The 1,153,433-nt window shown below is 40.9% G+C and overlaps 5 protein-coding genes and 3 pseudogenes across 6 annotated transcripts; 5 read left to right on the top strand and 3 right to left on the bottom strand.

Moving 5' to 3' along the window:
- Nucleotides 1-23,670: 23,670 nt before the first annotated feature.
- Nucleotides 23,671-24,357, bottom strand: LOC127696361 (high mobility group protein B1-like; annotated as a pseudogene).
- Nucleotides 24,358-124,599: 100,242 nt separating this feature from the next.
- Nucleotides 124,600-130,387, top strand: Prdm8 (PR/SET domain 8). The gene is made up of 4 exons (XM_052198992.1): nucleotides 124,600-124,646; nucleotides 126,799-127,019; nucleotides 127,967-128,195; nucleotides 128,576-130,387. Exons 2-4 carry the CDS (start codon nucleotides 126,801-126,803, stop codon nucleotides 130,183-130,185), a joined length of 2,058 nt encoding a protein of 685 aa, XP_052054952.1. The 5' UTR covers nucleotides 124,600-124,646; nucleotides 126,799-126,800; the 3' UTR covers nucleotides 130,186-130,387.
- Nucleotides 130,388-191,486: 61,099 nt separating this feature from the next.
- Nucleotides 191,487-211,915, top strand: Fgf5 (fibroblast growth factor 5). Its single transcript, XM_052199390.1, has 3 exons — nucleotides 191,487-191,835; nucleotides 199,223-199,326; nucleotides 211,568-211,915. The coding sequence occupies exons 1-3, from the start codon at nucleotides 191,487-191,489 to the stop codon at nucleotides 211,913-211,915; spliced, it is 801 nt and encodes a 266-aa protein (XP_052055350.1).
- Nucleotides 211,916-265,183: 53,268 nt separating this feature from the next.
- On the top strand, nucleotides 265,184-796,648 carry Cfap299 (cilia and flagella associated protein 299). Of its 2 annotated transcripts, XM_052198691.1 has the most exons (7): nucleotides 265,184-265,294; nucleotides 273,847-273,977; nucleotides 476,574-476,703; nucleotides 504,745-504,756; nucleotides 722,829-722,971; nucleotides 780,064-780,193; nucleotides 796,553-796,648. In XM_052198691.1, exons 1-7 carry the CDS (start codon nucleotides 265,184-265,186, stop codon nucleotides 796,646-796,648), a joined length of 753 nt encoding a protein of 250 aa, XP_052054651.1. The 2 variants fall into 2 exon arrangements, with proteins under 2 accessions (XP_052054651.1, XP_052054652.1); XM_052198692.1 differs by lacking the exon at nucleotides 504,745-504,756 and having other exon boundaries at nucleotides 476,574-476,664.
- LOC127696924 (uncharacterized) lies at nucleotides 515,075-515,192 on the top strand (annotated as a pseudogene).
- A 56,630-nt stretch (nucleotides 796,649-853,278) lies between the features above and the next one.
- Nucleotides 853,279-875,937, top strand: Bmp3 (bone morphogenetic protein 3). The gene is made up of 3 exons (XM_052199254.1): nucleotides 853,279-854,216; nucleotides 867,581-868,485; nucleotides 875,650-875,937. Exons 1-3 carry the CDS (start codon nucleotides 853,907-853,909, stop codon nucleotides 875,839-875,841), a joined length of 1,407 nt encoding a protein of 468 aa, XP_052055214.1. The 5' UTR covers nucleotides 853,279-853,906; the 3' UTR covers nucleotides 875,842-875,937.
- Nucleotides 875,938-925,302: 49,365 nt separating this feature from the next.
- Prkg2 (protein kinase cGMP-dependent 2) lies at nucleotides 925,303-1,018,973 on the bottom strand. The gene is made up of 18 exons (XM_052198536.1): nucleotides 1,018,510-1,018,973; nucleotides 992,607-992,773; nucleotides 989,417-989,530; nucleotides 986,748-986,853; nucleotides 982,884-982,947; nucleotides 975,469-975,546; nucleotides 974,140-974,234; nucleotides 970,825-970,893; nucleotides 965,851-965,949; nucleotides 964,536-964,689; nucleotides 962,638-962,774; nucleotides 960,271-960,360; nucleotides 958,526-958,667; nucleotides 940,806-940,969; nucleotides 936,673-936,795; nucleotides 935,446-935,508; nucleotides 928,121-928,187; nucleotides 925,303-926,204 (listed from the first exon to the last, which is right to left on the bottom strand). Exons 1-18 carry the CDS (start codon nucleotides 1,018,968-1,018,970, stop codon nucleotides 926,109-926,111), a joined length of 2,289 nt encoding a protein of 762 aa, XP_052054496.1. The 5' UTR covers nucleotides 1,018,971-1,018,973; the 3' UTR covers nucleotides 925,303-926,108.
- Nucleotides 1,018,974-1,115,981: 97,008 nt separating this feature from the next.
- LOC127696274 (PRELI domain-containing protein 1, mitochondrial-like) lies at nucleotides 1,115,982-1,116,663 on the bottom strand (annotated as a pseudogene).
- Between the last annotated feature and the right edge of the window lie 36,770 nt (nucleotides 1,116,664-1,153,433).

The following is a 1,153,433-nucleotide window of genomic DNA, read 5'->3' as shown; positions in this document are numbered from 1 at the left end:
TCACTAATAAGTGGATATTAACCTAGAAAACTGGAATACCCAAAACATAATCCACACATCAAATGAGGTACAAGAAGAAAGGAGGAGTGGCCCCTGGTTCTGGAAAGACTCAGTGAAACAGTATTCTGCAAAACCAGAACGGGAAAGTGGGAAAGAGTGGGTGGGAGGACAGGGGAAGAGAAGGGGGCTTACGGGACTTTCGTGGAGTGGGGGGGCTAGAAAAGGGAAATCATTTGAAATGTAAATAAATTATATCGAATAAAAAAAAGAAACCTTAAAAAAAAAGAAAGAAAATAAAATAAATAAGTTAAAAGATTGGGACTTAATAAAGGATGAATGACTTAAATCACGAAAAAAATAAATAAATAAAATCAACACAAGCAAATCAGGGGCCTTCCTATACTCAAAGAATAAGCAGGCTGAGAAAGAAATTAGGGAAATGACCCCCATCACAATAGCCACAAACAGTATAAAGTATCTTGGGGTGACTCTTACCAAACATGTGAAAGATCTGTATGACAAGAACTTCAAGACTCTGAAGAAGGAAATGGAAGAAGATCTCAAAAAATGGGAAAACCTCCCATGCTCATGGATCGGTAGGATCAATATAGTTAAAATGGCCATTTTGCCAAAAGCAATATACAGATTCAATGCAATACCCATCAAAATCCCAACTCAATTCTTCACAGAGTTAGAAAGAGCAATTATCAAATTCATCTGGAACAACATAAAACCCAGGATAGCTAAAACTATTCTCAGCAACAAAAGAAAATCTGGGGGAATCAGTATCCCTGGCCTCAAACAATACTACAGAGCAATAGTGTTAAAAACTGCATGGTATTGATACAGTGACAGGCAGGAGGATCAATGGAACAGGATTGAAGATCCATAAATGAACCCACACACCTATGGCCACTTGATCCTCGACAAAGTGGCTGAAAACATCCAATGGAAAAAAGATAGCCTTTTCAACAAATGGTGCTGGTTCAACTGGAGGTCAGCATGCAGAAGAATGCGAATTGATCCATCCTTGTCTCCTTGTACTAAGCTCAAATCCAAATGGATCAAGGACATCCACATAAAGCCAGACACTCTGAAGCTAATAGAAAAGAAACTGGGGAAGACCCTTGAGGACATCGGTACAGGGAGAAAGTTTCTGAACAGAACACCAATAGCGTATGCTCTAAGAGCAAGAATTGACAAATGGGACCTCATAAGGTTACAGAGTTTCTGTAAGGCAAAGGCCACCATCAAGAGGACAAATCGGCAACCAACAAATTGGGAAAAGATCTTCACCAATCCTACATCAGATAGAGGGCTAATATCCAATATATATAAAGAACTCAAGAAGTTAGACTCCAGAAAACCAAACAACCCTATTAAAAAATGGGGTACAGAGTTAAACAAAGAATTCTCACCTGAAGAACTTCGGATGGTGGAGAAGCATCTTAAAAAATGCTCAACTTCATTACTCATTAGGGAAATGCAAATCAAAACAACCCTGAGATTTCATCTTACACCAGTCAGAATGGCTAAGATTAAAAATCCAGGAGACACCAGGTGTTGGAGTGGGTGTCGAGAAAGAGGAACACTCCTCCACTGCTGGTGGGGTTGCAAATTGGTACAACCACTCTGGAAATCAGTCTGGCAGTTCCTCCGAAAACTGGGCACCTCACTTCCAGAAGATCCTGCTATACCACTCCTGGGCATATACCCAGAGGATTCCCCACCATGTAATAAGGATACATGCTCTACTATACTCATAGCAGCCCTATTTATAATTGCCAGATGCTGGAAAGAACCCAGGTATCCCTCAACAGAAGAGTGGATGCAAAAAATGTGGTATATCTACACAATGGAGTACTATTCAGCCATTAGAAACAATGAATTCATGAAATTCTTAGGCAAATGGATGGAGCTAGAGAACATCATACTAAGTGAGGTAACCCAGGCTCAAAAGGTGACTCATGGTATGCACTCACTAATAAGTGGATATTAACCTAGAAAACTGGAATACCCAAAACATAATCCACACATCAAATGAGGTACAAGAAGAAAGGAGGAGTGGCCCCTGGTTCTGGAAAGACTCAGTGAAGCAGTATTTGGCAAAACCAGAACAGGAACATGAGAAGGGGTGGGTGGGAGGACAGGGGAAGAGAAGGTGGCTTATGGGACTTTCGGGGAGTGGGGGGCTAGAAAAGGGGAAATCATTTGAAATGTAAATAAATTATATCGAATAAAAAATTGTATTACAATTTGCATGTGTGTGTGCATGCATGTGTGCATGTCTGTCTGTCTATATGTGTCTGTGTATGTGTCTGTTTGTGTCTCTGTGTGTCTGTGTGTGTATATATTTATATGCACATGCCACCACATCTTTGTGGAAGACAGAGGACAGCTTTTGGGAGTCTGTTCTCCTCTTCCACCCTATATAGGTCTAGGATATCACACTGCGATTCTCAGACTTGGGAGGTAGGCAGCACTACCATCTCATTAGCCCCTTAGAAAGTGCAAAGGACAAGGAGGCATTATAACTGATACAACAGAAATTCAAAGGACAACCATTAATTGTTTTTGGATGACTATGTGTTAAGCCATCGGAAAATATTGAAGACGTGAACAAATTTCTGAAAACATGGCCATCCAAAATAGAAGCAAGTTGATATAGAGCATTCTTGGTATTTATTACTGATTACTAACTACATCAATGCTAAATACTGAAATCAAATCAGTAATAAAAAAGTCTCCCAACCAAAAACAACAACAACAACAACAAAAAAAAAAACCAATAAAAAGTTTTTTTAAAAAACTTGAATCAGACCAATGACTCACTGCAATAAACATTTGCAAGTAAAGATGTTTGGGCAAAAGAATGTGCTATATGACACACTTCAGCTATACTGTGTGACACTCTGTGACACACTATAGCTTCCATAGTGAAATATTGTTTGTTTTGCAGGTAGAGGTTGCAAGAGCAGATATTGAGGGACAGGGAGATGAGTCGGGTTGGAGTGCATGATGTGAAATTCATAAAGAATCAATACCAATGTTGATGAGAGTGCAGGGGAGTAAGGAATTATTACACACTTCTGGCAGTCAGTAAAGACAGCATCTATGGAAATCAGAGAGTCCCGCAAAATAAGAAAACTATAGTGTGATCTAGTTATGTCACTTCTGGATGGATATATCTATCACAAGAAAACATTAGTGCAATATTATTATTATTCATAGCTAAGGTAGGAGACCAGCCTGGTTCTCATATAAGCAGACAAGCAATGATCATACACATATAAGATGAAGAAATATGTGGCAGGGCTGGAGAGATGATTCAGCAGTTAAGAGCACTGGCTGCTCTTCAAGGGGTCCTGGGTTCAAATCCCAGCACCCACATGGTGGCTCAGAACCATCTGTAATGGGATCTGATGTTCTGTGAGGTTTTATTCTTATTGGGTCCTCTTTGGTCCTCGCTCCCCATGTTCTTCCGGGTCTTCCCAGACTGGCAGTGATGTGTCATCATCAAAGGCCACAACACCTATTGGAAATCAGCTCTCTGCTTCTAGAATGTGATTTTAAACTCGAAGTGTGTTGTCTTAGAGTTTGTGAGGAGAGCAGCAGTGTGGTCAAGCTGGATGTTGTGTCAGCTTGTGGAAGGGAGAAGATAGAAAAGATAGAGGTAGAGGGAATGGCTGCGCGGCGGCGGCGGCGGTGGCAGCAGTAGCTGGTCCAGCTGAAGGGCCATCAGCGGTGGAACCAAGGCGACACAGGGTCCAGTTAGGCCCTGCGCCCACGACCACTGACCTTCGCTGACCAGCCGGGCGGCAAGCAGCTGCAGTTGTGCGGCGCCTTTCCTGCACGGAAGCCACTTCAGAACTCGGCCTCCCACCAGTCAGGAGAGGTGCATCCATCTTGGTTTCCGTACTCCAGGGATCGGACAGACTGAGGTACACAAACATAATCCTAGGCCCAACACGGCAGGGGTCTGAGCCTGACGGGCGTTGGCCTGCACCCAGGCCCTGGGCTGTTCGAGTGGCCATCGGGGCGCCAACCCAGCCAGGAGTTTTTTTTTTTGCCCTGGCCAGCGCACGCGCCGCCATTTTGCCTACAGGACCCAGAGTGCTCGGGAGGGCAGAGACGGCTAACAAGCGTAGCCTGAGGCTAACAAAACGGGGGGTCTAGGCCCCAAAAGGCACAGGACTGACCCCAAGAACTGGGCGGCTTGGTGGGCCATCTGTGTGTCAACCCGCCCAGGAGGTTATTAGCACAACAGACTCTCCCGGTGCTTTCGGGGAGCGCGGACGCGCACGCCCGCCATCCGGGTCACCTGGCGGACCCAAATAACAGTCATAGCCCTAGGGGAACTTTGCTCGGACCTTGGCCTCCCAGGCTTTTGCCTGGACTCAGGGCCCGGGCGACAAGGCTAACCTAGTGTGCGCCAGCATGGTTGGGGAAATCGGCTGCCCAGCGGAGTGAGCAGAACACAGGGGAGGTCACAGCAGCATACACCTTCGGAGCTCCCTGGGGGTGCACACGGGTTCCATCTGGTCCACAGACACAATCTGGGGCTAGGCCTCAGGCAGAAGCCCTCAGGTCAACTCTCTCCGCTTCAGATCAGCCTGGGTGGCCGCACCACATCTCCAGGTCCCTCAAGAGGCTAGTGGGGGCTTCTGGGCAGCCAGCTGGGAGAAGTTGGTGTGCTCCAATAAATCCTGCGGGCCCCAGCGGGAGCCTTCAGGTGCCTGCTTCGGGATCTGAACAGCCTGGACAACAGCACCCTGTCTACAGGCAGTGCAGGGTGTAAGCTGTGCACCAGAGGCCAACGGGGAAGGGGCAGCATGCACTGGTGAGTCCAGCACTGACAAGACCAAGTAACACCAGTGAGAGCTAGATGGCAAAAGGCAAACGCAGGAACGTCACTAACAGAAATCAGGGCAATATGGCAACATGTGAACCCAATTCTCCTCTACCAGCAAGTCCTGGATACCCCATCACACCAGTAAAACAAGATTTGGATTTAAAATCACTGGTCATGATGCTGGTACAGGAACACATGAAGGACATTCAAGAGAAAATGGATCAAAAGTTAGAAGCCCTTGCAAGGGAAACACAAAAATCATTGAAAGAAATCCAGGAGAATACAAAAGCCAACAAGGAGGAAATGCAAAAAACACTTAAAGAAATACAGGAGAACTTTGGTCAACAGGCTGACGTCATGAAAGACGAAACACAAAAATCTCTTAAAGAAATACAGGAGAACTTTGGTCAACAGGCTGAGGTCATGAAAGAAAAAACACAAAAATCTCTTAAAGAATTACAGGAAAGCACAAACAAGCAAGTGAAGGAGCTAAGCAAAACCATCCAGGATCTAAAATCAGAAGTAGAAACAACTAAGAAAACTCAAAAGGAGACAACTTTGGAGATAGAAAGCCTTGGGAAGAAATCAGGGGACAGAGATGCAAATATCAACAACAGAATACAAGAAATAGAAGAAAGAATCTCAGATGCTGAAGATTCCATAGAAACCATGGACTCAACAGTTAAAGAAAATGCAAAATGCAAAAAGCTTGTAACCCAAAATATCCAGGAAATCCAGGACACAATGAGAAGACCAAACCTAAGGATTATAGGCATAGATGAGAGTGAAGATTTACAACTTAAAGGGCCAGCAAATATCTTCAATAAAATTATGGAAGAAAACTTCCCTAACCTAAAGAGAGAGATGCCCATGAATATACAAGAAGCCTACAGAACTCCAAACAGACTGGACCAGAACAGAAATACTTCCCGTCACATAATAATCAAAACACCAAATGTTCTAAACAAAGAAAGAATACTAAAGGCAGTAAGAGAAAAAGGCCAAGTAACATATAAAGGAAGACCTATCAGAATCACAGCAGACTTTTCACCTGAGACTATGAAGGCTAGAAGGTCCTGGGCAGATCTCATGCAGACTCTAAGAGAACACAAATGCCAACCAAAACTACTATATCCAGCAAAACTCTCAATCACCATAGATGGAGAAACTAAGATATTTCATGACAAAACCAAGTTTACCCAATATCGATCCACAAACCCAGCCCTACAAAGGATAATAGGAGGACAACACCAATACAAGGAGGGAAACTGCACCCTGGAAAAAGCAAGATAGTAACCTTTCATCAAACCCAAAAGAAGTTAAGCATTCAAATTTAAAAAATAACGTCAAAAATGATAGGAAGTAACAATCGCTATTCCTTAATATCTCTTAACATCAATGGACTTAATGCCCCAATAAAAAGACACAGACTAACTGAATGGATACGTAAACAGGACCCTACATTTTGCTGCTTACAGGAAACACACCTCAGGGTCAAAGACAAACACTACCTTAGAGTAAAAGGCTGGAAGAGAATTTTACAAGCAAATGGTCTCAGGAAACAAGCTGGAGTAGCCATTTTAATATCAGATAAAATTGACTTTCAACCCGAAGTCATCAAAAGAGACTCTGAGGGACACTTCTTGCTGGTCAAAGGAAAAATACAACAAGAAGAAATCTCAATCCTGAACATCTATGCTCCAAACGCAAGGGCAACCTCTTTCATAAAAGAAACTTTATTAAAACTCAAAGCACACATTGCACCTAACACAATAATTGTGGGTGACTTCAACACTGCACTTTCCTCAATGGACCGATCAGGAAAACAGAAACTAAACAAGGACACAATGAAACTAATTGAAGCTTTGGACCAATTAGATTTAACTGATATATATAGAACATTCTATCCTAAAACAAAAGAATATACCTTTTTTTCAGCACCTCATGGTACCTTCTCCAAAATCGACCATATAATTGGTCACAAGACAGACCTCAACAAATATAAGAAGATAGAACTAATCCCATGCCTCCTATCTGATCACTATGGAATAAAAGTGGTCTTCAATAGCAACAGAAACAACAGAAAACCCACATACATGTGGAAATTGAACAATACTCTACTCAATGATACCTTGGTCAAGGAAGAAATAAAGAAAGAAATTAAAGACTTTTTAGAACACAATGAAAATGAAAACACAACATACCCAAATCTATGGGACACAATGAAAGCAGTGCTAAGGGGAAAAATCATAGCTCTGAGTGCCTCCAAAAAGAAAATGGAGAGAGCATACATTACCAGCTTAATGACACACCTGAAAGCCCTATAACAAAAAGAAGCTATTTCACCCAGGAGGAGTAGAAGGCAGGAAATCATCAAACTCAGGGCCAAAATCAATCAAGTAGAAACAAAGAGAACCATACAAAAAATCAACAAAACCAGGAGCAGGTTCTTTGAGAAAATCAACAAGATAGATAAACCCTTAGCCAGACTGACCAAAGGGCACAGAGAAAGTATCCAAATTAACAAACTTAGAAATGAAAAGGGAGATATAACAACGGAAACTGAGGAAATCCAAAAAAATCATCAGATCCTACTGTACTCAACACAACTGGAGAATCTGGAGGAAATGGACAATTTCCTTGACAGATACCAAATACCAAAATTAAATCAGGACCAACTAGACGATCTGAACAGTCCCATAAAGCCTAAAGAAATAGAAGGAGTCATAGAAAGTCTTCCAACCAAAAAAAGCACAGGACCAGATGGCTTCAGTGCAGAATTCTACCAGACCTTCAAAGAAGAGTTAACACCAATACTCTTCAAACTATTCCACAAAATAGAAACAGAAGGAACACTACCCAATTCCTTCTACGAAGCCACAATTACGCTGATACCAAAGCCACACAAAGATCCAACAAAGAAAGAGAACTTCAGACCAATTTCCCTTATGAACATCGATGCAAAAATACTCAATAAACTTCTTGCCAACCGAATCCAAGAACACATGAAAACGATCATCCACCATGATCAAGTAGGCTTTATCCCGGGAATGCAGGGTTGGTTCAATATACGGAAATCCATCAATACAATCCACTACATAAACAAACTCAAAGAACAAAACCACATGGTCATTTCATTGGATGCTGAAAAAGCATTTGACAAAATTCAGCATCCTTTCATGCTTAAAGTCTTGGAGAGAACAGGAATTCAAGGCCCATACCTAAACATAGTAAAAGCAATATACAGCAAACCGGTAGCCAGCATCAAACTAAATGGAGAGAAACTTGAAGCAATCCCACTGAAATCAGGGACCAGACAAGGCTGCCCCCTTTCTCCTTATCTTTTCAATATTGTACTTGAGGTACTAGCTCGGGCAATTCGACAACATAAGGAGGTCAAAGGGATACAAATTGGAAAGGAGGAAGTCAAACTATCATTATTTGCAGACGACATGATAGTCTACCTAAGTGACCCAAAAAACTCCACTAGAGAGCTCCTACAGCTGATAAACAACTTCAGCAAAGTGGCAGGTTATAAAATCAACTCAAGCAAATCAGTGGCCTTCCTATACTCAAAGGATAAGCAGGCTGAGAAAGAAATTAGGGAAATGACCCCCTTCACAATAGCCACAAACAGTATAAAGTATCTTGGGGTGACTCTTACCAAACATGCGAAAGATCTGTATGACAAGAACTTCAAGACTCTGAAGAAGGAAATGGAAGAAGACCTCAAAAAATGGGAAAACCTCCCATGCTCATGGATCGGTAGAATCAATATAGTTAAAATGGCCATTTTGCCTAAAGCACTATACAGATTCAATGCAATACCCATCAAAATCCCAACTCAATTCTTCACAGAGTTAGAAAGAGCAATTATCAAATTCATCCGGAACAACAAAAAACCCAGGATAGCTAAAACTATTCTCAGCAACAAAAGAAAATCTTGGGGAATCAATATCCCTGACCTCAAGCAATACTACAGAGCAATAGTGTTAAAAACTGCATGGTATTGGTACAGTGACAGGCAGGAGGATCAATGGAACAGGATTGAAGATCCAGAAATGAACCCACACACCTATGGCCACTTGATCCTCGACAAAGAGGCTGAAAACATCCAATGGAAAAAAGATAGCCTTTTCAACAAAAGGTGCTGGTTCAACTGGAGGTCAGCATGCAGAAGAATGCGAATTGATCCATCCTTGTCTCCTTGTACTAAGCTCAAATCCAAATGGATCAAGGACATCCACATAAAGCCAGACACTCTGAAGCTAATAGAAAAGAATCTGGGGAAGACCCTTGAGGACATCGGTACAGGGAGAAAGTTTCTGAACAGAACACCAATAGCGTATGCTCTAAGAGCAAGAATTGACAAATGGGACCTCATAAGGTTACAGAGTTTCTGTAAGGCAAAGGACACCATCAAGAGGACAAATCGGCAACCAACAAATTGGGAAAAGATCTTCACCAATCCTACATCAGATAGAGGGCTAATATCTAATATATATAAAGAACTCAAGAAGTTAGACTCCAGAAAACCAAACAACCCTATTAAAAAATGGGGTACAGAGTTAAACAAAGAATTCTCACCTGAAGAACTTCGGATGGCGGAGAAGCATCTTAAAAAATGCTCAACTTCATTAGTCATTAGGGAAATGCAAATCAAAACAACCCTAAGATTTCATCTTACAGCAGTCAGAATGGCTAAGATTAAAAATTCAGGAGACAGCAGGTGTTGGAGAGGGTGCGGAGAAAGAGGAACACTCCTCCACTGCTGGTGGGGTTGCAAATTGGTACAACCACTCTGGAAAGCAGTCTGGCGGTTCCTCCGAAAACTGGGCACCTCACTTCCAGAAGATCCTGCTATACCACTCCTGGGCATATACCCAGAGGATTCCCCACCATGTAATAAGGATACATGCTCTACTTTGTTCATAGCAGCCCTATTTATAATTGCCAGATGCTGGAAAGAACCCAGGTATCCCTCAACAGAAGAGTGGATGCAAAAATGTGGTATATCTACACAATGGAGTACTATTCAGCCATTAGAAACGATGAATTCATGAAATTCTTAGGCAAATGGATGGAGCTAGAGAACATCATACTAAGTGAGGTAACCCAGACTCAAAAGGTGAATCATGGTATGCACTCACTAATAAGTGGTTATTAACCTAGAAAACTGGAATACCCAAAACATAATCCACACATCAAATGAGATACAAGAAGAAAGCAGGAGTGGTCCCTGGTTCTGGAAAGACTCAGTGAAACAGTATTTGGCAAAACCAGAACGGGGAACTGGGAAGGAGTGGGAGGGAGGACAGGGGAAGAGAAGGGGGCTTACGGGACTTTCGGGGAGTGGGGGGGGGCTAGAAAAGGGGAAATCATTTGAAATGTAAATAAATTATATCGAATAAAAAAAAAAGATGGAGGTAACAGCCATGTCTTCTTAGAGTGCAGAAACACAGGGAGGTTCATAAATGGATATCGGCAGGGCACTGTACAAAAGCAATAGTGTGAGCCTCAGAGGAAGGAGGAGACCACCCAAAGTGTAGGAGAGCAGCCATTTCTGAAGCAGAATGCATTCCCCAAAACTGGGAGTGACATACTGATCAGAATCATTTTTATGGCATGGTGTTAAGAGATCCTACCCTGTATTTTACAAAAGCCTCTCCATTAACTTATCCAGTTGAGAGGCTAGAGAGATGCCTCTGTGATTAATATCACTCGCTGCATTTCCAGAGTTCAATTCCAAGCCTCCCCATGAGGCTTACAAATTGTCTGTGACTCCAATCTCAGGGGCTCTGACACGCTCTTCTGGCCTGTCTAGGCACCAGGTGTGCAAACGGGATGCAGACACACATGCAGGCAAAACACCACACACATAAACTAAAATATACTTTTTAAATGATTTAATTGCAGTGTTTACAGACTGTATCCGACTGGGAGCCTCCTGGAAACAGTCCAGCTCTGAGCATACCCTGAGCACCACACTCACAGGTCCCATTTCTACATTGCTCCTTCTCTACTCTTCCTTGCTTCCATTAAAGTCATGTTTCTGTATTCCTTGATCTAGACAACCCAGCTCTTGAACATTCTTCATAAGGAGAACACAGCATGATACTGCATACACACATACACACACACACACACCACACATACACACACATATACATACACATATATACACACACATACACACACACATACACACATATACACACACATACAACACACATACACACAAGAGATGTCTCCACAGATCAGGAGAGATAGCTCATCATTTGGTAGAGTTCTGGTTACACATTCATCATGACCAAGTTCCAGGTAACTATATAAAAGCAAGGCATGGCAGCACACATATGTAATCCTAGCACTGAAGAGAGGAGACGGTATGGAAGGCACAGAGACAGGTGCTTCCCTGTAGCTCACTGGTTAGCCAGTCTGTCCAATCAGTGAGATCCAGGTTCTGTGAGAGGCCCTGTGTACTGGCTAGTTTTGTGTGTCAACTTGACACAGGCTCGGGTTATCACAGAGAAAGGAACTTCAGTTGGGGAAGTGCCTCCATGAGATCCAGCTGTGGAGCATTTTCTCAATTAGTGATCAAGTGGTGAGGGCCCCTTGTGGGTGGTGCCATCCCTGGGCTGGTGCTCTTGGGTTCTATAAGAGAGCAGGCTGAGCAAGCCAGGGAAGCAAGCCAGTAAGGAACATCCCTCCATGGCCTCTGCATCAGCTCCTGCTTCCTGACCTGCTTGAGTTCCAGACCCGACTTCCTTTGGTGATGAACAACAATGCGGAAGTGTAAGCTGAATAAAGGCTTTCCTCCCAACTTGCTTCTTGGTCATGATGTTTGTGCAGGAATAGAAACCCTGACTAAGACACCCTGTCTGGCAATTTGAATGAGAAATGTTTCCCACTGACTGCTGTATTTGAATGTTTCTCAGTTGGTGGCTTTGGAAGCGGTGTGGTGTTGCTGGAGGAGGTACACCCTGGGCTTGGGGTCTGAGAGTTAGTAAACTCTGCACCTCCAGCTCAGTCTCCCCGCTTCATCTGTGCTGCTAAAACTGTAACCTTTCTGCTGCCTGCTGTAGGTGGGTTTTGAACTCATAATTCTCCTAACAAGTGCTGGGATGGTGAGTATGCTGTGCAACCACAGCTGATGCCCAGAAATTCCTACACGGAATGCTAGCGTGCAATCTCTTGGGCATGTATTCATGGGAAGGATTCCTTTTAAAGATTCAGTATGGGGGCTGAAGACATGACTCTGCAGTTAAGAGCACTGGCTGCTCTTCCAAAGGTCCTAAGATCATTCCCAGAAACCACATGGTGGCTCACAACCATCTATAGTGGGATCTCATGCCCTCTTCTGGCAAACAGGTGCACATGCAGGCAGAGCACTCATATACATTAAATAAATAAATAAATAAATGCATCTTTTTAAAAATTCAGTATGAAAATAGTCATATTTTTCATTAAATATGTTCTCTGTTGCTTTATGTAGCAAATTATTCTCATCCTACTTAATGTGGATAAGGTCCTATTTCATTAAATAAAATGTGATCTTAAAAGATAAAACAACACAAATTTTTTCCCATGAAACATTTTAAAACTTTTAGAAGAAACAGACACATTAGCGGGTTGAAGATTGGATTGTCTGTACATTATCAAATTATAACCCAAATAAAAATGTGCTTCCAGACATGTACAGATGGCGATTTAAAATCACTGAGACTTAAAAAAATGATGAAATATGGCTGGCCTTTAGGTTTCCTGGATGAAGTTTATTACAGACCGACTTGGCATCTGAGGATCCAGAGGATGGATAACAAGTGTTATCACTACACGGCGTTGGATAAAGTCTTCAGTTGAGCAGAAGTAAAAAGCAGCCTGGGGCCTGGAGAGCCTTCTGTCTGGCCTCTGGTACACTGTCTGCCACCGTATCTAGTCTATACACAAACCTTGTTTCAATTTCACACAGGACCCATATGTTTCTGCTGCCCTTTCCTTGCAAAGATGACTTTCCCCCCCACATTTTGCTATTTTCTACTTCATAAGCATGTGGATTTTTTTTAATTCTTTTGGTTTTGTTGAAGTGACACTTCACTAGCTAAGACAAATAAAGCATCTAACATAAGGGTAGTGATTAAAGGGTTTTGATAGTATCTCAACTGTACACACAACATCATAGAAATCACAGTAGACGACGAACTCCCGTATTCTGACACTGGCTCTAACACAGTGTTTTAATTGAGACTAATTGCCTTTAGCTTCACTTTTTCTCAAAAAAACAGAATAAAGTTCATTTTAATTATTTTGCGGTTCTAAATGTATGTGATGTGGGTCTCCCTCGGGGAGCCATTGGCCACTGCAGTGAACAGGGTTTGGACAGCTGTGAGTGTGACAAAAGGATTTCCAGACACCTCTGCAGTGAGAAAACACTATGTTGTTCCAGGGGTAAGGAATATAACAGCTTTTAGGAGTATGGGTGGAAAGGGCTCATTGGTCATAACATCATGCCTAATTATCAAGCAGGCAATAAGGGTTGGTTACTTGTATTATTGTACTTAATTACCATATGGGACTCATGTGCTGACTTATGTGGTGCTTGTAGAGAGCTCTGCACAAGGTCATTTTCCAGACAAGAACAAGTACTTGTGTTCAGGGAGACTCTCCAGATAAGGTCAGGCAGAGAAAGGGAAGCCCTGTTGAGAAATAGAGTTCTCCATTTTACAGAGAACTCTTAGAACCATCTGAACATGAGGGACTGTGACCTTAACAGCAGGGTTCCCAAACAAATGCACGTCTGAGACTACTAGAAGTCCAGCTACATGAGGTCCTGCACTCCAAAGTTAAGATCACAAGTTTGAGGGCAGTAAGAGCTGTCAGACTTTTAGGGTAGGTTGGCCTGTATAGCAAGATCCAAGATCAGAAATCTAAAAATCAAAGGTTGAAATATTGCATATACCATATGGCTACATTATTTATAGTGATTTTGTGAGTTCCAAAGAGGTTGCTTCTAAAAGTAAAGCAAATGAAAGTAAAGTAAACTTTACTTTAAAATCTATATCAAGAAAATACGATTGGAATATGGTGTAAAACAAAGCTTTTACCTATACATCTGAAATAAGTGTCAACACATCAGTGGTCTTCCTCAGCCTTGAATCCTACATGCTATAATATCAAGATGCCAGGCAACATATGCCCATTAATGCAACAGTAACATAACTGTTATGAGAAATAACTACATTCAGATTGGATGTGAGTCTTGTTCTGTAGGAAGAAATTTATGGCTGGTAGTGTAATCCTGGTCAAAGTCCATAAATCAGGGTGTTATAGGCTTTAGGGATAACCTACTATTGATATTTTACTAAATGTCCATGTTGTCAAACTTTCTAAATATTTATGTTTAGAACCATAGTTCTGTGCTGTTCTCAACCTTTGTCAAAGGAGCTTCTTTTTGCAGTGGGCAGGGGCTATACAGACACTCATAACTTGTCAAAGTGTTGAGCACGACTGTAGGTGTGGAAACCTAAAGGGGACATTTATAGAAATCCCACAACAAAGCCCAGTGACTATGATGAAGGAAGTGGTAGAAAGAACCTAAGAGCCGGAGGATGGGAAGCGTGCATTGGAATGCTGTCTTTCTTACGTGTCAAGACCATTGCACTCAGGGTTACCTGCAACGAGGGCTATAAAAGGTCATGCCAATCAAGATTCCAGCATAGGCGGAGGAGAGATAATTGAGACCCTACCCCTATCTGAGAAGCTACTGGCAAATGATGGCTGCTGAGGAGAGAGAATCATTGTTTCCTAGGGGTGCAGCTACTGGTAGGTTGCCCATGCTTCAGTAAATGGTCCCATACCCAACTGCCATGTGTATAATACTAAATGGACTCAGTGAGATTAAAAAATAAGTTAAAAAAAGAGACGTGAAATTTGGAGAAAGAATGTGTTGGTGGGAGCCAGCTCCAGAGGACTTGGAAGTAGGAAGTGCGGTAGATATGATTCAAAACACACTGTACATGTGTGTGAAACTCTCAGAGAGTAAGCTTGAAATATTACTATATTTTAAAAAGAGTGTCAGCAGATGGTCTGCATCAAGTCAGAGAAAACAATTCTACCAGATTAGTTACAGCAGGACCCAAGAATGAAAGTCCCTGGTCGGCTGTGCTGGTCATCCATCTGCCAAGCAAGGAAGCCTTAGAGGGTATTGAGGGTCAATATGCATAAGCTGATGACATCCACCATTAACATTATCCCATACCTGTGTTCCAATTGTACTTATGCCAACATGTTTCAATTTCCCCAGAAAGTTTTAATTCCTTTATAGAAAAGGTAATGTGTAAACCAAGGAACATCAGAAGCTCAGCTTATTTGTCACATATTTCTTCTTGAAAAGTAAATATCGACTTAAGCCACATCAGAACTCTGCCTCCCACCAGTCAGTGACGAGAGACTCTCCACCATCTTGGCTCTTGGATGCCAGAGAGAACCAGAACATCATATGCACGTGGATGCATATGATGTATATGTATAAATGGGGTTCCAGGGAGGAGCAAACACAATAAGGCTTCTGAGGAACAGTGATCTTTGCCTTTTACATTTAAGCTAAATAAATTGATTAAAATAGTGTCAGCCTTAGTGAGAAAGAAGACAAACATTTACTCAGATATAATTTGTTGAGCTGTTTTAATTCTCTTGAGGAATAGATGTCATATAAGTAAGTCCGAAGGATTTAGTGAGTATCTACAATGGGCCAAACACTGTCTAGGCACTGGGTTCAATTACAAACCTGCATGATTGTCACATTTGATTAAAGGGTTTCACATGTGCTTTTCCATGTGATTTTCATAATTGCCCTGCATAACGAGTTCATTAGCATTTCAGAGTTGCTCTTGTTAGGAGGTAAGAAATGAGGAAAAGTTGCAAAAGAGTAGCAAAGTAAAACTTAAAGTTACAGGTGAATCTACAATAATCTCAAAACTGCAAGGCTTTAGCATAGCTGTGGAAGCAAGGCAGAGGTAATGATTCCATGATGCAGAACTTTTTACAATTTTATCAGTGTAGGGATATTGACATTTACTTTTTTTATTCAATATATTTTTTATTTATATTTCAAATGAGTTCCCCTTTTCTGGCCCCACACTCCCGGAAAGTCACATAAGCCTCCTTCCCTCCCCCCTGTTTTCCCACCCAACCCTTCCCACTTCCCTGTTCTGGTTTTGCCCTATACTGCTACACTGAGTTTTTCCAGAACCAGGGGCCACTCCTCCGTTCTTCTTGTACCTCATTTGATGTGTGGATTATATTTTGGATATTCCGATTTTCTAGGCTAATATCCACTTATTAATGAGTGCATACCATGATTGATCTTTTGAGACTGGGTTAACTCACTTAGTATGATGTTCTCCAGCTCCATCCATTTGTCTAAGAATTTCATGAATTCGTTGTTTCTAATGGCTGAATAGTACTCCATTGTGTAGATATACCACATTTTTTGCATCCATTCTTCCGTTGAAGGATACCTGGGTTCTTTCAAGCTTCTGGTTATTATAAATAGGGCTGCTATGAACATAGTGCAGCACGTATCCTTATTACATGCTGGGGAATCCTCTGGGTATATGCCCAGCAGTGGTATAGGAGGATCCTCCTAAAGTGACGTGCCCAGTTTTCTGAGGAACTGCCAGACTGATTTCCAGAGTGATTGTACCACTTTGCAACCCCACCAGCAGTGGAGGAGTGTTCCTCTTTCTCCACATCCTCGCCAACACCTGCTGTCTCCTGAATTTTTAGTCTTAGCCATTCTGACTGGTATAAGGTGAAATCTCAGGATTGTTTTGATTTGGATTTCCCCAATGACTAATGAAGTTGAGCATTTTTTAAGATGCTTTTCAGCCATCCAAAGTTATTCTGGTGAAAATTCTTTGTTTAGCTCTCTACCCCATTTTTTAATAGGGTTATTTGGTTTTCTGGGGTCTAACTTCTTGAGTTCTTTGTATATATTGGATATTAGCCCTCTATCTGATGTAGGGTTGGTGGAGATCTTTCCCAGTTTGTTGGTTGCCGATTTGTCATCTTGATGGTGTCCTTTGACTTACAGAAACTTTCTAATTTTATGAGGTCCCATTTGTCAATTCTTGATCTTAAAGCATACGCTGTTGGTGTTCTGTTCAAGAACTTTCCCCCTGTACCGATGTCCTCAAGGGTCTTCCCCAGTTTCTTTTCTATTAGCTTCAGAGTGTCTGGCTTTATGTGGAGGTCCTTGATCCATTTGGAGTTGAGCTTAGTACAAAGAGATAAGGATGGATCAATTCAAATTCTTCTGCATGCTGACCTCCAGTTGAACCAGCACCATTTGGTTCAAAAATACTATCTTTTTTCCATTGGATGTTTTCAGCTCCTTTGTCGAGGATCAAGTGACCATAAGTGTGTGGGTTCATTTCTGGATCTTCAACCCTGTTCCATTGATTCGCCTGCTTGTCACTGTGCCAATACCATGCAGTTTTTAACACTATTGCTCTGTAGTATTGCTTGAGGTCCGGGATACTGATTCCCCCAGAATTTCTTTTGTTGTTGAGAATAGTTTTAGCTATCCTGGGTTTTTTGTTATTCCAGATGAATTTGAGAATTGCTCTTTATAACTCTATGAAGAACTGAGTTGGGATTTTGATGGGTATTGCTTTGAATCTGTAAATTGCTTTTGGCAAAATAGCCATTTTAACTCTAGTAATCTTGCCAATCCATGAGCATGGGAGATTTTTCCATTTTTTTTGAGGTCTTTTTCCATTTCCTTCTTCAGTCTTGAAGTTCTTGTCATACAGATCTTTCACATGTTTGGTAAGAGTCACCCCAAGGTACTTTATACTGTTTGTGGCCATTGTGAAGGGTGTCATTTCCCTAATTTCTTTCTCAGCCTACTTATCCTTTGAGTATAGGAAGGCTACTGATTTGCTTGAGTTGATTTTTTTAATATTTATTTATTTATTATATATAACTACACTGTAATTGTCTTCAGACAGCCCAGAAGAGTGTATCAGATCTCATTATGGATGGTTGTGAGCTACCTTGTGGTTGCTGTGATTTGAGCTCAGGACCTTTGGAAGAGCCGCTGAGTCATCTCTCTAGCCCTCAAATACAGTTTTTATTTTTTTTTAATTTTTTTTTAATTTGATGTATTCTTTATTTACATTTCAAATGATTTCCCATTTTCTGGGTCCCCACTCTCCGCAAGTCCCATAAGCCCTCTTCACTCCCCCTTTCCTCCATCAACTTCTTCCCACTTCCCTGTTCTGGTATTCCCCTATACTGTTGCATTGAGTCTTTCCAGAACCAGGGGCCACTCCTCTGTTCTTTTTGGACATCATTTAATATGTGGATTATTTCTTGGGTATTACAAGTTTCTAGGTTATTATCCACTTATCAGTGAGTGCATACCATGACTGATCTTTTGAGACTGGGTTACTTCACTTAGTATGATATTCTCCAGCTCCATCCATTTGTCTACGAATTTCATGAATTCATTGTTTCTAATGGCTGAATAGTACTCCATTGTGTAAATATACCACATTTTTTTTTTTTATCCATTCCTCTGTTGAGGGACACCTGGGTTGTTTCCAGCTTCTGGCAACTACAAATAGGGCTGCTATGAACATAGTGGAACATGTGTTCTTATTACATGCTGGGGAATCCTCTGGGTATATGCCCAGGAGAGGTATTGCAGGGTCCTCTGGAAGTGTCATGCCCAGTTTTCTGAGGAACCGCCAGACTGATTTCCAAAGTGGTTGCACCATCTTACAATCCCACTAGCATTGGAGGAGTGTTCCTCTTTCTCCACATCCTCGCCAGCACCTGCTGTCTCCTGAGTTTTTTACCTTAGCCATTCTGACTGGTATGAGGTGAAATCTCAGGATTGTTTTGATTTGCATTTCCCTAATGATTAATAATGTTTAACATTTCTTAAGGTGTTTCTCAGCCCTCCAAAGTTCTTCATGTGAAAAATCTTTGTTTAGTTCAGTACCCCACTTTTTAATGGGTTATTTGGTTCTCTAGGTTCTACCTTCTTGAGTTCTCTGTATATATTAGATACTAGCCCTCTGTCAGATTTAGGCTTGGTGAAGATCCTTCCCCAATCTGTTGGTTGATTTTTTTGTCCTTTTGACAGTGTCCTTTGCCTTACAGAAACTTTGTAGTTTTATGAGGTCCCATTTGTCAATTCTTGATCTTAGAGCATAAGTTATTGGTGTTCTATTCAGGAACTTTTCCCCTGTGCCCATGTCCTCAAGGGTCTTCCCCAGTTTCTTTTCTATTAGTTTCAGTGTGTCAGGTTTTATGTGGAGGTCCTTGATCCATTTGGAGTTGACCTTAGTACAAGGAGATAAGAATGGATCAATTCACATTCTTCTGCATGCTAAAGAATGTGACCTCCATTTGAGGTCCTCCAATTGAACCAGCACCATTTTTTAAGACTATCTTTTTTCCACTGGATGCTTTCAGCTCCTTTATTGAAGATCAAGTGACCATAGGTGTGTGGGTTCATTTCTGGGTCTTCAATCCTATTCCATTGATCCACTTGCCTGACATTGTACCAATACCATGCAGTTTTTATCACTATTGCTCTGTAGTAAAGTTTGAGGTCTGGGATACTGAATCCCCCTGAAGTTCTCTTACTGTTGAGAATAGTTTTAGCTATCCTGGGTTTTTTGTTATTCCAGATGAATTTGAGCATTGCTCTTTCTAGCTCTATGAAGAACTAAGTTGGGATTTTGATGGGGATTGCATTGAATCTGTAGATTGCCTTTGGCAATATGGCCATTTTAACTATATTAATCCTGCCAATCCATGAGCATGGAAGATTTTTCCATTTTCTGAGCTCTTCTTCGATTTCCTTCTTCAGAGATCTGAAGTTCTTGTCATATACGTCTTTCACTTGTTTGGTTAGAGTCACCCCAAGATACTTTATGCTGTTTGTGGCTATTATGAAGGGGGTCATTTCCCTAATTTCTTTCTCAGTCTGCTTATCCTTTGAGTATATAAAGGCTACTGATTTGCTTGAGTTGATTTTGTAGCCAGCCATTTTGCTGAAGTTGTTTATCAGCTGTAGGAGTTCTCTAGTAGAATTTTTTGGGTCACTTAAGTATACTATCATATCATCTGCAAATAGTAATAGTTTGACTTCTTCCTTTTCAATTTGTATCCCTTTGACCTCCTTATGTTGTCTAATTGCTCTAGCTAGAACTTCAAGTACTATATTGAAAATATATGGAGAGAGAGGACAGCCTTGTCTAGTCCCTGACTTTAGTGGGATTGCTTTAAGTTTCTCTCTGTTTAATTTGATGTTGGCTACCGGTTTGCTGTATATTGCTTTTACTATGTTTAGATATGGGCCTTGAATTCCTGTCCTTTCAAAGACTTTTAGCATGAAAGGATGCTGAATTTTGTCAAATGCCTTTTCAGCATCTAATGAAATGATCATGTGGTTTTTTTCTTTGAGTTTGTTTATGTAGTGGATTGCATTGATGGATTTCCTTATATTGAACCATCCCTGCATCCCTGGGATGAAGCCTACTTGATCATGGTGGATGATCGGTTTTATGTGTTCTTGGATTCGGTGGGCAAGAATTTTATTGAGTAATTTTGCATCAATATTCATAAGGGAAATTGGCCTGAAATTCTCTTTCTTAGTTGGATCTTTGTGTGGTTTTGGTATCAGCGTAATTGTGGCTTCAAAGAAGGAGTTGGATAGTGTCCCTTCTGTTTCTATTTGGTGGAATAGTTTGAAGAGTATTGGTGTTGAGTCTTCTTTGAAGGTCTGATAGAATTCTGCACTGAAACCATCTGGTTCTGTACTTTTTTTTTGGTCGGAAGGCTATCTATGACCCCTTCTATTTCTTTAGGGGTTATGGGTCTGTTTAGATGATCTATTTGATCCTGGTTTAATTTTGGTATTTTGTATCTGTCTAAGAAATTGTCCATTTCCTCCAGATTCTCCACTTGTTTTGAATATAGGCTTTTGTAGTAGGATCTGATGTTTTTTGAATCTCCTCAGTTTCTGTTGTAGTATCTCCCTTTTCATTTCTAATTTTGTTAATTTGGATACTTTCTCTGTGCCCTTTGGTTAGTCTGGCTAAGGGTTTATCTATCTTGTTGATTTTTTCAAAGAACCAGCTCCTGGTTTTGTTGATTCTTTGTATGGTTCTCTTGGTTTCTACTTGATTGATTTCAGCTCTGAGTTTGATAATTTCCTGTCTTCTCCTCCTCCTGGCTGAATTAGCTTCTTTTTGTTCCAGGGCTTTCGTTTGTTCCATTAATCTTCTAGTGTAAGCTCTCTTGAATTTTTTTTTGGAGGCACTCAAAGCTATGAATTTTCCTCTTAGCACTGCTTTCATTGTGTCCCATAGATTTGTGTATGCTGTGCCTTCAATTTCGTTAAATTCTAAAAAATCTTTGATTTCTTTCTTTATTTCTTCCTTTACCAAGGTATCATTGAGTAGAGTATTGTTCAGTTTCCATGTATATGTGGGCTTTCTGTTGTTTTTATTGTTATTAAATACCACTTTTACTCCATAGTGATCTGATAGAATTAATCTGATGGAATTATTTCAATCTTCTTATATTTGTTGAGGTCTGTCTTGTGACCAACTATATGATCAATTTTGGAGAAGGTACCATGAGGTGCTGAGAAAAAGGTATAATCTTTTGCTTTGGGATGAAAAGGTCTATATATATCTGTTAAATCCAATTGGTCCAAAGCTTCAATTAGGTTCACTGTCTCCCTGTTTAGTTTCTGTTTTCCTGATCGGTCTATTGATGAGAGTGGAGTGTTTAAGTCACCCACAATTATTGTGTTAGGTGCAATGTGTGCTTTGAGCTTTAGTAAAGTTTCTTTTATGAATGAGGGTGCCCTTGTATTTGAAGCATAGATGTTCAGGATTGAGAGTTCTTCTTGTTGGATTTTTCCTTTGACCAGCAAGAAGTGACCTTCCATGTCTCTTTTGATGACATTGAAAGTCAATTTTATCTGACATTAGAATGGCAACTCCAGCTTGTTTCCTGAGACCATTTGCTTGTAGAATTGTCTTCCAGCCTTTTACTCTAAGGTAGTTTTTGTCTTTGACACTGAGGTGTGTTTCCTGTATGCAGCAAAATGTAGGGTCCTGTTTACGTAACCAGTTTGTTAGTCTATGTCTTTTTATTGGGGAATTGAGTCCATTGATGTTAAGAGATATTAAGGAGCAGTGGTTATTGCTTCCCATCATTTTTGATGTTAATTTTATACTAGTGTGGTTATCTTCTTTTGGGTTTGATGAAAAAAGCTTAATATCCTGCTTTTTCCAGGATATAGTTTCCCTCGTTGTAATGGTGTTTTCCCCCTATTATCCTTTGTAGTCCCCGCCCTTCTGCTGCCTCCCTCCTCTTCAGAAGCCCCGCCCTTCTGCTTCTGTACCTCCTTTTCATCTTCTGAGAGGGTTGATTTTTCTGTTTCTGAGCAGCTCCAAAGCTCAGCTCAGTTTTAATTTGCTTATTGGTAGCTCCCCAGACCTGTTAAGTCCGTTATCATTTATCCATCTGCTTGACAGCTTCCAAAATTATCAGTGGGTCCCAAAATGTACTGGAATGTTATAATCAGTAGCTGAGAGGTGAGGTCTTCTCCTCTGAATTAACAAGCCAGACCAACCGATAAAAACCTACTTACAGCATTCTACACTTGCTAGCGGCCTAAAGCTATTTAGAGTCTACCGGTTGGGAGAGGAAATTACAGATTATCCAATTCCACTTGAGTCTATAATTAAATAACCTCATGCAAGAATCACTTATAAGCACTACTAGCCCATCAACATTCCTCCTCATAAAATCTTAACTTGTGTCTGACATAGAAAACCTCTTCTTAGACCACACATGTATCTTGGCAATACATCCCCATGGCAGGCATAATTGTTGCATGAATGAGCACAACGATCTGTCCCCCAGAAGTTTAATTCAGTTCAGCATGAGTAACTTGAGACTGTGGCTTTTAATATTAGAAGAATAATTATTGTTAGAAAATCTTTATGAGAAATTTTCTTTGCTCATGAGCATCACAAAACATGAGTCCTTTTACAGATGTTCTACTTAGCTCCTACTTTAGATAGAGAACTCTTTCCTTAGCCCATTGGGATGTAACAACACTGACTGCTACAGACCAAATATCTTATAAGTAACAAATTTGCTGACATTTGGAGATTAGGAAATGCAAAATAAGGCACTGGTAGATTTGATATCTGGTGAGGTCTCATTTCCTATTTCTGCTTTTTCAGGTGACAGCAGAGATGAGAGAGCTTTGTAGAGTCTTTTCCCTTTTTTAATAAAAAAAAATTGTATTTACTTAGAAGCATTCAGAATGCCAACAAAACAGCTGCAAATTTTGTTTTTTGCAATCACAGAGTGGTATTCAGTAAACAGAACAATCATCTTCTCATATAAGATACATCAGAGACAACTGAAGATGAAAAAAATAAAACCAAAAGAAAACAAAAAAACAAACTACTGTCCCTATATATAACTAATCTGTGCTATGCCCCCAAAAAAACCTGCTTTAAATTTCCATGCCAATTTACAACCCCCAGACTGTGCCAGGCTATTGAAAATACCACCAGGACAGGTCTATCTAAAGACACATTTGGAAGTGTGTTAATTGTACAAAAAAAAAAAGACACTACACAGTTTAAAAACAAATCTTACACAGCCTTGCATTTCAATTTTTTTCTTTAAAACGAGTGAGTTGTGTATGGGGGGATTTAAATGCTTTATAGACAAGAAAATAAATGCATTAGAACCAACTTACCAACTTATTCATCATCATCTTCTTCATCTTCATCTTCTTCCTCATCCTCTTCATCCTCCTCCTCATCTTCCTCTTCCTTCTTTGTCTTGCTCTTTAAAGCCCTGACCACCCATGTTTCACTGCATCAGGTTTTCCTTTATCTCTGTAGGCAGCAATCTCCTTCTCATCCTGCCCCTTCAGCTTGGAGGCCTTCTTCTCTCGGGGCTACTTGTCACCCGCGACAGTGTTGTTCCACATCTCTCCTAGCTTCTTGGCAGCATCACCAATGGATAAGCCAGGATGCTCGCCTTTGATTTTGGGGCGGTGCTCAGAACAGAGCAAGAAGAAGGCCGAAGAAGGCCTCTTGAGTGCATTGGGGTCCTGGAATTTCTTCTTGGTTTCCCCTTTGGGGAAGGATGTAGGTTTCCATTTCTCTTTCATAACGAGCCTTGTCAGCCTTTGCCATATCTTCAAATTTCCCCTTTTCTTTAGCAGACAAGATCGCCCACCTCTCTGAGCACTTCTTGGAGAACTCTGAGAAGTTGACAGAAGCATCCGGGTGCTGCGTCTTGTGCTCCTCCCGGCAGGTTTGCACAAAGAATACCTAAGAAGACATTTTGCCTCTCGGCTCATAGCATCTCCTTTGCCCATGTTTAGTTGATTTTCCTACGCGAGGCACAGAGTCGCCCAGTGCCTGTCCGGCTCTCGCTTGCCCCGGGCTGTCTCTCCAGAGTTCAATGCACTGCAGTTGCTGTGAGAGCGGGAGCCAGACACAGCCTCCTCACTCTCCTCCTCACTCTTTCTGCTCTGTAACTGCAGAGTCTTTTCCTTAAAGACAAGAGTCTCCTCACAATGGTTCCTCCTCTTAACGTAAATAACCCCCAAAAGACCCCTTTGGAGATGGGGATTTCAGCATACAAAGTGAAGGAAGACACATTCCTCTATAGAATCTGAAAATTCAAGTCAAAGGGAAACAGCACGTGTGTGTATTCGCTTCCCATTTGACTCTCACGAAACAAAGTGAGGCTCGGGTTTTGCTGTTATGCGTTTGACCCAGAGTGCTAGACTTCTGGTAGAGCTGAGAGTCTGGGTCACAAGGACAATTTCAGTCAAACTTCAGGTCCCTATTCGCTTGCTCCATACAGCTAGAGGGGTTTTACTGTGAGGAGTGGAGAGATGCAGGCTTAGGCCGGCCTTCAGCACCATCTGTTCTCATGGGACATACCAGACAGTCTCAGTCTATGAGAGGGGAAAAGGGGGTCGGGGGGCAAATGCAGAAGGAAGGGCGATGGGAGCTGAAAATCCCAAAGAGGTTTCCTTAATATCTCATCTAAGCTTTGCGAACTGGATTCTGATGTTGAAACTTCAATTGTATCTCATCCCTGTGCAAACTACTTGGTTGTTTGCCTTCCTGCAAGCTTTCTGTATCTTCTCCCATAAGGCCCAGGAGGCTTTGCACCTGGCCCAGGCTGCTTGATTCTGTCAGACAATTTCATAGTTCTCCTGCTGCCAGTGGGTGGGGCAGCCAGACTGTGCCAAGCGATCCAGATAACATCATTCAGATAACATCATTCTTGGCAGTGACACAAATAGTGCCTTCCTCAAATTCCGGACACTCCCAGGAATCATGAGGGGCCCCTGATATAAAATTGGCTCTTTGTATCAGTCATCTGGTATCCAGGACCTGAGACCTAAAGCTGTTTTCCAGAAGCATCAGTGGGAAAATCAAATCCAGACCGGTTGCCACTATTCTGCAAATATTAAAAAAGTAAATGTTTTCATTTGCTTTGACAGGTACTTTTGCAAGCAGTGTCTCTGGGGAACGTTATGACCATTGTTTTTATTGAGGACATTTAACTTTTTACAAGGCATGGCAACAGTAACAACTGGCGTAAAGTGAACATTTTCTGAGCTCCGTCTCTTTAAATCTGCACAGCAATCTCATCGCTGTTTTGCAAATAAAGCAAGGTGACAATGGAAAGTGGTACCATGTGATCCCTAAGGTCAAAGAACTCAAAAATCTAAAGTTGTGATTAAATACAAATTATGCTGGGCCTAGCTACTATTATATTAGCCAACTAAATTGACATAAATATTGATTAAGTTCTGTGATGTAGAAGAGAATACCAGAGAATAAGTATACTAGGAAAAAGGGAAATTTGGTGCCCGTTATTTCTCAATTAAATTAAAATTTAAGTATAGACATATAATCAGTATTTCAGTGTATTCTGAAGTAAGTAAAAAAAATGAATGTATCCATTTTTCCATATTTAAAACATATCCATTATTGGCCCAAAGGTGACGTCACTAACTAGAGGATTTGAAACAGAACAAAGCCAGAAATGCTCAAAATCCACTCTTTGTGTCCACCCGTTTTCCTCTCTGTGGATTTATCTCAGGAGGAGGGGGAGAGTTGTAAAACATCACGGAAATATATCTTTGAATACACTCGTGTGAAACTAGAACCAAAGACATCTGCGCCGCTGAGAAGCCAGGAAGCAGAAACTACATTTTGTGCAGACTCAACCAGGAAGCACTTGTAAGAATTTGGTGGTGGAGCTGCTTAGTAGACAGGCATGCAGGTTATGCTTTCCAGCCTGGAGGTTCTATAACTTCAGCTACGGAATTAAGTTATCAGAATTCCTCTGGGAAAAAACAATGAGGAGGAGGAGGAGAGAGGAAAGGAAGAAGAGGAAGAGGAGGAGATGATGATGGTGGTGATCCTGATGATGATGATGATGATGGTCAAACCCAGTGTTCCACATTTTTGAAAGAAAAATAATCCTATTCTCCTGACTGCTTATACATGCAGTTCAAATGTCCCAGTAAGAGACCTTCGTAGCATTATGAGCTTTTCTCTTGAGTGCCTCTTCACCTCTCTTGTTTTTTTTTTCTTCAGCTGCCGTTTATTTACATACAGGTGGTCTCTATGGCAACAAGCCTGGGATGGTTGCAGTAGCAAGGGACCCGGAAGCAGAGGGTAAAGCATGCAATGACTGCTGATTGGAGAGGATAAACAGAAGAGCATCTTGCACAGGGAGGAGGGGGAGTAGTCAGGCAGCTGGGGAAGCAAGTGTGAGCCTGGATGGAAGGCCATCGACACTAGACGTTCAGGCCCACTCTCTAAGCCCCAACTCTTGCTGCTGTCCTCTGACTTCAGGTTGAGGCTTCTGAGCAACACCTTCGAAAGGAAAAGAGCTGCTGTTGTCCTCTTGTGATAAAATCTGAGGGCCTCCAGGTCTGTGCTCCTGGTTCATCCCTGGTTTGAGAAGATCCCCAATGGGCAGCTGGGCTGTGCACTGTGCTTCTCGGAGGCATTAATCTTCCTGATGCTCCAGCTCACAGCACACAGCATAGAGTGAGCACTAGCCTGGAGTTTCTCTGGCCTGTTGATGAGTTGGAGAAGGCAGGGTAGAAGAAAGTCTCCAGGGGCATCGCAGTACTACTGTCTTGGTTCTGATGAAGGACAGTCTGGACACCAGCTGGCCAGCACAATGACCACCTCTCTCCTTTTAAAAGTCTCAGGACTTGACAATATTCATGGCCCAGTATACTGAAGGTCTATATCTTCCACCCAGACCTTGAATAGGATCATATGCAACTCAGAGACGGTACCATAGCAGTAATGGATGTGGTAAGCTATCTGTGCCCAAGGGATTAGGTATCGCATCAATGATGGAACCATGTAGGTGGTATGTAGACACCTGGGGAGCACTCCTGCCAAACTTGATGAGGATGATAAGGGCTTCACTTGAAGGAGGTTTCCATGGAGCCCACAGTCCTGGCTTCTGTGGGGTCACTGGGAACAGGCATCAGTTGGCAGAGTTCCTCATGACCTGAAAGTGGTATATGCCAGCCTATGTCTCATGGGAACCAGGTCCTACACTGGAACAGCCTCCAGAGAGCGGTCCACTTTGGCTGCTTCTCCAACTTTATGCAGTGAACTTCACCTACAACTATGTTGGTTGTATCACTATCCTTCAGCCGGAGTGGGATGGGGTTTCCGGGTCAAGTTCAGCAGCATGTGTGTGTAGCAGATAACAGGATTCCCAGGTCCGATGCATTACCTAGTCATCCTCCTCTGAGCAAGGAAGACCATCTCCACTGGAAGACTCTCAATGCTGAGGCCACACAGCCACCATAATCCTGTGACTGCCCTGCAGTATCTCATCAAACCTACGACCTCCCATGTATTCTAGATTTTTCTGACAGTCTTGACATTCTTCCATCTCTCTCCTAGGACCTTCTTAACCCTAAGAACAGCAGCTGCCTTGCAGATGAAACATGCACACACCGTGTCTATAACTTGTTAACTCCTAACTTCAGATCCTAGATGACCCTTTCTGGCACAATCCACAGAAGCCCCTGGAAGGTCCACATCCTTTTCAGTGCCCAAGGAGATACTCTTTTCCTCATTTATCACGAGGAAGTCAAGACCTTGCTCCTTCACCTAAAGTGAACTAAGCTCTCTCCCACCACTTTGTAAGAATCCTTGTCATCCAAGGTGACCTTGAGAATGGCTCCCCTAGTCAGCTCCTCTCTGCAGTACTGCTGTCTTTGAGAAGCACAGCTGGATCTTCTCAGGTCCCTTAATATACAGAACTTTAGCAGCAGGCCACACGGAATATAGGAGCTCCAGGAGAGTTCTGACTAACCACAACACTCCAAAGTTGATCACCTCCTTCAAAGTCCTCCCGTACATCAGGAAACTGGACACGGAGTACAGATGATGCTGGTGTTTGGAGGCACTGTCTGCGCAGTGCGATTGCTCCAGGAACATGTGAAGCAAGGCTGTGTGCAGCTGCTGGAACTGAATGAAGGCAATTCATTGTGAACATTGAGGCTTTTGCACAGTTTTTCCAGTCCTCAGTTATGTCACAATTCTACTGAGCCGCAGAAGTAGGGAGGACTATAGGATAGGGGCACTTAGCTTCTTCTATATGGAAAGGAAGGGGGAAGAAATTTCTTTACAGCTACTTCCCTGCTGTCATCCTTAGCATAATGTTTTATATGAAATCTCCCTCCACTTGAAGGAAGACTCCCTGTGCAATCCAGTATGAGCTATTATGGCATGGTGCTCTCTGTATTTTCTAGTAGAGACATTCCACAACTTACTGGAATCACTTATGAATTCACTCTTCTTCCAAAAACCACATTTTGAAACTGAGAATCTGGTTCTTTTCCTCACCAGTACCTTCAACAGTTCAGGGCAGCATGATTGGAAGTGGCCAGAATCAGTCAGAATGCTATTAGAAGTTCTTTGGCTCATTTCTCTTGAAGTAAAGACTAAAGAAAACCAGTGAAGACCAGTGAAGACCAGTGCAGACCAGTGAAGACCACCAAAGCATCTCCTGGTGCAAGAGCATCCTCTCACTGTAGAGTTCCATTTATGTTCTTTCTAAGCATCAGGTGTCCTCTCAAGTATCTGTTTTCAGCCAAACATCACATGCCCTCTCACAATACAGCTTCTGGAAAAGCATCACATGACACAACTGGGTTGATAAACAAACCAGGGATTTCCACTGTAATCAAGCACTGTATCTCCTTTGATTCGGCTGTATTTACCAAAGTTACAATCTCAAACCCAGGATACCCGGACATGCTCATAAACAAAACAAGCTTAGAGAATAGAAAAGATACAAGATTTTGCTTAACTTGATTTTTAACGTGGAGAAATATGTATCATAAGAATATTCTATTGTCCCAGCAATGTAAATTAGACCTGAAAACTTCTCGTTGAACAATTTATTGGACAGGAAACAAGCCCAATTTGTCTGACCTAAAGGGAAAAGGGACCTCCACACCCCGAGGGCATTGGATGGAGTGGGAACCATTTCTTCAAAGCTCCACTTCATCTGCCTTGATTTCCCCTTCTTCATTGCTGTCAGATGCCAGGGCACACTCCCTCTCCCTCTTCTCTGTCTCTACCTTGCCTTCTCCTTAGCTGAGGTGGTTGTAATCCATTGCTGCATTTCTAGGGAAAAAAAAGATACTAACAGCTTTCTGAGGAAGTTCTGTTCCTCTCCTTGCCACTTTAAAACACCCCCAGGTTAAGGTCTTTCCTCTGGAGTTCTCTTTACCAGGGAGGAATCCGGAGAAATGAAAGTGATCCGCTCCTTCACCAGGGAGCAGCGATGGGAAGAAAGAACAACCCAGGGGAGGAAAATGTGATAAAAAACAACTGCTTAGAGTGGTGTTTGGAGAAAATTATGTAAATATTTATGCAAAGACAGCTTTGCAGAGCACACCGAGCTGCATCAGAGCTGTTCCTGCCAGTGCGCGCAGGCAGCCTCGCAGTTGGATCAACAGCCTGAAAAGCAGATGTGCCAATTTCCTGTATTTGATTATGATGATTCCTAATTATGCCAAAGCTGTGGCAGTGTCCTTCCCTAGAATGACTCTTAATTTTGTTGTGCTAAAGCACACGCACAACCTGTTTCGGACGCGCTGTTTATTGTCACGTTAGGTCCATGAAAGACTCATTGGCTTGCTGAGTAGTGCCCAGGACAATGGCTCACTCCCATGGATCCTGTTGCCATCTTTTAATTGGGTATTCTCCTGTGTGCCCAGAGGAAAGAAAGAAAAACAGGTGCATAGTGACAGCCACAGTACCTGACATCAGCTGATCACAGACTCCCCACGGCTTTCTACACAGGTCAAATACAGTCAAATGCTAATTCCTGAAAGGACCACTTTTGTTTTTGTCTTACACACGCTGACATTTACAATGTCACTTGCAATGGGATCTCAGCATTGTTTATGTGACTTGGCTGCTATAGAAAACCTGATGTGGACAACTGGGGAGATATGGCCTTGTTAGAAAAAGACCCACCACAAAAGCAGGCATAAGGCCTGACTTCAGTCTCAGACTGCCAGGTCAGAGCCAGATGCAGTAGTGTGCCACCTGTGATTCCAGTGCTGGAGACCAGAGGATCCCTGGGCCTTGCTGGCCTGCCAGGCTAGCTGAATCAGTTAGCCCTAGGTTTAGTAAGTGGTCCTGCCTCCAAAAACAAACTGTAGAGTGAGAAAGGAAGACACCTGATGTGACAACTGCCCTTTATACACACAGACACACACTTGCATGTACACATACTTGTGTGCACTCGTGTGTATACACACACACACAGGAAAACTGATGTAAACCATAGAAGATATTAAAGTAACAAACCACCTGGTTGTTTGGGTGCTTAGACCTCAATTATATAGTTTGTGGTGGGAGAAAGAACAGACAATGGACTATTCAAGATCACTTTAAATATTCCATGTGTTCGTTTTACTTTTAAAGGAGGTTTTGGTGGTGAGGACTTTAATATACTCTGCTATATCCCAGAACCATAACTGATGTTCGCATTTGCCCCACAATTTAAGATCTTTATTTCACTTAGAATCCTTTATTTATCCTGCATGGTAGTCCCGTGAGATCCGTATCCTTATCATCTTTATTTAGAACTGTAGAAATGAGTACAAATGATTTAATCACATGATCTAAGGAGGCAGAACAATCAAGACTTAGACTCCAACATATCACTCAACAAATATTTATTGCTTATTTATTTGGGGGTTGTCTGAAGCAGGGTCTCACTACATAGCCCAGCCTGGCCTGACATGAGCAGTCTACCTAGGCCCTATGAGTGAGAGGATTTCAAGCAGGTAGCACCACTCCTGGAAAATAGAGATTTATTAACTGAGCTTAATCTTTGTTAAAAAATAGCAAAAAAAAAAAAATAAAAAAAAAATAAAATAAAAATAAAAAAACTCTTGAATTTGGATGCCCTGCACCAAATCTTCCTGTTTTGTAATTGGACAAATGTGCGGTGTGCAGGAACAGATTTAGCATGTGAATGAGTGAAAGCAGGACCCACGGATCAAATCAGAGCAGCCAAATGTTGCCCTCTCTTGACCATTTCAGCGACTTTGTTTGCTTTATTCTTTTAAACATCAAATCATTCAGTCTTCCTCTCTTTACAGATTGGAACTACGTCTCTTTATTTCTGGCATCCTGCTGTTCTTTGTATCAGCAACCAGCTCTGGTCCCTCTGCCTCAGGGACCCATCCTACCTACTGTGTGTCACCACACGGTGCTCCAGAAAGTCTCTGGGGACTTGATTGTGACCTGTGTGGTACCCAGGTTGGACAAGAAGATATTCTTTGTGTTCTTCATTCCTTCATTTCTAGCAGCAGCTCCAATACAGGCCCAAGGACACAGCAATTAGCCCCCATTAGTTACATTAATTTAGCTGTGCATTCTCAGACTCATGCAGAAGAGAGCTAACTGCCTTAACTTGAAAGCATAGTATAAGGCCTTCAGTTCAGGTAGTTTATGTGGAAGGAGATCTCTCAAAGCAGGAATGAGTATGAGATAGAAAGACAAGATAAAGTGTCCTAATCTAGACAGTTATTTGTAGATGATAGGAGCTTGATTCTTCCAGAATCACATAGCAGTGGAGAGAACACATCCCTACATCCTGAACAACCATGTATAGAAGATTTACCTACTCTCAGGGTCCACTGATTGAGGATGTCCATGGTAATGTCTCCACACTTACCAGACTCACAAACAGGTCCCACAGCTTTGTAGACATTTCTGAGGAAGAAAATAGAATGACAGAGGACAGTGGAGGGAAACATGAGAAGATCTTAGTTTATACTCAATATTTATTTATACACAGACAGACAGATAGACACACAGATACACACAGACACACAAACACAGATATACACACAGAGAGACACACAAATACACAGGCACACATACACAGACACACAAACACAGAGACACAGACACATAGACATACATACACATATACACATAAACTTTCTCTTGCTACTCTAAAATTATATGTGATACCATATGCCTCTAGTCAGAAGAATGTATCTTAGAATTTTCTCCAGTGTGGAACCAAATAAATTGTCTGTTTGTCCTCATCTTTAGAGATAATCTTACTGATCCCTAGAGTATGACATCACCAGTCCCTGTCAGATTTCAGGTGGGCCTTCATTCTCCTCCGTCAGTCTGGAGAGGCTCTCTGGCTTTCTTCCATCACTTCCCTTCATCTTGCCCAATTCTCTCTCTTCTTCACTAGTCTCTGATAACACCTACACTAGAATTTCCTCAGTGTCCCCTCTGGGCATTTAGTATCTCTCTATTCTCTGTGCTTTGTTGCCTGTGCATTTTTTTACTTGGTAATTTGATTACATTTCAAATGTTATCCCCTTTGCCCTTCCTGGTTTCCCCTTTGAAAACTCCCTATCCCATTCCCGTCCTCCCTGATTCTATGAGGGTGCTCCCCCACCCACTCACTCCTGCCTCACTGTCCTAGCATTCCCCTACACTGGGGCATCGAGCCTTCACAGAGCCAAGAGCTTCCCCTCCCACTGATGCCAGATAAGGCAATCCTCTGTTACACAGGCAGCTGAAGCCATCAGTCCCTCCATGTGTACTCTTTGGTTGGTGGTTTGGTCCCTGGAAGCTCTGGGTGGTCCAGGTAGTTGATGTTGTTCTTCCTATGGGGTCGCAATCCCCTTCAGCTCCTTCAGTCCTGATCCTAACTTTTCCTTTGTTGTCCTGAGGCTCAGTCCAATGGTTTGCTTTGAGCATCTACATCTGTACTGGTCAGGCTCTGGCAGAACATCTCAGGGGACAGCTATACCAGGCTCCTGTCAGCAAGCGCTTCTTGGCATCAGCAAGTATCTGGGTGTGGTGTCTGCAGATGGGATGGATCCCTAGGAGGGACAGTCTCTAGATGTCCTTTCCTTCAGTCTCTGCTCACACTTTGTCCCTGCACTGCCTGTGCTCTATCTGAATCCCTTTTCTAGTTCTTTTACTTTCTCCAAATACTACACGTCCTGCCCTAGCTTCATTGACTTTTAAACTTCAGATATAGTTTCCTTTTAAAGTTTTCTTATATATGCAAAAATAAGGTTACTGCCTCAAATCCTTTCACTTATGTTAATTGATCAGGAATGGTGGTGAGAAAGGTCCTTTGGTTTTTGGGCCTTTCACAGTTTTAGCTTTGATCTCCTCTTTGCTTTCCCTCACTCCCCTCTAAGTTGTTTTATGTAAACACCATAGAGACCATTGGATTCTTGATGCGCTGTGACTCTTTCTCCAAAAATGAATCGCATTTATTTCTCTGAGTTAGATGCACTCTTCAGTGCTTTAGTTCAGGCGTGACTGGGGAAATTGGTGATGGACTGTTCGAGTTCTTGATCTTTTTAAATTTTTTACTAGATATTTTCTTTATTTACATTTCAAATGTTATCCCCATTCCTGCTTTCTTCTCTGAAAACTCCCTATCTCATCCCCCTCCCCCTGCTCACCAACCCACCAACTCCCACTTCCCTGTCCTGGCATTCCCCTATATTGCGGCATTGAGCCTTCACAGGACCAATGGCTTCTTTTTCCATTGATATCCAACAAGGCCATCCTCTGCGACATATCCAGCTGGAGCCATGGGTCCCTCCGTGTGCACTCTTTGGTTGGTGGTTCTTGATTCGTTCAGCTGTTGTTGATGTTGTTCTAAAAGTGTTAAATAGTACATTCACACATATACATCTTACTGGCTCACCCCAAATCTTCAGTGAATATGTATTGTCTAGAACTTACATTTTACATTTTAGGGTCAGTGTTCAGAACTCTCTTGACTGAAGCCCCTACCTCCCTTCCAAACTTGCATTCCACTGTTCTTCAAAATGTAGTTTCATTTTATGAAAACAGTTTTTTGGCACCCTACGGCTGCCTTTCCTCTCTCATTTCTGTCAGTGTTGCCATGCCCAGAACACTCTGTTCTGCCTTCCAAATCCTCATCTTTTCAACCTTCTCGATCTATCCAAATGTCATCATGTTTAGTGGAGCCATGATTTGCAATCTAGCTTACAACATTATCCACTTCCTCTGGGTAATATATTTCCTCAAATATTACTTAGCAAGAATATTCACTGGCTGTAGTGTTAATATATCAGCAAGCATTGATTTTCTTCTCCAGATAGGTATCTATTCCCTTGTAGCAGGCATTTTTGACACATTCACCTCATATCCAGAAATTTTATACATTAAATCTGTGTGTGTGTGTGTGTGTGTGTGTGTATAAGTTTCTCAAAATCATACAAATCTGTTTAAAGCTTCCATATTATCTGTAAAAGCTTATTAGTTTAGTCCTGGACACATCTAGCGTCCCAAGGCATCCTCTCTCTTAAGTCATGGAGAATTCTTCCGGAGGAAACAGGTTCCTATGAACCCTGAGAGGTAAAAACTAATTATTTTATTGATTCTTGACTAAACCAAAAAACATTTACAATAAATCCCTTGCTTGTGGTTCTTACATTATAAAACAAATTTATCCACCAAATATGAGCAAAATGAGAAAAACAATAGGGTTGACTTCTTTTAACATTGTTCTACTAAAACTCAATTATTCTCACTAGTTTGAGTGGGACCTGTACTTTCATTGCTGGAGGAAATGCAAGATGCTGCAGCTGCTTTGGAAGACAGTCTGTGATGCAATGAAGTGATCGTGGCTTTTGGTATTTTTCCTAATGTACTGAAAACTTATGCTCACACAAAGCTTGCACACAGGTGTTTATAACAGGTGTGCTCATAATTACTAAAAGTTAGAAGCAATCAAGATACCTTTCAGTAGAGAAATGGGTCAATTGTGGTGTAGCCAGATGACAAAATACTATTCCATATCCTTAAAGAATTGGTTTATTGAGCTATGAAATGACTAGGAAGAAACTTACATAAATAATGCTCAGTAAAAGTGGCCTGGTTTACAAAGGACACTTTACATAATATTACTTATTTACATAATTCCAACCCCATGACACGTTGGAAAAGGTGAAACTATAGGTAAAGAAAAACAAACAAACAAGTGCAATGGTTTCTAGGATTAGAAGGGATGTAGATGTGACCAGATTGAACATAGGATGGGGAGCAGGAAAGAGTTCTTCATGCTCTGTAATTGCAGGTCCATGTTATTATACATGTGTCCAAGCTATACAATGTACAAGGCCAAGAGTGAAGTCTGATGTGCCTTTGGCCCAGTGCATCAGTGTAGATTTATCATTACTCTTGGGGGCTGAGATGATAGCTGGGAGGAGAGAGAGAGAGAGAGAGAGAGAGAGAGAGGCATTAATTACCCCAATGACAAACAATAACAATGTCTAGCCTCATAGTGTCTGAGCACAGTGGGGGAGGAAGTATGAAAAGTCTCTGTTGTTTCATCTTGACTTTACAGTGAACCTAAAACTATCTTTAAATTTATTCTTGGGGAAAATCGGTGTATTAAACCTAACATTTAAGTATAAAAATTTTAATGAGTATTTACTGAAGTTGGTTAAAGTAAATTATTTTGGAAAAAACACATCGTCCAAAATATTTTAAACCCCTATAATAAAAATAAGTTCAAATAGTTTAATAGATTTTAGTAGGGTGAAAATACCTTTTTTTCCAACATAATATTTGTATTGAATGATTATTTGCAAATGTCATGTAATTCACCCTGAACCTGCTCACTTCCCAGTCCTTCCAGGACTGCCTTCTATCTTTTGTGACCTCCCCCAACCAGAAAACATAAAAAGAATGAATGGATGGATGAAGAAAGAAAATGAAGAAAAGAAAAAGAAGAAAGAAAAAAGAACACATAAATGGGATGTGTGCCGTGAGCCAGGGACATCCCTATCCCAACTGATCATCAGGAAAATGCCTTAATCCCCCTAGTGTCATGACTTTAGAAGAGGTCCTTGGGTCTGAGTTCAGACCCTTTTTCTATCACAGATGAGTCTGAGGCTGCTTGACAGCTTTGTGTATGTTTCCTTGTACATAGACATTGACAAGATTTCATAAGATAGTTATATAGCCATTGCAAACGTGCAGATCTTTGCCTAACCAGCATTCTGACAGAGAGCAAATGTTGGAGATATGTTATTATTAATTGTTATTTTTAGATCCAACTTTTTGCTTGTGTTCAACCATCATGATCACCTTCTTCTCGAGTCAGTGGCTCCCTGTGCTTTCGCTGGGGTTTACAGTGAGAAGGAAGGAGCACATAGTTCAGTCCTTACCTAATCCATCAGGAAGACCTTAGCATGCTTGCATAATGGGAGACCCTGGTGCAATGTGGTTGGGCTGGTGGACTCTGGTGAGTGTGGGATCTCCCCTGACCTTATTAGGATAAACAACTCAGTTTTATCATCTGAAAAAAATTCAGATATGTGTGTCTGTCTGATGGGGTTATAATGAAGAGAAAACAAAAAAATTGCCTATTACATATTGGTACTTTATGCTTCATTAAAAGTTTTTTCTAAAGAGAAAAGGAAAAGGGATTATTTACAGACTTCTGGTTTGAAAAGAGAGCTATTTGAAAGCAGTAGGACCCTCTTTCCTGCCCAGATCAAGGGTCTGAGACAACCTGCCTACTGAAGGCCTTGTTTTAAAACTTACCCGACTTTCAACTCCTTCCTTCTTTCCTGATAGATTTTTTCCCCTGGGCGGCCTTTTGGTGAGTCACATCTGGTCTCCTTCTTGTTCACATCTGGAGCCTCCTGATGGTTAGTGAATCACTGCTCTGCTCTTGGTTACTTTGTTGTTCCTCTCCTCAACGCCACCTCTAATTCCCCTGGGAAAGCCAAACAAGGAAGAACTGAGACATTTGACTTGAAAATAGTGGACACTTGGGGAAACTCTCCCGTGAATGCTTTCTAATAAGACTCCCATTCACCTGTTGGTAGAAGAATGAGTTTTTCACTCATTACAACCCACCAGTCTGACCCAAGCCTTGGTTCAGACTCTCTAATCAAAACCTGGGACACAAATGCTTCCATTGCTTTAGTCATTCATTCTGCATTGAAAAGACTTTGGGGAATGTGACTATAAATAGATGAGGTGGTATGAAGAACACTGGAGAAGGGGAAAAAGAAAGGAATGCCAATTAAAAAAAAAGAGAGGAGGGGAGAGTCACATGGACAAAGAAGAAGGAAGGAGAGCAAAGGGAAGCCGGGAGGTGAATGTGGAAAGGGGAAGTAGATGGAATTCACCCAGAGACTGTGTGCCCTTACAGAGCTCCATCGACTGCTCAGACCACTCGCTGGTGCTCAGCCCAGAGCAAGCCATCAAGTCTCCCCTCCTGCACTTTGCTCTCCTCCTCTTTAATATGAGGAAGGTTGGATCACCTACCTCTCAGGGGTGTTGTCTTGTGTAAAAAGCTTTGTGGAAATTTTCAGAACTTTGGTGTTTAGTAAGTGTCTTTGTGGTTGTTAGCTGGTATATTTATTTTTTTATAATTAGAATAATAGCAGCAATTGTCACATTTCTCATATCACCAACATTTACAGTTTCTGCTAACTTCTACAGCATGCAGTCATTAGAGACACACGGTGCATTCATTGCTAATACCAAATGGTACCAACTCGCTGAGAATGTGCTAATGAAAATCCAGCCAAACAAATCTTTTCACAACTCACACAGGTGCTGCAAACATGCAGAAAGACAGATCTAACTGCATGTTAGGCTGGGTTTAGTCTGTTTTAGAATTTCCAGTCACCATCCCAACGGTGGGGCATCCTGTTTTGAAATGCTACGGTCTAGGAGAAGACTAAAACGTCTACATGTTTGTGTTCCATATATTTCGCAAGGAGCTCTCCTCACATCCCAGCACTAGCATATACCTGGCTCGGGAACCTCAGAGTAAACAAAGGGGCAACTAGGCCTCACTAATGAACTGACGAGAAAGTTCTCATCAGGAAGATCTCTTCTGATGTTCAGATCCTCAGAACTTGACCCCATCCCCTTATGTGTTGACATGCTTCCCCTGATTTGTTACAAGGAAGTAGAGATGCTTCCCCACTTAGCAGGAGGCATCTACAGCCATGCTCCTTAAGGGCTTCAGCAGTTCAAGCAGGTGACTGACAGACTTGATTAAAACCCACAGGAAGCAGAATCTAGATAATCTGCATAGCCACCTACCTCTAAAATCACCTCCCTCTAAAATGTCTCATATTAAACTGATGAAATAATAAACTTCAGACAATACAGCCAGTTAACAGCCACACATTCTAACTGGTATCAACAACTCTTCAGACACCGGACTGCCTGCCCTCACATGACTTGAAGGTCAATGGACCTGTTCACTTTCCTTCATCATCTGACTGTCATTTTTAATGGTGGGAGTGGTCTCGAGGACTCACCCCAGTGAAGTGAAGGGCTTTGTCCATGACATCATAGAAAAAGAAATGAAATGTAATCTTATATACGCCTTGCTTTTGCCAAAGACCATGCTGTTGCCATTTTAAAAAAATAAATCAAAACAGTAGATTTTACATTTGCGCTATAGGAAATCCTTATAATTTCCCACACATGACCACTTACAGTTTCTCAGTGATCTTAAAGCAAATTCTCATCACAGATTAATCTCTATAAAAGTATCCTACTTGCTCTATGTTCTAGATTCCAAGAACAAAGACTCAAAAAAATCACGAGGGTGGGCTGGTGAAATGGCTCAGTGGTTAAGAGCACTGACTTCTCTTCCTAAGGTCTTGAGTTCAATTCCTAGCAATCACATGGTGGCTTACAACCATCTGTAATGGGATCCAATGCCCTCTTCTGGTGTGTCTGAAGACAGCTACAGTGTACTCATATATATAAAATATATAAATATATCTTAAAAAAATCACGAGGGTAAATAAAGCTAATTAACATATCAATAAAAAATCATGAGGGAAGATATCATGACACAACACATGGTCTTTAGGAAGCCTCATAATTTTGTGAGTTCCCTTCCTCTGCTTTTATTTTCTTTTTCTCTAAAGAGGAACAAACATCAACATTGCTGAGGTGTAGTTACCTTGGTCTTCTATAAATTATCATTATTGAAGTCTCACCTATATTCTAGTAGAAATCTCAGTTCATTAATTCAAGGCATCTCAGTTAGATCTAGATGTGCCTTCGTCTCTTTTGGCTTAGAAACCTGTTATCTCACACCTTTCGCCTCCCCTTCCTAGGAGGATAATTCTGAAATGTTTACTGTCTCCAGGGTCAGACGATGAATATGAAATGTGCCTTCTTTGGTACACATTGGCTGATACTGTTTGGTTCACTTGACCATTGGGTAATATTCTACCTCTTGGTACCTGTCCTGGCATGCAGCCACATCCTATAGCAGTCTGTGGCCCACCAGTTTACAAACCAGCAGCCCTCTGTGAGATTACTTGCCTATGTTTCTCTAGGATGCACAGGACTGTGAAAGGCTGTCCTTGAACCAGTCAGCAGATACTTCTCTTGGCATGGTTCCCCTACCACTGAGTCCTGCTTGAGGGCCTAGTGTAGACACTGCACCTATGGATGTCATCACAATTCCCTTCCCCTGGGACCATGACATACTACACTAGGCTCTCGTGCACTTTCACCCTGAGGACCAGAACTTTCCTGGAACCCACTAAAGCTCCAATAAGAAGTTCTCAATTTTTTTCCTTCCCATCAACTCATTTGAGCTTAATATTTTTCCCTCAAACGTTTGTATAAATCAGAAACACCAGCATTTAAATACTCAGTTTCTGATATGGACTAATCATAATCTATATAGTCTTCTCTTAGAATTATCAGCACACAGTTATTAGATATTTGGTCTTTAGAGCCAGAAAGCCCACACTGAATTCTCAGTGTAAATGCCTACTATCCTCTATCTGATATTACATACATCAACCTCTCTGGAGTTTTGGGTTTTTTATTAGATATATTCTTTATTTACGTTTCAAATGTTGCCCCCTTTCCTGGTTCCCCTCCCAAAACAGAAAACCCTAACCCATCCCCTCTCCCTCTGCTCACCAATCCACCCACTCCCGCTTCCCTGTCCTGGCATTACCCTATACTGGAGCATCTGGCCTTCTCAGGACCAAGGGCCTCTCCTCCCTTTGATGTCCAACAAGGCCAGCCTCTGCTGCATATGCATCTGGAGCCATGGGTCCCTCCATGTGTACTCTTTGGTTTGTGATTTAATCCCTGGGAGTTCTGGGGATACTGGTTGGTTTATATTGTTGTCCCTCCTATGGCGCTGCAAACCCCTTCAACTCCTTGGGTCCTTTCTCTCGCTCCTCCACTGGGGACCCTGGGCTCAGTTCAGTGGTTGACTCTCTGGAGTTTTTTTAAATGCAGAAAAAAAAAATGTTATAACAAAATGATTTTTGCCAAAAAAATAAAGGTCTGTAGTAACTAAATAAACATGTATGCATTATTCAGAAATGTATCAGGCATATAGTAAGCAATTATCTTTATTATTTTATTCATCAAAATTATTGTCGTTTAAAAACCAAAAGTCAAGAATTGGACTTAGGTCCTATTAAGACCCCTCCCCCACACCCTTCATCTTAAGGCAATGACCCACAGCCTACATAAGGAAACTCCACACATATCCTCGCACTATAATAAATACAATTTAACCTTTTTAACAAAACTGTGTGCCAATTAGATCATACTAAACATAAATCAAGTCGTTGAAGTAGCTAAGATGGCCAAAGCAGAATCACCTTTTTCAAGTATATCTACATTTATATTCAGTGAGTCTAAAATAAACATTTATCTCAAAATTCAACGTACCCTATAAGCTCCTTCTTAGTTATCACCACACCTTCACGGGCTCTTCCAGCACCTCACATAAAATTGTATGTGTTCTTTCTCTCTCTTTTTTAATCTCTTAACCACCTCTGTACCCTTCGTGACACTAGCTTTTCACATATTACATTATTCAGACCCTTTTTCTTGGCTAGGCTCACCATCTGCATAAGAAAGATTATAAGTAAATGCTGTTCAGTTTCACTCATAAACCCATGTGTGTGAAATGTAGATAAATTGGATCAAAAAAAAAGAAAAAACCCTGCAAGAGGTCCTAAATTTGTAAATACAAAACAGATTATTGAATAGAATCGTCATTGAAGAAAACCACAAGGAGCTTAAATCGCAAGTTAGCCTGCTAGGACCTGTGCTAAAGTCTGTGTGCTCTTCTCATTTCTACCTTTAGGATACATCGGCTGTAAGGATTTAAAATATGTATGGAAATGCTTAGCTCACTATCTAGTATATAATGCTCATGAATTAATAAGAACCATTATTAACACGCACCTTTGAGTTTGGGCTAAACTTATCATTCTAATTGAAATACTTTGACTAGAGAGTCAGAGACTGTGGTAGCTGAAATGGTCAATATAGAAACTCAGACATGGCTCATCAAAGCAACTGCCTCTTCCTCTCCAATTTGGGAGTTATAGGCGCATGTCCAGGTTCTTCCCTGAAGGGTAAAGATTAGAACCCAGGTCCTTATGCTAGCAGAGCCAGTGCTCTTACCTTACTGTAAAGCTGTAAAATCGGTGACTCTTACCTGACATGTAAAAAAGGAATGTTACTATGATTAAGATAAGGGTATTGAGGTAAGTATGATTGATCATCAAGTTGAGGCTGGAGGACCATGAATGTGCAGCCTACACAGCTAGACCATCACTCAAATGAACAAACAAAAGATTTTGAGAAAAGAGACCAGGCACGTGGTACTCAGGTAATCACAGTGTCTTTAGTAAGAGAATTGGGGAGATACCTGGATGGGCAAGAGTGTTTGCTATGCTAGCCTAAGGACCTGGCTTCCAATCTTTACCATCCAGGTACAAAGATAGACATGCCACACATGCCTATAACTCCCAAACTGGAAAGGAAGAGACAGAGGAATCCTGGGTGCTCACTGGTCAGCCAACCTAGCCAACCTAGCCAACCTAGCCAACCTAGCCAACCTAGCCAACCTAGCCAACCTAGCCAACCTAGCCAACCTAGCCAACCTAGCCAACCTAGCCAACCAGTCCACTTCTGATTCAGTTAGAGACTCCATTCCAAGGGAGTAAAACAGAGATCTATGGAAGATGTCTGCTGCCTTCCTCTAGGCTCTGCATGCACACAGATGGACATATGTACATATCTGCACATCATACACACATGCACTCACATGTACACATTTTAGAGACAGAAACAACAAAACATGACGGTTGTTAACAAACTCATGTTTTAACATGAGTTAACCACAGTAGCTTTAGGAACAGAGAGAAAGAAGAATCTTCCCTCAGAGACTCCAAGAGAGAGAAGCCTGCCAGCATTCCACTGTGCTTCTGACATCCCACATTCACAAGAGACATGTGCTTGAATCAGTAAATATATACTGATTCACTACAACAACAAAGAAATTAATAAAAGACCGTGAAACAAAAATCAAGGTATCATTGCTTCAAAAGGCAATGTGATAACTTATTAAAAGTTGAACGTACAATTGCTATAAGATTAAGTAATTCCACGCCTAGGTACATCCTCAAGAGAAAGGAAACATGAGGTTTATACATAAGAAGTCACAGCATACACAAGTGTACCCATGACAGCTCAAAGCTAGTAGCAGCCTATGTGGACCAACAGATTGATGAAAAAGCTGAAATTATATGTGCACAGAAAGGAGTACTACGAAAGTGTAGTTCCTGTTACATGGCAGGAAATGTAAATTACTGATACATAAACAAGGCTTGTTATATTTCATTCTACTGGTGGAAGTCTAGAAGGAAAGTTTGCCTACTGTATCATTCTATGTACATACATTAATGGGGCAGAGATAATTCATGCTGATAGAAATCAGATCAATTGTTGGGGAGGAATGTGGAGATATGGGTATGAGAAGCAGAAATTCTGATGGGAGAAATATTTATATTTTGATTGTGGTGGTAGATGGTCAGGGATGCAAGCTCATTAAATCGTCTTAGCAAACAGAATGGTCGTAGAGTAATATAGTGCATATAGACCTGGTGCAGACTCTAATTCACACTGGACTGTTAAATCCACATGGACTTCAAATGCTCCCTCATAATTTCTTAAAAACAGTACTAAGAAACTGAATGCATAGAACTTATTTGGACCATTCTGAGCCTTCAAATGTTACTAAAAACAGATAAAACATGTAATTTTGCTTTTTTTTTTTTTTTTAGTGTCTTTATTGGAGGGGGATGGTATCTCTTTAGGAAAGATGAAGGAGGAATTGTCCTCTCTACAGGTTTAAAAAAAAATCAAATGTCAACAATTTCTTCATAGTTTCACTAAAGGCAATCAATTTTTCAACTAGCTCCATTTCATTGCCAAGTATTAAAGGATACATGACCCACTGTTTTCTTGCAAGTCAAAAAAAAATCACATCCTGAGTGAACACACTTTTCCAAGGAACACTGTAAAAAATCAGGGTAGAGTGGTTATTATTTTATTCTGTCAATTAAATTTCAGAGATAGTATATACATTTTTAAGTACTTTTGCATACAAAATGCGGCCGCCGGCTTCTAACTCCCTGCATATATTTACATTCCGAATCAGTGTCACTTTCCTCATATGTTACCACAGTAGAATGTTTCTTCTGTAATGAATTTTTTAAAAAAGAGCAAAAGCAGGGAATTCTTGAGCGAGCAGGCTTTGACCAGCTGCTCAGCACAGTCTAAGCCCATGCTGTTGACGGATTCAGGTACCTATAATTATCTAAGAAGCAGTGGAGGGAGAGCGAATTTCAACCCAATTCATGTCCTTCTCTCAAGGCCTCACACCAGTTGAGACTGGTTAAGGTGAGGGTTCTGTGATGCTCAACCAACCCCCACGTGCACCCACCACACACAGGGTTGGAGTAATGGAGAAAAGCTGAAACATGCTAAACTAAACTCAAACTAAAAGGCCCAAGCGTGGGCCTGTGTTGCCTAGTTCTGTTTCATAACAGAACCACAGGTGACTGGAGGAGAAAAGAGTTCTGGGACCCTGTAACACGTTTCTGTCTCACTTTCCTCCCGCTTGGATTAAAATCAGCGTCCCAGAATGCTTTAGACTTGTGTCTAAAAGGGGAGGGAGTGCTGGAAAGTGGTCCGCATTCAGAAAATGGAGCGAGTTCTATAAAAAGAAGAATGGAGTGATTCGTTCCTGTGGATGATGATGTCGGGTCTTTTGTTTTTCTTAAGATAGGTTTGGTGTCTAATAAATTCTGCTTTTCATTACAGGATAATACCTGAATTGCTAAAGAAAAAGTAATGTCACATGGTACTGCCACCAACCACGTTCCTTCTGCTCTGGGTATTTAGGAAATTTCAAGTAGGCAGTCCCCCTCCTATTGAATGTGTAAATAAATATTGAGAATATCATTGCTATACTGCACTTAATTTTTCTCTAATAAGATGTTCTTGCTTTGGGGGCTATCAGGAATGTCCCAAAGAATTCAGAAAACTAATGTCTTTAAAGCATCCAGTCCCTTTCTCTTTAAGACTCCTCCCCACAACCCCATTCCACTTGGTCTCCAGATCTAACTGTTCCTTTTCTAGCAAGTCCAAAATTTAAAAACCATTAAAATTGCAAATTAACAAAGGATACAATTCATAAGTGTGGCTTTATATTTTTGCTGCCTATAGCCAAGTCCATATATAATCGAGCAACTGAAAATAACCATGCTTGAGGGTAGGGAGACATGTTTTAAATACCTTTTTTGGAAGATTAAAAAAAAAAACCCTCTTATTTGTTTCTCCTTGGACCATCCTATTATAACCTTCTGTCCACTGGTAGAACTGTGCATCCCAACTGGGAACCCAGTGCCTCGGCTGGATAATATGACTCACAGAGCAAGAAGCAGAAGGAGTTTGTGTTGTGCCTCTTGAATTTTCTCTAAGTGTGCCTTTTCCTCTTCTTTTCATTTGTCTGACTCTGCGGCAGTGAATACTGATTATAAAGGATACATTGGCACCCCCAACTTCAGCCCGTTTTATCCATCTGGGTAGAGAAAGTTTGACAGGCGTGTGTGGGTGTGGATGTGTGTTGTGAGAATGGATAAGCAGGAGTGCAGGCTTGGGAGAGCGAGAGCGTGAGAGCGAGAAAATGGACTGTGAAAACTTAAGTCTACCCCAAATCCTTATTAGCGAGTCTGTTATTTATCTCAACTCATTTTGTAATCAAGGCACACAGGAGTCATTTTCTTCAAGCTTTCTCTGAGCAGAAAGGCAGTACCAGGAGAGCTGAGAGCTATGGTCCAAACAGCTTCTCTAGGGAAGTCTCCCAGGAAACTCAGGTTCATAGGGTCTTAGGTCGCTACATAACCAAAGCAAGGTACAGGAGGTTAAAATGTGGCAATAGAGACAGCTACGCCTAGCAGGCAAATTTCCTGTTCCGTGCACTTTCTATGGCCCAGATACCCTTTGGAATTTTAACTTACTGGTTTTCCCCTTCAACTCACTACTGGTTACATTTACAGTTCTCTCCTTGACTTATCTTTCATCTTCTAATTCTTTATTTTCTCTAGTTTCTCACCCCTTTCTTTTCCCATACCTATTACCATTTCTGTCATCTGCAGAAACTTTTCTTATTTTTTTCATTTTGCATATCTTAAATTTTATTTTTCTCAATAAATGTACAGTCCTTCCTTCAATCCTTCTGATTGCTCAGTAGTCTAAGTCTTTACATGAAGTGGCTGATGCAGCCAGAGGTTCCTTAGACTGACTTACAGGGAAAACGCATAGAGTCATCCCATAAGGATGTTCACCAAGCAGGAAGCAGCATGGTCAAACTGACCCAGAGTAGGGATCACCATAACCAGTATCCACAAATGATTTTCATAAGACTGTTTCACTCATAGGATTAGTTGTCACACATCATCACTGCAGTAGATCTGCTCTGAGACTCAGAGAAGGTAAGCTTGAGCTAAGCTCATAGTCACACATTGTCAAACGTAAAAATAGACCATGGACTGAGTCCCCCAAGCTTTTATTGGTATTTTAACGTATGACTTGACAGGTAGTGATGGCGCATGCCTTTAATCCCAGCACTTGGGAGGCAGAGACAGGCAGATGTCTGAGTTCAAGACCAGACTGGTCTACAGAATAAGTTCCAGGGCAGCCAGGACTACACAGAGAAACCCTGTCTCAGAAACAAACAAACAAAAAGAAAACATATGACTCTGAATGTAGAGTGAACCTGAAGTCAAAGTTCATCATGTACATGGCTTGAACTAAAGACAATTTCCAACTAAGCAGACTGCCCTGCTGCCAAAGGAATCACTTTAGATGGCTGTTGAATAACATCAAATGCCAGTCGGTCACTCTTTGGGTGACTAAAGAGTTCTTTATTAGTTACTGAAAGTCAAAGTATTGAAACAGTTAAATTGCAGTCTCGTCATCTCAAGCTCAAACGGTTTCCAGGTTGTTTTCAGCTGAGATTTTCCCTGATATTGGCTAGTCTCCTCTAGACAAGAATTAAGTGATTTGCTTAAAAAAGAAAAATATTGAGAAATGTTTCTATGTTTTACAGAGCTCAAATCTGTCGGATGTTCACTGCCTTGTCTCAATAGTGACTAAACAGCATGATGAGACAGATGTTGGAGAGACTTGTGTGCTAATTATGCATCTCCATTTAGACTTTCTCAACTAATGAAACTGTTGATCCTTAAGAGCCGCTTACAGTCTATGGCCAAACCACCCTGTCCATGCCCGAAGAGTTACTTACACTTTCTTATTTTCCATGGAGCTAAGAGAATAAATAAGAGTGTATAAGCTAGGACAGAAATAATGCATGTCTGTCCCCCAAAGCTCTCATGTTGAAAATTTAATCCTCAATTCCAGTGTGTTGGGAGGAGGTAAATGGTGCAGGGACAAGGATCTAAAAAACTCAGATGAACTGAGGAACTCCAGACCAGGAAGTTAACTTGACTGACAACAGAGCAGGCTGTTAGACTCCAGGAAGCTTCTGATGAGACACTCAACATGCCAACCTTAACTGGTATTGACCGCTCTGAGATTGCAGGGGAACTAACCTACAGATGGAATTTCCCATCCCAAAATGTCACCTTTTCTGCCCTAGATAACCCGGACCCTCCTGTGAGTCACTTCTGGAGAGATCCTCTGTTTTAAAGAACAATTCTGCTCATGTAGAGGTTGCTGGACACTGGTTTTTATTTCCATGTAACCTCCCTCGATGCCAATCTAATGTAGGCACTCTAGTCTCTGCCCCATAAAGAGGAGCAGGCTGTTATCACAAGAATGGACTGATAATCATGGAATTGAGACCAATATGAGAGCAAGTTCATTCCCTATTGCCCCTTTGCTTTCTTCTCATCCTGCCTTCTATCATGCAATGACAATGCAAAAGAGGGTCTTACCTACTGGGAGTACAAAATTCCTTTTACTCCCAGAGAAGCACTAGAAAAACCAGATTAAACACACAAGGTTGCCTTTTCAATGGAAGAGATGTATTGCCTGTTTACTGCCCAGGAAGGCTGTGAATGAATATGATTAACTGCCTTGGTGACCTCTGTGGTATCTATATGCCCAGGCCATATCTGGCTCTCCAAAGTCCTCCCAAGCAGGGCCAGAAGATGCTAATAGTCTAGGTGACATCTGTGCTATCTGTATGTCCAGGGGTACTTCTAGGCTCCCACAAATAGAACTGAAAGTCAATTAATAATCTAAGTGACCTTGGCACCATCTGTATGACTGAGACCACACCAGATCCCTACCCAGGCCCTTAAGATAACACATGTAGCCTATGTTTAGAACCCATCTTCATGGAAAAAGTGATATGTGCTTTGAGAAGGGCTTCAATGTAATTATGCATCATGGTGCACATAGGATTGTATTACACTAGGAAACTTTCTTCTGAGTTGTACTGTACTTAAACATGCCTGAACTAAACTGCCTGTGTCACACTCTCAAAGTTTGAGCCAGCACCTGCTATTAAGTTGGGTTGAGCTGAACATTCTTCTTGCTTCATGCAAACTATGATTCTTCTAGCCACAGTGTTTGCAGAGAAACACCCCCCTACCCCATCACACACACACACACACACACACACCAAACACCAGCACCTTATATTAGACTTCCAGACTCCAGAGCTATGAGAAATAAAATTTTCTTATAAGTTTCTTAGTCAGTAGTACTCTATTATAGCAATATTCATAGGGCTAAGATAACTGATACCCAGCTCAAAAGGTGGAAAATAAGTCTAAAATATTATTTTCCTTTGAATGATCATTTTAATGTATACTGAGCTTCTGTTATCTTGTTTGTTTATAAAATTCTAATTTTATAAAATACCATTTTTTCAGTAAATGACAAATCCAGTCTGTGCCATACCTATTAATATAAAATTGCTTCAGTTTGGTCTTTGTCTTGCCTATTCCTTGATATTGAAGACTTGAGCTCTGTTTGCTTTCCAATTTCCCCACGGCATATCAGAGTTTATATCTTTTTAGTTTCTACTTACAAGGCAGGAGTGCTGTTCTTCTTGTTTCTTCCCATTAGCCCATATTTCTTATTCTTTAAAAACATTCTTTTCTATTATTCTTGTAATTATCATAATCAAACCATAAGTAATAGCCATGTCTGAACCATCCTATATGAGGATTCTGTGATGTACTTGGTTGTGTTCCCTTCCTCCTGGTTACTAGATTTCTAGTCACCTTCTGTGAACTCAGCACTGCCCCCCAGAGTCTATAGTCTCTGAATGGCAGTGAAGAGCTTCAAACCCACATGTTGAAGATATGTTTTGGATTATTTTCTTTCCAAATGGCATTGGCTCATTATTTTGTCTCTAAGGCTCGTTTTCATTCTTTTTCACTAATTCTGGGTCATGAGGCTCACCACGGCTGACGTTTCCTGGCTTGGCACTGCTTTATCCAAAAAGAGCTTAGGGTCCATGTGAAGCTTGGGTATTCTATCATGAACACCTCTTTTCCCGCATAAGATGGTAGTAAGACAAGCCTATAAACTGACCTGACACAGGCTTATTGAGTAATGTGTTTAAATGCAACAATTCATGGAAGGGAATTAAACATTGCCATTGTGCGTTTCACGTTTCTCTTTCAATGAGTACATAACACAGTTCTGACTCAATATGATCTAGAAAATGAGTGAATTAAATCAACTCAGAAACTTATAGGGATGGGGGGGGGGACGGCCCATAAGAAACCTAACAAAAGGCAAAGAATAAATGATCGCCACAGAATGAATCTAACATTTCTTTCAAATCAGCTCTTCCTCAAAAGATACTGAGCTAGACCATCGTTGTGCCATTGGCTCTAACATTTACAACCAATTGCAGACGCAAAGTGTTTCACTTAATATTTATGAGATTCATGGCAGAGAATAGAGAATAGACAAGAATAATTAAAAAGTTTTGCTTGCTATGTTAGGAAAATATTCACAAAAAGAAATGTAGATCTTCAGACTGTGACCAATAAATATTTTAGTTTTTCTTTTGTGAGAGTTTGCATTACCGCTTCCATCCCAATAGGTCCTTGTTGGCTTGTATCAGTTATTAACATAAGTTTTCTCATAAGTTATTAACATAAGAATTAGTGTTCTCCCTGGGACATCCCTTAAGGTCAGTACATTAGAAAGGATACTTTGATTTGATCAGTAGAGGAAGAGTAAACACAAATATAGATGGAGGTAAAGATACAAATATTTCTGGAAGCTCTGGAATCTAAAAAGGACTCCAAGCAATTTAACCTTGCTTTTTTTATAAAGTACATGTTGTTTTTACCCATACCAGGTCAACTTGACACCAAGGAGGCAAGCCCCCAGGTACACCTGTAAGAGCATTGTCTGGATTAAAGTTAGTCTTTGAGAATATCTGTTAGGTGAGTCGATTAAGATAATTAGTGTAGGAAAGCAGATGTTAATTGTGGGTAGAGTCATCTCCTGACCCAGGGATCATGGACTATAAAAAAACAGAGATAGCAACATGAAAAGTATCCTGCATTGATTAATTCACTACTCTCTGCTCTTAAATATGAATAGAATTTGACCAGCTCTCTCAGTCTCCTACTGCTCTGAGTTCTCTGCCAAAATGAACTGTAACCTCAAGTTCTATGCCAAATTAAACCCTTTCTTTCCTAAATTGACTTTGTCAATGCATTTTATCACATCAGCCAGAACAGAAAGTAAGATCCCAGGTCAATAGTTAAGACACTTGTATTGTGGATGTACACAGTCAAAGGATATTATACTGTAGACATTTTCCAGTTCATACGTGAAGTACAGGATTGTTGGATCCTGTGCCACATCCTTTCGCTTCCCCACTGACCTGTGGGCTTTAGGAACAGCTTTTGTGGAACATCTCATGCAAGCTGCAAACTTCCTTATCTACTCAAGCCACAACTCTTAAAGCAAGCACCCCACAATTAAAGAGCATCCGTAGCATGTGGCATTGAGTTCCAGAGTCTTGGTCCTTTGGAAAGGTGTTCCCAAAGTCATCCTGCACTAGACCCTCAGAAGATCCACAATGGGACTGAGTTTCATATACATACATATATACATATATAAATGTATATACACATATAAATATATGTGTATGTATATATGTATACACATATATACATGACATCCCTCCTTGCCCTCATCTTCCTCATTTTCAGCCAAAGAACTATTTCTTAACCACCACTAAATAAACAAATGTAACCCACTGTCTCTGTCTCCAGCTTTATCTTAAAGGAACCCAAGCCAGCATGCCTGCACTTAGGATTCAACAAGACACTTACCCAACAGCCCATTTTATGACCCTTGAAAAAATGGCAAATTATGGCAACAGCACTCAGCAATAACAATATGGCTGCTATTATCAAACAAAAGAAAAGGAACTTTTGTTCTTTGAGAGTATATTGGTGAAGAAGTGAAATAAAAATGTCACCAGTGTGGTGTGACTCCATGTGTGATGTGGGAAAGGGGACAGGTATGAAGAAGAGGAAAGTCATCTAGAGCAAGAAGTTATACAACATGAAAATCATCTTCATTTATAAGTGACTACGTTCAAAAATAAAAAGTTTGTGAGTAAATTTTAAATTCGGCTCCTGTGGCTCAAAAGCATGTCAATGTTGTGGTGGAACTAACACCATCCTGCCTTTATAACTTTATTTTAGATTAATTAAGAAGAGGAGACAGAGACTAAGATATTCCTTTTATGGCTTAGTGTGGCTTACAAGCCAGTGGCGTTCCCTCTGTGGATTCAATGTGTCTGGGATGCTGGTGTCAGGATGAGACAGTGGTGACTGTATATGTGCGCCCAACTGTGTGTGTGTGTGTGTGTGTGTGTGTGTGTGTGTGTGTGTGTGTGTCTGTGTGTGTGTCTATGCACGCACATGCCTGTGTTCTCCATGCAGCTGGAACTGAACACACCAGGAGCTGTCTTGTTTCTTCTTTCAAATTAAACCTTCAAATGCCATTCCTTCCTGTCTAGCACAAGAGTTGGACCATGAATATCCCAGCAGTCAAACTCCCTCAGCGTATAATGAGCCTCAGAACAGGGGTGGGGGTGGAAAGCAAGCTGGATACTGCCACCAGGTTGGGCAGCTATTGCTAAGGTTCTTGTGCTGTCTAAATTAGCAGACTCCCACAACTCCTGCTGTTTCTACTTCTCTTTTCTGTGAGCTTATCAAGCACTCAACATAGATGTTACTATGACTTGAAATCAAACTTATAGCATACTATTGGCTCAAATGACAGCCTCCCCAAAATGTACTCCTTCTCTCTGTGTCCCCCTTCCCCTTCTCCTCTTCCCCACTTTCCCACTCTCCTCCTCTCTCCTTCCCCTCCCTCTCCTTCTCTGTCTGAATAAGCTAAGTGTTATGATGTAATGATTAATTTAGTCACAGGATAATTGTAAACTCTATAATGCCCACATATCATCTGTATGTGTGTTATATCATTATGCTGTAGACATTGACTATATATGTTTTTATTTGTCGGCTGAGCTATAATGCATTATAAAAGATAATATAGGAATTGTTTTAGAATCTAAGGATTAGGAAGTGACAATAAGAGAACATCCAATGTCATCAAAAAGCTGAGCATGGCAGTAGACACTTGTGATCCTAGAGCAGAGGCAGGAAGTAAGTTTCAGGCTAGCCTAGGCTCAACAGGGAGACTGTCTCAAATCAAACTGAAACAAATCCAGACATAGTGTTACCTGTCTGTAGCTTCAGTAACTCTGGAAGCTGAGACAGGCAGATTCCTGGGATGACCAGCAAGACAAACTTGCTTTGTGATCTCCAGGCCAATTAGAGACTAAGTCCCAAAAAACACAAGGTAGACAGTTCCAGGAAAATGATACCAGAAATGCTCTATGGCCTCCACGTACACCCACACATGTATGCAGGATTATACTAGCATGCATGTGTATACATGTGACACACAGATGTCATTGCCTTTTATGAGATAAAAGATACTTGAAGAGATCACTGGCAGTCACAATTATACATCTCTCTCAGAGTAAATACTCAGTGCCCATAGGTATTTACTGTTCAAGGTGTTCTAATACATCAAGAATAAAATGCCTAATGTTCAATCTATTTACCTAATGAAACTACTAAACATGGAAAAGATCCTTAGGTGCTAAAATATAACAACACTGTAATCATATAAATCACAGTGCCCTTGGACACTTGAAAATTGACTACAAATGTATTTAAATTATGTTAAGATTCAATTTAAGCTTATAAATTATTATATTATAATTTTCTAGTGTCTGAGCATCTAAATTTCTTTTTTTTAATTTATTGATATATTTATTTACATTTCAAATGATTTCCCCTTTTCTGGACCCCCACTCCCCGAAAGTCCCATCAGTCCCCTTCCCTTCCCCTGTTTTCCCCCCGACCCTTTCCACTTCCCTGTTCTGATTTTGCTCTATACTGCTTCACTGAGTCTTTCCAGAACAAGGGACCACTCCTCCGTTCTTCTTGTACCTCTAAATTTCTTAAGAAATAGGCAAATTGGGACTGGAGAGGTGGCTCACCACTGAACAACACTTCCTGCTCTTGAAGAGGTCTAAAGTTTGGTTCTTAGAGCAACTCACAACAGCCTATAACTCCAGCTCCAGAGGGGTCCAGTGTTTTCTTCTGGCTTCCTCAGATATCCTCCCATACACACATAAATAAAAAGAAAATAAAGTTAAAAGGAAAATTAGGCAAAGTATATATTAAAATAATAATAATTTACATTTATCATGGCAATTATAGTAAAAAAAATCAATTGAACACTTCTGGAATTTAAGATCCACAGGTCTGTCTTTTTCCTCTCTTGCATATATTTTTCATCCTATTATGTATTTTGTTTATAAATATGAGTTGATATAGGCTTAGCATTCATAGCTTCCCAGCAGCAATCTTTAGAGTTGCAAATAAAATGTTAGTTGAGGATTCTGGGTTGCTGCCTTAGCGTCCTGATCAGGCTGTGCGACAGAGATGCCCTTAGCTTCATTTCCCTGACTGTCTCATCCATGACCTGTGACCACTGCTCCTGCGTACGAAACTGACCTGAAAGTTAGTGGCTTTAAACAAATCTATGTGTTCAGAATCAGGGCAGAGCTTAGCTGCCCGTGAAGCTTCCCTCCATTCTCCATCATGTCATGTTACCATTCACACAGCCAGTCGGAGCAGCACCACCTGTGTGAGCTTGCAGGTTTTGTTTTTATTATAGACAGAACTGAGTACCCGCGGGGATGTGAGGAACAGGTCTCCATTTTTCAGCCAGAAACCACCCTTGTCTCTCCTTGTCTCTCCACCACGGGGCTCCTACAGGCCACTCAGTGCATGAACCCCAAGAAGAAGGAAACCAGCAGTCTCAGGTACAGTAAACATCAAACCCATAACTTCTGCACAGGGAAATCTAGGACATCACCTCACGGCTCCCACATTCCTCAGTGGATGTTAAAGACTGGGTCGAGCCATCACTCAAGGAGAGGGAATACATGAAGGTACGGGTACTAAGAAAGATTAGCCTGCTGCAGTTGGAAATGTTTTGATATCACCTCTAGGTCTCATTATAATTAGTAGGTCTAGAGACTCCTCTCTTTCAAGATGAATAATGAGTTATGTGAAATCCATAAGACTTAAAAGATGGGGCATGAAATTTGAAGGGACACACGGAGCGGTAAAGGTCTGGAGAGTGGAGAAGCTGGAGAGTGGAGAAGAGGGAAATGGAGGATGGTTATGATCAAAATTCATTGTATAAATTTATTCTCAATTCAGTCTCATAAGGTTGTCTCAATTAAAACTTTCAAAGAGCAAATTTTAAAATATTATTTAAAATATATCTAGCTAATCTACCTCATTATCTCAACCAGTCTCTTCATACTTTGCTGTTGTGTATCACTACAGATTCGTCCTGGGGTGATCAGCAGCCCTGACCACTGCTTTCTGTACATGGCTACGTTTTCAGAAACCATTTGATTCATTCACTCTTATTTATAGTATTCATTTGCCTTAACAGAGAGAAACAATATAGCAACAACTTATAAACTATATATATTTAACAGAAACCACAAAAGTTTTTTATTCCTAACTTCTTTAAAAGTATTCCTTTTTTTTTAAATTAGTCATGCCATTGTACGAAGGTTTCTCAAAAAAGTAGAAATAGAACTACCATGTGTGCTTTTACTCTGCCACTGCTGATAGTCACCAAAATGAGTCAAAGTCCGCACACAACAAGGGTGCCTGCAAAAAACTATGTTTATTGCAGCAGCATTCATAATATCCAAACGCTGATATCAGCCTAGGTCCTCATCAACACAAAATGTTGAAATATATATGTGATATATGTGGTATGTGTGTGTGTGTGTGTGTATGTATGTGTGTTGTGTTGTGTTATTCAGCCATAACAGAGAACAAAAATATCACTGAGAAGGAAATGGAGCATCATAATAAGCTTAATAACCAGATTGAGAAAAACAAATATCACACGTTTTCTCAAACATGAATGTAAGATCATTTGAAAATCTGTGACAGCAGTCTGGAGAGATGGCTCAAGGGATAAGAGCACTGGGTGCTCTTCCAGAGGACCCAGTTTTTATTTCTAGAGCCATTCAACAGCTCATAACTGTTTGCAACTTCAGTTCCAAAGAATCTGTTACCCTACGTGAGGAATGCATGCATGAGGGCCACAGACACACATGCAGGCAAAACACTCATGTACATAAACTAGAGAAAGGAAAAATTCATGTTAAAATCAAAACATGACAGTAAAATAGAGATTACTGGGGATAATACAGGCCAAAGAGAGGGAGGAGACAAGGCCATGAAATGTGAATACAATTAGATACATTGTATGCATATAAGAAAACACCAGAATGACACTAATTATTTGGGACAAGTAGTACAAACCAAGAAAGAAGAAAAATGGAATGTCTACTAGAGTCCTCTTATTTTTGTCTTAAGATATATATATGTGTGTGTGTATATGTATATGTTGTATATATATATATTATATATATATGATATATATATATGATGTGTATATATGTGTATATATATATATGTTTCTGGTTGATGTTTCATTATTAATTCATAGACTTTCACACATTCAATTTACACCAATGAGCAATAATTATAATTTTATTTTGCTATTTAAGTTTTCTCAATTAAAAAAATGGATCTTTTGCTAGATAGACTCTTTATCATACTTTTCTTCGTGACATAGTGAAATGCTTGATCTCTGAGGACAAATGATTCTCTTCAGTGGAAAACAGAAAGACAAAAGAGGAGGAGGAGGTTGGAGAAGGAAGAGGAGGAAGAGGAGAAGGAAGAGGAGGAGGAGGAGGAGGAAGAGGGGCCTGGCCTTCTGGGATATACATACTGATCTTGTTGTAGGAGGGAATGCTAGTAACTACTAAATGTTTGAAAATTACATGGAATTACATTTCCTTTTTAGGGTCAAGTTTCAAGTTGACATTTTAACCTAGAATCACGTTTGACATTATGCTGTTTTATCAATTTTTTTAAATGGCATTTTGCAACAAGCAAGTCCTGCCACATGAAATGCAGCCTAGCGAGTGAGTCAAGTGTTTCCGAGTTTCATAATGAGAAAATGAAAAGCTTCCTGACTTAATCCCAATGACCATGCCAACAACATTGTAAAACTTGCTTCAGTTGGGTCAATAAACATTGTTGAGCAATCCTTATAAGAACCCCCTGTTTCTCATAAAATACTGGATTCCTGTTGCCATTTTCTCTGTGATTTGCAGCTTCTTGGTGTCTGTTTATGTAGACACTCGACCTACCTAAGTCCCCACCTATTCAGGAATGTTTTGTTGTGGTTGTTGTTTGATTGGTTTTGATTTTTCTTTTACCTTTTTTTTCCTTCTTTCCTGTATTTTAATCAGATTTTGTTTTAATTACATTCAAAGTAATGTTTTTTTGTTTATACACTTTACACCTGGTTCGCTACCCCTGCCCCCTTCCTAGTTTCCCAACTTACACAGTCCCTCTCTGCACCCCTCCCTCCCCTTCTCCTCTGAGAGGATGTAGCCCTCCACCCTGGTATCCCCTAACCCTGGCACATCAAGTCTCTTCGAGGATAAGTGCTTCCTCTCCTGCTGAGGTCAGATAAGGCATCCCAATTAAAGGAACTGATTCCACTGTCTGGCAACAGCTTTAAGGGCAGCCACTGCTCCAGTTGCTGGGCAACCCACACGAAGACCAAGCTGCACATCTGCTACACAGGTGCTGAGGCCCTAGGTCCAGACCATGTATGGTCTTTGGTTGGTGGTTCAGACTCTGACAGCCCCCAAGGGTTCGGGGTAGTTGATAATGTTGGTCTTCCTGTGGAGTTCCTATCCACTTAAGGGCCATCAACTCATCCCCCAACTCTTCCATAAGAACCATCCAATGTTTGACTGTGGATTTCTGCATCTGTTTCAGGCAACTGATGGGTGGGGCCTCTCAGAAAACAGTTAATGCTAGGCTCCTGTCTGCAAGCATAACAGAGTATCATCAATAGTATCAGGGACTGGTGCTTACCCGTGGTATAGGTCTCAAGTTGGCCCTGTTATTGGTTGGCCAGGTTATTGGTTGGCCAGGTTACTGGTTGGCCATTCCCTCAGTCTCTGCTCTATCTTTGTCTCTGCTTTTCTTGTAAACAGGACAAGTTTGGGGTTGAAAGTTTTGTGGGTGGGTTGGTGTCCTTATCCCTCCACTGGGAGTCCTGCCAGGTTACTGGAGATGGCCACTTCAGGATTCATATCCCCACAGCTAAAAGTCTCAGCTAAAATCATCCCCATAGACTACTGGGATGCACCCCCATGCTAGGTTTCTGGCGTGTACTAAAGATGTCCTCCATCCCCACGTCTTTCTGCTGAAGATTTCCATTCATTCTCACGGTCCTCTGGGCCTCTTCTACGTCTCTCCCCACACTTGATCCTGAGCCCTATTCCATTCCCCTTCCCATCTTCTCACTGACCCTCCATCTGCCTCCTATGACTACTCCAACTTGTAAGTGAGATTCAAATATCCCCTCTTGGGCCTTCCTTCTCATTTAGCTTCTTTGGGCCTGTGGAATATAGTGTAGGTATCTTGTACTTTATGCCTAACATCCACTTATCAGTGAGTACATACTATGCATGTCATTTTGGGTCTGGCTTACCTCACTCAGGATAATATTTTCCAGTTCCATGTTTGCCTGCAATATTCATGATATCCTTGTTTATAAAATCTGAGTAGTATTCCATTATGTAAATGAACTACATTTCCTGTATCCATTCTTCAGTTGAGGGGGAACTGTGTTTTTCCAGTTTCTGAGTATTAAAGCTACTATGGACTTGACACATTGCCTTGTGGTACAGTGGAGTACCTTTCGAGTATATGCGCAGGAGTGCTATAGTTGGGTCTTCAGGTAGGATTATTTCCAGTTTTCTGAGAAACCTCCAAATTGACTTCCAGAGTGGTTGTACAAGTTTGCACTCCCACCAGCAATGAAAGAGTGTTCCTTTTCTCTTCATCTGTGGGAAAAAGGGCGTGTTGGGGGGGAGGAGACAGGTCCCACATAGGAGAACTCGGCAGGTGGAGCTCACCTAGTGGGATAGGGGAATACTGGCAGGCCCTCACACCGCACTTTGAGAAGGCACTTAAAGTACCTGTAACGCATGAGTCTGCCTGGCTGGCGGGGAGGTTTTTGCCCAGAAGTCAGGCCTGTTTGCATAGCCCAGGTACCTGTTGAGGAAGCTTGGCTGAGAGGAGGCTGGATCCTTGCCTGGTGACTGGAAATGCTGAGGCCTGCTCCATGCTTCTACGCGGCAGGTTTTAATAAGAAGAGACAGTTCGTAGTTTTAATATTTTATTATAGAAGAATAGGAAGAGAAAGGGAGGTAGAGAAGTAAAGAGAAAAAGAGACGATAGAGGGATGAGAACTGGCCATGGCCATGTGGAAAGAAGGGAAAGAATGGGGGGTGGGCAAGAGAGGGCAGAGAGAGATAAGAGGACAGAGAGATCGACCGAGGAGGGGCAAGAAGCCTTCTTTTATAGTAGGCTGGGTTACTGAGGGTCAGGAAAAGCCTGGCTGTAGCCAGATGACGATAGAGGTGGATTCCAGCCAGAATGCTAGAGGCCGGGGGCGTGGCCATACGTGACTGATGGCCGCAGGATTATGGAGCTGAGGAGTAAGCAGTCTGGAAGAATAGCTCACAAGTTCCATCCCATGTAGAATGTTCTACTGGGTCTCGGGAGTGGGCCTTGCTCAACCAGGCTACAGACTGCCATACAGGGTCCCAAACACATTCTCACCAGCCTGTGCTGTCACTTGATCAAAATTTGAGGTTTTGCTCTTAGCCATTCTGATTGGCTTAAGGTTGTTTTGATTTGAATTTCCCTTATGTCTAAGGGTTTTGAACATTTCTTTAACTGCTTCACAACCACACGAAATTCCTCTGTTGAGATTTCTCTGTTTAGCTCTGTACCCCATTTTTAATTGGGCTATTTCATTTGTTGGTGTCTGATTCTGTGAATTCTTTATATATTCTGGATATTAGCCCTCTGTCAGATGTAGGGTTTATAAAGATCTTTTCCCAATCTGTAGGCTGCCATTTTGTCCTATTGACAGTGTCCATTGCCTTACAGAAGTTTCTCAGTTTCATGAGGTCCCATTTGTCATGTGTTGGTCTTAGAGCCTGAGCTATTGGTGTTCTGTTCAGGAAATTGTCTCCTGTACCAAAGCATTCCAGGATATTTCCCTTTTATTTTTCTTCTATTAGATTCTGTGTATCTGGTTTTATGTTGACGTCTTTGATCCACTTGCACTTTGATCCACTTTTGTACTGAGTGATAAACATGGTTCTATTTGCATTCTTGTATATTCAGACATCCAGTTGGACCAGCAACATTTGTTGACAATGCTTTCTTCCTTCCATTGTAAGTATGATTCTGGTTGCTTTATCAAAAATCAAATGTCCATACATGTGTGGGTTTATTTCTGGGTAAATTGCTCTTCAATTCAATTCTACGATAAACTTGCCTGTTTCCATATTAATACGATACAGCTTTTATTATAGTTGCTCTGTGGTCAGCTTGAGATCAGGGATGGTGACACCTCTAGATTTTTTTGTTAAGGATGGTTTTAGATATCCTGAGTTTTTCATTTTTCCATATGAAGTTGAGAATTGCTCTTTCAAGGTCTGGAAAAAAATTGTGAGAATTTTGATGAGACTTGCATTGAATATGTAGATTGCTTTTGGTAAGATGACCATTTTCATGAACTATGTTAATCCTACTGATCCATGAGCATGGGAGATCTTTCCATCTTCTGAGATCTCCTTTAGTTTCTTTCTTCAGAGACTTGAAGTTTTTGTCATACAGGTCTTTCACTCACTTGGTTAGAGTTACACCAAGGTATTTTTTTTATTATTTGTGGCTACTGTGTAGACTGTTGTTTCCTTAGTTTCTTTCTTGATCTTTTTATCATTTGTAGAAAGGAGGGTTACTGATAATTTTTTTGAGTTAATTTTATATCCAGACACTTTGCTGAAGGTGTTTACCAGCTAGAGGGGTTCACAAGAAGAATTTCGGGGGTTGCTTATATATACTATCATATTATCCACAAATATCTATGCTTTGACTTCTTCCTTTCCATCTTGTATCCCCTTGATCTCTTTTGGTTGTCTTGTTGCTCTAGCTAGAACTTCAAGTACTATATTGAATAGATAGGGAAAGAGTGGACAGCCTTATCTTGTGCCTGATTTTAGTGGAATTGCTTTGAGCTTCTCTCCATTCAATTTGATGTTGGCTGTGGATGTGCTATAAATTGACTTTATTGTGTTTAGGTATGTACTTTGTGTCCCTAATCTCTCCAAGACTTTTAATATGAAGGAGTGTTGGATTTTGTCAAAGGCTTTTTCAACATCTAAGGGGATGATCATGTAATTTAATTTTTTCTTTCAGTTTGTTTATATGGCAGATTATGTTGATGAATTATCATATATTGAACCATCCTGCATCCCTGGGATGAAGCCCGTCTGATCTTGGTGGATGATGCCTTTGGTGTGTTCCTTGATTCAGTCTGCGAGTATTTTATTGAGTATTTTTTGCACCAATGTTCATAAGAGAAATTGGTCTGAAATTCTCCTTCATTGTTGGTCTTTGTATGGTTTGGGTATCAGGTTACTATGGCCTCATAGAATGAGTTTGTCAATGTTCCTTCTGTTTCTGTTTAGTTCAATAATTTGTGGAATATTGGCATTATCTTTTCTTTGAATGTCTCATAGAATTCTGTGCTAAAACCATCTGGTCCTGAGATTTTTTTTTTTTTTTGCTTGAGAGACTTTCAATTACTGCTTCTATTTCTTTAGGGGTTATACGGCTGTTTAAATAGATCTTGATTTAACTTTGGTAAGTGGTATCTGTCTAGATAGCCATCCATTTTGTTAAGATTTTCCAATTTTGTGTAGTATAAGATTTTGAAGTAGACTTACTGATTTTTTTTAATTTCCTGTTTCTATTGTTATGCCTCCCTCTTCATTTCTGATTTTCTTAATTTGGAAACTGTCTCTTTGAACTTTAATTAGTTTGTCTAAGTGTTTGTCTCCCTTGTTGATTTTTCTAAAAAAAAAAAAAAAAAAAAAAAAAAAAAAAAAAAAAAAAAAAAAAACCAAACAGCTCTTGGTTTTATTGATTCTTTGTGTTATTCTCTTTGTTTCTAATTGTTTGATTTCAGTCCTAAGTTTAATTATTTCGTGCTGTCTACTCCCCTTGGGTGTGTTTGCTTCTTTTTGTTCTAGAGCTTTCAGGTGTGTTGTTAAGTTGCTAGTGTGAGAACTCTCCAATTTCTGTACAAAGGCAATTAGTGTTATGAACTTTCCCCTTAGCACTGCTTTCATTGTGTCCCATAAATTTGGGTATGTTGTGTCTCCATTTTCTTTGAAACTAGAAAGTCTTTGATTTCTTCCACAGCCAAAGAGCAGACAGCCTATGTTAGCCAGTCCGTGGATCCTGTTGTGGATGTAACAGTCAATAAGGTTGAAAGTATAATATTGGTAATTCCCTATGCTAACATCATGACCCTGGTAGGGAAAGGAGTGCACCTAAAATCTAGATTAAGAGAGACTAGGTGAGTCCACATTAAAATTAGGAACTACTAATGACCCCAGACTCCTTACTAACAGAACCAACTCCATCCTCCACAATAGACTATTATAACCTGGGCCATGAGAAAGCATCTTTTGAGACAGTTTCCTTACAAGGCAACACCTGACCACCTCAGCTTCCACATTCCACCCTCCCTGGTTCATGGCTTCTGTGTAGGTGGTTTTCAAACATTAGCATGTATCCATATCACCTGGAGAATTTATCACCTCACAGATGGACAGACAGTTCCACACTTTGAGATTTTTTTTTTTGGTTGTTGTTGTTGTTCCAGGACAAAATGTGGGAACTTGCATTTTTAACAAGTCCCAGATGGTGGTTCTGGTCTGTGGAAGATACTTTCAGAATGGCTAATGCAGAAAAGTGATCAAGACAACTCTCCCAACTCAAACTAAAGCAGATGTCACAGAACTTAAATATTTAACTGCGACCAAGAATGGGTCTGAAGAGTGGGAGATGGCAGATGTTAAGTGGTTAACTACAAAACGTCCAAACGTTCTCCCATGATTAAGAACCCACATATCTGAGCCTGTCTCACCTTACTGATGTGACAGTTCTAGAAGCAGAGAGATTATGATGATCTGTATTAAGCAAAATAGAAATGACTAAAAATGGCCTTGGTTTCCTATTAGTTATGGATTCAGAGGCTTCTATTATAATTAATTTGGAATAAATGACCAGAAAATCCACCAATTATGCCCTCTAAAACAACCCAAACGTACTTCTTTTATTAAGGAGTCAGATCAATATATACAAGTATCTGCCCTTGGCAAGTCATAGACTACACAAGAAAATGCTCCTGTAAAACTCAGGATTCTTGGTTTTAGTAGAAGAGATGGATTCAAAACTAAGAAGTGACAGTGCTGCAGAGATGGCAATGATTAAGAGCATTAGATCCTCTTTCACAGGACCTGGGTTCAGTTCCCAGCACCCACATGGCAACTCACAACCATCTGTAACCCCAGTCCCACTGGATCTTACTTTCACATAGACATGCACACAAAACAGCAATGTACGTAAAAACAAAGATAAAAATAAATGGCTGGTTGTTACCGTTGAAGCACTCAGGCATGGGTAAGCCCTGGGGTGCCAAGCAGTCATCACCCATGGAGGTGCGTACCAAGTGCTGCTCTTGAAGCTCCAGGAAGCAATCTAGGTGAGGGATATGTGTGTGTGTGTGTGTGTGTGTGTGTGTGTGTGTGTGTGTACCATACACACACTTAACCAGAAAAGACCAAAGGTAAGTAGGAAATCGATACCAGGCTGCACAGTGGAAAGTGATGACTCTTTATTCAAGTTCCACCTCTGAGTCAGTTCTCATTGCTCAAGAGTGACTGTGTGCGTGTCTATGGAAAGTGCCGTGAGTTTTCCGATAAAACTTAGCCGCAAGTGCTAGCTGATTGTATTAGCCAAAGGCAATATGGATGCCTGCGGATTGTTCTCTGTTTTACTAGCTGACTAAAGGATTTTTAGAGAAGTACCTGGAGCAGGTGTGACTCAGATAACCACAAATTAAAAAAAAAAAAAGAAAAGAAAAAAGAAAAACTGAAAATTGCAGAGTTGCTGACTATGAGTAAAGTGCAGTTAGGATCCATGACAGTGAGAAAGATGACCTATGTCACTCACAACAGTAGCACTAACCACAGGAATGGGTCCACACTTTGTTCCACAAACTCGTTTGCATTAAATGGTTGGGTTCTTTCTTATTTGGTGGTTTTAGTATTTTGTTTCTCCAGCTCTGTAACCAGAGCTACAAACCTTAAGAACGTGTAACAGTGCAGGGTTAAGGGGTCCTGCGTCTACTCTACCACAGGGTTTGGGCCTCTAGGGGAGGTAGGACATGGGAGTTTGACTGTCCTGACCCCACCCAGGCGCTGGGCTGGTGTCAGCCTATGGGAAGCTGAGGGACACTGATCCAGGCTTTGGGGAGAGTGGTCTGAGGTCCCCAAGGACTGCTGGAACTGGCTTGGGGGGTTCCCAGGACATCTGGTTCTCAGGTTCCTGGGCACCCAGGTGCTGCTGGGAGCTGTGGAAGAGTTGAGAATGGAGCGGAGGGGGGGAGGGGAGGGCCACGAGCAGGGCTGAAGAGGAAAAGGGGGCACTCCAGCTGGATCCCACGGGGATAGAGTCCTTGGTTTGTTGGTGGCTGGCTTGGCTTGGTAGATGCTGTGGCTGGGAGCGCTGAGAGGCCTTCTGCGGGAGAGTAGAAGGCTGGCTGTTTATTTGAAGGCCTGCTCCATTGCTTCCCACAGCGGATCCCGATGAAAAGAGGCAGCCCATGGTTTTATGACATTTATTGTTATGGTAGAAAGTAAATGAGTAAAACTGTACCCCACTTCTCAGGGGCAGGCCTGAGGTTAAATAGCTTTTTCAGAGAAGATTGTCTGGGAAGGGGAGTTTATTGGCTAAGAGTCCAGGCCTTTAGGTACCTTATTAAAATGAGATCTGTCTTGAGATCTGTGGTCATGTCTTCTACCTGTGGAAGGGCTTGGGACTTTGCCCTTACTTGACTGATGGCCACAAATCTATGGAGGGCTAGGGCCTCATGTCATGAGCTTAGTGTCTGGGAACCAGGCAAAATGCCTGCCATCCCTCAGGGTCACCTGGGTTTCCGGCCTTAGCTCAACCAGGAGCCAGGCTGCCTTTCATGGTCCTACAACAGAGCAGAATGAACGCATCTCAGGTCAAGAATGCTGCCAAGAGGTGCCAAGAGGGGACTATGGCAGCTGGAAAAGATCGATTGCTGGAGCAAAAGGATCCAGGTTCTTACCAACCTACTCCCAGGAGGAAGCAATAAATGAATTAAAGCCCAGCTTTGCCACCAGGTGGGTGTAGGTTCAAATCCTGGCTGGACCATCTGCTGCCTGTAAAGTCTTAGGTAACTTTTGTACCCTATTAAGAATTAACTAACTATTGTGCAAAGCAAATGAGGCCATAAAGTTGCAGGTGCATCAAGGAAGCTCGATAATCATTCGTATTTTTATTTGATTCAAGTCACTGCTAGATGTACATGGTCATAAGGAAAAGAGGAATATGCACAAATGCATATATGTGCCTATATAGGTATGAAGAACACACATATGCATACATATATATGCATACATAGGTATGAGGAATACATGCATGTATATATATGCATATGCAGGAGCACACACAAATACATATATATGCATACGTAGGTATGAGGAATACATACATACATATATATGAATATATAGGTATGAGGAACATATACACATACATATACACATACAGAGGTATGAGGAGAATATACACATACATATATGCATGTACGGATCTGAGGAGCACACACACATACGTATACATGCATGTATACATATGAAAGCAGGGGGAAAGCACATAAAGAAAAAAAAGCCAAACATTTCCCAGGAGGCTGTTCTGGGTTCCACCACACATGTTCTAATGAATCCAAAAGAATGTTTAAATTGTGAATCTGGTCTGAGCTCCAACTTCTTCAAGATCCTCTGGAGTTCAGTGTGGATCAGCTCCCACTAGGTCTCCACCCGCTAAATTGTTAATTCTAGGCCCTCAACCAGAGTTTCTAATTTAAAATAGTTCACTTCCTGTTCACAAAAGAGGTCAACCTTGAAGATAACCGAATTTTCTTCTGTTACTCAGAAAAGTAAGGAAATGCAAATGCCAAAGAGAGAAGAAATGTTTTCTGAACATCAGAAAGCTAGGGACGCGTTGCCTTCCCATCCATGCAGGTGGAAGATCTAACACGCATAGCCTTCAGGTGGAAGTCTCACAAATACATCATGAAGGCAACCGGAATAACTTAGTCCTTGACTAATGCATTCCTTATGCCTAAAATAGTAAAGCTGAGTGAATACAACTGATCAAATGTGCTACTTGGGCAAAATTCAAGACTTCGAATAATTTATGAATCATTGATCAACAATCTAAATTCATAATATCTGATCCTGATAAATTATGAAGTAAGCTGGGCTTACTTCAAGTTTTTAATTCCCGCACTTAAGAGGAAGAGGCAGGAGGATCTCTGAGTTAGAGGCCAGCCTGGTTTACATAGCAAGGTCTAGGACAGTCGGGACCACATAGAAAGACCCTGCTCCCCCAAGAAAAGGAAACAAACAAAAATTATGAAGTAAATAAGAAAATATGAATACCACTGCGTTAAAAATCAAACTATGGAAACACACACACACAAAATAGCATCAAGAAGGGGCTTTAGAGGTGACTAGGTTGACAAGAACATGTCTTGCTCTTGTAGAGGACCCGGGTTTGGTCCCTAGCACCCACATGTCGGCTTTTGTAACTGAGTTCCAGGGAACCCAACACCACTTTCCCAGCTCCACAGGCACCAGGCATGCTTATGGTGTATATAAACACAAAGACACGCAGAGATGCACACACAGGCACAACACTCACACTCCAAATAAAATAAAATAAATCAATTTTAGTAGCAAATTGAACATCAATATTAAAATATTTTTGTTTGTTCATTTTTGAGACAGGGTCTCATTATGTAGTCCAGGCCAGCCTCTCAAGTTCTAGGAAGACAATCGCTCCGATGAACTTAGAAACACTTTTGAAGAAATACTCTTTGGTTGTTATTTGCGCTAATGGATTATAAGCTTTGCTCATTACATTCTCTTACTGAGACTATCTAATGAAAAACTGAAAAGAAAAAAAAAAAAAAACACCAAGAAGTGGAACCAGAGACACTGTATCACAGGACTTTTCTGGATGTATTCAATTACATTTGTGGATAGTTTAGCAGAATTTATAACACTTTTCTGTAACTTGACAAGTCTTTCTGTTTGAAACAGTTCTTTTTAATTAGTTAGTTAGTTTCTTTGTTTATTTGCTTTACATCCTGGCCTTAGGTTCCCCTCCTTCCTCTTCTCCAGTTCCTCCCCCCCAGCTTCCCCCTCTGTCCATTCCTCCTGTTTCTCCTTAGAAAAGGCAGACCTCCCATGGATATGCATAGCTAGTTGCAGTAAGACTAAACACCTCCTCTCCTATTAAGTAAGGCTATATAAGGCAGCCCAGTAGGATGAAAGGGTCTCAATGGCAGGTCCCAGAATTATAGACAGCCCCTGCTCCCACTGTTGGGAGTCCAACAGGAAGACCAAGCTACACAGCTATAACACACGCTACACAACTATAACACGCTGAGGGTCTCGGTCAGTCCCATGTAGGCTCCATGGTTGGTGGCGTTTCAGTCTCTGTGAGGCCCTGTGGGCCCAGGTTAGTTGATTCTGTGGGTTTTCTTGAGATGTCCTTGTTCTTTATGGATTATCAGGTAGCCAAAGGTTTCAAATGTTTTGTGTATCTTTGCAAATGCTATGGCTTGTACAGTAATAATCACATGAGGCAAGAAGGAAATCTGGGTCAACACAGTACAATACAACTTGGAGAAAAAAGTTTTCTGGTAACACTGTCGTAGTTAGTAGGGTTTTACTGCTGTGAACAGACACCATGACCAAGGTAGCCCTTATGAAGGACAACATTTATTTTTATTTTTGATTTATTATTTACATTTCAAATGTTGTTCCCTTTCCTAGTTTTCACCCCCGAAATCTCCTAACCCATGCCCTCTCCCCTGTTCCTCAATCCACCCACTCCCGCTTCCCTGTCCTGGCTTTCCCCTATACTGGGGCATCAAGCTTTCTCAGGACCAAGAGCTTCTCCTCCCTTTGATGTCCAACAAGGCCATCCTCTGCTGCATATGCATCTGGAGCCATGAGTTCCTTCATGTGTACTCTTTGATTTGTGGTTTAGTCCCTGAGAGCTCTGGAGGTGCTGGGTGGTTCATATTGTTGTTCCTCCTATGAAAGAACAACATTTAATTGGAGCTGGCTTACAGATTCAGAGGCTCAGTTCATTATCATCAGAGTGGGAACATGGCAGCATCAGGCAGGCATGGTGTAGGAGGAGCTGAGAGTTCTCCATCTTCATCTGAACGCTGCTAATGGAAGACTGGCTTCCAGAGAGCTAGGACAAGGGTACTAAAGCCTACACCCACAAGGCCACACCTACTCCAACAAGGCAACACCTCCCAACAAGGCCACTCCCTGGGCCAAGCACATACAAACCAAACACAATCTCCTCTGCACAAGGAGGCATAATTACATTAAAACTCTTCTCAGAATACATGTCACTTCTTCCATGAAGATGGGCCCTACACATAGGCTACATGTGGCATCTTTAGGACCTGGAGAAGGATCTGGTGTGGTCTGCCATACAGAGAATACAGAGCTCACCTAGGTTTGTAAGCACCTCCTGTCTTATTTGAGTGAGTCTGGGGGAGCCCCTGTCCGTACAGAGAGAATAGACGTCAGCTAGGCTATCAACAACACTCACTCCCAGCCTTCTGGGTGGGAAATGGATTATAATGTTCTTCCTTTGAAGAGTCAGTCCTGCATGTGTAACATTCCTGGTTTCTCTGGTGCTCATCTGTGATGGCAAGGACCGCTGTGCTCTCAGCAATGTTTCTTGTTTGTTTATGTATATTGTCTGCCATGATAACAAAAGGTAAAAGCTGACATTTGCTGGCTTTCACCCCAAGAAGTGAACGTGTTATGTGAGTAGTCTCAGTTTAGCCCTCTAATAAATATGCATCATTGTGTTTAATTTTCTATTCACTTCATATTGTTCCCTCCAAAAAGCTGTCTAAGACTCCAGTTCCCCCTCAATACCTAACTCCTCCCCAAACACAATTCTGAGGTCTACTTAAATAATGTCTTGTGTGTCACTGGATGGTGAAGTGCATTAGTAGATAATTAAATTTATTAATGCTGCAATCCTCTGTATGCTTCCTTTCCACAGCAGCTCTGAATTATCAATGAGACTGTTGATGGGAAATGCCTACAAGGGGAATAAGTACCATATCAAAGCAGACTCCACCTTTATACCCTTTTAAATGCTGGCATTGGGCATTCTGAGTATTTTATAGGGAGCTATCTAACAAATAGTTCACTAAGTGCATGAGGTTCTTGGGACTGTGGGGGGATAAAGATAATTCATATCCAAACATATCTTCCGGGAGCTCACTGTCTACAACATGAGGTACTGTTCTGAACATAGAGCAAGGGATCAATTCTACATTAGCAAGCTTCTATTTTTATCACCATCTATATTTTAAAGCAAAGCACGCAGTCATCACACATGCATCCACATGTACCTACCTACACAAGATGGATTTAATAAAAGATAATAATTACTTTTACCTGACATAGACTCTTATAGATACCTCTTCTAGTCAATTCCAGAAAATACCAGTCATGCATGTCCTCAAACTCAAATTTTTAACTTCTTAATGGATCACACTCTATCATTTGAAAAAAATACTGTTCTTGGTGATTTTTGTCTTACTGGATGTGAGTTTTTTTTAAAAAAAAATCTATGAACATACTAAAAGAAACTCTTTAGTAAATATTTAAAATCTACTGGGTGAAAAAAAATGTCATTGAGAGTCTCTGAGACCTCTGCTCTCAATTCTTCATATGCACGATGACGATGATGACGACGACGCTGTTGGAGAAAAATGCCAACAGCCTTCCTGCACAGGCATGAGAACAGATACTTGCCCTCATGTGCCTGCAGCCTCTGTGTCTATATGTTACATTAGTTTCTGCACACTGACAACTGTAGCGAAAGCTCCCTGCAGGGAATCACGGGAATTTGAGTGAAGGGGTTACTTTGCTTGTTCCTCACCATCTCAAAATTGCACTGAGACACAAGGGCTTTCTGACAAGACTTGGCAAGCTCCCTGCTATTTCCAAGATTGCCTGTTCTTCTGGCAAGTTTTTGAGAAAGAAATGTGTCTCTTTATTCTAAAGTGTTTGTGAGTATGTATCCATATATATATATATATATATATATATATATATATATATATATATATATAATTTTTTATTCTTTAAAATCATAATAAAAATACCTTGTTTCCACTTTCCTTTTCCTCCCTACCGATCCTCCCATAAACTTCACTCTTTGCTCTCTTTCAAAACCGTGGTCTCTTTTACCATGAATTGTTGTTACATGCATATGTACATGCAACTAACATGCACACACAGACACACACACATACACACACACACACACACACATACACAAATACAATTTGCTCAGATAATAATGTTACTTATATGCATATCTTTTCAGCACTGACCATTTGGTATTGGGTAACCAGCTGGTACACTCTTCCCTGGGGAAGGCGGTTTCTCCTGTGCCCAGCATTCTTTAGATGCTGTAGTTGTTTGTAGACATCGGGCCTCATGTGCTTCTTTCTCCCTTCACAGTCTCTTGTGATTGGTGTCATCCTCCATTCAGGTCATTCTTAGGCAGCCATGATGGTAATACTTCATGGCTATAGCTTCTCCAACATTTCTAGGAGACACAATCTAACAAGAACCTTCCTGGTCCTCCAGCACTTAGTCTTTCCACAATGATCCCTGAGCCTTAGGTTTGAAAGATGTAGATGGGTCCAGTAAGACTGAGATCCTCAACTCTATATTTTGATTGGTTGTGGTTTTCTGTAACGGTCTCTGTTGCAAAGAGAAGTTTCCCTGAAGAGGGATGAGAATCACACTTTTGTGTAGCATATACATAAGGACAAATATTTAGAATGTAGTTACAGTTTATGTTGTCTTGGTGAAGTAGTTGGTTGTAAGTTTTCCTCCAAGGTCTGTGGCTTCACTAGCCCTATGTAGTTGGCTAGTTCTCTAGCACTGAGCACTTATATTTAATTCTACAGGAGACATACACATGGATGGGTATAGATACTTTCTTAAATATTCTTGCAGCATTTATGCTTTAATTGCCATATGATAGTAACTAATTTTCTTTAAAAAGTGTCATATTGATGCAATGGTTCTACAAGCCTTCCTCCTTATCACAGAACTCAACTATATTTAAGATGCACATTGGGTCTGTGTGCCTTAGAAGTAGCCCATGAGGTTGCAAATTGATACAACCACTCTGGAAAGCAGTCTGGCAGTTCCTCCGAAAACTGGGCACCTCACTTCCAGAAGATCCTGCTATACCACTCCTGGGCATATACCCAGAGGATTCCCCACCATGTAATAAGGATACATGCTCTACTATGTTCATAGCAGCCCTATTTATAATTGCCAGATGCTGGAAAGAACCCAGGTATCCCTCAACAGAAGAGTGGATGCAAAAAATGTGGTATATCTACACAATGGAGTACTATTCAGCCATTAGAAACAATGAATTCATGAAATTCTTAGGCAAATGGATGGAGCTAGAGAACATCATACTAAGTGAGGTAACCCAGACTCAAAAGGTGAATCATGGTATGCACTCACTAATAAGTGGTTATTAACCTAGAAAACTGGAATACCCAAAACATAATCCACACATCAAATGAGGTACAAGAAGAAAGGAGGAGTGGCCCCTGGTTCTGGAAAGACTCAGTGAAACAGTATTCGGCAAAACCAGAACGGAGAAGTGGGAAGGTGTGGGTGGGAGGACAGGGGAAGAAAAGGGGGCTTATGGGACTTTCGGGGAGTGGGGGGGCTAGAAAAGGGGAAATCATTTGAAATGTAAATAAATTATATCGAATAAAAAAATTTAAAAAAAAGAAGTAGCCCATGAGAATAGCAACAGTTGCAGCAGAAAAGAATACATTTTAATGCAAAAGTATTAATAACTTTCTATTCTAGAAGATGACCAAAAAGTTTATTAAATCTCTTTCTCGGAATAAGGAATACCAACGTCCATCTTCATATTTTGCTCTGATCAGATTTGATCAGCAGATTCACTTCCTTTGACTGGTTCAAGAATCAGAAAAATCATGTAGTCTTGAGAACATGAACCTGCAACTCTGGGGCCCAAGAAATGGCCCTAGTGTCAACTCTGCAGTCATTCATGGGCCATTGTGATGGCATTACTGCTCTGAAAGCTCTGGCCTGTTAGTGCGAACAGAGAGACTATGATGACATTTGGTGAGGTGAGTGTTGCGGGATGAAGAACATGAATGCATAAGACAATGAGGCAAAGTCAGATTTTAGACATCCGTGAATTAGATATCAGTGGCACTGGAAAGTGACCAATGTTTTCTTTTAAGTTAAAATATACTCTTCATACACTCTGTGCATACATATTACATACATAAATGATACTTTACATACATATTGGCTCAGCACAAGAATTCAAACATCCATGACTTTCTTGTTCTTCCATTTTCGATATAAAATTCAGTAATTTCGATTCTCAGTTCCAAAATCTTTCTTTTTAAATCATTTCTGAACTTCATTTTTGCTGTGACCCAGTCTCTCTCTTTGTGTAATCACATACATGCCTGTGCATGCTTTCATGCCATTCACATGCCTAATACTGTTTCCCCTAATTATGTTTTTCCTTCTTCTCCACAGTAGCCACTCTGAAGTTCAAACTTAGATAAATCCCCTGTGAAATCATCTGGAAACCCATGAAATGTGAACCCTTTCCCTCACACCGTGAAGGAGCCTTGTGTGATCTTTTAAATATGTTTTTTCCTCTTTTGTTAGACTGGAAGTTCCTGAAAATTGAAACTGTAGGATATTTCTATTTTGTCCTTAATGCCTCATAGAAATTGGTTCTGGGTTTTAATAGATTAATCGATCCATTGATCCATTTAATCAATGTGATTGCCTTGATGTCTCCATTTTTCTTGGAGTCCTATTTAATCCTGAAGTACTTTTCTGTGCCCTGTCTGAATCAAACCGTGTTCAGTCATCATTCATGGGAATACTTTGTACTTCTCCGGAAGTCTGTATTCTTTACCTAAAAGATAGGTCCAGTGACCCATCTGTCTCTACCTTACAAAGTGTCACTGATGGTGGATGAGGTCATTCACCCTGAATGGGCACACGTGAATTACATTGGCTATGCATGGCCGCACCACCTGAACAGGTCTCCTGTCCCCTGAACGGCAATGGCTTCTTCTGATATTAGAGGCAAACTATTTCAAAAGCTCTTGTCACTGTTGTTAATTTTCTTCCTTGTGATTGACGGACTTCTCCGGTAGATCAGATCCAGGGCGTCCAGGTCAGTGGTAAAGTCAGGATAGCAACTTTCTGCCCTGTTAGTCTGATGGCCCATCAGTGAGATGTCTGTTTAAAATATTTAAAGATGTCCTGGACTTAGCATCATTTCTCAGTTACTGGAGTCCACAGTCAGAGATTTATCCTTCGTAACCATCTCTGCAGGTTTTGCTGCTCTGCTTTATCTGGAAGCTAAGCAAGTATTCTTACAGACTTTATTTTCCCAGGAAGTCTTCGCCTCTATTTTCCCCATTGTGAAATTTGTCCAAAGATTCCCTTTGTCTTGCTTGACATCCATAGACAAATTTTACCCTATTTAAAATGTAGCTCGAAACATATCAAGATATTAGTAGCATATAATTCCTGAACAAAATGAGTTGTTTTGGGTTTTTTTGTTTGTTTTGGTTTTTTTTTTTTTTTTTTTTTTTTTGGTTTTCTTTTGGTTTTGTTTTTGTTTTTTTTGTTTTTTTGTTTTTTTGTTTTTTTGTTTTTTTATTTTTTTCCGAGACAGGGTTTCTCTGTGTAGCCCTGGCTGTCCTGGAACTCACTCTGTAGACCTGACTGGCCTTGATCTCAGAAATCCTCCTGCCTCTGCCTCCCAAGTGCTGGGATTAAAGGCGTGTGCCACAACTACCTAGCTCAAAATGAGATTTCATGAGAAGTTTTTATTCACTTTATCAATTTAGTGACAGAATACTAATGAATAAATAAATAAATAAATCTCAACAACCCTGGGCCACCTTGTTCAAGAAAAACAGAATTTTTCAGTATTGTCTGTAGCCACGGGAAAAAAAATTACTATTATTTAATAAAGTTCTAAAGACCACAGACCCCAGGGTAGAACTTCCCCATGGGGCCAGCCATAACAATTCCAACTGTGCTTGCTATAGTCTAACCCCTCACTGGGCACAGTGGTACATATCTGTCAGTAATCATGTCACAGAAGCAGACATTGAGAGCTACTGGCCAGCCTAGACCTTGTTGTGAGCTTGATACAAAAATTAAAACGTAGTCAAATCCAAGCACTAAACTGTCTCAAAGAATCAACCCTTCCAGAATCAACCCTTTCAGACATTTTTTTCCTTGTCTTTAAGAAATGACACTGTGGCACTGGGGGTGGGGGTGGGGTGGGGTAAGCACATGTCTTTCATCCCAGAACTCAGGGGGTAGAGGCAGGCAGATCTCTGAGATCTGAGGCTAAGGTCCAGGACAGACAGAGCTATACAGAGAAACACTGTCTCACAAAACAAAACCAAAAAAGAAAGAAAGAAAGAAAGAAAGAAAGAAAGAAAGAGAGAGAGAGAGAGAGAGAGAGAGAGAGAGAGAGAGAGAGAGAGGTAGAGGGAGAGGGAGAGGGAGAGGGAGAGAGAGAGAGAGAGAGAGAGAGAGAGAGAGAGAGAGAGAGAGAGAAGCAAACCAAGAAAAGACTTATCCTTTAGCCATAGAAACTGGCCCTTGGAAGCTTTAACGGCAGTTCTAATGAAAGTCTTATTACCTTATACCAGAGCGCTTTAATTTTTTATCTTCCTCTTTGGAATAACTCTCAGCAACTTTTAAGTGTGATGGCTCTTCATGACTGCCAGCCCTAGGAGATTTATAATCACCTAGGAGGCAAATATCAGGGTGTGCTATAAGTGCATTTCCAGAAAGATTTAACTGAGATGAAAAGATTCACCCTGAATGTGAGTGACAACGTTTCAATGTCTGGAACCCAGAGCTGATAAAAAGGAAGACAGGTGGAGTTTACCTCTCTCTGCTTTCTGACCAGCTGCGTTACAACTCCAGCCGCCATAACTGAGGATGCCCAGAGTATCATTCCTTCCCCACAGAGATGGACTGCACCTTACAGCTGTAAAACAAACCATTTCTTGTGTTTTTTAAACAACAAGAACAATAATTAGTATGCTATATATTGTTTGTCCTAGATGTTCTTATTGTCTGTCCGAGACCACACCTTGGATCTCAGACCAACTCTGGAAATATCTCCCTGGCCAGATTCTCTCTCCTTTCTCAGCTGTTCTTAAATAACCACGGCAATGACCACAGAAAACGATTAGAGGTAAGATGACATGGTAAGTAGTCTGATAGGACTAGCACAAAATGAATACCTAAGGAGTTCATATTGGACAAATATTTCAAGATCACAATCAAAATTAAATTTAATTCCCTGTGATTAATTTTTAAAATGAAAGACGATGAACAAAAATGGAATTGGATTGGCGTTCTAGCTCTTCATTAACTGCAGTAAATTGAAAGGAGGAAAGGAGGGAGGGAAGTTGGGAAGGAGGAAGGAAAAGGAGAAAGGGAGGAAGAAAAGAAGGGAGAGATGGAGGGAAGGGAAGGAGGGAGGGAGGGAGAAAGGGAGGGAGAGAAGAAAGGGAAAGAGGGAAGGAGGGAGGGAGGGAGAACAGGAGGGAGAGAAGAAAGGGAGAGAGGGAAGGAGGGAAGGAGAAAGGGAGGGAGGGAGGAAGGGAGAGAGGGAGGGATGAAAACTATCAAAACAGCTAGGGAAAGTTAAATGGGCTTCCCTATATTAGATAATTTTAGAGTTATGAAAATGGCAGTTTCCTCTAAGTCCATTTTATCTCTCTCTGGGTCACTAGCATCTTACACTTACCTAATATTCCTCAGAAGTTTTTATGTTTAGAGAAAACACTCAGGGATAAAGAAGATAAGCCTCCTTAGGTCTTCAGACCGTGAGGACATCGTCTACAGATGCTTTCTTTTTAATAACAATAATGCCAGATAAGTGCACTTTCACGATGATTATAGCATATTATCCCCACAGTAATATCCCCAGGGAAGATAATATCCTCATCATACATATGAAAACGAGCTCAAAGAGGTTAAACAGCTTGTGTCACGACAAGTGGCAAATAATGACCTCTGAGGACTCCCGCTGTCCTCTCCAGTTTGTGCGGATTGTCTGTCTGCAAAACACAAGCAGAGAGCTGAGAACTACTCACTGTCAGCGATGTCCAAAGAAGCAGAAAAAATGAAGCCAGCCAAAGTTAGCTTTTACTCCCCAAACTGTGATTCCCTCAGCATTGTGATTTTTATACATTGGCTTGAATTGGCCAGAAAGCGATTAAAATGGCAGCTATTTCTGAGTTCGCAGTAAGTGTAGCCACAGACCTCTTCTCAGACACTGTATCCTGCAGAACGTCAGTACTAGGCAGACCCCAGCCTCACAGGAAAGAAAACCTGTCTTCTTCAGTACATCCTAGTGGGATCTCCTTATGCCTCTAGACTGTGTTGTCTATAGAGAATGTGCCCAGTGCATTTTCTTTGTTTCACAGAAGAGGACTCCAGAAGAGCATGGATTTTAATTTCAAAAAATAAATAAGCACCCTTGAGAAAATATAGCGGATGTACACCCCACCCCCACCCCGTCCTAGAATCCGACCTCCTCATCCATTAGTAAGAACTTCCTGGAACACAGAGAACAAGGGCAGGGCTCAAGGTGAGAGGCGGGGCAGTGTGCACAAACTTGGATAGGCCTTTGAGAAAGTGCGGAAGGAAAGTGTGGTTTCTAAGTTACAGTCGTTGCAGAATGAACAGCATATTGTATGTGCTATGCTAGAGGTATGTTATGAATAACAAAAGCCCTGCAGCATTTACATATTTGTTTTCAGCAATCCTGGCAGTTGGATCTCACCAGTCTACGCCTCTTTGCCAAAATCACTAAACACTGGTACATATGGCATCTGAAGGACCATATGCCATAGAAAATGCTAGCTGATGCCTATACTTCTATATTATATTTTTATTTCAGATTTTTGCAGTTTGAACAAAGAATAGTCAGAAAAAAAAACAAAATATTGGACAAGCAGTAAACACGAACGTGGAAAAAATTGCCTTCAGAGAAAGCAAATAAAGGAAATGAATCTATCATGAGCTAACATGACTATATGGTAATGAGTCAGATATGGGAAGTAATTGTTTTGCATGAACAAATTTACATAGCTTTTCATTCCATTGTGTTTGAAGCTAAGAGCTACAGCGGGAAGATTGAGGGCTAACATATTTTTCCCACCTTATTCTGTCTAACGTTTCTTGCTAAAATCAAATCTCCATTTGATTGAAGTTAATTAGCAAGGGGATTACAGTTGGCACATCTAAATTCAGGTTAAAGCAGAACAATTTAAATATCAGGAGTTACTTTTCCAATATTTATTCAGGTTTTTAACAGGGACTTTTTAGTACAATGTAGGTGTTTTGGTTATTGTTGTTGTTGTTGTTGTTGTTGTTGTTGTTATTTGTTGTTTGTACTGGGAGGTTTTAAAACAAAATCAATGTGACTGAATATTTTGCTTTATCAAAACAAGAAAACAAAAATTCCAAGCCAGTCTTTTTACCAATATGAAAACTACCAAAATATCTGGATAGGTCTAGTATGTAAGGAAGGAAGGTTTTAATTGCTGGAGGAGGAGGGGGAAGTGTATATTCACAACATTCCAAATGTAGTTTAGTCCCTTTAATAACTCCAAAATTCTGACATGAACTGTCCAGCTAAGTGTGAATGAGAATGAAATGACCATGTAGTTCAAAAGTGCCATCACAGGGCATTAGATTCATTGACTCTGTGGTCGAATGCACAAATCAGAAGGAGCATGGAATAATGGAATATAGAAAATACATTTATGTAAAGCATATATGTTGGAATAGTTTGACTTTAGATCTTAACACAGTCATTAGTTTCAAGTATTATCCCCCGGTATAATACTTTAGATCTTTAAAAAGCCATTCATGTTCTGTCTCATAGAAACAATTACACAAACAAGACATAAGCGCTTTTCCCATTTCACAAATAAGAAAGCCAGCCAGAAAGGTTGCTCTCTTCTCCCTGTGTCCTCTGTACACTGTCACTGTGTTACAGTGCAGAAGTTAGCTCACAACAGACTGGAAAGAGGTTCATAGCAAGACATGTTTGCCGAGGAACTGTCCAGAATGGTGCAAAATTGTGTTTGACATACAACCTTAAGTTTTTCCTGAAAGCTTACTCATGGAAGTTACGGAGTTTTGATGAACTTGGAGCTGTGTTTGCTACACTTCAGTCATTTCAAAATCAGGAGTCTCAAGCTGTCATGTCTACACAAGACACCAACTGTAGCACGTGCTACTGTTAGCCTCCCTCTTGGAATGCGACATCTACAGCAAGAAAGGCATGCTTGCTTCTGAGAGTCACCCCAGCAAATGATCCTACAAGTTAGAGCTTAAAGCAACAGCATCTAGGATGCTGAACCCCAACACAAAGATCTCCCTAAAAGCCCCAGAAGAGCATTCTGTCTTGCTGTGGGCATCCAGTTTCCACCTTCATCTTTCAGTGAAGTCAATCTCTTCTTTGGATGTGCCATTCTCCTGTGTCTTTTTTAGGACACGTCTTGTTGGCTTTGGTAATTTATGCATTTTACGTCAAGACCATCAGAGATGCTTAATTGCATCAGCCAAGACAATTTTTAAAAAAAAGCCGTTATATGGCTTCCATTTCTGGGAACAGAAATGTAGCACACCTTTTGACCCTGTTCAGCACACTTCAGTCCACCCTCTGCTGTCCACCCTCATCTGCCACACTCATAAAATTATATTTCTAACACCCTAGCAGCTTCTAAGTCTCAGGCTATTACAATAGCAATTTCTAGGTACAAAGTTTGAAACAAATATCGTCAGTTGAAAAATACTTAGGTTTATTGTGTGGGCTAGGTATGTGTTAGACTCTAGGTGTGATCCATTCTAAGATAAAACTGTTCCCCTTATGTAGAAACAATAACTAAGTAGATAAATATATTTTTCTAATTTCAATAGTGAAGACATGCAGACATTGGCTATAGACAAAGGAGATAATCCCATTCCAAAAGAGAAATAGAAGGGAATGAAGGGATCTAAGTGAGTTTCTAAGTAAGTTTGAAAGGTGTCAGCAGGAATCCCATGAGTTTGTTTGTGAATTAGATTCTGAGCTTTATCTCAGGCCAGCTGGGAATGTGACAACACATAGGCTGTCCAACCTGCACGGCTTCACATTGGAGTTTCTATTCCTCTCCTCTCTCGGAAACTGCACATACAGTCTCTTGCCTGTGTGATTCCGAAGGCGCAATCTCACTCTCTCATTTCGGTCCTTATCTTTTGGAGTTCAAACCATCAGTATCCATGATGACAAAATAGTATCTTGGCTCTCGACTCTCCCACATATGAAGGTGTGAAGCCTTCGACAACAGAGTTATTCACAGAGCTTTCTGGATCACCACATCTCTGTTCCAGGTCTCTATCCAGACCTGGATAAAGTGGTTCTTTAACCCACAATCCTAATTGCTTGAGTAATAGATCTTTTTCAGCTGTACCTCAGACTTCTCTCCAAAGAACACTTACCTGATCATGAATTTGTTCATCTTCAGACACTTTGCAGCCTGGATAGGCAAGAGTCTCTCAAACCACCATTTCTTTCTGGCTGACAGTTTGTTCGTTGGATTCTGTCTTTCCTATGGTACAGGAATGAGATAAGGAAAGGAGGAAACGAACCACGCCTTCCATGCCTCCCTGGGGACAATGACATCACTTCCTGTTCTCCCCATTAGCTTAGAACATAAATCAGCCAAGTTTTCTGCTGCCCATAACAATTCCCAAATATATAAATTCAACATTCTCCTCATTCCAATCTAAGTTCTTATTGGACTGACCCTTAGCACCTTTGTTTCTATGTGGTCCCTTTAAAGCAACAGGCTTTTCTGCTAAGTATTTAAATTTCTTGCAGCCTCTACTAATTGCCTAATTTGTCATATAAATAAGCCAGAAACAACCTCACTGTATTAGCTCCCAGGTTGTTTACTTTCCCATTAACTAAAAAACCTGGCAGCAGCAAATTCAGACATTCACATACTCAGTTGTTTTTAAAAGAACCCAAAGAGGCAGACCATTAGCTACTTCGAAACTGTCTCCTTTGCCTAATCCCATGAAATTATGTGCAGCCCCGATAAACTCATTGCTAACTGCGGATAAAAGAAGGTCTGAAACCAAGAAGACTGTAAGCTGCTGGTGGCTTCTAGAGCTGTCTGCTGGAGCATCTCTGCTACACTGGTAAAAAACATCTCAACTCCTGCTCCCCTTCTGAGGGGGCCTCTAGACAGGGTCACAGAGTGAGGGACTTCCTGTAATATGCGTCTCTGTCCTGAGCCTGGTTGTGTCTGTGTGTGCTCCTGCTATTTCTTGGTCATATCTTTTCCTTGTTCAGCTCTTAAATACTTTGTACCTCTCTACAGACAGGAGGATGGAATGGGTTTCCAGGGTTTTTAGGTGCATCCCTCCACTTTCCAAGGTATGGTCTCTTTAGCGACATCATGCAAATGAAAGCAGCCCTGTGCAACTTCTTCAGGATATTCTACTCACCTTGATACTTTTAAGATCCACCTATACCACTCTAATAAATCTGTCTTTCTTGGTAAATGGTATTCTACTCTATGAGTCAAATGTCTCACCCACTGAGGATATATCAGTTTGGATAATTATGAATAGAGTTGTGATGATCAGAGGATAAGATACTGTGAATATGTTTCAATTCTCCAAAGTAAATGCCCAGCACATAGGACTTCTGGGGTAAAGGGCATATGCTTTCTTAAAAGTGTGCCAAACTATCTCAAAATAGTTAAGGTTCCTCACAAGCCATGCTCAGTGAAGGTGAGTCCCGGATCCCAGGCGGCCTCATCAGCTCTGAGAGCCTCCACTGCTTTCTAGCAAGTCTAAGAATTTCATTAATGAAACCGCAATAAAGCCTCCAATCCTTGTTCGCCATCCCCATCCTCACTGAGAAGTCTCTGTTGGAATTATCCACTTGTGCATTAACTGGGCTATTTACATTGCAGTAATCTTGTCCTTCACAAAGAGAAACTGTACTAACTTGTTATTAAATTCAAGTTACTACTTTTGTGATTCGTTATTTTGATATTATGTCTAACAGCATTTCGATATCGTATCTAATTCCAGGTCATACACCTATGGATTCTTCTAAAGGCTATAGGTTTAGGCTTTCCATTTAGATCTATGGTGGGTTTTTCTTTTTTAGTTAATATTGATTTAAGATATAAAATTTCCTACCTTGTTTTATTCTCTTTGGATATATATATACGTGTCTAATTGTTCCAACTACAGTTATCTAGAAGAACTCTTGGGATGGAGAGATGGCTCCACAATTACGAGCTCTTCCTGATTTTGAAGACTCAGGTTCAACTCCCAGCACCCACATCAGGCAGCTCACAACAGTTCCAGGGGATCCAAGATCTTCTTTTGGCCTCTGTGGGCACCTGTATATTCTTGGTGCACATATATTCTTAAAAGAACATATGCAGAAATAATAAATATATTTTTAAACTCCCACTTATGTATTTATGCTTGTATAAAATTACAAATGTGTATATGCATGTGAATCTATTTTTAATTAATTATTCTGTTCCAAAAATCTTTCTGGACTGAACTACTAATGAATACCTTTGCCAATGTCACTGCTTAAATACTGTAGCCAAAAGTCAGAGGCTGCTTACAGCTAACTTAATTTTTTTCAAGTTTTTTGTAACTATTCAAGATCTTTTGCTTTTTGATAAAAAATTTACAACTCTATTTTTAGTTGCATGGACTGAATAAGCAAACACCCAGCAAATATATTCCCAGTCCAAGAATTAGCTTTTTTGTGTTTACAACAAAATTTCTCTGAAATTTTTTTTGAGATTGTTCAGACATATAAATACAATGCATTTTAATGATATATACCCCTTCCACCCTTTAACTCCTGTGTCTCCTCAACTTCCTCTATTAAAATGAATGTTTTTATTATTATTAATCTTAATATTATTGTATGCATAAAATCTATTGAGCCCAATAGTTAGCACATAGGTGTGGGGCTAACCACTGGAGCATCTAAGTTCAACCCTAAAGACACTCCCTCTTTCTGTAGCCATACAGTTTACCTCAAACAAGGATGGGGCCCAGTGAGCCCTTCTAATCCATGCTGCAACACTAACTGGAGTGATCTTGTGCAGGTCTTGTGCAAGCAACCATGTTGAAAGACCATAGGTCCAACATCCCCATCATGTCCAGAAGACACTGTACTGCAATGGTCTGCCTGATCTGGTCTGTAAGTTCTTATAATCTTTTTCCATGGAGACCCCTGAGCCTTAGGTATCATAATTGTATTATGATGTCCCATTTGGGATTGGACACCACACAGTCACTTATTCTCTGTACCTTGTCCTGGTGTGGTTATCTATAATAGCCTCCATTCCCTGCAAAAAGAGACTTATGGACAAGATGTGAGGGTTCCCTTTAATCTATGCATATTAGGCTGAGCACTTAGAAGGCAGGTGGACACCATATTGCCTCATAAGAGTGACAGTTTCAGATTCTCCTATAGTAGCTATGACTTTTCTATTCACTAGTTCTTGGCTAGGTTTACAGTACCAGTCATGAGTTCTCTCCTATTGAGTAATCACTAAGTACAATCAAGCAATCTGTTTGTTACTCCTGGGATATTAGAGCAGCATTGCAGCATTGGGCATATCTTACTGCACCAGACATCCCTCCTATAGTCAGATACATACAGCCTACATAGCATTTTCCAATATTATGAGAGCTAGGTACAAGAGGAGTCTTCCAGACCTACTGACCTCTCCAAGTCCTGTAGGTAACACATGTGAGGACTTCAGCAATACTCTTACTATTGAGTTCTTGCAATCAGCCAAGAGCAATGGGAACAGTCTATATTGTTTGGGATATCTTAGACCACCTGACTTACTTGGTAAGAAAAGGACATTCTGTATCTGGCAATGGGCTTTTGTTTGATGGTGTATTTTAAGTACCCATACTTACTAGACCAAGGTTATCTGGTATGGCCAGTTGAGGAATTAAACCAGGCTCAGTTTGGAGGGGCCACAGCAAGACTCAGGCCTTGACAATTTTTATTAAGAGTAATCCAACTTGTTATACCCTTATCAGAAACAGAATATAATGGCAATTGCCCTGATCATTCAGTTGTGATTGCCTGGATACAGTGAAGTTTATAAGTTATACAGGGCACACGGATTAATATCTAAGATCAATTGTCCTGTCAAACATCCCTGCCTCCTTGACATCTAAGGTAACATACAGAGAAACACAAATCAGCCTGGATGCTTCACTGCCTGAGGGAGGGCATTGGTCTCTAAGGAACACAGTGTCCCAAGCGCCATGGCCGGGCCAACTCCATGGTCCCCAGCAGTGTGTAGCTTCTTGAGGGAGCGTTTTCCCCCATATAAGGTAATTCTAAGTAGCTATAGTTTTCATAAATGTTTCTAAGAAAGCTTATGAAGTAAGTTAATGGCTGTCTTGTTCAAACATCCTTAGTGTTATCTACACGGCACCCCCACTCGCGTTTACTCTATGCTCTCGTGACCCTCTCCACTTCTCCTTCATCACTCTGTTTCCTCCTTAGAGTACCTCTACTCTATACGCACTCTCTGCAATGTCTCCCCTTCCCACCCGACCGCTAGGTTCATATTTCCTGACTTCTACAGTTACTAGAAATAAAGCACTCAAAGCTAAAGAATAGGAGACAGGGTCTCCATGTGAGAAAACACAGAGCATGTGTCTTTCTGGGTACATGTTACCTCGCTCGGTGTAACGTTTTCCAGTTCCATTCTTCCACATTCAGTTATCATTATTTCATTTTTTTTCTTGACAGCCTAATAGAATTCCACTGTGTATATTTACACCATTGTCATTGTCCACTCATCCCCTGATGGACATCTAGGCTGTTTGTATTCCCTGGCCACTGTACGTGAAGCAGCAATAAATGTCTTATTGCTGCGTATTGAGCAGTGTCTGCAGTAGGCTGTGAAGTCCTTTGGGTGCATAACCAAGAGAAGAACAGCCAAGTGATATAGTAAGTCTACTTTAGCTTTAGCTTTTTGAGGCCTCTCCACACTGATTTCTATTGTACCTGTACCAATTTTCACTCCTGCCAACAGGGAATAAAGATTCCTCTTCCGCATATTCTTGCCAGCATCTGTTGTCATTTGTTTTCTCGATCTTAGCTATTCTGACTGGAGTGAGATAAAAATCTCAAAGGAGTTTTAATTTGCACTTCCCTGCTTGGGAGGATGTTGAACCTCTTTTTTACATCTTAGCTATTTTCATTTCTTCTTTTGGAAGCACTGTGCAGATGTTTAATACATACACTAATTAGGGGTCCACTGGCAAGTTTGCTGTGTTGACTCTTCTGATACATTTATTTAGCCAAATCTTTTCATTATTTGTACTTCCTTAGAGATCTCAGCATATTATTGACTGGTCAAATTCAATGATAGATATTCATCATTTTATATTTTTTGCAATTTTATCAAAATAATTAATATCAATTGGCACATTGTCGCTATATAGAATACTTACTCTTTTGTGTACTACTGTATAGTATTGCAATATTGTGATATTTATATATGTATGTATGTATATATGTATATATGTATGTATATATGTATGTATGTATACATCACTAGAGCCTCCTTCATAAAAGACAAGTACTATATAAACCATGCGCCCATCCTCTGATGTCTTGTCTAGGGTCACTATTGCTGTGATAGAACATCATGGCCAAAGCAGTTTATAGAAGGAAAGGTTTATCTGGAGCTTATGGTTCCAGAGAGATAAAATTTCATCCCCACCACATCAGGCAGACTTGGCGTCTGAATCTGGAAGCTGAGAGCTGAGGGTTCTCATCTCAAACCTCAAGCAGGAAGCAGAGAGCAAACTGGAGGTGGTGAGAGAGAGGCGTCTGCAGCCCCAAAGCCTGCACCCACTGGCGTGCTTCCTGCAGCAAGGCCAGACCTACTCACCCTCCCTAAACAGAATCACCAGTTAGGGACCAAATATTCAGATGCCTAGTCTAGCTGGCTAGCATGTTTAACCAAGAATGCATGTTGATAAGATGAAAAAGAATGAAACTGAACTTTTATTTCACCCCACTTATAAAAATCAGCTCAAATTTGGCTAAAGACTCGAATGTAAGATTTTAGAATAGAAATTTGCTATTTTAGAAAAAAAAAAAGAGAAAATTTTCTTAGCAGTGATTTCAACAAGGGCAACAACAAAATAGTTGGACATATCCCCAAGAACACAGGAAGAAGATCAAAAATAGACAAAGAATTATATCCAACTAAAAAGCTTAAACATAACAAAAAATGTCAAAAGGAAGAGATAACCTATGAAATGGGGGTAGGAATATTTACAAATCATACATCTGATATAGGATTAATGTCTAAAATACATAAGGCACTCAGAAAACTCAAGAGTATAAAAAGTTACATTAAAAAGATATGAAAGACCTGAATGGAGACACACAAAAGACATTCACATGTTCAAAAGATATATAAAAATGCCATTATCCAGGAAGTGGGCTTAAAGTTACAATGAGATGCCATCTCAAATTTCCTAGGATGGATTTTATCACGAAGGTAGCAGAAGGTAGGTGTTGGGAAGCATGTGGAGCAAAGGGAATCCTGGTGTACGCTTAGTTAGAGCTTTAACAAGCAGGGATCATATGGAAAGCAGAATGGAAGGTTTTCTTTAAAAAAAAATGTAAGCTAGTTTTATCATAGGATCCAGCAATTCCTCTTCTGAATATAAATTCAAACAGAATTAAATCAGTATGAAAAATCTCTGTTTGTGTTCATATCAGCATTATTCATAACAGCAAGGTATGTAAGCAACTAGGGGCACATCGATAGATAAATGGATAAAATCTATGTTGAAGGTGGAAGAGGGCGGGGACACTCAGTGGAACAGTACTTGTGTAGTATGCTCAAGGCTCTGGGTTCAATCCTCAGCCTCAAAATCAAGTAAAGAAAAAAACCGAATAAAAGAAAGGAGAAGGGAGAGAGAATGTATATACAATGCGGTAATATTCAGAGAAAATTAAGGAGAAAATTCATCTCTTGGAACCATGTAGACAAACCTAAAGAACATTCTGTTAAGTGAGGTAAACCAAGTGGATCAAAGCAGTCCTGCTTGATGTCACTCAGACAAGGAATGTAGAGATGGGCTCTAAGAAGTGAAGAATAGAGCAGTGGTTAGCCCTGCTAGATGAGGATGGAAGGGTTTAAGGTTCAGTGACAGAGTTCTGAAACAGATCCAGCATGCTCACCATGGTCAGCATTAAGGTACTGTAAGGTTGAACTTTTTATAGTTGCAAGTGTTGGGTTGGAGGATGTGGGATGGAGAAAGAAGTAGGTAGTGGGTAGGTTAACTAAAACTAGGGATGTATGGAAAGGCTCTTGGGAAACCCATTGGATAGTGAAATACAACCTTAGAAGAAAGAGTTTGGGCATGATTGGACTACATGGATTGACTCCCAGAAAACAAGTGTTATTAGCAGTGCAAGTCTGTGAGACTTCCCTATGGATTGTTGGTCAGAGAGACCCAATGGGTCTCTCAAACAGCAACAGGCTATTACTAGAGCTCTTGGTTACTACCCATAACTACATTGTAAGACCCTATTGCTAAAGAAATCACATACTTTGGCTATGGGGAGTAAAGAAGTCAATCCTAACCCGACTAAGCAGCTTTCTTTCTGCTGACTGGCTTTCGTGGTGCCGGAAAGTGCAATGCAGGTTGCTGGGGGAAGAAGGCATCAGTCATCTTTGCCCAGCACTGTTCCCTGCATGCTGCAATACTGACGGACCAGACAACCGCGTGCCCAGCTGTGTGATTGTGGCACAATTGCTGGAGGGTAGCTAGCTGCCTTCTGATTAGATCTGACACAAGCTCCACAGGAGGACCGTTCATGCCTGACACTGTAACCTAGACAAAAGCCACGGCTAGGGAGGTTATAGACCCATCAAGCCTGCCAGTGTCATTTGCTGAATGGCCACGCTGTCTAGGTGCTTCTAAGTATTTATGCTCAGACCCACTGAGCTGCGCTGATCTCAGCCTCCGTCAGAGACTCTCCTTTCTGCAACAAGCAGCAGTCCGTGGAGAGATGCATAAATGGTGAGCGTTCTGAGACTAAGAGACTGGGGGCTCAGCACTAAATGTAGCATTTATATGGACCCCTTCCTCCCTAGCAGAAGCGAAGCAGAAGGAAGCTTGGAGAAGCGCTGACAAGCGGCTTCTTCAGGCTGCGGCATGGTTACTGAACTCACAAATCCACAGAGGCTGCTGCGATCCGTACAAGATCAAGCCAATCAAACTTACGGCTTAGATGCCGTAGGTGAAGCCAGGCTCAAGGGTTCGCTGAGGAGCTATTGATAATTGATTGCTAATAAAAAGGCAAGATCATTCTTGTGAGGAAGTGACCACTGATAGATTCCCCATGCTCCTAGAGATGGCCCTCACCCGTGCAATATTGGCACCACAAACTGGACTCAATAGCTTATTCTTAAACAACATAAATTTGAAAGAGGAGCATCCCTCTGGGGATGTGGGAAGAACTGGAAAGAGAAGATGGAAATAAATGTGATCATATTTCATTGTATATACATGTATAAAATTCCCCAAAATAAAGAAAAGCATTTTAACTTGATTTCACATATATTCCTCACACACAAGCCTGAGTATGGTGATATACACCTCTAACACCAGCACATAGGACACAGAAGCAGGTAGATCTCTGTACACAGTCTGCATAGCAAGTCCCAGGCTAGCCTGGGCTACATAATGAGAACAAGTTTAAAACAATAAAGCAAAACAAAACTATGGTCTGGATCTGAAGTATGTACCCCCGTAGGATTGTTTTTCTGAATACTTAATCCCCAGATGGTGCCACTATTTGGAGGGGGTGGGTTCTGGAAATTTAAGAACCTGGGGCTTCAGTGGAGGAAATAGGTAAATATATGGGTCAATGGATATTTATATCCCTGGGAAATTCCTGGCTCACACCCTCCACTTCCTGACGGTCAAGAACAACTGTTCTCTGGTGCATGCTCCCATCACCGTGGTAATTTGCTCAAGGGACACCTACTAAAAACCCTCTGAAACCATGAACCAAAGCCCATCAGTCCTCCTTTATGGAGTCGTTTCTGCCAGATATTATTTTTGACAAAGATGCGAAAGTAAGAACAATAGAAAATTGGCAGCGGAGGAGTGAGGTGCTCCCCAGCCTTGACCATGTGGCTCTTAGGCCTTTGGAACTTAGAAGAATTGCAGATGTGGACTAGAGAAGCCCTCCAGTGTCATCAGCAGCCGACCTGATGGGAACTCGGGTGACCAAAAATGTTAATAGTGTAACAGTGACCAAAAATGTTAATAGATGAGCAGACAGTAAAAACCTACATGCTTGTGAAGTTGTAGATGAGAACCTAGGTTCTACAATAATTGGTTATCCACAGCTAATAATTTTATGGTTTTTTTTCTGTGTCTTGAAACTTTATGGGAGATTGGTTTTAAATGAGAAAGATGGATGAAATTCATGGAGACTATTTCAGGATAACAGCAGAGAGGCTGAGTCCACTGGTCTTGCTCATTGGTTTGTGACTAAATTTACAGAGACAGACAGCAACAAAGAGAAGAGTCAATGGATTTCAACAACAAAGCCCTTTGGCTGGAAAAGGGCAAGGTGAAAATTGTGAACAGGGAGATTTCAGTTATGAATGACATTAGAACTATTAGTGAGACTCTAAGAACTTTGCACTAGGACAAATAGGAAACTGGCCAGATCCCGCCAGTCACAAGCTTCAAGTTGTAAAGATTTAAACATACTGAAAGACTTCCTCTGAGAGCACGGAATACAGCTAGAGTGCCCTGTTGGCACAGGGCCACCCAGAGGCTACTGCAGCCCAAGGAACCAGCTAATGCTTAGCAGACAACAGACATCAAGATGATAGTAAGTCTGAGTTTACAGAGGCTTGTACCTAGATGCTTAATGAACTTTTTAGAGACCAATCAGTACATCAGTATATCTCGTTCCTTATAGAGAGCCACAGAAAGGGATGTGAAACGTTGAGGGGAGAACTGAACTGCCGTGGATCCCCTAGGAATCTAGAAATACAGGCATGCGGGCCATCTGCTGAGTCAGGAGGAGCAACAATATGAGCAAACCAGTTTCCCCAGAGCTCCCAGGGACTAAACCACCAACCAAAGAGCACACATGGAGGGACCCATGGCTCCAGCTGCATATGTAGCAGAGGATTTCCTTGTTGAACATCAAAGGGTAGAGAGGCCCTTGGTCCTGTGGAGGCTCGATGCCCCAGTGCAGGGGAATGCCAAGACAGGGAAGTGGGAGTGGGTGGGTTGGTGAGTAGGGGGAGGGGGATGGGATAGAGGGTTTTTGGAGGGGAAACCAGAAAAGGAGATAACATTTGAAATGTAAATAAGGAAAATATCTAATAAAAAATGAAAAAAGAATCACAAGATCCATTAAAAGTGCTCAGTGGTTTTCCCCAAAACAAACAAACAAACAAATAAATAAATAAATAGTCAGAGGAGATGGAAGACACCAGGAGAACATGCCTCACTGAATCAACTAAGCAGGGCTCATATGAGCAAGCATGGAGCCTGCATGGGTCTGCACCAGGTCCTCTGCATATACATTTTGGCTACGGGATTGCTGTTTTTGCGGGGCTCCTAACTGTGGGAGCAGTCACGACTCTGCCCTTAAGACTCTTTTCCACATGTCGGGTTGCCTTGTATAGCTTTGATATGAAGGACTTTGCCTTGTCTTACTGTGTTTTGTTTTGCCATGTTTGGTGTTGTCTCTTGGAGCACGGGTCTTTTCTCATGTAAGATGGGTCAAGAGTAGATCTCCAAGGGGTGGGGTGTGGGAGAGATCGATGTGGCCCCCGGAGGAATGGATGAAAAAAGAACTGTAGGAGAGAAGAACCTATTTTCAATAAAAAGAAAGAGTTTCTCTTAAGTCTCAGAAGATTCTTAAAATTCAAACTTTTGAGCAATATATTGAACCTGTTATTACATAGACAAGGATTGGCTGATTTTCATTATGAAACTATAGCTTTTGGTGGGCTGTGGGTGGGATTTTATTATTTAAAGTGAAGTATTTGATGTCCATTTGGCAAGACGTAGACTTGAGACAGTTAATCTTCATCGTCAGCTTGACCATATTTGATATCATCTAGATTAGTGCGCACACCTCATAGTATTTAGGAGAGGGAGTTTCCAGAAAAGATTAACCGATGGGTGAATACCACCAGTGGGCTGAATGCCTGGGCGGAATAAAAATGGAAGATAGAGAAGCCAGTTGAGTTCCAGTGCTCCTGGTCTTTCTGCTCCCGGGTGCATCATGATGAGAACTGAGCTACCCTGTGCTGTGGTCTCATAATGATGAACTGGACCTCCCTCTGGAAGAGGGAGCTGAGGTTAACTCCTTTTCCCTTGAGTCATCTTTGTCCACTCTCCTGCTCACTATCACAATAAAATTAGCTAACCACAAGCTAACCTAAAATTAGCTTGCTTTCCTCCCATTACAAAGAAAGGACTAGTTCAGGCTCCACCCATATTTTTACATATTTTTACATTACTATTTCTACCCACACATCTGGAGGTTTTCAGAGTTCAGACTCAAAAAAGTGTGGTTGCTACTAATTCTTTTACCCCTGGTATTTTCTTTAACTGTGAAATCTGCATCTGCCAGTGATATAGCCATCGTATGCATCTATGATTATGTTTTCATGTAACTATTTTTACGTCTCTATATTAACCTACCCTAATCACTGCATTTGAAGTAATAGTTTTTATAGATGGCGTCGATTTGATTTGTGGTGACATTTTCCCTGATCCCGTTCTTCGGTATGTTTAGAACAAAACGCTTAATGCAATTATCACGTTTTCACTCCCGCTTCGAGCTGTCATGTTTACTTCTCTTTGTTCCACATATGTGATTTTCACACTTCTGTTTCTCCATCTTATTTGGGATTGTTTTACCATTTTTATGTGCTAACTCTTATAGTAAATGCTGTTCAGCTTCTGAGGCCCCGTCATGACCCTGCTATTGTTAGTTAGTGTCTGTCTTTTTATCATAGCCATTCTGCAAATGTTACCTCATGATTTTGACTTATCTTTATCATGTTTCTGTATAGTTTGGAGGGTTTTGTTTTGTTTTGTTTGTAAATGTTCCACACAGCATAGCAAAATTTGTAGGTAAATTGATGGACTGATTGTCTTATTAATTTTATCAGATTGATTATTGAGAGCACATATAAATACATTATCTTCTTAGATATTTATTGTTATTGTGCCATTTTTATTATACTTATCCATTCTAATAATGATTTAATGGCTTTCCTGGATCTTTCTATATCAGTATCATGCCTCCCGCAGATACTGCTTAGCTTCTTTATTTTTAAAGGTCAGTGTCTTTTCTTTCTATATCTGGCCTCAGTTCTATGGGTAGGATTCCCAGCCCAGTGCTGAGTATACTCTGCACAGCAGACACACTTGTGTTGTTGCTGATCTCTGCAGAAAGGCGGCCAGCTCCTCTCATTAAATATGATGTGGCTTCTTGCGAGCATCCTTTATCAGACAGAGGAAGTCTTCTATCCCTGGTTTGTGGACATTTTAAAAATTTTTAAAAAATGTATTGGCTCAATGAGAGGAGAGACCATTGGTCCTGTGAAGGCTCAACGCCCCAGTGTACGGGAATGCCAGGTCAGGAAGTGGAAGGGGTGGGCTTGTAAACAGGGGGAGGGGTGGGATAGGGGTTTTTAGGAGGGGTAAGGAGGAAAAGGGATAACATTTGAAATGTAAATACAGCAACTATCTAATAAAATTTTTAAGAATATGTGTTGTCAAGTGCTTCTTATTCATCTGTTAAAATGATTCTCACACTTTGATTTTCACCCTGTTGATATTTAATTGATTTTCAAATATTAAGCTAAAGCTGAGTTTCTGAGGTAAACTTTGCATTAATAATATGTTTCCCCTTCCCAACGTGTGTTCCTTCTTAAATGCTGGATACCATTCATAATTATTTTCTTAAAGACTTCAATGTTAATGAACATTGTTAATTCAGAGTTTCCTCTTTATTTTTGATTTTTGATATCTCTTTCTGACTATGGAATCAGGCTAAAGGTGACCTTAAAAAATTAGTGGGGATTTGTTCTCTTGTTTTGTGAGAAATTATGAATATTAAATTCTGAATGCTTAGTATATATATATACATATATATGTATATATATATATTAGTAGTTAAGACATTTCTTCTGGGCTTTTCACTGTGGATAATTTCCCCTGTTAAACCTTTTTATGTTTTAATAAGATATTTATAAAGTGAATAGATATTGCTAGCTATAAGAGGTGAAGAGCATGTTAAAAGAAAAGTGGGTAGTGCTGGGCTTCGATAATTTTGGTTTCTTAGTGAATACACCACTGAACTGGGGATGTAGCTCAGAGATGAAGCATTGGCTTGGTATGCCAAAGGTCCTGGGTCTGGTCGCCAGCACCATAAACATAAATAGTAAATAAATGAGTAAGTAAACAGACCAAAATGGAAAGGGGTGGGATCGCCTGTGTACACCAGCCATGGGACAACTCTTCAGTCAGCCTAATGCTACAAAGTTGACTGAGAACAAGGCACCCTCACGCAAAGCCCATGTAAACGTTTATTTTTTAAATCCATATTTTTCTGTAATTTAATGCAAATTATTTTAATAGTTCTTGTTAATTACCTGTATATGTGTGTTGTGAGGGGAAGATATGTGTGCCTGGGCCTGCAGAGATCAGACAAGGGTATTGGATCCACTTCGGCTGGAGTTACAGGTCCTGGTGAGCAGTACAACACAAATGATAAAAAGTTGCAGGCACTTGTGATATCCCACATTATATTTTGATGTGAATATTCATTGTGGAATGGTTAAGTCAACCTAGTTAGCTTGACTATTATCTTCCATCTTTATCATTTAGTATGATGTTATGTTATTGACTGTTACTATTGACTTATCTTCTCCCATGTTTTATCCCACCCACAATGGGCTGGGATCTCCCACGTCAATGATGAATGAGCAAAAACCCAACAGGTTCATTCAGATTATGTATCTGGACTAGAGCCATGACTCAGTGGCTAAGAGCACTAGCTGTACAACACAGGTACTGGGGTTTGGAATCTCAGCACCCACACAACAAGCCAGGTGTCCAGTTCTCTTTCTTTAATACTGCCATGCTAAAATACATAACCAAAAGTGCCTGGCAGAGGAAAGGGTTTATTTGGCTTACATGTCCCAGTCACAGTCCATCACTGAGGGAAATCAGGGCAGAAACACAAAGTAAGAACCTACAGTCAGGGACCGAAGCAGAGGCCATGAAGGAGTGCTGCTTACTGACTTGTTCATCACGGCTTGCTCAGCCAGCCCAATTCTATAGATGGCCCAGGACAACCTGCCTAGGGGATGACACCACTCACAGTGGGCTGAGAGCTCTTAGATATATCATCAGTCAAAAAATGCCCCCTACACTTGCCTGTAGGCAGTCTCATGGGAGCAGAGGTTCTTTCTTCCCAGATGAGTCTACCTTGCATCAAATTGACCAAAAACACAAAAACAAAGAGCAAAACCACAACAACCCAAAACTATGTAGCACATCCAAAGAATCCTTGGGGAATCCAACAGTCTTTTGACCTCTTTGTGTGTACAGGGGTACACAGTAGCACACGGAGGTGTTTATACATTCGTGAAGATATATACACACAAATAAAAAAAATCTTTTCAAAATCCTTTAAATGAAAAGAAAGGAAAGCTCAAGGAGTCGCAGACATGTTGAGTTCTGTCAGCCTGCTCGGTGTTCTGGTCTCCCACAATTTTATCGACCTGCAGCTTTGGGCCAACCTTTTGACATTGTAATGTAAGGTGTGGTCTACAAAGTTAACACTGGAGAATCACGCAATGGAGTTACCAAAAATATCATATAATATTTTCAATAAGTTTATAATTTTCTGTGGACTGAATTCATAGATGTCCTGGAGTATATGCAGCCTAGGGCCACACACCTACAAGCAACTGGAATATCAAAATCTTTTTTTTTAATATTTTTATTTTCTATATTATTTGTTTACATTTCAAATGATTTCCCCTTTCCCGGATCCCGGATCCCACCTCCACTTATGTCCCATAAACCTTCTTCTCTCCATCCCTTCTCCAATCACCTCCCTCCTTTTTCTCTGTCCTTATATTCCCTCCAATGCTAGATCAATCCTTTCCAGGATCAGGACCTTCTCCATACTTTTTCATGGGAGTCATTTGTTATGCGATTTGTGCCTTGGGTATTCAGGGCTTCTGGGCTAATTAATATCCACTTATCAGAGATTGCATTCCATGTGTATTCTTTTGTGACTGGGTTACCTCACTTAGGATGATATTTTCCAGATCAAACCATTTGCCTAAAAATTTTGTGAATTCATTGTTTCTAATTGCTGAATAGTATTCCATTGTGTAAATATACCACATTTTCTGTATCCATTCCTCCTTTGAGGGGCATCTGGGTTCTTTCCAGCTTCTGGCTATTATAAATAAGGCTGCTATGAACATTATGGAGCATGTGTCTTTATTGCATGCCAGGGAATCCTTTGGGTATATGCCCAGGAGAGGTATAGCAGGGTCCTCCGGAAGTGTCATGTCCAGATTTCTGAGGAACCACCAGACTGATTTCCAAAGTGGTTGTACCATCTTACAGCCCCAACAGCAGTGGAGGAGTGTTCCTCTTTCTCCACATCCTCGCCAATACCTGCTGTCTCCTGAGTTTTTGACCTTAGCCATTCTGACTGGTGTAAGGTGAAATCTCAGGGTTGTTTTGATCTGCATTTCCCTAATGACTAATGATGTTGAGCACTTCTTAAGGTGCCTCTCGGCCATCCGAATTTCTTCAGGTGAAAATTCTTTGTTTAGATCTGTACCCCATTTTTAATAGGGTTATATGGTTCCCTGGGGTCTAACTTCTTGAGTTCTTTGTATATATTGGATATTAGCCCTCTATCAGATATAGGGTTGGTGAATATCCTTTCCCAATTTGATGGTTGCCGTTTTGTCCTTTTAACAGTGTCCTTTGCCTTACAGAAACTTTGTAATTTTATGAGGTCCCATTTGTCAATTCTTGATCTTAGAGCATAAGCTATTGGTGATCTGTTCAGGAACTTTCCCCCCCAACACACCCCCACCCCACCCCACCCCCGTGCCCATGTCCTCTAGGGTCTTCCCTAGTTTCTTTTCTATTAGTTTCAGTGTGTCTGGTTTTACATGGAGGTCCTTGATCCACTTGGAGTGAAGTTTAGTACATGGAGATAAGAACAAATCAATTCGCATTCTTCTGCATGCTGACCTCCAATTGAAGCACCACCATTTGTTGAAAAGGCTATATTTTTTCCACCATAAGTTTTTGGCTCCTTTGTCAAAGATCAAGTGGCCGTAGGTGTGTGGGTTCATTTCTGGATCTTCAATTCTATTCCATTGGTCCACTTGTCTGTCACTGTTCCAATACCATGAAGTTGTTAACACTATTGCTCTGTAGTATTGCTTGAAGTCAGGAATACTGATTCCCCCAGAATTTCTTTTGTTGTTGAGAATAGTTTTAGTTATCCTGGGTTTTTTGTTATTCCAGATGAATCTGAGAATTGCTTTTTCTAACTCTGTGAAGAACTGAGTTGGGATTTTGATGGGGATTGCATTGAATCTGTAGATTGCTTTTGGCAAGATGGCCATTTTAACTATATTAATCCTGCCGATCCACGAGCATGGCAGATTTTTCTATTTTCTGAGGTCTTCTTTGATTTCCTTCTTCAGAGACCTGAAGTTCTTATCATATAGATCTTTCACTTGTTTGGTTAGAGTCACACCAAGATACTTTATATTGTTTGTGGATATTGTGAAGGGTGTCATTTCCCTAACTTCTTTATCAGCTTGCTTATCCTTTGAGTATAGGAAGGCAACTGATTTGCTTGAGTTGATTTTATAAACAGCCACTTTGCTGAAGTTGTTTATTAGCTGTAGGAGTTCTCTGGTGGAGGTTTTCGGGTCACTTAAGTAGACTATTATGTCATCTGCAAATAGTGATAATTTGACTTCTTCCTTTCCAATTTGTATCCCCTTGACCTTCTTATGTTGTCTAATTGCTCTAGCTAGAATTTCAAGTACTATATTGAAAAGATATGGAGAGAGAGGACAGCCTTGTCTAGTCCCTGATTTTAGTGGGATTGCTTCAAGTTTCTCTCCATTTAGTTTGATGTTGGCTACCGGTTTGCTGTATATTGCTTTAACGATGTTTAGGTATGGGCCTTGAATTCCTGTTCTTTCCAATACTTTTAGCATGAAAGGATGCTGGATTTTGTCAAATGCTTTTTCTGCATCAAATGAGATGATCATATGGTTTTTTTCTTTGAGTTTGTTTATGTAGTGGATAGCATTGATGGATTTCCTTATATTGAACCATCCCTGCATCCCTGGGATGAAGCCTACTTGATCATGGTGGATGATTGTTTTGATGTGTTCTTGGATTCGGTTGGCAAGAATTTTATTAAGTATTTTCATCAATATTCATAAGAGAAATTGGCCTACAGTTCTCTTTCTTTGTGTGGTTTTGGTATCAGCATAATTGTGGCTTCATAGAACGAGTTGGGTAGAGTTCCTTCTGTTTCTATTTTGTGGAATAGTTTGAAGAGTATTGGTGTTAGGTCTTCTATGAAGGTCTGATAGAATTCTGCACTGAAGTCATCTGGTCCCGTGCTTTTTTTGGTTGGGAAACTTTCTACGACCCTTTTTATTTCTTCAGGTGTTATGGGACTGTTTAGTTGATCTATTTGATCCTGATTTAGTTTTAGTGTCGGATATCTGTCTAGGAAACTGTCCATTTCCTCCAGATTCTCCAGTTGTGTTGAGTATAGGCTTTTGTAGTCGGATCTAATGATTTTTTGAATTTCCTCAGTTTCTGTTGTTATATCTCCCTTTTCATTTTTAAGTTTGTTAATCTGGATACTGTCTCTGTGTCCTTTGGTTAGTCTGGCTATCTTGTTGATTTTCTCAAAGAACCAGCTCCCGGTTTTGTTGATTCTTTGTATGGGTCTCTTTGTTTCTACTTGATTGATTTCAGCCCTGAGTTTGATGATTTCCTGCCTTCTACTCCTCCTGGGTGTAATAGCTTCTTTTTGTTCCAGGGCTTTTAGGTGTGTCATTAAGCTGTTGGTGTATGCTCTCTCCATTTTCTTCTTGGAGGCACTCAGGGCTATGATTTTTCCTCTTAGCACTGCTTTCATTGTGTCCCATAGATTTGGGTATGTTGTGTCTTCATTTTCATTATGTTCCAAAAAGTCTTTAATTTCTTTCTTTATTTCTTCCTTGACCAAGGTATCATTGAGTAGAATATTGTTCAGTTTCCACATGTATGTGGGTTTTCTGTTGTTTTTGTTGCTATTGAAGACCACTTTTACTCCATAGTGATCTGATAGGAGGCATGGGATTAGTTCCATCTTCTTATATTTGCTGAGGTCTGTCTTGTGACCAATTATATGGTCGATTTTGGAGAAGGTACCATGAGGTGCTGAGAAAAAGGTATATTCTTTTGCCTTAGGATAGAATGTTCTATATATATCTGTTAAATCTAATTGGTCCAAAGCTTCAATTAGTTTCATTGTGTCCCTGTTTAGTTTCTGTTTTCCTGATCGGTCCATTGAGGAAAGTGCAGTGTTGAAGTCACCCACAATTATTGTGTTAGGTGCAATGTGTGCTTTGAGCTTTAATAAAGTTTCTTTTATGAATGAGGGTGCCCTTGCACTTGGAGCATAGATGTTCAGGATTGAGAGTTCTTCATGTTGTATTTTCCCTTTGACCAGCAAGAAGTGTCCCTCAGAGTCTCTTTTGATGACTTTGGGTTGAAAGTCAATTTTATCTGATATTAGAATGGCTACTCCAGCTTGTTTCCTGAGACCATTTGCTTGTAAAATTGTCTTCCAGCCTTTTAATCTAAGGTAGTGCTTGTCTTTGACCCTGAGGTGTGTTTCCTGTATGCAGCAAAATATAGGGTCCTGTTTACGTATCTAGTCGGTTAGTCTATGTCTTTTTATTGGGGCATTGAGTCGATTGATGTTAAGAGATATTAAGGAATAGTGATTGCTGCTTCCTGTCATTTTTGACGTTATTTTTTAAATTTGACTGCTTAACTTCTTTTGGGTTTGATGAAAGGTTACTCTCTTGCTTTTTCCAGGGTGAAGTTTCCCTCCTTGTATTGGTGTTTTCCTCCTATTATCCTTTGTAGGGCTGGGTTTGTGGATAGATATTGGGTACACTTGGTTTTGTCATGGAATATCTTAGTTTCTCCATCTATGGTGATTGAGAGTTTTGCTGGGTATAGTAGTTTTGGCTGGCATTTGTGTTCTCTTAGAGTCTGCATGAGATCTGCCCAGGACCTTCTAGCCTTCATAGTCTCAGGTGAAAAGTCTGCTGTGATTCTGATAGGTCTTCCTTTATATATTAATTGGCCTTTTTTTCTTACTGCCTTTAATATTATTTCTTTGTTTAGTACATTTGGTGTTTTGATTATTATGTGATGGGAGGTATTTCTGTTCTGGTCCAGTCTGTTTGGAGTTCTGTAGGCTTCTTGTATATTCATGGGCATCTCTCTCTTTAAGTTAGGGAAGTTTTCTTCCATAATTTTATTGAAGATATTTGCTGGCCCTTTAAGTTGTAAATCTTCACTCTCATCAATGCCTATAATCGTTAGATTTGGCTTTCTCATTGTGTCCTGGATTTCCTGTATATTTTGGGTTACAAGCTTTTTGCATTTTGCATTTTCTTTAACTGTTGAGTCCATGGTTTCTATGGTATCTTCAGCATCTGAGATTCTTTCTTCTATCTCTTGTATTCTGTTGTTGATATTTGCATCTATGTACCCTGATTTCTTCCCAAGGATTTCTATCTCCAAAGTTGTCTCCCTTTGAGTTTTCTTAGTTGTTTCTACTTCTGATTTTAGATCCTGGATGGTTTTGCTTAGCTCCTTCACTTGCTTGTTTGTGCTTTCCTGTAATTCTTTAAGAGATTTTTGTGTTTCCTCTTTCATGACCTCAGCCTGTTGACCAAAACTCTCCTGTATTTCTTTAAGTGATTTTTGCGTTTTCTCCTTATTGGCTTTTGTATTCTCCTGAATTTCTTTCAATGATTTTTGTGTTTCCCTTGCAAGGACTTCTAACTTTTGATCCATTTTCTCCTGAATTTCTTTAAGTATGTCCTTCATGTGTTCCTGTACCAGCATCATGACCAGTGATTTTAAATCCAAATCTTGCTTTACTGGTGTCATGGGGTATCCAGGACATGCTGGTAAAGGAGAATTGGGTTCAGATGTTGCCATATTGCCTTGATTTCTGTTAGTGACGTTCCTGAGTTTGCCTTTTGCCATCTAGTTCTCACTGGTGTTAGTTGGTCTTGTCAATGCTGGACTCACCAGTGCAAGCTGCCTCTTCCCAGGTGACCTCTGGTGCACAGCTTACCTCCTGCACTGCCTGGAGACAGGGTGCTGTTGCCCAGGCTGTTCAGATCCTGAAGCAGACACCTGAAGGCTCCTGCCGGGGCCTGCTGGACTCACCAGAGCACACTGACTCCTCCAAGCCGGCCTCCTGGGAGCCCCTCTTGCCTCTTGCTGGACCTGGAGATGTGGTGTTGCCGCCCAGGCTGTTCTGGATCCGGAAGCAGTGAGATCTGAGGGCTTCAGCCAGAGGCCTCGGAAAGCTGTTCACTCCCAGTCTGCCTGCGGATGCACACCAGGTCTCCCGCACATCCTGGAGACCGAGTACTGTGGCTCAGGCTGTTCAGATCCCAAAGCAGACACCTGAAGGCTCCAGCTGGGCCTGCTGGATTCACCAGAGCACACTGACTCCTCCCAGCCGGCCACCTGGAAGCCCCTCTTGCCTATCAAAATCTTTATGATTATTATTATCATTATTATTGTTGTTGTTGTTTTCTAGTTCTTCTTTCATTTACCTACTTTTCAGCATCGTGTATTTTTGTTACTCTCATATTAGGGATATATATGTGTGTGTGTGTGTGTGTGTGTGTGTGTGTGTGTGTGTGTGTGTGTTACATATATGTATCTGTATGTATATTCATATATTTGTGTATATATGTGCACACATATAAATACATCTTTGTTTATAAGGGAGTATTTCTTTCTTGAAGGATTGACCCATTCATAATTGGAAAGCCTCCTCTTTATGACTAGTAACTTTTTGTTCTCAGAACTGCTTTGCCCAATTCTCAGCTGTGCCTGTTTTTCTAGATGGTGACTGGTGCTTTTACATTCTTTGACTTTGAATCTATCTGCATCTTTGTATCTGAAGTGTCTTTCTTTTGTACAAGGAACGGTTGGGTCATGTTTTCTTTAAAACTCCAGCCTAAGCATCTCAGCTTTGATGTAATTTCTGAGCTCACTCTCCCCGGAAGTTTCTACTGTGTATATTTTAACCAGTGTGTGGGTCATACTTCCTATTTCCTTTGTATGCTTCATGATTTTTTTGCCAGAAAATGGATACTTTTGATAATAACTACTTAAGTAATTCTGGGAACGTGTCCTGATTTAAGGCTTGTTACTACAGTTTTCTCATTTACATATTTAGCAAATGGTGGGTCATTTCCATTAAATCTCTTTGCATCCCTTTCTCTCTCCATCCTCTCTCCATCGTCAGCCTCTATTGCTGCCTTATCCAGGATCCACAGCTCTGACTCTATTGCCTAAGCCCTGAGATGTCCCTAATGCTGAAGGTTGCTCTTCAGCCTTTGCCTGTTTACTGCCAGATGTTAGACTCATGCTAAGTTCTGGGCAACAATGTTTCTTGGAAGAGCCATGATGTATATGCTCCTCCCAGACAGTTCTCATCTCTTCCTTTATGTAATGAACAACCCTGAATTTAAAGATCACACTTAGGTGTATATTTTATAGTACATTTTTGCTTATGGCCTTTTGAAGATCACTTTGCAACTATGCACTTATTTTATAAATTAGTTTTAGTCATTTTCTTGGGCTGTATATTTATCAAAACTGAAGATAACAGGCAAACATTGTGACTTCACCTGTGATGTACCAATGGGAATGTTTGGGAACATCATTCCATTCCTGAATATTCTGAGTTTAAAAATTTGTTTTAAATGTGATACCCTTGAATCTCCACAGTATGGTCCCCTTCCCAGCTACCCCTTTATAGTATGCCGCGTTAACATGTTGGTGGCCTGCACAAAGCGAGACACAGCTGTTTAATGTCTTGCCCTCCTGGTGCGATGCTCTACAGGTCTCTGTAAAAAGCCCTTGCTGTCAGCAGCCAATCAACTTACAGTTTTGGTTTTTTTTTCCTGGTTTTTGTTTTGTTTTGTTTCCTTTCTAATCGAGGTGTGAAAAAGTTCTAGGTTCAGTTGAAGTTCCTGAAGAAACACAATTGAGATTTTTTTCAATGATAAAATGTGCATATTTGTATTTCAACAATGTAGCTAAAACTTGATGTAAATTCCTCTTTTTTTCTTTTTTGGCTTAATGAATATCATTTATTCAGTATGAAATCTTTATAAAACATGTTCCACATGTTAAGAATAAATGTGTATTAAATCTTTTAAAAAATGTGAAATTTTTATTACAAGTATGTGGTTTATATTAAAACCTGTTAAAACTACCTAAACTTTAGGCGTTAATGGTATTTCAGTGAGTGTTATTTTTGCATTTTATATCCTGAAATACAGTTGAGGTACATATACAGATATTCAGAAATTAAAATCTTAAAACTTAAAATATAAATAAGTAAATTCCTCAAAGATTGATCTGTTCCTACCATGACTCCTAGGATGGAATATTTTCTGGAGTCAGTCTTGATTAAGTATTGGCTTCCTCTTTTTGTTTGTATCTTTGTTAACTCCTTTAAGCTGGATTATTTCCCAATTCTTTTCTGCAAACTAGATGATGTACTGCCTGGTCTGTATCTTTATTCGAGTCTCTAATATTATAGCAGTTACTTCTCTGAACAACATTTACTGTCTTCGAGATTGCTCTTAGATTTAAAACTCTACATTTTGTTTCAGATGACAGTATCTTGGGAAGGAAGTGATAATCTGCTTTATGACTGTATAAATTAATGATGTGACAACTCTCTGGTATGGCTAAAGGGGAGGTGTTTATTGTAGATTTGAGAGAGAAAAGCCGGGGCATCGGGAAGAGTGCAGAGAAGAGAGAGAAAGTAGACTGAATACGGCCAGCTGACCTGGTCTGGCCATGAGTGAAGCAGGAGCAGAGAGAGGGGCAAGAGGGGAGAGGAGTGGGAGAGGGGCAGAGGGAGAGGGAGGGGAAGGAGTGGGAGGGAGGGAAGAGAGAGAGGAGAGAGGGAGAGAGGGAGAGAGGGAGAGAGGGGGGAGGAGAGGAAGAGAGAGAGGGGGGAGGAGGAGGGGGAGGAGTGGGAGAGGGGGAGAGGGAGAGAGGAAGAGAGAGGGGGAGAGAGACAGAAAGACAGAGAGAGAAGAGACAGAGAGAGAGAGAGAGCGTGAGAGAGAGAGAGAGAGAGAGAGAGAGAGAGAGAGAGAGAGAGAGATGAAGACAAAGAACGAACCAAGGGATCAAGAAAGTGCATAGCTGAAATAACAGACTTATAAGGAGAAGCTGAGGGGGAGAAGGTCTGAGCTGGAGGAAGTTGAGGGCATGGGGGGGGGTAACAGCTGAGAAGAGCAGAGGAGCCCATGGACTCTGAAATGTGGGACAGGTGCTTTCAATACTGAGAGCCTGGAGACTAGCTTGAGCTCTGGTGTCTAATAGCTCCATAGAGAGTCTTTTGTCCCCTCTGCCAATGATAAGGGAAAGGCTCCTTTGGTCCCACAACAGAAGAATGGATACAGAAAATGCAGTTCATGTGCCCAATAGAGTACTACTCGGCTATCAAAAACAATGACTTCGTGAATTTTGTAGCCGAATGGATGGAACTAGAAAATATCATCCTGAGTGAGACAACCCAGACCCAAAAGGACATGCATACTATGTATTTGCTGATAAGTGGATATTAGCCAAAAAAGTTCAGAATAGCCATGGTACATAGACCCAAAGAAGTTAAACAAGAAGGACAGCCCAAGTGAAGATGCTTGAATCCCACTTAGAAGGGGGAACAACATAATCATGAGAGGAAGAAGGAGGGAGGAATCCGGTGAGAGAAAGGAGGGTAATAAAAAAAGGGGACAAGATCAGATATGGGGGAGGAGACAGGAGAGAAACCCAGAGGACCAGGAGATTGAACAGAAATAGGCGGTAGTTTGGGATGAGGGGCAGGGGAACTTCTAGAAAGTCCTAGACACCAGGACTGTGAGAGACCTCCAGGACCCAATGGGGATGACATTATCTGAAATGCCCAACAGTGGGGAGATGGAACCTAAAGAGACCACCTCCAGTAGATAATATGCCCCCCTCCATTTTACGCATGGGGCCACCCACCTATCTTCAAAATTCTTGACCCAGAATTGTTTCTGTCTATAGGCAATGCAGGGACAATAATGGAACAGAGACTGGAGGAAAGGCCATCCAGAGATGGGTACAACTTGGGACCCATCCCATGCACAGGCACCAAACCCAACATTATTACAGATGCCATGCTGTGCTTGCAGATAGGAACCTAGCATGACTGTCCTCTGAGAGGCTCTACCAGCAGCTCGCTGAGACAGATACAGATACTTAGAGTCAACCATTGGACTGAAGTTGGGGACCCCTATGGGAGAGTTAGAAGAAGGACTGAAGGAGCTGAAGGGGATTGCAACTGGTAAGAAGAAAGACAGTATCAACTAACACAGACTCTTGAGGGCTAAACCACCAACCAAAGAACATGCATGGGCTGTGCACCCCCCAGCCCACCACCCCCTGCTACAAATGTAGCAGAGGGCCCCCTTTCTGGCTTCAGCGGGAAAGGATACACTTAACCCTGTAGAAACTTGATGCCCCAGGGAAGGGGATGCTAGAAGGGTGAGGTGGGAGTGGGCCGGTGGGGCAGCACCCTCTCAGAAGCAAAGGGCAGGAAAGATGTGGTGAGGAATTCATGGAAGCAGGGACTAGAAAGGGAGTCAGCATTTGGAATGTAAATAAGTAAAATAATCTAATAAAAAAGAGAAACTAAACAATCAAACAAAAAACAAAACAAACAAAAATAAAGGTTCCAGAGGAATATAGTCACTTTTATCTAAGAGCAGAAAAAGGGGGAAAGGGAATTTCCTTTGGGTCTGAAAATGACCTGGCTCTCTTCCTAGGCAAAACTCCTGAGCAAAGTTTCTGGGACTGGAGGACAGAAACAGCTGACAAGTTCCTCTGGGTGGCGCCCAGTCTCTAGGCCTTCTGGGCTAGGGTAGGACTGGGCTGGTTAGGGTAGAAGTATTTGAAATGATAAAAGCCAGAATCCTCTCAGCTTGCCTCCCACAGTGTGTAATCCTGCCCTTCAAAGACCAAGGGAAGGCCCCAATAGTCTCAATATACCATATTCACGATAGACTCTTGATTACACAAATAGGATGTAGGCGGAAGGAGGAAGGAGACAGCCATGCCCCCCCCCCACCACTACCACCACCACCACCATCCCCTGAAGCGTATCCTTAACCACAGGCAGGTGGAGATAGCACAAGGAAAGACCACTGTCTGCTCATCCTATAATGAAAGTCCTGTGGCCGAGTCCTGCAGCCAGTCTAAAGGACTCTCTGTCTTGCTATTTCTGCTTCTGCAGACCCGGGAGAGACCAGGAGCAGGATAGTCTTAGAGCAAACACTGCAATCTCAGTTTTCTTGTTGAATTGAGTAGGTCCTTTTGAATGTTCATTTCCTCGTTTGGTCTTTGCTCTTATGGTCATTTCTTGATCATACAGATGGTTGTTGTTTCATGTGGTATGTGGGTTGAGGGCACTGTTATATGTATGTGCTTCTGAGTCCTCTCCTTCCTCCCTCATAGGGTGTACAGACGCCACTGTACACACCGGGCTGGAAGGATGGAACCTTACTAGTAAAGGGAGACCTCTCGTTTGCACCAAGTTCAGAGAGCTTGTCCAGTCCTGGTAGACTGTGGCCTCAATTAGCAGGGTTTCCCTACTGTTTTGTAAGTGACTTACTCTCATCTGGTGTATTTCTCTCCACTTTACTGTTCAGAAATCAACCTATCTCATGTCTGCTTGCTGTTTCCAGTACCTTCAAAAGGTTTTCCTGGGGTAAGGTCTAGAGCACCCAACCCCTGTAATTTTTTGTGCAAGCTTACAGTGTTTCTCCACCACTGCGTTCTTCCTCTCTTGTCTGTGGGTTAGTGTGGATTCAGGAGGAGAGGTTATGAACAGGAAGCTGGGAAGTGGAAGCTTCTGCATCCTGAAATTCAGAGGAAGTCATGGAAGTCTTTCCCTTACCCTGTGACTGATTTGTTAAGACGTGATCATCACTTGCTGAAATCTGGCTGATCTGAAGATAAAGAGTCAGCCAGTGACTAACCAAATACTGCAAGCTTGGTCCTACCACAGGAAGGATGTGAGGCACCACCACCAGGGGTGGGGAGGTGGAAGGGGGTGTGGGGAGGGAGTAGGGAGGGTAGGGGGATGGCAGGTGAAGGGGTGGGGGGTACCCAAAGAAAGGAAAGCAGTAAGGGTGTGCCTTCCAATCTTCCTGATCTTGACTTGCAAGGCCTCCCAAGACTTCTTGAGAGCTGTAAGAGCCTCCAGCCAAATGACTCAGAAATGATCCTTCAAACTTGAATTCAGGGAGGGGGAGAGACAAACAAAAAATCTGGAATAGTTGGGGGCTGGAAAGTTACAATCGTCAAGTGCTTGCCTCCACAAAAGCATGAGAGAGAGACAGAGCTGTAGGATCCCGAACCACTTAGAGACAAGCCACCCAGGCATACTTGTAAGGGATTATCTGGCCTGGGTATTTTTGTGAAGGATTATGTTGACTGAGCTCATTAAAGTGGGAAGACCCACACTAAAAGTGGGAAGCGCCATTCCCTTGGCTTGGGTCCTGGGCTGTCCAAAAAGGAGAAAGCCAGATAAGCACAAGCCTTCACCGACTGCTCTCTGCTTCCTGATTGTGAGTGGTTCAGGAGCAGAAGACTCAACTGGCTTTCCTGACTTCCCTGACTGCTGGTCTTTATCCTTGAACTGTGACCTGAGATAAACCCCTTCTCCCCAGAGGAGTTACTGTCAGGATATCTTATCACAACAACAGGGAAAGAATCCAAACAGAGACCCAGCCCCCAGGTGTGGTGAATTGGAGAGGCAAGGTAGACTTGGCTTGCTTTGAAACAGCTCACTCTCCTAAGTTTAAACTCACTGAAGCGTGGTCAACCCATTCATGCCCCTCAGTGCCCCACTATCTAGTCACCTCTTAAAAGTCCCTGTCACTCGATATCATTATATTGGGAATCTTTGTGAGCTTCAGAAGGGACAAAATTATATTCCAGCCTTAGATATCATGTCCTGTGTGTCCTCTTGCTTTTCTAAAACTTTGTAGATCCCAAATCCTGATGAAATTCACAAAGAAAATTCTAAACACTAGTAAAGAATAAGTGTAGGTGGATAAGTAGATGATAGATAGATGATAGATAGATGATAGATAGATGATAGATAGATAGATGATAGATAGATGATAGATGATAGATAGATAGATGATAGATGATAGATAGATAGATGATGGATAGATAGATGATAGATAGATAGATAGATAGATAGATAGATATAGATGATGGATAGATAGATGATAGATAGATAGATGATAGATAGATAGATGATAGATAGATGATAGATAGATGATAGATAGATAGATAGATAGATGATAGATGATAGATAGATAGATAGATGATAGATAGATAGATAGATAGATAGATGATAGATAGATAGATAGATGATAGATAGATAGATAGATAGATAGATAGATAGATAGATAGATAGATAATTTCTCACTATACAACCTTGGTTGGCCTAGAACTCATGATCCTTCTGCCTCTACCAAGTGCTAAGAAGTATAGAGATTACAGACTGATATTAGAAAGACTACAGTTTATTGTTGGATAGTAGGCTTTTTTTTTTTTTTTTTTTTTTTTTGGTTAGGTTGGTTTTAGTTTTTGTATTTTTGGTGTTTTTTTTCTATTTTTTTATTTTTTATTTATTTGTTTCTTTCTTTATTTTTTTGACTTTTCATCATTTGTTTGGTTGTTGTTTGAGATGGGATTCTCCTATGTAGGCCAGACTGGCTTAGAGTTTGCTGTGTAATATACTATTCCTTCAAGGACTATACTAAAAACAAAAGGATCTTTTTAGAAACTTTTATTTGGACTGGAGAGATGGCTCAGAAGTTCAGAGCACTAATTGTTCTTGCAGAGAGCCCAGGGCCAAGTCCCACTGCCTATGTGGTAGTTCACAACCTGTAATTTCAATCCTAGGGCATCTGACACCCTCTTCTGCCCTCTGAGGTCACCAAGTATGCATGTAGTGCACGTATGTGTATGCAGGCAAATAATCGGATGCAAAATAAAACAAATTAGTAATCTAATGAATCTAAGAATCTAATGTTTAAATCTTTTTAAGATTTTCGCCTATAAATCTTGATAATGTAGTCTTACTTGGTGCTAACATAAACTCTTTTTTATTCTTCCATTTTTAAGAGTTTTCTTTGTAGTCCATCACCCACTGTCAAAACCTTCATCACCCCTTTTTCTTTCACTTTGAAGACTAGTTTCCCCAGATCCCTTTGCTGGTATCTATGGCCATGTGACTCAGAATCAAGTCATAAAACCTTAAAGTAGTTCCTTCACAGATGGAAAGAAACAGCCACATCTCTTTGTTCATCCCTTTCTTTAACATTAAAATAATAATTTGACATCTGGACTTATAGCAGTATTACGGTGACCATGAGCCAACAGACACACAGTTGTTAAATAATGTTTCTATACAGCAAAGAAGTAAATAAGCTGCCTTTCTTAGTCAGGGTTTCTATTCCTGCACAAACATCATGACCAAGAACCAAGTTGAGGAGGAAAATGTTTATTGAGCTTACACTTCCCTGCTGTTCATCACCAAAGGAAGTCAGGACTGGAACTCAAGCAGGTCAGGAAGCAGGAGCTGATGGAGGCCATGGAGGGATGTTCCTTACTGGCTTGCTTCCCCTGGCTTGCTCAGCTTGCTTTCTTATAGAACCCAGGACTACCAGCCCAGGGATGGCCCCACCCACAATGGGCTAAGCTCTCCCCCCTTGATCACTAATTGAGAAAATGCCTTACAGCTGGATCTCATGGAGACACTTCCTCAAGGGAGGCTCCTTTCTCTGTGATAACTTCAGCTTATGTCAAATTGGCGCACAAAACCAGCCAGTATACTGTCCAATTAAATTTGAATTTATTTTTTATTTTTTATTTTTTTATTTTTTGATTTTGGGGTTTTTTCCGAGACAGGGTTTGTCTGTATAGCCCTGCCTGTCCTGGAACTCACTCTGTAGATCAGGCTGGCCTCAAACTCAGAAATCCACCTGCCCTCTGCCTTTGCCTCCCAGAGTGCTGGGATTACAGGAGTGTGCCACCACCGCCCGGCTTAAATTTGAATTTTTTATAAGTCACTAGTAAATTTGAAGCATTAGTATGTTCCAAATGTTTATAGTATATACTTTAAAAGCAAATTTTGTTGGTAATAATACACATGTACACTAGTTATATTGTGAACTAGAGCCAATATATTAAAAACAAAAATAAAATAAGAACGCTGTTCGGCTGAACTTTATCTGGAGGACCACACTCTTTTAACAAACCCCTGTTTGTGTTACTAACTGTATTAAATATCAAACAAATAAAATGTTTATAAAATGTGTACCTCAAAGAAAACCGTAGACTCAGGACCCTAGCAACCACCTAGTTCAAGATGACCTTTGCCCGGGTTGTATTTAGTTTTCCTTTTCCTTTTAAATAGCTTCCTTCTTTTGTTCAACTCTTTGGCTGAAGTCTAGGAACTGAAGCAAGGCCTTTGATTTGCTACAGTAAAGTTATCCCTGATCCCCACCCCCAACTGCCTTCCACATACAAAGCTGTAGGCTGATAATGAAGTAAATTTCATAGCAGGAAGGCACTCTGTCATGATACTCAAAGGCCACCACCCAGGCAGAGAAGTTAAGCTTTTCTTTTTCTATATAATATTATTTATTATTATTTAATACAAGTAAGTACACTGTAGCTGTCTTCAGACACACACACATCAGATCTCATTACAGATGGTTGTGAGCCACCATGTGGTTGCCGAGACTTGAACTCAGGACCTCTGGAAGAGCAGTCAGTGTTCTTTACCACTGAGACATCTCTCCAGCCCCAAGTTGATTTTTTTCAGACCTAATCAGGCTTCTAGATTGACAAGGGTACAAGACAAGCTACAGAGAAGGATGTCTTGCAGTGAAGGTGACTATGGGTCTCTGTGTGTTCAGAGAAGCAACCTCAACCCCCAGGTTTTCTCAGGGGTTCCAATGTCTCTCCCGTGCTCAACCTCAGGCATAGCCCTGCCGGAGCCTCCCTCCTGCGATCCTGCATATGCTTTCGTGCTAAACGACCCTTTCCCTGGTTATCTCCTCCCGGGATACATCTGCTGGGTGCCTAGCATCCCCAGCTCCGCCTTCATCTTTCCGTGTCTCAGCACATTGTTTCCTCCAGTCCTGATGGCGGTGTGGAAAGGAGCCATCCCACCCGGCCGCGCTTTGGGATTGGCAGCGAATGAATGATTGGCAGCGGGCATCTCTGTCAGAGCTTTGGCATGCCGCAGAGTGGGAGCCCCGTGCTAATGAATGCCATCTACACCTACCAGATGTGCCACTGGGTGACATGCCAGGTCTTTTACATAATGTCATTCTGCCGGACACGGGGCAGCTGGGGGTGGGGGTATCTTTTAATGCCTTGGAGTACGAGTGGGTCTGTCTTCCCTTTATTTCGTTTTCTATGCAGGATACCGTCTACTGTCCATAAGCCCAATTAGCTCCCATTATGTTGCCCTAAAGGCTATACAGCTGAGGATGTCAGGTCAAAACCCAAGACACTTGAGCTCAGTAAAGATGTCCCCTCACCTCCCGCACACACAAAAAAAGCCTCTCTTCTACTTCTGCGAGTTTGCTCTCCAGTCTTTCGGCTGTCATCACTAGAGAAACCGCTTCGGTTAGTACCAGTACCTGAGATATCTGAAATTAAGTTAGGGGAGGGGAGACTCCACACTTCTCACCCCACTTCACCCCTTGTTAAACGAACACGAAGGAGCTTCCGCGAAGGAACCACCCTGGTTCTCCCTTCTATCTCCATCCCCAAGAAACTGAAGAGTGTTTTCCCCAAAGGAGATACCTTGTCCAAAGTGTGTATCAAGTTATGGATAAAGTGTAGAGGTAAGAATGTTTCCCGAAGTAAAATGAACTCTGAGAAGCACAGAGAACTAGAGACCACTTTTGAGTAATGGGGGTTGTCTGCACGCGTTGGTGGTGGTGGTGGGGAGGCGGGGTTGAGGGTCTCCACTCCAGAGAGAGAACTGAAGAGCCCAAGATGTGCTAGATTGTCCCCTACGCTTCCGCCACACCTACCCACAGGGGATACCGAATCTGGGCTACCTGGAGAGAGCAGACCTCAGACCCTCCCTTGACTCCTACCTTCCTCACACTTGCCCTCCTATAACCGCTACTCTGAGGCCGCAAGGCTTTGCTGCCACTAGGCGCTGCCCCCACGCGCGGGCCACTGCCCTTGGCCTAGGGTCCCGCAGGCAGGGCCAGTCCCTGTCACCCGCGCCCCGCCCGCCGCCAGGCTCCAGATGGCGGTTCCTTGCGCTCTGCTTGCGGTCCCCCCCAGACGCCGCCCCGCAGCAGCCGGCAGCCGCTCCCTCCTCCCAGCTGCTGCAGAAGAGCCGAGTCCCGGAGCGGAAAGCCTAGGCTGGGACCGCGGTGTCGGAGCGAGGGACTTCAGAGGTCGGCTCGCCCGGACTGAGCGCCCCGCATTCCGCAGGTAGGACGCAGGGGATGCTCCCAGGGATGCGAGCCGGAGCCTGTCCGCAGCCGACCACCCGCACTCTCCCTTGACCTTCCTTCCCCCACCCCTCCTCCTGCGCGTCGAGGGCGGGGCTGGGGCTGGACCACCCGCGGGACAACCAACTGAGGCTACGTCGCCGCCAGGAGAGGGCGCCCAGCGGCTAGAGCCTGCTCTGGAGGCGGGCTGTGTCTGGGCGCCGCACCCCGGCTCAGAGGAAAGCTAAGTCGACCCGAAGGGCGCCCCCTTCCGTCCGAGCGTGGTAATGACCACGACAAGCATGACACCCCCTCAACTTCCCTGCTTTAGTTCTGTTCTCACTCTCTTTCGGTTTTCTCTCCTCTTCCCCCTCCCCTCCTCTCCTCTCCTTTCCCCTCCCCTTTCCATTCCTCTCCTCTCTTCTCTCCTCCGATCTCCCTTCCCCACTCGCCCCTCCCCTCTCCTCCCTTCTCTCTCTCTCTCTCTCTCTCTCTCTCTCCCCTCCTCCCTCCTCCTCCCTCCTCGTCTAGTTGTCTTTCTGCCCTCTCCTCCGCCCTTGCATTTCGGTAATTTCTCCTATTCTTGGAGTCCGTACAGTGACTCAGGAGGAGTTTGTCTGCCCCTAGGAGGTGCTGTGGAGAGCGAGGGGTTTCCTGCCCAGACTTGTTGCCTCCCTGGGCGGTGAGTCGAGCCTTGAGCCCGGAGTATGACAGCTCCAGGGAGTTGGGGTTTTCCTCTGATCGTGATGGGAAAGGATGGGGTGTTTAATCAGGGAGTGAGCGCTATGGTGGGGAGCAGCGCACCCTCAGAATGTGAAGCTCTGGGTTCCCTTTGCTAGTCAGAATAAATGAAGTTCAGTCGCTTGGTACTGAGTTCCTTTCTCCCAAAGCACTCCTCCCTTAAAGAAGACATTCCTAAGACGCAAAGTCAACCCACGAGACCAGTCCTCTCTGTTTCTGCCGAAGCCCGGGCTGAGGTTGGGGATGGAGAAAAGTCACTACAGACCGCGATGGCCTGTCCCCTGCGAGCCCATCTGACGTCCCCTTTAATCCCCAAGTGTCTCAGCGCGTACACACAGTGCCCTCCAGCCAAAGCAGGTCCCATAAGCTCTCAGACTAAATCCCCTCGGAAACATTAATCACAGCGACCAGCAAGTGCAAAACTGTGAGTCCGCCCGGTGTCTGCCCCTTAATCCCTCCCTCCCTCCTCCTTCTGAAAAAGCAGCGGAGGACAGTGACTCAGTTTATCCCTTACAGGAGTGATCTCTTGACCTTCTGGACGGCTTTCCTGAAAATTCACGAAACCTTGGCAAAAGTGAAGGGCTATGAGAATGAAGAAAAAGTGAGGGGAGATAAGCGGGAAACTGAGGAACAGGTTAATTACTGCGGAGTAACACTAACCAGGAGCCCAGAGATTGGCTAGGAACTGCGGCTCTGCGGTGGGGTGGGGAGCGGCTGGCGGAACAGAACGCAGGGCTAGCTAGGTTGGGAGTTGGAGTTGGAACCCTCTTCCTTCCCTTCGGAGCTTCAACCCACGTGACCTCACGTAGGCGTTGTCCCCTTGTTCGAGTCAGCCTGCGAGAATCAGGGTCTGCCCCTCTGGGGCTTGTTGATCGCACTTGAGATTTCACTATCATGTCGTTCAATTAATCATATTCCACTTCTCCTATTTTATTCAAAATCGTCTTCCAGTTCCCTCATAATCGTAATTTGCGCCATTGCCTTTTATCTTTGATTAATTAGGAAGCTGAAAATGATAATGGAGGGTTGGACCAATAAATTAGCTTTAAGAACAGACGGACCAACGTCCAGGGTTGCTGTGTGGGTGGGCGCTACAGAAGGGGGGGGGGGTGGCGGCTTCCTGGGCGCGAAATACACTAGCCAGCCTCAAATACCTCGGCTAGCACTACTCCCTGCTCTGAGGGCTGAAGACCCCTTGTCTAGTTTGGGTCGGCTCTTGGAGGGCAGCTAGTGAGGGTGGGTTTCACCTTTCTTTCTGAAGCCTGGCGAGCGGGCCCGGGTTTAGAGTCGCTGCTGCTGAAAATATTTCTTCAGCGAGGAGCCAGAAAGTTATCACTGGGTTTTGCCCTCCTTCTTTCTCTCTCCCCTTACTAATCGAGAGATGGAGAAAATCTAAAAGTCAGTCCCGTGGCTCCCAGGCACAAGAGGCAAGGCCCTTTTCTCCTTCCGCGGCCTCGCTCACGCCTCCAGACGGCTAAACGAGAGAGCACTTTGCGGCTCTTCACGGCTTCGCTCCAGCCTCTTTAGCTTTCAATTGAAAACCAATTAAAGGTTTCTATAAATCTGTTAGCTCCCCTTTTATCTGGGGACCCCTGATGCATGCGATATTGCCCTTTAGATGGCTCTTCCGTGTTTTGTTTTACAATTGTTGTATCAATATAATGCGGCCTTTCTTCTCCTGTCTCTATAGATACAGATACACAAGGAGAACCCAGCCATTCAGGCTTATTTGTCCCGGAGCCTAGCAGCGGTGCCCTTTCTCTGCGGCTGCTTTCCCTGGTTCGGTAGCAGCAGTTATGGTAGAAGCAGATGGCCGCTGATTGGGAGCGCTTTGTGGCTCTAATGCTGAATACTTTATGGAAAAGGACTTTATCATGCTTGGTTGGCCAGAGGAACAAGGGGGTGAGATTTATGGCCAGGAAAAATAAATCTTTTTCCAAGTTGTGGCTCCTTCTCACCAGTGTCTTCTCTGCCCCTGGGGTCAAACACTAAGGAATTGGTTTGATTTGATTTGATTCGCCTTTCTGCTAACAGCATTTTTTAAGTCAGGATCTGCGTGGAGCCTGCACTGAGAGCCAGAAGTTTATGAAATACCCCAGGTTGCTGGTACTGCTTCGGCACTGTCTCACCCCGGGGTGACTATGCAGAAGGACTTGCTCTTAAATGCTGTCTGAGGCCCGCGGTTTCCTGTCTGTCTTGCTGAGTGGGGCTTCGTTGCTGGTGATCCTATTATTAGAGAGGAACAAAAGGGGAAGGATGCTCCCACTGAGGCCAGGGGAGGACACTGATCTTGAAAGTGAGAGAAAAAATGACAAATATGGAGAGGCAGGTGTGCTTATCACTTTGAAGGGGTTTGAGCTGGAAGGCAGTTTAAGGGATATCTGTGAATGCAAGCCTTTTTAGACTGAAATTTAAATTCAGTGGTTGAGGGATACACCCGGCACCAACTTCTGCTAGAGGCCAAACTCACCTTAACATTACCTCTCCTGAGATTTGCTTTTCTTAAGTCAGGTATATTCTGCCACTGCTGCTAGAGTGTTTACCCCCAACCCCAACCCCAGCCTTTAGAAGTTTTTCTAAAACACTGTCATCCCCACCCAAGGGCACAGGAACTTGTTCCCACCAGGCACAGCCCCTTGAAAGCTCGGCTTTAAGACAAGCTAACCAATCTCAGTGCTGGTTCTTTTTCTACTTCAGGTACAACCCTTGTTTTCCCAACCTCGGAAATGCCCCTTTTTTTTTTCCATTTTAAGACATTGCCGACCCTCCTTCTTGCTCCAAAGTCCCTTTACCCTGCTTCTCATATTTTATCCTGAAATTTATAACTGAAAAGTCCAGGGCAGCTTCCAAAAAGGTCACAGGTTTTCTACCAAAAAAAACTGTCCTCTGCATCTCTGAAGAACTCTGCAACCCCACATTCCAGCCAGCACCTTTACATCTGGTTTCTTTCTAGAGAGGAGAAGACATTTAATGATTGAGCTAAGACTCAAAACTAATATTCAATGAGCACGTCAAACAGAAGCATTTAGATGCTTTGGACATCTAGTTCCTGGCCTTTTCATAAGTGCTATGCCAAATGTTCTGCCACACTTAATTCTTATGCCGACACATTAATCTTTTTTTTATTAGGTTTACTCTTCCTTCACAGAAAACAGCAGGACAGAGAGGCTGCCTAACCCAAGCCTGTGACAGAGCTGGGATCCCAACACAAGCATGCTCTTGCTGTACTGGAAGTTCAGAGAGGTTAAGAGGTTCCCTCAGATACCTAGCTAGTTAACTAAAGACTCAGAGCTCAAACAGACCTGTGTCCAGCATCCCAAATAGAGAGCACTTAACTTCTGTCTCCATTATCCTTTAGAAGGAGGAATTTGGGAATCCGCAAATGTTTCTGGATTCAGAGACTGGGCTGGAGATTTCAGAGAGCTGAAGACCATAGCTTAGGACAAATATAAGTAATTCTGGCTGAGGATTGTGTGTACAATAGGAGGAAGCAGATGCTAGGCTAGTAGTTGGTACCAGCACTGGGGAGGGGAAAAGGGGAGAAAGAGGTTGAGGGCTACAGAGAGCTTAGCCCTGGTGCCCAAGCAGTCTGGGGGCTTAGGGCGTGGCTTTTGAACCATCCCTAGAAAAATTAGCAGTGCTCTGTGCCAGAGGGTCTGTGGCTGCTGCTCTAGACTCAGCTGCTTGCTCTCCATATGTAGGAGGTGGGGATGGGAAGGCTACACACTTCTTTCCAGCCAGGGCCTGCGGACTTATGAGCCGTGGCAACAGGTTACAGGCCTCGGTTTTGACTGTCAAGCTTGAGTTAACCAGTAACACACCTAAGAGCTTCCCATCTTTCTGAGCCATCTTATCTTTGACAATCCCACCCCCATTCCTCTTGAATCTAAGGTGACCTTGCGACCAGTGGCACCCCACAGGCCTGAAGCAAAGGTTCCCAATGGGAATGGAGGAGATCCAGTGGCACCCCACAGGCCTGAAGCAAAGGTTCCCAATGGGAATGGAGGAGGGGCAGAAAATCACACCTATTCCTTTTACCCATCCATCCTGCCCTCCTGCAAACTCTTGAGGGCCACTGGGTGGAGAGGCAGCCAGTATCTTCGATACAAAGAACCTATAACAGGTTTTGCCTACTATATATCTCCCAGTGCCTCCAACCAGAAGTCCTCAGCCTTCACTGAGCCATCTGGAAAATGGGTGAATGATACACTTTCCTATTTAGGAAACAGATAGCATTGGCGACCACAGATATCACTGGCATGAGTATTTATTTGTGTTATACTATCTATTTCTGTGCACTTGCTAAGTACAAACACAGCCCTCACAGTAACTTCATAAAAGGACCCGTGAATTGCCTTGCATTCACAGATGAGGCTGAACACATGACACATGCTCTTAGTGCAGAAGCTAAACCCAGTGTATGGCCTCTGGTTGGGGCAGTACACCTGCCTGTGTGCTTGATGCTGGTTTTACTTGGGTCAGGGCTCCAGGCTTCTAACTACGGAGACTTGTTCATTAATGAAGGTATTGAGACCTCCACAGGATGTCAAAGACTGAAATGAAACTAGCCCTGGCTCTTGGAAATAATCCCTTACCATCTGCCCAGCAACTGGCTTTCCAAAACTTGCTTGCCCTGCTTCCCTCACAGAGTCCTCAGTGCTGTCCCCCTAGGCAGCTCTTGCCAGCTAGTTCAACTGCAGGAAAATGGAGACTGAGCTAGGTCACTGGCTGCCCAGCTACTGAGAGTGCTAACACAGGAGCACTCGCTAAAGCTGGGCGACCTGCCAGGGCTAGGTCGTGGGCAGGAGCAGGTGGGGAGTAACGCTGGAGAAAGGAGTGTTTCTGTCAGAGCAGGTTTCACCCTGGAGAATTCTTTCTACAAGGATCGCCTAGTACCTAGCAAAAGGCTTTAAGAGGAAGCTTTTGGAAGGTTAGGGAGCGTGGGGAAAGTGACAGACCGGTAGAATTTCACCAAGCCTACGCTTTAACAAAAGCACCAAACAAACCGGTTGGCCTGTCCCTGCTCTAAGTTCAAGGTTCCTCTCCTGCTTCTCTAAAGATGCCCCTCCCTCCACTCGCTGTGGGTGGCATGTTTTCAGGTCAACAGTTCTGCTTTCTGGTGAATTAATGCAAATGTTATGGAGCCCTTGCTACTTACAAGCGTGAGAAATACAGTTGGGTGCCCTCCCATTTGGCCTTCTCTGAAAGACTCTTAGCATAGTATGGACGCCTGAAGGGCCCAGAAGGACCATGCTTTGCCTTGCCTCCCAAACTCTGAGCTCAGATTCTGTTCCAAACCCACTGAGTTTAGGGAGGAGCTGGAATCTGCTGTAGTCAGGCTTTCTTCACAGGTTCGGGGAACCGTACCTGTATGCAGACAATATGCTAGGACCACAGATAAACCCAAGGACGTATGGGTGCCAAGGGGCATCTGTTCAGACATGAACAGAGCAAGGTAAAATTATATTGAGAAACTATATCCTTCTAAACTCTACTGCTTTGCCATTCTCTGGGGCCAAAGACTTCATCATATGATTTCCCTTGAAATATGTTCTCAGAACAGAGTAGCATGAAGACATGCAGCAAGGAGCATTGAGTTCAGTATAGACGTGTAGCCAAGGAAAAGACAAAAAGTCATCCTTTTAATTGCTGGTCTCAGCAACTCTCACACCCTGTCGGAAGTGTAGAAGCATACAGAGAGAAGGTTAACAAGTGTTTTGTTTTGTTTTGTTTTGTATTTTATTTTTTAATGGAAGATGGCACTTCAAATGTTAGGGAAACAAAGTCAGCCTGGAATAGAAAGAAAGCCAGCCCAGCACTGAGATCGGCTGGCCTCAGTGCCAGGCTTCTAGGGTCTTCACAGGTAGGTACCTACACATTAGGAGCATCTCTGTGTGTTTAGCTATGGCCCTTGGGAGGGGAAGGCCTTAGGGACAGGGTGACACCCCACTTCACAACAGGTTCCAAAGGCATAAGAGGAATACCCCCCAGCAGCAGACAGCACAGCTGGCTGAAGAGAAGGAAACTCAAAAAGAGGAGGAGACGGTGCAAGATATAGGTAGACTGTGGTTATTTGTTTTCAGTGACAGGGTTTCTCTGAGTAACAGTCTTGACTGTCCTAGAATTTGTAGACCAGGCTGGCCTTGAACCCACAGAGATCCACCTGTCTCTGCCTCCCTCCAGAGTGCTGGGATTAAAGCCATGTACCACTATACCTGGTTGATATGAGCAGATCTTAAGGTGAATTTGGCCTTTAATTGAAGATTTCCCTGTATGTATTCCTTGATATTTGAATTCCAATATAAATTGAATTAAAAATGTCCCAGCTATCCAGAGGGGTTGAGGGGTGGAGACAGGGGTTGGGTGGGGGATGGGGAGGGAAACACCATGAATGACGTCCATAGCTGTTTTGGCCTATGCTGGATTTGAGGCCTAGGATATCACTTCATCATAGTCATTATAGTCAATTATGTTTATTCTTAGGAATATTTCCAAAGATCCATTTGGCAATGCCAGATATCATTCATTCTTTAAAACATGAGTTCTTGTTAAAATGTTATGGAGGTTCATCTAATACGTTCAAAAGAACATACATATCAGCCCCTCCTGTCTAGTATTTCTTCCACCTCATAAAGTTCTTTTTCTATGGTCTGCAGCACCAATGATGTCACGAGGACTTTGACTTTTTAAGGGTATTTATTAAATTGGAATACTCTTCCAAGTATTCACCTTGAAGGCCACATTGGCTGGTGGCTTTAGAACTTTTGAAAATCTGTGGAAAGTTCCAGGCTTTCCACGTAGCATTTGAGAAAACACCCTCCTTTGGTGTTATATGAGTTTATGTACCACCTGTTGTTCATAATGGAGCTTGTGTCCCAACAGTTCAATTGGCAACTGAACTGAGCAAGGAGTGAGGTTACAGGGGGACTTCTAAAACTCTTGGGAGCAATGTGAACCTCACCATTGTCAACTATTGGTATCAATCCCCATCCCCCAATGTCTCAAGAGAGTCTGTCACCATTAGCAGATTCCTAGCCAGAAAGGCCTGAGCACTCCTAGTTGTGAGCAGTCTGGCTAGACTCCTTCTCCAAGAGGAGAAGTGCTTCTGCTGCTTACTCCAAGCACCAGGATTTCTTGCAGGGCACCTGCTCATTTGCTCAGAAGGTTGGGTGGAACTAAGCACCAGGGAAAGAGCCTGCCTGTGTGCCAATTTAAAGCTTTTAAAGCTAGAGTTACAGCTTGAAATGGGTGATGGGCCTCAGATATTGAATGCAGGACAAGGTCTTTCTCCTGGCATTGTGTAGGAGTTGCTTATTGAGCCTCTCAACCTGGTGACATTCTTCAGATTTAAGTCAGCCTCCTCAAAAGTCTCTTTTGAACGCCAAGCATTCCATGATCGCACTCTGCCTGACCTTGATGAGGAGGGCTGAACAGTTCTCCATAATCTGACCTTTTATTCTGCTCACCTCCTATGGGTCTGTTGGGAGCCCGTGGTATCAGAGCCTGGGAGGAGTAGAAGAGTCTAAAGACTTGACAGGAAACTAACTGTTCCTTGTCAGATCTCTAGACATTCATCTAGGGAGTTGAACAAAGTCTGACAACATCCAAGGGTCAATATACTAGGCTTGGTCCACACACCCTCCCCACCCGTGAGTGTGAAGCATTGGTTTTTAGATCGATAGGACATCATTTCAGCCTGCTGGCCCTTCTAGAGCTCACACTCAGAAACCATTGAGCCAGGAAGCTGGCACTCAAACCGAGGAAAGACTGCCAGAGTAGGAGATTCCTCACAGATTTTAAAGGCTAGCTAGCTTTCAGGTGAACCTCAAGGAAGGTGTGACTGGGACTCAGAATCCCTCAGAGGAAGAAACAGACTTTAGAAAGGCAAATTGCAATAACAATGGCACCAGCACTGGTCGTGTCTACAGTTACAGGAACAGGAGAGACAGCTGAGCGGAAAAAAAAAAAAGAAAGGAAAGGCTCTTTCTTTCCTCTTTCTTTTTTTTCTTTTCCCCTTCTTTTTTTCTTCCTTTTTCTTTTTTCTTATAGACATAAATGAGGAAAGAGCCAAGAATATGAATTTCCTCCTGACAGGCTATAAAACTGTACATCCCATGAGTTTCTGGTTTTCCCAAGACCAGGCCAAGAAGCACATACTTTTTAATAATAATAATGATGGTGATGATGATGATGATGATGATGATGATAACCACCCACTGAACTAACAAGAGAAGGATAGACCCAAACTGACCTTACCATATATGCTTGTAAAGCACAAATTGTACCCTCAATCTTGGTGAACCTTTGTCCTCACCAAGTATAAAACAAATACTCAGCTTAATCTCCCATATACTCTTTAAACCCACCAAGTATTGTTCTCAAGATAAAAGAAAAATAATGGCTCCATGGCTAGGGGCACTCATCGGCTGCTCATCAAGAGGTCTTGAGTTCCATTCCCAGCAACCACATGGTACCTCACAACTATCTATACTATGATCTGATGCCTTCTTCTGGTGTACAGGCAGACAGAACACTCATATCCATTAAGTAAATGATACATCTTAAAAAGAAAAATAAAACAAAAACAACTCTCAGGAGGTAAAGGCATGCAGATCTCTGACTTTGAGACCAGCTGTGTCTACAGAATGAGTTCCACGACAGCCAGGGCTACAGGGAAACCCTGTCTCACCTTCTCACTGCCACCATACCCTCAATAAAATAAAAAGAAAAATAAGAAATTAAAAATTCCCCAGCACTACCTTTGGTATCTGACAAGTGTTTTTGCTTCTAAGTACAGATCATGAGTCAATTCTTTCCCATAGAAAGTTCAATATTCCAAGGGACAAGGTGCCATACTCTACCCAGAAGTTTTTCTTGCTCTAACTCGGACACCCTTTCTGTGAGAACTTGGGAAGAGCTGTGGATGGCCTCCCATCTCTGAGAACAATTCTCCCTTATTATCTCAGAATAATTTCTGTTCACTATTAATTGCCAAACTCTTTTGATCTCCATGACTGTGTGAGTAGATTGCTTTGGCAATCAAATAAGAGATATAAACCCAGAACCTAGGCAGACACAGGAAAATAATGTGTTGCTACAGTGATAATTCCTTAAGTGAGTTCTTCACAGGGATGTCATTATTTTCTTCCTTTTACAGTAGTTTAGCTTTGTGAGGCCCAGCTTCTTAAGCCTGAGGAAGAGATTCACTAGGAACTGAATTTCCTTTCTCATTCTTTCTTTATCCCCTCTCTTAGGTCATAAAAAGAACCACATCAGCAATCCTTCATCAACTTCTCCTTAGCCTTCTCTTCCAAAACAACACTGCTACAGTCTACATATGGGCTTGGGGTATTTTGTTTGTTTGTCTGCTTTGGGGGGGGGGCTGGGGTTGCTGCAGCTTCAAGAACCTTCGCTAAACCAGAGCAGAGTGGCTCTTCTTACTTATTACAGTTGTATTTCTAGTCATTTAATTGGAAATAAACCCCAAGGAAAGAGCTCCAAATGCATTCATAAACCCAGTGTTCTATGTCATTGCATAAAAATACTGGGTGAAGTGTATTTTTATAGTGCTGTCTGAGGCTGAATAAGTGTCTCAACTCTTCATTTAGCATCAGCGAAATCCAGCAGTTGATTTCAAAAATAGCTTGTACACTATCTTAACCCATACATTGTTAGAAACATAAAAAAAAATCTATGGATTTAATTAATACTCTATTAATGATTGTCATTTTGAACATTTATATGACCAAATAAAATGTGCAGCACTTAAAATACTAGAGACCTCTGGAAGTAAGAATTTCAGCATACTCTTTGTTTGGTAATGTCAGCCATCTGGTCTTCAAACAAAAGAGCGACTCAGACCCATCAAATATGAGAGATTTAACATTTAGATACTTTAAGATCAGGAAGGGAAATTTACTTATAGGGTGGAAAAAATGTAATAAAACAGCGGTCGATCACAATATATGTCACCTTTGGGCTCGAGGGTTGCTTGCTTGGTGGCAGGGAACTTGAGGAAGGTAAGCCTCCTTCTTCCTGATGTAGTGAATTCCTCATGTAGATCTAGACTTGAAAGTCAAGCTCATGAACTTCCATCTGAAGTGCAAGAAATGGTTTTATTTCACACAAGGTAGAAACAAGAATGCAGTCCTTGAGCAGAGCTACTACATAGAGAAAAAGGAGACAATAGTAGGAGAAGAAAAGTCAGCCGCAAGAAAAGCACCCTCCATTTAGAATTAGCTTTCTAGAAGCCTGCCTTCTGGAATGGAATACGTGTTTTAGTATTTACAGGGTGTACAAAGATTGTTAAAATACAGGAGCTGATGATGTTTTCTGAGGAAAAAAACAAACTTCTAAATGATAACCAAAGCAGACACAGAGCCCTGTTTTTTCAACTCAGGAATGAAACTCAAGTCTCCATCAGGCCTCCTCTTAATCCCTTTGCATCATGGGAATGAGGCCTTGGGTTCTGCACCTCCACAGCTCTCTCAGAACTCATTACCTTATGAGTGAGCCTAGCCTTTGACCGGCTGGGGCCACATCTAGAGCTCTAGAACTGATTTTCTATCATGCCTTTCTATTGTTTACAACTGGGCCTTCTGGTCTCTCTTGTTCTTCCTTCTCTTAATTCACTTAAAATATCTCACCTCCATTCTTCTACCCAGATGCTTATTTTCCAGATTTGGGACAACTCTTTCAACATTTCTAACTCTCCAATTTGTCCTCCAGAGAATCAGACAGGGATGCTGCGTGTGAGAGGGAAGGGGAATGGGAAAGGCAGAAGAGTGAGGAAAAGAGGAAAGAAGGCACGCACAGGGTTCAGGAGGAGGAAGAATCAATAGAGTCATACGAAAATTGGTGGCTAAATACAGCTGCAGACTCTTGCACAGAGGTGTCTGAAGTCTGCCATTTAACTGAACTTGTTTGCCTGGCTATTTTAAGCTGCACAAACTTGCAGGGTAGAAAGGGCACTTTAGGTCGAAGAGGAGCTGCAGACTTATCTTTGAAAGGTCAGCAGTCAACCTGGAAGTCAGGTGAGAACTTTGACCTTTCTCCCAATCTAAAATGCCTCCAGGCCCAGCTTATTTTAGGGAGAGATTCTACCTGATCAGGACTGGCAACTTTCTGGGGAGGTGACCAGAAATAAATAAAATAAAATAAAATAAAATAATGCCAAAGAAATTAACTTCTAGGAAATTTCCTACATTTCTCCAATGCCTATTCTTCCCTGGCAGCAGGTACCTGATGTCTTGCTGGTCTCCAGGCTTCCAGACAGAAGTCTCAGAGCACCATAAGGATAATGCTTTCGGCTGCTCTTTGCCAACCCTCATATGTTCACCCTGAGAGGCAAGGACAGATATTGTCTCCTCCTTAAATTCTGGCCCTGACTCCTGCCCTTTAGCAAGTAAACTATACAATTGGATTTATACTCAACCTGACCTATTGCTCAATTGAATGCAGGGAGAGTGGGGGTCGGAATTGAGAGATTGCCTGTGCCACTCAAAGGCCTTTCTTTCCTTAGGAATAGAAAGCCTACCGGAGAAAAACAGCCCGAGAGCCCCTAGTGTCATTGTTTTGTGGCCCCCGCAGAAGGAGAAAACTCTCTGGCTGTCAAAGACCTCAAGTCATTAGCATCAGCTGCCGCTCCAGAGGACAAGCCAGCGCCTCTAAGTGGCTTAGGCACAAACGAGACTCCCGAGACAGCCTCACTCCTGTGATTCCATCCACTCCTCCATCAGCGGCTGGATGTGAAAGGCTCTGGAGAGTCCTTCTCCGTAATTTTTTTTTAAAACTTTGAATCATCCTTCCTTTACCCGAGGTCTTAGAATCCTGGCCGCCATTATGGGACCCCCTTGGGAACCACATAGTACAGAGAGAGCACAGAGGGTGAGAAGCTTTAACACCTGAGTCCAGTGACCCAGGCTTTTACCAGCAATGCTCTCCTAGCCCATAACCACGCACAAACCCTTGTCCTGGGACTTAAAAACCGCCGAAGTCCCTCCCTGTAAGGGTCTGGCAGCATTACCCTATCCCATTGGGCGGGAGATGGCTAAGCCAAGTTCCAACCAAAGCATACTTCCTGTCGCCCATATTTACACGGGACTCCCTGCTCGGTAGCATGAATGCATTTTTAAGGAAATCTGTTTGTCACCTCCTAGGCCACTAGCCTCACAGATCAGCCGCAGCTCAATGGCCAAAGAATCCCGCGGGGGGTGGGGAGGGAGGGCAATTTCCCCCTTTTGGGGTGGGGGCAAACCACTCAAACTCTGGGGACACATGCAAATAGTTCATGCGCTGGCAGCTTAGTCAACTCAACTCCTCGTCCGAGGTCCTCTGAGTGCCTAGCAAAACGGAAAGGAGCCGCTCTGATCCTCCCTGCACCTTCCTTCTAGAACCTGAAACGGATTTTGCCAACCCAGGAGTCCCAGAGGGACCGAGCCGCAGGAGGAGGCAGGCCAGGATGCTCTGGGGAGGCTCTGCCACTTGGGGAAGGAGCTCAGGATCTGCCTGGCGCGGGCAGGCCAGAAAAACCAGGCTTGGCGCTGGAGGGATCTCCCAGACCAGCAAGAGTTAAAGGGAGGGGACGTGGGCTGTCACGCGTCATTGGGCAGATTATGTGCAGCAAACAAAAAGTGTGTGTCTGCGTGCCAGTCAGTCATTGCATCGGGTCCATCTGTACAACTCTCTCTCTCTCTCTCTCTCTCTCTCTCTCTCTCTCTCTCTCTCTCTCTCTCTCTCCTAATCTATCTGCATCTCTCTTCTCTCTTTGGACAGAACCCACAAGACTGACACCGACACCTCTTAACATGGAGATGCACTAATGTAATAGGCAGAAAGGAACACTGGGTTGCACCCCGTCGGTTCCAGGTGGCCTTATTTTGGGCGACTCGGTCCTGACCTTATTTCGGGTAAGTCTATTTGCATTGACGTGGGAGGGGGATGGGAAGAGAACAGGTTGAGTAGAAGGAGTGAAAAAATTGCCCTCCTTTTCCTCATTATCTAAAAGATAGGAGGGAAACGATGCTAAATGTTATCTCCTCTGCCAATAAGATTATACAAAGGGAGGAGCGGGTAGGAGCACTTTGCCGGAGAGGCTAGGGACTGTGGAGCTCGCGGCTGCCAGACAATGCCAGCCCGGAGTGGAGAGAGAGCAACCAGCAGTAGCGACCGGTTTTCAGAGAGCCCAGCTGGCTCTGGGTCTCCCCGGAGGATCTGCGGAGGAAGAGAACCCGGGCCTAGAAATGGGCGTAGGACGGTGAAAGGCTAGATATTAAAGCCCGGGGTTCCTGCCTATCGCTTATTGTGGCTGGTTTGCGTCGCGGCAGCCACCGTGGCAGCAGGGACCGCTCTTAGCCCGGCTGTGGGACCTTTTCGCTGTATTGTTAGATAGAACTGCATTTTAATGACTGAGTCCCTGCTGTTGCCAAAATGAAGGGCGATCTCCTGTCACAATGAAAAGCTTCCGTGAAGAATACTTTCAAAAGCGAGGCAGAAAGCAAGTGGCAAAATGTTGAAATGTAGGCAACTGGGAAGAGAGAGTGGGCTTATACTGAAAGGGGACTTAGAGAACCTGTATTCTGTACTTGATTTGCGATTGGAAATCAAAAGGGGACAGGACAAGTGCAGAAACAGAAAGTGGTATCGTAAACTTTCTATTTTGTGGCTATTTTTTTCTTATTCCCACTGTCTGGAAAATATACTTGCCATTTGGTGCATATGGGAGAATGAATAGGAAAGAGGCTGGCGAAGTTACATGCATTGCATTTTCCTACATTTGTAAGCTAATTGGCTAGTGGATGTTGATTTAAAAAATACACATCGCCAATACTGTTCTTCAATGAGAAGCTAGCTGAACAAGAAAAGATTAAGATCGGTTCTCCCCCTGCCACTTAAGGTACAGAAACACAGAGACATCACTGTCACTGGTGAAATTGCTAGGGGGAAAAACCGCTTAGAGGAACTGTTAGATTCCCCAAGAAAAGCATGGCATGACTAAGAACTAGTTTAAATATCTTAAATTATTGTTTTCTTTAAGTGCTAAGTATTGTAGGAGGTGTCCAGTGACTGAGGAAGGAAACCATCCCTGTATGACAGCTTAATAGAGAGCCCGCCACTGGGGCATTACTTCTAAATTGCTGCGGATTAAACAGCTGGAGGGCCCACTGAGGACCATTCAAGCAGGGCTGACCCTCCTTGCCCAAACAGGGTGGTATCCAGGGAAGTGAGAATTCACCAGTCATTACACACAGTATTTCAGACAGGGGACACTTCAAGCCTACCCCATACCTGGTCGCTTCATGGGCCACAGGCGACTCAACCCACCCTCTTGTATAACAAGGTAACTGGGATTCAACCTCACCCGTAAATAAGCATGTCGAGAAAAAATAATTACCTCTGCTTGCTGCTTTTAATTAAAGCCTCCAAGGGACAGTGTTGGATTATGCTAATGAGCAGACATGCGTCCCTTCTTGTAGGCTGCAAAGAAAGGTTAGCTGACATAGAATTAGTGGCCCTGACACTCCACTTGAAATCCATTCGCCATGCTCCCTGGTCCTGCCTGCTAGCTAAGGCTGCTCCCCTCGTTAGAAGAAAAGAAGAAGTCGCATCAAGGCACTGGGCTCAGTGCATAGGACAGGGCTGTCCCCGAAAGATTAAAAGTTTTTTGGGGGTTATATACAGTCAGAAAATCTACATGTGCTACTTTAAAAACAAAAGCAAACAAACCTACAAAAGCCCTACCCTCACCCCAGTGCCCCACTCTGTAAACCCCGACATAACATAGACACAGCCTGTTCCAGTCTTCACAAACTCTTTATTTTTTTTCTCAAGCAGGAAGTGTGCTCTCATGGTTCCCGATCAAGTTATTTAAAAGGAAGGAATAATACTTCTAAGTTGGCATCTTTAAAACTTGCCAGATTGATTCGCTTTATTTTTAAAGTAGGAGCTATGTAAAAAAGCCGGCAAGTGCGAAGAAAATATGTCTGGTAGCGGAAACGCTCTGCCGAGGTTCATAGCAGAAAAGGCAATAACAACTCTCTTCTCCTGGGTCTCTGTCTCCAGTGATGGAGGATTCAGGCATCCAGAGAGGCATCTGGGATGGAGATGCCAAGGCTGTCCAACAGTGTCTGACAGACATTTTTACCAGTGTATATACAACCTGCGACATCCCAGAGAACGCCATATTCGGTCCCTGTGTTCTGAGCCATACTTCTCTGTATGACAGCATAGCCTTCGTAGCCCTCAAGTCCACGGACAAGAGAACGGTACCTTACATCTTCCGGGTGAGTGTGACGGAGGTGTCTGAGGGCAATTTCCTGTTGGGAGTGAGGAAGGAGCTATCCTAAGGACAATGTAGTCACCTGAGCAGCCAGAGCAGAGCGAGCACAGCAGAAATTAGAAAAGAAAAACTTGATTCAAATCCCCAAGCGATTTTCTGAGAAAAAGAAAAAGACAATACCAAGGTTGCCTGAATCAGTGCCCTGGTTCTGGGGTCCCTGGGTTAGCATTTCCTACGATGCTAAGAAAACCTTGCTAGTACTGGGCTATTTACATATTAAGTAGTCCTTGGGAATACTTTTATAAGTAGTGAGTATATTTGTTTTGTAATCTGGGAGGTCTCGTCGTTGCCTGATTATTGCTTTCTTTAGTTAACATTAGCTGGTGTTCAGAGTTTGCATTTAAACAAAAATGTTAATTGTTTTGGAAGCAAAGCTCCCTTAAATCCAAGTTTGTGTTTGTAACAGGCCTCTTTCTTCCTACTCTTTTTTTTAAAATTAATTATTGTATTTATTTACGTGCCAAATGTTGCTGCCAGTGCCCCCACCCCAGAGTTCGTAGTCTTTCTTCATCAAGTAAAGCCATTAGTCCTTCACGTCGCAGTTAGGCAGATGGGCGTCAGTGCCATAGAATAATTTCTAAGACCCGAACTTGCCTTTCACATCTGAAACACAGGAAATTCCCTCTGCTTTTGTCCGGTGTGGTAACTGAAAAGGAAATTCTAAAGAGGCTACACTGTGAGACTGAGTCAATATCGCAAAGGATTGGCTATCACACCCGTGGACCACAAACACGGGGATGAAGTCCGACTTTGGTCAACTTTTGCAAACTTGGTTTCAGATAATTGTTTGGAAAGAACAAAAAACCAAACAGAAGAAATATCTCTGGTTTCTCTGGTTTCTGTCTTTCATGTGTCTCCCCCCAACCCCCTTGTCTTTCTTCAATACTGTAGGTAGACACTTCGGCGGCAAATGGTTCCTCAGAAGGTCTCATGTGGCTGCGGCTGGTCCAATCAGCCCGAGACAAGGAAGAACAGAATCTCGAAGCTTATATAAAAAACGGACAGCTGTTCTACCGCTCTCTCCGCAGGATTGCCAAAGATGAAGAGTTACTAGTTTGGTACGGGAAAGAACTGACTGAGTTGCTCTTGCTCTGCCCGTCTAGATCTCACAAAATGAACGGTAGGTTGACTCGCGACCTGCGCGTGGGTCGTTCGGAGAGAAGTGCAAGAACCAGCAGGGACTAACCCCGGTGCCTGGGCGCACCTTGCTTTTCTTGGGCACCTCATAGGCTGGACGAAGTTTCTGAGGCGTTGTCCAAAATGGAACTGGGACAGAAGAGGAAGAAAAAAGTTGGGGAGCTCCTTACTTGATAAATGTACAAATCAAGAAAGAAAGTTGCACCAAATAGTATAGTGTATTCTTTCTAGGGCACTCAGCCCGGAAAGATAAAGTGGATTTGTTATGGGGATGACGGCTAAGTGACCTGAGTGCGATGCTAACTAACCATGTGGTGTGTGTGTGTGTGTGTGTGTGTGTGTGTGTGTTTGCTCACTAAGCAGGGTCGCCTCCTTACACATGCCTGGAATGCAGCCAACGTTTCCAGTTTGAGTTCCCCTACGTGGCACATCTGCGATTCCGCTGCCCCAAGAGACTTCATAGCACTGATGCGAATCCCCAAGACGAGCAAGGGGGCGGCGTGGGCACCAAGGACCACTGCAGCGGTAAAGAGCAGCAGCAGCAACAACAACAACAACAGCAGCAACAGGAGGCGCCGTTGATCCCAGGCCCCAAGTTCTGCAAAGCCGGCCCCATACACCACTACCCCGCGTCGTCCCCGGAGGCGAGCAACCCGCCGGGCTCCGCGGGTGCCGGCAACGCCAAGCCGTCCACAGACTTCCACAACCTGGCTCGGGAACTGGAAAACTCCCGGGGAGGCAGCAGCTGCGCGGCGGCCCCGGGCGTCGGCGGTGGCGGCAGCGGCCACCAGGAGGCGGAGCTGAGTTCCGACGGCGTCGCCGCGGGCGGCTGCAAAGGCAAGAGGCGGTTCCCGGAGGAGGCGGCGGCGGAGGGCGGCGGCGCTGGGCTAGCGGGCGGCCGGGCGCGCTTCTCCGAGCGGCCGCTGGCGACCTCCAAGGAGGAGCTGGTGTGCACGCCGCAGCAGTACCGCGCCGCCGGCAGCTACTTCGGCCTGGAGGAGAACGGCCGGCTCTTCGCGCCGCCCAGCCCCGAGACCGGCGAGGCGAAGCGCAGCGCCTTCGTGGAGGTGAAGAAGGCGGGCCGCGCGGTGGGCTTGCAGGAGGAGGCGGCGGCGACAGACGGCGCAGGGGGCACTGCCGAGGACCCCGACGCGGGAGGCGGTGGCGGCGGCGGCAACGGCTCGTCCACCCCCGCGGCGGGATCGCCTGGGGCCCCCGAGAAGCTGCTGGCCCCGCGTCCCGGAGGCGCTCTGCCGGGCCGGCTGGAGGGCGGGAGCCCCGCCCGGGGCAGCGCATTCACCTCGGTTTCGCAGCTGGGCGGCGGTGGCGGCGCGGGGACCGCGGGGACCGCTGGGGGCTCGGGGGGCGGCCAAGGGGCCGCATCGGACGAGCGTAAGAGCGCCTTCTCGCAGCCCGCGCGCTCCTTCTCGCAGCTGTCCCCGCTGGTCCTCGGCCAGAAGCTGGGCGCGCTCGAGCCGTGTCACCCGGGAGACGGCGTGGGTCCCACCAGACTCTACCCGGCCGCCGCAGATCCGCTGGCTGTGAAGCTGCAGGGGGCCGCGGACCTGAACGGAGCCTGCGGGCCCTTGGCGAGCGGCGGCGGCGGTGGCTTGCCCAAGCAGAGCCCCTTCCTCTACGCCACCGCCTTCTGGCCCAAGAGCTCGGCCGCGGCAGCAGCGGCGGCGGCGGCGGCCGCGGGGCCCCTGCAGCTGCAACTGCCCTCGGCGCTCACCCTGCTGCCGCCCTCCTTCACCTCGCTGTGTCTGCCCGCGCAGAACTGGTGCGCCAAGTGCAACGCCTCCTTCCGCATGACTTCCGACCTGGTGTACCACATGCGGTCTCACCACAAAAAGGAGTACGCCATGGAGCCCCTGGTGAAGCGGCGGCGAGAGGAGAAACTCAAGTGCCCCATTTGCAATGAGTCCTTCAGGGAGCGTCACCACCTGTCCAGGCACATGACCTCGCATAATTGATGCGTAAAAGACTCTTGGCTTTCCACGCGTGTGCACGCACAATTAAGCCACCTGCAGGAGCACACACGCGAGGACATCCACCACCACTTTATGCCCCCAAACACTGCAACCAAACACGTGCACACACAGGTCCCTCCCCTCGCCAGGAACCTCATCATCCAAACGTTTAATTTCACACACACACACACACACACACACACACACACACGAAGCCTGGACGCATGCACGCACGCACGCGCGCGCACACACACAGACAGGATGGTGGATTTTGGATTGGGTGGGTTGTTTGAGGGGGGTTTTCTTTTGAATGCACGAATTTTCACTTTCCCAAAAACAAAGGTACATTTTAAAAAATGTCATATATTGCAACATATTGATGCATTTGTCATACGTTTCTACTTAAATTATTAAGCACTTATGGTTTAGATGTAATAATTATATGTAAGGACAAAGTTTATTTTAGATATAAAGTAATGGAGGAAGAGATGCATTCTGCATTTCCTGATGACAGCTGTGTTCTTACAAAAATAAACAAAATGAATAAAAAGGGGATCACCATTCAGTTTAAGTTTCCAGGGGGAAGTGCATGTATCATGAAATGATTATGGACTTCAGTGAAGAATGTCATTGATGATGTATATACGTATTTCCTTTTAATACAAAGTGTAATTTTGTGCCAGTGAAATGGAGTCTGAATAGTTATGTGTTTCTTTAATCCCTAAAAGATTTATTAAACTTTATAGTTTATCCAGGTATGTTGGGATGCTTTGACAATAAATAACTATTTTCTTCAAAGCAAATATTTGAAAAGTTTACAAAAATATTTTTAGGTCCGTATAATACTTTGGGTAGTTAATGCATTTTCATTGACTCCTTGAAAAGAAGCAGACACCACAGTCTCCTCTGCAGGTGTTTACTACAAGCCAATTCTGAGCCTAAGGGTGTCGATTGTCACTTGAAGATTCTTCAAGTTGAAAGGTGTTGGGTTTAATGATGAAGGACAAATCACTTAGGCACAGTAATCACCATACAGGTAACCTGCCAGGACGGTGACAGTGTGTGTCTCTTCCAGAAGGAAAAGTGGACAGTTTCTGGATAGCATCTGAAAGAACAGATAAAAAACAAACAAACAAACAAACAAACAACAACAAAAAACCAACATGGCCACTTTAGGCTCTAGTAGTGTTGCTTCCTCCAAAGGATGTCCTACATTCTAAACTTTTAGTTTTCTATTATGCATTAAGGACACTGTAGAGAATTTGTCAAGAAATACAATGTGAAAGATTAAGGTTTGGTGATGGTGTATCAGAGGGCTCAGTTTCCACACCTGCATACCTGGGAGTGAACCCAAGACAAAGATACTGAGGAATCAACTGGTTCTTTGTGAAAACTTGCTGTCCTCCTCAGCTACTGCCTTCAGTTCTTAGAGGACAGCATGTATATGTCTGGTGTACACTGAAGCCTCTACACTAAAAACCAAATGACCAATGAGCCTTCTTAGACAGTAACCTCATCCCCACCAACACACACACACACACACACTCACTCACAATCTCTAACAAACTTTCTCTCTCTTTCTCTAGAACAAAATCTCTCTCTCTCTCTCTCTCTCTCTCTCTCTCTCTCTGGAGCAAACTTATTTCTCCAGAGATTGAACTCTACCCCCTCCCTTTCTGTTGATTTCCCCTTTATTTAGGGAGGATGCTTATGGATAGAACTTCACACATGTCTTCATTTCAAAGCTGTCCAAAACCTTTCCCTAAAAGGTTTTGAAGCCTTCGTTGTTTTAAGGCCACCAGACAGCAGGTTGCATTTGGAGTAAGGACCCTGTAAGTAATAGTTGCAGGGGTGATGCATTTATTCAGGGAATATGACCATGTTTGGTGGAAAAGCTGTTTGTCTACCTTGGAGTTATCCAAATTCTCTCTTGTTACCGATAATTCTTTGAGGCCTGCTTTCAGTTTTCCCACAGTCTGATGACTTCACACTCAACCTGCTCAGAGTATAAGTAAAGAGAAAATGGCCCAAGCTCTACCAGTTCCAGCTCTGCTAATGTTGGCTGATGTCATTGTTCACCTCATTCCGTGTACCTGTGTGTGGATTATTTATGTCTTCTATAAAACCAGTGAATTTATGTCTTCTAAATCCCAGTGTCTTCAAATTACTTCTAGCACTGAAGAGAATTTGTTTTGTTTCCCAGTGAAACAAACAATTTAACCTATTCTAGAAAAAGGCCAAGATTAGTTGTGAAGAAAACTGAATAGCAGGAACATGGGAAGATACTTAGGTGTGAAGAGAAAATAGTCCTTAGGCATTGCTTAAATCACAGTGTCCGACGGATTAAACTCTCTAGGCTTGGGACACCACTGTATTACTGGAACAAAAATCTGTTAACAATGAGCAAGCACAGGCCCTCTTGGGAATTAACTTTAAGAAAAAAAAGACTTGAATTTACTTTTCTAATCTGTCTGATCCTTATGGAATTCCAACTTTCACTTAAACAGCTTCATTATCAGTGGGGATTCAGACAGAAGTGAATTGTTTGGGAAAAGTTTACCGAATATTGCTCCTGAAAAGGGGTTTACGAAGGGCACACGCAGACATACTAGTCCCTTCTTTTTTCTCTTTGGTTTGGTTATTATCTTACACCTAACATCAAGCAGAAGGACTCCCAATGACTGAGCTATCTCCTTGGAGATCCAGGTAGGCTGATGCTTTCGTTTCGGGTTTGGCTATGCCGATCATTGTGTGCACAGATCGGTTTTTTGGGTTTTTGTTGTTGTTGTTGTTGTTTTGTTTTTGGCGGGAGTAGTAGGGGAAGGATGCCCAAAGCTAGTTTTACCATTAGCCAAAGCAAACTCGGTAATGTTGTCTTTTATCGGGACACTGCCAGATACCCAGCGATCCTTTCCTTTATCTAAAGCCCAGAAGAAAGCTTCTAGAATTCCAAATCTCTCCTAGCTGAGGTCATTGGCTGAAGCTATGTTAATGCCTGCTCTTCGCAGCTGCAGAGGAAACAAGGTCATGGGGCTCCGTGACAAACTGGTTCCACAAATTTCACGCCAGGTGTCCCAAGCTTCCAGGCATGCAGGTGGCCTGAGCTTGGAGCGTCCTGCCGGAAAAGCAGGTCACAAAGTCAGCCAGTTGCGTCCCAGCATTTGTTGTACCCCTGTCACTGGAATAGTGCCCGGAACTGATCTGGCTTCTGGGGTCTCCTTCTCCAGGCATTTGCGCTCGCTCGGAGGAGCCCATATATTACAGGGTGTCTTTATGGGGTGCACTGTGCACCCACAGGCCTGCAGAACAGGGAGGGGGCGTGAAGGGACACATGGGTGTTTGCTGGAACGTACAGCCCTGGGGAGTTCAGTCCAAAACGAAATCTTATCTGGGAAAGTTACCAAGTCCTAGCAGCCTTGAGCTTGCAGCAAGTGTACTCCCTAGCCTGGGGTGTGGCAGTCTTAGTAGGGCGGGCAGGAACTAGTTGCAAACAAAGGCTGTGGTCTGTTATTCAAATTGAGTGATGGGTCCTGGGTCCGACGTCAGAACTGTGGCTTCCTGTTCCCTGTTAAACTTGTATAGCTTAAGTCATTTAGGCATTTTGCCAGTGAAAGTTACCTCTAATGGGAAATTGTTGAACAAACAAGAATCAGAAAAGTTCAGAAAGAGGCTAAGTGTCCTCCTCTCCTTCACGCATTCTTATTTGAGAATTGGGAGAATCTGAGAATTGAAGGCCCTGAAAACTCACCTGGGGTGGGGGTGGGGGTGGGGAGTCCAGCTCTTCCACTCATTCTGTTTCTCATATGGAGAATGATTCTCCCGCCAGCCCAAGGTGTGCTGCAACTTTCTAGGCTGGGACAGCGGCCCCAGGGATCAGACAGAGCCCTAAGGCCAGCTCCCAGCGGGAAGGCCAGCACCTGCCGCATCCCCCCCCCCCCCCGTGGGGCTTGTCTGGGTAGATTCCCCTTCTTTCTTCCCGGGTGGCTCAACCTCAGGCTCTGGAATTAACAGAGCTGATTCTATAGTACCTCCTGCTTTCTTGAGGGTATCTCCTCATCCCCTCACTCCAATGACCCTTCTGTCTCCTGGTCTCCTAAGTTTCCCAGTTTTATAAGGAAAGATCTCCTTGGAAGCTTTGCCCTTCAGGCAACTGGTGCTAGTAGTTCCATATGAAGATGACACTGCAAATTTGCAAATTTCTCACCCTGGGATTGGAAGAGATGGATTATCCAATACACACACACACACACACACACACCACAATCCTCTTCCAAGTTATATGTATACAGGAACGTTAGTTTGCACACCCGTCCACCTATATACAAACATGTAGATTTAGTGCATATACAAACTGCATATAAATTTTAATACATATTTGAGCACAAAACAGGCAGGGAGTATCTTAAATATTCTTCCTATATTGACTTAGTTTAACCTTCACAACCCACCCAATGAATGGAAACTAAGGAGCTCATTCCCTAGTGTCTCAGCATGGGTAGTGTGGCTGTCCCTCTGGAACCACGAGGAGGGTATTTAATTGGTCGTAAGTCAGTAGACATGCTCCAAAACTTGTGGCCTGGCTATTTATGCTTCCTTTCTAGAATGTGAGTAATACCACCTGTGGAGTTACTTATAATGATATCTCTATTTTTCTAGATTTTATTTATTTATTTCATGTATAAGGTGTAACACCAGAAGAGGGCATCGGATCCTATTACAGATGGCTGTGAGCCACCATGTGGTTGTTGGGAATTGAACTCAAGACCTCTGGAAGTCTTGTCTCAGTGCTCTTAACCACTGAGCCATCTCTCTAGCCCCAATAATGATATCTTGAAATTCAACTAAAGTCATATATGTAGAAGTTTGCTATTCTGCCATATGCAATGGATATCACTATTGGTGAGCAGGATAAATTGTTTTTTTTAAGATTTATTTATTATTAAATGTAAATACACTGTAGCTGTCTTCAGACACACCAGAGGAGGGCATCAGATCTCATTACAGATGGTTGTGAGCCACCATGTGGTTTCTGGGATTTGAACTCAGGACCTACAGAAGAGCAGTCAGTGCATTTACCCGCTGAGCCATCTCTCCAGCCCAAATTGTTTTTTTAAAAAAATATTTATTTTATGTATGTGAGTACACTGTCACTGTCTTCAGACACACCAGAAAAGGGTGTCAGATCCCCATTACAGATGGTTGTGAGCTACCAGGTGGTTGCTGGGAATTGAACTCAGGACCTCTAGAAGAGCAGTCAGTGCTCTTAACTGCTGAGCCATCTCTCCAGCCCCTCCAGGATAGACTTTTTGTTGTTGTTGTTGTTGTTTTTTGAGACAGGGTTTCTCTGTGTAGCCCTGGCTGTCCTGGAACTCACTCTGTAGACCAGGCTGGCCTTGAACTCAGAGATCCACCTGCCTCTGCCTCCCAAGTGCTGGAATTAAAAGCTTGTGCCACCACCGCCCAGGTGTCAGGATAGACTTTTACTCTCTATTTATTATCCCTAGCTGATTAAGATACCCTCACACCTCTCTGAGGAGTTTATCATGGCCTTGACTTTCTCTAATGGCCTTTGCTTATTTATTCCCCCCAACCCCAGACAGGGTTTCTTTGTGTAGCCCTGGCTGTCCTGGAACTCACTCTGTAGACCAGGCTGGCCTCGAACTCATAAATCTGCCTGCCTCTGCCTCCCAGAGTGCTGGGATTACAGGTGTGCACCACCACTGCCCAGCTCCTTTGCTTATTTTTAACCATAGGTGGAAGCGATCACTGGTTGACTTTGGAGGTACACACATAAGCACCTTTAAGACTTCTCCTAGTATCTAAAGCTTGCTTAGGAGAGAGCCACTGGGTTGGGGGGAGAGGGGAGAATGTGAGACAAATCAAGCCAAGTTCAGGTTCATTTGTTTGCATAAAGTTTTAGCTGTCTTAGCTTCAAGAGGCTAAAATCAGGTACTTATAAATGATAAGCCACCATGATTATAAAGATTAAAAGTATCATAAAAAGAATCCAAACTATAACTTGTCCTGTCATAGACAGAGTGATCAGAAGATAGAAGAGTAGATTGTTCCTCTTCCTGGTTGCTATAGGACAAACGGCACCTTGCTTGGGAAGGTCTGCTGGGCTCAGCATTTGAGCTAGTGTTCTCCCTGCAGATCACGATTCCTCCTGAGCTGGCACACCTGCTAATATCATCCAATGGAACCCCTGGCTTCAGCTCACGCTTTTCGGTCTTTAAAGGTGTGCTGTGAATTGATCCATCCTTGTCTCCTTGTACTAAGCTCAAATCCAAATGGATCAAGGACCTCCACATAAAGCCAGACACTCTGAAGCTACTAGAAAAGAAACTGGGGAAGACCCTTGAGGACATCGGTACAGGGAGAAAGTTTCTGAACAGAACACCAATTGTGTATGCTCTAAGAGCAAGAATTGACAAATGGGACCTCATAAAATTACAAAGTTTCTGTAAGGCAAAGGACACCATCAAGAGGACAAATCAGCAACCAACAAATTGGGAAAAGATCTTCACCAATCCTACATCAGATAGAGGGCTAATATCCAATATATATAAAGAACTCAAGAAGTTAGACTCCAGAAAACCAAACAACCCTATTAAAAAATGGGGTACAGAGTTAAACAAAGAATTCTCACCTGAAGAACTTCGGATGGCAGAGAAGCATCTTAAAAAATGTTCAACTTCATTAGTCATTAGAGAAATGCAAATCAAAACAACCCTAAGATTTCATCTTACACCAGTCAGAATGGCTAAGATTAAAAATTCAGGAGACAGCAAGTGTTGGAGAGGGTGTGGAGAAAGAGGAACACTCCTCCACTGCTGGTGGGGTTGCAAATTGGTACAACCACTCTGGAAATCAGTCTGGTGGTTCCTCCGAAAACTGGGCACCTCACTTCCAGAAGATCCTGCTATACCACTCCTGGGCATATACCCAGAAGACTCCCCACCATGTAATAAGGATACATGCTCTACTATGTTCATAGCAGCCCTATTTATAATTGCCAGATGCTGGAAAGAACCCAGGTATCCCTCAACAGAAGAGTGGATGCAAAAAATGTGGTATATCTACACAATGGAGTACTATTCAGCCATTAGAAACAATGAATTCATGAAATTCTTAGGCAAATGGATGGAGCTAGAGAACATCATACTAAGTGAGGTAACCCAGACTCAAAAGGTGAATCATGGTATGCACTCACTAATAAGTGGATATTAACCTAGAAAACTGGAATACCCAAAACATAATCCACACATCAAATGAGGTACAAGAAAAAAGGAGGAGTGGCCCCTGGTTCTGGAAAGACTCAGTGAAACAGTATAACGGGGAAGTGGGAAGGGGTGGGTGGGAGGACAGGGGAAGAGAAGGGGGCTTACGGGACTTTCGGGGAGTGGGGGGGGCTAGAAAAGGGGAAATCATTTGAAATGTAAATAAATTATATGAATAAAAAAAAAAAGGTGTGCCGTGAACTACAGGGCTCGTTATGTGTCATAACTACTTTTAAAAATGGAGACGTCAAAACAACTATTATATGTATCGTCCCTTTTCTGTGTGATCTTTTGGGGAACAGATGCTTGATTAAGATAGTAAGATCTTTTTGTTTTTCTATATTCTTTGTTTACATTCTAAAAGCTTTCCTCTTTCCCAGTTCTCTCCCCCCCCCCCCCATATGTCCCATAAGTCCTCTTCTCTCCATCCATTCTCCTGTTTTTCCCCCTCCCTTTTCTCTGTCCTGGTACTCCCCTACAATGTTGGATCAAGCCTTTCCAGGATTAGGGTCCTCTTCTTCCTTCATGGGAATCATTTGATATGCTAATTGTATCTTCAGTATTCAGAGCTTCAGGGCTAATTAATATCCACTTATCAATGATTGTATTCCATGTGTATTCTTTTGTGATTGCATTACCTCACTTAGGATAGTTTCCAGTTCCATCCATTTGCCTAAAAAATTCATGAATTCATTGTTTTTAATTGCTGAATAGTACTCCATTGTGTATATATACCACATTTTCTGTATCCATTCCTCCATTGAGGGATATCAGGGTTCTTTCCAGCTTCTGGCTATTATAAATAAGGCTGCTATGAACATAGTGGAGCATGTGTCCTTATTGCATGCTGGGGAATCCTCAGGGTATATGCCCAGGAGAGGTATAGCAGGGTCCTCCGGAAGCGTCATGCCCAGTTTTCTTAGGAACTGCTAGACTGATTTCCATAGTGGTTGTACCATTTATAGTAAGATCTCTTGTAAACTAAGAGACACAGTCATATAAAATTTATCAAATAATAATAATATAAAAGTAACTGTCAGTTCTTTGTTTCTCTGCTTTCCCCTCAAATGCTCAACCACCAACTCTAAAAGCCATCCCCTTCCCCAGGTTTCAGAAGAGAAATGCACAAATCACTTCTGTCCTTGGTGGTGGTGGGGGCTCAGTGTGGATTGTTTCCAGGGTTAAAATCTGGACTCTTGCCCCAGAGCTACACCTTTTCTCTGAGCTCATCTCTGGGCAGCTGTGCCAGTATTACAAATTTTGAAATTGCCTGTGCAACTCAAGTCATCTTTTCTATTTTTTCCCTAGTAAAGATTATTATTATTATTATTATTATTATTATTATTATTATTGCAAAAGTACTTGATGACTTCTTTTCTCTCAAATATAGTAAATTGAGATCCGTTTTCCTCTCTGGCAAGATTTTTCTCCTGAATCTTTAAGAAAGACAAATGTGGTCAAACAGCGACACCCAGCCCAGAAATCCCTGGAAGTCACAGACAGAAGGATCTGAGTTTGCATCTCCTCCGGGCTCAAAAGGGGGTGGAGGAAAGAACATCAGGGAGTTGACTTCAGAGTCCACCCTAGGAGGATTAAAGGTAGCATTCCATGAGGGCAATTAATGTTTCCACTCAGTGCTTCCAAGGAGAGTGCAGGTTAACTACTGGCTTTAGAAAGGAGACTACACAGGGATAAATACTGAGTGTGCGAAATCTGATCTCCAGGGAGGTTTAATCTGCTAAATGAATTCCATCTCCAATCCCCCACCATCTTCTTCCATTGCTCATATCAGTAAGCTTTTTAAAAATCCTCCTTCCTCCTTTTCTTCCCTCAAGCAAAGAGGTCGCATCTAAAATCCCCACCCGTGCCATTAACAGCCAAGATAAAAGTTGCAACTTATATTAGACTTTTAAAAAAAAATGACCTTCCCCCCCACACACTTAATTTCTAATTTTGGAACATCTAAATAAAAAGGAAGCATTGGTAGGTGGAGGTACCTGTCCACCCAGGGCGATAATGCTTCCAAGTCAGAGGTATTTGATTTCGAGGCTCTGGCTTATTCAGCCTCCAAACATGCCTAAACCTAAAGGCAGGAGAGACATTTAGAAAACACAGTTTTCAGGACTCGAATTCCATACCTAGGAAAGAACAGCATGGTAAAACAAGTCACATCAGGTCGTGTGATTGCAGTCTGCTCACATACGGACTTCTTAAATCCTTTAAATAATCAGGGTTTTTTTTTTTTTGTTTGTTTGTTTGTTTTGGTTTTTTTTTGATTTGGTGTTTTCAAGACAGGGTTTCTCTGTATAACCCTGGCTGTCCTGGAACTCACTCTGGCTGTCCTGGAACTCACTCTGTAGACCAGGCTGGCCTCGAACTCAGAAATCTGCCTGCCTCTGCCTCCCAGAGTGCTGGGATTACAGGCATGTGCCACCACCGCCCGGCACAGGTATTTTTAATTTTAAATAATAGGTATTGGCAGCTACTCAAACAAAGACACAAAAAACAGAATCCAAAGGACTTTGTAGATGTCCTATAGGAAGAGATTACTCCTCAGTCACTGTTAACTTAAGACGCAGAGCTGACAGGCCAGACCAGAGGCCTGGTCTCTCTCTCACAGGAGTCAGAATGACTTACTTTTCATCAGAAGACCAGGAACCTTCCAGAGTAGCTGTATCTGCCCTTAGATAAACTTGCAGAAGATGTTAAAACCAGCCTTACTGCTGCTAGCAATACTGGAGTTGCCACCTTAGCAAACAGCTCTGCAGTCAACCACTGGACTGAGCTCAGGGCCCCAATGGAGGACCTAGAGAAAGGACCCAAGGAGCTGAAGGGATTTGCAGCCCCATAGGAGGAACAACAATATGAACCAACCAGCAACCTCAGAGTTCCCAGGGACTAAACCACCAATCAAGGAGTGCACACGGAGGGACCCATGGCTCCAGCTACATATATAGCAGAGGATGGCCTTGTCATACACATATGTAGCAGAGGATGGCCTTGTTGGTCATCAATGAGAGGAGAGGCCCTTGGTCCTGTGAAGGCTCGATGCCCCAGTGTAGGAGAATGCCAGGACAGGGAAGAAGGAATGGGTGGGTTAGTGAGCAGGAGGAGGGGGGATGGGAGAGGAAGTTTTTGGAGGGGAAATGAGGAAAGGGAATAACATTTGAAATGTAAATAAGGAAAAACATTTAATAAAAAAGAAAAATAAAGAAGGAAAGCAAACAGCTCTGTCCCTGAGACAGAATGTGCACTGCTTTATATTGTTGTAAGTACAAATTTCTAATTCTTCAGCACTGCTCTATCTGCATTTCAGATGGCCACAGTTGCCTCTTTCCTTTCCACTAAAGCCCAAGGAGAGTCTGTAAACAAAACTTATGAGAATGGGAGAGACGGCTCAGGTGTTGAGAGTACAGGGTGTTCTTCCAGAGTGCCTGGGTTTAATTCCCAGCACCCTCAAGGCTGCTCAAAGCCTTCTTCTGTAACTCTAGTTCCAGGGGATCTGAGTCCCTCTTCTGGATGTCATTTGCTGGCCTATATGGGCACCAAGCATGTACTGGTACTGCACATATATAGAAGCAGGAAAAACAACCGCACAAATAAAAGAAAATAATTTTAAAAATAGGGGAGGAGGGAGGGGATAGGGTGTTTTCGGAGGGGAAACCAGGAAAGGGGATAACATTTGAAATGTAAATAAAGAAACTATCCAATTTTAAAAAATAATTTTAAAAAATTTCTCGAGTGTATGAGGATGTGAGAAAACCGCTGTTAGAGTGCTAAAATAAGAAAAGGAAAAAAGACTTATTTATTATGTATACAATGCTTTGCCTGCACGTATGTCTGCAGGCCAGCAGAGGGCACCAGATCTCATTATAGATGGTTATGAGCCACCATGTGGTTACTGGGAATTGAACTCCAGACATCTGGAAAAGCAGACAGTGCTTTTAACCTCTGAGGCATCTCTCCAGCCCAAGAGCACTTTTAAATTAAGCAGAAGAAATTGTTTAACTGTTCATGTGTCAGCATCCGCTCAGTGGTTCCCTTTTCACTCTTCAGACGTGGGTGCACCGAGCCTTCGGAAATTGCGTCGCAGCTCTTTTGTATGTGTCTCCTTTCAGGACCTGTCACGAAGTTACCAGAAACTCTCTTGAGCCCAGGTGTTTTGAAAAGCTAATGGCAGAAGCTCTGAAAATTACTTGAGCTATCAGTTTGTTTAGGTCGAGCCCGCCAGCCAGCCATGGCTGTCTCTGCCAGCAATTACTTTCTTTTTTTCCCTTTTACTTTTTTATTAGATATTTTCTTTATTTACATTTCAAATGCTATCCCCTTTCCTCATTTCCCCTCCAAAAAAAAACCCCATCCCGTTCCCCCTCCCTCTGCTCACTATTCCACCCATTCCTTCTTCCCTGTCCTGGCATTCCCCTATACTGGGGCTTCGAGCCTTCTCAGGACCAAGGGCCTCTCCTCTCATTGATGTCTGACAGGGCCATCCTCCACTGCATATGCAGCTGGAGCCATGGGTCCCTCCATGTGTACTCTTTGGTTGGTGGTTTAGTGGCTCAGCAGTTAAGAGCACTGGCTGTGATACCAAAGGACCCTGGTTCAAATCCCAGTCATTGCTTGATGGCTTACAGTCGTCTGAACTGCCATAGAATTGACAAATGGGACCTTATAAAAATCACAAGATGTTTGTAAAGCAAAGGACACTGTCAGTAGGACAAAATGGCAACCAACAGATTGGGAAAAGATGTTTAGAAATCTTACATCCGATAGAAGGCTAATATCCAATATATACAAAGAACTTAAGAAGTTAGACTCCAGAGAACCAAATAACCCAAATAAAAATGGGGTACAGAGCTAAACAGAGAATTCTCAGCAATCACTTTCATAGGAGCTGCCGCTTTCTGACAGGGGAGTGGGTCTAAGCTTTTGTGCTTCTGCCGCTGGTGCCGAGGTAGCAGGTCTGTTTCCCAAGTGTCACTGAACTAAGGATTACTGTATTCTCCTGCCTTGTAGAGCTCGGGGCAGGGTCTCAGGACGCAGGGCAGAAGATCTTAGCAATACCAAGTAGAACGCAGTAGAGAATGGACAACCATCAGACCGGATGCTGCCTGCCCACGGCCCTTGAGCTCACTCTGACTTCCTGGAACATATCCTTTGTATAAACATGGCTGGGAGAATTTTGCCTTTCTGAGCATCTAGACGTGTCAGAGGGAAGGTGCACTCTAACAGCAGACCATGAGTATAAGATCATCTCAAAGTTCCTATAGCTTTCCGTCAACACTCAGAATTCTGGTAAAAAAAAAAAAAAAAGAAAAGAAAAGAAAAGAAAATCATCTCATGTGTCAGAAGATCAAACATCTAATTCCGTTTTGGCTGGGCCGTTTCCTAACTGTGAGTCCTTGAGTGAAGTAAGGTCTCTAAGCTCCTGGATTGTCACCTATAAAATAAGAAGGATGAGGTCACAGCTTCCTAGACTTTAGAAACTATTTACAAGTTTCATAACCGGGGTTTGTTGTGCTCCTGGAAATTCAGAATAAGAATGGTAGTGACTAGAGACTGTTGTGACTCATATTTTAATGAAGCTTCAGGATTATTCTCTAATCACCTTTTGGAAATGTTTCTAGATCCGTAGCTCTCCACTGTGATCTCCTATTAGAAGACGCCTTTGAAAAATTTAAAAATTACTTATGACCAGTCCCATTTCAAATTAATTTCTAAGACTATTTGGTGTCTGGAGTTGGGGCCTGTGTTCTGGTGAGCAGAAATGCTCTGTCCTGTGGCAAAGAATCTGTGGGTCAGATCATGTCTAAGAGGTTCTCGTAGGTTGTTATTTAATTCTCATTTAATTACAAAATTTCCCCTTTCCATTCCTCCCTACAGACCCTCTCACATACCTCTCCTAATTCCCTTTCATTCCCTCTCAGAACCATGGCACTTTTTTGTTAACTGTTACTGCACACTCATGTGCGTATACATATAGATCCCTAATTAGGACCTGTTGTGCTCATGCAATGTTATTTGTGCATGTTTTAAGCACTGGCCATTTGGCTGTGCTCTTCCCTGGAGGGGATCTCCTCTTTCTCCCTCCCAGCTTCTCTCAGCTGCCTGTAGCTCTTTGAGGCTGAGGACCTGTGGGCCCCGCCCAGACCCCCCACCTCCAGGCTGTTTTCCTTGTTCATTGTTACTCTTCTCATTCAGCACCTGTTGGGTGCTCCTGTGGTTGGTGAGACTTTGTGAGTGTAGCTTCTGATGTTACCAGAAGACCCTCCCTGTCTCTCAGAAAGCTCCCTGTCGCTCTTTCCTTGATGAGGGGTGAGGACTGCTCTCTCCTGTGAGTGTAAGGACAACCCTTTACAGATTATTGTAAGGGTGCTGCTTTAATAAATCAGTTATTGTAGACTCTCCTCCAATAACCATGACCTCCCTAGTGCTGGGGACTCAGCTAGGTTTCCTGTACCTTGAACACAAATTTCTCCTCCAGATTTCTGTACTCTAGTAGTTCAGCGTGTTACCATGACTGAACTGGATATACAGATTTGCTATTGTTTGCTATCGCTATTATTGCTAATGCTATTTTCTATTGTATGCAGAATTGTTTGTCCCCAAATATATATGCACTGAGGTCCTAACACCCCAAAACTTTGAATATGATTATATTTAGAGAAGGCCATTACTGAGGTCACTAAGGGTAAATGAAGTTCCTGGCTTAGTTCCTACTTCACAGGACAGATGTGGTTTTATTAGGAAAGGGGATGGCAGTACAGAGAGACTCCCTCAAGAAGAGACAATGAGGAGGCCATCTATGCATCAAGGAGAAAGACTGGAAGATACACTGTAACCTCATTGGTCTGTCAGACTGACAGTGAGAAAGCAAACACGTTACTGTTGGTCAGTACACTTCGATTTGTTTTACCACAGCTCTAGCAAGCAGACAGCGAAACAACTTACTAAACCCACCAGACTTCAGTGGAGACGGTAGTTCTCTTATTTGTTTCAAAACAACATACTACTAAATGAGTACAAAATAAGCCTAACTGTTCAAAATAATGAGCTTAATAGGATTTTACCCCAAAGTGATTATTAAAATGTTCCATGAAAATAAGAAATACATTTAATAATACTATAAGCTGTTTCCAGGGCTCTAATGTATTAAGCAATTGGACTAAGAAACAAAATAGAACAAACAAAATATGCAATAATTTTTATCAAATAAGAAAAGCTCTATCTCATTTGATAGCAATTAATACATTGTTCTCAAATATTTAATATGATCCTCTTGGAGTTAATGCAAATCCTGATTACGAACATATGTGGAACACAGTTTATTATTCTAGTTTTTATGATGGAAATATACATCCTCATATATTCCCAGGTTCCTGCGTCTCTATGTGAAGAATTTTTTCAATCTTAATTTTTTAATCTTAATTTTCAATTGCTTCCACCAAAAGGGGGGGGGGGGGCGGACTCAAATGGGTTATTTTCATTTTACCAGAACTGTAAAGAAAAAAGATATATTGCCACCTAGTGGAAAACAGGCTGCATCTCTGCGTAATCCAGGTTTTTAAGCACAAGTGAGTGGTGGGGAAGTGTTTCTGATGAGTATGCATGTGTTGTAAGTCAGAGAATAAGCCTGTCTCTGTGCCTGCCTGTCATGTCGGTTCAGGCCTTTGAGCCTGTGTCATCATCACTGTCTGCATCAGCCACCCCGTGGATCTGCTCCTGCTCTGGGCTGATTGACACATCTGAGCAGCTTTCCTTAAAGGCATTTAGCCAAAATAGTAAGACAAGTCACAGAAAGATATAAAACAATGCTCGCTACAGAAAGCCAGGAAGTAGTATGGTAGCTAGCTAGGGTAATTACGGTCGACTTGGAAAACTCACAGCTCTAGTCATATTTCTTCATTCCCCCTAAATAAATAAATAAGTAGATGAATAAATAAGAGGGACTGCGTGATTTGTAAAATGATTTCAGGTTTAAGATCTGGCCATATACTTAGACTGTGCAAAGTTTTCTTCCTTTCAGTATCAAGTTTTTGTTTGTTTGTTTGTTTTGTTTTTCTTTTTGGCTCTTAAGCAACTGCCCGAGTTCATGAGTTAATAGGTGTCTGTCTTGGAGCAACATGTCAGCACAGAGCTGAGGGAGCTTATGAATGGGAGGAGTCCCTGTCTATTTACTTGGTTGCCAGGTTCCCAGAAGTATTTTTTTTTTCTGTAAGAGTAAGGTGACCTGGCTAATTTTATCTTCAGCAATTACGTCCCAGCCAGCTGAGTTATCCTCACAGCTCCTATCTGGATATAGCATCCTTTATTATTTCCTGTCCCCGGCCTTAAGGAAGTGCTTATTAACTGATTTACTGGCGCTGACCTTTAAGGAATATGGAAGGGGATGTTAATTACTTGGTATTCCTTTAAGAGCCTTTCTTATCATAGACCAGGGAGGGAGGAGGGTTTAAAAATATTTCCTTTTCAGTAGCTTGTGGCATGTCCTGAGAATGTCACAACCCTTAGTTAACCAGAGAAGGTGGGTGGCTTCTGACAGGCTCTATTTCAGCTGACATAAGTGACATTATCGAATAGTTGGATGGATTTTCTTTTGCCCTAGAAAGAGTCACTAACACGGTCCTTTCAAATAGTATGGGCCTCCTATGAAAATGTCAAGTCTGGGAAATAAGGAAGTCATAACATACCTTAGATAGGCAGTTGGTATCATTATTTAGCTTTAAAATAAATAGTTATAAAGGACTTATTTTTAAATATTTTAAAGAAAGGTATTTTTAAACTGCTCTCCCTCCCTGGTGGCTGGCAAGACAAGCTCTTACAGGGGTACCAAGTGCCCATGAATAGCCCATTTCTGACTATATTTACAAGTTTTAAGAATCAGTTACGAAGAACAAGAGGAATGGGATCTCATTTTCTTCCTAGAAACTTTTAAAATATATCCTCTCCAGTAATAGTTGATTTATAAATGTATTTTCATACCATTGCTTGTTTCAGAAACTTCAACTACCTACCTCCTAGAAAGTCTAACCTTCTTGTCTATTGTATTTTTTCTTTTTATATAAAAATTATTAGGTTTAGTTGTTTCTTTCATGTGTATGAGTGTTTCGCCTGCATATATGTCACCATGTGTGTGCCTGGCCTGTGAGAAGGTCAGAAGGATGTTCTAGATTCCCTGGTACTGGAGTTATAGATGGTTTTGAGCCAACATTTGTGCAGTGAGAATCAAACCCCAATCCATCACAAGAGTAGCAGGTGCTCTTAACTGCTAAGCTAACATTCCAGCCTCTATTGTGTTTTCTTTAGAAGTAATCTAGTACACAGATTCACTTCATGTCAGAGACAAGACTGTCCATTTAAACTCTGTCTTAGTCAGGGTTTATATTCGTGCACAAAATATCATGACCAAGAAGCAAGTTGGGGGAGGAAAGGGTGTATTCATCTTACACTTTTACATTGCTGTTCATCATCAAAGGAAATCAGGACTGGAACTCACACAGGGCAGGAACCTGGAGGCAGGAGCTGATGCAGAGGCCATGGGATGTTACTGACTTTCTTCCCCTGGCTTGCTCAGCTTGCTTTCTTATAGAACCCAGAACTACCAGCCCAGGGATGGCACTGCCCACAATGGGCCCTTCCTTCTTGATCACGAATCGAGAAAATGCCTTACATCTGGATCTCATGGAGGCATTTCCTCAAGGGAGGCTTCTTTCTCTGTGATAACTCCAGCTTGTGTCAAGTTGGCACACAAAACCAGCCAGTACAAAATTTAAAGTACCTTTCCTCTATCAGCTTTGGAATTTCCTCCCACCGCTTTCATTATCCAAGTTACAAGCCATCTCTGTCTTTATCTCCATCTCTGCCTCGTCTCTGTGACTGTCTCTATCTCTCTCTATCTCTACATCATCTATAACCATCTTCAGGTTTCCAATCAGGCAGGTAGCTCCAGCGACAAAACAAGGAAAATGAGTACTGTGTGCCTGAAGAAACATTTGGAAGTGACAAAAGCAAATTAAAGGTCTCAACACATGCCATTAGGCAAACTTTCTTTACATTCAAAAAAAAAAAAAAAAAAAAAAAAAACCCAGAAACTTTTAGGTTGATCTGACTCAAATTCCAGTATAATTTAATATCCCTGCTCCAGGAATAGCTACATCTGCCAACTCATTACCATTATTCTCTATTAGATATCATTTCCCCTGCACTGAAGTTAAATAGTACCAAATAACATCAACAACCCCTCATTTTGAGCCATTGTTTTAAGTGCAGACTCCTAGAATGGATACTCAAAAAGATAACGTCTATTGACTGTATTATTTACTCCTAGTATTAGCTGATAATTAATCAAATATTACTCCATAGTAAAGTGTTCTATTATTGGAATGCATGTTGTTTTAATATACATTCCAGAAAAGCTGAGGTTAAAAAGTCTTCTCATAATAAATGAGAAGAGATTTCTAAAGTCACACATGCTAAATTCCTGGCATTTTCTGTAGCTCTTAGTAGAAAAAAAAGTCATAGTAAAATGAAAGACTTTGGCAATGCTGCTATTCTCAGAATTTAGGGAGTATGAAATTAGGAAAAATTCTATGAGGCATATGTAAACTGACAATGATTCTTCCTACTAAAATTTTCTTCTGCTTAGGTATAAAATGTTTTATTAGCCCTCGTTTCTATTGGATGCAATTGTACATATGCATGATAATAAGCTTATTTATATTCAACAAAACATTCATTTGGCAAACAGCCTAGAATATTCTAGTACACTAAGAGTCAAGCAAATGCCTCAGAGATTCAAAGTCTTTGTTTCCTTTTCAATACTGCAAAGCATAACAATTCTTTATCCTCTTGTTGCTGCATTGTTAAGAGTATGTTAATTGACAAGTGATACAGGTTGCCCACAAGTGTTCTATGCCTGCTAACAGTAGAGCATCCAAGTAGGAATTACACCTGGTACCTTCAATACATGTATGTACTTGAGTGGATATATTTGGCTTCCAGACAGAGAAAAAAATCCACTAGTCAAAGTGTGTGTTCTTCGTTTTGTTTTTGCTGTTGATCTTTTTCTCGTGCAGTGGTTACATACAGCTTAGGTTGGGGTTCAGAAGCCCCAGATAGGCAGCTAATGAAATAGAATGTTAATATAGCAGATCTCTGGTGAGAGAAGGAATGAATGGGACCCCTCCTGTATTGGAAAATGGAGCAGTAGTACGATCAGAAACGCCCCAGTGACTCCAACTACTTGGGTCGTGTTCGATGATTATCTGAACTGTAGACAAGTCACCTTCTGAACCTGTTTACTCTTCTGTTGCTTGAAATACTGAAAATTCTCTGGAGTTATAGTAAAGAGTGGAGATGAACCATAGGAATCCAAGTCACTATGCATACATAAATATTATCAGTTCTGTAGATCTCTTGTAGATTTTTGTGATTTCTTTATTATCTATGGCTTTTCAACTTTAATGGACTAAATTCTTTTTGCTCACTTATGAAGAGGCCTTTCTTGTTCTCTTTCTGTAAGCGGAACAGGATGTGGCTGAGAAACCCAGAGAGATGTCTGAGAATACACTGTTCTTTTTCTTTGAGAAAGGCAAATTAAACAGGACTAAGTCTAGTTTGCATTGGAATCACCTCCTGCACTCCACAGAGTAGATTTCTTATCTTCCCTAAACATCTTGGGGAAAAAAATCATTCCCCCAAGACTGTCTTGGAGGTTGAGTTCTCCCCAGCTCCCTTCCCTGGTGGTCTGGTGGAGCCCAGGAATGCTGGCCTTTAGGGCACATGGCCAGACGTGTTTGCTCACTCCTGCTGGAGTGAACAGTGTGGGAGGTCCTGATAAGCTGGCTACTTAAGGGTGCAAGATGCTTTCTGAACATTTGTAGACATTGGTAAGACAATCTGTCAAACGGTCACTAAGAAGTTTCTAATCAAAACGAATACAACTCTATATTGTATTAGCATATTGCTTTATAAAATCACTACAAATCATTGCAATCTCTAAAATTACTTTGTATCATTTATACAAATTTGAAAAGTAACCACCTGGTTCTTTAAAATAGCTCTTAACCTCTTCTGAATTGTCTGGGTGCCAGAAGATCCTAAATCTAATTCTGGTATGAACTGAACAACATTTTTTTTTTCGAGACAAGGTTTCTCTGTGTAGCCCTGGTCGTCCTGGAACTCACTCTGTAGACCAGGCTGGCCTTGAACTCAGAAATCTCTATCACTGAGCAGTATCCCCAGATGTCCCTTTTATTAGGCAGGGCATGGTGGCACACTCCTTCAGCTCCCAACAGGCAGATCTTAGTGAGTTTAAGGGCAGCCTGGCTAACTTTGTGAGTTCCAGGCCAGCAAAGGCAACATACATAATGAGATCCTGTCTCAAAAACCACAACATCTGGCTAAACAGAGCCAAATAAACCAAGTTTCCCTTTTACATCTTCCCCCCCACTTCTGAAAATCAAACTCTATATCTTTAAAATAAAATAGAGTTTGCCGTGTGTCCTGAGAGGTGTGTGCCTGTAATTTGGTGAAGATCTCTTTTGCTGTCATTATACAGCCATAAATCAGTACTGTATATGTTTTCAACGTGTGCTATTAACTCTTGATCCTGAACCAGGAAGCAGCCGATACTGATTTATGGCCCCTGTTCAGCAGAGGATCCAGGTCATGGCAGAGGGTTGACTTTATTTCAGAATCCAAGGGACCACAATAAGCTCTCTGGACAGTTATGGAAATATATGCTGTAGACAAGTTCCATACATGGGTGGCAAATCCAGTGAACTTCAGGCCCAGAAGTGTATGGACGGGGTTGTCCTGGTTTGTTGTTCACAGTTCTAACTGTATAGGTTATGGGATGACCAGACAAGCACATTTGTCTGATAAACCCGATGCCGTGCAAACAAAAACAAAACCAGACAACCCTCAAAAGCAACAACAACAAACCCATCTTTTAAAGTTTACCTTTTTTAAAAAACATGTTAGACCAAAACAGTAGAATTTGTGAGATTCCCTTGAAAGACCGATTTTAGAGCTTAAATGCAATTGAAATAAATGTGCTAAGTTTCTAAGTTTGATTTCAATGCTGTCCCGAGTAACTTGTTTAAGGTTTACTCGAGTGACAGAGTAAATAAATAAAAATCGGGACTGCAGAGACAAACAAAGCTTACTCTTTCAAAACAAAAGGGCCAACTTTCCCAGTGAAGAAACAGCCCACTAGAGGTCACTTTTCAACTCGCGATTCTCCAAATAACTGAAAAGTGAGTCTAGATTCTAGCTACTGCTTCAGATCCCTTCATGTCCTGGCACTTCCGGTTAGACGCTGCTACTGAAGAACCTGTGATTTTTTTTTTTTCCCCTGAAGCTGCACACTGTTATTTCTTAAGTGAGATTTCCTTCGTGACATTCCTGATGATTGTTCTGGGCGCCTCACTAATTCCATACCATTTCTGATTGCTAAATCCCGCTAACAAGCTGTGTTTATCTCCTGGAGTTTTAATGAACGTTGCGAGGTTGAATTCGCATGAACAAGGCACCAAAGGCTGCAGATTGCAATGCACCCGATGCACCCATTCAGTTGCTCTCTCTTGCTACAAACAGCAGCACTTCCAGAAGAGCACCATCGATTGGCTTGAATCTCTCACAAGAATCCTATCACGTTTGATTTCCCCCCAGTATTTACTAAACTAGACTTTGTAAAAAATGTAAAAGCTTGGGACTGGGAGTTTAACTGAGCTTGGTGGTAGAACACTTGCCTAGATGTATTCCTAAGGATTTATTTATGGTAACACACACAAACACACACACACACACACACACACACACATACACAGAGAGACACAAACACACACATACAGACACGCACACAGACACACACACACACACACACCCAGACACCCAGACACCCAGATACACATAGGCACACACACACACACACACACACACACACACACACGGTACAATTCTAAGCTGAAAATTCCCAACATATCTAATTTAACAAAAAGACATCTTCAAACTATTTTTCCTTAAAGTTGAGCACCAAAACATTCACAGGCCTCTATTATGCCAATGCCACTACCTGTATAGGAAGGAAATCACTATAAACAGTCTTGTACATTTACAAAAGGCCTCTGGGCTTCTCAAATGCCCACTGTATCATCCCAGTATTAACATAGTTACTGATCTTCAAATACTTCCCAGTTATGTGATATTTCATTCAAAATGAAGGACATTTAAACTTGATGTTTCCCTATGACAGGTAGGGGTTGGAATATGCTTGGACCAGGAAGGGGCACTCTTTGTTGGTGTGGCCTTGTTGTAGTAGGTGTGTCATTGCAGGTGAGGGTCTTAATCCTAGCTTTTGTCCTAGCTGCCTGGAAGCAGGTCTTCTAGCAGTCTTCAGACGAAGATGTAGCACTCTCAGTTCTCCTTGCCTTGGTGCTGCCGTGCTCCTGCCTTAAATATAATACTGGTCTGAACATCTGATCCTGCAAGCCATCCCCAATTACATGCTGTCCTGATAAGAGTTGCCTTGGTCATGGTGTTTGCTTCACAGTAGTAAAACCCTAACTAAAACAACAGAGAATCATTATCTTAAAAAAAAATCACATGCAGAAATTATTTTGGCTTCTAAAACCCTGCCTATCTTTTAAGGTCATTACTGTCCCTCACCTACTTGTGTGTCATAGAAGAGCAGACATGGGGGTTAACTCCTGATTCCTCCCATAAGTTGGTCCACTCATACTGTTCTTCATCACAGCAGCTCAATATAACTCTAGCCTCACAGTTTCTTATTCAAAATACACCTCAAAGGTACCTGGATTCTTGACTTTTCTGCAGTTTCACAGACAGTCCATTAATTTTCCCTGCATACATCCCATCAGAAGATATAGTGCGCCGGGCGGTGGTGGAGCATACCTGTAATCCCAGCACTCTGGGAGGCAGAGGTGGCACACAGATTTCTGAGTTGTGGGCCAGCCTGGTCTACAGAGTGAGTTCCAGGACAGCCAGGATTATACAGAGAAACCCTGTCAGAAGAAGAAGAAGAAGAAGAAGAAGAAGAAGAAGAAGAAGAAGAAGAAGAAGAAGAAGAAGAGGAGGAGGAGGAGGAGGAGGAGGAGGAGGAGGAGGAGGAGGAGGAGGAGGAGGAGGAGGAGGAGGAGGAGGAGGAGGAGGAGGAGGAGGAGGAAGAAGAAGAAGAAGAAGAAGAAGAAGAAGAAGAAGAAGAAGAAGATATAGTGCTTACCTTGTTATTTCTTTCCTCATTGGTCTAACTAGCCCATGCCATGGTGGTCCTGCATTGATAGGATAAACACTTTTGTCTTTTTTTTTTTTTGACAGTTTCTCTGCATAGCCTTGGAATTCACTGTATAGAGGAGGCTGCCCTGAAACTCAGAGGTCTCTTGTCTCTTCTTCCCATTTACTGGGATTAACGCCATGCGCCACCATGCCAGGATCCCTCTATTATCTGCTGCCTTTAGAGAACTGGCATGATTTAAGTTGTAAAATCAATATTCTTGTAGGCATGCTAAAAATGGAATATAGGTAAGGAAGCAAAGATAAAAACAGTATGATCAAGAAACACTGCAACAATTCAGGCAGGAGATGACTTTAGCTCAGTGCCAGGTGGCAAAGACATTGGAAGAACTATAAACTGCACATGGGCGCCTTCATCTTCCAGTACTTTTTGATGAGAGAGAGAGAGAGAGAGAGAGAGAGAGAGAGAGAGAGAGAGAGAGAGAGAGGGAGTGAGTTAAGAAAATACCTCATTTAATTCCCTCCAACTAACGGAAACCAGAAACTTTATAGAAGCTGCCAATTTTGTCAGTTCCACAAGACTGACTTGCAGTAATGTGATTCTTACATAGTTTATAAATATCATTTTCTCACATAGAATCTTATTCAAGTTTCAGAACAGTACAATGAACTAACCTGGCTGAGTGGTAGGGATCTCTATGATCCTTGAAGAAGCAACCATGTTTTTCTTGCACAGTTCACAAACATTAGCTGCTACAAAGTAGCACTGTGCTGCAGCTGTTTGGCTGCACCTTAAATAACTATTATGTTGCTAGTGTTCCGAGTTCATTGCTGTGGACACTCGGAATGGGTGAGTCAGAGGACCTGCATGCACAACATTGTTTCATTATCACTAATTTGGCACACCTGGATATTATGAATGTCAAGTAGTCAGGATTGGGTCACAGAATACATAGCTGGGCTTGGAACGAGCAAGCAAAAGTAACTACCAGAGTATGTAATACAAGAAACATGACACTGGGAAACCGGTTCCTGGCTTTACTGGAGAATTTAGTGGAGACTAATCTCTGACTGATTTTTCTTCTGTCTGACTCCAAAGAAAATACAGTTGTTTATAAAACAAAAGTTTAGCTTTGTTCAGTTATATCTTGAGTTGAATATAGGTTGGAAAAGCTGCAAGAAAGCCTGATTTCCAGTGTTCTAAAGAAATTAGGATGGGAAATTAGCATAATAAATTAGCATTGCTCAGAAAGGTCAGGCTGGAAAAGATAAATGATGTGCAGGATTGGAGAGAAGTGCAGGAAAACCTGGTGCAGGTGTGTAGTCCTGGCACTCTAGAAGCTGAGGCAGGAGAATCCAGAGTTTGAAGCTAGCCAGAGTTATCCAGAAAGCTTAAAGATAGCTGGTCTCTGTCAGTCAATTGGATAGGACAAGGGCAGCTCAATTGTTAAATACTTACCTGGTATAATCAAGGCCCTGGGGCCTGATCATCAGATTAACAAAATCATGTTTCAGGAAAGACAGATTCATGCTATTTTAATATTGAGAAGGATTTCCTTTTCCATGTGCACAAATTAGAGCTTTTTTTTCCTAGTAATCTCCTTCAGGTTACCCACGATGTATTTTTCTCTATTATAGTTAGAGAAGTACATGTCTTCGTTGGCCCTCATGCCTTGGCTTAAACTATTATCACTTTACTGATAGTATGACTTCAGGAAGTTTCCTTCACCCATAGCCTCTTTTGCTTCCTTTTTAAAAATGGCAGTTGTAAGATGTGGCTCGCGTGCTTGCCATGATAGCATGGAATAATGATGGCGTACGTGCCGGGCACTCAGTAGGTCTATCTCACACCACAGACACTGGCATCTAGCCTCGACTTACTTCTTCCTTAGCCTTCTATTGGAGGGGTTCGTTCACTGGACTGATTCTGTAGAAAATGAGGCACTCCATGCTTGGAAGTTTGCATTCTTTCCTATTTCAGATTTCCATATCCTTTTCTTGCATAATATAAAAAGCTGTCCACAGCTATAGTCATCTAGTCATTCACATGAGCTTAATATGGAGGTTATTTCTTTGAGCCTGAAAGTTACATAGAGATAGCTTAATCATTCATAATTTGAAACGTTTAGCTAGAAAATATAAATAATTTCCCCTCGAGGTACATGGTGACAAAGACTCAGTTCCTGAAAGACTGAAACTCAAGTCCATGCTGGTTCTCCATATAACAGCCTGTCCACCATTGCAGGCTTCTTGGGACTGGGGAATGATAGGCTTTTGTCATCTTGACAGAATCTGGGGCTCTAGTAAATAAGCACAAGACATGATAATTATAGTAGTGTGGGTGCCCAAGACCCTTAATGATTGCATGATCTGGAAAGCCTTGTGAACATGAAGACAGTACTATTGAAGACACTCAACGATACAGGCTTGAGGATTTCAAACCTTGTGATTTTAACACTTAATGTCACATTAAGAGAAACTAAAATTTTCAATTGCAATTCATATTTTTATTGTTTATTTTCATTTATACAACTGAGGATTCTCTCTCTCTCTCTCTCTCTCTCTCTCTCTCTCTCTCTCTCTCTTCTCTCTTGCCTTCTTTGAATTTTATCCTTACAGGGCAGTGAAAACATGCACAAAAACAATCATAATTATAGATAGACATTTTTTTAATACTCCTTTTGGTATTAGGTTCCTAATAAAGAAGGAGTGATCTCTAGCAGATGTGGTTGCCTAACACAGAAAACAGTTGGACACTATCTCCTTCCTTCTGCATTCAAAGTAAGTTTTGAGAACGTAGTTGCTGGGACGTTCAGTAAGACCTGTCTCATCCTGTCTTACTCTTCAGTGCAGCCCACAGGCCTGACTACCACTGTGAGCCTCGCTGACTGCCTATGTACTCGGTGCATGGGAGGGCTGTTTCACAGGTGGGACAGGGAGGAACAGTGGCAGACAGTGACAACGTATCTAGGTCCTCTGCTCACTCCTATTAGATTTCATTTCCAAAGGGAAATTCCATGCCCAGTTAATAAGAATTGCAAGACGGCAGTAGCAAAGCATTAAACAAATCTGCATCTGCACGGGTATGAGGTCGTGGAACTGACTACTGCAGGAGTTCCTGCGGCCATCAGGAAGGGTCTCCCTTCTTCTGCACCATGGGCCCATCTGCTCTAATGGTGCCACCTCCTCCTTTTCCCCCTCATTGTTTTCAAGCATCTTTTGTGCCATATCTTTACCTCCGTGCCTCACAGTCCCCAGTGAGTCCCCAGTGCTTAGTAATCTAGATTGTCTTGCTTTCATTTACCTTTGACCCCATTGTTCTCCAGTCAAGTAACCTTCCTGAAAAGAGTCCTTTTTTTTAAAGGAACATCATCATTATCTTTTCAAAGCTGTTTATTATTCAAATTATTATTCAATTGTTATTTAAAAAATACAGCAACACTACATTTTTTTCTATTGATATGTTTTTCCTGAACGTGTCTCGGTGTCTCAGAAGTGCAATCTCTGTATAAAATTTTTCTCAAAGCTAAACTCATCTGGTTTAGTTATTGATATCCAGGTCATTTTACATTTCAGAAGCCTGAGCTAGCAAATATGCAGTTTCCCCATTCATGCATGATAACAAGATTCAATTCCTGACTTAAAAATCTAATTTTTGGCTGGGCATAATGGAACATGCCTTTAATCCTAGAACTCAGGAGCCAGAGGCAGGCCGATCTCTGTGAGTTCCAGAACAGAATGAGTTCTTGGACAACCAGGGCTACACTAAGAAAGCCTGTCTCAAAAAACAAAACACAAAACAAAACAAAAATCTAGTCCATGGCTGTCTCTATTATACCTTTTTTAATACTTTTTTTCAACTGTGTATCTTGTGCCCCAGTAAGTCACTTGGCTTCCATGGTAGGAGAACAATTTTAGTAAATACTTGCTTCTTGACACTTTGTCAACATTCCTTGGAACTCTCTTTCAAACGTAGCTTCTTCAAAGTGTCACTTTCTTCAAAATGTGCAGAACTGAGCTCTTTCTTTAGATGTGTTTTGTCACATAATGCTAGGGTTTCCTTGAATCATCTGTGAAGTACATTCACAGTGAGTTCTATTTCAGAAGGAATGTGAAGAATAGTTTTTCTTTAGTATTTCATAGATAGCCAATGCATTTTACCCATCTTTCCTTACTTGGTCTTTATAGAAACCATAGCAAATGACTTTCAAATGTATTTTAGCCTTAAAATTAATAATCAGTACACTAAAGAGTAGATATTATTATACTTATTTCCCATCCTAAAGCTTAAATTATTATCAGAAAATTTTATTCCAAATGATACGCAATATATGTGTATAATATATATACATATATAATACATTTCATCCCTCTAAGATCCTCAAATAGGTCTTCATGAGAAATAAATAAATAAAATTACTACTTGGGGCATGGTGTGGTGGCACAAGCCTTTAATTCCAGCACTTGGGAGGCAGAGGCAGGTAGATCTCTGTGAATTCCAGGCTAGCTTAGTCTATAAAGTGAGTCCAAGATAGCTATGACTTTGTCTTAAAAAAAAAGAGCTATTTCGTGGTTGTGGTAGGTGAGGAGGTTAGTGATGTTCTCAGACTATAATCCTAGCTGGAGAACCATGGAAACAGCGATTCTTCATGCCAGTATTTTAAATGGGTCCCAAGTTATTTCATAGGCCTCATAGACCACAGTGAAGGAGAAGGCTCAGTAACTTAGTCCCTGTGCTTCTGTTGAGAGAGTGGAGTTAGCAAAAGCGGTATTTCACTGCCATAAAATAGGTAAAAACAATTTACTGACCCCTTACCACTCATTATCTTGTTTTCTCTTTTTTCCTTCCTTTTTTATCTTTTTTTTAACTCTTTTTTCCCCAAATTTATTTATTTTATGCATGAGTACACTGTAGCTGTCTTCAGACACCCCAGAAGAGGGCATCGAATCCCATTACAGATGGTTGTGAGCCACCATGTGATTGTTGGGAATTGAACTCAGGAACTCAGGAAGAGTAGCCCGTGCTTGTAACCACTGAGTCATCTCTCCAGTGCTTCTTTTCCTTCTCTCTTATTGTATGTATGTATGTATGTATGTATGTATGTATGTATGTATGTATGTATATGTATGTATATGTATGTATGTATATGTATGTATATGTATGTATGTATGTATATGTATGTATATGTATGTATGTATGTATTTACTTATTTATCACTTGCTTATTTGTTTGGGTATGTGTGTGGACATGTGGAGGTCAGAGGACAGCTTGTGGGAATTTGATTCTGTTTTGTTGACTGTATTCTCTGTGCTAGCTCGTCTTATGTCAACTTGACGTACTAGAGATATCTGAAGGAGGGACTCTAAATTGAGAAAGTGCTGCCATTAGATCCAGCTCTAGCGCATTTTCTTTTTTTTTCTTAATTCGATATATTTTTTATTTACATTTCAAATGATTTCCCCTTTTCTAGCCCCCCACTCCCCGAAAGTCCCACAAGCCCCCTTCTCTCCCCCTGTCCTCCCACCCACCCCTTCCCACTTCCCCGTTCTGGTTTTGCCAAATACTGCTTCACTGAGTCTTTCCAGAACAAGGGGCCACTCCTCCGTTCTTCTTGTACCTCATTTGATGTGTGGATTATGTTTTGGGTATTCCAGTTTTCTAGGTTAATATCCACTTATTAGTGAGTGCATACCATGATTCACCTTTTGAGTCTGGGTTACCTCACTTAGTATGATATTCTCTAGCTCCATCCATTTACCTAAGAATTTCATGAATTCATTGTTTCTAATGGCTGAATAGTACTCCATTGTGTAGATATACTACATTTTTTGCATCCACTCTTCTGTTGAGGGATACCTGGGTTCTTTCCAGCATCTGGCAATTATAAATAGGGCTGCTATGAACATAGTAGAGCATGTATCCTTATTACATGGTAGGGAATCCTCTGGGTATATGCCCAGGAGTGGTATAGCAGGATCTTCTGGAAGTGAGGTGCCCAGTTTTCGGAGGAACCGCCAGACTGATTTCCAGAGTGGTTGTACCATTTTCTTAATTAATGATTGATGGGGAGGGCCCAGCCCATGGTGGTGGTGCCATCCCTGGGCTGGTGGCCCTGGGTTCTATAAGAAAGCAGGCTGAGCAAGCCAGGAGGAGCAAGCCAGTAAGCAGCACCCCTCCACGACCTCTGCATCAGCTCCTGCCTCCACTTTCCTGCCCTGCTTGAGTTCCCATCCTGACTTCCTTCAATGATGACTACAATGTGGAAGTGTAAGCTGACTAAAGTGTTTCCTCCACAAGTTGCTTTGGTCATGGTGTTTCATCACAGCCATTGAAACCTCAACTTAGATAGTCATTGACAATTTGAGACATTATAAAGTTCATTATGATTATTGTGACCATCAGTCTCTAATTTTCTAATTTCTCAGATCTCTTTCTCAGGTGTGTTAATCCCTTCCCTAGAATTCTCTTTAAAAACTCTTTCTCCTTCCCATCCCCCACCATCTCCAGCGCTTCTTCTCTTTCTCTCTTTGGTGTCCTCTCCCACCAGGTAGCTCAGGCTAGCCTGGACTTAAGACAGTGGTCTTGTCTTCACCTCCCAGGTACTGAGATTATAGGCGCTACACCCAGTTTTCATTATTATTATTTTTAAACAGGTTCTTGTTAGCCATGCTGGTCCTAAACTAGCTTATAGTTAAGCTTAAGCTTCAGATCCTCCGCTTTTCAAATGCTGGGTTGGCACTCATCACCTGCTATGTTCAGCAAATTTTCATGAAAAAATATTTCTTGTATTACTTCTCTCCAAAAATTTGAATTATGCCCAACAATCCTTGAGATTAGAATTGCTGCAAAATATTCTTGCTATCCAGTCTTAATGAATTGTCATTTCTGATATACATAACAACATAGTTACTTGAACCCTAAAGAATCTTTATCTCATTTTTACTGTATCAGTGGCTTAAATTTCTTAGGAAACATCTTCATATAACACAACATTTATGCTTCCATGGCCTAAAATAGATGACTTCACAAACCTATTGAAATCTTTCTGAGAGTGCTCCTAAGTTTTATCCGAGTTCACATGAGCTGCTTTCTGGTAACTGCATTCTGATGACTAATTTCTATTTTAAATTCAGATTCCTTCTGCTGCTAACTGTCCATGGCTTTAGCTGGACACACTGATACTTGGAATACTTCTTCACACTCACCCTTCCTGTCCCTGGGGTTTTATCTTACTTCCTTTTCCTCTCACAGGTGTTCAGTTTCTCTGCTCCCAGGTCCTCTCATGCCCTGCCCTCTTCCTGCCCTTGGGCTGGTATGCATGCCTGAGAGTCTTGTGGCCCTCATAGGGGGAGAAAACTTATATTTCTGTCCTATATGTCACAGCATTTCCCTGCTACTTGCCACGTCTGCTTGGGCTGCCCAGAGTCCACATTTCCCTATGTGGATGCCAATTTCTTTCTTTCCCAGTATATTTATTCTTTTTTTTTAAAATCATTCCTCCTGCAATAATTTCTTGTATCTGATGTGGGAATTCTTGTTATTAGTATTTCTTGTAAGTCTTTGTAAGGCACTCACCATGTCCAGATTTCAGGAGAAAAAGATACAATTACTGATAAAACGAGGAAACATCTGATGTTGATGTGGCTGGTTGTGGCTCTCTCTGACAGTCACTATTCTGGCAGAGACTGGAGATTAGAAACTTCCCTTTCCTATGGAAGCATAACCAGGACTCACTTCTTGAATAATATGCCCTGTGACAGAGGACCCTGGCTCACAACTGCTAAGATCTTCACTAGAAGGGGATTCCCTGCCTTTGCTGAAAGGTAAATATTTTATAAGTAAGATGCGTGGGAATTCATAGATGAAATTAGTTATTTTCTTTCTTCTATTTCAGATTTGCATTGGCAATGCCTTGAAAAGAGTATCTTGTAAAAATTATTCATGAGGAATATACAAACATGGATTAGAACAAGAACTAGAAGCTCAGAACGTTTGCCTTCAAATAAAGGAGAGACTGTTAAATGGAATAGCAATTAAATGACCAAATTTATTGCCAGAGAATGATAATTGGACAAAAGCATGTTTACTGTAACAAATAAAACACATATGATGTGCTGCTTAACTGTACACTTTTCCCACTATTTAGATTATATGTTTTGCCTGTGGCTTGGATACATCCAGTGACAGGAGTGTTTTCCTCTCTGAGGGAGATTCTATCGTATGCATTCTTCAGAACCTTCCTGATATACATAGGCTATGAAGGAACTTATCAAAGATCTTACCACACTGTTCTCAATTAGGGTGATTTTGTTCCCTAGAAGACATTTGGCAAAGTCTGGAGACAGTTTTATTTGTCACAATATGAATTGGCAGGCTACTTGGCCAGGAGCCACGGAGGCTGCTGGGTGTCCCACAATGCACAGCACAGGCCCCCACAACAAAGCATCCCTCTTTTCAAATGCCCGCAGCGCTCCTGAAGGTGACAAACCTGAGTCTACCCGGACAGCCTTCTGGTTTACAAAGCTAATCCCACTTAGTCCTGCCGCCTAATCCTATTTCGCGTGTAAGAAGTCAAACATTAACTTCATCCCTTCTTGTCATGTCTTCTGTCAAGTTTTCACCATCCTTCCGTTCTTTGTTCGACCTTTAGTGTAAGCTCGGTAATCGTCATATTATAGCAGACATCTATAACCTTAAAATTATGATTCATGTTGGGAGCATGTCACTGTTAGAAATATCTATCCATAAAGAGCTTCACAGCATGGCTGAATAGGGGTTTGGACGATTACGTTCTTTTCAGTCTGTGGTGCCTTCCCTGATTTCCGTCCAGGCAGGTGGCTCATTCTGAGGCAGTGACTGTACAGCGGGTAGGAATAGCATGCAGTACCCCACTGTTCAGTCGGAAGATTCCCAATACTCAACCAGGTGTTAGAGACTCCAACTTGAGGAAGCCCTCTTCTTCTACCTACAGGCTGAAGGGACAACTACCAATTATGTAGGGAAGGGCCAGTGAGGTGCATATGTGTGATTATGAAAGGAACAGCTGGGCTTGTGAGGCTCTGTAGCATTGTGAGGGGGAAGGATTTAGAGACTGCACACACAGAGAACCAAAAACGAGGCTCAGTCCACGGAAGCTTTGTGGGAAGACATGGCCAAGGTCTCCTAAGATAGTCCAACCTTGCTCAATATATGGATAAGAAGATGGAAGGCACAGAATGATTTCTCAATACCTTGTAAATCTTGTATAATGAGAACCACGAGAAACAAACTCAGTCATCAATTATATATTATATATATAATTATCTGTATATAATATATACCAATTATATATAACATATGTGTATATAAATTACATATATTGTGTTTTATATGTGTAAATTATAATACACATAATGCTGTATTATATATGTACATATATAACATATTCTAATATTTAATATGGAATATTTGTGTGTGTTTATAATATCACAGACACATCATACATGAGTTTCTTGCTTGTGTGATTTATAATCAATTTCAAACCCACCAGAAGAAAGTGTTCTTGCCTCTTAACACTGGAGTTTAGAGAAAATCTGCTCTCATGAACCAGTTACAATCTCATTTGCACACAAGCTGTTTAAGCCCCTCGAACTGACTAAGAATGGCCTATTGATGGATTGTGAAGATAATTTTTAAAAAATAGCAGCGCAGAGGAGAAAAAATAGTAATGCCTCCCATGTCCAGCCTAAGTATTGCTTGGTGAAAGTGTGTAATGCAAGCCACATAAAATGTACTTTAAAGATGTATTTCTAAGAGACGGTTGGACTTCAGCATTCCATCCCACACCCTCTGCCTCTCACCCTCCTCATGAGCACAGAGGACGTCACTCCCTTCATGCTCTTCCCTCTCTTTGTTAAACACTGTCCCTATGCCAAGTGGAACTCCTATTGAACCAGCGGATTTATCATATTTCCAACTGTATTCTATAATGTTCCTTTCTTGTGGCTTTAGCTTTATCTTCAGTGCCCCAGTGCCCACGCCCCCATACATCTCAAGTGAGCTCTGTTACCCTCTTTCATGATATTTTCAGTGCTTTGGCTCAGAATCGGGCTAAGTATTCTTCCAGACCACGGCTTCTCGCTTCTTACAGCACCCAGCTTTATGGCGCCTGTGGTCACACCGCACTACTTTGCCACCTGGTTTGTTGGCAACATATGAAGATGTTCAGATGACCTGGCTCCTGACAGGCTCCTGACTTGGTCGTGCCATCACTGCCTCTCATGTTGGTTTTCTTTTAATTGATTTTTAAAATTATCCTTGCTTCTCAGTTCCTTGGTCGTTCCCGTGACCACTTTTTCTTCCACCTGCAATCGTGGACTAACGCCTTAACCATACCGACTGGTTTTACTCTACGTTCATTGGCATTGTCTGCAGTGCTCCCTGGCAATTCACCTGCCTTCGACCACTCGCTCTCCAAGCACAGTCAGGAGAATCACGTTGAGGCAACGGATCCAACTCTAATGCACTAAACCATTCCCATTTGCAAGAGCTTGCCTCTTCTCTATTACATCAAGGTTTGCTTCTTATCTAACCAGTTCAGTCTTCATGCAGACAAACTGCCATGATCTCCTATAAACAAATGAACAAAAACCTTACTTCACCTTTTAAACCTTTATCAGCTCTGTGAAAGTTCATCCAAGCGTAGTTTGAACATTTCACTCCCCCCTGTCCATCCTCTTCCCAGCCTTCTAACCCTCCCATCACTTCTAATCCAACCTGTGACTTCGCCTCCTTCCTTTTTGTTTCCTGCTTCACCTTTCTGCTTTGAGACTAGTTTGTGCTGGTAGTCTGTCTTTGAATTGGAGCCTGCTCTGGAGTGTAGTCACCCTACCAGGGGCCAGTCATGTCATTAAACAAGACTGACTCTTATCTCCAGCATCAGCAAAATGCCAATAGCTCCTCAGACAGAAATGGAATGTCATGCCAACTTCTTTCCCTTCTATATTGGAATTTTTGTCTGGAAGAAACTTGCATGGGTCTTGTGGATGCTTTCATAACTGCTGTGAGTTCATACATAAATATTTCCTGTTGTGTCTGAAAAACATTATTTCCTCTAAGTCACCATGTCTGGCTCTAAAAGTCCTTCTTACTCTTCCACAATGATCTCTAAGCCTTGGAGGGAGGAATTTGATGAGAATATCTCATTAAGTATAAGCACTCCAAAGTTTTATGTTTTCTGTATGTTGGCTAGTTGGGAGTCTCTCTATTAACTGCATCTAATACAAGGAGAAGTTTCTCTTATGAGGGTTGGGAAATGCTCTGATCTATGGGTATAGCAACAAGTCATTAGGAATTATTTTAATAATATGTCCATTTAGCAGGATAATCATGTTGAGCCTTCCCCTAGTGCGTATGACCCATGAAGCCACATATTTCTGTTCCCGTTAATTGTGACAGGTCTGGCTTCCATCTCAAGAAACGGGTAGTGATGTAATCATAGTATTGTTGGTTGCTTGTGAAACATTTGTGCCTCTATTGCATGGGTGGCCTTTCTTATCAGACCAGTTGTTATTGTATTTATCAGGGTTTACAACCAGGTGAATTTCTTTTTCTCCTCTAGAAGCATGCATAGCACCTTCTGTGAAAGCTAGCTTGTAGAGTGAAGCTTGCAGGTGAGTATTAGCTCTGTGTTTTGTGATTCAAGAAGTGCCTTCAGCAAAATATCTTACCATCAAATTCTGGAGGACGTTATTCACATTAGCCTGTAATATTCCAAGTCTCTGTGATCTCATTAGCCAACAATTCAAAAGGAGACAACCCGTTTCTGGTACTTGTATTTTTACTTGCTAAAGTGGGGATATTTTTGTGAGGGTATTTTCCTTTATTGTAGTGTAGCTCAATTAAAACTACTTTTCCACATGCATATGTATATATTTTATGAGCTTTTTATAGTAATAGATTGCCACATGACTTTAATATCAGTTATTCCTCCCCATATTCTCTCCTCTACACTATTCTCCTGTCTTTCATGTTCCTTACTCCAGGTGTATAGTCTACTAACAGTGGTGACTTTTTTGAAACTTTCCAGCCCAGGTAACTTTGCTCAATATCTTTTAACCATTTCCCTTATCTTTTGGAGTAAAATTTACAATTCTCCTCCTCATCAGTGATGTCACCCACATGGCGAGCATCCCTTCCCTTTGATCTCCTCTGCCACTCTCAGGCTCTTGGTCTGTGCTTCAGTCACACCGCTCTCCTTGCCTTCTGCCATCTCCTGATGCTCTGCCATCGCACCATCAGTTCTGTTCTGCTCCAGGATGTCTTTCTTATTTTTTTAAACACATCTTCACAGTTTGTCTCCTCTTTCCTTTTATGTGTCTCTGTCCAAAAGTCCTCTTTTTGGAGGCTGGAGAAATATCTCTCCAACTATTTAAGAGAAGGTACTGCTCTTGAAGAGGATCTTATTTGAGTTTAAAGAACCCGCATTTGACAGTTCACAATCACCCCCAATTTCAGTTCCAGGGGTTCCGATAACCCCTCCTAACCTCTGAAAACACCACTATTCAGGTGTGCATTTGAATTGAACACACACACACACACACACACACACACAGTAGAATATGAAGAAAATAAGTTGATTCTGATCTGCAAGCTTCATACAAACAATCTTGCTTTCATAATGTTGGGAGTTGCTAAGCAAGCCACCAGAGGAGAAAAATAATAACCACTACTCTTACCAACCTGTGAAGCCTACAAGCTGCAATAATGACTGACCCAGCACAGTATGCCCAGTGGTACAAAGGTGCAACAAACATTATGGTATTAGCCAAACATCTTCTGGTTGCAACAGAAGTCCACGCCTTGAGATGGAACTCATCACTGGCATTGTTTTCGGGGCCAACCATGTGTGGCTAATAGCTCAATGAGTCCACTGACTTATCCTGCTAGATGCACATAGTATTAAACAGACTCCTAATAACTTCTATGTGCAGATCAGTACAGCTCTCAAACCCTATCAGAAGAGGTTCCTACAGTAAATGCTGATTGCTTCTATCACACTGAATTAGAAGGCCCAACAACTGCCCATTGATGGGTGACTAAGGGAATGCAGAGTGCTTGTGTTTAAATGCGCCATTTATGTCACATCTCCTAACACCAAGGCTATCATTACAGAAGAGGGGGCAGAGAAATTGTCAGAGCCAGGGGACGTGGATGACTAGGTCAAACAGTATTTTCCAGACACCACAGAGCAGTTGGACGAGTGAACTCACAATGATTGTGATACAGTGCATAAGCCCTGCTCAACAATGAACCAGAGAGAATCCCAACCCTGGAGGGGGAAGTTGGCAAGAAGTCCCACCCCATCCAAAAAGATGCTCACAGGGGTTAGCTGCGGAGACAGGGGAGTCAGTTTCCATTAGGGCTGTGACCCATGGAAGTCTGACCATGCTCTAGGGGATGGCCCCACAGCCAAGAGGATTTGGGCAGCATACATTGGACTGGAAAGTTCATTAAGATTATTAAAAGTGAGGACACAGGTAAGGTAGAGAGGTTGAGAGATCTTGGAGGAACTGAGAAAAGAAGGTAGGTAAGATTAAAACATAGTATATGAAGTTCTCAAAGAATTAAAAAAAAAACATTTTTAAAAGCTTTCTTTTGATCATCCCTGTGAACCAGCAATGTCCCTTCTTGTTATAGACCAATGTATCTGTCCGACTATGCATAATGACTTTATTTATTTTAAAAATATGATTTATTTATTTATTTTTATACGCATGTGCCTATATGGGCTTATGTCCAGATTCTCAAAGAAGGCAGAAGGTGTTATATCCCCCAAAGATGGAATTACAGGGGATTATAAGCCATCTGATGTGGATGCTGGGAACTGAACCCAGATCCTTTGCAAGGGACCATTAATGACTGAGCCATCTCTCCTGACAAAATTTTGTCTTTTAATGGATCATTTATTATCTTCCTTCTTTCACTGGAAGAAAGCTCCACAAATATAACTTTTTGGTTGTTATTTTGTTTATAATCATGCTGTTGTCATATATGTTTATGCTGTATGGCTGTTTATTACATCGGTAGAACCCAGAATGACACCTGGTACAAAGTAAAACTTTTGCTAATACTACGAGTTTACATTTTGAAAATTTGTCCGTGGGTGTTTCATCTGAAATTTCGTATGTGCCTTAATTGCATACCTGGTACCTACGGAGTCTGAGAAACGCCTGATACCTGGAACTAAGGTGAGAGGCGGAGCCTCCATGTGGGCCCTTCCAGAAGAGCAGTCAGCACCCTTAACTGCTGAGCCATCTCATGTAACCACAAGTTCACAATTTTAAACTATCACACTTAACACTCACTAAATATCAGAGACTATTAAATACTGAGCATTATACACTGGAATATACTTCAATTAACTGTGCCTGCAACTCAATTCTCCCTTGAGTGGGACTGTCTACCACCCTCCTAGCGGATTATCTTCTTGGATGAGAAAATTCGTCAAGGCAAACATGATAAAATATTGATGGGCTTCTATCACACTGAATTAGAAGGTCCTGACATGGCGACGCCAAGGCTCCGTTGCAATCTCACACAGCAGCGGCCCCAGTGATCCACTGATGTTTAGAACTTTGAAGCAGCAATCTGGCATCGGTAAACATTGACTCAGTTTAGTCATATGAGGGAAGAATTTTTGCAATCATTTTATAATCATCATCTTGATATTGGTGTTTAGCATGGCTTCATTTCTCTTTGTTGTCTTCTCTACGGAGTCTGTAGTGTGCCAGCTGCCTTCTGGCACACATGCACTGGGCGACGACTCTCAGGTCTGCTGCAGTTCTGCGGACTTCCCTGTCACCGTGGTGTGATCCTCCCAAGCCACTCAGGGCTGTGGCCACCCCTTTCATGCTCATCAAGGTCCGTGTTTGTGTGTTCAGGGGGGGTACCTGTCATCCAGCCATGGCAGTCTGTTCTTCCCTCCGTGTGTGTGATTATAGCTGCAATTTCTCCTCTATCGGTGGTTCCTGAACTCCGGCTCCCGACAGCTTGCCAACCGCGCACTCTGTGCCCTTGACATCTCTACCCATCACACCTGCTGGTGCCACCTGTTCCTGTACCTTGCCAGCACCTCCCCGACTGCCTTCATGACTGGCCACGATCTGTCAGGAGTAGGAAGGACTCCTGCTGATCCATGGATGCTTCTCGACAGCCACACAACTACACAGTGACATCTGGGAAAGACCAAGTCACCTGTCCTTGAGACTGGGAGCATCTTGTATCACAGCCAAGACTAACCTCATGGATCCACAATGTTCACTGTCTTCAAATACTTTCTCCTCTGGCTTTCTAGGAAGTGCACCCCCTACCAGAATAAACTCTGACCCTCAGTTAAAATCACCCCAGTAAGTCTTGATTTTGTAGTTTATCCTTGACTGCCCCATCAAACTTTGTGGGGAGAAAAGAATGAATTTTTTCTTTGATTAAAACTGGTCACAATGTCACCGACATAAACTATAGCCATGTGAGTCTAAAGCAAAGAACTCTAGCATGTTGGTAAATGAGTCTTGAAGGAAAAGATTCTAAAGTGAATTTTGTTAAGTGATGTATACAGATAATTAATTAGAACATTTGTAAGTAAACCACATATTTCTTAATAACTGACCTATACCATAGTTTTTCAACGTGCCAAAGGGAAGATAGAACTGAAAAAAGATGAGGAGGAGGAGTTGGAGGATTATATTTAGGATTAATATAATCTTTTAATTACATTAATACAAATAACAGGAAGATTGTTTTAAAATTACATATTCCTAAAATAAGTTAATCTAGATCAAAGATTAATGAGAATTAAAGCTTATAGATGTGCTATAAATGGTAAAATTATGCAAATATTGGGTTTGTTTTTAGAAAGAGTATTTCCAAAGTACAATTTCCAGGGCAGTAAATTAATCTTATAACAAAGAGGTTTATTCTGTATGTCAGGGCACTCTGATGGGTACCAGGATTGCAGTCTGCGAAGCATACTGTGATTCATTTACATTATCAACATTCCCATGCTTCAAAGGGCAAAATAGCCCAAGCACACTTTGAAATCCCTTAAAATAACTGAATGCACTTTTATAAAAGTGAAAAAGTTCAAAATAACCATATTTTTATACAACTGAACACTTAGGTTTTCAAACACCCGGGAAGCCAAAGCAGGCTGATCTCAAGGTCAAGCACGACTGGTCTGTGTTGTGAGACCCCGTTCTGGAATAGTGGTATTGGTTAAGGAGTTAGAGAGAACCCCCACACACCAACTTCTTTAAAATTAACTTGGCAATATGTAGTAAAAATTTTAAAATACCCTATAACACGGTTACAAGAATAAACTTGTTGGTATGGTTTAAGGTTTATCAACATATTTAAAATGAATGATAAACTGAAATAGAAAATGATTTGAGTAATTATAAGAAAATATTTGTTTATTGTTTATTCTAATGTGTAACATAAAGCAACATTTCACAGAAGAAATTAGTTCCACAAACATGAAATCCTTTTTTATATGAAAAAAACCCCCACAACCATATTGACACAATGCCAGTTCTTAACAAAAATTCACCTGTGTGTATTTAGGCATAGATTTTTCTAATGGAAATATTAGAAGCACATGTAAAACCATTCTACATACTGTTAACAGTAGTTATCTTTTTAAAAATAACCCCTTTGTTTTAAAACCTTTTTTCATTTTTAAATTATATCATCTAACACTTAAAATATGAAGCATTTTTTTTTAAATGTTAAGGTCACTCTATAATGTCTCTGGCTGCGCATCAAGTCATAGTGCTAAGGTTTCTTTTGGTTTGGGAGTTGTGTGCTCACTTCTCCAGTCAACACTGACTATTTATACACAACCAGATCCTAGTTTTGTTGTTTGCTTTGTGTGTGTGTGTTTTCAAGACAGGGTCTTACTGTATAACTCTGGCTGTCCTGGAACTCACTCTGTAGGCCAGGCTGGCCGAGAACTCACAGAGATCTACCTGCCTTAGCCTCCCAAGCGCTGGGAGCAGGGATACACAAATTATTATCATTTTATAAGTAGTCATTCAGCTTAATAAGCTATGGCAGTAAGGCCTTTGCCACTTTTTGTTTGTTTTGGCTTCTTGTTCTTAAATTTGACTTGTTTTCTGTGTAGGAGTATCTGCCCTTCCTGGAGATGTGTAGACCATGACTGTAGCTAGTGCATTTTAGGATCAGAAGAAGACATTGGGTTGTCTGAAGCTGGAGTTTACAATGGTTGTGAGGCATCATGTGGGTGTTAGGAACTGGACCTGGGTCCTCTGCAAGGGCAAGTTGTGCTCTGGAACACTGCACCATCTCCAACTCTTTTGGTTTTGTTTTTGTTTGCTTGTTTGGTTTGGTTTGGTTTGGTTTGGTTTTTTGAAACAAAAAAACAAAGTCTGTAGCACTGACTTGCCTTAGACTCGAGATCTCCCTACCTTGGCTTCCGGAGTGCTGGAATTTTAGGGATGTGTTTCTTTGTCACTTTTGAAGTATACACGTTCTTATGTCTGAGTTGAATTTAAGAATATAAGTGTCAAAAGTTTCAGTTCCAAAATCAGATGTTTTCTCCCCAATATTTCTATGCCCCATGCTCAATGTCCCTAAGTCTTTCAACCATATTAGGACTTGGAGATGCTCTCTCTTTCTTTATTTTTGTGTTAGATGTATCATTCTGCTTTGGAAGCATTTACACAGTATCTCTGATTTCAGAACTTCAAAAGGCTTTTACAAGGTTTGGAGATTTCTGTTACAACTGTGATAGATCGCTGGCAGAATGCATTAATAAATGTGTGTTTGTGTGTGTGTGTGTGTGCGCGCGCGCGCGCACATGTGTTTGCATGTTTGTGTGTGTGCATATGTTCTGCACACATATGTGTATATGCATGCCTGTGTGTATGTGTGTTTGTGTGTGTTTCTGTGTGTTTCTGTGTGTGCATGTGTGTGTGTATGCATGTGCATGTGTGTGGCATAGATGTGCACTCATGTTGGTGTGTACATAAATGCATATGTGCATGTTCATGAGGAGGACAGAGCTTGCCATCTTTAATTATTCTCTACCTTATCTTTAAAATTTTTGTTTTTTTCACATTTGTGCTTTCATTCATCAAGGATAAAACAGATGAGACATCAAGGCTCATGTAAGCACAAGTCATGATATATAAATAGGGTTCCATATCACATTTTTAATGAAACTTTTGTGATTATCTAAAACATATTTAGAATTATTTCATGTGGGGGAGCAACTGTCACAATAAAGAAAATAGCAAGTAAAAAACCTTGAACATTTTGTTTATGATTTTTCAACTCTAAACTACAGTTCTGCTGGCAATATTTCACATTAAGTACAAGTCAGTCAGGCCAGGCGGTGATGGCACATGACTTTAATCCCAGCACTTGAGAGGCAGAGGCAGGTGGATTTCTGAGTTCAAGGACAGCCTGGTCTACAGAATGTGTTCCAGGACAGGCAAGGTTATACAGAGAAATCCTGTCTTAAACAAACAAACAAACAAAAAACAAAAAACAACTAACCAAACAAAAAATACACGTTAGTCTACACTTTAGCTTGTAGGAATCTTTAGCAGCTCAAACTGAAGGAGAAAATTGAACAAATTGAAATATCACATATAAAATTCCAAACTCTAATTTTTTTAATTAGAAATTTACCATTTTGATTAAAACATGATCTATTTAAAAAACATTAATAAATACAAAAATTGGGGTAGGGTACTGAGAGGAGGCAAGGGAGAGGCAACTGTGGTTGGAATGTAAAAATATAAGAAAATCATAGATGAATTTAGTATGAAACAATTTCATTTACATGAATTTTATACACGTGCATATATATATATAGAGAGAGAGAGAGAGATGAGAATACTTCAGTATCTTCAAGCTTTGGATCGGTTAAGTATAGCGTGATATAGTTAATGAAGCGATTGCTGAACTAAAATGAAACATGATAGCCGGACAGTGGTGTCGCAGGCCTTTAATCCCAGCACTTGGGAGGCAGAGGCAGGCAGATTTCTGAGTTGGAGGCTAGCCTGGTCTACAGAGTGAGTTCCAGGGCAACCAGGAGCTACACAGAGAAACCCTGTCTCGAAAACAAACAAACAAACAAAAACAAACAAACAAAAAAACATGATAGAAAGCCAACTGGGGAGACCCATGCTCACATTGTGAATTCAAATGCGTTAATATAGCCTTAATAAATATCTCCTGGTACGCGCTACATGCTTATTGAAGAGTCCCTGGAAGTGCGGTGCCAGGAGCCGCATCAGCATCTCTGGGGTTAACTGAATCACTTTTCAAGGGAGTATAGATGCTCAGAAGGGGGCACATGCCATCACCATGCAGTTACAGTGTGACACTTGTGACAGGTGGTGGAGTGACATGAACCCACGTACTTTGTTGCACGTCACTGCTAAGGCTGTAGTCTATCCGCCGTGTCCAGACAGCTTTCCCAAGCTTTGGACAATATGGAGAAATCCCTTTTATTCAGTGCGGTTTCCTTTTCTCCACTTGATCTGGAGAGCCTGACCCCCAGTATTCTACCTGAGGAATGTCACATAATCCTTTGCGAAATTACAGGTTGAACCTCCTGGAATGCCTTTCCATGAAAACCTTTAAACTTCCCCATGACGTTTAAACTTCAGCCGATGAAACGTCACCCTAAGAAGAACGGCTCCCCACTCTCCAAGGGTCTTGTATACAGCCTTTGATTCACCCCAAATGAAATGTATGAGCACAAGCTAAATGCACCGAAATCCTCAGAGGAGACACCCCCTACCGGCATTCCTTGCTTGACCTGTATCCTGGACCCACCGGTCCAGACTTTGCTTTATCCTCACCTCCTCCCCCCGACACCCCTCCCCCGCGGTGTGCATGGGGTCCGGGCTCTGCTCCATCGTTCTCCACCTGGTGTGCAGCAGCACCTGGACACCTCGAGAAAAGAAGCAAAAAAGAAGCAAAAAACCCCACAGTGTTTCTGAGAGAAACAAAGGGAAAAAAATTGAAAGATGAAAACAAGTAATGGGGCGCGCGGGGGGGGGGGCGGACTGGGGGCGAGAGGGGGTTGTTTGGGAAAGGTATTATAGCCAAAGAGATAGTGTGAAGTCAAGGAGATGAGACAGATTGTGACCTGGGGTGCACGAATCTGTGCGTAATTTATTATGAATGAAGCCGTGAATAAAAGAAATAAGCAAAGGCCAACTTGTGGAAGTATTTTTAGTCTGGATCTCCGATACAAATTTGGGTTTTATGTGCTGAACATCACAGGAAGTCACTGAAGGATCTTAAGTAGGAGAATGACATAATCAGTTTTGCGACGTGATAACTCTAGTGACATTAAGACGAATGTACCGAGGAGGAGCAAAGCTGGGGTGTGGGAGCTGTGACCATCAGTTAGGCTAAGTGGAGACATGGCGTGCGTGCTGTCAGTGATGGGGAAGGGTGGGGCCGTGGCTATTCGAAAAGAGTGAGAAGATTGTAAGGGGTGGGGTTAAGCTTTTGAGGACTCTCTCTTTTTATCTGTGTATAGTATTCATATCTTATAATCCAGCGATCCCAGTTGTGCAATCAAAATAATTGAAAGTATGGCCTTAAAGAGGTACTGCATCCAAGGTCATTTTGGTACTGCTGACAGCAGCCAGGAGATGAGAGGATTCCAAGGATCATCCGCAACTCACTGGACGAACACAGTGTGGTATTAACCAAGAGCAAGAAGGAAGGAGGTCACACCACACACTGAAATAGGAGAGGACTTTGAAGATTTAGGCTAAGTGCAAGCAAGTCACGAAAGATGCAAACACTATACCATTGTATTTAGTACTCCAACAGATGAATGTGCAGAAACAGAAAGTCTGGGTGTTGAGCACAGGCTGTGTGGGGGTGGGAGTGGAAGTCCTTTAGTTGGTATGAAGTTTCAGTTTTCTAAAAAATCTTAGAGAAATGTTTTAAAACAATGTAAATACCCTCATCACAACTGAACTGTATGCACAAAAACAGGAAAGATGGTGTGCTGGTTAGTGTTTGTTTTTTGTCAATTTGACACAGCCTAAAGTTGTCCAAGAAGAGGGAACCTCAGGTGAGAAAATGCCTGCATCAGATTGGCCTGTAGGCAAGTCTGTATGGCTTTCCTTGCTTAGCGATTGGTGCAGGAGAGCCCCGCCCACTATGGGTGGTACCATTCCTAGGCAGGTGGTCCTGGGAGCTCTAGGAAAGGTGGATAAATATGAACCTTGAGGAACAAGTCCTGCTTCAGTTTCTACCTCCATGTTCCTGCCCTGCTTGGGTTTCTGCCTTGGCTTTGCCTAAAAACAGACTGTGATTGAGAAATATAAACAAAGACCATGATGGTCTTTGCCACAGCAATAGAAAGAGAAGGCAGACAGATTATAAATTTTGTGTGACTTGAAGTATTTTTCCCATAATTGAAATAGTATACAAAAAGCAAAAATTGTTCATATTAGATGTAGGAAATAGAAAGTTGGGGAAATACATGTTAATTTAGAGGATCTTGGCTTGGGCAGGAGGTAACTGTATAATATAATGGGTATGAGGAAGAACTTGACATGGAGGTAATTGTAGATGCTAGGGAACTTCTCACAATCTCCTGTTGGCCCAAATGCTTTTTCAGTCCTGCAGGGCAGCATGGCTTCCATGCTGCTGGCAAGGCTCCCAGTTCAGAACGTACACTCACTTTTCTACCCCAAGTGTTTCTCATCAAGTCTGGCGTCATCAAGGAGCACATGGGTGTACCCTGCATGTAGGAGGAAGTGGAGTTGATAGGTCATGCTCTGACCTCTCATTCTCCTATGAGTCAGTTGTTGAGGTAGTTTCTATATAGTGCCTGGAGGTATTCCCAGTGCATTGGAGTCTTAGATGCTGATTCTGGTAGACAGCTCTATGGTCTCTCTCTCCCCCTCTCTCTCTCCCTCTCCCTCCTCCCCCTCCCTCCCCTTCCCTCCTTCCCTCCCCTCTCTCTTCCCTCCTCCCTTCTTCTCCCTCTCTCCTCCCTTCCCTTTTCTCTCCCTCCTCCCCTCCTCCCCTCCCTTTTCCCCTTCCCTCCTCCCCTTCCTCCTCACCTTCCCTCTTCCCCCTCCATCCCTCCTCCTTCTCCTTCCCTCCTCCCTCAGTCCCTCTTTCTTCCCCCTCTTCCTCTCTCTCTCTCTCTCTCTCTCTCTCTCTCTCTCTCTCTTTTACACACACACACACACACACACACACAGAGACAGACAGACATGGACACAGACACTGGGCACTATGCCTCATCCTTTTCTTCTTGCAGTGAATTAGTGGTGACTAGACACAGCTCTGGATTCTTCTCAGAGACTTCTGTCTTTGCAAACTTCTTGTGCGTGAACAGTAGAATCTTCTCTGCCTTCCTTGTACTTTTGTTAAAATGCAAAATAGAGGTCTTTAGATAGAAAGTGAATAAACATAATAAAAAGACGCTTTGACTTTGTTGGATTTTCATCTTTCTATGAGTTTTCTCCTGTAACAGATAGGTCGGTGGGTTTCTGTGCTGGTTCACGACTGTAGGACCCCATCCTGCCCGGGTGTCACATCGTATTTGATGCATGAAGTCAGAAATGGGATTGAAATCTGGAGAAATCCAGGATCTTTGGCACTTTTCCAAACGCTAAAAGAAATGAAAGGTGTTTGCAGGCTGGGAGAGCAGCATTCTTAAAAACATGAAATCAAAATTCTGTTCTCAAAGAATGACAGATTTAGAGGACAACGTGATGACTAATCAAGCCTTGAGCATTCTCCCCTTCATGTGGCAACACCTGTGATCACATATTCTGGTGGTCATCTTCCTGTGAGCACAAGAAACTCTCACAGCAGGCTTCCCATCTCAGATGTATGTCTAATTCCTCTCGCCTTTTCTCAGAAATAACTCCCCCCCTTTTATTAAGTTCTTATTACTTTGACTTCAGTTTAAAGAGGATCATTGGACCCTGAAGGTCATTTAAAGGACATGAATTCAAAGATTTATTCTTAAATCAGAAGTACTTTTAAGCATGAAAGATACTAAAATCCCTCAGAGTTGTTGCTGTAAAAGATGGAGGACATCCCAAGTGCTCTCTTATGTTAATTCACAAGGAAATAGAGTCCCATGCTTCTAGAGATATATAGAACACTGCACACTGATAACCACCCTCTTCAGGACTAGAGCACACCCTTCAGCCTCTTTAAGGCAGTTTGATTGAAGCAGTGTATAATATTGTTGAAGTCTGAGATCAGAAACGATCTCATTTATCCAGTTGTGTCATAAGAATGAAAATTTGGTAGTCCATATTTGAGGTCACAGCCTTGGCCTGTTCCTGGAGGTTAAGTGTGTAAAGGGTTCATGGTCTTTGAGTCCTCTAGAAATCTTGATGAACTCATGCACTTTGCATAAACTCACATATGGAACCGGTAGCCTGGGGCACTGCCTCCTTCTTGAGAATGTCCCCATTGCCCCTCCCTGTTGGCGTACCCCATCGCAAAGCTATGTGAAACCAAACTTTATAAACATCTGAGTGTCCATCTTGCAATGTTTCAAAACCGGACATACTTTTAAAAATTAAATTATTTGTGGATTTTATAGATGGATATGATGTGCTTTGGTCCATCACCCAATCCATGCCCCTTAAATTTCTCCCCATTCCTCCTACTTTCCATCCCGACTTTATATACTCCCATTTTAAACCTCCTGAGTCCACCTAATGCTATGTACCATGTGCACAAGTGTGAAACCATGTTCTGGAACATGGGGTATTCTCTGAGACGCAATATCTCTGGCACTCCCTCCTCTGGTACCACCCACCCATTACCAAAAGCTCCCGAGTTATAGCTATGACTTCATAAACCCCCTGGGATCCATGCTAAAATTTTAGTGAACTTAGTTTAGTGTCGGTCATGCACATGCAGTCACAGCCGTCGACTTCACTGTGCATTGATCCTATCATGTCCCCGCAAAGACTGTTTGCCTGCCGCTATCCTGGTAGAATCTCTGGCAACCCTCCTTTAACAGGACAGTCTAGCTTAGAGTTTAGTGCCCAATTTAGACTACGAAAAGTCATCTGACTCCAGGTGAAGTGTCAGTTACTGATTGAAAGGTAAGCTCACACCAAAAACAATAAAAGATTTCACGTTGGCTTTATTCTATCATGATGATAGGTTTTGCTGCCGAGTTTTTGTTCTCACCCCAACTCCTGACCCCCGACCCCGAACCTGGAGCCCCTGACTTTCAATGCACACAGACTTTGTCTGATCACTGGAAGAAATGTAGTTGAGTTTGATATTGAAAAAAAAATCTGTTTGTTTTAGTCCAGTGCTTGAAGAAGACATCAGAGCAAATATTGTTTTGGGAGGAGACCAGCGGTGCCCACCACACATTTAGCATGTTTCTTCCTAGGTGTGTGGGGAGAGCATTAAAATGATTTAGCTGTGCAGAAAAAGTTCTGTTTGGATACATCAAAGGGAAATTTTTAAAAGGATGGAAACCTTTGAAAATACAGCACGGGAGGACCTAATCTAGATATGGAGTGAGTCTGGAAACGCTTCTTAGAAAGTGGATTTTAGACAGAAATAGTGTAATAAAGAAGCAAAAGGAGGGGCTGGTGAGATGGCTCAGTGGTTAAGAGCACAGACTGCTCTTCCGAAGGCCCTGAGTTCAAATCCCAGCAACCACATGGTGGCTCACAACCATCCGTAAGGAGATCTGACTTTCTCTTCTGGAGTGTCGGAAGACAGCTACAGTGTACTTACATATAATAAATAAATAAACCTTAAAAAAAAACATTAAAAAAAAAAGAAGCAAAAGGAAAAGGTGTCGTTTGTGGAGGATTCATTTCAAACCTTCTTCTAAGCTTTCTTTAGTTTGTGTTTCTCACGATTTCTGTGAAGGATAACATCTCATATGGCTTCTCCTTAAATTGCCATTTTGATTTATCTTTATTTTTTTATGATTAGGATGTGTGAGTGACTAATGGGGTCAGGGAGGCACTGGTGCTGTGGGGTATACGAGGATTTCGCAGGGGTCATGGCGCATGTGTAGAGGTCGGGCTAACAACTTCATTTCCCTTATGTGAGTCCTGATACTTAAACTGAAGCTGCGGTGCTTGAGGCACAGGCCACGTGCCTTTACCCACCGAGACATCTCCCTGGCCTTACATGTCTATAGCAGACTAAAACCAAGTTAAAGTCTCGGTTGTAGTGATTATTATATAACCATGAGTTCATCAGAACTCAGTTAAGTGCACTTCAGAAGATGAGTTTTATCACATGGATGTTAAAAAAAAAATCAAATCAAAATGCAAATTAACTGTGCCGCTGGCTACTGCCATCCGGTTCCTCTCCCAGCTTCACTCTGAAAGGAGCATGGAGGTGTACGCAGAACTGTGTGCTTCTTGTAAACCCTAATCTACACACACACACACACACACACACACACACACACACACACACACCAGACAGAGGAATGGAATAGTCCCTCTTGTTTTGATTCGTGAATTCCTTTATATTTTTAACCCAAGAAGATTTCTTTAATATGCCTTCAATACTTAGGCAGGCTAGGGAAATCCCCGACGAAAGCATGCTAATTTGACATATTAGTAACATACTAACTTGACAAATGGAGTGTCACTTTAAGGCTTTCTTCTGGCACCACATGACAGGTGCCTTTGTTATCTGGAAGAGATGGAGGCTACTCTCACAGAGAACACATGATGGAGGCCACTGACCGTCATCACTCCAGGAACAGGAAGGCTCTGGAGATCAGTCCATAACCTTCAAGACTCTGGGATGATTGTTGTTAAATTGGAGGCTGTCATTTCTCCACACGTCATCTTGCGCTATTATCTCTGATATTTACGTCAAAAGAAATCCCTTGCGATTTTAACAACGCCACTTGAATTGCATTTTCTTTACAGAACTGAAGCCATCTAACTTAGAAAGAAAAAGCCTGTTTAAAATGTGGTCTACCACTGCCTGGAAAGGGTGTCCTGTCCCTTCCTGTGCACAGGGTGGGCAGTACTGATTCACAAGCTACGTCATTTTCACACAGACAGTACAGCGAGACAGGCCTGGGAGCTATTTCTACTTTACAAAGGAGGAAAACAAGGCTTAGAGAGCTTAGGATGCTCGCTCCATGTTGGAGAGCCAGAAATTTGGAGAGGGGGACCTATCTTAGAGCCTGTATGCTTCCTGCTCCCAGGCTGGTAGAGGAAACACCATAGAACAGCTCATCCAGCCACTCTTTAAAATTTATTGTTATTATTATTATTATTATTATTATTATTATTATTATATCCTTTTATAGTCCAGTCCTTATCAACCTCCTGGTCTGCCCTCTAACTGTTCCTCATCCCATTCCCCACCTCCCACAGGGGGATGTTCCCACCCTCACACTCTCACCCCATCAGACTTCCCCACTCTCTGGGGCCTCAAGTCTCTTTCGAGGGTTAGGTGCATCTTCTTTCACTGAGTCCAGACCCAGCACTCCTCTGCTGTATATGTGTTGAGGGCATCATATCAGCTGGTGTGTGCTGCCTGTTTGGTGGCTCAGTGTGTGAGAGTTCTCAGGGGTCCAGGTTATTTAAGATTGCTGGTCTTCCCATAGGGTTGCCCTCCTCCTCAGCTTCTTCCAGCTTTTCCCTAATTCAACTCCAGGGTTCCCTGGTTTCTGTCTGTTGGTTGGTTGTATTTGAATCTGACTCTTTCGGCTGCTTGTTGGGCCTCTCGGAGGGCAGCCATGCTAGGCTCCTGTCTGTAAGCACACATTGCATCAGTAATAGTGTTAGGCCTTGGAACCTCCCCTTGAGCTGGATCCCAATTCAGGTCTATCACTGGACCTCTTTTCCCTCAGTCTTTTCTCCATTTTTGTCCCTGCAGTTCTTTTAGACGGGAATTAATCATGTTTATGTGTGTGCTGATTTCTTCTTGCTGGAGGATTGCATCTTGGGTCAGCTCATGCCAAAGTGCATGCCCCTTCCCAGACCAACTTGGTTGGTTCTCATGGACCAACTTGTTCTGTGATTTCTTTTAAGGAGTTATAGGCAGAGACCCCTTAAGGCTTTTCTTGGTTAACAATCCCTGCAGGAATGGCAGTGCATTAAAATAGAATTACAAAGGAAGGACGTGAATGTTTTCTCCTTCCTGTTAATAATCAGAAAGGTAATAGAAACTCTTTATAATAAATTTTAAAAATGTCAGTGGCAAACCAGTGTTTAAACCAGTCTCTAAGACTGACATAGACCGTTGCTTTACTCCTCTTCTTAGCTATTTTTGCTTGTAGCAGTTTGGTGCCACACCAGCTTCGCCCATCATGATTCTTTTCCTTAAAACACACTGACCTTTCAAATTTCTAACTTGAATATGTTCATTTTTTTTCATTAAAAAATGCCTATTATATTAGACATACACTGGCGTGTAACATCTGCCCAAACAAACCCGAGGCCATATCAAATGGTGTGGTAAAAAGTCCTAAAGTACTTTGCAAATATATCTGAGTAAAATTCTTTAAGCTTCACATTTGTTTCTTGGTTTTTAATCTACAGAGAAACTGATGTGGAAATGAATGAAGATTTGCTCATCTCTAGCAACTTATATGACATGAAGTCATTCAACTCAATCGTGAGGTTTTCTATTTTTGAACTACCTTGGCAGGAGAGTACTTGCTGTGAAATATTCTAACATGGAGACCTAATGCAAAACCCCTCTTTTTAAAGAGTAGACAGATGTCTGTCTGGGGTTCCACACACTGCAAACCTCTGCAGCTGCTGGGGGCTTCTGAGTTAGAGCTGATGACAGTCATTTGTGGCTCTTACATAACTGCAACAGACACCGATGCTGTTGAAGTCATTGGAAAACACGCGTGGGTCTTTATGCCCATCACCTTCCTTTCCTTTGGCGTTTTCTTTCAGGATAGAGGCAGCTACGAGCTTCCCATGTTCACTGGAACTGACTTTAGTTGATCAACTGCCCAGAAGCCTGCGCATGCTTGTTAAAAAGATGCTACCTCATCTCCCTCTACCGTAAATCATGATGTTCAAAATCATTAATCTTATTTCATTGTCTGCACTTCTCCAAGTCAAATGAATTAAGATCTTTTTTATCAGTAGACATGTTTTTTGTATATTAGGAAACTAGGTTATTTAGACATATTTTACACAAAAATTATATTTGTGCAGTGATTTCATTTTCACCATAACATTTAGGCTCTCATTTTCTGCTAAAAGACAAAAGACAGCAAGATAAAAATTCCCCAGTTTGGCAGAGAAGGGGCGTTAGGTGCTGAGGTTCGATAGAGGCTAGTGAGTGACTGTGTGTTCATTTGCTGGAGCGAGCTTTAGCATTGGTTCCTATTATCAACTCTTTAGTTTTGAAGTACTGTGAGCTTCCATTCTCTGCTTGTATTTCTTTGTTTTGCTTTTATGGAGGTAGTGCAAAGAGCCAGGCACATCTGCCACACTGTCCCTGTCCTCTGGTACCGCATCCAACTCTGTGCAATGCTCCAGTAAAATCCCCATAGGGAGTGAGGTCTCATAGGTTATGTGGTGTTACAAGTGTGTGTGTAAGAGCAGGAGTGGATGCTCAAGGTGGCTCTACTTTTTGTGTTCCTATTGCAGACGTCTGCCCCATTTACCTAGTAGGTAGAAGTGAAGAGAACTTTCCCATAGCAGCACCCTTGGGGCCATTTGCCACATTCAAAAACAATACCATGAAATGGAATGCCTGTCTGAGCCTCTTCAAGTCTCCTGGGATGTAAGTTGAAGCACTAGAGAATACGATGTTCTTGCATGGCCCAGTAGAGTTGGGTTTTTTTGTTTTGTTTTGTTTTTGCTTTTGCTTTTTTCTGCATTCCATACACTTATTGGGTATCCTCATTGTGTCAAGTACGATTTGTGTACATTGTCTAACTTTGGACAGAGGAAATATTATGATTTCGACCAAGCTTATACACTAAGCAACAGACTGAAACAGCTCTCACAGTCCTGAAATTCTCCTACAGCAGGTTAGGAGGCGATAAGTTGCCAGAAGATTCAAAAGCCTAGTTTCTGTTACAGACTCCTGAGTTTGAACCTCAGCCTTGCAAATCACATGAAATAAGTGTGTTTCTTAGCTTCTTTGTGTCTCATGTGATTTCAGTGACCTGAAAGAAACAAGAAGATGGTTCCTGTTTCTGAAACTTTTGTGAGCATTCAGTGAATTTGTACCTGACGAGAATACACAGCCTTTGTAACATTTGTGAAAATAAAAATAAAGACAATTGCTGTCGGGGAAAGAACCAGAATGCAGCACAGATGTCACAGAGAGGTTTTACGCAGACTTGCTCAGATGTGAGAAGAAAACATCTGAGGGAAGACTTGGAGAAGTGAAGGAGTTAACCAGACATCTACACTGGAACACTCAGCCTCCGCTGAGGAAGCAGCCCTGGGGGACATCTGGAGATAAGGCGGTGGATGCTGCCTTGGAAGAACTGAGGGGGAAACCAGTGTGGCCTCAGTGGGGAAAACCTCATCAGGTTGGGGCTTGAAGGTCACTGATAACACTTGATCTTTTATTTTGAATGAAATGGGAAATGATGGGGAGGTTTAAGAAGGAGGGTGTTATAAAACTGACGGTAACTTTAAAAAAAAAAAAGATTAATTAGCTATGACGAGGTCAAATTGCAACTGCCCAGAGTCCAAGGCAAAGAGACCTGAGGTTGCAAACACCTGCATTTGGTGTGATGGCTGCTTTATTCTGTCTGGGTAGGGCAAAGAGGATTTACGGTCAAGTTACATTTTGTAGATAAGAGGATTCTTGATAAATTGATATGGAACATTCAAGAAAAGAAAATCCAGCAATGAACCCAAGAGTAAAGTCCTCTGAGCGATTCTTCCATCTTCCCTCCTTCCTGTGTGCAATATTTTAAACCTACCTTAGATTTCCCTTTGGAGTTAAGTGCTTGGAGCTGTCTGAGAGTAGGGAGGACCGTGGTCCCAGGTGAGGATCTTTGGTGTTTTGAGAGACAATGGGGCAGAAACAGGAAGCACATCTCTCTGGAGGAGGAAGGCAGGCTGGCAGCTCCCCCCCCCCTGCCAGCATCGCAGAGAACGTTTCCAACCGGAATAGGTGCAGAAGGATCCTTAGGAGACCCAGCTGTGTGGGCTGTCTTTCGCAGCATGAGGCAGGCTCCAGAAATTTCTGTGTGCCAGTATGAATTTCTATACATACTGAGCCTGGGGAAGAAAAGGTTAGGACATCTGAGAGTGAACAGTGGTGCTGAAATCTCTTTGGAAAAGAAAAACCCACCAACTATTTATTTTTGCTTATTCTCATTCCTTAATGTCTGCTCCACTTCCATGCCTTCCTTCTCCGTCTGAGGATATAAGCTATTGTCAATTCTAACCTGCCCAGGAAATTCTGATTACTTAAGGAATTGATTATGGTTTTTCCAGTGATGTCTAGTACAGCATACGTAACTGTCCCCCGAAGCACATGTCCAGTGCCACCAACGCCCTCAGAATGCTCCTTTTCTGGACTTCTATAGGGAACAAATTTGTTGGGCTTTCCCGTCAATACCGTTGCTTCCTTTGCTTTCACACTCTTCCTTCTACTCATATCAGGTGGATAATTACCCGCAAAATCATTCCCACCTCTGCTAAACTAGAGCCTCCTTTAGAAAGGAATTCTCCTGAACTCTGAGCACGCCTTTGCTCATTAACAGATGTCGCAGCCCCAGGCTGCGTTTCTCTGGGGTAGACAGAGGAGGGCCAACAAACTCTCGGACATCTTCTGTTAGAAATCAGTACGCTGCCATTTGTTCCTCCCGGGGCCCTAGGCAGTTGCTCATCCTTCCTTCTGACAATTGCAAAGGTTTCCAAGACCCCGTGACAGCACTGAGTGGCTCTCCTAACAGGTGCTCCTCTGAATTTCCAGACAACAGGTGTTAGCCTGGAATGGCCTGCCAAAAACCGGGAATCTGGAATAGAAAACATAGTTCATTTTCAAAAATGATTACTGTAATTAAGATCTATGGTAATGCAAATGATGACTACACACACACACACACACACACACACACACATGAATGCACACATACTCATGCCATGTTCACCCAAGACTTTGGGCCACTCGGTAAAAGAGATGATAGAAAATGAATTAGCCAGCATTGCAATATACTTTCAAATGTTAAAACTGCTTATTACTTTTGGGGAGACCTTTGAACAATTATTCAACATCACTGGAAAACATTTCCCCTAAGGACCCTGGCCAGGATTTGCTTTCCATGGTGTATAGCAGGAAAAGTGAGACACTGGGTACCAATGAGAGCACCACAGTTCGTTCGCTCAGGAGTGACTGCTACCACACCAAGTTTTACCGCATATCCTCTGGTCACCTCAGGAACTGCTTCATTCATAAGCAATACAAATTTTGATTCTCGAGAGGCGTGTCTTTTCTGCTCCTTACTTCTTTCCTGCAGAATCATGCAGAAACCTCTAAGACAGGACAGCCAGATGATTTACAAAAGGTAACACCCCTTCCCCCCATTTCTTCTCCTCCCTCCCTCTTCCTTCTCTTCATGAGACAGGATTTTGCCATGTTGCCCAGGCCAGTCTCCAACTCCTGGGTTCCATGTGATCCACCTCCTCACTGAGCAGGAACTGCAGGCAAGCCTTACTCACTACTGTGCCCAGAACTCCTTCTTTTTCTTCCCCTCTCCCTCTCCCTCTTCCTCTCCCTCTCCCTCTCCGTCTCCCTCTCTTTTTCCCTCTCCCTCTCCCTCTCTCTCCCCCTCTCCCCTCCCCCTCCCCCCCTCTCCCTCTCCCTCTCTGTCTCCATACTCTCTCCCCCTGATCTCTCATCCAGGAGCTAGTCTATGAAGGCTGGAAGTCTTTCATTGCTCTAACCCAGTCAACTACAGGAATGAAAAATGAATATATCAGACCCAGGCATGAATTTTAGTAACATGATTTTTCTGGTTGTGTATCTATGGCCATAATAATCAAACCGATTCACATAGGTTAGACCTGTTCTACTTTAGATTTGTTGGTTTACAAGTGGGAAGAATGTGGGTATTGGGTAGAGTTCAATTGGAACTAGTATATACTATGGGTTATCAATAATTTCCACACCACTTTGAATGAACAGGCTGGACTTATAGATTAGCTATTGCTTAGTTAGGAAAGAGTGGCTTGAAGAAAACAAAAGGACTAAGTAATCCTCCTTGTAAAGACTGCAGCAGAAGGATGTTTTCCTTCCTTCCTTCCTTCCTTCCTTCCTTCCTTCTTTCCTTCCTTTTCTTTCTTTTCTTCATTCTTTTATTTTTTCTTAGCATCTTTTGGCTAAACTAAAATCCCCTTTTCAACTTCTAAAACAAAGTATGTAACAACCCTTTTTCTAGAGTGTTTTGCCTAAACCAGGTATGAGGTGCATACCTTTAACCCCATCACTTGAGAGAGAGTGTTACATAGATCTCTGTGAGTTCAAGGTCAGGCCTGTCTACATAGAGAGTTCTAGGTCAGCTAGGGCTACACAGTGAGACCCTGTTTCAACAAACAAACAAAGAAATATGTATTCATTTTTCTTGGAAGGACCAAAAACTACCATCAAACCAAACTTAGACAAATATCCACATGCTATCCTTGACAGCATCTTTCAACGTTTGTATACACTCTCCAGAGGGTTGCACGGCTATGTCTTCCTCCTTCCTGATCACATGGAAAAAGACTTATCTCCTGAGTGTACACACCTAGTTGGAGAAGGCATCTTCAGAGTCCCTCTCTGAATGAAGCCTTTGGGTGGGCAGGCAAATGGATAACATGGTGAGGTCGGCAGTGCCCCTCCAGCTTAGGGCCTGTTGCTGTTGTTCCCATCCCTCCTTTCCCATTTGAGATGAGAAGAATTTCCCTCAACATTTCTCTTCTTCCTATCCCTTCCCCCACCTTCCTTAACGCTTTTCTGTCTGCCATGGCTTGTCTTTCTGGTTACAAATACGCTGTTCAGAGTGCTAGATGGGCCTATCAGAAGAGCACACCCGATTTCCTTCCTTCTCCTTTTTCACAGATGGGAAAAGCCTATGATCTCCCCACCCAGGGTCCCACAGTAACGCGCACTCACCCCATGTGAACACAATATGATTGGAAATAGACAGTGCCTGGAACAACCATCTCTCACACACTGCTATTGTCTGTGGACCTTGCACAAAGTTGCTGAGGGCCATGTATTGAAGGGAGGCTTGAGTAAACTGAGAGTTACAACTTTGGCATCCATATGTAACAAGTCCTCCAGACATCTGTCTTCCACTGCTGACCATCTAATACTTTTAAAGTCATTATTGCCCCACTGTTGGATCTTGTGCTCTGAGATAATTTGGCAGTGTTTTGGGGAATTAGTGCACGAATTTATGCAGAAGCTCCAACGTGAACAGTCACTAGGTTAGTTCAAAAGCCTAGGAACCAAGCTCTACTGAGAAAGGTATAGCTGACTTCATTGAGTTCATTCAGGTTACAGAAGTTCTCTTTACATTGGACGCCACAAACATCGAAGAGGGCAGTGACCAATTCCATCACCCATTTGTAGAGAGACCAATGGACTCTGACTACAAAGGAAGAGATCTAATCCTCTTCTGCTCTCCTTGGCTTTATTCTCCCACAGAAGGCCCTTCCCACCCTTTCTCAACCTGTTCAGCCTGCTCCTGTAGCCATAGGCAATTTTACTGCTGTGTTGGCTGCCAATGTGGCTGGTGGGAAGCCAGGCCTGGAGGTGATTAACTGTCACAGCAACAGCATGGTCTGAGGGCTATACAGGTCAACTCCTAACTCTTCCCACAAGACAACCTTGTTGCTTTTTGTCTTCAGCTGTTTTAACAAGAGTATGGGAGACCACATGGCTTAGAAAACACGTAAGTGAGCTACACAGTCCCAGAGTCTTGGAAGTCTGAGATCAACATACCTTATGGCTAGGCTCCTATCTTCTTACATGGTTGCAGGGGTGGGGAGGGAGTCAGGCCTTTCCTATCTCTTCTTACAAGAACACTGATTCATGAAGAATCCATTCCCACTTACTCCTCAGAGTTCCATTACCAAATATCAAGAGGCTGGAATTTAAGGTTTCAATGTGAACTTTGAATACATGTGAAGTCCACAGAAAACTTCTTGAAAAATTGGATGACATCCCTGAAAACTTGGTTAGCAAACATGATATATGTTGTTATATGGACATAACCTCTATGAGTATGGAAGGGAGACAGGAATGGTGGGAGCCACACAGCCCTTTAAAAACAGAATTAAGCTTTTGTAGGAAAAAAAATTCTGATTGTCTCCTCATATCAAGGAGAGGCCTTACCTTCTAATTTTATGACTCACAGACCCTCAAACATACAAGCCTCACCAAGCATTTGCATCTTCAGGAGCAGAGATTTGGCTCAGGAGAAGCTTTGGAGCAAAGGTTTAGGCAAAGAGCTGGCACTGGAGTCTGCTTCTGGGTGGGAGGGCCTCTAGGATGGCTTGCACTGCCCTGGGTAATACATGCTAAGCCATTATCTGCATCCTTACCTACATCCTGGTTCTACCTAGCATGATGCACATTTAGGAGAGATGCCTCAGCAAAGCTAGGCCTTGGCTTACAACCAGTGCAAGGTCATTGACAGTGAACCTGTTCCTTAGGTAAAAGGAAGCCTTCACCTGAACCTCTGTCTTCTTAGACTTCTGAGGTCTAAGCTGAGGATAGTGTCTTAGTCAGGGTTTCTATTCCTGCACAAACATCATGACCAAGAAGCAAGTTGGAGAGGAAAGGGTTTATTCGGCTTACACTTCCACATTTTAGTTGATCAGTGTAGGAAGTCAGTACTGGGACTCTAGCAGGTCAGAAAGCAGGAGCTGATGCAGAGGCCATGGAGGGATGTCACTTACTGGCTTGCTTCCCCTGGCTTGCTCAGCCTGCTCTCTTATAGAATCCAAGATCACTAGGCCAGTGATGGTGCCACCCACAAGGGGCCCTCCTCCCTTGATCACTAATTGAGAAAATGCCTTAGAGCTGGATCTCATGGAGGCATTTCCTCAAGGGAGGCTCCTTTCTCTGTGATAACCCCAGCCTGTGTCAAGTTGATACACAAAACCAGCCAGTACAGATAGGATACTGTGTCTTCCTCACAGATGATTTGTGGGGCTAGAAACTGGATCAACGATGTAACTGATATTCTTCTCAAATAGGGGAGGCCTGGAAGGGTTCAGATGCTATGGCCAAGGAAAGGGGAGTCTGAGGTGTTGGGGCTTCCAAATGTGAGGTTTAATCAATAAAGTGAACAAAAGAGCCTGAAGAAACAGGACCATAGAAGGCTACGATGATGGGATGGGGCCAGACAGACAGCACACCCCTAGCCTGGGAACTAGGTGATTGGTGGACTCTGTCAGCTTCCTGAGTTTTTATTGTCCTGTCAGGCAGCAGTGAGTACATGCACAGTGCTCTTCTAGAATTATAGCTTCACAGTGCAGACAGCTAAGAGCATGGGTTTTCTTTTCCAGGTCCAGCTTTTCAGCTCTGAGAGACTGGCAAGTGGGGAAGGACACCATGGGCCCAGACTTTTAGGAACTGTGTTCATCTTTCAGTGCCTCATAAATAGCAACTGTGGGACCATCCCCAGTAGGGGACTTAAGGTGATTGCCTTTCAGAAAGCCATTGGCAGAGAATGTGGTATAGAGTAGTCATCACACTCATTTTTGGGAGCAGCCAAGACATTGAAAGGAGAAATTTTTGCCTCCAACAGTGAATTTTCTCTGAGCCCAGCTCTGGCTGAGACCAGCTAGTCATGTGTGAGAAAAGATGTGAGCACTGCAGGCATGCACAACACTGGTGTGTGGAGTACCAGGTCAGCTGCACAGCACTGGCGTGTGGAGCACCAGCTCAGCTGCACAGCACTGGCGTGTGGAGCACCAGCTCAGCTGCACAATACTGGTGTGTGGAGCACCAACTCAGCTGCACAGCACTGGTGTGTGGAACACCAGCTCAGCTGCACAGACTGGTGTGTGGAGCACCAGCTCAGCTGCACAGCACTGGTGTGTGGAGCACCAGCTCAGCTGCACAGCACTGGTGTGTGGAGCACCAGCTCAGCTGCACAGACTGGTGTGTGGAGCACCAGCTCAGCTGCACAGACTGGTGTGTGGAGCACCAGGTCAGCTGCACAGCACTGGCGTGTGGAGCACCAGCTCAGCTGCACAGCACTGGTGTGTGGAGCACCAGCTCAGCTGCACAGCACTGGTGTGTGGAGCACCAGCTCAGCTGCACAGCACTGGCGTGTGGAGCACCAGCTCAGCTGCACAGCACTGGCGTGTGGAGCACCAGCTCAGCTGCACAGGAAAGCGGGCTGGCTTGGTCATCCAGCTCACTGGCAGGTGACAGGCACACTGTTACTGTCTCAGTTCCTCTGGCTCAGGTTTTTGCAGCCCCCACCCCTTAAATAAACACAATCCCAGTCTGACAGTCATTCGTAAATATTAAATTAATGGCGATTTCTCTATTTGCTTAGATGCAGCAACAGGGGCAGGGTTTTATATGTGCACGCACACATTTTTGCCTTCTGAGAAGAGAGCTAAGTTGCTTCGGCAAATTTCATCGCTTCCCCAAGCAGCTGGGGAAGTTTGTCTCTTTTTAGTGAGCCCCACCCAAACTCTCGAACACCAGAAAAAAGTTCGTCTTGCCAGGCCCTGAACTGAGACAGACTAAAGCCTGAGCAGGTGGTAGCCTTTCTAGGTCACCTTTAGATAAGGATTTGGCCTTTAACTTGGTTCTTACGAGGGACAAGAGTAACACAGAGATACTGTCTCAGCTCAAATGGAGCTCAGAGAGTAAGAAGTCAAGAGGCTGAGTTTCAGTTTTAGAAAACTCCCAGAGGCCTTTGCTTTCCCCCACCCTGCAGCAAAGGGGATGATCAGACTCCCAAGGAAGAAGTTACCCAGCTGCTCTTTCCCCAGGCTCCTTAGGCTGGTGACTCAAGTTAGTCATAGGCAATGGATTGACTGACACTCGAGAGTCTTAGGATGTCAAACCAGGTAAGACTAAGGGTTTCCCCTTCAGAAGGCACACACAGTGTCTCAGGAAGCTAAATTCATCCAATATGGAAGAAGTGATTCTTCAAATGGACCTTTTGGAAGGAACCTGGTGTTGTTCTCAAAGTTCAGGGCTATCCCCTGAGAGGTCCCCGCGGAGGAGCACACCAGGGGCACCAAGTCACAATCTTTTGTGTTGGCTGCTCCTTTTATTCCCTTTGGCGACTTCCCTCTGTTGGGGAGGTGAGTGGCTGTCTGTGGTAAAGCTGACTGCTGTTTCCTACTCTGTCCCCATCCACGGAAGATTTGCAATTCTGAAAACTAATCTACATCTGTTTTTATTGGTTTTCACTGTTAAGATAGGAAATCTGAAGCAGATACTCAGTAATGAATAAAGTCATGTCTTAACATCACGCATGATTGATGTGAGTTGACCCCACTGGCTTTTCATTTAAATGACCAACGAGTGATATATCATAGCGTAGTTTAAAGTTTCAAATATATTTTCAGACAGAAATATTCCAAGAATGCAAGTCAGGTATATTTCTCAGATAAATAACAGCCGTAGCATTACGTACAGGGAAAATTTCCCTTCTCAGGTTTCCCTAGGTTGAGATTCAGGGGCCTGTCATTAATCATTCACAGGGATCGGTCCTCCAGTCAATGGAAGTTGCAGAGAGTTGTTGGCTAATTCCTCCAGGCAAGGGATCATGGGGTCAGAGAGGACAACTGGGCAGTCCTGGTGTTCAGACTCAATTCATCCTTGCCTGGAGTTCAAGTGTGGTGTGTGTGTGTGTGTGTGTGTGTGTGTGTGTTCGAGGGCATTCACCTGTTCCAACACAGACACGGGTTTTCCTGAAGAAAAAGCTGGACACGTCATGCATCGACAGAGTTTCTTAGAGGGCCGCCTGAGTCCTGGCATAATGATTCAGGTTGACTTTCTAACGGAGAAAAAAACGCACACCTTAGTTCTTTAATAAATCAATAACAGCAAGAAACCAGTCTTCTCTCCCACCTGGGCCACCCCAAAACCTTCCCAAGTTCTGCTGCCAATCCGATTTTGGTTCCCTTCGGAAGGTGGTTCCCAGGTTCCAGATGGTAGGGGCCAGCAACCAGGAATGCGGCTGCTGGGCGAAGAGTTGAGTTGACTGGGACACATGTGACCACAGAGGACGGGAACCCATGCCCACGTTGCCGTCCGTTCGTGCCCCTTGCGTGGAGAGCGGGGCGCGGAACCGATTCCCGAGCCGCTGGCTCGGGCAGGGGGTGGGGTGACCCGGTGGCTCTTGAGAACCTCTAGGTTGCGTTGCTCGTGCATGGTCCCAGTCAGCGTCCCGGGGGCAGCTTCTGAGGGCAAGTCACCTCCTCCCACTCCCGGATCGCGTCTCCCTCCTCCTTCACACCCCCGCCCCCGGGACCGCGGCGCTCCCTCCCCGTACCGGACAGTGAGTACACAAAGCAGCGGGTGAGGGGAAGCTTCGCAGGCGTGCACCGAGCAGTGAGATCACTGGCGTTATAAATATCCCGGTGCCAGCGCCGAGATCCGCTCGGGTGGCCTCTCTCTCTCTCTTTCTCTCTCTCTCTCTCCCCCTCTCCCTCTCCCTTCCCCGAGGCTATGTCCACCCAGTGCGGCGAGGGAGGCAGCGCCAGAGGCACGCAGCCACGCGGGGGCTACGGAGCCCGGAGCCAGTCCTGCAAGATGCACTTAGGACCCCCGCGGCCGGAAGAATGAGCCTGTCCTTGCCCTTCCTCATCTTCTGCAGCCACCTGATCCTCAGCGCTTGGGCTCACGGGGAGAAGCGTCTCGCTCCCGAAGGGCAACCCGCGCCTCCTAGGAACCCGGGAGACTCCAGCGGCAGCCGGGGCAGAAGTAGCGCGACGTTTTCTTCGTCTTCTGCCTCCTCCCCAGTCGCAGCTTCTCCGGGCAGCCAAGGAAGCGGCTCGGAGCATAGCAGTTTCCAGTGGAGCCCTTCGGGGCGCCGGACCGGCAGCCTGTACTGCAGAGTGGGCATCGGTTTCCATCTGCAGATCTACCCGGATGGCAGAGTCAATGGCTCCCACGAAGCCAGTGTGTTAAGTAAGTTGCTCACTCTCCAACAAAACCTGTTCTGGGAGGGACGGTCAGTATTCCTTTGGGCCACCGGGCACCTCTAGGAGCCCTAGCGTCTGGGACTCAGCTGGTTCTGGAAATAGTCCCGTAGGGTTTCGTGGAGATGCGTCTACCCGGTGCGAGCAGACGCACCCTTCTGTCTTGGGTAAGAGGCATGGCTAACCCCAAGTGAGGTTACCGTGGTGAGACAGGCAGCTCCTTTTCAGAATGCCCTGGCCGAAAAAACCAGCCACCCACTATAGCTGGAAGAAAAAAAAATAATGAAAGAAGTAACAATCTTAATCCTGGTACAATTTCTTTTTACTTATGAACTAGAACCACATTTTTCTTTAAGTGTCAAAGTATATCTTTATTCCCTGTACACAATTGACGTTAGTTTATGAAAAGAACCCATTCTCTAACTATAAATATCCTATATATCCCATATTATGTTTGTATATTAACATCTCTGTGTAACTTTCACACGTATACACACATATGTAGATATACACACACATACATACACACACACCAACTAACACATGTCTACGTAGAATTTACGTGCACATGTATATTGGGAAAGCAAAGTTCTGCTTGCAAGAAAGCAACATGATTCGGTGCTGGGTATAACAACGTTTAGTAGGTTGAGACCCTGACAATACCTTGCTACCCTTCGGTTTCCAGGGACAGATGGAGGAAAGGTCTTAATTTTAAAAGAACTACAGAGGAGGTTGAAAATGGTTGTAAACTGAGCATACCTTTAAAAAAAAATCAACCACCCAACTTGAAAATTTTCTGAGTTCTCTCTCCTTTCCTCCTCATTTCCACCCCGCCTGCGTTCCCTCCACTCCAGCCCACCCGTGTTCCTGCCACTCCATCTGCTCTTCTGGACCACCACATTAAGCCAGTCGCACTCCCCTCGCCGCCCCAGGCTGCTGAGGGAAGCGGTAGTTTGGAGCTGTGTGCTTGGGACTGGAGTCGTCTCTCTGTAGTCCTGTGGGGTGTTTTCTCACTAGGTTCAGGTCGCGTTTCCAGCAGGGCTCGGTCCTCCAGATAAAAGCCACAGCAGGGACCGCTCAGACTCCCATGGAGAGCGGAAATGGGGCCAGGAGATAGTGCTGTGCAGTCACCTGGTCCCTTTTGTCTTCCTGGAGGCACTCAGGTACACTTCAGTAGACCAGTGTCCCCAGAAACTAGAACACTTCTGTTTACTTGGCTCCAAGAACCACGGACTTTATTTGTTGGGCCGACAGACGGCTGGGGCCTGTGGAGAGGGAAATTTAAGCACAGGTGGGGTGGCTGACGGACAAGCCTCTTTCAATAAGTTAAGAGGATCAGGCGCGTGAGATCCGGCAGTAGCATCCCGACAGGTGTTGTTCCAAGCCAGTGTTGTTCCAAGCCAGCCGGCTGCATGCTTTGTCTTTGGAGAGCACCCCTTCAGCCGGCTGAGGTGCTGGTGGAGAGGCAGTTTACAACAGAGAGGGCCCTAGTCTCCCATTCCATTGAGTCTCAGGGCTTCCAATATGGTTCCCATTGGACGCCCTCTCTTTACGTTCGAAGGAAACTTTTTCTTTGTGTATGGAGGGAATAGTCCGTTCTGCTAGGGGTGGATTTTCTGATGCTTCGGGGTGAAGTTACTTCTGTTTCAATATTTCTGCTCACTCTCCTCATTTTGCAGGATTCAGTTCTACCACGAGAAAACAGCCTTTAGTCTCTGCCTCAGCAATTTTCCTGGTTCTTGTACAAAATTTTTCTCTAGTTTGTTGATGTGAATGCACAACCTTTGCTTGCTCAAGAGAGACCCCAATAGCAGGTATCCAGCAGCAGGTTGGGATCCTCTGTGCCTGGGATAGCTTTGGAGTGCTAGGGAGCTCTGGAAGCAGAACAGTTCCTTTTTCATTAAAAAAAAAAAAAAAAGGCCCATTGAAACTAAAGGTGACTGCAGTATAGGCCTTGCTAAAGGGGATTTACAGAAACATAAGGGAAGGAAAGGAAGTGCAGACCAACAGACTTCATTCATCTAAAGAAGAAACTAGCCAGCTATGTATTATTTCCAGAGGCTAATTTATTTAAAATAATCATTGAAAAGTGGTCACAAACCAGTGGAGATGGAGATGTATCCTAGGCAGGGACTAATAAAACTTTATAAGTAGCTTTTTCCTAACTCCCAACCTTGCAATTTTTTGCAACCATTCAGAATTTAATTTGTATCCCTCAAAAGACAGGCATTCATTCATTCATTCATTCATTCATTCATGTACCCAATGTAGGGCACCTGCCTCAGAATGAAGGTTTTGGTTGCTTTTGTGCTACGTTTTCTTTTCCTTTTTGCATTTTCCCTGGCGTCGCCTTCCACAGGTTTTTCCTCAGAGGAAAGCATAAGTTAAATCTCACAGTCATAGTCCTTTTGGTATCAGTAGTTCCCAACACACCTCTATGAATTGATTTTATGCATAGTGGAAAGGCATGGAATTTGGAAACAAAACAGCTCTTTACACTTAGGCAGCCATGGAAGAAAAAGCATCTACTTGCAATTGATTACTATAGAGCACTTTGAAAAAAATATATATATATTGACCTTTGACTATGTATTGCTTAGAATATATGTGTAAACATGTGTTTGTCTCTCACAAGAAAGACTGAAATGCACTGGGGGGAACCCTCAGTATAAAGGGGTTATTTTTTAGATGCCACAATAAGACTTTTTTGTCAGATAAAAATGTCAATTTTTACTTGATAATAAATATATTTGCCCATCAAAACCATGTTCTAGCCACAGATATGAAAATGTCCCTTCAGGTACTTCTACTAGTAAGGCCCGGGTTTGCCTCATTCAGTAATGGTACCCTGCTTTAAAGACAGAATATGTTATCTAGCATCTTGCATATGAACCCTTGTAGGAAGGAAATGTGGGGGAAAAATGAAGAATAGAAAAGACCAGGGGTTATGAGCTCTAAACCTGAAGAGAAGTGAACAGCTGCTTTAACTTACAAACTGTCAAGTTTAACTTCCATACAATGCTTTCCTTGACTTACCTCGGGCCATTAAAACTATGAAATTAGATAGCGGCTCAGAGGAAAAACTTTAGGTGATGGCTATTCAAAGCAGTCACACAGAATATGAACATTTCATTCACATTTTGACTAAGGGAGTCCTCAGTTTTACACTTAGCTCTGAAAATCTGATTTGACTATCCATTTTGGTATCTTATGCTCACCAGGCATCTCCCCGGGCTGGATAAACCAGAATTTACTGTGCAGAGAAATTCAAGGGGAAATTTCGTTACTAATTTAATCAGCAAAGACTGAGCTAAATTGGATCATTCAAGACTAAGATTTGATAACTTGACAGAGCAGTGTGTCTGTTGCCATGGATGAGAGTAGAAAGACTTCAGTGTCGCCATGTTTTTCTTTGGGAAATTGCAAATGCTTCATTGAAAGCTTCTGAACACATGTGATATCTATGTGGTCCTAGCTTTTATTCTCCTAGTCTGTAATAATGTGTCCCCCATCATCAATGGCACCTTCTGATATCAAGAGAGCTAAAGAAAAACAGGAAAGGAAGCTATGTGTGTTTTTTCTTACTGAGGTAAACCTATTTATAAAGTATAATCATCCTTTGAAGTAAGCAGATTAAGGACCAATGGTAGAGACACCAAGAAAGTTTGTCTCTTTCAACCTTGATATCAACCTTGACATTTTACTAAGAAAAGCGTCTTCCTTGCATCTCTGTCTCTCCTCTCTTCTCCTAATCATAAAATCTTGGGACATACCATCTTTAGTACCTGCGAATGAATTAGCTTATCCTGAGTTCGCTACACCCATCCCCAAACAGGAGAGAGACACAATAAATAGTAAGAGTAACTCAAAACACATGAACTGACAAGGGGGTTGTCCCCAAGATAGTGCAACGTCAAAGACAGCCACTGGCCCCTACAAGAACTACTTGGTGTCCCCAAGGCAGCACAGCATCACAGACAGTCACTGGCAGCTCTGTGAGACAGTTGCCTTTCATAATTTTGCTTAAGGACACTGTCTTAGTATCCACAGGGTGAACAACACATGTTCACCACAGGGTGAACAACAGTTTATTATCTATAACTCCTGAAGATTAGAGGATAAATAATACTGATTTCATTAAAGTCAACTTTACAGAAATGCTTCTTGGGATGCATTAGTTCATGATTTAATACACATGGGTTTACAGTATTTTCTATAATTCTTCAATGGGTCACTGAGATCTGTGCTATCTTGGAGAGAGAGAGAGAGAGAGAGAGAGAGAGAGAGAGAGAGAGAGAGAGAGAGAGAGAGAGAAGGAAAGCCCATTGTAAGTCATGCAGAATTGTGCTGGTATTCTAGAAAAACAGACTGTATGAAGTCATTGATATTAGTTTAGAAATTATGATTTTTAACAATGATTCCAATGTTAAGTAAAAATTACATTAAGGTTTAAAAGATTGATTACAAAGTTGCTTGTGTGAAAAACAATTATTGTGTACACACATACATACACATGCTCACATACATGCATGTATGAATGCATATACACATATACATATACTTATTAAGCTTTCAGGAACATTAAATCTTAAAATTACATAGTCTTTCCACTATAGGGCAATATGTGATTTTTGTAATAGTTTATCATAAAAACAATGCAATGTATAATAACATACCACTTTTATAGGCATTATTTCATCATCTCCCCATGAAATGCATAATAATGAAAATGCATATAATCAACACGTATAGGATAAAATACACAGCATATTGAGATACAAGTTAATCAAGCCAAAGCAAGTTCTTAAAAGGAGGTCTTATGGTCAGAAAGCAGTTGTTTAGTTAAACAAAGGCATCTTTTTTTTTAAACCAAGTAAATATTTATAAAACCACTTAATTTCAACATCTCAAAAAGTAGACTGAAAAATATGAGACTTTGATCTTTGATGCTGCTCTGTATTTTCATTAATATAGGACCAATTTACATTTATAACGCTGAGTACATGCATAAGGAGAACAAAAAACTCATTGTCATGGCTTCCTAATAATTGAGGTACAGAAAATATTGAAATAAAAAGGGATCAGAAAAATATTTCTTGGGCTGAATAAACATATAAGTTAATGCATCCTTAGCAATCTAGAGGCATGAACTGAAGACAACCATGAAGAATTCACGGTCCAACCCTAATGTCTTCTTACCTCGATCATTCCACAAAACATGAGCTCTGGAAATGGCCCTTCCATGCTTCTGATCACATATGTAGTATTTACACATTCATTTCCAATCAGCTAAATATTTGAACTCTTTACTGATGCTTTCAATATTATTCTTAAATTCTGACTCAAATATAGCTCTTTATCAAATGTGATAATCACATTTTAATAATAATAATATACTATATCTTTTTATAAAGTTAAATATCACATGTGAGGAGTATATTTTAAATTTTAGAAAGTTAAATACATCATGTATGTATACCCATTATACTCTGTGTAAACTGATGTATGTAACTTTACAAAGTATTCTGTGTATCTAGTAAAGTGATGATGCTTCTAAATCCTTGCAAGTGTATCACAACTAAACAATTTTTATATTAGGCTCTACCTAAATTAAGTTTCAGAAATATTTGAAAGGAAATAATACACAAGACACTAGTGCCTGTTCATACTCTCTTACATGAGCAAACTCAGCTCCGTGTGAGTCCGGTTTTGTTTTGTTTTGTTTTGTTTGTTTTTGGTTTTTTTTATTTTTTGTTTCTTTTAATTCTCAATGAAAAGACACAACACTAAAGTGGTACCTGCAATTTTTCGGAGATAGTTTTCTTATTCTGGGCTAAGACTGTTCAAAACAACAATAACAAAACAGTTTCCTGGGTATTGCCTTTTCTCTGTAAAATTTCTAAGTGTTTAAACACGGAGCTGTGAGAGGGTGTTTATGAGGAACTGGTAGAGGGAAAGGGGCTTATGGGACTTATGGGGAGGGGGGAACCGAGAAAGGGAAAATCATATGGAATGTAAACAAAGAATATAGAAAAACTAAAAAAATGTTAAATAAACACGGAGCTGAGTGAGCACACAGTAATATTTGTGAGACTGGCAGGTGCTCAGTGTGTGCCGTGCAACATAAGTCTTCAGTAAACCGGTTCACCTGTGTGTACTCATCGCCCTGGTTGGTAAATTTAACCATTGTGCACAAGTCCTGCAGAGGAGAATGCAATTTCAAAGACACCTGAGGAAAATGTCACTTCTGCAGAGTTCTCACCACATACCCTAAGCAGGGTACCCGCTTGAAACAGCTGTGTCCAAGTGTTGAGGTCTGCCTTCTCCTCCTCTGTGTCTTCTCCTCCTCTGTCTTCTCCTCCTCTGTGCCTTCTCCTCCTCTGTGTCTTCTCCTCCTCTGTGTCTTCTCCTCCTCTGTGTCTTCTCCTCCTCTGTGTCTTCTCCTCCTCTGTGTCTTCTCCTCCTCTGTGTCTTCTCCTCCTCTGTGTCTGTCTTCTTTGATTTTTTTCTTCTTCTCAGCTCTAATGAACAATATATTTCAGCTCTAATGAAATATACTGTTTATATATTTTAACAGTATCATATGTATAACTAACAAGAATATTGTCCTCACTCATAATTATATAATTATATAAAGTCTTTTGTGACTTTATTACTAATACTAGGCAGGCTTTCTAGCTATGTGCAGAGTATCCATCGAACCTTATTAAAACCCTGAAGGAATTGCAGTGAATGGTTTGTTGACTCAACACACGTGGTTCTTGAAATGACTGTAGGAAAGGAAGGAAGGGACAGTGGCTGGACACACGGACTGTGCATTACACAGTCACAACATCTTACAGATCATTTTTCTAGGAAGTGACTTAAAGTGCAGTACTTCTCAAGACATAATTCATTAAACAATTTACAGAGGAGATGTGATTTATATTTTCAGTATCTTAGGTGTGATTTTTAGGGTTTTAAAAGATTGTTTTAGGTAAGAAATTATAATTTTTCCAGGTTTTTATATTTTTCTTACACTGGTGAAATAGTAACAAGTTAGAACTAATTAAAAAATATTTTGAAAGCCTCTGTCAATACCTTCAGGGCTTGAACAGGATCTGTTGTCAAATTCACTAAAAGCAACCTGCTCTCGGCAAATATGGAGTGACTGAGGAAGCAGAAGAAAGTTTCTGAATCTTGAAATAAACACTCCGAGTGTACCCTCAGCGCTAGCCATCCGTCCACATATTGGATGCCACAAAAGGCCATTGCGTGTTCTTTTCTTTAATCTCAGTAGTAAAGACTGAGACCAGGCGACGTAGACATTGAATTCTTCACAGTTCTGTGTAGAAGAGTCTGTGTTTTATTTTGGGATTTTTTTTTTGTCATCCTAGGTATTTTGGAAATATTTGCTGTGTCTCAGGGGATTGTAGGAATACGAGGAGTTTTCAGCAACAAATTTTTAGCGATGTCAAAAAAAGGAAAACTCCATGCAAGTGTAAGTAGACACCGCCTTGTGTTTGTTAAAGAGCGCTGCTCGGGTTCTGATGTCTGTAACAAAGTGAAGTGATCGTTTTCCAAATGAGCAGATAAGACAGACAATTTGCCTAAGGAACTTAATTTTTTTGTCTGGTAACACTATATGTATGTATAACCAATTGTGTATGTGTCTGTAAGTAATTATTGGAACATTTCAATGTCTTGAAAACAAATTGAACCTTTGGGGCTGTAAAGGGTAAATGTACTTGTAAACAGCCTTTGCACACGATCGTCATTGTTAAGTTTTCTAGAGAGCCCTGGGTGGGCCTCGTCCTAGCCTTCCATGGCATCACACAAACTTCACATTTGGTGGCATGTGTGTTTAATAGATAGAGGAGTTCTTAATTGATTTTACAGGTTACTCATGATACCGATTTGGGTTCTAAGTAATATCATAGACTTCCATGTAAGGAAGTAAAAGACAAAGGCGAGGACTGCAAAGCCTCTCACCTCCCAGAGGGAAGCTGCGCTCGATGAAGCTGGGGGATTTCTGTCTTATATTTTTGTCACTTCAACTATAATTACTTGATACTAATCTCGCATTCCAAAGTTATCTTCAGAGTATTTACAGATTTTGTAATCATTTAAAAAAAATATTTATTTCTTAGCTATTACTACATCTAGATTCTCTTTATTTGTATTAGTGTATATGTATCACACTTAAAAGGAATTCAGGGTTTTTTGTGATAAAAGAGATTTTTTAACACTAAATCAGTTTAAGAGGCAATTGTTGAAGTTCTTTGATTAATAGGAAATGGATAGCTGGACATTTCTTTTGCAATTTTCAAAGTATACAGAAAATCTAACTTAGGAGTGAAATCAGTTGACACCTGCTTTTTACCCTTTCACTCGGTGGACTGTTTTTAAGAATCCAATCAGAATTCCACACATTTCTATACAGAAAACTTTACAATTTCCTTTCCTTTGCATCCAAAAAAAATTTATAACTTCTGAAGAACACGATTACTCTTTGGGATTTTGTGAGAAGGTACATATAAAGTCCTTAGGGCAATACTTGGGACCTTGTGAGTGTTCAGTAAACAGTGTGTATTATTAAATGCAGTAAACTAGACATAACGTAAATGTAGTAAACCACTACAATCTAGGATAATGAAAAGCCTTTGTTAAACTCTTCAGTCATTAATTTCAAGAATTATAGAGGCAATTTATTTATTTCTGTGTTGTTTTACTCTATCAAAGACTAACACAATTTTTAAAAATGAAGGATATGACTAAAAAAGTAAAAGTAACATTTCACTTGTTTCTGTAGGGAAAAAAAAATCATATATCTCTCGTTTTGTTAAAGATAACATTTGTTTGCTAAAGATTCACACCCAGATTGAAAAATAATGAGTTTTCATTGCTCTACTTTAAGGCTACAAAACTTTCAAAACCTCAGTGTCCTAAGATATGAGACAAGTAAAGAGATCACCTCTTATGGGCTTGTCTGAGGGATGAAAAATCGTAACAGTGAAAATGCTCTCATCTGCGTACCAGTGCATACAAAAATAGACAGAGCTTGGGCCAGTGAGGGGATAATTGCCACAGAAAGCAAAGTATTATAAATGGATGCCAATTAGAAGGGTCAAGCGGAGAGGTCAGGGTACATGATTCCTCTGTCAAATGTGGGTAACTAATTTCTAGAAACTTGACCCAAATGTCTAAGGATGACTGGTAGAAATAATGCAGATAATGCAAAAACAGCATCTGTTATTCTTTCTCATCCTGGCAGGCCGAAGTTATTTCATGGGATAATGACTTTTAAAGAGCACACAGCAAGTCTTGCTCTTGTCACTCAATGGGGCTCTCAGATATAAAAGTCATTCTGATGACTTTGAGCTGAACCGTAGATAAAAAATGAAGCCCTGAGATTGCGTCCAAACCTCCATCCTCTTATCTGAGCTTTTATTAGCATGTTCCCCCCCTCTAGATGGAAACCTAATTAAATTATGAAGTGATTTATTTTTAAAGAAGTTGAGTTTGGAAACAGCATTAATCATAGCAATTATCGGCTTTATGCCCAGATGCTTTGTTTTCGCTGTAGTGGAACACGCTAAGAAACGTTCTTCTAACCTTCCATGTGTTTACCTGACTTGGTTTTGATACTTACAGGATTATATTGTCACCCAAGCCACTAACCGACACTCAGCAACACGTAGTTCCTGAGTTGCTTTATATTAAGAACCTTGCAGTGGCCTTAAAGAGCACCTTCCAGATTCTTCATCTGAACTGAAAGTGAGTTAGACGTGTAAAGGAGCCAGGTGACTGGAGAAAATGGTGCCCCTGCAGTGGATTGTCCATCTCAGTTCAGTTCTGATATCGAAACCTAAGATGGTCACCAGGCTACGGTGACATAGTTTCACAGTTTCTGCAAAGGACCTTCCACTCTCATGACCTCATCAGACACCGAGGCAAGGAAAGAGGCTTGGAGAGGGGCAGTTATTTTCCTAAGGTTACATAGTTGTGAGATTGAAGAGAAACCTTGTTCTCTTCAGATTCCCTCTTTAGATATCCAAATGGTCTGCAGGCCTAATTTAGTTTAAGAGATAGCATTGTGTTTGAGAATGAATTACATTGTTTTCGTGTGCTTATAGGAATTATTAAGTGCCTGATTGAGTAATAATAGCCTTACACCATATGTAAAAAATGAAGACCACGGCAGATCATTAAGAGCATTTATAGCACTCTGTTAACTAGCAAAGAAGAGGGGAATCCTAGACCAGATGTACAAAGTTGTAAATTAATTCCTACCTTCTCATCTACCTTTGGATTCACAACATTTATTTTGGCCCTGCCCTGCCTCCCCCTTCCCCCCCCCCAACCCCCCCCCCACCCCCAGCAAACTCTCCAGTACTTGACTTTAGTCTAGAGAGGAGGGAATGTGTCTGCCACAGAGCTCTACACAGACATGTTTGTTCGGTGTGGCATTGTGTCACTTAGGGAACCCCTCTCAAGGCTAACTTTCAAGAGGAAAAGAACTGCTTGTTTCCTAAAAATGTACACATGCTGAATGCTACTTTTTTGTGGGAGTGCACAAAGATGGAGCACTTCAGTGGCCAATCCTGAGCAGCACAAATGAGGTGCACTGGCACTGACAGAATTGTCCTGTTTGTCAGTTTCATAATAGAAGTTTTACTTGAACCTGGAGTGGACAGGTATTGAAGCTCTCACCCCATCCCCTCATATGTGCACACCTCTCTTCAAAACCATTCAGAGATCCAAATGTGTTAGATAGCCATATTCCCAGCTATGTGAAACTCCCAGCACACTTGAAAAGAATTTAATTAAAAATATCTTTTTCATACAATACATTCTGATGTTGATTTATCCCTCCCCCAACTCCTCACAAGATTCTCCCCACTTCCTACTCACCCAAATCCACACTCTCTGTGGGGAGAGAGAGTAAAGGAGTGTTATGGGGTGAAAGTACGTAGTCTTTTTGTCAAAATGTGTGAGGTGTTCTGGACAATAGAAGAGAATGATTGCTTCCTGGAGAGCCAGCAGGGCTAGTCAATCATCACTGTGGCTCTCGTTCTGTCTTAACCTGTGCAGGATGGAGGCACTTTCTGAGACTATGTGTCCTCTCGGGCTTTCGGCTCCTCACCCTCACATTTGGGATTCCTTACGGAAGGCCCACCAGAGGACCTTTCTGGCTTCTCCTACGCAGTTGACATGTAAAGTGTGAATTCCTCGTGACCCTTGTAGCCCAAATGCCACTCCACACTCACGTCATGTTAGAGAATATTCCTCATTTTGTTTTTATAGTTGAAATAAGTAGGAAAATTGTAGCGACTGACAGTGTGTACAGAATTCTTTCTGTAGCTCCTGGAAACTATTATCACTCACTATTTAAACAAATCTTCCAGAATGTGTTCTCTGGCAGCTGGTGGATGATCTCCAATATCTCCTGATTTTAAGGTCAAGTAGCTGTGGTTCCGCACTTATTCAGATTAGCCCGAATCCTACTTGCCCTTAGCCCCTGTTCCTTGGGACGATGCTGTTTGCACACTACACAGCCTCTGATCTGCTAGTGATTCCTTTTGCCCAGGAACCAAATTTGAAGGCAAGGCTCCAAAGCCACACTGGCACAGAGACAGGGGTTCCTGCTCTCATGGTCTTCTAGTCCCTTTGGAGTCCTAGAGTCCATATTAGTAGGGAAAAATTTAAATCTGGGGAAAGTTGGAATTGATCACTTGTGCTTCGATGTTTTCATGAAGTATGCATGATAGTTTGTTACATATTGGGGGAAAAAAACATGTTGGCTTGACTATCCAGAGACAGGCATGTGGTCAAATGGTTATTTTCTTATGTCTCTGGGTTTTAGGGGATCATGTTTGGAAGGAAGTTTAATTGCAGAGTTTACGAAACAGGTTTGGAATGTAGTGCTGATCAGCCCTGAGTGAGGACTAGAATATTCTCCTTTCCTGGGTTCAGAGGGAGCCAGCTGGCTAGTCAAGAGGATAGTCCGGACTGGATGTCCGGTGTGGGGCAGTGAATGAGGAGTCAACAGTCCCCCAAGATCAGCATGTTTACTAAAAGGAGAAATAGACTGGAACAAACTTATACGATTATCACTTAGAAAAATCACCTATTACAAGTCCCACTTCCTGTCATGACCACAGATTCTAGGTATAGAGACCACAGGTTCTCATGTATATGGAAAAAGGAAAGGGCCAGTGATTTGTGATCCAGAATGGGTTTGCAATTAATTCTTGTATCTGACTTTAATTTTGACTTCTGAGGTTGGTGAGGTCTTTGTTGAAGAAATGTGGGGAGAAATGAGTGGACCTGTTGATTCAAAATCCAAGTTGTTTAAAGCAAGTCACAGTGTGCCATTGCTCTGATGGTTTAGGGGATTGTACTTAGCATTTTTCAGTCCTTAAAGATGGAAGAAATTCAGAGTAAGTCAGCTATACAAATGTGAGGAGGCAAGCCCCACTTTTCAGTGTTAGGGAAAGAACTGTAGTCTCAGTCAGGGAATGAGAGCTATGTGCCCAACCTGGTACTTGAAACTGTGGAACTTTAGGGGGACAGTGTCTTTACTCTTCTGACTTAAGGCCAAATAATAGCATCTTGATTATTGGAGGAGGTAAATAATACAGGCTAATCACGCAGGAGATAAATAATGAAGGCTAATCATGGTATATAGAGTAGTGCAGTTTTGCAGGGCTATTAAAGAGACCAGAAATCAAGCACCTATTTCCTACCCCCGATCTCCATATATGATCTTTACCTCACCTCCATCACTACTATCTAGCTACTGGTGATTCAAGTCTAAACTCCCAATCTCACACTTACTAAAATAGAATCTCTAGAGATATGGCCAGGGGAATAGGCATCTTAAATCTGCCCTATGATTAATTTTTTAAAAGTTATAATGATGTCCTTTAAGTTGTTTATTTTGAAGCCATCTAAATATATGTATAAAAAATTTTTAAAATTTTCAGAAAAATTTTAAGCTTTCTGAAGTTATGGACAATGGAAATATAAATCTGCTATCTGATTGATTTTTAAGACAATTCCTGGTTGGCATTTGCCACTGTGTTACTGTAAACCCAGGAATCCATGGGCTGCTCAATAGGAATAATGAATTATAGAATGGGAAGATGTCCAGTGTCGAGCAGGGGCTATGGCCCTGCTGGGGTAGTATAGCAGGGCAACCACTGACCTGCATGTTACTTACATGGTAATCAGTAAAGGGCAGCTCCTTTGGGCTCACATTAACCTACATTAGGACACAGCTATACACAGCTATACACAGCTATACACAGCAATACTGGTAAAGGTAAAGGTAAAGGTAAAGGTAAAGGTAAAGGTAAAGGTAAAGGTAAAGGTAAAGGCTGGAGCCAAGCATTACTGAATGTGGGTAAAGGAGCCAGAAGCTGGGATCCATGCAACTAGGAAACTGCTCAAGGCACACATTGGCTGATACTTGTTTTTTTTTTTTTTTAATTGCAGTATAGAATAACGTTTTAGTTATTTGGATTAAGTCAGTTCTTTCTCAAATTTATAAATTTTAGGAGAAAGAAGGCAACCGATGAAAGCATGGCAAGATAGCTAAATAGATGAAATGCCTTATAAGCTCCATGTATTAGGTGCAATCTATCCGAATTCCAGTTGACCCCTCTTTACATATTGCCTCTTCGTCTGTACATTTTGAGCACTGGTATTTGCATAACCCTGGCCTGGAACTAGACATCCTTGGATTCAGCTTTTCCAATACAGAGATTACAGGTGTGTGGCAAGAACCTTTAAAAAGCACCCATAGTTTAGAATGGATTCTACACTGTGAGAACACACATTAGAATCAAAACACTATTATTTATTTATTTACTTACTTACTTATTTACTTGTTTGTCTACAAATTATCCCACAAAGTATTACAACTTGTTATTCATCTTCCATTTACTTTCCTTCAATCCCTACCCGTCCCTTGTGATCATGTGCTAGTCTCCAACAGTCACCTCATATCTCACATTTGCTACCAGGATCACCTTCTTTAACTCCCTCCCCCTCTTCTGGTCTCCTTTCTAACTTCATGGCCTGTACCCTTTCTTACCTCTCACTGGCATTAATAAAAACACTGAAAGACTCAAGGGAATCCGTGAAGTTTGTCTTTCTGGGTATCACCTACCTAGCTTGATATAATACTCTTCCACCAAATGTCTGAACTGTTTGTGAGTTCACTATTCTTTAAAGCAGAATAAATTCTACTTTGTATAAATACCACATTTCCCTTACCCTCTCTTCTCTGGATATTTGTCTAAAATTGTTGCATTTCTTTGTTTTTGTGAATAATGCAGCAATAAACATGGATGGGTAGGTGTCTCTACAGTGGGATACAGCCTGGTGTCTGGAAATGCCCGGGGTGATATAGCTGGGTCCTAGTAGTTCCATATAGATTTCCATGGTGTTCACACTGATTTACAATCTCAATAGTGCATAAACTTTCCTCCTTCCTCCATCTTCACCATCATCTGCTGACAGTTGTTGTCTTGATCTTGCCATTCTGACCAAGATGAGATGAAACTCAAAGTAGTTTTAATTTGCAGTTTCCCCAATATGCAGTTCCCCAATGGCTAGTGATGTTGAATGCCTAAATGATCACTTGTATTTCCTTTTAGGAGAATTGCCTGCTCATGCCCATGTATTTACTGACAGTTTGATTTTTCTTGGTGTTTAAGTTTTATAGTTGTTTGTGCATTCTAGATACTACCTCTCTGCAGCATTCTGCAGACTCCCTGATAGTTTTCTTTGTGCATAGAAACATTCCAATTTCAAATGATTCCATCTGTTGATTCTTGGGGCATTCCCTGGCCTACTGGACTCCTGGAAGGTCTTGCTAGGAGCTTTAACTTGAAAATTCATTCCCTATCGTTTTCCTCCGGGAGTTTCTGCACTTTGGGGGTTTCAGTTGCAGTCTTTGATCCACTTCATGGGGTATCTTTGTGCAGCTTGAGAGATGTGCTTCTAACTTAATTCCTTTGCAGGCAGAGGTCAGTTTTGCCAGCCCTGTTTAATTGATACCTTTGTCAAAAATTAGGTAGCTATAGCTGAGAGTACAGCATTTGGCAATAAAAGATTCTTGCTTTCATTCCCAGCATACGTATCCCCCCTCCCTCCTTGTAATGATTTGGATATTTAAGCAAACATAATTTAATTGCCTAAGTTTTACTTGTTTTGACAGAAATAGTAAATTACAATAAATTAGTTGGTTTGAATATTTCACTTTAATGTTCAACTCAGGGCCTCTTGATTGTAACTTGTTCAGACGCTTGTAAAATGAAAGAGAAATACACAGATAATTTAATTCATTAAGGAAGACTGGAAGGTCTTAGGTGGTGCCTATGTAGTTTTTCTCTGTAGAGGCTGCAAATGCTATAATATTTGGCTACACAGTCAGCAACAGTTATCAAATCAATTAAAACATCTATGAAACAAAGATGGGGGATAATCCCATATTTTTTTTCTTTTCTTTGCTGAGACAAAGTCTCACCGACCTCCTGGCCATTCTCTTGATTTACTCTCCTGAGTACTAAGATTACAGGTGTGTGCTATCCTGTCCAGCAAAGACAGAGGTCTGAGGCGTTGCTGCCCTACTGACAGACAGTGGGTAAATGCTAAAGTTATGGCTGATTTCAGTGGCTCATTTAGCATTTGATTTACCTGTCTCTATCAGACTTTTGGTAAATAAAAGCATGTATGCCAACGTCACTCTTCCTCCTAGAGAAATAATGCATGTCTATCATTTGAAAACCATACACTTTATTAGAAAATGTCCTATAATTTAAAGGAGAATGTGGCATTAAATGCCTCTAGAAACACTCAATCCTAGTTAGAATGTCATCGTCAACCCCCTCCTCACCGGGACTCAGAGAAAGATGCAGAGGAGAAGGCAGAAAGTGTAAGAGCTGAAGGTATGGAGGAAACAGGGTCTCCAGACACAGCAGGACGGATGCACAGGGGAACCCACAGAGACTGTGGCAGCATGCATAGGGCCTGCACAGGGTAAAGCCAGATGGGGGCCCAGACCTGAGAGAGGAATTGGAAACAGCCTCTCATTCCTAACCCAGAAACTGTCTCCAAATAACAGCTTGCTTTGTGAAGAAGTCAGTTTTCTCCAGTGAAGTCTCACTGGTGTACAAATCATAATTAAGGGCAGGCCTGATGCCCCATAATAGAACTCATGGGTACTTTTGTAGGAATTTTTGTTTGGTTGGGTTTGTTTGTTTGTTTGTTTTGTAATTTTTCTCATTTCTTGTCTGTGCACTTAAAAAAGAAACCTCGTCTTTTGCTTGTGTCTCATTGTTTTTTATTTTGCATTTTTGATGGGTTTTGTTTGCATGTGTTTCTTGTGATTTTTTCTTTTTATAAATCCTACTCTCTTTTATTTGATTGTTTATTTTCTAGAGAGAGAGAGAGAGAGGCATGGAGTTGGATGGGCAGGAGATGGGATTATGGGAGGAAATGAGGGAGGGGAGAATAATCAAAATACATCGTTTGCAAAACTTACCTTCAGTAGAAAAGCTAAAAAAATCACTCTAGAAAGTAATTTTCCAACGTTTTTAAAGTCATTGTATTCGTGTTGGTAAATGTCTATGTTCCCCCGTTGCTCCAGTCTTGAGATGTTCCACGCTGACCACGCATTAGAGATCTTCTGTTTAGTCGACATTATACCTTTGAAAAGGTGAGAACATTGATGGTATCTGCCAGTCCTTCGAGATGAAACCAGATTTCCTAATAAAAAGGGCCAGGGAAAGAAAGGTTTGTTCAAATAGCTCTGGCACATCATAGATGGGAGAATCTTTCAGACAAAACACAAATTAGAAGTCTATTAGGAAAATCTAAACAGACTTATTCTCTTTACTCCGACTTCCAAGTCGAATGTGGAAGGAATGGGGGTGGGGCTGCACACAGCGCACAGGGTGTTGGCACAGTGTTATTTCTACGTGTGACCCTAGGGAGGATGACATCCTCAATAGCTATCACCTTTGAAGAACTTTCTAAGGAACTTCAGAGCATGAAACCTTCAGAGTGGAGAAAGTCTCTGTGTTAGATAATTTTAGGGTGGATAAGTGGGTTTTCACTCTAGGATGATTCTGATACATATTTTAAAATATGCTGTGTATGTGTCATGTATGTGCCAGACACGTCCTTACAAAGATAAGGCTTCTGACAAGCCATGGGAGTAAACAAGACTAAACAGTGGAGCCCACTTAGAAAATGGACAAGCCTGTGTATGCCCTTGCTATCTGGCAACATTGTTAAATTAAAAGAGTTTTATTATTTGAGATGCTAAAGATTAAACCCGGGTCCTCTTAAATGCTAAGAGTCTAACATGGACCCATTTGCAGTTCGGGCCTATTATTCTTTTAATGAAATGCTCCATGTCTTTCTAAAATATTTATCCTCTTATGGAGCCACAAACAGCTGAGATGGTTGAAATTTTAAACTGTAACTGGAAGCCTGGTGTGGCACACACCTTTACACCTTTTTTTTTTTTTTTTGATTTTTTTTTAGAGACAGGGTTTTTCTGTATAGCCCTGGCTGTCCTGGAACTCACTCTGTAGACCAGGCTGGCCTTGAACTCAGAAATCCGCCTGCCTCTGCCTCCCAGAGTGCTGGGATTACAGACGTGCGCCACCAACGCCCGGTTTTTTTTGTTTGTTTGTTTGTTTTTTTTACCTTTACACCTTTAATCCCCAGTATTTGGGAGGCAGAAACAGGTGGATCTCTGTGACTACACACACACACACACACACATACACACACACACACACATATATATATATATATATACTTTATAGCCACTGCAAAGGCGCTTGCTTGAACTTAAGACTAAGGAGACCACCGCTGGCTAGTGGTGACACACGCCTTTAATACCAACACTCCAGACTCAGACACAGAAGTAGGCAGATCTCTGTGAGTTTGAGGCCAGGCTGATCTACAAAACAAGTTACAAGTTTCAGGACAGCTTGGAGCATGACTTTAATCCCAGAACTCCAGAGGTAGAAGCAGAGGTAGACAGATTTGAGTCCAAGGCTTTGGTCTACAGACCAAGTTTCAGGACGGCCAGGGGTTTCCCAGAGATACATGTGTGGAATTCCCTGCCCATCCCCCCAAAACCCAAACTTGGCGCATCTGTTGCACAAAGAAAGGTAAAAAAGTTAAAAACATTATAAATTAGGTTGTGTTTCTAGATTTGCAGAGGTAAAAATTTGTTTCTGGGAGTGTTAATAATGGACTTGTATAATTTTCCTTGAGGGTCCAGACATTCAGATTTCAGTGTGTGATCTTCATTGCAGAGAAAAGTTTGGTATTATTAGAAAACAGGCAAGGAACAGAACATTTTCTACATAGAATCGTACCACAGCAGGGAAAATCACCAGTTATTCTCAAACCCAGGAGCTCTGTGCAAATGGGACTCTCTGAAATTGTGAGTCTTGTGAGTCTGGACTAGTACAGGAACTCCTAAGCCATTTAAGGTTTTGCACTCTTATATTTGAGGGGAACTATTGATCCTTTCCTTGGGAAAATGCGTTGGTTCACATAGAAGCCATGTAGGTAGTGCTTCTGAATAGGAGCTTAGTAGTCCCAAAACATGGTAGGAAAGTCGATATATACCTGCACTGTCCCTCTTTCATATACCTCCAGATCACTCAGCTTGGCACACAAGCTCTTTTGGGGGTGGCACTGGCTTGCTTTGTCAGCCCCACTTCTTGCCCTTTCTACCATACATCCCAAGTGGAAGTCACATTACAGCACACAGTGTGTGCACACACATTCATGTTCCCGGGGGCTCTATCTCACTCATACACCCTTTTACCGCCTCACACGTGACATAGCCATAATGCTGCACACTCTCCTGCACTCCTGCGATCACCCCTGCTGCTGACATCGGACTCCCTGTCCACTGAGATCACATGACTTCTATATGCCACACCTTGATGGACTTTTCCGTCTACCTTTCTGTGCATCCAAGCCAGCCTGGCTGTGTGTGTGTGGATAAGACGCAGGTGAAATGTTGCTATGACTTGCTTCTTCCTGGTATCAGCTGCACTCTCTCGAACCACATATGTGACGATGTATTTTTTTTCCTAAAGAACTTTAACATATGCAATATTAATAGAGCCATATGCCACCCCTCTCTCGGCATCAAGAATCACACTGATAACACTGATAGTGAATGCCTGTTTGAAAAGAATCATGTGACTCTGCAAACTACGCCTCTAGAGAGAGTGTGACCCTCTGCAAACACAAATGCACATTTGATTGGCTAATTGTTTCTTAGGAATATAGCTCTTTCTTTCTTTTAAATTATGATGTCTTGGAGGGAAATTTTTTAAGTTAAATTTTAGGTACAGTTTTCAAAGTATTTTAAAAACAGTAACTATTAATACATATTAAAATGAGAGTTCATAATGCTTAAATTCACTAGTTCCAAGTACTGTGTTAACAATGATACTATGTCATCTAAGCATGAATAAAAATTGTGTGGCAGAGATAGAAATATAGACCCCCCCACCTCCAACACACACACAACACACACTAACTTTAAAAGGAACATACCTTTATAAAAGGGAACAGATTAAGAGGACCCTAGATTCATACAATTTTTGGATTTTTCAGGACTTCATATTTATTATATGCTGAAATATTGCCACAATGTAAATTTTCTCTTCCCCCCACCCCATCTCTAGGCCAAATTTACAGATGACTGTAAGTTCAGGGAGAGATTTCAAGAAAACAGCTATAATACCTACGCATCAGCGATCCACAGAACTGAAAAGACAGGCCGGGAGTGGTACGTGGCCCTGAACAAGAGAGGAAAAGCCAAGAGAGGCTGCAGCCCACGTGTCAAACCCCAGCACGTGTCCACCCACTTCCTACCCAGGTTCAAGCAGTCCGAGCAACCCGAACTTTCCTTCACGGTCACGGTTCCAGAAAAGAAAAAGCCACCCAGCCCTGTGAAACCAAAGGTCCCCCTGTCGCCGCCTCGCAGAAGCCCCAGCCCAGTTAAGTACAGATTGAAGTTTCGCTTTGGATGATACTCATCCGGGTCTGGTGAGAAACTACTCTTTCGCCTCAGGACCTTCGCTACAGGCGTCATCCGAGCCCTGAAGGAAACTTTTGGACATAGTATCCATCCGCCGTGCTTACATGAGTGGAAGTCAGGTCGTTTGTTCCACTTTGATTGGAACTAAACTGCTTTCTAAATTTTAAATAGAAACAGAAGTGGGATTCTCTGTAGCGATCCAGGGAGCGCATCCCTTCAGATCACTAAGGTTATAAAGGCTTCGTGATTTGAGGATGTCTAACATTCTGCATTTTCAAACCAGTTCAATGGCCCGGACTATGTATTTTTCTGACTTTTACAGATCTACCGGAAAGAACATACATGATACATTTTTATTTTTGTTCCCCAAAGAATATTTTGATGCAGATAAAATATTTTATAAACTTTTGTTTTTTTAAGGTACCTCAACATTGAGCATATTTTCCTACTTTTATTATTTTAATTAACATGACGCAAGCAGTCTGTTTATTGCTGTTTATGGATTATAAACGTTTTGGTAGCTTGTGTGATAGGATCTGGATCGCCTTTGCATTTTTTTCTCTTTACTACGGCATCGTTTACTTTATTTTAGCTATACCTCAAGTCGTGTAAGTTTAGTTCTACGTTTAAAAATTTTTTTTAAAACGTGCTTTCAAATCCCCCAAGGCTCAGCTTGGAGTGTGCATCTTGTATAAAGTCATGGCATTATGTGGAATCTGGCCACGTTAGCGGCTGAGCTCCCGATCAGAAGGAGGACGTTTTTGATGGATTTAAAGGTTTCATGTAAAGAAAAGGACGGAGAGACAAGCACACACACACTAAGTGTGCAGCGCGTCCACGGAGATTTAACTTTGTCTTTTGCTTCTTCTCCTTTTATCTGCCCCTTGCCCTCATTCAAAAACAGCTGAAGGAATAAGTTTTATTCTGTCCATCAAGCATTCACTATGAAACTGGAGTGCTTAAAAATACTTCTATGACTCCTTGTTATCCTTACTGTATGGACTCACAGGGAGCAACTAATCAGGGTGTGAGTGTGTGTGTGTGTGTGTGTGTGTGTGTAGCTGAAGGAGATGAATCACTAACCAAGTTTTCATGTCAAGTCTCATGGTCAAAAATACTTGTATTATTCAGCCAAATACCTTTTGAGCTTTCTATCCTAAAGGTAATGACTGGAATGAGTGGGTCTGCTCTGCTCTAAGAAAACCTGGTGTACCCTAAAAGCATCTGCCCTTGTGATGCAGGAGCTTAATTTGGAAATGTGATGAGTGACAGTTCATTCTCAACCCAAATTCCAAACCCTGAATGGAAATCACAGAAAGTTTAACTTACAAAGAGTTACAAAAATTATTTTCTTGGAAAATCATTTTTATGAAGATCTATGAAGTTTAAGTGTTCACCTTATATTCCTAAATGCTGCAATAAAGAGGTGTAGATGACCTTAGATGTGTGTCTTTCGTAGAGCAAAAGCATTCACGAGAAGTCTGGGCTTTACACTCTGGTGTATTTGAGGAATACTGCTCAACACTTTACTTAAAATGAAGTATGGCTTACTTTGGAACACAAACACAGTTAAGACACAACAAAACTGAGTTTAGTGGCACACACGTAAGTTGTATTATTTTAATGGGAACAGACGGTACTTGTATATGTTATACAGAATATGCTAAGAATTAAAGTCAATAAGCTGACAATATCACACAAATTAACACAAAGTAATGAGTGCTACAAATTTTAATTAGCATATACTTGAGAATTCTCCTGATTTAAATGACCCAATGGTGTTCTGCACAAAAATAGGTTATGTCAAACTCCTAGATAACTGACACAGGACCCTGTCTACACAGGACCGTGTTACAAATCCTCTTCTAATTTATTTAAGTGTCTTGTTAAAAACTGTGAAGTATTTTCCAAGTTATTAGACTACAAAAAGAAACAGATTGGTAATCTTGTTAATAAATGGAGAAGGAACAGATGATAGTTAACATATTAGTATATATCAAATCAACTGAATACCACTGTGCACTAAGCACAGCTTATTTTGTACTTTGAGTTTGATTTAATTAACATATGAAGGTTAAGTTAGGAAAGCAACCCAAAATATGTAATATATATACATATATATATGTATATATATATATATTTATAATAGTATATACAAGTCAGGACTCATTCAAAATTTAAAGTCACACTGAAATTGAAAATAAATTAAATTACACTTATCTGAACTTTACTGGCACTATACAGTTACATTTAATTAATGCACATTTAAGCAGTAAGCTCCCTAAGTTAAGGGAATCATATACAAATGATATGCATATGTACAATTCCTTCTTAGAATAACTTCCTATGAGAGATGGTGGCTGTGTGGTTTCTGATTATTTTTAAATAACTTGCCCAAGTCACCAGTCAAACAAAGTTGCTCAATTACGGTCCTGTTCACCCCCAAAGGGCTAATATCTAGGAAGCCAATTCGTGCCAAACAGACAGAAATATCATCAGACAGACACTTCAGTTTTGCAAATTCTTTTATGTTTGATTTTTAGTTCATGATACTCATTGTCTGAAACACACAGAGATAAAGAGAGGATTCTAAATAAGCTGATCAGCAGGAGAGTTCCCCTAATCAACCTCTGCTCCCGTCTAAAGAAACCAATTATGTAGAACTGTGAATATAAAACACCTCTGTCCTTTTAGCTGAATTATAGTGGCCCTGCAGTGTAAAGTTGTATAACAATAATAAAAGAAAGATACCAGCGGGAGTCATTTCCAAAGAACACATAGTCTAGGAACAGAAAAGAAAGCTCAGATCAAATAGGCAAATTTATTATATAAATTACCTATAAAGTGTTTAAAAGAAAGACGTTTTAAGGTATAATGGCTCTCAATTTTCTTTTATTATGTAATTTAATTATACAAAACTGTGATGTAAATAAGACTGTCATCTCGGGAAAGCAGAGACAATATTACCTCCAACCTTGAGCTGCTTGCCCTGGAGAGAGAAGACACACAAGTCAGTAGATGCTGTGTTTAGACCTAATAGTCAAATGCAATGGTTCTCAACCTTCCTAATACTAATAATGTTGAGGTGACCCCAACCATGACATTATTTTGTTGCTGCTTTATAACTGTAATTTTGCTACTGTTATAAATCCCAATTGTAAATATCTGCTATGCAGGATGATCTTAAGGCGACCCTGTGAAAGGGTTGTTCGACGCCCCCAAAGCTTCCTGAGCCACAGGTTGAGAACCACTGGTCTAAGCACTACTAGATCAATCAAGTGTGCCTCAGGTGATCAACCAGCACATAAGCGATTATAAATTAAGAAATATGGTAGTCAATAAATCAAGGACTCCTCGGCACTCTTAACCTTTGACTCTCCTGGCAGACACCAGTTACTCAGTCCCAACATGACCTCTGCCGCTTAACTTTTAACATCGTCTCCAACTTTATTACGATAAATGGTGTGACTTTTAAAATATTAACAATCCTAGTTAGGTTTCAAAGAGGGATATGGCTCTTGTTTAGATCTAACTAATAATCTACATCTGGATGAGATAGGGCAATCACTGGGGGAAAAAATTCAATGACATAAATAAACATTTTTATTTTCTTTTACTTATTCACTTTACATCCTGCTCACTGCTTCCCTCCTGGTCAACCCCTCCCGCAATCTTTCCCCAACTCCTCCTCCCTTTCTCTGAACTGGTGGGATCACCCTAGGTATCCCCGCAACCCTGACACATCTAATCTCTGTGAAGCTGGGTGCATTCTTTCTCACTGAGGCCAGACATGGTAGCCCAGCTAGAAGAACATATCCCACGTTCAGGCAACAGCTTTTGGGATAGCCCCTACTCCAGTTGTTTGGAACCCATATGAAGACCAAGCTGCACATCTGCTACTTATGTATGGAGAGGCCTATGTCCACCCTGTGTACATTCTTTGGTTGGTGGTTCAGTCTCTGAGAGCCCCAAGGGTAGAGGTTAGGTGACTCTGTTGGTCTTCCTATGGAGTTCCTATCCCCTTATGGGCCCTGCAGTCCTCCCTCCTATTTTTCCATAAGAGTCCCCAAGCTCCATCCTCTGTTTGTCTGTGGGTCTCTGCATCTGAGTCAGCTGCTGGGTGGAGCCTCTCAGAGGAAAGCCATGCTAACCTCCTATCTGTAAGCATAACAGAAGATCATTAATAGTGTCAGGGATTGGTGCTTGTCCATGGGATGGGTCTCAAGTTGAGCTGGTTATTGGTTGGTTATTCCCTCAGTCTCTGCTCCATCTCCTGTCCCTGCAAGGAAATACATATATCTTTAAAAGACAAATTCTTAGTGTTTTTTTTTTAATTACTGGGGATAGAAGTCAATGGAAGAATATTTATTAGAATTCAGAGAGCTCTGTGTTTGATCCCTAGACTTAACAACTGGCCAAGAAGGAGACTGGATCAATAGACTCACAATACTGAGGTCATACCAGGAGTCTGGTGTTTTATGGAAGTGTGAATTAATACAGAAAGCAATGGTTGGAGCAGTACCATTGGTCACAGTAAATAGTTCTCAGACCCCACGTCCTCTTTTAATGTTCCTTTTGTGATGATAATTTTATGTTCTGTAAGCCTTCAAGAAATGGATGAAGGGTTGGCAGCCACTTTTCCTTGATATCATTCCTGCCGATAAAAACAGCTCATCACAGACACCCAATCACGTTTTTCCTTCTTCCTGTCATTCAAAAAGTTTTCTCTAAAGTTCTAACTTGCTCAAGGCACTCGGTGAGATATGTTTGATTTACCAAACTCTTTTTTTAAATTAATTAATTCATTTACATTCCACTTGTTGCCCCACTCCCAGATCACGGCCTCCCCGTCCACAGTTCCTCATCCCATTCCTATTCTCCCTTGTCCCCATCAGGCCTCCCTCTTCCCTAGGGCCTCAAGGATTAAGTGCATCTTCTCCCACCGGCCAGACCAGTCAGACCTCTGCTATATATATGTGCCAAGGGCCTTCGACCACCCTTGTATGCTCCTAGTTGGTGGCTCAGTCTCTGGGAGCTCCCTGGGCTCCATAAGGTTAGTTGAGACTGCTGGCCTTCCTATGGGGTTGCTCTCCCCTTCAGCTCCTTCCATTCTTCCCTCAATTCAACCACAGGGGTCCCCAACTTTAGCCCAACGATGATGCAAGTATCTTCACTTGTCTCTGCCAGCTGCTGGTAGGGCCTCTAATAGGACAGCCGTGCCAGGCTCCCTTCTGTAAACACATCATAACAACCGTAATAGTGTCAGGCCTTGGTGCCCCACCATGAGATAGATCCCAAGTTGGGCCAGTCATTGGACCACCTTTCCTTCGGTATCTTCTCCATTTTGGTCTCTGTACTTCTTTTAAACAGGAACAATTTTGGGTCAGAAATTTTGACTGCGAGTTGGTAACCCTGTCCCTCCACTTGAGGCCCTGTCAAACTACTAGAGGTGGACGCTTCAAGTTCTCTCTTTCCAATGTTGGGCATTTTGGCTAAGGTCACCCCCATTGAGTCCTGAGGGTCTCTCTCCTCTCAGGTCTCTGGTACTTTCCAGAGGGTTCACTCATCTCCCACCCCCTGAGGCTGCCTATTTCTAATCATCCTCTGCCCCCCTGATTAGTCCAATGTTTATTCAATATATTCTTTGTGCTCTCTTACCCTTACATTTTGGCAGAATCTAATCTGCACTTATTACACTTTACAATCTGACATTAAGCAAGTCTTTCATCAGAAAGCTCTTGCAAAATTCTCTTACCTGATAGTAATTTTGAATATGTTTCTGTGACATATTTTGTAGAGACCAGCAGATATGTGACTTATCTGCAGAGCTTAATATACATGTATATAGGTCTAGGTTCCTGGCATATGATAGTTGCTCAAAAATTTTAGGATGAAATTGGTTGGTGAGTAGCATGTCTTGGAGGAGGTCTATCCCAGGTAAATGAATTTCATGTTGGGTGTAGGATAGCTCCTTCAATATGTGTAAGACACCCACTCTCCCTGACATTATACTTACACACAAATTGTGAGACCAAATGAAAAACAGTCATTTATGAGCTGGTTTAGGTACCAATACATTAGTTAGCATGTGACTCTTCAGTTTCATTGACCATCATAAAAGTAGGCCACTAGGCAAATCCCGATGTGATTTGCTATTTGTAAACCAAATTTGTAAACCAAAGAAGCTGTCTAGTAAACCGGTCAGTAGGTATCAGTGGGGGAGTGGAAACATTCTCTTTTGGCAATTTATTTCTCGATGTGGTTTTTCCCCTTTCTCAGATAAACTCTCTCAGAGAGGACTGAGTTTTTCTGTCCCCCTACAGTGAGATTAGTGAATGCATAATCACCCGGTGACAGGTCCTGTTCCAATGTGTTTCTCATTAAATTCTCTGTCGTTCCCTCTGTGGGAAACTGGGAAAGTTATCAGATTTTCATATAGGGAGGTGAATTTCTGCTGAGGAGGCGATGGGGCTGCTTTCACTCTCGGGAGAGCAATTACGGCTGTGCATCCGCCCGCAGCCCTGCGCTTTACGGCGGCTTTCTGGAGAATGTGTGCATTCCACACGCTGACACAGGCTATATACTTACATTCTTCTTTCAGACTTTAATTGTTGTCCCACATCTACCTCCGCAAAGGGCCCCTGAGAGCAAGGGCACCTGCATACCTGATTAATGTATAAAAGCATTCTGCTTCTGCAACAGTCCCTATTCGATCGGAGCATGTGAAAAAAAAGAGTTTAAATTTTGGAGAGGAAAACGGCATACAGGCAGCATATCTTCCATTAATGTCAATTCTGATTTTTTATGGGTTTTTTTTTTTTTTTTTTTGCATGAAGGATGCATTACAATGGGGATGAAGATGTGGTTTTGTTTGGTGAACATAATTCAAGTCAGCTACGTGACTTCTACAAATATCCTTTGAGGGCTGGAGTTCCTGCAAAATGACAGTTAGGAAGGGAAGCCATGCTACTTGAATCATTGAGGATTAAGATAGGGTTGCCTCTGAAAGTTCATTCTTACCTTGGAAATGATGTTGTCTAAAACTCAGCTTTCACTATGAAGGGAGAGAGAGTGAGGGGGGAGGGAGAATGTGCATGCTGCAATAAACACACACGTACCTAAGGCAGCTCGTGGTGCAGCCCCCAGACCACAAGACCTCTCTCTCTAGTCCTGAGAAGTTAATGTTCAGTGCTATAAAATCAACTCAGTCAAACAAAACTCCAAGATCCAAAGAAGCCAGTGATGTAAACTAAATGAATAATGGCTTCATGGTTGCTAATAATGTATGCTGGACAGCACTAATAAATTTCAAGCAAACATTCAATGCCCAGTTCACCACATACCTGGCATTACAGTGAGCGTTTAGGGATGAAATTAAACACAATACCTGGTTGAAGGAAGCTTACATTCTTGTTTATATTATCATAAGAGTGAATCCTAGCTTTGGAATGTTATATTCAGTTAGTTCTTAGAATAATAAAAAATAAAACTTTATTTTTGCCTAAGTAATTTAACAATAAGATACTGTTTATGATGAGAGACTCAAAGACTAAGTTGTAGGTTAAGCTACCTACTTTGAGAAGAATACATAAGTGACCTTGGTATTCCCTTTTAAGAATGTATAGCATATTTTCTACATTTATTGATTTACAGGATATTATCAAAGGTATAAGACTGCCCTATGCTCATTTAAAAATAACTAGGCATCAGGAGGACATTGAAAATAGTACCTGGCTTTTAAAAGAGTAACTTCAGAATACATCTGTTTTAGAAAATACTTGACAGCAAGAATTAGAAAGAAAAAAAATAAAACAAAACAAAAACAAATCAAAACAAAACAAAAAACCCCAGAGTTTCTCAGAAAATGAAAAAAAATGACCTGGGCTTTCCAGAGTCTCATTATGTTCAAGATAAAGATGTCTGTAGTGCAGAAACAGGTAGAGAATTAAAACATCAGGAAGTGAATCTGGCCCAGAATGCACTGTAACTTTCCAGCTGCTTTTGTATCTGCTTGCTGCAGGAAAAAAAAATGTTAACAATTTAGCACATTTTAAATAAAACATCACCTCCCACTGTTGGTCTTAGGCAAGGGATTATGTATCAGACTCCCTTTGAGAACAGCTGCTGCAGTTTGGACTGCTGGGGTTAGTGCAGGCGAACCTCCCCCCACACACATGTTGAGGGACGGGGAGATGCTGCTGAGTCTACCTTGAGTGTTAGAAGCACCTTACCCGTGGTTTCCGCCAGCGTTTCCCTCACATTGGCTGGCTGTCAATAAATATTTCATGTCTTTTTTACCCCCGGGGTGTGCTCAGAGGACCACCCTGCAAGTATCTGGCTCTGTGGTCACAGCTTCATGCCGTGGGCGGTGAGTGGGCGTGGAGCCGGAGGCAGGATGTGCAGGCAGGATCCAATGTGGTTAAAGGTTTGGGATCACTAGTCTGGCTTTAGGGAATCTGGAGCCTACTCTGTGTCAACACTTGTTCGAGGGGGGAGAAGCATGTCCACCAGGGGATTAGCATCAAGCATTAGCGTGACTCACGAAAGGGCTAGTGGAAGCAGACATTCATAAGGGGTGAGGTTGCGGGTTAAAAGAGAAATAGAGGCCTCCCTAGGTAACGTAACTTCCGTTTAGGACGGTGACTCTCAGCTTTCAAACGATTTCAAAGGGATCCAAAGGAGGAAAGGGTCTATTTCTCCTTCGTTCCTTAAAATAGGCCACGGGCTCTGCATCAGACAACACAAGAGAGCAAATAACAAGATGGCCAATCCAAGGACTGGCCAAGAGTTTGGCTGCCTAAGGAAAAGACTCAAAGGCAGAAGGGAACAGAGGTGATGTTACACAGCCTACATTGATTTAATTAGCTACCCAGAGCCCTGACAGAGGCAAGTGTGGCACACATTATAATTTGAATACCTAACTTAGTTGTCTCTGCTTGTTTTCCATAGACATCAGCAGAGACTAATGACATGCCCATCGAGGCACTAACTGTTGGGGTGCACAGAGATAAGTAAGACACCATGGTCTCTCCCGTCTCGAAGACCATGTCTTAGTCAGGGTTTCTGTTCCTGTATAAAAACTTCATGACCAAGAAGCAAGTTGGGGAGGAACGGGTTTATTCAGCTTACACGTCCACACTGCTGTTCATCACCAAAGGAAGTCAGGACAGGAACTCACACAGGAAGAACTCATGCAGGAACCTGGAGGCAGGAGCTGATGCAGAGGCCATGGAGGGGTGTTACTTACTGGCTTGCTTACCCTGGCTTGCTCAGCTTGCTTTCTTATAGAACCCAGGACTACCAGACCAAGGATGGCACCACCCACAATGGGCCCTTCCCCACCTTGATCACTAACTGAGAAAGTGCCTTACAGTTGGTTCTGGAGGCATTTTCTCACCTGAAGCTCCTTTCTTTATGATAACTCCAGCTTGTGTCAAGTTGACACACAAAACCAGCCAGTCCAGCCTATAAGGCTGGATGGGAAGACGGGCAGTGATGCAAACAGACTCTGCTATGTGGAAAGGCCAGACTCTGTAGGCAATGACGCTGGTATTAGTCTCTGATCGTTGCTACTACCATCTCACGCTTGGACAGCCTGTTTTAATTACAGTTCAGTGCTCTTAAGTCTCCAAATACATTCAACTACCTTGATTAACTAAGTGGGTAAATCACTCAAGGGAGACAGAAAGTTTCAAGTGTTGGCATTCAAATCTTAGATCCTTTGGGGTGTGGTCTGTAGTCCTATGACAGTGGTTGAAAGTACAACTGCTCTAAGATGTGTCCTTAAACCTTAGGGAAGTGACTTGGCCCAGTAAGGCACCCAAGGGCCCCCTGAGGCCACAGATCCACTGATTCTGAGTTACAGTGGCTCCATCTTGGTTTCAGAATCCTCCATTACCATGAAGCAATAGCAGCTTCAAAGCAGCCATGGCATTAGCTGAGGCTCAGCTGCCACCATGTCCTGGGTCTCACTGTCCTTCCGTTCTTCTCCGTCCACTTCCTTACCGGTTGACAGACCCTCTTGAGATCCTGAGAAAACAACCGATTTTTTTTTTTTAAATGAAAATTTAGTGTAAGCACTGGATGAGTATAATTTATTTTTATTTGTCACATCTAAGAGATGGACTGGACGTACAAGGATTCTTTTCAAGAGGACTCCCCAGCAAACCCTCTGTGCCGCTCTCCGCCTAGCGTTCCCAGAAAACCAATTCTCCAGGGAGGGGGGCACCCAGGATGGAGGAAGAAAACTTGGAGCTGAGTCAGAAGAGGACCCGTGGGGGACCCTGTTTTTATGTTTAGAAGGCAAATTTGACATTCTTACACATATGCTGTAGAGCACTTGTAAGCAACCACACATTCAAAAGCTGCATTGTCTGTACAGTTCTAAAATATTCCTTCCCTGAGGCATGTTTCTGAGGCATGAACTCTGGCTGCACTGGCACAACATGAGACTCTATGTATCCCACATATCATACGAGAGCTTGTAGGTTGTGTTTTCTGAAAATCACAGAAAGCATGTTCGCAGTTTAGGGCTCATCAATATTTCTGAAAAGTAAGCTGATGTCCCCAGTCTTTCTGCTCCTTTTCTCTAGTTAACACCTTCTCCCCCGACTCGATCGGCCGTGGGACCTCAGCCCTCTGCTCAGCTTCTGTCCCCGTTCTTTTGCCCTGCACTTTGTTTGTGATTTCCTCTCTGCCTCGCTCACCAAATGCGTGATGATGGCTCCCACGTTTAAATGCCCGCCCTCAACTCCCCTGGGCATGTCTCAGGCTTAACTCTTGTTCCCAAATGATTTAAAATCTCCAGGCTTCTTCAGTTCAGACAGCAGCATGATGACTTCCTCAAGAACTCGAGCAAGACACCTGGGGTCATGCTCCTGTCTTTTGCTTTTGCTCACAACCCTCGTTCAACCTACTACTGACAACTTTTATCTAAACCCTCGAAACGAATACACCCCGTCCCTTCTGTCAGTCCTTTATACCTGAGTCTAAAATAATCTTATCTTTAGCTTGATATATTGATTCAGCCTTCCACCTGCTTTGCCTTCTTATTACAGTATATTTTCAGCCAAAGTGAAATTTGTAGCATAGAAGTTGTTCTTTAATTTTTCTGCATATAAATCTTCAGTGGCTTCAGTAGGCAGGTTTGGGTCTTTACCTCATTCTACTGTTATATATATATATTTGGTTTTAGGAGCTCTGTTTTTGTTTGTTTGATTTTGTTTTCATTTTGTTTTTGTTTTTGTTTTTTTTTTTTTTGAGACTGGGTTTCTCTGTGTATTTATGGCTGTCCTGGAACTCACTCTGTAGACCAGGCTGGCCTCGAAGTCAGAAATCCGCCTGCCTCTGCCTCCCAAGTCCTGGGATTACAGGCGTGCGCTGCCGCCGCCGCCACCACCACCACCCACCCGGCAGGAGCTCTGTTTTAACTACAGATGTTTAGAATGCCTCTCCTCTGGACTTTCATTCCCTGCACCCTCTCCCCAGAGATGTCTGCACTGATGGTTCTGTTTAAAGTGTCTCCTCCACCTACCCCATCAATTGGAGTGGTCTGACTCCCACTCAACTTCTTTGTGGCAGCAGTGTTTCTGATCCCTAGCAACATACTTAGTACAAAGGAGGTACCCAAACTTTGTTGACAGAAAACACTGAACACACACACAGTCAGTTCTGCTGCAACACTTGTTTTAAACATACTACTTCCTTCCAACTTGATGTTCTAGAGAGAGCAATGGGAGCACAATGGGAGCCTCGAGTTCACTTGTACTGTCTCACTGTGAGAGTCATTAACAGCTTCTGTTGGACCAGGCTGAGCACAGTGTGCCTTGTCTGCTTTCGACCGAACTACCGTTCACCTGCTTCAGCCTCGTGATGGACTGAATGGACTGTGTTCCTCCTAACATTCATATGTCGAAGCGCTGGCCACCAATGTAGATAGAATGACATCACAGAGGCAGCTGAGAATAAGTGAAGTCATAAGGTGGGGTCCTAACGAGAGGACTCACGCCCTAGGCAATGTAGGAGGAGAGGCAGAGCTCCCTTCCTGCTTTGTGTAGAGGAAAGGTGCTTGGGGGCAAAGCTCTAGGCTCACCACTTAGCCGGTCAGTGTGCTTAAGCACCTCCCCAGCCCTCTCTCTTTTTCTTACTGGTACTGTAAGGGGTTTGTCTTTGTCATATTTATTATAGCAATTCATGTTTTTTTTAAATCATTTGACATATCCAGAACATTTATCACTATTTTTATGAGGCCCCTGTCCTCTTAAAGCCTATGCTCTTAATCCTATTTTCTTACAGGTCTTACGATTTTTATGGAGCAATTTTGCATGTTGTAATGGCTCTCAGAAGTTAGTTCGTTGTGCTCTACAGAAAACAAAAGCTATTGTCTTTTTTTCCTTTCTGAGTTAGGAAAACTTACCCTCATTCTATGCATGGCATGGAAAATTGATGCCTAAGGCTCAGTACCAACTTAGTGCATCTGCTCTGTGATACACCTTCTGAAATTAATTTTCATTTAAGATTATAGAACAGCTTTCATCTGATATCTCCTAAGTTACCTTCTTTGTGGTGATGTCTACCAAGCAAAGGAAACAAAAGATATACAGCTTAGATAATTTAAGTCCAAAGACTACAATTGACAATACAGTTTAAAATGGAAATTTGGTAGTACATCCTTGTTCCTGGGTTCAAAAAATTGAGTTAACAATTGCCTGATGCATACTTTATTTTAGGTCACATACACATTAATTATTAAATCATACCAGTTTCAAGTTGTATAGATCAGCAGCAATTAAAAATAAATACATTAATATATAAATAACCAAGCTTTTTTCTTTTTTTGAGACCGCCTCATGCATCTTAAACTGGCCTTGAACTCCTGATTCTCCTGTCTCCATTTCCCAAGGACTGAGATTATGGGTGGGTTTTACCATGCTATATGAAGTCTTGTGAAAGGGACTAGAGGGAACTCCCAGGCCCTCTGCTGTTTTGTGTGTTTGTCTATCCTCTTGCATATCTATGCCTCTCTGTCCTGAATGCATTCACTGTTAACTGAGAGAAGCAGACACTGACTCTGCAGTAGTTCTGCTGTGAATTCACTAGGAAGGTCTAGGCATCTTGTTGGGGTTTAACCTGATAATTTATAAAACTCTGTAGAAGTTTCAGCTGGTATTTTTTTTCCTGTTAGCTATCCCCCAGGCCAGTTTCTAAATTACAAATCATGCTGACCTTTCTGGTTGCATGCTGCATACTGCTGTGGAGATGCCTTTGCCCTCCTTTCCTAACTCTGCAGGCATCTACAGGTTCCTGTTAGAAAGGACCTGCTAAACAGACATGATTAAGAGAAAGTTATGAGTATAGTATACTTAGGTATTATCTATTTAACATAAAATAACAGACTACACTGGGGGAGGGGAGAATGCTAATAAAACTTTGTTAGCTTAATTATTCTAGCTAATTGAATAGATAGAAAGAGTAACAAGTATTTCCTAGTCCCCTCTGCTGGTTGGTGCACATTAATTCGCAGAGGTCTTTCAACATTCTACTCCGGGTACCAAGAATCAACGATTCTAATTTAGAATCGACTAAAATCTTAAACTCTCTAATTAGAGACTCAAGACTTTGCCTTATCTTGTGTCTCTTGAGAGAACTACAGGATACAATCTAATATGCCTTCTGCAACTCTCTTCTACTGGCATTCATTTCAGTTCTAAAATCCTTTCAGTCTTTCTCAGAGTCAATTTCTTTTTTTTCCCCCAAATTAAAAAAAAATGGGAGACAGTGATCACAGAAGAGCTATAAACACGACCATGAACAAGACAGAGTACAAACACATGCACAGATAGGAAGATGGACTAGGCTGCTGCTACCACACTCTCTAACTCTAGGCCTTAGAAAAATATCATGAAAATAAGTGTCAGTGGTGTGTTCAGCCACAAATGAGACATCCATATTACTCTCTCCCTACAAGGCTCAGGGACCATCTCAAAGGAAGGGATGGAAGGGTTGTAAGAGCCAGAGATTGAGATGGAGTGCAGCAGGGCAGGATCTTCTGGACACAATAGGATCCCTGTACTCATGAGCTCTCAATACATGTGGTTGTCTGTCCAAAGCCTGAACAAGACCAAGCCAGCAGACATTCTAACAAGGAGAAGGGGGTCTTGAGCCTCCATTCCTACCGGAGAAGCTATGGGCAGTTGATGGCCTCTGGGCAGGGCAGAGGCCTTAAGGGTGTGGCTCATGGTAAGCTGACCATACTCAAATGGATGCTCCCATACCCTGAAGTAGTTGGTGGGTCAAAATGGGTCTTAAAATGAGGATACAAAGTTGGTGGGGGAAAGGAAATGGGATTGGATTTGGGAGAACTTAGGGAGAGGCATGCAGAGTGAATGCAATCAAAATACATTTGTATGAAGTTCTCAAAAACTTAATATAATAATTTTAAGACCCTCATTAAATGGACTCACTGGTTGTAAACACCTTGACTGATTAGCCGCTACATTAATCATTATTTAAAGCCCTCAATCAAAAGCTCACTACAGAGGAAAACTGTGGCAATAGTGCTCAGAAGGCGTGACCCTATGATGTGACCTTGAGACCTTAAGATTGAATGTTTCAACGACATGACACATATTCAATAAGAAGTTCACTCAGAAAACTTGGTCTTGACTCTGGTAGGTTTGGCCAGACTCATTTCTGACATTTCAAGAGTCACAAAAGAAATCTGAGAGCAGTATTGTCAAAAGCAACAATAAAATAAGCAAGACTGTTGAACTCTACAAAAGATGGCTTGTTTTGTCTTCAAAATCCAGTCGGGGGCGAGCAAAAGGTCACTTGAACAAGGACGTGTGCATTTTTAGCAGAAGTTATGACCACTCATGATTCAGTGTGAAATGGGTCACATTGGCATAAATGGACTCGTATGGCTATTGTGCTAACTGCGCTGTGTGCCTTTGATGCGTTCCTATTCATGCTAAAGTTCAGTAAGGAGTGATGGAACCACAGTCATGGCAATTGGACACACTAGATATCTTTCTTCTAGGACTCTGAGTCAGGCTCCACAGTGGATTACTAAACACATTCCAGAAATCTCATAAGTTACTACGGCTCTAAAAATGGATATAATTAAAGATGAGCAAACCTACCGCAGAGCTTGATGTAATCTTTAGGCTAATTAACACAAACTATTTGCAACAGGCTTTTACTCCACTTTTCTAAAGATTGCATATATGTTACTACAAGTTCATAGACCTTACCATTACAAACATGGCCCCCTCCCCAGCATACTGAGACACAGAAAGAGAGACTAACCTTGAGGGATAGACAGAGGAGACAGTTCCAATCACTGTAGTTGTTTACTTTGACTAGCACCAGGCAGAGGTGTGGGAATCCTTTACAAATCCCATTATTTTAAGGGCTTACCAGTAGATTCCTCCAGCTGTGGGAGTACTGAGATCTGGAGCATGCAACACCTAAGATCCCTGACTGCCCCCAACAACAGTGTTTTTATTGCTATGCGACTGCCTGCTTTCAAAGGTGGTGAAGGCAATGATTCAATCCCTGAAATTCTTCTTTTTGGGACTGACTGAATGTTTCTAAATTCTTGACATTTAGGCTTTTTTTTCTTTCTGTCCAAAGGTGCTCTTAACTCAGGTACTTATGGTCATAGCGAGGCTTTCAGTCCACAAGGATTTCCTGAAAGAGCTATTGTAGAATGTCCTGTCTTTACGTTCATATGACGGTGGTATTTGGTATAAGCCAGAGAGTGTGCCAGGTGCTTTGACTTCAGAAATACGGAAGGCACAGTTTTCCTTCAGGTTGGACATGAGACTGGAATACTGTATCAACCTCCCAAGATCTTGAGGCAAAGTTTGGAAACTGGATTGTTTTTTTCCTGTCTTCTCCTTCAATGTCACACGGAAGCTATTCATTTCTGTTTTAACTTCTATAAAAAGCTTATCCTTGAGACTCTATAGTACATACAATTCAAAACCTTAGTTCCCTCCTTTCTATTGAGATAGCTATGGGAGGGGAGGCTTTTGAACCAGGGTTCAGAAAGGGGGAGAATTAGATGTAAATTCGGTTAGCTGAACTGGAATACAGGAAGTATATGGTTTGCATGCTTGTATGTATAAGACATGCCCAGGCACTGGGGATGAACTTGACCAAATCAAAGCTGCGAATGGATCATGGACACTTGCTTAGCTACTCTTACTTCCTGTGTACCCTGCAAAGAGCCTTTGATTGTACTGAGTTCATTCTAATCTTTATATATTCTTCATATGTATGTGTACATATACATATACATATTGAAAATTAGGATCTTTTCATGAATGAAATATGAATGTTTCTTTCCAAACTTAAAGCTATGTTTACATATGCTTTTATATCAGGGATTCAAATCACATTTACTTTTCACATCAAAGAACCAGAAAACAAATTGCAGGCATCAATTTTCACAAAGCCTAGCACCGGGAGCCTATCTTTGAGATACTTTTGTCTCATTATAATTTGACCTGGTCTTGCTTTAGGAGTAGTTGAGAGGATATTGCTTTTTTTTTTTCCTTCTTAGCTGTCAAGATTCAGTTTGATCCATCACAGATCCCTAAAGCTATGTAGGGAACTCTCTCCTTAATTCCAGCCGCTTCGTTTCTAAGCATCTGTAATCGTCCCTGCTGGGTTCAGGGAGAGTTTTGCTTGCTCTGAGTGTGAGATCACGCCCTCGGTAATTACAGTGAGCGTGCCGTGAAAATATGCGGTGAATATAATGTCAGGGAATCATGCAAATTTTATTATCACCGGTGAAGTGGTGGCTGGCGGAGAACTTGTCAGTATTTGCAACGCGAAGCCTAATTACCTTGATTTACTTGTACTGCCATTCATAACCTTGCTGCGATGTGGTTCCTGACAGCGCTTCTGCGTTTTACAAGGAAGGAATAACGCCATGTAAATAATTTAAAAACAATAAATCATTTAGAGTGGCTTTAAACCAAAACCTAATGCAGTAGCTGGCTGAGGACTTGCTACACTTGACAGGTAGCTGGCATGCAGAATTCATCTATGTCTAGGAGGTATTTACTCCTAAATTCCATAAATGCGGAGAAGGCAGGTCGAAAAGGACGGAGACCCAATGCCTATGAGCGCATCCGCCCTTTTACCTTTTGGACACGGCGTGGAAATGGGGAAATCAAACTCTAATCAGGGTCCTCCTACTTCAAACAGAGATTTGCTGAGTTACGCCAGGCAAATGACTAATTAAGGCTGCCTCTCCGAGCAGAGCTGGCTGAGCTTTGGAGAGGGGGTATCTAACTTGCCCCGGGCTGCAGCTCCACCTCCTCCTCCACCCCCACACCAGAGCTGGAGGCAAAAGGACAGGAAAGGCTGGGAGGAGGGAGAGGAAACAGGGTTGACAGGTAAGCAGCTCCAGGAGGGCAACACTCTTTTCTCTCTGGTCATTTCTCCACACAAAGCAGATAATGAAAAGCAAAAACCCATCGGAAAAAGCTTCTACTTAAGAAGAAAGGTAGGAGGACTCGCTTTCTGCCAGAGGGAGCTTGGGGCTGCCAGCTGCTTCTGGACAATTGCGTTCCTACTGGGTGCCAGGCACGTCATTATCTCTTTTAATCCTCACAACAATTCTCTGAGGTAGGTATGATTATCCCCTTTTATAGATAAGGACAAAACCAGAATTAGATTAAGTAATTTGCCTGAGATCACCAGCGAGGGAGTGACTATCAGGATTAAGTCTGAATTCTTCTGACTCAGGCAACACTCCCTGCACCCCGACTCTGTCCCCTCCCCCACAAGCTGATTTCTTAACTCCGGGAATTCACACATAATTTAGACACGCCTTTGACATTGTCCTGTGAACATTCAGACTAGTGGACCCATTCTGGTGATACCCTTAGGGTCCTGAAGGCCACCAGTCTTCAGGTGGTTGCTCTGCTCTGCTTCACAGAAAGGTGTCTTGGCTGATTCTGCAGTTACTGCCCCAGAAAGGGCACAGTCTATGTGCTTGATACAGGTGATAACACCTTTCTTCTACACTGATTCCATTACCCAGCATTCCCCTTACCCCAAGTTCCCGGACAGCTGTTCCCCCTTACCATTTTTCTTCAGGAAAGGCAGAGTATGTTTGCTATTCCTTCCCAAGCAGGAACATTTCAATACTTTTTACCTTAGCCTAGCGGTTCCCAGTTTCACCGGCTAAGACCCACCCAAGGGCTCGCTCTCTGGTCCATGGAAAACCCCAGTGCCATGTTTGGCTCATCGTAAGCATTAATAAATGTTAGTTCCTTTTATATGGGGAAAAAAAAAACTTCAACATTTTACAGGTCTCCCTCACAGAAGTTGATCCTGGCATCTCAGATTTGAAGATTTAGTCCGTCTCCCTTTACCATTAGTTGTTTCTTTGAGTAGAGAACATTTTGGCTATTTTTCTTAATGTTTATTAATCTGTACTATGCCAAAAATCAGAAGTCTAACGTATATGTGCCTATTCATGTCTACGTGGCAAAAAAAAAGTACTGTGGGTGATCCTGGTTGTGCTACCTTTATAGAAAAGGATGTCTGTATTTTTATTTATATATTTATTTATTTTTCCAAGACAAGGTTTCTCTGTATAGCCCTGGCTGTCCTGGAACTCACTCTGTAGACCAGGCTGGCCTTGAACTAAGAAATCTGCCTGCCTCTGCCTACCAAAGTGCTGGGTTACAGGCGTGCGCCACCACACCCAGCTGAAAATGATGTCTTTAGAAAGCACTTCATTTCATAAACATTTTAAATGTTTTGAGGGAGAAAGTTTTGTTTTTAGATAAAAATCCTCATTATCTGTTTATTGCTACACATTAATTGTTCAAAACAATGTGTTTCATTATGAAGCCTTCATACTTGTATGTAATGTACTTTGACCAGGCTCACCCCATATTGCCTTCTGTTACAGCCCTCTCTCCAGACACATTTCTTTTCCTAAGTCCTCTGTGGTAAAGGCTCAAAGAGGCAACCGCCACTTGTTTCTCCCTCATATGCAGGATGGAGATTTATTTTAAAGAATTTCACTCCTAAAGAATGAAGGTGAACTGACAGGGCCTGTCGGTGCAGACTTGCTGATACTCTCAGAGTCAATGGTTGCCGGTTGTCAGTCACTGCTGAGGAGCCTTGGGAGCTACTTAGAGGGGACTCTGTTCTGTGGTACAAGCCCTTTATGGAAAGAAGCTGGTGAGCTTTTATCAATGGATTGCCCTTCGCAAAGTCCTATCCCAGGCAGGACCAGCTTGTAGAGTACCTGGGATCTCGTTGGAAATGCAAATTCCCAGACTTACTCAATCAGAACCTGTGGGCAGGAGGCCCAGGAATCTGTCTCTGCAAGTCCTGCAGAGGGTTCTGGAGAGCAAGGAGGTTGAAGAATATGGTCTTGTGACAACTTTTTAAAAGAAAGTATCCAAAGGTTAGAATGGAGGACTAGCGAGACGGCCCAGCAAGCGAGGGGGCTTTCTGACGGACCCTAAGATGGGAGGTCAGTTCCTAGAACCCTGATGGTAGGCGAGGACTGACTCTGGAAGTTGTTCTGTGACTTCTATGTGCACAGCATGCTACATATGTGCTTCCAAGCTCATACATGTGTAGGTGGATGTGTGTGGGCACAGACACACACACACACACACATACACTCTACATCACACACATACACACTGGGTATATTGAAGTGGGGCTTGTGTGTGTGTGTATGCATAAGTGTAGTATAGCCTATTTACAATAGACTAATCGACCAATAAGATGATCAACCTTAGGGGAAATGAAACTGAAAAAAAATATGCTCTAAAGCGACCAGGTAAAGACAAGAGGTTTCAAGCTACTTCCTCTATGACATGCTCTTTTATAGTACAATTAAAAGATATAAAATTCTCTTAAAAAGAAAATGACAGTGCAATATATATATATATATATACATATATATATGATATGTATATGTATATACATACATACAGACATACATGTACATAACACAGTTGCTCAGTCTTATTATCAAATACTATCCCCTGTGCGTGAGTGTCCCTGTTACCTTTCGTACAAGTGATAGCACAGTACATTTATTTGTATAAATAATGATAAGTGTTATCATAGCACATGAATGAAGAGTTGCAGGTCAACTTGGTGACTGCTACGATGCCCTCAGGAGGCCCAGTAGTCAGCCCCATTATAAACTATGAGACTGTCATAGATGTAGTCTGTTATTGAACCTAATGCCATCCGATGGCTCATGAACGCCTCATCCCAGGTCACTTCCTAGACACTGTTAGTTCATTGCCCTAAAGTAGCACCCAGACTCCTGCATTTTTCAGAGATTCTCAGCCTATATACAGTTCATACATTCTCAATCATAACATACAGTTATGGTTGAGACTCTATACATTCTCAATCATAACATACAGTTATGGTTGAGACTCTATAATCATGCTGACTCATGTGTCTGGAGTTTGACAGTCACTATAGTAATTGCTTCTGAACTGAGGGCATCACAAAATTTTAAGCACATGAGAAAAAGTTGCAGGTGTTTTCTTTTTTTTTATTTGATTTTATGTATGAGTGCTCTATCTGCATGTACACCTGCATGCCAGGAGAGGATGTCAGATCCCATTACAGATGGTTGTGGGCCACCGTGTGGTTTCTGGGAATTGAACTCAGGACCTCTGGAAGAGCAGTCAGTGCTCTTAACTGCTGAGCCATCTCTCCAGCCCCTACTGGTGTTTTCCTAAGATACACATTTATTAAGAATAGGAAGGTGACTGTGTCCACCCAGCAGAGTCCCTGGGACTCTTACCGGTTCTTGAAGCAATGTCTGAGTTCTCCAGACTGCAAAGCCACTTCATGGTTCCCAGATGACCTGCTACGTAGCCTTCGTGAAATTGATGGGTACAGATGTTCATTCTTAACCCAAGCACTCCACTGGTGCCCCTCCTCTGTGTGCGGGGAGGGAAGTAGAGTGCTCAGAGAGAAGTCTGAGCTTCAGAGTTAGAACACCAACATCGGACGGCGGGTGTGTGCTCTCATTAGCGAGCTTCACGACAGGGTCGAGTAACATAAATGCTTTGCACCTGTTCCCAGAGCTGCGCTGTGCAGCAAATTTCCTCCTAATCTAAAATAAAAATCGTGTTCCTAGTTTCCTTTGTTCCATGTAAAGTGGCCATCATAGGCTTATATACTAAGTGTACATGTGTATCAATATACATAGGAATCCTGTACATTAGATGACCGCATAGTCCACTGCGTGGTAGATTTTGTGTCTTATTCCTTCAGCTTACACGTTTGTTAAAGTTGTCCCTTCGCTTGCCCGTCAGTAATGCTGATGTTCCAGGGCAGGCATAGAAATGGCCAGAATTGTGTTTACACTGTGAAAAGAGAGACCCCACTTCACCTCTTCCAACAGAAAAAAGAACCCACAGAAGCTACCAGGAGCATTAAGTTACTGCTAAAAGCAAGTTTTCATGAACAAATAGCCCTGCCCACAGAAAGTAAGACATGTCTCTAGCTCCTTTTCCCCTATTGTTTGATTTCATGATCTGTTTTCATTATGAAGCCAACTTAGGAGTGAAGGCTAGGGAGGGCTTGGCTGCTGCACATTCCTTCTCTCCCATAGATGATGCTCCAGATAGGATGCGGCTCTGAAAGATACCATATGAAGCGTATCACACAATTGTCACACGCTGTTCATCATGTGGGTTTCAGACGCCGCCGAGTTTGGAAACCATGCAAGGATCAGATTCTAAATGGAGTACTTAGCGAGAAGACAGATAGAGGCTGTATCTTTATCACCCCCTGTACACAATCCCCCTTACGGCTCATGTTGTAAATATTCTCTCTGTTACAGTCCCTTATGTTGCTGTTTCTGACGTAAGCTCCGAGAGCCCATTCCAAAGTTTCTTGAGAACTTTTATTGCCGTCAAAGTGAAAACCAGTCTATAAGCACCAATTTTCATTTATGTGATTTTTTTAAACAAATTTTGATGCACATTTGTATATCTCTGCAGCCTCTGTAGCAGCTAATCCCTTCCTCTTCAGCAGAAGCATGTCAACAGAGAGTTCCTTAGCAAATATGAGGCCAGAGAGAGCAAGGCTTCCATCAGGCAGAGGTGCCCTGAGAGTTTTAATTAGCATGAAAAAGTAAGTGCTGGTTCTCAGGGAAGAGAGAACTTTTACCAAAAAAAAAAAAAAAAAAAAAAAAAAAAAAAAAAAAAAAAAAAAAGATGCTTTATATAGAAAGGTAGAAGGTTGAGTAAAAATGCTTTATATAACAAGAATGTGGACTCAAAATGTCAGTGTAGTAAACAGAGCCCATACCATACCAATATCATTTGGAATAATATACTTTTGTAAAGAATATATATGTCCATATATATATGGACAATTATGTGTATGTATATATATATATATATATATATATATATATATATATATGTATATATACATATGGACAATTAAAATAACCAACCCTGACACATACTAAATTTTAGAAATAATGCTTTCAGTTGTTAAAACATGATGGGTGAACCAACTGAGTTTATGAAATCACATTTCTTTCAGTAGAATGTTAATATACACAAGGGTATAGGGATCTTATTATTGCTAAAAATTATTTAAAAATAGACTATTTTATTTAATAATTTTCAATTTCTATATCATTTGTATTTTAATGCTGGTATTAGTTTTTTTGGTTTTTTTTTGTTTTTTTTTTTTTTGGAGACAGGGTTTCTCTGTGTAACCCAGGCTGTCCTGGAACTCACTCTGTAGACCAGGCTGGCCTCGAACTCAGAAATCCACCTGCCTCTGCCTCCCAAAGTGCTGGAATTACAGGCGTGCGCCACCACCGCTTGGCTGCTGGTATTAGTTATAAATACATGTTACATACATAGGTATTTATTTCATGCTTATAAGGAAAGATACCTTTTCACTGAGTGATTGATAACCCGAAAACCAGGAGGACTCTAGGTAGATAAATTAGGGATCATCAACGTTCAGTCAACTTCACACACACACACACACACACACAAAATAATTTTTTAATTCTTTTAATTTATTTTAATAAAGAAGCCAGGAATGTTGCAGGGGTGGGGTGCCTCTGTGGGCCCATGCTGAGGCATCCCTTCAAACTGAGGTACCAGCCACAGGACAGTATGGTATAGTAGAGTTTATTCAGGGCATGGGGAGGGCAGTTGAGGAGGTAGTAGAGACAGAGAAAGGTGTGGGGGGGGGGGGAGAAGAGGCCAGACATGATCACATGGAGAGAGAGAGGGGTAGGGGACTGTGGAGAGAAGGGACAGAGGGTGAAGAGGATAAGAAAGCAAGAGAAGAGAAAACTCTTCTCAAAATAAATAAATTTAATAAAAAATTGAAAGTATTTCAACCAACACCCTCAATTATTATAAAAATGATGCTTATAAATTACACATGCTACAATGGAAGCATAGTTATCAGCAATACGTATTCAAAGGCAAAATATTTTAGATTCATTTATGCCATGCCTCACAAGACATTTTCCTTATAATAGTCTGATTTGAATTTACTCTACTATCTTCTATTTTTCATTAGAAGGTGCAATGACTCTTGGTCCCTGTATCAGTCAGGGTTCCCTAGAGGAACAGAACCAATAAGCAGAATATATATTAAAAGTAAGTGTTAGATTGGCTTGCATGACCCAGTCTGGGTAGTTCAACAGAAGTTGTTTTTACTCTGGAGAGGCTGAGACCCCATAGCTTCTCAGCTCACATAAGGATGGGTGCCTCAGCAGTCCATACCTGTGTGGAAGGCCTGGAAGATTCCAACAGAGCCATTAGTTCCCAGTTCATCCTAGAAGGCCAAAGAACTGAGATTCCAATATCAAGTCCAAGGATGGAGACAGTGGCAACAGGGACAGCAACAATGTCGATGCACTTGACAGCAAACCTCAAAAGCAAGCAGGGAAAGAGCTCCAGCTTTTCCCTTGGACTGCCCTATTTCTGTACAAGCACTGCTGGAAGGCGCTGCACACGTGGAGGTGGACTTCCTACTTCAGTTAACCTAGTCAGGAAAATCCTCTACTGATGTACCCTGAGAGTTGCATGTCAGTGGACTCCAGATCCAGTGAAGTTGACAACCAAGATTCGTTTCACAGTCACCAGAGCGCCCCTACAACCATATGTGCTAAGCTAAGCTATGTCTATGACAGGGACACAGCAAGCAAAATGGTCACAAGCAATCTTAGTGTTTAGTGCCTCTGCAAAAGACACAGCTGTTGAATGTTAAAATACGATGTAGCTTTATGTTTTTATGCCTTAAGTGGTTGTTCCTGTCTTCCATCCATAGAATACTGCCAACCAGGGAGTAAAGCAGCCAGGAAATCGAATGCTAAGGTAGGAGAGGTAGAAGCTAGCCTTCATATTCCTAAAGATGCACATAGGCATTCATATATATATATGTATATATGCATATGTATATATGCATATGTACATATACATATATATTCATATATGTATTAATATATTACATTTAAAGTGTTTCATTAATATCAATGATGAACATTGTCAACAAGTAGAATTCACAATATATTCCTATTGTATTGCAATTATAACTAAAATCAGTATAATATATGTATAGAGGATTTATATTTTCAGAGAAATGGACTAAGATCAAGAATAGAATTCAAAGTTATTTTGAGAATAATGTACCACGACAATGTGCTATTTTTATATACATTTTTTTATTTGTCATTCTAAAACATTTCATAAAGTAGCCAATTTTACAGCTATCAGTTAAAAAAAATAATAAAACATGCACAAGAGATATTCTATGATTTGTCCAGTATAATAGTCATGGAAGGCAGAGCTACCTTTCAAATGCAGATCATGCTGTTAATAGCTAATGTCTAGCTAGAGTCGATTTGAGATCTGTTTCCTACCTCTGTACTAATGTGGACATGCCAGTGCTTTGCAGAGATTAAGATCAACAGTATTTAAGCACCACTTAAGGGGCATGTTCAGATACGTCACTTGTAATAAGCATTCTTGTGGTTTGCTTTGTTATGAATTAATGATAGCTTGAGATATCAACTTTGCCAAAGTTTAATATACATTCAATAACTATTTTCATAACAGCTGAAAACATGGTATTAAAAAATGTACGGGTAGAGAATTAATAAAAATGTGGATACAATTGTCCAGCCTATAAGAATAATTGCTTAAGCCTTTCCTGTGCTTGTCTATACTCCCTTTAGAGAAACACAAATGTAAAAAACCCCCAACGGGGGATGAAGCTGTACTACAGATCGATCTAATCTTCTATCAGGATTCATGTTATCTAGGAGCAACTCCACTGTCTGTTTTCCAGCCTTTGTCCAGGTATACCTTTCCTTGTTTTTGTCTAAAACTCTTTATACAAAATTATTTTCATGGAGCAATGTCATGTATCTGTCTCCATCCCTGAGGCTGAGAGGTTGTGTCTAAACTCAGTCCTCTCAACTGGGTTCCTTAGTCTCAGAAAGACCTCTCAAGACAACCATTTCTGTGGATGATAGATGGACCTAACGGAAACAGAAAGGCACGTTGAAAGCTTCATAGCACTCCCGGAATGATTTCGTTAGAGTTTATGGCTGGCAGTATCAGACTTGTGCCAGATGCTGGCAGCTTTTAATAACAAAAGAATTCAGTATGCTGCAAAGTGCTTTCAGAAGAAGTTTTCCATGTAGATGAGAAAAGTTGTCATGCATGACAAGTATTTATATTGTAATGTAAAAAAAAATCTGTATGTGAAGACCTGAGAAGTGGGGCATGTTGGTTACAGTGGGACATGTTGATGACAGTGCAAGTGGAAAGGGAACACGGGTGTGAATATGAACATAGTTTATCATAAACATCAAATTCTCAAAGAGTAGAAAAGTGTAGTAATGACAAAGAACTGAATTGACCTTCAATGACAGACGTCCATATACATACATATGTGTATGTGTTCTTATGCACAAGCTTACTGCCACTCGGATGCAATAATGCCTTTCTGTGATTTTCCATGTTAAAAAAAATTTTTTTTACAAAGAAATGTGTCTCATTTGATTGAATCAAAGACAACTGATGTGATTTATTAAAGAATATATACTCATTTTAGAATCATAACATTTGTTTTAGCAGAAAAGTAGAAGTTATTTTGTGAGTAGAGTCAACAAATGAAGGGTAAAAATAAATGATATTTATAACCAATGACAGCACGCAACGGAAAGACAAAAGGAATATTTTATCAGGTACAATAATCTATCGGTAATAAGATTTTCTCTGAGATGGAAATTTTAGATGAGTATCTAAGAAGTAAAAAATGTCTTTCTCTGAGAAGACATTGGAATATGGACACAAAGTTATGAACAACCCATGATAAACTGACTAGAACTAATAAATCCAGCGAAGTTAAAATGTAAAATCGATTGTAGCTCCAGACTCTTGCAGTGAAGGGGTCCAAACGTTGAGAAAACACTCTCACTCAAAATGAGTGCTGAAAAACTTAGCACTCGTAAAATAAAAGTTTGAGCACACAGACACATTCTGCTCCTGTGGTCAACATTCAAGTTGTCAAATGGTTTCCTGGATATATTTATTGGCATGAAATTTTAAAAAGATAAGTTGGATTAATAACAGTACCAAAGGATACTGCCAGAAAGTTGAAAGAAACAGCTTTTAGAATGATGAGATTTATTTGAAAATTAGATGTTTGACAAAGATATTATATGTAGAATGTGGAAAAGTTCTATAATTTAATGATATGGCAAAGTCAACACCTACCAGAGTTTTTGTCAGCTTGTTTATGGATGCTAATCATTGAATGAACATGGAGACTGGATACAGACACAAATCTTTGAATGATGTTGAGACTGGAGGGACCTACCAGCCGAAGCACTTTAAAAAAGAACATATAGAGTTCTCCATTTTCAAACATCTCCTAAAGAAGTAGTAACCGTGATGGTCAATTATTGGTATATGTATTTATATTTATAAAATACCTATCAACATGTGAGTTACTTATGATATATGTTATATATGAACAAGTGAACATATACCACCATAGTATAAGATTTAAAGTTCAGAAATAGTCTCATGCAATGTGGTCATTTGATTGTTTCTACTTTCTCTCCCTCTATGTACATTCTCCCTCCCCTCCTCTGCCTTGCATCTCCTCTCCTCCCTCCCCTTCTTTCCTCTCCTCCCCTTTTCTTTTGACACAAAGTTCAAGATGGCTGTGGCTTGAGAACTTCATTTCTCAGCTCCAGGATGCTGTATCTGCAGATCTGTGCCACAGGATCCAATTCAACCACTGATATTCAATCAAACACCAAGAAAACTATTAAAAGGAAAGATGTTTTAATACACCTGTGATGACTGGAAAGTCATAGGAGAAAAGAATGACATTGGACTGTGTATTTCTCATCTCATTTCCAAATTAGAGAAATGTAAACCACGGCCCGTGTTCATGAATGGCTACATCACATCCAGAGGTGTTTCCTAGTTGACTCTGAACACATGCCCCCAGAAGGGAAGTGATGAAGGCAAACGTAAGAACTGTACTATTATATACTATTTCTTTCTAGAGACCAGCAGTTTTTCTCTCATACTGAATTTGTTGATTGTTTTATTTTTTATAATCAATAGAAGTTGCTTTCTGCCTTTTGTTTAAAAAAATAAAATAAAAAAAAAAAAGAATTACCCTCAGAAGTAAGCAAAACAAGCAAACAAACAAAAGCCAGGTACACATGGGACTTGGCAGCTTCCTGGGTTTGCTCCTAAAGCATTAGCATTGCAATTCAGAAAGATAAGTTGAGCTTTTTTCACAATTTCAGACTTTTACTCCCCAGAAGATACTGGAAGGAAATAAAGTGATGACTCTCAGAATGATTTAATTTATTTGTACATAGATCTGATAAAGAGATTGTATGTAGAATATGGAAAAATCCTATAATTTAATTATCAAGACTTACAAATGCAGTTACAATGAGCACAGAATGTGAAACAATACATATATTACAAATTGAAACTCAAAAAGCTCACTGTTTTTATTCACCCAGGACATGCAGTTCAAAACCACAGAGACATCCCTTCAGTTCACTAGAGATGCCATAGTCAAAATGTCTGTCAATACCCGGACAGAAAGGAGAGAAAATCAAAACTGTACCACTGACCTGGTAAGAGTGTGGATCAGCAGACCGGGTTTAGAAAGCCGTATGGTAGTTCCACATGGATGACCATCTGACAGAGAACTTCTACTCTTGGTAGTCTGTCAAGAAAAGTAGGCCAATATCTACACAAAATGTCACCCAACATCATAGCAATAATAAAATAAAATAAGCCAAGTGCCTACCACCTGGTAAATGAACAGAATGCGGGTTGTTTTTGTAATGGAATACTATGCAACTGGAATAGGTACCAGGTGATGAAGATTTGCTGTGGTGTGGATGGATTTTTTAAAAAATTTTTAAATTTATTTATATCAGTGTTCTGCCTCCACATATGTCTTGGTGAGGGTGACAGATCCCTGGAACTGGAATTGCAGACAAGATGTGAACTGCCATGTCGGGGCTGGGATTTGAACATGGGTCCTCTGGAAGAACAGCCAGTGCTCTGTGCTCTTAACCGACGACTCATCTCTTCAGCCCACATGGATTAATCTTAAAACCATGCTAAGAGAACTGAGGTAAAACCCCATACGATTCTCTTTATCCAAATGTTTGGAATAGGCAAGTGCCCTGGGTAGGGATGGGAACCTGGGAACATTGGGTTGTGGCTGTAGATAAGAACTGAAGGGTGTAGTGTTTCTTCAGGGGCTACTGAGATGTTCTGAAATGGACTGTGTTGGTGGATAACGTGCGAGCGACTATGCCAGTACCCATGATGCAATGCACCTTGAATTTACAAATCATACGATCTTGAGTTTTACCTCAGTAACATTATTGCTGACAAAAATACAATATTTCTGTGTAAATGTTATTAAAAATTGCTGTATATAAAAAATAATACTTGTAAGAATTAGGAGTCCAGCCCTCAGCATGTAGGTTTGAGTTGCTTGTGCAAATAAGGTGAGATCACAGACTAATTTCGGAAGGGAATTTCATTTGGTCTGCATGAAAAATGCCCTGTTCACTTCTAAAATACAGACGCTTGAGTTTCATTTGTCACTTACCAGCTCCATGAGGCTGATGGCTGGGAAGGTCAAAGGGCGTGAAATAGGAGAGCGCATTCTTCAGACTTTTTTTTCATTTTAAAACAGGTGCACTCTATCCTCAGAAACAGTTGGTGTGGCCTGTGGATTTTTTTGTTGTTGTTGTTGCGTTGATTTGTCAGTAGAACAGACTATTTTCAGAATGTTTTTCCCCTCTGATGGATTATACATTCACAACTTATTATTCTTACCCAGCTATGAAAACAATCGTAGTGCATCTCACCGGAATCCTCAAGAGCTGGCGTGAGAGCCGATTCTGTCTGCCTCTTGTCTCCTCTGCCTGAGAGCCTTTCCAGTTAATAAATCTGAAAAATGTATTAGTCACAGCGGTTGGAGTCTGCTTTCCTCAGGCCGTGTTTGCAGTGAGCCCCGTGCACTCCTGAACTGAGCTCTCCTGCTCTTCGCCATCTTTCACCGGAGGCTTGTCCAGACCCAGCGTGCTGGAGTATCAAGCAGATGGAATTACAGCTGGATCACTGGCGTGGTGGAGAACGGCTCCACGCTTTTAGCGAATGTGCACTATTATTATTTTTTTTTTAAACAACCGACTGTTAACAGAAGATTCCTTGGTTTTCTATCCTGATTATTGTATTTAGATAAAATATGTGATGCAGTAAAATAAAATCAAATAAAATCAGCTATCTGCCAAGGCACCCAGGTGGTTTCAGTAGGCTCACATTTATTTATTTATTTATTTATTTATTTATTTATTTATTTATTTATAAGGTTGCATTTAAGAGGAGAAAGGTTCTGAGTCCTTGTACATGTTAGTATAGAATTTTTGTTTTTTTATTTGCTCGTTTAGTTTGGCCAAAGATGTGGAAGCACTTCTCTGATAGCTCAGTGTTTAAGAGCACTGACTGCTCTTCTGAAGGTCCCGAGTTCAAATCCCACCAACCGAATGTGGCTCACAACCATCCATAATGATATCTGACACCCTCCTCTGGAGTGTCAGAAGAAAGTGACAGTGTACTTACAGATAATAATAAATACATCTTTAGCTCAGAACAAATAGGGCCGAGCGGGGCAAACTTCATTCCCAGCAGCCTCATGATGGCTCACAACCACCAGTACAGCGACAGTGTACCCATACATGTTAAACAAATAAATAAATAAATCTCTAAAAAGAAAAGCGAGAATGACTCTTTCCTCTTTGGTCGACTCCCTAGAAAGCATCAGGCTGGGCATTTCCTTACACGGCTTAGAAGGAACTGCTCTGCAATTACTTACAGGCACACAGAGAGGCCCACAGCCAACTGTCCGTTCATCTTTGATTTTTGTCTCTGCACCTGACAGAGCGAGGCCAGGGAGGACAAGCCGGACAAGCACGTGCCCAGGAGTCAGGTCTCCAGGCTCGGCACTGGCTCCACCCCTGACGCTCCTCTTCAGTGCGCATTCTGCATTCACACCGTGTCCGTCGCTGAGCAAATATTTCTCATTGTGTATCATATAAATGATAGTGTTCAGATGTCTGGGCTTCCTCATATACAAAATGAAATACGAGTAAAGCTATGACCATTCTGGTAAGATCCAGAGAGCACATTTTGCTTATATAATGTCCATCTATGCCCAGGTTGGGTACTCATATTTGCAGTCCTCTCTACCATTCCTTCTCTCTGATGTGACTCCTGTTGCTCTGTAGTGTGGATGAAGCACCAGGGCTGGACTTAAACTAAACCAAGCCACTTGGTCCGTTCCCTCCTTTCTTTTTTCTCTGTTGCTCTGCTCTCCTTTTTTTTCTCTTCCTCTTCTGCAATATTGAGAAGCCTCCCACATGATAGAGGGGCACTCTGCTAGTGAGCTTTAACTCCAGCCTTGCCAGGACGCTACCCAAGCTGGTCTTGGATGCACTGCGTAGCCCAGGCTTGGTTGAAATCACATTATAGCCTAGGCTGGCCTTGGACTCACTCTGTAGCCTAGGCTGGCCTTGAACTCACTCTGTAGCCTAGACTGGCCTTGAACTCACTCTGTAGCCTAGGATAGCCTTGGACTCACCCTGTAGCCTAGGCTGGCCTTGGACTCACTCTGTAGCCTAGGCTAAACTTGAATTCATTCTATAGCCTACTCTGGCCTTGAATTTGCCACCCCTTCTGCACCATCTTCCCAAGTATCTGGGATTACAGGCCTAGCACACCTGACACAACTTGAATATGATTTTAAGTAAACTCTGTGTGTATATGTGTGTGTCTCCAGCATGATAGTGAGTCTTTTAAAAAAAAGATTTATGTATATGAGTACACTGTTGCTGTCTTCAGACACAGCAGAAGAGGGAATCGGATCCCATTACAGACGGTTGTGAGCCACCATGTGGTTGTTGGGAATTGAACTCAGGAACTCTGGAAGAACAATCAGTGCTCCTTAACTGCTGAATCTCTCCAGCCCCTGTGATAAGAAGTTAATCAATGGACATAGAGTATTAGGCAGTGTATAATATACTGTTGTAATTCCACAATGCTCGGAAATTCCTTCTGATATGAATAATGGGGGATTATTTTTATACTGAAAACACCATATCTGATTCTATGGGTTATACTATCTATTCCCAGACACACATGGTTTCTGAGGTTGTGCAATAGTCAGTGGCAGCAAATAGCCATTCTCTAAGGTCTTCTGCAACAACAATGCTTGTAACTGCTGCAGCCTTATTCAGGGCCAATGTGCTTCCTTATGGAGGGAGATGGAGTCCAGAAATAGTTCCTACTCTCTTTCCTCATCTATGCCCATTGAGAATGTAGGTGGCCCAGAGGCCGCACCTACCTCAGCCTATATTCTTCTCCTGAACCTAAACCTAGAACCCCAGAAATCCCTGTCAACGCAGGCTCTACCCCATCACACTGCAGGGCTATGAAACCTGGATGAGGGATGCTCAGAAGGGGTCAGGGGAGGACAGGTATCTCATCTGTAGACCAGAGAAAAGGGAGTGTTCTCCACATTATGCCAATACAGAAGCTGGCCTGGGAGTCTGTATTAACTCTTCATTACATCATGTATGTTTCTGTGATTTCTCCGCAACGCATCCTCACATTTTGAAGACACAAAGATATAAGATCAATTTGTAGATCCATCTGACAGCAAATGTTTTAATTAAAAATCAACCTTGGATCCCTCCATCCCACATTTACGCATCCTTTAATCTTATTAGAGTTCCAATAACCCGAAACGTCATGCCATATTCTCATGCTTCGTCCTGGTTGCTTCTAATCACCAGCTCCCATAGGGTGCTTCATCTGGACTGCGATCCTGTTCCCAGAACCTCCACTATTCCTGATCCAAATCAACAAGAATTCCAATTTTTTTCCAGGAAGTTCTGTGTTGGTATAAGTAGCATAGTGAATTAATTAACCATATTTCTCATGATACATTTTCTAATTTAAATATTCTCCCTTATAAGGGTCATAGTCATATTTAAATGCAAACTTGTTCAAAATATAATTAATGGAAAGCCAGCCTCCATAGCTAGACAGAAATTCAGACTCTGCAGGTTTTGGGGAGGTTCATCTCTAGGTGGTCTTTATCTTGCCCACTCTGCTGGAATCTCTCTCCTGATTACAGTTGCAGTGTCTGTCACCTTCCCCACAGAGCACTCCAGGGCCTTTCCCCCTATCAACCAGGCCAACTATTTAAAGTACACCTCTTTTACTTCCTATTTGCTAAAGTCTAACGGAAGGGAGATAAGCAGATTAGAAGCAACACAGAAGGTTCTCTCCGGTATGGCTTCACTATCACGAAGCTGTTGAAATCTTAAGAAACCCAAGTTTTCAGTAATCATGTAAGACAACAATGATTTCAGTAGGAATAGGTGGGAGTAGGGGCTTGAAGAGTTCAGATGCAAAACAACGAAGTTATTTTAAGGAGCAACCCTAATGGTCCTTGGCTCGAACTCCCGGTAAAGCTGCCAGGTGAGATTTTGGCTGGCAGGCTTGGTGCTCTTCAAACCATCCCATAGTATGGCTTGCACCTGTGGGAAAAGCTGATCCTGTGGAGCACCTGGGGCGAAGGAGAAGAGACTGGAGGCTGTGCTCTGGCTGGGGAGACTCAGGCTGTAGCACCACCCACAGGAAGCTGGGATAAATGCATTCCTCAGAGAGGCAAAGCAGCTAGGCTTATGGGCAAAGACATCCATACAAAGGAGAAGCAACAGTAAAGGTTGTAGCAGAGATGGTGATCGAACAAGCCCCCGTGACACAGGCAGACTTCAAAAGTATATAGTACTCAAAGTTCTAGCTAGAGCAATAAGACATCACAGGAGACTGAGGGGATACAAATTGGCAAAAAGTCAAGGTATCACTATTTGCAGATGATATGATAGTATACATAAGTGAACCCCCTTGCCCCCCACCAACTCTACCAGAGAACTTCTACAGCCGATAAATAACTTCAGCAAAGTGGCTGGATACAAAGTTAACTCAAACAAATCAGTAGCCTTTCTTTATACAAGTGCTAAATGGGTTGAGAAAGAATATAGGAAAACAACACCCTTCACAATAGTCACAAATAATATACAATGTCTTGAAGCAACTCCTAACCAAACAAATGAAAGATCTGTGTGACAAGAACTTCAAGTTTCTTAAGAAGGGAATCGAAGAAGACCTCAGAAAATGGAGCAATCTCCCATGCTCATGAATCGGTAGGATTAACGTAGTAAAAATGGCCATCCTACCAAAACCAATCTACAGATTCAATGCAATCCCCATCAAAATTCCAAAATTCTTCAAAGATACAGAAAGAGCAGTTCTCAGTTCCATATGGAAACACAAAAGTAGCAGGTTAGAAGCTCTTTGGTCCTTTGGCTCTGGACTGTCATGCTGGATAGTGTGATGGAAAGCTGACTCTCATTTCCTGTCGTGGGTGCAGACCTTGCAGTCTAAAGAGCAATACAAAGTAAAGGAAACGAAGGGAAAAGAGGAACAGACCCCCTGTTTTGTGCATTTTTGCTCCTTTCTGTTTCCTTCAGTTGTTTAACCATGGCTAGAAGGGACTTATATATAATTTGAGAGATTGTCAACAAAGAAGGTAAAAGGTAAAGAGCTTTACAGTTTGGTCATGGGTCCTGAACAAACAAACAAACACACAAACACACACATACAAATAAACAAATAAATAGACATAAGAACTAGAATTAAGCCTTGATTTTTCTAAAAAAAATCTAAATCCAAACCATGTAGCTACTAAATATTGACCTGGGATTGTTTAAATCACTTAAATACTTAATAATTGTCTTAAATGCTTCTTTCTCTTAGTGACATACATAAAAGTCATATTAGCCTAGGGTCTAGGGAGATGGCTCAGCCAGTAAAGCAGGAGAATCTCAGTCTGATCCCCGAATCTACAAAAAAGCACAGCGTGGTGGTGTTTGTCTGTAATTTCACCATTTGGGAGGCAGAGGCAGGAGGTTCCTTAGGGACGGTTGGGAAGCCAGCCTAGAGGATAGGTAAACTCCAGGAGCAGTAAGACGCCATGCCTTAAAAATGATGTGAAGACTGGTTGGTGAAAATACCAGCCAGACAGTGGTGGCGCACACCTTTAATCCCAGTACTTGGGAGGCAGAGGCAGAGGCAGGCAGATTTCTGAGTTCAAGGCCAGCCTGGTCTACAGAGTATGTTCCAGAATAGCCAGGGCTACACAGAGAAAGTGGGTTAAGAGCTCTGACTGCTCTTCCAGAGGTTCTGTGTTCAATTCCCAGCCACCATCACAACCATCTGTAATGGGGTCTGATGCCCTCTTCTGATGTGTGTTTAAAGACAACTACAGTGTACTCATATAAATAAAATAAATAAATAAAAGAAAACACTTGGCTTTGACTTCTGCACACCACATACATGTGCATATATGTGCAAATACACAAAAGAACATGTATGTATACACACATAAATACACACACATACACATGAAGGAAAAGTTAGTTGTGTAATCATGTTTATTTTCATGGTCAGTGTAGTAGTTTGAATGAGAATGACCCCATCGATGCATCTTTTTGAATACTTGGTCCCCAGTTGGTAGAACTATTTGGGAAGAGCTAGAAGGACGTGTGTCATTGGGTGTGGCCTTTGAAGTTTGAAAACACTTGCTCCATTCCCAGTTAGCTTTTTCTGTATTGTCTGTTGTGTTTGAGCATGTGAGCTCTCAGCTACTTCTCCAACACCAAAGTCTCCTGCTATGCTCTCAGCCATGCTGGTTATAGACTCTAACCCTGTGAATCTATAAACCCCAAATGCATTCTTTCTTCTATAAGTTGTCTTTATCGTGGTGTCTTATCACAGCAATAGAAAAGAAACTAAGATAGTCAACAAATCTTATAAGCCTATAATGGAAAGCATTGGAATATTCGGTAAGATTAATTCTTCACTCTTGAGTAGTTATGCAGGCCAAACTTCCAGAAAACAGTCCAAGCATTAATGTTATCTTTAATTATGTTTTAGGCTGTTCTAAATTAGCAGTTAGATTCTTCCTCATGTATCAGTAATTATTTGGAAACTTTACATGCTGTAGGTTAATTAGAGTGACTGTCAACAGTCATGGTCTTCAGATAAGCTCTGTTTTAAGAATGATTTGAGGGAATTACTGGATCCTTAGTTGAAAGAGAGATAATGTTATTACAATACATTTAAAAAGTTCAAAAACTGACTATGCTGCATGTACTTCTGGAATATATAATGTAATGGGAGACATTATTAAAAATAAGGATAAATCATTGTTTCGCTCTCTAGGGTGGACATTAAGAAAGACTTTTAAAGTATGATGCTGTCAATTTTTATATCATCTCTTTACAAAGTTTCACAAAGTTCAATAATTATTTTATTAAACAATTAAAATAGTAAAAGAGAAGAAAAATGTACTGTACATGATTCATTTCATTGCATCATAGAGTGAGATCTAATCTATCACTACTAATGTATTCAACTACTGATATTCACATAGCTAGTCCTATTCCAAGGTTTGGCCTTCATTTTGTTATAGTTTGCTTTGCAGTGGTTGCAATTGTGTAGCTTCCCCGACTCTATCATACAAATCCATGGATAACTACCACTGATGTGCCTGGGAGAAATCCCTTTCCAAAGAAATTAAAAATCGTGAGGATAGAAGTAATTTAAAAAAATAAGATATCTAATGGTGTCTTAGAGTTTTACTGCTGTGAACAGACACCATGACCAATGAAAGTCTTACAAAGGACAACATTTAATTGGGTCTGGCTAACAGGTTAAGAAATTCAGTCCATTATCATCAAGACAGGAGCATGGTAGTGTCTAGGCAGGCATGGTGCAGGCAGAGCTGAGAGTTCTACATCTTCATCTGAAGGCTGCTAGCAGAATACTGGCTTCCAGGCAGCTAGGATGAGGGTCTTAAAGCCTACACCCACAGTGACACACCTATTCCAACAAGGCTACATCTACTCCAATAGGATCACACCTTCTAATGGTGCCACTCTCTGGGCTGAGTATATACACCCATAACATTCCACTCACTGGTCCCTATAGGCTTGTTCAAACACATGAGTCTATGTGGGCCACACCTAGCCATAGCATTTAGTACATTTAGTCCAACTTCCAAAGCCTGTATAGTCTATAGCAGTCTCAACAATGTTAAAAGTCCAAAGTTCAAAGTTCTCTTCTGAGATTCATCCAATCACTTAACTGTAATCTCCAAAGCAAGACAGGAAACCAGTTGGGCAAACTCCAAATTCTGCATCTCCATGTCTGATGTCAAAGCAGTCTTCAGATTTCCAACTCCTTTTTCATCTTTGTTAACTGCTACAAAGTTCTTTATCCTAAGCTGGTTCCACTCCCTGTTAGCAGCTTTCCTCAGCAGATATCTCACTGCTTTGGCATCTCGAACACCTTGTGTCCTCCAAGGCAACAAGTTGATCCACTCCATTGCCGCTACTGTTGGTGAGCATCCCTCGGTACTGGCATCTCCAATACCCTGGGGTTTTCCACTGCAGCTGGGCTTCACCAATAGCCTCTCCAGGCTCTCTTCATGGTGCCAAGCCTCAACTTCTTTGCATGATCCTTTCAGGCTGTCAACTGCAACTGGGGCTGCACCTTCACCACCGGCCTTCCACGGCCTCTTCTTCATGAGGCCTTCATGCCTTCAAAACCAGTACCACCTGAGTGACTCTTATACATTACCAAGTACAGCTGAAGCACAAGGTACAACCTTGGCTATCTCTGGAACACAACTTCTTTGTGCTATCAGAAAGCATTTCCCAAAAGATTTCACCTCAATAATGCTGGTCTCTTCTTAATCACCATAAATTTGTTAGCTCCAGTTAACCAATTATCAGTTGTCCCAGTATTCCCTTCTATTCTTGACTCTAAAGCCAGAGTCAAATGGCTGAAACTGCTGAGTTCTGCTACTTGCTAGGGATGGAACATGCCCCCCCCCATTATCAATAACATTATCAATACTGGAATTAAACATTATCAATACTGGAATTAAAAGTGTGTACTACAACACCTGGACTTAAGCTTTCTTCACCTAGAACTTGCTCTGCCCTAGGCTGGCCTTCTTAGAGTTCTGTTTGGCTTTATCTCCAGGAATTAAAGATGTGTACCATCATGCCTGGATCTAAATTTAGCTGGTTAGAAACTTGTCCCAAAGTCTTACTCCCTTAATCTGCTACCTCCTAGAACATAGGTCTCAACTCAATTCTACTTCCTGGTTTCTCTTTAGTATTTAAACCATATATTGTATACTTTTCCTTTCTAAACTTTCTACACTTGTTCAAAATGACTTTCATGAGACTTAACCGGAGAACAAAGACTATGCTGGGTGTTTCTGAGATTTCCTTTGTCAATGCAATTAATATAAATCTCTTTACCTTAGCTTTAGATATACTCTTGAGACAAGGGCAAAAAGCAGCCACATTTTCCACCAAACTATCACAAAACAGTCCCGTGGCCACATATTAAAATTCATCTCCTCTGAAACTTCTAGAGCTAGGCTTCCACAATTCAAATCACCCTCAGCAACATAGTCTTCTATATTCCTATTCGGATGACCCACTAAGCCCTACTTAAAGCATTCTACTGCTTTCCAAATGCAAAGTCCCCAAATCCACATTCTGCTAAACAAAAGCATGGTCAGGCCTATCACAGCAACACTCCGGTTTCTGGTACCAGCTTCTGTGAACAGACTCCATGACCAATGCAAGTCTAATAAAGGACAAGATTTAATTGGGCCTGGCTTACCGGTTCAGAGGTTCAGTCCATTATCATCAAGGCAGGAGCAGGGCAGTGTCCAGGCAGGCATGGTCTAGGAGGAACTGAGAATTCTACACCTTTGTCTGATGACTACTAGGAGACTACTGGCTTCCAGGCAGCTAGGATGAGGGTCTTAAAGCCCAGTGTGTCACCCACAGTGACACACTGACTCCAACAAGGCTATACTTTCTAATAGTGCCATTCCCTAGGCCAAGCATATACAAACCTTAACAGTGAGTATCTATGAAATATGAACATGACTGGGTGTTCTGAGTAGCCATGTACTCAATGGAAATGTACCCAATGGAAATGGGTACATTTAAGAAGAAAGACTGAACAATCAGAGGCATGAAGATCTTGGAGATACTGGTTGTGATGGAAAGAAGTGTATATCCTTTAACATGGCCACATAAAGCATATTTGTTTACCTCACCTTAAGTATAGACTTACAGTGTTTACTGATGAAATGCGTAAGAAACACATAGACTTTAAAAAGATTTTAGTTTTTTAAAAAAATATGTATGTATGTATGCCATACGCATCTGGGTGTCCCAAGTAAGCCAGAAGAGGTGTTGGACACTGTAGAACTGGAAGCAGTTGAGAATTCTGGCCCTCCTCTGCCGCCTGTGGGTGCTTGAAGGCCAAACTTCCTCTTGAAGAGCAGTGAGCAAAACTATTTCTTCCAGCCTCACCCTCTTGGGAAAAGCACACTTGTCAGTTTATTTTCTTTTCCTTCATAGGCCAGGCTTTCTTTAGGCCTTAACGACCCCGTTTCATACACCAGCTTTGCACCAGGCTGGGGGTGTTCTGCCTTTCCCCACTCGGAAGAATAACAACCGTACCAACCTTGCTGTGGATGCTGTAGCTTGGGTGGTCAAGTAGCTTCATGCTCAGCTTGGGAAGCCCCTGGGAATCCAAGGCACGTTCTTCAGAGATGGTCCTGGAAGTCGTGGCCACTACTACATTTCAAGTAAGTTTCTGAACTTGTCCCTCGGCATGATCAAAGGCTATTCCTGTGGTGAAAAGGTTGGAGTATTTTTTGACATTGCATTTTTTTTTCTGCCTCGTTCTTATCTCCCTTTTCATTAAGACTCCATTTTTGATTATTGAAATCAATTGATACCGTCTTGTGTTTGGCTTTTGACAACAAGAGTGTTTTGTTTATAAAAGCTCCTCATTTTTACCTACAAATAATATTCTAAGATACCAATATGTTCAGTGCTCAATTTATCTAGTGAGTGCTGTCACTTATTATATTTGAACTATCCTAAAAAAATAGTATCTCTTATTTGTTTTGTCATCTGGGAATTAAACTGCTGATGGTAAACATTTGTTTTCCTATAATGACTCCAGTTGATGTCCTAAGTGCATTTGAAGCACTTTCAGTTTCTTGATAAAGTGATGTCCTTGTTCCAAATTAGCACTTCAGTTTCATTGCCACATTGTTGCTTGCGAATCATACCATACTGCCGGCAAATTTAATTCCACTTCTAATGTGACTGGCCGGCCATCTGGGCATATATTGTAGAAGGATATTTTAATAAAGGCATCTTTGAAAACAAGCATGCAGAAAATAGTCCTATGCTCTAAGTCTCTGGATGAAGGATGAGGCATGTTCTTGCGTTACTTTAGGACTGTCTTAGAGTTTTACTGCTGTGAACAGACGCCATAACCAAGGCAACTCTTATAAGGATAATATTTAATTAGGGCTGGCTTACAGGTTCAGAGGTTCAGTCTATTATCATCAAAGAGGGAATATGGCAGCATCCAGGCAGGCATGGTGCAAGAGAAGCTGAGAGTTCTACATCTTCATCTGAAGGCTGCTAGAAGACTGGCTTCCAGGCAGCTGCGATGAGGGTCTTAAGCCCACACCCACAGTGACACACCTACTCCAACAAGGCCACACCTCCTAATAGTGCCACTCCCTGGGCTAAGCATATACAAACCATCTCACAGAACCTTTGCCTCAGTCGGAGAGTGGGAAGAAGGAAAAGAAAACCAGTCACCTGCAGTTCTGCTAGCTGCACCAAGTGCAGATAAAGATTGTATAGTCATTGTAGAGACACTGAACTGACTGAGCCCGCTCAGTCAACAGGTTCTCCAGCGCAGGAGTGAGGCTTGAAAAGAAAGATAAATTAGACAAAACCGCAGTATGACCCCAGTCAGTTCTGAGACTGAAGGGCAGGTGTAATAATTCTCAATCCATTTTTATACCGATTTAATTACATGCAGGAATTGAGATCAATAGTGGTACAATGAGGAATAAGCAAGACAGTAAACACAAAATTGTCAAGGCAGTAAGCAAAGTCCCACATCACTTCAGAGACAGTTGTTTCCACGGGCTTGTCAGAATGACCAAAATACCTGAGCCTGCTTCCTTGTGCAAGCCCAGAATCTCGCCTGAAGCTTGCTTCTCTCCTTCCACCCTAAGATAAAAATTCCTGCCGTAACCCACTTCCCTGCTATGCCCTAAAGTCAGATTCCTGCCTGAAGCCTTTGTCCTTGGCCAATGTCAGGCTACTGCCAGGCAGCCCGGCACCTCAATAATGCTCTCCACATTGAACTCTATCCTAGCAAATTTTTTTTTCCGAGAAAGGATTTTTCTGTATAGTCCTGGCTGTCCTGAAACTCACTCTGTAGACCAGGCTGACCTTGAACTCAGAAATCCGCCTGCCTCTGCCTCCCAAGTGCTGGGTTTACAGGTATCCTAGCAATTTTATTGGATAGTCTTTGTTATAAAATGAAACCAAAACACCAAAAAAATCCCAACTTCTTATTTATTACTATTCTATATCATTAGCAGTATTTGAATTTCCCATTAATTCCAATTAGCTGCATATAAAAGAATCCTCTCTGAAACTGCCAGTGACAGGCATGGAAGGTAACTCATTCTTTCTCCTGTTATCTGCATCTTCCTTCTTTCTTTGAGAGTGTGTGTCCTGGTACTTGTGAACGATGGTTCTGGAAACTGTAATCTCCCTTTTATTTTTGTATTGGTGCTGTTTATGTGAATGCAGAAACACGTGCATATATAGGTGACTGCATGCATTGGTGCATCCCTGCATGCATGCTCTGCAAGAGAAGAGATTGTCTTTGTGTAGTTCAAATCCTTGAGAAGTCTGAAAATGAAAGAGGCAGATAGAGGAAAAGTTATAGAGAAGAACAAAGGTTGTGCACAGTGACACATGCCTTTCACCTTAGGAAGGCAGAGGCAGGCGTGATTGCTGTGAGTCTAGAGGCCATCGTGGTCTATATAGGGAGTTCCAGGACAGCTAGTGCTATGTAGTGAGATCCTCTCTCAAACAAAACAAAACAAAACAAAACAAAACAAAACAAAACAAAACAAAACAAAGCAAAACAAAACAAAACAACCAAATAAAAGAATGAAGAAGTAAAAATTCACCTAGATTCATGTGAACTTCTTATTCATCACACTGATATAGCCTACGGCATAATGTCTGTTGTGGTGATGGCAGAATGCGTCAAAGCAAAATTAATGGTAACAAGCTAATCAAAAGTCTTCTGTTAGGATAGCCAATCACAGCAGAGAACACATTGAGTGTATAGCTGGCCTGTATTCCCTCTGAGTGTTTAATTCTAATTTTTTAGGTACTGATTTCTTACAAGTTTCTACAGACTCAGTGACACCCATTAGAACTAATGGCTGTGTGAATGGTGTTTTGTTTCACATACAATCTCTGATTTCAAATTCCTTCATGAGAATTTTTTTAGAAAATCTCTAATGGTGAGTGTGCTGTACGGTTTTATGTTAACTTGACCCAAGCTATTGTCATCAGAGAGGAGGGAACTTAAGTTGAGAAAATGCCTCTACAAGATTCAGTTGTACAGAAGGCTGTAGGGCATTTTTTAAGTTAGCGATTGATGGGGAAGGGCTCAGTTCATTGTGGGTGGTGTCATTTCTGGACTGGTGGTTCTGGGTACTGTAAGAAAGCAGGCTGAGCAAGTCATGGAAAGCAAGCTGGTAAGCAGCACTCGTCCAGGGCCTCTGCATCAGCTCCTGCCTCCAGGTCCCTGCCCTGCTTGAGTTTCTGTCCTGACTTCCTTCAATGGTGACTACAAAGTGGAAGTGTAAGCCAAGTAAACTTTTTCCTCCACAGCTTGTTTTTGGTCACAGTGTTTCATCACAGCAATAGCAGCCCTAACTAGGACAATTATGGAACTTGCAGTTTATGGAACTTGCAGGATCTAGTTACTTTATAAGTTGGAGTTTTTCCATCATTAAATCTATTCTTATCACTTAGCAAGTTCTAGACATTGCTACTGGTGTCTCAAATATAGAAATGAATTCCGAGGAGACGATATATTTCTTGTACTGACTCTACATTCCAACAAATAAGTAAGTATAAAAGATACCAGTGATGACTGCCTGGAGAGTCAGAGAATAAATTTGGCTATTTTGGACCAGACATTGAGTATACAGCATCATTTGTATCAGAAACTCTGACATGAGAATGACCTAATGACTGGGGGATGGGGGAGGAGAGATGGACCATTAGAACTTGACCACAGTATATTCTGGGGACCAAAGAAAGCCAGAACTAGGTATTCAATAATGGGGGACTGAAGTAAAAGGTGAGGCCAGGAAATTCATAAGGTGAGGAGGTGGGACTTCATAAAACAGAAAAAGGATTTCAGAACCTTTTCGAACTGCAGTGGAAGTCATTGAGGACTTCAGCAGAACAATGACATGGTCTGATATGGATTTAAAATGAAATGGGAGTTTTTATATGAAGTGAGGCTTAAGGGAGGTACCAACGGGGAAATAAAGAGGACTTTTAGGAAGTTAAGGTAATTAGTTGTTTAAGATGATGATGATGATGATGATGATAATGCTAGAGTGCATTGGGGTGACACAATTGCAGCTGGAAAGAACTGAATGGATTTGAAATACTTTGGGGTGGGGCCAGACAAGCTAAGCCTACCTGAGAGATTAGATGTGGTAGTGGGGGTCATAGGGCAAAAACAGAATCAAGTCAACTTGAGGCTTCTTACTGTGAACAGGGGGAGTGGCCATGCTCCTTTTTGAGATGGGGGTGGGGCAGGAATAGGATGGAATCTGTTTGTTTGTTTATTTGATTATTTATTTGGCTTGGCCAAGTTGGAATTCTGAGATGCCTAATTCTACCCATGTGGAAAAGTCGATTATTTCAGACAGAATTTTGAGGACTGGTTGAAAAACACCCCAGTGTAGAGAAAGGCTTTAAAGTGATGATATGAGATAACCCAGAGAGAAGGTGTAAATTAAAAATGGCTAAGGGATTAAGCTCTGAAGCATCCAAAGGATGCTTCCTAAGCCTGCTTGGAAGGAGGGGGCAGTGTGGTAAGAACGCAGCGGGAGGAGTCAGAGACAAGAAAGCATTTCAATGCTGGGCAGGGGTGGCACATGCCTTTAATCCCAGCACTTGGAAGGCAAAGGCAGGCAGATTTCTGAGGCCAGCCTGGTCTACAGAGTGAGTTCCAGGACAGCCAGGGCTGCACAGAGAAACTCTGTCTCGAAAACCAACCAAACAAAGCCAATCAAACAAAGAAAGCATTTCAAGATGGAGCGACCAACGAACCGCTTAGCGCCGCCAAATGGTCAGGCACATTGAAGCAGATCCACATCCTAGATCAGTCGGCATCAGCGACTTGGAAAAGACCAGTGCTAGTCAGGACCAGTTTGGTTTCAGAGAACTTGGGAGAGGTGAGAGAGGAGAGGTGGTGGCGTCTACCTTCTCCTCCTCTCAGGAGGTTGTTTTTGGAAAGAAGAAGAAAAGAAGTAACAGTAACTGAAAATAAAAGGCCAGAGTCATTTGCATCATTATAAGATGAGAGATCCACGCTGTGTCTGGATATTATTATCAGGAATGAACTGTGAATTGGGAGAGACGACCAAAGCCAGAGACAATGTGTGTGGCTGCAGGAGGAATCCCGTGAACAGCGGGGCTAGGATGGCGTGAAGAGTGTGGACCTGCACGGGCAGCACACCACATGACTATAGAGAAGGCAAAATGCATCATCATCACAGGTGCAGAAGACCGATGGAACCATCGATTGGCTGGAGGATCACCAGAGTGCCTGAATTAAGCATGGGTGAGATTATCACTTGGGAATACATTTACGCAAAGATGTGCAAGTGTGACAGGTGGCCCTGCAGGGTGGAGCAGGAAGGGGAGGCAGCGACTTTAAATAGGAGTGAGCATGGGAATTAGGAATTATGGTTTTTTTTTTTTTTTTTAAGATTTTATTTATTATATGTAAGTACACTGTTACTGTCTTCAGACACTCCAGAAGAGGGCATCAGATCTCATTATGGATGGTTGTGAGCCACCATGTGGTTGCTGGGATTTGAACTCAGGACATTCAGAAGAGTAGTCAGTGCTCTTAACCATTGAGCCACCTCTCCAGCCCCGGAATTATGCTTTTTAAGAAAGAAAACAAATTCACTAAGGCAGAACTGTAGGGCTGCTAAACATTAGTCTCAGGTTCCTGAGATAGGGTCTTTAGTAAAATTTAGTTTTTTAATCCCAGTCAAAGCATGTGCTAGCAAAACAGCTGCCCCTTGTCTCTGTTTCCTTGGCTACTTCATTTAGGCCAAACCCAGAACTTAATGAAAACATATTAAAATACTGTCACATAAGTCTCAACTTAGATATGATCTTGGAAACCACCTAGTGTCTTAACTTACTTTTTTCCAGGTTAAATTTTAATTCCTATTGATTTCTTAGATTTTATTTATAAAAAAGTTAGTGTGTGTGTTTGTGTGTGTGTGTGTGTGTGTTTGGGGATATGTTCCTGTAAATACAATTGCCTGTGGAGGCTAGAAGGATCTCCTGGAACAGGAGTTACAGTTGTGAGCCTCTTGATGTGGGTGCTAAGAACCAAATCAGGTCCTCGGGAAAATTACCTGATGAGCCACTCCAGTTCCCACCACTGACTTCTGTAAATGTATCACCTTTGAACTTTGGGTTAAGCCTGCCATCTACAGATAGGATCACTTTTTATATTATATACACCATCACAACTCCTGTAGATTTTAATCTCAGGCATTTACAAGTTTTTCCCTCTACTCCTACTTACATTATCTTGTTCTTTCCGTTCTTTCAATCAGTTACTAGCTTAAGTTCCCCTTCCTCCATGTCTAAATAGGAAGCCTTAAAGGGAAGGCTCAGACATCATTGCTTTTACATAATGAGAGTCCAGCACCATTCAAGCCTAACTCTTGGGTTACCGTACATGATTGTTGAAGTAAGTCTGTCTGAGCAGATTAGAGATAGTCAGAGAGAAGGCTGGTAAACGTGGAGACAGAATATGTGATATCCTAGAACTGTAGAGCTGAGTCCAGGGGCGAATCAGCCATTAATGGAGTCGGCACCCCTTTAATGCTGCTTCAAAGCGGTCTAGTGATCTTAATATTTCTGCTTTTCCTTTCTGCCTTGGCTTAGTTGTACTGAGGTTATCCTATCACCACGGCTATAGAAGAGCTTAAGGTCCTGGTGACCTCTGACCATGGACTCAGAGGCTAAATTGAAGATGCTGGCTTTAAAGTAAACCAAACCTCTCCTCTTAGAAATCCCATAGAGGCCTCTGTGTCTTTTAGAAGGGCTAAATATATTCCTCAGAGAGGCAGCCTATTTCCGCCTTGTCTCTGGGGTTTGAACGATATCACTTTGTATCCTTTCCTGAAATTTCATCTGTGCTTTCTTTCTTACACATGTCAAGTCCGCGCCTCATTAGTGAGTTAAGTGCTTGAGACTTCTGATTCAAAGACAACTGTATCACTGTGTATCTTATTTTGAGCAGGCAAAAGTTTGATCTGAATGAAAAACAGATTCTTGCTTAAGGGTAGAATGCACAGGGAACTCGAAATCAGTCTTGTGTCTGCACAAGTTCCTTTCCAAAGAGTCTTTGAATCTATTTCCCTCTGGCTACCCTCAAATTCAGAATCCCCTCTGTCCTGTCTTCTGACCTAAGATGTCTTTCTGCCTCCCCTGCAGCCCACTGCTATCAGAAAACTCTTGCTAAGTACAGCAATGGTGATTAGTTCCTTGCACTTACCTTCTTTGGATTTCTCTTGCTTGGAACAGAGAGTGAGCTGTTACGTGGACAGGGCTCAGTGAGGTCTGCTTTCTGAGCTGTTGAGTGGACAGTGGCCTGCGTTCTGATCTGTAGTCCTGTTTTTCTCCTTTGTACTAGTTCCTGCACGACCATCAAACTGACACACTCCCTCTTCCCTAAACATCATCTGTTATCTGTCCTTGCAATTTTAGCTCAAGATTCTTTTGCTTGCCCACTTGTTTAGTGTCCCAGTTCCTCATTTATTATGGTCTCCTTGACCCCCTCCAGTTGTAACCAAATTTCACCTTTCTAAATTTGCCTATCACTTCAAATTACACTGGTATAGCTAAGTACTTTTCTAGAACTTGGGCGCCAACACTGAGCTTCCGCCTATTCCCTTTACACTTACCTAGCAGTTTCTAGATAAAAGAAAATAATTTCACTTAGCCAATAATTTTGAGGAATGACCATGCTTTGGGAACTGCTGCATGAACACAGTAAGGAGGGTTGGCGCAGCCTTTGCCTTGGCGTGTGTAGGTTCTCTCTATGAAATGCAGCACATATCTTATTTATAAGCAAACTCTTCCTAATACATGGTATACATGCAGGCAAACAGAGCTTGCTTACAAAAATGCTAACTTCTAGGTCTCTTCTTTCTCTACCTACTTGGATGTCTAATGGGAAAAGGACATATGGTGAAAGAATGTTCTAGGCAGAGGGGACAGTATGCTTGAGGTCCACCATCCAAATATAGTGTTCCTTTTGAGAACCCAAAGCTTTCCCGTGTGGTTGGCCCTTGAAATAAATGACATGCTCAATGCCAAGCAAAGGTCAAATGCAAGAGATTAGGCAAGCCATGAGCACAAAATCATTACAGACCATCACAGAGAAGCAGCGCAAGTCTTAAAAAAGAGAATCATGAGATTGAATTTGTATTTTTTAAACTTTAAAAAAAAAAGAATGATGGATGTAGAAGTTCCCATTCCTAAAGACACCATTCAGGACTCAGAGGATCTGAGCTGGATCTGACCAAAAAGCTTCATCCATGGGAGCTCTCTTTCTTTATTTTTATTTCATTTCTTTTTTACATGTATGGGTATTTTGTCTGCATGTAGGTCTGTGCAACTTGCATGTCTGGTGACCACAGAGGCCAGAAGAAGGTATCAGAACCCCTGGAACTGGAGTTAACAGGCAGTTGTGAACTTAACATGGAGATGCTGAGAATCAAACCTGAGTCTCCTGGAACAGAATCCAGTACTCTGAACTGTGGAGTGTCTCTTCAGCCTAAAGACAGACTTTCATAGTTCTGAGTGGTGCTATACAAGCTGCCAAGGGAGGACAGCAACCCACAGCTCTACCCATATGAGATACCCATGATCCACAGCAAAGACCAGCATGGCAAGGTACTCCTAAAGGTGTAATAGTTGCCTTGTCATCATCAATAGCTGTCTAATTGGATTTAAGTCCTGTTCAAAAGGAGGTGTCTTAGTAAGGGTTTCTATTCTTGCACAACCATCATGACCAAGAAGCAAGTTGGGGAGGAAAGGGTTTATTCAGCTTACACTTCCACACTGCTGTTCATCACCAAAAGAAGTCAAGACTGGAACTCTAGCAGGTCAGGAAGCAGGAGCTGATGCAGAGGCCATGGAGGGATGTTCCTTAATGGCTTGCTTCCCCTGTCTTGCTCAGTCTGCTCTCGTATAGAACCCAAGACTACCAGCCCAGGGATGGCACCACCCACAATGGGCCCTCCCACCTTTATTCCTAATTGAGAAAATGCCTTACAGCTGGATCTCATGGAGGCATTTCCTCAAGGGAGGCTTGTGTCAAGTTGATACACAAAACTAGCTGGTTCAGGAGGAAAATCATGTTTGGTACTGGGAAAGCTAGCTACCTAACCAGGGAACTAGTGACATCATGGACGTTAGGAAAGAACTTACAAGTGCCACTCTATAAAACCAGAACCATTCCCAACTGCATTCTAAATACTTATCATTATACTTACTGATGAGTGTAGCTCCTAACTCTCTCCAAAGGAACTTCTCTTTGCAAAAGACCATTAGAGGAATCCAGAACTGGTCCAAATGCAGAAAGATCATGTGAGTACCCAGTTCCAGGGGATACATCTATAACACATCTCCTGTACCTAGGGCTCAAGGAACATCTGCAAGAGGTGTCAGGAAGATTCCAATATCCAGAGCACCAGGAAATCCGCTGTGAGATTGTGTCTTCTAAAAGTTACAGGGAAGCTTCACCCAGAATACCTAAAAAATGTGGCTGCATAACAAGCCCTGAACAAAGGCAATAGTAGACCATGCCAATGGGAGAGAGAAATGTTATTGGGCTCCTAGTCAAAGAACCACAGGCACCCAGGGGATCTTAACAGTGGGAGGCTTACCAAGTAGTACACTGCGTTTTTCTTTTTTTATCTGATATTGATCAATCTCAAAGATGGGAACAAATCTATCTTATATTGTCCTTCTTCTGAACTCTATCACACTGTCTGCTTTTAAAGAATGGAAAGTTCATGAATTATGACATATAAACAACTGTTCTCTCTGTGACTGAGAAACAGGGGAATGTGAAATTCAACATGCTAAGCTATGAGACTATGGAAGCCCGGTGACCTCATCCTCAGAAATAACTTAGCCTCATTCAGTGTCATCATTATTACAAAGCACGCACACACAGGAACACACACACACACACACACACACACACAATCACGCACACACACGAAGTTCTCCTTGGCTCATGATTAAGCAATAGCCCTCACCTGCAATCACAGACACTTAATAAGCAGTTGGGTAACATCAGATACAAATCGCTTATCTTATTAGAGAGAGCATATGTTTTTCTTTCCTACAATATGGTAATGTAGTAAGTCCCTCCTAATGGGGCCTCAAGTTCTTACTCAAGAGTGTTTAGCATTTATTAACATAACTAGCACAGCACCCCTTTCCTATCATGTCCACGTACAAAATTATATTTCCTACTTACTTTCCCAGCTAGCATAGAATATTACTAATTATTTGGGAATAGAAAAAGGTAGAGTGTAGTTTGAAATGATTTCATCTCACTCTAGTGGGAATGGAAGAAAACCCATTTGTTTCAAAGAAATACTAGGGTCTGGCTTTTCCTATGACATTTACTTTATAGTATGGCTTTCTTTACTCAGTAAGTAAGCTAAATAGGGTGTGTATTTCCTTACTCTTCCATATGTCTCTTCTCTCTTACATATTGCAGTTTGTTGTGAATATATATATATATACATATGTATATATATATAATCTCCATCTTTTGGCAAAGAATAGAATTTCTGGGATTGGTGCTAAATTTCTGGATTCAGTGTTCAAAAGTCCCAGACTTGAAGAAGGAATTTATGGTTTCTAAAATAAAGTATTTCTTCGTCATAACAAAGGCCTCACCATAGAAAAGAGACTTGCTTAATCTCACGCATTTCATGGTTGCCATTCCTTCACGGCGTTTCTCAGGCTCAGGTCTAAAGAGCTTCTGAACCCACAGTGAAAATCTAGAAGACGGTTGTTGGTCTTACTGTAATTTTAACCCTTCTGTGTAGCATGGGCTAAATTTATAAATTTCTTTCACTACTAACAAAGACACTGTTCTGTTAAAAGTGTTTGGACAGTACTAAAGTCATTGATTGTAAATATCTTTAAATTGTTTAAAATTTTATACTTTCAGGATCATTTCACTGGAGAGCTTCTGGCCGCATGGTCAGTTTAATGAAGCATCCTTAAAAAAAAAAACAAAAAACAAAAAACAAAAAAAAAACCATACAACTGCAAGTGAATCATGCTAGAACAATGAAGGTAAAAATAGTCCTTGATACCAGACTGCCACAGTGTCATGAATTCAAATATTCCCTAGCTCTTTTATTATTTCAAGAGGAAGATGAAATCTCCATGTGGGAGGATGTCAGAAACAATCATAATACACGTAAGCATGGCCCAGCGCTCCCTAGATGAGCAATGTGCAGAAGTGCGAGTTCCATTCCTGAAGCCGCGGTCATCACGGCGTCTCCTGTTCAGGGATGTGGCTAGTCTCTCTTTATTTTATTTTATTTTCTACATTCTTTGTTTATATTCCAAATGCTTTCCCCTTTCCCAATTCCCCCTTCCCCTTATGCCCCATAAGCCCTCTTCCCTCCACCCATTCCCCAATCACCCCCTCCCTTTTCTCTGTCCTGGTACTCCCCTACAATGCTGAATCAAGCCTTTCCAGGCCCAGTGTCCTCTCCTTCCTACTTCTTGGGAATCATTTGATACGCTAAATGTGTCTTGAGTATTCAGAGCTTCTGGGTTAATTAATATCCACTTATCAGTGATTGCATTCCATGTGTATTCTTTCGTGATTGGGTTACCTTACTTAAGATGATGATATTTTCCAGTTCTAACCATTTGCCTAAAAAAAATTCATGAATTCATTGTTTTTAATTGTTGAGTAGTATTCCATTGTGTATATATACCACATTTTCTGTATCCATTCCTCCATTGAGGGAAATCTGGGTTCTTTCCAGCTTCTGGCTATTATAAATAAGGCTGCTATGAACATAGTGGAGCATGTGTCCTTATTGCATGCTGAAGAAACCTCTGGGTATATGCCCAGGAGAGGTATAGCAGGGTCCTCCGGAAGTGTCATGCCCAGTTTTCTGAGGAACTGCCAGACTGATTTCCAAAGTGGTTGTACCAGCTTGCAATCCCACCAGCAGTGGAGGTGTGTTCCTCTTTCTCTGCATCCTCACCAACACCTGCTGTCTCCTGAGTTTTTGACCTTAGCCATTCTGACTGGTGTGAGGTGAAATTTCAGGCTTGTTTTGATTTGCATTTCCCTAATAATTAATGATGTTGAACATTTCTGATGTTGAACAGCCATCCGAATTTCTTCAGGTGAAAATTCTTTGTTTAGCTCTGTACCCCATTTTTAATAGGGTTATTTGGTTCTCACATCCAGTAGAAAAAAGATAGCCTTTTCAACAAATGGTGCTGGTTCAATTGGATGTCAGCATGTAGAAGAATGCAAATTGATCCATTCTTATCTCCTTGTACTAAGCTCAACTCCAAGTGGCTAAAGGACCTCCACATAAAACCAGACACACTGAAACTAATAGAAAAGAAACCGGGGAAGACCCTTGAGGACATGGGCACAGGGGAAAAGTTTCTGAACAGATCATCAATAGCTTATGCTCTAAGATCAAGAATTGACAAATGGGACCTCATAAAATTACAAAGCTTCTGTAAGGCAAAGGACACCGTCACAAGGATAAAACAGCAACCAACAAATTGGGAAAAGATCTTCACCAACCCTACATCTGACAGAGGGCTAATATCCAATATATACAAAGAACTCAAGAGGACAGTCTCTTTTGAAACTTCTTTTTCTGCAGCTTTCAATTTCTATCAGCTTCGTCTCTGCCCAATCAGCTTCCTCCATTCAACAGTCTCCCCTGTGCTCCACCCTATTGGCCACCTCTCCCGCCATCCATATAGAACTTGTTTCTTACCTCCACAGTTTGGAAGAGGCTTCTAGGCTTTCTTTCAGTCCGTGTTCCTGTATCACACGTTTGCTTTTCTTTCTAATAAACAAGCTTTCATATTTGATTTGACACAGCTCTTTACAACCTCTCTTCATGCCCCCACTTCCCCTGGGAGAGAAAAGGACAATAGTTATTTTTGTGTTGTTTGCTTTTGCACCTGATACTTTGGCCAAGTCCTTTAAACTCATCCTGTCTCCATAAGGAGGCTAACACTGATGCTGGTTTTCTAGTGAGTTTGTTACTGTGATTAAATGAAATAATAATTGTATGGTATTTAGAACAGGGCTGGTATATGGTAAATTCAAATTAATTACTTCAGGAAAGCAAATTTCATATTCTGTGGACCCCAGCGGCAGAAACTTTTCTAAGCTTTCTGTTGTGCTCAACACACTCAGAATAATGCATCTGGGACAGAGAGGGCGTGGGTGGTGGGGCAAGAGAGCTCATGGCCGAAATGCCAGGGTTCTAGAGGAATGAGAAGCTGTGGGAAGGGAAGCTCAGGGGTCGGAGAAGTTCAGGGTAAGGGGACCGTGTGGGAGGAGCTAAGAGGAGCCTGGATGTCAGCTTGGACTCTCTAACAGGTACACAAAATTGCCAGTAGCCTAGAGGCCGACAAGCCCTTTCTAATGGTAAAAGACACAAAAGGCATTTGTCCTGAGTTTCTTTTGGACCTGACAGTACAGAGACCTCTCTTGTCCTAATCCTTCATTAGGATTCCCCCCATATTTGAAGAGAAGAACGTTCAGAGAGGCAAACTTTTTCAAGTAATTTTCAACTTTCTGAATTCTAAATAATAAAAAGGGAACTGAAAAGCAGAAGGCAGGAGCGAAGGTGATCATTAAGGTGGCTTCGTTTGGGAAGTTTATACATTGCTGCTGACACTCAAACGTAACCATAACTTGGCCTTTAAGTTGTAATTTATACAATTGACCCAAATCACCAGTTATTTTGAAGTACCCAGCAAAACCATTTCCCCTAGATTTCTGAGATATTCTTCTTTTGGGATTCCAATTGCAAACGCTGAGAAGGAACATTCGGACTGTGTTAAGACTTTTACCCAAAAAACTTTGGATTTGCACTTCAAGGCTTAAGGCTCTCAGGGGTTAGAAGTCACCCAGGGAAACGACTGGGGCGGGGCCAGCGCAGCGCCCTCTGCTCCGCCCCCCGCAACAGGCGCGCGTCCAGCCCCGCCCACACCGGTTACTAGGGACGCGTTGGTGTAGCCGCGATGGATCAGGACGAGGGCCTGACGGCCGTGGACAACATTGTCACACAGTTCAACACCTATGAAGACTTCCTGGACTCGCAGATCACCACGGTTGACCTGTACTACTTGGAGGTAAGCGCGGGTCCGCCTTGCTGGCCGCGGCGGGGCTTGGTCGCCCCCTGGTGGTGAGGGCGCACACCGCATGCCTCTGGCTTCCAGAAGCTTCCTCCGCAGGTGCAGGAGTCCCTAGTCCTCTGAGCGCTGGTGTGCAGCACACAGGGGACTGTCGACTTGGTCTGTAAAATGGTAATAACGTGGAAGGCGTGGAACCTGAGGGCAAGGCAGCGGAACGAGCCGGATGCTCGGGAGAACGCAGTGGGAAGGGTCTGCAAGCCCCGAGCCCCAAACTCCTAACTGCAAATCCCACAGTCTGGGCCCAGGCTTTCCCAGGAGGGCAAGAGGCCATCTCCCTATGGAGGGCAAACAGAGCGAGCACCATTCTGGGGTAATTGACCGTAGAGGAGTCTGGGAAAGGTTTGAATCCGACCAACTCTGGTCATTTCTCCTGTGCACTTGGCAGTTTAGCATATAGATACCCCTCCTTTTTACATTTATTAGATGGGTAACTTCAAGTTCCATTTGTATATACACACATGCATAAAGTCGGGGTGGGGGGAGACTTGGAATCAGTTCTGACCTTGTATTTTGTGGGTTTGGCAACAGGCGCCTTTCCCATTAAAGTCATCTCTCCAGCTGTAGTTTAAACCCACAGAAGTGACTTTAAAGCGTTGTATCTGAAACAAAGCCACTGAAATGAAGGGAAAAAAATAATGCTGCTTGTCCGTGTTTACATACAAGCCTTTGAACATTAAAAAAGAATCCCACGAAAGAGGAAATGTGGGTAATGAATCTCAAAATAGGAAAAGTCATCTTTGTAGCCCAGGTGGGACATTGCTAAATTTAAGGTTAATAGTATTAGGACAGATTGTAATAGTTTTTTAAAGACAGATTTTTTTTTTCAGGTAAGAAACTAAGCATGTTAATGTACACCAGAGGTGAGAAATTGTTATGTTATTACTAGATTAAATTAGAGGCGAATGTTCCATCAGTCAGAACAGAGAATGGTGAGCCACCATGTGGTTGCTGGGAATTGAACTCAGGACCTCTGGAAGAGCAGCCAGTGCTCTTCACCACTGAGCCATCTCTCCAGCCCCGGAACAGAGAATGGCAGCACTGGTGAGGGAATACTTTGTGCTCCTGTATTTGGAATTTAGATTTCTTTAATTTCCATAAAAAAATAAGATGAGGTTGAATAATGATACTAAAGCAAATATGTATGTTTATGTGTGTTTGTGTGCTTAAAGAGTTGTTAATCTTGTTGATTTTCTTCATTTCATTTCATTCTTTGTAACTTTTGTTGTTGTTTCTATTTCATTGATTTCATCCTTAAGTCTTATTATGTCTTCCTGTCTAATCTTTCTTTGGATAACATTTCCTGTTTTTCTAGTGCAGTGGTTCTCAACCTTCCCAATGATGTGAGTCTTTAACACAGTTCCTCATGGTGTGCTGTCCCCCAACCATAGAATTATATTCAATGTTACTTCATAACTTTCATTTTGCTACTGTTATGAATCTTGATGTAAATATTTCTAATGTAATGTCTGTGTTTTCTGATGGTCTTCACAGGCGAACCCTGTGAAGAGCTCTTTGGCCCTCAAGGAGGTTGTGATTCACAGACTGAGAACTGCAGATCTAGAGCTTTCAAGTGTGTTGATATCAACATGGTTTTCTCCAGTGTTTTTGTGAAGGCCTCCTAGAATTGTCTTCATTGTATCCCATAGATTTAGATCTGTTGCGTTTTCATTTTCATCAAACTCTAAAAAGTTTTAAATTTCCTTCTTGTTTTCTGCGTTGGCCCAGTTTTCATTCAATAGTGAGTTGCTTAGTTTCCACAACATTGTAATTTTCCTGTTGTTTCTGTTGTTGCTGATGTCCAGATTTAATCTGTGGTGACCGCGTAGGATGTAAGGGGACACTTTAGCTTTTAAAATCTCTTTTGAGTCTTTCTTTGTGTCCCAATCTGTGGTGAATTTGGGGCACAGTTCCATGGGCTTCTGGGAAGACAGTGTATTCTTTAGTGTTTGGGTGGGATGCTCTGTAGATGTCTGCTAGACCATTTGACTCCTGTAGCTCCAGCATGCCTCTGTTTAGATTTTGTCTTGATGACCTGTACACTGGTGAGAGCAGGGTACTTAAGCCACCCACTATGCCTGTGTGAGGCTCAGGATGTAATTTTTGTCTATAGAACTGTTTCTTTTATGAACTTTGGTGCCCATGTCTTTAGTGCATAGAATTACAACATCCTTTTCGACTTTCCTTTAATGCATGTATTGTATCCCTCCTCTATCTCTTCTGATTAGTTTTGAGTTGAAGTCTGTTTCTCCAGATGTTTAAATCACTACACCTGCCTCTTGGTTCTATTTCCTCGTAATTTTTTTTAAATCCCCTTTATCTCAAGATGATATCTGTCCTTGATGGTGAGATGTTTCTTGGGTGTAACAGAAGATGAATCCTGTTTTTTTTTTCTTCTATGGAGTGCCTTATGAAGAGCTGGTTGGTGCAAATTGCTTAGGATAATCTTTATATTGAATTGGTTTTCTTTCTCCATTGATTGCTACTGTTAGTTTGCTGGATATAATAGTCTGTGGTCTCTTTGAGATTGAGGTCTCTGAGAACATTCGTTCAGCCCTTTATGTCTTTCAGAGTCTCCACTTGAAAAGTTAGCTGCTAAAGGACACATCAATAGATGTGTTTCTAATGGCACATTACTATACCAGTAGATCAGAGCATCAGTCATCACCAGAGAGGCGTCTTCATGCAGTTGATAGTTATTAACATGGAGACACACAACTGGACAGTGTGCACACAGTGAAAGACTTTGGAGCTCTCAGCCCTAGATGGGATGGCTTAATCAGGCTCCTCTCAAGGCCTAAGGGTCTATGTGGAGGAGCAGGAAAGATTCCAAGAGCCAGAGATGGTGGTTGATTCCAAGGCAACAGCATCTTCCAGATTCAATGAACGAATACATGTGTGAACTCACATAGACTGTGACAGCATGCATAAGACCTGAACAGGTTCGAACCAGGCAAAATCCCAGCACTCGAAAAGGGGCAGCAGTCACAAAGTTCCAATTCTACTCAAGAGATTATTTGCAGTTGATACCTGCTAGAAAAGGGAAGAACAGTTCTCTCTGATGAAGTACCATTAGGTACTTTATATAAACCACATTCCAAGGCAGGTATTTAGCCAACCCAAAATGAACTCCATGTTTGTTTTGTTTTTCGTTTTTTTTGTGTTATTTTGTCAGGAGCATTTGGTGCTTCTCTGAAGCAGTGGGAGTTGGTGGGGGGGGGGAGGGAAGGGGGAGTCTGCAAGCTAGGTAGATCTCCTGGAACAATAAGAAGAGGTTCACTTGCAGTGAGAGCAAGAGAGGCGAGAGGCGAGAGGCTTTTGGATGGAAACCGATGTCTTGTGTATATCTCAACAAATTGTTTCTGTTAGCTTGTGGCTTTGCTTACCACAGTACTGTAGTATAAAAAGGCTATGAGAAGTACACTCGGCGCTGGGGTGCTATTGACCTGCATTCCTCCCACATCTGTCTCTTGCGTCTTGTTTCTATTTTTCCTATAATCATTCTCACTACCTCTCAGAGAACTGTTCAATCTCCAACTGGCTGACCCTGGTATATTATTTTTATCTTATTCATTTTTTTCTTAGTTTGTCTGTTTTTATTTCTCTCTTTGTTGAGAGAGAGAGAGAGAGAGAGAGAGAGACAGAGAGAGAGAGAGAGAGGATGCCAGAGCAAGCATGACATTGAAGGAATGGAGATGGGGAGGGCCTGAGAGGAATGTGAGGCAAAGAATATAATCAAAATAATAAAAGCATTCTATTAACATACTGTTTGTATTGGGAGGGGACAACAAGGACAGAATGAAAAGCTGGTTCCCTCACAATAGGGAAACCATCAAATAAACTTGGTTGTATGCAGGTTAAAAAACATAGTGCATGAAAAATCCTAAATGAAATTATATACAAGATAAGTTGCTGTCCTAATGGGCCTGCCTTTATGTGTGACTTGGTTTATTACTCCTGAAGCTTTTGATAATCTTTGTTTTGTACATTCAGTCTTTTGATTATTATGTGTTATGACGAGTGTCTTTTCTGGTCCCGACCATGTTTCGTGTTCTGTATGCTTTTTACCTTGATAGGTGTCTCTTTGTTTACATTGGGGAATATTTTTTTTTATGATTAAGTTTAAATTTTTGTAGCACTGATTTTTTCCTTATACCTATCATTTGTAGGTTTAATATTTCCATAGTGTCACAGATATCCTGGATGTTTTGTGCTGGGAAATTTGAGGTTCAACATTTTCTTTCTCTGAGATACCCGTTTCTTCTAGACCATGTGATCTCGACTTGGAATTCTTTCTTCCATGACTTGTCTTCGGTTAGTGAGACTACTGCTGAGCTTTCGTTTGATATCCTGCGTTCATTTCCAGTTTTTTTTCTTTCAGTTTGAGTTTCCTTTTTAGTGATTCTAGTTCTCTGCTAAATTCTACTATAATTTCTTGAATTGTTTCTATTAATTCATTTATCTGGGTTTTCCTAGTCTTCATTAAGGCCATTCACTCATATTCTTCTTAAGAACACGCTCATAATTATTGTTTTGAAGTGTTTGGTTTGTGCTTCAGCTAAATTGCTTTTCTCAGGGCCTATCACATAGGGTTCTGACTTCTGGAGAACCAGAAGTTTGGTTGTTTGGTTGTTCATGTTTATGATTTTGCTCTGGGACTTGCTCATCCGTAGTTGTGGAGTTTGAAGTATTTCTTGGTGTAGACAGATACTTCCTGTGGTCATCGCAGGGTGGGGTGTCGTCTGGTCTTCGGTTGCTGATGTCCACTCGGTGTGCCAGTCAAGGGCAGCAGCTGGGGGGGGGTGCGGTTCTGAGTCTCAGGCAAGGGCAGCGATTGCAATACTCTTTAAAAGTCACTGATCAGAAAAGCGGTGCTCCCTCAACAGCAGGTATACCTAGATGGCTAGATTCTGTTCTTCCTAAAGGCACTACCTACCTACAATTGCAGAAGGTAAAGAAATGCAGGCTGAATCTTACCTGAAAACTTCTTTCCTGTTGGCTACCTTTGGTAGTTCTAGAAGGTACTGTTTAGGGAATGGGGGCATGGGGGAGTCATCAGTGGTATTTCCTGCAGTGAAACCCCAATGCTGCAATACTGATTTGGCAGAAGAGGGTATGTAGGTAGGAGGGGGATTTATTGTGGGGTGTCCAGGAGAAGGAAGAGGGGTATGAAAGATGGTTATGACCAACATATACAAGATACGAAACTGAAGAATTAAGGACTAAATTAACCAAATGAAAGCATTGACATGCTAAAAGTAAAACAAAAAAACAAAATTATGATTCCTGTAGCTACAGAAAAAGCACTGAAGAAATTCTAAACCCACCTTAATAATTTGATAGACTATTTTAAACACATATAGAATATTTAATTCTCAGAGTTTAATTAACATTCAAGTTAGACACCCAATGACTGTAGCTGCTATTGGTAGTCTAGCCAATACAATGCAAGGCTTCAATGTAAAGAAACTGCCCTAAATATTGAGAAGGAGGCAGAATAGGATTATGGTTAAAATGTGATAAAATTGGCTGAAATTTTATTAGAACAAAAACGAGTTTAACAAGCAAATAAAGGTTGAGCTAAAAATAATTCATTCACTAGCAATAAATAGTGCGATCTCAACAGAAGACATTATAAACAGAAATGATAGTCCAGAACTCCTGGACTAAGCATTGTCAAACATCCTCATTTGTGTGACAGCAGAGTTAACAAGAGCTGAAGGGGAAATATTTGAAAAGATAATAGTTTTTTTTTAAGATTTATTTATTTTTGTATATGAGTAATTTATTTGCATGTACATCTGCATGTCAGAAGAGAGGGCATTAGATCCCATTGTAGGTGGTTGTGAGCTACCATGTGGTTGTTGGGAATTGAACTCAGGACCTCAGAAAGAGGTCCCATGCTCTTAGCTGCTGATCCATCTCTCTAGCCCAAGATAATCATTTAATGAAAATTATTAATGTTCTTAAACATATGAAGTTCTTATACATCAAGAACTTCAACAAACTCCAAGCTTAATAAACACAAAAGAAACCCACAGCAAGGAATAGCTTCATAAAATCACTAGCAAGTAATGAAGCCAAGTCTCAAGTGCAGCCAAGATGACATGATAGAGCACAGAGTCAAACAAAGACAAAAGCAGAGCATTTCAGAGCAGAGCACACAAGCAAGTAATAGAACTGTGTTTTTAAAGTGCTGAGCAGTAAAGAAGCAAAGGGAACCCACACCATGGCCATTGGTACCCTTCATGGATGGCAGCAAACTGAAGACAGTGAGCTATGTATAGTACCTGCACTCACAGAGTTATGCAATGTATGCAATTGCTAATTTTTACTGTGTATCTCATGGAAAGGCATCCAAGATATGGTATTAAATTTAAAGAACTGGGCATGAGAAGCTTCGCTCAACATGATTCTAATTTTGTTCATGGAAACCTAGGATGGTCATATACATGGAAACCAAGAACAGCGATTGGAAGTCCATGCTCCCGCGAGTCAGTGATCATCTCTGGGTGGCAAGGTCATCTGGGATTTACCACTTGGGAGACGTGTTAGTTCAATGTCTTGAAGTTTTCTTCAGCAACCATTTTACATTTGTAAGGAAGAAAGCCATAAAGAATCTAGAAGCAGCTGTTACATTGTGAGGTTTGTAGCGACATCACTTACCTCATGATCTAGATAGCACATTTCGGAATCCTGAGCCAGAGAAAAGAGAAATGATATATAATTTAAAATTACATTTGAATTGTCATTCTGATTTTTTTGGTCTTTTAAAAATTTTTTTGTATATTCATTTTATTGTTGGATGATATTCTTTTATATAGTGATAACAGGAAAACTGTTAAGTCTTAACCTTAGTCATTAATGAAATTGGAGGGTAGGGAAAAGCCATGCCACAATTTTATAGCTAAGACTCCATTTTATCACCCTCCCCCCGTCCCCCAGTTACGGATCTCTGGAATATCTTGGACCTGTGCTTCATTTGGTTGAATAGATCTGCCTTTTAGTGGCATGTTCAGAGATCCTAGAATCATGAGGCAACTATTGTAATATATATGTGTGTATCACCAATTTCAGAACTAACCAAATGGATTTATGTGACCAGGTTAAAACACAAAGTCATGAAAAATTTAGAGAGAAAAGTAAATACAAAAAAAAAAAAAAACCCATCAAAGGTCCTCAGCATGTAATTTATCATAAGAGCCCAAGAAATTTATGATGTCTTGGAGGAGTCTTCCTGTCTTGATGAATAGATTCCTATCTACAAACTCATTTTAGAAGAATACTTAAGGTGATTTATACTCAAATTAGTTTTGAAAGCAAACCTTAAATTCTGCATTGCTCTTTCTATTAAACATTAATTCCACTAGGGGGAGGCATTTGCTCAGTTTTGTGGTTCCCATAAACTAGACATAGCAACAGGGAAATCTGTTAAGTAGAACATATGAAGCAAGCCTGAAGCTTCTATGCCTGGAGCTTTGCACGGTCATGGCCTGCTGAGCCCATGCACATCTTCCTGTGGAGTTTGGAGTTTTAACAGGGCTAATGTGAAAGTTATTTGGTGGGCAGAACAGATTAGTAATCTAGCATTTTTCATATATTTATTTAATCATTAGTCCTCTATTCATTACTGTTCAAAATATAACATGCTGTTTTCATTCTATTTTAAATGTTTTCCATGTCATTAAGGTGATTATTGTTGATAAATAAATATTTCATTTAATAGTTTTGTATTAGTAACATCATGTTAAACAATACCTTTTTAAGCCATGGGAAAATAAACATATATATATAATATATTATATATATTATATATATATTTGAGTATGCTGTACACAAACATTGTATGCATAACAATGTTTATGATATCTCTCCAGCCCCTGATACAATTCTTAAAGTAACTGAAATATGGCAGCCCTAAAATCCTGTGGGGGAATCTGCCTCTGTCAACTTCGGTCACCTTGTGGCTCTCTCCTCGGGCGTCTCCTTCTCTGTTTTTATTGGTGTCGCCATCATTCAGGACCCGTATCTTTCAGTTAAGTAGGACACTCATCTGCTCCGCTTTAGTTGCATTTGAAGTTGTACTGCTCTGGGTCGTACTGCTAATTGACTTAAGTCAGTCTGAAGCACTGGGCAGTCTGAATGCAACCCTTCCCTTTGTGTGCGGTTGATTCTCTTTCTTGTATGCACACTGGTGTCTCTAATTATCTTGCTTTAAAGATACACTGTTAATTGTCTACTGCTGTTTGCATAAATTGTTTAAAAAACAACAGATTGCTGCTCTCTGATCCCTTTCGAGAAAATTTGGTGGCTGGTGTAGTTTCTCTCATCTTATATCTGTGGTTAACAACGGACCAAATGTATCTAATGGTACTGTGAGGAGGCAGCCGTGCATGGTCTTCTTTCAAAGAAGGACGCTTAGTCTAAACAATTGTTTTTGTATTCATTGAAAACAATTCACCCACACATCTGCTGGTTGGTTTCTCCCTCAGGATGAAAGCCTGGCTCGCCAGCTGGTGGAGCTAGGCTACCGAGGAACAGGAGAAATCGTGAAAAGGGAAGACTTCGAAGCAAGGAAGGCAGCTATCGATATTGCGAGACAGGCTGAAAGAACACAGAAAAAGTAAGTGTCCGTGTTCCACATCCAGATGTTATATTCTAGGTGTCTGTGAAAGTCCAGCCTTCCTTGACTAAGACAGCCCGGACGTCCCGCCTGGAGCCATAGGGCTCCACAGGCTCTAACCTTGAACCGTCGTCGGTCAAGAAGCAAAGGCACTGTTGTGTGCTTGCAGTAATGGTATGTGGGAGGAGTTGGACTACTGAGTTAAGAAATGCAAATTCCAAAATATGGTCGTCATGTCAATAAGGCACGTTATAAAGTAACTCACTAGTACCAGTTTTATGCATTTACACGCGAAAAGTATGTGACATTTGCCTTACAACTCTTTGCCCTTTTAAGGCATATAAACCTTAGCATTACTTGTATTCCTGACCTTTCCAAATGCTGATTTATGTCGAGACAAGAACTGTCACTGGCTTTCGTTAACGTGACTACTGGAAGGCAATATAAAGTTCACATTGAATAAAATGTATTAAGATGGGTGATTGGGAGCCAGGGAGATGCTCATTTGGTCAAGTGCTTGCTGTAAAAGTGTGAAGACTTGGGTTAGATCCTCAGAACCCATGCGAGCAACTTGCCCTGTGCTGTGAGCTTGCAAGTACTAGTGTTGGAGACAGGCCCGACCCCGAGACTCACTGGATAGTCAACTTATCCTAATCCTTGAGGTCTAGACCCATGGAGACCCAGTCTCACAGAACTAGGTGTAAGCAACTGAGGAACAACACGTGAGTTTGTCCTCTGGCACCCACATGCATATGTGCCTATGCACATGTGCACCTGTACACATACGAACACACACTTCTACAGGTACACATGTGTATATACACGAAGATAAGTAATGGCAAGACATTCTCCTAGGCTGAACTGCATCAAACTGCCAAGACTGTTTAAAGGGATTGATAAAACAACTGTCTATTTAATTTTTAAAACGTCCTTAAATTTTAAGTGTTGGAGATGGTAACTACTTAGAAAACACTGACTTATTCTTAGATAAAATCTTTAAAAAAAATACCTACTCATTATCATTAGAGACTTCCCAAATGCCTCTAAATAATTGGTTGGACCAAGAAGTGAGTGGGTTCTGGAAAAGTATAGTTTTAGATGACCATTCTAGTGTTTCCGAACCACCTAATACTCTATTCTAACACGTGGGTTTTCAGCAGTGTCACAGGACAGTCTGCTGTGGCTTAGGCGGAAGGCTTGTCTGAGCCAGGGGCAAAGGCTGAAGCCCTGTCAGTCAGCTGTAGCTTGGGATTGTCTGGATTGTGGTCCTCATTTCATTGTCATTTGTCATTTGTCATCAGGAATGGGTTTTTGCTGCAAGAGGTACTCCATATTCGTTTTCTTTTGTTCTCTTCCTCTAGCAATAGGCTCGCCCTATAAGTCTTCCCACTCTCTCCCATGAGGTCTTCTCTGATCTGCCAGGGAAAGTTCTCTCCTTTAGTGACTCCAGTGATGACCGTAGGCCTAGCTAGATGACCTAGGCTTGTCCATAGTAGGCCTGGCTAGGTGATGGAGGATTATCTCAGGTTTCAGAGTCCAACCCGCACCACATATGTAAGGTCCACTTTGGTCTGTGAGGTAACAAAGTCTTAGCAATCGGGAATGGTCATCCTTGAAGGAAACTTCTACCTATTACAGGACATCCATACAACCTTCAGTAACTTACACACAGCTGGCCACGTCAGCTTCTAGTCTTATAATTTGTAACTATGCAAGTTTTATACTTAGGGTTGTGTATGTCTTATAGAAGACTTTGGAGAGACAGAGAATTTATTCACGTTTATATACTGTTTTATAAAATATATAAAGCATTTCATATTAAGAAGTGTTGGTCATGTTTAGAGTTTAAATTCTGTCCATGTTATGTGTCCATTTTGTGTTTGACCATCAAAGTGGATTTTTTTTTTTTTTTTATGTGACGGTCTCTTTAACTGTCCAGAGCTGGAAATGATCAGGGTGCTCACGTGCTAGTCTGGGAAGGGGAAGGCCAGTCCCCACCCAGAGCTTCTAGGAAAGGAAGGTCCTTTCATCTGGGATCTCTTCTGGTTGTCTTTGGTATGGATGTGTACCATATGTTGCCTTCTGTCTCACGTGTTGCTTTTCCCTTGCAAAATCTACTTTACGGTTGTTGACATCATGGCCAGCAGAGGGCGCCCAAGAGCCAAGACTATTTCTTTTTTTTTTTTTTTTTTTTTTTTTTTTTTTTTTTTTTTTTTTTTCTTTTTTTTTTTTTTTTTTTTTTTATTTGATATAATTTATTTACATTTCAAATGATTTCCCCTTTTCTAGCCCCCCCCCACTCCCCGAAAGTCCCGTAAGCCCCCTTCTCTTCCCCTGTCCTCCCTCCCACCCCTTCCCAGTTCCCCGTTCTGGTTTTGCCAAATACTGTTTCACTGAGTCTTTCCAGAACCAGGGACCACTCCTGCTTTCTTCTTGTATCTCATTTGATGTGTGGATTATGTTTTGGGTATTCCAGTTTTCTAGGTTAATAACCACTTATTAGTGAGTGCATACCATGATTCACCTTTTGAGTCTGGGTTACCTCACTTAGTATGATGTTCTCTAGCTCCATCCATTTGCCTAAGAATTTCATGAATTCATTGTTTCTAATGGCTGAATAGTACTCCATTGTGTAGATATACCACATTTTTTGTATCCACTCTTCTGTTGAGGGATACCTGGGTTCTTTCCAGCATCTGGCAATTATAAATAGGGCTGCTATGAACATAGTAGAGCATGTATCCTTATTACATGGTGGGGAATCCTCTGGGTATATGCCCAGGAGTGGTATAGCAGGATCTTCTGGAAGTGAGGTGCCCAGTTTTCGGAGGAACCGCCAGACTGCTTTCCAGAGTGGTTGTACCAATTTGCAACCCCACCAGCAGTGGAGGAGTGTTCCTCTTTCTCCGCACCCTCTCCAACACCTGCTGTCTCCTGAATTTTTAATCTTAGCCATTCTGACTGGTGTAAGATGAAATCTTAGGGTTGTTTTGATTTGCATTTCCCTAATGACTAATGAAGTGGAGCATTTTTTAAGATGCTTCTCCGCCATCCGAAGTTCTTCAGGTGAGAATTCTTTGTTTAACTCTGTACCCCATTTTTTAATAGGGTTGTTCGGTTTTCTGGAGTCTAACTTCTTGAGTTCTTTATATATATTGGATATTAGCCCTCTATCTGATGAAGGATTGGTGAAGATCTTTTCCCAATTTGTTGGTTGCCGATCTGTCCTCTTGATGGTGTCCTTTGCCTTACAGAAACTCTGTAACCTTATGAGGTCCCATTTGTCAATTCTTGCTCTTAGAGCATACGCTATTGGTGTTCTGTTCAGAAACTTTCTCCCTGTACCGATGTCCTCAAGGGTCTTCCCCAGTTTCTTTTCTATTAGCTTCAGAGTGTCTGGCTTTATGTGGAGGTCCTTGATCCATTTGGATTTGAGCTTAGTACAAGGAGACAAGGATGGATCAATTCGCATTCTTCTGCATGCTGACCTCCAGTTGAACCAGCACCATTTGTTGAAAAGGCTATCTTTTTTCCATTGGATGTTTTCAGCCTCTTTGTCGAGGATCAAGTGGCCATAGGTGTGTGGGTTCATTTCTGGATCTTCAATCCTGTTCCATTGATCCTCCTGCCTGTCACTGTACCAATACCATGCAGTTTTTAACACTATTGCTCTGTAGTATTGCTTGAGGTCAGGGATACTGATTCCCCCAGATTTTCTTTTGTTGCTGAGAATAGTTTTAGCTATCCTGGGTTTTTTGTTGTTCCAGATGAATTTGATAATTGCTCTTTCTAACTCTGTGAAGAATTGAGTTGGGATTTTGATGGGTATTGCATTGAATCTGTATAGTGCTTTAGGCAAAATGGCCATTTTAACTATATTGATTCTACCGATCCATGAGCATGGGAGGTTTTCCCATTTTTTGAGGTCTTCTTCCATTTCCTTCTTCAGAGTCTTGAAGTTCTTGCCATACAGATCTTTCGCATGTTTGGTAAGAGTCACCCCAAGATACTTTATACTGTTTGTGGCTATTGTGAAGGGGGTCATTTCCCTAATTTCTTTCTCAGCCTGTTTATCCTTTGAGTATAGGAAGGCCACTGATTTGCTTGAGTTGATTTTGTAACCTGCCACTTTGCTGAAGTTGTTTATCAGCTGTAGGAGCTCTCTAGTGGAGTTCTTTGGGTCACTTAGGTAGACGATCATGTCATCTGCAAATAATGATAGTTTGACTTCCTCCTTTCCAATTTGTATCCCTTTGACCTCCTTATGTTGTCGAATTGCCCGAGCTAGTACCTCAAGTACAATATTGAAAAGATAAGGAGAAAGGGGGCAGCCTTGTCTGGTCCCTGATTTCAGTGGGATTGCTTCAAGTTTCTCTCCGTTTAGTTTGATGCTGGCTACCGGTTTGCTGTATATTGCTTTTACTATGTTTAGGTATGGGCCTTGAATTCCTGTTCTCTCCAAGACTTTAAGCATGAAAGGATGCTGAATTTTGTCAAATGCTTTTTCAGCATCCAATGAAATGACCATGTGGTTTTGTTCTTTGAGTTTGTTTATGTAGTGGATTGTATTGATGGATTTCCGTATATTGAACCAACCCTGCATTCCCGGGATAAAGCCTACTTGATCATGGTGGATGATCGTTTTGATGTGTTCTTGGATTCGGTTGGCAAGAATTTTGTTGAGTATTTTTGCATCGATGTTCATAAGGGAAATTGGTCTGAAGTTCTCTTTCTTTGTTGGATCTTTGTGTGGCTTTGGTATCAGCGTAATTGTGGCTTCGTAGAAGGAATTGGGTAGTGTTCCTTCTGTTTCTATTTTGTGGAATAGTTTGAAGAGTATTGGTGTTAACTCTTCTTTGAAGGTCTGGTAGAATTCTGCACTGAAACCATCTGGTCCTGTGCTTTTTTTGGTTGGAAGACTTTCTATGACTCCTTCTATTTCTTTAGGCTTTATGGGACTGTTTAGATGGTCTAGTTGGTCCTGATTTAATTTTGGTATTTGGTATCTGTCAAGGAAATTGTCCATTTCCTCCAGATTCTCCAGTTGTGTTGAGTACAGGCTCTTGTAGTAGGATCTGATGATTTTTTGGATTTCCTCAGTTTCCGTTGTTATGTCTCCCTTTTCATTTCTAAGTTTGTTAATTTGGATACTTTCTCTGTGCCCTTTGGTCAGTCTGGCTAAGGGTTTATCTATCTTGTTGATTTTCTCAAAGAACCAGCTTCTAGTTTTGTTGATTTTTTGTATGGTTCTCTTTGTTTCTACTTGATTGATTTCGGCCCTGAGTTTGATGATTTCCTGCCTTCTACTCCTCCTGGGTGAAATAGCTTCTTTTTGTTCTAGGGCTTTCAGGTGTGTCATTAAGTTGGTAATGTATGCTCTCTCCATTTTCTTTTTGGAGGCACTCAGGGCTATGAGTTTTCCTCTTAGCACTGCTTTCATTGTGTCCCATAGATTTGGGTATGTTGTGTTTTCATTTTCATTGTGTTCTAAAAAGTCTTTAATTTCTTTCTTTATTTCTTCCTTGACCAAGGTGTCATTGAGTAGAATATTGTTCAATTTCCACGTGTATGTGGGTTTTCTGTTGTTTCTGTTGCTATTGAAGACCACTTTTATTCCATAGTGATCAGATAGGAGGCATGGGATTAGTTCTATCTTTTTATATTTGTTGAGGTCTGTCTTGTGACCAATTATATGGTCGATTTTGGAGAAGGTACCATGAGGTGCTGAAAAAAAGGTATATTCTTTTGTTTTAGGATAGAATGTTCTATATATATCAGTTAAGTCTAATTGGTCCAAAGCTTCAATTAGTTTCATTGTGTCCTTGTTTAGTTTCTGTTTTCCTGATCGGTCCATTGAGGAAAGTGCAGTGTTGAAGTCACCCACAATTATTGTGTTAGGTGTAATGTGTGCTTTGAGTTTTAATAGAGTTTCTTTTATGAAAGAGGGTGCCCTTGCATTTGGAGCATAGATGTTCAGGATTGAGAGTTCTTCTTGTTGTATTTTTCCTTTGACCAGCAAGAAGTGTCCCTCAGAGTCTCTTTTGATGACTTTGGGTTGAAAGTCAATTTTATCTGATATTAAAATGGCTACTCCAGCTTGTTTCCTGAGACCATTTGCTTGTAAAATTGTCTTCCAGCCTTTTACTCTAAGGTAGTGTTTGTCTTTGACCCTGAGGTGTGTTTCCTGTAAGCAGCAAAATGTAGGGTCCTGTTTACGTATCCAGTCAGTTAGTCTGTGTCTTTTTATTGGGGCATTGAGTCCATTGATGTTAAGAGATATTAAGGAATAGTGATTGTTACTTCCTATCATTTTTGACGTTATTTTTTAAATTTGATTGCTTAACTTCTTTTGGGTTTGATGAAAGGTTACTATCTTGCTTTTTTCAGGGTGGAGTTTCCCTCCTTGTATTGGTGTTGTCCTCCTATTATCCTTTTTAGGGCTGGGTTTGTGGATAGATATTGGGTGAACTTGGTTTTGTCGTGAAATATCTTAGTTTCTCCATCTATGGTGATTGAGAGTTTTGCTGGATATAGTAGTTTTGGTTGGCATTTGTGTTCTCTTAGAGTCTGCATGAGATCTGCCCAGGACCTTCTAGCCTTCATAGTCTCAGGTGAAAAGTCTGCTGTGATTCTGATAGGTCTTCCTTTATATGTTACTTGGCCTTTTTCTCTTACTGCCTTTAGTATTCTTTCTTTGTTTAGAACATTTGGTGTTTTGATTATTATGTGACGGGAAGTATTTCTGTTCTGGTCCAGTCTGTTTGGAGTTCTGTAGGCTTCTTGTATATTCATGGGCATCTCTCTCTTTAGGTTAGGGAAGTTTTCTTCCATAATTTTATTGAAGATATTTGCTGGCCCTTTAAGTTGTAAATCTTCACTCTCATCTATGCCTATAATCCTTAGGTTTGGTCTTCTCATTGTGTCCTGGATTTCCTGGATATTTTGGGTTACAAGCTTTTTGCACTTTGCATTTTCTTTAACTGTTGAGTCCATGGTTTCTATGGAATCTTCAGCATCTGAGATTCTTTCTTCTATCTCTTGTATTCTGTTGTTGATATTTGCATCTCTGTCCCCTGATTTCTTCCCAAGGCTTTCTATCTCCAAAGTTGTCTCCCTTTGAGTTTTCTTAGTTGTTTCTACTTCTGATTTTAGATCCTGGATGGTTTTGCTTAGCTCCTTCCCTTGCATGTTTGTGTTTTCCTGTAATTCTTTAAGAGATTTTTGTGTTTCCTCTTTCATGAGCTCAGCCTGTTGACCAAAGTTCTCCTGTATTTCTTTAAGAGATTTTTGTGTTTCGTCTTTCATGACCTCAGCCTGTTGAGCAAAGTTCTCCTGTATTTCTTTAAGTGTTTTTTGCATTTCCTCCTTGTTGGCTTTTGTATTCTCCTGGATTTCTTTCAATGATTTTTGTGTTTCCCTTGCAAGGGCTTCTAACTTTTGATCCATTTTCTCCTCAATGGCCTTCATGTGTTCCTGTACCAGCATCATGACCAGTGATTTTAAATCCAAATCTTGTTTTACTGGTGTGATGGGGTATCCAGGACTTGCTGGTAGAGGAGAATTTGGTTCAGATGTTGCCATATTGCCTTGATTTCTGTTAGTGACGTTTCTGCGTTTGCCTTTTGCCATCTAGCTCTCACTGGTGTTACTTGGTCTTGTCAGTGCTGGACTCACCAGTGCAAGCTGCCCCTTCCCCGTTGGCCTCTGGTGCACAGCTTACACTCTGCACTGCCTATAGACAGGGTGCTGTTGTCCAGGCTGTTCAGATCCCGAAGCAGGCACCTGAAGGCTCCCGCTGGGGCCCGCAGGATTTATTGGAGCCCACCGACTTCTCCCAGCTGGCCGCCCGGAAGCCCCCACTAGCCTCTTGAGGGACCTGGAGATGTGGCGGCCACCCAGGCTGATCTGAAGCGGAGAGAGTTGGGCTGGGGGCTTCTGCCTGAGGCCTTGCCCCAGATTGTGTCTGTGGACCAGGTGGAACCTGTGTGCACCCCCAGGGAGCTCCGAAGGTGAATGTTGCTGTGACCTCCCCTGTGCTCCGCTCACTCCGCTGGGCAGCCGATTTCCCCAACCGGGCTGGCGCACACTAGGTTAGCCTTGTCGCCTGGGCCCTGAGTCCAGGCAAACGCCTGGGAGGCCAAGGTCCGAGCAGAGTTCCCCTAGGGCTATGTCTGTTATTTGGGTCCGCCAGGTGACCCGGATGGCGGGCGTGCACGTCCGCGCTCCGCGAAAGCACCGGGAGAGTCTGTTGTGCTAATAACCTCCTGGGCTGGTTGACACACAGATGGCCCACCAAGCCGCCCAGTTCGCCAAGACTATTTCTTAAGATGCCTTGGCCATACACTCGAGGCTCTGGCCGGTTGTGAACTGTACCAAGTTAGAAACCAAATACAGTGTGCTTATATCTCTACCCTGAGGATGAGACGCTCCAACGCGTCACAGTGCTCCTGGTTTAGCAATTGTGATATGGCCATTTATAGATGTACTGGAGTGTTTCATTTGTAATAATTCTTCATAGGAGTAACGAAGCTGGAGAGATAGAAGTTAAATAAAACGGGAAGGGATATTTTTATAAGAGGAGTCAGAGAAGAAGGAAAAATTTGAAAAAGAATTTTGAGTGCTTAATCATCTGCAAATATTCATAGATAGCCATGTGCATTGGGCACCGCGCCAGGTTCTGGGATGACAGTGGAGTCCAAGACCTGCTTACTGCTCTCAAGGAGTTTGAAGCTAGGTGAATAAAATTAAATCATTGGTTGGAATGGAAAATGGAAAACAGCTTGGCAATTTTTCAGAAAAAATTAAACAGATTCTTACCATATGGCCCAGCCATTTACTCCTAAGATTGTCCCCACGGGATCTGAGAACACAGGCAGGTAAGCACTCACACAGGAATGCTGAGCGCCGCCTTATTTGTGGTCGCTTCAAAGGGGGACGAGCCAGATGCCTACTAACTGATACATGGCTGAAGATGGGGCCGACGAGTACAGTTGGGCATTGCTCGGTTATAAGAATACGAAGTGCTTGTCTGTGCCCCAGCACGGATAAACCATGACATCAAAAGGGCAACGAAAGGAGACGCACACAGCGACGCGGCTGCGCTCTGAGCGACGCGGCCTCGCAGGCTCAGCGTTGGGATGTTGGCTTCCAGGTGGGGGCGCTCCATGTGGAGGTTTAGGGAGTGCGGCCTTGTGGAGGAAATATGGCGCTGGCACTGGGTTCCAACACTGTCATCAAAGCTATAAACATGCCCATAGCCTCTCATAGCTATTATTATTGTTGTTGTTGTTTTTATTGTTGTCATTATTTCTCATGTCTACCCTCGAATACTGTTTCTGTCTTAATACGCACTGAAAAAGTCTAGGTGTGGAGGCATATACTTGTATTCTTGTAGTCCTAGCTGTGCAGAGGCAGAGGCAGAAGGGTATATATCTTGAGCCCACAAACTTGAGGCCAACCTGGGCAGTATAATGTGACCCAGTCTCAAAACCAAAGTACTAGAGCCAGGGACCTAGCTCAGCAAGCAAGGGCACTTTCCACTACATTGTAAATACATGAACTATAATAAGAATTAGCCCCCCCCTCCCCCGGAGCTGGAGAGGCTATCCTCCTGTGACAGACAGAAATAATGGCTACTTTTTCTCTTAGCTTCTGGTTGTTTATAAACTGCAGTGTTTTACAATGTTTTTCAGAACTGAAAATTTGTAACTATTAAATGTTGCTGGGTGTGCTGTACACAACGTTAATTCAGACCTTTGGGAAGTAAGACTTCCACCATTTCTAGTTCACTTTCTGTGTCATGATTGCTGTTCAAAATGTGAGCCCTGAGCTCACAGCTCCTGCCTGTAGACCTTCAGGTCTGCCATCACGGACTCTAACCGTCCGGAAATGTAAGGCCAATTAATCCCTTTCCTAGGCCAGAGTGTTTTATCACAGCAAAAGAAAAGCAACAAGTACAACTAGAAATTGTATAATTTAACTTACAGAAGGTGCCCAGAATAGGTGAATCCAGGAGACAAGGAGATTTTAATAGTCGTCAGAGGACTGTAGGAAGGATTGCAGATGGCTGCTAATGTAGTGAGGTACCATTTGTGGGGGATAAAACATGCAGATGGGAACTACAATGCTTGCATTATTTTGAAATACATTCAAAGCTACTGAGTCCTGTGCCTACAAACCGAACACCTATATAGTATTATTTAATTTTAATTTTAGGCATGGTTTTGTCTACAGGTATATCTGTATACTATGTGCATGCCTGGTCCTCAGGCCAGAAGAAGGTGTTAGGTCCCCTGTAACTGAAGTTACAGATTGTTATCAGCCTTCCTGTGGGTGCTGAGAAGACACCCAGTGCTTTTAACAATCCAATTTATCTCTCTAGGCCATTTATAGTACATATTTATACCAATAAAAAGATAATTATGAAACTACCATAGGACCCAGCTCTATCACTTCTGGGTCCATAACCAAAGACTTTATTATGCCCCAGAGGCACCTGCATATCCATATCACTGTAGGTAAGGCATGGAATCAGCTTGGTTGTCCATGAAATGCAGAATGGGAGATAAAAGTGCAAACATATGTACAATGGCATTCTGTCCATGTGTAAGGAAAAATGAAACTGAAAATTTCGGATGAATGGATGTGACTGGGAACATAATTATACAGAGTGAGGCACCAGGTCCAGAAGGGATCCTAGTTCACGCTTCAGTTCTCCTTTCTCAACTCCAGGGTATTCCTGGAAGCCACACCCCTTGGAGGCAGGGAGCACTGTCTTCAAGAGGGGCAGACAGTGGAGCATAGGTGAAAGAAATGCTGAGAAGGAAGTGTTGTGGTTGAAAGCTTTGAGCAGAGAAGGCATGAGAGGTCGGGGGAGGAGGGGTGAGGGTACTGGGGAGGAGTCACGGACACCAAGAAGGAATGGAACTCTCATATTCCCTACACTGCTCCTCCACGACACATGAGAAAGGCGGTACTGAGTTACCTACATGGCCAGAGAACGCTGATCCTAGAAGCAATGGATTCCTAGCCAACCCTCTGTCCCAGGTGTGAGCTACTTCCACAGGAGTTGGTCAGGAATCCAAAGGTCCCCAAATAAACTCTCATGCCATTGAGACAAAGCCTTACAGCATTGCCCAGACTGATCTCTTGTGTAGTAGAAATTATTTAATCCCAACCTGGGGTTTCTACCCCACCTTTACTTATTCTTAGATTCCAGATTAAACACCAGAGTCAACCTTTGTATTTACAGTAAGACTTGATCAGCACCAGAGCTGGCTGGGTACTACTTTCTATGTCACTGAGATCTGCTTCCTATCGATAACCCTGAGTTTTTGCTTACTATGTTTCATGTGGGCTGCTCTTAACTCCAATTGACCATCCCACAGGGACACCTCTCCACTCCTAACCCATGGTGGCTTCTCCTTCCTCCTCTTGTCTTCCTCTCCCCCCCTTGTGGTTCCTCTTTGACCCCAAGCCCTCGAAACCTAAACCCCACCTATGTCTCTTCTGCCCAGCTATTGGCTGTCAGCACAATTATCTACCAACTAGAAATAACTTGGGGGCAGTGTCACAGGAGCTCTGTGCAGATCCCAGGTCTTGGAGTCCTGTACTTCACATTACAGTAGATAGTAAGGAACAAAGCCTCAGCACACGTGTGTGGTGGAGTAGTAATGGAGACACACCACCATGCCTGCCTGGACTTGCAGGTTTTGTGACATTTATTTATTTATTTATTTATGTGTGTGTGTGTGCATGCACGTGTGCGTGTGCATGTTTATAACCACTGTGCACAAGTGCCATTACACATGTGTGGAGATCAGAGGACCACTTGTAGAAGTTGGTTCTCTTCTTCTACCAGGTGGCCACAGGGATTGAACTCAGATTTCCTGTCTTGCAATAATCATGTGTGTTACAGACTGAGCTGTCTTGCTACTCCTCAAGTAGACTTGTAATTAAATTTGAATCCCTATATTTAGATTAATTTTTCCAAACTTACACTCTAATGGCTTTTTTTCAACTATTTATTTATTGTCTTTTCTTTTACCTGTGAATGCTGAGATCTGCAATGTGCAGACAGATGGTGAATATAGCTGTGATAGTCTTCATTTGTGATAAATGAGACAGTAGACCACTGTGAGTGTATTTTGTGTGATGTAATGTCGAGTACTGGTCATATTATAGATGGGGTTTGCTGATGTGCCAAACTGGAGGATTCTGGACATGTTTTAATTTGTTTTCTGCTCATAGCCATGCTGGTGGTTGAAATACTGTTTTTTCTGTTTTAGAGATGGTAACCTAAACACATGGGGTTTGTGGAGTTTATGGTAAGAGAGGTCAGAAGCAGGACGACAGCTCATGGCAGCTGGCGACAGAGCCTGGATTCTTAACAACTCCACTCTTTTGCTTTGAATGCTAAAATACAATGTTAAATGCTACAGTTTCAGAATGTGGGCCCCTCCCTAGACGTTATTCCTCTAGTCAAAGTTTTAAAGTCACAGGACCAAACCAAAGGTTGTGGGAGTTGTAGGCACTGAGTCCCTCCTGATGACAGTGCCCTTGGAGAGGATGGGATGAGATGCAAGTTTATCTCTGAGAATCTCAGTAATCGGATAATTCCCTCTCCCCAGCAGATGGGACAATGGGGTTTTGATGAATAAGCATCCATGACCTTAGCGTGTTTACCTTCACACAGTTCAGACCAGTTTTGAAAAGGTGCAGGTGTGTTTTGGTAGCTTTCTCTCTAAGTAGTGAATTTGTAACATTAGCAAAACTGTTTTTGCACCTGGAATTGGACAGTGATAACAAACTTTCTCAAGCTAAGAATAAATTAAGACTAACATTTAGTTTTTTTTCCCCTGTAATTTAAAAATATTTGAATTATAAATAGTTTTGGAAAAACCCACAGCAATAAATAAATAACATTTGTTTACATAGGTGCTGTAAAAACCATTTCCCTTAATGGAGATTGCCTCTTGTGAGTTAATAATCTTCCAAAAAAAAAAAAGGCTAGAATATAGGAAATTACTTTTTCATAGATTCCAAGGGTTTAAAGTGATTCTGGCCTTTGAACGGTTCTCTATTCCCACACTAACTGCCAGCTCTGGTTTGTCCCTCTGGACTGTAGGCCTCATCCTGAAGCAGACACCTTACACTGGCTGTTCTTTGTGCCTCATGCAGTCCTGTGTCTGGAGCCTGGTTTTGATCCCTGCCTAGTGGGCTCTTGTAGAGGTCGCCCCAGGCTGTCCCTGTGAAGTTTGTCCTTCCAAACTGAGCAGCCAGGTTCCTGACACCTGCTGTATCTTTCTCTGTGCTTCCCTTGACTATGGGACATCTTGTTCCTCAACTACAGACGGGCTCTGTGTGAGCCGCCATCTCTGGCCTCCATCATTGCCCGATCAGAGGCGGCCATCGCACCTGAGGAACATTAGGTCACCAGTCACAGCTGAATAAATGGCTTCATTCAGGAGCGCGAGAGAGTAGCAGTTGATGCATGCACAAAATGTGTGTTTTTAAAATGTAATTTCTGACCCAGGTGGTGGTGGTGGTGCATGCCTTTAATCCCAACACTTGGGAGGCAGAGGCAGGCAGATCTCCATGAGTTCGAGGCCAGCCTGGTCTACAGAGCAAGTTCCAGGACAGGCAGGCCTGCACAAAAGAGACCTTGTCAGGAAACAACAACAACAATACCAATGGCAACCAAACACAAATGTAATTTCAGTTTCTATATCTGTGTCCTGTGTTAGATTCCTGAGTTAATGTGTTTTTTATTTGTGTTTATTCTAAGCATCTAAATGTTATTTTTAAAGAATTTATGTTTTAAGTATTTTTTTTAGAATTTCATTCATGAGTGATATTTTTACTTCATTTCTACTATTCCATCTCCCCTCCAAATCCTCTTGTATTCTCCTCACAGACTCTTGACTGTGTGACCTCTTCTTTAGTCTTTGTTGATATACAATATATATAAAATTATATTAAATACATATTATTTATATATCATATTAAATATATATAATTTCGTGGTCCCTATTAGTGTATGTTCTTCAGGGCTGACTCTTTCTCTCTGCAGTTAATACCTGCAGACTTGGGTCTAGACTTTCATCTAGACTTGGGGCATTACATCACCTTGTGTCACTTTGAAGGTCTTCTCAGGCAGCCATATTTTTGAGGTTTCATGGAAGCAACACATATTTCTGTGGTGGGATCTTGACTCCATTGGGTGTATGCCAAGAGTGGAATAGTTGGCTCACACGGTTGGTCTACTTCTACCCACTCAGGATCCTCCACACTGATTGCCATGGTGGCTGCGCCAGATAGTAACTTCCCCAGCCGTGAATAAATGTTAATCTTTCCTGACATCCATGCTAGCACAGCATATGTCTTGTTTTCCTTTTTCTTTTTCTTTTTCTTCTTCCTTTTCTTTTTCTTTTTCTTTTTTTGTTTTCTTTTCCCTTTTTTGGTGTTTTGCTACTTTAACTTGGATAAGATGAAATCTCAAAATAGTTTTAATTTTGAATTTTTCTGAAAGCTAATGATGTTGAAAAAATAAAATAAAAATGTATTCCATTATTGGAGAACTCTCTGCTTAGTTACATGTCCATACCCTATTTTATTTTATTTTTTTTAAAGATTTATTTATTGTTACATGTAAGTACAATGTAGCTGTTTTTAGACACACCAGAAAGAGGGCATCTGATCTCATTACAGATGGATGGTTCTGGACCACCATGTGATTGCTGGGATTTGAACTCAGGACCTTCAGAAGAGTAGTCAGTGCTCTTAACCACTGAGCCATCTCACCAGCCCTACCCTATTTTAAAATTCTGTTGTTTTCTTCATTTTTAAAGTTCTTTGTATATTCTAGATTCCCACCCTCTGCCGTATGTATAGGCAGTAAATATTTTTTTCCATTTTGTATGCTTCACTGTGTTTTACTGAATAAAAGTTTTCCAGTTTTGTTTGGTTCCTTTTATCAATGTTGGGTCTTAACACCCGAATTACTAGGGTAATGATTTAAATCTTTTCCCTTGCCTGTACATTCAAGCATCTTGGTCACTTTCTTCTCTTTCAGAGTCAGGGCACCAGGGCTTATGCTGAGGTCCTTGGTCCGTTTGGAGCTGCCTCGTTGTGTAGGGTGAGAGAGAAGCAGTTTTGATTCTTCTACATGCAGTTGATTGGGACTGTTTGTTGATGATGCCAACTTTTCTCCAGTGAATGTTTTGGTCATGTTTGTCAGGAATCAGGTGTCAACCTGGCTGTGGACTTAAATCCTGCTCCTCAATTCTATGTCACTGCCAGGACCATGCTGGTTTATTTCCATAGCTCTGTAATATAACTTAATCTTAGAAATGGTGATGCTTCTAGAAGTTCTCTCTCTGTGTGTGTGAATGCATGTGTGTGTGTGAGTGTATGAATGTGTGTATTTCTATATGAAATTTAAGATTATCTTAAAAATGTATGTAATGAGTTGACTTGGAATCTTGGTGGTGTCTTAGTTAGATTTCCATTGCTGTGAAGAGACACCATGACAAAAGCAACTCTTATAATGGACGTTTCACTGGGGCTGGCCCACAGGTTCAGAGGTTCAGTCCATTGTTATCATGGCAGGAAGCACAGCAACTTGAGGAGCTGACTACATCTTCATCCAAAGGTAACCAAGAAGAGACTGTCTTCAGACAGCTAGGAGGAGGGGCTCAAAGCCCACCCCACAGTCACACATTTCCTCCAACAAGGCCACACCTATTCCGATAAAGTCATACCTCCTAATAGTACCACTTTTGGGGCCAAGCACATTCAAAGCATCACATTCCACTCCCTGTCCCCCATCAGCTTGTTCAAACACAAGAGTCTATGGTGGCCATACCCAGGCCACCATAATGCAAAAATCCATTTAGTCCAACTCCAAAAGTAACATTCTCAACAATGTTAAAAGTCCAAAGTTCAATCTCTTCTGAGATTTATGTAATCTCTTAAGTATAATCCCTTAAGAAATCAAACTCATAAAGCAGATCACATACCTACAACATCACACAGGATATATATTACCATTCCAAAATATCATGGTGAGGAAATATTGGACCAAAGCAAGACAGAAGACCATTTGGGTAAACTCCAAACTCTGATTTGTCCAACGTCAAAGCACTCTTCGGATCTCCAGTTCCTTTCACACTCGTTGACTGCTGTTGGCAGATCTGGCATTTGCCAGCAACAGACTTTGTTCCCTTGCGCTGGTTCCACTCCCTGTTAGCAGCTTTCCTCAGCAGGGCTTAAGTTTCTCTTTATCTGTGACTTGCTCTGTATCAAGCTGGCCTTGAACTCATATGTCTGTTTGCCTCTTTCTCCTGGGATTAAAGGCATGTAGCATCCTGCCTAGACCTAAGCTTTTCATGGACACCGTGCCTCAAGATCCACACCAAAAGCCTGTGTCCTCCATTTCTGGATCGTACTTCATTCCAGATTAAAATTTCACGTGAAAACAACAACCAATAATTAATAATGCTTAGCATGATGTAAGTATTCCTTGTTCAATGGCAAATGCAAACAATAAGCAAACAATAAACGGGATGGGATCTTGCCCTGAGATCACCACTCCCTTAATCGGTGTATCTCCTTGAACACAGGATTCAACTCCATTTTACACCCTGGTGCCCCTTTATTCCTTGAACCATACATTTTTGTATTTTTCCTTTATGAGCTTGCTATGCTTGATCAAAATGCTCTTCATGAGAGTAAACCAGAGGACACTGTTGATGCTGGGCGTTTCTGAGACTTCCTTTGTTAATGCAACTTATCTTATTCTCTTCATCTAAGCCTTAGCATCAGGCAAACACTTCGGATAAGAGCAAAGAGCAGTCACATTCTTCACAAAAATATCACAAAACAGTCCCTAGGCCACATAAAAACATTCCTCTCCTTTGGAACCTCTTGAGCTAGGCCCCAACAGTTCAAATCACCCTCAGTACCAGTGTCTTCCATATTCCTGCTAGGATGGCTCACTAAACCCCACTTAAAGCATTCACTGATTTTGAGCTCCAAAGTCCCCAAATCCACAATCCTCCAAACAAAAATGTGGTCAGGCCTATCATAGCCATACCCAGTTCCCGGTACCAATTTCTGTCTAAGTTAGGGTTTCCATTGCTATGATGAGACACCATGACCAAGGCAACAACAAATTTAATTGGGGCTGGCTTACAGGTTCAAAGGGTCAGTCCATTATCATCATGGCAGGAAGTATGGCAGCATCCAGGCAGGCATGGTGCTGGAGAGCTGGGAGTTCTACATCTTCATTTAATGGTAACTAGGAAAAGACTGTCTTCAGGCAGCTAGGAAGAGATCTCAAAGCTTCCCCTCCAACAAGGCCATGCCTACTCTAACAAGGCTACACCTCCTAATAATCCCACTCTCTGGGCCGAGCATATTCAAACCATCGCAGATGGGAACTATATTGAATCTGCTGATTGTGCTTTGTTGATGGACTTTCTTATAATATTAATCTTTCCATTCCGTGAGTATGGTATCATTTCCATTTATTTTTTCCAGGGTTTTTAAAAGTTTTCATTGTAGAAAGCTTTCACTTATTTGGTTGAATTTATTCCAATATTTTTTTGAGGCTATTGTGAATGAGATTATTTCCTTGACTTCTTTTTAGGTGTTTTTTTTTCCTATATAGGAAGGCTAGCAATTTTTATGCATTAATTTTGTATGGTGTTACTTTGTTGAATGTGCTGATCCCTGGAGTCTTTAAGATTATTTATATATAGAATCATATCATCTTCTACCATGGAGTATTAAATGTTTCTGATGTGTTTGGGAATTTTTCTTCCTCAAAAATTCTACCATGGTAAATGGAGTTGCTCTGGCCATGCCCTCTATTGTAGACGGGGCTGGCTCCTCCTGGACACACACTGGGAGCTGGAAAGGCCACTTGTGGTGTGATATGTGAATATTTTACCATACCTTCAAAGTAACTGAACCATTTTGCCACCCTGCTACTGTTAGACAGCCCTAGGAATTAACATGTGTTTCAAGGCAATTTTTCTAGAATCTTCTTCTTACAGGAAATACCATGCTGTAAGTTAAAATGATATCCCCCATGTGCTAAACCTAATACCAAGAGAAAAGTCTCCTCTCCCATTTCTTGTAATAAGGGTCCACAGTTAATACACGTGTGCATATCTTCTTGGTTTTTCTTCAACCATGTATAGGTCTTTAACGTTGCTATAGAAAAAGATGTATTGAGAACTTCTTTCACCCTAATTCTGCCCTAAATGAAAAAACTATAGTGTGTTGTATAAATGACCATGTATGTATGTATGATAGATTTTTCTTTTAACACGCATGAATATGCAGACCTAGAACCATTCCTTGTAGCCAGAGGCTCCACTCTCCTTACAAGTTAATAGAGTGACTTTGGCTTTGTGTCTCCTCCGACACTCGTCAGAATTTGCTTTAACTTCATTGTTCGGTCATTTTCAAAGCAGCTTTCTACAGAAGTTCTTGATTTCGATTCCTTAATGTAGAGGTATTTTGTTTCTTTGAGTCATAAAGACTTCAGTTAGCTTCTGCTAGCTGGCAGTTGTTCTTCTGGTTTGAGGTTTACTCCACAGTTAGATGACAGTGATAAAGGTGTCCTGAGGTTATTTAGTGTTTTCATGTAAGGTGCATGTTTATATTGCTCCTGTGAAGAACACTCCCTTCCACGTAGAACTGTTTAGTGCCTTTGCGGGAATTGTTAGCCACAGAAGATAGCCAGAAGGGGTTCTTATGAAAAAGGCCAAAAAAATAAAGAGATAGAGATAGATAGATAAAGAGATAGAGATAGATAGATAGAGATAGGTAGATAGATAGATAGATAGATGGATGGATAGATAGATAGATAAGAAAATTCTGTACTTTAGTAGAAAGTAACGACTTTCTAAAATGAAAACATATTGTGGCACAAAATCTTCCTGGTTCAGTTTTTCTAAACAAACAAAAATAATAGTTTAGTACTATCTTGAGAAAGGTAATCAACTGCTAAATGTATATATTAGCAACTGATAGAATTATGGTTTAAAGTATTTATGAAATGAGAACTTGGATGTAAGTAGTTTCATGATTATAAGCAGGAAGAAAAACATGAGAGACATAAGCTGTTAGGTATTGTTACTTTTCACAGTTGAATATAAGGTATTTCAGTATTTTTTGCCAGATCTACAATTCTTAGAACTATGCCACTAAATGAATGCATACAAGCACTAAAAATCAATGCGACTGTGAGAAAGTGTGTTTAAGACATATTATAGACAACATATTCAAATAGCAAAACTCAAATAAAATTTCTTTTTATTATTCGATATATTCTTTATTTATATTTCAAGTGAGTTTCCCTTTCCTGGATCCCCCCTCCAAGAAAGTCCCATAAGCCCTCTTCCCTCCCCCTGTCCCCCAATACACTCCTTCCTGCTTCCCTGTCCTGGTATTCCCCTACACTGCTGCACTGAACTTTTCCAAGACCGGGGGCCACTCCTTCCTTCTTCTTGGACATCATTTGATATGTGCATTGTGTCTTGGGTATTCCAAGCTTCTAGGCTAATATCCATTTGTCAGTGAATGCATACCATGAGTGTTTTTTTGAGCCTGGGTTACCTCACTTAGGATGATGTTCTCCAGTTCCATCCGTCAAATAAAATTTCAATGTGCTGACTCACCATTTTTCATATCGAACTTGTTGATAAAGTTTAAATATAAATTTTTAATTTGCTTTGTTTGTTTTGGAAACTTTTAAAGATGCCCCCAAAGAGTTTCTTGGATTATATAACACTTGAACTAATAGGTGCATTTTTAACATGCACATAAAAGCATGAAGAAAACATGTTTTAAAACATCACTCGGATATAAATATTGATGGTCACTTTATGGATTGTGCGAATTTTATTTTGACATCTTTTCTCTTTTATGTTTTATAGTTAGTAGAAAAATGTTCTGAACTAGTACACTTCTAAATTCTGTCTTAGCTAACAGGAATTATTTGAAGTACCTAAATTCTGATACAAGCTTTAAAGAATGGGACTGTGAAACGATAGCGTTCATGATTACAAAGCAAAGAGGCTTAGAAAGAGCAATATATTTTTTGAAAAAAAATCATGTGCACCACTTGGAATGCTTTATCAAGAGAGCGAGACAGAAGCAGAGAGCAGACCTGCTTTATTTGGCATTAGTGCTATATTCGATTTTGGTCTTTGCATTTGGCAAAGACTACGGAGACTCTGGAGAAAGTCCAGTGAAGATCAGCAAAAGTGATGTCAGGAATAGGGACCAGGTCCTAAGAGAGGGCTCAGCAGGATCAGAACTGTTTAACTTGGAGGAGAGAAGACGAAGGGTGATTTAACTGTCTTCAAGTATTTGAAAGGTTATTGTATGGAAGATGCAGAACAGATGTTCTTTACTCTCACAGGAGACCAAATAAAAGGAAATACTTTAAAATTGTAGCAAGAGAAAAAGTTCAGTCGGCCATAAAGATGGACATAAGTAGAAAGAGGGGATTACACAGTGAGACAGGTAACTCAGGAATATGGGCAAGGTCGGTCCCTGGAGATCCTTAGAACTGGAAGCACATAACCATCTGCCTGGGGTGCTGTGTCCTCCACTCTGTGCAGGGAGCCCTTCTGCCTCTGCCTTCATCTCTGACATTCTAAGCATGTTGTTGTCACCTTCACGGAGCTGTCTGGAAGGCCATCAGGGGCCTTTATGAAAACATAGATGCTGGAACTCAACGCGCCGAGATTCAAGGGGCTAGATGACACTTGACTCTGCTTCTCGCTTAGTTGCAGAGCTCTTAGTTGTTGGCTCTTGGATCGTGCATATTCTCACCTGTGCATTTGTAGAACTGTATGTGGTCCCCACCTCTCCCCTGCACTCTCTGCATCAGCAGCTCTCGGGACCGTAGTAGCAGTTACTTTTATATTTAAGATCAGACATTGCTTTAAATTATTTTATTTGACCATAGGGAGGGAATGTGTTTTCCCCTTTCACAGGTGAAGAAGAAATTGACTTAGAGAACTTTAGTTATTAGCCTGGGACCCTTCAGTAGGTTAATGAAGAGTTCCAAACTTGGTTTACCCTTTTCTCAGAAGTTCTTCCCATTTAGTAGCACTCTCTCTCTCTCTCTCTCTCTCTCTCTCTCTCTCTCACACACACACACACACACACACACACACACACACACTGTTTATAAATACAGTCTTCTGACTTCATTTAGTGTTTGTTATTGATATGTTTGTGGATTTAGGACTGAGCCCTTGGGACTGCATAACCTATCAGGTACTCGGTTCTGAAGAAGAAGACTGACTCCCTCCTCTAAGTTGTCACTAATACCACATTGGCATGCCAGTTGGTGTTACTTTTTCCAACTCTTGTTTAGATAACCATATTGTTAAGATTTTGTGGGTGTGACTTCCCTTACATATGTAGAAGACACTAACAGCAGACATCTGGTTCCTCCAACTCTCATAATCTTCTGTCCCTTCTTCTGTGGTGTTTTCTGAGTCTTCCGTGCAGGGTTATGCTGTAGATATATTGATTGGGATAGGTTCCCACATGACTAGCTATTTTCCACTTTTTGACTAGTTGCAGCTTTATTTGATGGTGAATGACAGCTATACTTACCTATGGTTATATGTATTTAGAATTCAGTTAGAATATGGTCTGCGGTTAGGGAAGTAATGATGGTAGGTTCTCCTCTATAGCCACGACCTTACCAGTCATATAGAACTCACTAGGTGTTTCCGGTACCATAAATGAGTTCCTTTCTATTGACTGGGCCTTGTGTCCAGTTACATAAATGACTGTTGATTACCCACAGGACATAGGTGTTACTGTTGTGTCTTTCAGATATCTTGTCCTTTTGGTGGTTGTTGTGTTTTACTAAGCTTTCCAGCTGGGTGGGATCACTGGTTGCTTTTTAACCTTGGCAGCTTGCATAGCTTCTTCTAGCACTCCAAGAGCTAGTCCCCAGGGAGGAAGATTCCATGACAATCACAGTTTAATTCCTCCAAGTCCTGCATCTGAAGTGCGCCATGCCTTCAGTTAGAGAGTCTTCCCTTCAGGTTCTGGGAGCCACCACAGGTACTGGCAATCACCAGTCTTGCTTTGAGGGTCTCTTTGTAATTTGTACATGTTCTAGAAGTGGAACATCATGACCTCTGAGAGGCATCAGAAAAAATGAGATATTGAAAACATCCACAGCTTAGTGAAATTCTGAATGATGGAAGACTATGGCCATTTTAGAGGCAATTTAGAGAAGTCATAGTCCAATGCATAAACTGGTATTTAATTCAATATGTGATTGTTCTCACCCATTACTTCATTCTATTACTTCTCAAACTTTGGAGTTAATTTGAGTTTCTGCATTTGAAATAATACATCTGGGAAAAATTCAGATGGATTAAACAAATATAAACAACCCAATTTTCAGTGATATTCAACAATTAAATTAGATAGCGCTTATATTACTGCTGAAAAATGGTATCTTATTTACTTGTGCAATAGTATACTCTGCTTTGCTAGGTATTGAACATGTGAATTCTTCACTGTGTTTTACTGTGTGTGGTGACCGATTCTTGGGGTGCTTATTAGAGACAAGCAGATGCTAAGATGTCCTCAGTGGTATTTTCTGGTTTTGGCGTGTATGCATGTGCATGTCTGTGATTTTCCACATATGTAGGAGAGAGTGCACATGCATGTGTTTGTGCATGCAGAAGCCAGAAGACAAACTCAGATGTCCTTCTTAGCTGTACACATCATTTTTTGAGATAGGGCTCTTTGCTGGCCTAAGGTCGTGAAGTACTAGAACGTCATGAACCACTAAAATGGCACTTGCTGGCTAAGGAGGATAAGCTTGTGGTCAGCAAGGGTCAAAGATTTAGTCGCTATCGCCTCCTAGTGCTGGAATCAGGAATGTGCACACGGCACGCCCGTTCTGGGCGATGCTCACAGGTCCTCATGCTGTGCTGCAAGCATTTCCGGGGCTGCTTTCTCGCTCGAGCTCCGTCAGTGTTCTTTCCTTTCCTTTTCTTTTTAAAAAAAAGTTTATTTATTTTATGTATGTGAATACACTCTTGCAGTCTTCAGACACACCAGAAGAGGGTGTGTCAGAGACCCCATTACAGATGGCAGTGATCCACCATGTGATTGCTGGGAATTGAACTCAGGACCTCTGGAAGAGCAGTCAGTGCTCTTAGCCACTGAGCCATCTCTCCAGGCCCCAGCATTATTTTCTAATGTAAGATTTCTCTTTACTTAGTTTTCCTTTGCATTCTGTATTTTTTACTTTATAATAAGGGATATAGTTATTTCTGATATAACAATAATAAATTAGTGTGTCCGTCGAAAGCATCAAGCATCATCTCTTGCATTTTCTCAGCTCTCTGTATGACAAGGGTTATGTAAACACTTTTCACATCTTGCCTCTTTGAACATTCAAAATCACTTAAGGACTGTGGCCTTTCCCGGTCACTTTGTCAGATTCAGTCACTCTAGTGTTAAGGGGCTTATGGAGGTTACTCAGGTAGTTCATGTCAGAGGTGGGATTGGTAGCCAGGCAGTTTGGCAGCTGTGCTTTTAGCTACATCATGTTTGTCTTTCTGGTTGAGATAGCCTCAGGGTAGTTCCAACAGCTCCCGCCTTCTGGACTTTGTTTCTGACCCAACAGTCTGAATCAACCTGTATTTCTTACCATTCAAATAAGTATGTATTCATCATGTGCTACTACTAAATGAGTAGTCCTGATATGTTTTTGGATAACAAATTAAGCAAGAAGTAGTCCTTTTCATTAAGGACCTTACAGCTTTGAGAACTGAGACAGTCAAGTAAATGTGTCTTGAAGAGGAGCGTCCCACCTGGCAGAGGAGCAATGTGGACAACGCAGTGGAGGAGCACGGAGGAGCGAGGCTCAGGACCACCACACAGGCGTGGCCAGCGAGCCTCCCACAGAGAGAAGCTGCAGGCTTTGTCTGCGGCGGGCTAACGATGTGACTGTGGGCGGAGACAGTGTGGACCACTGGGAACATCATCCTTCCTGCAGTTTTTACTCTGCGAAGACAGTGGGAGAATACAGTGCCATGTTAAATGTGCCTCAGCTCCTGGACACTAACACATCTGTCTACCCCTCCATCCACTTAGTCATCCTGCCATCGAATTACTGGTTAAAATGACTTTACCTCATTCTGACAGTGGTGCTTATCTTTGTACTCATGAGCAACCTGTACATCAACAGTGTGGGCATCAGTTTAGTGGGAAGGTGTTTAATCGAGGAGAGGAATGAAACGGCACAACAGATGCAGAGCCACACGTAGCCTCAGACCCTGGAGGATGTTTTATTTGGGTGTCAGTTGTGGTGTTGGCTGTGGTCTTTAGGTGGCGTGGCTGGTAAAGCAACAGGCACCCCTGAGAGGCTCCACAGTGGGTGTGGTCCAGGACTGTGTATGAGCTCACCTGTGACACGCTTGAGGGTGGGGCCTGGGAGCCGGAGCTCTTTACAGTTCTATAGCCAGGGATGGACATTCACAGTTGCATCCTGGCACCTTGACTGAAACCCTACAGTTGGCACTTCAGCCGTTAGAGCTGAAACCTCTCTGTGAGGGAAGGAAGAGGAACCAGGAGCAGTGTGACCAAGAGACTGGAAGGCTGGTAGTGAGTGTCTGTCTTGTATCCATTTTACAGCTGAGACGCATGAGTCACCAGAACCCAGGCTCTCAGCTAGAAGCTCCTTATGTGCTCACATGACCACGTCCATTTATTCCTGCCCATGGCCGGAATCCTGTTTCTCCATCTCTCCGTGTTTATCTTGTGTTTATGTTATTGTCCAAGCACTCAGAACTGATAAAATGTGAATCACACTTTATATTCCCAGGAGAACAAACAATAAACATATGTCTCACCTAGATTCAAAGGCTTCTAATAAGACAGAGCCATCTTAAGTAGTGACTATAATCTTCGACTGGGCGACTGACTCACCTGCATTCTTGGAGGGCAAGGTCATGCAAGAGCTCCTTGGGCAGTTCCTTGGTAGTAGAGCGGGCCTGGAAAACGCAGCTACAGAATAATACTATTCCACATCCAGATTTTAATTAGAGAGCAGCTTAAAAGGTTTTGAGAGTATCGGAATATTTTTTACATGGCTCTAAAGGAGATGTTCATCAATGTTAAGAAATAAAATGAAGCACCGCCATTAGGTCCTGAGTTTTCAAAGCTTTCCTTTTCTTTTTGGCAAACCAACCGTCATGGCCAGTGTCATAAGATGGGACAGACTGGGGTGAGTGTGCAGCAGGAAAATCTTGAGGATGGCTGGGATGCCCACTGTCCACCCTCTGAAAGAGAGTGCTGTTGCTGTGTAGGTGCCACTCCCCTTCTATCCTAACCCCCTGTGCCCACAGCATCCATGCAGAGCCACCTGGCTTGTCCTGGGGCGGACTTCATCTTTCTTGCTCTATTTATCTATTCGTGTTCTTTATTTTGACATATTTAATTTTTGTGAGTTTTATACATATCCATATTAAATATGGTAAAAGCCAGGCAGTGGTGGCGCATGCATTTAATCCCAGCACTTGGGAGGCAGAGGCAGGCGGATTTCTGAGTTGGAGGCCAGCCTGGTCTACAGAGTGAGTTCCAGGACAGTCCAGGGCTATACAAAGACATCCTGTCTTGACCCATCCCCCCCAAAATAAGCAATCTTCTAAATATGGTAAAAAGAGAGCCTTAGCCTTTTTGGTTCACCATTATGACCTTGCCTGTACAAACTGCTCTCTGACACAGAGAAGTGCTGAGTCAGCAGCTATGGTGAAGGAATACAGACAAACTGAGGAGAATATACCCACAGGTCAGTGTGTCCCTCAGCCCTCAGAGAGAAGCTTCTTCCTGCAGTAGATGGCAGTCGACAGTGACCCACACCCGGACAATGTGCAGAGAGTGGGAGACTTTGGAGTACTCATCTCTAATGGGATTACTCTATCTCCCCTCCCCTCTTCCCACCCCATCTCCCCAAGGCTCACGGGTCCATGTGGAAGAGGAAGAGAGAAGATTGTAAGAGCCAGTGATGATGGATACCACCGAGGGATACAGCATCGTCCACATACAGCAGGGCTGGTACACACACTGTCACAGACACTGACAGCACACGCAAGACCTAACAGGGCTGGTACACACACACTGTCACAGACACTGACAGCACACGCAAGACCTAACAGGGCTGGCACACACACACTGTCACAGACACTGACAGCACACGCAAGACCTAACAGGGCTGGTACACACACTGTCACAGACACTGACAGCACACGCAAGACCTACACAGGTTGAAGCCAGAAGAAATCCCAGCAAGGGGAAGGGGAGGTGGACAAAGTGACATTTCCACTTAAGAAGCTATTTATAATGCATATCTGGTGGGAAAGGGAAAGTCAGTTTTCTTTCTCCAATGGAGCATTGCCAGGTTTATAGACCTCACTCAGGAGTAATTGGCAAACACAAAACATACTCTATTTTTTTTTTCTTTTGGCGTGCTCTTTCTGCTGTGTTTGGTACCTTTTGTTTTACTGATTATTTTTCTTCATTTTGATTTTTGTTTTTTGTTGTCACAAGGGAGAAAAAGAGAAATTTGGTAGATAGGGAGGTTAGGATCTGAGATGAGTTGGGGAGGGAAGGAAGATGACTACAACATATCTTAGGAAAAATTGAAATAAAATTTACACGCACACATGCACACTCACATATGTGTGCACACACGCATGCGCGATGTCTGTATAGACAGAGTCGATGTCACACCTTAATAAAGAATCTCCTAACAAGTGTCCAGTGATTCCTGAGGGTGAAAATGTAGCTTCTGTCGTTAATACTGCTTGGTAATATAGCCTTGTCTCTGGCCTTGTGTCTAATGACAATCTGGTGGTTTTTCTGGATTAGCTAATGTGTGATTCAGGCCTAAGAAGTAACTTAAGGGTTCTGAAACTGCTCCTAAGGTTTTATGCTTTTGATCTGTCCCTCAAATTTGATTTGAAAATTGAATCAAATAAAAGTACTCTGTAAACATTTACTACTTGCATAAAAATGATTGTCTCTTGTAGAGTAAATTACTAAATCGTGTATGATTCTGAGCGCATTGAATCTGAAGGAAATAAACGTTTGATTTTTTTCTAGAAGTCTGGCGACTGAAGTGGTAGTTCAGTTATATAAAATTAATAATGAATATTAATAATGTATATATCAAAATACTGTTGTAGTTCGAGATGTACTACTGTAAAAAACTGCTGCGTGTATTTATGCTGTGGACATTAGATCCATGTGCTATGATTTAACCAACAGTTACAAAGTAAAGTGTGGCAACTGGAAAAGTGGGTGTGATTCTTAAAACCTAGAAAAATAGTGGAGAGCCACTTTAGAAAGTTTGAGGAACTACTGGGTAGTTGTATTTTGGAATTTATTTGATATCCACAAAGATAGTTACAAAGCTACACAAAGCAGATGAGTAGAGTGGCCAGAAGAGCGATGGGTGTGTCCTATAGACAGGAGGGAGGTACCGAGAATTTCTGCAATAATCAAAATAGAAAATAGTTGAATTACTGAAAATGGTATTCTGAAAAACATTATTTTATGGATAAGTTAAGTGAACAAGGCAGAACTGTCATTAGCAGAAATGCCAGAAGGGCAGTTGGTACATTTTCTTGTGTAGTCCTGACACCCCGGGGTTCAAAGCAGAGTCAGTGTGAAGGCTAGGGATTGGGGGTGTCTTTTGAAGGTGGGCATGCTTTTACTGTTTAGAATCGTACTTTCTTATAGCAAACAGGAGACTCCGTGTCCCAATCAGGTTTATCCATCGTTTATTCAGTTGTTTTCATTTTTATATAGTTTAATTTTTGTGAGGTTTTGACCAAACCTTATCCCTTTTGCTTTGAAGGCTCAAATTTAGAGCGCAGAACTGAGAATGTGTTCCAAGCCAGTATAGCTAAGAGCCTCGTCACAGGTGTAGGCGGAAGGGCAACTGGGCTGTTATCTTGTATGTCTGTACATGTTTTTGCATCACAAATAATCAAAATCTGGCAGGTTGCTTTGATATTACAAGATCTTCCCGTGAGCTCCACTGTCCTATTAGGCCATTGACTTAAGGACAAAAGGAGGCAGCTCTCAATGTGATGCCAGCCGAAAACAGAGACTTGGCGGGCATTTTACGAATGGCTTCACTGTATCACGACTGTTGGCTTGAAGAATGGCTCAGAGTGATCTCTGTGCCCAAAGCCTGGACATTTGGCACGGCCTATGACACTGTTGTTCTGAACGTGAACACTCGGGCAGGAGGCCTACCACAGCAGGGCAGTTTGCTATGGATAAGCTAGTGTGTGAGAGCAAGCAGGGGCAGGACTGGAGACCCGCTGCAGAGGCTCATCACCAGGGAACCCTGCCGCGCACGTGTTCTCTCGTGACACGCCCCCTTTGCTGGAAATGACTGCTCTTTCTGCTTTCAGCCTCCATTTTGGTGGTAATAGGCTATTTTTTTCTGTGACAAGGATTAGCTTGGAGACAGCTGTTTCACAATTAGGTGTCAATTTGAAATATAGCTATATTTTCCATTCTATTAATTTTGGAGTATTTCCAGAGCTCCTTACTTCAAATTCTGGGTGATGCATTGTCGTTTGGGGAGAGTTGGACAGCTCGTGGTCAGAAGGGCCCCAGTGCTCAGCTCCTCTCTTCAGTTTATTATTTATTAGTTTTTTTTTTTTTTAAATTTACTCTTTGGTTTTGTTGAAATAGGGTCTTGCCTGTGGCCCTGGAAGACTTTACGTTGACAGGAATCTCCGGAGGACTGTGATCACAGGCGGGTACCACTGCCATCCTGGGCAATGTTACCCATCATTCAGAGTTGATGCTGTTCCCACTGGAGCATAGTTTGCTTTTGGGATTTTGCAGCTCCAAATCTTCCCCAGCTCACCTTCCCCGTTTGCTTCCCTGCACAGTTATTTTCATCGTGAGAAACGGCCCCCTCTGCCTCACAGAAGTCTCTGTGAGGATTCTGCTTCTTGTCCTCTGCGTGCTGAGTCATAGAGTTACTCTCTCATGGGGACGGTTTATTATTTTCATGAAAGATGCTCTTTTTCTCTTCTGCACCTCGTTCTATGCATTTTAAATTTAAATGTAGTTTTTAAAATTAAAAAATATATTTCTTATGTCTATGGGTGTTTGTCTGCATGTTTGTATTCCACATATGTGCCTTGTGCCTACAGAGACCAGAAAAGGACATTGTATACCTTCAAACTGGAGGGACAAGTGTTTGCGAGCCACCTCGTGGGTTCTGGGGTCACACCCAGGTCTTTAGGAAGAAGAACAAGTGCTCTAATCTGTTGCACCTTCTCTCCAACCCCATATTCTATTCATTATTCATGGAATAATGTGATACTTTAGGAAGTCTTTTTCAATGTACCATAGTAGTCTGACTTTCCTTCTCTTTTGAGGTTCCACAGTACAGTACAAAGTTTCCTCCATCTTGGATTTTTTTTGCTGGTGGACCTAGACCTGAGTTTATGGTACGTGGAGGATTCATGTGTCACCTCCAACAGTAAGGATGTAACTCTTTTTTTTTTCAGTTTTTAAAATATATTTGGAACATTAAACATGATAGAAGTAGAAAAAAAATCTCTTATGAAGTCCTCTATGAAAGGAAATTTTGACAGGTTCCTGATTAGATAGAAACCATTCCATCTCCAAGGAAGAATACACAGTGTAACTGTGGCTTCATAAATTGGGTAGCGTTCCTTCTGTTTCTATTTTGTGGAATAGTTTGAAGAGTATTGATATTAGGTCTTCTTTGAAAGTCTGATAGAATTCTTCACTAAACCCATCTGATTCTGGGCTTTTTTTTTTTTTGTTAGGAAGACTTTTTTTGTGTGTTTTTTTCGAGACAGGGTTTCTCTCTGTAGCCTGGCTGTCCTGGAACTCACTCTGTAGACCAGGCTGGCCTCAGACTCAGAAATCTGCCTGCCTCTACCTCCCAAGTGCACCACCACTGCCTGGCATTTAGGAGACTTTTAATGACTGCTTCTATTTCTTTAGAGGTTATGGGACTGTTTAGATGGTTTATCTGATCCTGATTTAACTTTGGTTTTTGGTATCTATCTAGAAAATTGTCCATTTCATCTAGATTTTTCAGTTATGTTGAGTATAGGCTTTTGTATTATGAACTGATGAGTTTTTCTAATTTCCTCAGTTTCTGTTGTTAATATATTATATTTATATATAAACATTATATATTATATTTATATATAAATATGTTATATATAAATATTACATATAAATATGTTGTTAATATAAAGTTTCTGTTCCTTAATATAAATAATATAAAATGACTACTCCAACTTGTTGGGACCATTTGCTTGGAAAATTGTTTTCCAGGTTTTACTCTGAGGTAGTATCTTTCTTAGACACTGAGGTGTGTTTCCTGTATGCAGCAAAATGCTGGGTCCTATTTACGTATCCAGTCTGTTACCTTTTGTCTTTTTATTGGGGAATTGAGTTCATTGATGTTAACAGATATTAAGGAATAGTGATTGTTGCTTCCTATTATTGATGTTATTTTTATGTTTGTGTGACTATCTTCTTTTGGGTTTGTTAAAAGATTACTTTCTTGCTTTTTCTAAGGCATAGTTTTCTATCCATTATCCTTTGTAGGGCTGAATCTGTCAAGATATATTGTATAAATTTGGTTTTATTATGGAATATCTTGGTTTTTCTATCTATGTTAATTGAGAGTTTTGCTGGGTATAGTAGCTTGGGCTGGCATTTGTGTTCTAATAGGGTCTGGTGAGATCTGCCCAGGATCTTCTAGCTTTCATAGTCTCTGGTGAGAAGTCCGGTGTAATTCTAATAGGTGTGCCTTTATATGTTACTTGACCTTTTTCCCTTACTGCTTTTAATATTCTTTATTTGTTTTGTGCATTTGGTGTTTTGACTATTATGTGACAGGAGGAATTTCTTTGGGGTATGGAGATCAGTAGTACAGGTTCAGCAGAAGCCAGGCTATTACTCTTATACTGCTTTGAAAGGATAGATTCCCTGCTCCCCCCCTCCCCCCCCCCTACTGTTGGGACTAATGGATGCCACTCACACCTCTGCACATGGTACTTTCATATGGTCATGCCTCGGACCATCCAAGGGTGTTTGGCATTCTGCTTTTACTCATAATACCAGTGTTTCTCCATATTGACACCCTTCTTGTCACAGCTCTGAGCCAAGTGCCATATCCCACTCAATCTTAATCTATGTTGGAAGAGGAAAAGGTTTTCCTTGCCCTACTGGGACTCTTCTCTTTTTGACCATGCCTCTTTTTTATAACCTTCCACTACTGGTCATTTGTGGAGGGTGGAGGGAGAGAAAGAGGGGATGGGATGCATTCAACATACAACATATACTCATGAAAATTAATAACAAAATATCAAATAAAATTAATGTGAACAAGAGCCACTGCATTCTAGATGGGTCCAGCCAGAAACAGTACATAGTCCATCACCTGGATAATGATGTTCATTTTTGTCAGAAGACAGCTCATCACTTGTTTATCTGTGAAGGGACACTATGCCTTCCCATTGCCCAAGAATTCATATGCCCTCTTAGACACAGTTTATAACCCTTGCCAGTTTGCACGTGTCTTCTGATTGAATGCGAGTGTCGAAGTCTCAATTCAAATGAAATGGTGTTGGGAAGTAAGGGCTAATAAAAGACAGCTGGGCCATGTGAGTCAAGAAATCATTGATTAATGTTCCTGCTGTGGGCGGAGCTCCATAAAACAAGAGCCCAACCCCCTTTGCCTTCACCCTTTCCTGCAGACAGTGCTACAGGACGGTCCTCCCCTTCATCAGTCTCTAGATCCTGGACTCCACAGACCTACGAACTGTGGGGCAATAGTTTTGCTCACGGTAACCTGCCCCATCTTTGCCCTTCTTTCAGAGAAACACAATAAACAGTGACTACACGGATACTGAAATGTGATGGAGGTGTGGGAAGGGATGTCCTCTCTCTCTGTGTGTATAAGTAAAAAAGAGCTGAGGGGATCTACCATTGTTTCAGTGGGTATAGGAGTTCTTGTGAAGTTTTTAAAGTAGACTAATTTCTAAAGCAAAGCACCTATAAAAGTGGAACCAAATGAAGAGGCTAGCCCTGTAACAGGGAGGGAGGGTTACCTGGCAGAATTAGGAGATCAGGTAGTGTACCTGGGCAGTAGTATAGTACTCTCCATGCCTGTTGGATTCCTAAATTAAACAAATGCAAATGAATGAGTTGACATGTAGCACTAGGGGAAGGAAAGACACTGTATTGTTCTGTACTGGCTCAGTGCAGCTGCTATGTAATATACACACATTGAAAGCATCGCCATGTAATATACACATGTTGAATGTAAATCTAGAGTCCGTGTGCTTTCCTTTCTCTCTGACTTTTCAGTGCTCTCTAGGTACCTCCCCCTACTCTCCCACCCCCTCACCCCCCCACACCTACCCCCCACTCCCCCACCCCCAACCAGCTGGTGTGTAGTGCCGTTTTTGGCAGTAACTGGATTTTACGTGTTTCCTAATATTTCTAGCTATTAGTCATTTTGTTACACTTTGAATGTATTAACTCAGAGTCTATCTTATGGTCTCTCTTTTCTTTTAATACTGCATTCCAGGGACAATGTCTTACTTACAGTAGGCTGTCAGCAAGTATGTGGAAGGAACAATAGATGCTTACTGTATGATGTTGAATTGTAAGCTATTACTGCGTAACAGACAAAATGGACCACACTCAGTTCTTAGTGCTGCCACTAACCATTTCGTTAATTGGGGATGAGAAGCATACTCTTCTTACCATAGTTTGGTGTAAATGGTTTCTTAGAACACAAGGAGCTTTGGGGATATCTTCATGAAATCAAGCATTATTCTTACTCTGCCTTTTCTTGGAGAAGGCCTGAGTGAGGCTTTTGTGAGGAAATGGTTAGAGTTGTTTTTATGTTCCATTATCTGTCCTTGGTCTTTCACTTGGAGTTATTTGCAAGCACAGGTGTACAAATAGACTTGTTTTCGCTGCGGGAGAACCTTGCCCTTAGCAGGCCTCTGCACCTGCAGCAATAAAAGTCAAGAGAGATAATGGACTGAATTTCACCCGCTTGTTGCCTTGTTACATAGTCACTACTTAAGAACATTTCCTTTATTGTGCAGCAGTGTAAAGGAGGGTGGCGTTGGCAGTTAGGCCAGCCAGTGGCTCAGGGAGCCATCTTACACCCGGAATGACTAGAGTCTCTTGTAAAAGTAGCAAGTCAAGTCAATAAGTCTGGTAAACAAAGTCCACGACAGCTGAGCTACTGAAACAAGTCAGATGCATGGCTCTGTGTTTATCTGTGTGGCGGCCACTGGGGTTTTGTCCAAGTACACAAAAGGACAGGACCATTTAATCATTAGCTTCTTTGTACTTAATTACATCCAACACAGATGACAGCGTAATGAGCGTCCGGTAGCGCCTTCAGCTTGCTCGATTTTAAGTCTATCTGATTTTCATAAATCATGAGTCTGATATTTAACATTTAAATATGTCTAAATCTATTTACCTTTATTCCATGCATGTTCCCTTAGTAATTCCAGTTACTTTTAAGGTAGTGTGAAAAGGCAGAAGACAGAAGGTGTGTCAGCTGTTGACTCTATAGCAGGTGTGAGTGTGGTCCTTAGGCCCTGCTTGTTTACTTTCTAGAATGCTCCATCCGGTAGAGTCTTCATCATAGGATGGAGGATTTCCTAACAAGTTCCAAAAGGAATGGAGACTAAAGAGTGTCCATTCACATCTTCAGGGAATGTTACGGATTTTTCCCCCTCAGGGAAAGAGATGTAAAGGATGAAAGTAAGCTCAAGTTACACATGGGGTGGGGTCCTCAGAGAACAGAAGAGCGTAAGTCGGGCTTTCCAGACTTGCCTGTTCATAGGAATCTCCTGGGTGGGTTTGAGCTGATACTGAGTTTGGATCCCTCAGCCCTGCAGAATCAGTCTGTATTGAATGAGCACTTGAACAGATTCTTATACTGAAAAGAAATTCAACAAGCACCCATTTTAGTGATTAAGACTAGGTGTTTTAGACTAGAGAACTTGTGTGAATTCATGAAGAACGCAGAATGCACTCAGAATTTCATGGAACACAGTAGTACCCATGGCATAGGGTAGCTCTTCAACAAATATTAGATACTATTGGGATTATATAAAAAGCTCAAAATACTATTAAATATATTAACTAGTTTCTGAATATAAGGTTGGATATTATTTAATATCAAATTAAATAGTCCAACATGTTGCTATTTAGCTGTGATATTTGGTCTTTGTCTTTTTTTTATTAAAAAAAGACATATTTCAGTGCTTTCTACAAAATTGACCTCTCTGTCTCTGTCTCTCTGCTTTATTTCTTACCCTTTCTCCCTCCCCCTCCACCCTCTCATGTCCCTCTCTCCCTCCACCCTCTCATGTCCCTCTCCCTCCACCCTCTCATGTCCCTCCCCCTCCACCCTCCTATGTCCCTCTCCCCCCTCCACCCTCTCATGTCCCTCTCTCCCTCCACCCTCCTATGTCCCTCTCCCCCTCAACCCTCTCATGTCCCTCCTCCTCCACCCTCTCATGTCCCTCCTCCTCCACCCTCTCATGTCCCTCTCTCCCTCCACCCTCTCATGTCCCTCTCCCTCCACCCTCTCATGTCCCTCCCCCTCCACCCTCTCATGTCCCTCTCCCTCCACCCTCTCATGTCCCTCCCCCTCCACCCTCTCATGTCCCTCTCTCCCTCCACCCTCTCATGTCCCTCCCCCTCCACCCTCTCATGTCCCTCCCCCTCCACCTCTCATGTCCCTCCCCCTCCACCTTCTCATGTCCCTCCCCCTCCACCCTCTCATGTCCCTCCCCCTCCACCCTCTCATGTCCCTCTCCCTCCACCCTCTCATGTCCCTCTCCCTCCACCCTCTCATGTCCCTCTCTCCCTCCACCCTCTCATGTCCCTCTCTCCCTCCACCCTCTCATGTCCCTCCCCCTCCACCCTCTCATGTCCCTCCCCCTCCACCCTCTCATGTCCCTCTCCCTCCACCCTCTCATGTCCCTCCCCCTCCACCCTCTCATGTCCCTCCCCTCCACCCTCTCATGTCCCTCCCCCTCCACCCTCTCATGTCCCTCTCCCTCCACCCTCTCATGTCCCTCTCTCCCTCCACCCTCTCATGTCCCTCTCTCCCTCCACCCTCTCATGTCCCTCCCCCTCCACCCTCTCATGTCCCTCCCCTCCACCCTCTCATGTCCCTCCCCCTCCACCCTCTCATGTCCCTCTCTCCCTCCACCCTCTCATGTCCCTCCCCCTCCACCCTCTTATGTCCCTCCCCCTCCACCCTCTCATGTCCCTCCCCCTCCACCCTCTCATGTCCCTCCCCCTCCACCCTCTCATGTCCCTCCCCCTCCACCCTCTCATGTCCCTCTCCCTCCACCCTCTCATGTCCCTCTCCCTCCACCCTCTCATGTCCCTCTCTCCCTCCACCCTCTCATGTCCCTCCTCCTCCACCCTCTCATGTCCCTCTCCCTCCACCCTCTCATGTCCCTCTCCCCCTCAAACCTCTCATGTCCCTCCTCCTCCACCCTCTCATGTCCCTCCTCCTCCACCCTCTCATGTCCCTCTCTCCCTCCACCCTCTCATGTCCCTCTCCCTCCACCCTCTCATGTCCCTCCCCCTCCACCCTCTCATGTCCCTCCCCCTCCACCCTCTCATGTCCCTCTCTCCCTCCACCCTCTCATGTCCCTCTCCCTCCACCCTCTCATGTCCCTCTCTCCCTCCACCCTCTCATGTCCCTCCCCCTCCACCCTCTCATGTCCCTCCCCCTCCACCCTCTCATGTCCCTCCTCCTCCACCCTCTCATGTCCCTCCTCCTCCACCCTCTCATGTCCCTCTCTCCCTCCACCCTCTCATGTCCCTCTCCCTCCACCCTCTCATGTCCCTCCCCCTCCACCCTCTCATGTCCCTCCCCCTCCACCCTCTCATGTCCCTCTCTCCCTCCACCCTCTCATGTCCCTCTCCCTCCACCCTCTCATGTCCCTCCCCCTCCACCCTCTCATGTCCCTCCCCCTCCACCCTCTCATGTCCCTCTCTCCCTCCACCCTCTCATGTCCCTCCCCCTCCACCCTCTCATGTCCCTCTCCCTCCACCCTCTCATGTCCCTCTCTCCCTCCACCCTCTCATGTCCCTCCCCCTCCACCCTCTCATGTCCCTCCCCCTCCACCCTCTCATGTCCCTCCCCTTCCACCCTCTCATGTCCCTCCCCCTCCACCCTCTCATGTCCCTCCCCCTCCACCCTCTCATGTCCCTCTCCCTCCACCCTCTCATGTCCCTCTCCCTCCACCCTCTCATGTCCCTCTCTCCCTCCACCCTCTCATGTCCCTCGTCCTCCACCCTGTCATGTCCCTCCTCCTCCACCCTCTCATGTCCCTCTCTCCCTCCACCCTCTCATGTCCCTCTCCCTCCACCCTCTCATGTCCCTCCCCCTCCACCCTCTCATGTCCCTCTCCCTCCACCCTCTCATGTCCCTCCCCCTCCACCCTCTCATGTCCCTCCCCCTCCACCCTCTTATGTCCCTCCCCCTCCACCCTCTCATGTCCCTCCCCCTCCACCCTCTCATGTCTCTCCCCCTCCACCCTCTCATGTCCCTCCCCCTCCACCCTCTCATGTCCCTCTCCCTCCACCCTCTCATGTCCCTCTCTCCCTCCACCCTCTCATGTCCCTCCCCCTCCACCCTCTCATGTCCCTCCCCCTCCACCCTCTCATGTCCCTCCCCCTCCACCCTCTCATGTCCCTCCCCCTCCACCCTCTCATGTCCCTCCCCCTCCACCCTCTCATGTCCCTCTCCCTCCACCCTCTCATGTCCCTCCCCCTCCACCCTCTTATATCCCTCCCCCTCCACCCTCTCATGTCCCTCTCTCCCTCCCTCCCCTCCTACAACTCCCATACCTGAGGCCCAGGGAATGTTGCAGAAGAGTGGACAGAAAGATCATACAAGATAGTGGACTGTGGAGTTTGCTGTGACATTGAATCTCCTAGTGATGTCAGAAGCTCCAGTGTCATCAACATGACTGCCTAATTATGAGCTGAGATTACTGAATACCAAATGGTCAGCCCTGAAAATATAAATCCATGGAACATTAAACCGATGGAGCTGGCTATATTTAGGAATATATTTATATACATACCCATTTCCATGTATGAATTTAAGAATAATTAGTGGGAAAAGAGGCCATGAATTTGAAAGCGAGCAAATGAGAGAGTCTATGGGAATGTTTAAAGAGAGCAAAGAGAAGGGAGAAGTGATGTCCTAGCCAGGGTTACCATGGCTACAGTGAGACCCCATGACTAACAGCAAGGTGGGGAGGAAAGGACTTACTCGGGCTTACACTTCCACATCAGCGTTCATCATGGAAGATGTCAGGACAGGAACTCACACAGCGTTGGAACCCAGAGCCAGGACCTCATGCAGAGGTGAAAAGTGCCGCTTACTAGCTTGCTCCCTGTAGCTTGCTTAACCTGCTTTCTTATAGAACCTAGAACCACGACCCCAGCGTTGGTGCTATCTACAGTGTTCCGGGCCCTCCACCATCAATCGTTAATTGAGAAAATGCCCTACAGGTCTGCCCACAACTAGATCTTCTGGAAGCATTTTCTCAATTAAGGCTCCCTCCTCTCCTATAACTTTAACTTTGTCAAGTTGACATAAAACTAGCCAACATAAATGATGTAATTATATTATAATCTGAAAATGAAATAGAAATAGAAACCCCAAAAAGCATGTATAGAAAGTGTAATGTATATATAATTACTTTTAATCTATCCCTTAGGGTATTCCAGAAATTCACCATCTAAGGAAATTTAGTTCGCTTGCATATCTGAGTCTCTATGAAGTTTATTAAGTAGCTTCAGTGATGTTAGATTTTTCAAGTTGTATGAAATTTCCATCTTTGCATGGATAGAGAAGAAAGATTAGGACTCCTTGGCAGCTAACTCTCTCCAGAGAAGGAAGGTTTGAATTTCGCTCCTTATTCTGTTTGTTTCAGTTTGGAGCTCTGCTTCTGGCATTTCTTGTTTCTGCGGTTTCCTGTCACCTCTGGCTCTTGCACTCTCTCTGCCTCCTCTTCTGCAGGCTTCCCTGAGCCTGGAGGATTTGGTGGAGACATTTCCTTCAGCACTGAGTGTTCCGAGTCTCCTGCTCTCTGCGTGTCATCTAGATTCTGGCCTCAGTATTTGTTCTCTTCTGCTGCAGAAGGAAGCTTCTCTGAAGATAACACCAATTCATGACCCCTGGAGTCATTTTATTGCTACCTTCCTTTAGTACAATAGTAGTAATTGGTTTTATCCTAGGCCCTCGGGCTATCTAGTCTCAAGTTCTTGGCCACCCAAGTATTGTTGGATATAGGTTCCATCTCCTGGAGTGGGCGTTAAGTCAGATGTTTGTTGGTTGCTACCACAGCTTTATGCCACCATTGCATTAGTATGCCTTGCAGGCAGGACACCATTGCAGACTGAGGGCTTATAGCTGGGTTGGTGTTTTCATTTCTCCTTTGGTAGGGTGCAGAGTGCCATCTAGTACTATGAACACTAGCCATTAGTGTGAAGGCTCTAGGCAGGCACCAGATCAACTTCTCTGCGTTCAGTGTGCTGTGTAAATGCTGTGTCCTGCAGTGGGGCCTTGCTCTCAACTTGTGGAGAGCAACCTATAGACTTGACACCAGGTTGGATTGTTTAGGGGTTCCCATGGGAATCTTTAGGTAAACAACTTGTTTATATTAAACTCAGTCCTAGTCCCAGAAGCTGCACTTGGTGACAAGAGATGTCCAGTTGGAGCTCTGTCTCCTTCATTTGACAATTTAATTTAGATTTCTACATATGTGTATATATTTTAGGAAGCTTCTACTGGTTCCATACGACCTTCAAATGGTCCTTAATTTCAGTTTTCTCTATTTGTATTTTCTCTCTCGTTCCTCTCTTCCTTCCCCCTCCCTGTTTGATTTTACTAATCCAATCTTCCCTCCTAAACACTAGTACATCCATAACTATGCTATTTCTCTTTCCTGGGGAGATCTGTTCCCCCGTCTATTACTTTATATTCAACTTCTGTGGTCCTATGAGTTGTAGTTTGCTTATCATTAACTTAATAGCTAGTATCCACGTGTAAGCAAATACTTACCATACTTGTCTTTCTGGGCCTGGACAGTTAGTGAAGAACTGTAGGTCGCCTACTTGCTTCCTTGGCCTAATTGCATTTCTGGCAAGCTTGCACAGTCGAGATTCCCAGGGGATTCCTGGGAGCTGGGGACTGAGTCAAAGGGATAAGTGGGGAAGAATGTTGGAAAAGAGGATCTGTGTGATCAGCTGGAGATGGGGCAGGGGAGGGGAAGGCATGAGCAGGCCTGCGATGGACCTGGGGGTGGGTCTGGAGGAGAGGAGGGAAAGGTGAAAGTCGGCAGTTTGCCTACCTGCTTTCCTCAAATTCTGGTTTGTTTTGTTTTAAATCAAAGTAGTGAGATTGGTTGTGCTATACTCATGTATACTATGCTCTATTGTCATGTTGTTTTTAGTGTGCTACCTTATTTTCTGTATTCTATTTATTCACTTTAGTTTTTACTTTGCTTCTTTATTTTCTTCCTCTTGTCTTACTATGACCTTACAACGTGTCTTTGTTTGCTGGGGTTTCTATTGCTATGATAAAACTCATGACTGAAGCAACTTGGAAAAGAAAGAGTTTATTCAGTGTGCTCTTCCACAATTCATCACCAAAAGGAAGGAAGGAAGGACTGAAACATGGCGGAACCTGGAGGCAGGGGCTGATTCAGAGGCCATGGAGGGTGCTGCTTACTGGCTTGCTCCCATGGCTTTCCTAGCTGCTCTCTTATAGAATCTAGGACCACAGCCCAGCGATGACACATCCCAGATGGGCACACCCTCCCCCATCAGTCACTAATTAAGAAAATATCTAAGGAACCACCAGACTGATTTCCAGAGTGGTTGTACCAGCTTGCAATCCCACGAGCAGTGGAGGAGTGTTCCTCTTTTTACACATCCTCACCAATACCTTCTCTCTTCTGAATTTTTAATTTTAGCCATTCTGAATGGTGTGAGGTGAAATCTCAGGTTCCTCAGAAAACTGGGCATGACACTTCCGGAGGACCCTGCAATACCACTCCTGGGCCCAGAGGATTCCCCAGCATGCAATAAGGACACATACTCCACTATGTTCATAGAAGCCTTATTTATAGTAGCCAGAAGCTGGAAAGAACTCAGATGCCCCTCAATGGAGGAATGGATACAGAAAATGTGGTATATTTACACAATGGAATACTACTCAGCAATTAAAAACAATGAATTCATGAAATTTGTAGGCAAATGGTTGGAACTGGAAAATATCATCCTAAGTGAGGTAACCCAATCACAAAAGAATGCACATGGAATGCAATCACTGATAAGTGGATATTAGCCCAGAAGCTGTGAATACTCAAGACACAATTCACATATCAAATGATTCCCAAGAAGAAGGAAGGAGAGGTCCCTGGTCCTGGAAAGGCTTGATCCAGCATTGTAGGGGAGTACCAGGACAGAGAAAAGGGAGGGGGGTGATTGGAGAATGGGCAGAGGGAAGAGGGCTTATGGGACTTATGGGGGGGGGGGACCGGGAAAGGGAAAAGCATTTGGAATGTAAACAAAGAATGTAGAAAAGAAAAAAGAAAAAAGAAAGAAAATATCTATGGGCTTGCCTTCAGCTCTGTCTTATGGAGGCTTTTTCTCAAGGGAGGTTCTCACATCTCTGGTGACAACAGTTTGTGTCCGGTTGACATAAACTTTCTAGCACACAGATCATTAAAAAAATTTCATTTTAATTTATCTATTAGTGTATCTATTTGCTTAAGTTTTAGTCGATGCTCTAGGAATTAATTATACAAATATCACACACATACCCCCCATACAAAATTCATTAAAAGCTATCTATCTAATTACTTTTCTAATCTGAATGAAGCATAAACATTTTCATTCCACTTTGACTCTTTCCTTTAAAAAATCACCAGTGTTGTTTTGCATATATTCTCAACATGTACTTAGAACCACATCCCACAACACTATAAATTTTGTTTCAAAGGTCAAATGTTTATTTACTGCTGTATTTTTTGCAGTAGTGTTGGTTTAATGCCAACTCAAGCATCATCCTTCATGATGCCTGAGATAACACTCCATGAGGCCTGGCAATTATAAAATAGTTACCAGTCCTCCCAGGGCTCACAGGGCTGGGGTGGAGGGCTAGAGTCAGGTCTATGGGGAACAGAGCAGTTGTTTAAGTTCCTTTGTTCCATTGTTTTTCTCAGACTTTCATAGTTCATCCTGGTTATGACAATCCAGAAGAAAGTTAACATTCTTATTTGATGAAGCACAAAATGGGTTCCAACAGCAAATACATGGCTCTTAGTCAGAATTTTCCCATGTAGCCCAGGCTGATCTCTCAAACTCACTTTGTTTCAAACTCAAACGGCATCTCAGACAATAAGAAGAAAATATCCCCTTGGAGGAACCATTGCAATAACACTTTCTCAGGCCTTTTGTGGCCCTGTGATGTGTAGCTTAGATGGGTTCTGCTTGGTTTCACTGCATAACACTTTCTGCTGGACTGAAATGGCTTTGTTCTCGTCCTTCACCCTTGTACACGGCCTAGTCCTGCCGCCTGTAGTACATGCAGGTAGCCAAGAAGTCATACTACTTGTGTTAGCGTGTGACATGATAATGCATGTTCTGTTCTTACTGTCTAAGAACCTGCTCGGACATTGGTTTTCTTTTATACTGATGTGTCAGTTTCTTACAAGAGAGACAGATGTACAGTGAATACATATTTGCTTTTGTCTAAAACAGAGTATTAATGAAAATGTCAGTAGCTGTTATTTCATAAGTAAGACAGTTTTGAATGTATGACATATTTGGAGGGAAAGGAGACTTCATGCTGAAGACAAACTGAAGAAATGATAAATGTCTGTCCCATGTGTGCGTAGGTATAGCAGCTAGCAGCAGCTCGGGACAGCAGCTGGGGACAGCTGTGTGGAAAAGAGATCCCCCCACCCCATCAGCTTAACTTTGCTTAGCTCCACCCTCTGGAGGATATTTAACCATAAACTTCCATCCTGCTAACATTTTAATTTTGCTTTGTGTATTACTGTAGGCAAGTTTTAGAGTATTAATATCTATGAAGCCATTTTTCCTTGAGAAAGAGACTTTTTTGATGCCTACTGTGCCCAGTATATAATCATTTCTGGCCTGGCCTTCTAAAGGTAATAGCATATCTGTAACTTCACTGCTCATCTGTCTGTAAGCTGTGTTCCTAACAGGCATGGACTGTCAGGGTTTCAACAGTCAGCATGAATGATATCAGACGTGTGTGAGACTAAATGTGCACTCTTTGATGTGCACATTTCTGGAAAAAGCACCATAGTTTCAAAGTTATTGAGATGGTGTGACTATGCTTGGCCCAGAAAGCAGCACTAGTAGGTAGGAGCTGTGGCCTTGTTGGAGTAGGTGTGTCACTGTGGGTGTGGGCTTTAAGATCCCCTCATCCTCCTTGCTGCCTGCAGGTCAGTCTTCTTTTAGAAGCCTTCAGATAAAGATGTAGAACTCTCAGCCCCTCCTGTACCATGCCTGCCTGGATGCTGCCATGTTCCCGCCTTGATGATCGTGGACTGAGCCTCTGAACCTATAAGCCAGCCCCAATTAAATGTTGTCCTTTAAGAGTTACCTTGGTCATGGTGTCTGTTCACAGAAGTAAAACCCCAACTAAGACAGTTAGATTCTAATGTGACTCCTGAAAGATTTAGACATTCCATTTTAGAAGATCCTCAGCCTTGTTGATATTTTTCCAAACCAGAAACACATTAAACAGTATTCAGGTATCTATAGAAGATACTGAGTATATTATACTTCATGATATTTTAGGACATTTTATTTTTATTTAAACATCTTATAATTCTTAGAATTTATGTAAAAGGTAGAACAAGCTAAACACTAATTTTAGATATTTAATAGCAGATTTAATGTTTATTTTTCTTTACACCTTCAGATTCTTGATTCATTTGTTGTTTACTATCTATTAATCTTAAATCATAATGCTGCCTACTCGTCATTTCTCACTTATGTACAGTGGAAAGTAAGAAACAATAACTAGTAAGCAATATTAATTTGAGTTTGCACTATTCTGATATAAAGCAATATTATAGGCATCAGGTTACTTCAGTGACCAACATTTGCCAAATAAAACCCGCTGGAGTTGAGCACATGACTTTTGGTCAGCGATGGCGAAGTGGTCCTGTGCCTTATCTGGTGCTTCCTTCTCGTGGTATCTATCCGGATGCTGCTCCCGGCTCTGTTAGTTTCTCTCATCAATGGCTGTCCTTTGCTTTGTTATGATTTCTAAATTCTATAGAGTGTCTACATTCATCCTGTTACCATGCCTGTCCAATCAGTATCTTAGAATTTTCACTTTAAATTGAAAGTGGAGCAGGACTAGTCTTTTGTCTGTTTCCTATGAAGATGTGAATAGGATTAAGTTCCAGGGCGTTAAGTGGGGGTGGGAAATGGCTGGGGGGTACAGAATCTGAACTCTTACTATTATACACAGCAACTTCATTTTTAACCAACTGAATTAATTATTTTAGGTAAATAATGCATAAATGAAGTAACATAGAAAATATTTCATTGAAAGTAATATTTAAACAAAGCCACATCGCATTCCTTAATGTGAAATCATAAATGGAAATAAACTAACACTTCCAGAATTATTTGTATTCCATATACAGCATGGCTATTTTTCTTGACCTTGAACATTTTCCCTCTAAATTAGGCTCAATTCCATTTCACTATATTTGCAGAAAGAGCATGAGGTTATTTGTGGGATAAATGCTTGAAAAGTTCAAACAGTGTATAGTTCAGAGTTCAAAGTTGAAATCACAGTATCTTTTTCCTGCTGAGCTCATTCTGGGAAATAGCCTAGGAACATTCTGGAATATTTCCATTTATTGCACCCAGTATTCAACTGATGTAAAAATCAGTCATCAGCTAGGACTAACTAATTGCTCTGGAGCTATTTATCTGGATAAGATGAGTCCTATTAACTTTGGTAAAGATAAGGCCATGGTAACTGGGCAATTCAGGTATGAACTCTTTTTGTCTAAGACATTGCCTGCTTGCCTTTAAGTATATGAATCATCTTAGAAAATTATAGTTGATAAAGAAATATATGACTGCATATCTCAGTTTTAAAAGTATAAAGTCATAATAGAGACGTTGTGGGAGTATTTTTGCTTTAAGATCATTAATTGCATGATTCTCTTGAATCCCTTCTATGCCTACATCCTTCTTCACCTATTAATTTATTTTCATGATTATGGTGGTGAAATTCTATGTCACTTCAAATGATAAACCCAGCTTTATTAAACCTTAAATCACATTTAGAGAGCAAAGACTCAATTTGGCTATGATGGCATGAATGTAAAATTGGATCTTAAGAATGTGAGCATGCTATGAAATGTTTATTAGTACTAAGGTTTGGGTTCAGTCTTTTATATCGTTTTCTTAGAATTAAATACTGCTTCTTGAAAGAAGTCAAGTTTTGATTAAAAATTGTAATTAGTAGTATGCCATTATAAAATTATACAAAGGGCCTCATCTGTAAATGTGCAATTTGGGGGATAAAATAAATAATCTGTGAAAGGGAAGACCAGGAATGCACGTTTTAGGGTGTATTTCCATGTTTTCCATACACTGTTGCTCTCTGAATTTATGTCAGTGTCACCCAGAACATGCAACTTTGATAACCTTCACATTTTTAATCTGTCAGAAAGAACTGTGCCATTGTCACATAACTGTCACTTTATTTTAAATTTATATTAATAAATGAGAGTAATTGTTTTTTATGTAACATGAACTGTGTGCTAGGTACTGTTCCAATGCCTGGTAATTCATTAAATACTAAGTAAAAATAATGCCTGTTGTGGTTAAGTCAGAAAACATAAAATCTGGTGGCCGACTGTAGTACAGTGGTGACTTGTCTTGTGTAACTGTCTGCGGTTACATTGGACAGGTTACCTGGAAGGAAAGCTGGAGATGTATGGGAAGGTGGCAAAAAGAGATGGAGACCAAGAGAACACCTGCTGTTCAAGGTCTCTAAGTTTAATGAAGAACTCCAAATATATAGGCAGGGGAAAACCCTTCCCCCAAAGTCTGGAAGCTTCTCAGCAGAACCAGTTCAGTTGCTCCGCAGGTGGCGAGTGTTTCTCAGGAAACTGCAGGTCCTTGAAGAACAATAGGTTTCACCTTGGCCTGAACACTCCACCCACCCAGGTGGAGGGGATTATGGCTGACAGGAGTTCCCGCTCAAAGGCTGGGAGAGGAACTTCACCTTGGTCATGCCAAGTTCCTGCCAGGTGGCATGGCATCCCAATACAGCTCTCTGCAGTCTTGCAGCAGCACTGGATCGTATTTATAGCATGGTTGTGTTCTCTGCTGCTACACTGTAGTCTCAATGAACACAGGGATGTTTCTTGAATACCAAGGCCTAGCATAGTACCTAGTTCATGGGAAAACCATAATAGGTGCGTTTGAAGGAGTAAATGAATGAATGAGTGCTGAATCTCACATACAAATATAGGTAAGACTATGTAAGAGAAGATTCCAGTGGAAGCCATGTTCTGATGATAGAGTTCTGGACGTGACCCCCGTCTTCCTCTCGCTTGTTTTCTCTCTAAGAATGTCTATGTAATAAAGCATTCGTTATTATTGGTACTTGTGTGCTTATTTCTCTTACAATGGGCAATCTACCTTAAGATACATGTGCACATGGTAGTGAGTGTTGGACCTGTGAAGTAGGGAGCGCAAGGTGCTTGGCTTGGTATCTGCCCAGGTTCTTTCTGCCAGTTCTTACTCATGATACAAGATAGCACGAAGGGTTGAAATTACTTGATTGGTAAGTGCTTGCTTTACAAGCTCATGCACCTGAAGTTCTATCTCCACCCCTCTACCCTTCCCCCAAGAACACCCATTCTGGTGCAGTGGTGTGTGTGTGTGTGTGTGTGTGTGTGTGTGTGTGTTATAATCCCAGTGCTGAGGAGCTCAGGGCAGGCAGAGCCTGAGAGTTTGCTGGACAGCTCCAACTTTGTGAGCTCCAGGTCTAGTGAGTGACCGTGTCTCAGAAATAAGGTGGAGAGTGACCGAGGAAGATGTGTAGTAGTGACCTCTGGCATACATAGACATGGCCGTGTGTACACATGTGCAAGCACACACATACATGCACACAGATGATAAATCTTATGCTCTTTTTTCATGTTGCTAATAGAATATTAAATGGCTTTGCTCAATCTCACAGAGGAAACATTATCATCAAATAGACTGTTAAAAAGTTTCCCACGGACTGGAGCGATGGCTCAGCAGTGAAAAGCACTGACTGCTCTCCCAGAGGTCCTGAGTTCAATTCCCAGCAACCGCATGGTGGGTTACAGCCATCTGTAATGGGATCCGATGCCCTCTTCTGGTGTGTCTGAAGACGGATACAGTGTACTCACATACATGAACTAAATAAGTAAATAAATCTTTAAAAAAGAGTTTCCTGTGACACAGCAAGAATTGAGCAGTTGTTTTGTTGCATTCATGGACCTTAGTGTGTTCATCTGTTCTCACATACAAAGATCTCATGAGAGCTGAAGTTGTGTGATCTCCTCTAAGATGCTATTTCCTGGAAACAACAAATGAGCCATGTTCTTTTAAGGAAGGCATGAAGTCAGGGAGCCTGCACCACTGACTGAGTCATTATCACACATGTTTTATGTAGGTACATTGGTGTTATTTCCCTCAATGCGCATGAAGTCTTAGGAATTATGCATCACAACATAATGCGTTTAGACACGCATTAACACCTTCTGTGATGTTGTCCATGTTGTGGTTCTGGGAAAGCCTCAGAACTGGGAGAATTTGCCTTAAAGACTAATATTCAGAGTTCTGTTTCTCTCAGCTCTTGAGGATGATGAATGAATAATTTTTTTATTCAAAAGGAAAGCACAAATAGTGTTGATGGTTTCAACAAATATTTTCTTTACATTAATTTGAATTAATTAAAAAAGTCCCCAACTTTATCAAGTCATTACATGTCTCACTTTCATATGATGTATTCTCTTAAGAAAATCTTAAATATGGAATATTTGATTACTAAGTATAAATAAAATTTATAAAATAATAGACAGCTATTTTCTTTGCTCATGGAATAACTGTTTTATTCAACAAGGTACAAAGAGGATAACTAAATTTACGGCTTCTTTGAAATTATAAAATTCTTTGAAAATACTTTTGATCTGGAAAAACTTTATTTTCTGTATTCACTAGGAATTTAGTTGAAATTTTCTGATATTACAGCCATGACAATCATGACATGAAATGTACCTAGTACTTCTTTTTTACCACCAGTAAGATCCATGGCCCTCTTTTGTTAAGGGGACTTCATGTCACACTTTAAGCTTCTGGATGAAGGCATGGTGGTGCATAACTGTCATCTCAGTACTTGAGAGGCAGAGAAGCAGGAGAATCTCTGCAAGTTTGCAATGTTGACTGCACACCACGTTCTAGGTCAGCCTGGGCAGCAGAGTTCAAGAGCAGTTGCTCAACCAATATTTGTCGAGTGGTTAGCTTGCTCAAGCTTTGATTCACATTTTGTCAGTACCTGCTGTATCTTAAGTGTTGAGTGAGTGGAAAATGTAAAGTGCACATTTATGCATATTCTATTATTTTACATTTATACATTGAGACAATTCTCATTGACAACACTAGAATAGCAACTGCTCTCCAAATGATGATCTATTCGACTTATTACTTGCTGTTGGTTCAATATAAACATGCTAGGCACACATAAGCAAATCACTTGTTCTGAAGCCAGAAAAATCACTTTCTGCCTCTTAGTCTGATAATTGGAGACCCTGCTGAAACAGGATATGTTCTGTTTACAAAATAAAGATGGCTTTTCTAAGCACCTCTGGATGTGACTTGCGTATCTTTCAGAGATGTCCTTAATGGTAAGGAAGGTCTTTCCTTGTGTCACTTGTTCCATTCTTGCTGCTTTGAAAGTGCTCTGGCAATACTTACCAAGAGCTACCTAGAAAAGAGCAAGATCCCAGAAATGACAGAGCTGCTTGGCAAAGAACCCAGCATCCCCACAAATGTCCTGAGAAGATGGAAATGAGAAAAGACATCTTCTTTACTCTGTTGGCACCACAGTTATGCATTCCAAACGTATATCTCAACTAAGATTGTTTTCTCAGAAGTGAGAGGCCCTCAGAGGCCTAACTTGGCCATGTGGCATGTGCTGGTTGCCATTTGGGAGATGGGATGAGGAGTCATGGGGACTTGGATCTGAAAAATAGATTGCTCTTAGGGACACTGAGGAGAGACTTAGTCAAGCTGTAGCTTTAAATATCTTACAGCAGACCACATGCTAAAACCAAGAGAATGACATTCAAGGGCTCAGAGGGGAGGGGCAGGATTTTGATGTGTGTTGACAGCTGCTTGCTCTTCCAGCAAAATCCTATAACAAAACTGGACTCAGATGACAGTCGGCCAGTAGACAACCAGGAGTGGAAAGGAATACGGAACCGCTAAGAAAGTCTCTTTGTGCTGGGTTAGCAAAATAATTTCACTGTGAGTCCTATAATATGAGGTCTTTAAGGGTTGAAAAAGTCAACTCCTGTACTTCAAACCAAAGCAGTTATAATCGGTGGCTTCAAAGCCACTGCCTCAGTAGGAGATAAGCTTGAGGCTCTGCCAAATTTGGGAGCCAGACCAGAGGCAAAATCAAATTAAGGGTATTGCCTTCCCACCCAAACAAAGTGGTTTGCGTAGCCTGCATGTAGCCTCCCCCAAAAGAGATGGAGAGCAAACGCAGGATAATAAGAAAAAGACAGGAACCTTTAGGTTTAAAAACTGCATCTAGATTAGATCTTTGGCTATAGTTTTCTACATATGGATCTAATCCAAAACAAATTGCCTAGAAGCTTACCACGTTTGTGAAGGAGTTGTATGGATAAAGAACAACTATATGCCCTGCAAAAGCCTATAATTGTCCAACCTCTAAGGAAAATTCCTGGGCTGCCAAACCTGGAGCAGCCAGAAGCAGGCTACTAACATTTCAGCCCCCAAAAGGAGTGATCTCTGTAATGATTGCTTGATTAATAACAAAGAAGAAAATACAGGATAGCACCATGCCAAGGTCTTTGGAAGACAAAGGAAATTTCTCCCAAAGAAAATCAGGGGTTTCCAGATAGAAATGAAGGGGCCCACGCTGTGGTTAGAGCAGGTGACAGTAGAAACCCTGCTTAGGGGACGCAGTGCTGCAAGGCCACTAACTACTGTTTCCCAACCCCCTTCACCTTTGAGAGCATTTGGATGGCCATATGTGGCTTCTTTACACATCTTGAGTGTCTTCCGTGCTGACAGACAGATAGGCTTATAATTTAGTTTATAGTTTGTCAGACCAAGAGCATCTGTGTCTGTCCTCACTACAAAGGACTCTGTATCTCCAGAGATGGATATTTGGTTGCAGGTAGTGATTTACAGGACTCTGTGCATTTCTGTTTTGTAGAAGTAATGGACATTTCCCTATCAGGTTGTGCATGGATTTCAAGGACCACAGAAACAGACTGTAGCAAAGGATGAAAGTGGTCTTCAGATTTCCACTTGCTCCTCCTCTGTAGTTCCTGAGCTGTAACTGAACACAGCAAGTTTTCCTGCCTCCTTGAGATTCGTGTGACCTTATACATTACAACTGGCCTCTCCTCTCCTCTCCTCTCCTCTCCTCTCCTCTCCTCTCCTCTCCTCTCCTCTCCTCTCCTCTCCTCTCCTCTCCTCTCCTCTCCTCTCCACTCCTCTCCTCTCCACTCCTCTCCTCTCCTCCCCTCCCCTCCCCTCCCTTCCCCTCCCCTCCCCTCTCCTCCCCTCCCCTCCCCTCCCCTCCTCTCCCCTCTCCTCCCCTCCTCTCCCCTCTCCTCCCCTCCCCTCCCCTCCCCCCTCCCCTCCTCCCCCCTCCTCTCTGTCTCTGTCTCTCTGTCTCTGTCTCTGTCTCTGTCTCTCTCTCTCTCTCTCTCTCTCTCTCTCTGAAACAGCATTTTGCTGTGTAGCCCTGGTTGTCCCAGGAACTCGCTCTGTAGACCAGGCTGGCCTGGAACCCAGAGATTTGCCTGGCTCTGCCTCCCGAGTGCTGGGATTAAAGGTGTATACCACTATGCCTGGCTAAAAGTTCTCTTTTGCTGGGGTGTCTTTGTTGGACAGTGACACCATCTCTGCCCTATAAAGCACAGTGTAAACTTAAAAAAATCTTTTTATTGATTTTTTGGGGGAATTTCATATCATGTACCTCAGTCCCACTCACCTCAGTGTCCCTTCATATCTACCCTCCACAGTTGTAAACCCCCCCCAAAGAAAACAAAAAGTAAAAATAAAACAAAACAAACTAAACCAATTTGCTGGAAGTTGGTAAGTGCCACACAATGTATCCTTTTGCCCAAACGACTTTACTTGCAATTGTTCATTGTATTGAATCCTTGGTCTGGTTCAAGTTCTCCGACTTCTGCTGCTATCAATCCTGGATTCTCACCCGGACACCTTTCAGGTATTCTGTTATTGCCCAGGGTCATGGAGATCCTGCAGCCTTGGATCTGTCGGGCTGGCCCCTTCTCATGCACCAGCAGTTCATTGGTGGTGTAGATGTTTGGGTGTGCTGACTCAAAGCCCTTAATGGGTCTGGGTGGAAGCTGAGTGGTTAGCCTGCCAGCTCTCCTGCACCTGAGTCACTAGGGTCACGTCTACTGTGTTGCCCAGGCAAGGTGCGTGGTCCACTCTCCCAAGTGCTATAGCAGGTGAGGGGTGGGGCCAGCTCTCCTAAAGTTGGTGAGAGGCAGGGGGCAAGGAGGGGCATCTCTCCCTTACTCACACCACCACTCACACCACCACTACCACCACACAAGGGGCAGGGCGAGTTCAGCACAATGTTTGGACATCAATGTGGCCTCAGATGCCAGCCCAGACCATGGACATCCATCATAGCCTTTGGTGGTAACTCAGACCACAGACATCAACAGAGCCCAGCTGCAGCAGGAGCATGGATCCAGACATGGCCCTCAGTGTCAGCCCAGCCCCCAGACATCACGATGTCCTCAGGTGTTTGTAGAGGCTCCTCATATCCCCCGTTCCTCAACGTCATGCCATCATATCTCCATTTCCATGTCTTTCTACAATAAGGAACCATTCATCTTTCTCTCCCATCTCTCTACAGTACAGGATCTCCCATCTCTCCATCACATTCATTCCTAGTAGTGGCTTCTGCATCAGGCCTGGAATGGGCACTTTTGGTATGTTTCTCAGGGCCACTCCGGGACCATTTTTTATCACATGAAGGTGTCAGTGTTTTGGAATTGTATTAATCAGCAGATGCATAGCAAATAATGTTAGACGCTTAGGATCATGAAAGCAATTGCATTTCTTTCTTACACTGATTTATTGGTGTGTACAACTCTTTGTGTCATCTTCATACAGTCTGGTAGCTTTTGTGACCCACCTTTCTCCTTTTCCTAGGGCAGTAGGGCTAGTCAGGAGCTAAACATTGTGATAGATGTCAGATAAATGTGCTGAATCAGCATGCAAAGGTGCCCTGCAAATGGATATCACCTAGGCGAAGGGAAGCGGCAGCGAGTTTTCTAAGGTGTTATTTAATGATGTCCTGGATGGAGGTGGGTGACTCCTACATGGCTAGTACTGATGCCTATGTATGAGAGTCTCTCAAAAATGTAAATGATCTGAGATTGGACTCTACCTGCATATTGGCAGGTTAGTCTGTATTAACGCAGTAGATACTGACAGGAGCCGGCAGAAGCCAGAGTCCCCATGTCCCTGGCATCTGCTTCTTAGTTGAATTCTCACAAGGGAACACGGTGAAGATGAAGTAATGTCTGTGAAGTTGGTGGAGTGCAACTCAGGAGAGAAGATATAAGGCACAGATCCTAATAGTTGTATTTTGTGTGTGTATGTGTAAGTATGTGTGTAAATACTTGTGTTTAGGTGTGTGTGCCTATGTGCATGAGTGTGTGTGTGTGTGTGTGTGTGTGTGTATACACTTGGGTATAAGTACCCATGTGTATATACTTCTATTTAGGTGTGTGTGCCTATGTGAATGAGTGTGTGTGTGTGTGTGTGTGTACACTTGGGTATAAGTACCCATGTGTATATACTTGTGTTTAGGTGTGTGCGCCTGTGTGTGTATATGTGTGTATGTGCACTTATGCATAAGTACACATGTGTATATATCTTGTGTTTAGGTCTGTGTGTGCCTGTGTAAGTGTGTGTGTATACTCGTGCATAAGTACATGAGTGTATACTTGTGTTTAGGCATGTGTGCCTCTGTGCATGTGTGTGAGTGTGTGTTCCTGTGTGTATGTGTGTGTAGGACAGAGGTCAGTGTTTTCCTTAGTTGTTCTCTACCTTATTTTTTAGGCAAAGTTTCTCACTGAACCTGAGTCACAGATTTCACTGGACTGGCTGAACAGTGAGTTAGGCGACCCTGAAGGATAGCACCACACTACTGTTTACATGCTTCTGTCATTCCTACGCCAACAGCTGTTTCCTTTCCTCTCTCTCTCTCTCTCTCTCTCTCTCTCTCTCTCTCTCTCTCTCTCTCTGTGTGTGTGTGTGTGTGTGTGTGTAAAGAATTTTCAACTTCTTTATTTACAACCTTTTTTTCTTTTTTTTTTTAAAAGACAACTTATTAATTACTCCATTTCTTTACAAAACTGGAAAATTCCTTCACCTAGAAATAAATCCCCATCTGGCTCAGGTTGTATTTTATTATTTATTTCACTTACCCTCTGTTGTTTCACTCTTCTGCCTGTCTTTTTCTTTTTTCTTTTAATTAATGAACCAACAAGGTGATTCAATTTTAATAACTCCTCTTTTTAGAAATACTATTAGCCCTTTATCTGTCTGACTGACATAATCCCAAAGTTCACTTCCAACAGAGTTCAGGGAATTTTAATTCTTTTTCTACTAAATATCTAAAAAGGCTGGCAGATACATTACTTCATCTCTCCTAAAACTGTGGCTTGTCAGCTTACTCACTGGAATATTTTTGTAGTGTTTCTCATTACATATTTAAAGTATAGTAACAACATTTTCAACATTTCCTTTGTGCTTTCTTTTTGTTATTTTAAGTGGAGTGGTTTTTCTAATTCCTCAACAGTGTTGAACTATTATGTTTTAATTTACTGCTATTCATTTTAATGACCTCACTCTATAAAATTAATCACCATGTTCTATTAATTTATCTGCTGATACTTTTCTTATAAGTAGCTTCACCCTCTTCTTAACTAGATTTTTGCCCCTTTTTGCTGGTTGCTGATGGCAGTTCTAACAATTCTTACATCATTGGTACCTTCTTCTCTCTTCCTGTCCCTTTTCCATTTTCCTATTCAACCTTCTATATTCTTGTGAGTTTAATTTTTATTTTTGAATACAAATCATACCGAGACCCCCTCCTAGGTCATTCACACTTTTGGCGTCTGGCGAGGCTTTCCCTCTCCTTGGCCGGCCACCCCGGCAGGCTGCTTCTCAGTGCTCCCCCATCTCTGTGGCCTGACCTGTCCCTGCACATCCTGCACAGTCGCATGCTGGCAGTCCTGGGCTCTGGAGACCGTGTCCTGTGTGCCTGCCACACACTTCCAGTGTTGTCTGTAAAAGCCTTTTAGGGGCCGAGAATCGCTGAAGGAAAACCGCAAACTCAAAAAAGTATGGAAAGGCAAAGTGCATTTAATCTGCAGAGAAAATCAGCGTGCAGGGGTCAGCCATTCATCAGAATGGCGACTAGGCATCTGCTGCTTACCTCCCAGAATGGAATCATGATTTAAGATCAACAGAGCAGGACTTTCCTACTCTACTAACTCTGAGTTGTGAGTTTTAACCATATCCAATAGTTTCTGGGTCAGTAACCCTGTTTTTGACCTTAGACCTTAAGAAAATGCCTGAGTCTGAATAGACCGAGCAGTCCCACCCGTTCCTAACTAGCAGTGAGGTCGAACAAGCTACGATGGCCGTAGAACAGCAGGAAACAATGTCAAATGATCCACATTTAAATAACATTCGAGGAGGGTGTACAGCTTTCAGGTTTCAAAGTCTGCCTGCCAGCAAGGAAAGTCCTTGTATACGAACACATGAAGGTACAACAGTAATACCTTGTTAAAGAAACAGTGTTTTAACTCCTATCTTTTATAAGTCAGATTTTGAGCATAGGAATTGCATAAAAATATTATCCCATATCTTTGGGTTGGCTCACACCACATCTTCTTGTCCAGAGTGGCTCCAACCCTGAGCTACCCTTTTAAGCTCACTTTTTGTTACAGATGTTACAGATTTTTTTTAACCATATCCAGTAACTTATTGACCATATCCAGTAACTAATTGACCAATGTAGAACATACTAAACTTATACACTGAACATGATCAGGAATGAACATGTAGTGGCCACAGACATTTTACAATTAAAAAAAACAGACAAAACTTTCCTTACTTCTTTTCGCTGTCATTTCCAGTGAGGAGCACCTTGCTATGGTTGATCGCAGTTCTCAGGGCACTCTGTAGCAGGGCTTAGCCAAGCTGCTGCTGCCCCTTTAAGAACAGACCTAGCAGCCTCTTGCTTGCTGCTAGCTTGATGCTGGCAATAGGCAGGGCTCCTAGGGCAGCACCACTTTATGAGTTTTGCTGTCCCAATTCAACTGCTAAAAAACATACACACACAACAACAACAACAAAAACAACAAAAAACCCCCAAAACAACAGCAAAACCCTCTTGAAATGACTGAAAAATAGGTCAAGAGGTAAAGAGCCAGCAGATGATGTTTTAACTATTTTTCCCCTGGACCCAGATATCCCACGAAAGGGACTCAAGAAGGATCAACACTTGAAACTGATAAAATATTAAGGAATCAGCAGATATGTTTTGGTTTCAGATATATGATAGCATATGTTAAGTTGCAATAAAAATATATGTACATCTCTCTAGTATGTATATGTACATATACATGCATATATATATATATATATATATATATATATGGAGAGAGAGAGAGAGAGAGAGAGAGAGAGAGAGAGAGAGAGAGATTTACTTCAAATCTTCTTAAAGCCTAGAATTCAGAAAGTTCTTTTTAGCATTAGGTGTTCTCATGAGTCAATGTTTGTTCATCGAGGTGTGTGTCTTGTGCCTCATTGAAAAGTTTAGAAACGTCAAAAGGACAAAACGTCAACCAACAGATTGGGAAAGGATCTTCACCAACCCTAAATCCGACAGAGGGCTAATATCTAGTATATACAAAGAACTCAAGAAAGTAGAACCCAGAGAATCAAATAACCCCATTAAAAAGTGGGGTATGGAGCTAAACAAAGAATTTTCACATGAAGAACTTCGGAGAGCTGAGAAACACCTTAAGAAATGTTCAACATCATTAATTATTAGGGAAATGCAAATCAAAACAACCCTGAGATTTCACTTCACACCAGTCAGAATGGCTAAGGTCAAAAACTCAGGAGACAGGTGTTGGCGAGGATGTGGAGAAAGAGGAACACTCCTCCACTGCTGGTGGGATTGCAAGATGGTGCAACCACTTTGGAAATAAGTCTGGCAGTTCCTCAGAAAATTGGGCATGATACTTCCTGAGGACCCTGTTATACCACTCCTGGGAATATATCCAGAGGATTCTTCAGCATGCACTAAGGACACATGCTCCACTATGTTCATAGCAGCCCTATTTGTAGTAGCCAGAAGCTGGAAAGAACCTAGGTGTCCTTCAACAGAGGAATGGATACAAAAAATGTGGTATGTTTACACAATGGAGTACTATTCAGCCATTAGAAACAATGAATTCATGGAATCCTTAGACAAATGGATGGAACTGAAGAACATCATACTAAGAGAGGTAACCCAGTCTCAAAAGATCAATCATGGTATGTACTCACTGATAAGTGGATATTAGCCTAGAAACTTTGAATACCCAAGACATAATCCACAAATTAAATGATGCCCAAAAAGAATGGAGGAGTGGCCCCTGGTTCTGGAAAGACTCAGTGCAAGAGTATAGGCGAATTCCAGAACAGGGAAGTGGGAAGGTGTAGATGGAGGAAAAGGGGGAGGGAAGAGGGCTTATGGGACTCGCGGGGAGTGGGGACCCAGAAAAGGGGAAATCATTTGAAATGTAAATAAAAAAATATATCAATAAAAAAAAGTTTAGAAACATGGTGGCTAGGGCAACTGGCAAGCTGTCACATGGTTTTCTAAGAACCCACCCAGATCAGAACATTTCATACCATAATACATTGATTGTCCAAGATACAATATGAATAGTTTATGAAACAAATAACTGATGAGTGGTCTCTGGTGGGGGGATAAAGAGACAAACAGAAGGACAGAGACAGACAAAGATGAAGACAGAGTCTGATTTCATGCTTTGTATATTTGCATAGTTTAAAGAAAATGCTATTGATTTTCAGAATATAATACTTTAAGAATATCTTTTCAGCTTCTGTTGACTCTGTCCTGATAGAGCAGGAGAGTCAGAGGGAAACCTGCTTGCCCCTGCTTCCTCTCCTTATTCTTCTCACCTTTGTTCAGATGCAGGAAGCAGTGTCTGGATGCATTCGAGGATTAGCTTTAGTAATTTCGTTTTTTTTAAATTGAATATCGTCTTGATTTACATTGCCAATAGTAAAACCTTTCCCGATTCCCCCCTCCCCAAAGACCCAACCCCTCCTCTCGCCCCCTGCCTCCACATATATTCCCCTCCACCCACTCCCACCTTCCTGCCCTCGTTGTCCCTTTGTTGGGGCATTTATTGAGCCTTTACCAAGGACTACTCCTCCCACTGATGCCCAACAAGGCATATTTCTGCCACATTTTTGGCTGGAACCATGTGTTCCCTTTGGTTGATGGCTTAGTTCCTGGGGGTCCTGGGGCATCTGGGTGGTGGAAATCATTGTTCTTCCCATGGGGTTGTAAACCCCTTCAGCTCCTCCATTGGGGATCCCACACCCAGTCCAATGGTTGGCTGCTAGCATCTGCCTCTGTATGTGTAAGGCTCTGGCAGGGCCCCTCCGGAGACAACTATGACATGCTCCTTTTGGTATGCACTTCTTGTAGTCCATAGTAGTGTCAGGGTTTGGTGACTGTTTATAGGATGAATCTTCAGGTAGGGCAGTCTCTGAGTGGCCTTTACTTCAGTCTCTTCCACACATTGTCTCCCTTATTGCTCCTGTGAGTATTTTGTTCCCTTTCTCAGAGGAACCAAAGCACCCTCACTTAAGTCTTCCTTCTTCTTGAGCTTCCTGTGCTGGGTGAATTGTAATTTGTTTATTTTGATCTTTGCTTTAGTAACCATATCATGTTTCTCAGTAAAAGACTGAATAATTGCAAAAGTCTCACTTATGTTAAATGTTACAAGGTCTTTCATGACATTTTGGATTATCTTTATGTTATAAACCTAAAATACAGGAAGAATTGTACATTTTTCATCAAGTACAAAAAGATACCACCAAAGTCCATTTTATGATAACTTCATCACTATGGTGAGAGTTCCTGCACTCTTACAGCAAAGGCTGTGATGAACTCTGTCACTCGTCAGGGGAGACCAATAAGGCAGGAACTCGTGAGGTGACAAGGACAACAAAAGCAGAGTCTTGGGAACAGGCGTTCTTTTTGAGGCCATTTAAATACAATTTACAACCAGAAATGGAAGTCCAAAAGGACAGCATCTGTGGGATTAGTTTCTGTCCTAGGTTTGCAGATGGCCATGCTCTGATGATCTTTCCTCTCTGGACTCGCATTCCATGCATCTCCACGTGTCCATGTTTCCTCCAAGCACATGCGTCATGTTAGTGCCTGTAACTTGTCTCAATGTCTGTTTCTAAGCATACTCAGGTTCTGAGGTTAAGAAGAACTTAGTGTATTTTGACACAAGTCAGTATATAACGGGGCCTATTTGTACAATCAAGTATAAATGCATTAAATATTAGTTAATCTTTTTTCCAACAGAAAAATGATTTTTATATTACCTAGTACTGATAAACTCAGTACTGATAATCCTGATACACAATTTAGATGATATCATGTACTGAAAACATTTTTGTTGAAATTAAAGTTTTGATTTCAAGTTTGCTTTTAATCGTTTAACAATATAGATTAAATTTTCCACATTTTAATGATTTAAATGTTTAGTTTTAGTCACATGTATGTGTATGGGTATGAGTATGGGTATGGTGTGGTATTCATATGTGTATGTGTATGTACCTTTACTTGCCCAAGTGAGTTTATGTGCACCTGGAGCTAGAAGGACATTGGAGCTGGTGTTGACATTAGTTGTGAGCTGCCTGATGTGAGTATGAGGAGCCATATTAGGGTCCTCCTGTGCAGGAGCACTACTTGCTTTTAAGCACTGGAACCGGAACCTCTCAGCTTCTTCTCCAGCCTTTTTTTTTTTTTTAATTGGGGCCACGGAGATGGCTCAGCCGTAAAGGAAGCAGCATGGCAGTTGTCAAATCTTATGACTTGAGTTCAAGCCCCAGAACCCATGTGATAGAAGCAGAGAACCAACACTTAAGTTGTCCTCTGACTTTCATACAGATGCAGGAGTGCACACACACACACACATACACACACACACACACACACACACACACACATGAACACACACACATGAACACACACACACACATGAACACATACACAATAAAGACATCTTTAAAGCTTGTATAAAAGAAGTCTGACACTCACAGACACACACACACACACACATACATGCACACAGACACACAATTTCTGATCTCCATAGCTTTTAAGTTTTTATTTCTTTCTAGCATTCTCACATTTCAAAGAATAATATTCTATTGGGTGTGCTTGCTTTCATCTTGTTATAAATTTCATGATTCCCCTAAAGCTAGAAACTTACTTTTAAAATTCTTTCTTTGAAAAAAATTCCCCACCCCTATTTTCCTTTCTTCCTTTCTTCCTTCCTTCTTTTCTTCTTTCCTTCCTTCCTTCTTCTCTTCTTTCTTTCTTTGTTTCTTTCTTTCTTCTTTTTCTGTTAGTACATCACTTACACACTGGATTTCCTTGATTAATTCTCTAATTTTCTCTCTCCTGTTACTTTGGTTTTTGAGTCTCCTTTCTGGGAGAGTTTCTTGACTGAAATACCACATTTTCCACACCTCCTTCTCATATCTGAAACCCCCCATTTTTAAACTTCTTTGTTCACTTATTTCCTATGTGGGGCTGTGGCCCTCTCTTCTTGTAGGCTGTCTGAGAGGAAAGGAGGACTTTGGCAGCCTCCTTATGGAGATGCTTGTTAGAAGACATTAATCGGTCTCTGGTCTTTGGAAACAGTGAGACTGTACACAGAAATGTCACTCCCCAACTGGAGGCACACAGCAGGTTGAATTTCATGCTGAGGGGTTGTCAGTGCCCTAATTTTTCCTCTCCAGGAACGTGTGCTTTGTGCGGGAACTGAAGAATCTACCAGTCTTTCTTCTGCTGTGTACGCCTGCTGTTAACATTTAGTGTCATTCAATATTTTTTATTAAAAACTTCATTATTACTGTGTGTGTATGTGTGCGTCTCTCTCTCTCTCTCTCTCTCTCTCTCTCTCTCTCTCTGTGTGTGTGTGTGTGTGTGTGTGTGTGTGTGTATACGAGTGTGGAGGCCCATGCTTGCCAGAGGATAATCTCATGTGTCAGTCTTGATCTTGTTTGAGAAGACAGGGTCTGCTGTAGTCCACCACTGTGTGTGAGGCTAGCTGACCACTGAGCATCTGTGTATTTTGTGCAGGCTTACAGATGTGTATGCTACAGCTCCTCGGGTTTACAGGAGCTCTGTGCACCCAACTCCAGCACATCAAACTTGTCCAGCAGACACGTTGCCTACTGGGACATTTTCCTAGATTATCTCCTAGTCCTGTTGTCAGCCTTGTTGAAGGAAAGGGAAAAGAGGACACGGGAGTATCCCAGCTCGCACCCCAGATTCTTAGTCCTTAGTCTGCTCCGATTCTTCCATCCCCATCCTTGCTGTAGCTGAAATCTTTGATTCTAGATTTTCTTCAGTCCAGTTTTCCCAGAGACTGAACTTTGCTCTCTCCCCCGCTTCCTCCCTTTCTCCTTCCCTCCCTCTCTCTCCCTCTCCTCTCTCTCCCTCCCTCTCTCTCTCCCCCTTTCTCGATCCCTCTCTCCCTCTCTCTCCCTCTCTCCCTCTCTCTCCCTCCTTCCCTGTCTCTCCCTCTCTCTTTTCCAGCCTTTTAATAATACTCTATACAATGAATGTTGAAAGAATAGAAGACTCCGTCTTGCGTAATACCATCCTCACTTTTCTCCATTAGCTACAAAACCTATACTACTGGAGCTTAACTAAGAACTGACTACTCCTGCAGGATCATGATCCAGAGAAGGAATAGATTCCAGTAGCTCTAAAGTATTCGTCTCCATCTGGGAAAAGTTTGCCTGGAAAACTGATTTCTTACTAGATCTTGCAGAACACATATAGCTATGTGCCTATGTTCCCTGCCACCTTCTGTCTTCTGATAGGGAGAGACACATTTCCAGCTCATTAGATTGGAAAGCATAAGTCAGAAGCAGAATTAAGCAGCGATTTCCAAAAGCTCTTAGCACATTTTAACCCAAATGAATGCTAGCCTGGTAGTTAATGCCCTTTAGGTCCAGAGACAATGAAAAATGATGCACAGCCTTAAAATGATGGTGCACACATTAGGAAGTGTATAAAACCTGGCTTCTACAGTCCCACTAAAGGAACATGTAACCTCCGCCTGGCTCTCTGGAAATCCTTCAGTCAGTTACATCATCCTGTCGGGACCACCAGAACTTCAGCTATTCATTTTACTCCATACTCGCCTTTCTTCGTACCCACCCACAGAATAAATTATAGGACATGCGGATCCAAATTAGCTTTTCCTGGCTACTGCCATTTCTGGGAAAGAGATGAGGATGGAATTACTTTTAGAATTTCTTCTGAGAAATTTATGGGTCTCTTAGGTTTGTAAAAGCCATGGGTATTCTATATGGGACCAGCTAAGCTCTGTTAACATGCTGCTATTAGGGGAAATTCTATTGTAAAACATATCTGATGGTTGGCTTGCTTTATATGACAGAAATTTAATGCCTTTTGGAGCTAAAGCCACTATTGTTAATATCCTTTACCACTGAAAAGGCTGTCAGACTAAGCTGAATGAGAACAATGTGGCACAACAATACATTTGAAAAATAACGTAATTAAATTATTATATTTTACTTGATTACTTGTTAAGCAGTAGAAATTGTGGGGGTAGATTATGAGATTTGTTTGAAGGGATGTAACACATTTCGCCAAATGAAAACATCTGTTCGTGTTGGTGTTTTCTATTAGTCATCTTCAGAGATGTTAATTCAACTTAAAACAATTCACACTCTTCTGTTGATGATTAATTTCAAAATGATGTTTGCATTATTAGCTGAAGTCAGAGACACCATGAGGAATGGGAGTGAAAACAGATGGCTGCAGGATGCGTGTGGTACTTTGAATGTTTCCATTAAAGCACTGCCTGGCATTTGCATCTAGACTGGGAGAAGATTAAATGCTCAAGTGGGCACAGGTTCTTAGCATGCCCAACCTGGAGAATCCATGGAGGACATTTCAAGGGCACTGCGACCTACCAAGTTTAAGGTGATAGATAGGAGACCCTCCTTTGCTACTCTCTGTAGCACTACAGCGTGGGCAGTAAGTGGCCAACTTTTTCCCATTATTCGTATTTACAAAACAGTTTCAAATAACAAAACTATTGAAGGATATCATGACTTGCGTATGAATCTTGCATATCATAAACACTCTAGGTTCAAGAGTCATCAGAATTTTCTCTCTGTGTTTAGGAAAATGTATCTAACTATATTTGGGAATGCCTAACCTAAGACATTCCTCCTTATAGATACAGAATATGTGGTATATTTACACTGTGGAATACTACTCAGCTATTACAAACAATGAATTCATGAAATTCTTAGGCAAGTGGGTGGAACTGGAGAATGTCATCCTGAGTGAGGTGACTCAATCAGAAAAGAACACTCATGGTATGCACTCACTGATAAGCGAATATTAGCCCAGAAGCTCAGAATACCCAAAAACAATTCACATATCAAATGATGCCCAAGAAGAAGGAAGAAGAGACCTCTGGTCCTGGAAAGGCTCAGTGCAGCAGTGTAGGGGAATACCAGGACAGGGAAGTGGGAAGGGGTCGATTGGGAAACAGGGGGAGGGAAGAGAGCTTATGGGACTTTTGGAGAGGGGGGATCCAGGAAAGGGGAAATCATTTGAAATGTAAATAAAGAATATATCTAATAAAAAGACATTCCTCCTCACTCCCCACTCCTCTGCTTCCTTTCTCCTCAAGTTTTAGAGTGAGCATCCCTTCCTATAAGTCTTAATTCATTCAGTCAGTAGGATGTTCCAGTTATCTAGACTTTTAACATGTTTTGCTTAAACAATAGACAGTATTTTCACCCACCATACCTCAGATTAAGTTTGGTGGAGATGACACACAAAACACATCATGCTGTGCCCTTTACCATTTAAACTCCTCAGTGAACAGGACAAAAAAATATAAACAATGATTTAAATAACAGGCGGTGGCTGTTGGTGCTTGGCAGTTTCCCAAAGTTTTATGCTATGTAGAATGCAGTTTAGAAAGGGAAGTTGGAAGAGGCAGGATAGACGATTCCAGGATCTGGGTGTGGTTGATCTGTTTTCTGAATCCCAGGGAGGCTCAAGACCTAGAGATGCCAGGTGTGATGAAAACCAGAAGAGAAAAGGTTGGAAAGAAGAATTGGAGGATTCTGGATGGAAGGCAAAGGAATACAAAAAGGATATCAGCCAGGGGAAGCAACGCACTGAGACAAAACACTGCCATGTTCAAGTCTTCAACAGAGCGGGTTCAGCTCGACTATGGGGGACAGCTGCTATTGGAGCAGATGACTAGAGCAAATACTTCATGTTTTAGGATCGACTAATGCAGAATAAAGAACAGATCACCACAAAATTATTCCACTGACTCCCAAGCACAGATACTTTTATGACTTTATTCACATGCATAAAAAGTGTCAAGAGTTTAAGCGAGGAACCCTAAAATGTCAGAAAGATGAGGACACACATGTGAGAACTGCTTGTGAGTGTGCACAGAGATGAGCGGAAGAACTGTACACTGGATTTTCAATTACCTTTCTCCTACATTTTGCATTCTGTGCATGCATGCATGTGGAGGTCAGAGATCAACCTCGGGTTTTGCTCTTCAGGATGGCCATCTATTATTTATTTACTTTTAGTCTTGTTGTTGTTATTGTTTTGAAACAGGGTTTCTCAAATTTACTTCCCATGCTTACATGTGTACACTTCCACACCCAATTTTCATGCGGGCTCTGAGCATTGAATCTACACCCTGATGCTTGCAGGACATTGAATCTACATCCCGATGCTTGCAGGACATTGAATCTACACCCCGATGCTTGCAAGACATTGAATCTACACCCCGATGCTTGCAGGACATTGAAGCCTTTATGGGTGGTGCTACCTCCTCTGCCCTCTACTTAATGTTTTTTTAAAATTATTTTGTTTACTTTCTTTTGAAAAATAATATAATTATACGATTACCTCTTCCCTTTCCTTCCTCCAAGCTCCCATGTACCCCAGCTTGCTCTCTTCCTAGTTCCTAGCCTCTATTTTTTTAATTCTTGATTAGTATTCTCAAAGGCAAGAATACAGTCCCATATAAAAGCAAACTTGGAAAAGCCAGGGATGCAGTTTAGTGACAGAATATCTGTCTAGCACGTAGAATGTTCTGGTTTCAATATCTAACACTGCCTAAAACAAACAAAAACAACACTATTAAAAAAACCCCAAGAATGACTAATCACAAATATGCAATAAAATGTATTGGGAACTGGACCACAAAAGTTGAGGGTAAATCTTTTTTTTTTATTCGATATATTTTTTATTTACATTTCAAATGATTTCCTCTTTTCTGGCCCTCCACTCCCCGAAAGTCCCATAGCCCCCTTCCCTCCCCCTTTTCTCCCATCTACTCCTTCCCACTTCCCTGTTCTGTTTTTGCCCTATACTGCTACACTGAGTCTTTCTGGAACAAGGGGCCACTCTTCCGTTCTTCTTGTACCTCATTTGATGTGCGGATTATGTTTGGGGTATTCCAGTTTTCTAGGTTAATATCCACTTATTAGTGAGTGCATACCATGATTCATCTTTTGAGTCTGGGTTACCTCACTTATGTATGATGTTCTCTAGCTCCATCCATTTGCCTAAGAATTTCATGAATTCATTGTTTCAAATGGCTGAATAGTACTTCATTGTGTATAAATACCACATTTTTTGCATCCATTCTTCTGTTGAGGGATACCTGGGTTCTTTCCAGCTTCTGGCTATTATAAATAGGGCTGCTATGAACATAGTGGAGCATGTATCCTTATTACATGCTGGGGAATGCTCTGGTTATATGCCCAGGAGTGGTATAGCAGGATCTTCCGGAAGTGACGTGCCCAGTTTTCTGAGGAACCACCAGACTGATTTCCAGAGTGGTTGTACCAATTTGCAACCCCACCATCAGTGGAGGAGTGTTCCTCTTTCTCCACATCCTCACCAACACCTGCTGTCTCCTGAATTTTCAATCTTAGCCATTCTGACTGGTGTAAGATGAAATCTCAGGGTTGTTTTGATTTGCATTTCCCTAATGACTAATGAAGTTGAGCATTTTTTAACATGCTTCTCTGCCATCTGAAGTTCTTCAGGTGAAAATTCTTTGTTTAACTCTGTACCCCATTTTTAATAGTGTTATTTGGTTTTCTGGAGTCTAACTTCTTGAGTTCTTTGTATATATTGGATATTAGCCCTCTAACTGATGTAGGGTTGGTGAAGATCTTTTCCCAATTTGTTGGTTGCCGATTTGTCCTCTTGATGGTGTCCTTTGCCTTACAGAAACTTTGTAATTTTATGAGGTCCCATTTGTCAATTCTTGATCTTAGAGCATACGCTATTGGTGATCTGTTCAGAAACTTTCCACCTCTACCAATGTCCTCAAGGGTCTTCCCCAGTTTCTTTTCTATTAGCTTCAGAGTGTCTGGATTTATGTGGAGGTCCTTGATCCATTTGGAGTTGAGCTTAGTACAAGGGGACAAGGATCAATTCACATTCTTCTGCATGCTGACCTCCAGTTGAACCAGCACCATTTGTTGAAAAGGCTATCTTTTTACACTTTATGTTTTCGGCTCCTTTGTCGAAGATCAAGTGACCATAGGTGTGTGGATTCATTTCTGGGTCTTCAATTCTATTCCATTGGTCCACTTGTCTGTCCCTGTGCCAATACCATGCAGTTTTTTAACACTATTGCTCTGTAGTATTGCTTGAAGTCAGGGATACTGATTCCCCCTGAAATTTTTTTTGTTGTTGAGAATAGTTTTAGCTATCCTGGGTTTTTTTGTTATTCCAGATGAATTTGAGAATTGCTCTTTCTAGCTCTGTGAAGAATTGAGTTGGGATTTTGATGGGTATTGCGTTGAATCTGTATATTGCTTTTGGCAAAATGGTCATTTTAACTATATTGATTCTACCGATCCATGAGCATGGGAGGTTTTTCCATTTTTTGAGGTCTTCTTCCATTTCCTTCTTCAGAGTCTTGAAGTTCTTGTCATACAGATCTTTCACATGTTTGGTAAGAGTCACCCCAAGGTACTTTATACTGTTTGTGGCTATTGTGAGGGGTGTCATTTCCATAATTTCGTTTTCAGCCTGCTTATCCTTTGAATATAGGAAGGCTACTGATTTGTTTGAGTTGGTTTTATAACCTGCCACTTTGCTAAAGTTGTTTATCAGCTGTAGGAGTTTTCTAGTGGAGTTTTTTTTTTGGGTCACTTAGGTAGACTATCATATCATCTGCAAATAATGATAGTTTGACTTCTTCCTTCCCAATTTGTATCCCTTTGACCTCCTTATGTTGTCTAATTGCCTGAGCTAGTACCTCAAGTACAATATTGAAAAGATAAGGAGAAAGGGGGCAGCCCTGTCTAGTCCCTGATTTTAGTGGGATTTCTTCAAGTTTCTCTCCATTTAGTTTGATGTTGGCTACCGGTTTGCTGTATATTGCTTTTACTATGTTTAGGTATGGGCCTTGAATTCTTGTTCTTTCCAAGACTTTAAGTATGAAAGGATGCTGAATTTTGTCAATTGCTTTTTCAGCATCCAAGAAAATGACCTTGTGGTTTTTTTCTTTGAGTTTGTTTATGTAGTGGATTGTATTGATGGATTTCCTTATATTGAACCAATCCTGCATCCCTGAAATGAAGCCTACTTGATCATGGTGAATGATCGTTTCTTATGTGTTCTTGGATTCAGTGGGAAATAATTTTAATGAGTATTTTTGCATCGATGTTCATAAGGGAAATTGGTATGAAGTTCTCTTTCTTTGTTGGATCTTTGTGTGGTTTTGTTATCAGCATAATTGTGGATTCATAGAAGGAATTGTGTAGGGTTCCTTCTGTTTCTATTTTGTGGAATAGTTTGAAGAATATTGGTGTTAGGTCTTCTTTGAAGGTCTGATAGAATTCTGCATTGAAACCATCTGGTCCTGTGCTTTTTTTTGGTTGGAAGCTTTCTATGACCCCTTCTATTTCTTTAGGGGTTATGGGAATGTTTAGATGATGTATTTGGTCCTGATTTAATTTTGGTATTTGTTATCTGTCTAGGAAATTGTCCATTTCATCTAGATTCTCCCGTTGTGTTGAGTATAGGCTTTTGTAGTATGATCTGATGATTTTTTGAATTTCCTCAGTTTCTGTTGTTATATCCCCCCTTTCATTTCTAATTTTGTTTATTTGGATACTTTCTCTGTGCCCTTTGGTCAGTCTGGCTAAGGGTTTATCTATCTTGTTGATTTTCTCAAAGAACCAGCTCCTGGATTCGTTGATTCTTTGTATGGTTTCTTTGTTTCCACTTGATTGATTTCAGCCCTGAGTTTGATGATTTCCTGTCTTCTACTATTCCTGGGTGAATTGGCTTCTTTTTGTTCCAGGGCTTTCAGGTGTGTAGTTAAGCGCTAGTGTATGCTCTCTCCATTTTCCTTTTGGAGACACTCAGGGCTATGAGTTTTCCTCTTAGCACTGCTTTCATTGTGTCCCAAAGATTTGGGTATGTTGTGCCTTCATTTTCATTAAATTCTACAAAGTCTCTGATTTCTTTCCTTATTTCTTCTTTGGCCAAGGTGTCATTGAGTAGAGTATTGTTCAGCCTCCATGTGTATGTGGGCTCTCTGTTGTTTTTGTTGCTATTGAAAACCACTCTTACTCCATAGTAATCTGATAGGAGGCATGGGATTAGTTCGATCTTCTTATATTTGTTGAGGTCTATCTTGTGACCAATTATATGGTCTATTTTGGAGAAGGAACCATGAGGTGCTGAGAAAAAGTTATATTCTTTTCCTTTAGGGTGAAATGTTCTATAAATATCAGTCAAATCCAATTGGTCCAAAGCTTCAATTAGTTTTACTGTGTCCCTGTTTAGTTTCTGTTTTCCCGATCGGTCCATTGAGGAGAGTGGAGTGTTGAAGTCCCCCACAATTATTGTGTTAGGTGCAATGTGTGTTTTGAGCTTTAGTAAAGTTTCTTTTACGAATGAGGTTGCCCTTGCATTTGGCGCATAGATGTTCAGAATTGAAAGTTCTTCTTGGTGGATTTTTCCTTTGACCAGCAAGAAGTGTCCCTCAGTGTCTCTTTTGATGACTCTAGGTTGAAAGTCAGTTTTATCTGATATTAGAATGGCTACTCCGGCTCGTTTCCTGAGACCATTGGCTTGTAAAATTTCTTCCAGCCTTTTACTGTAAGGTAGTTTTTGTCTTTGACACTGAGGTGTGTCTCCTGTATGCAGCAAAATGTAGGGTCCTGTTTCCTTATCCAGTCTGTTAGTCTATGCCTTTTTATTGATTAATTGAGTCCATTGATGTTAAGAGATATTAAGGAATAGTGATTATTACTTCCTGTCATTTTTGATTTTTTTTTTTTTATTTGAGTGTTTATCTTCTTTTGGGTTTGATGAAAGAAGGTATCTTGCATTTTTCAGGGTGTAGTTTCCCTCCTTGTATTGGAGGTTTCCTCCTATTATTCTTTGTAGAGCTGGGTTTGTGGAAACATATTGTGTAAATTTGGTTTTGTCATGGAATATCTTGGTTTCTCCATCTATGATGATTGAGAGTTTTGCTGGGTATAGTAGTCCTGGCTGACAATTGTGTTCTCTTAGAGTCAGCATGAAATTTGCCCAGGATCTTCTAGCTTTCATGGTCTCTGGTGAGAAATCTGGTGTCATTCTGATAGGGCTTCCTTTATATGTTACTTGGCCTTTTTCTCTTACTGCCTTTAATATTCTCTCTTTGTTTAGTGCATTTGGGGTTTTGATTATTATGTGACGGGAGGTATTTCTGCTCAGGTCCAGTCCATTTGGAGTTCTGTAGGATTCTTGTATATTCATGGGCATCTCTCTCTTTAAGTTGGGAAAGTTTTCTTCCATAATTTTGTTGAAGATATTTGCTGGCCCTTTCAGTTGTAAATCTTCACTCTTATCTATACCTGTAATCCTTAGGTTTGGTCTTCTCATCGTGTGGATTTCCTGGACATTCTGAGATATACCTTTTTGCATTTTGCATTTTCTTTGACTGTTGAATCCATGGTTTCTATGGTATCTTTGGCATCTGAGATTCTTTCTTCCATCTCTTGTATTCTGTTTTTTATATTTGCATCTATGGCTCCTGATTTCTTCTCACGGTTTTCTATCTCCAAAGTTGTCTCCCTTTGTGATTTCTTAGTTGTTTCTACTTCTGTTTTTAGGTCCAGGATGGTTTTGCCCAGTTCCTTCATTTGTTTGTTTGTGTTTTCCTTCAATTCTTTAAGAGATTTTTGTGTTTCCTCTTTCATGACTTCTGCCTGGTGACTCAAGTTCTAGTGCATTTCTTTAAGTTTTTTTTTTGTGTGTGTGTGTGTGTGTGTGTTCCTTCTTTATTGGCTTCTATCTCTTGAGCCTTATTCTCCTGAATTTCTTTAAGTGATTTCTGTGTTTCCATTATACAGGTTTCTAGCTTATTCATGTTCCCCTGTATTTCTTTAAGAGATTCATTTATGTCCTTTTTGTGTTCTTCTAGCAGTATCATGACCAGTGATTTTAAATCCAAATCTTGTTTTTCTGGTGTGTTGGCGTAACCAGGACTTGCTGATGTTGGAGAGTTTGGTTCAGATGCTGCCATATTGCCTAGATTTCTGTTAGTAGCGTTCCTGCGTTTGCCCTTTGCCATATTGTTCTCTGGCGTTAGTTGGTCTTGTCTCTGGCTAGTGTTTGAGCCTCCTGTGAGGCTCTAGGGCTATTTCTACAACACTGTATAGCTGGGTTTCCCCTGTCACAGACTGCTGATGGGCTGTCCTCTTCTTGTGTGCCCTTGCAGCCCTAGTGTGCTTTGCCCCAGATTGTGTCTGTGAACCAGGTGGTGCCCGTTTGCTCCTTCAGGGAATGCTGATGGTGTATGCTGCTGGGACCTTTTCTGTGTGCTGATCACTCTGCTGGGCAGCCTATCTCCAAACTGGGTTGATGCACACAAGGCTAGCCTAGCTGCTCAGGCCCTGAATCTAGGCAAAAGCCTGGGAGGCCAAGGCCCGAGCAAAGTTCCCCTCGGCCTATGAGTGTTAACCGTTTCTGTCAGCTGGCCAGGATGGTGGCTTGTGCATGCTCCCTGACCGTGCTGGGAGAGTCTGCTGGGCTAACAACCTCCTGGCAGGGTTGGCACACAGATGGCCCACCGAGCAGCTCAGGTCCTAGGGGCAGTCCATGGCCTTTCAGGCCTAGACCCTCGCTATGTTGGCCTCGGCTATGACTGTTAGCTGACTTTGCCTGCTAGAACTCTCTGGCGTCCTGTAGCCAAAATGGTGGCGCGTGCGCCAGGCCGGGCAAACAACCTCCTGGCCAGGTTGGCATACTGATAGCTCCCCAACAGCCCAGGGCCTGGGTGCAGGACAATGCCCATTGGGCTTATACCCCTGCGATGTTGGCCTCGGGTTATGTTTGTGTACCTCAGGCTGTCTGTTCTCTCTGGCGCCCGAGAACCAAGATGCAGTGAGTCTCTCATAACTGAATGGTGGGAGGCAGAGTTCTGATGTGGCTTCTGTGCTGTGAAAGGTGCTGTAAATCTGTCGCTTGCAGTTTGGCTGGCCAGCGATGGTCAGTGATAGTGCGCACAGGGCCTGCCTGGACCCTTGTCACTGCTGATGGCCCTTCCTCTGGATGAGCTGCTGCTGCTGTTGCCGCTGCCGCAGCCCAGCATGTAGTTTCGAGGGTAAATCTTAAGAAAATATGAAAAAAATTAGGTACTAACGAATGATGTATTTATTCTTGCAGCATGTGGCTTAAGGCCTCAAGCATCTTCTCTGATGCTTTCCTTCCTGCTACTGGAATGCAAATTTGGTACCCACCAGTACATAATATCAGCAACTTATACCTGGAATTATAGGTTATCCATTTTCTGTCTAATGCATAAAATACAGGATGCTATGTTACACTTTACAGATCCAAGGAGGCTATAAGGAAGCAGGGCACAGGCAAGGGTGCCTGAGCCTCACTCAGAAGGGGGAATGGAATGGTTGTGGAAGGCAGATGGAGGAAGTGAACTGGGTGGGAGAGGGGATCAGGAGGGGAGTGAGGGGTTGCCGGTCAGGTGTGGGGAAGGACAGAGGGCTGCCTGGATGGTCATGAGAATCAATGAAAATCTGTACTTGACATGGGTTGAGGGGTAGGATACATCTCTAGGAAGAGAGAGAAACTGGGACAGGGTCACCCAAGAATCAATGGGTGTACTCTTATTTGTGACACACATCACTGGGATGTGGAGGCTGGGGAGGATGCCTTTTTTTGGCCAATAGAAACCCCAGTGGAGCGATAGGGACACCAACCCACCTATAAAACTTTTGACCCAAAATGTATCCTGTCTACAAGAATTTCAGGGATTAGGGATGGAGTAGAGCCTGAGGGAACTGCCAACCAATAACCTGCCCATCTTGTACCCAAGTTGTACCAGAGAGATATCTATCACTGACACAATCTGAGAACATAGAAATATTAAAACAAGCAAAAATCACTGTACACAGAGCTTATGTTTTAAAACAGGAGTGTAGGAAATAAGTTATGATGTATATAATATGAAAGATTGCGATAGGTTATTTGTGGATGGTTAAACCCATCAAGGAGATAGATTGATGTGAGGGATAGGCTCATTGTTATTAAAAGATGGTCAACAAAGACTTCATTTAGAACGTGATGTCTGAGGAAAATTTTAAAACTGAGGCATCAAGCCCTAGAATAAATGTGGAACAGTGTTTCAAGGTTTGTGTGTGTGTGTGTGTGTGTGTGTGTGTGTGTGTGTGTGTGTGTAAAAGACACCCTCTGGTCGCAGCACAAATGCTGGTGTTCTGTGGTAGAACAGTGGTGAGGGGAGGGGGGAAGTGCACTAAAGGCAGATGTGATCATAGAAATGACGAATGGGGTAGCTTTATGGCAGGTCATTATGGAGACACTATGTTTTTTTTATTGGATATTTTCTTTATTTGCATTTCAAATGTTATCCCCTTTCCTAGCTTCCCCTCCAAAAACACTCTATTCCATCCCCCCTTCCCCTGCTCACCAACCTGCCTACTCCCACTTTCCTGTCCCGGCATTCTCCTACACTGGGGCATCAAGCCTTCTCAGGGCTTGTCTCAGGACAACAAGGCTGTCCTCTGCTACATATGCAACTGGAGCCATGGGTCCCTCCATGTGTACTCTTTGGTTGGTGGTTCAGTCCCTGGGAGCTCTGGGGGTACTGGTTGTTTCATATTGTTGTTCCTTCGATGGGGCTTCAAGCTCCTTCAGCTCCTTAGGTCCTTTGTCTAGCTCCCTGAGACACCATCTTTTTTCTTTTTGTCTTTTCGAGATTTGAGATTATAATTTAATTACAACATGTCTCCTTTCCCAGTCCTCCTTCCAAAACTTCCCACATACTCCGGCCTGCTTTTCTTCATATTCATGGCCTCTTTGTGTCACTAAATGTTATTGAGTGCTTGTATATATTCCTAAATATAACCACCTCATTCCATTTAATGCTACTTAAATTTGTGTTTTGTACTGGCTATCTTTGAGATAAGAAGCATGAGAATATCTGCCCAGAAACATGACAATATCTGGCATAAAAAGACATTTCTGGACATAACCACAATAGTTGTAAATTTGAATAAGAATGAAAGCAAGGATAGCACTTATTGAAATTAGCCAAATAGTGCATGGTGTCTTGTTCACCAAAACAACAGCATTTGATGTTCCGAGGAGTGCTTGGGTATATTTTGAGGATATAACCATAATTACTTTCTGATCATTGGATATAAGATAAAGAATAGAGAAGGAGGTGATGTGGAGACTTAGAACCAGGAGTTCATATTTAGACATGTCAAATTTTTTTGATATTTGAATTATTTTTTTTATTCAATATAATTTATTTACATTTCAAATGATTTCCCCTTTTCTAGCCCCCCACTCCCCGAAAGTCCCGTAAGCCCCCTTCTCTTCCCCTGTCCTCCCACCTACCCCTTCCCACTTCCCCGTTCTGGCTTTGCCGAATACTGCTTCACTGAGTCTTTCCAGAACCAGGGGCCACTCCTCCTTTCTTCTTGTACCTCATTTGATGTGTGGATTATGTTTTGGGTATTCCAGTTTTCTAGGTTAATATCCACTTATTAGTGAGTGCATACCATGATTCACCTTTTGAGTCTGGGTTACCTCACTTAGTATGATGTTCTCTAGCTCCATCCATTTGCCTAAGAATTTCATGAATTCATTGTTTCTAATGGCTGAATAGTACTCCATTGTGTAGATATACCACATTTTTTGCATCCACTCTTCTGTTGAGGGATACCTGGGTTCTTTCCAGCATCTGGCAATTATAAATAGAGCTGCTATGAACATAGTAGAGCATGTATCCTTATTACATGGTGGGGAATCCTCTGGGTATATGCCCAGGAGTGGTATAGCAGGATCTTCTGGAAGTGAGGTACCCAGTTTTCAGAGGAACCGCCAGACTGATTTCCAGAGTGGTTGTACCAATTTGCAACCCCACCAGCAGTGGAGGAGTGTTCCTCTTTCTCCACACCCTCTCCAACACCTGCTGTCTCCTGAATTTTTAATCTTAGCCATTCTGACTGGTGTAAGATGAAATCTCAGGGTTGTTTTGATTTGCATTTCCCTAATGACTAATGAAGTTGAGCATTTTTTAAGATGCTTCTCTGCCATCCGAAGTTCTTCAGGTGAGAATTCTTTGTTTAACTCTGTACCCCATTTTTTAATAGGGTTGTTCGGTTTTCTGGAGTCTAACTTCTTGAGTTCTTTATATATATTGGATATTAGCCCTCTATCTGATGTAGGGTTGGTGAAGATCTTTTCCCAATTTGTTGGTTGCCGATTTGTCCTCTTGATGGTGTCCTTTGCCTTACAGAAACTTTGTAATTTTATGAGGTCCCATTTGTCAATTCTTGCTCTTAGAGCATACACTATTGGTGTTCTAGACATGTCAAATTTGACATTGTGATATATTTTAGATATGGTTTCAGTGTCTCCCCAAAGGTTCATCATGTATTGAAAGTTTTTGTATTATTATTATTTTTTTACTTATTGACTTTCCATTCACTGTCCCCTCCCAGTCACACCTCTCATAATCCTTCCCCTTTTCCTACCATTTTTAGGGAGGAATAATATTCCATTGTGGAGATATACCACATTTTCTTTATCTGTTCTTCTGTTGAGGGACATATGGGTTGTTTCCAGTTTCTACCTATTACGAATAATGCTATTATGATCATTGTTGAACAAGTGTCTGTGGGATGGTGGAGCATCTTTTGGGTACATGTCCAGGAGTGGTTTAGCCGAGTCTTATTATTCCCAGTTTTCTGAAAAACCACCAAATTGATTTCCAAAGTGGTTGTACAAGTTTTCAGTCCCACCAGCAGTGGAGAAGTGATCCTCTTTCTCCACCACATCCTCTCCAGCATCTGCTGTCACCTGAGTTTTTGATTTTAGTCATTCTGACTGGTATGAGGTAGAATCTCAGGGTTGTTTTGATTTGCATTTCCCTGATGACTAAGGCTTTGAACATTTCTTTAAGTGCTTCTCAGTCATTTGAGATTCCTCTGTTGGGATTTCTCTGTTTAGTTCTGTGCTCCATTTTTTAATTGGATTATTTGGGTTTTCGTGTTTAACTCCATATTAGCTTTCTTATAAAGGGTTGGTGAAGATCCTTTCCCAATCTGTAGTCTGCCTTTTTGTCTTATTGACAGTGTCTTTTGGAAAGACATTTTCTTAGTGTTGTGGTGATGCCAGGTAGTAGAAATTTTAAGAGTTGGGGGGCATATTGCCAAGTATTAGGTCCCCAGGAATGCTGTGGTAGTTCTTACTTAACCCCACTAGGTTTATGAGTATGAGTTCTTACTAAAAGAAAACCAAACAAGCTTGACTGCTCATTTTGTCTTGATGCTGTTCTGCCATGTGTTTCCTTGAGGCCCTCACCAGAGCTCACACAATGAAGTCAAGTGTGTGTGGATTTCTAGCCTCGAAGCCCAGAGCTAAGTGAGGCTCTGTATATGTAACTCAAACCCAGGTGTTGTGATCTAGCAACAGAAAACCAACCAATGTAGATGCCATGTGGAAATCCAAGTGAAGACGGATGGTAGCTAGATGTCCAGGTTGGAATTCAGTAGGGCGGTGTACTTGGAGATACTAATTTTTGAGTCATAAAGGTGTAGAAGTATGTAAGATTATGTAGCGGGTGTGAGCCCTGCAATATTTTACATGTTAGGGTGACAGAGCTACAAAAGACCGGTTGTATTGAATAAAAAAAGAAGTATTTAAAGATGTCTTTATAAACAAAAATATACATTTGTTTTTGTTTGTAAAGCAGAATGGTAAAGTTCTCATTATTGTATGAAGCTATTAGAACACATAAAATGGAAGTTATACTGTACAGATAGTTTGCATTATACCAAACTGGAGCCACTTCAAGTACAGCCTTTGAAGTAAACACAATAGAAATAAATTATCCAGTTAAACAGTCAGTTGCAAGTCAAGAGTCATAATATTTGACAATCTACAGACAGTGTTTTCTTCACCACTAGTAATAAATCATGTGCATTGAGTAACTTCCTTGCTACCCAAAATCTTGGTAACATCACCAAATCCTGGAATCCTTGCTGGGGCACTTCGGAAAGCTGGTCATAGTAATTTTCCTGCCTGGAGTTGACAGTCAAACAAGCTGCCTTGTAGGTACTTGGAAATATTTTCTTCTGTGTTTTCACACTTACTAAGTTAAATGAGTGACAGATGTTTTATCCACTAAGTCCCTTTGGCTTGGATAGATAGAAAATATTCTTTTAATATATTCTTTGACTACCTAGAATGCTATTTGAACTTGATTCGTTATAAATGTTAGTATGTGGTAAATTACTTCATTTGATACATATTTGTTGTCTTATATATATGTGTGAGCATGCGTGTGTGTGACACACACACACACACACACACACACACGTTCTACTTGATACCACCATTGGTATCATGCCTTGGTTTTGAAGGTTCTGGTCGTAGTTTTGAGTTTGGTAGACAGTTCTGAGCTAATGTTATTTTGCTGTCTAATTCCTGCCCCCTTGTATAGATCATTCTCCAATGCCCTCCAGGCCTCTATGTCCATATTCCGTCAGAACACTCAGTCTAAATAGAATTCTCCACTTTATTCCTTTGTCCTATATAAAGCTAAGTCTCCTGCTGAAGACACGATTTTATTTTTACTTTTTCCTAGTAGAGCCTATTCATTTCATGTCTCACAGGGCTTCTGGCTACTTATTGATCTTCTGAACCATTTTTCCTGTTTTTCTTTGTTTCGGCACTGTGCCTGGGAAAGTATGAACAGATAGGCAACCAATGGTGGTCAAAGTAGGGAAAATGGCCAGACCAACTCAGCGAACTAAAGAGATTATTAGTGTGACTTACAGGAGTGTGAGGGAAGGGGTTACGTATAGGAGTGGAAATAGCTCACAAACATATATACCCCCAAAGCTTTGCCCTGCGTGGGTGACAGCTCATGAAAATTGTAAGCCTGGAGCTCACCCTTCAACTGGGAGATAGCCTGACAGTTGCTGCTTCGTTAAATACACATATAGTCGATCTTTCTTCTAAATATTCATTTCTACTGACAGATTACTGTGTCCCTGGGCAGAGAATGTTTCTGTTTGCCATGGTTGACAGTTAATGCTTGAACTCATAGCTGGTCAAAATGATGAGAAGAAATGACTGTTCAATGTTTTAGTCCTAAACATGACATTCATCTTACCCCTTGTAAGGATCAGGGAGCAGCACAGATGAGGAGGAGATAATGTAAGGGACAAAGGATGGGAGGGTGAGGTATGCTGTGAACTGTGATCTTATGTATCTGACACGTCTGCTTATCTGTGATTGCACACTATGACCTGCACAAGCGTGGGCCATCAGCATTCCCTTATGATGGGAGCAGAGATTCCATGCCCCTTCCCAGAAGAACTATAACCAGTTAATGGCTGCTGGGAAAGGGACCTGTACCGGATTCCTCAGTGGTCTAGTCGCTTGGAAGTTACCCTTGCTTAAGTAAATAACCCTCTACCCACTGCCCACACTCATGGGAGCAATCCTAATTGAACTTAGCTAGTCTCGAACAAACAACGATATATATATATTTATGTATATATATGGGAATATGAGAGGGATTTGTTGAGAAGAATAGGCTCATTGGGAAAGGAAAGGAGATCAAATAGATAAGAGAGGGATATGATCAGAGTGCCTTGAGTACAAGTACATGACATTTTTAAAGAAGAATTTTAAAAATTTACAAGTGAAATAAAATGGACTTGAAGTAGTGGAATGTAAACATATAATGGAGATAATCCTGACATTCTTATTACGGGTATTCATTTGCCTCACTGACATGACAAAACACAACAGCTCAGGTGTCTTAATGAAACTTACTTTATAGTTCTGTTGGGTCAAAGTACAAAACTAAGGTGTGGTCAGCATTCATTTCTGGATGCAGCTCTCTTTCTGACTCACAGATGGCTTTGAAATTCACTCTCACGTGGTCTGTTCTTTCTCATAATGACATGAGTCCTAACGGATTAGGTCACACCCTCATGATCTCATTCAGCCGTAATCTAAAATGTTTCTATCTCTGAAGAGTCACCCATGGTTAGAGCTTTAGTAGAGGACTTGGTGTGCTATAGGGCAACTTGGCACATCGTTTCAGGCAGAGTAGAGAGTCCCTGAGTTGATGTTTTCTGACTACGTAGTATCAGTATTTGCACAGACTTCTATGCACAAGCATTAAGGTATTGCCAGCTGGGCCTGTTCTAAATCAGCTATAAATGTCTGCAACATCTCACCTTCCAGTTAACGTTTATTAAGTCAGAAAGGCATAATAGTATCTATATTTAGCTAAAAAGATGGTTTTCTTGGCTGACTTCTACTAAATAACAAGACAAATAGTCTTGACTTTCTTTTGTGAAACTCAGACACACACACATAAACACACACACACACACTACAATGTACAGTGTAATTAAGAAATCTTACACAAAGTTGTGGAACAAAAATTAGAGACCAAATTAAAACTTCCTAAATATGTGGGAGGTTCGTAGATCCTTTCTCTTCTCAACCTAGCAAAGAGCATGCTGGGGTTTACTTTCCATACTGATTTTGAAACCAAGTGCAGCCTCACACTGAGGCCATGTTATACAGCGTGCGTGTTTCACTCCATGTTAGCATCCTCTAAGAGAATGAAATATTGTTACAGCTGAAAGAGAAAAGGACGATGTTCACTGGACATTGAAAACACTGCAGTCCTGGTAGAGGCCTTCGTGTAACTTGAAAATAAGTGTCTTTAAATTTTCAGTATTTAAAGCTATACTCCTAACGTTTCCCAGTTTTGCACAAGGAGCAGACCGTCCAGGGCTCCCAGCTTCAAAGGCTTAAAAATGAACTGCAAAACCAACAAGCTTTTAGTTTTTGTTTTCCTTCTGTTATTTTTCTAACCCTTTCTTTTAAACAGTCTTCCTTGCATTTACTATTTGCAGATAAAGTTTGTAGTACTTAAATAGTCCATTTTAAGCAAGTTCTAACTGTGCTAAGCTTTCTGTGAGTTTGAACAAATGGCGTTTAAACTGTTCCCTCTGGAGCTGTCGTGGCTTCTTCTGCCTTGTCATAGAGTATTTTGACATCTTCTCATGAGCTTCTTAATAAAAGTTCTTGGAATATTCAAGATTGGTAGAAAAATAAGGATTCTGCAAACCCCAGAGGGCACTTTTATGTCTTTTGCTTTTTCAGTTTTCAAAAAAATAATTTACTTTGGGGGAAAAATAGCTCTCTTTTACTTCTCCTGTGATGAACATTAACTTTTGCAAAATTAAGAATGGCATCAAAATGATAAATTATAGCACAATCACAGTTATGATTATGTTCCCCTGGTTAACTAATCTCAAGGTATTGACCAAACTTTATTTAGAGAGGAAAGTTTATAAAAATTTGAATTCTGATGGATTCACAGTTTATTTCTTATGAGTGGAACCTAAAAGGACAATATTATTTTGTTAAGTTATTAGTCTTTTTATTATATTTACAAGATCTCTCATACTAGAAGATTAAGGTCAGAAAAGAAAATGGATTTTGTCATTTCTACAATTTTTAATTTAATTTAATTTTAATTATTTTATTTATATTCTAGTTGTTTCTCCAATCCCAGACCCCTCCCACAGTTCTTCATCCCATTCCTCCTCCCCCTTGCCTCAAAAGGGTGCTCCCCCTTAGGTTTCGCCCTTCCCCGGGCCCTAAAGTTTCTTGAGGTTTGAGCACATCTCACACTGAGGTCAGACCAGGACCTATACTAGCTAGACCTATACTACATATGTGCCAGGGGCCTCGGACCAGCCTGTGTATGCTCCTGGCTTGTGGCTCAGTCTCTGGGGGATTCCTGGGGGCTGGATTAGTTGAGATTGCTGGTTTTCCTATGGAGTCAATCTCCCGTTCAGCTTCTTCAGCCCTTCCCCCTATTCAACCATATGGGTCCCTGACTTCAGTACAATGGGTTGTGTATAAGTATTTGCATCTGTCTCAGTCAGCTGCTGGTGGGGCCTCTCAGAGGACAGCCATGCCAGCTGTCTGTAAGCACATCATAATATCAGTAATAGTGTCAGGCCTTGGTGCCTTCCCTCCTACCCCAATGAGATGGATCCCAAATTGGGCTGGTCATTGGGCCACCTTTCCTTCAGTTTCTTCTCAGTTTTTGTCCAGGAACAATTCTGGATCAGAAATTTTGATCATGCATTAGTTAACTCTGTCCCTTTGCTTGAAGAGTCCCTGTCTATCTACTAGAGGTGGACTCTTCAAGTTCCCTCTCCCCACTGTTGGGCATTTTGGCTAAGGTAACCCCATGGAGTCCTGAGAGTCTCTGACATCCCAGGTCTCTGGTACTTTCTAGAAGGTCCCCCATCTCACCCCCAGGCTGCTTTTTCCCATTCATTCTCCTGGACTTCTGAGCTTCTCTCCAGTTCCCCTTCCCCATACGTGATCTTGTTCCCCATTTCCCTTCCCTGTCTCCTCTACCCAGATCTCCCCTCTCTCCATCCCCCTGCCTTTCCTGACTATTTTCTTCCCCCTTCTAAGTGGGATTGAAGCATCCTCACTTGGGCTTTTCTGCTTGTTACACTTCTAAAGGTCTGTGGGTATTCAGGGTATTCTATACATTTTGGCTAACATCTATCCACCTACCAGTGAGTACATACCATGCATGTCCTTTTGGCTCTGGGTTACCTTACTCAGGATGATATTTTCTATATTTTCCATCCATTTCTCTACAAAGTTCATAACGTCCTCGTTTTTAATAGCTTAATAGTATTCCAATGTGTAAATGAACCATATTTTCTGTATTTATTCTTTGTTTGAGGGAAATCTGGGTTGTTCCCAGCTTCTGACTATTATAAATAGGGCTGCTATGAACATAGTTGAACATGTGTCCTTATTGTATAGTGGGACTTTTGGGGGGTATATGCCCAAGAGTGTAACTCTTACCAAGCAAGTAAAAGATCTGAATGACAAGAACTTCATATCCTTAAAAAAAGAGAAATCGAATAAGACCACAAAAGATGGAAGGATATTCCATGCTCATGGTTGATAGGATTAACATAGTGAAAATGGCCATCTAACCAAAAGCAGTCTACAGATTCAATGCAATCCCTGTCAAAATTCCAACACAGTTCTTCACAGACTTGTACAGAACAATTTTCAACTTCATATGGAAAAAGAAAAAACCCAGGATATCTACACAGTTCTCAACAATAAAAGAACTGCTGGTGATATTACATCCCTGATCTCAAGCTATACTACAAAGCAATAGCAATAAAAACAGCATGGTATTGGTACAGAGAGAGACAGGTTCATCAATGGAATAAAAGACCCAGAAATAAACCCATCCACCTATGGACCCTTGATCTTTGACAAAGAAGCTAAAAACATACAGTGGAAAGAACGAAAGGATCTTCAATAAATGTGCTGGTCTAACTGGTGGTCTGTATGTAGAAGAATGAAAATAGATCCATATTTATCACCTTGAACAATGTTCAAGTACACATGGATCAAGGACCTCAATGTAAAACCAGATCCACTGAATCTCATAGAAGAGAAAGTGGGAAAGAGCCTTGAACTCATTGCCACAGGGGGAAATTTCCTGAACAGAACACCAATGGCTCAGGCTCTAAGATCAAGAACTGATAAAGAGGACCTCATGAAACTGAAAGCGTCTGTAAGATACGGTCAATAGGACAAATCAGAAACCTATAGATTGGGAAAAAAAATCTTCACTAACCTTCTATCTGTTAGAGGGCTAATATCCAAAATATATAAAAAACTGAAGAAGTGAACCTCCAAAAACCAAATATCCCAATTTAAAAAATGGGGTACAGAGCTAAACAGGCTAAACCGAGAATTCACAACAGAAAAATCTCGAATAGCTGAGAAGCACTTAAAGAGTTGTTCAAAATCCTTAGTTAGCAGAGAAATGCAAATCAAAATTACCCTGATATTCTACCTCACACCAGTCAGAATGGAGAAGATCAAAAACTCAAGTGACAGCACATTCTGGAGAAGATGTGGAGAAAGACGAACACTCCTCCATTGCTGGTGGATCTGCAAATTGGTACAACCAAGGTGGAAATCAATCGGGCAGTTCCTTAGAAAATTGGAAATAGTTCTACCTGAAGACTCAGTTACAACACTCTGTCTTTCTTGATAGTGTAACTTAGATCAATAAAACCTTGAGCAGAGAAGTAGGCTAGGTTCTTGTAGAGGTTCTGGGAAAGAGCTTTGTCCCTTGCACAAGTTTCCTGAGAATGAAAAGAAAGGAAGGGTGAGTTGTGAGGTCTGAGCCAGACTGTAAAATGGCCTGCAGATCCCAGAGCAACCTGTAGGGGGCTCCACTTTATGCCCTACATTGCCTGTCCGTTCCACATTCTAGAAAGTGTTGCCGTTTTATGAGGGAATTAAAATAAATCTTAGTCCCCCATAACAACATCCACACCCCTCTGGGTCTCGGGAGAGTAAGGAAGGAAAACCAAGGGAAGAAACAGTGATGTAATAAAATTAAACAAACACACACACATGTAGGAATCACAGGCCCAGTCCAGTTCTAGCTTTTCCCCAGTGTCTGAACTTTTCTTTAAGTTGTGTTTTCCTTGAACATAGAGGAGAGCTGTACTTGTGAAGCAGGCAGTCCTAAAGCAAACAAAGCAAGACTTCTGAGGAATAAACTCGTCATTTGATTAACATTCTCGCTCCCAGGATCAGCCCAGCATTCCCAGGCTGTGCTTCACCACAGGGGATGCCTGAGGGTTCTGTCAATTCAGCAACCTGGGAAGAAAGTGTTCCTCTCAGAAGTCCAGCGAGCAGAGAGACTGCCAGGCTTTAGGTTCTTCATGAAATTCTATAAATGAGAGTACCTGAAAAGAATTCAGTGTCCCTTAGAAATCAAAATACCTGGTCATTTAATATGGCATAATTAACAACCAAGGGAAAGGAAGCTTCCCTGTGATATCGCCCTAATAGGAGTGGCCTTATCTTAAATGTAAGAAATGGACTAAAGTGAGTTAGAAGCCTTCCTGAGAGAGTAGGAAGGCAAGGAGTTAGAAGCCTTTCTGAGGGGCTGGAGGCCTGGCTAGTTTTCCTTAGCTTCTGAGTTCTATTTCAAGAACCCACTCGGGCAGCTCAGAATTGCCATAGCTCAGGCTGCAGAGGATCCTCTGTGGGCATCACACATAGGTTGTTCTCTCTCTGTCTCTGTTTCTCTCTCACACACAGGTGTGCATGTGCATGCACACACACACGTGCAAGCAAATACACGTACATACACAAGCATGCACAGTCACACATGCACATACACAGACATAAGCACACACACAAGTGCACACATAGGCACACATACAAGCACACACACATGTGCACACATACAAGCACACACACATGTGCACACACTGACACAGTCTCACATATACAAAATGAAATTAAAAAAATATTTTTTTTTTTAAATTTTTTTTTATTATTTGATATAATTTATTTACATTTCAAATGATTTCCCCTTTTCTAGCCCCCCCACTCCCTGAAAGTCCCGCAAACCCCCTTCTCTTCCCCTGTCCTCCCACCCACCCCTTCCCACTTCCCCGTTCTGGTTTTGCTGAATAAAAAAAAAAATATTTTTAAAGATTTATTTTATGTATGTGTGTACACTGTAGCTGGCTGGCTTCAGATACCCCTGAAGAGGGCATCAGATCTTATTACAGATGGTTCTGAGCCACCATGTGGTTGCTGGGAATTGAACTCAGGGCCTCTGGAAGAGGAGCCAGTGCTCTTAACTCCTGAGGCATCTCTCCAGCCCTAAAATGTGTTTTAACAAAAAAGTACTTACCTATAAAAAAAAAAAGGCGCACCAAGGACTCCCAGTAGTACAATCAATTCTTGTGTGGTTCTTATATGTAAAAGAGTAAAAAATGTAAATCAGAGTAATTCTGTGAATAGCCAATTCTACATTCCATTTCAAGAGTTTATAAGTTCTATGTGTATTGCCCACATAGGTTTGAGTATACGTAGCACACAAAGTACGTAAAGACCCCAGTCCAGTTATAAACATTACTCAAATTAAGTGCCAAGTCTCTGGAGGTGCACTTCAGAATGTATCAGAGGGCCCCAGCTTTGACATCTCTCTGTTGAGGTTTGGTCTTTTGCTCTTATTGTAATGCTGAGTACTGGCTTGCAAGGCCTGGTTGCCCCCAGGGATGAGAAAATCTTCACATACACAAATGAAGCTATGCAACCTTGCTCCCCAAGTTATTCCCTATTAGTTAAATAAAGACGCTGACAGCCAATAGCTGGGCAGAAGAGACATGGGTGAAATTTGGGGTTTCCAGGCTTGGGGTCACAGGGAAACCACAAGGAGGGAGAGAAGAAGGTGGAGAGAAGAGGAAGCTGCCTTGGGGTAGATGAATCATGCAGTAGCCATGAGGGCTATCCAAGTTGGAGTTAAGAGCTGCCCAGATGAGACATGGAAAATAATAACTTGGGGTAACTGATGGGGAAGTACATTCTAATAGAATAGATGGTAAATATCTGCCCAGCTCTAGTCTTGGTTAAGGCTTATTATAAATATAAAGGTTGTGTGTCTTTTATCTGGGCACTGAATGATCAAAAACTGTCACCTGCTGGTACATTGTCACCAGTAGGGCTACGGTAGAGGACCATTATCCCTTTCTTTCCAATGTGAATGACTTCACTCCCATTCCACCTAAAGACAGCCACAAAAGTTGGCTTTTCTCGTCATCTGTCTACTCCATAGCACAGGGAGTCAGCAACTCAGTGCCGCAGCCCTTGAATTCTATGGCTTGTTTTATTTTTCCTTTCTTTTTGCCCAAGTGCCATGCACTTGACTTTCATTCTTTTCTCTGCCGTCCATCTCTCTCCCACCCAGTCTTACTTCACAGGTCCACTCCTTGTCGTATGGAGCCATCAAGGAAGCTTGTGAGGTACTGACACATGGAAGACATGCACACCTACCTTCTGTTTAGACACCTCAAAGAGCATCCCTTAACCCAGCTACTCAAAAGTGATGCTCCTACTTCACACAGAATCCACAGTCAAACATTTAGCTAAAAGCTAAGGAGAGGGCCCTGAGCTATTGTCTTAGAGAGCTATGTTTTAAAGCCCATCTTTTCTTGTAAGATGTGTGTTAATGTAAAGTGGATCTGGAGCTTTGAAGGGCAGAAGCCAACATTCACAGGCTTGAAAGTCAGTCAGGCATTCTTAGACCAGCTTTCAAGATGAAATGGTGTACACTGCTGACCTTGGCAAATGTTACCTATTGGACTGTGCTCCACCCCTGCCAGGCTTTGATGGTGATTGGAGGTGAGTAAGTGTAGCCAGTCTTTTGACTACAGTCTTTGTAAAGGAATTTTAACCCAGCAACATGGCTGCTCTGAGCACATCAAAAGATCTTGTAGGTCTGTGTGATCTGGGTGGAATATAATCATGCCCTTAGTGCACACCTTTCATTTCTCTGGCTAGAATCCTTTAGTAAACACCTTTAAACCCAAACTGAGGGGCAAGTGACAAATGAGAAATATTCAACAGAATGAATCAGAGATAGAATATGCCCAACTCTCAGGAAAACACAGGAAAGAGAGGTTACTTAAGAGCAGTGCAGACAGAGTCACTTAAGTGGAGTTGAATTCCAGTCAGTTCATTCAGACAGCGCAGTGGAATTGAGTTTGTCAGTTCCTGCTGAGACAATGGAAGCCAGAGAATAAGGAGCCACCCAGAGTAGAACAGATTGCCTGAGTTAGTTTGAGATCAAGCAAAGTAATCCAGTGAGAAGCTGAGAGAAACCAGATTGAAACAGTCAGCTGGAAAGGAGTTTGATCTAGAACATCTGAATTGAACCAGCCATCCAGAGTTCAGAAAGAACTAGGAAGAGGGAACTTATTCAGCAGCAAGACTCTGAGACAATGACATCTGGTGAATGAAAGTTACTTTTACAGTCTTAACTCTGTTTTTCTTTTCCTCATTCTCAGTTTGCTCTGACTAATCTATCTTCTATATTTCTAACTTTTATTATTCTATATTTATTGTAATTTAACTTGCTTTTTGAATCTTGTTCTTGAAAATGCCCCCTCCAGTCTGGTTCTACCCTGCCTGCCTCAACCTGTCAAAGTTCAAAGCCAGAGCTTCACCTATAAAACCTGCATTGAATAGTGTACTCCAGAATATCTAATTTAATCTAAGTAATGTAGCTGTTTGTGTTAAGTGAAAATGTAAGAACCCTCAAAACCGAGCGCGCCCCAGCACCCCATGCCTCGGAAGGCGACACCCAAATCACCTTTGAGAAACGGTCTCGATGCAATAACATGATGATTTCTTTATTCCAGAATTCTGGGTTCCATAGCCGTACAACGCACAGGGGTAGAGGACTGTGGGCCCCAGTGCCAAACTGTGAGGGCTTTTTTATAAGCTTACAACAAATCCCGAGAAAGACAAACCAATCATTCCGTAGCATCGAGAGCCCTCGAAGTGCGAGCCAATTATTTGTACCACTCCATAGTTTTTAGGCCAATCAGTTTAAATTATCAGAGCCTGCACTCAGTGGACCAATTAGTTTCCTCCTGGATAGGGGTAATGGTGTAAGCAGTTTACAGAAGCAAGATAATCTTAGCTCATTTCCAGTTACCTTGTGGGGCCAGGATCACCTATTCAAGGCCTTTTTGTCTAGCTCTGAACAAAGGGCGGGCTCTGGAATGTGACCTTTTACCTAGTGTCTAACAAGAGCACAAAGAGCGGGCTCTGGAATATGAAGTGTTTGGGGCTCCTTAGAAGGCTGGAGTTAGGCTGTATTTTCTCTTCTTTCAATATGACAGGGGTGTGGATGAGAGTCACCTAACAGAAGGAAAAAAACAATATCTCATAGGGGTAATGTCACCTGTCTTGTTATATTTTGTTTTAGCCTTTAGACATAGGCCAATAATTTTTCATTTTAAGAGCAAACAGAATATGCTGAAACTCCAATGCCTTTCAGTAAATCAAGACAGTGAGAGCCAAGGTAGGCATCACTCTTTTGTTAGCTTCAAAGAACTCTTGGCAAACGTAGGTTCAGAAGGAAAAATAGTACCGTGTTCCCTGACCCCTGACCCCTGTTCCGTTATTCTTTTCCTCAGTGACAAGTCTTATATTGGGATTTACATTTGCAACCAAATTTGGATCACTAAAAAGAAGCAATCATTAGAAATATCCTATTAAAATTGTGACGTATATATTTACATGTTATAATCCTATAGGAGTGCTTCTTGGTGTCTGATCTGAGACCAGGGACATTGAGTCTGGGAGTCTGGGTTCACAGAAGAGCGCTCTTGCCACTGTCTCTAAAAGGAAGATGCAAGCTTGAGAGTTCACAGAGCTTGCTCTGGAATCATGGCGTCAGACATCATGGTTCAGAAAAAGTATGGTACCTGAGTGTTGGGCCAGGGGCCAACATGATATATTGTTCATGAACTTAATGCAGCTTTGATTACAGAGATGTCAGAAAACTAGATTAACCTATTCAAAATAAATGATAACCAACCCCAAATTACCTCCAAACAATTATCACAAGAAACCAAACCTCAAAATGAAAGCAAAAGACTTTCAAACCCAGAACTTTTTTACTAACATTATTAATGAGCTGCTTGTTAAAAGTGTGGCATGGTCGTTAGATGGTGGAGCTTAAAATAGCACTGCTGTGTCACTAACAGGTTTTGTTAGTGGCATTAATTCCATGCAGACATAAAAAGGATCTCTTGCTAAATGCCAGCAAATGAGGTAATAACTGTTCACTACCTTGCTAAGTGAGGAGAGGAGAAGAGGTTAACAATCTGCTTTCCGATTTTAAACTTCTTGGTGTACAACAGTGATGTGAAATCTCCCTTCCGAGCCAGGCCGATTGAGAGTGCATGAGAAACAGGCTGTGTCAGGTTGACAGAAGTGACACATTCAAAAGTTGCCCTCCAGACTCCACAGTTTACCTGCCAGTCAGTCTGCAAGCCAGGGCATGGGAGGGCCGGCGAGCGCCTCCCCACACATCTGTGTTGACACTGAGGCCTTGGCAGCTCCTGGCCCGCAGCAATCCTTCATTCCCAGCCTTGCCGCACTCTCAGCCACGTCAAGCCAAGCTGCCTCTACACTTTCACCGGCTCGCACACTGTTGACTTAGTAGTTCCAAGCTCAGAGTTCAGTGGAAATCCGTCTTGTTGAATCTTCTATTCCAGAATGTTACACAGATATTTTCTTAAATCCTGAACTGGAAATTATTTTCCTTGTGTATGCTGTCGAACTTTACTAAAGAGAGGAGAGGCACTCTTCACGTAGCCTTCCATTTCATCTATCTTCCCCAATTTGCGATTTGAAATAAGTTAATTATTTTAGGAAGGTAGAGGGAGGAGAATGGTCATTGAGACTTCATAGGTTTCAGGCTCACTGTGTTAAAGGAAAGGGCTTAAAACAATATACCGCTCAGGAGTCTAGAGCACCTCCCAGCCTCCATGGTGAGCACACACAGGCCCTCTCTGAAGGGCTCTGTGTTGCTGGCTTTTATGGGTTTGTTTCCTGCCATTTCCATGTACATGACCAGAAAGTGAAGCAAGGAAAAACAACTCTCCCCTAACAACCAGAGCTCTCTCGTGGGAAGGACCGGGAAGACGCACCGGCACTATGAGCAGGCCACTGTTTTCAAGCTAAAAATACTTAGGATACCTTCTCTAGGAAAGCACATGATGGAAGAAGAAATAGAAAAAAGACACAGGAGGAGGAAGGGAGGTGAGGGAATGCCACCGTGCCAGAGCCAGAGTATTTATGGGACTCATGTTACCTACTCACCCAAACTAGACTGGTGCTGGTTACAGGCCTAGGTTGGCACTATTCAATTTAATTACATAAGTGCGCCTATTTAATTAAATTTAGCCTCATACTAAGAATGGGCAATGACCACTATAAACTGCATTTGCCCCGTTAAGGGATTTGGATGTGGGGCTCAGTGATTATGAGTGCTTGCTGCTCTACCTGAACACCAGAGTTGGATTCTGAGCACTAATACCAAGTGGTTCCCATCTGCCTGTAACCAAAGTGTGAAGGGATCCAATGCCCTCTTTTGGCGGCATTCGTTGACATTCTGGGCACACACACACACACACACACACACACCACAAATAAAAATAATAAAATTAAATCTCCAAAATGACTTTTACTAGAGAAAATATTTTAGATGCTTTTTTTTTTAAAACAAAATATAATTCATAATCACTTTCACAAGATATGTGCCATACCCTGATTGGTGAATAGTGGACGGTATCATCCTCTTGCCTTTTAGAAAGTAGCAAGACAGTGGCCCATATTAAAGTATAGTGACTGTTAATGTTCTAGATGCTGTTAGGAAAATCCATGAGAAAGTATTTGTTCTGTCTTTGAGACAGAAGTCTTGATGATAAAGATAACCAGCTCCTAATCTGGAGGTTCACTAGAACTTAAAGACAAACAAAGCGACAGCATCATCAGTACATGAAGAAGAGATGTGTAAGGCACTCTGTGAGCCTGTGGGAGGGATGCCAGCACAGATGTGGATCAGGAACCTGAATAGAGGGGTGTGGAGTCGCCAAAGAGCTTGTTCACGAGGAGAGACAGCCAGGTGAGCATCAGGGAAAAGAGAGTAAAGTGATCTATAAAGGGCAGGCCACATGTTAAGTCCTGTAGCCAATGGTGTATTTCTCAAGGTAAACTGAGAGAAATGAGCCCATGGCCACTATCACTAACCATTTCCAAGTGATTCTGAAGTGTAATTTTCATAGTTTTTCATGTGTTCGAATATTAAAACCAAAACTCTAAAGTATAAATTTTGAAGAGGTGAAGCATCCCTTATGGAGTGTCTACTTTTAAAGAAAAGAGAATTAGACTACTCAAGATTAGAAATTGTGAGTTAGCAAATAACCCAGATAGATTACATTTTAACATACTAAAACTAAACTTATTATTATCATCATCATTATTATTATTAGTCATGGGGGCAGTCTCAGCATGCAGCAACCTGAGGCAGGAGGATCTGGAATTCCATGTCACCCTGTGGAATACAATGAAACTGTAAAAAATAAAGTATCAAGGATGAAGCTCACACACTAGCACTTGCCTAGTGTGTACGAAGCCCTGGACTGCATCCATAGCTCCCAGAATTATTCTTAATATCACAAATGCTTACTCTAATTCTTTTTGCTTCTAGTCTGTAACATGAAGTTTGTTATTTCTCTTTTCTTCTACTATGTCTTAGTTCTTCTAGTTCCATATTAAATATCATTTTCATTAGGCAGAAGCTATATGGAGTAATAAGATGACAGATGCTTTTATTTGTGTTAAACTTTGAAATGCTCTGTTGGACTGTATGCATTTTTCCTTTTAATTAGCACTTAGAGCGTGGGCTTTAGTTATGGAAAACTGCTTTGCTGACCCTTCCCCCAGCCTACCCTCTTCCCCTCTAGCTCTTCTACTCTGAGGGCTTCTCTTGAATTTATGTGTATGTGCTGGAGCCTGGTTGGGTTTTATTTGCACCACCTGTGTGCAGGAGCCCATGGCAGCCAGAGAAGGACATTAGGCCTCCTAAAACTGGAGTGACAGGGACTTGTGAGCTGCCATGTGTGCTGGTAGTGCTGGAGAGCCCTTTCCTGCTGTCCTTCCTTCCTGTCGTCCAGCCGTCCTTCCTTCCTGCCTTCATGCCATTTGGTGTGAATGGACAGTCTTTGCTTCCTGCTCTCTCTCTTTTTTTATTAGATCTATTCATTTACATTTCAAATGTTGTCCCCTTTCCTGTCCCCACCCCAAATTCCCTAACCCATCCTCCCTCCCCCTGCTCACCAATCCACCTACTCCCACTACGCTGTCCTGGTATTCCCCTATACTGGGGCGTTGAACCTTCTTAGGACCAAGGGCCTCTCCTCCCTTTGATGTTCAACAAGGCCATCCTCTGCTGCAAATGCAGCTGGAGCCATGGACCCCTCCATGAATTCTTTGGTTGGTGGTTTAGTACCTGGGCACTCTGAGGGTACTGGGTGGTTCATATTGTTGTTCCTGGACAAATACCCAGAGGATTCTCCAGCATGTAATAAGGACACATGCTCCACTATGTTCATAGCAGCCTTATTTATAATCGCCAGAAGCTAGAAAGAACCCAGATGTCTCTCAACAGAGGAATGGATACAGAAAATGTGGTACATTTACACAATGGAATACTAATCAGCTATTATAAACAATGAATTCATGAAATTCTTAGGCAAATGGATGGAACTAGAAAATATCATCCTGAGTGAGGTAACCCAATCACAAAAGAACACACATGGTATGCACTCACTGATAAGTGGATATTAGCCCAAAATCTTGGAATACCCAAGATTCAATTCACAGACCAAATGAAGCTCAAGAAGAAGGAAGAACAAAGTATGGATACTCTGGTCCTTCTTAGAAGGGGGAACAAAATACCAGCTTCCTGCTCTCACGCCAGTGCCAGTCATGTATGGACAGCCCAGCCTTCCTGCTCTCCAACCCTTGGCGTGAACTGTCAGCCTATCAATTTGGCAGCTGTTTTCTTGACTCTCCTTTTGTCAAGTGAAGGAAGTTCAAGTAATATTCCTTACAGCATCATCTCAGCTCAAACACTTACATTAAAGCGACCTTTATCCTATTCTGGATGTTTTCACAGTAGTGTAGAATTAACCTCCTTGTGTTCCTTCTCTGTGCGTATACAGAAGCCCAGGGTCTCCATGATGAGCTGCCAGCGTGGTCACGTGGCAGCTTGCCCTCCATTTCTCCCATGAGCTGCTGCAGCAACTTTACTTATTATCAGCTGTGATCAGACCCTAGACCTTGAGTTGGTAATACCATGCAGTCTTTCTCCCCCAAGCCCCCCTTCGATTTTTCGAGACAGGGTTTCTCTGTGTAGCCCTGACTGTCCTGGAAACTTACTCTGTAGATCAGACTGGCCTTGAACTCAGAAATCAGCCTGCCTCTGCCTCCCAAGTACTGGGATTAAAGGCGTGTGCCACCACCGCCCGACCAGTACCGTGCAGTCTTAAGTCTATACAGTTCAACGCTTTTGTTTTATTTTAGGAATCACTGTGGATTAAACCCAGGGCCTTGCTGATCTACTCTGTCACCAGCCCCTTTTTATCTTAGTTTATCACTGAGTACCCAGGCTGTCCTTGAACTTACTCTGTAGGCTGGGCTAATCTTGAACTTGTGCTTGTGACTCTGGCACCGGGTGTTTGAGATGTCTAGTAGAGGCTTTGTCTCCCCCATTATTTGGTTATGCCATTTAGATTTCTTTCATATTTGTGTATATTTTAAGAAGCTTATGTAGTATTAGGTTTCTATATAGCCCCTAAAATGGCCCTTAAGATTGGCTGTCCTTCCCTTCTTCCTTCCATTATGCCCTTTCCCTCCTCTCTTTTTTCATCCTCCCATTCCAGTCCCCCCTCCCACTGAGACCCTCTCCTCTCTCCAGTCTCTTAATTTTTACCTAACCTCTGTGGTTAAACAGATTGTAGCCTGCTCATTGAAGACTCAACATACAAAACCTATTTGCACAACCTATTTGCCTCTTTGGATCTGGGTTGCTTCACTCAAGATAACTTTTCATGATGTCCTTCCTTCCTTTCCCCCTTTCCTTTTTCTTTCTTTTAAAAAAAGATGAGTAATATTCTATTGTATAAATGTAACATATTTCCTTTACCCATTCATCTGTTGATGGACATCTAGGCTTTTTTCCAATTTCTGATTGTATTAGTTACAGTTCTTAGAGTCATAGAACTTACAAAATGAATCTATCTATCTATCTATCTATCTATCTATCTATCTATCTATCTGTCTGTCTGTCTGTCTGTCTGTCTATCTATCTATCTATCTATCTATCTATCTATCTATCTATCTATCTGTCTAACTATCATCTACTTATTTATTTATTTACGATTTGTTGGAATGACTACCAGACTATAGTACAGCTTTTCCACAATGACTAGGCGTAAACAGAAAGTCTAAGAGTCTCTGTCTCACAAGAATGGCCAATCTGTATATGTGAACAAGTGTCTCTGTAGTCGGAAATAGGGTTCTTTGGATATAAGATCAAGAGTAGCATTGCTAGATCTTGAAGTGTATCTGTTCCCAGCTTTCTAAGGCACTGAAACATGGATTTCTGTAGTGGCCGTACAGAGTTTTCCTCCCACTAGTGATGAATGAGTGTTCCCTTTACATCTCTGCCAGCAGGAGCTGTCACTTGTTCTATTGATACTGGTCATTCTGACTGCTGTAAGATGAAATCTCATAATGGTTTTGATTTATATTTCCCTGATGACTGATGATGCTGAACATATCTTTGAGTGCTTCTCAGCCATCTGTGTTTCTTCTTTAGAGAATACTCTGTTTAGATCCATACCCCATTTTTATATTGGGCTATTATATTTTGATGTCTAATTTTTGAGTTTTTAAAATATATTTTAGATATTATCTCTCCATCTGATATACCACATGGAATATGAATGTGTATACATATAAACATATATGTATATATGTTTGTTTTTTGTTTAAGTCTTTTGTTGATGATCCTAACATATGTATCTATAACAAACAGGAAAATAAATTGAATTTTTTCTTTTTGTCATAAGATGTTTCTAGAAGTTAAGGTAGGAAATGAATTATCATCACAATTATTTATTAGGCTACTGATCAAATGGAAAAGTTTTGTATATAGTCTGAAAAACAATAGTAAGACTTTTCTTTTCCACAGAGCAGTTTTATTGATTCTCTGGGAATTACAAGTCATGCACCCTGATCACAGTCCCTTTCCAGTCCTTGCATGCCTGCCTCTCCTTGTGACTATCCCCAAAAGAGTAAGGTTAAAAATAAGAAAAACAAACCAAAGCAAAACAAAATCAAGTTCAATTTGTGTTGTTTACATGTTCACTGGAGCATGGTCAAACTCTCAGTGGCCTGAGCCTTAAAAAGACCGGAGTCCTTCCCTTCCCACACTTCTACCAGATGCCATCAATTGTGGTGTGGAAAGCTACTCTTCACCATCCCAACTACACGTTTTCAGAGATCTCTTCCTCCGTGGCTTTCTTTTTAGTCTGTTAGTATATTTTCGGGTGTAGTAGTAGGGGAGGGTAGGGATAGGGTAGGTGTTGTCAAAGCCTTCCATGTCCCTCCCTGTCTCCTGTGCATCTGTAGTCATCAACATCACAGCGGAAATAGTCTCTTTGCTCTTCCCAGTCAGCCCCAACATGAATCATGGGCCACAAACATGGTTCCTTGCTGTAGTAGGACTACAGACTGAAGAGGTACTCGAAGGCAACCTGGATCACAGACATCACGGCTTCAGGTGGCAATGCAGGCCACTCAGATCAGTATGGTCCCTGGTGGCGGCACACACCCATAGTCCTCTACATGGTCTTCAGTGGTGACTTGGATCACAGACATCGACAAATACCCTGGCTGCAGTAGGGCCTCAAGCCCCAGACATGGCCCTTGAAGGCAGCAAGGACTAGGAAGGACACCATCATGGCCTCAGGTGACAGTTCAGGCCACCCACATCAATATGGCACCTGGCTGCAGCACAGCTTACAGACATTGATGTGGCTTCAGGCTGCCGTACACACCATGCTTGTCCTCATAGCCCTTGATGGTAGGCAACATGTGACACAGACATCATCCAGGCCCCCCAGCAGGGTATGGCTGGGCAGGGAATGGACTGGCTCACCCTGCTATCAGCTCTTCCATTCCAGGGCCGTGACTGCTAGCTCTTCATCCAGTAAGACACACACACACACACACACACACACACACACACGTATTAAATGCAGGAGTTTCAAAGTCAAAAAGTGACTAAGCTAATTCAACTAAAATGCTTTATCCAGTGAAGCCATTGTGATTTTGAGGGCAATAGGTTTTTTTCTATGTTGACTCTACTTTCCTACATGTTTCTTAGATGAAAATTCAACTCACTGTCTTAATGAAGTTGTACTTTGCTTTAAAAGTCATTATTACAGTGGGGTGCCCTGGACAGAAAGGCCACACTGTGAGGCAGAGGCATGTTAATACGATGAAGTCATACAAGGTGCAAGGAATTCCATTTTCACAAGGATGTATAGCAGTCATGTAAAACAAGTCTAGGAGTGTACATTGATTTTTGACTTTGGGAATAGGCTACAAGAATTAGACAAATGTGCCCAGTGTTGAATATCTTAGGTCAAGATGATTATAGACACTTTTGAAAGACAAGAGGTCCAGAAAATGATCAGCTAGATATCAGTTGTGATTTTTAAGATAAAAATAGTAGGATTTGCCTTTAAAAATGAAGAGATGCCACACTTACCAACTTCTAATAATGACCGGCACAGTTCCTTCTGAATATGACTGTGTGCATATGACTACACAAAGGTTGTGGCTAAGTTTTCCAGTTTAATCCTGACCTCTGCTAGAGAGAAGGCATGGGGCGGGGGAGACTTAGAACTGCAAAAAATGAGGATATGCAGATATTGAAAATAAATTATTTAATATTTAGAAATTTAGTATAGAAAGGAAACTCATTATTATTCCTTGTACCCCAGAGCTTTTGAAGAATTTTCTGAATGAGGATGGTAGTTTTATGAGTGAGAGATTTTTACAGTCCATTGACTTTACACAATATCGAGTTAAAAATCAAACTGCTTTATTTATTGCAATATTTCTCAGACCATTTAATGTCAGTTAATATGTAAAAGAGAATTCCAGGTTGGGGAGATGGCTCAGTCGTTAAACTCTGGCTGAGTAAGCCTGACAAGTTGAGTGTGGATCTCATAACCTGTGTAAAAGCAGGATCCATCAGTGAAGGCATGCATGATCCCAGAACACACCTAGATGGGAGGCAGACACAGGAGAGCTACAGAATCTTCAACGCCACTTACCAAGGCTTAAGCAGTGCTGTGGCGATGCTGTCTTTAAATAAAATGGGAAGGGAACAACTAACTCCCAAAGTTTGTCTTCTAACTCCCACAGGGACAGTGCAACAGTACATGTCCATAGTCACCCATGCACCCATGCATGCATAAACCTGCTCACATGCATACATGTACATTCACATACAGAGAGGGAAGAAGAGAGAGAGAAGAAAGAGAAAAAGAGAAATGAAGAGAAGTGAGGAGAAGAGAGATCTCTCATATTCCTTAGTCTAAGTTGGGAGACATATTTGACTCAGACTTTAAATCAATGCTATGTTGACTGATCTTCAGTTGCTAGGTAACATCAAGACCCATTTCTGGTCCAAATCACAGACAGTGATGACTCACTAATAGAGGGATTATTTATTCTTTGTCAAAACTAGTCTTGATAACTCCCTTGAGGAGTGTGCTGGCCGGCCCTTTGTCAGCTTGATAAAGCTAGAATCCTTTGGGAAGAGGGAACCTCAGTGGACAAGGTGCCTGCCCCTCAATGACCTGTGAATAAGCCTCCAGGGCATTTTCTTCATTAATGGTTGATTAATAAAGTCTACATCCCTATGCGGTACCATCCTTGGGCAGGTAGTTCTAAGTTGTATAAGAAAGCAGGCTGAGTAAATCCTGGGAACAAGCCAGTAAACAACACTCCTTCATGGCCTGCGTCAGTTCCTGCCTCCAGGTTTCCTCTTGATTTCCTATACTGACTTCCTTTCGTGATGAACTACAAGTTACAAGAGGAAAGAAAGATTTTTATCCTCAGTTTGCTATTGGTCATGTTTTGTCAGAGCTACAGAGGTCCTAATTAAGACAAGGAACTTGTGCACATTCTTGAATATGTCTTAGTTTCTGCATTTTTTGAGGAAACGGCACCTGCATGTGTGCTCTGCAGTGTTTCAGTGCCTTTTGGGGACCTTCTCTTCTCTTAACCATTGTGCTTGATATCATTTTAAATTGTCTTTTTTACACCCCAAATCTGTACACACTCAATGCAAACAAGAATAAATGGATACTGTTGCTTTTTGAATAATTGTCTACAAAGAATTTTTTAAATGCCCCCTCATTAAATTAATGAAAATTAGGTATTTTAAATTTAAGCACTTACATAAAACCTTTACACCAACATTACAAAGAGCTCTGTCATCACCTTAGTATATAAACTTGTTTAACTCAAGAAAATTGGCCTAAATATTTGAATTTTAGATAGAAAAAAAATCTCTGTATTAGTAGTAAGTGACTTTCATGGTCACCTGGAATGTTTACACATTGTGGGAAGCCTTAAGAGACCAAAAAAATCTCTCAGCCTATTGCCATAAGATTAAAACACATGTTCTGATTTACACAGGCCAAGTATCTGCTAACAGTTTTATCCCATTTTTAAAACAGTTATACCCAGATGTACCATTTTAATGTGTGCAGGGAAATACCTAAGTAACGTATGTTTTTCCTGAAGTATGTACTAGGGCATTTTCCTTTTAAAAAATCACTTAATTGGAAACTTTTGTGTTCTTTCTTCAGTTTTGGGCTCCCTCTTGGTGTTGTATCAGCAATTCTCTACTGAAAGCACCTAAGAGGTAGCTGCGAAGATGCTGCCAGCCATGTGTTTCGTGGGTTAAGGCATAATGAAACGTTACTGGTTTCTTAGAGCAAACGTCCATTTACAAAACAGGCAACTCCAAATTAGAAGCGAGTTAGGGATGTTCAAGGGTAGGTCCTCAGTGGGATGAATGCAGAAGTAAACTGTAGAGGTTGATGGATGGCTGCATATATGTAGGTCCCTTCTGTAGTTTTTTTCCTATGGGGGAAAATTATTGTTGTATTGATATTGATAGGTATCTGCTTTATCATGATTGAACTGAGGATTCATCTCCTTCTAATATAAACATTTACAAGAAATAGCTCAACTTCAGTGTCTCTTACTTTAATGCCCATAACACACTTTAAAAGTCGTTATCTATATATAGGGGTGGACACGGCAGTATGGACCTTTAATCGCTATACCAGGGAGTCAGAGGCAGGAAACTCTCTGAGTTTGGTGCCAACTTAGTTTATATAGTAAGTTCCCACCCAGTCAGGCCTACGTAGGGAGACTTTGTCTCAATAAATAAATAAATAAATAAATAAATAAATAAATAAACCATTGTACATTAAGTCATGGATCCTTTAAATAAGTAGCTGCTATTGTTAAAAACTAGGAGATGTTCAAAGATTGTGCTCTCCATTCCCAGAAAGACATCACCAAGCCCAACAGCTGTAAATATAGACTGTTATTTTGCAAGCTGTGTGAGGACAGATGGTTTTTCTTCATGACCCAGCATCATGTTTGACAGCTGGGGTGGCCCAGTCTTCCCCCTGCTTGAAGGAGCCAGCACTGTGGAATAAGTTATCCTTAAAGGTAGCCGGTTGTGTGGATTTGGGGTTTCACCTGTAAATACAGAGTCCAGGCGATGTGCTTTCATCAAAGAGGCTGGAGTTGTAAGATCCACAGCAGGCTGATTTGGGAATATTCTCCCATGACACAAAGCTAAAATAATATGATAAATTGATTAACCATCATTACGGAACCTCTACCCACCAAATGCATAGAAAATAGTCTGATATTTCCAGGATCTATGTATATTAGAGAAATATTAATTTTCAACTTAACAGATTTGAAAGTGACTGCAGACTTTGTATATAACTTAGCTAATAGCATATTTTAAAATTTACTTGACTGAGTAAACTTTTCTATTGGTTTTCCAAAGCATATGTGAAATGATTTTGTTAATGCAAAACTTTTTCTTGAAAGAATTTAACTGAATGACTACAGCTACTAAATGCTGATAACAAATTTTAAAAGTGGAAAGAAACATTGTGTATGTTCATTTTAACCTACTTTACAGACTGATGAAACCATGCATGATGCAAAGGGCTATAAATAAAATTGTTTAAAAATCACACACTTGATTAATGACAAGGCTGAGGCTAAAGATTTGATGTCCCTACTTATAAACTTGAAACTAGAAAGCATATTTGAATCATTCCATGGTTACATATTCTTAAGTGTTATTTTTTTTCTTGGTTTATCCCGAGAAACAGGTTTTCAGTAGGCGCCTACTTTATATTTAAGACCTAGTTCACAGCTAATATTAAAACTCCCAGGATAGTCATCCTGGGACATGAAGAAACTATTTTTCCCCTGTTTATTGGTAATTTCAAAATATGGTGAGACAGGCTCTGAGTGACCCCGTGAGTGTCACTGCACCTGGAGAGCTAGGCAGCAAGTAGAGGTGTCGGATGTACAATAGCTCTGAAACTGCACAAATATCAGTGGTGTCTGGGATATAGAGCTCAAGGGAAAACTTTATTGTGCTTAAACTCTTTCTTACAAGGGGTTTGTGCAAGACCAATAAGAAAGTTCTCATTCTGGTCACTGTAGCAAAGCTTAACTGCCTCTTTCTGACTTCCTTCCCTTCTGTCCTTGATTAGCGGTAGAGAGGAAAGCCAGAGTGATGTTCCTATCATTTCTCTAATAATGCCACCTATAAAGTATTCTTGGAATAGTTAAAACTATATAATCACCAAACATGATTCTTCAAAGAAATACCTTATGTCATCCAAGAAGTATAAGTTGTAGAAAGTTTACTTAATAAAACTCCTTGACATTTGGCCGATGTGACATATGTACTTTACAAGTGACCCATTGTATAGTCATAAAGAACAGGGCAGTAGACAATGCTTGGCATTCCCTGGTCTGCAGCTAGGTACCACATAGGTTCCTCTGTTTGCTCACCTCCCTAATGGACCTTCTCATGTCTGTGAGGTGTCACTGTCTTCTTTTTTGCAAAGCCAGGCAATTGCCAGTGCCAAAGCCTAAACAATAAACTTACCATGTTACACACTGCTAATTTCAGTTACTGTGTAACCACAATGGCCCAATACATTGAGTTATTGAAGAGGCATATATTAAAAATTGACTTTAACTATAACATCTAAATCATATTTACTGAATTTACTCAGTAAGCTGCTTTGCTATACCTTTTATATTATAGGATGTATCAATATCCCCTATAAGTTAAAAATAGTTTACCTTAAAGGTTATACCTGAACTAAATACTAATTAAAATTGTTTACCTAGTCTCAATGGGACCTTTTCTTGCAATATTTACCACATTCTCTATGAAAAGTTTATGAAACAGTTTTGCTTTTGCTTTCTCCAATGTGAATGGAATTGTATTGTAGAAAAACTAATTACAAATTTCATCTTTAATTAAATTAGCCACATTGTAAACTCCATTGTTCCTGTTTCAGCGTGTGTGCCTTTTCTGTATCTGTGCTGGAAGAAGGGACACATTTAACCATTAAGTATTATACAAACTACATTTCATGAGGTACCAGTCCAGATTTTGTCCAGATTGATGAGAGGGCCTTTTTCACAAAAAATATTCCCAGATAAACTATGTAGAAAGATTGCAATAATTAACAAACCATGCTTTAAAATCCTAGTAAAAATGACACATTGAGTCATTCACACCAGGGAGTGCTGAAGCTAGTGGAAGGACTGATAATGGAATTCACAATGGAAAGAACCAGCTGTCCTCGCTTAACTGCAGTGTCCTTAAATGGAATCAGCTGGTGACATGCATTTCCTGATACAGCGTTCCCTCCTATGCCTTGTTCTTGCTGAGAAGTTAAAGTTGCTTTGACAGCGCCCTGAGTTCCAGCTACATCTTTCATGACCTGTGATAGAGAAAAGAAAAAAAAAATCAACTAGGCATCAATTAGACAATTCATAATATAGCGTGTTCTCTGAGTGCAAACACAATTTCTCTGAGTCAACAGTCTCCAAAAATGGGTGGTTTAGAAGGGGATTGTTTCTGATGAAATCAAATGTTGCACTGTATGAGAAGGAATGTTTTAGGATGATTGTGTAAGATAGTATCTTAGAAAGACACCAAGACCAGGGCAGCTCTTATAAAGGAAAACACTTAATTGGGGCTGGCTTATAGTTCAGAGGTTTAGTCCATTATCATCACAATGGAAAGCATGGTAGCCCACAGGTAGACAAATAGCTGGAGACTTCTGCATCTGGATCAGCAGGCAGTAGGAGGAAAGCTCCTGAAACCTCAAAGCCCACCCCTAGTGACACACTTCCTCCAAGAAGGCCACACCTCCAATAATGACACTCCTTATGAGTCTCTGAGGGCCAATTTTGTTCAGACCACCACAATACCAGTACATTGTTATAGTATTAGATGATGTAACTAAGTTTTTTTTGTCATATCTCTAGAAATATCTCAGGATAAAAAATGGTTTTACTTGAAGAATGCATTTTAAATGGAGAAAAATAAGGTAAAAAGGAAAAAGAAAGCAGAATATACGAGATAAACATAGTGAAGTGTCCAAAAGTTTTAGTCTTTATTGTAATACACTTTAATTCATCAAAATAAAGATATTATAAATGATATAGTCCCATACCCACTTGCTATCATAATATAGCCCGAGCTGGCTCTGAATTCACAATCTTTTTGCATGAGATCTGAGATTACATGCATCCTCATGCCTGGTTGTAAGGACTCACTCATTCCTAGAGTGTATTTTCCCTTACTACTGTAGTACCTTAGATGACAATACTCTAAATTTAATTTTTGTGATGAAGTACTACAGGCCTTGTCATTTGAAACATCCTTGAGTCTGGAGTGCTCACTGGTTTTGTTTTGTTTTGTTTTGTTTTGTTTTGTTTGTTTGTTTTGTTTTGTTTTCCATTTGTTTGTTTCTCAACCAGTGGTGTTAATTTGGAGGCCATGGAACCTTTCAGAGTTGGGCAGGCTACTGGGGGTGAATTCTGGGGGGATACTTTATCCTGCTGTTCTCTTCCTGCCCTTACCATGAACCCAAGCAAACCTTTCTCTTTAGCACAGCTGTGACAAGTGGTGGTCACAAAGCCTGGTGGTTCTTTTGCATGTCTTCACTTAAGTGACTTCGGCTTTCATACCCATGCCTTTTGTTAACCACAGGCCTGAACTTTGAAGAGGCCCAGGCTCCCGAGAGATGTGTATTGAGACCAGTATTCAGATTGGCTGGCTCTAAATCTTTTTTCTACTCATGTTCTACAGCCTTTTTATGAGGCAAATTGATCCATAGACCCGCTGAAGAAAATACCATATTCTGTCCATTGTCCTGTGTTGAGTTTGAGATTTTGCACTAGGCCCAGGTGGTATGATGTAAGATATAAGGCATGTACAGAGGTAGGGCCCAAGGTGGGAGGAAGCCGTGTGTAGGAGCTGGCTAATTTCTCTGGGTGGTGAGCCTGGGCTCACAACTCCCTTACTCATTGACACAAACTTAATTTTGTTGGAATCAAGGACTATATGCTATATTTATGAATAACTTAATAATACAATCAAGATTATTGAAAATTACTCAACCCCATTCTGTTCAGAATTTGTAATAAAATAACTTACCTTCTTAGAAAAGGCATTCCAATTGAAGAATATAACATTCATTTCCTTTTTATTAGATATTTACTTTATTTACTCTCATTGATGTCTGACAAGGCCATCCTCTGCTACATATGTAACTGGAGCCATGGGTCCCTCCATGTGTACTCTTTGGTTGGTTGTTTAGTCCCTGGGTGCTCTGGGGGTGCTGTTTGGTTCATATTGTTGTTCCTCCTATGGGGCTGCAAACCTCTTCAGCTCCTTGGGCCCTTTCTCTATGTCCTCTATTTTGGGGGCCCTATGTTCAGTCCATTGGTTGGCTGTGAGCCATGGGTATTTTGATCACCCTTCTAAGAAGGACCAAAGTATCTACATTTTGTTCTTCCTTCTTCTTGAATTTTATGTGGTCTGAGAATTGTATCTTGGGTATTCTGAGCTTTTGGGCTAATATTCACTTATCAGTGAGTGCATCCTATGCATGTTATTTTGTGATTGGGTTACCTCACTCAGGATGATATTTTCTTTTCTTTTCTTTTTTTTTTTGTCAATCAGTTCTATTTTTTTTATTTTTTTATTCGATATAATTTATTTTTTTAATTTTTTTTATTCGATATAATTTATTTACATTTCAAATGATTTCCCCTTTTCTAGCCCCCCCACTCCCCGAAAGTCCCGTAAGCCCCCTTCTCTTCCCCTGTCCTCCCACCCACCCCTTCCCACTTCCCCGTTCTGGTTTTGCCGAATACTGTTTCACTGAGTCTTTCCAGAACCAGGGGCCACTCCTCCTTTCTTCTTGTGCCTCATTTGATGTGTGGATTATGTTTTGGGTATTTCAGTTTTGTAGGTTAATAACCACTTATTAGTGAGTGCATACCATGATTCACCTTTTGAGTCTGGGTTATCTCACTTAGTATGATGTTCTCTAGCTCCATCCATTTGCCTAAGAATTTCATGAATTCATTGTTTCTAATGGCTGAATAGTACTCCATTGTGTAGATATACCATATTTTTTGCATCCACTCTTCTGTTGAGGGATACCTGGGTTCTTTCCAGCATCTGGCAATTATAAATAGGGCTGCTATGAACATAGTAGAGCATGTATCCTTATTACATGGTGGGGAATCCTCTGGGTATATGCCCAGGAGTGGTATAGCAGAATCTTCTGGAAGTGAGGTGCCCAGTTTTCAGAGGAACCGCCAGACTGATTTCCAGAGTGGTTGTATCAATTTGCAACCCCACCAGCAGTGGAGGAGTGTTCCTCTTTCTCCACACCCTCTCCAACACCTGCTGTCTCCTGAATTTTTAATCTTACCCATTCTGACTGGTGTAAGATGAAATCTTAGGGTTGTTTTGATTTGCATTTCCCTAATGACTAATGAAGTTGAGCATTTTTTAAGATGCTTCTCCGCCATCCGAAGTTCTTCAGGTGAGAATTCTTTGTTTAACTCTGTACCCCATTTTTAATGGGGTTGTTCGGTTTTCTGGAGTCTAACTTCTTGAGTTCTTTATATATATTGGATATTAGCCCTCTATCTGATGTAGGATTGGTGAAGATCTTTTCCCAATTTGTTGGTTGCCGATTTGTCCTCTTGATGGTGTCCTTTGCCTTACAGAAACTTTGTAATTTTATGAGGTCCCATTTGTCAATTCTTGCTCTTAGAGCATACGCTATTGGTGTTCTGTTCAGAAACATTCTCCCTGTACCGATGTCTTCAAGGGTCTTCCCCAGTTTCTTTTCTATTAGCTTCAGAGTGTCTGGCTTTATGTGGAGGTCCTTGATCCATTTGGATTTGAGCTTAGTACAAGGAGACAAGGATGAATCAATTCGCATTCTTCTGCATGCTGACCTCCAGTTGAACCAGCACCATTTGTTGAAAAGGCTATCTTTTTTTCCATTGGATGTTTTCAGTCTCTTTGTAGAGGATCAAGTGGCCATAGGTGTGTGGGTTCATTTCTGGATCTTCAATCCTGTTCCATTGATCCTCCTGCCTGTCACTGTACTAATACCATGCAGTTTTTAACACTATTGCTCTGTAGTATTGCTTGAGGTCAGGGATACTGATTCCCCCAGATTTTCTTTTGTTGCTGAGAATAGTTTTAGCTATCCTGGGTTTTTTGTTGTTCCAGATGAATTTGATAATTGCTCTTTCTAACTCTGTGAAGAATTGAGTTGGGATTTTGATGGGTATTGCATTGAATCTGTATAGTGCTTTAGGCAAAATGGCCATTTTAACTATATTGATTCTACCGATCCATGAGCATGGGAGGTTTTCCCATTTTTTGAGGTCTTCTTCCATTTCCTTCTTCAGAGTCTTGAAGTTCTTGTCATACAGATCTTTCACATGTTTGGTAAGAGTCACCCCAAGATACTTTATACTGTTTGTGGCTATTGTGAAGGGGGTCATTTCCCTAATTTCTTTCTCAGCTTGCTTATCCTTTGAGTATAGGAAGGCCACTGATTTGCTTGAGTTGATTTTATAACCTGCCACTTTGCTGAAGTTGTTTATCAGCTGTAGGAGCTCTCTAGTGGAGTTTTTTGGGTCACTTAGGTAGACTATCATGTCGTCTGCAAATAATGATAGTTTGACTTCTTCCTTTCCAATTTGTATCCCTTTGAGCTCCTTATGTTGTCAAATTGCCCGAGCTAGTACCTCAAGTACAATATTGAAAAGATAAGGAGAAAGGGGGCAGCCTTGTCTGGTCCCTGATTTCAGTGGGATTGCTTCAAATTTCTCTCCATTTAGTTTGATGCTGGCTACCGGTTTGCTGTATATTGCTTTTACTATGTTTAGGTATGGGCCTTGAATTCCTGTTCTCTCCAAGACTTTAAGCATGAAAGGATGCTGAATTTTGTCAAATGCTTTTTCAGCATCCAATGAAATGACCATGTGGTTTTGTTCTTTGAGTTTGTTTATGTAGTGGATTGTATTGATGGATTTCCATATATTGAACCAACCCTGCATTCCCGGGATAAAGCCTACTTGATCATGGTGGATGATCGTTTTGATGTGTTCTTGGATTCGGTTGGCAAAAATTTTATTGAGTATTTTTGCATCGATGTTCATAAGGGAAATTGGTCTGAAGTTCTCTTTCTTTGTTGGATCTTTGTGTGGCTTTGGTATCAGTGTAATTGTGACTTCGTAGAACGAATTGGGTAGTGTTCCTTCTGTTTCTATTTTGTGGAATAGTTTGAAGAGTATTGGTGTTAACTCTTCTTTGAAGGTCTGGTAGAATTCTGCACTGAAACCATCTGGTCCTGTGCTTTTTTTTTGGTTGGAAGACTTTCTATGACTCCTTCTATTTCTTTAGGCATTATGGGACTGTTTAGATGGTCTAGTTGGTCCTGATTTAATTTTGGTATTTGGTATCTGTCAAGGAAATTGTCCATTTCCTCCAGATTCTCCAGTTGTGTTGAGTACAGGCTCTTGTCGTAGGATCTGATGATTTTTTGGATTTCCTCAGTTTCCGTTGTTATATCTCCCTTTTCATTTCTAAGTTTGTTAATTTGGATACTTTCTCTGTGCCCTTTGGTCAGTCTGGCTAAGGGTTTATCTATTTTGTTGATTTTCTCAAAGAACCAGCTCCTGGTTTTGTTGATTTTTTGTATGGTTCTCTTTGTTTCTACTTGATTGATTTTGGCCCTGAGTTTGATGATTTCCTGCCTTCTACTGCTCCTGGGTGAAATAGCTCCTTTTTGTTCTAGGGCTTTCAGGTGTGTCATTAAGCTGGTAATGTATGCTCTCTCCATTTTCTTTTTGGAGGCACTCAGGGCTATGAGTTTTCCTCTTAGCACTGCTTTCATTGTGTCCCATAGATTTGGGTATGTTGTGTTTTCATTTTCATTGTGTTCTAAAAAGTCTTTATTTCTTTCTTTATTTCTTCCTTGACCAAGGTATCATTGAGTAGAATATTGTTCAGTTTCCACGTATATGTGGGTTTTCTGTTGTTTCTGTTGCTATTGAAGACCACTTTTACTCCATAGTGATCAGATAGGAGGCATGGGATTAGTTCGATCTTCTTATATTTGTTGAGGTCTGTCTTGTGACCAATTATATGGTCAGTTTTGGAGAAGGTACCATGAGGTGCTGAGAAAAAGGTATATTCTTTTGTTTTAGGATAGAATGTTCTATATATATCTGTTAAATCTAATTGGTCTAAAGCTTCAATTAGTTTCATTGTGTCCCTGTTTAGTTTCTGTTTTCCTGATCGGTCCATTGAGGAAAGTGCAGTGTTGAAGTCACCCACAATTATTGTGTTAGGTGCAATGTGTGCTTTGAGTTTTAATAAAGTTTCTTTTACGAAAGAGGGTGCCCTTACATTTGGAGCATAGATGTTCAGGATTGAGAGTTGTTCTTGTTGTATTTTTCCTTTGACCAGCAAGAAGTGTCCCTCAGAGTCTCTTTTGATGACTTTGGGTTGAAAGTCAATTTTATCTGATATTAAAATGGCTACTCCAGGTTGTTTCCTGAGACCATTGGCTTGTAAAATTATCTTCCAGCCTTTTACTCTAAGGTAGTGTTTGTCTTTGACCCTGAGGTGTGTTTCCTGTAAGCAGCAAAATGTAGGGTCCTGTTTACGTATCCGGTCAGTTATTCTGTGTCTTTTTATTGGGGCATTAAGTCCATTGATGTTAAGAGATATTAAGGAATAGTGATTGTTACTTCCTATCATTTTTGACGTTATTTTTTAAATTTGGTTGCTTAACTTCTTTTGGGTTTGATGAAAGGTTACTATCTTGCTTTTTCCAGGGTGAACTTTCCCTCCTTGTATTGGTGATGTCCTTCTATTATCCTTTTTAGGGCTGGGTTTGTGGACAGATATTGGGTAAACTTGGTTTTGTCATGAAATATCTTAGTTTCTCCATCTATGGTGATTGAGAGTTTTGCTGGATATAGTAGTTTTGGTTGGCATTTGTGTTCTCTTAGAGTCTGCATGAGATCTGCCCAGGACCTTCTAGCCTTCATAGTCGCAGGTGGAAAGTCTGCTGTGATTCTGATAGGTCTTCCTTTATATGTTACTTGGCCTTTTTCTCTTACTGCCTTTAATATTCTTTCTTTGTTTAGAACATTTGGTGTTTTGATTATTATGTGACGGGAAGTATTTCTGTTCTGGTCCAGTCTATTTGGTGTTCTGTAGGCTTCTTGTATATTCATGGGCATCTCTCTCTTTAGGTTAGGGAAGTTTTCTTCCATAATTTTATTGAAGATATTTGCTGGCCCTTTGAGTTGTAAATCTTCACTCTCATCTATGCCTATAATCCTTAGGTTTGGTCCTCTCATTGTGTCCTGGATTTCCTGGATATTTTGGGTTACAAGCTTTTTGCATTTTGCATTTTCTTTAACTTTGAGTCCATGGTTTCTATGGAATCTTCAGCATCTGAGATTCTTTCTTCTATCTCTTGTATTCTGTTGTTGATATTTGCATCTCTGTCCCCTGATTTCTTCCCAAGGCTTTCTCTCTCCAAAGTTGTCTCCCTTTGAGTTTTCTTAGTTGTTTCTACTTCTGATTTTAGATCCTGGATGGTTTTGCTTAGCTCCTTCACTTGCTTGTTTGTGCTTTCCTGTAATTCTTTAAGAGATTTTTGTGTTTCCTCTTTCATGACCTCAGACCTGCGTTTGCCTTTTGCCATCTAGTTCTCACTGGTGTTACTTGGTCTTGTCATTGCTGGACTCACCAGTGCAAGCTGCCCCTTCCCCGTTGTCCTCTGATGCACAGCTTACCCCCTGCACTGCCTGTAGACAGGGTGTTGCTGCCCAGGCTGTTCAGATCCCGAAGCAGGCACCCGAAGGCTCCCGCTGGGGTCTGCTGGGTTCACTGGAGCACACTGACTTCTCCCAGCTGGCCGCCCTGTTGACCAAAGGTCTCCTGTATTTCTTTAAGTGTTTTTTGTGTTTCCTCCTTGTTGGCTTTTGTATTCTCCTGGATTTCTTTTAATGATTTTTGTGTTTCCCTTGCAAGGGCTTCTAACTTTTGATCCATTTTCTCCTGAATTTCTTTAAGTATCTCCTTCATGTGTTCCTGTACCAGCATCACGACCAGTGATTTTAAATCCAAATCTTGTTTTACTGGTGTGATGGGGTATCCAGGACATGCTGGTAGAGGAGAATTGGGTTCAGATGTTGCCATATTACCTTGATTTCTGTTAGTGACATTCCTGCGTTTGCCTTTTGCCATCTAGTTCTCACTGGTGTTACTTGGTCTTGTCAGTGCTGGACTCACCAGTGCAAGCTGCCCCTTCCCCGTTGGCCTCTGGTGCACAGCTTACCCCCTGCACTGACTGTAGACAGGGTGTTGCTGCCCAGGCTGTTCAGATCCCGAAGCAGGCACCCGAAGGCTCCTGCTGGGGCCCGCTGGATTCACTGGAGCACACTGACTTCTCCTAGCTGGCCGCCCGGAAGCCCCGCTAGCCTCTTGCAGGACCTGGAGATGTGGTGCTGCTGCCCAGGCTGATCTGGATCCGGAATCGGAGAGAGTTGAGCTGAGGGCTTCAGCCTGAGGTCTTGCCCTAGTTTGTGTCTGTGTACCAGATGGAGCCCGTGTGCACCCCCAGGGAGCGCCGATGGTGTATGCTGCTGTGACCTGCCCTGTGTTCCGCTCACTCCACTGGGCAGCCGATCCCCCAACTGGGCTGGCGTACACAAGGTTAGCCTGGCTGCCCAGGCCCTGAGTCCAGGCGAAAGCCTGGGAGGCCAAGGTCCGAGCAAAGTTCCCCTAGGGCTATGACTGTTAATTGGGTCCGCAGGGTGACCCGGAAGGCAGGCGTGCGTGCCCGCACTCCCAGAAAGCGCCGGGAGAGTCTGCTGTGCTAACAACTTCCTGGGCGGGTTGACTCACAGATGGACCACCAAGCCGCCCAGTTCTTGGGGTCAGTCCTGTGCCTTTTGGGGCCTAGACCCCTGCTTTGTTAGCCTCAGGCTATGCCTGTTATGGCTCTGCCCGCCAGAGCTCTCTGTTGTCCTGCAGGCAAAATGGCGGCGCGCGTGCAGGCCCGGGCAAAAAACCTCCTGGCTGGGTTGGCACCCAGATGGCCCCCTGAACAGCCCAGTGCCTGGGTGCAGGCCAATGCCCATCGGGCTCAGACCCCCGCGGTGTTGGCCTTGGATTATGTTTATGTACCTCAGTCTGTCAGATGTCTCTAGAGTCCGAAACCAAGATGGAGATGAGCCTCTCCTGACTGGCGGGAGGCCGAGTTCTGAAGTGGCTTCCGTGCAGCGAAAGGCGCTGCACAACTGCAGCTGCTTGCCGCCCGGCTGGTCAGCGAAGGTCAGTGGTCGTGGGCGCAGGGCCTAACTGGACCCTGTGTTGCCTTGGTTCCACTGCTGATGGCCCTTCAGCTGGACCAGCCACTGCTGCACTGCCGCCGCAGCCGCCCAGGATGATATTTTCTAGTTCCATTTATTTGCCTAAAAATTTCATGAATTCATTGTTTATGATAGCTGAGTAGTACTCCATTGTGTAAATGTACATTTTCTGTATCCATTCCTCTGTTGAGGGATATCTGGGTTCTTCCCAGCTTCTGGTTTTTATAAATGATATTGCTATGAGCATAGTGGAACATGTGACCTTATTACATGTTGGAGCATCTTCTGGATATATGCACAGGAGAGGTATAGCTGGGTCTTCAGGTAGTACTATGTCCAATTTTCTGAGGAACCACCAAACTGATTTCCAGAGTGGTTTTACCAGCTTGCAATCCCACCAGCAATGGGGGAGTGTTCCTCTTTCTCCACATTCTCTCCAGCATCTGTTGTGCCCTGTGTCCATGTGATCCAGGCTCTTCCCTACTTTCTCCTCTATAAATTTTAGTGTATCTCATTTTATGTAGAGGTCCTTGATCCACTTGGACTTGAGCTTTGAACAGGGAGATGAGAATGGATCAATTTGCATTCTTCTACATGTTGACTGCCAGTTGAACCAGCACCATTTGTTGAAAATGCTGTTGTGTTTCCACTGGATGGTTTTAGCTCCTTTGTAAAAGATCTAGTGACCATAGGTGTGTGGGTTCATTTCTGGGTCTTCAATTCTATTCCATTGATCTACCTGCCTGTCATGTAACATTCATTTTTAATGAGAACTCCCTTAAGCCATTGAAATTGTTTTTTTCAGTTATGTTGAGAATGTGAAAATGCATGCCAGGTCTTATATCTGGAGTAAGTAAATGTTTCTACTGCACAGAGATTGTTTCTGAGTTTTAAAAATTATGATATTTCTGATTTTTCTCAAACATGAATGCCACTATGAGTTTGACTTAACCAGAATGACAGTCTATAGTTACTTTGCAGATTCTTTTGTTTGATGGATCACAGAATGTATTTAGGGGAAAATGAGAGAAGCATTCTCACCTGTAGTATTCTCAGACATTTTTTGTCTGCCACAATGCCAGAGAAGAACCCTTGTTGAGGTGTCTTGCAGCTAAGCATCCTGGGTATTAGAACCCTCCAAGATTATAAAGAGCAGAGGCTTAGAGGTTAAGACAATGAAGATGTCTGTATAGCAGGAACAGTAAATGTGAACCATTATGAAAATGAACTAGAATGTGGCAACGTTACTGTTTAGCTTATAATTAGTGCTCATGACTTCTTAGGTTGCAAACCTTGACTGTATATTTTCATTTCCATGAGCATTTATTATGGTTTACCTCTATGCCAGGTAAAGAGATAGTAACAAACCAAAGGTATGCTCTTCATGTTCAATCAGTGGAGTGTGTTCTCTAAAGGTAGACCATGAGTAGAAAGGAGATTCTCAGCATTGAATCTGGCTTTGGGTGCAGATCCTCTGAGCTTTGTCCAAAGTAATGCATGCAGTGACACCAGCTATGTCTGCTGGCCTCAACCTTTATAGACTGGCTGCTTGAAATATGTACATGTATACATATATGTATATACACAAAAATACATATATATATATTTCTTCTTATTGTTACCATATTATATACATACACAAATATTGCAACCATTCAATAAATAAGACATTAACTAATCCTTCTCTGTATATATAATAGCATTGCTGTGTCTACTTGAACACATTATTTTGTAGCATGGTTGTTTGTGAAAATTTTTAAAAAACATTTTTTATTGTGTTTATGTTCCCAAATTTCATGGTGTAAGGTCTTTGACAATTCAGTGTCAAGAACAATCAATGATAGGGATAGAAAATTGTGAATATGGTAGCCCATTGGGATAATGTAGTTCTTTGGGAGTGTGAATAATTTCTCTCTGGGGCTCTTAGGTCAGGACATAGTAGATTTGTGACTTTTCTGGGAGAAAAAGTACTTGTTTAGAGGCTGATAAGGTCTGTGTTGACTACTTAGCCTATGAATAGGTCATTTTCAGATGAAGTTTTTGTTTTTATTTTTTTTAACTTTATTTAGCAATTAGCTACCCATGGTAGGAAAAACCACTGAAGTGTTGGGATTTCAGCATATCAGGAAACATATGCTCTATCAATCTTTAACATGGATATATTTACAGTTATCTTCTGTAGGTCATACCTTACATTGCGATGGCTATAAGAGTAAACTCTGATACCCAGGTCTTGTACATCTGTATCTGTATATATCATATTCTTGAAAGTAGCAGATTACTTTATTCTCTCCTTCTTTGTCATCCAAAGCTTTTCTTTCTGTGATTCCTACCTCAGTATTATCCGCATTCTTGATGAGCTGAATCCTGTCCTAGAAATCTGTCTAGATTCCCCCTTAATTGCAACCTTCACATCGACACATCAGAAAAACCTACAGGATCTACCTCCAAAATGGACCTGGAGCCCTTCAAATTATCCTTGCTCTGCTATCCAGCACTGTGGCCATGCGAGTACACTAGCTGATTTCTTTCTTTGCTCTTCCACAGCTCTTCACATCTCTCCTTCCCGCCCCTGCCTTTCCTCCCCTCCTGGCTCTCTCAATTACACTCCTCTGTTTTAGTGATTACAATATAATAAACATTCAGTATTGGTGGAAATAATTGATTGATAAATGTTAAGAGGACTCCGAAAAGGTAATCATTTACAACAATGAAAAAATATTAATTCCAGTGTATTTAAGACTAAATCCAAAACATTTGTGATTATGAAGAGATATATATCCATTTTACTGTATGTGTTTTATAAGAGAAAGATTCAAATTTATATGATACATAACATTATTTCTTTGTAGTGAGGAATTTGTTGAGTACAACTTTTATACATATCTAATTTCTCCAAGATGAAATAGTCAGCATTATGCTTTATAATGAAGCTTATAAGGAGGGTGGATGACTGTTTAATTTGGCTGATCCTCTCCCTTCTTTCCTAGCAAACAGGCTCTACAGCGAGAACAAATTTTACCTCTACATTTAAAATAAGCTTTTATGAAATCACATAAAGAAATATTACAGACACACAGAGCAGCCAATTCTTGGTCATTGTAAAAGTTTTAATGCTAAAAATTTTAAGCTAAAAAATTATAGGTGCTGATTTTCTCTTTGTTTAGAGACAATTCTTCCATGTTCTACATTGGTAATCTTACAACTCACGTCAAATCTTCCTTTTGTCAAAAGTTCTCAAAGTAGACTGCATGCAATGGGTGGAGTCACTGGGGGTGGAATTTGTGCATCAGGGATCCCAGAACAGTGGAGGTAGAGGCATGAAGAGAAGGAGGTCAGAGCAAACCTTTGTTTTGTAAGGAGTTCAAGGACAGCTGAGCAACATGGTTCCCTGCTTCAAGACAAAGCAGTATTTCCCAAAGGTGGGCGGGTTCCTTAAGTGATGAGTGAAGGAGGTGGCACCCTGAGGGACCCTGCCTCGAGCAGTTGCCTCTTTCTCTGCTCCTCCATACACACACAGAATAGGTTCCTTCCCTTCAATGTTTTATTAATTCCTACTTGAGAGAAGCTAATTAAAAGCTATTGCCTACTTTTTCACATTTAGGAGCCCGATGTCTTTTATTAAAACGTAGTCATTAACTTTAAATGTGTGTAAGCTGTACCGTATTAATAAAATTAGTCTCCCAAGTTAAGGCCTTTAGTCACAGTGCTTCTATTAGCTCCATGTATTTAATCTTCCCATTTGTGGGGCTAACCTGTTGTTTTTGTTGAAATGGCTGTCAAAGCAGTAGTAAATTTACTCTGAGGTGGGTTCATATTTGCGGTATTTGGCAGCACATTCAGTAAGTCTTTAATTGCGTCTGATAGAGATGCCAGCTCATCTGTCTCACACGTGGGTCTCACCCAGTGTGGCACCAGCACACGTCTGTATCCGACACTCATGAATAAGATACCAACATACCCACAATATTGGTCCAGTCTGCTCTGGACCAGGTTCTAAAATGTTAACCACAGGAAGTGATTTTATTACTTTTTTTAAAAAACATCACTCCCCCCGCCCCCAGCCTCCTACATGCTCAATGTGGCACTTTGGATTTACTGGATTCTTAATGTCCTCCAAATTACTGGGTTGACCAAGTGGAAGATGAATGCACTCATTTAGAAAAAATGCAGATAAGTATCTGCTAAATGGATAGTGCTCTAAGATTGTTCTAATTACTTTATTATAACCAGAGTTTTAGTAAAGTCCGATGAAGCTCATAAACTGGCAGTCATAGCATATTCAGCTAAGTGCATTAGTGATCAGTGTGTCTGATAATTTGTAGGATACTGTGGTCCCAGAATCCACTTATTTTTTTTTAAAATGCATTTTGTATTGGAATGGGTACATGCATTCTAAGGAGCAATTGCAGATATCAGAGGACAACTAGCCACTCCCCCAGTGTCATCTCAGGAATCAAGATCAGGCCATCAGTCTTGTAGGCAGGCACCATTTCCCTCTGAAACACCTTGCTAGCCTCCAGAATCTGCTTCTGTGAACTCTCCTGCGCAGCTATTCTACCTCGCTACCTCACATCCTCTCATTTGCCTCTTTGTTTTCCATTGGGCATGTTTTTCCTTGGTGCATTTCATTTGATTTTAGGAGGACTCCAACTAGAAAAAAAATATTTTATTCTTTGAAGTGAAAATATGATTACATCATTTTCATCTTCTATTTTTGTTGTAGTTATACACACACATACACAGACATCACCACAATAACCATATGTGTGTGTGTATGTGTGTATAAATCTGTATATGTATATATAAAGCAGGCTCTCTCTATATGCATATACATATATGTGTATGTATATATAATCTTTATTTATAAAAAGGTTTTATATATATATATATACATATATATATATATATATACACACACACATATGTACACATACACTTGCTCAATCATTATGCATTATGACGTTACTTGTCTGTATGATTTCAGGGTTTACTCTTTGGTACTGGATAACCAGTTCAGGGACTCTTCTCTGGGGAAGCCCTCCTTTCCTGTAATTGTGGTTCCTTGTTTAGGCTACAGGCCCCGTGGCATTCCCTCCCGTGTTTCAGGCCCCGTGGCATTCCCTCCCGTGTTTCAGGCCCCGTGGCATTCCCTCCCGTGTTTCAGGCCCCGTGGCATTCCCTCCCGTGTTTCAGGCCCCGTGGCATTCCCTCCCGTGTTTCAGGCCCCGTGGCATTCCCTCCCGTGTTTCAGGCCCCGTGGCATTCCCTTCCGTGTTTCAGGCCCCGTGGCATTCCCTTCCGTGTTTCAGGCCCCGTGGCATTCCCTCCCGTGTTTGCCCATCTATTGGTGTTATCCGTTGCTCAGGTCTTGTTTAGGCAGCCATGCTGCTCATACTTCATGGTGTAGCTTCTCTTCAGTTTTCTAGGAAGCAATACCTCAAACACCTGGCTCCTACAATCTCTCTGACCCCCTTCTGCTATGATCCTCGAGACTTAGGTATAGGAGTTGTGTTGTAGTTGAATCTGTTGAGGCTAGATACCACAACATCTCTTATTCTCTGCATTTCGATTCGGTGTGGTTGTCTATGGTCTCTGAAGGTTACAAGGAGATATTTCCTTGATGAAGGGGTGAGGACACTTATCTATGAGTGTAAAGATAAATATTTAGAATGTGGTTACCAATTACGCTAGTTTGGTAATGGAGAAGTTGGAGGTTTTCCTTTAAGACTCAACACTTCCATTAGTCCAAGGGAGTTGCCTAGAATTCCCATATCAGGCAAGTCTTCCTTCTTGTTGAGTAGGTCTTAAGTCCTGTTGGTATTCTTAATTCCCAGACTATGTGTGTCACTGTTGCATCCTTAGGGGTATTGCACTGTGCTCACCATTGTTTAGTCTCCAGGCGTCATAGCTGGATAGGACTACTGGTTGCTCCCCAATGGTGAATGCTTTCATGGCACCGTTTACAGGTCAGCGCCAGCCTAGATCCTCAGAGGGCTGTGTGCAAAGTACTCAGTTTCTTTCTCCCTGTTTATGTGACCCAACCTTTTTCCTGGCGCATGATCTTGGATTACTCAACAGAGTTAATCACAAGCTCTTGGGAGTAATGCAATAAAATTCCAGAATAACTATGAAAATTTTACACACACACACACACACACACACACACACACACACCAAGGAAGTTTCTAATTTCCTTGACAAGACATCAAAACATGCATTGGGAAGATTTCCAGTAGGAACTGAGAGCTGAAGTCAGTGGTTGGTATAATTTCACAGAGAAGCAGAATATTAAGTGAGAATCTTACATTCTACCTAAAAGTGAACTAAACTACATTATTCTGATGGTTCTAATATCCTAAAAAAAATCCTTTAGTCTTAGTTAATATTCTACAAAATAAGTGTAAATCCTCTACCATAACACTGATAGGACTTCATATTTTGACCTCAAAGTGACTTCCTCTGCCAGCCCCTCTTTCCTGCTAAGTGTCCCTTAAGTGTAAGTGAACATTTGAGACTGATTTGCTGTCCTCTTCGTCTGCATTGACAGCCTTCTTTCACATTTTTTTTTTTTGGCCTTGTGAGCAGCTCTTACTCATAACCCAACACTTGTGCAAATCCTTCAGTGATTTTACTGGATTATAGAGACCCAATAGACCTGCGTAAAACTCTTTCAGGGTACATTATATTCTTAGGAGTCTCAAGAGACAGATGCTGTGTCACATTGATTCTAATAACACTGCCATCCAGATGGGGACTTCCACTTTTATACACAACTCCACCAGAGGTCCTTGGCTGTGTGCTGTTACCAAATTAACACTGTCTAACAGTGTTGTAAGGGTCAACTGTGTCAGCATAGGCTTACAAGTCAGGTTTATAGTTGTGACTGCCAGTTTAAGTGTTATACACATATACCACCTTCAGGCTATGTGACTGGGACAGTAAGTAGCATATTCATCTTTATGCTTTTAAATATGAACAAGCAAACATCCTGTACATTGAGTTGAGAGGGATGACATGCACTGGGATTGTAAGATGTCGTTAGCTAATGGAGTGCATTTCCCTTCATGTACTAGGCCCACACATCCCCTTCAACAAATCTTTATGATGCACATTCACTATACCAGACATGATGTTAGGAATTACAGACAGATCATTGTATAAAGAAAAAGCATTTCCACCTTTACAAATTTTTAAATCATGTTGGAAATGACAGACATTACTTAAATAATTATGTAATTTAAAGTGTGTCTAGGGCTGCCAAGGATGATAGGTGGCATTCTTACATTGATTGTGAATAATAGCCAAAATAGGCTCAACACTGTCTTCCAGGCAATCTTTTGGATTCTATCAGTGCAATGATGTGCCTACCAAGCATCATGATGTATACTTACATGCAAGCTGAAAATAGGTCTCTTTAACTTAAGATCTAAGGAGATACCTTACTTAAGAGATTAACATACATGTTGTATGCAGAAAGGAATATTTTATTGCCTCCAAAGGAATTTCTTGTGATGTTATTTCTATGATCTTAATAATAAGTCTTTGTTTGGTAATTCCTGTTTGGGGATGAGTTCATGTGTGTTTGTTTTGTACTATCTTCCTTACATTGGTGTGAGAGATGACATTTAGATGTAAGAGACAAGATGACCTCATAATCTATCCCAGATTTAACTACAAAACACTGGCATTCATAAATTCCCAGACTGAGTTTGATAGGTGCCATTTAACATTCGTTTTTATTTTAAAATATTTTAAGAAGTTCTCGTAATACTAAATCCAGATGAGGCTCTCTGAAATCCATTTCTGAGCAAGAGATTCTGGGTGTGGGGACAACATTACATATCATGTGGAAATTGTTTCAGTCAGTGGGATTTGCATACATGCAAAGATAACATTGGAATTAAGATATTGTGTTTGTCAGTGGAGAGGATAGACCAGATAAGGAAGAGCACAGGGCTTGCCATTCCTGAGAAATCCTCCAGTTGAGATTTGTAGAACTCTGGTTGTTTTAATTCCCATTCATGGTTTGGAGAAAGAGAAGCTGGGGAGGAAGCTTTAGTTGTTCCATGGCTGAAATTGATTGACATTGCATTGACTGAAAGAACAGTGTAAAGAGACTAGATGATTTTTATGTTGTTGTGAAGCAGATAAAATTGGTATTTGCTCACAATTTTTTCTTTGCTTCAAAGCTCTTTTAAATAATAATCCCTTGTTTAATTTTGTCTTATAAATGTCTGTCCCTAGTTTTCTGAAAAGCAAAGTCCAGGGGGTGGGAAATATAGTAAACATAGATTAATGTGAGTTATGGTTAGTGCTGTAGTTGTTGAATTCATTGCTGAGTTCATGGAGTTTTAGTAAAATATACAGAAAGAAATGCTAGCTATGCACCTACCCAGAGATGAGTGCCATGAACTAAATTCTGAGGGCGTTTTAATTTTTACATGATAAAATGTTGTTCTCACTGATGCTATTTGTATGTTAGTTGAGAAGTGGATTTATTTTGAGTTAAAAAGAATTCACCCCTTAATCTTTTTAGCTGAATGCCGGGTGGTTTCATCATCTCAGGGTCTCTCCATGTCCACTTTTTCACACCTGCTCAGCCTCTGTCTTGAAGGTTCCCTTCCTCCTTTATAGCAAGCATGTGTGGGTGTTTGAGTTTGGGTTTCTTTCTTCCCTTATAGCAAACACATGTGCCTGTTTGAGTTTGGATGCTCAGGGAGGGAGAAGAGTATGAGCTCAGCTGTTGATGCCTCAAGGTGAGATTTCAGTGACAGAGTTCTAAACAGCTATGGCAGGACTGATGCTCTGTAAGCCATCAGAGAGTCTTTTTACTTTTTATATTCCTAAGTCATATTATTACAAAACACTGTCAGTGCATTTGGGACCTTTGTAAGTTCATCCTATAACAATAATGAAGGCAGCTTTCAGTGCAGCACAAGAACATTGCTGGGATAAACTTAAGACACTCTTGACAATATGCAAATCATTTACAAAGTTAGTATTTAATTGAAGAAACCAACCTGTCACCAAAATCATGTTGCTTACACCTCAAAAAGAGAGAGACTGGGCTGGAGAGATGGCTCAGCAGTTAAGAGCACTGACTGCTCTTTTGGAGGTCCTGAGTTCAAATCCCAGCAACCACATGGTGGCTCACAATTGATAATGAGATCTGAAGCCCTCTTCTGGTGTGTCTGCAGATAGCTACAGTGAACTCACATATAATAAATCTTGAGAGAGAGAGAGAGAGAGAGAGAGAGAGAGAGAGAGAGAGAGAGAGAGAGAGAGAGAGAGAGACCAAGCCCACACACTATTCTGCTTTATCTACATGCTCTGCTCTAATCTAATTTCACTTTGAGTGTCATATGTGCCCCAAGGGCAGTCTGAATGCCCCTCCATGCTTTCTCTGCAGGCTCTCAATGCAGTTTTTTTTTATGATGAAAATAGAATGCAGACACAAAAGCTATGGCTTAGTGCTGGACTCTTAGGTTCTAGAAGTTCTACTCACCAGAGATTTATGTTGGGTTTCTTTCACTTAAAATGATGAATTTTAACGGATTTCCACGCAAAGAGAGATGACACTTAAACTAAGTTGTAAGTTGTGTCCTTATACCATACACTGTAATTATTCAGGTTCAAAATAACTTTAATTATACTATCTAGACACATTCTACAAGTTGGTCTTGGCTGGTATGCGAGAATAATCCATAATTGAAACGTTACAAGTTACGTCATGTCCACTGTATCCAGAGAAAAATTGAAAAAAAACCTTCTATATTTAGAGTATACTGAAGCAGGTGTGTTATTTCTTTATACGGAAGGAGTTAGTATGAATTTGACTTTTTCATACTAATGCATTTATCCTCTGAAATTATTCATACTCCTGTGTGTATGTGCATGCATGTGTGCACATGTGCATGAGTGCATGTGTTTGTGTGTTACATGCCTGAAAGTGTGAGTGGATACACACCTTTGTGACTGCATGTGGAAACCAAGCAGGAAGTTAAGTGTCTCTTACCATACTCTGTGGTACTGGAGCTTGGCATTTCAGTTGGGTTAGACGGCCAGCAAGCCCTTGCAATCTGCCGGTCTCTGCTTCTCAATGCTGGAGGTACACGCATGTGTTATCATGACCAACTTTTTATATGGGTGCTGGGGATTCAACCTCAGGAGTTTATGTTTACAAAGAAGCTACCCACTGAGCCATCTGCCCAGAGTCCACTTTGAGATTTTATAGACTTGGTCTTCCCTTTCCCCAAGTTTCTCATGGTGATGAGGTCAAACCCCTCAAGCATGTTAGGCAAGAACTCAGACTGTGAGTTGCTCCTTAGCCCTACTTCCACTTCTTACATTTTAGTTACTAAATACAATAACTAAATACGCCGACTGTGGCATTTGCTTTACAAGATGGAATGGTAATATTAGGTCTATCGAATATACACATTGTTTATAACATGACTCTTTCACTGATTACAATCAACCACTTTCATGGAATAGCCTGCCTTATTTCCTTCTTTATTTCTATTAGTGTGATAAATACTTTGGCAAAAGGTGTATTTGGCTCTTGCTTCCAGGGTAAGGTCTGCTGGCAGGGATGTCACAGAGTCAGGAACTTGAGGGAACTGGCCACATTGCATCCACAGTCAATAATCAGAGCAATGAAAGACCGCACACCAGGGCTTCACTCCCTCCACTACATGGTTCAGCCAGGGATGTAGATTCACACAGTAAATGACCCTTACAACCTCAATTTATGTAGTCAAGACGGTTCCTCTTAGTGTGTGCAGAAACCCATCTCCTCAGTGATTCTAGATTCTGTTAACCTGAAAATGAAAAGTCGTCATCACAGTCCCTTATAAATAACTTTTTTGCTTGGTGTTTTTCTTTGCAATGTAATAAACACAATAGGAAAGAAACTTGAATGAGAAAGATCTTCATTACATTAGCTGTTTGCCCCACTTTTGTTAGAAGATGCTTTATTGTATTTTGTGTGTGCTTATACTTTCAAGTGTTTTCAATGCATTTGGCCTATTTCAATGCAATAAAACTTATCAGAAAGCCTTAGAGAAGGGTGGGGTCATGAAAACACTGAGGGGGGAAAAAGCAAAAGAACGTCCCTCGATTGATAAGTATTGGGATGGAGATAGCAGAACGGAGGGCCATCAGGACACTCTTTTGTTTTGACTCAGTCTTAGGGAGTCCCTGAAAAAAAGTCACACACACTCTATCTCTTCACTAGTTGAATTTCAGGTGAGAACCTAGAGAAACTTCATAATCTTTAAAATTCCAGCCTGCTAGAGCTTCCTTGCATGTGAGAGTTTGAGACTCACCATAGAAATTGTGGCATGTTTAAGGCAGCTTGGTGGAGGCTGGTCATACACTCTTGCATTGTGTGGCATACTCTGCAGTGACATGCAAACTGAGTCAGGAAAGGAACAGAGAGAGATGGCAGGCATGATGACCTTATAGATGAGAGTTTGGATTGCAGATATATAATCTCCATAGAAGCCAAGAGTCTGATTCAGAGGGTGTAAGAGTGGATGCCAGGCATGTACATGTCCCTGATCATCTAGACTCAGTCCTGAACCAAAGGAGCTAGAGTTCCAGTGAGCTCAGACATTGCACAGTTACTATAAACAGTGTTATTTTTCATACAGATGAAGCATGCGTGACTAGAGCTTTCACACAGTTTTGGGCACATTGAGACTCTTAGCTAATGTGTATTCTTGGCTCAGGGAGCTGCGACAATCACAAGAGAACTGATAGCACTTGCTCAGCTTTGTCCCAGGGACCACTTGGATGACATATGGCAGCACTTTAGGAGGCTCTAGTTGGCCAACATATCTTCTACAGGGACCATGGAAATGAGATTCCTTTGATCTTGTAGTTACTTGAGATCTGTATAAGAATAATTCACACACTCCATCACCATGCAGTAATACCAGGAGTGGTCTATTTTGTCTAGGAATGAGATAAAAGTAACATCCACAGATTTCTAGGGTTTCAGACCCAACACCAAGTAATTCCCAAGTTCATGTTGAATTGCCTCCTCCCAGGTTTATAGGTTTATTCTGGAACACAGATCTCCAGACCCCAGAGCTGGGCAAATGACAAGTTGCCAACAGAACAATCTGGTACGTGCTTAAGAGCCTTTTAGATTCAGAGCCACAGCATCCTAGAGCTGAAAGTCAGCTCTAAATGTTTATCCTTTCCTGCATCTACCCCTGTTGACGATTTCCTGACCTCAGACATGATTTTTGTGACTAAGGAAGAGGATGAGGTTTTTAAACCACAGGATGTAATATAGTTGGACATAGATAGCTATGTATGGGTGGTGTTAATTAAATGCAGGATTTAAACATATATCCTAAATATATGAAATTATTTTAGTTTTAAACACATTATAAAAATGAACAGCAAGCATTCTATATTAGGTTGTAGCATGCTAAAAATATATCATCAATTCTCTATTTTTTCTGGAAGTATCTTAGAATAGGCTTAAAATAGAACATCAAATTACATTTATTTATTGACAGCTGTACCCTGCTTATAGAGGAAATGAAGTTTTATTGTTCTTTAAAGTGAAGTTGGGATAAAGTATAAGTTTAATAAGTATCAGAATCTTTTATTTTCTGTGTGAATGTGGCTTGTGATCAAGAATCTGTTATCATATACATTTAGGGGTTTTCCTTAGCTGAGTCTTCAAATATTGACCACACACACAGCATGTACATTAAAACCCTGTATTGGGCTCTTACAAAGCTACACTCTTCTAAAGCATAGTTATCAGCAGAAGAATTTGTCATAACTTAAAGAACCTTACTAATTTCAGATATGTAATTATTTATTTACATAGTGTTGCCCACTGTGAATGCTGTCATTAAACAGACAAGGAGAGAAGATGCCACGCACTTTTGATTATCTTGTTTTATTAAGATAAGAGCTGAGGCCATGAACTACATAGAAATTGCTGGGGCTTTGTCTAATCTTGTGATCTCTGTGCATTGCCCACAGAGATAATTTTTATTCATATGGATCCCAGTGTATACCTCATCTACTTCAAAAGCTGGTGTCTTCTCATTGGGCACAGATTAATCACCTTCCTGCTGATCTTCAACAGAGCCAAAGGTGAAGCTCCAGTCTGTCCCACAGTTAGCAGGACCCCATGCTCTACCTAATGCTCTCATCATCTTATTCTTGTTTTAAGATTTACTTACTGTATTTTTGTTTTATGTATATGAGTATTTTGCTTGTATGTGCACCATATATATACCTGGTGTCCAAAGATGCTTAAATAGAGGATCAGATACCCTGGAACTGAAATTATAGACAGTTACAAGCCACCATATAAGTGCTAGAAACCAAACCCATGTCCTCTGCAAAGGCATGTATTCTTTAGTACTGCATCATCTCTCTAGCCCGTCATCATCTTAATTGCTGTGAAGGTCTTCTGAATTTTCATTTTGTTCAGGTTCTCATAAATTATGTGGGAAACCTTTTCCAAACAGCCCTAGACAGAATTCCTGGCTTTTTTTCTTCTGCATTTATGCCCCCAGAAACACCTGCTCAGGTTACATCCAGGTTAATCATTACCACCTCCTGAACTGATCTGAGCCCCAGTTAGCCTTGGTGGAAGTGGAAGGTAACCAAGCAGCAGAATCAAACCAGAATCAAAACTAGCAAGTGGGGCCAGTGTATCCGGACAGCCATATCCAAAACCGCAGCTAGCATCTCACCCCATGCCTCCCAGCACATCTCACATAGAGATGAGCTTAATGTGGGCTATGCATTGGCTGTAGGATGCAAAGCTCCCACACCTGTCTAGGAAAACAGGATCAATCATTGATCGCATCTCACACTCATAAATCATGCAGAGATATGAGGACAGTTGTGACTGTGAATGTTGGAATACTGTGTCTGTGTCAATGTTAAGATCCAGTTTGGAGGGGGCTCAGTGGATAAGGGTGCTTGCTCTCAAGGCTCCGAACCTGAACTCAATGTCTGGACACCCACAGTGGAAGGAGAGAACCACATCCTGCTGACCATGCTTTGATGTTCGTCAATGCATGCCTGCCCACAACCCCCACCGCATCACTAAGTTTACATTTTATCAGAAGATTAATAGTCACACTATTCACACTATGTACATCTTATTTTAAGATGTGGAATGTTGATTTTTAAAATAATTATAAAATTCCCCAGTGAAATATGACTTGATTTAGAGTGTACACATGTGTAGTGATGTTCAGTTGTGTTTGACTTGATTCTGTTAACTAGAATGATTTTATTTTTTAAAAGAATTTATATGGGTTTTTAATTAAGTTGCAGAACTGAAATTTTGCTGCATCAGGAACAGAATCCTGGTACAACATTGATCAATCTAGTGGAATCTTTGGCCTTTTCTGGGTTACTTTTGTTCATAAGAATGAGAGCAATTCTTTTAAAAGGGGCTGTATGCCTTTAACCCCTGCTTGTGACCACTCACTGTGCTTACAAAAGCAAGGGAAATGGGTAAGCTGGATTTAGAGAAGAGCAGGGCTTCTTATGGTTGAAATGTGTCTAGGTGATGAACTTTTTTACTTTAAAACTTTTCTGCTTAGTGGTGGGGGGAGGGGAGAGGGAGGGAGAAAGGCAGAGGGGGAAGAGGGAGAGGGGGATGGGGAAGAGGGGGAGAAAGGGAGGGGAAAAATGGAACCGAATCCAAGAACACATCAAAACGATCATCCACCATGATCAAGTAGGCTTTATCTCGGGAATGCAGGGTTGGTTCAATATACGGAAATCCATCAATACAATCCACTACATAAACAAACTCAAAGAACAAAACCACATGGTCATTTCATTGGATGCTGAAAAAGCATTTGACAAAATTCAGCATCCCTTCATGCTTAAAGTCTTGGAGAGAAGAGGAATTCAAGGCCCATACCTAAACATAGTAAAAGCAATATACAGCAAACCGGTAGCCAGCATCAAACTAAATGGAGAGAAACTTGAAGCAATCCCACTGAAATCAGGGACCAGACAAGGCTGCCCCCTTTCTCCTTATCTTTTCAATATTGTACTTGAGGTACTAGCTCGGGCAATTCGACAACATAAGGAGATCAAAGGGATACAAATTGGAAAGGAAGAAGTCAAACTATCATTATTTGCAGACGACATGATCGTCTACCTAAGTGACCCAAAGAACTCCACTAGAGAGCTCCTACAGCTGATAAACAACTTCAGCAAAGTGGCAGGTTATAAAATCAACTCAAGCAAATCAGTGGCCTTCCTATACTCAAAGGATAAGCAGGCTGAGAAAGAAATTAGGGAAATGACCCCCTTCACAATAGCCACAAACAGTATAAAGTATCTTGGGGTGACTCTTACCAAACATGTGAAAGATCTGTATGACAAGAACTTCAAGACTCTGAAGAAGGAAATGGAAGAAGACCTCAGAAAATGGGAAAACCTCCCATGCTCCTGGATCGGTAGAATCAATATAGTTAAAATGGCCATTTTGCCTAAAGCACTATACAGATTCAATGCAATACCCATCAAAATCCCAACTCAATTCTTCACAGAGTTAGAAAGAGCAATTATCAAATTCATCTGGAACAACAAAAAACCCAGGATAGCTAGAACTATTCTCAGCAACAAAAGAAAATCTGGGGGAATCAGTATCCCTGACCTCAAGCAATACTACAGAGCAATAGTGTTAAAAACTGCATGGTATTGGTACAGTGACAGGCAGGAGGATCAATGGAACAGGATTGAAGATCCAGAAATGAACCCACACACCTATGGCCACTTGATCCTCGACAAAGAGGCTGAAAACATCCAATGGAAAAAAGATAGCCTTTTCAACAAATGGTGCTGGTTCAACTGGAGGTCAGCATGCAGAAGAATGCGAATTGATCCATCCTTGTCTCCTTGTACTAAGCTCAAATCCAAATGGATCAAGGACCTCCACATAAAGCCAGACACTCTGAAGCTAATAGAAAAGAAATTGGGGAAGACCCTTGAGGACATCGGTACAGGGAGAAAGTTTCTGAACAGAACACCAATAGCGTATGCTCTAAGAGCAAGAATTGACAAATGGGACCTCATAAAATTACAAAGTTTCTGTAAGGCAAAGGACACCATCAAGAGGACAAATCGGCAACCAACAAATTGGGAAAAGATCTTCACCAATCCTACATCAGATAGAGGGCTAATATCCAATATATATAAAGAACTCAAGAAGTTAGACTCCAGAAAACCAAACAACCCTATTAAAAAATGGGGTACAGAGTTAAACAAAGAATTCTCACCTGAAGAACTTCGGATGGCGGAGAAACATCTTAAAAAATGCTCAACTTCATTAGTCATTAGGGAAATGCAAATCAAAACAACCCTAAGATTTCATCTTACACCAGTCAGAATGGCTAAGATTAAAAATTCAGGAGACAGCAGGTGTTGGAGAGGGTGTGGAGAAAGAGGAACACTCCTCCACTGCTGGTGGGGTTGCAAATTGGTACAACCACTCTGGAAATCAGTCTGGCGGTTCCTCCGAAAACTGGGTACCTTACTTCCAGAAGATCCTGCTATACCACTCCTGGACATATACCCAGAATACTCCCCACCATGTAATAAGGATACATGTTCTACTATGTTCATAGCAGCCCTATTTGTAATTGCCAGATGCTGGAAAGAACCCAGGTATCCCTCAACAGAAGAGTGGATGCAAAAAATGTGGTATATCTATACAATGGAGTACTATTCAGCCATTAGAAACAATGAATTTATGAAATTCTTAGGCAAATGGATGGAGCTAGAGAATATCATACTAAGTGAGATAACCCAGACTCAAAAGGTGAATCATGGTATGCACTCACTAATAAGTGGATATTAACCTTGAAAACTGGAATACCCAAAACATAATCCACACATCAAATGAGGTACAAGAAGAAAGGAGGAGTGGCCCCTGGTTCTGGAAAGACTCAGTGAAACAGTATTCAGCAAAACCAGAACGGGGAAGTGGGAAGGGGTGGGTGGGAGGACAGGGGAAGAGAAGGGGGTTTGCGGGACTTTCGGGGAGTGGGGGGGGGCTAGAAAAGGGGAAATCATTTGAAATGTAAATAAATTATATCGAATAAAAAAAAGGTGGAAAAAAAACTTTTCTGCTTAGTGGTGGGGGGGAGGGGAGAGGGAGGGAGAAAGGGAGAGGGGGAAGAGGGAGAGGGGGATGGGGAAGAGGGGGAGAAAGGGAGGGGAAAAATGGAAAGAGGGGGAGGAGGGGGAGAGGGTGAAAAAGGGGAGAGGGGAAGAAGGGAGAGGAGGAGGGGGAGAGGGTGAAAAAGGGGAGAGGGGAAGAAAGGAGAGGAGGAGGGGGAGAGAGGGAGGGGAAAAGGGGAAGAGAGGGAATGAGGGAGGGAGAGGGGGAAAGGGGAAAAGGGGGGACAGGGGGAGGGAAAAAAGGGGAAGAGGGGGAGGAGGAAGGAAAAGGGGGGAAGGGGGAGGGGAGAGCAGGAAGGGAAAGGAGGAGTGGGAGAGGGGGAAGGGAAAGGGAGGAGGGAGGGGAGAGGGGGAGGGCAGAGGGGGAAGGGAGAGGAGGGGAGGGAGAGGGGGATAGAGGAGGAGAGGTGAATTTGAATCTGCTTTGCTGTTTCATAATCTTTGCTCCCCTAACACCTCCCTATTACCCTTTTGTTTTTCTCATTTCTTTATTTCTTTTATTGACATTTAAAAACTGTCCATATTTCTGGGGCATCATGTGATACTTTGGAACAAGTACACCAGAGTTCATGGGATCTTAAAACAGCATCAATGCTTGTCTTCTGTACACAGGAAGTTATTCTAGGTAGTATGATTTGGTAATCAAAACAAGTGTATTGATCAAACCTCACAAAACAAACCATACTCCAATTATTGTATATTCCCAAAGGTACTGTATTCGATATGAAATTGCACACGCTAGGTCACTGGCTGCTTGTCTCCTGAGTCATTTTGTGTTGTGTTAGAAAAGTGGGTATTCCATATTTCATTCTTACAGAGTCAGTAACTTTATGTCCCTCTGATTTTTCTCTTCCTCTGCTTTTTATTTTTGGTCAGTTTATAATGATGAACTTGGTATTTCTTTGAGAAAAACAGTCCCCAGTTCCAGCAGAGGGGCTGGATTATCAGTGGCATCTGCACTTTGGGTTACTTTCTCCTGTCATTTCTGTTGGAGAAGCAGTTTAAGTGTGGTGAATCTGCATGGGGGTGCTGGGGTTGTTCTGTGGAGGTAATGACCATGGCAGAGGTGCAGCACACAGAATGTGTTTATTTTCCTGAATGTTACTGAAGTCCAGAGTCATCAAACAAATTATAACATGACATTCTCTAAAGTTATTGACCCGAGGCCCATCCTGTGACCTAAAGCTTGACTAAAGGGACTCTATGTCTTTTCAAGGCATGTGCAATTGTCGTTAAACCAAGCATAAAATAACAGGCCCCCTTAATGTTATATTAACTTAATATATTAGAATCATTATAAAAACCATGACTCCAAAGGTAAGGTGTCATATAAAATGCTCACAGTCACACATGTCTAGAAATTGATTTTTAAAAATTAATAAGTTTGAAAATTGTTGACTAGCTTTATAGGACTTTATTAAGACTTATCTTGAGTATTTTCAGGAACTAGAAAACCTTCCAGGGCTTTTGTATGTGTTAAACAGGTTGAAATGAATGTTAAGCATAACCTTGGTAACACATAAATTCCACTTACACTTATTTTACCTTAAAAATATAACTTGGCATATATATCATAAGACTATAGCACGGATCTTACAGACTGCAAATATGCCGTCTACACAAAAACGGATCTTACAGACTGCAAATATGCCGTCTACACAAAAACAGAAACACATTTGTTTCCATTCAACATCTCTCTCCCTTATTGGTTACCTGGATACTGACATGGTTGAAGAAAGTGGTAAGACATGCTGTAACTAAGATAAATGTCTATCAAAAAGAAAAAAATTTAATTATTGAAAACTAGCTCATTGTATATATTGGATATTAGCCCTCTATCTGATGTAGGGTTGGTGAAGATCTTTTCCCAATTTGTTGGTTGCCGATTTGTCCTTTTGACAGTGTCCTTTGCCTTACAGAAACTTTGAAAATGTATGAGATCCCACTTGTCAATTCTTGATCTTAGAACATAAGCTATTAGTGTTCTGTTCAGGAACTTTTCTCCTGTGCCCGTGTCCTCAAGGGTCTTCCCCAGTTTCTTTTCTATTAGTTTCAGTGTGTCAGGTTTTATGTGGAGGTCCTTGATCCACTTGGAGTTGAGCTTAGTACAAGGAGATAAGAATGGATCAATTTGCATTCTTCTGCATGCTGACCTCCAGTTGAACCAGCACCATTTGTTGAAAAGGCTATTTTTTTTTCCACTGGGTGTTTTCCACTCCTTTGTCGAAGATCAAATGACCATAGGTGTGTGGATTCATTTCTGGGTCTTCAATTCTATTCCATTGGTCCACTTGCCTGTCACTGTGCCAATACCATGCAGTTTTTAGCACTATTGCTCTGTAGTATTGCTTGAGGTCTGGGATACTGATTCCCCCAGAAGTTCTTTTGTTGTTGAGAATAGTTTTAGCTATCCTGGGTTTTTTTGTTATTCCAGATGAATTCGAGAATTGCTTTTTCTAACTCTGTGAAGAACTGAGTTGGGATTTTGATGGGGATCGCATTGAATCTGTATTTTGCTTTTGGCAACATGGCCATTTTAACTATATTAATCCTGCCAATCCACAAGAAAGTTAGAACCCAGGTAACCAAATAACCCTATTAAAAATGGGGTACAGATCTAAACAAAGAATTTTCACCTGAAGAAATTCGGATGGCAGAGAAGCACCTTAAGAAATGCTCAACATCATTAGTCATTAGGGAAATGCAAATCAAAACAATCCTGAGAGTTCACCTCACACCAGTCAGAATGGCTAAGGTTAAAAACTCAGGAGACAGCAGGTGTTGCCGAGGATGTGGAGAAAGAGGAACACTCCTCCACTGCTGGTGGGATTGTAAGATGGTACAACCACTATGGAAATCAGTCTGGCGGTTCCTCAGAAAACTGGACATGACACTTTCGGAAGACCCTGCTATACCTCTCCTGGCATATACTTAGAGGATTCCCCAGCATGCAATAAGGACACATGCTACACTATGTTCATAGCAGCCCTATTTATAATAGCCAGAAGCTGGAAAGAACCCAGATGCCCCTCAATGGAGGAATGGATACAGAAAATGAGGTATAAATACACAATGCAATACTACTCAGCAATTAAAAACAATGAATTCATGAAATTTTTAGGCAAATGGTTGGAACTGGAAAATATCATCCTAAGTGAGGTAACCCAATCACAAAAGAATACACATGGAATGCAATCTCTGATAAGTGGATATTAATTAGCACAGAAGCTCTGAATACTGAAGTTACAATTAGAATAACAAATGATTCCCATGAAGAAGGAAGGAGAGGGCCCTGATCCTGGAAAGGCTTGATCCAGCATTGGAGGGGAGTACCAGGACAGAGAAAAGGGAGGAAGAAAGATAGGAGAATGGATGGAGAGAAGAGGACTTATGGGACATATGGAGAGGGGGGAACTGGGAAAGGGGAAAGCATTTGGAATGTAAACAAAGAACATAGAAAAAAATATATATAAAGAAAAGAAAACTAGTTCGTGGGCAAACACAGTTACTGAACACAGGCCATGATTAGCCTTCACTAAAGAGACAGGTGTTTTGGATCCATCTGAGGGCAGTCTTCACTCAATGTGAGCTATGTAACAATATGGCGGGAGCCATGAAGTAATAATGGTGACTGTTTCCACATGAGGAGGAAGAAGGCACACTGTGTGCACTCAAAGCCCCTGTCTAAAATCCACTAGCCCCGGACTTCGTAAAAGTGCCTTAACTTCTCTATCTTTGGGTTCTTGGCTCAAAAAGTGATCATGGTAATACCTTAGAACATTTTTATAAGGCTGTAATTAATACAATAATGTTGAGCACTTAGCAATCAAACTGTGTGTTCACTATATTAATTTCTATTATTTTATAATGATGAGTTCAAGGCACCCCTCTTTTTAAAATTTTTACTTAGCAGTTGTTAATATCATAAAATGTTTCATTGGTTGTTGTTCTTTTGTACCTATTCACACATTGACTTTGTTATTTAAAAATAGGGAATGTGAAATAATTTATAGTATAGATGATGCTTCAACACAGGGATTTTATGTCAGGCAGAATTGCATTAGTAAAAATAACTTTATAAACATCCAATTTACTTCATTATGCTTCTCATAAATATATGTTGGAAGGCTGAAGTTGTAAACAGGACCCAGATGTGATGAGTCTGTAATATATGGCTTCAAAGTCATTGCACAAGCACAGAGTTTCTAAACTAAACACAGTCACAAATATTTAGCTCTCCAGAACTACTGTAATGGCAAGATACATGATGTAGTTAGCCCAGAAGGAAGGCCAAATTCACATTCTAACACAATTCTACTATTTAAATGTGTGCCAAAGCCAGCTTGTGAAAATAAAATGTAATATTGGTTGGTTTGTACTGTATGTTTTTACTTAAAAAGTCAAAAACTTAAAGCAACATCCTCAATGTAATTAAAATGTTTATTAGATTCAGTCAGGGTGCACTTGAAGTTACAGTTTATAAAGTATAAGCCTGAGAATTAAATTGTAGAGAGAGATGGCAACTGGTTATAAACATATCTGTCCTTTCTTCCTCGGGGTACCACCTTCAGTCCCAGTACTCATCCCTACTGCATAGCTGGGCTCAGGCCACGAGGCCACACTCCACATGCTCAGATCCCAGTTCGTTTGCTTGCTGCCAGTGTGGCTTTGTTCTGTGGCGTTTGCTTACCTTCTCTCCACTCCCTTTTCCGTATCTGTGGAAAGATTTATGCAGGTACTAACTTTATGGAGTTAATGGGAAGATTAGTGTTACTGACACGAGCATGTGCAAGCTGCGTGGGACACAGAGAATCGTCACATCCCCATGTATTTTACTTATTATCTGTATTTTCTGTTAAACTGGAACAGATTTGAAGTTATATTGTTTTACTCAGTACATGTCAACAAAGGTATAGCTAATATCTAGGTAACCAACCAGAAACATGTCTAATGGGAACAGACTGTTTTGTGTATGTGTGTGTGTATGAATATATAATTGAAACACATTATTTTCAATAACTTTCACTAGTATATGCTGACACAACCACATATATGTTTGGATTTTTTAAATATATTATTCCATTTCTCTTTTTGTAATGCTCTTCTTTTTCCCAGCAATATTCGGTTTTCAACCAGAAGCTGCTTTAAAATGACCTGTCTGCATTCCCCCCCCAACCCCCCAGTTTTCCTGGCCCCTGCTCTGCCATGAGGCCATCTCACCCCTTTGAGTCACTCTACTCTTCCCATTAGTTTTACACATCTTCTCTATGAAGTTTTGGGCATGTAACACTGCAAGCCTCATACAACCCAGTCCTTCTCTTGGAGTAGCACACACTAGAGTTGTACATTTTCATTGGTATTAATGGATTTAAGTAATTGGAAAAGCGATGAGAACTTTTAGAGCACCAAATGCTAAAGAATAATAGATTGGACTTCCAGGTAAAATGGTTGATATAATGTTCAGCAGTGAGGCTCAGTGAAAGAAGAGGGAATGCTACACAATATTGCTTTTCTGTAAGAGGCGATAGTTGTTAAGGGAGTTTATCGATCTGGGTGAGATCTCTACAGAGAAACCAACAGAGAGGACTCAAAGAGATACCACAAGGACACAGCCCTATCATGTGCTTCCGTGAGCATCACCAAGGAAGAGCTCCGTGCCCTGTGTGGTGCTGCGGGAACAGTTAGGTATTTGGTGACCAAGGGCTGGTTAGTGACACCCCAGGAATAAAGCTCCAAACACAGGCTCCAGCAGAGCTCAGCGGGAGCTGCCCGACGAGGCCTTTGCTCTCCCCATCCTGATACACGTGCCCCTAAAACGGCCAGAAAGAGAGTAGACTGCAGAAGCAGAACCAAAAGCTAGACACAAGCTGAGGTCTGGGTTCCGTATGCTGTGGAACCCAAGGCTGAAGTGTGCTGATAAGGGGCCGAGGCAGAGAGTTTTCTTGTCTCTTCCCTCTATAGTCAGTGCTACATTTAGAAAGAAATGCCTGCCTCTAGGAGCCTCACAGCCAGAGGGGCATGAACTGTCCACACACAACTTAGGGTTGGAAACCGGGCCAGGCTGTAGGCTTGGAAGCAGATGTGTGACCATCAAGGTATTATGGAGTATCCCATCACAGCCTTCTAGACCAAACAACACAGAGCATGGGAACTGAGAACTAATACTGGTTTTTCATAATTCAATTGCTCCCATAAACTCTATCCAAAGGAAATGTGTTTAAAGTCGATTGGGGAACATCATACCCCACATCTGCTTTTATAGGTTTGAACTGGAATGACAAATTTCCATCCTCTCATCAGCTCAGTTCACCACATGAAACATCATACAGAGGGAAAGAATGAAGAACTTGTCCCACTACAGAAGGCATTCTGCCTGATGAATAGTGTTTTTTATTCTATTGTACTTTCCCCTTTGTCTTTCTTAGCTTTTTAAAATAATATTTAACTTTGTAAAAGTCTTATTTATATTAAAAATATTATATTTTTAAATTTAATTATTTATTATATATAATAAATATGATATAAACTATTTAATAAATATATAATTATATATAATAAAATATACAAGTATTACTGGGGATTCATCCTATAAACAGTCACCAGACCCTGACACTACTATGGACGGCAAGAAGTGTATACCAAAAGGAGCATGCTATGGTTGTTTTTGGAGGGGCCCTGCCACAGCCTTAGAAATACAGAGGCAGATGCTACCAACCAACTATTGGTCTGGGTCTGGGGTCTCCAATGGAGGAGCTGGAGAGTGGTCTGGAGGAGCTGAAGGGGTTTGCAGCCCCATGGGAAGAACAGTGATGTCAGCCACCCAAATGCCCCAGGACTCCCAAGGACTAAACCATCAACCAAGGGGTACACATGGTTTCAGCCAAAAATGTAGCAGAGGAATGCTTTGACAAGCTTTAGTGGGAAGAGAGGTCCTTGGCCAGGTGAAGGCTCCATAGATGCCCCGACAAAGGGAAATCAGAGGGAGGGGAGGTGGAAGCAGGTTGGGTGGAGGGGCATATATGTGGAAGCAGGGGGTGGGAGGAGGGATTGGGGGTATTGGGGAAGGGGGAATCGGGAAAGGTTTTACCCTTGGAAATGTAAATGAAGATTATATTCAATAAATAAAATAAAAGAGAAGAAAGAGCTATTAATAAAAATATTATAAATTATATTTAAAATATAATATATATGAAAACACATAAGTCATATTCCTATATATTTTTCCCTCTCCCTCAAGAAGTCACAAAGACACTGTAAATTAGACATCAGAGGGATGGCTGAAAATGTGATGTAAATACACAATGAATTTTTTTTTTAAGAAAGGGATCTTGAAGGACAGGCTTCATCATTGACAGTAATGCATATGAATTTTTTAAAGACTTATTTATTTATTATATGTAAGGACACTGTAGCCGTCTTCAGACATGACAGAAGAGGGAGTCAGATCTCATTACTGATGGATATAGTTGCTGGCATTTGAACTCAGAACCTTTGGAAGAGCAACCAGTGCTCTTTACTGCTGAGCCACCTCTCCAGCTGCACAATGAATTTTTTTTAATTCATGAAGAATAAAGTCATGTTGCTTGCAGAAAAATGGGGCAACTAGAGAAAATCACATTAAGCTAATTAAGCCAGCCTTACAACGTAGCTCTGAATGTTACATGCTTCCCAAATGGCATTAAGAAGTATGTAAGAGCTGACTACAAGAAGAAAATTAGGAGACAAAAATCAGGCTCAGGTAGTTTGTCCATTTTAATTTGTGTGTGAAATTTAATATAAATGTGTATAAAGCATTAATGCTAGTCATATTGTTTCAATGAATAAGTTTCAACAGTTTACCTCTAACCATTATAAATAAACCCATGAATTTTTCTGGACAATATTTAACATTTGGAGTTTTTTTTTTTTTTAAGTGAATTATTATTGAAAGCAACAAAATGGTGTTTTTTAGTATTTTTCTCATATATTCCATCCATACACTGCACATTTCTGAGTTGTTATAGTCAAAACATGCTTTTAATGGTGTTGTCTTCTGTGCTATTTCTCTGTGTTTACTTTCATATTACAAAAAGAATAATAGACAGCTTCTGTCCTAGTTTCATTTCTGTTGCTGAGAAATATCCTGACAAAAAGCAACTTAGTAAAGAGGACTTACTTTTAGCTTACAATTCCAGGTTATACTCCATTACTCCTATTCAGTTACTGCAGCAGGAACTGTAGACATCTGGTCAACCATACTCTCAGTTGGAACAGAGAGAAATGCACAATTGCTTTCTTGCTTGGGTTCAACTCAGTTTTTCCACTCACAGTTTAGGACTTTGCTAGGTAATGATGCTACCTACAGTGGTCTGTGTCTTCCCACATCAATTAACAAGTAAGACAGTACCTACCCTACAGACAGGACAATCCAGTGCTGATAATCATTTACTAAAATCCTCTTCTCAGGTGAATCTTGATTCTTTCTAGTGGACTATTCAAGCCAACCATTATGGCTCCAATGAAAAGAGATACAATTTGAAGATAAAAGTATCTAAATACTAATGTAGAATAATATTTATTTTATTTAGAGGGAAAGATGTTTTTAAGGTTTTTATTGAATATATTCTTCATTTACACTTCATATGTTATATTTTTTCCTGGTTTTCCCCCTCCCAGTAAACCCCCCAACCCATCCTCCCACCCCCTGCCTCTAAGAAGATGTCTCTCCACCCAACCCACTCTCACCTATCCCCCCCTCGATTTCCCCACACTGGGGCATCTATCGAGCCTTCATATGATCAAGGACATCTTCTCCCACCAATGCCTGACAAGGCATCCCTCCACCACAATTTCGGCTGAAGCCATGTGTACCCCTTAGTTGATGGCTTAGTCCCTGGGAGCCCCGGGGTGGGGTGGGGAAGTCTGGTTGGCTGACATCATTGTTCTTTAAGGAGAGACTTAATATCAGTATTTATCTTCTTAATAGCTCCAGTGGTCCTATCCTAAGCCATTACTTTTATTGGGATTTCTTTTAAGAGGCAAAAAATGTTAGAACAAAGCACTTGCAGGTATCCTTTTCCCATGCTCCAGGCAGAAGGAATATAATTGGAGCATGTATTATGGTGGGGAGAAAGTGCTATTCGCATAGCCTTGGTAAAGTGGCATACAGCAAACATAGGTGTGTATATGCATGTGTGGTGTGTGTATATGTATACATATGTATGTGTATGTTTGTGTGTGTGTGTGATAATTCAAACCAAAGAAGAAAAAGCATTGCATAGTAACTGTGAGGCTCTCCTCCAGGATCTAAAGGACTCTACTATTTCCTACTTCTTAAAAGTTCTACCATCTTCCAGTTGTACCACTATTTAGATGAAGTCTTCAATCATACATTGGAAAATAGAAATTATTTCAGTTCACTGTAAAACATAGAGAATATAAGAAGTAGAAACGAACCTATTTCATTGTGATACCTTTTGGAATCATTTGTTGTTATTTTTTAAATAGTTGAATTTGGACAATTTTTAAATAAAAATCCTTAACAAGTGAATCCGTTTTCAAAAACGCAACTCCTAGAGTTTCCACTGTACTAACCAGGCAAGTGAACTGGTTACATCTGCAGCAATACTAGGTCCAGAGGAAACCTGATGCGAGTGTGGAGACCAGACTGACACACCTCTAACAGCTGACCAGAGAAAGGCAAACACACTTCCCTGTTCTCTCCTTGCAGATGTGTTGTCCTTACTCCTCTGAGATCTGCAGGCTTAGGCAATGCCCTGAGCTGCTTCAAAGAGCACGTGAAACCTGTCGACCTATGAGGAGCTATTTTCAGGGTAGAACATTTGTCCTGTGGAATCTAAATAAATTAAATAATTCTAAGTAGATGTTGGAGTGGCAGTACAGTCTTTTTATATGTGCCTTTGGTCAGCTCTCAACCCAGTTGTCCTAAGTGTCCAGCTGTGGAGAAATTGCTCTAGAGTTCTGTGTAAAGTGAACCTCAGGCTGCCAAGACCAAACACTGAAAAGATACACTAGATGCTTAAATGATGCTAATGTTGAAGAGAAGAAAATCTTGCCTTTATCTCTGTGAAATTGACTCAAATTACATAGTCCTACAGCTGAAGTTTTTGAAACTTTATTGTATCTTTTGTTCTGAATTTCAGTCTCCACATTATGTGATTAATGATAGTGATGAAAATAAAATATATAATGGAAAGCAAATTGAAATGTGATTTGTTGAAAGCATAAAGTCTATAAGTAAAGATTATTGTTAATGTAATCTAAATTGAGTTCACATTTTAATTTTGCTCAGTTTCTATTTAAAGAAAGAAATATGGAAGCAGTGTGTCATCTTACATCCCCAGATGTTTAGGATATTGCATGTACACAGATGGCTCAGTCTGCATGGCTTAACAGTTTTTCAATAGAGTGATTCACAGCACTATTTTTTTTAAGTGTTTTACTTTAGTTGGAGAAAAGTAGCCATGTTCTAATATTCTGTATTTATCCAGGGTCCTGATACAACCCCCAGCCCCAAAGCCTAGCATGGCTCCAGCTTCAGCTGCAATGTGCAAGTAATTTAAAAAGGAGTGCTCACTCAGAGCAAGCATCACTTAAGTCTTAGTGGTTTACTGTATGATGTATTTCTCAAGATTTTTTCATTACATATTCTTAGAAGAAAGAAAACTATCTCATTCATTCTAGTAATGTCAATTCAAGTATGTTAAATCCAAGGTACTTTTTCCTATCGTATGTCATTTCTGTTAATCTAATCTATTCACATCTCAAGAGTTTGCCTTGTTTCATTAGAGGAAAGAGGTTTCAGAATTTAAGCCTTTATTAGATAATTCTATCCCAGAGTTAACCCTGGTTTTCAAAAGGGCTCCTTGAAGAAGCAGAATGACTGCTGTTTGGAAAGCACCAAGCTTGCGGTAAATAGATGAAAGCATAACATAACTAAATGTTTTTCCTCAGAAATTAATTTGACAATTATAAGTTAATGATATTTCTTCTGACCATCCCAACTACAATAAAAATAATATAATTCTTACTCAAGAACTATCATTACTATCCAAATCTATTTGATTATATGAAATAGACATATAATAAGAATTAATTAAGCCATCTCATGTAGGGAATTAAGTGCATTAAGTATATAAGTATTAAGGTGATTATATATTTAAGCATGAAGAAATACACAGTATAGTGGCACAGGCCTGTGATCCAAGTAATTGCACAATGAAGTCAGAAGAATCCCAGGTTCAAGGTGTGTAGGGACCAGAGACAGAGCCTGCCTCAAAACCCCAGAATAACAACAACAGCAAATCCAAGATATTACGGAGAAGTGAATTACTTGAGATAATTGAAGGTCTTGCTTCAGTAAACAGTGCTATAATGAATTTATGCTACAGAATTTTAGTTGGAAACCTGTCACTAATTAGCATGGAGTCTCAGGAATATTCCTTCCATGCTATGTTGCAAACCTAATCTCTTTCACTGTCAGAAAGCTGACTTGTGATTTCAGTCAAGTGTCAGAAAAAACAAGACAGTAACAAACAGCAGAGCTTGCCGAGTGGGAGGGCTTGGAAGAGCCTTCGGACCTTCCAAATCGTAAAAGATGAGCTTTTCCTTTGATCATGCAGTTAATCTTTAAGGAATTTAATAACACTGGGGGCACTTTGCTTATTTAACCCAGCGATGGTCAATAATTATACTAAAATTGAAAATGCCTGTAATCGCCTGATGAGAACAAAAAGGCAACAAGAGTGCCTCCCAATCATGAGACTCTAGTGCTTCAGCTCAACAGAAGAGAGATTGCTATAAAATGGGCTAATCCGTCTGCACAACAGGTGCCTGGCAAGCTATTACTTAATGAAAACAATTATCTGAAGTCCACTGTTATTTGATGCTACAGTTCCCACATCAAAGACTTGACCTTACAGCTTGCCATCGGTCCTAAGCACGTTTATTCCTCCTTTCTCAGTCAGTCCTATTGGTTTCAGCACCTAGAAAGAACACCATTTCGTCTTAGAAAGTTACTAAGAAAGAACACCATTTCGTCTCCTTTTGGAAAAGAGAATTGGATAGACAAAAATGCATGGTCACATCCAAGTTTAATAACAATGTCATCAAACTGTTGGAATGAGCAAACGATCATTTTAATATCACAAATGTTTTTTTTTTTTTTAGAAATCAAGATGCCTCATTTCTAAACTTAATTTGATATCATAACTTTTTAATGCAAAATGTAGAAAACACTAAAAAATATACTACTTCACCCAGGGCTGTGGCTATTGCAAAAGAGAAGAACAAATCCTTCCCAAGGTAAAATCTTTTGGTTACATGTAATATTCAATCATTAAAACTAGCATACTGAAATTTACCATGTTTATTTCATGGAGAAATAAATATGACTAATTTTAGGATTCTTTTTTAAAAAAGATTATATATATATACATATATATGTACACATACCAGAAAGGGAATCAGATCTCATTACAGATGGTTGTGAGCTACCATGTGGTTGCTGGGAATTGAACTCCGGACCTCTGGAAGAGTAGTCAGTACTCTAAACTGCTGGATCATCTCTCTAGCACAATTTTATAATTCTTAAGATAATCTGCTTTAATACCCAAAGAAATGTTTTATACCCAGTCAAGAATATGATCCACTGTACAGAATCAACTTTAAAAAGAATATGATTATTTGTTTGTTCGTTTGATGCGAGTTTATGTGGGAGGTGTGAGTGCTTGGGGAGTATTGCACACGTGGGAATCCAAGGGCAGTTGGTAGGAGTTAGTCCTCTTTTCCCAGCGTGTGATCCAGTGGTCATCTTCAGGCTCTCAGGCTTGGCAGCAAGAGCCTTTGTTGGCCATGAACAGTATTTCTTGAGACATGCAATCAATTTCCAAAGGAAACCTCTATTAATATTTTCATGACCATGAAAATATTTAATTGCATTAATTTTGAAATTAGCATACCTCAGAATTATTGTAAAAATCTCAACATTGTTATGCTGCTATCAAGATCTGAGCTCATCCTAATTTTATTGAATTCCTGAGACAGCTGTTTCATTTTCATTTCCTTTAGGCCATATAGGCAGCACAGTGAGGAACTCCATGGCAGCCAGAACATTCTACCTAAATCTGAGAAAGTGTATGCATTTCTAGTTGCTTGCTTTTCCCATGTATATTTGATAGCATGTATATGTGTGGGCCACATGCATGTCAATGGTACCCATGGAGGCCAGAACACAGCATGGAATTCCCTGGAGATGGAATTGCAGAGGATTGTGATCTGCTGTGTGGGTGCTGGGAACAGAACCCAGGTCCTCTGTAAGAGCAGAAACAGCTTAGAGACCTTATGACACCTCTCCAGACAACCCCAACACCCAGAATGCTATGGTTAGTTTCTATGTCAAGAGTCAACAGTAGATATTAAGGTTTTTTTTTTCTGTTAAATTTTCTTTTTAGAGTGAAAAGAGAATTCAATGTCTCAGCAAATAGGAATACAAGTTGTGATACTGTTATTTATATAAATGTCCTAGATAGGACAGAAGTCCATGGAGGTGAGAATGCCCAGCCTCTCTGAGAAGCAGCAGCTAAGAGTAACTGCTCCTGACTCTGGCCCCATATCTCCTCCTTTTTGTCCCCGCCATCTTTAGAGAAACTGAGATGGAGAGAGACTAAGGGGGTGACAGAGGAGGAGCACTGGGCCAGCACTGCCTGTAGAAGGCCCAGGAAAGGTGCAGGACAAACATCTAAGTCTGGGAGTCTTCCTGCCACTCTAGGAGTTAGGCTAGGAGTGTCTTGCCTGACGATTATATGGAAGACCCTACCCACACCACTCCAACATGAGGGAGAATCCGGGGCCAGTGTGTGTTGAATCTGGCAGACACATAGATAGGCACAGGCATTCTCTGGCAAGAACTGAGGGACATTGGTGAGAAACCAAACCAAACCAAAAAACAGCTGGATCTGGGAAAGAGGAAATCATCCAACAGCAAATAAATTCAAATAATGTCCCTTCCACAGCTGCTCACCACTCAGACACTGAACGTCCTCCCTGGAAAGTGCAATGACTGTGAACCAGAGTGAAAAGTCTCTCTGGTGGGCAATGGATTGCAGACTGGAAAACTCCCACAGAGAGCCAAGTCAGACACCAAATCTCTTCTAGAGAGAGCAATGGCCTAACCTTTTGAATTATAAAGTCTATCAACCCTGTCTTCATCTGCAGAAAGGGTATTTATCCCAACTAGAAAGAAATAGTGGCTGATGTTATGTTTTTTTGTTTGCTAGTTTGTTTTGTGTGTGTGTTGGGAGAGCTGGTAACAGGGTCTCATGAAGTCCAAGCTAGTTTTGAACTTGCTAGATAGCTGAGAATGACCTTGAACTATTGATCCCAAGTGCTGTGATTCCCACCATATGCCATCATGCCCAGTGTATATAGTGTTGGAGACTGATCCAACCTTTGCACGTACTAAGCAAGCACTCTACCAATGGAGCTGCACCCTGACCTTGTTTCCCTCGGTGGTAGTGTTTCGCGGAGCCATCCTGGCCTTGAAATCATTAAACATGTCAGGATGATTACAGGTGTGTACCAGCAACCATAGTTCACTTTAGACTCAACCCATCACTTTGTGATTACTTGGCAGTCACTCTGTTGCCTGACCTGTGTCCTAAGACACATTGTTTAGTTGTTGTCCTTGCTAATTTTTAGTCTCTATATATTTCAAATTGTATTTTAAAGTTATACTATGTATTTTAATTGTCTGGTTGCTTTGTTTTAGCCAGTATCTGTCCTGAATAGGCATTTATGACAGCCTTTCCTGGTTCTATTCTACTGTATTTCTTCTTATCATAGCTATGCCTCCTCTCTCACCCACACTAAACTCTCTGACTTCTGCGTTCTCCATGCATTTCTCTTCACTTAACAATAGACACTCCCCTTCTTTATCAAAAGATCTATTTTTTGTATGTGAGTACACTGTTGCCATCTTCAGACATACCAGAAGAGGGCATCAGATCCCATTACAGATGGTTGTGAGCCCATGTGGTTGCTGGGAACTGAACTCAGTCAGGATCTCTGGAAGAACTCAGAGTACTTTTAACTGCTGAGCCATCTCTCCATCCCCAACAATAAACACTGATAACTCTAAAAGACTACTATTCCATCTCCCCAGAGTTACTCTAGCACCCCTGTCTCTGAATCTTATCAGGCTTCTTGGCAACACTGAGTCTTTGTTTCTGCCACTGAGGAATTAACCCTTGTTACTTAGTAGTGGCAGACACAAACCCGAGCAGTGGCAAAGCAACAGAAAGATTCATAAAACAGAAGAAAAACCAAACTGGCACCCAGAGGCAGACTCGGAGCTCACAGCTTGCTCCGGCGGAGCAGAGCTTAGGTTCCAGTCCTGAGGCCTCTGGCGGAAGCCTTCAGATCTCCCCTTCGGGATCCAGAACAGCCTGGACTGCAACACCACATCTCTAGGCCCTGCAAGAAGACAGAGGGGCACCCAAGAGGCCGGTTGGGAGGAGTCAGTGTGCTTTGGTGAGACCAGCAGGCCTCTGCGGGAGCCTTCAGGTGTTTGCTTCGGGATCTGAACAGCCTGGGCCACAGCACTCAGTCTCCAGGAAGTGCAAGAGGCCTGGTGTGCACCCTGAGGCAGACTGGGAGCACACAGCTTGCTCCTGCAGAGTGGAGCTTAGGTTCCAGTCGTGAGGCCTCTGGCAGGAACCTTCAGATCTCTGCTTTGGGATCCAGAACAGCCTGGGATGCATCACCACATCTCCAGGTCCTGCAAGAGGCCAGAGGGGCACCCGGGAGGCCGGCTGGGGGGAGTCAGTGTGTTCTGGTGAGTCTAGCAGGCCCCAGTGGGAGCCTTCAGGTGTCTGCTTCAGGATCTGAACAGCCTGGGCAACAGCACCCTGTGTCCAGGCAGTGCAGGAGGTCAGCTGTGCACCAGAGGCCACCTGGGAAGAGGCAGCTTGCACTGGTGAGTCCAGTATTGACAAGACCAACTAACACCAGTGAGAACTAGATGGCAAAAGGCAAACACAGGAACATCACTAAGAGAAATCAAGGCAATATGGCAGCATCTGAACCCAATTCTCCTTTAACAGCATGTCCTGGATACCAAATCACACCAGAAAAACAAGATTTGGATTTAAAATCACTGGTCATGATGCTGGTACAGGAACACATGAAGGACATACTTAAAGAAATTCAGGTGAAAATGGATCAAAAGTTAGAAGCCCTTGCAAGGGAAACACAAAAATCATTGAAAGAAATCCAGGAGAATACAAAAGCCAATAATGAGGAAACGCAAAAAACACTTAGGAAATACAGGAGAACTTTGGTCAACAGGCTGAGGTCATGAAAGACGAAACACAAAAATCTCTTAAAGAATTACAGGAAAGCACAAACAAGCAAGTGAAGGAGCTAAGCAAAACCATCCAGGATCTAAAATCAGAAGTAGAAACAACTAAGAAAACTCAAAGGGAGACAACTTTGGAGATAGAAAGCCTTGGGAAGAAATCAGGGGACAGAGATGCAAATATCAACAACAGAATACAAGAGAAGAAAGAAGCTCAGATGCTGAAGATTCCATAGAAACCATGGACTCAACAGTTAAAGAAAATGCAAAATGCAAAAAGCTTGTAACCCAAAATATCCAGGAAATCCAGGACACAATGAGAAGACCAAACCTAAGGATTATAGGCATAGATGAGAGTGAAGATCTACAACTTAAAGGGCCAGCAAATATCTTCAATAAAATTATGGAAGAAAGCTTCCCTAACCTAAAGAGAGAGATGCCCATGAATATACAAGAAGCCTACAGAACTCCAAACAGACTGGACCAGAACAGAAATACTTCCCGTCACATAATAAGCAAAACACCAAATGTTCTAAACAAAGAAAGAATATTAAAGGCAGTAAGAGAAATAGGCCAAGTAACATATAAAGGAAGACCTATCAGAATCACAGCAGACTTTTCACCTGAGACTATGAAGGCTAGAAGGTCCTGGGCAGATCTCATACAGACTCTAAGAGAACACAAATGCCAGCCAAAACTACTATATCCAGCAAAACTCTCAATCACAATAGATGGAGAAACTAAGATATTTCATGACAAAATCAAGTTTACCCAATATCTATCCACAAACCCAGCCCTACAAAGGATAATAGGAGGAAAACACCAATACAAGGAGGGAAACTTCACCCTGGAAAAAGCAAGATAGTAACCTTTCATCAAACCCAAAAGAAGTTAAGCAGTCAAATTTAAAAAATAACGTCAAAAATGATAGGTAGTAACAATCACTATTCCTTAATATCTCTTAACATCAATGGACTTAATGCCCCAATAAAAAGACACAGACTAACTGACTGGATACGTAAACAGGACCCTACATTTTGCTGCTTACAGGAAACACACCTCAGGGTCAAAGACAAACACTACCTTAGAGTAAAAGGCTGGAAGACAATTTTACAAGCAAATGGTCTCAGGAAACAAGCTGGAGTAGCCATTTTAATATCAGATAAAATTGACTTTCAACCCATAGTCATCAAAAGAGACTCTGAGGGACACTTCTTGCTGGTCAAAGGAAAAATACAACAAGAAGAACTCTCAATTCTGAACATCTATGCTACAAATGCAAGGGCACCCTCTTTCGTAAAAGAAACTTTATTGAAACTGAAGCACACATTGTACCTAACACAATAATTGTGGGTGACTTCAACACTGCACTTTCCTCAATGGACCGATCAGGAAAACAGAAACTAAACAGGGACACAATGAAACTAATTGAAGCTTTGGACCAATTAGATTTAACAGATATATATAGAACATTCTATCCTAAAGCAAAAGAATATACCTTTTTCTCATCACCTCATGGTACCTTCTCCAAAATCGACCATATAATTGGTCACAAGACAGACCTCAACAAATATAAGAAGATCGAACTAACCCATGCCTCCTATCAGATCACTATGGAGTAAAAGTGGTCTTCAATAGCAACAGAAACAACAGAAAACCCACATACACGTGGAAACTGAACAATATTCTACTCAATGATACCTTGGTCAAGGAAGAAATAAGGAAAGAAATTAAAGACTTTTTAGAACACAATGAAAATGAAGACACAACATACCCAAATCTATGGCACACAATGAAAGCAGTGCTAAGAGGTAAACTCATAGCCCTGAGTGCCTCCAAAAAGAAAATGGAGAGAGCATACATTACCAGCTTAATGACACACCTGAAAGCCCTGGAACAAAAAGAAGCTATTTCACCCAGGAGGAGTAGAAGGCAGGAAATCATCAAACTCAGGGCCGAAATCAATCAAGTAGAAACAAAGAGAACCATACAAAGAATCAACAAAACCAGGAGCTGACTCTTTGAAAAAATCAACAAGATAGAAAAACCCTTAGCCAGACTGACCAAAGGGCACAGAGAAAGTATCCAAATTAACAAACTTAGAAATAAAAAGGGAGATATAACAACGGAAACTGAGGAAATCGAAAAAATCATCAGATCCTACTACAAGAGCCTGTACTCAACACAACTGGAGAATCTGGAGGAAATGGACAGTTTCCTAGACAGATATCTGACACCAAAACTAAATCAGGATCAAATAGATCATCTAAACAGTCTCATAACACCCAAAGAAATAAAAAGGGTCATAGAAAGTCTCCCAACCAAAAAAAGCACGGGACCAGAGGGCTTCAGTGCAGAATTCTATCAGACCTTTATAGAAGACCTAACACCAATACTCTTCAAACTATTCCACAAAATAGAAACAGAAGGAACTCTACCCAACTGGTTCTATGAAGCCACAATTACGCTGATACCAAAACCACACAAAGATCCAACAAAGAAAGAGAACTTCAGGCCAATTTCTCTTATGAATATTGATGCAAAAATACTTAATAAAATTCTTGCCAATAGAATCCAAGAACACATCAAATGTGATCATCCACCATGATCAAGTAGGCTTCATCCCAGGGATGCACAGATGGTTCAATATAAGGAAATCTATCAATGCTATCCACTACATAAACAAACTCAAGGAAAAAAACCACATGATCATCTCATTAGATGCTGAAAAGGCATTTGACAAAATTCAGCATCCTTTCATGCTAAAGGTCTTGGAAAAAACAGGAATTCAAGGCCCATACCTAAACATCATTAAAGCAATATACAGCAAACCAGTAGCCAACATCAAAGTAAATGGAGAGAAACTTGAAGCAATCCCACTAAAATCAGGGACTAGACAAGGCTTTCCTCTCTCTCCATATCTTTTCAATATAGTACTTGAAGTTCTAGATAGAGCAATTAAACAACATAAGGAGGTCAAGGGGATACAAATTGGAAAGGAAGAAGTCACATTATTACTATTTGCAGATGACATGATAGTCTACTTAAGTGACCCGAAAACCTCCACCAGAGAACTCCTACAGCTGATAAACAACTTCAGCAAAGTGGCTGTTTATAAAATCAACTCAAGCAAATCAATTGCCTTCCTATACTCAAAGGATAAGCAGGCTGAGAAAGAAGTTAGGGAAATGACACCCTTCACAATATCCACAAACAATATAAAGTATCTTGGTGTGACTCTAACTAAACAAGTGAAAGATCTATACGACAAGAACTTCAGGTCTCTGAAGGAGGAAATCGAAGAAGACCTCAGAAAATGGAAAAATCTGCCATGCTCATAGATCAGCAGGATTAATATAGTTGAATTGGCTATCTTGCCAAAAGTGATCTACAGATGCAATGCAATCCCCATCAAAATCCCAACTCAGTTCTTCACAGAGTTAGAAAAAGCAATTCTCAAATTCATCTGGAATAACAAAAAACCCAGGATAGCTAAAACTATTCTCAACAACAAAGGAAATTGTGGGGGAATCAGGATCCATGACTTCAAGCAATACTACAGAGCAATTGTATTAAAAACTGCATGGTATTGGCACAGTGACAGACAAGTGGACCAATGGAATAGAATTGAAGATCCAGAAATGAATCCACACACCTATGGTCACTTGATCTTTGACAAAGGAGCCGAAAACATCCACTGGAAAAAAGATAGCCTTTTCAACAAATGGTGCTGGTTCAATTGGAAGTCATCATGCAGAAGAATGCGAATTGATCCATTCTTATCTCCTTGTACTAAACTAGTGTATCAAGGACCTCCATGTAAAACCAGACACACTGAAACTAATAGAAAAGAAACTGGGGAAGACCCTTGAGGACATGGGGACAGGGGAAAAGTTCCTGAACAGATCACCAATAGCTTATGCTCTAAGATCAAGAATTGACAAATGGGACCTCATAAAATTACAAAGTTTCTGTAAGGCAAAGGACACTGTTAAAAGGACAAAACAGCAACCATCAAATTGGGAAAGGATATTCACCAACCCTACATCTGATAGAGGGCTAAGAACTCAAGAAGTTAGACCCCAGGGAACCAAATAACCCTATTAAAAATGGGGTGCAGATCTTAACAAAGAATTTTCACCCAAAGGAATTCGGATGGCTGAGAGGCACCTTAAGAAGTGCTCAACATCATTAGTCATTAGAGAAATGCAAATCACAACAACCCTGAGATTTCACCTTACACCAGTCAGAATGGCTAAGGTCAAAAACTCAGGAGACAGCAGGTGTTGGCAAGGATGTGGAGAAAGAGGAACACTCCTCCACTGCTGGTGGGGGCTGTAAGATGGTACAACCACTTTAGAAATCAGTCTGGCGGTTCCTCAGAAAACTGGGCATGACACTTCTGGAGGATGCTGCTATACCTCTCCTGGGAATATACCCAAAGGATTCCCTGGCATGCAATAAAGACACATGCTCCATTATGTTCATAGCAGCCTTATTTATAATAGCCAGAAGCTGGAAATAACCCAGATGCCCTTCAAAGGAGGAATGTATACAGGAAATTTGGTATATTTACACAATGGAATACTACTCAGCAATTAGAAACAATGAATTCACAAAATTTTTAGGCAAATGCTTTGATTTGGAAAATATCATCCTAAGTGAGGTAACCTAATCACAAAAGAATACACATGGAATGTAATCTTAAATAAGTGGATATCAATTAGCCCAGAAGCCCTGAATACCCAAGGCACAAATCGCATAACAAATGACTCCCATGAAGAAGTATGGAGAGGGTCCTGATCCTGGAAAGGACTGATATAGCATTGGAGGGGAATATAAGGACAGAGAAAAAAAGGAGGGAGGTGATTGGAGAATGGATGGAGAGAAGAAGGTTTAAGGGACATATGGAGAGGGGGGATCCGGGAAAGGGGAAATCATTTGGAATGTAAACAAAGAATATAGAAAATAAAAATATTAAAAAAAAACAAAAAAACAAAAACAACAACAACAAAAAAGGAAAAACCAAACTAAACCAAACCAAAAAGGAATAGGAAGTGGGGAAAACACAAAATCTGGTGTTACATTTATCCCAACAGATGCATAGAACCACAAGAAAATGCACAAAAGCAGAGAAAACAAACCACTTGAATACTTTATAAGCACCCAACTCCCCAATGTCTGCATTCACAGTTAGTAATGCAAGAGTGTTTTAGCATACACAAACCAGTAAAAATGATATATTAGGTTAATAGTCCTAAGGACAGAAATTACATGGTCCCATCTCAGTAGATATAGAGATACCCATTGCCAAAGCTCAACATCCTGAATGATAGAATGTTCTGAAGAGGCTACCAATAGAGGGGCACACCTCTGCAGAACAAAGGACCACATCCTTTTCTGATCAAAGTTTTCCCCCCTATACTAAGTGTGAAAAAACTGGAAACATTTTTTCTTAAACCAAGAATGAGACAAGGGCATAACTTTTATCCAGTATGTTTATCAAGATCTTAAGTCCGAACAAGAGAACGAAATGAGGAAAGAGTACCTTCTGTGCACTCCTGTTGGGAATGTAGACCTGCCTTGCTGGGAATATAAACCTGATGGAGTGACAATAGAACCTTTTATTTTGTTTTAAGTTCATGTGTGCATCTGTTTACCTATTCCTTTGTTAATAAAATATTTATTTTTAGGGGATGGGGAGATGGCTTAGTGTCTTAGTCAGGGTTGTTATTCCTGCACAAACATCATGACCAAGAAGCAAGTTGGAGAGGAAAGGGTTTATTGAGCTTACACTTCCACATTGCAGTTCATCACTAAAGGAAGTCATGACTGGAACTCAAGCATGTCAGGAAGCAGGAGCTGATACAGAGGCTGTGGAGGGATGTTTCTTACTGGCTTCCTTCCCCTGGCTTCCTCAGCTTGCTCTCTTATAGAACCCAAGAGCACCAGCCCAAAGGTAGTACCACCCACAAGGGGCCCTCCCCACTTGATCACTAATTGAGAAAATGCCCCACAGCTGGATCTCATGGAGGCACTTCCCCAACTAAAGCTCCTTTCTCTGTGATAACTCCAGCCTGTGTCAAGTTGACACACAAAACTAGCCAGTTACACTTAGTGATTAAGAACAGCTTCAGCTCTTCCAGAGGACCCAAGTGTGGTTCCAATCATATGTCAGTTCCAGCTCCAGGAGAACTCTTGCTTCACTGGCCACTTGCATTAATGTACACAGACACACACTCTCTCTCTCTCTCTCTCTCTCTCTCTCTCTCTCTCTCTCTCTCTCTCTCTCTCAAGTAAAAGGCCCTTGGTGGCCTCCCTAAACAATGCCTGGAAGTGTAAGCCTTTTCTTCTCTCTGTTCCTTTTCACCAAAGTGTTTTATCACAACAACAGAAAAGCAACAAAGTGCAGGGAAAAGCGTCCTTTCAGCATATGGAGTCCTACATGCTCAAAAACTTATCTCGTAGGGAATAACCTATACTTATAACCTGTATTCACTTTATCTTAGCTCATAGTTCAGTCTTTAATAACAGCTCAATAAGTGTTTGTTGAATGAATAATTGGACTCAGATTAGGATGGAGCAGCTACCACCAAGCTTGACAATAAGTAGATCATTTGTAACTTGAATGAGATTGGAATTTTCAGGAAAATGTCTAGGTTTAGACTGAGAAGGAAGAAATGGGCTACGTTTAGATACAGGTCTGAATGCAGCAACTCTGTCGACATTTTGGCTGGAAGGAAAGAAATAAGAAATTAGAACAACAGACACTAAGTGGAGTAAGGATACTGTTTCATATAAGAAAGATCTGGAAAACCTGAAACTTCAGTCAAAAACTTCCTTAAAAACAGAACATTAATATAGGTAGGCTATGAGAGATTGTAAGAAAGTGTAATACAGATCAGAGAAGGGTGTGTGTCCTTAGTGGATAGACAAACCCATTCTAGTGGTGAAAGTAGAAAATATGCACATGGGTGGAGCTAAGTTTACATGCCAGGCAACAGACAATTTATAGAATTCTGCAGCTGCTTTGTTGTTGTTGTTGTTGTTGTGTAATGTAAAGGTGTCAACTTTAGTTGACATGTGCAGTTCTTGTCTCCTGGACCTGGGATCTGAGGACCTGAAAGAGTGAGGCGGACTACAGCCTAATGCTGGAGACAACCTTACTTCAGTTTCAGTGTACTTATGTACATGAATGTAACAAAGAAAGCCATGATCTAAGGAAGGTTGTTTGAGTTCAGAAAAACATGTAAATGAATGCCAGTAAGCACATACTAAATATTAACAGGGCAGGCCTTTTCCAGAACTTTCTCAGGACAGCACAATTGAAACACAATTGCTTGGTACTACAGATTATATCTGGAAAAACACAAAGTCAAGGTAGAAGGCCAGATTCAGGGTACACTGATCAGATTTTATCACTATGATCTGATGTCCAACAAGAATAAACATGCCTTATAAACTGAATGTAAATGTTTGTCACAGGAGGTTTGCACCTCCTGTGTGACCTCCAAGACATCACATCCAAGAACAGTCCAGGGAACAAAATGCACCTGAGGTAAAAGGCCCTGTCTTTTTCCCTGGTGCCTCTCTCACAGTTCCCCAAGGCATTGTTCACCATGCCCTTGACCATAATTAAGGTTATTGTTTTATTTTGCAAATGGATGCATCTTGAGCTTTGTAATAAGTGAGGCTATTTTAAACAGGTAATATACAGAATGGATGGAGTTCGTTGATCTAAAAGCACTCCGATAGTACAGTATGTTATGTGAACTGCAGAGATTAGTGGTAACAGAGCCATTGTAAAACTCAAGTCTATCGCTCATCCCCTAGTTTGTACAGCTACCTAGGTATACAAAACATCTTCAGTTTAAACTAGTCAGGCATATTATGAGACTTGGGAGACAGTGATAGGTGGAGTGTGTTATAGATTTGAGAGTAAATAGGGACACAATTTACTACTTTACAGGAAGAAAGTAGACATACTAGATGTCTTAGTTAGGGTTTTACTGCTGTGAACAGACACATGACCAAGACAAGTCTTAAAAGAACAACATTTAATTGGGGCTGGCTTACAGGTTCAGAGGTTCAGCCCATTATCATCAAGGTGGTAACATAGTAGCATCCAGGCAGGCATGGTGCAGGTGAAGCTAAGAGTTCTACATCTTCATCTGAAGGCTGCTAATAGAAGACTGGCTCCCAGGCAGCTAGGACAAGGGTATTAAAGCTCACACCCTCAAGGACACACCTACTCTAACAAGGCCACACCTTCTAATAGTGCCACTCCCTGGGCCAAGCATATACAAGCCATCACACTAGGTAACTAATTACCTTGTGATCCAAGATCATATCTGGGGTAAAAAAAAAAAAATCAGTGGCAGAGCCAGGGTAATTAATGAACATCTGTGGCCGTCTGAATTTAACAAACTGGGAGAGGAAAAATATTAAATACTGATGAATGTGGACATGAAGCTGGCCATTAATGTAGAGGACGGAAGCTCTCTGAAGATGAGGAGACAGGAGAACAGAGAAAATGGGGCCTGTCTCTGTGAACTTCAAACACTCCTGGCTGATCTCATTAGCTATACGGGAACCTATGCAGAGAACATGATCCTTCATCACATGTGGGGAAATGACCGAGAGATTGGCAGGCAGCAAGAAGGGTGGAAGAAAAGGCTGCAGTAATTGATAAACATTGGAGATCAATAGTCCATTGAGAATCCTATATTAATCAACTTCTGATATTACTGTGGATTTATAACAGTGGTAGCCTCTCACCTGACTTCCAAAAATAGAATGTAAGAAAATAACTGAGTCCCATTTGCTGGTTTTTTTTGTTTTGTTTTGTTTTGGTTTGGTTTGGTTTTGGTTTTTTGAGACAGGGTTTCTCTCAAAACCTATTAAACAGGTAATATACAGAATGGATGGAGTTCGTTGGCTGTCCTGGAACTCACTCTGTAGACCAGGATGGCCTCCAACTCAGAAATCCACTTGCCCCTGCCTTCCAAGTGCTGGGATTACAGGCGTGCGCCACCACAGCCGGGCCATTTGCTGGTTCTTTATGAGAGAACAAGGTTTCAGGTGAGACAAGGATCTGGAAAAAATAATGAAGCGAGACAGGACATACCAATTTATTTTTCATGAAAAAAAACATGCTCCAATAACCTTGCAGAATTATATGGAACATAAATTCAATGACAATAAAGGGTCTGAACAATGTGCGTCTCTGGTAGTGTGCAGGCAGGGGAAACAGGGCGAGGAGTTCACCAGCTTGCTTAGCCCTCAGGCTCCATTGGCTGGTAAGTGGGTCATGTGATCCACCAAGTGGAGGACCAGCAATGGCCTGGCGTACCTTTAAATCCAGGGTTTGAAGTGAGTGGGAATCTGCCTAGTGCAAACAAGGGAGGCTGAGAAGAGTCTGACAGGCAAAGGGAATGTGCCCATTCAACTGCACAGATACCAAAAGCTCCCAGCACACGAGTATGCAGCGTGAACTGTGAATTAAGAGATAGAATGTTGGGCTGGAACTTTTGGCCATGAGGCTTGAGGATAGAAGAGTTAAAAAAAAGAGATAAAGAGAAAAAGAAACTTCACCAGGTACTGGGAATCTCCTCTGGAAATCACACATGTTTGTCTTCATCTGTGTAACTCCAGTACAGATCAGGCACTCGGTTGATATTTATTGACAGAATGTTGGCACAGTGACTTTAACATTGCAGGATAATTTATGCATTTTAATTGGAGTTAAAAACATGGTGACAACCTGTAATATGCCTAGACAATGAGATATACAACTTAACATACATGAAATATAACATATAGTATCTATGTAGGAGTCTCATCTACATTTGTGATAGCAGATTAATCCTGGTGATGACCAGTATTAAAAGCAAACAGTGCTAGGAAACAAAAAGGGTTTAATTGAGTCTAAATAATTCATAGCACACTGCTGTAGAACTTCCTAAAAATCTTGGACACATAAATGTATCATGCATAAGAACTTGGTACCCATATAAGTCACAATATACCTGGGTCATCATTTTTAGTTTGGAGCATAGATTTTTTGCATCTTATGTTGGAAGCATAGTTAGTGTTGAACAAGACAAAGAAGGCTGTGAAATAATCTTTGCACATCTTCCTTGCCTACTCCATCAGTATTCTAGGCAAATACTATTTAAAAAGTTGCTAGAGTCTGCAATAGATACTTGGAAGTAGCATGGGAAAGCCAACAAAAGCTTTTGAAGGTTTTTATTTCTTTCTTTATTCTTTGTTCTTTGTCTCTCTGTCTCTGTCTCTGTCTCTGTCTCTGTCTCTCTCTCTCTCTCTCTCTCTCTCTCTCTCTCTTTCTCTCTCTCTCTCCTATGCCTGTGAATACACATGTACTGAGATAGGGTTTTGCTATGGCGACAGTCTGGCCTTGTATTAGCAGTCCACTGTGCTCAGCCTCAGAATACTGTGACTTCAGGTGTGCATCGATACTAACCCTGACATAAGTTGTTTCATTGAAGCATGTGTTATGTAAACCAAGCAGAACTAAGTAGTGCTAAAATAGTTTTATTGCTGAACCATCTTGAACTCACTTTATCTTTTGGGTGCCAGAATATTGACTCTACTAACCAGGCATGTATGATGGTGCCACTCGGTCCCAGGTGTGATCTACTTAGTGACAGTATGTTAGTTTCACTCAGGCCCATGTGATAGCTAGTGTTATATCAACTTGACAAGGTATAGTCATCAGAGCTGAGGGATCCTTTGTTGAAAAAAAATATCTCCATTCTCATACATACAGATCAGCCTGTAGGGCCTTATCTTAATTAGTGATTGATGGGGGAAGGCTCAGCTACTGAAGGGGGTGCACATACCAGAGCTAATGGTCCTAGCTTCTGTAGGAAAGTAGGCTTAGCAATCCATCAGGAGCAAGCCAGTAAGCAGCAGTCTTCTGTGGCCTCTGCATCAGCACATCATAGCATCAGTCGTAGTGTCAAGTCTAGGTGCCCATCCCGTATCCTCCATGAGATAGCTCCCAAGTTGAGCTGGTCACTGGACGACTTTTCCTTCAATTTCTTCTCCATTTTTGTTCCTGCAGTTCTTTTAGACAGGAACAATTCTGGGCTAGAAATTTTGACTATGGGTTGGTAATCCAGTCCCTCCACTTGAGGCCCTATCTGTCTACTGAAGATGGGATCTTCCAGTTTCCTCTCCCCAATGTGGAGTGTTTTGGATATGGTCACCTCCCTTGAATCCTGAGAGACTCTTACCTCCCAGGTCTCTGGGACTTTCTGGAGTGTGCTCAATACCTCCGAACCCCAGAAGCTGCCCGTTTCCATTCATTCTCCTGGCCCTCTTGGCTTCTCTACTGATGCACCCACACCTGATCCTAGTCCCATTCCCCTTCCCCTTCCCCTCTCACCCAGCTCCCTGCCTCTGTCTGCCTCCCTTGATTGCTTTTTTACTCCTTCTAAGTGGAATTAAAGGATCTTTTCTGCTTGTTACACTTCTTATGGTCTGTGGGTTGTATCCTAGTTATTCTATATTTTTGAGCTAATATCCATTTATAAGTGTGTACATACCATGCATGTGGTTTTGTGTCCGAGTTACCTCATGCAGGATGATATTTTCTAGTTCCATCCACTTGTTTGAAAAATTCATGATATCCTCATTTTTTAACAGCTGAATAGTATTCCATTGTGTAAATGAACCATATTTTCTATATCCATTCTTTGATTGAGTGACATTTGGGTTGTTTCCAGCTTCTGGCTATTATAAACAAGGCTGCTATGAACATAATGGAGTATATGTCTTGTGGTATGATGGAGTATCTTTTGGGTATATACCCAAGAGTGGTCTAGCTGGGTCTTCAAGTAGAATTAACTTTCCTAGGAACTGCCAGATCAATTTCTACCGTGGTTGCAACCCCATCAGCAATGGAGGAGTGTTCCTCTTCCTGCACATCCTTGCCAGCATCTACTGTGTAGCCTGAGTTTTTGATCTTAGCCATTCTAATTGGTATAAGATGGAATCTCAATATCGTTTTGATTTGCATTTCCCTGATGACTAAGGACTTTGAACATTTCTCTAAGTGCTTCATTCAAGATTCTTCTGTTGTGAATTCTCTGTTTAGCTCTGTACCCTATTTTTTTAATTGGGTTATTTGGTTTTTGTTTGAGGTTCACTTTTTGAGTTCTTCTGTATATTTTGGATATTAGCCCTCCATCAGATGTAAGGTTAGTGATGATTTTTTTCCCAATCCGTAGGTTGCTGATTTGTTCTATTGACAGTGTCTTACAGAAGCTTTTCTGTTTCACGAGGTCCTGTTTTTCAATTCTAGATTTTAGAGCCTGAGCCATTTGTGTTCTGTCCAGGAAATTTCTTCCTGTGCCTATGCGTTCATGGCTCTTTCTTCTTTTTTCTTCTATTAGATTCAGTTTATCTGGTTTTGCATTTAGGTCTTTGGTCCACTTGGACTTGAGCTTTGTGCAAGGAAATAAATATGAATCTATTTTCATTCTTCTACATACAGACTGTCAGACCAGCACCATTTATTGAAATTTCTTTCTTTCTTTCTTTCTTTCTTTCTTTCTTTCTTTCTTTCTTTCTTTCTTTCTTTCTTTCTTTCTTTCTTTCTTTCTTTCTTTCTTCCTTCCTTCCTTCCTTCCTTCCTTCCTTCCTTTCTTTCTTTCTTTCTTTCTTTCTTTCTTTCTTTCTTTCTTTCTTTCTTTCTTTCTATCTATCTTTCTTATATATTTTTATTTTCTATATTCTTTGTTTACATTCTAAATGATTTCCCCTTTCCCGGATCCCCCCTCCCCATATGTCCCATAAACCTTCTTCTCTCCATCCATTCTCCAATCACCTCCCTCCTTTTTTTCTCTGTCCTTATATTCCCCTCCAATGCTAGATCAATCCTTTCCAGGATCAGGACCTTCTCCATACTTCTTCATGGGAGTCATTTGTTATGTGATTTGTGCCTTGGGTATTCAGAGCTTCTGGGCTAATTAATATCCACTTATCAGAGATTGCATTCCCTGTGTATTCTTTTGTGACTGGGTTACCTCACTTAGGATGATATTTTCCAGATCAAAGCATTTGCCTAAAAATTTTGTGAATTCATTGTTTCTAATTGCTGAGTAGTATTCCATTGTGTAAATATACCACATTTTCTGTATCCATTCCTCCTTGGAGGGGCATCTGGGTTCTTTCGAGCTTCTGGCTATTATAAATAAGGCTGCTATGAACATAATGGAGCATGTGTCTTTATTGCATGCCAGGGAATCCTTTGGGTATATGCCCAGGAGAGGTATAGCAGGGTCCTCCGGAAGTGTCATGTCCAGTTTTCTGAGGAACCGCAAGACTGATTTCCAAAGTGGTTGTACCATATTACAGCCTCCCAGCAGTGGAGGAGTGTTCCTCTTTCTCCACATCCTTGCCAACACCTGCTGTCTCCTGAGTTTTTGACCTTAGCCATTCTGACTGGTGTAAGGTGAAATCTCAGGGTTGTTTTGATTTGCATTTCCCTAATGACTAATGATGTTGAACACTTCTTAAGGTGCCTCTCGGCCATCTGAATTTCTTCAGGTGAAAATTCTGTGTTTAGATCTGTACCCCATTTTTTAATAGGGTTATTTGGTTCCCTGGGGTCTAACTTCTTGAGTTCTTAGCCCTCTATCAGATGTAGGGTTGGTGAATATCCTTTCCCAATTTGATGGTTGCTGTTTTGTCCTTTTAACAGTGTCCTTTGCCTTACAGAAACTTTGTAATTTTATGAGGTCCCATTTGTCAATTCTTGATCTTAGAGCATAAGCTATTGGTGATCTGTTCAGGAACTTTTCTCCTGTGCCCGTGTCCTCAAGGGTCTTCCCCAGTTTCTTTTCTATTAGTTTCAGTGTGTCTGGTTTTACATGGAGGTCCTTGATCTACTTGGAGTGAAGTTTAGTACATGGAGATAAGAATGGATCAATTCTCATTCTTCTGCATGCTGACCTCCAATTGATCCAGCACCATTTGTTGAAAAGGCTATCTTTTTTCCACTGGATGTTTTTGGCTCCTTTGTGGAAGATCAAGTGACCATAAGTGTGTGGGTTCATTTCTGGATCTTCAATTCTATTCCATTGGTCCACTTGTCTGTCACTGTGTCAATACCATGCAGTTTTTAACACTATTGCTCTGTAGTATTGCTTGAAGTCAGTATCTCTTGTATTCTGTTTGTGTGTTTGCATCTGTGGCTCCTGATCTCTTTCCTAAATTTTCCATATCCAGAGTTACTTCCATTTGTATTTTCTTTAATGTTTCTATTTTTAATTTTTATGTCTTAGACTATTCAATTCCTTCAGCTGCTTGATTCCATTTTTCTGTATTTCTTTAAGGAATTAATTTGTTTCCTCTTTAAAGGGATTCTACCTGTTTTCCTGTATTTCTTTAAGGGAGTTATTTATATCTCCCACAGATGTCCTTTATCATTTTCAGGAGATGGGATTTTAGGTCAGAATCTTGCTTTTCAGGTGTGTTATGGAAGACCTCCTGTGTCCCTGATTACTGCAGACTTCCTGGGAGACAGACAGGGTGTGGGGTGTGGGAGAGTATCTCCCTGCCATTCTGGCCCAGGTGGAGCAGCAGACTAGAAGGTAGATGGAGCTCAGGAAGGTGGGATAGATGCCCCATCAGCTGGGCTCTGTGGGTATCCCATCTGGCCTGGGGATTTGAGCAGGAGTCTCACCTGTGTCCCTGGTTACTGAAGCTCTCCTGGAGGACAGCAGGCTGCATGATGTGAGAAGATATGGGATCTGCCAATCTGGCCCTGCGGCATGGTGGGGGGTAGAAAATCAGACTAGAAGGCAACTTGGAATATTTTATACTGTAATGTTCTTCTTATGTGTCCTCTTAGGGATGATTATAAACAGAAAGGTTGTGGCTTAACAGTGATGTTTGTTTATGTCAAGTTTACAAGGGTCCCGTTGTGCTGGGTAGTTTTATATTAACTTGACACAAGAAATAGTCAATAGAGAGAAGGTAGTCTCAGTTGAGAAAATACCTCCAAAATATCCAGCTGTAGGACACTTTCATAATTAGTGATTGATGGAGGAGGTCCCAGCCCATTGCAAGTGGTGCTACTCCTTGGCTTGTTGTCCTGGGTCTATAACAAGGTGGGTTGAGCAAGGCATGGGGAGCAAGTCTGAGGCAATACTCCTTCATGGCCTCTGCCTTAGTTTTTGCCTCTGGGTTCCGGCCCTGTTTTGTTCCCTGCCCTGACTTTCTTCAGTGAAGCAGCATGACTTTAAGTCTAAGAAGAAACACCTCTTGCTTCCCCAAGTTGCTTTGGTCACACCCTTTCACCATAGCAATAGTAACCCTAAGTAGGACATATGTTCAGTGCCAGGGCTGGCATTGCTCAGCCCAGATGCCGTGTGCTTGGAGGCAGTAAATCAGTGTCACTCTGAGCTGTTCTCCCTCAGAGTGCTTTCTGTGGACATGCTCTGTGACACAACGCAGTAATGGCTTACCTTCATCCCTGGAATCATCCACCTCTTCTTTAAGGTTATTATTATTATTATTATTATTATTGATTAACTTTATTTACTATGGAGACAGCTATGAATTCCCCTAATGTCATTAATCCACCTCTGTAGTTCAGCTGCACTGCAGCTCCATTAAATCATTCCCCGATGGCACACAGATTACAGTGCACAGCTTTGCATATTGGAAGATAAAGTTTTAAGTCTCTCTAATTAGGCATATGTGGGGGAAGCAATGATAAATTCTGTATATTATATATAAGAAAAACTAGCTTACTGATAGTAAAAATGATTATAAAAATCCTTGGGATTGTGTGTTTATACACATTTTATCAGATTTTTTCCTGCCTTTTTAAAATTATAACTTAATTACATTTAAAGTTATTGTACAAATGGTTAGGGCAATATATAGGAAACAAATGTAAATTAGAACAAGACATATAAGGGATAAGGTAATAGAGAAAACTGGAGCATATACATGAGTCCCCTGAGGCTGTAGGCACAGAGTACTAGATATGTGATCAGGAAGGCACACATCTCTTTCACAGTGAATAAAATCATACAAGCAAAGAACAGAAGCAGAAGGAGCTCTTTATCAGCAAGACAGTTACCAAAATATGCAGATAAAATTTTAGTATCACCTGAAAAACATGCTTATTAATATAATGAAAGGTATGAAACTAAACCGATGGAGATTTTAGGTTTGTTTTCTGAAGAATTAAGCTGCCAGTAGTCATATATATAGTTTTGTAGAACATTTCTCAAATCACACCAGTATAGCTCTGTGTTTTTGTAGGCACAATGGAAGGATGTGTCTACTCAGACATGGTACCCTGATTAGCATCAGTTGTCAAATAACGAAGCCTGGTGTCATCGGAAGAGAGTCCATTTGAGGTCTTGCCTAGGTCAGATTGGCCTGTGGGCACATCTGTGGTAATTGCCTTGACTGTTAAATGATGCAGGAGACCCCACTGTGGGGAGCACCAATCCTGAGCAAGTGCTCCTCACTGCAAAGGAAAGCTAGCTAAGGATGATGAGCTTGTGAGTGATCTTACAGACAGAAGTTCCTCATGGACTCTGCTTTTGTTCCTGCGCTGACTTCCCCTGGTGATAGATAATGACATGGGATTGTAAGCCCAACAACCCCCTTCCTACCACAGGTTACTTTGGGTTAGAGTACTTTATCAGAAGAACAAACAGGAAACTAGAGTAGAAATTATTACAGAGAGGCAGGATGTTACTGTGATAGGGCAGACCTTGAAGCTTTGGTGTGTTGGGTTGTCTTGTCTGAGAAGCATGGACATGTTTTGACATTCAATCTGAAAAAGTTATTGAGTGTTCAGAGCTTAATGGTGTATTCCGTGGGAGTGTGGGAAACATCTGTGCTATGAGAAATGTGGACAGTATAGGCTTGGCTTGTGAAGTTTCAGAAGGGATCCAGGAACTGGCTAGGAATCATTTGTGTGATATTATCACTTAGAATTTCTGTGTGCTGGTCAGCTGAGGTTGAAGGATCAGCTGGGATTAATGTCACATGAATATCACTGACATGAGATCTTTGAAAGTGTAACAAAGAGTTTACTTAAGGTCAGCGTAGAGAATATGTGGTCCAGATTGTCCAAAGCTGCAACTCAGCTGGCGGCCCATCTTTTAAGAGTCCTTATGCGGCACCATTTTAAAAGACATGATAAAGCCAAGATGGATGGAGTGTGGAAAGTGCCTGATCCTGGCACTGTGTGAGGGGATCAACATTCCTAAAGAGATGCCAGGAGAGGACAGTGGTGAATATGCAGCCTCAGCTGCAGTGCAGACCCCAGGATACTGGAGATTTCAGGGTTCTGGGACATCACCAAGGACAATGACAGTCATGAAATGAAGTCAAGCCCAAGCCATGAGATGAGCTGTGATGCTGTATGTGGCAGAGCTGGAGAAGGGGACTACCAAAGACTTTTCAGTGGCAGAAAACTACACAATGAGGGAGTCCTATGTTGGACATTAATATCCAGGACTTAGTTACATTGCAGGGTTTTGCTTTGAGTTAATTGTTCCTGTGTGCCTCAACTTTTTTTTTTTTTTTTTTGTAATAAGAAAGTTTGCAGCTTAGTTTTTATTTTTATTTTACAGTATACAACAGTTAGGTGACTTTGGATTTATAAAGAGACATTGAACTTTTAAATCTTCGGAATTTTTAAAGGCTGCTTTTTTTTTTGTCGTTGTTATACTGTTTTATACTGTGATATTGGGGGGAGGGGATGAAAGGTTTTGATATAAAAGTGATGTGTTTGAGTGTCAAGTGGACCAAGAGTGCTCTGAGTCCTAGTTAACTTTAATTGACAGCTTCACTCCCTTCGCAGTCATAAGAGAAAAGGTGTTAGTCCTCTACTGAAGAACTGTCTTGTTCAGATTAGCCTGTGGGCAGTATGTAGGGGATTGTCTTGATTGTTAATGATACAGGAGGGTCAAGCCCACTGTGGGCAGCCTCACCCTTGGGCAGGGAGTCTTAGGCTGTATAAGAACACTAGTTAAGTATGAGCCTGTCCTCCACCATTTCTGCTTTGAGTTCCTGTTTTTATTTCTACCTTGACTTCCCTAATTGATGGATTGTGACCTAGAAGCACAAACCAATACATAAAATAAAATAGTTTCTTCCTAAGTTGCTTTCAGTCATGATGTTTGTCATAGCAATGAAACTGGAACACATGACTATTATATTTATAGATTTTGATCTTAAGAAGTACAACAACAATTTTATGTTTTAATATTATGCTATCATATCTGGCTATGATAAACATAAGAGAATGGTTTTGATTTGATGTTTTTTATATACTTAAAACTACCCATATGAAATCTCCTTGCTTAACAGATTTCAAGTTTAGAGCACAATATTACTGACCGCATATTTTGAATAGACAATCATTAGAACATTTTAATTTTGCATGATAGAAATTCTCTACTCATTGAAATGAACAGCTTTTTTCTTTTTTTCCTGCCTGCTAGCCTCCTGGCAAACAACATTGTTTATTTTGCTCTAATACTTTTTGCTCTGTTAGTTATCATGTGACATAGACAGAAACAGTTATTTCTTTCTATTTCTGGCTACTTACTTAGTACAGTATCCAGACTTTTTTCTTTTTAATACCGAATAATATTCTATTATATTTGATAGACTACAAATATCATTTGCCGTTCCCCCCCCCCCCCCATTCACCAGTGGACTCTCAGATTGTTTCTGCTTCTTAGCCTATGTGAACATGCTGTTAAGCAAATGGTGGTACAAACATCTTCCCCAGTCCTATTTTCCATGTATGTTTTTTGGGAGACTGGTTACACAGACCATGGAATGAGTAAATTATATGGTAGATCCTTTAATTACTTGAAGAACTTCTGGACTTTCTCTCCACTGATGGGACCACTTTTAGTTCCAACCAACAATGTACAAGTGTTTCAAATTGTCCATATCCTCAACAAAACATTTTTTTTTCTAAATTTAGAGGCTGCTTGTTTGTTTGTGATTGGTGATGGCTATCTTAGTTATCAATATCATGACTACCTCTGGAATTAACTAAACCCCAAGAGGCTGGGAATACCTGTGAGGGACTCTTAGCCATTTGATGTGGGAAGATCCATTTGGAATCCAGAGCTTTCAGGATGGGGTGATTCGTCTTTAAACTGGGCCACACTTTCTCTGGTAGCCTACGGAAAAGCCACAGAAGAGGGAAGCTTGCTCGCCTTGCCTCCCTGTTCTTTCTCTTGCTCTCCTCACTTTCTTCACTAGTGACAGAGCCAATTTCTTCAGGGTTCTGGCATATTGAGAAGACCAGCTGAAACATCTGCCTCGAGGATTAAACATCTAATGGGTTTTTGGATCTTCCCATGGTAGATAGACATTGTTGAACTAGCTAGATCACAAACCATTCTAATAAATCCCTTCTCATGCCCTTTCTCCGAGAATCTCCGTGTGTGTGTGTGTGTGTGTGTGTGTGTGTATCTTGTTCAGTTTTTCATATCTCTGAAGTGTCAAGCAGTAAGGCCTGGCTCCTGTCCTCTAATCAGGTGGTCCCAAAACCTGATCTAGGAAAAGTCTCAGGCTGTTCGCTGTTTGCTTTGTCTTCTCTTCATTTTAACAATTAAGACTATCATCCTTTTTATTATTTTTGGATTAGATGATCTAGTACAGATAATTCACATAAATCCATAAATTCCTGGTACCCATGTCTAGCTCCTGGTAAGAGACAAGTTTCATGAACTGCTATGACTAACACCATTGACTGCTAATCATAGATCTGTGCATAATTAGAATGGCATAGAGAAATGGTAGGAAAATCAAGTTTGATTTCTGCATGTTATTTACAAAGAAAGAAAGAAAACATCAAAGTACCAAAGGCAACCACAGTAAATCTGATAGAGTGGCTCAGATGGCAGCTGCCTAAAGTGCCGAGGACCTCCCACAGGGCGAGAGCTGGGTGGAGGCCTAAGCCCTTTGCCTTGTCTTTTGGATTCCATTACTTAAATGTCATGAGGCCAAGCATCTCAATACTCTAAATGTCTTAATTTATTGTATTTTTTGTTGTGTCTTTTCCAACCTGACAGGGCTGAACCATATATACATTAGGTCCTATTGAATTTCTTGAAATCAATTGTCTTCCTTTGAAAAGCCTTTCTCCTGCTCCACTGTAATCTGAGTGGAACAATCTGGCATGCATGTCTGTAGAATAGGATTTAAGAGCTCATTAGAAATATTAAATCTAGAGGCAAGCCCAGGTGCAGGACTTCTGGCTTCAACTACATTTGCATAATAGCAGCTGGATAATTGCAGCTGTCAGTGGGTGCCCAGCCAAACACAAAAGATAAAACCACCATGTGGAAGCCTGAGTCCCCAGATCTGTCTACCTTTTACTTTTTAAGACGTTGAATGAATGTTGTTAATGTTTATTAGTATACACAGGTGTAGAATTCCAAGATTCTATTTATAAATTCTTTGACTAGAATGTCTAAGTTTCTTCTCTTAATCTTATTTATTCAAGCTAGAAAAGAAGGTTTTGCCATTAAACCCCTTTCTTTTTTTTTTTTTTCAGGGTGGGTACCTTTAAGAGTTTAATTATAGAAGAATTCGAAGGTTGGCAAAGCAAAGCCACTTAGTTTTCTGCCTCAGGGAAAATTTCACAGAGAATTGGAAGATTCTGTGCACTAAACACCAAGGCACAATCATTGCCCAAAGACTTGGAACACTGGAAAGGACCAGAAGAACTTAAAACCTACAATTTAGCAATACATATAAGAAATTTTTTTAATGCAAACCTGTCTTCAGTCTTCTGTATGGGTGCTTCAAGGATGTTCACCACAGAGTTCTTTACAAAACAAAATGCCCAAGAAACTGTATAGTGAAGTGTAAAATCCATGCCCATTAAAGTATCTCTTAAAATGATACTGTGAAAGGCATCCTAAAATCTGTGAGCAGGTTCTAGGTGCCTTTTTTGTGAGAAATTTTTATTAATTATTTTTATACACTCCATATTTTATTCTCTACCCTGCCAACTCCTGTCAACCCTCTGACTGTTCCACATTCCATACCTCCTCCTGTTCCCCTGTCTTCACTTGGATGTCCCTACCCCTCACCCCACCTGACCTCTAAACTCCCTGGGGCCTCCAGTCTCTTGAGGGTATTAAGAAATAAAACCAATATACACATTGCATGGTGTTGTATATAAACAATATATATTATGTGGATATATAATTATGCATCAATAATATATACCATTATGATGGTGATTCAGTGCTATTCTTAGGAAGGAAGTACTATAATCATTAGACTATAATACTATGATTTAATATAGACACATTCCACGAATAATCAAAGGACACCAATCTGCTTAATTTTAGCTTTATAACATTATTCAAACAAAACCACAAAAAAAAAAAAAAACCCAAACAGTAAGTGCAATTTTTTTCTAGTGGATAGGGATCAAATATTTTCTTTTCCTTTCCTTCCCTTTCCTCCCCTCCCCTCCCATGTCCTCTCCCCCCATCATGTCCTCTCCTCCTCCTCCTCCGCCTCCTCCTCCTTCTTCTTCTCTCTCTCTCTCTCTCTCTCTCTCTCTCTCTCTCTCTCTCTCTCTCTCTCGTTATGTAGACATGTGGTACACATGCTGTGCATGTGCATACAGTGCTCAAAGGAGGACACTACCTGTCATATCCTGCTGTTCCCTGCCTCACTCCCTCAAGGCCTCTCTCTCTCTCTTTTTTTTTTAAACAGGGCTGAGGACCGAACCCAGGGCCTTGCGCTTGCTAGGCAAGCGCTCTACCACTGAGCTAAATCCCCAACCCCAAGGCCTCTCTCTTTGGGTCAGTGAACCCCCATGAATCTATCTGTCCCTGTCTCCCAAGGGATTTGAACTGGGGTTAAATCCCTGCTAGCTATGTAAGAATGTTACCTAGACACTGGGGATTTGAACTGGGGTTAAATCCCTGCTAGCTATGTAAGAATGTTACCGAGACACTGGGGATTTGAACCGGGGTCTCCAGGCTTACACTGCAGGTGCTTTGACTCCCTAAGCCATTTCCCGGCTGCACATGTTTTTATTTCTTTCTGTTGGTAAAACTTTCAAGAAATTGAAGGGATTAATCTTATAATACTGGGAATGATGAATGAAATACTTTAAAATATTTTTTAACACAAATGCAATGTTTGTATTATACATTTGTTAAGGCCTAGAAAATTCTGATAAACTTGTGTAACATTTTTTTTACATAGAAGATGATATCTCAAAATCTAGTTTCTGTTGTTTGGTACAAGCTGTGACTCCATGACCCCTAGAGTGTCTTGGGTAAGTACATGGAGAATAGGGATCTTCCCAAGCTGTTCCTCTAGCATGAGTGACCATTTCCCGAAGCTTGACTGTAACTCATTCTCTGGCTTTTTTGCGACTTCTTGGAGCTTCTTAAGATGTTCCCACAATTTCCACTTATGCTTGCCCTACATAGACTCCATTCTGTTGTTGGCAACTAAATGCATTAAGTTAGGAAGTGGAATTTAAAGATTTGAAGTTTTCCTGAAATTTAAACAAACAAACAAACAAAACAAAGCAATAAAGCCAGGACACAACTCCTACTAGTTGAAAACATTCTAAAATTCTCTTAAGTATGTATATTAATTAAATATTTCTGCTTTTAGGCAGAAGTAGCCCCTTCCCAACAAACAAAATGAAGGAATTAAAAATGGGAGCTGACCTGGGCATATACCCAGAGGATTCCCCAGCATTCAATAAGGACAAATGCTCCACTATGTTCATAGCAGTCTTGTTTATAATAGCCAGAAGCTGGAAAGAACCCAGATGTCCCTCAGTGGAGGAATGGATACAGAAAATGTGGTATATTTACACAATGGAATACTACTCAGCAATTAAAAACAATGAATTCATGAAATTCTTAGGCAAATCGTTGGAACTGGAAAATATCATCCTAAGTGAGGTAACTCAGTTACAAAAGAAGACACATGAAATGCAGTCACTGATAAGTGGGTATTAGCCCAGAAGCTCTGAATACCCAAGAAAATTCACATATCAAATCATTCCCAAGAAGAAGGAAGGAGAGGGCCCTGGTCCTGGAAAGGCTTGATGCAGCAATGTAGGGGAGTACCAGGACAGAGAAAAGGGAGGGGGAGCTGATTGGGGAAAGGGCAGAGGAAAGAGGGCTTATGGGACTATGGGGAGGGGGGAACCGGGAAAGGGAAAATCATTTGGAATGTAAACAAAGAATATAGAAAATAATTAAAAATAACTAAATAAATAAATTAATTAATTAATTAAAAATGGGAGCTGGTGAGATTGCCCAGTGGGTGGCGTGCTTGCCATGCAAGGCTGACTTTCTGAATTGGATCGCTGGGACCTGAGTAAAGGTGGAGAGTGTGCACAGCCTCCAAGGAGCTATCCTCGGGCCTCCCCACAGTGTGCCATACAAGTGTGCATACAAGCCCCTACTCCCCACAAGGCATGTGCACGCGCGCATGTGCAAGGCATGTGCACGCGTACATACACACTACTAGGAATAGTTTAAATAATATATTACAGTTGTTTCTTATAGCCCTCTCCCAATAACATGAAACAATGGGGAACATTGCAGGTAACTTATAATGTTTAAATACAAATGTAGATTACTATATTCACAGCACAGTGTCTCAGAGATAAAAGACTCTTTAGAAAGAACAATTTAGCTAGAAACTCAAATGAAGCCTGTGTGTAGAGAGTGGGAAGAGAGTGGCTAAACTCCAGCTTGTGTGGCACAACAAACAACGTAGCTTTCTCTTATTCACACAGAAGGGACAAAGCATCTACTCCGTCTGTCTGCCAGCTCTGTTTCCATGGTTTGAAATAGATGTCCTACGGTAGGTTTAAAGTATGGGGGCAATGAAGCCATGCCCTTCACTGCAGATGGCACCAAGGTGCCTCGCGGCATACAGTAAACCTTTGGGATGAGTAGCAGGAGTGATGGAGCAAGGCCTTTCAGCTTGTGCTCAAGGTCATCTGCCCCTTTGATAATCAGCAGAGCTTCCAACCACACAGAAGGCCCAGGAAGCCAGGGAGTCATTCTTGCTCTGATCTTTCTCGTAGTCAAATTAAAACCTTGCTACCAAAGAGAAATTTGTTTCCACACAGACCTTTTGTAATATATCCTGACTTTTCCAAGAAATATGTTGGACATATGATTTAGACATAATATTAACAGAAAATAAATATTTCACATGATAATACACAACCAAATTGTGAGATGTTATATATGTAGTCCCACTGTCTCCCTCTCTTTCTTTTAGTATTACAACAATGCAGTTTCTCTGTTTATATGTAATTCATATAAACATGGTTAATCTTATTTGAATTCTTTGTTTCCACATTGCTTCATTGTGGTTGGTAATTCTGACCAATATAAGGATGAAACATTTCTTCAAAGAAGCAGATGGGTTACTTCAATCAAGGCTGCAAATGTGTTAGCATTGCTTGTTAGCCAAAGAACCATGAATTAGTTTGCTGTAGTGTTAGACACCATTTTCTGTAGGCTTCCTTGGAACTGAATCTGCCTCACTGCCATTTTGCGAATGTTTCTTAAGAATCCTTCTAGTGTCCATGGTTCCCCAGTGTGCCTGTGACTCTACTAGGACAGGGCCTGCATAGTATCACATTTCGATCTTTAATGCCTATTGTAGTAACTGACACAGTAAGTTCTTCCTATAAAATTCATTAAGTTTCCCAACACATATTGAAATATCTTGCTATTCAACACATATGCAGGTTAGCAAGATAAAATTCTTGCCTTTACTAGATTTAACTTAGGCTAATAGATATTTAATAATAAAAACACAAAAAATAAGTACATAAGGAAAAAATAAAAAGACTCTGCTCGAGTTTATGGGAACAGTACTGTCATGAGATGGGAATTCCAAGTTATTTGGCTGTTATCATGGTGCTCGACCGAGGCTGAGCCACAGCCAAGGACAGATAGGAAATCAAGGACAGATGGAGTATTCACAGGCAGGGTCAGAAAGTGCATAAAGCACAAGCCAGCTTCTAAAATGCCTGTCTTCATGAGTGATCATGGAACTTGCCAGACGGAAAGATCAGGTCCACTCTGCTCTCATCCTAGCGACCCTGTGGTGGTGGTGGGTATTCCATGTCCCCTCTCTCCTCCCTGAGTCTGTGAACCTCAGGCAGGAGTCTGCTACTTTGCCTGGCTCACTTGCTAACTACCATTACTAGCTTCTCTGGCAAACGTGTAGCTCCAGCCTGCTCTTGTCTCTGAAATTCCAAAGGTTGTACCACTCAACCTTCGGTCAAATGGTGGCCACCAAGGGTGCCTGGGACAGGACACGCAATTATAGATAAATGGAGCAGACACACACACACACACACACACACACACACACACAGAGAGAGAGAGAGAGAGAGAGAGAGAGAGAGAGAGAGAGAGAGAGATGGAGAGAGAGAGAGAGAGAGAGAGAGAGAGAGAGAGAGAGAGAGAGAGAGAGAGAGAGAGAGAGAGGAGCACGAGGAGGAGGAGAAGGAAGAATGGGAAGAAGAAGCAGAGGAAAGAGGAGAATAAAGGGAAGGATTGGGAAAGAATTCCAAACATTATTTCTATCAAAAAAACAGCTTATAAGGACAGAGAAAAAGGAGGGAGGTGATTGGAGAATGGATGGAGAGAAGAAGGTTTATGGGACATATGGGGAGGGGGGATCCGGGAAAGGGGAAATAATTTGGAATGTAAACAAAGAATATAGAAAATACATGGTATGCACTCACTGATAAGTGGATATTAGCCTAGAAACTTTGAATACCCAGGACATAATCCACAAATTAAATGATGTCCAAAAAGAATGGAGGAGTGGGCCCTGGTTCTGGAAAGACTCAGTGCAAGAGTATAGGGGAATTCCAGAACAGGGAAGTGGGAAGGGGTAGATGGAAGAATAGGGGGGCAGAAGAGGGTTTATGGGACTTGCGGGGAGTGGGGACCCAGAAAAGGGGAAATCATTTGCAATGTAAATAAAAATAAATAAATATAAAAAAGAAACCGTTAAAAAAAAACAAAAAAAAAAGAAAATAAAAATATTAATAAAAAAATTAAATAAAAAAAAAGAAAACAGCTTATTGGGAGACTTGTGGTAGAAAATTACTTCAGATTTCAGAACTGTTCTTAGTCACAGTCGGGTAGTATAAGTTTATGGTTTTATATTTTATTCTAAGTTAAAAATTCTATGAGGATTAAATAACACAACACTTCCACACATTCATGGTCACATAGGTGCGTGCATGCATACACACATTCTTCGTGGGCTCTGGCGTCAATTGAATTTTTCAAGGAGTAGAACGGGAGACCTGAGCTGAAAAGCTGCTGGAGTCTAACAGAAATGACGCGTGGGCTTTGCACTTACAATAGTAGCAAAGACAGAGGGGACAAACTGTTTCCACACCTATTATTACATATATAGAGACTGCTTCCCCAGGACGTGGTAAAGAGCAAAGAGAAGACCTTATTGATTAAACTGTTATAATCTTTATAATGATGTCTCTAAGAGTAGTCTGGGAAAATATGTGTTAATGGACACATTTTTATAATCAAAATTTTAAAGTACAGCTTAAATAAAATCAAGGCCCAGCTTTTCAGTGCCTTTAACCTGCGGGTGTACACTATGCCCTTCTGGAGCATGAAAATAAAATTATATTATTTTTAGACTTTTAGTGGCCTTTGCACAGTCCCATTTCAAATACTTTATCACATCACTAAATAATTATCAGCTTTTATATTATACTCAATTTCAGTGTGAGTTATGATCATAATTATATATATTCACAGAAATCAATATCTGGTCTTATTTTCACACAGCACTGCTCCAGACAGCCCATTGCTATAGTTCTTTGATCTATTCAAAGATAATTTGGTGAGCTCTTAATCTGTACTAAGAATGTCTGCAGATGAGATAATCAATAAAACACCACACTAAGGTTAGACCTAGCATGCATTCACTCATTTATAATATTTGTTGACTGGAATATGTTCAGAATCCACTCTGTGGTTTGGATGAATTTGCTGAACCCAAATCACCATATTTAACTCTTTAATTCCTCTTTTGTATATTTAATATACTATTGTTTATGTATGCTTGGCTGATTTGACAGGAGTAACTTACACATGTTGAGACTTTGGTCAGATCTCTGTGCTCAGATGTCTCTATTCCTTGGCTAGGCCCTTGCTTCTGAAATGATGTCTCCGTCTGAGCCCAGCTCTGCTTCTTTTTTGTCTCCCCTCTTCTTATCTGAATGTTCACACTTTTCATAACTTCCCATATTACTCAGGGAGACATTAAGTGTATAAGAAGTACCAAATTTTTAAAAGATACAACTAAACCAACACATAAGTGCCCAAATATGATATGTGAAGGACACATCCTGCCTTTCGTTCACCGCAAACTCTGCTATAACCACACAGTAAGCACTCTCAGATACCTTGCATTGCCTTTTTATAGAAGCATCAGCTTTAATAGGAAGCTAATTAGGTAACAAAATCTTAAAAACTATATTGTTAATGCCAGTTATAGGGCATGAGTCTTGCTTCTGGCAGCTCTGTTCACTGTTTGAACGATTCCTGCTAATATTTGATCAGGTGTAGTCTCTGGGGTACATGATCAAAAAAGTATTACTACTGTTCGCACACTTCAGCTGAAGTTCGTGGTTAAAAGGGTTTTGCCTTACACTCAAGAGTCCACACCTGTTAAGTCTTAAACAGTAAGTGCTGTTTTTGCTGTTACCTGTTCATTTTACTAAACAATAAACTATGTGGTATTAAGGTTTGCATTTTGTGTATGAATAATGTAGGTGACCATTAATATTTTCAAATCATTTATTTGACTAAGATAAAAATGATCTTTATCATTCAAGGAAGTATCTAGATACAAATAGCCAAATAGAAACTAGGTTTCTTTCCTGATACAGTGTAAGTGGTAGATTCCATATGGAGTATCATTTAATAAATAGTACTATACATCACTGTTTTAAGTCAGAAATGTTGTTCTACTTAACTAAGTTTACATACATATTTGGAAATTTAATAGACCCTAATTTTACCAAAAGAAGAGAGCTCTAAAATGGAAATGTCCTGTAGAGACTTGATGCCCCAAGGAAGGGGGATGCCCTGGGTGGGGCACCCACTCAGAGATAAAGGGCAGGGGATCGGGGGAAGAACTCTGTGAGAAGGGACAGGGAAGGAGGGAGAACATTTGGGATATAAATAATTAATGAATTAATAATAAATTTTCACCATTCATATTAGTTAATTTCTAGAAAGCAAACATGGAAAAATATTCCTTCCATTTTTCTGATCTTTAAATATTTCATGGTACAAATGTGACTGTGTGTCCCACCCTGACCAAACCAGATGAAATTCTAAACTGAAATAGCAGGAGCTGTAATATTCTTTATTGAAAATCAGTGGTTCATTTTATTATCTACATTTATTCTAAGACATCACCCAAGTCTTTGAATGGCACAGAATATTGTAAAAGCTGTAGGGACTAGAGACATTCATGAAACAGGGAAATACTTTGTTAATATGAAAGGCAACTTTCCAGAGAGTTAAACAAAACTTGAACAACTTTACTATTGAACCCAGTAGTTATAAAGTATATGTGAATGTATAGCTAGCTATGACGGATAGGGCCATGTCTAAAATTAGAAAGTTGATTGAAATAAAGTATAATCTTCCATTTTCTCCTCATTACATGTGAAAGGAATTTATTTGGTCCAACCTTAAAAAATATGTTTATAACTGAAAAGATATTTTATTATATGTAATTAAACATCTGTTGTGTTATATTTCTCTGCAATACATCTCTAAGCTTTAAAAGCCTCATTGTTTTATAGTTGAGGACCTCAGAGTGGGCTACCTAGTGTCATCTTAGGTAGCTATAACTGTGGCTAGAGGTACACTTCAAAGATGGCGCCTTCATTCACATTGTGGGTGACTAACTACTCTGACTAGTAGCCAGTCTGTCTCTCTCTTCATATGACAACTCATTCCCCTGAGCTTTTCTACATGGTATGGGGTTTTCATAGCATGATAAGTTCAATATGGTTGCCTTTGTTATGTGTGTGAGCTGAAAAAAAAACATGACCAGTATTACTTCCTGTATTTCACTGTGGGACATTGTCAGATTCAAGGAGGTGGTGAGGGAGGGCTATGTTTCATAACGCATATACTGGCATTATCATGGTTCATAAATCACAACTCTAAAGTTGTGCTTATTTGCTGAGAAGCAGTGTTTAATCATAGCAAATAACTGGAATCAGCCAAACCACTTATTAGTAATGAAGAAACTAAATGATGGTTCTCTAAGGATGGAGTCTTATGCAGCTGAAGTAGGTGGTGGAGGAATGTCCTAGAAAGAGCAAGTTAGGTCATGAAGTATTCCTTTGAAGCAAATATTGGACCTGTGGTCCTCTCCTGTTTGTTCTGTGCATCCTGGCCACCATGAGGTAAACCGATTTCTTTATCTGCCACATGACTCCAATCTTCATATATGATGTTACCACTGGCCAGTGGTGTCAATCAACATGAGAACCATCAGTGGATCCGTTCAGCTCTGAGAGATATCAGTGAAGCCTTCCAGTGGGAAGACGCATCAATGGATCCTCCCAACTACTAGAGAGACATTATTGGAGTCACTAGATGGATGGAACCAGTACTGTGGAACCATCAGACTGTAAGAGGCATCTTCTGAAACCAGAGGCCAAAAGAAACTCTTCCACCTTTTAAGTTAATTATCTTCAGTGTTTTGTTCCAGTACTGAAAAACTGCCTCGCACAATAACTATAAAGAAAAGAACTTTTCCAGTCAAAAGAGTTTTAAATCAGTCCTCTGACCATTCACTACAGAACATCTAAGACTAAAAGATCTGCAAAATATCTGACACTGTTTTCAATAAGCACATTCCCTTTGGAAACATTAGCAGTTTTGAGGTATTTGTTGTAAATTATTGAATTGCTCTTTTGTTGTCTGTGGACTTCAGGATTTTGAGACTTAGGAAAGGAGTCTGTGGTGGCCATGAGAGGGCATCTCACATAGAGAGTATAGCTGCCTCCTTAGCCCTTCAGATCCTGAAACCCACAGTGTGTTTGCAGGGAGGCCACCTCTTCCACAGGTTTCTGTGTCTAGTAGCTGGGTGAAATGGAATGCTCTATTACCACCTTTTGGGAGCACCTACTCTTTATTGTCTGACAGTCTCCTACGTGACTTTGCTGAAGATTCTGTGTCATATTGCCGCCTCTGTCTGTATCTGTCTCTATCCCTCCATTTTGCTTTGTTGAGACATGGGTTCATGATGAAGCCTTAGAAGGCCCTGAACTCTCCAAGTTCCTGCCTCAGTTTTCCATCTGGGTGATGACAGGCATCTGACACTGTGCCCACTTCTGCTTCTCTCATATCTTATCTCATTCAATGACTTGAAGTAAGATGCCAGATTTACATCCAATGCTGCAATTGTAATTTTTTTTAAGTTTTCTATTTTTACATTTTATTACCATATGTTAATTTTACAAAGTGATGAACTGTGCTGTGACATCTTCATAATGTGTACAAGGTTCTCTGATCACTCTTACCCCAAATTAGTATTCACTTTTCATTCCTTATTGTTCTTGGTGTTCCATCGTCTGAAAATAATTTTTATTAAAGTACCAGATTAAAAGAACAACATAAAGCAAGCTTTGTTTTAAAAGCAGTACTAGAATACATTATACATAAAATGAATGTCATGGCATTTTTTTTATATATGTACATAATGTTCTTTGATCACCGCCTCTCTCCTAGTCATGTTGACCCCCTACCTCTTTCCAACTAACCAGCCTTCTAATTTTATATCTTTTCTCCTTTCCTTTGTGACCTATTAAGCTTAATTAGGGCAGTTTACAGGAGCATGGGAATCTTTCCAGTTGATATACTACTAAGAAAATATCTCTCCCTCCTGCATTAATTGCAGTAGGAGCAATCCTGAAACCCTCCCTTTCCACATCAGAGAGTTGAAGGACCCAGTTTTGTGTAGGTCATCACAGCCGCCGTGAGTTGATGGTGATTCTCCCCCAGATCCTCCCAGATCCTCCCAGAAACTCCGCTTGGGTTTCTTAGTGAAGAGAAGCAGCTGTGTAGCGTGCACAGTAACACACCTCGCCTCTCCGTGTGTCCTGCCATTGACTGATACTCTGAGATGTCAAGAGTTGCCAGGTTCATTTGATCATGCCACTACTGAAAGGCATAGGGAAGAGAGGCATTTTTTTCTACCCAGTGGCAAGTTGATTCTCTTTATTTATTACCAATAATGAATCTAAAAGTTACTAGGGTATAGAATTTATGACTTCTGGAAGTTAGGTAGAGGACTCAGTACATATTATAACAGTTCTGATACAACTCTTAAAGGACATTATTTTAATTATATTATATAAAAAGAAAAGATACCAGCAGTACTTCTATATAAAAAAAAGCATCAAGAACCCAAGAAATCTATCACATTTTGCTTCCTTTACTTCCTTTAGGTCTTCAACAAAAATAATCCTTCAGAGACTAACAGTATATATTTTTTCTTAAATTCATATTCAAAGAGTAATTGAAACCTATTTTTTATATGCAATTTTGGATTAAATGCTATTTCAATATAAATATAATGAATATGTATATAAATGTATTATTTGACATGCATATATTTATGTATTATGTAAAAATCACTTAAGTTCTAGTAAAATAAAGCATTATTTTTCTGTTATGAATATGAAAAATATATCTTACTGTGTTCAAAAAGTTCATGCTGTTTTAATATAATGTAAATCAGAATCTATGAAATGTAATATACATTTTTATTTAGACAGTGAAAGTCTCATCTTTAAAATGTTATTGTCTAAAAATTAAGCTCTTGCTCTCTTGCTCCCACTCTATTCTCTCATTCCTACCCCCTCTCTCTATTCCCCTCCCCCTCTCTATTTCCCTTCCCCTCTCTCTAGTCTCCCCCTCTCCACTTGCTCATTGCCAGCCTCCTCTCTCTCTTTTTCTCTCTCCCTCCCTCCATGCCCCCCTCTACCTTTCTCTGTCTCTACTACTCTCTCAGATCCACTCCCCATGCCCTGAATAAACTCTATTCTATACTTTAAAAAAAAAGAAAAGAAAAAATGATATTGCATTTGTTTTTAAAATAAATTTATTATTTTCTAATGCAACAAATAACTTGGAAACTTTCAAGGAAGTGATGTTGATATAAAAATTATATTTTTAACCCCAAGCTACCTCTCTGTAAGATGAGCTTGTGGGAGTGGCCAACCAATGGCTGGTCTAACTTGAAGCCCAAGGCACAAGAGGGAGCCCATGCCTGACAATGCCTGGATGGCTAGGAACTGCAAGCTGAGTGGCTCAGAGACCCAGAGTAGCACCTAAACAAAACGAAGTCAGTGAGGTGATTCCTAATGGTATTTTGCCACACACAGATTGGTTCCTAGCCCAGTTGTCATCAGAGAGGATTCCTCCAGTGGAAATGGAAGAAATGCAGCTGATTTAAGGAGATACAACAGCCAATGATTAGGTGGAGCTTGGGGAACACTGAGGGAAATGGGGAGGAAGGATTGTAGGAGCCAAAGGGGTTGAGGATACTAGGAACACACGTCCCACAGAACCAACTTAGCAGGGCTCCCAGGGGCTCCCAGGGGCTCCCAGAGACTGAAGCAGCAACCATGGGACCTGCATGGGTCTGCACTGGGTTCTCTGTATATACGCTATTGTTGTTTAGCTGGGAGCGTTGTGGGACTCTGCACAGTGGGAGTGGGGGTGTCTCTGACTATTTTGCCTGCTCTTGGTACCATTTTCCTCCTACTGGGTTACCTTGTCCAGCCTTGCCACGAGGTTCCTGCCTAGTTTTATTAGATCTTGTTATGCCGTGTGGGGTTGATATTCCTGGGGGGTTGGGGAGGTGCTCTTTTCTGAAAGGAAAAAAGGAAAGCAGTGGATCTTGGAGAAAGGCAAGGTGTGGGAAATACTTAGAGGAGCTCAGGGAGGGGGAGCTGTGGTCAGGATGTATTGTTTGGAGAAGAATAAACTAAAGGGTAAAAGAAAAAACAAACAAATTACATTTTTATTTTTTTAAGATTTCTTTTTATTTTCTCACACAATATATTTGGATCATACTCTTCTTCCTGAACTCCTCCAGATACTGCCAACAGCCTTACACAACTTCACAACCTCTCTCTCTCTCTCTCTCTCTCTCTCTCTCTCTCTCTCTCTCTCTGACTCTCAATAATCAAAATAAAGATAAAATCAGTCAGACAAAAAATACCGATGAAAACTAACACAGAGAGTACATAGAACACAGTGCATGCACATGTTCATAGATCCCCTGAAATGGATGGGTGTGGGTCACCATGTGGGTGCTGAGAATCAAACCCACATCCCCTCAGGAACTACCAGTGTCAACTGCTGAGCTATCTTTCAAGACCCTGATGTAAAATTCCAAAATAATAAAAGACTCTCCCAAAAATCTTTTAAAAATTAAATTTTAAGCTTTTTTGTGAATCAATGTTGTCAAACTCAATGGATCATGGTAGAAGGATTTAACTGCTGACAATAATCTTGCATATTAATGGAAATTAAGCATTCCACTCAAGTTATTTTGAAGCATATATAAAATGTTAACTTGGGCTTGAGTAACTTATAACTACAATTTAATGAAGTGGAATAGCAAGCCCCTCTATTATTCCACCTCTCATAGTAACAGTAGAGAAATCACACTGTTTTGCAGATTGAATCAGTTCTGTGTTCCCTTCCATGAAAACAAATAAAAGCCATTGCAACAACTGTAAAATAATTAAAAGTAAATAACTATTTAAATGCAAACATTTCCAGTATTTACTGTTCTGACCGAATTATTATTTCCTCTCTAGTGACTATGGCAGAGTGAATCAATATTGCTAGATTTTTTAATATATATTATTGGGCAGTGGACTGTGCCACCAGACAGAAACCTGGTAAGGTCCAGCGGATTCAGGGACCCCAGCAATTCTCATAATTGAGAACAGTAGGCATTTAAATCTACTTCTGACCTGGAACACGTGACCATGATACCCCACTGAAAGGACTGTGACAATCAGTCATGTAGGGGCAACACCTGAAGTCCTTCCACATGCAGATCAGGCATCCCTAACATCTCAGACCAAGCCAGAAGAAAGCATCTGCCTTTAGATCCCAACCCACCCCAAAATGTTTATAGCATCCTATCCTCAAGGAATAAAGTGCACGAGTTACTTCCTAAAGGTTCAGTCATCTGAGAGTGTTGTCTTGTCCCCACAGATTCCCTGAGGTGAGCACCTAGAACACAGACTGGTAACACATTGTAGTTATAATTCAAGCAAAGTTCATTGCACATTAGGTAAGAGCATAACATACAGTTTTCATGGATTCATGTGTCCTGAAAAAACAAACAAACAGGAAGGGCAGAAAGAAGGGAATTATTTTCCAGGGTCAGGAATTTGGAGTGTAGTATAGAGTTTTATTTTTTAGTGTGATTTTAATTGAAATAGAATTATACCATTTTCTCCCTTCCATCTTTTTCCTCACCCTCTAAAGTCCCTTGGGCTATTCCATATCTCCCTCCCTTTCAGGTTGATAGGCTCTCTTGCCTTCACTACTATTGTCACACAAACACATACATATATAAGTAGATGTGTGCACAAAAATAAATATGCACCACTTGCTGAGTCCATTTTTGCCCGTGCATATATAGATGGTTGCAGGGCTGGCCAAACCTTTTGGGCAACCAATAAAAAGCTCACCCCAGATAAGGCCAAGTCTCCTTCACCCTGCTGTTCTCTTGTTCTCTGACTAGGAGTAAGACCTGACAAAAAATTCCCTTCCATGGTAACAAGTCCATTGGCATTGCTATTTTTCTGTTCATGCAGCCATTTCTAGGAGATACTGCACAGCAGTCTTCCTAATATTCTGCCTGGTATGGTCATTTCACCCCCCTTTCCCACAGTGTTCTCATAGCCATAGATACAGGAGCTACCCTGTAGATTTATCTGTTAGGACTGAGCATCCCCATGATCTGTTCATTTCTGCATTGTGACCATGTGTGATTTCCTGCATGATCTCCATTTGCTGCAAAGAAAGGCTCTTCTGATAAGGGGGGTGGTACCTATACCTCTGATAAAGGGTGGGATATGGGAGGAAAGAGGTAGAGTCTAAAAGAATCAGACTGTGGCTGAGGGCAGGCAAAGATATAAAACTATAACTTGTCAGTGGTGAACAATGCCCAAAGGTTAATTCTGGATCTGGAGGCAACGCCTTGGCTCTGTAGGCAGATGGGCGAGCACTGCCTCTTCCACCAGGGTAGAAGATAGAAGAGGATGGAAAGTTGCTGTTGTTGGCTAGAATGTAACCAGATTAGTTCAAAGGATTAGAATTGATTAATAACTGCTCAGGTACTGTGCTGTAAAGCTTGATTACATAATCTCTTTTCATGTATTTAGGAGCTAGCTAGGATAAAGGAAAACGTCACTCATAAAATTGCAATAAGACCACTGGTATCCTCTTTATTTCCTTGTCTTAAATTGTTTCCATGCTCAGTTTCCTGCTGAGCTTCTGACAGTGACAAAGCAAATGCACATGACTGGCCGCTTTGCACACAACACATACATCTCTAAATTACATGCAGTACTTCATGCATGTGAATATCTATAATTAGTTGTAGTATTATATTTTGATGTCATAATAACAATAAAAAAGTCATTGGGTTTCAGACATGAACGGCCCAGCTTTTGAAATGGGTCCCGAAATCCAAATTCAGCTACTCACACTGTTCAAGCAGCTAGTTTCTCTGCCATTCGCCTCTCTCTAGTCCCAAGTTTTCTAATTAAAAAAAGATGATAGAAATTTGTTACAGTACACTCTCATGCATCTGATCTTCTGAAATTACTGTCTATTAAATTTTAAGAAACTAAAGCATAGACATCTTTGATTATGTTTTTAAGTAAATGCTATCCAGTTAGAAATATTAAATGCAGGCTGTGTTGTATTCCAGTAGCTTAAAACCAATTAAACCCCCTCTGGACACAGTAGTAAACCACAGTCCCAGTTTGACTGGAATGGTTAGTGTGACTAAGCTTCCATGTAGACCTAAGGTTAAATTTGTATATCTCAACCCTTCACCCCAACCATTTAACTGGTTTCTTCCAGTGGACTCGTTTCTATTGTGTAGAGAACGGGGGATTACAGTGTAATGCTTAGTCAACAAGATGCAGGTTTAAAGCTTACTGCCAACTGATGATAACCCAACCTCATTGAGTCTCACGTCATCTGAGAGGGAAAGAAGAATGTCTTCTTTAAGCGTTCAGTTTGTGAATGAGTGATTGTGTTTGGAACAGTACTCAAAAGCTAAAAATAGTCCTAGTCTAATAGATTGGTCACCAGATCTGATTTAATAATTTTTAGGACCTTTGTATGGAAATACATCTTAATGGTTAACCTAAGTTTGCTTATTATAAACACTCCACATTTTACATTAAAAATGTGAACCAGCTAAGAAATCACACTCACTAAAACTATTTAAGCAATTAACTCTCCAGAATAAGTTTCTTCTTTATTTTTCCATACTTGTCCCTTTTGTTACTTATTCTTCTTCAAGTGCTAATTAAGTGTGTATCTATGATATGATGTGTAAACATTTAAACTTTATAACCAGTAGCCTAGTTGTTGAGGATTAAAAATATGTTTACAGTCATCCATGCCAGATTATATAAATGCCTTTAGCTAATGATTAAACACAGTTGGTAAAAATTAACTCATCCGCATATAACTTTCAGCTCAGTTGAGCGTGCAGTGGCCCATAAACAGAGACGAGGTATTTGCCTTTATAAAACTCAACCCTAAGATTTTGTAATGTACCCACTTCTTGAGGAAGTAAATTCTTTTGTAATATTTATTTAAGCAAAATTTCTCAGGTCACTGACTGTTTTTAAGTGTGTTGCGTGCTGAGATCTTAGGAACTCCTCACCCTCTCTTAGTGATACTTCTCTCTTCTTGATGAGGAGTTGCAAGCTCTCAGCCTTCAGGATTGGATCAGAACCATTTGCTATGTGATGTTTTTCTCTTCTGTATACGGCATTGTAACTATAGACCCTTATGCTCCCATACAGTATGCATTAATTCTGCTTGCTAATACTTTATGCCTGTTTTCACAAGTTTTATAGTAGGAAGGGGCCTAGAGAATACTTAGCCTATCATGGACCCAGGTTAGAAACAGGTGGTGACTTGACTTAATGGGAAAAGATCTAAAAATTAAAAATTGCTAGCCTGTGTAAAATTTCAGTTTATTTTCCATGATCTCATGCATCCATTTAAGATGGTTAACTGTAGGCTGTGAAAAATAAGTTAAACTATAAATAATACTTTCCTAGGAATCTTTAAGATATTAATATTAAATATGAGTTTAAAGTTTAGTTTTGTCTCCCAACCAACCACTAAACACCCTTCCTTTCAGATAGGTAAGAAGTTTCAGGCAGCGATTTTTTTTTATTCGATATATTCTTTATTTACATTTCAACTGATTTTCCCTTTCCTGGATCCCCACTCCCTGAAAGTCCCATAACCCTCTTCCTTCCCCCTGTTCCCCAATATACCCCTTCCCACTTCCTTGTCCTGGTATTCCCCGACACTGCTTCACTGAGCTTTTCCAGGACCGGAGCGGGGTGTGGGGCACTCCTTCCTTCTTCTTGTGCATCATTTGATATGTGCATTGTGTCTTGGGTATTCCAAGCTTCTAGGCTAATATCCATTTATCAGTGAGTGCATACCATGAGTGTTCTTTTGAGACTGAGTTACCTCACATAGGATGATGTTCTCCAGCCCCATCCATTTGTCTAAGAATTTCATGAATTCATTGTTTCTTTTTTTTCTTTATCACTGTATCTTTTTTTAATATTTTTATTTTCTATATTCTTTGTTTACATTCCAAATGATTTCCCCTTTCCCAGATCCCCCCTCCCCATATGTCCCATAAACCTTCTTCTCTCCATCCATTCTCCAATCACCTCCCTCCATTTTCTCTGTCCTTATATTCCCTTCCCATGCTAGATCAATCCTTTCCAGGATCAGGACCTTCTCCATACTTCTTCATGGGAGTCATTTGTTATGCGATTTGTGCCTTGGGTATTCAGAGCTTCTGGGCTAATTAATATCCACTTATCAGAGATTGCATTCCATGTGTATTCTTTTGTGATTGGGTTACCTCACTTAGGATGATATTTTCAAAATCAAACCATTTGCCTAAAAATTTTGTGAATTCATTGTTTCTAATTGCTGAGTAGTATTCCATTGTGTAAATATACCACATTTTCTGTATCCATTCCTCATTTGAAGGGCATCTGGGATATTTCCAGCTTCTGGCTATTATAAATAAGGCTGCTATGAACATAATGGAGCATGTGTCTTTATTGCATGCCAGGGAATCCTTTGGGTATATGCCCAGGAGAGGTATAGCAGCATCCTCCAGAAGTGTCATGCCCAGTTTTCTGAGGAACCGCCAGACTGATTTCTAAAGTGGTTGTACCATCTTACAGCCCCACCAGCAGTGGAGGAGTGTTCCTCTTTCTCCACATCCTTGCCAACACCTGCTGTCTCTTGAGTTTTTGACCTTAGCCATTCTGACTGGTATAAGGTGAAATCTCAGAGTTGTTTTGATTTGCATTTCCCTAATGACTAATGATGTTGAGCACTTCTTAAGGTGCCTCTCGGCCATCTGAATTTCTTCAGGTGAAAATTCTTTGTTAAGATCTGTACCCCATTTTTTAATAGGGTTCTTTGGTTCTCTGGGGTCTAACTTCTTGAGTTCTTTGTATATATTGGATATTAGTCCTCTATCAGATGTGGGGTTAGTGAATATCCTTTCCCAATTTGATGGTTGCCGTTTTGTCCTTTTAAGAGTGTCCTTTGCCTTACAAAAACTTTGTAATTTTATGAGGTCCCATTTGTCAATTCTTGATCTTAAAGCATAAGCTATTGGTGATCTGTTCAGGAACTTTTCCCCTGTGCCCATGTACTCAAGGGTCTTCCCCAGTTTCTTTTCTATTAGTTTCAGTGTGTCTGGTTTTACATGGAGGTCCTTGATCCACTTGGAGTGAAGTTTAGTACATGGAGATAAGAATGGATCAATTCGCATTCTTCTGCATGCTGACCTCCAATTGATCCAGCACCATTTGTTGAAAAGGCTATCTTTTTTCCACTGGATGTTTTCGGCTCCTTTGTCAAAGATCAAGTGACCATAGGTGTGTGGATTCATTTCTGTATCTTCAATTCTATTTCATTGGTCCACTTGTCTGTCACTGTGCCAATACCATGCAGTTTTTAACACTATTGCTCTGTAGTATTGCTTGAAGTCAGGGATACTGATTCCCCCCACAATTTCTTTTGTTGTTGAGAATAGTTTTAGCTATCCTGGGTTTCTTGTTATTCCAGATGAATTTGAGAATTGGGATTTTGATGGGGATTGCATTGAATCTGTAGATCGCTTTTGGCAAGATGGCCATTTTAACTATATTAATCCTGCTGATCCTCGAGCATGGCAGATTTTTCCATTTTCTGAGGTCTTCTTCGATTTCCTTCTTCAGAGACCTGAAGTTCTTGTCATATAGATCTTTCACTTGTTTGGTTAGAGTCACACCAAGATACTTTATATTGTTTGTGGCTATTTTGAAGGGTGTCATTTCCCTAACTTCTTTCTCAGCCTGGTTATCCTTTGAATTTAGGAAGGCACCTGATTTGCTTGAGTTGATTTTATAACCAGCCACTTTGCTGAAGTTGTTTATCAGCTGTAGGAGTTCTCTGGTAGAGGTTTTCGGGTCACTTAAGTAGACTATCATGTCATCTGCAAATAGTGATAATTTGACTTCTTCCTTTCCAATTTGTATCCCCTTGACCTCCTTATGTTGTCTAATTGCTCTAGCTAGAACTTCAAGTACTATATTGAAAAGATATGGAGAGAGAGGACAGCCTTGTTTAGTCCCTGATTTTAGTGGGATTGCTTCAAGTTTCTCTCCATTTAGTTTGATGTTGGCTACCAGTTTGCTGTATATTGCTTTAACAATGTTTAGGTATGGGCCTTGAATTCCTGTTCTTTCCAATACGTTTAGCATGAAAGGATGCTGGATTTTCTCAAATGCTTTTTCTGCATCTAATGAGAGGATCATATGGTTTTTTTGTTTGAGTTTGTTTATGTAGTGGATAGCATTGATGGATTTCCTTATATTGAACCATCCCTGCATCCCTGGGATGAAGCCTACTTGATCATGGTGGATGATCGTTTTGATGTGTTCTTGGATTCGATTGGCAAGAATTTTATTAAGTATTTTTGCATCAATATTCATAAGAGAAATTGGCCTGAAGTTCTCTTTCTTTGTTGGATCTTTGTGTGGTTTTGGTATCAGCGTAATTGTGGCTTCATAGAACAAGTTGGGTAGAGTTCCTTCTGTTTCTATTTTGTGGAATAGTTTAAAGAGTATTGGTGTTAGGTCTTCTATGAAGGTCTGATAGAACTCTGCACTGAAGCCATCTCTTCCCGTGCTTTTTTTGGTTGGGAGAATTTCTAAGACCCTTTTTATTTCTTCAGGTGTTATGGGACTGTTTAGTTGATCTATTTGATCCTGATTAAGTTTTGGTGTCAGATATTTGTCTAGGAAACTGTCCATTTCCTCCAGATTCTCCAGTTCTGTTGAGTACAGGCTCTTGTAGTAGGATCTAATGATTTTTTGAATTTCCTCAGTTTCTGTTGTTATATCTCCCTTTTCATTTCTAAGTTTGTTAATCTGGATACTGTCTCTGTGCCCTTTGGTTAGTCTGGCTAAGGGTTTATCTATCTTGTTGATTTTCTCGAAGAACCAGCTCCTGGTTTTGTTGATTCTTTGTATAGTTCTCTTTGTTTCTACTTGATTTATTTCGGTCCTGAGTTTGATGATTTCCTGCCTTCTACTGCTCCTGGGTGAAATAGCTTCTTTTTGTTCCAGGGCTTTCAGGTGTGTCATTAAGCTGGTAAGTGTATGCTCTCTCCATTTTCTTTTTGGAGGCACTCAGGGCTATGAGTTTTCCTCTTAGCACTGCTTTCATTGTGTCCCATAGATTTGGGTATGTTGTGTCTTCATTTTCATTGTGTTCTAAAAAGTCTTTAATTTCTTTCTTTATTTCTTCCGTGACTAAGGTATCATTGAGTAGAATATTGTTCAGTTTCCACGTGTATGTGGGTTTTCTGTTGTTTTTGTTGCTATTGTAGACCACTTTTACTCCATAGTGATCTGATTGGAGGCATGGGATTAGTTCGATCTTCTTATATTTGTTGAGGTCTGTCTTGTGACCAATTATGTGGTCGATTTTGGAGAAGGTACCGTGAGGTGCTGAGAAAAAGGTATATTCTTTTGCTTTAGGATAGAATGTTATATATATCTGTTAAATCTAATTGGTCCAAAGCTTCAATTAGTTTCATTGTGTTCCTGTTTAGTTTCTGTTTTCCTGATCCGTCCATTGAGGAAAGTGCAGTGTTGAAGTCACCCACAATTATTGTGTTAGGTGCAATGTGTGCTTTGAGCTTTAATAAAGTTTCTTTTACGAAAGATGGTACCCTTGCATTTGGAGCGTAGATGTTCAGGATTGAGAGTTCTTTTTGTTGTATTTTTCCTTTGACCAGCAAGAAGTGTGCTTCAGAGTCTCTTTTGATGACTTTGGATTGAAAGTCAATTTTATCTGACATTAAAATGGCTACTCCAGCTTGTTTCCTGAGATCATTTGCTTGTAAAATTATCTTCCAGCCTTTTACTCTAAGGTAGCGTTTGTCTTTGACCCTGAGGTGTGTTTCCTGTAAGCAGCAAAATGTAGGGTCCTGTTTACGTATCCAGTTGGTTAGTCTATGTCTTTTTATTGGGGCATTAAATCCATTGATGTTAAGAGATATTAAGGAATAGTGATTGTTACTTCCTGTCATTTTTGACGTTTTTTTTTTTTTTTTTAAATTTGATTGGTTAACTTGTTTTGGGTTTGATGAAAGGTTACTATCTTGCTTTTTCCAGGGTGAAGTTTCCCTCCTTGTATTGGTGTTTTCCTCCTATTATCCTTTGTAGGGCTGGGTTTGTGGATAGATATTGGGTAAACTTGGTTTTGTCATGGAATATCTTAGTTTCTCTATTTATGGTAATTGACAGTTTTGCTGGATATAGTAGTTTTGGCTGGCATTTGTGTTCTCTTAGAGTCTGCGTGAGATCTGCCCAGGATCTTCTAGCCTTCATAGTCTCAGGTGAAAAGTCTGCTGTGATTCTGATAGGTCTTCCTTTATGTGTTACTTGGCCTATTTCTCTTACTGCCTTTAATATTCTTTCCTTGTTTAGTACATTTGGTGTTTTGATTATTATGTGACGGGAAATATTTCTGTTCTGGTTCAGTCTGTTTGGAGTTCTGTAGGCTTCTTGTATATTCATGGGCATCTCTCTCTTTAGATTAGGGAAGTTTTCTTCCATAATTTTATTGAAGATATTTGCTGGCCCTTTAAGTTGTAAATCTTTACTCTCATCTATGCCTATAATCCTTAGGTTTGGTCTTCTCATTGTGTCCTGGATTTCCTGGATATTTTGGGTTACAAGCTTTTTGAATTTTGCATTTTCTTTAACTGTTGAGTCCATGGTTTCTATGGTATCTTCAGTATCTGAAATTCTTTCTTCTATCTCTTGTCTTCTGATGTTGATATTTGCATCTATGTCCCCTGATTTCTTCCCAAGGTTTTCTATCTCCAAAGTTGTCTCCCTTTGAGTTTTCTTAGTTGTTTCTACTTCTGATTTTAGATCCTGGATGGTTTTGCTTAGCTCCTTCACTTGCTTGTTTTTGCTTTCTTGTAATTTTTTAAGAGATTTTTGTGTTTCCTCTTTCATGACCTCAGCCTGTTGACCAAAGTTCTCCTTTAAGAAGAAGAAATTTCTTTAAGTGTTTTTTTGCCTTTCCTCATTATTGGCTTTTGTATTCTCCTGGAGTTCTTTCCATGATTTTTGTGTTTCCCTTGCAAGGGCTTCTAACTTTTGATCCATTTTCTCCTGAATTTCTTTAAGTATGTCCTTCATGTGTTCCTGTACCAGCATCATGGCCAGTGATTTTAAATCCAAATCTTGTTTTACTGGTGTGATGGGGTATCCAGGACATGCTGGTAAAGGAGAATTGGGTTCAGATGTTGCCATATTGCCTTGATTTCTGTTAGTGACGTTCCTACGTTTGCCTTTTGCCATCTAGTTCTCACTGGTGTTAGTTGGTCTTGTCAATGCTGGACTCACCAGTGCAAGCTGCCCCTTCCCAGGTGGCCTCTGGTGCACAGCTTACCTCCTGCACTGCCTGGAGACAGGGTGCTGTGGCCCAGGCTGTTCAGATTCTGAAGCAGACACCTGAAGGCTCCAGCTGGGGCCTGCTGGATTCACCCAGGCTGCTCTGGATCCGGAAGCGGAGAGATCTGAGGGCTCCCACCAGAGGCCTCAGGACTGGAACCTAAGTTCTGTGCCACAGGAGCAAGCTGTGTGCTCCCAGTCTGCCTCCAGGTGCACACCAGGTCTCCTGCACTTCCTGGAGACCAAGTGCTGTGGCCCAGGCAGTTCAGATCCCAAAGCAGACACCTGGAGGCTCCTGCTGGGGCCGGCTGGATTCACCAGAGCACACTGACTTCTCCCCGCTGGCCGCCCGGAAGCCCCTCTTGCCTCTTGTAGGACATGGAGATGTGGTGTTGCTGCCCAGGCTGATCTGGATCCGGAAGCAGAGAGATCTGAGGGCTCCTGCCAGAGGCCTCAGGACTGGAACCTAAGCTTCGTGCCACTGGAGCAAGCTGTGCCGAATTCATTGTTTCTAATGGCTGAATAGTATTTGGTTGTGTATATAAACCACATTTTCTGTATCCATTCCTCCACTGAGGGACATCTGGGTTCTCTCCAGCTTCTGGCTATTATAAATAGGGCTGTTATGAACATAGTGGAGCATGTATCCATATTACAAGCTCGGGAATCCTCTGAGTATATGGCCAGGAGTGGTATAGCGGGGTCCTCCAGAAGTATCATTCCAAGTTTTCTGAGGAACTGCCAGACTGACTTCCAGAGTGGTAGTACCGACTTGCAACCCCACCAGCAGTGGAGGAGTGTTCCTCTTTCTCCACATCCTCGCCAGCATCTGTTTTCTCCTGACTTTTTGATCTTAGCCATTCTGACAGGTGTGAGGCCAAATCTCAGGGTTGTTTTGATTTGCATTTCCCTGATGACTAAGGATGTTGAACATTTCTTTAGGTGATTGTCAGCCATTTGATATTCTTCAGGTGAAAATTCTTTGTTTAGCTCTGTACCCCATTTTTTAAGAGGGATATTTGGCTCTCTGGAGTCTACCTTCTTGAGTTTTTTTATATCTTGGATATAAGCCCTCTCTGTTGGATTAAGGGTTGGTAAAGATCTTTTCCCAATTTGTTGGTTGCCATTTTGTCCTTTTGACAATGTCCTTTGCCTTACAGAAACTTTGTAGTTTTATGAGGTCTCATTTGTCAATTCTTGATCTTAGAGCATAAGCTATTGGTGTTCTGTTGAGGAAATTTTCCCCTGTGCCCATGTCCTCAAGGGGCTTCCCTTGTTTCTATTCGATTAGTTTCAGTGTGTCTGGTTTTATGTGGAGGTTCTTGATCCACTTGGGCTTGAGCTTAGTACAGGAGATAAGAATGGATTAATTTGCATTCTTTTGCATGCTGACCTCCAGTTGAACCAGGACCATTTGTAGAAAAGGCTATCTTTTTTCCACTGGATGGTTGTAGCTCCTTTATCAAAGATCAAGTGTCCATAATTCTGTGGGTTCATTTACCAGTCTTCAATTCTATTAAATTGATCTACTTGCCTGTCACTGTACCAATGCCATGCAGTTTTTAACACAATTGCTATACATCCAACAGAGGGCTTATATCCAAGTTATACAAAGAACTCAAGAAGGTAGACTCCAGAGAGCCAAATATCCCTCTTAAAAAATGGGGTGCAGGTGTGGCTTGTGTCCTACATAGAAAGCAGCAGAGGGAGTGAATCCCCGTGGCCATCTTTGCTGCCTGCTGGGGCAGAAAAGCATCACTAGGTACTGTAACATCCTGAGCTTAAGATCTCTGGGGGTGCAAACCCCCAGGGGTCTGCCTGCTCCCAGGACCTGAGCACATAGGTGGTTCATCTGCCAGCCAGCCGATCGTGGGGCCTGTGTCCTACTTGAGGATCAATAGAGGGAGTAACTCTCCACTGCCATCTTCACTCCATGACAGAGCAGTCGGTGAATACTTGGTTCACTGAGACAACTCAAGTATAACATTCCTTGAGGCAAGACTCAGCAGAGCTCTAATGGCACAAAAGAGGAAGGCAGCATATCAGCAGTCTGTGCCAAAGGAAACCCAGTCATCCAGTGTCACGGAAGTAACCTTACAGGTCCACAGGAGGTTGAAGCACCAGCCAGTGACAATAAGACCATCTAACACCAGTGAGAACCAGATGGCTAAAGGCAAACGTAGCAATATTACTAACAGAACCCAAGGCATTATGGTAGCATCTGAACCCAGTTCTCCAACAACAGCTAGTCCTGGATAACCCAACACTCCGGAAAAACAAGAGTTGGATTTAAAGTCACTGGTCAGGATGCAGTTAGAGGAACATATGAAGGACATAAATAAATCCCTTAAAGAAATTCAGGAGAAAAATGATCAAAAGCTAGAAGCCCTTACAAGGGAAACACAAAAATCACTTAAAGAAATTCAGGAGAATATGGGTCATAAGTTAGAAGCCAATAAGGAGGATTTGCAAAAATCACTTAAAGAAATACAGGAGAACTTTGATCAACAGGCAGAAGGCATGAAAGAGGAAACACAAAAATCTCTCAAAGAATTAGAGGAAAACACAAACAAGCAAGTGAAGGAACTGAGCAAAAACATCCAGGATCTAAAAACAGAAGTAGAAACAACTAAGAAATGACAAAAGAAGACAACTTTGGAGATAGAAAACCTTGGGAAGAAATCAGGGGCCATAGATGCAAATATCAACAACAGAATACAAGAGATAGAAAAAGGAATCTCAGATACTGAAGATACCATAGAAACCATGGACTCAACAGGCAAATAAAATGCAAAATGCAAAAAGCTTGTAATTCAAAACATCCAGGAAATCCAGGACAGAATGAGAAAGCCAAACCTAAGGATTATAGGCATTGATGAGAGTGAAGATTTACAACTTAAAGGCCCAGCAAATATCTTCAACAAAATTATGGAATAAAACTTCACTAAAGAGAGAGATGCCCATGAATATACAAGAAGCCTACAAAACTCCAAAGAGACTGGATCAGAACAGAAATACTTCCCGTCACATAATAATCAAAACCCCAAATGTACTAAACAAAGAAAGAATACTTAGGGCAGTAAGAGAAAAAAGGGCAAGTAACATATAAAGGAAAACCTATCAGAATTACACCAGACTTCTCACCAGAGAAAATGAAAGCTAGAAGATCCTGGGTGGAGCTCATGCAGACTCTAAGAGAACACAAATGCCAGCCGAGACTACTATACCCAGCAAAACTCTCAATCACTATAGATGGAGAAACCAAGATATTCCATGACAAAACCAAATTTACACAATATCTTTCCACAAACTCAGCCCTACAAAGGATAATAGGGGGAAACACCATTACAATGAGGGAAACTATACCCTGGAAAAAGCAGGATATTAAACTTCTTTGATGAAACCCAAAAGAAGATAACCACACAAGTATAAAATTAACATAAAAAATGATAAGAAGCAATAACCACTACTCCTTAATATCTCTTAACATCAATGGACTCAATTCCCCAATAAAAAGACATAGACTAACAGACTGGATAAGGAAACAGGACCCTACATTTTGCTGCATACAGGAAACACACCTCAGTGTCAAAGACAAAAACTACCTTAGAGTAAAAGGCTGGAAGCCAAGCACATGGACTCAAGAAACAAGCCGGAGTTGCCATTCTAATATCAGATAAAATTGACTTTCAACCTAATGGCATCAAAAGAGACATGGAAGGACACTTCTTGCTGGTCAAAGGAAAAATCCAATAAGAAATCTCAATCCTGAACATCTATGCTCCAAATGCAAGGGCACCCTCATTTATAAAAGAAACTTTACTAAAGCTCAAAGCACACATTGCACCTAACACAATAATCGTTGGTGACTTCAACACTCCACTATCCTCAATGGATCGATCAGGAAAACAGAAACTAAACAGGGAGACAGTGAAACTAATTGAAGCATTGGACCAATTGGATTTAACACACACACACACACACACACACACACACACACACACACACACACACACATATATATATATATATATATATATATATATATATATATATATATATATAAAACTTTTCATCCCAAAGCAATAAAATATACCTCTTTTTCAGCACCTCATGTTACCTTCTCCAAAATTGATCATATAATTGGTCACAAGATAGACCTCAACAAATATAAGAAGATCAAAACAATCCCATGCCTCCTATCAGATCAATTTGGAGTAAAAGTGATCTTTTTTTATTCGATATATTTTTTTATTCACATTTCAAATGATTTCCCTTTTCAGGCCCCCTCACTCCCTGAAAGTCACATAAGCTCCCTTTGCTCCCCCTGTTCTCCCATCCACCCCTTCCTACTTTCCTGTTCTGGTTTTGCGCTATACAGCTACACTGAGTCCTTCCAGAACCAGGGGCCATTACTCCAGTCTTCTTGTACCTCATTTGATGTGTGAATTATGTTTTGGGTATTCCAATTTTCTAGGCTAATATCCACATATTAGTGAGTGCATACCATGATTGATCTTTTGAGACTGGGTTACCTCACTTAGTATAATGTTCTCCAACTCCATCCATTTGTCTAAGAATTTCTTGAATTCATTGTTTCTAATGGCTGAATAGTACTCCATTGTGTATATATACCACGTTTTTTGCATCCATTCTTCTGTTGAGGGATACCTGGGTTCTTTCCAGCTTCTGGCTATTATAAATAGGGCTGATATGAACATAGTGGAACACGTATCCTTATTACATGCTCGGGAATCCTCTGGGTATATGGCCAGGAGTGGTATAACAGGATCCTCCTGAAGTGATGTTTTTATGTGTTCTCGAATTTGGTTGGCAAGAATTTTATTGAGTATTTTTGCATTGATGTTCATAAGGGAAATTGGTCTAAAGTTCTCTTTCTTTGTTGGATCTTTGTGTGGTTTTGGTATCAGCGTAATTGTGGCTTTGTAGAAGGAGTTGGGTAGTGTTCCTTCTGTTTGTATTTTGTGGAATAGTTTGAAGAGTATTGGTGTTAAGTCTTCTTTGAAGGTCTGATAGAATTCTGCACTGAAACCATCTGGTCCTGTGCTTTTTTTGGTTGGAAGACTTTCTATGACCCCTTCTATTTCTTTAGGGGTTATGGGACTGTTTAGATGATCTATTTGGTCCTGATTTAATTTTGGTATTTGGTATCTGTCTAGGAAACTGTCCATTTCCTCCAGATTCTCCAGTTGTGTTAGGTATAGGCTTTTGCAGTAGGATCTGATGATTCTTTGAATTTCCTCAGTTTCTATTGTTATATCCCCCTTTTCATTTCTAATTTTGCTAATTTGAATACTTTCTCTGTGCCCTTTGGTCAGTCTGGCTAAGGGTTTATGTATCTTGTTGATTTTCTCAAAGAACCAGCTCCTGGATTTGTTGATTCTTTGTATGGTTCTCTTTGTTTCCACTTGATTGATTTCAGCCCTGACTTTGATGATTTCCTGTCTTCTTCTCCTCCTGGGTAAAGTAGCTTCTTTTTGTTCCAGAGCTTTCACGTGTGCCATTAAGCTGCTAGTGTATGCTCTCTCCTGTTTCTTTTTGGAGGCATTCAGGGCTATTAGTTTTCTTCTTAGCACTGCTTTCATTGTGTCCCAAAGATTTGGGTATGTTGTGCCTTTATTTTCATTAAATTCTAAAAAGTCTCTGATTTCTTTCTTTATTTCTTCTTTGGCCAAGGTGTCATTGAGTAGAGTGTTGTTCAGCCTCCATGTGTATGTGGGCTTTCTGTTGTTTTTGTTGCTATTGAAGACCACTTTTACTCCATAGTGATCTGATAGGAGGCATGGGTTTAGTTCAATTTTCTTATATTTGTTGAGGTCTGTCTTGTGACCAATTATATGGTCTATATTGGAGAAGGTACCATGAGGTGCTGAGCAAAAGGTATATTCTTTTGCTTTAGGGTGAAATATTCTATAAATATCAGTCAAATCCAATTGGTCCAAAGCTTCAATTAGTTTTACTGTGTCCCTGGTTAGTTTCTGTTTTCCTGATCGGTCCATTGAGGATAGTCGAGTGTTGAAGTCACCCACAATTACTGTGTTAGGTAGAATGTGTGCTTTGAGCTTTAGTAAAGCTTCTTTTACAAATGAGGTTGCCCTTGCATTTGGTGCATAGATGTTCAGAATTGAAAGTTCTTCTTGGTGGATTTTTCCTTTGACCAGGAAGAAGTGTCCTTCCGTGTCTCTTTTGATGACTTTAGGTTGAAAGTCAATTTTATCTGATATTAGAATGGCTACTCTGGCTCGTTTCCCGAGACCATTGACTTGTAAAATTGTCTTCCAGCCTTTTCCTCTAAGGTAGTTTTTGTCTTTGACACTGAGGTGTGTTTCCTGTATGCAGCAAAATGTAGGGTCCTGTTTCCTTATCTAGTCTGTTAGTCTGTGTCTTTTTATTGGGGAATTGAGTCCATTGATGTTAAGAGATATTAAGGAATAGTGATTATTACTTCCTGTCATTTTTGATGTTATTTTTATATTTGAGTGGTTATCTTCTTTTGGGTTTGATGAAAGAAGGTTACTATCTTGCTTTTTCCAGGGTGTAGTTTCCCTCTGTGTATTGGAGTTTTCCTTCTATTATTCTTTGCAGAGCTGGGTTTGTGGAAAGATATTGTGTAAATTTGGTTTTGTCATGGAATATCTTGCTTTCTCCATCTATGGTGATTGAAAGTTTTGTTGGGTATAGTAGTCTCAGCTGACATTTGTGTTCTCTTAGAGTCTGCATGAGATCTGCCCAGGTTCTTCTAGCTTTCATGGTGTCTGGTGAGAAGTCTGGTGTGATTCTGATAGGTCTTCCTTTATATATTACTTGGCCTTTTTCTCTTACTGCCTTTAATATTCTTTCTTTGTTTAGTACATTTGGGGTTTTGATTATTATGTGACAGGAGGTATTTCTGCTCAGGTCCAGTCTGTTTGGAGTTCTGTAGGCTTCTTGTATATTCATGGGCATCTCTCTCTTTAAGTTAGGGAAGTTTTCTTCCATAATTTTGTTCAAGATATTTGCTGGCCCTTTCAGTTGTAAATCTTCACTCTCATCTATACCTATAATCCCTAGGTTTGGTCTTTGTATTGTGTCCTGGATTTCCTGGATGTTCTGGGATACAAGCTTTTTGCATTTTGCATTTTCTTTGACTGTTGAGTCAATGGTTTCTATGGTATCTTCAGCATCTGAGATTCCTTTTTCTATCTCTTGTATTCTGTTGTTGATGTTTGCATCTATGGCCCCTGATTTCTTCCCAAGGTTTTCTATCTCCAAAGTTGTCTCCCTTTGTCATTTCTTACTTGTTTCTACTTCTGTTTTTAGATCCTGGATGTTTTTGCTCAGTTCCTTCACTTGCTTGTTTGTGTTTTCCTCTAATTCTTTGAAAGATTTTTGTGTTTCCTCTTTCATGACTTCTGCTATTTGTCTCACTTTCTCCTCCATTTCTTTAAGTCTTTTTTTGCGTTTATTCTTTATTCGCTTCAATCTCTTGAGTCTTATTCTCCTGAATTTCTTTAAGTGATTTTTGTGTTTCCATTATACGGGTTTCTAGCTTATCCATGTTCCCCTGTATTTTTTTTTAAGAGATTCATTTATGTCCTTTTTGTGTTCTTCTACCAGCATCATGACCAGTGATTTTAAATCCAAATCTTGTTTTTCTGGAGTGTTGGGGTATCCAGGACAGGCTGATGTTGGAGAGTTTGGTTCAGATGTTGCCTTTTTGCCTAGATTTCTGGTACTAGCATTCCTACATTTGCCCTTTGCCATTTTGTTATCTCTGAAGTTAGTTGGTCTTGTCTCTGGCTGATGTTTGAGCCTCCTGTGAGGCTGAAGGGCTATTTCTGCAACACTGGATGGCTGGGTTTCTCCTGTCACAGATTGCTCATGTGCTGCCCTCCTCTTGGGTGCTCTTGGAGCTCTAGTGTGCCTTGCCCCAGATTGTGTCTATGAACCAGGTGGTGCCCATTTGCTCCTTCAGGGAATGCTGATGGTATATGCCCAGGAGACCTTTTCTGCAGGAATCAGCACAGTGCTGATCACTGCAAGGGAGCCGCTCCCCCAACTGGGTTGGTGAACACAAGGCTAGCCTAGCTGCTCAGGTCCTGAGTCTAGGCAAAGGCGTGGCAGGCTTAGGCCTGAGCAATGTTCGCCTCGGGCTATGACTCTTAACTGGTTCTGTCTGGTGGTGTGGGTGCCCAGATGGTGGTGTGGGTTGGTGGTGTGGGTGTGCTTCCTGAAAGTGCCAGGAGATTCTGCCCGGCTAACAACCTCTTGGCCAGGTTGGCACACAGATGGCCCACTGGACAGCCCAGGGACTGAGTGCAATCCAACACCTGTTGGGCTTATACCCCTGCTATGTTAGCCTCAGGCTATGACTGTTAGCCAGCTTTGCCTGCTAGAACGCTCTGGCATCCCTTAGCCAAAATGTCAGCGCATGCACGCTGGGACAGACTGCCGGGCAAATAACTTCCTGGCTGGGTTGGCACACCAATGGCCCCATGAATAGCCCAGGGCCTGGGTGCAGGCACAGCATACCCAAATCTATGGGACACAATGAAAGCAGTGCTAAGAGGAAAACTCATAGCCCAAAGTGCCTCCAAAAAGAAATTGGAGGGAGCATACACTAGAAGCTTAATGGAACAACTGAAAGCCCTAGAACAAAAAGAAGCTAATTCACCCAGGAGGAGAAGAAGACAGGAAATCATCAAAGTCAGGGCTGAAATCAATCAAGGGGAAACAAAGAGAACCATACAAAGAATTAACAAAACCAGGATCTGGTTCTTTGAAAAAATCCACAAGATACATAAACCCTTAGCCAGACTAACCAAAGGGCCCAGAGAAAGTATCCAAATTAACAAAATTAGAAATGAAAAGGGCGATATAACAACAGAAACCGAGGAAATTCAAAAAATCATTAGATCCTACTTCAAAATCCTGTACTCAACACAACTGGAGCATCTGGAGGAAATGGACAATTTGTTAGACAGATACCATATACCAAAATTAAATCAGGATCAAATAAATCATCTAAATAGACCCATAACCCTCAAAGAAATAGAAGGGGTCATAGAAATCCTTCCTACCAAAAAAAATCACAGGACCAGATGGTTTTAGTGCAGAATTCTATCAGACCTTCAAAGAAGACTTAACACCAATACTCTTCAAACTATTCCACCAAATAGAAACAGAAAGAACACTACCCAACTCCTTCTAAGAAGCCACAATTACGCTGATACCAAAACCACACAAAGATCCAACTAGGAAAGGGAATTTTAGGCCAATTTCCATTATGAATATTAATGCAAAAATACTCAATAAAATTCTTCCCCACTGAATCCAAGAACACATCAAAATGATCATCCACCATGATCAAGTAGGCTTCATCCCAGGGATGTAGGGATGGTTCAATATACGGAAATCCATCAATGCTATCCACTATATAAACAAACTCAAAGGAAAAAATAACCACATGATCATTTCATTAGATGCTTAAAAATCATTTGACAAAATTCAGTATCCTTTCATGCTAAAAGTCTTGGAAAGGACAGGAAATCAAGGCCCATCTCTAAACATAGTAAAAGCAATATACAGCAAACCAGTAGCCAACATCAAATTAAATGGAGAGAAATTTGAAGCAATCCCACTAAAATCAGGGACTAGACAAGGCGGCCCCCTCTCTCCATATCTTTTCAATATAGTTCTTGAAATCATAGCTAGAGCAATTAGACAACGTAAGGAGGTCAAAGGGATACAAACTAGAAATGATAAATTCAAACTATCACTATTTGCAGATGATATAATAGTATACTTAAGCGACCCAAAAAAACTGATAAACAACTTCAGCAAAGTGGCTGGTTACAAAATTAACTCAAGCAAATCAGTAGCCTTTCTATACGCAAAGGACAAGTAGACTGAGAAAAAAATTAGGGAAATGACACCCTTCACAATAGCCACAAACAGCATAAAGGTTAACTTGGGGTGACTCTAACCAAACAAGTGAAAGACCTATATGACAAGAACTTCATATCTCTGAAGAAGGAAATTGAAGAAGACCTCAGAAAATGGAAAAATCTTCCATGTTTGTGGATTGGCAGGATTAATATAGTTAAAATGGCCATCTTGCTCAAAGCAATCTACAGATTCAGTGCAATCTCCGTCAAAATCCCAAATCAGTTCTTCATAGAGCTAGAAAGAGCAATTCTCAAATTCATCTGGAATAACAAAAAACACAGGATAGCTAAAACTATTCTCAATAGTAAAAGAACTTCTGGGGGTATCAGTATCCCAGACCTCAAACATTACTACAGAACAATAGTGATAAAATCTGCATGGTATTGGTACAATGTCAGGCAAGTGGATCAGTGGAATAGGATTGAAGACCTAGAAATGAACCCACACACCTATGGTCACTTGGTCTTTGACAAAGGAGCTGAAACTATCCAGTGGAAAAAAGATAGTCTTTTCAACAAATGGTGCTGGTTCAACTGGAGATCAGCATGGAGAAAAATGCAAATCGATCCATTCTTATCTCCTGGTACTAAGCTCAACTCCAAGTGGATCAAGGACCTCCACATAAAACCTGACACAATGAAACTAATAGAAAAGAAACTGGGGAAGACCCTTGAGGACATGGGCACAGGGGAAAAGTTCCTGAACAGAACACCAATAGCTTATGCTTTAAGATCAAAAATTGACAAATGGGACCTCATAAAACTACAAAGTTTCTGTAAGGTAAAGGACACTGTCAAAAGGACAAAACCAAAAGATTGGGAAAGGATCTTCACCAACCCTAAATCCGACAGAGGATTAATATCTAATATATACAAAGAACTCAAGAATGTAGAACCCAGAGAACCAAATAACCCTATTAAAAGTGGGGTACAGAGCTAACCAAAGAATTTTCACATGAAGAACTTCGGATGGCTGAGAAGTACCTTTAGAAATATTCAGCATCATTAATCATTAGGGAAATGCAAATCAAAACAACCCTAAGATTTCACCTCACAGTAGTCAGAATGGCTAAGGTCAAAAACTCAGGAGACAGCAGGTGTTGGCGAGGATGTGGAGAAAGAGGAACACTCCTCCACTGTTGGTGGGATTGCAAGATGGTGCAACCACTTTGGAAATTAGTCTGGCGGTTCCTCAGAAATCTGGTCATGGCACTTCCAGAGGACCCTGCTATACCACTCCTGGGCATATAACCAGAGGATTCCTCGGCATGCAATAAGGACACATGCTCCACTATGTTCATAGCAGCCCTATTTATAATAGCCAGAAGCTGGAAAGAACCCAGGTGTCCCTCAACAGAGGAATGGATACAAAAAATGTGGTATATTTACACAATGGAGTGCTATTCAGCCATAGAAACATCGAATTCATGAAATTCTTAGACAAATGTATGAGCTGGAGAACATCATCCTAAGTGAGGTAACCCAGTCACAAAAGAACACTCATGGTATGCACTCACTGATAATCGGGTATTTGCCTAGAAGCTTGGAATACTGAAGACACAATGCACATATCAAATGATGCCCAAGAAGAAGGAAGGAGTGGTCCCTGGTCCTCAAAAGGCTCAGTGCAGCAGTGTAGGGGAATACCAGGACAGGGAAGTGGGAAGGGGTGAACTGGGGAAGAGGGCTTATAGGACTTTCTGGGAGCAGTCATCCAGGAAAGGGAAAATCTCTTGAAATGTAAATAAAGACTATATCAAATAAAAAAATAGTATTTTTCCATACATTGTGTATCCAGACTTCATTTACTCCCTAGACTGTCCTTCATTCCCACCTCCCTCTTCTACCCTTCTGATAGTTTGATTAAATGTGTAGACAGTTCTAAAAAGATGATGTGTAGATGGAAAATACCCATAGAGAAGCTTTCAAACATCCTGAGCCATCTCATTTCATTTTGGGAAAATTAAACCCACACCAATGTTCCATTTCATCCTTGTCAGAATAGCTCATAAGGAAGACAAATAGCAACACATAAATGCTCATCTGCATCGGAGGGAAATGAGACTTGTAGGCATTGCTGGTGGGATTTATTAGCCCAACCACTTTGAAAATCAGTATGGGGTATCTTAACTGAATAACCATTTTATCAACTATATATATTGTTTATGAGTAATAGTTACAGATTCTAATGAGTTAACTTAAAGCTGCAATTATTAGAGGAGTACTGTTATTACGAATTCAAAGACAAATTGGAGGTAGTTTCAGTGTTCTTAGAAATAATTTCTTATACTTGGGCCCATCAGGGTTAGCTGTTTGGTTTCTGTAATATAACCTGGTTAGTTCTGATTGATGAACTTGCAAGAATAACTATTAAGACTTCTCAGGCAATTCCCAGTGCTCTGTAGTTATTTTTTATCCTGTTACATTTGTCCTTGTTCATATCACGTTTGGGCAGTTGCGTTGGTGAGGGTGTGTGGGTGTAGCTATATGTGTGTGTAACTTCATGACACAATCTCACGGTAAATTCCTTGATCCTCAAGCTCTTGTGATCTTTTTACCCATAATTGTTTTTGTTTCCTTGGTTATTCAGTGTGTGTGTGTGTGTGTATGTGTGTGTGAGGGAGAGAGGGGGAGGGGAGGGAGAGAGAGACAGAGAGACAGAGACAGAGACAGAACCAAAGTATATAGGTAGGAAGGGTATTTTTTTCCCTTCCAGTCTGCCAGTCCTGGGGATTGAACTCTGGTCATCAGGCTTGGCTACCGATGCCTTTACCTGCTCAGTCTCAGAGGTCCCATCACATCTATTAGATTCAGGAATCGGTCCTTTCCTGCTTATCCTTCCCTGCTATACATCCAATGCTTCTTCTCTCCCACTGTGACCATGAAACACGCCTTTTGTGAATTCCTCTAGAGTTCTTTTCTTCCTATATCACCCAAAAACTGCTGAATATTTTGTCTAAAACACAAATTGTCTTATTTCTTTGTGTGAAATAGGTGTGGTTTAACAATTGTATGAAGCAATCTTGAAGCACAGAAGCCTTCTCTGAGTGGAATTATAGCTTTGTGATTGTAATTAGTTTCAGGACAACCTTTCTAATCAGCAAAAACGCTATCATTTATTATTGTTGTGTGGTTTATTCTCCTTTTTTTTTTTTGCACTTACTTTGTGAGCACCTTGGCATTACCCAAAGTTGCCTTTAAACCTTACTCCTATATTCCTTTTCTCTTTCGAAATTACAAGTATTTTTCTCCCTGACCTCCCCCAATGACTAATAAGCTTATCTTTCAGCATCCAGTTTAAGCATCACTACTTTGAGTATAAATTATGTTCCTTGATAGACTAGCATATTTTCTCATGAACTTCCCTGATGCTCTCACCATATTTCTACTGATAGTTGTCGTTACTCTGTTTACATGCCTGCTTACCTCCATGAGACCACAGGCAAGCTGGGAGCAGGAACTGTGCTTTCCTGACCTCTGCGCCCTGATAAAGCTCCTGATTAAAAATAGAAACACAATAAAAATGTTTGTTGAATACATGGAAAATTGCCTTGTGAAAACAGGTTTATTTTTTCATAAAACAGTCTTCAACTTAACTCTTTGGTTCAGTGTTGCTACAATGATCTTTCTTTATCAAACTTTAAAAAATTATTTTATATATATGGGTATTTTGGCTGCTTGTACATCTGTGTACCCTTTGAGTGCCTAGTGCCAGTGGAGGCCAGAAGGCATCCAAGTACACTGGAACTTGATTTACAGAGGGCTGTGAGCCACTATGTATGTGCTGGGAACTGAACCTGGGTCCTCTAGAAGAAAAGCAAATGTTCTCTTAACAGCTGAACTCTCTCCAGTCCTCCGTGATCTCTCCTTTCTTTCATTTTTAATATTTTAGTTATTACTTGATACTTTTATACAATATGCTTTGATCATATTTGCTCCCTCCCCTAACTCACACCTTCTCCCTCATATTCCTACCCATACAACTTCATGTTCTTTCTCGGTCTTAAACAGCCAGAGACTGTTTAATCCATGGACTCAAATATTTGCAGTCTTACAACCTGCCTGCCCTGGCTTGTGGTTATTATGCCAAGTACCAATACATTAAAAAACTAAATTTCCCTGTCTTAGAAACTGTCAGCTGTAAATAGCTTCTTGTCCAGAGGCGGGTCTTTGTGCCACTTCTCCCTTGATGGTGAGATTTTTGTCTGGCTTATTCAGATCTTGTGCACGCTGCCATGGTACCTGTGAATTAGAGTGTGCATCTGCCCATTGTGTCTGGAAAACACTATTGTTTCCTTGAAGTCATCCACCACCTCTTGATTTTTCCATCTTCTTGCCCCGTGCTCTATAGATCACTGGGCTTCGAGTGTAGGGGTGTGATTTGGATATCGATTTTGGGACAGATCATTCCAGTTTCTTATTTTCTACCTGTTTTTCAACGGTGCATCTCCCATCTACAGTATTTCTGAGGAGGGTTGTGTGATGTGCTCAACTGTGGATCCAGCAGTATGTCATTTAGTGTGTTTTCCCCATTCATTCATTCATTCATTCATTTATTCACTTTAATCCTGATTGCAGCCCCTCTCACCTGGCAGTCCCCCTCACAGACCAACCATACCCATTCACCTTTTCCCTTCTCCTTTGAGGGAAGAGAGGCCTCCCTTGGTTACCATCCCACCCGAGAACATCAGGTCACTTCTGTTTCTTGTGGTTCAATTGTGTTAGGATATTCAGGGCTTGGTATAGTAGGATAGTTGAGTTCTGGTGATACCCAACTGTTGCCCTGGCTTTTGTTGATTGTGTTCTTACACTGGTTTTTAGAAATGTGGTTATCCTTCAGACACTTCTGCATTAATATTTAATAAGTAACATGCAAGATACATCTCCCTAAATACATGAAAACAAGAATCATGAATCATTCAGATTACTTTTGTTGTCAGTCTCGAGTTATATTTGAGTAAGTATACATTGTGCAACTCTGAAATGACATAATTAGCTTTTTGTTTCAGGAAGTATTGCCTGTTCTTTTTCTCTTTTCCTTGTGAAGTTTACCAATAATCAATGAACCCTTGGCTTCATTTTTATCTTTAAAAAATCCCAAAAGGAAATTGGGCCTTTTTTATTAACATGCAAATAATGTTTTGGCAATGTAACATTTGTTCAATTGTGTTTGTATATGATTACAGAAACCACATATAAAACCAAAACCAAAAAAAAAAAAAGTTATTTAAGCTGGGCGGTGGTGGCACACGCCTTTAATCCCATCACTTGGGAGGTAGAGGTAGGCGGATTTCTGAGTTCGAGGCCAGCCTGGTCTACAGAGTGAGTTCCAGGACAGCCAGGGCTACACAGAGAAATCCTGTCTCAAAAAAAACAAAACAAAACAAAACAAAAAACCCCAAGAACCACATATGAATCCTAAAAATATAACTTCTTCCAAAATTACAGTTCTGTATTTAAGATTCTTTAATGAAATCCAGAATCCTAAGTTTAAATAAGTAAAATAAATATTGTTTCAAATAGAATTTGACTATAGGTGCATTTATTTGACAGATAATTATGAATTCACTCTATACAAAGAAAGGGCACTGCATTTTGCTTTACTAGGAGTGTTACAATTTAGCTGAATTCTTTTCGGTAACCCTACTTCTTCTAAGAAACTATTTTGGACATTAATGCAGAAGTGTCTGAATGTTAATCACTTATTACATTCAAAATAGTTTAGCTATTTCTTCTTCCTAAATTATTCAAAGCAACATCATTCCTCAAAGTTTTTTTCTTTGAAGGACCTTCAGCCTGGAAACATAACACGTGGCCGACCTATGACAGCAGACACTCAGGCTGCTTCTCCACTGAGGCCAGAGCAGCAGCCCAGGAGGCTCTCAGAGACAAGCAGCCATGCAAGGAGCAAGCACAGCCGCCTGCCGCCCTGGCCACGATCTTGCAGAATGAATGACCGATAAATGAAAGATACAGTCACTATCTTTCCCAACGAAACTTTCCTCACAAAATTTGACATGTGCTGTGACTTAGGAAAATCTGTTAATTTTTATTTTTTTTTAATTTTTTTAAATTATTATTTTTTATTGGATATTTTATTTATTTACATTTCAAATGTTATCTGCTTTCCTGGTTTCCCCTCTGGAAACCCCCTATCCCATCCTCCCTTCCCCTATTGCTATGTAAACATATGAGTTTATTTGATCATAATAGACCATGTAAATTCTGTAGCTGATATCAGACGTCTGAACAAACAACATCATAGTCAGAAAGAGGAAGAAGATGACCTTTTTATTGAAAGAGAAGAGTATAAATACATTAACGTATCATAGATAAAAAGATGGACATGGAAATGAAATAAATTTTGTGTGGCTTGAGGCTTAATATGGGTTTTTATATTATTTATAAACCTGGTTCCAAGTATTTGGAAATAAAAACTATATAACTGTATAAACATTCAAATCTGAATATGATAATTGTGTGCACTGGGCTTCTAAGTTATAACTATATTATCATTCAGGCTAAAGGAGCAAGCACAGTTATCGACTTCAGAATGTGTCAAAAACCTTTTTTTTTTTTTTAAATCTGAGATACCATGGCATTATGGCATGATCGTTCTATGTTTTTATAGGACACTGACGAGCGCTGGTAAGGAGCTGCATGATAATTTCCTGAAAGCCCTGGCAATGAGGGAAGAAGATAATCGTGCTGGGAAACTGAGCGTGAGTACATCACACACCAAATTAAAGCAGATTTTCAAAGTACAACCTGTAATGTCTTCCAAAAGATGTCATCCAGGTGCAGGCAAGACCGCTGGCTCCGAGGCAAAGCCCTTTGCTGTAAAGCTGGCTCACCAGCACCCACATAGTGGGAAGGAGGAGCTGAGCAGTGGGATCTGTCCTCTGATCTCCAAGGCCTGCCACAACGCACACATACATCCCACCCCACCCCTGGGCCTGCCACAGCGCAGGCGTACCCCGTCCCCACAAAATCAGTAAATATAATGTGATGTCCCCTGGATATAAAACATGACTACCTTTATATATTATAGTGCTGTGTGTAGATTTCTGTTTTATGATCATTGACATTCATAATAGTAGCAAAATGGTAGAAAATGATTAAGAGCCTAAACAATTTTAAAGGAGAAAATGACAACACGTTGTTTCTGCATTTTTTCTTCTAGATACTACTATTAATAATCCAACACATTTTCTATTATAATTTGCAGGACCCTTCAGAGCCTAATTTTGATTTATATTTGTACCTCTATTGAAGGCCTAGATTGAATTTAGTTTTCTAGTCAGAATATGACTATTGTTCTTCCTCTCCATCTATCCATGGAGCACTGAGGGCCTTGTCTGCATGTGAAATTACCAGTAGACTTCATAGTAAAGGAAATCTTTTTTATTTCCTTAGAGAATATTGGAAAAGTAATGCACTTTTTATAATTCTTTGGCTCTGAATTTTCCATTATTCCACTTTGGTTTATTTTCTGTAAATCAGTTATCAAGACTGTTCCAGTATGAGTGTTTGTCTTTTTTTTTTTAAAACTTTTTATAAACTTAAAGTTTATAATAGCTGAAGACTTACATCTGGGAGACATTTTTTCCCCAAAAGTAAGGCAGAAATACAGATCGAAACTAGGCTTTGAAGGGTCCTGCAAGTTATAATAGAACATTTATGATTTTGTCTGATTATTAACAGAAGTAGTATCTAGAAGGGAAAAAGAAATGTAGAAAAATGTGCTGTCATGCTGGTCATGTTATAGACTCTTGGGAGGAGACACTGATTCTAAGTGATTATCTATACCATGTGGACTGGAAAGGTACCCATTGAATTTACAATAGATTTTCAAAATCGTTGTGAATGATTTTTACCTATAGTAAAGAAATACAGAGCAGACTCTATAGGGCTCAAAGGTGTGGTTCACAGACAGTAGAACGAGACTAAGTACACACATCTTTGAATACCTTAACCCCACAGTTTTATTTTGTTATTTGTGTGTGTGTGTGTGTGTGTGTGTGTGTGTGTGTGTGTTGGTTTGTGCACATGAGTACATGTATTCTTGGATGCCAAAGACAAGTCAAATCCTCTAGAGCTGGAGTTCCGGGCAGTTGTTAACTCTCAGATGTCAGTGCTGAGAAATAAACTCAAGTTGTCTACAAGAACAGTATTTGCTTTTTACTCCTGAGCCAATCAGACTGGTGTATTGGGATTTGACAGATGAAGCGACAGGGAACTCCCCTGAGAGGTCACTGTGATGGTCAGAGAGTAGATAATGGAAGGGTGGGATAAAGTAATGACAGAAATAATATTGGCAGAAGAAACATTAAACTAGCATTCTAAGAGATCACGTCTGTTAGCCCTCTTACATTTGCTTATTTTGGTGCTGAAAATGAAACCCGTGGTCCCACATCTGCTACACCTGAGCCATATCCCCAGCTCCCACGTGCTTTGCTGAGACTTTGGCTTTAGAGGGTGTGGCAGGATTTGTGAAAGAGAATTCACATGATCTAATTTGGAATATTCAGTAGGGAGAGAGTGGCTTATGGGAAGAGAGGTGTGGTACTGAGTTTAGAGGTCGTAAAGCATTTCAATAGACTCTAGAGGTAGAGTGACTACTATCAAGATCAATGCAACAGATCATAAAAAGGTTCCTAAGTAAAGAAAACGTGTAAATTAGGCAGGTTCTTATGTTTATCTAAGCCATGGTGGCCTGTTGGTTAATGTGGTATTTAAATGAATATTCTCCATTTACTATTGATTGAATTTTGAAACAAAAGATAAGTGTAATGCCTGATACATTAAATATTTAATAAATAACCAATATGCTATCTAAATTATATTTACAACCACTAAAGTTAGAATTACAGAGGAAATATATATATAAAATATTGGAACTTTTTTTTACTAGACTATAAATTTAAATAGCTCCTTAGAAAAGACAGCTAAAAGAGCTCTTTTGATGGTTATGAATTTTATTAGGGATCCGTATATTCCTCATCATTGGCAGGATTTTAAAAAGTGTATTAGTGGTACACTTTATAGATAATACTGCTGCTATAGGAAACATTTGTCCTCTTTACCAGTGTTTCACTCTGTGCAAATCTCTCTATACTTGTCACAAACAAACATGATGAAGATATAGGCTCTCCCTAAACATCTCTGTTGTTACACGTTTATGTAACACTTTTAAGTGGATAACTAGTTAAATAATTTTTCAGTTGGTAATAATCTAAGTATTCTGGATTTCATGAGTTGAAAAAGAAAATATTTCCTATCCAATCAGATTCTTATGAGACCGTGATGACATTTTGCATGGTGCTCCTGGTGGGGCCTCATGAAACTTATTTTCCCACTTGACAGTGAGTATGTATACAGTACATGACTGATTTGTTTGAGCTTTGAAATATGTGTTATCGAAGCTGACATAAAAACAGTCTTTATAACTCTCCATTCATGACCAGTGAAAGAAGCTACTGTAACCTGGACCAGGAAAAGCTATAAATTAGGAACTTCTAATATACCCATTTCCTGTGTTGAAATCTTTATGAAACATAAGATTGCATTGCATATGACCAATTACGTTGTGCTGACATGATCTTTTCCCTCCTTTCTATCTTCCGACTTCTCCAACGTGTCCCCTTTCAGAAAACAAGGGTATCAGAGAGCCGTTTACTTCCTTTTCAATAGAATTCATACTTGTCCACTGTAGCCCATTGTGGAAATTATATGATTCATAAATTTTACTTTCATTATAAACAGGTTTCTTCAACACTTGGAAATGCATATCAACTTCCCCTTAACTAGAAATGTACAGTTGAATATCCCTTCATTATTAATCTATTTGTCTTTGGATAAAAAAGAATACATGCACATTAATACAAACATGAAACATCAGAGTTTTTGTGGCCATAGTATTTGTGTTTAATTTTACGATTGACCACTTATTTCAAGTTAAACACATGCATTTTGACTTTATATAGCCTGACTTTTCCTACCTAAAATGTGAACATTTTACAATGATGAGACATTGCCATATTAAAACAACATAATATATAAAGCATGTATGTATGTATGTATGTATGTATGTTTGTATGTATGTATGCATGAATGTATGTATTTATGTGTGTGTATGTATTTGTGCTTAGATGGTTAGGGTCTCCAGAAGCAAAGCCTAGAGCTCTACTGTGAGACTTGTAAGGGCCGGAGAAAATCTGATGACGTAGATAAAGCAAGTGGGTAGAGATGTGACCTCAGCAGATCTCAATCTTAGTTAATCACATAGGAAACTCAATTGTCTTGCAGAGTTTGCGTTCTGCTTTAAAGGAAGGGAGCTACGACATCATTGTGCTGGCCCTATGCCCTACTTCTTCTCTGTCAGTTTGCCAATAGCTGTCACAGACACGGGAGGTCACAGAAACCAAGCATCCTTTTGAGGAAGGTGCAGGCAGGAAAGATTAGCCATTGGCCCCCGCCAAGTCTGTAGATGTGTGCATGACCCCAGGACAGGGACATAGTAGCGAAGTCATTTGCTCCATGGCTCTAGAGCCACCCACCTGAGTTTATTTCATTCCCATTTATTTTCCTTCCCCACCCACCATTAGAACTAGATTAAAACATGGGATATTTAGTTCTCAAGTATACCTTTCATTTATGAAGCTAGTGTTAACTGGTATGTACACCAGAATCTTTGTTCATAAGAAGCTATGACAATAGAAAATTTTAAAAATCAAAAGAAATAATAAATTCTGTAACTTTCAGTCTCCCATAGGAAAGATAAAAGTTTAAAAATATTTAGAGCAAATCATAGTGAAACTATTTTATCTCACTAATACATTATTTAAAAGGAAAAGTTCTTGCCCCAATTTCATTAATTTAAATAGTAACTAAAGAATGTGCAGATGTTCTTTCATCATTGTGAATAATACAAAAAAGCAACAGTTTCATGGTAGAAACCTTTATTTGCTTCCAAGATCAGAGATTCAGTGTGCTGTCCCTGGCTAGTTGTCTTGTCCATTGTTCCTCAGCCTGTAAAAAGGTAGGAAATCATGGTGGAGTTGCACAGTGGAGCAGAGATGCTCTTCTTAGGCTGGCCAGGAAGTAGAGAGAACACAGGAGCACAGACTGCGAGACTAAGCTTGTTATGACCCTACAAGTAACCAAGCCACATTCTCTTCCACTAGGTCTTACACTGTAACTTCCATCATCTCCAAAAGAATTTGTATTGATTCATAGAGGAAATGAAAACTCGACTGTTTTTTGGAAGCTTGTAAAAATTTAACACCATATGCTCAAATATAGTAGAATCAAATGAAATTGCAAAATGTGTAAGTGAAGGTCATATAGGCAGAATACCAAAGTATTTTACTGTATTCAAATTTAGTATTCTGCATCTATTACCTTAGATCTCAAAATTATGTAAGGAACTTAAGTTGAATAGATATCATTAAAGTGATTTGATATTAAAAACTCTTCAGGGAGAAAGAATGTAAGGTCAAGAAGATATGAGTTGGGCCATTTTCTAAGCATGACACAGTCATGAGGGTCATGAAATCATAGCCCTCTTGTTGACTGGCTTTTTACTATATAGGCAATTATAGACTCAAATATAAAAGCAAACCTTAGAAGAAAGTATATGAACATATGTACTCTAGAAAGAATTAAAACAGTATATAACCCAAATCCCACCAACCATTCAAAATTAGTAACATGAATTCTATTAGCCCTGTAAAGTTTTGTCAAGAGATAATTGAAGTCACTGTTCTATTGCTGTGAAGAGACACCATGACCATGGCAACTTTTATAAATTATTTAATTGGGGACTGGCTTACAGGTCCAGAGGTTTAGTCAGTTATCATCATGGAAGGAAGCATGGAAGCAGGTGGACATGGTACTGAAGAAGTAAAACTTTATATTTTGATTCATATGAAGCAGAGGAGGGTGGGTAGCAAGAGAGAGAAAGAGAGAGAGAGAGAGAGAGAGAGAGAGAGAGAGAGAGAGAGAGAGAGAGAGCTCCCAATACTTCTAATTCTTTCAAGGAGTTCCACTCCCTGGTGATTAAGCACTCAAGTTTAAAGGCATACATAGATAAATTTGAGTAAACATAGAAACATTTGGCCTATAATAAGATACCTGTAACCAGAGAGATGAACTTCATTGCCCTGTCATGACATCCTATGTTGGAATGAAACTTCTGACATATGCCAAAGTCCATCCCTTCTCACATAAGTGGTTCTTATGAACGTATTCTGCCTCAGTGATAGGAAATATGAGTAGCACAGAGAATATGAGGGAACCACTTAGCTGTTGATTGCTTGTACATGTAAGATATACTACCTACATCAACAACTTCCTAACATTCAAACTTTTAAAAATGTTTCATAGGTGCAAGCCTAGAGGCTAATACTATTTAAATTTTAATAATGACCAATTAGTAGTAAATTTTTTATGACTATTGAAGTGTTTATAAAGAAATAAAGAATGTGGACAAGGAATCAACATTTGGAAATTTAGCTGACAGATCTTTATTCTGGAAATGGAACTACTCCTGAAAGGTGTCCTCTGCAAAACAATGGCACCCTTCTAGGACTCTCTGCCTACCTGACCTGTTACTGTAGACTGGGTTGACACTCACAGCCGAAGAGTCATAGAAATTAACTTTTTGGGGGATGTTTGAATCTGGAAGCACCAGAGATATTCCAATAATGTTGGACTAATTCCTCCCTGTAGTTTTAACTAGATTCTAATTCTTGGTTTATTGCTATAAAACCCAATGTAAACCTTAATTAAAATTTGTAATGTTTATTGATGACCAAGGTAGGATGTTAGTTTAGCATAATCCTTTTATGGAAGCAGATCATTAAGAATTCCATCCAGCAGAATCCCTCTGAAACATTAGTATGTTCAAATCAATGGACTCTGGTAAGTCAGCTTTCTATCTCTGTGATAGTAGACCCAAGAAAACAGGCTTAAAAGAGGGAAATCCTGTCTTGTGTCACCAGTGAGGAGGTTTCAGCTCATGGTAATCTTTCTCTTCTGTTCTATACCTTTCACGAGACAAAATGCAGCCAAAGGCCATGATAGAGGCATGGGCAGAAGATGTAAGATTGAGTATGAGAAACAGGAGAAAGCAGGGACCAGACCCACATATGTTTCTAGAAGCTCCTACTCTCTATAGCTAGGTCCTGCCTACTGCATTCCACCACCCACAGCAATACCATCAGATCATGAATCTACTGATGGGCTACCCACTGGCAATGCCAGAGTCCTTAGGATCTATCATCACTCTCCCTGAATTCCCTGGCAACAGTGCTGCTCTGTAGAGGAAGTGTTAGGTAGACATTGCACTTCTATACAATAACGTGTTTTATGTGCATTTGTTTAAAAAAAAAGTGGTTCTGCATCTAAACCTGTTTAATCTCCTATATCACATAAGTGTACACACTAACTTGTAACTTGAAAAATGCTTCAAACCTTGGGAAATGCAGGACAAAATAGAATGTGTCCAGTAACATTTAAAATTAGTAGATATACTTCCATGATATAAAAAGTTACTGCAGGTTAGTGTTTTATTTACTTAGGTTATAAAGCCTGCCATTCTATCTTAAAAGACCTTTGTGAATTATTTGCAGTTGAGATATGTGAAATGAGTTTTTTATGCAATGTGAATATTTCTTTCTTCACATCCACAAATTGTTGGGGGAAAGTGTCTACTTGCCTGATGTTACTTCTAATGACTTTCATATTGTGAATGATAAAAATAAGAAATGAAAATAGAAAAACATGAAATGTGCATCTAGAAATGAATGAAATAAATGTCTACTCAGTCCACAAATAGGTTCAATTCCTAAAAATAAAAATAGTGCTTATAGGAGAATTCTAGTGAATATCACACATCAGGAAGTTTGGTACCAACAATAAGAAAGACAGTTTTCAAAGCAACAAGAAGAATCTAAAAGTTGTTTATCTTTGAAATGTATACCAATTATCCTTTAATCTGATTTTAAAATATAGTGACAGAAAAAGTTAGTTAAATAAGGCACTTCTAATTTGATGTTATGTTAATAGGAAAAAGTATATTACATTATATTCAAAAGATTTTCTTCTGAGTTTCCTATTGGATATAATGTAACACTACAAGAAATTTATGTACCCAGTGGTCAGCAGCATTGGCATATATGTTACAGAGGTTTCTCTCTCAACAGGAAGTACAAGTATCAAAAAAAAGTGATGTATCACCTTGGTCAACACTATAGGGTCTGTGTAGCCCAACATGGGCACCTGGGTTCTGGAGAGGCTGAGAACTTTGTTGCTGTTCTGCCTGTGATGAATGGATACCTTAGCATTCTCAGTCTGGTGCCCAATCTGGGCAATTTCTGGTATTCAGTCCAGGGTTCAAGGCTGAATGAAGAGGGTGATGAAGTTAGGTGCCTCAGCAGACACCAATCACGGCTAAAAGTTCGAAGATTCCTGGGGAGTCTTTGTATTGAGTCACAGTGAAGGGCTGTGAAGATGGAGTACATTTTTATTACATTATATTAAATATACAAATAATTATATATAACTAATATATTATTATATGAATATTATATGATCTAAGATCAGCAGAGGGCGGCAGCAGCTGCAGCAATAGACGATGCATGTTCAGAAAAGGAAGGTAGGTTGGCAACATTGCATGTCCCTCAGACCTCTTCATATTTGGTTCATCCTCTACGAAAGGCAGTCTTCCCTTTCCTTAATCTTCCGTAGGTGCCCTCTGACATCCACCCAGACACAGTACTGCTAGATAAGTCCAGATCCCATCCACAGGCATGGTTAGCCCTCAGTATCAGGAACAAAGGAATACAGCAATCATACCATGATCTCTCTCCCTCATTAACTGTGATAAGTGGAGACTTTAGGAAGTGCTCTTGATAGGGTAGACTCTGAACCAGTATCATGTTAGATCCTCACAGGCATTCTTGGTTGGACCAGTTTTAGACCATAGGTCTCAATATCTGTTCATATGGGTAGAAAAGCTGAGGGGAGTCGGCTCTGAACCAAAGTTTTTACTACAATCAGCACAGGAATGTACTTGTGTGAATTTTCAGGGGAGCCTTTAATTGCTTTAGTTCCTAAAAGATGAAGGAATGTCTTCTAAAGCTCGTTTCTCTATCTTTGTTTTTTCCTCAAAAATGTCTAGTTTTCATTTTATATTAGGCTTTTTTATATTATATTTTCAGTATCAGTAATTACAACTGTAGTTAAAACAGTCATACCAGGCAGAGGGGCAGGGCACTTGCTTTGGATTGGTACTTGTAATTTGACACTTACTTGCACAAAGCCACCATACACTTCTTTAATAGTTTATGTCTCTTAAATCTACAGTGGATTCACACTTTTTATTCTTCACTCTGATTCCTACTAACTTCTTGACCAGCCCTCCTAACGATGATTAATTTTTGAACTTCCCAAAGAATCAGTATTTTCATTGGTCTTTTTTTTTTCTTGTAAATTTCATCGCTTCTAGGTTAGTACTTGCTTGAATTCTCCATATTCTGTAATTTTTCAAGTCTGGAGTGTTATCAGCAAGTCCTGTGGGACAACCAAGAGCAATGATAATATTTCGTTGTCTTTGGGGACTTACTGGCCAACTACTCCAAAATAAGTTCCTCATTTCTGGACTTGGGGTTTTATTTGTTAGCCTCTGTGTTTAGTAGGAATATTATTATCATTATCTGAAAGTTAGTTTCTAAGAACTTGAATGTTTCTAGCATTCAGGTTTCTCTGGTTTCTCTGTGATTACTGAGCTAATGGATAGCGATTAATTATCCATTCCCATTTTTCCGTGAGAGTTGTGATGCTGTTGCTTAGATACACTAGGAGTGCACTGCACATGCTTATCCATGTTCTTCTGCTGTGTGCTCTCTGCAGTGTGTATGTTATGTCCATAGTGTGAGCCATCTTAGCATCTACATTCTTTAAAAATTTTCACTCATTATTTATTTGATGCTCATTCATCTTACTGTTGTATTATTTGACCTCTGAAGAGTTGGTAGTTTTTAATTTCTTTTTTTAGTATTTTTACATTCTTTGGGCCACTTCTGTCTCTAAAATAAAATTTCTTTTTGTATTTATTTCTGTAATGCTACACTGTTCTTCTCAAATATGTAGAGTCCTTTGGGCCTGCATACTTATTTAAAGAGATGGTAATGTAAAGGCTGGCGGGAATGCTGTGAACTTAGGGAAAACTAGTTGATGTAACTGATGGACTTTGCGTAATCATGTTTGCCCAGAGAGCTTGTCATTAGACAGAGGCCCAGTTAAATAGTATTTGCCATTTAGCCCCAAGACCCAAAGTATCTGTCTGTCTTTTTAGAGTTTTCTTTAGTTTTGTTGTGGGCTGAATGTGATGGGACCCGTAGGCCCATGTCTCTGAACACATCCTCTACAACTGGGGATAGACCTAAGGTGGAGTCTGTCTGAAGAGGGGGTCATTGGCTATGACATGTCTCAGCTATGTTCTGTTTCTCTGTGCCCTGACTGTGGATGTAGTATGCCCACCTGGCTTGCTCTGGCTGTATCCCCTCAAACTGTAAACCAGACTAAACTCTGCTTTCTTTGTCTTGGTAACAGCAACAAGAAAAGTGCCTAATAAGCACTTCTTTAAGCATTATGGCTATGCAATTTATTCGCTGGTTCATCCGAGAGGAATGGTTGTCTGTTGATAATTCTGTTATATGGTAGTATATTTTCAATTGATTTCCTTGTCTTAGACCTACTTTAAATTGATTGTCTTCCAAAATTATTGATATCTTGAGTTTGGATTGCCAGAGTTCTGTTTATAAGACAGGTTTCCTTCTTGGACGAAGCCTCTGTTCTCTCCCTTCCCACATCAATCTTTCACTTCCCTCACAAAGTAAACCCAGTGACGACTGCCTTGCTTTTATTAATAATGTCCACTTCTGTGTGGGCCATTTAATATGCAGTGGACTGTTCTTGATATTGGTAAGATGCTTTGTTTCTCTCAGTGGCATCATATCTTGCTAAAATTGTTGAAAATAAATCAGATAAAAAGGCATCTCAACTACTTGAGAGTGCATATGTCAGAGGGAATGGAATAGCTCATGGTTGCCACCTTTATGGTGGTCTCTTTGTACCCAAGAGCTGCAGATGTCATTTAGAGGATGCTGAATACCACCCTGACATCTGTAATCAGGTATTAATTATTTCATAAGTTATCTAGCAAGAAAAATTGTACACATATTTTTTGTGTTTTCTGAAGTGGCAAAAATTTCCAGATTCTTGGAAAACTATTTGGGGAGGAGAAGCATCCAGTTCTAAATACTTTGACTTGGGGTAAGCAGAGTTGGTATGAAACAAAATATCTTACATCTGACCTCCATCAAGGACTTCCATCATAGCCCTAGGTCTCTGGAACTCTCCATAGTGGAGAGGAACAGAGAAACTACAGGATTACATCTTTTGTCCTCAGGTTTAAGGAAGGGAGAATGGAAAGGGGAGGACTGTATAAGGAGGGAGCAGAGGAGGAGGCAGAGGAAGGACTGATGCGGGTTGGATGCCGACTTTATCCTAGAAATGACAGGAGCCGAGTTTATCTTGATTTGCAGCTCTCCCATATGGGAATCTCCTTTGCGCTGACAGATGGCTGCTCAGCCTCTTCCTAAATAGTTTAAATATTTTCAGTGATAGGAAACTCATTCCTTTGTAAATTGTCCTTTCCGATTCAGCAAGTTAGAATTGGGCTGTAAATGGTATTTATTAACTTTGGTTTTTGAAGCCTGACTATTTATGTCATCTTTTTTAAAGTTTTCTTGGCTATTTAAGGCTAAAAAGGAGCAGTTCTTTCTGTCATTATTGAAGCCTTTGTCATTCTATGCAACTTCCTGGTAGTTCCTAAATTTCAATTGCTCCTTAACAAAACGAAACAAAACAAAACAAAACAAAACAGAAAAACCCCATGTCCATTTGAAAAAGTCAAAGCACAGCATCCATATAAACGCATGCAGCTCATAACTGTGTGTGGATTGCTGTATTTCATAAACTGCTAACAAACGCATCTGCACCTGGTCGTGGTCCTGCATAAGAACGAGGATGTCACTGACAGCAAACAACCCCACGTATGTCCCCTCAGTCATAGCTGCCCGTCCCCCGCTTTCCCAGGATTCATAGCTCTCAATCTGCCAAGACTGCCATTCCACGCAGAAACTCTCGGACTACTGTAACTGTAAATACAGCAGCCCTTTCTGAGTCCTCTCACCAATGTTTTGCTTGTAAGAATCACCATGTTACTGAATGCAGCTGTGGTATGTATCGTTTCATTTGCTGAGGCTTTTTTTTTTCGTTATGATACTGAATAGAAAAATGGAACCGTAACATGACTCAGTTTACTTTTTTTCTGTATGGCTAGAACATTTTCTATCCCACTTAAGGTGCATTGGCTGTCTTGGATCACTAATATGTGTTTCTCTCATGCCACACTTGCCATTGGGATGTAGATTTACCTGAGATGGAAACTGCGCATCTCTGCAGGATTTCAGACAGGTAGAGATATGTGAAGTTAGATTCCAAAATAGAAAGTCTAGGTAGAAGTTGAAACTCTAGTTTCTAGTGTACACAGTCTACTTAACCCTGTCTGTTTGGATGCTGAAATGTGGCCATAGACTGAGAAGAAGAATTCTGGTTAAAGCCAGCGGCACTGGGTTATATCATCCAAAACTAGACTTGGTACTTCATGATAGGCTCATGTACTCTACAGTGTAATGTTATTGAATAGAATGTGTTATACTTTCAAATAATCATGATATTATTTTAAATAGTATATCCTATGATTGTAGTCATTGTTTATATTACATTATGCTTCACTATAATTATAGTGTAAGTTTAATTAAGAATTATAGTAAACCAGACTCTGTATGAATGATTAAAAAAAACTATTTCTTTTTTTTTCTGGTCCAATGGAATTATTTTGAAGGCTAGAATTTACATTTGTCTCTATCTGTGCCCTCAGTAACAGTTTCATAAGCAAGTGACTCATGGTCAGGGCTGGGTATCTAGAGTTCTCTCTCCCAGCATTCCTGTTCACAGAGTCTTGAGATGGGGATTATGTTCTTGCCAGAGAAATTTACCTCTAGAGGAGATTTGTTTTACCTCTGTGGAAAAGACTAGCCAAAGGATAACATGGTGTATGTCCAAATGTCATGCTGTGGCTTTGAGCCATGTCTACTGTGAGAGAACAAAAGATTTATAAAGAGTATCATTCATGGACAAATCTAAAAGAAAACACCCAAAATTACACTGCAATTAACGTTTTGTTTCAAGGGGCTATTTTAGGTGTTATGAAGGCATGAGATGAATCATGGGTCTCTGTCCTGTCTTGTTATATCTGTCTCTAGGCCAGCTATTTCCATTGGCTGTTCAGTTCTTTATTTGTTTATTACTTGTTTCCAGTTTAGATCCTGGGATTATGCTCTTCCTTATGATACCTGTGGGCTATCACAGGACGCTTGCTCAATTCCTCCTCACCAGTGGTGCCACCACTTGGATCTTCATTATGTAATTCACTTTCGTCCTATGGACCAACGTTTGTCTGTTTGTTTCTCTGATATACAGTGCGAATAGGAGACCAGAACATAAAGACTTGCTGGAGTTAAGCCATGCCATTTGTCAATCAAACAGACTAGAAAATAATTTCCAATCGCGGTTGGTAATGTGTGTGCATTTTTAAATTATCTATAAAATTTGAATTATTGGAGACAATGAGTTAAAAGACATAAAAACACTGAGTACATATTCAAAACTCTCTTAGTTGTACTTGGTGATTGTGTTATTGTGAATTCCATATAAAATGAGGCCCCAGTAATCTTCATCTTTCAGGCTACTTCTGTTACATCCTCAGGAAATCTCTCAGGACTGAAACTTGTTTTTCAGGTGCAAAGGTTCATTTATTCCTCAGGCACTACCAATAGTGTTTTGATAAGGCATGTGACCAAGTCATAATATGTGCTTTAAGCAATGAAGTAATGAGAGTTGTTGACTATCAGTAGGAAACTTGGATGCTATACAGTTGATTTTGGGAGATGAGAAAAGAAAAAAACCCAAAAAGCTGAAACCCACTAGATCTCAAAGGGAAAACTGAAAAATCCATGAATAATAAACAGAGGAAATATTTTTAAAAGGCAGGGTGTCAAATACCTATGACATCAGTTTAATATATATGATCCGCACTTATATAGCACATTACCAGCTGTTGAAGTGACCTTGGCCACTGAATGAGGGCGAGAGTTTTGAAAGACCGAGTTGTCCTAAAGCAGTTGCTGAAATAGAGTAGGCACAGATATGCTTTCCTTCCACTGAGTACACAGAACTTTCCCCCACCTGTTTATTTTTCCTTAAACAAACATATTATCTGATATAACCAATCCAAAGAAAATGTTCTCTTCCTACACATGAATGAAACCCCGTCTTACCACCCCTTTGCTAAGTCCTGGAGATTCTGATGTAGCTTGGGCTCTTATATCACAGCATGTCACTCTTGGAACCACTTCAATGAGTGCCCAGAATTCTATTCAAACATCTAACCAGCTTCTGTTGAAGGTTGCTTTCTTCATCGACAGTGGAAGGTTATTTCCACATGCAAGTACAGTGTAATACAGATAGGAATCCCTGTACGGTGATGAAGTTTCATATGAGAAATCAGTCATAGTCTTAAAGTCGTTGTTACATACACAAAATGGCAAACTTAAAAAATGTTTCATCAAATCTTGTACCATGGCCCCCATCAAAATTCTTTCATACTATAGTTGTTCTCTGATGATTAGATATAGACTTATGCTATGCTACAGATAATAGACCTTACAGGTATATCTCTGATTCATGGTTGAACTGTGGTCCTGGTGAGAAGACTTTAGGGCAAGCCTATGTTCTGTGTTTCAGTTGTGGGATGACAGTTATGATGACAGCCACTCAGTAACCTGTGGGATGACTTAAACCATTCAAGGTGATGCATAGCGTGGTGTCTGTATTTACTGAATGCTCAACAAATATTAGATAGCAGGACTGTCTAGATTATTATATGAAGTAGTAACTTGCCCAGAAAAAAACTAGATGAACTTTAAAATGTTGTTGCTTTTAGTCTATAGCTGATGAAGTTGAGGCTTAAAATATGATAGAGTCTTCTGTCCACCCTAACTATCTTCTACCTAAAATTGGAGTGGCTAGGTCTTTAATCTTATTGTCTAATTACTTGACATTATTAAAAAATTTGAGCTTCTGTGACGTACTTTTGTCTAAATGTTGAATATAACTTATTTACATATTTAAATTTTTCCTTATATAACAAATTGTCCCTGAACACACATGCCATGTGTTTATGCATGTCTCCTCATGTCTTTCACTTAAATTTACATTCAATTGAAAAAAGTTCCATTGTCAAATTGGATAAGAGCATGATCTGGACTTTGAAATAGATAAAGCTACACTGGAATGGTGAAGGAATGAAAGACATGTTAGAAAACACTCATGGTTTCAAGTTCCCTTATTTGGTAATAACTTATTTTTGCTCATTGCAGTCTAATTATAGATTAAGTAGTCTTTGCATTTTCAAAATTTCATTGTCTGTATATAATTTAAGAACAGGGACATTGTCAATAGGACTAAATGGCAGCCTACAGAGTGGGGAAAGGGTTTCACTAACTTCACATCTAATAAGACACCTAATTTCACCTCATGTCAGAATGGCTACAGTCAAACACTTAAGTGACAGCTCATGCCACCAAGGGTGTGAAAGAAGAGGAACACTTTTCCACTGCTGGTAGGAATGTAAACTTATACAGCCACTTTGGAAATCAATATGGTGGTTTCTCAGAAAATTTAGGAATTGTTCTACATCAAGACCCAGCTCTATCACTCCTGGGCTTCACTAAAGCACAAGGACATGTTGTTAGCATCCATGTTCTTAGCCTCATATGTTCATAGAGGCCGGAAACTGGAACACCGTAGATGTCTGTCAACCAAAGAATAGATCAAGAAAATGTGGGACAGTTACACAATAGAGTATTACCCAGCTGTTAAAAATATAACATCATGAAACTTGCAGCCAAATGAATGGAACTAGAAAAAAATCCTGTTTGAGATAACTCAGCCCCAGAAAGACAAACATAGTATGTACTCACTTATAAGTGGGTATTATCTGTAAAGTATATTCATGCTACAATCCCATAGACACTGAGAGTCTAGTTAACAAATAGGGCTCAAGGGGGAAACACATGAATTTCCCTGGAAAGAGGAACTATAATATCATGGGTGGACGGGGGTCAGGTGGGGACAACAGGAGGGATTAAGTGGAGAGCAGATGGAGGGAGAGAGTACTGGGAGAGACACTAGAATTGGGGGCCATCTCTGGAATGTGTTTTACATATATATTCAATCCCAATCAGTAGCCTCTACCCTGACTTTGATTATTATCACTAATGCTGTGGAGATATTTACCTTCTTTGATATTTTAATATTTCCTATCAATAACCCCAAGTTATTACTTACTATGCTTCATCTGGGCTGCTCTTAATGCCAATTGGCCAGCCCTCATGGCCATGGGTTTACTTCTAACCCATGGCCTCTTTTGGGAGACCAACACCCCACCCATCTCCCTTCTCCCCAGCTGTTGATTGTAGGCATCTTTACGCACCAATGAGGGCTAGCTTGTGGGGCAAGGTTACATAGCATCATTTGGGTATATTATGTCACTTGGGCATATGCAGATTCTCTCATGCCTGGTGACAACCAGGCCTTGGGGGATAATACTTAGCATTACAGTTCAAGCAAAAGACCAAACCTCAACAGGGTTAAGCTTGAGTCTATGGAAACTCCCAGGAATCTAAGAGGATGTCCCTAGCTAAGACCCTTAGTGAGGGAGAATGAACCTGAACCAACTATATCTTGTAAAAAGCAAGACTTTTAATGGAACAACTAGGACACCAACCCTGTAAAATTAATTTTTATATAAGTGTGACCAGATAATTAATCTGCCTTCTGTATTTCTTTACCTTTGCTAGTGTCTAATAACCACACAGAGAAACTAAGATTTATTTCAAGCTTCACCTCAGTAGCCGAGCAGTTAAATAATCTATTTTAATTTCTATGCTAATCTGAGTACTTCCCAGCCCCAACCCATGATATTCAAATATTGTTATCTTTCTGGACCCTCCCCTCTTAATGCCAATCTGAATCTCCCCTCTTTCCTCTTCCTGGCTGACTAAAGCTTCTGCCCTATTTTCTCTTTTGCCCAGCCATTGGGTAATCAAATGGTTACAGAAAAAATGTTCATTTAATAAGGGAACATGAAAAGAAAAATTTCTATTGTCATCAAATTTAGGGATTGTGAAACCTGAATTTTTCTTGTTTAAGTAAGTATCCTCAGCATAATCACAATTATTTCCTTCAGGTATTTGTCTGAGTGGGCCTAAAGTGCTATTTTAGATGTTAAGAGCACTACTCTTCCAGAAGAGCTGGATATAGTTCCCATCATTCACTATGTAGCTCAAAAGTGTAATTCCAGTTTTCAAGGGAATCGAGTGTTTTCATCTGGCCTTTCAAGCAGTAGATGCGCACTGTGCTGCTGAGATATGTATACAGGAAAACATGGACACTCATCAAAGACAAAGAAGCAGGGCAGGAGAAGGAATGATAGACTGCTCTAAGCAAGTAATATAACTATAGAAATGATGGCAGTGGTAAAGGTGAAGGCAAAGGTGGTGGCGGTGGCAATGATGATAAAAGTTCATGTTTGAAAAGCCAGGAATTTATGGGAAGAAAATAACATTCAGTTATCAAAGATGTAAACTCGTGAACCACCATCTGATGCCCCATACCAGCACTATTCTGGCCCAAAGGCTGTAAAAGAATAGGATGTACCCTTAATATATGACCTCAAGGAACCTTGGGAAATAGTTGAGTGTGCCACTGTCTTGTCACATTTTGACTTATGGCACCAAGTCATGCCAGTTGAAACTGAAGATGTCATTTTTGAAATCCTAGAACAGGAATTGATTTACCTACCTTCCAAAGTATAGCCTTGTTATAGACCAATGAAAAGCTTTCTTTTATGCACAGTTTCTAGATGGTGGCATGAATGGATATAGAACCTGGGCAGGAGGCTCACAGTCAGGTTCATGTAGGCATATTAAAGATGCATGACTTAGAGGCTCAATTACTTCATTAGGACCAGAACTAGAGAGCTAAGATGGGACCAGTATGTGTGAAGGCAAGTGCAGGGACAGCTGTTGAACACCGAAATAACAATGATGTGCATGTCACATTGCTCATTACAAAGGTAGGCATTCTTGCTGTTCATAACCTTGGTTTAAATACTTGCCCTATAAGTCAGTTTAACAACAGAAGGAAACGTCTCTCATTACAACCATGAAAGAGAGAATGGAGTAAAGGAGAATTTCGAACTGACTAAATACTGTCAAGTTCAAAAAGAAAATGGCGCTGAGTTCATTTTACATTGGCATGATCACATATTTTGCCACCAGTGGGGGAAAAAAAAACTCACAGTTAAGTTACTTTCTGTTACAGGGAAAAATTTGAAGCTAGTTTTCATACCAGAGTTATATACAATGCCTACCTCAGCTAAAAGAGACATGAGGTTGCACTGGAGTAGTTCTCTCACACTTGGAGAGTGGGGCACAATGCTTTCCAGGGAGGGATGCTTCCATGAAGATACTTTTTTTCCCCAAGCATTTCTTTTTTCAACCAGATGCAAAATATGAATGTCTGCAACTTTATTTTCCAAAAGCAAAAGTAGCCTAATGGGAGGAGAAGGAAAATGCCAAAAATGATTTTCCTAAAGTGTTTTTGCAATAATCATTTTTCCTTAAACATAAAAGAAATTACACTCATACATCTTGCTCAGACTACAGACTGGAAGACTGAAAGCGAGGAGGATACAGCCAAGAGGAAATGATTACGACGTGCTCCCTCCCACTTTACTGCATCTTTTCAAAGAAAAGAAACAGAAACTGATGTTAGGAATGTGTTTTGAAAATGGGTTTTTAGCTTGTGGTATTTTCTATGAGTTTAAGCATACCCTGCAGTTAAAGACACAAGAAGACATGTATTTGAAAATAAAAGTTTGTATGTCATTTCCTTACTCATACCATGGTGTCAGCCTCCTCCTTTTGCTTTACATCTATTTACTAGGAACAAATATGAGCAATAAATAAAATATCATAATTCCTGGCCTAGATTAACCTAGTTTTGCTTATCATTTTAGCAATATTTAAAATTGGCTATTAAATTTATTTATTTATTTATTTATTTATTTATGTGTGTGTGTGTGTGTGTGTGTGTGTGTGTGCATGTTGTGTAATGTGTGCTTACCCATGCATGCACCATGTAGTGGTCAGAAATGTACATCGTGCATTTTTGTCTACCGTTGTCCACTTTGTTTTGTAAGACAGCATTTCTTATTGAACCAGGAACTTATCAATTCTGCTAGGCTGTCTGGTGAGCAAGATATCCAAGACTTCATGTCCCAGATCTGTGCTTATCAATGTATACTTCTATATCCATTCCCATTTTTTACAATGTGTGTCATATCCCAGATCTGAGCTTGTCAATGTATGCCTCTATACCCATTCCCAGTTTTTATAATGTGTGGGATTATTCACAGGCAGCATTTCAGCCTCTGAGCCAGGCTGTGAGGACTCAATGGGGTTCCTAGCTATTGTAGCAAATGTGTCAATGAATGAGTGAGTGAGTGAATGAATGGATGGGCTAGGCAACAATAAATCTTAATAACAGATGTAAATGTTACAAGTGGGAGTCGTATTTTTCAGTCAGATTGCCTCACTCTGTGACTAATGACATCTTATCCATCATTCCAGAAACATTGTCTATCCAAAGACAAGTCGTCACTACTGCAGTGATAAACATCAGTAACTCACACAGATACACAACTCCAATATTTCTGGAAATTGAATTAAAAATACAAATTTAGAAGGCCTTTCTCAAATTTTACCTAATTGATTAGCTTGTTCTATGTCTACTGCTTGGTTTTTCTATGTTACAAAATATCAATTAGCATGTTGTTTGTTCAAATAAATCTGCCTCGATCTTTTTAAAGGCTGCATAATATTTACTCATACAAGAGCAATAACTTTTTAATCATCCCACAAATTACGAATGAAAAATTCCCTTTTATTTTCACTGTTAAAAAAATTTAAAAAGGGTTTGGTATGTGTATTTTCCGCTTGAGTGAGATTTTATGTGACATGCAACTCTAGTGGATTTTACACTTCATTTATGATAATTCTTGAATAATTTTGAAAAGTATTGTTTGGAATTTCGATACTTGGTACATAGAAGGCATGGAGTGTGGAACAGAAGGGAAAAAGTCAGACTAGGTTTTAAAGAAAAGTAAATGGAACATACAAGTCACTTATAATGGAAATCAGTTTAGAATTTACTTTTCTAGCAGTTATGTTAAAATAGTTTATTAATTATTTTTGTGGAGTAGCCCTATGCTATCCTAAATTATCAATCACACTAGAAATGTTTTTACTGTTCATATAGACAATAAAAAAGCATTTATGGGTCTGTCTTGTTATTTAATGTATTATCTTTGTAGGAGCATGTCCAGATACTTAGAATTGTTTAAAGGAAGTAGTGTCAGACACTGGGTTAGGTTTACAGTCCCAGAACTAAGGAAGTTGAGGCAAAGGAACCACAACTTTGAGGTCAGCCATGGCTATATTGTGAAACCCTGTAAAGCAACCTACTGCATTAGAAACTTCCTAAAATATATGCGCATATAAATGGGATTTAAATGAAGTTACCATTTAATGAGGGAGACAGTGCCCGCCCCAACTAGTCATCATTTGTTACCAATTAAGACCATTAATATGGGGACTTGGTTACATGTTTTTGAGTTGCTGAGCAAAGTGGTCCCATAGAACCCCAAAATTACAAACTATGGTCAGTGTTACTGGTTACCTTTTACAACCTGATGGTGAGACTAAGTTTCTGAGGATACTGTATACTTATGACATGGAGAAACAGAAGTGAATCTCAAGAGGAAACCCCACCGGGCCCCCACCAACCAATGTTCGTAGTGCTGGAGGGGCCTCAGCATACCACCAATGAGGACAGCCAATCATCACTTTTTACCCCTAGAAGCTACATAGCAACCTGCCTACAAGATATGCTCCTCTGAGGGAGAAGGGACAAATTAGATCAAGGTTATTTGGTAAAGCCTCAAGAGATCATATTATGTTATTTTTACCTAATATTATTACACATGTTTCCTCTCTCTCTCTCTCTCTCTCTCTCTCTCTCTCTCTCTCTCTGTGTGTGTGTGTGTGTGTGAGTGTGTGTGTGTATGTGTGTGTGTGTGTGTGTGTGTGTGTGTGTTAAGGTTATGCCACTTGGGCTGACATGCTGCTCTGTAAGAACCAAAGACTAACAAAAACCTCTATACAAGTCACAAGAAACCACCTTTTGATGGTTTGCCAGACTAGTCCAAAATAATATAGACTACTGCTTTTGAGCTTGGATGTCTCTCGGAGGTTGAAGATAAGCCCCTACTTCTGGAGACCTGTACACTTAGGCCTATCTATAGCCCCTTGAAGTTGCTAAGGAGATTGGGAGGAAGCACTTCACTTCCTGCCCAGGGGTGGCACCTCACCTATGAATCATGGCAGCATGACATGATACCTGTAAATTTACAGTAGTGACACTCTCCTGGTGGTGGTAGCCAGCATCCTTAGAAGTGGATTTAAGACCCACTAACAGAAGAGAAATCATTTATGGCAATAAAATTCTAGCCAACTACCCAGTGCTAGTGAGGTCTTGTATCTTAGTAGAGTTTCTACAACTGTCACTGACCTAGGCCATCATAACTTCTCAAGTACATCCTAACTCTTATCTGTATTCCAAAAGCAAATAGAGATCATTGCAGAAGGCCAACAAGAGAATTCAAAAGATCAGTGGATTGGTCCATCATGGGGATTGCAGCCCCAGTGTATATATGCAAACAAAGCTCTTGCATCTAAGTCTCAGGGAACATGGCTAAAGAGGGGGAAGAACAACTGTCAGAGACAGAATACCAGGAAGTCTTCTGTGTGAGCACCTCTCTTAGAAATGGCTGCTTAAACAAGATGGGAACAAAGAAAATATCAATAGACATACTAATGCAGATTGGGGATTCATTGGGCCCCTCCCCTAGACAAATAAATACAAGCAACAGGTGACTGCTCAAAGAGAGAGAATTGGTCATTCCGAGGAATGTGTGTCCTGATTAGTTATCCAACAGGAAGTGGTCAGCCATGATGCCATTACACAAGCAACAGAAATACACCTAGCAACTTAGCACAATTTAGGATGGATGTGTGTGTGTGTGTGTGTGTGTTTGTAGATGTGTACAAAATAAATTAATTTTAGAAAGATATGCCCTTTAGTGCAGCAGTGGAACAAACATTCTAAGATTAATCAATGACTTTTGGGTTGGATTTAAGGCCTGCTGCATGAGATGGAACCCGATCTATTGCTGTTGATGAAGTCAAGAACCTGAGGCTAGCACATGAGCCATAGGGGGAACTTACTACTGTTATCCTGCTAAGGAATGTGCAGTCTGGTGTATCACTTGACCCTCATCTGAGAAGCCCCTTCTTATGTCTTAACACAAAGTCACACAACCCGATATTGTGCACAAGTGAGCAACTTGGGAATACCCGTCCTGAAATAGATGTCTTTATCAAACCTTTCCCCAAGACTCAGGGATCAGTGTGGAATTGCAGGAGGCCAAATTGTCAGAGCCAAAGATGCTAGATGACAGTAAGGATGCATCTTCTACACACAACTCAGCAGATGTACAAGGAACTTACAGAGACTACAACATCATGCAAAGACCTGCACAGTCCAAACTAGACAGCACCCCAGCTCAGAGAAAGGGAAATGGGCACAAGTCCTACCTCTAACCAAAAGTTATTTGCAATTGAGAGGAAAAGCCAATGTAACAAAGTCACAGTGAACACATCAGTCATACTTTAGGGCAGGACTTATGTCCAGAAGCCATTGGCCATCACAAAGCAGGCACCATGATTGATTTTCGTTTTTATTTTTTTCTGTCTCCTTTTTTCTTTTTCTCTTCATTCATTTTATTAATTTTCCATCCTGATTGCTACCCCCCTCCAGGTCCCCCCTGCACAGTGTCCCTTCCCCTACTCCCTCTCCTTCTCCTCTGAGAGGGTGGCTGTCCCCTGGGTATCCCCCCACCTGGGTGTATCAAGTCTCTGCAGGGTTAGGGGCATCCTCTCCCACTGTGGCCAGACAAGGCAGCCCAGTTTGGGGAAGGGATACTCCCCATTCCAGTAGTCGGGGGACCCACAGGGATACTGAGACACACATCTGCTACACATGTGCAAGGGACCTTGGTCCAGCCCATATATGCTCTTGGGTTGGTGGTTCAATTTCTGAAAGCCCCCAAGGGTCCCTGTTGGTCTTCCAGTGGAGTTCATAACCTTTTAAGGGCCTTCAATCTTTCTCCCAGGACATGCATGGCATGCTAGGGATATTAGCCATGAAGTACACCATACCCATGAAACACTCCACAGACCGAAAGAAGCTAAATACAAAGGAAGACCCAAGCAAGGATGCTTTAACCTCAATTAGAAGGGGGAATAAAATAGTCACAGGAGGCAGAGGAGAAAGGGAGCTCGGTGAAAGAAGGGAAGAAGCGAATGGGGGCAGAATCGGGTGTACGGAGCGGGGGCCAAAGGCCAGGAGAGTGACTAGAAATCTGTAGCTGGCTGGGGTACAGAGGTGGGGAGCATCTCTAGGACATGCCAGAGACCCGGGATGGGGGAGCCTCCTAGGAGCCTATGGGGTGACTTTAGCTGAGACTCATTGCAGTGGGGATATGGAACCTTAAGAGGCCACCTCCTATAGCCAGACAGGACCCCCAGTAGAGAGATAAGGACACCGCCCACCCACAAAATGTTCAACCCAAAATTTGTGCTGTCTAGAAGAAATTCAGGAATAAAGATGGGGCAGAGACTGAGGGAACGGTCAACCACTAACTGGCCCACCTTGAGACCCCTTCCACAGGCAAGCACCAATCCCTGACACTCTGTTATGCTTGCAGATGGGACCCTAGTATAACTGTCCTCTGAGAGGTTCCACCCAGCAGCTGACTGACACTGATGCAGATATAGCCAACCACTGGATGGAGCTCAGAGACTTATTTTTTTTAAAGATTTACTTATTTATTTTATGTATCTGAGTACATGGTCACTCTCTTCAGACACACCAGAAGAGGGCGTCAGATCCCATTATGGGTGGTTGTGAGCCACCATGTGCTTGCTGGGAATTGAACTCAGGGCCTCTGGATGATCAGTCAATGCTCTTAGCCACTGAGCCATCTTTTCAGCCCTGAGCTCAGGGACTCTTATGGAAAAGTCTTTTTTTTTTTTTTTTAATAGAAAAAGATGGGGAAGTTGTGCTGGTTTGGTGAAGGGAAAGAATATGATCAAAATATACCATATGAAAAGTAAAAAATTAAAAAATTTGTAATAACAAAGGGGAAGTAGGCAAGGGAAGGAAAAGGAATCTTAGCACCCAAACAAGAACAAATCACAAACAGAAAGGGAAAAGAAAACATGTGGGGAGTATGGGAAAGGAGAGAGGAAGACTTAGACATGCCAGGAATTACAGTATGGATATTATAAAAATTTGAAAGAGTAAATTGTAATAGAAAAATCAAGATCAGCTCTGAAAATGTCTGTATTTCCTGACTTCAGAAATGTGTAATTCTTCAGAATTCTAGAGGGGTTGGTCACTTGGTCCTCGGTGCCTTCTGCCTGTGGAGAGGAAGGGTTGCAAGGACAAATGTGTGGAATAAGAATTGCTATTTGATGACTTGTTTTGTAATTTAAACTGAAAGCAAGACTGGGGTAAGGAAGGGAAAACCATGGTTCTGAGTCTGTAAGGGCCGGCTAGCTCAGATGTTACACTGGAGCCATACAAGAAAGCAATGAGCGGTCTGTGAAAAGGCTTGTTTTCATTTTGGATCCAATATAAAGCAGGTCCTAAGCAGAGTTTTAATTGTTTTCATATAAGTTAATATATTAAGATATTTTCATTCAATACATGTTATCTTAACTCTACAATAATTCACAGGTGTCAAACTTAAATAATTTGGAAATATGTTACAACCTTCTGGTTATACACTTATTTTCTCATTTCACTCTCTCGTTTTTTTATACCTGTCTCTTGTTCGCCCAAGTACTGGAAAGCACATCCATGAGAGAACACCTGAAACCCAAAAGAATAGGTTGCATGTGTATGTCCGTGCTATTTATCACAGTGTGACCAGGAGACATGCTTCTAGAGTACCAGAGAGCGGCCTTCACACAGGCTGAAAGCAAGAGGCCTCACCAGCACATGAGTGCACCTCACGTGGATTTCCTCACTTACTGACTCTAAAGCAGCAGGGGTCTGATGTTGCTCATAGCTTGATGAGAACAGAAAGTTCTGCTCATGGAAAACTTTCTCCTACAAGCTAGAAAAACATTTTGGCTTCATTCTGCACATACAGTCCGCTCCAAGGCTTCTTGCTACTGTTTTCCGAATTACTCACTGGTTTGATGAATGACAGTCACAAGTAGTGTTTTTATTGCAATGTACAGATGTTGATATTTTCCATGATTTTCTTGGAGTAAGTAGAGGGCTTTCATGTTGAAAAAAATCATTTTGGACGTAGTAAAAAAAAAAAAAACTTAGATTTCTACTTTTCAAAGTTCTATATGCTACTTATATTTTTATTCTTATTTTTTAGAGTTACTTTGTTTAAGGAACCTGTCTTCCTTAGCACTGATAGAGAGCAGATGTTAACATCTGGATGGGACTGTGAGGTTTAATGAGAAAAAAGGAGAACATGGCAATCTGTGTTGCAGAAGGTGAGAAGCGGGTTAGGATACTTGTGGAGGACAGTGTAGGTCAAGGTGTGTTGTGTGTGCAAAGAGATGAAACAATCAGATGAAATGAAGAAACTGTCCTGTGAAGTATGTCATACAGGCTGAGGATTGCCCACACTTCAATATGACTTAATTATGTATCTACGGATCTCAGTTCCTAAGTTTATTAGACCTGGGCCTAGAACCCAGAATAAAGCATGGAGCATGGGTAAATTCCTTTGAAAAATTTCCAAGGCCTTTAATACACCTGTGCATGATATTTGAACTCTGTGCTGAATTCCCAATTATAAGTTTTTAAAAATAGTTCACATCATGTTAAATAATGTTACTTTTTCAAGTAGGACTTGTGCCTTGTGCATTTTTATACAAGCAAATTAACATACAATCTAAATAATTTTCACAGTATTAAAGGGCCTTATTCTGTGGTGCTATTTAGCTAAGTTAAAGAATCCTGGTAATCATATTATGTTCATGCAAATATATTTAAGACCTGGACACTATGCTAAAAGAAAGAAGCTCTTTAGGAAGCGGTGGGCTGTCCTTTTAAAAATAAAGCGGTGGGCTGTCCTTTTAAAAATATTGAAAGTTTGGTTTCTATGGCTCACTAAAGAGTAAAGGTCTTTAGAGCTTCCTGACTGTTCTAATAAATCAGAAGGATATTAGTTTAGCCTGATGAGATTTAAACAACTGAGTGTAACAAGTGCAAATACTATTTTCCTTAGTTTTCCTATCGTCCAGTGCAAAAATGGAGTACAGATTGATGTTTTACACAGCATATTTAATGTTTGTATCTTTTCCCCATTTTTGACACTTAATAGAGCTACCTTATTTTCTTTCTCCCTTGATTCCTTGATCCTTTCTTCCATTCCTCCTTCCTACCTTCCCTCCTTCTCTCCCTCTTTCCTTCCCTCCCTCTATTCCCCCTCCATCCCTTTCTTCCTCCCTCCCTACTTCCCTCCCTCTTTCCTTCCTTCCTTCCTTCCTTCCTTCCTTCCTTCCTTCCTTCCTTCCTTTCCTTCCTTCCTTCCTTCTTTCCTTCTGCCCCTCCTGTTAGATAATCTAGTCTGGCTTAGATCTCAGAATTCTGCTCCCTCTGCCCAACAAAGGACTAGGATTACAGGTGTAATTATACCGTACCTTTTTACAATTTCCTTTTTTACATGGATATATATATATATATATAATATTTACAACTATTTTACATGTACCTATAATTTCTTTGTTTCCCAGTGATAACTGGCCTACCTGTAGATTTGAACTTTCATATACTACATTCTGTTAGTTTCTGTGCTTATGTTCCTAATAGAATTTGAATGGGGAAGCAATAATTTAAGCAGTTCATGAACAGCTCTCAAAATGATAGAATGAAGTAAAGACTAAATCCTACACTGTTTGTGAAAAGCAATTGTCCTTTAGTAATTCTGTGATTACACACCCAAATCATATGTGGGCACAATTTTACCTATAGGACATTTCTCAAGATAATTTAAATGACTAAATAATGTTTATTAGGGTCCATAGCTTTGAGGTAGTTTTTAATTAATGATGCTATTGCAATTCCTCTTTGTTTCTCCTGTTTTGTTTTTTTATCATATTCACAAGTTTTTAAATATAATGTAGGCCCTAATAGAAATAAATAGCCCCAAGGAAGAGCAGAGGGAATTGTTTTATTAATTACTTTTCCTGATGCTGTTACCACATACCTGTCAGAAACTCTTGGAGGAATGAACACTTTTGCTTATGGTTTCAGAGGGTCAGGGAGGGCTAGCAGAACAGCGCCTTTCACGTGGTGGAAGTTCAGGGGTCAGACATGTGGGTAATGTTTGCTTTCCTGGCTTTCCCCAGGAAAAGTTGCTATCTGCATTCAGATATGTCACCTGCTTTAGTTAATCGTCTTTGCGAACATTCTCAAGGATCCACCAAGCACTGAGGCTCCTCAATCCTAGGCAGTCTTAAACACAGCCAATTTGGCCATGCAGATTAGCTGTTAGCCTGCCTTGTGTTCATGCGACATAGTATAGGAATTCTGGAGTAAATGTCAATGCCTTATGCTCAGAACCTTAAAGATAGACTCCTAAAGCAGTGAAAAGACTCGTAGGAAATGGGAAGGTTGACGCCCAGTGGCTAAGAGCACTGACTGCTTTCGCAGGGGACATGGATTCAAATTCCAGCCCTCATGTGGGAGCTCACAGCTTTCTGTAAATCTAGTCCCATGGGATAAGACACCCTCTTCTTGCCTCCTGAGCTGTGCATGTGTGCACTGCACAGACAGAGAGGCCGGCAAAACACCTCCACACATAATTTCTTTAAAAATAATCTCAAAAGAAAAGAGTTAACTGAAACAAAAATAATATATAAATTACTGTGAAGAAATAGCCACGTTTACCTTCTACTCCCTGTTTTATGTGACTTTCTTATGACACTCATGTGCTAGGAATTTCCCCTTACAACTGGTCTTGTAATTTTCTTAGGTTAAGTACTTAAAAATGCATGTTGGTTAAGAAAGTGGGAGAAAAACTCTTAAAAAGTTTTAGTCAAACTGGACCAATAGTTAAAGAATCTGTTGGGATCTTGCTTTCGGGAAATATCAGGTCTACAGAGGTTCTTTTCTAAATGCAAACCCGTGGTTCCTCTTCTCTGATGATAAGAGAGGCTTTTATACCCAGATCATTATCTCCGAGTCTGTTATTGGCCCAGAAGCGTGCTGTCGGGAGGGTTTCATCAGTCCTGCTCCCAGTGGCCTGTACCCAGGATGCCATTATCAGCTGGGGGTTGGGTGGACCACACTGTTTGCATTCTCACTCAGTTATTCCAGCAGCCGTGCAGAAGCAAATGCCAGTCAATGGGTTCCCAGCTCCTTCGGAGCACACTGGAAATCTTTGTCACTTCGTGGACAAGGCAGAATGGTAAGTTCTTATGGCCATGTGACTCGACTCCCTCCACAGAGTCCTGTGAGTCCCGCCAGGCATCTCTTCCCTCATTCCTCAGCCCGAACGCTCATCTCCTTTTAAAGTCATGGCCTTTCAAGCAGGGGTGAAATGACACCTGTCAGTAATAAATGTTCCCAGTGCTCTCTGTCATTTCAGCAAAATAAATGAAAAGGAACTAGACAGTCTGTTCCATATGCAGTTAGCAAGATTTTTTGACCCTCTTCTATGGAACTTTTCAATACCTTCTGTCTGTATAACTGTGCAGACTTTTAGACTATTCAGTAAATGTGGGGGCATATGGGAATGATGGGAAAATTAGCTTCCATGTGAGGGACCCATTATATTTATAACCCATTATATTTAATAAGACTTACCCAACCTAAAATTTAGGACTATACCCAATCTACTACAGAAATCTACATGTGCCCTTTAGAATATTTGTTCTGTTTATTTTTCTGTGTTACACTCTGATAACTTTGGTGTTGCCCATAACACCACACACCTGTGCAGCCACTATTTTATTTACATAGGGAACAAAGTTAATGTTTTATCGAATCCAGGCCACACCTGGGTCAGGACATTGGTAGGAAGCTGAGTTCAAGTCAAAATTACAACCTTTTTTTTTTGACTGATACTTGAACACCACTGAGCAAATTCTCTTTGAAGGTTTTGATAACTTACTATGTTGAGTCTCCCTTTTATTGACTATGTTGAGTCAATAAAAGGAAGACAGCAGGAAGACTTAACACATCATGTGTTGATATTGCCCCTCAGCTGGGTAGAGCCTGCCCAAGAAACCAGAATAAATTTAATCTTTACTGCCTATACTAGCCATTATCCCAACAGAAGATTCTCTAATTACAAATATATTTAGGTTGACGTACCTAAATTTCTGGCCACATATTTAATGCATGTGAACTAAATAAGCCAATGAGAAACTAAAACTCATTCTTGACAGTTATGTTCCAAAAAGTCTGGACTCCTGTCTTCCGCAGGTGTGCCAAGTGCTCTTAACTACAGAGCCATCCCTTTGGCCTGGTCATCCTGTTTCCCTTCCTATCTTCCCAGTTCACTGAAAGGCAGAGCCTAAATCTTAATCATCTGGATAGACTAGCTCACTTTGTTACTGAAGAAGTCACCTCCAAAGTATAAATTACAAATTTGTAATAAGCTTGTTAGAGAATTAAAATATTTATAACCTAGAAATTATTTTGTGCCCTATAATTAGAGTTGGGTGAGAAAAAAATCTATTATCTTTATTTCAGTTGAATTCATATCTGGGGCTAAAATGGATTACTATTATTTAATATTGTTTTGTAAAATCTTTAATTGCTTCATTCGCATATACTGTTATTATACATTATATGTATTAAATGATAACATCTACCCCTCACGTCACGTCACCCTGTCCTCTGTTGCCCCTCATGCCTCACAAGTCCCTTCCCCTTCATGACAATGTTTTGTTGTCACTGTTTTATTATTTTCTTGAGGTACTTTAAGCCTAACCTGGACCATCCATTGACCATGGGTTTGGAACTGTCATTGGAGACTGGTGGCTCCTCTGGCCGTGTGGGCTTTTAGTTTTGATGGTCTACTGATGTGTCCATATTCCAGAAGAGCAGGGCACTGAGAAACTTAGTCCCATCATCCACATTGAAATCATGTAGGATGCCTCTGGAGACTAAACTCTGAAGGCTAGAGTTGGGGCTCAGGTTTGGTAAAGTGTGGGAGCCACCTTTCCCTCAGACATCACCCTCCCCAACTCAGTAGGAGGCCGTGCTCTGCAGCTGGCTACCTTTCACGGTTCAGCCATCATGGCCAAAGGTAGTGAGTGCCTGGACAAACCATGCAGGACTGGAGAGACAAATATGGGTAAAGCTTACATCTCTCCTCAGTTTGTAATTCCCATGACCACCCTTTTCATCCTTCTTCCTTTGGTGTAGAAATAAAGGCAGGAACACATCTGACCCATTTTCTTTAGTGTGTTTTACAGATCGCTGTTGGTTTGCAATAACTGTGAAATTGGGCTTTGTTATTCAAATCTGTAGTTTGTACACCTCTACCGTTTATATTAAAGAAGATATTTATTTCATTTCCCCTCAGTTTCTATGTGACAAATCACCCCCTTTGTGTTAAGTTTCCTCCCCCAGAAGGTTGACATTGACTCTTATAGAAAATGGGCTATAATTTCAATGCTACTGAGAAGATTGTGATTAAAATTAGCTGTAGCCAACAATGTAAGTTTTTAAGGAGAGATTGAAAACAAAAAGAACTGTTATTCCTGCAAGACAGTGTCCTGGGAGGTGCGCAGCCATGAGTAATAAGGAGCTACCCCCCCCACCCCGCCCAGTACCCTGTATTTACTAGAGATGACAGACAGCCCATGCCTGCTGCAGAGCAGAGACTCAGAAGTACAGAACTGCTGTTGAAAAGGAGCCCTTGATCCAGTGCACATCACAGATTCTGTGATTAAGGAAGAGGGCTCTGATTTGATGTGGTCCGTGGAGAAGAACCTGACCAAGTACAGTGCTGGGGAAGCACGTGTTGTGAATGTTCTGGAAGGCTGGCTGTCTCCTGAAAGCAGGAGGCAATGCTGATGTCATTTAGGTGATGTAGTTTAGTTTTGTTTTGTCCCCATTTTCCTTCATAGCTCCCCTTTATTTCCCTTTGGCCCCTTCACTTTCCTCCTTCCCCTTTATTGAAAGATTAAATACTGACAATGGCTGATAATGCGTCTCCTTCTGAATGTGGTTACCAGTCTTGAGTTTCAAAGAGTTGGTTCAAGTTTTTAAAAGTGTTGTGAAAACATTGCTTACACATGTTGTTAAAACACTGTTTGAAGTTGAAATGTTTTGAAACAGTATCTGATCAGAAGGCCAAAATAGGATCTTAACATCAACATGTGGGAGACACCTTTGGATACATTTGTACCAAAACATTGTAAATCAGCATGGTTAATTATAGCCCCAAGTTTCCCCTTTGCTCATTGTTATATTGAAAGGTTAACTGCTAGTGCTTCGGGCATGGCTCCGCCCATAAAGAGCTGGCACTGCCAGCCTGACAACCTGCTTCTGATCCCCAGCTTCTAGGGCAAGAGCTGAGTGGAGAGGAACTGGTTTGTAATGCCAGTACTGCCAGGGGGGAACAGAGGTAGGGGAATCTTCCAAACAAGTAGGCCAGAAGTTTAGCCAGTCTGTGAGTTCTAGGCTCCAAGAGAAGCACAGTCTCAAAACTCAGCCGGAGAGCCACTGGGCTGACTCAGCAGGTAAAGGTGCTTGTGGCTAACACTTATGATCTGAGTTCAACCCGCAGACCCCAGACTATTGAAGGCCAAAACTGACTCTCACAAGTAGCCCTCTGAAATCCATGTAGGCATGGCATGCTCCGCCTTCCCCATCATATCACAAAATAAATAAAGGCAAGTTAAAAAAAAAACAACAATGTGGAGAGCAGGAGAAGACAGCTGGTACTGACCATTGGCCTCCACAAACACACACCTTTATGCACACACATAAAGACACAAACACACATGTATACTACAAACGATAAATGACTGTCTACCTGCTAATTATATTTTAAATACCACATTATATTACAGGTTTTATCAGTGGTAAAGTGTATTAAGTTTTATGCTTACTTTAACGGCATGCTTTCTTGATAAGCTGTATTTTTATTGCATTAATTCTGTCTTGCTCTTTCTGCAGCCAGCATATTTTTAACTAATACTGGAAAAAGAAAGATGCTGACATTTAGTAACATAGAATTTAGTTACCTGGACTTTGTGAACTCTGCCTTGAGCTTAGAAGAGTCCAAACAATCAGAGAGGAGAATATAGAACTAGTGAGTAGCTATCTAAGGGTATCTTTGACAAACATTTGTGTTCATTGGCTAGGCACACAGACATATGGAAACAGACTGGCATAAATGTAAAGCAAACGCTAATATGTTTATTTTTTATAATACATGTGTTTATTTGTAACAAAAGTATCTTGGTTTATTAGAGCTCAGATTTAAAGAGCAAAGCTCTGAGACTATTATCATGTTTAAGTAGGTGTGTCTGCAAGGCTAGGAGGCTACTAGTTACTCAGCACATTGGAGGCAGGCATTACTTCCAGCAACAGAGTTTTAGAAGTACAAGAATTATACTTGTGCATAAAGTACAAGTATAGTTCTTATACTGTTACAAGAACTGTAGGCATTATTAAGTTACCTTTATTGAATAAAACTACATTACAGTTCTTGATTATAGAAGATAGAGTTTCTGGACCCTCAACGTTCATAGTATACTCTGGTGGTCATTCTTAGCTGCTCCTTCAGCTGTTAGAGGACCGATTACACTTCCAATGGCAGATCACCTCATTCTATCAACCGACAGGGAAAAAGTTGTATTGAATTATTTTAGTCTACATCACTCAAGGTTCTGAGAGAGATAGTCTGCTTCCTGGCATCACTGATGGAGATTTCTCTGAAGGCTCCATGACCAGACACCACAGGGACATAAAGATGTTCACAGAAACAGTTTTGAAATGAATCTAGTAAAGTTTATTTTGGGTTTTCTGTTTGCCCAATGATTGTGTAACTTTAAGCAATGTTATGATTACTTTAGGGTAGTGGTTTAATGTGTGATCCCATGCCGACGAGTGCAGTTGAGTATCTTTATTCCTTCCAGCATGTTCATCAGCTTAGTTAATGCTGTGGGGTCAAGTTAATAGAATTTATGCTGACTGGCAATGTCTCCAGGTTCTTTTTCTCTTTTAATCTGTTCCCTCATGAATACAGCAGAGCACCAACTTGTGAATGAAACACATGTGGTTTCAAACTCAGATATACAGGCTGTATAGATTGTCTGTGGATAGCCATAAGATACTCATCAATTAAACACCTATAGTCAATAATTTTTTATTCCACTTCTAGGGTTGGTTTGTTAAAAAAGCAGTGTGTGGAGACCTTGAGTAGTCCCCTGAAGCCTCTGTTTCTGTGACTGCATATACTGGGTTCTGCCTTTAATGAATAGTTCTCTCATTGATCTTTAAATCACCAGGGTGACCTTTCACAGACCCTCACAGACCTTTCACAGAGGCTGACGGTCTTCTAGTAACTCTCCTCAGTTGAGGACTTCCAGTAGAGTCTTTCGCTTCTTCAAGCATTGTCTAAAATATTTGGTATTCCATGAGAAAAATAAAAGCTTAGAAAATAGACTTTAAATACAAATGGAAGGCCACATTCATTTACTTTAATTTTCCCACTTGAAGATAACTTCTTACCTTTTCCCGATGTATACGTTTGTACTACTAGACACACTCAAATGAGTAGTTATGTGTTTTAATAGAAGAATTCAGTATAAGATTCTTTTAAAACTGCCTTTTGGTCACCAGATAAAATATTTATCAGTTGATAAAATTTCTGTCTTACTCAAGCCATACTCAAAATAAGTATCTCATTGTTAAGGCTCTTTTAGGATAATTTTAAATGTTCCATTCCATTACTTTTTCTAAACCAAAATATCATCTCTTGCTTTAGCATAACTATCTAGTTAGAGGTTCGAAGAGTAATATTTTATTGAGTTGAAAGATGGATCATCGTAAACATGGGTTGAGCATCTGATGCAAGCCCAACACTGTTCACTCATTGAAAATTCTGGGATGGGTAAGACAAGACACTTTTCAGAAAGCTTTAACTGCTTATATAAAACTGTTTATAATTAACAACAACCAAGATAATGCAGCACATTAAATCCTTCAACTTACCCATGAACCAAGTACTGGGCCTTATAGAGAGGAAAATATTTAAATTGATTATTTAAAAAGTTAGACATTTTCATACTCCTGAGTAACTAAGCAGTGCTAAAGAGAATATATATTGAGTATTTTGGGTAGAGGATCAAGCAGAATGAAAGACCTCTTGTCATCAAATGCCGAGCTGTTTCAGCTTTGTTAGTGGACGGACAAGGCAGGGAAATTCCAAGAAAAGAAGCTGAGATGATCACTGCATAGGAACACTGCGGTCTATACAATGTACTCTCAACTCTACAGAGGACGTTTTCCTCCTTTAGATTAACACAAATATTTTTGCTTGCTTGTTTGTCTTGTTTTCTATTTTATAGTCTTATTGTAATCAGTGCCCATCCTCTGGCTAGACCAGATGATATTGGTTAGCATTATGTCTAATTTAACTATGGCAAAATGTCCTTTATTGGATTAAAAAAATGTATACTGACATCTTTTTCAAAATCATTTTAGTCTTAAGTATTTTAATTTCAGTACCCTTTATATATTTTCTTATCAATGTGGATGGAAAGTTTTGTTTGGGATACATGGTAACTTCTGCTCCCAACACTAGAAGCAAATGATAACTGGTAAAGTATTACAGATGTTGGGCTTGAAAACAAAGTCAATAACTGCAAATCTCTAAAACTATAATCTGGTTGCAGTGATGTGGCCTAATAATGTTGAATGGCTGGATAGTAGTGGTGCACGCCTGTAATCCCAGCACTCAGGAGGCAGAGGCAGGCGGATTTCTGAGTTTGAGACCAGCCTGCTCTACAGAGTGAGTTCCAGGACAGCCAAGGCTGCACAGAGAAACCCCGTCTTGAAAAACCAAAATAATAATAATAATAATAATAATAATAAATAAAAAACCTAAAAAATACCTAAAAATGATGAATGGGACACTTGGAGATAGAGTCGGTGGGCTTATTAATATGCAGTGTCTAAGAGTTGAAATTATTCTTAACCAGTATAGTTTGTCATATGCAAGGATTGAAGATTTATATTCCAATTGGGAGTCTGAGACTATGACCTCATACAATAATGTGATACAGGACAATTAGAAAACCAAAAGGTCCTTGTTTATCTGTAGAAACTTGCTTATGTTCTTTATTGGCTTAGTGATGCAATTTGTTGTCAGGGCTTTCTTAGGGAGGAAGGGAATAATTTAATCATTTGATTATAAATTTATTTATCATGCTAAGTGATAACTAAAATTCCAAAGACTTAAGAGGCCTCATGATAGCTGAGAGATAGAGGAAAGATTCCTTTCATGGAAACAGGCTGGTAATTTATGGTTATAAAGCATGCGAGCAAACTTATCTTAAGGGAAAAAAAAAACCCTTAATGTCAAATTACTGCGCCTTTTATGTTCATGTGTGCCAGTTATCCCAGCACTAGGGAGGCAAAGTTAGGAAAACTGTGAATTCAAGGCCAGCTTGGGCTACATAGCTAGCAAGGCACTGTTTACAAACAACAATAGCAGCGGCAACAAAACCAAGCAAAAAAAATGAATTTTTTGGGAGGAAAGCCTAATATTTCTGAATAACATTTAAAAATCATGAAGTTAAAAAGGGTAGCAGAAAAGAGAAATATTCCAGCATGGGAAGCATTGAGTGGAGCATAACTTGGACCAGATGTTAGAGCAGGTATTTCTCGCTATCTGCCCTCATAAGTACCCTCGTGAAGGATCTGCAAAAGGAACGAAGGAAAAACTGCTAATGTCACAACACTTAGTAGCAATGCAGTGGGAAGGAGATCTAGGAAGGAAGTTTCACCTATCCCCAGCCCTAGGCAGTGTGGTGCTGTGGCTATCACCTCCAAAGAAAGGGTGCATAGGACGTTATCACAGTGTATCCTGTACCAGCTGACATCATAACTCTGGGGAAAGGGACTGGTGGTGATGGGAGGGAGGAGATAGGATTTGAATGGAGAAAAGAGAGGGAGAGGGGAGAGAGAGAGATTTGGCATCTGTGTATGAAGCTGCCCAATAGCAAGGTTAATTTAAAAAGAAAAATAAAATAAAGAAAACATTGACACTCACTGAACTAAATACTATGAAGAGAAATACACATTGCATGGCTCCTGACAATGTCTTCCTTACTTTGTAATCATTTACTATCAAGCAAGCATATTTTCTTTTATTCTTCAATTATAATCCTAGTAGTAGCAGAATTCAATATTATGTCTTTTATTCATGACGCATTTATTTTTTCTTGCAGTATTGAAGTATGGCTATTGCCCTGTAAATAAAAATTCCTTGCTGGAACCTGAGCCTGGTTCTGTATTGCCAACCTACAGCCTTAAAGAATATATACTTTTTGTTCTCAAGTCACCAAATTTGTGATACTTTATTCTAACAGTCCAAATATATAGGGTAAATTTTTCATTATGACATAAATATTTTGTCTTGAAAATTACTTTCTAATATTCATATTGTTTAAAAAGTATTTGTTTTCCTCTACACAAAGTCTAACTATTCTTTATCAGGAAAACTCATTCATTTCTTTCAATTGATTCATTCATTAAAGTTATTGTTCTCAGCAACTATTATATGCTAGGCAATTGCTACCTACTGTTTATAAAACTTTGCACGCTATTAGCAAGTAACCAGACACCCTCGAAATTAAAGACCCATGGGAAAGACTTACAATTAGTAAGAAAAAAAAAACAGTGTGAATCTTACCCTGAAGGAAATCAACATCCAAAACATTGGTGTGTGAATTACATAGTAACTGCACACATATGAGCATGAGGAAGACACTGGTGTGTACATGTTACATAATAACCACACACAGGTGAGTATGACAATATTTTTTACTTCCCATATGTGAAAATAATCTTCAGCACTTATTTTCAAGTTTCTGTTGAGTGTGTTCAACATTTAAATACAACAGAAAAAATATATTCTCAAATAGGTACAAGTTTATAGAGTGTTTAAAGAATACCACAAATGGGGGCTTTTCATTTATGAATGAAAGAAACAGTTCAAAATTCATTTTCTTAATGAATAATGCAATGTTATTAAGTATGATCTATATTGTTTTGAAAGACACAATAAAAAGAATACATAATATTACATAAGTGACTTACTTGACATTACAGTGACATAAAATGATATTGAGAAAATTAAACAATCATTTAATTCCCTTTAATATATCTTTTTATTCTCAAAATTGAGAAGTAATTTTTAAAAATGTTTTTCATCTCACACTTCCAGCTAACAGCCCATCACTGAGAGAAGTCAGGCCAGGAACTCCAGCAGGGCAGGGATTCTGAGACAGGCGCTGATGCAGAGGTCATGGAGAAGCACTGCTTTCCGGTTTTCTCTCTATGGCTTTCTTTCCCTGCTTTCTTATAGCACCCAGGACCGCCAGCCCAGGGCGGCACTGCCCACCACGAGCTGGGTCCTCCTACATCAGTCACTAACCATCAGTCACTAACCAATAGAATGTACCTCACGCTTGACAGTGTGCCAGTCTTGAAGGAACCTTTTATCAGCTGAGATTTTCCTCTTTCACAATGACTTATGCTTATGTCAAGTTGACATAAAACGTAGGCACACAACTGACTCCTTGTCATAATGAATTGACACAAATTACTATTAACACAAATTACTATTAACCTACAACCCTTTCTCTTTTGCTTATGCCCAAGATCTCATATTAATACTAATATCACAATATAAGAATATTCCAAACTTTAAAATTCCCAGTTCTTAAAGATATAAACATTTTAAAAGTTTGGTCTCTTTAAAACATCCAAAGTTTCTCTAAAATATTCAAAGCCTCTCTAAAATTTCAAGGTGTAATAAAAAAAATGTGTTGCGTATTTTTTTATTTCAGTGGGGGTAGAATCAGGGCATAGTTAAAAGCCAAGCCAAGCCAAGCCAAGCTGAACTATGTAAAAAGTTCAGTGCTCGCTCTCTCAGACCCACTCAGAGCCCCCTGGGTTCAACGGGACCTCAGCCACTTCCAGCTCTGCCCCCTGCAGCACACACATTGTGTCCCCTGGGCTGCAATCCCATGGGATTGGCATCTCCAAAATGCTGGGGTCTGCCCTGCTTCTGGGCTATAGTATCACCAAGAGCCTCTTCTGGGATCTCTCCAAGGTCTGAACCTGTCACGTGGTACCGTGACCTTTTCTCCCTGACCCCTTCACTCCTGAGGCTTAAACTCTTACTGAAGCTGTGCATTCACCACTGGCCTCTCCTGGCCTCTCACTGTGCAGCCTCTTCACTCGATCCTTAAATATCTGGATGGCTGCCTGGAAATCTTCATGGCAATGCTGACAACCCTTATGGCTCGCTTTAAATTCCCATTCTTCAGAACATTTTTTTCCCCAAAGAAAGTATAATTATGGCATAGTGTTACAATTTTATATTGACAAGGTGCTCTTACCAAAGGTGACAGTTTCCTGGTTTTTTGTTTGTTGTTTTTTGCATATAAATTAAGGCTACAACCTATCTGTGGAGGCATTGCTGTGTCACATGTGTGTCAGTAAGTGGCAAACAAGAGAGAGACTGTCTAAGCTCAAAGTTCTGACCTGTAAACATTTGAATAATTAGTATCCTAGCATTCCCCGAAGATGGGAGCACCATGGGGCCTGGATAGGCAGCCTGAGGCCACAATCATTGGGTATTGCATAGGCCTGCAGGGGATGAAGGGACAGACAGTGCCTGAGATGACCCCTTCGCAGGTGCTGTAATGCAATTGGAGCACTAAGACCACTCCTGAGATGACCCCAGATACACAGAGACCCCAGGCCCTAAGAAGAACAAGTAAGTGGTAGAGAAATGGAAGAGAAAGAGAAGCAGAAGGATGTGGACACAATGATGAGAGGCAGAACTGGCATCCCAAGGGTACTGGGGTTAAGGAGGTTCTGGCCAGTGCTGCCCCTGGGGATCACGTCTGGGTCAGGGCCCTGCAACCACAGGATCTGTCACCACCAAAGGCCAGGTGGATGCCTCTAGGCTGGGCTACCACCCTGGGACTGAGGGCTGTTTAGACTGGCCCCACCCCTCACCTGGGCATCACCAGAGAGCTGGCCCTTGAAGGCCTGAGAGCAGGAGAGCTGACTCTACCCCTGTCCATCTGCAGGTCTCCAGAGAAGAGCCTGGAATGATTTGTAGGCAAGCCAGCCCCTGAAGACATAAGAGTGGGAGACCTGGCACTGTTACTCATTTCTTGTGCAGAAAGAGATGCACTCTTCCCTCTTGCCCCTCACCACCTGCAGCATGTGGGACCCCTGTCATGGGGTCATGAGAGCAGAAGTCCCAGAGCTAAACCTGGGAGCTAAACCCTGATATTTGTTTGCTGAGCAGTGACACGGGCAAGGGTGAGATGGTAACCCTCCCACCCCCTCACTACCCACGGCAGGCAGAAGAGCAGGCCCTGGGGTCATGAGTGGCAGAAATGGCCGTGTCCTTCACTGGCTACAGCTCTTGGGAGAGCAGGCCTTGGACCTTGTCTAGATAGCACAGTAGAGCTGGCTCTGGATGTGAGGGTTGACTGTGAACCAGTCCTGGTGTGTGAGCATGGGAGGGCCAGCCATGTCTCTTGTCTTCTGGGTGATGGCACAGAAGAGCGTTATACAGCCTGCTCCCTTCCCTCATCCCTCATCATCTATGGTAGGCAGGAGAGCTGGCCCTGGGGTCATGAGTGGCAGAAATGGCTGTGTCCCTCACTGGCTGCAGCTCTTGGGAGAGCAGGCCCCGCACCTCACCTTGGCAGCACACTAGAAATGGTGCTGGTTTCAGGGGTTGCTGGTAAGACACCTGAGGGTCTGAGAGCAGGAGACCAGTGGGCTGACCAGCTCAGATACTTCTCACGCCCAGATCCAGGCCTTTGAGCTGGCTCACCCCAACACCTACCCCATCTCTGAACTGCGGGAGTGAATGAAAGGGCTGGTCCTGCAGATCCAAAACTGCAGGGTCTCCATGACACAGGGCAACAACAGGATGTCCAAGAAGTGTCCCAGTGAGGATCCTGTATTGATAGAATAGCAGAAGCCAGAGGCCTCACACTAGACCAATAAGTCATTGCAAACAAATGAACATTTGGGAACAAAGAAATGTGGACAAAACGATACATCGTGGGTCACACTGTGACACACTGTAACAGTTTCCTCAGGGAAACTGTTAGTAGGGAGGTTGCAGGGGTGGAAGGTGGTGGGTACAATGATAAGTGGAGATGAGTGGGATTGGGATTCCTGATGTCAAATTCAGAAAGAATCAATAAAAAGTTGAAAAAAGTACAAATCATCTGAGCATATCCACCAGCAGACCAGAGTTACACAGTGCCGATCATGTTGATGTATAACACCCATGTATATTGAGAATGTTCAGTTTTACCTGCCGAGCTTTATCTCACACATATCCTAGTTGGGTTTTTCTCAGTGTGACAAAAACTAGAGTTATTTGAGAAGAGGAAACCTTAATTGAGAAAATTCTCAACCAAATTGGCTTAAAGGCAGGCCTGTGTGGCATTTTTCTCAATGAATGGTTGCTAGGGGAGGGGCCAGGCCACTGGTGACCTAGACTGGTGGTCATTGGTGGTGTAAGAAAGCGGTTGAGCAAACCATAGGGAGCGAGTCAGTAAGCAGTCTCCTCCATGGCTTCTGCTTCCGGTCCTGACTCCAACTTCCTGTTCCTGACTCCCTTCAGTGATAGGCCATAAGCGGAAATAAACGTGTTTCTCCTAAAAGTTGCTTTGGATCATGATGTTTTATCATAGCAGAAGATGCTCTAGCAAAGACTACATGACTTATTTATATTTACCTTGTTTACACATATATTTTTAGTCATCTAGAGAACAGAATAAACCAAGTCTAGAACTGTAAGTGTGAAACAGGAATATAAACTTCATTCACCAAGTGAGAATCTTTGAAACAGTGGGATGCAGCAGTCAAAGATGCCGACCCCAGGGCCGGGTCAGAGTTAGGTGAAGTGAGCTCTGTTGCAGACTTCTGGTCTGGGTTAATCATTTCACTCGTCAGTTCCACTATGGGTAAATTTAGGACACTATTATGTCACCGTAGATGGCTTGAAGATACAATTAAAACAGTGTATGCTCTACTTCATAAGTGCTTACTAATTTTGTGAATGTTCAGAAAAGTCTGCCTCAGCTTCAGTTAGAGTGAAGGATTCTGGTCTTGAGTCTTGATCTTGATCTTGGAGATACACATGATGAAGCACACGGTTTATGATTTGCAGTGACTGCATCATGGAAATACTTAGAAGTACAGTCACATTGCATTTAGAGATTGGAGTGTGGTTTTGGAAGATAGCATCCTGAACTTACAGTACTCTTTAATCGTTTCATTATATTTCAATTGACAAACAGTTCCATTCAGTGATTGACAGATTAAGTAGAATTTGCTGAAATATAAAACATGTGACCCTTTATCTAATATGAAGTGAATAATTTGGACCTAGTGAAATAAATGTAATATTACATAGTTTATTTAAGTCATTATAAATAATTTTCATCCTGCTTCTTAGAGGAATCCAATAAAAGGAATTAAGTATATGATGCAATGTCTAATCTAAAAGTTGTACTTTTGTTTATATAGGCAGCATATCTTTGTCTAGCTTTAGAATAAGGTCTAATTTATTTAAACCATAAAGTTCTGTGACTTAAAATTTTAAAGTATGAAATTACTTTAGTGCTGCTTATTGATTTTTTTTTTTTAGTTTGTGATGCCTGAGGCCTTTTAGTTCCTGCTTATACTGAATTTAATTTAAGCAGCATCAAGCTGAAGACAGCTCCTGCAGCCTCTGTCAGTGGTCCTCTGAAGGCTGCAGAATGAAATCTCCCTGTGAGTTAAGGGTGTACAGGCTCTTTGCAAGATTTTGCTTTTTCTTCCTGATATCAACAGCTGTTCTATAGTATACAGCTAATTTCAGTCTCTTACTTTGGCTTCTTTATTATTAACTGATGTTAGTAATGAAGAAAATAGTTAAAATCTTAAATTGTGTAAAAATGTGCCATTTTATGAAAACCTCTTGTGAATTCCTCAAAACAAAGGTGTCTGCAGCCCAGGCCCCACAGTGGTGGTGATCTAGTGATGGCCTAGCACTGAGTCACATGTTTGTTTATGAATTCCAAACTGCTGCAGTCTCTTTATCTTCTCTAACTTATTCTTGTACATGAAATTTATGAATGAAAGATAAATACACAGTTAATAAAATATCTTCTTATTTTATAATGTTTAGTTGTCATCTTCTGTTTGTCTCCAGATGTTTTCCAGGTAATGCAACTATAACTTGCTAGAAATGAATGTGCGTGACAAATGTTACTGTTGAGTATAATGACAAGCACTCATTTGTTAGCTATAGAATTGTAAAAGTGACAAGGTCTTATTGAATTTCATTACTTTAGGCCACCATACAACATATGGTCCATTGATAATTTTAAAATTGCATGTTTGATAGTAATAAAAACGGTAGATTGCCTAGAAGAATTGTCACATGTATTCACTAGGAGCTAAGCCATGAGAAGTAAATCTTACCAGCACTCTTCGTTCAATTAACAAAGAATAGATTTGCTATTTTCAAAATGGCAAATCTATCGAGGACAGTAGTCATATATCCATGGTATTAACATTTCTCAAAAGGATTAAGAAATAAAGACACAATAGCAAATGCCTCTAATTTCAGCTACATGGGAGTCTGAGATAGTAAGACCATAAGTTGAAAGAAAGGCAAGTAAGTGACTTAGCAGAATTCTATTTCAAAATAAAAATAAAAAGAGAATGTAGCTCAGCAGTAGAGTACATACATACACATCCTGGAAAGTCTTGGCATTGGTCAGTCCTTACTATAGATGATGGATGGATGGAAGGATGAATGGATAGGTAGATAGACGGATGGATGGATGGATGGATGACTGATGGACAGACAGAGTGGTGGGTTGAATAGGTATGGCCCCTATAGCCTCGTGTATTTGAATGCTTGGTTATAGGGAGTGGCACTATAGGTGGGTGTGAACTTGTGGAAGTAGCTATGGCCTTGGAGGAAGTGTACCACTGTAGGGGCAGACTTTGACATTTTCTATGCTTAGGCTTTGCCCAGTGTGGGACACAGTCTCATTCTGCTGCCTTCGGATCAAAATGTAAAACTTTCAGCTCCTTCTCCAGCATCATGGCTGCCAGAATGCTGCCATGCTTCCCACATGATGACACCTGACTGACCCTCTCTAACTGTAAGTCAGCCCCAACTAAATGCTTTCTTTATATGAGTTGCCCAGGTCATGGTGTCTCTTCACAAGAATAGAACCCTAACTTAGACAGACAGACAGACAGGAAGAAATCAGGCTCATATTCTGAAATTTCATTCCTTCAGAGGTACAGATAGGAATTAGAGAAGAAGAAAAGTCGCATTTGTTGGCAGAGTTGATCAGTTGATGCATCCTTCACGTCTTTGACCTTAAGGAAATTCATCTCTTGTTGGATGCCGTAGCTGGGCTATCCTCAAAATTTCCTGTCTGACATTAAAATTCTATCTGTGAGTGGATAAAGCATTTCAATTATAATGACTTTGAAATTTTTTGATTGGCCTAAGATTTACTCATCAAAGGAAAGCAAGAAAAGAGGTACAAATGGAAAATTTTATACGAAAATCTGTTCCAAAGATTTAGCATTAAGCTTCATATCTGCTCATAAATAGGCCGATGCTACTCACTAGTGGCTGTCGAAATATCAGGGTTTGACTAAATTCACTTAGAACAACCTTGTTTCTATTGTACATCAGGCTGAAGTCAGTTAAGAGAGATGCATGAAATGGTTCAGTAGAAAAGATTGCTCGACACCAGTAGATCCTGGCGTACTGTGCTTGTGATTGCATAATTCCACCCATGGAATGAGATATTCCATAATGCAACAGGCAGGAAGGTGGGGCTGCTACACCATATCACCCTACTCTTCATTTTGCAGAAACTATCTGCTAAACCATTCATTTGCATAAGAAACTTAATATATACTATTTATTTATTAAGAAAATATGTATACTGTCTAGCAGACATAGACAGTTAAGTATAAGCATACATTACAAAAGTAGAAAATTTAAAACACTTACCAAAAAACACTGGCTTGAGTCCCCAAACAATAATGAAGAGTGTGGTCGTCCACTAATAGTGCAGTTGGCTATGTTATAAATTACTTGTTTGTTCTGTAACTATCCGGTATCTGAGACCTGCTCTATTCTGTTCATAAAAAGGTAGAGGGGTCCTATGAAAGGTCTCTGAAACAGATGATACCCCCTAAATGTTCCTCAAATAAATAAAGGAAGAGATGCCATTGTCAGCAAGATGTAGTGGGTGTAATTGAATGTATAGTCAAAAGGAGGAGTGATGGACATGTGATTTTTTCCCCCTGAAAATGTCCTTGCTTTGGAAAGAACTGGCTGTCAGTGACTGTGCATTCCCTTGACAAATTATACTGTGCTCCACAATGGCACCATTTGTCTTTGGTCTGTGGACCTAGGACATTCCCCATTGATGGGACCTTTTCCTATCCAGGTAATAATAAAGTGGTCAGTCATGCAACCAAAAGATCAAGTTTAAAGTCAAAATTAAAGTAGAATTCCCAGCACTATAGCATTTCATGTCATGTGAGGCTCTCACCAGCGAGGCTTGTTTAAATGTCATAAGTATGCAAATGAGACTACCAGGTTGACATGAAAGATATATGCTGGTAAGGTAGTGTGTTACACAGAACAGAGAAGAACAAAAACGCTAGAACAAGACTAATAGTGACTTAAAAATAATGGATGCCATGTAACCTCTACATGTCCTCTAAAAGCACATGTTCCAGCAGTTCAACTCAAGGTCGCAGTGTCGTACTCTGTGGGACCTCCGTGGACAAACCACATTTAAAGTGTAAAATAAGTCCCTTTTATCTCTTTTGAATTACAAAGTTGACTCTCATGTCTAATTTCAAAAAATGTTGTTTATAACAAAAATTAAAAACTAATAAATGTATCCTAAGTATGCATGAGGAAATGGTGGCTGTAGGAAATTTCGATGTACTTAGAGTGCAGGGTGTCTGCCTCAGCAAATCACATTTGTATTGACAGGTTAGGGAGCTGAAGTGAAAGAGGCGATGCGAGTTAGCAAAGTCACGCAGCAAACTGTGGTCAAGGCTGCTGGATCCGAAACAATTGACATCAGTCTCCTGTCATTGGCTACTTGTCTGGGCCAGCGTGATTTACACACACACACACACACACATACACACACACACACACACCACACACACACACACACACACACACACACACACGCACGCACACACCATTTCACGAACTTCTTTTATTCAGTTTAAGTGTTGTTCTGTTGAAGGGAGTTAATTTATCACAAAGAGGTCCAACTGAGGAACTTCCATACATTCTAAGGTTATGGCCTGTCTTATTAATTCAGGTATTTTCAATGCTTTAAGCTTTGAATCCAATTTAGCCATTTTCGGTTTTGTCATAGATCTCTCTATAAAATCAGAAGATAGGTTGATTTGAAATTTGCAAGCAAATGAAGTAGCCTTGTTTCGAAAAGAGATGAGAAGAGAATTTCTGAATCAGAAAAAAATGATGGAATGTTTAAACACTTGTCTAAGACGGGAGGGCATGAAGACAGCATTATAGTTAGCATCATCGCTGGCTGAATGAAGTCTATAGCTTCTGGATTACCAAAATGTTCCCATTTCCAGATGGAAAATTTCATTCTTTCCTTTAGTTTCTATTAAATTTGAGGTCCAATGATATCACTATGAACACATGACTTCAAGTGTGTATACTAATTTATGTGGTGGAAACTTTGTATTCCATGTCAAGTGGCTTTTCAGAAGCAGATTCTAGTGAGGGGACCTCAGTACTGGCATCAATACCTGTAGAGACTGATGGTAGTTCTTGTGGGCCCTAGATAGTTATGCTGCATGTGAGATGGTATAAAAAGGACAATATGTGTTTTGGTTTACTGTCTCACAATGTGGTCTCCCACTATTGTACACTGTGTTCCTAACATCTATTGCAGTAAGTTACAGAAACTAAAAAACCATGTTTCTAGCCTCTTCTATCAAAAGTGGAAAACAGATAAAGTGTGCTTCTACATATATGAGATAGAATTGTCATGAGTGAGGTAAAGGGACGTGGGAAGCTATGGGTTAATGCATAGACTTCCAGTACAGGCTGATCAGAGCATTGTGGAGATGGCTGAAATATGGCGATGGTGCAAACACCATGGAATGTTCTTATTGCCATGCAACTTTACACTGAAACATGCTAAGCTTGCATCATGACTCTTTTATCACACTAAAAACCAAGACAAACAACAAACAAAATAAAAGAAAGAAAAAAGAAAAAACAGTGGGAACAGATGTGAGATCCTTCTGGTTCTGTGTGTTGGGTAACTACATCATAGAAGTGTCCATTAAGCCTGCTTGATTTGTAGTATGCCGTGGGGGTGGTAAGTCCTCAGTGCTGTTGGGAACTCCATGGGTGTGTCAGGACTGGCAGGAAATGCAAACTGGAGCAGGAGCCTGTGACAGGCTGTTCCCATGCTGCCTTGGCTGTCCTAACTGGATATTTCCCCTTCTCCCTTCAGTGCTCCCCCATGTCCAGGTGCACCTCTGCTGGGACCTGACACCAGTTACTCTATGCAAACACACCAGTTCTCAACAGAGTCTCTTTGTTTACTTGACCCAATAGCAGCTCCAACTCCTCTTCATATATTTTCTTCAATGTGTACTGAGGAATTCACACAATCATGTCTCAGGGTTAGTCCTGGGAATTTCATAATTCCTGGAAATTGGACTCCAGTGGTGACATTAGATATCACCTGTAATACTCATTGGAATTCCTTGACTGTAGTCTATTTTTGTTCTGTGTGTATTTTATGGTTATATCTCCCTCTTGTGTGTATACTGCTTATATTCTGTCCCAGAGGGTTACTCAAGATTAATTAGTGTCCCCTGTGACTAGGAAATGGCAACATCTGTACTTTATCATGGGAACACATATCAATTTACTTTTTCTCAATCAAATGCAGATGAAAATATTGCATATTTTAGTGCAAGTGTTAAAGGAATATATTAAGAAAGTGCCATGTCCCTGAATTAGTCTGGATAATAATATCCCTCTTAATATAGATTTTAATATCAGTTATATTACATGAGTTTAAGTAATTTTATTATTTGAATTAGTTATTTTGGATATCCAGCAATTGGAAAGTGGGTGAGCAATTATAATATATCTGTACTTGAAAAAACTATGAGTTAAATAACTATATGTATCATATTCCAGAAGTTACTAATATGAGTGTCCAGTGAAGACAGCTGATTATACAGTAATGCGCCAACTATGGTCCTTAATTTTATACAACCAAGCAAAATCTGTGCACTGTGAATGATCTATTACTATTACTCAATATAACTTAGAAATGTCCATGCCAAGTCAAGAGCGCCTATGGAAGGGTCATTACCTTTATTTTTATAGCAATTTCCACTGTCCCACTGATGATAATGAATAGTTATTTCATATTAAAAACTAAAGAATAAATGACTTTAGAATTGAGACTCAATTATTCTCCTTAGTAATTTTTCCCACTAAAAACGATAATCTTTTTATCTGACTGTGCATATTCTTCAAGGTTCTGAGGAGCTTGTCCTGATTCCTCCCGTAATTTCAGATGTGTTGGTAGCAGCAGTAGGGAAAGCGAGCATGTGTCATAGCATTTCATGAAGACAGGTCAGGTGGGAAGAACGCTGAAAGAATCCCCGTACTTCTTCCTTGAGTGTATTCTGAGTGGCAGTGGAAGATTTTTACGCTAGAAACAGCTGCTTTCTCTGTAATGGTTCAACGTGTGACTCTGGGCTCATTGCCCAGCTTCACAAGGCAATATTTTTCAGGATTCAATATGAAATGAATTAAATTTTAAACTTAATTTATTCAACAAAAATAGGAAGAAATGCTAAATGCAGCTCTTGCCTCTCCCCCTCTTCTCCGCAGCAATGGTGCCTTTGCTTTGCTCCTCCCTCAATCATAATGCCCAGTGTCCTTCAGAAATACTGAGTCTCCTTCCTTAAGTTTCTGAGATCTGATTAATAAGATCCTTTTTTTTCCTGTATCAAAATATGGCAAGCCTTGGTGAAACAAAATTCCTGGTCTTTTCCACCACTCCCTTCCAACATCTGCCACCTCCGCGAACGGTCTAATCACTCCCCCAGCTGTGCAAGGCTTCCTCCGGTTCCTTCAGTGGACTCACGTCCCCACGGTGAGCTGTCTCCTGTGGGGCCTTGTTTTTTACCTCCATCCCTCCTACCACACTCATGACTGACTAGCCTACCTCAGTTTCGACATCTATTTCTTCCCTTCTCCCTGTCTGTTCTTCGGAAAGTCATGAAATCAACCTCCACACTACTTTACTTTAATTTCAATCTTCATTTCTCATTTGCCTTAGCATAATATCTCCAGGAGCACCCTGAGCTGAGCAGCCGCTCCCCTATGCCTGGGCCTTGCACACACAACTTTCACTTTCTCGCTTCATCACCATATCAATTGCTAAACCTTAAGATCTTAGTTCCAGTGTTTTTTTCAGGAAATGCTTTTCAGATTAGACCAATTCGCTTTTAGTTTTTATTGTACAAAATACTTCTCCTTAGTTATTGCAATAAATAAAAACAAAAATTTTTCCTTATAGTGACAATCCTAAAATTTTGTTTTTTTAAAAAACTGCAGAAATAGTGTGTTTTTTGTTTTAATTCTAGGTGTGGGACATGGGACAGCTCTGGACTGTCACAGCAACTGACTGTGATCACACCTCTAGCAGAAGAAGATCACACCTTTGCCAGCTGCAGATAATTTTTGTGATTGTGTGACATTTGGAATTCTGGGAACTTTTCAGAATGTATATAAATGTTAAAGCCCAGAAAGGTGGAGTTGGTGGTTATTGGTTGTTTATGGAGTTTGGTTGTGGTTTTTTTAGTAGTTCTGCTCAAAAAAATGAAGGGAAAGAAATTAGATTCAGGGATCTCTCCCCTACCTCTCTATTCTCTTTTCTCTCCTCTCTGGTGATGGGGGGGGGGTGAAACTTGGGGTGGAGGATAAAGGAAGGGAAAAAGAAGAACCTACAAAGTAATGAAGAGCTGCTACAGTCTCTATGAGTGCATTTTTCTCTGTTGTATAGCAGAAATCTCAAATAGTTCATCCTCATGTTTCTAGTGATGATAGTCAAGAATACTACAAGGGTTCAATGAATATTTATTGAATAAATGAAGAGATTGATGCTCCTGGGAATTCAAAAGTTTATCAATATTCTTTTGATAATTGGCAGCTTGATAACATGCACCTTATCAAATTGAGAGAAGTGGTCATTCAGAAACTTAGAATAATAATTAGAGTAGTAAAGTAAAGATGAAGGATGTTGGCCTTTGTTTGAGATGACATGTTTGACATTCACCGCTCATGCTTGTCAGTTCCCTCTTAGACCCTTGTTCTCTAGTCTTTAATTTTATATATTTTTATGTTTGCTGTCACAGACCATTTTATATTCATCTTCATAATTATCTCTGTGTGCTGATGTATAAATGCTAATTTTTTTTTTTTTACAATTTGTTACTTTAAGAATACTTTTCTGAGCCTCACTGTAGGAAAATGACATAAAATTCAAAATTGAACCCCAAATCAAGTCTCTCATTTCCTGAGAAGCAGACTGCATGTGTTGTGGAAACCATCATTATCAGACACACATGGAACCTTCTGAAATTTATCTATTTATTGACAATAGTTTGTCTTGGCCTTGTTGCTGTGTTAATAGAAAGCCATGATTGGGGAAACTGAACAATTTTTATTTGGCACAGTTCTCAAAGATATGAATGTGACATCAGTGTGCCAGCACAGTGTAGCTCTTCCAGAGAATGTCTCAAATGACTGACTTCAATTGTGCCTCCAAAGGACAGGGGAATTTCTTATAAGGATCCTAATCCTATCCTGAGGCCACACTAACTTTAGCTAATTATCTCCCAAAGACCCTACTATCAAATATCAGCTTAGCCTTTCAATATATATACATTTTTGAGAACACGAACACTTCATCTATAGCATGTACAGAGAACACAGACACACATACATTCCATTTTGGAATTAATACTACTTTTTATGTGACATAAAGCATTCCATGTTTCTACCTATACACTAAGTTAATCATCTTTATGGTTTCATTGCAGTTCTTTATATGGCTGTATGATCATTTGTACAGTCACCTACTGGTGGTGTCATCAAATTGGTTGTAAATATATCACTTTACACTCTGAGTATATAGACATTATATAGATTTATATAGGAGAAACTGAACAAAGAAATTTTCATCTTTTAAATGTTGTGAGCTACGATGAAAACTCTTTTCACCGAAGTTGAATTTTCTTATTCATGAGACTAAGAACCCTGTAAGGGGCACTATTTTCCATGGTAAAGTGGTACTCCAGGTTGGAGTCCCTAGAATTTCTTGTAACAATGTGGAGAAACTGAGAATTTAGGATTTTAATGTGGCTGTCAGATAACTTGGGGGATAAAGAATTAACAGAAGCCCTAGCAACTAACTGGAAGTTCTTGCATCCACATTAGTTGTGAGGTTGGGGAGAGGTGCTTGCTCTGTCACGTGCATTCTTTCTCTTGTACTTTCCTTGGTCTTTGTGACTCAGGTTCAAGGGCCCCTTGTGCAATTTCTCATAAACAGTAACAGGTGAAGCTAGGACAAATGGTTCGTGCAAATATGTGCACAAAATGTTTCCTTAGAACCTGTGTGTGCTCGCTGTGGCTGGAGTGTTACTGTTCTCTCTGTTTAGTGTCCAGAAGTGGCTGGACGCTGACATGCATGCTTCTTTCAACTGTTTAGCTTTCAGGACGTAGCTTTTGAACACACTGTTTACTGAGAAGGCAGCACCCTTCCTAAATGTGGTGGCATCTTTGAACCACAAGTTAATGAAAATGGAGGATTTTAACTGCCAAACCACAACAGTGCCTCCAGTGTCTGTCATCTTGCTTTGAGCTGGTGCAAAGGCATGTGTTTCGCATCTGTATTAGAGAGGTTAGCCTTGACATTCCTTCATCCCATGCAATATTTGTTAAATAAAAGGAAAAGAAAGCGGCAGGCATGCTTCACCCAGATGTGATATTTAGTCAGCTTGGAAATTCTTCTCCTTGCCTTTCTTGTCACTGTGCAGCGCTCACCAGCATTGGCCTCCTGCATCCAATTAAAATCGATGATTGCTGGTGACTTATTATCCAGATTCCTAATCAGTTAATTACACTCGACCTACTGTGCAGAACAAGAGTACTACATTATATTCGGATGGAAGCTTTATTCTTTGTTTCATGTTTACAGAATCGATTTAATAACTGCTCTCCCATGAGCCACTGGCATTTGTAAATATTTTTAAAGGGTAAGAAAATCCCCGAATCTTTGTTTCGACTTTTATGAGAAGACAAGGTCATATGTCAAGACCTGATCATATTTACCTTTGCAAACCCACACACATTTGTTCTTCTTGGTAGAAACCACCGTCTTCTCGCAATCTGGCTTCCTACCTGCAACTTTCTTCCTTCTTGCGAAACTTCTCTTCCTCTTCCTGTCACATGTCCCCTTTTTGCATTTCTCTTCTCTCTTAAAAGTGTAAATCGTATTTACTTCTGTCAGATAGAAATGAAAAACTTGTTGAAATTGATTAGAGTTTATATTTTATTCTCTGATATGATACTACTAAGGTGGTTTTGAAGTATGTGGAATCAAAGGGAAAGGTTTGAACTAATTACCTTACCAATTCTTTCAAAGAAGAATCAGAAGTGTGTGTGTGTGTGTGTGTGTGTGTGTATTTAGTTGAAGAAAAATGATAAGGACAAAGTTTGTTGTCAAGGATTATTTCTTCTTAAGTGATATTAATCATGCAATAAATTACATTGAGTATTTGTATGCAAGATTTTTGTTTCAATGTCCAGTTTAGAAAGGGCCATGAGATAGCCTATAAAATATTACTTTGAAAAATTGAAAAATGTGTTGCAAAACATTTTTGCATTTGTGAAACACAGAAATATTTATTCTTGGAGAAATTAGACCACTAAATAATCTTTCTCTTTCAATTGCTGTACACGTTTGATCTTCTCATGGTTTTTAACCTAATGGATAAACTGTATCTTCGTACTAACATATATGAAAAGGAAAACTCACTTCTGTCCATTTGACTTTATGAATATTCTTAAAAAATAAATTGATTGTATTATAAATCACTGAATCTAATGTTAAAGTTTATATATATTTTAGAATGTATACATTCTAAGATTCTATACATTCTAATGTATACATATGTGTATAAAATTTGTAAATATTCAACTTCCTGTGAGTATGCAGATATATGTGTCTAGCTGAGCAATTTGACATATATCTAAATATATAACTAAAGACACACATATTAATACTTCTCAAGTGGCTCTGCTTGTAGAAATATATAAACAAATGTTTAGAGTCTGCTACTGAGTAATACATATTCTATAAAGAAATGTGTCTTTTCATAGCTCATAAAGGAATATCTTTTCATTATGCTTCTGGACGTTGTACCATTTGCTACAAATTGGGAAAACCAGTAAGTATTTATTAAACAAGTCAGTGGCTGTCTTTACAAACTTTCAAAGAGCTCAAACAGCTACATCTCAGACACATCTGTTTGGTCCATGCTTTTGTAACCATAGTTAAAAACAGAAGCAATATTTTAAAAACAATCTTAAGATGATATCTTAGGAATATAATGATATTTAAGTTTATTCTACATTTTGTATTTATAACAGAAGGCCAAATACTTTGAAATAATGAGTTTGTAAATAATCCTATAAATCTGTGTTATGACTTCCTAAACTCTGAAATGGCTCATCATTTCTGAATCTTTGTTTCTGAAGTCCCTGTCATAGGGACTTGCCCTGAGTGATGCGGGCTTCCTGTCCATGTGCTCTGACTTCCTGTGGTCAGCTTGCATGCTCGTCAAGAGACACTTGTATCTGTATTCAATGTTCTCCTGTAATAGATGTACTTGCTGCTTTTCTACTAAATTTTGTGCTTAATTACTCATATGAATGAATCACATATATATGGGGTTATATAAGTAGATGAAGAGATGCCAATAGACTATTAGAAAATGTTTTGTTAGAACTGTGATCGCATTGGGTAGAGAGACCAAAGTTGTACATATCTAGACAATGGTTAAGTCATTTCGGAAGTATCGCTAATTCCTTATATACCAAAAGGGGAACATAATAGATTTTATTTTTTTTATTTAGAATAGACTGTAGTTTGTGTAAAGCAGTTATTGAATTCTGAAGAATGGCCATCCTCAAATATGCTTAGACAAGGTCATAGCCATCATGTCAAAAATGCAGCTTCAGTTACATTTGCTTGTGTTACAGAAACCACAGTTTACAGCCTCTTCAAGGTCCTCTCTTCGACTGTTCTGGTAAGAACATGACTCAGCAAAGTCTAGTTGTGTCTAGCTTAGCAGTCTTGAATGCTTCAGGAGGATGCAGTTAAAAAAAATTACTAGGCTAGGACTGAAAAACAGGATTTTAAAAACCTTTTAACATTCCTAACTTTCTTGTATGAGTAGTTATTTATTACCTTGCTATTATAAAGTGTAGAAAAACTTCATAACTAAGAAAATACTAAAATAGTACAGTTGATTGCCAAGAAGACAAATATTCTGATATCCTAATTTCAAATGTCTTATATAATATATTAATTTTTTTCTTGATCAAGTACCTTTATAAAAGTTATAAAGATGAACCTACCTAAAAACTTTGAAGATATATTTTATTGTATTGAGGACCTATACAAATGTTCATCTTTAAAGAATTATATCATCAAAAATGCTTCATTTAGTCTAATTGAAAATATATAAAAGTGAAAATGACTTTGCCTTAGGCTTGAAAAAATAGTATTAACGACATCCCCTTTACATGTGGTGAGCTGTTTCCACTATGTGGTTGAAGGGCACCTCACCAAGAAAGGGAGGCTTAATTGTCTGGGACTACAGATCAGCCAAGCATGTGCCCAAACATGAGGACCCGCGTTCAGTCCTCAGTTAATAAGTAAAGGCTGAACACTGTGATATGCCTTGGAAATCCTAACACTAGGGAAATGGACACAGGAGGATTCATGGGCGTTGCTGACCAGGAGAGCCAAAGGCATGAGCTCCAGGTATGGCTAGGGAGCCCACTCCCCTCCTAATAGAGCAGAGAGCAGCCAAGGAAGATGATTGATGTTACCCTTTGACATCTATGCATGTGCACACATGAATACATACATGTACAAAAGGAACTAGCACTTAAACCTCAAGCTATCCCAAAAAAACAAACAGTGATCTGTATTTTAACTGATGGCTGCTGGGCCAGAGAGTTGGTTTTCTTCGGGGATGGGATCACCTAGGGGCTACCCAAGCTCCAGTAACTCACTGGCTCCGCATCCATTTACTTGCAAGTAGTCCCAAGTGGCCTTAGTGGGAATAAGACTTAAAAAAAAAAAAAAAAAAAAAAAAAAAGCTAAGAGCACATGAAGTCAGAAGGGAAAAAGATAAAGAGGTATTGGAGGTGAGGGGGTGGTGGTAGATTTGATCAACACACAGTATATGAACATCTGAGTATTGAATTAAGAATGTAATTTAAAAACTGAGCAATTTTCAAGCAAAAAGCTCCAAGAGTGATAACAATTTTAGAAAGAATATGATGCTAATTGTCTAATAACAAGGAAAATGGAAGCTGTTTTCAAAGGGCCAGAAATTATTGGTCAGTTTGGGGAGGGGCCCATGTAAAGGCCAGAGCATTCCAGGTAAGGTGGTTTTCCTAGACACTGATAGTCTTGGGTTTAGAAATGCCAGAAACCGTTCTCTTGTGCAACATTCATTCAGATTCACACGGTGGGTGATAGACAAGGTAAGCATGTGACATGATTCGCCCTGTTCAACGGAGGATTAATATTTAGGACAGGCTCATAGACTCTGCAATAGAAAGCCAAAGGAGGCAGAAAGACCGAAAATAAGTAGAAAATAACTCACGGATTCCATAATATTAGCTTTCATTTTCAGAAGACTGTTAATGGTTTTAAATTCGTGTACTTATTTATTTTAGTATGCATGTCCAGTGCATCTGTGAGTATGAGCCTGAATGTGCGCGCAGGTCTGAGAGCAGCTTTGGGGTCCACTCTCCCCTGTACGCCATGAATTCCAGGGACCCAAGACACATTGTCAAGTCTTCATGGTAAACACGCTCATCTACTGAGGCATTCTCTTAAGTAAAATTCTTATTGAGTTATTAAGTAAACTGTAAATTGGTGAAATTTGTAACCTAAAATACTCACAACTCACTGCTTCCTTGCTCGGCCTGCCTTAGTTTCAAAAACTCCATTAGTGAGTTGGAATTTAGAAAGTATTTGTCTAAGTTAAAAATTAGCTTTTCAGTTAAAAATCTAGAAACCATTCCTAAGCAAAATATAAGAGTAAGGTAAAAATTCCATCTTACTGTATAGAAAATGCTTGCTCGAATTGTATTGTCATTAATGGGGGACTAAAATTGGATTTTAAAATATGTTTTGAAGACTCTAAATTGTTGTATGTTTCAGTTGTATGTGCCTTTAAGGAAAGAAAAATGTGTTCCTTTGGTATTAAGGAGTTTCCTCCATGAGTCGTTGAAGAGTATGTTTTTTTTTTAAATGCACCTCCAACTTCATACATAATATGTTGGAAAATGAAGCCCAACGGTATCATCTATTCAGGGCTGCACTGGTGTTTAGTTGGGAGATTCGCCTACTTCCACGTAAGCAAAATAACTACAAAATAGTTTCATAGTATAGAAAGGCCCTATGTTATCTATATGGAATATGAAAATATAAACCCTGTTCATAAAAAAATATGTTAAAGGGTATTAAGAAGGCCAGTATTTGCCGAGAATCAAACACTTTAAATAGCTGCAGTTGTCAGTCGTTAAGTCAAGAATTTTAAATTACTCTGTGAAAACATCAACTAGAGCAACTGTGTCCTGTCTGGCCATCCAGAAGAGTGAGGCATTGGGAACATTAGAATGTCCAGAACATTGATCCATCTACTTGAGAACAAAGCCAATTCTCATATTTACAAATGTAACTTTCTCTTTCATTACATAGTAAGGAAGGCTTTGACACAATTTTAAACCAGAGAAATCTCTCCCAAGAGAAAGACACTTCAATTATATTCAGACACGGAGACCACCGATGACTTTAGCAACTTCCAGCTGGGACTGTGCCTTGGGCTGTGTGCTCGCTTCAAGTGTGGCCCTTTGAAGCACAGGTGTTTTAATTTCCTTTTATTGAAAATAGTTTGTTTCTCACATAATATGTCCTGATTTCAGTTTCTCCTCCCTCTATTTCTACCTACCCCTCCCATCCAGATGGTACCCCCTTTCTCTCATTAGAAAATAAACAGGTTTCTATGGAATAACGATAAAACAAAATGTAATAAGATAAAACCCAAACTAACACGTCATAATTGGACAAAACAGACAGAAGCATAATCACCCGAGAAAGGCACAGGAAATGAAGAACCACTCATGTGCACATTTAGAAATCCTATAAAAACACTAACCTGGAAGCAATAATACATATTCAAAGGATCTCTGGGGTAAAAGAAAGAAGAAATTAATATGTGAATGAGGTGAAAAATTTAAAATATGATTCAAAAAAGAAAAGAAATTAAAATGACGACAAGCCCTGGCATGGCCTTGTGAGACAAGGAGCCTCCAAAGATGCCACTGAATTTATTTTCCATCTGCATCCACTGCTGGGCATGCAGCCTACCCTCAACAATAGTTGATATCCCCTGTGAAACTCCATTGGAAGAAACTAAAATTTCATTCACAAGTAGCTATCAACTGGAGATGGCTTCTGGATTAGTCATGGGAGGCATGCGACCACATCTCCCTAAGCTCTAGGGCCCCAACTGGTGCAGATCATGTGAAATACACCTTTCTACTGTTCCCTCTACATCACCAAGATTTGAAAAGTGACTAAAGAGTATGAAAGGAGATTCTTGCAGACCCAAGAAATACAAGTTTTCCTGAAGTGACTATTTTTCCAGCTCAGCCAAAATATCTGCTAAGTGGACATTTTCCTATAATGCTTGTGAGGCTGTGAAAGTACTTTAATGTTATAAACAGCATCTAATGCTGTGATGCACACTGTAAGTGGACTACTTGGCCAAGTGATGGTGGTCCACTGTGATCTTAGTGCTTAGAGTGTGGCTGAAGGATCAAGAACTCCCTATCAACTTTGTCTGCATAACGAATTCAAGGCAAGCCTGAGCCTTAAATATTCAGTCTCAAAACAACTAAAATATGTAAACAAGGAAAAGAGCCAGATATGGTGACTTGTACTTGTAATCCAAGCACTTGCAAGGCTGAGGATTGCTGAGAGATCAACCCATCCCTCCTTGAGTTGTTAGCTAGGGAACTCTCAGAGGCCCCCAAGACAGTGAAAGCTTTTGGAATCACTCGTGAATGCCAGAAGAACTAGACAATGCAGCCATATTGCTGATTGAGATCTAGAGATAGCACACTCTAGATAAAGAACTCGGAGAGCCTATGCTTGAGCTGAACTGGAGTCTTTTGTCATGTTGCCTATGCTGGGTGGCTCTATGCAGGCCATCGACAGAAAAGAGTGATTACTCTCTCCCCTGGAGACCCTGTGTTAAAATAGTGAGCCACCTGGTAAGACCTGCCCTCTGGTGAAAACGTAGCATGAATACTCTGGGGATAGCCAACTGCCCACTGATTGCATTTGCAACCTGCTCCACTGGTGAGAATTGGTGGGAGGGAATTCACTCCTGATACTATAGGAATTTTCCAGAAGCCGATATCTTAGAAAGTCATAGACCTTATGGAGGATTCTAGTGCCGGCCTTTGTTCCAAATTGACATGAAGCTAAATTGCCTTATAAGTACTTATATTTGAGTATGGGCCTTAGTCCAATAAGCATCTTTGTCAGACACAAAATAGGTCAGGGTGCTGGGAATATGTGACTGCTGAGGGCTTGGCCGTTGAAGAGATGTCAGAAGGACTCTGGGAACTGCAGGGTTGGGAGGAGAGCGGTGGGATAGGCCTTCTGCACAGCCATTGCAGTTGTGAACACAGCAGTTGCCACTGCCCACATGAGGCTCAGAATGGTGGGTAGGACATGATGGTAGGGGAGAGATTAGCTGGGAAAGGGGGAGTTGGCGAGAATGGCGGGATGGGAAGGGGAGGTAGAGGTGATCAGGGTCACTGCAACTGTATGCAGGTATGCTACTAGAAAATTTGGTTATACAAATAAAGTTTTATTATTTGATGTTTTTCCAAATTAAACTTAAAAACACATGGAATAAACAGTTACAAGATAAGAGAATTAACATATGGTCGAATTATCTGGAATGGACGGGGCTGGTTCTACCACTAGCTTCCGATTTGAGTCAGCTGCTTCTCCAGCTTGGGATTGTGGGGTCGGTGCAGGCCTGTGATCCTAATACTACAATTGTAAAATATCCACAAATCAATAAACAACACCACCTACCATTAATTAAACCAGTAGGACTAAACTGATCAGGGAAGACTCAGTGAAGAAGTATAGGGCAAAACCAGAACGGGGAAGTGGGAAGGGGTGGGTGGGAGGTCAGGGGGAGAAAAGGGGGCTTATGGGACTTTCGGGGAGTGGGGGGCTAGAAAAGGGGAAATCATTTGAAATGTAAATAAAAATATATCGAATAAAAAAAGACAAAAAAAATAAAATAAATAAATATTTAAACCGTTAAAAAAAAAAATCCGAAGCACTTAAGGTAAAAAAAAAAAAAAAAAAAAAAAAACTTGAAAAGGACAGTGGACAATGAAAAAACTTCTGACGTTCCTAGAACAACCAAATTAATTTTATGTAAATGGATATTTTAATGAAAATAATATTCATATTTAATGCAATATCAATGACATCCTTCACCGATTCAGAATACTACAAGGGTAAAACTCATATGGTAGCATAGAATGCCTCAAACTGAAAAAGCAATCATTAACAGGACATGATGCCTGAACTCCAGCATCCCGTGCAGTCAATGACGCCACAGTAACTAAAACGGTCAGTCTCAAGAAGCTAACGGCTGCCCAGTTTTGACACAGGCATAAAAATGTATATTGGATAAAAGACAGACTCCTTAACAAATGCTGCTGAGAAAACCACAAATGAAATGATTCCACTCATAGACCATACACAAAAATCACCTCAGGACAGGCCATATGTGTAAACCTGAGACTTACATCGATAATACATTTCAAGGTATAGACACAGGAAAAGGTTTTTTGCATAAGGACTTTAAAACCAAGGAAATAGTCTTGAGAATTATTTTACTGGATATTTACATTTCAAATGTTATCCCCTTTCCTGGTTTCTCCTCTGGAAACTCCCTATCCCATCTCCCCAACCCCTGCCCCTATAAGGGTGCCCATCCACCCACCCACTCCCGCTTCCCCACCCTGGCATTCCCCTATCCTGGGGCATCGAGCTTTCACAGGACCAGGGGCCTCCCCTCTCACTGATGCCCAACAAGGCCATCCTCTGCTACATATGCAGCTGAAGCCATGGGTCCCTCCATGTGTACTCTTTGGTTGGTGGTTTAGTCCCTGGGAGCTCTGGGGGGTCTGTTTGGTTGATGTTGTTGTTCTTCCTATGGGGTTGCAAAGCCCTTCAGCTCCTTCAGTCCTTCCCCTAACTCCTCCTTGGGGTTTTAACCTCAGTCCAGTGGTTGGCTGCAAGCATCCACATCTGTATTGGTCAGGCTCAGGTCAGTACCTAAAGTTAGATAGCCTCTGTACAGCGGTAGAGGGAAAAGACAGCCTACAGGATGGGAGAAAATTTGTGTAAACTGAATCCCTGATAGGAGACTAATACCTATAATTTGCACAGAACTAATGATTAAACACCAAAAATTAATAAAACTCAAAAAGTAGGCAAAATGAATTGAAAAGATAGTTCTCAAAAGAAAGAAGACAGACAACAGATGAATACACAAAATGTCACATTCCTTTAATTTGTGGGTTCTAGATGTTACACAAACATATTTACCCAGACACACATAGACCATGAAAGGGGATGGAGATTGAGTAGGAGAGAGGGGGAGAAGGAGAAGGATTGGGGAGGGGGGCAGGAGCGAGTCTGAGCCAAGTGCAACAATACGTGTGCAGGAAAAGCATGATTTAACTCATTACTGCGTGTTAACTTAAAACAAGTGAAAAAAATTAAGGAAAAAAAAAGAGTCACATCTTATCCCCGAAAAATGTATGTAGGTGGTTCTGAAAACATAGAGGAAACAACTCCCAGATGATTTAAAAAAAAAAAAAAAACCTACATTTGCACCAGAAGATCAAAACCATTACTATCATTAAGTCTCTCAAAGCATTCAAGACAGATTAGGCTGTGATTGTCACAGCATTTTTATCTGGTGAGAGCCCGAAGCTGAGTGCACACGGGTGCCAGGAAATGTTCCCCATTAGAAATGACACCGTCCATTTTCAATGATGAAACCGTGTTGGTAATGGATGCGGAACCTCGTGCATGCCAGAAAAGTTTCATCAAGTGGATTCTCTGCATGAGGTAAATTTTCACCACGTTTCAAACTTTTATGAACAATATTTTATAGAACATATATTTTGATATTTGGCAAAACTATAGAGAGAAGTAGTAAATGAAGAACATAAATTTCAAGTCAGTAGTTACCTCTGGGAGAGGAGGAGGTGGGCGTAACCAGGGAGGGCAAACTGGGCAACAGCTGCCCTGGGAATGGTGGGGCTGGTGGGGGTTACATGGGTTTTTTTTAAATACGCTCCCTTGGGCTTCTAATAGACATTATGCATTGGATTCGTTTGAATGTGATCTTACACTATCTTAAAAACGGGTGTTGAAAAGAACAGAAAGTGCCTAAACACTATTGTGGTGGTGTGTACTTTCTATGAGCCTTGGCTCCTGTCCCTGCAGTGATGCCAGACCCTGTGGTTCCCCAGCCCCTCTGGTGCTCACTTCCTCTGCTCTGATGGCGACCATGACTTTGATGGGGTGGTGGTGATGACAACAGCAGCCCTAAGTTTCCACACAGCACACCAATGAGCTGAGCCTCCACCTCTGCCTCCTTTCCAGTGCAGAACTTACCTGTGCCTTGTTTGAACAGTCTGGATTCCTGTTCCACCATTTAAAATGATCTGAAGAGACAACTCCACCCATTTTTTCCTCGCTACTCAAAAGCAACGTGCTGCCTACTCTCTTTTGAGTTCTCAGTTCTCAGCTCTAAGTGTCAGCATTTAGCTGCATCACAGGTGTCTAAACCTCTTCTGCTCTCGGGTGGTGGCTAAGGCCAGGACTGCTGCTCAGTGGTGCAAGAGGGACCAGGACCAGCACACAACCATTCCCCAGCCTCCACACCTCCCTGTTTTCATCCATGTCACCCTTTTTGCTTCCTCTCTCCCTTTTCCACCTCTGGCTCTGCTATCGTTTGAGGCCTCATTTTGACTCCCTAGATTATGCGCATGGGGGAACAAAAACAAACGCCCTCACTGATTTTTGTTTTCTTTTTTGCTGAAGATAAAAATATATTGTATGTTTTTCACACAATGTATTCTGATCACAGTTCCCCTCCCCCAACCGCTCTGAGATGATGCCGCCTGGGCGTTTGATGGAGAGAGCCTATTTCATACAGAGTGTTCCAAGGCCTCTTGGAAAGCCATCAGAATCCACACCCTTTCTGTCTCCCCTTACAAAACAACAGGGATCCGAGGAAGAATAAAACAAAATAAAATAACATAAAATAAAATAAACAAACCTGAAAAGGACCAAACAAGCAAACAGAAGAAAAAGACCCAAAGAAAAATCATGGTATAAAAGGCAAATGTAGAGAGACGCATGTTCATAAAGGATTTATAGGAATCACTTAAAATTATAAAACTGGAAGCTATAGTTCATAAAGACCTGAAGGGAAAACGGCCTAGCAAACTCCTGAGGGAAAGAACCTCCAATGAAGCCATAGATTTCCTTTTGTCATCTACAGGCGCTGGCCTGGCCTCAGTCGTTTGTATCCTCAGTGAGACTACACTGGAGAGAGCTACTGTTTTGTTTCCCAGTGGTTATCAACTGGGCATAACTTTTGGGCTAGCGATGGAGCTTGCTTATGTCTGCCTCTGCTCTTGGTACTGGGACTCAAGTTAACACAGACCCATGCTGGCCGTGTGCACATCTCTGCAGTCTCGGGAAGTTCATATGTGTGCCAGTGAGTCCTGCTGTGTTTAGAGAGCCTGGTTCCCTTAGCATCCCCCATCCCTTTGGCCTCTTATAATCTTTCCACCTTCTCTTCCACAGTGTTCTCTGTGAGGGGACCCTTCAAGGGAAGGGATTTGATGGAGACAACCAACCCATTTAGGATGGAGGGCTCCAAGGTCTTTCATCTTTGCACATTGTCCAGCTGTGGGTCTCTGTGTTTGTTCCCAGCTATTGCAGGAGGAAGCTTCTTTGATGATGGATGAGGGAGAATTGATCTATGAGGATAGCAGAATGCAGTTAGGCGTCTTATAGAGCTGCATTCTTTTAGCACAACTGTTAGTATTTTGTTTTCCCATGGTCCCTTTCTTGGCCACCCACCAGGGTGAGAGATGAGTTCTAGCTCATGGAATGGGTCTTAAATGCAATCGGATATTGATTGGTTGCTCCTACAAGTTTTTGTCACTGTCGGAGTAGTACAGCTTGCAGGCAGGGCACCATTGAGATCAAAGACTTTTCTTTTGCTAGTATGCATTATACCTTCAAGTACCATGAACACTAGTTCATAGGGGTGCAAGGTCTAATAGGCATCAGTTTAACTTCGCTGTGTTCAAGAAGTTGTGTAGATGTCATCTTCAGCAGTAAGACCTTGCTGTCGTGGCAAACAACCAATAGCCTTGGTAATAGTCTGAGCTGTTTGGATGTTCCCATGGGACGCTTTTGCCCCAAAACTCAATTAGGTGTAACTTAGTCCGAGAAGTGGATCCTTTATTTGGGGACAAGAGATGTCCAGGTGAGACTTTGTCTTCTTGGTTATTTAGTGACATCATCCAGATCACTTTCATACACATATATATTTTAGGAAGGTTCTACTGTATTACTTCCTAGATGACCCCAATGGTCCTTAGCTGTCCCTTTTCCTATTCCATTGTCGCCTCCTCTTTCTTCTTCCTCCCAGTTTAATCCTCCTACTGAGGTCCCTTCCCTATCCATCCTTAACGATATATCTTTATGTTACATACTCAGATTTTTTCCTATACAGAGCAGAGAGACCAAGTGTATGATGACACATACCATTCTGTGTAAGATCACTGTGTCCTCATGTTGTCCTCATCAGTATTATCCACAGCACATGGTGCACATAGTAGGCCAGATGAACAGGAGGAGTGCATGAAGAAAATATACTAGCAATTCTGTTTCTAATGGTTGACTGTAAGTCTTCTATTCTACACAGTGCTTTATATTAGACTGGATGTTCAAACAAAAATTAGTAAGAACATTTCTATTTTTTTTTTGTAATGGGCTTGAAGCATACAATGTTTTAAAACATTTTCACTAAAATTATTCAATGTTCACTTGATGTTAAATCTCAATACTGAAAAATTATCTTATAATTAAGTATACTGAACATATCACTATGCAAACCAATGCATGCATACACACCACACACACATGCACACACACACACACACACACACACATATATATATATACACATATATATATAGCATGTTTATTAAATAGAGTTTTAATTTTATGTGCGAACTTAATGGACAAGCATATTGAATTTAGTGGCCGTTAGTTCAGAGGCACACTTTTGAGGTCACTGCATTTGAGTTACATATACAGCTTTCTTCACATTATTATAAGCCTGATTAAAGTGTGGCATGGCATCAGCACCCTGGGAAGCGATGAGCTTCCTCAGAGCTGAGCTGAGGTTAGAAAGACATGGACTTTCCTCCAGTGCAGATGGCAAGGGTTTCCAAGGGACTGTAGCTCACTCCTGGGTTTTAGTAGGCATTGGTTCCCCTCCTAGTTTTCTACAAACCCTCCATAAGATAATGTGTGTCTGATGCTTGGCTCTTGTCCTTATTTTAGCCTTTGTGGAACTGAATATGAGCACAAACTAATCATATACAATTTTTTGATGATTATTGTCAGTAGAAAATTCAAACAGCCACAGAACTTTAAGTATATCTCACAGACATGTCAACTTTTGCAGTTACTGATTTGTGTAATTCTGACATTACTATTCTAAGTTATTCTAAACAAAACCTTCCTAGATTTAGTTAGGATTCCTAGTTAAACCTTCCTAGATTTAACTAAAAAGCATTCTGGGCGTTTCCCCTCTGCCTCTAGTCAGAAACCCAGGCAAGAAAGCTGTTTGTAAAAATATTGAGTTTGACACAATATATTAAGCAAATATCTTGACATATTGTAAATATATCTTAAAAAAAATACACCCTTGCAGTTTGCATGTTACATTAAAGTCTTCAGTGAAGCTGATTTTCTTGAATGGGTATTTTCCACCAAATAAGTGATAATTTATCAGGTATGCCAGTATCATTCCCAGCAACCTAACTTTTTGCAGAGCCATCTCTTTACTGTGAGGGACAAGAAACTTGAAACAATTTGAAGGTAAATCATTTTCCATCAATACCTGATCAGTGTTGGTGAAACAACTCATTTAAGAGTTTTACCAGGAAATATACTTCCTATGTACTAAGCTCGAACCAGTTAGAAGGAGACTCACACAGAACTGGCATGGGTAGGCCCCCGCAGCTGTGTTGGCTTCATAAATATTTTCTTCTTGAAGAGCAAATGGAGACCAATCCTCCTCCTTCCAAGGCTATGGAAACATGCCTCTTTTCTTTTACTAGACATCCATGTTATTTTCTTGAAATGTTTGAAACAGCGAGTAGGCACTCCAGCCTGATGACACAGCTGTTGAGAAGACCAGACACAAAGGAAGCCCAACAATCTTCTCAAAGCAAGCTTGAGACTGTAATTATGTGTTAGCCGCTGGAGTTACAAACACTGGTCCTTGAGAGGAGAGCTGGAAAGCTGCCAGATTCTTTTTAGAAAACCTATTCATAGACATCACAAAGAAACTTGGAATTTGTCATGCCCCTCCCCCACCTTTCTTGCAAGGCAGTCGAGCAGAGCTCTGCTCTGACTGAGTAGGGTTTCCTGGTGTTTCTGCATTTGAGGTAGGAGTGGAGTGGCTGGAACTCGCCTTGAGGATCTCCCAGCTTTCTGAATGAGGAGCTGCACTAAACTGCTCCACATCATGAATATGCAAAGACTGATGTTCAGGTCCAGTGAGAATAAAGTGTAATTTATCTCTTTGGTTATCTCGGTTTTTATATTGAACCCTTTTAAGGCTTTAACAAATTGGGTGCAGCATGATGCTAAATAAGACAGACTATTATTGCCAGGGGACCACTAAGATATATTTCTGGTTACTTTGTAGATGCTTTGGAAATTTCTAGAAACTTCTCATGAAAGCTAGAGGATTTCTTGCCTTTGAAAAATTTCTTAGCAATTACTTTTACTCTCTTACGAGCGAGCAACCATCTCCAAATTGTCAGCTCTGGCTGTGGATATAGGTGATGGTCACTTGCTCTTGTCAAAGTCCGTGAGACACAGTGTCCTCTCCCTTACTTTCCTCTTTACTAGTACAATGCTAAGTTTGCTAAGTTTTTTGTTCATATTCACTTACATGTGTTTTAATCAGCTCCTCTTTTCCACAAATCTGTTTGTCCATCTCCGACAATAATGAACAAATCCTATTTGCTTTCAAATTACTACTTCTCTTCTGCTCCATTTTTGTTGAAGTTGGTGGAAGACTGGTCACTAAGTCACTGTGTAAAACAGTTCCTGGACCCTACCAAAAGCAGCAGTAGGTGGTTCCACATATGCATTCGAAGAGAGACAGGAGCCTCGGATGCCTTAAGAGTCGCTCTTTGCTCTTCCAGTGCAGGTGAGCCAGTGGAGTGAGAATCTGTGCCGTGGTGACTTTGCTCTTCAGAGCAGGGCCTCACAGAGGTGGCCAGCTGAAGAATGCAAGAGAGACTGAAGGTTGCTCAGCTTGGCAGCCAAGTGAGACATCTTCCTCAAGGGGAAGCTTAAGGGATTTTTGGAAAGTCATTTGTGTCAGATGGTGTTTTGTCGGGACAAACACGCGAAGGAATGCTTTCTTGAAGTGGACACAAGCGAAAAGATGGTTTAACACCTGAAGGAACATTTCGCTGAAGCAGACACAGGTGAAAGGATGTTTTGCTAAAGCAAAGGATGTGGGACGAAGGATTCTTCATCAATAACATGCATGTATTGATTTGTCTTATATGTGTCGCTGAGCTCCATTTATCATGACTCCATAGAGAGAAATGCACCAAAAGAAAACTTCTTGGGAGGTTCCTGTGGCTTCTTGCTGCTTCTTTGAACTTGGGCTGGTTGGCAGAGTGATGTCGGCTGACAGACTCATAAGCAGTTTTGCTAAAACAGACTCACTTGCTGAGGCAAGACACCTGGTGAGGCAAGACCTGTGGAGGACACGTGATGTTTAGAGGGGGTATAAATGGGACCCAATGAACTGTGAGAAGGGCTTGTCTTGTTTGCAATTTTGTTTTGTTTTGTTTTTTAATCTCCACTTTGCTGAGAGAGGCGAGCTGAGAGTCCCTGGTGATCCTGTTCTTTACTGCTGACTCATGCCAATGAGTCATGACTCAGCTGAGGCCTGGCATATATCTGTTAGGTCGTGCCACCATTGCTGATTCGCGTTTGCTATCCTGACTCTGCCTAACTGGACTGCTGGTGTATCTGTGAAGTGTTTGTGAGTGGATCCAGCTGCCACTGCTGAATTGCTGATTTCCTGATTATGCAGATGGGATTTGCTAAACAGGTCCACTTCCCCTGTAGTCTAATAATCTTCCTTTTCTACCACTTCTGGTGGGTAGTGGGCTAGAAAGGAGGTTAAAACATTTAAGAACCATTATTAAAAATAGGGATGAGAAAAATTTAAGCTTACATCTCCAGGAAAAGCAGATTTATCCATAGCTTCTATCACGGGATCAAATCTCCCCTGGTAGTCTTTCCCCTGTCTTTGGTGAGCACAATTTTGGGTAGATTTTATTGTATTTCCTTCTGCTCTTTGGCCAATCTCACCCCAACTTTTCTCTCATTTTTCTCCCACACAGAACCTTCAGAAAGCCCTCCTTACTCTCTATCCCCAACTCTTTCATTGTGAATAAATACTTCTCTAAGCCCACATTCCATGCCTCCCTTTCCTCCTCCTTCCTCTCTCCCTTCCTGTTGTTCCTCTGTTAACCTTATACTGTATTTGCTTTTCACATTATGCCCAGTAAGCTCTGTTTTAAAGTGAAGACAAGGTAAGAATCTGTGTGTGTCATATTTCATTCTCGTCTGAACTGGAAGTCAGGCCTCCTTTAAAACAATCACAGTGGTCAGTCACTGAGATTGTATTTTGGTTATTTTTGTCTGGGACTACTCCTGAGAAACATTTACTATCTAGCCCTTTTCTCCCAAATCTCCCAGTTAGATATTCTCTGAAGATCCACTCCAGCGCCCTGCACTCCACTTCATTCTCTGTAGTCTCATGACAGCAAGAGGCAGCCTCTGGACCAAGTCTTTATTTACCTGTAAGTGCTCTTCACACTTTCTTCTTTATGTGCAACTGGACGTCTTCTCCATCTCAGCCCACAATATTTGACTATCATGCCACATTCACAATATCTGGTAAAATAGCATGAAACTTTTATTTTCTACCTTTTTGAGTATACAAGACACCAAATGTCTGTTTAACAAATATGGCTTCTAGCTAGAGGTAGACCTGCAATGGCTGGAACTTAATGCTCTCCTCTTACCCTTATGACTGAGCAGCTGAATGATGCTAATGGGAAGAAGAAATGATGACCAGAGAAATAATAAAATTATGATATTAGGTATGGGGTTTCTACGTAAAAACCTGAAATTTTAAAGAGAAAGGCATTTTCAGCAAGGTAGTGACTCAAAAGAAATATGATCTTGACCCTTCTTAGAAAGTCTCAGGTGATAATTACCTGGCTGTATTCATGTTCTAAGTTGGATGGAGAAGCTACAAGTGTAGCTTGGAACCTAGACTTATGATAGACTGAGGTGCTCAGAAAAGATTGTGGAAGTCTGGATGCCGGGAGTACCGGTTAAGTCATGGGTGAAGGGAGTGTTGGTAAGATGGTAAAACTCAGGAGGTCACAAGACAAAAAAAAAAAAAAGACATGAATGTGGGAAAGGGATTTGGGGGAGGAGGTAGTGGTTGACAGGGGTGAGAAAAAGATTAGAGGACGTGGTGGTGAGATTAAACAGAATGCAATTTATGTGTATGAAATTGCCAGTGAGAACACTTTGTTAAAGAGAAAACAAGGAATCCAGTGTATGCTAGCAAATCTTTGGTGCAAACAAGTAACCATTTTTAATTATTTGTATTGAGTTACACAAAGGCCGGTCTTCTTGAATAACATGGGTTTTAACTCAGGAGTTAGTGTGCCAGATGTGCGTGATCATATAAAATATCACTGATTTGATGGCGTCTGAGTTCTTTTCTCACAAATTAGAAGAAGAAAGTTGACAGTCAACAGAGGGTGAGTTTTAGAAAGAAGTTTATCATGGAGGTGAGAAGAGAAGATAGAGGAGGCAGGGCTCCGGTGTGGTGGGAGTAAGTATCTAGAAACTGCTAAGCTGTGAACTTCCTGCACTGAAAACTTTTATAGGACCTGTGGCAGAAACCAGGGCAAGACATGGAGAAGTCATCCTATTTCACCAGTACTAATTGCAACAATGACTGGCCTTTATCCCCCTGGATAGTCTGGTCATCCTTCTCAAAAGCTGTTTGACCATGTAAGTGAGGCTTTACTTCTTGGTTATCTCTTTCACTGATGTGCTTTCACTTCCATCAGTGTGTGTATAGTTCACTTGTGAAGTGAGGGTGGCCTATAAGACGCACTGAAATCTAGAAGGCTGTGACCTCCGAATTTCTTCTTTTTCCTCATTGTTTCTGGTATTTAAGGTCCACGTGAATTTTGGTTACTAGTTACATATTTCTTTGTTCTCCCCTTGCTCAGCCATTAAAGAGTCCACAAGTATAACCACAATTAGTATTTCAACCCTTTCTCTTGTCAACCGATGCCAGTTTAACATATATTATTAAAGACAATAATAATATCATAAACATATGATAAAGTTGAATTATGCAATGGAAGAGACCTTATACTTAGCCTGCTCTTTTCTAAAGAGAAGGGAGGAGCAGTGGATCGGGAGAAGAGGGGAGGTGGGAGAATGAACTGGGAGGAGTAGAGGGAGAGGAATCAGATCAGGAGGTATTGTATGAAGAAAGAATAAAAAAAGAAGAGAAAGATGTTAGAAATCTGGTTCTGAACTCTAACAAGCGGTACCATCAGAAAGCTGTGCAATTCTTCAAAGCTTACATCCCATCATTTTGGATGAAAATGGGCTGTCTGTATGACATGCCTCAACTCCATCATATTATGAAAGGCATGGCATGATAGGACTTTAGGTTTCTGCTGCCTAGTCTAACTTTAACAATGAAATGTGCCCCCTTTTCTGTGGAAGCACGTTAGATGTATTCTTTCTTGTGGAAAACAAAATCTCACCTCTTGATTCTACACATACACCTTGGTGTTCCATCTACTTGGAAGCTAATGGGGTCACTTGACAAAAGATTAAAAACAACCAGGACATAGGAGTGCTGAGAGGTGCCAATCAATGCGATTGAAAGTGCAGTCCTTTCAATCTCAGATCTCTGTCCTAAGGGGCCACAATGCTGCAAAAGAGACAGTTTGTGGGCATCGGAACCAAAATGAAAGCTACCTACCATCTGAATTGCCCAGAAACCTAGATATATAAAATTAAACAAAAGAAAGAGCTGTTGCTGAAGTATTGAAAGGGAAGGGACAAATGCCAAAGTCCTTTGAATTTGCCAAAGGTAGCTTAGCAGATGACAGATGTGTAAATTCTAAAGTGTGATCTTGGGCAGTGACTTCCCAGTACCCCATGAAGTTCTACAAACCCAGTGCTTTACTTTGGAAGAGCTTAGACATATGGGGATGGACAAGTGGCTACATTTCATTCCCCACTCCAAATACCATAAGGCAAAGCAGCCCTTAAAAGCCAAGAAATTGCTACCATTAGGTGTATGACCTTCTGCTGGAGTGTGGTTGATTTGCCAGGAGTTGTGTTCTTAAAGAAAACTAACTTTCTCTTCCCCAGCAGCTAACAGTTGCCAGGGACATTTTGACTAGGCAGGGGTCATCATACCCAACATTGTTTTTCTTTCTGGGCTGTCATAGGACTGCACGAGCCTCAAACACGCTGTCACAAGCACTGTGGGTTCCTATGTGTACCTGTCCTCCTGAGTCTGGAAAAGGTTGCTTCCTGAACACTGTGCTCTACTGTTCTTGCTTGTCCTAGAATTACAGCCAGGTGCTTAGGAAAGCTTGGATCTCATCTCCATTATATGATAAGAAAAGCAGAAGCTAAAGCTAAGTTGGCGGCTCTGATTAAATGCTAGGCCATGATCACTGCGGATGGATAATGCCTCTAGCATCCTTATCCTACCCGTTGCTAGGAATGCTACACACACTGCTGATCACAGCCCTCTGCGCTGCAGTAGTTGGTCAGCTGACATCAGTGCTGATTTACAGGTTGTGAATTTTCTCGTGTTCATCCTCTCTTCTCCATCTGGTCTACAGATTTTGTCAGTTCTTTCTCCATTTGATAACACTTCCATCTCACTAATTCTATAGAGTGAATTCTCTCCAGTTTAGGTTGATGCCAGGATAAGGGTAGGAAGGGAAGTCTGTAAAGGATATCATATAAGTGTCTCGACTAAAAATGGCTCAAACGTTCTACTAATAAACTCGCTTCTAAGTACACAGATTAAAATTTTTATTCAACTCCCATCTCTCTATCCATCCTCATAGTTTATGAAACCCAACCCAGTGCTCAGCAATTACATTTTTATAAGGCCAGAACTCCTTCATTTAGGTATTTGATATGATATTTTCTTATTTTGTCATTTCCAAGGGATGTGTAGGAGAGAGGACAGATGCTAATTTTATAACATAAAATGGGCAGGCATCCATGGTAGGTCTGTCCCATCTTTGACTCAATTACTGTAGATCTAACAACACATAACTTAATACAAAGTCTCTCGAACATATTTATAATTTATTTACTTGTTATTTAATGAATCCCATGTTTTTATTATTTAATTGCTTACAGGAAATATCTTGGAATCTTTATATATTACCAGTTTTGGAAAATAATATTAGTACCTGTTTTAAAAAACAGTAACATTACATTGTGTTTTAAATGTGTATAATTTTGCATTTTTAATTGTATGGTTAGATTTGAGATGTTTTTGAAATTTTCATTAACTATGTGTTATTTAAATATGTCACAAATGATGTCTCTGTGTATATGTGTGTGTCTGTGTGTGTGTGTGATCATGCCAATCTAGTCCAGTTCCTTTTCTGTATTATTAGACTTCTTTCTCTGAGTTGTAAATAGTGCTCATTCATTAATAGTATTCTAATGTTTGGCCAATAAGTCAATTTTTATATTCTTTTTGGCTATCATTGACTTCAAGCCTCTTTATTCATATTTTGCCTTCTAACTTGTAGCCCTGATATCTTAAAATATTATCTTCACTGAGAGCTCCTTCAACACTCTTGTGAGAAGTAGCTGTGTCTCTCTGAATGTTTGCCAAACCACACTGTCTCTTTACTTTTCTACTGTCCAGCTGCTTTCTCATGATATAAGCTCTCGGGTGTGCGTGGTGTCCTCCTTGTCTAGGGGCACTGCAAAGTTTTCATATGTGCATGCTTATTTTAATTCCTGTTATTTACATTGAAATGGTTATTTCAAAATTTCCCTACCAACTGTACAACTAGTTTAACTCAATAAAAGTGAGATTTTACTATATGACCTAAACACGTGCTATTTATCCCCAATCAATATGTGTTTAAATTGCTTTTGTGTCACCAGAGAAATCTAGTAGTTTTCCTTTTCTGTTTTATAAAGTTTCCTTTTCCACGTTTTAGAGAATATACACTAGTTCTAGTATCTTAGGGTTTTCATAGAACACTATGATATTATTATCCAAATCTTGCCTTTTAACTTAAATCTACATCCTAGCTTTTTACACAATGCATTAGGTATACCCATGATCGGTCATTAGTACTAGTTTTTAACACCATAAAAAACTTCTGCTGGGGCTGGAGAATAGCTCAGTTAGTAAAGCATGTAAGCAAAAGACCAGAACTGACCCTCAGCGCTTTTGTAAAGAAGCCAGATACCCAATGGAGGAGTTAGGGCAAGGACTGAAGGAGCTGAAGGGGTTTGCAACAGCATCAACAAATCAGACCCCCCAGAGCTCCCAAAGATTAAACCACCAACCAAAGAGTACACAGGGAGGGACCAATGGCTCCAGCAGCATATGTGACAGAGGATGGCCTTGTCTGCATCGGTGGGAGGATAGGCCCTTGGTCCTGTGATGGCCCCAGTGTAGGGGAATGGCAGGGCAGGGAAGTGGGAGTGGGTGGGTGGGGTGGGGGAACACACTCATAGAAGCAGAGGGAGGGGATGGAATAGGGGACTTGGGGGGGACCTGGAAAGGGGATTGTTAGGATTGGCGGTGACGCCAGAAAGACCACACTGGCCAAACAGTTCCAGGTGAGATTTATTTGCAAAAGGGCAAAGTGGCAGTGGAAAAAGAAGGGGGGGAGAGGAGAAGAGAGAGGAGAGAGAGAAAGAGAGAGAGAGAGAGAGAGAGAGCGCTACCTCTTATATATGGATGGTGACGTTGTCACAGGTAAAGGTAGGAGGTGAACCAAGTGGATTCTGGGAATATGGTGGACGTTGCCTTGGCAACAGGTATGTAGGTCGAGTTGTGGCCTATGTGATGTCACAGGTTTCAGAGGTCCTGGTACCAACAGGGATAACATTTGAAATGTAAATAAAAAAATATTCAATTAAAAATGCCAAAAAAGAAAAAAAGAATAAAAGGAGAAGAAACCAGATGCAGCAGGTGTGGCTGTAATAGCAGCACTGGGAGGTAGAGAAGGGAGGAGCCTGGGCCCTCCTGGGAAGCCATTCCAGATGAATGAGTATGTGTGTTCACTGAGAGTCCTCCCCTTAACAAGTAAGTGTTCAGAACAACTACAGGAAGAAATGTGCATGTGCACACATACCTACCACCCACAGACACATGCATGCACACATACACACATGTGTATAACAAATTATAAACACCACCGTAGTATTCCTTTCCTAAGTGAATAGATGTGCTCTCTTTCCTAATTTATGCTTTTGTCTAGTTACACATTCAACACTTCCTTTGTCCTGTAAACCTCAGGTGAGTGTGTTTGTCCACGCGCGCACGTGTGTGTATGTGTGTGTGTGTGTGTGTATGTGAAAATGGTAATAATGGAAAATAAATCGAATGAATAAAATGGTATAATTCACACACACACACTCTCTCTCTCTCTCTCTCTCTCTCTCTCTCTCTCTCTCTCCTATATTGGTTCCCAGGAAAAGACAAACTACAGCTGAGGCATCAATTAGCTTTTTCATAATTATCCTGGTATGCATTAGTTTGTTTGATTATAATTCAAATAATGTTGGAAAATCATTTTGGGTTTGGATGTGAATGTTACTTATCAAAAGCAACAAAGAAAAATAAAATTTAAAACTGAAATCGGATGCTCTAAGCAACACAGTGCACCTTTACACATTTTCCGGATAAAAGAGATCTTGCTTTGGCCCCACACAGCCGCCCGGCATTCCTCTGGCGTTTTCGTCACTTCATCTAAGAACTTCTTGTTCAGCACATAAATTTTCCAACTGTTATTAAATTTGGGTTACTAGTTTCTCAGATTTGGTTTGAGATCTCCGAGGGGAAAAAGTCCAGGACTTCAACATGAGCTACCCAATGCATAAAGTCTGCTTTCAAAACAAGGAACTGAGAAACCTGACCCCGGGCTTGGGAATTGCAAGCTTGCCAGTTGCGCTGAAGTGTTACTTTCATTATGTCATACCACACACATCTGATAAGGGAAGACAGAATGCTGTTGGATAGGTTCTTGTATACGAAAACTCTATAGGTCAAGCAAAGAGCTGTTTCTCATTTAATAACCGAACTATGCAGGTGCTAATTTGGACCATATGCAGGAGAGCGCAGAAATGCACTACTCCACAGTAAAATGGTAATATGTGTGATGCTTGGTATTAAGTGGAATTTTTTGATTAATTAAGGGTGCTGCTTCCCTGGTTAATTTAAGCCATACAATTGAGTTGACACAACTTGGTAAAGAATGAAGCTTACACGAAACTGTCATAAGGCTGTTTTCCCCTCCTGTTCCTTTTCTTCACACACTTTGAGTTTTTGAAGCTCCCAGTGGACCAGTTCATTTGAGAGAAATGCATTGGACACTGGAAAAGGCCAAATTAGAACTGAGGCAGCAGCTGACTGCCTTGTTAACTCCGCCCGCCCTGGGATCTCCGCCCTGGGTCTGGCACCGGGGATGTGGAGTGATTCAGCTTCTTAATATTTTTCATCTTCTTGTGGGAACTAACTTCGAATAAAGGACCCCAGAGGTAACGCGCTAAGAACCATTTTTACAGTTTAATTGCAGATTTATACTAAGCAAGCAAGTATAGGCTGTATGTTGAAGATTAAGTAAATCCATGGGAACTTTGATGGTGATTATATTTTAGAGCTGTTGGAATCAAACCCGAGGAGGAGAAGGTTTGAGATTCTACCCCATCTAGTGAGATCACGTCTCATGGCTCTGACTCCTCTGTGCTCTCTTCTGATGCTCACCGACTCCTTTGTGAGGCTGTGTGACTAAGCTGCTTTTATTTGTCTTACAAATATTATCTTCTCACTTCTTAGAAAATAACATGAGAATTAAGTCATGCTTCAGATCACTGTAGCATATAATACATGTGGAAAAAAATCTTGTCCCAGTAAAGAACAGAGAGAAAGCTGCTGCAGCTCTTCCATTTGTGTGTGTGTGTGTGTTTGTGTGTGTGTGTGTGTGTGTGTGTGTGTGTGTGTGTGTTAGTAATATTAAATAACCATTATACTTCTGGTGCATTGAAAATACATGGATCAACACCCAATCCCAAGGAAAGAGGATGCTTGCATAAAATATAAATATATATAGCTGGGCTATACCGGCCCAGCTGGTATCAAGTTAAGCAGTCCTCTGAGGAGGCGGTGGGGATTAGAAAAAAGACAGAAAAGACGACTCAGTCATAGGTTAGAAATCGGGAGGGCTGTCCTCTCAGGACTGCGGCAGCCTCGGGTTTAAATCTCTTAGGCTTTATAGACTTTACAGTATCGTGGGAAACAAAGTCACAAGTCAGCAGAGATAATGGCTGCCGTACATCTGTACCCACCCAGAGGCTTCCCTATTCCTCCTGTTCCTTCCTCCAAGATTAACAGAACACTAAAGCTCGCCTTGAGCTTCAAGTGTATCCCCTCTCAACCTTCCATTCATCCACAGGCCAGGAGATCTGCCATCAGACCCTAGCTTGACTTGACTCTCTGCCTGACAGGCAGGCTGTCACAGAAGCAGGCAAAATGGCTCCCGACACTTTGCTACTTGACCAAGAAGATGGTCTTTTTTCCTTCCTTTAAACTTCTGACTGAACCCACCCAAAGGAATTTCTTTACAGCTCAATCTTCTATAACTAGAGCGACCACATGAGGCCTATCTCTTTTAAGAAACCCACATTTATCATTTTCGTCAGTTGCACTGAGAAATGCCTTGTAAAACTTATTCTCCTTAGAAAATAGTTTGGCTTCTAAAATAAAACTTGAACCCCTGCTGGACAAGCTAGCGGTTCCGCTGTCTGTCTCAGCCTACCAATCTGCTCCCTCCCTCACTGCGTCTGAGCATGAGCATCTCTAGAAGACTGGTCGCATCTGAAATTATTACATCAGTTTCTTGAGTTCGCCCAATTCCGCTGCCCTGGAATGTGCTCCTCCCTCCTCTCTGTTTATTAAAACTCCATATTTCACATTCCATGTCAAACTTGGCTCTGCCACCCAGAATCTTCTCAACTTTGGAACTCCTGAAGTTATTTATTGTGGAATCCCAGAATTTCATACCTCAAAGGAGGTTTGTAAGTGATCTGGTTTAATTTCCCCATTTGATGGAAATATGGCACCCTCCTGTATACTGGTTAACAATGACGAGAAAAAGTCAGAGTGCTTGGCTAACTATCTACTCTGAAACTATGTTGCTAATCAAAGCAGGCAGCTAAATATAGATATATATGGTTCTTCACGAGTAAGAGAATATCATTATATCTAAAACTGCCGATGACTAGAAGCTAGCCTGGAAGATCATATTACTAGCTAATTATTAAAAGAAGTTAAACAAAGGTGAGAATTCACACTGAGATGGGCGCCACTGTTGCAAACACATGAGCTCTGGATCTGAGTCTTATATCGATAATTTGAATATATTATTCCAATGATATTGATAAAATGGAACTAAAGGACCATTTAGTCATCTCTCCAGAACCTAAAGCATTGGATCCCATCACTAGGAAAGTTATAACACAAATAGCACAGGAACACACTCCATTCATTTAGTAGATGACTGCCCTGGGACCACCTTAAAGAACTTGTCGAAGAAAGCCATTCCTAAAGTTTCTCTTAATGTTACTTATATAGAAATATTATAAGTACCTTTAACTTGAACATTTATTTTGTGTAAAATTGTAACTGACCTTAAAAATCCGTGCTATTCCTGGCCTACCACAGCATTCTGGAAAGGCAGCAGGGAGGGTTGCAAGCCCCACAATGGAAGACAGCCTTTGGAATCCTCTGTGTGTGATCACCACTGTACAATTCACAAGCTTTGTTTTTTTCACCTGAATAAATACAGCCCCGCGTTTCGCCCTTTGAGGTCAGTGCATACTTCTCACAGGGCAGGCTTTCCTGGGCTCTTTTCCTGCCAATTCTACTGAAAAGCCAAGGCTCCACCCCCTGCCACCTTGCTGGGAGTTGAGTGCTCTCTGCTTTATCACTGTTTCTGTTTGTCAAGGCTGGCTTCTAGTCATTGGCAGTTTTACATCCAATGATGTTCTCTTACTACGGAAGAACCATACGTATCTATACTCCGCTCCTGCTTTGACTACTAACTTAGTTTCAGAGCTGATGGTTTGCCAGGCACTCAGACTTTTTCTCATCATTGTTAACAGGTATACAAGAGGTGCCATATTTGCACGCTGTTGTGAATCTCATTGTTTTCAAGGCAAAATGGCATTAAATGGATGCATTTGTTTAGAGCTTGGCTGAAGCACTCTTTCAAATGTCTGATTTTCAATACAAGTCCTATATTTACATGTTTATACATATGTCAGCTGACTAGAGCTTTCTGGTACTGGGGTTTTTTTTGTCTGCGTTTTTTGTGGGTAGTATAGTCAGCCCACATAGCTTAACTTTTTAACTTCTCTCTCTCTCTTTCGCTCTCTCTCTCTCTCTCTCTCTCTCTCTCTCTCTCTCTCTCTCTGTGTGTGTGTGTGTGTGTGTGTACATAAGTTTATGTATATTGTGTATAATTTTAGGTAATGTAAAATGAAATAATACAATTACTTCTTGTTTCATCAAAATATTTTGGCATTATTTTTCTGTTATCTTCCTCCTTCTGTATTGTCCCCCTCCCTGCTTTCTAAATAGAGCTCCCCCTGTGTTACTTCATTTCTCAGTTCATATCACCTAAGTCCCTCTTCGTCTCTCCTATGGGCCTGTCCCCCATTCCCTGCATATCTTTGTACGTTCCTGGTTTCTGCAATAAGTCTGCTTCATACTCACATCTGAGGATGAGCAGGTAGGGAGCAGAGATGAGAGCCGTGAACTTTTGTGTTTGTCCTTATGGGTCTGGGCTGCTTCACTCTATATAATAGTATTTTCTTGGTTCATTCATTTCTTTGAAAAATTCCATGATTTCACCTTTTATTCCACTGTGTACATGTGCCATATTTATATTATCTCTTCACTTGTTGAAGGACATTTGGATTGTTTCCATCCCCAACTAGCGTGAGTAAATGAGCACTTCTGAGCAAGTATCTGTGGAGTATAGCCTTGGTCGGGGTAGATCAAGTGACTCCCCAAACAATGTGGATTATTGATTAAGCCATTGTTTGCCTCTGACGGTTGAGAGTAAGTCTCTCTTGTTGAAGACACCACACACTTAGGATGCAGAACTTGGATTATTCAACCTGGATCTGGCCTGAGAGCCTCTTTCCTGCATTGCTAGCTTCCACAGTTGAAGAAAATGCTATGCAAGCTGCGGAAGGAGCAAAGCAACTGGACTGGCTTGCCCAGCTGCAGCACCTGTAAGCCACGGAAACTGCAGGCTTAGCAAGGTATGCATAAAGGTGCGACCCACGGCACTTGCTTGCTGACAACCAACAGCAGCTGTCTCTTTGAACTTAAGGACCACTTCATAGGAGGGAAACCTAGCCAGTGCTAGTGCTTCCACGGGCCTTAGAAAAGAATCAGCTACCATCACGTTGCCAGAGGAGCATAATTCCATACTAGACTGTAACTCTTCTCTTTATACCCACATGTAAGTTTAGCCACCACATCCTGTTAAAGAAGCCTCCCTTTACAGCAGTTGAAGATTATCATAACACAACGTTACATCATCCAGATGTCAACAGATTGAAGGCACATCTTCACCAGGCATCTGTGGTCTAGGGAGCATCACAGAAGAAGAGATGGAAAGATTCTAAGAGGCAGAATACCAGGAAGTATACTGTGAAAATCTCTCCTAGAAATGGCTGGATAAACATAACCAGGAAAATGGGAATATTAATAGACATGCCAATGTGGAAGGGTTTGATTCTGTGGGTTCCAACCCCTAAGCAAAGAACCACAGCCAACTACGGACTTCTGGAAGAAGGAAGCCTCTCCCAGCAACACACCCTCCTATTGATTGTCCAATGAAGAGTGGTCAGCCTTAATTAGCAAAAAACATATGGACTCAGCAAATTATATATATGATATATATATCATACATATGATATATATATAAATTATATAAACATATACGTATATATGTTCATATGTTTATATGTGTATGTGTATATAAAAGCAATCAGTAAAAGAGGAGATGATCGACTTGAGCCTCAGGGGTCACGAGAGGGGCTCGATGATGGTAGTTGGGAACAGCTTAAGGGAAACAAATATAAGAAAGTGATTTAGATCTATTTTACTTAAAAACATTTTAAAATGTCAATTGTAGATAATATTCATGGTTGCCATCAGGTGTTTCCTATCAATTACAGCATGGAACATGCAATTGTTTATTTTGAACATGTCCTGAATTTGATACTCTGAGAAACCATTATGGTAGAATTGTATATAAATTTGAGAGCCATAAACAGAATATGAAATTTTTATTTGTATGTTTCTAAAAGGTCTCCATAATCAAACTTATTGTTAGAATCACACAGGAGAGGAACTTTGTGGGTTGATCTTCTTGTGGAACAGTTCATATTATATATATAATATATAATATATATATATATAATATTTATAATATATAAATTCTATAGAATCTGTAATATTTTGAAATGTTTCCTGGCAGCATCATTAATATTAAGTATATTTGAAAGCCAAGGTACAGATGATTTTCATATTTGGTCACATAGTATTTCAATACAAAATTTATGCCTTATCATTCCTTTATGAAAATTTTAATGTTTGAACTAAAAGTGTATAGTACTTTGTATATTTCTGAATATTCTAAAAAATCTATTATATTCTTTCTTGATCCTAGCTTTCAAGAACATTCTGGAAATATTTTGTCTGGAGTTTAAGGACCTAGCATCTTCCTGCATATCATTGGAATAGCTTTCTCACACATAATTCACTAAAAAGTGTCATATCTATTTGAAAGGCATCCTATCTATTTGCCATAACTATTTCTGTAGAAGATTCCCTAACTATTGTCCAGATAGACAAAGTCATACCATATCACATCTACACTTCTAAAATGCAAAGCTGTCTCATTTAGATGTGCGCATCTGTATACAGAATATTTGAATTATTCCCCACCCCAACAAGCCCAAATTTCCCTCTCTTGGTATTACTAGAATTGAATGCATTAGAAATGAACCAAAACAAACTAAATGTAATCTATTGTAAAATAAATTTTATATCATAGCTTTATTATCTTAAAACACTATAAATATAATCATATATAACAACCCTCAGGTATGTCCAATTTTAAAGTGAGAAGAATTTAGATTTCAGTGTCTAGAATACATTATTTCCAAGTTACAGGTTTGGAGAATATATTGGAGAGATGATGTATTTATAAGTAATTAGGGCTTTCCAGAATACATGGCAGATGCACATCCTGTGAAACAAGGCAGACGGGATGAAAATGACAGTTAAGAAACAGGAAATTTAACAGAGGAATACAAGGTCTCTAGAAACCAGAGACTTTGCCCATATCATCATTTGGTTTCTATATAGACTCTTGCTATTCACTGTCACCTCTTATATTCTGGATCTGACAGATGTAAAAAAAGGAAACAGGAAAGATGTTGGGGGAATAGAATAGTGACTAAAACAATCATTTTATAAAAAAGAATACCCCAAACGAGATAAATTTATAAAAGTTGACACCCAAAACAATTTGAGGTTATAGGACCAAAATTTTTACTTTGATATATGAATATTAATTTTAATGGATATCGAATAACATGTACTTATTTTAAATAAGCAAGAGATTGCAGATATTTTGTTCTCAAGAAGTCCAAGACAATATTTTAAATTGAAAAATAACATGATTTGATATTTAAAAATTCCAGTGTCCTCAACAAATTGTGGGAGATTAAAGAATGATATCACTGGTTGATTAGAATTGAAATGCTGGCCTTGGAAGATTCTATGTGATTGTGGCAAAGGACATTAATCATTGAGACACAAATGCAGGAAAACGTACGTTTTACATTAGGAAAATTAAGAGGGATAATTCATTTTGAAACACTGACAAAAGTGTCTGACCTCTAAAAATACCCCAACCTACTATTGCTGCTCTGTTTCAACCACAGTAGCTCTTTGAGGGTGAACCTGTGTCATTTGTATCATTACATCCCTGGAATCCAGCCCAGTGTCCAGGAGTCAGCATATGTTTTTTATTTTTAAAGACATTTATTGTATTATATGTAAGTACACAGCAACTGTCTTCAGACACTCCAGAAGAGGGCGTCAGACCTTGTTACGGATGGTTGTGAGCCACCATGTGGTTGCTAGGATTTGAACTCAGGACCTTCAGAAGAGCAGTCAGTACTCTTAACCGCTGAGCCATCTCACCAGCCCCAGTGTATGTTTTTTACCTAATTGAGATGGATAAATAAACAACTTCATTTACTGAACATGAATTTCTGAACAACTTAATTTAATGCGGCTCTCGTTCCCATTCATGTTCAGTACAGTAAGGATTTCTAGGTGTCTCTTATATACTAAATATTACTTTAGTTTGCACAGTCATTGACCTTTAAAGAATTTTACCTGTGCTACAAAATGTGTCCATCACAGGTAAAAGTTAGCAATGCAGTAACAAGTCATTTGCACATAGAAAACTATCATGCATTTAATATTTTTGGCATAATTTGAATTTTCCAAGTACCTATAAATGTGTTGGTTTCAGTGAAGTCGATGAAGAGCAGGTCTCAAGTTGTGTGCACTATTCTTCTTTACAGTAAGAGCTTAGGCTCTTAAACTCTCTAACAGACAAGCCACACGGAGAAGTAGTTGCTCCAGATGTGCCTGATTAAATTTCAAATATTCCCTTAGTCTATGTTCTAAAAAGGGTCTTCATTTGCTTTTACTGGACGTGGTGGGTTGTTTTGGAACCTGCGGACAACTTGCTCAGCTGCTTCATTGCTGCTCAAGAGCACACCAAGTACCCTTCTTGGCTGTACAGTTGCCTGTCACGTGACACAGTCCTACCAGATGCAGAAGTCACAGGAATGATTCCAAACGGAATTTTCATGATTCTCCTCATCGCCTAAGTCTGAAACAGCTCATGGCAAACAAACAAAGTGGAGGTGGTTTCCCTCTAATTTACACTTAGAGTGACCCAAGACATGTTGGTAGTCAGTCAAGTTCACAAGAGCAGGTTGAGATGCCCACTGTGCTGTGTTTGATATAATTCCTCAGCTCTGTTTGACTAGAAGTTTTTACCCAAGTCATGTTCCTATGCTAAAATGTTAAGAAGTTTACTGACTTCCTGGATACAATATTTCCAAAATATAATTGATTGTTATTTTTGGAAACTTAAACATTCTTAGCTTTGTGTGCCCAGGTTAAGTTGTTACAGAGATTTTTTCTGCTTATGACCCCAATGTACTGCTGACATAGAAAGAAAGGAAAGAAGGAAGGAAGGAAGGAAGGAAGGAAGGAAGGAAGGAAGGAAGGAAGAAAGAAAGAAAGAAAGAAAGAAAGAAAGAAAGAAAGAAAGAAAGAAAGAAAGAAAGAAAGGAAGGAAGGAGGAAGAAAGAACGAAGGAAGGAAAGGAAGGAAAGAAGGAAGAAAGAAAGAAAGAAACAAACAAACAAACAAAGATGATCTTGTGATGCACTTACCCACTCTGGGTTTAGACAGGAAATATAGTAAGGGTCTTTTTTGAAGTACCTTAGTAGGTCAACTGAGCAGAACCTTTCTTCCAGCAATAATGGTGGGATATAAAAATGCTTGCAAATATCTTTTTCCTCCTTGTTTGTAGGCATGCAGTGTTTTTCTGAGTCATGTCAGGGAAGTCCCTATTGATTCAAACCAGGCTCATACATAACACAAGATGTACGCTTCTCCTTTTATAGGAAAATGACATAGAATGATTATAAACAATGAGCATGCCAAGCTGATACTACTAATCAACTTGTTTAAAGAAACCCCCTAGCCCATGCCAAGTATGTGCCATCTTATAAGGGAACAGTTTATGTTCTTTCTATGTGGCCAGATGTTGTTCCCTGGAGATCTGATGCTATGAGGCAAGAACTCAATTTGTGTGCGGTTAGGAATGATATTAAAGCCTGCACATTCTGCCAGAGAGTGTCTTACCAAACAGGTGGAAAATGAGGTGCGGTGGGAAAAAACTCGATAGTGATGGAGCAGAGACAGAAAGAGATTTATTCTTATTATACTATTTTGAAATTCCTCTGAAACTTTCTTCATCTGCCCAAATAAATTAGGAGGTTCTCATATTACTTTACATAACAGCAGAAATTTCAACATTTATAATGATCCTTTTTAAACTCCTTACATCTATTTCATAAATACTTATTGGTTTATTTAGGGTGTTTTATTTTGTTAAAAAGTAATTTATTAGCTAAATAAATGTATAGCATAGAAAAATTCTCTCAGGACTGTTTAAGATGTAATGGAAGCTCTCTGCTTTTCCAGGTAGGTCTGACCTGTTTTCAAATAAAGAGAACCATCTGTTACCCCATGTCTGAAAAGTTGCCATAGGAGAAGGCAAATTTGCATGTTTGTAGTGAGAGTTAGGTCATTCTTTAAGACCTTCTCGGATAAGACCCTGCACATATTTTTTGTTTGTCTGTGTTAAATTGTTGCTACTTGAATAAATTCTGGAATTTTATTGAATATATTTCCTGCCCATTTGCCTCATATCACATAACATGTAAAGGAAAATGGGAGGAGTCCCTGCGAAGGGTGCACATTTTAAAATGCAGGCATGTTCATCTTCATGAAGTTTGCTTATACTAGTCATTTCAATTTGGTTAATTGCCCACAATGTTTAAAGCCTTTTGTCATATTAATAAACAAATTTCAGCCAAACACAAAACTCTGCCAACTGAGCTGGGCCTGCACTTTGATTCATAGAGTGAGTATTCCTGTGGCAGAGCTGGGAAGGTTGGCATAATGTAAGGAAAAGAACTTAGCCTTCGGGGAAGATGCTGGAAGCAAGCCGTGCAAGCCATCTTTCACAGTCCAGCCAGGCTCAGCTCTCCTTCCACTGTGCTGACTTAGACTCGAGGGTTCACCAGCTCCTTCACCATGGCTGTCTTATACAGGCACCAATGGGGTCAGGCTAAAGGGGGCATCAGTAAACATTTGTATGTTCCTGTTCACAGCACCGAAACATTTCTGACCATCATATCAGCCTTGCTTGGTCTTGCCTTGCTAACACTGACTTCCATAGCTAAACTCTCTGTAACCTCTCAGATAAAATCTCAGGATCTAAAGGGTAAACAGAATGATCTAGTTCCCCGCATATATCGGCTTAAAGAGGATGAAATGCTAGTACAGCCATTAGATTCCTGAAGTCACAGTGAAAATCAACATAAGTTTCGTCTTTTTGTACAAAATAGTAGCATCTATATAGCTCTATCTTTTTGTTTGTTTGTTTGTTGTTTGTTTTTTGTCACTAAACAAGATATCTGAAACCAGATATTATGGGAAGGAAAGCAGTCCTTGAGTTCATCACCCTGGATCTGGAAAGCCCAGAGCATGTGAGCAAACACAATGCCAGCATCTAGTAAGTGTATACACTTTTGCTTTACACTAAGCCAAATTAATAGCAAGAAATGAAGTGCTGCATGTGCTAAGAAAAAAAATAAACTTAACAGTGTAAACCTGGCCGAAGTGGGAAACTGGGATAGACACACGCACGGATCCTTGGAGCCCATAGGACTACAATGGGGCTTGAGAGACATAGCAGAGAGGGACTCTTCTGGTGAGGGAAGTGACAAGGGACACACACACACACAGGTCACTATAATGACAGGTAACAGAAGACGATATGTGAGCTCAAGTAGATGCTCTGCGTGTTCTCAGGACCTGATTAATGACAGGAGAAATGGAGGGTTGGTGGCAGGCCCTTGGGAAGGGGAAAACAAAAACATTCTGAAAGAGAGATCATGGGAACCCAAATGTTGTCTGCTGAATTAAAGGAATGCAAATCTAAGTGGAAAGGCCCCTTGTGGTAATCAGATGAGTCCAGAGACTTAAGGAACCTCCTGCTTCATTCATTTCTAAAACTGAGGCACACTGCTGGACCGCTGCATTTTATAAGCAAGTTTTTTTTTGATAGATTTAGCAGATAATGAGCCTAATGACATGTCAGGGCTCGTCTGGAAGATGAGCTAACCTTCCTGGAACTGCAGACGCAGACAGCCTTCAAACCCGCAATTACAATAAAATGGACGGGTACTGGTCGCCACAGCTTTTCAGTGTTCTAGCGGCTCTGACTATGTTAGACCGAATGCTATCTTCAGATGAAGCAAGAGCTTCTCAGGTTTCAGTCTACTCTAGTTTATTCTGTTTCATAAAATATTCACCTAGATGCTTCTGGACTGTGAGGGTTGTCAACCAAGAAGAATAATGTCTGTAGAATGAACAGTCATTCTACCAGTTTCTCTTTAATGGGGAAACTAGATAAGGTTCAGTGTTTCTGAGTTAAAGTAAGGCTATTATCCTCCGGCTTTATTGTAGACTCAGGTAGAACGTGATGTTGACAATCTTCTTCAGAGTGGTGCAGGCTTTGGAGACAGCATATTAGTGGTTTCACTTCATACAGAAGAAAGAAACATAATCTCTTCTTCGTGTGTCCTGCCAATTGCATTAAGTAAAGTAATAATAACTGCAGAACCAAACTGACCCCAACATTTACAATTGAATAAAGAGTTGAGCAGTCAGGAGAATCAGGCCTCCAAGTCCATCCTTCCTTAAAGAAAACCATCGGCACCAGTCAGGACTGTATGATGTTCTATACTAAGAAAACATGATTTAAAACAGGATTGGAGGCTAAAGAGATAACTTAGCTTTTTAACACACTTGCTGTTCTTGAGGATCTAGATTCACTTCCCAGCACCCACACAATAGCTCAAAACTGCATATAACTCCAGTTCCAGGATATCAGACGCTTTCTCCTGATATCCACAATCTCCTGCACATACATGGTACATATACCTACTCAGGCACAAAGATATACATTCGAAACCAATCAACAGTCTTAAAGAGTTTTAAAATTAAACACATACACGCACACACACACACACACACACACACACTCACACTCAAGACACTTGAGTATTTGACAGACACCCTCGGAGCAACTCCAGGAGGATGCTATGTCTTTTTGATACACTGAGTGAACCTGGCTAACAGAGTTTCATCCTTATCATAGCTTCCAATTCTGAATAGCTGACAGCCTCCAGTAAGAGCCTGAAGTTGAGGCACATGGCATGTGGTAAGTTTGATGAGTCAGCCTGTGAAGGGCTGCACTTGCTTGTGCTGACAACCCAGTGTTCAGCACTCTATCTTCAGACCAAATCTTTCTTTAATGGAAATGGAGACTATAATTACTCAGGTGCCCAGGAAAAGGGATGTGGGAAGACTCAGCTCTGTAACCAGTACTGCACCGACTTCCTAACAAGCAGTGTGGCAAGAGCAAGCCGCAAATAGAACTCATAGCAGAGCTGACCTCTGTCTAGCCCAAGCCTGCTCAGAGCGGGTTGTGAACATTTACTGGTTTCCTTCTAGTTAACTTTTATTTGAGTACGATTTTAATTTAACAAACTTCGACTAACCTGATAGCCAGCAACTGGAGGCTGTTAAGTTTAATCAGAATCTGCCTGCTCATAGACACTAGTGTAGACAACACTTAGGAACACAATTGTATAACCTGGAAACGTCTTGTGGTTAATACAGGGCACAAAACTTCATCTCCACATAACTGGCAACTGTGAAAATAATAGTGCATTTGAATTGGAAGGCATGTAAATATCATTGAGAAGCAGAATTTTTCACGTCTTTTTATTATTTTGCTACTGCTGGGATGTTATTTAGGTAACTGGTAAAACCTGGTTTCTCAAGCAAGAACCCAGAACTCCCCAGTGTGTTTAAGTATTTATGTTAAGCTATGGTAATGCAGTATACGGCTGGGAAGGAATGTCCAACATTCACTCTTGCTTTCCTTCATGATCATAATTGGATTTCAGAATGTAGACTCTTGTGAGCAATTACAGCCCAGATGCATTCTTTAAAAAATCATCATCACTGGAAGCTTGGGTTGTTCTGTGGTCAGTACTCTGTCTTAAGCTTCTATTGTTTATGTGAACATATCTTAAAACATTGAAAGTTTAATTAAAATGTATGTTTTTCAGACTCGTGTATTATGTAATGATTAGATGAAAATATCATGTGCGTTAATTTTGCCTTCAACTTCAAAGTTTCAAAGAATAAAGGTCTTTAGTTTTGTTTTTGTTTTAAATCAAACACAAGGTTTTTGGAAGGAAACAAAATTTCTATAGCTATTTGAAACTTTTACTTTTTTCTCCCTGAATAAATTTCTTATATACAAATATGAAAGCTCTTAAGTTCTATGAACATATGAACCCGAAATTAAAGCATACATAGAGAATGATTTAAAAATGTGGGGCTGGAGAGATGGCTCAGCGGTTAAGATCACTGACTGCTCTTCCAGAGGTTCTAAGTTCAAATCCCAGCAACCACATGGTGGCTTACAACCATCTGTAACAAGACCCGATGCCCTCTTCTGGAGTGTCTGAAGACAGCTACAGTGTACTTACATATAATAAATAAATCTTTTAAAAAAATGTGAGAAGTTCCTGCTTCAGTGACCCTCTCCCCAGGCTGTCCCCCCAGTTTACCCCCATCCCTACACAGGTAAATAGCCTCTGCTTAGATGCAGGTCAGGCAAGTCAGAATGGGTAAGAGCCCTTCCTGCCTTCTGAACCCTCCTACTCCCTTCATTCAGAGCCAAAAGACCCAGGCTACTAACCACCATTACCAGCAGCACCAACGGACATGCATCCACCCATACGCAGTTGGGTACCTGCGGCTGAAGTGCAGGTCACCCTGTCAGAGATCTCTGTTGAACCAAAGGCATGATCACTGTCATAAGTCTAGCCCCTCACTCTGATGGGGACTCCATGCTGTACCAGTCATGCTGGCTGGCAGAAAAACAGACTATAAAACCCAGAAGACCAAAGAGGAAACAGACACTAAGGAACAAAACACCCACCCAGCAAAAACAAACTCAGAAATTATCTCCTAGACCTGTATTCATCCCAAACCCTGATGCCTAGATGTAAATGTAAGAACACAGTCAAGAGTAGCCGGTGAAATATGGCACTACCAGAGCACGGCGATCCTAATACAGCAACCCTGGAATATTCCAAACCCAGCTGAAGCACAGGAAAATGACCTTAAAACCAACTTTATGGAGATGACAGAGATCCTAAAAGAGGAAATGAATAAATCCTTTAAAGAAGTGTGGGAATATACAAACAAACAATTGGAGGAAATGAATAAATTGTTTAAAGAAATTCAAGAAAACAAGGGGAAGAAATGAATAAATCGCTCAAAAAAAAAAAAGCCAAGGGGAAAACTGTAAAAAATAAAAATAAAATAAAAATAAAAAATAAAAGGTTCAAATCCTGACAATGGATATAGAAGCAAGAAGAAAAAAGGAAAACACAAACACAAAATAAGGGACTCCTGGGGATGGAAAACCAAGGGAAGAGAAAAGGAACATCACCAAAAAGAGTACAAGAGATGGAAGAAAGAATCTCAGGCATAGAAGATATAATAGCAGAAGCTAATATGTCAGTCAAGTAAAATGTTAAATCTAAAAGATCCTGACACAAAATATTCAGGAAATCTGGGAAACTATGTAAAGACCAATCTAAGAATAGAGAGACTAGAAGAAGAAAATCTCCAGATCAAAGGGCTTAGAAAATATTTTAAATAAAATCATAGAAGAAAAATTTCCCAAGCTAAAAAAAGGAGATGCCTTTAAAAATAAAAAATCTTACAAAACATCAAATAGATTGGACCAGAAAACATAATTTCCATACCACATAATAATAATAAAAGCACTAAATATGCAGAACAAAGAAAGCGTAATAAAACCTGCAAGAGAAAATGGCCAAGTAGCATATAAGGGCAGACCTATTAAAATTATACCAGACTTCTCAATGGAGACTCTAAAGTCTGTAAGGGCCTGGATTGATATTCTACAGACTCAAAGAGATCACAGATGCCATCCTAGATTACTATATGCAGCAAAACTTTAAACCAGTGTAAATGGAGAAAACAAAATATTGCATGACTAAGTCAGATTCAAACAATATCCACAAATCCAGCTCTATGGAAGATACTAGAAGGAAAACTCCAACCTAAGGAGGCTAATTATACTTATGAAAATGCAATAAATATTCTTATATCAGCAAAACCAAAATAAAGGAAGTGTTCCCACTAAAGTGCATGTGCACACATATACATGCACACAGCACCACCAACAACAACACTACCAACATCATCATCATCAACAACAAAATAACAGGAATCAGCAATCATTGGTCAATAATATCTCTCAACATCAATAAACTCAATTTCCAAATAAAAAAGACACAGGCCAACACAATGGATGGGAAAACAGGATCCACCCGCTGCTGCATGCCAAAAACAAACCTCAACATCAAAGAAAGGTGTTACCTCAGAGTAATATCTTTTGGCTTCAAACTCATCAAAGGAAAAATACACCAAGATGGCATCTCAAATCTGAACATTCATGACACGACAAATTTGTAAAAGCAGCATTACCAAAGCTTAAATCACACATAGAACTACATACCTTCATAGTGGAAGACTTTAATACCCTGCTCTCACCAATGGATGGGACATTCAGATAAAAAGTAAACAGAGAAATAATGGAGCTAATGGATGTTATGACTCAAATGTACCTAAAAAATATCTATAGAACATTTTACCCAAACACAAAAGTATAAACCTTCTCAGCATCTCACAGAAATTTCTCCAAAGTTGACCATATACTCAGTCACAAAGGAAGTCTCAACAGATACAAGAAAATTTAAATTTTCTTGGAGATATGACCCTCTCTATCCTTTTAGATCATCATGGTTTAAAGCTGGATTTTAACAACAACAGAAAGGCTACAAAGTCATGGAAAATGAACAGCTTTTACTTGATGACTACTGAGCCAAGGCAGAAATAAGCGATGAAAAACTTCCTAGAAACCTAAGAAAATGAATGCACAATGTACTCTAATTTATGGAACACAAATGGATGCTAAGAGGAAAGTTCATAGCACTAAGTGCCTTCATAAAGATATTAGCGAGATCTCATACTAGCAACTTAACAGTACACCTGAGAACTATAACAAAAAGAGGCAAGCACTTCCGAGAGGAGTAAATGTCAGAAAATAAACTGAGGGCTGGAATCAATAAAGTAGAAACAAAAAGAACAATACAAAAAAATCAACAAAACAAAGAGTCCATTTCTTGAAAATATCAACAATATAGACATACCCTTATCCAACTAAAAGGCAGAGAGAATATACAAATTAGGAAAATCAGACATGAAAAGAGGGACATAGCAACAAACACTAAGAAAATCCCCCAAATCCCCCAAATTTTAGGTTATACTTCAAAACCGATACTCTACAAAATTGGAAAACCTAACAGAAATGGACAATTTTCTCAACAGATACCATTTACCAAAGTTATATTAACATCAGATAAACAATTCAAATAGACATATAAACCCTAAGGAAACAAAATCCATCATTGAAACATCTCCCCCCACACCAAAAAAGGACCATAGCCATACCATTTTTAGTGTAGAATTCTACCAGACTTCCACAGAAGAGAAAATACAAACACTTCTCAGATTATTCCACAAAATAAAAACAGTAGGAACATTGCCAGGTTTATTTTATGAGGCCAGTCACCCTGGTAAGTAAGCCACACAAAGATTCAACAAAGAAAAAGAATCATAGGCCAATTTCTCTCATGAACATTGATGCAAAATTACTCAACAAAATACTTAACACTGAATCCCAGAAAACATCAGAATGATTCTCTACCACAACTAAGTAGGGGTCATCCCTAAGATGTAGGGATGGATCAACCAATGGAAATCTGTCAATGTAATCCACCATATAACCAAACTGAAAGAAAAAACACATGATTATCTCGTTAGACACTAAATCAGCTTTGACAAAAATCCAACACCCCTTGATGATAAAAATCTTGGAGAGATCAACATCACAAGAGACATACCTAAACTTAATACAAGCAATTATGTAAACATAATTATAGCAAGCCTACAGTCAATATCAAATTAAATAAAAACAAAGCAGTTCCTTTAAAATCTGGAACAAGAAAAGGCTGTGCATTCTCTCATTTATTCAATTTAATACTTAAGTTCAAGCTATAGCAATAAGGCAACTGAAGATCAAGAGGCAACAAAATGGAATAATTCAAAGTATTGCTACTTGTAGATGATGTGATAATATACATAAGCAACCCCAAAAATTCTACCAGGGAACTTCTACAACCAATAAATTGCTGAATACAAGATACATACATACATACATACAAACATACATACATACATACATACAAAATAGTTTGAGAAAGAAATCGGAAATAACACACTATTGAATACCCCCAAAATTATATAAAATATCTTGGAGTAACTGTAGCCAAACAAGGAAAAGACCTATATGATAAAACTTGAAGTATTTGAATAAAGATAGTGAAGATAGAAGATAGAAAGATCACCCATGTTCATGGATCAGTAGGATTGAAATAGTAAAAATGTCCACCTCACCAAATGCAACCTACATTTTCAATGAAATCTACATCAAAATTCCAACACACTTCTTCATAGACCTTGAAAGAACAATTCTCTGCTTCATACAGAAAAAGCAAGAAACCCACGATAGCTAAAACAATCCTATACCATACAAGTACTTCTGGAGGTATCACCATCCCTGATCTCAGGCTACAGAGCAATAGTAATAAAACCTACGTGGTATTGGCATAAAAACAGACAGGTAGATCAATGGAATCTAATTGAAGACTCATACATAAATCAACACCTACGAACATTTGGGTTTTGGTAAAGAAGTCAGAATTATATAGTGGAATAAAGAAAGCAACTTCAGCAGATAGTGCTGGTCTAATGATGCCTTTATATAGAAGAAAGCAAACAGATCCATTTCTATCACCCTGCACAAAACTCACGTCTGGGTGGATCAAAAGCCTCAACTCAGAACTGTATACACTGAACTTGCTAGAAGAGAAAGTAAAGAATAGCTTTGAATGTGTTGGCATAAGAGACAACTTCCTGAACAGGAAAACCAACAGTACAGTTATTAATATCAACAATTAATAAACAGGACCTCATGAAACTGCAAAGCTTCTGTAAGACAGAAGACATTGCTAATAGGACAGCATAACAGCCTATAGAATAGAAAAAGGGTTTGCCAACTTCAAATTTGATAGAAGGCTAATTTCCAAAGCACACTAAGAAGAGTCAAGCAACTAGACCTCAATAAACCATGTAATCCAGTTTACAAATGGAATACAGATCTAAATAGAGACTTCTCAACCTTGGAATGTCGAATGGCCTAGAAGCACTTAAAGAAATGTTCAACATCCTTAGCTATCAGGGAATTTAAAATCAATCAACTTTGACTTTCCATCTTTAGAATGTCAAGCCTCAACATTCAAACATCTTGGATACTCCTAAAAGTGGAACGGGGCTGTCTTTGATTCTTTTGCCTGCTTTGCGGACCCTTTTCTTCATACTGGGCTCCGAACCAGTGTTTAGAGAGCTCAGATACCTAGGATAGAACCAAACAGGACTGGCAAATAAAAGTGAATAAAATCATGATTATTAATGATATTCTGCTATATTCAGAGATAGACACCTAGCATAATCAACAGAAAAGCTTCATCCAGCAACTGATGGGAGGAGATGTGAAGACCCACAGCCAAACATTAGGCAATGTTAGAGAATCCTGTAGAAGAAGGAGAGGAAGGATTGTAGGAGCAAGAAAAGACAATGACACCACACACACACACACACACACACACACACACACACACACACACCTAATGGGGGGCCCACAGAGTCTCACAGAGACTGAACGGACAATCAGGGAGCCTGAATATATGTTATGTTTTATGGTTGTGTAGCTTGGTGTTCCTTGAATCTCCTAACAGTGGGAGCAGGGGTTGTCTCTCTTTTGTCTGTCCTTGGGACCCTTCCTTCACACTGGTTTGCCTCATCCAGTCTTAAAATAGGGAAAGTGTCTAGTTTTATTGTAACTTAATATGCCATGCTTGGTTGATATACCTTATGAGAGAAGGATCAATTTTAAAAATTCAATAGACACATTGTATAGTTTTATATTGAGTAACAGAAAATCATGTTTGAAAGGATATATGTATGTGTATGTATGTGAGATGTGTTTGAGGGTGTGTATATTGTATGCATGTTTATGCATATAAGGTTTGTGTGAGTGTGTATCTGCATGTGTATATGTGAAGTGCTTTTAAGTGTGTATTCATGTGTATGTTGTGGTGTGTTTTAGTGTATGTTTAAGTGTGTGTATGCAAGTGTATGTGTGTGAGGGTTGTTTTGGCATATGTTTGAGTATCTATACATAGTTTACATCTATTTAACAAGCCTGTGAGACTTGATCTCTTACTTTTGATTTGTTCTACCATGAATTTTCTAGAAAAATACTTATTCTGTGAGTGAGCTGAATCAAATCTGATTCTAAACCATATTTTTCTTCTAAAACACTTATCATTTAATATTTAAAACCCTTTGTTTAGGGTGATTTGGTGGGATATGTACAAAATTGATACAGCAATTCATGATATATATTAACTTACCCTTCTTTTAAGAAAATTGATTTTGAATGTTCACAAACACAAGAATTATGTGAGGGCATTTATTAAAAGTTCACACTCCTAATAAAATAAAATTAGAGGGGAACATATATATTAAATTCAATGCATATTCATTTTTTATAAGCTTGGTTCCTGAGTCACCCAACAGGAAATGCTACTTTGAGGGCACACACAGGAGTGTTCCTTAGGTTTATATCCACATCTGCTTACGTGGCTTGCAGGGAACAGTTTGGGAGTCAGTTCTTTCTTTCTGCAATGTGGGTCTTAGAGACTGAGCTCAAAACATAGGCTTGGCTGCAACAAGTGCCTTTGCCTCCTGCGCCACTGGTCTCCGTAAAAGGAATATTTCTATGTTAGAATACTGAACTTCAGTATTGTATGAAGTCCAGGAAATATATTGCTTCTGAAATGAGCACATTTTTGTTCTTCACATTTCATATTTAATTTGAATTGTATTGCAACACAGGGAGACCTTGACCAATAATCTTAGCTCTTATTTTTTAAGCTGTAAAATATGTTAATTTTAAATCAGGGGCTCTCTAGCTATAGGTTGTGAGCCAAATATAGCATATTTCTCAGTTTGAAAGGTTCATTGTTTGAGTATATTTTATATTTTGAAATTGTTGAATATAAATCAAGGGAATAAGAGTATACATCATGACTTCTGAAAACTATACAATTTTTTATGCCTATAAGTAAGCTTAATTTAAAACAGTGCTGTGATTTTTTTGTTGTAGATTACTTCTGCCTATTTACATACTATAAAAACAAGGATAGTACTAAGTATGTGATGTCATAGTTTCTCATGACTGCTCCATCTAGTGCCATTTTTAGGAATACAGTTATTAGCCCAGTGTCTCATATGCCTCATGCATTCAGGATGAAACATGGGCTAAGCCCTGTGTTTATTGTGCACTGGCATTATAAACTATACCAACCCAAAACAGCATATATCAGTACCATAGGTTAAAAACTAAGTGCTTATCACAGTATTTCAAACTCATGAGATAGTCAAGGAAAAGCCACTAGGAAATTTAGACTTTTACCCTTGGGTGAAACCTTATTGGTTTGAATAATTGATATGGTTGGGGAAAAATAACAATACTTTTTGTGTGACTAGATCACTAACAATCACTTAGAATTTGTTGGGAATACTTACAGATATATGGGTGAGGGGTCACTGTGGAGGACATGAGTGATTCAAAGTTGCATTATCAGGAAAAAACTCCTCAACTCAATGACAGCTCATGAAAGTTGCATCCTTAGAACATCATACACAAGTTGTAGGCAGCTCAGTCAACTGGCCAGTCTTCTTTTCTAAACGATTAGTTATCGCTTTTAGAACCCTGGGTGGGACCTTTGACTTGTGTAAATTTTAGGAGCTTTTTGAGTCATATAAGCTTCCTTAGCACCATACATTTTGTTTACTTCCTGAATCTTATGAGTCTTCCTCTTTCTTCCAGAAAGGAGTGCTTCAACGCTGAGGAAATAGCTACACCAGCATAGTTCATTAGAAAACTGAGCAAGGATCTTAGCGTGGTTTCCATGCCCTTAATCAATCAACAAACATGTCTGACAGTTGACATGCTGATTTGGCCTGGCAATCTGGAGTGTAGAGTTACTAAAGAGATAGTCCGTACAAATATTCTCCATAGGAAAAAATAAATAATCTATGCTCATCTGAGAAAATTAACTCACTGTAACCTGAAATGACATCAACAAAGATGTTAATAACTGATTATTTCAAAATGTGCAAGGATAAAAGGGACTGTGTAAACATTTACACAATTTCTGAAAATGATGAGAAGATATTCAAAGCCTCGTCCTCCACAAGGACTGTGGGGGTGAACAGTTTGGTTTACTGTGTACTACCTGGCCAGCTTTGTCAGATGGACTTTGTCGGTCCCAGGATGGTTTTACAGAAGTAGAGACAGTATTTTGAGGTTCGTTACCATATAACTATCCTTCAGATTAGCACGGATTATTTTTGATCACATTTTTAACTTTGAAGGAAAGAGGAAGAACTACTCTTCACACTGTTTTAAAATGGGTGATTTTGGAATCGGCTTTTCTTCAGACCTATGGACATTTCCTAGTAACTTTAATTTATCCGAAAATGGTTCTTGTGTGTGAAACTTTTATTGCATAACTTAACAATTTACATAATTTTGAATCAAATGTGTTACTTTTCTAATGATCTGTAACAAATTACCACAGAAATGACAGCCCCCAAACCAGCACTCATTTATCAGCTCACAGCTTTGCGGACTGAAAGGCAGGTCGCTGCCAGGCAAGTCCTCCCTGAAGGCCTCTGGGGGAAAATCTGTTTCCAAGTTTGTTCTCCTTGGAAAGATTCAGTTGCTTCTGATTGCAGGACAGGAGACCAAGTGTTTGCCTTGATGGCCATTGTCCACAAGACACTTTGAGCTTCTCTAGTTCTCTCATATATCTTCCATATATTCTCTCCATCTTTAAGTTCAAAACAGCAGATCAAATCTTTCCTAAGATTTTTATCTTTGGTTTTTTACCTTCTCAGACTTCTACCCTAGATTCAAGAGCCCAGAGGCACCTCAAAATTCTACCCTGTTCCCAGGGATGCATGTGTGTTCATCTGTTTTTGCATTACCAATGACAATTTATGTGCCACAATGACAAAGCCTAGAATATTCCATGGAAACTGTGATCTCTGCTCTTACAAAAGGGCATCTTGTAAGTCACCTCAGAACTGTCATTTCATTCTTTTATGTGGATCAGAGTTAAGCTAAGCAGCTAAGTCTTTATTGACATTCAAACGTGTAGCACACAGATTTTGTGCTGTCACCCTATAGATCCACAGTGGGTTTGGGGATGTGGGAAGTGCAGTGGAAGCACAAAGGACATTCCAATGTTACTCTTAAAAACTCACTTATGTGTGCAGTTGAGACGCTTCCACATAACCTTCAATTGGAAATGATTAATCTACAATGTCATGGCATGCTAAAAGGAAAATATCAAGAGAAATGTCTTCCAGGCAGTGAATATGCTCAATTAAAATCATATTCTTGTGGACTGATGTAAGTACTTGGAAACACTTGTGTGAAAAAGTGTTTTCAAATAGGAAACATGAACACTGTAGTTTCAGATAGGTTGAAGACATGTGTTTTGCAGTTTAAATTTTGGTGATATACCTTTGAGTATGAGTCAAGCAATATGTTATTCAAAAACAAATGAGATTTTTTCCCATTCATCTTATCAATCTAAAGAAACATATATGCATGTTTCTAGAAGATGCTGTATTTAGGCCGGGTTATAGATTACCGTCACTTAGTCCTTCTAAGTGATTTCTGTCTCCGACCTCCATGAGGGGCATAAACTTAATATTTTAAATTTAAGGTTAGAACAATTTGTTCTAATCTGGGTATCTGGAGTCAGTAGAAATAATTTTCAAACATACAATAATTCACTAGGATATCCAGTTCACAGCTTCTTGCCAACAAACACAACTCTTGGTTTGGTTTTCAGTTATACTACAACAGTGTGTGTGTGTGTGTGTGTGTGTGTGTGTGTGTGTGGTGTGATTTTATCTCTTACCAGTTGATGGATATACAAGGTTTCCCTGTTAAAAATTTTAGCTCATTTCCCTTTGTGTATGACAACTATCCGTGGCTGTCAACTTGACTACATCTGGAATTAACTAAATCCCAAATGTCTGGGGAAGGTTATGAAGAATTTTTTTAATTAAATTATTTAAAATGGGAAGACCCACTTCAATCTGGATGTTTGAGGTGGGAAGATCCGCCTTTGACCTGGGCCACACCTTCTGCTAGCCTGTACATGGAAGAAGGAGGCTTGGCCTTTCTCTTTGCCTCCTTGCTCTTGCTCTCACTGGCTGCTTCAGTTTTTTCACTGCATTAGAGCCTACTTCTTCCAGATTCTGGCATATACTGAAGAGAGCTGAGACATCCAGCATCATGGTCTAGAGAATATAGGGTAGCTAAAATAGAAAGGTCCTAATAGCTTAGGTTGCTCCCTCGCCTCTATACACAGGCACATTCATCCACACACAACACCAGGTATAGTCTTGGTCAAAGTCAAGGAACTGGAGTAATTTTATCATTTAGTTTAGTCAGTGATAAACACAGACGAGTTTTCACCCAAAGCCTTAAATCTTGTATAAAGTTCCTTTGTCTCACTTCAGCCTTCCCACTGGCTTACTTGATCCCTGACTATCTTTGAATTTGAGATCACTCCTGTCTTTTCTTTTATTGTATTTTCTACTCTAAATCCCATGTATATTTGATAAGATTATGTGATAAATAATACTGGCTTATTGTCTCTACTTTCGTGTGGTTGGAATTTCAAAAGTACATTTAAAATATGTGTGTGTATACATAGGTGTGTATATATATATATATATATATATATATATATATATATATATATATATATATGATCATATGTAATTTTTAAATTATATAAAGTATATCCTACATCCAATAAGGGCTAATATCCAATGTATACAAAGAACTTAAGAAATGAGATTTCATAGAGTCAAATAACCCTATTAAAAATGGGATACAAAGCTAAACAGGGAATTCTCAACTGAGGAAACTCAATGGCTCTGAAGCACCTAAAGAAATGTTCAGCATCCATAGTTATCAGGGAAATGCAAATCAAAACAACAGTGAGATTCCACCTCACACCAGTTAGAATGGCTAAGATGAAAAACTCAGGGGACAGCAGATCCTGGTGAAGATGTAGGGAAAGAGGAACACTTCTCCATTGCTGGTGGGATTGCAAGCTGGTAAAACCACTCTGGAAATCAGTTTGGCGATTCCTCAGAAAATTAGGGATAGTACTACCTGCAGACCCAGCTATACCACTCCTGGGCATATATCCAGAAGATGCTCCAACATGTAATAAGGACACATGCTCCACTATGCTCATAGCAGCCTTACTTATAATAGCCAGAAGCTGGAAAGAACCCAGATGTCCTTCAACAGAGGAGTGGATACAGAAATTGTGGTATATATACACAGTGGAGTACTATTCAGCTATTAAAAACAATGTATTCATGGAATTCTTAGGCAAATGGATGGAACTAGAAAGTGTCATCCTGAGCGAGGTAACCCAATCATAAAAGAACACAAATGGTATGCACTCACTGATAAGTGGATGTTAGCCCAAAAGCTCAAAATAAACAAGTTACAATTCACAGATCACAGGAAGCACAAGAAGAAAGAAGACTGAAGTGGGTGCTTTGGTTCCTCTGAGAAAGGGAACAAAAGACGCACAGGAGCAAATTATGGAGACAAAGGGTAGAGCAGATACTGACAAAAAGGCCACCCAGAGACTGCCCTACCTGGGCATTCATCCTATAAACAGCCACCAAACCTTGACACTATTATGGACGACAAGAAATGCACACCAAAAAGAGCCTGTAATGGTTGTCTCTGGAGGGGACATGCCAGAGCCTTACAGATACAGAAGCAGATGCTCACAGCCAACCATTGAACTGAGCATGGGGACCCCAATGGAGGAGTTGGAGGGAGGACTGGAGGAGCTGAAGGGGCTTACAGCCCCATGGGAAGAACAATGATACAGTCCACCCAGAAGCCCCAGGACTCCCAGGGACTGAATCATCAACCAAGGGGTACACATAGTTCCAGCCAAAAGTGTGGCAGAGGATGCCTTGTTGGGCATTAGTGGGAGGAAAGGCCCTTGGTCCTGTGAAGGCTCAATATATTTCCCAACAAAGGGAAATTAAGGTGGAGGGAAGTGGGAGTAGGTCAGGTGGAGGGGCATATACTTGGAGGTAGGAGGTAGGAGGAGAAGTTGGGTGTTTTCCGGGAGGGGGCAAATGGGGAAAGGTTTTAGCATTTGAAATGTAAATGAAGAATACATTCAATAAAATATTTATTTTAAAAATGACAAAGTTCTTAGATATTTGCTGAACTTAAAAACACAAACCTCAATAATCTTTAATTGGTGTTATTTAGTTGCCCTAAGCGTCTATGTTTCTTCTGCTGAAGACAATTGAGAATAAATGCACACACAATAAAAACATAATTATATATTTTTATAGAGGAGGAAACTGGGGCTATGGATATTAAATAGTTTCTCAAAAATCACTAAGCTTGTGATAGGGACAGCATGGAACCAAGGCAGGAAGTCTTTCTATCTCATATCATCTATTCTGTTACTTTAATTTAAAAAATGTAGCTGTGCAGAAGGACACATTTATTTGGGTAATAGTCCAATCCAGAGTCCCATATTCTATCATTATGCAGAAATTGTCACCCTGCTCAAGGTGAAGATATTTCAAGATTCTGCTCTCTATTTAGACTAAAATTTGTAGCTGCAATTATCAATATAAAATTAAAATTTTATTTGCATTTCTAAATCCTTTCTGCTCAATTCTAATGCTAATGAGAAAGATACACTAGATTTCTAGCTTTAAAAAAAATGTCCTAGCATCTTGAAGTCCTAGCAAGATGAAAAGCATCCTGTATGATCCACACCAAACAATTTTGCATTATTTTCATCACCGAAATGTGAAAACTACAAACTTCCAAGTCAGCACCTAAATATGCTAGAATAGATCTGAAGATGTTTTAAAATTCAGACCTATAAGTGATTTATGCCAGAAACTCTGTATGCAAATTTTAAAAAGAGAAGAGGTTTTTGGAATCAAAGCTACCATTTATAATGACATGTATTATTTCTATAATGATTTTGTTTATTCAGTCAATGAATGTTAAATCATAAACAAACTCAAAAAAATTTGTACAATAAGTACTACCATATATTAGCCAGAAGTACTACTATATGTCAGCCATAAGTATTACTATAAGTATTACCATATATCAGCTGTAAGTACTACTATATATCAACCATAAGTACTACAATATATTAACTGTAAGTACTACCACATATCAACCATAAGTACTACCATATATTAACTATAAGTACTACCATATATCAGCCATAAATACTACCATATATCAACCATAAAATACTACCATATATCAACCATAAAGTACTATTATATATTAACCATAAAGTACTACTTTATACTAATCATATGTACTACAATGTATCAACTGTAAGTACTACAATGTATCAACCAAAAGTACTACCATAGATCAACCATTAGTACTACCCAATGTCAACCATTAGTACTGCCATACATATATCTATCAAGTTCTATCAAAAATCTGGGCAGTAAGGTTACTTGCCTTTCTGCTGTGGAAAAATACCTGAGGACACCACCTTTAAGAAGAAAGGTGTATGTTGAGAGTGTACTCCATCATGGTGTGGAAGGCACCGAGGCAGGAGCATAGGGCAGCTGGTCCAATGGCATCTATACACAGGAAGCAGAGGCAGATAAATGCTGACATTCAGTGTGCTATCTCCTTTTTATTCAGTCCAGGAATCCTGTCCATGGGATTATCCCACCCACATCTAGGGTGTGTCTTCTCACCTCAATTAACCTTATCTAGAAACTACCTTAAAAAGACTCTCTGATTGGTTTCCATGGTGACTCTAAAGCAAGTTGACAGTCAAGACTAACTATCACAGGGCTGGGGAGGGGTGTCCACCATCATCTCAAGCATTGAAAGCCTCCTCTGGTACTAGTACAGTGTTCTGTGCTGAACACAAAAGGACAGAGGTGAGCAGTAACTGGGCAGGAAGTCAGGGAGTGTAGGAGCTAAAGGATGTGTACCCCTTAGTCCAAGGTGGGAGGAGCCGCAATCCAGCGAGCAGAGACAAAAGAGCAGATGCATAGCAAGGAAAATCCTCAGAAAGGACCACAGATGGATGGGCACCAATGGGTCTCAGTGTAAAAAGAGGGAAGCCACGTAGACGGCTGGACCACAGCTTGTACACAGGGACCCTGGCTAGCTGGACTGAGTCCAGTAAGGGGCCAAGGAATTGTGGTCAGCCATAGAACTGCACGTGGAGCTGTGCTGGCTGCAGCTCAGGCAGCAGTGTGCAGTTTGCTGAATTTAAGGCAAGGCCTCAGGAAGAATGGGGATGGTCTGAACTAAGCTGCTCTTGCTCTACTGTAATCCATGCCATGGTGCTTTCTCCATAGGGGAAAGGTTCTAGAGGAATAGCACAAAAATCTCACCAGCAGCAACAACGTCAGTGTCAGGACCAGTAGCAACCAGAATTTATGGAGAACTTACTCTGCACCAGGCATCCCACCAGGTTCCATCCATGCTCCAGTGCAACTGGACTATGTAATACAGGTCCTCCGATTATCCCTGGGTTTAGAGAAATCCAGAGCTAAGCAGCCCATGGGAAAAGACAGAAGTTTGTTTCGGAGCTGTGATTTTAACTACTCTGCTATGCAGCAAAGCTTACTTGACTTATAGCTTACTTGATTTGTAACTTTACGCATCCATATCACAATAAAGAAATAGTCTTCGAATACGGTTTGCATGTATTTCTCTTCTGAAAAAATCAAAGGTCTGTGGCTTTTGTGACTGATATTGCCTTTGCTTCAGGGAGGTTTCCATTTTCTAAGTTTTCAGTTTGCAGCAATTTCAATGCAGGCTTTAACTCCAAAGGAGGGACTTGCTCACACTCTAGAAGTGAGCCACTTAGCATGCAGGATTAGCTGGATGAAAGAAAAGATTCCCTCTAGCACATCTTGCCACTTCACCCTTAATTTTTTTTGTATTTTTTGGTTTTGTTTTTATGTCTCCCTGAATTCTTTTAAGGCACAAGTTACCTGAAGTTGATTCAAATAAATTATTAGGGAGTTCTCTGAATTGTTGGTCTTCCAATGGCTCTTCCTCTGGGATTGATTTAATATAAAAACTAGGGTCAAAAGGAACCCAGGGGCATAGCCGCAAAGAAGCTTTCAAAGTATATGGAAACCACTGCCTTTTGAGATGTTATTTTTCAAGTAAATAGCTGATGTGATGAGCTGTCAGACCTAACCATCAATGGACTTTCTTGAATGGGCAGTCAGATCTCACCATCAATGGACTTTTGCCAAACTTCATCCTTCCATGCAAGTGATTATGAAACTTCTGTTGTGGTCAGGTTGCCTGGATCAAGTGTTCTAAGCAGAAGATCAAGTACCAAGATTCATGGGCAGTTTTAGGTCTTCACGCCAATTCTGAAAATACCCAGGGTTCTCTTATATTCCCATGAACTTTGAATAGCTGAGTCAATTCCTGAGCACATGTCTATTTCCAGACAGTTTGCAAATAAAATTTCAGTCTGAATCACTGGGAAGACCTGGAATCCTGCTCAACCTCAACAATGTTTGACAGCAATTCATTTTCTTACCTTGAAGCGTTATACCCTTATCTAGAAATGTGTCACTTCCCATCAGACATATCTAGAACTTGTTTAGCAAGAAAGACTGCAATCACCCTGGGCTGTGGAAAGAAGATACAATTGGAGAAGGCCTGGATTTCATTATGTCTGGGCCACACCAGGCCAATTTTAGAAATCTACTGAGCAAAATTCTGACACTGACAGTTTTGTTCGTTATTCCAAGGAAATATCAATTCTGACACCCAACCATTTCTTACAATTGCAATTGATTGACTATCTTGTTTTAAAGCTACATAGAGTCCTTACTGCATTCCCCATGCTCGATGCTTGGCAAATTTGGTAGTACTGATAATCTTACTAAAAGCTCATCATTTCACAGGTAGTTTCCTGCCTCACCCAATAAATCACTTTCTTCCTTCTCAAGGGTTATTAGACTTCCTGAGACATATACCACATTGGACAGATGTTTTGAAAAGGTTCTGATCAATCTAATTAAGAAATAGGTGTTTCAAGCTCACTGTATAAGCATCATGGTCCTGAAATATGACCATGAGATTGGATAAAACACAGGGAAGAAACAAAGTATTTTTCTACCTCTGTATGACACAGTCTTGTTTAGCAGACGGGGAGAAATGACATGTGGGCTTAGAGATGTTTTGATCTCTCTGCAAATCCTGACAATGCTTATGTCTGTTTGCTGCTGATAATTACAGGCCAAGCAAATTGTTTCAACCAAAGCATTTACTTTGTATCTTGTGATGGCATAACTTAGCTTGGTTTTGATGTGGAAATAACAAACATTTTACTTTCCCAGGGATTGTCACAATATTGCACTTCAAAAAAACCAAAATGAGTCAATAGTTTGTGTTGTAAAAGAAACACATTCCAATGGTCATCAATTTATTTAATGTGGTGTGAGCTTTTCAGAAATAAAACAGCGTTTACAAACCAAATGAAACTGATCTTAAATGTTTAAAGTACACAATTTTTAAATGAAATTTTCACCTAAATATTTTTTAAGTGACTATACTATGGCATTTCTATTGGCGGTTTGATGTTTGAGAATATTTGAGGTTCCGATCTTCACTTAATTGAGGGCAGTATCCAATCAGGAGACTTAGAGCTTGGCAATAGGAAGCTCCACATAAAAGCCAAGTCTGATACCATTTAACACAAAGCCTTCTTTGGGTTCCATGCACTTTTAATGGCAGCCACGTCGTGGCAAAAATGTAATGTGAGCACTTGTTACTATTCTGAAAACCTGACTTGCTTTTCATTATGTCTGAATCTGAACACAATCTTATAATCTTACTATGTAATTTAATTGGACTGATAGAAAGCAGGGGTCCTTACCTGTAAGTTCTATATCCCACCACCACTGCCATGAAAATAAAACAGAGAACAGAGAGTAGGAACCGTAGTACAGTTCAAGAGAACATTATTGAAAGCGGTAACTGTCAATGAAAGCTTTGATATGCTCTGCTAACGTGCTGTTATCGATTCCTACATGTGGGTATGTGATTCGCCTCCCACAGGGCTTCCAAGAAAGGTGTAAAGCACATGATATTCTTTCACTTTGCATACAAGGGAAGTGATACTTAAAGGCTTAAATGATCTGATGTCTGACAGTAAATGAATATCAAAAAAGACAACAGAACTCATAATCCATGTTGCAATTAAGTCACTTGAGGTTTCAATATAAGTCATTCGTTGGCAACAGTTAAAGATTTAATCTATTCAAAAACAACTAGAGCCTCGTTAAAATGACATTGTCCCTTACTTCCAAACATTTACCCCTGATGGATAAGTTGTCACTATTGTATGGGTCTTGGTCCTTAGGTTGACAAGCTTTGGCTCCAGTTACATTTATTCCAGGATATTTCTTTATATTAAAATTGAGTATTACACTTCTATATGATGGGATGAAATTACCCAACAAAAGTGTCCAGCCTTTATGTGATTGTTTTGTGATTGACTTAGTTGGCTTTGAATATGTGAACATTCAGAACATATCAGGTACAGAGATCTGAATGGATCCTAATGCATGACCGTGTGGAACATCCTTGAGCATCAATGGGGACATCAGTGACAGAGCTTACTTGGGTTTTCAAGGAATATTCACTAGTTATACCTCTGAAGGTATGAGCCTGCCTGCTATCTGGAGTCTACTACAAATGCAACTCCTAACTTTCTCTAGACCCACATTTAAGTCTTCACATTTATTATGGAACTTATACATTCACTCAATATTTCTTCAGTAGTCAGTGTTGTATTGCACTACCTGGTTAGTCTGAAAGATATTGAAATGAATAATACAAACATGTCTCTTTAAACATGACATTTGAAGAATGCAAAAAAACCAATGCAAATATGTGATATATTCTATGGTAAAGGAAACTGGAGTGAATGGCATAAGAACTCGAAAGTGTCTAGCCTAGGCTAATGGGAATAGTCCCAGTTTAGAAGTGAGCATGTGCAAGCAGAAACCAAATGATGAGTTAAGATATTTTTAAACAAAGTAAGAGAGCCAGAGTGTCTGGTAGTAATTTTCTCCTGTGTACTTCCAGCTTCTCCCGTGGCATTTGAGATATACAAAGTCATAGTTGAATGCTTTGTTGTGACCACTGTGTGTTACTGGAAATAAATTCAGGTCAGGAGAAATCACAGATATTAGTCTTCTATTCTATATGCTGGTAGACAAAACATCTGAAGCCCTAAGTTATCCATATATGATTGAAAGATTTTTAAGTTATAGAAGTATATCTTAGGGTCATTATTGAAAAAATAGAAAAAGCCCATTTTTTCTATAAAAATGTATTAATGTGATATTGAATTATTACACTGAATTGATACTGACAGAATCTCTGAATATCCAACGTGAGCTGTGCCAGAAAGATTTTTCATCTTCATTGATTTCAATCTTTTTTTTTACATATTTTGTTTAAATAGTAGCTACACATACTTACTATTTTTAGTTTGAATCTTAACAGCACAGTAAAAATGATAGCTATAAGCCCAAGTTTAGTTAAGGGGAAGCTAGGCTAATCCTCATTCTATTCTCTCTGTCATATAGTATATTCTGGTAGATATGAGATATGCAGATATGGCCTATCTTAAACATTGTATGTCCCCATTTTTATAAAGCTTTTTTTGTATCATTGATAATTGTAGTTTTATGATCTCTTTTATTGTTGCAATTTTAATTATGTATTGCTTTTTTCAGATATATATTCATTTCCCTGCATTTTCTGTAATTTTCTGCTATGGCAAGGAATGCCTAAACAGTTGAAGCCTTATGTGTTCAGAGGAGGAGAGAAAAAATAAGGAAACGTTGAGGCTAGACATCATTTGCTACTGGCAGTTGGCAGGATAATAATTCTGAGGAGGCTCTATGGGGACTCTAAGGCATGTGTCTGGCAATAGGAACTTGTTAGAGTACTCTACTAAAAGCATGGGAACAAACCATGACAGTTCCTATAGAACCATAGGCCAGAAAACACAAGAGTCTACCATATTCCCTCTCCCTGTGGGACAAGGTCCCTGTGTATATAACTCTCTTTAATACGTTGTGAGTGGATTAAAGCATGACCAGGCAGAATGGAAAGTGCCTGTGGAGTAAGAAATGTTCTCAACAAATGTTTTCATCAGTGTAAAAATGGGAGTTGTGTCTGAATAACGTAGATTAGAGCCATTGCAAAAGTAAGCAATGCTAGGGGAATTTAAAGAGTTTAATGGAAGTAAATAGAATATTTGGAGGGCAATGAAAACAAATTAAAATCACACCTAAAATATCTTTAAAAGCTTATTTCATAATAAGCGTCAAATAAAACATCAATGTATCTGATGAAGTAAAACTATTGTAAAAGCATTCTTTCCAATTAAACCATTAAAATTGTAAACTACTGATCAAAAGCCCATTCATCTGTAATCTGAATTTAATAGATTAAATAAAATGTGTTAGCTTACAGAAGAAAAGGGAGAAAGTTAGAAATATATAAGTCCTGAGCATAAATATTAACAAAACTGTCATGTATGATGATCAGTGGTATGTACTGAAATCATGTCAGAGACGGAGTCAAAGCACTGAGGATACCCTGGAGATGAGTTATTACAGCACGGTGATCAACAGCTCTTCAGATGTTTTGTGTGTGGGTGCAGTCAAGGGTAGAGCAGCCAGTGATTGAAGAGAAGTGTCTCCTGTATGGCTTAACACTCATTGGAAAACCTTTCCATCTCACCAGGATGAAGCTGCAGAGAAGAGCTATTACCCTTCCAGAATGAGTAGAGTAATGAAATGTTTGCCATGGCATTAGATGCCTAGGAGCAAAGGACAGTGCTTTCTGGGAGACAGGGTATAAAAGAGGTGTACCACACAGATGTCCAAGAAAACTGGTCAGTTTCTAGGATGTAGTTAAGGGAAGCCTGGAAACTTTCATGATTGGGTAGTGTGTAGATAATTGGAAGTAATATGTTCACCTAACAGTAGAGTGAATGAGGACAAACCACAGAGACACAGAACAGAAGAGACCTGCAGAGTCCATAGTAAAACATTGAGCTGAGTATCCTCAATGGATGTGTGTGCGTCTTCCTCCGAGTGCATAACTTGAACGAATGTGAAGGAGTAATCTGGAATGCAAACAAAGGCCCACCAAACCTGCACCAAACATTTCCTAAGTCACAGGACAGCAGTTCTGAGTTTTACCTCAAAGGCTGAGGAAATTAACAATCTGAATAATGTTCTGGCTCAGCCTAATGAAGTTAAAATCAAGACTTGAATGTCAATACTTTCAAGCAATTGAACCATACCAATGAAAAAAAAAATCCGGAATATTAATAGGAAAACATGATTAACCACTGTCCCCAGAGACAAAATTTACAGTTTTATCAATTATTGTAAGCGAAGCAATAGGATGACGTTATCAAGAAGAGATTCAAATAAGTAAGAAAAAAAACTGAACAAAGCCATCTTAGAACTGATACATATGACTGACTTTGTGGCCAAAGCATATTAAAACAGTCATTATAATCGTAAATATTCAACAATTTGCGCATAAGATAACATGGTAAACAGTGAGTTAGAAGAGATTGAAAATGACCCAAATTGAATTTCTATTAATAAAACTGTATTTGAAGTGAAAAAATAGAATTAACTGTAAAAATTGAGACAATGGGGGGACTGGACTTGCCGAATAACAAGAGAATATATTAAAAACTGAACCAAAAGGAAGAGCATGTGTGTAGTGTCAGTGAGCTAGTGAATAACACCAGGAAGACTATCACGCATGCATCTATGAACAGGGAGGGAGCTGGGCAGGAGTGGGAGAGCACTTCATAAAACTACAGTTAGGCTTGGGTCTGAGGCATCCGTCATGTGCCTGCTGGGAACTGAACAAGTGCTCTTTAAAAAAAATTAATTCATTATTTTATTTATTTACATCCCAAATGTTGTCCCCCCAGACTCCCCTTCATAGAGTTCATCCCCCCCTTTGCCCCTGAGAGGGTACCCTCTCAGGCATTCTCCTTCCCTTGGGCCCATTCTCTCCAGATGAAGCCAGACAAGCAAGCCTTTGCTGCATATGTGCCTGGGGTACATACATACTCAGACTTGCCTGTGTATGCAACATTGGTGGGTGGCTTAGTCTTAGGGAGCTCCCATGGGTCCAGGTTAGTTGACCTTTCTTTCTTTCTTTCTTTCTTTCTTTCTTTCTTTCTTTCTTTCTTTCTTTCTTTCTTTCTTTCTTTCTTTCTTTCTTTCTTTCTTTCTTTCTTTTTCTTTCTTTTGTATTTTTGAGCTGATATTTATTATCATTTAGTCTTCATTTTAATATTACCCGTAAAAAAATTTCCCAGTTACATGAAATTCAACCTCCTCATGCATACACTAGATACTATCACAGTTCCTTGTGAACTTCATAGCACATCACATTTTACAACATCCAAGGCTCTTAATCACCATTTGAAATATTTTGCTCATTATTAGTTTAATTAGTATTTTTCCCTCTCCTTCCCACATCAGAATTACTGCTGGTTTCATGAGCACATAGATTTTCTCTTTTGTTGAACTTGCATTTTCTAAGCTGAAGTCAGCATATAGCAGATGTTTAACAGATTCTTATTTTATAAATTAATAAATCCATCTAGTATGGACTGAATTAATAGTTTTAGATTCAATATAAGAAAAATACATCCTAACTAAACTTAATCTGTTTTTCTTCATTCAAAATTATATTAGATGGCCATAGTAAACTACTCTTGTGTAGAGAACCTGCCCTGCACGCAAGAAAATTTGAGTTTTTATCTACATAACCTACATTGAAAAGCTGGAAATAGATTAGTATGATTATAATTCCAGCAATGTAGAGGTAGAGACAGGTAAATCATTAGGGCTTACTCTCTAGGCAACTTATTACTTTCTGTGTTAGTAAGAGACTAGATCTCAAAAAAAAAAAAAAATAATGAAGATAGCCACGTCTAGAAAAGTTTCCAAAGGTTGAGGTTTGGTTTTTCACACATGTTCACATACATATACATATTAATGCAAAATTTATATGGTATATGGTCACACCTAGAGATAGACTTGATGTCATTACAGTAAAATCAAAATGACTGAGCATAAAAGTTTAAGAGATTTACAAAAATTCTAGCCATGCTTTACCATAAAACAATGAACAGTAAGAGAAACACAGCAAGACATTCTTTCTATGGCATTGCCATACCCTTCAGTTCCTTCAATCCATCTCTTAACTCTTCCATAGGGGTCCCCAACCTCAGTCCAATGGTTGACTGTAAGTATCTACACCTGTCTCAATCAGCTGCTGGTTGAGACTTTCAGAGGATGCCATGCTAGGCTCCAGTCTTCAAGCACAACATAGCATCAGTAATAGTTTCAGGGTTTGGTATCTGACTATGGGATGAATCCCAAGTTGGGCTGGTCACTGGGTGGCCTCAACCGAAGGCTTGTTACAGGAAATGTGGTTCCTTTACACAATGGAATACAAGTCAGCTATTTAAAACACAAGGATAGCAGGAATTTTGCAGGCAAATGGATGAAACTGGAAATTATCTTGTGAATGAGTTAACCCAGACTCAGCACATACTTAATATGTACTCAATCATAAGTGGATATTATCCAAAAAGTACAGAATACCCATGATATACCCTGCAGACCCAAAGAAGCTAAACAAGAAAGAAGGCCCAAGTGCGGATGCTTCAATCCCATCTATAAGGGGGAACAAAATAATCATTGGAGGCAGGAAAAGGAAAAGAAGCCATGTCAAGTAAAAATTAACTTTCTCCCGTACTTTGTGAGCACTGAAATGTATTTTGGGCCATCTTCCTTTGCCATGATTTTATGATTTTGGCATTTCACGAACATAGCAGAGCAACACCAGCATGTGATCTCCCTCTGCTTTTCTGTTTCTTCTCTGACTTAAACATTGTGGAGACTTGCCATATTACTCACGACTGGTGGAATAAAGTAATTGGCTTTGCAATTGATTTAAATCAAATTTGATATTTCAAAGATATGAATCATGTTTTGACAGTGTTACCATAATCCTCAGGAGACATCTAATCAATGGGATAGAGGTATTTGTTTACAAAGTCCTTTTTACTCATCAATAAAAGCTTTTCATGATTAGTGTCCATTTTCTTTCATTATAATAACTTATTTTAACTTTCATTTTAATAACTTTCTTTCATTATTATAACTTTGGAGAAGAAAACTTTGTTTTCCTCTCTACCCATCACCTCAAATGGACAGTAAATTAAGTAAAACCCAAATAAGAGCAAAGATGTCTTCACTAGTGTGGCTAATAATCTAAATATTACAAGGTAACATGAGAATATTTTAGGAAAATATTTCCTTTCAATGTCAAAGGAAAGTTATGGATCCTTTCTAGAAAAAATATATTTTTAATATTATCTTTTATTCGATATATTCTTTATTTACATTTCAAGTGATTTTCCCTTTCCTAGATCCCCCTCCCCAAAAGTCCCATAAGCCCTCTTGCCCCCCCCTGTTCCCCAATCCACCCCTTCCCACTTTCCTGTCCTGGTATTCCCCTACACTGATGTACTGAGCTTTTCCAGGACCAGGGGCCACTCCTTCCTTCTTGGCCATCATTTGATATGTGCATTGTGTCTTGGGTATTCCAAGCTTCTAGGCTAATATCCATTTATCTGTGAGTGCATACCATGAGTGTTCTTTTGAGACTGGGTTACCTGACTTAGGATGATGTTCTCCAGTTCCATCCATTTGTCTAAGAATTTCATGAATTCATTGTTTCTAATGGCGGAATAGTACTTGGTTGTGTATATATACCACATTTTCTGTATCCATTCCTCCATTGAGGGACATCTGGGTTCTTTCCAGCTTCTGGCTATTATAAATAGGGCTGCTATGAACATAGTGGAGCATCTATCCTTATTACATGCTGGGGAATCCTCTGGGTATATGCCCAAGAGTGGTATATCAGGGTCGTCTGGAAGTATTATTCCCAGTTTTCTGAGGAACCCAGACTGACTTCCAGAGTGGTAGTACCAGCTTGAAACCCTACCAGCAGTGGAGGAGTGTTCCTCTTTCTCCACATCCTCGCCAGCATCTGTTTTCTCCTGACTTTTTGATCTTAGCCATTCTGACAGGTGTGAGGTGAAATCTCAAGGTTGTTTTGATTTTCATTTCCCTGATGACTAAGGATGTTGAACATTCCTTTAGGTGATTCTCAGCCATTCAATATTCCTAGGTGAAAATTCTTTGTTTAGCTCTGTACCCCATTTTTAAAGGGGATATTTGGCTCTCTGGAGTCTACCCTCTTGAGTTCTTTGTATATCTTGGAATATAAGCCCTCTGTCAGATGTAGTGTTTGTAAAGATCTTTTCCCAATTTGTTGGTTGCCATTTTGTCCTTTTGACAATGTCCTTTGCCTTACAGAAACTTTGTAGTTTTATGAGGTCCCATTCGTCAATTCTTGATCTTAGAGCATAAGCTATTGGTGTTCTGTTGAGGAAATTTTCCCCTGTGCCCATGTCCTCAAGGGTCTTCCCCAGTTTCTTTTCTATTAGTTTCAGTGTGTCTGGTTTTATGTGGATGTTCTTGATCCACTTGGACTGAGCTTAGTACAAGGAGATAAGAATGTTTCAATTTGTATTCTTTTGCATGCTAACCTCCAGTTGAACCAGCACCATTTGTTGAAAAGGCTATCCTTTTTCCACTGGATGATTGTAGCTCCTTTATCAAAGTTTAAGTGACCATAATTGTGTGCGTTCATTTCTGGGTCTTCAATTCTATTCCATTGACCTACTTGCCTGTCACTGTACCAATACCATGCAGTTTTTAACACAATTGCTCTGTAGTACTGCTTGTGGTTGGGGATACTGATTCCCACAGAAGTTCTTTTACTGCTGAGAATAGTTTTAGCTATCCTGGTTTTTTGTTTGTTTATTTGTTTTTGTTTTTGTTTTTGTTTTTTTTGTTTTTGTTTTTGTTTTGTTTTGATTTGGTATTCCAGATGAATTTGAGAATTGTTTTTTCTAACTATGAAGAATTGAGTTGAGATTTTGATGGAGATTGCATTGAATTTGTAGATTGCTTTTGGTAAGATGGCCATTTTTACTATATTAATCCTGCCAATCAAAGAGCATGGGAGATTTTTCTATCTTCTGAGGTCTTCTTCAAATTCTTTCTTCAAAGACTTGAAATTCCTGTCATACAGATCTTTCACATGTTTGGTAAGAGTCACCCCAAGGTACTTTTATACTGTTTGTGGCTATTGTGAAGGGGGTCATTTCCCTAATTTCTTTCTCAGCCTGCTTATCCTTTGAATATAGGAAGGCCACTGATTTGCTTGAGTTGATTTTATAACCTGCCACTTTGCTGAAGCTGTTTATCAGCAGTAGGAGTTCTCTGTTGGAGGTTTTCTTTTTCTTTTTGTTTTGTTTTGTTTTGTTTTTTGTTTTTGTTTTTGTTTTGTTTTGTTTTTTTGGGTTGCTTAAGTATATACTATATCATCTGCAAATAGTGATAGTTTGACTTCTTCCTTCCCAATTTGTATCCCTTTGACCTCCTTTTGTTGTCTAATTGCTCTAGCTAGAACTTCAAGTACTATGTTGAATAAATATGGAGAGAGAGAGCAGCCTTGTCTAATCCCTGATTTTAGTGGGATTGTTTCAAGTTTCTTTACATTTAGTTTGATGTTGGCTACTGGTTTGCTGTATATTGCTTTTACTATGTTTAGGTATGGGCCTTGAATTCCTGTTCTTTCCAAGACCTTTAACATGAAAGGATGCTGAATTTTGTCAAATGTTTTTTCAGCATCTAATGAAATGACCATGTAGTTTTTTTCTTTGAGTTGTTTATATAGTGGATTACATTGATGGATTTCCGTATATTGAACCATCCCTGTATCACTGGGATGAAGCCTGCTTGATCATGGTGAATGATTGTTTTTATGTGTTCTTGGATTTGGTTGGCAAGAATTTTATTGAATATTTTTTATCGATATTCATAAGAATATCAAGAAATTGGTCTAAGGTTCTCATTTTTTGTTGGATCTTTGTGTGGTTTTGGTATCAACAAAATTGTGGCTTCATAGAATGAGTTGGGTAATGTTCCTCCTGTTTCTATTTTGTGGAATAGTTTGAAGAGTATTGGCATTAGGTCTCCTTTGAATGTCTGATAGAATTCTGCACTAAAGTCATCTGGTCCTGTGCTTTTTTTGCTTGGGAGACTGTCAATGACCACTTCTATTTCTTTAAGGGTTATTGGACCATTTAGATGGTCTATCTGATCCTGATTAAATTTTGGTAATTGGTATCTGTCTAGGAAATTGTCCATTTCATCCAGATTTTCCAGTTTTGTTGAGTATACAGTTTTATAGTAGGATATGATATTTTTTTTGGATTTCCTCAGTTTCTGTTGTTATTTCACCTTTTTCATTTCTGATTTTGTTAATTTGGGTACTGTCTCTGTGCCCTCTTATTAGTCTGGCTAAAGGTTTATATATCTTGTTGATTTTCTCAAAGAACCAGCTCCTACTTTTGTTGATTCTTTGTATAGTTCTTTTTGTTTCAACTTGGTTGATTTCAGCTCTGAGTTTCATGATTTCCTGCCTTCTACTCCTCTTGGGTGTATTTGCTTCTTTTTGTTCTAAAGCTTTCAGGTGTTTTGTTAAATTACTACTGTATGCTCTCTCCAGCTTCTTTTTGTAGGCACTCAGAGCTATGAGTTTTCTTCTTAGCACTGCTTTCATTGTGTCCCATAAATTTGGGTATGTTGTGCCTTCATTTTCATTAAGTTCTAAAAAGTCTTTGATTTATTTCCTTATTTCTTCCTTGACCAAGGTATCATTGAGTAGAGAATTGTTCAGCTTCCATGTGTATGTGAGCTTTTTGTTGTTTTTGTTGCTATTAAAGATGACCCTTATTCCATAGTGATCTGATAGAGGAGACATGGAATTAGTTCGATCATCTTATATCTGTTGAGGTCTGTTTTGTGACCTCAAAATGGTCAATTTTGGAGAAGGTACCATGAGGTCCTGAGAAGAAGGTATATCCTTTTGATTTAGGATGAAATGTTCTATAGATATCTATTAAGTCCATTTGGTCCAAAACTTCTGTTAGTTTCACTGTGACTCCATTTCGTTTGTGTTTCCCTGATATGTCCATTGAAGAGAGTGGGGTGTTTAAGTCTCCCACAATTATTGTGTGGGGTGTGATGTATGCTTTAAGCTTTGGTAAAGTTTCCTTTATGAATGCTTGTGCCCTTGTATTTGGGGCATAGATGTTCAAAATTGAGAGTTCTTCTTGGTAGATTTTTCTTTTGATGAGTATAAAGTGGCCTTCTGTATCTTTTTTGATGACTTTTGGTTGAAAGTCTATTTTATCTGATATTAGGATGGCTACTTCAGCTTGTTTCCTGGGACCATTTGCTTGGAGAACTGTTTTCCAGCCTTTTACTCTGAGGTGGTGTTTGTCTTTGACACAGAGATGCGTTTCCTGTATGGAGCAAAATGTTGTGTCTTGTTTATGAATCCAGTCTGTTAGTCTATGTCTTTTTATTGGGGAATTGAGTCAATTGATATTGAGAGATATTAAGGAATAGTGATTGTTGCTTCCTGCTGTTTTTGATGTAATTTTTAAGTTTGTGTGGTTATTTTCTTTGGGTTTGTTAAAGGAGATTACTTTCTTGCTTTTTCTTGTGTGTGGTTTCCCTCCCTTTGTTGGTGTTTTCCATTCATTATCCTTTGAAGGGCTGGTTTTGTGGAAAGATACTGTGTAAATTTGTTTTTGTCATGAAAAACCTTGGTTTCTCCATTTATGGTAATTGAGAGATTTGCGGGATATAGTAGTTTGTGTTGGCATTTCTGTTCCCTTAGGATCTGCATGACGTCTGCCCAGGCTCTTCTGGCTTTCATAGTCTCTGGTGAGAAATCCAGTGTAATTCTGATAGGTCTACCTTTATATGTTAATTGATCTTTTGCCCATACTGCTTTTAATATTCTTTTTTTTGTTTAGTACATTTGGTGTTTTAATTATTATGTGATGGGAGGAATTTCTTTTCTGGTCAAATCTATTTGGAGTTCTGTAGGCTTCATTTATATTCATAGGCATCTCTTTCTTTAGGTTAGGGTAGTTTTCTTCTATACTTTTCTTGAAGACATTTACTGGCCCTTTAAGTTGGAAATCTTCACTCTCTTCTATGCCTATATTCCTTAGGTTTGGTCTTCTCATTTTGTCATGGATTTCCTGGATATTTTGGGTTAGTAGCTTTTTGCATTTTTCATTTTCTTTGACTATTGTATCCATGCTTTCTATGGTATCTTCTGCATCTGAAATTCTCTCTTCCATCTCTTGTATTCTGTTGTTGATGCTTGGATCCATGACTCCTGACTTTTTTCCTAGGTTTTCTATGTCCCAAGTTGTCTCCCTCTGTGATATCATTCTTGTTTCTACCTCCTTCTTTAGTTTCTGGATGACTTTAATTCCTTCACCTGTTTTGTTGTGTTTTCCCTTAGTTCTTCAAGGGCTTCTCGCTGTTTGTGTTCTCTTGTATTTCTTTAAGGGAGTTATTTATGTCCTTCTTGAAGCCCTCCATGATGCCCTCCATCAGCATCATGACCTGTGATTTTAAATCCAAATCTTGCTTTCCTGGTGTGTTGGGGTATCCAGGACTTGCTGTTGTGGGAAAATTGGGTTCAGATGGTGCCATGTTGCCTTGATTTCTGTTAGCAACGTTTTCACGTTTGCCTTTTGCCATCTCGTTATCTCTGGTGTTAGTTGGGCCTGCTATCACTGGCTGGTGCTTGCCCCTCTTATGTGTGGGCCTGTAGGCCTATCTCAGCAAGTATTTCATTGTGTGGGGGGAAGATAAATTTAGTTGTTGAGTTCTTTAATATAATGGATAGGTAGAGTTTCCAAAAATTGAAATAATGAAGTGGAAATGCATCCTGTACTTTTTACTCAAGTGTCCAAGGCCCTGATGTAGCTGCAAAGCCTTTTATAGATTTCCTTGCCCTCTGTAGAAGAAAAGCCACAACTTTGCTCAATAGGAAGGGTGATCTTGGGTGATGTGTGGAAAACCTGTTCTTGTACTGCTGCAGGCTGTCTGCTTTGGTGATAATACTTTAACCTCTGTCTAGAAATAAAGTCATTCGCTTGTACTAGGAAAACTCTCTTAGTCTCTCCCAATGACCCTTGCCCCTAATATTCCTCTATATATGTAATACTTTTTCTTTACCAGACTGGATTCTGTGAATCACTTCTAAAAATATATAGCAGAAAATCACAGCCTTGTCATTCTTGATACTGGATCATCAAAATGACTATGGTTTCCTTTCTGGGCACTCTTGTAGCTCATCACTTGAGGCAATTTGGGGTCATGTGACAGGCAGCATTTGGGACTGTACATCTCCAGTGTATTTGGCAGTGGTTCCTTCAGGCCTGGTCTGTCCTTGCTGACAGCAGTCCAGGCACATGGAGAAACCCAAACCAAGGAGAGACTTGTAGTTAAATACACATACTTAAGCCAGGATCTGATTCTTGATTCAGAAACTGTGAGATTGTAAATGTTTGTTGTTTTAAACCCAAGTGTTGAGGTTGAAAGCAATTGACTAATACATTTGTTTCAAGCCTTTTTGCTTTACATTGGCTGGCATCATTTAAACACATAGCTAAATGACTGAACAAGTTCTTGCTTTACCTCTCCCCACCTCTAAAAACAAGATCCTGTCTTCTCTACATTTGTACTCATGGACCCCTTTGAAAAGGCTTCCTGAAAATGGAACCCTAGATAGTAACTTCTCATTACTGCTCCAGTGCTTTATACCTACTGTTCCTTGGCTATCTGATACTACCTGGTAAATGCCTGACAGACATGATGACATATAATTAGCATAATTCTATGTGCTGGTTCCCACCGACAATGTGTTTAAAGATGACACCCACTTTCATTATGGAAAAGAAAAAGAACTCTCCTCCAACCTCCATTCCTGTGAAGGCAGCAAGCAACTTGTTTTTTTATTTATTCTTACCTCAGGAGAGCTTTCCTACAAAACCAAACTGCATGATGAAAATGGTATACATTGGTGGTAATTCCATGCTGCTAAAATAACTGATAGCTGAGAATATGGGGGCAAACAAACACAGTAAAGTCACCAGGTCTTCTGCACTTGAAAGAAACGCCTGCTGGCAACTCCCCCCCCCCACACACACATGGAAATCCCCACTGACAATAAAATGAAAGGCATGAATGCGGAAATACTCTGCAATGGCTTGTAAACTAACCTTCAAATTGCACAGAGTCCTCTTCTAGTTTCTATTGGGCCAACTGGCTATTACCAAGCTTTAACGGTGCAGGTGCAGCTGTTTCTTGCTGGTTCTTAGTCATCCCTTCTTTCTGGCTGTTACCATCGCAACGCCATCTGCTTGCATGTCCTCATCCGTTCACTCACTGAGCTCTGTAGAAAAATTCAATTTTCTGAGAGAAAAGACAAGATTTCCTGATTTTACCACAATCAAATAATGAGTGATTCTGCATTAAGTTCAGTGGCTGCAATTTTCTGGGTTAGTCTGTAGCCCGGCTGATTTCTCGCACTGCCTCTTTTCTTCATTGCTTTTTATTGTGTCCCAGTTATAACCTGCTCATCCCATACATTTTAGGTTCTAAATAATCTCCTAGTTATTAAATTTTTAAGTTATCATTTTGTCTGCTCATGGCATGATGTAGACCGACTGACCAACCGACCTGCTGTATTTCTAAAACATTCCTAAACTATGGTCCTTCTAGGCCAGTTCTCCTTTAAAATGCTGTGCAGAGATTTCTCTGGGTTGAAAAAACACAATGGTGTATTTTGAATGTGGACACCCTGAGCAGGAAAAGGACCAATCTGATTGGAATCGTTCCAGAGAGGGTGGAATATTTGAAGGAAATGATTTCGTTTCATGGTTTTTCTCAGTAAATCTTGCCGTTTGCTTGTAGAGTAGCCTTTGGGGAGCATATTCCTTCAGCTATGGGATGCTGCCCACTGTTTTCAGGTGCACAGGAAGACTTGATTTCCATTATGCTTTAACCTTTATCCCTCAGGTCTTAAAAAGTCCTCACTTTTGGCCAGAAATACAGTCAGCATTGGCCCCCACCGGTCAGGGAGAAACTCACCTAAGCTCCTCTTCTGTGGGAACCACAGAGGAACTCTTTTGATTGCACACACTTCGGTCCCTAACACTCCAGTTGAAATTAGAGAAGCAGAGAAGAAATGGTCCCAAATGGTTCTAAGGTTTCTTTGCTTTTCACCAGACAAAGCCCTCCTTGGCCTTCAAGGTCAGTCTCCCACAGGAAGGTCTTCCTCTATATTCTTTCAGGGTCCTCACATTTGCTGGACTGTTTTCCACTTAATGTTGTATGTGGTTCATGGCTTGGAGGTCATTACTCTGCAGTATTTGTGTTGGGAATGCACAAGACCCAACAGATGTTGGTTAGGTAAGCCAATGGCAGTGCTACATATAAAATCATCATCTACTGAAGCCTTAAAAACTTGAGTGTTTATGTTGGATATCAGCCCTCTATCTGATGTAGAGTTGGTGAAGATCTTTTCCCAATTTGTTGGTTGTCGATTTGTCCTTTTGATGGTGTCCTTTGCCTTACAGAAACTTTGTAATTTTATGAGGTCCCATTCATCAATTCTTGATCTTAGAGCATACGCTATTAGTGATCTGTTCAGAAACTTTCCCCCTGTACCGATGTCCTCAAGGGTCTTCCCCAGTTTCTTTTCTATTAGCTTCAGAGTGTCTGGCTTTATGTGGAGGTCCTTGATCCATTTAGACATGAGATTAGTACAAGGAGACAAGGATGGATCAATTCACATTCTTCTGCATGCTGACCTCCAGTTGAACCAGCACCATTTGTTGAAAAGGCTATCCTTTTTCCATTGGATGTTTTCAGCCCTTTTGTCGAGGATCAAGTAGCCATAGGTGTGTGGGTTCATTTCTGGATCTTCAATCTTGTTCCATTGATCCACCTGCCTGTCACTGTACCAATACCATGCAGTTTTTAACAATATTGTTCTGTAGTATTGTTTGAGGTCAGGGATACTGATTCCCCCGGAATTTCTTTTGTTGTTGAGAATAGTTTTAGCTATCCTGGGTTTTTTGTTATTCCAGATGAATTTGAGAATTGCTCTTTCTAACTCTGTGAAGAATTGAGTTGGTATTTTGATGTGTATTGCATTGAATCTATATATTGCTTTTGGAAAAATGGCCATTTTAACTATATTAATCCTGCCGATCCATGAGCATGGGAGGTTTTTCCATTTTTTGAGGTCTTCTTCCATTTCCTTCTTCAGAGTCTTGAAGTTCTTGACATACAAACATATCCAATATATACAAAGAACTCAAGAAGTTAGACCCCAGAAAACCAAATAACCCTATTAAAAATGGGGTACAGAGCTAAACAAAGAATTTTCACCTGAAGAACTTTGGATGGCTGAAAAGCATCTTAAAAAATGCTCAACTTCATTAGTCATTAGGGAAATGCAAATCAAAACAACCCTGAGATTTCACCTTACACCAGTCAGAATGGCTAAGATTCAAAATTCAGGAGACAGCAGGTATTGGTGAGGATGTGGAGAAAGAGGAACACTCCTCCACTGCTGGTGGGGTTGCAAATTGGTACAACCACTCTGAAAATCAGTCTGGCGGTTCCTCAGAAAACTGGGCACATCACTTCCCGAGGACCCTGCTATACCACTCCTGGGCATATACCCAGAGGATTCCCCAGCATGTAATAAGGATATGTGCTCCACTATGTACATAGCAGCCCTATTTATAATAGCCAGAAGCTGGAAAGAACCCAGGTATCCCTCAACGGAAGAATGGATGCAGAAAATGTGGTATATATACACAATGGAGTACTATTCAGCCATTAGAAACAATAAATTCATGAAATTCTTAGACAAATGGATGGAGTTGGAGAACATCATACTAAGTGAGGTAACCCAGTCTCAAAAGATCAATCATGGTATGCACTCACTAATAAGTGGATATTAGCCTGGAAAATTGGAATCCACACATTAAATGAGGTACAAGAAGAATGGAGGAGTGGTCCCTTGTTCTGGATAGACTCAGTGTAGCAGTATAGGGCAAAACTAGAACAGGGAAGTGGGAAGGGGTGGGTGGGAGAACAGGGGGAGGGAAGGGGGCTTATGGGACTTTCGGTGAGTAGGGGGCCAGAAAAGGGGAAATGATTTGAAATGAAAATAAAAAATATATCGAATAAAATTCTAAAAAAAAAATGATTAAAAAAAAAAACTTTAGTGTTGATTTTTGCCTTCTGGTGACCATAGCTATGAAAGTGCTTTGCCTGGCTTATCACTACAACTAGAAATAAACATATGAATCAATATGAAGTATATTGCCATTCAAAATGAATCTAGAGTTGTTAATCAACTTGAAGTGGCTATAATTTTGAAAGATCATATAGTGTATTTTGTATGTTAATTTCAGATCTATCTATATGTACATATTACCATATTATAATAATTGATTATATGTCTACCATATTGAACCAAAACTAAAAACTCATAAATTTATGACTTAAAAACTTTTATTGATCTAATAGACTATCTTTTTAGTGTATAGCTAATATTAGCAAATACCTAATTGTCTCATGAAACAATGGATTCAAAAAGGGAATTCTTCTAGAGGAAGTATGCAGTGCCTAATAAAAGTTATTACATTTAATCACATATTCATTCAGAAGTAATCACTGGTTATACTCTATGACTAGCTCATAGGATAATATGAAGCAATTTTTCTTTTTGGTTTTTTGGATTTGGTTTTTTCGAGACAGGGTTTTTCTCTATAGCCCCGGCTGTCCTGGAACTCACTCTGTAGACCAGGTTGGCCTCGAACTCAGAAAGCCGCCTGCCTCTGCCTCCCAGAGTGCTCGAATTACAGGCATGCGCCACCACCGCCTGGTGCAAAGCAATTTTTGAAATAGTAGTTACAGCCTAGTATGGAGATAGAAGTAGCTTTTTGGTAGGTGATCAGTGAAGACCTTTTATTAGATGAAGTATAATCAAAAGATAAATTGAATTGTTTTTCTATTGATGAAGTCATTTCAAAGATTACGCTTCACATATGAGGAAAATCAGTTCTAAATCTTCCAAAAAAGATCAAAAGCTAAAAGTTGTTCTTAACTTAAGCTAATGCTTTAGCCTCAATGCCCTCCCTGTGTTTGCAAGCTCAAGGCAATGGCAATTTACCTTAGAAATAGATCCAATATTACATATATTACATATTACATATATTCTCTATAGAGAATGCCACTAACATAGGAAATGCATTCTTGTAACAAAAAAATAGTCCAGGTATATTTGTAGGCAATGTTGTTTCCCATGAAAGAGGTTAGATATGTTGTGAAATTCAGAAAGTTGATGTAATAATTTACTTGGTTGCTTTTTAATACTTACACGGAATATAACTGGACTTTATATTCAACTTACATGTTATTTCAAGTTACACATATATATTTATACAGAAAACTTATATTAAATTACACAAGAATGTGCTGTTTGCATAGACTGGTTTCCGCCATCTTCTAAGCATTATTTGGTTTTCTGGTTTTCTGAGGTAGATGGGATAATAACAAAGAGTAGAATGCTACCCCTGTTTCTAGTGGCTGGCTTGGTTAAGTAGTCTTTATTTTTCAAGTTCAAGGAGCTTGTTACATTTTCAAACAAAGATTCTACCCTACCCCATTATTCAGCAAATAGACTTGAAGGAACTCAACACCCTTAAAAGTAATCTGAGCTAATGTGTTCTCATTTGGAAAAATTTGGAATAAAAACACAATTTAAAAGTGCATATTAGTTTTGGAAGGCACAAGTGTAGAGAGACAATAGGATTTTCATTTGCTGTTTATAAAGGACGTCTTAATTGTGATAGTTACTCTTGGTTGGATTGAGACATCTGGAAGATGAAGAAAGCATACTTTGTTTGTCTGTGAGGGTGCTCTCAAAGAAGAGTTGACCATGAGAGTTTTAACCTAATGGATAATTTAATCCCTTTATAGTTATAGAAATTTAGTGACTTAGAAGGTGATTAAATGGTAGGAGGTAGAGCCTGGTGAGAAAGTGAACTACTGTGGGCAAGTGTTTGAAGATTCTGTCTTAGTTGTTTCCTTCTATTTACTCGTTTGGGATTCCTGGATGCCCTGAGGTAAACATCTTTCCTCAGGCACATCCTTTCTGCCTGACATCTCTGCCTTGCCCCAGGCCCGAAAGCCATGGATTCAGTTGACTGATGGGAACTTCTGATGCCACAAGTGTAAATAAACCACCTCCCTGTGTGTATTTCACAGATACCTTGTAAAAATGATAAAAACTCTTTCAAACATAAATATTTGCCTGAAAGTCTCATTTATAATTTAAGTTTGTGGACACAGCTGACTTCAATAAGGTGATGCTGTCAGCAGCATTCCAAAGTGAAATCCAATGTACTATTTTGAGCCTATAATTATTAGAACTCCACCTATTAGTCCTGTAACATGGCCTGTAGAGAGAAGCTTACTTCATAGCAGCCAGGAAGCAAAGGGATTAATCTCACAGGAGCTTGTCCTTTTCTTCTAGCCCACAGGCTCCCATATTGCTGGGGTTTCATGGTGGCATTATCTCAGCAGAGATCCTGGTCCTCAGGCTCTTACGTTCTGTTCACTCTCTTCTGTGGCGAGCCTTGATCCTTAAGTATAGGAACTGGGTTGTAGACTTATCACCTGGGGCTGGGCACCCCATGGTCAGGTGTCTTCTGCATTTGGCCAGTGGAGCTTGCTGTGATGATTTCCATCTGCTGCCAAAGGAAGCTTCTTGGATGAGAGCTGAGAGAGTGCAGTAAGGAGTTGTACTGTTGAGGGAAGGGACAGTAGCGTGTCCTTGCCTTGTGGCAACTGTTCATGTGCATATATCTTTGGAATTCTTAGAAGTGGACTTATAAAGCTTGTCATATCCGGTGTACTGGCTGGTTTTGCATGTCAACTTGACACAGGCTGGAGTTATCACAGAGAAATGAGTTTCAGTTGGGGAAGTGCCTCCATGAGATCCAACTGTGAGGCATTTTCTCAATTAGTGATCAGGGGGAGGGCCCCTTGTGGGTGGTACCATCTCTGGGCTGTATTCTTGGGTTCTATAAGAGAGCAGGCTGAGCAAACCAGGGGAAGCAAGCCAGTAAGAAACATCCCTCCATGGCCTCTGCATCAGCTCCTGCTTGCTGACCTGCTTGAGTTCCTGTCCTGACTTCCTTTAGTGATAAACTGCAATGTGGAAGTGTAAGCTCAATAAACCCTTTACTCCCCAACTTGCTTCTTGGTCATGATGTTTGTGCAGGAATAGAAACTCTGACTAAGACACCCAGTACTAGATTGATTTTAAACACACCCCCAGAGTACATCCTTCTACCTTAGTTAGTGCTCTCCAGAAACACCCTCACGCTTATGCATTGAGAAGTCTGCTTAACTTATCTGTACACATACCTCAAACCAATCAGTTTGACATCTAAGACTAGCTGTCCAGATAGTTGTGTTGGTTGGCACTTGGCTGTGTACTTGGCACCCCAAACACAGCAATCAGAGTTTTAATCTGAGACCTGACTAGGCTATGCTGGGGGATTTTTGTTTCAAGAAATGAATCCTTCAACAGAGGAATGAATACAGAAGATATGGTACACAATGGAATACTACTCAGCTATTAAAAACAATGAATTTATGAAATTCGTAGGCAAATGGATGGAACTAGAAAATATCATCCTGATGAGTCAATCACATCCAATATCATCCAATCACAAAGGAACACACATGGTTCCTTTGTAATTCTTAGAAGTGGACTTATATAGCTTGTCATACCCAGTACTAGATTGATTTTACTCACTGATAAGTAGATATTAGCCCAGAAGCTCAGAATACCCAAGATACAATTCACAGACCAAAGGAAGCCCAAGAAGAAGGAAGACCAAAGTATGGATACTTTGGTCCTTCTTAGAAGGGGAAACAAAATAACTATGGGCACTGATACAGAGGCAATGTGTGGAGCATAGACTGAAGGAAAGGCCAAACAAAGACTGCACCACCTTGGGATCCATCCCATATACAGTTACCAAACCCAGACACTATTGGGGATGCCAACAAGTGCTTGCTGACAGGAACCTGATATAGCTGTCTCCTGAGAGGTTCTGCCAGTATTGGACAAATACAGAGACAGATGCTTGTAGCCAACCATTGGACTACATACAAGGTCCCCAATGGAAAAGCTGGAGAAAGGAGCCAAAGAGCTGAAGGAGCTTGCAGCCCCACAGGAGGGACAACAATATGAACCAACCAGTACCATTAGAGCTCCCAGGGCCTAAACCACTAGCCAGAGTACACATGGAGGGACTTTTACAAGGAAGGAGCTGCATATGCAGCAGAGGATGGCCTTGTTGGACATCAAAGTGAGGAGAGGCTCTTGGTCCTGAGAAGGCTTGATGCCCCAGTAAAGGGGAATGCCAAGACAGGGAAGTGGAAGTAGGTGGGTTGGTGAGCAGGGGGAACAGGGATGGGATAGAGGGTTTTCGGAAGGGAAAACAGGAAAGGGGATAACATTTGAAATGTAGATAAAGAAAATATCTAATAAAAAGTTTAAGAAAAGAAATGAAAAAGTTTAATTTTCATTATCTTCATTATTAAGAGAGAAGGTGCCTGGAATTTCTACAACAGCAAAAATAACAGAATAGAAAGTTTTAAACATCACAGCCCACCTTTATTCTTTAAAAAATGTAAATTTATACATAACTATTTTTCAAATAAACCTGTTTATATACCTATATACACAGATATGATTACCTACTGGCTTAATATAAATCTATTATAAAATATAACATACACATTTGATGATGTGAATTAATATGTGGATGAATGGATATAGTCTAACTACTAATAATAAATTAATCTAGAGTTCATTCCTATATAATTCATGATCATTTTATTAGGATTTGGATGTCACAAACTAGTTTCTTGCTATTCTGAGTAAAGGTCTTGAAGTATGGGTACTCATGTAATGACTCCACAGGTATAGTTTGTGAAGTTGCTGTAATACACAGGCTCACAGGAAATTCACTGACCCTCTGCCTTTTACTGCATCTTTGGTCTCTCTTGCACCATGTTCCTGGAACCTTGGGTGTAGGGGTTTTTATTGTGGATCTACCAGTCTAGACTGTGCTCCACAACTCTGGGTTTTGGTTGATTGTGGTTTTCTGTAATGGTCTCTGTCTTTTCAAAGAGAAATTTCCTTGATGAAGGGTGAAGATTACACTTGTCCATGGGTATAAGTACAAATATTTAGAGTGTAGTTAGAGATTATGAAGATTTAGTAAAGTGGCTATTGTAACTTTTCCTCCAGGATCCCTGACTTCACCAGCCCAGGATAGCGTGCTAGGTTTACAGTACCAGGTATAAGTTCCCTCTTGTTGCTTGCCTCTTAAATATAGGCATGCTAAAGTGGATTGAGTTTAGTTCTTTTCAATATGCAAAGAACTAAAGTAAGGCATGCTGATAGTGAGAGAAGTGATCTTTCCCAGAGAGGAGCACACCAATTGGTTATCCAACACCAAAAGGTCAACCCTGCTAACATACATACAAGTAGTATCATGCAATTAAGTGTCTTATACATCTCTCTCTCTCTCTCTCTCTCTCTCTCTCTCTGTGTGTGTGTGTGTGTGTGTGTGTGTGTGTGTGTGAACAGTTAATTACAAAATGAGGCCATAAATTTGAAGGAGAACAAGGAAGCTTCTATTGGAGGTGGTTTTGGGGGAAGAAAACGGAAAGGGGTAAATGATGTAATTATATTATTATACTCTCAAAAAAGTTTAATTTTTTTTAAAATTTAAGGGTAGGGTATAGCTAGGTTGGCAGAGTGCTTGATCAGCATTCTTGAGGCCCTGATTTTGATCCCAGACGCTGATATAACTACATGTGTGTCTGTCTTTCCAGCACTGCAGAGGTGGAGACAGAAATAGCGCAAAGTCATCCTAGGCTACATACTTTGAGGGCAGCCAGAGCCACATGAGATCAAGAAAGAACTAGTGAGATAGCAAGAGGGTGAGTGAGGGGGAGAGGAAGTATGGAGGGAGAGAGGGAGAGAGGGAGGGAGGAAAGGAGGGAGGGAGGGAGGGAAGAAGGGAGGGAAGGACTGAAGGAGGAAGGCAGATAAAGAATATTATTTAGCTGCATGGTGGTATTTAAGAATGAGTAGAAAGGAAATCTATAAAATATGACTTAATTTGCCACGTGTCAGAAACTATAAAAGCAATTGTATCCAAGGGCCTTTCATGCCAGCGTGTATAACACAAGTGGTCTTTTTCATCATTTATAGTAAATATGATTATTGCCAGATTGTCAATATGGTCTCAGTCTGTTCCTAGGAAAATTTGGCTTAGTCTGCTTTCAACTCTTTACAGATGTGAGTTTTCCACAAAGAAAACCCTATCGTTTTTACTTTACTATAAACTGAAGATTAGATAATTTCATTTATCTGTACAAGTATACAATAACATTCTTTACTTGAGTCATTTTGGAAGGATTAAGGGAGATAAAAAGGAAGGTACGGAGTTGAGGAAGATTTCTGTTCACTATACAATATATCCTTGTAAGAAAACTTAAATATGTAAAAGAAAACAAGTAAAACTCAATGTAATGCAATTTAAATAAATTTGTGTTTTGTAAAAACTGACTTTCAGTAAAACTGAAACTTTCCTTCAGTAAAAGCAAATGAACCTACATGTCTGACCCAAGCTCAGAAAGGGTACTAGGTAAAGGTGACTGAATTGGGGACAGGAAGCAGTGCTGCCCATGACTCGATTGAATACATTACTACTCAGTTTGGGAGCCACTCCAGTGTTTGTGACTTGTAGTGAAATCTCTCGGAGTATTTTTAATCCACTCAGCATACCCACTGGAAGTTTTTGAATGGTTTACAGTCAAGGCTAAAACAAAGCAAGACAAAACAATTTTTTTTTTACTATTTTTACATTTAAAGGATGATGTTTATTTAACAAGGTGACAACAATTTTGAGAGCTTACATACAACAAATTCAATGGCTTTGGTGTATATCCCGCGTTCTCCTCCTCTCAGCTTTGGGGCTTACAGTGTGTTAGTCTAGTGTTACACATTGGCAAGCTTATAGGCCTTTGTTAAAGAGTTCAGAAATTGTCTTGCAAGGATTATTGCACAATGATAAGTGTGAAAATAGTGACTAGCTTCAGTAAAATGGCCAGAAGGAAACCTGAGCTCATGTTGGCTTTTAAAAGTTGTCTTGACCAAATAAAATTGCATTCATTTTTGCCACGTCGTCAGCCACAAATATTGTCCTGAACTTAGAACTGTGTTTGCAGGTTTTCAATTGAGGAACCTGTAGAATGACTTCAATTTTTACCTCTTCAATAGCATTTTTAATTTTAGAATAGAATTAGGTTCACAGAAAATGAGTATTACAGGGTGCACATACATGATAGACTCACTTTATCTTCCCTTGGTTGCTTCATTTGTCAGAATTAATTAGCCAATGTACTGTTAAATTCTTAGTTAATAAAGTCCATAAATTATTAATATTTCTTAAGTTTTTTCCCTAAGATTACATATAGAATCTCTCCTTCCTTCAGCTGTCCTGCTTTCTCAGGACAAGATTAGTCCTTTTAAGGACCCACATAGTGTTTAGGAGAACCAATCCATGTCCTATTCAGAACATGTCTTAGTTGAGATTCCTTGGATATAGCCAGGGTCTCTTGTAGTGAAGGCTGATCTCAAACTTCCCATATAGTTAAGGATGACCTTGAATTTCTCATCCTCAAGCCTTTGGAGTGCTGGGATTATAGACATTCGCCACTATGTCTGATTTCATATGTTACTAGGGGTCCAATGGAAGGCTTCATGTATTATATTTAAGCACTTTCCCACTGAGCCACACCCATGCCTGAGTGAGCTTCCTGGAGTCCTAATTATTCTTACAGTGCTAGGGCCTGATTCAAACACCATTCTTAGCTCTCCTCCCCAACCAATTACACTCAGGGACCATCACAGCAAAGGAGCCAGAAAGATGTAAGAGCCAGACAAGGGAAGGAGTGATCTGAAACACTAAACTCAGGGGTCAAAGCGGCTGTCACACTCGTGAACTCACACTGCCTGCGATTACTGGCACAAGGCCTGAACACGATCAATCCAGCCAAATTTCCAGCATAGATGGCAGGGTTGAATCTTTGTGCAACCATTTACCAGATTTCTAAAGAAGGACAAACAAGCTCCTAGAACAACTTTCCACAGAATTAAAGCCATATAACCTAATTTAGGGAATGTTATAAATATTTAAATAAATTAATCAGTCTGAGTTTCAGGTGTACTTCCTGGACATAGTAATTTATTAATAAGTAGAAAATTGAAAATATTACTAGGCTCTATGTACAAAAGATGGGGGCACAAAATGGATCCTAATACAAAACTTTTTAGAGTGATAAGTGTGAGGTAGACCTATTTTAATTATGAAAATACCTCATTTGGGAATACATATTCTCAAATGATATATTTGGGATATAACAGTTTTGCATGTGGCCTCGCTTGAATGGTGCCATTTCTCAGAGTAAACAATTCATTCAGTTTTAAGAATGCTTTCTCCTACATTGTTGTCATTAGATTGAAAGGCTAGTATCAATCAGGTGGATTTGATTTTCTTCAGTTAATAGATACAGGATAACTTTTGAGTGGCTGATCGCCCTCAAGCAATTTCAGATTAAATTCACATTCCTAGCTCAACAATAGTTAATTGTTTAATGAAAATGCTTTAATACTGGAACAGACAGCTGTTTTCACAAACTCATATTCAAGCAGCTAGTGAAAATGGAAGACATTATGCACTTTTATTGTAATACATTTTTAGGTTCCCAGTGAAGAATCACCTAATCCAGACCACTCAAACTTGCATGCACAAAACCAAGCCAGAGTCTAGGAAAGGGCTTTCTGAATCTGATAAGCTAGGTAGGAGTGCGAGATCATGATAATCAGGACTGTCTTTTTATCCACGACTTTAAAGAAACTAGAAAAGGTTCAATGGAAATCGGGCTCTGAGCCCAAGCTGAATTAGGCAGGGAGCCTAAAGGAAATTGAATGTTCTCTGTGTCTCCTTTCTGCTTTCGATTTAATTTGGTTTTGGAAGAAGTATCTGTTTGTGAGACAATCTTGAGTTTATCTGAAGCAGGTGGATAATGCTTTTAAGTTTTCTGAAATGGAAAACAAGGAAGAGTAGAGGAGAAAAATCGATGCTACCACCAGGAAATATCGGATGGGCCTGGAAACTGTGGCCTGTGCAGCCCTAGCTGCGGGGTAGAGGCTGTGGATTTCCCCAAGACAGCTGGACATTGAGTTGTATTTATGTCATAACTTACCCCCTGTATCCTGTTGTATGATTATAACAATCGTAATAATCTTAAAAAGGAATTTGCATACTCTGATTTGTTCATCCTTCCTTCCTTCCTTCCTTCCTTCCTTCCTTCCTTCCTTCCTTCCTTCCTTCCTTCCTTCCTTCCTTCCTATATTCAGTAAATGTACTAAGACTTTAAGCAAGCCTGTTGTGTAAACTCAACCTTATTTTAAAAAAATAACCAAAGCACTAGGATAGTGATCTACAAATTCAAATAATATTTTTGAATGGATGGATGGAGAAGAAATGACTTAGTGTATCAAATAAGAATAAAAATGTGTTTTCCAAAAACTACATTGAAATCGTTTATGCATGGCAATGGTAACTAAATGCCCCCTAAGCATTTTCTAAGAAAAATCAGGAAATCTTAGAGATAAAGGGAACTTCAAAGTTCTGTAGACACATTTTTATGTGTACATAAAATGCTTCCTTTGTGACTCCAGTTTTTCAGTGCACTTAAATAGCCTTTCAAAAGATTTTTTGTTGTAAAATAAGAGCACAAAACAGTCATAATTAGTGTGAGACACCGAAGGATGTGGTAAGCTCAAAGTAAGAATTGGAATTGCCATTTTTTAATGGGAAAGATCTTGTAAATAAAATAAAAAGAAACTGTGGTGTTTTGAGTGAAAACTTCTCCCACTGTCTCATATCTGCTTAGTTCCCAGCGAGTGAACAATTAGGAAAGGGTTAGGACATGTGACCTAATTGCACAAATTGTGTCACCAGAAATGGGCTTTAAGGTTTCAAAAACCTTGCCAGGACCAGCAGAATCTTTCTCTCTCTCTCTCTCTCTCTCTCTCTCTCTCTCTCTCTCTCTCTCTCTCTCTCTCTCTCTTTCTCCTACCCTTTCTTTCCACAGCAACAGAACAGTTAACTAAGTCCAAAATCAAAACTAATAAAGAAGTTACACAATGATTATGCAAAGATAATAATAAAGACAATGTATCTTACAGTCTAATCAGTATATTACATGATTATAGGTAAATTATATAGTGTTCTACATTAAGAATATGAATGAGTATAACCCAAAAGCTTGAAATCACAAGAAAAAAGGGTATTTATGACTCGAGTCCTGGGCTTCAGCAAGGCTTGTTGGTGGGTATGTAATTTCTTAACTAAATTAATTAATGAGAAAAGAAAACAAAACCAGCCCTTTGTTTAGAGGGCTGATTACTAAGGGATGACTCTTATTGATTTGTCACCCTTGGTTTGCCCTTGATGCATGCATCTGGAAAAAAATCTCTGGCCCCTAGCTGTTATTCTAAAACTATGATTACTAAATAGAGTGTGATTTAAATCTCCACCGAATTTCTTTAGCAAGGGTCGGCCAAGTGTTAAGGAGAAGGAAGGGCTGAAACTGTCCTCGTTGGACACTGTGGAGTGCCTTTCCCTTCTGCAGTCTCTGCAGTTGGCCTCATCAGGTCATTGGTGGTTGATTGAGCTGCTTTCGCTAGTCCAAAGACAGTAGCTACATATTTACCCCGTTGGTTGGCTAATAAAGATTTGTCACCTCGAATGAAATTACTAGCCTATAATTGGCTACTTGGATTTGCCAAAGCCAATCTTGCAAGCAAAATCTATAGTAATGATGTCATATTCAGTGACTTTCAATACCTTTAGGACTGGCTGTAAAATTTGTACTCTGTTGAGTCTTCACACGCCCCACATGTCTTGGTCCTTGCACAGTTCCAGCTTTGTCTTCTATGGGTCTCCTACATGAGCATCTGCTTCCCTTCTTGATTATGAGTTCCATAGGACCATACTGGCTTCCCTCCATACAGGAGACTATCCCTCCCTTTACAGGAGACTATCATTGGAAAAATGATTATTTCCACTCTTGTCTTGGAATTCAGTCAAATTCATTTAAGTTCAGTTGTCAGTCATCCTGCCTTGATGGAGCTCTCTTCTTGTCAATTTTCTCTTCAGAATCCTTCATGCGTCTGAGACTGGCTTTGTCACTGACTAGGCAGTATATCTTTTGATAGTTCACACATTTGTTCAGCACACTTATTCGTTCACTCACTGACAGAATGAACAGAGATATTTGTTTCCTTCGAAATACTTGGAATCAAATATGAAACATGATCTGTTTATATATCCAACAATGAAAAAAACCATAAATTTTCCTTTGGTGTAAATTTCTTCTTTATCTTCATATTATGCTAATTTTTCTCTTTGACCCTTTCATCAGTATTGGTTCATAGAGAGCACTTAGGTATTATATTTTATATATAATATATTTACATACATAAATATATGACATTTTTACACCTTGTTTCATAAAAGGAATCGAGACATCTATTTATTTTTAGATATTGTTATATAATATCAGTATTGAACACTCTTTATAAAACTTTGGCATCCACAGCTCAGATTCGAATTCTTATTTTTTCCATATAGTATCTATTCACTCTACTTGACATCCCTTTGTCTTGGTTCTTCTGGTTTCATAGATAAATAGCATTTCACCATTCATTTCTGTTGTAAGAATTAAAAGAGCACAATAGGTGATGTTTAATAAGCAATAATCAAATGTTAATAATTACTAAAGTAAAACTTGGAAAGATAATCCCTTTATTCAGAATTCAGTTTTTATTTTATATTATATTTAAGATATGTCATATGCTAGTTTTCTACTATATAAATTTTGACATTTAACAATATAAATACATGAGAAATCATTCAAATTGTATAAAGTGTTTTATAATGAAAAGTCTACCATCTATGCAATTCTCTTTGAAAATAAAAAAAAATTAAATATAGCATTTAAAGGTATATATCCGAGTCGGGCAGTGGTGGCGCACACCTTTAATCCCAGCACTTGGGAGGCAGAGGCAGGCCAGCTGAGTTCTAGGCCAGCTGGTCTACAAAGTGAGTTCTAGGACAGCCAGGGCTATACAGAGAAACCCTGTCTCGAAAAACCAAACCAACCAACCAACCAAACAACCAAACAAACAAACAAACAAAAAGGATATAACCTAGTTGAAATTTCTTTTAGACCATATATTGATGTTTGCAGTGCTTGGATGGAAAGAGGACCCACCCTGCTACTTCTGTCACTGCCAGAGTCTGTAACACTCCGACACGATTCATTACGATTGCTGTGTTTGCTTCTGGGATAGTGCCATTACCAAGTTCATTAAATGCATAGTGACAATGAGCTCTGCGAGCAAGAACCGTAAATCCTGGATAACAGGAATCCACCTGTGGCTTCATGGTCTTGAACTCCAGCCATGAGTTTTCAGCAGCAATGAACGCTCAACTCTCTATCAGATAAGGAGACCTTTTAGCCATCAACTCTACTCCTTCTTTATTGTGTTGACGTCTTGGACCAAGAGTGTTATTGGCAGGGCAGGGCTGTTGTTTGATTGAGGTCATATTGAAAGCTGCAACCCATCTGTTGGTGGCCTTGCCACAGCCTTGGTTTGGTCACGGAGCGAAGACATCTGAGACAAGCCGTGCTGGGGGTCATGTGAAACTCTGCTTAGCTTCCTTCCCGAAACACAGAGCTACAAAGCAGATTTGACTTACAGCCATGTTCAGGGTTTTGAAAATTGGAACACTCATTATTTGTTAGCTGTTTACAGAGTCCTGAGAAATGGGAAGGAGAGAAGGGAGCAGGAGGCTCCTCAAGATTTATTTGAAAGAATCAATTGTCTTCAATGTTCCGAACTTGCACAGCTCATTAATTGAAAATTCCAACTTGATATCAATTAGTCTTGATATCAATTACAGTCATACTAAATGTAATAACTCTTACTAAAATTGCTAATAATTTTTACTACTAATAAACAAATTTTATACTTATTAGATTCTCAGTGAAGGCTGATGTATTTATTATAGTGTGTATTCTCATTTGAGTTGGTGTGTGTGTGTGTGTGTGTGTTAACCACAATTACAAAAATAGGGATTATGAACTTGAGAGGAACTTGGGGGAACATGACAGGAATTGAAGAAGGAGAGATGGAGATATTATAAATATAGTCTTCATGTTTACAATTCTTAATTCTATTATGTTGTTATCTCAGAAATAATTGATATTTATTATTATTATTAAGATTATTATTACAAGATTATCTTAATAATGTATCAGTTATTACTGAGATAACAGCATAATAGAATATATGTCATAATGTAACAGATATGTCATAATATATATGTCACTCATAATGTCTATGGGTGACATGAACAAACATTCATATTATGCTAAAGGTAGCCCAAGAAGGTATATCTAAACCGTGTCATTTTCTAAAATTTGCCTTTCTTCCCTCCAGAGATTTCATGTGCATTTAACTGTTGGTTTTATTTAAAGAATTATTATTAACATGTGATATGATAGTTTGTCTTGTTAAGTGATTATATATAATTTTATCATATATTGTAAGTTTAAAGCCACTTATATATTGTGATAGAGATTGGAAATGTTAGTACATAATTAGTTCTGAATATATAGCTTTGATGCCAGTTAAACAGATGACTGTTCATATTTTTCATTGTTCACCCATTTGCTACATTAAATTTTAAAAGCATACACACATCTAAATTTATAACTCACAATGCTGAGAGGAGGATGTGTGCGTATAGGTACCACTAGGGTGCTCTCTGGTGCCCCAGCGAAGCTCTCTGGGGACACAAGTTCATCCCTCTTAATCCTTGCTTTCATACATAATTCTGTCCATACCTAATATCCCCACTCCTCAATGCATGAATTAAGCATTTTACTAGCATTGAACATATAAATAAGCAAAGAGATATGTATCTTTCTGCATTTGACTTGCTTTCCTTAAGACTATCATGGGATTAATCCATGTTATGGTACTTCAGAATAGGTTATTTATTTTTATATGAATGTGGCTCGTATTGTATCTACCAAAGGGAAAAATGAGGATAAGCACTTTTAAATATTAATTATGCTTTATTCTAAAGAATTTCATATATGTATGCAATGAGACTTCATCCTATCTGCCCTAGATTTTCTCCCTCCAAATCCACATATGTATGTATGTGAGAACACTCATTTTTAAAAAGTGAAGGAAGGGAGAGAGGAAGAGAGAGAGAGAGAGAGAGAGAGAGAGAGAGAGAGAGAGAGAGAGAGAGAGAGAGAGAGAGAGAGAGAGAAGAAAAAGAAGAAGAAGAAGAAGAAGAAGAAGAAGAAGAAGAAGAAGAAGAAGAAGAAGAAGAAGAAGAAGAAGAAGAAGAAGAAGAAGAAGAAGAAAGCAGCTATCCCATGCCAGTAGTTCCTCAGTAAAAGACAAGCCCAGAGGGCACTTATTTTTCTTATCTATGCAAGAGTTTGGCTGACTTTATCTTGTTCTTGTCCTGTGTAGATTGTCCCAGCTAGTGTGAGTTCATGAGTGTCATAACCATGTCTAGTTCTTATGTCTGCATTCCACACCCTTCCTCCCATCATCTGACTTTTATATCCGTTTTGGCTCCTTTACTGTGTAACTCCACAGCATTGCTGGGAAGGCTGTATGAGGAAGACTCTCCACAAGGCTGAGAGCTCTCAGTCTCTGTTCCTCGGTACTTCAACCAATTACATGCGCCATCATTGATTGCATGCTGTCAACTGTAAAACAGAAACTTCTCTAAACAATGTCAACAACCAAGTCTCACATCTGATCTGCTCCCTTACTCCAGACAAGAATTGTTCTTAAAATCATTTCATTGTTTTTAATAAAATTCAGGGGTGGGGGAGATGTGAGTATTGGACTGGAATCCAAAATGTCAGAAGTTGATAAAGAGTTCCCAGGTGAAGAATGTTTCCAAAATCATAAGAGCACTGGACAGGGTAGAACTTGCTTCTCATGGACCTCTGGATCAGGCGAACAGAACTGGGCATTTGTTCCTGCAGACACCATTCACTGGTTATTCCCTCTTTGAGTGAAAGTGGAAGTTTGTGCCCCCCCCCCCCAAGTCTCAGGACAGTCTTTGGTAGAGATGGAAATGCTGACAGTTGAAAATAACAGTATATAGATGAAGATGGCAGAGAGCTCTCTCAAGACATTGGTAGAATATATCCAGAAAATCTGTTACAAATATCATATATCATCACCTATTTATTCCTCTCACTCTTGACAGACATCTGGGCTCAGTTCTGGTTTTAGGTTATTAAGAGGAGTACCGCTGTGAACATTTTGACATTTTTTTCATATATTTAAATAGAAATAATTTCCACATTATGAATTATTTAGTTCCCATGCAATTAAAAGTATTAACAGTTCAGGATAGTACTTTTAACAGTTTGTAGTGTCAGCAAAACTGTATGAGACTCACCGAGGCTTAATTTGATCAGAACTTGAAGTTGTTATCATTTTTAACCATGCCAGCAAGTTGGCAGAGGTGCCTGCTTTTCTGCTCTCAGTATGGTTTTACTTTGCACTTCCCTCATATCTAATGGGGAAAATCATACTTTCATATGCTTATAAACCATTTAGGTGCCCTCCTTAAGGTTAATCTTTAAGTCATTGTGTAAATGCTATAAGATTGCTTTTAGTTTCATGATTTGTAAAAGTTCTTTACATAGTTTGCATTTGATCCACTTGTCAATTACACTGTATAGAATGCTGAGAACAGAGTTCTCCTAAATATATTAGCCCCCCCTAAGGAGAGCAAGTTTGAATCCTTGGGACCTAAAAATACTGTGTTTGACTGTAAAGATTTTGCATATGTAACTAAAGATGTTAAGATAAAGACATCTTGGATTATCTAGGTGCATTTTTAATGCAAATGAGCATATCTTTTGAAGAAGGAATCAGAGGAAAAGTTGGCATATATACAAGTGATAAGGTGAGAGGGAATTAGAGCCTGGGTAAATACAGTTTCTGAAGCAAGAAAAGGGAAAGAATGCACTCTGCCTAAGGCCTGTTGACACCTTGATTTTGTCATAATGGTGCTAATTTCAGGCCTCTGGAATCTAAAACTTTGAAGGAACATGTTTGTGTTATTTTAGTTCACCTGGTTGGTAATAATTTAATAATAGAGTAATTTATGGAAATTGCGAATGTTATAGGTACTGATTTGTTATATTTTGATTCTTTTCTTGACGTCCTGCAGCACAGAGGATCGCAGTGTGATTGCGGTCATGTTCATTACTCTTTCTATATACTGAATTAGAATTTTTCTTGCCATGTGTGTAGAATGTCTCTTTGCTGTAACTTCAGAAAGATTACCCCATTTTAAAAATATTTTACCTTTCCAATTTTTATCTACCATTTCCCAAGAAGCTATATGTCCATATGCAATGAGGTAGGACTCTATCTATTCATTTACCATGAATGAGGGAGGGTGCTTGGGCTCAGTGGCTGTCTACTCCTGGTACAGATTCCTTCTGACCAGTATCACTTATTAAAGCAACTGCACTTTACCTTTACTGCTGGAAATTTTAGGGGTCTCAGTCACAAATGAGCTGTTTTGCCACTCTGTTATTGTCCTCTGCCCACTGTTATAAATGTGTAAATTGTGTAAACAAACATATCTGAACTAACACGAGGTCTACATTTTCCGGTGTCTCCTCTTGCACTTTTCAAGATTATCAATTTTAATCGTATATAGCTATATGTTTTTAGTATCATTTCATTTGTTTTCACAAGAATAATTCAAATGGAGTTTTATTTTAGCTAACTCTACAGAAATATCTGCAGACAATTGGTAACTGTAAAAGGTTTTTTTCGATCCACAAAAGTACCATTTCCTTCCACTTCTTTAGGATTTTATTCTTTAAAATAGTACTTGAAAGTTTTTATTTATTTAACTCTAAGCAATTTCACATTGTTGCTATTATAAATGCTAATTCAAATTTTCCATTTTTCTTTACGCTGTATAGCTGGTAAGATATAAATATAGATTTTGAAATATTGATTTATTATAAATCTCAATATATACAAAATAAACTTTTAACTGAACATAAAAATTATTTTGTGATTTTATGTACACATTATATGATGCACTAATAAATTCTTATGATTTCTTCCCCAAATTTATAGAGTACCTCTTCTCTCCTCCCTTCTTCTTGGCTCTGTTTTCCTTTGTTCTTTCCTCCCTATCCCTCCCTTCTTGCCTTCCTTTCTTCCGTTCTTTCTCTCTCCTTCCTCTCTCCACTCCTCCTTCCCACCTGCCCATCTTTCCTGCCTTATTGATAAGTTTTTTCCGCTACAGCTTGAGTAGAAGTGCTAAGACTGGATCTTTTATATTCTCCCTTATAACTGAAGGGAAGAGTGTGACATGCTACCACTAACTATGAAATTTGCTTAGATTAATTTGTTGTTGTCAGTTGACAAAGTAAGACTGTTTCCTTATAATTATTAGTCCTGATGAGCGCCTGCACATCACAGTTCTCCAGTGTGTAGTTCTGCATGTTTTCTAACATGGTCCTTTACCGTTCTCCCTGTATCTTTGTGTGCAAATTACATCAATTGATTATCTAAGAGCAAGAAACCTAGCTAATGGCACATTAGCCTGCTATATTACTGCATTTATACAGTTAGTTTTGAGCTATGTCCTTCAGTAAGTTAGCCTTGTAATTTTCCCTTCCTGTAATATTCTTTTAATATGTTGACATAAAGCTTATTATGGACCCATAAAACAATTTATATATTATTTTCTATTTTCATATATTCTGGATCTGTCTTATATGGCTAACATGATTTCTTTTTTAAGGGATTAAGTCTATTAATAAAGTTATCTGTGCTGGAATTAATTAAGTAAAGGTAATTTATGTATTCAAACAAAATTGTTTATGGACTCAAGAAAGTTATTTTCCTATCCTAATCTAGGCAGGATGTGTTGTTCTGGAATTTTTATACCTCATGGACTTTGTTTTTTATTGCCATAAACTACTTGGTAATATAACTTTATGTTCTTGGACGTCTTCACAGCTCATTGCCATCCCATTTCTAGTAATGGACTTAGGCTTTCACTTGGCAATTCTTTTAAATTTTATTTTCACTGAGCAGTATCACCCAGAAACACTGCTATTATAAAACATGAATTGGTTTTTAAGACTTTAAATTCTGTATTTGCCTTATTATACATTCTATCATCTAAACTTCTGGGGTTTTCTATCCTGTAATCTGAATGCTTAGACAACATTGCATTTCATCATTTCTTTCTGACGGAATATATGTATGCCAGAGTAGTCAGCTAAGCATGCATTTAGCTGCATCTTACAAATGCTTTATAAATACATTCTATTTTTGACTGCACACAGGCTAGACAACCTAAATTCAATTCCTGGAAGCCACATGGACTCAGGAGAGAACACATTTACAAGAACTGTCCTCTGATATCCACTCATGACACAACACACACAGTCCCCAATGTGTGTACATGTTTGTGCACAGAAGCACACATAAATGCAATTCATGTGTATTTTACTATTATCCCTGTTATGATTTCTAGTTTGATATGTTGTGAAAATTTTTGAAAATAAACAAAAATATGTGTACCCATGGAAATCAAACTTGTATTATCTCTATTGCCCAGAAGTGCTGTTGTGACACTTCCTGGTCAGACAGACAAGGATCTGGTTTCTGCTGCTGTTAATTTGATCTGTCTCTTCAATTGTATATGCGTTGAACCATACAGTATATATCTTCTCAATGTGACTAGCTGCTTTTGCTGAGAACAGTCTCTGATTCATCCACAGCATTATTGCAATTAAGCACTTGCCTGCGCTTATGGCTAAGGAATACTCCATTCGATGGGGGAAATCCTATTCTCCTGTTCACATGCTGTCATAGCTAGGTTTCCATCACTGCGATAAAGTCAAAGCAACCTGGGGAGGATAGGGTTTATTTGGCTTACAAGTCAGGATCAAAACTCTTCACTGAGGGAAGTCTGGGTGGGAACTGGAGCGGAGCAGAAACCTGGAGGCTGGAATTGGTGCAGAGACTCTGGAGGGAAACCTGCTTGATCCTCATTGTTTCCATAGTGATTTCTTATATTCCTGATGACCACCCTTCCAGGGACTTGCACCACCCACTGTGGGTTGGGCCTCCTGCATCAATCATTAATCCAGAAAAATGCCCCTGCAGACTTGACCACTGCAATGTGATAGAGGCATTTTCTTAGCTGAGGTTATTCTTCCCAGTTCATTCTAGCTTGTATCAAAGTGAATAATAAATAAATATATAAATAAATAAACAAACAGAAAGAAAGAAAAGGAAAAGGAAATCACTAGAGTACTTTGGTGCTGTTTTCTGGCATGGAAGTTGGGAAGTCGAGGGAGCTATAGATAGCTCTTTATTTGAAAATATCCCTTAATTTCTAATGAACCAATGCCTTTGAATAGGAAAACCAGGGCTGGGTCAGTCCGTTGCAATCACCGAATCATATAATCAGGATATATTAAATTAAAAAAATGTGAATTTTCAGCTTATTTTTCATTCACTTAATGTCCTACTCTATTAATATTTGTGGATCAATTTTTTTCTTAAACTATATTGTACGTAAAGGGCTTCTTTCTTATCTTTTACACTAATGTCTATTGGCAATGTGTATTCATGCATTTGTCTGAAAACCGTTAATTTTTATTTTGTTTCAAAAATGTAAATAATACATTGTGATTGTATACCTCCCCTCCCCCTTTTACTCACCAATTCTTTCCTCCTCCCAAGCTGTTGTCCTCCTCCTTGTCTGTGTATATGTATGCATGCTTGCCTGTGTTTATGTGTGTATGCATGCTTGCCTGTGTGTATGTGTGTATGCATGCTTGCCTGTGTATATGTGTGTATGCATGTTTGTGTGAGGGTGTTTATCAGAGTGTGTGATTATGCATGTGTGTATGCTTGCCTATGTGTGCTTGCACATGCTTGTACGTGTATATGTGTCTGCAAGTGTGTGTTGTAGGTCTACATGCTTATGTGCATGTGAATGGGTGTGCTTGCCCGTGTATGGGTGTGTGCCTGTGTGTGGGTGTTTGCCTGTGTGTGTGTGCTTGCATAATGTGTTTGCACATGCTTACGCATGTGTACATATACATAGTATGAGTGTATCTGAGTGCTTATGTGAATGTGGGTGTGTGTGTGCACATACCTGTGCATGTGTGTTGTGTGTATGTACTCAGGCCTTATGCAGGTGCTCATAGTTTTAGTAGTGTGTTCATGGTTGTGATGTCTGTGTCACTTCTTCTAGACAAGGGTGTGTAATCTTACTCACTTTTGAATAGTTTTGACTAATTTTTCAGGTTGACAGGGCTGTGGGTTTTTCCTGTCTTCAAGCAATTTTAAAGACTTCACAGTACCACATTATCATTGAGAATTCTGCTTTAAATTGTATCTATCTTTGTTCCGTCAACATAACGTATTTTTTCTCCTAGTTGTCATCAAGATTGTCCTTCTGTCTTTGGTTTTCAACAGTTTGAATAAGATATTCCTGGGAGTGGTGGGTGTTTGTTTTATTTAAATGTATACGCTTTAGCGTTCTCTCTGTTTCTTTGTGACTAGATATTTGGTATTAATTTTGGAAAACTTCCAGCCATTTTACAAACATTTTTTGGCCTCTTTTCTTTCTCTTCTTTTAAATGTCCCATTGCATGTATGTAACACGCACTAGCTGCTTACATCAGTTGCTGTCTTTCCTTTTTCTTTTGTTTCTGTGCTCTCTTTGCTGTCTTCTGTTTGGGCTAATCCTACTTGATTGTCTTTCAGTTCACTGTGTCCCTTCTCTGCTATGTCAAGGTAAATCGAGAGCCACTTGAAGTCACATTTCACGTAAGACTATGCTTGTTTACTTCAGTTCTAGCATTTCTTGATTTCTTGCTCACTCCTAAAATGATCCCTCTATTCTTACTGGCTCTCTCTCTTTGCTACTAGGTCATTTGTTGAATCAGTAGTCAAACTGTAAAACATTCTAGCACATAGCTTCAATGTAAGCATTATATCTAAATCTTGTTCAATATACAAAACAGAAGTAAATGAATTTTTTGCCTGTATAACTTTTTGCTCCAGTCCTATAGTATGGGGAGGTTTTATTTTGGATTTGTGCATCGTGATCTTTAGATTTCCTTCCAGATTTACCTTGCTTTTAGACAGGGGCTGGTATCCTAGAGGGTGTGATCACCAGCTGCTCCATGCTCAGATTTGGACTCTCCCTTTATAGCATGCCTTAATATGTTGCCCCAAAGGCCCTTTGTCCTCACCAAAGAATGTAAAGTCCACAGTCTCTTAAAGTTTGATATCCTGTTCCAGGCGGGAGAAGGAGACTATTTTCTTGCACTAAGTTTCTGGCAGATATGTTGTGAAGAATATGAAACCAGGGCATTCTCAGGACGCCTGCTCCAGCCTTAGACTTCATTCTGGATGAGCTATGTGTTGTTTGTTCTTTTCCTGGTTGTAGCTGGTTTTCACAAGGTCTTGAAGGAAGTGTTCATTGTTCATTGTTATTCATCCCGACACTTTAAGGCTTCTTCCCATGGGAAAAAATGAGAGGAAGGTTCTGCTCTGTCCCTTACGCCCCTTCTGCAGTGGTTACCCTTCAGTTTGGACTGCCCTATTCTTTTTAAGAGACTTCCTCTGGCTTTAGATAGTATATTTTGTAAGCGCTTGAAGGCTGTAGTGTATGACATCCTTTGTATTGTTGTTCCAAGTGTTCTATACTCTGTGGTCTCTGTGCCAGACTAACTTCTGCCCTGTGCACATAGGTAAATACCTGCCCCAGGTAAGTATGTGCTGGCTCAGATCTATCCTCAGAAATTCTTATCTTTCTTTAAAGTTCATCTTAGGCAATTAGTTTAGGTCTTAAGTTCTTTAGTGAGTCCCAGAAAAGTCTGTGTGTTTATAGATTGTTCAAAACTGTTGTTTCTATTATTGTTGTTTGAAGGGTGGGTGATAATGCTCATCTTCCTACTTCCTATGTGGTAACAGATACTCATTTCCAAGAGTCATTTGCTGAGATGAAAGGAGATGTCATTGTACCATTAAAGAGATGGGGTTTAGTAAAAGAGCAGTCTAAAGTTGTTCTCGGCCAAAAATAATCAAATTATATCAAGTCTATAATTGTACAAAAAAGATAGATAAATGAATGGTTGTCTTATTTTCCTGTTATTTTGTTCAATTATTTTATAGGGGAAAAATGTAACATGACTGATTCTGCTGTTTGAGAGACATAAATAAGACCAAAAGACACAAGGGCAGATGCAAAATTGGTTTCTTTGGAATCACATCTAACAAAACAAAGGAAGTAAAAACAAAACCATGAATGAAAAGTGTTAAGCTCTTTGTAGGACATGAAAATTTACTTACTTCTTCCCATTTCATTTGATTGATTTTGAAATATTCTTCAACCTTTCCTCCATTATAAATTATGGAAAAATATTTTGAGAATAAAATTAGAGGGCCATAATTCATGTAGAACAAAGGCTTAAAAGATTCCACCATTCACTTATTAAGTTCTCTTTAACCATCAAAGTAATCAGTAACCAATGAAAGAAGTGAAGTTTCATAGAGAGTAGGAAGGCAACATAATCCAATCACTGGTGGACACTAAATTTGTCACTGCTCAGGGAACAAGTGCTCTCTATCCATTGTGGTGCAAGGCACGGGAGAGTTTCTGTTAGATTTCTTTAGCCAGCAGAAACATAGACTTAATTCATTTAACTAACAAATATTTATTTTACATGAATAAATAAGATGACCCTGACTTACAATGTACTTTCCCTTTCCCTTAGTGCCTTGGTATGCAGGGTTCTTTGCACTAGTGTGACCACACTCCCGTTGTGCAACGGTCTTCCATCAGAAACTTCTGAGAGCTAGAATGTGTGCACTTTGCTTTCTCCATCCTGGAGAGAATGGTTGATGGACCCGAAGGGAAAGTGTGTCTAGTGCTCTATTGGGCTGTATCATTTTACATCCACACTTATTATTTCAAAAACAATCATTATGCCTCTGTTTGATATTTTAGATGCCTCTGATATAGAAAATACTTGTGACTATGTTGAGTGTATAATAGATTTCTAACAAAAAGTATTTCTGAGAGATTTCTGTGTTTCTGTTAATTTTATTTAAAAGTCCCTAATCGCTCTGTGTTTTCTCCTATGAACAAAATATGGCATTGGTTGAGACTTTCTGCAACACTGGCATTTGCTTATCCATATAGATACAATAATTTTTTTCTGTAAGCATGAAAGAGTATTTAAGATGATTTTTTTGTCTTCAGCCACCATCAAAAACAGAATTGTCAACCAACAACTGAGATCGGTAGATAGGCTCCTTAATAACTTACATCAAAGAGTGATAAACTCTGACTTCCACGCTGAAGCCAAGAATGGCTTGTAATGATTATGAAGCATAACCATTATGAAGCATATTTATTTCCTGACACATGAAAGCTACCTAGCATTTCTATCTCAATGCACATAAACAGAGTTTTACTCAAACACCACTGCTGTCCTCTGCTGTGAGTTCCTGATGGACTGCTTTTACAGTTGAGTAGCCAAGTCGATTATTTGCCACAGACCTATAATCCTCCAGTACCAAGAGCACTTGCTACCTATTCACTTATAGAAAAGTCTCTTGACTTCTGGAACATGAAACATCTCCATCAAGTGATGGAGAGGTGAGTCAGTCAATAAAAGCACGCCCTGTGAGCATCTGAGCACTTCCCTGACACATGAAAGACTGAGGACTTCCTCTAGAATTCTGAGCACTTGCTGTAAAAGTCTAAGCAGTTCCTGTGAAAATCTAAATACTTCCTGTGAAAGTCTGAGCACTTCCTGTGAATGTCTGAACACTTCCTGTGAAAGTCAGAGCACTTCCCTTAAAAACCTGAGCACTTCTTGTGAAATTCTAAGTACTGCCCATGAAAGTCTGAAGACCGGAGTTCAGGAACCAGAATGCACAGAAAAGCCATGCAGTAGGATAATAACCCTTATAGCCCAAGTGCTTTGGAGGCAGAGACACAGGAGAACACCAGGGCAAGCTGACTAGCTGAACTGAAATTGAGGACTCCCATTCCACTGAGAGACCTTTATACATTTAGAGTATAAAATGGAGAGCGATTAGCATTTGGAGCCTTCACAGGCACAGGCACACACATGCATACACATGTGCACCTACATAGAGGTAGCCTTTACACAACACAATCACAAAATATTTTAAAAATATGGAAAAGGTGTCTCATAAAACCAGGCTTGAAGGTTTGTGCCTATATGGGAGGAGGATCAAGAAGTGAAGGAGACCCTTCTTCACAAATCAGGCTTGAGAATAGCTTAGACATCAAGAGACTGTTTATATAAAGGAAGTAATAGCATCTAGATAAATCATGATGACTAATATTTCAATAAGGAAATGCTGCACCAAGTAGTAGTGATCCAAAAGAAATTCCTACTTTTACCATAGAACTGTGGTGTCTTAATTATAATAGGTAAATTATGAAAACAGTTTATTCAGCCTTTGTATTCACATTAGGTTAATACTGATACTTCTTCCATAACACTTCGTTTGAAGCACGATTTTAAAAAGAAACTATATTTTCACACAAACCACACATTAAAATCTACATTTTTTTGGTAATTATAACTCACCAAATCTAATTAAGTGTTCTAGTCAGTCCTTTGTAAATTCTCCATAATTTCATATAAGATAGGTTAGAAGGAATTATAGAAGAAAAAAGTAAGAAAAAATCATAGGGAAAAATCAAATGAATAGCATTAAATATTATTACACTGGTAATTTTGACAATATTATTTTATTTCTATGTTGTTGTTTTGTTACTGTTATTGTTAGACTATTCATCAGACTTAAACAGAAGAATTTGAAATTATTTAATGTCGGTTTTACAGAGATCTAACAAAAAGCAAAGGTGATTATACATGATACTCTGACTTCTAGTAACATAATTATTAGTGAATATGTTTTCCTAAGCTCATTCACACTTTCATGTCAATGTAAGACTCTTGAGTTTCATTTTATTTTCATTGAAAAACACCTTTCATTCAGTATATCTTAATGATATCTTCCTACTCTTCCAATTCCTCCCAGATCCTCCTGCCTTCCTACCCACCCAACTTTATCCACTCTAACAAACAAACAAGCAAAAGACCAAAATCAAAAAATGAAGTCACCCCCTCAACATGAAATGATATTAAAGGGACACAAAAATATCAGTTAGTTCCTCTTGTGGAGGGCCAATGACTCCTGGGCATGGAGCCTGCCCTGCTGTATGGCTTGACATATATAGTGAGACTCCATTGGTGAAAACTCATTTTCTTTTGCCAGCAGGGATCAATTGCAAATATCTTCTTGCCTAGAGGTGGGATTCCCCCTCTCAAGAAATCACTGATTTTGACTTGAAATTTAAGTTTTGGTTTCATTCAGCAAACGTGATATGAAGTATTGTGAGTCCTGAGCAGCAGCTATGACCACTGTGACAGTCAGAGTCGCTGCGATCAGAGACACTGAACGAACCGCTTGCTTCTGTAATATCTGTGAGTGATGCATTGATGATAGAGAAGGCCTTTCATCTGTAGAAGAAGCTGCGGAGTGGGAGGTATGGAAGAAGAGGTGAGCACGGAGTCAGTGAAGGACACACACTGGTTCTCCACCTCCCCTCCCACCATGTCTCCTCATCATGGCTACTGCTCATTTTCTAGTTTGCAAACTTGGTGCAGGTTTCTCTTATCTTTAACTTAAACTAGGAAGTGCACCTGGAAATGAACTCTGAGAACCATAGTTTTATCTCAGCTAAGTAGATATAGTGTATAACTAATGTATTTTTATTTTAAATTGTCTGCATATTCATCCTCTTACTCTACACACGAGTGAGTTCTGTTTTTCAGTCTTCTGGCTCAGTGTTCAGAACACCAACCTAAACAAGACCGTCTTTTCTCCTCAAAGTCCAAACAATTCCTGGAACCAAAATGTAGGCAATATTTTAATTCTTAAAAGTACAAATAAAATATGGGTGAATTAGAAAGATCCCAGGAAGCCATTTTGAGCAACGCGATATCTCAGCTAATAACTGATGAATTGGTAAAGGCGATCTTGGGAAAGAAAAACAAAACAAAACAAAACAGGGAACTAAAACCATGGCTGACAGGTCCAGAGTGAAGGGCCAGAAATGGGAACAGGACTGCATGAGCAGAATCCTGAGCCCCCAGATGAATGAGTATCCATTGATGAACAAAGTCTTTAAGAAGTGGTTATGAACATGCAAGTTTTCTTCTTTCCAAGCACCAAATGCAGTTTGATAGCATTTTAGTCCTCTGCAAATTGCCATGTTTAGAACTTCCTCTGATCTTAGGGGTTGTTTTCATAGGTATTATTGTCTCACAGCAGATGTTTTGGAAATAATTAAGTCTGACAAAAACTGCATCTTATTTAAAATTTTCCATTTCAATGTGTCTAAAAGTATAATATAAATAAGAACATATGTTTAACCAAACTTTTTTTTCCTCTTCCCATATCCATTTAGTAACATGTCTTTTCCTTCTGGGTGGTCACCATTGCAGTATTTGTTTTTAAACAAAAGAAAATATAGGAGGACTCTACTGTAAACTAAGATACAATGGAATTTTGCTTACAGTTTAATTCTTTAAAAAAAAAAAACCTTAATCATGCATACTTCCTGTGACTATTATTAAACAGAGCAAATCTGTGAGTCTAATGATAAACTGCACTCTTAAAATCTGAAATGTTGATATGTTTGTATGAAAATGAGTATGTGAATACACTTTACCTGAGTATCAAAACTCGAAACTTTAAAATTGCTCTCCATCAAGTACATGAGGACAAAATGTGAACAGAGAAAAGCAAATGCTTCCTGTTATAGCTGCAATAATTAAGTGCAAAAGAAAAATTGTCATAATAGACATAAAATAATTTAATAACTTTACAAACTGCTAAGCATCATTATCTTAGTCTTACATGAAATTCTCTCTCTCTCTCTCTCTCTCTCTCTCTGTGTGTGTGTGTGTGTGTGTGTGTGTAAAATGTAATGGTGAAAGCTGTCGATGTATTGTGGTAGGCATATGGAGGTCTGAGACCAGTTTTATTTTGGGAGTCAGTTCTCCCCTTTTACCTGGTGACATGGCCTCCAATGTTTTCATAACTGCAGATTCCAGGCTATCTCCACTTCCTGTCTTATTGTAAGAGTGCTAGGTTATAGATGATCCCACCACATCCAACTTTGTATTTGGCTTCCTGCGGTCCACCTCAGATGGTCAGGCCAAAAAAACCATCTTCCTTCCTTGTATTTGTACCAGATATGAATCACATTACTTTCCTACCAGCTTGAGAAAATGTCATAGAAGTTATTCTCTATCAAAATGGAGAGTTTTTCTTTCAATAGTTAAGGATGTTATTGCCCCTTATGCCACTTCTCCTAATACCTTAATATTAGTCTTGAAAATTTAACAACTAATGTACAAATTCCCTATAGGTTACAATATTATTTCTGTGTGTGTGTGTGTGTGTGTGTGTGTGTGTGTGTGTGTGTGTGTGTGAGACTTGTTTGCCTTGGGTATGAAAATCTGAGTTTACTTCAGATTTGCAACTAAGGGAATTTTCACAGGTAAGGTCCACAAGTCATTGGTGCTATTGGCACCTACTTTCTTGCCCTCAGAAAGAATGACTCATCGGTAAACAAAGATGAATAACACCAAAGTTCTAAGCACAGCTTTTAAAATCTTCAGAAGGCTTCATAGCTGCTCCATGGCATTTGCACAGAAGGATGCTATTAACTGATAGTTACTTGCATCTGCTTGCTCTTTTCATCATAAATGGATTGTTCTAAAGACAATAAGTTAGATATTGTGCAACAAAGCAGGCATTGGGGGGGGGGGCGGAAACAGCAGAAATATGAAAAGACAAATCTACCAGGAAGATGCTATACTTGTAAATAACACAGCATTTGATTTTGTCTGAACTTTGTAAGCTATTGGGTTGCTCCATGGTACATAAAAATGCAATAGTCTTAAAGACAAATCATGTTTAGAGCACAGAAATATCTTTAATTTTAGCTATACCTAATCTGTTGGTTTGCCTAAGGATATTTAACATTAACCATTACAAGATACATAGAACATTAAAAGTATTGTATTATCATGATGTATTAACTGGGATTTTTCTCATAATTCACTTAAGTTCAATATATATTATGTATTGTATTATTACTACTTCATAGCAGATACTTGGTTAGATTCTGAGACCAACAGTCTTAAGACCCAGATAAAAAATGGAAACAAAATGCATTGAAATGTGTTCAATTTTGGAAGAAAACAGTAATGCAATAAACCTGTGAAATAGCATGCCTTAAATAGAACTCCAAACAGCATCTGCTGTGGTAGCCGAGAGAACAGACCACTCATTCCACCAGCCACGTTGTAAGCAGAACTTGTTGGGAAAGGAGGCATTTGGATTTGATGTGCCAGGCACAGTAATGCTGTCCAAAGAACAGCAGGACATAGCAGATTTTTTGGGGGTTCAAACTTTGTGAGATTCCAGTATAGTTTGTTGAAAGGAAAATTAAAGTTTATATACTTATCTTAAAATAATGTTATACAATATTAATTAAGAAGAGGTCGTAAGTTTGAGAGGAAGTGGAGGAAACACGAGGAGATGGATGGAGAGGAGGTAAAAATTATGTAAATGCGGTACACACTAATAGAGTTGTTTAAAAACAACCAATAATTAGTTGAACAAAAGGTCATTAGGAAGCTTCCTGGTCCAGTTACCTTTTGACACCATCTAAAATTTAGTGGGCTGTAAGCAAAGGAGACTTGTTGCTTTCTTTTAAAAAAAGTGGGGGAGGGGCAATTATATTATGTACCTACTGCTTCAAGCTTGGCAAGAATTATGTCATTTAATGCATAAGTCATGGTATAGGCATTATTATCCTGGTGTGTTTGATAATAGAGAAACAGAGATAGAAAGCTTGTTGCTAGAATTTTATTAAAGGTATCAGGGCTCATTGGTGGTCTCATTCGGTTTTACTGATGAATAACACAGTAGCATACACAGTGTCTTACACCAGTTCCTCTTTATTTATCTAACAATTCTGTAGGCTGGAAGTCCAGATGTGAAGGAGCACAGCTGCTCTCCCAAAGTCCAGGGCCTCTTCCAAGCTGAGACCAAGGTGTTGACCAAGCTGAGACTTGTGATCTTCCAGGTGTAAAAAGTTGATATGTACCGACCAAGCTCTGACTAAGCTCCCAGTGTCCTTGAAAATTGTCAACTAGGGATGGCTGTAACCAACTAGATACCACCAGCACTTGGTTGTTGATTGACCCCCATATACAATTTATTTCATAGTATTTTCCTTTCTTTCAAATTTGGAAAAGCTGATCTCCATCTTCCAAACTCCTCTTCTGGTTGCTAAGCTACAGTAGAGTATTATGCAATCACTGAGTGACCATCCCACCCTTTTGCATGACTCTTAGGTTCCTTACATTTTCAGGCTCTTTGCATAGTAAATAGGAGATTGAATAAGACACCTATCTCAGGGGACAGAAATCTTGAAGGCCTTCTCTTACTGTGGTCTTCCTGTTGCAAGATATACTCCTCCTTGTCTGAGGGTCCACAGAAGTTTTGCTGGTTCCAGCTTCAGCTGTAGCTCACAATCTCATCATCTAAATCAAGTACAGATGTACATCCTTATATATAATTTATTCACATAATTCCTGAGGCAAAATTCTTTTCTGCGGATGTGTAAAAATTAGAGACAAATTCCTATCCCACAATACCCCCCAACATAAAATATTTATGCAAGCATAAGACTACATTAGAGTATTCTGGTTCCTCAAAATGGGAATGAAAGATGAAAAAGGGGTCTCTAATTCAAAGCATGTCTGCATCCCATCTATGCAAATAGGAGCATAGTAAGGGTTGGCATTAAATCTCCAAGGCTCTTATTCTCTCAGAGTCTTTCCAAGTCACCCTTGCTTCACTGAAATGTAGCACCACCTTTGCAGCTGAGTTATTAGTCTGTTTCCTGCCTGCTGCAGGTTTTTTAAATTTGTTTGTTTTTTTAACCTTAATGTCTCTGAGATCCTTGAACATACTCTCTTAGTACTATACACACTAAGTTGTATCACCATGCCTTAACTTGACCTTAATTGCCTTCCAACACTCTTGTATTAAAAGGAGTGCTCCTTGGTACGGTGCTATTGGTAGGTGGTAAAGTATTTTAAGTGATGGTGACTAGTGAGATCCTCTAGGTCATTTTGGAGGTGTGTCAAAGAGCTCGGGCACTCTGGCCTTTTTCTTTTTTCTTGTGTCAAGCTATGGGGTAAGCCACTTTGCATAAAGGCTCCAAAACAAGAGAGCCAACTGGCCATAGACTGAATCTTTAACATGTGAGCCAAAATAAACCCTTCCTCTTTATAAATTGATCTCCTTGATAGTTTGTTGAAATGACAGAAAGCAGACTGACAGCACCAATAAAATTGGACTAGTTTTGTTTGTTTGTTTGTTTGTTTGTTTGTTTTTGACAGTATCCTTTCCTTTGCTTCTGCCAAATTAAGCTGGCAGTATTTCTGTTTTCCTGCTGACATGATCTCTTCAAGACCTCCATGGACCCTCTGAGGATCCATAGTATTCACTCCATCAGACAAAAGTCACATGTAGAAATTGTGTCCTCTTAATTCCTTTATATTTGGGTCTTCTTCCTAGAGACCTACTGGTTTGAGGAGACTGTACAATTCTTATTCATTTGAAACTACCTTCATGTGGCTAACTACTTGTAAGCATCAAACAAAGAACCTAGTCAGCACCCTTTGAAATTTATCTCTACCCCAGGCCCCTCATATTATGTCTGGACTCCACCCCCACAGTTACCTGGTAACATCCAAGTAGGCCTGACCCACAATAAAAGGGGATGTTTGCCCCCTCCTCTCTTTTCTCTTACTCGCTTATTCTCACTGGCTTCTTGCACCCTCGCTCCCCCTCTCTCCCCTTTCCCTTCCCACCTCTCTCCACATGGCTGGCCTCAACTTCTCTACCTTCTCCCTCTCTCTACTTCTCTACAATAAATGCTAAAACCATGGACTGCCTTTTCTCATCTGCACCTCCAGTACTGGAATAATGCAATAGGCCTTCCCCTAAAGAGCTGCCTCTAATCTCCTGCTTAGGCCTTCCAGTGTTCCCAGCCAGGGCAGCCGCCAACCCAAGCCAAGCCATCAGCAGCCACCAGACCACACCAAGGACTCATCCCACACTCTCCTTCCTTCCCCTTTCCCCTTTGACCCTGGGCTGGTACTCAGCTCTTCCATAACATCCTGTGGTGTCTGGGATGTTCAAGACTGAAAACCCCAAGGCTGCACCTTCCCCACCCCCAGAGTGAGGTTGCGAGGCCTCCCACAGCCAATGATCACCTGGCAGTTCCATAGGGTCCCATCTGCCCAGCGGCCCTCACCCAGTCCAGACGCAGGTCCCCGCCCTTTACCCCACAGCCTACATTTTCTTCTATATATAAAAATAAATGAGAAATAATTAAAGTAAATGGCAGCTGTGGTGGTTTGAATAAGAATTGCCTCATAGGCTATATTTGAGTGCTTGGTCTCCAGCTGGTGGAAATGTTTGGGAAGGATTAGCTGTGCCTGTGGTGATGGACTTGGAGGTTTCAAAAGCTTATGCCTCTCTCTCTCTCTCTCTCTCTCTCTCTCTCTCTCTCTCTCTCTCTCTCTCTCTCTCTCTCTCTCTGCCTTGTGACCTTGAGATTCTAGACCATAATGTAAGGTTTCACCTACTGCTCTAGTGCCCTGACTACCTGTCTGCTGCCATGCTCCCCGCCACAATAGATATGGCTGCACCCTCCAAAGCTCTAACCCTCAAATGAACTCATTCTTCTGTAAGGTACAGTGGTCATATCTTACATAGAATTAGAAAATTAACTGTAACATACATTAATTCCAGGGCATGGGCTACTGCTACAACAAACCTGACTAGGCTGCTTTTTGTTTGTTTGTTTGTTGTATTTGAGGGTTTTTGTTCCTTTGTTTTCTGTTTTGTTTTTATGAAAAATATGGGAGATTTTGGGACTTTAGACCAGAAAACCAGTTGCAGTCTAAGTAGGGCTTAAGGGACCATCAGTGTAGGACCCTGGAAGACAGTAGTGCCATAATCAATGTGGACTATGGAAGCCTAGCTCAAGAGATTTCAGAGAACTATGTCAGCACCTGGGCTAGTGACCAATATTGGGACACGCTGGCAAGGAATGTGGTTGCCTTCTGTCTTATCCTAGAAATCTGGCTGAGGCAAAATTGAAATGTTTTAGAGAAATTTTGTTGGCAAAGGAGAGTTCAAGACAGCCTAATTTTAGCCATGTCACATGGTTATTAGCAAACACTATTATACAGATCTACAATGAAAGCAACCAAGCAGAGTAAAAAGAATTATAAAAGGTACAATTTAAGAGGGAAAAGAGCACCAGGAAATTTAATATTAGAGCTAAGACTTGTGCTGGAAGAAATAAGGAAATGTCTGATCTAAAATATAAATAATAAAGGGAGTTTGTATCCCCCTGGAAAGTCCCCACCCATCGATTTCTATGAATGTGGAAGGAAAAGGCTTTAGGAATGTGCCTTTCTCGCTCATGTGGAGAGAGGTGGGAAGGGAAAGGGGAGAGGGGGGGGGCCAGGGCGCAAGAGGCAAGAATAAGAGTCCTCTATTTCTAAAACAAAGGAAAGTTTATGCAACAAAGGAAAGCCCTATGCATATGTGTTTCAAGATAGGAGTCAGGCTCCATCATAGAACTGAACTTGGTAGCTGCAGCCACATAGCTCTGACTTTAGAGTCAATATAGGATACAAGAGCAAAGGGGATGTGGAACTTTCCTCTGCAGTTAAGGGGAGCCACTGAGGCCAAGACTGTGGCGAGGGATCCCCCTGCAAGGAGGCTTGGAAAAGTGATTATGTGCAGGTGTGAAAGCGAAACCTGGGTTGCACTGGAGCCCTGCCCTCGAGAAGGTGGAGGAGTCAGAGCAATGGGATGTCTGCTAGGGAAGCATTTGTCTAGGAAATGGGAACAGCACAAGAGAGAAGTATGTAGCAGTTCACAAAGCTTCATGTGAAGAGCTATCTAAGCCCTTTAACATTGGACATAGAGATATGGTATTTGGAGTTTGCCCTGCGGAGGTGGAGTATGTTTGTTTGTTTGGTTTGGTTTTAGCTTTGGTCCAGTATTTCCTCAGTATGATCCTGTTCCTCTGTTTTGAAATGGTAATGCATATTCTTTTGACATTGTGCATTGGGAGTTATGTAATTTGCAATTTGATATTACATGGGGTTACAATTGAGAGAATTTTTTCGTTAAGTGTCAGAAAAGATTTTGGACATCTACACTCTGTTGAGACTGAAGTAATTTTCAAGTTGAACCAAATAATTTTGCATTATGATATAGGCATAAGTTTATGGGGAGCAAGCTGTGGAATGTGGTGGTATGAATGTGAATCACCTTCAGAGGCTCAGATGTTTGAATGCTTAGACCTCAGTTCTTGTTTGTAGGCTGAGATGTAAGCTCTCAGCGACTGCTTCAACACTGTCTGCCTGCCTCCCTGCTGCCACTATGGTAATGGCTTCAACCCTCTGGAACTGTGAGTCCCAAACTAAATAGTTACTTTTATAAATTCCCTTAATGTTTTATCACAATAGAAGAGTAAAACGATAAGTTACCAGTAGCCTCAAATACATACATATACATATATATGTATATATATATATATATGTATATGTATGTATCTTGGGATAACTTTATCCAAGCAATTGAAAAGATGTTATTTCTTTATTTCCAAACACCATCTCCTGCATTGACCATCCTTTCAGTTAAGAAAATTTTCTAATTCAGAGAAAATCACTATTTTGCCTAAAAATATAGATATTTGTTACAGAAACATTTTAGACATATAATCATTACACTTATACTACTAATTAGGACTGCTTGGTTAATATTTTTTTCTCAGCATCAATTCAGTAAATAAAATCGTTATGTACATAAACAAGGAAACTGGGTTGTCATAGATCTAGGATCATGTTTTCACTTAAAAATTCAAGTCAACAAATAATAATCATAAACTACTATTGACCTGAATAATGGATTTTCTCATTTACTGAGTGGCAAGCAGATATGAGGTCTTATGAGGCTGTGTTGTACCTGTACCTTTATGTGATTGTTCAGGCATCATAAGCACATTCTCTCTGGCATTTGTTTGCCTTAAGGTAGCTTCTCCAGTGCAGCCCATAATTTAGTACAGAAAGAAAAAGGGAAGGACGGGGAAAGAATGGACATTTCTCCTCAAAAAAAAAAAATACCTGGAAGTTGTAAAGGAAGTTCCTCCTATGCCCATTTCCTTTTTATATAGAGTACTGAAATATCTCCTCCTAGGTGCAGTCTAGTCTGAACTTCACACTAGACTGGACAGCCTTCATGTTCTTCCTCCTTGGTGAGACCTTAAATCATGGGTATTCAAATGATATCTGATCATATTATTTTATATCTCTCAGAAAGTCCGTTTGTTCTATGATGAAGTCAGCACCATCTACAAAATTGAGAGCACTCTTGGCTAATTGCCTCTGTAGGGTGTGGACTGCAATCCACACATGGCCAGATAATTACAGAAAGTGACCTAAGAGGTGACCTAGAATTTGCCTTAGTGTCAAGAGCAGAAGTGTGTCCCTGCCTGAGAACCACTCCAAAGCTTTCAGTGAGAAATAAAGCGCATGCTGAGCAGTACCAGATGCAACTTAGAATGCTCACTACTGTAGAAGCTAAAACGAGAAGCAGAGAGCAGAGGACCGCGAACACTCACTGCCACATATTTTATAACTATTACCCAATGTTTTGTTGGCTAACACTCTGATGGGCAATTCTTACTTATCTTTTGTGGCTAATCAGAGGAATGTGAATAAAAATGCAGAAATATCTCACAGGATACAAAAATATGAAGTTCTTATTGGAATGCAACAGAGCAATGCTTTTAAAATACCAGGCAAGGATACAGATGGTAAGGATCAGAGGTCAATAAGAGCTCAGTGGATATTCTCTGCTTTGCAAAGTATGTGATAAACATCAGTGAAGCATGGATAAATGTGACAAAAATGGATCAAGGTTCCAGAAAAACAATGTATGGGAAATGAAGAAAAGGAGATGTGACCTATCATGTAGGATATGGGGCTGTAATAGTATGTCAGTGGAGGGTACTGTTTTATTTATCACTGAGCTGTAGTCCCATTGCAAGGAGCACATTCAATGTGCTAATAGAAGGGGAATGGTTTTCAAGTCATTAAGCTGAAACCTCTAATATCACTGGAATTACATTCCTCCGTAAAACTACTTGAGAAATCATGGTTTTCTGTGGAATGGCTATTAGTGGGATTTTGGTGATTTAGCCAGAGAACAAACGAACTTTCTAAGAGATATAAAATAATATGATCAGATAGTATTTGAATAGCCATGATTTAAGGTCTGACTAAGGACCAAGAACATGAAGATCGTTCAGTCTACTGTGCAGCTCAGACTAGATTAATTGTGATAGGCTCAGTGGGAAGGAGCCTAGAACATGTGGCTACTGATAGGAACCAGACAAAGGATAATCTCTGATCAGTTTTCTGAAACTGAAAGCACTCTTAGCTGATTCCACCAATAAGGGCTGGGCTGAAATCCACACATGGCCAGATAATTACAGAAAGTAACCTAGAATTTCTCTTAATTTCAAGAGCAGAAGTATGCCCTCTGCTTTGCAAACCACTCAGAAACTTTCCTTCATCAGAAATGATCACTTCTACTGACTTTGTAGGTGAATAATTTTCCTAAAGAATATAGAAATGTAAATAATGCTTAATTTGGTATCTATTTCATCATAGCCTTACTATATTTTTAAAAAATAAATATACAGAAATACTGGCTGTTCTCTGTAATATTTTGGATAATCACCTTCATTAAATATTTAGAATATTTAAATAATAAAATTTGGGACAGTAGAATATTTTGCCAACTGATAATTTAATTGAGTATATCTGAATAATTGTTTAGAACTTGGGAATTTAGTTCAAAAATTAGCTTTTAAATATGTTCTAGGTATGGAACTCAGGTCTTAGGTCTTATACACTGACTGAGCTACTCAGCCACACACACACCCTTATGTATGATTTATATTCACTGAATCTTGAGCAGGACTTTTTCAGTCAATAGTTCTTTGCCATTTGGTTCCTTGAGAGCTGGTTTATTTCACATAGTTGTTTAGCTTGAGGAAAGAGAAGAGGACACTAGTCATCATAGTCCAAGCAGGTATTCTTTGCCCTAGAGAACCCTGCATATATTAATCACAAGACACACCCGAACACGAAAAGTGAGGAGGAAAAGCAGTTCAAATATATTTGTACAAAGCCGTAAAATCTTAGGCTTGTGAGCATCTTGGAGAATATTTTTGAAAGATCTAGCCATCCAAATAAAACTTATTTTTCTGGGATGCAAACGCATAAACAAAAATGGTTGCATGAAGTGAGAAAGGCCTGAATCTTTGTTTGCTTCCATGTTATTTTTAACACTTTGAAATGTTCCAGTAAGTGATTTGAATTGCAATTGGGGAACCAACTGAGTCAACACAATAAATATGACAATTTGATGCTATTTGAGGATATTGGCATTTTATGAAAGAAATTGTCACATAGAGCAAGTGATGGTTCTGGCTTAGGATGCATCTACCCCTCCTCCCCACCATCAATGGAGCTATCACTACTGTGTTCAAAGCACTCTGTGGCCAATTCTATCACTATTGTAGCCATTAAAAGTTAATGAGTTTTGAGAAATGAGTTGAACTCGATGTTTTTAGGTAACGTCCCAACTCCTTGGAAACAAGGGAGTGCTTGTCCAAGTGGCCCAGAGAGGGAATATGCAAATTCATTATGCAAATTTGGTGATGTTTTTACTAATAATTTTTGGGGAGTGAATATGGTCTCACACTATATCTTATGCTGGTCCTGCCTCTGCATTAAGCCTCCTGCCTCATCACCCAGATGGCTATGATTATAGGACTAAGCCACCAAGCCCGCCTCACCCAAAGATTTAGATCCAGCACCATCAATAGAATCTCATCCCTTTGTGTTTCCATTTTCTCTGTGGAGACTCACCATGGCAGTGGCCAGATAGACTTGCATATGGCTTTCACCAGAGAAGTTTCAGTCTCTTGGAGATTCCTCACTTTGGGTCAGAGATGCCACGAAAGTCTCCAAATAACTTTCAGGGATTACATAAGTTATATGCAAATGTTTGTTAAGTAGGTTAACCTCCATATGTAAATCTGACTCTAAAAGAAGAATCATGAAAATAAAGTAGATTCCATTTTCCAAAAGCTCAATTAAAAATCAGACCCAAGTAGGTACTACAATGATTCCTGCCATTCTATCTTTGCAAACATTCTAGGATGACATGTGTTAATCCCAAGTCACGTTATCACACCCTTCTATACTTCTCTTTCTCAGTAAGCATTTTTTTTTCTCAACACCTTGCTGGCAGGTGACTTCACCATCATACACACTCTTATATGCACACTCCATTTAATAAAACAATTAGGTTCTAATGCATATTAGCTAAATGCAATGTTGCAACTTGTCTTTCCAATAATTTTAAAGACGTTTATGCAACACTAGGAGAAAATCTAATGTGGTAATAATACTGTTTCGGACTATTTTAAAGAGTTTTAAACTTTATTAGGTACCTGTCCTAATTATATGTGTCTAATACCATTTTATGATTCTCCCACAATCATAAATGAAATTATTATAATCAGTGGACCTGCTGCTACATAGATAGATAAAACAAGATGTGCCATGTTGATAATTTTGAAGCTTGTCAATGAGTCTTGGAAATAAATTATATTATTCTACCTAAAATTATATTTTGAAGTGTTTCTGTGTTTATAAAGTCAAATAGAGAAAAGGTTTAGTTTTAGCTACTGGAGTTGTCTATATTTCCTTTAAACTGTTGTAGGTGTGGAATTAATTTATGATATGCAGGTTCCATGTATTTTCTCAAAGATATTGTACTGGCTGGTTTTATGTGTTAACTTGACACAGGCTGGAGTTATCACGGAGAAAGGAGCCTCAGTTGAGGAAATGCCTCCATGAGATTCAGCTGTGAGGGATTTTCTCAATTAGTAGTCAGGGGGGGAGGGCCCTTTGTGGGTGGTGCCATCCCTGGACTGGTAGTCCTGGTTAAGAAAGCAAGCTGAGCAAGCCAGGGGAAGCAAGCCAGTAAGTAACATCTCTCCATGGCCTCTGAATCAGCTCCTGCTTCCTGCCCTGTGTGAGTTCTGGTCCTGGCTTCCTTTTTTGATGGACAGCAATGTAAATGTGTAAGCGAAATAAACCCTTTCCTCCCCAACTTGCTTCTTGGTCATGATGTTTGTGCAGTAAAAGAAACCCTGACTAAGACAGATAGTAAAAATGCTTCATAATTCTAGCTCCCAAAATTTCTGTGTTCAAGTAGGAGTATATGACGATTTCTTCCTTAATTTTCTACTTTCCAATTTGTGCTATGGAGGTAAAGCCATTTAAGCTGCTGCACAAGTTATCTAGAAACCACGTGTGCGCAGGGTGTTCTCCAGGCCTTGTGAGGAGAAGTGATTCTCCTGTAAGGTCCGTCCTAGCCCCACCCCCTCCCCCTGTGGGCGGAAGGAGGAAGTGTGCAGTCCTCCACTGGAGACATGTGTAAGTTCTCAGTGTCAGCACTAGCCTTGCGGATGCTGCCACTGACAGCCACTGTGCAGTGAGAACAGACACTGAATTTTTGCTCTATTTTTCAGAATCTAAAGCCATATCAGATGAATTTTCTTTTCTTTCATAAGGGAGTACAGATTCTCTACCTTTCCCATTACAGGCACTGTTGATAAGAATTGATGTGAAAACATTCATATTTGACTTTTCTCTTCAAATGACAGTCTTCTTTACATAAACTGCTGAGCAACCATTTCTTTTTTTTTTCTATATTCTTTGTTTACATTCCAAATGATTTTCCCTTTCCCGGTTTCCCCCTCCCCATAAGTCCCATAAGCCCTCTTCCCTCCACCCATTCCCCATCAACCCCCTCCCACTCCTCTGTCCTGGCAATCCCCTATATTGCTGCATCAAGCCTTTCCAGAACCAGGGCCCTCTCATTTCTTCATCTTGGGAATGATTTGATATATGAGTTGTGTCTTGGGTATTCAGAGCTTCTAATACCACATATCAGTGACTGCATTCCCTGTGTGTTCTTTTGTAACTGAGTTACTTAGGATGATATTTTCCAGTTCCAACCATTTGCCTAAGAATTTCATGAATTCTTTGTTTTTAATTGCTGAGTAGTATTCCATTGTGTAAATATACCACATTTTCTGTATCCATTCTTCAATTGAGGGACATCTGGGTTCTTTCCAGCTTCTGGCTATTATAAATAAGGCTGCTATGAACATAATGGAGCACGTGTCCTTATTGCATGCCAGGGAATCCTCTGGGTGTATGCCCAGGAGAGGTATAGCAGGGTCCTCCGGAAGTGTCATGCTTCCACATATTTATAGAAGGACAGAGAGCATAATTCACTGTTTTCGATTAAAATTTTATTTGAAGATAAGTCTAGACATGACCTCATATGAAATAATATTGTTTTTATGGATCTCCTTATCATGTAAAACTGTAATGTAATGTCAAACCAGTATCTGAGCCTTCATGTCTCTAGTCTTTCTTTTTCAGCTTTCCTCAATTTGCTGAGAAACATAGTTGTTTGCCATTAGTATAGCTGCAATTTAATTCTAGCTGTTTTCTTAGATGTGTAGGTAAACCCACAGATTATACTTTGTGTGAGTTTGTACAGATAATAATTTTTTAGTACTTAATATTTAACCCCACCATTACTACCATCTAAGCAAGACTGGCTCAGGCCAAACCCAGCAGCCTCAGGCCAAGCAGAGACAGGCTGGATTGGAACCACTCCAGTTGTATCTGCTATTATGTCTAGAACAGCTGCAGACCTCATTGCTGCTGCTCCAGGTTTGTAGAACACCAGAAATGGCAACTTGAAACCTAAAAATTTTGCTAAGACCCAGGAAATATCAACCAAGAAGCTATTTGCATAATTACTTGAGTAGTCATTATGATATGCCAGAAGATTTAAACATTTCACAACTGCACAGGAAATCCTGATCCAGCTCAGGACACCTGAGGATTTTAGCTCAATCCCAGTGTCCCTAAAGACCTTCCATTTAAATCCCAGGAACCATCACAGGCATCATGGATGCCACTGAAGCCATAGCTTCTAGTGGTGGAGACTTAGTGCCAGCTATGGCTGCTTCATACTACGAGCAACAGCCAAGGGAGGCTTCACATTACCCATGAAGACTCCATATGGTACCTTTTATCTCCCAGCCTCCAGATTCACCCTCAAGGTCTAGCCTTAGTCTAGTTAGATAGAAGAATTCATGACAACTGAGGCAGACATACCTAGTGGGCTTGCACCTGTTGAGTAACTAAGCAGGAAGTTTGGGACTAATAACAGAGACTATACCCAAGGATGACAGATTACTCTCTTATCCCACTTCTGGAGCCATCTGGGAGACCTCCCTCCCATGTGCTGAATTCCTGGTAGTATAGCCTAGCCCCAGTGAACCCCATCTGAGTACTTTATTACCTGCTTTGACTTTAACGTGTATAAAACAGGCTGATCTTGTGACATGAAGAGAAGGCAACTTCTGTGCCTGCCAACTCCAGTATGCCTTTACAAGGCAGCTGAGGAATTCCAGAGAGCACAAGACCAGATACTGTGGACTGGAGATGTGCTTAGATGGTGAAGTTGGCAGAGTTCTCAGGCTATGGAAGAGGATAAGCTAGAGAGGATCAAATGTACAAAGGCCAAATGTAGAAAGTGTATGTGTGTGTGTGTGTGTGTGTCTATATGTGTCTATGTATCTCTGTGTGTCTGTGTCTATATATGTGTGTCTATGTGTCTGTCTACATGTGTGTCTGTGTCTCTGTGTCTCTGTGTATCTGTATGTGTGTCTATGTGTGTGTCTATATCTATGTGTGTGTGTATCTATGTACACTAAATCCTTTCTTAGCACCTCACCCTTCCTACTTTCATCTCATTTCATTTGTGCTCATGCGAGTCCTACAAACTTAAGAGTTCCTTGCATGACCATGAGAAGAGGGTTATTTACTTCACAGAGAGTAGCTTCCCAGTCAGTGTCTATACCACTGAAGACCATGACTCTTCCTCTCCCAGAAACCACTAACTGCCTGTATGTCCTCAGGGATGGATGGACCTCACAAGTCTTTACCCAGTCCATGATGGAATGTTGTTGGATCCATTTGTCTGTTTCTTGATTCTGGCAGTAAAGTGCTATGTGCAGGACCACACAGAACAAAATGATGAACATTTTATACTTTTTTTTCTTTTTTTATTCTTAGAAAATATATTCACATATTTTCGAGTAATTTTGAACCAGAGTTGCTATTTTCTTTGGCTTCCTCTTAGCCAGTAAACTAGTTACTTTGAGTTCTCACACATTTGTGATATATGGGTGACTCGTAAAAATGGGTCCTGATTTGGTGGGCTACATTTTTCTGCAGAAGGAGCTGTACTCCTTCAGGCTGTTTTTCCTGATACATTTTTAAAGGGAGAATCTTGGAGCAATCAAATTATAGTTTGGTGTGGAAAGGAAGTATGAGAGAAGATATTAAAATCAATGGAAACACTGTGGGCCACATTACCTTGGAAATCTGACAGAACAGATTCAACAGAATAAAAAGTGGTTATTTGCACTACTGGCGCGTATACACAATAGCACAGCAGTTTGACTTTCAGATTAATGACACTATAAAGACAAATTACCACCTAGATACTTTATTACTTTTCAAATATGAACTCTTTTAAAAAACTAAAGTCTAATTATGGGTAATCGTTCTCCTGTGAATATTAGTAAAAGTTTGACCAAGCCTGAATTATGCTTCACACAACCTTTTTAAGTCAAATGAAACAAAAAAACAAACCTCAGCCGATTATAGTAACAGTGTAGGAGGTTTGCAAATATATGATACATTTTGACAGCTGCTTTTTACTGGAATTCTATCAAGACAATCACTGAAATATTTTAAATGCTTACAATGAAAGAATGCTAAATTTATAACTGTGCCCCAGTCTCTGGACATCCTGGAGATGGAGAGTGCTTTTGTGGTTGCTGACATGCTTCTAATTCTTGAAGCCAGCCATATTCTTTAATCCAGGTCCCCAGTGATCAGTGCTAAATCTTGACTTTAAATTGAATTTTTCTCTTTGTAAAATGTTTATATCATTTGAACAGACAAACTTGTACCTCTGGCATACTTGATGAGTACCATGCAGAAATCATCAATGTAGAGTATATTTACGATTAGAAAATAATATTCCCAGAGTTATAACCTTTACAAAGTGCTGTAAAGAAGGAGGAAGGTCTAAGTGGAAACATGAACTGCTAAGTCTTGACCCTGTCATTGACATAAAATGCCCTGTCTTTTGTTCAAAGATAATGTGTATGATCCGTGTGTTATATGAGATACACGTATACATGGCAGCGTAGCTAATCTCAGTTTCCCTCTGGTTGTCCTTATTGCCATTTTATTATTTATATTTTTATTTATAATAAAGTTAACTTGAAAAAAAACATCTTTTCTCATCCTTTGAATTCCATTTCTTTGTCACCTTTGGCACCCGTTCTGGCCACATTGTTGAGTTCTAGACCTTCCAAGGAGCACCTGCACTTAAGGCTTCCTCTGCTCCCATCATCCTCTCTTGGCGCTCATTCCTGAGGCATCAAATCATCTCCTGAATTCCCTTCACAGTATCCCAAGGAAGTGCAAGAAAGTGAGTATGTAACACAAACTCCAGCTTTACAGAAGTGTGAATTCAAGTCTGCCGAATCTGTGTATGGCCTGGGCCCAAGAACCCTAACTAGGCACATAAAGAAAATGAAGAGAGGACAGACACACGTACACAGAAACATTTGGACTGGGTGACTTAGGGTATGTCATGGAGAAACTGTAGCACCTGGAAGCTCAGAGGGATTATATTTTTTATTGATATATTTTTATTTACATTTCAAATGATTTCCCCTTTTCTGGACCCCCACTCCCCGAAAGTCACATAAGCCCCCTTCCGTCCCCCTGTTTTCCCACCCAACCCTTCCCACTTCCCTGTTGTGGTTTTGCCCTATACTGCTACACTGAGTCTTTCCAGAACAATGGGCCACTCCTCGGTTCTTCTTGTACATCATTTGATGTGTGGGTTATGTTTTGGGTATTCCAGTTTTCCAGGCTAATATCCACTTATCAGTGAGTGCATATCATGATTGATCTTTTGAGACTGGGTTACCTCACTTAGTATGATGTTCTCCAGCTCCATCCATTTGCCTAAGAATTTCATGAATTCATTGTTTCTAATTGCTGAATAGTACTCCATTGTGTATATATACCACATTTTTTGCATCCACTCTTCTGTTAAGGGATACCTGGGTTCTTTCCAGCTTCTGGCTATTATAAATAGGGCTGCTATGAACATAGTGGAACACGTATCCTTATTACATGCTGGGGAATCCTCTGGGTATATGCTCAGGAGTAGTATAGCAGGATCTTCCAGAAGCGAGGTGCCCAGTTTTCTGAGTAACCGCCAGACTGATTTCCAGAGTGGTTGTACCAATTTGCAACCCCACCAGCAGTGGAGAAGTGTTCCTCTTTCTCCACATTCAGAGGGGTTATTATATACAGTAGGACAAGGAGGCAAAGTTATTACATGCAGATATATTAGAAACACAAAGTCCTTGCTCTCACAGATAAACACTAAGGGAACCAGAAATGTAAACAGGCAGGATTGTCTCTTCAATAGGAGAAATGTGTAACCTGGTTTTGTACACAGAAGGCTGTGAATGGTGGTTGTTAATAGACTGATAATTTGTTTTATCTCTAGGGCTAGGCCATGTCTGGCTCCCAAAAGCCATGCTGGAGGTAGCTAATAGTCTAGGTGACTTTTGTATTATCTTTATGTCCAGGAGTTACCCCAAGCTCCCACAACCAGATTTATGGTTAATAACCCTAATGGCCTCTATGCTATGGGTATGACTGAGCACACAGGTGCTTAAGGTAACACATGTAGCCTATCCCTGGAAACCATTTTCATGGAAGAAGTGATTTGTTCTTTGAGGAGAGTCAATGTAATTATGCCTCCTTGTGCACAGTGGATTGTATTGTACCAGAAAACTTTTTCCCAAAGTTTGAACCTTAATTGGCTACTGAGTCATGTTGATCAGATTTCCTCTTGTCTCACACAGAACTTACCCTTCTGGCCCTGGTAGCACAGAGTACCCACACTGAAAAACTAGAAGGCACTTATTATACAGCAGAACAAAGAGGCAGGTGCAGCTAATTTTGATAGGAAGAGCCTCTTAAAGAAGGCAGTCGTCAAGCAAATAACATCCAGGAGGCATTAAACTTCCTTGGATATTTGTTCTCTTTTAGCAGCAGAGATTTTAAGATAATTTTATTAAAAAATATCCATACAATATATTTTTTATCATAATCTTTCCCCTACCTCATCAGACTCTTCCCAGATCCTCCCATCCCTCCACAGAAAGATAAACAAAAATAATAATAACCAATGACACAACTCACTCATGTCATCAAACATGGAGAAATTGAGCTGGTGCCCAACTACAAGCCTTACTCCTACTGAGTATTATTTGTGGCTTGGTAAAGTACTTTGCATGCTAAGGAGAAAGGTAAGCTCTGGTATCACCAGCTACAAATCCTGTAGCACAACAGAAACCTGCCTACAAAATATCTCAGTGGGCATTTTCCTCACACGATGAACATTCTCACCAGGAACAGAAAAAGGCTTTGCCATCTTCCTGAGTCTCAGCCAGGCAAAACTTTACCACTCCAGTAATTCTAAGGCATTGGAGCAAGGACATGGCCAATGCCAATGCCAACAGTAGATATCCATGAGGAGTTGCCTTGCTCCCTACAGTCATTCCTTTCTGAGCAGTTGCTTGTGGTTATTTGTTAGAGCTCCTACATTAAATATTGTATGAGAAAAGTCTTGAAATATTTGAAATGTTATTTCTAGCAGAATTCCACTCTCTGACTCTGACCATCACTGTCCAGGAGTCCCCACAACAACAGACACTTCCCTCAGCTTCATCACATCTGAAGACAAACGGAAATCCTCCCCTAGTCTCAGTTCTTACAGGAAGCTTCTGTACACCCCATTAAGAAAAGTTATGATTCCCTCCAACTCTCCTGCTCTTAGGCATTGGCCCTAAACTGTCATACCAACAATCTCCAGGATGTGGGAACTTGCATTTTTAGAAAATCATCCCAGGTGTGAGTGTTCTAAAGACCACGCTTTGAAAGTCCAGACTGTTGGTTTTGATTAAATGTAGAAAACAACACAAAGAAGGGGTTCTCCAAATCAATCATGAATACTTCAAAGGCCAATGGCATAGGTCTCTCTCCTTCTATATGCACTGTTAGTGCTCAGACACAGTTGGACAACCAGTAAGTCATCCTTGCTGCAAATTCAAGCTCGTAAGCGGAGGATTAAACAGAAATAGACCCGTAGCCTTACAGCATAACTTCAGTCACTAGATTTATAGGTGTTTTCCTGATCGCCATTTGGAAATTAAGTAATAGTTCCCATTATACCTGGCTATTTGGAGATTAAATTACATATAGTGACATATAGCATGCATAAATATATACTTAGATTAACTGTATGTACACATATGACTATGTAGTGACATACTGTAAGATACTGTTTTCATTGGCTAAAGAATATTAAAAACTTATTAAATGCTTACTACGTTATGCCTTAGTAGAACTAAGGATAAATTTAGTTGAGAATTCAGTTGTCACCTCCTACATCTTTCCCTCCTCCTCCCACTCCTCTTTCTCCCTCTTATCCTTCACTTTCATTTCTTCCCCTCTTCATCTCCCTCTTCCATCTTTCTCTCCACCCACCTTTCTCTTAACACCATTATGGGCATATATTATATTGTACGTTTTATACAGATGGGAGTCAAGGAGATCTGGAAGAAGAAAAACCAACACATATAGAGGACAAAATGATATATAAGAGGTTTCTAACACAAAATTTTTCTGTGGTAGCTAGCAAGTCTTTGTTTATTAAAAGTGGTTTAAGGCTAGACAATATGTTCTTGGGTTTTCAAAGGCTTGGTTTTCATTGGAATAGGCAAGCCTTTAAATTAAGTGTGGTTGGCTTAACACAAACATCTAATACATTCTCCATCTCCTGGATCTGCCCTCTTGGGAACAGTGCCAAGACATTTGAGGGTTGCTAAAATACAGCTCTTGAATAATGATTTAACACATAGAATGAAGTTATTTTTCCATCTGGAAGTTTATACATATGGGTAAGTTAAAATACTAAGTGATTCAGGTTATGAAAAACCCAAATTCTAGGAAGCAAACATGAGTAGCTTTGATGTGCATCAAAATGGACAATTGGCCTTATTGTGGCCAGTATGTAACAGGAATGGGCGCAGAAGTCCAAAACAGCCTGGATTCCATGTCCTTTCTTACAACCACACTCACGAAAGCCCAGCATGCCTCTTTAAGCATCGTATTCCTATCCTGGAGTGTCTTACACACCCACAGATCGTCTTAGCATTCAGTTGGCGCCTTAGGAAAAGAAGAGCATGGTAATTTTTAACACAATAATTGTTTCAGTTCAAATTTTTCCCAGTTTAGTTAATTTAATAACGTCATTAATTAGAACCTGGGTTCACAGTGATTAAAAATTACTGGTAGGACCTGATTTTGTTACTGTTCTCATACATTTCACCATCTTTAAACTGCAAGCAATATACTGGCATATACCGTGTTTGATAGGCTCCTGACACATTTACTCTTATATGGTTTTCTTCTGTCTCTGCTTTTAAGATTAGTGAATAGTACAGAAAAAAAAAGTTTACCCAGAAAAAAATCGTTAGGGAGCAGACTTGTGACAAAGTCTAAATGCAACTTTAGAGATGGGTACATTTCACATGACTATATTTTTACCTCTTATTCTTTAATTATTTCTATCCCTTTAATATTGCTTGTGTGGCTATGTACTCAGGGATAGGGATGAGATTATGTATTAAGGTCTCATCTTGAAAGAAGAGTGATTCTCCCTCTCTCAGCAGCCATTTATTGCCTATAGTTTTCCACTTAGGGATGAGTTCTTGTGAGATTTTTCTCCACCTGTATTGAAACGTCCACTGGTGAGGTAATTTTTAGGCTCTGTTTAGGCAGCCATAGTGTTGAGCTATCATGGGTGCAGCTTCCCAGTCCTGTATGGAAGACATTATCTGACAGCAGATGTGATGGTCTTCTGGCTCTCACAGTCTCTCCTCCTTCTGTCCCACAATGCTCCCTGAGCCTTAGTTGTGTAGATGTGGCAATTTGGAAACCTCATGGTCAGTGGGTCTCTGCATTTTGAGCAACTGAGGCTTTCTGCAATGGTCTCTATCTACTGCCAAAAGGAGCTTGTTTGGTCCAGAGTGAGAGCTATACTTACCTGAGGGTGTTGTGAATGAGACTGTTTCATGATTTCTTTGTTTGGCATACTTGGTTTTGGTGTACAGAAAGGCTACAGATTTTATTGAGTTGGTTTTTACCCTGTCATTTAGTGAAATGTTAATCATTTTTATAAGGATTTTGTGGGATTCTTGGGATCTTTTATGTATAATATCATATATCAAAAATGGGGATAATTTGGCTTTTCCTTTCCCAATTTGTATCCTATTCATTTTCTACTTTGACTTATTGTTCTGGCTTGTTCTTCAAGTACTATATTGAAAAGGAGGGGGTAGCCTCTCTTACACTTGAATTGAAGGAGATGCTTTGACTTTTTTCTTTATTCAAGGTTATGTTGGCTGTACGTTTGTCATCTACTCCCTTTATTATATTGAAGAATGTTCCCTCCAGACCTTTTCTCTGTATGATTTTTATCATAAAGGCACATTTGGCTTTGGTCTAAAGTCCTTTCTGATTTATTGAGATTATCATGTGACTTTCACTTTAAGTCCATTGACATGATATATTACACTTAATGTCTGTCAAACCCTCTACAATTTTCATGAAAAAATTAGACTTGATCCAGGTCAATGATTTTATTTATTTATGTTAATATAATTTTGTAAGTATTTCTTTGTGAATTAATGTGTCAGTATTCATCAGTAATACTGGCTTATAATTTGTGGCCATTGAAAGTAAACTCACTTTAGTTTTAGAGAATTCTGGCTTCATAGAAGAAATTGGGATATACTTCCTTTGTCCCTTCTTAGCTTAGTTTTTTTCCAGTGAATTAAGAAGTATTTGTTGGAGATTGTTGAAAATCTGATAGAATTCTGCAGTGCATCCACCCATCAGACTCTTTTGCTAAGTTGAAAATTTTTTTATAACAGTTTCATTTTTCATATTTGTTTTGTGCTTCTTTAAATTGTTGATCTCTTCTTTATCTAATGTTGTTGATTTAGGTGAATCTAAAAATTTCCTTGATATCTTATAATTTAATAAACTGTAGGTTTTTAACTATTCCCTTATTTTGAATTTCTTTGGGATCTATTTATTATAATGTTTCCCTGCTCATTTCTGATTCTATTAATTTGAGTCCTTTCTGTCTTTCCTTTGATTAATTGAGCCGAGGGACTATTGATCTCATTTCTCTCCTTAAAGAACCAGCTCTTGGATCAATCGATTCTTTGTATTGTTTTCTTATTTCTATTTCATTGATTCTCTGATTTTTATTATTTTTTTATTGGCATATACTAGATTTGGATTGTTCTTGTTTTTCCAAATTCCTGAGTTGCATCATTAAGTCAGTTACTCTTGCTCTTTCTGAGTTTTTATGTAGGAATTTGACACTTTAAATTCCCCTCTTGGGGAGGCTTTTAAATGTTTCCCAGAGATTCTTGCTGTTTTGTGTTTTCATTTTCATTTAGTTCCAGACATTTTTTTAATTCCTTTGTTTTTAATTTGTCTTTTGTTCTGTTCTGTCTTGTCTTGTTCAATTTCCAAGAGCTTTTGTAATTAGTAGTAATTAATTTGCTCTCAATTTTAAGTTTTGTTTTATGCTGTCAGATAAGAGACACTGTTACTTCAATTTTTCTGAATTTGTTAAGATTTGGTTTGTATCCTTGGACATGGATTCTTTTTGAGAAGTCCCATGGCTTGAGAATAGAATATATATTCTGTAGTACTTAGGGAGAATATTCTGGGATGTCTGAAATGTCCAATTGATGCATGGTGACATTTTGTTCTAACATGTTTCTGTTTCATTTTTGTCCATATGATCTGTGTCCTAGAGAAAGTGAGGTACAGAAACCACCTAATTTTGCTAAATTGGGGTAAATATGTTTCTTTAAGCCCAGAAACACACTTCATATGAAATTGGGTGGGCCAGAGTTCAGTACATACATGCTTAGCAGTATTTATGTCTTCATGATTAATTGTTCCCTTTGCTTGAACAAAGTGCCCTTCTTTATCACCTCTGATTAGTTTTAATTTGTTTCCTACCTTGTCAGATACTAGAATAAAAACTCCTATTTGTTGCCTGATGCCAGTTGTGAGGAAGTTTTTGGTTTGGTGTTTTAATTTTAAGGTGGCTCTTATTTTGCTTATTATTTTTTAGGACAATACAAATGTTCATTTGTCCTAAACTTGATTGACAAGTTTAGGACAAATAAACAAGTGTCTTGATTGACAAGGTAAGCTCATTAATATTTAAAATTATTGGTCTTCCCTCTGCCATTTGCACCAGGGAGCCAGGAAACTCCACAACCTTCTATGCATAGCCCTCCAGGAGAGAGTGATCTCCCAGCAGTGGTTTCACTTCTGAGCACAGAGACGAGATCTCTGCCTTCTCTCTGGAGGGGATCAGCTAGGAGCACACAGGGCCTAAGATCAGTGGAACAGCTGGGACAGAAATCTTCCTGCTTGCACCAGGGAGCCAGGAAACTCCAGTGCCTTCTGTGCATAGCCCTCCAGGAGAGAGACAGAGATCTCCCAGCAGTGCTTTTACTTTTGAACTCAGAGGAGTAAGAACACAGGCTTACAGTCCCACAGGAGGAATAAACTCCAGCCAGAGACAACAATACCAACTAGCACCAGAGATAACCAGATGGCAAAAGGCAAGCACAAGAACCCTATCAACAGAGACCAAGGCCACATGGCAACATCAGAACCCAGTTCTCCCACCACAGCGAGTCCTGGATATCCCAACACACCAGAAAAGCAAGAGTTGGATTTAAAATCATATCTCATGATGCTGATAGAGGGCTTCAAGAAAGACTTAAATAACTCACTTCAAGAAATACAGAAGAACATTGGTCAACAGGTAAAAGCCCTTAAATAGGAAACACAAAAATCCCTTAAAGAAATACAGGAGATCATGGGTCAACAAGCAGAAGCCCTTAAAGAAGAAACACAAAAATCCTTTAAAGAATTACAGGAAAACACAAACAATCAAGTGAAGAAACTGAACAAAACCATCCAGGATCTAAAAGTGGAAGTAGAAATAATAGAGAAATCACAAAGTGAGACATCTCTGGAGACAGAAAACCTTGGAAAGAATTCAGGAGTCATAGACACAAGCATCAACAACAAATACAAGATATAGAAGAAAGAACCTCAGGTGCTGAAGATACCATAGAAAACATTGACTCAACAGTCGAAGAAAATGCAAAATGCATAAAACTGGTAACTCAAAACATCCAGGAACTCCAGGACACAATGAGAAGACCAAACCTAAGGATTATAGATATAGATGAGAGTAAGGATTTACATCTTAAAGGTCCAGTAAATATCTTCAACAAAATTGTAGAAGAAAACTTCCCTGACCTAGAGAAAGAGATGACCATGAACATATAAAAAGCCTTCAGAACTCCAAACAGACTGGACCAGAACAGAAAGTACTCCTGGCACATAATAATCAAAACACCAAATTCACTAAACAAAGAATATTAAAAGCAGTAAGGGAAAAAAGCACAAGTAACTTGTAAAAGCAGACCTATCAGAATCACTCCAGACTTCTCACCAGAGAAGATGAAAGCTAGAAGATCCTGGGCAGACCTCATACAGACCCTAAAAGAACACAAATGCCATCCCAGGCTACTATACCCAGCAAAACTCTCAATCATCATAGATAGAGCAATCAAGATATTCCATGATAAAGCCAAATTTACACAATATCTGCCCACAAATCCAGCCCAATAAAGGATAATTGATGGAAAATGCCAACACAAGGAGGCAAACTACACTCTAGAAAAAGCAAGGAAGTAATCTTCTTCCAACAAACCCAAAAGAAGATACTCACACAAACATAAAAATAATATCAAAAATAACAGGAAGCAACAATCACTATTCCTTAATATCTTAACAACAATGGTCTCAACTCCCCAATAAAAAGACATAGAATAAGGAACTATTTCTCATGTAAATCTTCAATTTTATCAGAAAGTGTTTATAATTCCCCTTTAATTTAGTAATGTTTTTTATGTCTACCATTTAATCTGCATTATTTTTCATGATAATCTTTAATTTTGATATGTCTTTCTATATGCTTCCTCTATTTTATCAGAAATGTTTTCAATGTAAATCTTTGATTTTTATCACAAATGTTTCTAATTCCACCATCATTTAATTATGAAAGAGTTTTTATATCTTCCATTTTATAGATAAAATTCTCCATGAAATAGACAATTTTAACGTGCTTGTCTATATATTTCTTGAATTTTACCAGAAATATTTTCCATGTAAATCTTCAATGTTATCTGAAAATGTTTATAATTCCACCTTCAATTAACTTAGAATTATCTTTATGCCTACCATTCTATCTATATAATTTCCATGATAATCTTTCATTTTAGCATGTTTTTCAATATTTTCCATGTAAATCTTCAAGTTTATCAGAAAATGTTTATAATTCCACTTTCTATCAACTTAGGAATTATTTTTATGCCTACCATTATTATATCTATATAAAATTTTCCATGATAATCGTCAATTCTAACATGGTTTTATACTTTTTCTACAATTTCACCAAAAACATTTTCCACAAAAATCTTTAATTCTATCATATTCCATATTTCAATTAATTTAGCAATGTTTTACATGTGTACCACTTTACTGTTTAATTTTCCATGAAAATTGTCAATTTTAACATGTTTATCTGAAATATTTTCCATGTAAATCTTTAAAAAATAAAATGAAGATTCATGAACCAAACTGGAAAAAATATTTAAAATTATCATTTATAGGCTTGTATTGTATTACTGTCTCACCCCAAATTGTTGCTTCTAGTATTGTTTGTAGGAATAATTTGTAACATGAATTCTTTTGTCCTATTTAAATAATGGGAAGCTGTATTCCTCCTTTATCTATGACATAGTTTTGCTGGGTATTGTAGTTCAGGTTGACAGTCATGTACTTTTAGACATGAAGTGCATTGTTTTAGACTTTTCTGATATTTAAATTTTCCAGTAAGAAAAATCAGGTGATCCTTCTGATATCATAATTTAATAACAACATTTCTCCTCCCCTGTTTTTCCCTCCAAATTCTCTTATGTACTCCTCTCCGTGTTCTTTCATATTTATGACCATTTTAAAAATTGTGTGTGTGTGCATATATGTATATGCACACACACATAAACACACACACACACACACACACACACATATCTCCCTAAATATAACCTTTTAACCTTTTAATTGGTACAATGCTACCTATATTTTGCTTTCAGTGCTGTTTGCTGCTGGATAACCAAAAAATGTACTCTTCCCAAGGGAAGGCCACATCTCACATTCCCAGCTTTACTCAAGTGTAATTTTGATGGGTTTTCTTTCATATGTGTCTTGTGGTTTCTCTCTTGATGCATTCAGTATCTCCTATATCTTTGTTTTTTTTTTTAACTATAATATGTCATGGGAAGACTCTTACCTGATCCTGTGTATTTGGCGTTCTGTGTGCAGATGTGTCGTGCACTAATTTTGGCAGTTTTCTTCTATGATCTTGATGAAAATCTCATGCACATCATTGACCTGCCACTCTTGTCCTCCTCCTGTGCCAGTGGTTCTCAACCCTCCTAATGCTGCAACCATGTCTTTTCTCACAGATAAGCCTCTGGTAGAAGGAAACTTTACATTTTTAATGTCTGCATTCTAACTGCCTTTTAACAAACCATGTTCCTCATTTTATTTTGAGTTTTCTAACTGGTTGTACATTGCATTGTTGTTTTCAAAATGGGAAATGTTACTTAATAAGTCTTTTTTATTAAAATAAAAAATAAATTTGAAATGAGCAATAACGAGGAATAAATTAGCTAATATGACATTCTTATACACAAAAGACCCTTAATGATATATGTGAGCAATTACAGTGATCACAGCAAACTATGGTATTCAGATAACTAATTATGCTGATAAAACAGAAGTACAGCCATTGAAACCCAACAATGAGCACATGATTGGTAAAGAGGGAGAAAAAGCAGTAGATGGGCTTTGCAAAACCTTACTGTGTGCAGTTGCCTTAGGGGAGTTACAAATCTGACACAAGCCTTGGGATGAAGGCCTATGAGTGACGATCTCACAGAGTTAGTGGTGTTACTATACGCAGAAAAGATGAGTAGAAACCTATAAAATCCTACATGGTTAGCCTGTCACAAGTCCGTAATTCTAGCATGTAGAATGCTGAAGTATGAGGATTCCAAGTTCAAGTTCACCCTTGCACACACACACACACACACACACACACACACACCACAACACATACACACAAACAAGGGAGGGAAAACTACATCTCCAAAGGGAAAAAATGGACAGAGAGGAATTTGAAAAAAGGGAAAGTTGAACTATATTACTTCTGATTATGGCCAACATGTGCTTGAAGTGCACTAAAATCTGAATTATCCACAAATATTTACAGAAATATAAGTGACAGCAATAAGGAGCAAGGTTGTTTTAAAAATATAAATAAAAATATAAGCTTCCTCAAATAGCCACCAAATGAAACACACATATACAATCAGTTAAAATGAGTGACTTGATATTTTAATAAGTTTTATGTAAAAATTTTATGTAAAATAATCACAATGTTACATTATACTGGATTTTATCTTTTATATGTGACTATCCAATAGGATAGTCACTAATGGCTAGTTACAAATATTAAAATTTTAATTTAGTGAAAATAAAGTTTATTTTACTTTTTACTTCGGTAGTAATTTGAATGAAAAAGAAGCTCATACGATCATATATTTTAATGCTTGGTCACCAGAGAGTAGCCCTGCTTGGGCAAGGTTACAAGGTATGGTTCTGTTAGTAAAAGTGAGTATCTAGGGGTGACTTTCAAGAGCAAAACCAGGCCCAACATCTCTGTATCTTCTTGTTACCTATGCATCTGGATGTAGAATTCTCAGCAACTTCACCAACACCGTGCCTACCTATGTGCCACCATGTTCCCCACCACTGAAACTCTGAACGAGCCCCAATTTAAATGCTTTATTTTGTAAGAGGTACCATGGTCTTGGTGTCTATTCACAGCAAGAGAATATGGCGACCGCTTTACCCCTGAATAGGAACTCAAATAGTATTTTATAAAAAAGCTATGATCTCTGCTTCACACAATTGGTTTAGTAAAACCTTTGACGAAATCAAGAAAATCTTTAAAGTCTTTATTGACTTGATCTCATAAGTACATTGAGATTTCTGAATGAGATGCAATCAAATTTTAGACTAAATGAAATGCACATTATTGTAGGATCATCTACTGGCCTGTTGGTGGTACACTTACAGTGTACATCTTGAACCACATTCCTAAAGAAAACTGGCCTTCTCTTCTCCAGTAGCCATCAGTTGCTGGATTTTGGCTGTCTAAATCTTGAACAGGTATGGTGCATGCAGTCCCAGCCACCCTAAATTCTTGTGTTCAACAGCTCTGTTATGTCTAAAAAATACTGTTTTACAGAATATGTCAATTTCCTCTAGCAATTAAAAATTTTTGTCTCCTCCTCCACCGTGATCCTTGAACTGTTGGGTTTGGGAGTGTGATACAAATGTCCCATTTAGTGCTGAGTATTCCACAGTCTCTTTCTTATTCTGTGATTTTTGTCTAGTTGTGGGTGTATATAATCACTATCTACTGCAGAGAGAATCTTTATTGCTGAGGTTTGAGAAATGTTCTAATTTATGGGTGTAAAGATCACCATATCTTTCAGATCCATAAGATTTTGAATTCTCTGTTTTTCCCCCCATATTGCAAATTTTATTTAATGATTAAGCACATCACTAGAAAACAAGAGCAACATTGCTTAAAACTTATACAAATACCAAATCACCATTTTTTATGGGAATAAACTGTCTTTATGTTTTTCACTATTAGAAAGTTCATTTATTTACATTTTAAATGTTAACTCCTTTCCTCATTTCCTCTTGAAAACCCCCTATCCCATCCTCCCTTCCTCTGCTCACCAACCCACCACCCACTCCTGCTTCCATGTCCTGGAATTCCCCTACATTGGGGCATGGAGCCTTCACAGAACCAAGGGACTTTCCTCTCATTAATGTCTGGCAAGGCCAACCTCTGCTACATATGCAGCTAGAGTCCTGATTCTCTCCATGTGTACTATTTGGTTGGCAATTTGGTCCCTAGGAGCTCTGGGGGTACTGGTTGGTTCATATTGTTGTTCCTCCTATGGGGCTGTTAACCCCTTCAGCTTCTTGGGTCCTTTCTCTGGCTCTCCATTGGGGACCCCATGTTCAGTCCAATGGTTGGCTGAGAGCATCCACCTCTGTATTTGTCAGGCACTGGAAGAGTCTCTAAAGAGACCGCTATATCAGGCTCCTGTTAGCAAGCACTTGTTGGCATCCATAATAGTGTCTGGGTTTGGGATGGATCCCCAGGTGGGGCAGTCTCTGGATGGCCTTTCCTTCAGTCTCTGCTCCAAACTTTGTTTCTATGTCTCCTCCCATGGGTATTTTGTTCCCCCTTCTAAAAAAGACAGAACTATCCACATTTTGGTCTTCCTTCTTCTTGAGCTTCATGTGGTCTGTGAATTGTGTACCTTGGGTATTCTGAACTTCTGAGCTAATATTCACTTATCAGTAAGTGCATACCATGTGTGTTCTTTTGTAATTGGGTTATCTCACTCAGGGTGATATTTTCTAGTTCCATTTGCCTGAGAATTTCATGAGTTCATTGTTTTTAATAGTTGAGTAGTACTCCATTGTGCAAATGTACCACATTTTCTGTATCCATTCCTCCTTTGAGGGACATCTGGGTTCTTTCTAGCTTCTGCCTATTATAAATAAGGCTGCTATGAACATAGTGGAGTGGGTGTCCCTACCTATTCAATATGGTACTTGAAGTCCTAACCAGAGCAATTAGACAGCAAAAGGAGCTCAAAGGGATAAAAATTGAAAAAAAAAGGAAGTCAAAATATCACTGTTTGCAGAGGACATGATAGTATACTTAAGTGACCCCAAAAATTCCACCACAGAACTCCTAAACCTGATATACAACTTCAGCAAAGCAGCTGAATATAAAATCAATTCAAACAAATCAGTGACCTTCCTCTACTCAAAGGATAAACAGGCTGAGAAAGAAAATAGGGAAACAACACCCTTTACAATAGGCACAAATAATATAAAATACCTTGGTGTGACTTTAACTAAGCAAGTGAAAGATCTATATGACAAGAACGTCAAGTCTCTGAAGAAAGAAATCAAAGAAGATATCAGAAGATGGAAAGATCCCTCATGCTCATAGATGGGCAGGATTAATATATTAAAAATGGACATCTTGCCAAAAACAATCTACAGATTCAATGCAATCCTCATCAAAATTCCAACTCAATTCTTCCTAGAGTTAGAAAGAGTAATTTGCAAATTAATCTGGAATAACAAAAATCCCAAGATAGCAAAAATTATCAACAATCAAAGAACTTCTGGCAGAATCACCATCCCTGACCTCAAGCTCTACTACAGAGCAAGCATGATAAAAACTGCATGGTAATGGTACAGTGACAGGCAGGAAGATCAGCAGAATAGAATCAAAAACCCAGAAATTAACCTATACACATATGGTCACTTGATCTTTGACAAAGGTGCTAAAACCATCCACTGGAAAAAAGACAGCATTTTCAACAATTCGAATCAATCCATTCCTATTTCCTTGTGCAAAGCTCAAGTCCAAGTGGATCAAGAATTCTGTTTTCTATGAGTCAACTATATAATGTTTTCAGCAATAAGGTCTGGTGTCAACTTCTGAAGCATAATCAAGAGCAGTGACAGCAGCCTGTAATGTTTTATGGGCCAGGCTATGGAACAATACTGACAAAGAACCTGAGCAGTAAAATCTCATATCTGGCACTAGAATTTTAATTTGACAGCATTTATTATTATGACAGGCATTTTCACCCCATTATAAGGTAACTATATTTAGAGAGAGAGAGAGAGAGAGAGAGAGAGAGAGAGAGAGAGAGAGAGAGAGAGAGAGAGAGAGAGAATGAGGGAGGGAGGGAAGGAGGGACTTTTTTTTAAAAAGATTGTCTAAGTTCTGTCTACTCAACAAAATTTTGATTGAAGTGAGAAACATAGTAAATTTAAAATGGATTTCTCAGCATGCATTCATTTTTAAGTCATCAAAATAATTTATAATAGTTAAATGCCTCTTAATACACATGATATCTGCTGAAGCTAAAAGAAATATGCCCTCAACCAGTTTTACATCTATTTGGAATATTAAACATGATAGAAGTAGAAAAAATCTCCTATGAAGTCCTCTAGGAAAGGAAATTGTGACTAGTTCCTGATTAGACAGAAACCATTCCGTCTCCAAGAGTGAATAAACAACATAATTGTGGCTTCATAAAATGAATTGGGTAGTGTTCCTTCTGATTCTATTTTGTAGAATAGTTTAAAGAGTATTGGTATTAGATCTTCTTTGGAGATCTGATAGAATTCTGCACTAAAACCATCTGGTCCTGGGCTCTTTTTTTGTTGGGAAACTTTTAATGACTGCTTCTATTTCTTTAGGGGTTATGGGAATGTTTAGATGGTTTATGTGATGGTATTTGGTATCTGTCTAGAAAATTGCCCATTTCATCCAGATTTTTCAGTTTTGTTGAATATGGGCTTTTGTCATAGGATGTGATGACTTTTGAATTTTCTCAGTTTCTGTTGTTATATCTCCCTTTTCATTTCTGATTTTGTTAATTTGGATGCTGTCTCTGTGCTCTTTGATTAGTGCTGCTAAGGGTTTATCTATCTTGTTGATTTTCTCAAAGATCTAGCTCCTGGTTTTGTTCATTCTTTGTATAGTTCTTTTTGTTTCTACTTGGTTGATTTCAGCCCTGAGTTTATTTCCTGCAGACTACCCCTCTTGGGTGTATTAGCTTTTTGTTGTTGTTGTTCTTGAGTTTTAACCACATGTGCTGTTAAACTGCTAGTGTATGCACTCTCTAGTTTCTTTTTGGAGGTGCCCAGAGCTATGCGTTTTCCTCTTAGCACTGCTTTCATTGTGTGACATAAGTTTGGGTATGTTGTGCCTTCATTTTCATTAAATTTCTTTATTTCTTCCTTGACCAAGTTATCGTTGAGTAGAGTGTTGTTCAGATTTCTTGTATATGTGGGCTTTCGGTTGTTTTTGTTATTGAAGACCAGCCTTAGTATGTGGTGTTCTGATAGGGTGCAAGTGATTCTTTCAATCTTCTTGTATCTGTTGAGCCTTGTTTTCTGACCAATTATATGGTCAATTTTGGAGAAGGTACCATGAGGTACTGAGAAGAAGGTATCTTCTTTTGTCACAGGATGATGTTCTATAGACATCTGTTAAATCCATTTGACCCATAACTTTCACTGTGTCTCTGTTTAGTTTGTGTTTCCATGATCTGTACATTGATGAGAGTGGGATGTTGAAGTCTCCCACTATTATTGTGTGAGATGCAATGTGTGCTTGCTTTGAGCTTTAGTAACATTTCTTTTATGAATGTGGGTGCCCTTGCATTTGGAGCATTGATGTTCAGAATTGAAAGTTCTTCTTGGTAGATTTTTTTCCTTTGATGAGTATGAAGTGTTCTTCCTTATCCTTTTTGATAACTTTTGGTTAAAAGTCGATTTTATTTGATATTAGAATGGCTACTCCAGCTTGTTTCTTTGGACCATTTGCTTGGAATATTGTTTTCCAGCCCTTTACTCTGAGGTAGTGTCTGTATTTGACACTGAAGTATGTTTCCTGTATGCAGCAAGATGCTGGGTCCTGTTTATGTATCAGTTCCACTATTCTATGTATTTCTATTTGGGGAATTAAGTCCATTGATGTTAAGAGGTATTAAGGAATAGTGATTATTGCTTCCTGTTATTTTAAATGTTATTTTTATGAATGTGTGGCTATCTTCTTTTGAGTTTGTTGAAAATTGCTTTCTTACTTTTTCTAGAGTGTGTAGGTTCACTCCTTGTATTGATGTTTTCCATCTCTTATCCTTTGTATAACTGGATTTGTGAAAAGATATTGTATAAATTTGATTTTGTTGTGGGATACCTTGGTTTCTCCATCTATGGTAGTTGAGAGTTTTGCTGGGTATAGAATCCTGGGCTGGCATTTGTGTTCTCTTCATATAACATCTGCCCAGGATCTCATAGCTTTCATATTCTCTGATGAGAAGTCTTGTGCAATTCTGATAGGTCTGCCTTTATATGTTACTTGGACTTTTCCCCTTACTGCATTTAATATTATTTCTTTGTTTTGTGCATTTGGTGTTTTAACTATTAAGTGATGGGAGGGATTTTTTCTGGTCCAATCCATTTGGAGTTCTGTAGGCTTCTTGTATATTTATAGGCATCTCTTTTTTTAGGTCAGGGAAGTTTTCTACTATAACTTTGTTGAAGATATTTACTGGCCCTTTAAGTTGGGAATCTTCACTCTTTTCTGTACCTATTATTCTTAGGATTGGCCTTCTCATTGTGTCCTGGATTTCCTGGATGCTTTGGTGTAGGATCTTTTTCCATTTTGCACTTTAATTGAATGTTGTGTCAATGTTTTCTATTGTATCTTCTGCACCTGAGATTCTCTCTTCTATCTCCTATAGTCTGTTGATGATGATTGTAGCTATTTCTCCTGGCCTCTTTCCTAGGTTTTCTATTTCCAGGGTTGTCTCCCTTTGTGATTTCTTTATTGTTTCTATTTCCATTTTTTAGCTCCTGGATGGTTTTGTTTAATTCCTTCACCTGTTTGGTTACATTTTCTGTAATTCTTTAAGGGATTTTCATGTTACCTCTTTATGTTTTCCTAGCTGTTTACCTGTGTTCTCCTGTAATTCTTTAAGGGAATTATTTATGGTCCTCTATCATCATCATGAGATGAGATGTGATTTTAAATCAGAGTCTTGCTTTTCTGGTGTGTTTGGATATCCAGTGCTCACTGTGGTGGAAGAACTAGATTCTGATGATGCCAAGTAGCCTTGGCTTCTGTTGCTTATATTCTCACTCTTGCCTCTCACCATCTGGCTATCTCTGGTGTTAGCTGGTCTTGCTGTCTCTGACTGTTGCTTGTCCCTCCTGCAAGTGTGTCAGAACTCCTGGGAGACCAGTTCTCTCCTGGAGGAATTTCGGTATGGAGAGCTGTGGCACAGGGTCAGCTCTGGGGTACAAACCGAAATGGGAAGGATCCTGTCCTAGGCTGCTCCTCAGTTTCTTTGTCCTGAGGGCTCTGGGAAGGTCTCTCTGAGCAGAAGTGGTGAACCTACCTGTGCTCCTGCTTGTCAGCACTCCTGGGAGACCCACTCTCCCAGGAGAAAGTGGGCGGTATTTGGATATGGAATGCTGTGGTATAGGATGCAGACAGAAACTGGAAGTCACACATAAATATTATCTTAGAAGGCTTCTACAGTAATAAGTTTCCACATTTCTTTAAGTCTTAGTAAATGGCAATTGATTATAAAATACCAAATGGCCAGCCTTGAAGCATGCATATAAGTAACATGCAGACTGAGCAGACATATAACCACATTGGTTTCCTTTCAATTTTAAACTTCCACCAACAATGGGTAATTGTTCCCCATCCCTACTTCTAGGTCATCTTTACTTGTATTTTTTTTCAAATCTAGCCTATTCTGAATAGATAAAATCTTGAAGTATTTTGCATTTCCTTTCTGGCTAGTAATATTGTATATTTGAAAAAACCTATTTCTCAGATGTTTGTATTTCTTTTTTTGAGAACTCTCATTTAAGTTGCAGTTTATTTTAAACATGCTTGTTTTCTTGGTGCTTATTTTTCTTGAGTTCTTTGTGTATCTTAGACAATAGCCTTCTGCCACATGTGTGCCTGATCAAGATTCTTTTCCATCTGTATACTTTGCCTTTTCACCTGCATAATGGTGTCCTTTTATGTACAGGTTTGTCTTTGATTCTTAAGGTCATATTTGTCAGTTCTTGGTCTTGGTACCTGTGCTAATACGGTCTGTTTAGAAAGAACTTTCCAGTGCCTGTGTGCTGAAGCATATTCTTACTTCCTCTGCCAACAGATGCATGGTGTCTGGTCTTTTCTTATCCATTTGGAGTTGAATTTTGTGCACAGAAAGCTATAATAATCTACTTTAATTCTACATGTAGCTATCCAGTTTCAACACACTACTTGTTGAAGATGCTGCCATTTCATCTCAAATGTGCCTTGTTGGCTTCTTTGTCAAAAATCAGGTGGCCCCAGGAGTATGTGCCCATACGATGCCAGCCTAATGTTGGTTTTGTTGCTATCACTTGAAATAGGGATCGTGTTGCCATTTGCAGCATTTTTTATCATCCAGAATTTTTTAGCTATCCTGGGTCTTTTGTATTTCTCTATGAATTTTGAGACTATTTTTCCAATTTCTGTGAAGAATTACATTGTAAATATGATGATGATTCCACTGAATCTGTAGATTGTTCTTGATGGGATGTCTATTTTCACAATATCAATCTGTCAAAGCATGAGCACAGGAGACTTTTCCTCTGCTGGATTTTCAAGGTAAAGATTTCATTAAACATGTCTTTCATGTCCTTGGATATCTTCCAAAAATTTTGAAACTTTTGTAATTAAGATTATTTCTCTGACTTATTTCGCAGCATTTGTCATTAGTATGTAGGAAAGATACCTATTCTTTGTTCTTTAATTTTCTATTTTGCATTCACTTTGGTGAATGTGTGTATTAGTGCTTAAAGTTTTCTAGTAGAACCTTGATGTGTGGAGACAGGAGATCCTTGATGTCTGGTATTCCTTGGAGGTAAGAAGCCAGTGCCCTATGGAAGAGGCCGAGTGATACTTACTCAGAGACTCAAAGAAGAGAGAGCACAGAAAACAACTGCCTAAGGGATGAAAAGAAGCAGACTCTACCAAATGGAGGAGGGTAGTGGTTCCAGGGGGCAGGAACAGACACTATCAGGTTAGGTGGGGCATGGCTGATGTGGTGATTCAGTAAAATGGCATACCAGACATGCCAGGCAGGTCAATAATATGGAAAGGAGATGTCTTATCTAGAGTTGAGGGGGAAGGGAGACCAGGAGCAGCTTGGAAGTAGGTAATGTTGGCATAATAAAAGGATAATTATATCCTCTATAAACTAATGAACCTGTATTTATTGACCAACTAGAAAAATAGTGAATTTTGAGTTTCTGCTCTGATTTTAAAAGAATAGACAAAATTTGAAGCTATGGTTTTGATAACTTATTAACAGAAGTGGGTTATCTACACTCTAAAAACATGTTATTTTCGTGCTAGATCTAAATTTCCTGACCACCACTTGGACATAAATATTTGGGAGACACGTTTTTGTAGGATGGGATCAAATTTACTCAAGGCATGCTTGGAAGAAGACAGAGAGACTAGCTCTTCCAACTATGTCTCCTTTTTTTTCAGATTTGGAAACTGTGTTTCAGGGTGAAACAAGGCAGGGTGTAAAGGCTTCATCAGATAGTATATGCCATGATAGTGAACATTGCAATGGATTGCAGTACTTAAACCTTCTCTGGCTAGCTACTAAGGAAGGGTATTCTGCAGGCCATATAGGTGCTACAAATATATATCAAGGTTCTCCTCTGTCAGAGGAATAGGAAGCAACAGAAAGCAAGAGAAATTCAAAGGTATGGAAAGGACAATTGCTAATGTCTCCATGACAAAATGATACCTATGAATATATGGCATACTTCATCGACCTTCATCAATAAAGTCAGTAATTTTTCTCTACCATTATGCTTCTGATGTATCTCCCATGAACTGAGGCTAGTAAACAGAAATATACCATGACAGTCATCACTAGAGAAAAATAGTTGGCAAGATGATAATTTGCCCGGTAAATTAAGTTACATTCGTTTTTAAATTCTTCTGTGTTCCAAATCGCTCTTGTGAATTGCTCGGCTTAGTTGTGTGCTTTTGGGTGATGATTTTCAGAAGAAATCATGGCAAATGAATCAGTTGCTCCTTGTAGGTTGTGTGGTCTTCTCCAGTTCCCTACAGTCAGTCATGACATCAACCAAGAGAAGGACTCAGGAGAGCAAAACAAGACAATCATTGAAATCAGGCTAGACAAACTTACTGCGTAAGAGATGTGTGGCTTGTTCTCACAAGGCTGGATCATGTGGGATCTCAAGCCTGTTTTGCCCAAAGCACTCTTGGTTTTCTCACATTCTGGTGCCTATGAAGTTAAATAGAAATGCAATCCTTATGTCTTTCAGTCATTTCAGCTAATTCAGGAAAACAATATTTTGCAAGGATGTTTTGATGTTAGAGAAACATGGTTTTTGTCTCTTTTAAGCCATTTAGTTGTTGTTGTTTCAGGAAGTCACAAATTAGCATACAGGACAAAATATTACATTTTCAAAACATGGCTTAACCCATCAGAATTAACCCTAAAACTTGTTGAAGTATGTCTGCTTCCCTCACTACTTTTATTCAAATATTTAAAAATAGTCTTATCACAACTACTTGAGTTATTTTACAAGAAACTAGGTGCTGGCTTATAAGGATGGAAAGAGGGAGTAGTAACTAATAATATATATATGTATATATACATATATATATATATTAAATGCAGTGGGACAGAGGAGGTTAGGAATACTTTGGAATATTCATCTTGAGGGGCCTGGCTTTCAAAAATATATGGTTTTGATATGGATAATTTTAGTTGTGGTTTATGTAATTATCTCATTGTTTATTTTTTACCTCTTATTCTCATTCTATCTTACTTTGCCATAAAAGAATAAAAGAACCAAGAGCTTTCCCATGCGTGCCTCTAACCCGGCTCCGTTGGCTGCCCTGGCATCAGCTCAGCAGCAGCCGTCTGTGAGTGTACCATTTGCTGGGCGTTCCTCACCACCTGAGATGCTCACTCCCAGATGCGCTCCACTCCTGCTGCCATGCCAAACACTCTTTGATGTTTGAAACCTCCACCATGTGGGAAACGGTCTGGGAAAATGATCAGCCTTTAAGAGGAACCCCCAGCACGCCTTCCTTTCTGTATCCCCATCTACCTCTCTAAGTACACTTGGGAGAGTGTATACTACATTTAGCTTGGCTTTCTTAAAGTATAAGCATTCACTTCCCACTAATGATAATGAATTCAGTAATTAAGAGTTATGGTGTAATATAAACATATAAAATGTGATAATATCACAGTATTATTCTTCCTTATTAAACTGTATGAAGTTCAGTAACACCTTTCTATGGAACTCTCTCATTAACCCTAGGTGAGAATCTAGAAATACCTCTATTTAATCACCAAACCCTTTCAACGGCAATGGTGTTAACATAAAGGCGTGTTTTAAAAAACTGTATGAAAAGATGTGCAACAGAATAAGTCAGGACTTGGCACAATATCTTATATAACCTTCATATTAACATTCAAATAACATTTTCAAATTCACACATAACACTCTGCAATAAGGGCATAATTCAGACCAAATCTTTGGGGCTTACAGATTCTTGCATGTTATTTTACTTCATATAGCTATTAGGTCACTCTAGATCGTATGGGAGAACTCATGACCAGTTATAGTGAATAAAAGAATATCAGTGGTTACAATATAGCCTAGTAAGGACTTCTTTTAGCAAACATATAAGCAAGGATGCAGATCAATAACAAGCAAAGTGGATGAGTAGCAGAACCACAGTCTCATTGCAAGGGAGCGAGGTGAGAGCTACCGCCAAGGGGGCTTTCTCGAACCCTGCATCTAACTGTCTGATACTAATCCAACACCTGCTATATGTGCAATTTGATTTTTCTGTTAGCAACATTAAAAAAGAAAATCAGGAAAATTAATTTCATTGTACTCCACATATAAAATATAATATGTATTTTTATATAATATGTGCCCATATTGATATTTTCAAAATGTCGTTGTGGGAAAAGCTCCTAACAGAGTTGTCATAACCATTTGAAGTATGCACTTCAGTTAGGCCTTTGTGGTACTGTAGCAAAATGTCTCATTGTTTTAGAGACACATGACTGGAAGATCCATAAAACATAATGGCCTTCTCGTACAGGTCTTCCTGTACCCTTACATGAGGAAAGGAGCACAAGGGCAAATAGTGAAGAGCAAGGGAGAAAATGGCGGAATGCTATGTGAGACCTACTTGTAACAGCCTTCATTGCATTTGTGAAGGAGGAGGCCCAGTGACCTGCTCACCCTACTTTACCCTAGTGCATTAGACATTTCTCCAGCTTGAGTTTGGAGGGCGCATTTACACTAACTTCTGGGGATTTAAAGCATTCAGGAGGCAGCCATCTCTGCCATTTGTCTTTATAGCTTTTTAATCTTGTTAACCTCAAGTCCTAAGCTCATTAATGAGCAATTCTCTAGTCTGTCTCCCTTCAGTACCTAACAATTACCATGCTACTATTTTGCCTATCAGCATTTTACTGCTCTGTATACCTCATTCTGTTGGAATGGCACACATATTCTGTGACTACTTTATGTTATTCCTATAACTCTATCCATGGTGTGGTATATATCAGAATCTTCTTTTATACAGCTAGTTTCCCCCTGGAAAATGTCATATTCAACATACTGTTCACCCTTCAGCAGATACCTGGGTTGCTTCAGTGTCTTGGCTATAGTAAGAAATAGTGGTATAAACAGTTTCTTGTTCAGTTGTAACAATACTGTAAGACCCTGTTTCAGCATATGACTCTTTTCTCAGTGATAATCATTTTAAGTATAAAATCCATTGTTTTCTGATACTAGATAGATACCTACTCTGTTTTAGTTACTCTTAACTTCCACTGAGGAACAAAACCATATTTGGACTCATTGTTTCAGAGGTTTAGTGTGTGGTTTTCTGGCCCTGCTACTATTAGGCTTCTGTAAAAGCAGAAACATATAAAGGTAGGCCTATCAGAATTACACCAGACTTCTCACCAGAGATGATGAAAGCTAGATGATCCTGGGGAGACCTCATACAGACCCTAAGAGAACACAAATGCCTAGTCCAGGCTACTATACCCAGCAAAACTCTCAATCACCATAGATGGAGAAACCAAGATACTCCATGATAAAACCAAATTCACACAATATCTTCCCACAAATCCAGCCCTACAAAGGATAATAGATGGAAAATGCCAACACAAGGAGGGAAACTACACCCTAGAAAAAGCTAGAAAGTAATCTTTCAACAAACCCAAAAGAAGATACCCACACAAAAATAAAAATAACATAAAAAGTAACAGGAAGTAACAATCACTATTCTTTAATATCTCTTTATATCAATGGACTCAATTCTCCAATAAAAAGACAGATTAACTGAAATAGTTTTCATGTAAATCTTCAATTTTATCAGAAAATATTTGTAATTCCTCTTTCAATTAATTTAATGTTTTTAAGTCTACCATTTTATCTGCATTATTTTTCATGATAATCTTCAATGTAACATGTTTTTCTATATATTTCTTTAATTTTATCAGAAATGTTTTCAAGGTAAATCTCAGATTTTATCACAAAATGCTTTTAATTATACCTTCAATTAATCTAGAAAAGTTTTTTATGTCTACCATTTGATCTGTGTACTTTTCCATGAAATAGTCAATTTTAATGTGGTTTTCTATATATTTCTTGAATTTTATCAGAACTATTTTCCATTTAAATCTTCAGTTTTACTTGAAAATGTTTATAATTCCACTTTCAATCAACTTAGAGTTATTTTCATGCCTATCATTTTATCTGTATAATTTTCCATAATAATCTTCAATTTTAACACATTTTTTATATATTTCTTGAATTTTATCAGAAATATTTTCCATGTAAATCTTCAACCTTACCTGAAAATGTTTATAATTCCACTTTCAATAAATTTAGGAATACTTTTATGCCTACCATTATTATATCTATATAAAATTTCCCATGATAATCTTCAATTTTAACATGTTTTTCTACATTTTTCTACAATGTTATCAGAAATATTTTCCACATAAACTTCAATTCTATCATAAAATGTTTCTACTTCCCTTTTAATTAATGCAATTAATTAAAATTAATTAATGCAATTAATTAAAATTAATTAATTTAGCAATATTTTTATATCTACCACTTTTCTCTTCAATTCTCCATGAAAATTGTCAATTTTAACGTGTTTTTCTATATATCTCTTACATTTTATGAGAAATAGTGTCCATGTAAATCTTCAATTTTATCATAAAATGTTTTTACTTCCTTTTTCAATAAAAGGACATGATTTTCAAAAAAATACAAATTCATTATTGAAAATTATAGTATAGGTAAACTGCTGTGGTGGTTTGGATGAAAACGGGCCATGCGATCTTACGTGTTTGAAAACTTAGTCCATAGTTACAACTATTTAGAAATGATTTGGAGGTGTGGCTTTGTTGGAGTAGATGTTGTCTTACTGGAGAAGGTATGTTATTGGGGGATGGACTTTGACATTTCAAAACTAGAGCTCCCAGGGACTAAACCACCAACCAAAGAGTGCACATGGAGGGACCCATGGCTCCAGCCACATATGTAGCAGAGGATGGCCTTGTCTGGCATCAGTGGGAGGAGAGGCCCTTGGTCCTGTGAATACTCAATGCCCTAGTGTAGGGGAATGCCAGGGCTGTTATGTAGGAGTGGGTGGGTAAGGAAGCACCCTTATAAGGGACAGGAGGTTTCCAGAGGGGAAACCAGAAAAGGAGATAACATTTGAAATGTAAATAAATAAAAATATGATAACAATAATAGTAATGATAATGCATGCCAGTCCCAATCTTTCTTAGTCTCTCTCTCTCTCTCTCTCTCTCTCTCTCTCTCTCACACACACACACACACACACACACACACACACAGAGGGGAAGTAAACCTCTCGTCTACTGCTCCAGCACCACATATGTATGCTTCTAGCCGGGATGCTCATGGACTCACCCTCTGAAACTTTACATTAGCTCCAAATTAAATGTTTTCTCTTATAAGTTGTCTTAGTCATGCTATCTCCTCTCAGCAATACAACGATACCTAAGATAGAAGTTGGTACAGGGGCTGTGACAGGCCTGAATAACAAAAGAAAGCTCATGCAAATATAATTCAAGAAGGGAGTTAGGTTCCAGTCCCAGGAAGCTGAAGAGCTTGGCAGCTTCAGCCACCTGGTTCTGCGTTTAGTGCCAAGAAGTATACAGAAAAGAGGTTGTGCATCCTCCTTTGGGATTTACCTTAACCTACTGAGGTCGTGTGTGGCAGGGCAGTCCCTGCACTGAGACCAAGAAAGGCTATTGCATGAAGCTGGGAGAGTGAAGCTTGAATTGTGTTGGAGATCCTAGGATGTTGGAGATGCCTCAGCCATGAAGAGCTGGTAATAGGCCGGGAACCTACCCAAGAGAGAAGTGTGTTGCTTTCAATAAAGTTGGAAAGAGTTGTAGTTCTGAAGAGCGATTTGACATCAGACTTGGAGATGCAGAATTTGGAGTTTTCCTTGTTTGGTTTCAGTCTTGCTTTGGTCCATTGTTTCATCACAATGGCCTCTTTTTCTTTCTCTTTGGAATGGTAAAAAGTATTCTGTGCAATTGTGTGTGTTGGGAATATTTGTTCTGCTTTTTGATTTTGATTTTACAGGAAGTTACAATTGAGACAGAGTCTCAGAAGAAGCTTTGAATTTTTAAAAAGTATTGAAACTGTAAAGGTCTTTGGAGATTTTTGAAGTTGGATTGAATATATTGAATATATTTTGCATTATTATAAGACTATGGAAACCAGGAAGAATAATGTGGCAATTTAACTGATCATATAACCCATCGGCTTATATGATTAGTATATTTGAAGTCTCAGTCTCCAGTTAGTGGAATTGTTTGAGAAGGATTGGGGGGTGTGGCTATACTAGAATAAAGATGGACTCTTTGGCAAAGGTGTGTCACTGGAGGTTAGGAGACCAGCTTTGAGGCTTCAAATTTCATGCTAACCCCACCCCTTTCTCTCTGCTGCTCCTGCTTGTAGGATATAATACTCTTAGCTACTGCTCCATTAGCATTCCTGTGTGTATCCAGCCTTGATCATGGACTTAAACCCTCTGAAAATATAAGCAAGCCCAGGATTAAATGCTTATTTTAAAAGTTGCCTTGGTAATGGTGTTTTTACAAACCAAGGAAAGAGTAACTAAGATAACTATTATGTTTCTTTCCTTTCTCTAACTCTTCTCATGTATTCTAATCCCGTGTTGTCTTTCAAACTCATGCACTTTAATTGTTTGTTAACTCATTTCCTTAATTGTTGTGTCATATATATGTGTATACACACATACATCACTCAATTCATATAATGTTATTTGTATATATGATTTTAGGGCAGACCATTTCGTTTTGAATTACCAATTATAGTGTTATTCCATGATGAAGACTTTCCCCCTTATTCTCAGCATTTCTGAGTTGCCTGAGTTGCTTTCTCTAGGGTTATAAAGTCTTATAAACTTTCCCCTCTTTCACATTAGCATGTCTATTGCTATTGTCTTTCCTCAGGTTGTTTAGAAAGTCATATTAGTAAGACATCATGGGTCTAACTTGTGTCATTTCTAAGAAGCACACTCTCATAGCAAACTCTCTGTTCTTCTGACTCTCACACTCTATCCACCTAGGTTTCCACAATGTTCCCTGAGCCTTAGTGGATACATTATGTTATTTATGTACCAGTTGGAATCAGGCTCCATAGCCCTGCATTTTGATTAGTTGTAGTTTTCTGCTGTGGTCCCCATCTATTGAGAAGAAAAGTTTCCTTGATGATGGGTGAGGGCTACACTTCTTTGTGAATATAAGAGTGAATATGTACAATAGTATTTCATAGTATATGAATTAATCAATTCAACAATTGCTGAATTCTCAAATATGGAAATAACAATGGCTCATATAGAAATATCTCAAGAAATGTTCAGCATCCCTAGCAACTAGAGAAATACAAATCAAAACAACCTTAAGATTTCACCTCCAGCAGGAAGACAGAGCATCAAAGGAGGGAGAGGGGGGCCATCCCACAGTCATAACTCTGACCCATAATTTTTCCTGTCTGAAAGAATTACAGAGATTTAAATAGAGAGGAGCCTGAGGAAAAGAAGGTCCAGTGACAGGCCCAAAGTGGGATCCAGCTCAAGGGGAGGCCCCAAGGTCTGACACTATTACTGAGGCTTTGGAGCGCTCACAAAAAGGGACCTAGCATGACTGCATTCTGGAATACCCAACAAGCAGCTGAAAGAGTCGGATGCAGATATTTGCACCAACCAATGGACAGAAACAGCTGACCCCTGCTGTTGAATTAGGGAAGGCTGAAAGAAGCTGAGGAGAATGGCATTCCTGTCTCAATTAATCTGGACCCCTGAGACTCTCAAACACTGGACCACCAAACAGGCAGCATACACCAGCTGACATGAGACTTCCAACACACATACAGCAGAGGACTGCCGGGTCTGTGTTCATTCAGAGATGATGCACCTAACCATCAAGAGACTGGAGGCCCCAGGGAGTTTAGAGATCAGATGGGATGGGAGGTGGAGACGTTCATGTGGAGACAGGGGGAGGGGAGGAGGTTTGGGATGGGGATCAGTCTGAGGGTAGAAAGTGGTAGGGGTGGGGATAAAATATAGAGTGTAAAAAAATAAATCAATCAATTTAAGGAAAAGATTTCATCTTAGCCCTGTCAGGACGGCACAGATCAACAAAATATCTAATAATAATAATGGAAAGGCTTTGGGGAAAAGGGAATCCTTATTCTCTGGGGTGGGAATGCAAATGGGTGTGACCATTAGGGATACGGGTGTGGAGAATCCTCAAAAATCTACCGATAAGCCCACCATCTGACCACTTTAGCACTCCTTGACATATGCCCAAAGGATTTATGATCATATACCACAGATAATTGCTCAGCCGTGTTCATTGCTGATCTCTACCCAGTCGATAGAAAACAAACATTTCTATAGAAGGACATGGCATACTTCCGTTCATGGTAGTAAAAAAAGACAAAAGATGAGAGGAAGATGTTCACAGGATAATATACAAAGTGACAACATATTCAAAGTGAACTAGTCCCTGCTGTGGGCCCAACTTTTATTAACCATATATATAAATCAATTAAAAGAATAGAAGTCTAGAAGGAAACTAAAGGGAGGCATTTCATAGACAGCTATACAAATGGAATACCTTCTTTCAACATGTTCACTGTTAATCTATTTGCCTTTGTGTCTAATGTCTCTATTTGAGCCTTGTAGGAGACAGCTTGATAGAGCACAGGTTTTTACTCGCTTGCTTGTCTCTGTATTTCCACTAGAATCATTAACTTACTTTTGCAATCATGTCCACAATAAGAGAACCCATTATAACTGTAATTTTGAATTTTCTACTAGCTATGGGTTCAGTTACAAACACCCACATTCTGGGAGACCTATTGCATTCTTCTGAGTCCTGCCAGGAACTGGGCTTCTGAGAGGAACACAGACAAATAGATATAAAGGCAAAACATTCATACAAATAAAATAAATCTAGAAAATTGCCTAGAAAAAGAAAAGTCAGAAAAATTGATTTTATGATTTATAGTATATATAATATATCTTGTATTTTGAGTAACAGATTAAAAATTATCTGACTAACAAATAAGGACCTGTTTCTATCAGTTTGCTATTTTTTTCATTTCATATGGGTTTTTTTTGTATTCAGTGGATTTCTTTGTAACAATATTTACATTTTTATGATATTCTCTTGTGTATATTCTGTAGCTGTTTCCTTTGTGGTTGCCATGGGCATGAGATGAAACATCTTAACAAGACAACACTGTAATTTGTATTTATACCAGCTCAATTTCAAGAGCATAAGAACTCTGGTCCTTTACAGCTCCATAAACCTTTTGGTTAAATGATGTCACAAAATCCCCTTTGTATATTGTGTACTTAACATATAAACTAATCATTCCTGAGATGCATCAGTGTTTTAAATCATGTTAAAAACAATATGTAAAACGCAAGTTACAATAATTTCAGTTTGTCCGCTCCACTGCCAGGGTACCACCCCTCCCTCCTTCATTATTATTTCTGCTTTTACTGTTTCTCTACAGTGAGGCCACTATAAAAAATCCAAATCTCTACACTCTCTTAGATATCACAAGGAACCTTGTGTTTCCTCACCTGTGCTTGACCTTCTTCTGAATAAATGCCTTTCCTCGCACATGTTCATTATGCAACAAATATTTATTATTATGCATTTGACATAGTCAACCAATAAGCTAAGTACTGTGAGTGTGGAAAGGAGTAAAACTTCTCTGTTATCTTCAGAAAGGTCAAATTAAAGTAGAGAAATGTAATGTAGTTTGTTCATGTAGCCCCTCTGTCAGTCTAGAAAATGAATATTTTCCAATATCTTTCTTCTTTTACACTTTTATTTGTTCTTCAGAATTTCATATATGATGTGCATATATGTGATATATGTGATTATATGATAGGTATATATGTGATATATAATGAAATACATATTTTTCTCCATTTTCTTTAAATTCTTTACATATCGCCCATATACTTACAAACTTCCAAAGAAAGTAAACTGGAGTATTTTACAGCTGCATTTATTGTATTCTTAATATAAATTATTTTAAATTAAAGTGAAGATTATTTAGCACATAGAATGGAAATTTGTCTTTGAGTGTCTATCACTGAACACAAAGGTTTCTTAATATACAGTACAGAATCATAGTAATAAGCATATAAAATAATTAGCTTAATGAATATCTTAAAGTTTCTCAATAGTGAGTAAGAAAGGCTGCTGATAAACATCTTTCTGTGAATTCAGAAAAATAAATTCAATATTTACGTTGATGCATCTTATAATTGAATTTAGAAGTGAACAAATCCATTTCACAGGCCATGCAAGGATGAACATTTTCCACAGGTTATCAGTTTATAAAGAGTTCTTCCGAAGAGTTATCTATATTTCCACCTACCTTTCGGCTGGCTACCATTTCAACAAACACATCTATCTCATTTTATAATTCCTTGTTACTAAATATAAATTTTAATTGATATTTAATGAACACCTGCCACAAAACATGCCCTGTGCTTGAGTATAGTGCTGCAAAGGTATCCTCCAGGAATTTGACAGGCAAGCACAGAAGCACATGACAGTGTGAAACTCCTGTACAATTAAAGAGCTTCCAAAGGATTAATTTGCCAAATATTTACTGATTGTTATGATTAAGCTACTCACTATTCTAGAGCTTAACTTTAAAGCTACATGACCTCTGAAATCAACAAAGATGTCCTATGAAATCCATCTTTCAGAGCCAATGGACCATCAGTAATAGATAATTAATGCTAGAGATTACACAGACATAAGAGAAAATGTAGAGGCTGAAAATGAACATGGATTTGGTTTTGCCAACGAGAAGATGCTGGTGGGCCTTGGAGAAATGGTAGCATTCCTATAGGCCTGAGGGTAGACAGGGTGACTGAGTGTCCACTTTTGCTGTACTTATTTAGAAAATGAAGAAGTCTAAACCATGTTAGAAAATCCCAGGACAGTTGTAGGATGCACCATGGTGATTGATAGCAATCTGGAGATGTTAGTTTTTCTCCAAGTTAATTGAAAGAATAGAAAACCAATTAAATTAAGTGTTGAAAATGAGAGTAAAGTACCTTTAGACACAGTCATTAGCTGCCGAGGATGTGAACTGAAGGACTGTGTCTTATAGATGTGGTGGTATTCAGTGCTTCTGATAGAGCAGTGTGTCTCCCCTGAAAGCAACTTATCTGGATGAAGCAATAAGGCTCAATATTCTGAAGTGTCCCCTCTAAATTTGTCAACAGCAACAGCACATTTGGAGGAGGAGTTGGAGGAGGAGTTGGAGGAGGAGGAGGGGGAGGAGGAGGGGGAGGAGGAGGAGGAGGAGGAGGAGGGGGAGGAGGAGGGGGAGGAGGAGGAGGAGACACATATAAAACACTCTAACACTTCATTTTCCTGTCTTCAGAGGCAAATATTTCAAATAAAATTATTCTTAAAGTAATTTGGTATGTGTCGAACGTGTGAGACAATCTCATGCATCATAAGGATACATTTTAGGATAACTGTGGATTCAGACCTAACACACATATTTTTCAGATATGAAAAAGGCAACAAATGCTATATTATACTGTGCCCTTCATTCTTTAGATGACAAAGAAACTTCAGAAACAGGATCAGAAACTATCCAAAGGCATTTATTCAATGCTTAAAAAGTTCAGTAACTTAAATGCAATATAAAACCATGTGGGTAGGCTTTAGCTGGTAAATGTCATCTTCAATGAAGTCCCAACCGCCTTCCTAGCCAAGGTCGGAGGCCGTAGCATGATGTATGGATGCCGTACTTCTCCCCTGGAACTGTATGGTTTGCTTTGCCTTGTTCATTTGCTTTGTCTATGTGTGAACCTGTGTTAGTTTATGCACATCTCGCGTGCAGGAGAAACAGAGGCCAGAGGAGGGCGGGAGAACGCCTGCAGTCAGAGTCACAGGGCTTGTAAGCAGCTGTGCAGGTGATTGGATCTGAGCCCAGGACCTTTGCAAGAGCAGTGAGTGCTCTGAACACTAAGCCATCCGGCCACTCCAGTGACTGGATTTTAAGGAGGGTCTCTCACGGTTAACAGATACATTAACAGTCATTCACTCAAAAATTTCTGGTAGTGATTCACTGCATTTCCCTGACTGATCACTTTTTTTTATTTTTACACTTGTACAAATATACATGTTCAGGCATCTTGGCACTTCAGTTGATGTATCTTGTAAAAATAAAAACTTGTGTTGGTCAGACTTTGCTTTGATAAAATATCTGCATAGCTCTAGTTAAGCGTAGAAGGATTTATTTTGGTTCACACTGTTTTAGAGGTTCTAGAACCTGACGCTCACCTCTGCTGATTCTAAACTTCTGTGGAGGTAGGATTTCTCTGCAGAGGGAGTGTGGGGCAGAAGTTTCTCACATTCCAGACAGGCAGTGAAGAAGAGGATTCCGGAAGGTATTCAGCCTCCAAGGTCACACCACAGTAACTCATTTCCTCCTACAAGGCACAATCTCAGTTTCCAGGACTTCTCAAAACAGTGACAGCAATATTCAACACATGAAGCTGTGGAGATGTTCTGCATTTTAAATTTTAAACCATTGCAATAAGTCTACAATCGTAATGCAAACCTTGTGATCTCCAGTGCAGAGTAATGAAAGCAGGAAACCATTGCATTTGATTCCATTAGATGTAAATTTTAACGTGGTATACGTAAGTTAAAGTTTCTAGGTACTCAGATGTTTATGAAATTACATTTTCCTTTCTGAATTTTGCTACTGAGATGTGTCAAACAAATTAGTTTAGCTTTAAATTTTCTTCTGTAGATGTGTATGGTAACTACTGTGACGAAAATCTATTTTTTCAAAGTTCATTGGTCACTAAACTGAGTTTTGTCTGAAAATGGAACTTGGCATTCATAGATCATAATGTCCTGAATGGCCTCTGGGAGAACACTCGTGTTCAAAAGCAACAGCGTTTTACACTAAAAGACCAATCAGAGCAGTATGATATTGATCAGTATTTTAAGTTATTTTCCTATAGAATATTACCATAACGTCATGGAGAACTGTTCAACGTAATTTTCCTTGAAAAAAGATTCTTTTCTCACGTGACATATCCTGATTATGATTCCCTCAGTGCTCCCTGTTCCTCCCCACCGTCCCTGCCCTCTGGATCCACTCCCGTTCTATCTCTCATTAGAAAAGAACAGGCTTCCAAGAGTTAATATTAAAATATAATACAATAAAACAAAAACTATCACATCAATGTTAGACAGGACAAACCAACAGAAGAAGAGCCTACAAGAAGGCACAAAAACCATAGGCTGTCTGGTTAGCACACTCAGAAGTTCTGTAAACATACTAAACTGAGAGCCATGATAGTTATTCAGAGGACATGCCACAAATATGTGTAGGCGCTGTGCTGTGCATGCTGCCACGGTCTCTGTGAGTTCATGTGGGTTTTGCCCATGTTGATCTAGAGAGCCTTGTTTCCCTGGTGTCCTACATCCCCTCTGGCTTTTACACTCTTTCGTCTTTTTCCACCTGGTTTCCCGAGCTGTAGAGGAAGCAAGGATGCAATGGAGATCTCCCATTTAGCGCTGAGTGTCCCAGGATCTCTCCCTCTCTGCATAATGTCTGGATGTGGGTCTTTGTATCTGTTGCCAACTGTTGCAGGAAGCTTCTCTGATGGTGGCTGAACAAGATAGAGATCTGTGAGTACAGCACTTTGAATTCAGTTGTTTTCTCCATAATGCACTCAATGTGTTCCCCATTTTGACTTGACTTTGAACTTCGGAGTAGAGGTCTTTGGCTTCAGTCAGATTCATTTTCAGCCACCATGTATTTGCTTGAAGTGTACATGTTATATCTCTTCATGAAGTAAGCACTTCAAAAGTAGCTAACCCTCCATGCCATGGTCTATGCATGGTTGACATTAGCTAATGTGACTTCTCAATCATCTCTTCCATTCAGCACACTTAGGAATAAATGCCTGTGAGGGTCTTGATTCTGAAAGCCAGCTCCTGGGTAGAGCCTATTCTTTTTCATTTGTGATTCAGTCTTAATGTGGTCACTGTCCATTGTCAAATGATTTACAATTACAAGGACGGCACACTGGCTTCTGCCTCTCGTGTGCATTATAAATTCATATGCACACCTTCCAGATGCAGAGGAAATGCAGAGAGGTTTTCATAATGGATTATTCAGACAATTTGGGGAGATCCAAAGTGAAACCAGCTTTTACATATGGTATCCATAGCTAGAATGTTATTTTATAGTAAGTCCTCAGATGAAGCAAAGATGTCCTTGACAAAGCCAAAAAAAAAAAAAAAAACCAACAATCTATTTATAGCTCAAGCTGTCAAATTTAGAGCAAACCTTTTGCCTCTAACCACAGTTACTGCAGAATTCTCACTAATTGCAGGCTACTCCTGCTTTGCATGGAGACATCTGCACTGTGGCACACCCTATAATTATATGGGAAGGGATCACTCATGATTCTGTTGATAGTGTATTATAACTAAATCCTTTGGGTGGGAACAGGAAAAACGAATTGTTTCAATCCACAGAACAAATAGCGCAACTTTTAGGGAAGTAAGACCGTCTGCAGAATAAACCATATGCATGCTGTATGGTGCTGTTTTATACTGGCTCCTGTAAATTCTGTGGGAGGAAGAAGGGAGAAGAGAAAGATGATGTCCACACACATCAACTCCTCCAGTACATTTGAAAGGAATCGTATGTACCACCACCCGAGTGCAAGCCCTTAACACCTCCAGATGATTTGTTGGGGGGAAAATCCCTTGCAAAAGCTCCTTGAGCTATTGTTTAACCTCTCCATCCATTGATGCCTACTCCTAACTCTTATGCCAATGTGCTTCCTCTTATAACTTGTGAGGTACATTTTCTCCAAACTCTCGGGACTCCCGCCCCTTTTCAGACTGGATGCCAGGTCCCTTAACCTGCATTCATGGCTTCCCTCACCTTCTCCTTCATCTGGGCAGCCTCTCGCAGCATCTCATCTGCCCCACACAGTGGATTCTCTTGTGACTGTTCCAGTTCAAACTCTTCTCGTTTCTACTCCATGAAGGGTGGCTTAAAAACTCAGTCTTGATTACTTCACCTGTAAAATGGGTGTAATGTTAGCATTCACGTCATACAGCTTTCCTGAAGCTTTAAGATGATAATGTATGCAAATCATAATAGCATCTTGCACATCAGTATGCACTTGGAAATTAACAGCATTTTTAAAGCTGTCTTGCTCTTTCTTGTCAACTCTTGTCGGTGGACACATGAGGAATCCTCTCACTGAATCTTTCTCAGGGAAGGATTGGCCTGAGAATCACATTTAAAATTTCTGTACACATAGACTGGTCTTAATATCTAGTATCCTTGTGTCTATATCTGATTGTATTACCTCCCTAGCTCTGAAGGCACTTAATCAGAGTTCTCTGAGTAAGTGAATGTTAAGTTCTTCAGTGGGCTGAATAATCCTGTCCACTACTTTATTCATAGCCCTACAAAGTTCAGATTTATGCTAAAGCTCAAAGCATGAGCTTACTTTAAAACAATGTCTTGGCACACGTGTTTAGTTAAGAATCCCAGGATGAGATTTTCTGGGTCTTAGAGTGAGCCTTTAATCCGTCAACTGTTGTCTTTCTTAGAAGAGGAGAGGGCAGAGATGATAGCTTACAGACGGAGAGGAAGACTGTTCAACCTGTCTACAAGGCAGGGAGCATTCAAGATCTCAGGCAGTCACCAGAAGCTAGGGGGAAACGAATGTCTTTATATGGAGATCCTTCAGAAGGAATGGCCTCTGCCCAAGTCTTTTTTCAGACTGCTGGCCACAAGAAATGTGGGACTGTGGACTTCCGCTTTGTTATAAAATGCCGTCTGTGGTCATTTGCTTTAGCAGCCACTGAAAACAAATATTTGAATATATGTCTGTCTCACAAAACTCATGAGTCCCCAGCTGGGTGGTGAACCTGTCACTGCAGCCTGACACAGTGGTTTTTGCTCTGAACCTCCACCAGAACAGGCTATCTGCTCAACACTCTTCTTAGCCCCCTGATCTGTTGTCCTGACAAGCTAAGTCCATCTCCACAACTGTGCAGTCCTTGTAAGGATGGAAACCTAACCTTACACATTTCTGTAGGCCATAGTAATTTCATCACTAGGGGTTGACAAATGATCAGTGAGTCGTCCAAATCACTCCTGAACTTTTGGAATAATGTGTAAAAAGCTCTTTAAGTATCTGCCATGGAAACAACTTAGATACCCTGTGATTGTCCTTCATGAACATATTTCTAATGTATAAATTGTATATTTAGAGTAACACTTAAGTGATAATATATATTATTGTATAATATGTATATATTATACAATATTATTATATAAAATTTGGTTTGGAATGTATTTCTTATTATCAGAGACAGTAATAATTTTTTCTCATATTATTCTTCTGCCCAGTAGATGAAAATATTCGCATGCTTTTAAACACTAACCTGATGTTGCCGCCTACCTACTATGGTGGAGTATTAGGAACATTTCACTTGATTGTTAGTAATTAGTCTTTTAAAGGCTAGAGTCAAGTCCGTGGCCTTGATCTCTGATGATCTGGTTAATTTTACCACTTTCAAGCTACATTCTGTCTTCTTCAACATACATGAGTCTGTATGAGTCTGACTGACCCATACATCTGTGGTCACTTACAGAAATGACCTCCCAGCACTAGATCTGCTGGGTCTGCTTTCTGTTGGCAATGTGGTGGCGGATGGAGGAGCTTCCCTGCTGGGTAATAAGTTGAGAAGGCATCTAACCCTTGAGGCTTGGGAGACTCTTCCTGGTGTAAACTGAAAGTTCATCTCCAGAAACAGACATGAAGGATAGCAGATGTAAAAGCACAATGGAACATATAAAAAGAAGAGAAATTAGGCAAATCTATGGTTCAATACGAATACTATGGGAGGTCATAAATATGAAAAATGCAAGATGAGGAGATGTAGGATTGAAGAAGCTTTTTGTTGCTACTATTTTAAATTTAATGATTATGATTTTGCAAGAAATGGGAAAATTAAATACTCGCAAGTACTATGTTAATTCTACAGACTAATGTTTCAGAATGCTTAGATTATGTTGTTATTTTTTCCCATTCATTCATTCACTTTACATCCTTGTCACTGATCCTCATCCCGGTCCTCCCCTCACACAGTTCCTCTCCCTATCCCTCCTCCCCTTCTCCTCTGAGCAGGTGGGAAGCCCCTGGCTGTCCCTCCACCCTGGCACATGAAGTTTCTGCAGAGCTAGGCACATCTTGCCTGCTGAGGCCAAACAAGGCAGCCCAGTTAAGGTGATGGATTCCACAGGCAGGGACAGCTTTAGGGACAACCCCACTCCATTTTCTAGCAAATCCACATGAGGACCAAGCTGCACATCTGCTACATATATGTAGGAGACCTAGAGCCAGCCTGTGTGCGCTCTTTGGTTGGTGGTTCAGTCTCTGAGAGCTCAAAGGGTCCGGATCAGTTGACTCTGTTGGTTAAATTAGTATTTTGGTGGAAGGGAATCTGAATGACAAAAGGGTTATATGAAAGACCACAAGATTCAAGAATGGAAGGTGAAGTCCTTTCTTAATGAAAAAGAGGGGGAAATATCCATACATTCGAAGCTTCTAAAACGTAAGTTTGGAAAAGTGGTTAAAAATTATGTGTCTATGATCTATGCCCAGTCAGAGGACCAGTGAGTCAGAGCTGGCACAAACTGCCTTCCTGTCTTGGATTTTGATCCCCACTTATGTGTCACAGCTTCTCTGTCAGGGGAGGAACTGCCTCCCCTGAGACAGCAAGTTGGGTAGATACACTGGCCCTACTGAAGACACAGCGGCAAGCAGATGTTCTCAGGGAGGCTTGCAGCGGCAAGAAGGCTAATACTGCTCATAAAATGAGTCCCTCCCACATCCTGTGATTGATAAGAAATGCTGCCCAGATGCTGGGACACGTAGGGAGAAGGAGGAGGAAGAGGAGGAGAAGGAAAAGGTTCTAAACAGTTGTCAGAGGGAGCACTCATGTCTACCATGGAATTTTCCTTTTGTTTATTCCACTTATTTAATTAGGTTTTAATGAACCACCCATTGTTTCCAAGGCACTAGAAAGTAAGAAAGCATGTCACACTCTCATGTAACCTTAACTCTGCAGTCTATGGAGATAACCTAGTACTTGAATTTGGCATCAATAGTTACATTACAACTGGAAAAATTGTTGCTTTAAGAAAAAAGTATAGAGCTGGGCGGTGGTGGTGCACACCTTTGATCCCAGCACTTGGGAGGCAGAGGGAGGCAGATTTCTGAGTTCGAGGCCAACCTGGTCTACAAAGTGAGTTCCAGGACAGCCAGGGCTACACAGAGAAACCCTGTCTTGAAAACAACAACAACAACAACAACAACAACAAAAAACAAAACAAGAAAGAGGTATAGCATTTGTATTAAAAATTAAATAACAACAGAGAAAATTCTTAACCATTATTTGCATAAATAACCCTCAGATCACCTTGTTCCAAAGCCTAGCTGCTGTAATAACTTATTGCAATGCATATAGATATCATATTTCATTTTTAATCTAATAGTATCATAGATATCTCCACAAGACTCATAGAAGCTGATGACCATTTATTTCTGTAAGAGGCTATTGAAATTCCCCATGCTGTGCTATTCATAAATTCAGAGAATACAGAGAGGATAAATGTGGCACTTTAAAACTTGAATATATTTTAATACTATGTTATATAGTAAGATATTATATCTAGATGATATTTAAAACACTTTTCTACTTTTATATAGAAATGCTCATGTACATGCAAAAATGTATATAGTTTCTAAAGGCACGTTTACCAGCACAGAGAAAAATTTATATGTTTTAGAATACAAGAAAACTTATTTTTGCCTTTATAACAGTAAATTTAGAACCAATTTTCTACCTTCCAACAATTTGATTTATAAAAAAACAACATTCTAAGGACAAATAACATTTTCTGGAGTTCCTCAAGAACTTTAATAAAAATAAAGGGGCATTATATATGAAGAATTGAACAATTAGGTATAATTTTTTTTCATTTGTGTGTAAATAAAAAGTATATTTTCTCCTCATTCTCATATAATTATCCAAGGTGTGCTTATTGTCCAAACAGCAAGTCTTTGGTTACTTATGAATGAAGTCACCGGTTCATCAACTATATAAGTACCAAATGAGACTGTACTAGTCTGGGGATATGGAAACACAATTAGTAGAGTTCTTCTCTAACGTACATAAGGGTCTGGGTCCAGTCCTCAGCACTACATACATTGTGTGTAAATGTGTACACCTGTAATCTTAGAGCTCAGGAGATGGAGACTGGAGGATCAATAATTCAAAGCCACACACATACATAGCATCACACAGACAAAGCTATAGGAGGCCTTGTCTCCAAGAGACAGACCTTACACAGATACTTTCATATAGAATTTAGAAGCTGAAGAAACACAAGTTCATTTAAACACTTACTTTTGAAGAAGGAGGGGGAAAAAGACAATGACAAAATATTCTTGTGGATAGCTGTAATATTTGGAGGACTTGTCAAATAAAATAATACTATCCAGATCATTCAAATCATTGCAGACGTTCAAGGTAGGTTTGATGTTAAGCCTTGAGGTAGTTAAACTTTTGGAATGGATTCTTACCTGGAAAGGGAAGATAAAAGAAGCCCATTAAATTAAATTTTGAAGGAGCTTTTTTTTTTTTTTTAATTCCTTAGATGATGGGGAAATCACTCAATTGATTCATCAAAATTTATGGCCAGTGAAAAATAAAAGCAGATTACATCTGTCCTTCCTTCTCCTTCCTTATTAATAACATACATTTTAAAAGTTAGTGTGCTTACTCTGTGCAGGGCAACCTTCTGTAATTGTTTACATGGTAGCTAATATTCAAAGTACTGGAAAGTTTCCCTTAGCATAATAATTTCTTTTATGTTCTCTGCCTTTGCTCGTCCCAAGCTCTGGGCAGAACGCCCCTTCTTAAAGCTCTGAAAGTGTGTTTGAACAGGTTGAACTCGATTACACTTCATCATTTCCCCTTAAAATGTGAGCTAATTATGTTCTTTCCTTTGAAAATGTTTGTTGCGACATTCACGCGTGTTGCCCGGCAACCTCCCCAACTTGTTAAAAGCACGTGTGTGTTTTCTTATGCTGGAAATACACTGGCTGCTGGCTCATGGTATCAAACCCAGATGGACATGAATGTCCTGTCATTAGTAAACCCATAAAAGAGGCATCCTATTATGTTAGGGGAGATTTTGAAAGGCCATCAGATAGTTTCAATGAGAGAATACTTGAACCAGTGCATACATTCCACAGAAAATATGCAAGCAATTAAATCCCTGGTGAATTTTTCTGTTTGGATGATCCATTTTCTTTTCTGAGACTCTCAGTAATTTGGGAGTAATTTTAAAATCTCTGGCTAATTTGAATACCGAGCATGTGATTTAAAATACCTCCTTGGAGTATTCACCAAAATTAATTCTTTTTATTCAGCTATTAATTTAAAATAAAGGTTAAAAACATGTTGGCTTCCTTTCTCAACAACTTAGTTTTGAACTCCCAAGGGAATATTAAGACTAGAAAAGTAAACACAGCAAAACCTAAAGTAACCTCTCATCTTCATGAGATCAGTCAACAAAAGGCAGGTGGACAACAGAGGCCAAGGGGACAGAACTTGTTCTCTGGGTAAACGCTGTATTGAAAGTTCTGACTTTGATATTGCAAGAAAAAGTCAAACTGTAGAATCCCCAGAAAAGGAGCCATCCTGTGCCTCACATAGACCTTCAACCTATACCCATGAATTTGTGTACAACACAGAGAGAGAGAGAGAGAGAGAGAGAGAGAGAGAGAGAGAGAAAGGGAGGGAGGGAGGGAGGGAGAGAGAAAGGGAGGGAGGGAGAGAGAGAAAGCGAGCATACAAGTTAACCAATACAGTTATTTATTGCATTTACCAAGTATAAAATGGACTTATCATATCTAATTATAAACAAACAAAACTAGTCAGATTTGTGATGAACAGATTTAGCCAAAGTACTAAATAATATCATGGTAACTCAGCAAATGGAAGCACAGGCCAAAAAGTTAACAACAAAAGCAGAAACACACCTTTAAGCCGGCATGCGATGTTCTTAGTAGTGCAGCAGCTATTGTGCCTATCAAACAAACTTGGGTGGTGGGTAAGGAGAAGTAGAAATCTTCAAAATTAAAACTAATATGGAGCAAATAGTCTTTATTTATTCTCTCTCAATTCCATCCACACACCCTTGTGACATAGTCTATTGCCCACATTAGAATGGGAAACTGTACTTCTTTAGCACAGGGGGTTTAGGTTAGCTAGGTTCTTAGAAGAAGATACAGCTGGTGAGATCTGGAAGGCAAGCGTAACATGTAGAGTGGAGGCCACACCAATGGCTGTTTTGTCTGTTTGGTGCAATCAAGAGGTATGGGGGCTTTCCTGTAGCAATTGGAGCTGAGGCTATGCCTATTCTCAGGCATCATAGGCATATAGAAGCAGCCTGTGGGCTAACTTGCTGGAGCATGTCATGGCTAAAGCTGCACCATCTGGTAGCTGACAAAGACTTCAATACTACCTTATTCCCAAATTGTAGCAGCGGCCTTGGAACCCATATCTGTCAGCCCTAGTGGGAGATTCTTTATAGTAGTGGAAGCAGCTTCCCTGTCAGGCCAGTCTTATTGGGTGGTTGGTTGGTTGGTTGGTTGGTTGGTTGGTTGGTTCATTGGTTGGTTGGTTGGTTGGTTGATTGATTAGTTGGTGGGTTGGTTGCTTTGTTGGTTTATTGGTTTTAAATCCAATGTCTGGTCCATCCTGGGAAAAAGAATAAAGAGACCCAACTCCCTTGTCTCACTGGGACAACTGTGAAAGCCATCTCAGCCCCAGAGTCCCCCAGATGATGACTTAAGGTATCTATTGCAATTACATTATAGCTCAACTTTTACAGCCCTATTTCCTCTTTCCCTTCCATTCATAGTAATTCCTAGAGCATGTCTCTAAAAAGTTTCCTCCACATAATTATCCCAAGTATACTTACAGTGCAATCATGCCTAAAAGGACCCATATTTTAATTCTATCCTGTATTCAACACTTTATAATTTCATAAGTAATCTTTCCTTTAAAAGTAACATTTTACTAAAGTAGTGAATGTTTATTATCATATATAAAATAGTAGAAAATCATATAATTTTAAAATGAATAGGTAGATAATAATTTTCCATATGTAATTATTTGTAAAATTAGAGTCATGTAGCTGAAATGCTCGGATTCTATGTTTTGCATATGTGAATTGCATGACATCATAGTCTTTGGAACTATTGTGTAATGTTTCAATGAAACAAGGCACTATATATAATTACAGGTTTGGATTTCCTTCACAGAGGAAAAACTCTGTTAATTAAAATGATTCCTCAGCAGATGCCCTCACATGTTTCAAGTTGGTGTAGATTCGAGAGCATTGTTTTAGGACCTGATTCTTGTCATCAAATTGCTGGAGCAAAGAACTTGCTCAAGTGTAAGATTATTCAGCAACTTTTCATCAAGAAAGTTTGCACTATTTGCCGCCAGACACTTGTGAGTTTCCTTGGAAGATATCTTTTATTACATAATCTAAAAACATGAAACTATGACTAATCTCAAGACATTTTTCATAACAAGTAAAATAAGACTGTCTGTGTTTATTGAATATTGGTGGGTTTTCTTTGATGAGTTGTATATTCATTCTTCCCTATTTGGTCTTCAGGATTTATGTTTTTCCTAAAATAAACAATTATATCTGAGAAATGGTATATTAATCTACAAAATGATAAACAATAATATATTTTGCATGAAACTTCATATTTTATTTTCATAAATACTTGTAATAATTTAAGTTGGTCTATGTTATTAATATGAATACATAAAATTATGTTACAAATATGACCATGTTAATGTGATCAAGTCTCAAAATACAAATTGAATCCCTTTGACATTGCTAATTTTTTATTATTATTACTTTTAGTTTTTTAAAGTCCAGTCATTGCCCCCTCCCAGTCCATTCTCCCACAGTTCCTCATCCTATTCCTTCGCTCTCCTGTCTCCAAGAGGAATGTTCCCCACCTCGCCGGGCCTCCCCACTCCCTTGGGCCTCAGGTCTTCTCTCCAGGGCTAGGTGCCTTTTCTCCCACTGAATTCAGTCCTCTACTGTATATGTGTTGGGGGCCTCATATCAGCTCGTGAATATTACCTCCTTGGTGGCTCAGTGTCTGAGAGACCTCAGGGGTCCAGGATAGTTGAGACTTCTGCTCTTCCTATAGGGTCTCCCTCCTCTTTGGCTTCTTCCAGACTTTTCGTATGTCATGTCATTAAACAGAAGCCTCCTGAAGACAGGGAAATCTGCTCATTTTCCTGGAGGACCAGCTGGCACATGGATGTTTAGAATCATTTCCTTGTTAAAAAAATTATGTTTATAGGTCCAGAGTGCCCTTTTGCCATTTCTCTTTGCAACTAAACTTTATTTAGTTTTAAAGCCAAGCTGCAATGAAGAATGACAGTTGTCCTCCTTTCTAAGGCTTCAGTGCCTTGCTTGGTATGCTCCTTGCCTGCCCAGTCTCATCTGGTGCCACCCCAGGGCTTGCCCCTCATACACCACCCACATCCCCTGGCTACCAAAATCTCTTGGGTACCTTCTGTAAAATGGTGTGGTGTTTCATACAACCGATGGATATCCTCTAGAGTGCTTTAAATCTCTCAGGAGAGTTAATGCAGGTGATAAACAGCATAGTTCATGGAACAATGCCAAGAGAAAAGCTCATTCATGTTCAATTACTTCTTTCTCTCTTTGCATGTTTGCATGCACAGGTGCACGTGTGTGTGTGTGTGTGTGTGTGTGTGTGTGTGTGTGTGTAGAGGGCACAAGACAATCTCAAAGTACGCCACTTAATTTGATCTCTTCTTGCTCATGGCCTTTGGTGATCGGTGCTATTCTCTCTCTCTCTCTCTCTCTCTCTCTCTCTCTCTCTCTCTTTCTCTCTGTCTCCTGTGTGTGTATTCACAAATGTGTGTCCACATGCATGCTTTAAGATCACAAATACAGTTAGCTTTTATTCTCTGAATTCTTTGATACTTCTCTGCTTAACTATCCAGTGTGTTTTCTTCTAGCTGAGGAATGTTAGCCACGTCAGCCTCTCTTCCCATTACGTCAGGTCCCCTTGTCTTCTTTAGATGGCATGTGTCCATCCATCCTCCTAAGTTATGTGCATTTCTCCAAGTTGTGTGCACAGGCTTTTCAACACAGCTTACAACACTGTAAAGTCAAAGCCCCTCAACCCCCCCCCCCCACGAATACTCTTAGCTTACTTCCCCTCAGTGCACTTCAGCAATTTAAGGAGGTCTGCATCTATTTATGCCTAAGGAGAGTGTTTTAAGCAGTCCAAAAAATAGCTCTGAACTACATAGTATATTTCCACGGCCCTAGGTGACATTTCAATGTCACTGTTTTTAGTGCCTTATGCCTAGCTGTTGTTAAGGTGATCACAGCCTGGTTTGATAGCCCATGTTCCATTTACTTTTCTAATTTTAGCAACTATTATATACATAGAGTCCCTTTTTAATAGTTGAAGGTCATTTAACAAAAGCAACAAGCAGGTCTTTGTACATGCATCCTCTCAGCGACTATGTCTCAGATCTCTACCATATGAAGAATGCTCCATTCCCAAGGAGCACAGAGGAAAAAAAAAGAAACCAACAGAGAAACTCTGCCTCTCAGAAACTTAAGGAACTTTAAGCTGCAGAGTGCTGAAAACAGGCTCAGATCTGAAAAGAAAGCATCGGACAGATGGATGTATCGGCAGGGATGCGGCTACCCTGCAGCACAGGTGGACACGGGCAATTGCTCATTGTGTCTGAGGAGCAGCCAGAAGGGTGGTGTTGCTGGAGTTGGGCAGGAGCAGTTGTGGGGAAGGACTTGAGAGGGAGGGAGGAGCCTGTGCATTGAATAAAGCCTCCAAGGGGATAATACTGATTTCCTGTCACCAAGAAATAGTTGACTTCTGTTTTGAAAGCACCCTCTGCTTGCCTCCGATCAACCAATCAGTGTGGTAGGGAAACAGGAGGCTGCAAGGGCTTTGCTCTTCCCCGCTCTGTGACAGACCATTTGACAAGTCAAGAAGGATCTATCTGCCCACAGGCTTACAGCACACAGTCCAGCTCAGCCGGAGGCTGTGAGCGGCGGGTGACTAGGGACAGAGGCAGACTGAGGCAGCTGTAGACAGAGTGTCAGGGTCAGCTTTCAGGAAACAGAGTCATTGGAAAGTAGGACAAACCCTGAGACCCCCACCCCGCATAGCCTCCTTCACCCCAGCAGTCCCTGCTTTCTAGAGGTTCCCGGCCTCACCAAGCAGTGTCGCCTGCTGGGGAACCAGGCCTCAGCTATGGGGATCTGTGGGGCCACTTCATACTCCAACCACAGCAGGCAGAGCCATTCTCTCCACCCCTCTGGCCTCAGCTAGTCTATTTTTCAACGTACACATGGTTTCATAAATTATGACGTGAAGAAATGATCAATGAATATGTTTTATGAATTGTTACATGTTTTAAGAACTGAATAAAAGCAAATTTCTCAAATATTGGAAGCTACCTCCTTGGATAATATAAATTACTGTTCAGACTTATTTTATGCATAAAGAACCGATGAATGGATCCTTAGACTAATAATTCTAACATGCTATATGTCAAATATGACAAATATTAATATTAACCAGATTCCTGAAAATATAGTGAACAGAGTTCAGAATGTTGTTAATCATTTGGGGACATGGCAAAACTGATCACAGAACTGATGGCTCATAAAATGTGGTAATTTCTGTAAATTGAAAACTTCAGAAGAAGTCAATTTTGAATGATGCTAATTAAGATATTAAACTCAGTGAACACTTCATTGTGAACAAGGCAGTCTTTGCCACATTTTCGGATGAGGTATATGTATATATATATATGTATGTATATATAATCCCCATTCTTACCCTTGAGCCACTGAGAAAGAAAATAATTCAATTTTGAAAGGTGTTCATTTCCTTCCGTGCAACTAGGAGTATAAAGTTGAAAAACAAGGTGTTTGGAATCATATAAACACTTCCTGCCTCCTTTTCCCAATAATACCCGGCCAGCCGATCTCTGGTTTTTTGAAAAATACAGTATACAAACAAGCCTCTGAAGAGGAATGCTTCAGAACCGAGCAGAAGCCGCGTCCTTCTGGTAGCCGTGTAAGAGCAAGGCAGCACACCTGCCTGCTGCTGGCCTCCCCAGCAGATCTCCCCGGGCCTCCCCATGTGAAGTCTCAGCCAAGTCAAACAAGGAGCAATTTTAAAGTAGCACCCAAAGAGGAACTTGGGCAAGAGCTTGCCAGCAAAACCCCAGACCCTAAAAGTCCCTGCTCTGCAGACTTCATTTTCATTTCCTTGACCCATTTGCAGAGAGTTGTTACTGATGGCCAACTCTGCCTCCCTGTAACAGCACACGAATAATAAACAGCGGCCAGCTGACACCCCGAGACACCTGCAGAACTCTCACAGTGAGGGATTGTTCACCCAGGGAGACAAACTTTTGCTAGGGGCAGATGGGTGACCATCCACTGGCTCATTACATACTCAGGCACGCTCACAGGGGAGCATGCACACACACACATAAACACGCACACACATAAACACACACACACACACACACACACACCAAAAGAAGTTTACCAAAGGCCTTCCTGAGGCCTGCTAGACTGCCAAGACAACTACTAGAAGAGAAGCGCTGGCTGTGGGAACAGGGTGTGAAAAGGCTTCTGTATACAGTCAGGCCATGTGCCTCAAGCATTTGGACTTGATGAAATTAATTTTGCAAAAGTGTGGTAGGAGCTGTGGGCAAGCCTTTGCACAAGGCCCTTAAAGCACTGAGCGTTTTACTCCGGTGTCTCAGGATCCAACTTCTTATTTATGCACAAATTACGTATTTGCCAATGAAAATACTTTGTTGAAGTTCTGATCAAGCAGGTGCATTCAAGTAACCTGTAAAGCCTTCATTGGCATTTGAAAACTTTTCAGAACTCAGTTTCTTGGAATTGACAACAAAGATCTTTTTTTTTTTTTTTAATTTCATGAATTCAAGTTAGAAATTTTTTATCTAAATAATTCAGAAAATGTGATTTAAGTTTTCACTGGATCGATGGGACTGGGTAGGTTAACATTCTCCATGTTATAAAAGTAACTTATTTCAAGTATATTCATGTGTAATAAGTCACATCTTTAAGAAGCCTTGCTCAATATTTGACATGATTGGTACACATAGCATTTTTATTATGCTATTCATGAAGAAGAAATAAAACAAAGCTGACCTTAGAACTGAAATTTTATAGCTGTCAGGTTTATTCAGTACACACACATATCCCATGTATCCCATGACTATAAAAACAGTGTGTGGAGAGAAAGAGACAGAGTGAAACACACACACACACACACAACACAGACACACACATACACACACACACAGATTGGGGAAGCAGACAAAAACAGACAAAGACATACAGAGAGACAGGGAAAGAGACAGAAAAAAGTGAACAAGATATAAGATGACATTACTAAAGGCCACATACGATAGAGACAGTGTTAGATTTCAAGGCTGCAATATAAGGATCACTTTACAGATATTATATAGTCACTTTTTTGAAGGATGGGTCAGCATCCACTGTCTCAGTGCATATACAAAAGCAGGATATTTTCAATGGCATATAAAGATTCTAAGAGAAAATAGCAAGGAATTAATGTACAATGAAGACTAGCTCTAAAATAATTATGGCGTAGAGATCCCAGCATGTTGAGGTTTTGGGGAGGGGGGATCTCATTTTTTCCCTAATTAACAAAGAGTATCTTCCTGATGGTCTTTAAAGCCGCTTACATCGAGCTTTAGGAATAGTTCAAACCATCTTTGGACAAGACAAACCACACCAGCTGTGGCTTAAACATCAGTACAGCTGGAGAAAGCATGCCTGTAAGACCTGAGGCTGGAGCAAAGCCAGCGCATCTTGAAGAGTCCCACCTGGACCTACTTAGCACCCGCCTCCCTTGCCCTAACCTAACACAGGCCCCTGCCCTCCTCAGGGACAGCATGGGAACCAGAAAAGTGCAAGGATTAGGGCATGGCTCGTGTGGGCAGGATTATTCCAGGCCTCCTCTGTTTCCTGCCTCCCCAACGCAGGCCCTTCCCTTGATTTGCTTCCCTCCATGCGACAATAGAGAACTGGAACATGTGTCCAGCCCTCATGTTCCACACTGATAAACTGCTTCCCTTGCCCATATAATCTAAAGGTTATACTGGAGATTATCTTTCTTTGCATGTAAGCAGACCTCTAAATATGGGAGAAGCTGGTCTAAGTCTTTGTAGATATGCTGGTTCTGATAGGAAGAATAAAACACTAATCGTCTCCCTCTCCGTATTCTTCTGTACCTGTTTCCTTAAGGAGATGGCTCTTCGATGTGCAGCAGCCAACCTTGAGCTTGCAGAGCTCCCGCACATCTGCAGTGACCCCATTGTGAGTTCCTTTATTTTACAAATGCCAAGCACTGTCAAACTTACCCTGTGAGCACATCTTGTGCCTAGTACTGGCTAATCACTCTGCAGAAATAGGATGGTGTAAACAAAATCTCGGGAGCTGGTGCAGCAAGCAAATGAAATGTGGCCATTATCTGCTCTTTTTTCTTTTCTTGTTTTGTTTTTGAGACAGGGTCTCCTGTAGCCCAGGCTAGCCTCCAATTCACTTTGTAGCCAGGATAATCTTGAACTCCTTATCCTTCTGACTTCGCCTCTTCAGTGTTAGGATTGAAGGTCTTTGCCTCCAAGTCCAGTGTATCTGTCCCTTCTAGATAAGGAAAATAATGGGAGACTAAAGAACCTGCAGGAAGTTGTCCAGATAATAAGTTAGAGAATTAGCATTTGGGCAGGCTCTGTTGTGAGAATATTTCTTGTGGAATGTAGAAAGCACAAATATGAAGGTTCACTGCACTTCTTCCATGGTTCCAAATATTTACAATAGTCTTTTATATTCACCCCCTGTGATGCTTATTGAAATGGCTTATTCTGACTCATTTCACATGCATTTGGAATAGCATTATAAGTGGCAATATAAAATACCATCATTAAGAGGACCCCCAAAAGGTCCCAAGACTTTCTTCTCACCTAAAAGCAGTCACAGGGCAGGATCTGTCTGGTATTACTATTTTTTATATTTTGGAATCTATTTCTATCTTTCAAGGTCTCATTACCAGTAAATAGTAGTTAGTTTCATCTCTCAACAATAGCTAACTGGCCTCTGATCCCAGCCTTGGGTAGCCACTTACGCATGTGTTCATACTGCGGCGTGCACACCGTGTGTACACGCTGCAGATGGGAAAGACCTGGAGTGTGGCTGCCAGCACTCATGGTTGTCCAAGTGTCACCTGTTTAAAGAGGCAGGGAAGACACTGCTCAGAGAATAACTAGGTAAGCCAGAGGTTAGATCTACCAAACAGAATATTTGTTCACAATGAATGCATGGGGAGGGGGGAAGAGTAAAAAAACCTAAAAAAAAAAAAAAAGGCCCATCCCAAATTTATAAAACTAAAATCTGTGCTTTCAAATGAAACTGTCACTAGAGCCAGCAGGAGACTTTGTTAGGATCCTTGAAGAAAAGACAATGGATATTACCAAGCATGAAGAACAGAAATCCATGAAGAAAGCGAACAGAATCCACAGGGCTCCCTGAGCCTCGCCAACACTGCCTGTATCGCCGAGAAGCAGGAGGGGCCGGGATGGAGAGGTTATTTGAAGACACAATGGTGACTTTTTTTTCCCAAAAGTTGATGAAAGACATGATTTCAAAAGCCAAGAAACTCTGTCCACTTCCATTGAAATCGGTCTGTATCTGACTGAAGACCAGCTGTTATAAATCCAAAACGCTGCATTATATGGAATCCTCATAGTGTCCTCACATGAGAAAGTTACAGTCACACACAAACAGAAATAGGAATTGAACTGCTGTAAGAAAGCCAGGCTAAGTATAGGAGACTGGAGCAGGATGTGAGGGACAATACAATGCTAAAAGAAATATAGAGTGCACACAGCAAAATAAAGTTAATCTTCCCTTTTCAGAAGCTATGGTAACTATAAATACTCGCATCCTCATAACAGAGTGTCAGACTATAGGAGGTGAAACTTAGCAGAACTGAAGTAGAGAATTCCACAACAATAACTGAAGACTTAAAGACCCGCTCTCCATAATGGCTAGGGCATTATGAGCAGAAGACAAAGAAACGGAATACTTGATCCACACAGTAAACGCTCTGAATCCCAGAAACCTACACAACAAAAATATTCAACAATAAAACAAGCATTCTCTATAACTACATATGGGACATTGTCTGGCACTGGCATAAATTTAGAGATTAAAATGGATTTAGAAGTACTGATATCATAGAAAATATTCTCTCTAATCAAAGCCAGAGTGAAATTAAAAATCAATAATTGTATGAATACTAGAAACATCCTTCCAGAAACTTAAGAACATTAATAAAAGTATTTTAGATTTAACTTTATTTTTGTTTTGGATTATGTATTTATGTGTGTGCTTAAGTACAGGTTTATACACAAGTGTGCAATGCCTGTGGAGGCCAGCAGAGGGCATACGACTCACTGGAGCTGAAGTTACAAGGGGTTGTGAGCCACAGGCCGAGGGGACCAATGGTGTCATCTGCAAAAGCGTGACGCTTTCTAATTTCTGATCCATGTCTCCAGCCCTTAAAAAAACATTCAACTACTAGTGAACCAAGAAAATAATTATAAGATGAATAAATTAATAGTAGGTCAGAGAGAGAGAGAGCAGTGCTTAAGAGTGTTTATTGCTCTTACAGAGAACCCATCACCCATGGCTATTGGCACACAACTGCTCATAACTGCAGCTCCAGGAATCCCGACACCTCTGGCCTCCTCTGGTTTGCACACACACCTATGCAAGCACCATACAGAAGAGTGTGATCAAGATGAAACAAAGCTTTAAAATAAACAGTAAGAAAATACCTGGAACAAAAGTAAAACAGCATTTAGAAAGAAGACCAACATAAAAAAAGACACACTAAAGCTTCTGTTCCACAGTAAACTTAGAGCCAAAAGGAGATTTACCCGGCAGCTGCTTGTATTAAGTCAAAAGTACGCATACAACCGTGCTCATTGCCAATGCATTTGTAATATCTAGGAAGTGGGGTCAAACTTGATGTCTGTCCACTGCGGGATGGAATATGAAAACATGGCACATGTACACAGTGGAATTTATCTAGCTGTAAAGAAAAATGAAGTCTGTGGGGAAATGGTTGAAATTAGAAAATTGTTCACCGAGTAAGGTAACCCAGGCCCAGATAGGCAAATGTCAAATGTCCTCTCATACGCAGATCCTAGAGTGGAAACTTTAGAGCTCTGCATTTAAGTTGGAGTGTCTGAAGAGACCAGGGAGCAACAAAGGAAGCCTGAGATTGGGGCAAACACTGAAGCTGGGACACAGTCATCTACTTATCTTATGGAAACAGAGAAGGTGAATGCAAGGGTTAACAGGGCTAAACAATGATGGGCAGGGGGAGGGGAGAAAGGCAGTAAGAGAAAATGTCAATCAAACCTAAGGTATGAAAAAGACATATAGGAACCTATTTTCTTATAACTTTAAACATATGTTAAAAAATAAGAAATGAGCACTGTACAGCCAGATAACACTGCTCTTAAAATACTGCGTTTTTAACATAGACTCTCCTTGTGAGGTTTTTGCCTTCCAGATGCTCCCCAAACTATAACAATATAGGGTCACTATACTTGATAGTGCACAAGAGCAAAGCACCAAAACCACTTTAGTGGAGGCAGGACACTTTTGGTGCAGGACACAGATAAACCGGGTGACAGTGATCTATCTAGAAGTGTCCTTGATTCCGGCTAGTGCTGCTAGTGTTCAGAGTAACAGACTGTTATGCCGGCTGTTGGAGAAAAGTCACCCATGATCTCATCCATCTACTGGCCCTGTGTGCTACAATACTAACCTGCCAGGTAAGAAACACCCATTGGCATAACATGGCTGTTCTGGGATACCCAACCACTTCATAAAGGGAACTCAGGCATCCTCCACCCACTCCACTCTGAGATCTGCAAGCTTGACACTGTAAACCTCCCCAAAAGCCAGGGTCTATGGAGATCACAGGCCCTAGGTGATAATCAGCTACTGGCTTCCTGCTATTGGGTATGATATTAAACTACCTTCTAGATACTTACATTGGCACTGATAGATAGGGTTATGAGTTACACTCATAACCAGTTAGAGTGCAGAGTAGACGTGAGTGCTGGTCTCTCAGCCCTAAGTGCACATCTGTGACCATTCCAAGGTCCAGGGGGCATCATGGGAGGGGCTTGACAGGACTGCACAGCTATGATACGCTATCTTCTGGGCACGACATGGTTATTGCAATCATGGACACATATAAGCTGCAATCTGCCCCCGCCCACACCCACACCCACATCCCCACTCACACCCGCATCCCTACCCCACCCTCATATGAAAATAGAAGGTAACTAGTTGAAAAGTCAGAGATCCAAGGGAAAGGGGAGGGGATTGAGGCTGGGTAAGGAAACAAAGAATCCTATACCAACTGCGACGGTTAAAAAAAATGAAATTTTAGAAGAAATTTGCAAAGAATCCTTAGACAACAGTATAACAACATAAAGAGTCATAAAAAGAATGAGTTACCAAACCCAGAGGGAGCACAAGACAGAGCAATAAGTGTAACAGCAGGGATAAATAAGTAATAAATCAGAAAGAGTCACTGGAGACTCCTACCAAGCATTGGAAGTAGTATCAACCCATCGCAAACATTTTTAAGAAGACTTTTAGGAATAGCGAATACTTCCAGATTCACATTACAAGGTCAGCATTGTTCCACAAACCAAAACCAAAACCAAGCAAGGACAACATGGAAAAAGGAAACTACAAACAGATATATAAGCACAAATACAAATGTCACATTGGCGAACTGAATTCCACAGCACACCAAAGAGATTGTGTAGTGTCTTTGTTTTCAGTTGCTGAGATAAAAGAAGTCTGGTCCAAGGCAGGTGTGTGTGTGTGTGTGTGTGTGTGTGTGTGTACACAGGTGTGCACTCGTGTGTGTGCACACGGGTGTGTGGAGAAGGGATTGCTGTTATTTGGCTCACACTTCACAGTCCATCGCCGAGGGAAGTCAGGAAAGGATTTCAAGCAGAAAACACGGAGGAACCCTGCTTTCTGACTTACTCACTGGCTCAGATGCAGTAACTTTCATACTTAGTCCAGATACACCTGCCTGGGGAGGTCGCCACATGCAGTGGGCTGGGCCCACTCACAGCAACCGCCAGTCCAGATGGTTCACCACATACACTGCCATATGCCAATCTGACCAGGGCCCTCCTTCAACTGAGATTCTTTCTTCCCAGGGGACTCTAGGTTGCTTCTTGTTGACACAACTACAGACAAAAACTAAACATAATGACTGCATGTGGTTTATTCACAGGGTGCAAATGAGATTCAATATACAATAATCAATCTGCTACACACTGTATTCACAAATGAGGGTAAGATCACCTGGTCCTCTTTACTGGCACAGAAAGGGCATTTAACAAAATCCAGCCTCCTTCCTGATTGAAAGGACTTGTCATAGACTAAAAGGTAAAGTATTCTTATCAAAGGCATATGAAAACCCAACTGAACAAATGAAGAAGAAATATTGATTATTTTTCCTAAGATCAGGAACAAGGCATATATGCCCAATTTCATTCCTGTTGCCAACTAAAAGTCTTTTTAAGAAAGACATCCAAATTGTTAAGGAAAGGGTAAAATTGTCCATTTTAGGAGGTGATAGTTAATATAATAATAATATCTTAAATACTAAAATTCTTAAAATGCATTATTTCTCTCACACACAAACACACACATGCATACACACACACACACACACAAATGGGCACACAGACATGCACACACAAACGATGATCCATGCTGAAAAAAACTGCACAAATTCAATGCAATGCCTAAGACAACTAGACCCTCTGTGTGTGTGTGTGTGTGTGTGTGTGTGTGTGTGTGTGTGTAAATTGTAAAATCCATCTCATGTAAAAGTAAAAACAATAAAATTTTCAGAAAAATATGGAACAATCTGTTTTATGTTGGACTCATCAATAAACAAATAAAGTGTGAAAATCCATACAGGCAACAAAAAGCAGACTTCCTGAAGATGAAAAATGTTGCATATCACCCAATAATGTCAATTTTTGTCAAAAATAAATGTAATGTCAAAATTGACATGGCAGCCTAAAAACATGCAAAAAATTGTCTGTAATCCATATATTAAGATAAACTTCAGTTTCAGAACGGGTAGTGGATTAATAAAACTCAAAGACAAAAATTAACTTGGATAAAAAGAAAATGAATCCAGAGCTTGAGTTATTTCTTCAAAGAAGATAATCAAATAGAGAATAAACAGGTGAAAGACTCCTATCTGATGATGATTTGAGGAATACAAACCGAAACCATGAGGCCCATGAAGATTCTGGTACCCACCACGGATGAGAGTGGGTAGGCATCAACACTGATGACCAGCACCCATGACAGTGGTTACCATCCACAGTGGACATGCTTAACCATTGATGCGGATATGGAGAAAATGAAGTCTTTTCGTACTCTTGGGAAGAACACAAATGGCGCTTTTGAGGAAGGCATTATAGGTTCCAGACAGAGGTAGGGAGAAGGAAGGAAGACCTATCAGCCACTGCACGTTAATTCTCCTTAGCACTAGCTCTCAGCCCTGCTGTGAATCAGATAATCCGTGGGGAGATGAGAATGTGAAAGTGCGGATTTCATACTTTGAGCTGGCATGCACAGAGATACCTACTTCTGTTTCATTTCAGCCCCTCAGAGAAGCTAGGGTGGAGAGCCGCTCTGACTGAGTTCTAGCGAGCTCCTCCAGACAGCAGGCAGGACTGTGGGTGCTAGGAGGGAGCCAGAAGCATTCTTTATCATGCAAACTCTTCAGCCATTCTCTTGCTTCTAAATTAGAACTTATGAGAATCAAGCCCAGACATGGCATCTTAATTCTCAAGTGACTCACTAAAAATAAATGCTGACAGCTCTTCACCTGTGATATTTATCTACATTCATATTATGAACACAACTTAGTAAGAAGGCATGCCATTGACCCTCTAGTGTGCAACACACACACATACACACACACACAGTCCACTCCACACATTCCTTTTTTGTAGCTCACATCATCCCATTTGCTTTTTATAAACAATAGCACTTCAATTCTCATTTCTCTCCAATTACTCAGTATTATATTCAAAAGGGAACTTGAGCTCTTGAATCCTCAGGACTAGTACTGGTTAATGCTGTTTCAAGCATTTTTGCAAGTCAGAACTATACTATGCCATTCATAATCAATCCAGGCCATGGCATGTTTACAATATCTCTTTGTAAATAAAGCTCATGTAGAAAACATGTGTCAGGTAATATTTTTTGTGCTAGAGCAATGAACATAACAGGAATGGGTCTGTGTATGTCTGACACTCCAAATGTTTACTGTCAAATGCCCAGGGCTGTTAAGTTTTAACGGGAGCTTATTTCCCATGTGACTGTCAATTTGGACCTTCCAGTAGTGTGATAAATGTACAGCACAGCACCTGGGGTGACATCTGTCTTGTGGTTTATGATGCCTAGCCCAATGACATTGCTCAGGAGCAGTAAGCGCACCCCAAGGGGAGTTCTAAAATTCTAAATAACTCCTCCTCTTCCTCTTCCTCTTCCTCTTCCTCTTCCTCTTCCTCTTCCTCCTGCTCCTCTTCCTCCTCCTCTTCCTCATCTTCCTCCTCCTCTTCCTCCTCCTCTCCCTCCTCCTCATCTTTCTCCTCCTCCTCTTCTTCCTTCTCTTCCTCTTCCTCCTCTCCCTCCTCCTCCTCCTCTTCCTCCTCCTCTTCCTTCTCCTCCTCTCCCTCCTCCTCCTCTCCCTCTTCCTCTTCCTTCTCCTCCTCTTCCTCCTCCTTCTCCTCTTATCTATCACAGCACATTCGAAAACATGTCCACTATTGGAAAAGCCACATGCAAGTTTGTTCTCCAAGAGAACTAATAAGTACCGGTGGCGTAGAAAACAAACACAAGGCACATATTCATCAGAGTCATTACTGATTTGGTTTTGAAAACAAGTGGTAAAGACTGCACCAAATAGTTACAGAGAGTTTATATAGTCTTCAAAATAGTAAGATTTAGTATAAATGTAAAAGTTCTGATTTCCTTTTCATGTCCAATTCAAGCATAAATATTATGTTTATTTTTTCAGCCTTGATCATTGAAGAATATTTTTAGTTCATTTTTAGAATAAAAGTTTGTTATCACAAAGGCTTTTCTCTTGCAGAAATATCCATTATGATAAAGAACTACTGGTTAAATATGCACTTTAATTAAAAAGAGAGAGAGATAAAGGGCAAGAAAGTAACAAAGACAAAGAGAAGCCGAAGAAGAAAATAAAAGCAGAAAGGAATTTTAAAGCTACATTAAAAATCATTTTGGTGACTTACAAGGTGTATTTCCATGTAGATCCAAATCAGAAAATTGAATGTTCTCATTTGACCTTCAGTGATGTTCTCTAACTTCCCGAAGAAGTCCAGTCCATCCTAGCAGAAGCGGACGCAGTGTTCATTCTCTGGCCTGGAATGGATGCCTACTAAAACTTCCTGGTGTAGTGCATGGTCCAGGTGCTGACAGTGAGTCCCCTGGAGGCCCACACAGAGACTGCAGGAGCCAGTGTGTCAGTATGCTGACTCTTATTGAATCCAAAAGACAGATCAGCTGAGGCTACCAGTGAAAGCATGATGCCATTGGCCCTTCCCAATGGTCCCATCCTGAGTCTCATGGGAATTATTACCATGTGACAACAGCTCCCTTTTTTCTGGCAGGATTGCTGCTCTAAGTGCATACTCAAGAACTTGAAGCCACTGTTATTCGCACTGTGTGGCTCAGTTCGTGGCACTGGGAGGGCACTGCCACCCAGACCTGCCAATGCCGTTCAGTTTTACATGCAGCTGTGCTTCCTGTCTCTTTGCTCAGCTTTCATTTTAAATAATGCGCTTCCCTTAAATTTTCCCAAGTGAATATCACACAATCCTGAAATAGTAACATCTAGAGATGGCTTTCTTCTATAAGCACCAAAACCCCCCAAAAGTTGGATTTCCTTGAAACTATAAATGAATATTGATGGGAGTTTTATAAAAGACTTTCTAGAACCTACAAGTAACATATGATAACTAGTTATTGAATTAATGGATCACTTAATTCATATATACATCTTAAAACCTTTATATATTGCACTATTCCAACTGGAAGTAGTCCAAGTCCCTTCGTGTGCAATACCTCTCCATTCTGTATGTTTGTTCATAGTTATGGTGCCTTTGTTTACTTGTATTTATTTTTTGTTTGTTTGTTTTGGTTTGTTTGTTTGTTTGTTTGTTTGTTTTCGAGACAGGGTTTCTTGGTGTAGCCCTGGCTGTCCTGGAACTCACTCTGTAGACCAGGCTGTCCTGGAACTCAGAAATCCACCTGCCTCTGCCTCCCAAGTGCTGGGATTAAAGGCATGCACCACCACCAGTGCCCGGCCTACTTGGATTTCATTAGCCTCTCACACCTAACCACTGAATTCTGACTATTTTACCTTCAAAAGATTTATCAAGCCATGCCGTCTTCTTTATAAGCTTTATTTTTTTATTTTAAAGTATGTGTGTGTGTGTGTGTGTGTGTGTGTGTGTGTGTGTGTGCACATGTACAAGACCAGATACCCACAGAGACCAGAAGTGGGCCTTGGGTTCTCTGGAACTGGAGTTACAAGGCCCTTGAACAGCCTGACGTGGATACCAAGAACCAGACTGCTGTGGTTCTCTGAACGACCAGTTTGTATTCTTACCCACTGAGCCAGCTCTCGAGCCCCTGGACCAGAAGCTTAGTTCAAGCCCTTTATTGCTCTGTATTAGCAGCAAACCATTTCCCAAATGCTGATCAGCCCTTGCTCTAGCCACCTTTAACTGTGGCCCGCTTGTTTTATGTGTTGTATGAAGTTCTGAGATGTAACTCCTTGAGTACTGGAGAAGCGACACACATCACACCAACATTACCTGACTATTCACCTCTTTTGTAGAATCTCCTCTGGCCAAAAGAAGTGAATTTAAGTTTATATTCATGTTTGTTTTATCCAATTTCTAAACTCATCTCCCCACAGTCTCTCTACAGAGCTTTGTTACAGTTTTAAAGTGCATGATTATTCAGTATTTTCATTTTAGTATAATTTAAATATTATTCATAAGTACACTTGAGCTATAGAATCAGGAAGAGCGAAGTATTTGTTCTCCCCTCTATAGTCATATTTTCCATCTTTGAAGTGTCTTTTCTCTCATATTCTTAGCCTTGCATTTTCTCTTCGCATTCACTAATGGGCTTAGGTTTGCAACTGGTTCTCATGTCTTCTCTCTGAATCAATGTCTGTCAATGTTCTTTTCACTGTTTTAGACTCTGTCAATCTCAAAAGGTCCTTTAGCATTCTTTCTACAACTCTTGGTTTTAAAAAACGCCTGTGTATTTTAATACAGGCAGTTGAGTAAGGGAGAGCATCCTTTCTTTTAGACAAGCTCTTTCAGTACTTACTGGGAGTGCTCTATACAGAGTCTTGTCCTTCAGAGTAGCAATGCAATAGTGAGTAAAACACGAACTTGATCTTCTGGCTCTACAATCTGTTAATGGAGAGATACTAGCACTGCATCTAGAATCACAGAAGAAACTTCCTCTCTCTCATCATCTGCCATTTCTTCTAATTCTGAAATTTATCATTTTGGAGAATCTTATAGACCCGTTCTTGCATCTCCACATGACCCATTTCTTAGGTTTTCCCTAAAAGTTGATGACGTTGTGTTTTACTTGCTTCTCCACAGTTTTACTTGCTTCCCACTTAGATCTTGTTCATAACTATCTGAGCTGCTTCTCATCTGAGAGGTAATTATTTCTCTTCACATATATAGACACACTAATGTTTACTGAATGAATAAGTAAAAGGACAAAATATCTTTCTCTTACTACTTTTCATATTTTAAAAATCAGTAGGAGTCACTCGAAGCCAAGACGTAGTAATAAACCAATACTAAATAAACAATAAATTAATAATTAACAAACCATAATTTATTAATAATGCTCCATGTGATAGTGGGCATCTTTGCGTGTTTTAAGCTAGAGAGTTTTATTCCCACTTTTTAATCACATAAAAAAGCATAAAATACATTTGTCCAAGGCCTCACATACTAAATAGTCAAGTTGGAGCAATGAGTATTTATTAATTCAAGTCTTTGTTTGACACAACCAGTGTACATTTTCCAATTCCATATGCATGAAAAACAACATTTCCAACTAAGTTCTGTAAGTATTGCTTTGACAGTGAGCTCATTCTCTGGGAACATGTCCTCAGTCTAGTGTGTGGAGTCAGAACCTAGTAGATTTATGAAAACTTATACTGCTCCTTAATACAAGACTGTGTATAGAATAAAGGAATGCCATAGATTATTATTTTGCTTTCCCTGTTTAATTACTTGGGTCTCTTACTCAAAGTACATAACAAGTTTTTTTTCTATAACTTGTTGATTACTGTAGTAAGTTCCTTACTTTGGTAATTGGAATGAACTTTGAAAGCTTGTCTTATAATTATGTTAGAGATCAGAGTAACTAAAGTTTTCCTATGACATTATTTAGACTTTAAGAATCTTTAACTTTAGAGGAAAACCCACTTAGATCTTGCCAACAAATCTGAATTTGCAAATAACATTTAGTTGTTTAGAGTTTAGGAAAAACATATGCATGGAAAACCATGCTGTTCCTGGAATGAAGATAACTTTTAATGTTAATCTGCATTTTATAAGAAAACTTTCAAATGAAAAAATGACAAGAGATGCTGAACACTTCCTTGTTACATCTTTGCGGTGTTTATATGAGCACATAGCAGTGTGTTTACTTCAATAATTAGTGAGGGAAAAAAACCACAGGGTATTGAGTAATTCATGATTTAATTAAGAACATCAAAATCCATATATGTCATCCCTAACTTAATCACAACATAAAAATCTAAACCTTACAAATAAAGTCAGGACTTGGAAGATGGTACATGACAACCATGCATTCACAGCTAGAGTCTCTGGGGAATAAGCCAAGGATACTTGGAGAGCAGCCATCCTGTGATGGTGGAAAGTCACTGGTTTTAGTAGCTAAGAGAGAATGGAAACTTTAGACAGCACAGCAGAAGGGGAAAGACTCCAGAGTATGTATGTAGATCTCAGCCACAAACGGAGTACTCAGCTCCCAGTGTGGAGCAAGTGTATCTGCTGATGGCTTAAAACAAAGAACTCCCAAAACACACACTATACCCTAGTATCAGGTACTTCAAAAATGGATGGAGAGAGGGTGTGGGGAGAATATAGGGTCTGGGAGAGAGATAAGAATAGGAATACAAAGAAGAGGGAAAAGCCAGACTACAAATGCGCTAGCAGAGAACTGATAGAGACTGTAGGGAAAGGGGACTCAAAAGTATGACAAACCATGGACTTGACACCAAGGAGATCTGAGTTGAGGGAAACTAGAATCTTAGAATCTTCATATCATAGAAAGTACCAATAATAGCCTTTCGCCTCAGCATGTGGCTAGAGCTGTAGTGGGGAGTCATTTTAAGAAAACTATTATTGAGTCAGGCACTGGGTGACTCCAGATGGAAAGGTCCCTGCATACATGGCCCATTCTAGGAACCCAAGACAAATGCCAGAGGATGGTGCTCTGAAACCTGGTCTGAAGAACCTTTCAGATGGAAGGTAAACAGAAACATGGAGTTGGGCATCTGTGTTGTAGACATGTGATAGACATTTACTCTGAGCAACAGATGAAGGGAGACTCACTATTTCCCTAGAGAAGGAATGAGCAGTGACATGAACTCACAGGTGCCTACGTCCAAGGCACGCCAGTGTAACAGTTGCCAAAGCTCTTTGCAGTACCTAGAGAGAGGAAAATGCCTAAAGTAATAAACACCCACTGCCCAACCCAAAATCTGCATCTGCGGTTGCCGGGCAAATTACACAAACATCAACATAGGAAATGAGAAATACGGTGGCCCTCCTCCCTTTAAGAATCATCAGCTTAAGTAGTAAGAGGAAGAAAAAAATGAAGGCAGATTCTCATTGTACCCAGGAGAATAACTACGTAGAGAAACATTCTGTACCCAGTTCTAGCTCTCTTTCCGTTATTCTTATACATCCCTTATTTAATACCTAGTGCTGTAGACCAGCTCTCTCTCTCTCTCTCTCTCTCTCTCTCTCTCTCTCTCTCTCTCTCTCTCTCTCTCATTTCCCATTCTGAGACAAGTTGTCGCAGAGGGTATGGACTAGTTTGGTCCTGGGAGTCTCCCTGCCAGATGCTGGGATCGGTTTAGGTTGTCTTTCTTCTCTTTTTTCTCTTTTCGCTCCTTGGTGCTATCTTATCTCCTCCAGTTTCTTTATTCTCTGCCCCCCTGTTTATTTTCCTTCCTTCTTGTAATTTCCTTTTGTTGCTTTAACCACTCATCTTCTTCCAGTTATTTTCTTTCCGCTCTAAACTATAACAAACACTCACCACACATCGTGTTGTCTTGTTTTCTCTATTTCAAAAATGTTAGTAAAACAGGGAATTGTTTTTGATTGGTTGGTGGACATAGGAATCAGTTGTGGTTGCTCCTTCAGTCAGTGCTTTACCGTCATAAGGCTAAGGACCCTCTGTGGTGTCCTGCGAGCACGAACTGATAGGATTAGCTACTGAACTATACCCCAGTCCAGTAATGAGGAACTACACTCTAACCTACTGAAATGTAGTTTTATCTTAAAGGTGATTTTTGGAAATCCATAAGATGTGAGAATCCTAGTAATGTAATACAAGGAACATGAATGATCAAGTTAATAATCAATAGTAACAGTTTAAGAATACAGTGAATAACCAAGAATTCAAAAGAAAATTATAGGAATATTCAATAAAATTGGAGAGGAGAAGATACCAAATACATTTTGAATCAATTTAAAAGGCATACAACTAAATAGATGAATATATAAAAATTGATGCAGAACATTAAGGATGAATTCAATAAAGAGAAATATTGACCAAAAGGAAAAAGAAAATACAGCATTAAAGTGGACAGTAAGTTGGTAATCTTGATGAGAAACCTCACCAATCAACTAGGAGGTAGAATCAAAGCTTGAAGACAGGATAGATAAACCAGGGTATTCAAATAGCCATAACTGGGTGATAAAAATAGAGTTAGAATGTGAAATGCCTGTAAGGAACCATTAGAAAAGCAAAGCAGTCTAAATTAAAGACAGGAAATAAATGTAAAATATAAAATAGCATGAAAATTTGTCAAGCTTAAAGGAAGAGTAGCCATACAATAAAAGATGCATGATACTTCAGAACACTAAATGGCTAAGACCAGCAAAGGAGTATATTCCACCATACATTGTAATATACTTGAAAACACTAACTGCAAGAGACAAACACTAAGTTGCATACAAAGGCAAAACTCAGAATACAAGCAGACTTCTTCTCATTAGGAACTCTGACAGTCAGGAAGGCATGGGAATATTCCCATGTTTGAAAGACAGTTAAGTACCAAAGAGGATTACTATATCCTTTATAATGAAAAGAGAATTGAAAACTTTCCATGTTAAACACAAATTAAAGGAATTGATGACCAGTACAAAGCACAAGAAGACACTCAAAGGAGCCCCACCCCTTCAAGATCATAGGAGGATCAAGCATAAGTCAGAGGATCTGATACATACCAAACACTGCAAAAACAGAACTCATAGCATTAATATACCTTAACTAATAGCTGTGAGTTATAACGGGCTTAATTCTCTCATCAAAATTCTAGACTAGTGGAGAAGATTAAAAAGATCTGAAACATCTGTGTACTGCCTGCAAGAAGTATACTCCACTGGGAAAGACGTGTTAAAAAATGTAAGACATCATTTCAAGCAAATTAAATAGAAAATAAGCATATAGATTTACACCAATGTCTAACAAAATAGTCTTCAAACCAAATTAGTAGACAAAATTTTAAAAATCAAGTCATATGGATTAAGGAGGGGGCAGAACATACCAAGATTATGTAACAATTCTAAACATGAATGCTTGGAACATTGGCAAACTAACTGTACAAAACAAACACTATGGGCAGATGGATTTCAAGACATAATAATGGGCCACTTCCATAGCCTATGCAAAAGTTATTCAACAAAGAAACATCAGAGTGAAGTGACTATCAAATAAGTAGACTAAATACATTTACAAAATACTCTACTATACATTGAAGAATGCACTTTCTTCAGCAGTGATAGAAATTTTTCTAAATTAGAGCACAGTTTAGGGCACCAAGCAAGTATTTACAAATAAATAATTGAAGTTACTTTTTGTATTCTATTTGATCAAAATTAGAGATCAAATTAAAATTTAAAAGACCAAGAGATCTCAGGTATTTCAATTACAATGTACCTCGAGGCCTTAGAAAACCAGAGCATACCACACCCAAAATCAAGATATAGAAATAAACAATAAAGACCAAGGCAGAAATTGTGATGAAATGGGGAAAGGGGAAATACACAGAGGCACTGAATCAGAGTACTAGTTCTTAAAGGGGGTTGACAATTGCTTAGTGAAATTAACAGGGGGAGAGAGAGAACTTGAATTTATATAATTAAACATGAGGTGTAAGAAATCACAACAGATACCAATGAAATTCAGGGGATAATTAAGGCACACTTTGAAGATGTTATTCAAATACATGGGGAAATCTAAATGATGTAGATGCATTTTGATAAAGACATTGTGCAAACTAACAGCATGACTGCTTTATAGCATGAGTAAGGGAAGGTATTCATTGTAGAGGCATCCGGAAGAGTCCCAATCATAGAGAGAGAGAAAAAAAGACTGACTGAACATGATGAACAGACTGAACCTGAGTAAGAGAGAGAGAGAGAGAGAGAGAGAGAGAGAGAGAGAGAGAGAGAGAGAGAGAGAGAGAAGCTGGAGAAAGGTCAAGGTAGAGAAGGGAGGATGCTAGCATGGACTTTGAACTGTGATCTTTCCTGGTGCTTTGTGGTACTTGTGACAGTGAAGGAGGCTGGAGTCCAGCATGAGCCTTGGGATGCTAACAGGCACCACAGCACCAGGAGCCTTTTGCCTTCTCTGACAGTGCCTTCTTTTCGTAAAGACAAGCATGCTTAACATGTTCCTGAGGAAGGCTGGCTTTTATCAAACCACCAGGAACTCTCCTAGTCTCCTATAAATAGTTGCTCTCGCTGAGACTCAGTCACTTCATTTATAAGGGAACAGGACTTTTGGGACATTGAATGTTTGTCTTCTATAGGCTGTCTTATGGAGTTTGGGAAAAAAGAGTCCCCTTTGGACATAATACATATGACCTATGAAAATTAAGACAATAGGATATAAATAATGAACAAAGAGGTTACATCTATAATAAAATGTTTCCCAACTGAGAAATCCCTGTCCTATAATTCTACTAAATTTTTATGGGATCTTCTCAATGAACACAGATGTAAAAGTTCTCACTGAAACATTTGCAAATTGAATTGCTAATACATTAAAAGATAATTCACGAGAACCAAGCCGGCTTCATTCAAAGAATGCATGGATAGCTCATTATATGCGAATCAAAGAACATAATATATCATATATAAACAAGGACATAAACCAAAAATCATCTCTCTAGGTGGAGAAAGGTCCCTGACAGGGTCTAACAGGCCTTGAAGATAAAATGGCGAAGAAACTGGGAACATAGTTCAAAATAAAGGCTGTTTATGGCAAACTACAAATGTTTATAGTTACATTCCACCTAATGGAGAAAGTATTGAAATTATTTCACTAAATTTAAGAATGAGAAAATGATGTCTAGTGTCTTGAGTCTTTTTCCATATACTGTGTGAAATCTTAGTTAAATCAATAAGACAAGAAAAAGAAATTAAAGATATACAAATAGAAAGGGAAGATGGCACATTATTCTTATTTTCTAGATGATATCATCCTACATGTAAAGAGGCTCTAAAATACCCACCAATAAGCTCTTTGGCCTGATAAACACTCTGTAACAGTAGCAGAAAACAAGATGAACATACAGAATTAGCAGTTTCCTTACATACTAGTAACACACGTGCTAAGAAAGAAACCAGGAAAGTCACTCCATTGACAATAACATCTAACAACACAGAGGAAACACCTAACCTGGAAGTGAAAGGTTTATGCACTGAAAATTCTGAAATGTTGAAGATAGCACTTAGGGAAGATATTAGACTAAAAGACCATAGTTCAACAGAATTAATATTTCAAATTGCTATAGTACAAGACATACTCTCCTATGTAACATAACCTTCAACAAAATTCTAGAACATTCCTCACAGAAATAGAAAAATTAGTCATAAAATTCATATGGAAGCAGACTAACCAATCCTAAACCAAAACAATTAATGCTGGCACTATCACAATACTTCAGGTTATATTACAGAACCATAGAACTGAAAATAGAATCCTAGTGGCCAACAATAAAAATGTAGAAGGACAGGAATAGAAGCCAAGATGCAGGAATAAACCCGCACAGCTACAGCGACCAGAGTTTGAAAAAGATGCATCTGTGTCTGCATCTTTATCTAAGCATCCAAACACTGGAGCCTGTGGAAACCATTCTCATTCAGACCACCATAGTCCGCATCTAGCAGTCAGTGAGCCAAAGGACAGGAAGGCTTCAGTGTTACCAGAGATGCATTATTAGAGAATCGCTATAGGGGAGGAAGGGCTCTGGCATTATTTCATCCAGTACTGAATAGATTTAGATGATTAGCACTGAAGTTAGCCTACTACCAAAGTGAGACTGAGGGTTGAGCCATTGCCTCTGTCTTCTGTCTGACAGACACTTACTGGGAGTCCATGTCAAAGTTTCTGTTGCAGACAGTAAGGGGACCAGGCACATTCACTCAGTAGACTCCACTGAGTGAATACAAAGGGAACCAAAGTATGCAACCGGGTGAATACAAGTGAAGACTATATAATTAGGAAAAGCTGACACAGAATAGAAAGAACCTAAGCAAACGCATAGTGGAGTCGAGTCTTTCAGAGGAGGAAATGCTTTTATTGAAATTTGAATAATGTGAGCGCCATGGAAAAGTATAGGGAAGTGCATATTCAGTGGGACGAAACAGGACCTGGTAAGATGTTTCATGGGGAAAGGGGCTTACTAAGAATTGGCCCAATCCCCTGTTCTGGTATTCCCCTATACTGCTACATTGAGTCTTTCCAGAACCAGGGGCCACTCGTCTGTTCTTCTTGGACAACATTTAATATGTGGATTATGTCTTTGGTATTCAAAGTTTCTAGGCTAATATCCATTTATCAATGAATGCATACCATGATTGATCTTTTGAGACTGGGTTAGCTCACTTAGTATGATGTTCTCCTGCTCCATTCATTTGTCTAAGAATTTCATGAATTCATTGTTTCTAATGGCTGAATAGTACTCCATTGTGTAAATATACCACATTTTTTGTATCCATTCCTCTGTTGAGGGACACCTGTGTTCTTTCCAGCTTCTGGCTACTACAAATAGGGCTGCTATGAACACAGTGGAGCATGTGTCCTTATTTCATGCTGGGGAATCCTCTGGGTATATGCCCAGGAGTGGTATACCAGGGTCCTCCCGAAGTGTCATGCCCAGTTTTCTGAGGAACCGCCAGACTGATTTCCAATGGGGGAACTAGGGAAGGGAAGAGGACTTATGGGACTTTCGGGGAGTGGGGAGCCAGAAAGGGGAAATCATTTGAAATGTAAATAAAAAATATACCAAATAATAATAAAAAAAGAATTGTCTCAATCCCTGGTGTCTATAAAAGTAGAAGAAGAAAATCTATCCCACAGAGTGGGTCACTGATTTCCATAAGTATCCCAGGACAGAACACATCTACAAGTACATGGACACACTGGGGTTTATTTTATTTTTATTTTTTTAAGATTATATTATTTATTTTATCTAAATGCATACACTGTAGCTGTCTTCAGACACACCAGAAGAGGGCATCAGATCCCATTACAGATGATGGTGAGCCAGCATCTGGTTACAGGGAATTGAACTCAGAACCTCTGGAGAACAGTCAGTGCTCTTAACCATTGATCATCTCTCCAGCCCCCACACTGGTGTTTTAAAGTTTAAATAGTGCCAAGATGGAACATCATCGTCTAGCCCATTCAAAAAGTACAAAGGTTGGTGTGGCTGAATTATAATAACAAGAGAGAGTGGAGTGGTATGACACCATCAAATTGAAGGACTGTTAAAGACCTTTGTCCAGGGAAGTTGGTGTGAGCACTCCAAACACTGAGCACTGAGCACTTTCGCTTCCTGCTAGGCATGACAAGCCCCTGCCGGTGAGGGTCCATGCTCAAGGCATGTGAAATCACACGACCTCTAGGAGAGAGGCTTACCATCAAAGACGGGCTGACCCGTCACTGTATGAGAGAAATGAACACTGGCCAATGTCTCTACTGCTCAGAGCAGTAGGCATCTACACAGTGATGTAAGTACGTAGAAACAAGACATTCTCTACACCTCCTGCCAGTCTAGTACATGAATAGATATTCATTATTCTCAGAGATACACAGCTATCATGAATGGCAGTTTGGTGTGCACAAAGAATCTGGGCAAGGTGGGACTCAAACATCTGTGTCTGCCACAGCCAGCTTTCCCGGCAACCCATTGGAAGCAGTGGTCACCAGTTGCTCTCCGTGGGACTCAGTCACCTCATTTATAAGGAAACAGAACTTCTGGGACCTTGAGGGTCCATTTATTTGTTTGCTTTTTCTAAAAACATGATGGGTAAAACCAGTTGTCCTGAGGATATTCTAGTTTGACGTTTCCCAATAATTCTGGGATAACTTGTGTGCTTAATAAAGATGAAATGAAAATAAGATCATCTTAATCCCCTCTTTCCTTTGCTCTTAAGCCCGGAGGGATCTTTAGCCAACTCAAAAATCTTATGCATCATGCTAGCAAAAAAAAAAAAAAAAAAAAAAAATCAAAACAATCCCTGAGAGTGAGCATCAGATAAAAAGAGTCTGCCTTCTTCCCAAAGTCTCAAAACTCCAAAGCAGGCTAGCTGTGGCTTAAGGGCCATAGGTAAATATAGCAATGTGATTCAGGAATGAAAAAACTCCACTTGTCTTTGTTGTCTGTCCATGCAAAAATGCTTTTGTTCTTAACTATGATAATTAAGTCAAAGTAGCCCTGTATTGTTTATCATGAAGGCCAAAGACTTCTGTACTTTCAAGGAGGTCAGTTTGAAAGAGCCACGAAACAGGACTCCGTTCTCCCTCCGTGATTTGTCTATCCAGTTTATGCACACCTGCCAAAATGATGGACAGTTTTACAGAGGTAGCAAAGGAATTAGCCTGGCACTTGATCAGACTAGAGTAGTAAATACCATCCAGTTCAGATCTTCACTGACACACTAAATGTCAAATATATGCATGTTTCACTAAAACAATTCTTTTTAGTAACACCGGCCAAGCCAAGAGATGCATTGTTTGACATTTTCAATGTTGTTGAGTTACGCTACTAAATTTAATAGGTCTACACAATAGGGTTTTCGTAAAAATATCTCCTTCACAATTCACAACAGCCCTGTGTAAAGGACAAGGTGTTCTTTGTGTCAAGTTCTAGAGGAAGACTATGGCTTCTCTCAGAGACCTGTCACTTCTTGGGTGTTTCCTAGGGACTCTAAGGTCTCAGCACAGAGAATAAAGGGACAGTGTGGCTGTAGTGGCCCCATGTGATGCCATGCTGGGGCATTTGGTACTTAGATGACATGAGGACAGTTAATATAGAATGCTAATGAGCAAGTCATAAACTATTTGGTTCTTCGGGAATTTCATCAAAGTTTAATTGAAGATAGCCACAAAGTGCCACTCAGGTTTTTACATGCATTTTACTTTCTTTCTTTCTTTCTTTCTTTCTTTCTTTCTTTCTTTCTTTCTTTCTTTCTTTCTTTCTTTCTTCCTTTCTTTCTTTCTTTCTTTCTTTCTTTCTTTCTTTCTTTCTTTCTTTCTTTCTTTCTTTCTTTCTTTCTTTCTTTCTTTGCCATGGTACTCCCAGTGCGTTATGTAAGGAAGAAATTGCTAGCATCTATATTACAGAGGAGACATCACAGTGGTGGCTGGGATGAAGGCTTGAAGTGGGGCTGCTAGCAAAGGCTTTAAGGACGAGGAAGCTAATCTAAGCTTTCTATCACTGGGAGTTTCTGTTAGGCTATGCTTGAACCACTAGACTCTCACATCACCAGCCTCAGCCTACAGAACTGGACGGATGATAGCAAGCAGCGCTTCTCCTCAATGCTCACATTGCAACCCCACATGCAGGACTGCCATCTTCCTTAGAACTAGAGATTTCAAAGCCATGATTAAATTTAAGTGCCTTGAAATCTAAGTGCTGGAGTACCTGGGTCAGCTCAGTGTAACTGTAAGAGTCCTTATAAGAGGAAACCTTTTTCTGCTTATCAAAATAGGGAAATTAAGAGGGGGGCCAGACCTGCTGCTGGCTCTAAATATCAAGGAAAGCATCCATGACAGGAAGCCTGTGAGCAACATTTAGAAATTAGACAAGATAAAAAAGGGGCTCCCTCAAGGAGCCAGAAAGCAGAAATTTAGTCATAACACTTTGATTTTAATGTAGAAAGATCCATGCCAAGTTACTGACTTACACAATCATAGAGTAAAAATCATATTATTGTTAAGTTGGCAGTTTCATGTCAATTCATTAAACTCAAGCAGAAGAAAATTCAGTGAGAAATTGAAGTTGCTTGCATATATTTTAGAGTTGCTCCCATATTCCTTGTAGCCAAGTATCACATAAATTGCATAGTATAATTAACTATGCATTAAAGCCAACGTAAAATTAGGACATTGGGCTTAGTACCAAGTGCTAAGTCAATTTCAGAATTATAATAAATAAGCTGTAAAAAAAAACATGAGCAAGTGCTGTCATAGTCATATGAGGACATCACACACATGTTCCTTCTGGCTGTCTAAATGTCATTCACAAAAAAGATTGTATTCTAACTCACTGAAAAAGGAAGAGTTTTGTATTTTAAAAGGAGCTGGAGTAGGTATATGTACTTTAAAATGCAAGAGAAATATCTTCATGGTTCTGAATGCTGCCAGTCTCCAAAACAAACCAAAGTGCTAACAGTGTACTTGTTAAGGCTGGAGAGATGGCTCAATGGTTGGGAGCACTGACTGCTCTTCCAAAGGTCCTGAGTTCGATTCCCAGAAACCACATAATAGCTCACAACTATCTGTAATGGGATCAGATGTCCTCTTCTGGTGCATCTGAAGAAAGCTACACTGTACTCATATACATAAAATAAATAGTTAAAAAATATTTTGACGGACAGTAGTGGCACACACCTTTAATCCCAGCACTTGGGAGGCAGAGGCAGGTGGATTTCTGAGTTCGAGGCCAGCCTGGTCTACAGAGTGAGTTGCAGGACAGCCAGGGCTACACAGAGAAACCCTTTCTCTGAAAACAAAACAAAACAAAAGAAAACAAAACAAAAACTGCCTTCATGACAAATGTTTGGTTCTGTTTTTCAACTAACCAAAGTAAGCCCTATAGAATTCCCCCAGTGCCAGGGTCCCTTACAAATTAAAGCCCAATTCTCTATTGCTTTATGGAGGTAAATTTCTCAGGATTTAGAAAACAACAACAGCAACAACAACAGCAACAGCAACAACAACAACAGAGCTTTCTTCATTCCCCAACTCCCTTTGACTGTGTCATGGTTTCCGTCTGGTTGTACACTCAGAATAGTGCTCTGTTTCCTGTACTAAAATTACCAGCAACATGGAGCATAGTTGGATATGCAGGATCTGCATGCGGGGACCCCCACAAATCCATTCATTTAGCAAGTATATCCCTAAGAAGATGGTGTATGCCAGGCGCTATCCAGTAAGTTGAGAATAAAGTAAAGAATAAAATAAATTCCTAATGTTATGGGCCCTACAATCAAAGGAGGGAGAAAAAAAATGTCAAAGCTAAGAAAGTAAGCACCAGATAAACGGATCTGTGATGGAAGCCAACGTGTAGCCAAGTGACAGCGCCTAGAACATATTTGTTATTTTCGTTAGAATGACAGGATGGATCAAACGTGAAAACCTTTCCAACAGACTGTGTTTTGTCTGAGGAAATGCCACACAAATGGGCACACCAAATCAGGCATGGTTGTACGCGCCGGCATTTCTAGCACTCAGAGCCTAAGGCTGGATTGTGCATCTGAAGCAAGGCTGAACTACATTATGGCTTCTGGTCTGGGATACACATGGAAACTATCTTAAAGAACAGCTAAGCGAATAAAATATGAAGAGCACAGCAGTAGCGATCTTTTCATCCATGGGACATAGAGCAGAGAGAGGTCTAGAGAGAGGTCTAGAGATGACAGAGTAGTCTCTTATGCAGATCTAGCTTGCAGACTGAGGTGGAGGCGGGGCTTGCCAGCCATTGGATGGATGTGGGGTCTGATGAGCAACAATGAATCGATCATTCTGGCTTTGGGCTTGAACAATTAGATACAATATTGCCTCTTAGAGGGAAAAAGTTCAACCAAGAGGGTGAAAGAGCTGACTCTCCAAGCCACGAAGCTGGCTTAAACCGGTTAGTGAATAAATCAAGACACAGTGGAGATACCGAAGCCTTGGGAACTCTGACCCTTATATATTAGGACGATTAGGAGAAGCCAAGAAGGTGGCTAAAGTCTAGCACCCTCATGGGGACCTTTAAAGACATCAATACACGTAAGTGACGTGTTTCTCAGAAGGATGGGGCTAACAGGTATACCACAGGCCACAGGATTTGAGTCAAGTAAAAGTTGAGACTTGATTATCATGATGGCTTTTAAAGGAGGAATAAATGTTGTTAGAACTAATTAGCAGACTGGTCCAAAAAAGGATTGGTTTTTTTGGGGGAGGGGTGTGTGTAAAGAAATAGGTATTTTGCTGTAAAGTGGAAAACATGTCTGGACCTATAATGTACTGCTTCTCTTTCAAACAGTAGCTGTTACAGAATATTATGTACCAATAGAAAATATCTCATAGAAGAAAAAAACTATAATTCAAGAGAAAAGAATGATGAAATGTGGCCAAGTACAAAAAAATACTTAAAATGTCTACATATTTCAGCTTAATACAGTACTAGGAAGGAAGAACACAGAACTTGGTGTGGGTAAACAGGTAGAGGATGGTGATGATGTTGATGATGGTGATGATGATGATGATGATGATGATGATAAGGATGATGATGATTATCAATTGTTATTTACTTTATATACTGATCATGGCTTCCCATTTCTCCTCTCCTTCCAGTTCCTCCCTCTCACCTCCCCTCACCTCCTCCCAATCATTCATCTTCCCATGGTTATCACCAAGCCTTGGCATATCTAGTTGCAGCAAAAAATATATGCATCGTCTCCCCTTGAGGCTAGATGAGGCATCGCAGTCAGGAGAATGGGATTCAGAGGAAGGCATAGAGTCAGCGACAGCTCCCTCCCACCCACCATTAGGAGTCTTCCATGAAGATCCAGTAACATAACTGATATATGTGCAGAGGGATGAGGTGGGTCCCATGCAGGCTCCCTGGTTGGCTGTTCAGTCTCTGTGGGCCCCTGTGGAGCCAGGTTAATTTATTCTGTAACTTTTCTTGTCGTGTCCTTGACCCTCTGGCTGCTTCGATCCTTCCTCCTCCTTTCCTGCAGGATCCCCCTAATCCTTTTGTTTGACTGAGCACCTATTTCCATCAGCTGCTGGGAGAAGTCTCTCTGATGACAGTTACACTAGGCTCCTGTCTGCGAGCATACCAGAATATCATTCATAGAATATCATTAATAATGTCAAGGGTAGCATTGGCTGCCTTTCCCTCATTTCTGCCCCATCTTCACCCCAACACATCTTGTAGGCAGGACAAATTGTGGTTTGGAGGGTTTGTGGCTGGATTGCTGTCCCAGTGTCTCCATTGAAGTCTTGCCTGGTTACAGGAGATTTCCATTTTGGGCTCCATATCCTGCGTTGCTCGGAGTCTTAGCTAGGGTCACCCTCATAGGTTCCTTGAAGCTTCCATTGCTCTAGGTTTCTACCTTGTCCGAGTGATGCCCACTCCCCATTCCAGTTGTCTCTCCCAGTATTCTCCATTTTGCCCTCCTATCTCCCGATTCCTCCTGTTCCCATCCACTCCCTCTCACCCACCCAGTCCCCTCCCTCCATACACCCCTCATGCTCATTTTATTCCCCCTTCCCAGTGAGGTTGCAGCGTCCTCCTTGGGTCCATCTTGCTACCTAGCTTCTTTGGGTCTGTGGATTGCAGCTTATCCTTCATCTCATGCCTAATATCCTTATAAGTGAGCACACACCATGTATGTTTATCTCGGTGTTACCTCACTTAGAATGATCTTTCCTCGTTCCATCCACTTGTCTGCAGTTTTCATGATGTCATTATTTTTAATGGCTGAGTAATAGTTTATTCTGTAAATGTGCCACATTTTCTTAATCTGTTCTTTGGTTGAGGGACATCTAGGTTATTTCTGTTTCTGGCAATTTACAAATAAAGCTGCTATGAACATAGTTGAGCAAATGTTTTTGTGGGATGGTGGAGCATCTTTTGGGTACATGACCAGAAGTGGTATAGCTGGTAGAACTATTCACAGTTTTCTACAAAACCACCAAATTGATTTCCAAAGTGGTTGTACAAGTTTGCAATCCCCTTGAAATAGAGGAGTGTTCCCCTTGCTCCACATCTTTGCCAGCATGTGTTGTTATATTTTGATTTTTTTTATATTAGCCATCCTGATGAGTATAAGATAGGATCTCAGAATTGTATTGATTTGCATTTCCCTGGTGAATAAGGGTGTTGAAGATTTCTTTAAGTGCTTCTTGTCCATTAAAGGTTCCTATGTCGAGAATTCTCTGTTTAGATCAGTAACCACTTTTTAAAATTGGTTTATTTGTTTTGTCCATGTTTAATTTCTTGAGTTCTTTATATATTTTGGCTAGTCGACCTCTGTGAGATGTAGGGTGGGTAAAGAGATTTCCCATTCTGCAGGCTGCTGTTTTGTCCAATTGACAGTGCCCTTTGCCTTACAGAAAGTTTTCAGTTTCATGAGGTTTCAATTTATTAATTGTTCACCTTAATGCCTGAGCTATTGGTGTTCTGTTCAGGACATTGTCTCCTGACAATACACTCAAGACTATTTCCCCACTTTCTGTTCTATTAGATTTAGTGTGTCTGGTTTTACATTGGGGTCATTGATCTACTTGGACTTGAATTTTGTGCAGAGTGATTGCTATAGATCTATTTGTATTCTTCTACATGAATTCATCCAGTTCAAAGGCATTTGTTGAAGATGCTTTTTTTATTGAATAGTTTTAGTTTTTTGGTCAAATGTCAAATGTCCACAGTTATACAGGTTTACTTCTGGGTCTTCAATTCAATTCCATTGATCAACCTGTCTGTTTTTTATGCCAATACCATACAGGTTTTATTACTAGTGCTCTGTAATATAGCTTAAGGTCAGGGATGGTGACAATCAGATTTTGTAGGGGTGTGACTCTAATTTAACTTCATCAAGAAAATAAAGATCTTAAGAAATTACATTGCAGAAAATTTGATGAGAAAAAAATAACACAACATTGAAGATGTAAGAGGATAAATGCATTATGGCTAATTATTATAAACGGTTATGAAGTCCACTTGAGTTTATTATTATCGAGCTTCAGGAAGAGCAATCATAATAATTTTCTAGCCAAATTTATCTTAATTATTCTGTGCAGAAACAGAATAAAGGGAAAGTCGGGTTGAAATAATGCTGGAAATTTTTCAATGAGTATTCAGGACTCTCAATGGATTTGAAACATCCTGCAAATGAAAAATGTCGCAGCACTATGGCATCTGCACTGGACAAGAGGAGAGAGCACATAGAATGATTCATAGCAAAACACACGGTTGATGGATTAGTAGCCTCAAGGTGCTGAAAGGATTCTTAGTTTGGAGTTTCTAGGGAATGCTAACTAGAAATCAAGGGGATGGAAGGCATAATATGGTATGATTAAAGGCAAGATTTTGGAATTGCATGCTTTACAAAAGAGTAGGAACTCATAAAAGGCAGAAGTTGTCCTGTTGAAAAGCATTTATGCTATACTTATCCCCATATGCGTGCATACTGTTCATCTGCCAATCCTTGTAATGATATTTGATTTCTTATTCTTACTTTACTTTTTGCAATAATGCAAAATCTACTTCTTATTCGTTATTTTCATAATTGTCTTTTTACTCACAGCCATTTATTTCTTATATTCCTCTTGGGTATATGTGACATATATGCATGTGTATATGTCTGTTGCATTTGTGTGATGCATGTATGTGCAGGAACATGCACATGTGTGTTTGTGTGTCCTTGTCAATTGCCCCCTACTTTATATATTGAGGCAGGATGCATATTTGAACAAAAAGCTCACCAATTTGACCAATACTGACTAGCCAGCTTGCCCATGGGAACTCTGCATCTGCCTCCAGAGCACTGGGATCTTGAGGGTCTGCCTCACCTGCCTGAAATTTATATGGGCACCGAGGATCTGAACTCATGGTTTTAGTCTTGTGCACAAAGCACTTAACTCAATGAACCATGTCTACAACCCTGTAAACATTGATTCTTCAAGGCAAAACTTTAAATAATCAAAAATGCTTTGTTGGTATTGAACTTAGAAACTCAATATTCATTTTAGGGTAACTTTTCTTTAGTAATATCATATCTTTAGCTTTAGAGACATTACACAAGTCTTTTTATGAAAATATTTGGAGAAATCTTACTGAAAAACATAGTGGGCATGAAGGCTGCATGCACAACAGCCAGTGATTCTTACTTGGGGAAGTAAAGTTTATTGCATAGGCATGTTGGGTTGGATCAACACACTGAACTCCACTGGAAGATATTTAGTGTATATTTTGGGTTAAAAAGTAAATCTTAATTTATATATAACTTTGAACATCTTATTTTTTCTCCCTAACACTCGGAGTTTATATAAATAAAACCTGCATGTGTTTTTCCATGTTATTCTCATCCATTCAAACCTCCAGACCATTTTGAATTATAATGATGAGGACAAGTGATCTTAAATTATTCCTTTCCTCACAGGTACTGCAAAATACATAGCACAGGAACTTACCCCACCATTTTGAAAATAGACATAGCTTAGAAAGCAGAAGGATAAACTAACATCAGTGATTTCCCTTAGAAAGCAAATCTTCAATTACTGCGAGCAAACAAATGAACTGCATGCGACACTCTGAGAGAATCACACTAGTTGTAAAATGGCCACAATTCTGCAGCCTCTCCCTTTGCAGAGCTGCCCAGCAGCATCCGCGCCAAGAGAGGATGAGGTCACCTGTGGTCATCCACAGTTCAGAGGCCTCCCTGCCTCTGAAATCAGAGCAGACTGAGTTACTTTGGCCAACGGGATGGTCCTTCTGAGTCTGTGTGCAAGAGGGGAAGACAAAGATCTATTTCTAACAGCCTGAAATGTGTGTGGGTAACCAGACTATACTTACCCATCCAAGTGAATCAGAGAGCGTGGAATTAAAAACCAATTATCAACACAGAAATTTCATACAGTAATCTCCTTGGAAGTAATTTATTCTGGCATTCCTTTTGAAATGTTTAAAAACAGTGCTGATCCCCAAAGAATTATGACCCTATCATCAAAATCATTTCTCTTCTGAAATTATATATATACATACTCTCTCTCTCTCTCTCTCTCTCTCTCTCTCTCTCTCTCTCTCTCTCTCTCTCTCTCTTCAATTAATAATTCATTAGCACATTCCTCACAAAAGTTCTAGAGGAACAGGCCTCCATTCCCCTCTGAGAGGCAGTGTGGTCTCCTCAGGCAGCCCAGACTCAGTTCTGAAATCCTGCTGGAGTGTCTGTCAGTCCACAGCTTGCTGCTAAGCACACCCAGAGTCGTGTTCCATTTCTGCGACTTTGGTTCCCTGGCCTCACACGCAGCCTTGTTTCACCGTATCGGGTTCGTATCTCCTCATTAGTAATTGGCAGGCGAAACCAGGCAACACATGTCCCCGGCCTATAACAAGTTTATGAGATTGTATTTTAATCCACTTCTGGGAAAAGAAAAGCAGCCAAAGATCTAAATGATACATCAACAGACTAAATTTTCTACTTTAATTCATCTTTTTCCAATATACAAAAGGCCAGGAGGGCCTAAGTATTCATTCCAGACGTCTTTTCATTTAACACCTGTTTGCTTTTGAGGTCACAGACTGTCCCACTGACCTCAGATTTCACAATCTTCTGTGCCTCAAGCCCCACTTCTGTATCAGCAATAAACACACACGGATACTTCTCAATTGCTTTCTTACAGGGGGGTGTATCCTGCTTTTTATTAGTGATTAATTAAAAGCCTGCTTTCTCCAACTAGGTGGTGGAAAGTGCAGGTCGGCGTGCAGTATCCGATGCGCCATTTACCCTGTCCTTGGTTCTGCCTTATCTGATTCTTCAGAGAATCAAGGGCTCTGGTGAGACTGTACATTTTGGAATGTTTTAAACAAATGTAACATGACTTAAAAGAACCTTTAACTGTATAAATTATGGCATTCACATATCTTTTGGGAAATTAACTGTGCATTTCAAAAAAAGAAATTAAAGTAAAAAAATACATTTATTTATTTATGATTTCATTTAGATGAAAAATGCTGAAAAAGTAATTGATCATCAGCAAGTGGATCTAGAACTTTCTGAGGCTGCTGGGATAGGGAGTGTTAGTGAGTTGTACCTCAGGATCTCCTTGGTGTCATGGAAACAACCAGAAGCTGGACTGTAGTTCCCAACTTTGTGCATGTATTGAAAAACCCTTGAGTTGTGCACTTGCAATTTGGGAAGAATTTGATTTTGTGTAAAATGTTCCCTCAATACCACTGGAATAAAACTGGAAAATAATGACAACAGAGGAACCTAAACAGTTATTCTTAAATGATAGAAGACTCCAGGGTAGCAAAGCTGCCAGGAACTGATCTGTACCTCACTCTGGGAGAAGAGACCCTTCACCTAAGGGGGCATAGTATTTGTGTGTGTGTGTGTGTGTGTGTGTGTGTGTGTGTGTGTGTGAGAGAGAGAGAGAGAGAGAGAGAGAGAGAGAGAGAGAGAGAATGTGAGTGTGTGTGAGTATGTGAGTGTGTGTATGTGTGTGTGAGTGTGTGTGTATATGTGAGCGTGTGTGTGTGAGTGTGTGTGAGTGTGTGAGTGTGTGAGTGTGTATGTGAGTGTGTGAGTGTTTGTGTGAGTGTGTGTGTGAGTGTGTGTGTGAGTGAGTGTGTGAGTGTATGAGTGTGTATGTGAGTGTGTGTGTGTGTGAGTGTGTGTGTGAGTGTGTGTGAGTGTGTGTGTGTGAGTGTGTGTGTGAGTGTGAGTGTGTGTGTGAGTGTGTGTGTGTTTGAAAATCTAGTTATTTTCTTTTTTCAACTTGTCATTCTTTTTTCTTTTTAATGTACATATATATTATTAATTATTTCGTTTATTTACATCCCAAATGTTGCCCTCCCTCCCAGTCCCCCTCCCAGAGTTCTTCACCCCATCTCCCCTCCCGTGTGCTTTGGAGAGGGTGCCCCTCTGAGGTATCCACCCTCCCTGAGGCCTCAAGTCTCTTCAGGACTAGGCGCATCCCCTCCCACTGCAGAAGACAAGGCAGCCCCCTGCTGCATATCTACTGGTGGCCTTGGACCAGCCCATGTATGATCTTCAGTCGGTGGCTTAGTCTCTAGGAGCTCCCAGGGGTCCAGGTTTGTTGACATTTGTTCTTCCTGTGGGGCTGCCATCCTTCCATGTTAAAAGGCTTGGAGAGATCAGGAATTCAAGGCATATACCTAAACATAATAAAAGCAATATACAGCAACCCAGGCATGTTTATATTTAAATTTCAAAGTGTCTTCAATTTTTTTTCTTAAGAAGGTCTAAATTTAGCAAAAGAAACAAAGGATGCCTCAACTATGTACAACTAGGCAAGGAGATCTGTTAGGATGAGTCCATTTCTTTACCCCTAAGAAGCTGATTTAACTAACACAGTCTCTACACAGTAGCACAATAAAATAAAATTTAAAAATTAAAAAAGCATCAAGGAAAAAGAAACAGTTTGATTAGAAAAGAAGAAAAGCAAGGGGTGGTGCTAGGATTTAGTTAGTGTTACTGCTGGCTGGGCATACTTGCTTAACGGCATGTGGGCTTAGCACTCACATTGATAAAATGAGGGTTAACAATGTGGTGTGTACCTTATACAGTTTGTATTAATCATCTAGGACTAACATGCAGATTCCTTACACCACATTCATGCACACTTTGCCCTTGAGGAGCCTTCTGCTCTCTGCTCTCCTTCCTTGCCCAGCTCTGGATGACTGCTCTCCTTCCCAATAGATGTCTTCTGAATTCTTGTCACAAGCATTCCGTCCCACTCTTCTCCTCCCCTTGGGGACTTTTCCCCCTCCATTTCCACCTCTACTGTCCACACCCAATTTATAAAATTTTAGAGTATTGTATGAGGTAAGCAGAAGAAAGCACCCCACCCCACATGTTGGCATTTTAGGGAGAGCAAGTAGTGTTTGTAGTAAGAGTCTTATTATTTCTCAGATTTATCATGGGGCACAACATGAGTTGTGAGCTTTTGGCCTGTGGCCTGTGGGCCAGAGCTGCCTTCAGGGCTGTGCTCTCTTCTTAGGGTCTTTGCACTCTAAATTGAACCTCATTTTTCTTACCAGTGTATTTTCTTACCAGTGTATTTAAGAAGTTATGTTATGCTTTTTGATTTGGCCTAGAAATATCATTTACCTTCACCACAAAGATGGGAAATATATATTGCCTGTCAGTCTACTGTCAAAATATTTCTCATGGGAGAAACACACACACACACACACACACACACACACACACAAACATACGCACATGGGGGGAGGAAGGCAGAGAGAGAGGAAGAGAGAAAGGGAAAGGGACAGAGAAAGGGAGAGAGAGGAGAGGGAGAGGGAGAGGGAGAGGGAAGGGAAGGGGACAGGCAGGGGAGATGGAGGGGGAGGGGAAAGTGGGAGGGGAGAGGGGGAGGAGAAGGGGAGAGATTCTTTTCCTGGTGTAGAGTTCTGTTCTGAAAACAGGAGGCTTCATTAGAACAGTGGAACATCTTTCTCCTCAATTACCTCCCTGCGACTGACACTCCCATAGGGGTGTGCTGACGATGGTGATAGGCCCAGCTCCTCTAGGAGCACTAATGACTCACAAGCAGTTGTCGCTCATGGCCTTGTGTAAGGAGCGGCCGCCACTCACATTGTAGGTTGAGTAGCACAAGAGCCTCCAGAAGCCTCTTCGGATTTGTGTCCACTCGAACTTTATGCTGAAGAAACTGAAAGTAAACGACACTAATCATAAATCTGTTCTGATTTATTGAGAGGCTATGTGGAGAAAGGTGAAAGACTAAGGGTTGAAACAATGTCACCTTACCAGACAGGAACAGCGAGTGCTAGCTCAGCCCGATTGATCCTGATCTTCTATTGCCTGTGAGATTAATTTGTCAGATACTTTCTCTTTTTTTGTAGCAAGAACCTGATTCAGAATCCTCCTCAGCATAGTGTCTGAAGCACCCAGCAGACAAAAACAAAACAAAACAAAACAAAACAAAAAAGACAGGCAATAGAATCAATGAGGGAAAGAAAATTCTTCCAATTTTATAGCTTTAATCTTTTGGAAAGTCTGATATCTAAAGTCAACTCTATTAGCTCATAGCATCAGGGACCCAACAAGTGACTGAACACAGTGACTGAAGAGGAAAAGGCAGACTCCTGGGTTCATCCAAGCAGTGAGCTTTACCACAGAGTCCTACTATTTGGTGTTACTTTATAAACAAATACATTTTTTTCTAGCTAGACCATACTTTTTTTTTATCAACTTTGCCTTAAAACTCAGAGTGCCCATCACTGCGCTGCTCATCATCTTTAGCTCTGCTGTGTCTGTCCTTCACTGGTCACCCTCTGTGCTCCATGTCTGTCTAGATGTCTCTCATCAGCAATGCGTAAGTTCTGAATACCTGGACTTGACCATTCCCACAGTTTAGTCCATCCTTTTACTGTTAGGAACTACGAACATGTAGAAAGTGGTCAATAGAGTTTGTGAAGAGATTAATGTGGATGAGAGAATACAGCTTATTCTGTAAGTTTAATATACATATTTTGGCTTTGTAAATTAAAGTTTGACTGTCATGATACTAAGAATCTATTTATATATCTCTAATAGCAGATATGTAAAAGCTCTTTGGAGAAAGAAGGAGTGGTGTTGAAGGACAGTTTTGCTGTTTGATAGCTGGGAGACCCGGAGAAGCTCAGCCTCTGTCTGTGTCTCCATTTTCTATTACGTAGTTTCATTTTCATACCCAAATGACTATAAAGAAGATGAGGTTGATGTGAAAGTAAATATCATGAAATATTTATAACACTTAAAACAAGCTTTTCTTAGAAATACTGGTTTGAGTCATTTATAATGACATGCAAAGTTACTGTCAATGTACAATCTACATAAAAGGTTTCTTATTCCTTCAGCTCCTGCATAGAAGAAATGATAGAACCTACCTGACAGAATCATAAGGGTGAAACATACAATAGCTAACTTGAAATAGCCCTTGACTTGTGTGTGATTCACAGCCACAGCTTCTCAAAGTGCTCAAGCGACATTATTCATGTCCCTTTTCCATTCTTTAATGTTACCAGACGGTGATCTTCATTCGTGACAAAAATTCTCATGGGCAGGAAGTGTCAGGATACATCGACTATGCCCACAGACTAAAATCTGAAGATTTTGAAGTCTACTTTACTGGGAAAAGAAGACTTCTTCCAAGGACCACGGACATGAGGTAAATCATACACAATTCTTGCACCTCAGGAAAAATTATATAGAATTGTCATGTATTGCATGTTGAGATCAGTATCATAATGCACAAAGGATGAAAGTGTGAGACTGGCAATGAATAACTGTCCAACTGTACCATGAATCATCTGGGAACTGCAGATCATAAGCACAGGGAGATACCATCTCGCTCTAGAGAAACCAGGAATGGCAGGAAAGCAAACAAGAAAACGTTGCTTCTGGGTATTTATCCAAAAGTAACATAACCCATATAAAGAGGCATCTGCACAGCCAAGTTTATGGTAACACTATTGACAACAACTGTCAAGGGGTGGAAACAACCCGAGCACCCTAAAATTGATGAATTTTTTAAAAAGTGTACATAAGCGCAGTGGAGTACTATTCAGTCATAAAAGTTACAAGATCCTGCCATGACATTACTCATATGGTATCTAAATAATTTGATTTCATACAGAGTTGCTTACTGTAGGCTCTGGAGGGTCTGAACAAGCTGAGGAAAAGTTGATCCACAGGCACTAAGCTATGGTTAGAGACATGTAAAATGTCTATGTGCCACTTCCTGTACAATAAGGTAATTATTGATAAAATAACCAGATGCATCTTTCAGGGCACTAGAAGAAAGGATTTTACTCATCTTCATCATAGATGTAAGGGCAAATACTCAAGAAGACAGTTATAACTAACCAGCTTTGCATATTACACATGCACATGCAGGTTGAGTCTACAGCAACATGCAGCCGTATGTGGTACATTCTATACTAGAAGCCAGGGGAACCCTGCAGGTTGCTACGCAAGCTAGATAGTCTAGGAAATAAGTAATTTCCACCAGGTTCATTCTTGAGAAACACACGTGACATCAAGCTCTGGCCTTTGTAACAGACTCATGAACATGTGCACGCCCACCCCTATACAAAATATGCATGTACATGAACACACACACACACACACACACACACACACATTCACAGAATGTATACAGCTACTCAAAGCAAAGCTTCCTCTACTAAAATGAACTACTTGCTGTAGCCCACCATATTCTACACCGACAGGGTAGAGCTATCCTGACTGGAAGAACAGACAGGTATGGTGACAGGTAGAACTTGAAACAGGTATTCCCTCGCCTGACAGACTTTGCTAACTTACAAACCATTGCTCCTTATGCTTTCATTTTCATTATCATGACAGCTGATCAGATTTGACATCTTTATTGGCTGTTCAAAATTTCTTGCTTTTGAATATCTAATTTAGATCTCCCCAGGCAGGCCCCACTTTATCAGTGGGTTATATTTCTAATTATGTCTTGTAAGAAGTCTTGTAAACTTGTAAATTGTACTGTACAATGTATTTTTTGTATTTTTTAAAATTAACTTTAATCTATTTTTACAGTCCAGTTGTTTTCCCCTTCCTGGTTCCGCCCTCCCACAGTTCATCATCCCATTCCTCTTCCCCTGTCTCCAAGAGGATGCTCCCACCCCAACTCCCCACCCCACCAGACCTTCCCACTCCCTCTGGCCTCAATTCTCTTAAGAATTATGAGCATCTTCTCTCACTGCTGCCAGACCAGGCAGTCCTCTGCTCTATAAGCCAAGGACCTCACATCAGCTAGTGTATGCTGCCTGGTTGGTGGCTCAGTGTCTGGGAGATCTTGGAGGTTCCAGGTTAGTTGAGATTACTGGTCTTCCTATGAAGTTGACCTCCTCCACAACTTCTTCTAGCCTTTCCCTAGTACAACCACAGAAGTCCCTGACTTCAGTTCAATGTTTCAGTGTAAGTATCTGTATCTATCTTGGCCAACTGCTTGTTGAGCCTCTCAGAAGGCAGTCATGCTAGGCTCCTTCCATGCATGTCATTTTGGGTCTAAGTTACCTCACTCAGGATAAAATTTTCTAGTTCCATCCATTTGCCTGTAAAACTCATGATATATTTTTAAATTGTATCGTTTCTGAGAGAGTACATTTTATTATATATAATAGCCAAGATTTGAAGATTCTTCTAGAAACTCAAGACTCATCATATTACTTACTCTTTCCCATCCCAACCACCACCAGGATTAAATCTGCTCTGCCACATTCACACAGAAATGGCTGTTTACTCAACAGCACAGGTGCTGTTAGCCTGAGTGACTCTTTCTGAGGAGCTGTCAGGTTCTCTGGGAGTTTACATTAGTGACTGTCTCTAAGTCATATGAAATCCATGAAATCCTCTGTCTTAGTTAGGGTGTTTCTGCTGTGAACAGAGATGATGACCAAGGCAAGTCTTATAAATGACAACATTTCATTGGGGCTGGCTGACAGGTTCAGAGGTTCAGTCCATTGTCATCAAGGCAGAAGCATGGCAGCATTCAGACAGGCATGGTGCAGGAGGAGCTAAGAGTTCATCTTCATCTGAAGGAAGCCAGGAACAGACTGGGCATGCCCAGGCATGGTAGGAGGAAGATCTCCAACACACCCAAGTGACACACTTCCTCTAACAAGGCCACACCTTCTAATAGTGCCACTCCCTGGGATGAGTTATGCAAACCATATGCATCCTCTGATCCAGCCACATGGGGTTGCTTTAGTTTCAGCTTCTGGGCTCTCTCAGACAGTGCCACATTGTCATGGTTAATGATGACAGACAGGTGCAAGATAATTAAGGAAATGATCAAAATTAGCACTGTGCTGAGCAATTTTATATTAATCATTTCATTTACTCTTTGCCACAATCTTACATGTTACAAGCTTCTTTTGCAATCTAACCTAAGAGAATCAGAGTCACTACAGCATTAACTGTCATGCCCAAAGTTACACAGAGACCTTTGTACACAGCTAAAAGTACAAAGCTAGATAGTAGGTCCAGTCTTGCGAGGATGTCGTTTTCCCCATTGCTCTTTGTCAGGTCACAGGCTTCTTTTGCAGATGTCTGTCTCACTTAACAAAGCCCAGTTTGAGGTTGCTTTTCAAAACCTTAAGCAATCCTACTGTCCACAGTTAAGACAAGAGCATTTCAGCCTTCCTGTACCCACCCTTGCCACTTCCTCCTCTCATTGAGCTTGGCAGAAAACAACCCTTTGTACTTAACCAGAAGTTCATTTTCGGTCCTTGAGACCAAAATTACTGTGCACCACAGCTTTGTCTGTGGAAGAGAGCTGAACAGAACTAGAAGTGGCCTGTAATTATGGCTTCATCCAAAAAGTCATCAGGGAAAAATTGGCCGTGACTTGCTGAACCTCAGTTATGTCCCAGGATACTTTTAGAATCTATTCATATCCTCTGAACTATGATTCACATCTTTCTTTCTTTCTTTTTCTTTTTTTCTTTTTTGCAATATCTACTTGGACTTCTTTCACAGATAAATTGATTTCCAAATATTTAGCTCATTTTAGCATCTTTTTATTCAAAGATGAGCACTTGGCATTATTTTCTCTCTTGGAAACTCAAGAACAAAGAAGAGATGACCTGCCTGTCTACACAACACAAATAGGCTGGGAGAATTGATCCTGCTGAATCTGTGGCGGGACATGTTTCCCCATCATCCAGGGCAAGCATCTTCCTGGCCACTGTCCACATCATCCAGGACCAGCGTCATCTGGGCTCATCATTTAGAAAGAAACAAAGTCAAATTTGAGCACTCTCATATGCCTCTGTCTCTCCACTCATACATAAGCTCACACATGCAAACACGTTTACACATAGGCTCAATACACACACACATGCGCGCGCGCACACACACACACACACACACACACACGTTTTTCAAGATAGGGTTTCTCTGTATAACAAGCTTTGGGTCTCCTGGACTCACTCTGCAGATCAGGCTAGCCTCGAATTCACAGATATCCACCTGCCTCTACCTCCCGAGAGATAGGATTAAAGGCATCTGCCACCACTCCAGACTAAATTTCATATCTGAATTACAGAGAATTTACATTCTTTTGTCTTCAAAAATCCAAACAAGGCGTATTTATTCAATAACAAGTTGTTTTGCATGATTATAAATTCTACATTTTTATCACCGGCTAAAATATAGAACCAAAAGAGTTCAATCCGCATACAGTTCACACAATAATTAACAAAATGACTTAGGGAGAGTTTGGTTGAGAGTAAACTTTCTTGTAGAGAACAGCTTAGTGGCATGAGATGAGAAGAGCCTCTGCTAACCTTCCAGGGATTATTAACCTAGAGTAGTTTTTATCAGCATGGTTCTGATAGTTAAAGAAAATGTATCCTGTATTCATGCGAACTTATAACTTCTCTAATGCCTCGGAGATGTCTGTTCCACAAAACTCAAATGGTCAAAGGGTCCTTGAGGGGGAGAGTAGGCAGCAGAAGTGCTGCAAGGCATGCACTTTGCAGATATGGCCATCTGTAGTGACAGCATGCTGGTCCAGAGATCTGTCCAACACATGGAAAGCAGACCTGTCAGGCATTCTTTTCCCCTTCTGGCTTTATTTTTTGTTTATTTTGAACTATTCTAGGCTACAAAGGTCAAAAGCCTCTACTTTTACTCTTAAAGTACATAGATGCAGATCTAAGAGTTTCATCTTAAAGATACAGTGGATTTTGCACTGCACTACTTTAACAGACAGCATAGAACTTTACATATGAGAACACTCATATTTCTACAATCTCAGCGAAAAAGCTGAAATAAAATTATAAGAATTTGGATAATGATCTAATTAATAATGTTTATATGGTTCTATTAATAATCATTACTTTTATTTTAAATAAAACATTCCTCTTCTGTCTTTCTCACTTGTTGCATGTGTGCACACATCTCCAACCTCCCTAGGGTTTAACTACTAAGAACCCTTCGTGGCTTCTAAATAGCCCTGTGACCTCACAACCCTTTACTCAAAGTGCCAAGCCTCACATTGCTTGCCCACAAACACAAGGCAAATAAGGTTTCTTTTCCATGACTGCCCATTCCCCGGACAGCCTGCCTGCCTGCCTGGTCACATGTCCCTGTGTCCACCCTTTCCCTTTACATCAGTCGTGATGTGTCCATGCTTTGCAGTGAGCCCCAGAGCACAGGGACAGCTATGACACTGCAGGCTTCCGGGTGACACAGAGTAGTGTTTTGTCTTTAGAGGTTCAAGTGGCCACAGGCTAAAACTAAAAGTCACAATGAGGACTCACTAAGTAGACAGTAGCCATCCATACAAAGGAAATCCTTCCATAGGAGATGGAGCATAGACACTCTGTACATGCTTCTACATATACATATCTACTCCTACATCTACTCTTGCACATATCTCTACATGTACACATCCTCTCCTACACAGGTCTCTTGATATATATATATCAAGTCCTGCATACATCTCTATATGTACACATATATTCCTACACATGTCTCTGCATATCCTTTCAGTATGTACTTATTTATTACAATAAGTTTAGCAAATCATGCCTTTATTTCTTTTCATACATGTCCCATGTACAGCAATTGACATGTACAAGCATTTAGTTTTCTGTCAGTGCTGGCCTAGAAATGAGTCATCCTCATGTTATCAAGTTCCAATTTGGTTTTACTTTGTTATATCAAAGGAAGATAGTAGTAATTGAGGACAAAGAAACTATGTCTACATGAACTTCTGCAGACCAATGACTTACATACTGAAATGAGCTCCATTTCTTCTAATTTGTAAAATTGGATGATACTGCATGCAATCAGTTCCTTTGAAAAGATATGATTTTATTTTCACAAATTACAAAATAGTTGTCACATAAAAAATCATTTCAAAATCTGAATAATAACTTGTGAAACCAAATTTCCCTTAAGGATTTTGTTTTGGGAAGAAAAAAATCAGCCTGTAGACTATTTTATACTTCATTTCCCTCTGCTTCTAGGAATAAAAGCATTAGCCTTCTGAAAAGAGCTAAGTAATTCCATTCAAACACATAACTCTTAGTTCGGGTCCATGAGCCAATAGAGAACAATGAAAGAAAATCCCAGCTCTACAGTGGCTGCTTCTGCTAATTTTTGGAGTCAGACCCATGCTAAAGATTCCCAAGAATATTGGACCATAGTAGTTACATCTAGCTGTAGTTCTCCTGAGTATTGTCAACCAGAAATGATTGATATAACTTTTTGGTTGCATTCTCCAGACACTCTTAAACTTTTAAAGATGCAACAGAAAATGGTTTGATTGATAAAATGGATGTTAAAATCTAATCCTGGTGTATTTTTATTCTTTTAATGGTCAGAATTAGTGGTTTGGTTAGGAAAATGAATGTTAAAAATCTAATCCTGATATATTTTTATTCTTTTAATGGTCAGAATTTTAAACTTTCTTTTGACATGCACTTGTGTTTGCTTTTACTTTCTTATAATCACTTTCCGAGTGTGAAACTGGTCATCCTGAGAGGAATGTGACTGTGATTCATGAGCAAACCTTACACTTGGTAACCTGTGCATCTGCCATGATTTAATGACATGGCATAAATGGCTTTTTATGGCTAAGGACCTTCTTACTCATAACAATTCAACTTTTTCCTCCCCATCTTTCATCTTTAAATAAATAAGACAATAAGCAAGCCCAAACAATGGAAATCATTTGGATGCTGAAATACTTTGCTATTAATCCCTAATCTCACATTGACATTAATCCACCCACGGGGAAGTCTTCAAAGTGTTTTGGGATTTTATTGTAAACTTGGTGCTAAAGTACATGATTCTGATGCTGTCAAGAAAATTCAGAAAATTACAAAACAATAAAATGGGAAGAAACGGGAAAGAACAATGCTAAGGTAAATGAAGATGAGATTCTGTTCAAAGAAGGGAGAATGTGGGAAGCGAGAAAGTTCTATAAAATACCTCAAAATTAATTAAGTCAGATGACACAACAGGAAAGCATAGTTATTGTTCCTCCAAAACCAAGGTAATATCAGTACAAATACCTTTGAAAGAAATCATAATTCAGCTAAGTAGATTCATCCAGAGGAGTGCAACAGACAGCAGTCACCTTGCCTGGGTAAGAACAATTCTACTCTGTTGGTTCAGAATCTATCAATGAGCAGAATATCTAGCCCTGTAATTTACCCTAGAACAGGAAAGAAAGAGCAGGGTGTATGCTGGATATCTGGCTCCTGCCTTCCTTGAAGCAGACTCCATGTTGCTTCACACTGTGTCCTAGAAACTTGTGGGATTCATTGTTCTGAGCAACAAGGAAGGGAAACAAGATGAGGAAACTATCCTCTCTTGCCAACATTGTTCTCCAACACAGGGGAAACTGTATGAGAAGAGATTTTCCTCTAGAAGGGAAGGAAGGCTGCAAAAGGAACCTTATACTCTGGTCCCCTCTTGGGCGCCAGTTTCTGTTCCATCACATAGTATGCTAAATAGCCAAAGTAACTTGTAAAAATATACAGGGAAAAGAGGCATGCATCCTCTTATAGGTGGCTCTGTGAAACAGGTTAGAAACTGCAGAGAGAACTAAAAGATCCCCCAGGAGGAACTGAAGGCAGTTAAGGAAGCTGCCTTCCAATGTCACAGCATTCTCTAACAGGATGGTCTTACATAGCCACAGATTAATTACTGCTGGGGTGGTGTGTGTGTCTAAATCAAGATACCTTCATAATATTTGGAAAAGATCACTGTTTCTTCATATGTGAAGACAATAGTACAAACATACAGAGAACATTAAGAATCAAGAAAATAACACAATTGCCCGAAAAGCAAATTTCCAAGAAGCACCCTGACAGACGAAGTTGGGCTGCCAGAGAATTCAAAATAATCATCTTGAAGATGCCTACTGAGTTATAAAAAAACACAGACAAGACAAAATTATAATATATCTTAATGAATGAGAGTTCAAAAATATATATAGAAATGATATTTTTTTAAAGTTCAAACTAACATTTTGAAGCTGAAAAACAGAACGATTGAAATGAGGCTTTTCTCTGGATGGGCTCAAAAATAAATTTTGTCAAAGCAGCAAAACAAACCACCAAACTTAAAAAAAATGAAGAAAAAATTTCAGTGACAGGAACAAAAAGAAAAAAAGAAGGATAACAAAAGATGAAAAACTAAGGAAATAGTAGGATGGCACCAAGAGAACTCCCCTGTACACAGAAGCTACAAAGAGAGAAGCATTGTTTAATACCTACTTAAGGGATGGAGAGATGGCTCCTTCCTTGCAAGTGTCTGCTGCTCTTGCAGAGGATCTGAGGTTTGCTCCCAGCACCCACACTGGGCAGGTCCACCCCACCTGTAACTCCAGATTCAGGAGCTTCTGTCACCTCTTCCAACCTCAGGCACCTGAACTCATGGGTGCCTCATATGCACACAAAGACACACATAAATAAAAATTTAAAAAATTAAATACCCTATTTAAGAAATCAATGTCTTCTGGACATAATGGTTCATAGATGTAATCTTAGCACTTGGGAAAAGAGGCAGAAGGATCATGAGTTCAAGACCAGAATGGGTGAAAGTATGGAGGCTCTGCATCAGCAAGCAGAAAACAAAACAAAAATAAAGAGATGGAGAAAGAAATGGGAAAGGGAGAAGCAAGAGGAGAAAGGGGCCTTCCTTCAGCTTCTCCACTGGCCCAGAGTCAACGAGGCGATAGAGTAAAGATGCTAAGAAGAAGCATTGACATCAAAACGTTATATACCAGCTGTCCATTAAAACACAGAAATAAAGACATTTCTAGGCAAACAAAACAAGTGAGAAGCTGTTGCTACCTCATCTGCCATAGCAGAAAGTTAAAAGTAATTCTTACAAATGAAAGACTGATAATTACATAAACATAGAAATCATACTATTGTTAACTATATAGAATTACTGTGTTGGTGCCAAATCACTTAAATCATTATTACAGAATTTAATAGGTAATGAAATCAATAGTACAAAGTTGTAAGTTTACTTCTGTTGCTAGGTGCATTGTTTTAAGTGTTATAGCTATGACAGCAATGATACACTGGTATGCAGAAGCAGGAATTAATAGCGTGAAGCTTTTGCATATGATTGAAGCTAAATTCCTTTCATGTAAAACTAGACTATAGGTTCTTCAGGTCAGCCTCATAGCAAACACAAATAAAGATATGTAGGAGGCAGATAAAACAAAGAAGGAACTTGAGCACGCTATTATAAAAATAATAAAATCGTGTAATTACTAAAGACATCAAAAAAGGAAGAAAGGACAAAATATTTAGGAAACAAGAAATGACAACTCATGTATCAACAATTATTATGTACATATTGAATTAATTTTCCAAATCAAAACCACCATGGCTAATTGGGTAGTAAAGGCTATATCTAATGATATGATATCTATTAGAGTTTTGTTTCACTTTAAGAATACATACTTATCAAAAAGGAAGGATTTGAAAAACATGTACCGAATAGGCACATATAAATAGATGTGAAGCAAGACAAAAAAAGCAATTCAAACAGAGCCTTGCTGCATCATCGAAACAGAGAATCAATATGAAAAGCAGACTGAACAGAACTCCACCCCAAAGTAGTAAAATATACATTTTTACCAAATGCGTATAGAGATTAATCTAAGACAGATCATATATGATAAATCAAAAAAGCTTCTCAAGAAATTTAAGAAAATTGAAATCATAACCACAATTTTTCCAACCACAATAATATAAAATAGAAATCAATAGGCACTTGAGAAAATTCACAAATATTTGGGAGTTCAATTATATACTCTCGGGGGGGAAAAAAACTCACCATGGAAAAGATTAAATCAAAGGGGAAATAAAAATATCTTGGACCCAATGCAAATGAAACTTTCATGAAAACCAAAACTTCAGGGCACTTAGGGATCAATCCAAACAAATACAATGTTAACACCTGTCTTAACTGCTACTCCTAAGAGTAAGAATAAATTAAGTCTGAAGTCGGCATGAGGAAGAAAATAATATCAACACATGGATAAGTTATACAGAAAACACAAGCAGCAGCTATTTTTGATAAAATTTATGAGCCTTCACTAGAAAAGAGAAAAATTATGAATGACAGTAAAAATGTGTCAACTAATTGCACAGCAGTGCACGTGATAAAGATGGACTAGCATAAATAATTCTATGCCAACAATTCCAATAGTCTAGATGTGAATGGATTCTTATAAGCATAGGATTTGAATGAGGAGTTAAAGGAAATGTTAAATATACCAGTAACCAGTAAAGAGACCGAATCGGGAATCAAAAATTCCCAACAGAGCCAAGCTCGGGACACATGGCTGCTGTTGAAATCTATCAAACAGTGAAGAAGAATCGCTTTGTGCTTCTTGAGCTTTTCCAAAATTTTAAGCCAAAGGAACACCTCCAAATGCAGTTTATGAGTCCAGTATTACTTTGATTCCAAGGCCAGGCAAGGACATCATTGTAAGTAGACTACAGACAAATATCCCAGATGAATACACATGCAAAATCCATCAGTCAGACATAGCATTTGGAATGTAATGACACCTCTGCAGGAGCATGCTACATGATTGAGTGGATTTAATTGTGTCAGTTTAAGGTTTCCAAGTACTTGGATAAAAATGTAGTGCATTAGATTCATTCAAAGAGGAAAGGGTAATCAATATATAATGAAAGCACTTGACAAAGCTCAAATTCTTTTTTCACTGAAATTCTCAACAAATAGGTATAGAAAAAAAGTACAAATAACATCACACTTAATAAAAGCACATCAGAAGTAACAAATTGAAAGCTTTTCCTAGAAGTTCAAGTATTAGACAAGAATATGCACTCTTATCAACTCTGTTCAACATGGTGTCAGAAATCTTAGCCAGAGAAATAAGGGAAGGAAAATAAATATAGGAATCTAAATCAGAGAGGAAGACGTACAGTTTCTCTACTGAAATGACATCATGATAGATATGTGTTGTTTGATTAATCAGTTGTGTGCATGTGGTATATGCAGATGTGGTAGCTTGAATAGGTATGGACCCCATAGATTCACATGTTTGAATGTTTGCCTCATAGGGAATAGCACTGTTAAGGGGTGTGGCCTTGTTGGAGTGAGTGTGGTCTAATTGAAGGGAGTGTGTCACTGTGGAGACAGGCTTTGAAGTCATATATATTGAAGCTATACCAAGTGTGGCACAAAGTCTCCTTCTGCTACCTGCAGATCAAGATGTCCAACTCTCAGCTCTTCCAGCACCATGTCTGCTTGAAGCTGCCTGCTTCCTGCCATAATGTTAATGGATTGAGCCTCTCAAACTGTAAGCCAGCTCCAATTAAATATTGTCCTTTGGAAGAGTTGCCTTGGTCATGGTGTCTCTTCACAGCAAGGAAACCCTAACCAAGACAACATATTTTTACATGTTCATGTTCAGCAGGATATGGGTGTGAATATATATGCAAAGGCCATAGGTAGAAGTCAGGTGTATTCTGCTACTGGTTTCTCACATTAATAAAGATTTCCTTTTTAAAAATTAATCACTTAGGATGATATTTTCCAGTTCCAACCATTTGCCTAAGAATTTCATGAATTCATTGTTTTTAATTGCTGAGTAGTATTCCATTGTGTAAATATACCACATTTTCTGTATCCATAACGTCATCTTAAGTGAGGTAACCCAATCACAAAAGAATACACATAGAATGCAATCACTGATAAGTGGATATTAATTAGCCCAGAATTCTCAAGACACAGTTAGCATATCAAATGATACCCAAGAAGAGGGAAAGAGAGGGCCCTGGCTCTGAAAAGAGTTGATCCACCATTGTAGGGGAGTACCAGGACAGGAAAATGGGCCGCAGTGGTGGGGGGCGATTAGGAAATAGGTGAAGGGAAGAGGGCTTATGAGACCGATGAGGAGGGGGGAACCGGGAAAGGGGAAAACATTTGGAATGTAAACAAAGAATATAGAAAATAAAAATAAAAGATAAGGAGAGAGGGGGCAGCCTTGTCTAGTCCCTGATTTTAGTGGGATTGCTTCAAGTTTCTCTCCATTTAGTTTGATGTTGGCTACCGGTTTGCTGTATATTGCTTTTACTATGTTTAGGTGGGCCTTGAATTCCTGTTCTTTCCAAGACTTTAAGCATGAAAGGATGTTGAATTTTGTCAAATGCTTTTTCAGCATCCAATGAAATAACCATGTGGTTTTTTTCTTTGAGTTTGTTTATATAGTGGATTGCATTGATGGATTTCCGTATATTGAACCATCCCTGCATCCCTGGGATAAAGCCTACTTGATCATGGTGGATGATCGTTTTGATGTGTTCTTGGATTCGGTGGGCAAGAATTTTATTGAGTATTTTTGCATTAATATTTATAAGGGATATTGGCCTGAAATTCTCTTTGTTGGATCTTTGTGTGGTTTTGGTATCAGCGTAATTGTGGCTTTGTAGAAGCCCCCAACATAGTTTCTGAGATAAGGTTTTTTTATGGGACTTGGAACTTAATTATTTGGCTAGACTGGCTGGCCACTGAGTCCTACAGACTCTCCAGTCTCAACATCTCCTTTGCTCTATAGCCATTCGCCAGCACCCTCAGCTTTTGACTGGAATGCTGGGCATCTAATCTCAGATCCTCATGGTTGTGTGAGGGACTCTTTACTGAGTCATCTCCCCAGGCCCCACCATAATCTTAGAAAATCCTGGACTCCACTAAAATGCTTGAACACACACGTGAATGTAACTCCCCAGAATTGCTAGATATAAAGACCAACATATAAGTCAGTTCCAAGTATATATACTAACAACAAATTATCTGAAGAAGAAATTAAATAAAATCTTTTTCCAGAAGATAAAACACTTATAAATAAATTTAACTAAAGAAATGGACAAGTTATACATTGTAAACTCTCAAACACTGATAAAGGAAACTGAATAGATTTGGGAAAATGAAAATAGTGTTCACATGCTGAATAATTCATGTTTGTTAAAGTTATCGATACTATCTGTGTTTGCTGGGTTTCTGTTACCATGATAAATACTTGAGATTATCAACTATAGAGAACAGGTTTACCTCGGCTCCAAGGGTTGGAAGTTTCGTTTCCCATTCAAGCTTGTCAGTGCACTAGGCCTGTAGCTAGGCAATAAACTAGGACAAAAGCACCTAACAGACTTAACGCTTCCACCTAATATCTGAAAATTTGGAGAGGAGAAGCCAAAATCTCACAAACTCCTGGCGTGAGAAGGACACCATTAATGACTAGAAACCTCCTTCTAGCAACTCCTTAAATGTCCCATCACCTTCCAGTAGCAGCAAGTACTCTACCAAGTTGTAAGCATATGGGCCTTTGGAAGACATTTCAGATTGACACTCCGGCCTCACTGAAGCACTCTAAAGACTTACTGCAAAGTCTATCAGAATTCTGATGACATTTGAACAAAACAGAAAAGAAATCCTAAAAGCCACATATGTTCTAGCTTCATTTCTGTGACCTCATTATAACACAGTGACAGATAGCAGCTTGGAGGAGCAAGGTTTGATTTGACATACCATTAGAGGCTACAGTCCCATAGAGTATGGACGTCTGAATGCATGTGCATGCCACATCTCATAATCAAGAACAGGAAGAAGTAAGTGCACGTGTGACTGTGGCTAGCTTGTGCTCAGCCGGATTTCTCCACTTCTGCACAGTTCAGGAACTCTTGCATAGGGTGTGGTGCTGCCCAAAGTAGACTATGTGTGATAATTGGTATGAGAAGACACCAATTAACTAAGACAACCTTCTTAAGACATGCCCCACAGGCCAACCCAATGAAACAAACCATCACTGAGACTCTTTCTTCCGGTGGCTCTAAGTTGTGTCAAGTTGGCAGTACTAACCATCATACGTTGGAGCTACTAAGGTCTCTAAAGAGTCAAAACTGTTTTAAACAAGAACAAAGTTGTAGGCATCAAGTTCTTAATTGAAGAATATGTTTTATATACTCTTACATATGATGTCAAATATGTAAAACTGTATGAACATAAAAATTAACCTAATAACACAGTCAGGCACACTACCAAGACCTAGAATAAATGAAACAGAATAGAGAGCTCAGGAAAACTAGAATACATTTTATATCAATTCTTCTATAAACATTGCAACACATGTGGAGAAAAGATCATTTCTTCAACAAATGTTTACACTGGATATACACATGTAGAAGAGAGAAATAAGAAATCTATTATGCAGAATTTATTTAAAAAAAGAACCCAAAATATATTCTATACAAATATCAGTCCTAAAGCTGCAAAACCAATAGGAAAAACATAAGAGGGACTTCCTGGCAACAGTCTTGGAAATGACAGAAATACAAGCATCAAAAGCAACAGTTGAACAATGGAACTGTACAAAACCAAGACTCTATACAACAAATAAAAGGGTCAACAGAGCCAAGAAATAACTAGAGGGTGGGAGACAGTCTTGAGAGCAACATGTCTAAGATGAGATTATCATCTTACAAATACAAGGAAGCTGAACAATTAAGACTCTTGATTCAAACATTATCAAGTCATCTGAACATACATTATTCAAGAAAGTTATATGAATGGCCTATGGATGGATAGATGAAAATGCATTCAACATGTCTAATCATCACAACATGCAAATTAAAGTTGGAGAAGGCAACACCTCCAGAGTTAGAATAACTACTGTAGCAGACATACAATAAGTGTTTGCAAGCATCTGAGAAAAAGACAAACTGTATAAGGGTAGTGGGAATTTAAATTGGTATCGCCATTATTGAGCATGGTATGTAGAGTTCTTTAAAAAACAAAACGAAGTGCTATGTGAGCCATCAATTCTACTTCTGCAATATTTCTAAAGAAACTGAAATTATAGCTTAACAAAGATACCTTCATTCCTTTGTTTACTGAAGCATTCTTCACAGTGGTCAAGATACAGACATATGTACATGTGTGATGAAATATGATTCTGTCTTGGAAAAAAAGAAAAGTCTGACATTTACACCAGCGTGGATGAAACCAAGTGACACATGTTCCCTGGAATAGCTAGACACACAAAGGAAAATGCAACATGGTGTGAGATTAAATATTAAATTTTAAAAGTAAAGTTCATAGAACTGGGAAGTACAGTGGTAGTTTCTAGGGGCTCATGGAAGAGGGAAATAGAAAAATAAAAGTTGGAAAACACACAGTTTCAGATATGTGAGAAGAATATGTGAGATCTTACAGTTACAATGCACTCTGCTCAGTAACTCTGTACTTTATGCCTGAAATTTATAAAGAATGTTGGCCTTTAAGTTTCAGCACATAACTGTTTAAGCTCACACATGTAAGCTTAAAGTTATGTAAAGTGGCTAGATTGTGCTAGTCACATCATAATGTAGACATATTCTACACATCACATCAGAATTACACACACACACACACACTCACACATATACACACACTGACACAAATAACATACACTTACACACATGCACATACACACACACTACACACACACTGCACATACACATACACACATACATGACACATACACTCACACATATACACCTAACACATACACACACAGACTCATACACATACAAACACACACACATATTTGTTGTATTTGTCAATTACATTTCAAATCAGAAAAAAGTGTCTGCTCTGTTTCTTTAACATAGAATTTGTTTAATCAAAAGAAGAATAATAGGAACTTTTTCAATTTGTTGGAAAACCAGTTTTGTTTCTGAATAAATAAGCAAATAAATTTCTTCATGTTTTTCAAAACCCTTCATTAATTTTCAATGATTTCACTTTTTTTTTGAAAGAAACAAGATGATGTCAGCAGCTTTTCTGTATTCAAGTTCTCATGACATCTCACTCAAAAAAGTACTCAGCAATGGTTACATTTCGCAGCAATGGTTACATTTCACAGCAATGGTTACATTTCGCAGCAATGGTTACATTTCTGAGGATGTTTTAGTCACACCTCCTATGAATACACCGTAGAGTCTGTCCATGGTTTATCTTTCCTGAAGATGAGCATTAGTCTCTTGGAGCATACAGGAAGCAGCTGCCCAGAGCCAAGGCAATGATGAGGAGAGATCGGTGTTAGCAAACAAAGCAGCAGCTGGGTGGAGAGTGGGGTTAAAGGATGAGAAGCCAGAATCTGTTCAAACACAAGAGACCGGGAAAATGAGAGGAGGGAGGGCTTTTCCTGCTAAGTCAGTAAATGTTTCTTCTAGCTAAGCAAGCTCGAACACCTGGCTTGCACTTGTTATTAATATTACTTCCTTCATTTTACTATTTTCTTACACATTTCAGTTCACTAAAAACAAAATCAAAATAAGTAGAAAGATATGGTATATAATAAGTGTCAAATATAAACACTGATAGCATACAAATACAAATACAAAATATCATGTGCTATTTTACAGGTCTATTGTTTTCTTTGAATAAAAACTGCAAACATTGTAAACTATAAGTACTTACACATTGCTTAAATACTAATGGACCAGTAACATATGAAATAACTATCTTTAAAATCGTCAAAATGGCTGCATGGATGTTGTGGTTTTAAACTCATTTGAAAGGAAATAAGAGGAAAAATTAAGACACTAACTTACAGTTATTTTGAAAAGCGTATGCTGGAATGGCCAGCTCTAACCTGAATCAGTCATCTGTTTTCAGAGATGCTACACAGAAAGAGCCTTCCATTTTTCTTATCAACAGTGTAGAGTCAACAGTGTAGGGTTTGGGTGTGGTGGCCTTCTTGACCCTCCATGCCAGTGCTTAGAAATATCACAGCACAAGTGAGGCAAGTCAGTCCTCAAAATCCAGAGAAGTGAAATATATATATCCAAGCACTTAGGAGCTATAACATAATGATTCATATAATATAAGATATAATCATCTAAAAGAATGATTTATTCTGAAAAAATAAAAATGCTGTACTAAGATATCTGAAAAATATCCAGGCACACAAATTAAGATCTAGGGAAGGTACAGGACAGACTACTGTGACAAAGGAGTGGGAGTAAGAGAGAAAGCTACGGGTTTGGAGATACAACTTCACCCCATCCCGACCAGTTCTAAATCAGCTCCCTCGCTTTCCTCTCAGTCCCTTACAGGTAACAGGGCGATGAAGTTAACAGAGATGGTACTGCAGCACCAGCACCTTTGTCTTGTTATGTTAGAATGTTTGTATTATGATATCAAGTGTTATGTCATTTGACACACCAGAATAAAGTAGACAACAGGCCTGTACTCACCAGAGTAAACAGGTTATCAAGATTAAAGCCTGAATCAAGGGCCAGTTGCTCACCTTTGATCCCAGGACTCAAGAGCCAGAAACAGGCAAATCTCTGTGAGTTCAAGACCAGCCTAGTCTACAAGGCTAGTTCTGGGACAGCCCAGACTACACAAAGAAACACTGTCTTGAAGGGGGAAAAAAAGACAAAATAAAAAACGAAAAACAAGAAGCCAATCGTATCAAAATTTGAAAGTTTAAATTTGAATAATAAAACAGTGCAGATATACAACGGAGAATAACTCGATAGACATTTATTTTGGTTATCTAGCGTAAATTCCTTCACTTGTCTGACTTAGTTTCTAAGTGTGGTAATCAGAAGTAATACTGACTTCACTGGGCTCATGTGAGGCACAGTGGAATGGAAAAGAGAGTAAGAAAGCGAACCTATTATACTATGATAACATTATTTCATACTATGATAACACCCAGAAGAACGTAACAGAAAACCACAACCAACCAGAATGCAGCCCCTTCCCCTGAGGCTCAGGGAACGTCATAGAGGAGGGGGCAGAAAGACTGGAAGCAACACAAGATCAGAGAGTGTGCTGAGAGACTGTCTCCTAGTGACCTCAGGAGCTGCATCCAGAAAGTCTCACCAAGAGGATTGCCTAAGCAAAAGATGAACAAGGCCCACACCAACAGTCCTGCTGATGTGGTTGAGCAGGGGAGCCCCGAGGAGGCCTGAGCCCTGAGGCAACTGTGGAATGCTGAGAGTAGTGTTTGTAAAGAAGGCCTGTATTCTGTGGATGTCTGCATTCTCCTGTAAAAGAAGTGATACACAGAATCCTTTGAATCAAAAGTCTTATGTTTCAATACAGTGATATAAAATTCATAACATTTAATATGATGTTTGGGGGTAAAGGCTTTGAGTCCACATACACCTTATTTGAATCCAGCTCCTGAAACTTTGTAGTTTCTTTAACTACAGAATAATCACTCTCCCCCTGAGTTTTAGCTTCCTCTATAGTAGAGCACACGGAATATTATTTAGTAGTCTTCAGAATTATTGTTGAGATAGTATGAAATCATTCCTGTAAATAAACTTAGGACAGTGGCATAATGCTAATAAATATTCAACAATGTTCTTATTTTTTATGCAAAAAAAAAAGAAGGCCTGTATTGATCACCAGCACCGCACCTGATGGTACCCAAAAGATCAGTATGAATCTCTCTGGAGTCTAACTTCTTGAGTTCTTTGTATATATTGGATATTAGCCCTCTGTCAAATGTAGGGTTGGTGAAGATCTTTTCCCAATCTGTTGGTTGCCGTTTTGTCTGATTGACAGTGTCCTTTGCCTTACAGAAACTTTGTAATTTTATGAGGTCCCATTTGTCAATTCTTGATCTTAACGCATAAGCTATTGGTGTTCTGTTCAGGAACTTTTCCCCTGTGCCCATGTCCTTAAGGGTCTTCCCCATTTTCTTTTCTATTAGTTTCAGTCTGGTTTTATGTAGAAGTCCTTGATCCACTTGGAGTTGAGCTTAGTACAAGGAGATAAGAATGGATCAATTTGCATTCTTCTGCATGCTGACCTCCAGTTGAGCCAGCACCATTTGTTGAAAAGGCTATTTTCCCCCCACTGGATGGTTTTAGCTCCTTTGTCGAAGATCAAGTGGCCATAGGTGTGTGGGTTCATTTCTGGCTCTTCAATCCTATTCCATTGATCTACCTGCCTGTCACTGTACCAATACCATGCAGTTTCTAACACTATTGCTCTGTAGTACTGCTTGAGGTCCGGGATACTGATTCCCCCAGAAGTTCTTTTACTGTTGAGAATAGTTTTAGCTATCATCAGAGCTAAACAAAAATTTTTCACCTGAAGAATTTTGAATGGCTGAGAAGCATCTTAAGAAATGTTCAACATCATTAGTCATTAGGGAAATGCAAATCAAAACAATGCTGAGATTTCACCTCACACCAGTCAAAATGGCTAAGATTAAAAACTCAGGAGAACAGGAGGTGTTGGTGAGGATGTGGAGAAAGAGGAACACTCCTCCACTGCTGGTGGGGTTGCAAGCTGGTACAGTCACTCTGGAAATCAGTCTGGTGGTTCCTCAGAAAACTGGGCATGACACTTCCGGAGGACCCCCGCTATACCACTCCTGGGCAAATACCCAGAAGATTCCCCGGCATGCAATAAGGACACATGCTCCACTATGTTCATAGCAGCCTTATTTATAATAGCCAGAAGCTGGAAAGAACCTAGATGTCCCTCAATGGAGGAATGGATACGGAAAATGTGGTATGTTTACACAATGGAATACTACTCGGCAATTAAAAACAATAAATTCATGAAATTCTTAGGCAAATGGTTGAAACTGGAAAATATCATCCTAAGTGAGGTACCCCAATCACAAAAGAACACACATGGAATGCAGTCACTGATAAGTAGATATTAGCCCAGAAGCTCTGAATACCCAAGACACAATTTTCATATCAAATCATTCCCAAGAAGAAGGAAGGAGAGGGCCCTGGTCCTGGAAAGTCTTGATGCAGCAATGTAGGGGGTTACCAGGACAGAGAAGTGGGAGGGGAGTGATTGGGGAATGGGTGGAGGGAAGAGGGCTTATGGGATTTATGGGGAGGGGGGACCCGGAAAGGGGAAATCATTTGGAATGTAAACAAAGAATGTAGAAAATAAAAAAAAATTAACAAAGAGAGAAAAAGATCATTATGAATCAGTCCCCCAACTTAATTTTGAATAATTATGTATTGTCAGAAAAGTGATGACTTTTTGTTTAATTGTGTCAAAAGAAATCTTTTGTTTCCTTTAAAAGCAAGGCATGCCTGTGATGCCTTTGTGTCAGGCTAATTTGAATAGTCAAAGCAGCTCCCTGGTTCTTTTCCACAGAGTAATTGGGGACATCTCAGTGTTTTTGTTGTGGTGGTGGTTTGTTAGTTTGGTGGGCTGTTTGTTGTCAGTTTTGTTTTGTTTTGTTTTGTTTCCCTTCTTCCCTTTTGAAATGTGTGTGGTGGTGTGAGTGTCTTTAAAAAAAAATATTTATGTTAATCAGTAGATAGACAGTCCTTTCCGGAGGAGGAGGATGGGTTAAGTCCACCTTCCACTTTCTAGGTCTAGTTGAGAAACTGCTTCCTTACCTAATGCTCTTAAGACAGAGCATAGAAAAGGCTCAGCTAATAATGAACTCTCAGAAGTTGCCTCTTCTCCCCACCCTTGAGTAGATCCAATGTCTGATGAAAGCCATGAAGGTGGATAGAAACTGACCTGCCCATCTTCCCTCCAGGATACACTGTTCATGTGACTGGGTACTTAGTTGTCATTTGATAAATTGGGAGGGGGGGGAGTAGAATAATTTCTTTTTTCATCAATAAATGAAAAATAGTCTTGTGCCTTTAAAAAAAAATACCAAAGCGAATGTGCTGCTAACTTAAACCTCTTCTTTTGCTCCGTCAGTCATTGTCTTACATGCTTTATGTAGATTTGCAGCTCCCTCTGTGGTGTTCCTAGACCCCAGCGAAGGACCTGGCCCACAGGATTCCCCAGAGGAGCTGTGTTAGAGGAATGCCTACAGGTGAATGTCGCAGTGATGACATTAAAGGCCTTCTTCATTTGGAAGTGGGGCTCTGGGGTCCTCTGGTAACATTATGAAGACTGGGCACATATTGTGGGTTCGTGTGTGTGTGTGTGCACTCACAAGAGGCCATGTATAGACTACAAGAAGTATGTACAAAAGGGCCAGGTAGGGGGAATGAGGGAATGATTGCGATTATAATCACAAAAAGAAAAGAAAAGAAAAATTTAAAGAATCTAGAAATATGTGGGGGAGATACTTAGCAACATGGGGACCCGTCAGTGCTGCCCCCCTTTGTTCTGCAGTGTTTATGAGGATCTCTTGAGTTTCTGGCTGAAGCTTTCTCATTCAATAAAAACAAGGTAAGAGTGATAACTCTTAACATGTCAGTAGGGATTTTATCCGGTTATTTTGTTTCTGATTTTTAAAAATGTTCAGGAGATCTCTTCTGGCTTCTCTGAGTCCTGATTCTTGGAGATTTGTTAGTCCTGGACCAATGCTTTCTCTTGTCTCAATTCTCTGTATACACATTCCTTTTGCATCGGTTAAATGAAACCCTTCACACGTGGAGGACAGAAAAAGGACTACACTGGGTAGTGTACATCTTTTGTTTCATACCCTGGCAAAAAACAATTCTTCTTTGCCTTCACTTTCCCTGAAGGGCTTTTGGTGGGGTTTGGCTATCCTTGCAGAATTTAAGGGAGGGCCCAGAGGAGTTGATATTGTTCGGCCTTGCAAAATAATTTACTCAGCATAGTTGGTCTGGTCCTTGGGCTGTTGCTTTAGGCAAAGCCATCCTTGGAGTCTCCCCATGGTTCAGCTTCGCTGTGAGAAGCATGTACTGGGCTCTGCGGGGAAAGCCGGGCCATTAGAAACAGCTGCACTCCCATCTGCACAGGAACATAGAGCCGTCTGGAGCTCGGAGAGACGACATTGCTCCTCGGGGATTGCCCAGCTCTCTGTCATAGGCAGCAAACAAATGTCCTAAGCCTGGTCACAGGCAGTAAAAGCATGCAGCCAACCCGAGGGAAAATGGAGTGTACCTTGGCAGACGGTAAAACCTGGTTTTGCACTATGATAAGCTTATCTTCAAATATCCAGGCTTGGTGGGGGTGTGGGAGGGTGTGGGTGTGTGTGGGGGGGGGATGTTCAAAACACTGTGAAATCCCAGAGAAGTTTTATGTGAGAAACGTTTGTACTAAAGCCATGTTCCAAAATTTCTGTTAAGATAAAGTCAGCTTTAAAGGCAGCGCTTTTACTCGGGATGACTTCTAAAGATCTTTACCCCTTGAGCAGGAGGGAAGCTCAAACGCTTGATTAAAGTGGTAGAATGCTCTCCAGCAGCACTGGGAAAGGATGGTCATTTTGCTGGAAATTTCTGTAATTTCAAGAATCTGGTTATTTCTTTTTAGCATTTGAATTCATGGTCTATACATCGGGCTGTGGTTCACCTAAGAAAGGAGCAAATAGGCAAAAGGAGCTAGCCTTCAGGTACACGCTTAGCAAGCTTGATTCTTAGCAGGAGCTATCCCTTCATGCCTGCTCCTGAACTGAGGGGACAGGACAGTTTTCATTACTCCTTCTTAGGATGCTGATCTTTCTTTTCAATTTAACTTAGTTCTATATTTACATGTGAGTCTGTGTGTGTTTATGTCTGTGTGTGTGTGTGTGTGTTCACATATGTGCATGTGCCTGTAGATACCAGAATAGATTGTCAGAGCCTCTGGTGCTGAAGTCACAGATGGATGTGACAAGGGTGCTGGGAATTTAACCTGTCCTTTGCAAGATCAGCAAGCACTCTAAACTTCTGAGCGTTCTTTCCCGCTCCTTGAACCATTTAAAAATAATAATAAATAATTATAATTCTAGGGATTATCATTATCGATCATATTCTTAGTGTTTTAGGAAAACTTGACAATGAATGTGACTTTCCCTGGCTGTGAGAGGGAAAGTGAGCTGTGAGAAATGCGGAGTCCTCCCCCAGAGACCTGGCAGGAAGCCTGAGGACTTCCTCCCATACCTGCCTGCAGCACTGGAGGACTCCTCCCCCTCCGTGCACACTGGCATTCCTTAAGGCAAAGGGTATATTCTTGAAGTCTGCTGTAGTGTTTTTATCATAAGATTTATAGACTAATGCGAAGTGATTCCAAACATCACTCAGAGAATCTAAAGTGTCTCGTTCCTCAGAGACTGAATTTCTCTGCTCTTGCCAATTCCTCTTCTGGTCTCCCCATGATCTCAGACTCTCGTTAAGTTAGAAAATGCATAGTGAACTGTAGTGTTGGGGACAATATGTTTGTGAAATGGAAGCTTGATTTCAGTTAGTAGATAAGTCCTACAGGTTACGTGCATCAGAGAAGTGACGGGGGAGCGTGCCAATCAAAGTCCATGAGGCACTTGTGTTTTACCGACAGCTTGGTCCAGTGAAGTTATGGTCACCAAGCCTTGGGAAAGTCTCTGGCTGGGTTGAAGCTTTGTCTTCTGTGGCACGAGAAGGCAATTTTGTTATATCTCATGTTTCTCCCAAGTTTAAAAGTATAAAACCTTGTTATCTGTTACTCAAATATCTATAGTATTGATCATGAATTACAATTCAGACCTATTTCACTGATTGTACCTGGGTTTCCCCCACTACTTAATAACTTATAATTAATTGAATTTGGTTTGATCTTCATAAGACTTCAGTGAATTCCAGGGGCCTTTCATCCTCACAAAAAAGAGCTTTTTCTTTTAAGAGAGATGTGTTAATACATTTATTTATCTTGGCCTCAACACTAAATTAAAACTTGTAATGTGGTTGTAGGATCAACTTTAACAGTAAATCTACAGTTAACTGTTCTAAATAGATGTTAGAAATCAATATATTACATAACACCTGGATAATTTTAAGGGAATAACCTACTGTCCCATGATATATTTAAACTCTCAATATGGTAGGCAGTACATGACTTTTTGGTTCTCAAGTATACATTCAGTATATTTTTTATTGTGTCTTTCCTTTGAGAATCATAAATTGATATGCCACAAGAATATGATTCTAAAAAAGTTTCACAATAACTATATATATGTATATATCTACACATACTTTTCTCAAAGCATTTGTTTATGGATAAGAACTTGAAGTCAGTTGAGTAAAATGAAACATAAATCATCGCTTTTATATTTGACTTGCTCACTTTTCTGTGTTCCTGTCCCAGGTTTTTATATGTTTCTCTGTCCTACCTTTTCTTAACTTATTAGTAACATTCATTTCATCTGTTTCCTAAATGGGCTCGTGTCAAGTATTTAGGTAACAGCATTGATTAAGAAAGTAAAAAAATTATAAAGCTAACTTTTATTACAAACATGAGGTTTTGATAGATTTGAAACCAGGTATCTCTTCCAAACAGAGGTGGGCTTTGTTAACATGATTTCTTTTATTAATTCATCTGTATGCTAAAAGGAAATTTAAATTGATTGTGTTCATCATCAAAATTGATATCAGGCTTAAGTTATTAGGAAAAATCTGGCTCCAATAAAGTCCTGGTCAACTCCATAAATTTCATGGTGACTTTCACGCCATGCTAAAGCCCGTCACATAGGCCTCTGCAGCCGTGCTACACACCAGAGAAAGAAATCACTTCTGTCAGGTTCAGACCAACATTCTAAGAAGCACATGTGGGAGGGAAAATGAGTTACAAAAAATGAAGAGAAACTTGTTCTACATTTGAAATATCCGTGTCTGTTTACTTGCTTCTTAATATACCATGAGAAAGGATGGCTTGGCCTTTCAGTCAGAAAGCAGGTCAGGATGCAAAATTGAAATTACTGCCAAAGTACACTCTCTCACACACACACAGAGAGAGAGAGAGAGAGAGAGAGAGAGAGAGAGAGAGAGAGAGAGAGAGAGAGAGAGAGAGAGAGACTACAGATGCTGACCTTACACTTACAGAATACTTCTTAGAAAGTATTCATTTCATTCTTTAAGGTAAATCCTTAGAACGTACTCAGTCGATTCTCTAAATGAAATGTTTGATGCTTGAGAAGGTTGCATATTCTTTGGGCTTTTCAGTGTCTTGAACAAAAACAGACAAAATTGATCATATGTAGCACCTAAAGAAATCTACGTTCAGGGGAATATACTAAGGGAACATAAAACAGTGGTTCATCACCTTACACTAACTCCACTAGAAATGGCCCTTAAGCTGCATTTAGGGAATATTCAGGCATCAGATATTCGCCATCCCCTGTCATCCATGTTACACCAGAAGGACAGACAGGGGACCTGTGGACAAAGTGAGGAAGGAAAGTGAAATCGAAGTCCTGTACCTCTGTCTTTTTCAGGGTTTCCATTCCTGCACAAACATGATCAAGAAGCAATCTGGGGAGGAAGGGTTTATTCAGCTTACACTTCCACATTGCTGTTCATCACTAAAGGAAGTCAGGACTGGAACTCAAGCAGGGCAGGAAGCAGGAGCTGATGCAGAGGCCCTGGAGGGATGTTACTTAACTGGATTGCTTCCCCTGGCTTGCTCAGCTTGCTTTCTTATAGAACCCAAGACTACCAGCCCAGGGATGGCATCGCCCACAATGGGCCCTCCCCTGCTTGATCACTAATTGAGAAAATGCCCCACAGCTGGATCTCATGGAAGCATTTTCTCAACTGAAGCTCTTCTCTCTGTGATAACTCTAGACTGTGTCAAGTTGACACACAAATCCAGTCAGTATAACCTCTGAGATACCATATTAGCATTTACACCCTCTTACCACCTAACAAGGTTCAGTTTGCATAGCAAAGCAAGGACAGTGGACATGTGTGGAGAAGGTGGCCATCATTCTTATATGGTAGATCTTAGTAGAGCTGAAAACAGACAAGAGTTGACAGCCTGGTCCAGACATGTGACTCAAGTCCAAGCATCAATAGTAATCTGGAATACTGAACTCACAATATTGGTCCCAAACAAGTAAAAAAAAAAATGTCTTAGATCAATCCCCAGCCTCTTTACGGCAGCACAGGCTCACATAGTTTTCTAGGAGAAATACTCTTCTAGCCAATGGGAGCAAGACTTGCTTGACCCTTCTGGAACATGAGCTCAATCTCCAGATCCTGAGAGACTCTGGACTTTTTTTTTTTTTTTTTTTTTTTTTTTTGGTGGGGTGCATAGGCAAGAGTGAGAGGAAGAGGAAAAGCAAACACTCAGGACTTGAGAAGGTGATGTCAGGGGTAGAGGGTGGGCCAGTCTGGTCTTACCCAAATAGAACTGCCAGAAAGCCAGATGGAGCTTCTATGGACCCCTCAGGAAATCACCACTCAGAGGGTAATTAGGAAATCACCACTCAGAGGGTAATTAGGAAATCACTACAAAGGCTTCTCAAGTATTCTCTAAAGATGTGCACTCTCTTTGGTCTCGGGACACTATTGCCCTAAAGCAGGGGCTGAAAGGGAACTTTTAAAGCAAGGGTTCATGCAGGAAATAGGAAGACTTGATGGTGAGCCAGAGGGAAAGGTAGGAGATTTGACTGAATGATTCCAAACAGAAAAGTAGGAAGTGAAAATATTCCACATGAGGCACATGGAGGGGACAGCCGAAAGGAGAGCTGGCCATCATAGACGTCTGGACACACCCATCTGGACACACCCAACTACATTTAATGTGCCCTATGGAAGCTGCAGGCTGAGGTCACCCAAATTCCATCAGGTAAGAAATAAGGTCCCCATTCTTGAAAGGTAATGTGTAGAGAGAGGCACACCACAGTTGTCCTGTTGGAGATTCTGGACTAAGGCTGGGTGGTTCAGAACTAATTTCCACAACTTGTCATTTGTGTTTCCTTTTATATATTTGTGAAGAGTTTATTCTGGAGGATGATCAGACTCTTATTTTAAACCACCAGAGGCACGGCTTTTGGCAGACGTAGATAGTCATGGAAATGCCCCTGTTGTCACCACCTAGAGCACGTTCATTACCTCTTAAGATACACCTCATTTGACTTGAAGTGCCAGGGTGGAGGGATGCCAGGGGCTCCACCCACTCAGAAGAGAAGGGGAAGGTAGATAGGGCAAGGATTGTGGGAGGAGGTGACCGGGAGGGAGCAGTGAGCAGGATGTAAAGTGAATAAGTAAAGAAAAAATCAAATTAAATTTAAAAAAGAATCAAGAAAGATCATAATATTACAGAAAAATCTAAAGTCCTGTGGAGACACAGTGATCTGTCAGATCAGCATATTTGATCTGAATTGGGCTGAGGGGCTAAACCATAAAACATGGTCATCAAAATATATTGTCTGAAATTAAAAATGAGACAAAAGTCTCCTCTCTCTCTCTCTCTCTCTCTCTCTCTCTCTCTCTCTCTCCCTTCTCACACACACACACACACACACACACACACACACACACACACACACTACCCTTGCCACAGTTGATTTACTGTTTAATATTGTGGTGTATGTTTTTCTTGAATTTCATATAAATGGAGCTAAACAATATGGAGTCTATGGGGAATGGTTTCTTTCAGTAAAATCAATGCTTCTGAGCATTTATCTGCCAGTTCTGGTGTGTCTACTAGCAATAGTCTTGTTAGTTGCTGAGTAGAATTCCATGGCATGCATGTACCATGGTCTGCTTACTAATTCACTTGTCAATAAACACTCAAATTATTCACAATATGGCAAACACTAACAAAATGGCCAGGAAAATACACAAAAGTCTTTGTGTGGGCATAAATTTTCATTCCTCTCAAACCAATATCTACCAGTAGGACTATTGGATATAAGCTCATGCATGTTTAGTAATAAAAGAACTACTCAACTGTTTTCCAAAGATTCTGAGGCATTTTCCACCCCAGTACCAATATCTGCATATCTGCAATTCATTGGTTTGGCAAGTCATTTTAATTTTAGCTATTCTATTCCTCTCTCTCTCTCTCTCTCTCTCTCTCTCTCTCTCTGTGTGTGTGTGTGTGTGTGTGTGTGTGTATGTGTGTGTGTGTAAAAGAGAGAAAGTGAGAATGTATGTGTGAGAGAGATTTTTTTCTTTCCATAATTTATTTTTTTCACATTACATCCCAATCACAGTCCGAATCCCTCCTCTCTCCCAAGTCCCACCCTTATGAATCCTCCCCCCATTACCCCTCCCCTTCTCAGAGAAAGGGAAGTCCCCATGAGTACCATCCCATCCTAGGTCATCTAATCCCAGCAGGATTAAGCACATCCTCTCCCACTAAGACCCAACCAGGCAGTCTATGCAGAGGAAGGGGATCCAATAGCATGCGACAGAGTCAGAGACAGCTCTCACTCCAATTGTTAGGGGACCCGCCTGAAGACAAAGCTGTAAATCTGCTATAAAAATGGCAGGGGCTAGGTCTAGCTCCTGCATGCTCTCTGGTTGAAAGTTCAGATTTCCTCAGCCTCACTATGATTGACAATTTGGTAACAGCCTATGTGCACCTTAGTTTTGCAGCATGCTTGCAAGCATCCCCAGCTTCAGACCACTAAGTGTTAATAATAGCAATGCTACAGATGCTGCTAGAAATCTCTACAAGACAAGCTTGACCCAACTGAGAACCATGAATGGAGCGATGTATTACTGTTGATTTAGCATCCAGTTTCCTCATGATAAGTGTCAGCCCGTGTCTTCCAATGAGCTTAGATACAGACCCACCCAGCTGTCTCATCTGCACTTACATTTATCAGTTTGTGTTCTTCAGTGAGCTTGACAGATTACTTGGTTTCTAAAGCACAATCACCCACAGCATTCCCTCGTCACTGCAATCCATAGAACGTGTATTGCTGTTTCTCTCTCAGGCTTGCTCCCTGCATGCCGAGCTCTCACGTGCCTGCCCCAGCTCACTCTGGTCGGGGACAGCCATTGCACATGTGTCTGCTCAGTCCACTTCTTGGACAGCCATTGCACATGCATCAGCTCAGTCCCTGATACGCCTCTGCTTTTGTAATTGTTTGTATTTACATTCATCTGGGGTCACTGACAATTTTCTTTCTGTGATGCCTAATGCATCAATCCAATGAGTATACATTTTTATGTCAGGTGCTATATTTCTTCTCTCATGTTTCATTTGATCTTTTCATGTCTGCTAGGCTATCTCTTTAAGAGTATACCTTTTTACTGTAGTAATAAAAATAGACACAGATGGCAAGGCACTAAGAACAGCAGGCACATGGTAAACAGCCAACATACATCTTATGGATACGCAGTAATTAGTGTTTTCTTCCAGGTACATATCCTTCTTTGTCTGGGTATTTACTGGATGCATTATAGACTTTACATCGTTCCTACACAATAATGAGTCCTCTTAAAGAATGTTGAGGGTTCTTTATACTAAAATGCAGTTAACTAAGTGAGTCAAGCCCCTCTGACACTTTTCAATGCTATGTTACATGAGTCTAAAGCAGCCTTCCAAGCAGGCCAAGCTCATTCCTGTTTCTTTCCCCAGTAGCCCATGTATGGTGAGGTCTTTGTGATTGGCTGGTGGAAACTTGAACTATTATTCACCCGGCGCAAGTGCCTGTAAGTCTTCCTTTGAATTTAGTCATAGTGCATTCCAGAGAATCATAAATGAAAAGGAAATAGGTTTTAGGGGATTGCATAAGTGGCATAAGCTATAAAAGACATTGGAAGCCAAGAAAACTGCAATGTTACAATCTGATTCATGAGTATGGACAGAAGTATTTATTAGTTATGAAGAAAGTGAGTGATTGAATACACAAATAAAATCTGAAGCATAGTGATTTATTCCACTTCTTCAAGACAAAATCTAGAAAGAAGAGGCCAACCAAGACTTTGATGAAGCAATCTAAAAGTCAGCCAGTAGGGAAAGCCTAGAGCCAGCTGCAGGAAGGGAAGGAAGTCTCTATAGATGATATTGGGAGGAAGAAATTATGTTGGCAGGCTGGGTGGGATGATACTGGAGGTAGAGATGAAAAATATAAGATGCCAGGATTTCCAGGTTGGAGATTGCAAAAGCAATGGAGAGGAGATCCAAGTATTACTTCCAAATATAATGAGCAAGTTGGATTTGAATTCTGTGATGGAGAAGACACATCCATGTGTCCTGACTGGAAGATAACACACTCATTTGCAGAGAGCAGACTTGAGCAGAGGATTTAAATCCAAGAGAAACATATGATCAACGAGACTGAGTTTATCTGCTTTTCAAATACCAGCCTCATGTCAATCAAACTTGAATAAAGGGAAAAAACAAGTAATGACATTTTCTGTTTTCCATTTTATATGTCTTTTGGTTTCTAGATTTAGAAAGGAATGAGAAATATCATAGTAATGCAAAGGAGGTGGTCCTTCTACACAGTTCCTTATATAAGCATTGAAGCCTCCTCCCAGAAGTGTTGTGCTTGAGGGAACTCCAGCCCATATTCTTTACCAGAGTCTTGGCTACTCTTCAGATAAACAGCCTCCAAATAGTTCACTACTCACCCTGGCCGTTGCCAGGCTAAGGCTTTCATTTCCTCTCCAGGGCACTTTTCCCAAAGTATCTGAGCCTTTTGTGTTTTGAGGAAAGTTTTCATAAAGCAGAAATATGCCCCCAAAGCACAACAGATTGTTATTTTGTTCATTTTATTGAACCACCAGCTGCCAACTACATCTCTCTGTCCTTTATTCTCTCCAGTTTGTTGGAATTGAAAACTATTTAATGACACTGCTAAAAATTAATCATAAGACATAGGCATAAATGGACATTGTAGGGCATGTGAGAAAGCACCTACTGCTTTGCTGTGCAGATGTAAACGTCGCTGCTCTGAAATGAAGCAATAGCCTTTCCAGTTATTGGCCCAGAACTGGAACAAATGTCTTAACATTCTATTCAGTGCTACTTGCAAGGCCGTTAGCTCAGCTCCTTTGTGAGCATTTCAAAATCCTCTTAAGACAGTTTGATGCCAACCAAGCATGGTTTTGCTGGTTTACTCACCCTGTCAGTATCTTATGCTATCTTGGTTTTCTATTACATTCACGATGCAGCTGTAACCCTGGTTAAACTCCAATTGGCCGACAAAGATTCAGTTGATTTCACAACACATTGAAAACAAGCATTTTGCTTATATCTTTTTTGTTACTACATGCCTTGACTATGATTATGAGATAAACTTCTAGTTTCTATGGCTACAAATAACAACAAAGTGGATTTCCCCCCCAGCATCAACTAATGGAGAAAAGTTCACAAATAAATACATCCTGGTTTATAGTTAGTCATGTAGAGTTATTTATTATAATCTCTACAGTTTCTTTTTAAATTTTAAATGTTTTAAATTATATTTTAATTCCAGAGTTTGTAAGGTGGCTACTAGAAACACATTTTTCTCAACAATATTATTTATGCTATGTATATAGTTTTATAATTTGAGTGTATGTATGTGTGCAGTCTCTTAAGAGAAAATGATTATTACCTCCTATTTGTAAAACTTATTTATATATTTTACATTTTAATTCTGTTTAGTATTATTAATTATTATTTTGTGTTTGGTTGTAGAGTGTGGTTGCATTATGTTGTGTGTGTGAGGGAGTCAGAGGACGACTTGCAGGAGGCAATTCTTTTCCCCCACTATGTGGGTCATAGGAATTGAATACAGATCATTAGACTTGGCACCCTCTGAAATGCAATACCAGCGCTTTAAAATATTTTGAATGATGTAACATTTGTTGCCAGTAACAACCTTTCTCTAACTCCAGTGGTAAGCTCAGATGCAGTATGCACAATACAAGCCCCAGTGGATAAAGATAGAAGTGTGGATGGGATGGGAGGGGTATGTTGATAACGTTGGACTCTTCAGTAGCAGATGGTGTCTGTGTCAGGGGAAAATTGAGTCCAGGGAACTAGTCTTCTGTTTTTCTTTTCAAATTTTATGAAGACAGCTTGATTTTACATGTTAGTGGAGTTCACAGTGGTTTTCCCTGTATACATTTAGGGAGCACCCTCATAGCCATCATACCCGTCTTCTGTTCATCACCAGTGCCCAGCCCAGTCCCTAGAAACCACTGTTCTATCTTCAGTATGACTTTGCTTTTATACCACACACAGGATGGAGAACGTGATATTTCTCTTTCTGTGCTGCGGTTATTTCTATAACATGCTGTTCCCCAGTTGTTTTAGGGTTTTATTCTTGTTTATGGCTATGCGCTCCAAGGTGCTTATGTGCCATTATTTTCCTTATTTGCATACCTGATGGATAGCCATTAGGCTAATTCCCTACGCTTGCTCTTGTGAACAGAGCCCCAGTAGACCTGAGCATGCAGGCATCTCTTCTCTGAGTTCATTTCGCCCAGGGGCCAGCTAACTGGGTCATGTGGACATCCCTACTTTTTACTTATTAAGAACAGCCATGCTGTTCTCTGCTGTCAGAATTCACCCCTGGAGAAGCTAAACTCAAGTTCTATAGGTTGTGACAGGAGCTGAGATGTCCAGAAATAACAAGACCCCCTTCCTCCCTGAGCAATATAAGGAAAGACGCTCCCACAGAACAGCATGTCTAAATGTCCACTCTAACCTTTAGAGTAAAAACCAGCGATTGGTGCTATTTTCCAAAGTGTGGTGCTGAACCCACAATACTGAGAACTTGAATTAATTTTCTTGTTACTATTTCAGTAAATACACATTTAGTTCTTAATAGTGACTCTAAAGCAGGCTACAAGTTGGGCAAATTACAAAACTGAATATTCCTACTTACAATGGTTTCCAGATCCCACAATTCAGGTTATAATCCAACACATTATATCAGTATTTTAGACTCCATATGTTTTAATAACCATGTTGAATTACCATGCAACCCTTTAATTCAACTTATTGGACAAATGTGGTACACGGAGTTCAAGAATGTAGCCTCTGGTCACAATCATGTCTACAGCAGAAATGCAGTCATCTGCACATTATAATTCCAGTTGATGGAATTTTCTATTATAGTTTCAGGCTATTTTAATGTTTTCCATTTTGGGCTCTACTTTGAGATCCTCAGGTAACATTGAATTATCCATTACTTGAGCTTAAATAGCTCTTTCACTTTCCACACTACAGAAGAGTCTGCTTTTCTTCTAAGTCCATGACTCACACATTCAATATGTCTAGATTATTTTATAATGAGGTGAGGTGAACATCATTTTCTCTTGTTTTAGTCCAGACTTATCTGCCTCACATAGAATCAGACATTAAGTCCATTCAAGTAAGGTCTGCTACATGCCTGTTAAATCCAGTTTTACATTAAATATGATTACTGTAGAGATCACCACAGAGAACATACCAAAAGGTACAGTCATAGTTCTTGTCCAAACCCAAGTTATCTGGATATACACCTTAAATCGTTTGCACAGACAAGGTTTGGGTATGCCCTCATATATGAGGACTTAAGGAGCTACCCTATGTAGCCCTACAATATACATCACAAAAATAGCATATGTTTATAGAACCTGACTCATTTTAATTGCTTGTAAATATGTGGACTAATTAAACCTCCTTTATGCAGAATGCTACTTTCTCACTGAAGTTACTTCTACCCTTACTGCATCCCTTTTCAAATTTAAGAGACAAGGAAAGTAACCCTAGTTAAAACTCCTTCCTAACAAATAGGAGTGATGAAGCTTGGGCAATAGCCATCAGGTGGCCGTGTAATTGGACGTCCAGCTTGTCATTCAGAATATGAGTCCCCTACCTTCCCTTCACTGAGTGCAGGTCAGGTCCTCCTCAACATGGAAGTCTTCCTGGAATGAACACTGAAGCTCAAGTTAAACAAAGCATGGGGCAGGTATGATATAGGGCAGGGGCATGTGTGGACATGCCTCGCCTCCTTTTCATATCACAGCAGGGGCTCAGTTCCTCAGAGGTGCCTGCTCCAGACTTCAACTGCTGGTCCTCTGGGCCTTCTAGACCGCACCCTGTGAATATTTACTCTCCTGATTTGATTCCTTTTCCAATTCTAATTCTCCCATTGAGTCACTTGGCATATCCTGTGCTCCAGCCAGGTGCCTTCTGATACAAATTAATAACGGCTCAACCTCCAGTTTCTTTTGATTCTTCATGTTGGAAATCCACAAGTTCCCTGAATGAAGATACCTTCATGGGAGGAAGGAGTAAGCTTTGATTAGTTGCCACTACCATGGAAGGATATAGATGAGAGGAGGGGTGTTAACAAAAGGCTTTAGATGAGTTTAAAACACGGGTGGAGATTTCCATGCTTGGTTATGACTGTGGAGATTTCCATGTTTGGTTATGACTGATCTTATATCGGCACTGATACTGAACCAAATTCACCACATGAAAATATTTTTCTACTGATGGTTACTTAATAGTCCTTAAGAAAAATGAACATTTCTTAAATTAATTTGACTGTTATTCTATTCTTTATAAACTAAGAATCATTTTATAATTGGTAAAAAGGCATGTATTCCCTTGAGATCTTAATTTCTGTGAATAAAACCAGCCCCAAGAACCAACCTGGTTATTTTCTTATCTCTCCCTCTCCCTCTCCCTCTCCCTCTCCCTCTCCCTCTCCCTCTCCCTCTCCCTCTCCCTCTCCCTCTCCCTCTCTCTCTCCCTCTCCCTCTCCCTCTCCCTCTCCCTCTTCCTCTCCCTCTCCCTCTCCCTCTCTCTCTCTCTCTCTCTCTCCCTCTCTCTCTCTCTCTCTCTCCTCCCCCCACCCTCTCTCTCATAAAGCCAGGCCTTATAAATGCCTGACAATTAGTTCAGTACTTATCTATACTTCAGCCATTTTATTTTTTTTATTATTATTTTATTGAAACAAAGTCTTACCATAAGCTCAAGCTAGCCTTGACCATGTATAGACCAGGCAGGCCTTGAACTCTTACATCTTCCTGCCAGTAGGTTCAGAGTCCTGTGACTACAGGCCTGCTCCACCTTGCCTAGCTCCGATTATCACGTTCTTAATCCTTAAAAGGTTTAAGGGAAACAGGGAAGCATGTCCTCCCACACAGATTTACCTCTTGTTTGAATTCTCAGTCAGGACTGTACTGTTTCTTTTTTTTTTTTTTTTTTTTTTTTTTTTTTTTTTTTGTCTTTTTTTTTTATTTGATATAATTTATTTACATTTCAAATGATTTCCCCTTTTCTAGCCCCCCCCACTCCCCGAAAGTCCCGTAAGCCCCCTTCTCTTCCCCTGTCCTCCCTCCCACCCCTTCCCAGTTCCCCGTTCTGGTTTTGCCAAATACTGTTTCACTGAGTCTTTCCAGAACCAGGGACCACTCCTGCTTTCTTCTTGTATCTCATTTGATGTGTGGATTATGTTTTGGGTATTCCAGTTTTCTAGGTTAATAACCACTTATTAGTGAGTGCATACCATGATTCACCTTTTGAGTCTGGGTTACCTCACTTAGTATGATGTTCTCTAGCTCCATCCATTTGCCTAAGAATTTCATGAATTCATTGTTTCTAATGGCTGAATAGTACTCCATTGTGTAGATATACCACATTTTTTGTATCCACTCTTCTGTTGAGGGATACCTGGGTTCTTTCCAGCATCTGGCAATTATAAATAGGGCTGCTATGAACATAGTAGAGCATGTATCCTTATTACATGGTGGGGAATCCTCTGGGTATATGCCCAGGAGTGGTATAGCAGGATCTTCTGGAAGTGAGGTGCCCAGTTTTCGGAGGAACCGCCAGACTGCTTTCCAGAGTGGTTGTACCAATTTGCAGCCCCACCAGCAGTGGAGGAGTGTTCCTCTTTCTTCGCACCCTCTCCAACACCTGCTGTCTCCTGAATTTTTAATCTTAGCCATTCTGACTGGTGTAAGATGAAATCTTAGGGTTGTTTTGATTTGCATTTCCCTAATGACTAATGAAGTGGAGCATTTTTTAAGATGCTTCTCCGCCATCCGAAGTTCTTCAGGTGAGAATTCTTTGTTTAACTCTGTACCCCATTTTTTAATAGGGTTGTTCGGTTTTCTGGAGTCTAACTTCGGTTTCTGAACAGAACACCAATAGCGTATGCTCTAAGAGCAAGAATTGACAAATGGGACCTCATAAGGTTACAGAGTTTCTGTAAGGCAAAGGACACCATCAAGAGGACAGATCGGCAACCAACAAATTGGGAAAAGATCTTCACCAATCCTACATCAGATAGAGGGCTAATATCCAATATATATAAAGAACTCAAGAAGTTAGACTCCAGAAAACCGGACTGTACTGTTTCTTAAGCACAGCTTTAAGTGATCAGAGAGACAAGAAGACTCCCTCCCTTAAGGAGTACCTTACTTTGAAGAAAGTAATACTTAGACAATTATAAGCTGATTAGAAGATTCAATGTGATAGATATACCCAGGTTGTTTGCAAGTGTGAAGAAGAACATGGAATTGCTGTGGGGACAGGCCAGAGTTCCCAGATTAGCCAAGCTAATTTATAAAGAATGCATAGGCATTTCCAGGCACGGAAGACAGGGGCGTGGTGTTTAGGCGGAAAAAGCGGCATGAACAGCAACCTAAACCTGAAAAACAGCATGCTTCATAAAAGAGAAAATATTAGCAGTTTGCGGTGGCTACAGCATAAATTTTAACCTTGGAGCGAGAAGACAGGAAGGCCGTGTAAGCTAAATGGCAAGCCTGCGATGCGTGCTACAGGTGAAAGGGATTTGCTTCAAGGAGTAAGATGGCTGGATTTATATGTGAGAAACATCCCTGAGGGCTGTGTACAAGGTGGGTCCCACAGATAGAAATCTGGAGGTGAGGAGAGAAATAAACACTGCTGCTGAGGCTGGATGCGGGCAGCAGCAGACATGGCGACCAAGAGACAGAGTGGGAGCGATTGACAGCAGTGCTGAGCTGGTGAGCAGGCAGCTGTGGATGTTAGGGTGGTGGAGGACAGGGCTCTAAATCTAAGACCCACGTTTCTCAAACCAACCATCATTAAAGGTGAGATGGGACACTCAGGTGTCTGCACCAGAGAAGACCCAGGGCTTGCTTTAGGCCATAGCATGGAGCTGTGCACACAATCGGCACTGCTGTTCTCGCCGATGCTCTTGCTCCGTCCATTGATTTTAGGAATAGTCGTGTTTATTGCTTCCTACATATATGAAGTCTGCATCGTTTCCTAAGATGTACAGTTGATAGGAACACTTAAACTTTTACTCGCAAATTAATACTTGTAAAGGTAAGGAAACATGTATTTAAGCAACAGCACAAGTTATTTTTATTATAACTAAAGAAAGCACAAGTATGATTTTATATTGTCTTTAAAGATGGTGCCCTGGGGACTCAGAGAGCTCATGCACTAAGGACACTAGCTGTTCAAGTATGGGGACCTGAGTTCAGATCTCCAGCACCCACAGAGGTCAGCCATGCCTACACACACACACACACACACACACACACACATTTGTACCACAGTGGAAACCAGCAGATATTGAGAGTTCACTGGCCAGGAAACCTAGCCAAAATGGCAAGCTTCAAGTTCACTAAGAGATCTTGTCTCAAGGCAACAAGGCTTGGAGACAGAGAAGAAGATATCCTGCTATGGCTTTCACAAACACAGGTATGTGCATGCACAGCTGCACACACACACACACACACACACACACACAGAGAGAGAGAGAGAGAGAGAGAGAGAGCAATGCTTACAGAGAGAGTTCATATCAGTCCTTACTGCCTTAAGAGGTGCTGAAGTATCCACCATTTACATTTTAAGATTTTTCATATAAACGTACAAAGCATTTCAAATTTAGAGTGATACATCAAGACACAAGAAAGCAAGTTTCTTTTTTCTTCAGTTAAAAAGAGGCATGCTTTCTGGATCGAAACTGACACCTCTGGATTCATGCCTGTGCCCAGTGCCCACCGTGGCCTTCCCCTTTCACAGACCCTTTAAACCGCACATGTCTGTAACCACGCCCGCCCTTGCTCTTTCTCTGAGACAGCCCTGCCTGAGTTTTCTATATAGCTGATGACAGTTCTGTTTCCTGAGAGTTGTGAGTCTTGAGGAAACTATGGTAACTACAGGAGAATATGAAGAATGAAAGAAAACATTGACTCATTCCTGCCGTCCCAACTCAAGATCTTCAAATGTTCAAAGGATGGAAATGTTCAAGACATAAACAAAATAAAAATATAAAAAGTTTTACAAATATCTTAAGATAATATAAATATAAATGTAAATATAAATATAGATATCATCTTTGGGCATACACACAGAGATACACACATACACACACACACACACACATATATATTATGCATAAATGTCCACTTATTACTTGTCTTTTACTTACAACTACTCTTGGCAAAAATGGTTTGGTTGTTATGAAGTTTTACCTTTCTCTTTAAAATTTTTCATTGTTTTAATTTATAAAGCATTTTATGTTTATCATCAAATACTTTTCCAAAGCAATACGCTGTACTCATCAAACATAGTAAATTTCCCTTTGGTTTCCTGTGGAGCTGGGATAATGCCCATCTGCTCTTGGTCTTCCTCTGCCTGCCTTCCTTCGCGGTCATCTGTAAAGTTCCATCATCAGTGTCAAGTTGTAAGGTGTATTAAAAGCCCACATTAGCAGCTCCTTATGGGTAAAACGATATGTTTTGATTCAAGGTTTGTACCCAATTATAATGACAGTTGCCATTCACACTCAACTGTGTGTCTCATGCTTGTGTCCCACCAAAGATGGCGCTGGGTTTCAGATCCAGTAAATAGATGAGTCTATCCTTTGGTTAGTGCTTCTGCAGCACTCCCTCAAGATGGCTTTTGTTCCAAGGGACAGAGCATGTGCCCTGCAATTATAGAGATGGGTGAAACACACAAAGGAAAGGGGAGACGGGTTCTTACGTGTGCGTGTGTCTGTGTCCGAAGTCTAAGCTCCTAGTGATGCAGTGAAAGACTGAAATAGAAAGGAGATGGAAGGGAAAAGAGCGAAAGTGAAGCTGATGCTGCAGAGGGGTGCCCGGCCACACCACTCACAGCAGCACCAGTGACTGGTACAATGGCTGGTCCACAGACCACCGAAAACAGCCAAGTAGGATGTAACTTGGTAAGAAGACATTGTGGAATGGGCAATAAAGGCTAGCAGAGACAAATACTCACAAGTCAAGAGGCGTTGAAAAGCTGGGGAGGGAATGTTTGACATGTGCATATATAGTGGGAAAAAATAAAGAGAAATGGGAGACCGTGTGTGTGTGTGTGTGTGTGTGTGTGTGTGTGTCAGACAGTGTGTCTGATATATATATATCTCAGACAGTGAATAGTTGTTTATGTGGATGAAGAGCACCTTTAGAAGGAGATACGCTAGTTTCAAAAGGTCAGATAGACAGAAGTTTTAACTCTAGTATTTTCCCCCTTCGAGTGTCACCAATGCACTGCAAACGCAGCTGCTTCCAGTTCAGTGCTGGTTCAGAGCTAGCCACTATGTGTTTCCTTGGCTCATCTCCGTGCAATTCAAACAGATGGAGAGTTTTTAAAGATAATTTTCCATATCTTGTACACAAATGGAGAATTGTCCAATGAGAGGTCAAAGGCCGTGCAGCTTCCAGCTTTTTTCTTGGCCTACGGTTGTTTTTCTTACCATATTGATTCTTACTACCTCAGCCCCTGTTGTTTTATTGTCTTTTTGTTATTTCTCCCAGGTTACATTATAATTATAACGCCTGCTCTTGATTTCTCGAACTTTAGTACAAACCAAGGCCACATTCCTTTCAATATTCAAAATAAATACCATGCCTCCAGTCCATCCCAGCATCCCATCCATCCCAGCATCCCATCCATCCCAGCATCCCATCCATCCCAGCATCCCATCCATCCCAGCATCCCATCCATCCCAGCATCCCATCCATCCCAGCATCCCATCCATCCCAGCATCCCATCCATCCCAGCATCCCATCCATCCCAGCATCCCATCCATCCCAGCATCCCATCCATCCCAGCATCCCATCCATCCCAGCATCCCATCCATCCCAGCATCCCATCCATCCCAGCATCCCATCCATCCCAGCATCCCAACCATCCCAGCATCCCATCCATCCCAGCATCCCATCCATCCCAGCATCCCATCCATCCCAGCATCCCATCCATCCCAGCATCCCATCCATCCCAGCATCCCATCCATCCCAGCATCCCATCCATCCCAGCATCCCATCCATCCCAGCATGCTCGCTTTCTCTTCAACATGCCTCCCTAGGTCCTCCAGGAGCCTCTGCTATGCCTTATTTGTTAGGTATCTATTGCTGAGTGACAAGCAATCACCCAATCCACCACTGAAAATGACACCCACTAATCACGACACAGTTCTGTATCTCAGAGGCCCTACTTAGTATAACCCAGATCTCTGTTCAATATCTCTGAAGTCTGACAGGTCAACAGAACTACCTCCTCTTCCAGGGGCCTGCAGGAGAAACCAGCTCATCAGATCTCTTAGACTGTGAGCAGAAGTAAATTCCTTCCAGTTGAGGGAGGGAATGAAGTCCTGAAGTCCTATGGTCCCCATGTCTTAAAGCTATCAACAGCATACATTTTAAATCCATTTGTGTACCATTTCCCTGGCTGTTGTCTTCTCTTGTTTATGGTAGTTTATGTGATCATACCGTGGCCCCACACCCTAGTGCGCTGTCACTTTCTCTTTCTTGCTTTGTATTTGCAGTGGAGATTCAATGGATCTCCATCTTTTCTTACCCCTTTATTTCCATGTTGGCTGACTCATAAAACTGTTACTCCAGGTCACTTACACATATAAAAGTTGATATCCCCTGATATATATTTAGTGGTCCAGTCTTGATCTGTACTATACCTTCAGAAAACTTCCCCTTTAAAGAAACCAGAGGCATAGAAAAAATGTGTTCCCACTAACCTCCTGACTAGAGGTAGAACCCTCACCATCTAATCCATCAAAGCCAGGAGCCTGAATATTACCTACAAAACTTATTACCAACAACTCCCTATCTTCTGTCATCATTACGCCCCAAAGTACCTTCACTCTAATGCTGTAACCCAGAATGTGCCCACAAATCTAGACTGAGTTACTAAAACAGTTTCTAAACTGGTCAGTCTCCTGCCTTCCAAGCCTAGGAACCCTAAATCAGCCCTCTACCCACTGCTGGTCTGGTCTTGCTAAAGTGTGCTTCTAGTCCTGTTCTTCCCACATCGATAACCTCAGATGTCCCCATAGCCTCAGAGTAAAGACTGCACTGTTGAAAAGGCTGTCCAGATTTACATCCAATCACGCTCTTACGTACGTACTTGCTCCTATTTTCTTCACTGATACTGAGTCGTTAGCCACCCACCCTCCATGGTGGAGGAATCAGCTCTTCAGCAGATTCCTTGTGCCTTAACTACATCAAAATGTGGTTTTCACCTCTAAGCCCATCATTTTGACAGCTAACTTATCAGCTCCAGCATTTCTCCTCCGAAGAAACCCCTCCCTTCCCTCAGTCTTGGTAAGATTTTCTTCTTCACCTTTCCACTGAACTCCGGGGGTGCTTCTATTGTCTGATTTGTCTCTTTACTCCTGTGAGACAGTGAATTCACAAGGCTGTGAGTACACCTTAATCTCCCAGTTGATTACACACACCTAACACTGTTGCTAAAGTATAATGTGTACCCTTCTCCACTGATGTAAAAGGGCAAAAAGGAAATGAATGGATGAGGGAATGTATGGATGCAATTTCTATGACACTTCCCTCAGCTCCCCTCTGCTCTAAGCTAAATGACCTACATAACACATTCTTCTTACCATGCAGGAAAATAAGGGCCAGGGGAGGACTTGAAACCAAAGATCCTCCAGGTAGCCTTTCTTGGTTCAACCTCCTCATTATTGGAACTTGTAAATTGGTCCTGAGGCTGGCTGGAGAGACTATATAGCGTCCGTATAAGGACTTCTGCCTTGAAATTTAACCTAAACACTTAACCAACTGTCATGAGGATGTTGTGCATTTGTAGATGCTCTACAAAAGGGAAAGCACTGTCTCACTCAGCCACGAGGCCTAGCAGGAGCAATCGTTCTTATAAGAATTTATTCTCCAGTATCTATCTATACTGTGCTAGAGATCTATGCAAAGTCAGATGGGGCTTTGAAAGACAAAAAGTGAGTATGTACTCACTACTCTGAGCTAGCAAGGAAATCTAAGTTAAATTTAATAGCTCAAGCTCATGCTCAGCTACTGTGATGCAGAGAGCAGATTTTAAAAATTTCAAATCTTGCTCTAACACATGTAGTAAATTGAGCCTCGATTTCAAAACAGGTCACCTCATCCTCCCTGGGCTGAAATATGGGCTTTCTACGACTGCCTTCTCAACAGTGAAGGGACAATTGCCTCAAGCAAGACCTTTCATTTTGGATTATCCACCTGTTCTCTTTCCCCAATGGCTTCCTCTGAGATAAATATGTTTATAGCTTCCATGAGAAAGCAGAATTTTTGAGGCAGTTTGGTGACACTGATAAGCATTAGTGATTAGCAAAGGCCGGCAAGAAAACAGCATGCGTCTTAAAACCACAGGCCAGCCCACTCCTAGCTTTAGCATCTAGCCTCTTCTGTATCTTTGATATTTGCTTCTGTAAATAATAACTATAACACACCCACACATGTTTACACATCTTGCCTTGCGCGCCCTTCATAGACATTAAAGTTTATAAGTTGGAGTTTCTTGTAAATTGCTATTAGCAGTCTGTAGCAGTTTCAGAATGATGATGAGATAAGGCACCCTGAGCACGTCCCTGTACTGGGATAGAATTCACCGACAAAGCAATTCAAGTAGGAAGAGTTTATCATACTTTAACGTTTAAGAGCAGTTTACTGTCACAATGTCAGGGAGGGCGTGGCAGCTGGAGCGGAGCTAGCTGGTCACATGATTTCTGGAGTCAAGAAGAAAAAGGTATATGGGAAGTGGTCATAAAACATCAAGTTTTGCCCAGGGTGCTTCACTTCCACTACCAAGGCTCCTCCTCCCAGAAGGGTATACGGCCTTCCTAAAAGGGCACCATCCTCACCGGCCAAATGCTTACATACATGATCCTGCTGGGTACCACACTGCATCTGACTGTCTCTGGCGCCTGCTCATCCTGGCGCGGCCCTCCTCCAGGGTTCTGCTCCAAGCAAGCCTTCTGCCGTAGTATTTTGACCATAAATGGCCACATAACTCTATTATTATAGAACTAGGGACTGGCACTCTGTTGAACTTGCAGTTCTCAATCCCTGATTGCAACTGGGAAGTAATCCAGGATGTTCCTGACACTTTCCAGTGGCACCATTGAAAGATCTTTCATAACTCCTAAGTCTGCAGCCCAGCTATGAGGAAGCCTGGCAAGGGAAATGTCTTCTGTTTCCATTCTTCTTTTCCTCTGTGTTTGGAGATAGCAAGAGAACATTCCAGATGTCCAACCACAGATCTAGAGTCCTAGTGAGGAAGTCAGCTCAAAAAGGAGGAGTGTGGAGGACATTACAGAATTCCTCATGAGAATATCTAGCTTTCTCAAGAAGGGAAAACTGTAGAGGTGGCCTAAGAAACCTATAACTTAGGGTGCATTATTCTTTATTCTTGAGGCCTACAATTGTCACATGTCATTTCCCTGGTCATACTCCACTCCCTCTTCCTCAACATCCTGCATCTGCTAGCACCACCCTTTTTGTTCAAAGTGCACAACATGGTGAGTAAGCCAGAAATGTCTGCCTGTCAGTTTACCTGGAAGAGAATTTGGAATGGTGGCTTCCAGCAATGAAGTCTTCCTCCTGTTTAATCTGCCTTAAAAAATGAAAGACACGCCAGCCCACTAGATTTCCCTTTTGTCTTCATTCTGAGCACACCAAGAGCAAGACACTCCCAGTCAAAATTCTGTCGCAGCAGGAGGAAGCTAGATTTTGCTCTTGACTCCACTCGCAGGCGACTACCTTCTAGCTCATCCCGGAGTGTACTGCTCCCATAAATGGACAGTGCTTAGAGATGTGCATTTCCCAGGTCTTACCTTACCTAACTTTCACTGTCCTTTCTGTCTAAAATGTAGGTTTCTGAGGATTTTCAGCAAAAACAAATTCCATTAGTAACAGATCTTGACCAGAAAGTATCAGTTTTAACTGTTGTGCTCTACGAGTAACTGACACAATTCTTTCGCACTATAGTATAATCTTAACTCGTTCCTCTTTTTACTCCTTCACGGAGTGTGAACTCCTTGAATAAGAACTGTTCGGCTCTTACCACTCTGAAGCCAGGGCCGTTCCTGCCAAGGACTAGGTGCTCAAAATGTCATTGATTAAAGTAAACTGCCCCTCTGAGAGTGTTGAACCCTGGACATTTTTATGTTCATTGTTATTCTTCTAATATTTAGAGTGGATTTTTCCAATAATCTATAATTTACAAACCAGAATATGCACATATTAAACAGTTTATTGAAATTAAAGACACAATATATAGCCATAAGTAGGAACCAAGCTAACTCTATATATATAAGAGCACTAAACTTTAAATTTCGTGTTCATACCAAGAAAAATGATTGATCAAAAAATATTTTTTCATGGAATATGATATTTCAGAAAAGTTTTATAATAAAATATTTTACTACCATGATATTATTTTTAAAACAGGGAGGGAGAGCTGGAATATTTATTATTCTAGGTTAAATTTTATGTCTCTGTACCACAACTGCAATTCTATGTAATATAATTTTTCCACAGCAATAAAATAAAATAAAAAGGATTAGCCAAAAGAAAACACATTTTAACATTGTTTAAACATCTTTATCATATTTTGGCAAATCTATGGCAAAGGTTTGGAAGTAGTTTTCATAACTATTGAATAAATCAACTCTAAATCAACAATGTTGAGATGGTTTGTAGGTGTGGAGGCCACACATCACTATTTGGTCTGGGATAGTCTCTGGGCTTACCCTCACACTCTTGGAACCACTATTCATACAGGTCATTTCAGTCTCACAAAAGATCCTAGTTTGGGCAATAAAATTATAAGGTTACCCAGCTTACAGGCTGTCCACACAGAGAGGGAAAAAGAGAAGGTAATGTGACATTTAAATATCCCCAGGAGGAATAAAAAATAATCTTCTGACTTTTATGCATTATACAATCATGTTTAGTTTAGATGTTCACTATGAGATATGTTCATACACTGAAATAATCACCACAATCAAGCCAATTAAGAACCCATCACCTCATATAGATACCTCTGTGTCTTCCTCTCCTTTTTCACTCTTGTGACAAGAGCACGGAAAAGCTCTATACAGTCTTGTTACCTGCAGACACCACAGCATACTATGTTCTCCAGACCTTAGAGTTTTGATCCTTGTGAGTTCTTGGTTTATCTGCACTTCTATCTTCTCCACGGAAACCATCACTCTACTCTCTCCGTAAGGCAGAACATTTCAGAATCCACATACATATGAGATCATACAAGTGTTTGTATTTCTGGGTTGATGCATTTAATGCCCAACATCATATTGTCACAAGTTACAAGTATTTCCTTCTTTTAAGGCAAAGCAAAATTTCCACCATTTTTTACTTACATTCAAGGAATTTGTATGGGGGTGTATATATATGAAGTTGGAATGCTTAATCACACTGTAGATCTATTTTTAACTTATTTGTATGTGAAGATTCTGAGAATCTTTACTGACACTCCCCAAATATGGCATTTGAAGAAAGGAAACAAAATGAAGGCAAATGAGGTGATGTGGATATCCTTGGTGACCCAAAACTGGGCTTCTCTGTGCTGTCATCAAAATATCTCCCCTGATATCAGGATTCATCATGTATAACAAATGATAAACAGATAATTTTGCAAGAACGTTCATTATCTTGCCAATTGACTTGTCAAAAAGACATCATACATATTTTATGCCAACTCACTTACAAAAGCCCGGTATAACTACACTCATTAATTAAAAAAAAAAAAAACAGAGAAACAAACAAAAACAATTTTAGGGCAACGCGACGGCTCAGCAGGTAAAGGCACTTGCTGTGTATTGCTGACAACTTGAATTTCATTCCTTAGACCCTGTGTAAAGGCAGGAGAGTACTAAAACACAAAGGAGCCTGCTATGACTGACACTTGTACTCTTATGGAGTGTACAATGAACATACATGCACAATCATACAATCAATAATGGTGAATAAAATAAACTTAAGAAAAAGTCAAGGCCAGCCTTGGGTAGGTGGACTGTCCAGACAGGACACATGCAGAGATAAGAATTGTCTTCAATAGGAAAAGCAACCACAACTCTTGTCCGTGGTCTGTGGTGTTTAAAGTTTCCATGGGGACCTTTTGGTCAACAACTCAATGAGATGTGATTTATTTCTGACACTGTAGGTTTTACCTGGTGACATAAGATATCTAGTTGGGGTATGGTCACCCCTTTTATGTGATTATTCCACAGATTCCTTTTGTATTCATATATATTTTAGGAAGCTTCCATATGTAGTGGGAAATATTTAAGAAAGAGTACCACCCCGCCAGGCATTTTTACCATGTCCTGGCCGGTCTCTCTGGACACCTCTCACTGTCGCCACTGAGTGAATCTCTTCTAGCTTGCCCTCACAGCATCCAGCTGTGTTTCCTCTCCACCATAGACTCTGTAAACAGTGGGAGTCCCACAATTCTGCCCAGCACCCACTCCTTCCAAGTATCCGGTAAACCATGACTCTTAACTTGAATAGTTAACCAAATATATTTATGTATAAGAAACTCCCAATTTCATAATGCCAATTTACAATGATAAAGTCTTATCCCAATATTTCTAACCTCTCCAAAACACCAGAAATACGTCTGAAGCCATCTGGATAGCCACGCCTCCCTTTCTCTGCTCCTGTGGTCCACGGAGTCTCTCTCCCTCCTTAGCTCCTCCTCCTCTCTCCCCTCCAATCACTGGCCTCTCACTGCCTCAGTGTGACTGGATAGGAAATATCTTGCAACATCCATAGAAATAATTTTCCATATAGATTTTCTCATTCGTTTTATTTTTTCCTTTTATTGAAAATACATTATTTTCTTATATAACATATTTGAATTATAGTTTCCCCCCCTCTACTCCTCCCAGTTCCTCCCCTAGGCTCCAGATCCACTCCCTTTCTGTCTCTCATAAAAGAAAAGGCTTCTAAAAAATAACAACTAAATGACAAAATAAAATATAAGATGAAACAAAACCTATCATATCAAAGCTGGATAAGGCAACCCAACAAGAGGAAAGGGGAGCTGGTAATAGAATCAGAGACCCACTCGTTTTCACAGTCAGGGGTCCCATAAAAATGCTATGCTAATGCCTATAATATGTACATAGAGGCCCTGATGCAGACCTGGGTAGACCCTGAACTTGGTGTTTTAGAGTCTGTGAGTTTATATGCACCTTGCTTATTTGATTCAGAGAGCCTTTTATTCTTGGTGGGATTCCCTGGGCTTTGATGAAGACACCTGTAACTTTCCACTTTCTCTCAACTAATGTCTAGTTGTGTGTCTCTGAATCTGCTCCCATCTGCTACTAGAAGAAGCTTCTCTGTTGATGACTGGGTAAGGCACTGATCTTTGAGTATAGCAGAATCATTAGGAATTATTTTATTAATGTTTTAAAACCATTAGTGTTTGGTTTTACTCTAGGTCTCTGGGCTATCTAGTCTCTGTTTTTTGATTACTCAAGCAACGTCAGGTATGGGGTCCTTCCCATGGAGTGGACCTTAAGTCAAATCAGACACTAGATGGCGACTCCCATGTATTCTGTGCCACCATTGCGCTACATATTTTGCAGGCAGGACAGATACTAGGTAAAAGGGTTTGTGGGTGGATTCATGTCCATGTTTCTTTTACAGTAGCCTACAGAGTACCTTCCCACACCAAACAGGCTAGAACATACAGGTGAAGGCCTCATGTAGGCTCCAGATCTACTCCTCCTAGGCAATGCTCTCCCCACACCCTCCCTTCCCCACCCCACCAGGACCCCAACATCTGTTGTCAGGTTTTGGAAAGCAGGATTTTGTCTCAGCAACAGCCTGGGTTGTTTGGGGATTTCCATGGAATCCCTAAACCAACAACTCAATTGGATGTACCCTAGTCCCAGCACTGGAACTTTCACCTGGCTACAGAGGTGGCCACTTGAGACTCAATATCCCCATGAGTCCTCATTAGGATCACCTTCATAGATTCCAGGAAGTTTCCACCGCACTAGCTTGGCATACCACTCCCAAAATCCCCCCCCCCCATTATAGCTGTTTTTCCCCAAATTCTCTACCTCCATTCCATCTCTCCCCCCATCTGATCCCACCCTTGCTCCTGTTCCCAACCACACACACCCCCAGTCTGCCCTATTAAAAAAGTCGATTCTATTTCTCCTGTCAGAGAGATCCATGTGTCTCCACTGGGCCCTTCTTATCTGCTAACTTCCCTGGTGTATGGATTGTAGCTTGGTTAGCACTCTCCTAATGGCTAATCTTCTCTTATAAGTGAGGACATAGTATGTCATTCTTTCTGGGTCTGGGTTACCTCAGTCAGGCTGATTTTTGTTCTTAGTCCTATCCACTTGCATGCAAACTCCATGATGTCGTGTTTTTAGGAGCCAAGTAATGCCCACTGTGTTAAGTGTACTATATTATCTCTATCCATTCTTCTGTTAAGGGACATCTAGGTTGTTTCCAGTTTCTGGCAATTGTGATTAAAGCCTCAGTGAGCATGGTTGAGTAAGCATCCTCATGGTAGGATCAGAGTCCTTTAGTATCTGCCCAAGAATAGTATAGCTGGGTCTTGAGGTAGATGCATTCCCAATTTTCTGAGGACCCACCATATTGATGATTTCCATAGTGGCTGTAAGAGTTTGCACTGCTACAAGCAGTGGAGGAGTGTTCCAGTGCTCTGTGCTCTCACCAGCATGCGCTGTCACTTGTGTTATTGACCCTGACCATTCTGACAGGGGTAAGATGGAATCTCAAAGTAGCTTTGATTTGCATATCCCTGATAGCTAAGGACACTGAACAGTTTTTAAAGTGTTTCTCAGCCATTTGAAATTCCTTTATTGAGAATTCTAGGTTTGGATTGGTTATCCATTTTTAATATGGCTATTTTGGTTTTTTAGCATCTAGTTTCTTGAGTTAGTTATATACTTTGAATATTAGTCCCCTGTCAGAAGTGGAGTTTGTAAAAATCTTTTCCCGTTCTGTAGGCTACTGCTTTGTCCAATTCATAGTGTCCTTTGTCTTACAGAAACTTTCCAGGTTTTATAGTGACTATACAAGTTTACTCTCACCAGTGATGGATGGTCCTTCCCCTTACTCTTTGTCCTCATAACCATGATCTGTCATTTGTTTGGTTGATCGTAGTCATTCTGATAGTGTACGGTGGAATAAAAAACTATTCTTAATTTGCATTTCCCTAATAGATAAGAATGTTGGACGTTTCTTTAAATGTTTCTCAGGCATTTATTTTTCATCTTTGAGAACTTTCTGCTTAGTTCTTGTCCTCATTTTTTTTTGAGCTTCAGTTTCTTTAATTATTTATATATTCTAAGTACTAACCCTCTGTCAGTTAAATGCTTGATAAGGATATTTTCCCATTCTATAGGCTTCTGCTCTGTCCAAATGATGCTGTTTCTTAACACACAGAAGCTTTTCAGTTTCATGAGGCCCCATTTATGAATTGCTGATCTTAGTACCTGTGCTTGTTCAGGAAGTCTTTTCCTCTGTGCTGAGTTCCAGGATATCCTTCATTTTCTCTTCTATGGGGTTTAGTGTATCTGGTTTTATGTTGAGGTCCTTGACTTATTTGGAGTTGATTTTTGTGCAGGGTAACAAGGATGGGTCTATTTGGATTCTTCCATATGCAGCCATCCAATTTGACATGTGCCATTTGTCTCTACTGTGCATTTTGGCTTCTTTGTTAAAAAAAAAGAGGGGGGGTATCCATAGATGTGTGAACATATGTGAGACCTTTAATTCCATTGATCAAGTTGTCTATCTCATGCCAGCGCTAATTATTTTTCTTGCTATAGATCTATAGTATAACTTGAGTGCTGGGATGCTGATTAGTTCCAGAAGCTCCGTTATTATTCAGGATTGTTTCATGTGTAGTTGAAGATTGTTGTTTTTCTTTTTTTAATTCTGCGAAGTGTTGTGGTGGAAAATTTAATGGTAATTGCACAGGGATGGGAGATATTTGAATCAATCTACAGCTGGTATTTTCAGTGTAAAGGTAGTCAATGGACAGAGAACCTTGCAGTTACTGGCAAGTGTTTCATGAGTCAGAAGAACAATGTTGACCTGTGAACCCCATAAGGTAAAAGAAACAAATGCCGAAGGACCAACTAAGTAACCAAAGAATGACAAGGAAAGGGGGCGCCTGGCTTAGGATCGACAGTCTGCATTTGAGGCTTTTCTAGGGAACACGAGGTATTTGGAATTTTAGTTATCCTCTTTCATCTCCAGCTCTTTCATCTATGTAGTGAGGACGGAAATAAAATTAAACAATGTTCTGATCATAATTCTATGTATGTTGTGATGGCATAGCTTCTGACATTACTAGGACAACCTCAACAGCAAACTCCCCTGTCTTGTGGCTCTTACTGTCTTTTTGCTACGTCTTCTGAAATGTTCCTGGAGCTGTGGGTTTGGGAGTATTTTGTGGCCATATCCATTCAGACCAGATTTCACAATCTAAATTTTGATTAGTTGTGGATTTCTATAATCGCCTCCAAGAGGGCAAAGGGAAAAGAGAGATGAGGTAATTATATCAAATAAAAGAACAAAACTTTTTTAAAAAAAATGCCATAGTACTTTTAAATATAAGGTTATATATTCCTATAACTTTTTCTAGGGCAAGTACTTTTTCATGGTCATTGTCTTTTAGATGCCTAGTTTCTTTTGAGTCTTTTTTTTTTTTCTGTCATGGAACCATAGTCAGGATGATTCCATATTAAAACAAATCCATTCATTAGTTTTCATATCACTGTGAAGTGTTATCCTTATTTTCTTAGTTCTTTCATACATGTTCTTAAGAAATGAGTCTTCTTCGCTAATCTTTCCCATCCTCCTCTTAATTCACTATTAGCTGGCTTCTCCCCCATTACATCATCGCAAATGATCTCCCTGTTATCTCCCTCAAACTGCCAATTTTACTGACTGTTCATACTTCATCTAACTGATAAATCATTTCTCACAATTGTATATGTTGATGTGTTTGTTTGGTTTTTGTTTGGTTCTGTGGTGCTGGAGACTCAGTAGGATAGGCAAGTACTCTACCAGACTGAGACCTCCACCTTCTCTATTGTCCTTGTTTGATAAATCTTCCTCCCTTCCTCCCTTCCTCCCTTCCTCCCTTCCTCCCTTCCTTTCTCCCTCCCTCACATTTTTCCTGCCTCCCCACCTCTCTTCTCCTCTCTTTCTTCTTTCTGTAAGGTATCTATAATGGTTCTTGATTTCGGGTTATTTCTGCCTCAAATTGCTACATTTTATTATTCTGCTTCCTCTTTATTCTGTATAAAGTTTATGTTCTCAAATTTCATCCTTTGCTGCATATTTCAGCTTGCCACCCCCACTTTTGAGTTTAGATAGGCATGTTGATACCGCAGATGCTTCATATGTGTTATTTCATCACAGACACTTCTTAAAGCTTCCAAAACTCATACACTGTGTGTGTGTGTGCAATTAATGCACATTTGGAATCTATAGTGTGCCAGGTGTTAGCTTGGAGGAAGTGGCAGAAACGAGAAGAGGAAACAACAAAAGCCAAGCTCCCTGCCTTCATTTGCTTGGGTGTTTTCCAGGGATTTCAAAGTTCAGTCTGTTCAGAAGTGAGCTGAAACGGCTCCTTCTACAATCAGCTCCTGCTTCTGTGTTCTATATCCAAGCAAATGCTCTCCACCCCTCAGAGACTCAGATGGAAATATCAAAGTGAATGTGCACTCCCGCCCTTGTCCCTCACTTAGGCAGTGTGTCCGTCCATGAGCCTGGTGAGGATCCTCTCGAGATCCAGGCGTTTGATCTCAGTTTTGTGTATAATTCAGGATTGCCTGAACCGGTCCTGGCCAGCCAGCGCTCAGTGTAATTATCCACACTACTTCTAAATCCTCTTTCCAAATCTACACCTTGAGCAAGCTGTTTCATCTCTACAAGCCTTTTCCGTGCTGTCATCTGAAAATAGGCCTATTTTCAGGAGACACATGTCTCCTGTGTCATGGAAAGACTGCTGTGCTCTATCCCTGAGAATTATCTTTAACTTTTTATCATCTTAACATGGCCCAGATAACTAAAGCTCAGTGGTCCTAACTGTGTTACCATGTTTCACGTGTGCATGCCTGTCCACATGGTCTTTTAGTGTAAAATGGCTGTTCACCTTAACAGCCTGGCATGTGAATTGTAATACTAACCGTAAGCCGTACTTTCCCCACAAACCCTCCTAACCCCCGAATTTGGCCATGAAGAATACTTTCTCTCTTGCCTCTTCTACAAATCCTTCATGCTGTTCTCACATGTCTGCTGTTAACTAGTGCTGGGTAAGGACTCTTTCTCCTCTATTTTTTATTCTTCCTTTATCCATAGGTGATCCTCCTCCTTAATTGTCCAGTAGACCCTAGAGTATATAAGTTGCAAAATTCTGTTAAGTCTGGCAATTAACTGTATATTTAATCTACTTCAATGTTGCATTTAATCACAGAGCAGATAAGGATCTAACCTATTCGACACTTAATTAAATTATTTTAACTTGGCCCCAGGACCAGGACACATGAGGGCTAAGCTCATGGTTGACTACTGAGGGCTGTGTCTATGATCAGAAAGAACACATAGGCCTGGGAACACATATAAAATCACTGTAGCCACAAGACAACTTTTCTATTCCAGTAGAGACACATTAACTACAGGACCCGATAGGAACGTCCTATGTACTAATTACTGTTGTTATAGGGTCTTTTAGTTCGGTTTAGTCTATATTTGTCTATTGTGTTGGTGTTTTGCCTCCATGAGGGTCATGCACTATGTGTCTGCCTGATGTCCATGGTGGCCCGAAGATAGCATGGGAGACCTGAAGCTAGAGCTACAGTTCTGAGCCATGATGTGGGTGCTTATTTATCTGATGTTTAATTTAAAACTGTAAGAACCTAAAAATATCTGGGGGTTGTTTTCAATTTTCTTATCTCCTTTATTTTCAACATCTAAACACATACCGTTTTTTTTCTCCCAAGAGATGGGATGATACCAGATGTCTAAAACAATTGCAAATATTTTTACTTCAGAATTTTATAAGATAATAAATGAACTTAAATTATTCATCAGGAAAAAAGTAATGTTTTATATCTAAGGATAAGAACAATATTAATGATATTAAAATCATTTTTCAAAATGAGAGTTGTCTGATTGGTCTTTCCTAAGGATGAGGCCCCCTAATTGGTTATCTACTACCAAGTAGTCATCCCTAAAACATATACACACAAGCAACACAAAATTAACTCATCAGGTTGTGTTTATAGATGCATTTATAAATGTGCAACATATGTAACAATAATACTAAGAGGAAAAAGAAGCCATGAGTTTAAGAGGGAGAGAGGGGGGAGTGAACTTGGGAGGGATAAAAGGGAGGAGAGAGTGGGGAGAAATGTATAGTTTATAATTTAAAATAAATGATATGATTTGTTTAAATTTAAAATAAAACAAATTTTATAGTATATATTTGCAAATAAAAATGTTAAGTCTGTTGCAAAGACACATTAAACATAAAAATCAGAAAAACTTGAAAATCATTCAATAAAATTTAATTCTTTATTATTTTAGCTATAAATTTGTACCATTTACCTTACATAATTATTTTTCTAGATTTCTTGTTGACTCGTGAACATTTGAAAACTTGAGGAGTCTTACTTTTGAAATAAGGATGTCCTATCATTGGCAAAATATCCGTCATCAGGGACCCAACAAATCAAGTGAGGGAAAAATAGAACTAATAAACTTATTTCAGAATACTGTATGCAAAATAAATATTCATATAAGAATATATATACCCTTAAATAATATATATCATATTGGAGATGTAACAAGTACTGTAAACAGTTTGTAATAATAATGCATAGAGAAATGATAATCTATAAAACTTCACAGAATAACCTGGAATTTCATTTCTTCCCATCAAAGCCATTCATCCAAGTAATCCATGCTTGTTTCTCCAGCAGACATTGTTGATGGCAGAAAAGATTAGATGTACTGGTGATAGAGCTCAAAATCAGGGAGCAAGAGACTACACAGTGAACCTCAAATTATCAATAAAACTAGGAAGGAAAACTAGTTGAATTCTTATTTTTGTAATATCCACGATGGCATCAAGTTCAATTTGTCACGCATTAAATATTGTACACATTTGGAATGAACACATGGTTTTATTGGTATGAGCAGAACATGAAAAGTTCATCAATACTCATTATCACTTTTAAATCTCTTAAGAGAAAAGAAGCGTGGCAGGTCACTGCGGGGAGGAGGAATGAGTTGACAAATAAGGCTAAACAAGTACCCACATTGATGTTGGCGCCACAAACTACCTATGATTTCATTTCTTTTGTTTTTTACAACCATAGAGGCCATGCTAAACCATTTGTGTTAGTATCTTCCCAGGCAGCTCAATTCTTTAGTCCTAGTGTTTCATAAAACTCTACACATCTTCAGCTCCAGCCTCCCGTCATCTCCCTGTCAACTGGTTGGAAGGAGAGAAAACCGTGGACGTTTGTACGGGCACTGATGAAAAGTGCCAAACGTGACGTCTGCGCATGTCCCATTGGCTAAATCTCTGTCACGTGGCTGCACAGCCAGGAAGAAATGGATTATAAACTGGGGTGTTGCCCATGAAGAAGTTAAACATCCGGACGTTAGGAACTGCCTATCCTCTGTAGAAGAACTTCACAAAGTGTGACGCCTGCGCAGGGGAGGAAGTGGGGCCTGTGAGCCACAGGTGGACTTTTAAAACCCGGCGGGTGCCATTTTCTTGTCAGTGCTACACATACAGGTGGCGGATTGTATCCCTGCTTCCTGGGGTTTGGTGAAAATTTGTGATAATTCAGTAGGCTTACAGCAGGATCCAGCAGCTGTTGTTAAGTAATTCTGTTTATTAAAAGCAAAGCATTAGCTATGAGAATTGGCAGAAAGATGAAGCCACTTAGGAAGAAAAAGTATCGACAAACAAGGCTTTCATCACAAGCATCATGCACTACACAAATACAATTTTTATATGAAGAGTATTTTTAATAAAATCTGACTGGGTTTCCATAAGGCTTAACCCGAAATCTGAGCAACAAGATAGGAATGCACGATATGAACTGTGGCACCGTGAGCACAGTTATGACTCAGGCGGCATGCTGGGATTATCTATATCTTTATATCTCATAAATAATTATTTAGACACATATGTCAAGCTGAAAGTCACATCATGTCCCCCATTCTAATCTAGCGATCTTGTAACCGAAAGTCAATAAGATGAGGTCAAACTATCTTCTTTCTTCGGCTGAAACTGAATTAGAAAACCTAGCTTGGAAGGATGCAGAGTCAAATGAGATTCCAAGACTTCGCTGTGCCTCTGTCACTAAGTCCCTAGAACTCAGCCTTCGCCCTGCTGCTCTGGTGCTCTAGAGTCTGAGCCTATCATTTTAGGGGCATTCTAGAGTATGAGCTGAAGGCTGGGCAAAGAGGTGGGATGCCCAAGTCCATATATTAGTCTCCAACAAGATCCTTCTGCCACTTTCTGAAGAACTTACTAAAGCAGGGTGGTGGTGGCAAGCCCCCATTTTCTCACTCGGCCTCGGAAAAAAATAGCCACGCTCACCAAGAGCTACATTCCCAGTTATAAAAGCACACGATCTGTGCAACCAGTTCTGCCTGTTGGGAGGTGTCTGAGTTAGGGTTTCTATTGCTGTGACGAGACCATGGCAACTCCTATAAAGGAGAACATTTGATTGGGGCTGGCTTACAGTTCATCGGGTTAGTACATCGTCACCATGTCTGGAAGCATGGCGGCATGCAGACAGACATGGTGTTAGAGAAGTCGTTTAGAATTTTACTTCTAGATCTTCAGGCAGCAGGAAGAGAAAGGGATTGTGGGCTTGGCAGGAGCATTTGAAGACCACGCAAAACTCATCCCCAGTGACCCACTTTCTCCCGCAAGGCCACACCGACTCCCACAAGGCCACACCTACTCCAACCAGGCCACACCTCTAATCATGACAGTCCCTGAGTTTATGGGGGTCTTTTTCATTCAGACTACCACAGTAACTTACTGTGTTTTCTGACAGTAACACAAAGGTGATGGGGGAGACTGAAGCCACGTAAACTATGTAGCAGTTCACAAAAAACATAATCAATGGAATAATATCTTTCAGAAGCAAAAGACAGTAATGGGCCAAACAATCCAGAGGTATAATTTGGGGAAAACTAATACAAATGCACATGACAATAGCTGTAGAGATTGTTCACCAGTAAAGAACATGTAGCGCTTTTCTAGAGAATCCCATTTCTCTTCCCAACACCCAGTCAGATGGGCCACAGCTACCTGTAACTACAGCTCTGGCCCACACTTGTACCTGGACTCACACAAAATAAATCTTGTTTTCATTAAAAACACATACTGCAAATACTTACAAGATAAATAGATCTATAATGTGTGTGTGTGTGTGTGTGTGTGTGTAATCACTTACCTTGATACTTGCAATTTTAAAAGCAAGTATGACATTAGAAATATCTTGTTAAGGAATGAGACACATTAAAGAACATGTACTCAGTCTTGCAGTTCGATGGGTCGCATGTATTCAGCTTGGACAAGTAAAGGCAACCCATGGGAAAATCTAGGAGAACTCCATAGAATGTTTTCAAAGATAAAATGCTAGAGTAGTTGAAAAGCTGAAAGAGCACATGCATGCTTTAAAACATCCAATCTTGAGTGGAAATATTGTCCATATGACACATGACTTTCAAGACCTTGGCTATGTGAGTCACTTTGCCTTGCCTCCTGGCCTCTGAAATGAGAGCAACTTCATATGGATACCCTCTTAGAATACATCAAAGCATGTCTGTCCTACGATGACCACTCAAATGTAAGTCCCTCCACTCCCTGGGAAACGAATTAAAATAGAGATCCTGGAAGAAATAAATCAATGTAAACTTGTGTTGAATGGAAAGAGGTGGCTTAGCTGCCCTCCCTTCCCCTAAACAGTCTCTTTATACCCTAAAGAGTCTGCAGAGGAACAAATAATCTTAAATTGCATCAATTTTCTCCTTGACTTCCTGTGAGTATAGTACTGGAAGAAGTCCTAAATATTACAGTGTCCAAACCCGGAAATCATGTAAAAATCATTCTAAGTACATATCCAAATGATTGGAGAATAACCCCGAATAATCTCTCTGCTAGAATTCAAATCTCAGATGTGTTCTTCCTGGTTATTCTCCTGGACAACAAACCACCCCAAGTATTTTCTGAAGTGCCTGTCATTTTAATGTGTTAAACATCCTAATTACTTATAAATGTTTATTTTTATAGCTTTTACAACTGGGACAGTCATATTGCTGTTTGCAATTCAAGTCCAAATTATCAAGTGATTGCTGACAATCCTGAAGGCTTACTTTTTAAATATAAGAGGGACAGAAAAATTCTCAATGTGGACCCGAAGGTAATTATGATTTATACTTATATACCTCTTTAAAATGTGCTGCATTTCTACCTAGTCAAAAAAAAACTGCTTAAATGTTTAATATTCTTATGGCTTAGAAGTTTTATGTTTGTTTTATAGCTTTGAGGTGAAAAGCTACTTTGGCACGTGGACATTCAAAGAGAAAGAAAAGAGATGAGAAAGAGAAGGGAATAGAGGAGAAAGTAGGAAGGAGAGAGGGAGATAAGGGGGAGGGAAGGAGAGAGGGGGAGGGAAGGAGGGAAGGGGAGGGAAGGAAGGAGGAGGGAGGGAGAGGGGGCAGGAGTGCAGGCAAGCATTCCTGCAAAGTTTGATAGATTATAGAAAGAAGCTTAGGCAGGACTGAAACAGACCTTCAAGTGAGAAGATTTCTCTCTGCTGAGATCAGAATCAGACTAGAGAGCAGGCAGACAGTCTGCTCTGACCCTTGAGGAGTCAGGTCTTTCCATTGGAGGAACAATATTAGTGGAGAAGGAGTTTTATCTTTTATTTGTAGCCAGAATTCTTACCCTTCTCTATATATGACTAATATTGAAAAATGTGGCTACAAATCCCATAAAGGTGGATTTCACCCATAATCTCAGCAACCCAGAGACTGAAGCAGAGGATTTCTATGAAGTAAGGCCAGCTTGAGGTACACAGTGAACTCTAGCCCAAAGACAGACTCCGCCACAAGCCCAACAGCAACTGAAAAATAAATACACCTGTTAAGCTTTACTTTAGAAAATATTTCATTAAAATATTTTAAGGACATGCCTTTTGATACCTTTAATTTCATCAAGGACCACTATTAAGGTCTTATGTACTTTCAAAAGCTAAAATCCCATTTTGGTTATCACTTTTATGTCTAGGAATTATAACTTTGAGTAACATTGTTGCATGCTAGAGTTGTTTGGGTGTTGATTAGCTTTTGTGGTTTTTTTTCCTATTTTTGCTTTTGTTTTTGACTTGGCTTTGTTGTTGGTACTGTTCATTCATATTACAAAATCTCTAAAATCTAAAATCTAAAATCCAAAGACAAGAATGAAAAGCACAAGAATTATGTAATATGCATGGGAGAGAGGCAAAGTTTCGAAGGTCATGATTTAAATCTTTTCTTTAAGTTTTTCGAGTTACAAAGCCAACACCTCATTTATTTTGACTTAATAGAGATTATATCATTTGCAACTTGCTCAATAACTACGGGTCCAAAGAATGAATAAATGAAGTTGTACAAAGAAATAGTGCTGATCCCGATCACATTCAAATGAAGGAGCAGACTTCAGCTGAACAGAAGCTGCTTCCCTCCTGCATGTCAGCCTAGAGAGTGGCATCCAAGGCTGCCGGAAGCAGGACCAGTGTGAGCTGTTGTGGAGCCCACGTGGTCTCCAGGCATGGGCAGCGCAGGCCACCTCGTGAGACTTAAAGCTGTTTAGAAGTAATGCGCCACTGCCTGTGAAGAAAACTTCCCAGAAACTTGTGCACATAAATCCTCTCATGTCCCATGGCTCGTGTGTGACTGGATGTGACTTGTCTGAATGTCTGAAAGTCTGGGGAGTGGCATTGTTTTTCTTTAGGTGCCCATGCACCCAAGTAAAAACATGGGCTCTGGGACCAGGAAAGGATAAAGTGGATCGCGGATAAGGCGCTAAGGAACAGCTGTCCAGTGCTGTGTCCTTAGAGGAAATGCTACTCCTTCCTTTATCACAAGTCTGTCCTTGGTGAAAGCAGGACCTGGGAACTCTGGGGCCACACTGAGCAGGGACATCTGAGAGTTGGCACGTCTGTAAAGGGCTGACTCTGTAGCAGGATCTCTTTTGTAAAATGCTGAAATGTGATATGACCGAGTTAGTTCAGAAAGCCGACTAAATGGCATTTACAATGGTTTTCTCTTAAAAGCTAGGATGTATATTTAAGGAAAACCTCAAATTATTAACATCTTCACTAAGATTTTGTAGAAAAGATGTCCAAATAAGTTTGAACAGTATAGTACTTAACCTATTTGACCTACTTTGGGGCTCTGTTTTAGTTAGTGGTGTATTTTAAGGATATGCACATGAAAAAAATGTATGGACTTTGAATAATCTGAATAATTTTTCATGTTAAAAGTTTAGATTGCAGAAGAAAGATATAACTAATGCCACACTCACTTTCTAGAATTAAACAGTGGCTTCAATGTCAAGAAACCAACTTGTAGGACACTATTGACTTGAGGGCCCTGCCCTGAGAGACTCACGGCACCTTCGCCTGCTCACACTGCAGGCAGATGTGAGGGGCTCATGTGGCTTTGCTTTGCTCCATGCATTTCTAGAGCCTCTCAGATGCACCAGCCTGGCTCAGCCTCAACTGAGCCCAAGAGCAACCTTCCATGGTGACTCCACAGCTTGCCCATGACCCATAATTCAAGAAGCCTCTCCCTGGAAAAGCAGAGACCCAAGAGATCTGGCACCCTCTTCCCAAATACAGGGAGGAGGACACAAACTTTAAGTTTAAATGCTGGGCATTAAATTCGCAGGCATGTCCCCTACATAATTTGTATCCGCTATTTCAAAGTGCCCCGATGTTTGGTGAGCCCAGCGTAACAACTCTTATAAACCTACCAAGGAACTAAGAAATATGATAAAGTGTATGTTTTAATAACAAGGAATTATAAGAATCATATTTTTATATTTAGTATTTCTCATAATCGTTTTACTTCAATTTAATTTTTGCAAAAGCAAACATTTTGTGACTCGGACAGATCAGGCACAGAGGAGCGTCCTGAGACCATGGTCCATCCCGCCTGTTCTTTTCCTTCTTGTCCTGTCTCTGAAGTACTTGATGCCTCAAATTAAAGAGGTCGCAATCAATGAAAGGTGGGACCAGTGGTAAACAGGATGTGCTTCCTTTGCACAACAGATGTAGCCTCATTAATTCTAAAGTGTAGTTCCCACGAAACACAGTTGTTTGTAAATGGAAGCGGTCAGAAAAAGAAAACCATGCAGGTCTCAGAACAAGCAACACGAGTTCATGGGTTAAGAAATTCCAAATGCAGTTAAGAGATTGGTTGCATTGAAAACAGGACCACTGGCTCTAACCTCCCTGCAGCTGTATAACATCTGGAACAAATAAGACAAGTTTCTATTTTTGAGTGAAGAATGCTTGTCTGAGTGATTCACACCCACCGAAATGTTTCCAGTATATTATCTTAGAGGGGCTGAGTGCGAGCCCTTTGTGCTCACCCCTCTGCATTATCTGAGCAAACGGGGAGGGGGAGAGCACTTTGTTCTTCTAGTTTTGAAAAGTAGGAACAGGAGACAGTTTGCTTCAAGTCTTACCATGGCGAGCGTGTATTATATTCACCCAGGAGGGAGGAGGGGGAGATACAGCTGGATGGTAGCAGCAGGAGGGGAGGGAATGGGGGGAGGCTCTCTTTCTTGGGCTCACTAGCTTCACCCCAACTTCCTCCCTCCCACCTCCAAAATGGAAGTGGCTCATGAGAACCCATCACTTCAAAAAACTATTATTTAGTTAAGGGACCGAGGAGACAGCTCGGACAGTGAAATGCTTGTCACGAAAGCACGAGGACTGGAGTTCGAGTCCCTAACACCCACAGATGTAGCCAGGCACAGCAGTGCAAGTCTATCATTGTAAAGCTTGGGATGATCTCTCTGGCTGGCCATTCTAGCCAGCTTCTGAGATCCTGGCTCAGTGAGAGACCCTGGCTCCAAACGATAAGGTGGAGAGCAAATGAGAAAGACACGCGATACCATCCTCTCCCCTCTCCACAGGTGTGCCTACATCACACATTCATACACACGTGACCCTGGGCACCCACACACAACACAGGTGTACAAAGTATGCAGCGAGTATCCCCTGAAGAAATGAATGAGTGAATGGTTCTTTTTGAAAGAAAATGACAATGCGGTGATATCTTTATCAGTGAATTACACCACTAATGGGGGGTAGAATGGCTATGACAGCGGGAACTAGTGTAGCCACCAACCCCGGGAGCCTAAAATAACTTCAAGAATTTGCATCAGAAGGTCTGGAGAATTCTTTATTTTTGTCCATGCTTCCAGATTTTTCCCCCTGAAATCAGAGAAATATATAATTTAAGTTCTTCTCCATGAGAACATTAAATTAGAATGTAGTTGTGTCTGCTAAGCACACATAGCTTCAGTGCTTATCTAAGGTGACACTGTTCACAGTAGAGGCTAGCAATAGACTTAAAATTCAATAATTAGGAGACACCAAGAGGAAGACAACGATGAAAAAGACCTCAACCATTTTCCTTTCAGCTAACTCTGAGTGTTCTTAGGTTTTATTGTTTTTGTTTTGTACTTTGTTTTGGGGAAAACAAGCATGTGAACACGGTGTGGCTTAAAAGGAAGAAAGACTGAGCTAACACCCGGATAATTCAGGGGAACAGGGGAGAAAGAACCTTTGACCTTGGGCTGGGAGCTAGTGCGAGGACTGGTGAGAGGCATGAGGAAATCTTAGCCCTGGGACAAGGTTAAGAATTGAACTTGCAGAGCGGGGAGAGAGAAGACAGGAAGAGGGAATGGAAGAGTTCACAGCCTCCTCTGGGCAGGTGCAGCGGGAATTCAGCCCTGAGAGAGATGACACAAGGCTCCAGCGCAGAGGACTCAAGAGGACCCTGCTGCTGTGCTCTTGATAGGAAATGGAGAAATGAGCCAAGGCTTCTGCAGAAATAGCAGGATGGAAGGCCTGTCGTAGGGTAGTTAGAGGGTATAGAGCCGAGCAGCCTGGGGGGAAACCCAGCAGGCCAGGCAGGCACTAACACCCACGGAGAACAAAGAGGATCTGAGAAGGGGTTCCGTTCTGAGCATCAGTTTTCCAGCTGCTCTGATCTTGAGGGCAACAGTGCAACCTAGAGAATGTCTGTTTACCTAAGCAATCTATCAGACGTTCTCAGTTCACCCAGGCCTCTGAAAAGAATCGTGCGCATGCTCTAGAGCAGAAGTTGGCTATAGCCGCTCACCAAGTGACAGACAACAAAACCAGAGCAAGCGTCATATGCCAGAACTCCGAGACATATTGATTGGGTTCAATGCTGATGCGGTGTGTGACGCGGGCACCCTTCAGGACCTTTGCATGTCCGGCAGTCTGGAAGGTACATGAGATACACCCTATGTGCTGACTTAGCAGGATGCATGTCCGGTCTCATTATGCATCAGGGTCCACACTCCTTTGAATGCACCACAACCCTGTATCCACCATAGCAAGGAGCTGCTCCCCACAGTGATGTCTTACTAGTTGCTGCCTCACTTACTGGGCGTGATAAAGGAACCACATTTGTTCCCCTATGACAGATTTTCAGTCAGCAGTCTGGATTTTAAGTGATTTATCCACACTTTAATTCCTAAAACTACACAAAAGACAATTAAAGGTGCTATCCTTGTTCCAAGAATACTGGAAAACCCTCGCAGGAATAATCCCCATGACGCTTCTGGATGATAAATCACTACAGTATTTCCTTATTTGTTTGGACCACTATAGGAAAGGGGGAAAATGTTGCAGGATGGTACCTGCTCGTGCTGTTCTTGCTGCCTTAGGAAACTCTGCACGAAGCGTATCTGCCCTGCAGATCACATGAAACAAAGCCTACAAAGACAAGGTGTAAACTGTAAAGTAGGACCTTGTCTAGCTGGTTTCCTTTTGTATGGCTAGTGCCAGGCCCTTACGTTCATGCGTGGCAGGCTCGCAATGTCATCTGTAGCATGGGTACTTAGGGATATTAAATCCTTGATGAGGTCCAAAAGTAGCCTCAGAAAGAGAGGTTGACTTCAGAATTCCTTAGAATCACAAGCATGAATGAGATTGGCAACCATTTTATTAATTTTAGATAACTGTCTATATGTTATTGTATATTATATATAAATTATTACATATTTTAGCATATATATGCTGAAAATATGTCAAACCCTACTTTTATTTCTGTGGACAACAGAATGCTAGGTAAACAAGATTTTGAGTTAAATAAATGTGTCAAATGAAACCACCTGCTTTTAGTTTTGCTTTTTTTTAAATTTAATTTAATTTGGATGACAATTTCAGCACCAATATCGCCTCTCTCCTCGGCTTCATATTCTACCACCCAAGTGCTTCTTGCTATTAGTAGAAAAGGTGTTAATTGCCTCCTTCGCTCTGCCTCAGCCTCTGAAATCACTGCCTCTAATTTCCTTGGCACCCAGACCTAAACATCTCAGCCCTTAATGGGCTTGAAACTGCCGGTCCCTAGATGGAAGCCTGTGGCATTCCTACACCCTTTAGGCAGATGGTTCTAGTTTAATATCTTGGAGCCTGATGCCCTGGGGAAAGTCCTCAGTTTGACAATCTGTCTTTTTACAAGAGCCAGGTGCGTTTCCTTCCGATTACTGAAAACAAGAACCAAAAGAGGGAGGGGCTGAACCAGCCAAGATTAAATAACCCTACAGCCCCTTCAGTCTTTGAGAATGTCTCCTCAAACTACACGGAAAAGCTGGCTCGGCCTGGGCCGGGAGAGTGGAGGACTCTCGCTGATTCGGCAGCTCCGGTCTTTTGGTCTTTGGCTCTTCCTCCAGAGGCTGCCCGTGAACGGTGCCTTTTAACCCTGGCACAGTCACAGTTATTTAGTAAAGCTAAGGTGTTGCCAGCTCTCTGGGTTAGCTGCCTAAATTACTGAATATTTGGTTGATTATAGCCCTGAAACACTCACAGAGTAAGTAGCTTTTAAACATTTTCTCCCTTGGGCGATCACCTGGAAAAATCTAAACTGCAAGTCCACCACATATAAATTAAGTATTTACTCAACTAACTACTACTAAAATCAATGGCCTTAAGGAATCCATTAAAAAATTGCATAATCGATGTTGGCTTTTATGAATTAAAGCCCCTAAAACTTAAGTGCCATGTCCTCCTTTTCACCGGGAAAACTGATTTTAATTTTATATGCAGTATTTATGGAACAAGCCCTAGAGATAAGCACAGAAGTTGTTACATGTCAAAGGCATGAACTCATATACAAAGTATATAGCACAAGAAAGGCAAACTGGGGAAAAGAAAAAAAAATCAAATCTATTATGCTGAATTATTTTAGCTCTCAGTTTTGGTAATAATAATAATAATAATAACCTTATAGTGATGATAACTTTGTACAATCCAAGTTGAATATCATCAGTGATAGTCAATGCGCATGTCCTAATAAAAAGTCTAAGTCACTCCCACGCATGCTCTGTCTGCTGGTTCACTCTCTGTGAGCCCCTATGGGCCTAGGTTAGTTGAATCTGAGTTTTCTTGTGTTGTCCTTAACATCTCTGGCTCCTTCAATCCTTCTCCCTCTGCCTCAGAGGGAGTTGCTGGGGGAAGCCTCTTGGACGGCAGTTATGCTAGGCCCCTATCTGTGTGTATAACACAATGTCATTATCAGAGTCAGTGGTAGACACATAAATCTCTCTACCCATCTCCTGCAGAGATTCCTGAGACTCAAAGCCAGTGGTCCAGACGACTTGTTTAGTGCTAATCATCCAAGCACTGCTTATGTGTCACACCTTAAACGGAAAGACTTCTCTGTATTCACCACCATTTGCTTCTCTGATTAAGGCAGAGAGAAGAAGCATTAGCCTATAGGCAAATACAAAAATATTTAGCAGGCCCCTCAAATTCATGACAATTTAGTTCAACAACGGTAGTGAGTTCATCCCTTGGGCCTAAGACCTCATCACCCATATGTTTAGGGCTGAATTTATAGTATTATGAATTCTCTGTTGTAGAGAGGATCCAACCAGAGAGTGGAAAATCAGCCCCATAACAACCATGCAGCCATTGCACCAGTGGACACAATTTGTCTAGCAGGTTGGTATTGTAGATGATCGAATTGACAGCTGGGTAGACCCACTGCTGTCTTTTCTCCCAAGTTGCCCATGTTTCCATGTGGTAATATTATAGTAAGCCAATAGGAAGGAAACTTCCAAATCAGTTCGTTTGATTTCCTAACCCCTTGAAACTGAGATATGAGGTGTCTTCAGAAGCAGGATCTCCTCCGTTCTGGTGGACAATGACTAAAACCTGTATTATCTGGGGAGCTTCTCATTAGCAGGTATTTACCGGGCACTGCTAGTTTTGCTTAATAACCCATGGCTTTTGTGATCACTACTCAGCCTGGCAAGATATCTTCCTCCTCCTCCTCCTCCTCCTCCTCCTCCTCCTCCTCCTCCTCCTCCTCCTCCTCCTCCTCTTCCTCCTCCTCTTCCTCCTCCTTTTCCTCTTCCTCCACTTCCTCCTCTTCCTTCTCCCCTTCTTCCTCCTCCTCCTCCTTTTCCTCTTCCTCCACTTCCTCCTCCTCCTTTTCCTCTTCCTCCACTTCCTCCTCCTCCTTTTCCTCTTCCTCCACTTCCTCCTCTTCCTTCTCCCCCTCTTCCTCCTCCTTCTCCTCTTCCTCCTCCCCCTCTTCTTCTTCCTCTTTCTCCTCTTCCTCCTCCTCTTCCTCCTCTCTCTCCTCTTTCTCCTCTTCCTCCCCTTCCACCTCCCCTTCTCCTCTTCCTCCTCCTCCTTCTCCTATTCCTCTTTTTCCTTCCTCTTCTTCTTTCTCCCTCCTCCTCCTTCCTCCTCCTCTTCTCTCCTGCCTCAGCTTACAAAATAGTAATTTTAAACATGACTTTTTATTATACATTATAATGGTAGTTAATAATCAGTAGTTAATGGACATCTAAGCTGCTTCCATTTCTTAGTTATTCTGAAAGCAATCAAGGAATGTGGATTAGCAAGTATCTCTCTATAAGATATGCATTCCTTTGGACATATACCCAGGAGAGGTGCCTGGTTTCCCTTCCCACCACAAAAATATGAAATTCCCTTACTCCTCTATATCCTCTCCAGTATTCATCATCGTTTGATTTCTTGATAACTTCCATTCTGACTAGAGTGAGATGGAATCTTAGTATGGTCTTAATTTCCATTTTCCTGATTGCTAATGATACTTAACATCTTTAAAGTGCTTGTTATCTATTTGCATTTCTTCTTTGGAAACTTGTGTTCAGATCAATGGCTTATGTTTAATTGTATTTTCTTGATATTTAGATTTTTAACTCATTATATAATCTAGATGTTAACCTTCTCTTTAAGGTATTGCCTGAAAGATATTTTCACCAGTCAATGGGCTATCTCATTACTCCATTGACAATTTCCTTTGATGTATTCAGAAGCTGTTTAAATAGATCTTATTTGTCAACCTATAGTCAAAGATCTGATTTCTAATGAAAATAAAATATCAGAAATCACTTGAATGAGGTATGGAATCATGGTAACTGTAAGGCCTATCTGTCTTTAAGGAATTAGTTAATTTTTATTGAAAAAAATCCACACAATGTATTTCTATGATGGTTTCTCATTACACAGTGAAAGAAATGTGAAAAAACAAAAACATTTTAAAAAGAAAAAAATCATAGGAAACACACGTACTCACACCCACTAAGAACACAAGATATAGGAGGAAACCATAATATACATGGGAAAGGCCAGAAAAACAAAGATATATGTAAGTACTTCTAAGAGCAAGGAATTTTTCCCCCTTAATGAAGAAATATTCTAAAAGCAAAAACTGTTTAGTCAACATATAGATACTTTGTAAAGCATTAGCTAGATATCATCCAATTATGTGTGGTTACACTGTATCAATTTACAATCACACCAGGGCTGCTTTGACACTACCTGTTCACTTCAATCTAGTTGTTTCATTTTTTAAAAAACTATTGCTCAGATTAGTTGGTGTCATTTTTAATTGTGCTTTTACTGTTGTTGGAAATGAACATTTCTTCATTTGGGTTTTAGTGTGTTATATTTCTTCGTTTTTTAGCACCTTATATATATATAATAGTTTATGGTATAGAAAAGCTTTAAATATTAGTCCAAACTACACTGATATCTCTCCTTGAGGATTATTTTCTCACTGTTCATATTAGAACTTTTCATACTAAGATGACAAATAAGTTATTTGTTTTTTCTTCCAAGTTTCTGGGTTGCTATTTCCACTTAAAGTTGTAATTCTTGTAGGGTTTAGTGGAGTGAAGATAGCATCTCTTTGTCCAATCAACAATTAGTATTGAGCATTTTATAAACCTTGGTCTCCTCCCTGTGTGATGGTTTGAATAGGAATGGCCCACGTAGTCTCTTGTGTTTGAATGCTCAGCCCATAGGAAGTGGCATTATTAGAAGGTATGGCCTCATTGTGGACTCCACAGAAGACGTGTCACTGTGGAGTTAGGCTTTGAAGTCTCATACGCTCAAGCTATGTCCACTGTGGCACACAGTCTCCTACTACCTTCAGATCAAAATATAGAACTCTTTCTCAGTTCCTTCTCCAGCACCATGTCTGCCTGGATGCTGCCATGTTTCCCACCATGATGATAATGAACTAAACCTCAGAAACTGTAAGCTAGCCCCACTTATATGTTTTTCCTTATAAGAATTGCCAGGGCCATGATATCTCTTCACAGCAATAGGACAGCAATGAATTCACCCAGAATTTATCAATACATCCTATACTTGGCTTGGGAGTCTGTCAATCCTGAGAACTAGCAGTACCTGCAGTAGAAGGAGTGTTGTTGTTGTTTTTGTTTTGGGGTTTTGTTTGTTTGTTCATTTTGGGTTTTGTTTGGTTTTGGTTTTGGTTTGCTTTAGCATTTTTGTTACAAGGCTATGAGTTTGAAGATAAAACTTACTAGGTGCTGACTTTCCTCTTCTAGCTGCCTTGACTCTGTGATTATATGTATTCATGATTGCTTTTAGCACTCTTGAGATCTGTTATTAAGAAACAATATCTCAAGGAACAGACAATCATAATCCCTGTGAAAATAAAAAACGAATATGTATGGTAGAATTTTAACTGAAAGGCTAGTAAAGCACCAGTAAGATATTACTAATAATGTCCGTCCAAAGGACAATTTCAAAAAAGAGAGAAGAAATGACTTACGTTAGAGAGTTTGGAACACTCAGCCTTAAACAGGAAGGCTCCATCAAATCCCTTGCCTCAGGACTCAGAGGACAGAAAAGAAGGCGAGATTTAAAAAAATAAAAATAAAAAAAATGGTATAAAAGACAGGGGGATTTATGGAAAACACCAAGAAAACATGACCTTCTAAATCAACAGGATAGACGTGTGTGAAACTCACAGAGAGAGTGAGTAGGTCTCCTCTGCTTGTGCTTTCTCTTGGACTTGTCCAATTTCAATGTGTTAGGTTTTTATTTTATCTTATTATATTATATTTTATTATTATCCCTTAGAAGTCTATTTATTTTGAATAAGAATCAGAATGGGAATAAATCCAGATAATAGGGGAGATGAGGAGGAACTGTGAGGAGAAGAGGGAGGGGAAACCATAACCAAGACATATTATGTGAGGAAAAATAAGAACTGACTTATACTAGGGATAAGAAACATTTTACTCATTTCAAAATTCCTCACAGTTCTCTGTACTAGGGTCCTCTCTTCCTGTTATCATAACGGTTTCATGAAAAAACTACTTGGTCATCAGATGAAGCTGCCAAAGTTGTTTCCCTATAATTTCTTACTCAGTCAGGGAAGCACTATTCAACACTATAAATGCAGCTGCTCTGTAAACCACAAGCCATGCAAAGTTTTACTTGTTGTTGTTGGGGACAAGGTCTCACTCCGTGGACCAAGCTAGCCGGTTGGACACCCAGTGATCCATCTCTCTTCAAGTGCTTTGAAAGCCATGCCATACTTTTCAAAGCCATGTAATGTTGAACAAATAAGATATTAAATTCTTCCCAGAAATGTATATGTTGTCTCAATAGTAGGGAAACCAAGACACTCTCTCTCTCTCTCTCTCTCTCTCTCTCTCTCTCTCTCTCTCTCTTTCTCTGCTTGAAGTCCCCAAAATATCTTTATGTTACTTAGGCATATTTTTAAGTCCTTTAAACCAAAATACAGATCAACTACCAGAAAGAGCTCTGAGGTTTGGCAGAGAGAGAGAGAGAGAGAGAGAGAGAGAGAGAGAGAACAAAAACGATTTAAGAGCATTGGTTTCAAATGTGACACTCAAGCCAAGGTCTTGGGTTTGTAATTTGTACAATCATAAACTTCCTTGAAAAAATGATGATGGTTTTTCATTGATGTTTTACAAGTTAATAAATGGCCATCGAAAGTCATGGAACTTACAGAGAACTTCCCAAAAGAATTAAAGAGAGCAAGATATCACTTGTAAATGTTCCACTTCACTCCATGAGAGTAGAATCTAGACATAACCATGGTGGTAAGAGCTTTAAGTCCATCTCCTTCAGAGGCTTAGGTAGAAGGGTGTCAAGGCCTACCTAAGCTACAGAAGCAAGGGGAAGATCCGCCTAGGGAGCTGAGGTAAATCCTGTCTCATATACAGATACAGATAGATATAATATTGAGAGAGACAGAAATTTTTCCAGGGTTATAGGGAAGACCTAGTACTATAGCTCATCTTACAGGACCAAAGCAAGAGATTCAATCCCTAGGGCCCTAAGAAAATAAAAAGGGAAGGAGAGAAGGAAGGAAAGGAAGGAAGGAGGAAGGAGGTAAGGGGAAAAAAGGAAGGAAGAAGGGAAGAAAAAAGAAAGAAAGACAAAAGAAAGAAAGAAAGAAAGAAAGAAAGAAAGAAAGAAAGAAAGAAAGAAAGAAAGAAAGAAAGAAAGAAAGAAAAGAAAAGAAAGAGAGAGAGAAAGAAAGGGAAAGAGGAAGTGAGGGAGAAGAAGAAGAGAAGGAAGGAAAGAAGGAAGGAATGAAGAATAGAAGAAAGCAACCTATAAGATTTCTAGAGATTACTGACTTTTTAGGAAGGGAAATTTGGGTTCTTACCTTTTCAGAAAAGAGAAGATCACATTATCATCTACAATGTTGCAGGTAAACTGCACAAGAGCTCTGTCCATTCCGCCCCACAGCAATGAATTTCCACTGCACTGACCTTGCAGAGCCAGCACATTCCAGCCTTTCCTAAGCCTTAACAACTCCTGGAAATCCTGTCTTAGTCTATCCTTGAGGCGTCTTCACTGTCTAGCTCAAGTCAGCTCAGCTCTGAAGTGCCCATGCAGAAGGTACTAGGTACCTTTCCATTCCACAAGTGCCCGGAACTGTTCTTCCTTGGAGAAGAGATTCCAGGGGAGCATCAAAGACAAGACCACAGATAATGGGATTTGGAAGTGGCTGTGGTTGAATTAGGACTAACCGGCTTCCAAACTAAGAAGCCTGGAATGCTAAACTTTATTTCAGGAAAAAAAAAAAAGATTCTATGAATAGTATATCTGATTCAAAAACTGAATGAAAATAGTTTTACTGAGCCAAATAATTTGATATCCTGACACATAATTTTAAATACCAAGAGTGTTAAGTAAAGAAATTTGATAAGTCTACACCAAGGCCCTAACATTCCTGCATTCTAAGCAACAGATTAAACTATAACTGATAACATGGTGCTGTCATTGCCTAATATTATTGGGCAAGTACCAGAAGAGAAATGTTAAATATAGGAAAACCCAGGGGCTGGGGGTGGGTTGGGGGTGGAGTGTTGCTGGAGTTGCAATCAGTGTTTTCCCTGTGTATCAAAACAGATAAAGTACTCACTGTGGTGATAAAGCTGTGGAGATTCCCCATGATTTACCCACAGAACACCATACTGTACAACTTTACCAAGAGGAGTCGGGTGGGGGGGTGGGGGGGGGGCAGGTAAACACCTTCTCTGATTGGACGAGCCCTCTGCTAGGAGCACACAGACAGACCTAATTGTTTTTAGCAGCAATTTTCAAAATAAAAGACTAAACCTTTTGTAGGTTTTTCTCAGGGTGCCCCCCAGGGAAATGTTAAATATAGTTTCAAGTATAAAAGATATCCTGGAGGCTTTGTTGGTTTTTACTTTACATAAGATCCAATTGTGAAATGTCTATAATAATAATAATTATTATTATTATTATGATGATGATGATGATGATGATGATACAGTATTGTCAGAAAGCATTTTGGAATTTGGTAAAGATCAGGGTGCCAGAGAAATACTAAGTTAACTATTTAGGCAAAAACTTTTGAATAATGAACTATTTTTAAAACAAGTTAAAATGGTTGTAAAGAACGTGTGTTATTTTAATTGTTTCATTGTTTTATTCTAACTAACACAGGATATTACAAGTTCCACAAATAGCAAAACAGAAAATTTTGTCAGACAGTGTCTTTTCTATCTCATCAAATGACACAGGTTTTTAAAAAATCTCTTTGATATAACAGGCAAAGGAAAGACTGGAGAGACCAGGAAAACAGGCTCATGGAGATTGGGCAAGCTACTCTAGAAATAGGAAAATACTTTGCATTCATACAAAAAGATAAAGGACTCCCTAAACCATCACCATGAGCACAGGGCACATAAGTGACTAATAACCCCATCTCAGCACTGCCCTAGATCAAAGGCAAACGTGCCCAAACTCACCAGGCCGTATGTAGTTACCATCCTTCCCAGCGAGAAAGACACTATTCAAAATCTTTTTTTTATTCAATATATTTTTTATTTACATTTTAAATGATTTCCCCTTTCCTGGATCCCCCCTCCCTGAAAGTCCCATAAGCTCTTTTCCCTCCCTCTGTTCCCCAATCCACCCCTTCCCACTTACTATTCAAAATCTTAAAACAGGCAAGCAGAGGAACAATGAAAGCACAGTTTAAAAAAGCTGGGTTCCATATTGTCTCTCATCTAGCACAAAAGAGAGCTAACTCCTCCCTCTATTATAGCACTTACAGAGATTGCAAAGATAAACCATAAAGAAAATACACTGTTGTCACTAGTAGAAGAGAATTCAGCTTTTATCAAAATTTTCAAGACAAAAACAAACCCACAAAAGTAGTTAAAAGTAAAAGATCTGTATAGAAAGAAACAAGTTCTTGGGTAAATTGCCCTTTCGTTGCTCCTGGAGATTCACCTCTGGGAGCCAAAGAGAGTTAGGCTATACCACTCTCCAGAGGCACAGGCTGGCCAACCATTAGAAGAACCCACTAGATATTAGTAATGTCTGCAGTGTTTACAAGATGATTTTCTGGAAAGGGTGTAGCCATAACTCTCAGACAGATGCAAAGCAAATGTTCCAAAGTTTTACTTCATCTGTAGATTATAGAGGAAGCCAGAATGATACAATAGGAAAATTCAAAGAGTAGAAATATGCATACAGGAAATAAGGAAAATTGAGATTAAATAGATACAATTATTTCCCTCTGCATAATACAGTTGTGCCCCACTCAACTCAAAAATTTGCAATTCTGTAGAAAGGAATATATTTTGCATTAACAGTAGTGAATGCAATTTGAAAATTTTAAACCAGCATAAGATGAGAGAATAGCAGAAATAATGTGTGTGGGTGAGCTGCCCCCACCTCCAACATCATCTTTTGTTGCTTTGTTTCTCACAAAGACTTTACAATCCTCCCAGCTCTTACTAATACAACATACGCTCAAAATATCCTTTTACAAACAATGCAAGAAATTCAGTGTCGTGAGGGAAAAATCAATATAAAACTTCTCTGCAATACAAGATCTATATTTTTTTTCACTTCTAATACACAGCAGAATAAAAAATGACCTAGTTACATTTGAACTTTTGTGTCTTAAATATACTAAAGACACGGTGAATGCCATGCAAATTGTTTGGGAAACAAACAAAAAACAACAACAACAACAACAACAACAACAAACCCTTCTTCCCTGGAGATTCAGCTTCATTGAAACTCTTCATTTCCCTATCAAGAATGAGATTAGCAGGTAACTACTCCCATGGTTCCCATGGTTCCCTCTGAGCTGATCATTAAGCACAACAATCCTGAGCAAAAGGAAAGGGACTGAATATTTCTCACAGATTTCAGTTTAAAGGGGAAGAGTAATCCAGTTCAACTTACGTTAAAGCTGGTGAGAAAGAAGCTTTTTGTGAAAACCACCATGGGCAGGTATTTCCATGGTCTAAACCAACTTCAGACCATAGATGTCTTTATACGATACACTGGAGAGCAAACTAGGATTGTTTTTGAATTTTGAGTCTAAACCAACATCTGCTTGTGGGTCCCTTTATGAAGATTTCTGCGGAGTTAGTAAGTCCTGGGTTTAGTAGACCAGCTGGAGCCTGGGACACACTTTGATCACTGGTACTTCAATAATGTCACAACCCAACCCAGGCAGCAAGCTGTTGACAGAAATCATCACCCCTCATGACTCCTGAAAAAAGGAATTGGGAGGGGAGGGAATGTGTAATGGTCTCCATGGAAACAGCCCTTCAAATCCTGTTTTCTTTAATACCGAAGCAAAAAGAAAAGCCATTTAGTCCAGTAGTGTACATGGAGTTGACCAAGAACCCGGTTTGTGTATTTTAGGCCCATCCAGGTGACAACTCCACCAGAATCCCCATCCAGACGGATCTCTACACACATGCTGTTCTCTTTGACCACGTTTCCAGAAGGAAGACTTAAGCACCGAACAGTAAATGGTTTCCTTATTGTTTGCTACATTTAAATGAATTCCTTGGTCAGAAGCAAAGTGGAATCACAAATGAGTCTGAGTCGTATAGCTAAGAGGCAAATTAGAATAATAAAAGTTAACAAAGACAGAGAATGGTAATCTGGACTGCTTTCTTTCCTTCTTTTATTTATTTTATTGATAGCCTCTTGTTCTGGTTTGGGTTTTCCTTTTTATTCTCTCTCTTTCTTTCTCTCTCTCTCTCTCTCTCTCTCTCTCCTGAACACAGGCTGGTTGCAAAAGTCCATGGAGGGGAATCTTGCTGCCACTTCAAAGATGTGCTAATTGGTGACATATTTTGTAGCTCAGATGTTCCAAAACAAAAATGTTCCAGGTCCCACTATTGCCAAATCTAGTGTACCAAGCATGATGCCATGTGGCTGTGCTGGCAATGCTGCCCCTCCCCTCAAATCGCTGAATATTGATCAGGGGCCTCCAAGCAGAAGCAGAATAGAAAACCTTACAAGGTTTTCAGTCGCACCGAGTCAATAAAACCAGAAACGTCCATTGATTGTCGAACCATGGGGCGAATGATGGTTGGACCTGTCTACGTGCCTGCTTGACCTGAGTCCCAAGGCAGTGGGACCAAGGAGATGAAAGCCAAAGGCAACTGGACGACTTTAGGGAATGAAGACTCTATAAGACAAACTAACATGTTTTTCCAGCATGTCCTCCCGACGACCTCTGTGCAGAAGAGACCATTCAGAAATCACTTTTTATTGAAGTTAATATCTGGTCCTTGCGCCCATTCAATTATTTTCATCTTCTAACCAGTCTCATGGTGAGACAACTCATTGGAATCAAGCCAGGTAGGAAGCTGACTCACGTGGAAGTGGGGACGGCCCAGAGCAGAGACCTAGAGCTCAAGTGGAATGAGTGTGTTGCCCGGCGTGGTGTCACAGGTCCCAAGTGGGCGGGTAGAGTGGAACTGTTACGGTTAATTATAATTGTCAAGTTGAGAAAAAATTAAATCACCTAGAAAACAAACCTCCAGGAATACATATGCAGACATGTCCAGAGAGGTTTGTCTGCTGTGGAAGGACCCAGCCTGGGTATGGATGAGTGGTGGGGCCATTCCACAATGGGCTGATTCTCACACACACACACACACACACACACACACACACACACACTGATTGAAAAAAAGAGAGACCTGGTGGACTCTCTCTGATTCCTGACTGCAAATATAATGCAACCAGCTGCACCATATTCCTGGTACAGTGACGATGCCACCATGCTAAAGCTCAAACTGTGAGCTGAGGAAAACTTTCCCTTAGGTCCTTTTGTCTATTATTTCATCAGAACAATAAGTAACTAGTACTGGTATTACTTTAGTCAGGGTTTGTATTCCTTCCCAAAACATCATTGACCAAGAAACAAGTTGGGGAGGAAGGGTTTATTCAGTTTATACTTCCACTTTGCTGTTGATCACCAAACAAGTCAGGACAGGAACTCAAGCAGGACAGGAAGCAGGAGCTGATGCAGAAGCCGTGGAGGGATGTTCCTTACTGGATTGCTTCTGCTGGCTTGCTTTCTTAGAGAACCCAGGACTACCAGCCCAGGGATGGCACCACCCGCAATGGGCTCTCCCACCTTTGATCACTAATTTGAGAAAATGCCTTACAGCTGGATCTCATGAAGGCATTCCCTCCACGGAAGCTCCTTTCTCCATGATAACTCCAGCTTGTGTCAAGTTGACACACAAAACCAGCCAGTACAGGTATTAAGTTGGAACTGGATGCACCTGTGCAATCTCAGTTTTTAATAGATGCACTGTATACAGCATGTACAAAACATAGTGTGTCCCCGTGCACGTATATGAGTGTGTCCACTTACACAACCTGGAAACTGCCGCCCTCTGAGTTCCTCAACACCACTTTTTACCAAAATGAGCCAGGCTCTTCATGAAACAAATGATTCTAGGGATGGAGGGGGGCAGAAAATACAAGTCTGGAGCAGGTTTGCCAGAGAGCAGTTAGTGAGCAAGGATTGCTGAGTTCTTAGTTAACAACAGCAATAGGAACAAGCGGGAAGCCCCGAGCGTATGGTGAACATGAGGGGTAAATGTCCCTCCGTGTAGGGTAAAAGTCTGATGAGCAAAAGTGTCCTTGCAGAGTACCTGTCCACCCAATCCATATTAGTTGATAAAATGAACACGAGAAATGAGTGGCTGACATCACTTCAGCCAAGGATCAATGAACATATCATCAGGGTTGAGGCAAACTATTTATGCTCCTCCAGTTGCGATCTATGCCTGACGCAGTCAGTCCGCTGTCTGCCAGAGTTTCAAGCGGACCAACAAGCCTTATCTGATGTAATGGATGCGGATGATGCCTGCGCCCACGTTGTAACAGTTCTGTCCGCTTTGCAGAGTCTCAATCCAATCAAGAGGAAAGTTAGAAGGACCAAATCCTGGGGATATATGCAAAAGAACGACCCTATATCGGTCAAATGTTAACACCGTAGAATAAATAAATAAATAAAAGTCGGAGGCTACAGGAGGCTGGAGACATGACGCCCAAGTACTCCTTTCTGAGGTGGAGACTTAGCCTATGAAAGAAGTTGGGGGACAACTATTGAAAACGGAGTCGTTATGAAGATTAAAAAGCAGTAAAGTAAAAGCGTTTATTTGCTGTTTGGAGCCATTATTTTGTGGTCCTATGATTCAACACTCTTAACTGTAGGCAATTACACTAAAGCATCTGAGAGCCAGGGGACATGGTGACAACTGCTTGCTTATGAATGATGTAGAGGAGAGGCTCCTGTGCTATCCTGGCAACTTCTCTGGCAGTGTTTTCTTTCTGAAGTCTGCTAGTGTATTAGTTAACTCATTCTGATGGGACACGGGACACTTGTGTGCCACACAGCATGCAGATCGATGTCACAGGACAATTTGAGGGAGCAGTCTATTCCACCCTGTGATTTTACAGATCAAATGCAGGCCCTCACACTAGGCAACAAGTGCTTTTACCAGCTGAGCCATTTCACTGGCCCCTGAATTTCTCCTAATAAAGTAAATATTGGCTATATCATCACACTTACAAATTCAAAACATCACTTCCTTATACTTTAAGACAGTACATCAATTTATTCTAATTTATTTAATTTATAGATTTGGTTAATATCTATGAAACCTTCTATAAAAAATATTTAAATTTCATTCCCAAACTTTCATGATATGTGATTTTCTAAGATTTTCAATCTTTGACAAATACAGTATTCCTATGTGATGAACAAATATTGCAAGTCCAAAAAAATATCAAGCACATACAATGGCTTTCGTGCTTTCTCAAGTGTTCCAATATTTTCTGCCATATCCAGCCTGGAACCAGGGACACACCCAACTAAGGCCAGGAAGAAATAAAGAAAAAACATACAGCCAGCCATACAGCTGGAAACCCAGCTGGGCTTGGGCGGCCTGGGCTATGTGATACAGAAATCACAGCATACCTAGACACTCGGCTTGTTTATCAAATGGGTTGAACAGAAAGGTGGGGTTATTGCATGCAGCTGAATAAGGAGAGGGGTTGTTACACAAGGATAAACAAGGAGGCGGGGTTTCTAATACAGAGTTGGAACAAGAATCCAGGCTTACGTAATCTTAGGAGAAGTAACTTCTGTAGGGGAGTGGTTTTCAGGCTCTAAATATTCAGGGGGGAGTAAAGTTATAGTGTGTATATTATACAGACTGCCAACACTCACACTGGGTTCTCCAAAGAAGTTTTGCTATGCCTCTGAACCTCACCCCAGGGAGAAGCATCTGACAATCTCTTATAAAACTACAAACTTCTAATTTAAAACCATGTGTTCGTTCATTATCCAAACATCACGTTTTCAATAGAAATAACAAAGGTTTACTATTGAAATACTTATCATCTAATATGCAAGTTTCCTCTAGCCATAACTATTTTATTTGCAGACTGTTCCTATATTTGATTCCGATGTTTAAGACACTAGAAAAACAACTCTATCATTACCAGTAATTTCCCCATTAGCTCCTGGGCTGACATTACTAAAAATAAATGCTCCCAGAGGTCTGAGTTGGATTATGAGCAGTATTAGTAAGGGTTGCATAACAAGGTGCTGTGGGCTTGGTGGCTGGAACAACAGAGCTCTACTAAGGTGCCAGCATGTTTGTGTCTCCTGAGGCCTCACTTTCTGCCTTGTGGTCACCACACTGTATCCCCAGTCATCTCCTGTCTGTGCACACACCTGTTATCTTACCTATAAGGGCCCACAGTAATAAAGTAACAGTAACTTTCCCTTTAGAACTCCTGTCGTAGCCAATATGAACATAAGGTTTTCTGCATACAATTTTTGGGTAGACACCATTCACTCCATAATACAGAACAGGGACCTTAAGTTTCCAGTACACCATTTTAAGATTATAGTCTCTTATGCACTGCTAAACTATGTCTAGATCTCTGACAGAATCAATATCATGCCTTTAAAATAGAAATTGTCACAGTCCAAAGGCCCTGCATTCAAGTTTGCTATTACATAATTCCCTCGTGTTCCTGCAGGATGAAACCATGTATGGTCTGGTTCTATTTCTGAGGAACATTCCTTGTCTTTCTATTTGTAGGCTCTTGCTCTTAAACATTTAAATGGCACCTGTGTGTGGCCACACCTTTTCACAAGTTTAGGGTCACACTCTTGGGATGAGTGGGACTTAGAAAGCCTTTCCATGGAAGCAGATCAAGGGCTACCACCCAATAAACAGAAGGGTGGGGGGGCGGGAATACTGCTAGGCCTAAGCCAAGCTAAGCCAGAAGGTCAATTCTACGAAGCTAGTGGTCAGCCCAGGAAATGAGGTTATGTGACCTCTGCAAGAAGGTCAGCAGCACACAGGATAGTGGGCCAAAGACACAGAGCCAAACCTGAGCTGACCTACCGAGGGGCAACGAAACGAGAAACCGGGCAGGGCTATAGGGAAGAAAAACCTTCAAGAACCAGACAATTTGGCAAGCTGAGGTCGGTCACTAGCCAAATCACTCTATCTCTCCAGACTTTGGCTCTCGGAGGTGCCTTCAAAATCCAAAACATCCACGGTTTCTCCTGGCTGTTTCTCTCATCTATTTATAGACTGAGCTGAAAGGGAAGAGCACTGCAAGTTAAGTTATCATTTTCCCCAAGCAATGATTTAGATTACTGTGTATTCTGGATGGATGTGACAGATGTCTACATTGAATCCGTATGATAAAATGATAGAGACATCAACCAGAACTAAAATAAATACATATGAATCCAGAAATAATAATAATCAAACGAACACCATGAGACTTCAAACCGTGCCTCTTACTCAGTAGTGAGTACTCTAACTCAGTGCTCAGTACTTTAACTCAGTACAGTGTCTTTATGTGTCCTTTTCAACAAGACAACCCCTGTCTTCAGCTCCTCCACACCTTCTGACATGGGAGGAAATGTGGTTTCCACAGTCCTGAATGATGTGACATGTTCTCAAATTGCTCTCTCTCTCTCTCTCTCTCTCTCTCTCTCTCTCTCTGTGTGTGTGTGTGTGTGTGTGTGTGTGTGTCTGTGTGTGTGTGTATGTGTGTGTGTGTGTGTGTGTGTGTGTCTTTCTCTGTCTCTCTCTGTCTCTCTCTGTCTCTCCGTATCTCCCATTTCTTTTATCAGAAACTCAGAGATGAGACATTTTAACTTGGGAGACATTTTAACTTGGGAGACATTTTAACTTGGGACATTTAACTGGGCAGAGAGCCCCCGGGAAAATTTAAAACCTAAAAGACTCAAACCCGTATAGAATTCTCATCTGTGTAATTACAGAAACTCTGCTAAGCTTATGGGCAGATAAGAATCTCCAGGACTGTGAGGAGTTTTGGGGGCAGGGTGAAAGCACACATAGGTCAACAGAGTGAGAGGTGGTCAGTACAGTAGCAGTGAGATCATACAGTGCCTAGGTTCTGGGCCCCCACGGCAGCAAGGCCTCTGGTAGTTCCATGAGGCAGACAACTGGAGAGTGGCTTTGTGATGCCTCTCTCCTGTTGTTCATCCCCCAGTACAACTGAGGACGGCAAGCAAGGGTCGAGTAAAACATCACCCAGCAAGCGGCAGACTTTTCTAGCATATCTCTGAGAATAATAGGAGTTGAAGCAGCACATGGTGACTACAAGGGAATATCCACCCCTTCGCGTGTGAAGTTTGGATGGTGGGCCAGATACACTTCTCAGACACAAGAAGGGATAGCATTCCTCTCAGTACATTTACCAGCTTGGAATAAAATGGAATCTAAGGAATCTTGGTTTCTTTTTTCTTTTTTTCTTTTTATTTATTTATTTTAAGCTGCAGATTGTATTCCACTCCCAGTCCACCCTCTGACTGTTCCACAGCCCACACCTCCTCCCCGCCTTGGTTTCTTTCATTGCTCTTGGCCGATGTTGCTGTTACTGTGCTTGAGTGTCATCCCTCGCCTCGTGGTCCATTTTCCAAAAGAATACAGAGAAAGCAGGCACACAGATACGCATTGCATCTGTGCTCACTGTGCAAGCTGATCTGAAGGCTTCTATTTGCTATCCTGACTTTATACACGTACAAGCATACACACAATGGCAATTTGGCTCCTCCTGCTCTCTGCTTATACAATTTCTACATGATTACATTAATCAAGACCTTTTAGACCCACACTGAATCATGGCAATGATGGTGGTATATTGATAAGACATCTAGAGAAGGATTTTTTTAAGGCTACTTTGTAAAGTGCTAATCTGTTTTTGTTTTGTTTTTGTTGTTTTTTTTTGTTTTGTTTTGTTTTGTTTTCCTATGTTTCTGGGGGGAAATCCTCCGTCATAAAAAAAAAAAAAGGTATAAAATTGAGCACTGTAGATTTAGCCACGAGACTTCCTTGTGGCGTACTGCTGGCACTTGGAAGGCAGAAGCAGGGTATTAGACACTCATTTAGTCCTAGCGCTCATGCTATCTGCCAGTTAACAACCCCACTCTCTAATTTCACCACGAGACACATTAGTGTGTACACTTCTTCAGATTTTTAATTTCTTTAAAAGCCACATAAAACCTCAAATCTCATATATTTAATCAGAAATGGAAATATATGCAAATCCAAACAGCCCCAAACCAACACTATTGGGCAGGACAAATACAGAGGATTTTATAGTTGGATGTGAAGGAGCCATCCCTCTCCCCCGACTGGAGGTTCATGTGTTGAAGGCTTGACTGAAGGTGATATTTTGGGTAAGTGATTGTATGGTGAGGGCTCCATCTGATCCATAGGTAAACTGACTGGTACAATCATAATTTAATACTATTATTAATACTGTTATTAATAGGAGTTTGTCACTGAGGTATTCACTGGTCCCTTCCTCATTTTTTGTTTTATGAGGTGAACAGTCTTATGTCACACGCTGCTAAAACTATGATGCTTTTCCAAACCACGTGTTCTTGGCAATAGAACCAGGCAGAATGGACCGAAAACACACCATCCTCCATTAAGTTATTTAAGAGATGGGAAATTGGTTGAATTTCCCATTGATAGAGCTTGTCTGTCTAGCACAGCTGCAAGAAAGCTAAGCCCCACCTCCTTTGCAATTTTTGTCAATCACATATTTTAAAATCTGGAAGATTAATCCTATCACCCACATCAAGTTCATGTATGCATTATTTATCATCTACAATGGTTAGGGTCAGAGGTCAGAGGCCAGAGGTCAGATAAAGTTCCTGGGGCCCTTTCCTGTTCCTTCTTTATTTCTATGGACATCTTCAAGTGATGCTTCTGCCTTAGGGAATGACCCCAAGGATATCAATTATAAAATACCTTGCAATCATTATCTATTTAATTAATTAAAGTTCAAGTATGACACTCTCCTTCAGTTTAATGTTAAAAGTTATTTTGATGGGACATATACTATTTTATTTTAATTTTTATTTATATTATTTTTACATTTTAGTGAGACTGGCTATCAGTATCTCCTTCCAAAATTAGTTCATTGAATGAATTAGAATTATTATGAGTAAAATTAAGTTGTACCATATGTACTATTGTGCCTGAAGGCTGAGAATCATTCCAGGTAAACATGTTTTTAAATTTGAAATGGTTTGTTTGTCCTTAGAATATCTGAGTGTTTTTTTTCCAATTTTATGTATGAAAACACTTTGTCTACACACAGTTTTTTCCTCCTTGCCAATAAAACTTTACGTATGAGCCCTGGATACTAGATTTGAGGGCTTTTTCAAGTAGAATTATAGTACAATTATAGCACAAAACACAGGTGGCATCTATATACCTTTTCCATCACTTCTATACACACTTCTCCTTGACTCTGCTGGACCAGCAGGACTCAGGGTTTTGCCAATATTTCATCTTCTCAAGTTCTATATTTGAAAAATGGATCCATCCATGAATGACACTAGCTTCAGATTTTCCTTTGCATCTTCCTGCCCTAGCCTATGATGAACCTTATTTTAATAGTATCTAACTTTAAAGATAAAAAGTTAATTCCCAAAGAACACTAATGTTTAGTTGAAAATGACTCATAACCATAAAAGACCAATATTAGAAAATTGCCCTCTTAAGAAATAATAACATTGTCAATATGTGGTTCTGACTTCTCTCGGAAATTCAAGTAAATATTTGTTAGCTTGATGGAGCAATAAGTAACAATTAAAATTAAAAATGAATGCTGCTTTTTTTCTTTCTATTTTTCCATTGCAGGCATCCAATCATTCAAAAACCATGCATTTATTCCATTATGTGTGATCACTTGTCAACAATTAAAGGCAAGTTAACTTGTAAACCTAATTTCTAGTTTATAATATGCCAGTTTATAATATGAAGAATAGCATTTCTCTCTGCTTGCCCTTTCAGGAAGGATTTCTTTAATTCTTTGAGAGTTTAATGCATGACTCTTGGCGTTAAACCATCTCGACCTTCTTGCTGTCCTCCACCGACTCCTCCCGTGTCCCCGTGCTCCCTCTCAAACTCATGTCCTCTTCTTTAATTATTATTATCACATGGAGAAGGGGCTTGTATAAAAGCTTACAAGAAACCCAAGCCAGAGTATATGGTAAAACTAGCATTGTCTGACCCGTACACCTAAAGGCACATTTGTCAAATTCTTCTGCAACCTGAGTAGCTCACTCTGGCTCTCAATGCCCTGCAAAGGATTGCACAGAACAGGATACTGAGGTTACACTAAAGATTTAATTTTCCACATCACACTGACCAATGCATCTCAGGGCCCTCCACCAACCTTGGATCTGAACTGAGAATACAACAGGAGGGAAAATAATTAAATCATCTCAAGCGAGATAAAAATTATGGCAGAGCTGTGGCATTATTTGAACCCCATCGTAGGTCATGTGCACAAATGACTGTTGTATGTATGTATTATGAAGGGACTTGGCTTCTCCCTCTTGGGTAAAGTAGTAAAACAGTTGATTTAATGGTGCTGTGGGACGAGATGTACCACGTGGATACTTGATGGGCTATTCTAAATGAGTTGCTTTCCTAATTCCTTATGTCAGGGATAAACTTACAAAGTGTTTATAAAATCTTATTTGATTATTTCATATATGGTTTTGGGGTTTTTTTGAGCCACATATGGTGTTTTTGCCAATAGAAAACAGAAAAGGCAATCTGGATGAATTTGCCAATTTATCCAAACACTTCTATCAGGTCAATCATATTAGCTTTGATGGAAACAATATACATAATAAATTAACTCCAGGAGACTGGAGACTGAGTTCATTTTTCTTATAATGAAATTAAGGATGTGAACACATTCAAGTAAGGTCAGTCCCAACAGGGACTGAGTCTTAGAATTTCTGCAGCATCCATATCTGATGAAGACATTCAGCACTGGATGATTCTGGACGTGAATATGGATCACTGGCCCTAAACTGGGCAAACATATTTACATTCTGTTTCTGGAAGCACAGTGTGAGGACAGGAGTTTGGGAGAGAACAGACTTGGCTGACTGAACTTTTCTCTAAGGACAGAAAGGGAAGATAGTACGTTGAAAAGGAAGAAAGAAATCATGATTAGCTCTTTATGTGAAAACACCAATTCCTCCGGTTCCACAAAGAATATGCAATTATTATTGGATATTTTACTATTTTTCTTTCCTTTTCCTCCTTTGCCTTGAGAAGTGTAAGGATATGACTTAGACCCAGTATTTGTACAACTTCCTGAAGATAATGCAGCTGGTCCCTCAGAGGTTACATATGCTAAATGCTGGGAAGCCTTTCTCACTTCTTCGGGATTTTGAGATACGCTTTTACAAAATACTGTTAATCAAAGCAAAGTAATAAATCACTGAAGGCATCCACATGGAAAAACAAATAGTGCAAATCTTGGCCATTTCCCATGGCAATGACACAAGAGGTCAATAAGGGAAAGTCATAAGGATGTAATGCAACCAACAAAGCTAAGGGACGATCATCCCTTGGGACAGGTAGCTACATCAATGTGTGCTCAAGCCAGAAAGGACTTATCATCATTACAGAACAAGTAACACCAGCAGTCAGGCCTTGTTGCTCATTAAAAAGTACACGATATATGTACACTACTCAAGGGCCATCATCCGCCTTTCCACAGGGTTGCTAAGTTTAACTGAGGTGACAGGAATCTACTAAAGATTATGAAATCCTAGGTAAAGATTGTTTCTCAAACTAAAAAGAAAACCACAGAAAGCAAATGTGTTTTACTGGTTGTCAACCATTACAAAGGTTACGCCGAGGGCAGTTATGTTTTCTCTAGCCGATTGTCAGTTTCTGAGCCAACTGGCATTGTCCCTATAAATCTTAAAAAAGGATTAAAAAAGTAAAGCAATATATATGAAGCAATACAGTTTGATCAATAAGAGAGATACAGCATCACTATGCATGCTGTTATTTGAAGTTTGGCTGTACACAGTCTCTATGGTGGTTTGAATAAGAATGGCTCCCATAATGGTGGTGGTGCACGCCTGTAATCCCAGCACTCTAGGAGACAGAGGCAGGCAGATTTCTGAGTTCAAGGCCAGCCTGGTCTACAGAGTGAATTCCAGGACAGCCAGGGCTACACAGAGAAACCCTGTCTCAAAAAAACCAAATCCAAAAAACCAAATATATAAAAAAAAAAGAATGGCTCCCATAGGTTTATATGTTTGAATGTTCAATCACTATGGCATGAACTGTCTGGGCAGAATAAGGAAAGGTGGCTTCGGTGGAGGAGTGAGGCTTTGGTGGAGTAGGTGTGACATTGTTGAAGGAGGTGTGTCACTAGGAGTGAGCTGTGAGGTTTCAAAAACCCACAGCAGTCCATGTTTTTTTCTCTGCCTGCTGACTGCTCTCAGCTACTGTCCCAGTACCATGCCTGTCCCCCTGCCTGCTATAAAGATAACCTTATTAGGTTATTTTAAGTAACTAAGCCCTGTAGTAAGCCCACAATTAAATGCTTTCTTTTATAAAAGTTGCCTTGGTTTGGGTGTCTCTTCACAGCAACAGAACATTAACTTAGAGAGTTTCCAGGTAGCTTGCACAGTGTATTAGACTGCTTATTGTTTCTGAGAGACACTAGTAAGGAGATAGGTTAGGCAAATGTTCACAGGGTGCAATTCATAGAACTCATTATTTAAATGTCCAGCATATCACAAACTTTTGTTGCAATAGTAATATAATTTGGATTTTCTTTTAGAAGTTCACATTCTCTATTCATGGTATCAGTTCCTTCCATCAAAAGACACAGATTATCAGGATGGATTAAAAGGTGGGCCCCATCTACGTGTTGTCTCCAAGAAAGATACCTCACCAGAAAAGACAGGTGTTATCTCAGGGTGAAAAGATAGAAAATGTATTCCAAGCGAAAAGAGCTTAGAAGCAAGCGGGAGTCAATGTTTTATTGTCTGACAAGATCAAATGTAAAATACAGCTAATCAGAAGAGACAAGAGGCACTTCATATTTATTAAGGGACAATCCACCCAGAGGATATTAGAATTCTAAACATCTATGCACAGGTGTACTCAATTTCCTAAGACAAACACCGCCAGATGTAGAGCTCACTGTCCCACTATCACCAACTGACAAGTGAGTCCAGCAAAAAGGAACAGAGAAAAAATTCTGAATTAAATGATACTTTAGATCAAATAGACTTAACAGATATTTGCAGAATATTTCACCCAAATACTGAAAAGATTGCAGTCTTCTCAGTAGTGTATAGAATTTTCTCTAGAATCCATAACTATATTATGACACAAACCAAGTCCCAAGGAAATAAAGTTGAAAAAAATCTTTGTATTATATATGATCATAGTGAGATGAAACAAAACAGCAAGAACTACAGCAAGAACTACATTCACACATTTGTGGATATTAAGGAACATACTAATGAATGATGAGTGAATTATTGAAGCAATCAAGAAGGAAGTTCAAAAATCCATAAGATTGAATGAAAGTAAAATCATAACATACCAAAACCTGTACAAGGCTTAAGAGAGAATGTTATCGTTCTAAATGCTTGTGTCAAGAAATCAGAGAATCAGTACTATCTATATCTCAGAGCCTGAAGAAAGCCAAGGCAGGAACTCAAGGCGGGTATCTGGAGGCAGGAACTGAACAAAAAGCCATGGAGAAGCACGCCTTACTGACCTCCTCTTCTACTGGGTTGCTCAGCCTGCTTTCCTATACAACACAAGGCCAAGTGCCCATGGGTGGCACCGCTGACCATAAGGTGGATCCCCCCACATTAATGAAGAAAATACTACAGAGATTTGTGTACAGTCCATTCTTAAGGAAGCATTGTCTCAATTAAGATGTACTATTTACAGATATGCGTATGCTTGTGTCAAGTTGACAAAAAAAAAAAAACAACCAGCACAAATGATGATTTGTTAGTTTGACACACAAATACTTCACTTGACAATCCATAATTTTTTACTATCCATCCCCAAGTCAATATCACAACATTAAACACTCCAAATTTTAAAAGTCCCAGAACTTTAAAATTCACATTAAAAATTCAGTGTCTTTAAAACATCCATAGTCTCTTTTAAAGGTCAAAGCATTTCTAAAACTCTGAACTCTCTCTAACCCTCCAAAGATTAAAACTCCAAATTCTCTTTTCTAAAAAATGTACATTCTCCTTAATAGTTCAAGCCTCTCAACTGTGAACTCTTGTAGAATTGAAATAACAAATAAAATATTTTCCTTTTTCAAAGGGGGAAAGAATCAAGGCATAATCAAAATTAAATCAAAGCAAAATGCGACAGTGTAAAGAGTTCAGTGCTTGCTGTCTAGATCCTACTCCAACCCTCTTGGTTCAAAAGGGCCCTGGGGAAAAAATCAAGCAAAGAAAGAGTGGTACATTTGAGATGACCTTTAAGATGACAAACCAGGAGTCAAGGCAGCCAATAAAGAGAACTCTTGGAAAGAGTGTCCAGGTCACTAAAATTAGTGGTAAAAAAAAATGTGACATTGAAACAAATACAAATAAAGTTTAGAAAATCATTAAGGTACACGTTTAAAATACATGTTCCACTCAACTGGAAATTTTAAAAGAAATGGATGAGTTTGTAGATGCAGATGCCCCATCACACTTACGTCAAGGTAAGTAACGAAAACCTATCTACAGAGGCAGCAATGTTAACATAGTAAAAAATATATAGGTCTACACTCTAGCATGGTTATAATATCCACCAAGCTCTCAGAACTTATAGTTTTAGCAGAATGGCAGTATACAAAATCAACACAGAAAACTTCTTAGCCATCTTATGTACCAATAATGCACATGGAAATCAGTGAAACAGTTCCACTCAAAATGACCTCTAAAAATAAACAAATAAATACATACATAAATAAACCTAACCAAAGAAGTGGAAACCAACACTGAAAATTTAGAAAGCACTAAAAAGAGGGTTGAAGATACTAGAGCTAGAAAGTTCGTAATATCAGTGAACCAATGCCACTAAAATGTTTACCTCACCCAAAGCTTACTTTGTAGATTCAATGCAATGCCAATTAGTTCTAATTCTATTCTTCAGAAAAGTAGAAGCAATCTTAAAATTCATTGGGAAATAAAGAATATCAGTGATCACTAAAGCAACTGCGAAGTGAGCAAAAATGTGAAGCTTGTGGTACCAACACAAGGGTTCTTTGGAAAGTTGGTTGCATGGTGTTTCACTGGGACAAACGTGAAAGAATATTTAGCTGAAGTGGACACAGGTGAAAGGCTTGTGAGGGAACATTTGGCTGAAGCAGGCACAGATGAAAGGATGTTCTCCTAAAGCAAGCATGTGAAAGAACATGTGATGAAGGATTCTTTGCTAACAACACACATGTATTAGTCCACCTTACATTTCGCAGTTGAGCTGCATTTGTTGGGACTCCATGGAGAGAAATGCACCCAAAACCTTCCAGTGCTGTGCTGCAGTTTCTTGCCACTTCCACGGACTTGGGCTGATGAGCAGAGTGATGTCAGCTGAGACAAATGCGTGTGCTGAAAGACAAGACGCATCCGGAGGCAAGACCTGTGGAGGACAAGTGATGTTTGGAGGGTGTAACTAGGACTCCGGGCGATGGAGGCTGAGCTAGCAGAGCAACACTTGTTCTCGAGCCTTCTCCACTGACCTATGCTTCAGTAAGATCACTAAGGCACAGCTGAGAACGTTTCCTGGCGTTCCTATTGGCCCTGGTCCCTCCTGCTGGCTCATGCAGAGAATGGGGCCTGGCTGCTCCTGCTGGGTTGTGTTACCAATGCTGCTAACCCAACTTCACCAAACTGGACTGCCGGTGTATCTGTAAAGTGTTTTCAGGTGGATCGAGCTGCCACCTCCGCTAACCTGTGAACTGAACTGCTGATTTTCTGACAACATTGATAGGACTTGCTCCAAAGAACCCTTTCTAAACAGGTCTACTTCCCCCACCATCCTTTCTTTTCTATTCCCTCTGGAGGGTGGTGAGCTAAAGGAGAGGTTAAAGCATTTAAGAACCATCAGTAGAAATATGTTTTGAAAAAAATCGAAGTTACACACACCCAATTTCAAGTTATAGTACAGTGATAGTACTATATAGTGATTGTGATAGCGTGGAATGAATGAGACCGAAACAGAAATTCCGCTCCATGGGACCAAACAGAAGATCCATGTGTAAACCACGCCACTGCGGTGGCCTCCTGTGTGTAAACCACGCCACTGCAACGGCCTCCCGTGTGCAAACCCACGACACTGCAGCCTTCTTATTTGTATATTTTTTATTTATTCTTCTCTCATGCAATACATCCCAAGCACATTTTCCCATCCCTTCACCTCTCCCAGATCCAGGGCCCAGCATTACCTTCTAGTTCACTTGGGCACCTGTACACATACTCATAAAAATATGCAAACATACCAACATATAAAGCAATAATAAATGTAATGATTATATATATATATATCATTTATATGAAAGAGAGAAAGATAGGAAGGAAGGAACAACAAGAAGAACAAGAAGAAAGAAAGAAAGAAAGAAAGGAAGGAAGGAAGAAAGGGAAGAAAGAAAAGAACTATCCAGCTATCAACTTGAAGAGTAGAACGTTTTGAAGGAGGGTTGACTGGGAGTGGATGGAGAGAGAAGACAAAGAGAGGGTAAAATTCTACTTTAATTACAAACATAAGTAAAAAAAAAATTAAGTCCACAGGTCGACTTCCCTGGACTTTTGCTTTTAAATTCGAATACATTTTTCTCAAGCTTAAAAACAGACAAACAAACAAAAAACTATGTTAAAAGGGTGGTAACTGTCAGGCTCTCAAACAAAACGAACAAAACAAAAAACCAAAATGAAAAAAATGTTGCATAGAACCTGATGACAATAATAAACATCAGGGGCTGACACTGCGGCTCAGTGGGTATTGCTGCTTGCCGACATAGCTGGACAGCATGGGTTTGATCCCTAGAACCAACGTGATAAAAGGAGAAAACCAACTTACCCAAGTTGACCATTGATACAAGTCTTCTACATATGTACAGTTGCACATTTATGTCCACATTTGCATGTGTACATTCATTCACACACATGCACACAGACACATGTACACACATACACACACTCGTGAAAACTAATTTAAAACTTTAGCAATGATCACATTTTAAATACACACATTCCCAGGTTACTTGTCAGGATCAGTGACACAGTCATACAGGCATGGCAGAAGTTATGATGCGGCTGTTAGCATTTCTTCTAGGCTCCACCCCACAGTTACCTGGCAACAGCTAGGTGTGACTGACTCAGTATAAAATGGGCTGCTCTGGAAATCAGTCTGGCGGTTCCTCAGAAAACTGGGCACCTCACTTCCGGAAGATCCTGCTATACCACTCCTGGGCATATACCCAGAAGATTCCCCAGCATGTAATAAGAATACATGTTCCACTATGTTCATAGCAGCCCTATTTATAATTTCCAGAAGCTGGAAAGAACCCAAGTATCCCTCAACAGAAGAGTGGATGCAAAAAATGTGGTATATCTACACAATGGAGTACTATTCAGCCATTAGAAACAATGAATTCATGAAATTCTTAGGCAAATGGATGGAGCTAGAGAACATCATACTAAGTGAGGTAGCCCAGTCTCAAAAGATCAATCATGATATGCACTCACTAATAAGTGGATATTAGCCTGGAAAACTGGAATACCCAAAACATAATCCACACATCAAATGATGTCCAAGAAGAACAGAGGAGTGGCCCCTTGTTCTGGAAAGACTCAGTGAAGCAGTACAGGGCAAAACCAGAACAGGGAAGTGGGAAGGGGTGGGTGGGAGAACAGGGGGAGGGAAAGGGGCTTATGTGACTTTCGGGGAGTGGGGGGCTAGAAAAGGGGAAATCACTTGAAATGTAACTAAAAAATATATCGAATAAAAAAATAAAGTAAAAAAATATGGGTTGCTTGCCCCCTCCTCACTCTTCTCTGTCTCTCTGGCTCCCTAACCCTCTTCCCCCTCTGTCACTTCTCTCTCCATTCTCCTCCCCTCCCCCTCCATGTGCTCATGGCCAGCCTCTTCTCTCTTTCTCCCCACCCCTACCTCCAACCCCCACCCCCACCCCTGCCTGCACCAAACACGTCTCTGGCTTCTTTGCGCTCTGTGGTAGGTCCTGTCAAAATGGCTCCTGTTTAGCCGGTGCTAGAAGTGTTCCCTGCTCTTTTGGAAAGAACATGCTTTAAGTTCTTGCCAGTGGCCGACAGAAGCTCATGCCCCACAGCCTTCTTTTACTGCTCTCAGCTTCCCACTTGTAGGATTCCCCGAATATAAGATAGGTGGAAGAGGAGACAAAGAAAATGATATCAAATCTGACAGACTGTATTAAGGAAAAGAGACACCGGAAAAGCCATATTGCTTCAAAATAGTGCTTTATCTCCACAAGTTTTAGGCGCCACCTCAGCCCCCATGTGGGGCAGTCAGGGCTGGTGGTGCTAACTACACAATTGGAACACACCCCTGTAGTAGTAGTTAGAACATCTAACTACTTACACAAACGGTCAAGGAGTAGGGTGCACATTCACGCCCGTGGACTAGAGACATTTCTAGACGGTCCAGCACACGAAATAAAATGGTTGTCTTAAGAATTCAAAACTTTTAAGGGGTCTCTGAACCTCAGAAAAGCACAGCATTTATATAAATTTGATGTCTGTGCCCTGATCTGTATAATTTAGTCAAGTATAAAATGGATTGAGTACTGTATTTCATGATTTTCTGTGCTGTGAAATCTCATGCCCGGTTTCTAGCTCCAGAGGACAAGCTTAACCGGACACAAAAGGGAGATGCTTTTCCTCTTTTTTTTTTTCTATGAAGTTGAACTTTTTTTATGTGAGGAAACAAAGAAACTGGATTTGTCTCTAGAGAGAATTTTTTTCCTCTCCAGTCTCTATTTAATTACCTAATATTTTAATAGAGATGCTCTTAAAAGCCAGGAAGTGAAACGAGATAGGAAAGATGTAGCAAGACTCCTGAGGTACAAATGACCTGAGGCACTGATCAAGAAAAAATTAGACCCATTATTGTCCTAAGAGACTGGAACAAGGCTTCTTAATTAGGTTAGAGAAGAAGAAATAAACTTTGCACACTCGGTATTATGATATGAAATCTTTCTAAAATGAGTATATCATGAATCATGCCTAGTTATATAATTTCAAAGCCCTACCATAAATAGAGAGCAGTCAATAACCATTCCAAAAATAATTCAAAATCTATTAGGGGGAACACGGCCTCTATTTCTTTTGTTTTCTTCCCAGTACATTTTATTAGTGAAATGTCTGTATTTGGCCTCTGAAAGAGTTGATTCTGCATTATATTTTGGAAAGGTGATAATTTATCTCAAACCATGACAAGTAAAATATTTTATTTCTTTCCACATAAAATAATCTTTTTTTTAAGATTACATGCTTATTGGATAAATGTAGGCAACATCTAGTGAGATCTAGTCACTCTGAGGTATATGCTACTCCCTAGTTATTTATGTGTCTAATATACACACATATACACATAGATAGATAGATAGATAGATAGATAGATAGATAGATAGATGAATGGATAGATAGATGGGTGTCTGGGTGGGTGATTGGGTGGATGGATACATGGATGGATGGATGGATGGATGGATGGATGGATAGATAGATATAAAATAATATAATAATATAATACATATATTAGACACATAAATATATACTAAATTTGTAGGTATGAAAAATAATCCTGCTTGATGGGAACTTCTCACCAATGTGGTTAATTCTACAACTGCAGAGACACTCTGTTGTGAGGAGGCACAGGACTGAAGCCGTAAGTATGTCTTGGTCTCTGAGTGCTGGTCCATTCACTGGTCCTCAGCTTGATGTAGAGATCTGTTTCCCCAACCCAGAAAATTTATTTCTCTATTTTTCCTCTCTGGTTCTTATATTCAATATTTATCTTTTCTTTTTCCCATCGCTCCTGCCTACTCTTGGTTCCTCTGCTACTTTGGCAAGTAGAGACACCAGCTTTAGAACAGTCCCCTTTACAGCTGAGATTCATTTAAACCTCAGCCACAGATGGTGTTGTAAAACTCACAGGACCCTATTGCCTTGTAGACTGAGTGTTGGCCTTATAGACCTAAATAATGACTCTCATAATAACCAAGTTACTAAGGACTAATGGGTCTTGGAATCTTGTCATGTTCATGGTCATAAGAACCAAACTTACATGCATTTTGTGAGGAGAAAATGGATAAATAATCTAACCAGTTGATCATCATGTTCTCACTTACAGTAGGCCTGTATCCCAAGACAAAAAGTGATAACCTAATCTTGTCTAGTTCTATTGTCAGACTATCAGTCAACCTTTAACAGAAACCTTTGAAATAGTGTGTGTTCAGTTAGGCATATCTTATTTTTAATACTTATTTTCTTATAAAATAATTTAAAATTTTACTTTCATTTTTAAGTATTTATTGAAGGAGTTATAAGTCCCAGATACCTTTAAATAAGGGCTTATTTCATTTTGTCATAAAATTACCATTGCATGAAAGGATGCTGAATTTTGTCAAATGCTTTTTCAGCATCCAATGAAATGACCATGTGGTTTTTTTTTCTTTGAATTTGTTTATGTAGTGGATTGCATTGATGGATTTCCATATATTGAACCAACCCTGCATCCCTGGGATAAAGCCTACTTGATCATGGTGGATGATCATCTTGATGTGTTCTTGGATTCGGTTGGCAAGAATTTTATTGAGTATTTTTGCACCGATGTTCATAAGGGAAACTGGTCTGAAGTACTCTTTCTTTGTTGGATGTTTGTGTGGTTTTGGTATCAGTGTAATTGTGGCTTCGTAGAAGGAATTGAGTAGTGTTCCTTTTGTTTCTATTTTGTGGAATAGTTTGAAGAGTATTGGTGTTAGGTCTTCTTTGAAGGCCTGATAGAATTCTGCTCTGTAACCATCTGGTCCTGTGCTTTTTTTGGTTGGAAGACTTTCTATGACCCCTTCTATTTCTTTAGGGGTTATGGGACTGTTTAGATGATCTATTTGGTCCTGATTTAATTTTGGTATTTGGTATCTGTCTAGGAAATTGTCCATTTCCTCTAGATTCTCCCGTTGTGTTGAGTATAGGCTTTTGTAGTAGGATCTGACGATTTTTTGAATTTCCTCAGTTTCTGTTGTTATATCCCCCTTTTCATTTCTAAGTTTGTTAATCTGGATACTTTCTCTGTGCCCTTTGGTCAGTCTGGCTAAGGGTTTATCTATCTTGTTGATTTTCTCAAAGAACCAGCTCCTGGATTCGTCGATTCTTTGTATGGTTCTCTTTGTTTCCATTTGATTGATTTCAGCCCTGACTTTGATGATTTCCTATCTTCTACTCCTCCTGGGTGAATTGGCTTCTTTTTGTTTCAGGGCTTTCAGGTGTGTCATTAAGCTGCTAGTATATGCTCTCTCCATTTTCTTTTTGGAGGCACTCAGGGCTATGAGTTTTCCTCTTAGCACTGCTTTCATTGTGTCCCAAAGATTTGGGTATGTTGTGCCTTCATTTTCATTAAATGCTAAAAAGTCTCTGATTTCTTTCTTTATTTCTTCTTTGGCTAAGGTGTCATTGAGTAGAGTATTGTTCAGCCTCCATGTGTATGTGGGCTTTCTGTTGTTTTTGTTGCTAATGAAAACCACTCTTACTCCATAGTGTTCTGATAGGAGGCATGGGATTTGTTCGATCTTCTTATATTTGTTGAGGTCTGTCTTGTGACCAATTTATACGGTCGATTTTGGAGAAGGTACCATGAGGTGCTGAGAAAAACCTATATTCTTTTGCTTTAGGGTGAAATGTTCTATAAATATCAGTCAAATACAATTGGTCCAAATGCATAAAGTCTTGGAAAGAACAGGAATTCAAGGCCCATACCTAAACATAGTAAAAGCAATATACAGCAAACAGGTAGCCAGCATTAAACTAAATGGAGAGAAAATTGAAGCAATCCCACTAAAATCAGGGACTAGCAGGGCTGCCCCCTTTCTCCTTATCTTTTCAATATTGTACTCAAGGTACTAGCTTGGGCAATTAGACAACATAAGGAGGTCAAAGGGATACAAATTGGAAAGGAAGAAGTCAAACTATCATTATTTGCAGATGATATGATAGTCTACCTAAGTGACCCAAAAAACTCCACTAGAGAACTCATACAGGTGATAAACACCTTCAGCAAAGTGGCAGGTTATAAAATCAACTCAAGCAAATCAGTAGCCTTCCTAAACTCAAAGGATAAGCAGGTTGAGAATGAAATTAGGGAAATGACCCCCTTCACAATAGCCACAAACAGTATAAAGTACCTTGGGGTGACTCTTACCAAACATGTGAAAGATCTGTATGACAAGAACTTCAAGACTCTGAAGAAGGAAATGGAAGAAGACCTCAAAAAATGGAAAAACCTCCCATGCTCATGGATCGCCAGGATTAATATAGTTAAAATGGCCATTTTGCCAAAAGCAATATACAGATTCAACGCAATACCCATTAAAATCCCAACTCAGTTCTTCATAGAGTTAGAAAGAGCAATTCTCAAATTCATCTGGAATAACAAAAAAACCCAGGATAGCTAAAACTATTCTCAACAACAAAAGAAATTCTGGGGGAATCAGTATCCCTGACCTCCAGCAATACTACGGAGCAATAATGTTAAAAACTGCATGGTATTGGTACAATGACAGGCAGGTAGATCAATGGAACAGGATTGAAGATCCAGAAATGAACCCACACACCTATGGCCACTTGATCCTCGACAAAGTGGCTGAAAATATCCAATGGAAAAAAGATAGCCTTTTCAACAAATGGTGCTGGTTCAACTGGAGGTCAGCATGTAGAAGAATGTGAATTGATCCATCCTTGTCTCCTTGTACTAAGCTCAACTCCAAATGGATCAAGGACCTCCACATAAAGCCAGACATTCTGAAGCTAATAGAAAAGAAACTGGGGAAGACCCTTGAGGACATCGGTACAGTGGGAAAGTTTCTGAACAGATCACCAATAGTGTATGCTCTAAGATCAAGAATTGACAAATGGGACCTCATAAAATTACAAAGTTTCTGTAAGGCAAAGGACACCATCAAAAGGACAAATCAGCAACCAACAAATTGGGAAAAGATCTTCACCAACCCTACATCAGATAGAGGGCTAATATCCAATATATACAAAGAACTCAAGAAGTTACACCCCAGAAAACCAAATAACCCTAATTAAAAATGGGGTACAGAGTTAAACAAAGAATTCTCACCTGGAGAACTTCGGATGGCGGACTATGGCCACTTGATCCTTGACAAAGGGGCTGAAAACATCCAATGGAAAAAAGATAGCCTTTTCAACAAATGGTGCTGGTTCAACTGGAGGTCAGCATGCAGAAGAATGCGAATTGATCCATCCTTGTCTCCTTGTACTAAGCTCAAATCCAAATGGATCAAGGACCTCCACATAAAGCCAGACACTCTGAAGCTAATAGAAAAGAAACTGGGGAAGACCCTTGAGGACATCGGTACAGGGAGAAAGTTTCTGAACAGAACACCAATAGCGTATGCTCTAAGAGCAAGAATTGACAAATGGGACCTCATAAGGTTACAGAGTTTCTGTAAGGCAAAGGACACCATCAAGAGGACAGATCGGCAACCAACAAATTGGGAAAAGATCTTCACCAATCCTACATCAGATAGAGGGCTAATATCCAATATATATAAAGAACTCAAGAAGTTAGACTCCAGAAAACCGAACAACCCTATTAAAAAATGGGGTACAGAGTTAAACAAAGAATTCTCACCTGAAGAACTTCGGATGGCGGAGAAGCATCTTAAAAAATGCTCAACTTCATTAGTCATTAGGGAAATGCAAATCAAAACAACCCTAAGATTTCATCTTACACCAGTCAGAATGGCTAAGATTAAAAATTCAGGAGACAGCAGGTGTTGGAGAGGGTGTGGAGAAAGAGGAACACTCCTCCACTGCTGGTGGGATTGAAAATTGGTACAACCACTCTGGAAATCAGTCTGGCGGTTCCTCTGAAAACTGGGCACCTCACTTCCAGAAGATCCTGCTATACCACTCCTGGGCATATATCCAGAGGATTCCCCACCATGTAATAAGGATACATGCTCTACTATGTTCATAGCAGCCCTATTTATAATTGCCAGATGCTGGAAAGAACCCAGGTATCCCTCAACAGAAGAGTGGATGCAAAAAATGTGGTATATCTACACAATGGAGTACTATTCAGCCATTAGAAACAATGAATTCATGAAATTCTTAGGCAAATGGATGGAGCTGGAGAACATCATAGTAAGTGAGGTAACCCAGTCTCAAATTATCAATCATGGTGTGCACTCACTAATAAGTGGATATTAACCTAGAAAACTGGAATACCCAAAACATAATCCACACATCAAATGATGTCCAAGAAGAACAGAGGAGTGGCCCCTGGTTCTGGAAAGACTCAGTGTAGCAGTACAGGGCAAAACCAGAACAGGGAAGTGGGAAGGGGTGGGTGGGAGAACAGGAGGAGGGAAGGGGGCTTATGTGACTTTCGGGGAGTGGGGGGCCAGAAAAGGAGAAATCATTTGAAATGTAAACAAAAAATATATCGAATTTTAAAAAGTCATTTAAAAAAATAAATAAATAATAAAAAAATAAAAAAATAAAAATAAATAAAATTACCATTGCCGAGTATATATGATGCCTAACTGTAACCAAAAAGATAACTTAGACCAAAGCACATTAAGTAAAATGTCACTAAGAAGTGCAACAAGGTGTTCTGACATTCACAAGGTGTTCATGGAAGCTAACTCAGAGGCAAAAGCTATGGTGAGTCTTTCAACACCACTTAGTCTTTCAACAACCCCATGTCTTCACAACATGCAAAACTGCTTCATGGTTTGGAGTCGCTGTGTCATGGACAAAGATGCTTAATTAGATTCCATGTTATGTCACCAATACTGTGTTTGAAACTGGGAGGGGATTTGCCACCTTGTGGTAAAATTAAGCAGAAAAAAATTGAAGTCTACTCTCTATTACCAAAACTCTGTTAGCTTTAAATTGTACTTTTTAAGAAAATTAAAATATACACACCATTCCCCCACCCTCTCTTTTACATCCAACCCTTCCCTGTCTATAGTTTCCCTCCCAAATTTGCCATCCCCTCTTCCTCAACTGTTATTGTGTCACACACGCCCATGCGCGCGCGGCACACACACACAGACACACACACACACACACATACACATAATTCTAATTTTCTCAGTTGTAGTAGGGAGTCAGTTTTACTCCCTTTAATGATGCAGGGAGGCACATTCTCTGGAAGATGCATTGTTGGGCAGAAGTTCTGAAGACAAGAAATAACTGTGGCTTTTCCTTGAATAGAGGACAACAGGTGTACCCTTCAGTCCAAAGCTGTTACCTCCTTTAGGAAAGGGCTCAGTGCTCTGAACAGCGGTCAGTCACACAGATCTGAACCATGCAGAGACACTTTGAGGAGGCGGCAGTGGTACCACCATTTGTTTACAAATGGATTACAGGATGCTAGCTTCTCTCAGCCCTTTGGTTTCCTTGGCTTCCTAAAAATGACATTAGCACACGCAGCTCTTAGTATTTCTGACTTATATGTAATATGCTATGGAGTGCTCAGAAGCACACTGCAGTGAGCCAAAAATTCTTGATGTCTGAAAGCATGTGAAACATTTAATTAAATGACCAGATAAAAAGTAGACCTTCGCCAACATCTTGTGCTGTGTGTGTGTGTGTGTGATTTTCTGAAATCGCAACTGAAGGGTCACAGTGCTAACGTTTTGTTCTGAAATGGGAATTGACTGAGCCCCTGGTTCTCAGACAAAGGCATGGAATCAGCTCCCATGACTGTCTGTGAGGCAGATGGGAGCTCCTTGTGCATACCAAGCAACTGTGCTTCAGGAAGGAAAACAAAAAGCCAGGTGCAGAATGTATTGCAAACGTGCAGATGGGCCTTCAAGAGTGTCCACTGTTTACAATAAATAAGGACGGCGGTCTCATCACTGACTGTACACTCCTCCTGGACATCCCTTCCCTCCAGCTGGTTCTCCTAAAGAGTACCACCCCATAGGCACGGGCAGCCTCTGTGAATGACCTCTGCCCTTTCCCAGGGTGAAGCTTGGTGGTGCTCTCACTGGGTCAAGATGTGCTCATTACTAAGCTCTGCAGCAGTGTTTCTACAGCCTGGCCACCTCCTGGCCATATTGCCCATCTCCTCCTTAAATCTGTTCTTGGGAAAAGAGCTACTCCCATCTGCTTCTTCTATTCCAGTTGCAGGCGTCATCTTCTCTGCCCAGTGCTACAGGATCAACTCCCAGGCATGTCTGAGGCACTGTGAAAATGAAAGTTCATTCAGGAAGAGACTGGGATAGAAGGGGAGGCCTCTGCAGGCTTGGATCTGCCTCGGAGGGTTATCACTTTTTACATGTGGGTTCATCTGACCATTGTCATAACTGATTCCGTGTTGGAAATTGAAGTCCAAGGAGGCTGGCAGTTTTTAAGGCTTTCAGGGAGTTGGGGGAGTGGGTGTTGTAGTGGCCCTGGTCTTTTATCCCAGGACTCAGAGAGGCAGAAACACAAGGATCTCTGTGACTTAGAGGTCACCCAAGGCTACATCACAAGTCCCAGTCTCAAACAAAACAAAACAAAAATCCAAACCAAATCAAAAAATAAAAACAGACTCTCCAATCCCTCCTCTTCCCTTGTCACCTTTTACACTGTTCAACTAATCTTCATGAACTATGGTTCTGATTAGTCCACACCCCAGCACCCGTCCCTTGCCTTGTAAATCAAGCACAAATGGCATCTCTAGACGTGGCTTCAGGTGGACTACCCAATCTTGTCTCGGGTCCCCCATGATATGTCTCTCTCCAGCAAAATCCCTGGTTCCACACCCTTTCCTTGACTGAGTCAGTTTTCAGTGATCAATTTGTCTTATTCTCTCTTCTTATTCTTCTTACGCCTATATCTGACCACATTTCACAGATGAGCACAAAGATTGTCCTCGTCATAAAATTCCTTTTTAAACCAATTTACTATATATTAAACCCATTGTAACTCATTAAACTTTTAACGCTTGCCTTCATTCACTGTATGTTCAAACTTAACATCAGTAAGACAGGGTGATCCAAAATTCTAGGCCACATAACAAGACCTTGTCTAAAAGCAGCAACAGAGTCACTACAAGAAGAACATCCTTAGGATGCAATATTAGGCAGCATTTCATAAAGAACTCAAGAAGCAGACCTATAAAGACAAATGCATAAAGGAGGAGAGGGGAGAGAGCTTTTTTAAAAAATAAACTAAGGGGAAAAATTAACTGGTTCTGATTAAAAAACTATCTTTAAAATTTTTTTAAATTATTTTCTAAAAATATTTATTAGACTCATGTCAAGAAATACAAGGCTCAAGCATTCTCATCAGCAAATTCTCTGTAATTATGGCTGAGGTAGGGAAAAACAAATACTGCTTTCCTACCATTAAAAAAATCCTTTACATAACTCCATTTTATTATATATATATATATATATGAATATGAAGTCATAAATGACTAACAATATCTCTCTGAAAAGAAAAGGCTCTGTAGCTCTGTTGTGCTGCATTTGCCAATATAGTGTAAATGCTTTCAGTGCTAATATTTTAATTTCAAGCTACACTTGAAATAAAGAATTAATAAAAGAGTTAGAAAACATATCCAGTCCTGACTCCAAAGAGTTGCAACCACAGGCTTCAAGCTAATTTTTGTCTCTTCTTGTCAATAAGGAGAGTGAGAGCCAGAGTGGCTTCAGAGCCTGGACCAGATCACTCAGTAGGCTTCTGAGAAAGCTCTTCTTTTAGACTGATAACCCTGCACGCAAACTTCATCTTCCTGGAAGTCACTGTCTAGACTGCATCGGCGACTTACTCAAAGGTGGAACATGCACACAGACAACCTCCATTGCCTTTGTCCTTTGTCTCTACAGGGAGAGACGGAGGGGGTGGGGGGGAAACAAAGGAATAGTCATATGGGAAACAGGTTCTCAGTAGAAGGCTTCAGAAGAGGGAGGAACTCAGGCAACACATAGTAATGATGATCAGAAACACAAGCAGAGAAAAAAGGCACTGTTGGCCTCCCCACATACCTGCCTGAGCCCAGAGCCTTCTCCATGGAGAAGAAGCCATGGATTTTTTTTTCCTCTTAATCTAGCACATAGTGAATGTTTTCTTGTTCTCCCAATCTATACATTATCTTCCTTTTCACCCTGCTCTGTTTTACCTTCCTTTTCCTCTTATTTGATTCTTTCTCTCTGCTTGTGTTATCTTACTGTTATCTCTTAGTTATCAAGAATCTAAAACAATGGGCATGCTGTTTCTCAACGTTATACTTTACACACAATTCATGGTAGATTTTCAGAAATGGACTGTGCTTAAGCAGAAGGGTAAAAAGTGGCCAGAAAGGGCAGGAATGGTAGAACATATTTTTAGTTTCATTTATCAGGAGGCAGAGGCAAGTAGGTCTCCATCATTTCAAGGCTACATTGCCAGTTCCAGGCTGGCCAAGGCTGCACTATGAGACCCTGTCGAAGAAGAAGAAGAAAAAGGAGGAGGAGGAGAAAGAGGAAAAGGAGGAGGAGAAGAAGAAGAAGGAGAAGGAGAAGAAGGTGGAGGAGGATGAGGAGGAGAAGAAGGAGGGGAGAGGGAGAGAGGAGGAGGGGGAGGAAGAGGAAGAAAAAGAAGAGGAAGAGGAAGAAGAGGGGGAAAGAGGAATGGAGGAAGGAAGGAAGGAAGGAGGGAAGGAAGGAAGGAAGGAAGAAAGGAAGGAGGAAAGGAAGGAAAGAAGGAAGGGAGAAAGGGAGGGAGTGAAGGAGGGAGGTAGGGAGGGAATGGGAGGGGAAAAGATAAAGAAAATGAATCCTGAGTCAGGATTTATTAGCAGAAGGTAAAGGCATCTATCTTAAGGGCGAGAAAGTACAACAGTCCCATTTGCAGATTAGAATAAAAAACTAATTTCTAAGACATTCAAGACATTTTAGTTCTTTTGAGTGTGAACAGATCAGAGATTATAGCACAATTTTTTTTTTTAAATTTTTGAAGTGCTAAAGATTGAACATAGGGCCTTAGTACATGCTAAATAGCCACTCTGGCATTCAGACACACCCCAAACTCAGGATGCAAGTTTTATGTATATAACATTCACATCCAAATGTCTTTTTAAAGTTCATCATTATTGTGTGACTGTGCATGTGTCTGATATGTGGGGTGGGGCAGGAATATGTACCATGCTTCAGCATGTGTGTGGAGTCAAAAGATAACGTCGTGGAGCTGGTTTCCCCTTCCTCCTCTGTGTGGGTTTCAGGGATGAAATTTAGTTCCCTATGCTTGTCTGGCAAGTGCTTTATCCACCAAGCCTCTTGCTGGTCCTTCAGATCCCAACATCTTAAAGAACAGTGAGTATCATGAGAAATGTACTAAGTGTATCTTCTGTTGTTTCCATAGCGAATTCTTCTGATGTACCATCTAACCCTCTTAATTTAAAACTCAGATTTATAATTGAAAGAAACAATTAATACAATTCATGTTGCAAATCAGATTTAGGAGAAAAACAGCTCATGACAAAGAAAGCAAAGCCTTTGCAGTCAAATCAAATAGTTCTTTAGAAAGAAAGAAAGAAAGAAAGAAAGAAAGAAAGAAAGAAAGAAAGAAAGAAAGAAAGAAAGAAAGAAAGAAAGAAACAAAGTCATATGCTTAAGAGTCACTTTGTAGTGCTCAGGCGGTCTAGAGTAGTCCCCAGGGAAGAGCTGGCCCCTTTCCCATCCACCAGCACCCTCTTCATGTGCCCCATTTGTCAAGTCATTTGTCAGCACACAGCTGCATCCAACAGGCCTGGAGTCTGTCAGGTTCTCATCTGGAGAGTAATGCAGAGCTGTCTATCACCATAGCTGTCCCCACACAAAGAACAGGACCCAACCTCAGGAACCTGCCACTGCTGAACTGTGCTTACCCCGCCTCTGAGGAGCTGTAGATCCAAATCTCCAGCACCATTTACAAGACAGTGACAGGGACCTTGGGGAGCAGGATGGACACCTGGCTCTGAGCGCCTCCCGGACTCTCTTCCTTCATTTTTACACCAGACAAGATCTGAGCCAGATGGTCCTAAGGTCGTTTCCAGGTCAAAATCTCTATTGTGACTTGCTGTCCTAACCACAAAGATTCAGTGATTCAACAAGTATGATAACTTTGGGGTCATTTATCCTAAACAAGAGAAAGCTTTAGAGTTTGCCTTAGCTTAGAAATTCTTGGAGAGGAGCACTGTTTAACAGAAATCTCCAAAGAGTGTGGTAGCTGTTTGGGCAGCAGGAGAGGGAGTTGACATCCACCAAGAATGCACTGTGTAGACATGTCAAGTAAATTATGGGAAGACAGGGCCTCCCATACCTGCTGCATGTCTCAGTGCTTTAACCAGAGCTTCCAGCTTTCAGGCATTGATGGTGTGATTGACACATGAGGACCTTAGCCTTTCTCACTAGAATGGATTTCAGTCCACCAAAGCAACATTATTTCTATCTTATTAGGTAAGAAAACTGAATCTTGGAAACTTCTCTAAAATCCTAATCATTTAGAGATGTGGACTTGTTTTAAATCTTAGTGCCTCACACAATAAAGCTAATTTGCATAATATTCTAGTACATAGTTGGATCCCAAGACTACCTACATGAAACTCCCCCAGGGTTCATGGTTGTGTTCATTCCTAGACCTCATATGTTGCTAACATTCCTCCTGTGAGTGTGTGTGTGTGTGTGTGTGTGTGTGTGTTATAGGTAGAATGGAGAATAACAGCATCTAATTTTTTTAAAAAAAGGTAGATTGTTGCATATATCCCAATTTGAGGTTTAGCACAACAGCATTTTGCCTTTCTAAAACTGATAATTACTTGGTATAATCCCAAGATGTATATAGAAAAAGATTTTAAGACATGAGATACCAAGAACATTGTAACACTTGGGTAAAATGACTAGTCTGTTCTCTCCCAACACTAAACCTTCTCAGTAGAGGGAAAAACAGAGCAGATGGAAAGGACTTTGAATTGATTGAAGTGTCCTTGAAATATATATTTCCACCATAAGCTGACCTGACAAGGGAACTAGTGTACAAGGTGCCCTGTTAGTTGGCCAGGTCTAAATCAGAGGTGATATATGTTTGCTCTTTGTCTCCGCTGGTCAAACCAAATACAGAATACTATTTAATCAATCACAGGGTAGAGTAATCTGTCAGGGATCCCGTTTCACACACTGAAGGAACAGTCTCGATGAGTTAGCATATCTGAAAAATGTCTGTACTCTGTTTGTAAATGATACAAATAGCTGACACTTACGGATGTCATGTTCTTAGTATTCTGAGAGCTTGGTTTGTATTAGCTGTGTGAATTTTCACAGAAGAACAATGAGAGAAACATCATTCTGTGTCCTCATGTTACAGACGCTGAAACTGAGACCCTAAGAAGTTAGTAAAGGACCAGGATGGGAACATCTGAGCGTTGGGCCAAACTTCTCTAATCCTGCCCCATACTTCTAAACATGTTCCATATACTTATTTTTTTTTCTATTTTTAGTTTTTGATAAGGACAATCCTACCTCTATGTTCAAGTGGCATTTTAAAGGAGGACTTTGGTTCTCAGTTAAAGATTGAATGTTATAACCAATGTTTTGGCTCACACACACACACACACACACACAGAGAGAGAGAGAGAGAGAGAGAGAGAGAGAGAGAACAGTGACATGGAAATACTAAATTGCTTTTAAGTATCTGGTTGTCATATTCCCACAAGGATACGCTCCACTCTAACCCAGTGATGATTTTAAAATTACATAATACAAATCTTAAACACTGATGTCACCTGGGAATATTAAATCAACCAACTGAAACATGAGATGTAAGCATATCATGTCTCCCTGGTTGCTTCAACCTCCATCTGACATTTGCCTGATACTTTTTATAATAAATGACTTATGAACTTAAGTCAGCCTTCCTATTTAGTGATGCATCCCCTTACCACATTCCTGCTGACCCTAGAGAGGACTTCCAGCTAACTCACCCATTTCTTTTGTTGTTGGTTCACTGTCTTTTTTATTAGTCCTAGTTGATAAATGAAATTTGTATATACTTGTGGCACATGATGTCATGCTAAACTAATTATACTTTCAGTATTCCCCTGCCTTTCAAAATTCTGTTTTAATATAATTATCCTACAAAAATGCACTTGTTATTATACAGGATGCATCTAAATTTAACTTAGCTTATAAAAATCTCTACCAGAATCAGCGCATGGCTCACTACTTTCTTTAAAAAAATATAACTTTAGTTTAAAAAAAATACCTGAATAAATAAATACCTGTAATCTGGTTATTTTTATAAGTTACAAATGTATAAAAGATCCTGCCTCAAATATTGTACAAGAAGACAGGCAAAAGATCCTTGAGAAATCTACCTTTGCTTTGCCTCAGAGAAATAACTGGCACAGGGGCACCCCATTACAATGGTCCTATAGATGATTCAGGAACTAATGGATGTGGAAGAGGAACAGAGGGAGCCTGTGCCTAAAATGAAACTCAGGGAGTTATCTGACTTAGTCAAGGTTGCATGTTGCTTGTGAATCTACAAAGACCAAGTCTTAAGTAATTTCTTAAACCTGAAATAACTTTATGAATTCATTTCATCTGCCCAGGTCAGCAAGGTAATTCTAATAGCTTGATTTATACAAAGAAGAAGAAGAAAACTAAGTTTTTGTTCCAACTCCTCAATCCAAAAGCAATAGTATACAGGCCAGGTATTCCTTCCACTGTGAACTTTTATTGGCTGAAACCCAACATGTTAATGTGAAGTAACATTCCTATGTAAACCAGTCCTCAGAATTAAGGCCCACTGGTCCTAGAAGGGGCTTTAGAAGTGAAAGGGGCTAGCAGTTGGAGATACATTCTGGTCTTTGGCTTCCTGTTCTTGTTTGGTTGTTTTGTCCACCAGCCAGAGCTTTCCACACCGTGTGCTCCCCGGTGTCCTGGCCTGTGAGATACAGATGCAGCAAGGTGATTTGAATTTTCCAAGGCAGTGCTTTAGCTTGCTGTGACCTTAGTTAGCGTTAGGGACCCAACGATGTTTCTTCTTGAAATGTTTGGCTTAGCTTAATAAACAAACTAAAGGTACAAGAATTTTTCTCCTTCCCACCGTCCGCTCTCTCATTGCTTTTACTTAATGTTTGGTTTCTAAATGACAATCCAGCCTCCATCATTTCCCTTTCCGGAAAACATATGCTTACTGAAAAGCAAAATGTGCTGCAATGTTGCCTCAAGCCTAACTTAAGGTTGATTATCAATAAAATGAAAACAATTTCAGACTTTCCGCTCTGCTAGCTAAACCAAGCAAGCAGTCAATCAACTAGTTTGTCTATCATCGGGAAATCAAATATACAGAAAAAAGAAGAATGAGTGAATTGTGACTAAATGACTAGCTGGACAATAGTAGGCCTTGAAAGAGAATATTAAGTAAGATTCCTTACTAGAGGAGTTTCTTACGATGTGCTTTTGCAACAAAATCCTTTACAGACTGCGTAGTTTGTAAATAATTAAATTGATTTCTCATAGGTCTAGGAACCAACAGCAAGAGAGAAAAGCACTGCTGATTCTGTCTACATCTGATGAGGACTCCCTCTGCTCCTGTGTGCCCTCCCCACTAAAGAGGAGAGGGCACTCCCTTCACCTCCTAATAAAGGCGCTGGCCACCTCAGGAGACCATATTCCTCACCTCATAGTCATTTTCCCCAAAGCCCAGTCTCTTATTACTATCATATCGGCATTGAGCTCTGAAGAACACAAATAATATTCAAAATATTCTATTCTGCTCATCACCTGAAATTACTCATTGACTTATATTTCTATCAAGCTGTGTTTTGTTGGGGAAAATATGAATAGAATAAACTATTTTTTTTACATTAGTGAAACTTGTAAGAATATAGCATTTCAATATAGTCTGGCATAACTTAAACTTTGGAATTAATCCTAAAATTCCATGACTCTAAAACATGATTGTTTTCAATATTGCTAGCTGTTTGAGGTAATTAATACCAGGAGCCATAGTTTTTTATCTGCAAAATTAAATTATTATTATTATTATTATCACTGTATAGTTTCTACTCCCTTGGTCAATAATATATCTTACATATAATATATATTTAGCATATATTAAGTTTCTAATAGATATTAATTTAACTCTTTAAACTATTATATGTAAACAAAATATTATCCAGTTAAATTAAGCATTGGACAAGGTTTATAGAGAGCTATAATATTTTCATTTCAAAAGTGGCTCTCAGAACTCAGAATATATCTCTGATAGACTGTCTCCAATTTCACCAAACAATGACTCTCTACAATAGAAGAATGTGCAGTTTGTAGTAGAGTTGCGAATCTATGGATATAATTTAACCACTTCTCAAGTTTTTATTGTTTTTATCTTATAGCATATTATTCACAAGGTGTTATATAATGAACTCTATCACAATACAAAAAAATGTTCTTTTTCGTGTGCCTGACAATGCTGATATTTTCTTGTCTTAGTATCTCAATAAAGGAAAACTCTTCTGGATGCTTGTTCACATCTTCCTCTCTCTCTCTCTCTCTCTCTCTCTCTCTCTCTCTCTCTCTCTCTCTCTCCATATGTAGTCAAATAACTGGAACTGCCAATCACAGCAGGACCAAATACTTCAAACACTGCACAAAACACATTGGTTTGCTGTCATCCTTTTTGTTTACCTGTCATCCAACACTTGCATATTATTTTTTAAAGATTACAACTTTATATTTAATAAAGGCTAAGAAATAAAATGCTGCAACTTATTTTTTGCTTAGAAACCAAAATATTGTTGTCTGAAGTTCCCTCTGCCTATTTCTGCCAAATAGGTAGAAATGATATAGAAAAAACAAATCTGTTAACAGGAAGGCGCAAGACCAACAAACGAAAATGGACTCTATCTTGAACAATTCATATTACAAAATACAGAATTTATAAGGCCCTGATTCCCACAGAAGCCAGCTCTTACGGGTCCACGAGGGGAAGCGATGATCTAACATGTCAGAGTCGACTGTGAAGAGCCAAAGCAATGGGAGGGGCGGGTGTCACAAAGGGTCTCTAAGTCATGGTTTGAACAACTTGAAGCCACATTGTCTAACACAGCACAGCCCAGTCAGGCAGTCAACACTAAGCCTCACCCACAGCAAGTTCTGGGTCTGTCTTCCAGATGAATCGCGAAATCAGTGAACTATATTGTATCCTATAAGTAGATAGAAATAATTTGTGGGGTGTGTGCTTTGTTTGTCAGAAGAATAACAATCTTTCTGAACCTCCATTTCTTCCTTAGAAAATTAGTTATCAAAATAAAAAGATTCACGATCCTTCCTACTCCAAAGTGCCTTGTGACTTTTCAAATGAGTTCTCTGAAGTACACACACATATACATAATTTTTATTTTACTTCCCAAAACAAAACAAAACAAAACAAAACTATCTGGCCTGCTTCTCTCCCACTAAATCCTGTAGATGTGGGGTTAAGAACAGAGTGGAAAGAGGCATCTTGGACACTGGGACACATAAAGAAGCAAGAAAGTTTTCATTCCTCATTCTCTGGAGTGACTGAAACTCTCTGGAACAGGTGTGGGGTAAGAGGGAGCGAACATTTCCTCCTGTGGGTCAAGCACCAGATGGTTCTCACGGAACAAGGTGTGAAAGAACGGTTACCACCCTGAGCTGAAGTACAGTCATCACAGGGTCAAAGTGCAAGGAGAGCGCCGTGTGAGGCAGGGCTGTCTTAACCTTCACTTGCCCTCAGAGCTGGGCTGACCAGGTCTGCAAAACCTTTTCTGAAAGCGGAAGGCTTTTCAGGGGTGGACAGACATGAAGCAGAACTAGAGCTTCCTAGGTTAAATATTCATTACATGTGGGTGGTATTTTATAAACATATCCAGGACTTGCTATTGAAATGCAGATGTGTATTTTCTGTCATGAGGGAGATCTTCTTTAAAAAAAACAAACAAACAAAAAAAAAAAACAAAAGGAAAAAGAAAAAAAGAAAGAAAGAAAGAAAATAGACAATACCCAGAGCTGGAAATTGCCCCCTGGGCCAAGGGCAGATGTAAGGCCAGACCACAAACATGCAGGGAAGACACGAAGAAGAGAGGGGAACAAGGAATAAAAGGACCAAAAAGAAGTATAAAAAGCCAACAAGCCCATCCCAGGAGAGCTAATTAAAAAGTCGCAGCTGAGCCCAGCTTTGTAGAATACAGGAACAAAAAGTCTAAAGCTGTAATGGGCAGAGCGGTCAGCAGTGGAGGGTTGGGAGGCTCTTCCTAACAGAAGTGAAGTGACAGAGCTGTGCCTGGGAAGAGAAGATTCGGGTACCTCCTCCTTCCTGTAAGTGACGCAATCTTAGAGGAGCTGGGTCTGCAGCAGACCAGCAGCATCACTAGGAACACAACAGAAGAGACATGGCTGAGGGAGGCTACACACAGGCCAGTCTTCCTACCAACTACATGGTGGCAGATGACACTGAAGACTCACCGGCACTGTCTCTGGGGGAAAAATGGGGAGAGAAAAAAAATTAATAGCACTGTCATCCTGACATCCTTTCCCTACTCTAAAGCTTTCTGAGATCTGAATAAAAGCAGTAGCCAGGAAAGCTTATGAATGCAGAAACATTAATCACCGAGGCATCATTGCTGTTTCTTGAACATTCTATATACAAAGACAAATGTTAAAAACATATGGATGGATGGTTGGATGGATGGATGGATGGATGGATGGATGAAGATAGATAGATAAATGGATACATACATACATACATATACATAGATACATAAGTAGATACATAGATGGATGACAGATGATAGATAGATAGATAGATAGATATGATAAATAAATAGATGATATAGAAATAATAGGAGTGAAAACTAAATGCATATTATGTTTCCTTGTAGACATAGTGTCCATGTGTGTGCATGTGTGTAAGAAGGATCATAGAATTAGATATTTTATGTATGGATTAAATTTAAATCAAATAGCAGTTAAAGGACAATTCTACTCTTTGAAACTGATTTGTTCAACCAAACACTATCCATTACTTACTAATATGCTGTGCTACACATTACTTACATATTACATATTACTTACTAATATGCTGTAGGCCAAGTTGAGTCCCCACCACAGAGCAGTGAGCAAAGATGGACACAGTACCTGCTCTGTCATTAGATCAGAAGACCATCCGTGCCTATGCCCAGATGTGCTGAGGTCCTCTTTCCTAGCTGAAGTGGGCAATGAAAAACATTCAGTGTGGCTTTTCTCAGAGTAAAGTCACAACCCATTTATATGAGAGCAAGAGAACTGTGCTAGCTTCTTAGATAGAGTGGATGGGTAGGAGGGAGGGTGGAGGGACTGAAGAGGTTTGAAGACTGCCAACTAAGGTTTCTGCATTAACATTGTGTGAAGACAAAGAAATGGTCACTATAATAATAATAATAATAATAATAATAATAATAAAGGACCAGGTCTTTGTCAAGCTGACAAGATGTATAAGCAGCTGGGGCATCATGGGACAAAAGAGGAAAGAAAGTAGAAAATGGAGAGAAAGGTTTAGTAGAAAATTCTTCATGATAGGAAACGATTTCTTAGTTTAAACGAACAAATCATTCTAAGAAGCAGAGAAGGCCTAGAGAGTAAGTCCACTCAGCCTTTCTCCATACAGTAACAGAAGAGGCAAGAGAGAAGGGCCACAGCTCCCCAGCCACTGAGGTCAAGGGCAGGGCGGGGTGGGGCGGGGCCCACCTACTCTTGATTCACCTGGAACGCAGCCTCTCTGGAGCTGAGGTTGCTTCACAGGTGGAACCGCCCTTCATCCTGCCAAAATTCTAAAAGAAGAGCAACACCTCTCAGACCAGCTCCTTACTGACCCTTCAGAACGGCCTTCCACAGATCACGTCTCCTTTTCTGAACACACCTGGGCCTTAGGGATCAGAAACCTGACTTTAAAAGGCAAAATTGAAGTTTAAGTAATATCAGATAAAGAAAAAAAAAAACATTGAACAAACAAGAGAGAACAAAAAAAAAGCAATTGTTTTTTTTTTCTAATCCTGTTCTACTAGCTACACGACTTATATAAGAAAAAGACACCATACTGTACTAAGAACTAAGCTGTACCTCAAATTCACTCATTCTTTCATTCATTCAGCAAGAGTTCTTAAGAGTCCTCTTTAGGGTAAGCAACAGGTGTGACGTTATGGGGTCATGAATGAATGAATGGATGAATGAATGAATGAATGAAAGAAAGAAAGAAAATTGTAAATAGTGGAGCAAAGTATACCTAAGGCTATAGACCACGTTACTAGAAAAGACCAGAAATTCTTTCTGGGCTGTGGAAACTTCCTGGAGAGAGTCAAATCCAATCTTAGGCTCTCCAGGTAAGCAGGAGTCTGCTGCGGTTGCCTTTCCCAGTGGAGTGGTAGTGTAAGAACTTATGGTCAGCACAGTAAAGCACCTTGGCCAAGGGACTGGAGAGATGGGAAAGCAGTTAAGGGTACCTGCTGCTTTCTGAGGAGGGCCCATGTTCAATTCTCCAGCACCCACATGGATGCTTCTTACAGTTGCCTATACCCCCAGTGCCATTGGACTGAGGCGTTCTTCTGGGCTTCACAGACACCAGGCACATATGATGGCGAGATATGCATACGGATGAATATTCACACATATGAAAAATAATAAATCTTTTAAAAAGGGATTGGGAAGAGAATTATCATTTGAAAGCGATCTTGTAAATCTTCAATTAAAATGTCTCTTTTCTTTCCGGCAAATAATATCTTAATTAATTTACTTGTTTTTGTTTTATACATATAGGTGAGTTTTACTGCATATATGGATATACACCACATATGAGCCTGGTGCCTTCAGGGGTCAGAAGAGTGCATTGGCTGCTCTGGCATTGGAATGACAGATGGTTGGGAGTCGTCATGTGGGTACTTGGAATCATGCCTAGGTTCTCTGGAAGAACGGCCGCCACATCCTTCTAGCCTCTATATCTCTTGAGACAAAGGCAACAGAATTGAAGATGTCAAGAAACCATCCTCACTTGGAGAGATTTTTTCAAAGAAAATTTACAAGGCATTTAGAGAATGAAGTATGATCTGCGTCCTCACAGGATTTCCGAGAAGAAGCAACAGATGGAGGAAACTCTAAGGCAGTGCCCTGTAAAATCGGGATCTCTCCCAGTGCCTTAGCTCCTCTAGACTTTCTCAAGGCTTCATTCATGGTTTTTCTTCTCAAAGGGACTTGATAATTGTCAGCTTTAAAATCCACAGAAGATGGCATTCTTCTATGCATGCATGGGCACATAGAAACGTACTGATGCATTTTATTCATGGCTCATCCTTTTGATGAGAACTAGAGCCACAAGCACGTGGGATGGGGACTTGATCCTGTTATGTAGCCCATTTGTCCACACACCTGATGGCGAGGACATGCGCAATATTCTCCCGCTCTCCCATTCCAGTAACATCTGTGGTTTCCGTGGAGAGTTACAACGTGTGTTTATAAATATGCCTTTGGGAGGCAGCATAGGAAATACCGTAGTAAGATATGCACTAAATGACCTCTAAGTTACAGTGATACTAGAGTGTTAAAAAGCAGTAGACAAAAAAATGTACTGCGTTCTTCCTTTTTGCAAAGTACACTATTATCTTAATCTGTATGAGGCTCATATGACAAAGAGCAAATTATCACTTTTGAAGTAGTTTTGTTCTCTACAGTCATGATGGACATTGAGCTAGTGTCTACTAAAGTCACTGCCAAACAGGGAGCCTCTGGCCATAATATTTCCATCAAGCAATCAGTATATAACTTGGTTTTATGTGGGTTTCTACTCAAAGGCTTCGTATCTAATGTATACTGTTGAGTCATTATCTCTGAACTGAGTGGGCAGCGCTGTCCCGAGTGCTTGAATGCAGCGCAGCCAATGACCTCTTTCTTTCTACAACACACTGCAGCCCTCTCGGGGTCAAAAACACTGGCCAGAATTTTAATATTATGTTTGGGGGGTGTTCTAGATGACAAAAGCACTAAGAAAGAGTAAAAAAGAAGACTGTGTGAAAAGGGACAGCTGTTTATAGCACCAGCTGAGTGAGGGATAGAAGATTGCCTTGGTCATATTTATGTTACACAGCACATGCACATGTGTGGCTTCAGCAGTGTCCCATCCTTGGTCAAGTCAAACAATTCATTTCAGCCAGTAGGTAAGTTTACAGACACAGAATCTGTGAGAGAGAAATACTTCGATCGAACCTATTACTACTGTTTATAAAGAAATGGAGATTTGGAAGAGCAAGTGTACTTTACTTCAGGACATCCATCTAGGAAGTAACCAACTCAAGTAATAACTAAAGTCTTTAACCTTAATGCCTTCTTGCAAATTGTGCGACACAACGACTCGAAGCATGGGTTTGGAAACCTGAGTGGCTGGGTTCAAACCATAATCTTTCCCTTGTTTTCTTTCTGCCCTTAAAACATCAGCTAACTCCTCCCAGCCTGATTACCTCACTGGCAGAATGTGACAGAGACCTGGCTAGCAGGGATGATACTGAAGTAAACTACGCTCTTACATGGTCAACACAAGGTTTGCAGACAAAAGTGTTTGACTTATCTCTCTGAAGCATCACATGCTAAATAAAAGCCAATCCAACCACTGAACCGGAATGCAGGATTCCATGTATGTCCTCTCAGACACAGGACAAGATTCACAGAAGGTAGAGCCAAGCAAGGTGCTGATCAGAGTACGATGATACCAGATCTACAGATGGGGCAGTCTATACAAGACGCATAAACCTGAAAGTTGGCTGCCTGTACAAAGATGTGTGGATAACAATGCTGTGCTAAGTGCTCAACGTGACAGAGGATGGACTCTGTGCTAAAAATTCATTTCCAAAAAAGAGTGGGGGGAGGAAACTTCTCTAAGTATTGATTAAGTGTAGAACGTAGATAGGGCACCACTTCAGGGAGTAGCTTTAGGGATGGATCTCCAATGCATCAGTATGAATGATCCAATAAGCAGAGTCTACATGTTGGATGTAGCATGTTCATGTGTGTGCAGATTGCATGCATGCACGCAGAAGCCAGCAGTCATCGCTGGGTGTCTTCAGTCTCCCACCTTAGCTTTAGAGACAGGGTCTCTTGATGAAACTGGTGCTCACTGGTTAGCTGGGCTGGATGGCTTGCAAACGCCAGGTATCCTCCTGTCTCCACCTCCCCAGTACTGGGATCACTGGCACTTCCTCTGCCTTGTGTTGGCATGGTTGCTCGAGATGTGGACTGAGAGCCTCACGATTGCACAGTCAGTGCCTCTCTGACTAAGCCGTCTCTCCAGTCCCTTCACGTCTTTGTCTGTCTTATACACATTTTTCCAGGGTTCTTTTTTTGCCTGTTTGTTTGCTTGTGTGACACAGGGTTTCTCTGTGTAGCCCTGGATATCCTGGAACTTGCTCTGTAAACCAGGGTAGCCTTGAACTCACAGATATCCGCCTGCCTCTGCCTCCTTAGTGCTGGGATTAAAGGCATATACCACTACCACCTGGATCTATGAACAATTTTAATACAGACTTAAATGGAAATACCTTGTTTAAATAGTCTTTCTAATCACTGTGATATATATCTACAACATATGTATATATGTGGTGAATTGAAATATCTTACTTGCCTCCCTACCCTAACCATTCTTTAGTTCACAGCTTAAGAACTAAGATTTAGAAGATAATTATTTCATATTGATGAGATACACAGTATATAAGAGGCAACCCTCTCTCCACCTGCCTTGTACTTTATACTTTCAGATAAACTGGGCACCATCTAATAGGAAGACAGCTATTTCAGCTCCTGTAACACACAATTCTACATCAAATGTATGGACAGGTCTAGTCTTCATATACTGGGTACTAAAAAGGACATTATAAATATCTACATTTTTGTCCATTTTCTTCTTGAAATATGTTCTCATCTTTTTTCTCATGACCATGGTGTTGGAGACTTTCCAAAAACATTAAAGAAAGGACTCTGGAATGTCCAATGATACACTAACTTTGCGAGGTCATGGTACCTACTTGTTCTGTGGAAACTAAACCTAGATGCTGCTGTGTTATTTGTGACCGGTCAGCGAGACTAACAAAGAATTCAGTGTCTTTGCGTTGTGCAGATCACCCTGATTCCGTGAGGAGATCCCGTCTGAGGAGCTAAGGTTCTAAGAGCAAAGTCTGAGGAAAGAAGAAGGGTTTCTCAAACCACACCACACACGTCCCGCTCTGGCTTCCATGCTGCTGGCCTGCTTGCCAGCCCCACAGCCATAAGAACCAAATCCTTATGAAGGAGAAGCAGGAAGAACGAGAGAGAGAGAGAGAGAGAGAGAGAGAGAGAGAGAGAGAGAGAGACAGAGACAGAGACAGAGAGACAGAGACAGAGAGACAGAGAGACAGAGAGACAGAGACAGAGAGACACAGAGAGACACAGAGAGAGACAGAGAGACAGAGACAGAGAGAGACGGGGAAGAAGAGAAGAGAGAATGTACAGGAGGAAAAGAGAGACAGAGAGAGAACCAGAGAGCGCGCGCACACGAGAGATATTGCCATAGATATGAAAATATTCCTATATAGATAGATGAGAGATGCAGGCAGCATGCCCCTCATATGAAGTGCTTGTGAGTGCACTTTTCTGGGGTTTTAGATTTTGAGGTATTTGTATAGATCCCACCATCTGATCACCCCCAATCCCAGGCTGAAACTGTAAGTAGTGCAGGATCCCAACAGGTTTTGTTGCTGTTGTTCCTTGTTTTTAGTTTTCTCTTCGTTTGTTTTAACATCTGTTGGAACTCAAAAAGTTTTGGATTTTGGAAAAGCCTCATATTTTCAGACTAAATACGATCCCCTTTCCGCTCTTCCCCTTCCCCTTCCCCCTCTCCCTCTCTCTCTCTCTCTCTCTCTCTCTCTCTCTCTCTCTCTCTCTCTCTCTCTCCTAACTTTTTCTATTTTTTTCTAACTCTCTAGAAAACCCCTAATACTGTGAGAAACCATCCTGGGTTGCTTAAGGCATAGCTTGTGTGAGACGCACTAAGACTGGACTAGTTCTAAGCAAACTGGCTGTGACCTTCTAAGGTAGTACAATAGTGTTATATAGTCTTAGAATTCTTCTGATGATCCCTTGTATGAGATAATTACAAATTAAATAATATTAACTTTGCACTGTAGTGTGTGTGTGTGTATGTATGTATGTATGTGTATGTATGTATGGTATACAGAGGACCTGCCCCTTAGGGAGGGTCAGTAAATTGGAAATAAGCACTCTCTCCATTAAATAAGAGATAATTTAGACGGGAAGAAATCCAAGTCTCAGATCTGACATCTAAGCTTGTTCTCTTACACTAAACATGTCACATATACATTAAACCAAAAGCATTTTTAAGCAGAAAATCAGAGCAATATATAGAAGGATGAGCACAATCCTCATGTGGGCGTGGTCATGGAGAGCCAGTGATTAAGCAGGTGTGTGTGTCCACTGATATAACCCAGAGAATGAAAGATGTCTGAGGAACAAAATTCTGAGACCTGAAGAAACACAGATTAGAGGAAAGAAACAGGTACGGATTTCAGGTTTGAAATGATCTATCCATGCATCGGACAGCCCTGCTAAGCAGTCGCTATGCATCAAAGGCTCTTCAAAGTTCTCAAATTGTCATCAGAATCATAGGGCTGACATCAGAGGCCGGGCCATTTTTAACAAATAGATTAGATGTACTGAATTTATGGGAAAATGGAAAGGAAAACGAAGCTGACAGAGTAGACTGATAAATGTTCTTGGACATTGGAATGAGGAGTTCAGATGTCAAATGTTGGTCCCTGGGGAATCGCCATGGATTCCTCAGGAAACACTGAGTGAGATGTCATCTTGGGTATTCCGGTCTTATTTTTACACGTGGAGAAGACAAAAACAAGCAGTGAGTGTATAAACCAGCTCGGATGTCAGTGCATCTTGCTGGCGAGAATGGAGACACTGATGACTACTGAAAAAGAAAAGACAGACTTCTCACTTTCTCACAGGATTGAAAAATAAAAATTCCTCCTCACACTGCCTTGGAGCTGGGCTAGGTTCCACATTCGGATATTACTCACGGATAAGAACAGCCATAAAACACCTGTGTCGGGCAATAAAACCCAACAGCATCGCTTTACACTACGACCTAATCTATATTCATCATTATTTAGTAGGACTTCCACCGTGACCCGGGTACAGACACGAGGAGACCCAGCTCTGCAGAATACAGATAAGGCAACTCCACTACGTATCGACATTCCGCGGCTGCCTAACCCCGTTTACAGTCCCACCATAAAACAAATAATAATACTTTGTACTCATGAACTGCCTCGCACTGAAAAAAATCTCAAATGCTTTATAGGTCATAAATTCTCCCAACACCCTTCAGGAGATAAAAAATAATTATGCTCTCCAATTAGCAGGTAAACTAGGAACTAACTTCGCTGAAGAACTCACTTGTCCAAGGCCACTGAGTGAGACAGAGTCCACTTGTGCTGAGACCTTGAGCAGGGCTGATCCCGATTTGAGAATATGAACGGAGGCAGTCCTCCGTGCTGGGCATTGATCCTATTTCCCTTTCTTCCTGTACCAATTTTTGGCAACGCTCCTAAGTTGCCTATAAGGTGTTAACTGATACCGGTAGATAGAGCTCAAGGTGTTAGCCTTCCCAGGAATATCTCTGTTTTATTGGGGGGCTTGTGAAAGCTGAATACAAAACAAGAGGCCAAAGAAAAGGAACTCCTTGACACTCTGACGTAAAAGCTGCTCCTGTCGCTAAAGCACAAAGTGCCCTACCCAGGGGCCCTGCACCCCTGGGCCTTGATTCCTGGAGACCATCTCCACTGTGAAACTTACTCCTATGTCAGTCAGAATGGGAGATCTCACTTTATGATAAAGAGAAATGTGAAAATGGTGGACCCTCTTTTGTGTGATGCTGGGATAGTATGTTCCTGGCACTGCCATCCTGACAGGGAGGGAAGATGTCTGGCATTGTGTGGGTTCGGTTTCTGTGCCCACCTTTTGTTTGCAAGCGAACGTTTCCTGGTATCCTCTGGAAACACAATACAAACCTGCTACTGCTGGGCTTTCTTTCACTGTGAAGGACAGGCATTTTCCATGGCATTTCCAAGGAGATTGACAACATTTAAAAATTCCTTCTTAAAAATAAAAATTAAAGAAATTTAAAAAATTTTTAAAATTAAAAAAAAAATGAAGTCACCAGGAAAATGCGTAGTTGCCTCTACCTTTAACTGTGACTTGTGTGAGATATTCTTAATTAATTTTAAATAGGAAATTTTCTAATATATGACTCAAAAGAAAGGTTGGCTCTAGGATGCTGGGGTCTGAGGACCACTTCCACACCTTTTGGACAAGTATCATGTTCGTGATTTAGAGAAGAGGTTTGCATTATAAAGAACCATTGAACCTAGAGGGAGAAATGATCAGAGCGGGCCTCAATCAATCACTGTGTTAATGAAAAGATGTTTCTTTGAAGGAGACATAAAATGGAATCTTTTTCTGCTAAAAAGGAATAAGCCATCAACATAAGGCACAAAGTTACAACCAGGTAAAAAGAGAAGAAAAGGAGAAAGTTCTCTCTGTCTTCCCTTCTCTTGACATGTAGGAAAGAGGAATCCCTGACTGTGCCCTGGTTGACAATGCCCTCACTGACTGACTGTGCCCTTGCTGACTGACTGTGCCCTCGCTGACTGACTGTGTCCTCACTGACTGACTGTGCCCTCATTGACTGACTGACTATGCCCTCACTGACTGACTGTGCCCTCACTGACTGACTATACCCTCACTGACTGACTGTGCCCTTGCTGACTGACTGTGCCCTCGCTGATTGACTGTGCCCTCACTGACTGTGCCCTGGTTCCTCTCTGCTGCCCTTCAATAGTGATTCACCAAATAAGCCAAGAGCTTTCCTGGCACAAGGAACGACTCCTCCAGAAGCCAGCTCTCAGGAGAGATGTGCGTGTGCTCAGGTGCCCATTCATGCCGTTGCTAGCTCTTACAGGAATCCCATTAGAACCATCTGGAGTCGTGCAGTAGGTCCCACGGAACAAGTCAAGTCTGAAGATGGCTCACTGGGACAAGGTTGGTAGTTCAGGTAGTCAGGGAAATTTGCCATAGAGTAGCTAAAGGAAGAACAACCACTGCAGGACAGATGTGTCAGAGGAAATTCTTGTCAATGAATTGAACTGATGAATCTGAAGTGTCAGAGTCCAAAAATATATACTGAACTAGTTACAAAACATATACTGAACTAGTTACAAAACATATACTGAACTAGTTACACAAACATATACTGAACTAGTTACACAAACATATACTAAACTAGTTACACAAACATATACTGAACTAGTTACACAAACATATATTGAACTATGTAATGAAATCCCTTATATCTATACCACTTTGAAAACATACAATTCAATAAAACAATGCTGAATAATCCACACATCAAATGAGGTACAAGAAGAACGGAGGAGTGGCCCCTTGTTCTGGAAAGACTCAGTGAAGCAGTATAGGGCAAAACCAGAACAGGGAAGTGGGAAGGGTTGGGTGGGAAAACAGGGGGAGGGGAGGGGGCTGGTGGGACTTTCGGGGAGTGGGGGTCTAGAAAAGGGGAAATCATTTAAAATGTAAATAAAAATATATCGAATAAAAAAAAGGGAAAAAAATAAAATAATGTTGAAAATGGATTGTGGGATTATGGAGACAGAACAGCCATGGCCCTTTCTCCTGTGAGCTGCACTGTGTAGGGTTTTCAGCTTCCACTTCATGGTAATTCCTGTCTGGTCAGTTCCCACTGAGCTCCCCCAGTGCCTCTCAGGACTTCTGCCCTGTTTACAACAATCGTCACCAGGATCGACAACATGGATACTTGAAATATTTATATAATGTTTATGCAATCACTCTTCATTGCCCAGTTTAAAAAAAAACTTGTTTGCAGAGGCTGGCTCCTTGCCAGAGTTATCTTGATCTTAATTTTATAAGGCAAGAATTAACCTCAGAGTTCAAAAATTGAAAACCGGGATGGGGGAGTTGTTGGTAGACGATCATCTGTGGTCGTGGAAAGCCGTTTGCTTTTCCGCGGGCAGATATCCAGGGGCAGCTTCCAATGATTTCCCTCAAGGAAGAAATGCCAGAGATATACCTGGGAATGCTGAAGCAAAGGGAATGAATGAAACAGTCTACCTGCCCGTCCATCTGTGTACCTAAAGTCAGTGTGACCACACCTCAGCAACTTTAACTGGCCTTGGTTTTACGTGGGTCACCGGGCAGCTGCACCTGCAGTCAAGAGGGTGCAAAGCCAAGGAGTGGACCGTGAATGAGATCACCTCCCTCAGTGACTCAGCTCCAGATCCAGAGGGTCAGTACCTTCTTCCAGCCCATGTCCCTCAGCATCTGCATGTGGTGTGGGGAGGCCAAAGACATGGAGGAGAGTAAAGAGAGGCGCATGGAGACAACGAAGGAGAGAGAGAACCGAGGGCCTCATCCCTATGAGAGTTTTCCGGCCCCTCCGACATGAGAGAAACCATCGCAGAAATAAGACTGGAAATGATCATTGACTCAAGTGTGACACAGTTGCCATGTATAAAATATGAATTGTGTGTTCCTGTCTTGAAACTCACTTCAGGAAATACTCACCAAAGGAATGAGGTGAAAATGGAGAGAAGGGCTCTAAAAAGAAAAGAGACACACTAAAACAACTACTTAAAGAACTGACCGTAAAGGCATGGAGACAGACAGACAGACAGACAGACAGACAGGAGAGAGACTGAGAGATAGAGATAGAGAGACACAGGACAGAAAGATCGAGACAGAGAGACACACAGACAAAGAGATAGAGACAGAGAGACACAGAGACAAAGAGATAGAGAAAGAGAGACAGAGACAAAGAGATAGAGAGACAGAGACACAGAGACAAAGAGATAGAGACAAAGACAGATGGGCAGAGAGACAGACAAACAGAGACAAAGACAGACAGGCAGACATAGGGGAGAGGGAAAGAGGAGGGGGAACCACTGTTGAAGGAAGGCCCATCTTTAAGGATTGCTTTTATAGATAAAATATAGCACCTAAACAGTCTATGGGAAGACACTGGTTAGGCTTGTGGGTGGATCCATGAGGCAGCCCACAGGCAGCATGGAGAAACTGTGCAAACAGCTCCCAAGCTAACCCTTCCAGGCTCGCTGTTGGTTACTGGAGCACATAAAAAAGGGCTCTCCTTGATATGACTAAAGCTTGACTCAAAACATGTCATTGATGAGAACAGACAATTGGTGGAAGTCAATGTTTAGCTTGTTTTTGATGGATGTTGTGATAAATTCTTGTAGCACTGTTTTTAGAAGACTTAACAAATGTAGAATTCAGTAACACAAAGAAAAGTACAGTCAAGTACATACACCGCTCAGTTATGAAACTGTGTGTGCATGCTGTTCTGATTTGTTAATTAAGACGGATAATGAAATACCATAGAAAGAGATATGCTTCCCTCATAATTTCTATTTTTAATTAACTACAAAAAATCAAAATACTATATGATTATAAAGATATAATCAACACACAGAAATATTCTACACCCTAGGCAAAGAAAACGTGTATGTGGAAAGTATGTTCTAAAATGCTAATTTTGGTTTTGTTTGAGTCCTGTGACTATGGGTGATGGAGAAATATATAAAGCACAGCGTGTGCCCTCGAGGAACTGACTAATTCTTCTCTCTTATTATATTTGTTTAGTCATCTTTAATTTTCATATCGTTAAAACTTTAAGGAATGCCTTAATTGAAAGCAAGTTGGGTGAATTTTATAAAATGGAGAAAGTAAACAAATGGCGAATCATATTGTTTCATTTCATAAAAATATAAAAATGATTTTTGACTCAATACATTTTCTAAGATAAACAAATGGGTCTGGCAGATTTAGTGGGGCACCCATTCCACATTCCACGCTTCAGTTCCACCGAGTCAGCCCATAAGGACTATATAGGGATTCCTACAGAAGGCAGTCCTGTAGGAGAATCAATGCAGGAGACAGCAGGAAGAAAAGCTAGATTAGCTATCAAAGACTGCCCAAAGCAGGCTGATGTGAAGCTGCAGCCAGCTCTCCCCACACCCACCACTGCCTTCCATCCTTATTTGATGTTGCTCTATAAATCAGAGACTAGATCCAGGATGAGTAACGTTTTATGTACATTTTTAGAGCGTGAGAGATTGCCATTAGATGGTGCTTAGTAGACAAAAGTGGGGACTGGTCCCTAGAAGATGCCCAGCAGGTCGCCTTGCTCTTCCCTGCGCTTGCCTGAGCAGCTTCTTGAAGAGCGTCTAGGTACTTGCCTTTCATATCCTCCAAGTTTCCTCCCAAACCGTGTCCTTTCTTGACCTCAGTATCACAGAGCAGTGCTCTAGTCCCTGCACAGACCTTGATCCTGAAACTCTGATTTATTATCTTCATGGTGTTTCTGTGACTTTTGTTGTTGTTGTTCATTTGAGGAAACTTCTCCATGTTTTGGGACCCTACACTCAAGGCAGGAAGTCTTTGGAAGCTTCTAGAACAATATGTGTGCGGTTCACAGCATGTACTCGATGAAGATTTGCAAACAAATGGCAGAGGAACTTCTGCCTCTGAGTCTCCTTGTCTGTCTTGACTCTAGACTTAAACCTCGTTCCCAGCTGTCCCACCAGCAGGTTGCATGTCCTGCATCTGGAGATATTGCAAAACTGATGGAAAGACAGAGGCTGCAAAGAAAAACACCCAAAGGCAGAAAATCAGAGCTGAAAAGCTGCTCGGTGGGTAAGAACACTTGTGCTTCTCCTAGAAGACCCAAGTCCAGAGGAGACTGGATGCCACTTATGACCTCCTCATGCACCTGCATACATGCCATACATTCACACACACACACACACACACACACACACACACACACACTTACACATAAAAATTTTGTCATATTTTTAAAAAACAGAAAACCAGAGGAAAAAAGATGCCATAAGACAGATTGTGTAGTTGTGTGTTGATACTGGTGTATTTATTCCCATGATCCTTTAGCAATTTTTGTTTGCAAGTTCCAATGTATCAGTGCTATGACCCATAGAAGGGCAAGGTGGGTGTTGAGCTTGGGCCAGAATGAGTGAGAAGAACGTAGCACAGTACCTCCTTGCAGAGAAGAACACAGCACATTACCTCCTTGCAGAGAAGAGCATAGCAGAGTACCTCCCTGCAGAGAAGAACATAGCACAGTACCTCCCTGCAGAGAAGAACATAGCACAGTACCTCCCTGCAGAGAAGAATATAGCACAATACCTCCCTGCAGAGAAGAACATAGCACAGTACCTCCCTGCAGAGGAGAACATAGCACAGTACCTCCATGCAGAGAAGAACATAGCACAGTACCTCCATGCAGAGGAGAACATAGCACAGTACCTCCATGCAGAGAAGAACATAGCACAGTACCTCCATGCATTCTGTAGATAGAGGAACCCACAAAAAAAAAACAATGGAGCAGATGGAAATTCAGAGGTTAGAGGCCAGATCCTGGTATCCCTCACTGGCTGGGGGCTGGGTGTGTTTTATATCATTATTATCTTAAAGAAATGGCGCTTGCTTTATAAAAGCCAATGAGCAGTGGAAAGAGACTCTTCAGTACTGTAGGAGAAGTGCCGCGTGCTGTGAAGATGTGAGGGCTAAGGGCAGAAAACACCTTGGACTATGTGAAGGAACCTACGTGTGGAGAAAACTCACATTTTTAGACAGATGAAACCCTATAGACAAAGCAGCTGAGGAACACCAGCAAGTGAAGAAAGCTGGAACAAATTTTGTACTGTGTCTGAGAGAGGAGAAATGTGTGAAAAAAGAGAGCTCATGCACCAGCCTGAGGTCTCGGTTTGATTTAAGTTTTTTAATGTAATTGGTGATGTGCAGCTCCGTATTGCCTTTGGGAGAAAGTTTATAATAAGAGTGGACTCTGGGGAGCATAAACCTAGTAGCTGGCTACTTGGATATTAGAGTACTAGCATTCTAAAATAGCCCCTAGTGACCTGTGGATCCTTAAGGGCACACTCCAATTTGAGTGGGCAGAAGCTGTGGGTATGTGAGCATTCACTGAGCTAAGTAGCTTACGTCGAATGCCAAAGTTGTCCTTCAAAGATGGGGATAATTATTGTTGGTCCCAGCCTCAGATAAACTCTTTAAAAGAATTTTTTGTTTGTTTGTTTGTTTGCTTCACTTTGGGTGTTTTTTTTTGTTGTTTTGTTTGTTTTTCTGCTTTGGGTTGGGGTTGTTTGTTTTCTCTATATAGAGAGATTAGAAGTACCACAGTTAACATACTCTTCTCTGCTAGTTAAAGATGGAAGGGAGCAGGTAATAGAAATGGCTGGTGGCGTCCAGGAATTGATACAAACCCTGGCAAACAACCAACTAGATGAGACTTCGATCACACAACCGAATAACAGAAATGGTTGAAGACAGATGAATTCAGAAAGACTTTTGCCCAGTGTCTTAGTCGGGGTTTCTATTCCAGCACAAACCTCATGACTAAGAAGCAAGTTGGAGAGGAAAGGGTTTATTCAGCTCACACTTCCACATTGCTGTTCATCACTAAAGGAAGTCAGGACTGGAACTCAAGCAGGTTAGGAAGCAGGAGCTGATGCAGAGGCCATGGAGGGATGTTCCTTACTGGCTTGCTTCCCCTGGCTTGCTCAGCCTGTTCTCTTATAGAACCCAAGACCAGTAGCCCAGGGATGTCTCCACCCACAAGGGGCCCTCCCCACTTGATCACTAATTGAGAAAATGTCTTACAGCTGGATCTCATAGAAGCACTTCCCCAACTGAAGCTCTTTTCTCTGTGATAACTCCAGCCTGTGTCAAGTTGACACACAAAACCAGCCAGTACACCCAGAGCCCTCAAATGAGAACAGCAAACTGACGAACAGTTTCACTGTGAGGCCCAAAGCAGAGAACTCTCGTGCACCCGCCTGCACTCTAGACCTGTGAGGTGATAAATGGGCATTGGGTAAGCCTCTGTGTTTGTGGTAATTTCTTATGCAGCAATAGAAACCAAGCACAGTTGGAGTGAGATAAAAATAAAAACCCTCAGGTCTACTTCTGCGATTATAAAACTAATCTGTTTTCAAATAAATCAGTAGCTCAATGAAAGAGATTGCAATAAAAATGAATCAGGTGGATAAGGTGGATAGGAAACCAGTTTCAAACAGATGCACTCTATGGACTCCATGTGATGATCTGAGAAACGTCAGATTAGAGACCGGGACGTGGAGCCCCGGGTGACTGAAAGGGTAACAGAGTATTCATATAAGTTTTCAAGCGAGACGGTGCTTCCAGGGTGGCAAGGATGAGTTCCATTTTTCACATAGCAAAACTCATGACATCAACAGGGTATCCACACATTTATTAAAAGTGGATGCCAAAGCCCCACAGAGAGGCCGGAGTCAGCAATGCCATTTGTGGCTGTCCCCATAGCTAGATAAGAGCGTACAGTTACCGTGACTTAACTGAGAAATGTGTGACGAGTGAGGGCCAAAGGCAGATCTGCAAGAATGGCCTCTCACAGCGGCAGCGGCAGTGCCACCCACAGATGAAGACACACTCTCCACCAGCCCACCAAAACCACAGCAGGAACTGGCAACATGGGAGGAAAAGAAGAACCAGAAAAATTCTTTAAAAGGAAAAATTGTTTGTATTTTTATTTACATTTTATATCTTTGAACATATTGTTAAGGGGTCAGCCATTTTTCAGGATAACTGATGACCAAACCAGCCTTCAAAGCATTCTCTGTCCAACTTCAGACTTTTACTTGGGGTGTGACTGCGTTCATTACTATCTCAAAGGAGATAAAAAAAAAAACTTGTAAAAAAACAAACAACAACAACAATAGCAAAATAATCTTATTCCAAGCATTCCAGTAACTTGTTTTTGTGTATGTATCCAGCTGTACTGTAAGTAGTTGGTTTGCATGAGATGGTTAAAAAGGCCAAAGATAAAAAAGATTTTTTTCTTTTTGTTTTTTTTTTGTCTATGAAGTTGTTTGCTTTTTGTTTGTTTTTGTTTTTGTTTTTGCCTGTTTGATGTATGTGTGAAACAATGTCCAACAATAAACTGGAGTTTCACTTTTCTGAGTTATCCTAAAAAAGAAAAAAAAAAAAGAATGGCCTTTCTACCCCTGTATAGATGAGGCTCTTCTTCTGCACTGAACATGCTATCTAAAAGTCTCTTGGAAAACCTCCTTCTTAACTTTGAAACAGTTCAATGTCACCCTTTCCGTGTAGTGTGTCTTCTAAGGTTAACAGAAAAAAAATCACTCAGTCAATCAAAATCACATCGATTTTTCCAAAGTTAATTAATAAGCTATCCCGTGTCCCTGGAAGAGTCTCTTCCCAGGAAGAGACACCATTATGATATCATCTTCTTATACTGGACAATAAATTAAGTGTCACGATCAAAACAGATGCTAAATATTTACTGGAGGGATGAAACAAAGATGGAGGCATAAAAAAGACAGGAGCCAGGCCCCACAGCCGCAAATGCAGCCTTACAGGATGTGACCTGAACTCTCAGGGGCTGCAGGAACAAATGAGTATTCACTCCAGACCAGTGACAGAGCAATACAACAAGCAGCTCTGTGCGGTCAATCCAGTCGTTTAACTGGGGTTTCGTATAGGAGCATGGGTAAGGGGTTATCGACAGGAGCCTGAGCAGCTCACCAGTGCCTACATCATTAAAGGAGAGCCCTTGCCCAAAAATCACTAACCACTTACCTCTCACAGGGGACGGGGTGGGGTCTCATGTGATACCTGCTGCTCAAAATACCTCCTGCCTACCCACAGAGTAAAGAGTTAGTAGTAAAAATATTTGGTGGGTTATCACAACTGCCCTAGCTATGCCACAGTGAGTATTAAATAGCCACTCTGATGGAAAGATGTTTAGCATATGGAAGCACCTAGAAGCTCAAGAATGCTTATGTACACATACACATACACACACACACACACACACACACACATACACATAACATACACATACACATACATATACACATACACGTACACATACACATACACACAGACATACACATACACATACATATACATACATATGTACATATATGTATACATTGTACAATGTACATTCACGCATATAGATCTAGGTTTTTGTAGCCAAAAGTAGAGTCCAACTCAACAAACTCCACTAAGATGCACATCGTTTTTTTGCCGTGGTCTATAGCAATGAGCAAGCCTTCCTCGACTCTTTTCATTTAAGAGAGGAGACTGCGTCCCTGTCTCAGTAGTTGATTGAGCATAAAGCAGAAGTGTCCTATTATTAAGAATTGAAATGACATATTGGGCACGGGGGTGCAGTCTTTTAACCCCCACCACTCAGGAGGCAGAGCCAGGCAAGCCTTCTGTGAGTTTGAGTCCAGCCTGGTCTACACAACAAGTTTCAGGATAGCCAGGGCAATACAAAGAAGCCATGTCTTGGAAAAACCATCTAAACAAACCAAAATTAAAACAACTCAGTCTGACATGATAGAGCAATCAGATGGCTCTTTGCACCATCTGATTGCTCTGATAGAAGACCAGTGGTGTATTTGTACCAATGATGTATTGAGCTCTGAAGTTCCCTCCATAAACGAAGAAATCCTAAACCCGAGACTGACCAGAATTTAAAAAAAAAAAAAAACTACGATCTAGCTGTTTATTGTTTTAGAAGAGCAGGCATCACAAGATGCTAACAACATTGAAACTATTTAAATGGCCAGATCTGAGGCTCTATGGTCCTGACGGCAGAAATTACTGATCTGCTGTCTTGAAATAGCCCACAGGGGCAGCGTCAGGAGTGCTGAGGAGGGAGCAGCAGTTCATTTCCAATGCACTCTGCCTGCAGATCAATTCCCCAAGAGTTGCTTCGAAGATCCGCACCTCTGTTTGTCTTTGCTAGCCACACCGCTCCTGGATTCCCTGTTTCCTCTGTGGCCCAGTCCTTCGAAGGGTATTTGTGTACTGTGACGTAAACCAGTTTAGGGTTTAGATGCTCCTAGTGTTACCCACGTGGTTCAATGGATTCCACACCCAGATTGTATTCAAGTTAGAGCTGAAGGGCCCTAATAGGGAACTCTTCGCTCCATCGGACACCTCCCTGTTACTTTGCTTGTTTTGAATCTAACAGCTGGTCACTAAAACATAAAGATGGATATGGTTTGATATCTGTTTGAGACCAAACTGACAGGCAATTCTAGCTCTCAGCCAACTCTTCCTAAGAATTAAAATACTTTAGGAACTATGTTAATATTCCACCCTCCATCATAACATTCTTACCCCCTTCTTGCCTCCCTCCCTCCCTCCCTCCCTGTTCCTTCTCCTCTGGAAGGGTCCTAGTCTTGCTGTGTAGACTAGGGTGGCTTTGAACTCATGTATCGCCTTTTCTGGCTTTCCAATGTACAATCCCCCCAAATACTGGACCTCCTGAGTCATAGGATTGCAGTAGTGTGTTATTAGACCTAAGGAGAAAATGCAAGCACAGAGAAGGGAAGGTTTGTTCAGTTAGGAAGGGGTGAAGGCATGCTGGTACGCAGTCATTACCAGTCACCACGACGTCACTCCACACAAATTATAAGAACCATATAGATTCTAGGACAGCATATTGGGCAGTGGGATACAAGCCAGAGCTAAAGGCCTGAGGGAGACAGTTCCTTGGAGACACCAAGAGAAAGAGGATAGGCTTTTCACACCCAGGGCTCTGGCTGAGAGAAGCTGTGCACTGAAGGTCACAGTGACCACCTCAAGCAGGAAGAAGAGAGCCCCCCCCCCCATCTGGCTTTGCTTCAGGACAGAGCATGAAGCTCTCGGGGACATTTCACACAACTGAGAAAGAGCAGAAAGGGGGAGGGAGCACAAAGGCTCACTGGGGAAATCAAAGGGTTAGCTCCCAGTGCCTATTGAATTCTGCAATTAGGTTTTTATTATTAGTCACAAAAGCTATTATGTGCTCTCCGCCAGGCGAAGCTCACCCACATGATCTCACTGGAGCCTCTTGGCCACTCTTGAAGTCTATGTTGTTATCTGCAGAGCCATTCCCAGGGTGGCTAAGGGCAGAATTCAAGCAGCACAACAGTGGGTTGAGAAGTGACTGAGGGGGAAGACCGTGGTCTGCGTTTGGGATACATTTGGGATAATTTGGGATAAAAAGGATTTAGTCTCTTCTAAAGACTAGACATGCACCATGCACCAAGTACTGGTTCCTAGGATTATTCCAATAGAACTCCAGGAGGATTTGTTATTATTCCCCCAATAAAGGAGAAACTAAACATTAATGAACACAGCTCAATGTGACCTGTGAACCTATTTCTTTTCAAAAATGTCAATGCCCCAGAGATGGGACAGCTTTTTGAAAGGGCATTGATGGAGAGTCCCTACTGCCAGGCACCATGGCAAGGGAATAGCCTGTTTAAGTCAATTTAAATGCTGCTTCCATTCTTAAGAGTGTGGAGATGCTAGAGCAGATGCCAGGCTCCCTGGGTTTGGAGTCCAGCCCTGCCTGCCACCTGTATCACCTTTTCTCTCAGTCTTTTAGTCTGCAACACGGGCTTTGTTTGAAGGTTCTTTGAAAACAATGTCTAAGGCCCATGATTCATGACACGCACCCACAATGACAAATGCTGGAGAGGTTGAAGCAGCAGGAGTCTGAGTTCCAGGCCAGCCTTGGCTACACAGTGAAACCATGTCTGGACATGGGGTGCTAAGTACCTAGGCTATATTTGCAGCCATGGTGCTGGCTAACAGTTTAATGTCTGACACCCTAGGGTACTGGCACAGCTAGGACATCAGAAGTAGTTACAGTCATGTCTGCACACCAGGTTCTTCCCAAAGGCCACAACCCACTCTTACATCAGCTGTCTTCAAGGAAACTTATTGAGAAGGGTCTGACAGAATGTGAGCCAGGCTTGTGGTAGTTAGCTTGTCTTTTTTTTTTTTTTTAACATTGGGGTGAATTTCATCTTTTTTATCTTCTCAGGAAAAAAAAAGGTGTAAATGCATGTGAACAAGAAAACCTGCTCTCTCGAAGAGCAGTGCAGGTGTCTGGGTCTACAGCCCTCCCAAGAGTCCCAGGAAAGGAGCCAAGTGTGGTGCTCAGATAGTGGTGATTTTATTTGGAATCCGAATACACAGCAAACTATAGATAGCCAAAATCTCCCCAACAAACAAAGGGAACAAAGAACAAAAAATAAATAAAAAATAAAAATAATTTTAAAAAAGGGAAGAATCTCTTCCATTTACCTCTGCCTTTTTGCTAGCAGGAATGTAGTCACTGTGCTCAGATTTTTTTTTTAAATCCCTCCTACTCTTCCTCCATCCTCCCCTCCCCCGCTCCACCTGCCCCTCCCCGTGTGAGCGCCCTCCCTTGTCTTCGGGTTCTGGTTCCCTGGTACTTGGTCCAGGCTTCTCTCTCTTCTGGAGGTAGTCCTGTCCCAGCTGCCTTAAGAGGGCGAGCTAGAGGCTAGAGGGAGAACTCGGCCGCAGGCGGACGGACAGGTCGGATCAGGGCAAGAAGGAACTGAACCAGTCTGTCTCTCTGTCTGTCTCTCTGTACTCTGTACGTCTCTGTATCTCTGTGTCTCTGAGTTTCCCTGTCTCTCTGTCTCTACACACACACACACACACACACACACACACACACACACACCACGTCCTCTGAGAACTCAGCTGGCTGCGACCGCGCACACCCCGCCCCGGCGCGCGTCCCAGGCTGGTGGAGCGCAGATCCAGATCCCCAGAGCGGCCGCCCGGCCGGGTGTTCCCACTCTCAGGTGGCACCGAAGGGAGAGCCCGCGCTTGACAACTCGGCTGCGCTCGCCCAGACCTTCCGCCCTCCGGCCGGAGAAGGAAGCTGAGCGGGCGCGGCTGCCACCCAGAGCCCACCTGCCAACCCTCGCGGACCCGCTCCGGCAGTGCCCGGCTCCCAGCGCCCGCTCAGCAGCTAGAGCGCCACCTCGGCTCTGCCGCAGTTCCTTCCGTCTCCCGAGAGTGTCCTGGGCGACCCGAAGTAGCGCGGCAGGACAGCGGGACTTCACTATGGCCAGGGCGCGCGGTCTGCTGTGTGTGTGGCTAGGTTGCTTCTGCCTGAACCTGGCACAGGGACAGAGACCAAACTTGCACCTTCCGGGACTCCGCGGGACTGAGCCAAGCGACCGCACGACAGGTGGTGGCCCGAGCCCTGACCTGCGGCCGCACGACAAGGTGTCGGAGCATATGCTGTGGCTCTATGACAGGTACAGCGCCAGCGGCAGAGTCCAGGCTACTCAGACACTGGGCTCGCAGCTCCCGGGTCCCCAGCCCCTGCGCGGTGGTAACACGGTCCGCAGCTTCAGAGCCGCAGCCGCAGGTGAGTGGGGAGGAGAGGGAGCCCATCCTGTCCCAGGGTGCAGAGGACAGCCCCTCCCGCTGTGCCACTCCGCTGTCTCACCGATGCACACTGTAGGGACCTTTCCCATATCCTGCCCTCCGGTCGCCTCTGCCCTCTCCGAATTCTCCAGGGGCGTTCTGGATAAGCCCAGTTTGAGCCCAGCTGAGACAGGAAAGCGGAAGAAAAGCAGGGGACAGTGACAGGGCTTAGTTAGAGATACAGCAGGGAAGAGGCCAAGGGATACCCAGTGTCCAAAAGCCCTCTTCTGGGCACCCCTACTGAGACCTTATGCTGATGATTAAACTGCTCAGCGGAAATTCCCTCCGATGGGCTTTGGCAGCGTTTAGATCTAAGTGAATGCCATTTTATGCCAACCCTGGGCCCAGAGAGAAAAGTGCACTCAACAGGCACTTCTCCAGACACAGAACTCACTCTTTAACTCTGCGACCTTTGTGTTGCTATATCTGACACTTTCTTCTTGATAGTCCCCTAGTGGCAAACACACAAGTAGAACCAGGTGCGTGAGTGTTTAGATTATTTCTAACCCATCTGGGCAAATAAGTCTTGCGTGGTTCAAGGTGGGAAGAGTTAGCTTGGGAAGAGACCGCCCGCCGGTGGAGAGTAAACACCCCTTAGTACCAGCGATGAAAATCTCATCTTGCAGTTTTTTCAACACAGATCCTTGAGGCTGAAATTCCCCCACCACAACCCTGCCAGCTCCTGTGTTGAAACAAACAGCTTACTCTAACAGTTTGAGGGCAAAATTTCTGGACACTTATTGTTGATCTGCTTTGAGGCTGCGCTAGGGTTTGTGGGCATTACCTTCAGGATTAAGGGAAGAAAACGTGATTGAAAAGTCTGCCTTCCAGACTTGGGCTGAAGAACAGTCAGTAGTGTTCATGGGTTGGTCGAGGCTGTGTCTCCAGTGTTCTGCTCCATTCTGTCCAAATCACTAGATGAATTTTCTCCTGACCTCAGTCATTAGGACTGGGGAGGGGGGGAGGTGGACGCGGAGAGGGGGGATATCCATCAAGGAAAGCCTTTGCTAGCCACTGTGAATTCACTCTGGAGCTCACGGGCGTGATGCCATTTACAATAAATGTGAGTTATGCTTTTAATGCAGAGAAGTCTTTAGCTAGAAGTCAAATTGCACTTGCTTCATAGACCCACGGGCAGGAGGATCTGATAAGAACTGTCCTCCTCTGCTGAGGACCTAGAAACCTATCCTGCCTAGTGCTTTGCATCCTAGCCACTGGAAGAGACCGCTTTAATAGCCCTGACTCCAGTGACCCATCTGTTTACACTAATGCATCACTGAGGGCAGAGCTGCTGTGGGACTCGATAGGTCTGAAAGGAAGCTGGTGGGTGGGGGGAGCAGGTGGCAGTAAGAAAGATATTTAAATCATCCTGGCTTTGATAGTTCTGTTTGCTTGTGTTCCCAGAGAAGAGTTGACAAGTGACAAGCCATTTTTTTTTTGTATCAACGGATTTTATTTTTAGTGCGTGTCACAATGTTTGAAGGTAAAATTGGACTTTTGTGTCTTTCATACATATTGTTGAGCTACTGATTTTAGACTAAAGTCCCGGGTAAGAACTATTTACCATCTGGGCTCTTGCTCTTTCTACTCATTATAATTCCAGTGTCCATGATCAGTCTCACTGTGTCTTATATCATCACATGATAAACTCTGTAGCAGAGGCCAGACACTCCCTTGAAATGACGGATTGCCCCTCGGAACATATATACAAGGCCCTGATAAGAAAATAATCCTTTAGCATCCTACAAACCCTCTTAATGACTTATTTATCCAATGTAGACACTGGGCTTTTTTGTTGTTTGTTTGTTTTTGTTTGCTGTTTCTTTTTTCTTTTTTGGTTTGTTTTTGTGGAAGTTAAAGTGTCCTGTTACCTTCTTAGAGACTCATGGAGAGGTGGTTCAGGTTGGACTCTTTCCAAGTGTTTAGCTGCTCATACCAGTGAGACATGCTTCTCTCTTCCTTCATCGGTACCACTATCCTGACACGCCCTTGGCTTGGTGACCCGAGATGATGTTGGCAAAAGACTCTCTCTGAGTTAATCAATGAGATTGGTTTTTCCAGTCCAACGTGCTTAAGTTCCACGACATATGCGCTTCTTTCTACCAAGGACATTACAGGTTTTGTGGGAGGTCAGGTGCCTGCTCTCTGTAGTTCGCCCACTGGTCTGCCAGGCTCGCTGAGCGAGCACTTATTCAGGCTGAGTCTCAGCCATTTGCTCCTTGGAGCTCACCCGAATAAAATCATTTATTGTTCTAACCCTAGAATAATGTGAGATTTAGCTGCTGTGGTCTCCCTCTGATTACTTCCCTGATGGTGGGTGGCAGTGATCCTAAACACACTTTCTGCTAACCTCTCTTCTCTCTCAGCTCCGGGAGGTTGGTATGCCAAAGCCATAAGCTTGGGGTTACAAGCTTTTCCTCTGATAGGTGAGAGTTTCTGTAAAGGTGAATTTTATCGTTCCCTTTGTAAAAAGTGGTTCACAAAATTAGGGATGACGAAGAAGCCCAGACTGTTAGAAGCATATCATCTGGAGACAGAAGGGTACAAAATTAGCTTTTATTTTAATCTTGCTTTAAGTTTGTCCTTAGTTACTCTGGGCTGACGTAACATTTTCCATGAAGTTTTCTCCTGTCCTGATCCTTACAGTACCTAATTCATGCCTCTTGCTTCCATAGACGCTTGACCCTACTTGTCTTACTCATAGCGTCTCTAGGAATGGAAGCTTGGCGTTCTTATTTTAAAGCCACCGCTCCTCATGACATGCAACTATAGAAAGATTACATCCCCGTGGGTTTGTGCCATCTTTAAGAAAAACATATTTGCCTTCATGAATAAAAAGAAGGAAATACTAAAGTAGCTCAGACTCATACTTGGATGTTTTTTGCCCCAGCAGAAAAGGACCTACTGTGAACCAAAACATTTCAATATAAAGAACTGTGATTCTGCCATATTTCTAAAGAGCAATGCTAACCTAGAAGTGCACCAGGAAAGTTGACATATGACCCAGGCCTGAAAAATCACTACTTGACTTGAAGCCAGTGCCCTGAAGAATACGTGGATCAGTGGGAAAGGGCACGTTGTTGTTGTTGTTGTTGTTGCTGTTGTTGTTGTTGTGTTTCCATGGCAACAGAATGCAATAACTTTATTGGGATATAGTTATCAAGATTCCGGGCACCTAGAAACAAGGCTTGAAGCTACAGAGTGCTTGGCGTGTATGATGTTTTTATTTAGAGGACAATAGTACATCTGGAATAGAGGAGCTGGGATACGCAGCTGCTTTGAATTACACACTACTTTGAATACATGATAGCCTCTAATGAAGTCTTACTGTAATAGGCAGGACAGCTTTACAATCCCTGACATTTAAAAATCCATAATACCATGAATTCTCAATTATTTATGCTGGATGGAAAGGAAAAAAAGAGAATGAATTATATTTTTTAAAAAATAATTCAGATGTAGCTTTGTAGTGAAGTTACACACACTCAAAGACCCCGGGAGACCAAGGGAGGTCAGTGTGAAAAACTCCTAAGCCGATAATTCATTCAAGCAGATGATTTACTCAATTTAATGCACTAAAATCTATATATAATAAGGAACTGAGAGGAAGACATACCTTACCTGAGCCATGGAAGTTCCTGAGTGCTCATTTGGTTGTTTCAAATATTTTTAACTAGAAATATGAAGGCTAAATTTACTTTTAAGTATTTTTGCATTATAGACGTTTGCATTAGGAAGGCAGATTGAAGAGGACAGGTCCTTTCATGGAAGCAGAAATGGTCATCATGATATATCTGCTGGACAAAAATTAGCATACAGAGCTGATCACAAAACTCATTCTTTCTAGCAGCCCAGTCTTACTTCATAAAAGAAAACGTCCACAGAAAGGGGTCTCTGGAAGGTATTGGATAAAACTGGGCACCAAGGTCAAATGAGTTGTAAAGAATGAACTGTGTGGAACATATTGGTCCCTTTAAGGGACCCTTAAAAGAGCAGGTTTTTTTTTCTTTTTCCTCAAAAGAACCTTCTGAGAATTGTGGCCCTAGGATGTCTCCTTGGAAAAACACTGGGTTAAGAGCATCCTAATTCACCATAAAAGTAGATCTGCAAAATTCAGTGATGGTCACGCTGCAAACAGGCTAGGCCCTCACTCCACAGTGGTAGGGCCTGGGGAAATATGATTTCATTGTCACTTCTTAGATGTAGGTCCGCTTGGCACTGCCCTGTCTTCTTTTTTCCAGGTTATAAACTTCTGTAACTGAGGAGTCTCCTCCTCCTCTAGATTAGTTTTCTTTCATTGTTTTCTTCTCTGTGACTGATTTTGTTTGTTTTACAGATAGCATAACAGCTTGAAAGGGAAAAATTATCTTATTTGTGGAGCAATACAACAGTGGGAGTGAGTGCCACCTCACTAGTCTCTGGGTCAGCACTCACCTTGATGAAAGAAACATTCACTCAAGACCTCTGTCAAGTCTTTTATTTAATTCCAGTGTTTTTTGTATTAAACAGAAATACTATTGCATTCATTGTCTATGATCTAGCCATATTTCTGTGCTACACTATGGGACAGAACTTTTATACCCAAAATTTGATGATTTTTCCCTTTTGTTGAATTTAGTGTCTTCATCATTTTATTGTGATAGTAGTATCAGAAAGTTTGCATTCTTATGATTATGAGTTATGTCATTAAACAGAATTACAGAGGGGAAGGAGGGAGGGAAAGAGAGAGACAGAGAGGGACAAAGAGAAACACACACAGAGAGAGAGAAAGAGAGAGAGAGAGAGAGAGAGAGAGAAGGCACGTGTTGTTTGTGTAAGAGAATGCCATGGTATGTATATATATATATATATATATATACATATATATATACATATATATATATATATGTGTGTGTGTGTATATATATATATATATATATATGCCCTTGTAAGCCAGATGAGGGTGTCAAATCTCTTAGAGCTGGGATGATGAGAAGATGGACCATCGGCCCTCCTAAGGCTGACTGGCCAGCTCTCCTTCCCTTTAATAAACCCATTAGTAACAAACACCCTACAGGTGAGAAGAACAATCATGCAATTTTCATAACTTTCTTCCACCAGGGAGAAAACACTCTCCTTAAAGCCCAGCACGCTTTCCAAAGAGAGGCTCACCACGGTACAAGCGAGAGTCTTTCCTTTGTCCACTGCGATGTCACTAATGGAATAGTGACCCTCATGTCAGTGAGAGTTGCTTATGTGAATCCCGAACAACCTGGGGCCACTCCAGAGCGGTGTTTCTTGGGGCTCAAAAGCTCCCACATGCCAGGCGGAAGCTCAGACCCAAACTCCACCCCCATAACTCGCTTTGGGATGTCCTATATGCTGCCGAGTTCTCACAAACTTCTAGGTGAAGTCCATGTTGTCGATCCACGCCCCATACCATAAGACTAACCAGCCTCAAGAAATGTATTTTTAAAAAAAAATCTTTGCAGCCCTGCTTTGCTCAGCCACCAAGGGTAAGCCAGAACTAGCCACTTGTCGAAAACTGGGTTTGGAGTAGCATCATTTATACTGTAAGATGAGTTCTCTATGTCCACAACGTCCCACAATGCCCTGTGCTCACCAACACATGCTCGTTCCTGACGTTTCTGGTGCAGTGATGGTTTATGGGAAACAAGGATGGCAAAGCTTCTGAAGAAAACCATTCCAGGATTCTAAACTCACACTGAATCTTTACATCGACTCTTTCAATTGCGTTTCCGTCTTTTTTCCCTGGGAGACAGACGCTGGCTTGGTTTGCCAGTTTCACAGATGAGAAGTTAGGACAAGCAGGGTAGCCAAGACCGGGGTTTAAATCTAACTCTTCAGCTCAGCCAACAGAAAAAGAAAAGCTTCCTCTCCGTGAAGATCATTTAGCTCAACTAGGGCCCGAGTTCAGCAGCTACACTCAAACACGGGTCTTCACAGGAACTCAGGAAATGGCGCCATGAGGTGCTAGGAAGGAAAAATAAACGATAGTGTATACCGCACTCTAGCTGTTTAAAACAAGAGGGCTGAAGAACAACAACAAATCTAAACACACACACACACACACACACACATATGTAGTGTGTGTGTCCCTTACTTAGTAAAATAAAGAGAATTAGCTGAAGTAGTTAGTTATACAGTGTGATAATTTTGCCCAAGCCCTTTAAGGGATAGTATTTCCAGTCTAGCCAAGGTTAGAGAAGAGGCACATTGAAGGAGGAGTCACCAGATGCCACCATCACTTCACTCACGAGGCTATTTTAGATAAGTGAAAAAGAGATCTCGGCCTTGAAAAGCAGCCACTTTGTCCCTCGTGGAGGCTTCCTCAGAGGTGATGTATCCAAATTGCCTGGCGCTCTCTGAAGCCTGCTGGGGGGTTTACATCCTAATGGGGGTGTTAAAATGAGAGAGAAGAGAGTAAGGATTTTCTTACCTAGGCAGCCTTTGGAAGGCAGGGTTTCTTTCTCATTTGGCCTTCACAAGGTGGAGGTCCTGCCACAGTTTGCCACATGGTTTGAACTCAATAAGCCTCTCAGGTGAATCGAATACAGTGTTTAAGTTGCAAGATCAGAAAAGAGAGTGGAAATGCTACCAGCCAAGGACACCATCTTTATAGTTAAATCAGTCTTAAAATAATTTCCAGTAGAGCATGCTATCATTAACCTAGAAAATGAGAATATTCTACTTCATAAAATATCGGCATTAGATAATTCTTCTTTTGAAAAAAATGACCAAGAAGGAAAAAGAGGGCCCTCAGATTAAGAATGGTTTTTACCAGCTTTGGGGAATTTGAACTTACTCAACAAACTCTTCACTTTGGTGGTAAGTAGAAAACACTTGAACTTGGTAAATGTAACCGGTGTTTATTTGACATGTTGAACAAATGACCTTCAGTCTATAAGTGAGACAGGGTGTAAGCAATAGGTGTTCAGGGAGTCGCAGGACCCATCTGCCCTCTCCCCTGGAGTTCACCGACTAGGATTGCCCTTGGGCGGAGGCTCTGTGCACATCAACAAGCAGTGAGCATTTTTCCATTCTAGGAACACATACATTATCTCATCTTTGGCTGGTGTTTTGCTCTGAACAGAGACAATGGCTGTTTGGGGATCCCACAAAACTTAAGCATTTGACTGAGACTTCAAAACAACACAAAATGCCGTAATTTATGCGTGTTTCAGAGCCTCTGTCAGGAAAAGGAAGGCAGCCTGAAGAAGTGCTGCCTAAGGTACCAGCAAAGGACAGTCAGCCAGTGACTTCTGTGTGCTGTCCCCACCTACACCCCCACAGGAAGCACCGGGCCTTGCTAGCAACTCGACTTCCTTTGGAGAAAGAAACAGACTGGGCGTGGAGTCCTGTGCTTAATTATATATTTTCAGTGTGATCGAAAGATTTGTTTTCCCCTCCTTCCTGGGGATTAAACCGTCCTCAAGCTTCCATTGAGTCTATTTACTTTAAAATCAGACTTCGCACAGAAAGCTTTTCCTTGCGTCTGCTGATTCCCTTTGAAGGCGTTCTGTGTGGGTCAGTATGAACAGGAACTGCCTTTACTTCGCTCCTGAGATACTGTCGCAGCTAGTCACAGAGGTGGATGAACAAAAGCAGGACAAAATGGGGACCCCCCTAAATTAGAGGCTAACTGCAAGCCCCTCTCAAATCCGAGTCCACTCCCTAAGCTCAGTTTTGGTTGTGTTTTTAAGAAAGAAACGGAAATGAATCTTTCACCTTTATTTAATGACCAAACCCCTTAGAAAGATCAGTGCAGGTAACAGGCAACCCCAGCTCCCCTTCCAACAGCTGCTAAGGAGCCAGACGACTTCTGTGCTCTTTCATTTTGAGGCAAGTGAATAAAACTGCTATATTCCTTTTACACAACAAAATAAAAGGCACTTAATGAATTCTGCTGAAGGGTCAAGCCCTACCCTAAAGTTAGGAAAGTACAGAGCAAAACATGTCAGCAAGGAGCACACCCCGTCAGGAAGGAGTCCTGGAGTGATCACAGAGACAGGGTCCGAGTCTGTGGATGTCAAGATAGGCTTGCCTTTGCTTTCAAGGAAAAAGAAAAACCATCTCAGCATTGGGTACTAGCTCAGTGTTGGAGCCTATCTGTCTTGCTCAAGACCCTAGGTTCGAGCTCCAGCACGGAAACACACCTTCCAGTTCTCAGATATGATTTAAAGTCAGAACACAAGGTCTTAATTGTCAACACTGACCAGAGAGAGGGCAGTAGCGAGGAAAATTGAACTTGTTCCGAGTTGCTACCAAATAGAATGAAAATGGCGCCACCTATTGGTAGCTGTATTTTTAATTACAAACAGTCACCACGTTCTCCTTAAAAAGAAACCTGCTTTTCTCCTGGAACTCCCATCTTAATCAGGAATTAAGAAGGGAGTTCCAGGACCAAGCACGCTGCTGCACGTGCATGTGTTAGGGGCGGGGGGGGGAGGGGCAGTTGCTATTTGCTGCTAGGCAGACTAAAGTGCATGAGCTAATTTTGTAAGCTAATAAGATCCATCATTTTTAGTCATATTATAATGTCATTGACACTTAGAAAAGTGTCAAGTCCATTTTAGATTTGTGATTAGAAAATTTAAACCCATGTGTCTACATAGTTAAGAACACAAAAGTGGATACTGAGATACGTTCCTCTCACTGATATTTAAACTTAGATACCTAAGTGTGTAACGAACGCTATATCAGAGCCGTGCATAAACAGAAACACATGCAAAATTCCTAATTTTTTTTCATTTCAAGAAAACAATTATTCGAAGGTCAAATGGGGTGACTTATGCCTATAGTCCTACATTTCAGAGGTTGAGGTAGGAGGACAGTGCAAAACTGAGTTCCAGTCTAGCCTGAGCTGTAGTTTGAGACCCTATGTCAATAAAATGATCTGGGAAGTTAAATTACTTTAACATCTAAAAGTAGAAAAAGTCAGAAACTAAATGCTCAGTAATTGCCACGGGGTTCTCACAGAGAGCATCTCTCTCTCTCTCTCTCTCTCTCTCTCTCTCTCTCTCTCTCTCTTTCTCTCATAACTTTACTCCTACAATTTCATAACATATGTAGTGAATTTTAGTCATTTTTACCTACCCCAAGTTTGTCTGTCTTGTCTGCCTTCTTTCTCTCTCTCTCTGAACCCCTTCTTCTTCCCAGCTTTCAAGAGTTTCTTTCATGGCCATGGTGAGAGGTTCCTTACCAGCGTTCATATGACACTTAACTATTGCTATATACCCATTTGTTCAATGCCACGAAACTCTTTATTCGATGCGTGTAATATGTTGCATTCTTGTCTGTATGAGGTCTTTGAAATTCAGGGAGTATCCTATACTGTCAGCATGTACCAATTAGCCACAACCATCCCAGATCGTGCAGTTCTGGTTAGCGGATGGTAACGAGCCTGTGTACCGAGTCCTTTATGGGCGTTCTTGTACTGAATCCTCACAACATCTCTGTAGCTAGCGCTACTACGTTTGCTTTGTAAGTGAGGAGTCCAGCACTTTGGGAGCTTGGGTGTTGGCTACAGTGCATCTGAGCCTTCATCATGAGGTCGTGACTTTGAGATAATGCACTGGGGCTGAAATGAGGGAGATGGGAGGAGGCGATGTGACAGAATCCCCAGAGTCGATTGAGACTGAAGATTGGACATGGGGCGGGGGTGGGGGGTGGGGGGTGGGGGTGGGGAAGCAAGACAAGCTTACCAAGGGAGACCATGATGCCTGGTCCTTGAGCGCTCATCCATCCCTCGCTAGTGTGTTTGTGGGTAACCGTTCATTGCCACGTACTAGAAACAGGGTGTGTTCTCTTCCTTGCATTTTAAGTGCCCCTCAGCTATGTGGAGTTTGGGGGGGGGGGTGTATGTTGTGGGGACTGTGCTGAATTACGGGCAGAGCCCCTGGACGGCCTGATGCCGTGGCTTTGTTACAGAGGTCTGTAAGATATTACTCCAGTGTCATGGATCATACGAATGTGTACAAATGGCAGTTTTCTCCTTTGCTTCACACAGTGTTAAAAATGAGCAAAATATGTTTCCCATTGCTCTTTCCCCCGCCGCTTGGGGACCTGATGAACTCATTTTAAGTTTCCACGTCTTTATAAAAATGTTTTGTTTTTTGCTGAAACGTGTTTTTGATCAAGAACATAATTTCATGATTGCGTGTCTGTTTCTGAAAAAGTATGTATATGGAGCAAGTGCATGGAGGCGGGCTCTCTGAGACAGACCCCAGGGGCGGGATTCTTCCGGTCCCGCCTCAGCCTAGCCGGAACTCACTAGGGGAATCCTGCAAGGACTGGTTTCTACCCTCACTAACTAGCAGCTACATTACCATTACGTATTTCTCACTTATAAGAATGACAAGTGTGCTTTAGCAACTTGGCTTATTTTTCTTGAACTATTTACATTTAGAGTTTGAACTCAACGCTGAACTTCAGACAACAATGCTATGCTGTTACATTTTTAAAGGCGTGGCTAATTTGTTCAGTCACAGGATCCAAATTCTAAGACCTTACTCACCCAGTCCATGTTTTGTAAAGTAGGTAGAAGGAGCTGTAATTCCTATAATAATGACAATACAGGCTCAGATCACACCATTAATTTACATTTAAGAAACATTAGAACATTTATGAACGTTACCCATATCCCATTAATTCTGATGATACCAGAGATAGACACTGTAGCCAATGACTAGCCTGGTGCCTTCCAACAAATTAGATGTGACTCCTCACACAACAATTCTGATGGAAAAGCAATAGTGGTAACATAGGCGAGTGATTGATAATATGACAATAACCGCTCATCTTCAGGCTACTGACGTGAGCTTCAGGCTTCCAGAGAGTTAAAAAAAATGGTGCACCATGCAAAGGGTTTGCATAAATAAACAGTCATGGACAAACTGTGGTCTGACTGTGTGCATTGTTTCAGTTCTAGTGACTCCAGGTGAATTCTTATCCTTTGAAAGGACATTATATTTCCAAAAATGATTTCTCCTATAGGGGCATAGGAACAGTTTCAGCACCTACTACAATGAGGTGATCATTCTGTTTTACATGATATCCCCATCATAAGGTCAACTGTCCCGTAAGGTTTCTCTGTTACTGGAATTCAGTGTGGCTGCATGTCTGGGATTCTGACTGTAGACCTGCAAGGCCCCTTTGGAGGAGGGGTCAAGAATGTGGCCCTGGAGGAGCTGACAGTGAAACACCCTATTTTCTCTTTTCTCTATGCCTTCCTACTTGAAGGGGAATGAGACAGCTTGTGTACATTTGGGCTTTGTCAGCCTGTACCACAAGATTTCAGGCAGACAGTCTCTCAGTCAGTAACGAGTCTAGGTCCTGATTGGTCAGTAATCAGATCCATCTTAAAGGAGAGATACAATATGAATGCAAAGATGGCTTCCATAATGCTCTCCATGGTCTTGTGACCCAATGGGGAATCCATGTTTTTTATCCAAAAACAGTTTCTGAGTGTCTGTCGCAATAGTCTTTCCATTTTTATGAATGGGAACATTAGCTCGCCCAGAGTTGCAAGGCTAACAAGGGACCAAACCCATAATTAAATCCAGTCAAATTGGAAGCTCTGCGCTTGCACTAGAAGGATGAGTAAATGGGTCACCAAGGCTGCTGTGATGAGGGGCAGTCTGATGAGGTACCATCTTGGCATTCCCCAGAGCTCACACATCCCCCACTACCACACACACACACACACACACACACAAAGTGTACTGGTGTACTATAGTTTCTGTACATTTATGGTGCATCAGCAAAGAGCAAACAAACTAGAAAACCTGTCCGTTCTTTGCTGCACTCTTTTCTACCTTTTAAATTAACTCCTGTCAGCTCGGAGAGTTGTTTCTAATAGAAATCCCTCCAAAAGCAAGAATCTGCATGGAATCTGCTCTTTTTCCTCCCTCCTACTACCATATACCACCCCCCTTGCTCTTTTTCACTGAAGGTAAATTCACATAACATGAAATTAACTATTTTGAAGGGAACGGATGTCTTCAGGACACCGCTCCGTTGCAAACTCCGACCGTTTCCCAATATCTCCATCAACCTGAAATGAAGCTTCAGAACCATTAGGGACTTTCTTCACTTATTCCCAGTTGCCTCTTGCCCCAGGGAACCCCTCTGCTCCTATCTTGTGGATTTAACTATTTGGAAAGCATGTACAAATGAAATTAAACAGTGAGTGCGCTTTGACATGTGGTTTCTTTGTCTTGCTTAACTTTTCCAGGCCCATCCATGCTTTTAACACATATTAGTATTCCTTTGTCATAGGAACAGTGTTCTGTTTCATAGAAACACCACCAGTTGCTTATCTGTTCAGCAACCAAAATCCAGCTCTTGGGGTCAGCTGTCTGTCTATGTGGTCAAACCATACAGCGACAGTGTGTCATGGCTGTCAGAAGACATCACTCAGCTCTTAAAGGCCAGGAGCCTTATATCCTGGTATATGCCAAACGGCACTGCCATTTCTATGCCAGAAAGCATGGTAACTAGCTGAGAGAACTCACAGGTATCTATGACGGCCATTTGGACTGTTCCTACCTTTGCTCTGTACACACTTATCTGAGTGCTTGCCTGTTTCCTGTTTCTGAGGAACTGTTTTATCATATCACACACACACACACACACACATACACTCTAATAATTAGAAAGAGTTCCAGTTTCTCTCCACAACAGCCTTTCTGGTATTTGAGGCCTTTGGTTGGTGGTGGTGATAGCTGCACTTCTACAGTATATATCACATGACCAAGGTTTTGATTTTTATCTCCCTGGTGATTTTCTTCATGTTTTTACGTCCACATCAGCCACATGTATATATTTGATATATAGAGATAGATTGAAGATACATCTTTTCAAGTCCTCTGCGCACGTTGGCATCCCTGTTGTTGAATTAAAACTGTCACTTGTGCATTGGCTTCTGGCTTAGATGCACACACAGCAAATATTTTATAGTGAACACTTGATCACGTTCTGTAGTGCGTCCTTCCGTTCTCTTGGTCCTTACCTTTGGTGCGCAAACATTTCAACTTTGATGAAGTCCATTTTACTTTTAATCTTTTATTTATTGATCTGTTTTCCCTTTTGCTGAATGCATTTGGTGGCATATACATGAACCTGTTACCAAGTCTAAAGTCATGAAGATTGCCCCGCCCCGCCCTATCTCATGTTTCCTTCTTCTAAGGATTTCATGGCTTTAGCTGTTACATTTAGAGCAGTGATTTATTTTGAGTTGAATTTTGAATGCTGCATAAAATAGTAGTTCCTGTTTACTTCCATTTCTCTCCTTTTCTCTCCTAGGAACTCTTCAAAGAGAGGGGTTGCACACTTTTAATCTGACATCTCTAACCAAGTCTGAGAACATTTTGTCAGCCACGCTGTATTTCTATATTGGAGAATTAGTGAACATGAGCTTGAGCTGTCCAGAATCCCAAGGATGCTCCCATCACACCCAGAGACAACACATCCAGATAGATCTCTCTGCATGGATCCTCAAATCCAACCAAAGCCAGCTCTTGGGTCATCTGTCTGTAGATGTGGTCAAACCTTATAGAGACAGCGTGTCTTGGCTGTCAAAAGACATCACTCAACTCTTAAGGAAGGCCAAGCAAAATGAGGAGTTTCTCATAGGATTTAACTTTACCTCCAGAGCACATGAGCTTCCCAAGAGGATGCTGCTTTTCCCAGAGCCATATATCTTGGTATATGCCAACGATGCTGCCATTTCTGAGCCAGAAAGCGTGGTATCAAGCTTACAGAGACACCGAGATTTCACAGCGGGGACTGTGCCCAGACTGGATAGCCACGTCAGAGAAGCCCTCTCGGTTGAGAGGAGGAAGAAGCGCTCAACTGGGGTCTTGCTGCCACTGCAGAACAATGAGCTACCTGGGGCCGAGTATCAGTACAAGGAGGACGGAGTGTGGGAGGAGAGAAAGCCTTATAAGAGCCTTCAGACTCAGCCCCCCGAGAAGAGCAGGAACAAAAAGAAACAGAGGAAAGGGTCTCATCAGAAGGGACAGACACTGCAGTTTGATGAGCAGACCCTGAAGAAGGCAAGGCGGAAGCAGTGGATCGAACCTCGGAACTGCGCCAGGAGGTACCTTAAAGTGGACTTTGCTGATATCGGCTGGAGCGAATGGATTATCTCCCCCAAGTCATTTGATGCTTACTACTGCTCCGGAGCCTGCCAGTTCCCCATGCCAAAGGTAGCTTCTCTCCTTCACCTTGTGCTCAATTTATTTTTGCATGGGGCAGAGGAGTGTGCTAAGTGTGTGTTTTCATTTAGAAACCTCTGTGCAGACCTTTGTTTATAACATTCTAAAGTTTAAAAAAATATGGGCAATGTGGTTATGCTTGGGTTTTCTTTGATGACGGTTAAATGCAAGATGAGGTATGAAGACTATGAAAAGCATATGTGCACAGTATGCATTTTTTTTGTTTCCAAACATGGCCTATATCCAGCCATGTAGTCACTTATAAAGATACACCTGTCCACAGTGAGCAGGCCCCAGATTTCAGAAGCTGACCTCTGAGTGGTAGTCCAGGGCTGGAGGGATATTGTGGAAACAAGAGGAAGGACTATCAGGTGTGGCATTCTGATGTAGAGTGTTTTTAGATACGAGGTTTCTCTCAGGCTGAGCTGTCCAGGTGTGGGTCAAGATCAAGGTCTAGTAGGTGAGCAGGCCTGAAACCCAACAGATGATTATTTCGTTTGCTTGACCGCTAAATGCAAAAAAACAAAGGCAAAACAGAATGTGATGGTGGTGCTGTCTCGGCGGCGGCGGCCGGCCCTCTCGCCCTGTCTGAAATTACCTTCATTTATTTCAGAAGCCTAGGGGACTGCATTTTAGATCAGCATATTTTCAGAAGTCTTTCCAGCTCCAGTGACTCTCCTTCAAAGCAAGTCCAAAGGACAGCTCCCTAAACAGTACACCTTATGGGAAAAGTTAGCTCCACCCTCCACATCCAGTTAACGTACTGCTACACCTCCATCTCAACTTACAACAGCTTAGATCTCCATGTCAGATCACACAGTGACCAAATGGACAGAATTTAAAGAAGGAGGAAAAACACATTTTTTAATAAAATATGAATCAGTTCTTTGCTGCTGCCTAAAAATAGAGAAAATGTTCCTTTGCCCCTTAGATTGTCACCTTCACCTAGGGGGTCTTTATTATTGCATTGATAGTCTAAGATCTACTCCTAGAATCGCTGACCGGCGTGCACATGGAAAGGGCTATACACAGGCCAGGTCAGACTCTGGACCAGTAACCTGTCTGAAATCCTATTTTCCTCATTCGTTGTTTCTATCTTTCGGGGGGGGGGGGGGGTTGTAATTTCTTATGTTAGAAATCGGAACATGGGCAGCTAAAGAAATGGGAAATGGCTCAGTAGTTGAGAGTGCTAGCTGCTCTTCCAGACATCCTATATTCAATTCCTAGCAAGCACATGGCGTCTCACAACCATCTGTAATGGGATTTAATTCACTCTTCTGGTATGCATGAAAACAAATCACATGCACACATATTTTATATATATATACATATGAATAATAAATAAATAAATAAATAATAAATAATAAATAAATATTTCTTTTAAAAAAGAATCCAAACATAAAGTAAGGATTATGAACTCAGGACTGTGTCAAGTGCCCTATCTTATCTGAAGAATCATAAAGGATCTTCACAGCTCAGACAAAATTTGTTCAACTGGGATGATACTTGGAATCAAAGATGGTGGATGTACAAAACAGAGATGTGTCCTGTTTTACAGTATGGCTTGCTTTGTGACACTAAGAAGTGGGAATGTAACCCAAAGCTGACTTTAAATTCAGCGTGACTGATTTTTAGGTAGATCTTAGGATTAGTCCAAGCAACCTCCCTCCCTTACTCCCAGAAGATGGATTTCTTCCGGGTAGCTTACACAAAAACGTCTTCTGTTGCTTCCTCACTCCAATCTCCGGGCTCCAGAAACCACACAAATGGAGATGCCCGATCCCTTTGCTTCTCATCCCCCCCTCCCCACACTCTGGATGGCTCCGCCTCTCTCTCCTCTTTCCCAACTTGTGCCCCTTGGCTTCCTTGTACTTCCTTTTGCTGCTTATGACCCACTGTCTCTTTAGAAGAACTCTACCGTGGTTCCTAGTGTCGAAAAGAAGTCATCCCTAGAAGTTGCCAGGGGATAAGTTAATAACCACAGAGATAAATTTATGGAGAGGCATACGGGAGGAGCATCTGCAGAATCAACTCATCAAGCTTGGTCACAGCGGGAATCCAAGATCTTGGGGTCCTATTGATCCATAGAATCCGACGCCGTGCGTGAGTGCGTGCGTGCGTGCGTGCGTGCGTGTGTGTGTGTGTGTGTGTGTGTGTGCTTGTGTGTGTGTGTGTGAAGTGGAGGAGGTCACAGCGGCTTCTGTGGATCTAACAGTGTCGAAGGTTAGGCTGCTGGCTCACAAAAGTCTCTTTGGGACAGCGAAGTAACTGGTTAGTTCCTTTTGACTTAGATGTTGGTTCCACAGGACTAAACGATAAAACTTTCTACCTATTCATTTTTCCTCAACACAGTTAAGAAATGAAATACTAGGGCAGACTTCTTGGAATGGGCGCTCCGTACCTACCTGCTGTTGATCTAACGAGTGGCCATTGAGGAGACCCAAGTGGCACAGTAGAGTTGATTATGTTGGTGCCTAAGGAAGCTCTGCATAAGGGAAAGCAAGCAAGCATGCCAGGAGGCAAGGCAAGCCACCAGGCAAGAAAGCGTTTGTAAAAACGTCAGCCCCTTTCCCAAACATCACAAAACTGAAAAGAGGATTTCTCCCTCTGGGTTCAACAGCCCATGAGCTCTTCCAGAGAGCATCTTCCCCAGGGCAGGGGTAGGGTCAGTGGGAGACAGAACGAAAAGAAGACCCGCTGCAGTAACAGGACTCATCACATTTATTGAAACTTGGAATGGCTGCGCGTAGCAGGGATACGTGTGGAGAGGTCTTTTCTCTGAGGTTGAGATTTCCCCTTGCCAAGTCGAGAGCGGAAGTTTGGGTGTTGCCTTGTGTGGAACTGCTTAACTTTTAACATGTATTAGGGGGTTCCCTTTAAGTTCTTGTGACTTAGTATCTTTTGGTCAGTATAGTAACAATGGAGGATGGGGAAAAGGATGTAAAGGGGGTGTGGTTAATACATACCGCTGTGGTGGTGCCTGCCTTTAATCCCAGCACTTGGGAGGCGGAGGCAGGTGGATTTCTGAGTTCGAGGCCAGCCTGGTCTACACAGTGAGTTCCAGGATAGCCTGGTCTGCACAGTGAGTTCCAGGATAGCCAGGGCTACACAAAGAAAGCCTGTCTTGAAAAACTAATAAATAAATAAATAAATAAATAAATAAATAAATAAATAAATAAATAAATAAATAAATAACGTATGGCTGTTTAGCAAGTGCCTGTGGTGGCATCCAGCATGAGATATTTAACTAAAAATATAGTCTGAGCAGCAGAGGAAAATGAAGGCTCTCATCAGATCAGCACAGCACACGTGGGCTGACTGAAGAGCCAAAGAACTCTCAGACTCTAGATATACATTTTGCCTCAGAGGAAAGTTCTCCCAGACCAGATTCCTCTGTTTAGGGGCCTCCCGTTTTTGGCCTCCTGGACGAACGCCTGGCCTATATGGCGGGGTTCTTTGTCTGCAAAAGTCGACAACCTGCTCTATAATTTAGAACAGCTGTGTTCTGCCTTTCCCAAATTCCAGGCTTTGCCCTTTCACTGATTCCAATTAGATAGTTTCTGGGCCATCACACCCATGTGGGCTGGACTGGAATAGTGTAGAGGAAACCTCATGGCCCAGGTCAGGAATGAAGCTCTCAGCCGGTGACATACTCTCCCCTTCTAATGTACTGTGATCAGATGTAACCAGAGGACAGCATCCACGGCTTGGCAGGTGCAGGCCTGGCCCCAGTAGATTTCATTCACAGACACAACACTTTGGATTTTTCCCCCTGATTTCCAGCTCTTATGGCCAATCTGTTCTCCCCGAGAAGGACTCTCGGAACGATGCCATATGATGAAAACATTCCCAGATAGGCAGAGCCAAGGTCTGTGCCTCTGCCTCCCTCACCACCTTAGCAGCAATGGAAAACAGAAATTTCAAATGAAAACGATCGAGCCATTCATTGTTCCTGACAGAGATCCAAGAAACCAACAAGGGTTTAGAGGAATAAAGTTAGTTCTGCAAGGAACTGTGCAAAAGTTGGGAACAGCAAAGATATAGAATTAGGCAAAACATGATGGAAATCATTTGAAGCGAGGACTCCATATAAAGAGATTCACACTTAATGAATGCAAAATGATAGTCTCTTAAAGATCTTCCAGTTGTAGTCTCGGTCACAAGGATGAACACCATAAACAGGAAACTTGACAAACCTCGGCGGAATTACACCTGAGTGGTGGCGGAGGCGCACCCCGTTGTGGGAAAGTGAGACGGGTGCAGAGAGCAGCTCGGATTTGCACTTGTGACTGGTGTCATCTCTAAGCTTCAAAGAGAGCAGTGAGAAACAGGATCCGAGCTGGAAAACAACAATTGTTACTGGCAGCATGCTGAACACCAGCAAATGACAGCGTGGGTTACGTATGCGTGATGTGACTGTTTCTGGTAAGGGTAGCTCCGTCAGAGGATTCCATAGCAAGAACATAGGGGATACTCCCTAGTCATCTGAGAGGTCCCTGATACAAAACACCCCAGAAGCAAGGGCTTGGGCCCAATTCTGGTGAGCCCACTGGAGATTTCCCAGATACTCATTCCTACACCCATCCGTTCTGACTTGGAGAGGGAGAGGGAGAGGGAGAGGGAGAGGGAGAGGGAGAGGGAGAGGGAGAGGGAGAGGGAGAGGGACAGGGACAGGGACAGGGACAGGGACAGGGACAGGGAGAGGGAGAGGGAGGAGAGGGAGAGGGAGAGGGAGAGGGAGAGGGAGAGGGAGAGGGAGAGGGAGAGGGAGGAGAGGGAGAGGGAGAGGGAGGGACAGAAAGGGAGAGGGAGAGGGAGAGGGAGAGAGAAGACAGGAATTTTTCCTAGGTAACACCCTTGAATATTTTCCACATCTACACCAAGTCACTTGCACAGAACCTTTTATTTTCCTTGATAGGAGTTAGTCCTCATAAATGGGTAAAACGGAGGGCTTACTGTTTCTTCTAAGTATTTCAGCCACTTACTATTGCTGCAGTGTCTAGATGCATGGAGGGAGGTGGCGCATTGCGGCACCAATTGCTCAAGTACTCATTTAATTAGGGCCACCTACATACATGACACCCAGGCATTAGGCATTGACCATAAAGAACAACAACAGACAAACTGGCTTCGACTGCCTCCGACACTTCAGCAGCAAGCTGTTTGAAAGGGTGAGTCTTTCTAATAGCGTTCAGTCAACAGAAGTGGAAACCGACAATATTGATGCCAGCATGTGCCCTGCTGTGTTCCAGTGCTAAAGGCCCTTCCTGTAAACTTCACAGACTCATGGAGGTCTTTTCTTTTTGTTCATAAATGTTAATTATGTGGAATAATGGGAATCACTGGGACATTTTCATAGAGGCTTGAATCCTCTTTTGATCCCCACATTTTTTCCTAATAATTTTCATCCTGTGAAGTAAACACATTTTAATACAGGACAAACAATACATAAAGTACAAATTCTAGGAGCTTTTTACAGCTCAAGGTGAGAATACCTTGCCTTGTAAGCAACTGGTACTGATTAACCATTTAATTAGCCAATTAAAGCTATTTTTTAAAGAGCAAGTTACTAGGAAGCAAGAATAGTAACAGCCCTGTACTGTTAACGGTAGTTTTTTCTTTTTTTTAAATGTTTTACAAACATTGAACCGCTGTGTATGAATTCTTTTCACTGAAATGGAAAGATGTAGTGATTCAGACAGCATTTCCCTTCTCCTGCCAGCGCCGGTCCTTTCTTTGACTTGCTTTGATTTTCTGAGAGTACCTCAGCTTCCTCCATCACTTTCTTTCCTTCGGCCTGGATGCCCCCTTAACCCATGTTCCGTCCTGGTGTTCTTTACAGGCTGGGAACTGGAGTCCCAGTTCATGAATTCAAAAGCCTCTGAGCCATAAGAAGTAAGAGTTTTAGCTTAAATAAAATTGTCCACTTTGGGCGAATTATCCTTCCCAGCTTGGCTGTTTGGCGGAGAGTCCCACGTAACCCCGGTGTGAGCTTCAGCTGCCTGCATAGCTGAGCCTGGCCTTGAACTCCTGAGTTAGGACTGCAGGATTGTATACATGGTCCGCCATTTTTATTTTATTTTATTTTATTTTATTTTATTTTATTTTATTTTTTATTTTATTTTATTTTATTTTTTGAGGGCCAGTTGGGGATCAAACCCCATTTTGAGCCACAACCTCAGTCCTCAAATTTCTGCTTCCAAACGTATTTAAAAACAAAACTAATCGCATCTGCCTAGGAAAAACCACTGGAAGAGTTGTTCCTGGGCATTGGGACTTCTCTTCTGGAGTTCTTCTGACCACTCTGAGATTGGCTTGAGATTGGGACCAGTTTCAATACTTCTAAGGAGGGTAGAGCTCTACATTGCTTTCTAAGTAAAATTAGTTCTGTTTTCTCAAGGCTTCCTTGATCAAACTCCTGTCACCCATATGAAAACCTTAGACTCACCCCCCCTTCTTTATTCCTGAAGGACAGTTCCATCTTAGACTACCAAGCCACCCAGTTTAAATTACCCATAGAGCAACAGTGCCCCCCAGTGGTCAATGGTGTCGTCTTGTCAACCCCAATCTGTAGTCTGTGGATACTTGTGTAAATGAGAGATTAATCCTTTTGACAACTATAAAATAAATTAATAATTAGCCTTTACTCCACCTACTTTAATTTTAATAACAGTGAACAATTCTCCTTTATAGTTGATGATGGTTACTGTTAGTGTGTTTATTGGAGTTCCTTAAAGGATCATAGAGGGTCAGGGACAATTTTTGTTGTTTTTGTTGTTGTTTTAATTAAAAACACGGAGAATACATTAATTCCATGGTTGGGAGCTAAGTTGTTTCTAATTAAACGATTCCTGCTAACAGAATGGAGTTCAAAGTTTCATTGTACTTACCAGCTGTTTGACTTCAGACATGTCATTTAGCTTTCTGAGTCTCTGAAAAAAAAATGTGACCAAGTTGTTGTGAAGATTAAAGGCACCACCTACAAAATTCCTGGACCCTAGCAGGCGCTTTATAGATGATACATCCTTGGAGGTAGATGAGTCTGGGCGGAATATCCAGTGGCCTTTCTAAGACTGTTCAAACAAACTCATTGTATGTGATGAGACCGGAGGAGAGCAGTTTCACCTAACATGCTGCTCTCATTTCTCTTTCCAGTCTTTGAAGCCCTCGAATCACGCCACCATCCAGAGCATAGTGAGAGCGGTGGGGGTCGTCTCTGGAATTCCTGAGCCTTGCTGTGTGCCGGAAAAGATGTCTTCACTCAGCATCTTGTTCTTCGATGAAAACAAGAACGTCGTGCTCAAAGTCTATCCTAACATGACAGTAGACTCGTGTGCTTGTAGATAACCTGGCAGAGAACACACTCAGATGCTCCGTTCAATCATCAGTTGGGTTTTATGGACTTTTTTATTTTTTTGCACTGCCAATGCATTTTGTCCCCCCCCCCCAAAAAAAATGTCTTATAGCAGAAAGAAAATGAACAAATAGATTGAAGATTTCCACAGAACAAAACCGGACTGGATTTTCCTTTGAATGTAACTAAAAGTAAGATCTTTAGCAAATGTGGATATCTATTTGCTTTTTTTTTTCTTAATCACATAAGAAAAATCGCTACTCAAACTGCTTTTAGAAGTGTTAGAGGACACATTGACTTATTTTTGTATTGGGCTTTAAGGCTAGGTGGGAAATAGCAGCAATAACTTATTGTTTGTCACTACTCAGAAAGATGAGAGGGAAGTAGATCGTCGGCTTGTAATTTTTTTTCACTAGGCTTCTAGACTTAGGCTCCTGCGCAGTCAGCAAGCTACAAAGCATCCATCCGACTTTGATGCTCACCGGGAAGATTTCTGAGTCTTGTTTAGCCTCCATTTTTCTCCGCAGTCACGGTGTGGGTCGAGCAGAGTGTGAGTGTGAGTGTGAGTGTGCCAGCTTGCTATACCTCTTGTAGGAAAACAAAAGTTTCCTTAATGTGGTTCTCTAGCTGCATCCTCACGGCATTGCTTTGTTTTGGTCAACATCATATTCCGGCGAGCACCGTCCACTGATGATTGCATGATCCAAGAGCCTCGGCCGAGAGTGGCGTGTCACTGATGGGAAATACAGATGTTTTCACTGCCTTAACTCCCAGAGAAAGGGAGCCAGAGGCTTCATTTTCGAAACCCCTTGTGTCATTCTTCTGTAGTTTTCTTTGTCTCCCCTCGCCCCCACATGTATTGTCATTTGCTCTAAGCTAATTTAGCAAGTGCTTCCGGAAGTTCTTAGCTCTCGCATTTTCTTACTCTTATGCTCTCTATTCAGGTGATGATCGTAGATGTTGAGGCTTCCACACTGTTGTTAGAAACGACCAAGTGAATTACTATCTTGTGGTGACCATCATGTCCCACACCTGTTTCTGGGCTCTTCTGCACCGAGATCAAGATACTCAGTCATGAACCCTATACTCCATCAAAGCCTACTAAAAATCATTCACTAGGAAAGAGAGTCGACACAGACACAGTTTATTTCATGTCCACTTGTCATACATACATCATCTTTGATTTCTGCCTTTGAAAATTGTTTTATCTTTCACTCACAGACTGGTAAGGTATCTCAGTGGGTAATGGTGCTTGCTACCAACCATTCCTGGAACCCACACGGTGGAACGAGAAAACCAGTTCCCACAAGTTATCCTCTGACCTCTATAAACACACACACACACACACACACACACACACTGAAAAATTTTAAAGATCTTCTGATAACTGTACTTACCTCAAAGATGGAAGTGATTTCACATCATAGATGTTTGGTGGCTTTGTCTCTGAAGACACTCTTGGTCTTTGATCACTCTTATATGATGATTAGATATAAATGCTCCTTTACAGAGCCTGTATGAGATCAGAATATATTTTCCCCTCTCTGCCTGTAGCTATCAGCTGTCCAGTCATATAAAATAGTGGTTGAATGTGTCATGTTGGAAGGGCACTGCAACCCCACTGCAGCCCCCATGGGTAAAGCAAGAGGCTGCTTGGTTAGGCTGGACTTGCTGAGAGTTGGGTTTCTAAGGAGCTGTTCCATGCATCATCTCTCAGGGGTGATGATAAGCAGAGACAGAAATACTGTGAGTATCTCTGTTCATAAATCAGATGAAGCAACACGTACACAGTGCAGCATTCCATTTGAAGGCTATTCCATACAATGCCAGGCAAAGCTCTTTCCTCTTTGAAAGGCCCTAACACAGTGTGGAACTGTCCTAACTGTCAAGGTGACACACAGGGTTTGGAAGACAAAGTGTGAGGACCAAGGTCTCCCGGATTCCTCTGGTTCATTCCCTTTAGTATGAAGTTACAGACCTTTAAAATCCAGAGGGGAATACATTTACTTTTTAACAAAATTCCTGACAAATTTGAAAGCAAAATACACAACAGAGACCCCCAAGGTACATATTCATGGGTCATCAAATAAAATTTATTTCCCTGAGTAGATTTGATGAGACTCTTAATTTCAATATTCCTAAAGCTATACCAACCCCAAACCCTGACAACTCTTTGTATCACTTCTCAGCTTATTATATTCAAATTTCTGTTGCCTTTTAAAATTCCAAACAATTCCTACTTTTTGTGTATTAAATCCCACAGTGTGATCAACTCTTCTTGTCGATAAAAGTTCTCAAGTGCTGACTAATTAATATTTCATTTTGATTAGTGGCTAGCATGCTAAAAGCATGTGCACACTGAGTTTTGACATTTTCTCAGCAATGAGGCAGAGAGAGGCCACTGACTGCTGTCCTAACAGCTGCTGGCATTCTCTCAGCATCTTCTAAGTTGGGGAGACAATACCATGTACGTGGAATGGAAAACCCGCCTCCTGGTCGAGGGAACTAAAGTAAATTGGCTGGCGTTTTAATTAGTAAGACTTTACATAAGTGCAGTATTAAATAAGTGCCTAGTGAGCAATATGTTAGGTAGGCATTTCCATACAAGATTTTGAGAACTCTCCCATATAATTTTGGGGTCGATGGGGCAAAGCATTACATTTTGAAATTCTGTTTCCTAAATAAAATCTGCTTGCCTTATCTCTTTTTCCATCTCTTTCTCCCTTCTCAACATCATTCTTTTTCTATTCTCTCGCAAACCATGTCCTAGACATTCTTATATCCCCACAGAGAGAGAGAGAGACAGAGACAGAGACAGAAACAGAGACAGACAGACAAAGTGAGTGAGAGACAGAGAGACAGAGTGAGACAGAAACAGCAACTGAGACAGAGACAGACAGACAGACATTTAAGAAAATAATTCATTTTTTAAAATGCCTACAAAAAATACCACTGGTTAGGTTTATTTTGACCCTTTATTCCTGGCCACAGGGCTTACCATGAAGTGTGGTTAAGATACCCAGTGACACTCCATTGCGGAAAACTAATTTTTCCTTTTCAAGTGGGTATCAATTGCAGGTGGGTTCTTTGTTGGGGATGGAGCTTGTGACTACTTCCTGTTTGCAGGGCTGGGACTCCATCTGGATTAAAATCTATGCATTCTGTTTCTGATAACTGTTTTCTAGAATTCCAGCTAAGGAATTTCCCCATACCCATGCAGTATTTTAAGAATTCTTCATTGTAACCTGTGTGAATAATATATAATTTAAGGAATTCAATGCCGTAGAATGAAATTGGAAGATTGAATGTCTTGACCTCAGGATCGCAGTATTCCAGGTGAAATCCTACCCTACCTAGCTACGTATTTACCAACGGTCATTTATTCACTAACATAATGATTTACTATCTCTGTATAAAACTTATATTATCCATTTAATATTTCATAAAAAATGAGTAACTATATCATCAGTCTGACTTATACAATGTTTATGTAAGTACATTATTCAGTTAATCTTGAAGCTTTATATTTTCTCTGAGCTACCAAGTAGCAAATGTCTAACCACAGTGACTCAAGGTTGGGTTAGAGAATAGCTCTGCATTTCTGACACGTAAGGATAAAGGAGCAACCAAGTAAGAAATTCTGGGAAAATATGATTTCTCAATGTTTTAACATGGCTTTTGGGTGATAAAACGACGCCCCCTTCTAAAGATGAAACTTTCCCTTCAACTTCTCGCACTAGTTTCTGTAAATGTTTTAGTTAAAAACTTAGTGCTTGTACAGTCAATAGCAATTGGAATATATATTATATGTATATGGAAAAAGTTTAAAGATGCTTTTAATTTATTTAATGACTGTTGCCTTTCTATATTGGTAATGATTTCCTTCCTTACTAGGTGAGAAAAACATCTTTTTCACTATAGTTTCTAGATAGGACATGACATTTAGTTCCTTAGTCAGGTCCATTCTGAGGGCGGGGCAGTGTAACTGTGAAGGGCCCTTCACTACTGATGTGCTAAGCTTTCCTGAACGTGCATCATCCTCCTTCGGTAACAAAGAGCTTTCATCCTATATTACAAAAATAAAAACAGCTCAACTGAACATTTTTCCATTCTTTGCTTTTTCATGAGGAAGGTATAAAAAAATGATTCTCGCTGTGTTGCATGTGAAAAAAGGAAATACGCTGAGATACAAACTTAAATCTTTCAGAGGATCCAAGTTTTCAGTGAACAGAGAATCCCTAACTTCTAATCAATAAAACATGATCTGCATCTTAGAACATGCCAGAAACACACCCAAAGGGGTAAAACGTGATCAACATCTTAGAATATCCAGAAACACACCCAAAGGGGGAAATATCTTGAGCCTTTACAACTAGAAACCTTTACCTTGATTCATTTAAAGGTTTCTTCCCTCTGTAAACAATAAATGAGAATTTAGGTTTTTAATTCTTCCCCCTAATTGTCTGGCTTATTATCTCAATGATAACTTTGTTTCTTCATGCATGATTAACACATATTGTCCATGGTAGAATGTTAAGATCTAAATTTATCTAGTCTGGTCTTTGAGATGCTGTTTAAATTGCAAAATGCTCTTTAATTTAAAAATGGCCTGAGGTTGTGAAATACAAAACACTCCCCTACTCTTTTCACACAACTGTGACGTAGTACATCCCAGGCCAGCTGTGACTAGAGGCTCTTCTTAAGCAAGTCCCTTGATCTCATATAGCTTTGTTTATCTTACATATAAATGAGGTAATAAAACCCCTGCGTATTTATTAACCTTCCAATGGAAGGTTAAAATCAAGATTATACAAGAACTTGAATAAACTAAACATTGAGAGAGAGAGAGACAGAGAGAGAACAGTCCAATTAAAAACCAGTGCAGGAGCTGGTGAGATGGCTCAGAGGTTAAGAGCACTGACTGTTCTTCTGAAGGACCTGAGTTCAAGTCCCAGCAACCACATGGTGGCTCACTATCATCTGTAATGAGATCAGATGCCCTCTTCTGGTGTCTAAAGACAGCTACAGTGTACTTACATATAATAATAAATAAATCTTTTAAAAAACAATGCAAATAATTAAGGATAGAGCACTCAAAAGACAAAATAAAAATGGCTGAGAAATAAAATTATTACTAGACTTAGCTCTTAGGTCATCATAGAAATGCAAATTGAAACTACTTTGAGATTTCATCTCGCTCCAATCAGAATGGATACAATTAAAAGAACAAAAAAGACGATTAACAGTGAAGAGGTGGGGAAAGAGGAGACAGTGGGGTTGCAAGCTGGTGCCGGTAATATGAAACTCGGTGAGTAGGCTTCCCAGGTGGCTGGAAATGGACACACCCCAGGATTCAGCTATCCCATCCTGGGCGTGTACCCAAGGGACGCTCCGTCTTACTACATGGGCATTTGCTCCACCATGTTCACTCTGTTCACAATAACCATAACGGAGACCATCTCGCTGTCCATCAGCTCATGAAGGGACAATAAGACCATCATACATATTTGCCACAAAACATTCATCTGTTCAGAAAAATAAAATTTGCAGACAGATGAATGGGCTTGGACCTAATTATCCTGAATAAAGCAAGTCAGATACATAAAGGCAAATTTTACATTTTCTTTCACATGTAGATAATAGCTTTGACTCTAGATGGGTAGATTTTTTTTATGTGAAAATCAATAACAATGCTTTTACAACCATAGGCTTTCTCATTTATATATACATATACATATATATATATATTATATATTATATATTTCAGTGAAATACATAAGTAAAAGTACACAAAAGTAACAAAAAACAGCGTTCCATAGCAGAGATTACAAAATACAACTTGAACATGCAAAAATACAGGACTTTTGGGGAGAAAATACCTTGTCTTTCTTCTTTAAAAGACAGGTGGAATGTATATAGTTTAAATAGAGTTACACAATAACAGAAGCACAATACCAACACCAGAAACTACAGCCTAATGACAGAAATGAATTACCTATTTTGGTAACAAGTGTTGGCCACTGGGGACTCATAAATGCTGCTAAATTACATTGTCACTGCTCTTGCCTGCCCTTCAGGGCTTGATGGCAAGACCCCATTGCGGATGATACCAAGCACTTGAGTCATAGAACATGGAGAAACCAAGCTGGTCCTCACCTGGAAGGTTCATCACAAACATCTAACTTTCATAGTGTTGGAAAGTGACTCTTCCCGCAGCTCTCGGGATAGGAACTGCCTCTTTCACGTTGAACTCAGCACAGCCATTAATTCCAATCCTAACATGAACAATGTCATATATTGTAATACTTTGGCATCAGTTTTGGATTCCCACTTCTCCGTCCCCACCCGATCTGTATATGTGTGATTTCTCTACCCCGTCTACTGTGCCTATTTTCTCTACAGTCGATAGAGAAAGAGAGCTCTGGTCTAAGAGACAATTGGAAGCTTTTGATAATTGCTGTACCCAGATGAGAATGTGAGGTATTGTATGTTACCCACACTCTTCAGTGTTGTCAGGTTTAATTAACAGTAGCTTGGAATTCATTTTGTCCTCATCATGCTCTGAAGCACAGAAGCACTTCCTTGATGGTAATGAAGAATCCAGTCCCTAACAAAGTTACATCAGTATGTCAGCTGCTCCCCTGCCCCATATTAACCACGCCACTTTGCCAAAAATATCAGTTATCTATGTTGTCCTGCTTTAACAGAAGTTCTTCGTTACCATGAGCACTGACCTAAGAATACATGAATGCACACCGTTTCTCTTTAATGAATTCAGCTTTGGAAATTTCATCGAATGATCTTACTGTTACAAATGGAAGAAGTTAATGGCACAAAATCTACATGCTGGTGATTGGGACAGTCATGTGGACTGAGGGTGGGGGTCACTGGAATCCATAGACCATTCCAGTTATGAGCAGGAAGTTTCAGAGCTGTTGTAGTCGCTGGGTGACTATGAGGCAGAGAAGTAGGTGTCATGCTTGGGTTGGATTTATGGAGGGCATCTCTATCAAGCCTTAAGGAGACCCTCCAAGCTAGCTGTACTCCACACTTTGATTGCCATCTAACACTCTTGAGCAATAACTGTGCGGCACAGGCAGGCTGTGGGCCGTGTAAGCTGAGCTGAGAGCTCTTCCAAGATTCCTTTTCCTCTCAATGTCACCATCAACTCCCCTTTCCTTCAGCAGAGCGGGGGAGTGTTTGTTGTTCAGTCTATTTCGCTGCAGCAGAATCTTGATATGAAAGGGACATGGAGCATCCATCACCACAAGAGACATATTTTTTGGCAGGTAGCAGGAAAATGTCTATCTTTGAACAACCTATTAGGCTGAGTGGAAGATCTTATGCTTGAGAACAGTGGAAAAATAACATAGGCATGAGTATATACTTTGACTTGATTAAAATTAACCTTTCAATATAAAGTCTCAGAAAAACTTGGTCTATGTTATTATTCTTTCCCTTGTAAATTTCTGCAAGAAAAGTTGAGTTTGAGATAGGAATCTACTAGGGGCAAGTAGTTATTAGATGCCCTGTGGCAGAAGTGGGTGGTGTAACAAACCACTCCCCCATGATCAGAAACTATATGCAGAATAGACCTGGGTCATTTTGAATGCCACCCTCAGTGATGTAAGAACATTGAATTTAATTTCTAAGCTTCCCATTGCCTTGCTGTAGCACCGTTCTGGGAACTCCTTCTTTGAGGATCACTCACCACCCACCCAAACCACAACATATACTTATAGAAAAGATTTGAAAGTGTATTGAGTTTATGGGGGAAATGACAGCTATGCCTTGAACTTTAATACTTAAAGTAAAATAGATACTTTGGCTGTGAAGTTTCTTACTCAAAGAAAACAGAAATATCTGCTTTGAACTACTGACCATTTGAAGGGGGTTCCACGATTGCCACCAGAGGCAAAAGGTTGCAAGAGGAACTCGTCTGTTAGTGGACAAGATGGCGGTGACTGAGAAGGAGAAGGCTGCAAACAAGTGGACCAGCTGTGTGAAAGTGCAGCCTAAGAGTCGTTTTGATGTCGTGTTTTGTTGTTTTTTTTAAAAACTAAATTCCAATTGTTTGCTTTTACCGGTGAAGAGTCAGGAACCAGACACTGGGGTGAAAGCCTGCTAGCTCCGAGAGACAGAGAAAGCACCTAGCTGACCTTTCCCAGAAGGAAAAATCTCTTCCTTGCCCTTCAATACATGTCAACTCCAAGACCCTCCTTTCTGTTTGCTTAGATTCACTCCTGGCTAGCCAGTTGCTTGCTCCTCCTCTTGACCTCTGGTTGACTGTATTTAGTTCTTGGATTAAAGGTGAGTGCTAAGGCTGAGCCACACCACAAGTACTTGTTTACAGTAAACAAAAGCTCTAGGATCAAAGGTTGAGGCACAATTAGAAACAGATTTATTTATTTATTTGTTCACTTGACAATCCAATATTAGTCCCTCCTCACCTCCAAGTAACCCCTCATGCAAGTCTCGACCCCATTCTACCTCCCTTGCTAACACCCCAGACCCTTCCACTAACCTCAACCCCCACCTCCACTAACACACCCCACACCCCACCTCCACCCTAATTGCTACTCAATGGCAGTGCAGTGATAAATACAGATAATGGACAAGGACAGCTGTCCTATTCTTTCTAACTTTATACAACTGAGCAAGTCCCCAATAAGGCTTTCTCCTGACTCTAAGAACTTTTTAGATGGCATTGGATCTTCTGAAGTTATTCCTAATTCAATCAGACATGTCCACTTGGGCATGAAGCTACTTTTTCTTCCACCTTAGGAAAGTTCAGCATACTTGTAATTACATATGTGCTGTCACATACCTGTAATCTCACGACTAGGGGGACAGAAGCAGAAAGACTTATGTAAGTTCAAGTTCATCTGGTCCACATAGGGAGTTTACAGACAATCGGAGCCACACAAAAAATGCTCCATGTCAAAACAACAACAAGAAGTAATATAACAACAACAAGAAGTAATATAACAACAACAAGAGAATGTATATAATCTAGTTGTGGTGGCCAGACTCTGTAATCTTAGCCCCCCTAGGGAGAGGGACAGACAGTTCTAAATCATATTTCATTACCTAGAGAGTTTGAGGCTAGCCTGGGCTACTTGAAATATTGTCTTAAAAATTATATGTGCAGATAATAGGCAGAAAGATAGATAGTTAAAGAAACAATATTAAATCACTTTGCTCTAATTTTCATCACCAGTTATTTCACTACATTTTTTATATTGTCTCAGCTGAATTAGTGATTCAGGCAAGAGTCTGAACAACACAAAGGTGCTAGCCACATCAATGTAAAAGGTTGTACAAGAAAATTGCATTACATGCATGCATATACATATAAAATATTATATTAAATACAATTTCAGTGTAGATTTTACAAAACTGGGAAATGTTCCCCCAGATTTTCATCTACTTCCTTGGGGATATCAAAGCACATAATAAACACTTAGAAATAGTTTGGTCAGAAAGGTAGCTATTTTCAAGGCTGAAATAGAACATCATGAGTCTAAACTAAACAAAGACAGTTTTAGACTCTCCAGCTGGTTCTCCATGCGAGGTTGAATGTTTGCCCAGAAAGCCACAGACTTACAAGGGGAGTCTTGAGCTTCAGTTACTCGGAGATAGAGTTGCTTTCTGCTTTCTGGAGACTTACATTCCTCTATACTCTTAAACAAACAAACAAACAAAACAACATTTTTTTTAAGTCACACAAAAAAAAAAAATCCAAGACAAGTGATTGTACCTGTTTCTGTCTCTGGCACTTAGAATGAAACTCACATTCCTATACCATGGACTAGATCTTAGATGTTTTCACAATATATAGAATACAGTAAGATTTATTTATCAGTATTCCCGCTAGAGATTTGAGTGAAATTTCAGAAACATAAATAAGATGTCTGAAAGGTAAATATTGAACAATGAGTGAACAAATCTAGATAGATTTGTAAATGTCAAAGGTGAGAAGACTTCATTAAGTGTGCTTCGAAAGGTGGGGAAGTAAGGACAAGACATCACTGCAGATTGTTTGGCTCTTTATCATTCTGATTGGTTAGCTGGTAGCTCTTTCTCTGATTGATCAGCTGGTAGATCTTTCTGACTGGCTAGCTGATAGATCTTTCTCTGATTGGTTAGATGATAGGTCTTTCTTTGGTTAGTTGCTAGATCTTTCTCTCACTGGTTAGCTGGTAGATCTTTCTTTGTTTCCTAGTTTGCAGTGCTGGACCTGATTGTTTTCTTCCCTGTTCTCCTCTTACTGTCTATTGCTTTTATGAATGTATTCCTTCCTACATTCTTGTGTCTTAAACCATTCTTCCCTTGTACATAGAAGTCGGCTGTACATTTCCTGAAGTGCTGGCTCAATTGTCATGAATTGCCCTAACTTTTATTTGTCTTAAAATATTCCAATTTCCCCATCTATTTTAATAGATAATTTTGTTGGGCACATCAATCTTAAATGACAGTTAATTTCAAAGCTTCAATATCTATCATTTCTCACTTCCAGTGTTAGATAACAAATCTAATGTTATTTTAGCATTTCTGCCACTATATGCTATTGTGTTCCACTTTTACAGCTTTAAATATTTTTGTTTTATTTTGTTTTGTTTTTTTGAGATCTCTACTATGATATGGTACAGAGATTTTTTTCTTCTCATATTTACTTGGTATCTAAGATGCTTTCTGCATTTTAATGTCTATTTCTTTAAGTTTAGATAGGTTGACAAAGATATTTGATTTTTATCTCAACTCCTCCCTCTATCCCCTGAACTCTTAGGATTGTTCTCAAGTATGCTACAATGCCAAAATGACAAAGACAAAATGAAATTGACACAAAAACAGATATGTAGACCAATAGGACCTGAATGAAAATAAATTTAAGTAGATCAAAGATCCCTTAACTTGAGGTCTAACATGCTCAAAGTGCAAATGGAAGTCATAGGAAAACCATTTTAGGGTATAGGTGCTGTCTTAGTTAGGTTTCCATTGCTGCAAAATGGCCAAGGCAACAGTTATAAAGGACAGCATTTAACTGGGGCTGCCTCACAGGTTCAGAGGTTCAGTCCATTATCCTCATAGCAGGAAGCATGCCAGCATGCAGGCAGACATGGTGATGGAGAAGTTGCTGAGAGTTTCTGAGTCTTGATTCAAAGGCAGCAAGGAGAGACTGGCTCTTCCATACTGGGTGTAGCCTAAGCATGGGAGAAGACCTCCAGAACTCACCCCCACAGTGACACACTTCCTCCAACAAGGCCACACCTCCTAGCAATGGCACTCCCAATGGGCCAAGAATATTCAAACCAGATAGCCCCAGAAATTGGCAAATAGGGTTATATGAAATTTAAAAACATTCTAGACAACAAAAGAGATCATCAACAGAGTAAACACGCTACATAATGAGAGACACTCTTTCCTAACTATATATCTGAGAGTTAACATCTAGAATATATAAAGACCTGGGAGGGGGGAATCAAACAGAAAAGAAAAGGAAAGGAAGGAAAAGAAACTGCTAATCAATAAATGGGTAGATGACCTGAACAGACAATTCTTGAAAGAGGAAAATCTAGCAACAGGCCCAAAGTGGGATCCAGCTCAAGGATAGGACCCAAGATCTGACACTATTATAGAGGCTATGGAGCGCTCATTACCGAGGCTATGGAGTACTCACGAAAAGGGACCTATTATGACTGCTTTCCACAAGACCCAACAAGAAGCTGAAAGAGTCAGATGCAGATATTTGCACCCAATCAGTGGATAGAAGCTGCTGAATCCTGTGGCTGAATTAGGAGAAAGCTGGAAGAAGCTGAGGAGGAGGGCAACCCTGTAGGAGGACCAGCAGTCTCAATTAACTTGGACCCCTGAGATCTCTCAGATACTGGACCACCAAGCAGGCAGCATACACCAACTGATAGGAGGCCCCAACACATATACAGCAGAGGACTTCCGGGTCTGGGTTTAGTCAGAGAAGATGCACCTAACCCTCAAGAGACTGGAGGCACCATGGAGTTTACAGGTCTGGTTGGATGGGGGTGCAGAATGGGGGCATTCTCATGGAGACAGGGGGGCAGGAGGAGGTATGGGATATAAAACAGTCAGAGGGTAGACCAGGAGGGGAATTAAATCTGGAATTTAAAATAAATAAATAAATAAATAAATAAATAAATAAATATGAGGATATACAAATGAGCATAAATATTTTTTTATTTTTTATTTGATATATTCTTTATTTACATTCAAATGATTTCCCCTTTCCTGGATCTCCCCTCCCCAAAAGTCCCATAAGCCCTCTTCCCTCCCCCTGTTCCCCAATCAACCTCTTCCTGCTTCCCTGTCCTGGTATTGCCCTACATTGCTGCATTGAGCCTTTCCAGGACCAAGGGTCTCTCCTTCCTTTTTCTTGGGCATCATTTGATATGTAAATTGTATCTTGGGTATTCTGAGCTTCTGGGCTAATATTTGCTTATCAGTGAGTGCATGCCATGTGTGTTCTTTTGTGATTGGGTTACCTCACTCAGGATGATATTTTCCAGTTCCAACCATCTGCCTAAGAATTTCATGAATTCATTGTTTTTAATTGCTGAGTAGTATTCCATTGTGTAAATATACCACATTTTCTGTATCCATTCCTCCATTGAGGCACATCTGGGTTCTTTCCAGCTTCTGGCTATTATAAATAAGGCTGCTATGAACATAGTAGAACATGTGTCCTTATTACATGCTGGGGAATCTTCTGGGTATATTCCCGGGAGTGGTATAACAGGGTCCTCCAGTAGTATCATGCCCAGTTTTCTGAAGAACTGCCAAACTGATTTCCAGAGTGGTTGTACCAGCTTGCAATCCCACCAGCAGTGGAGGAGTGTTCCTCTTTCTCCACATCCTTGCCAGCACCTACTGTCTCCTGAGTTTTTGATCTTAGCCATTCTGACTGGTGTGAGGTAAAATCTCAGAGTTGTTTTGATTTGCATTTCCCTGATGACTAAGGATGTTGAACATTTCTTTAGGTGCTTCTCAGCCATTCGCTATTCCTCAGGTGAAAATTCTTTGTTTAGCTCTGTACCCCATTTTTAATAGGGTTATTTGGCTCTCTGGAGTCTAACTTCTTGAGTTCTTCCACTACGTAAAAAAACTCAACCCCCCCCCCCAAAAAAAAACCCACATGGTCATTTCATTAGATGCTGAAAAAGTGAGGGAGCCTGGAGACTCCATAGCCTTCTGTGCATAGCCTGCCAGGAGGGACTGATCTCCCAACAGGCTTTCACTTGTGATCACAAAGGTGAGATCTCCACTATCTCTCTGGAGGAGATCCAGCTAGGAGCACACAGGGCCTAAGATCAGTGCAGCAGCTGGGACTGAAGGCTTCCTGCCACCATTTGCACCAGGGAGCTGGGAAACTCCACAGTCTTCTGTACATAGCCCTCCAGGAGAGTGATCTCCCAGCAGTGCTTTCACTTTTGAGCTCAGAGGAGTAAGGACACAGGCTTACAGACCCACAGGAGGAGCAGACTCCAGCCAGAGACAAGAATACCAACTAGCACCAGATGGCAAAAGGCAAGCACAGGAACCCTACCAACAGAAACCAAGGCCATACGGCAACATCAGAACCCAGTTCTCCCACCACAGCAAGTCCTGGATACCCCAACACACTGGAAAAGCAAGAGTTGGATTTAAAATAGTATCTCATGATGCTGATAGAGGGCTTCAAGAAAGACATAAATAACTCCCTTAAAGAAATACAGGAGAACATTGGTCAACAGGTAAAAGCCCTTAAAGAGGAAACACAAAAATCCCTTAAAGAAATACAGGAAAACACAAACAACCAAGTGACGGAACTGAACTAAACCATCCAAGATCCAAAAGTGGAAGTAGAAACAATAAAAAAAAATCAAAGTGAGACATCTCTGGAGATAGAAAACCTTGGAAAAAATTCAGGATTCATAGACACAAGCATCAACAACAGAATATAAGAGATAGAAGAAAGAACCTCAGGTGCTCAAAATACCATAGAACACATAGACTCAACAGTCAAAGAAAATGCAAAATGCATAAAGCTGGTAACTCAAAACTCCAGGAACTCCAGGACACAATGAGAAGACCAAACCTAAGGATTATAGGTATAGATGAGAGTGAGGATTACATCTTAAAGGCCCAGTAAATATCTTCAACAAAATTGTAGAAGAAAACTTCCCTAACCTAGAGAAAGAAATGCCCATGAACATACAAGAAGCCTTCAGAACTCCAAATAGACTGGACCAGAACAGAAAATCCTCCCGGCACATAATAATCAAAACACCAAATACACCAAACAAAGAAAGAATATTAAAAGCAGTAAGGGAAAAAGGGCAAGTAACATATAAAGGCAGACCTATCAGAATCACACCAGACTTCTCACCAGAGACGATGAAAGCTAGAAGATCCTGAGCAGACCTCATACAGACCCTAAGAGAACGCAAATGCCAGCCCAGGCTACTATACCCAGTAAAACTCTCAATCATCATAGATGCAGAATCCAAGATATTCCATGATAAAATAAAATTTGCACAATATCTGTCCACAAATCCAGCCCTACAAAGGATAATTGATGGAAAATGCCAATACAAGGAGGGAAACTACACCCTAGAAAAAGCTAGAAAGTAATCTTCTTCCAACAAACCCAAAAGAAGATACCCACACAAACATAAAAATAACATCAAAAATAACAGGAAGCAACAATCACTATTCCCTAATATCTCTTTACAACAATGGACTCAACTCCCCAATAAAAAGACATAGACTAAGAGAAATATTTCTCATGTAAATCTTCAAATTTATTAGAAAATGTTTGTAATTCCCCTTTTAACTAATTTAGCAATTTCTTTTATGTCTACCATTTTATCTGCATAATTTTTCATGATAATCTTCAATTTTAATATGTCTTTCTATATACTTCCTCTATTTTATCAGAAATGTTTCCAATATAAATCTTTGATTTTATCACAAATGTTTCTAATTCCACCTTCAATTAATTTAGAGTTTTTACATCAACCATTTTTATGTAAAATTTTCCAAAAATAGTCAATTTTAGCATGTTTGTCTATTTATTTCTTGAATTTTACCAGAAATATTTTCCATGTAAATCTTCAATGTAATCTGAAAATGTTTATAATTCCACCTTCAATCAACTTAGAATTATCTTTATGCCTATCATTTTATCTATATAATTTCCATGATAATCTTTAACAAGTTTTTCTATATATTTCTATAATTTTATCAGAAATATTTTCCATGTAAATCTTCAAGTTTATCAGAAAATGTTTATAATTCCACTTTTAATCAACTTAGGAATACTTTTATGCCTACCATTATCATATCTATATAAAATTTTCCATGATAATCTTCAACTATAAGATTTTTTCTACATTTTTTACAATTTTATCAGAAACATTTTCCACATAAATCTTCAATTTTATCATAAAATGTTTTTATTTCATATTTCAATTAATTTAGCAATGTTTTACATGTCTACCACTTTACTCCTTAATTTTCCATGAAAATTGTCAGTTTTAATGTGTTTCTCTGAAATATTTTCTGTGTAAATCTTTATAAATTTTCAATAAATAAAAAAATTAAAAAATAAAGCCTCTGTAAAAATAAAAAAGAAAAAGCATTTGACAAAATTCAGCATCCTTTCATGTTAAAGGTCTTAGAAAGAGGAGGAGTTCAAGGTCATACCTAAATATAGTAAAAGCAATATACAGCAAAACAGTAGCCAACATCAAACTAAATGGAGAGAAACTTGAAGCAATCCCACTAAAGTCAGGGACTAGACAAGGCTCTCCTCTCTCTCCATATTTATTCAATATAGTACTTGAAGTTCTATCTAGAGCAATTAGACAACATAAGGAGGTCAAAGGGATATAATTTGGAAAGGAAGGAGTCAAATTATCACTATTTGCAGATGATATGATAGTATACTTAAGCGACCCAAAATACTCCACCAGAGAACTACAGCTGATAAACAACTTCAGCAAAGTGACTGGATATAAGATTAACTCAAGCAAATCAGTAGCCTTCCTATACTCAAAGGATAAACAGGCTGAGAAGAAATTAGGGAAATGACACCCTTTACAATAGCCACAAACAATATAAAGTATCTTGGTGTAACTCTACCCAAACTTGAAAAAGATCTGTGTCCTGAACCACAGGACAGTCAACAGGGTCCCTGGAACTACCTAGGGAAAGGCGAGAGACAAGAGACACGAGAGACGGACAGCAAGACAGTATTCTGATCAAGCTGTCAAATTTTAATTGTTACACAAGGCAATATAAAGGCAAGCAAGCAAGTGAAGGGAGGAGTGAAGGGGGAAAGTCATTGTATTCGGGGAATAATCTCAGGGGGCTAACATCTTTTCTCAGGAACAGTTTCTCAGAATTGTCTCTCATAATTTTAAGGAAGAGTTGGCAAGTGCTCTAGGAACTTGGCACTATAAATTGATCACGAGGAGGTGAAGTGGAAAGGAGTTGCTATGGTAACCTAACCACAGGCGAGCTTCGTTTGTTCGAGCCCTCTCAGGTGAGCTCTGCATGTACTGACCATCTAGCTTACTTGGCTAATCTTTAAACTAGTACATTTCCTTCTAAAAGCAGCCTAGAGAAAGGAGGCTAGAAACAGCTGAGAGGAGGGGGTTTTGAGATGTGTATGAGAATGGCTCCTGGCAGATCTGTATGACAGGAACTTCAAGTCTCTGAAGAAATAAATCAAAGAAGATCTCAGAAGATGGAAACATCTTCCATGTTCATGGATTGGCAGGATTAATATAGTAAAACTGGCCATCTTGCCAAAAGCAATATATATATATATTTAATGCAATACCCATCAAAATCCCAACTCAGTTCTTTATAGAGAAAAAGCAATTCTCAAATTCATCTGAAATAAAATAATAAAAAAAAAAAACAGGATAGCTAAAACTATCCTCAACAGTAAAAGAACTTCTGGGGGAATCAGTATCCCCAGCCTCAAGCAGTACTACAGAGCAATACTGCATGGTATTGGTACAATGACAAGCAGGTAGATCAATGTAATAGAATTGAAGACCCAGAAATGAGCCCACACACCTATGGTCTCTTGATCTTTAACAAAGGAGCTACAATCATCCAGTGGGAAAAAAAGATAGCCTTTTCAACAAATGGTGCTAGTTCAACTGGAGGTCAGCATGCAGAAGAATGCAAATAGATCCATGCTTATCTCCTTGTAGTAAGCGCAAGTCCGTGTGGATCAAGAACCTCCACATAAAACCAGACACACTGAAACTAATAGAAAAGAAGCCGGGGAAGACCCTTGAGGACATGGGCACAGGGGGAAAGTTCCTGAACAGATCACCAATAGCTTATGCTCTAAGATCAAGAAATGACAAATGGGACCTTATAAAGTTACAAATCTGTAAGACAAAGGGCACTCACTGTAAATAGGACAAAACAGCAACCAACAAATTAGGAAAAGATTTTTACCAATCCTACATCTGAGCTTAAATCTTTTTAATTATTTAAAGTCCACAGCAATCAGAAAAACTCAACCTTTAGACTCTGTCTTGCCCCCATCAAAATGACTGGCATTTAGAAATCAAAGATGCTGACAGAGGTGTGAGGGAAAGGAAATCCTTATTCTCTGTAGTTGGAGCGTAGTCTGGTGTGGCTACTATGCAAATCAACGGGAAGTGTCTCCAAAAGCTAAAACAGAACCATTATGACTCAGCTTAAATCCTTCTGTGCAAAAAATGCAATACACCCCGCTACAGAGGTGCTTGGTCACCCACGTGTTCCTCGCCACTCTTTTTACAACTGTGAAAACGGAATGTCCTAGAACTATCACCAGACGAGCAGATGATGGAAATGTAATGAGGGAATTTCACCTTTGAAGAAATGAGGAACTATGAAAACTTCAGGAAAATTGATGGAACTAGAAAATATTAAGTGAGAGAACCCAGGGTCCAAAAGACAAACACCACGTGTGCTTTCTCACGTGCATCCTAGTTTCTAAATGGTTAAATATGTATGCTTCCGTGGACATAAGTGTGGGAAGGGCCTGTGAGACAGCCCATGAGGGCTTAAGGGAGACTAGGACTCAAAGGGTATAAAAGCGGAAGGGGGACCTTTGAGGGCAGAAGAGTGGAGTGGGGATCGGAGGTAAGACCTTGAAATGGAGAAGGGAGGTCAAGAGGATCAATCAATAAAAACTGCGTGCAGATGGCATAAGGAAACTTGCACTTCGTAGGATAATTCTTTCAAAAGAGAAAAAAGAATGAAACTCTTCTAAAGACAACAACCAACTCCACGATGTTCGCTTCTGCCTTGGCGCAGAATGTGCTGTTAGCTCTCTGTCTAGTGTTTCGTTCTAGCTCTCCTTCCCTCTTTCCCAGTGCAGACACATAGGCTCACAAACGTGTACGCATGCGCGGTTACCAAAAGCACTGTCCCACACTTGACAAGTTTCCATTCGACTCCCTTCGATCTTGCTGATGCACTTACATTCCGACTTTCTGGGGGAGGACAAGTGAAAGCTTTTGGACTATCAGACTCCTCCTGAATCAGTCAGCTGATGAGCCTCCATGAGGACCCAAACACTAGGGTAAGTAACCAACGTCATTCACCAATCCAGGGAAACGTGCCAACAGCCCATCATTTATTCTTTGTTTTTGTTTTTGTTTTTGTTTTCTGTTTTGTTTTGGTTTTTGGTTTTTCAAGACAAGGTTTCTCTGTGTAGCCCTGGCTGGCCTGGAACTCACTCTGTAGACCAGGCTAGCCTCAAACTCAGAAATCTGCCTGCCTCTGCCTCCCAAGCACTGGGATTAAAGGCGTGTGCCACCACTGCCTGCCATCATTTATTCTTGATGGTGTGAATTTTGTGTTTATGAAAATGTGTTGTACCAGTCGGCAGCTTTTCATGCGTACTGATTTCTGTTTATTTAATCTACCAGCTCACTATCAATGCCCAATAGTCTACATCAAATAAGCTTTTCTCTTTTCCTCATTGTGAATAGGCATGTGAATGCTATGTTTTTATCTTATGAGCATTAGGAACTCAATTAGAAATTTTAAAAAAATAGAACTCTAAATCCTTCAATAATCATAGGTAGTGGTGATGTCTCCCATGTGTTGAACAGTAGGCAACACTCATTTCTTTTCACAGTATTGAGTTTAACCATTACAGTACTGGAATCTAAGACTTGGGTGACTTCACAAAAGTGATATTCAAGCTCCAGTCCTTCCAGACCAAAATCTAACAGCATGAAGCACACAATGGTATAGAAACTTACTCTGTTAGTGATGTGTATGACTTAAGAAGTTGACTGACATGCAGGAGGTTTATTACCCATCTTTCTCCTACGGCTATGAAGTTGAGACCCAAAGATAAATGAAATTTCTAAATTTGTATGGCAAATTACAATGTGCCTTTAATTTTATGATTGCTTATTTTACAATTATTTAGTTATTACTACTTCCTAATCTTGCTAGTATTTATTGGGTTCTCTGCTGTATACTCTCTGGGAATACAAACACAAAGGAAACTCTGGTGGTGCCTGACCTAAAATGGTTCATTGTCTAGTAGATTCAACATGTGACTCAACAGGCAAACAGAGTCTACAGAGTCTACAGAAAGCCACGTGGGTTTTTTTTTCTACCTTCCTCAAAAAATCCCAGGATGCTGTGTAGAGAATAGCAATCTGCAACCTCTATTCTTGACATGTAGACAGCAGAGATGATTGTTGCTGTCTTAGGCTGACTATTGCAGTAGTTGTCTCTGATTTCCTGGCAGCTGAAACTAACAGTTTGGAAACATGGATTCACTAAACATTTATTTATCATGTACACTATTCTAGGCACCAGGAATATGGTATGATGTATACAAGCTCAGAAAATCATCAGTCTCCCAAACCATTCCCACTAAGTAGACCATCCAGATTCTAACTGACCTTAAAGCACCAGCCATTGTAAATATAGTACAATCAAAGGTCTTATGTTAATAATCTTCTAACCAGCATGACCATTTTAACTTTCCCAGAGACTGCTCCAGATTTCATTTGTGCCTTGGCATAACTAAAGCTAACACACTTTCACTGTCAAAAAATGATCTTATTCGTTTAACAAATGATATAGCCAAGCCAACTTCTGATTAATAGAGACTAATTCCTACTTTGCTTTAATACAGAGGATGGTTTGATTTTCAATTCTGAAACACTGGCTGTGTGCTAAGCATTAGACTTAAATCACCCTGTCCTTCACCAGCATTAAATGTAACAATAGTATTCTGTCCTATAGATAAGAAAATTTAGAGGTTCACTTATTTCTTAAGTAGAATGACATAATACCATAATACTAATGGTAACATTGAGATCCCAGAGCAATCCTGCCTGGCTCCACTACAGTAACAGACAGAGTAACCTTGGCCACAATATGAAGGACAGGGAATACTATCTCAGAAAAGTTGAGACCTTAGAACGATGACTGGGCAGGCAGGATGGAATCAGAGAGACTTTGAGTGTAGAGCGAGAAGGCCCATGGATTCCTCCGCCATCTCCAATCTCTCCTTCTGTAGGGGCAGCAATCCCTAGCCGTTTTCTTGCTCTTACACTTGAACCTGAGTAGCACCAGGCCCTATGGAGCCTGTACGTACATGTTTAGACAGGGCATGCGTTCTTACCATGGAGATGTGTTGGTATGTCCCTCTGAGTGAGGCTATCTTTGCATGTTCCTTTTTAACACACTAACCTATGAAACCTCACTCCAGTGCCTAGAGGGTCAGAAGAGAGCATTTTTCACAAGTGAACTAGATCTTTCATGGTCTGAAGAGATTGAACCCCTTTCTTGTTCCCTTTATTGACCTCAGCACTATGATAAACTGAAGCAAGAAATTATATGTGAGGGTTAGGAAGCCTCATGGAAAATGTAGTGAAGAGATTTTGGTGGGGGTGTTACCAATCTCTTAAGCTTTCTCTCCCTCAATAAAAACTGCTTAGTTGATTTGTATGCTGATAAAAAGTGATCTGTCATAACCGTGGGGGAAGTGTATACAATAGAGGAAGGTAAAAATGAAAGGGAAAGCTTCCATATTCTCAGCCCTGCCAGAAATGTTCCCATGCTAATTCATACAAGCACAGTTTACTCTCTGGACAGAGTCATCCTGTGTTGTAATGTTCTTCTGTAAGTTGATTTCACTTTAAAATTAATATTCTTTATAATGTTCTGAATGTAGACCATATGGTTTTTCTTCCTTGTGATACTCTGTTTGTCTCCAATTATTTAGCCACCACAACATGGCAACATACTGAGGGTTGGATGTTGTTAGCCCTTCTGTCTGCTATTACACCGAATGTTAACAAGAGATTATTATATAGCTATTTTTAAAATAATTATTTATTTATATTATTCATATGAGTACACTGTCGCTATCTTCAAACACACCAGACATATCAGAACCCATTACAGATGGTTGTGAGCCACCATGGGGTTGCTTGGAATTGAACTCAGGACCTCTGGAAGAGCAGTCTCTTAACCACTGAGCCATCTCTCCTGCCCCCAAACAGTTCTATATAATCACTAACCCCATTGTTTCTTTATTCCCAGATTTAAAACCAAGTAAGAAGTTACTTGTATTTTATTTGAGAACTTCATGCATGAGTGTATTTATATCATTTCCACTCCTCCCTTTCGCTCCCCACACCCTCCATTATTCCTCCCCAACTCCTTCTCAAACGCATAACCTCTGCTCCTCCAATTATCATTGTTACACATATGTATGTGTTTATACACAACCTGTTGAGCCTGGTTATTGCTGTCCATATGCACATATGTTTAGGGCTCAGTGCTTTCCTTGGATAACCTATCAGGAGGCTCAACCCTAAAGAACACTGACTACCTCCCTCAGCTATCAGTGCTTGCCTGCAGCTCTTCATCTGGGTCTGGGGCCTTGTGAAAAATTTTCCCACTCTCATGAGTATGTCACCTGGCATGGTCACTGTGCAGCCAATCAAATTTCTGTGATTTCATGAGTGCCACATCCCTGCCATCTCTAACAGATGTTCTCTTGCATCAGGTAGCAGCTTGTCCCTTTTAATCAAATTCCAAAAAAATTCAAGTCTTTCCCCTTCTGACTCAACACCATTAGGCTTTTTCCAAGCACACCCTCCCCTTACGCATTTGGTGTAGTTATTAGTGAGTATTGATCTTTTTAAACTTTGCTGCTTTAACTCGATTGTTTATGTTACCAACAACACTTAGTTTAGTTAACCAAACAGTTAAATAGTAGCTAAAATTAATTTAACTAATTAACAGATTTAATTTATATAATTTCTAGTAAACTGAAATGCATTTGCTACACATTATTGATTATCTCTAGTTCTTTTATTGTTAGTAAGAAATTGGTAATTTTGTTCTCATACATAAGAATCATTTATTTGTTAAAACTATTTTCCCAAGTGGACAGCTATTTTTTTAATAAACACTGGCTTTTCTCTTATTGACTTTATATATATATATATATATATATATATATATATATATATATATATATATATATATATATATATACCTATATATGTAGATGTGTGTATGGAAAAGTTATAGACACAGGCATAAATATGGATATATAGGTCACTGGTACAGGTCAATATGAAGGTCTTGGCATTCTAACCTCTAGAAATTAATTCTTCATCCTTTGTGCTCTATGTGTAACTCTTGTGACCATCTGTCTATGAAATTTAACACTTCCATTAATGTGTTTTAGATATTTACGTTAACATTTTATGTCTTCCCTTGAACTGTAAGCTGGTGGTGGTGTCCCACAATGCACCTAACATAGCACTTGGCAGTTACTAAGTGATGGAGAGGAAGAAAACGTGCTTTGCCTTTTCAGCTCAAACAGCAAGGGTCCGTCCTACATAGCCGTCATCACATGGACCTGCTGGTGGTCAAACAGTAGACATTTCTCCCAACATTCAGCTGTACTCACTTCATGATTCTTCCTGGATTCAGTCAACAGTAAAGTCCCCTCACAACAGCTGTTCCTATGAGACAGGCCTTGAGGCAGCAAAATCAGTCAAAAAGAGAGGTGTCAGAGTTCCTCACGTGAAAGTTTGAGATCCTGTTATTTAGTTCATCTCTCAGATCCTCCAAGAAGAGCAGTAGCCACCTCTTAACCTCCACTGTCTGCTTGCTTTGGTTTGAAGTCTCTATATCCAAGCAGCCAGACCTTAGCTTCTCCTTGTACCACTAGAGGGAGTCCAGTTATTAGATGGAGACACAAACATCCCTTATCACATCCAACCTTTTACATAAAGCAGTGATTTTTACACTTTTGTGGGGAGCGGTCCCAAGGGCGGGGGGAGCAGATGTGGGAGAACCGGGAGTGAGTGTGGTGGAGAGGGATGCATGATGTGAGTAAACCCGTGATACGTTGAAAAATTACTTTTAATTGTTATTTATTATAATTGTATTTTCCATTCCAACTTTTTGGGACTTCAGCACATATGTGGCATAAAATGTGACTGTGTCTGCCCCATTTCCTTTGTGCTTCCTAATGACCCCTATGATATGTATGGAATATGTATGGAAAGAATTTTTCTCCTTTTTTTCACAATTTTTTATTAGATATATTCTTTATTTACATTTCAAATGTTGTCCCCTTTCCTGGTTTCCCCCTCCCCCCAAATCCGTAAGCCATCTCCTCTTCCCCAATCAACAGCGCCCCCCCCCTTCCCTGTCCTGGTATTCCTCTACACTATGGCATCAAGTGGAAAGAATTTTTCTTTCACTTGGATTTAAACTTTCTGTTGAGAGTAGCACAGTGTTTGAAACAAGATGACACTGCTCTACTTTTTTTACTAGTAGATATTATCAGAATTAGCTTTTTCTTCTCTGTCTCTGTCACTGTCTCTCTCTCTCTCTCTCTCTCTCTCTCTCTCTCTCTCTCTCTCTCTCTCTCTCTCCTCTTGTCTGTCTCTTTATAAATCACTTTAGATAGTTGGCTCATGTAAAAGCAACACTGAACCATCACATGATTCTGTGGGTAAATTCCCTGAGTGGACAATACCATGTTAAACATTAAAGTCTACCTTGTGTGCTCATTTTCTTACTAGCACACTGTATGTATGAACAGAAACGGTATAGGCAGGAGTATCAGCAAGCCCTGTGCAAAAGTAGGAAATAAATTTGATGGCCCAGTTCTGCTTGGGATCACTGGAATGAAACCTGACTTTGAAATAGTCGGGAAGTTCACCCATGAGCAAGGTGAGAACCTCATCATTCCGAGGACCACTGTGAAAGATAGACGTGATATAAGTACACATCAGCTGAAGAGATGTGTTAGTGTTACTGCACTAACAAGCTTGAATCCTTTAGACCAGTGGTTCTTAATCTGTGGGTCTCTAAGACTATCAGAAAACACAAATATTCACATTAAAATTTATAACAGTAGAAACCTTACTATTGTGAAGTAGCAACCAAAATAATTTTATGGCTGGGGTCATTATAACATGAGGAATTGTATTAAAGGGCCCCACACGGTTGAAAACCATGGTTCAGATATCTTGAACAGCACCCTACTGCCATATATACAGTTCCAAATATTTCCCCCCAATTCTGTGCTGCCCTCCTACCCTGCCGTAGTGTGTGCAAAATTAAGAAGCTCTCAGTTCGATGGGTCACTACTTGAAGCTTTTCCCTATGTGTTCTTTCAAGGATTTACGTGGCTTCAGGTCTTGCTTAAATCTTTAATTCATTTTGAGTTTATTTTTGTGTTTGCGGTAAAATGCAGATATTTTTGGATGCAGATGTTGATTACTTTCAATGCAATTTGCTGAAAGAACTATCCTTCCAGATGAAGCATTATTGGCACCCTTATTAAATATTGATGATCGATGCTTGTGGTTTGTTCTAAGGCTCTCTGTAAGGGTCTGTCTGCCAATGTGTCTGCTTGCACACACAGTAAGCTATGTGATTGCACTTTACCTTTTGCAAGATACTGAAAGTCAAGTCTGGTTTTTTTCCATCTTTGTTAAGATTTCCTTGCTCAACTCTTTTGTAGTTCTATGTGAGATAAAGTATTTTCTTTTCTATTTCTGAGGAAAATGCCTTTGGGATTTCAATGGAGATTGCATAGAAACCATTGACATCTTTATCGCTATGGGCATTTCAAACAGTGCTTGATCACAGCTATTTTCTTCAGTATCGTGTTCTGCATCTTTTTTCATGTTTAGTTCTTCAACCTCTTTGGTTAATTTATTCTCAAATAATTACTGTTTTAATGCTATTTAAAAACAAGATTGTATGCCTAATTCCTTTTTAAATTGTTTTCCTTAATGCATATGAGACAAGGATTTTATTTTTACTTCATTTGTTTTTAAATTGAAAACAGATATTTTTCATACAATACTTTCTGATTACAACTCCCCTCACCCATTTCATCCCAGATCCTTTGTGCCTTCCAACCCCACACAAACACACACCATTTTTTTGGCTCACTCTCATTAGAAAACACTCATATAGATAATAATAAATAATAACATATTAATAATAGATAAGAAACTATAGAAATATTAGTTTTCATTGGATGTATATTCATACTACTACTGATCCATAAGTATGATCTTGACATCTTCTGATACCTTCTTCAATTTCTTTCTTCAAAGACAAGAAGCTTTAATCATAGAAGTCTTTCACTTATTTGGTCCTAATTAACCCAAGATACTTTTTTTTGTTGTTGTTGTTGTTAGTTTATTGTGAAAGCTATTGATTCCCTGGTTTCTTTCTCAGATCTTTTGTCCTTTGAATACAGGAAGACTATTGATTGTGATGTTAATTTTGTATACAGCTATTTTGCTGAATGTGTTTACCAACTATAGCACTTTTTGGTAGAGTTTTAAGGGTAATTTATCTATAAGATTAAATCATCTCTTAATGAAGATACTTTGGCTTCTTCCTTTCCAGTTTGTATCCCTGGATCTCCTTCGGTTGTCTTACTGCTTTAGCTAAAACCTGAAGTACTGTATTAAGTAGGTACAGAAAGTGAACATCCTTGTCTTATTCCTAGTTTTAGTGGAGATGCTTTGAGTTTCTCTTCCTTTCAGTTGATGCTGGCTGTAACTTTCTGTAAACTCTCAGTATTATTTTAAATTATATGTCCCAAATCCCTAATCTCTCCTTAATGAAGGTGTGTTGGATTTTGCCAAAGGCCTTTTCTGCATCAGAGATTAATTTGTGGTTTTTTTTTTTTTGTCTTTCACTCTGTTTATATGGTAGATTACAGTTATCAATTTATATGTGTTGAACCATCCTGGAATCTCTGGAATGAAATTTACTTGGTTATGGTGGATGATCTTTTTGATGTGTTCTTGTATTTATTTTGTGAGTATTTATAATACAATTTTGTTTTCATGCACTTAAGGAAAATTGGTCTTTAATTCCCTAGTTGGATCTTTATGTCATTTAGATATAATGTAATTACAGCCCTGTAAAAATACTCAGACAATGATAGTTCTTTTTCTATTTGCAAAGCAATTTGAGAAGTATTGGTTGGCATTCATTCTTTTTTGAAAGTCTGATAGAATGCTGAACTGAATCTATATCAGCCATTGGTAGGCCTTAAATTACAACTTCTATTTCACTAGATCTTATAGATCTGTTTAAATTGCTTATCTAATTTTGATTTAACTGGTAGGTTGTCTTTGTCAACAAAATTATCCATTTCTTTTAGATTATGCAGTTTGGTGGAGTACAGATTTTAAAGAATGCCCTTTTTATTCTCTGGATTTCTTTTGTTATGTCCTGTTTTTTTTCTCTAATTTTGCTAATTTTTTAAATCATTTATCTCTTAGTTAATATGTCTAAGTGTCTAGTAATCTTACTGATTTTTTCCAAAAATCAATTCATTTCATTGATTCTTTTATAGTTTTTTATTGTATTTTTTTAATTTCAGCCTTGAGTTTGTTTATTTCTTATCATCTTTTCCTTTAATTTCTTCATTTTGTTCTAGAGCTTTCAAGTGTGCCATTAAGTTACTACTGTGAGTTCTCTCTAGACTTTCATGTGGGCACTGAGTGCTGTGAAACACCTTCATTGTGCCCCACAGGTTTGGGTATGTTGTGTTTTCATTTGCAGTCAATTCTAAAACAGTTTTTACTTTTTAAATTTCTACACTTTTCATTTAGTAATAAGTTGTTCTGTTTCTGTGGGTTTGTAAGCTCTCTGTTGTTGTTGATATCCAGCTTTAACCCATGGTGGGGGGATAGAATGCACTGCCACATTAATTTTCTTGTATCTGTTGAGACTTGAGACTGTTAGACTTTGTATTAAACCATGTGGTCAACTTTGGAGAAAGTTTCATAAAGTGGTGAAAAGAAAGTATATTCTGTGTTTCATTGAAAAGTTCTGCAAATATTCACTAGTTCCCTTTGCCAGTTAGCTCTAAAATTTCTCTGGTTTAGTGTTTGTCTGGGTGACCTGTCAGAAAAAGTAGAGTATTGTAGTCACCCACTAGAACAATATGAGGGTCAATATGTGATTTTAGCCTTAGCAATGTTTCTTTTATAAACCTGAGTGTCCTTGTGTTTTGGGAATAGACATTTAGAATTGCAACATTCTCTTGAAATTTTCCTTTGATGAGAATGTAATGTAATTCCCTATCCCAGCAGATTAGCTTTGTCTTAAGGCACATTTTTAAGATACTAAAATGTGTTACACTGGCTTGCTTATGGGTCCATTTTCTTGGACTACCTTTTCCATTCTTTTAACCTGAGGAGATATCTATCCTTGATGTTGAGGTGTGTTTCTTGGATGAAGCAGAAGGTTTCTGTTTTTTAATCCAATATGTTAATCTGTGTCTTTTAGTTGAGGAATTGAGAGGGGCAAATATCAATGAGCAGTGTTTTTTATTACTGTTATTTATTTTATTATAGAGTGCTTCCCCATCTTTTAATTTGCTGATATGAGATTATTTATTTCTTGTGTTTTCTTGGATGTGATTAACCTCTTTAAGTTGCAATTTTCCTTCTAGTGTGTTGTATAGAGCTGGCTTTGGAGATAGATATTGCTTAAATTTTGTTTTTGTTTTCCCTGAAATGGTTTTCTCTCTCCATCTTTGGTGACTGAAAGTTTTGCTGGGTATAGTAGTCTGGGCTAGCATCTGTAGTCTCTTAGAGTTTGTAGAACATGAACAAAGACCCTTCCAGCTTTTAGAGTCTCCACTGAGATGTTAGTTAGACGTTATTCTAACAGGTCTGCCTATATATGATACTTAGTCTTTTTCTTTTCCAGATATTAATATTTTCTTTTTATTATGTTTAGTGTTTTGATTTTTATGTGCCTAGAGAATTTCTTTTCTTTTCCACTCAGTTTGATGTGCTGTATACTCCTTGTACCTTGAGAGATACTTTCTTCTTTAAGTTTAGGGGCTTTTTCTTCTTTGATTTTGCTGAAAATATTTCTGTGCCTTTGATGTTGGTTTCTTCTCCTTCTCTATTATTCATAGATTTGGCTTTTTCATAGTGTCCCACATTTCCTGGATGTTTTGTGCCTGGGTTACTTTAGATTTAACATTTTCTCTCTTTAACTGAAGTATTCATTTCTTCTATCTTGTCTTCAGTCTCTTAAAGTCTGTTTCCCATCTTTTGTGCTCTGTTGGTAAGGCTTACCTCTGAGGTTTTTGTTTGACTTCATAAAGTTTTCATTTCTGGGTTTGGGTTTTCCTTAGTGGCTCTATTTCTGCTCTCATGTCTTGAACTGTTTTTATGTTTATTTGTTTGTTTGTTTTCCCTTTTTATCATTTCAACCCACTGTTGTTTGTGTTTTCACAGACTTTATTAGTGGATTTATTCACATCCTCTTTGAGGTCCTTAAGTAAACTCATAATGCTAATTTGTAGCCCTTGTCTTGTGTTTCAGGTATATTGTATTTTTCATGGCGCACTGTAGTGAAGTTGCTGGGTTTTGGTAGAGGCATACTGTCTTAGAGATTAATGATTATGTTTTTGTGCTGGTGTCTAGGCATCCGGGTTTGGGATGGTTGTGATTCTAGGTAATGATATCTGGTCTTGTCTTTGTTTGAATTCTTGGTTTCTGTTGCCTTCTCTGGATCTTAGGGACATATAATATGTATGAGTTGCTTCTTAGGGAATATTTCTGAGTCCTTGCAGGTCTTTCTAGGTTGGGAGCAGATACTAAAAAAAAAATGAGGATGTGCTAGAATTGTGTGTGTGTGTGTGTGTGTGTGTGTGTGTGCAGGCGCGCACGCACATGTAAGGGTTCACATGAAGGAGGAAAGCTGGGTCTGCCATGACGCTTAGCAGTGACCATAGGAAGTAAAATCAGAGAGGGCAGAGGGCAGTCTCCTCCACTTGGTCTGCTACAGAGGTGGGGATGGGAATAGGGAACTGGAAATGGAAGAGGACAGAGACTTAAGATTAACTATGCAACAATGATTTTTAATAGCATTATTGTACAACTAGAAACTGCTTGTTAGTTACACATCTGTTCTTGTTTGGTGGTACCAAAGGTTTTCTGAATATAAGGTCAGGGAAACAATTTTACTCCTTCTTTTTCAGTTTGGATGTCTTGTTTCTTTTTCTTTCTAATAGCTCTGGCTAAGACTTCTACTACTATTGGAATTAGAAGTGGTACAAATATGCATTTTTATATTGTCCCTGGTCTTAGAGAGAATGGTGTGCAGCAAGCCTGTCATATGTAGCTTTGTTGAGGTCAATCCCAGCTATAAATAGTTATTTTTTTCTTTTTTTTGTTTATAGTAAAGGGGTTCAAATGATGTAATTTTTTTCTGCATTTATTGGAATACTCATGTGGCTTTTTCCTTCGTTCTGTTGACAAGGTGATTCATATTAATCGATTTACATATAGCAATTCTGATTTTGGCTTGTTAAATTTGCTGTGAATTTTTAAATTTATATTCATCAAAGATATTGGCCTCTAGCTGTCTTTTTCTTCTGTGGTTGGCTTTAGTATGATGGTAATGCTAGACCCATGACACGATTTCAGAAATATTTTTTCTTCATCATCAACTTTTAGACAATAATAAATATCATTGCTAAGTATTTTTAAATGCCTGACAGAATCACCAGAAAACTATTTGATTCTTGGCTTTCCTTAGTGAAAGGCTTTTATTATTCATCCAATCTCCCTGTATTAGTTTGCTTTTTTGTTGCTGTGATAAAACACTGACCAAAAACAACTGGGGGAAGAATGGGTTTATTTTAGTTCACAAATGGTACTCCACAATTGATGTAAGCCAGAGAGGATCTTGAAGCAAAAGCCAACAGAGGTTGCTGTCTAATGATGTGCTTCCTCTGACATACTCAACTTTCTTTCCTGCACAGCCCAAACCAACCTGCCCAGGGCTACTACACCCACAAGGAGCAGGGCACTCCTACATCAACTAACAACCAATTAAATATCCCCATGGACATGTCCACAGGCCAGTCTGATAACAAGAATTCCCCAATAGATTTCCTTTTCCCACATATGTCTAAGTTTGTGTTAAGATGATGAAAATTAACCAGCACAGTCCCTTCAACCATTTGTTTGTTCAGATTTTATATTGTTTTATGAGTTAGTCTGGACAATATCTATGATTCTAGGAGTTTACCCATTTCTTCTAAGATATCCAATTTGTTGGTATAGAATTGTTCATCACTGACACATTTCTGTGATATCAGTTGCAATGTCTCTTCTTTCAGCTAGAGTTTAATTATTTGAATCTTGTAATATAATAGAAAAACAAGAACCCAATTAAAATGTAGAAAATGAAAACCTCTCCAAAAGGAGAATAAGAAATGGTCATAGGTAAGAGAAGAGATAGTCATCAAGTGTCAAGTGGATGCTATTCAGAGCCAGAGAGAGGTGTCACCTAAGATGATAGATGTGTTAGAATGGTTGTCATCAAGAAAATGTAGTGAAACAAGGCTTAGTGAAAATGACTTTTAACTTTCTTTTCTTTCTCCAAGTATTATACAATGACTTTTACATTATATTTAAAATTCCCTCATAATATAAAAAGTATAGTGGACCAAGGCAAACTTATCAGGATTATGTACAAAATAATAGACTCTGGAGAGAAAATCTGTAACCCACAGACAACCTGCAGAATCCATTACTTTTTCCCCCCTATATTCTTTGTTTACATGCCAAATGCTTTCCCCTTTCCACGTTCTCCCCTTCCCAATGGTCTCATAAGCCCTCTTATTGCTGTGAGCATTATTATGTGCTTTGGCACTAAAAACTGTTAAACAATATTAGTAAATGATAGGTTTTAGTGTAAGAAAGTTTTACTACCCAAGTAAGATAGAGATTAAAGCTGGTTCTGCCACTCGTATGTGAAACAACCTCAGTTCTGTCTTGTTCCAGTGAAAAATTACAAGATAGCAGAAATTGAAGTTGCCCTAAGGAAAGTGAGAAGATGAGTTTGTGTCACTCAAATGCTCGTGGGTTTGGACACTTGGTCCTCAGATGGAGAGATTGTTTAGGAAGTTGATGGGACCTGTAGAAGGTAGAACCTTGCTAGAAAAATTCTGTCACTAAGGATGGTTTTGCAGCTTGGCCATATTTTCTGTTCTCTTTCTCTGCTTCCCATCTGGAGATGGACTGTGCTCAACTAGCCTCCTGCTTCTTTAGCTTCTGTTGAAAGTTTCCGTGCTTTCTCTCCTGCCAGAAATACCTTCTGGCCTGTGGATTGGTAGGACAAATTCAAGGTCAGACTAGGGCCTGTTTACCCCAAACTGGTGGGCCCCTATCAGCTTCCCTGTCTTCTTTCAAACTGACCATCCTTACATTAGGGGAGGAAGACCCTTCAAAGGCCTTTGGAACCCCCAGCCCTTAAGGAAGGACAGACCTTCAGCTTCCTGAGTTCCCCTTCTGCTTTGCAGGGGGTTTTCTCTCTGTGCAGTACTGTGTGTATTTCTTCACCCTGCTGATAGCCTTTCTTTTCTGGCTGATTCTGCCTGCTGCTGTCTCCTATGACTTTGCCTACCCCCACCCTCTCATCCCCACTGACAGCTCTGAACAAGAGTTCCTGGACAGAAGCTGTGTCTTCAAAGACTGCTTATAACTGCAATATTGTGGTGAGTTTGGAATGCAGCAGGTCTCGAAGCTTATCTAGGGTTAGATTCATCAGGCTCACCCATCAGCCATTCCTTAACCACTCTTGTGTCAGAACTAATGTCCAATGACTAATTGATTTTAAAAGAAGTTGATATCTATTACCTTCATAGACTACTAACAACTACCAACCACAAGGATAAGAGCATCTTGGGCTTGTAAAGAAGCTTTTCCATGCCACAGTAACCACCACAAAGGTGGACCCACCAATGTGCTTTAAAGTTGCCTTGATCATGACATTCTCTGTTCTGTGGAACTCTGAACTGTTTCCACCTTGCAACAAAGAATTTAGGGTAACCTTGTAAGACTGGAAGAGCCTGGCTCTAGAAGACCCCCTCTCAAGGATACATGGAGGAAGCAATCATGCAAAATGCAAGATGTTTAATGAGCCGACTAGTTGAGGTCCTCCTGCCCATGAAGGAAAGGTGACCACGAAGGGACATTACAGGTAGTTTTTATACTTTTTAAGGCACTGGTTACATCAGTCAAGTTGCAGTTTAAAACCATTGGCTAACATCTATTGATCTTTAGATCTGCCTGGATGCCTGGACTTTTCCAGAGGTCGCGTGGCCATCAGTTCACATATTCTGTGAGGATTCTTACTCAAGAATGTCCCGGTCGGGCACGCACGCCTGTAATCCCAGCACTTGGGAGGCAGTGGCAGGCGGATTTCTGAGTTTGAGGCCAGCCTGGTCTATAGAGTGAGTTCCAGAGTTCCAGGATGGCCAAGGCTACACAGAGAAACCCTGTCTCGAAAAAAAAAAATGTCCTGGGCCAGGCATGGTGACACATGCCTGTAATCCCAGCATTTGGGAGGCAGAGGCAGGGAGATTTCTGAGTTTGAGGCCAGCCCGCTCTACAGAGTGAGTTCCTCAACAGCCAGGACCACACAGAGGCAGGTTAACACAGAGGTGTTAAAAAGGGGGGGCAGCATCTGTTAGATTATCACCATTAAAGCCTCCTGTTTATGCTACAATCCACCGGACCCAAAGAAATGGTTCTGCACTGGACCAATAGAAAAACTGTCTTGAGAGCAGTATTTCCCCCAGCTGTGGCTTCAGTCTGTGAAAGAGGAGAGCCAGAAGCTGAGGCCTTTCCTGTTTCTAGAAGCTGAGCAACGTTTTCCTTAGCATCGGTACATGGAAGCCGCATCAACTGAGGCCCAAGGAAGTTGAAAGACCCCAACTCAATGTTTTTAGACCTCTAAACAACTAACCCAGCACAGAGTAACTTGTTTTTCTGCTTCCAGCTTGAGAAAGATAGCCCACCCTGTTCTAGTTCCAATGTTTAACTATACAATGCCCCAAGGTTGTTTGCTCCAGATAATCTCTAACCCTCCTTAACTGTTGCCAGACTTCCTCATTCTGTACTTCCCCATTCCGTGCATGTTTCATCCTCCATCCCTCGCCTTGTGAATTGTGTCCTCCAACCCTTGTCTTGTGATTTTTCCCCTTTGAATACCCCTGACTTCAGTTGCATGGGGTCCCACAGTCCTCTACCCCTGTGTGGTGTATGGCTGTGGAACCCAGAGCTCTGGAATAAAAGAAATCATCATGTTATTGAATCAAGACCATTTCTTGTGAGTGATTTGGATGTCGCCTTCTGAGGCATGGGGTGCTGGAGTGCCCTGGGATTTGGGGGGGGGGGGGGTCTTACATTTTATTGGCGCATTGGCCGGGAAGTGCGACTTTCCTTCACATGTGAGAAATGACTTGGAGGTAAGGGGACCCCTCTGGAATATGTGTGTGTGCCTGCTGGTGTCTGTGTCCTGAGTGTCTGTCCTGCTCTGTTTTCTGAATCTGAATCTGAGGAGATGAGCATTTTTGGTGGGCAGCTGTTCTCTCGGTTCGTGAAGACCAGAGGACTATGGTGAGTAGACCACAGGCTGTGACCCTGGGAGACATCCCAGGGTATTTTGGGGGAATTCCAGGGACCCTGAAAGATTCCCGTCTGAGTGTTGGAGAGGACCTGGTAGTTCTACTAAACTGGAGAACTTATACGCCCTCCCGGCCATCTGATTTTCTGATCTGGTTCTGTCTGTCTCGGTGAAGGCAGATACTTGTTAGGGTGCCACGGTTTGTTTTCTGTCTGTCTCACCGTTTGTCAAAGTCTGAGTCTATAAGCCTTTCTGAAAATTTCGGTTTTGCTTGCAAGCTTCTGGGGCTCGGAGAGCCTGTCTGGTGTGGTGCGTTCGACTGGCAGCTGCTAGAGTTGAGACCGTGGGGGTCTGGAGGACGTTTTAGCTAAATAAGGCTCTCTTCCATCTGTAAACAGCAAGTAAGTACTGGTGGAAGCCATGTTTTGCTGAAATCTGGTTCATCTGGTTCATGCAGCATGTGCAGGGACACCTGGTGTCTGAAACTGCGCCCCTCTAGAGGCAAAATTGTGTGATTTTCCTTGCTCTGTGTTCTTGAATCTAGGGGCCTGTTGGTAGCAGGGTCAAGCTGTCTATATGGTGTTGTTTTGTATCATGTTTTGTGTTCCTGAACTTAGATGGACGATAGTATGTGGACTCTAGACAGACTGAAAAGCAATTCTGTCTGTGGCGCCAAACTCAGGTCATGTGACTCAAGCACACCAAAATCAGGCCACGTGACTCAAGTGCACCAACTTAGAACAAAAGGAGAGACAAAATACTTGGACTTTGACGCCCCTGGTGGGGAAAATAAGTCTTGACAAGAAGCTTAATGTGGCAGGTGCGAGAATTCTCAGTTTAAGTTGGTACGGATGGTTTATTTCTTTTATTTCAAATTGTTTAAATTATTATGATCAATGTGATTTGTTAAACTTTTTGGTTATATTGTTACTCTGAGAGAGAGGTTTAAAAAAAGGGGAGACCTCCAGAAGACTAGATTCTAAAATATTACATGAAAAATCTATCTTTGTGATACTAAAATCTTGTTTTGAGATTTACATTACAGAAAATACCACTCCCCATCATATCTCAACATCCATGTTCAGATTGAAGAACATCTTGGTCTTTCTAGAGAATATAGAAATGGTCAGATTTAAAATGGGGAGAAAATAAAATTAATTATATAGACATAATTTCATTTGATAAAAATTTTTATAATTGTTATTAAGTTCAAGGCATAAGTTCTTATTTGATACAGTTTTTATTTTGACACAAAATCAAGGTTTTCATTGGTGTAAATACTAAAAATTTGAAAGTACAGGATTTACACCCAGTTCTTTGTTATTATTACTGATCTGAGATGTTTAAGCCTATGAGTTTAGGGCCAAATAGAAATAAAAGGCTCTGAGTTTATTGTTAGGGTGTTTTGTAGCTTTTAATCAGAAATAGCTGAAGATAGTTTAGCAGACAACAGTCCACATTACTTCACATAGATAGTTGGCTTTCAAAAACATCAAAAATCCATGTAATATGATGTTTATGTCTTAAAAGCTATATTAAGCTTTCTATATATTTTCAGTTAATATTGGTCACTCTTAGATTTTTGGTGGGGTTGAAGATTGTTAGTCTCACAGACAGCCCAAGCTGTTTAATCTTGAGAAAACTGATATAGATTTAAATAAATAATTTTCAGGTGACATAAAATATAAAGCCAGGACATGAGTCAATTCTTACAATGTTAATTTTTAAGTGTTAATTCTGACAGTCTTTTAAGATAATACAGATGAAAAGGTTCTGTTTAATTGACAGGGATGATAAACTAGGTGTTATGTCTATCTTATAGTTTATAATTTACAAGATGGTAATAATTATGCTCAATTGATATTTAGAGAGGACCACAGAATGGAACAGGAGAGGACCTGAGACCACCTATCCTGATACCACAGTGGCTCTCTCACTAAGGGCATATTTCCCAAGAGACTAGTTAAGCTCTTTGAGACTAGTTTATTTGTAATACAGGAAGCCAAAAAAGATTACCCCTTCAGACAAAAGGTAAGAGACACCAGAAAGACCAACACCAGACTCCATTGGCAGGCCTCAAGGGCATGGCAGCCCACAAATTTGACCAAACAAAACCATATGAGAGACCTTAACTAAATTGACCTTGGAGACTGGCTCAGGCTGGATGGTGCCTCTCCCCTTGTTTCTGAACAGCCCCTACCATTTTAACCTGACCCCCCTAGAGATGCTCTTTGATACCCCAACTTCTTTGGTATCCACTGGGCCCTCCCAGGAGGTGTTCCACAATATGTGATTTTGCCTTAAATGCTCCAGGCATGCCAGAAACTCCTCACTGCTTCCAGATAGGTTATTGGATCTGTATAAGAAGGCTTCAGGGAACAGTTGCTGAAACCCTGATGAAAGAAACCCTTACCAAATTGACCACAGAGACTGGTGTTAATGATTAGATAGCTCTCCTACCCTTTGTGCTCTTCAGGCCTTTGTTCTCTAGGCGCACGACCCTCGAGTGGGTGAGGCAGTGAGCCTGGAAGGCCTACTCAGGAGACAGAGACTTGCAAGTCATTTCCAAGTTGGAGATTCAGTCTATGTTAGACCCCACTGCACAGAAAACCTTTAGACTTGGTGGAAAGGCCCTTATCTTGTACTCTTGACCACCCTGCTTTCTGCTTTGATGAGACCCTTTGTAATTTTACTCCTTTTGCTTACAATTGGAACCTATGTGATTAACCAATTAATAGTTTTCATTAGGGAACATATAAGTGCTGGGCGGATTCTTATGCTACACCAACAATATCAGAGATTAGGGCAGGACAATCCAGAATATATAGAGTCAGAGATTTAGTTCTATAGTTCTAAGATTAGAACTATTAACAAAAGAAGGAGTGGGGAATGAGAGACCCCCCCCCCCAACTCAATGTTTTTAGACCTCTAAACAACTAGCCCAGCACAGAGTAACTTGTTTTTCTGCTTTCAGCTTGAGAAAGATAGCCCACCCTGTTCTAGTTCCAATTTTCAATGTTTAACTATATAATGCCCCAAGGATGTTTGCTCCAGATAATCTCTAATCCTCCTTAAGGCATAAACTATTGCCTGACTTCCTCATTCTGTACTTCCCCATTCCATGCATGTTTCATCCTCCACCCCTTGCCTTGTGAATTGTTTCCTCTAACCCTTGTCTTGTGATTTTTCCTCTTTAAATACCCCTGACTTCAGTTGCATGGGGTCCCACAGTCCTCTACCCCTGTGTGGTGTATGGCTGTGGACCCCAGAGCTTTGGAATAAAGGAAATCCTCATGTTATTGCATCAAGACTGTTTCTTGAGAGTTATTTGGATGTTGCCTTCTGAGGCATGGGGCACTGGGGCGCCCTGGTTTTGGGGGGGTTTTACAAAGCGAGCTCTGGCCTGAACCACTAGAGGAACCGTAAATGTCTCCCATGTGGCACTGCTTGAAAGCATGAAGCATTCAAATGAGATTCTTCCCCCACAGTTTTAGAGGTCCCATGAAGCCAGGCAACATGTGTCAAGGTTGGAGTTCCCGTGTGGAGACTCTGAGCGGGCATCTTATAGAAGGTGAAGCAGTGCTGAGTCAGGCGTGTCCACATAAGGGACAGTAGGACACAGTTTCCTGCCCCTGGAGCAGAGCCAGCAAGGTGTAGGAGTGTCAACCGCTGAGGGCATCTTATTTGCATAATGATGTATGTAGTATCATATTACCCCTTCAAGAAATGTCTTCTCTGCCAAGGTTAATGACTAATCAGAGATTGAGTGTGGGATGTGAGGGTGTGTCTATGACCCCACAAAATGGTAGAAGGCTGTGACCTTCAAGACAGACCTTAAGGCTGAGGTGAAGGACCTCTGAAAACATGAATTTGAAATATATAATTTCTCAACCAAGCAAAATCTAAGGATGCAATATGAATTAAATGAGGGTCTTCATGCACCTAAAAAAAAAAAAAAAAAAAAAAAAAAACAGAGGCTACTGCACTATGAGTCAGCTTATCGAAAAGATGCAAAGTCAGGTAAATATAAAGGCAATAGTTTCTGAGTTCAAGGTCAGACAAAATTTAGGTCCAGGCATGGTTAAAATTGTAATCTCCAGACAAGGTACCACACAGCTACATTATAAAGGCTGGCAGATTTCTGAACTCTTTTGTAATGTTAAAAAAAAAAAAGCAACGTACTTGCTGTCCTTTTCCTAAGAGTCAGAGGTTAAGGTCATGGAATTCTGATTTGTGGGATAGTCAAGAGGGAACCTGGAATAAATGACTGAATTGATACATACATTTAAAATTCCTAGGCTTTTGGTCTATGGGAGCTGAGCTAGCTGCAGACAATAACAGTTCTTTAGAATTTCTTCTAGCAAGAGCTGAGCTGTCCTGAGTTCTCTGGAGAATGAATATAGCTCTTCAAGAATTTTTTTGTAACAGTATATCTGATTTTGGTTGGGAAATCCACAGAGAGCAAGCACAGTTCTTTTAGAAATTTTCATAACTCTTTTAGAAATTTCTCTAACAGGATTTCTGACCCAAGAATTCCTTAGAGAGCAAACATAACTCTCTTGGCATGTTTTCTGGCGGTTATCCAGAGGAGGCTGACTGAAGATCAAGCACAGCTCCTTTAGAATGTTTTCAGACCTTCTGATTTTGATAAAAAAAAAAAAAAAACATTACTTTTAGAACTATTCTAAGAGAATTTCTGACTTGGTTGAAAAATTCAAGAATTTTTTTATAGCAGTTTTTCTGGCTTTGGTCATGAACTATCCAGAGAGCTTTTAAAGTAGAGAGAGCTGTCTCAAACAGAGAGAGCTGTTTTGAACAGAACATTGGCCATCATCATTACCCATGATTTGACTTTGAGTCATCTGTTTTCCTGCTCCCAGATACCCCTTCTTTCAGGGCCCCTCTCCAAGCTGAGGTTGATCCTTAGTATCATAGTGTACTGGTTGGTTTTGTGTATAAACTTGACACAAGATGGAGTTATCACAGAGAAAGGAGCCTCTCTTGAGGAAATGTCTCCATGAGATCCAGCTGTAAGGCATTTTCTCAATTAGTGATCAAGGGTGGGAGGGCCTATTGTGGGTGGTGCCATCCCTGGGCTGGTAGTCTTGGTTCTATAAGAAAGCAGGCAAGCCAGGGGAAGTAAGCCAGTAAGTAACATTCCTCCATGGTCTCTGCATCAGCTCCTGCTTCCTGACCTGCTTGAGTTCTTAGTGTCTTAGTCAGGGTTTCTATTCCCGCACAAACTTCATGACCAAGAAGCAAGTTGGGGAGGAAAGGGTTTATTGAGCTTATACTTCCACATTGCAGTTCATCACTAAAGGAAGTCAGGACTGGAACTCAAGCAGGGTTGGAAGCAGGAGCTGATGCAGAGGCCATGGAGGAATGTTACTTACTGGCTTGCTTCCCCTGGCTTGCTCAGCCTGCTCTCTTATAGAACCCAAGACTACCAGCCCAAAGGTGGAACCACCCACAAGGGGCCCTCACCACTTGATCACTAATTGAAAAAATGCCCCACAGCTGGATCTCATGGAGGCACTTCCCCAACTGAAACTCCTTTCTCTGTGATAACTCCAGCCTGTGTCAAGTTGACACACAAAACCAGCCAGTACACATAGTTTGTGACAAGATGTTGGATATGGCAGATCTGTGGAACATCTGCTGAGAAGGGCTGCTCATAGGGAGTGGAACAAGTCCCAAGGAGAAGAAGTATTTGTTGCAGGCAGTGAGGATGGAACACGGAATAACCTAAGCACCTTGAACTTGAAGGCCTAGGTACCAAACATGATTTGATGTCTTTCATGCTCAGTTTCAAGCTTGTTTTGGTCCAGTCTTTCCTTCCTATACCCTCATTCCTCTACTTTAGAATGGAAATGCATATTGTGTGCCAGAGCATATTGGAATTGTGTAATTTGACTTTTTTGTTTGTTTGTTTGGTTGGTTTGGTTTTAGTTTTGGTTTTGGTTTTTTCGAGATAGGGTTTCTCTGTATAGCCCTGGCTATCCTTGAACTCACTCTGTAGACCAGGCTGGCCTCGAACTCAGAAATGTGTAATTTGATCCTTGATTATACAAGGCAGTCACAGTAAGAGTCTTTGGTTATTTGAACAGAGATGCCATGAGCCTATGGTAGTCAGAATATTCTAGAATTAATATACCTTGAAGATTAACAAAGGAAAACACTCTTTAATAATAGTGTGCAAAGGCTAATGCCCAGAGAGGAATCATTTGCTAATAGATTTTCTAACTTTTACAGACCTTAGATTTACATGTTACAGGCATGCTGCCATCCTCAAATCTTCCTCAGATCCCAGTCCAAACACTTTGAACAGTTTTAACACAGACTGGAATCTGTCACTTGGGTAATTGGGATAAATTGCTGCAACTTAAGTTCATTTGGTATTATTCTTTTTGAATGGTTGTTTCATCTTGATAAGAGTTCAGCAGATTTAAAGGCAGACCAGGACTTGCAGAAGGTGGAACCCCTGTGATACACCTTGTCCTGTCCATTAGGAGGAGGGTCTTTGATATGGAAATGGACTTAAGGGCTCTTTGTAGGTCAATGTTCTCTCTGTTGTTGTGTGAATTGAGGTCGATTAGGGTGAATAGGCATTCGTGGAATTTTCTCAGCTATCATCAATTGCCTTGCAAGATTTTCTTACTCTCAGTTTCTTTCTTTTTTCTTTCTTTTATTGGATATTTTCTTTATTCACACTTCAAATGTTATCTCCTTTCCTGGTTTCCCCTCTTAAAACCCCCTATCTCATCTTCTCTCCCCCTACTTCTATAAGGGTGCTCTCACCCTGGCATTCCCCTATGCTAGGGCATCAAATCTTCACAGAACCAAGGACCTCTTCTCCTATTGATGCCCTACAAGGCCATCCTCTGCTACATATGCCGCTGGAGCCATGGATCCCTCCATGTGTATTCCTAGGTTGGTGCTTTAGTCCTTTGGAGCTCTGGAGAGTCTGTTTGGTTGATATTGTTGTTATTCCTATGGGGTTGCAAATCCCTTCAGCTCCTTCAGTCCTTTCTCTAACTCCTCCATTGGGGACCCAGCACTCTGCCAATGAGTTGCTGTGAGCATCTGACTCTGTAGTCATAAGGCTCTAGGAGGGCCTCTCAGGAGACAGCTATATCAGGCTCTTGTCAGTAAGCACTTGTTGGCGTCCACAATAGTGTCTGGGTTTGGTGACTGTATATGGGATAGATCCCCAGGTTGGGCAGTCTCTGGATGGTCTTTCCTTCAGTCTCTGCTCCTCTCTTTGTCTCCATATTCCAGTGGTATTGGTGGTATAACTTTCCATATGTATTATTTCCTAAGCAACTTTATTGCTAAACTTTTGAACACCATCAAACACAGCAGATCTTTAAAACTCTTAGTTTACACATAAAGTATAGAAATTCCTTTTTTTCTCCCCAGGATCTGTAAGACCCCCCAAAACCGAGGGTGCCCCAGCACACCACACCTCAAAAGCAACACCCAAATCACTCAAGAGAAACAGTCTCGATGCAATAACATGAGGATTTCTTTATTCCAGAATTCTGGGTTCCACAGCCATACACCGTGCTGGGGTAGAGGACTGAGGACCCTGTGCAACTGAAGTCAGGGGTATTTAAAGGGGAAAAATCACAAGACAATGGTTGGAGGACATAATTCACAAGGCAAGGGGTGGAGGACAAAACATGCATGGAATGGGGAAGTACAGAATGAGGGAGTAAGGAAGGTTAGAGATTATCTGGAGCAAATGTCCTTGGGGCATCATATAGTTAAACATTGGAACTAGAACAGGGTGGGCTATCTTTCTCAAGCTGAAAGCAGAAAAACAAGTTACTCTGTGCTGGGCTAGTTGCTTAGAGATCTAAAAACATTGAGTTGGGGGGTCTCTCAGATCAAGTTTCTTCACACAATTAGAGATGGAATCAATCACATGGAAGCAAGACAACATTCCAAAAGGAGGAAATGTAAGACTCAGGGGGCCTTAATTTACCAGACACCCCCTGAGTGAACAACATGGAGATGGGAATGGATGCAAAAAGCAAGAGGACTTTTCTTTAATCCAGCATGCTGGGGCCACCCTGAACATGGGGAGAGAATGACCACTCACAGCCCTATGCATGGGCCTTTATACAGTCCTCAGGGAAGCCACCGCCATTAGGCACAATGTGATTGGCAGAACAGTAGGTACCTTTAAACTAATTGGTTGTTAGGGAGGTAGGTGGCCAATATTCTTGGAATAATTCTGGGCCTCCCCTAGCCTGCAGGGACCTCCCTGTGGTCTGAGGAATGTAATTTAGCCTCTCCCTTCTGGGAGGGGCAAGTGTTCCGTGACCTTTGCAAAGTTCCTGAACTGACCCATTCAGAAACAGGATAGAAAGCCTTCGCATCTCCCTGCACACTGTCTGTAAGTTGGTACTGAAAAAGGGACTTACCTCTCCAAAACCATGCTTTACAAGTTGTAATTAGAAGAGGAAAGAATATCATATGCACAGGCATCCACATTCACACGGGGCATTGTGTGTGTATATACATATTGTACATTTATACATACATAATTACCCCACACGTTGAAAGCTCTGAGAATGACTCCCACACACACATACCCATCTGCTCCATTCTTCTCACTCTCACACCTCTCTCTTCTCTCTCTAGGTAGAACCCTCACCCTATCCACTCACCATGCTTGGCCATGACCACGGAATGCTCTGTTCTGGGCCTGAGCCCACCTGTCTCTCACTGAACCAAGTAACTCAACAGCCGGCCAACCAGCCTGCCTGCTACCACCACTCCTCATTCATGTCCTGCCGAAGGGAGTCACTGGAGCAATCACTAAAAACATAAATGTGATGAGATGGTGGTATAAAGCAGAGATATAAAAAGAATCTTTAAAATGTAACCTATACTCTGGGACTTGTATTCATGTATTGCTTGTGAGAGATTTTACATTATCAACTTAGGTTGAACCTTACCATTATCCATAATAAGTAAAAAAAAGAAGAATGGTAATTTTTTTACCGTGATGAAATATTATTCAAACATAAAAAATAGCATTCTATCAATGGGATCAAATGCCTGCACCTGAAAAGAGTTATGCTAAATATATAAAGCAGAAGCCGAAGGACAAATTCCACATACTCTCCTTCAAATCTGAAGTCTAAGAAAAGCAAGAGTAATGCAAAGCAGGGATTACTAGATGCTAGCATGGGGAGAGAAAGGAGGGAGGGAAATTAGATAATGGGGCCTAAATACACACAGCAGCATACACAACATCTTGTCACAACCTATGTGCCTTAGTCAGGGTTTCTATTCCTGCACAAACATCATAACCAAGAAGCAAGTTGGGGAGGAAAGGAATTTTTCACCTTACATTTCCACATACTTTATTAATTACTAGGGAATAATAAGTAGAACATGAAGTGATGATAAGAACATGGAAATGTGTGTTCTTTTGTAATTAGGTTACCTCACTCAGGATATTTTCCAGTTTTATCCATTTGTCTAAGAATTTCATGAATTTATTGTTTTTAATTGTTGAATAGTACTTCATTGTGTATATATACCACATTTTCTGTATCCATTCCTCCGTTGAGGGTCATCTGGGTTTTTTCCAGCTTCTGGCTATTATAAATAGAGCCGCTATGAACATAGTGGAGCATGTGTCCTTATTGCATGCTGGAGAATCCTCTGGTTATATGCCCAGGAGTGGTATAGCAGGGTCCTCTGGTAGTATTATGCCCAGTTTTCTGAGGAACTGCCAAACTGATTTCCAGAGTGGTTGTACCAGCTTGCAATCCCATCAGTAGTGGAGGAGTGTTCCTCTTTCTCCACATTCTCGCCAACACCTGCTGTCTTCTGAGTTTTTTCTCTTACTCATTCTGACCTGTGTGAGGTGAAATCTCAGGCTTGTCTTGATTTGCATTTCCCTGATGACTAAGGATGTTGAACATTCTTTAGGTGCTTCTCAGCCATTTAATATTCCTTAGGTGAAAATTCTTTGTGGTATGCACTCACTGATAAGTAGATATTAGCCCAGAAGCTTGGAATATCCAAGACATATTTCACATATCAAGTGATGCCCAAGAAAGAGGAAGAACAAAGTATGGATACTCCGGTCCTTCTTAGAAGGGGGAACAAAATACCCACAGAAGGTGATACAGAGACAAAGGGTGGAGCGGAGTCTGAGGGAAAGACCATCCAGATACTTCCCCACCCAGGGATCCATCCCATATACAATTACAAAACCCAGACACTATTATTGATGCCAAAAGTGCTTGCTGACTGGAGCCAGATATAGCTCTCCCCTGGGAGGCTCTGCTAGTGCATCACACTCTCAGCTAGCCATTGAACTGAGTTCAGGGTCCCCAGTGGGGGAGCTAGAGAAAAGACCCAAGGAGCTGAAGTGGTTTGCAGTGTCATAGGAGAAACAACAATATGAGCCACCCAGTACTCCCAGAGCTCCCAAGGACAAAACCATCAACCAAACACATGGAGTTTCCCATGGCTCCAGACACATCGGCAGCAGAGGATGGTCTTGTTAGACACCAAAGGGAGGAGAGGCCCTTGGTGTTGGAAAGACTTGATGCCACAGTATAGAGGAATACAAGAACAAGGAAGCGAGAGAGGGTTGTTTGGGGAAGGGGAGATGGCTTATGGGATTTCCAGGGGAGGGGGGAACCAGGAAAGAGGACATTTGAAATGTAAATAAAGAATATTTCTAATAAAAAATAAAGATATTTCTCATCTATTCATAGAAAAAGCTTAAAAATTAATTAATTAATTAATTAAAAAACATGGAAATGGTTAAGTATATACTGTATGTATGTACGTATATATTACGTATGTGTGCATGCATGCATATTTGTATATATGTATTCATGCATGCATGTGTGCATTATGTATGCATATATGTATGCATCCCAGTATGTATGCATATTTGTATATATGTATTCATGCATGCATATTATATATGCATGTACATATGTATGATCATATCATACCCATTAATTTGTACTATTAACATGTTTTTAAATAAGCAGATTCAAAAAATAAGTAAATATATATCTAGTTAGATACCTCATCTGTTTCCAATGGGGAAAATGACATGGCTTCCCATTACATCTGGGGTAAAACTTAGAGCCTTCAAGACTCAGCATCAGGGGCGGTCTGTCTTTTCTAAGCCTCACAGCTGCAGATCTGCAAGGCTTCTCTTCCTTCCTGAAGCACTGTGTATTCACGGTGCAGCTGTGATTCAATTTTGAGTTTGCATGTCAATCATCTAAGTCAAATTACTATTGTTGTTTCCTGCAAAAATGTATGATGATGACGTCAACAAATTTTAATAAATATTAGATAGAAAAAAGGAAACCTCATTAGTTAAAAATGCAAATTAAATAAGTAAGCTATGAAGAGGAGGACAATCATGTATTATGTATTTACTGATTTTAAAAATAAGCTACTTTGTCCTCTGTCAACTTAGCTACGGCTGAAGTGTATTCCCTAGACATCCTTTCTCAATTTGGTTGTAACCTGGACCTTTCCACAAGACAATTTTACATAAGAGTGTTGGTCGGGGGTCTGGAAGGCAGATATGGGACTCAGGCTGAGCTGCATTCTGGGGGTGAGTTTAAGTGTAATGCTGCTGTTTTCCAATGACCAGAGGGCTCACCTTGGGAGAAACAGCCATCAGGTCTATGGCTTTGATCCAGACAGATTGACTCCCACACCACCCCCAGTGCCTTTAAATCCCAAGCAAGGAAGATGTAAAGATTTGCATATGAGCTGCAGTTCATCTAACATGACAAGATTGGTTGGTCATCTTGAAGGCCAGGTGCAGGCTCTTGTATGGTCATGTGCTGTGTTCAACTTTTTCAGTTTTCCTTCAAGAATTCAATGTATTTGCTTTGTGTCTACTTTATTGTTGCTTCTACTTTCTGATTATTAACAGGAAGTTAGTAGCTTTGGGCAGCTCTAAAGAAGAATGAATGATTGGTTAGTGGATAGTTTCAGTTTTTGGACATATGGCCTCATGGTGCCCTAGTTGGCCTTGAACTCATGAAGTAGGCAGTGGTGACCTTGAATTCCTGGTCTTATTAGGCCCATATTCCCAGTGTTGGCATCCCAGGTGTGTGTACTACCACATATCTTCAAGAAGAGAGGATTATAAAGAGCAGACATATCATTTAAAAAAGGAGCTCTTGGGATGTTTTTGAAGCTGCTGGCCACAGCATTTCAAATAGACTTTTAAAATGTCTCAAGCATGTGCTGTTCGGTCCTTAACAACCCTATATGTCTAATAGAATTCATTGTGCATTCATATATGGCAAATAACTGAAGAACAATTCCCAGGTAATGCCAGAGCAGAAAATGGCACCACACGTTAGGCCCAGACAGAATTATGGTATTCAGGGACATCCCACCTTTAGAAATTGCATCAATACACTGTTCCCTAGAAATATCTTGAGCCAAATTCACAGCCATTGTGAGATGATGCAGCCCCCTGGCTGCAGGTTGAATCCATCTCTCAGACAGAGCCTGTGTGCGCCTACACTGTCCATATTATCTCCTAAAGCAAATATGTAACGCGGTGGCCTTTGATCCTTTCCCCATGCAATGCTGTAAGCATCGAGGGAGAATGATGTGTGCTTGCTCGAGAGGCTTTCAGCCCTGAAAGAATAGACTCAAAGAACTGCACCCAGGGGCCTCCATCCTCACCTGAAGAGGATTCGGATGACAAGATTCTGGATGCTGAGTCTGTGCATGATGCTCCTGGGAGGGAATGGATTTGTTTTGCATATGGGAGAATTGTAATATGTGGCCAGAAAGTGGATTTGGGCTGTATTAAGACTTGATGCATAGGTTTTGAAAACTTATTTTGTTAAGAAGTCACATCTATGCACCTTTCCTTTATGTCTGGCTGGGCTTACATTTCTATCAATAGAATATAGCAGAAGTGATTTCAGACCACTTCCATGAGCTCATACAGAGCAGTGCAGCTTCTGCCTCATTGGCTAGAACCTTCTCTTTTGGATTCCAGTGCTGCGATGATGTATCTAGCCTAAAGATTCCAAACTGTTGAGGCGGCAAGCATAGGCTAATGGGTGCAGTGTTAGTCAGTGAGATGTTCCAGCTCAGGCACACTGCCTCCCATGGAGGCTCTGGTGCAGACCCCTCGACTGCCATTGCTATCTGTCTAAATTTCTGATACAAGGGATCTAGGAGACAAAATGATGCTTCTTGGTGAGTGTTCTAAGTTTGGGGATAATTTATTAGCCATGTATAGCAACGGCATGAGTCCAGGCAAAAGCATTACAAGTAACTTAGGAATGCAATAAGTATTTAGGAATGTAATAAGTATTTAAGGCCAATATGGGGCTTTGGGAACAGTCAGCAGTTGGCGTTTGATATAACTGGAGCATCTTATGAAAATGAGACAATGCGTATAAGTGCTCTTTGTATGGTGTCTGACAGTCAAGATCAGGTTGTATTATTAGGTTAAGAAGCACACGCACACATTTTTAAGTGGTTATTCTCTGTGACCTGCTACTGCCAGTACTTAGGTCCAATGTTTCCACACCTAAAATGTATGTATTGAAATGACTGATTAACAAGGAGGTGATTTATTGTCAAAGTTATGCAAATCTAGGGCTCATCCTTTCTTTTCTGGATTTTACTATACTTCAGACATTAGCACTTAGGTAAAAATTAAGAAGAAGCTATAATGATGAAAAATTGACCCCACATGGAAAAATCTGATGAAGAAAAAAATATTATATGCTAGAAAAAAAGTTAGAAATGATTCAATGATTAAAAGTATAATGGCTTTTCACAGGGATAATTTAATTTCCCATTCTTCTCTTTCTCTCTCTCTCTCTCTCTCTCTCTCTCTCTCTCTCTCTCTCTCTCTCTCTCTCTCTCTCGTGTGTGTGTGTGTGTGTGTGTGTGTGTATCTTTAATTCATAAATTTTAAATGCAGGTCATTTCAGTAGAGTACTTACTTCATTTTTGGTGATGATTAATGATTTTTATACACCAAAGTTTGATCGATTATCTTTACTGCAGGCTTAATTTAACTCAGACACCATTGACACACATGGTTCAGAACTAAACAGTTATTAAGGCTGCTTTAATTTCAACAGAGACAGTAACAGTAGCTCCCATTTATGCAGCAAGGACCATTTCACAGATACCAGGTAAGGATCTGTCTGTAGACACCACTTAACCTAGCTGTTGTTCTACAAGTGAGAAGCTAGTACCCAAAGGCAATTCACTTTCCCAAGGTCACCGAGCTAGAAATCAAGTTGAGATTAAATGATAATTCAGTCTCACATATCCTCATCTTTATAAAGGAAAGACATTAAATCATGTGTGGGAATTATATGTGATATGGCTACTCACAGGAAAAATTAACCTCCAAGGAGTGTTCTAACTCCATACGTGTAGGATTTTCTTTTCAAATTACAATAATGAAACACTCTTGAGAAAATCATTGTTACTATAACTGTACAGTCCTAACGGCCATCCATTATATCAGTTTTCTACCTGCATAGGTTGGTAATTATAAAATATATACATGGAAAAGCACATAGTACATAGAAATCAAATGCAAATAAGATATTTTTAGATTTTAGAAATTATTTAAGCATGTTATATTAATCCTATTAAAAATGGCTTTTCTATATACAATACATAATCTTTAAAAATCTACCCCAAGAAACAAAACTCTTTGGTTCAGCAAAGGACTCTAAATGTGTAAATATAGTTTCTTAAGGATGCACTTTCTTATTCTGGGCTTTGCTTATCTGGCTACAGTCTTCAGGAGACAGACAGCTGACTTTCTCTAAAAGATGAGTGGATGGTTTGCTTTTCAAAAAGAATATATCATAAAATGAAAATACAGTCATAAGCTTGAACGATAATCAGGATACCATCTCTCCTCTTCCAGATTAAGAAGATACAGGGACATCTACCAACATTTTGGAAGGAAGGGAGGGATTAGAACACCTACACACACCAGAAAAGCCCTCGGGGACAGGTGTCCAGTGCACAGGAAGCGCCCCTTAGCACTTCCGGTTTGGAAGATTCTCAAAAGGAAACAGGAAGAGGCCAGATTCTAAATGTTCCTGTTTCATCTAAACTCCCACCGCATCCCCAGTAGCCTGGGCTACAATTATATACGTGACTCAATTGCCTCCTTTGAGCAAAGCCATTAGCTCTACAGTGATCACGAATGTCAGCATTCGCCAATGCGCTTCTCATTAAAAATCACACATGGTCTTTCTATGTTTTGGGCTTACTATTAGCAGTAATAATAGGATTGAACAAAATATCTCAGAGTTGGAAAGAGTCAGCACTTTAGCTATGGGGGTTTGCTATGCTTTGTCTTTGGTGGTGAGGAAATGTCCGTAGTATTCTATTCCACTGAGTGGTCTACTTTGGTAGTGGAAATATTTTTTTTTTTTTAACATAAGGTAAAACCTTCCCAAAGGCCCTCACTGTCCAAATTATTTTTAACAGAGTTTTTGATAAATCTCAGCAGTATCACAACTGACCAAAGGAAAAGAAACTGTTTGCTTCATTTTTTTCTAAGTTATTAAAAATGACATAATTATCTGATTTAACTGACTGGCCTTCTTTAGTAGCTGACACTACTCACTAATATCCAAATGTTTCTGTTTTCCTCGATAACATTAGAAAAATATATTAGTGTATTTGTAAGTTGAAAGAAAATGAAATTCATGGTCTTCTATTGTCTACCCAAGATATCTGGAAACCACAATTTGAGAATATTGCATATATCCCTGGTGTCTAATGAGCCCTGGAGAGAAACTTCTACAGTTGCTCAATAGTCTTCCTTCTAACTGGATGACTTAGGTTATCAAGAACAAAAGCCACATTAATTTTATTAGGATTCTAGGCAAGAGAGTATGATTTGGAGGGAGCAACAGATTTTAGAGAAAAGTATCCTATGCCAACAAAAATGGATTGGACCATGGAAATGGAAAGGGACAACCTTTGACATCTGAGACAAGTACAGAATGGAATACAGGAATAATTCACAGCAGCTAAAGGAGATGTTCTCATTCAGAACCACATCCAGCCATTCGCCTTCCCTGTCTATCAGCGTTTTCTTTGCTGTAATTGTCTTCCGGGAGATCTAACAATGCTTTGAAGAGAGAAATGATCAGTGTTGCGCCACTGATCCTCACAGTCCTCTTCTGGGGCATGGCAGCGGCGTTTTCTTCTCCTGTCAGAAGTCTTTATCCCAGCCTGACATTTCATCCGGAGGCACCCCCTTTTCAGGAGGATACTTGTCAAAGTAGCTGTGATCGATGGGGCCACTGAGCTAATGGAGAAAGAGAACAAAGGTGAGGACCAAGGTGACCAGGTGTGGCGGTACATCCAGGTGAAGCTTGTTCTACCTGAGCTGACCTTACATACGGAGCCTACTACATATATCACATGTTACATATATGTTACACATTACATGTTACACATTACATATTACACATTATATATAAAAGATGGCCAATATCTACATTGTGTCACTATCTCAGCATAGTGAGGTCATCTCATTTAGAAGCAAGAGATTTTATTGTTATTAATATGCATCAGGAGCTGTGCAAAATAAGGAATTGCTTTCTAAAGAAAAGGTGAAATAAATACTACCTACCTTCCTGTATCAAGTTAAGGAATGTTTTCAAAACAAAAATACTTTTGTTTGTTTGTTTGTTTTCTTTTTTCGAGACAGGGTTTCTCTGTATAGCCCTGGCTATCCTGGAACTCACTCTGTAGATCAGGCTGTCTTTGTACTCAGAAATCCACCTGCCTCTGCCTCCCAAGTGCTGGGATTAAAGGCGTGAGCCACCACTGCCCGGCTACAAATATACTTTAAATATTAAATTTATCAGAGTTCCTCTTATTTTTAAGTTTCTTGCTAGTATTGAATTTGAGCAGTTATTACATCCCTGTAAAGAATGCAACATAGTAAACAGACAATCCTAAATCTTAGCAATATTGAAATGTCACCAGGAAAATTAAAATCCTATGGTATTAAACTATTTTGTAACCATGGTTTGAAATTCTTAAAACAAATTATAGAACACTTAATTCTCCTTTCAATGGAAAATAGTTTTATAATTGACCATGATTATTGATCTTTTTTAAAAATGCCCTATATTTCAGTTTATTTTTCCTATTTTTGAAATAACAGTATTTCTTTTATGTATAGTTATAACTACATTTTAGTGGCACATGCTGTCAGAAGTCAAATATATTACAACTATCTTATTGTAATTAACAATAAATTACATTTCACCTGTGTACCTTTAACTGGGATTTAGGTGAAAGTGGCATATCATTAATTCCTGAGACATGACCTTAGAGCACCTCACACAGGCAATTCTATTATTTGTGTGTGTATTCTTCAGTGTATGTGTGCTTGCATATGCGTGTGTGAGTCATCCTACACACTGCCGTGTGTGCTCCCCCGCGGATGCCAGAGGCTGACATCCAGCATCAGTACTCACATAGGTTCTACCTTACATTTTGAGTCAGTGTCCTTCACTGAAGCTGGAGCTCATCACTAGTGAGTTCCAAGGATTCTCTCGTCTCTGTCTCCCTAGCATTAGGATTATAGACACACACACTACAGTGCACAGGTTCGTATGCATGCATACACACGTTACAGTGCACAGCTTCTTGTGCATGTGTGCACACACACTACAGTGCACAGCTTCTTATGCAGACACACACTATGGTGCCCAAGTTCTCAGGCAGGCACGCGCACACACACTATAGGCACAGTTTCTTATGTAGACACACACACTATAGTGCACAGCTTCTTATGTAGACATACACACTATAGTACACAGGTTCTCAGGCAGGCACACACACACACTACAGTGCACAGCTTCTTGTGCAGACACACACACTACAGTACACAGGTTCTCATGCAGACACACACACCCCATACTGAGCAGGTTCTTATGCAGGAACCCGTTTTTCATGCTCACGTGTTAAGCACTCTTCCCACTGATCCTGCACTGCAGCCCCGGCCACACTATTTAAGTCCCTAAATCACAATCAGCAGGACAAACTCACCTAATAAGTATTTTTTAAAAATCTAAAATATCTTATGTGCATATTTTCTCTCTCCCCCTCCTTTCTTCCCTCTTTCTCCCTCTTTCCCCCATCATATTTTGTTTTTAAACAACTAGTTTCTACAAACTAATTGAGGGACTGTTCTGGAAAATACCATACCTCTCTCCGTAAAGGTGATGGAAGGCTCCTTGCTTTCAGCCCCTCCCAATTAAAACCATTTAACCACCTAAAATGAGACAAATACAGAGGATATTACTCACATAATCCATGATCACCATGTTAGAATATCTCTGTCAATCTATCATGTCGCCCCCTACCTCCAAAAGTGCTGCTGTAAGCAGCTGGAGTTAACAGGGAAGGATGCCTTGACCCATTTCACAATCAACCCTTGACTACTGGACACTCACACTGCCCAGAAACCACCCTAGATATTTCCCCATCACACTTAGGTTCAGAACTTATAGTGCAGCACCTCCTCAGACTTTCAGAACTTTAGTCCCATCTATCTAAGATCTATTTATTTTATGAGTACAAGTTCATGCATGCATGCACCCTCTTCTGAGCATATCTGGCTCAGAAAAAGGTGTCGAGTTCCCTTGAACTGAAGTTAGAGATGGTTGTGAGCTGCCGTGTGGGTGCTGGGCACTGCCTCAGCAAGAGCAACAAGTGCTCTTAACCACAGAGCTATCCAGTCCCGGCCGTTCTCAACCTTCCTCATGCTGTGACCCTTTTACATAGAAGTCTCTCATGTTGTGGTGCCCCCCCCCCGCCATAAAATTATTCCATTGCTATCTCTTAACTGTAAGTTTGCTACTGTTATGAATCGTATTGTAAATATCTGTGTTTTCTGATGGTCTTAGGCAAGTGTAAAAGAGTCTCTCAACCCCAAGGTGGTTGTGAGCCACAGATTGGGAATCAGTGCTTTAGACCCTACCCTTGATTCTTAATTCACTGAAGCAAAACAAAAACACAACAAAACAAAACTCCAAAGGCCCATAAAACATCATTCTCGATCCATCTTCAGCCCCCATGCCTGCATTGCTGTCTCTCCTGAACCACAAATGTGCTTCCTTGTCTTATCCCTAATGCCAGTATCTCTGCTACCTGCTTGATGATATCTTTGCTTATAGCTGTGGTTCTTCTGTCTTGCACTATCACTGCTGTCGCTGCTTAGTCATACAGAAATGACTTTATTCTTACAACAACAAAACACATCCTTTGACCCAACTTCCTCTCCAGTTCAGTCTGTCTCTCTCCTTTGCTTTGGAGGATCACGGTCCCTGGGAGTGTTTCACCAGTCCATCCAACCATTTTCTCCAGAGCCCTCTGCCATCATTTTCAGTTTCCTCCACTCCACCTCCTCCAGTATCTACACTGTTCCAACTGCAAAGTGCGCTACAGTGAGTGAAGTGTGGGAATACTGAGTCAAGCTGACAGATGGAATTCCTCTTATTCACATCTATATCATTGATGTAAACGGATGAGTCTGGTCTTCAGCAAATGTGTCGTAGCAGACATCGGGAGCCCTCCCTTTTCCTGGAGACTGACTGCTCTGTCTCTTTTAACCTTACAAAGAACATGGAGCAAAGCTACTCTCCGCCTATAGATCATTAGTTATTAGGCTATTGGTGTCAATTTAGTCAGGCAGCAAACACTTATGGAAAGACAACTTGTCCCAAGTATGAAAAAAAAATGTTTTTATTTTAGTAAGGTGGTAGACAAAATAAGTAAATACTGCAAATGCTTGATTGAAAATTAGACACTAGTAAGGGCTAGAAAGGTGAAAGAGAACAGAGTGGAAGGTGGTCTTGGGATGGGGCAAGCTTGGAAGAATTGCTCCCAACTGGGACAGTATTTAAAGAATGAAGAGAAGAGAGAAGCCATGCGAAATTCTGCAGCAAGGACCTCCCAGATGGAAGAGGCAGGAGTCGGCTGAGGTACGAAATGTAAAGAAAGTAGGAGGAAAAAGATACCCAGGGGGTTGGAAAAATCATTAGGGTCAGAGTTGGTGAGTAACTTCAAGGAAAAAGTGCAATGGAGCATTTGTCCATATGAAACTCGTGGTGATTTTGACAGTGTACACAAGATCTTTGCAAGCTAAAAATAGATGCGGTCCAGCATAGTAGAGGGAGCTAAGAATCCCATTAGCTGAGGCAGAATTGACAATCAGTGGGTGGGGGGATAGAGAGTCAGTTTTCTTTAATAGTATGAGTCCGTTAGTCAACCACAGTCCAGGGCAGGTCCTAACCAAGAAAGTTGAGAAATACAAATTGGAGTTGATGGGTTGGGGGTGGAGGGAGATGAAGACAACTCAAAGCCATGGGTAAAGAGTTGAGAGTAAAGAGCGTGGATTTGAGAGGGATCCTGAGGGGTGCATATGATCAAAATCCATGGTCTGACCTTCTCAAAGAATCAATAAAAAACATGGCTAAAACCGAAGTAAAACATAAAAACAAAAATGGCAAAACATGTCAAAAGATGTCAAAGAAACAGTGAAATGCCAGACATGTTAAGGCGCTTTGTTGGTGCTTCGGGCCCAGTAAGTTTTGGTGCGATGGAAGGCCATACAAAATGTCGAGGAACAGTACAATCTGGTTCTCGAAAGGTAACTGCAGTCTAGAGATGTGCAGGGGCACAGTGCTCTGAGTGGTGGGGACTAGGGGCAGGGGACCTTCAGGAGCTGCTACTGGCTTCTTTCAGCACACCAAAAGCCAAGCCTTTCCTCTTCCATGGCATTGTCTCACTTCAGAGTTAGTTTTGGTTTAGCCCTTAGTGAGATTTCCCACTCCAACTCTAAGTTTGCAAATGGAATGGGAGCTCACGCCTTCCACTTCAGATGCTGTATTATAATAGAAGCTTTTACAACCCTAGGAAGACATAGGAATCAGACAACAACGTTAGGTGAGGTCTGCCTATCCTCTGTCCCTATGTGAAAGCACTAAGTTTTGTCCAGGACAATCCTATCAGACTTGATACTGAGCCACTGGGCGGGGCTCCCTCTTCAGACATTTCTGGGTACATATTTCTGCAGGATTTTGTTTGCCTCCACCAAATACAGGAACCACTCTTGGCATAACTTACAGCACTCTTTACCCAAGGGTCTCCAGAAGTGTTAACACCCATGATTACTGTTGTTCTGGGGAAGAAAATAGCCTTGCATTTCTTAGAGCGCTCAGAGTGCAATTTGGCTAACAGCAACATTTGCTTAAGGTGAGTGGCTATTCACTTAATCCCAGTGTTCTGAGACAGGCTGCATCGTGTGCAGTGCAGGAGACAGGCTGTGTTGTCTGCAGCGCAGGTGCAGCGCACAGTGACATGTGAACAATGTTCAGCAGAGCTGCGCTGACATGGACAGAACAGAAATTGCTTTCAGAAGATTTATATACTCTGTTCTCAAATGTCACGTTAAGGTGTTTGGTTGATCCTCCCATCAGGAATGCATAATTACATCCACCCAGGTTCACCAGACTCTCCTTGTCTTTGGGAAAAATGCCTTGTCTCTAGGTCAACTTATAAACAAGGGAGCAGAGATGATTTAATAAAGGGTGTACAAATTGGACATGTTTATAGAGCAGATGCCATGCCTGGGTATACTTTTATTTTAATACAAAGCTAGAGTGAATATTTTCTTTTAAAAATTAATCTTGTTTTACAGAGGAGTAGGAAAATCTAACACAAACGGTAAAGAGATTTTGAAAAGATTTTATTTACTATTTTAAAGTGGGGGGTATGAGGAGTGTGCCCCTGATAAGGAGGCCAGAAAAGGGTGCCAGATTCCCTGGAGCGGGACTTAGAGGTGGTTATGGGCTGCTGACATGGGTGCTTGGAACTGAACTCATGGCTTCTGCAAGAGTGGTTTGTGTTCTCAACCATCCCAGCCCCTAAAAGAATGCTGGCAAATGTTTTAAGAATATACTAGGTAGCAAGAAAGATATAGACTTGGGAGACTGGTATGAAGCTTAAAGAACTTTTCATCTAGAACAGTGTTTCTCAACCTTCCTAATGTTGTGACTCTTTAATACAGTTCCTCATGTTGTGGTGACCCCCAACCATAAAATTATTTTCGTTGCTACTTCATGACTGTAATTTTGCACTGTTATGAACCATAAGGTAAATATTTGACATTCAGGGTATCTGATTTGCAATCCTTGTGGGGGTCAGGACTCAAGCCTGAGAACTACTGATCTAGACTGATACACATGGACACCCCAACACATACCCCCAAGCTTATCCCCTAGCTTGGTAGCTTAGAAAAAAGCTCCAGGAGAAGAGAAAACTAGGATGAAATTCTGCTTTTCAGTTCAGAGAACGCCATACAATCTGTTGTGCCTTGCCAACTGTCCCCGGCGCTCTGCGCCTGAAGCTGTGTGTGTGCCAGAAGGACGCCTCCTTATTACAGAGAATGGACCAATCAACCTCAGTGGAAGGAAAAGCCAAATTACATCAGTTTGCTTGCGCGTCCCACCTCAATCTGCCCAGTGTGTTTGGAGGATCCTCAGCAGGGAGGGGAGACAGGATAAGTAAGGCTGGAGGTCTCCATACTTACGGTCACTGGTCACTTGTTTTCAAAACACCCCAAAACAAAGCATGGCAACTCCTCAGTGAGAACATGGGGGACAATAGAATAAGGATCACTTTAAATGGTGGGGCACTTGTCAATCTGAATAGTGTGCTTATATATCATTTTATAATGAGAATAAAAACTGGTAAAAAGTATGGGGTGCAAGGAGGAGATACATTGGATTTTAAGACAGTGTTTCTCAACCTTGAATTGAAGGCAACCCAGAGAGTGACAAAGTATCACAAGCACTTTACTGTGTATGAAGTTCCAAATAAGTCTTTCTTGTGTCTCCCTCTCTGCTGTCTCTCTCCCTCCCGCCATTTCTTTCTCTTTTTTCCCCTGTGATAAAGTGACTTTATTAAATTGACTTAAACATACTGTAGGTCAAATAATATTTCTGAAGATAACAATTATGGACTTTAAAGCGTGACATAAAATTAGTAGCTTCAAAAGTGTTAGTTGTATTCCCCAGCAATAGCATGATAAAATAATTCGGCTATGTAGACATATAGAACTCTAGGTCTAGCTGGAAATTGGGAAATCATTTAGTCCATTCGTTTCTTTCTAATTCACCCTGTGGGGAAAGCTTGGCTTCACAAGGCTGAACACATGGTTTTGTGGCAAGGGAGATCATGAATTCATACAGCAGGACCGGCAGCTTAGGATTTATTTATTTATTGTTTTTACTCATTCTGCAGCTGCAGTTAAAGAGAACAAATAGCAACCAAGTGCCTCCTTTACCGTTCAGGCTGCGGACGTTCTCCTAATTCCTCAGTGAAAAATACCAGCAGAGTGTGGGGGAGGGGGGCGGGGGGGGTGGCTTGAGGGTAATGTATGTGTTTAGCATACACAGAACTCCAGATTCCATCCTGCTTCCCAGCACATGCATGCAGAAACGTCGGCGTTTCAATCTGAGAGGAATAAAACCCTAGAGATGTTTTCATTTTGTGAAAGTGAATACATTAGCATATTCAAAGGCTTACAATAATAAGATCCTCACATTTATATGTGGGCCATCAAACTGCAGCCACAAGTGATATTTTCTGTCTGTAGATTATAAGCAAGATGAAGACGTCCTGAAAATTCTAGGACTTGCCAAAGATTGATTTAAAAACTGTAAATCTTAAAGGTTCAAAGAGCCACATTTGAATATTTATTCAAATTAGAGGGGATGTCAAGGAAGTTATCAGGGGTATAAGAGCTATTAATGGGGAATGCCAAATCACCATGAGATGATTCTGAATTGTGGGTCTGTGCAAACCAATGGACTCCTCAAGTAAATTGAGGTTTCAGAGCTTAGAGAATCATTAGAGGGAAACTATATTTTAAACAAATATGCAGTATTAGTGAAAAGTAAAATAGAATAGGGGTGACTTACAATAAATCACACCCTGACAAACACTGATGTAATTTGAAGATACTTTAAATAAAAAACAAACAAACAAAAAAATCTAAAACTACCAAACATTGTAATATCAGAGTCAACTGCTCTCCTGGTCTTGGATGCTGTGGTTCACAACCTGCCATCTTAAGAGAGCCCTTTATTCATCACTGGCTGCAGAAAGGTTTTAAGGAGTCAGGATATGGCTTCTATGAGGGAGCTGTTTAGACATTAGCAGGCCTTAAGGACTCTGGGGCTGGACCCCTGCCTCGTGGTGCACAGCCTGTAAAGCCAAGGACTAAAGCTGCAGAACTTCAATTATTTTTAAATGACCTGAGTCATTTCTCTGCCCCTGGAGATGTGACCTCCTGACCTGCCCAGAAAGCCATTCACACTATCTCAAACAGGATCCAGAAACCTCAAACCTTGTAAGATTGCCAGCTAGCAGGATCCTAGGCGACCCATTGCCCTTCCTGTAAGATGGAACCCAAGAGAGCTTGTCAGTCTGGACAGGAAAACACCCCTCAGGAAAGCTGTCTGTTCTCAGAACATAAGAAATAATCATAGAGCATAACTACACAGGCAGAAGCCACTATCTGCTCTCACAGTGACACGAGACGCTCTGCTCTGCGATGGTCCCTTTGGCCACTGCACAGTCTTATGCTTTTATGTCCCACTTCAATAAATGTTTCTATCTTTTATACTATACTTTGTTTCTTGTGAATTCCTTTAATAGAGTTGTAAGGATTGAGGACCTAGGTAACGCCAGGTCAAGATCCTGCCACAGTTCCTACTAAATGCATCCCTTTTATAGCGCCGTAAAGTAAAAACTTATGCCAGTGATGTTTAATAATGGGTTAAGCTGTATCATTCTCTTCTATGAATCTACAAGAATTATATCCTACTCTATTTACAAATTGAAAGCCAAAAATATTCAATTCCCTCACAATCCGGGATAATAATAATAATAATAATAATAAAACAGTGGATGAAAAACTGTTTCTGTGACTGAAAGATGTGGGTTTTATAGCTTCTAAAATAACTTTGCTCCTTTTTGACATGAATCTACAGTATCAAGAAAAGCATATTAAGACCTATTTAGGCAACTATAACTAGCAAACTATACAAAGAAAAACTGCACCCCGAAACACCCAAAAGTTGAAAGCCTATAAGTGAGCATAGCACTCTCCTGAGGGAACCTGGTCATGGTCATCTCATACACCAGTGGCCTGTATGTCAGCTTGATACCAGATACAGTCAGTTGGGAAAGGGGAAACTCAACTGAGAAATTCTCTCCATCAGATTAGCCTATGGAAAGTCAGTAGGCGGCCCTCCTCCACGGCCTCTGCATCAGCACCTGCCTCCGCGTTGCTGCCTTGCATCCCCTGGATGATAGACTACAAGCTGTAACATGAAATAAACTCTTTCCTCCCCAGGTTGCTTTTGACCATGGTATTTATCACAGTGAAAGAAACCCGATCTAAGACACCTGGTTATTCTGCACATTTCTGTGTTTACCTGGGCAACAAAGAAAATGAGTACCTGTGTTTCTTAATGTCGTTGATCCCATTCTTCAGATTCCCCAGCCTTTCTGTTGGGTTTTGCCTGAAGAAGTTTATAATAATAATAATACGTGAGTGGCTTTAGATGAAAGAACAGTGCTTGTGTTTAAATTCATTCGCTCAGTCCCTTTCATCAGATCCAACTGTAGGCCAGCGATTTCACCTTAGGGAGAAAACAAGGCCCTTCCATGGAGGAGCCACAGCTGATATCTGGACTCATTTATCCACTCTTTACACAAACTATGGATAGACTTCGAATAAATTCTAGTTTGCAGACTTAGTTACAGACTCTGCTAAAAAATGGGGAAATGTGCTTCATTTACATCTAAGATGCAATCTTAGAAGTGTGTAGGGAATTTGCAATTCTCAAACTAGGTTTGATGTTCTAGATTTGCTAACTTTAAACCCTTTAAAAACATCTCCAAAGGTGGGGCAAGGGGAACAGCAGTGCATTGGAGTTTTAAGCAAAACAAAGCTGTGTAAGTCTCCAATATATACCTGAAAAATGTTTTCAATAGTAAGCCAAAGGCTGAAATAACTTAAAAGAAGACAAGAAAAGTATAATTTCTTAAAGACGATTAAGAGGCTGGAGGGATAGCTTCCCAGTTAGTAAGAACATTGACTGTTCTTCAGAGGACCCAAGTTCAAGTCCCAGCACTCACAGTGCAGCTCACAATTGTCTCTAACCCCAGCCCCAGGAGACACCGTGTCCTCTTTTGACTTCTGTAGATATGCACATGGTATATAGACATACATGCAAGTAAAATATCCATATATATAAAATGAAAATAAATAAAATCTTTTCTTGAAAGCTGCTTTAAAAAACATAAAGGAAAGAAGAAGAAACTTAGAGAGCTGGAGACATGGCTCAGTTCAGAGGTTAGGGGAAGTTGCTGCTCTTCCAGAGGACCTGTCCTGGGTCCCCAGCACCCACATGACAGCTCAAACAGTCTATAACTCCAATTCCAGACATGATGACATCTCCGAGCCTCTGAAGGCAGCAGGCATGTACCTGCACGCAAACGTACATGCAAAAACTTTTCAAAACTATTTTTTAACTTAAAAACTTTCTTCAGTTATAACAGCAACATAAGATGTTCAAGTAGTGAATGCACAAGCCTAATTGTGAAGCATCTACACATTGCACAGGGAACGGAAGCCTTGACATTTCCTCCCCCTGAGAGGTGTCTCCCACGGTCACTCTCACCTGCAAAGCCTCCGGATCAAATCCTCAGGGCGCCTTGTTATCTTTCTGGGAAAGTCCATTTTCTCAATTCCTTTGAGAATCAAATTGTAGGTCATCATTTGGTCTATTCCAGAAAAGGGAGGGCTGGAGAAGACGCAAAATAAGACACACTTCAGCCGGAGTCTGGGAGGCTCCTAGAACAGACTCCTCTTTTCCTACTTCTCTTTCTACTATGTTCTGTTCTCCAATCCTCTCCTCCCTCCTTAGTTACTTTACAACAAATTAGGGTATATTGTGGAAAGCCTTCAACCAATTTCCCATCACTTGAATGATACACACAGGTAATGTCAAGCAGTGATAATCCCTAAAATGAAGATTAAAGGGAGAGAAAGAGAGGGTTGGTGTGATTTCCGTCTCTCTCTCTCTCTCTCTCTCTCTCTCTCTCTCTCTCTCTCTGTGTGTGTGTGTGTGTGTGTGTGTGTGTGAGAGAGAGAGAGAGAGAGAGAGAGAGAGAGAGAAGACAAGTAGAAAAAGCCTCCTTTCTACGCTGACAAAGGAGAAGTCTGAGTGGACAAAGGGAGCAGATGAGACAGAGTTGTCTTGTTTGTAGTCACTGAGTTCTGAGACAGGAAGTGCAAAGGAATGAATGTGTCAGGAGTGGGCAGGAGTGGGCAGTAGATGCTGGAATGAGTAATCAGCAAGGGACGTTGAGAGATTATGACAGCAGCGTCCTGTGTATCCCGTGGCCTACAGTAAGGATCTGTGCATGGAGCTGAGTCAGGGCTGGAACACAGCAACTCCAGTCATCTGTTTTTTTAACACAAGCAATAAAGTCCAGTGCAGGGCGAGGCTGGCAGTGGGAAGCTGACCTGAAGATTCTGAAACAGACATGGCGCCGTCTAGCTGTGAACTGTACTAATTATGTCCCTTTGTCAGATTTATATCTTGAACCCACACTCTTGAAGTGACAGTATTCTTGAAGTGATGGGATTTTATAAAGCTAATTGGGTTGAGATCTTCTAAGACAGGGTGCTGGCTGGCCATCTTTTTCCTAGTGGGGATCCCATAAGAAGTCTAAAACTAAAAGGGAGTCCTCACCAGACCTCAACTCTTTGCTGAGGCTTCCAGCCTCCCAAACTGCAAGAAATAAATGAGCTTTTTAAAAAAAAAAAAAAAGCAGCCAGCTTATATAATTTTGTTATATAGCTTGGGTTAAGACTAATGATAAAGCTAACATGGTTTGCTAACATTGTGAATGCCGTGGGGAAGAGAGAAAAGGAAGTCAAGAATGACGCTTGGCCACAGTGCCATCAGAATAGAATTATTTTCTCTCTAAGAGAAACAAACTGGGGAAGAGGCAAGTGCTGTTATTTGGGTCTGGGGTATCTCCCAGAGGCGGGATCCCTAAGTTGTGTCACAATGGAGAAGTGATGGAACTTTTGGGAATGAGGCGGGAAGAAAGGCCACTAGAGAGATGATCTTGACTGGAATATTGGGATGCTCAACTCTTCCTCTTTGCATTCTGGCCACCTCAAGTGACAGACCTTCTTTGTCACATGTTCCTGTCATACTGTACCAGGCTCTCTAATCTACAGGGTCAGTGAGCCACAGGCTGGAATGAGGAATCAGGATAAAACTTTTCTTACTCATCAGTGGCCTTGGGTATTTCGTCACAGCAGTGGAAAGACGACTGACTCAGCTGAGGTACAGCTCGTTACAGAGGAGAGGATCACAACAAAGTTCCAGAATCACATGGAACTGACAGACAGGCCATTGGGTTTATGAGCCTAGCATTGAGGAGAAACACTAAGGAAGTATGGTGTGTGCCATCTCACAACGTTTATGGCTGTAGGACTTGAGGATATGACCCAATGGGTGTTAGACAAGAAAAGACCAAGGTCTGATTGGTCCAATGTGAAACTATAAGGAAAATGAGAAAACTCAGAAATGAATACAGAAAAGGACCTATCACTGTAAGATAAGGAGGGAGAAGCAGGTCCTGTAAAGTGCCAAAGAGAATACTTCAAGGAATATCCTGCTGTGTAAAGTGTGGTTGAGCTGTAGCCACCAAAGCGAGGTAACATTTTAATTTGTTATCACACTGGTTGATAAACATTTTTGTGTCTGGTCTAGTTCACCATTTAAGTTTTGAAAATTAAAAATGACCTAACCATTCCTCTGTTGTCTAGCAACTATGTCTATGCTATTTGGAAACCAACTGTCCTCACCTTTGGCACAATAAGATGAAATAATAAAGCCTTAAATCAAAGGTAGTGCATCGAGTTTCTGGGAACCCATGCTTCCCCTGTGAAGAAAGTGAAGCCGGAGGCAAAGCCCTTGGTTTGGCGTCTTCAACACACAGAGCACATTTACAGCTGTGTTATTATTTTCATCGTGTTCTTTCCCTAGCACCCTGAAACACTGGGTCAGGAAATTAAGTGGAGTTTTCTTTTGCCCTGAAAACGTTTGGCAAAACTATCTTCCTGACTTCGTTATGATGGTTCGAGGCCCCCCTAGCAATTCCATGTGGCTGTGCCTTCTCTCCCTCTGCTATTTCCCTAATTTATTTTGCTGTTCTGCATGACATATTTCCCAGGAGATGAAGACTCATGAGTATTTTCCAGAAGCTCCAAGAACCACCGTGCCAGTACCTTTCCCCTAGAAATCTCTAAGATGAGGGAAAAGAAATATTGGAAAAAACACAGCATTCCTCACACCTTAGGCAATTTGGCCTTCTCAGTGACTACCTGGAAAATTCCATGCTTCCATCTAAATCTTAAAGGATGACCATCTGAATGTGGTTATAGATTATGAACAGTGATTCAGATATGATATAGATTTACATCTCTGTTTCCCCAGTGTGTGTGGACAAAGATGTGATCTGTTGGGTGTTTTAACACTTTTTTATTTAATATTGAGGCTCATAGCACTTCAGACAATTAAGAAGAATGCAGCTCAGGGGTAGACAGCGACTTTAGAAAGCGCACAATCCTGTTTAGGACCCTACTGTTGCCAAAAGAAGAAGGTTCGAGAAGATTCTATGAAATTGTTTTTTTTTTTTTTTTTTTTTTTTTTTTGCATGTATGTTGATGTTTACTTCTCCACTAATGGATCCAACTCAGCACTGATTATACAACACTTAGTGCAAATGTCTCTGAAACTAATGTTGAGCACAGTTGACCATTGAAGGTCATAAAGCATGAGTGTGTCACAGAATGTACGTCACAGACGGAGCCGGGAGACCTGGGATCAAGTTACCGATCTCAGGCAGATAGCTTTGCGACCTACTTGTCTCACTTGTAAAATTTAAATCATAAAATAATCAAAAACATTTGAATCATAACATAATAATAAAAATTCCTACCTTATCTTCCTCAAGTGTATTTGAAAACTAAACTAGGTTACGCATATACGTGCTTCATGAGCAGTGAGATATTTTATGAAGGCTATCTCGTATCGCATGCGCACATGTGTATGTATGTGTATGTACATTTGTGGATGAACACGCACTGTACTGTACTGTATTATATAGTTAGAACTTCAGGTTTGTTAAACCCAGCTTTTTATTTCTTTGCAGATGAGAAGCCACTCTTAACTGCGGAAACCCATGCTATGTCTTGGTTCTGCTCATTAGCACCTTGTAAAAGAGTTATCACAGGATTTAATGGTTAAACTCAGCATTGTAGCCTTCTCTTAGCATCTGTGGTTTACTGACATCTGGGAAAGATGGCAGGCTCTAGCTATATTTAGTTTGATTGATCAATGAGTTTTACTGAACTAGGAAAACAGCTTTCACCATTTGTTTAAAAAAGAAAGAAATTCTAACAAGTCCAAAGTTTTCATTGTTTCTATTTCTGGCTCGGAAAACTTTCACATTCTGCCTGTGTTTCTGTAACAATGAAACCTGCCACTTTAGGTAAACTATAAGAATTCTATACTCTTTTGCTTTAGCTTTCTGAATCCTTTGTATTTTAAACTGTTCAAGCCCTGTGTTCAAAGCAAAGCGGTATAAAGAGGAAACACTCTTTAAAACACTCTTTAAAATATTTTTAGGTAGTTACTCTTTAAACTTTGTATTTTTTATCACTAGTGAACTATTTCGCTCTGCAGATGAAGCTGAGTGAAACTGGACTGAAGTGCAGGCCCACACTTACTTGCCCGTTAGGAGCTCATAGACTAGAATTCCCAGGGACCAGAAATCCACACTGAAGTCATGTCCTTTGTTAAGAATGACCTCGGGGGCCACATACTCTGGAGTCCCACAGAATGTCCAGGTTTTCTGCCCAGAACCAATCTTCTTAGCGAATCCAAAGTCAACCTAAGACAGGACATCAAAGAAAACTGACACTGTTACAAAACTTAAGCTGCTTTTAAGTTTCTGCTGATTTGTATGAGCTTTCATACAAGCCCAAACTTTTCCTTCAAAACAACACGTGCGCACACACACACACACACACACACACATCCACACACACACACACATCCACATATGCACACATTTGTGCACACATACCACACACAGGAACACAGATACCATACATACAAGCACATACACAAATATGCATGCCCAGACACATGCACACATATGCACATACATACACCATTTCAGATATTCCTTTGTAGATCAAGTTCTTGAGAAAGGCGCCATCAGATATACCATATTACTCTTGAAGACAATTCAAATTCATTCTTGTGCTCATGGCAAACAGATCTAAAGCATATTTTAATTCACTGGCTTATCTGATGGATTGAAGAGAGAAGAGGAACTAGTAGAAACAGGTACCTGTAAAACTCCACCAGGGATTAAAATAATAGCAGCAACATTGAGAGTTTGGGAAACTCTATTGCTAAGAAAAGAGGCTAAAACCTCTGCCTGTACTAAAGATGCTCTGTTCACAGCATGTACCACTATCTATTTCTGCATCCCAAAGCAAATCTAGCACCATCTTTGCCTACTTTGCTGTGATCTCTGAACACTTGTGATCCCCACTATCGAGGAAGGTAATAGACTATTAAATTACATATTCTGAAAGAGTAGTTAGCACTCACTCCAGCTTAGATTCTGCTCCATGTTTATCATATGGAGTTGACCATGAGAAGCTCAGGGTACTGGGTCAACTTATGCACACATGGTCCATACAACGTCCTGTGATACACAATGGGGAAGAAAGTCTAAACTTACAGTGAGAAGACAAAGCTAACATCTCAGAACGTTGGGGAGGTAGGGTTGGGAGAATGTGGGTGCCACGGGGGGTGGGGGGTGACACAAGATTCTCCTTGACTGGGGGCGAGGAACTCCCCACAGTAAGGAGTCAGGGGTCCCCATCTCTGCCTTTTAGGATGTATCTCTCTGAAGTTTCCAAGATTTTACCAATGCGCTCTATAGAACAGACAAGAGAGGAGTCCATGGCTTCAGTAGCCTCTCACTGAGTGAGGTGGTGTGCATAAGTAAAATCCAGTCCTGTGGAACAACAGCTGGCTTCTCCACACAGGGAAGAAAGCAGTTAGCCAACTGTCTCTAATGTGCACTAATTTCATTCTCAATTTCTTTACCTCCCTCAGGTAACAGGCATAGAAAGTGTTTCTGGGCTTACCATACCCATTTCAATAGCTTCATTGCACATGGGTAATTTCAATAACATATCAATAATCCATGCTAGAAGAAGGAAGAAAGTGAATATCAGAATAAGCCCCACTTTGACAAGCAAGAGCCACAAACCAAAACATCCACCTCATTTGCTTGTTCAAATATTCGTGTTTGAAGCATTTGGTTTCCATTAAAGTCTCTTCGAAACTCTCCCTTTCCTGGAGACTCTTTCATGTTTATCACATAAGTAGCAAAGATTTCATGAGTGAAAACAAAGGAATGCAAATAACATGATTCAAAAATGTCTTTTTTTCTGTTTGCCTTAATCTACGCAGCATGACTCACAAAGATTAAATCTGAAAGATGACTGGGAATATTATAAAATTAAACTCTGTAACCAGCCGAGATGAGAACAGCTACATATTCCTCAGAGAAGACACAATAATGAAAGTCCTAACTAATTTTATAAAGGCTGAAATCTAAGAGGCAAGAAAGCAGTTGTTATAGCTGCAACTATATATATGCATATACAGAAACGTTGTATTTGGTTGGGTTATAACAGCTTCTAGACTGTTTTTTTAATTGCATTTAATTTCCCTTTTAAGAATTACTAGAAGTTCATTGGCTATTTAGGAGAGCTATTCTAATTTTCTAAATAATATACTTTAATTTGAATTGCCAGTATGGTCTTGCAATATTTGCATATTGGCTCAACAAACTGGTAATAATTATATTAAAACTACAAAATTTATAAAATTGTACCCCTTTCTTCATCTACTCGGGTCATACCAACTTTAATCTAAGGCATTTGGCCAGAATAAATTGGCATTCAGAGCTACCCAAAGTTGTGTCACTAATGTAGATTTTCTATGTCAAGTTCTGTGCATTTTCTATAAGAAGCAACCTCCCCCACCCCTATCCCCCACCTCAGTTCCATGGCTGCATCAAGGAGCCTTTCCCCTCTCCTCTTGGCCACCGAACGGATGTTCCACTTTCTTTTATTCAGAGACACTCAGTTAACACCATTTTCTACCAGGTACCAGGTCACACACAAAGCCTTAGCTCTAAGTTTGCATCAAAAAGAAAAGAAAAATAATGGTCATGGAAATGTATCGTGATGATGATATATTGTCACATGATAAGACATTCTGTAGAGAAGAAAACAGAAGACTTAAAAGTTCAGAGAACAAGATGAGAGAACAAGCACTATAAATAAGGGCCAGAAAACGACACTTCAGTGAGGTACACTTGAGCAGATTTGAACAGGTATCTGAATGAAATAAGAGAGGAATTCCATAAATATCTAAGAAAGAGGGTCCTGCCTGAGGAAGAAACTGCACAAATGCCTGAGAGGGAAATGCTGGTGGTCAGTTCAAATCCTGCCAAGATCAGTGTGGCTCTACTGTAGCAGGCATGGGAGGCAGAAAGGGCATGCAGGTCTGCATGGGATTGAAAAGCATAAAAAGACCTTTGGAAGAAAAGGTATGATTTATATTCTCAAGAGATCATGGAAAGAAACAAGTTGAGACCCTCTTCCTTTGTTTTCAAATTCTGCAAGAAAAAAAAACTAGTCTTTTGGGGATCTCTAGAAAAGCTATACACAGTTTTATTTTAACTGTCTTAATTAAATTTTCACTACTAAGGATGGATGACATTGAGCTGAGAGGTTTCAAACATATTTATAATGGATGAAATAAACTAGAAGGATTTGAGATACTTCCAAACCTGGAGCTGAGGCTGTATCATTCAGAAAAAAAAAGAAAAATCACCATGTGACTTCTTAGAACTGGTATCCATTAACAATGACCTTTCTTCCCCCATACGTTTCTCTTTGGGTTAGTAACATTTCTCAGATATTGGTTCAGTCACATAAAAAATGGGCACAAAGTGACTAGTCTAATTAAGACAGATGACTCATGGAGACATAACATTTCAAAAAAGTATTTATGTGGCATGTTTAGGGCCCTGTCTTTACCTCAGGCTAGACGAGGTAAAATGGAATCCCTGTCTTTCTGCCAACTCCCGCAATTGATTTAACATCCTTCTTTAATGGACAGCAATGGTGCTTTCCCCTAAGAGACGGGGGAGAGGCTGAGGTAGGAATAGAAGAGTCTTTTATGAAACATCTCCTACTCCACGGGGTGGAGGGATTCACAGAAACAGAGTGCTGAGTTGGGCAAGAGAAAGGGAGGGACTTGACTCATGAGGATAAACTAGGAAAATCCCTTGAGACTCATCTTCCAGTATCATCTCCTTGAAGGTTACCCTGAATCATGGGTCTATTTCTCCCCTTCCACATTCTTTACTACCAATTATACCTCACATACCTTTGGGTAGCAGATTCTAACTAGACCACAAAACCCATGTCCTGGAGAAGAGTCCTCATATATCCATTTTGTAGTCGACTATATTTGGTACGTTGCAGGTGTTAAAATTGTTCTTATTGTGGGGGGAGGAAAGGAGATCAGTCAATCTAAATAAGATAAATTTTGGTAAGAAAAGATACCATGAACACTTACATGATGTGTGACTCCATCCAAAGCCCAAAGATAATTCTTTTGAGACAGGTAAATTGAGGCAGAAGATATATCAAAGGAGAAGCAGCTGGTATGCTCCTCATATTGACGGGACAAGCTCAGTACCCTCTAGCCAATAAGTTAATCATGCTGTGTCAGTAGATAACAGAGTCAATGATTATTTTCCCATTTTACTTGAGGAAACTCTTGATACATAAAATAATGTGATGCAAACACAAGAGAATCAGAGGCCCCTGTGTCATCCCAGTTCAGAAGCTAGAAGAGAACAGAGATGGAAGTCCTGCCCTGTGTGTTCTTGCCCGTTGCCGAGCAACCACCCATGCTTAGGCACACATCTACCAACTGTCCCCATTCATTTCTATCAACTGTCCCCATTCATTTCTACCTTTACCACATATCTGATATCACAAATATAACACTGCTTCTAGGTTTTAATCTTCAGATCAACATTATCATACCTGTTTGGGACAACATGATTTTTCTTTCCATTCATTCAAGCCCATAATGGTGCATTTGTACAATGAAGTCTGTTTACATTGTGGTTCATTTGTACTACTTATATTGTAACACCGTTTAAATAATAAGCTGTTACTCTCTGTGAGGATAAAACCCCTACTGCTCCAACTTGAACTTTCTCTGCTGAAATATTTGAGCTATAATCTGCTCACATAACCAAGGACACAACTTCTTCCTACTTGATTTCCTTGTGTGGCCTCATAAAAACCTTGGCTATTCTGGCTACTTGAGTATCCTGTCAGAAATTTCTAGCATCAGCTAGCCAAGTACCATGAAAAGGTCTGGTGGCAATTTTATTAGAAGGACATCTGTAGATCAGCTGACAGAGTACCTCAAGAATGAGAAGTCTTCCAGGTTTTAAACATGATGCATCTGTTTGAGTTGGGATACGTAAGGCTAGATACTACAAAACTAGATTCCGGAAGATATTAAGGTTTCAACTATACATTCATTAATTCTTACTCACATAATGGCTTTCTCAAGAGGTAAGTGAATCATCTTGAAGTCCTGGTTCAGGGACACAGACTTCAAATTTTATGGCTCTGCCAACCCTAGTTGTCTGTCTTCGTTGACAATCCAGAAAAAAGTACAGCAACCCACATCACAAGACATTTGTAAGCCATATCTGCTAGTGGTGTGCTCAGCATTGCTACGATTTCACAAGCTACAACCATGCCACTTGGTCACGATGACCCAGGGAGAGGGCTGAGAAGTTGTGTAGCCTTGCCCAAAAGAGGGCATAAACCAGCCTGTCTATTCATTTAGCTCTTTTAACTGTCTTTCTATAAAACTTTGCAAATTTCCCAGTAAAGTTGTGAAGCACTTTATTACACTCGATCCTAGACACACATTTTCATTTTTTGTAAATGGCATTTGTATCCCTAGTGACTCTCCTTCTGGTTATTTTAAAACACATTGTGTACCAAGACATCCTGAAACCATACTGTACATCCTCCATTGCTTTTTATAAAATTTGGATGCTTATATAAAGAATCAAACAATCCAATAAGTTTTGTTGTGACTTTTTAAAAACAAAAAACATCAATTTTATATATGTGAGTACACTGTAGATATCTTTCAGACACACCAGAAGAGGGCATCAGATCCCATTACAGATGGTTGTGAGCCACCATGTGGTTGCTGGGAATTGAACTGAGAACCTCTGAAAGAGCAGTCTGTGCTCTTAACTGCAGAGCTGTCTCTCCAGCCCTTGTGACTTTTTAGTGTGTCTTTTAAATATATTTACATCTTACTGCCTTAGGTAGAACATTCAGTAAAATAATGAATAGAAGTGTGCACACCAATGATTTTAAAACTTTTCATTTAAATATTCTTTCACAGGATATACTTTGATTGCACCCTTTCCATCTCACAACTCCAGATCTTCCCTACTTCCCTACCCACTGGACTTCACATTCTCCCTGTCTCTGTCCCTCCCTCCCTCTCTGCTCCACTCTCTCCCTTTCTCCTTCTCAATTAAACAAACAAACAAACTTCAAAGGAAAAGAAATGAAACAAAGCAAAAACCACAGCACACGCAAGGAAGCAAGAAGTCTGTTTCACATAGGCCAAGTACTCCGGGCACAGAGCCCTGGTTTGTGGCTGATGCACACTGTGACTCTCTGGAGAAGTCAATTGCAAATGGATTCTGGGGATGGGGGTGGGGTGAGGTGGGGATGGGGGTATTTGTGTCTACCCACCCTCAGTGTGATAGTGGGGGGGGGCTGGGGCTTTGTGTTCACCTCCCCTTCTCAGTGCAGTGGAGGTGGGGGTGGGGTAGGGTGGGGTGGGGGTGGGGCTTTCTGACCACACTCCCTCTCAGTGCTGGGATTTTTGTCTGGTTTGAACCTGTGCAGGTCTTGTGTGTGTTGATACACTTTCTGTGAGTTCACAACTTATATCACTGATCTTCGAAGGCAATACTTTTAATGCTTTAACCACAGTATATATATATATATTCACTCCAGGTTTTGTTAGGCACCTTTTACTGGAATAATAAAATAGATTATTTTTTTTCTAGTTCTCTTAAGAGATCTTTGACCTATATGAATGGAGAAATCTATTAAGGAAGTGTGTTTTTGCTGGTGCTTTTAAATTCGGCATTAAATTGTTTCTACCTTAGTTTGTTAAGTGTGATTTTTGAAATGTTTTTCTTTTTTCTCTTTGTTTTAAGCCTTTGTTTTCCTCGGATCAGTCAGTGAAATGAAAAGGATGGTACAGAGTTCCCTCATAAACTTCTGTCCCCTGCATGCTCAGCCCCCTCACAACACCACACACAGAGCGGGACAGCTTGTGCAGCCACTGGCATTGGACAAGTCGCAATTCCCAAATGTCCCCTCTTTACATGGGAGTTCACACATTGATGTATGTTTTGTAGGCTTGGAAAAATACATAATTGCACGTGTCTATCATTACATAAAGTATTGAGTCATTTTACTATCCCCAACTATCCGTACTCATGCCTCTCCCATATCCTACATCTTAGCAGCTACTAATCTCTCCACTGTCTCCAATAATTTTTCCTTTCGCAAAATGTCTTACAGCTGAAATAAAGCAGCATGAAGCATTTCAGCATGGCTTTATTTTGCTTGCAAATAGCATTTAAAGCTACAGGAAGTCCTTTCATGAGCTAAGAACTCTTGATTTGACTTAAGAGTTGAATAGTTTTCCATTAAAAAAAAATCCAGGTTAAACTGGATTTACCATAGCTTATTCACAGTTCAGCACTATGATAAAGCCATAAACACTGAATGATATCTTGGTTGCTTCCAAGAGTCAGCAATTATGATAACGTTATAAACATTTATGTCCAGGTCTTTAGGTAATCACAGTTTCTATCTCCTTCCAGTAAGTACAGAGAATATAATTGTGTGATTGGTCCCTGTATGTTAAGTTTGTTAAGAAACTAACAATATCTTTCACTGATGCTGTACTGTTTATACTCTCCAGCATTGAATGAGAATTCCTGACCACCCAGATTCTCCGACACCCGGGTCCTCTATGTGCTACACTTGAGCCACTGTACCATGCACGTGGTGGTGGTGGTGGTGGTGGTGGTGGTGGTGGTGGTGGTGGTGATGGTGGTGGTGGTGGTGGTGGTGGTGGTGGTCGGGGTGCCGTTTTAGTATTTAACTCCCCAATGATCTATGATTTTGTATTTCTCATATACCTCTTTCCCATCCCTGATTTTCTGTGGTAAACTCTCCATAGTTGTCATTAGCCTATTGTCAATCAAGTTATTATTTTGTTTTAAGTATTTTTGTAGATTTTTTTAACAATGATCCCTTATCAGATATATCTCTTAAATATGTTTTTCTCTGGACCTTGGCCTTGTTTTAACAGACCAGTTCCTTTTAATTTTAGTGAAGTCTAGCTTACCAATTATTTCTCTTATAGATCATAGCCTTTCATATATGTTTAAGAAGTCTTCACCTTTCTCAAACCCATCCAGATGTTATCTTATGTAATTTTCTAGGAGTCCTATGAGTTATTATATAATGTTAATGTCTGTGATTGATTTTTACCTAGTTTTTATGCAAGGTGTGGGTTTGATGTGTGGGTTCCTTGGGGTGGGTCTTAGATGGACCATTGCTCCAGCGCCATTTTATTTAAACTATCTTTGTTTAAGGATCACCTTTGCTCTTTTATCAAATATCAACGTACTGATGTTTTGTTTCTCCCTGTCTAACATTTGGAACATTATGTCTTTTTAAGGATTTGCTCATTGCATGTAAGCTCTTGACCCGGCAGGCTACTGACAGAGTTCCTTTCTCACCCATCTCTGTATCCACAAAGCATGCAATAATATCTGCTCCTTAGTTTGCAATACTAATTTGTGAGTCCCCTCTCTTTCTCTTAAATCTTGAGATTTATTGATTTTTATTGACCACTTCAAAGCATCAGTTTTTTGAAATTAGTTTTTGCTCTAGGGATTTCCCTTTTTCAATTGTAAGAACACAGATTATTTTCAATTATTTCCCAGTTATTATCCCATTTAGAATGTGATATTTTCTTCTGTTTTTGTATGCTATTCCCTCGGCTGGGAATATACATGGTTGATTTTTGATCCTTCTCCTTTTTTAAAAATATGACACTCAGTGCTTTATGGGTCTCTACCAACAGTGCTTTGGGGAGCATTACACACATTATGATAGCTTGGGTTTTTATTTGAATCGGAATATTTTGAGACATAATTATGAGACCTCTTTATTGACCCATGGTGGTCATGTGGTGACCCATGTGGTGATTGGTGTTGTCAGCTACACAGAGTTTAGAATCACCTGAGGTATGGACCCTGGGCAAGCCTGTGGGGATTATCTTGGTTTCATTAACTGTTGCGGTGAGCCCTGTCTCTTGTGGGCAGCACTGTTCCCTGGCTGGGATCCTGGCAGTATCAGTAGAGAAAGGAATCCAGTGGCAGCGTTTGTTGACTTCTGTTTCCTGCGCATGGTTATGATGTGACCACCTGTTTCAAGTTCTTTTATCTTGGCTTCCCCACTGTGACCCACTGAAGCCTAAAAACTGTTAGTCGGGATAAACCTTTCTCCTTTAAGTTGCTTTTGTAACAGCATTCTACCACACTGACAGGAAAACAAACAAAACAAAAGAACAAAATATAAACAATCCCCCCCAAAAAAATACCCAAGTAGTATGTATAACTGTGTTTGCACTGAGTTTGTCTTTCTGCTACCGATTTCTAGCTCATTGCCATGGGGTCTGCGAACGCACACTATAATGCCTTCACACATTCAACTGACAGGATACCATTCACAGGCGGAATGAGAGCACCTGGCTCTTCTTTCCTGTCCTGCAATTGTCATTGTCGTCATTGCATTCCCCTCATGTGCAGACACTCTGTGCTCCAGCCTTTGCATCTGTGTGGACCTGCAGCTGAGTTTTGCTCTTGCTGCTTCCAACATGGCTTAGGTAGCATCCCCCAGTCTCACAGCCCTTGAGTGGTCTGCTCTTGGCTGCTTGCTTTGCTTGGTTTGCAGTAGCTGCTCTCTAACTTTTAGGATTTCCTCTGATAGTCCTCAAATCCAGAGACTCTTACTTAGTTTGCTAACATAACTTTTACTTTTACTTTTTATTTATTTTCTTGTCTTTTTTCCCCTTTAGGTTTTATGTCTTCCCTTACATCACTCGTCTGTACTTAAGGTACCTGGTCTGTCCCTTATACCCTACAGTATGTTAATCGTGGCTGTGTTAAATTCTTTTGATACTTCTGACATCCCTATAAGGCCTGGTTCTGAGGCTGACTCTGCCTCTTCGACTCATATTTTGCCTTTTGCAGGCCATATAATATGCGCCTGAGAGCCAGGTCTGAAGAGCAGAGACAAAGGAGTGGCTGTGAATAGTCCCGAGTAATACAGTGGTAATTCCCAGGAGGAAAGGTATATTCTATGCCTAGGCAGTTAGGTCCTGGTCCTTTAGTGAACCAAGCTTCTCCCATGGGAACTTTGCAAATATTTCCCTGACTTCTTCCCCCTTAGGTGAGGCAAACTAGCTTGAGCAGGTTGGGGTTCATATCGTCCTCTTCTTCCAGGTCGGTTTGGCTCTGATAATAACCTGTGAGGCCAGGCACTGGCTATGAGTTTCTCCTGAAGCGTTCCTCATCCGGAAGAACAAAGTGCACTGTCTCATTTCAGAATAGCTCCTCTCTTCTGCTCCTTGCAGGAAGCCTAAAGAGGCTATTATGGTTGCTGAGAAAGCTCAGCTAAGCTCTGTAGGACAAAGTCATAAAGTGTGAATACCAGGGGGGTTTCCAGCCCTGAGGATTCTGCTCCTGCATGCTGTGACCCTCCGAGTTCCTTCTCAACCTTAGAAGCACTCGGCTTGTCATGTGAGTCTTACAGATTCCAGAAGGGCAGCACTGACTTTTCATGTCTGACCAGCTCCTTACAAGAGAGTGGTAATTTCCAAGTTCTTTACACACAGAACCAGAAAATCAAAGGCTTTTTTTCATGGAACATCTCAGATTAAAATATATTTACATTCCGGAAATATAGCCAACCTGGTATGATGTATGTTATGAATCTGTGATTTGTTGCAATAGAAAATTACTGATTTTTTAATGTGTGCATTAGGTTCATGAATGAGAGAGGATGTTAATTTGGCTTTTTTTTAAAGGGAGGTTTTCTTGAATAATTAAATTTACATTAAGTAGCTTCTTAAAGTGAGAAGAATCAGTCTTTCACTATTTTGGCGAGGAGTTTGTGTAAGATAAACTATAAAGTTCCTGAAATTAATAACATTTTAATACGACTGATTGTTTTATTTCTCCTTAGGTGACTTTATCGAGGCATTTTGTACATATTTTATGGACATCTAAGATTTCACATATAGTGTAAAGTTACGCAGCAAGTTGGAAGTTACCTTTCTAACCCACATAAACCTTGCTTTTACTACAATAATATGCATTCATAACAGCATTTTCTATAGATCTTGATTTTTTGAAGCAGCGTGGCAGTTTGAATGAGAATGTCCACCCATAGGCTCATATATCCTGAATGCATGTTCCCAGCTGGTGGAACTATTCATTTTCTTCTGTCATTTTAACCTCTAAAATGACATTTCCTATTTTCCTATTTATTTTCTGGTCTTCCTAGCTATTATTTGCTCCTCAGTAGTAGATTTTCTCACCTGGTTTCAACTATTAACATTTTCTCTATTAACTCTTGAGTTATTTGGGTGTCTTTAAAATTCCACCCAAGTGTCTCCTTGATTTCTATTTTGTACAAGTATGACAGTAGAACAAGTTAATGTTACTTAGAGGCATACATAAGAAAATGGAAAATATATTCCGTGTTGACACTGTTGCTGATGGTATTTTAGGACCCATAAGCCTTCTAGAACGCTGAGGCTCCTGACACCAGCTGTACCAGCGTATTCACTGCTGGACCCAGCTTGGTGTTTAAAATGTACATTGTATCTGTTTCCTTTCATTCTTACAAAGGCTCCTAACACTACTGGCTTCATTGGCCTTCCTTGGCTATAAAAATGAAACAAGATTGAAGAGATAAAATACAGCACGTACACAGGAAATAGACATGTGATATATTCACAATTGTCTGGCCCTTCCATGTGAACTTGGTATGCCTTCTGGTGAAGACGACATGTGCCCAGGCAGAATCTAGCTAGAGACGAATCAGGGAAACAACACAAACAAACAAACAAAATGAGAGTCCATTTCACTCAGGACTGAAGAGGAACAGACTGAGGTCTTCATTCTCCACCACAAGCGTGTCCCTACTTATCAGCAATGGGCTCGCTCTTATGACCCTATACGACACGGAGCTCCCACTCCTAGCTTTTCTATCACTTATGTATTTTTTTCAGATTGTCTATATTTTATTTTCCCTTTTTTCATTTTCAAACTGAAAACAGTCATTTAAAAAAAAATCATCCCATGTTGTCTTTTCGTCTATCCTAGAAGTAGAAATGGTTCAACATACAGAAGTTTGGAAGTATAAAGAAGCATAACTACACATGAAGGCAAAAATAGTATGACTCAATATATGTATAAAAGACCTTTGGCAATTCGCAACATGACCTCATAAGAGTTCTAGAGAACACGACCAAAGAAAATGTATTTCAGCAAAGTAAAGGCTACAGGTGACAAACCCCCAGCCGCCACCATCCTGAACAGAGAAAGGCTGAAAGGAATCCTCTTCAGATCAGGAAGGGGGCTGACTGTGGACCACTCCCACCACTCTTCAACATGAGTTTTGAAGTTTTAGCTGCAGTAATAAGAGAAGGAAAGCAAAAGGCGACTAATAGGAAAAAAAACTCAAACTATCCTTTTTTGTAGATGGGGAGATATCATACAAAAAGGATCCCATATTTTCTAAATCAATTAATAAAACAATAAATAATGTTGGAAAAAATCATGGGAATCTACTCATTCACTAGCCTCAAAACAAATTTCTAGCAATAAACCTAGACTAGGAAGTACTGAGATCTCTACAATAAAAACCATCTTACTTAATGACCCATGAGACCATAATTTCATTTTGTTTTTCTTCTCTTACTTATCTTCATTAGATGTCTAAATTCCTGTGACATTTTCAGGAAGTTTAAGATAAAGGAGAAATACATAGTACATATATGCATACATACATGCATACACACATACAAGCATGCATGCATATATGCATACATACAAGCACACATACATGCATACATACATGTAAGTGAGGCCAAGTTTATTGTTCCACTGCTCTTAACCATTGAGCCATCTCTTCAGTTCCTTAAGCTTACTTTATTTTTAATTTCTAAAAACTATTATTTTTTATATATGGGTGTTTTGCCTGTATATATGTCTGTGCACCACTAGTGTGCCTGGTGCCTATAGAGGCTAGAAGAAAGCACTGGGTCCCTGGAACTGGAGTCACAGACAGTTGTAAGATGCTTTGTGGGTACTAGGGATTGAACATGGGTCCTGGGGAAGAGCAGTCAATGATTTTGACCAGTGAGCCATCTCCCCAGCCCCCTTTATTCTGTTTTATTTGTGGTGCTGAGGATGGAACCCTGGGCTCCGTGTGTGCTAGGCAAGGGTTCAACACAGTGCCACATGCTCAGGCTACTGAGGTTCGCTTTTAAACTTTGAGCACACAGAACAACCTGTTATAAGAACCCTGTGACTCCTGTGGTGCAGATGCCAGGTTCCTCTACCACTGCCAATCCATACCACCCCAGGAACCCTCAGTTAGTGTAATCCTACAGGGATTTCTGCCAACAGCCCAATTCCTATATTTTTCTCTGCTGAAGTTGCTTAATAGCCCAGTATTTGCTAAAATTTTTCTAATGTGCATCCATCACTTATTAGGAAAAACATTTTACAGGCCTACGAGGTCAAGTTTGTTCCTTGTAGTCTATGAATCTTCTAAAACTGTAGTGTTTTGTGATTCAATATTCTATCAATTTTCAAGCATGTATTAAAATGTCTATAACTATTTTTGCTCCTAATTCTGCCAGTCTACTATTTACTTTTGAAAAATCTTATTAGAAAACACATTTAAAATAACAGGCTTTTTCTATGACCTTAATGAGCTGTGCACCCTCTCATAATATGGTATCTCTTCACCTTTAGGAATATTTCTTCCCTGACAGTGACACAGTGAAACCTGACTTTTAATGCATTCAACATTTTCCAGATACATCCTTAATTTAAGTTTCCTTTTCATCTTTAAGTTTCCTGCATATCATTTTTAAAGTCTTTCTGTTACAGATATCATATATCTGATTTTTATTTTAAAATTTTATTTGATGATTGTTTTTTAAAAAGAAAAAAAAAAGAAATCTGGAGAGTGAAGTTCATTTACATATCTTGGATTTCTCTCTAATTTCTTTATTCATGTTCTTTCCCCAACCCTGGCTCTCCTGTTTCTTCTTGCTGCCTTCTTTGAAGATGACATTTTATCCTCCTATTTTAATTTCAGACTCCTACTTTAAGTTTAGGTGCCGCTACTGTGGAGTTAGTTAGCATTTTCTTGTTTTAATGTGATGCATTGCAGTGTGGCTGATTTACACCCTAATGTCTAAGTTGCTGACAGATTTACCGTTGCCCTGTGGCCATTCCTGATGCTTTGCACTCAATTTTGTGAGGGGGCAGTGTTATATTTTAACCTTCCATAATCATCTTTTTATATAGGAAACAGCTCTCCTCTTTGTCTAAATATGTCATCGCACCCTTCCTGAAAGATGGTTTCTCTGGGCTTATAATTAAAATTTGTCAGTTATTCTCACCCAGAGCTTTTAAGCACAATTTTCTACTGAATTCTGGCTTCCTTTGTTACTGGTAAGTTGTCAAATGAAACTCCCCACTCCCTGATATCCCTGCCCCCTTTATTTCTTTCTGTTTACACTGACTGGCCTTTCTCTTTTAAAATTCACTGTGTTTAAATTCTATATTTTTCTATTATGGTAGCCAATATCCAAGGGAACCCTGATGATTCCCTGGAATTTAGAGATTCTTCTCCCACAAAAAGCAAGTGCTGGCTTTGTGTGACCAAAAGAAGACCCTAAAGTATTGGCAAGTAGCACCAGAGTAGGTCTTACAAGACAGGTTTGATTGCATGGACATAAAAATCATATAAATCAATGCGGGAAAAACAGACATCTTCACACAATTTGGCTTGATACACTGTTACTGTCTACAAATCATGAACACAGCCTATATTACCATTTAATTATTTTTATTAATATTGAATAATTTTCAGTGAAGAGCTATTTTATCTTTATATATTTTATTATTTTTCATAATAGTGATACTATTTTAAGATAACATTTTATAATTTTGATATTATAAGTGTCATTTTGTTTCATTTAGAACTTTTTATCATTACTATGTTAATAAAGAGAATTTTACTTGCTTACTGATTTGGGGCCAACAATGCTTCACTTACACATTCTAAGTTTTTAATGGATGTTTTTATATTTCTTTGAATAATAAATAAATAAATAATGAGTAAAAATTCATGCTATATTTAAATTAAAAAGAGGTGATATATTTCATTTTCTGACTTGGGGTATTTCTTGGTTTATTTCATTTGCTGAAACCTATTACAATGTGAACACTGTAAGATCAGATAATCTCTTTTTGTTCTCAATCTGAGGAAAAAATGTTCAATATTGCTTATTGGGTATGATGATAAATTAGGTTTAATCCTCGTTCTTTATATACTGAGGTGTATTCTCAATAAACACCTATGCAGCCATTTTAAAATGTCGGTCTCGCCTTGTAGAATGCTCTTTATCAAGGCTTAGATATTTATTTCCTTTGATTGCTCTCACATTTTATACATAAATTAGTCACACGAGGGTGGCCACCATACATAAGAACTCCCATTGTATACTTAATTAATTATTATAGCCTTATTTTTCTCAGCAGACACTTAATTGGTTGGCTCTTTCGCCAAACTTCTCAGATCCCTTCTGAGAGCCTCAGAGAGCTTAGGTGTCTACTTCTGCTCTTCATTCTCTTGGCAGCTGATGCCCATGGTACTTGGTATTTTTTTCTCATACATTTATTATTAATATATTTAGCATGAGCTTGTCTTTCCTGGAACTTTACCTCCAGGAGTTGTGTCCTGAATTGAAAGGAGAGTCTTTCAAAAAAGAATCTGCGGTGGTGTTTAGGACCTTGGGCTAGGTTCCAGCATGGCTCCATCTTCATTTAAATTCTTGCTTGGATTTTCTTTTCTCTAAGAGCAGCTTGTGGCCAAGAATTCTTAGAGGAGACTTTCTCATTGCCCTCCCATGAGCTAACGATGGGACAAGAATGCCTGTCTGCACGCGCTGTCTTCATCACTCTGATATTTGTTTGGCCCCTGCCTCTGTAGAGAGCTCTCTAGCTCACTTTCCCACAATGCCCTGGGGTTTAGTCCCCTATTCCTCAATGACACAGCCACTAAATCAAAATTCTAGGTCATTCAGGCTTGCTGGAACATGCAGCTTTGAAGACAGCACTGAGGACTGATTCTCAGGGTTTGCCAAGAAGAGGCAGCTGCTGTCCATCTTGGGCCCTTCTATGCGCAATGCCATAGCCATCCACCACTGTTCTATCTTCTTTCCCAGCCTCATAGGAACTCCTATATTGCCTAAGGAATTCCGTGCGTTTCCAACTCTCTTCTTCCTGTCTTATCTGGTATTTTCAAACATTTTGTAGTGAAAGTAATTCAGGATATCTAGTTCAAAATGTAATTGTTTATTGAAAATTCACTGACTTTTTAGATACCTCGAATCGCTGACTGTTTATTTTGCTCATTGATAAATAAACGGGAAGGCAGGATAATGATGGCAAACAAGAAGTCCATCTAGTGCTGTAAATACTAAATATGCTATCCGAGGGTTTGGGGCAAACAACTATGAAAAGTAAGAGATTACATTTAATAAACAGTCTTCAGACCTCATGATAGTTTTTCTTTCTTCTAGAATATTCCAGAGAGTTTCCCTACAGACTTGGGGGAGGCACAGTCAATGGATGAATTGTGAAGCCTCGTGTTCGGACCTCGCCAGTTCTGAAAGCTGTCTTTCATGGTCAAAATAAAGCTTGAATGGATTAAAACGTTTCTTGGGAGTGAGCCAAGTCTCACATGAAAGGCCTCTTATTTTACCTTGGAGGAAAAGATCTCTTAGAAATTAAACATAACAAATTTAATCACGTGGGCTAAATTTCACAATCATACCAACTAAACCTATCTCATACATTACTGAACAGATTCACTGTTTAAACATAGCACCTGCATCTGATAACTGATCAGTAAATAATGTTATCTCCCTACATCGGACCCCTGACATAGCAATATCTTTGTAAGTGTTAAGTTCAGATAGGGCTAGATGTGTTTGAGGGGCTATCAAAACAAACATTGGAGAGTTGCTTTGGTTTCCCATCCTGTAGGTTTTCTTCCTGAGGTCCAAAGTGGTGTGATTTTGACTACTAGCTTCTATTAGCATCTCACTGAAAGAAGTGTATGCCTTTTATGCCCTTGTGTGGTCTGCAAGGGATTCCTATTAGGAATAAATGACCACAGAGATGGATAGCAAGGAAAGCTCCTCCTCACACAGCCTGGCCTCCTAGCTTCTGAATGCTCACTTCCTGTGTGAAAAAGTAGAAAGATTTTAAAATAGCTACTGATGGTCACATTTCCTTCTCTCCCTGCCTAGAAAGTGGATACCATGAGAGAGAAGTCACACTGACAACTTTTTTCCTCACAAGGCGGTTCCTATATGTAGCACCACACAAAACACAGTTCAACTGAGTAAATGATTCTAACAAACTTGAAAGGCATTCTGTGATGTGAATCTTCAGGAAGAGCTGTAGATACGGTTGAAACACTGAGCCAAAGAAGAATGTATAAATAGTTAAGGAAAATGTGCTCAGAGGTTAAGAGCATTGACTTTCCGAAGACCAGGATCAGTTCCTAGCACCCACATGGCGGTTCTCAACTGTCTGCAACTGCAGTTCCAGGAGATTTGACATCCTCTTCTGACTCTTCAGGCACAAGGTATGAATGCACATACAAATATATAAACCATCCATACAGGTAAAAATATATTTAAATAGAATATACACATAGCATTGTTCACAGTATTAAGCATAAAGTATTCAAGGGCCAAATTCCTCAGAGTAAAAGTAGCAGCTGCTCCAAAATGAAAAAGAGATTGCAACTATAGCACAACTTTGTTGCAGAAATATCTCACTTGTTACTCTGAGTTAGAGAATGTGCCTTACCAACTTAAGGTAGCCATCTGCATCCAGAATTAAGTTCTCTGGCTTCAGATCTCTGTAGATAATGCCCAGTCGGTGCAGATAATCAAATGCTTCTGTCACACAAGCGACACAGAATTTGGAGGTAGGTTCATCGAAGCTGCCTCTGCAATGACATGAGTTCTCTTCTTAATACTCTGAATATATCCTTGGAGACATCCTAGGCATCTAGATCATATTATAATCTATGTGTCTTCACGCACATACAGCCTTAACCCAACATGCATTTACTTACATCCATAGCTCAGTGGGTCTCAGCCATGAGAGCATTGATACGCCTTTAAACAAATGATTTACTGGACCACACCCCAGTAAAATGAATCATAGAGTGATATTAGGACAAAACATTCCTTGCTTGTCAGAGTTCCACATGCAATTGTGTCATGCAGCCAGGGTTGAGGACCACTGTGCCAGAGAAGGACATCTAAGGGCTTGCCTGTCCATGACTCCCTTGTCTATTGCAGCACGCCCTCACAGCCCTCTTCTGGTGCCCTTGCAGTCTTGCTTTCTGAGGACCACTGTGCCAGAGAAGGACATCTAAGGGCTTGCCTGTCCATGACTCCCTTGTCTATTGCAGCACGCCCTCACAGCCCTCTTCTGGTGCCCTTGCAGTCTTGCTTTCTGTGGCTCAGAAGTCCACAGCTTTCCTGTCTTGTCTTTTCACACCTCTCTGCCCTTCTGAGTCGGTCTTTGTCATCTCTGATACACTATTTCCTTACAAATACACAGCTTCTCTGTCATTATGTAGCTTTCATATTAGTGGGATGTTTTAATGCCACCCCTTATCTTCAGATAAACTCCAGACTTATTTTTTCTAACGTTTATACTTTTATAGCCCTTTTACATGCAAAATGATCTCTTGTTTAGGAATTTTTCAAACTCTTATTGTTAGACCTTTGTACTGGTTGGTTTTGTGTGTCAATTTGACACAAGCTGGAGTTGTCACAGAGAAAGGAGCTTCAGCTGAGGAAATGCCTCCATGAGATCCAGCTGTAAGGCATTTTCTCAATTAGTGATCAAGAGGGGAGGGCCCCTTGTGGGTGGTGCCATCCCTGGGCTGGTGGTCTTAGCTTCTATAAGAAAGCAAGCTGAGCAAGCCAGGGGAAGCAAGCCAGTAAGAAACATCCCTCCATGGCCTCTGCATCACCTCCTGCCTCCTGACCTGCTTGAGTTCCAGTCCTGACTTCCTTTGGTAATGAATAGCAATGTTGAAGTGTAAGCTGAATAAATCTTTTCCTCCTCAACTTGCTTCTTCGTCATGATGTTTGTTCAGGAATACAAGCCCTAAGACATGCCTTCTACATAGAAGCTGCTTCATGCCATCTGTATTATGACTGCCAAAATCATTCCTTTCATAAAATCAAGCCTTTATAGACATCCCATTCTGCTTTGTTTTATGAGGACCTAATCAGTCTCCCTCACACCCCCTTATTAACATTCTGAATCTGAGTCTGCCTCTTCCTGTCCATGTGACCTCAGATAGCTCATACATGCTGTATGCCTGATACCTTTAGTCCATACACTAGGATGGCAGATTACTTTACAAGACCCACATGTTACTTCTATAATGTTACCTACCAAAACACACCGATTACTACCCTGTTATATGTAATGAGAGCATTCTCCTATAATTGTGTCGTAGTGCCATCGTCAGAGCCCAGTCCAGAGGTGAGGTGGTAAGAGTTATTGCTTCCACATCTTTCCTTTACCTGTCCCTTAATATGCTCCACAGCTCCCCACCTAGGCAGGCCTCCAGAAGCATGTATACATATTTATTGTCCTTGAAAGTACGATACAATCTGTGGAGACAGATGAAAACAAGTGGTTAGAAATGCAGTTCTAACGTCTCTGAAGCAGGTTAGGCTACCGGCAGCAACATTTGAAACAATGACTCCCATTTCCACATAGACACCTACTTGGCCCAGGGAGTGGCACTATTAGGAGGTGTGGCCTTGTTGGAGTAGGTGTGTCACTGTGGGTGTGGGCTTTAAGACCCTCATCCTAGCTCCCTGTAAGCCTGTCTTCTTCCAGTGGCCTTCAGATGAAGATGTAGAACTCTCAGCTCTTCCTGCACCATGCCTGCCTGGGCTCTGCTGTGTTTCAGCCTTGATGATAATGGACTGAACCTCTGAACCTGTAAGCCAGCCCCAATTATATGTTGTTCTTTATAAGAGCTGCCTTGGTCATGGTGTCTGTCCACAACATCCTAACTAAGACAATATTCAACATCTGTGCAGGGCTTCTCACCAAAGCCTCTCTGATTATTCCTTGGATCTCTGACTTTATCCTGGACATACACAGCCCTGACTCTGCTCACAGACTGAACTTCTTCATCTCCATTTCTTGAAAGGCTGAGCACCAGCCCACCTTCATCACAAAGTGTCTCATCTTGTCGCCTATCAAATAGGATCTCTCCTTCTACCCCAAAGCCACAGGCCCATGCATACATGACTTAATATGTACCTTTCATTCCAGCTCATTATATGCATGCTATATGCCTCCTATTTGGTCAGCTAGAATTGGAACTAGACTAGGAGGCAAGCTTTTAAGTCATAAGGCTAGTGGGGAATGACTTGGCAAGCACACCTAGAAGTGGAGAGGAGTCTGGGTGAGGAGTTTCTAGGATACAGATTCAACAACAGCCCCCGCCCCCTCTAAGGGGTTCTGCTGCCCTTGGCTAACCCCTGGAAATTAGATGGTGGGTAAAGTAGTTCAGAGTATTAAAAGGACAGAGGTTCTGTGCTTAACCAGCCTCCATACTACAAGCTGGGATAAGAGGGCCTTCCCAGGCCTCCATATTCCAAGGCCAGGTAGGAATTGCAGTGGTGTGCTTAGACATGATGCTACTACATTCAACACTCGGATGCAAATACTTTCAGGTGCTCAGAGTTCAAGGAGAAACCTGTTTCAGGGGATGAAGAGATGGCTCAGCACCTGCTGCTCTCCCCAAAGATGTAGTTTCTATTCCCAGGACCCACATGGTGGCTCATAGTTATCTATAATGACAGTTCCACCACCCTCCTTTTGTCCTGGGTGGACACTAGCCATGCATATAGTACATATACATGCATGTGGGCATACATTCATACATATAAAATAAAAGGAAGGAAGGATGAGAGAGAGAGAGAGAGAGAGAGAGAGAGAGAGAGAGAGAGAGAGAGAGAGAGAGAAGGAGGAGGAGGAGAAAGAGGAGGAGGAGGAGGAGGAGGAGGAAGAGGAGGAGGAGGAGGAGGAGGAGGAGGAGGAGGAGGAGGAGGAGGAGGAGGAGGAAGAGGAGAATGGTAACAGAATGGCCAGAGAGGAGAAGGAAAGGGGAAGGCTCTGACCCTTCCCTTGGTTGCACCTCAGCCAGAGGGAAGCAGCCAGGAGAGCTGATAAGGCACAACATGGGAAGTTCAGTAAGTCACCTCCTTAGGAGCTGGGTATGGTGGCACACATTTGCAATCCTGGCATTCAGGAGCAGGAAGATTTCTGTGAGTTCAAGGTCATCCTGGGTCACATAGTTAGTACAGGCTAGTCAGAGAATACAAGCATGGACTTCAGAGCTAGAGCCCAGGCTAGATGCCACACAGCACACCTATTCAGTCTATCCCATAGGCTGCCCATCACCAGAAGTCACCCAAGCTACACTTAGGGATGGTTAATGAAAATCTAACCTGGCTTATATTGGTGGCGTATGAATATGCAAGTAAAGAGGGTGATGGCCTAGATAGTATATCCTCCAAGCTGATAACATGTACAGAGCAAAAGGAATAACTATCAGGGGATGGTCACTTCGGAGCTTTGAACTTCTATTACCAGGTATGTCCCTCCTTGGTCACTGTGTGACCCAAATGTCTTCCCTGCAGAGGCTCATCATCTGCCCATCCTGGGCAGCTGATGGTTTCCTTCCTTACCAAATTCTACAGTAGCTTCAACTATTTATAACACATACACACACACACACACACACACACACACACACACACGTGAGCACATTATCTTCTTAGGATAGAAGCAATTGGAGATTCCTACCCAAGATCCCATAGGAGAATCAGGAGTACCACTACTTCCTGGAACATCTGCTGCCCACTTACTTTACGATGAAGGGAGAACACAACTCCTCCAGGATCCTCTTTTCTGAGTAGACGTGCTCTTGCTGTTTTGTGTCCACGATGTGCTTCTTCCTTATACACTTCATCGCGAAAGCGACATTCTCATTTTTAACTTTAACCTATGTGAGAAATGGAAGCATCCACATACTTAATGTATCACAGTAATTTGCAATATGTGATATAACAATTAATGAGAATTAAATTGCTTTACATTTAAAGAGTATATAGGCTTTTTACCACATGTCCCTCTAGAATTGATTTCTATATAACTTTATGCACTTCCAATAATTTTCAAAATACTTCATATAACTTGATTCTAAAATTTTCCTTTTTAAAATTTTCTACTGAAATAAGAAAATAGTTTCATTAAATTTCATTGACAGAAATCTTCAGTTTTCATTGTGTAACACGATGATAACTTAGATAAGAATTTCCAAGGCTTCCTATTTTTTAATACTCATCTCTAACTTTCAAGGAAACTCATATTAAATTAATTTTCTATCTGCCCTACTCAGTGGACAGCTTACTAATGGTATGAGGTTATTTAAATTTAAATTAATTAGAAGTAGAAATTAATTTCCTTGGTTGTATTAGGCACATTTCCAAAGTTCAACAGACACATCAGGTAATAGAATCATATATCCATCAATGCAGAAATTGCTACTGGAAAGTAAGAGAAGGCCTTCTCTGTATGCAAAAATCAGTAAGTATTATTAAAGGTAAATCAAAATTGAGAACAACTATTTTTTTCTGATAGGTATAAAAACCCATAAGCAAATAATACTGAGTAGTAAATGAAAATTGACTACATCTTATATTCTCATCACAGTTATCATTTGTAATGTCTATAGATTTTTAAATGACTGGAGGAATTATTTCTTCAGTAGCTATTATCTAGGAGAGCAGATCTCAGCATTGCTAATTCAATCTTTAAGCTGTGTTCTTTGATGGAAAATACCAGTGCACAGAAGATCTGCACAGAGCGCAAGACTCATTACAAATATTCTTCGCCCTGCTAGGAAAGTGTTTTTGCCCTCCTCCATCAGAGATGAGTCTGGAGTGGGTGTGAATTGTTCCACCAGGGTCTGTAGCAGCATGCCACAGCTGCGCATGCCCAGCCATCCTGCAGACAAAGGCCTCCATGTAGCTCCTGGAGGTCATGGTACAGTGAACTGTTAAAAATCGCCTGGGCAAAGAAGGGCTTGGTGATTGCCAGGGGCTCAGAGCCATCTGTGCCCCCAAAAGAGCACAGTTGTCTATTCCATGGTTTTGTCAGAACACGTGGTCTAACCCAGGACCTCGGCTACTCCTTGGGAGCTGATTATAACGCACAGAAAGGTGGTGCTAACCGACACCGGGCTCTGGCTCCCAGCTGTCTGCTGAGTGCTGCAGAAGGCCGCTCTTCAAACACCCTCTTGCTTTCATTCTTTCCTGTTTGTCTGATGGAAAAATTTACATAACCCCAAAACAGGGTTATGAAAGGCAAGCACGGACCCGGGGCAGGGCTGGTTAAGGAATACGCGTATAATGTTTCGGATTCCACCGGTGGGGTTTCTGCTGGCCACTGCAGAGACATCCTGGGTTTGACTGTACACATCTACGCACATGTTTTTACATTTCATAATCTTTCAGAATGCCCTACTTGGTACACTCTCCAATATTACTATCAAGGAGGATTCATCACCAGATGTGATGTAAGAGATCACTTAATCACTATCTTCAAGCACAAATAGACGGAAACATTTACTTCCTCAGACTCAGAACACTTAAAGATAGCAACGATAACTCATCTATTCCTCCACCCTAAGCCAGGATAGAAAACAGAACAAAACAAAAAGGCAAAATGCTTCTCGCAGATGCTTGAAACGTAAACCCCTTACAAGCTCCACTCGTCCGAACCCACCAACGCCCAGTGTTGCGATAATCTCAAGGTTCTGGAATGGGGAGGTTGAGGAGAATCTGGCCACCTTCTCTTTCAGCTGAATCATCTCCAAAGAAAGGGCTTTGGACAGCTTCCAGCTAGACATGGAACGCCTGAAGAGAGAAACGAGAAGTCACACACACACACTCACACTCACACCCTGAGCCGTGCTAGCACCCTGCCAGTCACAAACCCTACTCTCTCACACTACCTGTTGGTGCCACAAAGACCGTCGCAACCTTTGACAGGCGTGCACGTGGTCACACCTGGGAGCACTCGGTTGGACAAAAGTCAGATTCAGCTAAAGCAAAATGGAGGAATTTTGGTGCATTTGAAACACATCTCAAAAAAAGCCATTATATCAGTAATCCAGGAGAGGAGTGGGTGGAACAGGACAAAACCAGTCACACTTGTCATTCCCAGAAGGCCACACTGAGAATTTCTGCTGTTGGTCCACAAAATTTTTTGTGCCTAATGCAGAGTAACTGCTTCATGAGACATGAATATGCATTTTCTGTTTTACATCTGAGTGAGTGCTGCTGTTCATAAGTACCTGTTTCATCTTTGAATTAAAACTAAGTGTTCTGAGTTCTTTCTGGGTAAACTGTTACCATAAAGGCTGTAGGCACAAAGATGGTAGGTGGATATATTGGAGAAAAATAAAGTACTGATTGGACTCTTTAACTCAAAATTTCTAGGACTAAATTTAGTCCTTCTAGAAATTTTGAGTGTACCTCATCAGAAGCCTGTCTCAAGAATGTAAACTTCTGTTCCCCCTGGTAATGTCTTAAGGTCTGGGGTTAGCAGAGTCGGGGATAATCCACCTTCATTGTATGCGGCCCTAGGTTCAATTCTCAGCATAAAAATATTACAATAAAATTTAAATGTTTTATCAGGTAACAAGACATTAAACGAAAGTTCTCTATTTTTTAAAAAAACACTATTAGTAATTTGAAGTAGTCAATGCAGCTCCTTCCTACTCACAAATACATCCTTGGAAACTTTAAAAAAAATATCCAGCTATAATCCTGTTCTTACTTGTAACCAGGTCCTTTTGGAGTAAATACCATTCTAAAATATTCCCATTATCAGAAAATGTCTCTCAAATTGCTACTCAACACTAAAAGTTTTTACTTAGAGGCTTAAAACCTCGCCATTCTAGAGTTGAGACGGTGCCTCCAGAATCCTCTACTGAGGGGCACATGAAGGATCATTCCTCGAGGAATTGCACCCTGTCCCTGTTGCCACTGGCAGGGAAACCCCGTCTCACTTACTTTGCGTGTCTTTTTTCATCATCGCGGTTCAGGTTGGCCACATACCCCTCAAGATATTTTTGGAGTTCATCAAATGTTCCGACAGTCTGGTTGAATGTTCTTAAAAAATAAATAAATAAATAAAAATAAAAATGAAACCGAGTGGTCCGTGGTGAAGGTATCAAGATGATTTAACATTCTCCGTTCCCATTTCTCTCTCTCTCTCCCTCTCCCTCTTCCTCTCCCTCTCCCCTCCCCCCCCCTCTCTCTGTGTATGGGCGAGGCTATACATGTATGTGGTGGCCTAACCTTGGGTATAATTACTCAAGAGCTGTCTACATTTAGGGTGGGGGTCTCACACTGGCTCGAAGCCTGCCAATTAGACTCAGTTGGCTGGCCAGCAAGATCCAGAGACATGACTTCCTCCTCGTTCCTAGTGGTGGGATTACAACCACATGTCCCGATGTCTAAAATTTGTATGTGGATTCTGAGGATAGAATTCAAATCCTTGTGGTTGCACATCAAGGACTTTGTTGACTGAACCATCCTCCAAGTCCTACAGTTTTCCTAAACACACACACACACACACACACAAAACCCTGAGCCATCCCCCATGCCTGAGAGTTGTACTCAATGCATGCATACGCACAATAATATCTGAATGTTTGTTTCAACTTTTAAACTGTTTTTCAATAAGTTGTGAACTATTAAAGTTACTATAGTTGTGACTAGTTATGGGAAGTTCTGCAGCTGTCCCCTTCTGTTACATACACACAGGAACTCTCATCTCAGTAAGGTAGCATTTTCTCACACCCCTGCCTTGCCATTCCCCAGGTTTCACACACTACAAGGTTCTAGCTGTAACTTCAAACAAGCTGTCCCCACTCCACTGTTAGACCCCAAGGCATAACTTATCTACCATTTGTGATTTTCCTCCACAGTCCCTGGTGGAGAGTTATTATTACCTTACAGTTAATTTACACATTTTCTCACAACTTCAAAATAAAAAGGACAGCTACATTCTTCTGGTGCTATAATCAAGAGTTTGTATAAAATTTGGAAGCAGGGAAGAAGAAATAAGGATCTATAGATTCTCTGTCACTCTGTTTCAGCGTATGTCAGCCTGTGTCAGGCCACCATCTGGTGGGCACTTCTCATATGCCAAGGACTGCGGCAGACACTGGCTCTGCAGTTACCATGTACAAAGGACATCCTTCCGTGATCATGAGGCTAACAGGAGGTTGGTAAGGTGGGTGTTGTAGAAACAAAACTGTATCACTCAATATGATTAAAGTCTACAGAGTGTCCTGAAAGGTTCTGTTGCTGGAGTCTAATCTATTCCTTCAGTCATAACTAGAGGAATCAAGAATCATCTATCATACCCATCAAAATCCTAACTCAATTCTTCATAGAGTTAGAAAGAGCAATTCTCAAATTCATCTGGAACAACAAAAAAAAACCCAGGATAGCTAAAACTATTCTCAACAACAAAAGAAATTCTGGGGGAATCAGTATCCCTGACCTCAAGCAATATTACCGAGCAATAGTGTTAAAAACTGCATAGTATTGGTACAGTGACAGGCAGGCGGATCAATGGAACAGGATTGAAGATCCAGAAATGAACCCACACACCTATGGCCACTTGATCCTGGACAAAGGGGCTGAAAACATCCAATGGAAAAAAGATAGCCTTTTCAACAAATGGTGCTGGTTCAACTGGAGGTCAGCATGCAGAAGAATGCGAATTGATCCATCCTTGTCTCCTCGTACTAAGCTCAAATCCAAATGGATCAAGGACCTCCATATAAAGCCAGACACTCTGAAGCTAATAGAAAAGAAACTGGGGAAGACCCTTGAGGACATTGGTACAGGGGGAAAGTTCCTGAACAGAACACCAATAGCTTGTGCTCTAAGATCAAGAATTGACAAATGGGACCTCATAAAATTACAAAGTTTCTGTAAAGCAAAGGACACCATCAAAAGGACAAATCGGCAACCAACAAATTGGGAAAAGATCTTCACCAACCCTACATCAGATAGAGGGCTAATATCCAATATATACAAAGAACTCAAGAAGTTAGACCCCAGAAAACCAGATAACCCTATTAAAAAATGGGGTGCAGAGTTAAACAAAGAATTCTCACGTAAAGAACTTCGGATGGCAGAGAAACATCTTTAAAAATGCTCAACTTCACTAGTCATCAGGGAAATGCAAATCAAAACAACCCTGAGATTTCACCTTATACCAGTCAGAATGGCTAAGATTAAAAACTCAGGAGACAGCAGATGTTGGCGAGGATGTGGAGGAAGAGGAACACTCCTCCACTACTGGTGGGGTTGCAAATTAGTACAACCACTCTGGAAATCAGTCTGGCAGTCCCTCAGAAAACTGGGCATGTCACTTCCAAAAGATCCTGCTATACCACTCCTGGGCATATACCCAGAGGATTCCCCAGCATGTAATAAGGATACATGTTCCACTATGTTCATAGCAGCCCTATTTATAATTGCCAGAAGCTGGAAAGAACACAGGTATCCCTCAACAGAAGAATGGATGCAAAAAATGTGGTACATCTACACAATGGAGTACTATTCAGCCATTAGAAACAATGAATTCATGAAATTCTTAGGCAAATGGATGGAGCTGGAGAACATCATATACTAAGTGAGGTAACCCAGTCTCAAAAGATCAATCATGGTATGCACTCACTAATAAGTGGATATTAGCTCCGAAAACTGGAATATTCAAAACATAATCCACACTTCAAATGAGGTACAAGAAGAACGGAGGAGTGGCCCCTAGTTCTGGAAAGACCCAGTGTAGCAATATAAGACAAAACCAGAACAGGGAAGTAGGAAGGGATGGGTGGGAGAACAGAGGGAGGGAAGGGGGCTTATGTGACTTTCAGGGAGTGGGGAACCAGAAAAGGGGAAATCATTTGAAATGTAAATAAAAATATATCGAATAAAATTTAAAAAAATAAAAATAAAAATAATAATAATAATCGTAAAAAAAAAAAAGAATCATCTATCATGTATCATCTAAAGTGGAATAGTGTTCACAGGGTGATGAGCCGTCACTCAGATTTACAGAACCCTGATGACCACAGACATCTAGGTTGTCGATCAACCTGTGTACTTCAGGGTTCATCTGTCTCACCCCTGATGTACAGAATGTTACACCTTTCATTGTGTTGCATGAACTTCTCACCCTCATTAATATGCGTGTAAGTTAGACTTGTAAAGGACACAAATTATCACATTTTTCGTAGACTCTGAGGGACTCTCTCTGACATATGTGATTATAAATGAAGTTCACTCATCTGTTTTCCCACAGGTCGGTGCTCCCGGAGCCATTAAAACACAGCTTATGGTTCTCAGCGCATGCGCATATTTTTAAAGAAAGTCATAAAAAGCAAATTTGTTGGTGGCATTCTATTGAACGAATACATTTTCTATCTGACAGCTGTCATCCAGGAATTGTTTGCACTGGAGTACATTTTGCACTTTCTCATCCCTGTGCCTTTTTAGGTTTACTTCCCCTGGAGTGACTTCTACCTTTTCTCTTTGCTTAGAAAAAGTCCCGTCTCAAGACCCCTTTCCACAATTAAAAACAAAATAAAGCCCTTCCCACCCCCAAGGCTTCATGATCGCTTCTCTGATCAGATGCTACGGGAGCCCTGGGGAATGGTGGCAAGATGCTGAAATCAGTCAGGAAATCTGGGCAGTAGATTTCCTATCACAGAGGGCACCGAGGGAGAAGACCTGTAACCTACTTAGGTTCACTTGTCTTATCTGCAGGAAAAATCAGAATAGCTTGGAGAAGTGTTAAAATTGCAGTTAACTTTTTATGTATGTTGACACTAGGATTGTGCCATTTACATAAAGCATCAGGCTCTTAGAGACAATAGGGAAATCTGTAGACAAAATAATTAGGGATTTTAAATTTCCTTGAATGTGTTCTCAAGAGGGCATGGATCTGTGGACGGGCTATAGATTAGCCATGCCTTGACGACTGACTGACTTGCATTAGGAAGTTGACGAGGTCATTCTATTTTTCAGTATTTGAAACTTTCCCTGATGAGTGTTCTAACCTTCCCAGTGTTTCACAACTAGGTCCACGTTCAGTAAATGGAATAGACAATCAGCCACTGACCACATTCCACTGTTATACCTTGCCATTTTACTGATTTTGTTAATATTCCAGAGGAGTATCTCTCAGTTCTTTGATGACACTATGGCTTACATAGACAATGGTTCGAATTTTGTTTACGTGAGGTGTATTCTTTGGACTAGCTACATAGGCAGTGAATATTTAACTGATCAATGAAGGGTCCAAGGATCCAGGTAAAAATGGGCTTTGAAGTAGAACAGGATATAAAGCGAAGCTTATTTTTAAAGAATAACCTAAGACTGATGTCAATATTGGTCCATATTATTAAAAATTACTAGAGATGGCCCTGCCTCTCTGGAATGAGAACTAATTAGTTACTATTTTTTACTTCGTAGGGCTGGGGAGATGGCTCAACAGTTAGCTGTTCTTATAAAGAACCCATATTTGGTTCCCAGAAGCCACATCAGTGGATCACAACATACTGTAGCCCCAGCTCTAAGGATCTGGTGCTCTTCTTGTCTCCTTGGATACCTGCACTCATATGGCCAACCCACAGACTCACAAATAAATCCATAAAAGCACTAACAAACCCCTGTTCCCTGAAAGACACAGAATTTAAATCAGTCAATTGCTGATAATTATGTATCAACTTTGCACACAAAATATTTAGCCTGCCAGCATCTGCCACCGCAGAGACAGACTCTGATCAGAAGGCCCGATTGGTTCCTGCTCATGAATTTTAATGGCATGTACTTGCAGCTGAGCATTGGCCAGCATTTCCAAGTGGTGATGAATCTGAAAACAGAGAGGGCCCCGGAGTAACAGATGCCAAGCCTTCGAAAGTAACAGGTGCCTGCCTTCTCCAACACTGGGACACTCACTCTCGATCTATCACGAGGCACGCAACATCATTTTCTTCCGCAATTATATTGGCTGATCTGACGTCATCACTGCAAACAGAAAAGGGGAAGTCAGCTTTCACCACAATTAGAAATTTAAAGTCTGTTTGGTTAGGGAACCTACAACTTCATGCAAATTCACACCCAGCAGCTAAACCATCCAAAGACTACAGTGGATTTTTTTTTTTTTAAGAACACAGTATTTTATATCCAACCCTTCTAAGAAATGGATTTGAAATGTGTCCCAATAAAGGTTATGTACACAAAGAATTCAGGGAAGGTGACTGTACAGGGAGCGAGTGTGGAAGAGTCACCAGCTGTGATGTGGAATCTCATTTGTGTTTGTCACAGTCAGAATAGAAGAGCTTTCCCCTCTCAAGGGAAAATTGCAAATGAGCAAGGAGGCAGCACAGAGACCAACAGATCAGAGAAAATATACCGGGAAATGGACAAGTCATACCCTACAGCAAGGCAGTTAAAATGGAATCCAGGTTTGCGTGCACAGAGTCATAGCAACAGATTAACTGCATCCTGAAACATTTTCACGTCGTAGGATATAAAATGGATATTCCCCCCCTCAGGAAAATCTCTGAAATTAGTATCTCTTGAAGATGAACCATGGCATAATTAGCACTGCTACCTCTCTTGTACATAATGGAATACAGACTCTTACCATGGGTCTCTTAGATGTGATGAGCGGAAGGCAGTGTAATTGCCTAAGTAATATTGATGGGCCAAGAATCGGGTAAAGTATTTCCTCATGTTGACTTATGGACTGTTTTTCTCCCTCTATTAATTATAAATTAGAGTCTAATGAAAGGCACAGACATAGTATCCAGTGCACGGAGACTCACTTAGTAACCTAGGAGTTCCAACAAAATGTGGGCATCACAGGGACAGCTCTGGACAATTTCATTAAACATACCAACCATGTGTTCCTTCTTATGTCCTTAGTGGGAGAACAGAGAAAACTCAGGCAGCCCATCTCTTGTGTGCCCAAGGAGCTAGCTCCCTCTCTTTCTAGATGACATCCGAAGACCATTTGCAGTTTGTCTTCAGTTTATAGGGTTACTGCTAGAGGCTATCAGTGAAAATAATTGAGCCTCAGGGAGTTTTAGTCAGAGGCATCTTTGGATCGGTTTACACGTGTAATTAAAAGCAGACCCAGAGACGGAGGTGTGAGTAGTGGTAGAAACAGGAATGGAGCAGAGAGAACCAAGCATGTATGGGCTCACACAGACACAGGCATGGACATGACCTTGGGGTGTGAGTTCCGAGCAAGGGAACGAATGCTTAAGGCATTGGCTTTACCTGTGGCCTCCACCATTGTCACAAAGATCATTCTCGGCACACACTACCACAGGGTCCCACATGTGCCTTTAAAGTAACTGTATGTTAAGTGCCACAGATTTATGTTTAAGAATAAAATTCTGAAAGAACTCCTGAGACCATTTAATGTCATTTTGAAATCATAAAATAGAAGCAAGACCAAGAGCTGCTGTCTCTAGCACTAAAAAGTAGGGTTATAAAAATGTGCAAAAAAAAAAGGAAAAAATATTTGTATCAACATTTCCTTCCCATTTGTTTTAGCTTTGTGCTTTCAGACGCACTGAGGAGCTAGTTGTCTAAGTTAAACATAAATCCTCATGTTTCCAATAGGAAAAGAACTGTAATTGGTTGGCTGCAACAGACAGCACAAATTACTTCAGGCCAGGCAAAACCAGAGAGCAAGCTACCTCTCAAGAGAAACTTAATATCTATATACTCCATTTATAGACCTTTTCGAATCTGCAAAGTTTATTTGTTTTGCTTGAACATGGGAAGATAATTATGATAGTGCAGAAAAAAGATAATTTCATTATTATCAAAGTAAGTTCATTATCAGATAGAAATTAAGAAAGAAAAACTCAGCCTGCCTTTAAATTCTGCTTTGAAATTGCTTACATAATAGCAAAAGACCAATTTATTATGTTTTATTATTTGAGCTTTCTTTGAAAAACAAGAGATGTAAGAATTTTAGATAATCAGATGTGTCTCTCGGCAATTTTGAGCGCTTTCCCTCCTGCTGTGATTATGCAGCCTGTCATGCTTTTGAGCAGAATGGGAGTTTCATGGTAAAAGCGAAGAAGACAGAGCAGAAAGAACCTGTTATTTAATAACTCTTTTCTTCAAACACAAATGTTCACTAAAACCATTTGGTGGCAATATAAAATTGAAGAGATTCCTAAATAACTCTGAATCATTCACTTAAAAACATGTTACTCCCAAAAGGTGTCTTTCTCTGAACTCTATCTTGTTATTTTATAAGCTATTTTTATTTAGAAAAATCATTTCTTTAGATGTGGGGTTTGTTTGTTTGTTTGTTTGTTTGAAGAAGGATGAAATTTCTCTCCAGCCATTTATCAGCTTTCAAAAACATATTTCCATAACACAGGTCAATTATAAATAAGCTTATACTTCAAAGGAGAGACAGGTCACACAGAAATTTTAAGTGCACTATTTTGAGCTGATGTTAAGACTTGCAAATCAAGCTCATAAGAAAGTTCCTAAAAATTATTTTTGATGTGATGTTTTAAAGATACCCAGTGTGAGAAAAGTTGTGACTTTTTTAAAAAATTCTTTTCAGTTTGTGTGTGTGTGTGTGTGTGTGTGTGTGTGTGTGTGTGTGTTTGTAAGACATATGGAAGTCAGAGGACAATCTAGAGGAGTCAGTTCTCTCCCTCTACCATGCAGTTCCTGGGGATCAAACTCAGGTCCTTAGATTTGACTGCAAGCTCCTCCACCCACTGGCCCTTCTTGTCAGCTCTCTTCTCACATTTTAATAAAAAAGTAAATTGCTAGCCGAGTGGTGGTGGCACACGCCTGTAATCCCAGCACTCTGGGAGGCAGAGGTAGGCAGATTTCTGAGTTCAAGGCCAGCCTGGTCTACAGAGTGAGTTCCAGGACAGCCAGGGCTATACAGAGAAACCCTGTCTCAAAAAAAAAAAAAAAAAAAAAAAAAAAGAAAAGAAAAGAAAAGAAAAGAAAAGAAAAGAAAAGAAAAAGAAAAAGAAAAGAAAAGTAAATTGTTGAGCAGGATACTTTTGCAAACCACAGCATCATAATACCTTGCTCTAACATCATTAGGTTAATAATTACCTCACTTTACACTCTTTTGCTAATGTTTTTAAACTAAGAGTTAATCTAACACCATCTTGATCTTACTGATGTAAGACTTTCCAATTTCTTCCTGTGCAAAATTAACGTGTGGGTAAAAAGCCTTGTGTCTGAGCGTGACGCCTGGATCCATGGACTCACCTGATCAGAGCCTTTTCTCCGAAGTACTCTCCCTTCTGCAGGGTCTTGATCAACTGTGGCTGATCATGACCCTCCGTGCTCTGTGTGACCTTCACCTGGACAAAGAGAAACATTCAAAGCAGGCATCAGAGTAAACAAGGAGTCTGAATGCACAGCCACCACACAAACTCACAGAACTGTCTGAAGGAGGGGAAAGAGGCTGCGTTAGTGGTACAGTGGTCAGGATGACACATTCCACTCTGCTCTGATTCAGGCAGGTAAGAGACAACCTTCTGGGGCAGGAGAATCTCTTCCCAAACCAACCATTCAAATCACCTCCCAAAGTTAGTTTGTATTTGCATTTTTATTTATTTTGATTTTTGAGGCAGGGTATCTTTTTGTTGCCCTGGCTGTCCTGGAACTCACTATGTAGACCAGGCTGGCTTCGAACTTGGAGATTTGCCTGCCTTTGCCTCCCAAGTGCTGGGATTAAAGATGTGCACAGCTAGGCCTGACTCCAAAGGACAATTTTAAGAATGTAAATCCAGTGACCCTTTCTGAGAGAGAGATCATGGAGGCAACCAATCTTAGTCTTATAAGGATTTTTGTTGCTTCAAAAATTCTAACAGACTTGGTGACTTAATCCAGAGTCGTCTGAAATTTGTCCACAGGTAGGTTATGTCATATGGACCTCCAAGGCAATGTGAAATGATGCTGTAGAAAGGCTCACAGCCCAGTGTCCATTTTCAAAGGGAACCACAGGCTAGGAGGGTACAGCACGGAAATTCAAACTTACAATGTTCTCTCTTTGAGCTAGAATTGTCCTCTTTAATATGTTACCAGGCATTGTTTCACATTGGCTAGAGTTTGTCATTGATAGTAATATTTTGAGATGCAATTCATTTATTAGCCAGAATTCTCTCGAGGAATGAGATGTTGCCTGCTGAGCTCATTTTCCTGAACTTCTCATCACACCTGTTACATCATAGCATCTTTAGGCCCATTCTTGGCCATTAGGCTGGCTGTCAATCAGATGCTCTTTTTTAAAAGGGGCTCTAGAAATAAACCGGCCACTATAGACATTACACGCAGGAAGGCTTCCACAGAACATGAAGTAACCTGTGCATAGTAACTAACAAGGCACTATGTCATCTATGGTCAATCAGGAGTATTCCATACACTCATCTCCACATATGGGCCTCTGAGAGAAATGCAGAGACTCTGACAGAGATGTCTCATTACCCTTTCTGTCCAGGGCTTCCTCCACAGGCACACAAAACACCACCACACTGTCAGTGCATTGAACCCAGCACAGGTCTTTTCTTTTTTTTTTTTTCCTTAAGAATTTACCTTTCCTTTTGCCAAAATGAAAAAGGTGCTCCCTTCTTCTCCTTCTCTGATGATATAGTCTCCTTTGTCATAGTATTCCTATTGGGATGAAGAAAAACATACAACATCAGATCAAGTCGGTGCCTATGACTGAAGACATACAGGAAACAGCCTTTGTGTAAGTATAGATGGACTGTGAGCTTACCCTACCTGTCATGAATGCCGTGGTAAAAATTAAAGAGTGTTGATGTATTGATCAGCTAGGATATTTGTGCTTGTTCTTATCTTTTCTTGGAGAACCTTTACTTGCAATATTCACTTTCAGTTACAGAGGGCGGTAATATGGTGAGAAGAGAGAACAAGACAACAGCCAGAGGGATACAGTGTGATCTCACCTCTGACTGAACTGCAATGTGTAGTAACTGTCTAAAGAGTAGGTCAAAGGTTCAGAAAGGAGAACATGATTGCACGATAGCTTGAAAATACTGCCAGTGGGTATGAGGGAAGTCAGCCCCTGTTTCTAACTCTCTGTGGAACACCACCACCTAGAAAGCATTCGTATACACGACAGGTAGCTGTGCTGTGTGCATTGTTTCTGATGAAGGGTCTTCATCAGAAGGTCCCGGCAACATTAGAACCTACATGTGCCGATTCTGGCTTTAGTGTTGATTTAGTGAAACTGCCAATGATCACTTCCTTCTCTGTTTGTATTAATTTCTCTGTCTTTCACACATAGTTGTGCGATTTGAGAATTCTTGGCAAACAAAGAAGTATCCACTTGTCAGAGGGAAAGAGCAACCTGGCATCACGGGATGCAGACAGATGGCATTGACCACCCCCCTCTATGCTTAGTTTGAGGCTGTCTCAATTCAGAGAAGTAAGATGGATTTCTTAATAATGTCTATAACAAAACTGACAACATAATTTCACTCACTTGTTTCCTTTAGACTGGAAAATAAGTTCTAAACTAAATCTACTTTAATGTGTTTGCTTTTCAAAAGCTTCCTACTCATTTAAGCAAAATGACCAAAATATAATTGAACAAATCTTTATGGACTGGATATTACTCCTCACATCAATGAATAAACCTTTTATTCTTGTAGCATTGTATACACTCAATTAGACATTTCAACATCTCTCAGAAAGACACATAAAGCAAAAAGAACCAGAACCTAAGCCCAGTTCTACATGGAATTGCTTTTAAATGAATAGATCAGCTGAGAACCTTCAAAGCTATAGAAGTGTGTTAGCTTTCTGTAGCTTCTAAAACTAACAAGCCCAGACCTAGTGGCTTAGAACAACTCCCTTTGGTTAGCTTAATGTTTCTGCAGATCAGAAAGCCCAAGGACAGAGGAGAGTAGCTGCTTAAGGTCTTTCAAGATTGAGTTTGAGGTATTAGTAGGGACTGCATTGCATCCTGAAACCTCCAGGTACAGGAAATCTGCTTCCAGTTCACTGTTATGGCTGGCTGAACTCGCTTGTGGGGAAGGTGGTATTTCCCTCTCAGCTGTCAGTGGAGAGTCAGCAAGGCTGCTCTGAGCTCTTGAAGGCCTCTGCCTGACACAGTCCCCTTGACATCTTAGAACAAGATGGCATGTGGGATTCTTACTCATGGACTCTCCCCCTAGTTTCCACTTCTGGTTCCACATAGAATGATTCTCTTCTTTCAAGGGCTTCTTTCAATGATTCTCTTCTGTAATTACATTCAGCCCATCTAGCCAACAAGGGATTGGGTGTGGCTGTATGTGAGTTCAAGTCTGTATATTTCCATAAGACAATGTTTTCTGAAACACTGGAAACATCTTAAACACAGTAAATGTTTATTTAATAACTGATATATTAAGGAAAGGGACTGTGGTATGTGTTTTACAGCCACATCTCTGGACCTCAATTTGCTCTTCTTCACCTAGCATTGTCTGAGGGTGCAGTAGAATGTTCATGTATTAGATGGTAGAATTTTTGGCACATATCAGGAACCTAGTGACTTAATTTCTGTGACAAGAATGCAAGCTGGCTCTCAGAGTCATCTATGGCTACCGGGGGAAGTGATGCTTCTGTTGTTAATATTAACCATATGGTGAAATTATGTCCTAAAGATTAAGGCAGAGGCAATGCATCTCACTCTCCAAGCCAGACCCATGTCATGTGCACATCCCTAATGGCATGGCCTAGAGGGACCTTGAAAAACATTTGCTAAATGAAGATGGCAAAATGGCCATCAGTTTACATCCCCAGATGGCCGGGTGAACTTAGTATGCTCCCCCTCCCCGGATGGGTCTATGAATGAGAGATTAATTAATTCTGACTTACACAATGGGATTTTACATTCACTTCACTTAGCCCAACTCTTTGTTTTTTCTTATTTCATATTTCTCAGAAGTCTTCTCTATGGAGCTTTACAGTGGCAATAGCTATGACCCTTGAGGAATGGCCTTTAGGAATGACCACACCCCTGCGATCCAAGGTGTCCTCCTTCTGTGACTAATTAAAATATCAATCGCTTCAGTAAAGTGGCTATGTCCTGCCAGGTGGACCATGGCTGAGGATGTCCCTTACCCTGACCCTGATCTCAGCCCCCATCAAGCACACGTGGAGTAGAAATGAGATGAGACATTTCTGACAGGCTGACAGGCAGTTCTTGGACTATTACAAAACCTCTTACACGTACAGAGATGTGGTCTTAATTCCTGACAACCAGCAAGTTCAGAAGGAACAAGCTTGAAAAGGAACATGGAGAAAGAGCCTTATTATTTCTCAAAGGGCAGCTTCCCCTGTGGAACCATCCCAGAAATGGCTCTTTGTCACCTCAAACCATGGAGGGAAGGCAAATAATCCCTCCCAGTGTGTCGGCAGTAACTCATGGATCAGGAAAGGCTGTGGAAATAGGTCAGACCAAAAATATATGGTGGTGAGAACTGGCTGTGATGCTAGACTGCCCAGTATTTGTCAACTGGGGAATGCAGCCAGTCAGGCCAGGGTGGCCACCGCAACCAAAAAGAGAAGAGCGAACAGTGCAGCGACTGCCCCGCGGTCACATCGCAAAGGGTCCCTTAGAACACCAAGAAGCCACAGACTCTGCCCCATGCAGAGTCAGTTTTCTAGCATTTTCCCTGTAATAAGGAGTTCGCTTCACATGTTTGCTCGACATACCCATAAAGGTACACACACATAGACACTTATGTAAAATATAAACCATCTTAGAAACCATAGCTACACTTGCTCCTTTGATTTTGCAAAACTGTTCCACCAAATCGCTTCCGTGAACTAGTAATGATCTGCAGCCCACAATCTGAAAAGGAGTCTTTAAAGGAAGATGCCTAGAAGCCCAGAGACGTAACAAGCGTGAAAAATATTTAAAAAAGGAAATGAATTTGAGAGCTGTCTAGACAACAATACAAGTGGGCGGTGGCCCCCACAGACATCACTTTTCGTTATAAGGAAGACATGCCTTTTGTGCTGATGTGACAAAAGGCAAGAAATTGAGTTTCTATACGGAAAGCATAAGAACTGGGAAGAAACTCCAGAGTGATGGAGGAAAGTCAAAACCCAGAGTTCCTCACTATGTAGAGTTTGTGCTACAAACCTCCATTGCAGAGAAGTGTTGATGGGCACGATGTAACACACATACATGCACACACACACATACATGTGCACACATATGTAAAAGCACACATGTACAACTATTCTCAAAACCTGTTTATAGAGCTGGAGAGATAGTTCAGACAGTAAGGTGCTCTTACGCAGGCATGAGTACCTGAGCTTGATCCCCAGAATCCATATGTTTGAAAACTCAGTATGGGAATGTTTGTTGTAATCCTAGCACTAGAGAGGCAAAGGCTAGTAGAGTCTTAGGACTCACCGGGCAGCCAGCTTAGTCTAATCTATGCATTCAGGCCAATGTGAGACTCCGTTCAAGAGAAAATGGGGGTTGGTGCCTGAGGAATGACACCCACTGATTGCCCTCTGACCTCCTTACATTTGTACATACACTTGTCCACACCTGCACACTCACCCGGGCTACACATCACACACACAGAGCACTCACCCAAAGTACGTGTAGCACACAGAAAACACTCTCCCGAACTACATAGAGCACACACACAAAGTCTAGACTTTGCCAAACATGGTTTAAAGTAGAAATCCCAGGAAGGAAGAGGCGGACCGTGGCACACTTCACAAAGCGGGTTTCGCAATCCGTTTTTACACCTCAGTACTTCTCAAACCGTAATGAGCGTAAGAATCCCACTGGTGAAATGCTAAAACTGTGAATTGGCATTCTCTGCCAGTTTCTGACTCAGTATGACGTGAAGGGCAGTACCTGGGTATCTGCCGTTCTATCGGCAACCCAGATCTGCAGAAGATAAAGGCATTTGCATGAGTGTGCCCCACCTCCCCTGCCACAATAGGAGCTCTGGGAAAAGTGCAGAGGTGGGCATCAGGGTATCAGTGCCAAGGGCCACAGGGTCGGATTCTAGAGCTCTGCCCTACACAAATTCCATGCTTTGCCTTGTTGCTGACATGGAAGCAGACACGCTTGCCTCTCCTGCCTTCTTCATGACTGCCTAGACACACAGGGCACATGAGAGTTTTCCTTATCATCCATGGTTACCACCACTCCAAACCTGCATCCTCCTTACGGCTGTTATTAGATAAACCCTAAAGCATAGCAGTTACCATGAGCTGTTATCCCTACTGGTGTTCTGGTCAGCATGTCAGCAGGGGCTTCCAGAAGGTGGCTGCCTCCTCAGCTCAATGCTCGGGGAGACCTGTGTTCAAGAAAGCTGATAAAAAACTGAATCATCAGGGCCACGTGGTGTTGGTGTTCACAATCTATGTCTTAAACACAAAGGATCTGAATGAAAATGAGGACATGATCATTTCTAGGTATGAGAGAGGAGACAGGTTTCATTGTAAAAGTGAGGGAGAGCACGGCCAAGGGCATCTGGAAGAATCCAGGGTGAGGAGAGAAAGCAGTAGACTAACAAAAACCAAACCGGGCCTTGAAAGCAGAGAGAGTGAACAAAGAGGAGAAGAAAGGCAAGAGAGGGCACACCAGGAGCTGACAGAGAGAGAGAGAAAGAGAAAGAGAAAGAGAGAGAGAGAGAGAGAGAGAGAGAGAGAGAGAGAGAGAACGCATGCGCAGGAGGGAGGCAGTGAGGGAGGCAGCGAGGGAGAGGGAGGAGAGAGGGACAGAAAGAGGGGGAGGGGAAGGGGGAGGGGAATGGGGAAGGGGATGCTCATAGGGAGAGGAAGGGGAAGGGGAGGGGCTGGGGAGGGGAAAGGGGGGGAGGGTGAGACAGAGAGGGAGAGGGAGAGAATAAAGATCAAAAGAGAAAAGAGCCAGTTGCCTAAATGGCAAGGTTGCATAGGAATGGGAAACTGGGAGAAGGGAAGCCCCGCCCTTAAAGTCCCGCCCCGGAAGCCCTGCCTCTGGCCTGGAGAGGTTAAGAGGCCAAGGTGAGAAGAGCTTCAAGGGGCACAGGTACTGAGTGAGCCTGACAGCCGCGTGCTTTGCCATGCTAAAGGGCACCAGAATTAGTCCTGCTTTCTTTGGAACCTGCCAGCTATACTGCTTGGTACAGGAAACTCTGGTCCACCTTTCTCCCCACAAAGAAAGAGAGCCTTCCCTAGGAGCCTCTAAGCAGCCTTTCAGACACTTCTTTTCTCAAAAACTGGGGAGACAGCCCTCTGAGATCTCAGCCGTGCTTCTTCAGGACTCCCCGCGCTGGGGTTGACTGTGGTGAGGGTCTGTTTTGTAAATGGCACACTTTTCTCGGAACTAAACAGACCCATGACTGCCTTGCTAATCACTTGCACGTCTGAGGATTTCCACAGCATGACAGGGATGCATTTGTTTGCCAGGTGTGAATAAAGAGCCCCTTTATACACTGCTGCTGTCTGCAGAGGCCAAGATGTAACCAAGCCTTCCTAGGGTGTTTTAGAAGATGAAGTTTACAAACTTGAATTGTGTGCTAGTTGACACTGGATTGGAGACCCATCTATGTATTCTGTGACTGTTTCCTATGGCCGCTATAAATACGTCTAATTGACCATTTATTTTTAATGACGCAAAGTTATCATATTTGCTGTCAGCACAGAATTCCTCCCTGGTGAAACCACTCTATTAGTAATATATTAAAAACAGATTTTTTATTAACAACAACAACAACAAAATATGTACATATAGGGCTTTTCTGGCATGGAAGGAAAACACCCTAAGAAATTGGGATGAATTATTAATTTGTAACATCTGTGATTGGTTTATGTTACACTGGGAAAATCCCAAAGGAATGCAGAGAACACAGGCTTGTTGAAGCTGACTTCATATCTGAAGTCCCAGGGGACAGGAAGTGAGGCTTGGTGTAACCACAGCCTGTCCTTGCTAAAAGATTCAGTGGACTCCATGACTATACATGGAAACATTACTGGTGTTGTTTAGGTTTAGGATAAAATAGTCCCTGCTTCTCTCAACACATAGGTGTTTACACTGTATGTTATGAATGACAGGGGCATGAATTTGCCAACAGATGGAGTGGTTTTTTGTTTGTTTGTTTGTTTGATAATTTTACTTTGTCCCCACTGAAAGCAGCTCTGTCTAAGCATCACACTCAGCCCTGATATTGCCACCAATCCCCTCCTCCTAATTTCCCAAAGGTCGTTTTGGTTTCAATGAAACGGAACGGACCCCCGAGAGAGTGAGAGGGTCTATTTGCTTTGAGTTGTAATCTTCAAAATCTGAAGAGGTTTACATAAAACGTGCATCTTTAAAATATAAGGTATGTTATAAAATCTTTTTTTTTTTTTTTTAATTTTCACAATAAGGCTTGAGGAGTGTTAAACTAAACCCAGCCATCTGGGGGATGCCAGGAATAAGCTTTTGAACACTTTCCAATCTGTCATTTGCCTCTAGATACTGGAATAGGTGAAGTACTCAGCGAGAGCTAGCTCTTTGTATGTATTTTGCTCGGCCCACAGGGCTGGGTATTGACTGCTTCAGGGTCTGGTTTCTGGGCACCTCCCCCACAGCACCCGCATGCCCTTTCTGTACCCCCGCTTCCTAATTACGCCTCACTGACTCCTTTATATTGTGAAAACTCTGCAAGGGATTGTGATGTTAATTGGAGAAAAATCAAATGCCTCTGGAGTAAGGCAGATTAGTTGTATAAAATATACTAAAAAGATTAAAATATGTAAATCAAATTTCCCTTTACACATGCAAATTTCTCTCTGCAAGTTCTAAGGCTCCTTAATCCTTCTGGCCGCTTATCTCAGTGTGTGCTAGCCTAAGAGTTCTCACCACTGGACCTGGCTCCTGCCCTCTGGCTTTCCTGTCCTCTCATCTGTGTCTCTTTATTCATTTACAGTACTAATAACATGACTAGATTCTAAGATCTAATGGCATTTTATATATACTTTTTCACTTTAAAATTTCTTACCACTTCCAAGCAGTCAATGATCTTGGTTAGTTTGTCTTCAGGTAAATTCTTCAACAAGGAAACACTTAAAAATTAAAAAGAAATATTAAATTAATTATCTTTTTGTAATTAAAATATTTTTTTGACATAAAGTCTCACAATGTAGTCTAAGGCTACCCCTGAACTCATGATTTCCCCTGCTTTGGCCTTCTAAGAACTAGGATTACAGGCATACAACACCACAACGAGCTCTTAATTATGCCTTGAAAAATATGTATTTCATATGGATTCTAAATTCTTATTTTTGCATACTATTATAATAATGCACTTCAGCTTTTTCCCATGTAAACATTCAAATAATTGAAATCACATAAATAACAGAATTTCTTGACAATGGGAAATGGTTCATATGTGCTATTCCAGGCATTTGTCATGGGCACAGAAATGAAGGTGTCATTTCCACAAAGGGAACAGTCACATCCCACCCACTCAGGGGACCCAGTCCACACTGTTGTTGGTTTGCTAAGTGACTCGTATCTGGAAAAGTGTTGGCTTCCAGTTCTCCATGTCTCTTATAGCCCAGGTAAATTACTCTATTCAAGATGGAAGATCAGATTTTCATCTAACTCCTTGCAATTAGGTAAAGACCGAACCCATGGGAACATGAAAATTACCAGTGACATATTCTTTGATTATTAATCTTACTGTGCTGTCTTTTTAAATCAATGTTTCCAGAGGTAGGTAACAAGCACATTTGAAATAGAGTGGTGAAACCATTTATTTAAAAAAAAAAAATCACGGATTTCTCTCAGCATGATTAACTAATCTATATATTAGATTGTTTTATTGAATCAATTTCTTTCTGTTTTACACATTTTTAGACCATTGATATCATTTCTACAGACAATATTTCTTTATTACCATCTACTATTTGACACCCTTACAGGAAATATTATGCCTCTCCCAAAATGCATGACTAAATCTTGTGAAGGCAGATCCTTGCACACATGTAGCATGGGGAACTAGGCCAGAAAACATATGTGAGATCTATAAGAATGGTGCACTGGAATTGGGACCCACCGGCATGAGCCCAGCTGGAGACCATGTAAATGCATGGTGATGGGTAGGGAAAGAATGGGTTGCAAAAAGAACACAACTCTTATCAAGTCCAAAATGGGTTAAATCAAGCCATAAATACAAAAAATACCTATGGAATAGTCACTAAACTTCCAAATGCAGGAGGAGAGGAGAGGGGCAGACATCTGGGATGACATTGGAGCCCATGGGTACCGTGGGGACATTCCTAACTTCACTTCTTATAATAATGATGTTATCATTCACTTATAATAATAAGACTTATTATTCATTCATTTAAATTTATTCTGATTGAAATATGTGTATAAAATTGCACATATTTATAAGGTTCTTTGGACCATTTCTATACATGCATATGTATGTGCAATGTTTAGATATGGGTAAACATATATCCTCTAAGAATTTATCATTTTCCTATGGCAAAAACACTCAGAATTCCTCCTCCCAGCTTTTTGAAACATGAATTACTTATGGTGCGACATCACAACTTGTTACTCCCCGTCCACCTCTAGCTTAGCACCTGCTGGTCAACATTTTCCCATTGCTGTTGTAAGCATCTGGGAAGCACCATTCCACTCTCAACATGTATGCAATGTACTCTCTCTCTCAGAGCCTACATGGGAGTGCGATTATGCAGTACTTGTCTGTCCACGCCTAGCCCATTTCAGTAAACAGAACATTCCCCACTTTGAGTCATGTCATCCCAAATAACGAGTTTTAATCTTTTTCTTTACGGTTAAACATTCTTCCCTCATGTGTACCACATTTTCTTTATCCATTCATGGCTAATGGTCAATTAGATTGTATCCATCTCCTGGGTATTCTGGATGGTGCTGCAAAGAACATGGAGACACAGATGTCTCCTCCGACATATTGATTTCATTTCCTTTGGATGTATTTCCTAATGGGATTGTTAGCTTTATGGGGTTTTGCGATTGACATGTATACCATAGTCCTTGTGCATTACATTCCATATATAAAAAGAGCCTATTATATAAAATGAAACAAACAAGAAAAAAAATGGCGTTACCCCAGAGTAGTGCCTCCCTGTTGAGATGGAAAACAAAACAAAACAAAACAACAAAAACAAAACAAAACAAAAAAACTAGAACTCAATTTTCACAAACTTATAAAGGTTTTCCTTCTGGTCCAAACTAGGATCCATGACCTGCAAGCCTGTCACCTTTGGGAGTGGTGGATAAACAGATGAGGAAAAATCTCAGTTCGTCTCCCCTCTGTGTGGACAGGGGTCAGGCTTACCTTGTTCACCACCAAATCCACAATGTTTGGTGTCCGGAAATAAATATTTGTTAAATGGATGAATGAAATAACAAAAAGAAGGTTGGAGAAAAGAATACATGCTGGGCTTCTTTAACTCAAGACAGATCACACTAGGTTCCAAGGGGATTATGACTCTGTAGAATAGTTTGTGTTTTATCTCAGTCAAGTACACCCTGTGGCCACTGGTTTATTCCTGTATTTAAAAAAATAAAATCTCATCCCTAAGTGTAGCTTATTTACTTTAAATGCTGATCTGTGACCTTCAGCTGCAGAATTTTGAGATCACCTATATTTAGGTAGATCCTACCACATGACAGCTAAAGTATGCTATACCTAGAGATGAGACACCTGCTTCTCATTATTCCAGCTCTCTGCCAGGAGTCATTATTGTCTCTACGAGGGTATGTCAGGGAGATGCTCTATAAGAACCTGCACACTGGCTGTGTTCTGCTGATTGTCAATGTGTTTATATGCCTATGGTCCCCAACTAAATGTTAGGTGTAGACAGCCCTAACACAACAGGCTAAGGAAGATCAAATTACTAATTAGACCTTAGGAAAAGGTACTTAGGAAAAACAGGAAGCTTACTTTTGGAAGTCACATAATGGATAATTATTGATACACTTGTCCTAAGTGCATTTTATCACATGCTGTATCCCAAATCCAGAGGCCGTCAAAACTCTCAGATGCAAAACTACTGTTTATCTCCTTAAGCTTGCTTTTGAAATTATACAGACATGTGATTCTCTATAAACTGACTCAATCATGATGCCACAGCCCAGGGCATTTCACAAAGTCAAATGTCCTAGTATCTATGTCATTGTGGCAACTTAATAACAAAGTTTTTTTAAGCTGCTACAAATAATAATTACTTAAAGATAGTATGGCTTTGCAAATGAAAAAGTAATGTCACCTGTAAAAGCAAGGAGAGTAAAATAAATTAATCTTAAAATTCCAAGTGTGGCTGGTGAAATGGCTCAGGGTGTAAAGGATTGTGAAGCCTGGACTGATCACTAGGGTTGGATTCCACGGACCCACGTGCCTGGAAGTGGTCCTCTGACTCCACACATGATGTAGCACACTTGTGAGTATGTGTTTATGCCATCAATCAATCAATCAATCAATCAATTTTAAAATGTAATAAAGAAAACTAAAATTAATATTAGAAGAATTAGCCTTTTGGTGTACTCTCTGAGATCATAAATGTTTTTCAAGGCCCAGTGAGCAAACTTGGGTGAATTTTTTTGGGGGTGTTTTTGTGTACTTTTTTAAACCGTGGCCACTTCAATACTAAAGTAAAAGGAATAGCAAGAAAATAATTCAGCATACAAGCTAACAGAAAGGAAATAAGTTTTAGTATCTGCTGCCATTTACAGAAAGTTTTTTTTTCTCCTTGCTTTAACACTATAGAAACTGCTTAAATGGGGTGGGGGCAGGGGGGACCATTAAGGAAATCATTACCATGCGTACCAACAGCCATGCCTTCTCCTGCCACACAGTTACTCTTACCTTCTGAGGAAGTTTCTGTACTCCTCATCCCTGGCTTGCGCTGTTCTCCTCATAATATTCTGGAAAACCTCTCTATCAAGTGCCCAAGTTTTAACATTGGTAATAGCTTTAAAAGAAAATTCAAGAAAACAATACAACAGTGTTTAGCACCAGACAAAGAAATCATTCCAAAATGTTAATCAGTGAGCATTTACTTATTGGAAATGTATTAATTAAACATGCAAATGAAAGGAAATAATGAGATTGCGGGTAGTTTTCTATCACTTCAGCTTTGAAGTCTACCAGGATTTGGAAGTGGGTAGGAGATTTCTTTTCTGATTATGTTTTAGGTGGGATGATACTCAAGTAGCAGGTTTGCATTTTCTAATTGTACGCTGAATCTGCCACACCACAGGGTGTGTTCTTGTTTTGTTTTTTAAATTTATTTACATTTCGAGTGTTATCCCCTTACCCCGGGTTTCCCTCCTACAAACCCCCTATCCTATCCCCCCTCCCCCTGTTTCTATGAGGGTGTTTCTCCTCCCTCCCACCCATCCACTTTTGTCTCAATTCCCCTACACTGGGGTATCTATTGCTCCTTCATAGGACCAAGGACCTCTCCTCGCATTGATGCCTGACAAGGCCATCCTCTGCTACATATGCAGCTGGAGCCATGTGTACTCCTTAGTTGGTGGATTAGTCTCCGGGAACTCGGGGGTGGGGGGGTAGGGGGGGTGGAGGTTAGGAGGATAGGGGGTGGGGGGTGGGGGGAAGGGTCTGGTTGGTTGATATTGTTGTTCTTCCTATGGGGTTGCAAACCCCTTCAGCTCCTTCAGTCCTTTCTCTAATTCCTCCATTGGGGACCCCATGCTCAGGCCAACGGTTGGCTTCAAGCATCTGCCTCTGTATTTGTAAGGCTCTGGCAGGGCCTCTCAGGAGACAGCCATATCAGGCTTGTTTCGGCAAGCCTTTCTTAGCATCCACAATAGTGTCCGGGTTTGGTGGCTGTATCTGGGGTGAATTCCCAGGCGGGACAGTCTCTGGATGGCCTTTTCTTCAGTCTCTGCTTAGGGTGTGTTCTTGAATCGTGCCAGCCAGCCTGCAACTGGTTCAACACTAAAGAATTTGTTCATAAGCAGGTAACTGGAAGCTAAAAGTCTCTGTGAGCATGTGTGCAAATGTGTGTCTTTCTACAATGTTTAGACACCACTGACTAAAAGCCAGTATCATCTAAGAATCTCTACAGTTACTTTTGTATAAAATGCACACAAATGATTTTTAAAGATGAAGGAAAATTTGCGGGCAACAGAATTTTATGTGGGAGACTTTAAAAGCAAGCATAATACCCAAACTGACAGGGAAGAAAAAAAATTTTCTTGGAAAAAAAAAGATGTTTAGATTCATTATGGTTGGAAGATTTAAAAACAGGTTGCAGAAATGACTCTGTGGTTAAGAACACTTGTTGCTCTTGCAAAGGACCCAGGTTCGATTCCCAGTACCTGCATGGTAGCTCACAACCTTCCACAACCCCAGTTACAGGGGACTGCACATGGTGTCCATATCTGCATGCAGGGAAAACATTTGTACACATAAAGCAAAATAAAATTCAAAATTCAAAATTCAAAAATAAGAGTAGTGAAATGATTTTTAAAATAAAATAAAAAGAATAATAATGTGAATCTATAGTTTACCAAACTTCAGAGTAAAATAGAGTCAGTCGCTCAATATTCCTTTTTAAAAAAATGTCTCCCCACCCCAGTTCAGTTATTCTTCAGGTTTGGGGGTGAACCTCATAATCTGCATTTTCATTCTATACCTCAGTGGTCTTAATCCTTATAACCCTGTGGGACCTTATTCCTGATGCTGAGACACAGCACATCTAAGCAGACTGAAGGTCTACTTCAAGGGTACTATAAAAAAAAAAAAAAAAAAAAGAACAAAAATGGGAATCTTTAAGAGGAGTGATTTAAATATTATTCAAGAATTTCTCCAGAGCATACCCAGGCCGATATTTATATTATTGCTTTCCTTAATATCTCTGGTTTATAAAAACTTAATAAACTAGAAAGCAAACGTCCAAAAAGAGTCCAAGGCAATGGGTTACATAATAAACAGTAAGGTGGCAATTGAACAAATACGGAAGCATCAACTTCATACCACCCCTCATACACAGGGATCTGAGAGCTTTCATTCTTCCTTCCTAGTGCACATACACGTGTGTGCTTGTGTGTTTATGTGTGTGTACAAGCGTCTGTGCTGGGGCATGTGTGAATACGCATATGTGCGTTTGTGAGGCCCAAAGACAGCCTTAGGTGTCATCCTCAATAACTCCACCTATCTCTTCTGAGTCCAATTGGGTTGGCACAAAGCCACAAAGGCCAGGTAGCTCTCTGTCTCTATCCTGCCAACACTGGGATTGAAAGATCTCTTCCAACACCCTGGCACTTCACATAGATTCTACAGATGGCAAGTGAATTGCTTTCCCTACTGAGCTATCCCCAGCCTAGGACAAGTCTTCCTGAGTTTTTGAAAAAGTTCTATCAAAGCTCTCATATAATAAATCTTTTTGTTGGAATTGTATTTTTATCAGCAAGAGTTTATGGGGTCAATGAGAGACAAAGTAGCACAAGCTCGGCCCAGGAGCCGACCTTAGATGCAGTGGTGATTCTGGGCCGCTTGTCTCCTCTTACCTTTCACAGAGGCAGTCCGCGTACAGTTGTACAAAATGGCCAGTTCCCCAAACGTGGTCCACATGGGGATGGATGATAGCAATTTCTCTCCTTGGAATACCTCTAGTCTACCCTCTATCAAACAGAATTTGAGAAAAATACAAATCATCAAAAGACACCTGGGTTCCATAAAGAAGAAGAGAAGCAGGCAGAGCATGCAGTTAAGCCTCGTAGGAATCCAGTTATACCAGAGTGGTTAAAAGATCAGGCCTGAAACCAAATCTGCCAGTTACTGACTTTGAGGAACCCACCGTGGATGGTGGGGAGAATCATGGGTATTTTGTGCATTTACCATGAGAATTAAGTAATTTACTCCAGGTAGGGAGCTTGGAACAGTAGCTAACGCAGGCTAGATGTTATGTACACTTTCACAATATTCAGTCCGCCCTACGAAAAAATGTGGCACAGGAAAACATTTATCCCAACAATCAGAGTGTGTCTTGAAAACACTTGCACAGCTCTTGCCATGAGGGAAGGAAGACTGGTCAGAGCCATGATGTCCTGGCTGTTGGGACAAGCCACCTAGTTCTACATCTGGGTTGCATTAGCTATTGGTTGTGTAACCTCAGATAAGTGACTTCATGGTCCTTAGCTGCTGAACCCCTCATCCTGGTGCCTGCCTGGACATCGACATTTACTCAAAGCTGAGGTGGAGGAAGCAGAGTGCCTACAAACTGCCTACAGTTGTTTTGCCCTGGAAACCATTTCTTGCCTCTTCAGGCAAAACCTCATCTAAAAAGTCTGCTGTTTTAAAGGAAGAGATCTGGGGGAAGCAATGGTAGTCTTTCTTTGTCCTGTTCCCAAAAGCTTGAGTCACTATGTCACCCTGTGTCGTCCACTTAATTTAACAAATCCGATATGAGAATCGACATTATGCCAGGAACCATTACAGGCTCCAGGCCAGGGAAGCAAAGATGTTTACTGGGTTAGAATTATATTCTAACAAGAACAAAAAAACATCTGTTTCTTTTGGTTCTAAATTCCACAGATGACACATACAGTTTAATAATTTCTTATTACAGCCAATTCTAACTCCATCAAACCACTTGGGGTTGATATCCTAGATCCTAATACATATCCAGGTTCTTTCTTTAATTGGTTATGGCTCATAGGATTTGAGTCATTTTGAAGAATTATATGGAATACCAAGAGTTTAAGCGAACTGTGCTGTACTATTTGCTATTCAGGCTGTATCTTATAAAGGGGAGAATTCTAATTATCAAATTAATTTGTTCAGGCAGATAATTAAGCCAGGCAACTCAGTCCTTAGATGCCACCATAATTAATTCAAATAAGAAAGCCTTCAGTCTTCACTTCCATGTATGTCGTATGCCTGATCTCAACAGCTGTGGTATTGCTGACTCCTGTCTAACCTCTTCTTTCCACAAGCCTTTCATCAGAGTCACTGGCAAGGAACTCGATGAGGTTGGCATGTGTTTCTTGTGCTCTCTTAGCAGGTTCCATAAATATTTGTTGACTTAATGACCTGTCTTCTCCTGCCAAAATTCTCTCGTGATGCTAAAATAGATGTGAAATGGCCAAGAAAAAAAGTTGTAAGAAGAAAGTCTTACTGTGGGTCACCCACCCTGTAAAAATCGAAGGCTGGCTAAATTAAGACTATAACTCACCACAGGGGTAGAATGATCACTCTGGCATGACAGAATCTTTTTGAAATTACCTTTAAAGATTATATAACAAATAATGCACAAATAATTTTAAAAACTGATAGGCTTTTAGAATCCATATACGAAAGAACAATCCCTGAAGTGTTATAAGCAGGAAAATACAAGCACATTAATTTGCTTAGTTAGGCAGCTTCTAAGGCTGCAGGAAACAGGAGAAGTCATATTGCTTGGTTGCTTAGATTATTGGGACCCACAATGCACGGTAGAAGTTCACAGCATCAATCAGGATGCCATGCTACCTGGGTGAGGAATTTAATTTTCTTGCCTAAGACTCAAAAAGTTGAGGCAATTCAGAATTTTACATAACATTCAATCACCTTAATCCCTATCCAGGTAATGTCTTACTTCTTTATATTTAATTAGCAACTATTTAAGATTCATCAATAGGTTGTTACTGTCTCCTGTCTTAGTCAGGGTTTCTGTTCCTGCACAAACATCATTGACCAAGAAGCAAGTTGGGGAGGAAAGGGTTTATTGAGCTTACACTTCCACATTGCTGTTCATCACTAAAGGCAGTCAGAACTGGAACTCAAGAAGGCCAGGAAGCAGAGGCCATGGAGAGATGTTTCTTACTGGCTTGCTTCTTCTGCCTTGCTCAGTTTGCTTTCTTATAGAACCCGAGACTGCCCAGAGATAGTACCACCCACAAGGGGCCCTCCCCACTTGATCACTAATTGAGAAAATGCCCACTTGATCACTAATTGAGAAAGTGCCCTGGAGACACTTCCCCAACTGAGGCTCCTTTCTCTGTGATAACTCCAGCCTGTGTCAAGTTGACACACAAAACCAGCCAGTACATTTCCCAACCATGTGTGTATCATAAAGCATAGAAACTAAATGGCTGTACACACAATAGTTTAATAGGTAGGGCATTTGATTTGATTTGTTTGTTAGAAAGAAACTTAAATTATCCTTTAAAAACATTGGTCTACAATCAAAGTGACTTCCAAAACCACAAAAATGAACTCTCCTTGGTAACAGTGTCAAAAGTGTCATCATGAACAGCTACATTGTGAACAAAAGCTTTTCAGTAAGCAGCATTCTGACTAAGAGTGTGGAACTTTGAGTCTGGTTTCCTGCCTGTGCTTCACACTTTCCATTTCTGTGCAATGGATATGTGATTTAACCTCCGTGGGATGGGATGTCGATTTCACTGATGACACGAAATGAACTGTGCTTGCTGCTACAGGATGGATAAGAGATGAAATGAGACCTCTCTATCAAGTGCTCAATGGGAGACAAGATCTACACAGCACCTTCCGTGGATATCAGCCACTACTGTGACCGCATCATCAATGTCCTCATCACGCACAATCTGTTTATTTTCTACAAACAGAGCAACTTTGGTTTGGTTTGGTTTTGTTTTTTTAAAAAAAATGTTCACAAAACAGCTAAAATAACCAAAAACATGTCATATGGTTTTTTGATTATGATGTGGAAACTCAAAATAAACCTATGAAACTCACCAGCCAGCACAAAGATATGGTTTCCAGGTTCCCCCTGCTTAATGATGTAGCTGCCCTGTTGATAGTTTCTCCCATACATGCATTCCACCATGTCTTTGATCTGTTGGGGATCCAATCGCTTCAGAAACTGGTTCTTATTCAAGGCATCTGTGATGAGCTTTTTCTCACTGTTGTACAATAACAGAAAATGGATGATCATTACATCTGAAGGAAACACAAAGGTTTTGCTTCATCCTGTACTCTGATAGGATGATCTTCAAATTGACATGCTTATAAGTTTTTGCAAGGACATATTTGTTTCTTGGTCTTACTTAAAACTTCACTGATATATTATGTGCCAAACTCTTTAAAATATCTTGAATATTTTTGATAGTCCTAATAGCAAATTAATTACCACTTACAATCCTGTCTCTCAATGGAAAATTCCCCATGCCATGCAGTTGTCATGGAAGCGCATCTGGAAAGCAGGAACTAGTCATATTTGAGATTACAGATCCCTCCATTGATGCACTTATGCACACACAGGGCCAGCGATAGTGTTCTTTTATATCTTATTTAGGTCTATATTCTTTAAGATAGTTACTATTCCCATGTTTATGAAGAAGAATAAAAGGGAGGAAGAAATTTATTCTTCCTAACTTTGTATCTGAGTTTGTTATTCTGCCATCTATGATACTTCCATTCCATCTCATTACCTAAGACAAAAGCTGGCTCCTTAGGTTTGACTGACATGGGTTGGAGGGGGTGGAAGTCAGGATTTGCTTGAGGATGTTTTTCTAGGCGTGACTAGACTGGGCAAAAACTTCGTTTCCAATGCTACACTCTTTTTCACTGCTCAAATTGAAGTCTTACTTATTGACAATCCTAGAATCCTCTGCCTTCTGTTAACAAAAGCTGCAGCTCAAAATAGTTACTCAATTGCCATGTGTTTCAAATGTTCTAATTAACATACTCTGTCTCAGATGTTACAAAGTACTGAGCTGGGGAAAAGGATGCTTCATGAGCTGTGGGAATTTTTACCTACTCCATTTGCTGTCAGTGTGATTTTTAATGGCCTTTCATTCCCCTGCAACAGTCATTCAAAGGCCCTTTAACAGTAGCTTATTTCTATTAGGAAATGCGTAGCCTTTTCCTATACAAATGGTTTTCAAACACAAGCTAAAGACTTCCTGAGATGAGTAACTTCCCTGATGACCTCATCAAATCATTGTTCTTTGGTAGGAGCCCCTTCCTCCTTAAAGCATCTTCTCTATCCTCAGAGCCATCCAGGCCCAGAGGCCACCTTAAGAACACCCTCTTTCATCTAAACCACCACAGAATTTTGTCAATTCTATTGTAACTATAAGACTGACTTCATTTGTCACAAATGTAAGCATCATGCAGCTACGATAAAAGTACATTCAAGCGAACACTCACCCAGATCCAAACTCTATCCATGTTGTTGGCTTGTCTACAGTTAGAACAGTCATTCTGAAGCCACGGAGCTTCCTTAGAGCTCCATGCCTTCGGGAGCACTAATCCAACATGGAAACCAAGTCAAGAGTTGAAACTAGAAAAACAATTAGCTTGGCAGCCTCTTTCGTGACTCCTGTGTCATTTATCTGCATACTATTCTTCCTCAACAACTACTATGACCCTTTCTAGCTTTTCCTTCGAAGCACTTCACTGTAGCTATATACATATTTGCTCATATACACACATGCACACATTATAGTATGATTCACGGTTGAGGGAGAATATGTAAGTTATTTTTCTTTGGGGGATTGGGTGACCTTGCTAAATATTCTACATCATGTCCTTCCATTTCCTACTAAGTTTGTGATTCCCTCTTTTCTTTAAAGCTGAAGAATATTCTAATATATAATATCTGTATATTGTATGTTAATATGTTAATGTGACATATATAATATGTATGTATAATATGTATATATGTATATAATATGTATACTAAATTCTCACCCATTCATTTATTAATGAGTATCTAGATGTGTCTATTCTCTTCACAAAAGAATTACTGTTGTCTTCTTTTATTTTTAATTTCAATGATGTCACCATAGCATAAAAACAATGTATAGTTCTGGACTATAAAGTTAACAGCTTCTGTACTAAGCTGTAAGCTACTTGGGGCCTTTCCTTTCAGATCACCCTGTACTATATTATGAAATTAATCTTGCTAGGAAAAAAGTGATTGTATGTTTTCCTTTATTCCAGATTCTCCTCTGTCCACTAACATAAATAAATAAATGTGCTCATAAAGTAGCCCTCAACTAATGCATATGGAGGGCATACTTTTGTCAGGCAGAGTTTTTGCCTCAAGTACAAGATATGAACAATATACAAAAGCTCCGGCGCCAATGGACTTCCTATGCTCGTGTAGATGTCTCACTTAGGTTTCCTCTGTGCCCACACACCCCAGCTCTCCAACATGTGTTCTTAGGAACAACACTTACACAAATCCTTTTATGAAGAAAGTCAGTGTTATTGTCTTCTATTTCTGTCAGTGTTGCCTCTGGCTTGGCTTAGTTTCTTCTCAAGCTACTTACATCTTATCCATCAACCCAAAGACCCTTCCAGATCCTGAGCTGTCACACAGTTCACACAAATCTTCCTTCCTACTCCCAAGATACTTGTATTCATGCAAACTACATTGGACAAATTTTTTTTCAAGCACTTACACAGGACACATATAGCAGCCATTAAGAATACAAATAGCTTTGTCTTCATGTGGGTCCTGAACACCTGGAGTGGGGGCTATCCAAAAGCTCTTGCCTATACATGGGCTTTCTAGCTGGGCTGCCTTATCTGACTTCAGTGTGATAGAAAGCACCTAGTCCCTCAGAGACTTGAAGTGCCTATGTTGGGGATAGCCAAGGGACAGAGGAGAAGGGAAGGGGGGGGCAGATTTTGGAAGGGATGACCAGGAGGGGAGCAGTGAGCAGGATATAAAGGGAATAAGTAAAAAACTAAAATTAAATAATAAAAAATACAAACAGAATATGGAGAGACGGTGCACTTGGTAATCTATTTATTGTGCAAAATATACAGTTCTGAGTTCAGATCCTACCAACTATGGAATACCCGGGTGGCTTAGCATGTGTCCTTAACCACAGTACCAGGATGGAGATAGGCAGACCTAACCAAATAAATTGATGAGCTCCAGGTTCAGAAGAGACCCTGTCTCTAAATGAATACATAAAAAAAAAAGTGGAGAGCAACCGATGAGGCCACCTAACACTGGCTTGTGATTATCTGCACATACACACACACACACACACAAACATTACACACACTCATGGATTCAAACTTTTTCAATTTAGTGTTCAACTGTGGTAGACCCGCTAATTATCAGCACAACTTTCTCTGATCCCACAAAGCATGAACAAAAGATGTGACAGATGATAGGTGATGACAGACAGACACACAGACAGACAGACAGACAGATGATAGATTCAGCTATTGAGAGTAGCAGAGACATGTTAACAGAACAGAGACTCCACAGGACAAGTCTCACTGTATAAGCTTCACATCTACCGTGAGATAGGAAACTTTGCTGCACCACAACCTTTGCCACCCCCTGCCCCGCCCCCATTATGTTTTCTCTCACTGGCTACTGGGAAGAAACCGAGTCAGCTAGGCATTGACTGAAACTTCTTACACTGAATAAAATCAACTTTTTCTCCTCTAATCTGTTTATCTCATGTGTATTTGTTATAGACATAGAAACTCAATGTATTAGTTGAGTTTCTATTGCTGAGATAAAACACCATGTCCAAAATCACGGTGGGGGGGGGTTGTTTTTTGTATAGTCTATAGTCTGTCATTCAAGGAAGTCAGGTAAAAGCTCAAGGCAGAAACGTAGAAGCAGAAACTGCTATAGTGAGCATGGACGGTGTTGCTTATAGGCTTTTCCCCATGGCTTGTTCAGCCTGCTTTCTCATAGAACCCAGGACATGTGCCCAGGGTGGCACAGTTCACAGTGAGCTAAGCCCTCCAAAACCAATCACTAATTAAGAAAATGCACCCCAAGCTTGCCTACAGACCAATTTGCTTGCAGCGTTTTCTCGGTTGAGATGCCCCCTTCCCGGTGGCTCTGGCTTGTGCCTGGCTGACATAAAACTCGCCAGCATGGTCAACTTCAGCAATCATATTTGGTACTGTCATTAGATCAATGAAAAGACATCAAACTACAGAAAAGATGCGCTATAAACCCCAGACCAAATACAGTTAACAATATGTCCAGGCTGGGAGATAGATAGAAAGTGGGTAAAAGCACTGAGTTTAATTGCTAGAACCCACTGTGGAAGCAGAGAACTGGCCCTGAATGTTGTCTTATGATTTGCACATCCAAGCTATGGCATGCACATAGCACATATATTCACATACATCACACACACACACACACACACACACACTTAGAATAATAATAATACAATTTAAATTAAAATTATATCTAGACCCATCAAAATTGAATTTCTAAAAACAAAATACAATCAGAAGAGAAGGGAAAATAAAAAGCAGACAGACATAAGAGACACGTAACCTTCAAATGACCATCAATGGGACTAATTTACTCTTCAGCAGAAATAATGGAAGTCAGAACACAACAGAAAGTCTCCCGAATGCCCCCACAGAGCCCATTCAGCCTCGCTGCCCTAAAAACAGCCTTCAAGAAGGAAAGAGAAATGAACACATTTTGAAAATATTTTCCCACTGGCCGCAGGCATGTGATAGTGGACGGCTCAGATACGATGGATGGGATCCCCATGAGAACCGGCAGATGTTACAGAGGAAGATCCTCAGAGCAGGCACACGTGCAGATGACTAAAGAAGGGCTGTCTTTATAAAAGAGTGATACCTCGGGCAGCATAAAATGCCAAATAAACAAATGTAAGAGACAAGCAAGACATGAAGGAGACAGAGAATAAGTGGAGTTAACATAATAGAAGGTCCAGAAATTAATAAAAGTGAAATGTGGAACATTTATAAATTGCTCAGGCATGCTATAATGTAGAACATTTGTTACAAGATTAATCAGAGGATATTCAAATAAAATGCTAAAAATAATGCAATAAAATGCATAGCTAATCGGCTTAAGGAAATGACAAGAAGAGACAGCAGGTTAACACATGGTAACATATTAGGTTTAAACCAACGGCTGTATAATTACATTAAGTACCGGTGTAACAAATATTTCAGTGAGAAGACAGGATGGTAAAATTGATAGCAAAACCACAATACCCCGCTTGTTACATGGACAACAAATGCTTCACGATGATGGGATAGGAAATGGTAAGCTACTTGACGTGCTGGTCCCAGTTAAGCAGAACCCCTGCTGCGCAGGAACCAGTCTATATGCTAAAGAGGCATGCACCTAGGAAGACTGTATCAAAGTGTATAAAATGGCAACAACAGTTGAAACAGAAGCTGACAAAAGTCCCACGATAACCTTTGGTTATTTTAACACAAGTCTCTCAAAACAAACTAGGTAGACAGAGTGGTTAGAAGCCAAATCCAAGCCATTGGTTCTCAAAGTTTACTCAAGCTCTAGAGTCAGTTGATATTTTAACTCTACATTCAAATTAAAATATCCTTTCCAGTGCACAGGTACCTTCACAAAGATTGATCACATGTGAAACCATGGAGGGGCGGGGAGCATAAAGCTTCCACACATTTCAAAGGACTGAAACAACAGAGTCTCTTCTACAAATCCTGTAGACTACACAGAAACTGAAAACCAAAAAGCCACAAAAACCCTCACATGTGTGAGATTTGAGCAGCACAGTTTAAATATGCCACTGACACTATGTTAGATCATAAGGAACTCAGTTAAAATGGAGCATAGATAGAAACCTTTAGATTGAAGTAGGTATGAAATAGAAAAGAATAGAGATTATAAATGAGTTGTCTCCACCTCTAAGAAAATTGTACAAGGGCCAGGGTGCCTGTCTGTAATCCCAGTACTCTGGAAGCTGAGGCAGAAGGACATCCATTCAAATCATATTGATCTTACAAAGTGAGACCCCCTAATGCTTCACACACACAACCCTGAGAAAGGAGAAGGTAGCAAAAAAAAAAAAAAAAGCAAATTGACAGAGGTGGGGGAGGAAGAGGAAGAGGGAGGCAGAGGGAGGGAGGGAAAGAGAAGGGACTATCCAGTGAGGTAAGTCAGCAAGCCATACAAACATCTGTTATTAGGCTAATGAGCAGGTGAAATGGCTAAGTTCCTGGCAAGATGGCGGCCTCAGAAGAGATGTAGCTAGCCCAGAAAATGAGAAACATCCCTTCCTGGACTGTAGGCATGAGAAAAATAACTGGATGATACCCAGAATTACTTGGGAAACGTCATATGAAATAATAATTTTTAAAATCCCCAAAGTATGATACAACAAGAGACAGAAAATTCAATAATAAAGAAATGGAATGCAAAATTAAAAGCTACCTCCTCAAAATTCTTGATTCCAGTAACTACCATTAAAACTCCCAGATATTGGAAGAAAGAATAATCACACAAATTTTCCCCAGCAAACAGGAGATAATTTACACAACTCATTTTAGGACTAGAGAGTCTGATATAAGAATAATATTAATAACCCAAGGAAGAAAAGCTCTGAGACCAGTCAGAGCTACAGGGGTGACTCCATCTTAAGAAAATGAAAGCAATTAACCACATCAAAGGAACAAAGAACAAAAATCTAATGAGATTTCTTTAAGCATTGATAAAATTAATAAACACCTGTAATTATTTTTACATTTAAAACTGTTCTCAGCAAACTGAGAAGGGGCAGAAATCTTGAGCCTATTGATAAATAAAGCCGGAAAACCGTTTCTAAGCTGAAGGGATGTTGTTAGAAACATCTAACAACAGAAAACGTTGTATTAGACTGTGGAACTTTGGGAGGTTGCTCAAAATTTCAGGAAACAGAGCACTAGATGGTGGTGGTTGAAAGGCTCCACCTCTCAGTCAGCAATGGGACACTAAGTCTAACAGGAACTGGACATTCGAGTAAATTTTACAAGGGCTGGAGAGATGGCTCAGAGAGATGGTTAAGAGCACTGACTGCTTTTCCAGAGGTCCAGAGTCCAACTCCCAGCAGCCACGTGGTGGCTCACAACCATCTATAATGGGACCCAATGTCCTTTTCTGGTGTGTCAGAAGACAGCTATAGTGTATTCATATACATACATAAAATAAATTACTGTTTTGAAATAAAGATAAACAGAAGAAGAACATTAAAGATGTAGACACAGCAGAAGAAGAAAGTAAACTGTCATTCATTCTGAAAGTCATGGTTGTGGTTGTGAAAAATGAAGGAAACCTCTCAAAATTAGCAAAGCTCTGAACAGTCTCTGGCTTCATACCAAAGCAAGGTATACATTCAATTATATTCTATAACCTCTGAATATTCAAACAATTAATTAAAAATTGTAGATGGCATCATTGACAATAGAACTTAAATCATCAGCTAGTTGGTTTATATCTAACATAGATAATTCCTCCACACAGGAAACTACTACATATTAAGGGAAAGAGAACATTGGGCCCAGAGAAGCAGTAGGCTGACTACAGATCTCCTCCCTCCTTGTTTCCAAACCCAATTCCCCAGTTACCTCCACCTCAGTAGCAGGCCAGCTGCTGCAGCCTCCCCTCCTTCTCCACCTCATCTCCAGGGCCCATCACACAGACCTTCCCCTCCCACTCATTGCCTTACCGAAGCCCTCGATCCAGCAGACATTCCCTGGGAACCCATCAGTCAAACATGCCTGAGACCAGAGTAGACCAGAGAAGGCGAAGGCAAGCTTCTTCCTCTCCTCCATATCCAATCCCCCAGCACAATGCCAAGCTCTGTAGCAGACTACCTATTGTGATATCCCCTTACTCTCTGCTCAGATTTACAAGGGACCAAACAGATTCTGGTGCCATCTTCTGCTTTTTTTCCCTCTTGTGGACCTACTCAGATCCCCCTCTAGCCAATCCCCATCCCTAAGTATCAAGTCTTAATACCTAGAAACATTTTTCCCCAAACCTCCAATGGTCACACTCATCAGGATCCCAGAAGAATTTCCATACCAGGCAGCACACAGTCAACAAACCCTCCTAAGACCCAGAGAGGAAACAGAAACCAAGGAACAAAGCACCCACCCAACAAAGAGCAGATATTGGCATCTAGAATCACAATCATCCCAAACCCAGAGGCCTAGATGTCATCATAAAGACATGATCAATCATTGCCAGGACAGCATTTCTTCACTCGAGCTCAGCAGCCTATCACAGTAGACCCTAAGAATTGCAACATAGCTAAAGTATAGGACAGAAAACTTTCAAATAGTTTTTAGGGATATGATAGGAGGTCCTTAAATCCCAGAAAGAAATCTTTGAAAACACAAACAGCGGAAGAAAATGAATAAAACAGTTTAAGACCAGAAAGTGGAAACAGAATCAATAAAGAAACCCAAGCAGAGAGGAATCTAGAAATGAAAATGTTAGGAACTCGAGCAGGAACTCAGAGGCAAGCATTGGCAATGGAACACAAGAGATGGAGGAGAGAATCTCAGGCATTGAAGACACACTGAAAGAAATGAATATCTCAGTCAAAGAAGGTGTGGCATCTAAACAAACAAACAACTCTTCACATAATATCCAGGAAATCTGGGATACTATAGAAAGACCAAATCTAAGTATAATAGGATTAGAGGAAGGAGAAGAAACTCAGGTCAAAGGCACAGAAAACATTTTCAACAAAATCATAAAAAACATTTCCCTAATGTAAAGAAGCAGGTTCCTATCAAGATACAAGAAGTGTAAAGAACACATCATACACTGGACCAGAAAGAAATTCCCTTGGCACACAGTAATCAAAACACTACATGGACAGAAGAAAGAAAGACAATGGAGAAGATTTCAAAGGATGTAAAGATCTCTCATGCTATGGACCAGCAGGATTAAAACGGTTAAAATTGGCCATCTTACCAAAAGCAAGTTACAGGTTCAATGCAATCCCCATCAAAATCCCAATACAATTCTACACAAACTTAAAAGGACAATATTCAGCATCATATGAAACAAAGAAATCCCACAATACCCAAAACAATCCCGAATAACAAAGGAGGTGCTGGTGGTAGACCCATCCCTGACCTCAAGTTGTACTACAGAGCTATAGTTTAAAAAAAATGGTAATGGCTCAAAAACAGATATGTTGATCAATGGAATTGAAATGAAGATCCACACACCCATGGACACCTGATTTTTTGATTAAAGAAAGAGCCAGAAATACATGCTGGGGAAAAATGATAGTATCTTGAACACATAGTGCTAATAAAACTGGATGGTTGCATGAAGATGAATCGAAATAGATCCATACTTATCACTTTGCACAGAACTCTACTCCAAATGGATCAAAGTCCTCGACATAAAACCAGATATGCTGGACCTGATAAAAGAGAAAGTGGAGAAGAGCCTGAAACTCACTGGCCCAGGAGAAGGCTCTCTGAACAGAACACTGATACTATAAGCACTAAGATCAACAATTAATAAACGTGATCTTGTGGGTTACGTTTCTGCCCAGCGAGGGACACTGTCATTTGTCTGAAAGCAGCAGCTTTCAGAATCGTAAAAGAGTTTAACCAGGTACACATCCAATAGAGGGCTAATATTGAAAGTATATCAAAAACGGGAAAAAAAACTGCACATCAAGAAAATAAATAATCCCATTAAAATTTGGAGTACAAGGCTAAAAAAGGAGAACTCTCAAAAGAGGAAACTAAAATGGCTGAGAAACACTTAAAATGACCATCATTATCCTTAGTCATCAGGGAAATGCCAATAAAAGCTACTTTGAGATTTCATCTTATACCTATCATAATGTTGATGATGGAAAAAAACAAAACAAAACAAGAAAACAAACGACAGCTCATGCTGACGAGGATGTGAAGAGCATTCAGCTATTGCTGGTGGAAGCACAAATTTGTACAGCCACTGTGGAAATCACCATGCAGTTCCTCAGAAAGATGGGAACCAATCTACCTCAAGACCAAGCTGTACCACTCTTGGGCATAAACCCATGGATGCTTCATTCCTCCACAAGGACACTTGCTTAACCATGTTCACTGTGACTCTATTCATAATCTCCAGAAACTGGAAACAACCCAGATGTCCCACAGCAGAAAAACATGGATAAAGAAAATGTGGTACACTTACACAATGGAGTATTATTCAGCTATTAAAAAAGATTGCATCCCGAGTGAGATAACACAGACTGGGAAAGACAAAAGGGTATGTTTGCTTATATGTGGACATTAGCTCTTAAGTCAATGATAACCAATCGGCAGTACATAGAACCACAGAGGATAGGCATAGAGTAGGGAAGTAGGAGTTGGGAGAATGGCTAGATTGTGCTAAGAATATGATGTGGAACAGATAGTTGAGGATGTACTGGGGTGGGGAGCACTGGAAAGGGAGAGTCAGGTGGAGAGGGAAGGACAGAGGACAGAGAAGACAATACAGGAAGACACAGCTAAAAATTAGTGCCATGCAAGGTGCAGAATGGAACCTTATCAGTAGAAGCCTCTTGAAATATATACGCATGAAGGTGATCTAAGTGAAATCACCAAACAATGGAGGAGACAGTGTCCAACCAGACATTTCTTGTCACCAATTAAAGCATCCAGCACCGGGAATGGGTTACATCTAATTTGTTGGTCAAAGAGTTTCCATTGAAACCCCCAAACAGCACACGCTGTAGGGAGAGTAGTGGAAGGGGAAACCAAAATCAGGATTTATTATATGAGAAAAAAAATCTATTTTAGTAAAGGCAAAAAAAAAACCCAAAATACAAATTTCAATGAGGCTGAAAGAACAATTACAAAACTAGACACAAATCATCTATATGTGTGTGTATGCATGTATATATATGTATATAAACAATCATAATTTGCATAGCACTCACTACATAATGTAAGATGTATACATTAAAGGGAAATAATATGGACTTGCTTACTTCTGTTTTTTCTAAAAAGGTTTGGGGCTTGAGTGTTAAAGAAGTAAATAAAGACATGATTAGAAAACTGACAAAGAATCAAAATAAAAACGATCTGCAGTTGGAAGCAAGGACCACCTCGAGGGCCCTGGTCACGGAGGAAGTCATGTGTGCGCAGCCTGGCGCAGCAGGCTTGGCACTTATCTTGAGTTCTAGCTCTGAGGTATGTTATCAAAGGCTTCACAATACGCACAAACACAAAGAGTGCTCTACTTTTCCCCATTTCCCAATGAATTCCAGAGAAGATGTTGCTCTTTCCAAGAGAGAAGTGGCAGAAGAAGGAAGGATAAATATTAAAAGTAGAGGAATATATTGAGGCTTTTGATTTAGAAAAACTGAATTTTAAAATGATATTTTATTAAATGTGCGTGTCACCCATGTGGAGATCAGAGGACAATTCTGTATGACTGTCTCTCCTTCTGTCTTTATGTGGGCAAATGTAGAGATCAGATTCAAGTCAGTAGGTGTTGGATCAAGTGCTTTTATTCACTGATCTGTCTTCCTGATCCCTGACAGGAAATGTTTAATGATGTCAAATATTTTCTAGTTGATAAAATTCTAATAGTCTTTTTTTTTTTTATTTTTGAAACTGAGAAGCTGATTCTAAAATTCCTATAGTTATAAAAAGGCTAAATGGTCTCAGAAAATTAAAGAAGATGGAACATTATGTTAATAATTACTATATACCAAAATAATCAATACGTTAGTGGAATGAAGATGGACAAAAAGACCTTTGGCATAAATCTCAAAGTCGAGGAATCAGCCTGGATGTGTGGAAATGCATGATAACAGGTAATAGCTGCAGTGCCGTGCTATGATGGGTCACAAAACACACACCAGTGGAAAATATATCAGAAAACACTCATCAGTTTTAATTGGGAAAGAAAAGCACACTGAAGCCACAATGGAATATTACAATAAATTCAGCAGAACGAGTCAGGTGAAAATTGCTAATGATACCAAGTACTGCAGAGACTGTGAAGAAAGATAATATTCCCTTACACTGCTGGAGGAGGATCAGTTAGTTTAGCCTCTTTAGAAAACTGGCTGTCTATGCTAAATTTCAATTTAGAAATGCCATACTGCCAAGCTATTCATTTCTCGGTTCATATCCACTATACATCACACATCCATGCACTGAAAGACACGGCAGCAACATTCATGTGCATTAAAGGCCCAAGGTCCGGTAGAGATTTAGTCCGCTCTATGGTCACACAGTAAATACTGCATAGTGATGGTAATTCTAAATCACCACTAGATAGTATAACATAAACTAGTTTTGCTATATAAAGACAATCTTTAGAGCCTGTAGGGTTGTGATCCGTGGCTGCATTAGAGTAATTTATTAAAACATGTAAAATTTGTGGTAAGAATAGCATAGAGGATAACTTTTAAGTAGATAATAGATAAAGTTGGGAGATGAGGAAGGCACTTCCTAGCCTCTGCTAATACTCCATTCTTAAGTGATAGTTGATGGTTACATGGATATGATCGCCTTATTTGTGTGCTTCAGTGAGAAAGCAGTCTGTGTGGATTGTGAGAAGGTATTCCACGCACATGTGGAAGTCAGAGATCTCTGAGTGTCTTCGTCACTTATTCTCCACATTATTATATTTGGGGGTGGGTGGGTCTCTCAGTAAACCTAGAGCTTCCCAATTGACTAAACTGGCTGACAAGAAAGATCTTGGGGTCCTTCTGTCTCCGCCTCCCAGGGTTGGGATTCCAGGTGCACATTCTTGTACCTGGCTTGTTATTTGGGTTCTAGGGATCTGAACTCATGTCCCCATGCCTTCCAGGCAAGTACGTTAGCCGCTGAACCATCTCCCAGAACCAATACTGCTGCCAAATTATTTTAAAATGTGTGCGGCTCAGGAATAGAAACCGGTCACATCGGAGCTCTGTGGCCTCCCAACTTCACATCCTTGGGGCAGCTACTTAACTCTATGAATTGTGGGTTCCTTGACCGCTATTAGGGCATGACACCCACATCTGTCCCACGGAAATAGTCTACACACTAAGTCTGATAGCGTGGCAGCAAAGCCTTGATGCATTGCAGCAGCAGCATTCAGCAGCAGGAGTGATTACAGCATGTATTTTCCTGGAAACAAAGGTTCTGGAAGTCACAGAACATTCCTGAGACATTCTGCTCTGTCCAAAGTTCTCCCAGTGGGCAGGATCGCAAACTCATACCCAACCGAGGGGACCTCACAACCTTTCATAATCTGTTTATGGCACCAATCGATATAATCAACATTCTTCAAAGCAATAAACTCCCAGCTTCTAAGTTGGCTCAGGAAATTCCATTTGTCAAAGTTCACCCACAGTTCTCATTACTGGGAATCTCAGGCCACCTTCTACATCCTGGATGTTAGAGCCTTTGCTCTCCTTTGTTTGGTCAGAGCCCCTCATGGCCACGTTAGCTAGTGAACTTCTCTACTCAAGGTTTGGCCAGTATCCCTTGTCTGCTTTCTTCCCACCAAGTCTTTTTCACAAGCACCAGCTCTGCCCACACCCAACATTGTATGGCATTGTATTTCACAGCTCAACTACACAATCTAATAAGTGGCATATATAGGACACAAGATCTTGAAAGGGGACACCAGAGTTTGATTCTAAGGTTCCCCATTTACAAACTCTGGAAACTTGTCATGTCACCTAGCCTCTTGGATTCTCTAAGCCGTAAAACAACAATAAACATAGTCCACAGGTCGTAAAATTTCTGAGAATTAAGTTATTTAACAGCATAATGCAGTAAGAATGGTACAAGGATATAAAATATACTGCTCAAGGGTTAGCTATTACCTAGGTGAATCAGCCACTTACCACCAATGGAAAAACTGAGACCTGCAAAACTTGACATTCTTGTAAGTTCTGCCTATATTCACTCAGAGAAATCACTTCAAAATGTTGGTAAAACTCCTAATGGTTTAAGCCCTCTGTTTGTCCAGTCTCCTTACATTTTGGGGTATCCTCACCCACTAAACTATTTCCTGTTCCCAAATGTGCCAGCCCACTTTATATCCCTATAGTCTACCTAGCTTAAGATCTTCTCTTAAGGCTGGGTGTGGTGGCACATGCCTTTCCTTCCAGTGCTCTGGAGGTAGAAACAGATTACTGAGTTCAAGGCCAGCCTGGGCTACATAGTGAGAACTTGTTTCAACATAAACAAAATATCTCGATATTTTTAAAGTCCCTTCTTTCATTAAACCAATCTCTTATGGCATAAATATTGACCACACATGGGGGAAACAATTTTAATTTCCCTAAAGAGACTCAGATCATGAAGACTAAGGCCCCTCCCCCACCTATTACATGGGAGTGCATAGGTGTACATACAAGTATACCTTTCAAGATGTACTTGGCATATATTAGGAATTTAATAATATTGAGAAAACTGGGAAACATTTAGATTTCTTCTCTTTGTTTAAATATTATAGACATAAGGGCAAGAGTGGGTAAAACTGATTTCAGTCACCTAATAAACAGAGACAACTGATAAACAGAACACACATCTCTTTGTTTCCGGGTTTTGTATCAAAACCCTACACCTTTTGATAGATAAAAAACCCCAAAAAGATACCTAATAAATGTCTGTGTTTATAAACTGGCAAAGCAGCCTGGGAAGGGATGGGGCCATTCCAGCAGTAACCAGAAAACAGGCCGTGGGATTTTCTCCCATGCATCCTCTTCCCTACTGACCATGTAATCGAGCACGGTTCTAATTTAATCACATTGCCGTTATTCCTGCTCACAACAAACACTTCTCTGTCTCTTTCTCAGGTTTCTGCAGATGGCTCTTTCCCCTTGAGTATCAAAGAACAGAGATTAATAATGAAATGTTGAAAACAACCAAAATTTACAAGGAGGCTAGCCTGACACACTTGATGATATGCATGCATTTGATGGTGTGACATGGTAATTAGATATAAACGGTAAACAGTTCTAAGTATCTAATTAGCACTGATCTTAGATCCTTCAGCTGATTATTTTGAAAGTCAGTGGGGGGTGGGGGCGGGCACATCCTTGTAACCCAGGGGTTCTCAGTGTAAGCAGTAAGCAGTGTTTATAAATCCTATACCATAAGCCTGAGCTCTCACCTCAAACCAATTTAATCAGGCTCTCCCAGGGCCAGACCCAGATACCTTTAAAAATAATTCCCCAGGTGACTACAGCTACACTTAAGAACTATTGGCGTGGGCCAATGAGATGACTCTGTGTGTTAAAGGAACTTGCACACACAAATTCACACACACTAAAAAATAACATACAATTTTTCTTCTGAAGTATTATAAATGTAAACATGGGATGTCATTCTTCTCTGCAACACTAGGAGGAAAGGGAAGATACCTGAAACATCCAAAAGATATGTAACAAATGTATATGCTTGTCAAGCAAGCAATAAGCAAACAATACCTGACTAATACAATGTTTACTGTAGCCCTTTGTTATATCAGACTCTCTTTCATGGTATAACAAATGGATACAGAACAGAGAACATCCTGATTCCCTGCTCCCTCTTCCCAGCCCCACCTGGAACTTGAAGCACGCCCTGGCATTTGGGAGAACATGTTTAATCAGCCCTAGGACTCTGAATATGCCTTTATGTTGTGACAAAACGTTACATAAAATGTGCAGCTGAACTACTTGCATGCACAGTTCGGTAGCACTACATGTATTCCCTTTGTCTGTAACCATGGTCACTCAACTGCTTCCAGCCACACCCATCACACACTCAATCTCTCTATTCTGCCCCGGCTACATCCACTCTACTTTATAACTCTAATTTTTGACTACTTCCGATAGCTCATAAGTGGAACCATACAATATTTTTCTTCTTGAGCCTGATCTGTTTCACTTAGTATAACGTCTGAAAGGTTCATTTATAACATGAGATATAACATCTTGTTAAGGTTGGAAAATATCCCATATATGTGTATTCTATATGCTACACTCTGTTTCTATATTCATCCAGTGTTAAACATTAAGTGGTCCCCATCAGTTGGCTCTGGTGATGACAGGAACATGGATGTATGACTCTGATCTTCTTACATGTGTCTTACGTACTCCACATGGCCATTTTGACCAGAGAGTCTCACCTCAAAGAAGTAAGAGTTTGGTGTGGCTTCTGCTTCACAGCCTTACATAACACCTTGCCATACAATAGAGACAGGTCCAAGGAACTTTCCCTCGCCAACAAAACACTCAACAGTGGAAGGCCACCTCCGGGTTTTATGGCCACGACTAAGCCAACTGTAAAGAGACTCCCCAACTGCCACAAAGAAGTGCCTGTTGTAGAGAGGCCGGAGAGAGGCACACACTGCAGGGAACTCACACAACAGGGCTAAGCTGCTAAGCTCAGCCCTCAGCTGAAACCAGTAAGAAAACTAGGACCTTGGTTCTGTACCCACAATGCACTTAATTCTACAACAGTTCCATAAGCTTGGAAGAGAACCTTTCTTCTAGAACAATGGTTCCTAACCTGTGGGTCATGGCCCCCCTGGGGCTTGCATATCAGACATCCTGAATAGCAGATATTTGCCCTTTAAATCATAATAGTAGCAAAATTATGGTTATAAAGTAGCAACAAAAATAATTTTATGGTTGAGGTTCACCACCATATGAAGAGGTGCATTAAAGGGTCAAAGTATTAAGAAGGTTGAGAACCACTGGTTTGGAAGGTACTAGAACAAAAAGCACATTGGCCTGACCCCTCCTCTGTAGCCTTGTGACCTACACAAAGTGAGCTGGACTCCCAGCCCAGAATGCTCTGAGGCAGCAAACACATGTTGTTTGCATTTCAAATCATGAGGTAATTATTACTTGTATTTCTCTGAGTCCCTGTGATGTGTTTATAAAAAGATAAAGGGGGTGGGGGTATATGTTCTATGGAAGTGTAGTCAGGTATGAGGGAGGGAGGAGCCTCTGAGGGCCCATGCTGAGGTATCCTTTCCCCCTGAGGGACCAGCCACAGGAATAGAGGGCACTGGGAGGGCAATCAACAGGGTAGTAGAGGCAGAGAAAGGCAGAGAGAGGGAGGTAGAGAAAAGAGGCCAGTCATGAGCATGGGGGGAGGGGATGGGGAAGGGGAGGGAAAGCAAGAGCATGAGAAAGCAAGAGGGGAGCGAGAGAGAGAGGAGGGGCGAGCAGCCCCTTTTATAGTGGGTCAGGCACACCTGGATGTTGCCAGGTAACTGTGGGCGGAGCTTAGACAGAATGCTAACTCCCTAGTCCCAAGACATGTCCAGCAGAAACCTCTTCTGGTGTCTCCTTAGCTCCCTGTCCCTGTTCTCCTGTGGAAAGGGGGATGGGGACGCAGAACACCAGTGTCTTCTTTCCTTCCTACCCGGGAACTTGGTCTATAACTTCTGAAAATATTGTCCAAACTGCTGCTAGGAAATCACCATCCCCAGTTGAGCTGATATGACAGAATATAATACTGGGAGGCTTAAAGGGACTTGGGAATCCCCGACCACTCATACTTTAATATAAATTAGATATAAAACATCCTCCAGCTGTTGCAGGCTCTAGATTCAATGAAAAGGACACCTGCTAGTTAAGAATGCCCTGAAATATTTCTAACAAAAAAAAAAAACCCACACTTCTTCAAAAACAGATTATTTTAAAATGAGACTTTGAAGCAGGAGGTGTAATCACAGGATGAGAAAGGTATTCTTTACCTGAGCGATTTGACCTTGACTTAGTTCTTCCTGCCTCAGACCTGGATTGCTGTTAAATTAGGCAGGGGACAGTACTGGCTTACAGAGACTACAGAGACCAGGGCCCGGGCATGCTGCCTTCCCTCTGTCTCACAGAGCAGGCTGGTGCAGGAGGGCTTGTCTCTTCGGCTGCACTGTTTCTACCTCCGCCTTCTATGGGTGCCTAGCCAGGAAACGTGCACTGTCTATAAGAGAATGATTATGAAGACAAAAGAAGGTATGAGGAAAGGACCTTCTGTCTCTGAAGACACTGGAAGGGTGTCAGTACAGCTAGCTAGAAGCTCTTGCCCAGGACTGCAAGCCAGGGGTTGAAGCCAGCCTACACAGTTCCAAACCAACATGGCCAAGAAGGTCTACAGAACCTACAGATTAAGGATCCAGAAAGCAAACTAAGATCTGTGTCAAAATAGCTGGGATTAAGTTGTGGCTGTGTTAACTTGAAGGTGCTGCGCAGGCTACAGGGGCAGTTGCAGAAGAGTCAAGACTCTTAACCAGCTGTGAATCCTGTGGTCATGCAGGAAGAAGCCACGTGGTGAGGTACGCCCATGGCTGCAATTGTGGATTCTAACGGTTTCAGTTAGAATTAAAGTCCTGCAAATCTAGCCAAGAAGGCCCCATTTGAGAGTTCACTGACAGCAGTGAGTAGTAACCATTATTTCAGTAAAGATACATAGTATCAAACTGCCTTCTAAACCAGTGCCTCTCTATCCATAGATTAGCGCAGGTCTCAGACCTCATCAGAGAAATTTCTTTGTACTGATAGTGGTTAATGCAAAACCTTGGGATTCTCCAAAGCTCAGAGAAAAAGCATCATTGAAATGCTCGCTCACATTAGGGACCTCTAGAATACACCATGTCCTCAAGGGGCCGTCTCAAAGGAGAGAAAGGTTGTAAAAGTTAGGGGTTGGGGAAGACCACAGCAAAACGTTATCTTCTGGACATGATGGGACTACTGTGCTCCTGAACTCACCAAAGATAGGGTTGCCTGCCCGCACAAGGTGATGTCAGCCAACATTCTTGCGTGGAGTGGGAAGGCATTCGTGAATCCCACCCCTAACTAAGGTGGTATAGGTGGCTTCTGGGGCTTCTGGGGAAGAGTCCGGTCAGTTTTCTTTAGGGCCGTGGCTCCTGGTAAGTTGGCCATACTCCAGTGCACAGTCCCATACTTCTGAGTGTGTGGACATCACAGATCAAGACGCCACCAAGTCTATGAGTTCGTAAAAGAAAAAAGGAAGCGGGACCAGATTTGGGGAGGTGTGGATGTAGGGGTGAATCTGGAAGGGAGATAGCGGTGGTTGTGGGAGGGAGGATGTGGGAGGGAGGATGTGGGAGGGAGGATGTGGGAGAGAGGGGGGCTGGATCTGGGAGGAGGGAAGGGTGGATCTGGGAGGTGTTGGAAGGGATATGACTGAAATACATTCATGAAATTCTCAAAGAATAAAAATGTCTTCTAAAAGGAACTGCAGGTGATGACCATGACCTTGTGAGGCACTCTGTGAGGTCACAATGGTAACAGTGGCTTAACTATATTTAAAAGGATTGAGCTTCATTGAGTCAGTATTCAGTAAATAAGTATTGATTTGAATGTGTTATTGTACAGGGCCATCCCACTGCCTGCTGTAACCTGAAGCTATTGGTTAGAATCGATATGGTTTCTGGGTAGTATAAAAATATCACAGTTTCACCATGAGAATGTAGTGCAGGGGGTAGTGTCCTCGGGGCTATCATGGTGCTTACCTGTGAGCGCTTGAACTTCAGACTATTCAAAACAGCCTGGGCATTTTCTGAGGCTACATGACATATTTCCCTAACACCTGGCTGCTGACGGACTGGGAGTCGGGGTTGTGGTGAGAGGGAATAATGGGTAGAAATGAATAAAGCAGGGCATGTAAGAGTCGAGGACAGAGACAGAGAGACGGGGTGCTCTAGCGCAGAGCCTTTGTATTCCTAGAGAGGAGACGCTGGAAGTGAGAGAAGCCGGTGCCAGCCCTTGGGGAGGTCACTCATTCATTTCACTGCTTCTAGGCGACAAGCCAGCCGCCCTTAATTCTAGACACAGTTAAAACTCCCCCATAAGTAACCTTCCTTTTTCTATGAAACTTAAGAGTACCCCTCACTTACCCCAGCCCCCTAACACAAGCCCCCCCCCCCCAAGCCTGGTTATACAAACCTAAGGGAAGCCATTCATGCTATAAGCTACATCTGGTTGCGAATATACACTGGACATCAGGTAGACCAAAACTGCAAACCTCCTTTAACAATCTATCAACACCACAAGCTTCCGTCTAGTGACAAATTACCCTGAGCTTTAATTTCACCTTTGGTACAACAGAGAAAGCACACACCTGATTAGGCAAGTCCAAAGCGTCCAAGAGATAATGTATGGAAGAGAATGAGCGGCTAATAGTTAAATAATAACTTTGTTTCCTGATCCCATCCCTCAGCACCTGGCATGGATCTGGGTGTCTATGTGTGTGAGCATTATTGTTATAAATCATAACCTCTGTTTCCAAACACGCCAGTGCCTGCCAGTACACATGGCACTGGGTAATGGTCACCCATGGCTTCTAGCACTCAGATCAAACAATTGGATTTCTGTTTTCCCATGCCTTCATAAGACTAAGCCATACAGTGTTTGCTATGCTGAATCGGGAGGTTACGCTAGCAGTATTTTAAGCATATACACCAAGTTTTTAACTACCAGACTTGATAGGTAAAGGTCTATAGTTCACTCCAGACATTTCCAATTGTTAAAAGCTCTCAGGGAACAATACCTAAGTTACTAACTCAGCCCCCTCCTCCCATCCCACACAAATTCCTAGTACTATGAACTCATTTCAGAGAAGCCCTCGCTGCAGTATAATTTTTCTTGGAGACACAAAAGCAGAGAGGGATTTTCTTGGTGGTGTTCTGTTTGTTTTGCTAATTGTAGCACTTAAATTATCCATTCATTTATTATTTGGTAGTTAGTTTACTACAAGGCTTTTCAACCAAAATATGAAAAGTCCTCTTCTAAATCTAATTTTGGAAAAATCGGACAGAGCAGAAGTCTGAGCTACTTTTGGGTCTTTGAATTCCCATCCAGAAATGAAGAACTTTGCTCCCTTCAGTGAGGGATGTAATGCCTACAGGCCCAGATTTTTCATGTGTAAAGCGGGTTGTGATGATCTACCGAGTCGTTGTAAGCCTTACATCTCTCTGCAACTGTGCAGTATTTAGACTTGTGACTAGCACGCAGTTGTTGTATGTGTGTGTGCTTGTGCCTGTGTGAGCATCTACATGCATGCATGTGAGAGGTGTGTGTGTGTGTGTGTGCTCGAGTATGTATAATGTATAAAGTAGGAGAGTGACTATCTCCAATGGTTGTTGTATTACATGTTCCCATGTTTGTGAAGCACCAGACTGGTAACTAGCCCACATTTGCTAATAGTTCACCATTATTTCTTCCCATAAGAACTTTCCTGTTGAGTGAGGAAAGCCTGTTTCTCTGTGGCACACTTACAGAACTCCTTCAGAAAGGAAGCACGAGAACTCTTCCTCACCGCCCCGCCCCCATCTTGCTCCAGAGTATGATTCACCAGCATTTTCCACTTTTACCTATTCCTCCCCTGGGGTGGGAGTGACAAACAAAACTAATTGTCCTCCCCGAAACTGGAATTCACATCCACGTCTGAAGCCCGTGGCAAGCCTTTGTTTTATCTTTCCTTTTCACAGAAGAACAATAGTTTCAAATGATAGTTTAAGCGTTCTGAGCAAAAGGCGCTCATAGCAGCCACTTACCAGATGTCTCTGATAAATGTGCCTGTGCTCCACCAGACAGTCAGCGTGAGCTTCTAATTTTTGCTCTGCCAATGCTGGAGTTTGCTAAGTGACATCTACAGAAACAGAAAACAACTGCATTCCAATAACTGCTCTGACCTCTGGATGCATGGCTATCTCTATGATCACGGCAAGTCAGACGTGGACCAAAATACTGAGCCCTTTCCTGGTTTCAGCCTTGAGAAGTGCACGATTCATTCACAGGAACATATGTGCTCAGCCATGTCCTCCGACATCGCTTAGGCCAAGTCTATTCACACCCTTTACTCACAGGTCTCTCTAAGGCATGGCTCATGCTAATCATCATCATCATCATCGGTGCCAAGCACAGGTCCTACTCAGTTCCACATGGAAGAGGGAGGAGGCACCACCATTACTAACCAGTAGAGTCTGTTATCATAAAGCATTGTGGGACCTGAACTGTGGGACTGACATCTGTGGGTAGATCCTAAATATTTCAGAGGTCTCTAAGTCAATCTTAGAATCTTGTGTGAGTTCCATACCTACTGTGGTATATTCTGTAATGTCAACGCCTGTCTTTCCAAACTCTTCCCAGACAAGAGTAGCAGGGTATGACCCGTAAGCTTCCTCCAGCTCCAAGGCCTTCTGAGATTCACCAACATTACATTGAAACACTTAGAAAGTATTAAGTCTCAAAGGAGGTGGGATACTCTGATAAACCTGGGTGCCTGGGGCAGAGCAGACGGCATAGCACGCCTACGCATCTGTCTGCATCTAAACTGCTCCACAGGCTCAGTGCCAAACGACTACAAACAACAGCTCACCTCCAGAGCCGCTCCACAGCCATTCTGCTCCGTGACCACTTCAGTGTGTGAAGCATCCACATTCTCTGTGGCTGGGCCTAAAACTGCTCTTACTTTATCTATAAACTGTTCCCAAAGCCCACAGAAGTCACGACTCTCTCAATGGCAATAACAATAAGGGAAGACACGTAGTCTAGTGCCATTCAGACACATGTAGGTAGATAACTTTAAGTAACGGAAGCTGAAAATTCATTCCCTTACAGGCATTCCCCACATTTCAAACATCCAAGAGCCACATCTGACTACTGGCAGGACAGCACAGGCTACAGTGTCTTTCCGTCACTGTACATAGACAGCACTGAACCACTGCAGAGCCTAATCCTTAGGAACAAATCTTCGAGTAGAGAAGATAAAAATTTCTAGACCAGCACAGAGGTGAAACGGACAGGTTGCCTTTTCAAACTCTAAAAGTATATTTAGTGCGCCTTGGTCAACAAAGCTGGCACGAGCTGTGATTGCCTTAAAACCAATGACGTTCACCCTTCAGTCACAGTGTGGCTGAGTAGAGGTCTCAAAAGTCACAGGCTGGGGTGTGTGTGAGTGACTGTTCTTCGGGGATTATCGAAGCTGAACCCTGAAGGTCTCAACTCGCCATTCCATCAAATCTTACACTCTGATTTTCATAGCGGTTCCTAGATCCCCAAGCTATTAATTTTAAGAGACCTCTGTTGACAAAGGTATTCTTTTGAAAAAAAGATATCATGTGATATTCAACAGCTTTCTGGGCAAGCGTGGAGAGCAAAAGTTATCCCCCAAAAAATGTATCTGACACATATATATTAGGTATAGATTTAGAGTTCAGTCCATCCAGGAAACGTTACAGAAGCTCGATGAATAAATTATGAGAGCCTAAAAAATGAACAGAGGAGCCATTTTAACGGAGTGCGTCCTCACAGCTCTAGCAGGCTCCGCGTGGTAAGTGGCCGAAGCTATGGACTTGGCATATCAGGCCTCGTCAGCGAGCAACACCCTGTATTCCTAGCATTCTGAATTCTAGAACACGGTTTCTTACAAAATTCCTTCATAAGTTGCCTACAAGGCATTCAAGATTTATTTGAGCTTTTTCTCGAAAACTAGACGTGTTTAGGAACGGGAAAGTGACAGTTATTGGTGAATACTTCTCAAACTCTGGAGTGATTACCTCTGTGAACTGATTGAGTTAGCAGTGCTCAGCAAGTTATTTCAGACTGAAGGAGAAATGCCTTTGTATGCTTATCGAGTAAAACTGAAACGCAAGCTGGTTAATAAGGAGTGCTGGGCCGGCCCATAGGCTACACAAGTGGTTCACCTATGACCTGGAGGCTCTGTAAAAGTATACGAGAATTATTAGGGCATGAATTATCTACTGTCCTATTTAGGACTAATCATTAACCAAATCAATTCATCTTTTGATCTCCAGTACAGAAAAAAAAAATCAATTAGTCCCCTTCTTTAGTTTGACCTATACATAGACAAGTGTCCATCTGGCTTGTCACTGGGGTAAGAGGAATCACTGATCATCCTTACTCAGAGTCACACTGCCTTGCCTTTCCTGGAATCCCTTCATGATGCAGAGAAGAAAAGCCATAGGGGATCAGCTTAAAACATTCTAAGTGCATAAATAATTATTTTCTTTAGCATGTAATAAACAAGTTAACCAGCAATCCTAAGGCGCATGTTTGTCTCGTGTTATTCAGCTCTGGGAGACTAGGGCTTTGACTCAGGATGAGTGCAGGTCTTTGGTTTTTGGACAAAGCAAATAAACATATCCTTTTAAGGTTTCAAGAGGAGGAACATACTGGCTTATATAGAGAGAAAGTCAAGATAGATTAGTTCTAAGTTTTCTCAGATAATGTCCCATATATAAAATCAGATTCAATTTGAGAAGATTTGGGGATGGCAGTAAGTAATCTATTACTTATGCCCACGTAATGTCTGTGTAAGTATAATGACATGATATTTAGTAATTAAGTATACATTCATATATCAAAACACATAGTCTATTATAACAAATGGCAGATCATATGTAAGCTCTGAAAATATGCATATGTTTATAATAACTATAATTTATAAATCCATGCCACTAAAATAACTATTATTTTGAAAGGAATAAATAGATAAGACCCTTCTAAACCAACTAATAATAAAACTTTAGACTCCATCCACAAAACCATCGTAATGACTAATATTAATCAGATTCATTCAGCTACATAACTTTGTGATTAATAACCCAGTATGACTATTTTCCTTTCGGGTATTTATTGATTATTCACTGCTCCAACTGTTGTCAACAACCTGAAGAATTAAACCTCCTTTCATAATTTTGTTGTCAAGATTGATCAGCTATTTGTTTAAGTTGGACGTTTTGTCTTGATTTATGTTACTTGCGCCTGGGAGTAAATTAAAATTTGATTTAATTTCACAGATCTTGCACAGAGCCTCAGACTCTGCCAGGATGGCATCAAGGCAAAGAGCTCGTGCCAATTAACAAGCGCCCATTGGAAGGCCACACAGAAAGGAGACCATAACTTACCTTTCTCTCCTAATCAGGAAATCAAACATTAGTCAGAACCGAGCTACTAAACACACACTGGCATGCACATTAGAACAAAGTACTGGAGAAATTCTACATTTCCTTTCAAAGTTTCAAAATTTCATCCCAAACATAAATATATGATAAAAAGGCACAAACCTTAAATTCCCAATTTTGTCAATAGACACCATATGCCTGTGTTAAAATATCACACTGATTCTATAAATATGCACACTTACTACATGTTGATTTAAGACACTGAAAGGGAAAGCAGTCTGGTTTTAGAAATCAACTGTAACTTTTAATTTATTCCCTTTGCCCTTTTCACCTAATTTCCTCCAGTTTTGTCCTTTGTGTCTCAGCTAAAGGTCACCTCATCCATCAGCTGGGCCTCCATGACAACCCCAGTTCTCTCAGCACCCCCCAGCTCCTCCGACAGCACTTCCTCTCACTGTGTCATTTATCCCAATTAATAATTATACAGTCCTCATCTGTCTCTCTCTGTGTGCTATCTCTCCACACAAGACGGAGAGATCTGTCTGTTTTCCTTAAGCAGCCAGTGTGGTGGTTGGCAGGAAGAGCACTCAGCAGGAACTGTGGAGTGAATGGATGAAGTCATCCTCCCTGGAGCGCCCATCATGGTCCTTCTCAGGACTCCCTCAGACCAGCGCCTAGGAAGCCGGCTTTGCTGTGTATGTTCCTCCCAACTGTGCTCTGTGTGTATTGTTAAGTCTGCTTAACAGACATGCGCACTTCCTATGTGATCTTCTGTCCTCTGACATCAGTTGTGTCAAGAGAACAATTCGGCCCTAAACTGCATTTGTCTCAGAATCTCTAGACCTCAGCCTCCCGGTGCAATTCCAGATCTGCATAATAAGAGATAACCTTCTCCACAAAGCTCTCCACACCCACAACTCAAAGTTTCATGCCCCTAGACACCTCGCTGGTCTTTCCTGCTGTGAAGACCCCTTGACTGAACTGGGCACAGAAACTTCTTACCTGGAATCCTTCCTGACTCTCGCCTTCTCAAAGGAAAACTCGGGGGGTTTGTTGAGGTCATAGGTTCGGGTTGTTGGCTCTGCAGACACTCCGGCCTTCGCCCCCCTCCTGCTGTGGAGAGAGACCAAGCCTGAGGTCCTGCGGTGGACATCCAGAGGCACTTTGTCGGGAGAGGCCTGCAGTGGGCTTCCCCCCTGCACGTGGATAACGTCCTGCAGCTTGTTCAGCTGGATACACTTGCTCTGCAGCTCTTCCGTGAGCTCCGCGATGACCACGGTCTGCTTGGCCAGCTGCTCCCGAAGCTCCTTCAGGTGATACTCCCGTTCCTGCAGTTCCGCATCCTTCCTCCTCAGCTCCCGCTCCAGCTCGGCCACCTTGCTCCGCAGAGCTTCATTGCTGAGGTTTCCGGACTGGCCGTCGGGGTGCTTAGCATGCTTGGGTTTCACAGAACCATTTCCCATGATGCTCGGGAACCTAAGGGAGGGCACAGAACTGGGAATGAGTAACTGGCGGTCCACTTTCTAACAACCCTCGCCTTTCCAGTCTGCTTCATAAACAGATGCGCAGCAGTCATCAGCCTTTGATGAACAGTAAAACCCTTCATTCTCACAGAGGAAACTAACGAGAGAGTTCCTTTATCCCTCCACAGAGAGCCGTCAGCACTTGCGTTCATTCTTCCCGGTCCTTTCAGGAGAACAGGCGCCACAGCTGAGCATTTTCTACAACTGGCCCTAGTCACCTACAGTTCTCTTCCAGTGCTTCTCTCTGGATAGTTGGCAATTGCATCCCAACGGGGCTGAGATTTGGATGTCACCATGGAAGAGATTAGATATGCAAAGGAGCAGTCACATCGACAGAGGCTTGAAAAATGTCTCAACTCCCACCACACCCACAGGGCTACAGTTAAAACAAATAAAGGCTTCCCTTGGTTTAGAAATAAGACATCTGCAGTCCTCCAAGGACGGAGGCAAAGCCAGTGTTGCTCTATTAGCAGTTTGTTCTTGCCTGGTACACTAGTAAGTGCTGTCTTTCTGTCAGTGCTGGTGTTAAAAACGTTAAGCTATGGTCCCTGAGAAGAAAACATCAGTATGAAGTTTCTTCTGCATCCTTCATGCTGGGTCCCAAAGCCAAGGTGTGCAAAAAGCAACCACTTGTGTCATGAAGATATTCTTGTATTAAGAATATCTTCAGGGCTCAAAAGATAGCTTGGTAGGTAAAGCACTTGCTAAGCAAGTGTGAGGAACTAAGTTAGTAGTTCCTAACTTAGTTACTAAGTAACTAGTAGAATGAATTCTGGGTAGACATGGCAGCCTGCGTATATTCCCAATGCCCAGGATACAGAGACAAGAGACAATTGGAGCCAAGTTGTTTAAGGAAACTATCCAAATTGCTGAGCTGGATTGGGCGAGAGACCCAATTTCAAAAAGTAGAAATAAATTTACACCTAACAACAACTTCCAGCTTGCCTTGGCACAGACATGTATTTGAATGCACGCGCGTGCACACACACACACACACACGAACATGCACACACATGTATGAACACCGCATATATTTGCAGAAGAGATGGATCTATCTTCTCACAGGAGGGCTGGGGAGATAGTTCAGAAAGTACTGGACATGCAGGCATGGAGACCCAGGTTCTATGCACAGTCAGGCTTCTAACCCCAGTGTTGGGACGGTAGAGACAGTAAGATTCTTGGGGTTGGGTGGTCAGGCAGTTTAGTCTAATTTGCCAATCCTGGATCTCAGTGAGAGACTCTGTCTCAAAACTACAAGGTGGATAGTTTCTGAGAAGTGTCCCCTGTGACCCATAGCCTCCAAGTGTATTCTAAACAGTGACATGTATATGCACACGTGCACACACACACAACACACAGAATATACACATATACCCACACAAAACACACACATACAACAACCCCCCCCCACACACACACAGCCTCTTAGAAACCCCGAAGTTATCACTAAACAGGGTATGAGAAGAAGATCAGGGATTACAAAAGATAATTTTTGTTGATTTGCCATGTATTTTTTTAAAAAAAAAATCCCAAAGCTTTGTATTTATTTTAACATTTACTATAAATTCAAAAGGTTTGCACCAAAACATTTTCTTTCATTGATATTATTCCTTCAATGGAAATAAAGTAGCATGTTTAGGTTTACTAAGCCAATTCCACATAAATAATAGTAAATTTTTAAAAAGTAAATCAGGGCTGGAGATATGGCTTAGCAGTTGAGTACCAACTGCTGACAACCACCTGTAACTCCAGCTTCCAGAGACCCAATGCCCCCTTCTGGCCTCTATACGTACTGCACTCACAGGAGCATACACATAATTAAAGATAAACAAAATAAAATCATTTTTAAAATGTAAATCACCTGCAGGTCATAAACCTATGTGGGCAAAATCCCGTAAGAGCAGAATTTTCAAAGCTGAAGTACAGCAGATGCTGCTCTGACTAAGTGCTCTTTGTACACCGAGCATTGCAGTACTGGATGGCTTAGTCTGTGGAACCATATATGGACTGTGAAAACATCTGGATTAATTCTGATTTTATGAAATCAGAAACAGAGGATCAAAACTGAAGTTTAAAAACACACATTTTCCCAGCTCCCCACTTCAGATATCTAGCTCAAGGAGAAACAAAACTTTTGACTTGATTTCAGGCTTTCTACCAGATTAATGGTGACATCTATGGAGGCTAACTAGATACAAACAGTTAACAGTCTCCAAATTTTAAACAGATGCATCCAGCCAATAGAAGCTGCACAAGATCAAGACACAGACAGGAAGTGATTCGCCTTTTAACACTGGATCCTTGCTGGGAGCAGCCATTAAAAATCATAAGCGTATGCAGTGTTGCTTCCACAGCATCAGACATGGAGCAGGTATAACCTTTAAGCTTCTGTTCACCAGGCAGCGTTTGTTATTCTTACCCATTGACATCCCATGGAAAGGTGAAGGAGAAAAGAATTCAAAGAAGTGATTCTATTCAGAATAAGCAAGTCATCAGACGTTGGTTTGAGACTTGAGAATTAACTTGAGTGATATTCTGAAATGTGCTCCCAAAAGGGCTCTGAAATTAATGTGTGTGCAAGCCTTGGCCACGCAGCCCTAAGCTGTTTTCTAGACAATATTTCTGGTTTGTGAACAAGCATTTTTTCATCCAAGGTGAGGCAAGGAGGAAACAGAATTGTCTTATAGAGCACACGGCAAGCATAAACAAATTCAAATTTAATATTGAACTAATGACTTATTCTGTATTCATGAAGCAACTGTTTACTGAGCCTGGAGTACTGTAAACTCTGTGGAGTATATCCGTAGCCTCTCATGGATATTAGCACTTGGATGTAAGAATAAAGCGTTATAACACCCTAAATAGGAAAAAGTCAAGAATCATTGCTGTATATGGACAGAGAAAAATCTGTACCAATCCAATCATCTTGCAAACCCAAAGCACAATTATGTATAGAGCATTAAACCAACCCAATACTATCTCTGTTTCACTGAGGTCACCTTGGGAGCTGTACAAACCTTGTGAAGTGTTTAGAATTCCCAAAGCAGGGAGAGCTGAGAGCAGCTAACTTACCTTTCAAGTCACTGACTTAAACACGTTACTAGGTCTCTCAAGACTGGTGTGAGCTCTCCCTTCACCTGTTGTAGTTTCGCTATCCCTAAATCAAGGTTCCAAGCCTCTGGCCACATAAAATCTGATTAGTTCACACGGTGTGCTTCTTAGCTGTCACGATTGAAAGCGATTTCTCAAATATGGATTGCTAGCCACCAGGAGGGTTGAGCTGCAAGAGGTTGCTCCAACAATCTACCAGCTACATGCTATTAAAATCATTTTTACATTAGAGGGCAGTGGATGATGTAATAAGAAATGACATTAGAGACTACAAGCCCAGTTTAACCTGAACAACAGATTCAAGATACACAAGAGGAGGAAGAAGCCCAACCTCATGTAAGTTACATAGTATCTCAAACTTCACTTTTGTATCTGTAAAATGGGTATATTTATTTCCATCTCACAAGAGTCATGATGAAGACTACAAAGCACCCTTATGCAATGCAAAATATGTGGGAAACATGAGGTACATAAAGGGCTCTCTTAGCAGGATGGGGCTACAGATGGATTTATATGTCTCTATAGAAGGAAAACACAGAATTGAATTTCTTCATGAGGCAGAAATCTAAGGAAGTGGATACCTTCCAGACAAGAGGTCCTTAAAGATGCAAATGTCCCCATGTGGGAGTGAGACCTTACTCTTCCTGGGCATGCCATCCCATTGAGAAAAGATCACACTGTGGAACAGATAAACAAACAAAACCCAGGAAAGAAGACCACCAAAAGACTGCAGCAGAGAAGACTGTGAATGACAAAAATTCTATCAGTGATTTCTAGATCTCCTCACGCTTGTCAACTCCTTAGACTGAAGAGAAATTTTTAAATCAAAAAGGCTCACTGAGTTATCTCTGAAGGCACAACAACAGAACTCACTGGAGAGGGGATAGACACCCTTCACAGTCATGGAAGAAAGAGCGAGGAGAGGAAGTCACGACATTTAGCAAGAGGAGAGGATAATACCACAGAGTCCATCCTTATCCTAACTCTCCTTCTGCAGAAGAAGCTACTCACAGAGCAGACTCTAGGAAGGACCTGTAGGCTGAGTCACACCTGGCAGTCAATATGGCCAAATGTGGCTTCACTGTCTGCTCTCCTTTAGCTCAAGAGTAGTTTAAAAACCTAACTATGGCTCTGATCTAGATAATAGTTATTCCTCCCTCTGCTCACCTAGAGTCTGATAGAAATGCATCCACAGGAACAGTCATACACACAAGCACACAGAGAGACATTCACATGCATGCACATGCACACACACAGGTACACACACAAACACATGCACACAGATACACACACACACACACATACTCACCCGTATAGATACGTGAGACATACAGGCAGACAAAAACAAATACACACACATACGCAGATATGCACAAGGAGAAATGCACAGAAATACAAACACATATATACATACCACATACTGATACACACAGAGAGATACAAACACACAGACACACACAGAGAGATTCACATACATTCACACACAGACACTCACATACATATAAACAGGTACACACAGAGAGACACACATATACAAACTCTCCCCCCCCACTCTCACACACATATACACACACAGAAAGATTCACACACATGCACACACAGATACACACAAATACATACACACTCACATACACATAAACAGATACACACAGAGCAGAGAGACACACAAACACACATTCTCTCTCTCTCTCTTTCTCTCTCTCTCTCTCACACACACACACACACTGAGTGTTTACAGGCATGTATATGAGCATGGGAGATAGCTCAGGCTGTAAAGTCCTGTCTAAGTACTTTTGACGAGTTTTTCTGAGTCCTCAGAACAATTCCTAGGCTTTAGTGATAAGAACAGAAGAGACAGATTGACATTTAGACAGACAAACAGCATATCATGGAGAATTCTTAGAGGGTCCTACCACATAGCTTATGATGAGAATTTAGCACTGCTCTTGGTGTAGCCAGTCATTATGGCTTAATGAATACTAAAGAGGATTATTACTGTTCTAATTATTTACGCAAGAGAATGGCTTATCTCAGTCAAAATAAAAAGTATTGATTGAAAACTACACCAAATAAGCAAGCTATTAAAGGCAAGCACTCCGAGCTGATCTAGCCCACACTGCCTACGGCAAAGCTGCAAACACTGACATGGCTGAGAGAGCTCTGGTGGGACCATAGCCACGCAGGCCAATGGAGCAGAGCAGCCCAGAAGTGACCTCAAATCGTGCACATCTGACCCTTGAAGAGAGAGCTAAGGGAAGCCGACAGTGAGCACATTTAAGAGCCCCAAGCAGGCAAAGAACAAAGACTTTACAGCTTTTACAAAATTTAACCTGATTGCTGGTCTAAACATAAAACTCTCAAACCTAGAAGATAGCATAGATGAGTCCAGACGATCTTGGATTCAGTGGTGACTTTTAAAATAAAAAAAAAGCTACAAATGATTTAGGAAAGGAGAAACTGTTACGTTTATACTTTGTTACAGCTGAAAACTCTGCCAAAGAAGAGAATGAGGTAGTCGAGCAAATAGAGGAGGTGTTCTCAACACACAGCAGTTTAAACAAGCCTGAAAAAAATGGGAAAAGACCAGAGCAGATGTCTCACCCGAGATTCATAGAGAGCAAAGAAAAGCAGGTCATCTGTGAGCAGGTAGCAGCAAGCTAATGGGAAATACTGAGACACAGCGGTCACAGTCCACGCCACGGAGCACGCAGAACCTGTCAGGGCATGAACTGACAGGAAGGTTGGTGTGACCAGAGGCCTCATAAGGTGATAGAGTCACCTGGGAAGATAGAGCAGGCATTTGTCACTCAGGGAATCCTGCCCCACTCCGCCTTCCCGTGATTATCCAACAGGAGTCACATGGCTCCCTGAAAACCGACAGCTTTATTCATGATTGCTGCAACTTTGAAGCAACCATGCCCTTCTGTTGGTAAACAAAGAAACTCCAGTCTATCAACTTAACAGAAAACTTTCAAGAATAAAAAGACGAGAAGACACAGAGGAACTTCAGATACATATTACTAAATGAAGAAGCCAACTGGAAGAGCCAACATACAGTAAGAGTCCAATTGCACAGCCTTATGGGAAACAGAAAAGGTGTAGACATGAAAAGATGTGTGTCTGACAAGAGCCATGGAGAGCAAGGGAGAAAGGAACAAACACGTTAAACACCATGGTACTTGTGACATTGATACTATTCTGTGTGATACTGCGATAATAGATATATGATATCACATACTTGTCCCAACCCATGGCATATTCAATACAAAGACTAAACCCAATTGTAATGATGGGCTTTAGGAATATGTCACTGTCGGTTCATCACTTGTAACAAACACTGACATACATCACACTGCTGTAAAATGCTATGACCGCTCAGAGGTGAACAGCCCTTGCTGCACATCTTGAGAACTGGACTTCCCGTTCCCAGCACCCACATGGGCAGCTCACCACTGGCTGTAACTCCAGCTCCTGGGGCTCTGGTGCCCTCTTCTGGCCTCTGTGAGCACCACACTCATATGGTACATAATACACGCCTATACACACATGCACATAAATAAAAATAAATTTGAAACTTTTTTTTTAAAAAATCTGTGCCTAATGTTGTTAGGAAGAAAGGAAACAGAGGGGAATGGTATATAGGCACTGTGCTTTTCTTTAAACCTAAAACTCTCCCCAAGTACAGTGTCTATTACTTAGAACACTTACTTTGAAATAAATGCAAGAAAACCTAAAGCCCAACTCACTGAGGAAATGGGCGGAAGGAAAGTAATGAGTAACAAGCTAAAAAGGAGGACTCTGCTGGAGAAAGGAACTGAAAATGCACATGCCTTATTATGGTATCTGGGTTTTTATGCAAGCCAAGTTCTTTTTCAAGCTGTATAGTCATATCTGTCCTTTAGAAGATAACGCCCCTGGAATAACCACGAAACCAAAGGAAGAAAGCTGGGGGGGGGGGGCGGGGGGCAGTGCAGAACAAAGGCGGCCACACCCATCCGAGAGAGAGGCACTTACAAGATTAGAGCCAGCCCAGAGTCTCAAACCTATTCTCACGGCTCAGACTTCTTGAACTGGGGAAAATACAGACCATCTCCATGGTAACGACGAGGAGGAAAACATTACTACAGAAGATTTCACAGAAGTGATGGTTACAGGTAACTGCAATCTCCTCTCCTTCAATAAATCATGAAAAGTAGACTAGATTATTTTTATCATATTGGTGGCTGAGCTTGAAATTGGAGGAGGGGGTTGTACTGGCTTCCTTAGAATCTATCCTAAGGTTATATGAAAATGATACATAGCTCTATGATACTGCCATTCCTTGTCTCCAGAGCTCTTTTAGAAAATAAGTAATCATCACAGAGCATCTAAAAGCCCTGCTTCTTTTCCCCCGAAGCAACCTATACAGAGTTGACCCCGTGAGAAACAGCCAAGTCCCCTGTCACCTACAATGACAAGCTTCTTTCCACATACCCTGTGACGGTGGACATGGGACTCAGCTCGGAATCGGCTGCTGTTTTAGCTATGCACAGCATCTTGATATTGAGACTGCTTTCCTCTGGATTCACAACCATGTGAGCTTGTCATACCAGCATTCCAGCCACTATCAGCTATCTCTGGAAGAATCCACCCCTAGCAGAAGTCACAGCATGAAATTTATGAACGCCATGTATCCTATATGTTAAAAAGTTCAGTATCCATCCGTTCAGTTCCTTTGGTGGGATGGGAATCCTTCACAATCATGTAAATCTTAAAGGCAGGCATGTGGGCTGTCACACACAGATCAGGACGTTATAGCTGATGGGACTTGGTGGGAAGAAAGAGAGTAATGACCTTGTGGTGACCGGATAAGAGGTGGTGCCATTAGCCGGAATGAGGAGCAGATCTGGGAGACAGAGAACCAGTCTAATTTCGGACATGGTCAGAACGAGAGACTTGCGTACATTTCAAGCACAGAAGTGCAGTAAGCAGTAATAAATAAGGGATTGGAAAAAAATCAAAGGAAAGGGGGAGCCCAAGACTCGGGGCAGTGGTTGACAGAGGAGTGGAGGCTGAAGACACTCCCTGGGATTAGTAACGCCAGGAACGGCAGCTTGAAAATCTGACTCGGATTAGAAAGAAAGGAGCTGTGGTAAGGAGCTGTCTGTTGAAGTGGGGAAGGCTAGCTACACACAGGACAGCAGGCAGCTGAGGAGAGCTGGGATCAGGAGACCCGAGTTTCTCCATAGAAGAACATGTGAAGCAAGAGGAACCGCACCACCAGACAGAAGAACTGGTAAGTGCAAAGCAGGTTTGAAACCCCAGTAAATCTCATAACTGAGCATTTAGAATCAGCTCCCAGCCTGGCCCGGAACCCGAGACCATGGGGCAAGTCAGTCCCATTGTTTTAATCTTGGATGGGTTGGAGGGAGCCGTGACTTCCATTCTGTGTCATTCATTCACTTAGTGATACATGATATTCCATGGGGCACCATCTACAATGAACCTCCATGACACCAACAGAAAGAGGGAGGAGTCACACAGAAGGAGGGAGGAGTCACACAGAAGGAGGGAGGAGTCACACAGAAGGAAGGAGGAGTCATACAGAAGGAGAGAGGAGTCACACAGTAGGAGGGAAGAGTCACACAGAGAGAGGGAGGAGTCACACAGAAGGAGGGAGGAGTCACACAGAAGGAGGGAGGAGTCATGCAGAAGGAGGGAGGAGTCACACTGTAGGAGGGAAGAGTCACACAGAAGGAGGGAGGAGTCACACAGAAGGAAGGAGGAGTCACACAGTAGGAGGGAGGAGTCACACAGAAGGAGGGAGGAGTTACACAGAAGGGAGGAATCACACAGAAGGAGGGAGGAGTCACACAGAAGGAAGGAGGAGCCACACAGGAGGGAGGAGGCACACAGAAGGAGCCTTGGGAAGATAGAAGATGTGCTGAGCCGGTAAGATGGAGAAGCCTATGCAAAGAAAAGAAGTCATCCTTAGAGTCTACCTCACACCAATCAGAACGGCTAAAATCAAACTCTCAGAGACAGCAGATGCTGGTGAGGATGTGGAGAAAGGGGAACACCCCTCCACTGCTGGTGGGATTGCAAATTGGTATGACCACCCTGGAAATCAATCTAGTGGTTTCTCAGAAAACTGGAAAGAGTTCTACCTAGAGACCCAGCTATATTCGCATATACCCAAAAGTTGCCCCACCATGCCACAAAGGCATGCCCTCCACTATGTTCATAGCAGCCTTATCTGTGAATGTCAGAAGCTGGAAACAACCCAATGTCCCACAAAGGAAGAATGGATACAGAAAATGTGGTTCATTTACACAATGGAATACTACTCAGCCATTAAGAAAAAGGACATCCTGAGTTTTGCAGGCAAATGTATGGAACTAGAAAATATCCTGAGTAAGGTAACTCAAACCCAAAAGGTGACAGGCATGGTATGTACTCACTGATATGTGGATATTCTCCATAAAGTACAGTATACCCATTACACCCCACAGACCCAAAGGAGCTAAACAAGAAGGAAGGCCCAAGGGAAGATTCTTGAATTACACTTAGAGGGGGAAAGAAAATTATTATAGGAGGCCTAGGGAGGGAGGGAACTTTGTGGGAGAGGGGAGGAGGATGGGGGTGTGGAATGGAGGGGCAGGATCAAGTGTGGGGAGAGATAGGACAGAGCCCAGAAGGCCAGGAAAAGGAATGAAAATCTGTAGATGGGGTGGGGGATCTCTGGGAAGTCTCACAGACCTGGGATACAGGACAGTGGGAACATGGAACCGAAAGAGGCCACCACACCCTGTAGCCAGGTGGGACCCCCCAGTGAAGGGATAAGAACACGAACCCATCACAAAAACTTTTGACCCAAAATTTGTCTTGTCTAAAAGAAATGCAGGGATGGAGCAGAGACTGAAGAAAAGGCCAACCAATAACTGGCCCAACTCAAAACCCATCCCATGGGCAAGCACCAATCCCTGGCATTATTAATGATACTCTATTAAGCTTGTAGACCGGAGCCTAGCATAACTGTCCTCTGAGGGGCTCCCTCAGCACCAGACTGAACTGATATCAACAGCCAGACACTGAACAGATGGAGGTTAAGGACACTTAAGGAAGAGTGTGTGTGGGGGGGGGAGGGTTGCTAGGGAGGCCTGAAGGCCCTGAAGGGGAAAGGAACCTCATAGGAATACAGGAATATCAACCAAGTCAACTAACCTGAACTCCTGGGAGCTCTTGGAGACTGACCAATCAAAGAACACAGATGGGCTAGAACAAGGCCCCTGGCACACATACAGCAGACAGGCAGCTCAGTCTCCACGGCTGCTCTCTAGCCTCAGTGGGAGAGGATGTCCTTAATCTAGCAAAGACTTAATGTGCCAGGGTGGGGGCATTACCCAGGAGGGCACACCCTCTTAGGGGAGAAGGGGAGGGGTGGAGGGACAGATTCTGTGGGAGAGGGACTGGGAGGGGAAGCAGCATTCAGAATGTAAATAAATAAATTAAGAAAAAAAATTAAGTCAGGCCAATTCTGCAGGGGCAAGGTTTGAATTCACATGAACTGATGAGACCACTGAGGGAGAAAAAGAAATACCTGCATTGCTGAGTGTGGATACACCATACCTGTGAAAATATAATTGGTGAGGGAAGGACAAAACGGAAAAGGATAAGGAAACATTGTCAGAATGACAGAAGCCAGCTAGACAGCTTGGGAATAGACATCTCAAGAGTTGAGAGCAGGCCACAGCTCAAATCCCAGATGAGTCAAAGGAAGGGAGATCAGAGGGAAAGGCATAGATTAGCCATTTTAGCGGACTGAAGACAGACCTCATTTAAAAGTCCCATGGAAAGAGTTGGGGCTGCGGGATGGTATCAAAGGGGCACACAGAGAATGTTTACAATAGTAGAAATAAGAGTACTGATTAGTCCAGGAAGAAGAGCCTCAGAAGCTGGAGAGAATGAAAACACAGGAAAAGGGGATAATTGGGAAACACGGAGAACTCAGACAACAGGAGACTATGGGGCTTGGCCAAGGGCCAGGCAGCCAGTGCCCTCTTTCCCTGTGAGGAAGAGTTCTCACTTGCATCCTGTGAATACAGAGGCCTGGAGTCAAGGACAGTTCAAAGCTGGGTTCACTGGGCTCTTCGTTGCAAATCGTTTATTCTTAGCTGCAGCGTGTGGCGATGAAATGGGCAGTCTAATTCTCCACTGGGGATTCTTCACCCCATCGTCTCACTAGCCCGGTGTGCGGAAAAAAGAAAAAAGGAAAAAGAAGAAGAAAAACGCAACAGGAACCTGAGCAGCAGCTGTTGTATATTCTGTGGGATGCTCGCCTTCTTCGTGAGCTAAATAGAAACTTGCAATGATGAGAAATGGTTTCTAAGGCAATTGTGCTTGTGCGTATGGGGGTGTGGCAGGGAGCAGGTGGATGTTGCACTCTCTTTAAAGGAAAAAAAAAGCCCCTTTCCTATTGAACTTTAGAATCAGCATGGTGCTAAAAGTGAGGGCGACCCTTTCTGATGGTCCCCTGGGCTGGTACTTTCTTCAGCTCTGACCTCCCTGCTCTGCCCCTGTGCGCAGATCTCAGACTTTTACTTGAACCCATTTCTTTTTTTTTCTTTCTCATTTTCAAAGTGGCTCTTAGCGATTGTTTGCTCTCGTTGCTTCTTCACGAGGGTAGGCAGAAATGTGTAAGCGCCTCGGGGTGCTGAGTGACAAGACACCCAAACAAGTTTACAAGCACTTAACAAAAGTCCTTGCGGGAGTCTTGTGTGCCCAATCAGTTATTCAGACCTTGGAGAACCAAGCCAGGAAGACACACCGTGATAGCACCCCTGAGTCCCCAGCCCCAGCGGAGACCTAAGGATGACTGCAGCCACGCTGCACTCTAAACCCGGCTGCTGTATAGAGCCACCGGCGCCACGGGGGAGAGGACGAAACGCATCCACACGTCCGCATGCAAGCAGCAGAGAGACCGGCTGGTGTGGGAGAAGTGCACACCGCGCAACACACGCCCAGCGGCACCCTCGTGTCCCTACTCCGGTCCCTGGTGACGAGCCCCAACCCCCCGGGGTGCCCGAGCCCCCCAAGCCTCACCGGGCCTCCGGGTAACTTTCCAGGTGCGCAGCTCGTCCCTTCCGCGCGGCCGCAGCCTCTCTGCGTCCTCTGCCACGCCGCCCCTCTGCGGCCCCGGCCGGGCTCAGCTCGCCTCTGCCCCGCTGCGCCGTGCGCACCGTGCGGGGTCCGGGCTGCTGGCGCCGCCGCTCGCGCTGCGTGGGAGCCGGGGACGCGGCGGGCGCGCGGCGGGCGAGCAGGCGGGCGGGAGCTGCGGCGACGTTGGGTGCTGCCGCCTCGCTGCTCTGCGGGGGCCGCGGCGAGAAGGAGGCGCGCCGGAGGGAGGAGGGAGCTCGGCGGAGAGGAGGGACGGAGGAGGGCGGGGGTCAGCCCGGCGTAGCTGTGGGAGAGCCCGGAGCCCGCTTCCTTGAAGGTGGGGTCACCCGCGCCGGCGCGAACCTGTACTCCGGAGCCGGCCCTAGGAGGCGACGGCGACAGTCTGCACTTTATACCCCGAACCTCCGGAGTGAGGCAACTTAAGTAGGGCGATAACATCGTGGATGCGAGCGGGTGGCTGGTTGAGTTATTATTTCTATTTCAAGTGTGTGGGCCGAGGGAGAGGAAAGTTGAGGGGGGTATTCATCGTCGCCTTCCCTCTCCACCCCAGTGCCTCCAGCCCGCTTCACTGCGGGCTCTCCCTGGCTGGGTCTCTCTCTATGCCACCTTCCCTTCCAGAGGACAAACGGGTGGGCGCACACCCTGGCCATGCTCTCTGGTGTCACAGCGGTGCCCTTCTACATGACACGTGACCCAAGGGCTGCTTGGCCTCGTGCTCTTGCTTTTCCAGGACTCTGGAGCCTTAACTCTTATCTAGTCAGTCCACTGTACCGTGATGCACACCAGTGACAGTGGCTGAACCGAGTGTCAAGGGACAGGGATTATACCTCCTGAATCTGTGAGGCTTTAGCATGAAGTTCTCTTGGTTATTCAAGCAGGTAATTTAATACTCTCCTGTGGCCATTTAGACACAGTATCCTGAGGCGTGCGCTATGGTTTTCTAAATATAAATAGATATACTCACCCGCCGCAGTACTGTGGTGTTGGGAGATCTCCTGTAGCAAGTTCTTCCTCCTCCCAGAGGAAATGTCTGTGGCATATTCACAAGGACAAGGGTAGTTTCTCTGCTGACTGAGAGCTACAGTGAGGGTCTATTCTTCTATGTGTTTCCATACAATGTTAGACCCCCGGTTCCCTAAGGGAGCACCCGGAGGCCGTGGGTCTCCTGTAACTCCAGCACGCACCATTACATACATAAACCCACACTGAACGAGGCCTGTGTGCACCTGTTGAATGGGACCATTAAGTCTCAGAGATGAAGAGCGGTTGTTTTTCTAGTAACTGGATAAAATTAAGTCCAGGTACTTTTTCTCAAATATGTACATTTCATGCTGGTCAACCAGAGACTGTGGGATGAAGAATTCCAAAGAAAAGGGCGTAATCCATAGGAAAATATCTAAAAGTCATGGTGAGAAAGGATTTTAAGTCAGACTTGACACACTGAGTCAAAGCTACCATTTTTTTAAAAGAATACAAAAATGCATAGTAAATGTGTTTCATAGATCCTGTGGCCCACCAAGTCAACCATATAATGGTACTTTCCGTCCATTAAGGTAAAAGCTTGAAACTCACCGATGGGACAGGCAGCAGTGGCGTAAAACTAGAGGAACGTGGGATCTCCCCTAGTGACCAGATAGACGTTCTTGCATTACTACTTCACTGACAGAATAGAAACAAGGAAAAAAAAAAAGAAGAAGAAGAAGAAGAAACAATCTGAGGAGGAGGAAGGGGTGGGGTTGGGGGCAAAAAGCAAGAGACAAAGAAGAGGGGGAGGGAGAGGAGGAGGAGGAAGAGGAGGAGGGAGAACTATTGCTTAAGAAGGCAAGGATCACAGTCATTCTTTCTCGGAGTGCTTTAAGCTTTAAGTGCTTTAAGACCCTCGCCCCAGTCATTGTTCCTGGAAATTCAAGGGTGATCAAGAGGAACTTCTGTCAACTTAGAGTCTGTAACCCAGTGGGAGAAACAGACATTAAATGTGTAACTATACATGTGATAAATACTGTGAAAGGAAAGAATAGAAAGATGAGATCGTCACAGGAGTCTGCCATTAATAAATAACCTACAGAAAATATCTGAAATGATAAGGACATTTATTGTTTCATACAGCAAGAAGTCCCAAGGTCAAGAGGCTCAAGTTGGTCAGTTCACCATCTGAGTAAGTACAGGGAAGATTGTGAGCTATCTCTGCTGTTCTGTCGGCTCTCTTTAGCAGGCCAGCTTCCTTCTCAGAACCTCCGCACCCACAGCTTCGGGGACAGGAGAGTCTCTAGTTATGCAATTTCTAACCCTGTTAGAAGGCAACAGGGTGTCTTTTTCAAGAACAGTACAGTCTCTATCACCAAGATACTCAAGCCAACCTAAACATAGTGAGTGTCTCTGCTTCCTCCATGGGAAGGAAGTATTACTATTTCATACAATCTTCCAAGTCCAGCGCTGGGGTCATTGCTTCAGACCACCCTGAACTTATGAAGGGGTCAATGGCCTCTCACTATTTAATTCTCCCCTCTGATTCTGGTGAGAGGGAGGGTGAGCCTCATGGGCATTAACTTTGGGTGCATTTGGTCTGTTTTCCTTTCTAGGACATCCTTGTGTCCCCTATCTAAATTGACCAAGACCTTGCCTGTGTACCCCTCCTTTGAGTACCTCAATCTCTATCCAGTCTGAAATATCCCAGGGCTCTGTTTTCAGTCCTGCCCCCTTCCTGTCCTCAGTCACTGCCTGACGATGTCTGGTCCTCCATCAGAAGTCCCCCAGCACCACACTTCATCTCAGGCCCTTTCATGTCATGTACTGTTTTCTGCTCTGTATTATCTCTGCGAGTCTGTGCCTGTGCCTGTGCCTCTCCGGTAGGCTGTAAACACCTAAGGCCGCGGCTAGCGTTTACTCCAGCTGTAGTTCATCTCACCTAATACATGCAGCAGGTCTGATTACGAAGCTGAGACAATCATAAGTGATAATTATGCTTATGCTTCTGAGAGTCTATGGAATCTGGAGAATGTTCTTGATTTTCTTCATGAAATAAAGACAATAGCTTGAAATGATAATTACTTAATTTAAAACTTAGCGATTTGCCTAATTAGAAATCAAGAGATACTAAATTGTCTTATAAAGTACAAAGATATAAATTAAGTGAATCGTCTGGTTTTATCTGCATTTATCTTTATTAAAGAACAATTCTTCTTTCCTCATTGTGAGTGCTCATTAAATAATACATTTGCTTGGATATGACATAGCCCTCAAACAGCTCTGGTATTGAATGATTGGCCCTGAACTAATGGTACTATTTGAAAAGGTTTGGGAAAATTCCAAAGGTAAGACCTATCATGAAAAAATAATAGGTCACTGATGGTAGGTGTTTGGGGGGCATACCTGTCCCTAGATCCTTCCTGCATACTGTGCTCCAGGAAGTGAAGAAACTCCTCCAACATGCCTTCCTACCTCAATGATTTTTGCCAGATCATTCACAGAACATTCAAACAGCTCAGCCCAAGAAGATCCAAAAGCAATGCTGCCTCAACTTCTACCCGGTCTTTTAGTCACAGCAACTAAAGCGTAGCTAGCACGCCGGTGTGTCAGGCTCACAATGTTTGACATCCCACTGGTTTGTACTCTTTCAAAAGACCGCCTATACAATACATTGGCCTCTAGACTCTTCACCTCTCTTATAACTAATCTTATACCTAATATACACCTCACTCGGCCTCAGTCATCCTGCCATCACATGTGGGGTTGTTACAGAAACACTGGCTCTGACAGCACATATGCATCCCATAGCAGCCTACACCTAGCTCCAAGATCTCAAGAAGACCTAGAAGTCCTAGCTCCAGCTCTGCTTCTCTGCCTCAAGAGCACTCTCCATGATTCAGGCTGTCACCGTGGTTGTAACGCTGAGACTAACATTGCCATTTAATTCAATCTCCCTGGAACCGAGGACGGCACCAATACAGCTTCTGTAGTCCTTCCACATTGGGTCCTGCCCCATGGCTTGACCTGACTAAACCCACAGGAGTTCTGACTGCCCTCCCTGCTGTCTGGATGGGACCAAAACACAGCCCACGAGTACAGTGGAGTCCATACCTTGTGGAGTTGACTTTGACCACTGAGAGGAAGGAACCAGGATGAAGACAGCAGATAAATTGTGGGCCTGTCCGCCCACCCAAGAGCTGTTCTAAGACTCAGCGGCTCTGCACCTCTGGCATCTCTTCTGTGACTCAGCAAACCGCTGCATTGCTGGAGAAACTGAGGTCAGATTGGAAATGAACCACCCTGTGTCTGTTATTTTGCCTGCTCACTTCCATGGTCTCCCTCCGTCTCACAGCCCTGGTGTGATCCCTTGAATAAAGTCTGGGCAATAGGTGTGGGCTCCATGGGTTCTGTTTTCTGAGGAACACAAGCCAAGAGAATACTCTACTCTATAATTATAACCGTTCACCCTTCCTGCCTACTTGCGCAATTACTCTCTCTTCACGTATTTCTGATCTCTTAAGGAGATCTAGATCCCCAAGCTCTGTCACGCCTCCTGTCTGTGTTCCGCTCCTGAATAGCTACCGTGCTATACATTAAATTGTGCACTTTGGGGACTTAGCCCCAACCTCGGTCATCCCTGAGCGTGTCTACTTCCCACAGTCTCTTTATTTTTAGACATTAGAGGGCTAGTGAAGCAAGGTAGATATGGGTCCCTCTCTCATAACCCTAAAGTCTTAGAGGGGGCTTAGACTGGTGAAACCATTTTAGAGACCCAGAATTTACTCAAATTAAAATCTACACAGCCTGCTGTCAGTTCTACTTCTGGATGTGCTGTATAGCCCAGGGAGCTTCTCACAGGGTCCATTAAAATAAACTGAATTGTCCATTGCTATAACTTCCTTGTTGTTATTGAGTTGTTGTTGTTAGAGTAGGGAGTCTCTGCATCTGCCTGCGAAAAGATGAACATATATATTCCTAGTGAATATATGCCAGAAGACACTTGGAAATAACAGATCAGGTATTGAAAAAGCAAATGGAGTAGAGAATTGAAGCTGTGAGGTAGGGGTGTGTGTGTGTGTGTGTGTGTGTGTGTGTGTGTGTGTATGTGTGTATGTGTGTATGTACAAAAAAGGTATATATACAAAGCCTAATAGCTTTTATATAACATAAAGCAACTACGCATAAAATACAATACTCATTTTGCAAAACCACATACAAATAAAAAAGACACAGAATAAGCACCTAAGAATGTTTAACTATGTAGGAGACAGATGAGAGTGGCATATTAGAACAAAATAGATAGTGGTGGGGAAAGGGAGACAGAAAATAACTATACAAATGTGAGAAACGTTCTTTTATTTTGGGCGGGTGGGATAAAGGCTGTAGGTCAGAGCGGTGTGGGTTGCAGGGAGAGGGCTGACCGGTGAGGCGGCTTGCAGAAGACCTCTCTAAAGTGGAAGCATTTGACTGGGGCTGAAATGCTGAAGCAAAATCATCACAAGATGATCTGGGGAGGAACGTGCCAGACAGACAGGCAAAGAAAAGAGTGAGCCCAAAGGGAGCTTGAGTCCCAAGAGCAGCAGGGGGCCCATGGGTGCCGCAGAGGAGAACACGGATGGATGGTGCGAGCCAGGATGGCCAGAGATGGAAAGCCAGGGGCAGAAGCTCAGTCCCGGGGTGTAAAAGCCCTGGACTCGGTCTCATTTAGAATCACTCTCATTTAGATACTAAATATTCTGTGACAGTCCTACTGGACTTACTGGTCAGGTTTCTTGCTAGCGAGTAAAATAAAAATAGTCCAATCTTTTCATCTTTTTTTTAAAAAAATGTTTATTTCAGCATTCTTATTTGTGGTAATTGGCACCCTTGACTTCTCATAGTAAAAGTAAGAGGAACTGCTATGATTCTAATTATCTCCCAAGAGTAATTAGGATTATTCCAAGTAATAATTCAAGTGTGTGTGAATGTGATTACATCTGCAAGTATGTAATCACATTCACACACACTTGAATCACACACACACACACACACACACACACACACACACACATATATATATATACATACATATGTACACATATGTGTATGCATAAACACGGATAATCAATTAGATCAGGAAATGAAGGGAACAGTTTACTCATATCAAAACCTGTTTATGTTATAGGTTCTTTATGTATATCTGTGCATCATGTGCGTGCCTGAAGCCAGGTAGGCCAGAAAATGGTATCAAGCCCCCGGAACTAAAGGTAAAGGCAATTGTGAGTCACCACGAGAATGCTGGGAATCAAACACCAGTCTACTGGAAGACAGTCAGTGATGCTAACCACTGAACTATTCCTCCAAGGACTCCTAGAAAACGCTTAAAGTGGGTGTCATCAGCTGCTTCACAGCAGTGGTGATCCCATAGTCTCAAGTCTTTGTCAGGGCTCTGTAGCATGTGAAAGCTGCCTTTGTAGCTTTTCTAGGGAGGTCTGTGCATCAGAGAAACGCACTGGCTTCCTAAGAGGCCCCAGTCTGGAGCTTCTGACTTTTATATGCATGTGCTTTCCAGAAAAGTGTGTGAAAATGCAGGTCCGGATCCAACAGGTCCTGTCTGAGATCCTACACAGTGCTCTGACAGGCTCCCTAGTCCAATCACAGTTTCGGATGAAAAGTCCCTTCTTCCTATTTCCCAGTTGAGAAACTTTACTGAGCCTGGTCATTCAAGGACTAGAAGGTACTGATAACCTCATAGTAAGTCTATCAAAAGACATAACTAAGGATCCGAAGATGGAGCTCATGATGCTGTCATGTGCAGGGTTGGAGCCAGACATGAGGGGTGAGTAGCAGGAGAAACAATTGTTCACACACCGAAGACCCACACAGCATCAGGCTTAATCCCAAGGCTGATTTTATGATGTTAGACCCTGGCAGAACCTTTGTCTCTATGGCAACTTCCATCAAATGGTTTTGCAATCCAGAGGATCATGTATCTGGTAGGATTACATTGCAAACTCCTAAGTAGCCAAGATAACCTTTCTTTTATGGTTATCAGAGAATATCTGTGGAGAGAAAGCTGTTAAAACCCAGTCGGTCACAGTCGGTCACCGCTTCCATACAGAGTGCAACAGAGTCCCAGAATACATCTCCTGGCATGTCCTTGAGCGCAGTAACGGGAGGTGAGTTAGATGTTTGGAATCTGAGCTGACACGTGCTCCAACAAATAGAAATGGCATAGTGCCACAGATCTATAAACGGTACTCCCAACTGTAAATTTTAAAAGAACACCCATCTCTACCTGAAAATCAGTAGGGTGATGGTTGGTTTCTTTAATACTGGCTGTGTTTGAGCCTTTATTTGTTTTATAGGCTGCCTGTGTTGTCATTATCCACTAATGCACATTTAAAGTAATGTTAACTTAATGCCAAAGTAAGGAAGATAAAATAATCTGAGTGCTATGATTTGGTTTTCATTGGCTCTTCTGGAGTTTAATATCGTACGGATATGGACAGTTATTTTCCTATCTTGGTAGTCAAGCAGCAGAACCCAAGCTTAAAATGCATTATATTTGTCTCTTCAAATAACCATCCAAGAGGAGCTAAGTCCATTAGGGCCTCATTGGAGATATAAGTAGGCTCATTTCCCAAATATGGTCTGTCTGTAACGGATCTTTCCAGAAAACCCTCCAAGACACCAAAAGTTTCATTTAATCAGTAAGTAATCATATTTCCCTGAAATAAGGATAATTGAGAATCCTGCTTAGAATCCGTCCTTCATTGGGCCAATTTGTTTTGCCGGCCTTGCTCCTTCTGTGTAAACAGCGTACCACTAGATGAACTCATTTGATGCCGTAACACCGGGCAGAACCATCTGCTTAGAGACAGCAGGTCATAAATCACCTTCAGACCTGTGCGTAGCCAGCATGGTGCACCGGGAAAGCTCTATGATCCACCTCATTCTCTATCTTAACACATTAACAAATGCAACTAATTATTTCCATTTCATGCCTCTGGGCTTTGGAATACTGGTAAGCAACCTAACCTATGCGTCAATTGTTTTTCCTTTCTTCTACTTGTTTGTTACTAGCTTTGCAACTTATTCATCTAACTTTCCTTTGGAGAGCCTAACTGGAAGCAGCTACCCGTCTAACTGTCCAGGGTGGTACATTTCAACGCATGTTCCTATGTTGGTCGAATACAATAGAATGTATGCATGGATTGTCCTGACCTCTAGTTACCTCATTTAATGAGCCAAGGTCAGCGACTCTCAGAGGCCACAAGGATGTATGGCAGCATTCAGACTGGCTGTTTGCAAACATCCACAAACATTCACTCGTGCTAGGTCAGCAAGAAACATCTTGAATGCTTATATGGACATTGATAGGTTTAATAGCTGTAAAATCGGTGATAAATGACTTCTTCCTGCTTTTGTTTAAATTTAAGAAAGACGAATGAGGGATGTATTATTTTTTTCTAATTGTAGGCATTTATTAGAAATTTTGCAGTTGTGATTAACAGTTGTTTCTCTTTCCTCCGTGACCGAATGGCTCCTCTACTGTGAGAACATTTCAGGAAGGACATGACTGGTATCCCTCCTGCAAGAGCTGACTGCAGTGCATGCCCTAGGATCTTGTGTGGGAACGGAAGTCCTTCCTCATGGAAAGGGGAACCATTTGAAGGATTTGCAGCAGGAATAATGGACACCAAAATTTAGCCTTGTGTCAGAGATGAAATATCTGGTTGCAGGTTCCTGGGAAGGAAAAGAACTGCACTTGTGGAGGGAGTGGGCAGAGAAACATGGCGGCAGATGGGGCACATGGGGCACATGTGGTTTCCTGTCTGCTTTGGCACCCAACCTGTGCAGCAGCCAGAATGAAGCCTCTGGGAGGGAAGGCTTGCTGGGCAGACAGTGGGTTCTGAAACTTCTTGTGAGTCCATATTTGTCTAGCTCAGAGGTTGTCATTTTTTGGTCTCAGAAGACATTTACAGCCTTAAAATTATCGAGGCCCCTTCCATAACTCTTGTTTATGTGGGTTATGACTATCAATATTTATCATATTCAAAATTAAAGCTAAGAAATCTTACAAACATTTGTTCATTTTAAAATAACTATTATTAATAGCTGTTACATATGAACATAAAAATAGATGTTTTCTAAACATTAGTGAAAAGAGTCATTGTTTTTATCTATTTTTGACCAAATCTCTTTAATGTTTACCTTACGGAAGATACACAAGTCTGGATATGCATGTTGATGTCCATGTGGAATGTAGTGATAAGTCACCTATCACAAGGTGCCTAGGAAATTCCGCTGAGAATGGAAAAGGTAAGTTCTCAGCGTTGTCAGAACAGCCATTCAGATTCATGCCTGCTTTGCTGTGCCTCTCATCGCTGTGACCTGATAGAAACACTGAAGGGCAGACACCTTGTCTTGGCTCAGAGTTTGAGAAGTTCAGTCCAGCACGGTGAGGAGCACATGACAGCCAACATGCGAGGAAACTTGTCCTGGTCAGGACATCCTCAGTCTGGAAGCAAAGAGATGAAGGCTGCTGCTTACTAAGTGTATTGTCTGGCCTTGTGTGTCAACTTGAGTTATCACAGAGGCAGGAGCCTCCCTTGAGGAAATGCTTCCATGAGATTCACCTCTCAATGGTGGGAGGGGCCAGCCCATTGTGGGTGGTGCCATCCCTGGGCTGGTAGTCCTGGGTTCTATAGAAAAGCAAACTGAGCAAGCCAGGGGGAGCAAGCCAGTAAGTAGCACCCTCCATGGCCTCCAAGTTCCTGCCCTGTGTGAGTTTCTGTCCTGACTTCCTCTGGTGATGAACAGAAATGTGGAAGTGTAAGCCGAATAAACCCTTTCCTCCCCAGCTTGCTTCTTGATCGTGATGTTTTGTTCAGGAATAGAAACCCTGACTAAGACACTAAGGTTTCTCTTGTTTCACCCTTTATGCAGCCCAGAACTTGAGACCCTGGGATGATGGTACCAATGCTAAAGGTAGAGACATTCTCACAGACAACCACAGAAGTGTCTCCTAGAGCATCTGTAACGCACTTGCACTTGATTGACGATGAAGATTAACCATCACTGATGCCTTTGAAAGGCCCTGGGGGCCCCCATGGATCCCAGATCATGCCATACTTTGAAAAGCGTCCCATATTATGAGCCCACATTACAACTATGTCCCAGATATTCCTTAACTACCACTCTTGTTGTCTCTACACACAATGGCATAATCAGCTTCTCCAAGCTCCACTTCCAAGAGGCAAACAAATAAAATAAATTTGAAGAAAATGTGTGGGAATCACTTGGCTAGGGGAAGCATCATCAATTCCCAAGTATAAGTGAGGAAGATGACATAGGAGTGAAATAAGATATATTTTCTGTTTTTTGTTTACTGGCGATCTCCTGGGTAACGACTTCTTAAAAAATAATTTGTTTGTTACAGTAAATCACAGCTGCCCCTCCCTCCTCCCTTCCAAGCCCCTTCTTCTCACCTCACCCCTCCATTTGCCCCTTCTTGCCTTCTCTTAAGAGGGGAGGCCTCCTTCCATGAATATCAAGCAGCTTTGGCATATCAAGTTGCAGTAAGACTAGATGTAACTTCTATTGAGGCTAGATTAGGCAGCCCAGTAAGGGGAAAGGGATCCAAAGGAAGGCAGTGTAGCAAGAGACAACTCTTGACCCCCCTTTAGGAGTCCTACATGTAGACCTAGCTACACAACTATTACATCAGTAGAGGGCCTAGGCCTGGCTCATGCAGGCTCCCTGGTTGACAGGTCAGTCTCCATGCGCCTGTGGGCCCAGGTTAGTTGTTTCTGTAGGTTTCCTCATTGTGTCCTTGACCCCTCTGGCTCAGCCCCTCCATCCACTGGATTCCCCAAGCTCTGATTAATGTTTGGTTGCTGGTCTCTGGATTTGTTTCCATCAGTTGCTAGGTGAAGCATCTGAGATGATAGTCATGCTAGACTCCTGTCTGTAAGTACAGCAGAATATTATAAATAGAGGCCTGGGTCTCAAGTTAGGCCAGTCATTGGTTGGACCTTCCTCAAATACTGCTTTGGATTTTATCTCTCTATATTTTGTAGACAGGATAAATTGTGGGTCTAATGGGGGGAGGGTTAATATCCCAATCCCTCCATTGAAAGTCTTGCCTGGTTACAGGAGACCGTTTGGTTCAACCTTCATATCGCTCATTGCTAGAAGCATTAGCTTCACCCTCATTTTCTGGGAGTTTTCATCTCCATTGTCCTAGGTTTCTAGCTCCTCCCAGAGATGCACTATCCTTCACCCCCACCACAATCCAGTTGTTTCTCCCAGTACTCGTTCCCTCTGTCCTCCCTCCACCTCATCTCTCCTGTTTCTATCCCTACCCCCTTCCCCTACCCCTCACAATACCCTTGATCCATCCAACACTAATGTCTAATCTATTTCTCCTTCTTCTTGAGAGTCAAGCACCCCCCCTTCTTGGACACACCTAGTTACTTAGCATCTTTGGGTCTATGGTTTATAGCATGGCTATCCTGAACTTTATGACTAATAACTATCCACTTATAAGTGAATACACACCAAGTTTTTCTTTCTGGGTCTGGGTTACATCACCCAGGATGATTTATTTTCTACTTCTATCCATTTGCCAGCAAGTTTCATGATGTCCTTAATTTTAATAGCTGAGTAGTATTCCACTGAGTAAAGGAACTACATTTTCTGTATCCATTCTTCAGTTGAGAAACATCTAAGTTGTTTCCAGTTTCTGACTACTACAAATAAAGCTGCTATAAAGAGAGTTGAGCAAGTGTCCTTGTGATAGCATCTTTTGGGTATATGCCCAGGACTGGTAGAGCTGGGTCTTGAAGTAGATCTATTCCAATTATCTGACAAACTGCTAAATTGATTTCCAAAGTAGTTGTAAAATGTTACACTCCTATCAGCAATGGAGAAGTGTTCTCCTTGCTTCACATCGTCACTAGCATGTGCTGTCTCTCAAGTTTTTGATGTTAGCCTCTCTGATGGGTGTAAGATGGAACCTCAGAGTCATTTTGATTTGAGTTTCCCTAATGACTAAGGGTGTTGAACATTTCTTTGAGTGCTTCTTGGTCATTAGAGATTCCTCTGATGAGAATTTTCTGTTTAGATCTGTACCACATTTTAAAGTGTGTTATGTGACTTGTTGATGTCTAGTTTCTAGAGTTCTTTACATATTTTGGATATTAGCCCTCTGTCAGATGTGGAGTTGGTGAAGATCTTTTCCCATTCAGTAGGTTGTCATTTTGTCCTTTTAATGGTGTCCTTTGCCTTACAGAAGCTTTTAAGTTTCACAAGGTCCCATTTATTAATTGTTGATCTTAGAACCTGAACTCTTAGTGTGCTGCTCTTCAGGAATTAGTGACCTGTGCCAATGAATTCAAGGCACTATTTCTTCTATCTGATTTAGTGTATCTGGGTTTATGTTGAGGTCTTAGATCCGTTGGACTTGGGTTTCATGCAGGGCGATAGATATGGATTGATTTTCATTGTTCTACATGCAGACATTCAATTAGACCAGCAACATTTATTGAAGATGCTTTCTTTTTTTCCATTGTATAATGGAATTTTGGCTTTCCATCAAAAATCAAGTTTCCTTAGGTATATGGATTTAAGTCTGGGTCTTCAATTAGATTCTATTGATCAACCTGTCTGGTTTGTTTTGTTTTGTTTTGTTTTGATTTGATTTGGTTTTTGTTTTTTTTGGGGGGGGGAGGGGATTTGGTTTTTTCGAGACAGGGTTTCTCTGTATAGCCCTGGCTGTCCTGGAACTCACTCTGTAGACCAGGCTGGCCTCAAACTCAGAAATCCTCCTGCCTCTGTCTCCCAGAGTGCTGGGATTACAGGCGTGTGACACCACCATCCGGCTAACCTGTCTGTTTTCATGTCAAGACCACATGGTCCTTACTACCATTACTCTGTACTATAGCTTGAAATCAGGGATGGTGATATCTCCAGAAGTTCTTTTATTTACAGGATTAATTTAGTTAACCTGGGTTTTGTGTTTTTCCATATGAAAGAATATTATTCTTTCAAGGTCTGTAAAGAACTATGCTGGAATATTTATGGAAATTGCATTGAAACTATAGATTGCTTTTAGTAAGATGGTCACTTTTACTATGTTAATCCTACTGAACTATGAGCATGGAATATATTTCCATCTTCTTCAGTTTCTTTCTTCAGAGATTTGTAGTTCTTGTCTTTCACTTGCTTGTATAGTTACACCAAGATATTTTGTACTATGTGTGGCGATTGTGAAGGGTGTTGCTTCCCTGATTTCTTTCTCAGCCCGTTTATCATTTGTATAAAGGAAGGCTACTTGACTTGGAAGCAATGAGCCCCACTAAATAGGTGGGATGTGTCAGGTAAACTGGGTCAGAAACCACAGGAGGGAACGCAGGGGGGAATGCAGGAGGGAATGCAGGGGGGAATGCAGGAGGAAATGCAGGCTTTCTAAGGGATAAAACGCTATGTTACAATGCCAAACATGGGTTCCAAAGGCATGAGATAAAACCAATTTTACGAACCCTCTTCCCTGGGAAAGTTTTATGAGGACACCATTCAATAATACTCCCCTCCACCCCCCCCCCCAAACAGCATGCAGTCACACCAGTCTCCAATGCCTCCAAGGGCCATTTCCCCCTCCAGTCTGCTCAAATGCCCCACACCAGTCCTGCAGCCATCCTGCATCTTCTCCTCCCATGGTGGCACCATCATTCATTTGTCCCCAAAGCCACAGCTCCCACACCTCCCACAAAGCCTGCCACACAGCACACTCTCACATCTAGTCACTGGGTCTTGGACTTGCCAGTGTCTGATGCCTTAAGTTGGCCTAATCACTCTCTTTATACAAGGTCCTAAAATCCTCATCTGTCCATCACAGTGGCAGCTAAACAGGGTTACCCACCGGTGTGCTTGGCCTCACTCTAAGTGCAGAATGTGAGGTCTGCCCATGCTGATTCTCTGCTACAATCTTTCTCCACCTTTCATAGAAAATAAAACCCAAACTCCTGCCACAGCCTACAAACCCTGGAGGATTTTTGCTTCTGCTTAACTCTAGGTTCCCTCTCTTTCTCAGTACATCTTCTACAGTTAAGGATTTGAAACTATATTCTCAGAATAATTCTTGCTCCCCTTGCCTAGCATTTCCTCTACCTCACTGGGCCTTCTCCATCTTGCCTCTGAAATCACCTCCTTTGAATGTTCTTTCTGTCACCTGGCTATATCTCATCTTCTTTCCCTCTCCTACTTCCATATGGGCAAGCTTCCCGCTTACACTTGAACACCAGGCACGTCACTCCCCAAGTCTCCTGAAACCTTGGTTAGGACAGCAACTGCCTTAATGCACAGGCAGACTGAGCATCTCAGATTTGTATGCACTGTGTTGTTGATGCTGTGTTTTGTGTGCTCCTGATGGATGGATCGCTCATCTCAGGTTTATAAAACCTGTGGAGCAGAGGATTGGCTAGCTCAGATACCAAAAGAGAGCTTAAGGCTAACAGGAAAGTCAAGAAAAATGAGAATAAAAAAGGAAAAATAAGCCTATATAGACAAAACTAAAATACTGTAGGCAATATCAGAATTTAATGTGTTTGGTTAAAAAACACATTTAAAAGAAAAGCTTTTATAAGACTGGAGTTTCTGTAGTATTATCTTTAAAGCAAACCGTACAGATCAAGTCTGAACAAAGTGAGAATTTCCAAATATAAAAATGATGTCATTTTTTAGTTCTTTCAAAAACAAGGACTCAACAGACCAATATATTGCTTTTGACATTTTATTCACATCAGGCAAAGTAGCTCTCTACCTTTCTTCAGTCGAAATAGAGACATGGTTCAAAAATTCCTTTATTTGAGAAAAAATAGAGTAGAGAAGCTTTTCATTTTCTGATTACAATTGACCGCCAAGGATATCTGCCCTGGCTTCTGACTGTGGACTTTCCTCTCACCCAAACACAGCCCTGAACACGGCTGTGCACTCCTGCTCTCAGTGGCCCCTACCCTCCTCCTGCTCTCTAATGTGCCATTATAGTCAGTTCCTAAGGTAAGGTCTAGTCCTCAACTTGCCTTGAAGGTCAGTACATGAATCTTCCTACACTACCACCCCTGTGTCCTGCACCTAATTTCTATTTGAAACACCCCACTTCTCAATTGGTGGTGGTAGTAGTAATAGCAGTAGTAGTAGTAGTAGTAGTAATGTTGTTGTTGTAATAGTATTTACATTACAGTTGTTGCCCCCCTCAACTTTCCCTCCCACAGTTCCACATCCCATTCCTCCTCCCTCTTGCCTCTCAGAGGGTACTCCTCTCTAACAGACCTCTGCCTTCCCTGGGATCTCAAGTCTCTCAAGGATTAAGCACATCTCCCACTGAGGCCTGACCAGGCAGACCTCTTTATATTTGTCCATGGGCATCGGACTGGTCCCAATGCTCCTCATTGGTAGCTTAGTCTCTGGGAGCCCCTGGGGTCTCAGTGAGTTGAGACTACTGGTCATCTTATGGGGTCACCTTCCACTTCAGTTTCTTCAATTCTTCCCCTAATTCAACCATACCTCCCCCCCCCCCCCGACTTCAGTCCAATGGCATCTACTTGTTTCTTAGTCAGCTGCTGATAGGGCCTCTCAGAGGACAGCCATGCTAGGCTCACATCATAACATCAGTAATAGTATCAGGCCTTGGTGTCTTCCCACGAGATGGATCCCAAGTTGGGCCAGTCATTGGACTGCCTTTCCTTCAGTCTCTTCTCCATTTTGTCCCTGCAGTTCTTTTACACAGGAACAGTTCTGGGTCAGAAATGTTGATTGTGGGTTAATAATATCATTCCTCCTCTAGAGGCCCTGTCTATCTCCTAGAGGTAGATCCTCCTCTAGAGGCCCTGTCTCTTCAAGTTCCCTCTCCTCAATGTTGGGCCTTTTAGCTAAGGTCACCCCACTGAGTCCTTAAAGTCTCTCACCTTCCAGGTCTCTGGTACTATCTAGAGGGTCTCCCCACCTCCCACCCTCCAATTCTGGTTATCTCCATTCATCCTCTTGTCCCTATGGGCTTCTTTCCTGTCCCCAACATGTACCTGATCTCATTCCCCTCTTCCCCTACCCCACCTTTCCCACCCAGCTCCCTTTCTCCCTTTGCCTCCCTAGATTAATTCCTTCCTGATTCTAAGTGGAATGGAAACAACCTCACTTAGGTCTTTCTGCTTTTTATACTTTTTACAGTCTATGGATTATATCCTGGGTATTGTACACATTTTGGCTGCTACCCACTTAGTGGGTACATACCATGCATGCCCATGGGTTTGGTTTACCTCACTCAAGATGATATTTTCTAGTTCCATCCATGCGAATGCAAAATTCCTGATGTCCTTGTTTTTAATAACTGAATAGTATTGCATTGTGGAAATGAACCACATTTTCTGTATCCATTCTTCGGCTGAAGGATATCTGAGCTGTTTCCAGCTTCTGACTATTACAAATAAAGCTGCTATGAACATAGTGGAGCACATGTTCTTGTGACACAGTGGGGTGTCTTTTGGGTATATGCCCAACAGTGATCTAGCTGGGTCTTCATGTAGAACTATTTCCAAATTTCTGAGGAACTGCCAGATTGATTTCCAGAGTGGTTGTATCAGTTTGCAATCACACCAGCAATGGAGGAGTGTTCCTCTTTCTCCACATCCTCACCAGCATATGTTGCCACTTGTGGTTTTAATCTTAGCCATTCTGATTGGTGTGAGGTAGACTCCCAGGGTTGTTTTGATTTGCATTTCTCTGATGACTAAGGATGTTGTCTTTAGGTGCTTCTTGGCCATTTGAGATTCTTCTGCTGTGAATTCTCTGTTTAGCTCTGTACCCCAGTTCTTTTGGGTTATTTGGTTTTTATTTTTTGGAGGTTCACTTCTTGAATTCTTTCTATATTTTGGATATTAGCCCTCTATAGCATCTAGGATTAGTGAAGATATTTTTTCTAATCTGTAGGTTGCCATTTTGTCCTATTGATAGTGTCTTTTGCCTTACAGAAGCTTTTCAGTTTCATGATGTCCCATTTATCAATGGTTGATATTAGAGTGATTAGAGTTCTGTTCAGGAAATTTTTCCCTATGTCAATGAGTTAGAAGCTTTTCCCACTTTCTCTTCTACTAGATTCAGTGTATCTGGTTTTAAATTGAGATCCATCCACTTGAGCTTTGTGTATGGCAATAAATATGTATCTATTATCATCCTTTTATAGACAAACCACCAGTTAGACCAGCACCATTCATTGAAGATACTTTCTTTTTCCCACTGGATGGTTTTGGCTTCTTTGTGAAAGATCAAGTATTCATAAGTGTGTGGGTTTAGTTCTGAGTCGATTCTATTCCATTAGTTGACTTGTATATTTCTGTACCAATACCATGTGGGTTTTATCACTATTGCTTTGTAGTACAGCTTGAGGTCAGGAATGGTGATTCTCCTGGAAGGTCTTTTATTGTTGAGAATTGTTTTGACTATCCTGGGATTTTTGTTTTTTCCATATGAATTTGATAATTGCTCTTTTTATCTCTCTGAAGAATTGTGTTGGACTTTTGATATGGATTATATTGAATGTGTAGGTTACGTTTGGTAAGATGGCCATTTTCACTGTTAATCCTACCAATCCATGACCATGGGATTATCTTTCCATCTTCTGAGGTTTTCTTTGACTTCTTTCTTCAGAGACTTGACGTTCTTGTCTTATAGATCTTTCACTTGCTTGGTTAAAGTTACTTCAAGATAATTTATACAATTTGTGCCTAATTGCGGTGTGGTTTCCCTAATATTTTCTCAGCCTGTTTATCATTTGTATAAAGGAAGGCTACTGATTTCTTTTGAGTTGATTTTATATTCTGCCACTTTGCTGACGTTGTTTATCAGTGGTAGGAGTTCTCTGGTGGAATTTTGGAGGCTGCTTATGTGATCTATCATGCATTCTGCAAATAGTGATACTTTGACTTCTTTCTTTCCAATTTGTATCCCCTTGATCTCCTTTTGTTGTCTAATTACTCTAGCTAGAGCTTTGAATATTATATTGAATAGATAGGGAGAATGTGGGCAGCCTTGTCTTGTCCCAGATTTTAGTAGGATTGCTCCTGTTTCTCTCCATTTAATTTGATGTAGCCTGTTGGTTTATTATATACTGCTTTTGTTATGTTTAGGTATATGCCATGAATTCCTGATCTCTCTAAGACTTTTAACACGAAGGGGTGTTGTATTTTGTTGAAGGCTTTTTCAGCATATAATGAAATGATCATGTGTTTTTTTTTCTTGAGATTATTTATATAGTGTATTACGTTGATGGATTTCCATATACTGAACCATCTCTGCATCCCTAGGATGAAGCCTACTTGATCATAGTGAATGATGCTTTTGATGTGTTCTTGGATTCTGGTTGTGAGAATTTTATTGAGTATTTTTGCATTGATATTCATAAGCAAAATGACTCTGAAGTTTTCTTTCTTCATTTTTCTTTATGTGGTTTAGGTATCAGAGTAGTGGTAGCTCAATAGAATGAATTAGGCAGTGCCTTCTGTTTCTCACACTCAGGGCTGAAATCAATCAGTTAGAAACAAAGAGAAAAATACAAAAAATCAACAAAACCAAGAAGTGGTTCTTTGAGAAAATCAACAAGATAAATGAACCTTTAGCCAAACTAAGTAAAGGGCACAGTGACAGTTTCCCAATTAATAAAATCAGAAATGAAAAGAGAAACATAACAATAGATACTGAAGAAATTTTAAAAAAACATCAGAACCTACTACAAAAGTACCAAAGTACTCTACAAAACTGGAAAATCTAGATGAGGTAGGTGATTTTCTAAACAGATACCATGTAACAAAGTTAAATTATGATCAGGTAAACTATCTAAACAGTCTCATAACTCATAAGGTAATAGAAATAGTCATCAAAGACCTCCCCCCCCAAAAAAAAGCCCAGGGCCAGATGGTTTTAGTGTAGAATTCGACCAGACCTTCAAATAAGAGCTAATACCAATACTCCTCAAACTATTCCACAAACTAGAAATAGAAGGGACACTACCTAATCTGTGGGTTTGGAGTGGGGTCCTGCATCCAACCCAGAGCTTAGGTGGAGCTTGAGAGTGACAGGTTCACAGTCTTGGACATTGCAGACTCTGCTGGATGTCACTGAAGATGTGAGAACAGAGTGTGAGTCCATGGGCGAGGCTATGGCCTGGGGCCAAAGGGAACATGGCAGAGGAGAGCACCAGCTGGGTCCCACAGGGATGAGAGTGTCCTTGGCTTGGTCCGCAGACAGCTTGGGTTGGTGGCGGCCATGGCTGGGAATGCTGGGAGGCCTAAGTGGGAGATTAGAGGTGGCTCTTGGGTGGAAGACCTGTCCCTGTCCCTTGCTCCAGCACAGTAGATCCAGAGGAGAGGAGAGGCAATCCATGGTTTTAAAGAGTTCATTGTAGAGAAGTAGAGAGAGAGAGAAGGTAGAGAAGTAGAGGCTGGCCATAGTCATGTGGTGGGGGTGGGGGGTGGGGGGGTAAGGGGAAGGGAATGGGGAGAGAGGGGGAGCAAGGGGGCAAGAGATAGGGAAAAGAGTAAGAGAAGACAAGAGAGAACAAGAAGAAGGGGAGAGGCCAAGCATCCCCTTTTATAGTGGGCCAGCCTACCTGGCTTTTGCCAGGTAATCATGGGGAGGAGCACACCTGGCTGTTGCCAGGTGACTGTGGGGGTGGAGTCCAGACAGAATACCAGGTGCTTGGGGGCATTGCTCTATGTGATTGATGGCTCTATGTGACAAGATTATGGAGTTGAGGGCCTCGTGTCAGAAGTCTAGTGTTTGGGAGCCTGGCCAATGGGTCTGTCCCTTGTAGAATATCTACTAGGTCTCCAGAGGTTAAGCCTCATTCAACCAGAACACAGACTGCCTTTCATGGTGCCACACTAATCCACTTCTCTTTTGAGAGGTGTTTCTAAACTGCATTTGAACAATCAACAGCATATCTTAACATAAATTGACACTGGAAAGTTTAAAGGTAAAATCACCTAGACTTGTGAGTAGGAAGGTGGAATCTTGTGGACTTGTTTTTGCCTATTTGGGTGCTGAGAACTGTTTTATATTGAAATCCCTGGGGAAAGCAGAGAAATGGCCTTTTCAAAACTTGAGCCTTGGGGCTAGAGAGATGGCTTAGCGGTTAAGAGCACTGACTGCTCTTCCGAAGGTCCTAAGTTCAAATCCCAGCAACCACATGGTGGCTAACAACCATCTGTAATGAGATCAGATACCTCCTCTGGGGTATCTGAAGATAGCTACAGCGTACTTACATATAATAAATAAATAAATAAAAACAAAAACTTGAGCCTTGCTTAGATCTCAGCTCAGTCACACTTTCACAGTTGAATGACATTTTCCTGCTCCACTCTTGTCTTCTCTAGAAACTTCATATTCTGCAACATAGTTTCCCACCCAGGTCCCACATCTGTTGTCTGGTCCTCTCTCTGGAGTTTCTGGTCTAGGCTACCATCCCTTAGTAAGTAGACTATAGCAGCAACTTTAAACTCACTCTCACTGCCCCTATTTCTTATCTTCTCAGTCTGTTCTGCACGTACTCTGTAATAGAACATGTCACTCTCTATTTAAAATCAGTTATAAGCTTCCCATTCATTAGAACAAATCCAGAGCCTTGTCTTCTCTCTCAGGGGGCCTTGCATGATCTGACTTCTACCCTACCATATCAGGTCTTTCACTCCTCGGGGGGCCTTGCACTTCCTGTCTACCTCTCCTTATGGTGATAATTTGCTTTATCTTTAGTTCTCAGCTTAGTATCACCTTTACCCTGTCAGATCTCTGCCTCTTAAGACTTTGTTCTATTTCAGCTTCATATACTTCCTTTACAGAAATATGTGTCATTTCCATGAAAACTAATAATCATACCTTTTATTTTTAATTAGTTAACCAATTATTATTTTATCTTTCCCTATACCTATACTATAAGGGGGTCTAATTTATTCCATTTGGCATTCCCAGGACATAGTCCATTAAGCAGCTGCTGATGGGACCTCTCAGTATATGCTTGTTGAGCAAGTAATCTTTCCTTTCATGTCTTATGTAAAGTTTAAGGGAATGTTTTATAATTTTACTGATGTTTTGTTTTGATGTTTTGGGATTTTCTTTAATTGGATATGTGATCTGCACTAAGGTTCTATGAATTCACAGTTCAAGATGAAGCCACATTTTGCTCACGGCTTTATCCCAGGGACTCTGTAACTGGTACGGTCCTTCACATACATCTTTATTCAATACTATCAAAATAATCTCCTTATCTGTAAGAAAATGACTGAAATAGAGCCCTTTTATTGTATTGCAACTGCTTTAAAACCCCAAACCAAGAGTAGAATAGAAAATAAAATCAAGATTTCTCAGTTACCAAGGGAGTTATACCCCTGTATAGCTACCACTATGAGCTTTACAGTGAAAAATGGCCTCGTGCCTTGTTTTCTGAGTGGGTTCAGAGGGCTGAGTGGGTAGCAAAATCATAGCATCCGTTGGTCAAGTGTTATTTGACCCAGACACGTTCACTGGAATGGTAGTATCTTCTTCATGTCAGGTGTGTTTAAAGACTGCCTCTATAGATTTTGAACTAGAAAACTGGCCTGAAAAATGAATGGATAGATAGTGTGTGAGAGAGAAAATTATGTTTCCAGTCTTCATTCTTTAGCCTCTGACCTTGACTCACCTTTTCTCATGTTTCCCATCTCTGACCTCATGGCCACTGAGTCTGTGTGAAGAGTCTAGATGTCTGTCCTCTGTTCTAGACTAAAGCTCATCACTGCAAAATTCATCAGATTGTGAATCTCTTCACACACTTGCATCAAAGCTTTGCACATGCCAACAATAGACATAGCTATCTGTGTTAGTTCCCTTTCCTGATGCTGTGATAAAATACTGTGAAACAAATTGAGGGGGAAAGGATTCATTATATCCCACAGCTCCTGCTTACAATCGACTACTGCAGCACGGCTTGAAGCAGCTGACCATGTTACATCCACAATCAGAAGAGAACAATTTGTGTGTACATATAGTGATCCTAAGGCAGTATCCAGGTCTTCATCACTCGTGATTACTTTTATTTGTGTTTGACATTGAGTACATCCTGTCCTTTGACACCTTCAGCTGGATGACACCCTCCCAGCACACTTGACCTGAACACCACAGGTTACACATGTGTTCATTCTTCTGATTCACCTCCTGTGCTTATGACTTCTCTGTTAATTCCATCAACCTCCACAAGACAAAATTGCTCTCCAGAAGCGTTCTGTTCTGTGAGAGTTATATCAGGCTTGAGCAAAGCGGATGTTGTTATTTTTCTTGGTGATGTAGATCATAATATAGGTAAGCAGACCCACTGCCATTTAAATACCTAAATAATAGCTCTCCCAGAAGGTATGCAGAAACAAGGATTACTATTGGATCTTTCTGCTAAAAGTACTATTTGGTTTTTTTCTTTATAACCTTCAAATTTCTATCATATGGCTTATTCTCAGAATCTCTGAGTGTATCTTCAAAGTCTCCTCCCCAGTTGTCTCCCTGCCCTTCTAACTCCATTGGGTTTCATCTTTATCTTCAGTGGTTTTTGTCACCCAGGGAAGAGCTACTATCACATGACATCTTCAAACTCAGTAAAATGAGTATTACTGTTTTCTTTCTTAGCCTCAAAAGCACCGAACTGGCTTCAAAGACATTCTCTGGCAACAAGAGCACAACACAAAAAGCACAGCTGACCTTTATAGCACCTTAAATGTAAGCTGCATCTAAGATTAAAACACAGCAAAGGTCATAAAGTCACTGTCTCCATTTAGCCTGTTTTTGTGGCTACTGGCTTCAAGTGGCCAAGGTATTACTGACTGTGATGCCTTTAAGTGACAACCTAGTCACACTAACCTACTCTGCACATTCTCCAGCTGTCCACCATTTTCTAAACAGTGAGAAAGGGTACCTGCACAGTGTGGAAGAATGGTACATGCCCATCTTAATAAGGTGGATCTGCTCAGAAAATTACAGAACCCCATCTCCTGGACAAGAAGTACTCTAGCTGATGCTGGAGTCTGAGTTCCTCCAAAGGATTCATCAGGATAAAGCCATGCTTTTTTGTGCTCCTGGAAATAAAGGTAGCTTTGCTCTAAGCGACCTGACTTAGGGTTTCCATTGCCTTTAAAAGACACTATGACCAAGGGAACTCTTATAAAAGGCCACCACTTAACTGGAGCTTTCTTATAGGTTCAGAAGTTCAGTCCATTATCATCAAGGCGGGAAGCATGGTAGCATCCAGGCAGGCATGGTGCTAGAGCTAAGAGTTCTACATCTTGTCTCAAAGGCAGCTAGGAAAAAGGTTTCTTCTGCATGGGACAGAGCGTGAGCATAGGACCTCAAAGCCTGCCTTTCTAATGACACACTTCCTACAATAAGAGCATGCCTATTACATGAGATCAGCCCAGGATCTTCTAGCTTTCGTGGTCTCTGGTGATAAGTCTAGTGTAATTCTAATGGGTCTTCCTTTATAACGGATCTTGGCCTTTTTCTCTTACTGCTCTTAATATTCTTTCTTTTGTACATTTGGGGTTTTGATTATTATGTGGCAGGAGGTATTTCTGTTCTGGTCCAGTCTGTTTGGAGTTCTTTGGCTTCTTGTATATTCATGGGCAGCTCTCTCTTTAGGTTAGGGAAGTTTTCTTCCATAATTTTGTTGAAGATATTTGCTGGCCCTTTCAGTTGTAAATCTTTACTCGCATCTATACTTGTAATCCTTAGGTTTGGTCTTCCAATTGTGTCCTGGATTTCCTGGATGTTTTGGGTTACAAGATTTTTGTTTTTTTGCATTTTCTTTCACTGTTGAGTCCATGGTTTCTATGGTATCTTCCGCATCTGAGATTCTTTCTTCTATCTCTTGTATTCTGTTGTTGATGTTTGTATCTATGGCCCCTGATTTCTTCCCAAGGTTTTCTATCTCCAAGGTTGTCTCCCTTTGTGATTTCTTAGTTGTTTCTACTTCTGTTTTTAGATCCTGGATGGTTTTGCTCAGTTCCTTCACTTGTTTGTTTGTATTTTCTTGCATTTCTCCAATATATTTTTGTGTTTCCTCTTTCACGACTTCTGCCTGTTGTCTCAATTTCTCCTGCATTTCTTTAAGTGATTTTTGTTTTTTCTCTTTATTGGCTTCTATCTGTTGACCCCTATTCTCCTGAATTTCTTTAGTGATTTTTGTGTTTCCATTGTAAGGGCCTCTAACCTATTCATGTTTCCCTATATTTATTTAAGAGCTTTATTTATGTCCTTTTTGTGTTCCTCTAACAGCATCATGACCAGTGATTTTAAATCCAAATCTTGTTTTTCTGGTGTGTTGGGGTATCCAGGACTTGCTGTTGTTGGGGAATTGGGTTCAGATGCTGCCATATTCCCTTGATTTCTGTTAGTAATGATCCTGCATTTGCCTTTTGCCATCTGGTTATCTCTGACGTTAGTTGGTTAGTGACAGCAGTCACTGGCTGGTGCTTGAACCTCCTGTGGGCCTGTAAGGCTATTTCCCCACTGCTGGATGACTGGGTTTCCCTTGGCACAGATTGCTGATGTGCTGCTCTACTCTTTGGTGTCATTGAGGCCCTAGTGTGTCCTGCCCCAAGCAATGCTATACTTGGGTTGTCTCTGTGTACCTGGTGTTGCCTGTGTAGTCTGCCCGGTAGTAAAGATAGTGGACACCGTGTGGAACCCCTCCAAGAGCTGATCACTCTGTAGGGTCAACAGCCCAGGATAGGGCTTGTTGCTGGGTTTCAAATGCTCTGCTGATGCTGGTTTTCAAATGTTCCCCCCTTCTGCCGAATACCCTGCTCCTGTCTGTTCTGGAGTGAGTTTCAGGAAGTAGGATCTTCCCCGTGTCAAATGTGTCACAGGTCTACAACATCCGATGGAAAGGGGCAGTGGCGATTAACCTGCTCCAGCCAGTTCTCTAAAGAGTATTAGGAAGTGGGATATTCCCCCGTGTCAGATTTGGCACAGGTCTCTGGCTGAGCTGGCTGCTTGGTCACAAGAGCCAAGATTGTGGCCACCTTAGACTACAGGGCTCCATCTTACCTTGGGACTCCCTGCAATTCAGGCATTCCCCTGGCAGAGCTAGCTGAGCTGCCAGCACCAAGATGGTGGATACCTTGGACCTTAGGGCTCTTCTAACTGTGGGACTCCCTGCAGGTCAGGTACTTCCCTGGCTGAACTGCCGGAGCCACGATGGTGGCTGGCGACCTCAGACTGAGGGCCTCCATCTAACTGCAGGACACTCTGCAGGTCAGGCGCTTCCCTGGCTGAGCTGCTGGAGCTAAGATGGTGTCTAGCAACCTCGGACCATGGGGCTCTGTCTAACCTCGGACCGTGGAGCTCCATCTAACCATAGGACTTCCTGCAGGTCAGACGCTCCCCACAGGATGTGTACCCAGGCAGCTGTAGAGCTGTCCGGCTCCCTGGTGTGGAAGGAACCCAGGCAGGCTGTGTCCTGGGCAATCCTTCACTCTGGTGCCCTCTGCGTATCTGGTTGAGCTGCCTGAGCAAGATGAGCACGCCTATTACAATAAGGCCACACATCCTAACAGTGCAATTCTCCATGAGCCAAGCTTATTCAAAGCTCCAGAAGGTCATAAAACTAAGGGAGCATAAGGTCATGGAAGAAGGATTGATGGTTCCATTAAAGAGAGTTTCTTTTATCCTGGAAGACTTAGGCTGTTCATTGTTGTCATTCTTTAGTCTGTCATCTCAGACATACTTCTAGATGAGTCGTAAATACTACACAGGGAGTAGGTTCATGTCCAGTGTGTCTAATAAAGTGTCATTTTAAAATATGTTTAACGTATATAAACATTTTTCCCTGCATGTGTGTATGTGCACTGCATGTGTGCAGTGTGCTTGGAAGCCAGAGCTAGAATTATTGGAACTGCAGATGATATAAGCCACCATATGGGTGCTGGGAACTGAACTCAGGTCCTCTACAAGAACAGCAAGTGGTCTTAACAGCTGAGCCATCTCTCTAGCCCTGCAAAACACCATTTTTAATGAACAATCAATATATTAAAAAAATCTATGATGTTCAACATTTTATTTCTAATTGTTGGATGATAGTTTGTGTATTGTATTTTTTTTTAGTTGAAATGTATTCAGAATTTGTGCTGGAGCACAACCTCATCCCACATATCTCTTCTAGGGAAGACTGACAGTAAGGAAATGTCAAATAGGCAGGAGTCATGCTATTCCATAGTTCTTCCCTGTGAGAGTCTGCTTCCTGTTGTATCAGACTGGTCCACAGCTTGTTCTGATCAATAAAGTACAACAGACGTGATGCTGGCCCATGTCTGGGTCTTAAGAGGCATTATAGTACACGTTCTTGTTTTCTTAGATGCTTTCAGGTGCCATGGGAACCAGCATGTCTGGAGGGGCTAGCGCATAGCAAGAGGCCCCAGTCCACTACATAAGCTAGCTGAAGCCTAAGAAGCAGCATGCTGCCCAAACCCCAGCTACCTGAAGATTCACGGGAGAACAACGGTGCTCATACGCTAACGCTGCTGCTGTGATACTGCAGTGTTATGACTAGACTGAATAAAAGATCATTGTATTATAGTCTGAAGGGCTAGACTTCCTTCCTTCCTTCTTTCCTTGTATTCTTTTCAAGACCAGGTCTCATTAGGTAGTTTTGTTTGGCCTGAAACTTGACATGTGCAACAGGCTGGCCTTGAACTCAAAGAGACCTGCTTCTAAGTGCTGGGATTAAAGGCCCGTGCCATCACATCCATCTGACTCTATAGCTTGTGAGAGAAGGGTTTTTACTCCAGTCCTCTTCCCTTGGCTTTTAGACTGTCCCTTCCAGTTCACAGGATGTCCTGACTGTGTGTCAACATTATCTTCCTCTGTTCAAATCTGCTTCTGACTTCCAATGTCTTACAAAGACATCAGACCATACTAGAATAGACAGATGCTAGCCTAATGATTGCACTCAAACTTAGCTGCTCCTGAAAACATCTTATCCTCAAATACATATCAATCTGAGGTCTTAGGGTTTAGAACTTAAACCTAACTGTTGTGATTGCGGATGGGGCATAATCCATCTTATAACACCAGCAAAGGCCAGAAAAGATAAGGAGGGCTGATTAGTTAAGCCTATCCCCATCTTCTGACCTGGGAAGACAAGGGTCAGCTATCCTGCTGCTGTTCTGAGTTACTAAAGCAGTCCATTGCACAACTGAAAGCTGTAATTAATTGAACTTTGGTATGCTTGCTCCTTGGTTTTCTGAGGCACACTTGTAGATGCCACTGAGCTGTTCTAGCTATACAAGAACCTGCTGTAATCAGCATACTCCAAAAGCACACCATCTTTGTACCCTCCAAGATAGGCTATCTGTGACTAACCACCATGGTTTTATGACTTCTTTCGGGTCTCTATGAAATCAGAAGCAATGAGCTCAACATCGCTTCGAACAAACTTTTCAATCAATATGGATGCCAACAGTATGTATTTCAAAATCTCTTCTTGTCCAAGTTTAACATGATCTCTTTTCTAATATGGCCAAATCAAGCTTACCTCCTAGTATCCTCTCCTAAATAGGAAGCAGGGTTTATTTTATGTTAATGCTATGTCTCTAAATTCTGATAATTTTTGCCAGAATACACTTAGTCCTATGAAGTTCAATTTCATGCATGTCAGAGGTATTTCCTCAACTCGGTAAATACTGAAAGGACCAGTCCTACTTTTTGATGGAAAGTGCTAAATGTGTTTGGTTGTTAGGTTTGACTGAATATTTCAAAGGCTATCCAGATGTTTCTGGCACTATCTCAAAGCCCTAATGAGCCTCCCAACCAACTGTTTCTTTGATGAGCAGTCCCTTCTACCGGCAGGAAGTTTTTCTAGTTAATTCGCCTTTACTTAGATGCTTTTTCTTTGCTTCCTTCCTTTCTTCCTTCCTTCTTTTATCTATGTTGTGTTTAGGCAAAGTTATGCTAATGACTAAATAATGTTTTCTGAACTTCTAACTGGCTAAGTAAACTTACTGCTCTCATACTGAAAAGCTAATTTGTGATTCTAGTTCTAAATAGATCTCTTTCCTTCAAAAGTATCCCGTGTGAATGCCATATATCTTACTGCCCAACTTCACTAAGAATTTAGCAAATATTAGTGAAAATTACTGGGAGAATGAAGGGTTTTTTACTTTTAAAGGGGTATTATTAATATTCTAAAAGATCACCTATATAAGTCAGTGTTTTATGTAATTTAATTTCCCCTTTTAAAAAGTTGCAAAAATTGAGGTTCAGTATGATGCCCCAATTAACCTCTTGGGCTTCTCTTACTCTCAAATATGTCTTGATGTTTGGACATGCAAATTGGTGGTAGAATACTTGCCTAGACTGTACTAGGCCCTTGTTCTATGCTCAGAATATGAAAAATAAAAATTTAACCATATCTTTCTCAACACCGCCATTGCAGTCTGCTGAGGGCCTGTCACCGTGCGTTTGAAATATCAACAGTTTCCCTGTGTAGTTGTCCGAGGAGCTGGACAGGTTTTTCCCTTGTGTGATCTTCATGTTGCTTCTCCTGTGTTGGCTTTGACTGGGTTTCTGCCATTTCCTCCATTCCAGGAAGTCTTCACCTTTAACTTGACTCTAATTTAGTTCCCAAGTTTATCATCTGGCGATGAGACACAGATTAGGTCCTAGACAGTTTCACCTGTGTTTGCAGATTGGCCAGGTATCAACATTAGGTTGTATAGATTTCCTTTGTGGTTTTGTCTCTTATGCTAACAACGGTCCCTAGCTGGAGAAAGTTGGGTTGGCACTTACCCACAGCTTCTCTGGCTGGATGCCTCTATTTTTCCTTTCATCTTTAGCAGTGAAACAGAATTCCTACCCTTCTCTTTCTGGTTTAAAATTCTACTTTTATCTCTGCAGGTTGGGCAGCATGAGAATTCTCTAATTTTGCTATGTATTCCTCCTGACCCTTGCAAAGCCCTAGCTCCTGTGGGATCTCTTTCATAATCTAATTTCTTTGATATTTTTTTGGAATCAACAAGGAAATGATTCTTGCTATAGCCCTTCCTGAATAGAGAGGCAATGTGCCAGGAAGTATTAAGACAACTTTCTCCCCAAACCTTCAAAGTTGAAAGGCCCTTGATGTAAATTCTTGCAAAAGTCACCATTGGAGCCCAACTTCTCAAGGCTTTCTCAGCCATCTCTGTTTAAGAAACTGTCTTCCCACTGAACAGAATTTTCTACAGGACTGGATGCCATTTTTTCCTTGGAAATGAATAAAAGATGCATCCAATAAAAGCAGCCAAAATTATTTCTTTACATTCCCTGCTTCTATATTTGAAGATAAAATAAAATAAAATAAAAAGGCCTGATTTGGCTATCACTGTGACTCCAGACACCAGGACATTAGAATATCAATCTAAATAAATTAGCTTGACAGTTTTATTGATAAATGTAATTCATATCAGCTAAAGTAGTCAGTTACTTGAATGGTCAGAATCTTAAGATAGTTTTATCATGACCCAGGCCTTTGAGTCATCAAATATTACCTGTGACTATCTGTATAGCAGATCACTATCTTCCTATCCTGAAAACCTTTATGGGTGTGATATAGTCCAAGAAATTAGGATGAACTGGTGGCTTTAGAGTTTTCAAAAATGCAGTGCTTGAATGATTAGCTCAATGGAATGCATTCCAATGGAGAAGACGAAATGGAAGAATCAACATTCATTAGACATCTGTATTAGTTTGGGTTCTCTAGAGTCACAGAACGTATGGATAGTCTTTATATCGTTAGGGAACTTGTCAATGACTTACAGTCTATAGTCCAACTCCCCAACAATGATCACCAGCAGCTGTGGATGGAAGTCCAAGGATCTAGCAGTTTCTCAGTCTCACGAAGCAAGCAGGCAAGGAAGAGTGAGAGTCTTCCTTCTTCCAATGTCCTTATATATCTCCAGCAGAGGGTGTGGCCCAGATTAAAGGCTGTAGGTCTCCAAAAGAGGTGTGGCCCAGATTATTGGCCTGTGGGTCTCCAGCAGAGGGCGTGGCCCAGATTATTGGCCTGTGGGTCTCCAGCAGAGGGTGTGGCCCAGATTAAAGGTGTGTGCATCCATTCCTTTAATCCCAAAAGATCTTGAACTCGGAGATCTCCTTGTCTTAGCCACTATGCTTCAAGGTCTCCATGCCGAGATCCAGGTCAGAAACTTATATCTCTGAGCCTCCAAATTAGGATCATAGGTGAGCCTTCCAATTCTAGACTGTAGTTCATTCCAGATATAGTCAAGTTGACAACCAGGAATAGCCACTACAATCCACCCCTTGTCAACTTGACACAAATAATATCTCATGTCCACCCGAAACAATAACAAGATTGTGAATACACCTAACATGATATAACTATTCCTCGTACAATTGCAAATGCGTTTGTAAATTTACAATGAGGAAATGTCCCTTGGGAACAATCTTTTAGTGTTTCAATACCAATTGATGTTAAAGGGATTGGAAGAAAGACAAATGTATCTTCAACAAAATAAGATAGAAGCATTCATATTACTTATAATCCTCATTTCTGCAACTGGTTAAGTGGCCTTAGCTGGTATTTATAACTACCTCCCTCTGCTACCCATTCTGTATTTCCTTCACCTTCAGCAAGCACCTCAGCAGGTCTTGGCTCTTTTCCTGGAGGACTGACCCATACCTTCATTCCTGATGGGTCTGTGTCCTTTGTCATCCTGCTTGGATTAGGCTGTTGTAGTTTCCCATTGACTTTAATCACAGGACATGGTAGTACTAAGAGACGCCCTAGGGAATCTCCTGCACTCCAGACATAATCTGCTTACCTCCATTGTGGAGAGGCAATCCAATTTCCCCATGGTAATCTGGATCTATCACCCCTCCTAACACTGTTATTCCTTTCTTAGCCTGTTGGTTTAAGGGCATTAGAAGCCCAAAATGGCCAGGGGGAAGTCTGAGCTTCCAGTTCAATGGAATGTTTATTATGGCTCCTGGTAGGAACACTCCCCCCTCTGGAACCAAAACTTCTAGGCCAGCAGAACCTAAATTTGTGGGGACAGGAAGCAAAAATTTTCCTAGAGGGTCACTAGGAGTGATAGTGAGTGGAACTATTCCCTTTTCCACCCCTTGGTTCCTGGACCCATGGATCCTGGCTGTGGGAGAAACTGTACCATATATTGAATGCTGATTCATAGCATAGACTGCCTTCTGAAGAACTCTGCCCCAGTCCTCCATGCTATTGCCACCTAATTGGTGCTGTAACTGTGTCTTCAAAAGGCCATTCCATCTTTCTATCAGACCAGCTGCTTCAGGATGACGGGGAACATGGTAAAGCCAGTGAATTCAATAAAGTGGGCCCACTGTCGCACTTCTCTGACTGTGAAATGAGTTCCTTGGTCAGAAGCAATACTGTGTGGAATACCATGACTATAGATAAGGCATTCTGTGAGTCCACTGATGGTAGTTTTGGCAGAAGCATTACGTGCAGGAAAGGCAAATTTATAACCAGCATAAGTATCTACTCCAGTAAGAACAAAATGCTGTCCTTTCCACGGGGGAAGTGGTCCAATATAGTCAACCTGCCATCAGGTTGCTGGCTGGTCACCGCGAGGAATGGTGCCATATCTGGGGCTCAATGTTGGTTTCTGCTGTTGGCAGATCTGGCATTCATCAGCAGCTGTAGCCAGGCCAGCCTTGGTGAGTAGAAGTCTGTGTTGCTGAGCCCAAGCATAACCTCCGTCTCGGCCACCATGGCCATTTTGTTCATGTGCCCACTGGGCAATAACTGGGATGGCTGGGGAAAGAGGCTGACTGTCCACAGTACAGGTCATCTTATCCACTTGATTATTGAACTCCTCCTCAGCTGAAGTCATCTTTTGGTGAGCATTTACATGGGACACAAATATCTTCACATCCTTTGCCCATTTGGAGAGATCTATCCACATACTTCTTCCCCAGATGTCTTTCTCACCAATTTTCCAATTGTGATCTTTCCATGTCCCTGACCATCCAGCCAGTCCATTGGCTACAGCCCATGAGTCAGTGAACAATCGTACATTTGGCCATTTCTTCTTCCAAACAAACTGTAATACCATGTGTACTGCCCGAAGTTCTGCCCACTGTGAAGATTTTCCTTCATCTGTATCTTTCAGGCTTGTCCCAGAAAGGGGTTGTAATGCTGCAGCTGCCCACTTCTGGGTGGTGCCTGAATAACGCGCAGAGCCATCAGTAAACCAGGTCCTAGTCTTCTCTTCTTCAGTCAACTGGTCGTAGGGAACACCCCATGAGGCTATAGGCGCATGCTTGGCAGCAGATGGCATTGTAACAGGAGTAGAAACCATAGGCATCTGAGCAACTTCGTCATGTAACTTGCTTGTGCCTTGAGGACCTGCTCTGGCCCGATCACGTATATCCCACTTCCATTTGATAATAGACTGCTGTTGTGCACGCCCTACTTTATGACTTGGAGGGTCTGATAACACCCAGCTCATGATGGGAAGTTCAGGTCGCATAGTAACTTGGTATCCTATTGTCAAACGTTCAGTTTCCACTAAGGCCCAACAGCAGGCCAAGAGCTGTTTTTCAAAGGGAGAGTAGTTGTCTGCAGATGACTGTAGAGCTTTGCTCCAAAATCCCAAAGGTCTCTTCTGTGATTCACCTACAGGGGCCTGCCAGAGGCTCCAAACAGCATCTCTCTATCTGCCACTGACACCTCAAGTACCATTGGGTCTACTGGATCATATGGTCCAAGTGGTAGTGCAGCCTACACAGCAGCCTGGACCTGTTGAAGAGCCTTATCCTGTTCTGGGCCCCACACAAAGCTAGCAGCTTTCCGAGTCACTCGGTAAATAGGCCTGAGTAACACACCTAAGTGAGGAATGTGCTGTCTCCAGAATCCAAATAGACCCACTAAACGTTGTACTTCTTTCTTGGTGGTAGGAGAGGCCAGGTGCAATAACTTATCTTTCACCTTAGAAGGAATATCTCTGCATGCCCCACACCACTGTACTCCTAAGAATGCCACTGAAGTAGATCCTTGAATCTTGGTTGGATTTATTTCCCATCCTCTGATACACATATGTGTTACCAATGAATCCAAAGTGGTTGCTACTTCCTGCTCACTTGGTTCAATCAGCGTAATATCATCAATATAGTGCACCAATGTGATATTTTGTGGAAGAGACAAAGGATCAAGGTCCCTTCTAACTAAGTTATGACACAGGGCAGGAGAGTTAATATATCCTTGAGGCAAAACTGTAAAGATATACTGCTGGCCTTGCCAACTGAAAGCAAATTGCTTCTGGTGGTTCTTATGTACAGGTACTGAGAAGAAGGCATTTGCAAGATCAATAGCTGCATACCAGGTTTCAGGAGATGAGTTAATTTGCTCAAGTAATGAAACTACATCTAGTACAGCAACTGCAATTGGAGTTACTACCTGATTTAATTTTCAATAGTCAACTGTCATCCTCCATGATCCATCTGTCTTCTTCTGCACTGGCCAGATGGGAGAGTTAAAGGGAGATGTGGTGGGAACCACCACCCCTGCATCTTTCAAGTCCTTGATTGTGGCAGTAATTTCTGTAAATCCTCCAGGAATACGATATTGGTTTTGATTCACTATTTTCTTTGGCAGAGGCAACTCTAAAGGCTTCCATTTTGCCTTTCCAACCATAATAGCCCTCACTCCACAGGTCAGAGAACCAGTATGAGAATTCTGCCAATTTCTGAGTATATCTATCCCAATTATACATTCTGGAACTGGGGAAATGACCACAGGATGTGTTCGGGGACCCACTGGACCTACTGTGAGTCGCACATCAGTCAAAACTCTTTTAATCACCTGTCCTCCATAAGCCCCTATTCTAACTGGAGGGCCACAATGTTTTTTGGGATCGCCTGGAATCAGTGTCAATTCAGAACCAGTATCCAATAGCCCCCAGAAAGTCTGATTATTTCCTTTCCCCAGTGTACAGTTACCCTTGTAAAAGGCCTTAAGTCCCTCTGGGGAAGAATTGGAGAAAGACTAACAGCAAAACTTTTAGGTGTCTTATCAAGATCCTTCCTCAGGGGAACCTGGCCACCCCTTCATTCAAGGGGTTCTGGATCTGTAAACTGGCTCAAGTCTGGAAATTGATTCACTGGCCGAGACTGCCTTTTGCCATGATCCAATGCAGCCTTCCTATCATTTGTTTGAGGATTTTTCTGCTTATACAGATCAAACAGATATGCAGTAGGTTTCCTATGTATTTCATCCCTGGAAACACCATGATTGATTAGCCAGCACCAAGGGTCCAAATGAGTCATACCATTATAAATTCCACCTCTCTGCCCATTATGGGGTATGTCATTATAAACATTGTTTTGTCTACGCTGTCCATTATAATAACTACGATCACCTTGTCTCTGACGATTCAATGCTGCCACCTGGCCCTTGTCAACTCAGGGCCCAATTAAACCCATTGAATTTAATCCATCTAATTGAGCAGCAGCATCTCCAACCCTAAGGTCTGGCACAAGGAAAAAGGCAAGAACAAAACTCTTTAAATGTGCTGGTGCCCCTCTCACCAGTTTGCGTCTTATAGGACTGGTGAAGGGCATATCTTCTGGACCTTCCCACTGTGAAGAATTAGGTTTTACACAACGTATCCACTCTAGCATTGCAATTTCCCTAAGCCTTAAAATCCCTTCATCAACACTAAGCCAAGGGATATCAGGCATCTCCAACTCCTTTTCAGTAGGCCATCTTTTGATAAATACTTCAGTCAACCAATCAAACAAAGTTTTGACACCTTTTTGAACTGTGTGAGCTTCCATATTAAACCTAGAATCTCCACTCAGAGGGCCCATGCCAATAAACTCAGCCTGCTCTAGTTTTATGTTCCTTCCACCATTATCCCACACCCTTAAAATCCATTCCCACACATATTCTCCAGACTTCTGCTTGAATGAATTAGCAAACTCATTAAGCTCCTTATTAGTATAGTGTATTTCCTCATGGACTACACTTTCTACATCCCCTCTAGGGGCCTGCTTTGCCTTGAGTCTGGTTATAGGTCTAGAAGAAACTATTGGTGAGCCTTGAGAAACATCAGTATTGTCAGCAAAAGTCACTGCTGGTTTATCAGGCTCTGAGGGATTAATTTCCTCAAGTGAAGAAGGCATTATTTCAAGGGGTGGGGCTGAGGGTACTACTTCTTCAGGTGGAGCAAATTCTTGAAAATCTGAAGATTCAAAATTCTCAATTTCAACAGGGTCTTCCCACACATCCCCATCCCAAGTTATAGGATCCCATTCTTTGCCAATTAATGCACTTACTTTAACTGCTGACAAATTGGTACCAGCGTAGTGGGGTATTCCTGTGACAACCTGACCATGTTTGGGGGAGGATTGTGGAAGGACTTTGGAACTTTGAGCTTGAAAAGCTGTGGAAAGTTCTGTAGGAGCTTGGAAGACAATGTTACGAACAGTGCAGAAGATGGAGGCCTGGCTTGTGAAATTTCAGAGGGAAGATGAAAGACTCTTAAAGTGGCCATGTTTTGATTGTGAAGATTCTGTGGTTTTTGGTTAGCTGGGGCTGAAGAATCAGCTATAAGTAACAAGATACCAGAACCACTAAAGCAAACCTTTGTGTTACTGGGACTGTTGATGCTGGTTAGCTGGAGCTAAGGAATTAGCGGTGATTAAGAAGAGACCGGCATCACTGAGATGAAATCTTCTTGGAAGTGTTTTCTGAGAGCACAGACAGTGTGTTCCAGAGATAGCCACAGTTCTATTTTGTGCTGTGGCTGGACTTGGTACTGTGTAAGAGTCACCCAGATGGTACTGGTTTTGAAGGCATGAAGAGCAGCTGAGGCTCTTGGCACAGTCAGAGGCCACGGAAGGCCATTGGTGAAGGTGCAGCCTAAGTTGCAATTGATGGCCCAGGACTTGAAGGTGTCATGCATGGGAGCAGAGGCTTATCACCCTGATGAGAGCCTATGAGAGGCTATTGGTGGAGCCTAATTACAGTGGAAGATAGCAGCGTTTTGGAGATACCAGTACCATGCCATGACCACCAAGAACAGCAGCAGCAGTGGAGTACAGGGAGCTGGAGCCTAGAAGACAAGCTGTGTGCTACAAAGGGCAGAACTGAAGAAGTGACCCAAGCCCTTGGAGGAGCCCAGAAGATCATGAGTTGGATCTCAGACATTGAACTATTGGACTTTGAGTTTTGCTTTTCGTTGTGACTGTGCCCTGATATGTTTCCCTCTTGAAGGAAGAAATTATTTTAGTGGAGCCCATAGTTGAGAGACTTTGAATTTTTAAAAGACTTTGAATTTTAAAGATATTGGATATTTTAAGGTGATTGAACTTTTAATGTGTAAAGACTGTGGGACTTTTAAAGTAATTTAGATCTTGGGGATGAATAAGAAAGTAAGGGTTGAGGCTTAATGATGTGTTTGTGTGTCAAGTTGACAAGGGGTCAATTGTACTGGCTAGTTTCGTGTGTCAACTGACACAGGCTGGAGTTATCACAGAGAAAGGAGTTTCAGTTGGGGAAATGCCTCCATGAGATCCAGCTGTGGGGCATTTTCTCAATTAGTGATCAAGTGGTGAGGGCCCCTTGTGGGTGGTTCCACCTTTGGGCTGGTGCTCTTGGGTTCTATAAGAGAGCAGGCTGAGCAAGCCAGGGGAAGCAAGCCAGTAAGAAACATCCCTCCATGGCCTCTGCATCAGCTCCTGCTTCCTGACCTGCTTGAGTTCCAGCCCTGACTTCCTTTAGTGATGAACTGCAACATGGAAGTGTAAGCTCAACAAACCCTTTCCTCCCCAACTTGCTTCTTGGTCATGATGTTTGTGCAGGAATAGAAACCCTGACTAAGACAAATTGGTCTTCCATGAAAGATACTGTTGGTGACTATTCATTCATCATGGTAACCCTATATGCTGCAAATGAGAAACCTAGAATTAGAGACATATAATATCTGTGTACAATAACCCTGTGTAGCTCCAGCTACAGCCAGGGTTGAAAGAAGGTCCTTTCCAAAGGCCAGGGCCATCTCCTCTACTCACACAAAGAACAAACCTAAGGAATAAAGGTAAGGAGATTGAATTCTTTCATGGGCAGTTCTTACACAAATATACCAAAGGCTTAGAAAAGATTATGTGAAGATTGTGTGAGACAGTGTCTTCCGAGTGTGGAGTCACAAATCTCTTTCTACTAGAGTTTGAAGAGGACTAATAAGTGTTAAAGTATAATTGTCTACATTGAAATGACTTGTGGGTACGCTTTCTCAGCCCATCAAAGACACAGTTTTGCAGACCTTTGGGGACAGATCATACATACCTGCACCTCTTACCCCATCACCAGCTGAATTCTTGACAATTTACTCAGTCTCTTGGTGTAATCATTCCCTTGTTGGTAAAATCAGGATGACTTTAAGGTGCATCTTATTTCCTGGGTGAAAAGAATTAACCAAAAATTACACAAGAGTAAATTTAAGCAACATAACCTATAATGAGCACTTAAAGGATCATTATATTGTACCTGGAATCTTGAAACTCCTATGAATCTATCACAAACATTAGCCATCAGAACAAATGGTAATCTCATGAGATTGTCTTAGATGCCCCTGAGATGAATTGTGGGGTTTGGGAGAATATAATCTACATAGACATAGAGTGATGACTTAGATCAGGATACAAGTCTTAATTCTACTGCCTATGAGAAACAGAGGCAGGAAGAACTGCCTGAGCATTTTTATCTTCTGAAATGGGAGAATAATAGCTACTTCCCAAGAGAATAGTAGGAATTAATCAAGTCCTACTTGGTAGAACAAGTAAGGGAAATAAGGAAGTTATTTATTTAGGGATCCAAAACTTGAAGTCCCAGAACAAGTACCCTTTGAGTGTAGCTGCCCCACTGTTCTGACAGTGGACTCTGATATCTGTGAGCTGTGCTACAACACACTCCTCTCCCATCCTTCATCTCAGTCACTCCACAAGATAGCTCTGGGAGACAAGTAGTACTGTCCTTAAGTCACAGAAAAAGGCAGAAAGATTTACCCAGGACCACAAAATGAGTAAATGAGAAGACCTAGAATGGGAATCCATACCTCTTGAGTACAGACTTCTGGATTGGGATCTCATGGCCTCTGATTTGCTTCTGAATGTTCTCAGGAAAGCTACTGGAAACCACAGGAGGATGGGCAGCCTATAGGTCCCTGCCATATATTGTACTGATAAAAGTGAAACATGAAGAATGGGGGAGGGGCCTTTCTTAAAAGCAAGAATAGAACTTCAAAGTAGAGAAAAAGATAAAGATGAGCAATAGTTTGGCTTTACCTGTGTCTTTCACTTACTGTGCCAAAGTCACAGGAATCATTCTAACAATTAGTTGACTGGGTTCACATTGAAATTTGTGAATTCAAGGGGGTGGGGCTGTGCAGAAAAACAAACTAAGCAGGAATACAACCAAACCTTTATATTTTATTTTCTTATATTCTCTTTTTATACACATACATATGAGCATTTAAAGCCCATTTAGAGGCTAGTAGGAATATTATTAGATTATGAAGAACACATTATTGATAGGAATGTGTAGATAATTACTATGATTTTTTACCCTCTAATCCACTGTCAATAACTTACTCCCATGGTGTAAGCTGACATTTACTTTCTTACTTTTTTTAAACTCCTGGGTTTCAGCTGAAGCTCAGTTTCCAGGAACTCTCTCCCATTTGGGGTCACTGTGTACCACAGCCTCAAATTCCTTTCCCATCCCTTGCCCATGTACACAGTCACACAACTCGCTGTCTGTTCAAGCTGGTTTGGTAGACAGTGCCCATGTGACAAAATTATATCCCTTGGGAAGGGACTGGAAAAAGAGAGAACAGATATTGCCCTCTCATGGATGGGACTTGATGTGGGAGGCCATGTAAGTTGGCGCCACAATCACATGCTTTGCCTGCAGGCTGGGATGTCTCTGCTTTGGTCAGAGGAGTCCGTCACGCTCCTTTAAAAAGAGTCCAGAGATCTGAAAAACATAAAACTCAGTCCTTTCACAGAGAGCAAGGCAGTCCTGCTGATTCCACACAGAGGCCTGAAGTCAGGACATGACAATAATGGCTTCATAAGGAGGGTGTAGAGGGAGTTACAGGTCAAATATAAATATCTTGACAAGCCTAAAAGGAAGGTAGTTATGAACTCAGCTGTGCTAAGATTGACTTTGGGATGATAATGTTAACACAGTTGACTGCACTTTTCCTCCTCCCAGCTATTCCTGGGCCTGAGCATTCACCAGTTCATCCGATAGCATCCTCCATGCTGAAGTGATTCCCGTAACACAGAGGATCACTGAAACACTGAAGTCACTAAGAGGGGTTTGTGAGTTTGCTTGTCAGCTACACAGATGCACTGCCAGTCCTTCTTCAGTGGGCTGGGACCACAAGTGAGTGTGTGGTCCAGCAAGAACTCACCGTGCAATTTGACAGATTCCAAAAAAGGAACAAAAATTCTAAGAGAAGACTTCATGACAGTAAAAATTATGGTTGGTGAAACTTGGCTGAATTGGCTGGGGAATTCATGTGTCTGAAAAGATTTGCCTAATATATTGGGGTTAAATTCAGTCATGAAAGGACCTATTTGAAATCATGTTGTTCTTGCAGCTGGCTGAGGGCATACTACCCCCAAATTAACCAGACACAAATGCTATTTTTAAGTTTCTAACATTTGATTAAGGCAAGGGTTCACATCATTTAAGCCTAGTGTTTTATAGTCACAGTATAGACAGTAAACATTGGAATGCTTATGATATTCTGATTAATGAGGTACATTTCCACTTATGCAAGATGTTCTCCATGATCAGGTTTTATCTCGGTGGTTACTGAGAGTCCTGGCACTGTGTGTTAGACTCACTCCACTTCCCAGCGTGCTGAATATACGCTAATTAATTCTTAAGTGATGGTAACCAAAAAGTGTAGCAAGATCCTAGTATGTTTAAATATCAGATCCTGGATTTAAGCACTGTGATTCTAAGGCCTGGGGGATAGAAAATATAGTAAATACAGGGCTACCTCAAATTGGGCTCTTAACCTTCAAACACATCTGCTTGACTATTTTAAATATGCTGAGGTTTACAGATTTTCATCACAATTATTAAATCTCTATCTGACTTGATTTATTTTCATGGCACACTATTTAAATAACTGAGAGATGGTGGCAATTCAGGCTTTCATTGAGAGAGGAGAGGGCATACAACATGCTCGGGCCTCCTTTATCCACATATCTGACTCTGCCTCACTCAGTCTTGGCATTTCCTAGCACTGTAGTGTTCTATGCATATGACTGAGTCTTTATACATACTTTGAACTAACTTTTGGAAGCTGAGTTTTAAAAGGTGGTAGGAAATTCAACAAAGGTCAGAAATCTAAACTAAGTTAGGACTCCAGAATCAGCCTGGCTGTACCAAAGAAGCAAGCCAGTGAGAAATGGTAGAGTCATTTCTCCGTGGCTGAAGAGGCCAGGACACCAAATATGGCACACGGTTTTCAGCTAAAGGTACAAAGAAACTCAGTGCTGGACCATGGATGGAGGTGAAATAGCATTCCAACTTCTGTATCCGTTCTCAGGGAGGGTCCTTAAAATAGAAAGTTCCCATGGAATAAGGGCTATTTTAAGATTCTACAGTCAATAGTTCCAAAACATTTCACAATTTTATCACAGCCTGTGTTCCTGCCATCCATCTTTGTTATAACCCTATGTCTTCAGGTACCTAGGGTGTTTATTTATACCACCTTCAGGCTAGACACAGTGCTGTCCTTTGTAACCTTGTCTGTGGATGAACATGTCTTCATGAAAGGCCCAGTAAATAGCAGCCACTAGCCCTGTAACCAGAGATTCTTCCCTCGCCACTCTGATTTTGCTTCTAATTGTTTCTGTCGTTGGCCTCAAACACGTGGAGGAAATGTGAAAGCAGGTCCAGAGCTTGGAGGGCAGGAGAGTTCATGGCTTGCCTGACCCCAGCCCCAGCCTCAGGCAACCCTTAGATCTCGCTTAGTGTAAGAGCATGGAGAGCCAGTTCCCTCTCCTTCTCAGAACAACCTTGGTAGATGTCAACCTCTCGATACTCACGCAGCACACAGCTGAAGCTATCCTGTGCCAGATACAGCCTGGGCCCTTATTCTATGTTTGCTTGTGTTTCTTTCCCTGCTGTTTCTCCTACCTCCTCCTCCGCAGTTTCTCCTAAGACCATATATTTATTTGCCCCAGGGAGTGGTACTACTAGTAGGGATGGCCCTGTTGGAGCAGGTGTGTCACAGTGGGCATGAGCTTTAAAATGTTCACCTTAGCTGCCTGGAAGCCAGTCTTCCACTAGAAGCCTTCAAATGAAGATGTAGAACTCTCAGCTCCTCCTGCACTGTGCCTGCCTGGATGCCGCCATGTTCCCACCTTGATGATAATGGACTGAACCTCTGAACCTGTAAGCCAGCCCCAATTAAATGTTGTCCTTATGAGAGTTGCCTTGGTCATGGTGCCTGTTCACAGCAGTAAAACCCTAACTAAGACAGAGCACTTCCTCAGTAAGGCACTTGAATATAAATTCTCATGTCAGAGTCTCTGTCTAGGAGTTTCCAAGACTAACTAAAATGCTGGCTCCATTGTGACACTTCCCCCAGCTCTAGCCAGAATTAATTTCTTATTTGTTTAGGCAGCAATTGTATTTCATTTTTACCTTTATTACAACATTGACTTAAAAATAGGTCCTAAAATTCATAGGACCTACATTCAAATAGGTCTCTGTTATGAAATAATTATGTCTTGCCAAGATCCACATGCTAACTTTCTAACCTCCAGTGTGTCTGTATTTGGAGAAAGCACCTGTAAGGAGGCAACTAAGATTTACTGAATTTAAAAAATGGGTTCCTAAGCCAGTGATACTACACCAAAAAGAAGAGACTCAGGGATCCTTCCTTCTCAGAATGCACAAAGAAAAGGTCTTTTAAGGACACTGTAAGAAGGCAGCCATCGGCAAGCGGGAAAGAGAGGTCTTCCCTGAAGCTGAGTCTGCAGGCAGTGTGATCTGGGACTTCCAATCTCCAGACCCCAGAGGAAATAATTTCTTCCTATAAGCCACCCAGACTGTGCTGTTATAGCTGCCCTGGCTGTCATGAACAGCTCCCAGACAAGGATGTAAGCTCTTCTGAATAGAACCTTTCCATGTTTCTTTTGTTTGAATTACTACATATTAATTATAGTGAGTTATGGGTTAACACTAAAATTTCTTTGTGGTGCTGCTACAAGCCAGTGGCCCACAGGTGCTAGGCAAGCGTTCTTCTATTGAATTACTCTCTGGGCCTCAAGATCATCCTTACAACTTCCCCCTCAATGTCTTATCAAAGTCTTACAAAGTGTATGTTTAAGTTGCTTGAACCTACTGGGAAAGTTGGAGATAATTGTTTTTTCACTATTTTTAATGAAAATATCTCAGTATTTAAAGTCGTCATTAAAAATACATAAGAGAGACTGCTGCACAGGTGTTTACTGCACAGCAGACTCATTCTGCGTTCTAGCTCATTGTTCTCAAACTAAGACACAGTTAGTACAAGAAGCACTCGTGGACGGTGAGCTCTTTAGGAAGGTAACTGGCATAATTCTAACCTATCCATGAGCTGAAACAGTAAGTGTACACACCAAAGAAAGAATAAAAACTATGACCTCCCCACTCACCCCTAAGTCACAGACCATGCTAAGCATTTTAAAGGTATTGAAAAACATACAATCAAAAGCACTCAACACTTGTCAAATAGACACCAGGCAATGTTTAATGACAAAAAGGCAACAGAGTAGTATATAGTATAGTATTTAGTGCATATATATATATGTGTGTGTGTGTGTGTGTTTTATATATGCTATGCATTTTATACATATATGTACTACATTCTATTGCTTTTTATAGCAACATATACATATATATGTACATAGCAAAAATATATATACACATATATACATATGTGCATATGTATATGTGTGCATATCTCAAAAAGCTATCAGAATGTCATAGTTCTGCATGGCTTTTTCCAATTAGTAAGATCTGGAGACTTTCTTCGTGCTTTGTCTTCTCTGTGTTGTCTTAAGTGAAGAGATACATTTAGAGTTCATATGTGTGTGCATCAGGATGTGTGTTGGCTACATGCAAATACTAGGATAGTTTACATAACAGGCTGAAGCACCTGAGGTTTGAGAACTGGCATGGCATTAGCTAAGGGGTTCAGGAACCATTCCCAGGTGCCTGCAGAGGAATGACCCCTAAAGACACCCCACTTCCAGAAAGGAAAGGTCTGGAGCCAGTAAACATGGCCTCCTAGGAGTGGGGGAATGTCTGGAACAGGCCTCCTAGGGGTGGGGGAGGTCCAGAGCCCCATAAACACGGCTTCCTGTGGGTGGGGGAGGTGGATCAGGTAAACACATTCCATAGGCAAACTGTATATAAACTGATCAAACAGGCTGGGGGTGGTGGGTCACCATTTCTCCTTTTGGTGCAGGACTACCTCGATGCACGTTGGAATAATACATTTTGGAAGTCAAGGGGAAAGCTCTTTTGATGTTTCTAGTCCTATCCACATCCTGTGAGTTCAACCTACTCTAACAATCAACAGCAGTCATCAAGCAACTAGGCTCATGGATGGGAAATGAAAATGAAAATGGCCAACCTGCCTGCTGTGCTGCCAAGTCACTCTCAGTCCTCTCAAGCCAAGCTGACAGGAGGAGCTCGCTCCTGACCAGGTGCAACCCTACAGGCACAGGCACAGGGCCTGGGGATGCTTTGCACATTAGAATCAAGAGGAAAGAAACTCCTTATGACTCAATGAATTGCAGAGAAATTGGATGCTGGATTCTAAGAATTCTATGAGGCAGGCACATCTAAAGCAGTGGATTATGATAAAAATATGTAGTCAAGTACAATCCTATTATCCTGTAATACTTTCTTATGTATTCTCACCAAAACCATGTCTTTAGGCCAAAATGCATTAATACGATCATGTGCTGTCAACTCAAATGCACCCTTATTACCTCCACTGGATATATGGGGAGTTTACAAGTGAATTTGCAGAGAGGACTGACTGTATTGCGCCTGATTCCATCGTGTGTAATTATTTTTAAATCACTTAGGAAATTCTACTTTCTAAACTTGGATGTTTCAGGAAAATGCCCAAGCTTTGCCTCTTCAAAATTGGCCTTTTGCTAAGCTTCATAGCAGACCTTTGTGTGTCTCCCTTCACGCTAAACAAAAATGTAAGAAAGGTCTAAAAGCTGGGTTTGATAAGCTGAACTTTATTTCAGGGTTCTTATCTCACTACCATGGATTAATATTTCACATACACTAGCACTAAGAAAACGGGCAGGCATACATTCTTCTTTTTTGTTTTAAAACATTAAGAACTTTAAAAAATGCTAACCTTTAATACAAAAATAATGTAAATATAGTATTTGTTTTTATTTTTTATTAGAAATTTTCTTTATTTACATTTCAAATGTTATCCCCTTTCCAGGTTTCCCCTCCCAAAACACTCCATCCCATCCCCCATTCCCCTGATCACCAACCCACCCACTCCACTTCCCTGTCCTGGCATTCCCCTACACTGGGGCATCAAGCCTTCTCAGGACCAAAGGCCTCTCCTCCCTTTGATGTCCAACAAGGCCATCCTCTGCTATATATCCATCTGGAGCCATGGGTCCCTCCATGTGTACTCTTTGGTTGGTGGTTTAGTCCCTAGGAGCTCTGGGGGTGCTGGTTGGTTCATATTGTTGTTCCTCCTATGGGGCTGACAGCTCCTTCATCTCCTTCAATCCTTTCTCTAGCTCCTCTATTGTGAACCTTGTGTTCGGTCCAATGGTTGGCTGAGAGCACCCACCTCTGTATTTGTCAGACTGTGGCAGAGCCTCTCAGGAGACAGCTATATCAGGCTCCTGTCAGCAAGTGCTTGTTGGCATCCACATTAGTGTCTGAGTTTGGTGACAGTATATGGGGTGGATCCCCAGGTAGGGCAGTCTCTGAATGGCCTTTCCTTCAGTCTCTGCTCCATACTTTGTCTCCGTATCTCCTCCCATGGGTATTTTGTTCCCCCTTCTAAGAAGGATCACCAGGACAAGCTGTAACAGGAAAGTTCCCCAGCTTGGCACATTCCTATGGGTATGAGTTTAAGTGCCTGAGGGATGGTTTGCAAACTAGAAATCAGAGGAAAGACTATTTCTCTCCTACCTGGAGAAACTATTTAGCGCCCGGATCTCAGAGAATCCCTCCCGTCCCCATGCCCTATCCAGTGTTTGGCAGCTTCCTACGCTGGGTACCGCATACTCTGTGACACGAAGTTGTTCAAATCACCACTCAGACTGCACTTGCCCCATCTGTCCATTCATCTGGGTGGTCTTCAGAGAAAACCCTCAAAGGAACACGGATGAAAAGCAGAGCTAACATGCCACCCACATCATTTCCAGGGTTAGAAGCCAGCCAGCTAAAGCATATTGGCTATCCTAAAATAATAAAAACAAATTAATGGAACTGCCCCAAGGGAAATCAAGTTCCACTTATGGGCACAGTGGCGGGAACAGCTGTTAAAACTCCCCCGGTTGGAATCCCATAGCAGCTTCTTAAGCATGCTTTTCAAAGACTTGGGGTCACTTTTATGAAAATCTCAGTAAGATATTAGTCACCTGAATAAATGTCAGTGGAGGACGGGGAGAACACATGAAATCTGCATAACATCTAAAACTGCAGCTGGACCATTTGCAGTATTTATATTCCAGTGGACTTTGATAGACAGGCCCACTTTAGTTTTAAAGTTTAAGAAGGGGGAAATCATTAAAACCCCATAAAGACTTTCCCCTGAAAACTCAAAACCCCAAAAGCCTTTCCATTTAGAACATGACCCCCAAACGCTTCACTGAGTGTGCTTTGAATAGAGTTCTAGGTGATATCTGAGAAATTTTATATCTGCTTACAATTCCTATAATAAAACTCCTACCTAATGAGACAAGAGTGACTTAAAGCCTACATCACTGGTCAGAGAGATGGCTCAGTAAGTAAAAACACTAGCTACCAAGCCTCCTGACCTGAGTTCAATCCCCAAGACCTATGTGTTGGAAGGAGAGAACAACCCCTTGAAAATTGCCCTTTGACCTCTATACACACACACATACACACAAACACAGAAATAAGTAATTGCGGGATTAAGTTTTGAAACTAAGGTACCTTACATTTTAAAATAAAATCAATGGTCTACATCCTTTTCCAAAAGGACCTTTCTATTTTGTTGAAGGGTTGCAGTTATATAAATGTTTCTAGAAGGATCCCTGTAATATTAGTGACACAGAAGTGCTTCTAATAAGAAATGAGCCCAGAGACATCTCACTTTCTCCATCCTTTTATAAAGGGCTAACTTTCTTTTGATGTCTGAGCCTTTAGAGCTTTAGAAACTAAAATACTAAAGTTACTCTCCCCAGTAAATAACAGTTAATGCTTTCGTTCATTAAGCAGGTAGGGACGGATGCTGACTGCTGATGGTGAAAATCACAAGACTTCATTGCAAACAGCAGAACTGAACTTTTCCACCTGCAGGTAAATGAGATGTCATTATAAAGCTATGATGGGGTTCTCAACCAGAGACCTACAGTCTGAGACCTAACCGGCAGGAATTGACCCTTTGGAAGATTCGAGGCCAGTCTTCAAGTCACTGTGTTGGGGCCAACTAGCTCCACCCACCAGATTTAAGACTCAAAGCCTAGTGGAAGATGCCATTACTCCAATAGACCGATGATCATTCTATTCTTCCACACATTTCAGTATCCCTTCATTCATTGTAAAGGATGAAAATCTAAAAGGTATATTCCCGCAAATTCTAAAGATTATATGCCTATAAATTATAAAAAATTATAACCTAATCCTCTTTAAAGCCAGCAATCCAATTGTACTTAATCTTCAGCTAAGCTGCTGCATTTGTGTGAGCTAGCCTCACACAACAGATAACCTAAGATGGAGGCCATATTTGTGCTGTCCTGTGTACAGCAAGGATGTCAAAATGTTTGCATTCTCTGCAACAAGCTTGGCTGGGGTCTCCAACGCCAACCATTAGTTTAATAGGTATTGAGAGTCATGCCTGGCAGGGGCCACTCATGTTCTATGTAATTGTCATGGGTCTGGAGCCAATGATTTTATCATGGTTTCTGATCTCCCAGTCATAGTTAGTGCAGCCTGTTCCTGGAGCCAATGGCTACAGGGATAATCAGTCATTGGCATTGTATTTCCTAACTCCTCATCTTCCTGATCATAAGTTGACCCCTGCACAGACTACACTTGTTCTGAAAATAATTACTGGAACTCTATGTGTATAAGCAACCATGCTTACCTACTGGACCAAGATCCCCAATATGGCCTTGAGAAATGAAACCAGGCTTGTTGGAGGGTCCACAGCCAAATGTAAGCTGTGGCAATTTTATCGAAAGCAATCAGACTTCTTCACACCTTCATCAGACACAGAATGTAGTGGCAATTGCCAAGATCGATACAGTAGTAGTTGGCAGGATACAATGATGTTTGCACACTTTAAGGGGCACAAAAGATGAATGTCTAAGAACAATTGTCCTGTCAGGCTTCTATGCCTCCTTGACTACTAAGGGAACCTGCAGAGGAACACCAGATGCTTTACTGCCTGAGGGAGTGCATCGATCTCTCGGGAACCGGAAGGTATGTTGTATCTAAGGAGCCATGAACTCTTACCTGAAAAACCTAGGATACACAACCCTCAAGGCAACTAGACCAGGTCAACTCCATGGTTCCCTGCACAGGTTTTTAAATAAAACCTATTCTGCTTAAGTATGGAGCTGTGGCTCCAGTTCAGTCAATGGGCTCTGTGACCCACAACTGTTTATACATCCACCTCTCAACTAGTGGGTGAGAAGAGATGATGACTTGAGAGGCCAAATCTTTTAAGTTCAGACTCCATTTTAGAGAACTCGACCTAAGTTTGAACTCAGGTAAGCTAACAGGCTGGCTCTAACCATTAGTTTCCAAGTTGCCCCACAACAAAACTGGAGCCTAGCTCCAGTCTTTAGGCTAATGCCCAACACGACCAGAGTTTCCAGCTTACACCCTCTCAACAAGACCAGTGTCATCTCCAGGTTATTCCCCCAATAAACCTGCACCCCAGGTTACAAACCCACCCCCTGCCTATCAACCACCAATGCAGAGGGGAGCAGAAATTAAGTTTATGATATGACTCCCAGCACCAGCCAATTATGTTAAGGCCACAGTAGCTTTCCAATTACATACTTGCACACTTACCCCACACCACTGCTGCTTACTCAAAAGCTTTGCCCTGACAGATATTCAGGGCTTCTCCACTACAAAAGCACTCCGCTTGACAGCAGTGCACTGGGGGATAGGTGGGGAGTGAGCTAGCTCGGATAGAATAAAGACCCTGGTGTGAGTTGCCTCAGATCAACTCCTGTCTGTTTCCGGGGAGATTACTAACACTTCATTGGCACTACTGACTGGCAGCCCTACCAGAACTGCATATCTAGAGATAAATCCTCTCCAAGAAAATGAGATGCACTCTCAAAAAGGGGGAGCTGTTTTGCGGGTAAAACAACCAACAAGCACCCATCCTGTCAACAAACACAAGGATAATGTAATCAAAGCCATTTCAAGAAGGGCTTGCACAGGCTCGGTTTTCCGGAGTCCTGAATTGTTCTGAAAGCTTCACTAGTCCACGGGAGGAGTCAGAAGTTCCTGAGAGTAGCATCCGATCCAGGGCTTTCAGCGCAGGTGCTCATGAAGACTTTTCTGAGGCTAGCACGTCAGCAACGGAATCTGTACTCCGCATGTGTGTTAGTGCGCATGCGTACCAAGGATGTGAGCCTACCGAGACGTCCGGGAGAAAAGAAGATGCATTTTGAACCTTTTCTACAAGGTGTAAATTTCATATCTATAAGAAAACACTGCAAAGAAAGGCAAACCCTCAAGACAATACAGACTCTTACTCATGTTTGTTACCTGCTAAGTCCTGACCTCTGGACTTCTAAACCTTGCCCAGAGTACAACAGAAACAGCCACCTGTCCAAGGCTGGTTAGTTGGCGTTCTGTGCATCCTGACCTCCTCAGAGGGAGCTGGCTTTAATTCCTGAACACATTCCAGATGCTAAGACTCATTATCCCTGGGTCCCCACGGCACCTGCTTGTTTTCCTGAAGGCTCAGCATTCTTCCCTCGGCTTAGTTTGTCACTAGCTCGGGGATTGGTCCCTTAGGATGCTAACTTTGGGCTGACAGTCTCTCTTGCTTGCCCAAGCAATGCTGGGCTGCTATTATTCCTTTCTGCACTCCAGCTCGAGCCGTGACTTTATTTCTGTGCTGGTTTGTGACCCTGCTGCTTTTCTCACATGGTCGTTCAACACAGTGAGTTCATCGTTTACCCACCCTGGAAATGCTGCTGGGACAACACTGTCACAACAAGGTGCTTGGACACATGTGTTTTATGTGCCACCTGATAGCACCGTTAGGAGCAGGACAGGAAGGAAACCAGACACCGATCTTCATTGTGTGTCAGGTATGTCTCTACGACCCTTGATACTACTTGTTCCTCCGTTCCGATCACCAACTCAGTGGTTTGCTTCCCAGGGCTAGTCATCCTTTGGTGTCTGTCAAAACTTCACAGGGGACTGGCTACACTAGAGTTTGGCTTCATTAACCACCTCTCTCCCAGCTGAGTCCTACACCCTACTTATCCTGGCCCCATCCATGTCTCTTTCCCTGCCCTTGTTCTCCATCACTTGCATCCAGAGAAACCGCTTCAATCCAACAGCCCTGAATGCCTGAATACAAACGTAGTCTTTCCTGCTCTGTTCTCTCTATGGAGAAGCTCTGACCACACCCCAGATAGTTCTGAGGGGAATAAATGCATATCCTCCAGGTACTGAGACTGATTTCACAGGGAAAACACTCCGATCTCAACCAGATTCCTAGCATTCCTCCCAGAAGGGTTCTCTAAAACTAACCCCACCTGTTTTGAATCCCTGGCACACTGGAAGTGACTGTGATTCTCCCGACAGGATTAAAGGGAATGGATGTCACTTATCATGCTATGCCTTTGAGTTTCTCCACTCTTCTTGGCTGTCCAAGCTCCAAGAAGATTACTAAAGGATAAGTTCCCAGGACGTAATAAAGTGACCCTCAAGGGACTGTGGGACGACAGTGTACTAAGTGTACAGTACCAGCAGCAGCTCTGAGGAGGCCTCTCTGAGCAGAGTCTGAGTTTCTTCTCCATGCATTGAGGTTTCACATGCACAAAGCTACACAAGAGTTTACCACATACCCTTCCGTAACAGCTCAGTGTCTAAGGTGTTGTGTTGCTCCCCCCCCTCCTCCCTGAATTCCAAAGCTTAAAAACTGTCAAAGAAATAAATCTATTTTTTGCAACAGGATTCCTGGTGTTAGGTGCTTTGTAAAACAGGTTTAGTGCTGGCTGAGAAAAATCAAAGTGTTAAGTTCCTAAAAAGAACTGTGAGAATTCGGACTCAAACATCTCCCCAGCTGCTTGAGGTGTTAACACAGGTATTTCTACACCAACTCTTTTCAACCACACCCCCCAACACGTTAAGATGAGATGTGAGAGCCACAAAGATTTCATCTTTTAGGGAAGTGCTGGTGGTCTCTTAGCTTTTAATAAAAAAGAAATGTACTCCTCTCTGCAGCTCCCCCTACTGGGAAAATAGACTTTTCTTCCCTGGATCCAAAGGAGGGTAACAGGACAAAAGTCTGTAGTGCTGTTTAAGGAGCAATGGGGCAGTCAGCGCATGGAAACCAAGAGGCAAGCAATGCAACACCTGCAGTTCACAAGAGCATGGTGGACTCGTGAGGGTAGGCTGGTGTCTCACTCCTTTGTAATAATAGATCCGCCACAGAGCGGCTGATCATCTGACAACTGCTTCTCCGGAGAGAAAGAAAGGACGCCAGGGCAAACCGGCACCTTGAAAGAGCTTTGGGGAGACAGCCAGGACATGTCCGATACCCATCCATCTATCAGAGATACGCCCCTGACAGGTTGTAGGCAGTGGGGTTCAGAGGAGGCAGACATAGGGTATGTGCAGGCCCTGTGGCCGTGCACTGTACCACAACACCGTGGAACAATGAAGGACCTGGTAGAGAGAACCCGGTAGAGAATGGCTAGATGACATCACTGCATAACATGGAGTGGGGGGACAACAAGGGTGAAGATAGCTTACCATTTATGTATTAGTAAGTGTCCGGACTGTAAATACTTAGTAAGCCTTAAAAATATGTTCAAGGCGAGACTTCAATCCTGACCTGAGCAACAACAACTGGGTAATAATTTTCCATAATTTTTAAATACGTTGTTTTGATGCACCTTCTGTGTTGTACTGTTCAGGCGAGTTTCTCACTGCACCTTTGAATTTTCTACACAGACCATCGCCTACCTGACAGTTGCAGGGTCCACAGCCATTATGATTTTCAATGGCAGATTCTCATGATTAACTTTTTCCTACGTTTTTAGCTGTCAGCAGTTACACGTGGATAAATGTTTAACAACGGGAGGAATAACACACCTGTTGTGTGTGCGGCTTGCCAGTTTCTGTGGCATAGACACCACACCATCTATGCCCAAGGCCAAGCTGCCAATACAACACTGGGAAAAAACAGAATTAGAGAAAGACTGCCGCTATTGTGTCCCAGGAACCAGAGCATGCCACCTCAAACATCCCATGAACTGAAAATCATGTGGGAATCCACTCGTTCTTCACCATTGTGTAACTTCAAGATGTTCGGTTACGTGTATGGTGTGTTTCCTCCCTCAAACAATTCCAAAGGCAACCAAACAAACAAACAAACACACTCCTATGAAAATTACAGGAGCAAGGAAATACAGAAGAGGAGAGGAACTCATTTTATCAGAAGGAGTCTCACCAGATGGAACTAATTGTATAGTGATTGACACATCTTAAGGAGAGAAATCAACAGTCCTGCTAGCTTCAGTTGCCCATCCTGCAGTCCACACTCAACCCAAGGCCTTCAGAGTAGATTTACTGGTGGTGGTTTATAAAGTAACTTGAGGGTCAGGAGGGGAAAGTGCTAGCCAAGAGAGCCTGACAGCCTGAGTCTAACCCCTGGAACTCACCCACCACGCCTGCACCACATGAGCTAATAAAAAATAAAGTACCTTTATCCTAGAGGGTACTAATAGAACTATCTCGCTTCTTCATTCAGCCATCTTATCGGTTGCTTGTGGAGATACAACTGTTTACAGCACACGTTATAAATGAGATAAGGCCAGGAGAAAAAAGAATCTAGAACTCTTTGGCCAAAGAAAGAGGTGCCACATTCCCCCAAGATAGCAAGCAGCAAATCTTGGATGGCCAGAGATCTAGTATTAGCAGTTCCCAGACTAGGATTTCTACTGGGAGCTCTATGTACATTCAGATCTTCAGCTGTAGCCCAAATAGAGAGGAAAATACCCAGATCACAATGAAGGTGCTCTCTCCGAATGCAATAAAAAGATTACATCTAGCACTCCTATTTCTTGGAGGAAAACACCAGAAAGTCATACTGTTTTCAATCAAAACCAACAACAAAGAAAGATTCAACAGTGTGACCTCAATTTCACAATGACATTAACAATTCAAGAAGAACAATTTTGAAATCATCTCTGAGTAGAAGAGTCTATCACTGGCCCAATTCAATTATGTGTTGAACTCAGGTCAAGTCAATTTAAAAGAAAACGGCACAGTGAAGGCTCTGTATTCTCACCCAGAACTTTAATAGAAGTCTCCTTTGCTTTGGATGTGCTATGTTTACACAGTGATTATGTGCTTATGAAGTTCAGTGAATGGCATGAGGTCAAACCAATTCAAGGAAAAACATGAAGTCCTTCCTGCACTAGCTAGTCTACTTTTCCCTAGCTACAATCTTCCTACTCAGTGATGACCAGAATCATCACCGGAATCAAAGTTTGGTGTGGAAATTTAAGTCTTACTCTGCTATACTAAAAGGGTTTATTATAAACATGTTATTTTAAACCCTTGCAGGTGCATGTAATACAATTCCACATCATCAAAATGGGAAGCCAGTTTATGTTATCATGTTCATTCACAATTTTTCCTTTGGTCATAATATATTTTGCTATTTTTCATATACAAACAAGCAGATGATGAATACATGGGTGACAATTGATAGATAATAGATTAATCAATAGGTAAATAGAACCAAGAAATGCTAAAGTTCCTACACAGGACTCTATCCATAGTTAAAGAGTTTCTTCACTATCTTAAGACATTTTCAACCCAATGTTGCCCAGATTTGCAGAAGAGAAAACCTAACCAAGATAACTAATTTTCTGAGTTTACACAAACAGAATGTGACCTTAAAACTCAAAGCCCAACTCTAAGCATGTTAAGAGTTTATAGCTGCCTCCAAATTTACCTCCAGCTCAAGTAGGTCCAGCAATGTTCCCTATGAACTTATTAAACAAGATAGGGCCAACCAGGGACTCCAAGAGTATGGAGACATCCATCCTGGTATGGCTTTATGGATATGGATGCATTTGGGAAACAGATAACCACCAGTACTCAAGGAACTTTCATAATTGTGAGCCAAAGTAGGACAGCTGCAGGCAGGATGGGGCAAGTGGACTATTTTAAGAATTCCCTGAAGCTGAGCTTCAGATGATGAGGTCCAGCTTTGCCACACTGGCCTGATGGGGATGCGCTTTAAAAGACTTTGGGCTAACTCAGGAAACTCTGAGCAGCAAAAGGCTCTGATTCTGCAAATAGCAGCCGCAACCACGCTTCCCAGAACAGAATGGGTCCTTTCAGCCACTCTTATTTAAATGATGAGGCTCTGTCACTGTCATCTTAGAGTGGGAAGTCAACACTGCTGAGCTAAAGAAATTCATCTGGAACAATTGACTCCATAACATATGTAGAAGGTGACAAGTCGGTACATGAAAACTGTTACGGATTTTGACATGGTAATTAAAAAACATATGAGAAAAAAAGTCAACTTAAATAATAAGCAAAGACTGAAGGTATCAACTTTTATGTAATTCATAAATACTAACATATTGTGCAAGGAATAACAGGGAAACAGAAATACAAAGTATGTATGTATGTATTTATTTAATATACATCTAATAAATGCCACATACTGGGCAGAGATATGGGAAATGTGGTCATAAAACATCTTTGTTGATGGATGGATAGATAATTGCAAGACAGATAAATAATAAGTAACCTGGTAGATAGAATCAAGAAACAACTTTTTTCCTGGATCTTACATTTTAAGAGAAATTAATACATTATTAAAATAATTTTATGTATCCTTGTTCCTATATAAAAACCAATGGGCACCAATATAACCAATGACAGGAGAAACATACATTTCAGGCGAGTGGAAAGAAGCCTCTCAGAAGACATTACATTTGAGAGGTGATGTCAGTATGAGAGCATTTCTAGTTTCAAAACCATACAAAGGGCATGATGTGTCTGAAAGTATTCCACCGTGGAGTTAAAGCCAATGCATTCCATAATTTCATAAGATTAGAAACAACATAAAAGATTGCTTTGTCTCTCTTAAAATACTTTCTCTAGAGGAAACATATGCCATGTTGTGAGCTGTTCTACACAGAGGCCCAAGTAGCAAGAATAGGGTCCCAAGCCAGCAGCCATAGAAATAAACATGGAAGGGATCTTTGGCCTTGGTCTAGCCTTCTCACTTTGGTGGTAACCCTGCATGACCTACGTGAGCTTCACCAAAGTTCTTGAACTATGGAAAAATGTATGATCATGGCTACATGTCTAATCTGGCCCAAACAGTCTGTGAAACTCAGGGCTTTAGATGTGGGCACTAGCCCCCCAGTTTTCTACAGATCCGACTGGTACTGGCTATGCCATGCCATTTGACTCTTAACAGTGACATCCATGCAGATAGCACCTTTAGGACTTTTGACCATCCTGACAGTACAAGTTGTATATTGTCAACAATCGTACCAAGCAAATATTTTCATACTGCAGACAAAAATGCATATGGTTTTATAATAAAAACTATTTGAGAAAAGCATGTGATGTCCAAACTTCACTTCAAGACCTTTCTCACATTGGCATCTTGAAGGCTGTAGGACATCCATCCTTCAGGAAAGATTTTCATTGACTTAATATTTTCCAAAACTTAGCTACTTACTTATCTCTTCTTTCTATCCACCAGACAAGTTCTATTTGTTAAGGCATTCACAGTAGTTGTGGCCATACTAAGCAAACTTTAGTTAAGGTTGCAAAGGTTGTTTCAGTTAAGATAATAGTTAAAGCAAAGGTTGTTTCAGTTAAGATAATAGTTAAAATTATAAGGTTTGCAACATTGTCATCTCTGTTAGACTAAGATGAGTTGGAACCACAGATACTTTGTATATTTCTATAAATAGAGTGAGCCCCACCTGGTCTGATGTCTTAGACATTTTCCTTGCTCAGAATCAATTCTGTGAAAGTGCTATATTACCAAAAGTGGTCAACAAATCCAACCCAATCCCCATTTAGTCCAATGATATTATCCACATGTCTAGAAAAAATATCCTGAAATTTGCATGAAAACATAAAATAGCCTGAAGGGCAAAACTAATCCTAAGCAGAAAGAACAAGTTTGAAGATATCACATTTGCTGAGTCTAATGCTGAGTCTAAGTTACACTACAAACCTATAGTAACAAATCAGCATGATACCAGTACAAAATCAGACATGTATACCGATGAATAGAATAGAGGATGTAGAAATATACTCACCTGCCTAATTTTTTGACAAAACATGTCTAGTTGGGAAATAATAAAAACCTCACCAACAAATGGTTTTGGGAAAATGAGATGCCCACTACGAAAGTAACACTTTACATCCACATCTCTCATGCTGCATAAGGATCCGTTTGAAATGTGTCTAAGACCTGAAAGTCTTTTCCACTAATGGGAAACAAAAGCAAAAATATGTAAGCATTGGCAAAAATGTTCTATCAGGAATTCTAATAATAAAGAAAATAATCCCCAAGTGTTGACCTTAGGTTACGTGAAATTTGAAAGCTTCTGCATGGCAGAATTTGAGAACATACAGAATGGGAGAAAAATCTTCCCCTACTATACATCAGACAGGGGATTAGTATCTAGAATACACAAAGAACTGCAAAAAATAATATCAACAAATAAAACCAATTTTTCAATCTGTCAGGGTGCAGAGGAGATCCTGGGGGGAGGGGTATTGAAATCCATGAAGCAGGAAAAGAACTCTTGCAGGGAGGAGAGGACAATGAGAGGGGACAACAGGACAATAAACGGGCCCTGGGGGAGAGGCCAGAGAAGGACAAAGCATATGTGGCTATGCGGCAATAAATCCAGGGCGGTGCATGCTGTCTAGACGCTAGTTAGAAAAGAAAAGGGCGTTTGCCATGCTTCTTTCTGTACAGCAACCCATTGCCAAACATGGGCATACAGGGAAGTCATTCCCAGAAATTGCTAGGTGCAACCGCTACCACAACTTTAAGTCTTTGCCAAGTCTCCTCCTACTGTCTTGCTGGCACCCAAGTCAAGAAAGCATGGCTATGTAGATGTCAGTTTCTGGAAAATGGACTGAAAAAAATCAGAACAAGAAAATGTAAAGAAAACAAAAATAAAAAGCGGGCATCATTGGCTCCTTGGATATTAAAAACTCAATCCACAGAGAAATATTCTCCTATGTGCCAAGTTGTCTCCAATAAAAAAAAATATCACATTGTAGCAAAGGTTGCTGAATGTAAACCAACACAGGTGTTACAGAAAACAGCATTCAGACGCTTCAAGAGTTAAAGGTAGAACTACTGGATGAGCCAGCTGCCACACTAGTAAATATATAGCCAAATTAAAGAACTTTGCCAAAGAGTTCTTTCTTTTTCTTCCCCTGCTTAATGCAGTACTACTCATAAATCTAAGATACAGACTCCACAGAGGTATTTATCAATGAGTGAATAAAGAAAATTTAATATTTATACATACATACATACATATAAGTCATGATATCATACAACCTTTTAAAAACAAAAACTGGATTGTAACCGCGGCTTTTGCAGCCATGCACAGTTCTCGAATAATGACTCAAGGCTTATTTATTTATGAATAAATGCCTAGGCCAGAAGCTTGGGCTGGTTCCACAACTAGCTTGTAACTTATATGACCCACATATTCTAGTCTGTTTCTGCCTCATGACTAGTTACCACTCTTCAATTTCATGTATCTGACTTCCTTGGAGTTTAGGCGAATCTCCTGAGCCTCTGCCTAGCTCCCCGAGTTTCAATCTCGACTGGAACGCCCACCTATTGCTTCCTGCCTCTTGCTAATAGGCTGTGGCTTTGATTGACAGGTGATGCTTCCACACAGTGCACAAGAGATTAACTGTTCTCTGGATATAATGATGCACTCAGGTAAAATCTTGAGCACTGGAGAGGCAGAGGCAGGGCAACCGCATGTTTAAGGCCACTGTGGGATACAGTAGGTTTAAGATCAGCTGGATCTAATAGTGAAACTCTGCTTCAATTAGAAGGAGGAAGAGAAAAAGAATATTACGGCATTTTCAACTGTAGGGATGGATCTGGAAGACATGATGCTAAGTGAAAAAAAAACCAGAAGGACATTTCTGCATGGTCTCACTTATAGAGGAGCTCTAAATAAATTTATCTCATCAAAACAGCAGTTGGAACCACACATAAGGTCGGGCCCCTGTCCAGCAGTAGATGCCCAACACAAAATGAACTCAACAGCACCTTTGGAAGGGTTTTTGCCCCACTGTGGTTTATCAGGGTATTTTTTACCTTACAAGTGTTTTGCTTATATATTGTTGTTTCTGAATTTTGTGTTTTAATGAGTGTTCTCTATGTGAGAGTGTGTGTGCCTGTGTTTCTATGTGTTCCTTCAGCTTTATTTGCTTATTTATTTGTTTTGATGTCTGTTTCTTTGGTAATAAGAGAGAGAATAAGCGAGAGGGAGAGAGAGAGAATGTGTATGAATTCAAGCTAGATGGAGAAATGGAGAGAATCTGGAAGGGGAATTGTAATCAGAATATATTGTATGAAAAAATCTATTTTCAATAAAAATTAAAATTAGAAAAAAGACACACACACACACACACACACACACACACACACACACACACACATATATATATATATATATATATACCGTTTTGGTTTATTCCTCCTGGAGCCAAACTTTTAATAAGATAAAGCTGCAAATAATTTAGCTGTGAGAGGTGAGCCCAGACACCCAAGAAGGTGTAGTCAAAACAAAACAAACAAACCAAAAAGAGGGCATGCTCCAGTTCTGGCTGAGTTGGGTGTCTGAACCAAGGACCCTGGACTCGGTCCTGCTTGTAATGATCCAGGATTCAGTGCAGGGCACTCACCTCATTGACCCCTTAAGCTGGGAGGAAGCTAGAAAAATGTCAACCTACCATAATATATTTCTCTCTCCCGAGGTACAGTAATTTTCTTTATAGCCAGCCTGTTCTGGCAGACCTGAAGCACAGCATGGAGGGCGCTTCAAGGTTGGAGTCAGACCTGGATGCATCGGAAACAGACACACCTTCGTGCTACAAAGGCTGATCATGTCGTTCGTGCTTTTAACCCCATCCGTGTAAAAGGCCCACCCTCACCTTCACAGTACTGAACCAAAGCAACGCATTCTAGCACAGCGGAGGCTGACCTACCCACTCCTCTTCCAGACACACATACCAATAGGCCTGGCCAGTCCCTTTCTACTCCCGCAGGCATTTCAGGGAAATATTAATCAATGAAAAGAAAAACTAAAGGCTTTGTATGATTTTTTTGTTTTATTCTGCTAGCTCATTAAGGAAAGAGGTGGGGGGGTGGCAGAAACAGTGAAAAAACCAAACTCTTGTGTCACTTTCCCGCTTAAGGAAGCCACCTCTAAGAGCCAAAGGCTGATGTTTCTGCACATATTTGTCTGGAAATACTTGTGGCTGTTTTTTGTTTGGTTGGTTTTTTGTTTGAGTTTTAGTTTGTTTTGGTATTTCAGTTTTTGTACAAAAAATCTTGTAAAGTAAGCTCATAATATCTTATTTGCATCTTAAAATGAAAGATTTTTTTATAAATCCTATAACAGTTACTCATAATGTATGTCAATTAGAGAAAAAAAATCTCATTGCATTGTAGCATAGTAATCTAAATGCTGCCTTTGAAAGGAGCTGCCATCCCCAAAAGCAGTTTGCATAAGTAGACATCCTCATGGACGGCAGAGGAATGCATGATTGTCCTTCCTGGAGGCTAGGCTGGGAGGAAGGAATATCACACACACACACACACACAGACACGCACGCACGCACTCGCGCGCGCGCGCGTTCTAGTCTGACCTACATGTCAGAAAGTCTTCCATACAATGTTACCTCGTGTATTCCTCCATCACCAGATTTGGAAAGTGACTCAATTTTTAGCTCCTTCAAACAAGCCTCAGTGCCCTGCACAGTGAGGTCTGCTAAGCCTGCTTGCATTCCTGGACACTTGTTACTTTTGAACTCGTGAGCTTGGTGTTTAATCCACACAGTCTTTCTCCATCTGCTTCTCAGATCTTAGAAGCCAGAAAAGGCAGTGTTGTCAGAAATAGCGCAGAAGAGAACCTCCTGTTCTTGCCCATCCTTGTCCTGGCTCTGAAACCCCCTGTGCCCAGGTTGAAGCAGCCCACACAAGGCCAAGCAGAGCTCTACACTCGAGCCTCACAACTGACCATGTGCACGCAACTGATCACCTGGGATGGTGAGTTTAACTGTCAATTTGACATATCTAAAAATCACATGAGGAAGAATTTTCAGTGAGGAATTGTCTGTGCTAGCTTGGCCTCTGTACATGTCTGTGTCACACTGTCTTCATTATGTGATTTGATGTAGGAAGGCCCAGCCTAAACACGGTAGCATTCCCTCAGCCAGTGAGCTGAGTCTAACAAGCTTGCTCTTTGCTATGGACTGCGGATGCAGTACAACTGCATGTTCCAGGCTCCAGTACCTTTAACTCCCCTTAGAGGTCATAAATAACCTGTAACTGTGAGATAAAATAGACCCTTGCTTTTATCATAGCAACAGAAATGAAACTAAGACATTGTCTTAGTCAGGGTTTCTATTCCTGCACAAAGATCATGACCAAGAAGCAAGTTGGGGAGGAAGGGTTTATTCAGCTTACACTTCCACATTGCTGTTCATTACAAAGGAAGTCAGGACTGGAACTCAAGCAGGTCAGGAAGCAGGAGCTGATGCAGAGGCCATAGAGGGATGTTCCTTACTGGCTTGCTTCCCCTGGCTTGCTCAGCTTGCTCTCTCATAGAACCCAGGACTACCAGACCAGGGATGGCACCACTCACAAGGGGCCCTCCCCTGCTTGATCACTGATTGAGAAAATGCCCCACAGCTGAATCTCAGGGAGGCGTTTCCTCAACTGAAGCTCCTTTCTCTGTGATAATTCCAGCCTGTGTCAAGTTGATACACAAAACCAGCCAGTGCAGACACCATCACAGCCTAAATCCCACTTTCCAGATGAGGAAACCAGGCCACACACAAGTTAAGTAATTTCCCACATCCCACCACCAGTAAGAAGGTGAGACAGCAATGTGATTCTTCCATCCTGGTTCCAGAGCTCAAGGTGGGACACCCCAAAGGGCTCCCTCAACCTGAGTCCATCAGCCACCCTTGACATCAGTAGTTAGGGAAGCAGGCCACACTTGGCTTTGTTTGTCCTGTGGGTAGGTTTAGCCTGTTGTGTATGAACTTCTATGTCCCTTGTCTTTCCTGGAGCTTTCGTCTCACAAGTCCACCGCCCTGGTCATAGCCTTGGTAATCCTTGGACCAGTGTTGTGGAAATGTCCGGTGCTCTCCTTTCCAGCCTTGCTAGCTTTATTGTTCTCACAGAGTTTTAGTGTCCTTATTCCAACACACTAGTTTATGCATACTTACCCATCAACTTATATTATATGATGGTTATGTATATCTATATATATATGTGTGTGTGTGTGTGTGTGTGTCTTTGTATCCATGAACACTGACATCTTAATTCAATTTAATACCATGATGCTTTGAGTTTACCATTCTACATAAGAAAATCTAGTCACTTCTCGTGTTTGTATTTGGCCACACAGCACTGACCCGAGGTAATACTCTTAACCTATTACATATCACAAAGCGTTCAGTGTCTCCCAGGGTCTCATGCTGTTTATCAAACTCAACATAAAGCACTTCGCATGTGCATGTGTTTTCTAGGATAGCTGCCCCACTTTGGAAACAGTTCAGCTGTCACACATCAGATGCCTCTTAGAAATAGAAAATGACTACAAGATGGTTTCTAAAGTATATGTAAGTATGTTTGCCTTCAAAAGCAAATGGTAACAATTCCTGCGATGGATACATGCCTGTGCACACATGGTTTTCTGACACTCATTAACCACAGTGCCTGGCCAACAGGAGGAAATTCTTTAGGGATTAAGGAGAGACAGAAGCAAAGCTTCGTCAATCAAGAGAGGGCTGTCAGGGAAAACCATTGAGATGAAAGAGTGGGACTAGTCAGGAAAACTTAACGTACTCCTGCAGGAAAATTCCTTCATCCTAAAGGGTACTTGTCTTTTTATGGCTACAAATTCCAAAGGAAAAACCTGAAAATACCAGTTTAAAGGAGCCATGCTTACATGGCGTGTAGGGTCTCAGAGGGTCTCAGTCTTTTACAAGCAAATATTCCCCTGCTTTCAGATACTTTCGTCAAGCAATGTCTCTGGCCTTACTTGCTTAGCAATAGTTTGTGGTGAGGTAAACATGGCGGTATATTTTGGAGACCAACTTGAGAATGGAGAAGTAAGAAGATTCATTCAGTTGGGAAGGCCTCAATCCAAATTCTAGTCCTGAATCTATTAGCCCTCTGTTCTTAGCTTCCCTCTAATAACAGAGATATTGTGAGTTAGCTTGGGAACACCACTGTATAATGTGTGTTCAACAAAATAAATTAGAATATGCAGTACTGACGATCTCTATTGTACAGCTCACTTTAGCAATAGAATGGATTTGTTTCATCAGCTAAGAACTTTATAAATCGTTAACAAGAGATTTCCTGCTGAAATGCTAAACAGTAGCAGTCTTTCTCCCAAAGCTAGCTTTAAACATCTGTTTTCACCATTAAAGTTATTGTTCATTTCATCTTAAAATAGGAATAACAACGTAGTGCTAGGCTATTCTAGAAATAGACCTATCACTGCTAAATAATTACTAGCAAGAACATCATTCTGCAGATAAATAAAATTTATATTCAATAATTCAACAAATAGATCTTAGTCATAAGACAAATCACAAAATAGACTGCTAGGGAGTTTACCCTCCCCCGCCTGCCCTCCAAATCACATCACACAGAAACCTGACCATGGCTGGGTTTGGAGAGGGAATCTTTATTAAAAGATTTCTGAGTAAATGAAGTCATAGAGTGACTGCTGGGCCATGGTGTGGACACAGAACTTACAGGCTTGGTCTACTTTCTCTGAAGAAGTAGGAGCAGAAGGTATAATCCTCTAGCCTCTCTCTGCAACTCTCCTGCCTCACACACACAAGAAAAGCTAAGTGGTGACACAGTAAGAAGGCAGAGCCACCTGCACTGCATGAAAAGAAACCAGAGCAGTAACCAAACTGGCCAGCATCTTGATAGTGAAATGCCACATCTCCCGAAGTTTGAGTAAAGCATTTCTGTTGGTTAAATGGCCCAGTCTATGGTATTTGGTTATGGAGGCTTGAGTAGACTGGAACAGGTTCTCTGTGGGGGAGAAGAAGGGAAATGTAAGATAGGGAAAGGAAGGGGTAGTGCTTAGTAATGACAGAAGAAAACCTTTTGTGTCTTCTTGAAGCCATTTGCTGGTCTGTTTCTCAGAATTGGGGATCCCTACTATAGTCTATCAAGAAAGAAAAAGGTAAACCAAGGCAGGATGCTACAGGATACATCTGACCAGGGCTTCTGTATTCTTCAGGAACTCATCCTGAGTGCGAGACCCCTAGATTAGTAAAAAGCCTATGCCCCATCGTTCCATCAACTATGATTTCTGTCCCCATTTCCTGGATGTAGCTAAAAGTGCTCCCCAGTCTGACTCCTCCATGAGCCCTTTGAAGGAGTTGAGGATGCTATACATTTACAGGTACCATGAGATTTGCATAGAAAGCATAAGTCCATCCATGAGAACACTGATACTGACTGAGGTCTGATGACAGGTTCATTTTTATGAAATGAAGAAAATAGTGTGTTATTTCTTGTAAGAGTCATAGCAGGCAAAACAGGTTGGGAAGGGAAGCGCTGAGAGAGTCATTCCAGAATAGGAAAGATAGAAACAGAGTGAGTAAGAGATGTATGCTGGGCATGGCATTGTTTAGGCACATGTTAGCTCATGGGAACTCTGGGTACTGGAATCTTATGCTGGCCATGCTGTAAGACAATCTCAAGAAGTTACACGACACCTCAATCAAGTCACATTTACTCCATCCCTACTATGTTCAGGGTGTCATACTGGGTGCACACAAGCCCAACTCACTCATTTGAGTTTGTTGTGCTTCATTTCAGGGACTTGTGTCCATCCTTCTGCATGAAGCAATCCCCTCAGCATTTGTTGTCTTTGTGTCATGTTTTGGCAGCTCCCGCCATACTTCAAATGTCTTCACCGTTATCATATCCTTTCATCTTCTTGATGCTGTCTGACTAATTATTTCTTTTCCATGACTGTTTTATGTTACAATAGTAATTTTTTTGGAGACTGTCATGAGCCATTCTCCTACAAGATGGTGAATTTACTTGGTAAGTGCCAGCGATGGCTGTTTCCTTGTCTCTGCCTCTCCTTGGACTTCTACATTCCTTAAAAAGCAACAATATTGGAACCAAACTCATTCATCCCATAGACTCTCAATGGTCAAGTGAAACAGAAATCACACAGCTTCCACTTTCAATTACATACTCCAAATGGTTAAGGTTAGTGAAGCATGCATGCCAGAAGTCAAGGCAGGCTTGGGGGACTAGCTCATATGCTATCTACATGTCGCAGCATCTTCCAATGCTGCCTTGCAAGTACAAGGACCAGAGTTCAATCCTGAGTCTGCATGAAAAAAACGGGTGTGCTGACACAACTGGTGATTCCAGCACTGAGGAGGCAGAGACAGGCATACCTCCCCTTGGCTTTCTAGACTGCCAAGATTGGCAAATCTGTGCCAGTGAGAGATGTTATCTCAAAAGGTGGACAGTGTATGAGCAATAACACCTAAGATTGTCACTGCCATGCCTGCACCCACAAACATGGGCCAACACACTCATAACACACAAAAACAACTCTTCAAAATACTAAGATAGAGTGCAAACAAGGCCTGGTGGGCCTGGAAGCCAATTAATGAGCACAAAGGAGAAGTTCAGGAAAGAATCTCCAAGTTCCACTTCAGAGAACTCATGAAGGCTAGAAACGCTGGCTGACCCGTGTTTGTTGACAAGGAGACAATGTTAGAGGCCTTGATGGAATACCAAACCAGACACAGCATAGCCTTAAGCCAAAGACAAAGCTAGAGCAAGCTCTGAACTCTCTTCACATCTAGGAATGCTGAGAGGAAGGAAGCTGTGGAAGACAAGCTCAATGCTGCAGTGTGCTGGTTCTTGAGGCTGAGGGCATGACATAATTTTTCTTGGAAGGCAAAGAGGCAAAAGCTGACACAGCAGCTGCAGCAAGCTGACCCGGCCAAGATCGCGGGTCAAGCAGGACACACACAACAGATTTTCAGTGTGGACAAACAGCCTTCAATTGGGGAAAATGCCAGCTAGACTTCTGGAGCTAGAGAGAACTTAAGGCCAGGCTTTCTTGTCAGGGTGTAATAGAACCAGCAGATTTAAGTGGTAGCACTTGCTCATTTAACATGGCTACTGAGATGCATAGGCATGCTGAGAGTGGTACGTCTACTCTGCTTGCATTCTATGAGTGGAATAACCAAGTCTGGTTACCAACATGCATGTTTACACAGTCCAATACTTCTTTTGAGACATATGTGGAGACCTACTTCTCAGGAGCAAAGAGATCCCTTTAAAACATCATTACTCGTGGACAGTGCACCTTGTCATCCAGAGCTCTGGTAGAGATGCACAGAGAGTAATGTTTTCTTCATGCCTGATAAGGTAACTTCCCTCCTGTGACCTGGGGGTTGGTAAGGGATTTTCACACGCAGACAATTTTACATTCCAGAGGTGAGATAGCCCAACAGGAAGGAAGGGTAACTCCTTAGCATCCTGGGAAGGAGGACTCCTATCTGGAAGCTGGTATGAACATTCATGACCCATTGAAGGAGAGTGAAGTAGCAACCTTAACAGGTAGCGGAACAAGTTGATTCCAATCCTCCAGACTTCAAAGCGCTCAAGCCCTGGGTGGAGGAATCAGCGCAGCTGTGGGAGAAGCAGGGGAACTGGAATTAGAAGCGGGGCCTGCAGATGCAGCTCAGTTGCTGCAATCTAGCCAGGAAAACTGTGAGAGCTGAGGAACGGCTTCTGGGTGGACAGGGAAAGTCATTTCTTGAGGTGAAATGTATTCCCAGTGATGATGCTGTGGGTATGACGGCAGAGGATTTTTTGTTGCATAAGCGTATTTAATTAGGCAGTATCGGGCTGGAGATAACTCGCTTCAGTGGGCAACCAAATTGCATTGACAGCAAAATCTACCCACCAGTGTGGCATGCCACAGAGGAATCTTATGGAGTCAATTGATGAGGTGAGCTTCACTGTTGCCTCAAGGAATCAACCCAGCTAAGCCAAGTATCGCCAACCATCACTGAGAACAGTCTGCAGCCATCTAGACCAAAACAAAATATTCCACTAGCAAACATATCATAATATGCTAATGATTCAGGTGCTTTATTAGCATTCATTAAAAATATTGAAATTAAGTATATTGATATACTTAATATATAATAAAATATATTGAAATTAAGACAGACATATATACATCTCTCTCTCTGTATGTTTTAGACATGATGCTATTTTACACTTAGTAGATTACAATAAAACATAAATATAACCTTTTATATGTGTTAGAAAAATGGGCAGTTATGTGATTTCTTTTATTGTGACATTTGCTTTACTGGGAATGGTCCAGCACTGTGTCCACAACGTCCCCTGAGTATACCTGTACTCATTTTCTTACATACAAGGAAATAATCCAACCAACAAAAGTCTATACATGCACAATGGATGACTTGGTATTAGAAAGTAGGTAAGGGTTTGTAGTCTCCAGTTTAATGTGAATAAAGCACATCCCTTTTAGTTTGTTGGTTGAATATCAATTGTTAGAAAGAGCTTCAGAGTCCTTTGTAGCTTTGGCTACAACATAAAGAAATTAGCTGGCATGGAAAAATAAAGTGGGAGGATCCAACAGGCTTCACCAGAGATGACCAATTTGCTATCCACCCCTCAGCCTCTGACGTGTTCCTCAGGAGCCCGTATTCCCTTCATACTGAAGTAACAAATCTGAGCCAGTCCTTCCACAGACACATTGCCTATCGCTTCTGACGTTATCTAAAGTGTGTGGCATATTTTCTTCTTAAAAGGCAAGGTCCTATTCTCTACGATAGTAGAGCCGCGAAGGGAAATGGATGCTTTCCTTCATACAAACAGATGTAAAATGAGTTTTTGTTTGTTTGTTTTTTTCAGCAAATGACTGGCTGGGGTGGGGGGTGGCAGCTACTCGGCACTTTCTTTTTGGCTTCTGAGTGCTGAGGGTGTGGTGCTTACACATACTCTGTGACAAGGTCTTACTAAGCTGCCCTAGGCTGACTTTGAACTTGTTTCTCTGCCTCCTGAGTAGCTGAGGTTACAGGCCCACTCCTACTAACCTCTGAGGTTCATCTACTAAAGGGTCTTCTTTGATATTAAAGACAAAACGTTGAAGCCAACCTTTCTGATCCCATCTGAGGAAACTTTTCTCACTAAGACATGAGTTGGGGAGGCTTTTGCCTGTGAGGATGACCTGGGCATCTTTGATGGTCCCTGCATTCTCGACTTTACCTCACGAATGTCTTATTGCTCTGTGATTCTGTGCATCTTCAAGCTGATGGAGGAAAACCAGAATCTGCCCTGTGAGCTCCGCCCCACCCCTCGATCCTTGCTCTTCATCGCAGCACTCAGAATGACTCTGTCCCCCTGCTAGCATTATTTACAGAGAGACAAAGTCACCGTCCCATTCTGTTCAGTGTTGATACAAACTTGGCTATAGTTTAAGAATGAATATCCCACGAAGGCGTAGGAAGGTCTATGCCGGGCTCCCTCCAGACTCGGAAGCACAAAGCATGCTGAAGGAGAACTCCCACCATGGCAGGCTGCGTCCTCAAGCTCTCTTTTCTTGTTTTGTCAACTTCAAGTCTATAAAACTCAAACCTGCCTTAGTCCCTTCTCCTGCTCACAAAGAAAATGCCCAGAGGTCTCTAAAGATATATACTAGCTTTAATCACCCAAAGAGGCTAAACTTCTGTTCCTAGGACTCCGTCCCTACACAATTCTGCAGGCACAGAATCTTCCAGACCTCCCTTGCTTTGTGCTCGAGTTGCATCGGATGTGGGCGGTACCCTCCCCTTGAGTCTGAAGCCTGTTGGATGGGAGGCTATACCTAGGCTTGTGTCCGTCTTTCCCCAACCTTTCTTTCGCACACCCCTCCCAGTGCTTTAGCCTGTGTATAGTTTGTGTGACTTGCTCAAAAATGGCTTTATTTGGGACAACTATCTTCCTTGCAGTTAAAAATACCTTTGGGCAAACTGGTTTTCTAAGTAACTTTATAAGCTTGTATTCTAACATCCTGGGCAAATTAAAGAGAAAAGGCATTACTATAACAAACATTTCTCCCAAGGAGCAATTTTGAAAACAAATTTGAGTGAATAGTACTCTTTCTAAAGGCTACAGAATATGTCTCGGAGATGTTTCTGATACTCTTTGGCTTAGAATTACAGTAACTCATTTTCCACTTCAAGTCACTTAGCATTCAAGTCTTTCATTCTGAAAATATCTCTTTAAATTAACCAGTAACGACTCTTTGTCAAAAGCTCTCTATTGATTCGATTCTCTGTAAAATTGGTACATAAGGCACAGGAATGACATGACATGGGTGTACTCTTAAGACTGTGCTCAGTAGGCACGATCAACCTGGACACTGTCCTGACATAGCACACTGCTTATCTGACACATGTATATCCAGGTCAGTGACCTGCTGCATACAAAGACACAAACTGTGGCTGGCTGGTTCTCACCACACCAAGGCTATTTGCACTAGGAAAGTTTTCATTTTCCCATCCTTCAAACAAGAAAGTACACCCATCATCCTTGGCTTTCTAGAAGTCTTGGCAAGAGCTCTAGAGCCCACCTTTTCTGAGAGAAGATGGAAATGCATTTCAGATCTGCTGTCACGAACATTCTGGTAGCCTAGCACTAGTGAGATGCAGTGATGGCTAACTCCATGTAGTCAAGGAAAGGGCTGCGTGTTGCTAAGTCTCAGACCCAGAACAGTCCTGTCCACAGCAGCAGCACTGCATTATTTCCTTGACTCTGCCCATACTTAGAAATCTTTAATATCAGAGTCCTGAGAAATGCTCTAAACTCCACATACACAGCTTTTTCCATTCCAACCCACACACAACCTCCACACTTCCCTTTCTCTTAGAAAAGAGTGCAATAAAGGAACCCGTCTCGGGGCTATCTTCTTAAGCATATCTTTCCTTCATGAAGAGCATTTTCAGATGCATTGATGTTTATCCTATAATGTGTTGCTACAGATGCCTCAGTGTTTTGTTGGGATATACAGAAAGTGCAATATCCGAAAGCGTAAAATGCTGACTGAAACCCCTGATGATAAATTCTCCCCCATGAAAATCCCTCCTACAGGCATAAAAAGCTTCACTGACTGAAGAATGTGCACCAATCCTTGGCTGGGACACCCTGCTGTATGAACTAGCACCAGCCCGAGTGCTTTCTGCTGCAGATGCTTTGCCAGCAGAGTTCCGTGCCATTTTACTTAATTCCCTAACAGTCTCGGGATTCACGGCTGACTCTTATGTTTCCAATGAAAAGTCGAAGTTCAAAAACACTGTACAAGTCATCAGTCACAACATGAAGTCAAGCTCAAGCCTTCTGGATCCCACTCTAGAACTTCCTCTCTTATAGCAAGATGCCTCTTATTCACTGAGTTTCCAAGCTCGATTTAGAACTCCCGGCAGCTTCTGATGTTACTAGGAGACCCAAACATGGGCTGAACAAGGATGTGACGGCAATGCATGTGCCAAACTGGAGAGGGAAATACCCATGATGCCTCAGCTCTTCTCCAAGAACTATAGGCAACTGGGTAAGGCTTGCAATACTAATAATCAGAACTATAAAAGGCAGTGAATTTGAAAGAGAGTGGGGAGGCATATATGGGAGGTTTCAGAGGGAGGAAAGAGAAGGGAAAAATTTATATCTATATCATAATCTCTCTCGCGCTCTCTCTCTCTCTCTCTCTCTCTCACACACACACACACACACACACTCACATAGACACACACAAAAAATGTACCAGCAATTTTAAAGTTAGGGGCCCCTCAAACAAAAGATTAAGTATAATTAGAGAAAATCAAATAATTTGCTTCATTAGTTTAAACCCCACTGTGGAGCTGGAAAGACTGCTTAACTGGGAAAGCACCTGCAGCATAATTCTCTCCATAGACTGGGAGTCAGTCAGGGGTCATGGGCGGAGTTTGCTGGCTCACTCAGTGACTTCAAAGTTCAGTGAGAAGTCCTGTCTCAAAAAACACACCAGAGAGTAACTGAAAAAGATTCTGGACATGAACCTCTGACCTCCATATACACATGCACACATGCACAAGTACACACACACAGAAACAAACACATTAATACACACCACACACAATAAATCAGTAGGAAGTCCCCCTATTTGCTTAAAGCTATATACATTATATAAATATATAAAGTATATTGAATCGTAGGCTTAAAATATAAAGGCAATACTGACTGTATCGCGCGTGCTTGGGCCCCTCAGAGACCAGAAGAGGGCATCAGATTCCCTGGAACTGGAGTTGCATATGGTTGTGAGCCAACACATGTGTGCTGAGAATTGAAATAGGTGCTCTTAATGGCTAAGCTGTCTCCCCAGTCTGACATTTTGATAATTTTTAAGAAATAGATTAGTAAAGGAATTTCACTGTGAAAGCAACAGAAACCGTTTTTGCTCACTTTCTGCCGTTGCTTCTACACTGTTTCCCATGGCCGACATAGGTCAGGAAAGACAGAACTATCTTGCATCTTGCACCTGCAGGTGAGGTGAGGAATCTGTTAAGGCAGGGGCCTGAGAGTACGAAGAGAAGTCAAAAGGAAAGAATTGTGCTTTAGTGCAGTTCCCCACGGAAAGTCCCAATCCTGCTGCCTCTGGAGAGCAGGAGTTACTTATTAAATCATTTGCTTTTTTTCTCAGGCTTTAATCTTTCACTAATAAGAGCACTGGGCAAAGTTCATCAAGATTTATTGCCATGTCCAAATGTTTAGCTAACAAGTCATATGACGTGAGAGCCATCCCCAGTAGTCTGTTTCCATAGATAAAGATAATAAAAATGTACGACTCTGCATGTTTTTAGCAAAGGAAAATTGAGTTGCATCTTCATATCTAAACAAAATCACTGCTATGTAACTGAATAAAGTGATGTGACAGTTAAATTATTTTGTTATGATAATTTATTGCTATTTTAGTATCATCTCCTCTGAGTTATTTTATTGAATTGAAACAAATCAGTGTATCTTCCTTACAGATTCAATTTCTGGAAAGCCTGACTTTACCTTATCCTCTGAAAGCTAGCCTCCAGATACTATCTTTGATCCAGGAAAAAGAAGGAGGTTGCTTAAAGGTGATCAGTGTGTGTGTTTAAACAAACAAATATTAAAAAGGAGATAAACAGCCTCCATGAACAGCTAACTCCGTGGGGTTTGGTGAGCAGTGTTCTTCCCTTACTTTGGGGATACAGTGCAGTGCAGAAAATTTATTCCTATCTATGATTTGCAGCTTTGAAACTTACAGTGATCTCGGAGAGCAGGGTATCTCACCCTTCCTAATGTGGTGACCCATTAATACAGGTCTTCGTGTTGTGGTGACCTCTCCAGCCACAAGATTATTTTTGTTGCTACTTCACAACTGTAATTTTGCTACTGTTATCAATTATAATGTAAATATCTGATACACAGAATTATCTAATATGCAACCCCTGTGAAAGGATCATTCAACACCCCCCAAGGAGGGGTGTGGCCCAGAGGTTGAGAATTTCTACAAGGGTTTGTTCATAACTCGTGTCTTCCTGTCACACCCTTGGCTATTCTAACTTTGTGAGTTGCAGCTCTATACTCTTAGTCTCCACTTCTGACTTTCCTCATATACCTCCCTGTTTCTTTTTCTTCTTAACTTACAACACTTATCACCTTCTAAAATACTGGCTCAATTCATTGTAGAATTATGTTTTGTCTCTTTGTCAGTATCTTCCCATCAGTTTTCCTCCCTGGGATGTCACATATTGTGTTGAGCAGAAGTCAAAGAAAGAAGGCAGACATGGGGGCTGGCTCCTTTATAACCAAAGGGTGAGCCCGCGAATCAGGTGTTGCTTATGTTATAATAAATTGTTTTTGCCAAGCAATTGGTGGCCCTTATGAGAACTGGTGCACGTGTAATTACCACTTCGCTCCTTGCCGCCTTCCCTGATACACCTCCTTGGACAAGTGGAGCATATCCAGTGTCAGTAAGAGCAAGAAAAGCAATGGGGACTTTGCTAATGGTGGAGAGGGGTTGGATGCTCCCATCTAACCACGAAGGGTTCAGGGGTAGGTGTTGGACTAAGACCTGGACAAGCGAAGGAAATATCTAGATCAGTCGTGGAGGTGACTGAGTGAAACTCTTGCCTAGTATCTGCTGAGTGACAACTTCCAATAAACTTCCCTTTTAAAAAAACGTAATAAGCCTTTTGCACATATAATTTTGGATCTACTAAAAGCCAAATCAGACTTGTGACATAGTTCTCCTTTCTAAACAGTTTGGTTTGCAATCCTGATTACACTGAAAGACAAACACTGTGAGAAATATGAAAATAGTGAGACATCGATGGGGTGAAGACTTTACTAAGTCCTGAATGAGACTTGATATCAAACGCATCCATCTTGCTCACTAAAGGGAGCTCTCCCAGCCGCCCCAATGATTCTGTCTACTTAACAGCTCTAGCATTGATGGCTCTGGGAAAATCGTGGAAGAATGAGAAAACAGATTATGAGAGCCACAATCCAAATTTTCTGAGGAACTACCCAAGTGTTTGTACCAGCTTGCAAACCCACCACAATGGAGGAGTGTTCCCTTTCTCCACATTCTCACCAGCATCTGTTGTCACCTGAGTTTTTAATCTTAGCCATTCTGACCCAGGGAGTGTCACTATTAGGATGTGACACCATTCTGATCAATGTGAGGAGGAATCACAGGGTTGTTTTGATTTGCATTTCCCTGATGGCTAAGGATGTTGAATATTTCTTTAGGTGCTTCTCAGACATCTGGTATCCCTCAGTTGAGAATTCTTTGTTTAACTCTGTACCACATAGGATTTAATAGGATTATTTGATTCTTTGGAGTCTAGCTTCTTGAATTCTTTGTATATATTGGATATTAGTCCTCTATAGGATGTAGGATTGGTAAAGATCTTTTTCCAACCTGTTGATTGCCAGTTAAACCTATTGACAGTGTCCTTTTCCTTACAGAAGCTTTGCAATTTTATGAGGTCCCATTTATTTATTGTTGATCTTAGAGCATAAGCCATTGATGTTCTGTTCAGGAAATTTTCCCCTGTGCCCATGCATTCGAGGCTCTTTCCCACTTTCTCTTCTGTTAGTTTCAGTGTATCTGGTTTTATGTGGAGGTGCTTGATCCACTTGGACTTGAACTTTGTACAAGGAGATAAGAATGGATTGATATGCATTCTTCTACATGTTGACCTCCAGATGAACAATCACCATTTGTTAAAAGTGCTGTCTTTTCCACTGGATGATTTTAGCTCCTTTGTCAAAGATCAAGTGACCATAGGTATGTGGGTTCATTTCTGGGTGTTCAATTCTATTCCATTGGTCTACCTGCCTGTCTCTGTACTAATACCATGCAGTTTTTATAACTATTGACCTGTAGCATAGCTTGAGGTCAGGGATGGTGATTCCCCAAGATGTTCTTTTATTGAGAATAGTTTTCACTATCCTGGAATTTTTGTTATTCCAAATAAATTTGAGAATTGCTCTTTCTAACTCTATGAGGAATTGAGTTGTGATTTTGATTGCATTGAATCTGTAGATTGCTTTTGGCAAGATGACAAGTTTTACTATATTAGCCCTGAGAATCCACGAACATAGGAGATCTTTCCATCTTCTGAGATCTTCTTTGATTTCTTTCTTCAAAGACTTCAAGTTCTTGTCATACAGATCTTTCACTTGTTTGGTTAGAGTCACACCAAAGTATTTTATATTATTTGTTATTATTGTGAAGAGTGTCACCTGAGGACCCAGCTATACCACTCCTAGGCATATACCCAAAAAAATGCTCCAACATATAACAAGGACAAATGCTCCACTATGCTCATAGCAGCCTTATTTATAATAGCCAGAAGCTGGAAAAAATCCAGATGTTCTTCAACAGAGGAATGGATACAGAAAATGTGGTACATTTACACAATGGAGTGCGACTCAACTACTAACAGCAATGACTTCATGAAATTCTTAGGCAAATGGACAGAGCTAGAAAATATCATCCTGAGTGAGGTAACTCAATCACAAAAGAACACACATGGTATGCACTTACTGATAAGCAGACATTAACCCAAAAGCTCAGAATACCCAAGATATAATTCACAGACCACATGAAGTTGAAGAATAAGGAAAACCAAAGTGTGGATGCTTCAGTCCTTCTTAGAAGGGGGGAACAAAATACTCATGGGAGGAAATACCAAGACAAAGTGTGGAGCAGAGACTGAAGTAAAGGCCATCCAGAGACTGATCCACATGGGGATCCATCTCATATACAGTCACCAAACCCAGATACTATTATAGATGCCAAGAAGTGCATGCTGACAGGAGCCTGATATGGCTGTCTCCTGAGAGGCCCTGCCAGAGCCTGACAAATACATAGGCAGATGCTTCCAGCCAACCAATGGGTCTGAGTACAGGGTCCCCAATGGAGGAATTAAAGGATTGAAGGAGCTAAAGGGGTTTTCCAACCCCGTAGGACAATAATATCAACCAACCAGAGCTCTCAGGAACTAAACTACCAGCCAAAGAGTACACATGGAAGGACTCATGGCTCCAGCCACATATGTAGCAGAGGATGGCTTTGTTGAGCATCAGTGGGCCTTTGGTCCAATGAAGGCTTTTAGGGGCATGCCAGGGTAGGGAGGCGGGAGTGGGTGGGTGGGGAAACACCCTCATAGAAGCAGGAGGAGGAGAAGAGGGATTGGAGGGGCCTGGGAAAGGGGATAACATTTGAAATGTAAATAGAGAAAAGATCTAATTTATAAATATAGGAAAAACAAAGCAAAACAAAAAAGAAGAGCCAGAATCCCAGGAAGCCTTCTCTGAAACAGCCTATGGTGTTTTGAATATGCTTGACCCAGGGAGTGTCACTATTAGGATGTATGGCCTTGTTGGAGGAAGTGTGTCACTGTGGGCATGGTCTTTGAGACCCTCCTCCTAGCCACATGGAGACAGTCTTTTCTTGTTCACCTTCTGAACAAGATATGGAACTCTCAGCTCTCCCAGTGCTATGCCTCCTTGGCTACTGCCTTGCTTTTGGCCTTGATGATAGTGGACTGAGCCTCTGAAACTATAAGCCAACCCCAATTAGATGTTGTCCTTTATAAGAATTGCCTTAGTCAAAATCTTAACTAAGACACAGTCTCTCTTAGAAATGGCTGTATAATCTAGAGCAGGGGATAATAAATAGAAAACTTAAAAATATGGTTCTTGAAAATTGACAATAGCGATAATAATTAAATAAAATAGCCCCAGGAGAAGGCACAAGAATCAGAGCCCTTCTTAGTCAGACATTCAGAAGTCCCATCAAGGCACTACACTGGAAGCTTAAGTGTGTAGTCAGAGGACCTGCTGTAGACCCTGTAGGCCCCGTGGGCCCCATTTTTGTTGCTTCAGTCTCTGAGAGGTCATGTTAGCTTTGCACAGTTAAAAACATTTCTTTTTGAAAGGGAGTTCCCCCCAAAAGAAAAGAAGGATTGAACTCTTAAAATGTAAGGCTACCCCATGAGCTATGCCATTTTGCTATGTGTCACTTAAGAGAGGTTCAACAGTATAATAGTTACAGAAATGGTGCGATAGATACATTTATTATCATGAGAATGGCAGCCCCTCCTCTGAGGAGAAAGGGAGGGGAGATAAGAGAGAAGGGAGAGGGAGAACCTGAGGGGAAATGAGGGAGGGAAGGCTTCCGTCAGGACATAAAGTAAATAAACTGATCAGTTAATTTTAAGCAACATAAAACCTAACAAGTGCTTACCACTGCATCTCTCCACTCCTGTAGATCATGCTGTTGCAGGGTAAGGCTCAGGGTGGGGTTTTCTGATGCATTTGAACCATATACATTATACAGATTAACTAGAAACACCCCATTCATTTTTTAAACAACTGTTTCTAAGCCGGTGATTCTTACCTTTTAGCCATTTGGTGAAATGAATTAGATAGAAACAAGAAATAGAAGAAACTTAAGCTAAGAAGTAGCTTAGTTGGTTAAAGTGTGCTCCTCCCCCCTGCCCCCAACCACAAGAACCCGAGTTCAAACCCCAGAACCCACGGTAAAAAGGAAAGCCAGATGTGGTGTCCTCTAACAACCTCTATCCTAGGGAAACAGAAACAGCGTGCTGTCTGGGGCCCAGCGGTCAGCCAGCTTAGCCTGATGGACAAGCGCCAGGCCAAGAAGAAGCCCTGTCTGAGAAATAAGGTGGAGGACATTTCTGAGGAATGGCACCCTAGGACCATTCCTAGGACCATTCCTAGGACCATTCTTCTAGGACCCTCATATGCGCCCACATGCATACATGCACCTCCACACACATGCATATACGCCATGCACACGTGCAGTAAATGAAGTTCCCGAGCAGTCCAATACCCGGGGAAACAATTATCTATAAAATATGCACTGTAAATGCAATGCTTTCTGGGATCAGAAGTTTAGTAGGAAAGGTATGAAAAATAAAATATGACTTAGAGCAAACTTTAAGACTATTTTCAACTTAAAAAGTCCTAAGAAGTAAAGAGTATAACCTAAAACAAATGGGCAGATTTGATTCTGAGTATACACACTGAAGCCATTCTTATTGATACCGTTTTTTTAGAGTTCTATGAATAGGCTATTGTGACAAAAGGAATTATGGAGTAGATACTGAATAAAATCCAACTAAATGTAGCAGATGAGACATTAAGGACAGAAGGAATTGAGATAATAAATAGAAAACTTAAAAATATGGTTCTTGAAGTTGAAAATTGGTAATAGCGATAATAATTAGTATAGTTAGAAGATAATTAGGTCTCTTATTAAAAAGACAAAAGAAAATAGAAGAGTCCAGTGACTTCCTGGTCCATTGAATTAAAAAAATAAATCATAGACACACATATACACACACACATACACATACACACACACACACACACACACACAGAGAGAGAGAGAGAGAGAGGAAGAGAAACAGACAGACCAAGACACACGCACAGACATAAACAGAGACACTGACAGAGAGCCAGAGAGAGATAAAGACAGAGAAGAGATAAAGACAGACAAAGGGAGAGGGAGAGACCAAGAGAGATGGACAGACAGAGACAGAGACAAAGACAGAAGGAAAGGGAGAGAAAGATAAGGAAACAGAGAGAGACAGAGAGACAGAATGACACAGGGAGACAGAGGGAGAGGGAGAGAGAGAGAATACTACTTTTAACAGCTCAAACACCATAAATAAAGACAAGAGCCAAAACCCTGCTCAGAGAAGAGACAAGGATCCACAGAGGCACCATGCAGCAGACAGCCCACCTGCAAACCAGAAACTAGGAGACAAAGTAATGGCCAAAATTCCCAGAAAAAGTAAGTTTAACTTCAAATTCTAGAGTCCAAGGTGGTAGAATGAAATAGTTTCCCAAATCTTCCTCCCACTCATGAGGAAGAGCTTGGCTGATACGGAAGGCAATGGTTGAACTAATGAAAGCAGAGAAGATCTTCCTGAGAGCAGCAGATCTGACCGCAGAAAGAACTAAACATTTTTGAGGGACATCTGAATAAGGAGACAAGAGAGAAACCAGTATGAATCTGAGACAGGGCCTGCAAGGACTATTAACATAGACACCATGAACAGAAACATTCCAATATCATAACGGATGCATACAGAATAATGACAGATCAACAACCGTGACACTGGCTGTTATTCATTGACCTGGGTCTTATAAGTGCATGGAGAATCACGAAACTGAAAAATCATATAAAGTATCAATGATTAAATCTAATGGAGATTCTATTCCAAGAGGAAAATGAGTCTGTGTGCATAATGTGTGGATGGTTACTAATATAAACATCACGTTAATAAGATAAATAAATGTGAATCATCTGTGAAGCTAAGTTAACGGATGCCAATGACTTAGTTGGGGAATGGCGCAGAGAATTACAGGATGTGGTTTAAAGAGTGTCCTCATTGGCCACGCTGAGTGTTGACAGGAAATGTTGAGATGCGCCATTCAAGGTAACAATACGACTCTAAATAGGACATAACATCCAAAGGCAAGAGGTAAGAAAAGAACTGTTTGCTGCATAGCACAGGACTGTTGCAGAAAAGCAATTAGACTGTTGCTTTTGTTGGAAATTGTAAAGACTTTCTAAAACCGCCAAACTATTCATTTTATTTAAAATATTTAATAAGATAACTCTATTGCAAGATAAATGAAAGACAAACAAAATACCGTCAAAGGCATGCTGTCACATAAAATATTCACCTAGACCTTTCCCTTCCGTGGCATGTGAGGAGGCATGCTTGCTAACTCTCACCATGTATAAACATCCCGCCTTTGATCAATTTGAACTATCAACAAGGTCATGCTGAACAGCGAACCGAGAACAAAGGAAACATAGTTCATCACTGTGAAGTATTTCCATAATTCAGATGCAGCAAACATGAACGACTGACTTTGTGATCCTAGACAATATTAGAACGTCGAGAAATACTTCAGAAATATTTCAGGTTGAGTCTGGATGAGCTTCGTTTTAATGGAGTTCTTGCTAGCTTGTGTAGTTTAATCTTTAAATGGCTGTTTAAACATAAAATGTCAAGGTATTAACAACCATCACTCTCAAATCACAGATGAGTCATTGTCGGTCGTAACCCTGGACCATCAGTTATGTAGAGCAATGCTTGCCCCAAGCCCCTGGTACTCTACCTCCACAGTTACCTGGCTACATCCAGGTATGCTCCGCCCACAGTTACCTGGCAACAGCTGAGCAGCCTGGCCCACTATAAAAGGCGATGCTTGGCCCCTTCTCCCTCTTCTCCCCTCCCCTCCCCTCCCCTCCCCTCCCCTCCCCTCTCCTCTCCTCTCCTCTCCTCTCCTCTCCTCTCCTCTCTTCTCTTCTCTTCTCTTCTCTTCTCTTCTCTCTTCTCTCTCATGCTCCCTCTTGCTCTCTTACCTTAGCTTTCTCTTTCCTCATCCCCTTCCTCCTCTTTCCACATAGCCGTGGCCGGCTTCTACCTCCCTACTTTTTCTCTTTCCCTTTACTTTCTACAATAAAGTTGTAAATTCATGGGCTGTCTCCTTCCATCTAAACCCACCGTGCTGGAGCAATGGAACAGGCTTCTCAGCGTTTCAAGCCACCAGAACGGACCAAGGACTCAAACCCCACCCCCCACCCCCCACCAACCCACCCCACCCCCACCCCTACCCCCACCCACTCGGGCCGGGTCTCCTCCACAGGCATCCAGGCCCACAAGTCATAGCTTCAATATATGACTGACAACTGACATCAACCTTCCTAGTACATATATGTGGAAGGGTGAGTGTTGGACTGAAGCACACAGGAGTTGTGAGGAGCAGAGGAAGCCCCAAGGGATCATGTAATGAGCAGATGAGCCTGAGAGAATATGTGTTGCTTGACAAGGACATGACCCTGTTAAGGACCAAAGCTTCAGACCCATGGGAAATTGGTAAAGCCTCCCCCACCCCCGGGGCCAAGCCCAGAAAGACAAAGCTTTCCTCTGTCCCAAGTATGAGTGTTTACAAATGACTGTCTAGCATATGCAAAAATACCAGCTGCAGCTTTCTCCTCTGGGATGTTCACAGCTTGAAACTGCTCACCTACAGAAACCTCCTCCCAAGCCTAGCTAACAGTAAGCACACTGAGGTCCCAGTTATGCCATAGTTGGTTTGGCTCTATCAAAACACATAAAGCCTACTGTCTTAGCCAGGGTTTGTATTCCTGCACAAACAACATGGCCAAGAACCAAGTTGGGGAAGAAAGGGTTTATTGAGCTTATACTTCCACATTGCTGTTCATCACCAAAGAGGTCAGGACTGGAACTCAAGTAGGTCAGGAAGCAAGAGCTGATGCAGAGGCCATGGAGGGATGTTCCTTACTGGCTTGCTTCCCCTGGCTTGTTCAGCTTGCTTTCTTATAGAACCCAGGACTACCAGCCCAGGGATGGTGCAACCTACAAGGGGCCCTCCCCCCTTGGTCACTAATTGAGAAAATGCCCCATAGCTGGATCTCATAGAGGTGTTTCCTCAAGGGAAGGCTCCTTTCTCTGTGATAACTCCAGCCTATGTCAAGTTGACACACAAAACCAGCCAGTACACCCATCTAGCCCTAGCTTGCTTCTATGTGTGTCTGTCCTTTATTTCCTTTCTACCTGAGTCAGTTTCAGAAGACCAACCCATACTGGAAAGAGCAATGGATGGCTAATGGATCAAAATGCAATTTACAGGAGTAATTAAGTGCACTGTAAGCAAGTCTTAGAGCTAAATATCTTCTTCTGAGATTAATACTTAGAAATTTAGGTTTTGAGGGATGTATTTTGCTGCTTAGTTGGTAAGTTTTGTTTTACGGTGTTGCTATTGGTTTTTAAAGTGTCATTATGAGTCTGGGCTGGCTCCCAACTCACTATGAAGCTCAGGCTTGCCTTGAATTCCTAAGGACCCTCCTGCTCCAGAGCCTTAGGCTCCAGAGTGCTGGGGTTATAAATGGGGTCCACCATGCTTGGCTCAGCACTGAAATCTGAAGACAGGGTCACAATAACAGTCATTCTGTGTGATGGGTATAGTCAAAGGCTGTTGCACACTCCCTTACAAAAACCACCAGTGGTGATGGTGGTGGTGGTGGTGGTTTTTATTTTTAATACCATTTTGGCTACACACACAAACACTCATTGGAATGTTCATCAGTGCCCGTAAATGCAGGCCTAAGGTTGGATTTACATTAGTTGCCTTCTGACATTATTCTGGTAAAGATCTTCAAACAAATTGCAAATATTTGAAGGAATGTCATGTGTTCAGCTCTTCCCCCCTTACATTTTTTCTTTCTGGTGTGTATCACTGTGTGTTCCGTGCACTATAGATGTATAGAGCATGCATATGTGTGCATGCATATGTGTGCATGCGTATGAGTGCATGCATGTGCAGCCCTGTAAAGGTCAGGATAGAACATGGAATTTTCACTTAGTTGCTCCCCAGTCTTCTAGCTGTGAGGGAGGCTCCTTCCTTCCCTGAACTGGAAGCTTGCTCTTTGGGCTGGGCTGGCTGACCAGTGAACTCTTGTGATCTCAAGGCCTCAGTGTGAGGGTTACAGGCAAAAACAGTCTTGACTGGCTTTTTATGTGGAGACTGGGATTTGAATTCTAATCCTCTTGCTTGCAGAGCAAAAGTTCAAAACTATTGAATAATCTCCATAGCTTTATTGTTTCTCTCCATCCCACTTTATTGTTTTCTAACCTTCATGGCTTCAACACAGTGTTTGAGTCTAGAATGAATGTATCACTCAGTTTGCCAATCACCCACATTTTTCTCTTCTAGTGAACTGGGCTCTCCTGGAAGGTGAAGTTTTCGTCTTGTCCATGTTTTATGCCAGTGTCTGCTTTCTATTAACCCTTCACTAAATATTAGTCCACTTAGAGTGAAGAGCTATCTGATATACACTTATTGAATTAAACTAATTAGATTGGATCAGAATTTAATTTGATGTCATGGTAAGCAAACTCATAAAAGAGCTGTGGAATAGACAAGGCTTTGGATCATTAGGTAATAAAAAGCACACAAGATGGATTCAAATCTCATCTGCCTCTCTCGTACAAGTTACAGAACTTCAACAAGAACATTATCTCCATGTGCCTCAGTTTCCCTATCACAAGAATCAAATTATATAATACAATTGTTAGTAATAAATCCATAGAAAGTCCTTAGCATAATACTTGCTACATGTACTTACTCTGTACGTACTTACCATCTATATCATTGCCCTTTGTGCTATAAGGAAATCTAATTTGTGGTCACTGATGGGATTGACCAATCACAATGAAGCATATTCCTGTCAGTCACAATCTTTTCAGATTGTTCTAGCATCCCCTCTAGATGTAAATCATGACTCATTAAACTAAATCAGGACAGAGAATCATGTGGTCACTAAATGTTGGTCCCTCGATTGCCCCAACTTGCCTTGATGACTTGGTACGTCAGAGAAGAAATATGCAATTCTTCACATTATCTCACTGGATCTTTGTGCCAAACCCTGGACTTGACAGACTTCATTTGTCCCTCAAAGAAAAAAAATGATCTATGGGATCAAAAGGCTCAAACATTAAAAAGTAGCATATTAGCTCTGAGGCATTTAGCATCAAAGCTTTGTCAGTCATAAAGAGTGGCCTCTCACCAGTCCAGTGATCTCTTATCTTCTTTTTATCAAGATTTCTCTTAAAATAAGCTTCCTAGGAACAACATCTGCATGTGTGCATTCTTAGCTGTCACTTGTACACCAGGAGCATTTTAAGATACTTTTCAATTGAGGCACAGTGCACCCATGGCTGCTTTAATCAATTTTTGGTGAAGGACATTTCTTCTATGACTATCATGAATGGCTTGCCCCCCCCAAACCCCATCCATTTGCAGCACCCTCTAAAATGTTATGAACTGAAATAACAAAAGGAAGCCTTACAATGAGACCCCAAGTAATGTCCCTGGTCACCAGTTCTAGCTGAAGCTAAACTTTAGTTATCGCAGCCCAGGGGTCACACGTGTGGGGGGAGGATGTTCAACCACGAAACTCATCCCGTTCCCTACTCTATTCTTTCATCTGAGCATCGCATGGTGGAGCTGAGAAAAGGGGCCCTGAGGTAATCTGTTGGCAACCCTGGCCCCAAGATCCGTAAATACAGCAAAATGCTTGTTGTTCAATCTTAATGAATTAAGGATAACCTGATATGCCTCCATTGGGATTGAAACATTTAGCTTGAACCAAACAGGAAATCATTAAATTTAAAAGTCACATGGGAAAAAAAAAACCCTGAAATCCTAACAGGGAGTGGGGACTGCCCCTGACTCGACTCCTTAGCCTACTTGTGGCTCTTTCTCCTCCCAGTGAGTGCTCCAGCCTCGATGTGATTATATGTGCCCAGTCTTGAGGCTTGGACATTGTTGTGCTGTGTTTGGTTGATGTCCCTGGGAAGCCTGCTCTTCTCTGAGGGAGGAGTGGTGTATCTAGGGGAGAGGGGAGTAATGGGGCGAGGAGAAGCTGGAAGGGGGGGAAAGAGAAGAAACTGTGGTTGGGAGGCAATATATGAGAGAAGAATTTTAAAATTACAAATAATAAATAAATAAATAAAGCAAAAAACTGAAAAATATCTTGTATGAAGAGGCATATAAAACCAAAAGTCAAACAGTAGACTCAAGATACATACATCTGTACACAGGCACACACACACACACACACACACACACACACACAATCTTCTCTTTTTTTTAAAAAAAAAAACTCAAGTGTATGAGATATGGCCCCCAGACTTACTTTATTTAGAAAGGGATTGAAAGCAATGCAAGTGCCTTCTAACAGCCTGACCTTCTCCTCCTATACTGGCCTCATCCAGAGGAATCTAACACTTCATCCCAACCTATAAAGGCTCTAACAAGCCATACTAGAACACTGATGTCACTGAGAGAGGATTTTATTTTCTTCTTCTTCAATACTGGTAATGACTTCATCTATATCCAGTGGTCAAAACTTGAGATACAGGATCCTGACATGGTTTCAGACACTGTTGGGTCCAGCATACAATTCAGGAACTCAATACCATCCAACGTGGGTTGCTTGAAACTTAAAAGCCAGTACATGGCACAGATTGGATTTTTTTAACTTTATTATTATATCCAAGGGATGAGTATTACCAGTCAACCAAGAAATAACCTACAACAGATTTCTCATGAAAGCTTGGCAGAGTGAGGGTGCCCTAGACAACAAATGACAGACACAGACCTTTGTTTTCAGAGACTATCATTTTATCATAGTCTCTATGGAAGCATTCTAGAAGCCCCATTCGGTACATTCCCTCCAGAAAGCAGAGCAGGACCATCTTTGAATATAGTGAGGTGACGTGGTGAAAAAACAGATACCTCTTCAGGATGTTGTCCAGCTGCCATCAGCTCGGGCTTTCCAGGAAGCCGCTGGTTCGCTGGTCATAAACACTCATGAACTCATTGGGTAAGGAGTAAGAGAGCCTTACTCTTCCCATACCAAGGCTCAGAGCAGAGCAGTGCAGACCTGCAGAACATAACACATGTGACTCACACGGTAAGATCCAGGAGCTTCTGAGGCTAGGCAAGAACTTATAGATATTGGTCACCTGGGCTGGGTCCCATGGTTTCCTCCCAAAGCCCTTGGGTGTTCTGTGTTTTCTCTTTAAAGTCTACCACTGGAGCTTTCATGAGGCTGTCCCCAAGAGTCCTCACAGCCAACACGTTCATCAGAACTAGAGACGGAAGCAGCGTCTCCTTAGTGCTGGCATGGGTTGCCACTTTCTTCCGAATTCTCTACTGCTGTGGGTTTTGTCTGCTCTCTCAAGCTATGCTCAGCACCCCCAAAATATAGACTCTGGCAATTTCCGTGATTAACTGTATGTAAGATACAGCTGTGTACAGGAAGAAATGTTTTCAAATCTAAGAGGGAAAAAAACCTCCCACTGGGTAAGAAAGAAAAAGATCATGATTTTGGAAGAATCATTTTTGTGGGGGGTCAATAAAATGAAATGTTTATGGAGTTCCAGTTATATGTTAAACACGAGTCATGGTACTTGGGACACAGGAGAGAACAACACAAGGAACTCTGCCCTAGTGGAGTGTACAGGCTACAGTGTATTACCGCTTTAACCTATGCACTGCTTGTGGCCCCGGGAAGGTCACTGTGCCTCAGCCCAGTGGGAGAAGAAGCAGGATGGCTCAGGGGATATTGAGCCTGGTGTACTGCAGGGAGTGAACAGGACACCGTCCTGACCCACTACACAGATAACAGAAAGGGCTCGAGATTGATTTTTAATAATCAAGTACAGTGTGGAGAAGGGAGAGAAGACTGAGTGATCTGCTGCTGTTATGTGGTGGTGGCCTCATGGGCCAGGTCCTTGTCCTCCTCTGTAGCTGCCAGCACAGCCTCCTTTGCTGTCTCTTTGGCCTCTATTGATGTCTCCACAGAGTTTTAGAAGGAGCCTCATCATGTAGTTTGGCCAAGATGTACTCAAAGCCCTTCAATGTCTTGGTCACATTGCTTCTGAAGCAGTCAAGAATGAATTCCTGGGCGCCTCTGGACACATCAAATAAGCTAGAAGAGACCCGGGCTTGCCAAGGGATTTCAGTCCAACAGCTGTCATTAGAGTTCACACAGTAAATGCAGTGTTTCTCCACAACCGCCAGTGGGGTGTGGTTGCTGTTCCAGGTAAAGCTGGTCATGGTCTAAGTCTGTGGGTCCTCAATGGATTCTTCCAGGATGTGGTCCAAGGGAGCAGTGTTGACAGTGGCTCTGCCCAGCATGGCATCATGGGTCATGTTGGTCTTGGTCAGGAGTCTCTGGGACAGAGGTTTCTGGTCAAGGGTCACCTCAGGTGCACAATGTCTTCACTTCAGACATGTTTGATATAGGGATTCAGGTACCATTGCCAGAAGGCAGTGAACGATTGGTTTCAGGAACTCAGGAGTATTCTGTGGCCCAAGAAATGCTGCACTGTCATACAGGCCAGACAGGTTCAGCACCCACACTGCATCAGAGTGCAGAATCTGGAGGGATGTGGCTCACCAGACTCACAGCTAAGTCACCTCTGTGCCCTGCCCAGGTCACTACTGCAGCCATGAGGGGCTACGGATCTTTTTTCCCCAAAGATTATTTAACACAATTTAAACTCTAAGATATGAAAGGATAAGAAAAGCCACAGACTAAAATATGACACAAACATACTTTCGTAACTGACATTATCAAAATTATATGATGCTTACAATTTCTTCACATTTGCTGGTGCTTCCGATTGCCTATTTGACCTGATGCACTCCCACAGTACACATGATGGAACAAAATGATTAAGACATAGCTACATGCTGCACTTCTTATTCTTAGCACTTCACTAAAACACAAAATGCCATCAACTAAACAGCAAGGTCCTCATCATTCACGGCTATGAAATAAAGGATTCACACAAGTGTAAATACAAAAATAATAAACATATGTTGGTGAAAGGAAACATTCACCAGGAATGGTCTTCATAATGACCTGTAGTTCTTCAGAGGTGGCATTTGACATTGAGAGTTGACATTCATGATGAAACAACTATATTTCTGTGATGAAAGAGTGTTCACCCAGTGGAAGTCTACAGGAATTCTGCAAGTTTCATATATTTCCCAATGTTTCTGGCAAAGATAAGTAGGCCCACAGACACCTTACTAGTGAGAGGAGAATAGAACAGAGGGCGTATCTTTGTCAGAGTGGGCGTGGCAAGCTGACAGCTGACAGTTGGTCATTTAAAGCATCCTCCCACAGGTCACTTGACCTCACTGGATCCTGAAAACAAACCGGGAGGCAGCCCATTCTTTCTTTCTTATAATTGCCAGCTCTTAGAAGCTGAACTAATTCCCCAAGTAAAGCCATAACTCCAAAATACACACATACACACACACACTTCACAACCTCTCAGTAAATAATGTATTAGTCTGTGAGACAGATGAAGAAAGCATCACTTGGAAAGATGTTCTCTTTTAAGATTTTGCTTTCTTAAGAAAAGTAAAATTATAAATACAAAATTGGGAAGCAAAGTAGACCTTTGTTCCAAACCCCTCCAAAAAGTCAGCACAAATTACAAACAAAGGCAAAAATAATAATAAAAACACAGCACTACAAAAATAGGAAGTAAGAAAAAAGTATTTAGGGCTGGTGAGATGACTAAGTGGGTCTCTCCATACCATTCCTGAAGACCTGAGTTTCATCGCTGCAATCCACAGAAGGAATAGACTATGGTAAGCAGGGGGCTGGGGGTGGGGACTCAGCTTGCAGGAAAGCACACACATATAAAATAAAAGCACACACAAAACACAAAGGTCAAGACAGTTGTATGAAGTAGCTGTTGACCCCTGTTATTGTTTTCTCTATACTTTTATTGAATATTCCTTTACTGTCTCTTCAATGATGACTTCTTTATACTACAGAAATACCAAAAAGATATCTTTTTGTATTCACTCAATACAAGGTATAATCATCTAGGAAGAAAGAAAATTGTCAGGAAAATATCCATAATATTGTCCTATGAGCAAGCCAATAGGACATTTTCTTAATTACTGATGTGGGAAGTTCCAACCATTGTGGGTGGCGCCACTCCTAGCCAGTGGTTCTCGGCACTATAAGAAAGCAAACTGAACCAGCCACGAGGAGCAAGCCAGTAAGCAGCGCTCCTCCATGGCCTCTACTTCAGTTCTTTTCTCCACATTCCTGCCTTGAGTTTCTGCCCTCACTGCCAGGATATGACCTGACATGACCTGAGAGCTATAGGCTGAAATAAACCCTTTCCTCCCAAAGTTGCCACTGGTCATGGTGTTTAATCATAACAATAAAAACCCTAAGACAATGAATGGTTAAATCTGATGTATCTGTTTCTTTACTGCAATTGAAAAAAACTAAAACATTCAACCCCATATAGAGATCTTGGGGGTTTTTTGTTGTTTTTTGTTTGTTTGTTTGTTTTGTTTTGTTTGTCTTAGTCAGGATTTCTATTCCTGCACAAACATCAGGATCAAGAAGCAAGTTGGGGAGGAAAGGGTTTATTGAGCTTACACTTCCATGTTGCAGTTCATCACTAAAGGAAGTCAGGACTGGAACTCAAGCAGGTCAGGAAGCAGGAGCTGATGTAGAAGCCATGGAGGGATGTTTCTTACTGGCTTGCTTCCCCTGGCTAGCTCAGCCTGCTCTCTTATAGTACCCAAGAGCACCAGCCCAAAGGTGGTACCATCCACAAGGGGCCCTCCCCACTTGATCACTAATTGAGAAAATGCCCCACAACTGGATCTCATGGAGGCATTTCCCCAACTGAAACTCCTTTCTCTGTGATAACTCCAGCCTGTGTCAAATTGACACACGAAACTAGCCAGTACAATTGACCTCTTGTCAACTTGACACACAAACACATCACTATTAAGCCTCAATTACTTTCTTATTCGTCCCCAAGATCTAAATTACTTTAAAAGTCCCACAGTCTTTACATATTAAAAGTTCAATCACCTTAAAATGTCCAATATCTTTAAAATTCAAAGTCTTTTAAAAATTCAAAGTCTCTCAACTGTGGGCTTCACTAAAATACTTTCTTCCTTCAAGAGGGAAACATATCAGGGCACAGTAACAACCAAAAGCAAAACTCAAACTCCAATGGTTCAATGTCTGGGATCCAACTCACGATCTTCTGGGCTCCTCCAAGGGCTTGGGTCACTTCTCCAGCTCTGCCCTTTGTAGCACACAGCTTGTCTTCTAGGCTCCAGCTGCCTGTACTCCACTGCTGCTGCTGTTCTTGGTGGTCATCACATGGTACTGGCATCTCCAAAACGCTGCTATCTTCCACTGTAATTAGGCTTCACCAATAGCCTCTATTTACTGTTTGTAAAACTAGTAAATACTTACCACATACAACGTGAACCCTGATAATTAAGTCTTGACAGCTTCTATTAACTATAGAGCAAGCTAATTCTTGCCTGTGTTACATTCCTGAGTCTTTCCAATATGAAATGCATAGACTTTGATTGGAAACCAACAGGATCCAAATTTTTTACTTGTACTTGTGCACATACAGTGGTTCAAATATTTTTTTTGCATAAACAAAAATGAAGAAACAAAATCTCTGTATATCAGAAAACAATCAATTAACAATAGATCAAAGATTTAAATATAAGATCTAAGCCCCAGAAACTGCTAGAATAAAATGGGAGAAACACTTCAGGATATAGGGAAAGGGCAAAGGAATGTTTTTCATAATTCCCCAAAAGCCCAGGCAATAAAAGCAAGAATAGACAAAAGGGACTATTAGCAAACTAAAAAGTTTCTTCCCAGCAAAGGAAATATTCAAAAGCATAAGAAGGCAATCTACAAGATAATAATATATATTTGGAATTATTCATATGAAAAGGACTAATATCCCCCCAAATCAGTATAAAATCTCAATAATTATAACAGCTAAAATCAAAAGAATAAAAGAAAGTGTTATTTTAAAATGGGCCACTGGTATCAATAACCATTTCTCAGAAGACGTTATACAGATGGCCAGGGTATACCTGGAAAATTGTTTAGCATCAATATTCATGGAGGAAATAGTACTTAAAGCCACATTGAGATATCATGTGTGGCTACTACCAAAGCAACACCCCCTGCCCCCACGATCTGGTAAGTATGTGAAGATATGGAGAAAGGGAACCCTAGTACACAGGTGTTGGCAAAATAATCCACACAGCTATGTGGACAATGGTATGGAGGTCCCTCAAACCAAAGAACTACAAACAGAACTACGACCCTGGAGGATTTATCCAAAAGAAAGAGCATGTTGAAGCAATATCTACACTCCATGTCCACTGAAGCATTATTAACAATCATAGTACACCAGAGTCGCTTTCTGTCAATAGAGGAATGGATAAAGAAAATGTAGACTATTTGCTCTACAATAGGATGTGAAACACTCATGAGAAAGAATGGAGATTTTCATCTTGTAGCAACACAGACCAGCTTAGAGAATGTCACGCTAACTAAAATAAGGCAGGTCCCTCATGGTCCATATCAGGAAACTAACATGGTTGGGATAAATTCAGAATAATAACTACTAAAGGATGAGAGAGATGTGGAAAAAATATGCTCAGTGGGTACAAGGAAGCAGACTAGGAATAACAGCTAATGCCTTGTCATAGGAGAGGATAATTATAGTTGAAACAATTACATCTTTCAAAATAAAAAGCAGAGAGCATTTTGGATGTTCTTCCCATGAAGAAATGACAAATGTTTGAGGTTCTGGATGTGCCAATTACCTGATCCTATCACTGTGAGTTGTATATGTGTGTGTGAGTGTTATACTACATCCCATAAATATCTTCAATTATGGACCAGTTAACCTCTAATGTATTTTTTAAATTACTAAGACTTCAAAGGCTTCCATCATTTCTTTGGCTTAAACTCGAGCAGGCAGTGCCATATCAAAGTCCCAATTATCCCAGGATCTTGTGGAGCACCACTTCTGAGCTAATGAACTTTATGCTGGGCTTGAAAGGGGTGAGAGGGGGCCTTGGGAGTTTTCAGATAATTTAAGATCCAAAGGCACTTCATCTAGATCAATTAAAGCTCACTGTTGGCTAGCTTCATTTGCATATCTCTCTCAGTCTGCACTTCACCGAAGGCTGCATTCAGTGACAGCACATGACCTCTTTTACCAGCCACGAGACAGGCTGACAGCAAACAGGTATCCTGCCTGTGGTTCAGCATGCAAAGAAATCCGCCGAGGGGAGGGGCAGCCTCCTCGCCCACCTGAGAGGCTTGAGTGACCGTGATGGCAGGGGCAGCAGGCCCAGAGTCCCAGACAGCAGTTCAAGGAGAGTTGTCAGAGCGCTGGAAGCTTTGCAAATGCAAACTCTGCTCTGTGTTTGTAATTTTTGCCTAAGTGCAGGAAGTGGCAGAGATGTTGACAGTCTCGAAGTGGAAACACTGCCTATTCCAAAGGAGGGGAAAAATAACGTTATTAAAAAATTACAAAATCGAAGATCACAGTAACAATTTCCAACAAGATGTTAAAGGAGATTATAATCTCATCAAGGAAGAATTCCACAGTCACCAACTTAGTATAATCGAGTTTGATTTCTGGATGCTCGCTGCAATTCCACCTGACCAAGAAAACAGTTTTCTGTGGGCCTGTGGAGATGGCTCGGAAAGTAAAGCACTCGGCATGCAGGCATGAGAAGCAGAGTTCAGTTCTGAGGGTTCTCGGTAAAAAGCAGGGCGTAGCCATGTGCAGTAGAGCTAGGGGGATGACGTCATCAGCTTGCTGGGGATGACGTCATCGGCTTGCTGCCCGGCCCTTCTAGGTCATCAGTGAGCTCTAAGTTCATTCAAAGCTTATTCCTCAAGAAATAAGATGGAGAGCAATTGGGGAAGCCCTCCAACATCAAACTCTGGCTTCTACATGAGCATGCAAAAACAGTCTATTCATTCCTGAATTCATTGCTATCTAATTTAGAAGTGTTTTTTATTGGCAGGTTTGTAACTCAGAAGACTTTCAGGTCTTCTCTCAGGTTCTTGCTCTTCTGCTGTCAATACTGGGTATTCTCCCCTTCCCCCACCCTTCCCAAGACTTCAAGGCCAATAGGTCAGCAAGGGGTCTGGAAATGACCACTCTGGGATGGTTTCTGGGAACAGTCTGCTTTATTGTGTGTGAACAAACACTTACATAGTGGCAGCCCATCAACTGTGACTGGCTAGCACATTACCTTGACAGTGAGTGCTCAACCACTAGGGTCTCTATGAACATAAACGAAGTCAAGGAGAGGGTAGAATCCTCAGGCAGCCAGCTACCGGCTCCTCATACCACTTCAGAATTCAGTGTTCTAACTTCAGAGAATACTCAGGAACATGGAGCGCCATGCTTCTTATTTAGAAGATCAGTGCCTCACATAGGCTAGCCATCGGTCATGCCTGCATTTTCTTTACACGCTTCCCTTGTCCTGTGGCTGATTCTAAGCTCGCTGCCAAGGAGCAGGCCAGCTTTTAAGTTTGCAGCGCCTACACCCCATGCACACCACCATTCCCTCACCTGCACAGTCCTTTGCATAGACACTGGACTCTAAAGTCAGCCTTGGTGACCTCAATGGGCTACACAGAACGGGCGTCCAGGAGATACTTCCACCAACCTCGGCTGCAAAGGAGCCATGATCCTGAGAGATGGTGCCCATTGCTGAGTCAAGTTTTTCAGGGTTACATGCCTTCTTTCAGTTTGTGTTTGCAAACAGTATTCAAAGCGAATTACGGTGCTCCTGGGAATTCTGATTAGTCTCTCATGTGCAGAGGTTAAAACACAGAATCTTGAGTGTTCAGGAAGAGAGGACGCACCCAACTCTAGAAAACAGAATCCAGAAGAGATGGTCCTTCCCACCCCCGCTCCCTCCCTGCTTCCTGCCTCACCTCCTCTTCTCTTCCCCTCCCCCATACTTCCTCTAACCCTCTCTCCTATGGACCCCCTCTTCCTTCTTTCCTTCCTTTCTGTTTATTTTGATTGAAAAGAATGAGAATTCAAGATTAAAATTAAGCCTATGGCTTACAAAACTCATTGCCTAATGAGCACACTGCTGACTCTTAGGTAATTAGCAGAGAAAGTGTTTGCTCCTTGAAGCCCACATGGATTTACAAACAATAAGTTCTATTAAACTAACCAGTCTTTTCCTTTCCTTTTTTTAAGATTTGTTTATTTTATATATGTGAGCACACTGTCACTGTTTTCACACATACCAGAAGAAGGCATTGGACCTTATTACAGATGGTAGTGAGCCAACATGCGGTTGCTGGGAATTGAACTCAGGACCTCTGGAAGAGCAATCAGTGCTCTTAACCTCTGAGCCATCTCTCCAGCCCCTAGTGTTTTCTTATGAGAGTCAAAAATCTTGAGGGAAAAAAAAAACATGAAAATCTGGGAAAACTATAAACAAACAACTAAGTTAAAGAAACCCAGATTCTTTCTCTTCACATTTCAGAGCCAGGACGATACAGGAGAAGGACGACTTTACATTCTAATCACTCAAGCTTGGGATGAGGCTGAGGAGTTGACTGGCATCTTCAAGGACCAACTGCCAAGCAGCCTCAGCTGAACTTGAAATCTGGGCTTTCGAAAGTCTCTGCAGCTGTTCACTGGGTAGGACGCTGTGGTAGAAATGAAGGGCCAGGGAGTCCTGATAGCAGCCCTCGCTTTAGACAGCACTAGAAGCTGAATCCGGGGCCCTGAGAGGAGCCTCAGCTAGGTCCACCCTCTAAGTTTACGGGGAACTTCCACCATCTTTCCTCATCTAGACACGCAAGAGCAGGCTCTTGGTCGGTCCACAGGGTCATGTGTCATGGTGAAGTTTCATTCCAGGAACATCATGTAAACATAATGAATTTGCCAATGCTAGGAATGTTCACAGGAGGAAACTAACAGGCACCACGCACCAGGGCTTTTCCCGGCCCCAGAGTCCTAGCTATACACTGCTGCTCAGGGATACTGTTGCTATAGCCATATCACCATATCACTGTAGGAAGCTGAGGTCCCTACAGTGGTAAGACTCAGTTAAACACAGGACGAGGTTAAAGACTCCCGGAGCTTCCAGTGTCTTACCCACCTCGGCCTAGCTCCCTCTCCTAGATCCCGAGTGGGTGAATAAACAAAATGTATATTCCCTATCTTCTTGTCAAGGACCTCTGGACCTCTGGAAGTCACAGGGTGACATGCAGTAAACATAGTGACTTCAATGATTGCAGAATTAATAAATGCATTGGTGTAAAACCATCAGGATTCTGTCATAAGCCCTACTGAGCTGGGGCTGGAACATAAGCTTCAGTATCTCTAATCAAAAATACTCCAAACTCTGACACTGCCAGAGGAATAATGCGCTATGTACAGGAAATTCCACATGATGAAATTTAGGTTTATACACAAATTTACTAGAATAGAATATAGCATTACCTGAAGTGAAAACTTCTAGTTTCTTTATAAAGTTAGTAATGTCAAATAATGTTTTGTTGAGGCACATAGATAAAAGGATGTCTTGCTAAAGTAAGCACATGAAAGAATGTTTTCCTAAAGGAGAAAAGATGTTTTGATATAGCAGACATGTGTGAGAACCCATGATGAAGGAGTATAAATACTGGGACTGGTGAGATGGCTCAGTGGGTAAGAGCACTGACTGCTCTTACGAAGGTCCTGAGTTCAAATCCCAGCAACCACGTGGTGGCTCACAACCATTCATAATGAGATCTGCCGCCCTCTTCTAGGGTGTCTAAAGTTACATATAATAATAAATAAATCTTTATTTTAAAAAAGAAGTATAAATACGACTCCTACAGACAGTGGGAGACAAGCAAGAGCCTTGGTTTGGTTTGCTCTGCCTCACTATTCTTCACTAAAGACAGGCATGTATTGGTTCCCCTTACATAGCATTGCTGAGTGCCATTTGTGTTGACACCAGAGAAAAACTTGCCACAGAACTGACGTTCCTGTAGCAGCTTGCAGCTTCTATGGCCCTACCTCAGGCCAGTTGGCAAGCCTGGCAGTTTCTTCAGGATTGAACAACAGCTGCTGGTTCGTGTCTGGTGTCTGCCTGTTGAGAGGACTGGTCTGTGACTGCTGAGTCATATTTGGTGCTTGCTATGGGACTGAACTGCTAGCAATGAAGACCGAGCTTGCTCCCAAAGAACTATTGCTGAAAAGATCTACTTCCCCCGTATCCTAATATCTTTTCTCTTCCACTACCTCTGCTGGGTGGTGGGCTAGAGGAGAGGTTGAACCCTTATTCAAAGTAGGTTGCAAAATGTTATACCAACAATTATCTTTAGTGAGGATACAAAGGAAAATAAACTCATGTGAACTGCCAAGAATAGGAAATATGAAAGTAAATTAGTGTGGTGATTACAGAAGACAGTTCAAAGGTTCCACAAAGTAATGGGAACAGAAGAAGCGGGTGGTCAGCAATTCCCCACCCCTGAGATGGATGCAAAGAGTGGACCAGGGCCTTACTGCATCCTTCTTGCTGCAAAATCACAACAGTCAAAATGTACAACACTGAGATCCTCCTGACAGAGGAGTGAGTAAAGGCACACGGTGTGTCTTACGGAAGAAGAATCGTGTTGGAAAGTATTGTTGATTTTGGATTTTTGGGTTATCGATACTCAACCTGTATTCTAGCACCAGTTCAGTAAGGCTCGATGATCATTTTATGTACATATACATGTTATATCATGATATATGCCTCAAAGCATACAATCAAATCAAAGGTCTCGTGAGGCAGGAATACTCTACAGGCCTTGAGACAGGCCGTGGGAGAAGAGGCAGAGTTAATGATGATGCCAACTTCTTAGGCTCGCTGGAGCCAGAGCCTGGCCCCTCCCAGGATTATATTTTCTCCACTTAGCACTGGGTTAGCTTTGAATTTCTCATCACCTTGAGCGCAGGTCTTGGCTCCCACACTACCTTTCCTGGTGGTCCTTTGCTTCCTCACGCTGTACAGTTTGTAGTTCTCTTTACCCCAGTTGCTCCTTTTCATCGTAGATCTGCATGAGAGTGACAGCTAAAAACCATGTAACACAGTCAATACTCGGTTTTCTGGAAATCTCCTCTCCAAATTGCTTCGATTTACTCTTTGGCAGATTTTTTTTTTCTTTTGGAACTGAGTGGAAAATAGCCACATTCCCTTCCAAAATATCACAATAATGGTCTCCAGGCCACTTGCTATTACTCTTGCCCTCTGAAACCACTCGAGCAAGGCCCCTACTAAGATGGCCTCTGGGGGAATCAGTATCCCCAACCTCAAACAATACTACAGAGCAATAGTGTTAAAAAAAATGCATGGTATTGGTACAGTGACAGGCAGGCAGATTAATGGAACAGGATTGAAGATCCAGAAATGAACCCACACACCTATGGCCACTTGATCCTCGATAAAGGGGCTGAAAATATCCAATGGAAAAAAGATAGCCTTTTCAACAAATGCTGCTGGTTCAACTGGAAGTCAACATGCAGAAGAATACGAATTTATCTATCCTTGTCTCCTTGTACTAAGCTGAAATCCAAATGGATCAAGGACCTCCACATAAAGCCAGACACTCCAAAGCTAATAAAAAAGAAACTGGGGAAGACCCTTGAGGACATCGGTACAGGGGAAAGTTTCTGAACAGATGCTCTAAGATCAAGAATTGACAAATGGGACCTCATAAAATTACAAACTTTCTGTAAGGCAAAGGACCCCATCAAAAGGACAAATCGGCAACCAACAAATTGGGAAAAGATCTTCCCCAATCCTACATCAGATAGAGGGCTAATATCCAATATATATAAAGAACTCAAGAAGTTAGACTCCAGAAAACCAAACAATCCTATTAAAAAATGGGGTATAGAGTTAAACAAAGAATTCTCACCTGAAGAACTTCGGATGGTGGAGAAACATCTTAAAAATGCTCAACTTCATTAGTCATTAGGGAAATGAAAATCAAAACAACCCTGAGATTTCACCTTACACTAGTCTGAATGGCTAAGATTAAAAATTCAGGAGACAGCAGGTGTTGGCGAGGATGTGGAGAAAGAGGAACACTCCTCCACTGCTGGTGGGGTTGCAAATTGGTACAACCACTCTGGAAATCAGTCTGGTGGTTCCTCTGAAAACTGGGCACCTCACTTCCAGAAGATCCTGCTATACCACTCCTGGGCATATACCCAAAAGATTCCCCAGCATGTAATAAGGATACATGTTCCACTATGTTCATAGCAGCCCTATTTATAATTGCCAGAAGCTGGAAAGAACCCAGGTATCACTCAACAGAAGAGTAGATGCGGTATATATAATATAAATGTGGTATATATACACAATGGAGTACTATTCAGCCATTAGAAACAATGAATTCATGAAATTCTTAAGCAAATGGATGGAGTTGGGGAACATCATACTAAGTGAGGTAACCCAGACTCAAAAGATGAATCATGGTATGCACTCACTAATAAGTGGATATTAACCTAGAAAACTGGAATACCCAAAACATAATCCACACATCAAATGAGGTACAAGAAGAAAGGAGGAGTGGCCCCTTGTTCTGGAAAGACTCAGTGAAGCAGTATAGGGCAAAACCAGAACGGGGAAGTGGGAAGGGGTGGGTGGGAGGACAGGGGGAGAGAAGGGGGCTTGTGAGACTTTCGGGGAGTGGGGGGCTAGAAAAGGGGAAACCATTGGAAATGTAAATAAAAAATATATCGAATAAAAAAAATCCTGCTAAAGGTTTCAACAGCTTTTCTAGTCCAAAATCTCAACATCTTCCACATTCCTCTAAACAAGAGCATGGTCAAGATGCTCACAGCAATACCTCGGTCCCTGGAACCAACTTCTGTCTTAGTCACCATTTGATTGTTATCAGGGGACACCATGGCCAATCTTATAAAATAAATTATTTAAATAAAGACTTGCTTACAGTTTTGAGGGGTACTCCACAATCATGGCAGGAACATAACAGTCATGGTGCTGGAGTAGCAACTGAGAGCTTCACAACATAATTTTCAGGCAGCAGGCAGAGGGAGAGGGAAAGGAAGAGAGAGGGAGAGGGAGAAAAAAAGGGAGAGGAAGGGAAAGGAGAGGAGAGGGAGGGAAAGGAGAGGAAATAAGAGGAAAGGAGAGGAGAGGAGAGGAGAGAAGAGGAGAGGAGAGGAGAGGTGAGGGGAGGGGAGGGGAGGGGAGGGGAGGGGAGGGGAGGAGAGGAGAGGAGAGGAGAGGGGAGGGGAGGGGAGGAGAGGGGAGGAGAGGAGAGGAGAGGAGGGGAGGGGGGAGGATGGGGAGGAGAGGAGAGGAGAAGACAGGAGAGGAGGGGAGTGTAGGGGAGGGGAGGAGGGGAAGGGAAGGGGAGGGGAGGGGAGGGGAGGGGAGAAGAGAAGAGAAGAGAAGAGAAGAGAAGAGAAGAGAAGAGAAGAGAAGAGAAGAGAAGAGAAGAGAAGAGAAGAGAAGAGAAGAGAAGAGAAGAGAAGAGAAGAGAAGAGAAGAGAAGAGAAGAGAAGAGAAGAGAAGAGAGACTGGGCCCAGCATGGGTTTCTGAAATCCTAAAGCCTACCCCTAAAACACACTCCAACAAGGCCACACTTGCTCCAGTGAGGCCACACCTAATCCTACTCAAGTAGCTCCACCAACTGGGAATCCAGCAGTCATATCCATAAGCCTTTGTGGACGATTCTCACTCAAACCACCACGGGAAGCCTGTTGGAAATACTGTGCTGAGTAGAACCATGGGAATGCCTCCCTGCCTGTTCATGTGTCCAGGACCATAGCTAAATGACAGCTGCATGCTTGCTGGCTTTAGTTCCATTCTTCTGTGAGTTGTAACAGTGCTGTGGGCACAGCAGGGCAGACTGGGGATTTCCTTTACTCCAGCTTTGGGCAAAAGTATAAATTTATTTTTCCATATATGTGAATAATATATATGTATATATATATATATATATATATATATACATATATGTATGTGTGTATATATCATATATGCATGTATATATACACATACACATTCACAGTCACATATACATACACACATACATTTGTGTCATTTTCTCTGAATGCAGAAAAGTATTTGAACCCAGATCGAGGCCTTATGGCTAGAGAAGCTGGTAGCATATAAAACCTCTAGCTAACAACTAAATATTTCTTTTCATATAATTACCTGGCCATAACAACTAAATATTTCTTTTCATATAATTACCTGAAATAACTAGATTTAATCATTTTTAAGTATTAAATGAACAGCACTGTAATGAGAGTTTAATATTGAGACTGAGAGGTAAATGTGTGTCACACAGAAAAAGGAAATCTCCCAATTCTTGCTTAATGATGCTTATCTGTAAATTATCAGGTAGAGTACCAAGATCTCTTATCTCTTTAATATGGCAAAAGGTGAACCATCCTTTTTATTGTAAGTGTGCAGAGCTGACTTCATGAACACTTCCAGGAAATGCTAAAGCAAATTAAATTCATGCAGACCAGATGAATATATTTTAAATATCCTAAAATGCATACTTTAGCAAATGCAAAAGATATTTCTAGATTGAATCCACATAATCTTATCTGTTCCTTCAGAGACATAAATGAAATTTATTATCTTATTAATGGGACTTTCCACTAATTTATATTATTATTTCATATATAATTAAAAACCAGTTTTGGTTTTTGGATGTTGTTGTTATTGTTTCTGTTGTTGTTGCTGTTGCTGCTGTTACTGTTGCTGTTGCTGCTGTTACTGTTGCTGTTGCTGCTGTTACTGTTGCTGCTGTTACTGTTGCTGTTGCTGCTGTTACTGTTGCTGCTGTTCCTGTTGCTGTTGCTGCTGTTCCTGTTGCTGTTGCTGCTGTTGCTGTTTCTTTTGCTGTTGTTGTTGCTGTTGTTGTTGCTGTTGTTGTTGCTGTTTTTGCTATTGCTGTGGCTGTTGCTATTGCTATTGTTGTTGCTGATGTTGCTGATGTTGTTTTTCTGAAGTGCATCTAGTCCAGATACTAACAATTGTCCCTTGGGTACAAAAAAAACAGAACAAACATCCTTAGCTTGTTTTAGCTAAGTTCTCTACCAAAACATGTATGATACTTTTAAGACACATTAAGAAAGGTATAGAACAGTCCTGGGCATAAGACAGCCAGAGGTCGCAGGCCCATCCTGACGTACCACTGTAATGAGCAAGCATATGGCAGAAAGATGGGAAAGAAAAGCTGAGCAGTTGTGTACTATGAAAAGAGGCAGAGCTGGAGACACAGTGGTTGTGAGAAATAGCTTGATGTGAGAGACCTGCACTGCTACCCAAAGCCATAGTGGTATCTGGACCTGTGCTGCTGCAGAGGCCATGTCTGTGTCCATTACCCTACCAAAACAGGGCTCTGTGCCACTATCTGTGGCCCACGTTACCACCAAAGATCTTGAAGACATTCCTCCATGGTCTGGGCTGCCACCTGAGACCATGTTGATGTCTAAGGGCTGAGCTGGGCTGGCCCAGCCCCTCACCTGAGCAGGCAGGAAGAGCTGGTTCTAGTGTCAAGGGAAGAGAAGAGCAGGCCTCACCCCTTGCTGGGGCAGTGAACCAAAAATTCACAATTTCCATGACTCAGGGCAACAGCAGGATATCTGAGAGGGGTCCTGGTGAGGATCCAGTATTGATAGTGTAGCAAACATCAGAGGCCTTGAACCAAACCAGTGACTCAATAAAATGAACATTACATTTTGTACAGCTGTTTAGACAAAAGGGTATATACTGTGTGGCATGCCATAGCTTCCACTAGACGATATATTTTCTTTTTTTTAAATTTAATTTTAGTTGTTTTATTCTCTTTCAGGGCTAGGTTAAAAGAATGGTGGGCAGATATGAAAGAACTGGAAAATTAGTAGAATTGTGGTACATGACGTGATATTCATGAATAATCAATTTTAAAATTTATAAAAGAAAAAAGATGTTTCCAAACCTGATTCAGTCAGTAAAGTCCTTGCTGATAAGCATAGGGATCTGAGTTCAAATCTCCAGCACCCAATAAAAGCCAGGGACAGATGTATGCATACATACGACACCATAGCTCTGGAGCATGGGGAAGGGAGGGAGAGACAAGACAGATCCCTGAAGCCCAATGGCCAGCCAGACTGACCAGTTGGTGAGCTCTGGGTTCAATGAGAGACCTGTCTTGAAAGTTAAATTGGAAAATGACTGAGGAAGACACCTCACAGTGATATCAGGCCTCCATGTACAAATGCATATACACATGTACACACAAACACATACACATAACATCACATGCACACATAATAAAAAGAAGAAAATGTATCAGTTCAATAGAATAAAGAAATCAAAGTTAATTTTAAATATACTTATGCTACTCTTGTTAAGTCAGAGAAAGATTAAAATAAATGCTTGCAAGTTGCAATGCCTTCTCTAAGAACAAAACAACAAGTTGTTACATTTATAGTGTTTGTAAGAGGGCAGTTGAAGGAAAGTACAGTTTCTAACACAGACGAATGTCTGAGAGCTATTCACCCATGATGCTCAGCTCATTACCAGCAGACCTGACCTTTCAACTCTTCAAGGGATTCCCCAACAATTTCAATAGCTTTGATCATTCCTCCGGTCTAAGAACTCTTCCTTCTGTGGCTAAGGTCGCTGGTGACAGACTCTTGTGATGAAGGGCAGAGATGCCCATGATGCAACTTGTGAATTTTCCTTGTGTGTCCGAGAGACTGAAAGAAGAGAATGGCTTTAAAATAAATGCAGTTGTCCTTTTTCTTTCTTCAGGGGACACAGGCCAGCTAGAAATCCTAGTTAATAACAAGTTCTGCTCATGCTGTGTATTTCCTGTGCATACTTGTAGGAATATTTAATCTCTTTTTAGGTACAGTAAGAGATGAACAATAACGCCACACACACACACACACACTCTCCCTCCCTCTCCCTCCCCCCTCTCTCCCTCCCTCTCTCTCTCTCTCCCTCCCCCTCTCTCTCTCCCTCCCCCCTCTCTCTCCCTCCCTCTCCCTCCTCTCTCTCTCTCTCTCTCTCTCTCTCTCTCTCTCTCTCTCTCTCTCGAACATGACCAGTATCCTTTTCTGAATTGCTAACATTACTGTTAGCTGAAAAGCAGCATATTCCTGGACAGATCACGCCAAGATCACTCCCAAGTTCTCACTTTTGGAGGTCTTTATTGAAAGAGGAGACAAAGTGAGGAAGAGAGAAGAGAGCTATGGATCAGGGTCTGTGTGATGCACGCAGTTGATGCAGGAAATGCAGGTAATGAATGCACAGGGGTGAATATGAGCCGGTTGCCATATCAACACACACAGGAGGGTACTTGTTGCCTAGGGATGATGTCATCCCTGGATTCAGAGGCTGGCTGTAAACAGCTTCTGAAGCTAACAATTACTGTACCTGTACTTCAGACCACTGGTTAAAATCATGGCTGCTTAAGAAGAAACACTGTGATAGCAGTACAGTTACTATGACAACCAAGTTGGTTAGGAAAAAGTACCTGTCAGGTGATGCATACAAAGTGGATACGCTGGGTAGAGGGAGGATCCAGGTTCCAGGCAGTCTGTTCCCAGGCTGGACTTTATTGTGCCACCCAGAATGGGAATAAGGTTTTATTTATTGTGCCCCAGTGTAGGGAAATGGAGGGCAGGGAGGTGGGGATGGGTGGGTGGGCGGGTAGAGGAACACCACCCTCATAGAAGCAGGGGGAGTGGGGATAGGAGAGGAGGTTTCGGGATAGAAAAAAAACCGGGTAAGGGGATAACACTTGAAATGTAAATAAATTAGAAGAAGAAGAAGAAGAAGAAGAAGAAGAAGAAGAAGAAGAAGAAGAAGAAGAAGAAGAAGAAGAAGAAGAAGAAGAAGAAGAAGAAGAAGAAAAGAAAAGAAATAAAACAAAAAATAAAATGTATGAATTATTTCTAAAATTTTCCATCTATCATTTTTAGACCATGGTCAGCTGTGGGTACCTGAAACTCTAGAAAGCAAAGCTTTAGACTAGGAAGAGCATCACATTTATATACAGCACTGGAGTTGACCTTTGCAATGTGTAGTAGCCATTGCTTACAGAGAAGAGAACAATGAAAGATCTTCCATAAAACATTCTGGTGGGGAAAGGAAAAGGGGTGAAAGGATCCCACATTAAAGGTGGGAATCTACTTGTATTTGAGCCTAAGGATATGGGGGCAAGAGGAGGAACACTTAACCCCTAGTTATGTTAAGATGCAATGAAAGAAATGAAGGGGCTAGTAGCTTGATGAGGCTTTTCTGGTAAGCAAGACATCGCAAATGCAGATCCTGTGCTGTTTATTGGACAGAGATGCGTTTTGTGACCTGTGTTCTACAGAAGGCCTTGGGAATTGAGGCTCCTTCACTGAAGCTACCTGGAGGTGGATTGTCTATGTGGCTTAGCCCAGTGGCTGTGCTTTGAGCGGCAGCTGCTGCACATGGGCGTCTGCTGCAGTGGGATCCAGCCTGGTACTCTCTCCAGAGGACATCAGTGAGTCCTTTACCAGCCCACAGCAGCATGAGTTTGCCACAGAAGCATGTAAACACATTCTCCAGTTGTCTTCCCACATATTGTTTGGTTCCAAAGCTAATCATATTCCTTTTCTCCAAAGTATTCAAACCCTAAGGTTGTTGCACACCTGACGAGGAATCAAAGATATAAAGAGAAGTCAGCTTCGTTCAAAAGGAGAATGATCCTCCAAAGGAATTTTTGCAAAAGGGACCACTAGAGTTAATTCCAGACTTTGACGAAAGTAGTAAGAATTACTTGGGTCTCAGCTCTTACACAACCAGCCCTAAAGTTACAGTTAACCTCTGCTAAGCTAGGAGGAAATGAAGGGAGATGATTCACAAAGCACCTTAATCCAGTTCTCTGTGAGAAACCGGAGGGAGCATGCAAAGAATTGCCAATGTGAATTCGGGCACTCTGTTCTCACGTCCTAAGTCCAATCATTAAATGCATGAGAAAGTATCTTGGAGAAGTTACTGTCTGGTAGTAGAAATATCTGATGGCTGAGAACTACTCACACACTTAATTAGTGATTATTAAAACTATAAGCATATTGTGCACTTAATTCTCCCCAAAATCTTGTAAAACTGCCACCAAACACAATATTTACTAATCCTGAATTTAAAAAAAAGTCTTCCAGTTTGTGCCAAAGGAAAAAGGGGGTAAATGAAAACTCCATTTCTTGACGGTTTTCTGTTTATCTGTTCATCTATTTTCTGTTGTTTTTGTTACCTGCTTAAAGTGCCAGCTGCATCTTGGTTATTTGCTATGCAACAGGAATGCAGTGACGTGCAAACCATCGTTAACCAGTGAGAGCAGCGGAAGCAGCAAACACAAGATATACAACGGGGCGCTGAAGACTGGTGGGGAACATGGGTGGGTATTTTCTGGAGCTTTGAGAGGATGTATAAGGAGGTGGTGGAGGAGCTTCCCTACAGAGGGCGAGGGAAATCGGCAACAAGAGCGTCATGGGACATTTGGCCATGAGAGGGAGCGAAGCCCCCTTACCGGGGAAAGATAGTATTTTTCTGTTATATGTAGTTTTGCACTACCAGCCTTAGCCCTGAGAAGTGGGTGTGCCACCAGCCTCTTCTCAGCTTCCCTTAAATCCACGGATAACACACACACACACACACACACACAGTTGTTCATTTTAAATTTGCTTTCTTGACACAATTGCTGGACACTACTACCTCACTCCTGGAAAATGCGCTCCTAGCTCCTCCCCTCTTCCCTAACCTTAGCTGGTCAGTTGAATCTTGTCCCTGCTAGAGATCTCTGCCTGTAGGAGCAGCCACAGTCCACCATTCCTCCTGCGACCTCACATAGTTGTCTAGTTCTCCTGTCTCCAATACAACAAACTCTCTCCTTCCTGGCTTCCCTCCTTTCTTCCAGGGACCCAGAAGTCCCACCTGTACCCACCCCTGCCCCCTCCAGCAATTGGCCCAAGACTTTCTTTACTGACAGACAAGAACCAACTGGGAAACAGGACCTCAACATCAGAACTACCCTCATATTTTTCATCCTCAAGTTCCCAAACTCAGGTCAAGAGCCAGCCAACCTTGTAAGTAATCTGTTTACAAAAGTGTGCTCAGGCCTGCTTTGTTAACTCTTCTTTGCACAGACACTCGGAAACGTCTTGCAATTCAACAACTTCAGCGTGACGCAAACGGGCTTTGAATTGTTCCTCCAGGTGGTTGCCCTGGTTTGGATCACAGTGTGGCAGAGTCCAGGCATCAGCTTTCAGTTCCATAGGGAGGCTCATTTCCTGAGTGCTTGTGAAACGCCGCTATCACCTTAGACTGCTCTGCCCAGTCCTAGGAATTTAGCCGTGGATGTAAGTCCACGGATGTAAGAGGTGACCTGTTCTACTTATACAAGGCCCTGAGTGTGATCCTCCATACCAAAATAAATGAGAGGTCAATTAATTAAAAAGAACGAAGGGTTAAATTGCACTAGCTAAATTGAGATGATTTAATAATCCCAACACAGAACTCCTGAGCTCAATCCCAGTCCAAACCCGATACGTGTCTTGGTCTTTGTCAGTGTGTGGTCCACTTCCTGTGTTGATTTTAGTCTGCTCCTCATGCTATGCTGGCTGCTCTAGCTGAATTCCACCTTCTTCCCATCAAGAGTCAAACCCTCTTCTTCCCAGCATTCCTGTTACCCGTGCTGGGAAGCACACACTATCTCTCCATCTCTGAGGCTTGGGAGAAGGAATGACCGTAAATAGAAAGACAAGCTATCTCTGCTGTTCAAACACAGGTCAGGTGTTGGGGCCCCACACTTTGCTAGTCAATTGGGTATTTACAGCAACGAACTTTATCCTACCTTCAGTTTCCCTCCCTCGCCCTTCGAGGAGAGTCACTTCAGTGGCTTGGAGCCCGGGTGTATAGTCAGTCAGGCTCTGCTGGGCTGCTAACATGTCCTAGGAGGAATGGGGGTGTGATAGTTGGAGCTGAGGCAGGTGCTGCACTGCAAGCTGATGCGGATAATCAGAGACTGGCAGGGAAGAGGAAGTGTTCTACAGATTCACTGGAGCGCATCTCCACGAACACAGAAAAACTGAGGCAATTAGGAATCTCAGGCTGACAAGCAGCTATCAGGCGCCCAGCTTCTCTTCTCAGAGTACAAAAATGTCGACGAAGGCACTGGACTGACTAGGAAACGGTCACACACACCAAAATGCCTATTGGATAGCAGTGACCAGCAGTAATTACACACATTTCCTTTGTACCCAGTTTAGCAAGGACTATTAGGCCACCGAGGGTATTTTTGGCTACATGGTGACCTAGGTTTTGATGTGTGACAAGGGGTGTTGTATGCCTCTCCCCTAACTGCCCTATATCTTGCAGGATATGCACACAGAGCCATCCAACCATGCTTTATTCTGAGTAAAAAGACTTTAGTGACCACAAGAGACATCAGGAAGCTGGACTGTTGGGTCCAAGAACAGAGGACACGCAGGTTAACTGTTATGGATCCAGTATGGTGTGACAAAGATGCAGGCTTGGAGTCAAACCTGAAATCATACACGCATGTGTATTCTGGTCTATAATAAAGTGGAGAGGAAGCACCTTGCACATTCTTGCACAATTACCTGCAATAAAAGCCTTCTCATAATAGAAGCTCTAAATGCGCCCCACTCCCTGCTCTGCCTTTGATGTCCTGAGGGAAAACAGAGAGATGCAACAGGAGGCCCAAGCTTGGCCCTCCACTGGGCACCCCTGGGTCTTGTTCTCAGGCTGAAGACATGATTTCATAGTTCAGCTTATGAGTCCTAGTAAACTATGAGATAATGATTTTGTCTCCCCAGCATCCTGAGGAGATGAGTGTCTAGAATGCTCATATCTGTGACATGCATATTTTAGAACAATAAACTTTGTATCATATTTCTCTGCTTGTATCAAAAAGAGAGGAGCACTCACTTACAGGCACTCACTTACATCCAAAGGCGCCTTCGATGTCAGCTGCCTTACACTGGAGCACTAACACTAGTCTTCTGTAAGGTGGGGTTTTGTTGCTGTTTTAATACATAAGGGATTTTCAGTACATTCTGAGGCTTAAATGTAAAGCCTAAAAGCCATTCTTCTATAATATTGTTGTTCAGAGAATGTTCGGCCAAAAAGCAATAATATCTTTATATGCTGGTTCAATTAACACAGCCAGCTCTTGTTTTTAGTCAGTGGGGAATTAGAAATTGGTACACAGCTTAAGAACAGTACCCTGTCCATACCAGAACCACCTTCTAAAGTAGGACAGGGAATGGCAAGCCTTTTGAAGATGCTGTGTTAGGCATTCCCATGACAACCTTGGAATCAACGGCCCCCTTAGAGAATTCGCATGGCTCATTGTCTAATGATAATCATACCTACGAGTTATTACAGCCAAAAGATACACAGAAAAATCAATATAGCAAAGCTGTTAATGGGGCAATGTCTGGAGGAAGCAGCAGCAGGCTAGGCTGCCTATTCTCTCTGCCCAGTGGAGCCACACAGGACATTCTTAATTTTCCTACCAATGATTTATGTCAGTGGACATAAAACTCTGTCTACCAGAAAAGCTCACTGATACTAAGGGTTCAGGATTTTTTTTTTAAGAACAGTCACACTGCATTCTTTCCCTGGAACTTTCCAACCTGCTAGACTCCCAGAAGGAAATAAGCCATGTATAGTGTGCCAAACAGTGTGCCAAAATGCCTAAGAACCAAAAACCCAAGAGTCCAGCATCTAGCCCATGGGTTGACTCTGCACACAAGTCATTCATTAAGACATCAGTCAGTCCTGCGGTGTTAATTTCTTTCTAAACACATACCCAGAGAACAACTGGTGTAGTGGTTTGAATATGCTTGACCCAGGGAGTGGCACTATTAGGAAGTGTGGCCTTGTTAGAGGAAGTCAGTGTATTATGGTGGGGAGGGGGACAATGAGAATTTCCTTTCTCCTCCTTACCACTTGGGAGCCAGTCCTCTCCTATCTGCTTTTAGAACAAGAGGTGGACCTCTCAGCTCTTCAGCACCATGCCTGCCTAGACGCTGCCATGCTTCTACCATAAAGATAATGGACTGAACCTCTGAAACCATGAAAGCTTGGACTCCTTGATTCAGCCTCCCCTATCCCTCTCCACATGGTGCCTTTTCTCCGGGTTGCTGGCTGCTTTCTTAGGCATTCCTACTACCTGCCTCCATCTGCCTTTGTTATTACAGACAGGAGACTCTTAGGCAGAGGGGTGGAACTGTTGGATCTTAAATGTTCAGTCTCCCAAATGAGGCGACATGGATTTCATTTCTTTAGAGGACTCAGTCACAGGCTTTTAGCCATAGCAATACAGAACAACTAAGATGCAGCAGAGCCTTGGTGGCCCAACCTAGAGTGGCAACGTAGAGGGAAATCAATCCCTGCATTGGCTTAGAAGGTCTTAGAAGGTGTTAGATATAGAAGAAAGATAGTGGTGCCCATGAAAGGATAGAAAATTCAGCCTAAGTCTCTAATGACCCCAAGAAGTCAGAAGTTTAAAATGCTATCTCACTCCAAAGAAACTCTAACTCCAGTCTTCTACGGAGCCCCAAACACTTCATATTCCAGAGCCCAATCTTTGTGCTCTTTGTTAGAAACTAGGTAAAAGGTCACATTCCAGAGTCCGCCCTTTGTTAAGAACTAGGCAAAAAGGCCTTGAATAGGTGATCCTGCCCCCCCCCCAAGGTAACTGGAAATGAGCTAATTATCTGCTTATCTTGCTTCTGTAAACTGCTTACGCCATTACCCCCCATTCAGGAGTTCAAACAGCTATATACCTCCAAGAAAATAGGAAACTAATTGGTCCACGGAGCATGAGCTCCGATAATTTAAACTGATTGACCTAAAAACTATGGAATGGTACAAATCAATGGCTCACACTACACAGGCTCTCAATGCTAAAGAATGATTGGTTTGTGATTCGCGGGCTTTGTTGTAAACTTATAAAAGCTGTCGCAATTCTGCACTTGGGGTCCACACTCATCTACCCCTGCGTGGTGTACGGCTGTGGAACCCAGAATTCTAGAATAAAAAATCCTCTTGCTATTGCATCGAGACCATTTCTCGCGAGTGATTTGGGTGGTGCCTTCTGAGGCGTGGGGCGCTGGTACGCCCTCGGTTTTTTTCAGGTCTTACAGCCATAATGGTGATGAACGCTAAAATCAAAATGTTAAAATTCCCTGTGAGTGGTATTTAAAAATGAGCCCCCGAAAACTTTTCCAGACATAGACTATGAGTGTTGTCATGACAATGCTGATGAAATGAACGCTGGGCTGGGTACCAGGCTGGTGCCAATGTGTTAGGTGTGTCTCTCAGATCATTCTCTGCTAAGGTAAGTGAAGTCTGACTATAGACTCATCTGATTGTCTGCACATCCCACATTCTATACCGGTGTTTAAAGGGTTGCTAGTGGATTTCAGTCCCTCATTTATGAAATGACTAATCAAAGAATCAATGCAGAATGTCACCAGAGGTTAGCTGAGGGACAGAGTAGGAGCTCCGCAGCTTCTGTAGAAAAGGAATTAGAGTGAGCTTGAGGCTGGCCTCCAGGTAGCCCTCCCCACACTTGCTCTTTGTGCCCGTCCTTATAGCAACCAGGCCATGTATTAGGGTCTGAGGAGACTTTGCCTAAATCCTCCGCTCCTTGTTCCCCTCATAGAAGAGCTCGCTGCCTTGGGGACAAAGAGGAATGACCGCTGCCACATGCAAATCCTTTTCTGTAAGAAGTCAAGAGCTATAAAAATACCACTTAAACTTAGTGTGGGGGAGGGGTGCTGAAAAGGTGGCCCGAGGTTAACCTGGCATACAGTTCTTGCTGAAGCTGTACGTTCGTTCGGCTCCCAGCAGCCAGAGTCGACTCACAGCCCTCATACTCCAGCTCCAGGGATGTAATGACCTCTTCTGGATGTCATGGAGACATGTGCTTGCATGTGCATACGCAGGCAACTCCTCATCTTTGCATATCAGCATTCTGTGCTCCAGTGTCTGGACCGATATGTGACAACCTGTGTAGACCTGTGTATTCTGAATACCATCCACTGAGTTCACCCTCTTCTTCTGGGCCCACATGATTCCCAGTTCAGCATTCCTCCTTTTGAAGAATTTTTTTTTTAATTCTATCAGAGGATCCATTGTGGCCACTTGATGTGGCACTGAGACAGAACTCTGCCCTCCCTCCGTGAGAACAGTGTGTGCTCGTAAGCACTGAGCCAGCCTTTGGGCTCTCAGTGCTCCTTCTCTCACATCTTGGGGCTGTTCTTGAGTAAGCTGAGGCTGATGTGAGAGCGCTGGGTGGCTCCATCTGCTCCTCAGATACGGTCTTTTATTTTTTGTTGCCATCTGTAATTCTGACATTCCACTCCATCTCTCAGCTTCGTGCTTTTGCTCAGTACATTCTAAGTACTGAGACACATCTAAGAACACACACCTTCCCTTCTAGAACAGTTCTTCATTCTTCACCACCAAAGACAGCCTTCTTGGTGATCAGATTCTGGTCTAGAGCAGCAGCTGCCTCATCATTCCCTCGCTGTCAGTAAGTTGGTTTGTGCAACGAAGGGTCTTCATTCCTTCCTCCTCTTCTTCCTCCTCCTCCTCTTCCTCCTTCTCCTCCTCCTCCTCCTCCTCCTCCTCCTTCTTCTTCTTCTTCTTCTTCTTCTTCTTCTTCTTCTTCTTCTTCTCTCTCTCTCTCTCTCTCTCTCTCTCTCTCTCTCTCTCTCTCTCTCTCTCTCTCTCTGTAGCTGAATGAGACTGGCAAAGCTGTGCAGATGGTAAAAGTTTTAATTTTAGTGTAATTAATCACTGCACGGGGCGTTTGCTTGGTTTAACATTTTAATCTATAAATACGAAAGAGCACGAAAGTAGGTGGGCTTCTGTAGAAACGATCGGTGTATAAATACGAAAGAGCGAGAAACAGGGAGAGAGGAGTGAGAAAAGCATCTCGCTGCTTTTGCTCAGCAGGAAATGATGCTATTTTAGTGGTTATCATATATGAATATTAAAAAGACCGACTGGAAAAGTCTGCTGAAAGAATGACTAACTCGGAGGTTTCGCCCCTTTAAGAAAAGAATGAGACAACGATTCAGAGTCCAGGTTCTGGAGTTTAACAGGTCTGGCTTTCAATAATGACCCCTCTTCCTGCCGGCATATCATGTGACTTAATAGCATTACCCTTTACAGCATACAATGTCTTTGTCTACAGCAGATACTTATCAAAATATCTCACCATGAGATAGAAATTACAGAATATACAAAGCATGTAGTAAACACCTACAATAGCAGATATCATATGAGTTGGGACTATATGGATCCTTATTATATGTCCTGGGAAAACAAGGAGTAGGCTTTACGGCTTAGTGCAAGTGGCGTGCTCGTGGCTGCCTGCCCAGCCTGACTATAAAGCAAAGTGGCTCTTGGATTTAGCTGATTGAATAAACTAGATTTAATGGTGTATTGGTTACACTTATTGGATTGCCTTCCATAGTCAGAGGCTGAGTGGTCATGTGGTCACGTGCATGCTGGAGAGGCAGAGGATCTTGATCGTTGCTCAGTCTAAGAAGCTGGAAGCCAGGGTTAAAGAAATGCTTCAGCAGTTCAGAACACTGACAGCTCTTCCGGCGGCGGCGGAGGCAGATTCAATTCTCAGCATCTACATGGGGCTCACAGCTGTTTATAACTTCAATCCCAGGAGATCTGATGCCCTCTTCTGGCCTCCTTCGGCCCCAGGCACTCATGTGGTACACGGCTGTACACACAATTGAAACATTCATACACAAAACATAACACAGTAAACTTTTACAAAAGATGATGGAAGCCTTAGGAGAAGAAGGGCCAATGACATAGACCCTGCCCAAGGGATGAGATGCCTCTGGAGAATTCCCGTGTGAGTCCACACTGATGAGAGACGGCATCAGATGTCCACAGCACGCTCTTAGAAAGGATGGGGCTTTCTAGTGTTGACTAGCCTTCTGTTTCCACTTCACCTCTACCTATGTTCCCATCCTATTGGATGGTTCTGTCCACATTGATGGCATATCTCATTCACTCTCCCATATGCCAATCCTTTCTGGAAACATCCTCACAGACATACACAGAACTGTGCTATGTGAATCTCTTAGACATATGGCAATCTAGTCCAGTTAACGACAAAGAGGGGAGTGAGACAAGCACATGCAGGCTTCAAATGCAAACCATCTCTTTTCCCTCAGGGGCTGTCTCTTTGAAGCTACTCTCTCACGTTGTTCTTTGCCTCGGGATAAAGGGTGAGTGGTTCTTACTGTGCTCTACTTTTATTCAATAAGAGTCACTGTTACAAGAAGCAAAAACCTGATGATGTTTAATAACCACAGAATTCCAGACTCACATCCCATTTTAATTGTCACTGTACCAACTCAGATCAGTTTTAGGACCTCAAGACAGAGGAAGTAGCTGGTACCCTTCCCGCTTTATTATTCCTTTTCTTTCTCTTCATTCAATGTTATTTAGGATAATGGAAGATTACACCAACATTAACTCCACCATTGTAACTTATACTTCATTATATTAGTTTTCAAACCCCACCTTCACATGGTACCTTCAGCAGGTGCCATAATTTCTTCCAGTGAGGAATATAATTGCAGCCCACTACCTCAAGCAGAGACAGGGTAGTCCTTTGTGTAAGGTCTCCAGCCAGTCTGGTGATGCAGGAATAACCATTGCAGTAAGCAAAGGGTGGGCATGGTTCATGGCCTTGTGTCGTAGACAGGATGAACTACAGAACTTACAGGTTTTTATGCAAAATTACAATTTATACCCCTTGTTCAAAGTATATTCAGACAAATTCTGGATCACTGGCAGTGACAGTGGAGCAGTGAACCAAGCTCAGGACCCTTCTGAGCACAGGACCTGAACAACCGGACATCTCATGCAACACTCAGGACCCTTCTGAGCACAGGACCCGAACAACCGGACATCTCATGCAACACTCAGGCTTTCTAGTCATGGAGTAGACCCAGGAGAGGAAACGAGAGAAAATCCAGGAATAAATGGGGCTTCTGCTTTCAGGAAATGATGGAAACAAAGAGTCAGTTCCAGAACTGAGCAGATGAAAAGAGACAATCAAATCTGAGAAGCTGGAGGATTCCCAGAAAGAGACTTCAAGAATGCCGAGCCTGTGGTTGTTAGAGGAAGAACGGCTCCTGTGGGCCCATGTGTATGAGTGCTTAGTCACCAGAGAGTGGAGCTCTTGGAAGAGATTAGAAGGTTTGGGAGGTGTGTCCCTGTTAGAGGAAGTGTGTCATTGGAGGGTGGACTTTGTGGTTTCAAAAGCACAAGGCAGGCCCGGTCTTATTCTGTCTACTATCTGTGGTAGGATGTAACTCTCTGTGCTCCCCGCCATGATGATAACAGACTAAGTCTTTAAAGTGGTAAGCAAGTCTCCAACTGAATGCTTTCTTCTCTAAGAGTTGCCATGGTCATGAATTAAGACACTCTCATCAGGGATGCTTTCTCTTGCAGTAATTAGTTATTAGCATTAAAGAACCACAAACTTGGCGCATTCAGTGCTAAATGGGATGTCTTCATCAAAGTCCTACCCTTGAGGATCAGGGAATCTAGGTGGAAGAGGAGACAGAAAGATAGTAAGAGCAAGAGGTGGTGGATGACTTCAACGAAAGAGACGTCACAGGGCCAGTGCACACAAACTCACAGAGACTATGACAGCATGCACAAGACCTGTACAAGTTCAAACCAGACAAAACCCCTGCCTGAAAAAGGAGAAGCAGTCAGGATGTCCCACCCCTAGCCAAACAGCTGTCCACAATTGATAGTTGCCAAAAGCAGGGAAATCATTTTTCTCCCCAGTGAAGTGATGGTGGCTCAAACTCTGGGAAAGTGGGTTAAACAAGAAGGGTCAGCCATAGGAGAAATTTTGGTAGATTCTTTAAAAAAAAAAAAATTGGAATTAGTTGAAAGAAAAAATTGAAACTAATTGGGAAAGGTTTAAAAAAATCATAACCTGCCCTTGGTTTATTTCAAAGCTACACTTGAGATTCATTCTTGAATACAGTGGTTTCCTATTTAAATTTAAATCATTTAATAAAGAGGTCTTCTCCCAAAAATATGAGTCTAGTTGAACCTCCGATTAAGAGATTAAGACTGTTTGCATTCTGTAACCATCCTCAGGCCTCTCATGGGTAGCCCATCAATGCCTCACAGTTTAATTCCGTGAGGAAATAAAACTACATCTAGATATAAACCTAAGTACAGAGCAGTCACGATCATCAAATGGCATAAATATACATGCATATGAAAGCCTAATGCTACCCTCTCAAGTCCTCTGCAACACTGAGGTGAAGGACCTCGTTCACCTGTGTGCACCCAGTATTTTCCTTGATATGCGGCTTATATGATTAGAAAGTGTTCAGAGTACATGAAGAAATGCTACGAAAGGCAAATCATTTCCTAATAAAATCAGCACTATTTCTTGCAGCAGATTACTGGCGATGGCAAATGTTACTCATAAAATACCTGTCAACAGACCAGGAAGAAAATCTAATTGTGTAATAGGTAGAAGCTACATACATCTTGTTTTGTTTAAAGAAACTCTGTTATGTTCAGTGGAACCTTAAAGCGTCCATATAAATCAGAGTGCTGTTTGTATATGGAGTGCACAGAAAAGATAAAGTACAATCTCTCATACAAGCATACAGGCAAATCTTGTGGTCTATTAGTTCTGGAAAAAAGGGATGAATAATAGTATCATACATTTTTATATTCTAAACAACAAATAGGAAAGAACAAAAATATATTTTTGAATGGATATTTTTTGTTGATTCAGTCAGACAGACAGACGCACTATTTATCATGTACATGGGAACATACATGAATATTATATATATGGGAGTATACATGAATATTACATATATGGAGGATACATGAATATTATATATATATATGGGAGAATACATGAATATTATATATACTTGCACAACAAGGTGTGCACTGCTGGTTACAAGACTGTTGAAATTTGAAATCTCTGTTTATCTTCTAGTTAATCTTCTCCCATCCTTCTTAGCTGTGTCTGTCTTTCTTATGTCTGTCACACATGTGTGTCTTCCATCATTATGCAAACCCCTGGAGGTAGACCCTGAAGCCCCTGGAGAGGTATTTCTTTTGTACTTTATACTAATTAATAATTAATGTGATTTGGATCTCAGGTTTTTCACTCATCCAAAGGAATCTATTCTTAGCAAAAGCTAAAACAATATCATAAATTAGATCTCCAAGAAGTATACTTTCATATTGCATATTGCATACCATCAAGGCAATAAAAATATGGACCCACAAGGAAGGGGGAGGTTTAGTGGGGGGGACCACCCTCTCAGAGGCAAGGGGGAGGAGAGATAGGATGAGGAACTGTGGGAGGGGGGACTGGGAGGAGGGCAATGCCTGGAATGTAAGTAAATAAAATAATAAAAAATATGAACCCACAGAGTGGGAAAATGTTTTGTCCATGGTGTATTTGATGGGAGACTCAGACATCTAGCATGGAAAGAACACTAGGAACTCAGTAACAAAAGGATAGCACAATTTTTAAATTAACTAAGAGTTTGAACAGGCATTTCTATAAAGAAAACAAACAAACAATGTCAAATATGTCTATAAAAAGATGGAAACTATTAGTTATCAGAGAAGCATAAATAAACCCTAAGGCTTCACTTCATACTCACCAGGATGGCTGTGGATAAAATGTGGGAAACCTGGGACTCCTGCACGACTGTGAATATAAAATGGCTTAACTATCCTGAAATGTTGAGAAATGCCTCAGGCGGCTGAGGAGGGAGACTTACGAGGTTCAGTAATTCAACTCCTACATATACATCCACCCAAACTAGCACACATTCACACAAGCATGTGCACATGAGTGCCCATAGCAGTACTAGTCACACAAAGATGGAAAAATCTGGAGCTTGAGAGGATGCCTAGTAGTTAGAGCACACACTGGTCTCCTAGGGGCTCAAATTCAATTCTTGGCACCCACATTGGGAGGCTCAAAACCACTGTAAACTCAGCTCCAGGGGATCCAAGATAGTCTTCTGGACTCCATGCGTACCTGCTCACACATGTGCACACACACTCATTTATTTTTTTAATTGTGTGTGTGTGTGTGTGTGTATCAAATTTAAAACAAAGGTTTTTAAAAAAAAAAATGAAACCAAAATATTATCTGTACAGGGGAATACTATTTGGCAATGAAGAGACATTAAGTACTCACACTTGCTTTAACAAATAAACCTTGAAAACACTTTATCATACCAAAGGATCACAAAGAAAGCTGTGCTTCATGGCTCCATTTAAAGGGAGCGTCAAGAATGAGCAAATCTTTGGTGTCAGAAAGTAGGCTAGTGATTTCATACGGTGGGGGTGGGCAGTTGGAGTGGTGATAAACTATGCTGAAAGAACTCTTCTCCCCTACCCTAATCCTTCTCCCCACTCCCCAAAATAATGAGCAGCACTCCTTGATAAACTCAGTCTCATGGAAGCCCACACGTTTACCTATTCCTTTGTAGTGGAGAAGTTCTAAATCTAGTATTAAACGCTCTGAGCTTTGTGTCTTAATTTTTTTTTATTCGATATAATTTATTTACATTTCAAATGATTTCCGCTTTTCTAGCCCCCCCACTCCCCGATAGTCCCTTCTCTTCCCCTATCCTCCCTCCCACCCCTTCCCACTTCCCCGTTCTGGTTTTGCCGAATACTGTTTCACTGAGTCTTTCCAGAACCAGGGGCCACTCCTCCTTTCTTCTTGTATCTCATTTGATGTGTGGATTATGTTTTGGGTATTCCAGTTTTCTAGGTTAATAACCACTTATTAGAGAGTGCATACCATGATTCACCTTTTGAGTCTGGGTTATCTCACTTAGTATGATGTTCTCTAGCTCCATCCATTTGCCTAAGAATTTCATGAATTCATTGTTTCTAATGGCTGAATAGTACTCCATTGTGTAGATATACCACATTTTTTGCATCCACTCTTCTGTTGAGGGATACCTGGGTTCTTTCCAGCATCTGGCAATTATATATAGGGCTGCTATGAACATAGTAGAGCATGTATCCTTATTACATGGTGGGGAATCCTCTGGATATATGCCCAGGAGTGGTATAGCAGGATCTTCTGGAAGTGAGGTGCCCACTTTTCGGAGGAACCGCCAGACTGATTTCCAGAGTGGTTGTACCAATTTGCAACCCCACCAGCAGTGGAGGAGTGTTCCTCTTTCTCCGCACCCTCTCCAACACCTGCTGTCTCCTGAATTTTTAATCTTAGCCATTCTGACTGGTGTAAGATGAAATCTTAGGGTTGTTTTGATTTGCATTTCCCTAATGACTAATGAAGTTGAGCATTTTTTAAGATGCTTCTCTGCCATCCGAAGTTCTTCAGGTGAGAATTTTTTGTTTAACTCTGTACCCCATTTTTTAATAGGGTTGCTCGGTTTTCTGGAGTCTAACTTCTTGAGTTCTTTATATATATTGGATATTAGCCCTCTATCTGATGTAGGGTTGGTGAAGATCTTTTCCCAATTTGTTGGTTGCCGATCTGTCCTCTTGATGGTGTCCTTTGCCTTACAGAAACTCTGTAACCTTATGAGGTTCCATTTGTCAATTCTTGCTCTTAGAGCATACGCTATTGGTGTTCTGTTCGGAAACTTTCTCCCTGTACCGATGTCCTCAAGGGTCTTCCCCAGTTTCTTTTCTATTAGCTTCAGAGTGTCTGGCTTTATGTGGAGGTCCTTGATCCATTTGGATTTGAGCTTAGTACAAGGAGACAAGGATGGATCAATTCGCATTCTTCTACATGCTGACCTCCAGTTGAACCAGCACCATTTGTTGAAAAGGCTATCTTTTTTCCATTGGATGTTTTCAGCCTCTTTGTCAAGGATCAAGTGGCCATAGGTGTGTGGGTTCATTTCTGGATCTTCAATCCTGTTCCATTGATCCTCCTGCCTGTCACTGTACCAAAACCATGCAGTTTTTAACACTATTGCTCTATAGTATTGCTTGAGGTCAGGGATACTGATTCCCCCAGATTTTCTTTTGTTGCTGAGAATAGTTTTAGCTATCCTGGGTTTTTTGTTGTTCCAGATGAATTTGATAATTGCTCTTTCCAACTCTGTGAAGAATTGAGTTGGGATTTTGATGGGTATTGCATTGAATCTGTATAGTGCTTTAGGCAAAATGGCCATTTTAACTATATTGATTCTACCGATCCATGAGCATGGGAGGTTTTCCCATTTTTTGAGGTCTTCTTCCATTTCCTTCTTCAGAGTCTTGAAGTTCTTGTCATACAGATCTTTCACATGTTTGGTAAGAGTCACCCCCAAGATACTTTATACTGTTTGTGGCTATTGTGAAGGGGGTCATTTCCCTAATTTCTTTCTCAGCCTGCTTATCCTTTGAGTATAGGAAGGCCACTGATTTGCTGGAGTTGATTTTATAACCTGCCACTTTGCTGAAGTTGTTTATCAGCTGTAGGAGCTCTCTAGTGGAGTTCTTTGGGTCACTTAGGTAGACAATCATGTCGTCTGCAAATAATGATAGTTTGACTTCTTCCTTTCCAATTTGTATCCCTTTGACCTCCTTATGTTGTCGAATTGCCCGAGCTAGTACCTCAAGTACAATATTGAAAAGATAAGGAGAAAGGGGGCAGCCTTGTCTGGTCCCTGATTTCAGTGGGATTGCTTCAAGTTTCTCTCCATTTAGTTTGATGCTGGCTACTGGTTTGCTGTATATTGCTTTTACTATGTTTAGGTATGGGCCTTGAATTCCTGTTCTCTCCAAGACTTTAAGCATGAAGGGATGCTGAATTTTGTCAAATGCTTTTTCAACATCCAATGAAATGACCATGTGGTTTTGTTCTTTGAGTTTGTTTATGTTGTGGATTGTATTGATGGATTTCCGTATATTGAACCAACCCTGCATTCCCGGGATAAAGCCTACTTGATCATGGTGGATGATCGTTTTGATGTGTTCTTGGATTCGGTTGGCAAGAATTTTATTGAGTATTTTTGCATCGATGTTCATAAGGGAAATTGGTCTGAAGCTCTCTTTCTTTGTTGGATCTTTTTGTGGCTTTGGTATCAGCGTAATTGTGGCTTCGTAGAAGGAATTGGGTAGTGTTCCTTCTGTTTCTATTTTGTGGAATAGTTTGAAGAGTATTGGTGTTAACTCTTCTTTGAAGGTCTGGTAGAATTCTGCACTGAAGCCATCTAGTCCTGTGCTTTTTTTGGTTGGAAGACTTTCTATGACTCCTTCTATTTCTTTAGGCATTATGGGACTGTTTAGATGGTCTAGTTGGTCCTGATTTAATTTTGGTATTTGGTATCTGTCAAGGAAATTGTCCATTTCCTCCAGATTCTCCAGTTGTGTTGAGTACAGGCTCTTGTAGTAGGATCTGATGATTTTTTGGATTTCCTCAGTTTCCGTTGTTATGTCTCCCTTTTCATTTCTAAGTTTGTTAATTTGGATACTTTCTCTGTGCCCTTTGGTCAGTCTGGCTAAGGGTTTATCTATCTTGTTGATTTTCTCAAAGAACCAGCTCCTGGTTTTGTTGATTTTTTGTATGGTTCTCTTTGTTTCTACTTGATTGATTTCGGCCCTGAGTTTGATGATTTCCTGCCTTCTACTCCTCCTGGGCGAAATAGCTTCTTTTTGTTCTAGGGCTTTCAGGTGTGTCATTAAGCTGGTAATGTATGCTCTCTCCATTTTCTTTTTGGAGGCACTCAGGGCTATGAGTTTTCCTCTTAGCACTGCTTTCATTGTGTCCCATAGATTTGGGTATGTTGTGTTTTCATTTTCATTGTGTTCTAAAAAGTCTTTAATTTCTTTCTTTATTTCTTCCTTGACCAAGGTATCATTGAGTAGAGTATTGTTCAGTTTCCACGTGTATGTGGGTTTTCTGTTGTTTCTGTTGCTATTGAAGACCACTTTTACTCCATAGTGATCAGATAGGAGGCATGGGATTAGTTCTATCTTCTTATATTTGTTGAGGTCTGTCTTGTGACCAATTATATGGTCGATTTTGGAGAAGGTACCATGAGGTGCTGAGAAAAAGGTATATTCTTTTGTTTTAGGATAGAATGTTCTATATATATATATCTGTTAAATCTAATTGGTCCAAAGCTTCAATTAGTTTCATTGTGTCCCTGTTTAGTTTCTGTTTTCCTGATCGGTCCATTGAGGAAAGTGCAGTGTTGAAGTCCCTCACAATTATTGTGTTAGGTGCAATGTGTGCTTTTAGTTTTAATAAAGTTTCTTTTACGAAAGAGGGTGCCCTTGCATTTGGGGCATAGATGTTCAGGATTGACAGTTCTTCTTTTTGTATTTTTCCTTTGACCAGCAAGAAGTGTCCCTCAGGGTCCCTTTTGATGACTTTGGGTTGAAAGTCAATTTTATCTGATATTAAAATGGCTACTCCAGCTTGTTTCCTGAGACCATTTGCTTGTAAAATTGTCTTCCAGCCTTTTACTCTAAGGTAGTGTTTGTCTTTGACCCTGAGGTGTGTTTCCTGTAAGCAGCAAAATGTAGGGTCCTGTTTACGTATCCAGTCAGTTAGTCTGTGTCTTTTTATTGGGGCATTAAGTCCATTGATGTTAAGAGATATTAAGGAATAGTGATTGTTACTTCCTATCATTTTTGACATTATTTTTTAAATTTGAATGCTTATCTTCTTTTGGGTTTGATGAAAGGTTACTATCTTGCTTTTTCCAGGGTGAAGTTTCCCTCCTTGTATTGGTGTTGTCCTCCTATTATCCTTTTTAGGGCCGGGTTTGTGGCTAGATATTGGGTAAACTTGGTTTTGTCATGAAATATCTTAGTTTCTCCATCTATGGTGATTGAGAGTTTTGCTGGATATAGTAGTTTTGGTTGGCATTTGTGTTCTCTTAGTGTCTGCATGAGATCTGCCCAGGACCTTCTAGCCTTCATAGTCTCAGGTGAAAAGTCTGCTGTGATTCTGATAGGTCTTCCTTTATATGTTACTTGGCCTTTTTCTCTTACTGCCTTTAGTATTCTTTCTTTGTTTAGAACATTTGGTGTTTTGATTATTATGTGACGGGAGGTATTTCTGTTCTGGTCCAGTCTGTTTGGAGTTCTGTAGGCTTCTTGTATATTCATGGGCATCTCTCTCTTTAGGTTAGGGAAGTTTTCTTCCATAATTTTATTGAAGATATTTGCTGGCCCTTTAAGTTGTAAATCTTCACTCTCATCTATGCCTATAATCCTTAGGTTTGGTCTTCTCATTGTGTCCTGGATTTCCTGGATATTTTGGGTTACAAGCTTTTTGCATTTTGCATTTTCTTTAACTGTTGAGTCCATGGTTTCTATGGAATCTTCAGCATCTGAGATTCTTTCTTCTATCTCTTGTATTCTGTTGTTGATATTTGCATCCCTGTCCCCCGATTTCTTCCCAAGGCTTTCTATCTCCAAAGTTGTCTCCCTTTGAGTTTTCTTAGTTGTTTCTACTTCTGATTTTAGATCCTGGATGGTTTTGCTTAGCTCCTTCACTTGCATGTTTGTGTTTTCCTGGAATTCTTTAAGAGATTTTTGTGTTTCCTTTTTCATGACCTCAGCCTGTTGACCAAAGTTCTCCTGTATTTCTTTAAGAGATTTTTGTGTTTCGTCTTTCATGACCTCAGCCTGTTGACCAAAGTTCTCCTGTATTTCTTTAAGTGTTTTTTGCATTTCCTCCTTGTTGGCTTTTGTATTCTCCTGGATTTCTTTCAATGATTTTTGTGTTTCCCTTGCAAGGGCTTCTAACTTTTGATCCATTTTCTCTTGAATTTCTTTAAGTATGTCCTTCATGTGTTCCTGTACCAGCATCATGACCAGTGATTTTAAATCCAAATCTTGTTTTACTGGTGTGATGGGGTATCCAGGACATGTTGGTAGAGGAGAATTGGGTTCAGATGTTGCCATATTGCCTTGATTTCTGTTAGTGATGTTTCTGCGTTTGCCTTTTGCCATCTAGTTCTCACTGGTGTTAGTTTGTCTTGTCAGTGCTGGACTCACCAGTGCAAGCTGCCCCTTCCCAGTTGGCCTCTGGTGCACAGCTTACCTCCTGCACTGCTTGTAGACAGGGTGCTGCTGCCCCGGCTGTTCAGATCCCAAAGCAGGCACCCGAAGGCTCCCGCTGGGGCCCGCTGGATTCACTGGAGCACACTGACTTCTCCCGGCTGGCCTCCCGGAAGCCCACCTAGCCACTTGCAGGACTTGGAGATGTGGTGCTGCCGCCCAGGCTGATCTGGATCCGGAAACGGAGGGAGTAGGCTTCCGCCTGAGGCCTTGCCCCAGATTGTGTCTGTGGACCAGATGGAGCCTGTGTGCACCCCCAGGGAGTGCCGATGGTGTATGCTGCTGTGATCTCGCCTGTGTTCCGCTCACTCCGCTGGGCAGCCGATCCGCCAACCGGGCTGTCTCACACAAGGTTAGCCTGGCCGCCCAGTCCCTGAGTCCAGGCAAAGCCTGGGAGGCCAAGGTCCGAGCAAAGTTCCCCTAGGGCTATGACTGTTAATTGGGTCTGCCAGGTGACTAGGATGGCGGGCGTGCGCGCCTGCGCTCCCTGAAAGCACCGGGAGAGTCTGCTGTGCTAACAATCCCCTGGGCGGGTTGACTCACAGATGGCCCACCAAGCCGCCCAGTCCTTGGGGTCAGTCCTGTGCCTTTTGGGGCCTAGACCCTCGCTTTGTTAGCCTCAGGCTATGCCTGTTACAGGTCTGCCCGCCAGAGCTCTCTGTCGTCCTGCAGGCAAAATGGCGGCGGCGCACGCGCAGGCCTGGGCAAAAAAACCCCTGGCTGGGTTGGCACCCCGATGGCCTCCCGACCAGCCCAGGGCCTGGGTGCAGGCCAACGCCCGTCGGGCTCAGACCACCGCGGTGTTGGCCTCGGATTATGTTTGTGTACCTCAGTCTGTCCGATCCCCGGAGTCCGGAACCAAGATGGATGCACCTCTCCTGACTGGTGGGAGGCCGAGTTCTGTGTCTTAATTTTTAATTGTATGACTTTAGGAAATTCATTTCACATTTCAGAGTCCCATAAGATAAGAAATCCTAAAAACTACCTCACAGACACTGATGGCCAAAAAGCTTGGCAAGCTAAGGAGCTTTGGAAGCTAAAGATGATTATAAATAGCAGTGGTTACTAATAACAGTTCTATAGACACAGGACCCTGAGAAGTCAGGCCCA

Source organism: Apodemus sylvaticus, chromosome 11 (genome assembly GCF_947179515.1).
Source record: "Apodemus sylvaticus chromosome 11, mApoSyl1.1, whole genome shotgun sequence".
Taxonomy (NCBI): domain Eukaryota; kingdom Metazoa; phylum Chordata; class Mammalia; order Rodentia; family Muridae; genus Apodemus; species Apodemus sylvaticus.
This window is presented reverse-complemented; position numbering and strand designations above follow the sequence as displayed.

Coding starts and splice junctions, on each gene's coding strand:
- Prdm8 (XM_052198992.1), top strand. CDS start 126,801: ATGGAGGATTCAGGCATCCAGAGAGGCATCTGGGATGGAGATGCCAAG. Junction 127,020..127,966: donor CGGTACCTTACATCTTCCGG/GTGAGTGTGACG, acceptor TCAATACTGTAG/GTAGACACTTCGGCGGCAAA. Junction 128,196..128,575: donor TAGATCTCACAAAATGAACG/GTAGGTTGACTC, acceptor CTCACTAAGCAG/GGTCGCCTCCTTACACATGC.
- Fgf5 (XM_052199390.1), top strand. CDS start 191,487: ATGAGCCTGTCCTTGCCCTTCCTCATCTTCTGCAGCCACCTGATCCTC. Junction 191,836..199,222: donor CCACGAAGCCAGTGTGTTAA/GTAAGTTGCTCA, acceptor TTGTCATCCTAG/GTATTTTGGAAATATTTGCT. Junction 199,327..211,567: donor AAGGAAAACTCCATGCAAGT/GTAAGTAGACAC, acceptor CCCCATCTCTAG/GCCAAATTTACAGATGACTG.
- Cfap299 (XM_052198691.1), top strand. CDS start 265,184: ATGGATCAGGACGAGGGCCTGACGGCCGTGGACAACATTGTCACACAG. Junction 722,972..780,063: donor CCAAGGACCACGGACATGAG/GTAAATCATACA, acceptor TTATTTTTATAG/CTTTTACAACTGGGACAGTC. Junction 780,194..796,552: donor TTCTCAATGTGGACCCGAAG/GTAATTATGATT, acceptor TGTGTATTTTAG/GCCCATCCAGGTGACAACTC.
- Bmp3 (XM_052199254.1), top strand. CDS start 853,907: ATGGCCAGGGCGCGCGGTCTGCTGTGTGTGTGGCTAGGTTGCTTCTGC. Junction 854,217..867,580: donor CTTCAGAGCCGCAGCCGCAG/GTGAGTGGGGAG, acceptor TTTCTCTCCTAG/GAACTCTTCAAAGAGAGGGG. Junction 868,486..875,649: donor GCCAGTTCCCCATGCCAAAG/GTAGCTTCTCTC, acceptor TTCTCTTTCCAG/TCTTTGAAGCCCTCGAATCA.
- Prkg2 (XM_052198536.1), bottom strand. CDS start 1,018,970: ATGGGAAATGGTTCTGTGAAACCCAAGCATGCTAAGCACCCCGACGGC. Junction 962,775..964,535: donor GGTTCGGACGAGTGGAGCTT/GTAAGGGGTTTA, acceptor TTTCTCACATAG/GTTAAAGTTAAAAATGAGAA. Junction 960,361..962,637: donor TGTTCTCCCTTCATCGTAAA/GTAAGTGGGCAG, acceptor CTGTCTCCACAG/ATTGTATCGTACTTTCAAGG.